At 40.9% G+C, this 1,153,433-nt stretch overlaps 5 protein-coding genes, 1 long non-coding RNA gene and 1 pseudogene across 9 annotated transcripts in view; 5 read left to right on the top strand and 2 right to left on the bottom strand.

Annotated features, from left to right (window-relative positions):
* The window catches only part of FANCC (FA complementation group C), a 307,766-nt gene extending 141,076 nt beyond the window's left edge, over positions 1-166,690 (top strand). For all 4 annotated transcript variants that reach the window (XM_089662131.1, XM_089662130.1, XM_089662132.1 and 1 more), the window contains exons 6-16: positions 55,333-55,446; positions 66,441-66,499; positions 68,473-68,637; positions 85,844-86,000; positions 107,097-107,149; positions 120,549-120,648; positions 132,787-132,862; positions 138,649-138,724; positions 150,636-150,810; positions 159,622-159,828; positions 165,156-166,690. In XM_089662131.1, the coding sequence (XP_089518257.1) occupies positions 55,333-55,446; positions 66,441-66,499; positions 68,473-68,637; positions 85,844-86,000; positions 107,097-107,149; positions 120,549-120,648; positions 132,787-132,862; positions 138,649-138,724; positions 150,636-150,810; positions 159,622-159,828; positions 165,156-165,287 (1,314 nt within the window). In that variant the 3' untranslated portion in view covers positions 165,288-166,690. The remainder of the gene's footprint in view (positions 1-55,332; positions 55,447-66,440; positions 66,500-68,472; positions 68,638-85,843; positions 86,001-107,096; positions 107,150-120,548; positions 120,649-132,786; positions 132,863-138,648; positions 138,725-150,635; positions 150,811-159,621; positions 159,829-165,155) is intronic.
* An 85,120-nt stretch (positions 166,691-251,810) lies between these two features.
* AOPEP (aminopeptidase O (putative)) lies at positions 251,811-848,992 on the bottom strand. The gene is made up of 16 exons (XM_089662129.1): positions 848,879-848,992; positions 784,086-784,915; positions 779,535-779,701; positions 739,726-739,873; positions 715,350-715,598; positions 624,767-624,956; positions 601,888-601,994; positions 574,657-574,759; positions 574,467-574,574; positions 523,773-523,816; positions 504,707-504,767; positions 403,221-403,283; positions 400,822-400,905; positions 320,342-320,458; positions 267,747-267,833; positions 251,811-252,294 (listed from the first exon to the last, which is right to left on the bottom strand). The coding sequence occupies exons 2-16, from the start codon at positions 784,859-784,861 to the stop codon at positions 252,154-252,156; spliced, it is 2,445 nt and encodes an 814-aa protein (XP_089518255.1). The 5' UTR covers positions 784,862-784,915; positions 848,879-848,992; the 3' UTR covers positions 251,811-252,153.
* LOC149436022 (uncharacterized) lies at positions 402,871-443,184 on the top strand. Its single transcript, XR_016308343.1, has 2 exons — positions 402,871-403,008; positions 442,930-443,184. It is a non-coding gene; the product is annotated as an uncharacterized LOC149436022 (long non-coding RNA).
* Positions 848,993-929,616: 80,624 nt separating the features above from the next.
* On the top strand, positions 929,617-976,025 carry LOC149436020 (fructose-1,6-bisphosphatase 1-like). Its single transcript, XM_089662128.1, has 7 exons — positions 929,617-929,866; positions 957,231-957,393; positions 962,761-962,853; positions 964,162-964,302; positions 971,021-971,158; positions 974,421-974,540; positions 975,486-976,025. The coding sequence occupies exons 1-7, from the start codon at positions 929,697-929,699 to the stop codon at positions 975,675-975,677; spliced, it is 1,017 nt and encodes a 338-aa protein (XP_089518254.1). The 5' UTR covers positions 929,617-929,696; the 3' UTR covers positions 975,678-976,025.
* Positions 976,026-993,942: 17,917 nt separating this feature from the next.
* LOC149436018 (fructose-1,6-bisphosphatase isozyme 2) lies at positions 993,943-1,083,977 on the top strand. Its single transcript, XM_089662127.1, has 7 exons — positions 993,943-994,241; positions 1,025,777-1,025,939; positions 1,049,248-1,049,340; positions 1,061,551-1,061,691; positions 1,064,524-1,064,661; positions 1,068,553-1,068,672; positions 1,083,642-1,083,977. The coding sequence occupies exons 1-7, from the start codon at positions 994,072-994,074 to the stop codon at positions 1,083,834-1,083,836; spliced, it is 1,020 nt and encodes a 339-aa protein (XP_089518253.1). The 5' UTR covers positions 993,943-994,071; the 3' UTR covers positions 1,083,837-1,083,977.
* Positions 1,062,158-1,062,300, top strand: LOC149436019 (U2 spliceosomal RNA; annotated as a pseudogene).
* Positions 1,083,978-1,127,656: 43,679 nt separating the features above from the next.
* Positions 1,127,657-1,133,719, bottom strand: CTSL (cathepsin L). The gene is made up of 8 exons (XM_089662126.1): positions 1,133,569-1,133,719; positions 1,131,223-1,131,352; positions 1,130,083-1,130,205; positions 1,129,441-1,129,590; positions 1,129,070-1,129,294; positions 1,128,603-1,128,771; positions 1,128,408-1,128,525; positions 1,127,657-1,127,932 (listed from the first exon to the last, which is right to left on the bottom strand). Exons 2-8 carry the CDS (start codon positions 1,131,340-1,131,342, stop codon positions 1,127,833-1,127,835), a joined length of 1,005 nt encoding a protein of 334 aa, XP_089518252.1. The 5' UTR covers positions 1,131,343-1,131,352; positions 1,133,569-1,133,719; the 3' UTR covers positions 1,127,657-1,127,832.
* Between the last annotated feature and the right edge of the window lie 19,714 nt (positions 1,133,720-1,153,433).

The following is a 1,153,433-nucleotide window of genomic DNA, read 5'->3' as shown; positions in this document are numbered from 1 at the left end:
CTGTTTTCACCTGCTGATCTGGCCAGTAGCACACTTCCTGTATTATTGTCGGTCTAGGGGAGGGGAGGGTTAGATTTAGATATAGTACCAAACTAAAGCAAAACTCCAGCTAATACTTTATAAACAATTTCAGCAAACAGTTTTTTTTTCCTTTTGGGATAAAGGTTTTACATAAATAAAAGCTGATCATTGTAGGCATCCTGGCTAGTGTTAAATTGTTTGCCTCATCTGTGTAACTGATACATTCTGCTGAAGAGCTTGTTCTTTTGAGAAACAACAGACTTACTGGATTGATCAGGAGGAAAATAGAAGAAAGAAAGCCTAAACAAGAAAATAAATGCATTAATAATACCACTTTTAAGTTTAATCAGCTGGCTTGCTTTCCAAGTCTTAAAGTCAAATTTCTTAAAGTGTATGTCCAGCTGAAAGTGTTTTATTAGTTTATGATAGTATGTAGGAGGCTTAGAACCATTGCCAAGTTTGTACTGCTATCAAGGGTCCTGTTGGAGAGAATAGCCACATTTTCTGACCTGCTGAGAGAAAGTGAGGGGGGCTTTCCAACAACAATACAGAGAAATACTTTTCTTTGGCGAGGTAGGAAAAGCCTTGAGCCTCCATCAGATTTTTATTTCTGATTGTGTCCCTGTTGCATATCTTCTCTTACTTCCTTGCTTGTAAAACTGTGGTCATCAGGGTAGAACATGAAGGTAGATTCTTAGCCACTCTTTTCTAAACTAGAAAAAAGTTTTTGGCTCAACAAACTCTTGAACTACTTCACTACTGCCATACATTTATGAATGGTGGAGTGGTGAATATTTATTTCTGCAGTGCCATTCATAGACAGACTGTACAGAGCCAATCCAAGTGGCTCTGTACCCTGTGATCGCTGAATGACCAAGCAAAGCAATCACAAATGTACACAGTACTACTGTTTATGTTGGAGAGCCTGCTCCTTCCTACTATAACAAAGGAAAGAAGAACCAATGAATGAATTACTTATTTGATAATTCCAGATTGCAGGCAACAGCAGATTCTTCATAAAGGGGTTTTGATTGTGAGATAATTTTTTATACCTTATTTCTTTAACCCATCCTCTCCTTTACATCTAAGAACACTTAATTTCTATTTCCTGCATATTAACCCCCTCATCTCTATCTTCCCACTGTTTGTGACCTGTACATTAACTCCTCACTTCTGTCTCCTCCCTCTGTGTACAACCTGTACATTTAATGATGTGCTGCATCTACTGCACACATACCAAGTTACATGTTTTAAGTATATTTCCCTTTTGCATACTGGTTCAGTCTGGTTTTGTTTTACTTCGTGAATTACATTGATATTAAACCCAAAAAACAAGAACTTTATGTATTGCAGCATACCAATCCTTAAAAGAGAAGCATGGGAATTGAAAAAAACAAACAGATATACTCCCCTAGATAGCTGCAGCACTGATCTCAGTTCTCGGCCTTCAGTGAGCAAAGAGCCAGTAGCTGTCAGTCAACAGCACTCTAACATAAAAATAGTAAAAATGTAAATTTTAAACCCACAAAAAATATTCCTGCACAAAATGGTCAATTTGGTGAGAGAGTAGTGTTAGATGCACTAGCAGATTTAGATGGACTTCACAATTTTATTGTTTCTTGGATAAAGATTTTACATACATTTATAAAAGCTGCCCATTGTAAGCACTCTTGTTAGTGTTAAAGTGTCACTATGGCTAAAATAGAAAATTACATATATGATACTGTCTGTCACTAGCACTAACACTGCAGTCTTTGTTTTATGAGTCCCCCCGTAACATATTTTTCTACCTAGCGATCCTGTCAGTAAGACTTTTGTTTTTCAACTTCCTTTACAGACCAAGTTGCCCAGCAAAGGTGACATTTAGAGGGTTAAGACACACCATTTAAAGTGACACTATAGCTCCATGTTTTGTGTTTTTTTTTTTTAAATAACAAGCATGTCTGTACATACTTGCTCTGTGCGTTGATTTTGCACAGAGCAGCCCCGATCCTCTTGTTTTTGGGTCCCCTCCAGCGCTTCTGGGTTCTCCTCTTTGAGCAGTGCCCCCAGGGTAAGCTGTTTGCTCTGGGGGCTCTGATGCATGCTCGTCCCCGAGCTGCTGCTCTATGCGTCCATAAGACACAAAATCGTAAACTTCCTACAGACTAAATAATAAATACTGATTTAGGTTATTTTCACCAAAGAAATATAGCAGAATACATATTGGCTTACATTTATGAAGAACAATTATTTAATTGCAAAATGTTATAACAGAAATGAATATAAACATGTTTTTTTTTCACAATTTTCAGTCTTTTTTCGTTAATTTAGCAACAAATAAATAACCCAGTGGTGATTAACCCCTTCACGCCTAAGGGTAAAACAAATGTAAATGCCTAAGCACAATTTTGCAATGTTGACATGTGTTAGTAAAACTGTACATATCATGACAACTACTTTGTACATCCAGGTGAATTATACCTTGTTTTTTTCAGGACAAATTGGGCTTTCATTTGGTGGTAAATGATAATGGATATCTCTTGATTTTGTTTTATTATCAAAGGAAAACTGGCCCAAAATAGTAAAAAAAAATTATTTTTTTATTTAGCTGTCTGTTTCTTGTTACTGCCATAACCAACCACCAAAGAACAACACAAAATAAATTCTCCAGCTCTTGATCGCAGCGATACCATAGATGTGTATGTTATTTGTTGTTTGTACCTGTAGTACAGCCCAGAAACAATAGTGCACATTTTGTTTTTGTCTTTTTTTTTTTTACCTAATACACACTGACACTGATACCAAAATTGTTTTCACACTTGACCCTGACCCAAACACTTACCCTGGCATTGAATTAGATCAAACCTTGATCTAGGTATTTTTTCTTTATTTTTTAAAAATATTTATCTTTTTTTTTTTTTTAAACAAACATTTTATTTTTCCTCTATGCCAGGAGTTAGAGAGATACAATGTATCTCTCTCTTCCATTCATAGAGAAAAAACAAGGGGGCCAGACTGTACAGTGACTGATTACTGTGATAGCCAATCAGAGGGTATCACAGTGAGCATGTGACCCGGAATCAGGAGTCCCGGGTCCCAATCATTAGAATGGGACCTGGTGCTCTCAGTGACACCGTGGTCTTTGTGTTAGGAGCACGCTCCCAGCGGAAAGACAGGTACACAAATATGCGGCCCCACGAAAAAAAGCCCAGTTCTGTGAGGCAGCATATTTGTGTTACGTCGACATCAAGGGATTAAGTGCCACCAAAAGTCTGCTTTATTGTGTGAACAAAATTATAAAAACTTAGTTTGGGTACAGCACTGCATGACCACACAATTGTCATTCAAAGTGTGAAAGCGCCGAAAGTTGAAAATTGGCCCGGGTAGGAAGGGGGTAGAAGTGCCTGGTATTGATGTGGTTAACAAAGCTGCTGTCTAAGAGTGGCTACATTGCACCTCCATAGATTAAGTGGATGAGTGAATGTAGCCTCCACAAGTCTGGAAGTGTGTTACTGGCCCAGGTGAAAAATAAAGGCTTAAAAGCCTGTAAAAAAGAAAACGAATGCAGCCACCACATCCAATGATTGGTAAGCTACAATATATTACATCTTTGTTTTTGGGTATACAGTTGCAAGAAAAAGTATGTGAGCCCCTTGGGATTACGTGGAGTTTTGCATGAATTGGGCATAAAACGTGCTCTGAACGTCATCTAAGTCACAACAATAGAAGAACACAGTCTGCTGAACATAATACTACACAAACATTAGATGTTGCCATGGTTTAATTGCACATAACATGTAAACATTCACAGTGCAGGGAGGAAAAAGTATGTGAGGCCCTAGCTTAATGACTTCTCCCAGAGCTAATTGGAGCCAGGAGTGAGCCAACCTTGACTCCAATCAGTGTGATGATATTGGATGTGTTGCTGACAGCTGTCCTGCCCTTAAAAAACACACACCTGTTTTGGGTTTACTGGTTTCAAGAAGCACTGTCTGATGTGAACCATGCCTCGCAGAAAAGAGCTCTCAGAAGACCTACGATCAAGAATTGTTGACTTGCATGAAGCTGGAAAGGGTTACAAAATTATCTCCAATAGCCTTGATGTTCATGTGTCCACGGTAAGACAGACTGTCTACAAATGGAGAAAGTTTAGCACTGTTGCTACTCTCCCTAGGCGCGGTCACCCTGTAAAAATGACTGCAAGAGCACAGCGCAGAATGCTGCATGAGGTAAAGAAGAATCCCAGAGTGTCAGCTAAAGACCTACAGAAATCTCTGGCACATGCTAACATTTTTGTTGACACATCTACAATAAGGAAAACATTTAACAAGAATGGAGTACATGGGAGGACACCACGGAGGAAGCCATTGCTGTCCAAAAAGAATATTGCAGCACGTTTGAAGTTTGCAAAAGAGCACCTGGATGTTCTACAGCACTACTGGCAAAATATACTGTGGACAGATGAAACCAAGATTGAGTTGTTTGGGAAGAACACACAACACTATGTGTGGAGAAAAAAAGGCACAGCACACCAACATCATTACCTCATTCCCACTGTAAAACATGGTGGAGGGAGCATCATGGTTTGGGGCTGCTTTGCTGCCTCAGGGCCTGGACGGATTGTTGTCATTGATGGGAAAATGAATTCCAGAGTTTATGAAGACATTTTGCAGGAAAACGTACGACCATCTGTCCGCCAACTGAAGCTCCGCAGAGGATGGGTGATGCAACAAGACAATGACCCAAAGCATACAAGTAATTCAACAAAACAATGGCTGCAACAGCACAGAATACGCCTTCTGGAGTGGCCCAGTCAGAGTCCTGACCTCAACCCAATTGAAATGCTGTGGCATGACCTTAAGAGAGCGATTCACACCAGACATCCCAAGAATATTGCTACACTGAAACAGTTTTGTGAAGAGGAGTGGTCCAAAATTACTCCAGATCGTTGTGCAGGTCTGATCTGCAACAACAGGAAACATTTGGTTGAGGTTATTGCTGCCAAAGGAGGGTCAACCAGTTATTAAGTCCAAAGGTTCACATACTTTGTCCTCCCTGCACTGTGAATGTTTACATGTTATGTGCAATTAAACCATGGCAACATCTAATGTTTGTGTAGTATTATGTTCAGCAGACTGTGTTCTTCTATTGTTGTGACTTAGATGACGTTCAGAGCAGATTTTATGCCCAATTCATGCAAAACTCCACGTAATCCCAAGGGGTTCACATACTTTTTCTTGCAACTGTAGTTATGCTTTAACCGCTTGCCGCCCTGCCACTGTGTATATATACGTGTGCAGGGCGGCAGTGGAGCGCAAAACCACGTTTTAAAACGGGTTCCGCGCTCCCAACACTTTTTCCGGCAGGGGGCGCGCACGCTCCCGCCGACCCGCGGGTGACACGATTTGATCAAGGAGGGATCAATCATTAGATTTCAGCCACTGATTTCTGGCTGAAATCACATGATCGGTCCCTGTCCTATCCTGTCCTGTGTTGACATATACACAGGGCAGGATATGATGTCATTCTTCTCTGCCTGGACACATTCCGTTCCAGACAGAGAAGAAGACACAGTAAAAGTGAGTACACAAGCACTACACTACAGTTAGAACACACCTAGGACACATTTAACCCCCTGATTGCCCCCCCCCCGTTAACCCCTTCACTGCCCTGTCACCAGTGTCACTGATCAGTGAAGCGATTTTTACTGATCAGTGTCGCTGGCGACTTCCGATAGTGTTAGCGCCCCTCCCAGATAGCGCCAGATTGCCCGCTAGTACACCAGTAATCCCATTTAACCCCTTAATCTCCCCCCCCCCAGTTAACCCCTTCACTGCCCTGTCACCAGTGTCACTGATCAGTGAACCGATTTTTACTGATCACTGTATCAGTGTCGCTGGCGACTTCCGATAGTGTTAGCGCCCCTTCCTTATAGCGCCAGATTGCCCACCAGTACACCAGTAATCCCGTTTAACCCCTTGATCGCCCCAACCCTCCCCAGTTAACCCCTTCACTGCCCTGTCACCAGTGTCACTGATCAGTGAACAAATTTTTACCGATCACTGTATCAGTGTCGCTGGCGACTTCCGATAGTGTTAGCGCCCCTCCCAGATAGCGCCAGATTTCCAGCTAATACACCAATAATCCTGTCTAACCCCTTGATCGCCCCCCCGAGTTGACCCCTTCACTGCCTTGTCATTAGTGTCATTGATCAGTGAACAGATTTTTACTGATCACTGTATCAGTGTCGCTGGCGACTTCCGATAGTGTTAGCGCCCCTCCCAGATAGCGCCAGTTTGCCCGCTAGTGCACCAGAAATCCCATTTAACCCCTTGATCGCCCCCTCCCCCAGTTAACCCCTTCACTGCCCTGTCACCAGTGTCATTGATTACAGTGAACAGATTTTTACTGATCACTGTATTAGTGTCACTGGTGACTTCCGATAGTGTTAGCGCCCCTCCTAGATAGCGCCAGTTTGCCCGCTAATGCACGGGATTTTTTTTACCAAAAACATGTAGCAGAATACATTTTGGCTTAAATTTATGACTAACTTTGAGTTTACGATATATTTTTTATAGCTGAAAGTAGAAAATATTGTTTTTTTTCAAAATTTTCGTGTTTTTTTTGTTTATAGTGCAAAAAATAAAAAGCGCACAGGTGATCAAATACCACCAAAAGAAAGCTCTATTTGTGTGAAAAAAAGGACGTAATTTTCGTTTGGGTACACCATTGCATGACCGCACAATTATCATTTGAATTAGTGCAGTGCTGTATAGCAAAAAAAGGCATAAATTACAGTATCTATACCATAGCGTGTAGACGCTATAATGTTCACACAAAGCAATCAATATACACTTATTGGGATTTTTTTTACCAAAAACATGTAGCAGAATACATTTTGGCTTAAATTTATGACTAACTTTGAGTTTACGATATATTTTTTATAGCTGAAAGTAGAAAATATTGTTTTTGTTCAAAATTTTTGTGGTTTTTTTGTCTATAGCGCAAAAAATAAAAAGCGCACAGGTGATAAAATACCACCAAAAGAAAGCTCTATTTGTGTGAAAAAAAGGACGTAAATTTCGTTTGGGTACAGCATTGCATGACCGCGCAATTATCATTTGAATTAGTGCAGCGCCAAACAGCAAAAAAAGGCCTGGTCATTAAGGGGGGTAAATCCTCTGGGGCTCAAGTGGTTAAAAGTTTCAGCTGCTCCTTTTGCTGGACAGCTTGGTCTGTTAAAGGAGGTTGAAAAGTAACATATTTGCTTTCCGGATCACCAGGTGAAAATAAAAGAATGCACCACATTTAGGAATTGATAAGCTGCAATATATTGCATGTTTGTTTTGTGGTTTAATGCCACTTTAATGTGTCTTTCAGCTGTCTGTATTTTCTTTATCATTTTCTAGGATAAGTTTGAATCCATATGGTGCTTGTAGCTGTGATGAAAACAGATCTTTGTACTGTCATCTGTTATTTCAGTTAGTATGTTTGATCCGTAATCGGGATTGTAATTTGTTTGTGTACAGTGAACATACTGTAGATATAGTGTTAGAGGGGTTGATTTATTAATGACAAATAGGCTGTTTACTTTGCAAAGGAATTTGCATTTAGCACTGTCCTGCACATCACTGCTCTGTGCTACAATGACAGGGACCTCAGCAGGTGAAAGCTCTGGGGGACACCAGAGATCGATACTCCCAGAAGTGTTAGTTTCCCTTCAGACTTCATCAGATTTCTTAGGATGAAAGCAGTGTTCTTTTACAGTTGTTGCTTTGTTTAAAAAGGGTGGTATAGTGACAGGGTCACTTTAATTTTGAGGTGAGAGGGAGAAAGGGGACTTGTCTGGTAGTAAAAAGGACTACCCAGCAAAGTTGTCATTGAGTGTACATCTGAACCAAGAAGGTATATAATGACACTGTACCACATTTATTTGAGCATATGTATTCATAAGTGCGACAATTTCTGATACAAAACATTCTCTTTCTTCTCATTATGAAACTGAAAATGATTTATTTCTCAGGTATCCAATTTAAAGGTGATACCTATTCTCTCCTGAAAGGATTAAGCATACCTTAAGTTAGATGCCCATGTTATGTCTGAAGTTTCTTATTTATCCAGGTCATGGTTTTACTGATAGTATTATTCACTTTCAGCTGGTCTTGTTCTGTAGTGCTGAAGACAATAATTGCAAAAGAAGATGCTGCTTGGATCTACATCATTACAGAACTAGGTGAATGTAAGACAAGGCCATACATGATTCATTTTCTTCCCTTCAACCAGTGGGTTGAACAAAAGAAGATGAATAGATTCCCCTAACCACACATTTGAGGTGGATGGGGGAATCCTTTCCATTGAGCTATTGTATTCTGATTGCGGGAAGCTTCTATGTCATCAGAATACCCTCAAAGCACTGCTGGCTATAGCTGGCAGCTCTGATCTAGTGAAAAATTTCCAACAACCTGGTTGTACAGAAGTCGATTGAGAGAACGATATCTAGACAAGCAGCCTGTCCATAGATGGAACGAAATTCCCTGCTGAACCTCCTGAACTTTATCCATCTGTGGCCAGTTTTTACCTTTTTTTTTTTTTTACTTTAAGCCAGTGATCTCTTCTTTAATAAGGGATGTACTTTAACAGGCTGATGGTATTCTGTACCCCCTAGTGTGACTTACCTTATCTCAAGTACCCTTTGGTATGCACACATGTATTAGCTGATCCAAAGAATTATGTCTAAATGTCTACTAAACAATCCCTTATGTTGTCAATAGCTAGAAATACTTGGTAAGATCAAAGTAGATGTACTAATGGTTAAAAACCTGTGTTGTAAGTATCACATGTGATATGTAATGGTGCTAAGCTCTAATCTACAGCAACAGATGATCTAATTGAAAGGGAAAAGGGGAAGGTGGGGCTGCTAGAAAAAAATATCCTAACCCTATATAAATGTGCTATCCAACTCAAAAGAATTCTTTCCAATTCTGCAGCAATTTCCATTCATTGTGAAATCACTGTTCAAGGGACACAGTCTGGCGCGCCTCTGTCCTTTTCTCCTTGCTACTAACATTAGCCATCTTCTAAAATACTAGTATCATTTTGTTCATGTCTGTTTTAAATTTTAGGGAAAAATATGAATATAGATAAATTGCATACTTTCGCTTTGTGGTAACATATTGACATTTATTCACCCCACCCCTTTGCTTTTCTTAGTAGCCTACGTTATTGCATTATGGAGATGCACTCTTCTTTATGTACACTTTTAAAAAGTGTCTCATTTTAATTTTTAAGATCGTTCCAGCTTAGAGCAAAATGGATTCTCTGATCATAAAACGGTTATCAGTTGTAATGGTTAGCAACGTGATTAGCATTAATTGCTGCTGCTGTAGTGCTCTTAGCAGCTGTTAGCACCTACTTTATTTCATAGAAGTATAGAACAGTGTAGCTTTCTGAAACAACAGCTAGTCTGAGAATGTCCACACAGACATAATTCAGTACCTAATAGATTTGCCAGAGGGTCAATTAGATTGTTGAGCTAAAGACAGCTTGTTGTATACAGTTCCATGTACTGTATAGTACAGAAGAGTTGTTGGGGTCAAGCCAAAGCCAGCACTAGGAACTCCACTAGCCATCAAAACTAATACAGAGTCATGGGCAGGCCCAGATTGGCCATTGGGCACACCGGGCATTTGTCCCTCATCGCCATATGTCGGGATAGGTGTTACAGCAGCCGCAGACACCATGAACCTCAGATAAAGTGAGTGCTGCTTGTCCAGTAACACATTTGGTAGAGATTGCGTTTAACTGTGTAGGGAGGATTCTTTGGTCACTGTCTCTCTCACAATGTGAGTGATACTGAACAGAGGATAACAGAAGGTAAAGTGAAAGCATCAGAGATCAGACATTGCCTTCACTTTACCTACTGTTATCCTCTGTACAGTATCACTCGCATTGTAAGAGATAGACAGTTCTTGGAGCCAACAATGTGTCCTTCATTTAACCACTTTCCGTCCGCCATACATTTATGAACAACCTCGGACGGAAAGGGTGATATCTCTGTCATCGCTGCAGCAATGATCAAGATATCATTCTTTAGCCCCAGTGATGCTGCACAAGATAGAAGTAATCCAGGCAGCTAACAAGCTGCTGGATTAGTTTTACAGGCCGCGGAAGGGGGTGCAGTTTTTAAAAATTTTTTAATAAAGGAATAATAAAATAACCCAAAAATTTAAAGTGCCCACATTCCCCCGCACTCGTGATAATGCAAAAATGCACGTAGGTCCTGCACGCATGTGTAAATGGTGATCGCACCACACACAGGTATCGCCATGAACGTTGAGAGCAAAAATTCTTGCAGCAGACCACCTGTGTAAACTTGGAGCTTGTAAAGACTTTTAAAGCGTCGCCTATGCAGATTTTTAGGTAGCGTAATTTGGCACCGTTCCACTGGCAGGCGCAATTTTAAAGCATGAAATGTTTGGTATCCAATTACTTGGCGTAACATTAGTTTCAATGAAAGTGGAGCTATATGCAAACTTTTTTGTTTTTGGATAGAGCAAGGGAAGGTTATAACCCCTGGCAAATGTTTTTTGGCCATCTGTGTCCCATTGTGGAGATTTTCCTTCACTTCCTGTACCATAGCCAAACAGGAAGGGATAGGAAATCCCTGCAAATTATGGGATTTCCTTTGGGACCACCAGACCTAGTAACTCCCCATTGGAAGATTTCCTCTCTATTACATTTCTGGAGACAACCAAAAATGTGGGATTTTCATTTACTTTCACTTTGAATGATAATGGTAAACAGGACAAGTAGAGAGGGTGAATCTCCTTTAACAGGGGCATAGACAGAAATACAAACTAACAGGGGTTTTAATCCCTCTCCACTCTTTCCAAAACTTAAAAAAAGTTTTGCCTTTATTTATACTTTAATTTTTAATGGCACCCTCACATACCACAGCACCATGTGGTTCCATGCAGTTCCATTTTAGAAAAAGAGTTGGGGACTTTTTAACCTGCATTTCCCACAGGTACAGTAACCCATTCAAATGAATGGGCTGCTGTGCCTGCACAGACCCTATACAGTGTGAACTTAGTCTAAGGGCTGGTTCACATCTGTGTGTTGCATTTTAAGAAGGTTACCATTGAATGTCTTAATGAAAGTACGTTAAGGTTCCATGCACACTAGCTTTTTTTTAAGCTCAAAAACCGCTGGTAATAGTGGTTTTTATTAGCGTTTAGGAGCAATTAGCATTTTATTAGTGTTTTTACAGTACATGTAGGAAAAGAAAATAAATCCAGAAAAAAAGCTGCTGGGAGCATTTTAGTAGCGTTTAGGAGTGTTTAGCATTTATTTCTGCCAGAAACATGCTCCCAAAAACTCTACAAAAAACTTTTTTTTTTCTGCTCCTAAACGCTGGAGCTTGAAAAAGGCTACTAGCCTAAAATAGTGTGCATAGACACATAGGATAACACTATTTAGCTTCTAGGAGCTGACAAAAACGCTAGTGTTCATGGAGCCTAAAGATGCCGCAAACAGGATTTTTTTCCCTCACATAAAATGCACTGGTGTGAACGAGACTTTAGTTCAGGGTTGAAAAGGATGGAAACGTTCGCGCACAGGAGCTAGTAGTCTACTCGGTGGTTTTGACCTAACCTATCCAACATCAAGTTGATCTTGATGGTAGTGTTGGGTCTTATTAAGAGGGAGTTGGATGGAGAAGATATCACCCAAGGGTCTGTTCTTTCACCTCAAAAAGGATAATTCCCATGTTCATATCTAGTTTAAGCTGTTCATACCTAAAGAGATATCTGAACATTAAGAAATAATAATCAGACCAACTGATGATCTTTTTTTTCTCTGACATCTTTATCCACTATTATTTTTGTACCCCATTACTATCTGTGAGGTGATGGTATGTCCTACAGATTTTTTTTACATCTGTGCTCTATTAGCAGAGATGAATAGAGCATTGACTCTCCTTATCCTGGTAAGTGTCTTTTAGGCTCAGGCTAGTCTCCAGAAGTCCACTTTTATGATAGTTCTGGCTCATAATAATTATGTTATAATCTGCAATCATTTTTCCATATATTAGGCACATTTACAATTGTTGCATTGTCTGGTCAGTGTTGGGCAGCATCATCTCTAACCCATTGGTCCTGTTGATTTTCATACAGCAGTAGCCAATTTTCCATAGCCTGTAATTTGGGAAAAGAGGAAATTTTTCATAAATATTTTTTTATCTCCAGTTATTACAACATTGTTTCATCTGAAATTAAATATATACAAACACATATACGGTAAGCTTAGAATAGAAACCTAATTTGGAGGTCCTAACGGCTTCAAATGATTGTTAGCAGCACTGCCCTAAAACAAAATCTGTTGAGATCTTGGAGATTTGTTCCTGTCACTATATTGATTGCAGTAGTTTATCTACTTATTTTGTTTTGTAGATGCAAGTTATTTCCTTTGCTGGCAGAAACACTATTACCATAAGACATATTTATTTCTTTTATTTAGTACTGTTTTTCATTACAGGCATGCTTAAGTTCTTTTATTGGTAGAATTGCTGCTGCTTTTTATCTTTGCTTTTCTTTACAAGAATCCTTAAAGTCATTACAGGAAAAAGTATTGGAATTGTAAATCCATGGGTTAATCAATAATGTACAATTTGTGTAATCTCTTAACAAAGTGACAGATGCATTTGACTGTTTTTACTGTTCTCCTGCTGCATTCTTAAACCACAACTTACATGGTTTCAGGCTTTTTAAGACCAAAGTTAATGACTTGGCTCATTATTAGAAGGGGGACAAGGAGGGGTAGTGAACAAAACCAGTTCATTAGACGACAGGCAGCAAAATAACATTTTTAACTGCTCCTCCCCTCTTTTCTTTATATCTTTTATGATTAACAACATTTGAAAATGTAGTTTTTGTGATATAGTTAACATTAAACTTTGCAGAAACATTTTTTTCAGCCGTGTGTACGCATTAACACTATTGCCTTGTTTTTTTTGTTTTTTTTTATTACACGGGATGGGTAATGTAAGGGAGACTTGCCACAACACATGCAAAAGATTATGAGAAGGCTGCAAATATAATAATTACAGCATGGAGCAGACTGTGCTGGCAGATATTGGAACACAGAACTCCCTTTAATCATAGTGCTTCCCATAATGTGGGTGGTCACAGGCTAAAAGCTTTCAGTCATTCCTCTCCTCATGTGATTTTTAAAGAACAACTGGAGTAAACAGAATTCAATAGAGTTTTCAGTGGCTCAGGAAAATGGGATACTTACTGTGCACATGTACTTTTTAGGCTGATGTTACTATTATATAATTGATATTTAAAGAGATTTGGAAAAGTATAATTTGACTTTCATTATTTATCACTCTACAAAGAGAATGACTCCTCTACGGCTACTGCAGCTAACAGGATTTACAGCATGTTATATAAATTTTGCACACCGTACCACCTGCAGGGGGAGCCTGATTTGGCAGTTCAGTTTTTCATATGTATTGATAAGTATCACCATCTCTGAATTTTTTGCTTTTAGCGCAATTGTTTTGCTGTTCCTTTGTAGCTGGCAACCTGGCATAGGAGGAAAATTCCATATTTTTTTAAAAGACATATTGTTAGTCTTAAAGTGGAACTGCACTGCATTGGAGCACCACAAACTAATTTCATTCATTGTTAATATTCAAAGAAAACTACCCCGTCCATCCATGTTTCCATGATTTATTTTGCTAAGAAATCATTTTGATTAAGAGCAGATGAATCATATAGCATTTCCATCTGCCCTTAGCTCAGGCAGAGGCTGAGCTGAGACGCCTTCCTTCCCTCCTGAAGACTCCTGGGATGTATGACATAATTTGCCTAGGCATGGAAACCAGGAAGTAATTGAAGAAATACAAAAAAAAGTTTAAAACAAGTAAATATGATATAGTTTCCTATATATTCACTAAAGTTAACAGCATAAGGATTAGAAATAGGCAATGCTGATTGAGAGAGTGAAGTTCCACTTTTAAGTTGGTCATACGTGAGTCTGGTTTTTTTGTTCAGCCAGCGAGTTGAACAGAAAAACTGACTTGATTCTCCCATCCACACATTTGATATGGATGAAGGAACCCTGTGTAATTTTATTCTGACAGCAGCACCCTCCCGCCATTAGAACACACTGATCAGTGCTGTAGTCGAATGGCTGCAAGTGCTGATTGAATGGAAATGTTCAGATAGATCAACTTTTCATAAACAGGAACGACCATACACGAATCAAAAATCAACAGGAGCTGGCCAAATTTTGATCAATGTATGGCCAGCTTTACATTCCTGGCACCAGGAACAGCAGTTTGTTTTCTGTAACCAAATTTTATTGAGATAAAGAAAAACTGTATGATACAATGTAGATGGCAAACAGAGGTTGGGGAAGAGCAGCACTAATGCTACACATCCTATGATTCTATACTGTAGATACAAGATTAACCATCTCAGTACCGAACATTTTCACCCCCTTCCTGCCCAGGCCATTTTTAAGTTTTCAGCGATGTCACAGTTTGAATGATACTCAGTCATGCAAAACTGTACCCAAATAAAATTTTTATCTTTGTTTTTAGACAGATAGAGCTTTTGCTTGGTGGTATTTAATCACCACTAGCTTTTTTTTGCTATATAAACAAAAAATACAAAAATGTGTGAAACAAACTTAAAAATTTAGGGCAAAATGTATTCAGCTATTAAAACACATTCTGGTACTTCTCCTGAAGAAGGGGATACAGCATGTGTGAGACATTTTCACAACCTAGCACCTTTTGGTTTTTCAAGGAATATAAATTTCACGTTGATTGCACATATGGTTTCCTGACTGCTTATCACATTTGCAGGCCCTGGAATACCAGGACAGTGGAAACACCCACAACACAACCCCATTTTGAAAAGAAAACTCTCCAGGGTATTTTATAAGAGGCATAATGTTTCCTGAAATTTACATTTTTTTTGCCACAAGTTATTTGAAAATTCAGAAAATAAAATAATTTTTTTTTTTTTTTACACAAAGTTGCCAATTAATAAGATTTTTCTAACACACCTCATAGGCATACTTAGAATTACACCCCAAAACACATTCTGCTACTACTCCGAAGTATGGGGATACCACATATGTGATAGTTTTTCACAGCCTAGCCACACATAGGGGCTCAAAATCCAAGGAGTACCTTCAGACTTTCTTAGCACAAAATTATGCATCTAATTTCCTGAGTACCTATTACATTTTTGGAGGCCCTGAAGTACCAGAACAGTGGAAACACTCACAAAAGGACCATATTTTGGAAAGCAAACACCCCAAAGTATTTTTAAGATGCATGTTGAATCTTTTGAAGACTTCATTTTTTTTTGCCACAAGTTTTTGGAAAATGTGGAATGAAAATTAATTTTGTTTACACAAAGTTGTCAATTTAATAAGATATTTCTCGCATACAGAATGGGCATGCTTAGAATTACAAACCAAAACACATTCCGAGTATGGCGATGCCTGGACTGATTATGTAGCAGATGTTGAATCTTGTGTAATAAAAGCAATGTACTGTAATGGCCAACTCTATACGAGCGGTAAGAGAATATCGCTTAGTGTAGCATCATCTATAGCAGTCCCTGTTCCTATAAGCCAAGCCTACTGGTATGTGGCTGCCCCCAGGAATGCAATGGTCACTCACTAGAAAGTACAGGAGAGTAAATAAAGAAGAAACAAAAGAGTTCTTTTTGTTCCACGAGTGCAGTTGTCTGCAGGGGATGACTGGGACTGGTGTCTTACAGTAACATAGTCAGTTGGACATGCAAATGGGTTAGCTCAGGAGCAGGCAGAGACATGGGCAGCGTACGGGCAAAGAATCTTTCCAAGCAACAGCCAGAAACTTGGTCAACAACCCAGGCTGATGGTGGTGATCAGAGAACGGATACAGTTTTACCACCCATCAGCTGCCTATAGCTGCAGAGGCAGCTGTGGAAAGAATTATGCCTGCTGATCATGATCCATTCAAGTGACCAGGGTTACTTGTGTGGGGTCTATTGGGTTAAAGCAGGTGGTGAGGAGGCGATACAATGCCTTCTCAATTCCTGTCAAATACTCTTTGAAGAGCAATCTGAACATGGATGGCTCTTAAGAGAGCATCGCACATGTGAACAAGCCCTTACGGTGGCACTGTGACTGCTGTGGTGGTGTTCAGAGACACTGTGATTGCTGTGTTGGTAATTGGGGACACAGTCTGGTGTGTTGGTGATCAGGGACACCGTAACTGGTGTGGTGGTGATCGGGGACACTGTAACTGGGATGGCAATGATTAGGGACAATGTGATTGGTACGGCAGTAATCAGGGACACTAGAACTAGTGATTAGGAACACTGTGAGTGGGTGGCGGTGATTAGGGACACTGACTGGTGACAATATGTAAAAGAAAAATATATATAAAATTTCATTTTTCTGCAGTTTTTATTTTTTTGTGCAACTGCATTACTCTGGGAAGTGATCTCGTTTTTTTCTTTTTTTTGCAAACGGGAGGATGTCCAGGGGCGTCTTCCCGTAACTGGAGAGCGGCCGCCTGGCCATAGCCATATGGAGATAATGTGTTACATGCCCCAATTTACATAACCTTAAAAATATTCAACATTAGATGCACATTTCTGGAAACAACATAATCAGCTTTCTTTTTTTGTGAGGGGCTGAGGAGGTGTGATTACCATCATAAACCTTGTATATAATGTGCTAGCAGATCTGCCTTCATTGGTTCTAAATTCGATTTGAACATTGTCTGTCCTAACAGAGGGTAAATATTTACCAGCTGGATTTCTCCGTTGTATGGTAATGATAGGAAACCCACCTTGTCCCTAAACCCTTCTTTTGGGACAGATCGCACAGAATTTGTTGATAAATACTCTTGATAAATTTGCTGATGACACTCTCCTAAGAAACATCTACAAAGGTAAAAAATATTTTATAGAATTTTTTTTAGGTATGCTGTGTAAATGGGAAAACATAACAAACATATAATGATGTTTTCCCAAATGTGACAGCAAAAATGCACTTTAAAAGTATAAAGCAGAGGCTCCTAAAGGGAAAAGAAATTAAAGGCTAGTTTTGAAAATAATTGTGTGATAGCAGTTTCAGTGTGCATCCAAACCACCAGCTACAAATGGAATTTGCTATTGCATGCAATCCAGCCATTCAGGTATGTTGTTGTTCTGTAACTTTTTAGATTTTTAGCACCGGTGCTAATGGTCACCAGGACAAACAGAGAATGCATCTATGTAGATGGGACACAGGCAAGAATTCCAACTAATACAAAAACAAAAAAAGGTTTTGGCTTTGGGTCTACAGTATCTAGAGACGTTTTCACACAACATTCACCCAGGGTTCACACATTTTATTATAAAATCCAAGTAGAAATTTTTTTTAATCTTGGGTAAAGGTTGTGTGTATTTTGGATAAAAACATTTATAGACAGACCCCTAAGTGAATGAGTTAATTTCGCTATTTCTAGGGCTGAGGACAAGCCATACATGTTAACCTATATACATTTTAATTTTTACTAATAAATTTTGCCATGTTTCCTTGAATATGACTTTACCTTATCTTTGTATTTTTTTTCTTCCATATTATGGAAGCATGCCTACTCTAGTCAACTTTGTTGGCCAAGTTCTTCTAGCTTTTAAAATTAGCTCCATTATTCTACTTTATGTTGTGTTGCTTTCCATCTCAGATACACTGTGCACAGTGGGTTTCTTACAGGTTTCTAGAAAGCTGTATGTACAGCTGTGTTCAAAATAATAGCAGTGTGTTGAAAAAAGTGAATAAAGCTCAGAATCCTTCTAATAGCTTTTATATCCATACACACAAATGCATTGGGAACACTACACATTCTCTTCCAAATCAAAACATGAAGAAAAATATATCAAATTTGTGTTGTTCCTCTAAAAAAAATTTAAGAAAAGTGAATATTAGACTGTTAAAAAATAGCAGTGTTTGTATTCTTCTTTACAAACTCAAACATTCACTATATAAACTGAAAAATGTTTGAAGATTTTGCTTTCCTTTGAATCACTTAATTAATATTTAGTTGTATAAGCACTGTTTCTGAGAACTGCTGTACATCTGTGTTGCATGGAGTCAACCAACTTCTGGCACCTGTGAACAGGTATTGCAGCCCAGGATGATTGGACTACATTCCACAGTTCTTCTCTATTTCTTGGTTTTGCCTCAGAAACTGCATTTTTGATGTCACCCCCACCAGGGGCAGACTGACAACTCATGGGGCCCCCGGGCAATAGGGGATCATGGGGCCCCCGTGTCCTTGCCCAAACTCAAAAAATCCTATAAAAAAGGTACCGGGGGCATCTCATGGGGCCCCCTACTGACCCCGGGCCCTGGGGCAGTGCCCGAGTTTCCAAATGGTCAGTCCGTCCCTGCACCCCTATTGGATTAAGATCCGGGGATTGGGCTGGCCACTCCATAACGTCAATCTTGTTGGTCTGGAACAAAGATGTTGCACATTTACTGGTGTGTTTGGGGTCGTTGTGTTGTTGGAACACCCATTTCAAGGGCATTTCCTCTTCAGCATAAGGCAGCATGACCTCTTCAAGTATTCTGATGTATTCAAATTGATCCATGATCCCTGGTATGCGATAAATAGGCCCAACACCGTAGTATGAGAAACATCCCCATATCATGATGCTTGTGCAACCATGCTTCACTGTCTTCACAGTGTACTGTGGCTTGAATTCAGTGTTTGGGGGTCGTCTGACAAACTGTCTTCGGCCACTAGACCCAAAAAGAACAATCTTACTTTCATCAGTCCACAAAATGTTGTGCCATTTCTCTTTAGACCAGTCAATGTGCTCTTTGGCAAATTGTAACCTCTTCAGCATGTCTTTTTTTCAACAGTGGGACTTCTTGCAGATAGCTTGGCTTCACATAGGCGTCTTCTAATTGTAACAGTACTCACAGGGAACTTTAGACCTTCTTTGATCTTCCTGGAGCTGATTGTTGGCTGAGTCCTTGCCATTTTGGCTATTCTTCTATCCATTCGAATGGTATTTTTTCGCTTTCTTCCACGTCTTTCAGGTTTTGGTTGCCATTTTACAGCATTTGCTATCATTTTAGCTGAGCAGCCTATCATTTTCTGCACTTCTTTATATGTTTTCCCCTCTACAATCAACTTTTTAATCAAGTTACGCTGTTCTTCTGAACAATGTGTGGAACGACCCATTTTCCTCAGAACTTCAGAGAGAAATGCACTGTAACCAGCATGTACAACATTTGCTGCCTTCCTTCCTTAAATAAGGGCAATAATTGCCACCTGTTTTTCAAAGAATGAATGACCTCATAGAACTCCACACTGCTATTATTTTGAACATGCCCCTTTCAATTAGTGATTCAATTACACAGAATCAGCAGCATGCATGTCATGACTGTTGGGTCTGTTGGATTTCTATTACTCTACTACACCTGCTAGTAAATTATTTGCCATGTAGAAATATAATTTCTACCAAAAAGAGTGAGTGATCAGGTTAGTGATGTCTGACTGCTATTATTTTGAACACAACTGTATATGTGTGATTTGCAACCCTACTGCTTCTCTTTTTTTGGTGTCCAAATGGAAGAAAAATCTATTTGAAATATAAGTTATGCTAAACTTCATTTAAAAAGCAGTAACTTTTTAACACAGATTTGTAATTGTGAACACGATGTGATATTTTGTGCTTTCAAATAGTAAGTAGACAGAAGGAATTATGTTTAGTATGGGTTTAGTATTATGGGTTTAATATTGTAATGTTTGCAGTTGGTAGGTGTAGAGATATAATTTAAGGGCTGTTTAGAGTTGAATTTTGTGAACTAAACACAGCAAACCACGTTAAGACTATTAGATGAAGATTAGATAAAAATGAAAAACAAATTGACTTATGTTGGTTAAATGTAATTTACTGTACTGGGAATTTTTGGGATGATTATCAGGTATTTACCAATATTAAAATGAAATTTTAGGACACCATTGTAACATCTGCAATTTGCTGCTACTGTTTACTTGTTTGGTGTCAGTTGCTTACTTTTGCTATTTCTGATCATACAGTACTTGCCATGGTCCAGTGGCTTAGAATATATCAAAGCCACTTGATCAACATAACAGCGTGGCAACTTCCATTTAAGATGGAATGGTCAACTATGGTGATCTCCATATTTCTCTCAGTAAGGGTTCCCTTAAAGGGCTATCATAGCAAACTGGTATATCTGGTACATTTGTTTTGTTTTGCAACGGACACATGAAAAATGGAAGCCAAAAACTGACATCTTTCCATAGATTGCATATCCTTTGGCTGGAATAAATCAGGCTTGATTCACTGAAGATCAGTTGCATACAGTGGCTTTTTCATTTTCACATGATGCATTATCCCTATGCAGATATATTTACACTTGCATGCAGAAATGGGTAATATTATACACTAATAAATGTTATGAGAGTTCCAGTTTAAAATCTGTTGTGGGAAAAAGAATGTTATGTACTTTCTGTAGTGGTTAGCTGACATTTGTACTGTGTATGATTGGCACTAGGAGGGTTTATTTTTTGTATCTGTTATTTTATGCAACAAATATTTTAATTTCATGATGCTGAATGATGTCAGTAGGAAATCATCACATGGCCAAGAATTCCATTCGCACTTAAAACCATTAAATGCAAAGCTGAGGAGGGAGCATGTTTTTTTCAGAATGACAAGGTTTGAGGTGCTATGAACAGGATCTTGTTAACTCACATCTATATTTATTGGGTGTTACAATAGTAGCATGTCAGTCTGTTTTTCAAGAAACTTTTTAATCAAAGTTTTTTCATGTACGTCTATATACCAACAAAACAAAGTCGAGGAAGCAGCAATAATACAGGAAAAAACATAAAAAGAAAACATACAAGTGTAAAGAGACACAGCCATGAGGGTATTAGCTCCTAGTACTGGTCATAAAAGTTATTGTAGTTAACCAAAAATAGAAAAAGTTAGCACTCCAACTGATTTTCCAAGATGACTGTTTACTGAATTCCCATATCAGTAGAAACATCAACGTTTCAGGGCTATGCAGGACCATCTTTTTCAAAGTGACAGACTTTGTCTGTGTACTTTTGAAGCTACTGATATGGGACTTCAGTAAAGAGTCATCTTGTAAGTTCGGTTGTGTGCTTTTTTTTCCTCTGTTTGGACTTTCACACCATTTAGCTAAGCACCCACCCCTATAGACAGAGTATATGAGATCTGTGCAATGTGGTTTGATTATTTACTAGCAGTTACTAAGCACCTCTTATTTGGGGGATTTAGAATGAAGCCAGGGGAGTACTACCCTCAGAGGCAATATGGAATGTTCCTGTGTTGGGGTGTCTTGAGGTTAACAAGCAAGAAAAAGAAGGGTAGTCCCAAGGTCAAGAAATGGAGGTCACGGTAGTAGCCTCTAAGAGAAGTAGAAAAAGAGGAATAAAAAGTTAGTAAGCAAGTGGAAGGGAGGATAAGAGAGCAGGAAGAGACAAAAAGAGAGAGAGAAAAGAGGTGGGTTGTAAAGAAGAATAATCATAGGGAAGGAGGGTGTGGTGGGAGGGGAAAGGAAATGCCAGTGTATGATTTTACTTCAGCTTTTGCAGACATGTTTTTGTTAAAAGCCCAATAATAACCAGTATTCCAGTGGTAGGCCAACTAGTCCTAGCAGCAGCCAATTTGAAAGCTAAAAGCAGCAGGGGGTGAATATTTATTTACCTAACATGTTTTGTCAGTAAAAATCTTTAATAGGGTTATGCTCAAAGTGCAGGTCAAGCACAACAGAATACATTGAATAAACATTGAAAGGCACTGCAGTAATAACAGTCCGAATACTCAGTATACTAGATATCAAAGTATGATCTGCTACATACTCTCACCAATAACTTTATTAGGGACACCTTGCTAGTACCAGGTTGATCCCCTGGTTTGCCTTTAGAACTGCCTTTATTCTTTGTAGCATAGATTCAACAAGGTGTTGGAAACATTCCTTAGCGTTACTGTTGCCTTTTGTTCAACCCAAACCAGTATGCCCATTCGCCTCGGACCTCTGACGCCAACAAAGGATTTTCGTCCACACAACTGCCGCTCACTGGATATTTCTCTGTGAACCCTAGAGATGGTTGTGTGTGAAAATCCCAGTAGTTCAGCAGTTTTTTAAATACTCAGACCAGCCCATCTGGCACCAACAACCATGCCATGTTCAAAGTCACCTAAACCCCCTTTCTTCCCCATTCCGATGCTCGGTTTGAACTTTAGCAAGTTGTCCTCACCATGTCTAGATGCTTAAATGCGTTGAGTTGCTGCCATGTGATTGGCTGATTAGCAATTTGTGTTGCCAAGCAATTTAACAGGTATACCTAATAAAGTGGCCGGTGAGTGTATATCGCGTGTACATCATCCAAGAGGGTCGGGGAAAGGGGCGCGAATGGGGTGAGGGAGCTTGGAGGTAGCGGAAGAGAAGAGGATGTGGGGGGGTTACAAAAGACAACAGCCAGTTATGCACACAAGTCATTATACGGATACTTGCCCCATTTCGAACTGTGGCCCCAGAAATGCTAAAAGTATGCAAGCGGTGATTTGGCATCAGGCAGTAAGTATTCCCACATTTATCCACTTGGACCAGATTTTATCAAATATTCTCGGGCAATTGCGGCTAGTATACATTAGCTTATATATTGCGAGAACCGCTTTGATAGCTGTCTTCCATTCTGCCACAGTGGGTGGCTGGGAGACCTTCCATTTTAACAGTATGGTTTTCCTAGCATAGAATGCTTAACATAATAGAAACATCTTAACATAGTGGTTATGTGCCATATTGTCTTTTTACAGTGAATACTAATTCGCTCCAGAAAACCTGTATGTGGGGGTAGGTCCACAGCATATGTACAGTTTACTTACCAATTATTCCTGAACCATAAGTCACATATAAAAAATTACATTATTTATTTTGCCGATAGCAACCAGATGCCAATAATTAGTGCAAGAAATAGAAGAAGTTGATTAGATGATGTGAGGAAAGTAGATACATTCTTTGTTTACAAATGTTAGATAATAGTGTTGCTAACTTGTTGCAGTGGTTTTGTAGTAACATTGCTTAGTGTTAAATTTCTTTACAAGCTTGCAAAGAAAAATATAGACAAAAACCAGGCATGGTCTCCTTACTTTATAAGAATCTAAGAAACAAAAAGATTTGTTGGACTTTTGAGGTACCAAAGAACTTCACATTACATCTTCATAAAAGTATAAATTTTTTAATATCATACATAACAGTTTATAGTAGGTGCCAATACCCAATATTTTCACCAGTACTCGTGAAAATGCTTCCGATGCCGATTTGCATCAATACAAAATGTATAGACGCAAATTGCACCACAAAAAAATAGCATGCCATTTGAACAGAAATGCGCTGCCATTCCTGTCTGAATTGCATGCGGTTTCTCCACTGCTCCTATGTGAACCCAGTCTTGTCATAGCTTAGGTTCACACAGGGAACAATGTGGGAAACCTCCCTGCACCAATCCCATGCGGTCACAGAAGTAAAAGCTGGTGATTTGAGATCCCCGTGGCTTTCTCTCCTTTCAGTGCAGGGATGACAGTATGGGCTTGACGGCTTTTGATTGGTCAGCACCATCATGGCTGACCAGTCAAAAGCCATTTAGCCCATACTGTCATCCCTGTACTGATTGAAGAGAAAATGGATTAAATGCAATTTTTCCTGCGCTCCGGGACCCAGGCCGGTGGTGAGTAGATCAAATCCCAACAAAGCAACCACCGGGGCATACAAGGTCGTGCAGCTCCAAACCAAGGCTGGGGAAGCCCGAACAGAACTGTGAAGTAAAACAAGAAGAAGCGCACCAACCTTGCGCATTACCTCAGTAACCAAACTTTATTTAGTAAAAGAATGGTACTCACAAACAGCGAATAAAAACAGGCATGTAAGTCCTCCCAGGGACTTCAAAGGCAAGAGGCCAGCGCGAATCCCATCATGGGGGTTGACACTCAGTACAGCTGAGGCGTTTCGAAGGTCCTTCGAAACGCCTCAGCTGTACTGAGTGTCTACCCCCATGATGGGATTCGCGCTGGCCTCTTGCCTTTGAAGTCCCTGGGAGGACTTACATGCCTGTTTTTATTTGCTGTTTGTGAGTACCATTCTTTTACTAAATAAATTTTGGTTACTGAGGTAATGCACAAGGTTGGTGCGCTTCTTCTTGTTTTACTTCACAGTTCTGATTGGAGAGAAAGCCATGGTAATCCCGCTCCCCGGCCGCCGAACAGACCGGCCTTTCTCGCAGCCTCCTGATAGATTTTATCTTCACTCTCCAGCCACTGCACGGATGGGAAAAATAATGGGAACCACCCGTACTTCCAGTGCCAAGCTGGCCGATCTGGAATCTGCAGACTCCCCAGAAGCCCCAGCCTCAAGTTTGCAGCTGCTACCGCCCCTGTTTACAGGTGACACAGGTCTTCCCTATGATGCAGAAAGTGTTGCTGAGGCTCCGCTGGCACCACCTCCTCCTGCCTTGAGGGATGCCGAGCTCGTGTTTCACTTTAAAACTATGCTGCAAAGCGAGTTGTCAGCCACTAACTTCAAGCTTGCAGAGCATCTCACCAGGGAGATCTGGGAGCTGGGGAACAGCACAAATGACCTCAAAGACAAAATGGAGTAATCAAAAACCATGACCAAGACCTGACTGACCTCAAGAGGGAATTGGCTGATGCGCCTGAGCGGTATTCCGGAAACCATCACAGACCTCCCCTCTCCTGCTACAGCCTTGTTCCAAGAGCTGGTACCAGCTATCCCTTTAGACTTGCTCGAGTGGTTCTGGGACCGAAAAGTTCGCAAAGAAAAAAAAAGGAAAAAAAAAAACCATGCCAGGTAAATAGCTAGATAGTTCTTTTGTAAAAAGCCTGCAATCTCTATTATCTGTTTGAAGGCCTGTCCTATTCTGACACTTAGAACCTCCAATCATTATATATATATATTTTAAGTAGAGGATGTAGAAAATAAAATAGTGGATTTTGCAGTTTTTCATGTCAGTATTTGCACACACTTTAATGAATTTTAATGCACAAAACACAATATAAAACCCAATTTTTTTGGAAAGGTATAAAAGATGATGTTATGCCAAGTAAATAGATACCCAACATGTCATGCTTTAAAATTGTGCACTCTTCTGGAATGGCGCTAAACTCTGGTACTTAAAAATCTCCATAGACAACGCTTTAAAACCCTTTACAGTTTATCAGTTTAGAGTTACACAGGGGGTCTGGTACTAGCATTATTGCTCTCGCTCTGATGTTCATGGTGATACCTCACATGTGTGGTGCAGTCGACGTTTATTCATGTATGTATGCAGAACTGACGTGTGCGTTTGCCCTTGCATGCGAGCATGATGGGACAGGGTGCTTTAAATTTTATATGATTTTATCTTAAATAATAAATTATAAATTTTTTCTGATCACTTTTAATGCTATCACAAGGAATGTCAACATCCCTTGTGATAGCAATAAGCAGTGACAGGTCTTCTTTACTATTAGACCCCAGATCTCTTCTCTCCCCTTGAAATCTTTGGATCAAACTCTGATTGGTTTGATCCAAAGCTTTCCCAAGCTGGTAATGGCTGGTGAACAAATGATCAAAACCGGAAGTGACAAAATATTTGTCACTTCCAGTTTCTAATACTATAGAGATGATTAGGGGAGATTTGGTCCCCAATTACTTCTATGGTATGCCGGTAGGACAGGAGAACCCGGAGAGGCGACGGGGCTCCCTTCCGCCGCCTGTAAAAGCAATCCAGTGGCTAATTAGCCGCTAGGATTGCTTTTACACAAAACTGCATTGCCCGCTGAAGAAAAACAATACTGGAATAATGCCTGTAGCTGCATCTTTCCGGAATACTATTTTAACTAGTTGCCGACTGCAGAAAGCCAAATGATGGCTGCACTGCGGACGGCCAATTCTGGGTGGACGTCATATGACGTCCTCCCAGAACGCTCTCTCCTGCGCGCCCCCGGCGATCTCCGTGATCGCTGTGTCATACGGACACCGCTGATCACGTGATGTGGTAAAAGGCCAATCACAGCGGCCTTTTACCACGTGATCAGCCGTGCCCAATGACACGCTGATCACAGGGAAATGCAATTGCCGGTTCTCAGCTGCACTTTCCTCACGCTGTCAGAGCGTGAGGAAAGTACTGCCGAGAACCGGCAGTTGTCAGAGCAGGGATCGGCACCGATCATCAGGGCACTGAGGATCAGTGCCCAGCAGTGCCACCCACCAGTTCCGCCCACCTGTTCCCACCAGTGCCCATCAGTGCCACCCACCAGTGCCCAGCAGTGCCACCCACCTGTGCCCAGCAGTGCCACCAGTCAGTGCCCAGCAGTGACGCTATCAGTGCTGACTATCAGTGCCCATCAGTGCTGCCTATCCGTGCCACCTTATCAGTGCCCATCAGTACCCATCAGTGCATCCTCATCAACGCACATCAGTGAAGGAGAAAAATTACCTGTTTGCAAAATATATAACAGAAACAAAGAAAGTTTTTTTCAAATTTTATGCACATTTTTTGTTTATAGCTCAAGAAGTAAAACACCCAGCGGCGATTATATACCACCAAAGGAAAGCTTTATGAGAAAAAAAATTATAAAAATTTCATATGGGTACAATCTTGCATGACCGCGCAATTGTCATTCAAAGTGCGACAGCGCTGAAAGCTGAAAATTGGCCTGGTAAGGAAGGGGGTATAAGTGCCCGGTAGGCAAGTGGTTAAACTGGCGACATATATGTAACTTAGCTGATCTTAGCAGCAGTAAACACTGCTTTTTGACTTGTACCTACAGGTAAGCTTATAATAAAGCTTACCTATACGGACAAGGAATGTCTCCCAAACGTTCATGACACGTCGTAGACGACATTACCTATATCGCGCTTTGCTCTGAAGGAGCTGCGTACTGAATATGCCATACTTTCAGAGCACTGTGGCTCCCATGCGTGGGAGTGCCAAAATCACGGCTCAGCCAAAAATGGGCAGAGCCCACAAACCCGCAAGAAAGACCGGGTGAAGATGAAATCCTTGTCAGTGGTGACAGCTTGTCCCTGGAGGGTTTCATTTTAAGGTACAGTGGGGCAAAAAAGTATTTAGTCAGCCACCAATTGTGCAATTTCTCCCACTTAAAAAGATGAGAGGCCTGTAATTGGCATCATAGGTAGACCTCAACTATGAGAGACAAAATGAGAAAAAAAATCCAGACAATCACATTGGCTGATTTGGAAAGAATTTATTTGCAAATTATAGTGGAAAATAAGTATTTGGTCAATATCAAAAGTTCATCTCAATACAGAGGTCAAACGTTTCCTGTAAGTCTTCACAGGGTTGGCACACACTGTTGCTGGTATGTTGGCCCATTCCTCCATGCAGATCTCCCCTAGAGCAGTGATGTTTTGGGGCTGTCGCTGGGCAACACGGACTTTCAACTCCCTCCAAATGTTTTCTATGGGGTTGAGATCTGGAGACTGGCTAGGCCACTCCAGGACCTTGAAATGCTTCTTACGAAGCCACTCCTTCGTTGCCCGGGCGGTATGTTTGGGATCATTGTCATGTTGGAAGACCCAGCCACGTTTCATCTTCAATGCCCTTGCTGATGGAAGGAGGTTTGCACTCAAAATCTCACGATACATGGCCCCATTCATTCTGTCCTGTACATGGATCAGTCGTCCTGGTCCCTTTGCGAAGAAACAGCCCCAACGCATGATGTTGCCACCCCCATGCTTCACAGTAGGTATGGTGTTCTTTGGATGCAACTCAGCATTCTCTCTCCTCCAAACACGACGAGTTGTGTTTCTACCAAACAGTTCTATTTTGGTTTCATCTGACCATATGACATTCTCCCAATCCTCTTCTGGATCGTCCAAATGCTCTCTAGCAAACTTCAGACGGGCCCGGACATGTACTGGCTTAAGCAGGAGGACACGTCTGGCACTGCAGGATCTGAGTCCCTGGCGGCGTAGTGTGTTACTGATGGTAGCCTTTGTTAAGTTGGTCCCAGCTCTCTGCAGGTCATTCACTAGGTCTCCCCATGTGGTCCTGGGATTTTTGCTCACCGTTCTTGTGATCATTTTGGCCCCACGGGGTGAGATCTTGCGTGGAGCCCCAGATCAAGGGAGATTATCAGTGGTCTTGTATGTCTTCCATTTTCTAATTATTGCTCCCACAGTTGATTTGTTCACACCAAGCTGCTTGCCTATTGCAGATTCAGTCTTCCCAGCCTGGTGCAGGTCTACAATTTTGTTTCTGGTGTCCTTCGACAGCTCTTTGGTCTTCACCATAGTGGAGTTTGGAGTGTGACTGTTTGAGGTTGTGGACAGGTGTCTTTTATACTGATAACAAGTTCAAACAGATGCCATTGATACAGGTAATGAGTGCAGGACAGAGGAGCCTCTTAAAGAAGAAGGTACAGGTCTGTGAGAGCCAGAAATCTTGCTTGTTTGTAGGTGACCAAATACTTATTTCCACCATAATTTGCATATAAATTCTTTCCAAATCAGCAAATGTGATTGTCTGGATTTTTTTTCTAATTTTGTCTCTGATAGTTGAAGTCTACCTATAAAGCCAATTACAGGCCTCTCTCATCTTTTTTTTTTTTTTTTTTTTTGTTCCTAAATCAATCCATTAGGATTCATATTTATTTAAGTAAATATTATATAAGAATTCTGATTGGTCATTCTGGGCAACAAGTTCATTCTTATTTTTATTTTCTTTACTCCACTTTTCTATTTCAATGGTTTTTATTAAATTTTAAACAGTATAAACAGAGGCAATAAAACACGCCCACGCAGGGGCTATCAATTGCACAGATAAACAATATGCAAAATAAAAAAAAAGGAAAAACAATGCTCTAATGCCAACAGGGCAAAAGGTACGCCCACGCAGGAGCTATCAATGGCACATAAGTTACAAAACAGTAATGTAACTGGTTATAACAACTAAATGCAGCTGCCCAGTCACACCAAAAACAGAGAGAGAGAGAAAAAAGAAAAGAGAGAAAGAAAAGAAAGGGAAAAGAAAAAAAAAAAAAAAAAAAAAAAAAAAAGGGGTGGGGGCAAAGAGCAGGGATTCAAGAGCGCCAATACCGAACGCCATTACATCCCCAGACTAGCCGGGGGGAGTGAGGGAAGGGCATATTGCAACCACGGCTCCCATATTTTCAAAAATTTACGTTGGGAGTCGTTGCGGATACTCGACATCTGTTCGTTGAGCATCATAGTGGTCATACGATCCCGCACCCCCTGAAGAGGGACAAACGGACTCTTCCAGGCCTGAGCAATTGTTCTAGTGGCGGATAAAAACAGATAGGAAGCCAACTTCTGCTGGTGAGCTAAGAGGCCCGGTATGGGGCAATGAAGCAAGGCATACCGAGCATCCCGGCGTATGGAGAGATGGAACAAGGTGAAAAGGAGGCCAAATACACGAGACCAAAAACGAAACAGTCTCGGGCATGACCACCAGATATGTAATACATCACCACGATGACTACAACCCCGAAAACATTGATCACTACAGGCAGGGTTAGCCCGGGCCAGCCGAGCCGGAACCCAGTACCAACGAAACAATACCTTATAGGCTGCCTCCAGTGTGGTCGTATTAAATGAGCATTTAGCTATGAGTGACCAGGCCTTATTCCAGTCCTCCGGATCCACAGCCACTCCCAGGTCGCGCTCCCACTGAACAACATATGAAAGTGAAGTATGCGACGAGCGTCTGTTCAGAGCTGCATAAAGAAGGGATATAAGGCCCGGAGCGCCCGGACGCAGTTGGCAGAGCTGTTCAAAGGCAGATTTCTGGTACGGGAACGCAGAAGTACCCCGCAGCGAGAGCAGCCAGTGTCGCAATTGAAGATATCGAAAAAATTCCGCCGGGGGGATATTCCGGGATTCCCGAAGAGAGTCCCAGGTGGGAAAGGACCGAAAAATCAAAAAGTGTCGCACCTGCGAAAAACCATTAGTCACCCACCAAGAAAACGCCCCTGGGTGATCCAAACCCGGCGGGAAAAGAGGGTTGTTAATAATTGGGAGCAAAGGCAGAAAAGGTGACATCAGACCACCAGAGTAACGCACCGAGTCCCAAACTTGTAGGCCATGAAGTAACATCGGACTCAGTGCCACAGGGCGCAGGGCAGGGGGAAGCCATAGAAGCGTCGATAGTGCGATAGGGGCACAATTAGGTAGTTCCAACAGGACCCAGAGGGGGACGTCGGAAGAGGCGTGCAACATAGACAGCGGGGCAATCTGGCTTGCTTGATAATACTTAGTCACATTAGGCACCCCAAGACCACCCTGAAGTCTATGGGCAAAAAGCGTACTTTTGGATACTCTGGGGTGCTTATCGGCCCAGATAAAACGCATTAACTTCGCCTGAAGCAACCGAAGAAAATGAGGGGGAACCCGCACCGGGAGTGTGCGAAAATAATACAACAATTTCGGCAAGATGGTCATTTTCACCGAATTAACCCGTCCTATCCAAGACAGGTGCGGAAATTGCCAAGAATGCATAAGAGAGGATAGAGAGCTAAGCAATGGATAGTAATTCGCAGCAAACAAGGAGTCATAAGTGGGGGTCAAGCGAATGCCTAAGTATTCAAGAGAAGAGGAAGCCCATTTGTAAGGGAAGTGGGATTGTAGGCGCGAAACCAAATCTGAAGCCAAAGTAATATTGAGGGCGACAGTCTTATCCAAGTTGATACGGAGACCCGAAATCAAGGAGAAGCGCTCAAGAACCTGTTGCAAATTAGGAAGCGTCGTCAGGGGGTTAGTAAGAGTCAGTAGGGCATCATCCGCAAAAAGGTTCAGTTTGAATTCCTGTCCCGCGTAAGGAACCCCCGATACATTGCAATCGGTCCGAAGCGCCAAAGCCAACGGCTCAAGCGCCAGGACAAAGAGCGCTGGGGACAGAGGGCAACCCTGTCTCGTCCCTCGCCCAATAGGAAAGGGATCTGAAAAATACCCAGCGTATTTGACGGAGGCCGAAGGAGAAGAATACAAGGCCTGAATCCAAGAAAGAATAGAATCCCCAAAACCCCAACGAGACAGTACAAACTGCAGATATTCCCAGGATAGAGAATCAAAGGCTTTATATATGTCTAAAGACAGTAAGAATCCCGGGATTTTCCGCTGTTGCAGAAAATGTATAAGATGGACCACCTTACGAACGTTATCACCCGCCTGCCTCCCGGGGACGAACCCTACCTGGTCCCTGTGGACCAGGCTACGCAAATATTTATTAATGCGGAAACTAAGGATCTTGCCCAATATCTTCAGGTCTTCATTAAGAAGAGAAATAGGCCGGAAGGCTTGCGGTTCCTGTACATCATCGGTCGTCTTAGGAATCATGGCGATATGCGCTCTAAGCGCATCTGGGGAGGGCGAGGAGCCCTGTCGTAACGCATTAAAATACTCAGCCAAAAAGGGCGCCAACAAGGCTGAGAATTTCTTATAATAAAGACCGGAAAAGCCGTCGGGACCTGGGGCCGCGGTGGACCGTAAAGATTTGATAGCTTGGAGCACTTCTGGTACAGTGACACCGGCGTTGAGTGCCACCTGTGCTGCCTCGGATAACCCAGGAAGTCGGAGATCTTGAAAGAATGCCTCTGCTTGAGCCACGGGGAAGGGATCTGGTTTAGCGTAGAGGCGTGCAAGGAAGTCTGAGAAACGGGAAACAATCTGCTGGGGATTAGAAGTACAGCCACCTTTAGGAAGTCGCAGTCGAATCGGTTTATGGGGTTTCCCCACAGAATTGAGTTTCCTGGCCAGCATCGGGCCTGGCTTATTAGCACAGGAATAAAATTTGTGTTTGGTCCAACGCAGGGCCCGTTCCGCCTCTGAAGAGGCAAGTAGGTCTAACTCTGCCGCCAGAGCGTCCCGAGCGCGTTTATGGGCCGCAGATGGAGAGGACTTCCAACGCGCATCCGCAGAGGCCAGGAGAGAATGAAGCTCCAAAAGTCGGCGCTCCCGCTCCCGCTTCCGGACCGCCGCCAGCTGTATAACATGACCCCGCACCGTGGCCTTATGCGCCTCCCATAGGGGCACTGCCGAGGAGACCGATCCCGCGTTTTCCATGAAGTATGTTCGTAAAAAAAATTCTATTTGTTGGCAGGTAGCCTGAGTGGTCAATAAAGAATCATTGATGCGCCAATGAAAAGGGCGCCGTTCTGACCCAGAGAGGGCAAGGAGAAGTACCAAGGGATCGTGATCCGACCACTCTCTCATCTTTTTAAGTTGGAGAACTTGTACAATTGGTGGCTGTCTAAATACTTTTTTGCCCCACTGTAAATCTTTAATAATTATACTCTTAACTTGCAAGGGAAAGCTTTTTCCTAAGACTTTATTACTGCTTTAATAACATGATTTGAGATAACATTATGCATTTAATAGTTATAGCTAAATATCTAGGTAGCCTTTTTGTGAAAGGCCTGCAATCTCTAATATTAGCTGAATTTGACCAATCTTTTGGGATAACCTAAGGCATTTGCCAGGCTTAGGAAGCTTTGACAAGGAAGCCGTTTTACATTTTATGCGAATAACTAACTTTTATGTAGTAATTTGTTGGACTATTTGATATACTGGTAAAAAAAATATAGATTGTATTATGTGGCTGAGCATTTATCCAGCCCTTGGGTTTCATTTGTATTTAGTTAATTAACTGCAGGAAAATTTCATAATTTGAATGCCCTGGCTTTTTCATGTAATGAAAAATTATTAAGTAGGAAATACATACTGAATTTCAGCTTACCAACAACAGTAGTAAAATGAAGCAAGCATTATTACATATTAAGCTAAGTTAGTAGGCAACAGCTTAACGCGGTAGTAAAGTTAGTGAGAAAACAAATGAAATATGGGTCCCCCCTGCAGGTTTTAGCCATAATGTACTAGTATGCACCGCATACTAGCACATTATGACAGACTTACCTGCCAACTGATCCCCTCTGCGCTGCGCTCTGGCCAGCTCCCCAGCACTTTCATGTTGAATGCTCTTTCTCCTGGGTTTTGTATTTTGTACCACTCGATTGGCTGTTTCGGGATGATGTCACTTCTGTGCATGTGCACAGGAGTCACATTGCTTCGGCACAGAGTGCGGGCCGTAAATGTGATCTGAGCTGCACATGCGTGGCAGAGATCACATTACTCGTTGTCAGGCAGGGGGGAGATTTATGACAGAAGAGACTTCTAAGGTCTAATCTGTTACTAAAACCTTGCAAGCCAGCGATTTTTCTAATTTAGACATTACTACCACTTAAATGCAAACAGGGTGATACCCATTGTAGTTTCCCTTTATAAAAATACTGACAGACGTTCAGGGAAACATTGGTAAGAGCAGAGCAAATGCTAGCTGCTACAGCCATTGTGACTGCACAAGTGTTTTTCACAGGTGGATTTGCTTCAGCATTCAGCATCACTGTGTTCACAACAATAGTTGCATAAGTTCCAAACCCACAACTAACTCCCACTATTTATTTGATCATTACCATTTCCTTATCTAATAAGGCTCCATGCACACTAGCATTTTTTTAAGCTCCTACAGTTGCAAGAAAAAGTATGTGAACCCCTTGGGATTACGTGGAGTTTTGCATGAATTGGGCATAAAATGTGCTCTGAACATCATCTAAGTCACAACAATTGAAGAACACAGTCTGCTGAACATAATACTACACAAACATTACATGTTGCCATGGTTTAATTGCACATAACATGTAAACATTCACAGTGCAGGGAGGAAAAAGTATGTGAGGCCCTAGCTTAATGACTTCTCCCAGAGCTAATTGGAGCCAGGAGTGAGCCAACCTTGACTCCAATCAGTGTGATGATATTGGATGTGTTGCTGACAGCTGTCCTGCCCTTAGAAAACACACACCTGTTTTGGGTTTACTGGTTTCAAGAAGCACTGTCTGATGTGAACCATGCCTCGCAGAAAGGAGCTCTCAGAAGACCTACCATCAAGAATTGTTGACTTGCATGAAGCTGGAAAGGGTTACAAAAGTATCTCCTTGAGCCTTGATGTTCATGTGTCCACGGTAAGACAGACTGTCTACAAATGGAGAAAGTTTAGCACTGTTGCTACTCTCCCTAGGCGTGGTCGTCCTGTAAAAATGACTGCAAGAGCACAGCGCAGAATGCTGCATGAGGTAAAGAAGAATCCCAGAGTGTCAGCTAAAGACCTACAGAAATCTCTGGCACATCTACAATAAGGAAAACATTAAACAAGAATGGAGTACATGGGAGGACACCACTGAGGAAGCCATTGCTGTCCAAAAAGAATATTGAAGCACGTTTGAAGTTTGCAAAAGAGCACCTGTATGTTCCACAGCACTACTGGCAAATATACTGTGGACAGATGAAACCAAGATTGAGTTGTTTGGGAAGAACACACAACACTATGTGTGGAGAAAAAAAGGCACAGCACACCAACATCAAAACCTCATCCCCACTGTAAAACATGGCGGAGGGACCATCATGGTTTGGGGCTGCTTTGCTGCCTCAGGGCCTGGACGGATTGTTGTCATTGATGGGAAAATGAATTCCAGAGTTTATCAAGACATTTTGCAGGAAAACATATGACCATCTGTCCGCCAACTGAAGCTCTGCAGAGGATGGGTGATGGAACAGGACAATGACCCAAAGAATACAAGTAATTCAACAAAACAATGGCTGCAACAGCACAGAATACGCCTTCTGGAGTGGCCCAGTCAGAGTCCTGACCTCAACCCGATTGAAATGCTGTGGCATGACCTTAAGAGAGCGATTCACACCAGACATCCCAAGAATATTGCTACACTGAAACAGTTTTGTGAAGAGGAGTGGTCCAAAATGACTCCAGATCGTTGTGCAGGTCTGATCTGCAACTGCAGGAAACGTTTGGTTGAGGTTATTGCTGCCAAAGGAGGGTCAACCAGTTATTAAGTCCAAAGGTTCACATACTTTTTCCTCCCTGCACTGTGAATGTTTACATGTTATGTGCAATTAAACCATAGCAACATGTAATGTTTGTGTAGTATTATGTTCAGCAGACTGTGTTCTTCTATTGTTGTGACTTAGATGATGTTCAGAGCACATTTTATGCCCAATTCATGCAAAACTCCACGTAATCCCAAGGGGTTCACATACTTTTTCTTGCAACTGTATGTGTTATCCTATGTGTGCATGCACACTATTTTAAACTAGTAGTGTTTTTCAAGCTTCAGCGTTTAGGAGCAGAAAAAAAGATTGTTTTTGTAGAATTTTTGGGAGTGTTTTTCTGGCAGAAAAATTGGTGAACGCTCCTAAACGCTACTAAACACTACTAAAACGCTCCTAACAGTTCTTTTTATTCATACATGTACTGTAAAAATACAAATAAATGGCTAACTCTCCTAAATTCTACTTACACTACTAAAAAACGCTATAGCCAGCATTTTTATCCAGCATTTTTTCCATCTTTTTTGAGCTTAAAAATAAAGCTAGTGTACATGGAATCTAAAGGTGCTTGCTTCCTATTCTTTGGATAAGCTGTTGTAAACACTGGACATTTTAGCTTTCAGATAATATATTTATATGATATTCCAGAGTGCTAACAAAATAACTGTGCCCAAGTGCAAGTTACCATGCCTTCTTTGAGATACTACTGAAAGCGCAACATTTTGCTGATTCAAACCAATTATTAAGCAATTTGCAGGTTACACAAGACAATTTAGTAGTCAGAATATATCTTTTCTATGAATTATTAGAGAAATGTCATCATGCCCATCTTGTTATTGACAAAGCTTTTAGTTAGCCTTGGGTCTCAACATTTTACCCTCTGCTTGTTCACATATCATAGTTTTGTGGATGAAAACTTAAAAGGCACATATACAATACATACTGTAAGTATAAATGTTATTTGTATATTTTCAAGGAAGTGACAAAGAATGACATGAGTGAGCCTATAGTTAAACTAAAATTTTAATGAAAACATATGTACAAAATGAAGCTTTGGTACAGTTATTAATGCTGTAATGTGCTAAATAAAACCATTATTTCAGGATCCTAGTGGTTTGGAGCTTGGCATGGGTTGATATTGGGATACACTTTCAACCACAAGTCAGCTAAGCGCTATGTTGCTGCAGATGTCTGTCTGGCATTAAAGGTCTGAAATCTCTGTACAAGCCCTCGGTAAGAAAGATCAACAACTCTGGATGTCTAATTATTTAGTATGGGTTCCACAAGTGGCGTCTGGTTTCTTTTTGGCATCAACAAAAATATTGTATGTATGGATTGGGCAGCATTGCTGCGATCTGAAAGGTTTAAAGATATTTAGATTGAAAGCAATATTGCATTCTTATGCATGTTGCATGTGTGATAAAACTGGTACTCCAGCGCCGAACAGTTAACTAGCCATTGACTCAGCTGTATGTAAACTTTAAAACCTAATGGATCTAATACATGCGCAAGTGAAACTCATAGCTTTGCTCAGCGTGACTCACTGATGGAACTTGGATGTTTTCCATCACAGAGTTGTGTGGTCTTAGCCACAGTAGCAGCACAGCATAAGTTTTCCTATCCTAGTAACACTGAGGTACAAGGAAATGAGCTGGAATCTGTAAAAGGAATATAGTAACAGAAATGACAGCCTTTTTTCTTCTAGTATTTTTGGCTCTCACTCCATTCCAACCCAGGTTCACTGTGGTTAACCAAAATTTTGAAAGAAACACAAAAACATTTAACATTCAGAACACTGGTTTCCTTAAAATGAAACCAGAAAGGGCATTTGCTTATTTTAATTACAGTAATTTCTATTTTCCATGTTATTAGTCTGGATTTTAGTTAATTGCTAGTGTGACAGACTAGACTTTTACCTAGAAAATTCCTAATATTTGTTTTTTTTGTTTCCATCATTTTTCTATACTGTTTTCAGTCCAGTGTGGTAAAATTGTTACTTTGCTGAAATGGGCAAGTCTTCATCCATTTATTTCTATTTCATCTGTTCTTATTTACTAGCATAGAACTAGAAAGGATCTTTAAATGATATGTAGAAATGCAATATTGTGTAGAATACATGAGTCATGTTGAGATAAAAGATACACATACCCTATTGTGCTTGTACCTTCGATAACATAAGTTGTGCTAGTTTTACAGATTTAGGTTTTTCTGTTTTGAGGCAACCAGGATTGTGCCTTGCATCTGAATGTACAGTACATGTATAGAGAGTTACAGTATATGCGTCCCTTTTTTATTATAGATCTCATGAAAGTATGTACATAGTAGTGCATTACTTCTTTACTATGACTGGATGGTTATGGCCGTCTGTGGTCATAGCAAAGAAACTGACAGCCAATAACAGTATAGGTTTTCTTGCTGGAAGTTTTCCTGTCTTTCTGATTCTGTGATCCTAGATGTGTTTCTCAAAAAGAAATACTAAATGGTTGGCTTACAGCAGGAAATACAGCTGGAATAAAGGCTAAAACTTTGTGATGTGACAGATAAGTATGGCCAAAGTCCTTTTGGCCCTACTTCCCCTGTGGGTCACAGAAGTGCCCTTAGTTCTGCACTCCTGTAACCCAGATTCAGCTGACAGTGGGCTCAAGTCCACTATCGGCTGACATCACAGAGCCAGTCCAGGCTCTGCAGGTATCCCAACAATAATATCCAGAGATTCCTAACCGATAGCTCAGCGTGCCACTGAGAGCCTGAGTCATCCGCTTCCTCCCCCTCTGCAGTCCAGTGCTCCAGTGAGGGCTGGAGGAGCAGAGCACAGAGCGGTGAATGACAGCGGTTTTTGATTGCTCAGTTCTTGGCTATGTTTTTATGGATATGTGGTGATTTTTTTATAGCTTAGATATGTGATTTTTAAGTTACACTTGTTTTGTTTGAAGCTAAGCCTCCCCTATTGATATGCAAATGAACCAGTTGGACTGGTTTATGAGCTCAGCAGAGGAATTCAGCCTACAGGATATGATGTAAAAGGAAATGGGGGAGGTGATTAGGACTTTGGAGAACCATGTGATGAGAGACAAAAGAGAGTTGTTCGGGACTTTGCAGAGGAAGAGTTTTTCTGAAAGACAAAGGAGAACAGCTGTTCTGGAGACTTGGAAGAAGAAACAGTGTGTTGGAGGACTTTAAGATGTTTTTGTGCTGAACTCTGCAGGAAGATCCTGGAACCATGTGAAGACTCCATTACGATAAACAACTAAGTAACTTTTAGTGTATGCCAATAACATATATAGTCATCTTGTGCATGTTGTAGACATATTTTGCTATTCTTTGTGTATTCTGAAGTTGTATGTGCAGGCATTAAAGGCATTAATACACTACAGAGGTCTAAGCTTCCTTGGCTTTTAGCGCAAGAACCTTTAAATAAACACCAAGCAAAACATTGGTGTAGAGCTGGTGGTGGACAGCTGCAGCATCTGATCACTGCTGCAGTAATCTAGGTGAGTATGTATGTTTATTATATTTGTTTCCCTCACTTATTTTTTTAAGGGAGTTAGCCCCAGCAAAGGAAACTGAGTAACCATTAGATTTCGAGTTAGTGTGCCCATTCACACTAACGTGTCACGTACATGTGCAATATGGCAACATACATTAAAGTATAACTAACCATGATGGCACATATTTTCACATTTGGTGGAGCTGTCCACCTATCAAACATTTATAGAACACAATTTTTAACCTTTATAATGATTGCTATCTTACGAAACATAGCAACTATCCATGAATAGCATTATTATCTGTGATTTCAGGTTCACTGAGATCCGTGAAACAATTTTTTTTTAGATTTTTTCTGATAAAGGCTAGATCATTTCCCTACATTGGAAGCCTCAAGTTGTTTCTACCTTGAGCAAACCTGAATGAATGGAGCACATGCTGGCCCAAGATTATAAATCTGAACAATTTCAAACTATGTGGATGGCATGGTGGATGTTTATTGACACACCTAAATTTAAACAATATTTCCCCTAACTTTTATTTATTTGTGACCAGAGCTTTTATAAGCAGGCCTTTGGGGCCAGGTCTTCCCTAACCTCCCCAACTCCTCCCCCCTTTTTATTATTTTCCTCTTCCTTCCTCTTTTCACTTTCTTATCTTTTTCCTCTCCCTTCTTTTCTCCTCATTCATATGTCTGCTATTGATGAAAATTTTATAGAAGTTTAACAGTATACAATAGTGTTCTGTATACATGATGTTTACACCATGTTCTTTCCTCATACCAATTGCATGGCTAAGTCAACTCCCTCTGTTCATTTGTCCTTATGACTGTTTGGTATATATTAATGATTATTGATATGACTTTTATTTGTACTTATAGATTACCTCTTTTCTCAACAAAACACTTTTACATAATAAAGTATGACTAAAGGCAAAACATTTTTTTATAAAGAAAATCCCAAAGTTGAGTTTAGCTATGGGACAGAAAGTGAAATCTTCCCTATGGGACACAGATGTAAAAAAACAAAGAACAACAAACAAACTGATAGAGGTTATAACCCTCCCCAACTCTATCCAAAGTGAAAAAAAAGAAAGTTTGCCTTTAGTTCTACTTTAACCACGTTCCGCCCGCCATATAGTACAATGACGGGCGCAAGGTGGTTCTCTCGTTCTGATAGGACGTCATATGACGCCTTCCATTCTCACCGCGCATGCGCGGCTCAGGGAGCGCGCAGCGCGGCGATCGCCGGTGCGCTTTGTCCTTCGGACACAGCGGATCACGGAAAGACCCGAAGATGTCTGCTCGGTCATGTGATCAGCTGTGTCCAAGCACAGCTGATTACATGTAAACACAGAAATGCCGGTTATCGGCATTTCTCTTCTCTCGAGCTGTCACGCTGACAGCTCGAGAGGAGAGGAGAGCCGGTAATCGGCTTTCCGCGGAGGGGACATGTACACCCATCATCAGGGCACTGATGATCAGTGTGCCCTGATGATCAGTGTGGCCCCAGAAGTGCCACCTGTCAGTGTCCATCAGTGCCAGTAGTCAGTGCTCATCAGTGCCACGTGCAAGTGCCACATCAATGCCACATGTCAGTGCATACCAGTGCACATTAATGCCACATATCAGTGCCCATCTGAGCTGCCTTTCAATGTCACCCATCAGTGCCAGTCAGTGCCACCTATCAATGCCAATCAGTGTCACCTATCAGTGCCACCTATCAGTGCCAGTCAGTGCCATATATCAGTCTCATGTATCAGTGCTGCCTTTCAGTGCCCATCAGTGATGCCTGTCAATGCCCATCAGTGCAACCTACCAGTGCCTCCTCATCAGTGCCACTTCTCTGTCCATCAGTGCAGCCTATCAGTGCCCATCACTGCAGCCTCATTAGCGCACATCAATGAAGGAGAAAAATCACTTATTTACAAAATTGTATAACAAAAACTTGGAAAAAACATTTTTTTTCTAAATTTTCAGTGGTTTTTGGTTTGTTTAAGAAAAAATAAAAATCCCAGACGTGATTAAATACCACCAACAGAAAGCTCTATTTGTCTCAAAAAAATGATAAAAATGTCATATGGGTACAATGTTGCATGACCGCGCAATTGTCATTCAAAAGGTGACAGCGCTGAAAGCTGGAAATTGGCCTGGGCAGGAAGGGAGTATAAGTGCCCTGTAGGCTAGTGGTTAAGATGTGAACAGTGCATTCCTGTACCCTTCATTTTAAATAGGACCCCAAAAAACTGCAGCTCACCACAACAGCCATACTGTACATTGTGCTGCAGTGCACTGTTCCATAAAAAAAAGTGTTGTCTGATAATTGGGTGTTGCCATGTACTGGAAGTCTTTTCATAGTAATTGTGGTTTCTTAAGACAGCAAATATTAACAGGCAACATAACAGATTATTTCACTGCATGGCTCAAAAAGATGGAAATGGGCCATAAAGGGTTGTTAACATGGGCAATAGATGCTAGATTTTTACCAACATGTTTAGCATTATAGTAATAATGAATGATCGAATGCTTACAGCCAAGTCACCACTTACTACCTCAAGGTCCTTCAGATTTTGCACTCTAAAGTAGACAGTACATTTTTCTTTTTATTCATAATTTATCCTATGGCATGGTCAAGAAAGGAATTGGATCAGAAGTTAAAGCAAAACCTTGTGCAACAGAGAAGTTAGGATCCATTTCAATCTGCATGTTGTAGTAATGCACAATCTTTGATGTATTTTTGTGACAGAACAACACGAGTCTCAAGTCTGAGCACAATTACTAATCTATTGATGGGTAAAACCATTCACATGTATGTATTTGAAATGTGTTCCTAGCCATTTTCCGGGAGCAAAATTAAAGCAGGATGGGTACAGATGACAAATTATTCTCAGTAACTTTTTTTTCTTATTAGCTGCCCCACCAGCATCAGAAACAGAGACACAGTTGTTCGTAGGTTATACTTAGAGACCTAAACAACCCATGTCATTAAAAACTGTAGTAAAGCCTCCCCATTCTCTAGTGCATGTGTGCGGTGCTTGTAAGTCAGCTGCAGAACACTTGATTGCCCACTGTCTTCATTGATGTAAATGTGATATCAAGTCTTGTGATGTTAAATACATGTCCTCTTGTACAAGTTGTCATGTTCTGTGTTTGCAAAAACCAGTGTAATAGAAGTCAGCAAGCACCCTGCTAAGTGGAATCTTATGGAAGTAACTCAGCCCAAAGAATCAATTTTGAGATTATTTCCACATTTACTTGGGAATGATTCCAGAACCGTGTTCTCTGAAATATTGCCTTGTAGCAACAGCTCAGTGGCTGAAGTTTCCTTGGGGGTCAGAGGAGTTAGGTTTTCTCTCATGATGTGAACCTTTCAATGCATTTTAAGACTTGCCGGAAAACCAATCCTTACATTTATTGTGTCATTTGATTTATGTGTTTTGAAATAAAGTATAGCTGCCTTATGGGAGATTGAGGTTTCTGCAAGTAGTGGGTGGCCCATCTCTTGCTCATTTCATTTTTTTCCTTCTCCTGACCTAGCCAAGCATATCGAATAGGCACGTAATAGGTTGGTTCTGGTGACTTAAGCCTATGCTCCAACACAGAATAGATATTATTTACTAACATTAAACAGTGGCCTACACTACTGTTCTTTTTGTTTGAAAATACATTGCAAATTAGATACATTGTATAAAGTTTGTCTTACAACTCTTCCCTTTACTATGTTATTTCACAAAATGGTATACTGTATGTTGGTCTACCCTTATTTATTTGTGTTTTTAAAAATGTGATTGCTGAGAATTCCAAATTTCTCAGTTATGTTTGTTGGTAAAAAAAAATATCCAATCTCTTTTAATTACAGTGCTACCAACTAGTCCTTTTATTGCACAACAATAGTTAATCACAAGCTTTTTGCTATGTCAAGCATTATTTATTGATTGCTGATTTTTTACAGTGTAGGAAAAACACAGCTCATATAAAAAACAAATCCAATCACATGACCAAAGCAGATTACAATGAGGTAAACTCAAGAAATCTGTTAAAACAAGAATGAAACAAAAGAATGCAGTACAGTAGTACGGTTAAAGCGAAACTGCACTGCATCTGAGCTGCACAAACCAAAAACACTGTTTCATTCATTTTTAAAATGCAAGGCAAACTCACCCCTCCATCCACGTATCCATGCTTTATTTTGCTGAGAAATCATTTTGAAAAACAACCCCTAGCTTTTCTGGTCATGGCCATCTTAACCACTTGCCTGCTGGGCACTTATACCCCCTTCATGCCCGGGCCTATTTTCAGCTTTCAGCGCTGTTGCACTTTGAATGACAATTGCGCGGTCATGCAACATTGTACCCATATGACATTTGTAGCATTTTTCCACACAAATAGAGCTTTCTTTTGGTGGTATTTAATCACCGCTGGGTGATATAAACAAACAAAGTGCAAAAAATTTGAAAAAAGTTTTTCTTTGTTCTTATTATAAAATTTTGCAAACAGGTATTTGTTCTCCTTCACTGATGTGCGTTGATGAGGCTGCACTGGTAGGCAGCACTGATGCTGCTGCACTGATAGGCAGCACTGATGGGGTGGTACTGCTGGGAACTGCTGGGCACTGCTAGGCAGCACTGATGGGGGGCACTTGTGGGTGGCACAGCTGGGTACAGGTGGGTGACACTGCAGGGCACTGATGGGCACAGGTGGGTGGCACTGCAGGGCACTGATGGGCACATGTGGCTGGCACTGATGGGCACAGGTGGGTGGCACTGCTGTGCGGCTTTGATCATCAGGGCACTGATGATCAGTGCCGATCTTTTCTCTGACAATTGCCAGTTCTCTGTAGTACTTTCCTCGCGCTGTGACAGCATGAGGAAAGTGCAGCCAATAACCGGCAAATGTATTTACCCAGTGATCTGCTGTGTCATTGAACACAGCTGATCACGTGGTAAAAGGCCACTGTGATTGGTCTTTTACTACATCATGTAGTGTGTCCATAGGACACAGAGATCACGGATATCGCTGGGTGCACATCCCTGTGGGCGCATGAGAAGGCGTGTTCTGAGAGGATGTCACATGATGCCCTCCCAGAACTGGGTAACCGTGCTGTAGCTGTCATTCGGCTATAGCGCCATTACCAAGTGGTTAAGTGCAGATGATTCATGTAGCAATAATTTCTGGTATCCATCTGCCCTTAGCTCAGGCATACAAGCAGGAGGGTGTGCTTAGCTAAGAAAACCCCTCCTCCCATCATGAAGACTCCTGAAATGTATGAGATCATTTCCCCGGGCCTCAAACCAGGAAGTAACTGAAGAAATGTGATAAAAGGTTCAAAAGAAGTAAATATGATATATTTTCTTATCTATTTACTGATGCCAGCAGCTTAAAAATTAAAAATAATCACTGCTGATTGAGAAAGTGAACTTGTACTTTAATAATAAATCCATCAGGCCTCTCTCTTCTCCTAATACCCCTCAGTTCAACTTTTGTCCTATGCCAGAACTAAACTGCAATCCCTAGACAGCCTTTCAACGCTGACATTGTTTAAAATATCCTTCCCTTGATGAAGGGACAGGTATCTATAGTATATAACCTGCTAACTGACCTACATTATAAACTTCCCTACATGAAACTGTGAACAAGATCTAAGTGACTTTCAATCTACATGAACAGCAGGATATTGACAAAAATGTATCTAAAATCTCTATCAGCACAACCCTGATAGTCTAATTATAAAACTCTCTTGCAATGGTATTTAGTGCCGAGAAGGAATGCTCAAATGCATCTGTTGATGTTCCTAACTTGTTTTAGACAATGCAGTCAACAGAGCACTTTGCAGCATGTCTGGTGGCAATGTCCAAAAATAGCCAGATTTTGAATAAAAGTTTTTTACTCCTATCTGGTTGGTAACGGGCACAAATATTCCTAGATCCCCAGAAGTGGCCTTGTTCCAGAAACTGGATTCATCCATTCCTAAATGGACTAGACGATTACTCTTCATATACAGTGCTCAGCATAAATGAGTACACCCCAACAAATTTGTCAGAAAACCTTTACTTTTCTTTCAGAATCAACATTTTCTATGGGACACTATACCACAAAATACTCCCACAAATGCGGGCCATTGTTAGCAAACAAGATTTGTTAATTTGCACACACATAAATGTATTTTTCCTAACAAATTCATTCAAGACCATGTTGCAAAAATGAATACACCCCAATGAAAGTCTTAGGAGCAAAGCTAAATTTCAATCCAAAATAAATAGCACTTTCTTCCTCTACCAAAAACTTAATGAATTGCTTAACATTCCTTCCCCTGAAGTACAAACATAATAATAAAATAAGCAAACATAATGAGTGACTACCCAAACAAACAAAAATAATATAACCAGAAAAATAATATAACCAAAAAATTATATATCAAATATAAATAAAGTCCCATACACCTAAAGTCCAAATAAAGTATAAAGTCCAAAATCTTTATAAGTGATCTCTCAATATGTCTTTATCCCCGGATAGGATTGGTGATATATTCCAGATAATCTTCCAGTGCCTCAAAAAAACAAAAAACTCAACATAGTGTGTTACCCTAAAAAATATGTATATTATGTGCCACACGTGTAACATGCAAAATACACAATAAAGGTGTCACAGCAATCCTGAAATCTTCAGGGTATAATTTAAGTAAATAGCTTCACTGCACACAATAGATGAAGTGCATAATTACCCCCATCAAAGATATAATCAGCATAGAATCCATATTAGAGGTGAAAGTATCTCCACACATGGATCAGATAGCGTCTCCTGCCTTTGCCCACAGACCTCATAAAATAGACCAGGGATCAGTATATATATAAAATATAATCAATTTTATTGTAGCAACTTACACTTAAGTTAGATGAGTACAGCTTCCATACACTGGGAACGTCCCATAAAGAGAGCCCACTCCTTCGTGGTGGCTGTTTACAGCCCCTTATTCCTAAAGCCGAGAGAGCCAGGTGACCATGGGAGTCTCAGGGGTTGGAACTACCGCGTGTTCCCGAATCCAAGATGGCCGCCCCGGTATTTCCGGAGAACGTCAATACGTCACAACGTCACGTGCCCCGGACGCGTTTCGTCACATCCGGACTTTTTCAACAGGGATCCCTGTTGAAAAAGTCCGGATGTGACGAAACGCGTCCGGGGCACGTGACGTTGTGACGTATTGACGTTCTCCGGAAGTACCGGGGCGGCCATCTTGGATTCGGGAACACGCGGTAGTTCCAACCCCTGAGACTCCCATGGTCACCTGGCTCTCTCGGCTTTAGGAATAAGGGGCTGTAAACAGCCACCACGAAGGAGTGGGCTCTCTTTATGGGACGTTCCCAGTGTATGGAAGCTGTACTCATCTAACTTAAGTGTAAGTTGCTACAATAAAATTGATTATATTTTATATATATACTGATCCCTGGTCTATTTTATGAGGTCTGTGGGCAAAGGCAGGAGACGCTATCTGATCCATGTGTGGAGATACTTTCACCTCTAATATGGATTCTATGCTGATTATATCTTTGATGGGGGTAATTATGCACTTCATCTATTGTGTGCAGTGAAGCTATTTACTTAAATTATACCCTGAAGATTTCACGATTGCTGTGACACCTTTATTGTGTATTTTGCATGTTACACGTGTGGCACATAATATACATATTTTTTAGGGTAACACACTATGTTGAGTTTTTTGTTTTTTTGAGGCACTGGAAGATTATCTGGAATATATCACCAATCCTATCCGGGGATAAAGACATATTGAGAGATCACTTATAAAGATTTTGGACTTTATACTTTATTTGGACTTTAGGTGTATGGGACTTTATTTATATTTGATATATAATTTTTTGGTTATATTATTTTTCTGGTTATATTATTTTTGTTTGTTTGGGTAGTCACTCATTATGTTTGCTTATTTTATTATTAAAGCTAAATTTCAGAGAACAAAATCCTAATTAACAAGAATTCAACTAGAGGTGAGTCTGATTATTAATTAAACAGCTGTCCAACAGACAGCTGATTATAAAAGGGCATTACTTAAAGAAAACCCCTTCCCATTTCATGCTGTCAGCAATGGCACCACATGAAGAGAAATATCACAAGGCCTGAGAAAGAAAATACTTTCTTTACAAAACAAAGGTGAAGGCTACAAGAAGATCAGCAAAGCTTTACTTATCAATCAGAATACTGTAGCAAAAGTGAAACAGAAATTTAACAAAGATGGAACTGCAACCATCTCACAGAGACATCAACGCTGTCCATGATGTTAACACCTCGACAGGAGCGTCTTCTGATGAGAAGGGTTGAAGAAAATTGCCATGCAAGTTCACTGCAGTTGGCTAAAGAAGTAAAAAGTCAAACTGGGGTGATTGTTTTCCGTGACACAATGTGGCATAGACTGCAGAGAAATGGCAAGCATGGGTGTCGTCCACGAAGGAAGCCTCTCCTAAAGCCCATGCACAATAAAACCCCTCTGGAATTTGCCAGACCCCATGCTGAAAAGAAGACTACTGGGACTCCGTACTCTGGAGTGATGAGCCCAACATAAATATTTTTGGAACGGATGGCTTCAAAACTGTATGGTGTCGTAAAGGTGAGGACCAGTGAGGTGTGGCTCAAAATAATATGACACTTAAACAAAAATGAGCTGCATGGTCGAGGTGCCAGAAAGAAATCTTTACTTCATTAATGACACAAAAAAGCCTGGTTAGGCATGTCAAGGTGTTGTCAGGCATATTGTAACTGGGATTTTTTGTGGCATTGGTGCAGTAAAAGCTTCTTTCTGGCACCTCGACCAAACAGCTAATTTTTGTTCAAGTATCACCGTATTGTACTCCTTAAAAACAACCACACCCTCTTTTTCCAGAGCAGCCTGTTTTTCTTTTGAGGTTGCCTGTGGGTTTTTCTTTGAATCCCAGACAATTCTTCTGTCAGTTATGGCTGCAATCTTTCTTGGCCTACCTGACCTTAGCTTGGTATCAAGAGATCCCCGAACTTTCCACGACTTAATAGGTGATTTAACAGTGCTGATTGGCATATTCAAGGCTTTGGACATCTTTATATGTCCTTTTCCATCTTTATAACGTTCCATTACCTTGTTACGCAGGACTTTTGACAGTTCTTTTCTGATCCCCATGGCTCAGTATCTAGCCTAGTCAGAGCTTCCTTGTAAGAGCTAACAAACTCATTGACTATTTATACACTGACACTGATTGCAATTTAAAAAGCCACAGATGTGGGGACATTAACCTCTAATTGGCATTTTAACCCGTGTGTGTGACCTTGTGTGTTAGTACCAAGGCCAAACATTCCAGGGTATGTAAACTTTTGATCATGGCCATTTGGGTGATTTCTGTTATCATTATGATTTAAAAAGGAGCCAAACAACTATTTGATAATAAATGGCTTCATATGATTATCATCCTTCAATAAAAGAGCATTTTTGGCATGATCAGTCATATTTTCAATATCAATGCCAAAATGGTTCCTAATGGACAGAAGACCTAACAATCAATAAAGTTGAATTTACCTAAAAGGAAGAGTTTGCTATTTTTATACATCGTAGTTACTATTATGAAATATTGTATATGAGTGTTTGAGATGGCATTTGCCATCACGTCCACTCAACAGTTGCCATTGTTTTCAGTACTGCAACAATGCAAATTTCAAAAGAATGGTAGAGCTCAGTACTAGCCAACTGCTTGGCACTGACTGAATCCCAAGGAGAAAACAGGCCATAACTCTGCAAGTTCATCTGAGTATTTACTCAAAATTGGCATCAAACATATGAGGTTTCAGAGATACAGATGCCCCTTTAATCAATGTGACAACAGATATATGGCGGTGAGGAGATGGGCGCTATGGTGGGCGGGGAGAAACATGTCAGCGGGCATAGTCAGTACTGCGACTGAGGCCATTCCTTAACATTAGATTCCTGGAGTCAGTTGAGCAGTGTTCATCTCTTCACTTGTATTGGCTGACACTGGAATCGCTCGGACTCATGCTCCCCTCTTCTCACTTTCTGGCGGGGTGATGCTTTTCCTTCCATCCATACAGTAGCTTGGAGCGGCGCCCCACTGTACTTTCTAGTTAAAGGTGCTTTAGTATGCATTACAGTTACAGCTTAATGTTTTCTAGAGTTTAAAAACTCCTATGGGAGGAATCTCCTACAGTACCAAAAGGTAAAAGATAATTGTTGGGTACAGTATGTTTCCAATCTGTGCTACTTACAGATGAAGTGTAATCCATTTCATCCATTTTGTTTTACACCTTTTTGTATGTTTATAGGCTGGTATTTTTTTTAAATATATATATATATATATATATATATATATATAAAACACTATTATTATGGAAGACTGCTAACAAAATATTTGAAACCCAACCAAAACCTCTCTTTAATATGAGTAAAATACATCTGTCAGGCCAGTTATCCTGTATGTAATCCCATTGCGTAGTTTTTCCCTTCTTTCCATTTTATGTGACACAAGGCCGAGAATGAGGGGAATAGTAACCAATGGGGCCATTAGATGCAGATAGCAGTAAAAACCTGACAGAAATCCTAACCATTCCCTATTTTATTGAAAGTTATTTTTGTTGCTGTCTCCATTGGAGACATTTCCCTCACTTTCTTGCACCGTGACACCTCATTTTCAGGACATGGAGTGAGATTAAATCTCTCCAATGGGACCCATACAGCAATAAAAACTCAACAGAGACTCTAAACCCATATACTGTATGTAATAAAAAAAATGTAGGATGAAGTTGGGCTTGAAGACACTATCTCAGGTAACAGGTAGTGTCCTGCCTATGACTTGCTTAGATACATTTTTAGAACAACAGCTGAAGGCTTTGACTTAATTCAGTATCAAACCAAAAACCAAAAAATGTAATATATTGCAGCTTAACAATCATTAGACATGGTAGCTGCATCAGTTTTCTTAGGCTTTTTTGCACATCGGTTTTCACTTGGTGATCTTGCCACCCAGTAACACATCCCTTGTATTCCCACTCTGGATGAAGGTGCAAAGGTGGCACTGTTAATCTGGTGGAGTAAAGTGTTAGATGTATTAGCAGAATTTAATACAATAACAAATTGAAGCCAAACTCCAGCTAATACATTTTACACAGTTACAGCAAACCGTTTTTTTTCCTTTTGGGATAAAAGTTTTACATAAATAAAAGCTGATCATTGCAAGCACCCCTGCTAGTGTTAAATGGTCTTTCTTATCTCTGGAACTGATACATTCTGCTGGGGAGCTTGTTCTTTTTAAAAATCAACAATCTTACTGGCTGGCTTTCACCAGGTGAAAATAGAAGAAAGAAATCCTAAAAAGGAAAATGAACCATCACAAGTAAGAATTGATAAGCTGCAGTATAATAAATGTTTGCTTTTGGGTTTAATACCACTTCAAGCTGCTATAGTAGACTTGCTTAGATCTTCACCTGCTGGCTACAAGTGGTAACTGAGATACAATATTTTATTAGTACTTTCCATTTGTCTGCTTTAAAAAAAAAAGTATGTATTACTAACTTCAATAGATGTTAACACTCAGATGAACAATAGCTTCCATGAATGTCCTAAGCACACTTACAGTACATTGAGCTTACGCCTCAGGCATATTCAATCTCGGGGATGTTTCTTCTCCAGGTCGTCTAGCAAAGATTAATGTCAGTCACTGCTATAATAAATTGAACTGAACTAAACCAATTTATTCTCAGGCAGTAGAATATGGAGAGTGGGGAATGCACCAGGATTCACCAAAGTACAGTTGATTTCAATCACCAACAGCTCTGCTGTACATTAGCTTTACACTATCTTTAATTTAATGTCTGTTAGACCAGGGGTGGGCAAATAATTTTTCCAAGGAGCTACATGAAAAACTGGGACTGTTGTGGAGGGTCCAACTTAATTCTGCTCAATATTAATTTTGGATCTGGGAACGCTATGTGTTAACATATAGAAAAAAAACACCTGGCATTGGCAGGGTGGTAAAAATGGATGGCTGAGTCAGAGTTTTACCACCTCCCGGCAAGTCCAGCTTTGCTTTGCGCAATGGAATTTTTAACACAGGGTGCAGAGCTTGACATGCTGCATCGTTTGTCAAACTTGCCAATTGAGTTCAAAGAGGCCGCATACAAATCAGTATTATAGGATTAAATTGGGCTGTGAAGAGGCATTATAACGCCTCCTCATTGCTTGTTAAATGCCCTCTGAAAAGTACTGTGACCGTAAGGAGAGAGTCTGAGATTGATACAGTGGGGATTTCTGCAAATCCGGACCTACTGACCTGGAATGAAGCACAGGTGCATGCAGGCACTAAAACAAGAAGAACTTGACCGGGTATTGGAGTGGCAGGAGAAGTCTGGTAGGCAATGCTGTGCCACCACCAGCAGTGAGCCTCCCTGCTGGTACCAATCAATTCCTCAGGCTCTCTCCTTACAGTTCTTGCTGCTCTTCATATGGAAATCTGTCACCTTGTCTCAGAGAGGCATGCTGACAGTGGAGACATGACGGGCCAGATAAGGACAGCAAATTGTGTCTGGAGGCCACAATTTGCCCAGCTCTGCATTAGGCTGAGTTTACCTAGTGGATATTGGCTTCCTAGAGATCAAAGTTTTAGTAGGATCTTGAGACAAGAGAGATAAGAAGGTTCTTATATAAACCTTTTCTTCAACCAGTCACTCCATCCAATGTGGGGTGGGGTGGCAACTGCAAGGGCTTCTTTGGGACTGATTACTGCATTGTGAGGAGGTGTGCACTGAAAAAAGTACAGCGTGCTGTACTTTTTTTTAGTGCAGCACAGTGTGAGGTAATCCACCACCTCGCACCATGTGGCCAGCATTTCAACTTAAAGCGGAACTTCACCCTCTCAGTCAACACTGACTATTTTTTAATGCTTATGCTGCTTTAATTAGTTCATAAATAGGAAAGAATCTTATATTTACTTGTTTTTACATATTTTCAGTTACTTCCTGGTTTCCAGGCCTAGGCAAATTGTGTCATACATCCCAGGATTCTTCAGGAGGGGAGGAGGGGTTTTCTTAGCTAAGCAAACCCTCCTGCCTGCATGTCTGAGCTAAGGGCAGATGGATTCAGGTAGTAAATGCTCCATTAATCTTGTACCCTTACTCAAGATGGCCATGGCTAGAAATTCTAGGGGGTGTTATTTAATTTGATTTTGCAGCAATATAAAACATGGATGGATGGGTGAGTTTGCTTTGAATATTCAAAATTAATTAAACAGCGTTTTTGCTTTGTGGTGCTCAGAAGCAGTGTAGTTCCACTTTAATGAAATGTCCAATGTGACATTTAATTAAAGTTCATTTTAAAAAAATGTGAACAGTGTGATGCACCAAGTTCAGCACATCGGAACTGCGCCGATTCCACGGACCACACCACACACCAGCCACCTGGAAGAAACTCCTCCAGGATCTATTCTGCTAGGGCTTAAGCCCAAGAATGCCAGAGACAACTCAGTAACACCACCGACCACCAACATCATCTGTGCGTAGGGACTACAGCCATGAGTAAACCAAGCATATGGCTGGGAGTGGCCAAAATTGGTAACAACCACCAAGCTCACACCATCAAGCCTAGATTTAGGAATATTGACTAGGTTGTTAAACACAGATTGATTAAAATAGACTGTTGGAGCATGCTTAACAGCATCTAGCAGAGGAAATAACATTGTGCCTGGGAACACTTACCAAAGGAAATATCTAGGCTGAATACAATCTACCTGCAGATCACATAAAAATGTGAAATTGCTATATTGCAACAAATACATATATTTGTGTTGTTTTCAAAACTATGACAATATCAGAGATTTTTTTTATGTATTTGTTGAAGATCTGTTTGTGCCACTTCACTTTGAAGGATCTTTTAATGTTATTTCACTCAATTTCATTAGTTCTTAATTAATCAATATTATGATCAGCTGCTGTAATTCCTTTCATCCAGATAATGTATTTGTGTTCCTTAGAAAAAATGTGATACTTGTTTCAAAGGCCATGCCTGAACTAGAAAAAAAGAAAACAAAATGGTGCTAAAACTAGTTATCAGTTGCCCTATATTGCCCTCTTGTGTCTACTGGAAGGATCCACTGTTTCTAAAACCAACAAAAAAAAAATTTCTTCTTGATTACCCTTATTAATAAAATACAAATAACTCAGATTTACACTTTTTCTGAAAAGGTTAGCATTTTCACAGTTTCCCATCAATTTATCTGTCCTATTTTAGCCCAATGAATATGCTAAAGAAGTATTTTCTTTATGAATGTTGTTTCCTCTACTATATTATCTTTATGGATGTGTTGCATTCATTTATGTTATCAATATTTTTATTGTTTAGTGGTGATTCATTGTTATTACCTTACTGCTGCTACTGCACATGTGCCAGGTGTTGGAGCCATTTATGCTTGTCCCAGAAAGACACTACACTATCCCCGGAGTGGACCTGGCATTTTAGTGACAGCATTGCTGATATCCTCTACCCAAAGATTCTACACTAGACACAGAGTGGACCTGGTAGGTAGTGACAGTGTTGCTGATCTTCTCAAATCTTCAGCAATTTTTTTTAAGATACCAGTAGTCAGCATCCAGCATAGGAAGTTTCCACTCACTTATAACTTATTTGTGGCTACTACTTGTCACATTATCTACTGAAGAATACTGCAAATATGTTAGCAGTGACTTCCTGAACCTGATTTCGGATATATGTGGGGATTGCAGAAAGTTAGAGGAGGCCAACAGTAGTGTCACTAAATGCTAAATCTGGGTTCTGCTTCCTATGCATGTACCATAGACCCCTGTAGACAGATCACTCTACTGGACCCAGAGGTGTCTTTGTGATTCTATGTAAACGCAAAAGCAGTGGGAACTAGAAACTGCAGCAGCCACATGTAAACATTGCAGCAGAATGCTGGTTGATTTGGTGCCAGAGCTGCATTGGTATACAACAGAGAAGAATTAGAGTGGACTAGAGCATCCAGTTTGAGGGGGTAAAAAAAAAGTCCAGAAAATGATTTTAAAGGTTTACTTATCCTTTAAATTAAAATAATTAATTAGGCAATTATTTAGTTAGATAGTTTAATAACTTTAATAACTTGTAAGGTTGAATAAAGACACAGTCCAGTTCAACTTATATTGTGTTGTGGTGCACTGCAGTGTGAGTCCATTGACACCTACTGTACCTGTGCATTAGGGTGTCTAAATGACTGGTATTGCAATGCACTGCACAGCGTACCGTATGTTACATAGGTTAAAAGAGGCCTAAAGGCCAACTATATTTTAACAGCATAATCCTAATGACCTTCCTCCCTATGCTAATTGAACCCACTCTGCAATTACCTTAGATCAGCAGCTGATGCGGTTCAGGTGGTGCCCGGTCAGAGACTCTTCCCTGCAGGCTTATGCAGGCCATAGACGGGTCTAAAAAAAAATTGGCCGATTTTCACACCGTTAGTGGGTTAATTGGTCGTCCATTTTTCGAGGTTTTGGCACATTTTTTTTATCAGTAAAGTTGGGAAATTAGCGGCCGATTTTGACGATCGGCCTGTTTTCCCGGCAATGATGGGCAAATCAACCGATCGTTTTACCGATAAAAAATCTGCGCATGAGCCGTGACCTGCAAGAAGAAGAAGAAGAAAAAGAAGAAGAAGAATTCCAGTCCGCTATTTATATTTTATATGAAAAGTCTTGCTGTTGCAACTATGTATCTATTTGTATCTGAATAAAAACATCTGTATCCGAAATGGATACAAATGGATACATTTTTTGCAATTGCAAGACTTTTTTATGTAAAATATAATAGCGGAGCTCTCTGCAAGGGACAGAAGTAAAAATGCCGGCCGTAGACGGGACGAAAATCGGCTGATTTTTTGCCGTTGGTGGTAATGTCGGCCGATTGAATGACCGATTTTTCGTTGTTTTTTTAGTTATTTATTTATTTTTAAAAACGGCCGATTTTCGACCCGTCTATGGCCTGCCTTACAAATAGCTTTTATATTCTGACCTATGAAGAACTCCATACCCCTAGAACAGTGCACCTTGACATTGCATCTCCCCATCACCAAGCACCCCTACCACTTGCTCCTTCCTCCATGTTCCATCGACTCTGAATCTTCCTGTCTCCCAGCTCCCCTGTCAGTGGACCCCACAAAGAGGTTTGTTAGTGTAGATTGCGGTCATCCATGTCTAGGTAATGCAGAGTTAAGGTGTTCATATATGTGTATATGACAATTGAAAGACCATACTCCCAATTATGCTGCCAAATGATTGTTTCATGAACATGTAAAGTTACACAGACAAAGCATGTATTATGAAAGCATGTAGGCATCCGGCAGTTCAGATAAGTGTTTTATTCCTGCTGCTGACCAGCGTTGGAAGGATGTTGGTTTTCAGCTTTAGGGTAGAATAGATTCCTCAGGAATTTTTGTAAGAGGGAGATGCATTGAGGCTAGCTAAATGTTTGATATCATCTCATTGTTTTTATTGAGCTCTTTATAATCTGATTTGTTAATGATAGTCTGTTTTAGGGATGGAGCCATAAGACATTGTTAATGCTAAGTGGAGACCATTGTATTGCATCTTTATCCACCCAGAGTGGGACCTCTGAGGTGGCATGATGAGAGATATTTTTGTTACTTAAATCCTTTCATAGTGTACAGTTAACATAAAGGAGATTTCTTTTCTAAATGAATTGCAATTTAACTATAAAGGAGGATAACCAAATCCACTTTAATTATTAATGGATGCTTGTAAAAGTAAACTTGCAAATTGAAATAATTGTGTTTTTGTTTGTGTTTTCTTTCCTCTTAAAGAAACTAGTGTGCCATCTGTTTTCCTCATCTAAACAAAAAAGAAATGGAGAAATGGAAATCATTGCCCAGCTGGGATGTTCAACTGCTGAATACTATGATACACTTTTGAAAAATGTAAGCATTTCTTGTTTTATAATTGTAACTGTTCTAGGAATATCCTTTTGGCTAAACACTAAAGCATAAGGTTACCATTTTGTAAAACCTCTGATTAAAAGGTAAACTCCAAGCCACCATCTAAATACACAGTTGAAGTCCATCTATATGAGCTAGTTTACCTGATAAAGGATTTGTCTTTCTGTTCCTTTGCTTTTATAATCTTAGTACTGTGACAGTCAGCATAGCCAGGTCTGTGAACTCACTGCAGACTGCTTTAAGTAATACAGCTTGCTTAAGTACCCCATCCCAGCCTATGTGTGGACTACAAATAAGTAGCAGAACATTGATTTAATTGCTCCCTCTATTTTTACCTCTTATGAGCATTATGCAAAGCTACAGGGTACATGTAATATTCTGGCCCATCTTCCTATGTACTGTCTGAGGCTAGTTGTGAGGCTGGACAGGACACCCCTTCTCCCTCCAAAGCACTCCGACAATGCAGCTAACAAGGACATGGCTGCTTGAAAAAAAACCCTTATTATAAGTACTTCCTGCTGTTGGAAGCCCTTATAGCCCCAAAGAAGTCCCACAGGGACTTATTCTCACCAAATTATCACAGTTGGTGTTTATATTGGGCCAGAATTGGGTTACTATTAAGGCCTATTCACATTATAGCACCCACATTATCATTTAACTTTTCAGTGTACTGTTATGTGCTTCAGTGCATTGACATTTTTTACAGCACAAACCAATGCAGTATGTTGGTATGAACTGGAACAATAGGACACTAGGCAGTTTGCTTTTACATTTGAACTGCATTGCTGCTGGGCCCTTACAGCAAAGTTTAACATTTAAAAGGAACCTACTAGGATAGAAGTGGGAGTTGAAATTGCTGACTTGTTTTAAAGGTTAGCGTTCTGAAGCTGTCTCACTGATCCTGGTGGATATAACCCTCCTGCAGAACATCGTAATGACTACTCGACACTGCACCTGCATTTTACGTTTATTCCTTTGGTTTTGTACAGGATGTCCACTGTATAACGCTGTAACAAAATTCCAACTTTCCCCCATGTCAATTAATTAAAATGAAGTATGCAGAAAGCTGTGCTGTAGTACTGTGCTATACTATTTTTTTAAAGCAACGGCATTGTTGCATTTAAGCCTTAAAGCTGCTTTATAAATGGGCCCCAAAGGGTTAGTATGCAGGGGTCAAAAGCTGTAGTATTGCAAACCTGTGTAATAATATTTATCAAGAAGTGAAAAAATATATAACATTCTGTAGTTATTAATTCTCTGAAAGCATTGTAATATTCAGATTATTTATTTATTTATTTTTTACATTTTTAAATGGCAACTATGGAAACAGGACTATTCGTAGCTGTTAAATAATTTACATGTAGCCTTTTTTTTTAGAGAAATGTGAAATGGAAGAGTGTAGAGTCTTCCTAGAATGTGACTTTCCGGCTGCACTGGGAGCTGCTTTTGGGCTGTTTTGACACCTTTGTGAACTGTGTTAGTTAACTGCAGTGTGCTTTCCAGGTCCAAATCTGTGGCACAGCCTCTGATATGATCTTGTCACTGAGTACTCATTTATGAGCATTGGGAGCTACTGCATATATTAGAACAATTGGGTGCTCTTATTATCCATATTTCCTGTTGATATCCACGGAAAGAGTTAAGACGCTGAGGATAGATGCACTCATGCTCTATCCCCATCATTCAGGTGATGTAGCACCTTACTGCCACTGCTTCTAGTTGTAAGAGACATGCAGTTCCACCTCAGTTAGCCCTTACTGCCACCTACAGGGACCTTGTTACTTTTGGCTGTCTAAATATTTCCTGCTGCATTGCTCCCACTTTGCAGTGCAACATGTTGGATCACAGACATAAGGATTGACTATCTAGTGCTTCCTGCAGTGCTCCCACTAAAGGGCTTGATACTGCCTGGAATGTTGCCCTCTGCTGAGTTCTTACAGTCCTCAGTCTTCCTTTGCTCTGTCAAGTTTGGCCCTCTTTTTGGTTTTATCGTAGGCGGTTTTCCCCACATTTATGGGCAAAATTGCAACCTTGCTGATTCTGACTGCAGAGGCCATAAATGTACCCCACATTCCATTCAGAATCATTATTTGATCTAGCGGTAGCCTTCTGTCTCAGGCTATGCCTTGTGCAGAATCTCAGAAATCCTTATGCTGCCTGTTTAAGATCTATCAAAACCTTTCAAGTGCACAGGCTAGTCCCAAATGCCTTTTACAGGAACTGGGAAACTCCTGATAAGATGTTCATACCTCCCGAACATTTAGCAGGCAGGCTATGCCTTGCAACCTGCTTTGGGCATAATGTTAGTCAATCAAACCTTACTGGACGAAGCTAAGATCTTGAGAAGGGATCTGGTTTCCCTGCAGACTCATCCCCTGTTGACGTAGCATTTAGAGCTCATGCCTACAAGCAGCCCTAAGCTACTGGATATGCATGTTAGTTAATATCCAACATATCTTTTTCTGTATAAGTATCCTTCCTTTGCACAGGCAAAGAACTCTCTGGCTAAAATGCTGGACTGAGGAGCAGGCATGCCCAAAGAGATAGCCGTGCATACCCTTCAAAAGGACATCATCTATTTGCAACTGCTTTGGACACCCTCATCAATGATGATACTGGGGGTAAGAGTTCTCATCTACCTCTCCTCTAAGGACTCAGAAAAAGAGTTTGTTTTGTTACTTCAAGACTTCAACCTTGAAAGCTACATCTGTAGACACATTCTCTTTGACATAAAGAAACATTCTGGATGGGGGACATCTGTTAGCCCCTGGTCACACAGCATCTCAGATTCTTGGGTATGGGAGGTGGTTTCCAGGAGCTCTCAGCCCCCTCCTTACTTAATGTCTTCCAAGCTGCCTGTGTCACCAGACTGTAACAGTGCAAGGCCCTGTCAATTGGTGAAAATGTATAGAAATGGTCAGGAAAAGGAAACTGTTTACACATTTGCTGAGTGCAGGACTATGGAGCACAGAGTTTGAGTAGAGAAAACTGCTTTTGCAGCTTTCTCTGGATTGTTGTATTTCTGGATGGGGCTCCAGTTTAAAGATTTCAAAATGCCTTGGGAGGTAAGAAATCTCCAACCCAGTGTCTGGGTTTTGTTGTCAACCAACAGGGTGTGGGCCCAGGCCCTCATAACAGCCCTCATAATGTTGGTCTGCTGAGTTGCAGGGGGAGTGGAGGGCAGTTAGAGCAGTGGCTGCCATTGAGAGAGACTCTGTGTGAGACAGATTCTGTGTGCATCCAAGAAGCTTGAGGCTGTGTGCATTAAGGAGTTTGAGTCTGTGTGCACCCAAGAAGCTCAAGGCTTTTTCTATTAAGGAGCTCAAGGCTGTGTGCAAGGAATAGCCAGTGGTCGGGGAGACCAAACAAGCAGAGGTACTGCTGAACAGAGAGAACCATGCGGCTCGGTATTTTTCATTTGTATTTTTCTGGAGTAGAACCCCCGTATGGGAAAGTATATGTTGGACTTTTGTTCTTGTTTTTGCCTTTTTTAATAAACATGGGCTACCAGGTCCTTAAATAGAGCTCCTGACATGAACTTACTTGAAAAAGCATCTACCTTTAGAGCTTAACATCGCTCAGGTCACAACACATACAGTATAGCAGATCTCCATGTAGCTGTTACAGGTCTTCTGTGGTTTTTTTTTTTTACATTTTTTCCTTGTCCCCGGCACATCTTGGATCTCAGGGCTCTCAATATCTTCATTTGAGCTCAGAAATTCCACATAGAATCCACTAGGTCTGTCATAGCCTCCCTCCATCAGGGAGATTCTCTGGCCACTGTGGACATCAAGGATGTGTACTTGCATTTTCTGATTTTTTGTTAACATATTGTTTCTTTTGCCTTGCTGTCGGACCCCAGCACTAGTTCTAGTTCATGACTGCCATTCGGCCCATCTTCTACTGTACACCCCTGGTGATCACCAAGATTTTGGCTCCTGTGCAAGCCTTGTTATGCTTCCAGGGTATGCCCGTTGTGGAATATCTGGATAATTTGCTGTTGAGGGAAGAGTTGTCTCAAGTTCTGGCTGATAATGTGACAGGAACAGTTCAGACCTTAAAAAGATTTGGTTGATTCTGAATCTTCAGATGACAGTGTTTTAGTTGACTCATCAGTTGGAGTATCTGAGTCTTATCCTACACATTTCAAGACAGTTTTTTTCTTTACTGGGAGAAACTACAGCCTTACTGCTGGAGTAAGCCTCCTGCTAATGGTATCCTCCTTCAAGGCAGTGCTGATTGACCAGTTCCACTACAACTCTACATCCTGTCATTGTGGGACAAATTCGTTCAGTCTGTGGACTAACATATTTGCCTATCGCCAAAGACCAGGTTCTCTCTAGCCTGATAGCTCACAAATTGGAGAATCCTAACAACAAATACCAGCCTGACAGGCTGCAGAAGACTCTTAGACACCTTGTTGGCCTTGGAAAGTGGAGGAATCCGATTTCCCGATCAACATTCTAGAGCTTCAGGTAATTTTGCTGTCACTGCAATCTTGGTTGTCATCTTTTCAGGATCCATCAACCATGATTGAGTAACCAAAAGGCTTGCCACAGCAAGAGTGGTAAAAGGACTCTGTCCTAGGCAGCGACTCACGTTCTAGCAATTCACATACAACTTGATCTATGCTTTTCCTTCTCTGTAACTCCATCCTGATCTGCTCTGCAAGATCAAGATGGAGGGCTTTCCAGTGATTCTGATTGCTTTGGACCGGCTCAGGTGGATGTGGTACACTGACTTGATCAGACTCTTGACAAATGATCTGTGGGGACTGTTCCAGATTATCAAGATCTTCTTTCCCAACAAATGGTTTACCATGCCATTTCCCAGTTGCAAGCTTTAATGGCATGGCTGTTGAAGCCCAAGTTGTAGAGGTAGAGGTCTCTTCCTACATTGTCTACCATTGCACAAGGAAGACATACTCCATTTGTTGCATAGAAAGAACCCTTCATTCCAGCAAATATTCCATGGAATGTACTCTGACTTTTTTGCAATTAGCTTTGGACTAGCATTTATCCTTGGGTGACATCAAGGGTAAATTTTGGTGCTTGAGATCTTGTTCCAGAAAAAGCTAGCCTCCTATTCTTTGAGTAAGGCTTCTGTATAGGATTTCTTTCATGTGACTTCCCCTTACACTCATCCATCACTCTGTGGGATTTGAATTTGTTTTTTTCTGCATTTCAAAAAATAAATGGTTGATTTTCTTTGTCACCATTACTTCTGCAAAATATGTACAGTGGGGATCGAAAGTTTGGGCACCCCAGCTAAAAATTTGTATTAATGTGCATAAAGAAGCCAAGGAAAGATGGAAAAATCTCCAAAAGGCATCAAATTACAGATTAGACATTGTTATAATATGTCAACAAAAGTTAGATTTTATTTCCATCATTTACACTTTCAAAATAACAGAAAACCAAAAAATGGCGTCTGCAAAAGTTTGGGCACCCTGCAGAATTTATAGCATGCACTGCCCCCTTTGCAAAGCTGAGACCTGCCAGTGTCATGGATTGTTCTCAATCATCGTCTGGGAAGACCAAGTTATGTCAATCTCAAAGGTTTTAAATGCCCAGACTCATCTGACCTTGTCCCAACAATCAGCACCATGGGTTCTTCTAAGCAGTTGTCTAGAAAACTGAAACTGAAAATAGTTGACGCTCACAAAGCTGGAGAAGGCTATAAGAAGATAGCAAAGCATTTTCAGATGTCAATATCCTCTGTTCGGAATGTAATTAAGAAATGGCAGTCATCAGGAACAGTGGAAGTTAAAGCAAGATCTGGAAGACCAAGAAAAATATCAGACAGAACAGCTCGCAGGATTGTGAGAAAAACAATTCCAAATCCACGTTTGACTGCACGATCCCTCCAGAAAGATCTGGCAGACACTGGAGTTGTGGTACACTATTCCACTATAAAGAGATACTTGTACAAATATGGTCTTCATAGAAGAGTCATCAGAAGAAAACCTCTTCTACGTCCTCACCACAAAAATCATCGTTTGAACTTTGCAAATGAACATATAGACAAGCCTGATGCATTTTGGAAACAAGTTCTGTGGACCGATGAGGTTAAAATTGAACTTTTTGGCCGGAATGAGCAAAGGTACGTTTGGAGAAGAAGGGGCACAGAATTTAATGAAAAGAACCTCTGTCCAACTGTTAAGCATGGGGTTGGATCAATCATGCTTTGGGGTTGTGTTGCAGCCAGTGGCACAGGGAACATCTCACGAGTAGAAAGAAAAATGGATTCAATAAAATTTCAGCAAATTTTGGATGGTAACTTGATGCCATCTGTGAAAAAGCTGAAGTTAAAGAGAGGATGGCTTCCACAAATGGATAATGATCCTAAACACACCTCGAAATCCACGGGGGATTACATCAAGAGGCGTAAACTGAAGGTTTTGCCATGGCCTTCACAATCTCCTGACCTCAACATAATTGAAAATCTATGGATAGACCTTAAAAGAGCAGTGCGTGACAGACAGCCCAGAAATCTCAAAGAACTGGAAGACTTTTGTAAGGAAGAATGGGCAAAGATACCTCAAACAAGAATTGAAAGACTCTTGGCTGGCTACAAGCTGTGATACTTGCCAAAGGGGGCAGTACAAGATATTAACTCTGCAGGGTGCCCAAACTTTTGCAGACACCATTTTTTTGTTTTCTGTTATTTTGAAAGTGTAAATGATAGAAATAAAATCTAACTTTTGTTGACATATTATAAGAATGTCTAATCTGTAATTTGATGCCTTTTGGAGATTTTTCCATCTTTCCTTGGCTTCTTTATGCACATTAATACAATTTTTTAGCTGGGGTGCCCAAACTTTCGATCCCCACTGTATCTGAATTGGCGGCCTTGTTTTGTAAAGAATTCTTTCTGGTTTGACTTCTAGATAAGGTGGTATTGAGGTCTAGAGCCTTTTCCTCTCATAAGGTGGTTTCAGCCTTTCACCAAAACCAGGATGCTGTACTTAACCATTTCAAGTCTGGACACTTTCACCCCCTTCCAGTCCAGGCCAATTTTCCGCTTTCAGCACTATCACACTTGACAATTGTGTGGTCATGCAACACTGTACCCATATGAAATTTTTAGCATTTTTTTGAGACAGATAAAACTTTCTTTTGGTGGTATTTATTCACCACTGGGATTTTTATTTTTTTGCTATATAAATTAAAAAGACCAAAAATGTTGAAAAAAAAAGTTTTTCTTATAAAATTTTGCAAATAAATAATCTTTCTTCATAAATCTTGGCCAAAATGTATTCAGGTATCTTTTTGGTTAAAAAAAAAAAATAACCCAAAGTAGTTTATAAAACAAAATGTAATTTTTCAAAAAAAGTTTTACATTTTTATTTTTTTTTAATTATTTATGTATTTTTTTTACATACTGTCACCCTAACAGTACAGTGTCATCATAGTGACATTGTACTACTTGTGAGGGGGGGTGTTTTTTTTTTTTACACTAATTTCTTTTACACCCATAAAGTCTGTAAAAACAATAATTTTTCCTTCTCTCTGGCTGCATTCCTGCAGAAAATTGAGAAATACTGTGAGAGCTGTGATTGGTCACAGCTTGTCACATGGTTCAAGGCTGTTGTGAATAGCCTTGTACCATGTGACCTCTGTGATCCTCTGGGATCACAGATTTTCCAAGTAGTAAACAATGATGTCAGGAAGTGCACATAAACCGGGACCTCACACAGCGGTCCTGTACAGTGATCTGTGTTCTGCTGTGTCAGGTGGACACAGAAGGCACAGATTGCGGTGCTGCACGCTCCCCTCTGGCCGTTTATTGGCATGCGCCCAACGGGAAGAGTTTTAACTGTTACTAAACCCACAACAATAAAATCAGTCTGTATATGCAGTAAAGCATGTTTGTTATACTCACTGTGGAGCCTAAGGGGTTAATTCTCTGCATTGTGTAATAAGAATGTTTGACAATGTCTAATCCCTTCTTCCACAGTTCTCAATTAATCTCCTGATAGAACAGACTCTTGGGGGCAAGCTGTACATTCACAGTTTAGTGTGTATTGCTAGAGAGTTTTTTCTTTTTCTTGGACAGCCTCATAGAACAGTGATAGAAGAATGAAAACTCCTCCTATAAGCTTTAACCTGTGCTCTGTTTTGCACTGATAGAAGTCACAGTACTGATGAGAAAAGGTATTTAGCAGTTTATATTTACTAAAATAATTGCATTTCCATGTTATGTGTACTGTGGGAGACCAGATATAGTGAATGCAGGGTCCTGGATTTAGTAGCACTTTAAATCATTCTGTCTGGATCCAGTACATCAGAAAGAGATTTAACTTTATTGTCTGGTTTAGTCTGTGCCATATACTGTATGTTTGTCTCGCAGCCACTTCTTCAATTAGGAAGACTGATTCTTTTTGTCATCCTAGATGAACCCGGAAGAGGGTTATCATTATTCAAGCCTATGGTCTTAAGGATCAGGTTCCACCCCTTCCTGCTTAAAACACACCCTACTAGATCTGTTAGTGCTTATATGGCTATTTCAGTAGCAGACAACTGCTTTTCAAATTTTGTAAGGTTGTCACTTGGTCTTTTTTTCACATGTTCTTTAGGTTTTTCTAGGTAGATGTTCAGGCCTCATCTGAAACTAGCTTCAGCCGTAAGGTCCTTCAGTCACCTCTTTGAGCTGAAGGCAGTTTTTTCTGTGTTGTTGTGTTTTTTTGTGGGCCCGTTGACTTTTTGTTTGATGTTCTGCCCATTCTTCATTTGGACTGCTTTGGGACATCCCAAATGTCTCTAAATCCTGTGTCCCTCAGTGAAGGAGAAAGAAAAAAGGATTTTTGTAATCACAGTAAAATCCTTTTTTTAGTTCATTGAAGAATACAGGCCCTCTGTGTTCTTGGTTTACTCTCTGTACTGCTTTGTTATAAATGAAAGCATTTTTTACCAGTGTTTATATCTTGCTGTAGGCTGCAGTTTAAATTATATATGTCTAAATCCCATGTTCTTCAATGAACTCCTATTTCTTTCAAAGTTAGAGTTTAGCTTAAATGGACAATTGTGCTTTTGAAATGAATTGGCTCTTTTGAAGGCAAACTGTACTGAAGAACTATGGAGGCTACCATTGTTGACCTCTCCTTCTGGAAAGTCTTCTTTACTAGCTCTATTACTTACTCAGTGGCTTCAGTACTTAATGAGTCACTGACCTGGGAACATGTATGCAAGCCAGGAGTTTTGTATTCACTCTGGCTTTTCTAATCTGCATGTTTTTTTTGGGTTGGATTCTTAGAAAGTTCTAGAGCCAGAGACAGCCAAGCAACCAACATTTTAAGAAGGGCAGCAATGGCTGCCTTTATTGTATTTAGTCAACTAAAATATGATTGCAGATGTAACATTTTTCTTGTACTTTCTTTTTCTTTGTAAGCTCTCATCAAAAGATAAGTAATTTGACATTTTCATTGTGCAATCTGACAGTCTGGATTTTGTGTGCAGGTTGTTACATCAGGAGAAAAAATCTCATGATCCTTTTAACATGCATTTTTCTAAACGTTTGTTCACCGTTGACTGGCCAAAGTCATATGGGATGCTCTGCGTTAAAATGTCTGTGAAGTTCCTTTTTCCTATAGCTTTGTAATAATTTTATAGTTCTGGAGATTAAAAAATGCAGCATACAATTTACTTTAAATTATTTTTATCACAAACGTGTAATAACTACCGTATTTTTCGCTTCATAAGACGCACTTTTTTCCCCCCAAAAAAGGGGGGGAAATATCAGTGCGTCTTATGGAGCAGCCAGTCCGGTATTTCCGCCGCCGCCACCACCGTGTCAGAATACCGGGCCAGCCGCTCAGCTCTACTCTGCAGCAGGACCTTACCTGTTCCTTGGTCCAGCGCTGTACAGTCTTCCCGCGCCGGCATCTTTAGTGTGGGCACCCGACTGTGACAGCGGGGTGCTCACTGCGCATGCGCGAGAAGCTCTCTGCTTTGTGAATGGTCCTGCGTCTTCTGGGACACATGACAGGTCCCAGAAGACTCCGGGCCATTCACAAAGTGCAGCGCTTCTCTTGCATGCGCAGTGTGATCCCGGCTGTCACAGCCAGGTGCCCACACTAAAGGGAGGACAACTCCGCGGAAGTGGGATGGGAGCGGGTACCTGTCACATTCAGGTACCCACTCCCCCTCCCTCCCCAAAGGTCCGCAGTCTCTTGGTCATCCCCTGTACTGTCTGCAGTCTCTTGGTCATCCCTGTACTGTCTGCAGTCTCTGGTCATCTCATGTACTGTGTCCGCAGTCTCTTGGCCATCCCCTGTACTGTCTGCAGTCTCTTGGTCATCCCCTGTACTGTCTGCAGTCTCTTGGTCATCCCCTGTACTATCTGCAGTCTCTGGTCATCCCCTGTACTATGTCCGCAGTCTCTGGTCATCTCCCGTACTGTGTCCGCAGTCTCTGGTCATCTCCTGTACCATGTCCGCAGTCTCTGGTCATCTCCTGTACCGTGTCCGCAGTCTCTGGTCATCTCCTGTACCGTGTCCGCAGTCTCTGGTCATCCCCTGTACTGTGTCCGCAGTCTCTGGTCATCCCCTGTACTGTGTCCGCAGTCTCTGGCCATCTCCTGTAGTATGTCCGCAGTCTCTGGCCATCTCCTGTAGTGTGTCCGCAGTCTCTGGCCATCTCCTGTAGTGTGTCCACAGTCTCTGGTCATCTGTACTGTGTCCGCAGTCTCTGGTCATCTCCTGTACTGTGTCCGCAGTCTCTGGTCATCTCCTGTACTGTGTCCGCAGTCTCTGGTCATCTCCTGTTCTGTGTCTGCAGTCTCTGGTCATTTCCTGTACTATATCTGCAGTCCATTGGTTCAGAATATTTTTTTTCTCCTCTAAAACCTCGGCACGTCTTATGGTCAGGTGTATCTTATGGAGCGAAAAATACAGTATATCTGCAATCTTCTCATGTCAAATGCATAATCATATCATTTTGCTTAGGGATAGCAACATTAACATATTTTTTTCACAGATCATTTCATCATTAATTTTTTGGATTAAGAGAAGCTGGTCAGATGAAAACAAAAAAGAGTAAGTGGTATACTTTTGATATTAATAATAGTAATATGCAATGATTATCAGACCTTTGAATACAACATTTCTGTGTGCAGTCACTGTTATCCTGTGTTTATTTGTAATATATTAATGCAAGACACATAGAATTTGATTAAGTTTACATGTACACCCTGGAATAATTAGTTGTTTAGTTGCAGTTAGGGTACCCTTGGATAGTCACTGCAATATGGCCCTTTGCATTGGTTGGGAGACCACTTACTGTAAAGGGAACACATGGAAGGATAGTTATGCCTATTAATATATAAGCACCCACTTCCTCCTCACCATTTCCATCCTTTATAACCTCTTTTATTTACCTCTGAGGGATCGGGAACTTCATACAACAGCCTTGGCCTACACTAGCTCTACTTTTTTTATGAGCCTGGAGAAGGCATCTGCTTGCTTTCTTGCTGTAGACTTGAGGGTAGATTATTTCTTTAGCAGCTCTATTGGAGAAAGTAAAGTTGACTATAGATGGGTAGAATGTTCAAAGAACGTTTATTGTTTTAATCATTAGTGGGTCATATCGACATTAGTTTTCAACTGTATTGACGAGAAAATTTGAAGGACAAACACATTTCTAATAGTGTATTTTTTGTTTGGGAAAGTCCATTGATTCCAAAATCAAATGTTAAAAGATATTTGAATTTTCTGAGAATTGTCATACAAATTTTCATAAGAATTTTAGTTCAAATTTCTTTCCATCTATTGCCAGCTTTACACATGTACAGTAAACCATGGTTCAATGGGTCAGTTAAGAGAACTGGATGATGTCAGGGATGGAATGTCTTGAAGGCGGTTTGATCATGCCTGCACATTATACTAATGTCCTTTATCTGTTAGTGACTTAAGCAGCTAATAGATTATGCAATTTTCTTTCCCATGGTGGAAGGAAAGAAAATCGCTCGATTCTGACTATGTTGATGGGGGAATCCCTCCCACAGCACTATTGTGTTCTGCCAGCAGAGACCCTTTCCGGCCATAGAAATACAATATTTACTGCTTGCGGCTATAGCCACCGACAGTAATTGAATGTAAAATATCTGGCAGGTTTCTTGTACCTAAATTGAGTAATGGATCGGCTTTGGTACAACCAGCCTACCCATAGATGGATCGAATCTCGGCCGGTCCCTGCAGAACCAACCAAAATTCAGTCCATCTATGGCAAGCTTTAAACTATTCATCAGTTCTCCTGACTACTGCCTGCTTTTTTACATTACAGGGCAGCTGTCCGATTGATGAGGAGAACTATACTGTGAAAGTAATACAATTTATTTATTACAGGTACTTATTTAGGTCAATTTGCCCAGCGCTTTACATATATACATATATATTGTACATTCATATGTGTACAATCTAAAGTCCTTAACCTAAATTCATACATACACATACAGTGGGGCAAAAAAGTATTTAGTCAGCCACCAATTGTGCAAGTTCTCCCACTTAAAAAGATGAGAGAGGCCTGTAATTGGCATCATAGGTAGACCTCAACTATGAGAGGCAAAATGAGAAAAAAAATCCAGACAATCACATTGGCTGATTTGGAAAGAATTTATTTGCAAATTATAGTGGAAAATAAGTATTTGGTCAATATCAAAAGTTCATCTCAATACTTTGTTATATATCCTTTGTTGGCAATGACAGAGGTCAAACATTTCCTGTAAGTCTTCACAAGGTTGGCACACACTGTTGCTGGTATGTTGGCCCATTCCTCCATGCAGATATCCTCTAGAGCAGTGATGTTTTGGGGCTGTCGTTGGGCAACACGGACTTTCAACTCCCTCCAAAGGTTTTTTATGGGGTTGAGATCTGGAGACTGGCTAGGCCTATGGGTTCTCTTTTAAACATATGCTTTTCCATACTTCCTAAGCCATAGCAGTTCCATGCAAAGACATATTGTAGTTATATGTTAATATGTAAGCATTAAATGCTCTTGCTTTTTTAACCAGTGTTTCGGCTGAGCATATACACACCATCTCTGTGACCTGCTTATGTGTTCTTACATTGCCTGAAGTAGCCCCATTGCTTGAAGAACTACTTCTTTGTCATTGGTCTGGGCCAAAAGAGGTGCTTGACAACTACTTCTTGGAAGCTTTAAATAATGCCATGTTGAGGTAAGTCAGCAAAAGCTTATTGTCCTAAAAGATTAAAGGGCTCATGACAGAAAGAAAGGAAGCTTATATTGCTCCCACGTTTCTTGCTTTAATATTTTTACCTACTATGAAAATCATAATTTGGATGATTGCTTTAGACAGTTCTTTGACTTTTTATACCTGTCTGATATTGAGTGGGTAATATTTTTGCTATATAACAAAAAGATATTGTGTTTGGTTTAGGAGACATATCGAAAATAGTTAAATCAACTCTGACACATAAGTAAACTTGTTTCAAGCAAGCACATACAGCCGTGGAGAAATATTTTTGGTATCCTTCCACAAAAAAAGTAAAGACCCACAATTTTCTCTGAAAAAAACTTGAAACGGACGAAAGTAAATTGCATCCTTCAAATCCAATATTTTGTTGCACAAACATTAGAGGCAATCACTGCAAGCAATCATTTTCTGTAGCTCTCCGTGAGACTGCACCTGCCATCAGATATTGCCTTCTTCAGGCTACATGTTTCAAATCTTTCCATAGATGTTTGATAGAATTCAGATCATAGAAGGCCACTTCAGAACAGTCAAGTGTTTTGTTGTTAGCAATTTTGGTTGCTTTGAACTGTTTGTTTTGGGTCACAATCCTGTTGGAGTACCTATGACCTGCGACTGGGACAGAACTTTCTGACACTCAGCAGTACACTGCACTCAAGAATTCCTTGGGTGTCCTGAGGTTTAATTGTGTTCTGCACAGATTCAAGGCACCCAATGCCAGATGCAGGAAAGTAGCCTCAAAACATAACTGCGTCTCCTTCATGTTTTACATTATATAAGGTGGTATTGAAAGCTTTAGTTTTCATATGTAAACATAGAACAGATGTGAGTTGCAAATATCTCCAGTTTTGTATCATCATTCCAAAGAACATTCTCCCAGTATTGTTTTTTGTCAATATGCATTTTAGTAAATTCCAGTCTGACTTTTTAAAGCTTTTTTCCTCTCGTGTCTTCTTTCTTTGACTCCACTGCCCCTCATAAAGGGATGGACAGTTCAACTGTACGCTGATGTATCTTGTAGTTCAGGCTGTATCTTTTTGGGAGTCTTCCTTGGCTCTATGTCTGCCATTCACCCTATCCTTCTGTTCAATCTTAGCATGATTTTCTTCTACAGCCATGACCAAGGCACACTTCCATGGACCTTAAACTTCCTAATAAGTGCAACTATAGCCACAAGAACTACACACTGTTTGGGGATGGTCTTAAATCCTTTCTCCTCGGACCACCCTATCCTTTGCTTTCTTTGGTCTATGTGTGTGGTGTACTGGATGAAACCAAGCAGAGGATTGACTGCTTTTCTCCATTCAAATGTCAAAACTCAGAATAATGGATTTTTCAACCATTTTCTTTCCTAGTGTTAATGGTCATCAATACAAATAGAGAAGGTGACTCCTCCTAGCAGGGACAAAGACCACAATAAAATTTTTAAAGTGGTTCTAGACCTATTCTATCCAAAACTAAAAAAAAAAAGGTTTAGATATACAGTTGTGTTCAAAATTATAGCAGTGTGTTGAAAAAAGTGAATAAAGCTTAAAATCCTTCTAATAGCTTTTATTTCCGTACACACAAATGCATTGGGAACACTACACATTCTATTCCAAATCAGAACATGAAGAAAAATATATCAAATTTGTGTTGTTCCTCTAAAAAAATTGAAGAAAAGTGAATATTAAACACATCAAAAAAATAGTAGTGTTTGTATTCTTCTTTACAAACTCAAACATTCACTATATAAACTGAAAAATGTTTGAAGATTTTGCTTTCCTTTGAATCATTTAATTAATATTTAGTTGTATAAGCACTGTTTCTGAGAACTGCTGTACATCTGTGGGATTGCTGTGACATCCGGGGATTGGGCTGGCCACTCCATAACATCAATCTTGTTGGTCTGGAACCAAGATGTTGCACGTTTACTGGTGTGTTTGGGGTCGTTGTCTTGTTGGAACACCCATTTCAAGCGCATTTCCTCTTCAGCATAAGGCAGCATGACCTCTTCAAGTATTCTGATGTATTCAAACTGATCCATGATCCCTGGTATGCGATAAATAGGCCCAACACCGTAGTATGAGAAACATTCCCATTTCATGATGCTTGCGCAACCATGCTTCACTGTCTTCACAAACCATGCTTCACTGTCTTTTCAAAGAATGAATGAACATGCCCCTTTCAATTAGGGATTCAATTACACAGAATCAGCAGCATGCATGTCATGACTGTTGGGTCTGTTGTATTTCTATTACTCTACTACACCTGCTAGTAAATTATTTGCCATGTAGAAATATCATTTCTACCAAAAACAGTGATTGATCAGGTTAGTGATGTCTGACTGCTATTATTTTGAACACAACTGTACTTTCAGCAGCTCTGTGTATAGAATTAGATATATTGTAATTAGCTGTAATTCTAACAGCTGCAACTGTTACAATGTATCAGAAATGTATGTACATTTTAGAAAGTGACATTGAAAAATGAATTTGTCACATTTACATTTTAGTCATGAATGGATTGTAACTGAAAACATTCGTAAAGGTTATAGAGCAGTTTAGTTTCTTATGTCTTCATCAATAATACAATACCTACAACAATTTAAACACATATTGGGCAGCATAGTAGCTAAGTGGTTAGCACTTCTGCCTAGGAGCACTAGGGTCATTGGTTTGAATCCCAACCACGACACTACCTGCCTGGAGTTTGCATGTTTTGCCTGTGTGGGTTTCCTCCAGGTACTCCTGTTTCCTCTTACACTCCAAAGACATGCTGTAGGTTAATTGGATCATGTCTAAATTGACCATAGTATGTATGAATGTGAGTTAGGGACCTTAAATTGTACACACCTTGAGGGCAGGGACTGATGTGAATGTACAATATATATTTGAAGTGCTGCATAACTTGACAGCACTATATAAGTGTCTGAAATAAATAAATATAAGGTAAGTTGTATCATGATTTCTCACCAAAAGGACTTTATTTCCCTATTCTTTGTAGTTAATTTCAGTCAGATATATATTTTAAAGGCTAATTTTAGTATGTAAAAAATAGTAATTGCTGACATCCTCCAAAGAATGTTGGTTGCCTGGCCATTTCTGGATTCAGTACTTTGAATTACTGATGTGGAACAAGCTTGCAGGTTAATTAGAAAGTAAAGTCGAAACTCCTGATCTGCACACTTGTTCCAAGTCAGTGACTGTGAAGTGCTAAGAGCACTAGAACAGAATAACAGCCAGGTAGCTAACACTTTCAGAAGTGGTGAGCTCTTTAATATGGTTCTAAAGGCAAGACATTCTTAACCGTAATGTATTCCTTGCAGTAAGATAAAAAATGTCCCAGTAGTTGTATTCCCTCCCCCCCCCCACACACCCCCCTCCCAATATACTTGCCTGAGTCCTCTCTCAAATAAGCACTGTGCTCATCTACAGCAGTGCTGGTCTCTGTTTCTCTCTGTTCCAGGACGTAGAGGCAGCAGTGGGAGCCATTAAGGAGGGAGCGCATGATGGGGGGGGGGGTGCGAGTGGCGCTGTGTGTCTTTGGACGCACTCAGCTTGCTTTGGGGGCACACACAGAATAGGAGGAACTGAGAGCACTAGTGTGAGTCTACTCTAGACTGCTACACTGTTTATTTTACATTCTTTGCAGCCACACAAAAAACACAATAGTCCGAATCTGTTGAAATAAAACATATTGGATAAGGACTATATGGGCCTATTTTACAAACAGTGGAGAAAAAAATTGTTGAACTCTCAAACATTTGGCCATAGCACAGTCCGGTTTTATCTGTCAACTTCAGCAATGGAGGTTACTAAAAGCAACTTCTGTACCTTTGCTTAGTGTTTTTCTGATTTAGCTTTTATATATCAGCCCTTTATTATTTGCTGAAATTTCTCATGATTGAAATATTGTGTTACTTGAGCAAGAAATAATTTGGAAAAATTGTGCTCACTTACAATATGCAAGAAATGTCTAAAACTGCTATATTGCTGGCATGCATTGGAAAGGCAGCAACCTGCCAAGTCAGCTTCTTATGTCAAAAGTAATTTTACAGAGTAAGAATAATGGGGACATGATAAAGAGATGATTATGCAGCTAAGTCATTTAAATATTATTCAGATTAACTATGAATTGGTAATAATAATATGAGTTTGGAATACATATGCTTACGTTGTTAGGATTTGTGCTTGGTCATATTGCCATCTAGTGGCAGACTTTCAAAACTGGATGAAGGAACATTGTTTTAGTTATTGTTCTGAACTTTCAAGGCATGTAATTACAAAGTCTAGGCATAGAAAGATATCCAGCCACTATACAAATGCACCATATTTCATGAACATAGGACCCTTTTAGATGGAGTGGACCCCCAGGAAAACAGCGAGGAAAAATATGGATGAATTGGAATTTTTAACTTGTAGCAGTGAACTACAAGCCTATGTTTTGCTTCATGCTTATGTACCATCTGTGCTACACATTCCTTTGGGCATCAGAGAACCCTCATCAGCAGATAGAACTATTCATCATTTTTCTTTTTTTTTTCTTTATAAATTCTTAGTGTTGGGACCCCCAGAATTTAGTCCACAACTACCTTACTGTCCAAGGACACCTTTAAAATAATGTTCCTTTTAAAAAAAATAGAAGATCAAAGGCAGTAAAAGAACACTTTACTTTTTATAAAATATTAGTTTGACAATATACTGTACATATGTTTATCCTGAGTGTGTTTTAATTCACGTACTGTTAATTGACTTTACTATCTCTACTGGGCGTCTGTTCCGAGCATCTGCTACTCTATCGGTACAATAATACTATCAAACAGCATTGAATTTTAATATAAGATAAATAGTGCAGCGCTGCACTATTTATCTTATATTGTTTGTTTGAAGGTTGATGGTTTTCCTTTTTAGTGTATCAGCTGCTGTGTCGGTTAGCGCTCACTGAATCCCTCATTACCATATTTATACAGCATTGAATTTTCCTCCTGCTAGTTTGAGGTCATGGCCCATATTTAAAGTAATGCCCTCCTGAACCATACTCATACCATGAAATATGTTCCGCTAGTTCACTGTTTAATGAGATCAGTCTGAAAATTTAGGAACAGAACAGGGAGATGGCATGTGAAAAGGGCTCAGTCTCAAAATCAGGAAAGTGAAGCCTTTTGAAAAAGCAAAACCATGATATAGTGGCACGCGGAAAAGAGTTTTCAGGCTAAAAAATAAAGCAGCAAGATTTTTAAAATACCTTCAGGTTTGATTTGAATCAGAAAATCCAGCTTTTATATTTAATCTCCATCATATATAGTTTCATGTGTATATTATATATCATATATTGTAGCCTAACTCAACAAACTTCTCATGAATTCTTATTGGAATTGCAACCTCTTATCACCCCCATCACCGTGATACTTGTCTGAGTAAAGCTGAGAAGAGAATGCATTAACTAGGTAAGGGCTATACTTTTTGAAGTCTCAGATTCAAGGCCACTTAGAAGATAAGTATACTAACCACTATGGGGATTCAGGTAATGGGGCAAGAAATCCCCCTCCACCCTATGAAAAAAAATAGTTGTTAGTTATTAGGTCCACTTCCATGAAAAAAAAATACAGAAAATAAAAAAAAATCTATCATATACAATTGTTATACAATCCATATTCCAATTCAGTGTTATTAAAATTGCCTTTCCTTTTCAATATGTAAAAGCTATAATTGTCTATAAAATCCAATGCATAATGGAAACCTGGAGGCATTCTATACACAGTTAGTGTACATAACTTTCCAAAAAAGGGAATTTCCTGCTTGTGTGATTGGCTCACTAATTTTCCTGGACATCTACACAAAGATGCAAAATAAATTTTAGGCATACTCTGCAGTAGAAATTTCATTTTGGTGAGATACTGCCTAAGGGTCAACTACTTCTAAAGGGATGTAGACACTGAACTATGCTCATTAGAATACTCCAAGCTCATCAGCTGTAAAAAATGCACACAGACACACAGAATCAGTCTTCCAAGAAATATTTGAACATACAGGTTTTTCATGAGAATGGAAACAGGCGAGAGTTTGCTAAAAGGTTTGTTAAAATCCTTGCAATGTACATAGGTCACCCAAAGGAGATTGTTGTTTTTTTCATAACAAAAGTAGAGTTACTCTTTAAGTGAATTTGTGGCCAGACTCTGGACATTATAGTATTTACTTTGTCTTAGCAAGCAGTAAGTGAGCTTTTAAACAAGCCATTACTGAGTTCTGTAGCTACAGGCTCTCTAGAGCAACTCATCCTCAAAGTTTACAACAGAAGCTCTGAAGCCATTTAAGTCCTGCTCTCAGCAGCTCAGATCACCCTATTCTCCCCTTCCAGAGTACCTGCTCTTGTCTTACCTAACTGAGAAAATAAAGAAAGAATGTAAATGCTTATGTGTCTATAGCCTGGCCACAGGCACACTTTATATTTGGGAGATTAAGAAGTATACACACTGAAAAGGGTATGTGTCATGTTGTTTCTTAAGTACTGCTACAGAGCGGCAGGGCTGTGCAAAATCACGTATATATGCGTGATTTGCATTTCCAGGTAGGGAGTACGCAGGTGCCCTACCCACAATGCCATTGGCGGCTAGGGATATCAATCACTGGGTCCTGGCCAGAGATTTTCCGCCAGCATCGGTAATCATCGGGGAAAGCTGACAGGGGGAGAGACCTGTGTGTAAACTACACAGGTCTCTCTCCTGCCAGCAAGTACATGCTGCTTTGTATTTCTCGCAGCAGAGAAATACAAAGCAGCATGTCTCGCCAGTAAATCATACACAACACATAATGTAAAACAGTACACAGTTAACCCTTTAATCACCCCATATGTTAACCCCCTCCTGCCCAGTGTCATTAGTACAGCGTCAGTGCTTTTTATCTTTCAATATTTTTATTGAAAAATTGGTATCCACAGAAATAGAAACATTGCCCTCCTACATGGTGAGTTGGGGAGAATAAACATATTCATAAAATATATAGGCACTTGAGAAAACATTAGTCGATGATGTTGTAAACAGGAAACACCATCCCCACAGGGTAGCAAATGTTCCATCAGTCAGTAAACATAGGCAGTTTCATATAGATATTTATCAACAATAAGAAACCCCAAAAAAAAGATTAATAATATAAGAATCGAAAGGAAAGATCCAGGATAGGTCAGAAAAGAAGGGGGGAGGAGGGGAGAGAAAAGAGGAAAAAAAAGGAGGGAAAGAAAAGGAAAAAGGGAAAGAGGGCCAGCAGTAGTTCTATTAAGTAATAGAGATATTTCTGATCCATGGTTCCCATGTCACCTCAAATTTAGAAGTATCATTATTGACAATGCTAGCACGTTTATCAGTGTCAGTGCTTTTTATTAGCACTAATCATTGTATTAGTGTCATTGGGTTATCAGTGGCAGTCAGTTCCCACCCAGTGTCAGAATGCGCACCGCAGTCCCACTATAAGTTGCTGATCGCCGCCTGGACAGGAAGGGGGGTAAATCCTCTGGAGAGCAATTGGTTAAATAAAGCAATGCCCCAGGCCATCCTTAGCAATGTAAAAATGAAAATAACCAGATTTAGGATGCAGAAGTGGGTGTAAATTGCTTTGGCAGATTTTTAAACGGGTATCCATAGAACACAGGACAATAGCTGATGATCTTTTTATTTACCTTTTCAGAGAAAATGTTGCTCCCATTAGTGCAGGCCACAAGTCCAGGAGCTTAAGCATTTGGGTGCACAGTCACTGCTAAAGGGGCATTTTAGAATTAAAATAGGCTGATCATTCCCTTCAATACAGTTCAAAAAGGAAATGAAAGTATCTCAGCCCTTCTATGATTTCTAGATTGCTTACCCTAGGAAAGATTGCTAACCCAGTTCCAAATTTTGATTTACGTAAGGCATACTGTAGATCCCTAACCAGAATTGTCTGTGTCTGTCCCAAAGCCCCAACTGTGTTTGTTTTTAAAGGCTTTAGCTTTTGAAAATATGGACCCCGTGGATTGTGTACTCTCAGTAGGAGCAGAGGATGTTATGCCTCTGAGGAACCACGAACCTGGATAGTCCATAGAGGGAGCATGTTGACCCTTTCTCCCTCCACTAACTTTCCTCTCCTTCTTTATCCCTTTCTTTCTCTCATATTCTCTTCTTTCTCTTCTTCTTTAATCTTTTCACTTTTCTGTTCTTTAAAGTCTCGTAATTTGTCCCTCTCTAATGCCTGGTACACAGTATAATTTTTTTTTCCGTTCAACTCAGCTGGCTAACAATGTTAGTACAGTGATCCCCCCTGCTGTGCTATTATGTTCTGACAGGGGGTCTGCCCCGCCTGGGCACACTGATCAGCGCTTGAGAGACCGGCTTCTGTTGGACAAGGAGCTGTACACATAGGCCAAACGTCGGCTAGTTTCTACTGTACCAGCTGTTTTTGGCTGATATTCAGCCCATGTGTACCCTAAATAAGAACACTTTGACAACAAAACCAATTACTAGCTTAGTGGATTCTGTTGGTATCTACAGTTTTTTGCTTTCTTCTAATACAATAAGTTCTTAATTTGCTGGTATGTAAGTATATAAACACGTCGTCTATGGGATATTTGTCATTCCAATGATCTTGATGACTGCATTTGTCTCTGTTGCACTCTGTTATGTATGCCATTGTGCAGATGTAAACAAGGAGTGCAGCGCTAAATTCAAACTAAAGTGAACCAGTAAATATATAAAAGACAGATTAAACTCAAAAATGAAAAGTTCATAAATTGATAATATAGGATCCCAACCGCAGTGATAATCAAATGCTTGTGCTTGGAAGGTATAGTAAAAATGCGCACTCACCGGATGTGCATTGAATATGCGCATATAAATAGATCCCACACGGTCCACTTATGGGAGCGGGATATGCCAGGCATGTTGTAAACTTCCTTCAGGGTATGGAACAGCACAGTAGAATTTCTTGAGCTGGGTAAATGGTCTGTTCATCCAGAGGTCCCATTTAAGGATAGATGGGTCTGCAGCTTGTGTTACAGGAATTCCCTCCTCTGGGTGCTTGAATGGGCCAGGCTCATGAGAAGGCTCTGTAATTTAATAGCTCCATAAAGGAGCCACACAAAAGGTGCCCATAGTGTAGTAGTATAAAATATAGTATTTATTCCATGAAAATTAAAATATAAATATAAAGTATCAAAATAACTATTGCAGAGTGAACGCAGCACTGACCAAGGACAAAGATGGCCTCTGGACCTTCACAAGGCTCCGGGGGCGTGACGTCACAGCATGTTGGCTCCAACACCGCCAAGACATGTGCTGATTCGTTATATAGGAGAAATTACGCATGTGCACTATGTCACCGCCATTATGGCGAAGAGCGTGAAGTGCACATGTGCTCCGTCTAGGCGCCATTTTGCCATGGATCGAGGTCAAAAAACAACTATTAATGTTGTTCAGGACATTGTTGTGACTTAGATGATGTTCAGAGCACATTTTATGCCCAATTCATGCAAAACTCCACGTAATCCCAAGGGGTTCACATACTTTTTCTTGCAACTGTACATCATAGAATAATTAAACTGAAATATATTTGTATTGCACTGCAATTTTTTTGTCAGCAGTCGCTTTTACCTTGGAACTCTCCCATGGATGCCATTTTTGCCCAGTCTCTTTCTTTTGTGGCCTCTTGGATGAGTCGTTGTTGTGCTCTTGGAGTAATTTTGGTAGGCCAGCCACTCCTGGGAAGGTTCATCACTGTTCCAAGTTTTCTCCATTTGTGGATAATGGCCATACCATTACATGTCATTTACTTTGTTGCTCATCTGTTCTTGAATTTCTTTAGATTGTGGCATGATGTGTTGCTTTTTTAAATATTTTAGCATGCTTCATTTTGTCAGATAGCTTCTATTTAACCGGTTCCCGCCTGTCAGGGATCCTACAGCGGTAGCCTCTAGCACTCCACAGACCGGATTCCCCCAAGGCGCGGAATCTAAGTCCCTACCTGCTTGTTCACCAGAGCCCCTGATGGTGGGGATGGACTTGGAGCAGGCCGAGACCAGGTCGCGGCCCCTGAGTTCACCCAGCTGTGGTAGGAGCACCGTTGGAGGTGTATAGCAGGTGAGAGTCTGATGTGAGGAGGTCACAAGAGCAGCGTCAGGCAGGCCGGGTCGGTAACAGTGGTGGCAGCGTGGTACAAAATCAGCAGGCAGAGGAATAAACAGGTCACAAGCCGGGTTCGTTAACAGGAGATCAGAACGTGCAGGGTTAAGCAGGAGAATGGTCAGACAAGCCAGGGATCAGAACAGGAGACAGACAGCAAATCAGGGTCAGGCAGGGTCGGCAACAAACAATCTACTCACAGGAACTTCAGGAAACAGGTAAGACCATACGGCACTTGAGCATTGCAAGAGCTGGGTTTAAATAGGCCGCCCAACTCCTGACAGGTGCTCCTGGGTCCTAGTGCCTGCCCGGCGCCGTCATTGGTGACAGGCGCGCCTGGGTCCTAGTGCCTGTCTGCCTTTATGTCTTGTCAGGATTCTACGCATGTGCAGATTCGATCGCCAAGGCGATCTTCCCATTCCCTGACATTGCCCCCCCTTACGGGCAGCCTCCGGATGCCCACCCGATTCCTCCTTTGTGGCTGGCTATGACGGAATTCTCGTACTAATCTGGGGGCATGGACATTCTGGGCTGGTTCCCACGAATTCTCCTCCGGCCCAAAGCCTTTCCACTTGATCAGGTATTGTATCTGACCACCCCTCTTCCTACAATCCAAAATTGCCTCCACCTCAAATTCCTCCTCCCCATTGATATCTATAGCTTCTGGAGGTCTAGACCTGCGGTCTAAAAAGGGGTCTGGAACTGCAGGTTTTAATAATGATCCGTGGAAGACTGGATGTATTTTGAGGGACTCGGGGAGAGTCAGTTTAAATGCCACTTCATTAACCTTGCGTTCTACTGGGAAAGGTCCCACAAATTTGGGTGCCAATTTTCTGGATGGGCATGTCAGTTTTAAGTTGGCTGTTGACAACCAAACCCGATCCCCAGGGTGTATGACCAATTCTCCCTTCCTCCTCCTGTCACAGAACCTCTTACTGTCTTCTTGGGCCTTAGCCATTGTTTCCTGTAATACCTTGTTATTGGTAGTAAAGAATTCTAAGGTGTCCTGGGCTGCCGGGACTGAGTTCTCAGGAACCAGGTCTGGCAGGAAGGTAGGATGGAACCCATAATTGGCAAAGAATGGGGATTGGTTGGTGGCGGAATGATTCGCATTATTATATGCAAATTCTGCCATTGGTAGAAGTGTCAGCCAGTCATTCTGCAGGAATGATGTGTAGCATCTCAGATATTGCTCGAGAGTCTGATTGGTTTGTTCTGTCTGCCCGTTTGTCTGGGGGTGATATGCTGACGAAAAAGATAACTTAATCTCCAGCCCCTCACATAGCGCTTTCCAGAATTTGGACGTAAATTGCACCCCCCGGTCTGAGACAATCTCTCTTGGCACTCCGTGAAGCCTCACAATCTCTCTAATGAACACTTGGGCTGTTTCGGAGGCAGATGGTGTCTTGGCTAGTGGAAGGAAATGGGCCATTTTAGAAAGGCGATCCACTACCACAAAGATCACGGTGTGATCTTGCGAGGGTGGCAATTCTACAATAAAATCTAAGGAGATCATACTCCAGGGACGGTCAGGTATTGGTAAAGGTCTCAATAGGCCCAGGCCTTGTCTCTGGTAGGTTTATTCCGGTTGCAGATGGGGCAAGATCTCACGTACACTTCACAATCCTTGGCCATGTTTGGCCACCAAAATGTGCGTCGTGCCAGATCTATAGTCTTATGTATCCCAAAGTGGCATGGCAGTAACCTAACACCAGGGACTGGACCTCCTTGGGTACCATGATCTGTTCCCCCTTCCAGAAGAGCCCCTCCTTATTCAGTAGGGAGACTCCAGGCAGGTCAGAGACCCGGGTGGAAGCAGCCTGCAATTTAGACAACAGCTCAGATTGAAGCAGTAGGAAGCTACCTGCTGGCAGGATGGTATCTGGCTGGGGGGGTCTCTCCAGGGTCCTCAAACATCCGGGAAAGAGCATCTGGCTTAGTGTTTTTTGACCCAGGACGATACGTTATGTGGAGGTTAAACCTTGCAAAAAACAATGCCCATCTGGCCTGGCGTGGACGGAGGCGTTTAGCGGTTTTCAAGTACTCGAGGTTTTTGTGGTCGGTATAGACCAGAATGGGATGTGGGGCCCCCTCTAGCAGATATCGCCATTCCTCCAGAGCGGTCTTAATGGCCAGCAATTCCCGATCCCCAATATCATAATTCCTTTCCAAAGGGGAGAGCTTCCTAGAAAAGAAAGCCACTGGGTGCATCAGCTCCTTGGCCCCTACCCTCTGTGATAACACTGCTCCTACAGCCACTTCCGATGCATCTACCTCTAGTATGTAGGGCAATGATGCATCAGGATGGTTCAGAATGGGAGCCGTTGTGAATAGCTTTTTCAATGCCTCAAAAGCTGCCTGTGCTGCTGGGGTCCATTGGAAACGTACTCCCACTTTGGTGAGCTGAGTAATGGGTGCTACCAGGCCTGAAAAGTTCTTTATAAATTTTCTATAAAAATTGGCAAACCCAATAAACCTTTGGACGCCCTTCTTATCCGTGGGGGCAGGCCATTCCAGGATGGCCGAGATCTTTTGAGGGTCCATAGCGATCCCCGTGGTGGAGATAATTAGACCAAGAAATGAGATGCTTTTCTGCTCAAAACAGCATTTCTCAGCTTTAGCGTAGAGTCCATGCTGACGGAGACGTTCTAGCACACTCCTAACATGTCCCCGATGTGCTTCCAAAGACGAGGAGAATATCAAGATATCGTCCAAGTAGACGATTACAAAAATGTCAAGGAAGTCCCTGAAAATGTCGTTGACAAAGTGCTGGAAGGTGGCTGGTGCATTACATAACCCGAAAGGCATAAATGCCCGAACCGAGTGCGAAACGCCGTTTTCCACTCATCCCCCTCACGTATCCTTACCAAGTTATAGGCACCCCTGAGATCCAGTTTAGAAAAAATGGATGCTGATTTTAACCTCTGAAACAACTCTGGAACCAAAGGAAGGGGGTAGCGTTTTTTGACCGTAATCTTGTTGAGGTCCCTGTAGTCAACACAAGGTCTCAGGGATCCGTCCTTTTTCTCGACAAAGAAAATCCCTGCCCCGGCCGGTGATGTGGAAGGGCGGATAAATCCCTTACGGAGGCTCTCATCAATGTATTCTTTTAGTGCCCCTAGTTCTCGTTCAGATAGTGGAAAAATGCGGCCAAAAGGGATTTCTGAACCTGGGAGCAGATCAATGGGGCAATCATATGCTCGATGTGGGGGAAGAACTTCTGCCCCCTGTGGACTAAATACATCCAAGAATTGGTGGTAGGCCGCAGGCACAATTTGGGCTAACTCGGCATCAGGGCTTACAGCCAGTAGGGCCTGTGTATTTAATGATAACTTAGATAAACAATGTTCCTGACAGTATTGTGAGGGAAACTGGACTGACCTGGTCTTCCAGTCAATCTGGGGGTCGTGAGCTCGTAGCCAGGGGAGCCCCAGAATAACTGGAAATAGGGGGGACGCGATGGCGTCCAAACGGAGGAACTCCTGGTGATGTCCCGCCACTGTGGTGTGTATGGGAGGGGTCTCCCGATCTACCGTCCCCGATTTTATTTGAGACCCATCTGCCAAGAAAATATTCAACCCATGTTCTTTGGTGAGTAACGGTATCTGATGCTGGGTAAGAAAACTGAGATCAACAAAGCAGCTACATGCCCCGGAGTCAATAATAGCCGTCACCTGTATGCTTCCTCCTGGGAGCTGAAAAGACACAGGTACAGCCAAGTGAGTGGGGTTGCCTGTGCACACAGTAGATATATTAGAGAAAATAGAGGATTTACAGTATTTCTCCGGACAGGAGCGCACCATATGACCCGCTGCTCCGCAGTACAGACACAGGTTGTTTGCCCGACACCTCTGTCGTTCCTCAGTAGAAAGGGAAGGCCGCATCAAGCCGAGTTGCATAGGTTCGGCTCCCTCTGACGGCTCTGGGCCCCGATTGCCGACACTGACCCTTGGCATGACTGGTACTCTTGGCAGCATCCATGAGGTTCTTTGCCCCTAGCTGGACCTCTCCTGTCTCCTTTCCCGCAGTCTGCGATCGATTTGGATCGCACAATCTATTAGACCTTCCAAGGAGTCTGGAACCCCTATTCTTGCCAACTCGTCCTTCAGTGGTTCCGACAGTCCCAACCGGAATTGGTGGCGCAAGGCTGCGTCATTCCATTGTGTATCTCCACTCCAGCGCCTAAACTCCGCAGCATAATCCTCTGCAGCCTGGCGTCCCTGTTGTAGAGAATAGAGGGCTGCCTCAGCCGAGGCAGCTCGATGCGGGTCATCGTACAGCTGTGCCATTGCCTTAAAGAAGGTGGCCACAGTGTTCAAATGTGGGTGGTGGGCCTCCATCAGGCGATGGGCCCATCCCTGAGGTTTGCCCTGCAACAGGGATATAACAAATCCCACCTTCACCGATTCTGAAGAGAAGGTCCGGGGTTGCAGGTCAAAGTACAGCTGGCAGGAGTTCTGGAAGGCCCTGAACTTCCCTCGATCCCCACTGAACCGCTCAGGGGTCGGTACTCTTGGTTCTGGCGGAGGAATTGTAAATGCTGCTCCAGTGGAAGGCCCTGCTGAACCCGTGTCGGGAGGTGTTCCCACTGAGCCCAATGTTGTGGGTGTTGGTGCGGCCAGGCTCTGAACCTGTCCCTCCAGGTGCTTGTATCCCTCTTCCAGGGTCTTCACCGCTCGTGTGAGTGCTGCCAGATGTTGGCACATCTCTTCCCAGGGTGAAGGTCCTCCTCCAGACTCTGTCATGGCCGTATGGTTCTGTCAGGGATCCTACAGCGGTAGCCTCTAGCACTCCACAGACCGGATTCCCCCAAGGCGCGGAATCTAAGTCCCTACCTGCTTGTTCACCAGAGCCCCTGATGGTGGGGATGAACTTGGAGCAGGCCGAGACCAGGTCGCGGCCCCTGAGTTCACCCAGCTGTGGTAGGAGCACCGTTGGAGGTGTATAGCAGGTGAGAGTCTGATGTGAGGAGGTCACGAGCAGCGTCAGGCAGGCCGGGTCGGTAACAGTGGTGGCAGCGTGGTACAAAATCAGCAGACAGAGGAATAAACAGGTCACAAGCCGGGTTCGTTAACAGGAGATCAGAACGTGCAGGGTTAAGCAGGAGAATGGTCAGACAAGCCAGGGATCAGAACAGGAGACAGACAGCAAATCAGGGTCAGGCAGGGTCGGCAACAAACAATCTACTCACAGGAACTTCAGGAAACAGGTAAGACCAAACGGCACTTGAGCATTGCAAGAGCTGGGTTTAAATAGGCCGCCCAACTCCTGACAGGTGCTCCTGGGTCCTAGTGCCTGCCCGGCGCTGTCATTGGTGACAGGCGCGCCTGGGTCCTAGTGCCTGTCTGCCTGTATGTCTTGTCAGGATTCTACGCATGTGCAGATTCGATCACCGAGGCGATCTTCCCATTCCCTGACACCGCCCGGCCTATGGCCGAATGGCGACCGGCAAAGACCCTTGTCCCTCCGGGTGGATGCCATATGGCGTCCTTTCAGGCATGAGCAGTTTGCATGCCAGCAGACCATGCAGCGGCGCAATCTGTCACTGCCCGTGTACCTTGGACATGGCCGATGATAGATCTGTGTACCGGCCCCATTACCAGTACCATGTGACCTGCTGTGACCAATCATGTGATTAAATACCACCAAAAGAAAGCTCTAGTTGTATGAAGAAAATGATAAAATTTCAGTTTGGGTACAATGTTGTATGACCGTGCAATTGTCATTCAAAGTGTGAGAGCACTGAAACCTGAAAATTGGCCTGGGCCGGAAGGTGGTAAAAGTGCCCAGTATGGAAGCGGTTAAGTGATTTCTTGATTCAACAGGTCTGGTAGTAATCAGGCCTGGGTGTGGCAAGTGAAAATTAATTCAGCTAATCGGTTGCAATTACTTTTTCACAAAGGGCCAGGCAGATTTGGACAGCTTTTTTCCCCTTAATAAATTAAATTAATATTTTAAAACTGAATTTTATATTTGCTCGGGGTATCTTTGTGTAATATTAAAATTTGTTTGATGATCTGAATCATTCAAGTGTGGCAAATGTGCAAACAAAATAAATAATCAGGAAGGGTGCAAATACTTTTTCACAGTATTGTAGGTGCTGTGACTTGCGGTTGTTAGCTCTCATGGTAGATGCGTCTATACAGTGAGTTCACGATAGGCTGGAACTATTTTAAGGGTCTGGTAGTCCACTATTATCAAAACAGCAGAAAGCAACATAGTTTCCCATGCAGGGGCTCTTCTTCAGCTTTTGCAGAATACAAATTCTGTAAAATGCTGAGCCACCTGGCTCATAAGCTCACTCATCTTCAATTGCCGTACCACTCTGCACCTCTTACCAGTTTCTCTGACTGTGTTGTCTAGTTCTCATGGATACATGGCTCTCTAGCCTTTAATCACAGAACCCTGCTGCACGACTTACCTCTGGCTTATGGATTAAGGTTCTACTGAAACTCCGATAGGAGCTAACCTGACTCCTGGATTTGGGACCCTTTGTCTTTTGGCTTCTGGGGCCCTCTGACCCATCAATGAGGCCTTCCGTCTCCCCCACTGGGAGCTGTCTCCAAACTGGGAGCTCTGAGCTATCCTTAGACCTGAGTATATAACGACCCTGCACACCTGTGTACTCTAGCAAAACCCGGACATGGGATTGAATGTTCCGATCCTGAACTACAGAATCCAAATACTCAGCTTTCTCTGCCCAGAAACACTAGTCTGGAATGTTGCATTTACCCTAAATGCAAATCATGCGTCACATTTCCCTATAATCTCACAGTGACAGCCTTGTCCTGTCACAGTGCTTAAAAAGTATGTTTTTGAAAGCAGAAGCATGGCCGTACCTGGTTATTTTACATTTTTTTAAATTTAATTATTCTTTTGAAGTATGTGTAATTCTAACAGTTTTCCAAGGATTTCTGGAAATGTGCTTTTGATGTCACAGGGTGTGTGTACAGTAACAGACTAGAAATGTCGGTCTTCATTTGCTATGTTGTCTATCATAAGAAAAGATTAGTTTTAAATTGGTTTGTGTTTTCCTTGCAAACAAAGGAAGAAGATTGTGCTAAGTGAATCAGCAGTACTTAGCCTGTGGCTTCGTCATTTACCGAGCCTTGAAAAAGCCGTGCTGGATCTATTTCAAACATTAATTGCCCTCCAAAGCAAATCAGTGAAAGAAATGGAACAGATTATAACGGATTCATTCTTGGTAAGTGCTTTAGCCTAACAGAAATTTATATTTATCCCAAGATTACTGTAGGAATAAATGTTTGCAAATGCCTATAAATACATGTATATGTCTAGCATATGCATTTGTAAAATGTCCTGTTTGAGGTGATTGTAGCCATATTAGTGCACTTCTGACAGAAACAATTGAGTATTTCCCGTGGTACTAACATACAATTTTTAGGACAAGCTTTTGGGGTATGTCCCTTTCTTCAAGGGGGTCCAAGCAGTACTACTTCACAAAGTTTTAGCAGAATGTTAAAATAAACAATCTCTGAAGGAAAAAAACACCACATACAAACAAATGTACATAGCAATGGTTATAAAACTAGGATTAGACTAGAGATAAGAGACTGGGATGGGGGGGATGACAGTCACAGGGGGTCATAAAATTGTTGAATAATGAGTGAGAAAACCCATGCCTAAATTAAGGCCGTTATCTTTTGTAACAAATAGAAATATCATTCTTAGTTCAAGTCTGTCTTTCCTGAATAGTTTTGAAATTCCCTTTAAGAACTAAGATATTGAGGTCTTCCATAGTGTGGTCCGGTTGTGAGAAATGGTGCCGAACTCATCTTCTTTATGTTCCTTGATAGTATGTCTGTGCAAATTCATCCTTGTTCTCAACCTCTGTCCTTTTTTCGCCAACGTAAGATCCTTTGTTACATTTTTTGCACTGGATAAGGTAAAAAAACATTACCGGAGGTGCAGCTGTATGATCCGGTGATATTGAAGGTCCATTTTTAGTGTGTGAAACTTTTTGATGGATTAATTTGGTTGCACAGTTTGCAGCATTTTTTTGACTATTGTAACTCCCTCCTCATTGACCTACCTCATCGCAGGCTATCCCCTATTCAGACTATCATGAATGTTGCTGCCAGACTCATCCACCTTGCTAACCATTCCATATTTGCCACCCCTCTCTGCCAATCCCTCCACTGGCTTCCCATTGCCCAACGGATAAAATTGAAAACATTAACAATAACATATAAAGCTATTTAGAACTCTGCCCCAAATTACATCACCAATCTTGTCTCCAAATATCACCCAAACTGTACCCAAACCATACTCTCTCCTTGCACAACCTCTTGCTCTCTAGCTCCCTTGTCTCCTCCTCCCATGCTCATCTCCAGGACTTCTCCAGAGCTTCCCCCAATATCTGGAACTCTCTACCCCAATTTATCAGACTATCACCTACTCTGCTCACTTTTAGGAGATCTCTTGAGGGAAGCCTATCCTGCCGTCAGCTAATAATGTGATCTTCTATTCTTCCTACCAGTCCATCCCCCACAGTTATTACCTTTTGTACCACTAGCCCCTCCCTCTTAGATTGTAAGCTAATTGCCCCCCCCCCCCCCAGTCTTTGCTTTTCCTCTGTCTTATCTCAAGTCTAATCCTAGTTTTGTAACCATTGCTGTGTACATTTGTTTGTGTGTGGTTTCTTTTTTTTCCCCTCAGAGATTGTTTCTTTTAACATTCTGCTAATATTTTGTGAAGTAGTACTGCCTGGACCTTGAAGAAGATGACGTACCCTGAAAGCTTGTCCTAAAAATTGGATGTTCATGCAAATAAAAAAAGTATCATGGACAGTACTCAATTATTTCTGTAAAAAGTCCTGTAAAATACATTTGTGTTTAGTCTCATGTCTTTGAATTTGGAGAGTAGTAACTGTACATACGTAGAAGTGTTAATTCCCTTTTCTGTAACAACCCTAAAGTTTACCACACACGTTAAAATCCGACAGTACAGTCTCCTTTAAATCAATCAACAACTATGTAGTACAAGAGCCTGCCTGACTGGATATAAATTGGTTTGATAGTTACTTAGGTCCGCATATTACATAGTTTTGCTAAATCTAAATGCGATTGTACCCTATATGGTAAGCCTACAAAAGCTCTTTTTCTGCAAGGCCCTCCACTCCTTCCTCACAGGATTTGACTGACAGCAGCAGGAGCCAATGGCTTGTGAGGAGAGGAACACAGACCATTGCGGCTGTAGACAGGCACAGTACGGGACTGAGATAGAGCTCAGGTAAATATGCAGCAATGAGGGGGCAACACTACTACTGAGACATTTTTTGTACCTTAATCAGAGAATGCAATAAGGTAAAAAAAAAAAAAGAAAGTCTTGCCTTTAGAAGCACTTTAAATACGCCCTAGAGACTAAATGCAATCTTTTTATAGAGAAGGTTATCTACCAGGTAAGGATAGCAATTGTCAAAGAAAAAAGCAAGAGGACAATGATAATTCTGAAAGAGCTGTGGAAACCTACATAAAAACAGGAAAAACATTAATTTTGCAGCCTGTTTGCTTCCCAACGTCTGTTTTTTTTGGAAGAGTGACAATAACATTGTTGATTAAACCCATACCAAATTCTTTTAAGAATAACCAGAACATGAAAAAAAATGACAAGCATGGTCTGGTAAAACCAAACTTTAACTTTGTGCTCTGCAGTCAAAACATTATATATAATGGAAAGCCAACACTTGATCATCTAGGAACAGCCATCCCCACGTTACGTTATAGTGGTTGTAGCATCACATGATGGAGATACTTTTCAACAACAAGGATTGGGATCAATCCGGATTTATTATTATTATTATTATTATACAGTATTTATATAGCGCCAAAAGGTTTGCTGAGCGCTGTACATTATAGTGGGGGACAGAACACGAGACAATACAGTAACAAAACAGTACACAAGGGGTTCAAGGGCCCTGCTCTTTTGAGCTTACAATCGAGGAGGGAGGGGATAGTGGTACAGGAGGAAGTGGCTGTGGGGGATGGAGTGGTAAAAGGAGTGGAGGAGATCAGCTGTTAAGTGAGGGTGGGGTAGGCTTCCCTGAAGAGATGGGTTTTCAGGGTGCGCCTAAAGGTGAGGAGGGTAGGTGACAGTCTGATGGATTGGGATAGTGAGTTCCAGAGGATGGGGGAAGTGCTGGAGAAGTCCTGCAGTCGGGCGTGGGAGGAGGAGACCAGGGAGCTAGAAAGTAGGAGGTCTTGTGAGGAGCAAAGAGTACGGGTTGGGCGGTATTTGGGTATCAGGTCGGTGAGGTAGTTCGGGGCAGCGTTATGAATGGCTTTGTATGTCAGTGTTAGTATTTTGAATCCAATGTGTTGGGCAATCGGAAGCCAGTGGAGGGAATGACAGAGGGGGGTGGCAGAAGCGGAGCAGTTGGTAAGGTGGATGAGTCTGGCCGCAGAGTTCAGGATAGACTGAAATGGGGATAGCCTGTGTTGGGGTAGGCTGGTGAGAAGGGAGTTGCAGTAGTCCAGGCATGAGATAAGGGAGTGAACGAGTTGTTTAGTAGTGTCTGGGGTTAGGAACGTACATACTTTGGAGATGTTGCGGAGGTGGAGCCTGCATGAGTTTGCCAACGATTGGACATGGGGTTGGAAGGACAGGTTTGAGTCTAGAGTGACACCTAGGTCTTTGGCTTGCGGGGTGGGACTGATGGTGGCGTTGTTGGTCGTGATGGAGAGGATGGGGGGGCACAGGCTGGGGGGAAAATTAGGAGCTCGGTTTTGGAAAGGTTCAATTTGAGGAAATGGAGCGACATCCAGTCTGATATGTCGTTTAGTAGGTGGGCGATATGGGCAGAGACTGAAGGGGTGAGGTGAGGGGCCGAGAGGTAAATTTTCGTGTCATTGGCATAGAGGTGATAGTTGAAGCTGTGGGAGTGTATCAGTTTGCCCAGGGAGGAGGTGTAGATGGAGAAGAGAAGGGGCCCGAGGACAGAGCCTTGGGGGACCCCAACAGAGAGGGGGAGGTGGTAGCATTATAGGTAATGCTGAAGGAGCGTTGGGATAGATAGGAGGAGAGCCAGGAGAGAGCGAAGTCTCTGATGTCGAGGGAGTGTAGGTTATTAAGGAGTAGGGGGTGGTCAACTGTGTCGAAGTCCGCGGAAAGGTCGAGGAGTAGGAGGACTGAGTAGTGGCCATTAGTTTTGGCGGTTAGCAGGTCATTAGTGATTTTGAGTAGGGCGGTTTTGGTGGAGTGTAGGGGACGGAAGCCAGACTGTAGTGGATCGAGGAGGTTGTTGTCAGTGAGGTGGGAGCTTAGGTGATTGTAGACTAAGTGCTTAGGTTTAGATTAAGGTCAAGATGGATCGAGTCAAATACAGGACAATGCAACATAAACTTGTTTCAGCCTGCAAGAAGCAGGAGTCTGGGCCAGTTTCACTTTCCAGCACAACATTGCCCTAAACACACAGCCAGAAATGGAGTGTTTTAAAAAGAAGCACCTGAATGCATTAGAATGGCCCATTCAATCCAACTAAAATCCTGCAAGGAAACCTGTAGATTATTACAATGTCAGTTACGTTTTTAAAAATTTAAATTTTGCCTTTGGTTGATTTTACCGTTAATTTCAGATAAATGTAAATGAAGAGGAGGAAGTATCACTGAAATCTGTCTGAGGCACATCTAGGGTACACACAGCACACACATCAGATTGCACTACAAGTGTTGAAAGTCTCCCAACTCTCACTTGTGTGTCTGCCTGGGATTGTGATCTCAGTCCAGCTTTTAAATTAAAGCAATATCTCTCGCCTTTTTTTGTGAACGATTTTGATCCTACAAATGGTGTGTTAATGGCTTGTACATAATCCATACAGTTCTAGGTGACTAGTCTATGTGGGAATGTGAGTCATGCATTCTTTGTGATTAAATTATGCACTATAATCGTGACTGTGGTAGTGTAAGGCAAATGTTTAGTTATTAAAGCTAGAACAATATGTGCATCTGAAAGAACTATCTGTAAGATCTGCACAGTGCACATTTTGTTTCAGCACAGAGTGGAAATGTGATCTTCTCTGCATTATATTTCATTCATGAGAGTAATTAAAGTGTGTGATGGTCTAGTAACTCCTATTTTATAAGGTGTGCAGTTAATTTTGTTTCCTCTCCCCTGAGAATGAAACAAAATGAACTGTAGAAATTCTAGAATCTCTGGGAAGTTATAAAATTGTTGAATACAGATACTGTACATTTGTGCTTCCTCTGAATTAATGTTCCCCTCTGTATATTATCTGTAGGAGGGTGGGTTTGCTCTTTTGCATTTTAGTGAAAATGCAAACGAGACAAAAAATAACACAAAACCCCTAGTATTCACGTAATATAAGGCCATTTACACTTCTTTTTTATTGTGAGCTTCACAGGTCTGCATTGAATCAGGATGACATAATAAGAATAAATCTTATGGTAATGAATGGGCCGTTATTCAGCTTAGCATTTTTAACTTCAGTCCAATATTCAGATGTGTATTATGCCTGGCATGTAATGATGCTCCCATTGCATGGAAAGATAGCAAGGTAATTAACTCAACACTAAAGCCGAATGCTGGGCACAAAAACGTTCATTGAAATATATTCCACAACTACAAAGAATATAAATCCACTTGCATCAAATATCTTTGCAACCCCAGATTTTAAATTGTAAAATAGCAGTAGCTTCACTGTGCTGTACATAACTTGTGCCAAGAGCAGAGCTGAGATAGAGATCCAGCAGTTGCCACCCACTACAGGCTGCCTGCAGAAAACTACAAGAGGGGGTGGAGAAAACACCAGTAACCCTGCACTAGGAGAGAGCGCAGGAGTGACTGGTCTTTATTACAGGAAGCTCTCACACTTAAGAAAAGTTTCATACTGGATTAATGCACAGATCTGGAAGAAATACACAAGGCATACCAAGATCCAAATATAAATACACACTCCTCTTATATTTAGACAATATTAGCTTAAGCCAATGTTCAGCTTTAACTCTTCATTTACCAAGACATGTTCACACAAGTCCTTTTACCCAGAAACGCACAGAAAGATATTTTGTGTAACATAGTAGCAATTTAAAAGTCCTTGTTTTTCAGTAGATTGTGGCATGTTTTAGAGGGAGGTTCTTTGTTTAAAGTATTACTAAACCCACAACAGTAAAATCAGGCTTACAGTATATGCAGTAAAGCATGCTTCTTATACTCACTATGGAACCTAAGGGGTTAATCCTCTGCATTATGTAAAAAGGTTGTTTGATCCTGACTTCTCCGATCCTCCGCTTCTTCTACTGTCCCCAATCCATCTGCTGATAGTACAGAGCTCTAGGAGTCACTCTGCACACGCACAGTTTAGTGTGTATGGCTAGAGAGTTTTTTTTTTTCTTTGGGAGGGTGTGTGGGATCAGCACAGGGCCAATCAGCACTGTCCAGACAGAGGGCTAGAGGTTATGCAATCTCATATGGCAGTGAGAGGAGAATGAAAACTCCTCCTACAAGCTTTAACCAGCGCTCTGCTGAAGTCACAAGACTGCTCTAACTGCTGATGAGAAAAGGTATTTAGCAGTTTGTTTACTAAAATAATTTCATTTCCATGTTGTGTATACTTTGGGAGACCAGATATAGTGCATGCAGGATCCTTTAAGGGTTGTTTTTTTGTGTTAACAGAGATCACATAATGATATTGGGGTCAGTTCACTAGGAGATAGATACCGCATTAATGTTTGAGTTAAAAATACCTCATGCATTATTTATCTCAAAAGTAGTCAATTCATTAAAAAAACTGATATTCACCAATTACAATAAAAATGTATGTTTTGCAATATTTATCACTTAAATCTAGCATTATTTTTGGCTTTCTTTTTTTTTTACACAATAACACTATATCTGAGGAAGAAATAAATGCACATAGATATATTATGAAACTGTGAAAACATTCTAGTGTGTTTTCATTCACAGAACCATATCCCTCTGGTGAAATGTAAAATTTATTTTCATTCTTGAGCTCAGGGCAGAACATTTCCGCATTGATACATTGTATACTTTTAATTTACTGACCATTGCAGAGTTCCCCTCATTGTTATTTTGTACATTGCTAAAATACCAGCAGAAGAGAAAGGAGGGCGCCAGGTCAGTGGAATGCCCCGTACACACGATGAGAATATCGGACGAACGTTCGGCTGGTTTTTTTCGCCTGCTAGTCTCACATCAAAAGGGAAAAGGTTACTAAATATACGAAAATTCTTCTTTGAAAGAAAAGAAATTTGAAAGTGAAGTCATGTATTGCGTTGTATTTGTATTGTATGTTCAGATGACTACTGTACTGATTAAACGAAAATTGTGCAATCTGGTGTTGTACGAGAAAAATTTTTGCGCTTGTCCCTTCGGATATTGTTGTACGAATTGTGGTGATCGACTCTCGAAAGCTGTGTACTGACGATCCGATTATCGGACGATCGGTTCGATAAGAAAATTTTCGTACGATTTTCTTATAGTGTGTACGAGGCAGAAGTTAAAACATGAAAACTTTATTTGCAGAAGACTTACATCTAAGACTCCTTCAATCGGCACCCCTCATGTTTTAACTTACACTGACCTGGCGCCCTCCTTTCTCTTCTGCTTGTCTTCGAGGGATCCCCCATATCCTTGGCGAGGATCTGCTGGTCCCATCCCATGTGCCTTGTTTCCTTGGTCCACTTCCTCATTCTGCTCATCCTATGGACATATTGACTTTTTGACAACTGTCACAACACCCATTGTACAGTCAGTTCCATTTCTTCAGTTATCCATTAATGTGTACTTATCCGTTATTATCCTATTTATCATTCTGTGCGCACTGAATACATTTGTTCATTGTATTGATGATCACTGTATATACCATTGCTAAAATACCGACTGCCTACCTACTGGCAAGTGATAAATAACTAATGTGTGTGTTTTTTAGTGAATTGACTTTAATGAACAAACTTTTTTTTTTGTGGTATTTAACTCACATTTGATACTTTACTTTGATGAATTGACTCTTTTATTATCTCATGCAGTATTTGAAAAAAAATGGGTCACATGACTGTCATAATGCAAAATCATTTAGTGAAATCATCCCATTGTCCATATATTAGATTCAAATTTAGTCTGGGGTGGAGTGAAATCACATAATCTGCTTGCATCTAATATTTCTAGAATTGACAATAAAGTACTAAATACATATTTGTTATTTTATTTTGGGTGTATTTGTATGTGTCAGCTGGAGGCAAATTATTGATTTTCTATTACTTGTTTTCTTCTCTATATATAATGTGAGCACAAAAAGGTAAGAGAGCCATATCTGTGGAAAACTTTGTGTTCAGATTATTACATTATATGAAAACATTAAACATTAAACCACTAGAGTACTAAAAAGTAAAATGTAGTGCTTATGTAAATTGGCATTATTTATTAGTGTTTAACATGGGTTTCAAAGGTATTTCAAATGCAGGTCAGCAAATTCCTATTGACTTCAAAGGATTAGTTTAGATAACCATTTGGAGATTGTGTTGATCTGCATAGCGTCTCTTTGGACGCAACACATCAAATTGAGGTGTGTTTGAACTACAAGCAATTCCGGTCAGTTACAGCCTTTCTTGTCAAATGCTGCATTTTCTATTCGAATGCATGCATGCATTTGAGCAGCGCTACATACAGCAAGAATGCTATGGGATTGAAGAATTGCAGAACAATCTGTCTATACAGCCTGAGACTACATAAATATGGATGCTGTAGAATGCATTACTGCACAAAGGACAAATTCAGGAAATATGAGTTGCATTAGCAGCTCTGATATGCAATTATATTACAATGAATTATAACACTGTCTGTATGAACTATAGCTTCTATTTCTTCTACCCAGAAACTTGAACTCTGCTTTTTAGAAATGATTTCTTTCAGTTCTTCTTAAAAAAAGATTGCTTATAAAACAAGAGTATCCTATAAAATGGAAGCAATGAAGTTGGCTGTGTCTATAACAAGTAATTAGATGTCTGCTTTCATTTTCTAATCCGTGCTAGAGGAATGATATGTTGAATCTGATCAGTTGCTAGGGCAATATCTTGACTTGCAATTTCCTTATTTTTTTATTGAATAACGTCCTAGAAATTTAGCTAATATCATTGTAATGCTTGCAATAAGACAAACAGTTTTCAAATTATGCTGCTTTTATACTCATTCTTTCTGTTAGTATGCTCTGCATGATGGGGTAATGACAATTTTTTTGATTTATTAACATTATTCCTTCAAATATAAATGTATCATGTACTTAGTGGTTTGATTGAAAAATCAAGAAAACTATTTTAATTTATATAAAAACATGAAATATAGTGTGTCAGTGTTTCAACAGCTCTGGTTTGCTCTAGTTGTTATAAAAAGCCCTTCTTGTACAGTGTCAAAAGAGTGTTTCCATGTACCAACCCATTGAACCATTCATCTTGACATTTTGCTCATGTAAAATTCACTTCATTCTCACAGACACTAGATGGCAATATTTTAAAGGGTTTTTTTTTCATACATGTGGCTCATTTCTGTTTCCCTTTTTTCTTTGTATGCAGGAAAAATTATTTGTAAAGCTCTTTTGGGACGATTTACTGAATATAATCCAGCAAGAGATACATTTTGCAAAAAACTTGGACAATTTGTAAAGACTTTCTGACATGTTTTGACACTTTTGATAGAAATTTATGCTGAATTAATCTAAGGTGTCTATATGTTTTCACACAGAGTTCACACAACAGTCATTCAGTATTTGCATATTTTTCAAGTGAAAGCAATTAAAAATGTGTAAATCTTGGGTTATCGTTGTGTGAAAACTTTTATCAATAGACCCCATAATATGTATTTTTCACTATTTTCAATATTGGGGAAACTGGAGAGCAAAGTTTTCCAAAGCTGATGTTATTTTTTGGAAACACACCATTTTCAAAATATTTTCACTTTACCATCACTTTATCATTTGATGTTTTAATATCTGGAGAAAAGTTTACAGGTGGATTTGGTTCAAGTGTGCAAATAAAGAGCAGTTCTTTCTTTTCTTGAACTTTATAAATTGTGCCTTATGTTTGTGCCATGAAGGCAGATTTTCAGTATGTCAGATGATGTTTATAGTATGTAGTGTTAGGGTCTACCCAGTTTGATACAATTTGGTAAGCATCTACACTGTGAGTTTTGATGATGCACTGGATAAGTTCTGAGCTACTCAGATTTGCAAGTGGCTGTTTTTTAGTGTTTTATGCACAAGTTACCAAAATGTGGCAGAATGCTTCAGGGTGCATCAATGTCACTCCATAGTGAATTGCCGTGGGTAGTGGGGGTCAAATGCCCAACTCCCTATGAAAATGGTAGTTGCCTAGTCATTTATGGATCCAGTCATTTCTAGCACATGAAGCTGAAACAAGTATGCTGATCAGAAAAGTTATAGCGTACTTAGTTCATTTTTGTAAACTTCATACTTGTTCCAGGTGGGTGACTCAACGTACTGAAGACATTTGATCATCATGACAGCCAGACAAATATAATTTTCAGAAGTGGAGGTCAACAATGAAAACCTTCTTACTTCTGAAATGCAGGTTTCCTCCAAGGAGGCGATGTGAAGGATTTTTATTGGTGTATAGAACAGACACTGTAACATGCATCCATTTGTTAAATATTGACATTTTTGGAAAGGAATTAAATTTTAATTTGACAACCACATAGAGCTGGGAACATTTTCCCATATTAGAGTATTTTTACTTTTACTTCTCAAAATTGTTCCTAATCATTGCACAGTAAGCAAGTTCCAGTTAGATCTAAATGGTACATGGTAATGCACCCTTTCACTGCCATGGATGCAAGGCTTACACCAGAACAAGACTGCTTCCAGCTGGTCAGGCCAGTTTGATTTACATCCATAGAATTGCCCCTTCTGCTATAAACATGTTTCTCATGTTTACGGCCACACAGGAATGTTCAGCACAGAGCACTCTGTGTTCATTTATAATATAAGGCATAGTAATCTTCAGCCATATGTTTACTATATCTCCCATTTGCGAAGGAACACAGAGCATTCCTGTGTTCATTACAGTGCAGGGCTGCAAGAAAGAAGGAGTTTGAAGACTGTGTCCTCAATCTCTTTCCTTAAGTCAAAACATCAGGGGTCTGCTTAGATCCCTGATATTTCCTAAAATTTCCATGAAAAGGTTGTAAACAAATAAAAATAATGAACAATTAATAAAAGTATTTAAAATAAAAAGATATAAAGCTCTCCTGCCCCGAAAATGCTAGTTGCATGGCTGTCACAAGGAATTTATAAATAATTTAATGCATTTTTTAAATGCAGCCCACAGACTCAGTGATAGAGGAGAAGCACCAATCAGGTGAGCTGCATGCAGATGTGCTGACAAGAAACAAGTGACAGGATGAGCTAACCCACTAAGTCCACAAACCCTAAGGTAATGCTGAACCATACTGAAGTCTATAGAAAGGAAAATCTTAATTTTTTTCTGGTCGTTTTCCAGGCTAATTTGTGAGCTATTGTTAAAAATGACATGGGTAGATGGGCACTGCTATGGAGAACATATACCAATGCAAACATGTTTATTCAAAAATACCATTCAGCAAGGCGATGGTCTTTTCATACAGCTTAAAGGGCAACATACACAAACAATTTAAACAATATTCTTGGTGGATGCACTAAATTTGAAAGTGCTGGTGTGGAACAGTATGATGTGGTCCTTTTAAAAGTGGCATAACAAAATGTGTAAAAGATGTGCAGTTTCTCTAGAATTGTAACCAGATCCTTAAGGCATGGAGGTGGCCAGGAAATGGAGAAAAGTGATTGCTCTTCTTTTTTCCTAAATCAAACTAGGCCATGTGCCTTTCAACATTGGGGGTGGGGCAAGTAAGTATATATATATATATATATATATATATATATATATATATATACACACACACACACATACTGTGACCAGTCAATATCCCCTGGTCACCACCACAGTCATATGTTGACACTGTACTGCACTAGTGACAGTATGTAAAAAAAAAAAAAAAAATGCGGGAAAAAAAAATCTTAGTAAATCCCCTGGACTGACTACTTTCCAAAAAGGGGTAATTTGGGGGGGTATTTGGTCTGTCATTTTAGGACCTCAGGATCTATCAATTTTCAAATATATATACCATAGTTTGTAGATTCTATAACTTTCACATACACTGATTTAGGTTATTTTTACCAATGAAATGTAACAAACTACATTTTGGTCTAAATTTATGAAGAAAGATTATTTGTTTACAAAATTTTATAACAGAAACTAGAAAGAAGAAAAACGTTTTTTTTCCCCAAAATTTTTGGTATTTTTTGTTTACATAACAAAAAAAATAAAAGCATCCTGTAGTGATTAAATACCACCAAAAGAAAGCTCTATTTGTGTGAAAAAAAATTATAGAAATGTAATTTGGGTACAGTGTTGCATGACCGAGCAATTGGCAGTTAAATGGCACAGTACTGAATAGCAAAAAAAATGTCCTGATCATGAAGGGGTAAAACCTTCCTGAGTTCAAGTGGTTAAAGCCATTGTCTGTTATACTACCCAGTGATGCACACCCATTTTCAATCACAATGGCCGAACAATGTTGACCTGCCACACTACTACACTGCTAAATTACAGGTTCCCAGCTGTTGTTTGCATACAATAGCCCCAGAGGTTCTGGATGACATCATTGACCAAATATGGAAATGACCATATTCGGTCAATGACATCTTTACATTAAAGCAGCACTGAGTATCTGTAATTTAGCGGTGTTAGTGCAGTGAGACAACATCATCAGACAGTGGGTCCTCAAGGTGGTGGGAAAACATTGCTGGACACCAGGTTGTCTTCATTGATGATTCAATGTACACCACTGGATGACATCATAGAAGAAGGATTTACATCCAGAGATGTTATGGGTGGAAGAAGGAACAATTTCCCCCTAATGTAAATCCATCATCAGGTGTATTGTCTAGCAATGTAAATTCATCATCAGTCATGACACCTTAGTGGTCAAAAATGTTGCCCCACTGCTACTCCCATTGCATTTCTGGAGTTGCCAGAGTGTCAGTAAACAGCGGAAGATGCTGCGCAATGTTATATATGGTCATGAAGGTATTCTAATATTGTGATTGTCAGGCAATGATATTCTAGCTTACAGGGATATGGGTCTGCAAACTGGCAAAGTATGGCCAGTTTGTTTGGCGGCTTGCAGAACTGAAAAGGCTGGGTTCTGGTTGATCTCACATTCCACCCAACAAAACTTTAATTTCTAGTGAGCAGAGAGTTAACTCCATTAGTTTGCTGCTGCTCTTTCACTGTTCAGTCAGGCTGAGGGTGGGTAGATGGCATCACTGTATTCCTAACTAAAGGAGAAGGTTTAATCACCCACCTGGTTGTACTGTGTGATGGGGCTGTGCAAATCTCAAGAAAGGATAGACAAAAAATATAATTCACTAGGAGGTAAACCAACACCCTTTATTATTTTATCTGTTTGCCTATAATTCAGTTATAGGAATTTTTGTGTTACCATAAATACATTTTTATACATGACACAATTGTGTCTATCTTTTTATCTAAATAGAGACAGAATTAGCAGTATAAATAAATTTGGATGTCATGGACAGGGAGAAGCAAAAACAAAAATGTCTCATTACCATGGCCAATAATGTGAAGACTCAAAATCCCCCATTACATGAAAACATGTACACTAAGGGCTATGTGTGTTGATTATGAGGAATGAAGCAATTCTCATTAATGTACCTTTAAGCTTGTTAAACACCCATGAAAGTGTTGCTTCTGTAGGAGAAAGTGCTTAAAGTGAAGTGTTGTAGAGGAAATTATCTACTTTGAGGCGTTGTTAGGTTGTGGTATGATAGCAGGCATTTTTGTGAATTTTCTCCTAGTTAAAATTTCCAAGGAGTATTTCCATACTCTGCCACAAATTGTGGTTGTACACCCAAATATTCTTTGATTGTACCTGTATGATGATGTCCACATTTGACGCCCTTCTTGAAATTGGTAGACCCTGACTGATGTGAGCCACAACTGATATGAGGGTCCTGTGTCACCAGGTCTCTTTTTAACTTAGTGGTAAGTTATGTCTAAGCATTCTCTTTATTTCCATTTCTAAAGACAATGACCCCATCAAGCTCCCCCTGCCTTGTGATTGACAGTAACCAGATTCCATAGCTAATATGTGTCTCAATAACAGGCATTGAATCTGCCCACTGGCCATCTCTTCTAGGAATACTGATACATGAATATCAGCCTTCATTACAGTTGCTGCTGGCACCATCACTTCTATGTACCAGCACTTGGCAAAATCGCTTGCTTGCACTGACTCTTTCACTGACAATTGAAATATTGCTCAATGCTTCTGCTCCTGCCTGGCACTGTTAGTATTGATGGCTGGCTCATTGCTTTTGCCTTCACACAGAAGCAAATGGTGTTACTACACTGCTGCTCTGCACAAACAGGACTCTCCCCTACTTCCCTGTTTTTTTCCAGTGCATTCTGGGATACAGGAAAAAAATCACTGCCTCCCTCCAACACCCAGCTAACACTTTATAATTGTTTCACTTGCACCGTAAATGCTATAGGTGCGGTTACTGAATGCTAATATTGAAATTAATGAAAGTGACTGATAAGCAGTGAGGCTTCTGCTTGATGCATGCTGCTTCATTTCTAACACATCACAACACTACCACACCTGTGTGTACTGCACTGTGTAGTGGCCATTGTAATATTCATTGCAAGTGTTGAAGAACAATTATGAGGCTTTAAAAGCACTGCTTAAATACCACTTAAAAACAGGCTCTTGATGCATGTGTGAGCAAGCCCTAACACACAGGTTACACCACTCACAAATGCTGGGATTGAGAGAGACCCACCCTTCCTGCGCTTTTAGGGCCAGTTCACACCACATGCAGTCCAGTGCATTTTTTTCTGCATCAAGAACTCATTGATAGTAGGTTACTTGGTTTCCAATGGCATATTTCACACCAGTGCAATCATTTCCAGTGCGTTCCAGTTCCAGAAAAAAAGTAGAAAATGCTGCATTTTTTCTGCACCGAACTGTACTGGAACGCAGTAAAACACATCAAAATTGCACCAGAATGCACCAAAAAACGCACTGCAATGCACTTGTCCTAATTTACGTTGAGTTAAAACATGAAGAATTGAACCGGAACACATCAATAACGCACTGGAATGCATCAAAAACTCGCATACAGAAATGTATCCTGAACAAATCCGGACTGCGTCTCTATGGTGTGAACTAGCCCTTGTGCACTCTGCTTTCTGGTAGACAACTGACTGGTACACAGGCTTTTACAAAATGCACACAGGGTTTTCTCCATCAGTTTAAAGATTAGCTAAACCAGTTACCCTAATAAAGAGTTAGCGCTTATGCACAATAACAGACTGACTGTGAACAACACAAGTCTCTCTCCTTTCAGCAAGGACATTCTGCTTTGTATTTCTCTGCACAGAAGAGAAATACAAAGCAGCATGTCTACATAGTAAAACACACACAGCACATAATGTAAAACACACACAGCACACAGTTAACTCTTTGCCTGCCCCAGATGTTGACCCCTTCGTGCCCAGTGTCATTAGTACAGTGTCAGTGCTTTTTATTAGCGCTGATCACTGTATTAGTGTCACTGGGGATGTTAGTGGCAGTTAGTCAGTTCCCACCCAGTGTCAGAATGCCCGCCGCAGTCCCGTTATAAGTCGCTGATCGCCTTACTAATAAAAAAAAAAATTTAAATTCCAGTTTATATACTGTCATTTGTAGACACTATAACTTTCACGTAAACCAATTAATTTACATGTATTGGGATTTTTTTTTTAGCAAAGACATGTAGCAGAATACATTTTTCCCTAAATTTATGAAGAAATTTTATTTTTTTTTATTTTTTTAATTGGATATGTTTTATAGCAAAAAGTCAAAAATATTGTTTGTTTTTTAAATTGACGGTCTTTTTTTGTTTATAGTGCAAAAATTAAAAACCTCAGAGGTAATAAAGTACCACCAAAAGAAAGCTCTATTTGTGGGGAAAAAAATGACTTAAATTTTATTTATGTACAGTGTTGCATGATCATTCAATTGTCAGTTAAAATAATGCAGCGCCGTATTGCAAAAAATGGCCTGGTCAGGAAGGGGGGTAAATCCTCTGGAGGGCAAGTGGTTAAGTTTAAAAAATATATATATTTTTTTTTATGGTTTGGCCCTCTAAAATAAGCAGTGCATATGTGTAGAAATTACAAAGCATTCCGAAGAATAAACACACAAGCAAAACAGTCTTTTAAAGAATTAAAAAAATACAGAAATATTATAGAAGTATTCAGGTGCTTGAACGAATGTCTAGTCATACTCCAGTCAGCAATTGGCCCAAGAATTTGAACAACTGTTACATTTCAAACCTCAAGTATATCCTGTCAGAGTACAAAGCAGTTACTACCAACCTCCCACCAGCCTAAACAATAAGGTGTGAGTGGGTGGTTACAGGTTACCTAATAAACACAGGCGTGTTTTGACTTACACCCTCATAAGTGCACAATTGTGAGATACAAATCTGCAATTATGGTTACTTGGCACTCATTTATCTATTCATAGATACAAAAAAAACCATAAATATTAAACATTATATATTCACACAAAGATGAGTTTGTAATAACTTTCAAACTGAAGATTTAAGATTCAGTAATGTGCAACAAGGTATGGGAGTATTGAGTAATCTTTGAGATTTGGGAACTGGGATTCCGATGAACACATTTTTATCAAGATACAGGATAGATGGTAACATCTTTGGTTACCTGGCAATTACAGTGCATTCATAAAGTATTCAGACCTTCTTCACTTTTGGTAAATTTTTGTGTTGCAGCCTGGTACTACAGTTGTTTAAATTCATTGTTTTTCTTATTAATCTACACCAAGTACCCCATAATGACAAAGTGAAAACAGAATTTTAGAAAGGTTTGCATGAAAACTCCCTTGTTATCTCTCACCTTGACTATTGCAACTCCCTCCTCATTATTATTATTATTATTATACAGGATTTATATAGTGCCAACAGTTTGCTCAGCGCTTTACAATATGACGATAGACAATAGAAAAGGGTTAGGAGGGCCCTGCTCCTGGGAGCTTACAATCTAAGAGGGAGGGGCTAGTGGTACAAAAGGTAGTAACTGGGGGGGATGGACTGGTTGGAAGAGTAGAAGATTCCATTATTAGCTGAGGGCAGGATAGGCTTCCCTGAAGAGAGAGGTTTTCAGAGATCGTCTAAAAGTGAGCAGAGTAGGCGATAGTCTGATAAATTGGGGTAGAGAGTTCCAGAGGATGGGTGAAGCTCTGGAGAAGTCCTGGAGATGAGCATGGGAGGAGGAGACAAGGGAGTTACACTTTAATTGGAGGGGAGTTGCAGTAGAGAAACGTTTAATATAGGAGTAAAGTCCCCTTTACCTGGAAAAAAGGACATTTAAATATTCTTTGAATTTCCACAACCTTCTGCAGCAGTAAGGTGATGTGATTGTATCTGTAGACTGCAGAGGACTCCATTGTCACGTGGCCACTAGCAGCCCATCTTAACCCTTTCCCATCCCAAGAGTCACAGGAAAGAAGCTGCAGAACAATGCAACTGCCATGTGCGGTGCCTGTCTATCGCGAGAGCGCCATTCTACCAACAACACAGAGAAAGAGAGAGGTGACCCCAGGCGCGGTGTGCCAGCCTCAGCACTCACATTGATTTGCTGAACCCGGAAGCGTACCGCTAACCCACCTACCAAATCGCAGGCTATCCCCTCTTCAGTCTTTAATGAATGTTGCTGCCAAACTCATCCACCTTACCAACTGTTCCATGTCTGCCACCCCTCTCTGCCAATCCCTCCACTGGCTTCCCATTGCCCAACGAATACCATTCAAAACAGTAACAATAACATATAAAGCCATTTACAAATCTGCCCCAAATTACGTCACCAATCTTGTCTCCAAATATCACCCAAACATCCTCTCTGCTCCTCCCAAGACCTCCTGCTCTCTAGCTACCTTGTCTCCTCTCATTCTCATCTCCAGGACTACTGTAGAGCCTCTCCCATCCTCTGGAACTCTCTACCCCAGTCTGTCTGATTATCACCCACTCTGTCCAATTTTAGGCAATCCCTGAAAAATCTCTTCAGGGAAATCTATCCTGCCTTCAGCTTATAACCAAATCTTCTTTTTCTCCCATCAGTTCATCCCCCACAGTTATAACCTTTTGTTCCACCAGCCCCTCCCTATTAGATTTCAGGTTGCCAGGAGCAGGGCCCTCCTAACCCTCTTGTATTCAACTCTATCATTGCTGTATTGTCTCCCTCTATATGTTAAAGCTCTGAGCAAACTGTTGGCGAAATATGAATCCTTAATAATAATATTTTTTTTCTCATTAATCTACACTAAGTACCCCATAATAACAAAGTGAAAACAGAATCTTAGAAAAGTTTGCAAATGTATGAAATAGGAAAAACTGAAATATCACATTGGCAGTCAAATTTATTCGGCATGATTTGGAAAGTTACACACCTCTCTATGAAAACCCTCACAGCTGACAATGCATACTGTATCAGAGCAAAATCCATGAGGTCAAAGGAATTGTCAGCAGAGCTCATAGTTACATAGTTAGTCTGGCTGATAAAAGACAAAAGTCCATCCAGTTCAACCCATAGACAGGATTATTGCAAGGCACAGATCTGGGAAAACATTTTGCTACATTGAAGGATCCCGAGAGCACAGTGGCCTCCATAATTTTCAAATGGAAGATGTTTGGCACAGCCAGGACTCTTCCAATTGCTTGTTGCCTGGCCAAACTGTACAAGCGGGGGAGCAGGGCCTTAGTAAGAGATCTGGCCAAGAACCCAATGGTCACTCTGACTGATCTCCAGAGATCCTGTGTGGAGCTGAGACAAAGTTCCAGAAATACAACCATTGCTGCAGCCCTCCATCGATCTGGGCTTTATGGCAGAGTGGTTAGATGGAAGCCTCTCCTCAGTGCAAAACACATGAAAGCTCGGTTGGAGTTTTCAAAAGCATTTTTGCAAAAATTTGCAAACATTTCTAAAATTCTGTTTTTACTTTGTTATTATAGGGTATTGAGTCTAGATTAATGAGAAAAAAAAAGAATTTAATCAACTGTAGTGTCAGGCTGCAACATAACAAAATTGAAAACCGTAAAGGGGTCTGAATACTTTATGAATGCACCATAAATCTATTAGAAATCTTAATGCAAGTTTTGGCTAATCATTTTTTTTTATAGAATAACAAGTATCATTATTTTGCTATGATTCAGAATGAGGTTCAGGTTAACCATGAGTCTACCATGACTAGGCTGTTTGCAATCCACTGAATGGGCAGACTTTGCCATTTTTCCTGCCTGCCCGAACTTTTGGCTATTGCAATAATTCATTTAGTGATTGTATTACTACCGCCATTAAATGACAGCTTCCAGTCACCTGTTGGCTTGTTTCAAATTGTAAACAAGCCAGCAGGTATCCTGGGTGGCATCATTATCCAAATATAGTCATGATACTCAGTGACATTAGCCAGCTTCACCATTCAGTTTGTTGACATTCAACAGTCAGCCAGGCAGCTGTCATTCAGTGATGGAAGTACATTACTTGTCAATGTCATTGACGTTGGACTTACATTGGCGAACAAGGTTTATTTCTCCTTTTTTTAACAAACACTATGGAGTTGATTTACTTAAACTGGAGAGTGCAAAATCTGGTGCAGCTCTGTACAGAAACCAATCATCTTCCAGGTTTGTTTTTGTTTTTTTTTTGTCAAAGCTTAATTCTAGCAAGCTGAAATTAGAAGCTGATTGGCTACCATGCACAGCTGTACCAGATTTTGCACACTTCAGTTTAAGTAAATCACCCCCCATGTCATAGTATGTGTGTGTATATTTATGCACTTTGTCATTTTTTTGTGAATGAGTAACAAGGGACACTATGTACCCCTTATTCATTTCCATAGGGGCTTCCAAATTTCTGTAAGTCATCCCCTGCAGACCCCACATCCACTGCGCAGGGATGTGGGGATGAAACCCTTGTTGCCATCAACATATGGACAAGGTGCTTTGTCAGGAGGGCCCCCCATATCTGATAAGTTGTGCTTTTTTTGTGTGCCTGGTTTAGAGATAAAAATGTATGTGGGTAATGTTTTTGTTGCTTAACTGAAATCTGTTTTTTTTACATTGCCTTAAGGTCAATTTAACACATCCAAAAAAAGAACAGAAAAAGTCTATTGCAGAGTTTGATGTCCTCAGATTCTGTCAATAGTGACATTGATGCATTTTTCATGGCATTGGACAGATAGGATGTCTTTCACTTCTGGAGAAGTAGCCTGTTTAAAAAAATCTCCTTTTTCTGTAGTCTTGAGGAGTCATGTGAGCTGCATCCTGTTTTCAGCAAGAGGACATTGTATTTGTCTTTGGAATGGGTATCAGAAGATCTCCTTAAATGCAGTAGACTATAAGTCTGACTGAAATGTTACTTATTACAATGATATTTTCACTGCTGAGAATACTTCCAAGTACCCTAACAGGGAAATACAGTATGACAGAAATAAGCAGGATACCTTCAACTTCATTTAGAAATCAGTTAAAATCCTAGTACATTAACTAAGCTTGACTTGCATGGTATCTCATTTTAAATTATTTGCATGAACGGTATATTATTAGTACACTAAGTTTGATAAAGCTAGTTGTTTTAGGGTAATTTACCCTCCCAAAGTATCACTTGATGTATTGAAGCCAGCTAACTAACATTTTTAGCAGGAGGTCAACAGTGGCAGTCTAGGAGGTATATTTATAAAGCAGTGAATCTGACATTTACCAAACATTCACTACATGTAATTCTCCCTGGTTCATGTGTTTAAATTGTAGTTATTGATTCACCACAAGTGAATGTTTAGTGAAAGTCACATTTACCACTTTATAAATATGCCCCCAAGTGTTTCTCTCAGTGCTGGTGTACCTACAGTTTAAGCATAAACATAAAATACATGACATTATGAAATAAACAAATACATCTGCATTGGGCTAGATTGTAAGTTCTAACGAGCAGGACCGTTTGTTTCCTCTTGTACCAAATTGTATTGTAACTGTATTGTCTACCTTCATTTTGTAAAGCGCTGCGCAAACTGTTGGCACTATATAAATCCTGTATAATAATAATTGGGCTTGCATGTATATATTAATATCTTTTGTGCTTGGTTGTTAATTTTGTTTTTTTGTTTTTTTCCATAGTTACGAGCTGCTTGTCACCCATCTATTTTTAGAGTTACAGATGATATCCTCAGGTAAGTCCTGCATCATAATCAGTTAAATATTCCGCAAAGTATATTGCCAAAAGTATTGGGATGCTTGCGTTTACACGCACATGAACTTTAATGGCAGCTTTAGTCCGTAGGGTTCAATATTGAGTTTGCCCACCCTTTTCAGCTATAACAGCTTCATCTCTTCTCGGAAGGCTGTCCACAAGGTTTAGGAGTGTGTCTATGGTAGTGTTTGACCTTTCTTCCATAAGCGCATTAGTGAGGTCAGGCACTGATGTCGGACGAGAGGCCTGGCGTGCAGTGTCTGCTCTAATTCATCCCAAAGGTGTTCTATTGAGTTGAGGTCAGGACTCTGTGCAGGCCAGTCAAGTTCCTCCACCCCAAACTCGCTCATCCATGTCTTTATGGACCTTGCTTTGTACACTGGTGCGCTGTCATGTTGGATCAGGAAGGGGCCATCCCCAAACTGTTCCCACAAAATTGGGAGCATGAATTTGTCCAAAATGTCTTAGTATGCTGAAGCCTTAAGAGCTCCCTTCACCGGAATTAAGGGGCCAAGCCCAACCCCTGAAAAACAACCTCACACCATAATCCCCACTCCAACAAACTTTACACTTGGCACGATGCAGTCAGGCAAGTATCGTTCCCCTGGCAACCGCCAAACCCAGACATGTCCATCAGATTGTCAGACAGAGAAGTGTGATTTGTCACACCAGAGAACATGTTTCCACTGCTGTAGAGTCCAGTGGCGGCGTGCTTTACACCACTGCATCCAACGCTTTGCATTGCACTTGGTGATGTAAGGCTTGGATGCAGCTACTTGGCCATGTAAACCCATTCCATGAAGCTCTCTACGCACTGTTGTTGTGCTAATCTGAAGGCCACACATAGTTTGGAGGTCTTTAGCTATTGACTCTGCAGACAGTTGGCGACTTCTGTGCACTGTGCGCTTCAACATGCGATGACCCCGCTCTGTCATTTTACATGGCCTACTACTTCGTGGCTGTGTTGCTGTTGTTCCCAGTTGCTTCCACTTTGTTATAATACCACTAACAGTTGACTGTGGAATGTTTAAGTCACGGATGGACTTTTTGTACAGGTGGCAACCAATCACGGTACCACGCTTGAGCTCCTGAGCAAGACCCATTCTTTCACAAATATTTGTAGAAGCAGTCTGCATGCCTAGGTGCTTGATTTTGTACACCTGTGGCCATGGAGGTGATTGGAACACCTGAATCCCATAATTTGTAGGGGTGTCCCAATACTTTGGCAATATAGTTTATATATGATAAAGTCATAGCCACTTTAACCACTTGCCCTCTTGAGGATTTACCCCCCTTCCTGAACAGGCTATTTTTTTCATTTTTGCAGTGCTGCGTTATTTCAACTGACAATTGCGCGGTCATGTAACGCTGCACCCATATGAAATTTATTACCTTTTTTCCCACGAATATGAACTTTCTTTTGGTTGTATCTGATCGCCTGTACGTTTTTTATATTTGTGCTATAAAGAAAAAAAAAGATTTTTTCAGTAAAAAAAAATCTAATTTCGACAAATTTAGGCCAAAATATATTCTGCGACATGTCTTTGCTAAAAAAAAATCCCAATACGTGTAAATTAATTGGTTTACTTGAACGTTTTAGTGTTTGCAAATGGCGGTATAGGTACTGGAATTTTTTTTTATTTTTACTAGTAATGGCGGCGATCAGCGACTTATAGCAGGCATTCTGACACTGGGAGGAACTGACTTGGTGTCACAGACATCCCCAGTGACACCAATAGTGTGAACAGTGCCAAATAAATAGCACTGACACTGTACTAATGACACTGGGCAGGAAGCGGTTAACATCTGGACGATCAAAGGGTGAACTGTGTGCTGCTTCACTGTAAGCTCTGTGTGTGTGCTTCACTGTAATCACACTGCTTTGGATGGCTGTACTATGCACAGCCGTCCAGAGCAGTGTGCATGCACTGACAGGGAGGAGAATTGTATTGTTTACATACAGTTATCCTCCTTGTCGGAGATGCTCGGCAATCACCCAGCGGGACCAGGTGATTGACAGCTGCGATTGGTGGCTCGGGTAGGGGCACGCGTGCATCCCCTACCCGGAAAAAATATACCTGATTTTGCGCACTCATGCCGCCCTGTAGTAGTATGTCTGCTATAGGGTGGTCGGGAAGCAGTTAAATAGTTTAAAACATATTTGGCTTATCCTGTCATTCCATGAGTTCTATGAAGTAAGGCTACGTTCACATGAGCGTTGTGTGCAGGCGGCAGAGAGGCGTTTGGGAAGCGTTTTTACTGCTTCCCAAACGCCTCGGACAATTCTGCACTTTGCAGCACATGGTGCTGTTCTAACGGGAGCGGTAGCGTCGCGGCAAAACGGACGTCTCTGGTCAAGTCAGGAGGCGTTGAAGCCTCCTATTCTAGTCTATGGTGCCACTCCGCAAATGCCCGGCCAGCGTTAGCAGCACGGTTGCGGGGCGTTTGCGGACCGGTAACACCATTTAAACTTCATTATAGGCGTTTGTGGGGCGTTTTTAGCGCTTCACAACCGCCGCTAAACCATGCATGCGGCTTTTGCGGAGCGTTAGAAAACGCTCCGCAAATGCCAGACCAACGCTTGCCAAACGCTATAGGGCGTTTGGCAAGCGTTGGTAAAACAGTAAAGTGTGAACGAGCCCTTAATGCTCTTAAAGACCACCTTCCTGTCAAAAATTGTTAACTATTTGTAGGCAGAACAATAAAAAGCAAATTATTCATTCTATATCAACGTGCCCTCTCACAAGCAGAAATTTCACATGGTGTCTCCAGATGTGCATTTAAGTGCTCAGTCATAGTCCTAGCAATTTGAATGCAGCAGGCAAAAGACATGACTGTACATCCTATCGAAACAAGATGTCCAGCACCACTATCTGCTCAGAACTGTCAAAACTGATCAAAAACTAATTCTTCCAACTTAGACACAAAGCCAACTCACCTAAGCAAAAGAAAACAACACATGATGACATAAAAATTGCAGCAGGTGTTCTGGCCTGAGCAGTCCAAAGTTTTAATGTTTTGCCCTAATAGAAAGCCATTTTTCTGCAAAAGAAGGGAGAACTATTCACAGAGAAATGTTTGCAGGCAACAGTAAAGCATTGTGGAGATTATCTGCATGTTTGGGGCTGCATTTCTGCAAACAGAGTTGGTGAATTGATGGCACACTCGCTGCTAGGGAGTCATCTGATTAGTTCCAACCTCATTCTACAGCATGGTAAAAACAAATTACCTAAATCATTTAAAACTATCTGTAATGTAAATAGGAACAAGCAGTTATACAACAGTCGGTATGCCACCACATAGCTCTTGTCTCCATATAATTGATCTATTCTGGAATTCTTGCAGAGGTAGGAAGGAAGCATCTTTCTTGGAAAAAGTGGTTCTCTAGGATGTTCAGAACAACCTACCACACAAGTACCTTCATGCCAGTGTGCCTAGAGGAATGTGGCTGTAACTAGACCATATATTTTGTTGCTTATGGCTTATTCATGGTTGCTGCACTTTCTGGGAAGTAAAATAAAATGCAAATATATATATATAAACACAGTGGATATATAAGAGATAATGACAAAGATAAATAATTTCATACTTTTTTGCACCTTTAATGTGACCTATAAACTGTACAACTGAAATGTTTTAGGGGGAAGTAAACATACAAAACTAAAATAATATGGTTGCATAAGTGTGCACACCCTCTTATAACAGGGGATGTAGCTGTGTTCAGAATTAAGCAATCTTATTCAAAATCATGTTAAATAGGAGTCAGTACACACCTGCCATCATTTTAAAGTGCCTCTGATTAACCCCAAAAAAATTTCAGCTGTTCTAGTAGGTCTTTCCTGACATTTTAGTCACATCCTACAACAAAAGCCGTGGTCCGCAGAGAGCTTCCAAAGCATCAGAGGGATCTCATTGTTAAAAGGTATCATTCAGGAGAAGGGTACAAAAGAATTTCCAAAGCATTAGATAAACTCTGGAACACAGTGAAGACAGTCATCAAGTGGATAAAATATGGCGCAACGGTGACATTACCAAGAACTGGACGGCCCTTCAAAATTGATGAAAAACATCCAAGCCCAGCTAAATTTTGCAAAATCACATCTGATGATTCCCAAAAGCATGTGGGAAAATGTGTTATGGTCTGATGAAACCAAGGTTGAACCTTTTGGCCATAATTCCAAAAGATATGCTTAGCGCAAAAACAACACTGCACATTATCAAAAGATAATGAAGCATGGTGGTTGCAGCATCATGCTTTGGGGCCGTTTTTCTTCAGCTGGAACTGGGGCCTTAGTCAAGGTAGGATGAATTATGAACAGTTCCAAATACCAGTAAATATTGGCACGAAACCTTCAGGCTTCTGCCAGAAAGCTGAACATGAAGAGGAACTTAATGTTTCAGCATGACAACGACCCAAAGCATATGAAAATCTGTGGGGTGATCTGAAGAGGGGTGTGCACAGGAGATGCCCTTTCAATCTGACAGATTTGGAGTGTTTTTGCAAGGAAGAGTGGGCAAATATTGCCAAATCAAGATGTGCCATGCTGATAGATTCATACCCAAAAAGGCTGAATGCTGGAATCAAATCAAAAGGTGCTTCAACAAAGTATTAGTTTAAGGGTGTGTACACTTATGCAACCATATTATTTTAGTTTTTTATTTTTACTTCCCTCCACCTAAAATATTTCAGTTTGTTGTTCAACTGAGTTGTACAGTTCATAAGTCACATTAATGATGGGTTCACACTTGTGCAGTGCGGTGTATCGCATATGATTCGCACAGGAACCGCACCGCATTCCTGTGCAAATCAAATGCGAATTGTGTGCTGTGCGATTGGAGCCATACATTTTGTATGGCTCAGATCGCACCGCATCCACACCAAAAAGGTGCAGGACCATTTTTTTGGTCTGCACTAGAATCAGATTGCATGGGTATTCACACCCATGCGATCTGATTCTGCACATCGCACTGCGTTTTGCGGACTGATTTCGGGGTGTTGTTAACTTAACATACACACCCCACAGCGGTTCGCATGAACAGGGTGTGATTGTGATGCGGTGCAGTATTCACACAGAAAACGCTGCGAATTCCGCACCGCATCAGTGTGAACCCAGGCTGAAGCTGGAAAAAGTTCTGAAATGATTTATTTTTTTCTCATTTCTTTACATCACAGAAACCTGACATTTTAGCAGGGGAGTGTGTAGACTTTTTATTTCCACTGTATATATATAGACACACACACACACACACACACACCACACCACACCACACCCCCCCCCCCCCCCCCCCCCCCCCACCGGAAATGTAAAAATAATGAATTCAAGGTTAGCAATGGTGAGAGATACCAAGTTACCATCTCAATTTGCAGAAGTAGCACAGCTTTATACATATTTGATTATGTTAAACATGTATTTTAAAGTGATCTTTAAAATAGCAACATACTGTAGTGCCATCAGGCAAGTACTATTCATGTAGGAAGGCCAGAACATGTTAATCAGGAAGTAGCCTTGGTTGGATATACAGTCATGGCCGAAATTGTTGGCACCCTTGATATTTTTCCTGAAAATCAAGTATTTCACACAAAAAAGGTATTGCATTAACACATGTTTTGCTATACACATGTTTATTCCCTTTGTATGTATTGGAACAAATATAAAACAGAGGCAGAAAAGCAAATATGACATAATGTCACACAAAACCCCAAAAATGGGCTGGACAAAAGTATTGGCACCCTTAACTTAATATTTGGTTGCACACCCTTTGGAAAACATAACTGAAATCAGTCGCTTCCTATAACCATCAATAAGCTTCTGACACCTCTCACCCGGAATTTTGGACCACTCTCCCTTTGCAAACAGCTCCAGGTCTCTCTTATTGGAAGGACACCTTTTCCCAACAGCAATTTTAAGATCTCTCCACAGGTGTTCAATGGGATTTAGATCTGGGCTCATTGCTGGCCACTTCAGAACTCTCCAGCGCTTCTTTGCCATCCATTTCTGAGTGCTTTTTGACGTATGTTTGGGGTCATTGTCCTGCTGGAAGACCCAGGATCTTGGACGCAAACCCAGCTTTCTGACACTGGGCCCTACAGTGCGACCCAAAATCCTTTGGTAATCCTCAGATTTCATGATGCCTTGCACACAGTCAAGGCACCCAGTGCCAGAGGCAGCAAAACAACCCCAAAACATCATTGAACCTCCACCATATTTTACCGTAGGTACTGTGTTTTGTTCTTTGTAGGCCTCATTCCGTTTTCGGTAAACAGTAGAATGATGTGCTTTACCGAAAAGCTCTATCTTGGTCTCATCTGTCCACAAGACGTTTTCCCAGAAGGCTTTTGGCTTACTCAAGTACATTTTGGCAAACTGTAGTCTTGCTTTTTTATGTCTCTGTGTCAGCAGTGGGGTCCTCCTGGGTCTCCTGCCATAGCGTTTCATTTCATTTAAATGTCGACGGATAGTTCGCGCTGACACTGATGCTCCTTGAGCCTGCAGGACAGCTTGAATGTCTTTGGAACATGTTTGGGGCTGCTTATCCACCATCCGGACTATTCTGCGTTGCAATCTTTCATCAATTTTCCTCATCCGTCCACGACCAGGGAGATTAGCTACAGTGCCATGGGTTGCAAACTTCTTGATAATGTTGCGCACTGTGGACAAAGGCAAATCTAGTTCTCTGGAGATGGACTTGTAACCTTGAGATTGTTGATATTTTGCCACAATTTTGGTTCTCAGGTCCTCAGACAGTTCTCGTCTCCTCTTTCTGTTGTCCATGCTTAGTGTGGCACAGACAGACACACAATGCAAAGGTTAAGTGAACGTCTCTCCTTTTTATCTGCTTTCAGGTGTGATTTCTATATTGCCCACACCTGTTACTTGCCCCAGGTGAGTTTACAGGAGCATCACATGCTTGTAACATTCTTATTTATCCGCAGTTGTGAAAGGGTGCCAATACTTTTGTCCAGCCCATTTTTGGAGGTTTGTGTGACATTATGTCGAATTTGCTTTCTTTCCTCCCTTTTTTTGTTTTGTCCCAATACACACAAAGGGAATAAACATGTGTATAGCAAAACATGTGTTAATGCAATACGTTTCGTGAGAAATACATGATTTCCTGGAGAAATATCAAGGGTGCCAACAATTTCGGCCATGACTGTATGTAAAAGGTGAAAGTCCCCAACACTTTTGAATGGCCTTTTCCTGACAATCCTCTCCAGGCTGCGGTCATCCCTGCTGCTTGTGCACCTTTTTCTTCCACACTTTTCCCTTCCACATAACTTTCTATTAATATACTTTGATACAGCACTTTGGGAACGTCCAACTTCTTTTGCAATTACCTTTTGAGGCTTTCCCTCCTTATGGAGGGTGTCAATGATGGTTTTCTGCACAACTGTCAGGTCAGCAGTCTTTCCCATGATTGTGATTCCTACTGAACCAGACTGAGAGACCATTTAAAGGCTCAGGAACCCTTTGTAGGTGTTATGGCTTAATTAGCTGATTAGAGTGGGACACTTTGAGCCTAGAATATTGCACCTTTTCACAATATTCTAATTTTCTGAGATTGTGGATTTGGGGTTTTCATGAGCTGTAAACCATAATCATCACAATTATGACAAATCACGGCTTGAACTATCTTGCTTTGCATGTAATGAGTCTATCTCATATATTAGTTTCACCTTTTAAGTTGCATTACTGAAATAAATGAACTTTTGCACGATATTCAAATCTTTCGAGTTTCACCTGTATATACGTGATTTTGTGTTTCCGGGTAGGGGGTGCACGTACCCTACCCTACGCCACCATTTGCGACCGCCGGCGTGATTATCGAGCATCTCCAACAGGGAGAAGGACTGCTTTGTTTACTAACAGTCCTCCTCCCTGGCAGCTGGGGCACACTGCTCTGGATGGCGGTGCACAGCACAGCCATCCAGAGCAGTGTGATTGCAGTGAAGCCCACACACACCGCCCCCTATATAGAACACTCCCAGCACACAATTAACCCTTTGATCGCCCCTTATGTTAACCCCTTCATGCCCAGTGCCATTAGTACAATGTCATTGCTTTTTTTTTTAGCAATGATCACTGTATTGGTGTCGCTGGGGATGTCAGTGACACCAAGTCAGTTCCCCCCAGTGTCAGAATGCCTGCCGCAGTCCTGCTATAAGTCACTGATCACCTCCATTGATAGTAAAAAAAAAAAAAAAATTCCAGTATCTATACCGCCATTTGTAAACTCTATAACGTTCACGTAAACCAATTAATTTTTGGCGTTTTTTTTTAGCAAAGACATGTAGTAGAATACATTTTGGCGTACATTTATGACAAAATTTGATTTGATTTGAATTGATAATAGCAAAAATTCAAAAATATTGTTTTTTTCTCAAAATTGTCGGCCTTTATTTATAGCGCAAAAAAATTAAAAAACCATACAGGCGATCAAACACCACCGAAAGAAAGCTCAAATAATGGGAAAAAAAGGATGTAAATGTAATTTGGGTGCAGCGTTGCATGATCGCACAATTGTCAGTTAAAGTAAGCGCTGTAACACAAAAAATGGCCTGGTCAGGAAGGGGCGTAAATCCTCAGGAGGGCATGTGGTTAAGTAGCAGACAGGGGCTGTTAATCAGTTTCAGCTGCTTTGGTGTAAATTAAATTAACAATAGGTGCACTAGATGGGAAACAATGAGACATCCCCCAAAAACAGGAATGGTTTTACAGGTGGAGGCCACTGACATTTTTTTCCCTACTCATCTTTTCTGCCGTTTTTCACTAATTTTACATTTGGCTAGGGTCAGTGTCACTACTAGTAGCATGAGGCGATACCTGGACCGTACAGAGGTTGCACAGGCAGTCCAACTCCTCCAGGATGGCACATCAATACTTGCCATTGCCAGAAAGTTTGCTGTGTCTCCCAGAACAGTCTCAAGAGCATGGAGGAGATTACAGGAGAAAGGCAGTTACTCTAGGAGAGCTGGACAGGGTCATAGGAGGTCCTTCAGCAGGACCGGTATCTGCTTCTTTGTGCAAGGAGGAACAAGATGACCAAAGCCAGAGCCCTGCAAATTGACCTCCAGCAGGTCACTGGTGTGAATGTCTCTGACTAAACAATCAGAAACAGACTTCATAAGGGTGACCTGAGTGCTGTCATCCTTTAGTGAGCTCTGTGCTCACTGCTCGGCACCATAGAGCTCAATTGGCACTTGCCATTGAACAACAGAATTGTCAGGTCCGCCACTGGCACCCTGTGCTTTTCACAGATGAGCAGGTTAACCCTGAGTGCATGTGACAGATGTGAAAGGGTCTGGAGAAGCCGTGGAGAATGTTATGCTGCCTGTAACATTGTTCAGCATGACTGTTTTGGTGGTGGGTCAGTGATGGTCTGGGGAGGCATATCCATGGAGGGACGCACAGACTTCTACAGACTAGACAATGGCACCCTGACTGCCATTAGGTATCAGGATGAAATCCTTGGACCCATTGTCAGACCCTACGCTGGTGCAGTGGGTCCTGGGTTCCTCCTGGTGCATGACAATGCCTGGCCTCATGTGGCGAGAGTATGCAGGCAGTTTCTGAAGGATGAAGGAATTGATACCATTGAATGGCCCCCACACTCACCTGACCTGAATCAAATAGAACACCTCTGGGATATCATGTTTTGGTCCATCCCACGCCACCAAATTGCACCTCAGACTGTCCAGGATCTCAGTGATGCCCTGGTCCAGATTTGGGAGGAAATACCCCAGGACAGCACCCATTTTCTCATTAGGAGCATGCACCGACGTTGTCAGGCATGCATACAAGCACGTGGGGGCCATAGAAACTACTGAGTACCATATTGAGTTGCTGCAATAAAATTTCAGCAAAATGGACTAGCCTGCTGCATCATTATTTCACTTTTATTTTCGGGTTGTCTTTGAATCTAGTCCTTTGTAGGTTGATAATTTTGATTTCCATCATACGATGGGGCATCCTTATGTTCCTAACACATTACCCAGTCCATATCAGTATAGATACCCAGCATGATATTTTTCCTCATTGAGATCTGATGTGTTTTCAAAGTGTTTCTTTAATTTTTTTGAACAGTGTATTTATAATACAGACTTCTTGGACTTGACCTTCCTTTCATGGCTTCTTGAAAATAATGTGCATACAGGTCATTTACAGCAGATTATATTGAGACAAAACTATCAATGGTTTGTCTGGTGCATGATTTTATAAGGACACTTGATTTTCTGAAGGCCAAAAATGCCTTTGTTGGTTCTCTACTGCAGTTACATGTTTTCCTATCCAGCAATAGTTATCTTAAATATTGCCTACACTGCTGTTTTAAAAGTTGAAGCCAGGACCATCATTTTCACATCAAAAAGAAGTTGCTAATTTCAATATGAATTATCAATCTATTAGCAATCAAAAGTGTTTTTTCGGTAAATTAAAGTATATATAGGTTTTAAAAGGGCTTTTTTTCAATCCTTGATTATGTTTTTTTTTTTTACAAAAAGCAACTTCTTTTTTTTATATATAAAATATATTGTGGTCATAAGATTCCTGGGATGCTTATTACTGCCGTCTTGTGGGAGGGCCCCATGTTTATGCAGCTACTAACTACAAGACTGCACAGGGAAACACATTTGTCCCAAAGTTAACATTAAAATAAAGGGCCCAGACAAAGGCTTTAGTTAAATTTTAGTATTTCACGAATCAGTATATTTTCCAAAGTGCAGTAGAAAAATCATGTCTCCTACCCTGCAAGAGAGGGATGTACTGTGTGGCTGTGTAAATCTTAAGACTGGATGAATGGAAGTACCAATGTTTGGGAGGTAAAACATTATATACATCATAACTTTATATACAGTAATCTGTGTATTTAGCAGTTTTAAGGTCTGTCTGCTGTTTCCGGTATGATTTTAACCATTTTTTCAGCAAATGAATGGTCATTTAAAAATATGTGGGCATTGCTTTTAAATCTGTGTTTATTAGTTTAAGCACCATAATCTATGGATGAATCATTGTGAATTGACATCTATGGTCTATACGCGTGATGTCCCAATCATGTGATCACTGATTGGCCAATCAGTGATCACATGAAGAGTAGTAAGCAAGATGTCACTTCTGACATCATTAATTACTATGTGTGAAATCTGTGAATGATCACAGAGGTCACATGGTACAAGGCTATTCACAACAGCCTTGTACCATGTGACAAGCTGTGACCAATCACAGCTCACACAGTTTTTCTCAATGGCTGCAAGAATGCAGCCAGAGAGAAGAAATGATTGCTTTTACAGCAATCAGTGTAAAAAAACAAAAAAAAAATTTCATCACCCCCTCACAATTAGTACAGTGTCACTATGGTGACACTGTACTACTAGGTTGACAGTATGTAAAAAAAAAACCCATAATAATATTAAAAAAAAAAAATGTAAAAACAAAATTTAGAAAAATTATAATTTTTGGTTATAAACTAATTTGGGTTTTTTTTTTACTAAAAAGATAACCAAATAAATTTTGGCCAAGATTTATGAAGAAAGATTATATATTTGCACTTTTTTAAAAATTTTTGGACTTTTTCATTTATATAGCAAAAAAAATAAAAATCCCAGTGGTGAATTAATACCACCAAAATAAAGTTTTATCTGTCTCAAAAAAATGCTAAAACATTCATATGGGTACAGTGTTGCATGACCGCGCAGTTGTCATTCAAAGTGTGATAGCACTGAAAGCTGAAAATTGGCATGGACAGGAAGGAGGTAAGTGTCCGGACCTGAAGTGGTTAAATGATTTGTGTGCATTAATACCAGCTAAACTGTGCAGCAGTAGCTTTAGTGAATAAAAAAGTCATTTTATTTTTTGTTGTAAGAAAAAAACTTTGTACAATCTGCATGCATTATTCTTTTGTGGCTTGAGCGTATAGACTCAAAAGAAAACACTTTTGGCCCTACTTCTCCTGGGGATCACAGTGCACTTTGTTCTATACTCTTGTGACCCATATTCAGCTGACAGTGGGCTAAAGCCCGCTGATGACAGATGTCACTCAGCACGTCCAGGCTCTGGAGAGATTCCAGCTTTAATGTTGGGATCCGCTCAGATCCCTGACCGGCAGTTGGCTTAGCCACTTAGCGCCTTGCTGAGAGCCTGAGACAACTTCTTCTGCCCCTGCACAGCCCAACACTCCAGTGAACACTGGCGGGGCAGAGCAGAGAGCCAGTAACTGACAGTCACCTGCTCCCTGCTCACTGAAGACCGAGAACTGCGCGATAAGCAGTCTTTGATCACTCGGTTCTCTGTGTAGAGGCGGCAAGGGGACAGATGCAGCAATGGATTTATGCTGCATCCACCTAGTTGAGTATGTATGTTTTTTTCATACCCTGCATTTCTATTTCAACAGAAAATACCAAATCATAGGGCATTAGTCCTATCTCTCTGATGACTAATAGGCCTCATGCACACTTGAGCTAAAAAATGCTGCTTTTACAATTGAGATTATTTTTTGATCTGCCTCTAAACTCCCTTCCATGTAAACCTGTGTGTTTATGCACACTATAGACATTTACAGGAGTTTAGAGGCAGATTAGAAAAACTCCATCACTTGTGTGTTCAAGAGAGGAGCATTTTGGCAGAAAAAAAAACAGCTGACACACATAAACGAATGTTAACACATGTTAATGCTAGGGGCGTTTTAGTGCTTAAGCCTTTTTTCATTTCAGTATCTAGAATACATTAATAGTCCGGCCAATTAAATTAATAAATGCCCCAATTGATGCACCGTAACGCATTTGAAAAAACTCAGCATAGGAGTGTTTTGTACCTGCTTTCCCCTTGCTAGGAAAAAATTGTTTAGAAGAGCCCCAGTGTGCATGAAACCATAAAAGGTGGATGGACAAGGAATGTGGTTGGAGGGATTACCCTACCCCCCACACACTGCAGCCGCTGATCATATGAAAATTTTCCAACATTGCCATTCGACAAAAGTCAATTGAATTGCGATCCATCTATGACCAACTGCAGCATTAAACATTGAAAAGTGTTTTTTCATAACAACACAACATTGTCAGTTGTTGACTATTGTCAAATATTGATTAGTGACAATATTGACTTCCCGTCTCTTCACTAGGACCTCAGTAATCACTGACAGTCAAGTACGGTTATATACACACACCTATGTGCATATCCTTATTAGTACTCGTGTTCAACTGCTAGCAGTCATTTCAAGCTTTCACATGTACCTGTCATATCAAGTCACGAAGTGCACGTATACAGTATTTGCTTTTGAATGCTGCATTTTGTTTACTGAAAGAAATGCATCGTATGTCTTTTATGATATTACCATTACTGTTTAATTGACAATTAAAACTTTTTGTAATACTTTTTTGTAATACTTAGGAATGCACTACTTGAAAGTGATGGAAATGTTAAAGCGAGTACTATTATAAGGTTATTCACGCACTCTTTTATGAAAGAATATGACAAGGATAATCTACAGGTAATATTCTAATTTAAGTTTTTCTTCTTTCATCCATCTATTCTTTGTTATATTCTCGTTGATTTTCTTCTGCATTATCTCTCAAGTTTGCATACCCAGAAAGTGATGACAAATGGGCCACCCACAATTATTGCACCTATACCCACATTTATTGCACCCATACAGACAACACACAGACAGAGCAAACACCAATAGAGTACTCAGGCAGTCATTACACAGAAAAAACATGCACAGCCAGAGCATGCACAGACACTAAATGCACAGCTGGAGCATGTGCAGAAACTTCAAACAGAACATATGCAGAGTATATGCAGACAGAGGATGCATAGACAAAGTATGCACAATCATACCGCACAGGTTAAAGCACATAGGTAAAACACAGAGCATACTCAGAGAGCACACCAAATGAAAGCATATGCATATACATGTTAAAAAAAAAGAATGTATAGAGTGAGCACACACATTTGAATAAGTTTCCAACGGACCACAATACACCAAAAACTGGACATGCACATTGTGCAATGTGAATTGCGGTGGGTTTGCAAGGTGAATAGGGATGCAATTCAAAATGAATAGCAATGCACTGCCAGTCATGCATTATTGTGCATAGCACTAACAAGTAGTAGAATTCATATTTTCCCAAGCCATAAGTTCCGAAAAACCAATTCAGGAAATTGGCACACATTTGCTAGTTCATATCATAAAAATTACATTTAAAGAGACAAAATAACAATTAATTATGAAAACAATGTTATTTAATCATACTACTATTTGTCTGCAATATAATGGTCATGTAGAATGTTGAACAAGCAGGTGAATGCATTCAAAACACAACATACAGGACTTTGATATACTGAATGCACTACAACGAAAATGAAAATGCAACAAAATGTTTGACAATGTGTTCATAGTAAAGAGAGCCCTACAAAAATGCAGTAGGCAAGGGGAAAAATATGAAAATGTGGTAACTATTATACAAATTTGTGATACGTTACTTTTCAACTTGAGCAGTGTCACCACATATTCATTATCAAGAATATTTCCACTGTAACGTGTATTTGTGTAAGTTGCAACTGAGGATAGCTAAATGGTTATAGGTATTTTTTCAGCTGTTCTCTCACCTTATAAATGTATAATTTGCATGTGCGCATATGTGGTAATAGGGATAATTTTACAGATTTTTTTTTTTAAAGCGTTTAAAGGAAACTAAAGTGGTACAACAATCATGCAGAAACCTACTACTGCAGTTATTCATCTCAATGTCTGGGAGAACTCTTGTTGTTAGTTACGCCTTTAATTCTTGCAATACATTTTGGAAAGAGACCTTCAAGTACATCTGTCACTGAAAGTTAACACCTAACTACAAGTCATTTACCACAGGGTACACATTGGTAACTTAATTGTATACTCGTGGCTGATGGGCACTCTTATAGTCCCTTTATTCAGGACTACCTGCAGCATGCAGATGTAAGGCTAATATTTTAAGATTCAATATTTCCCCAGTTTATTCTGAAAAGCAATTTGAGGCCTAAGCAACCTTGACCACTGTGTGAGGTGCACAAGGTGGTTCTCAGAGCCTCCACTGCTTAAAATGCTTGTAAACCCTTATATTTACCCACTGAAGAAATTAGCCTCAGGTGATACACAGAGATGTAGATGGTTCTAAAACACACAGATCAAATGATTTTTCTCGGCCGCAGGGATTTGACTTCATGCACTGCAGAGCTAGAGCACAGAGCTCCTTAAAATCTGATTGGAGGGAAGGGGCACACCCCTCTCTAAAAGGCTCTTGGAGAAAAACACAAAGCTAAGTCTATGAGTCACCCGTTGTGTGCTGGAGGGGGACAGGCCATATCCTGGGAGGCTGAGGTGTATGTTTATTGTTCTATCAGTGAGTCATGAAGATAGCAGAGGTATCAGAGAGGAACACCACTCAGTGCTGTGAATTTAGACTAGTACACACTATAGAAGGATGTCATTTGTTGAGTTTTCATGTCTGAGGTTTACAGCAATTTACATGCAGACATTGCATCATGTATAGCACTGTGTAGCAGTGTGTTTACAAGTAAATTTTATGGAAGGAGCCAGTTTGCATTTATTGGTTGTTTCTTTCTTGTGACAAGGTTCGCTTTAGAGAAACATTTTTAGAGAGAAATACATAGCTTGGCAATACTGACTTCCTTTTGGGCACGATAGATACCCTGCCCTTCCATCACACTGAATTTCTGACTTTACAATAGTACTTCTAAGCCACTAAACTAGAACAAGTATACCCATCAGGAGCTGGGACTTCACTTGTTGCCTATGTGTACAAGATTAGTAACTGAGAAAGTATTAATGCCAGTGGATCATTATGACAGTCGGACAGCTGGCAGTTTAGAGGGTAAACTTTCCCTTTAAATTTGCCTTTTATTCTTTTTTGTTGAAAGCAATGTATAGGCCACAAGCAGCACAGAAGCCTCATTAGCTTTTGTCACTGTAGTTTAGTAGTTGTTAAGGCTTTATTATAAAGCCTTCTGCAGCTGAACTGGTAAGGCTTACAAACATCTATATTTGTATTAGTCTATCTAGTTTACTAGACCATTTCCTAAGACTGCAGTGGCACCTAAAGAACTGTGCTGCAGGTGGTGGCAATTTGCAGATATCTGAAATATAGAAAAAAATCACCTTTAATCCATACTCTGCTAGCTGTTGCTTCACAGGAGTCTTTGACATATAAGTTAAAATATGTTCTATGTCAAGTCAAACACTTGCCCCAAGCAACATGTTTCTAGTGCTGAGGTTGCAGATGTCTGATAGTATATTGTTTCTAAGTGTGTTTGCGTGGCAGATGTGTTCAAATCCGCATGTAATAGATTTCCCGTCTAGGAAAAATAGTATATCATATAAAAAAATGACCTATTTGTTAATTGTATAATAAAGTAATGCTAAAAGAGTGCAATTAAGAAGATATGTATGTCTTAGCTCTGGCTTCAGAGACAATATAATTATCCATTATATAATATTGAAAGGAACTGGCATATTTTCAGAATCACAAAGCCCACCAACACCCAGGAAAGTAGAACACCACCAGGCCGAGCTTAGGCCAGAGCATATAAAACTGGATATTTCCATAACCCTCCCTCTCTATCCTTCTCTTCTTTCGAAACTCACTGCATCCAGCTGTTTTCTCCCATTTCTCTGAGGCTTGCAGTGATCTATCGGCCTCCTGGACCGGTGTCCCGTTTTCTTGATGATTTTTCCGCCTGGCTACCCTTCTTTCTCTCCTCTGAACTACCTACTATCATTCTCGGAGATTTTAACATCCCTATTAATGTCAACAACCTGGCCACATTCCAACTCTTCAACCTAACCTCATCTTTTGCATTAGCACAATGTATACAGTCCTACACTCACTCTGATGGGAATACATTAGACCTTGTTTTCTCCCATCTTTGCACTCCGTACAACCTCACAAAAACCCCCTTTCCTCTCTCTGCTCACAATCTCATCAGCTTCACAGTCTCCTCGTCTTCAAACATCTATCCCTCCAAGCAGCAAACAATTACCTGCAGAAACCTTCACAACTTGAACCCTGCTCCTTTCCACTCTGCAACTGACCAACTCTATGACAGAATCTCTCCCCTGTCCTGCCCTGACCTGGCCACTGCTGTCTACAACAGTTCGCTTTCATCCACATTAGACTCACTTGCTCCTCTAACAACACGATGCATCAGGCCCCGACCGTTACAACCTTGGCAGACTGACGACACCAGAAATCTTAAACGACATAGTCGTGCGCTGGAACGATTGTGGCGTAGCCTGGGCATCCCGGGGGTTCCATATGACTATCTTTTCTCTCGTAAATCCGAAACTTATAAGTATAGCCTGTTGCCCTCTCACAGGTCTTCTACATCTTGACCCCATATCTGGCACGCTTGCTGGGGAGAAATTGTTTGAATGCAAGGCGGCCTGAAAAATTAATGAGGGACTCATCAATGCAGATTTTTTGCTGGGGAGTATACACATCTGCAAATTTTTGGTTAAGGTGATTTACGAGGGGCTGAATTTTGTGGAGCCGGTCAAATCCAGGGTCACCTCGAGGACGACAGAGTGTATTGTTGTTGAAATGCATAAAACACATTATACTCTCATATCTATGCCTGGCCATGGCAGCAGAGAACACGAGATATGATGAATCGGGTCTGTGGACCAATACAACCGCAATTCATGTTTGAGGGTAAGGTCTAAAAAAAAATTTAAATTCGGAAACCGTAATGGGTTTCCATGCGAATGGCCTGGCAAGGTTTGAATTTGGGTTGGCGGCGATAAATTGTTGTGCATATAAATTCTGTATCCACAATCAATGCATACAAATATTCCATGAAAAACAGCTACAAAAAATCAAGGGGAGTAGTTAAATTTGCTGTTTCCACCTGAATTCCAGGTTTGGCAGTGAATGGGGGAAGTATGGGTGCTGCAGAATTTGTGGGCTGCCAATCAGGACTTGCAAGCACATTCGGAAGGATACTATGGGCTTTATGGGCCTGTGTGCGAATTCTTGGTGGGACAATACTTGTGCTCACCACCGCACCAGTTTGTACTCCACTTATGGGACCTGCCACGTCACCAAGTGATACTGCAGTGCTCGTATGTGAAAGACCAGGATGTACTAGGCCACTGTTGCTTGCCAGTTCACCAAAAGTTAGTGTGGCACTAGTACTGGCCATCTGCTGCATATGAGAGTCATCAAAATTTACCGGCAAGTGCTAACAGAGATCAGGCCTGATTCTGCGAACACTGCGGTTTTGTGTGCAATGTATCAAGTGACAGTGACCTACTGACACTGCACTTTCTGGGGAAGAAGGGAGTCGGGTAAGCGTAGGGGCTAAACGCAGGTGCTGGCAGGTGCCGGGGCTGATCCCACTAACGCTATGTTTTTGGGGACACTATACTAATGTGAATACTGGTATAGTGCTGATCTGATTAAAGATATTGATCCATTCAGACACTATAACAGCAATAGAGGTTTATTGTGTATGAGCGTGTTCCTGGCAATCAAGGGGTTAAATGTGATTACTGGTGTACTGATGAGCAATCTGACGCTATTTGGGAGGGGCGTGAAAACCATGGGAGCGCAAATCATTCGGTTACATAAGCGGTTTGTGTTATGGCGCTGCGTTACTTTACCTGACAATTGCAGGATCATGCAACGCTGCACCAAAATTTACGTCCCTTTCTTTTGGAGGTATTTGATCTGTGCATTTTTAGTTTTTTGCGCTATAAAAAAAGAAGTCCGACAATTTTGAGAAAAACAATATTTTGGCCTTTTCATCCAGTAAAAAAATTTAAAAATCAAATTTCATTATAAATTTAGGCCAAAATGTATTCTGCGACATGTCTTTGCTAAAAAAAAATCCCAATACGTGTAAATGAATTGGTTTACGTGAAAGTTATAGCGTTTACAAATGGTGGTATAGATACTTTTTTATACTAATAATAGCGGCTTATGGCGGCAATCAGCGACTTATGGCAGCGATCAGCAACTTATAGTGGGAATGCAGCGGACATTCTGACACTGGGGGGAACTGACTTGGGGTTACTGACATCCCCAGTGACACCAATACATTGATCAGTGCAAAAAAAAAAAAAAAAGCACTGACACTGTACTAATGGCACTGTGGAGGAAGAGGTTAACATTAGAAGGCTATCAAAGGGTTAACTGTGTAAGGGGGTGTTTCACTAGGGGGCGGGGGTGTGTGCTTTACTGTAAGCACACTGATCCAGAATGCTGAACTCATCCATCCTGATCCGTGTGCCCAAACTGACAGGAAGGAGAGCTGCATTGAAAATAATGCAGCCATCCTCTCTGTCAGTGTTTGCCAGCAATTACCGGGCCGGGACCCGGTGATTGACACCCGCAGCCGCGATCGGTGCCGTGGGTAGGGTGGTCGTGTGCACCCCCTACCCCGAAATGCAAGATCACGTTTATATACATGATCCTGCACACAGGGGCCGCCTTGCTGCAGTATATGTACTGTGGGCGGTCTCCTAGTGGTTAGGGGGAAAAAAACTCTCCAAACCTGCCTGGCCCTTTGTGAAACAAAGTAATTGCCTCCTAAACCTAATACCTGGTTGTGCCACCCTTGGTGCCAACGACTGCAATCAAGCGATTGAGATAACTAGCAATGAGTCTTTCACATCACTGTGCAGAAAATTTGGCTAACTTTTGTTTGCAGAATTGTCAGCCACATTGGAGGGTTTCTGAGCATGAACGACCTGTTTAAGGTCATATCACAGCATCTCAATAGGATTTAGGTCCTGGTTTTGCTTAGGTCAATTCAAAACCTTAATTTAGTTTTTTTGAGCCATTCAGAGGTGGACTTGGTGGTGTGTTTCAGATCATTGTCCTGCTGCATAACCCAAATGCGTTTGAGTTTGAGGTCACGAACTGATGGTCGGACATTTTCCTTCAGGATTTTCTGGTAGAGTGCAGAATTTGTGGTTCAATCAACTATGGCAAGCTGTCCTGGTTCTGAAGCTGAAAAGCAACCCTAGACCATCACAGTACCACTGCCATGTTTGACTGTTGGTATGATGTTCTTTTTAAGAAATGCTGTGTTAGTTTTATGCCAGATGTAACAGGATGCACACCTTTCAAAAAGTTAAACTTTTGTCTCATCAGTCCACAGAATATTTGCCCAAAAGTCTGGTTGATAATCCAGATGTTTTTTGGCAAATGTGAGATGAGCCTTGTGTTCTTTTTGGTCAGCAGTGGCTTTTGCCATGGTACTTTCCCATGGTTGCCATTTTTGCTTAGTGTCTTTCTTATTGTTGAATCATGAACACTGACCTTAACTAAGACAAGTGAGGTCTTCAGTTCTTTAGATGTTGTTCTGGGTTCTTTTATGTCCTCCTGGATGAGTTGTCGTAATGCTCTTGGAGTAATTTTGGTAGGGCGGCCACTCCTAGGATTGTTTACTACTGTTCCAAGTTTTCTCCATTTGTGGATATTGGCTGTCACCATGGTTCACTGGAATCCCAAAGCCCTAGAAATGGCTTTGTACCTGTTTCCAGACTGATAAATGTCAATTACTTTGTTTCTCATCTGTTCTTGAATTTCTTTACATCGTGGCATTATGTGTTGCTCCACTTTGTCAGACAGCTTCTATTTAAGTGATTTCCTGAATTAATGGCAGTAATTAGGCCTGGATGTGGAAAGTGAAATTTAACTCTGCCTCCTCTTAATAAATTAAATCATCATTTCAGAACTATAGTTTGTATTTACTCAGGTTATATTTGTGTAATGTTAAAATCTGTTTGATGATCTAAATCCTTTAAGTGTGATGAGTATGCAAAAAAAAAAAAAATCAGGAAACGGGCAAATACTTTTTCATTGCACTGTATAATAATTGGTTTGCATGAAAGTTATAGCATTTACAAGCTATGGGATATTTACTGGAATTTGTATTTATTTTTTTATATTTTTTATGCTAGTAATGGTAACGATCAGTGACTAGTGGGACTATGATAGTGCGACGGGCAAGTTGACACTAACTGGCACTTTATGGGAACTGACTGACACCGACATCACCAGTGGCACTAATACAGCAATCAGTGCTAATAATATACACTGTCACTGTACAATGACACTGGCTGGGAAGGGATTAACATCTAGGGGCAATCAAGTGGTAATTGGGTGCCTAACAAACATTAATGTGTGTACAGTGTGCTGTTGCAGGGAAAAGAAACAAAGTGATCTTTCCCTCTGTTCAGAGCCCTGTGTTGTTTGTCAACACAGGGCTCTGGGCTGTGATTCAACACAGCCATTCAGCAGGTCCCAGCCATGAATCATTGGCCGGGATATCCTGGCAAACTCCTGCTGTGTCAAGTCACAGGGAAGTAGGGGACAGGTGCTTGTGTGCCCGAAACCCAGAAACAAGCAGCGACGTCCAGGTACGTCGCTGTGCCTGTAGCTGGCACCCCGCTGCCTTCTATATACTGTGGCAGGTCGGCAAGTGGTTAATGCAAGTTTACTGAGATAATGGTATATTTATACTCTAGAAAATAATTTAGGTACTAGGCTGCAAAGAGGAATAATCAGAATATTCTCTTTGAGAGATAAAGTCCAGGCAATCTTCTGATTACACAGTTTAAATACATATATGTAAATTTTTAATTTAGTTAAACCAATGATTTCTGGCACCTCTGCCAGATAGCACGGTAAGAGTGTGGATGTCAACTGCTGTGTGAGCACAGCTTGGTTCTAGCTTGATGACTGGAAAATGAAGGGACAGCAGCACAATGATGCATCATTACTCTGCTCTGTTTTCCTCTCACCATGATCCCTGCCTGCTCAGGTGCACTGCAGCAGAGGGAGTGCTGGCTCTCCCTCTGTCTGAGTCTTGTTGGATTACAGGAAGCCAGTACAAAGAAAAATGTGGGGATGGGTACTCACTTGACCTTCTTGTTGTTCCGTCCTGCCTTGGAGTGTGCCCGGTCTGGGGTTCATGGTGTGGCTGGTGGGTCCGGTGGAGCTGGGAGTCCGTGCTGCTGGAGGGAGCCTGTGGGTTGCTGTGTGGCGGGAGGAGGAGAGTGACCCAGCGAAGGACACCAGGTAGACCCACATTATTGATCAGGTGACCGTGGCAAGGAAGCCTGGGAACCTAGGAGACTGGTGCCAGAGACAGGAGGATGGAGCAGCACAGAGCCAGCCCCAGGGTCGGTAAAAGAGACCCAAGGTGATCATCAAGCCAGGAAGCCCCCGGCCATCAAAGGAGATCTCCTGAGACCCCTGAAAACAACAACCAGCAGCTGACGCCTAGCCGGTGGATGCAGAACATAGGAGCGGGTGAGTTGCTGCAGGAGGTGGTTAATCCCCAATGCTGAGGTCGTGCATGCTATTGTTGCTGCTGGGAGAAATGTGGACACAACAGTAGTTTTCTAGGGGTTGATGGGATGGTATAAACGGAACATCATTAAAGTACATTCATTAGAGGAAAGGAAGGGGCACCCAAGAAGTGTAAGGCGAAGAAGAAAAAGAAGGGAACACCAAAGAACTGTAACCCTCATAAAGACCAGGAAGGGAAGGATTCTAAGCGAGATCAGTATTGCAGGTAAGGACCCGGGGAAACTGAAATAAATTTCTACCTGAAGCTATAAGTAATTGTACAACTTATAGAATAAGAAGAGTAGATCTGTCAAAGGAGGAGGAGCAAAAACTCCTCAAGTACAATAAAGAAGTATATACCTTTGTATGAGAAAAGCCCAGAGGAACAAACCCCAGAGAGTCACGGAGAAGCAAATCACACCGGAGATCAAACAAGACTGTCTTTTGAGGTATCGGATAGGAATCAGTTGAAGAAACTTCAAAGTTAGAGAGTGAAAGGGGGAAAAGAAATATGGAGGAGCAAGAAGCAAGGCTACAAATGCCCACAAGATCAGAAAATGTAGAAATGTTTGCAAAATTAGAGAACTCCATAAATAGTGAAATGGCGGTTTTACACCATGAAATGGGACAAGTCCTGTCACGAGTAGAAGAAACAGAAGGGAAATTGGAGAAAAAAGCCCAAGTAATTAACAAACTAGAAGCGCAAGTGGAGGAAATGAGAAAAGAACAAAGAATGCTATCATAAATTAGAAGATCAGGAAAATCAAGATAGGAGGAACAATCTAAGGATCAGAGGCTTACCAAAAGTGTCTCAAGGAGAAGATGTACAGGACACCATGAGAAGATTGTTTAATCCAATCATAGGGATAGAAGAGATGGAACAACTGAAAATAGATTGGGTGCACAGGATAAGGAGATCCCAAAGAGTTACATCAGATACCCCAAGGGGCGGTTTCATTATTATGAAGATAAAGAAACTATATGGAAGAAGCTGTGTATGATACCAGACATAAAATCTGGATAAACAAAATTGCTTATTTTTGCAGACATAGCACAGGAGACACGTGCTAGAAGATCTTTGAAACCATTGTTAGATCAGATGAGGGATAAAAATGTCCGCTATAATTGGGGATTCCCTGCATGCTTGATCAGGTGAAAGGATGGGAAAACTGTGAAACTGATATTCCCAGAAGATTTAAGAGACTTTTGTGAAAAATTAGAATTACAGACTCTGGATATTATAGGGTGGTCTAAAGGCGGGAAAGAGAATGTAAAGTTAGAAGAGGAGAAATGTCAGAGTTTCTAAAAGGTGATAGACTGATGGGGGTAGATGGTTTTAGAGGGAAGGTGAGATGGGGGGTGGTGAATCCAGGTTCTGCATCCCCCTCCCTCCCGCCTCTCCCTTTTTTTTTTTTTTCTCTCTCTCCCCTTCTCCCCCCCACCAATACTCTTGGGATAAAGGTCTCTTCCCCCGAGCACGAGTTAAATGGGGCTCTATACTTTTGGATCGACCCGGAGAGGGAGATAGGAGCCTAAAGAATGTTAAAAAATGTCAGCTGATGGACGCTTGGAGCATTAAGCATCCAAGAGAAAGAGACTATACCTTCTTCTCTGTGGTGCATAGGATGTATTCAAAATTGGATTATATGTTGATTGAACATAGACTCTTGGAGTCTCTGGTGAAAATTAACATAGAAGTAATATCTATATCAGACCATGCCCCTGTCACAATGAGACTAGGGTTTTGTGCCCATATAGAACAGGAAACAATATAAAAAAGAGAAGAGGTAAAGGATCTCATGGATCAAGAAACAAGGAAGATTTTTAATAGGGTTTCAAAGGAAAAAATTAAAGCTGAAAAAGGAGAAATGGTTTATTCGACCACTGATATTGCTAATACATTCCAGAGATACTATAGTGGTTTAGAACCAGAAGGAACCAGAGGAAGAGAGAAAGGGAAAAAGGCAAATATATTTGAACGAGGCTGGTCTACCTATATTGGATGAAGTTAGACTACCAGCTTTAGATAGCTTAATTTCAAAAGAAGAAGTTAGTTTAGCATTGAAGAGTACAGCTGCAGGTAAGAGCCCCGGCCCTGATGGATTTACTGTGGGATATTATAAGAAGTTCAAAGAATAACTAATCCCTAAACTGTATACATACATGAATGCATTGGGAGAAGAGACATAGATGAGGGAGGAGTCATTACAGGCATTTATCACAGTTATGCCTAAAGAGGGGAAAGATTGGCCTCAGTGTACCAGTTACAGACCTATATCTTTACTAAACACCGATCCAAAATTGTATGCGAAGGTATTAGCAAGAAGGAAGAAAGAGCTGTTGCCCAACTGGATACACCTAGACCAAGCGGGATTTACCCTGGGCAGAGAAGGAAGGGATAACGGACTAAGAACATTGCTTATCCTTCAAAAGAGTGGAAGAGGAGAGGTACCGGGGGTCATCTTATCGATCAATGCTGAAAAGGCCTTTGATAGAGTAGATTGGGGATTTATGATAGACACGCTGAAGATGTTAGGATTTGGGCCCAAGATGATGCGGTGGATAACAGAGTTATATAGGTACCCATCAGCCACAGTGAAGGTCAATGGATCATTATCAAAGTTTTTTAGGATACATAATGGAACAAGACAGGAATGCCCACTCTCTCCATTGTTGTTTGTGATATCTTTGGAACCGCTATTAAATACAATACAAAAACATGCTACCTCTAGGATCTATAAAATCCTTACTGAAATAGATGAACCGGTGTCCTAGATGTTTCTGGATAAGTGGAAAAAGGAACTTGGAGCAAAATTGAAAGAGCAAGAAAAGAATAAAATGTCTAGATTAACACATGGGGCTATGAATATGAACAATTAAATACGGTATCCCGATCTATGACTACAACCCTTTTCTGTGCTTCAACATATAAATCCTCCAAAAAAATAAAATATAATAATTGTTAATAAAAGTGGAAGTCCATAAAGTCCCAATCTTATTAAAAAATAATAGTCACCAGTGTCTGCAAATAATAAAGTCACTCAAAATTCAGATCCCAAAAGGAAAATTCTAAATCTTTCTGCCGAGCCCTCCAAATGAATCCAAAGAAGACATGAACCTCAAAACAAGGAAAACTCAATAGTGCATTACCATTAATAAAATAAATCATTAAGTGTATGTGTGTGTGTGTGTGGTAATTGTGTATGTAAATGTGTATATAAAGATCACATATGCTTGTAATTTACCTCTAATAAGTCTCTCTATTCTAGCCAAAGCTTCCACTAAGGGCTTATTTTCCCAGTGAAAGTCCTGCGCTGGTGTTGGCATTATCAAGAAAGTATCAAGGTATGTGTTTTTAATTTGACTGCTTCAATTTGCATGAAATAGTTTTCAGAAGTTGGATATGAAATATTTTTACATTCTTTTAATTTATTCTTGGTTTTATGAAATCTGTGTCGATAACCTGTTTACTGACTCTAATGTCCAAAAGGGAGCTCATTTTTGCTTCTCCCTGCGGAAACCATTTCTCATCTCGTCTATCATGTGTTGCATTGTCATGTTAACAAGCTTTGCATGTAGTGCTCTGATTCTCAAGGATATCGGATGCTTGTGCATCAGTATACAGCTGAATGTGCTCACATCTCATTTCAACATGTTATAGGATCTGAGGTCAGGAAAGAAAATAAATCTCTCTCCCCCTCAGCGGTCCCCGTGCTATATTCCACTTGACAGTGTTTCACTTCTCTGGGAATTTCCAAACTGTATCATGCTTATATTTTCTCCTCTCCACATCAAGGTAAACAGAAAAACTTCTTTACTGCACAGATTCTTTTTATCACATCAGGATTACGGAAACACAACTCCAGCTGCATTTTATGTCAGTATTTGGTATTCCTAAAATGTTTTGTCCAGTAGGGCACATCTCTGACCCTCTAACCCTGGAAAGAGCACAGTATTCTTAGTTTTCTTTGCCTTACCTGCTAGTGTTTAGATATGCACTGCTAGTGGGCCAGAAGTGTAACTGACCCCAGTGGGTCTAAAATTATTTCTTGGGGTCCCTGAGAGATAATGTTTTCTAGATATCTGTCCTTTTTTTTGTCATTTCTGACATTCTCTTTATGTAACAATATATACATCAATATTTGAAAGTATGCATGTGAATAATCTAATAGCAAACATTCCCAATGCTTTTGCAACATTTTCTATGCACTTCACTGGTTTTCCTATCCAGTTTAGATAACTGCATTTGAGGGGAGGAAACATACTTTATGTTGCAAACGTAATGCCAAAGTATATCTAAAGTTGGCCATAGACAGAGCGATTGTGGTTGTCGAAAAGAACATTGTTTAATTCTCCCATCAACATAGTCTGTGTTGGTGGGGGGGAATCTCTCCTGCAGAGCCACTGTGTTCATCCCCGCTAGGAGAACACAGTGATTACTGCTAGTGGCTATAATAGCAATAATCGCATATAAATTCTGGCAGGCTGGTTATACCTAAATTTGTGGGTACAGTAATTTACATTAAAATGCACAGAAATAGATCCACATATGGCTAGAAAACACAAGACTTACAGTACATGTACCAACATACAGTATATTGAAATGTTGAAAGAAATTTCAGGGATGTTATAATGGATTTACAATTGTGATAAAATTCAAAATGTAGGGGAACATCATATGAGTCATATAAAAGGGGGGGAGGTATGATTGAGAGGAAGAGTAAATCAGGTTAGGGACCCCATAAGTAACAGGAGTTGATTCAAAAGTGATACAATTGACCAAAATAATGAGTGAGCTACAAATAAAAGTTATTTAAAAGATTGCCTATCCAGGTTGTCCAAATCCTTTCACATTTGCTACGTTTGTCTTTCTGAAAAACTATAAGCTTTTGAAAGAACTGGGTTTAAGAAACTTTGTTTTGAAATTCTATATAGGGCAGCGTTAATGTTTTCCACACATTGATAATAGTCCTTTTAGCCTGTGAATATACTAGCCAAAAATGGGTATTACTGCAGGGGCCAGATTTCTTGCTAAGAAGTGCCTCCAGTGGGTTCAACTTGATGTGTCTGCCTAGCTCCATACTTACTCTTTGATATACAAAAAGTTTGCACCTCAGGCAAGTCCCACCAGATATTACCAACACATGAATTAAAGGTGATCTGTCTGTAGGTGCACCTCTACCTCACTAGTAGAGCTGTGAAAGACAACCTCAAGTAACACAAAATAGTGCAAATTAAATGCTAAAAGAAGTCCGTAAGTGTTCATAAAAATGCTGCAAATTAGGTGCTGTTTTTCTTCCTGAAACATCCACCACATACCATATGTGCTTTAGCAATCCCTCTCCCTTTAGGGTAGAACTGACCAAATGAATATGCCAACCATTCTCATGAATTGCATATCTCCAGGGGCGGACTGACAACTCATGGGCCCCCCGGGCAATAGGGGATCATGGGGCCCCTGTGTCCTTGCCCAAACTCAAAAAAGCCTATGAAAAAAGGTACCAGGGGCATCTCATGGGCCCCCCTACTGACCCCGGGCCCTCGGGCAGTGCCCGAGTTTCCAAATGGTCAGTCCGCCCCTGCATATCTCACTTAAAGGACTCCACGATAACCTCAAGGCATCATATCATTAGAACACTTCTCCCATCGGCTCAATGATATTCAAATCAAATATTGAAATCAAAAGAATAGCCTCCAATGGTACAGTAACCAACTGAATATAAATTTATTAATAAAAAGTCACTTACAAAAAACAAGTTAAAATCAGCTCATCTCATGAAATAGCGTCACAACAAGGTGTGCATGTTAGCTTGGCATTCTCACCACCTTCGGAACTATCGGACACAGACACCACGTCACTTCCTGTTCCAGGATAGACACCACTTTCGGTCGCCGCATAACTACACCCCGGCATTTCATCACGTTCGGCTTTGTCACAGGGGTTGGTTACATGGCGCAGCGATCTGACCTTTATATCCGTCTCCTCAACAATTTAACTGGTTCCTTTTCAGCCAAAAACATGGAATGTGTAGGGCGTCCTACCACTTGTCCATATGTGCAATTAACCCTGTATTGGTCAGTTTATCCATCTATGCATTTAACCCCTTACATACCAAAATTGCAAAACAATACAAAACAATGGGGGCTAATAAACTGACACCACGGATATTGTCTCAGGACATCAGATATATATAAGAAAACATATTTTCAAAAAACAGTGGGAGGGTATATTAGTCAAAATAAATACACATGCTCAAAATCATATACCATAAAACCATAATCAATTATAACATTATATTAATAAAAACTGTATACAATATAATATAAAATATATGCCTAAAAGTGCCCTGCAGGGGAACATCCTCAAATGTATGTTGCAGGATATGAAGGAATTGCTCTGGGTATACAAGAGGGAACTAGGTACCATCTAAGTAGGAGCATATACTTGACTTCTACAGCTAACGTATTATCTGAACATTTAGGGTTCATTTGTCCAAATGGAGATCATCTGTTACTGAATATTGTAATTCCTGCTCCCATTCGATGGTATAGGAAAAAGGAGAAGCAGGCGTGACAGTAATTGGGAATTATAGATGTGACGATTGCGGCGTCAGACCCCAGCCCTTCTCACCAAACTCGTGACCGAAGGACTAGCCAATCTAAAACCGCACTGTCACGTGCGTAACAATGACACGCCCAGCTGCACCCTGCACACAGATTTTCCAGCTACTGGACTACAATCTGTGTACCTGCAGCCTGAGAGCGATTGTTACTGGGTCAGGTTAATTACGCAATTAACCCTTCACACTGCCACCACCTCCTTTTTGTACAGAGAAAGAGGAAACTTGGCAATATTAGCAATACCACTATGATGGCTGGATAATCGTCTGTATACCACTGTCACCACAGGCAGGTTATACAGAGGGTTAAACACACACAGTAGCACTCTTCAGCGGCAGGAATTCTTAGTTTGCATTAAAGGCGTTAGAAACAGTTCAACACTTTCTGAAAGTAAGATTTTTTACTAAAAAGTCAAAAGGGTGCAATAAAAATATTTACAGAAAAAGATGTAGCCAATATATATATATATATATATATATATATATATATATATATATATATACAGAGAACAATAGCACAGCAAAGAGATAACAGAGAAAAGTTAGAGGGTTAAAGTACTTGCCACATGTCCTGGGTTAAGCAGATCAGGTTTCAGAGCAAAGGATTTATCTCCCACTGTCAGTTTCGATGTTAAAACAGGAGATTCTTCAACTCTCACACACCTCAGCTTAGCTTAACTTCAAGCATCGCAGCCTTTATCTAGGAACTCAGCAGGGTGTCTCCCTGAAGCAGAGAACCAATCGCCTCATTTGGGGAGGGAGTTGTAGGTGGAGACCTCAGGCTACGACCAAATCCCTCAGAAATTATACTTTGGTCAATAACTTTTCTTAGGTACATGTAACATTCCACCCACGGGTAGATTAATACGCATAATCGTCTGCTGAATGTCTACATATGAAATATGACATACCTGCTGGGATGGTTAAGGAGATATTATTTTCTGCTCTCCTGTTGATCACAGCTAGAGGATATAATATATCAAACGATTTGTATTAAAATGAGCCATCCAAATATGTGCTCCATGTTTGTGTAAGTCTTTCATAATCCAAGATATGAAATCATAGGGGAAAATGGATGTTGCATGTGGTGTCTAGTTTATGACGTATCTGGAATGTCTTTGAACTCAGTGAGGGACTTGGTTTACGCTTTTATGATCCCTTTCCAAGCAAGAGTTTCTTAGACAGAGGGGCACCGAGCTAGTGAGGTTTTATAGCCTGGACGCCCTCCCACTGAGTTTGTTGCCGGTGATCTCTGCAAACACACACCGACCACATTTCACTCAACAGCGAGGGAGGGGGGATGATTGGAGGAGGAAGCCTGCTTTGGGAGTGAGAGATGGTACAAAATGGAAGATTCTTAACAAAATGGAGGACCGCGTCCATCTCTGAGTGCACGATTGCTACAATAGATAGGATATTTTACCTAGGGTATGTGGGTTTATGTGCATTTTTATTCAGAGGTAGTAGGTTGTTTGAAGTGTTTTATTTGCAAGCAACAGTATAATTCCCTCATTGGAATAATATTGTGTTTGCCCTGCAAGTAATCAAAGGGATCCATGCCACCATTGTAATGTATGTTCTGGGTTAAGGTGAGCTTATGTTTCATCTACCAGACAAACGCTAACATTCGAAATGTGTAGATGGAAGAATATAGGTTATCCATGACATATTGCAATGGTGCTGAATGAATCAATTACAATAGATGAAATCAGATTAGATTATGATTTGGATGAAATCACCTTCTCTAAGCTTTTGGATCTGTTCCACAATCCAAATAATGAAATGTGATTTAGATTTTTAATTTGGCCTCTATTTCCTTTGACAGCCTCAGCAGATTATGTATTATGTTGGGGAGCACCAATTAGCCTATGAAAGTTACCCAGAGTAGGATCTCTATAGTACCATGAGGCAATGTTATGTTTGAGGATTGATAGTAGTTTTCACTGCTCTAGGTTTTTTTTTTTTTACATTCATTATTTACATTTTCAAACAAGTATGCAAGGAGGTAATTACAGTAAATGAAACTACGGTCACAAACAGAGCAGAAATATGCAACATCATAAAAAACAATGGCATTAAAGAATCCATTATTTGGGTACACTGCTCTAGGTTTAACCTTTCTCCATATATACTTAAAAATGTGTGAGGGTAGATTCCAGAGTCGATTAACAGAAATGCTTATTTGTAGTGCATATGAGTATAGCAATTTAGGTAAAAAATTTAATTTATACAGGTGGAAGAATGAATATAAATGCCAACTGATTGGGCTGTAGAGGAAGACTGAGTAAAGTAACTAGTAGTGGTTTCCAAGAGGAGTAAGAAGGACCTGGCAGAAGCAGTTTGTACGAAGAATGAGAAAGGTTCAGCACAGAGTGAGGAGTGTGAGGTACATCCTAAAATGGATGCTGTGTTGTTTTTAACTTTTGTCCTTCTTGCCCTTAAGCTATCAGTAAAGTTCAGTTGGTTTTAAGAAGAATTTATTAGCATTTCCTCTTTTTTTTTTTTTTCCAGGATTATCGTCTGATGCCTGCATTCAACACTTGTGTACTGTCGTTAAAACTCTCAGAAGTATGAACAGGGAAGAGAGGTAACAACATTTTTTTCCAAAACCTATGCACAAGGAAATTGTGAAAATTCAACCTGCTAGAATCCTCTTAGCAGAGGGAACCCAAGAGGCTTCTTTTTCTTATAGTCCATAGTGATTCAACAGGGGTTGGAAGGTTAAAATAGATCTAACCCTAACTGAATGACACTTAGTTTGCACTGTGTATCCTAAATAGTTTGTATTCTTTTTAAATAAAATACTGTTTTCAACTTTTTTTTTTTTATAATTTTTTGCATCTCAGTGCTGCTGATCTACAATGGCTTCTTTTAGCCATGCATGACAGTGACAGTGATGGACACTTGTGGTCTCTGTGACATTGTTGCCTGCGACACGGTGACAATGGAGGCCAAGAACTTTCATGAATCAATAGATAGTGCAGATTTAAAAGAGTGAAAATAACTTTTAAAATTACATTAGGTCTACTTTAACCCCTGAATAATTGTCCCCTTGAATTGCATTTGCATAAACATACTTGTTTGTAATGGCAGAACATGCATGCATATGTAACGTACATACACTTTTTAGCTTTCTGTCTAATCTTCTAACACAAGTAATTAACTGGGAAAATCTAGCCCTCTCAATCCATTTTACCCACAAGAGCTGTCTGCCTAGGGAAAATAATACAAAAGGACACATAACATCACTACATAACCTTTTTATGGGTCTACATAAAAAATGCTACTTTAAACATATATCATTATCCATTCCCAAAAAATAAGATCAAGGAACAAGATAGGATTAACCTTATTTTAGGGAAAGACTGATATCCCAGTGATTATTTAGACCTAGGGAAATCCTCAAGCATAACCTAAGTATCCACCACACTTCACCCTCAAGGAGCATCAAGCTAAAGTACCACCTCTATATGTTAATAGTACTCTCTCCACGCCACAAAAGGAAAAATATGTCATATTACTTCATGAATGTGTAAAGAATGTTTAGACACATTAGATGGCTATTTGACTTTCAAGTTCATGCATCGCAAAAATGTTCTCCCACTCATATCCTTAAGGACTGAATGGTGCAACCGACATACAGAGGAGAGCACTCTTGACAGGAAAAAACATACCACATTACAGGTATTACACATAAGCCCCTCATTTTTATATATACACTCCGTTGAAAGAAATAAATTGTTAAATTGTTAAAAGAAACACAGCAGACAATAGCAAATATTAATAACATATTGTAAGTACTGTAGTTATTTAAATCATGTTTCAACGCTATTAGTGTTAGATGATATCGGATTGAAGAGTAGAGGACTTTATTATCCATTGTAGTTTATATCATACCAGCCTCTGATTTAAATTGCCAATATGTGGCACGACTGCACTGGTATCTCTAATATCCTGATAGTCTCATTACTAGTGGTTTCAAGTGCATATAAACCTATTCACCCAGATGCTCTCTTTTGATTCCTTCATGTGTGGACCATATCATGAAAATACTAAGGAGATTGAACTCCTTGGCATCCCTGATGCTTTCAAATCCCCTGTGTCAGAGGCTTCCAATTGTGAAACTTTAGAGGAACTTTAGTTCACTCTTTAATTTGATCCCTTTAGTAAAGGTTGTAGGATTTTCTTAAACATTGTTTTCCATCTCCCCCATTCATAAACAGTTTGATCAAGATCTAGGTGTATGTCAGCATCTAAGAAATTATTCTGGGTAGAGGTATAATCAAGTGAGAAAGAAAAATTAAGTAGACACTGGTTTAGCTCCCTAAAGGGAGCTAAGAAAGTCAGTTTTGATATGAAGGTATGGACATACAAGAGGTTGGAATGTATTGTGGTGGATTAGTATGGTTCTTATGGATTTTGTTAAGGCAATAGAAAAATGGTGTGAGATGGTAATCTGTGCATAAAAACCTCTTAAGCTTCCCATCAGTGGTACTAATCAGGTGTGCAGATGAAATGCGTGTGTTAGTTTTAGATTTTATAGAGGTCAAAGGATCACCAGCCAGTTTTTGATAAATGCTAGAGTCAGAGAGCTAGTACATCTCCTCTGACAAATAGTCTATGCTGTTCAGAACAACAGTTTCACCACCTTTGTCGGCTGGTATTATGACAAGAATGTTGTCACTGCAATTAGCTTGAAGAACCTTTCACTAGGTCTGGGTGAAATTTAAGAGCCTGCGCCTTAATGATCTTGTACGAATTGATGCGTCTGATATTTCTTTTCACAATTTTGATAAAAGTTTCTAAAATATAAAAATACAGGACTAGCTCCTGATGATAGTCTGTAGTGAAGAAATAAACTTGGATACACAAAAAAATATAGTTCAATATCTAATATAAGTCTATCACTTATATACAATACATAGGGACACAGTTAAGTCCCCTATTCAATACCTGTCTCTCAGTATCTGAGAACTCTCATGATGAAAAGTCTGCTTATTTTTGTAGATTTCTCTAAAATAAAACAGCTTCCGATTGGGAGGAAGCTAATTTGTCTTCTGTCTCAATAGATATACCAGACTGAACCTGATTAAATTGCCTCTGCATTCATCTTAGTTACTTCCAAATATAAACTTTTGATAGTTGGTGGCATCACACCTCTGTTTGTCCATTTTTTTTTTTTTTTTTTTTAAAGATAGAATTCAATTAAAGTACATGCAACAATGTGCATACAGGGTAGTATATGCTCAAGCAGATGGTCAGGGTACAGTTTGTAGGCAATCATATGCAAAGGTCACAGAGGTAGTCATACAAGATAAACAGTGTCCAATGAAGGGAAGAGGTAAAACAATATATAGTTGCCTTTTCACATCCTGCAGCATCACAGCCTTAATTGGTAGAAAGATGGGGGTAGGGGAAGAGGAAAGGGTAAAGTTAAAATCTGACCAGATTTTCTCAAATTTTTGAGGACAGTTATGTTGCATGTACGTGAACCTGAAAAGAGGCAGGACTTCATTGACCACGGACCTCTAAGCAAAGACAGTCAGGGGTTCCGCCAGCTACCACTTAGACAGAATTGTTTTCCATGCATAAAATGCATTGTAAGATATAAACAATTTTTTTATGAGAAGTTGTAGTCAGATTATCAGTTATGCTGAGCAGCAGAATTAAGGGTTCCATGGCAATGGGTGCATCACTGATTGCATTAATATCAGTAACGATCCATACAGGACCAGGCCATATGGATAAAATTTCACACATCTTGGCAACATTTAAAGCAATACTCATCAGCGGTACAATAGATGGCCAGCAATCTCCATGGGTTATACTAAACCCTATGGAGACATTTTAGATGAATAAAGCAATCCCTAGTAGAAATGATGAGGGGAAGTTACTGCCAAATCCCTTCATCCTAATCTTCATCAGTTAAATTGGGTATATTCATTGCAATGCACTATATAATAGAGTAATCCTGACAGTATCCTTGCAGTTAATTCTTAGGTACAAGGAAGAAAAAAATTCTACCTATATTAGAGATTAAAAGTCTATCCACCGAGTGAGGGACTAAAGTAATGGCATCAGGAAACTGCACCTGAACAGTGTGTCTAAGTTGTAGGAACCTGAAGAACATCCAGGAAGGCAGCTGAAATTTACGTCTCAACTCTGCAAAGGAAGGGAGACACCCATCAGGCATTATTTGTCCTGATGCCAAACCGGGCCCAAACCTGTGGGTCTGACACGGACCTCAAGTGTAGTAGAGAGGAATTACCCCACAGTGGGGCTCACTCAGAGCCACTGTAACTTGTCTCCAGGCCATCACTGTGGTTTTCATTGGAGCGGTAATATTCGGGTTGGATCTGGGTCCCCTGTACACCAAATTGCTAAGTTTCCAATATAAGCCCAGCAGCGCTGCTTCCAAATTCACTGCAGGGTTAGACTGCACATGGGCAAACCACCATCGGATCATAACAAATACAGCCACCCAATAGTATTTCTTAAAGCAGGGAAATGCTAAACCACCCTTAGACAATGGGAGTTGTAATGTAGCCCTGGCCACTCTGGGAGTAGAGCAATCCCAAAAAAAGGAGGTAATCGTTTGGTTAAATTTAGAAAAAAAGGAGTTGGGTATAGGTACAGCAGTATGTCTGAATATGCACTATATTGCCAAAAGTATTGGGACAGCTATCCAAATCAGTGGATTCAGGTGTTCCAATCACCTCCATGGCCACAGGTGTATAAAATTGAGGACCTAGGTATGCAGACTGCTTCTACAAACATTTGTGAAAGAATGGGTTGCTTTCAGGAGCTCAGCGAATTCAAGTGCGGTACCATGATAGGTTGCCACCTGTGCAATAAGTCCATCTGTGAAATTTCCTTGCTACTAAATATTCCATGGTCAACTGCTAGTGGTATTGTAACAAAGTGGAAGCAACTGAAAACAACAGCAACTCAGCCACCAAGTGGTAGGCCACTTAAAATGACAGAATGGGGTTAGTGCATGTTGAAGCACACAGTGCGCAGAAGTCGCCAACTGTCTGCAGAGTCAGTAGCTAAAGACCTCCAAACTTCATGTGGCCTTCAGATTAGCACAACAATAGTGGGTAGAGAGCTTCATGGAATTGGTTTCCATGGCCGAGCAGCTGCATCTAAGCCTCACATCACCAAGTGCAATGCAAAGCTTTGGATGCAGTGGTGTAAATCACTTCGCTACTTGACTAGAGCAGTGGAGACGTGTTCCCTGGAGTGATGAATCACGCTTCTCTGTCTGGCCATCTGATGGATGTGTCTGGGTTTGGCGGTTGCCAGGAGAACGGTACTTGCCTGACTGCATCAAGCCAAGTGTAAAGTTTGGTGAAGGGGGGATTATGGTGTGGGGCTGCTTTTCAATATTGGGCTTGGTACCTTAGTTCCAGTGAAGGGAACTCTTAAGGCATCAGCATATTAGGACATTTTTGATAATTTCATGCTCCCAACTTTTTGGAAACAGTTTAGGGATGGCCCCTTCCTGTTCCAACATGACTGTGCACCAGTGCACAAAGCAAGGGCCATAAAGACATGGATGAGCGAATTTGGGGTTGAGGAACTTGACTGGCCTGTACAGAGTCCTGACCTCAACCCAACAGAATACCTTTGAGATAAATTACAGTGGAGACTGCGAGCCAGACCTTCTCGTATGACATCAGTGCCTGACCTCGCAAATGCGCTTCTGGAAGAATGGTCAAACATTCCCATAGACACACTCCTAAACCTTTTGGACAGCCTTCCTAGAAGAGTTGAAGCTATTATAGCTGCAAAAGTGGGCCAACTTAATATTAAACCCTACGGACTAAGACTGGGATGCCATTAAAGTTCATGTACGTGTAAAGGCAGGCGTCCCAATACTTTTGGAAAGCTAGTGTATATGGAAATTTTGGAAGATAGGTTATTTTAACGAGGTTCACCATACCTACAAGAGTTTAGCGCAGCGACTGCATACTTTGCATGGGTAGAGATTGTCAGTCAGGTTGCTTGTTGAATCCCTCTGAATGTATATGCCCAGGTACTTAAAATAAGAGATCCATTTAAAAGAGACAGCCAAATTCAGAGGAGGCGCTGATTGGGTCAGGGAGAACTGCACTGATTTATCTCAGTTAATACCGAGTATGAACCAAAAAGGTTAATAAATCCCAGGGCCTCAGCCAAGGACTGTTGGTCATCGTTAAGGTACAGAAGGGTATCATCTGCAAAGAGAGATACTTTTTCTATCAAAGGGCTCACTAAGATACCCTGGACCACAGGGGATGCTCTCAGCAACAGTGCCAGGGGTTTAACTGCCAGGGCAAAGAGGCTCAGAGAGAGGGAGCACACATGCCTCAAGCCCCTGTGGAGCAGGAAGGATGCAGATAGGATGCCATTCATTCACACTCTAGCAGTAGGGGCAGAATACATAAATTCAGGGGTGTATTTACCACAAGGCAAACAAGGCATTTGCCTAGGGCGGCATTTTGCAGGGGGGGCAGCACTGCCCCTCAGAAGAAGGGATGGAAGAAAGGACACACACGGCATGGGGACCTGGTGGGTTCCAAAAGAGGCTGCGGGTTTCATGACATTGTACCCACAGCCCTACTCTCATTCCTGGGGATGTCTGGAGCTGTGAAGGTGTGTGTCTTTCTCTCTCTCGCCATGGGGGATGGTGGATGGAGTATGGGGGGCAGTGATAGTGGAAGGCTGTCTCGGGTGGGGACAGGGGTGTTCTTTGTCAATGTCGGGTTCTCTCAGCATGGGGGGGCACCAATTTTTGTGTTGCCTAGGGCAGCACAAAACCTAAATACACCACTGCATAAATTGTATCGAAGATATAAAATTTGGCTCAAACCCAAATTTGTGCAACACCATCCACAAATAATCCCACTTCACCGAGTCAAAGGCCTTTTCAGAATCAGGAGAGGCCACCACCCCCAGGGCCTCAGAGCTCCCAGCATTCGCAGTGATCGTGAATGGTCTATGCAGATTGATATCCATACCCTTCCCTGGCAATAAGCCAGTCTGGTCCCTATGTATCAAAAGAGGATAACCTTATTAAGATGTAAAGTTAGCACTTTGTATTTGTCTAATTTAGCTGTAAGAATGTCATGCTTTTTGACAGACACCTGGTGTACTGTGTTAGATGCAGTGCTTTACAAGGTCCAGGGCTGTGATATACCTGCTGGTGGAATCTTGTCCCTGAAGACTCTTTAGGGAGTATGCCTGCCAGGGAGCAAAGGCTGTTTGGTATGTACATGTTTCCTCTCCTGTTCTTCGTGTAAAGAGAGCCACCACTGGCTCCCAGCAAGGCTCAGGGTCTGTCCTCCCTGCTGCTGCCTTACAGTGACTCAGTCATAGACGGTCATTAATTAACGCTCCTGCTTTTGAAGCTAGTCCATTGTTGGTATATGTGCTGTTCCCTTCTGAAGTCCACACACCCCTATGAGTTTTTAATAGCTCTCTCAGGCTTAGCTCCCTCGTCTGTGTTATCCAGGGAGAAATTTTCTTCAACTATGTCAATGCTTATAAGCAAAATCTTTGCCACAATAGTTGAATCAGAATGCAAGGTTCACAAGCGTACTTCTTCACCCTCTCTTCCAAAGTCTCTGAATTGCCTACAACTGCAGCTGCTTCTACACACTCAGCTGAGGATGCTAAGAAATGTACCTTAAACATTTTGGATGCGTTTTTACCAGAGGAGGTTCAGTCTGTTGGCATAACTCTTAAGCTTAAGGATACATCTTGGACCAGTCCATTGTGCACGTGTATAGAACTGGAGCAACCTGCATCTAAATTCTCTAGACTTACCAGTCTGGGATCCCTTAATAGTCCCCACCCTTTAAAAACATTTCCAGTGCATTCACTACTGCTAACAAGCTATTCCTACCAGGCTCAGCAATACCGTATTGAGGAGGAGTTAAGAAGTGGCCATTCCCTTTGTGGATACGGCCATTTTCTGTATTGACAAAGCACTGACTGTTCTTTTTAAGGTTATTACAGTGTTTAAAGACCCTGTGGATAAAAGATTAGAAGCTCTTTATACTTTGTTATTCTCCCTAGTAGTCCCTGCCCTGCTTTTCCCAAAGCAAATAGAAACATTAGCCGCATTTTGGCGTTTAAAGGTACTCAATTCCTTCATTTGAGTGCAAACATTATCTTGTCTCCACCTGGGAACTTTCTGGCCTCTATGGACAACAAGATGCCTACTTGCATATCCCTATATTTCCCTTACATTAACACTTCCTCCATTTCTGTTTGGACACACAGCATTTACAAGTATGTCACCCTTCCTTTAGGTCTGTCCACTATCCCTCAGATCTTCACCATGATTCTAACCCCCGTGCTTGCTCTGTTCCATTCACAAAAGCATTCCTATAGTGGGATACCCAGAAGACCTTTTACTGAGGGAACAGTCAGCTCAGACCTTATCAGTCAACGTCCAACAGACTGTTTAAACTCTCCAGTGATTTGGGTGGAACCTGGATAAAGCAGGTAGGTCTTCCTCTAGAGACCATTTATAGATTAGTGGCCTTGTCTTGCAAGTTTTTTTGGTATTACATGCAGATATGGATGTCTTGATGCCTGAGGCCTCTTGTCCCTAAAGTGGTTTCTTCATGTGATCTTAAACATGACATGGTTCTTCCATCTCTCTGTCTTCCTCCAATACACCCAAGATTTCCCTCTAGTGTTTTGATATTTGAGCTGTTTGAGTTTATCTCCCAGCTATGGCTTGTTTCAGACTGACTGACTCTCCTATCTCTGCATTCTCTCTGCAGACTCTCTTAGGAGAGTTTCCTAAGGACTACCTGTCTCCTGTCCACCATTTCTCGGTGGCTTAGGTAGCTCGTCATCAAGCCTACAGGCTTAAGGACAAGACTGCACCTTTTCCTGTCAGAGCACAATTCACTAGATCAGTAAGTGCCGTGGGATTTTAAGCATCAGGCATCTGTTTCTCAGATTTTCAAGGCTACCACCTGGTCTTTGGTTTACACGTTTCTCTAGGATTTACCAGGTGGATATTCAGGTCCCATCTTATGCCAGCCTCATGTAAAGCCTTCAGGCAGCTTTATGAGCTTCATCTAGCTCCCTATGTTAGCATTTTGTCTTTATTGTGGGCCTGTTAGCATTTTGTTCAATTTCTTGCCCACCCCACATTCCAGATTTTTTCTGCCCTTAATGAACAATTCAGAAAACAGGATTTTTGACTTACAGTAAGACCCTTTTCTAGGAGTTCATTAAGGGATACAGGTCTCACCTTCTGTCTTTGAAGCAGTATTAATTCCAAAACCAAAAATGAAATGTGTTGCAGCTTACCAATCATTAGATGTGGTGGTTGCCTTCGTTTTCTTTTTAGGCTTTTTTCCCTCTGTTTGATCTAGCCAGTAACACACCTCCTGTATTAGAGTGCACCCACTCTAGATGAATAAGCACAGGGGGCATCTTTGGACAGCAGCATTGTCAGTCATGGGGGAGGAAAGGAAGTGTTGGATGGACTAGCAGATTTAGACTAAAAATTTAAGCCAAACTCCAGCTAATACTCTGTAAGCAGTTACAGCAACAGTGCTGTTCTTTTTGGGGATAAGGTTTTACATAAATATATAAAAGCTACCAGTGTTAAATGGAATGTCTCATCTTTGCAACTAATACAGTCTGATGGAGAGCTTGTTCTTTATAAGAACAATAGACTTACTGGTTGGATCTCCAGATGAAAAGATAAGAAAGAAAGCCTAAAAAAGAAAATGAATGAAGCTATCACATCTAAGAAATGGTAATCTGCAATATAGTAAATGTTTGCTTTTGGGTTAATATTATTTTAAGCTCCACTTCTACTTAACTGAAGCGTAATGGAAAGGGTTATACCTGGATGGCTAACAACTTTGTTTGCCAATGTCAAATCTCCCATAGGCAGCAGTATAACCCAGCTGTCTTAGAATTACTCAGCCCTGTGTCCCTTAGTGAATTCCAAGAAAATATTCTATCTATGGTTTTTTTTTTTAGCATTAAAAGGAATGCATCATTAGGTTGCATTTAGCTAAGGAAACACAAAAATTCCCCAGGGCATTTTTCATCTAGTACAAAAAGCAAATCTGTTTCAAAACTTTACATTAAAAACAGAGGTGCATTTCCATATACCTATGAAGCCATATTGCTGCAATAAGGCACCTGCAGGAAAGTGTTGTCCCTTACTATCTAAACTTCCAACCTGGGACATATACAGTTGCAAGAAAAAGTATGTGAACCCCTGGGGATTACGTGGAGTTTTGCATGAATTGGGCATAAATTGTGCTCTGAACGTCATCTAAGTCACAACAATAGAAGAACACAGTCTGCTAAACATAATACTACACAAACATTAGATGTTGCCATGGTTTAATTGCACATAGCATGTAAACATTCACAGTGCAGGGAGGAAAAAGTATGTGAGGCCCTAGCTTAATGACTTCTCCCAGAGATAATTGGAGCCAGGAGTGAGCCAACCTTGGCTCCAATCAGTGTGATGATATTGGATGTGTTGCTGACAGCTGTCCTGCCCTTCAAAAACACACACCTGTTTTGGGTTTACTGGTTTCAAGAAGCACTGTCTGATGTGAACCATGCCTCGCAGAAAAGAGCTCTCAGAAGACCTACGATCAAGAATTGTTGACTTGCATGAAGCTGGAAAGGGTTACAAAAGTATCTCCAAAAGCCTTGATGTTCATGGTCCACGGTAAGACAGACTGTCTACAAATGGAGAAAGTTTAGCACTGTTGCTACTCTCCCTAGGCGTGGTCGTCCTGTAAAAATGACTGCAAGAGCACAGCGCAGAATGCTGCATGAGGTAAAGAAGAATCCCAGAGTGTCAGCTAAAGACCTACAGAAATCTCTGGCACATGCTAACATTTTTGTTGACACATCAACAATAAGGAAAACATTAAACAAGAATGGAGTACATGGGAGGACACCACGGAGGAAGCCATTGCTGTCCAAAAAGAATATTGCAGCACGTTTGAAGTTTGCAAAAGAGCACCTGGATGTTCCACAGCACTACTGGCAAAATATACTGTGGACAGATGAAACCAAGATTGAGTTGTTTGAGAAGAACACACAACACTATGTGTGGAGAAAAAAAGGCACAGCACACCAACATCAAAACCTCCTCCCCACTGTAAAACATGGTGGAGGGAGCATCATGGTTTGGGGCTGCTTTGCTGCCTCAGGGCCTGGACGGATTGTTGTCATTGATGGGAAAATGAATTCCAGAGTTTATCAAGACATTTTGCAGGAAAACGTACCACCATCTGTCTGCCAACTGAAGCTCCGCAGAGGATGGGTGATGCAACAGGACAATAACCCAAAGCCTACAAGTAATTCAACAAAACAATGGCTGCAACAGCACAGAATACGCCTTCTAGAGTGGCCCAGTCAGAGTCCTGACCTCAACCCGATTGAAATGCTGTGGCATGACCTTAAGAGAGTGATTCACACCAGACATCCCAAGAATATTGCTACACTGAAACAGTTTTGTGAAGAGGAGTGGTCCAAAATTACTCCAGATCGTTGTGCAGGTCTGATCTGCCACTACAGGAAACGTTTGGTTGAGGTTATTGCTGCCAAAGGAGGGTCAACCAGTTATTAAGTCCAAAGGTTCACATACTTTTTCCTCCCTGCACTGTGAATGTTTACATGTTATGTGCAATTAAACCATGGCAACATCTAATGTTTGTGTAGTATTATGTTCAGCAGACTGTTCTTCTATTGTTGTGACTTAGATGACGTTCAGAGCACATTTTATGCCCAATTCATGCAAAACTCCACGTAATCCCAAGGGGTTCACATACTTTTTCTTGCAACTGTATAAACCAGTGTATAAACTAAGAGTTGTCCTGGAAGGTAGCCTTTTCCCTCTTCATTTTTGTATTATTCTGTGACTTGCCACTCCTATGTGCTCCTTTCCTTTTACTAGGTATAAATTGATCTGAGCAGTTGTCATATTTACTTTATTTGACTAATGGGCACAGTTGTAGAGAGCTGCTATTTATGGTGATACCATCTTATGCTTGGAGTCCCTGTGTGATACAGGATGCTAGTTCAAGATTCAGATCTCAAACAGCCACATACACAACACAAAAATACCAGTTTGGGGTAGGTTTACGATTTAATATGTATCATTTAAAATGTATTTAATATGTTTAACATGTACAATATGTACTAATATTTAGCAACAATAATTTGCTTGCATTGTATGTTACATGATATGATAGGGAAAGAATAATAGCACATTTTGTTTTAAAAAAAAAAAAAGCAAAAACCATAATTCCTAGTTGAATTTCTTCTCATTCATTTTTTTGTTGCCTTCTACACATCACCCCACCCCCCCAACAGCCTGGATCCCCCCCATCCCCTATTAAGCTTGGATTACATTTTCCACAAATTGTAACTGTGCACTGGGTTCATTAGGATGGAATTATGGTTATTTTTCCTTAAATATATTGCAATCCTATATTTGATTTTTGCAGGACTGCTGACTGTGTCTTTAAATCCTGGTATCTACTAATCCACTTTGGCGAATGGGTAGACATTGCAGCAGAGCAGCTGTTGACATCAGACTTGGAAGTTTCAGATGACCTGCTGTGGCTTTTGGCATTTTACTACAATCCATGCAATGAGAACCAAAGCAGAGACAGAACAATGGTGGGTTGTAAATGAAAATAGCGTGTCTACAGTTGCAAAATATGTTACAAACAAGAATTGTGCACTCTGTTTGAATTAACTGATACATATGCCAACTGACAGTTATACCTGTTTTCAAAATGTGATGTATTTTAAAGTTTTCAGTTGTATTTATTAGGTTCAAGTTTAATGTCAACTGCAAGCAACATCTCAGAAAGGCAGTATGTGCCTTGGAACAGGCAACCTTTCAGGGCTTCTTTTCCTCTGGTATTATTTCAAGTCTTTAATAAAGGGAAATTACTTGCCTCACATCACATTTGACACAGTTTGTTGTGCTAGAGAGTGAATTCTCTCCCACGGTTTATATATCAAAAATGTTCTATGTAAATGTAAAAAACATTCATGCCCCAATGAAAATCACTGTATTTTGTGTAATATGATTATTTCCTATGATGGTAAGCACCATCTAGTGGACATAATGCAGTATTTTTTAAATACCTCAAGCATTAGGCCACTAGCTGACACTAAGGCCTCATGCACACTTCAGCTGTCAAATGCCTGTTTGTTTGTTTGTTTGTTTGTTTGTTTTTACTCCCCTCTATGTCAGTCTATGTGTCCATGCACCATAAATGTTTATTGGTATTTATGAGCAGGGGCTTTTAGGGGCAGAAATCTGAATAAACCAAAATCACATTCAGGAGGGGAGCTTTTGGGCAGAAAAAATGCTTGACATATCTAAACACATCTAAACCTGCCTAAATACTAGGACTCCCTGTCAGGAGAAAAGCATTCAGAAGAGCATAGTGTGCATGAGGCCTTACAATCATAGTCCATCATATTACAAAATAATAAAAATAGTTTTTGTTGGGGCTGTGCACGTTTGTCACATTGATATAGCAAAGTTTTTATACATAGATCCCGTAGTGTTAGATGGTTGACTATTTTACTAAACACACTCCCGCCTGCCACATAGGGACTACTGGGCTGCAGCACACTCATTTTATAATGTGCTGTATGTGCACTCTAACACAGCCATTCATGTTAAAAAATGTGTACCCCAACATATACCTCTCGCCATTTAAATCCAAATAAGTGGTGATGGTGGGTGTCATCCTAGGAATCTGGGAGGTCTGTATTCAGTTTTTGTGTGACTTTACTCTGGGTTTCCTGGTTGCCTACCACCGATGAGCACACAAAGAATAGCTTTGGTATATGTGTTTTAGCCTTCTGTGTTTCTGTTTCCTGTGCAGATTCTGTTCTTTCTTCATAGTTAAGGTGTTGAAAGTTCATAATCCACAGTATAGTTGGCTATATTTGCACAACAAAGTGGTTCAGGCACCATGTCTGTATTGTTAGCATACATTCCTCTGGACTACTGATTTCTGGATTCATATCCACCAGTGATGTCCAGCCTGCAGCCCAAGATGGGCCCAACACAAAATTTTAAGCTTAAAAATGTTGATTTTTTTTAATGCATTTACACTTAGTGAACACGTGGCTGAAGAAAAATGTGACAGTGTCTCTTTACTGGATTTTTATAAATTTTATCTTCCCAAAGAAAAAGATCCCACCCTTCACAACAACCACTTATTCATGTCATCAGTTTTCGGCATCAAATATATTTGTGAGCAACTAAAATATCTGACAAGTACCTTGAGAATTCATTGAGAATTGCTGCTGCATTCATCAAACCAGATATTGATGTGTTAGTTTATCAAAAACAGTGTCAAATATTTCACTAGTATTATGTTGCCCTCTTTTACTTTTATAAAAAAAAAAAATTTTTTTTTAATTAAGTTTTATTACTCAGGTATATTATCTATATCAGTGATCATTAACTGTGATATGCCTGACTTTTATTGCTCATCAGCTATCCTTATTGTTAGTGTATTTTGTGTGTGGCCCAAGACAATTCCTCTTCTTCTAATGTGGCCCAAGAAAATCAAAAGGTTGGACACCCCTGGCTTAGAGTATGTATGTTCTTTCAATGTTTGAGGGAGCTTGCTTCAGGTGATCCAGTGACTTCCCAAAACATAGAAACATAGTTTTAGGTTTGTTGACATCTGACCAAGGTAGGAGAACAGAAGAAACACTGTATTATAAACTCCTTTAAGGACATTTACCACAGCAGTGAGTACAATACGTTAGCTGTTGTCAACATCGTACAATAAATCCTATCAGGTTCTTCTGCTTTCAGACAGTGCACATTAAAATTTTTTATTAAAGAAGCTATGCTAGTTGCTTTTTCCCCATTACCAGGTAGAGCTTCACAGAGTGAGGAAGATTTTCCTGTCTTCATAATGTGCCAAAATTCAGGTATTTTGACCCAAGTGAAGAAGCACTTCTGAAATAGTTTCTTTCATATTTTGGTCTGCAAACCTACAGTACATATTGAAGGGTGTCTTCAGAAATGATACAAATAGTTATACTCATTCCATCACTCAAACTTATTTCAGTCTGTGAAATGTTCTGACCACCCAGGAAGATGTCTCTTAATTTTCAGTAAGTAAGTAAGTATTTGGGAAACCACTTGTATTTGCATTCTTCCACGAGACCGCACATGAAATAAAAGCTGCATTTATACAGGGAACAAATAACTCTATATGCTTATATCCTGTTTTTCCAGAGTCTTTGGATACAATATATTTACACCATGTCGTCTCAGATCCCAGAGTATGAGGGGGGTTTAAAGGAACTCTAAGATGATTTTCAGAGAAGCAATTTTCAATTTCCCGTTGATTGCTTTATTAAAAAAAAAAAAGAGAGAGAGTAAATCACCAAATATCAAATAATTATTTCCTTGTTTTCTCTCAAGTAGATATACATTAATTTGTAGAGAGGTTTAACTTTCAATCCATCTCTCCCTCTAATATGAAGTTTGAATAAAACCTTTATCTTTCCTTTACAGCTGTTTGAACATACATGTTTAGGTTAATTAGTTTATCTTCCTTATAGTCTTATTGTAAGACATTGTCATCCGTTTTTATATTCTTGTTCACAAACTGACCACACACTATTGCGTGATACATATGGGTGAATGGCAGACCAACAGATAAATTATTGTGCGTTGTGGTGCCTGGCGTTGCCTAAAGCTGAGCTTCACCTGTAAGGGAAAGTTCTGCTTTAAGGACTCCTCCCTTGCTCCTCTGAAAGAAATGGCACTTTTTTTTGGCGGGGGGTTACCTGGTTTTGACAGGTATCTTCTCTGAGTGCCTAGGCTATCCAGGCAGAAAATCTACCCCCCTGCAGCCTTTTGGGACATGTAACAGGTCCCAGAAGACTGGGGTAATGATTGTGCTTGGACAGTGAGCACCTAGCTGTGAAAGCCACAAACTGTCACAGTTAAGATACAGGCATCGGGGACCGAAGACAGGTGGAGAAAATGGCTCAGGTGAGCACAGTGCTGGACAGGTAAGCGTCTGTTTATTAAAAGTCAGCAGCTACAGTTTTGTAGCTGCTGACTTTTAATTTTTACAAGTATGACTGCAGCCCCTCTTTAAAGTAGTGCAAGCAACTGTTCTGTGCATTTGGGTGCAGTGTGCACACAAATGTAAAGGGGCTTTTAAAATTATTAAACAAACAACCATATTGTGCCTGCATGTCCCCATATGTTGGTAATAATATTTACCGTATGGTGGCTCTAGGCTTTGTGAGGCCTTAGGCAAAATTTAGACATGACGTCCCACTCACGCCCATCCATCTGTCTATCTGTCAGCTACGCAGCATGCCTTCTCAGATTAAGATCCTCGTGCGGTGAATGGGAGGGGTGACATGCACGGACGCAATGTTACTCCTCATTGGCCAGTGGCTGGAGCACCAGAAGTCTTAGTTTACGTGAGAGGTGAGTGTTGAAGGGCTCTTAATGCTGCCTGCTCACAGCAGCATTAACCAGTTCGGCTCCAGAGCAATTTTTTGTATTTTTTTGCATACATGTAAAAATTATATTTTTGCCAATAAAATTACCTAAATTCCAGAACATTGTATATTTTCTGAAAGAAGAGGTCCTGTAGAATAAAAAGGTGAAATTTCCACATTTTTATGTCACATGATATTTGCAAAACTGTTTAATAAATGCAATTTTCAGGAAAAAATATAATAAAATCACTTTTAGTGCAAACACACAGCAGAATAGCTTACGTTTGCACATATGTGCGGGTCAACTGGGTTTATGGAATTTGTTTTGTATTTATTTTGATATATTTTATTAAAATTTTAATTTTTAAAACTTTTTTTTTATATATATTTTTACTTGATTGCTGTCTCAAGGGGTTAATAAATCCTCATGTGATATCACTGGGCAGTTGACAGGTACTCTTTATGGAGACTTTAAGGGTCTAATAGATCCCAATGTCTCCCCTGCTCTTCACACCATCTAACCAAGCACAGAATAGAGCTTTAAATTTATATATGCTAGATATTACAAGTACAAAAAAAACATCCATTGCTTAGCAAAAATTATAGCAAGGCACTCAATACAATTGGTCATTTAGTCTGTCTTCAGTTTCTGCATTGTGCTTTATTTGATAACACAGTATAATGAACATTGATGTACAGTTTAAAATAGCACTTGCGTGAAATGTTTTTGGTGACCACTCCTGCTGGATTCCAGGCTCTCCCCACCACCACCCTTAGTACATAAAGAACAGGAAACAAATAGTATATTAAATTTGACAGGTGTTTTTAATAAAGGAAATAGAAAAATACAAAGTGTCAGATCTCATAACAACAGATAATATTCTTCTTTCACCAACTTATAGTAAACTGAAATTTGATTGATTGCTTGGGTTTCCTGTGCTGTGCATGTCATTATTAGGCTGTGCTCTACCTAGATAAATAAGCACAGAAAAAATTAACCTTCAGAACAAAAAGCTGTTTTATAAATAAAGCACACCTTTAAAGTCAGTTTGTAACAACTGTAACCAAATGAAACTGAGTTTAGATCCGAAGTGCGGGCACCACCACACACAGCAAATCTCATGAAACACTGCTGCACTACCTCCACAAATCCATCTGTAAATACAGGCTTTTCATAAAATTGGCAACCAATTCACATATCCCAGTGCACTGTGACCGGCACCTGCATTGCATTATATAATAATGTCTGGGCATGTTAAGGCTCTTTCTTTTTCTAACCCACTGACCAGGTGGAGGAGATCTTTTGTGCAAAGGAGTAGTTTACGTTAAGTGGAACTTTTCCTAATTGTTGATTTAAGGATTGCAGCTTTCTGATATATAGACAATTCTATAATATGTTACCAGTAGAGGTCAAACTTATAAATGTAAAAACATCTGTCTTGGATTAAAAAAATCAGGAGAACACAGCGTTCAGGAACATTGGAGAAAAATTATCCCAAGGAAATCCTTGTGAAAACACTATGGGGAAGTCACAGTCATTTGCCCATAGGTTGCAATAAGGTTTATTCAAAGATGTAAAATAAAACAGATAAAAGCAGAAAATGAAAGATATACAGTTAGGTCCATATATATTTGGAAATAGGCACACAATTTTAGATTTGTTCAGGTATTTACCAAAACATATTGAAGCTATAATTATATAATGGATATGGGCTGAAAGTGCACACACTCAGGTTTAATTTGAGGGTATGTACATCCAAATTGGAGGAAGGGTTTAGAAATGACAGCACTTACGAGTAGCCATCCCCCCTTTTTCAAGGAACTAAAAGTAATTGGACAATTGAATATAATCATAAATAAAATATTCATTTTTAATATTTTGTTGAGAATCCTTTACTGGCAATGACTGCCTGAAGTCTGGAACCCATGGACATTGCCAAAGACTGGGTTTCCTCCTTTCTGATGCTTTGCCAGGCTCTAACTGCAGCTGTCTTCAGTTGTTTTTTTGTTTGTGGGTCTTTCTGCCTTTAGTTTTGCCTTCAGCAAGTGAAATGCATGCTCAATTGGGTTGAGATCAGGTGATTGACAGAATATTCCACTTCTTTTCCTTCAAAAGCTCCTGGGTTGCTTTTGCAGTGTGTTTTAGATCATTGTCCATCTGTACTGTGAAGCACCGTACAATCAACTTTGCTGCATTTGGCTGAATCTGTGCTGATAGTATATATCTAAACACTGCAGAATTCATTTGGCAGCTTCTGCCACATCATCAATAAACACCAATGGCCCAGTGCCACTGGAAGCCATGCATGCCCATGCCATCACTCTGCCTCCAGCATGTTTTACAGATGACGTTGTGTGCTTTGGACCATGATCTGTTCCAAGCCTTCTCCACACTTTTTTATTCCGGCATACAGATTAATCTTAGTTTCATCCGTCCAAAGAATGCTTTTCCAGAACTGGTCTGGATTTTTTTGATGTTTTTTGGCAAAGTCTAATCTGGCTTTTGTATTCTTCAGGCTTATGAATGGTTTGCACCTTGTGGTGAACCCTCTATATTTGCTCTCTTGAAGTCTTCTCTTGAGTGTAGACTTTGACAATGATACGCCCACCTCCTAGAGAGTGTCCTTCACTTGTCTGGATGTTTTGAATGGGTTTTTCTTTACCATAGAGAGGATCCTGTGATCATCCATCACTGTTGTCTTCTGTGGAAGTCCATGCCTTTTTATGTTGCTGAGTTTACCAGTGCGTTCTTCTTTCCTCAGAAAGTACCCAACTATTGATTTGGCCACTCCTAATGTTTTTGCTATCTCTCTGATTGATTTGTTTCATTTTTGAAGCCTTGGCCTGTTTCACTTGCATGGACAGCTCCTTTGAACGCATGATGTAGGTTCACAGCAATAGATTCTAAATGCACCACACTTAGAATCAACTCCAGACCTTTTACCTGCTTAATTGATGAAGAAATAATGGAGTAGCCCACACCTGGCCATGAAACAGCTTTTGATTCAATTGCCAATTACTTTTGGTCCCTTGAAAAAGGGGGGGTGACTAACCTTAAGAGCTGTAATTCCTAAACCCTTCCTCCAATTTGGATGTTTACCTTCAAATTAAACCTGAGAGTGTGCATTTTCAGCCCATATCCATTATATAACTATAGCTTGAATATGTTTTGGTCAGTACCTGAAAAAAAATAAAATTGTGCCCGTTTACAAATATATATGTACCTAACTGTAAGTGGTTTCAATTACCAAACCCCCGTGGCTGGTGGTGGAAGATCAGCCAAGCATTGCTGGACTGTTAGGCTAAGAAGTCTCAACAGCCTGGTGGAGAGTTGAACATCCTGCTGGTGTGGTGATTCTCTGTTTTGAATGGGTGCCGCGGCACACCGGAAGTGACATCACCAAGGTCCCAGGAGGAGACTGGAAGAGTGTCACGAGATGCTGGGTTGGGACACAAAAATGACTTGATAAAGCCCATGTGCACGAAACGCGTCACCATGGCAACCTGGCTGTTCGCAGCCCAACCCAGACCTTCTGTCTGGACAGCGCTGACTAGCCCTGTGCTGATCACATGCACTCTCCCAACATGTGCAGCTTGCCCCCAAGGATCTGTTCTATCAGCAGATGGATTGGGAACAGTAGAAGAAGGGGAGGATCAGAGAAGTCAAAATCAAACAGCCTTTTTCCACAATGTAGAGGATTAACCCCTTAGGTTCCACAATGAGAATAACAAGCATGCTTTACTGCATATACCGACTGATTTTACTGTTGTGTGTTTAATAACACTTTAATGCAGCAAAACAGAGGTGACGTTTTGTCAGAAATACTATCCTGGCTTTCCCTGAGAGTTCTCTGACATCAGAGTGATACATATGTAATACTTTACTCTGTACCAAGAGGCAGGCAAGGACATTACTTCACAGCCTTTTTATGTATATGTTATTCTATGTGAAGACCTGGAATAATGGTATTTCCTATGAAAAACAACATGCAGTTCTGACAATCAGATTGTGGGATTTTCATTCCAGCAATCTGCTGTTATCCTGTAATTACAGCAGATCATTTACAAATCCTGCTAAATAATGGTAAATGACTTATTCTTGTGATGCCCCTAAAATGTGTTATATAATAGTGACAATATAGAAAGACATTATTCGAGGAGTTTTCAGTTTCTGATTTCCCATTTAATTATTCATTTGTTGGCTGAATGCCCTGACAGCTCAATAATAGAGACCAAAGAAAATTAGGGTATTTAATTTTTACTTTTTCAGAGTTTTAGTGTCAAGCTGAGTGTCCCAGTGCCTAAATCCAGCCTCTCCTGAAAGTGAATGGTCTGCTGACTTCCTAACATGGATTTCAGCTGCCACTAATCCCTCATTACGAAACTTCTTGGAGACATCTGTGTGCTTGATGTTCTGCATCGCTTTGTACGGTGTCAGATGAGAGCTTTTTCTGCCAGTTATTTTTTTTTTTTTTTTTTAAATTCAAGTTGAAAATTAAAGTTAGAAATTTTGAGTTAATAATGTCTTCTTCATCAGACATGCAGTAATATTAAGTGAAGCTCAGTCATCCTACAGGATAGCAAAAGTTAAAGCTGAAATCCAGGATAAACAAATATTGTCTAAATACATGAGTCGTGTGTATTTGGTCTTGAATCCTGCTGTGGTTTTTGTATTTCTTCCAGATCTGTGCAGTAATCCAGTGTGAGACTTTGCCTCCAAGCAGGAGCTTCCTGTAATACAGACTTGTCACTGCTGCTTTCTCTCCTTGTGCAGTGACTGGTCCTGTCTCCACCTATTCCTGTAACTTTATGCAGGAAGTCTGTAGTGGATGGGGCCTGTTAGTACCCTTCCACAGCTCTGCTCCCAGCACAGGCTATACAGTCTAGTGATGATATTATTGCTGCCTGCTCAAAGATGTGCTACATTTAAATAGATCTGCTGATGCTTTCTTAATTGTCTCATGTTATATCTTCTAGATGGAAGCAAAATCTTTATATGGAAGTTTAGTATCGCTCTTCAGAAATTCAACAGTTTGTCTTACGTCCCTGAAAAACATATTCCAAGTGGAGAGTAAATCAGATGAATGGCAAACGTGTACTCTGCAGTTGATCAGACATCTTTGTGTAACTTTCCTTCTGTGTTCTCCTGAGTGGCATAACATCATCAAACAGTGTATTTCTTTTGTAAGTGTTAATATGTATCAAAGTCATTTTGAAAGCCAATGTCAGCTTACACAGTGTTGCTTATTGTGCATGGGGCCTAATACTGTACAAGAGTGCCAAAACTAGAAGCTGTAAGGGGAAACAAGATTAATTATACTGTAGGATATCTCCTCCATCTTCTTGCAAGGGCTTTTTTTACAGTTTTAAAGACAATATTACTAGAGGACAGGGATAACTTGTTAAGGGAGAGGTTTTCTGCTTCATGGGATAAAAAGCTAAAGTGACAATAATCTCAATTTTTTTGTTAGATTAATCATTGTAAATATCAAGTATTTCTCTGCATTTTTTAAAAAAGTCTCTTACATTGTTTTCAGGATTTTTTTTGGTGTTGACACCCTATCCTCCACTGATGCACCTCACTGCTACTAGTGTAGAACAAGCAGTGTCATATTTTTGGTCACATGATCTGTTCTATGTGTACTACAATTCCCTTAGAGCTGAATGTGTCTGCAGGTAGATGTGTAGTCCATTTTGGGATCGAACAGGAAGAGGTGGCTACATTCACATACACAAGGGGGCATGCAGAACAAATGTAGACACCCTAGAACAGGAAGTCTGAGAATAGCAGAAAACATCTTTCATTTAAGACTCCATTCACATATAGGTATTTTGAATCACTGGCAGAATTGCATTGATTCTGCCCGTTATTTTAAAACGCACTGTTAAAATGTCAATTCGCACATCAGTGTGTTCAGGTCCCATTCATTTCAAAGGTACCTAAAAACATGGGGCTCTTCTGCCACGATTGTTGTGCAATGTGTATCACCTGAAAGAAGGTCTGGCAATTGCAGCAGGATCGCCCCGCGTTTTTAGGTGCCATTGAAATGAATGGCACCCGAACAGACTGATGTGTGATTTGACATTTTAACAGTGCATTTTGAAATAATGGGCAGAATCACGACAATTCATGGTGATTCAAAACGCCTATGTGTGAACGGAGCCTAAGAGATGAAACAAAGGAAGAGAGGTATAGGAGGTACATTCTAGTTATATTTAGGCATATTGCATTTATTTTATTTTTTAGAAAATGTGAGTTTAGCTTCACTTTAAAGGCTATGTGTAATTATTTTTTTTTTAGATCAGCACAAGGGATGCCAAATACTGTACGTTAAAAGCAAAGTTGGCTACTCTATTAGCTGAAATCCCAAATTCTCTGCCCTGCAGCAGTAACAACCTGGTGCTGACAGGGTTAATATGATTGTCTGGCCCTGTCACAGGCACTCCTCAGAGTGCCAACTATGCTGGCCCTTTACACCTTATCCTCCATTCATAGAAGTTATACTGTAGCTTCCATCAATGAAAACTAATTATGAATGGAGGAGGCAGACCTTTCATCCATCCACCCATCATCCTCCATTTATAGAGCACGTACCCTTAATTACTGGATTTTGCTGCTGACCATATGAAATAGGAGTATTAGGCAAATTATGGTTATTATTTGTGAAGGCTGGATGAATGTTTACGTTTTGTTTAGGTTTGTAGGCTACTCTAATATAGTAAACAGCATTTTTTCCAGGACAAATAGGACTTTAATTTGGTAGCAAATTTAAATACATAAACTGTATTTTTGTTTGGTTTACCTTAATTTTTATTGGAATAAATAGGGGAATTGGAAAAACTGCATTTTCCTTTAAATTTTTCCCAATGCAACCTTTTATGCAGTTTCAGCACCCCCATATATTTATCCAAAATTTTAATCAATAAAGTCTGCTGATTAAAATGATATCAAATTAGTGCATATCACATGGTAGAACAGATAAAGGTCAGTCTGAACATATGCATTTACTGCTACATTGAGATGCACCCAAGGGATATTAATGGTTCATGTAAATTGTTAGCATAATATTATGTTAAGATTAAGTCGGCACGATGGTGACTTTTCAAATGTTTGTTCATTCTAAAAATTCAAATGACATTGCGTTTACTTAGGTAAGCATTTAATGCTTGTGCAGCGAATGCAAAAGTCATCCAAATCATCCAACATCTTTGTTGCTACCTAGGGATTTTTTGGGGAGGGAGAAGTTTTTTGCTTATATTTTTAAACAATTTATTTTTTAATTTACTCTTTTTAGATCCCATGGGGACCTGGATCTAGTCAGACTCACCATGCAACTGTGCAGCAACAGATCACTTCTAATAGCAATTTATTGGTGGTTGCAGTCAGCTAAAATAGTTCATTATAGCAGTGATCTACTGTTGTAGGAGAAGCTGGACAGAGCTGTAAAAACTCTGTCTGAGCCTCCTTATTTACACACGTGCAGTGACATCACAAGTAGTGTAACTACACTCTTTATGTAAGCACGATGAGTAATCAGTGTGTTTACATTTTCTTCTACTTCTGTGAAACGTGTGTGGAAGTATTGGGAACCCAGGGGTGTTTTAAAAGCTTCTGGGCCTAATGCTGGATGCTGGCAGTCACTGACAGTTCCAGCCTGAGCCCCTGCTGGGACCCGTAGAAGCCACTGATGCCATGCACCAATTTGAAACACCACTGTGATGAAATGCTGTTTTAAAGTGGCATCTGTGACTCTTGGGATTAATGGGCTGTAAGCTGCATGATAGTGCATGTGGCGCGCTTTAGCCCTGGAACTGTAAGCCTAGGAATCTGTTTCGTCTGAGAAAGTGGTTTTATCAAAATCATATTATACAGGAACCTCATACCCCAAGGTCTTCTTGCTCGTTTTCAGGATATTTGGCTCACTAACATGTGTTGTAATACTTTGTACACATTATTATTGTAATTTTGCATTTTTTGTATAATGTCTGAATGTACAAGGGGTCTTCACCCCCACCCTCCCGTGGGAGGGTTTTAGCAACAGAGGCAGTGCTGTTAATTCAGAAAACAGTGTTCAGGACTAGGTGTAGCCAGGTGCTAATTCACAAGGTACAGGTTTGTGAATCAGCAGTGACTATGTTGATAGCCATGCTCCTGGCAACATTTATTCATTCCACTGTAGTGCAAGCAGGAACACCTTACATGAGAGTGGCAACTCTGTTCTGAATTCAAGATTGTTGCTACATCATCGCAGGAAGCTGCACTAGGTGGACTTCACTTGCAGGGTCAATAGGTATTTATGGGACTTTGCAGATGCACTTCCAGTGCTCAGCATAAATAAGTACGTGCCAACAGATTTGTCAGAAAACCTTTACTTTCCTTTCAGAATCAACATTTTCTATGGGACGCTATACTACAAAATACTCCCACAAATGTGGGCCATTGCTTGCAAAAAAGATTTGTTAATTTGCACACACAAAACAGTATTTTTCTTAACAAATTCATTCAAGACAATGTTGCTAAAATGAATACACCCCAATGAAAGTCTTAGGAGCAAAGCTGAATTTTACACAACAAAATCCTTATTAACTAGAATTCAACTACAGGGGAGTCTAATTATAATTCATTAAACAAGTGTCCAGCAGACAGTTGATTATACGAGGACATTACTTAACAAAGAAAACCCCTTCCCATTTCATGCTGTCAGCAATGTCACCACATGTAATAGAAATGTCACAAGGCCTGAGAATGAAAACAATTTCAAGAAAGGTGAAGGCTACAAGTAGATCAGAAAAGCTTTACTTTTCAGTCAGAATACTGTAGAAAAAGAGATACAAAAATGTAACAAAGATGGAACTACAGCCATCTCACAGAGACGCTCAAGCCGTCCACGGAAGTTAACAACTCCACAGGACCGTCTTCTGATAAGAAGGGTTGAAGAAAATCGCCATGCAAGTTCACTACAGTTTGCTAAAGAAGTCAAAAGCCAAACTGGGGCGATAGTTTCCTGTGACACAATACGGTGTACACTGCAGAGGAATGGCATGCGTGGGTATTGTCCACGAAGGAAGCCTTCCTAAAGCCCATGCACAAAAAAGCCTGCCTAGAATTTGCCAGGACCTATGCTGAAAAAGAAGAAGACTACTGGGACTCTACTCTGGAGTTATGAGACTAATATAAATGTTTTTGGAACTGATGCCTTCAAAACTGTATGGCATCGCAAAGGTGAGGAGTACAAAGAAAAATGCATGGTGCCTACGGTAAAACATGGTGGTGGCAGTGTCCTTCTGTGGGGCTGCATGAGTGCTGCTGGTGTCGGGGAGCTGTATTTCATTGATGGTATCATGAATTCACAGATGTACTGCTCTGTATTGAAAACGAAGATGCTACCATCACTCTGTTCCCTTGGTCATCGTACATTTTCCAACATGACAATTATGCAAAACAAACATCTAAGGCCACTGTTGCATTACTGAAGAAGAACAGGGTGAAAGTGATTCATTTGTCAATTATGTCTCCTGATCTGAACCCAATCGAACACCTATGGGGAATTCTAAAGAGACAAGTTGAGCATCACTCTCCAGCCAGCATCCAGGCTCTAAAAGAGGTTGTTCTTGAAGAATGGAAAAAGATAGATGTTGCAATATGTCACCAACTTGTTCATTCTATGCCTAAAAAACTTGGTGCTGTCCTTACAAATCATGGAGGTCATACAAAATACTAGATGTAGTAGTTTTGGTTGTGGCGTGTATTCATTTTTGCATTAACTAATTTGAGCAAAACTGAAGAATTTATAATTAAGTTATATTATTAACCTTACCTTGATGTAATGAGCTAAATGTGCCATAAAACTCAGTTTTGTTAAAATTTTGGAAATTGTTCTTGTGTTCATTGAGATATTGATTAAAATCTTACTTTTCTAAAGGGGTATAGTCATTTATGCTGCGCACTGTATAAGTGCTGCTGCACTTTTTTTCAGTGAAAGACTATAGTTCTACTTTATCATCATAAAAGAGAGTCAGTATTTTTAACTCTCACCAGTGCAAGATATGAATCAGCTGGTAAGTAGAATATGAAATGTATATACGATTGGTTAATTATTTTAAACTATGAGTAAAAACTTTTGTCCACAGAAAATGCACTAGAGTTGGGTAAGAGGGAGGGTTATTGTATGTTCTGCGTTAAAATGTTGTAATTTTCTGTACACACAAAGTGTACATGGCTCACGTAAATGCATTCTTGGGAAAATGTATCCTTTTTGCTATATTTATCTCCTTGTTTAGTTGCAAAGCCTTTGATTTTTTTAAAATGGCAAGACCCAAAGCGAAGGTCAGAGTCTGATCAGATTGCAGGGAGCCAGCTTTTACAATACAGAGAATAATTGGAAACATGAAAGTTGTTTGTTTTGTGGTCATAGTGTGGCTTATTAGCATTTGGAAAAATGTATTGCATATTTGTTTGTGGAATACTAAAAGGCATTTGAGGATAACGTTACTTGTTTCCTCTCTCTCAGATGACTCAGACACAGGAAGCTGCCAGTGAAGTTTCTGACGTACTGGCTCGTACTTTATGCAGACTTGATATTCCTGGAATGGAAAGTCGGAAGATAATCACGATAGCGCACTGGCTGCTTCAGGACTCCTAATAGGAATTAAGGAAAACAGGGCCTAATGTGTCCTACAACAACAGTGTATACAGCCGCATGCTTTTCACTCGGCCAGTGGAAATTTGATGTTTCTTGGCAAACTGTTTTGTCCATGTCACTTTTTCCTGTACGAAAATGGAGCTATTTATTCAAAGCAGTGGCTCCAGGGAATTGCTTATTTAGAATACAGATGTCAGGAAGTTGTTTGTGACTAGTTTAATATTAATGAGTGATTTGGAACTTCCACCAGCATTTGCCTATGAAATAGGCAAAGTGTGGATAAAAGGCAAGACAAATATGTAAAAAATGTGAATTATACCTTCTATTTTTTATTTTTCTTATTCTTTTCAATGTTATAGATATTTGTTAGTCAATATATGCTACAACACTTCAGATATACTTAATTACTCTTTTTTATTATTATTTCATAGAAAAAAAAACACAGAGATTAACATAAAAAAGGTAAACATTGAAAAACGCAAGGGTACAGAAAAACTGAGCATTCTGTCGTTCAGATTTGATGAAATGCAAGGCCTTTAGCACCATGGCTTACTGTAGATCTCACTGGAGAATGAGGCCTTATGTGGCTATCATACGAAAGGGCACTCAAGTCAAACCGGGACTTTTGAGTTTATCTAATAAAAGAAAACATTTCAAAGGGTGGGAACTTCATTTATTTTTCAACATACTCCCCTGCTACGATTATACACTTGTCCCAGCATTTATCTAGTGCCTGGAAAGCTTCGGCATAGAAAGATTTGTCAGTACGCCTGAACAATTCTAGGACATTCGTGAATGATTGTGCTCACCATTCCCATAGAAAGATTAGTTGATTATCCAGGATCAGGCGTTCCACGCGCTGAAAGTTTACAGGAATGACTGCTGTGGGCTGGGAACTACCACGGCCAGGATCGTCACTGACGGATTGTATGGCCATCTTTGAAGTGTTTATACCATTTAAATCTCTTCCTGCAACTGAGCATCTCAGCAACATAATGTGCTTTATCTCTCCTGTTGATATCTGTGGGTTTTACGTCTTCCCATCACAAGAAACTCCATCACCGCATGCTGTTCCATGCACACACTAACACTGTTGTCTGCCATCTTGATTAACAGTCTCTGGAAGGTCTCGCAACATGTGCACTGCCTATCAGTAATAGGACACACTTTCCACTTACTATTGCAGGTAATACAGCCATGCGAGCATCCCTTTTTATACCTGTAAAATGCACAGTCCTGGTTTGACTTGAACACCCTTTGTAGTTTAGAAATGTAAACCTTTCCTCTCTGGGTGTACACTACATTTAAATTTCAGCTAAAACTATCAGACAAATATTTGGCATTTCAGTTATTTTGTATTCTAATGTAATTCTCTAATAAAAATTATACTTATTTAAGTGAAACGTTCATGGTTTTGAGTGAGTTTTATATTTTTTTTATGGTATACCTTTTACATTGTTGTTTTCTCTCTTTGTGTGTGTGTGTGTTTATATATACAGTACAGTAAACCTAATGATGTTTGAGATAAAACAAAAAAGTGTAATAACAGTGTGCACTAAATCACCTCCCATTATACAGTATAACCCCCATTCATTACACCCCCTATCCCCATAGATAAAATAAAGGTTAGGCATATACCCATTAGGCATATTATCCTTGATTAAAACTGTCCTTCTGGTGGCCAATTTTTACTGCTGTATCCTCACCAGTATCCTAATTGTATCTTGTAATAAAACCCCATCCCATACACATTATCTTTAGTAACTTTAGGCCACGCCCTGCTCATTAAAATTGTCTTGCTGCTGGCCAGTTTTACCCTGCTGCATCATATACAGTCTCTTAATTCTTAATGAGAGTTACATCAAGAGTAACATCGAGTTTTACCACCCCCCTCCCCCAATACATTTTAAAAGGTTCCCTGAATTTTGAACAAGATTCAACCTTGACACATTCTACCATCACAAATGGTGACATGAAACATAAAAAAAACTGGGCATAAGATGGATTTAATTATGGCTGGTTAAGATTAACTAACAGGTAATTAAAAAATAAAACTTGCTCGAACTGACATTATGTGCAGCTTAAAGATAAAAACAAACCAAGATACATTGCAACAATATTGATACACAATAATTCTGGATATTTCTACTGGTTTCAGGTTTTAGTCATACAGAAGCTGCTTCTGAGCAAAGACCATGAATCAGCTGTCAAACTGACTACCACTCCCAAACATTTCACTAGTAAGTGCAGCTTTGGCATAATATGAAACCATTGCGGTACAAGATATGCTCAAGTTCTTGATTTAAGCAAAGTATGACTTAGGTCTTCACATAGTTAATATTAATGGGCTTTTTTTTCAGCAAGCCACAGTGATCTGGCCCTGAAGTGGGAGCGGATATGTGTCAAAACCTGGTACCAGCTCCCGTCTACGTGCCAAATGGAGGGGGAGAGGATACACAAAGAAGGGAAATACCCCTTTTGGGTGAAGTTCTGCTGTAAGTGACAAATAATTGCGTAACATATATATATATATAGTCTTTTGATAAATCAGTATTTCGTTAAGTTTGACTCGGTTGAACATGGCTGTGGAGTTATGTGATGTAAGCATGTATTTATTATATCATCTAAACACAGCTTCTATTAATAACAGGAATAGGGGATACTCTTGATTTTTTATCTCACACCACCTGTTTATCATCCAGATGGCTGGATGATTCAGGCTAAAGGATTTTGAAATACATACCTAGTTTTTTCCAACAGAATATTTAAATTGTTACCTAGCTGTTGAAACATCTGCCGAACTATAACAGAAGTGGAAATGCAATCATATGAGGTTTAGCATTCCTATGGAGTCTAAATGAGGAAGCTGTCTGCATGCTTTAAAACGGATTGTTCCATCCAGTGGGAACATAAGTGAGGAATGCAAGCTTCCGGCCAAAGAATTTAAAGTTAACGTGCATGCTACAAAAGAGAATACACACTTAATATAAAAGGCTATTTCCACTAACACCATTCAAGAGCTAACTTTGCATTGTTCATTTTATTTTTGCTTATCTTGTAATATATTTTAATAAAAAGCATAACAAATATTATATCATAATAATGGGCTGTGAGAAAACATTATTACAAAAGAAAATGTTCTCTTTGGTTAAATAACTCATTTGGATTACATAGAGTTAGAGGGTTTAATTCTAAATTTGTATTATAATGGATGGTTCATTATATTATAGTTACAGCATCTCTGGTGATTTTGTAGTTTCCCCCAATGTAATAAAAAATTTTCATGGTACACCTTTTAGTTGTATGTCATACTTAATATTGTGCTACAGAAATGCAATTCTGAAGACAGGTTAATAGAATAATGTTATGCATTAAAAAAAAAATATTGAGATTTGTGATTCTTTCATTTTTGAAAGAAGTGGAGAAGGGTTAGACCCTCTGTCAAGTTTTTATTACTGTCTTTGTCCTCATTGCGGATATTCACCACTTTGTTTTTCCTATGACTGTTTTTACCAATACAGAAAGTGAGGGGAAAATAACATTTTGGAGGTGTTCCTAGAGTAATGGGATATCTTCTACTGGAGACGTCCATTCTGGTACCACCGTCAAAGAGGGGGATTTCCTTCACGTTGGTAAATTTCCTCTAACTTGCTGTTTCTCTGGGATAAGAAGTGAAGGGATATTTTCCTAATTGTACACAGACAGCAAAAATAAACTGACAGGGTTTTAACTCTTCTCTACAGTATCCAAAACTATAATTTATCACTCAGAGAAATTTAACAAAAGGTGTAATTTTTTGGTCATTTAATATTTTTGAAACTTCTCAGACTATTTGACTAATACACATAAAAAAAAAGTAAATCCAAAAAGCAAATTCATTTACTCAGCACATAACAAATAGCCAGTTCTTTACCGGCTTGTGCAACAACTGTGACAAGTTGTTTGTCCAATTGAAGCATTGATGTAAGTCAAAAAGAACCCTAGAACTACTCCATTTGGCATTACCAAGTTGTATATGCAAAGGAAATTATTTTGGGATATCATCCATATTACTTTTTATGGGAGGACGGAAATCCTGATCAGTGCACTCCATATAGACCCGACAGTCATGCAAGTAAAAGCAGCCTCAGCCTAGCCCCATCCAGACCACGTCTTTCATGCATTTCACCCCACCCCTGGACAGTGCTAGGATGAGGCTGCATGCTTTTACTTGTATGATTGTTGGGTCTGTTTTGAGTATGGCAATCAAGATTTCCTTCCTCCTGTCTCAACAAACAGAGCCGGGACAAGGTCTTTAGACTGAGCAGCATCCACAGTGTGTGTCCTCTGGATTTGGACGTGGAAACCTGAGCAAGTTTTTCTTAAATTACATTTATATTACTTTTTATGTTATGTATAAGGCCTCATGCACACGGACATTTGCAGGCAATTTATATGCCTAGTGTAAAATTCCCAGTACTTTCCGGCTCCCGGGGAGCCATAGCTGGTGTGCACAGCCCGCTGTACAAGTGGATGGCTGTAGGCAGCCTTAGTCATGTAAACGCTGATGCTTCTGTGCATTAGTGTTTTCCTACGCGTGCACCTACAACACATTTTCCAAAACGTGAGACTTAGATTGATGTGTGTATAAAATCTGCTCAGTGCTTGTTTTCCTGCAATATACTTATCACTTTCCACATAACTGTGTTGGCTACAAAATGTTGTTCTGTATAATTCTAACCATGAGCAGTAACATTTTTATAGAGAAGTGATGATCTGAGGCTTTGTTGACTAAATTACTTGCTATTCAAAGGCTACATAGACTGTCATATTCTTTTATTTACATCTTTTCTTGGCTCTCTTCTTTATATTTCCCAGTGTGCAGAGCCCTGCCATTCAAAGCTGTTTAAACAATTTATTGGAGGGAAAAAGTAACGTCATTTTTCATCGTGTGATGCGATCTCCATCAGAGCATGGCAACTCAATCCTACGAGACTCTGTGTCACTGAGCAGGCACAAAGAACATTTTTTTAACAGTTAAAAGAAGGAATAAAAAAAACATTGCCCTCCACTGACCTAGCAGAGACTGTGTTAATATGATCTACTTAAAACAGAGAAAATGTTAATTACAGAGTGAACAGACAGAAAAAACTTATAACAATTAGATCCATTGTTTAATTGCTATCCATGCTTTGCTATGGTTGTTATAAATGAGCCTCTGCAAGAAAAAAATTGTAGTAAAGGCCTTTTCCGTATTTGAAGATTTTTTTCTTAAAGGACTAAACCTTTAAAATACAAGATATCTTATTTCTATAAACATGGAATAGACAAGTATGTACTGTGTGTACATAATTCAAGGAATATAAAAAAAATAGCATAGATTTAGGATAAAGCTGTTTTAGGGATGGGTGGGTAGTTTTCCATAAATGTTGCAGATTTTCTATGCAATAATCCCCCTGGCTAGTGTTGCTGGCAGATAACATTTATGATATTTAAGGGAGAATTTTGGACTATAAAAACAAGCAAACATGCATACTCACTTCCATGCTGCAGCATCACTTTGATGCTATAGCTGTCCCCTGCCAGCTCTAAACCCAAGAACTGAGCGGTCTTTTCAGAGCAGAGAGCAGTGGTTGTTAGTCATCTATTGTGCTCTCCCGGAGGGGGGGCGAGGAAAGCCATCCTCATAGGGAGAAGATAGTGGTTATTGCTAGCGGCCACAACAGCTGCAAGGGATAATGGCATGTACAATCTGGCCAAATGGTTGTATCCATGTTGATCAACTTGGGTACATTCAGCCTGCCCATACATGATTCAAATCTTGGCCGGTTTCTGCTGAACCAGATGAGATTCGAACTGTCTATGTCTGGCTTTAGTGCACTCCAGTGACCCACAAAAGAAGCAGGCCAAATAATCTTTGATCATACTTCTCTACTAAAATAAGAACTGCTTACAAAATAAAGCAACTAATGTGTATTTGTTTTTAAAGTTTTTTCTTTTAGTGAATGCATGGTCAGCATAGGTGTAGTTAATGCATTATGCAGACCAAACATAAAATCTATTCTTGGATTACTGCTATCGGGGATCTTTTAGTGTATTTTCAGTGACCGCAAATATTGACTTATTGCAGTGGCTAACTTAAAATATATTTATATGATTTAGATTTTAGATGCATGCCCTTTTAATTTTTTGGGAACTGTATAATGTGCAGCTCTTTAGTATTGTTAAATATTTGATTCTCAGCCTAAAAGCAAACAATTTACAAACTGCTTGCTTGCTGAACAAAGAACTTGGTTTGGATAGTGTAGACACTACCAAGAGCCAGCATGAGGCATAAGTTCTGGCTCTGTAGGTTACTAGCTAAATTCTATTAGGGCCTATTCAAACCACAACAATGTACACATAAATGCAAGCTTTGTTTTTTTATTCACACACTTTGGGTTGCAGTGCATTCAGAATAATGGGCTGAAACACACAGCAATGCACCTGAAAATGGGGCAGGTTGCATTTTATGGCAGAGCAATGCACAGGACATAGTGTGCCAATAAATGGCAGCACACCAGCACATGTAACAGGCGTTGCTATGCATTGTCATGATGCAGTGGTGTAAATGGACCCTCCAAGACGAATGCATGACGCTGTATGACTAGCAGGGCAGATGTCTGTTCTCAGTTTGCAAGTTCTCGAGAACTCGTTCTGTATTTGCTAATGCACATCTGTACAAACATATCACCTTTGTCTCAATATACAGCTAATCTTTGGTCAACGTTAGAGTGGACTCAGCCACTGTCTATGTTCACATCCCATTTATTTAAACTTAAATATTTTGTAGGATATTTACAAAAGAACCATAAATAACCATTTTTAGTTATATATACTTATACACAATAAAGCTGCTGCACTACTTTTCTGGTGTTATTCCCTCTTGTTATTGTTTTGTATCAAATTCATGAAGCATCTTTGACACTTTTGGTTCTGACAGTGACTTGTGCACCAAATTCAGGTAGTTCTTCAATGTGTCACTTTCATGTTGTGATGCATTGAATGGGCCGACTAAATTATCAATAGTTTGTATCTGTTGAAAGTGGAGCTAATTAAGACCAACACTGTTTTAACATAGATAGGCGCAGACAGATTTTGCTAAAGTATCTCATGTGCATTCCAAAAGTAGCGCACCATGCACCAAATTCAAGTACAGGATCTAGACTGGTACATGCATTTGGTGCACACTTCACCACTTTTAGAATGCATGCAAGACCCTTTCACCAGTCTTTATGAATTCAAAATATTGTCCCAAAGTATAAATTCCTCAATAAAAATGCTTATTGGCCCCAAACCATTCCTATTCCTTTTTTCTATGTATCGTGTGCATTTTTTTTATTGTATACATATTTCTTCACATTGGTCAAGCAGATAGAAACAGTTACAGATCATAATATACCATAACACGTTTCACAACACAAAGGGGTTGGTTTAGCTAAAGAATATGTATAACTGCTGTGTTTGATAAAAAATTTGGCAGTGCTGCAAGAAACCACAGGAGTGCAGAACTGCTAGCAATCAGAAAAAAGCAAATTGCAAATATGGAAGCAATGTATTTTCATCTGTGCAGTGATAGTACACACAAAACATTTCAGTTAAAGTACTTTGTGTCTGTGTGTTTATTTACATTTAACTATTTCTGGAAATAAGGGGTAATAATTTACCCCATACTCATTTCCCCAGGTTGGAGACGATATCTAAGGCACCTCTAACTATAAAGGAGGCTTCCAGATTCTGTAAAGTCCCCCCCAATACCCCCAACATCTGTGCCCAACATAGGGACAAAGTGTCTGGATCAGGATCTTGTTTTATATAAAGAAGAACCCAAGGATGTCTTTTTACAGATCTTTTGAAAGACTTCAGAGGGGCCCAACAAATGTTTATACACTTAAACATGAAAAATATATGCATAAAAAATGTCTTACTAGATTTATGTAAACATCAAAGGGTAGCTGTAAGTCATGTTTGAATTATGCAATCACATTAGGCGCTCAAAGTGGTCACCATTAGCTTCCAGACACTTTTGATTTTGGCAAACTACTGCTTGAACAATATTCACTAGAGTGTCCACAAGAATTGCTCTGCATGATGTTTCAATTTCTTCCCGTAGTCAATGTAGGTGGTTTTCTTTGGTACACCACATCCTTTAGTGTTCCCTACAGATGGAAATCTAGGGGTTTTAAGTCCAGGGAGTGTGGAGAGAATTCAACATCACCTCTACATACATACATTCAACATCCAATGTCCTGGCAGAATGTTCCCGAGATAGGCTCCCACATGTGGTAGTGAGATGGTGCTCCATCTTGCTGGAAGTAAAATTTCTCATCCACATAAACCGCATGAATGACCAGTAAAATGCATGTGTGAAGCATGTCGAGGTAGACTAGACCAGTGACCGTGCCTTCAAAAAAGAATGGTCCAATTAAATTTCACATACATTTTCACATTTACAATATCACTTCAAACTGGTCTTGTGTTGCTCAAAATTCAAGCGTAACTCTGCCATTTTCTTTGATTCTTTCCTGACCGTCACATGATGAGATCAGCAGTGGTGTGACTACTGACATCTTTAGGAGAAACACAATACTACACATTGCTGCCATCATTCATTTTGGGTTTTAAAAAAGGGCATAAATAACAACTGGTGAAGTGTGTATGCATTTTTGAGGGCCCCTCTACAGTGCCTTGAAAAAGTTAAATTGTCCACATCTTGTCATGTTACAACAAAAGCGTAAATGTATTTTATTGGGATTTTATGTGATACGTCTACACAAAGTGGCATATAATTGTGAAGCAGAAGGAAAATGATAAATGGTTTTCAAAATGTTTTACAAATATCTGAAAACTGGGGAGGGGGAGAGAGAGAATGAATTTTAGGGCCAGACAAGACAAACACAAAGTAGCTTCAGCATTCAGGTTTGTGTTTTAGTTTAAATTATTAAGAAGTTGACAGTCAGCAATTTCCCTCACCAGGCATCCAGGTTAGTTATGACTCTTTCCTGAGCCATCTTGCAGGGTTCTTGTCATTCAATAGAGATATCATGAAGTACACACAGGCAACAGTAGTCCTGGCAGCCTTCTGAGTAGAGTATGGCAAATCATGCACTGCTTTCATCAACCCAACACAACCAATCAGAAATATTTTCTTAACTGATCAGACTACTGTGAATTGAAACTGAATAATTTATAATGACTTACAGTAGTTGATATATCATCATTGCTCTTTGCTCTGCCATACTACATAAGACTAATAGGCATCATGGAATTTGCATATGGACATAAAAAAACACAATGAAGCCACTTCAACCCTCAAACGCCTCTCCAATGTGAGGTGTTACATATGTCTAAATTGAAATAAAAAGTACATTCTAGAGCATAATCTCAGATTTCCTTTCCCTGCAAAGGCCATTTTAATTTAATGGTAGTCATTTGGAATTGGGTGTTAACCTTCGAAAAATCCTGATGTTAACAATATTAAGTTCCACCCACTGAAATAATTTGACCTCAGTATTTTATGGGAATTGAAACCAGTAACTGGAAGCTTTGACACAGAAAAACAGGGTATCTGGGTGGAGAACTATAATTTCTAAAATATAAAATAAACATTATGTCCCGTTTAGCTGGAACTTGGGATTTTCCCATTTTCCTGTGAAATTCTGCCGAGAAATCATATTAAAAACACATATGCCTTTTCAGGAAAGATCAGCAGTAACCATGGCAGTGGAAAACTTATGATGTATACTGAAATATATTGCACCTGAATTAACAGTGTTCTTGGCTGTTGTAGATGTGATTTAATGTACATATAAAATAGGTGTCTTTTTCTCTAAAGAGGGAGAGGCCAACTTGAAGTGTTACCAAAGCATGCGTGATATATGGAAATAAAACCTATGTTCACTAGATATTGTATCTATACTGGATATACAGTATCTCACAGAAGTGAGTACACCCCTCACATTTTTGTAAATATTTTATTATATCTTTTCATGTGACAACACAGAAGAAATTACGCTTTGCTACAATGTAAAGTAGTGAGTGTACAGCTTGTATAACAGTGTAAATTTGCTATCCCCTCAAAATAACGCAACACACAGCCATTAATGTCTAAACTGCTGGCAACAAAAGTGAGTACACCCCTAAGTGAAAATGTCCAAATTGGGCCCAAAGTGTCAATATTTTATATGGCCACCATTATTTTTCAGCACTGCCTTAACCCTCTTGGGCATGGAGTTCACCATAACTTCACAGGTTGCCACTGGAGTCCTCTTCCACTCCTCCATGACAACATCACGGAGCTCCACCTTCCATTTGAGGATGCTATACAGATGCTCAATAGGGTTTAGGTCTGGAGACATGCTTGGCTAGTCCATCACCTTTACCCTCAGCTTCTTTAGGAAGGCAGTGGTTGTCTTAGAGGTGTGTATGGGGTTGTTATCATGATGGAATACTGCACTGCAGCCCAGTCTCTGAAAGGAGTGGATTATGCTCTGCTTCAGTATGCCACAGTACATGTTGTCATTCATGGTTCCCTCAATGAACTGTAGCTCCCCAGTGCCGGCAGCACTCATGCAGCCCCAGACCATGACACTCCCACCACCATGCTTGACTGTAGGCAAGACACACTTGTCTTTGCATTCACCTGGTTACCGCCACACAAGCTTGACACCATTTGAACCAAATAATTTTATCTTGGTCTCATCAGACCACAGGACATGGTTCCAGTAATCCATGTCCTTAGTCTGCTTGTCTTCAGTAAACTGTTTGCGAGCTTTCTTGTGCTTCATCTTTAGAAGAGGCTTCCTTCTGGGGCGACAGCCATGGAGACCAACTTGATGCAGTATGTGGCGTATGGTCTGAGCACTGACAGGCTGACCCCCACCCCTTCAACCTCTGCAGCAATGCTCGCAGCACTCATACGTCTATTTCCCAAAGACAACCTCTGGATATGACACTGAGCACGTGTACTCAACTTCTTTGGTCGACCATGGCGAGGCCTGTTCTGAGTGGAACCTGTCTTGTTAAACCGCTGTATGGTCTTGGCCACCGAGCTGCAGCTCAGTTTCAGGGTCTTGGCAATCTGCTTATAGCCTAGGCCATCTTTATGTAGAGTAACAATTCTTTTTTTCAGATCTTCAGAGAGTTCTTTGCCATGAGGTGTCCAGTGGCCAGTATGAGAGTGTGAGAGCGATAACACCAAATTTAACACACCTGCTCCCCATTCACACCTGAGACCTTGTAACACTAGCGAGTCACATGACATGGGGGAGAGAAAATGGTTAATTGGGCCCAATTTGGACATTTTCACTTAGGGCTGTACTCACTTTTGTTGCGGCTTCACAGCCAGGTGCCCACTTTGTGAATGGTCCCATAGTCTTCTGAGACCTGTCACATGTCCCAGAAGACTATGGGGAGGGGAGGGGGAGGACATCGCCTTAGATGATCACACTAGATTTGGAGCTGGTACCTGTCATATTCGGGGACATGCTCCCCAAAGTTGCCAATATTTAACTGGAAGTGGGGGAGGAAGCCTTAAAGCAGAACTTCATATCAAGACTCAATATTTAACTCTGTTATATAATGTTGGTGTCATTGATCAATATGTGACAGTGAGCAAGACCGGTATGCATTTTATATTGACTTTCATATGCTGGAATCTAAAATCATGCTGTTTGTTTAAATGGCCTAGGCTAAAATCATCATCAGAGTTGTTTTAAAGAGAGCCTAGCCTGTTTGGAGAAGGCACTGCATTCCTTTATCACCTTGTTATGTTTTTGGTAATATGGTATGTGTCTGGTCTCGTTACACCTATCAAATGCTGGCCCAACCTAGAGGCTAGAGAGACTCCTGCCTTGGCACTGTGGTGGTGGGGAAATGCAGCTGCAGTTGGAGCTTTTCCTGGCTCATCATTGCCCCAGCTTCTCCTCTGCAGAACCAGGCTGTTAACCAGTGTAATCAGCATAGCTCCTCTGTCAGCGTGACAGCCAAATTACCTCTGTATTAGGAAAGCTGGCATTTTTGCTGGCTGATAGCTAAAAAACTGTGGAAAATTTGAGTGGAGAGTGAAAAAGTTTTACTTTTGACTGCTGGTGATTGCTGGTGTTTGTAGTTGTTTTATTTTATTCTTTGGGTCTTGCTTTACCTTTTTTAAATCACTTTTTCTGTCACTTTTTAAATAGCATTTTTTTTCTTCCTTTCCTGGCCTTCCTTCAGTCTGCTAATTAAGGGGAGGGCTTAATTGGTCACAGGTGATACAGGTCCTATATAACTTGCTGTAGAGCTCACTCTGAGATTGCTCATTCATTGCCTCTATTTTGCTTGCTGGACCTTTGACTAAGTGGAGTTAAAAAACCAGAGTGGAAAACCAGAGATTATAACAGAAGTCTACTAACCTGTAAGTGAAAACTGATATTTTCTATTCATATTGTAACTGGGATATGTGTGCTAGCAGCGTTGAAGGTTTTGTCCAGTGCACAGTGTACCGCATGTATGCAACAATGGAGCAACAGCTCCAGGATACATACCGACAGGACAGATGTGAGCGGGTTGCCCTTCTGGAAACTCGCTTTAGAGATCTGGAGGAGCAAGTTGCAACACTGGGCAGAACCGACAACCTTGAAAGGGATCTTCTGCTCTCTGAGCAGGTAGCAAATGGGATTGATGTGGAGAGTGGAGGGGCTAGTCAGGATTATCAGGTAGGAAGATGGGTTACTGTAATGAGAGGGAGTGGTAGGGGCTCACAGAAAAGGAAGGCTGGCCCTGGGTTTGTGCACCCAGATTTGCCAAGTTGGGTGAAGATGTGGGGGTGGCAGCCCTGGATGTCACTGCTATCCCTAACAGTCGGGAGGACAGACCATCTGGGAGGGGTGGTGAGGGTAGTACAGGAAGGCCTAGACAACTGGTGGTAGTAGAGGATTCTATAATCAGAAGGACTGATAGAATAATTTGTCGCCAGGATCGCCTCAACCAAATGGTTTACTGTCTCCCTGGTGCCAGGGTTTGGCATGTGGTGGACCAGGTTGATAAATTACTGGGAGGGGTTGGGCATGACCCAGCTGTCTTGGTCCATGTTGGAACCAATGACAGAATACATGGAAGGTGGAGGCTCCTTAAGAATCAATTTAAAGAACTAGGCTGCAAGGTGAAGGGAAGGACCTCCAAGGTGATATTCTCTGAAATATTACCTGTGCCATGTGCAACTCAGGAAAGAAGGGGGGAGATTAAAGAACTGAATGCATGGCTAAAAACCTGGTGTAAGAGGGAAGGATTTGGGCTTCTAGAGCACAGGGCTGACTTTTTCTATGACCTATATGCTAGAGATGGTTTGCACCTAAATGGAAGGGGGTCTGCTGTACTTGCGGAGAGGTTTATGGGAAGGCCGGAGGAGTATTTATACTAGGATCGAGGGGGGAGGGAGAATTAGATTATAACTGGGTAGACAGATCAGACAGGGGTCAGTACTTATTGGTGGGTGGAATGGGGAAAAATGGCTATCACAGATGATAAGAAGGTTCCCATGTTACAACCAGTAGAATTGGCACCATTTGCATGAAAATAAAAAATATGTAAAATACGTGTGCACAAGGTGTCAGTGAATTAAAGTGTTTCGTTCAAGCTTTGGTGCATGAACAGAACTATGGTTTAATTGGTATTACTGAATCTTGGCTTCATTCTTCACATGACTGGGCCATTAATATTCCTGGCTATGTTCTCTTTCAGAGAGACAGGTCAAATAGGAAAGGAGGTGTGTCTGTCTCTATGTGTGAAGTGATCTCAGAGCGAGTGTGAAAGGACCTAGTTGATGAAGAATGTGATGAGGCTGAAGCATTTTGAGTGGAACTGCACATGGGGGTGCGCACTACAAAGGTAATCATTGGAGTTTGTTATAGGCCTCCCAGTGTTAATAAGGAGCTGGAGACTCTGCTCCTTGCACAGATCTAAAGGGCTGCAAGGACAGTGATAATAATGGGGGATTTTGACAACCCAGAAATTGACTGGAGTAATGGTACTGCAGGAACAGTTAAAGGGCAAACATTTTTAAACCTACTACAGAACAATTTTATGGTACAGGTCATAGAGGCCCCAACTAGGAATGATGTCGCATGTTCTGTCTCCCATTTTAATGTACAGCGCTGAGCGAACTGTTGGCGCTTTATAAATACTGTATAATAATAATAATAATGCTCTGCTGGACCTGGTAATCTCAAACCATGCAGAGCTTATTACGAATGTCCATATAAAAGAACATCTGGGTAGCAGTGACCATAACATGATTTCATTTATTGTTAGCTGTAAACATCAAGCACATACGGGAAAAATAAAATTGCTCAATTTTAAGAGAGCTAATTTTCCAAGGCTGAGAACTGCTCTCCAAGACTTAGACTGGGAGGGAATATTGGCAGTTCTTCAAAAAGACTGTATGTGAACACACTGCAAAATATATTCCCATGGGCAACAAGTTTAAAAGGTTAAAAATCAAACCTATGTGGCTTACGGCCAAAGATAAAAAAGCTACAGATAATAAGAAAAGAGCTTTTAATAAATATAAAAGTGAAGGAATGCTATCATCGTTTAAACATCACAATATGCAAAAAGGAGATAAAGGCTGCAAAAATTTAAAACGAACAACAGATTGCAAAAGATAGCAGGACCAACCCAAAAAAATTCTTCAATTATATTAATAGTAAAAAGGTCCGATCCGGGCATGTAGGCCCTTTACAAAATAATCTAGAGTGGTTGACTGGGGACAAAGAGAAGGCAAATTTATTAAATACCTTCTTCAGCTCTGTGTATACAAAGGAGCATGGGGGAGCTCTTGTCCATAATGGGCATGGTATTGACACAGCTCCAGATAATCCACATTGTCTCACAATTGATACGATCCAAAAATATTTAGACAGAATAAAGGTGAATAAAGCACCTGGACCGGATGGCATACACCCACGAGTCCTTAAAGAATTGAGCTCTGTAATTTCTAAGCCATTGTTTCTAATTTTTAGGGACTCTTTAACCACTTGCCCTCCAGATGATTTACCCTCCTTCCTGACCAGGCCATTTTTTGCATTACAGCGCTGCGTTCATTTAACTCACAATTGCGTGGTCATGCAACGCCGCACCCAGATGAAATTTACCTCCTTTTTTTTGTCTAGAATTGAGCTTTCCTTTGGTGGTATTTTATCGCCTCTGCGTTTTTTTACTTTTTGCGCTATAAGCAAAAAACGACCGTTAATTTTCAGAAAAAATTTTTTGGGAATTTTTGCTATTAAACATGTCCAGTAAAAAAAAATTAAAAACTCAAATTTTGTCATAAATTTAGGCCAAAATGTATTTTGCTACATGTCTTTGCTAAAACAAAAATCCCAATAAATGTAAATTAATTGGTTTACGTGAACATTATAGCGTTTACAAATAGTGGTATAGATACTGGGATTTTTTTTTTCCCTACTAGTAATGGTGGCAATCAGCAACTTTTAGCGGGACTGCGGTAGGCTTTCCGACACGGGGGGGAACTAAGATGGTGTCACTGACATCCCCAGTGACACAAATACAGTGATTGGTGCTAAAAAACAGCACTGACTCTGTACTAATGACACTGGGCAGGTAGGGGTTAATGTGAGGGGCGATCAAAGGGTTATCTGTGTGTAGGGATTGTTTTACTATAGGGCGGAGGGGGGTGTGCTTCTCTCTAAGCACACTGATCGGGATGGCTGTGCTGTGACAGGGAGGAAGACTATTTGTAAGCAAAACAGTCTTCCTCCCTGTTGGTGATTGTTGGTACTCACCGGCCGGGACCTGGTGATTGACATCCGCGGCCGCGAATGGCGGTGCAGGTTGGGCGTGCGCGCCCCCTACCCAGAAGATACTGGGAAGTTGGTAAAATACTAGAGAGTTTAATAAAAGACCACATAGATGAGTTCTTGCTGGAAAAAAATATTTTAAGCAACAGACAGCATGGATTCATGAAAGACAGAAGTTGTCAAACAAATCTGATTTCTTTTTATGAGGAGGTGAGCAAAACCTTGGACAGATGGGTGGCGGTGGACGTGGTATACTTGGATTTTGCAAAAGCGTTTGACACAGTTCCCCACACACGGCTAATGTGTAAGGTAAAGTCTACGGGCTTGGAAAAATCTGTATGTCAATGGATAGAAAACTGGCTAAAAGATCGTATTCAGAGAGTAGTGGTTAATGATTCATACTCTGAATGGTCTATGGTTGTCAGTGGTGTACCCCAAGATTCAGTGTTGGGACCCTTACTTTTTAATATATTTTTTAATTGATATAGGGTCTGAGATTAAAAATACCGTTTCAGTCTTTGCAGATGACACCAAGCTGTGCAGTGGAATAACGTCCTTACAGGATGTCTCCAACTTACAAGCTGACCTCAATGCACTGTTTAATTGGGCAACTATGTAGCAAATGAGGTTTAATGTTGATAAATGTAAGGTGATGCACTTGGGGACTAAGAATATGCATGCATCATACATAAAATGTATATTATATAGGGCCCGCTTGTTGGAGCCCAACCTCTGTAGCTGTAGGATAAAGGTGCCAGATGGATATCAGGGATGGATGGATGGATGGGAGCAGTAACACTGAGGCAGCTATTCTTAGAGTGGAAGCAAGGCTCTAATGCAGTAACAAGAAAAAGAGAGGAAGGTGCCTCTAAGTGCAGTATTGACTATTTATGTAGTAAACAATGGATACATTGCACTTACAAGATAAATAGTTAAAAAGACTCATTGTGTGCTAATTAGATCCAGGTGAGACTTCCAGCCATCCAGCAGCAAACTCTGCCTATAAGATCAGGAAGTAGAGTCCAGGATGTGCCTGTGCATCAAAATGCATCACAGTGACTTTTAGCCACTTTAGTATCACTAAAAGTCACTGTAATGTGGCTGCATCTACCCTATGGAGTGCTGAATATCACTCAAGGTCTGTATAACAAGAGAAAAAAAAACAAGGAGCGCCACCACCTAAGTGTAGATATATGGATAAAACATGGTGAGCCCTGCTGCCTGCTGAATCTACTTAAGGTGGATACCCATTGTTGCTGACCTAATTTGATGCTGGGTGTAAGTGATACCAAGGAGCAGTCCCTGTATGTTGTGAGGGTCCCACTGAGAGGTCTGGAGTCCTTTCCTGGGTGTGTTAAGTACAAAAGGAGTACCTCATTCTTACCGGTTCCTAGACGACCACCAGTGTCCTTCTGATCAATACATACATATGCAGTATTATTGTGCATCCGGTGAGTGCAAGCACACCTCTTTTTCCTCACCACAGAAGTCACGAGCACCTTATTATTTATGCATTTCCAGTGAGAGTGACCTGTACCCCCAGACACTGGATTTTTGATGTACCTATGTGATACTTTCAGCACTACTATTTTTGGACTTGAATGTACATATGTTTATAGTGTACTTTTATGTCACTTTATTCATCTGATATAAGATGATACACTGTTGTCACTTTATAGCGCTCACCATTAGCGCTTGGATTTATCACTTTATATTTATATGTATATTTAGCTATATTTAAGCGCTGCATTCTTGTTATGTATCTTGGAAAACATCAGTGACAGTGCTCCCCTAGCAACATGTAGATGGTAAACCGTATCTCACACATTTTAAGGTACAGATTCTCTTTTTCAGAGTTCTACCCCAACACTAAATAATCAAAGCGTTTTAATAAAGGGGTGCAAAATTACTTTCAGTGTAAAATGTCAACTTACAGCTATACACTGAAAAATCCCTTCTGTTACATTAAAAACAACAGAGACTGAAAAAAGACTAGCACAAGCCAAATGGACACAGTATCTGTTGTATTTTCATATTAGCTGTGTCATAAACTGTTGTTCTTGGAACATGAAAATGACATGAAAGAGGTCTTCAAGATCTGGATGGAAACACGGGAACATTAAAACTTGACATCACAGTATAAGGGGATGTTGTTATAAGGAAATTATCATATTTCAACATAAAATAGGAACCCTCTGTTTTTTATGTTCTTTATTTTCATATAAGAATGTGTACTTATCGATAACAGGCACTTTGAATTTTCCCAGTATTTACAATTTGAGTATTTATGTGGCATATTTAATTGATTATATACAATGAAGCTTTTAATGTAAGGAAAAAAAGAGAGAGCAAATAAGGCTGCTCTATTGGCATTGATAATAGAAGATTTGCACATGGGTGTGTTTGTTTACACAGGTGTATAGGAAATCCAATCTGACTAAATGACACCACCCTCCACTTATCAAGGTTTATGTAGCATTTCCACTGAGATATGTAAAAAGGCTTGCCTTTCATTGGAGACCTACTTGCAATTACCACTCAGCAGAACAATTTTAATGTGGAAAAGAAAAATGGTCACCACTTACTACACAATAGTCCAGCCCTTAAGTTGTTGCATCTTTCAACTTAATGAAGTTATATTTACAATATGTGAAGTATACATATTGTTAATGGTAATACCTGCCACATTTATTTATTTGATAATTAAGATGACATCAAAAAGCAAGAACAGAGTCCTTCAGCAATGAAACTGGAATGTCTCTTGATGTTTTTAAACTCTTATGTGCTCTCAGCAGATGGCCAATGTTGAGACTCAATTAGTAGCCGATCAGGACTGAAAATCAAATATGTGATGAGCAGTAAGTCAGTATTGACCACTCTAAGGAAGTTTTAAGACTTACATGTGCTGTGATCAACCAGTAATCTGCTGTATGGCCTACACTTTCACAGGAAATATGATGTAACATGATGGGTAATCAGCTGAAAGCTTAGACAGACAGTGACTGTAATGTGTAGTTTACTAAACAGGTGCAAACTTGGAATCAATTATGCAAACCAGAGTCAGAATGACAAAGAGCATCCATATGCTGTAGAACAGTGGTTCTCAACCTGTGGGTCGTGACCCCTTTGGGGGTCGAACGACCCTTTCACAGGGGTCACCTAAGACCATCGAACAACACATTTCCAATGTGTAAAGAGTAAATAATTTTATGGTTGGGGGTCACCACAACATGAGGAACTGTATTAAGGGATCGTGGCATTAGGAAGGTTGAGAACCACTGCTGTAGAATAATACAAAGCAGATTGTGAAAGCTGCACAAGCATGGACTCTTCACAGCAATGTTCCTGTGCCTCAATAAGGACAACATGTGGCTTCATAGTATAGTCACTGTAAGACTCTATAATAACAGAGTCAAGCTAAGAATCACAACTTCAGCAACAAAGTACAGAAGACAGATACTTGCAATTATCCTCATATACAGTGAAGTCCAGGGTAGCTTTGGTAACATAGGCAAACAGCTGGAGGGGTCCATGGCCCGAGAACATGGGGGGCACACTACTGGAACTAGTGTACCATTGGTAGCCATTGGGGAGTTGCTCCCCACAGTAGCTGAGTCTTCCATAGAAGTTGCCTGGTATTAGGCTGTGCCCTGGCTGCCCATATGCTGATTCTTGGAGGGCCACTCATCTGGCTGCAGATCATTTGCTCATCTTCCTTTTCCTCATCAGGTGTGGCCTCTCTGAGCTGCTGCAGGAGAAAGCAGAGGAATGAATCTTTCTGTTGAATGTCCAGGAACCCAGGAAACTATAGGAATAGGAGTTAAAGGGTCTGCAGCTTCATATGAGCATGGTGAGTAAATGGGAACTCCACTACACATCTATGGTGGCATCATCCTTCAGAGAAAAAGGAAGTTGCAAACTCAGATCTGTAGTGTGATAACAATTGTTGTGAGTAACATCTGTTTTCCCAGTCTAACCCCATCCCATGGTACCCCTTACTACACAATAGTCCAGCCCTTAAGTTGTTGCATCTTAAACTGAATCACTGAAACAGTTATATTATTACAAGGGGCATTTAAGTCAAACTGGGGCTTTTAACTTCACAGGTCTAAAAAGGGATGCTAGCATGGCGGTACTACATGCAGTAGTAAGTGGCAAGTGTATCCTAATACTGATAGGTGGCACACAGGTTGTGGGCCAGTCCAGAGACTGGTAATCAAGATGGCGGACAACAGTGTTAGTACGTGCATGGAACAGCGTGTGGTGATGAAGTTTTATGTGAACAAAGGCATAAAACCCGTGGATATCTACAGAAGACTTCAAGCACAGTACGGTGATGAGACGCTCATCACATTTGAATGATATAAACGTTTAAAAGATGACCGTGCATCCATCAATGACGATCATGGCCGTGGTAGTTCCCAGCCCACAGCAGTCATTCCTGTAAACTTTCAGTGTGTGGAACACCTGATCCTGGATAATCCACAAATAACCTGTCGTGAAATTGCACAAGATACTAATATTTCTGTGGTAATGGTGAACACAATCATTCACAAATGTTCTAGGATGGTTCAGGTGTATTGACAAATCTTTCTATGCCAAAGCTTTCCAGGCATTAGTTAAACAGTGGGATAAATGTATAGATGTAGCAGGGAAGCATGTTGAAAAATAAATGCAGTTTCCACTGCTTGAATTTGTTCTTTTATTATATAAACTCAAAAGTCCTGGTTTGACGCCCTTCATTTTTTCCAAATGAAATGCTTTGTTGTGTGCTTTCTCCTTGTCAACGACAAAGCCAAGCCTGTTGTAATCCCCAGCACCACCTTTATCATTTCCAGTAAGAGATGCTGGTAAAATCCTGCATCCGGAGAGCCTAATTTATCAGCATTTCTAACTAGCTTTATGACAAATTGAGAATTGAAAGCTTTGGAAACAAGGAGCCTTATCTACAGAACAAAGAAGTAGTAAGTGAAAACATTCAACTATCTGCTTCTGTGTAGCCATATCAGTTATTATTGAGCTTGTGGGTTTGGTTTCAGTTCTGCCTGTCAGGCCTTTGTTCAATAGGTGAAACCTTTCTTGTAAGTGTTTCCTTGCCTGAAATGTACAGTATATTCTAAGAGACTCTACTAATTGGTCTTAACAATTTGTTCTGGGAATCCAAGAAAACCTATATTTTATACTCCTGTCATTCTGTAGAAGGAAGAACACAATGTGCTGCCACAGCAGCCTGTTTAATTATGTGCCCTTGGATTGTTAGGTCCCATGCACACTGGTCACTTAGCTGTCTGCATAGGGATCTGGCATTTAGCTATGAACGGAGGCTAAAAAGCTGCATTCTAGACTTTCGTCCCTTGGCATATGCTGCCTTACCATTTGAGCAATCTGGTGAACTGGTCAGCCCAGTCCAGCTGTAGCAGCTGTCAGTCTCTCATGGAGTTTGACAGGCAGGTGGCTGGGATAAATGCCAACCCCCAGTGCACAGGGATAAACTACCAGTGTGCATGGGCTTTAGAATCACATTTTACACAGTTTGGAAAGCTGTGCATGTATTGGATCATCATGCTAGCATTCTCTGTGCAAGTCTTGTGAAACCAGCTCCTCTCCAGTGACAGCACAAATAGCTGTATGCACATCCCAACACCCTGTGCATTAAGAGTGTGTGCTCACACAATCATGACAGGTCAAACCAGGCATGTACCGGTATATAGACAGCACTTCACTGTTCTGATATTATGCTGCTGCTGGTTCTGCTCACATGGAAATAAAGGAACTCCATAGTGCTCTCTGTAATCATTTTATTAATATATAACCAAAGCCACTCACATTTTAGCTGATATCAGCAGGCATTGAATATTAACAAATCCTCCATTAAATTTTAATAACTCCAGCGGGTCCAGAAAGCACCATCCAGAGTGATGACGTCAAAGCCATTTCCCCACTGACACTTTGCGTACCTATTGGACGTCTTAGGAGGTCAATCAAGTAACTTGCTTACAGCAGTATCTCCAGGTGGGCAGCAGCAAAAGAAGGAAAATCCATGTGAGGATCTTGCTGTGGAACATTTTTGTCCTTATATTGTTGGCATAATTTTCTACTGGGAACTTGGGTGTTGGTGATTATAGAACTCCAGTGGTCTCCTAGCTGGGGGTGATTGTGGTGGGCTGTGGCTCTGTGGCTGTCTCATAGGATTGAAGGCTGACAGAAAGGCATGGGGTGCTATACACATTACTGATCCTGCTAAACATTGAGGAAGCAGCAGATCCAGCTGTGAAATGCATAGAGATGCCCTGCTGACACCTTTCCTATCTCACCTGTCTACAAAAAATACATGGCCTTTATGGGCGCATTACTTGGTTGATTATTATACACTGTATGATCATATTGGAGAAAGAGGGGGGAGTACATATTTAATTAAGCTTACCTATAATGTTGCCATGATCATTCATTTCTTAAAGCCTTTGGAGTATGTCATATTTGTATTAATGTTTTTATGCTTTACATTAATAAAATATAATTATTTTATATGAAATTGGAATCTAGTGCATTTGTGGTGCCTTACTAAAACTATGTGCATGAGTGGTTGAAGTGGAATATTGTATTCTGATAAATGCATATTGGTAAGGCTTGCTACTATAGTAAATCTTACAGTCATTCCTTTTTTATTTCATCTACTTTTATTCAAAAATGGCTTTATATTTGCATGTGGACCAATTTCTCCAGTAAAACTGGCAGGGAATGGGACTATCCTTACCACTGAACAGCTTGCTCAGTTTTAGCCACACAGGGGAGTGCAGCCAGCAAACTTTAAAGCCAGCCATATATGGATAGAAATTCAGTTTAGCAGGGATCGGCTGAATTTCGATTTAGGTACGGACATTGAGGTTGTACAAAGCTTGTCTACCGACCGACCTTAGTACAACCGTGCTATAGCCTGCAGCACTGATCAGTGTATTCTGATGGTGGGGAAGTCCCCATGCTGTCAGAATACAATAGCTCAGCAGAGAGGATCCACCCACCCACGTGAAAAACTGACCATCTATGGCCTGCTTAACCATTTCAATACCGGGCAATTTTACACCTTCCTGCCCAGGCCATTTTTCACGTTTCAGTGCTCTCACAATTTGAATGACAATTGCGTGCTCATACAACATTGTACCCAAACTAAAATTTTATCATTTTCTTCACACAACTAGAGCTTTCTTTTGGTGGTATTTAATCACCGCTGGGGTTTTTATTTTTTGCTAAATTAACAAAAAAAGACCAAAAATTTTGAAAAAAAAACACGTTTTTCTTTGTTTCTGTTATAAAAGTTTACAAATAAATAACTGATCTTCATAATTTAGGCCAAAATGTATTCTGCTACATGTCTTTGGTGAAAATAACCCAAATTAGGATGTATTATTTAGTTTGTAGGAAAGTTATAGAGTTCACAAACTATGGTATATATCTGAAAATTGATTAATCCTGAAGTACTGACAGCCAATCTAATTTCTTGAGGTCCAAGAATGTCAGAATAGTACAGATATCCCCAAATGACCCCTTTTTGCAGAGTAGACTGTCTGACGTACTTCATAAGAGGAATGGCGTGTTTTTTAAAGTTGTATTTTTTTTTGTCATAATTTTCGGAAAATTAAAAAAATAATTTTCACTATTTTTTTTTTTACATACTGTCACCAGTGCAGTACAGTGTCATCATATAACTGGCATGGCGGTGAACAGGGACACTGACTGGTGACAGTATGAAAAAAAAAATATATATATATATATATTTTTTTTTTTATTATTTTTATTTTTGATTACATTTTTTTTTTTTTAAGATTTTTTTTTTCCATACTTTACTATGACCAAAGTAGTACAATGTTACCATAGTAACATTGTACTACTTTGGGGAAGTGATCAGTATTTTTTTTTTTTTTTTACACAATTTGCTTATAGCAAAGAATTACTTTGCTATAAGCAAGCATTTACCTGAATGAAATCGATTCATTCAGGTTTTTTTTTTTTTTTTGTGCTTAGCTGTGATTTGGTCACAGCTAATCACATGACATGTGCATGTGACCTGCTGTGACCATTCACAGCTAGGCACTAGTGTACAATGGATGGCATGAATGAAGCCATCCATTGTATACAACTGTCATGTGACCTGCTGCGATTGGTCACAGCAGGTCACATGGTACCGGCAATGGGGGCCGGTACTCAGATCTGTCATCGGCCATGTCCGAGGTACACGGCCGATGACAGATCGTGCCGCTGTGCTGCTCTGCGACCGCGTGAACTGCGCATGTGCGGCATGCACCCGGAATGCCGAAGCGTTTTTGCGGCCGCCAAACGGCCATTGGCCGGGCGGCTAATGGTTAAAGCTGCATTCACAACTGTGTGGTCTGTTGTGGTGCATTGCCACACGTTTTGTTATAAATGGGCTACCAACACAAGGAATTGGCCCAAAAATGCACATTCTTTTTTTGGCAATGCAGTGTACAACACAGTGTGTGCAATGACCATTACTGTATAATGCTTTGGGGTATCATTCACAATAAATGGTACTTCAATCAGGGCCAGTGCAAGGATTTTTGTCTACTCAGGCAAAGGTGCATTTTATCGTCCATTTTATTGTGTAAGAAGCTTTAAGCCTCCTGGATACAGTATCCAGTATTCTGCGAATTGTCCACACTTCTAATAAAAGTCTGTGGTTAGGCATTGGTGCAAGGTCCCTCAGCTGGTCCCTCCTGCAAAAAAAAAACAAACTCTTATTGCGCTAAAGTTCAGTAAGTTCAGTGCCCAGTGTCCTGATCTCCGGCACTGCTAGCTGCCCCCATGCTGCATCCACCCTGGTTCCCTATCTCATCCCACTTGTCTGGGCTCTCTCCCCTCCTTCTCTCCCTGCTGCTGCTAAGGCTGCACTGCAGACAAACATATTAAAAGCCAGGCTGGGCTCAGCTGGAGAGTCCCAGCAGGAGGATGTGAGTCCCCATTTAAATCACAGTTCCACTTCACATCAGCAATAGCACTTTAAATCAGGAGCCCCATACATTAAGGGTTCCCTTTACATCAGGAGTTCCCCTTTACCATTAGAGTCCTCCTTTACATCTGGATTCCCCCTTACATCAGGAGTCCTCCTTTACCATCAGTAGTCCCCCTTTAACATCAATATGTCCCCTTTACATCTGGAGTCCTCTTTTCACATTAGAATCCCCCTTTACCATCAGAGTTTCCCTTTTACATCAGAGTCCCCTTTACATCTGGATTCCCTCTTACAGAAAGGGCCCTCCCTTAGCGGAGTAGGATCTGTGCATGGCACGAAGGAGAGGAGGAAAGCAGAGAACAGGTGTGGCTGGACAGGGATGAAAAAGACAAGACTGAAGGAGAATAGACAATCTGTACCACAGAGGAGAGATTTTTTAGGAAGAGTGTAGGTGCAGCTGGAGATCATGAACCTTTCAGATGTCGGAGGACCAGCATGTCAGGGAGTGGAGATTGGAAAGATGGCAACCAGGGCACTTGCTCCCCAAGATTTGGCCCTAGCTCAGACAGTGAGAGACCTGGACAGTGCTGGAAATACATGCTTAGGGAGGAGACGAGGTGGAGTTGTGGGGGAGGAGAGCGGACCAAACACTGCAGGTGAGCAGGGAGGGGAATGGGGGGGGGGGGAATGGTGCACAGAGTCCAGGAAATGAGCTCTGGGGTCTGCCTACACAGGTGCATAGGTTCCCTGTCGCCTCCCACCTGGCGCCCTAAGGCAGCTGCCTATGCTGCCTTATGGTGGCATTGGTTCTGGCTGCAAAGCTCCATACTGTGCTATATCCATTGCCGTGCATATGGCAATTCATGTTGCAGCAACGCATAAGTATAATTGGGCTATTCGCCAAATAGCACAGCCATTTTGTTGCACTGCAAAACATAAAAAAGAACCTGCATATGTAATAAGCCACAATGGCTGCCCCCAAGTACACATATTTGCAAACTACTGTATTCTCAGAAAAAAAATGTTTAATATACTAGCACATATTAATAAGATTATTTAAATAAACTGAATTTGTTTATACCTATAAAATAAACATTGAAAAGATTTTGCATTGCCTTGAATATTGAATAGGTTCCATAATTGCTCAAATAAGTAATTTTAGGACTTTTTATACCTGCACTTTGCATTTATTTACAGATCAGTGTTTTTAGCCTGTTCTGGCATGCAGACTTATTTTTCTGCTTGAGTATACATAAATGGATGATTTCCTGAGCAAATGCCCATTGTTAAGAGAACAAACATAATAAAGATGGTGTAATAAGGTTCTGGCTTAGATTTTTTTTTTTCAAGAGTAAGAGTAATTCAATTACCTAACTATGTTAGAGAGAAATGGTTTGCATTAACGATTGCAAAAAAAAAAATCTTTCTTGACATGAATACATTGTTTCACAGCAATGTAGATCGATGTACATTAAAGACCACTGCGGCTTGAATGGCAGCGACAGATATCACCACAATCTTTTGTCATTTAGAAAAGATAATAATTTAGGTATGTTTAAACTAGTCATGTAGGGTAGATGTGTCTCATGTCTCTTATACACATGGCTATATCACAATTACTATGCTCAGCATAAATGACTATACCCCTTTTGAAAAGTAAGATTTTTATCAATATCTCAATGAACACAAGAACAATTTCCAAAATTTTAACAAAACTGAGTTTTATAGAACATCTGTTTAGCTTGTTACATGAAAGTAAAGTTAATAATATAACTTAGATTACAAAATCTTCAGTTTTACTCAAATTAGTTGATGCAAAAATGAATACACCCCACAACAAAAACTACTACTACAAGTATTTTGTATGACCTCCATGATTTGTAAGGACAGCACCAAGTCTTCTAGGCATGGAATGAACAAGTTGGTGACATATTGTAACATCTATCTTTTTCCATTCTTCAAGAACGACCTCTTTTAGAGCTTGGATGCTGGATGGAGAGTGATGCTCAACTTGTCTCTAGAATTCCTTATAGGTGTTTGATTGGGTTCAGATCAGGAGACATACTTGGCTACTGAATCACTTTCACCCTGTTCTTCTTCATAAATGCAACAGTGGCCTTAGAGGTGTGTTTTGGATCATTGTCATGTTGGAAAAGTGCACAACCAAGGGCATGCAGTGATGGTAGCATCTTCTCTCTCAATATAGAGCAGTACATCTGTGAATTCATGATACCACAAATGAAATGCAACTCCCTGACACCAGAAGAACGCATGCAGCCCCACAGAGACACTGCCACCACCATGTTTCACCGTAGGCACCATGTATTTTTCTTTGTACTCCTCACCTTTGCGACACCATACAGTTTTGAAACCATCAGTTCCAAAAAAATGTATCTTGGTCTCATCACTCCAGTGTTCAGAATCCCTGTAGTCTTCTTCTTTTTCAGCATGAGCCCTGGCAAATTCTAGGCAGGTTTTTTTGGCATGGGCTTTAGGAGAGGCTTCCTTCATGGACGACACTCATGCATGCCATTCCTCTGCAATGTGCGCTGTATTGTGTCACGGGAAATAATCGCCCCAGTTTGGCTTTCTACTTCTTTAGCTAACTGCAGTGAACTTGAATGGCGATTTTCTTCAACCCATCTCATCAGAAGACGCTCCTGTCAAAATGTGAACTTCCATAAACTGTCTGGATGTCTCTGTGAGATGGTTGCAGTTCCATCTTTGTTACATTTTTTTATCACTTTTGCTACAGTATTCTGACTGATAAGCAAAGTTTTGCTGATCTTCTTGTTCTCAGGCCTTGTGACATTTCTCTTCCATATGGTGCCATTGCTGACAGCATGAAATGGAAAGGGGTTTTCTTTGATAAATAACGCCCTTTTATAATAAACTGTCTGCTGGACAACTGTTTTAATGAATAATTAGACTCACCTGTATTTGAATTCTTGTTACTTAGGATTTTGTTGTCTAAAATTTAGTTTTGCTGCTAAGACTTTCATTGTGGTGTATTCATTTTTGCAACATGGTCTTGAATTAATTAGTTAGGAAAAATACTTTTGTGTGTGCAAATTAACAAATCGTGTTTGCAATGAATGGCACACAATTGTGAGAGTATTTTGTAGTATAGTGTTCCATAGAAAATGTTAATTCTGAAAGGAAAGGTTTTCTGACAAGTCTGTTGGGGTGTACTCATTTATGATGAGCGCTGTATTTTGGTTGTTTTCACTTTTTGTAGACATAGTAATGAATATCTGATTTCCTCAAGGGTAATAAAAGTTTTAGAAACAGTAAAGCATATTTTAAAATACATTCATGCATTTAACCAGTCCAATATGATCTGCAAATAAGAGTGTCTTGAGGATTAATCAGTTGTAGCTACTAAGTTATAAGTATGAATTTCAAATAATCATTCCTATATAGGGCAGTTAATCCTGTTCATTAATGTGGGGGTGTTAATTAATCTTAGAATACTGATATTGCAAATATTTTGCTGTCTGATGGCAATAATAAAAATACCCAGTAGACTTGACCCTACACTTCATTTCTATTATTTTCTTTCCAGAGCTATCTGTGCATTCGCCATAGAAATGGTCAAAGCCACCAAAGGGGCCCAGTGCAAAAACAATTTTTGTGACTCTCCAATCAACTACTGCCCAATAGTGATGAACCAAACATACAAGGATTGTTTGTTTGAGGCAGGTTCAGCAAACTTTATTAAACTTTGGGTGTCAAACCCAAACACTACTGAAGTCAATGGGAGTCAAATGTTAGAAAATACAGTAATGGACATTTATTTTCTAAGCTATTAGGCAAGGAATTATCAAGCAAATGGCTTTCAGGACTGGACACTGCCCTGGGGAACATATACCAAAGCAACATTTTTTGCTTATCCTGTTTGACTTTGAGCAGCTATTTTATTAATCCTTAACTCCTTGGCGCTGATGTCACACAAATATGCGGTATCACAGAACTGGGCTTATTTCCTTACCTGTCTTTGTGCTGGGAGCCGCACAGCACACTCCCAGCATAAAGACTGGGGTGTCACTGAGAGCCTCGGGTCCTGTTCTAACAATCAGAACTCCCGATTCCAGGTCACATGATCACTGTTATAGCCTCTGATAGGCTATTACAGTGATCAGTCACTGCGAAGCCCACCCCTTGTTTTTTTTTTATCTCTGAATGGAGGAGAGAGATACATTGTATCTCTCTCTCTTTCCTTGCATATTGGGAAAAAAAACAACTGTCAAAAAAAAAAATATTTAAAAAAAAAATTATAGATATAGAAAAAGATTTGATCTAGTTCAGAGCCAGGGTTAGTGTTTGGGTCAAGGTCAGGATTTTTTATTTTTTTTTTATTTTTTACTCTGCATTATTGTTACTGGACTGCAGTACAGGTACAAACAACAAATAACATACACATACAGTATATATGGTATCACTGCGATCATCAAGAGCTGGAATTTTTATTTTGGATTGTTTTTTGGTGGCAGGTTATGGTAGTAACAAGAAACACACAGCTAAATAAAATTATTTTATTTTAAAACAATTTTGGGCCAGTTTTCCTTTGATAATAATAAAAATCAGGAGATATCCATTACCATTTACCACCAAATGAAAATCCAATCTGTCCTGAAGAAAACAAGGTATAATTCACCTGGATGTACAAAGTAGTTGTGATGATATGTACTGTTTTACTAACACATTTCAAATTTGTAAAATTTTACTTAGGCTTTTAGATTTGGTTTACTCTTAGGCGCTGAGGGGTTCAAGGTAAACATTAATAATTCAAAATTCCTTTAAATAACATACCTGGGGGGTATCCTGACCCTGCCTGTGAAGTGGCACATATGTGCAGTGTATACAACCTACTACAGCAACTGACATTTACAAAGATTCCTTTATCCTTTTATATCATTTGGACATTGTGTTTTGACATAGCGCTGTTTATGTGTACTTTTTTTAGTCACTGTTTATAAAGAAAGAAGTGTGTTTAGCCAATTGACCTCTGAAAGGTTTTACCCCCTTCATGACAAGGGCATTTTTTGCTATTCAACACTGTGCTACTTTAACTGGCAGTTGCTTTATCATGCAACACCGTACCCAAATTAAATTTTTATCATTTTTCACACAAACAGAGCTTTCTTTCGGTGGTATTTGATCACTGCTGGGTTTTTATTATATAAATGAAAAAAGACTGAACATTTAAAAAAAAAAAAAAAAAGATATTTTCTACTTTCTGTTATAAAACATATTCAACAAATAAAAACAAATCCTGATAGTGTATATTAATTGGTTTGTGCGAAAGGGTTAGCTTCTACAAACTATGGTATATATACTAGAATTTATGCAGCTATGATGCTATACTGGTAATGCTGGCGATCAGCTACTTATGATACTGTGATAATGTGGCGGGCAATCTGGCACTAGCTGACGCTGGTTCGGAGGTACACTGGCTGACACTGACATCAATAGTGCCACTTAATACAGTAATCAGATATAATACTGTATTGTACTGTGTTTATTTATAGGTAGATCCAGGGAATATCTCTTTGCCTCTTGGGGGATCAGGAAGGAATTTTTTCCCTTGCAGGAGCAAATTGGATCATGCTTTGCTGTGTTTTTTTTGCCTTCCTCTAGATCAACTGTGGGTATAGGATTATAACTTTTTTTTTGTTTTTTTTTTTTAATGGTTGAACTGGATGGACTTTTGTCTTTTTTCAGCCAGACTAACTATGTAACTGTCACTGTACTAATGACATTCAATGGGAAGGAGTTAACATCAAGGGACAATTAAAGGGTTAACTATGTGCCTAACAAGTGTAATCTGTGTAACATGCTGCTTTTGCTAAGAGATTTGGCTGTTTTTTCTCCCTGTTTTGCAAGGAGAAGAAACAACCAGATTGATGCTCTAAACACAGGGCTCTGTGGTGTGAATGGACACAGACGATCAGCAGATCTCAGCCATGAATCATTGGCCAGGACCTACTGACAAAATCCTGCTGTGTCCAACTGCAGCGTGGGCTAGCGGGCATGCACTCCCAAAACTTGGAAACAGGCTTGAAATGTTTATTTACGCTGCTGAGCCTGCAGCTGCTACCCTGTCACAGTAAATCTACTGTGATGGGGTGGCAAATGCTTACATTGCTGGCAAAATGACAGCTCCCAGATGCTTTGTTCTGTTTGTAAACAAAGAGGTTGGGGACCCCTTACATCTCTACCAGACCCTTATCCTAGATGAGCAGGGATCATATAGATGTTAATGGGGAACCCCCACACACAAAAAAAAAAAAAAGTGGCACTGACCTTATATAATCATGTCCATATAATGTCAATGATGTAACAGGGAGAACCCACCCCTTTGTTTATATCAACTGTCATATGCCGGAGCTGTTGGTGGAAATGACATGATGGAAACAAACGGTTTTTCTTCTTTCGGCAGGTGATTGTGTAATTGGCATGGATCTACATCGTGGGGCATATATATTCGCGTTTTGATTTAATCACCAAAGGAAGTGGAGAGCTACACTTTTTTAGTACATAAATTTAAAAAAAAAAGATTTCTGCGTTCAGGTGTATCTCCAAAAGAAAGCTGCTGGCACAAAAAAAGACTACTAAGCTCCAGAAGACATATATCAAATCAATAATCCTTTAGATTGTAAGCTCCACAAGCAGGGTTCTCCTATTCCTTCTGTACTAAAATGTATTGTAATTGTACACTGTCTCCCTTATATTGTAAAGTGCTGTGCAAACTGTTGGCGCTATATATATAGTGCAGTGCTGTGTTATAAATAATGACAGTTACATGACATTAAATAATAAAAAAGTGTCCAAAAATATCCAAAAGATAAATGAATAAATCCAAAAAACTGTGCGGATAAAAAAAGTCCTCAAAGTAATCCAAAAAAATAATAAAGTCCTGTGCAGGTACAAAGAAAAAAAAGTCCAACTGAAATAGAAAATCTTCCAAACAATCCCACAAAGGTTCAGAATCCAGTGTGTGAATCCGCTCCAATCCACCTGTGGAAGAACCAAAGAAATCAGCCACTTGCCAGAAAAGACATGACCATTACCTATCCAGGAAATGGTCAGCGCTTGTGGGATTAATTATGGCTACCCTCCAGCCGATGGATTGCCTCTGCTCCAAATGTTTGAGCTGCAATGTCACTCTAAAAACAAAGGGAAATATTTCCATAGAGTAAAACCCACTAAACACTTAGAAAAACAGCGTAGCCTCCCTAGCGGTCAGTATTTGAGCACAGTATTTCTGTGCTCAAAGTGGTACATTTTTTTGCATGAAAATATGTAGTTTTTTTTATTGTAGGCCTGTAATTCTTAGGAATACAGTGGGGCAAAAAAGTATTTAGTCGGCCACCAATTGTGCAAGTTCTCCCACTTACAAAGATGAGAGAGGCCTGTAATTGGCATCATAGGTAGACCTCAACTATGAGAGACAAAATGAGAAAAAAAAATCCAATCATATTGGCTGATTTGGAAAGAATTTATTTGCAAATTATGGTGGAAAATAAGTATTTGGTCACCTACAAACAAGCAAGATTTCTGGCTCTCCCAGACCTGTACCTTCTTCTTTAAGAGGCTCCTCTGTCCTGCACTCATTACCTGTATCAATGGCACCTGTTTGAACTTGTTATCAGTATAAAAGACACCTGTCCAAAACCTCAAACAGTCATACTCCAAACTCCACTATGTTGAAGACCAAAGAGCTGTCGAAGGACACCAGAAACAAAATTGTAGACCTGCACCAGGCTGGGAAGACTGAATCTGCAATAGGCAAGCAGCTTGGTGTGAACAAATCAACTGTGGGAGCAATAATTAGAAAATGGAAGACATACAAGACCACTGATAATCTCCCTTGATCTGGGGCTCCACGCAAGATCTCACCCCGTGGCGTCAAAATGATCACAAGAACGGTGAGCAAAAATCCCAGGACCACTCGCGGGGACCTAGTGAATGACCTGCAGAGAGCTGGGACCAACGTAACAAAGGCTACCATCAGTAACACACTACGCCGCCAGGGACTCAGATCCTGCAGTGCCAGACGTGTCCCCCTGCTTAAGCCCGTCTGAAGTTTGCTAGAGAGCATTTGGATGATCCAGAAGAGGATTGGGAGAATGTCATATGGTCAGATGAAACCAAAATAGAACTGTTTGGTAGAAACACAACTCGTCGTGTTTGGAGGAGAGAGAATGCTGAGTTGCATCCAAAGAACACCATACCTACTGTGAAACATGGGGGTGGCAACATCATGCTTGGGGGCTGTTTCTCCGCAAAGGGACCAGGACGACTGATCCATGTACAGGACAGAATGAATGGGGCCATGTATCGTGAGCTTTTGAGTGCAAACCTCCTTCCATCAGCAAGGGCATTAAAGATGAAACGTGGCTGGGTCTTCCAACATGACAATGATCCCAAACATACCGCCCGGGCAACCAAGGAGTGGCTTCGTAAGAAGCATTTCAAGGTCCTGGAGTGGCCCAGCCAGTCTCCAGATCTCAACCCCATAGAAAACCTTTGGAGGGAGTTGAAAGTCCGTGTTGCCCAGCGACAGCCCCAAAACATCACTGCTCTAGAGGAGATCTGCATGGAGGAATGGGCCAACATACCAGCAACAGTGTGTGCCAACCTTGTGAAGACTTACAGGAAATGTTTGACCTCTGTCATTGCCAACAAAGGATATATAACAAAGTATTGAGATGAACTTTTCATATTGACCAAATACTTATTTTCTACCATAATTTGCAAATAAATTATTTCCAAATCAACCAATGTGATTGTCTGGATTTTTTTTCTCATTTTGTCTCTCATAGTTGAGGTCTACCTATGATGCCAATTACAGGCCTCTCTCATCTTTTTAAGTGGGAGAACTTGCACAATTGGTGGCTGACTAAATACTTTTTTGCCCCACTGTAACTCACTGAAATCTGTCCGAACAAGAGTCTAGTAAACATCCCAGGTATGATAAAGTTTGAAACACGAAATCATAAATTATAATTTAATAAATAATCATAAAAAATAATAATATAATAAATTTAATTCAATAATGTAATCAAACCAAAAACACTGAAATTTGAAATATAGCACCAAGTTCGCACATCACTTATCTTAGTCACAAAATCGTTTTCAGTGTCTGATGATGAATTTCCCCAGGAACCATCACTCAATTCTGCAAGTAGTTCTAATTTACTATCGCTGTTCTCTAGCTGGTCTAAAATCTCTTTTAACCTAAAGGGACGCTTTTTGGACGCCATGGACTTTCTCAGTTTCAAGGTAGAAAGAACAGTAAAAATGCAGGCAGGGCACAGGACAAAGCACTCGGGACAAAATGTATGTGGAATGGTTTGATACAGTAATGTTTTACTATGTGATTTTAGTGTATTGAGTGAATGTCACTTTTTAAAATTTTTAAATTTCCCGCCGGTTACGTTCCCGTACGTCCTGACGTCGCAGGGAACGAAACCCGGAAGACAGATGACGGCATCGGCTGGAGGAGATGGCCGGGGACGCTGTAGGGGGGACATCGCGGGAGCAAAGGACAAAGTAAGTGCAGAAGGGATCCCGGAGCAACGCTGCAAGGTATTCCCGAGTGTAGCTCGGGGTTACCGCTTGTGGTGCTGAAACTTTACCCCAAGCCACACTCGGGAATACCTCCAGGGAAGTTAAACACTTACAATGTAGTAGAGCTGAGACTGGCTATACAGCGCATATACAGAGTGTGTTTCGGCATTCCTATGGGCTATCTTGATCCTCCAATCGGTCTCGGTGCATGATATCACTCCCTTAGGTTCTCAAATTATTCTTGAGGTACAAAGTATATGTGGTATAATTTTTGCTGTTAGATAGCTCTTCATACAGGTTATTAATAGTGATGGTTAGCTGCGAGGTAAAATATTTTATATATTATTTTGGCACAGCTTTACCTTATTTATTAAAGCATACTCTGAAAAATTTACATTCACTGGTGTGGAAGTGCAGTCTTATTCATGTCCAAAGGGAAATAATGCATAGACATGACCAGTGCTATAGAAAATTCCTTGTCAAGGATGTAAGTACTGGAGGACACCATCACTATCAAGGACAGGGAAGAAAGTACCAGTATGTGTGTTGGGGGGGTCTGTAGTAGATTAGGGAGAGAAGGCAACTTGTCCTGTAAAGTCGTAATGGTTTGGGAGAGTCTACCTTTTCTATCATGGTTTAAAGAACATTGGCATACTGTAAACTATAGTGATCAATCCAAAATCAGCTTTTAGTAATGCTGTGTAGAATTTTGAATGAACTCTGATTTACTGCATGCGATGGCTTTCAGTGCCATGTTTCTCAAAAGACATTTTGGTCAGAAATCAGAAACATCTGCTTTCAAGCAGTTAAAATGTCCACTGTAAATCTTTTATTTCTGCACAGTAGTCAGCCGGCATAATATGATCTATGATGGCCGTGTGATGAAAATCTGCACTAGCATTAAGTTAATGACTTGTGTTCTGTAGTAACCATGTGCAAAGTCTGCTCAATTTCAGTAGATTAAACTAACACCTAAATTATATTAAACTCTGTAGCTATTTGGTCTGTTCAACATACAATATAAGGCTGTCTATATTTAACCCAATATTTACAAATTGGGACAACCAAACTATTTATTGATCACAATGTATAATCTCTTTGTGTGTAGATTCAGCAGTCCACGCAAAAATCTTTCAGCAGAAAAGTTTAAAACACATTGGTCACACTATACTTTCTCTGATAACCAAGCAGTGCTCATCTCGCTATGTTTAGTAAATAAGAGATATTATTGACATCAGGTATTCTATCCAGCTCTAAGGAAAGCATCTATCTTTTAACATAAAGAATGTGATATGTAAGTTGTATATGGGTTTGTAGGTCAAGAAAAAAAATGGAATTTACAACACTCACCATTATAAAACAGATCTACAGTGGATATAAAAAAATCTACGCACCCCTGTTAAAATATGAGGTTTCTGTGATGTAAAAAAATGAGACAAAGATAAATAATTTCAGAACTTTTTCCACCTTTAATGTGATCTATAAACTCTACAACTCAATTGAAAAACAAACTGAAGGGGGAGTGTCCAAGATGGCGACCGGAGCGGACGTCTGATCCTGAGCACCGGCGCCCTAAAGTTAGAATGCGCTGCCATCCAAGCGACAGTGGGCCCTACATGGCCACCGGAGGCTCTGCGGACCCTGCCTGACATCTGAGGAGGGGTGCCGGGCATTTTTGTCCCCCCTCCGACCATTCGGAGCTCCGGACGTTTTGCGGCCTAGTGCGGCGTGTGAAGCCGCGGTCTTTCCCACTACCGCGGCCCGGACGCTGCTGCGGCCGGGATGGGACTCTGCCTCCCGGCCCCCTGCTATAAGGCCAGCTGCTGAGACAGCCTGTGTGGGTCCCCCTGGCTTCTGTGTCGGTCTCGGGGACCATGCCAGGCCTACATATAATCCCATAGGGCCTAGAGGCCCACTGAAGCGGATGAGAGGCCCTTGATAGTGGTGGAGGCTTCAACCATCGGCCCCCTTTCCATAGAGGGTGAATCGGGCTCCTGTGGCACCCCTTGCAGGCCTCCATTGTTGCTGACTGATGGCCTGATTGTCGCGGACCCTCGCGCCCCATAGGCTGCTTAGATCTTGGGGCCTACGCCCGCTCTACCTTGGTCTTCACCACCCTATGGCAGGTACAGCTACAATTACATCTGCATCTATATCTACCCCCCTTCCCAGTGCGATAATCTTTTCTACAATTTATTGGCTGCGGCGGAACGCATGATGTGTTCCGCAGCAATGGATCTTATGTGAAAGCAACCCTGTCGGGGGACACGCACACCTAATCGGGAATGATGACCCAGTGATCTCCCTGTGCCGTGCCAACGGAACATATATCTCGGCAATTGGGCTTCTACACCCTGGCGTATAATTTCAACCGGTTGAAGGTGTTTGTGACCTACCTGGACTTCTCCTAAAAATGCATCGTACCCCTCGCACCAAACCCAAACACCGAGCCCAGCACCAATCACCTCCGCATAGCCACACTAGCAAGCTAACGCCCAGTTCCCTAGAGCCTGATGACATCACGCAGCTTACAGGGGATCCTGAGTTGGATGGCGATAGTCAGCAGCAGTTTCCATCGGGACTGACTGGGCCTCTTGAACAAAACCCTGAAGCCTTGCTACACAAATTTCGTGCCATAGTGCGAGAAGAGATTACAGTTGCCTCTCGTAAGTTATCTTCTGATCTGGTAAGAGGCCTAAAGGAATTGGGCCATCATGCCCATCAATTAGAACAACGTATGGATCTGGCAACTACGGTCTTGGAGGGCCATGAACAGGAGGTGGATGATCTGCATGCTGAGCTGGACACTTTAAGAGATAAGTTGGAAGACGCTGAGAATAGAGCTCTCAGAGATAATCTCCGCATCCGCGGGGTTCCTGAGGTAATCACCGATCTACAGGGTACTGCTACCGCTCTCTTCCAGGAACTGGCTCCTGAGATCCCCTTGGAATGACTGGAGTTTGACCGTATCCATAGAGCTTTAGCTCCTAAACCCACGGAGGGCCCTCCCAGGGACATTATCATTAAATTCCACTTTTACCGCACTAAAGAACGTCTTCTACAGGTGGCTCGGAATCGTCCGGCTTCCGAATTTCAGGGTCACTCTATTCAGCTGTTTGCGGATTTGTCCCCAGTCAAGATTGCCAAAAGTTGTACCCTGAGACCCTACCTCCAGATTTTACAATCAGCTGATATCAAGTACAGATGGGGCTTTCTTTTCAAGCTCTCTTTCTCCTTCCAAGGTTGTCAGTTCCAGGTTTCTTCACCAGTGGATCTTCGCCGTCACTTTCAGGAACTGAAATTGGAGTTACCACACTCCCAGAACGAGGAGGCTACAGTTTCTACGCGCCCTCAAAGTTCCCAGTCTTCGTGTAAATCTCCTCCAAGTCAGAGTAGCTCTCAGGCTCTTCGATCTCTGCAGGCCCAACTTTTCCAGGAGGTTTCTACGACTTGACATTCTGTGTCCGGTTGCGTTTTCACATTTGTTTTTTACTCTTTGAGATGCGGGAGACATTGCCCTTAGGTATTCCTATGCAGTTATGCCTTGTAGCACTTTCTCCACAGCGGCTAGTGCCTAAATAACCATGTTAGTTCTGTATAGATGCTTCTACTTATGTTATAGTTGATGGGCGAAACTGGCGGCGGACCTCAGGCCGCAGGTGTGACTCTGCTCACTGGGCAGTCCCGTGGGCGGTTTCACCCCTCCGGCTATTTTGGAGCATCTTCATTTTTGAAGTTTTGATCTATAGGTCAATTGTTCCTGGGTTTATTAGCCTAAGTTGTTTGTTTAGTATTTGCCTTAACTAAGTTGAGTAGTTCCAGTGGACTACGGTGTCCCCCTCCGAGCTGGTTAGTGGTCTGGATTGGTGTCCTGCCCGCTATCCAGCCTTTTTGTGGGTATTTCACCCACAGTGGATTATTAAGATGTCTGTGCTAATCCTACTGTTTCATATGAATATTGTTCATATACCAGATGGTTTCTTGTTGTCTTCCTTCTTTCCTGTCTTTTTTTCTCTGTTTCTTGCCATGTGTGTTTTTATAAAAAAAAAATTTTCAGGGCTCTCGGGGATCGTGGCAGAGATGATCTTTTTTTCCCTTCCGATCGCCATGTCACTAAACTGGTTATCCTTGAATGTTCAGGGCATGAACGGGTAAAGATATTTTCTCCGGGCTCGCCATGTCGACATTGCTTGTCTGCAGGAAACTCATTTTTCAAATACCTCTGCCCCTAAATATTTCCCTCAGCTACCCTCAGGTTTTTCAGGCTACTGGCCCTACTAAACAAAGGGGAGTCCTTGTTGCTTTTCACGGTAAAACCCCATTTGTATGTGTGAAGCGTATTGCTGACTCAAGCGGCAGGTATCTTTTATTACGGGGCACGATTCAGGGTATCGATGTTACAATACTGACCTATTATGCTCCCAATGACAACCCTGGACCCTTTCTATCACATATCTGCTCCCTCCTGGCTGTCCATCAACGGGATACTCTTCTACTGGCAGGAGATTCCAATTTAGTATTAAATCCATCCCTAGATAAATACCCTGCAGAAAACTCTAATTATTCCACGTCGGCCAAATCCTTCAGCCGTACGTCAAGTACCCATGACCTGGTAGATCTGTGGCGTGAATTCCACCCCCGGGGAAAAGATTATACTTACTACTCTCACCCTCATCATTCTCATTCTGACCATGCTTTTGTATTGCGTAAACATCTTCCTTTGGTACGCTCCGTCTCTATCCTCACGGTTCCATGGTCCGATCATGACCCCATTTTGGTGGTTTGTTGATCTCTTCTCTGTAAGCCATCCTACTCCTCTTGAATTATGAATGACTTTCTACTTTCACTGAAGGAGATTCAAGCGGAACTATTGGATAAATCCCAAGAATATTTTCAGCTAAACTTGGGTTCTGTCTCTTCTTCGGTGATGTTGTGGGAAGCTTACAACGCTGTTCTTAGGGGCCACATTATTCAGATAGCTTCGAGGCAGAAGATGGATAGACAACATAAACAGCGTCAGCTGGAATCAAAGCTAGCTTCCGCGTCGGCTCAATTCAAGCAGGTACCAACCCCATCGAACCGTAGGTTGATAGATCAGGCTCGCATGGAACTAGATCTCTGTTTGACTGATAAGGCTGAACGCTCTTTGCGATGGACACATCAGAAGTGGTATAGTAAAGCAAATAAACCGGATTCCATGTTAGCACGTAGATTTCGCTCTTTTGCGCACCATCCTAAACCGATTTCTCTACGCACTCGTCAGAATGTTCTCACCAGTAATCCTGTAACGGTATTGGAGGAATTCCGGCATCGACTTGCCAGACTTTATGTGGATCCTACATGGGCTGATCCCCAATCTATCTCAGATTTTTTATCTCACTTGTCCTTACCTACTTTGACTCAGGCTCATAAGGACCTGATGGACCGTGATATTCAAGTTTCGGAAGTTCTGCAATGCGTTGCAGATCTGAAGACAGGCAAACGCCCAGGTCCAGATGGATACACGGCTTCATATTACAAAACATTGGCTGATGTGCTTGCCCCTCACCTTGCCGCTATGTTCAATGCGGTGAAGGCAGGTTCAAACTTTTCCCCTGATTCTTTGACTGCTAATGTGGTTATGATCCCCAAACCGGATCGGGATCATTCCTCTTGGGCAAATTACAGACCAATTTCTCTTATTAACATTGACATGAAAATCCTTACTAAGATCTTAGCCACTTGTTTGAATTCTTTCCTTTCTCGCTTGATTAAGAAAGATCAGGTGGGTTTTGTCCCCCACAGACAAGCCGGAGATGCTATCAGACGTATTATACAGTTACAACATTTGGCCCATACTCGCAAAATTGATATGATGCTCCTATCTCTAGATATCAACAAGGCCTTTGACACCTTGTCCTGGCCTTATCTTATGTCGGTCCTTCATCATTTTGGCTTTGGTCCCTCGTTCTTGCGTTGGATTTCCTCGCTATATACATCCCATCAAGCAAAACTCAAATATTATGGTTTTGAGTCTTCAATGTTTTTGATTTGCAGGGGAACTAGACAAGGATGCCCGCTTTCTCCCATACTATTTATCTTGGCTTTGGAACCTTTGGCAGAAGCCATTCGTATGCATCCTGATATTAAGGGAATAGATGTAGCTGGTTCCCAACACAAGTTATCTATGTTTGCTGACGATATATTGTTGTCGGTTACGAACCGGGGGGTTACTTTGCCAAACTTACTTGCGGTTTTGGATTCCTTTGCAGTTTTCTCAGGCCTCCATGTTACCCCTGCCAAGTCCAAAGCTATGTCAATTACATCACTTTTGGAGACTCTGAAACATTTGTTCCCTTTTCAATGGCTTTCTGCCTTGCCGTATTTAGGAATCAAGCTTACTCTGACTTACGAAGGACTTTACCAGGCTAATTTCCCCACTGTTTTTTATGACTTGACGGAGTTGTTGTCCTCCTGGTCTCACTATCTGCTTTCGTGGTTTGGTAGAATCAATGCGGTCCGCATGACTTATCTTCCCACATTATTGTACGTGTTTCGAGTTTTACCAGTCCCTGTTCCCTCACATATATTGCGTATTCATCAGCGAAAACTCCTGTCTTTCATTTGGAGTTCCTCTCGACCCAGAATTAGCAAACAAATATTATTTGCTCGTAGGAACGAGGGTGGGTTATCTGTCCCAAACCTTCAGTCTTACTATCTGGTGGCCAATATTGCCCCCCTAGCCCATCTCCATGCATCTCACCATTTTCCCTTGTGGGCTACTGTAGACTTGATGGACTCCCACCCGATTCCACTCTCTTCTCTATCACAGCTTCCTTCTACTCATCGACCCTCATCCCTTAGTCCGATGCTGACGCTCCGTCTTTGGGACTCTATTAAATATTCAGCTGGCCTCATTTCTGCCCATTTACCGTTATTACGGTTGCTACACAACCCACTATTTCCCCCAGGACGTGACAATCCTGGATAGTTTGCTTGGTGGCAAGCAAATGGCTTCCATGATATACATTCCATGCTCTCTCCCACTCGGATACTCGCCTTTGAAACTCTGCGCTCTTCTTACAATATTCCATTGCGGGAACATTTTGGATACCTTCAACTCCTCCACTTTATCAGTACATTAATACAAACACATTCGGGACCCTATAGGTTGACCCCCTTTGAAAGTCAATGTAGACATAGACCCCATGCTCCGGGCTTAATTTCTCTAGACTACTCTTCCATTAATTCTCATAGAACTCCTCCAGTTCGTTCTTAAAATCAGCGTTGGCAGTCGGAACTCGGGGGCACTCTAGATCAGCAGGATTGGCGGATCATGACAATTATCCAAATGTACTAGGAATGTTATCATTCTAGAAAACGCCTATAAGGTTCTTTATAGATGGTATTACATGCCTGCTTGTCTGGCTCGTTTTATTCCCACATATTCCCCGACTTGCTTCCGGGGTTGTCAGCAAACGGTACCATGGTCCATATTTGGTGGACTTGCCCCAAGGTGTGCAGATTGTGGATCAGAGTTTACGCCCTTCTCCGCACTATGTTTCACACAGACATTAAGCGCAACCCGTATGAAGCGCTGTTATTTAAACAAGTAGTGGGCCTACTTCATCTCGAACGGCAGCTGGCATTGCACTTATTCATGGCCACCAAGCTGACGATTGTGAAGAGCTTGGAAGACTCGCCTCCTCAGTTTCAAGGCTGTCAAAAACCGGATGAACTTTATAATGGTCAATGAAAAGTTGACAGCTATACTGTTCGACACCCATACAAAATTTTTACAGACATGGCGTCCTTGGCTTGATATAGCTCAACCGTCGAGATTCGACCAGTCCCTCTTGTCGATATAAACCTTATATACCATTTTTTTTCTCTATTTCTTTTTTCTCTGCTGCGGTCCCCCCGGAGCCCCCCCCCTTTTTTTTGTTTGTTGTTGGTTGTTTGTTTGTCTTCTTTCTCTTCGCTCTTTTCTTTCCTCTTGTCTAGTCTGTCTTCTTCAGGCTATTTGTGCTGATTGTGATTCCTGTTTTGAGCCCCGTACCAGCAACACTGCATCCATGTGCTGGACTCCGTAGAGAGCCCTGTGTGTTAAGTACCTCTCTGTATTCAGAGAGGTTCCTTCTTCTATTCTTCTCGCATTCTGTATGCAGATGCAGTAACAATCTTTCCTTAGAGTTCATTATGTTATTGGTCTCTAAATGTCTATAATTTCTGAAATTTATGGTGCTTTCTTCCTATACGGCACTTATGTACGCAGTTTATTTTCATGCTTTCTCATCAGTACATATTCTGTATTATTCATCGAATCCTTTGTATGTTATATTCCTGCTGGTCATTGCATATGTTTTTGACTGATTCTCTGCTGTTTCCTATTCTATAATAAAATTCTTTGTAAAAGAAAAACAAACTGAAATCTTTTGGGGGGAAGGGGGGAGTAAACATAAAAAAACTACAATAATGCAGTTGTTCAGAATTAAGCAATCACATTCAAAATCATGTTAAATAGGAGTCAGTATATACCTGCCATCATTTAAAGTGCCTCTGATTAACCCTAAATAAAGTTCACCTGTTCTAGTAGGTCTTTCCTGACATTTTCTTAGTCACATCCTACAGCAAAAGCCATGGTCTGCAGAAAGCTTCCAAGGCATCAGAGGGATCTCATTGTTAAAAGGTATAATTCAGTAGAACTGTACAAAAGAATTTCCAAGGCATTAGATATACCATGGAACACAGTGAAGAAAGTCATCAAGTAGAGAAAATATGGTGCAACAGTGACATTACCAAGAACTGGACGTCCATCCAAAATTGATGAAAATACAAGAAAACTGGTCTGGGAAGGTTGCAAGAGACCTACAGCAACATTAAAGGAGCTGCAGGAATATCTGGTAAGTACTGGCTATGTGTTGCATGTGACAACAATCTCCCGTATTCTTCATATGTCTGGGCTATGGGGTAGAGTGGCAAGACGAAAGCCTTTTCTTACGAAGAAAAACATCCAAGCCCAGCTAAATTTTGCCAAAACACATCTGAAGTCTCCCAAAAGCATGTGGGAAAATGTGTTATGGTCTGATGAAACCGAGGTTGAACTTTTTGGCCATAACTCCAAAAGATATAGTTGGTGCAAGAACAACACTGCACATCACCAAAACACCAAAAAAACACCATACCCACAATGAAGCATGGTAGTGGCAGCATCATGCTTTGGGGCTGGAACTGGGGTCTTAGTCAAGGTAGAGGGAATTATGAACAGTTCCAAATATCAGTCAATGCTGACACAAAACTTTCAGGCTTCTGCTAGAAAGCTGAACATGACACTGACCCAAAGTATACATCCAAATCAACAAAGGAATGGCTTCACCAGAAGAAGTGGGCCCTATGCTCACTGCCCGGCACCAAAGAGCTCGAGTGGCATTTGTCATTGAACACCGGAATTGGCAGGTCCACCACTGGAGCCCTGTGCTTTTCACAGATGAGAGCAGGTTCACCTTGAGCACATGACAGACGTGAAAGGATCTGGAGAAGCTGTGGAGAATATTCTGCTGCGTGTAACATCATTCAGCATGACCATTTTGGTGGTGGGTCAGTGATGGTCTGGGGAGGCATATCCATGGAGGGACACACAGATCTCTACAGGCTAGACAATGGTACCCTGACTGCCATTAGGTATCGAGATGAAATCCTTGGACCCATTGTCAGACCCTACGTTGGTGCAGTAGGTCCTGGGTTCCTCCTGTGGCACGACAATGTCAACCTCATGAGGAGAGAGTATGCAGGCAATTCCTGGAGGGTGAAGGAATTGATACCATTGAATATTTCGTTCCATCCGACGCTGCCAGGTTGCACCTCAGGCTGTCCATAAGCTCAGTGATGCCCTGGTTCAGATCTGGGAGGAAATACCCCAGGATACCACCTATTGTCTCATTAGGAGCAAACATTTTGGTTTTAAACGTACTGCACCATGATTTCCTTTTTTGATTCCCCGAACATGATCTATGGTATGGAGACGTGATGACTACCTGCTGTTAAGGCTATTCCATATTGTGCTGACTGGCTGCTTGCAGTATATTGCTCCCAGTTTGGATTACTTCTGCTGATCATTGCTACCAGAGCAAATGCTATTTTTGACTTATAATCTGGTCAGCATGGAGCTCTGGTGAGTGTACCCATTTCATTCAGTGGTGGATTTTTTTTGCACGGTGTTTGATTTATACAAGATTTCAAAACTGTTTAATTGCTTTGTGATGGTGGATGGACTTTTATATAATATTTTTTTATCACGGACATCATTATTTTAAACTAAAATCAAATGCACTCTTTGATTTATTCACAAATATTTCCTCCCAGTCTAAATCTTAGAGTGGAGCCCTCAGCCTCAGAAAATTGGTTTGTTTAAAATTAACTGTTTTTATATCTTTCCAGAATGTGTTTGTTGTTTATAACTTAAATAAATGAAACCATGATATGGCAACTGCTGTCTAGATGTTCTTTTATATCGTTATTTGTAATAAATTCCACAATGTTTGAGATTAACAGGTCCAGCATAGCATCATTTCCAGGTAGGGCTTCTATAAACTGTCATAAAATTATCATAAAATATGTTTAAAATTGTACACCCTTTTACAGTTCCAGCATTGCCATTACTCAATGAATTTTCAGGGAGGTTAAAATTTCCCAATATTACCACTGTCCTAGTGCTTGCAGCTCTTCTATCTGCCCTTTGAGGTACACACGCCCAAACACAGCTTCACTCATAATGCTTCGGCACTCTCACATTCTCAGATTCTCTTTCACATTCATTTTAGGATCACTTCTTCCATAGTGTCAGATCCTGCCACCTGTTAATTTTACCAAGTCTCTCCAAAAGAGTGCATAGCCAGGAAAAATCATATCCCAATCATGAAGCCATGACTAAGAAATACCAATTAAATAATAGTTCTCTTTATGCACCAAAACTTTTAATTCTCCAATTTTGCTTGGCAGACATCTGGCATTGGTGTACAAACATTTTAATCCACTATTGTGTTTGTATTAACCACATTGTTTTTGTACTACAAACAGTACTGTAAAGCCTCGCACACACAATGAGAATATTGGATGAATGATCATTCTTTTTTTTTTTGCATGCTAGTCTCATATTGAAAATGAAGATCTTACTAAAAGTATCTTATGACAGAATACAACTTTAGAAGTAATGTAATGTATTATAATGTATTCTTTCATATCTGAGCATGCGCAGTCTTGGTCACTTGATTTTTTTATGAACGAATACTGTACTGATTAAACGGAAATCATTCGGTGTGTTTTCCTTTTGAGAAAATTTTTTGTTCTTGTCCCTTAGGATATTTTCAAATGAATTGTCATGGTTGGCTCTCGAAAACTATATACTAATGATCATATTATTGGAAGATCGCTCCAAAAGCGCTATTTTTCATCCGATTTTCTCATTGTGTGTACTAGGCTTAAATGGCAGTGTCTGTTCATAACATTCAGATAGGACAGCAGCAAAGGGTATTCTGATTCTTTTGTCTGGTCAAGGAGTGACTGTACACAGAGATAAGGTTTTCCCTATAAAAAAAGAGGAGCTACATTATGTTCTTGGGCTTCCCTCTATCTAGACTGTGAGATATTCTACTCATCACAATCTCTAAATTAATACATGTCCATAAGAAGATCACAAGTTTTCTCTTTTACTTTGTAATAATTGTGGACAACCATTACCTGCACAAAAAACACGGAATCACCACTGTATGAAATAAACCATTGCTTTGAATGACCTCTTGCCATAACATAATTTAATGAACAAAAGATGAACCTATGTACAACTAAAAGTCCCAGTATGCATACAGGGACTTGTTGTTCTACAAAGATGGCATATATTTCCCTTGCTGTCTTTTTATTCAGTATTAGTATGCTTTTTACTGTTGTGATAAAAGATAGGATAGAGGTGGGGCCTACCACTGTCTTAAACTACTCTGATTGTAGGTTTCCTTTAATCCCTATACTCCTTTTTTTTTTTTTTTTTTTTTTACACAGTTGTTCTTTGCCCTTTTAGACATAAATAGTCAGTATATACCTTGGGCATTGTGAACTCAGCTCAGCATGCTCAGAGGTTTCACATGCACTCAGAGCCATGATCCATACACTTTGAGCTTTGAGCATCACCTAGTTCCAGCTTTTATTTTAACTGAGCTACTTCAGGCAATCAAGCTGCAGCTGTAAAGAACACTAACTTTCAATATCAGCATTTCAATGTATCAGGTCAATAATATTTGTCTGAACAAGTGCACCAAAAATGTATCAAGGATACATTTTATGTATCAATATTTATTCATGTTTATATGCATGTTTTTGTACATTGTTACACTACTATCAAAATGGCTTTTGGTTTTACTCACATATCCTGCAGCATCCTGTCTTTTTTTTTTTTTTGAAGATACTCCTGGAATAGTGTTTGAATGTTTCTCTTGTTGTAAGGAAACTGCATCCTCCATTTCAGTGTGGGGACTTCTTGGGAAATGTTAGGAGGGCTCCTCGTAATATATTTAGGGGTACAGATATAAACATTAGGTGATTTCAGGTACAGGAGACAGCCTGCATTCCCTATGCATTTATCTTGACACTCATCTATATATGCAGGGTGTAAATGCAAATGTAATTTGCACCTGTGCTCAAACCATGCACATTAGAGCATTTACAGTACATATTCTGAATAAGCAGTAAAAACACTTTAACCACTAGCCTACAGGACACTTATACCCCCTTCCTGCCCAGGCCAATTTCCAGCTTTCAGCGTTGTCACACTTTGAAAGAGAATTGCACGGTCATGCAACATTGTACCCATATGAAATTTTTAGCATTTTTTTTAGACAGATAGAGCTTTCTTTTGGTGGTATTTAATCACCTCTGGGATTTTAATTTTTTCTTAAACCAAAAACCACTGAAAATTAAAGAAAAAAAAGTTTTTTTTTTGTTTTTGTTATACAATTTTGTAAATAAGTGATTTTTCTCCTTCACTGATGTGCGATAATGAGGCTGCAGTGATGGGCACTGATAGGCTGCACTGATGGACACTGATAGGTGCCACTGATGGGCACTGATGAGGAGGCACTGGTAGGTTGCACTGATGGGCACTGAAAGGCAGCACTGATACATGACACTGATATATGGCACTGATAGATGGCACTGACTGGCACTGATAGGCGGCACTGATTGGCAGCACTGATAAGTGGCACTGATTGGCATTGATAGGTGGCACTGACTGGCACTGATGGGTGACATCAAAAGGCAGCTCAGATGGGCACTGATATGTGGCATTGATGTGCACTGGTATGCACTGATATGCGGCATTGATATGGCACTGATGAGCACTGTCACTGATAAGCACTGACTGCTGGCACTGATGGACACTGACAGGTGGCACTTCTGGGGCCACACTGATCATCAGGGCACACTGATCATCAGTGCCCTGATGATCAGTGCACATGTCCCCTCCGCGGAAAGCCGATTACTGGCTCTCCTCTCTTCTCGAGCTGTCAGCGTGACAGCTCGAGAGGAGAGAAATGCTGATAACCGGCATTTCCGTGTTTACATGTGATTAGCTGTGATTGGACACAGCTGATCACATGACCAAGCCGACATCCTCGGCTCTTTCTGTGATCCGCTGTGTCCGAGGGACACAGCGCACCAGCGATCGTCATATGACGTCCTATCAGAATGAGAGAACCACCTTGCGCCTGTCATTGTGGCGGGCGGAAGGTGGTTAAATATGTCCTTAGCACATTTGTACAGTAGCTATAAGCATTGTGGAGAAATCCATCTTCAATGTCCACAACAAAGGCTCTGAAATCTTAGCTCTTTGTCTAATACAGCATTACGGCAGCCTGCTAGCCATTTAATGTAAGCACACAGCCCATGTTTCTAAGCAAATGTTTGGTGAGCATTGACTTGGACGTAAACAAGTGGTGTTGGTCTTCATAAATACACTATATTGCCAAAAGTATTGGGACACTCCTCCTAATCATTGGATTCAGGTGTTGCAATCACCTCCATGGCCACAGGTGTATAAAATCAAGCACCTAGGCATGCAGACTGCTTCTACAAACATTTGTGAAAGAATGGGTTGCTCTCAGGAGCTCAGTGAGTTCAAGTGTGGTACCGTGATAGGTTGCCACCTGTGTAATAAGTCCATCAGTGAAATTTCCTTGCTACTAAATATTCCACGGTCAACTGTTAGTGGTATTATAATAAAGTTGATGCAACTGGGAACAACAGCAACTCAGCTACGAACTGGTAGGCCATGTAAAATGACAGAGCGGGGTTAGCATATGCTGAAGCGCAGTGTGTGCAGAAGTCGCCAATTGTCTGCCGAATCAATAGCTAAAGACCTCCAAACTTTGTGTGGCCTTCAGATTAGCACAACAGTGCGTAGAGAGCTTCATGGAATGGGTTTCTATGGCCGAGCAGCTGCATCCAAGCCTTACATCACCAAGTGCAATGCAAGGCTTCAGATGCAGTGGTGTAAAGCACACCACCACTGGGCTCTAGAGCAGTGGAGATGTGTTCTCTGGAGTGACGAATCACACTTCTCTGGTAAATATGATGAATGTGTCTGGGTTTGGTGGTTGCCAGGAGAACAGTGCTTGCCTGATTGCATTGTGCCAAGTGTAGTGTGGCATTTTTTGCTGGCTGATAGCTAAAAAGAGTGGGAAATTTGAGTGGAGAGTGAAATTTTTACTTTTGATTGCTGGTGCTTGTAGTTTTTTTATTTTCTTCTTTGGGTCTTGCTAAAAGCTTTTACTTTAAATCACTTTTTCTGTCACTTTTTAAATAGCATTTTTTTCTCTTCCTTTCCTTGCCTTCCTTCAGTCTGCTAATTGTGGGAGGGGTTAATTAGTCACAAGTTCTACAGTTTACTATATAACTTGCTGTAGCTCACTCTGAGCTTGCTCATTCTTGAGCTTGCCTGTATTTTGCTTGCTGGACCTTTTGATTAAGTGAACATTTGATAAGTGGAGTTAAAAAAAATGGAGTGGAAAACAGGAGATTATAACAGGAGTCTACTAACCTGTAAGTGACAACTGATATTTCTTATTAATATTGTAACTGAGATATGTGTGCTAGCAGGGTTGAAGGTTTTGTGCAGTGCACAGTGTGCCGCATGTATGCAGCAATGGAGCAACAGCTCCAGGATGGATACCGCTGTGACAGATGTGATCGGGTTGCCCTTCTGGAAGGTCGCGTTAGAGATCTGGAGGAGAAAGTTGCAACACTGGGCAGAACCAACAAACTTGAAAGGGATCCTCTGCTCTCTGAGCAGGTAGCTAATGGGATTGATGTGGAGAGTGGAGGGGCTAGTCAGGATTATCAGGTAGGAAGATGGGTTACTGTAACAAGAGGGAGTGGTAGGGGCTCACAGAAAAGGAAGGCTGGCCCTGGGTTTGTGCACCCAAACTGATTTGCCAAGTTGGGTGAAGATGTGGGGGTGGCAGCCCTGGATGTCACTGCTATCCCTAACAGCCGGGAGGACAGACCTTCTGGGAGGGGTTGTGAGGGTAGTACAGGAAGGCCTAGACAACTGGTGGTAGTAGGGGATTCTATAATCAGAAGGACTGATAGAATAATATGTCGCCAGGATCACCTCAACCAAATGGTTTACTGTCTCCCTGGTGCCAGGGTTCGGCATGTTGTGGACCGGGTTGATAAATTACTGGGAGGGGCTGGGCATGACCCAGCTGTCTTGGTCCATGTTGGAACCAATGACAGAATACATGGAAGGTGGAGGCTCCTTAAGAATCAATTTAAAGAACTAGGCTGCAAATTGAAGGGAAGAACCTCCAAGGAGATATTCTCAGCAACTCAGGAAGGACAGGGGGAGATTAGAGAACTCAATGCATGGCTAAAGACCTGGTGTAAGAGGGAAGGATTTGGGTTTCTAGAGCACTGGGCTGACTTTTCAATGGGGTGCAACCTATATGCAAGAGATGGTCTGCACCTAAATGAAAGGGGGTCAGGCTGTGCTGGTAGAGAGGTTTATAGGAAGGCTGGAGGAGTATTTAAACTAGGATCGAGGGGGGAGGGAGAATTAAATTATAACGGGGTAGACAGATCAGACAGGGGTCAATACTTATTGGTGGGTGGAATGGGGAAAGATGGGGTGAGGGCTATGGCAGATGATAAGAAGGTTCCCATGTCACAAACAACCAGTGGAATTGGTACCATTTGTATGAAAATTAAAAACATGTAAAATACGTGTGCACGAGATGTCAATGGATTAAAGTGTTTGTTCACCAATGCTAGAAGTCTGCCAAACAAAGTAGGTGAGTTGGAAGCTTTGATGCATGAACAGAACGATGATTTAATTGGTATTGCTGAATCTTGGCTTTATTCTTCACATGACTGGGCCATTATTATTCCTGGCTATGTTCTCTTTCGGAGAGACGGGGTAAATAGGAAAGGAGGTGGTGCCTGTCTCTATGTGATCTCAGAGCGAGTGTGAAAGAGGACCTAGTTGATGGAGAGTGTGATGAGGCTGAAGCATTATGGGTGGAACTGCACATTGGGTTGCATACAAAAGGTAATCATTGGAGTTTGTTATAGGCCTCCCAGTGTTAATGAAGAGGGGGAGACTCAGCTCCTTGCACAGATTGCAAGGGCTGGGACAGTGATAATAATGGGGGATTTTAACTACCCGGAAATTGACTGGAGTAATGGTACTGCAGGAACACTCAAAGGGCAAACATTTTTAAACCTACTACAAGGCAATTTTATGGTACAGTTCATAGAGGCCCCAACTAGGAATTATGCTCTGCTGGAGCTGGTAATCTCAAACCATGCAGAGCTTATTACGAATGTCCATATAAAAGAACATCTGGGTAACAGTGACCATAACATGATTTCATATATTATTAGCTGTATACAGCAAGCACATACGGGAAAAATAAAAATGCTCAATTTTAAAAGAGCTAATTTTCCAAGACTGAAAGCTGCTCTCCAAGACTTAGATTGGAAGGGAATATTGGCATCAATGAACACAACACAGAAATGGGAGTTCTTCAAAAAGACTGTATGTGAACACACTGCAAAATATATTCCCATGGGCAACAAGTTTAAAAGGCTAAAAATCAAACCTATGTGGCTTACGGCCAAAGTTAAAAAAGCTACAGATAATAAGAAAAGAGCCCTTATTAAATATAAAAATGAAGGAATGCTATCATTGTTTAAATATTACAAAGAATATAACAGAATATGCAAAAAGGAAATAAAGGCCCCAAAAATGGAAAATGAGCGACAGATTGCAAAAGATAGCAGGACCAACCCCCAAACATTCTTCAAATATATTAATAGTAAAAAGCATGTAGGCCATTTACAAAATAATCTAGAGTGGGTGACTGGGGACAAAGAGAAGGCAAACTTATAAACCACTTGCCCTCCTGAGGATATACCCCCCCTTCATGACCAGGCAATTTTTTGCTGTACGGCACTGCGCTATTTCAACTGGCAATTGACCGGTCGTGCAAAGCTGTACCCACACTAAATTTATGTCCTTTTTTCACACAAATAGAGCTTTATTTTGGTGGTATTTGATCACCTCTGTTTTTATTTTTTGCGCTATAAACAAAAAAGCCTGAAAAAAATGATATTTTTCACTTTTGGTTATAAATTATATCCAATAAACTCAAAGTTAGTCATAATTATAGGCTAAAATGTACTCTGCTACATGTCTTTGGTAAAAAAAATCCCAATATGTGTATATTAATTGGTTTGTGTGAAAGTTATAGCATCTACAAACTATAATACATGAATTTACGTAGCATTTACTTTCTGACTGCCTATCACATTTCCTGAAGTGCTAAAATGCCAGGGCAGTACAACCCCCCCCTAAAAGAAAATGACCCCTTTTGGAAAGTAGACACCCCAAGGATTTTGCAGAGAGGCATGTTGAGTCCATGGAACATTTTATTTTTTGCCACAAATTTTTTGAATATGACAATTTTTTTTTTTGTACACAAAGTTGACACTTTAATGATATATTGCTCATGCATGCCATGGGTATATGTGGAATAACACCACAAAACACATTCTTCTACTTCTCACGAGTATGGGGATACCACATGTGAGAGACTTTTTGGCAGCCTAGCTGCATACAAGCCACCAAAATCCACTGACCAACTCCAGGCTTTCAAAGGGCATATTTCCTCATATCACTTCCTCACTACCTATCACAGTTTCAGAGGCTCTAAAATGCCAGGATAGTACAACCCCCTAAATGACCCCTTTTTGGAAAGTAGACACCCCAAGGAATTTGATAAGAGGCATGGTGAGTATTTTACAGATATCATTTTTGTCACAGGGTTTTGAAAAATAAAAGAAAGAAAAAAAATTAATTTCTTTATTTTCGAAAAAAATGTGGCAACAAATGAGATCTGCAAAACACTCACCATGCTTCTTAGCAAATACATTGGAGTGTTTGCTTTCCAAAAAATGCAGAGTTAGCAGGATCGGCCCCGTTTGCTGTCATCACTAACGTTTAGCCCCTCTGTTTTTCACGGACGATTTGTATCAATTGATTGTGGGCCAAGGCAATTTATACGCACAACAATACACCTACCATTTGATTTTTAGACTGATCATTTCTTTGTGACTGTGCAAACATTCAAAATAAGCAGGGGATCGAATACTTATTTCCTACACAGTATATACTGACACTGTACTAATGGCACTGGCTGGGTGACGGGGTGATCAAAGGATTAACGTTGATGACCAAAGGGTTAAATGTGCTAATCTAACGTGTGTGTGTGTGTGTGTGTGTGTAAAATGCAGTGGTGCTTTTACTTGGTGCTGTGTTCTCTCTTCTCTCCCTGGACTGATGGGTGGGGGGTGCAGGTGTGTTTACACCCCAAAATGGGAAGCGACGCATGATTACAACATTTTGCCAAGAGCTGCTGCTTGCCCGCAAAATACGGGTAAGTGGTTGGCAAGTAGTTAATAAAAAAAACTCTTACAATTTTTTTTTTAAATTCTCAATATGGTTTTGTTTTGTTTTTTTTTACATTTGTGTTATTATTTAAAAAAAAAATACTTTTATCAGAATAGTACAATGTTACCATAGTAACATTGTACTATTATGTGGGGGGGTGATCAGGGATTTTTTTTTTACACTTTGCTTTGCAGGAGAAATAAAGATAATTTCTCTTGCAATGCAAAGCTTGCTGTGAGAACCTAACTCATTCATGAACTGTCGTGAATGAGTTAAGTTTTGACAGCTCAGGATAGTGATCTGTGATTGGTTGGAACTGGTCACATGGTACAAGGTACTGTGACTGGCCCCATGTATCATGTGACAGCTGTGGGCCAATCACAGCTCACTAGGAAGAGAAGCAGAGCTGTTATGAATGACATATGCATAGTGATCACATGATCACGGGTCCCGTTCACTGGGATCTTCATTCTGCTGTGTCTGCTGAACACAGCAGTCATGGGGGGCGCACCCCCTTGTGTTAGTACAGCCAGAGCAACGCACGAGTACGTTGCTTTGCCTGTAGCTGCCGCTCTGCTGCAGTACATTGTCAGCAGGGGGAAGTGGTTACCTTCTTCAACTCAGTGTATACAAAGGAGCATGGGGGAGCTCTTGTCCATAATGGGCATGGTATTGACACAGCTCCAGATGATCCACACTGGCTCACAATTGATATGATCCAAAAATATTTAGACAGAATAAAGGTGAATAAAGCACCTGGACCGGATGGCATACACCCACGGGTCCTTAAAGAATTGAGCTCTGTCATTTCAAAGCCATTGTTTCTAATTTTTAGGGACTTTTTAACCACTTGCCGTGCAGAGGATTTACCCCCCTTCCTGACCAGGCCATTTTTTGCATTACGGCACTGCGTTAACTGACAATTGTGCGGTCATGCAACGCCGGACACAGCTGATCACGTGATGTGGTAAAAGGCCAATCACAGCGGCCTTTTACCACGTGATCAGCTGTGTCCAATGACACAGCAGATCACCGGTAAATGCAGTTGCCAGTTATCGGCTGCACTTTCCTCACGCTGTTACAGCGTGAGAAAAGTACCGCCGATAACCGACAATTGTCAGAGGATGGATCGGCACCAATCATTAGGGCCCAGTGCCACCCACCTGTGTCCAGCAGTGCCACCCACCTGTGCACATCAGTGCCTAGTAGTGCCACCCACCTGTCCCCTGCAGTGCCACCCATCAGTGCCCAGCCATGCCCCCCATTAGTGCCACCCATCAGTGCCCAGCAGTGTCGCCAGTCAGTGCCACCCATCAGTGCTGCCTATCAGTGCCCATCATAGTTGCATATCAGTGCAGCATCAGTGCCAGCTCATCAGTGCTGCCTATCTGTGCCACGTTAGTGCCCATCAGTGCTGCCTATCAGTGCAGACTCATCAACGCACATCAGTGAAGGAGAAAAATTACCTGTTTGCAAAATTTTATAATAGAAACAAAAACTTTTTTTTCAAATTTTTTGCTCTTTTTTTGTTTATAGTGCAAAAAATAAAACACCCAGCGGTGAATAATTACCACCAAAAGAAAGCTCTATTTGTGTGAAAAAAATAATAAAAATGTCATATGGGTGCAGTGTTGCATAACCGCGCAATTGTCATTCAAAGTACAACAGCACTGAAAGCTGAAAATTGGCCTGGGCAGGAAGGGAGTACATGTGCCTAGTAGGCAAGTGGTTAATGACTGGCATAGTACCACTGGATTGGCGTAAGGCTAATGTGGTGCCAATATTTATAAAGGGGTCAAAATCTTTACCAAGTAATTGTAGACCTGTTAGTTTAACTTCTATAGTTGGGAAGATACTGGAGAGTTTAATAAAAGACCACATAGATGAGTTCTTGCTGGAAAAAAATATTTTAAGCAACAGACAGCATGGATTCATGAAAGACAGAAGTTGTCAAACAAATCTGATTTCTTTTTATGAGGTGAGCAAAACCTTAGACAGAGGGGTGGTGGTGGACGTGGTATACTTGGATTTTGCAAAAGTGTTTTACACAGTTCCCCACACACAGCTAATGTGTAAGGTAAAATTTACGGGATTGGAAAAATCTGTATGTTAATGGTTAGAAAACTGGCTAAAAGATCGTATTCAGAGAGTAGTGGTTAATGATTCATACTTTGAATGGTCTAGGGTTGTCAGTGGTGTACCCCAAGGTTCAGTGTTGGGACCCTTACTTTTTAATATATTTATAAACTATATAGAGTCTGGGATTAAAAATCCCATTTCAGTCTTTGCAGATGACACCAAGCTGTGCAGTGGAATAATGTCCTTACAGGATGACTCCAACTTACAAGCTGACCTCAATGCACTGTTTGGGCAACTATGTAGAAAATGAGGTTTAATGCTGATGCATTTATTTATTTCAGGTATTTATATAGCACCCTCAATTTGCGCAGTGCTTTACATATATCTATTGTACGTTCACATCAATCCCTAACCCTCAAGGGACGTACAATCTAAGGTCCCTAACTTACATTCATACATACACATACTCGGGCCAATTTAGACAGGAGCCAATTAACCTCTCAGCATGTCTTTGGAGTGTGGGAGGAAATCGGAGTACCCAGAGGAAACCCACGCAGGCACAGGGAGAACATGCAAATTCCAGACAGGTGGTGCCGTGGTTGGGATTCAAACCAACGAGCCTAGTACTGCCAGGCAAAAGTGCTAACCATTTAGCCACTGTGATAAATGTAAGGTGATGCTAAGAATATTCATGCATCATACATACTAGGGGGGTACAACTGGGGGAATCAATGGTGGAGAAGGATCTGGGAGTTCTGGTAGATCACAAGCTTAATAACGGCATGCAATGCCAAGCTGCGGTTTCTAAAGCTAGCAAAATCCTCTCTTGTATTAAAAGAGGTATAGACTCCAGAGAGAGAGATATCATTTTACCCCTGTACAAATCATTAGTAATACCTCATCTGGAATATGCAGTTCAATTTTGGGCACCAATTCACAAAAAGAACATTGGGGAAGTGGGAAAGTACAGAGAAGGGTAACTAAACTGATAAGAGGCATGGAGGAGCTCAGCTATGAGGAAAGATTAGAGGAACTGAATTTATTCTCTCTTGAGAAGAGGAGATTAAGGGGGAATAGGATCAACATGTATAAATACATCAGTGGTTCATATAGTGAACTCAGTGTAGAGTTATTCACCCTGAGGTCATCACAGAGGACAAGGGGGCAAGCTGTGAAAATGTGGAATAGACTCCCTTAAGAGTTGGTTCTGGCCAGCTCAGTGGACTGCTTTAAAAAAGGCCTGAATTCTTTCTTGGATACTCAGAATATAACTGGTTACTATTTATAGGTAAGGATGATCCAGAGAATATCCAATTGCCTCTTTTGGGGGATCATGAAGGAATTTTTTTTTCCCATGCAGCAGCAAATTGGATCATGCTTTGCTGGGTTTTTTTGCCTTCTTCTGGATCAACTGTGGGTGTAGGATTATATTTTTTTTGTTTTGTTTGTTATGGTTGAACTGGATGGACTTTTGTCTTTTTTCAGTCAGGCTATGTAAAGTTTGGTGGAAGGGGGATTATGGTATGGGGTTGTTTTTCAGGGGTTGGACTTGGCCGCTTAGTTCCAGTAAAGGGAACTCTTAAGGCGGCAGCATACTAAGACATTTTGGACAATTTCATGCTTCCAACTTTGTGGGAACAGTTTGGGGTTGGCGCCTTCCTGTTGCAACATGACTGCGCACCAGTGCACAAAGCAAGGTCCATAAAGACATGAGGGAGTTTGGGGTGGAGGAACTTGACTGGCCTGCACAGAGTCCTGACCTCAACCCAACAGAACACCTTTGGGATGAATTAGAGCGGAGAATGCGAGCCAGGCCTTCTCGTCCGACATCAGTGCCTGACTTCACAAATGCGCTTCTGGAAAAATGGTCAAACATTCCCATAAACACACTCATAAACCTTGTGGACAGCCTTCCCAGAAGAGTTGAAGCTGTTATAGTTGCAAAGGGCGGGCCAACTCAATATTAAACCCTACGGACTAAGGCTGGGATGCCATTAAAGTTTATGTGTGTGTAAAGGCAGGTGTCCCAATACTTTTGGCAATATAGTGTATGTTATATACATAACATTCTCCATTGGTCAGTTCAAACATTGACAAATGTTTCTGGTAAATGATGCAGTAAATGTTAGGGGTATATTTATTTGGATAATGATGACTATAAATATATTTGTTAGACATTAGGTGAATTATTTATCAAGGAAACATGTTGAACCTGGGATAATTATGGGATTGATTGTTTCATGAATGTCCATTATTTGAAGGCTATAGTCTTATATTGTTTGTTCTCATATTTCATTCATTTCAGGGATATGAATGTAACTCATAGGAGTTTATTGGTGCACTGCATTAAAATTCCAGTTGTAATCAATGTACTTTTTTATTGAATAGTACCAATCAAATATATGTGATTATATACTGTATGTTGCTTTTTCACAAAATAATGCATTCTGCAGATTCTAAGTGTTAAAGCACATATGTGTGGTTCGCTGAAATATATGGCACCTTCTATCAGAGCACATAAAAACACTGAATGTTCAGAACACCTGCTTTTAGTGGCAAATATAAAAAAATACATATTTTATTGGTCTACAAAGTACACCAAGCTATTTAACTATTTTTGAAGACTTTATGATTAAGGTTGTTCTATTAAGAAATGTTAATGTTTGGCTAGAACAATTTCATGTTGCAGACCTTCTGTAAATATGCAGAAATACAAATGTACAATGCCATCCTGCTTCACGGTTATAGTTCAGTGTTTTATTTCTCTGTCACAATAAACTATTAATAAAGAATACAGCACATAATTCAATTCAATAGTTTATATTTCAGGAAAACTGCATTTTTTATGCTAGGTCAGAATGCTTGTATTTTTGCCCAAGCTGTTTCAGGAGAAATTTTAAATACTGCTTTTGATCATATAGATTTGTAGAAAATGAAGACAGGTGTGCTGAGCCAACAGAAAATTACTCCGTTTGAGCATATTATTCTTGCTTCAGACTACTCATAATTAAGTCACACAAATTGTAATGTAAAGTATATTTTCCTTTCTAACCATTTTTGTCCTTTTTATTGTGTTTTTCTTTTCTCTGCAGGATTTTAACAAGAGGCTTGTGGTGATTGTTAAGATTTGCTGCCAAACGGAACCTCAACACATAAAAAAAATGAACATGACCCATTTAAATACAGTGTACCACAGTGCAAGACTTCGTGCATTGCTGTTCACTGCAGTGGGGGTGCATTGACCATTACTACAATACATTGCAGTTCATTCCGTGACATGTATTTTTACCATGCTTTACTATAATACATCTTTGTGAATGAGTCATTAACAACTTGAGAATTTTAAACATATGAGAAATGTTCTAAAAATGCCAACAAAGCTTCTTGCACATATCTCCTACATTCAGGTCCTCTCCCTCTGTTGATGTTCCCCCTAGCAGTATTAACAATTCTCAACTGTCAAAATGACAGCAGGGAACTGCTATGTATCATATAACAGAAGCAGCTGTCAAAATGCAGCAGCTCACATATAAAATGGCACTTACGGATAATTTGCAAATGTCATTGAGTAATACAGTATAACAATGTATTGTTACATTGTAGTTACTATTTCATTCATATGTAGTTCAAAGGTGTGACCATTGATCTAAATATGACATCAGATAAAATACCCTTAGATGTAAAAAAAAAAAAAATGTATTCCTATTAACCACTTCAACACGGGGCACCCCCTTCCTTCCCAGGCCAATTTTCAGCTTTCAGTGCTGTCACACTTGCATGGTCATACAATACTGAACCCAATGAAAACTTTTTTCATTTTTTGAGACAGAGTTTTCTTTTGATGGTATCAAATCACCACTTGTTTTTTTTATTGTTTAATTTTAAACAAACGAAAAAAGACCAACAATTTTGAAAAAAAAAAAACCTTTCTCTTAGTTACGGTTATAAAAAATTTGCTAACCCTAAGTACTTTTTCTTCTTTACTGATGTGCACTGATGAGATGGCACTAATGTAGAGGCACTGATTAACATTTTTTGGCACTGATTGGGCTACACTGATAATTGAGGCACTGATGATCAGTGCCATGATTATCAGTGTAAACATCACGTCACAGTAAAGCTGGTTATCGGCTTTCCTTTCCTCAGCGCTGTGACAGCACTAAGCAATGGAAATGCTGATAACCGGCATTTGTTTACATGTGGTCAGCTGTGATTGGACACAGTTAATCACATGGCAAAGAGCCAATGTTATTGGCTCTTTACCCTGATCTGTGATGAGCTGTGTCCGAGGGACACAACTCACCACACATTGCCACACTGCACACCCTCCCAGGGATGTGCACGAGTGGTGTGACCGGGAGGATGCCCCATGATATCCACCCGGAGGGAGGAAAGGTCCGCCTGCCCATCAATTTGCTATTGGCTGGGCAGGAACTAGTTAAACTATTTATTAACCCTTAGTTAATGCTAATCAGACCTAGTTAACCCCTCCCTTTAGCTTCTGCCCTTAGCTGTTACTTTTCTGGTTATTTATTTATACCATTAATTTTTTTAATATTTGTTTTGTTTGTTATTTTTTTCAGTCTCACATAAAAAATAGGCAAAGGGTTGAAAAAACTCCCCATCTTTTCATTTACAAATAACTTTGCCATGTACAAATTATAGAAAAATGTGTTTTATTTACAGGAATTTTTTTTTTCAAAACACTGATCAAAATGAAAAGAATAGTGCATTATGTTTTTTTCATATATCTTTTTATGTATATGTTAGTATATTATGAGATGATTTATAGAATTTATTTAGGGCCAATGGTTTGTACAATGCTTTACAAAATAAGATTAGGGAAATTATTTTTTAAAGGCAACATTGCCAAAAGTAAGCTTAATTTGTCCCTAAAAAAAATGCATGTATCACACGTTACAAGTAATAAAAATGTTATGACAGAATAAAAAGGCCCATAGTGGAAATGTAAAATACACTGCTATATTATGGACCTGAGCAACAGTAAAGTATAACTAAAGGCAAAACTTTTTTTTAGTTAAGAGTGGAGAGGGATTAGAACCCCTGTAAGGCTTTTATTGCTGTCTGTGCCCCCATTAGAGAGATTCACCCTCTCTGTCATGTTTACAATTATTACTGATAGTGAAAGAAAATCGTACACTTTGGATTGTCCCCAGAACAGGAACAGGAGAAATCTTCCAATGGAGACACTAGTTCTATTGACTCTGGTGACAATTTAGACAGATTTCCATTCACTAGCTGTTTTGTCTAAGGGACAGGAATTGAAGGGAAATCTCCCCAATGGGACACAGATGACAAAAAAACTGACAAGGGTTATAATCCTCCCTTACTCTATTAAAATAAAATTGTCTTTATTTCTACTTTAACCGCTTAAAGTCCAGTTCTGGGAGGGCGTCATATCATGTCCTCCGAGAACCATGCCTCCCACATGCCCCTTAGCACGAGCACCCTGCGTGCTCTGTGATCGTTATGTCTGTTGGACACAGCTGATCACAGATCACAGTAAAGAGCCAATCACAGCAGCCCTTTACCTCATGATTAGTTGTGTCCAATGACACAGTTGATCACAATGTAAACACAGTCACCAGTTATTGGCAGCACTTTCCTTATGCTGTCACAGCAACTGTGAAAGAGGACATCAGTGCAGTCCCAACAGTGTCCCACCAGTCAGTGTTCATCAGTGCTGCCAGTCAGTGCCCATTGGTACCGTGTATCAGTGCAGCCTTATCAGAGCATATTAATGAAGGAGAAAAATTACCTGTTTGCAAAATTTTATAAGAGAAACTAAGAAAACATTTTTCTTTCAAATGTTTTGGTCTTTTTTCATTTGTTTAGCAACAAAAAAACCCCAGTGGTGATTAACCGCTTCCCTACCGCCCTATAGCAGAAATACTGCTGCAAGGCGGCACAGGTGCGCAAAATCACGTATATATGTGATCTTGCAGTTCCGGGTAGGAAGCGCTCGTGAGCAATGTGCGCACCCTATCTGCGCCACCATTCGCAGCCGTGGCTGTCAATCACTGGGTCCCGGCTGGTGATTACTCGCCAGCTCCCGGTGATTACCGAGGATTTCCAACGGTGAGTAGGACTGTTTTGTTTACTATCAGTTCTCCTCCCTGTCAGCTCGGGCACACTGCTTTGGATGGCTGTGCACAGCTGTGTATCCAAAGCAGTGTGCTTACAGTGAAATACACAGACACTGCCCCCCTAGTAAAACACTCCTTTGCACACAGTTAACCCTTTGATTGTCCCTCATGTTAACCCCTTCTTGCCCAGTGCCATTAGTACAGTGTTAGTGCTTTTTATTTTAGCACTGATCACTGTATTGGTGTCACTGGGGATGTCAGTGACACCAAGTCAGTTCCACTCAGTGTCAGAATGTCTGCCGCAGTCCCGCTATAAGTCGCTGATCGCCGCCATTTCATGTAAACCAATTAATTTACACGTATTGGGATTTTTTTTTGTAGCAAAGACATGTAGCAGAATACATTTTGGCCAAATTTATGACAAAATTTGATTTTTAAAATTTTTTTACTGAACATGTTTAATAGCAAAAAGTAAAGAAAATATTGTTTTCTCAAAATTGTATCAATATCTCATTGAGATATTGATTAAAATCTTACTTTTCAAAAGGAGTGTACTCATTTATGCTGAGCACTGTATGTCTCAAATGTATTTCAATGTCTCTTCATATAGAGCCATATATTTTTAGCTTGGTTGGTTATTAATGGAAAAAGTTATTTTGTATGTAAGTACCAGTTTTATTTTTTTCTTTTGTCTTGTTCCTGTTGTAACAGAAACAGTTTGTATTATTCCCTGTGGTATCATCACCAGGCTTGTAGAATTCTTGCAGGGGCAGCTGCTGGGAGCTCAGTTTTTCCTGACATAGGCATGCCCCCAGGACTCCATCTCAAGAGCTTTTTTCTGGCTTTTTGCAGAGGGGCAGAAGAATATGGAGGATGGGAGGGAGTTCAATAGTCCATGCAGGCAGGAGTGAAAATGCTGGTTGGGATTTCAGTGCAGAAAAAGGTACTGTGTTGTCAGTCCAAATAGGAAATTAGGAGCACCCTGGCAGACCAAAAGGTATTTTATTTATTACAGGTTTTTATAGAGCACTGTCAATGTATGCAGTGCTTTACATATGTGTGTGTGTGTGTGTATATATATATATATATATATATATATATATCCAAGCCATGTCACCTCCTGCCTGGAGTTTGCATGTTCTCCCTGTGTGGGTTTCCTCCAGGTACTCCGGTTTCCTCCCACACTCCATAGACATGCTGGTAGGTTAATTGGATCCTGTATAAATTGGCCCTTGTATATGAATGTGAGTTAGGGACCTTAGATTGTACGCCCCTTGAGGGTTAGGGACTGATGTGAATGTATAATATATATGTAAAGCACTGCGTAAATTGACGGCGCTATATAAGTACCTGAAATAAATAAATATATATATATATTACATTCACATCAATCCCTGCCCTCAAGGAGCTTACAATCTATGGTCTCTAACTCAAATTCATGTACTTTTAACTTTTTATAATAGGGTAAATCATAAGGAAATGTGCACAACACCAGAGCTGAATGTTTTCTTTTGCCCTGACATACATTTTAATTCAATATTATTAGTCTTTCCAAATGTGTGTACATTTTAGTTTAGATTGTGCAGCTCCCCCTTATACTTACCCAAGCTCGATCCAGTGCTATGCACAAGAGCAGCAACTCTCCTGGGTCCCTTCCTCCTGATTGGCTCAGACACAGCAGCAGGAGCCATTGGCTGCTGTCAGTCACAGCCAGTGAGGAGGGAGTGAAGGACGGGGCTGATCTTATAGACACACAGGTGGCTCCGAAGCAAGTACGCACGAGTGCTCCTAGAGCATGCGGCTTGCTCTGGAGGCACGCAGCAGGGGAGAGGATCCAAGAACACCGGCGGGGGACCCGAGAAGAGGCTGCTCTGTCCAAAACAATTTTACAGAGAGCAGTTAAGTATGACATGTTTGTTATTTAGAAAACAAACATCTGAACCTTTAGAATCACTTTAAGCTCTTTACAGCTTAGAGTTCAGACATATTGCTGATATTTCAAAGATGTGAACTCCATATATCCTGTATAGATGTCATTCCTCAGCTAAATGGGCAATGGGCACCTACTTACCTTGTATGTGTTCCCTTGTTGGCCCACTCACCTGTTGAAACCCCTGCAGAATTGCTTTCTAAGTTTCAACCCAACATTGGTTCAGAGTTTATACATTGCTGAGGACCTCACCCTCAACACTACACCCATGCCACAATACTCTGGCCTGGTGATGGGCATGGGTAACGTCAGCAAAATCTCCACCCAGCACCCAATGTCCACTTGATCTCACTAGACTTTGTCAAGGGGATCAGGTCTGGGTGGAGATTGTGTTGACGTCATCCATGCCTGTCTGAAGCAGGGACCAGAGGCGTTTATGACTTACTGTATATGCTTGTTTGTCTTTGAAGTTTCGGATCACAGTATGGGAGAAGGGATACCGAAGTCTGTGACACCTCTTTTTCATCTAGGATATTACAAGCAAGATATGTTTAGCAACACGCTCTGTTAGACCACCTATAATCTGGGGTCTAACTATTCAGTAAGGAGCAGTGTGTTTTTTGTGGTGGTGGGCACTAGAGCCTCCATTTCACAACACACGTGCAGGATTACTGTGGACACAGCTATTCATCATAATTGGAATTTTGTCATCAAAAGACTTTTTCATTGTTCACTAATTCATGCATTTTGACTTAATTGGTAGGTACACGACTCACTATTAGTATATGTTTTTATCAATAGCGCAACAACAAATGAATATCACTTAATGCAATATGGCAACCTAGAGGTGTTCAGTACACATCTAGTGTACGCAATGCCCCCCCCCCTAAAAAAAAAATGTCATAACCTGCTTGCGTGATTGGCTTACTGATTTTCCCAGAAGTCTGCACTAAGATGCAAGTCATATTATGGGCAACCTCTGCAACAAACATTTTATTTTTGGTGAGTTACTCACAAAGGGAAATCAAATCTAAAGGGATGCAGACCCTGCCACTCTCATTCACTTTACACATCAATACTAGCAAACAAACAGCTATTTCTTCAGAATAACAAAACGTAGGAATCTGCAACAAACCTTGTTAAAATCCTTGCAATGTACATATATCCCCCAGAGGGGAATGTTTTTTGGGTTTTTTTTCCCCAACAAAAGCGGGGAGATTCTAATTTTACATATAGTAATTCTGTCATCAGCAAAAAAATAAAATTAAAAAATTTAATCTATATTACTATATCACCTTTTCATATTCAGCTAAATAGACTGAAAATAAGTGCCCCTGAGATTAATAGGACACATATTCTATTATTTGTTAATATACTCATGTTCACAGGTTTTGTAAATTCTGTCACAATGACGCTAATTTACTAAAAGATTTCAAAGTGTTCATGCAATACATTTTGCAAAGGTTGACTTCAATTATCCAATCATTTCATACAAAAATCCCAGCTAGCTTATTTTATCTTCACATGATTGACTATAATACAGGATTTATATAATGCCAACAATTTGCAAGGCACTTTACAGTGAGTATAAAGGGAGACAGTACAATTGAAATACATTTCAAGACAAGAGAGTAAGGAGCAGCCCTGCTTATGAGACCTTACAATCTAAAAGAGAAGAGCAAGTGTTACCAAAAAGGCAATAAAAGTAAAAGTTCCATTGTTAGGTAGAGACATTTTAGGTTTCATGAAGAAATTAATTTTTAGGAAACGCATGAAGTCAGAAAGTGTGGGAGATAGTTAAACAGATTGGAGTAGAGAGTTCCAGATGTCGGGAGAGGTTTGGGATAAGTCCCAACTGGAGGTGAGCATGGGAGGAGATGACAAAGCAGATAGAGAGCAAGAGGTCTTGGGAGAAGTGAACAGGACAGTTTTCTGATATTTTGAGATGGGATTGTGGATGGTTATGTATGTTGATATTATTTCAAAGTGATTAGTTGGGTGTGCAGAAGCCAGTGGCGGGATTGGAGAAGAGGTGTGGCGGACACTGAGCAAATAGTAAGGTGCATAAATCTGGAAGCAGCATTTGTAGTTGGCTGAAGGGTGGATGTGGATAGCATTTGTAGGGGTAGGCCTCTGATGTGGAATAACACACAAAAGCACGTGCATTAACAGGTGTCTACAAGGCGCATGGCAACTTACCTGCTCCATGTGCTGAGCCGTTTTTTGTGAACGGTACCTCAATATATGTACAATAAACCCAATGAACAGCGCACCACAGAACACGACAAAGCATATATCATACATTTTGGTGCAATGCATTGCTAAAAAAAAAAGGTCATACATATGTTTTTATACTTTGTGCTACATACCATAGTGTGCATTATTGTGACTGCATCACTGCTCCACAATAGAATGCATAAATATGAATGGACCCTCAGAGTTTTTGTAATCTGTTGGGGAAAGTGGTGTTTCAAGATACATTCAATGGCTGGAGAAGAGCAGTTGCAGATGCTGAACAAAGCATGAAAGTGGTATCCATTTCTAAAGGTTGGGATGGTTTGTGAAAAATATGTAGCCTAACAAGAAATTTCACATTTAATAATCCAAACAGGCCAAAATGTAGCTGTGTACTAATAATCTGGAATACCTGTGATAATTGAGTTAATTTTTTACTGTCTTTAGTATGGTCAAACGGTGAGCAATTTCTACTACCTCTAATATAAGAAAAAAGCTCAGAATTTTATGCTACAACTACATATAATGTGCCAAAAACACTGTCTGCTCCATATGCTATATTTATTCTATTAGGAGTAGTGAATATTAAACATCATAGTAGTTCAAATACATATAAGAATTAACACAAATATGTCACAGCTTTTTCAGGCTAGATGTAGCCTATTTATCAGATAGTCTGCAAGCCAAACAGTGAGCAGATCTATCTGGGAGGGGTCAATCGGAAATTAACTTTTGTAACCATGCCAAGATCTGTTGTCAGCTGAGGCTTTCAGTACACTCAGGAAATGATCTTAAATTGCATGGAGTAAAATGTTATAATCTGATTTGTGCTATTAGCAGACATGTCCAAACTCCATACCGGATTCTGTCTGCACTTCCAGAAAATAAGTCAATTGTTGTCCATTAGACGGATAACAGTTCTACATAAAACAAAACAGAAAGAAAAACATATAGAGTAGACCACTTACAAGTTAACCCTCTCCCAGGTTTATAATTATTTCTTGTACTGTTACATATCCTTCCTGAGCACAATAGGATGACGTCCACACAGCATTATTTACCTAGAGATCATTGTTTGTGCTCTTCTAATATTAATGTGCTTGGCTGCTACATGCTCTAATTGTTCTGAGGTTAATGTCACTGTCAACTGATCATTTGGCAAACACATAATTGCCCCTGTGATGGTCTGCTCTATGAAGCTTTACTAGCTGAAGCCTTTTGTAGATGCGTTTAGTCGTAAAAATAAAGAAATCCTGTGTGGTTTTTTTTTTTTTCCTGGGAGGGGAAATTATACAATTTATGACATGGATAGCGTGCAGACAGGCTACGCCCTGGAGAGAAATACACGTATAATATGTCTCTTAAACTACAATTTTCATCATTCATTATTCTTTAAAAGGATCATCAGCTTTGGCACAGCACAACAGGGAACAATATACACAGAGGATGTAGTAAGAGTACAAAAAGGATCCACTAAACCAGCTTTACAGTCCAGGAAAACCCACTCATAAAAAGAAATATATAAAATCTACTACCATGGCTGTAAATTGCTAAAAAAGCCAAAAAAGAAGCTAGACAAGCTTGCAGCTGAAAGGTCGGGGAAAGAAAGTACATTTTCTTTGAGGAAACATTACTAAATAAGAAGTTTTAACAGAGGAATTTCTGTGTTGTATTTTTATGAGCCGAATAGCTGTTTAAACACACTAGGCCTTGTACATTTCAAATGCCTGGAATGAGAATGTCGATTTGGTTAGAAAATGGAAGAATTTGAAATGTTTCTGAAGGCAAAACAGACACGTTTCCATTCAGACACTTATAAGGCAAGAAGGTCATTCTACCAGACTAAGAAATATGTCAAATAGCAATTTCTTTCCAATTGGATGTAGTTATTAAACTCCAGAGGTTGGTAACCTGCAGCGTGAATGTCAAATGGCACGCAGTTTTAACCTGCCAGCATCAGCACCCATTTTTTGATTCTTGCATTACAAGAGTCTCTTCTGCTCTGCTATGAGTATGCAGAACCCATTGTAAAGAATCACTGCTGACATACAGTATGTGCACTATGGGCTGTGAGAGTCGGTGTGGTGGGGCAAATCCAGTACCATGCCGGCAGTGTGGGTCTAGCAGACCTGGGAGTTATTCAATAATATACAGGGAGTTGAAAACATTAACAAGATCTGTAAACATGAAAAAAAAACTGTAGTAGGAGAGCCTGACTGCCAAGCCTTGGACAAATGAGTGAGTGAAGACTTCCTGTACCTAGAGGTAGGGCATGGGTATGGCTAGAGATTGGAGAGACTAGAACTGAGAATGAGAAAGGTTACAGGGGACACCACAGGAACTGCCTGGGCAATACACAGAGGCAGTACAATGCACTGGAAAAAAACTAAAACCAGCAGTATCAGATCTTATTGTGTCAATCCCGCCTGTCAATGGCTCTGAGGTTGCTAGTCACCCACACCATACACACTCACATTTTGCTTTAGTTTTGGTCTGTTTGAGCTTACCAACTTTGTATCAAAGTCTGTTGGTATGCCAATAACCATTGCTGCCAATATAATAAAGTATCTAGAAACCTTTGCATCTGTGGGTCACTGGAAGGCTGTGGGGACATTGAGCGTGTGTATATGTGTGTGTGTGTAGGGGGGGAGAAGGTTAAAGAATATGACACGGAGGGAGGGGGGAGAATTTCAGTCAGGTAGGCTGTATTGGGCCTCATGACTTTTGGTACCAAATGAGCTTTACTTGAAAAAATTAACAAGGCACAAAATGACATGGTAAATATTGTACAAAGCAGTAGAAACAGATATATCAGACACATCGTTGACCCTCACAGGGATTTACATAGTAACCCAGAACAGTGTCACCTGTGACAATTGGCTAGAATATGGTAGTCCCTTTTACATGGATAGCCTTAGACCTAGCAATCATCAATATACATCCCGCAGGGTATCTGTAACCTAGTCCAGAAAATGCAGTGCGTAACGCTCAGCCTATTATAATGAAAAAAAAAAAAGAACAAAAAGGACGCCTTGACCCCATGTAAGAAAAGATGAGGGGGGTGTATCAGCGCAAATACTGCTGAAAGTCCTTGGTGATCTTGGTATGGGGTAATGGTGGTAGCTATGGTTGTTTTATGTAGAACATGGGGATCCATGTAGCACTGAGGGCAAAGCTTCCAAATAGGCTGTAGCAGACTCTGTAGACGAGAGAAGGAGAGAAGTGCCTCTAAGTGCAATATGTTTCTTTATTTAAGTATATATGTGTAGGAACACTCACATAGATAAGGTAATAGTAAGCATAAAAACCATGGTTAAACAGTAGGGTGAAGAGTCGTCATCTGCTGCGGTGTGGAGAGGTCAGCTTGCCGCTGGAGCAGCGTGGTAGCTGGAGGGGAATAGCGGACTGTCTGGCCGGCGTGCACGTCCTCCCTCAAAGCCAGGCAGCGTGGCAGTGATGACGTCAGACTAATGATGGCTTTGCCTGACACTCTCAATGTTTTACAAACATTTTAGGAAACACTAGGCTCAACCTACCCCCGCTCTAGTACATACCTTCCATAATGTTACCACCGATGAAGAAATTCTGCAGTAGGGTTTATATGTACTACTGTGTAAATAACACCCATTATTCCTTTGTTAGTGGTATTATAACAAAGTGGAAGCAAATGAGAACAACAGCAATGGAAAATTCATCAGACAAAAACACAAAGGATTAATGGGACACACACACACACCTCTCTCTCCAAATCATTGGATTCAGGGGTAAAAAAATCAAGCATCTAGGCATGCATTTGTGAAAAAATGGGTCACTCTCAGGAGCTCAGTGAATTCAAGCGTGGTACCACATATGCAATCAGTCCATCCGTGAAATTTCCTTGCTACTAAATATTCCACAGTCAACTTTTAGTGGTATTATAACAAAGTGGAAGCAAATGGGAACAACAGCAACTCAGCCAGGAAGTGATAGGCCACGTAAAATGACAGAGCGGGGTCAGCACAAGCTGAAGTGCACAGTGCGCAGAAGTTGCCAACTAACTGCAGAGTAAGAAGCTAAAGACCTCCAAACTCTGTGTGGCCTTCAGATTAGCACAAAAGTGCGTATAGAGCTTCATGGAATGGGTTTCCATGGACGAGCAGCTGCATCCAAGCCTTACATCACCAAGTGCAATGCAAAGCATCGGATGCAGTGGTATAAAGCATGCTGCCACTGGACTCGAGCCAAACATTCCCATAGACACACTCCTTAACCTTGTGGACAGCCTTCCCAGAAGAGTTGAAGCTGTTATAGCTGCAAAGGGTGGGCCAACTCAATATTGAACCCTATGGACTAAGACTGGGATGCCATTAAAGTTCATGTTTGTGTAAAGGCAGACGTCCCAATACTTTTGGCAATACATATACACACATACACAGTGTGTGTGTGTGTGTGTATATATATATATATACACTGCTCAAAACAATTAAAGGAACACTTTTTAATCAGAGTATAGAATCAAGTCAATTAAACTCCTGGGATATTGATCTGGTTGGTTAAGTAGTAGAGGGGGTTGTTAATCAGTTTCAGCTGCTTTGGTGTTAATGAAATTAATAACAGGTGCACCATATGGGCAACAATGAGATGACCCCCAAAACAGGAATGGTTTAACAGGTGGAGGTCACTCACATTTTTTTCCCTACTCATCTTTTCTGAGTGTTTTTCACTAGTTTTGCATTTGGCCAGGGTCAGTGTCACTACTAGTCAGCAGGACCCATGTCTGCTCATTTGTGCAAGAAGGAACAGGATGAGCACTGCCAGAGCCCTACAAAATGACCTCCAGCAGGCCACTGGTGTGAATGTCTCTGTCCACACGATAAGAAACAGACTTCATGCGGGTGGCCTGAGGTCCTCTAGTGGGCCCTGTGCTCACTGCTGGCACCATAGAGCTCAATTGGCATTTGCCATTGAACACCAGAATTGGCAGGTCCACCACTGGCACCCTGTGCTTTTCATAGATGAGAGCATGTTCACCTTGAGCACATGTGACAGACGTGAAAGGGTCTGGAGAAGGTGTGGAGAACGTTATGCTGCCTGCAACATTGTTTTTGAGCAGTGTATTTCATATTTACCCAAAAAAAAAAAAATCCTGATGATAAATAAAGCAAATATAAGATCACATTCCCTTTAAGAAATGCATTTTTCACAAATTTAATTTAAATGTTTCTTGCTGCCCCTTTGTATCAAATCCAGTTACTATGGGATGCACAAGCCTCAAGAACACATACTCTCTTTGTATTGCCTCCTTTGTGTGAAATCCATGGTGTTCCTGCCTGTCCCTCTACTTTCCTATTAAAAACTGGCCACACTAAGCAAGAGAACGCATCGTGGTCAGTGCTCTAGCTATGCTGGGAACTCTGCCTACTGTTCTCTAATGATCAGACATCTGGTGACACGTCCCCTCTGCACATCCATTCACTGAGATCAGTGTGCTGCTGTTTCTCCTCCCCCAGCTCTTATGCAGCTGAGAACAGAGGGAATGTGATCACTTATAAAAATGGGGGAAAAATGTCTTTATATTTTTTTTTTATATCTATGCACAAAATGGGTTGTTTTACAAGGTGAGGGTTTACAATAAAGCAGATTAATCAGAGTCAGATGGAGGAAACATGCACAGCTAAATAAGATATTAACACACGCTGCAGACTATAGGGCTGATTTACTAAAATGGGAGTGCGCAAAATCTGGTGCAGCTGTGCATGGTAGCCAATCAGCTTCTCACTTCAGCTTGTTCCATTAAGCTTTGACAACAAATCCTGGAAACTAATTGGTTTCTATGCAGAGATGCAGTTTTAGTAAATCAACCACTATATGTCAGAATATAAACTCCAGCTCCAGCTATAAGTGGCCCAGATAGGAAATACTCAAACTCTGTGTTTATGGTAACATGAAATTAGTTGGTGTAAGTGACATCTCAAGAAGCAGTAACTGTTCAGTAAAACAAAGTTATTTCCTATAAAATAAGCAATTTATAATAACAGCAAAAAATTATTTTACCACTCTATACCCCACCCCCATTATTTTAGAAGGCATATATTACAGCGGAAAGCATAAGACAGCCATGTTTGTCCATTATATATGCATAGAATGTTTTCCTTATTTACAGTAATATGAAAAAGTAAGTACACTGCCTGTTTCGCCTCCACCCCTTCCCACACACATAGCATTTAAATTAGATTTGAATGTTTTGACTAGGCCTGTTCATAACCCTCCATTTCTTCTTTTTTGAGCTATTCCTTGGTGGATATGCTAGCATGCTTCAGATCATTATCAGGTTGAAAGGTCCATTTCCAATTCAAGTTCATCTTTGGGACAGACTGCTTAATATTTTCATCAAGCACAGTTTAGAATGATGTAGTATTCATAGATGACTTAATGGCAGCAAGCCACACAGTCCCTGAAGCAGCAAAGCAACCCCAAACCATAACTTTTTCACCACACTTCACAGTTGGTAAGAGGTTCTTCTTAAATGCCGCATTCAGTTTGCAACTTGATGTGACTTTAGCAAAATAATTCTATCTTTGGTTCATTAGTTGACACCACATTGTTCCAGAAGCCAAGCCTTTACCTGCATGTTAAATGACAAACTGTAATCAGAGGCTAAGGAAAGGCTTTGTTCTGGGCATACCCCCATGCAGGTTAAATTGGTGCAATCTCTTTCCCATTGTAGATGCATGCACTTTGATACCAGTTGTAAGTGTTAGCTGCAAATACAGCAATTACATTTTTGGGTTTTTGGGGACTTTTTCTTAGCAGCAGTTAGAATTTTGGGATGAATTTTCTGGGCTGGCTTGTCCTCAACAAATTAGCAGTTGTTTAATATCTAAGCCACATTATTATGCCACATTTTCCTTACCACGTTAAAGACTGATTTAATAATGTGAAAATATTTCAAAATCCCTGGCCAGATACACAGGCATCCACAACCATCTTTCTAAGATCACCGGAGAGCTCTTTTGATCTTACCATGAGAACCCTAGACCCCACACATGACAACAGTAAAAAGAACACACAAACACTAGATATCTGATACTTAAATAAGATCCCTAAGGTTCTAATCATTTGCACCTAATCAGGGAGAAATGATTCTAATTTCATGAATCTGAAGTGGTGCTAAATGTATGGTATGTACTTACCTTTTCCTTATGATATTTGCATTTTTGTTCATTTAGATTATAAGAATGAATACACTAAGTCAATGTTCTGTGGTGATTTTGCACAGAGCAGCCCCAGTCTTCTTTTTGGGTCCTCGCCGGTGTTCCTCCCTCTCAAGCAGTGCCCTCCGGGGGCACTGCTGCATGCTCATCCCTGCCTCCATAAGATACATAGAGCTGCCGCTTGGCCCCACTTTCTCCTCATTGGCTCACTGGCTGTGATTGACAGCAGTGGCAGCCAATGGGCTTCCACTGCTGTCTCAGCCGATGAGGAGGAAGAGTCCCCAGACAGCAGAGGCTGTCAAGAATGTTGCTGGATTGGAGGGGGCTCAGGTAAGGATTCGGGGGGCTGCTGCGCACAGGTTTTTTACCTTCATGCATAAAATACATGAAGGTAAAACACCTTGAGCCTTTAGAACCACTTTAAGGGTAAAAAAAGCTGTCCAAACTTGCCTGGCCCTATGTGAAAAATTAATTAGCTCTAAACCTAATAACTGGTTGTGCCACCCTTGGCAGCAACAACTGCAATAAAGCATTTGCGATAACTGGCAATGAGTCTTTCACATTGCTGTGTAGGAATTTTAGCCCACTCTTCCTCGCAGAATTGTTTTAATTCAGCCACACTGGAGGGTTTTCAAGCATGAATGACCTGTTTAAGGTCATGTCACAGCATCTTAATAAGATTTAAGTCCTGGCTTTGCTTAGGCCAATCCAAAACCTTAATTTTGTTTTTTTCTTTTTGAGCCATTCGGAGTTGGACTTGCTGGTGTGGTTCGGATCATTGTCCTGCTGCATAACCCAAGTGCGCTTGAGGTCACAAACTGATGGCTGGATATTCTCCTTCAGGATTTTCTGGTACAGCGCAGAATTCATGGTTCCGTCAATCATGGCAAGTCATCCATGTCCTGAAGCTGCATAGCAGCCCCAGACCTTCACACTACCACCACGTTTGTCTGTTGGTATGATGATCTTTTTAATGAAACGTTGTGTTCATTTTGCGCCAGATGTAATGGGACACACGCCTTCCAAAAAGTTCTACTTTTTTCTCATCAGTCCACAGAATATTTGCCTAAAGTCTTGGGGATAATCGTGATGTTTTTTGGCAAATGTGAGACAAGCCTTTGTATTCTTTTTGGTCAGCAGTGGCTTTCGCCTTGGAACTCTCCCATGGATGCCATTTTTGCCCAGTCTCTTTCTTATTGTTGAATCATGAACATTGACCTTAAAAGAGGCAAGTGAGGCCTGCAGTTCTTTAGATGTTGTTCTAGCTTCTTCTAGCCCTCTTGGATGAGTCGTTGTTGTGCTCTTGGAGTAATTTTGGTAGAACGGCCACTCCTGGGAAAGTTCACCACTGTTCCAAGTTTTCTCCATTTGTGGATAATGGCTCTCACTGTGGTTCGCTGGAGTCCCAAAGCCTTAGAAATTGCTTTTTAATCCTTCCCTGACTAATATATTTCAATTACTTTGTTTCTCATCTGTTCTTGAATTTCTTTAGATCGCAGCATGATGTGTTGCTTTTTATGATCTTTCAGCATTCTTTAATTTGTCAGACAGCTTCTATTTGAATGATTTCTTGAATAAACAGTAATCAGACCTGGGTGTGGCAAGTGATATTTAACTCAGCTTTCCAAAAAATGTGGTTAATCACAGTTAGTTAATTTCCAAAGGTGGAGGGCAATTACTTTTTCACATAGTGCTAGTCAGATTTGGACAGCTTTTTTCCCTTAATAAATGAAATCATCATTTAAGAACTGAATTTTGTATTTACTCAGGTTATCTTTGTGTTATATTAAAATTTGTTTGATGATCTCAATCATTTCAGTGTGACAAATAAGCAAATCAAAAAAAATCAGTAAGGAGGCAGGGGGCAAGATTCTAGTGACCACAAATCTAGATAATAAATCTGACCAAAAAATTCTGCTATATCAGGTATTGCCTTTACTATTTCAATAAAGCATATCCTGTTTTGCAAAAAAAAAAAGTGGCACAAGTATGTTAATTGTTAATGTGTAAAACACTGAAATACAGTAATGTTACATTTACGTTACAAAATCAAAACTAAACATAACTGCCAGCTTCCATTTAGTTGAAAAGTAAAACTATATGTCTAAATATTGATTTACTCTCTTGTCTTGGCTCACCATACAATTTACAAGGGTCTCCCTGATTTAATACCAAATTGAATGGATAGTTTAAGTTTGTCCTTATATTATATTACATAGTTAGTCTGGCTGAAAAAGTCCATCCAGTGCAACCATAGAAAAAAAAAAGTTATAATCCTATACCCACAGTTGATCCAGAGGAAGGCAAAAAAACCCCAGCAAAACATGATCCAATTGCTCCTGCTGAGAAAAAAATTCCTTCCTGATCCCCCAAGAGGCAATCGGATTTTCCCTGGATCAACTTTACCTATAAATGTTATTATCCAGTTATATTCTGTGTATCTAAGAGACAATCCAGGCCTTTTTTGAAGCAATCCACTGAGCTGGCCAGAACCAACTCTTGAGGGAGTCCATTCCATATTTTCACAGCTCTGTGAAGAAACCTTTCCGTGTTTGAAGATTAAATTTCTTTTCCTCCATACATAAAGAGTGCCCTTTGTCCTCTGCGATGACCTCAGGGTGAATAGCTCTACACTGAGTTCACTATATGAACCACTGATGTATTTAGACATGTTGATCATATCCCCCCTTAATCTCCTCTTCTCAAGAGAGAATAAATTCAGTTCCTCTAATCTTTCCTCATAGCTGAGCTCCTCCATTGCCTCGTATCAGTTTAGTTGCCCTTCTCTGTACTTTCTCCAGTTCCCCAATGTTCTTTTTGTGAATTGGTGTCCAAAACTGAACTGCATATTCCAGATGAGGTCTTACTAAAGATTTCTACAGGTAATATGATATCGCTCTCTCTGGAGTCTATACCTCTTTTAATACAAGAGAGGATTTTGCTCGCTTTAGAAACCGCAGCTTGGCATTGCATGCCATTATTAAGCTTGTGATCTACCAGAACTCCCAGATCCTTCTTCACCATTGATTCCCCCAGTTGTACCCCCCTAGTATGTATGATGCATGCATATTCTTAGTCCCCAAGTGCATCACCTTACATTTATCAACATTAAACCTCATTTGCCACATAGTTGCCCAATTGAACAGTGCATTGAGGTTGGCTTATAAATTGGAGACATCCTGTAAGGACGTTATTCCACTGCACAGCTTGGTGTCATCTGCAAAGGCTGAAATGGGATTTTTAATCTCAGACCCTAGATCGTTTATAAATATATTAAATAGTAAGGGTCCCAACACTGAACCTTGGGGTACACCACTGACAACCCTAGACCATTCAGAGTATGAATCATTAACCAATACTCTTTTAATACAATCTTTTAGCCAGTTTTCTATCCATTTACATACTTATTTGTACATTGATACATTGTTTTAGTAAAACTAAAGGAGATTGTACAATAAGACTGTATAGTACATATGAGCAGTTAACTTAATAAAAAAGTCTTGCATAAATGAAAAACAGGCTATTTTTCTTTTAAATAGAAAAGAAGCCTCTAAAATCACTTAATACCATAATAATAAAGAAATTCTTTTTTTAATGCAAGAGATGCTACATTTAAGCACAGTATGACATCATTCAAAGTTCATACTTGTTTTTTTTTATTAACACTTGTGTTATTTTATATTGTTTGCAAGAAGCAAATAGCACTTAGTGGAGTTCTTCTTTCAATAAATTCATCATCACATCCAAAAGGTCCAGCTGCTTCAGCTGTTCTATGATGTGCAAATATGTGGATCCCAGTGTGCGGGATTTTGTGCACCTGAATATCTGCTTACAGCAATAGATGCAGTCACTGATCCAGACATCAGAAAAACAATGTACTGTGTAGTTTGGCATCCAATGATGCTGATGTAACAATACCAAGGAGCTCCAATATTTGTAGGGCAAGTCTGATAACAGAAAAGGATCCAATATTTGGCAGGTCACTATGACAGCAGCGTGCTATGTTAACACAAAGGTGCATTCCTGTTAATTCACAGTAAACGTTTAAGCAATTCAACTGACTGCCATATACGCACATCACTGCAGTTGCTTCAGGCTTGTAAAAAGCATAATATTTCTTGACAGCTGGATTTTTTTTTTTTTTTACTAGGAAGTACATGAGCACTTATTAGCAACTGTTTCTCTTCCATACAGACTTTAATTTTAATTTTACTGGGCAAAACAATCAGCCGTTAAACAGCTAGCATGAGAGTTGGTGAAAATGTAGGGTCCATTCACACCAGCCGTTTTGTTATGGAAGTCTATTCCACATTTTCACAGATCTTACTGTGAAGAAACCTTTTCTTATTTGGAGATTTAATCTCTTTTCATTCAGACGTAAAGAGTGCCCCCTTGTCCTCTGTGATGACCTCAGGGTGAATAACTTTACACCAAATTCACTATATGAACCACTGATGTATTTATACATGTTAAACATATTCCCCCTTAATCTCCTCTTCTCAAGAAAGAATAAATACAGTTCCTTTAATCTTTCTCCATAGCTGAGCTCCTCCATGACTGTTTGGTTGCCCTTCTCTGCACTTTCTCCAGTTCCCCGATATTCTTTGTGTGAATTGGTGCCCAAAACTGAACTGCATATTCCAGATGAGGTATAACTGATGCTTTGTACTGGGGTAATATGATATCTCTCTCTCTGGAGTCTATACCTCTTTTAATACAAGAGAGGATATTGCTCGCTTTAGAAACCGCAGCTTGGCATTGCATGCCATTATTAAGCTTGTGATCTACCAGAACTCCCAGATCCTTCTCCACCATTGATTCCCCCAGTTGTACCCCCCCTAGTATGTATGATGCATGCATATTCTTAGCCCCCAAGTGCATAACTTTACATTTATCAACATTAAACCTCATTTGCCACATAGTTGCTCAAAGGTCTTGTGATAAATACTATAAAGGGGACTATTAAACAGACAATTACATTTTTTTTGTTTTGCTGCAAAATCTTACCTTGGTTTCCTCCAGTACGATAGTAACAATGTCAAAATGAAGAGAAAAATAATGATGAAAAAAATTCATATTGTTGAAAAACACATGGTGCATATCAGAAGGTCAACTGCAGGTCAAATCACCTGTCACTTTCAAATTATTTCATAAAAGTCCTAAACTGATTTCAAGCTGATGCCTTCAACACAAACTCAAAGCCCATCTATACAGGCCCTAAAGAAGCTCAGAGGGATAACATACAGTGCCTTGACAAAGTATTCATACACCTTGAAATTTTCCACATTTTGTCATGTTACAGCCAAAAATGTATTTTATTGGGATTTTATGTGATAGACCAACACAAAGCGGCGTTTAATTGTGAATTGAAAGGAAAATGATAAATTATCAAAATGTTTTACAAATAAATATCTGAAAAGTGAGGTTTGCATTTCTATTCAGCCGCCTTTACTCGGATACCCCTAACTAAAATCCAGTGGAACCAATTGCCTTCAGAAGTCACCTAATTAGTAAATAGAGTCCACCTGTGTGCAATTTAATCTCAGTATAAATACAGCTGTTCTGTGAAGCCCTCAGAGGTTTGTTAGAGAACATTAGTGAACAAACAGCACCATGAAGGGTAAGGAACACACCAGACAGGTCAGGGATAAAGTTGTGGAGAAGTGTAAAGCAGGGTTAGGTTATAAAAAAAATATCCCAAGCTTTGAAAATCTCACGGAGCACTGTTCAATCTATCATCTGAAAATATAAAGAGTATGGCACAACTGTAAACCTACCAAGACATTGCTATTCACCTAAACTGACAAGCTGCGCAAGGAGAGCATTAATCAGAGAAGCAGCTAAGAGGCTCATGGTAACTCTGGAGGAACTGCAGAGATCCACAGCTCAGGTGGGAGAATCTGTCCACAGGACAACTATTAGTTGTGCACTCTACAAATCTGGCCTTTATGGAAGAATGGCAAGAAGAAAGCCATTGTTGAAAGAAGGCTATAAGAAATCCCATTTTCAGTTTGTGAGAAGCCATGTGGGGGACACAGAAAACGTGGAAGAAGGTGCTCTGGTCAGATGAGACCAAAATTTAACTTTTTGGCATAAAAGCAAAACACTATGTGTGGCAGTCAGAGTTGATGGAGAGATGATTGGAGCCAAATACAGGACAATCTTAGAAGAAAACTTGAGTATGAAAAGACTTGAGACTGGGGTGGAGGTTTACCTTCCAGCGGGACAATGACCCTAAACATACAGCCAGAGCTACAATGGAATGGTTTAGATCAAAGTATATTCATGTGTTAGAATGGCCCAAAGTCCAGGCCTAAATCCAATTATGAATCTATGGCAAGACTTGAATTGTTCACAGACGCTCTCCATCCAATCTGACAGAGCTTGAGCTTTCTTGCAAAGAAGAATGAGTTTAACATTTCACTCTCTAGATGTGCAAAGCTGGTAGAGACATACCCAAAAAGACTTGCAGCTGTAATTGCAGCGAAAGGTGGTTCTACAAAGTATTGACTCTGGGGGTTGAATACAAATGCACGCCACACTTTTCAGATATTTATTGGTAAAAAATGTTGAAAACCATTTATCATTTTCCTTCCAGTTCACAATTATGTGCCACTTTGTGTTGGTCTATCATATAAAATACAATTGTGTTCAAAATAATAGCAGTCAGACATCACTAACCTGATCAATCACTGTTTTTAGTAGAAATGATATTTCTACATGGCAAATAATTTACTAGCAGGTGTAGTAGAGTAATAGAAATCCAACAGACCCAACAGTCATGACATGTATGCTGCTGATTCTGTGTAATTGAATCACTAATTGAAAGGGGCATGTTCAAAATAATAGCAGTGTGGCGTTCTATTAGTGAGGTCATTCATTCTTTGAACAACAGGTGGCAATTATTGCCCTTATTTAAGGAAGGCAGGCAGCAAATGTTGTACATGCTGGTTACAGTGCATTTCTCTCTGAAATTCTGAGGAAAATGGGTCATTCCAGACATTGTTCAGAAGAAAAGTGTACCTTGATTAAAAAGTTGATTGGAGAGGGGAAAACATATAAAGAAGTGCAGAAAATGATAGGCTGCTCAGCTAAAATGATCGCAAATGCTTTAAAATGGCAACCAAAACCTGAAAGATGTGGAAGAAAGCGAAAAACTACCATTCGAATGGATAGAAGAATCACCAAAGTGGCAAGGACTCAGCCATCAATCAGCTCCAGGAAGATCAAAGAAGGTCTAAAGTTACCTGTGAGTACTGTTACAATTAGAAGACACCTATGTGAAGCCAAGCTATCTGCAAGAAGCCCCCGCAAAGTCCCACTGTTGAAAAAAAGACGTGCTGAAGAGGTTACAATTTGCCAAAGAGCATATTGACTGGCCTAAAGAGCAATGGGGAAACATTTTGTGGACTGATGAAAGTAAGATTGTTCTTTTTGGGTCTAGTGGCCGGAGACAGTTTGTCAGGCGACCCCCAAACACTGAATTCAAGCCACAGTACACTGTGAAGACAGTGAAGCATGGTTGCGCAAGCATCATGATATGGGGATGTTTCTCATACTACGGTGTTGGGCCTATTTATCGCATACCAGGGATCATGGATTAGTACATCAGAATACTTGAAGAGGTCCTGCTGTCTTATGCTGAACAGGAAATGCCCTTGAAATGGGTGTTCCAACAAGACAACGACCCCATATAGTGAATGTTTATATAGTGAATGTTTGAGTTTGTAAAAGAAGAATACAAACACTGCTATTTTTTTGAACAGTCTAATATTCGCTTTTCTTCATTTTATTTAGAGGAACAATACAAATGTGATATATTTTTCTTCATGATTTGATTTGGAATAGAATGTGTAGTGTTCCCAATGCATTTGTGTGTATGGAAATAAAAGCTATTAGAAGGATTTTGAGCTTTATTCACTTTTTTCAACACACTGCTATTATTTTGAACACAACTGTATATTTAAATTTTTGGTTGTAACATGACAAAATATGGAAAATTGCAAGGGGTATGAATAATTTTTCAGGGCACTGGATAGGGATGATTTGCTGAGGGCTGTTTACGTTTCAAGGGAATTTTCACTTTGCAAGGGAATATACCCCTGGCTTAGAGAAAATTCACTTTGCAAAGATGTGCAAATCACATGCAAGGAACATTTTAAAAACTGTATTTTTGCGTGCACATGATTGGATGATGGCAGTCAGCAGATCTTCACCTCATTCACCAAGGTAAGGGAAAACTTTCTTGCAAAGTGAAAATCCCTTTTTGCCTTCAGTAAGTCAACCCCACAATGATTTCATAGATGTGTCATTGAGGAGGTTCAGTTTTTGTTGGTTGCCTCCATGTATCTCAGCATTAAAAGAAATAAGGGAGGAGTAAGTGACTGCAACTGTGGATTAGGCTTTTATGCACCTCACTATGGTAAGAGAAATCAAAAGCAAAAGATATTATAACACACAAAGGTGGACTCCAAGGTTTAACAGGAGTATAAAAACCAATAAGAAGCCCGGGTCTGACTCAATCAACAGTGGACTGATTCTTTAAGACAGAGGTCTCCAAACTTTCTAAGCAAAGGGTCAGGTTGCTGTCCTTCACACTTTAGGGGGCTGGACTATGGCCAGTGGGAGTAGAAAATGCCCTGGCAACAGCGTCCCATCATTGGTTTTAATGGGAGGAATAGTGCCCCACTGTTGATATTAACAAGAAGAACAGTGCCCCATTGATGGTGTCAGTAGGGGGAATGGTACTGCATCATTGGTTTCAGTTGATGGAATAAAGTCTCAAGGGCCAGATAAAGGCAAGCAAAGGGCCACAGTTTGGATACCACTGCTTTAAGAGATTACATATGATTAAAGTGTTGAAATAAGTAAACAAAAGTCAGAAAATCTATCAAGAACATAGATTAACTCTTGTGAACTATGGCAATAACAGATGACAAAACAGCTTGAGCAGCTTAACAAAAAGGTGAACCTGTCCAAAGCAATATTTCCCTATAAAGGGAATCTGGCCTTTAGTGAACGAGTTCATTGAAACAATGCTTCATGTATGTGTGATGTATAAGGTCCAACCTCCCTGGATGTGGCCACAAGAGGAAAATTAGACTGAACAGAAGGTTAGTGTGAATGGTAGACAAAGATCCAAAGAAAATATTCAAAGAGATATAAGCTGAACTCAAGGTGAAGGTACATCAGTGTCTGATCACAACATCCATCACTTTTGAGCAGAAGTGTGCTCAAAGAAAGAAGATTCAAGAGGACTCCCCCTCTGAAAGAAAAACATAAAGCCAGACTGGAATTTTCAAAAATGCATATTACCAAGCCACAATGCTTCTGGGAAACCGTCCTTTGAACTGATGAGACAAAACTGGAGCTTTTTTGGCTGACAAGTCACATCAGCTTAAAGTGTTACTAAACCCAGGACTCTGCATTCACTATATCTGGTCTCCCACAGTACACAGAACATGGAAATGTAATTATTTTAGTAAATATAAACTGCTAAATACCTTTTCTCATCAGCAGTTAGAGCAGTCTTGTGACTTAAGCAGAGCACTGGTTAAAGCTTGTAGGAAAAGTTTTCTTTCTGTTCTAGGAGGATGTGAAAGTCCTGACACTCCGTCTGGACAATTCTGATTGGCCCTGTGCTGATCACATGCACTCAAACAAGGAAAAAAAAAACACCTCTCTAGCATTACACACCAAACTGAGCATGTGCATGGGACTACAGATTTAGTCTGTATCAGGTGGTCATTTCAACAAGAGGAGGGGCAGAGAATAAAGGATCAAACAGCCTTTTTACACTATGCAGATGGTTAACTCCTTAGGTTCCACAATGAGTATAACAAGCATGCTTTACTGCATATACAGACTAGATTTTACTGTTGTGGGTTTAGTAACACTTTAATGTATACAGATGAAAAAATTCATGGGTCTTTCAACAGGATAATGAACCCAAAAACACAAGGTCAAATCTCCCAATAATGGCCAAGAACAAAAACCTAAGACTATTCTGAAGGGTCCTTCGATGAGCGTTTATCTGAATTCTAGCAAACATTTATGGAAAGAGCTGAAACTCGCAGTCTAGAGAAGGCACCCTTCAAACCTGAGACAGCTGGAGCAGTTTGCTCAACAGGAGTGGCCAAACTACCTGCCGGCTGGTGCTGAAGTTTCATTGAGAGGTTTTTTTTTTATTAAATATGGAACAAATATAGATGCCAACTACTTTTATCATTATGTTATTTCAGAGATAATTATGGGTACTTTTTTCATGATAGGGTAGCAACAAATTTGTCCACCTTTATATTAAAACATATGATGACTATATTGTTTTTTTCAGGCTTTTGATGCTTTTCACACAGCGATCCTGCCAGTAACACGCTCCCTATCCTCCGGTGGCAACACTCACTATTAAATGCCCTTTAACGTGGAATGTTCACAGAATTATGCTGGTTAGCAAGGTGCTGGTAGACATTTTATTGTGCACATTCTAAATTTTGCCAAACAAGTCAAATGAAACAAGAGCTTTGCAATGTGCCAACCCACATCAGTGCTACATGAGTCAATATAGGTAATTTTGGGTGAACAAGCCCCTCATGTGATCCCAGTGATTCACTGCCTTCTATTTCTCTAATAAAATGTAAATGTAATGATTTCAAACAAAACAAGAAATCAAATGTAACATGTATTGTTACCTTGTGATGACTGTTTTTCACGTGCAAAAAGGTAAATACTTTGCTTATGCTACAACGTGATTACCGTCATATGAGTGGAAGAAAAAAAGCAAACACAATTTGTTTCTATTCTACAGTTTTATTAAACACAATAAAAGTCACACTGAAATTATGAACAATGTCTTTTTTTTTTCTTTTTGGGCAACATGAATGCAAACAACATTGTATGTTGGTCTTCTGAAGCGATATATTGATTAACACAAATAAAAAAATAGCAAGGAATGTTACGTAAATCCTGGTAGTTCATTTTAGAACTGATGTCTGTATTTGCACAAGGGCCAGACTCCTGTTCCTGCTGAACTGAGCCAGTGTGTAGGATAGAACTGATATCAGTTCAGTAGGCACAAGAGGACGGGTCCATCATATGTGTAGAACTGAAGAAAGTGGAGGAAAAGTTCCTGTAAAGCCTCAGTAACGCACCATGACCAATCAAGAAGATCAAAGTGGTGTTGGAATCATTTAATTACACAATCTGGTGCCACTTAGAATGCCCATGCATAGTGTAACCTAAATCCATCATATCCAGTTACCACATCAAGAACAAGAGCATTCATTACATTTTTTCTGGGTTATGCCTTTTCTGTAATCCCCGATTTTATGCTTAGGTTTGCCAGAAATCTACAGAGTTACACGATAGCATTTTCATTCTGTGCCCGAGCAGGCTCCATCTCTCCCTCTCTTCAGGTGCAGAACTTAGCCACTGTGAACAAAGAGGACATTAATCACTGTTCACCAATCAGCTAAGCTCTGCACCTTGCTAGAAAGGCCAGTGTCAGTTGCTTAGAGCACAGGCAGATATTCTGCCAGTAATGATTTGTAGTGCTTCTCCTCTCTTCTTCCTTATGCCTTTCTGTGCTTAGGAGTTTATGGTCTCAATTTGTGGAGAGAGCTGGTCTTTCCATTGCAGCTGCCAAGGACATGGTTGTGTGGTAATCCCTGGCAATGTGATTTTAATCTTAACTCACAAATCAGCATGCCAGGAACCCAAACAGCCACACCAATACTACAGAATGGCTGAGAACATGAAACAATTTCCTTTCATCATCCGCGGCCAGAATTCCAAATACTTCAAACAAACTAGATTCTTAAACATTCATACATGTTTGCTGTTTTGCCAGTGTTGATAGCTGTGATGTGTACTGCACAATTTACAGGAAACTGAACATGAAATACGTTTGTAGTTAAGTAACATAGACACCCTAAAAAGAGAAAAAAGATTAGACATGTGTTTTTCAGTTTAGTTGTGAGTTATGAGTTCTGGCAATACTAATTACCCAGCAGACCAATACTGCCTACATAGCAACTCATCCCATATAGCCAGCAGTCAAGCAACAGCAACTATAGACTCTATACCTAAAGTTCAACAACTTAAGGCTGGGGTGATTTTCTGTATATTTTCATTTATTCTTGTCTTTTTAATTAGGATTTGTGTTGTGTACCATTAATGTTTTAATATATTTGTCAGATTTAGTGACTTTGTGAACCACATTCAACCCATTTTGAACTACAAATGAATTATATGAGAGTGTATCTAAAACCCCAAACAAAAAATAAATATATTGCAGCTAACCAGTCTCTAGCTGTGGTGACTAAATTTTTTCAGAATTTTTTCCTGTATTTTTACCTCGTGATCCTGCAAAATGCACACTACCTGTCTCTAAATGGCTATACTAATGCCTCCACTGCATCTATGGATGGAGACATGGAGGCTGGACTTCAAAATCTCTTCCTTTGTTAATCACCATTATATGGAGGGATTTGTTTACAGGAAGATAATACTTTTAGTGCAGTGGCAAAGGCACTATATTTCTGGCAGGTATTTTCTGTACTTGCAGAAAATGTTCTCAACAAAAAATAAGAAAACTGATGCAGCCACCACATCTAAGGACTGGTAGGCTGCAATACATTACATTCCTGTTCTTGGATTTAGTTATCCTTTAAGTGATGTGGTCATCGAATACTTTTGTCATTCAGGCTACAAGACATACAATAAATTAAAAAAATCTTCACTGTAGCACATAAAAATCAGCAATTTATTAGTAAGTATATCCTCACCAAAGTCTACTGTGTTGGTCGACCGCAGTTTTTTCAAATAGTTGTTAACCAATGTTATTTCTATGACCTAAGGCTTCTTCCCATTTTTCCATTGCTGCTGTCAATTCATGCGTTACCCAGCAAATGAAAATAGAATGAGCAATAAAATAGAGCCGTGTCAATAGGTTAATTTTAAAATGACTAACCTGCTAAATGAAAATATTTTCTCATATATTTTTATTAACTATGCTGTCCAAAAAAGGTTAATGGGATTCATAACATCTGTGAATCTGAATGTGACAAGCTTTCGTTACCAGAAATCTTCCACTCGGAAAAACGGACTCCAAGTCTGTCAAATGTATTATTTCATTAGTGAAGTATCTAAACTATGTAGCACTACAGAAGACCTTCATACCAAACCAAATTGAATATGTGTTAAACTTGCATGTGCAAACACCAGCAAGGTTACCTCGGGGTATTCAAATATTGTGTAAGTGAAGGCCATTTCTAGAGCTTCATCTCACACAGAGATTTAGAAGAAGAGCCCGATAACATGATAGCCATGACTGATTCTGAGGATTTCAGGATTTATCTCCGATGACATATATATTGTTTAGTGTAATAAACTCTTTATGTGAGTAGAATTTAGGTAAATCTAATATGCAAACAGAAAACGTGCTTTGTGTCTTTAACTGGTGCTTTATTGTATGCCTACCTCACTGGGGCTTTTTTACACCTATAGAAAGCAGAATTCTTGTGTCTCTGAAAACCTGATGTGTTGCTTTAGGCAACAGATCCAGTTTTGTCCAACTTTTCATACTTTAGCCCCATCTAGATGTACTGTTTTTGAATTGTAAAAAGGAATGGAGATATTTAGGGACACAGTGCATATTTTTAAAGGTATTAAAATATATTTATTATTGCTTTAATATCTAGTGCATAGAAGGGTAAAAATCTTGGAAAAGACATTACATACACTCTTACTGGCTAGAAATAGCAGTATTTTCTCTCTGTACAGTAGAAACATGCCACATAGCCTGTACTGTTTCTACTCTAGCACCGAGGGATCACATGAATGTGCTGGAGGACAGGCTCCAAATATGGCCTTGTTCTAGAACAAGTAATCCACCCATAGTACAGCTCTTAATCCTATTCAGTTTAACTTGCATTAACATGACCACACTGAAAGCTTGGTCGTTTTATCACAGCACTGAACTATGGAAGTCAATCCATTAAAACAACATCTCTCCCACCACTTTTACACAGGATACATCCATTTGATCTCTGACAACAGCAAAGCATCTGTGTGCAAGTTCTTGCTGTCTGGCATCCTCGTTCAACATTAATTCTCCATAGAGATACACACCCATGGCCTGTGGAGAAGAAAAGAACAAATAAACACTTTTATTACAAGATGATCCTTTTGCTCAAACGCAGCTCCCATCCCATTCACACCCCATTATATCTTTATCCTTTATTACTCACTACTAGTGGTGACAAACTAGCTAATTTAGTGAAGCTTTCAACATTTACAAAGTTTCCTTAAACCTGTCCAAAACATACTGTTACACAGTGCAGTGTGTGCTGAACTGACAATAATACCATGTATTTATGCTTCTGAGTGTTGTGTCATGACACGTATGCAGTTGTATTATGTGGTAGTTATAGCAGTGTGTAATTAACTGTAGTGTGTGATGTTTTGTGTGCAAGTCGCAATCTATGTCCGGCCAAAATGTGGAGACTGTAGCTGAAGCTTTTGTTAGTTTACCAGCAAATATAGTTGACCTATGTGGTGTGCGGCCCTTAATTTTGCTATTGGGATTGTTCCATGGTGTGAGATGTGCTCCAAGAGGGGCTGGAACCCAGTCTGGGAGGAGAACAACAGAAGGTCGAACAGGAGGTGTATGAATGGTGCTATTTTGTTAGATTGGTTGCAATCTACAGTCAGGTCCATAAATATTGGGACATCGACACAATTCTAACATTTTTGGCTCTATACACCACCACAATGGATTTGAAATGAAACGAATAAGATGTGCTTTAACTGCAGACTGTCAGCTTTAATTTGAGGGTATTTACATCCAAATCAGGTGAACGGTGTAGGAATTACAACAGTTTGCATATGTGCCTCCCACTTGTTAAGGGACCAAAAGTAATGGGACATAATAATAATCATAAATCAAACTTTCACTTTTTAATACTTGGTTGCAAATCCTTTGCAGTCAATTACAGCCTGAAGTCTGGAACGCATAGACATCACCAGACGCTGGGTTTCATCCCTGGTGATGCTCTGCCAGGCCTCTACTGCAACTGTCTTCAGTTCCTGCTTGTTCTTGGGGCATTTTCCCTTCAGTTTTGTCTTCAGCAAGTGAAATGCATGCTCAATCGGATTCAGGTCAGGTGATTGACTTGGCCATTGCATAACATTCCACTTCTTTCCCTTAAAAAACTCTTTGGTTGCTTTTGCAGTATGCTTTGGGTCATTGTCCATCTGCACTGTGAAGCGGCGTCCAATGAGTTGTGAAGCATTTGGCTGAATATGAGCAGATAATATTCCCGAAACACTTCAGAATTCATCCTACTGCTTTTGTCAGCAGTCACATCATCAATAAATACAAGAGAACCAGTTCCATTGGCAGCCATACATGCCCACGCCATGACACTACCACCACCATGCTTCACTGATGAGGTGGTATGCTTAGGATCATGAGCAGTTCCTTTCCTTCTCCATACTCTTCTCTTCCCATCACTCTGGTACAAGTTGATCTTGGTCTCATCTGTCCATAGGATGTTGTTCCAGAACTGTGAAGGCTTTTTTAGATGTCGTTTGGCAAACTCTAATCTGGCCTTCCTGTTTTTGAGGCTCACCAATGGTTTCCATCTTGTGGTGAACCCTCTGTATTCACTCTGGTGAAGTCTTCTCTTGATTGTTGACTTTGACACACATACACCTACCTCCTGGAGAGTGTTCTTGATCTGACCAACTGTTGTGAAGGGTGTTTTCTTCACCAGGGAAAGAATTCTTCGGTCATCCACCACAGTTGTTTTCCGTGGTCTTCCGGGTCTTTTGGTGTTGCTGAGCTCACCGATGCATTCCTTCTTTTTAAGAATGTTCCAAACAGTTGTTTTGGCCACGCCTAATGTTTTTGTTATCTCTCTGATGGGTTTGTTTTGTTTTTTCAGCCTAATGATGGCTTGCTTCAGTGATAGTGACAGCTCTGTGGATCTCCTCTTGAGAGTTGACAGCAACAGATTCCAAATGCAAATAGCACACTTGAAATGAACTCTGGACCTTATATCTGCTCATTGTAATTGGGATAATGAGGGAATAACACACACCTGGTCATGGAACAGCTGAAAAGCCAATTGTCCCATTACTTTTGGTCCCTTAACAAGTGGGAGGCACATATGCAAACTGTTGTAATTCCTACACCGTTCACCTGATTTGGATGTAAATACCCTCAAATTAAAGCTGTCAGTCTGCAGTTAAAGCACATCTTGTTAGTTTAATTTCAAATCCATTGTGGTGGTGTATAGAGCCAAAAATGTTAGAATTGTGTCGATGTCCCAATATTTATGGACCTGACTGTATGTGCTAGCTGCTGTGAATACATAAACCTATAAGAACACAGATAATGCCATTTCAAGTTTGTATTTAACCAAAATGTTTTTCTTTGGATAAATCCGGAAGAGATAAGTACACAACAGAATAGCCCTCTCTATTTGTCCTGGTGAGATGAGAAATCTAAAATTTTACAGACGTCACCAAACAAGTGATGAGGGTAAATATTCCAGTAAGGATACCTGTTTTGGTGTCAGCTTATAAGAGGGGAAATATCCCTAATTTGTACCTGTTGCAAAAGTGAAGGGAAATTCTCCCAAAGGGACACTGACAGCAACTATTAAACTGACAGGAGTGTTAAGCCCTCCCTAATCTATCCACAACTTAAACAAAAAAAAAACAGCTACAGCAGGTAAAATAAGTATTGAACATCTCACCATTTTTCTCGGTAAATATATTTCTAATGGTACCGATGACATTAAGAAACCAAAACAAATAAGTTCAGAAATTAAGTTATGTGCATTAAGATGGAATGACACAGGGAAAAATTATTGAACATGCTAACTGAAATTTATTTAATGTTTCGTACAAAATCCTTTGTTGGTAATGACAGCTTCTGGATGCCTCCTTTATGAAGAAACTAGTCGCATGCATTGCTCAGGTGTGATTTTGTCACATTCTTTTACACAGTCTTCAAACCTTGAAGGTTCCGTGGGTCTCTTCTATGAACTCTGGTATTTAGTTCTTTCCATAGATTTTCTATTGGTTTCAAGTCAGGTGGTTGGCTGGGCCATTTTAGCAGCTTTATCTTGTTTCTTTGAAACCAATTGAGAGTTTCCTTGGCTGTGTGTTTGCAATCATTGTCCTGCTGAAATGTCCATTCTCGTTTCATCTTCATCATCCTGGTAGACGGCAGCAAATTTTTATCAAGAATGTCTTGGTACATTTTTCCATTCATCCTTCCTTCGATGACATGAAGTTTGCCAGTACTGTATGCTGAAGAACAGCCCTACACCATGATGTTCCCACCTCCAGACTTCACTGCTGGTATGGTGTTTTTGGGGTGATGTGCAGTGCCATTTGACCTCCAAACATGGTGTGTATTATGGCATGCAAAGAGTTCAATTTTGGTCTCATCTGACCAGACTATATTTTCCCTGTATTTCACAGGCTTATCCAAATGCTGTGCAGCAAACTTTAAACAAGCTTCAAAATGCTTTTTCTTCAGCAATGGAGTCTTGCGTCGTGAGTGTGTATACAGGCCATGGAGGCTGAGAGCATTACTTTTTGTTTTCTTTGAAACAATTGTACCTGCTAAGTGGTCCTTGGCTCTTGGACAACTCTTCTGATAACTCTTTTCACTCCTCTGTCAGAAATCTGGTGAGAAGCACCTGGTCGTGGCTGGTTTTTGGTGAAATTATGTTCTTTCCAGTTCCAGATTATGGCCCCAACATTGCTCACTGGAACATTCAGACGTTTAGAAATCCTTCTGTAACCAATGTCATCAGTATGTTTTGAAATAATAAGGTTGCGAAGGTCTTGAGAGGGCTATTTGCTTTTACCCATCATGAGATGAGGTGCAACACGTTGGTAATGAGACACATTTTTATAGGCCACCATTTGAGGTGGAACCAGCTCATATTAATTTGCACTGACAAGGGGCAGGATTGCTTTCTACTTACTGATAGATTTCAGCCAGTGTCTTGGCTTTCCATGCCTTTTTGCACCTCCCTTTCTTCATGTGTTCAATACTTTTTCCTTGTGTCGTTGCATTTTCTTGCACATAATCTAATTTCTGAACTTATTTGTTTTGGTTTCTTTGTATGTAAGGATTGCATGGATTGTTTCCAACTGTTGTGAAAAGTTCATGTCAATAGCACCTAAATATATTTACTGAGAAAAATGGTGGCATGATCAATACTTATTTTGCCTGCTGTATATACACACTTTAATTCTGCAGTACATAAAGAACATTAACGCTTAAACTGGTTGTAAACCTCAGATATGAAATATGAACAAAGCATATCCCTCTATTGTGTGTACTTGTCTCTATCTAGAGCACCAAGTGTCATTTCTGCTGCTCTGTTTATCTTCTACCTACAAGAATCACTTCTGACAAGTGTTTCTGACACCACGAAAAAAAAAAGTGATGGGGAGCAACCTCTAGTTGATTGACAGCCTCAGCTCTGTTCCTGTGAGTTGTGTGGATGGGGGTGTGTCCCATCCCTCCAATCGGCTCTCAGAACTCTCTTCATTGAGCTCTGCAGTGTATAACTTCAGCTTCCTGACTCTTTTTTTCTGGACTATCAGACAAGCTTTATAAATTCTGGACTTTGAATGGATGTAGAGAAGAGAAGACTGCAAATAGACAGGTACAACTTATGTAAGGAGATTTGTTTCATCTGTGTATTATCTGAGGCCAGTGACTTCACTGGGTATTTGTAAGGGTTTACTACCTCTTTAAATGGTACTACAGTACAAATATAAAGCTGTAAACACAAATAAAATCAGTTATTTTTGCTTGATAATTCAAGAAAATTATTTAAAATAATAAAAACACAAACGTAAAAGTGTCCCTAGACATCAGATGATCCACTTATGTGTTGGCCTATGGGAATCTTTTGTCTTAACTACTGCCATAAAAGGCTAGAATTCACTTTTACTGGCTGGTAGACTACTGATCCATCAAGATAAAGCTGGCATTAAGGGTCCATGCTGAGTTAATGAACAATGCATTCTGTATTCTCCAAGTCTGTTTGGCATTTGGTTGTTTACTAACCGCCATATGATGTCTGTAACCCCCTTAAGCAGAACTAAACTTTCCTAACAGGAACAGGTTGGAAAACTTCTGCAGAATGAATGATAAATTGAAAGGTTAATGTGTTTCTCACCCATTAAAAATTGAACTGTTTATACTGTGCATACAGTGGGGCAAAAAAGTATTTAGTCAGCCACCAATTGTGCAAGTTCTCCCACTTAAAAAGATGAGAGAGGCCTGTAATTGGCATCATAGGTAGACCTCAACTATGAGAGACAAAATGAGAAAAAAAAATCCAGACAATCACATTGGCTGATTTGGAAAGAATTTATTTGCAAATTATGGTGGAAAATAAGTATTTGGTCAATATCAAAAGTTCATCTCAATACTTTGTTAGATATCCTTTGTTGGCAATGACAGAGGTCAAACATTTCCTGTAAGTCTTCACAAGGTTGGCACACACCGTTGCTGGTATGTTGGCCCATTCCTCCATGCAGATCTCCTCTAGAGCAGTGATGTTTGGGGCTGTCACTGGGCAACACGGACTTTCAACTCCCTCCAAAGGTTTTCTATGGGGTTGAGATCTGGAGACTGGCTAGGCCACTCCAGGACCTTGAAATGCTTCTTACGAAGCCACTCCTTCATTGCCCGGGCGGTATGTTTAGGATCATTGTCATGTTGGAAGACCGAGCCACGTTTCATCTTCAATGCCCTTGCTGATGGAAGGAGGTTTGCACTCAAAATCTCACGATACATGGCCCCATTCATTTTGTCCTGTACATAGATCAGTCGTCCTGGTCCCTTTGCGGAGAAACAGCCCCAAAGCATGATGTTGCCACCCCATGCTTCACAGTAGGTATGGTGTTCTTTGGATGCAACTCAGCATTCTCTCTCCTCCAAACACGACGAGTTGTGTTTCTACCAAACAGTTCTATTTTGGTTTCATCTGACCATATGACATTCTCCCAATCCTCTTCTGGATCATCCAAATGCTCTCTAGCAAACCTCAGACGGGCCCGGACATGTACTGGCTTAAGCAGGGGGACATGTCTGGCACTGCAGGATATGAATCCCTGGCGGCATAGTGTGTTACTGATGGTAGCCTTTGTTATGTTGGTCCCAGCTCTCTGCAGGTCATTCACTAGGTCCCCCCATGTGGTCCTGGGATTTTTGCTCACCGTTCTTGTGATCATTTTGATTCCACCGGGTAAGATCTTGCGTGGAGCCCCAGATCGAGGGAGATTATCAGTGGTCTTGTATGTCTTCCATTTTCTAAATATTACTCCCACAGTTGATTTGTTCACACCAAGTTGCTTGCCTATTGCAGATTCAGTCTTCCCAGCCTGGTGCAGGTCTACAATTTTGTTTCTGGTGTCCTTTGACAGCTCTTTGGTCTTCACCATAGTTGAGTTTGGAGTGTGACTGTTTGAGGTTGTGGACAGGTGTCTTTTATACTGATAACAAGTTCAAACAGGTGCCATTGATACAGGTAATGAGTGAAGGGCAGAGGAGCCTCTTAAAGAAGAAGGTACAGGTCTGTGAGAGCCAGAAATCTTGCTTGTTTGTAGGTGACCAAATACTTATTTTCCACCATAATTTGCAAATAAATTCTTCCCAAATCAGCCAATGTTATTGTCTGGATTTTTTTTCTCATTTTGTCTCTCATAGTTGAGGTCTACCTATGATTCCAATTACAGGCCTCTCTCATCTTTTTAAGTGGGAGAACTTGCACAATTGGTGGCTGACTAAATACTTTTTTGCCCCACTGTATGTGATAAAATGAAGGAAAAACTGATTCATGTCCATTGAATGATTTATCGTTTGAAATTCGGCCATTGTATGATGGCTATATCGTTTGCTCTCACGATTGAGTGTTCATTATTCAGAAATTAGTTTGAATGATTTTTCGTCTAGTGCGGGTGTCGGCAACCCGCGGCTCTTTTTCACCTTTGCTGCGGCTCTTCTGTGTGCCGGGCGCCCGCTCCCCTCCCTCCTCTCGGGCGGCCGCCCCAAAAGTCAGGACTCTGCAGCTAGCCCAGCAATGGGCAAACTACGGCCCGGCGGACCTTTCAATCCGGCCCGCGGAGCGTGGCAAACATTGGCTGTCAGGATGTAGGCGGGGCAGCGTGACAAACTCCTCTCCTCTCACAGTCCGCCCTGAAGACCGGAACGGGCGAGAGGAACACGCGGAGCAAAGGTAAGTGAATTGACACAATATGGGGAATGAATTACTATAGGGGGGATGAATTACTATAGGGGGGATGAATTACTATGGGGGATGAATTACTATGTGGGGGATGAATTACTATGGGGGATGAATTACTATATGGGGGATGAATTACTATGGGGGATGAATTACTATATGGGGGATGAATTACTATATGGGGGATGAATTACTATGGGGGATGAATTACTATATGGGGGATGAATTACTATGGGGGATGAATTACTATATGGGGGATGAATTACTATATGGGGGATGAATTACTATAGGGGGGATTAATTACTATGGGGGATGAATTACTATGGGGGATGAATTACTATATGGGGGATGAATTACTATATGGGGGATGAATTACTATATGGGGATGAATTACTATATGTGGGATGAATTACTATGGGGGATTAATTACTATGGGGGATGAATTACTATGGGGGATGAATTACTATATGGGGGATGAATTACTATATGGGGGATGAATTACTATGGGGATGAATTACTATGGGGGATGAATTACTATGTGGGGGATGAATTACTATGGGGGATGAATTACTATATGGGGGATGAATTACTATGGGGGATGAATTACTATATGGGGGATGAATTACTATATGGGGGATGAATTACTATGGGGGATGAATTACTATATGGGGGATGAATTACTATATGGGGGATAAATTACTATATGGGGGATGAATTACTATAGGGGGGATTAATTACTATGGGGGATGAATTACTATGGGGGATGAATTACTATATGGGGGATGAATTACTATATGGGGGATGAATTACTATATGGGGATGAATTACTATATGTGGGATGAATTACTATGGGGGATTAATTACTATGGGGGATGAATTACTATGGGGGATGAATTACTATGGGGGATGAATTACTATGGGGGATGAATTACTATATGGGGGATGAATTACTATGGGGGATGAATTGCTATATGGGGGATGAATTACTATATGGGGGATGAATTACTATGGGGGATGAATTACTATATGGGGGATGAATTACTATATGGGGGATGAATTACTATGGGGGATGAATTACTATGGGGGATGAATTACTATAGGGGGGATGAATTACTATATGGGGGATGAATTACTATATGGGGGATGAATTACTATATGGGGGATGTATTTTCAGTTTTAAAAATGTGGCTCTCAAAATAAACTTCAATCGTGGTTTTGGCGAGATTTGGCTCAGTTGAAAAAAAAAGGTTGCCCACCACTGACCTAAGGCTATGATTGTGATTATGACGATACACTGTGGCCCTGATTAACCCTTTGCTTACTGGGCCCTTAAACCCCCTTCATGACCAGAGAGCTTTTTGCAATATATGCAGTGTCGGATTTGTTTTAAATGTTGCAATGGTTTTGCGGCTCCCATTCTTTTTTTCCCTCTCGGAAACGGGTCCAAGTGGCTCTTTATGTCTTTAAGGTAGCAGACCCCTGGTGTAGTGCATGCTTAGCAACAGACTGCTTGATCTTCATCTGCCATGGAGCTGCACATGTACTCTTTTATGACACCAAAAATTTGGTTTGAAAGTTCAGGTGAAAGCACAAGCATATGTGACAACATTCACGGACAGAACCTGGCTGAGAGGTCAAAGCGTCAGTATTTTTGCTCATTTGAGGAATAATATCTGGGAGGGTATAAAGTGTTGTGTTGCATTTGAGATAAATATATGTCTGTTTTATGATTTTTTTCTCAGACTTACATGAAAGGATCTGTTTGTTCGTTTGTCTTAGAAACAGAAATCAGGTTACTTTTGAATGAGTGGACTTCTCAAACAAATGCCTTGGTAACAATTACACAAGCTATCTTCTACTTCAATGAGAACGTAGATACCATTGTTGTATTTTAGGCTTTTCTGTTGGTTCTACATTTAGTTATGTAACTGACATCAACAAGTTAAGTTAATTAATGGTTAGTGCAATAGCTTGACCTTCTGACATATATGCCCTATGGCATGTATGATAAAACAGTGCCACCTAGAGGTTGATTCGGAGAAAGTTTCTCCCATTGAAACAAAGTATTGTGAAAGGAGTCACACCCATGTGGGATGGTAAAACGTTCCAAATAAAAAAGCCAACAACATGAAATGAGGGCTCTAACATGACAAGGAACAAAAGAAGAAGACATTTTTGCCCAATCTCCTGCAACTGCTTTAGAGTAATCCTGGGTCCTCTTTGCCTATGGAGATCGTGAACCTGCTCTAACTTGAGTTAAGCAAATTTTAGCATATTTCCATTGTATACAGACTTGCTTATTTGCTAGGAAGTAGGTAGCATTTTGCATGTTGTATGTATATCTGCCAGTCTTGTACTGGGAGTAGTGGGAGTAGTGTCCTATTCTGTGTCACAACACTGGGAGTAGTGTCCTATTCTGTGTCACAACACTGGGAGTAGTGTCCTGTTTTGTGTCACAACACTGGGAGTAGTGTCCTATTCTGTGTCACAACACTGGGAGTAGTGTCCTGTTTTGTGTCACAACACTGGGAGTAGTGTCCTATTTTGTGTCACAACACTGGGAGTAGTGTCCTATTCTGTGTCACAACACTGGGAGTAGTGTCCTGTTTTGTGTCACAACACTGGGAGTAGTGTCCTATTTTGTGTCACAACACTGGGAGTAGTGTCCTATTTTGTGTCACAACACTGGGAGTAGTGTCCTATTTTGTGTCACAACACTGGGAGTAGTGTCCTATTTTGTGTTATAAGGCAAAATAAGATTTTGTACTCTGCTATGCCCATTTATGGTGCACTCTGAGATTATATTCTCACCTCCCCATGTGGCAAAAAATGTTACTGATCCCTTTCAACAATACTGGACACAAACTTTCATAGTCTGTATAACTATGCCAGCAATATTTTTCTCAGGCCTTTATCCTGATTCCTGACTTGTGTAACTATTGTGTATAATAATAAATAAAACAGATAAATGTAAGAAAATAAAAATCACATTTAGCAGTACACTTCTGTGTAGAACTGGCAAGTACAGCCAGTTCACAACTGTTAGATTTAGGAGAAAGTGGCTGGTCTTTATCTTTTCTCTGACATATTTTTAAGTATCTGATCCTAGGATCTGTATAGCTAGACTGAATAAAGATAAGCAAAACAAGTTGGATTGGATTGGTTGCTACGTTCTTTTCCCAGTGCTCTGAGTAATGTCAGATCCTTATTTAGGCCAGAGAGCAAAGTGAGGTAGATCCAACAACTCCACTGTTCTCAGTGAAGGTACCTACTGGGGATAATATATTAATGTTTAAAAGGTGTGCTCAATAACCAATCATTACCTATTTTAAGCCTGAAATGTAAAACTAACAGAAGGAAGTTAAATGGAAGTTAAATGGTTGCTATGCTTACAAAGATGTTTTTCCTACCGCCGCCTCTATATTCTTGCCTCCCAATATGATGCATCACATTCATAATATTTTATAAATCTTCATGAATAAATGTCTATAGAATTTTAGGGGTAAGAAATGCTTTTGAAATGAAAAGTTGGGTTTACATACTCTATAAGGCAGGGGTCAAACTGGCGGCCCTCCAGCTGCTGCAGATCTACAAGTCCCATCATGCCTCTGCCTTGTAACTGTCTGCCTTGCAATGTCTCATGGGACTTGTAGTTCTGCAACAGCTGAAGGGCTGCAGTTTGACTCTCTTGCTTTATGGGGTTACATATTTTTAACAGTTTATGATGATTTTTGGCATACTTATGCTTGAGGTGATTGTAGCCGAAAGCTTGTCCTCAAAATTGTATGTTAGTGCAAATAAAAAAAGTATCACGGACAGTACTCAATTGTTTCTGGCATGCTTATGAAATCCTTTTCTTAGTATACAGCACAGGACAAGACACAGTAACAATAATGAGATGTCCAAGCGTGAGTCGGGCAACACAGCATAAAACACTAACAGCAGCGTGGAAGCATGGGGTAAGGAAAGGCTCACCAGAGCTCAGAGTAAAGGATGAATCACCTTACACATGAAACTGGCAATAGAGGAGGCATGAACATCCACTTGGTAAAACGGTGTGAACAGAGGACCAGGTGGCAGCCTTACAATTATGGGAAACAGATGTATGATGCTCGTAATGCACTACTGCATCTGGTAGAGTGCACCTTAACAGGGAAAGGAGGAACCTTATTCTTGGGACCATAGGCTTGATGACCTGTATACCCACCTAGCAATAGTGGAGGGAGATGCAAAAACCCCTCTGTAGACCCCTGGGAACCTTTGGAAAGGACAAAGAGGGAGTCCAATTTCCTTGCGATCTTGCAGGGCAGGACAAAGGGAGTAAAGATCAATGTCCTGCTTAAGCTGAAAGAAGGAAATCACCTTGGGGAGAAAGGAGGACCTAGGCCTAAAAGCAATCTTATCCATGTGTAGCACTAGGAAGATCTCCTTACAGGATATTGTCACTAAGAGACTAGCCTTGGAGGTGATAGCAACAAAAAAAAAACATATTAAGAGTGAGTTCAGACTAGGGAATAAGGATTAAAGTTCGACAGGCAGCCTCTGAAAGGCCTACAGAATCAGGTTGAAATCCCACGGTGTCCTTGGGGATCAGGCAGGTGAAGCTATATGTGCAACAACCTGCCCAAAGACCTTAACTAAGGACACAAGCAAAAAGAATCTAGCTGGAAGTGGGACAGGTTATAGAGGGGACTTCCCTGCAGTGTTTTTTCTCCAGTGTCCAATCACCTGAAGATAGCTGCCTGTAACCTATGGTTATGAGTACAGATCCTGTGATAAAAAAAAATCCCCATAAAACACTGTAATCTAAAACTACATTTGTGTTCAAAATAATAGCAGTGTGTTAAAAAAAGTGAATAAAGCTCAAAATCCTTCTAATAGCTTTTATTTCCATACACACAAATGCATTGGGAACACTACACATTCTATTCCAAATCAAAACATGAAGAAAAATATATCAAATTTGTGTTGTTCCTCTAAAAAAAATTGAAGAAAAGTGAATATTAGACTGTTCAAAAAAATAGCAGTGTTTGTATTCTTCTTTACAAACTCAAACATTCACTATATAAACTGAAAATTTTTTGAAGATTTTGCTTTCCTTTGAATCACTTAATGAATATTTAGTTGTATAAGCACTGTTTCTGAGAACTGCTGTACATCTGTGTTGCATGGAGTCAACCACCTTCTGGCACCTGTGAACAGGTATTCCAGCCCAGGATGATTGAACTACATTCCACAGTTCTTCTCTATTTCTAGGTTTTGCCTCAGAAACTGCAATTTTGATGTCACCCCACAAGTTTTCTATTGGACTAAGATCCTGGGATTGGGCTGGCCACTCCATAACATCAATCTTGTTGGTCTGGAACCAAGTTGTTGCACGTTTACTTGTGTGTTTGGGGTCGTTGTCTTGTTGGAACACCCATTTCAAAGGCATTTTCTCTTCAGCATAAGACAGCATGACCTCTTCAAGTATTCAAACTGATCCATGATCCCTGGTATGCGATAAATAGGCCCAACACCGTAGTATGAGAAACATCCCCATATCATGATGCCTGCGCAACCATGCTTCACTGTCTTCACAGTGTACTGTGGCTTGAATTCAGTGTTTGGGGGTCGTCTGACAAACTGTCTTCGGCCACTAGACCCAAAAAGAACAATCTTACTTTCATCAGTCCACAAAATGTTGTGCCATTTCTCTTTAGGCCAGTCAATGTGCTCTTTGGCAAATTGTAATCTCTTCAGCACATGTCTTTTTTTCAACAGTGGGACTTTGCGGGGGCTTCTTGCAGATAGCTTGGCTTCACATAGGCATCTTCTAATTGTAACAGTATTCACAGGTAACTTTAGACCTTCTTTGATCTTCCTGGAGCTGATTGTTGGCTGAGTCCTTGCCATTTTGGCTATTCTTCTATCCATTCGAATGGTAGTTTTTTGCTTTCTTCCACATCTTTCAGGTTTTGGTTTGGAATTTGAGAGAGAAATGCACTGTAACCAGCATGTACAACATTTGCTGCCTGCCTTCCTTCCTTAAATAAGGGCAATAATTGCCACCTGTTTTTCAAAGAATGAATGACCTCACTAGTAGAACTCCACACTGCTATTATTTTGAACATGCCCCTTTTAATTAGTGATTCAATTACACAGAATCAGCAGCATACATGTCATGACTGTTGGGTCTGTTGGATTTCTATTACTCTACTACACCTGCTAGTAAATTATTTGCCATGTAGAAATATCATTTCTACCAAAAGCAGTGATTGATGCGGTTAGTGATGTCTGACTACTGTTGTTTTGAACACAATTGTATTTTATGTGATAGACCAACACAAAGTGGCACATAATTGTGAACTGGAAGGAAAATGATAAATGGTTTTCAACATTTATTACAAATAAATATCTGAAAAGTGTGGCGTGCATTTGTATTCAACCCCCGGAGTCAATACTTTGTAGAACCACCTTTCGCTGCAATTACAGCTGCAAGTCTTTTTGGGTATGTCTCTACCAGCTTTGCACATCTAGAGAGTGAAATGTTAAACTCATTCTTCTTTGCAAGATAGCTCAAGCTCTGTCAGATTGGATGGAGAGCGTCTGTGAACAATTCAAGTCTTGTGATGTCTGACTGCTATTATTTTGAACACAACTATACATTTGGAGCAATGTCCTAATAACTTTAACCAAAAAAGCATATGAGCTACTACCAGAGTTTTCCTTTTCCAACTTGAAAGATGGCCACCCTGCACACCTTCCCAACCCATTGTGAAAGAGTGCAGGTTAGCACACAAAAAGGTTGTTGGCTGACTCCCTCCTCACAGGATTTGACTGACAGCAGCAGCAGCCTATGCCTCATGCTGCTTTCAGAGTCTCCTGTAAGACTAGGTAGAGGGGAGCACTGGATCTAGAGAAGCCTCGAGGAAAATTCTACAACAAAGGAGATCTGAAAACAGCAAGTGCCCTGGACCAGCTTTGAATATTTCAAGTTGGTTAATAATGCTATACTGTGTAACACCAAGAGCTTGTTCTAAATTATAGGAGTAAAAGTTGATATCTCGTTTTTGCTCCCCTGACTACAAATGACTGTTGTCTGCCTGCCTCTGCTAGCATTTGTGAGTGTCATACTTTACTTCTGAAATATTGAAATTGAAAGTATTTACTTGTTTTAAACGAACATTAAATAAACTGTAAAGCCTCTTTTTTCATTAACATAAAAAAGATGTTATATTTTGGTCTTTTACCTCATCTTCAGGAGACCCCTTCTGGTGTTCTCCACCCCCTTATGAGTTCTACCATAGCAAGCTGAGTGCTATGGAGGCATCCGTGTGGAAGCGCTCTCAAGCCAGGCTGTGTGTATTCATAGACCTACAAAGTGTGGCTCAGCCACACCACCCCACTCCCTCCTCACAGGATTTGACTGACAGCAGCAGCAGCCTATGCCTCATGCTGCTTTCAGAGTCTCCTGTGAGACTAGGTAGAGGGGAGCACTGGATCAAGAGAAAGACAGGTAAGTATTTAGGGACAGGCAAGGGGGGAAACTAGTATTGGACTGTTTTGTTTACTATATTCATGAAAGCTCGAAAAAGCATTCTTGAAGTCGTTAATGCAGCACTGGTAAAGGTGGGACACATGGGGCCCTGGAGAGGCAAGAAGTTTTCATCTTGATATTTTTGTTCCCTGACAGGGTTGCTCTAAAGTTAATTTCAGCTCCAGTATGGGGATTTTAAACACAGACACTACTAGGAGTGCTGTATATCATTTTAAACAAGCTGCTTTAATCAAGCTACTAGCAGGCTTTCAACAAGTTCCGCTAAAACTTATCAAAGCCTACTGAAGCTCAAAAGGCCTGGGCTGGAAATCACTGAAATCTTGACTGTACAGTTAAACAAACTGTATCATGTATAACCAATTAAAAGTGGACCTGTACTCAAGTGTTAATTAATAATGATCGTAGGAAAAACCACTCCAAGACTTCTTTTGGTGCTTCTGAAATAAACTAAAGCCTATATCTTTGGTTGCGTGATTTCTGCCAAAGGGGAGAATTTGCCGATCTGAGTGCTACTCCGTGGTTGAAACAAATATCACATGACCAACTGCCTGGGTCTTTGGCTATGTAGAAACTGTAAGAAACCGTAAGAAACCTATGAAATATAAGAATTTCAGCCCTTACAATAAATTTCACTTGTGTAGCCTAGCAATACTGTTAGAACAGCTTACGTTAACATTTGTGTATAGATCTACTTTTCATGAAAATGAATGTTTGAAATAGCCTAAGATGTGGACAAATAAATGGATCTTTACATTTACATACCTGGTCCTGCAGTAGGAATATTTCCACATCCTTATAGGCTGCTGTATACTTATGTTTTATAACCAGCTCGCACCATCTGTGCCGAACCTGAAAAAAAGAAATATTGTTAAATTTACAAACATTTACATCAAGACAACTATGTTCTGTACAATAAAGTAAACCTGTTTTCAAAAAAATCTAAGTGGACATATAAGTGACCAGCATGGTGGATGGGAACAGAGCAGATAAATCAAAGCCATGAAAGGGGTCTGCTATACACAGGAGAGGTTGTTTTTCTTCCACCTTTTACAACTGTCACTGGAACAGTTTTCCCTCTCTATATCTGTTCCAGTGACAGCTCTAAAATTATAGATTGCCCTACATTTTTTCTTATTAACAGTGGTAAACAGAACAAAAAGTATGAGCACATCCTCCATACAGCGAAAACGATAACAATGAAACCCTTTTACAATAAACTGCTATGAGGGATTCATGGAAGCTACCACTGCTATCCTCTGCTTTTTAAAATGATATATGCTGGTTGCCATACAAACCCTCTGGTTTCAAAATATTAATAAGGGACCCGTGACTGGTTAGGATTTAGTTTAGTCTTTAAACAGACTAATAATCTGCACACAATTGTTATAGGTGAATGACTTTAAAGATATTAAATCCAGATGGCCAGTATAGTGGTCAAGCAACTAGCATTTTCAGAAGGGGTCAGCAATGGCAGCAACTATACTTCTACAAAATAAGGTTTACATTAACAGAATTACATAGAAATTACTACAAAATATCTCCAGCTTCTTTGTAATATGTACTTTGCCTTTAGCTATCCAATGCATATAATCATACATGCATATACTCTTAGGAGCCCTTGGTCTAAATATATATTTGGTTGGTTTTCTATTTGAAGAACAGCTAGAAAAAACTCTGAAAGGAGAGAACTAAAAGGGAAACTTGTAACTTGGCCATACTGTAGGGACCCTAAGGAGAACTTACTGACCCTTTCCTTCTATTCCTTGACTGCTTTAATCCACTGCCGAGCCAAAAGAAATGCCCGGTACTTCCAGGTATAGGAGAACACATAATAAGCCTGAGTGCTTTCTTTTGGCAAGGGGCATAGAAATTAAGAAAAATAAAGATATCTATACAATAGAGAAACAGCACAGCAGCCTTCTAATCGCATATCAGCAGCTGTGTTCTAACACAGCTGTTGGTATGAACAGGCCCTTACAAATTGTTTTCTTTAGGAAACAGTCACACCATGAGTAGAAAAGCCTTTAGCCAGCCAATATTTATTTTTATTATTATTATACAGGATTTATATAGCACCAACAGTTTGCTCAGCGCTTTACAAAATGAAGGTAGATATAACAGTTACAATACAATTTGGTACAAGAGGAAACAGAGGGCCCTGCTCATCAGAGCTTACAATCTAGGAGGAGGGGTTGAGTGATACAATAGGTAATAGCTGTGGGGGGATGAGCTGATGGAGGAAATAAAAGGCAGTTTACTAGGTAGAAGCAGGATAGACTTCTTTAAAGAGAACGGTTTTTAGGGATCATCTAAAGGTGGATAGATTAAGAGATATTCGGACAGATTGGGGTAGGGCATTTCATAGGATGGGAGAAGCTCGGGAGAAGTCCTGAAGGCGAGCATGGGAGGAAGTGACAAGGGAACTAGAGAGCAGAAGGTCTTGGGAGGATCGGATGATATGCTGCAGAAAGGGACCTTTGTTATCTGTGTGGAAGCAGTGGTCTCTTTACAGAAGACTGACACGTCCCCTGCTGAATCAGAGCTAATGTTTGTTAATCAATTGGTCTGACTCAGCAGGGGGTGTTTTGAAGTTCTGCAGAGAAACCACTGCTTTCACACAGAGAACAAGGGTCCTTCTCTACAGCATGCTGGTAAAATACAGACTTTTATATTTAGTTTGTAGCTGTTTTCTAAAGGAAGTCTTTAAATACTTTCTGTGTTGATACACTCATTTGGCTGATGTAAATTAAAAATTATGCTTTAAAAAATCTGTGAAACTTTGGTATCTCTCAAGATGAGTTTATAAATGGCAGCCATGGGCTTCTTTAAAGTGGTTGTAAAGGCTTGTGAACGGACACACACAGCAGTGGGAACGAGCCTGCTTGGGTGCCCCCATAGCACGCAGCTTGGTCTGGGGCACTAGGTAGGAGGGAGGGACCAGGAGTGTTGACGGGTGACCCAAGAAGAGGAGGATCGGAGCTGCTGTGTGCAGAACTACTGCACATAGTATATAAGTATGTTTGTTATTTTTAAACAAAAACAACAATCTGCCTTTAATATCACATGGAGTTAGGCTCTAAAATAAAACTATTATTATTATACAGAATAACTAATATATTGGAATAACTGATTTTTAAAGCAGGTGATTGCTATTAAAGGAAATCTACATGCTTCCTGCATCAGATAGCCATTATCCAAATTAGGGAAAACTATTTCAGTCTAGACATGAGCAGGGAAACAAGGACAAATCTCTGATAGGACTGCTGAATGAAAAGCAAAAGACCTATTGCACATAGAACCTGAAGGAAAGCTAGCTATCACACTGGTAGTGGTGCAGCAGTCCATTGTGCAGTGTTGTTTGTTCAGATAGATCTACATGGACAGGTCACTAGAAAAAAAATCTTTTCTGCCATAGCATTACAAAAGTTAAGTGTAATTATTAAAGGAATAGAACAAGTTCACTTTACAAAGTGTATTTTTACATAGCTTAAAGATGAGGTGAAGCTAAGCAAAGTGTTACTTTGCAAAGAAAATGCAATCATGCACAAGAAAAATAAAATAAAAACAAATAAATAAACTGGTATTTTGCTCACAAATTATTTGCTGACTGAAGCCAGGTTAAAAAAATATCATCATTCACTAAGCTAAATACATTTTCACTTTACAAAGCAAATATACATTGCTGTTTTAATAATGCATCTGAAAATGTCTTAAAGCAGTATTAAACCCAAAAACAAATATGTAATATAATGCAGCTTACCAATTTTGAGATGTGGTAGCTGCATTAGTTTTCTTTTTCTTCTTTTTTTTTGTTTTAGATATTTTCCCTTTATTTTTCAACTAAGCCTAATACAAGAAAACAAATGCAGCCACCACACTTAAAGTGTTTATAAAGGCAAAAGGTTTTTTTGTGTTATCTCAATGCATTCTCTGCATTAAGATAAAAAAAAAGCCTTTCAAAAGCTGCCATTAAACAACTACCTTATCCCAATCTTGATCCAGCACTGTGCCCATTTGCAGCAGCTCTTTCCTCCTCTGTCTCTTCACAGGACACAGAAGCAGCAGCATTTAGCCTACATGAGTACCCCCATAGCAAGTGGCTTGCTAAGGGGGCGCTCAGAGAAGAGGAGGATCCAAGATCGTCAACGGGGGACCCAGGAAGAATAGGTTTGGGTCCACGCTGTGCAAAACCATTGCACAGAGCAGGTAAGTATAACATGTTTATTATTTTCAGGGAAAAAAATAAACTTTACAACCACATTAAGTAGTGGCAAGCTATGATCTATTACATTTTTATTTTGGAGTTAAAACAGCAATGCAATCCATAGATATGCAGGAGGCCCTTGGGATTTAACCGCTGTGGGCTGAATGTTTTGGTTACAATGTAAGGTAAATTTAAGGAATAAAAAAGGAAGCACTGAACAAAATAACTATTCAAAATATTAAATGTGGGGGTGAATCTGATATGCAAGTGGGTTATGTAACAACTGTCCACACATGAAATACTGGGGTTTATTACTAAAGCTGGTTCCCTCAGAATCTCGTGTACTCGTGCACAGAAACCAATCAGCTTTCCAGTTTTATTGCTAAAGCCTAATTGAACAAGCTGAGCTTAGAAGCTGATTGGCTACCATGCACAGCTGCACCAGATTCTGAGTGAACCAGCTTTAGTAAATAAACCCCACTGTGTGGATAGCTGGAAGAATGGTGTCTAAGCAGCATGGAGGCAGTCCTGGAGAATAATGACTCACAGTCAAAGACAATGTATGAAACAATAATACACAATTTCTGTTTGTCTAGATTTATATCTGTATTCTATATACAGGTGTGCTCAAAAGTTGAAATTTTGGCATCTATTTGAAACTGTGACTGATCCTGCCAAAACCCTGTCTTTTATTTAAATTAAAACTATAGGCAAAGCTTTTTTTTTCATTTTGGATAAAGTAAGGGAGGGGTATAACCCCTGTAAGTTTCTTTTTTATGTGTCCCATTGGGGTTATTTACCTTCAATTCCTGAGTCCAGAGCCAAAACAGGATGTGAGAACATCTCTGCAAATTAGGGGAATTCTTTGGGGACCCCCAGGTCTCCAGAACTAGTGTCCCCAATAGAAAATTCCCCTCTATTACTTTTCTGGGGATAAACAATAAACAGGACAAATAGAGAGGGTGAATCTCCCTAATAGATGCAAGACAGCAACAGAAACCTAAACCCTCTCTAATCTGTCCAAAACAATAAAAAAAGTTTGGCCTTAAGTTATACTTTACGGATAGTGATCATATGAAACCATTTGTTATCACATAGTTGTCTGGCTCCTTTTTATATCATAATAATAACAGAAATCACCCTAATAGCCTGATCAAATATTTACATACCCCGGAATGTTTGGCCTTGGTACAGACACATAAGGTGACACACACGTAATTAAAGGTTAATGTCCCACATCTGTGGCTTTTTAAACTGCAATTAGTGTCTGTGTATATATAGTCACTGAGTTTGTTAGCTCTTACGTGGATGTACTGAGCAGACTAGATTCTGAGCCATGGGAAGCAGAAAAGAAATGTCAAAAGACCTGCATAACAAGGTAATAGAACTATCAAGATGGTATAGAATATAAAAAATTATCCATAGCCTTGAAATTGCCAGTCAGTATTGTTCAATCACTTATTAAGGTAGAAATACAGCCTACTACTCTGGAAACAGATGGCGTGGTTGTTTAACCACTAGCCTACAGGGCACTTATACCCCCTTCCTGCCCAGGCCAATTTCCAGCTTTCAGCACTGTCACACTTTCAATAACAATTGTGCAGTCATGCAACACTGTACCCATATGAAATTTTTATCATTTTTTTGTGACAGATAGAGCTTTATTTTGGTGGTATTTAATCACCTCTGGGTTTTCATTTTTTCTTAAACAAACCAAAAACCACTGAAAATTTTGAAGAAAAAAAAAGTTTTTTCTTAGTTTTTGTTATAAAATTTTGTAAATAAGTGATTTTTCTCCTTCACTGATGTGCGCTAATGAGGCTGTAGTGATGGGCACTGATAGGCTGCACTGATGGACACTGATAGGTGGCACTGATGAGGAGGCACTGGTAGGTGGCACTGATGGGCATTGACAGGCATCACTGATGGGCACTGAAAGCCAGCACTCATATATGGCACTGATAGGCGGCACTGACTGGCACTGTTAGGTGGCACTAACTGGCACAGTTAGGCGGCACTGATAGGCAGTACTGATAGGCACTGATACTGATGCACACAGATAGGCGGCACTGAGTGGCACTGATTGGTAGCACCGATAGGTGGCACTGACTGGCATTGATGGGTGACACTGAAAGGCAGCTCAGATGGGCACTGATATGTGGCATTGATGTGCACTGGTAGGCACTGATGGGCACTGGCAGGTGGCATTGATGAGCACTGTCAGCTGGCACTGATGGACACTGACAGGCGGCACTGCTGGGGCTACACAGATCATCAGGGTACACTGATCATCAGTGCTCTGATGATCTGTGTACATGTCCCCTTCAAGGAATGCCGATTACCGGCTCTCCTCTCCTCACGAGCTTTATGCACCTCACTGGGGGTTTTTTTGTGGCATATTCTATAGTCAGGTTATTTGTGAATGGTGTCCTGTGAGTGTATAGACTGTTGTCAACACAATCATAACAGGTTTGCTTAATCAGTACCAAAGTGTGTTTAGAATTATAGTGTCCTTTTCCTTTTCTACATAGGTAAAATATAAAGACAAACAGTAGTTTCCAGTTAGGAAGATGTACTGAAAAGAATGAAAATGCACAAGAACAGGCAAAATTCTTGTAGATATTATACTTGTTAGTAAATTATTTTCTAGCACAATTCCGAATGTTTGGTTTTCACCTGTAGTTCAAAAATGGCTTCTATTCATTTGCAACCTTTCTAAAGAGAAACACCAAACAAAGTAGAGTATATTACACACCTAGATGCCAAGCTGTAAATCCTTAAACTTGAAACATTAAACAATTCTGCCATGACATGGCATTTTCTAAATTCTAGACATGATTATGGATGTAGGAAAAGGCTGATTCAGTGTGTTAGCCAATGTGCTATGTTTAAAGTGAATAGTGCAAGCCATTAATCTTGCATAAAGCACTGCAGAGACAGTTGTGAAGGATAAACAAGATTAAGTAAGCATCTCATACAAACAGAATGTCAACATCCAAGCTATTTCTTTAACATATACCGGCTGCTTAGCCCTGTTCTTTCATTTATCATGACTGAATCTAAGGCCATCTTTTCATGTACCTGTATTTGATTAGAGATGCATAGTAGAGTTATGAAGACAGCTATCAGCAGCTCCATATTAACAGAAGTAAGCTATGTGACTCATGAAGCTCAGCTGACATCCTAATTAAAATGATTGATGAGTGATGAAAGGACAGAAATGGTTTGGTGCATTATTTTCTATTTTCTCTATTTTTTAATGATTTCTAAGCTTTAGAAAATCAAGTCAATAGGGTTAAAAGCAGTTAATTACTTCTAATAGAGTCCTTGCCACATCCCCATTAAATAGGCAACTAAATGCTAACCCAACTTAGCTTTGCTCCTATACTGTTGGTCGAGGCCACAATAACAAAGAACGGCAAAGCCATCAGGAAAATCTCCTACTGTTTGCAGGCCTGAAGAGTTAAATATTTTAGCTTTCTTGCACATGTAAGAATACGGAGTACCTTTAGCGGCAGTTTCTGAATTAACATTCAAACACTCAAAGTACAGTATGATTCCCCCACAAGAGTAAATGTGGCAAATACACCTTTGTAAATAAAATGTCTGGTTCCCTTGCAAAATGCCTTCTCCCCCAGAAACAACTGATAATTAGAGGATTTTAGCGGTTTGTGAAAGCATGCACTGCCGCTGCTATAAAGATGCTCACCCTTCCACTCTGCCAGCTGACCTGAAGAGGAGCCAGGCCACTGCTCCCTCCCACCTTCCCTTATTGCTGTTTAATAGGTATGTCACCATGTTGTTTAGTGGGGGGTTAGTCATCCAGGCTAGTCTGGATGGACATGATTTTGATTTTCTGGATTTGATTATTTGGAGGCATAAGTGCCTTTAAGGTTATGCCTATATTTAATCTGGTTAATTTTGGATTGTTAAAATTTTGGGTTATCCCTTAAATAAACACCGTGCCCAGAGAAACTGACCATTAAACTTAAAACTTGTGTCTCTTGCATCTTTGTGCTATCCCATGCACTATGCAGTTTAGTATTTTTAAAAAGATTGTGTACCTTTAAATTTGGAGGCCTAATTTGGAGACCTGAAGGCCCACTGCAGTTTACCTGGATAAAAAATATAGTAGCGAGTGAGATCCCTGCTGTCCCTGCCCGTTATCCTGCACTGTGCACAAGCAAGACTTGGTGGCACAACACGTAAAAATATTAAGCTGATTTACTAAAGAGACAACATATACAAAAAACGATGGACAAATGAGGGCAAATGATGTCACAGAAAGTAACTTTTAAGGCCCCTTGCACGCTGGGTGTGTGCCCAGCTCTTCTATATGTCTTTGTTCTGGCAGCATCAAAAATGAACCATTTCGGCAAATGCATTTAGGCGATCATTCACTTCACCAGTGGGCAGTTTTTAAAAACATGTTCTGCTCCTGAACGCACTGGCTCTGGAGTTTTCTGCTTCTAAAAACCTGTGTGCATGGATACATAGGCTAACCTGGAGGGGCATTCTTAGGCAGAAAAAAAAATCACATGTCCTTAAAAGTGGCGTTTCTGATGCCCAGCGTGCATCAGGCCTAAATGTCCAGGAAAACAGCTAAAAACACAGTGCTTTTGACAACAGTTTGGGACACTGCAAAGAGTGTTCAGAATTCATTGCAGGAGTATTTGACCAGCATTGGCCTGCTTATGTCCTGCTTCCAACTGCTTTTCATTTTTCATAACCTTGTATTGGTAGAGAAGCAAATATAAGTCTCTCGATACTGGCCCTATAATAGTTTTTGGTAAATAGTTTTTGCCCTATAAAAACTTTTTGGAATATTTACACTTTTTTAAAACTGATTTTTCATTACTTATATAAAGTGGGATGTATAGTATAAAATATTACATTTTAGTGATAAAGGTTTTTTTTACAGATATGATGACATTACAATTCATATTTACATGACTAAAACAATAAAAATATTTTTAGGTGATTCAGTACTTTGTCCCAAACATAAAGAAAATATGTGCAAATTGCTATTCTGTCCATTGAAGAAAGTCCTAGTTTTCATCTTCCATTGGATTTATAAGTTACTTATCAGCCCAAGACCCAGTTAATATACTTGTATAACATCAGCACAATATCACAGAAATTCAATGCAGGCCTCTTCAGTATTTGCTGGTTACGTAGAGTTATGTGCTTGAAGGACTAAGTGAATAATGGCCGCTACAGGCAAAATGTCTGTATGGAACTGATCCTAGTCATTCAGTAGTCTGTCTTTATTTTCACATTCATGAACTTTATGACAAGTAAGATAGTCCTACTCTGCTTTAGCAGGGAAAAACTTTCCGTCTGTAGATGTCAACATCTATGTACTGCAATACACAATAATATAAAAGCATCTAGCATGTATAAAATCCATTCCATGTACTCCCCTTCCCCTCAAGCATTTACATTTTAAATTCAGAGCACTCAAGAGCCATATTGAAAATTCAGAAGTAAAAAAAAGTTGAATAAAACAAGATCGCAAGAAATCTCCCTATGTTTTTTATTAGAGGAGTTTTCATTACAGGAGCGCCTTTGCGTATAAAATGGTGAATGCCATAATCTCTGAAAAAGCACAGGAAATGAAAGCACTATTACAACATACATTCGATTTTCTTATCCTTCCAAAATGCAGAAGAGCCATAAAGCAGTCATGTAGTAAGATGAGTGGTATTATTATATGAGTAAAGACCTATCCTTTTCAGAGATGGGAAGGAAAAGATTTGTTTAGAAATCGTTTTTCCATCTGGAGTATGTAAGCAGTAGTCCTGCTACCACATATACTTCCAGCATTAGAATGACTGCTGAGTAATACTCCATATCAGTCTGCCCTGTGCAGTGATACAGACAGAAAAATGCTGATCGACAGTCTGATATTCCTGGTATGGTGGAGACGAAAAGGGAGAGGGGGTAGCTGCCAAAGTTTATCAGTAGCTTGTACCAGTCTTATGACATTCTATTAATAACATAACAACAATGCATTCTTATGAGGAATTTTGTCTGCTAGCAACATACAACCCAGACTAGCAAAGGAAAAAATACCTATCCTAGTCTATGCTGCAAAATGGGCCAGTAAGTGAAACAGCGTTGACCAACAAAATTCTAAACCTACAAGTCTGGCGCTAAATATATTTGCTTTTAGCTGTCATGCACACAGAGATTAAAAAATGCCCCTTATCCACTTGCCCTCCAGAGAATTTACCCCCCTTCCTAACCAGGCCATTTTTTTGCATTATGGCGCTGCGTTACTTTAACAATTTTCATTCAATGCTACACCCAAATGAAATTTAAGTCCTTTTTCGTCCCGCGAATATAGCTTTCTTTCGGTGGTATTTGATCATCTGTGCAGCTTTTATTTTTTGTGCTATAGAAAAAAAAAAAGACTGCCAATTTGGAGAAAACAATATCTTACATTAAACATGTCCAGTAAAAAATTTTTTACAAATCAAATTTCGTCATAAATTTAGGCCAAAATGTATTCTGCTACATGTCTTTGCTAAAAAAAATCCCAATACGTGTAAATTAATTGGTTTACGTGAACGTTATAGTGTTTACAAATGGCCGTATATAAACTAGGATTTTTTTTTTACTAGTATTGTCGGTGAACAGTGACTTATAGCATGACTGTGGGACTGCGGCGGGCGATCTAACACCGGGGGGAACTGACTTGGTGTCACTGCCATTCCCAGTGACAACAATACAGTGATTAGTGCTAATAAAAAGCACTGACACTGTACTAATGGCACTGGGCAGGAAGGGGTTAACATATGGGTGGATCAAAGGGTTAACTGTGTGCTGTTTTACTGTAAGTTGTGAGTGTGCTTTCTATTGTAAGCACACTGCTTTGTATGGCTCTGCTATGCAAAGCCATACAAAGCAGTGTGCAGGAGCTGACAGGGGAGAGAACTGTATTGTTTACATACAGTTCTCTCCCCCCATCGGTAATGCTCGGTGATCACCAGGTGCCGGCGAGTAATCACTGGCCGGCGGGACCTAGTGACTGACAGCCGAGGCTGCGAATAGCAGCATTGCGGGATGCGTGCCCCCTACCTGGAAATGCTAAATCCCATATATATATAGATCTGCTATAGGGCAGCGGAAAAGCGGTTGTACAGTCATTCAGCAGTTGTTTTTTTCATGAATGTAAAAGACCTCGGATAGCTATGTGGCCATGCACACATACTGTAGGAGTTTACAGAGATATTTGAAGTGTTTACTGGCAGAAAAAAAATGCACCAAAGGCACGTTCTGAGGGAAGCTTTTGAGCAGAAAAAGAACACACATGAACACACGAGTATGCGCGCAAATGTATCCCAATGGCTAGAATAAATTCATATTATGGACAGTAGAATGCATATATATTGAAACATTAGATGCATTTTTCTGCCAAATGCTTGCAGAAAAAAATGCTGCTTATTTCTCCAAGCCTGTGTGCATGAGGCCTTAAAGCAGAACTCTGGGCAAAAACATATCTACATGTCCTTGTTGCTGATTCCCTTCCTTCACTGAATCTATCATCTATCTTCTGGTTCACTCAGTAGTTGCTCTGAAATAGCCTATTCATTTTCAAATCAAATTCTCTTTGGTTTCTTGTTTGTAAGACTGGTAATTTCTATGCCTCCTATTTCCCCAGCCTTGGCACATCCCTTCTGTAGTTCTTTCTCCAGGAAGCAGGGATGTAATTCAGCCCCACATGCAGTGGTGGGCAGACAGAGACTCTCAGCCACATTCAACATGCACCCACCCACTACAATTCCCTGTGGTTGATGGGAACAGTAGAAGAGGGGATATGATGTAATCCCTGCTTTTACAACCCCTCCTTGGCAGAGCAGATGCTGTTACCTTTTGAATTACAGAGATGAGGTCATGAAAATTCAATTAGACTTTCTCCTAAATGGTAAGGATTTTTTTTAATAACGGTTTAGTGTTTTGTGTAGGGGGGTGTACAAAGGGGTGGGTTTTTTTGCCTAACCCGAAGTTCCTCTTTAAAATAATGTATCTACTTCTGCTTCAACAGAAAACTTAAAACTTAAAAAAGCTAAATAAATTCTTCAAGTCCAATCATTAAAATTAAGAAGTAAACAATGATCTCACATTGTTACCAAACGCTGATCTCCTGGCCTAAGAAAAATACCAACTATTTGTTCCATAAGTGCAAAACAAAAATCTTTGGATCCTGTGCAAAATTCAGTAAGGTCCTGTGTTTCTGTGGAATCAGTCGTGCTGCACTAAAATCTCAAACAGTGTTATTAGAACTGCCCAGTTCTACTCTGTGAACTACAGAACACCTCTCACTATGTTATGTAACTGAGGAGAGGAAAAGGGGTCTTGTAATTATTATTATTATACAGGATTTATATAGAACCAACAGTTTGCTCAGTGCTATACATTATAAAGGGAGACAGTACATGAGACAGTACAGTAACAATACAATTCAATACACGAGGGGTTCGAGGGCCCTGCTCCTTGGAGCCAATCACCAAGGCTGAGCATGCCGCATGATGGACTTCCCAAGCCCTATGCAAATATCAACATTGAGGAAAGTAGTATGTACATAAGATTTTTCGGTAGCTACTGTCGTGGATCAGGCTGTCAAGTGATGCTGTGCAATTAAGAGCAGACACCCAAAAGTATTTGCCATGAAGCTTCAGCATTAATTTGCTTAAGGCAGCCATACATGGATCAAAAATTGACCGGCTCATCAGGGAGTGGCTGAATTTCGATCCATGTATGGGCAGGCTGGTTGTACATAAGTCAATCTCTTGATCAACTTCTGGCCAAAATGCCTTTCCTGAACAATTAGTACTGCTGGCTATAGCCAGCAACAGTGATCAATGTTTCTGATGGCAGGGAAGTCTCCCAGCCACCAAATACAATAGCACAGCGAGTGATTCTTCCATCCACATTTATTTATTTATTTCAGGTACTTATATAGTGCTGTCAATTTATGCAGCGCTTTACATATATATTGTACATTCACATCAGTCCCTAACCCTCAAGGGGCGTACAATCTAAGGTCCCTAACTTACATTCATACACATATTAGGGCCAATTTAGACAAGATCCAATTAACCTACCAGCATGTCTTTGGAGTGTGGGAGGAAACCCACGCAAGCATAGGGAGAACATGCAAGCTCCATGCAGGAGGCGCCATGGTCGGAAATCAAACCCATGACCCATTTACTGCAAGGCAGACGTGCTAACCACTAAGCCACTGTGCAGCCACATTGAGGAATTGGGTCATTTTTTTTTCAGTCGAACCATTGCTTGAATGAAAAAATGATTAATGTATGACCTTCCTTATTTAGTTCTCAGCACCGGGCTGCTTTAAACTCCACCTAAAAATCGATATGGTTTACTATAAACTCAAATATAAACACAATTACAGTAAAAGGTCTATCCCCTCCTAGCCTCACATGCAACCCTTGAATCTAGCAGTTTTCACATGTTACAAGTACTTAATTGGAGAAAAGTAGACTATTAGCTGAACATTCCCAAAGCATTCAGGGGTACGTGAAATATCTCACATAAGTTGTAAGCAAAAAACAACAAAAAAAAACTAGGGGTGCAATTCACAAAGCTTTAACATAAGCATAAGTGTCTTTAAGCCACGTAACTAATTTTCAGATCTCGATGGACCATAAAATTTATGTCACTTTTTAGACAATAAGGATCCTTATCCTGAGCAGCAATTCCTGAGACCCGTTTGTCTTTTATTTATCCTACCTCACGCAATAAAGTTATTTTTCCTTTGTAGCATGTTTACGCTGATTTGTGATAGGCAGTAAGTGTCCATTGCATGTGTAAAAAAATGCAATAAATACTTTTGGCTTCAAATAAAAAATCCAGCATCATTGAGAAGAACAGACAAACACATCTAGGCAAAGAAACCATCAATAAACTTCACTGAAATCAGACATACCCACGTCTCTGCATGAAAAGTCCTGAGGCAACCTGCTGTAAACTTGTAGTGTACCAGTTTCCCCTTAGGGTTCCTCAGGGAGGCCCAGGGAACATGCAGTCAGTTAGAAGGAGAGATTACTGGCAGGTAACAGGTTAAGTCGAACAACCAGCTATAAAAGCCAATGTGATATGGCCTTCTTCTATGCTTTAGACCTACTGGTTACATCATACATAATTCCTGCACTGTTATCAGACAGTGCACTGCTACTGAGCGGATGTATGTTGCTGAAATGAGGCCTTCAGTTAACGTAAGCTATTTCCTCCATCCCGCACTTGATGGGCTGTCAAGAAGTGATGACTGTCCCCTCCACCAGCAGCTGGAAGATTTATTCAAGTAAACATTAAGCTGGCAGCTTTCACCTCAGAAATGTAGAACCTTGTCCAATACTGGGAGGTATTGAACACCAGAATCCTTCCTATCTTGACTTAAAGTGTATGTAAACCCATAAAAAAAATGTATTAAAGTACAGCTCAACAATTCTTAGTTGTGGTGGTTGCATTAGTTTTTTTTTTTTCTTTCTAACTGTTTTTCCTTTATTTTCACCTGGCGATCTGGCCAGTAAGTCTGTTATTTTTCAACTTCCTTTAACAGACCAAACTGTCCAAGCAAAGTAGCAGTTGGAGCACTGAGACAAACCATTTACCACTGACAAGGGTGCTTACAAATGGTCAGCTTTTATTTATTTCTATTAAACCTTTTTCCCAAAAGGAAAAAAGTTCAGCTTCAATTCTTTAGGCCATCTAAATCTGCTAGTCTAAAGGTGGCCATAGATGGATCAAAATTTGTCTGGTTCAACAGAGACCAGCTGAATTCCAATCCAAGTGTGGTCACTGCAGTTGATCAAAAGTTGATCCATGAATGAACTTCTGTTCAACTGCCCTTTAGGATAAAAACAGTTTGATCAGTGCTTATCTGTATATTCTAAAATGGGGGAGTCCCCTGCTGTCAGAATACAACAGCGCAGCGTGGAAGATTTCCCCATCCAACTCAAATGTGTGGATGGGGGAACTGGTTCAGTCCACTGTCTGAAAGAAAAAAATGAACCATGTATGGCCAGATTAACACTACCCTCTCCACATTCTGACAAAACTGCTCTCCAAAGGTGTCTGATTTACTACTTCATCCAGCATGCAGAAACCCTAAGACAGGAAATATGTTACTAGTAGGGTCACCAGATAAAATAAGGAAAAAAACTTGAAAAAGAAAAACTAATGCAGCCATCACATCTAAGGATTAGTAAACTGCAATATCTTACATTTTTGTTTTGGGATTTAATACCACTTTCACATGTATGTAAGCCCCAACAATAAAGCTCTCTTATTTGCGGCCCTTTCATCTGCTAAATATACCATTGGAAGTGTTTGTTATATCTGTTCAATAAATGCACAAAAATACCCAATGAGTCTTCCAGAAATCCACAGAGCTCATAACGTACAGTACTCTCTGCTGTACTGAAATTTCAAGCACTGTCACCCCTGCTCAGTTTACTTCTGTGAGCTACAGAACACCTCACCCCTATGTTATGGGTGCAAGAAGAAGGGGAGTATTCAGTTTAGTCTGAATAATTAGATTGACAGTGCTGCTTCTTAATACAACCCCCCCAAATAAAAATATCACATCTAAGCTGCACTATATTATATTTTAGCAATTGTGACTCAAGTTTCACATTTTACATTTTTAGCAGGCATAATTCCCAATTAACCTTCACCCAAATAAAAACTACTCATTACTGTATATATAATGCCACATGGATGATCTACTATATATACTACACTCTTGTACATGTTTTATGCCAGATGATGGTCTCATATCTCCCAACTGTTCCTCATTTGGAATGACTGTCCCTTGTTCTTCGTGCAACCTGATCTCATCTGATGTATACAGCTCTATACAAAATGTACCTTTTTATCACCGAAAGTGTTATTTTTTAAGGCAGGTACTAATATAGCGCAGTCAATATACGCAGCACCTTACATGTGTGTGTGTGTGTATATATATATATATATATATATATATATATATATATATATATATATATATAGTACATTCACATCAGTCCCTAACCCTCAAGGAGCTATCTAAGGTCCCAAACTCCCCTTTATACATACTAGGGCCAATTTAGACAGGAACCAATTAACCTTCCAGCATGGCTTTTTGGATGATGCACTAGACCTTTTATCTAACCTCTATATTACTGCATTTGTTATTTTCAACAGCCAATATGCAGTAAAGGAAAACTAGAGTTAAAAAAGTAGCCAATCCAAAGATTTGATCTCTGGATCAGTGCACTGAACATGATTGTCGCTAATGGATGTTTTATATTTTCTGTATCCAGTTGCTAACCTGACTCTTGCCTTTGTATCCAGGAATTTACTTATTGTCTGTCATAGATACTGAATTATGTTAATAAATTTAAATTTGTAATAAAAAAAAGTATCCAATCATGTTCTACATATTAGATCTTTGTGGTCTATATTTATACCTAGGGCCGTGATAGGGACATGTCCTTTGCCTACATACTGTGTTCTAAATGGTGTTCCTCTTTATCATTTCAAAAGGTTTACAGTATGTGAACTTCTCATGTTATTAGGTATATTTGTGAGTATTGGTATCTACCTAGCCAAGCAACTCCTTACAGATAAGTAAAAAGAGCAAAATAGAGGGAACTATACGGCTGGGAAACAAGTTGTGTCTATTCAGATAGCAGTTTTATGTACAGCTATTTGTAGGGGACAGGTTGGCAGAAAGACAGAAATCTGTATAAGAAATTTTATCTGAAAAACAAAAATACTCAGTCTCGCCGCCTTTATTTTTCTAGAACTTTCCCTTCGTATAATTTAGTTCTGCCAACAGCCCAGCATATAAAAACCTATTGAGCTGCCAAAATATTTAATGCATTAACATGCCAGACAGCGTGACAGGATACATATCAGTGTTTCCAGCTACTCGTGATTCTCCATCACTACAGTCACAATAATTTAAAAACATGCAGAGAATCATCTGCCACAGTATTACTGCATACTAAGGCTGGCAGTCTACTATACTGTTTATTTTAAAGTCCACTAATGCAGCCCTACATATTAGTCCAAACCTTGGACCCATGATATAGTCTGCAGACAATGAAGTCATTTGTCTGCGGTAAATATTAACCTCTCCCATGACAGAGTGTAGGACCTTGTCTATCGGCATACAGTGAGAAACATGTTCTATAAGGGTGCTGTTCAATGAAAGAATTGAGTTAGACAATCTTAGCAAATCTTGTCATCTTCTGAATGAAAATTAAACCAAGAAATGCTTGTGCCACCTGTCATGGCAGAACTAGCCAGTCTACGTATATTTTGTCATCTCTCCCCACCCAGACCTGATTTCATGCTGCATTCATTCTCAACTTCTGAAATGCATTTAAATGATGTGTACTGAATGACATTGAGAATCTTGATTTTAGAAGTCATGTCTTTGAAATTGGTCCCCGGAGCTTATTACTTTGACATTACTGGATTTCAATAGCTAATAATAAGAGGTTTAACATAATACAGCTGGAAAGAAAACTTTTCAGTGATCAGCTATATCCTGCAACAGTCAAACATTACATGTAAATTATTCTTTAAATACATGTGGATTTCCTTAGAGATTTTTTTTATTTATGCTAAGAGTGATTTTTTTTGTAACCTTACTTATCTAAACCATGAAACTTGAACCTACACTGGTCATCATCCATAAACGTTCTTAAGAAGGCAAGAAAAATACTAGATACATTTACACACTTGGGGATGGCCGATAAGCCTCTGGGTGCTGGCCAGGTGGGGATCAGCAATGACACCAATTCCAAAGCGTTCATGTGATGGTGACATTAGTATAAAAAATTCATATGGATCACTTTAGAAAGACCTGCCATTCATTTAAGTTATAACAGCTCCTGTCTTTGCAATATCAGATTGCCCAGGTTTTTTGTCATGCAAGATACAATTTTATGTCAAGTGCTTGGAGTAAATAGGCTATCCATTGGTAAATGGATAAACCATTAGTAAAAGTGTCTATGTTATGACATGTTGGTGAAAGCCTATGAATGACTCTATCTTGAATCCATCATAATAAGCAGGATATGTTGTGTACAGCCAGCCATAGATGGATTGAAATTCAGCCGGTTCAGCTGGCTGGTTGTACAGAAGCTGATCTCTTGACTTTTATACAACCAGCCTGTTGTTGTTTTTCACCCAATCAGTGCCGCCGCCTATAGCTGAGAACATTATTATTATTATTATACAGTATTTATAAAGCGCCAATAGTTCGCTCAGCGCTGTACATTACAGAGGGGGACAGAACATGTGACAGAACAATACCAATACAATGCAAAACATGAGGGGATTGAGGGCCCTGCTCTTTCGAGCTTACAATCTAGGAGGGAGGGGATGGTGGCACAGGAGGAGATAGCTGTGGGGGATGGAGTGGTAGGAAGAGTGGAGGAGGTCGGCAAGTTAGCAGGGGGTGGGGTAGGCTTCCCTGAAGAGATGGGTTTTCAGGGTGCGCCTAAAGGAGAGGAGAGTAGGTGATAATCTGATGGGTTGGGGCAGGGAGTTCCAGAGGATGGGTGACACCCTGGAGAAGTCCTGGAGGCGGGCATGGGAGGAGGAGACCAGGGAACTAGAGAGAAGGAGGTCTTGTGAGGAGCGGAGTGTGCGTGCTGGGCGGTACTTGGATATTAGGTCAGTGATGTAGTTCGGGGCAGTATGGTGGACGGCTTTGTACGTCAGCGTTAGGATTTTGAATTTGATCCGTTGTGCAATCGGAAGCCAGTGGAGGGATTGGCAGAGGGGGGTGGCGGAGACGGAGCGGTTGATCATTATATCTCTCCCTTATAAGGCTCCCCACCAGCAGAAAACAATAGCGCCGTGGGAGTGATTGCCCATCCACACAGAATGTGTGGATGGGTTGTGCATATTTTTTTTTCCATTCAACTTGCTGGTTGAACAAATAAATGTATAATGGATGACCTGCCTAAATTCTCAGTCTTGCCCAGAATTTCAACTTGAGCTTGATAAATCCCTATTCAAGTCACCAACCAGGTCAGCCTAAAGCCTAGTACACAGGATCAGAAAATCATGTGAAAAATACCACTTTCAAAGCAATCGTATTATAAACTGATCATTAGTACACAGCTTTTGTCCGAAAATATTTTAAGGCACAAGCACAAACATTTTTCTCGGACAATACCAGTTAGTACGATTTTCGTTAAATCAGCACAGTTTTCGTTCGAAAATGCAATACAAATACATTACATCATTTCCGAATTTTCTTTCTGTCCTACAAGAATTTTCGGGACTTTAGTAACCTTTTCACTTTCGATATGAGACTAGATAGCAAAAATAAAAAAAGGACGATCATTTGTCATATTCTTATTGTGTGTACATAGTAACATCTAGGTCTGAATAGACTGCCACTACATTTAAAGGTGAACCTATTATATAAATTCACACTTCAAAAAAATCAACACAGGTTTAATCAGCATTACCGAATTCCTCCTGTTTTTCAGTGAAAAAAAATTGGCTGCCAAACTCTATTATGTACTCTAAAGCCTAGGCAGATGATTACAGGGTCTTTGGCTACCAAAATCATTGTGAGTGGTGCACATAACTGAACACTGCAACAAGTTTATGGTTTTTAGTCAGGGAGACCCTGCCAAGCAGACTGGTAGGGAGATAAAAAGATCCGGTACAACTACTAAGTACGAAGCAGAGCCTGGAAATGTAAAGAACTGTGTCATGGCTTCAGATCTTCCCGGAGAGTCGGGTGTGAGTGACGTAATACGAGCGACAGAGGTCAGAGGGACTGGAAGAGCAGAGTGAAGAGACAGGGCAGAATACAGAGGGGAAAGCCGCGTAGGGGAGGGGCTCTGACGTCACGACGTTGCATCGGAGAGGCTCGGCGATTCCAGCAGAGGCAGACAGAGAGGCAGAGAGCATTATCAGCTTCTACATATCTGTACCAGATAAGTGCCATAAACTGCTATATCACCGCTTCTGGCAGCAATAAACTACTTTCATATAAAAGGATAAGACACCATGGTCGTTCTTTTCTCCATTTGATTTACATACCCAACTCTGAGGAAAGGTGGATAAGAGGAGGAGGTGTCCCCAGGAGGGGAAATAGGAGATATTCACATATGTTCCAAAGGTCCATCCATGAGTGGCTATATACAGTATATGGAGTGAGAGGAGATAAAAAGAGGATCTGAGCAGACCTTCACTTCCATTTGGAATACCTTATATAGGAGCATCATCCCACCAGTCCTGGAAGGACAAAACGTTTATTTGCCTAAATTTATTTGGGCAAATATTAAGGTGAGCGCACACTGAGACCACACGGCACCTGGAAAGAGGGATTAAGGAGTTCACCTGCACATTGCACCAATTTATATATAAAAAAGACTTTTTAATTCATTTATGCACTATATGTATTATACTTGCACAATTAATTGTATTACCATTATTGGAGCACATATGGTATAATATAGCACTTTATTGGTTCAATTTAAATATTGATTTATATGTCACATCAATCACTTATTATTAATCATCATTATTTAATTTATTTATTTATTTATTTAGATGAGTGATACACAATATGTGATTAAATATTTATAGTAGGAGCATTATAAATATATATTAATACATAATTACAAACTACTATATAAACTGAAACAAAGTTTTTAAAAATAATTTTCTGTAGATTGCTAAAATCATTTTCATGAACACATTAATATTATACTATGCAACAGCTTCACTTTACAGCCCTCTTCCTTCCTCGCAGCACATGCTTGACTTTCCTTTGTTCTCCCACCACTTCGTTAAGCCGCCAAGAGAAAAAAAAAAGTCAAGACTGAGGACTCTTCCTGCCCTCAAGTGACAGCACTGGGCCAAGCAACAGTTTTGTCACATGGAGTGGGCACACGCTCCCCCCATATCCAGAATTATACATACCAAATGATTTGCCCTCTATGGGAAAAGCACAGGCATGCTTTAGGTTAAAACCTTTTTAGTCAACATAAACAGTTTGTAAAGCCTCCATGCACACATTACAATCTCTTCCTTTAGTCCTGTCTTTCTCAACCTTTTTACTCCAGAAAACCTTGAAAAAAATCTTCAAATCATAGGGAACCACTACTAAATACTATTATAATTTATTACTACATCATAATTTACATTATTTGCATGAGTTGTAGATATAATAATACAAATAATAATAATAATAATTAAAAGATTAAAAAATGTGGTCTACCTAGCGCATCTGTCCTTATGTCGCAACATTTTTTACATCTCGTCTGGTCTATAGAATAAAATTATTTTCATTAGGAAATAAAACTCACCATAATAATGACCAGACTAAAGTCACACACAATGTAAATTGTAATGTCACCTCATATTGGTTGTTGGTGGAGAAATTCTCCCTACAGACAGCTAAAAAAGACAGCAGGTGTCAGTGGTTACATCCTGATAGCACATGCTAAAGTGGTCCCGTGCTATGTCCATGTGCCGGGTCTGAAACTATGCAGGGGGGAGCTTCGCCACTACTCACTGAGCACCCCTAGCAACATCTAGAGATGTCCTGGTCGAGAAGGGTTGCTTAGGACAATCTGTCTTTCGCTTTATTTGTAAAATATGAGTTTTATTTGACCATACTTTCCATTATATACTCTGTAGATCGTATAATTAGATTGTAATGTGTGTTTTGAACATTATGCTAAAAAAGGCAATACATTTGTACTATGTTTAATACTTGTGGGCAATTGATAAATGACCACTACACACCCTAATGTTTTAAGGCGACTTTTATATACAAGTAGGAAAAGAGTAAAACATGTATGAATTATTCACTCTACTTTCTATGGTTACCAAAATATGGTATATAGGAATTTCTGCATTAAAGTGTTACTAAACCCAGGACCCTGCATTCACTATATCTGGTCTCCACAATACACAGAACATGGGAATGCAATTATTTTTAGTAAATATAAACTGCTAAATACCTTTTCTCATCAGCAGTTACAGCAGTCTTGTGACTTCTATCAATGTCCAGCAAAACGCTGGTTAAAGCTTGAAGGAGGAGTTTTCATTCTCTCCTATGACCCCTGACCCTCTGTCTGGACAGTGCTGATTGGACCTGTGCTGATCACATGCACTATGCCAAACAAATAAAAAACTCTCTAGCAATACGCACCAAACTGATCATGTGCAGCTAGTCTCCAAGCCTCTGTTCTACCAGGAGTTATATTGCGGACAGTAGAAGGGGAGGATCAGAGAAGACAGGATAAAACATCCTTTTTACACAATGTTGAGGATTAACCCCTTAGGTTCCACAGTGAGTATAACAAGCATGCTTTACTGCATATACAGACTGATTTTACTGTTGTGGGTTTAGTAACACTTTATCCACTTGCCTACAGGGCACTTATACCCCCTTCCTGCCCAGGTCAATTTCCAGCTTTCAGCGCTGTAACACTTTGAATGACAATTGCGCAGTCATGCAACACTGTACCCATATGACATTTTTATCATTTTTTTTGAGACAGATAGAGCTTTATTTTGGTGGTATTTAATCACCTCTGGGTTTTTTATTTTTTCTTAACCAAACCAAAAACCACTGAAAATTTTGAATAAAAAAAGTTTTTTCTTAGTTTTTGTAATAAAATTTTGTAAATAAGTGATTTTTCTCCTTCACTGATGTGCGCTAATTAGGTTGCAGTGATGGGCACTGATAGGCTGAACTGATGGACACTGATAGGTGGCACTGATGAGGAGGCACTGGTAGGTGGCACTGATGGGCATTGACAGGCATCACTGATGGGCACTGAAAGGCAGCACTTATATATGGCACTGATAGGCGGCACTGACAGGTGGCACTGATAGGCGGCACTGACTGGCACTGTTAGGCAGCACTGATAGGCAGCACTGACGGGCACTGATAGGCGGCACTGATGCACACTGATACGTGGCACTCACTGGCACTGTTAGGCAGCACTGATAGGTGGCATTAACTGGCACTGATGAGTGACACTGAAAGGCAGCTCAGATGGGCACTGGTATGTGGCATTGATGTGCACTGGTAGGCACTGATATGTGGCATTCATGTGGCACCGATGGGCACTGGCAGGTGGCACTGATGAGCACTGACAGCTGGCAATGATAGACACTGACAGATGGCACTGCTGTGGCTACACAGATCATCAGGACACACTGATCATCAGTGCCCTGATGATCAATGTACATGTCCCCTCCGAGGAATGCTGATTACCGTCTCTCCTCTCAAGCTGTCAGCATGACAGCTCGTGAGGAGAGAAATGCCGATAACCGGCATTTCCCTATTTACATGTGATCAGCTGTGATTGGACACAGCTGATCACATGACCGAGCCGACATCTTTGGCTCTTTCCGTCGATCGGTGATCCGCTGTGTCCTAGGGACACAGCACACCACCGATCGCTGCGCTGCGAGCTCCCAGAGCCGCGCATGCGCAGTTAGAATGGGAGGATGTCATATGACGTCCTCCCAGAACTAGAGAACCGCCTCGCGCCCGTCACTGTACTATATGGCGGGCGGGAGGCGCTTAAATACTGTCCTGGAGCAACAGAATTTACAAAAAGTATAATCAGAGGTCCTCAAACCTGTCCTCAGTCTAACAACAAATAGCTAAACTTTTGTCAGTAATGAATACACTTATCTGAGGTTACAAAAAATTAACTCTGGGTGGGATCGGAGAACAGGTTAGGAGAAACACTTTAACAAATAAATGAAAGTCAGGTCCTAAAACATTTGCAGATTCTTTTGTAATTCCTTTATTTTAACAAAGGTTAAACAGTTTACAGATATGGGTTCATCAGACACAGCAGAGTGCCATACATATATGAAAAAAAAAAAGCTGTGCCATGGATAGTAGCATTAACTGCTAAAGTAATACTGAGAAAATTCAATTCCAAAGAACAATATGTTACTGGAGTGTATTCTGAAAATATACAATGGAGGAGATAACACAGACCATAGAAAGGGGGTCAGGGGAAAAACATGAAGCCAATTCTACCTTTAAGTTACTTTAGGCTTTCCAGTTCTTGCATTCTTCCAGTGTACCTATGGACACATTGCAAGCTACTTATAACCAGAGCATTTGGCAGACAGATAATTAACAGCAATATATGCAGTTATGACCAAATTTAGAAAAAAATTTGGCAACCAAGGAATATTTTGTAGGGAGAAAAAAAAAGTGCTGTACACTGATTACAAAAAAAGACAGATGCAGTAACTCTAAACATCTACCAGTCCAGCTGTTCAATTTTTAGTGAATATTGATATGCCAAAGGGAGTGTTTTGTTCTCCACATAACACAAAGTAAGGCATTAACTGCAGAAAAATCAGCTGAAATCAGTGGCCTGTGTTTATATAAACTGAATCCAAAGCCAATTTTTTTTTTTTTCATTTTGGATTGATGTTGGGTGTCTGTGTTCCCATCAGGGAGATCCACCCTCTCTATTTGTCAGGTGACCACTGTCACCAGAACTAAAAGTAAGATACAATTCAAAAATGATAGTTGTCACCAGAACAGGCGATCAGAAGTGGAAGTTGTCCTCCCTGTAGTCTTCTGGGACAAGTGACAGGTCTCAGAAGACTACGTGGCCATTCATAAAGCGCATCGCTTCTCGCGCATGCGCAGTGGGCAACCGGCTGTGAAGCCAGGTGCTGTCACAGCAGAGTGCCCACACTAAAGATGCCGGCACCAGAGAGAGAAGGTGGCTGCTAAAACCAGTGCTGGTGAGGACACCGTTGGACCGAGGGACAGGTAAGTGGCTTTATTTTAAGTCAGTAGCTACAGTTTTTGTAGATACTTTTTTTTTTAGCTGAAACTCCGCTTTAAAAAGGCATTTCCCTCACTTTTGAGAAATTACCTCTCACCTTTCGAGTCTACAGAACAAAAAATATATGCAAGCTCCCCAATGGAATACAGATGGCAAAAAAACCTGACGGGCTTTAAACATTCACTACTTCATCCAAAATGAAGGCAAGATTTGGGTTAAGATTTACTTTAACATTTTGCAGGGAAATCAGAAACAACTGCATACTGATTGTAAGAGCCAAGACATGTAGTAACTTTAGTAGCCTTTATCAGCCATTCATAAATGGATAATGATAATGCAAAAAGAGTTGCTAAACCCCTCCCCCTCACACACTCCCTGGTTCACACAAAGAATGCCAGGCTAAAATTGTTCAATTTGCTTCAGTACTCTGTATGGGCTTCTTTGTGGGAAATCTATACTGAGATAAAACAAATGTGCCACAAGTTCTTTATTAAAATGCTAGACAGCTGCCCTGACACTTTTGGAGTCACTGACCTAGAACAATGCCATGCAGGTCAAATCAGAGCTCCATAACAACATACCTTGTCTGAGTTAGTACCTCAGAAAATATTGAAGCCACATGGTTAGCAAGACAGCCAGGCAGGTAGCATTTTTACACAGAGATATTCTCTCAGTATGGGATTTCATTAATGTTTCAAGCCTTTCTTAGGCAGACACTTAGCCCTATTAACTTTCGTTTGTTCCCAGGACAAGGCTGTTCTAACCCTCCTGTCTTGAATTGTATTGTACTGTAACTGCACTGTCTACCTTTATTTTGTAAAGTGGTGTGCTATATAAATCCTGTATAATTATAATATTATAAGACCATGGGAACATTGTGTTACACCTATACATATTCTGTCACTATATGGAAAAACAACACCAAAGAAATATAACCTTGAGCAGATGGGGAAAAACCCAGTAGACCTGGAATATGCACAATACTCTGCTAAATAGCAGATTATGAATGCTTTAAAGCTATTATGCTTCATAAACCATAACTTTGGCCAAGAGCAAAATAAACAGGCTTTATCCTTTGGTCTTTAAGCCTTTAATATAAGAAACACATTCCCAGAATCTGAAAAATCTATGAGAAAATAAAATTTGGCATCAAGAAAAGATCACAATTAGGGGGATCACTACCAACTGAAAATAAGGCTGCATCATTCAATTAAGGATATATTTATTCATTACTTCTTATTTAGTGACTTGCATGGTGCAACCGACATCAATTTAACAAAACAATGAAAATGAAATATGTAGCGAGTTATAAAATAATTAAGTAACGTGGGATGAAATAGTTTGCCTAATTTGCCAAGTTAGGTACTGAAAAGCCCCTTTTCCATATCTGCTGTCATTAAGTGACACAAAAAGGGGAAGGTGGGCTATCCTGTGCTTGTGTGCTTTCAGCAATCATGGCGTATTAACTTGCATAAATAATATTTCATAAGTCAGAGTACTCAACTATATCTAAAGATCTATACCTAGCTAAAAGCAGCAAGGAGGAACACCTTGCCTTGCAATACTGGGGTCTTGGGTTTTATTTCTCAATGGACACTCTTGAGTTCTCTTTTCCATGGACACTACTGGATTCTACTCCTTCATGGAGGATCAGCTTACAGGTAAAATGGATGAACAGAGGGAAAGTTTCCGAAGATGGACTGAATCCTGGGACTTGTAGAGCAATGGATAGTACTTCCTGTATACTGTTTTTTCCACAGAAGCCTGGATGGCCAGTTAATGATGATGTAAGCAGCCAACCCCCTCCTTCCTAGATTGTAAGCTCCAAGGAGCAGGGCCCTCCTATCCCTCTTGTATTGAACTGTATTGTTGCTGTATTGTCTCCCGTTATATTGTAAAGCGCTGAGCAAACTGTTGGCGCTATATAAATCCTGTATTATAATAAGAATAACATTTTTGTTTATTTTACAGTAGAAGTTCTTTGGGCTGTACTTCTCCTGTAGATCACAGAAGTGCAGTTCGTTCTGCACTCTTGTGACCCGTTTTCAGCTGATAGCGGGCTGAAGCCCTCTGTTGGCTGATGTCACTCAGCTGTCCCAGGCTGGGGAAAGATCCCAACTTTAAAGATCCATCTCAGAGTCTGGAGCAGCACATGGCTTAACCTCTCAGTGATGTGCTGAGAGCCTGAGCCAGCCGATCCTTTCCCCTCCACAGCCCAGTGCTCCAGTGAGTGTGGGGGGGCAGAGCAGACAGTGGTGGCTGACAGTCATTGCTCTCTGCTCATAGCGTCTGTAAGAACTCAGCGATCAGTGGTCATGCGATTGCTGAGTTCTCACATTTGGAGCTGGCGGGGGACAGATGCTGCATCCACCTAGGTAAGTAGAATGTTAAAAAAAAAAAATACCATACTTCTCTTTTAAACAACAGAGTTAGTCAAACCATGGTTAAATTTTTGCTTTCTGTATGTAGTATGTGAAAGGAAGGGAAAAGGTGCAGTCATCTAACGTATTAATTTTTTCTAAAAATCTTTTTCCTACTGTACAAGCAGCTGGGTACCAAGTGGCATGGTGCTGATATCTCAGCAGGATAATCAACAAGTACTGTATACTTTACTGTATACCATGTAGGGAAACACTATTTAGGTAATAAAGGTTAAAAGGAGCCCCTAGTTTGGCTCTCCAGTGTATCAGTGTAGCCAGCAGACATCATCTGGATAAAATTGTGAACACTATTATAGGCCAACAGAGCTGGACCTTGAAGAAGACTGAAATCTTTGTCCCAAACAGGTACCTGCTGCAGTCTATAGTTGCCTCTGTTACATATGTGGGTTAGGCTGGGTAATGGTTATGTGATTTTCACAATCATTGGGTACTGTATGGGTTAATACACAAACTAGAGCAAGAATTGTAAAATAAAAGAGTGTCTGCAACAGAAGTCATTCATTCAGCTGTAAATGTTCTGAACAGTCACATCGGTTTAACAGGAGCAAATAGAATTATCTGAGTCAGTCCCAGAATCTATGGCCTCAATTATCTTTAGAAGTATGGAAAAAACCCCTTCGCTGCTGCTAGGTCTGCCTGTATATGACTGTACAATCCACAGGAACTTCCTCTGATTAGGTCTGTTCCTACAGTGTTAAATTTCTGATGTTTCACTTTGCAATGTGTAACCATGTGATCAGAAATGAACAAAGAAAAGCTTTATTCAGTTTGGAATTAATAGTCAGAGTGTCTGCAGCATTCATTATTAAAAAAGGGACATTAAGGCAAGTAGAATCTATACTATTGTGGGCCAAGATGATTGGAAGCCCATGGAATAATGTGTGCCTCCTTCTCTTTCACTACAACTGAAAACAGTAAAAATGTCAAAATTCACAGTCAACAATGCAGCAGAGTTGAGGGCTGCAATTTAGATGTTTATTGTACCTCATATTTTCTAGTATGATAAATCATTCTTCTGTCACTCCACTTATGTCATCCATATAATATGAATGAAAAATGGGCCTTGCGTATCAAGCCTGGAGGAAGTAAATTAGTTGCCTATTGCAAGTAGTAAAATGTTTCCACTTATTTTACCAGAACACTTCCACTTCTACTTCTGTAAAGCCCCCACTGATGAAGACTGTGAAGATCTATTAAAGCTGCTTATGAAAGCTGGAGCAATAAAACACAAGACTGGTGCCCATGATGTCCATTCAAGTTTTACATTCCAATTTTTTTATTCTGGAAATAGCAATTAGCTCTACTGTTATTTTCTAATAGCCAATGTATCAGTTCACATACTGGGATATCACCCTACCAGCTTTCTATGCACTTGTCTTGTATCATAACAGCAAGCAAAGTACATTAAATACCAAGGGAAGGGTGTAAGTCAGAGATTAATTGATCTGAATGATGTAATGCTTTAGCCAATGCTCAGCCTTTGTAAGTGCTCACTCTCTTCTACCGTGTTGTAGTTTTCTTACATTATTTGCATTCAATCTTTTATTAATAAACATACAAAGAATTCTACACAAGGTTGCTTGATGGGGAAAACTATTGTTAAGTTTTTACTTCCACAGCCATTGTCAGCCAGCTAACCATTTGGAAAAATGTAATATCCAAAATAACTTAATCTTGAGGATCTGGTTAGGAAAATGTAATAAAATGATCAGGTGGGTAGCAATGGAAGGGGAAGCTGCCAGTGACAGAATATACACATTATGGATCCATAGTTCTACCTGGGCTGGATTCACGTATTTGTGTTCTGGTAACTTTGCACTTGTGTGCTGCTGTCCAATTCAGAATAAATGGCACTCCAATGCTTCTGCATTACACCACACCACTACTTTACACACTACTGTGCATTGTGGTGTGCTGCATCACAAAAAAAAAGTGCATGTACCTTTTTTGGTGCAGTAGTGCACGTTATTGCACTGCAACACTGTGAATCCAGCCATCATCTATTGAACAATGAATACTTGAAACTGACAGCAGAGCAGTGTTCCATATATTTTCCTAACTAAATTCATAGGAGTAAATTTAATAAAGTAGTAGAGAGTATCAAAGTGAATATTTTCTCTTAGCTTAGGTAATAGGGCAGTGCTATTTTCACTTCAAATACCCACTGATGTATAAGATCATAAACTACAGCAAAGGACACTAAATCATGTGTCCTATGATGAACTCCAAGAAAAGGATTTTATCATGAATACAGAAATCCTACTTTATTTTAGAGACACTAAGGGCATACTGCTACCTATAGGAGGATTGGACACTGGCAAACAAAAAAACAGTGACAAGTCTGGTATAACCCCCCCGTTCCCAGAATTTCTCAGTTTTGTAGCAAAGCAGAGCTGAGAACAAAACCAATAACAGAGTGGAGTCGCTCAATACATTCCAAGAAAAGGACTTTATGGTGAGTACAATAATCCTGTTTTCACTTTGTTCACTGAGGGACACAAGAATCAGAAACATTTGGGACTTCCAAAAGCAGTCAAATTGGGGGGTGGGCAACACAGCAAAAAAAACACTAACAAATCCAACTATAAACATACTTCTAGTTTGGACACTTGTCTTGTTGGGAAATTTTGGGAACAGGGAAAACAATCTTGTGCATGAGTGTGAAAAGAGAAATATCCCTGGTAGGTTTAAAGGGGCCATTTTTAAGTGCCTAGATAACCAAATCCAAATCCCACGTAGACATAGGTGAGCACACAGGAGGAGACTCACAAGAAATACCATGTACGAAGGTCTTGAAAGAATGAGTGGCTAATGGTTTTTGGAAGAAGATCATATGTGCTGAGATTTGACCCTTAACAGTATGAGTCTGATATAGGCCTGATTGTACGAATGACAGGATCCGTTCCATGGTACACTTTCTGGGATGAAAGACTTTGAAGAAAGTGGACTTCCTGGCTTTTAATATCATGGAGGTCACTGATTTAGAGAGGCCCCATCTCTCTGGTACTGAGCTTCCACAGGCATGGTTGGACTGGAAAGGCCCACGGATATCTGTCAGAGATCTGCTCAGATCAGAATACCATATCTGCCTGGGCCAGTCTGGAGCTACCACCAGAATTTCCTCCATCTTGATTCTGCAGAGCAGATGAGGAAGGAGTTTCAGGGGAAAATGGCCTTTTGTCAGCTTGTATTGATCCAATGTAGCTACCAGAGCATTCACTGCTTCCACCGAGAATCTCTTCACCTGGAGACAAATTTACTCTTGAATTTGGAGGATAAGTGTGGTCAATTCACCTAATATTTGGCACACTACCACCAAGGCCAAGGTAGGTTTCAAAGATTTTGAAGAGTGTCCCCAGCTCAATTTTTAAGCTAACAATGCTAATTAAGAGCCGAAAAAGTCTAGTCAAGCTTAGGAGTTATGGTGGTTGCCAGCGATTCCCCAGGGTCTGACTGCATCCATTCTCAGATGTCCATTCCTAACCACAGGTAACCACTTGGTGTATGGATACATATGAACAGTGACATTTGCTATCAGTCTGTCATCACTTTGTACATGCTGAACATCCGCTGCTATCTGCATAGCCTGTCACCCCAGCCACCAGAATCCGCCGATTCTTCACTTGAATCTGGTGTATGCAGGTAATTGTGCACATAAAAGGAGGCCTTAAAAGCTAAGTACCTTAACTATAACAATGCCAGCAAGATTCTTAATTTCTTCGCATTTTTCTAACAAAAAGGGAAAGTTTATTTTTATAATTCCTTAATATAGAAAAAAACAGCAGTTATTAAATACCACCAAAAGAAATTTCTGTCTCAAAAAACAATATTGGTACAGTATTGCATGAATATGTGATTGTTAAACTATCACAGCACTGAATATTACAGACTGGTAGTTAAGGTCATAAGCACAGTGCCTTGCTATAAATGCAGCTTACCCTACACCAAAAAGAGCAGAACCTTGACAGAAAAGATTTAGTTTGATGAACTATGTATAGAGCAGCAATGCCCCAAAAGCAGAACTTGGAAGTGTATCTAAAGCTAAGAACAAAAAAATGATAGTATTGCAGCTTACCTGTCCTAAAATATGGTGGATGCATTATTTTTGGATGCATTTGTTTTTAATCCAGTAATCCTGCCATTAGCACACTTCCTACCATAGTTGACAACTATAACGAGTAGCATTGTCACCCTAGGACAGGGAGGGTGTTAGGGTCACATAACACCTCCCACTCTTCTCCAAACCAGCAGAGGTGTTTTGTAGTCCACATAGGTAGCAAGGAACAATTCTAACTGATAACCATCCACAGACAGAAAGCACAGGAAGTTATCAGCTCACAAGATTTCTGGCTGGATGAACAGCTATTTGTTGCACTTGTCCAACAGATTATTATTAAAACACTTTCAATAGCATATTTAACAGTTCAAAATGGAGCAAATAAGAGCAATATATTGTCTATATTTTATTATACAGCCTTACTGCTGTCTGAGTCCTTATTGGGAAGACCTCTTCTTCCTCAAACATTGTCTCTCAAGAGGAGACACAGGCAAATACAAAATCACATTTTGAGTAGAGTGGGGAAAGGTTAAAAAAAAATAAAAGTCTGATAATGCTTTTATTGCTGTCCTTATATGCCTTCCTGTCCCAGTGACCACCACACCAATTTCTTGTATGGAAATACTGGTGAAGGAAGTGAAGAAAATCTCAGCAGTGGTGTTAGAGACAAGGGCCTATTCACACTAAGCTGCAGCAGTTAATGTGCAGGCTGTAGCCATTTTGGGCTGCAGAGATGTGCGGCTGGCTACCCTTCACAAAGTGACATTTCATTCATGTCACCAGATGGCAGTGAAGTTGACTGCACTTGCTGTGCAGTATTCTGTGAGGACATCCTCAGAGGTGCCATATTATGCAAAAATGTGTGCATATCACACAGCTCTGGAATGCAGTTAAACACCACATTCTGGTGTGAATATAACAAACTAGGCTGGATTTACTAAAACTGGAGCACTCAGAATGTGGTGCAGCTGTGCATAGTAACCAATCAGCTTCTAACTTCAGCTTGTTCAATTAAGCTTTTGCAATGAAACCTGGAAGCTGATTGGTTTCTATGCACAGCTACACCAGATTTTTCACTCTCCAGCTGTAGTAAATAACCCCCACAGAAATCAATTGTTTTTTCTGTGTCATTGCAGTTACCTGTGTTTATCCATGAGGAAAAATGTAATGTGAACAGGCCCTTATAAAAACCTGGCAGAAGTTTTAACTTTTCCCCACATTATCCAAAATATAAAACAATGCATCTTTAAAAACTGCCTTGAAGTTATCCTTAAAGCGGAGTTCCACTCACACTGTGAAAAAACAAAAGTCAGCAGCTACGAAAACTGTAGCTGCTGAATTTTAAAAAAACAGTCACTCACCTGTCCCATGATCCCGCGGTGCCCCCGCCGCAGCCCGTTTCACTGGCCGTCCTGTATTCCAGGCACTCGCATCTTCAGTGTGGACACCCGGCTGTGACAGCTTGCGGCTGCACAGCTGGGTGTTCACTGCGTATGTGCGAGTAGAGCTGCACATCCCGAATGGCCCTGTGGTCTTCTGGGACCTGTCGCGTGTCTCACAAGACTTCGGGGAGGGAGGACAACTTCCGCTTCCGATCGCCTAGGCGATTGCAGCAGAAGTGGGAGCAGGTACCTGTCAATTTCAGATACCTGTTCCCCAAAGGTGCCAATCCTTAATAGGGAGCGGGCACCAATCTTTAAAGCGTAACTTCCTCTTTTGGATGGAACTCTGCTTTAATCCGTACTGTGTTCTATGTAAACTAAAAAGTACAAACCCTAATATTGCAATAAAAATAAGGATTACTTTAAAAATGATGTGTTATAATAATCTCTAAAAGGTCACCCTTATTTTAATGCACAGACCTAAAACTGCCTTTTAAAATATATACAACACAATTTTTTCTTCATTTAGACAGACAACTGTCACCAAAACAGATGTCTCCATTTGAAAATTTTTCATTTCCCATCACCTTTATTTCCAGGGACAGTACACAGGACACAAAGACAGGGTTAATCTTCCTAAAAAAGACACAGGCAGTAATAAAAAAAAAAAAACAGACAAAGGTTCTGACCCTTTACCATTTTGTATTGAAAAAAAAAACCCCATGCTTTTAGAGGAAGATGGTGTGCTAGGTGTAAAACAAACTAGGATGGAAGCATCACTCATTATGGAAGAGCAAAGAAAATTGAAGAAGTTTAGGCTCACTGAAATAATCACGTGGAGAAAACAATCACAAAGCAGAAAATACAGATAAAATAAATACAATAAGCCGTGATCTGTTGCACTGTTATTTCTTACTCAGATAAAGTGCAACACAAAGGTTTGTTTGATGAAAAGAACAACTTTCTTTCAAATGCCATTTTTGTATGGGTTTATGAGTGCTTATAAATTACAGCTGTGAAATACAATGCCATCGTTTTATAGTGCAGCTATTTTTTATAGGCGGACTATGGGTACAATGGGGTATTTGTGTGCATGGCTCCATCACACCCACACTATTGTTTATGGCGCGTAGTCTGGTATACATTGTACACTGCCCTACAGCAGGCTTGGAATACATACACAGTAAGAATGGGAACTGTATGCTCTCATTTTTACTTGTACACATTAGTCCTTCCTTAATAAGAACCTATTAAATATAGAAAACGCAATAAACTTGTTACAGAATGCAGCAGACCACCTAAACGGATACAATTACAATTATTTACATTACAAGACATGCTAGGAAGGTGATAAAGAAAAATGTTTGAAAAAAACATAACTACATTTGTACGTAAGAGATAAATTATTATTTTTTTTTTAATATATAGTAATTGAGAAAACCTCTATTTACAGAGAACGTGTTATATTATAATGTGCTCATTTATATTTACTTACAGTTGTACTATAAAATACTCCTAAAATCAAGTTTTTGACACTTTTTATTCTGATTAATGAGACTGTAGGTACACTTATGAGCTGATCATTTAATAAACGTAGATGCTTGGTTTGCCTGTATGTGCATGGTAATTTCTATTCAAAAGGGCGCACAAAAACCTCAAGACTTGATATCAACTAAAAATATCCTTTGCAGCCAGTCCCTAGTACAGGAGCTGTGTTGTTTGCTGGCACCCACAGAATTATCATAGGCCTACAGGTATGTACTTTTAGGACCTATATACTTGGCTTCTGACACTAAGAAACCATTTTTAAAACTAAAAAAAGAACAAAAATGTAGATTTTTGGCTATGATGACCAATGAGGTTTCATTTTCCATTCTGTGGAACAATGAAACCGTGAAAGTCACAATGGGGGGAAAAAAAATGTTATCTTCATTTTCTCATTCCCCTATTCCTGTGTGATTTTTCTTTCAATGCTGGATAAAACACAAGCACAGAATGCATTGTCTGAAAAGCTTCCAGGTCTGCGCAAAGTGAACCCATTTACACTTGTCCATTTTCCTGCAATAAAATGCATGCATGCTGGAGCCCCACTGATTCCTATGTGGCACATCTATGCTTGCATTTTTCAAATAAAGGCCTTCGTGCCTATTGGTACATTTACACGTCTGCACAGGCCTTTTAAAATCAAGTAAGCAAACAAAAACATATGTATCATAGAGCTTTGTATAATTTTAATACATCTGCATGATGGAAAATCCATAATGTTTCTCATGTCAGCATAATGAGTGAACAAACAAATGCATAAATACAAACACATAAAATGCAGAAAAATGGCAATAATGAAGTTACACCATTATGTGTGAAATGGTCCTAAGCAATGATGACATCAAATCAATTGTGATAGTCCAGCCATTTAATACAAATACCAGGAATAATTGCCCACTGAGCATTAGAAGTTTATTGGTATAAATCCGTGCTGGTCCAAGATGTTAGGTATTTTGTGAAATCAATACACTGATAAATATACTGATACTATGTAAGATGAAAGTGTTGTTATTTCTGCTGTTCAATGAGCTTTACTTAGACAGCACTTTTTTAACAAATGTATTTCTTGGGACTCTCGCATACAGCTCTGTAAAGCAATCACATGTCATTGAATACAGGGCCAGACTACCATGGGCTTGGATCCCTGTTATTGAGTCTAGCAAAGTGTGAACCCCTGTCAGGACTTTTCTATCTGAGGCTCTGGTAGAGAGATCTCCTTCCTGTCCTGATGTCAATGATTTCACCAGAACACTAGCAACCTTTGCCAAGACAGGCTTCAAAGTGTCAAAGTCACATTTTTCTCTAATCCTGCAACATTGTTTTGGTGTCCCCAAAATATAAGGTCCCCAACTAAAACTATGACAGTTTGACAATTTTGATGATCTGGGATCTAAAAAAATAAATGGTAAAACCCCAACAGTGGTCCCAGACCACAGGGTAAAAACCCTGGCTCTAGTAAACTTCTACTGTGTGGTGCTATGAATAATAATATATATTGTTATTTTTATGTCTAGGCACATTTCTTGTGAAATAATAGGGAAAGATAAATAAAAGTACAGACCGGGGTGTATCACTGATAATCTAAATAGCACTGCATTGCAAAACTTCCTGCACAATGTGTTCTTGTCTCAATGTCTTTCCACACCAGGAAACTACTGAAGGGTTTACAATAAATTGTGAAAATTGTGTGAATTGCGTGTATAACCAGAAATTTCCTTTAGCAGGCCTTCATATCATACATTAAAACATGTTGTATGTCTGGCTCCTACATTCTGACTCCTTTTGTGTATATTTAAAGAAACTCCACAAACACAGGTATTTTATTAACTGCATTAGTATATATTAAAGAATATGTAAACCCAACATTGCATATTCCTGATATGTGCCTGCTGTACCATGTACTTGCATGAAAAAGTCTCCTGTTCTCTTTATTTATTTCAGGTACTTAATAGCGCCATAAATTTTTGCAGCACTTTACATATATATTGTACATTCACATCAGTCTGTAACCCTCAATCCTTACAATCTAAGGTTTCTAACTCACATCCATACATACACATATTAGGGCCAAATTAGAAAGGAGCCTGTCTTTGGAGAGTGGGAGGAAACCGGAGTACTCGGAGGAAACCCACACAGGCACAGGGAGAACATGCAAACTCCAGGCAGGTGGTGCTGTGGTCGGGATTTGAACCAGCGACCCTAGTGCTGCCAGGCGGAAGTGCTAACCATTTAGCCACTGTGCTGCCCACTATGTATTGCTTCCTTGTTGTGTGAAATCCCTGGTGTTCCTACAAGTCCCCCTGCTTTCCTATTAATAACTGACCACACCAGGCAGGAGAGCACACGTGGTCAGTTCTCTAGCTGTGCCGGGAACTCAGCCTGCTCCCCTCTAATGATCATACTTCTGCTGACCCATCACCCTGCACAGCCATTCACTGGGAGGGCCAGTGTGCTACTGTTTCTCCTGCCCTAGTTGCTTATGTAGCTGAGAACACAGGATATGTGATCACTTATGCAAAGGGAAAAATGAATTTATATGTATACACAAATGTTTTGCTTTTCATATCTATTATATATATATATATATATATATATATTATTATTAATATTATTATTAATAATAATATATATTTTAAACTGAATGTGTTGTTTTACAAGATGAGGGTTTACGATCACTTTAAGGAAGATTAGAATGCTTTTTTTTTCTACAGTATACATTCAAGACTGTGTGATAAGGTGTTGTAGAAAAATGTCTTGTATACTATTCTCTGGGGTACAAGTGACAGGACAGATGCATTGCCTATGATTTGAAATACCAGACAAACATGTAACATAAGCAACATTTTTGGTTTGTTCAGCTTTTGACACTCTCATAACAAATAAAATGATAATGTTTGATTTTTTTATACAGAAACTAGAAAAAATATAGCTAGCTACCAGTAATATTGTGCCCTTCACAAACCGACATTATAAGCTTTTAGAGGATCTCATGAGGTTTTATTATAGATGCAGATGCTTCAGGATCAACCAAAGTAGATGCTAAGTCTGAATCACATCATTGGAAGCAGAGCACTTCCATCCATCCATTATGAATAACCACATTAGTGTACAGACTGAAAGTACCATAATAGAATTATCAACAATAAATGAGCCTACCTGAACATAAAAGCCCTGTCTTTCCACTGTGGTTCTAAAATCTGAGTTATTTAAAGACAGTGGCATTTCAATTAACAACATTTGGCTTCGATAAATGTTTCAAACCTGAATATGAGGCTCATGATACAGTACGGCAACTGGCCAAATCTAGCAGCTAGCACAATATAACAAATCTTATCAACACAGTGAAGACAAGTAGCCATATGCGGTGAGAGAAAGTTCATAGTTGTCCATCACTTATCCGACAGTGACCATCCTTCATCATTCCCAAAACATACACTTTCAGGTGCCTACTGATTTCTTATAAACAGCCGAATGTTTACAAGGCCAAAACTCACTCATTCATCTATGTCTCCATAATTTATTTTGTTAAGAAATCACTTTGAACCCCCCCCCCCCACACACACACACCCCCTCATCTAGGATTTCTAGCCACAGCCATATTGAGTAAGGGCAGATTATTCATGTAGCATTTCTTGTAATCCATCTGCCCTTAGTTCAGGGATGCAGGCAGGAGGGTGTGCAAAGCTGAAAAAGCCCCGCCTTTGCCTCCTCCAGATGAAGAGGAAAATGCTCAAGAAGACTCCTGGGATGTATGATATCATTTTGGCCTAGGCCAGGAACCAGGAAGCAATTGAAGAAATGTAAAAAAAAACCCAAAAAGGTTTAAACCTGTAATCATAATAATTTACCTTCCTATCTATTTACTAATGCTAGCAGTATAAAGATTAAATGCAGTAGATGTTGGGGGACTTCTGCTTTAAAAGCGAAAGCTATTCAAAGACACACTCACCATGCCTATTCACAGCAACATGACAGTGACTTTGTGAGGGATCCCCCACACCCCGATACTCACCTTGTCAATGTTCTCTCACTGCTCCTGCCTTTTTGCAGCTGACATTAAAACACCTAGTGTTGGATGCTAAGGATGTCACTCTTCTGGTCATGTGACTGTGCTGGAACCTAATAAGTAACTGCTTGACAAGAAAGGTCACATGCTCCCCCATGCCCTGAAGCACCAAGCATTGTCACTGGCTGTAATGAAGGCAGGAACAGAAAAGGAGCTCTGACAAGATAAGTAACAGGGGTTTGTGATGGCTTTACAAAGATATTTTACCCTGAATGGACAAGGTGGCAGTGTTTAAAGTGGAACTCCAGGCAGTTACAAAAGAAGGTAACTGATTGTAGCTCAGTATTCATTAATATATCCTTAAAAGCTTTTTTTAAATGCAAGCAGTGTTAATACCCTGATTTGACTTGGTATCAACCTCTACCAGTCCCTATACAGTAAAGGTTAAATTGTTGAAGGAAAAAGCAGCGCAAGAAGTCATTCAGTTGTGCTGCAGTGCAAGGAGCATACTAATAGGTGGAGAGAGCAGAGCAGGGTAAGGAGGGGATCTGTAAGTGTTAAGCTAGCCATAGATGGATCAAATCTCAGCCGGTTCAGTAGTGACAGGCTGAGATTTGTTCCATCTATGGGCAGGCTGGTTGTACTGAATTTGGTTCATTGACTTCAGTACAACCAGTCTGTCGGGCTTTTTCTTTCAATTACTACCGCCAGCTATAGCTGCTAGCAGTGATCATTGTGTTTTGTTGGCAGGGAAGATAATTGTATAATCTATGCTTGCTATACTGAACTGCTACAGAGAAAATTCAAGTCTCATCTCCTGCCAGATAGGGTGATGCTGTGAGGTGTGGCTAACAGTCTCAAAACTCAATTAACAGAAACACAAATCTTTTGGCAGGTAAAAAATATGTATTTTGTCTGTGCTTTTAGCTGTCTGCCTGGAGTCCAACCTATTCACACTAGAAACTGCATATCTACTGCATGTTCTTTTCTTTGCACATTTGCATGTAATTGATGTGCATTTTTATGCGTGTTTGCATGCAGTTGATGTACAATTGCATGGAAATGACATGAGTTTTTCTATCTGCATTTGTTCCATGAGGTCACTTCCTCCTTCTTCTTTCCTTGGGCTTCTATGTGCACTGTGCGAGTTTGCGATGTGGAAAAATGCAGCATGCTCTACTTTTTTTTTACTGAATTGCACTGCAATGGTGTGAATTATACCCATAGGATAGCCTAGACTTTGAACAGTCTATCTAGTGGAAGTGCAATCAAAAATACATCCAACTGCACCTGGTGTGAAATGGCCCTAAAGCTATACATATTCTATGTAATTCCCAACCTATTTTTCGTTAATTCAGTTAATACTTAAATCCAGCAAAAAAAAATTTTTGTGGCCTTTGCCGTGATATCAGAGGTCCTTATGCTTCTCCTCTGGCATTGACAATAATGCAAACCCAGATCTGTGTCATGGTGCACCCCAAAGGAGTTTGTCCTTGAAAGCGTTGGCTCACAGGAAATGGACTCAATGATGCTGGACATCATTCAGCCAAGAAGAAGGTGGGGCTGTACCTCAGAGCATTGATTTTGAAGAAACTAGCCCCAGAGAGGATGTAAGTATTTCAGCAACTTCTACTTTAGTACATGATGGGCAACCTATTTCCAATGTTAACCAATAGATAGATTAGATGTTGAATTAAAATTGACCGAAAATCATTATAGTTTCCTACAATGTTCAGCTTGGGTCTCCAGAGCTTCTCAATTGAAAACACTAGACCTCTGATAATATGACAATACATGACAAGGTTTACATTAACTCACATGATTAGGCCAGAGGTATTTAGGGTATGCTTCTGAAACACTAAAAGCTGGTTCTAGCTCCTTTAAAACCAATGTGTAATAGAGGTTTTGTGGTTCCTTTCCCTGACAAAACAGAGCCTGTAATATCGCATTTAAAATCTCACTGTTCAAAAAGGATATAGGGAGATGGATAGGTAGGTAGGGTAATAGGTCTACCACTTACAGATACTGCACAGCAAACAATGTTATCACCACTCTGGAAAAAATCAGTCCTTGATATCACCTTGTCTGATAAGATGAAAGCCAGAGATATGCCCTTTGGAAAGGTCATAGAGTGCTATTCTTTGGGGGAATATATATACTTTATTGACTGTTAGACAGATCTTTTCTTTTTTTTTCTATGTGTTAAAAATAACAGAATTGAATGGTCAGTTTTTGTGTCGTTAATGAAAAAGAAGTGACATGCAAGCTCCTCTTCACTTGCCTGACATACTAGCATGGGATCTTTCCAGCAGTATTGCTCCCTTTCCAGCCTCTCTCCTCCCTGTTATAGATCTGACATTTCTCTGGTGTCCAGGCACGATTAAAATACATTCTAATTACTATATATAGTGAAAGTATGTTTGCATACTAATTAAAAATAACAGTCTGGCAACTGTTAATGTGTATAAACAATGTCAAAAAGGCTGGAATAAAAGGAGACAAATCTCTATTGCCCTATAAGGATATTTTCTTACAACTGTTCTTTACTCAGCTATATTTGTTCTTCCACCCTTTTTAAGTATTAGGGCATATGAAAAGTCCTTAAAAAAAGAAGTTCCTGTGGAAAGGGAGTGAAAATACCTAGCTACGAAAACAAACACATTCCTATGTGTCCACATCAGCACACTATTACATCAGTGACGTGTGCTGAACTGTGAAGAGTGGGAACCACTTTCATTTGAGAAGATTGTATGTTTTCTTGTTATGTAAACCTGTGCCATCTCAGTGCTATTCATAAATTTGCAACATCTGCTATTTACCCTTCCTGTCAATGTGGCAATTTAAATCAAAGGATCATTCACGTGGATGACATGGACTCAACTGACACACATTTGAGCTCATTCAGTAAAGGCATGTAAACAATGATTATGGGCAAAGAACAGTAATCTATAGTATCAATGCAGATTTCAATATCTTATCTGTGAAAGTGAATGTTGATCATTTCTATAGCTTGCTGCACAGTAAAATCAGTCCGTACATGCAGTAAAGCATGTTCATTAGGCTCCATGCACACTGGGCGTGTAAAGTCACGTTAAAAATGTGAGTTTTTCAGCTTATTTTAGCATTTTTGCATTAGCAATTAGCTGCGTTTTTCGCATTTTTTTCGGGTTTGCGGTTTTTAGCAGTTTTTTTTTTACCAAAAAATAAAAATTTTTTTTGCTCAAAAAAAGTTCTAAAACGCCGGTTTGCCACGATTTACTGTGTTTTTACAGCTAAAAAACTCCTCTAGAAACCCATTAGTTCTGTTTTTTTTTCCAGCCAAAAAACGCTGATTACAGTCTATGTGTGCACGGACACATGGGATAACATGCTGGAGAGTTTACTAGCTGTAGAAAAAAATGTCAAAAGCCAAAAACAGCCGCTGTAAAAACGTCCAGTGTGCATGAGGACTTGTACTCACTGTGGAACCTAAGGGGTTAATCCTCTGCATTGTGTAAAAAGGCCATTTGATCCTGACTTCTCTGCTCCTCCTCTTGTTCAAATGTCCACATCTTATCTCCTGATAAGACAGACTGAACAGTAGCCATTTTCCAGACGGAGGTTAGGGGTTTGCATCCTCCTAGGGCAGACAGAAAACTACTCCTACAAGGTTTAACCAGTGCTCTGCTGAACACTGATAGAAGTCACAAGATTGCTCTAACTGCTGATGAGAAAGGCATTTAGCAGTTTATATTTACTAAAATAATTGCACTTTCATGTAGTGTGTACTGTGGTAGACCAGATATAGTGAATGCAGGGTCCTGGGTTTAGTAACACTTTAATGCATTCTCTGCATTAAGGTAAAAAAACCTCCTGTAAACAGCTCTCCTTTCCCCAGAACTTACCCGAGCCTGTTCTTGATCCAGTGCGGTGCCTGAAAGCAGTGGCACTGTTCTCTCTGGCTCCCCACAGGACATGGAGGCAGCAGTGGCAGCCATTGGCTCATGCTGTTGTCAATCAAATCCTGTGAGGATGGAGTGAAGGGCAGGGCAGGTGTCAATAGACGCAGATAGCGTGGCTTGGAATCGAGCCTGCACAAGTGCCCCACAGCAAGCAGCTTGCTAGGAGCACTCAGAAGGGAGGAGAAGCCAGGAGCACAGGCGGGAACCAAGGACGAAGTAGTTCAGGTATGCACTATGCAAAACCATTACACAGAGCAGGTATGTATAACATGTTTATTATTTTTATAAAAATAATAAAACCTTTACAATCACTTTAAGGTAAAAAAGTTTATCAGTTGTTGTGTGCCCAACCTCCCTAAACACTTACCTGAGTCCTCCCTCGATCCAGTATTGTCCCTGGCTACCTCTCTTCCTAGTCTCACAGGAGGCTCTGAGAGCACTAGAAGCCATTGGCTCATGCTGCTGTCAGCCAAATCCTGTGAGAATAGAGCAGGAGGTGTGGCCAAGCTGCGATGTGTATGTCTATGAATGCACACAATCCAGCTTGGAAGAGCGCCTGCACATGTGCCCCCATAGTACATGGATTGCTATGGGGGCACACACAGGAGAGGAGAAACCAAGATTGTCAGCGGGGGACTCCAGAACAAGAGATAAGGGACTACTCTGTGCAATGCCACTGCACAGAGCAGATAAGCATAACACATTTATTTTTCTAATTTAAAAAAAAATGCCTTCACAACCGCTTTAAGCTGCCTGAAGAGTTCTTTATACTGGCCCTGAAAGATATTTTATATGACCAGTACATAAGTTATCCAAAGATATTAGATGATCATTCTTTACTACCTGCAGTGTTGTCATGGTCACTGTTTGGTATATCTATAGACACTGCAAACATTAGCCTTAGTAAAGCTTTACTGGCTAAAAAAAAAAAAGAATGTACATGTGGAATGATCCTTTTTTTGGTCACCTATGGTGACCAGTGTTGGTCCAGTGTAGAAAAATACTAGTCACGGTATGTGTGAATAAACCTAATGCATGTCAGGAGGATGTCAATTGCAGGTCATATTCACCTGTCATTGAATTCCGAATTATTTCAAAAAAGCCTCTCAAACTGATGCCATCAACACAAGCCCAGAGTCTGTTGACACAGTCCCGTAAACACCTGGTCTCACATATTTTTTACATGTTAAGCTGATGAACAAAAAATAATGTGTAAGCGTGACACCAGGAAGTCCTGAATACCTCTCGGAGAACTTACATCACTTCTCCTGACAATGGCTGCATCTTCCTTTCTTCCCAGATGGCTGGAACCATCATTCAGCTTCATCATATACTTAACTAAATAGCTTTCCTGTAGAGGGCACAACTGTGTAAAACCCAATGGCTGTGCAATAAACTCTTTGGGTGTTTGACTGTGTGCTGACCCACACAGATCCACACTTACTGCTACTTCTCACTTTCTGTGTAGCCACAAAGATACAATGTTACAATAGTCCCAGTGGGAGATCAAGGGAGATTGTGCCCACACTGCAAGGGTTAATTGCTAGTTTTCTCTAGGGGAGGGGAGAAACACTTTTACTTACCTGTTCCTCTGCTACCCCAGCAGATGGTGCTCCCCCATGCTCCGGCAGTGGACTATCCCACAGCTTCAACATGTTCAGTGCAGGGCTATGGACCCTGCTTTGGTTGTGGTGACATCAGGACCGCAAGAGCATGGGGTAAAAGAAGCTGCAGGGACTTGTCTAGCTGTGTGGAAGAGCAGAGGATCAGGTAAGTACATTTTCTTTTTTTTGCTCCCCTAGACTTAAATGAGCAGTTAGATCAGATTTTTTTTTTTAGTTGCCCAGAGTTGGGCTTTAAAGTAACTGTTGTGTCTGAAACAACTGAAAACAACATAATCTCATTAAAAACCATGCTGAGTTGCTGCATTTTTAAGTATAATGGGCACTTTTAAATCATGTCTGGAAGGTGTATGTAAAGCTTGCAAACCTTACATTAGTTTAGAAACAAAAATCAGAACATAGGTATAAAACATTGACCCTGAGTGACCCAGCTTTGTCCTAGGCAACACAAATGCATACTGCCTACAGCAGTGTAAAAGCCGGTTATTTGGCCAGTGTGAACAAAGCCTCGCCTTGATGAATGATTACAGCTAATTAGACTGTCCCTCTAAGCACAAATACTAGCAAGGTACATGATTCATTACACAATAAGTACCTAGCATATCCAAATTTTCTCACATATTGTTTTTGTGCTCCCAATTGTTATTGGTTTTTATTTGCATTAGTACATTGTATATCAGAGGCACAGGTGCAATTTTACAGACAGCAGTAGACACAAAGTGAGGTCATCATGGGCAGAGCAATGCCAGCATCACCATTGCTGACTGCCGAGTCTCTAACACCTGTTCCTATGCCACTGTTGTATATCTCCTATTCTAAATGAAAGAAAATACCATTCATAACACATAACAAATGTTTTATCAAAGCCATGAGAGCTCTCCTTTTCCCAAATACCATTTCAATTACATTGGTTATGGAATAACAGAAAAATACCCACATTTTTAAAACAGAAAAAATGTACTGAACAGTTTGTCTATGAATACATGTGAATTCCAAAGTCGTTACTGGAAAGCCTGTCTTTGCCTTATTTGTTCTTCTTTCCCAGTCAGGGCTCTTAACTCCTGCTTATCTTGTTACTACCCAGCAGCACTTGCTGCAATGTAAACCTCTAGCTTTCCCATCTATCTAAAAGAAGAAAATCTACAGCCAGATAAGCAACAGGCTCTTTCCTAGTCTACCCCTAGAATTACTTTACCCTGCTGTGCGCTTCATAACACCAAATATACGAAATCTAGACCTCCTCCACATGTGCAAACTCCATATGCCATGTATAATACATACAGTTGGAGCACAATTGTTTTTATAAGTACAAAACGTTTGTACACAAGCAAACTATACTGAAAGTCTCCGAATTACAAATCAAAGTCACTGCTAAGTATAATGAAAAGCCCATGTGTGGTTTAATTGGGGTATATGGTTTCTAGCACCCTCTTTTGATGTGTAGTGACACGACAACACACACACTAACTAATAGACACTATGATACACATGAGGCAAGGGTGAAGAAATCATTGCAACACTTTTCTTTTACATATCCTGTATTTCCTTGCATTAGCTACCTACTTGAACTGAAATGTAATAGAAGAGAAGAAGCAGTGACAACATGGAAAGACCCCCTAAGTCTAAGTTCACATCTAAGCGTTTTCCACAGCGTTTTGCAGAAACACACAGCAGTCCATTTAACATGATTTCCTATGGGACACGTTCACATCTCCGCGTTTTCGCCTGGTGTGTCTTTTGGAAAGGGTCGGGGACTTTTTTAACCACTTCCTGTCTGGACACTTTCACCCCCTTCCTGTCCAGGGCAATTTTCCGTTTTCAGCGCTATCACACTTTGAATGACAATTGCGCGGTCATGCAATACTGTACCCATATGAATTTTTTACCATTTTTTTGAGACAGATAAAGCTTTATTTTGGTGGTATTTACTCACCGCTGGGATTTTTATTTTTTTTTGCTATGTAAATGAAAAAGTCCAAAAATTTTGAAAAAGTGTTTTTCTTATAAAATTTTGCAAATAAATAATCTTTCATCATAAATCTTGACCAAAATGTATTCCGTTATATTTTTAGTAAAAAAAAAATAAGCCAAATTAGTTTATAACCAAAAATTATAATTTTTAAACATTTTTTTTACATTTTTATTTTATTTTTTTATAATATTATTTATGGGTTTTTTTTTTTTTTTAACATACGGTCACCCTAGCAGTACAGTGTCACCATGGTGACACTGTACTACTTGTGGGGGGTGATGAAGTTTTTTTTTTTTTTACAGTGATTGCTTTTACACCCATATAGGATGTAAAAGCAATAATTTCTCTTTCTCTCTGTCTGCATTTTTGCAGCCATTGAGAAATACTGAGTGAGCTGTGATTGGTCACACCTTGTCACATGGTACAAGGCTGTTGTGAATAGCCTTGTACCATGTGACCTCTGTGATCATTCACAGGTAGTAAGCAATGATGTCACAAGTGACATCTTGCTTACTACTTTGCATGTGATCACTGATTGGCCAATCAGTGATCGCATGATCGGAACCTCCTACAGAGGTCCCATCTGACGATCGGTGTTTCACTGTTTCCGGAGGACACAGCGGGCACTGGATTGCGGTACTGCGCGCTCCCAGGGAGCGTGCACAGCTAGAAGAGGCGGGTGCCGTTTATGAATGCCAACCCGCCCCTGGAGTGCCACCGTCCTGCCGTTTATAAACAGCAGGCGGACGGCAAGTGGTTAAAAGCAAAAAGTTGCGTTTTTGATTCTATAGACTTCAATGGAGACGCTGCAGAAAAGCATGTAGTGTGTTTTTGCTGCGTTTTGCATTTTACTCTGCCTAGCAACAAGAAAAAACCACAAAAAAAACGCATCAAAAATGCATGTGCAAAAACTTAAAACGTACCACAAACTTCACTGCAGAAACAAATCAAATGCAATCTGCATTAGGCTAGGTGTGAACCTAGCCTAATTCAGATTCTGAAAATCTGCGGACATTAATTATCTTTAAGACCTAGGATGTATTATAATGGGTCCATGCAAAACCCAGTTTTGGGCAGAGTTCTCTTTTTAACATTTTGCAGTGGAAAAGTAACAATAAAACAAAAATTACATTTTAATCCCCCAGAATTGCATTTTTATAACATCATCCATAAGCAAAGATCACATAGTTTGGACCAAGAATAGATAGACATTAAATTTGTAATCATGGTCACTTGGTCTTGTTGGCTTTCCTGACAAAAAAATCATCCAACTGTAGCCAACTGTAGAACTATTTTCCTATTTAGCTACATACAGATCACACTAATCACACAAAACTAGGATTAGCTGGATTATAGTCAAGAATTCAATAATGTGTTCAAAAATCACCATACACAATAAGATTGATTTACTAAATATTGAGAGTGCAAAATCTGGTGCAGCTCTGCATATAAACCAATCAGCTTCCAGATTTTATTGTCAAAAGCTTAAGACCCCGGTCACATGGGGTGCGACTTGGCATCCGATTTGCTTGCCATGCGACTTGCAAATCGCATGCCAAGTCACACCCTATTGTCCACAATTACAGCGGTCATATTGGTGCAGTTCTGACTTGGTCAGAGTCGCACCAATTTCTAAAGTAGTACATGCACTATTTCAGGTGCAGTTCACATAGACATCTGTGTCAGATGTCTTGCAAATTGCACCTGAAATCGGCATGTCCCCCGAATTTGAAATCATGCGACTTCACTGTAAGTCACACAATTTTAAAGTTGGCCTTGATGTGACCGGGGGATTAACTGAACAAGCTGAAGTTAGAAACTGATTGGTTACTGCACATAGTTGCACAAGATTCTGAGTGCTCCAGTTTTAGTAAATCTCCCCCAAAGTGTAGTAGTGATGCTCCTTATCTCACACAGACTGCCATATCTAATTACGATTTTTATTTTTGTATTTGGAGTATTTAAATAATTTCTAGACAATGGGGTGGATTTCCTAAAGGCAAATAGACGGTACACTTTGCAAGTGTAGTTGTACTCATTTTCCTTAGTAAGTGTGAATGTGGTAAAGCCTCACTTGGTAAATAATACCCAATCAGGTGTAAGGAAAAAAAAAGCATTTTTGTTTGTCCATGATTGGATGATGGAAATCAGCAGAACTTCATCTCATTCACTAAGCTTTGGTGAAAATGAGTGCAACTGCAGTTGCAGAGTGCACCGTCTATTTGCCTTTAGTAAATCCACCCCACTGAATTATAATACTAGGCTTTCTTGCATTAATAATTCATCTTTGACATTTAGCTGGCACTACAGTACCTCCACTTGTACAGCCCTCCTTTTCTCATGTCAAACCTCAATTTGTAAAACCTAAAAATTATTTGTGAAAGAATTGCATTACCAGGTGATGACACATATCTGCGTTGATGGGATATGTCCCTGTCATGTGGCCCTAAACGCATTTACTATTCAGTATAGCGTTCATATATAGCATATTTTAGCCTGTCATGGATTTAAATAAGTTGTGGGAAATGGGGCGGGGTACTGCACCTGTGTCACCTGCGTGCACAAAAACAAGCAGTGTGCATGTGGCCTTTAGAGCGCAACTCCAGTCAATTGTTTTTTTCTTTTCTTTTTATTTGGATAGAGTAAAGGAGGTGGAATTTCTGTCTGTTTTTATTTCTCTAAGACCACTGGGGATATTTCCCCTCACTTCCTGTTCCTGTGATGTCCATACAAGAAATAAAGAGAGACGTCATCACCAGGATAGGGAGAAACAGACAAAATTGATGTTGGAAGTATCCTTTCACTACTGTACTAAATATATATTTTTGAGTGTGTCCCCATTAGGGAAATGTTTCCATCACTTCCTATCATAATGGGCAGCACAGTGGCTAAATGGTTAGCACTCCCGCCTGGCAGTACTAGGGTCGTCAGTTTGAATCCCAACCACGGCACCACCTGCCTGGAGTTTGCATGTTCTCCCTGTGCCTGCGTGGGTTTCCTCCTGGTACTCCGGTTTCCTCCCACACTCCAAAGACATGGTGGTAGGTAAATTGGCTCCTGTCTAAATTGGCCCTAGTATATATATGTATGAATGTAAGTTAGGGTCCTTAGATTGTACACCCCTTGAGGGTTAGGGACCGATGTGAATGTACAATATACAGTTGCTAGAAAAAGTATGTGAACCCCTTGGGATTACATGGAGTTTTGCATGAATTGGGCATAAAATGTGCTCTGAACGTCATCTAAGTCACAACAATAGAAGTGGCCCAGTCAGAGTCCTGACCTCAACCCGATTGAAATGCTGTGGCATGACCTTAAGAGAGCGATTCACACCAGACATCCCAAGAATATTGCTACACTGAAACAGTTTGGTGAAGAGGAGTGGTCCAAAATTACTCCAGATCGTTGTGCAGGTCTGATCTGCAATTACAGGAAATGTTTGGTTGAGGTTATTGCTGCCAAAGGAGGGTCAACCAGTTATTAAGTCCAAAGGTTCACATACTTTTTCCTCCCTGCACTGTGAATGTTTACATGTTATGTGCAATTAAACCATGGCAACATCTAATGTTTGTGTAGTATTATGTTCAGCAGACTGTGTTCTTCTATTGTTGTGACTTAGATGACATTCAGAGCACATTTTATGCCCAATTCATGCAAAACTCCACGTAATCCCAAGGGGTTCATACTTTTTCTTGCAACTGTTTATGTAAAGAGCTGCATGAATTGACGACGCTATATAAGTACCTGTAATAACAATAACAGGGAGTGAACAAAAATCTCCCTAGTAGGACCACAAATGGCAATAAACCTGAGAAAAGCTTTCACTCTTCCCATTTTTCCATAGTAAAGTAAAACTTTTGACTTGAATTAAAGTTCAGCACAAAATGTACTCTCTATTCAAAATCGAACATTTATCACTAAACACATACATGGAGTAGGGTGCTAGACCAGTTTACTACCTTTTGCTTGTCATCAGGTGATCTGGGGAATTATTTTGCTTAATTGCAGGACATCTATTTTCAAACACAACCACTATAAGCTACTTGCGGTCTGTTACATACAGAAAGTCTGATGTATCAAAATGTCAGGAGTAAGTTTATCACAGGCTCCAATCAGATTCAAATCATCCTTAGATGTCTGAATCTAGTTGGAGGTACAGCAAACTGAGAGAAGGCATATTAAACAGCACACACTTTAGCAAGCAGATCGAGCAAGCCTACATGGCAGGAGCTCTGTGAAATTTGGCAGTTAGGGGTTAAATAATACCAAAGTAAACCAAGAAATAGGTACAATGAGTAGATTTTAGCACAGCTGCAGTGTTTCCTGGATATGCACTAGCTGGTTCCACTTGTTGCCTGAAATTGCTCTTTATTTTATACACAAATACACTTGGGATGTACTCATAGATAGCGCACTTATCTTTGATTTATAAAACAATATGATTTTAGGCTTAGTAGCCATGTATGGCAGTTAATCACATAAGCTGACATCTTTTTTTTCCATGTTCCATTTGTAAGATTCATGGAGTTATGAGGGTCAGAGATACCTCTGAGATAGTAGAAGATGTAATGCACTATTAGCAATAGTGCACAACAGTAATGTGCATGATATGTGAGAAAACAGGGCGATATGTGTTTTATGAGGGCAAATGTCTGAAGGTTGATGGGATTCTAACAGAATGGACCATTACACAAGTGTGAAGTAAGGTCAGCATGATAAAAATAATGCATGCTTGTGTGGATTATCAATTAACGCTTGTATCATGAGGATGTAGTTGAGCAGAACAAAGTAAAATCACTACTCATTATCAGGCTTCAATAACACACTGGCATCTTAAAAAAAGAACCCTAATTTGCAGCACAGATCATTACAAGTCATCAAAATACCGAAATAAATATTATGAATTGACGGCAAACTAGCTTGCAGGCATCAATATTCAGAATCAATCACAACTGTGCTCATTGCATTGTTCAATTTTGAGATTCTGATTTCCTCAATGATTCTCAGACTTGCACAAAAAAGGATGAATGTGTAGAAGTCCTGTTTTTTATGTCATTAAAAATAATTATACAGCACATTTTAATATAATAGGGTCTGTTATATTCTAATGCAAGGGGTAACTGAAACCTTTATTAATAGTTTTGTTATGGAAATTTCCTTTACAATATGAAGCTTTACCTTGCTCCCCCACTGCTGGGATCTACCTTTACAACCCCTGTAAATATCTAGGTATGCTATACACATGTACAGCAAGTGTCCCTGCCTCCCACAACATAGTGCCTGAGCAGTCAATCACCAAGCCTTTTCTGTCACATGGGCCACAAGGGAGTATGCTTAGACCTGTGAAGGTTTCAACTTTTTTCGAAGAATAATACTGTGGGAATTGCAGGACTGATACTGATAGGAATTTTAGAGGCTGCGCGGACATATCTCAGCAGTGAAGAAAAAAGAGAAGAGTAGCCGTCTTATAGTACCTACTACGTTAGCTTATTTTTCCCCCTACGAGGTTAGATTAAAATATGTGCTTTCATAATCTTTAGTCATTTAGTCATTAAACTTTCATGCACATTTTTAATTTGCATGATACAATACCAATTAAAAGGGGATGCAATAAAATGTGTCCTTTTTCCCAAGATCTATACTTTTTTTCTCTTATATCTACACAGTGTAAATACACACATAATTTTTGTGGTATTTAACTTGAATGAACTAATTAGAAATAATACTATGTTGATATATATATATAAAAGATGACTGAAGATCAGATTAACCACTAAAGGCTGCTGGCAGTAAGTGCCCCTTGTTCCATTGTGGAGTGTAGGTCTTCCTCTCTTTGTTACTGAGTGAACAAGCAATTAGACAATTGTGTATTACATTGATGACATAGCTCAAGCTCTAATACATATAAATTGTCAGTATGACATGGATCAGGGGTAGGTGAACTTCCGCCCTACAGTCGTTATGGGACTGCAAGTTTCATCAGGCATTGCAAGACTGAGAGTCAAAAGCATGACTCCCAGAGGCACAATGGGAGTTTACCAGCAGCTGGAGGGCCGGAGTTTCCCTACCCCTGACATTGATGTTCTTATTTGGATATATTAAGTTATTTTAATTTAAATGTGGAAATAGAGGTAGTCACATCATTATGATCTGGAGTTTGTTGGCCCACGTACCTACTGACAGGTAATTGGGTCATTCTAGCATCTAGGACTTCTACTACACTCTGCAGAAACTAGGAGAATTGGTAAGATAAAGTACATTTCAGCAAACATATCATTTTACCTGGCAGAGTGGCATGATTACCTGCATACTGGGTTCTTCTGAACCATTTCATTTTTTTAAGCGCAAAATAACAGAATAGCAATTAAACTGTGAAGCAACTACATTTTTCCTCCAGACAATTTGCACTAGACATCATTTCTGCATCACAAATGCCCCTATGGGTGGATGTTCAATGGTAGAATCACCTGACTGCATAGCATATCATTTCAAAACTGCAAAAATTCCCCCATTGCAAGAAGATCAAATGTTATCACGTTAGCTTTTAATAGAAGAAAATGCCATTTCAGTATTACCTTAAAACAGAGAACTTAAGCAGATTAAAACTATTTAAATTTGATAATCAAACCAGAGTTTTTAAATGACTAAGCCAGTAAAATGCACATTTTCCTCATTTATTCTTGCTTCTGGAACATAGAGGTCATACTGGTAATAATAGGCTGGATTCCCAGGTAACGGAAAGCTGCCCTTGGTATACTATCACTATTCTGTCACAATTAACCATAATGAAAAATAAAAATCTGAAGAAACAGCTTATAAAAGTTACAGAAACACATTTAGTTTCACAGATCCATAGCCAGGAAACTAGCTTGAGTGGATTGGGGGTGTCCAAGCTCAAATCCACCTTTGTATGGGCCAGTGTTTCTCAACTCCAGTCCTCATGGACCCCCAACAGGTCATGTTTTCAGGATTTCCATTATTTTGCACAGGTGATTTGATCAGTTTCACTGCCTTAGTAATTACCACAGCTGTTTCATCTGAGGGAAATCCTGAAAACATGACCTGTTGGGGGTCCATGAGGACTGGAGTTGAGAAACACTGGTATGGGCCGAGATGCACCAAGGACTGCATAGAGCTGAAATACAGTTTTGGGCACAATAAACCTTTGTACATACCTAGACAGATCAACAAAAGAGTACAAGAAAATTGTGCTCCCCCTATACTTGCTGTTAACATTTCAAAGCCTCTGCTAAACAGTGATCACGACCATAAACAGTCTGCTATTAATTTTTTGGCCAACCAAACACCTGATTATGGGTTTCATATCTGGTACTAGGCATCTGTTCTTACCTCTGCATCATGTTCCTGCAGGCTGTAGGTCGTCTTTAGGTATTGCAATGTTTTGGCGCATAAAGTATTTTCCTGCAACAGCAAATCCAAAAGCAGAACCAGCTGATCTGGAAGGATCTGCGAACAAAAGCACTTTTGTTACTGGTGTTTTTATATGCAGCACAATTATTCATATATAGCAATCTCTAGTGACTCTTTCAAAATGTCTATATTGTTCAGAAGAAATAAATCATGTATATTAGAATTATCACCACATAGGGAAAGCCACACTGTTGTAGTATCATTTATCATATAAAGGAAAAACATTCAACAGAGCAAGTAACACACTACTTGAGCTATTTCATGCATATAATTAATAAGACATATTTCTCAGCTGATGATAAACTGTGGGTTTATACAGCAAAAATATCTCAATTCTAAGGAAAATCTATGGTGAAAGACTGGGTCCTCACCCTCAGACACACTGCACAGCATCCTGTCACTGGTTTCAAGAATTCAAATGACTGGAGAATGTTGTAATTCAAGGTAAAACACATCTGCAAGCAGTCAGACAGAGATAGCACACTTGAACAAAAAGCATGCCATACCACAGCATAAACATGTGTTTTTCCTTTTTACTATTTTTCTTTATTCTTATATTATGGATAAGATCAACAGCTCTACGGATACAAAGAACATTTGCTTTATTATCAAAACTGTCCACTAAAAAAAACTTTTTTACGAAGGTCAAACTGTAAACATTTTTGATCAGAAAAAAAAAACATGTAAAAGTATAACAGCAATGAAAACAAAAGCGGGTGCTCCAATAAGTCCTTCTTTGTGCGTATGTTCACTGGTATACTTATTGGTAGTATATTATTTATCCCTCTATTAGTGTGACACGTCATATTCCTCTTACTTTGTTTTGCCCATGCTGTGTTTCCATATTTCTATAAACCAGATGTTTCAGTCCTTTAGTAAATTATAGGGTATGACGGCTTAGGCTCTCGCTTCTAACAATGACAGGCCTCTAGGTATGTTACACCTTGCCTCCACCACCAAAAGTTACAAATAACTGCTACAGAATATATCTTTTACAAAATATGCATAATTTTGAAAGCTGTTCTTAAATGTGAACCCTAAAGGAGAAAGCCAAAGATCCCTTAAATATGGCAAAACGTAAACACAGTACAACACTTGCTAGTTTGCTATAGGGGCCTAGGCTTGAAATTAATAGAAGAATTCTGACTTCTGTTATACATACATAGCCTTAAAAAAAACCCTGCCTTTATTAAATATTTGTGAATGTAAAATGCCCAAATGATTTAATTCGTGACAAGATGAAAAAGAGAAGCAAACGTGATATTGTATTTACTGCAAACCTAGCAACCTCTGGATATCACATGAAATAAAGGTATTGAATACTACCTAATACGTCATAACTTTCTGGCAACATATTAAGAAACTGTACCCAATTCTCACAAACATTTCACAGAACTCAACTTAGCAAACTCAATCTTTATATTTCTAAGGACAAAACTTCAAACAAAATACCATACAATTATCAATCACAGTTTGATTTCAAAATACTAAAAGAAGAACAGCTCACTTCCCTCAAAGGTGATAAATAACACACCAAGGGTTATTTACTAAAACTGCATGGTGCAAAATCTGGTGCAGCTGTGTACTGAAACCAATCAGCTTCCAGGTTTTATTACCAAAGCTTAATTGAGCAAGCTGATTGGCTACCATACACAGCTGCACCACATTCTGAGTGTTCCAGTTTTAGTAAATCTACCCCAATATATATTTCAGATTTTCAGCTAATCAAAAAAGTATAATATTGGCGAGAACATGTCTCATGCAGGAAAAAAATAAAACACTGTGAGATAAAATAAAAATATAATATGTTCAAAAACAATCTGTTTTTAAAGAAAAAAATGTTTGCAATTGATTTCAATTTATATGTGAAAAAACAATTTGCACAATGTTCCACTGGTTAAACTATTCAGTTACTCGTTCTAGAATGATGACAAGTGCAGGCGTTGTCGACTGTGTCCCAGTAAAACTTATGAGAAATGACTTTCCTGTATGCATATCAGAATTTTATCAGAAATATTTCTGATAAAAATTCAAACGCAAGTCATTGAATCATTAACTGGCATTATAACAAAAAAAACCAGACTAAAATACAATTAACTTGTTGCATGCCAGAAATCATAACTGAGAACCTTATTTGAAAAGTTTACCCAAAAGAAATGATAAAAAGAAAATAACACAATAAGATCTAACCATTTGGGATTGTGTGCATTGTTGGATGGAACAAACTGGGTGTAGGTATACAGGTTTAAGCAAGACTCAACTCCAAAGCCAAAAGAAGAAACTATAAAAGTCTTCCCACATCCTGTAAAACATTTGCACCTCAATGTCACAAAAAGCAAATTTGCGATGTTGGCACGCACTGAAAATTCGACATGGTAAAAAGAATTTCAACTATCATGAAAGAATAAAGACTTTGCTTTTACAGTACAGCAACGTGTAGTTGAAGGACATGACCCATCTGCCACATAACAGAAGACAAAGACCACCCACAACTTACAGATACAATCTGTCAATCCATACATTATGGCAAGACGATTAATGCCAGGTTCCGGGTGGGTCCACATGAGAAAACAGTTGATTACTGACCTTTCCACACGCATGAAATGTGACACAAGTCTGCACTTGAACATCCCCAGCACCACCACCGACGACAGCACTACACCCAGGAGTGGGGATCATACAAATCACACTACAGCTGGCATGCCGAATATCCCATTTGGTTCAGCTTGCACTTGAATGAGGGCATTGAAATCCTCCTCGGAGAGAAAATGTGCTGTGGACTAATGCAGTGAGCGATTAATAGTGGCGTGTTTTCTATTATTACTCCATTATCACGCTGGGATCTGTGCCTAAATGAGGCATACTTCCTCCCTGATGCCATTTCCTTTTATCCTGCCTGTAGTCTAAAAGCGGATCAATGGGAGTAATACATATGATGTCACTTCAATTTACAGACACTGCCTCCCTCTTTCTCATAGTTCAGATAGATCAATTCTTCCCAAAAATGGTTAAGAAATGCTTAGGGATCTTCTTCTACCAGAAAAGGGTACTCTGCTATATTTATCCAAGTTACTACAGCTAGAAATGTTTATACTGAATTAAAGAGAGGAAAAAAGAAGGACAAGGAGGCACAGGCTTGAAAATACTGGCTAGACTTCAATGCAAACAATGCACACAACCAAATTAACTCATTGTGCACGCCGATCTGTTACTGTGCACTGTAAAGGGAAGCCTTTCTGCAACATAAGGGGCACTCTGTACAATAGGCTTTTGCTGTAAAAAAAGAAAAAGAAAAAGGAAAGTCATATTTAGTAGCTGAAACGCAGTAAAAAAAAAAAAAGTGCAGTTTTAGCTACAATTTAAAATATGCACTAAATTATGCTGATATCACTACCTTTTTGAAAAACATTCTAGTCATTTTTATTTATAAAAGTTTGGAACGTTCTACAGGGTGTGTTTATGAACACAAAACGTTCATCTGTCAGTCATCAGACATACATCTTGACAAAATTGCTCTGCCAGACTTTGTTTTTATTTTAATAACCCTGCACCAAAAAAGTGAAGATCAAACTATAATAAGGAATAAATACAAATAAACTGTATTATTATACCAAATTATAATAACTGGATATCACGTGCAAATAAAAATAATAATATAAATATCTAAAACCAAATATCCAATAAAAAATATTTGCCTGCATTTTGCAAGAAACATTTTTATTTAAAATGTTTTAAATGTTATTTTATAATATTTCTGTATTTTTCTTTACTTCAGAATGAAGCCAGATTTTATGCTGGTTGTTTAGGTGTATTTAACTCGCACTGACAATACCCTAAATAATAATCAGTGATATAGGTTTATTGCAAAAATATCTACCCATGAAATGTATTGCAATTTTAATTTTCCGAGGTACAAGAAAAGTTTTAAAAAGAAAGTTTATTACAGTGCTGAAGTCAAGTTATAACAAAAAACAGCATTTGCAGGTTACAACACACTGTGGGACATTCCATTCAGTGTTAGTGTACTCGTGTGAAAAAAATCTTGCAAGGCTTTTTTTAAAGGGCCAGTACAGCTAAAAGTGATATTTAACCTGGTGAAGGAAATCACCTACTGACTTCTTAAACATCTAAGGGACTCCTGCAGTGAGGAGTGTGCCTTTGTTACCACCCATCTTGCAGGTTTGGGCTGTTCCCACTCCTGCTGCAGTCTGAATATTTGATATGAAAAAACTAAATATTTAATATCAAAAGGCTGGTAAGCAAGCTTAAGAATGTCAAGTGAAGAGATCTCCCATTTGGGGTGGGAAACAAACCAAGCGTTTTGAAGTATTACTAAACCAATAAAGGTTTTTGTAACACTGGTCAGATAAACAAAATATTGTTTAAGTACAATGGTCAAAAATACCTGTAGAAGTGTAATGTGTGTTTTACACCAACCAGCCTGGAATGATCTGTTCTTAGGGTTATCAGACTGTAGTTTAAATTTCCTCACCTGGCTCACACTTTTGAATATACAGCATATCACAGACTTTGTCTTTTTGTATTCAAGCGCAGACTAGGGGCAGATAGAGTTTGAGAATGGAACAGCAACCTGCTAACCAAAGGGCTTCAGGCATCTCTTAGATTGTAAGCTCCAAGGAGCAGGGCCCTCCTAACCCTCTTGCATTGAACAGTATTGTTGCTGTATTCAAAAGTGTGAGTCAGGTGAGGAAATTGAAGCCACAGTCTAATAACCCTAAGAACAGAGCATTCCAGGCTGGTTGGTGTAAAGCGCTGAGCAAACTGTTGGCACTATATAAATCCTGTATAATAATAATAATCTATCCATCATGCTGATGAAGTATATTGTTTGCCCAGGGTATTCACTTTTTTAATAGTCACAGTTATTCCTATAATTATCCAACACCTACCAGAAACTGAAATGTGTGTTTCCTATTACTACAGGGATAAAAATACTATTACAAATTCACACTACAATATTGCATATAGCAACCCAGTTGTACCGTATTGCTGTTTATACAAAACAATATTTTGAAAAATAACGTATACAAATATTTAGAATACAAAAAAAAAATCTAATTTTTATTCTTTTCCACATGTGAGGTTATACGCATTAAACGGTGGTATGTAAAATTATAGCTCCATTAGAAAGAGATTTAGTGAGATTTAGTGTGGTGTCCGAAATTCATTCTGGATATTTTCTTGGCATTTTGCTAACAAAATGCCCCCTATAATAATAAGTTCATACTTTCCCTCCTTTCCTTCCTGCCAATCAGTGCTCTACTGCGGAGATGCTGTTGCTCAAAGAATCTTTAGAAACTGACATTTCCTGGAGTGTCAGATTGCTGGCCTAATACATCGAAGGGCACTGAATGCCCTAAAGGTCAAGTTCACCTTTTAGTAAAAAATAATACATGCACATTTTTTTTTGCAGGTAAAAAAAAATGTGCATCTATTATTTTTGTCTGCAGGAGCCTGTAAAACATTGCACCAGCGTTCAGCAGATTGGGGGGAAGGTCCCCTGCTACCAGTAAAAGCGGGGATCGGGGGCTGGTCAGATCGTAACATGTTACACCCTGAATATGAGTGTGATATGTGCCATGTTACGAAAGGTGAACTTATCCTTTAAGTCTTCAGGAGTGATATCTCTGCGTTAAAGAGCAGATCAACAGCACAGGCGGTAGCAGATGCAAGTATGAACTCAATTCAACTGAAGTTCACTGGTAAATATAGTACTTATATTTTAAAAAAGATCCTATCATTAGGATACATGAGAGATTTACCCTAAAGTCCTGGCTGTCCATTTCGAGGGTTCTTATATCAAAACGAAGCAAACACCTAAAAAGAATTCTGTCAGGATATAAAATGTCAGGATAGAAATATAGCAGCTGCCATTGCAAACTTGCTTTTGAAGGTTGCAAGATTCACAGCTGTCTTCCTTACTCTTCTTTCACTAACCTGGAACCTGAGCATATCAGGTGTCCCAACATGACAGCCCCATGAGCTCGCACCTTCAAAAACAAGTCTGTAATCCCAACTCCTGTTTTTCTATCCTGACAGGTTCCCCTTAATATTAGATTGGTGACATTAAACCACCACCTGCACTCCTCTTCCATTCCTGTCTCTGCAATCTGTTCACATCACAGAATATGCCCCACAAATGTCTACCTGCTGTCACTGGGTTTAAGGAGACATTGGGAATGCATGGAAAATGTTGGGAAATATGTATCTATAGAATTAAGGATTAGGCCAAATTTTATTCTGCCTTGGCCTGTGTTGGTTGAACAAAACACAAAACCTACTCAAATATAGAAAATGTAAAAGTTGCCCTTGGCTGCCATTGTTTATTTGATTATTTTTAATGAAATGTTTGGAAGTAATTATAATGTTCCTGGGCCAGTAGCAGGTAATTTTATGTTATGTTGTTTTATGTTATGAAAAATAACATACCATGCTGGTTCAGAGCGGCGACGTTAGCTTTGGTAGATGATTCTCTAGTTGCCAGGTTGGGCACGTATATTGTGAGTGTGATTCTTTTGCTGTTATTATTAAAATTTTGAAATGGTCACATGCTCTGAGGACTTTCTCTGTTTAACTCCTCTTTCTACATGGGCAACATAATAATCGGAAACATAGTGATCGTGAGGCATTACCATACACAGCGGGGCTGTGATCCGGCACTTTTGGCCTACCTCAGTATAAACTTAGGTGATCAACACCATTTGGAGACTTCGGTCCCAGAAAGGTGTGGGGCACAAATACGCAAAGTGAAGAGTTTGTCGCGTGACAGAAAGACAGGGAGTGATGTACTTTTCGTAAAGAGGACTCACGGCACAAATTACTGTGAATCCTTATTTGCACTTTTTGTGGCACTATGCACTTTTAAATGGGATGTAAAAGTTCGGTCCCAGAAAGGTGTGGGGCACAAATACACAAAGCGAAGAGTTTGTCGTGTGGTGGAAAGACAGGGAGTGATGCACTTTGCTTTAAAGAGGACTCACAGCACAAATTACTGTGCATCCTTATTTGCACTTTTTTGGCACTATGCACTTTTAAATGGGATGTTTAGCACTTTACATTTATAATGTATTGTTTTGATAAGTGAAGTGTAGCTCTTATTTATTTTAGGTTATGTGTGTTGCAGAAAATATATAGGGCATTACAGACAATGCACTTCTATACTGCAGTAAACCCTTCTACAGCAACAAGTAAGGCCCATTCACACTAGCCTGTTCACTGCAGTGTGTTAAATGCACAACAGCAGACCACAAATCATGCCTGCTGTCTTTTTGGCAGCCCACCACAATGCATGTGTGTGCAGGGAAGTTCCACTGGGATGCTATTCAGAACAAATGAAACACAGTGCACCAACAAATTACTGCAATACAATGGTGTAAATGGGCCCAGCTTAATTAGCTGCAAGAGCTGAATAATAACTTGCTGCCATCAGCTGCAAACACTTCTGCAACTCACAAAAACCAGTGCAAATATTATTTATCTTCAGGGAGTTCTCTTTCAAGGACACTGTGACAGTTACACAACCTATAGAAATTTCTCTTTGCACCAGCAGGTTCATTTACAAAACAATGACAGAAGCAAAGCACTAACTTCAAAGTGTAGTAAACTGTAGCAAATACTCAGAATTCCAAACTGTGATTAAATGCTACATGTTGCAAATTATGTTTTGGTCCTTGCTCTGTTTTACCCAAAATAGCCATAGAGATGTTAAATAAAATGCAGAGGGAGTTCTGGCACCATGATAGGTGGTTGGTTAAGTGTGAAATTTAGGAGCTGGGGCAAGTGTTAATAATGCACTGAAAGCTCAGCCAAAGTCTTCATAGAAATACAGAGGTTGGAGCTGACTTATCATGCAGTCTGTTGACACATTATGACCCTGCACCCATGCATATGAACTAACCAAAAAAAAATCACAATACTACAAAAAGCTATCCAGAATTTGATTAAACTTTAAATATGAACTTACACTGTAAAAAGGGAAGTAGACGTCTGTCTATTTATCAAATGCAAACTTATAACTAAAGGTAGCAGAGTTATGTACTCAGTACATGGGTCACACACATGCAGAAAGGGCTGGGACGTAAGTTCTGAGCCAAGGGTAATGTCTGCTGGTCCCTATGTTTGCAATTGAAAGCAAGTTGAAGTCTAATGCAGGCCATAGACGGTTTGTTTATCGGCCGATTTTTCATCCGAAAAACGAAACATTGTTCGTTCTGTAAACTGATGTTGCCACCAATGATTGCGAAATCGGCTGTTTTTCACGAATTGTCCAGCATGACCAATAAATGAAATGAGGAGGAACCGCAAAAATCGGCCGATGCCATTGCCCCACTAACAGTGCAAAAATCGTCCGATTATACTTTCGGACAAAAAATTGGCCGATAAACGAAACGTCTATGGCCTGCATTACTCACAGGGGTTGGTTTACTAAAGACAAATAGACTGTTCATCTTGCAAGGGAAGTTTACATTTTGCATGGGAATTTTTCTCAGACCTTAGTAAACGTGGTGAAATTTCACTATACAAGGATTACCCAATCACGTGCAAAGAAAAAAAAATGTTTGTACACGATTGGATGTTGGAAGTTAGCAGAGCTTCACCTTATTTGTTAAGTTCTGGGGATATATACCTTTCAAAGTGCAATTTCCCTTGCATAGTAAACAGCCTATTTGTCTTTAGTAAATAAACCCCCCCAATGTAACATTTCTTTAGACTGGATAGTTATCCTCAGATAATGAGAAAAACTGATTTTAATTCTGCATATATCACATTGCTACTTTAAAATCATAACCAACAGCTATCATTTGCAGATTGGTTGCTGATGACACTTATTAATGATGTGTAGAAACATTCTTTGGTAATGCTTATCAAATATAAAAAGCTTTGTAAAGGTTCAAATTTGGACTTCTTTTCTGGATAATCCTTTTCACTTGCTTCCCCCAGACTCACTGAATGTACCAGAGTACAGTGATCTAATTGGTGTGGACTGCAATGGGTTTTATATCTGATGTCTGATGTGCCTCTCTGCACATGTCCGAAGGCTTGGTCTGTCTTTTTTTTCTTATTTAAATTGTTTTTTTGGTTTTTTTTTGCTACTTGACACAATTCTTAAATAAACATAAAAAAAGCTTTGTTGTACAATTCCTTGGTTCCTATAGGGCAAAAAGCCCAGCACTACAAAGACATAGAGGTTAATTTACTAAAAATGGAGAGTGCAAAATCTGGTGCAGCTCTGCATAGAAACCAATTAGCTTCCAGGTCTTTCTGTGAAAGCGTAATTGAACAATCAGAACCTAGATGCTGATTGTCTACCATGCACAGCTGCACCAGATTTTACACTCTCCAGTTTTAGTAAATCAACATAAAGGAGTCTGTAAAAAGTACAATTTGCCAATACACAAATCTATTGCTCCCAAAAAGAGAAGTTAGCAAATACCCAGAGAGAAGTATTCCCTAAAAAATGTGTTCAGTGCTATAAATGTATAGCTGGCAAAAAAACAATACCCTTTATTACTGCCTAAACATTATGTGACAATGAATGACAATGAAAACTATTCAAAATGAATATGAAGAAACATTTTAAAAGGTAAATCCCAGGACCAGCCAATTGTTTTTTGGACCAGATAAGGAAACGGTTTCTGTGAAATTTTCATTGATGTCTGCAGCATAATTCGGGAGTTTTTGTCCAGAAATGATTTGTGCCTTTTTTTTTTTTACACAGGATGAAAACATAGCTACATCTAAATGTAGAAACTGACATGTAGAAACTGATAATGTCAAAAGAAGCAACATGTTTCATAATGGTCGCCAGCTATTTCTCTGCCTTTGTTCTAGTGTAAGAAACATACTTATATCGCTCTGATTTGTTTGCTAGTTAGGGCCATGTGATGTTGTTACTGTGTATATGTTGAAAATCTGCTCAAACTGGGAGGGAGAGTAAAGCCAGCCATACATGGGTCGAATTCGGAAATCTTTTCTAAGAATTTTCGTTTGAATTTCGCACCATTAGTGGGCCACAGAAATGGACGATTTTCATACGACCATCAAACTTGAGTGATTGGGCATGTTGGAATTTTTTTAAAAAACTAAAGAATTTCTAATCAATGATGGGAGAATCGTGTGAGAAATATAATCAAAAAAGAAATGGGCATGAGCTGTGACCTGGAAAGAAAAGAAAATTATTGGCCACGAAAATTCTTTTCAGTAGCAACGTGACAGGAAATTTAGGGCTTGGTTGGTCGATTTTCGAAATCAATGGTGGCACCATCAGGTTACAAAACACACAAAATTTCCAATTTTCAAAAGAAAAATCGTTCTGAATTCGACCAAAGTATGGCCTGCATTAAAGCTGTGTTTGGTTCACTGTCCTAAAACCTAGTAGGTATAGTGTAGGTGGCCACTGTGTTAGAAGTTTAAACTGTATCCCATATATTAAGATATTCGCCAGCACTTGACCCTATCAAACCTGGAAATTTTAAAGGATAAGTTCACCTTTGAGAACATGTTCCACCCATTTGTAGCCACAGCCACCCCCCCCCCCTCAAATTTTAAAACAGCACAGCCGTGCAGGACTCCGCCCACACAGCCACATCACAGAGGTCTGTAAATGAATGATCAGCAAGTCCAGACAATCTTAGCGGCTGTGGGCTTGTAGTTTTCAATGAACTACCACGGCACTGTGGAGCACCGTGGTAGTTCACTGAAGCTTCCTGTCAGTATGGTGTCCGTTTATGACACAGAGAATAGCTGCGATTCAACGGATCTCAGCTATTCTCTGGTCATTCACAGTTTATGACACTCAGGAGATCATGTCAGCCCTTCACTGGAGATCTGTGTTCTCCCTCCAGATTCTCCAGCCCAGAGCTGGAGAATCAGAGGGACCGAAAACTAAGCAGAGATAATTTACCTCTGTTTAGTAAAGTGATCTTTTACTGTAATCTCGCGAGATTATAGTAAAATCAGCCGTTTTCCAGCGTTTGTAGACCGTTCTCCAGCGTTTGGAGACTGTTCTCCCTTCGTTCGGAGAACTGCTTCATAAACTGCATTCACAGGAGAACTGTGTTCTCCGAGAATGCCGGAGAACTGAGCAGCGATCTATTACTGCTGGTTCATAAACGGACACCTATATCTGCTTGCTCGTACATCCCATACGGCTAGCAAATATTCTGACAGGTCTGCAGGAGACCTGCATGGCATAAGTGATCTACTGATCACTGGTGCAATGCTTTCTAGGCTCCTGTAGACGAAAATAATAAATACACATTTATTATTTTTGTCTAAAAGGTGAACTTAACCTTTAACCATCCGTTAAAATGAGCCTTTAACACTTAACCTTTAATCCCTACACTTTTAAAGCAAGCTTTAATATTAAAGTTTAAACTTGAACTTGAAAATGAGCTCTTAAACTATATACCTCACCTCCCAGCATTTGAACCTTAAATTAGTATTAGTTCCTAAAGCAAACATTTATTTTATTGCAGCTTACCAATTATTAGATTTTTTGATTGCATTGGTTTTAGGCTTTCTGTCTATTTTCGCCTGGTGATCCAGCCAGTAAATCTGTTGTTTTTCAAAAGAACAAGCTCTCTTACAGATGTAACAGTTACAGTAACCATTTAACATTAACAGAGGTGCTTACAATGATCAGCATTTATTTATGGAAAACCATTATTCCAAAAGGAAAAAAACTGTTCAAAACTGTAACTGCTTATAAAATGTCTGGAATTTGTCTTCAATTCGCAAATGTATTTAAATCTGCTAGTACATCTAACACTCCCCTCCCCCAGGACTGACAATGATGCTATCCAAATGTGCCTCCTGTGCTCCTTCATCCAGAATGGAGGCACTCTAGTACAGGAGGTGTGTTACTGGCCAGATCATCAGGTGAAAACAGAAGGAAAAAAAGAAAAGAAAATGAATGCATTCACCATATGTAATGATTGGTAAGCTGCAATATATTCAATTTTTTGTTTCGGGTTTGATACTGCATTAAGTGATTCTCCATCAGTTAACCCACCCTCTCCCCCAAATCCTAATGGTATGGCCTAACCTCCAAAACAAACTCTTAAACCTTTCTTACGATTAACATTTATCCTTACCCCCAGCTGGAGTGAACCCAGCACTAGTCTAGTGCTAACACCAACCCCTATTCTACTGTTTCTGTGGTGGAAGCCCTTGTGCCCCTAGCAAGCAGTCACATATAGAGCCCAAATCAAAATTCAACCAGTCTTGCTATGAATGAGACTTTTGCTAAGACTGTTCCATATCTAAAGAGATGGAAACACTTCATTTTTTTTACCAAAACAGAAAGAAACTAATGGCAAAATTCATTAAACAGGCTCTTTTTTTTTCCTTTAAAATAATAAATACATCTCAGCCCTGATCCTCCTCTCCTCAGGTCCCCCACAGCCACTTCTGGCCCCTCCACCTTGCCAAGTGCATTAGTGTGTGCACTCGTGTGTGCTACCTCTTGAGCCCTTTCTGTGTGTCTATGGGACACACAGAGCATGGCTCAGCCCAGCCCCTCTCTCCCTCCTCACTGGCTGTGATTGACAGCAGTGGGGGCCAACAGCTCCAGCAGCTGTATCTCAGCCAATGAGGAGAGAGAGAGAGAGACGCTGTTCTTGTGCACATCACTGGATCGAACTTAGGTGATTATTGGGAGGGCTGCAGGGGGAGCTGCACACTAAAGGTTTTTTACCTTCATGCCTAGAATGAAGGACCAGTTTAAAATGGAGTTCCACCCAAAAGGGGAAGTTCCGCTTTAAAGATCGGTCCCTCGCTCCCCATTAAGGATTGGCACCTTTGGGAAGCGGGTACCCGAAATTGACAGGTACCCGCTCCCACTTCCGCTGCAATCACCTAGGCGATCAGAAGTGGAAGTTGTCCTTCCCACCCTCCCTCCCTCCCCATAGTCTTGTGGGACACATGACAGATCCCAGAAGACGACAGGGCTATTCAGGAAGCTCAGCGCTACTTATGCATGCAGTTGGCACCTGGCTGTGAAGATGCCGGTGCCTGGAATACAGGATGGCCGGTAAAACGGGCTGCAGCTACAGTTTTTGTAGCTGCTGACTTTTATTTTTTTTGCAGAGTGAGTGGAACTCCGCTTTAAGTGCAAAAATCTTATTTCTTCACTTTCCTTTAAGTGAAGGACCAACAGTGGTACCCTGGTGCTCCTTCTAGTCTCTAATCAAGGCGACCCTAAAGCTCACCACACACTGTACAATCTGTCATATGCTGCAATGTGTATGGTGACCCTAAGATATTCCCAGATTAGTGTATTTCTCCTGAAAATAAAGAGGTATGTTCAATTTCTCCCTCCTACTTTCCTCCACCACAAAAAAGCCCCAAACAAACCCCACCTATATATTCAAATATCCGTGTATCACAGGAGTTAAAAACTTTCACTGCAGCTGTTTAATAACTGCCAATTTGTATTTTAAACCAGCACCACCCCCAAAAATGGACTTCATTTTTGTTACCAATATTTATTTCCCTTATTGCAGTCCAGGTGTATTTATTACGTCATGTTTTCAGTTAACGCACATGGCAAATATAACATACATTATTCTTACATCATAATAAGACATGCCTGCAAAATTGGCACGTTCATGCACATACTTGGACAACTATTTTACTTGATAATAAAAAAATCTGATTTTAAAATGGACTTTATCAGATGAACAGATTTAAACGGATTTTGTGAGCCATTGAAAAGGGAACAAGCATAGAGATCAGGCGTTTAGATTTCACTTGCAGTATACTTGTTACAGGGCACAGGCTCAAAAGTTCTAAAACTAGCAAAATAGAATGATGGCCTAGTAAACAGCTTTTTAAATTGCAGTCTTCTATTGCTGCCTCTATTTCTTTCAGCAAAGGTTTCTTTTCAGCTCTACTACTCTTATGACAAATCTGAAATGCATATAAATATTGAATATGTTAGATTTATCCAGACTTTCATTTTGGTCTGCTTTCTTACCATTTGACAACTGTGAACACCTGCTGTACTCTTTATAACTATGATCTTAAACGAAAAGAGAAACATACATCTTATTGTTGAGTAATACAATGAGAAACTGTATCATGCTATACCTGTCCTGCTAGATCAAACAAGGGTCTTATAAACAAGGTTAGGTTATATATATATCCCACAATGCAGTTTCATTAGCACAGCTCCATAGTACCCATTTAGAAATCAGCAGCTAAGATAAGAAAATATCAGTCATTTGGTTGCTTTATAGATGTGGATGGTGAATAATGCTAGATTTCGACATTTCTAAATGGCTGCATTTGTATGCACTGTTACACTGGAAAGGGGGCTACAATGGTCAAGAAAAGGCTTGTCTTGCAAAAGCTCCCTGAAATTTACCATAATGTCTTGCAAAACAACCAAGAAATGTATCTTTTTTTTTGTTTGTCATTTACCTCTATAGTCTATTTAGATAAAATGTCTCAAGGTCAAGATCAAGATTAATTGCGCTGGTTGTAGCATTGTTAATATTATGCCTGGTTAGTTGGGAAGCTTGGTATATTATGGTGCACAAGGGTTGATTTACTAAAACCGATGCACACAGATTATGGTGCAGCTCTGCAGAGTAACCAATCAGCTTCTAGGTTTTATTGTCAAAGCTTAATTGAACAAGCTGACCTTAGAGGCTGATTGGTTACTCTGCAGAGCTGCATCAGTTTTTGTGTGCACCATTTTTAGTAAATCTCTCCTACACCGTTACTTCTGAGCAATTTCAGCAGTACAGTTCACTATACTGGAGACTGCTCGTGTTTATTTGGAGATACTGTAAATGTATCTCCCCTATCATTTGTAGATGTAAAATGTTTACATAGTATAACTTATTGTAAAACAAGAAAAATTCCAATGTATTTGTTCACAGGAACAAATTTTAAGTCAAATGTCCCTTTTATTACCAAAACTCATGAACTCTTTATAATAATAGAAATTTCCACTTCAATTGTTATTGACACAGAACCTATTAATAATGACTTGCAAAACCGCTTTAATTTTGTCACATTTTGCTATCAAATTCTTATTCTTTAATTTATAAACTCTAAAAAAGGAATATTGCAGCAAAAAATATTAACAACAGCAAAAGAGAACAAAAAAATGGAAAGTGCTTGGTGAAAAGGCAAGAAGGTCTTTATAAAAAGCTTTATTAACAGTTACAACTGTCACAAATATTCCCATTAAAAATGTAAACTAAATTCTGGCAATTTCAGCTTTCATAAAGACATATTTCAGATGATGTCTAAAAATGATGTTCAATATGTCACTCATCCCACTATAAGCACACATATAAAAGAAAATGAAAAAGTCTGCCATAAAAGTTATTAGGTACTAAAATCAGTTTCCAAAATGTTCTTCCCAAAAGCCTCCGTGTATAGATTTACTGACTCCAATATCCACCCCCACACCTTTCTGATCAAAAGCTTTCTTTATCTTTTATATTTTATCTTTATCTATTCTTATAGTATTAATAGATGTCAACACAATCTGATGCCACTCTCTTTTTTTAGGTTTTGAAAACATACTTGAAATAAAATATTGTATGCTAAAGCACTTTTATTTTAGGGTTCGCTCAGACTATGGCATTATATGTGTAGGTGTGATGTGGTGCTATTCATCTAAAGGGCACACCAACAAACCTTGCCAACAGACATGCATTTTTTGACAGCACACTAAACCACAAGGCATGTTAGTGCAGTGCTGCACATTTAATTTTTTGTCAGGACACGTCATTGCATATTAATGCATGGCTGCATATGCATCCATTACCATGTGTTGGGGTGCCATTCAGAATGTAAAAAGTGGGCTCAATCCTTTGGGCCCACTTTCATGGGCATGCGATCGCCTCTCCCTCCAAAGTTAGTTTTATTTTAACTCAAATTAGAACAATTACCTCAGATGGTACTTTAGGAAGGTATTGGCCCATTAAGAAAATTTTAATGGTTTTAAAGCAGGAAAACGCCCCCCCCTCCCCAATGTAACCTCTTAAAAAGTTCTAGAACTGAGGGGGTGGTGATTATATAAACAGCTGTTTCCAGAGCCAATTAGCCAGTTGGTTAGAATCACCCAACAAGCTCCCCACCCTCCCACCCTAGAGGCAAGGCACTTTTGAAAAAGGAGGGGACTTGCACTTTATTCAGTTTACGCTCGAGTCCTTAATGAATGAGCAATTCTTTTCTGATGTTAAGTTTATTTATTACATTCAATAAATTATTTCAGATATTATATTCTTTAATTATACCAATAAAAGTGCTGCGGCCAATTTTATGCCAATTAAAGTGAATGTGCCTTATTTTATTTATTTATTCGTATTTGGGGGGGAGGAAACTTCTGTGGTCTGTATTCCCATGAATTGCACTGCATTGAACTAATGCATTTAATGTGCATTACCACGCATTACTGCAACTCAATGCGGGGTCACAGGTGTGAACAACCCCCAAGTTGTGTGTTTCATGTAAACATTATATATACATACAATAGAAACTGAAAAATTAGTAGACAAAATGGCAATATCAGAGAAAACATTTCAATAAATACAGTTTACTGTATTAAACAGAATGCTCATGAATGCCTTTGGGTGTATTTTAGTAAAAGTACAGAAATTGCTCATTTCATTCATAATCATGTGCAAGCACAAATCCTGCTTTTGTATTTTTTTTCTTCTCACATGATTGGGTATTCAAAGTGAATCCACAGGTTCACCTTATTTAAGCTATGTGAGCAGTCTTCATTAGTTTAGGAAATCGTCTCCAGTATTTGGAATATGTTCAACAGACATATTATGATGAATTTGATCTTTAGACTCCTTACATCACAGCACAGAACTGACTAGTAGAACAAATAAGATATTTTAAGTAATGTAAGAGCATAATAGCAGCCACTGCGTTGTTGAATGGAACACTGCAGGTTCCTGCCATGCATACATACACATATGTCCAGAACACTGAATGGCTGTCCATCAACAACCACAACATAATGTTATTTAGAAGAGTTGGAGCTGATGCAACCAAAATGGTGATGTAAATAACAGTGAAGTATTCAGAAATAGATGCACCAAACTGAACGACAACAACAAAAAGAGACTTAAGGGAAACACACTGGGGAGATATCCACTGGCATAACAAATAGACCCTGTCATGCATGGAAAATTAGTAAATTAAATGAAGTTTAGTATAATATTGTTATCATTAACTGTGTCTCCATATTTTTAGACTAAACATGGGGACAGATACTACTTCAGTTTTCAAGTTTCAATTCTAAAAAGCAGCTCTTTTTTTCTAATAATCAGCAATTACCCATTTGAAATTCACCTTGTGCATTAAACTTGCTGTGAAAACACAAAGTATGCCTAAAAGGTAAACCTAGAACACAAACAAAAGATACAGGAAACACGAGCCAAAAGACTAGCAATAATAATAAAAAAACAAATCAGAGTGTGTTATAAAAAGGGCCGGTCTGAGATAGGAGCAAAGTTATCATGCCTGGGGTGGTTTTTTTGGCAACATTCATTTTGTTTGGTTTCTATGGTTCCTGCTGCTGCCAAACAACTTCTTTACTGGCATCATTGTTATTCTTTTTAGTAGTTTTCTATATGGAGATAGAATACAAAGAAATGTACATGCAGAAACTGCATAACAAACACTGCATACTTACTAATATTATTTTGGGCGTTGAGTATAGCACAAACATTCTTGAATGAATATATCATGAAGACATGATATTCACAACACTAATACAGACCAAGATTATAGTACCCACCACCTTTTTAAAAAAAAAAAAAAAAAAGAATTTTTATTAATTTCTGAATCAGGGGTGTCCAACCCGCAGCCCATAATGTCTATGAATACGGCTCAACACAACAGCATAACCATATTTAACATTTTTTTAATTTTTTGGGGGACTTTTTTTATAAAGTTGTAAGTTTTATCTTCCCAAAGAAAAATATCCAACTCTTCACAATCATGTCTTATTCATGTCATCAGTTTTCGACAACACCTACAGTATATTTGTGAGCAACTTATTTCAAGGATGAAGCAGACTAAGGGGAAAATTAGAATGAAAATATCTTATGAGCACCTTGATAATTCATTGAGAATTCCTACTGCATTCATTGAACCAGATATTGATGTGTCAAATATTGCACTGGTTTTATGATGCTCCTTTTACTTTTATAATAACAGATATTACAAAAAAATTAAGTTTTATTTCCCAGATAGCCACATTATGTTATTATTAATATAATTATTATTATTACAATGATCGTTAACTTGTGATCTGCCCGACTTTTTCTGCTCATCAGCTATCCTTATTGTTAGTGTATTTTATGTGTGGCCCAATTGCCTTAATTGTTCTTCTTCCAATGTGGCCCAAGAAAGTCAAAAGGTTGGACACCCCTGTTCTAAATGACTGCAGTCCTTTCAGTAGAACTTGAAGATTAGAATGAACAAAACTGATTATGCAGTCCCTTTTGCCTATCCCCAGTTCATAGTAACCACCACATATGACACTGATATTTACTCCAAATAAACAAATAAATAAATATATACCAGAAACAAGAATGCTGCCCCCCTATATATGTAGAGAAGACACTTGTAAGTCAACCAGGGTGGATAAAAATCGATGATTTAAAAAAATAATAAATAAAAACATGTTTTTTTTTAATTTAAATCAGATTTTTTTTATTTTTAACAAATTTATTTTAATAAAATGCTTTTGGAGTAAAAATCTATCTAAAGATAGTTTTCTATTTAAGATACATTAATAATTTAGTTTATTCAGCATGAAATGGAACTTAGTTATGTAGTACGAGGCTGTATATTCTGCAATATTTACATTCTTGGTAAACTCATTCAACGAATCCAAGCTCTGCAAACTGAGATAATATGCACTGCATTGATGCCTTCACACAATTTCACAGTAACCATGCGAAAAAACACAAAATAAAAGAATTTGAGTAGTTCTCCAACTATGTGTGATTATTATTATTATACAGGATTTATATAGCGCCAACAGTTTGCTCAGCGCTTTACAATATAAAGGGAGACAATACAGCAATGATACAGTTCAATACAAGAGGGATAGGAGGGCCCTGCTCCTTGGAGCTTACAATCTACGAGATTAACCTAAAATTGGTTCTAATATCTCTGTTTTACTAACCTGACAGCTTATTATTCTACAAAGGAAACCTTCATTTCCAAATATTAATTCCAGCAAGAATGATTCGGATTCCTTACATTTAAAGAGTACCTGTCATTTTAGATCCATCATGGCAGCGCCTGTTAGTGGGCATCCACTCACCTGCTGCTGCCACGTCCCTCACCTTGTTGTGAATGGGACTGTTGGTGAGTCAACAGTGGGTCAAAAGAGGAGTCGCTGCAGGACAGAGATGACAGCTGCTCTTTAAAAATTATGATTTAAATCACACCTTTTCACTAGTGATTTAAATCATGATTTAAATTGTGATTTAAATCAAATCCCACCTAAAGTCAACACAAAAAAAGAAAAAGAAAAGAAGACATATAGAACATACACAAGCCACCAATGAATTGGATAATATAAAATAAAATAAAAGTGTAGACTGCACTCTTTTAGTTTCATACTGCTGGTGAATTAATAGAACAAAGAACAATTTTCTAAGATTTATATAACATGATATCTAATTGTTTTTGGCAGATTTTAATAAGCTTATAAAAACTAGAAATTTTATAATTTCTTATGAAGTTAAAACAGATTACCAATAACTGCTGAGTAGATCTGAATTGCGAATGTTACCAGACAGTATATCTAGGCTTAGCTATTAAATAAGACTAAATAATATCTCCAGGAACTGAGAACGTTAATGAAGTGCTACTTACTCAGACTTCCAGACTCCTGTACCTGACTACATGTGTATGCTCTCACCTGCTCCTGCCTTTTATGTCAGCACTCTTCTGTCATTCTGCTATATATCCAGGTGTCCACTCCCAATCATATTGTAGCTCTAAAAACACTTGATAGCTTTACATTTTCCACCCTATACATCCCATTATTATAACAGTGTCTAAAGACTTTGTTCTTTGAGCCATCAACTCTCACCAAGTAATTACATTAATGAAAAGATTTCATTCTTATGTTAACCCCACGTGCTTCTGACAGGTGAGGCAACAGCTTGCTGTGCACTGCCCCAGAAAATTGATCTGTCCAACAAAATTGAAAGAAAATCAAACAGAATCATAGCATATCTTTTGCTTTATTTTTGAGATGTGTAACCTCTGAGGAATTTCACTTGAAAAAGAAGGAACATTGTGTTGCATCAATAAGGAATAACGCCTTTGTGTATTTTCATTTTGTAGGCTGTCCCCCCTTTTACCCAGAGGGAAAAAAAAAACTGTTGTGTCTTTTAGATCATTTGCCAAGCAAAAGACTGCAGCCTATTAGGGAATACATATCTAAAGACCTTGACATGAAACTCAAGATTATAGTTGCATGGCAAAAAGCACCATATCAATTACTGTTCCTCGCCTTACAATTTAATCCAGACATAGGGAACATCTACCATATTCTCACGTAACAAGTAAAACATACTGTACACCTTTATGATAATAAACCTGTGTATATTTTAGTGTATTTTGGTTGACTTCGAATAAGGTATACTAAATAACCACTGTCAATATTAATAAGAAAAAGTGATTTATTATCAAACTCACAAATGAATCCATAAAGATAAACTGGCAATTCCCCAGAGGTGGCTGAAAAGACCCATTAGGAAACAATAACTGAGGTTTAAAAAACCATCATAAAGCATGCTTAGTGGAGCAGATAATTAGCTGTGTGCTTTCTAGTCTCCCATTGTTGACACTCTTATTTAGTGTGCACAAACACCAGCTTCAATAAACAACAGTTGTCTTAGCAGTTTCCGTAGGAAATTTACCAATGACTGTCATTTATGTCATTTTACTCCTATGCTTCAGTTTATGTACACAGACAGTATGTAGAATAAGCATCTGAACACTAAATAGTATTTAGTGGACAATTTAGTAAATATTCTACCAGTATATACTGTAATATAAAATCCCAAGCATGACAGACCACAATCTAGGGAAATAAAACACACTTTCTGTTCCTTGGTGGCTGTGCTGAATCCACTGCTGTATCTATGAAGGAAGCCATGGTCATCACTCAGGGTGGACTACTACCATATCTGCCTTTGTTTGCCTCCATTACATGGGAGATGGGATGATTAGTTTACAAAAGAAAGATAACTATGGGGTCGATTTACTAAAACAATACAGCATGCTCACCTTGCAAGGAAATTTCCACTTTGCTTAGTGTAATGCAAATTCACTTTTGCAATTTATACCCAATCATTGTCCCTCCCTGGCCACCTTCAAACCCCTAACAAATACAATATAAATACAATAATATGCTACAACTAAACACTCATCAGTTTTCACAATAGATACACTTTAGGACTCCAATGAATTGCATATCTTACAAAAGTATTTAAAATGAACAAATTAGGCTCCAGACTTTAATATATGTATCCACAGCCAACCATAGACATTTCAAATATCCTGCTGGAACTGGCTGAGATTCGTACCATGTATGGGCAGGCTGAATAGACCCAAGTTGATCGATCAACTTGGGTACAACCAGCCTTCTGGATTTTACATGCAATTATCACTAGCGGCTATTATAGCCACTAGAAATAATCACTGTCTTCTCCCAGCAGGGATGGCTTCCCCCTCCCCCAGGAGATCACAATGGCTCGGTGGGTGGGATTCCCGTCAACACTTTTTTTTTTGATTGGGGAACAGGGGCGGACTGACCATTTGGAAATTCGGGCACTGCTCGAGGGCCCAGGGTCAGTAGGGGGCCCCATGAGATGCCCCTGGTACCTATTTCATAGGCTTTTTTGAGTTTGGGTAAGGACACAGGGGCCCCCAGATCCCCTATTGCCCGGGGGCCCCATGAGTTGTCAGTCCGCCCCTGTTGGGGGATCAAGCAAACTTCTTTCCTGTAACCTATGGCTTGCCTTAGAAAGACCTTCTGTAATGTTATACTGTATATGAGAAAATAATTGATAAAAAAACATCTGATGACCTTTGCCATGTGAATCTGGGAGGTGCCATTAAAAAGGGATGGATACTGTATGTATTTATTTTACAACAGAAGCTTCATGCATTTTAAATAATCTTGTTTTTATACTCAGATCATCATCATGTGTCCACAGACATTAGATGCTAGGTTTGAGTGGCAATGCAGAGTAAGACAGTACTGAGAACCCCAGTGCACACACAAGTAGTATAGGATACTACTGGGTGTGTCCAAATATTTCTCCAAAAGCCATACCAAACACATATACTGTATATGTGCCTTTGTTCAAGGGGTGCAGGGTTACTTTCAAATGCTCTCTGGTTGCTAAATGGAGCCGGATTCAGAATTTCATTGCTGTCCTGGACCCCAGCAAGTACAACTACTTCAGCTATTTGTGTCACTGACCTGTGGCTTCTCCATACGTCATACTGAGAATCGACCAGATGGAACTTGTGTTGGAAACAAATGGCTTGGATAGCAGGCAAGATAAGAGGACAAGTTTCCAGCCGAGGTTTCCTGCTGCCCTACCACACCCAAAACAGAGAAACTCTTTTTGAATACAGTTGATTCTCAATGATAAAATATCCTGCAATAGCTATGCAAAACTCAAACATAACAAAACAACAAAGAGGGTGCAAACACCTAGTGCATTATCTTCAGCATTTTATTACAGAATAAAATAATACATATATATATATATATATATATATATATATACTCACAAGCAAAGAAGGACAGGTGGCATAACACAAAGCACAGAATCCGGAATTCCATTTTCCAACCTCAACGAATTGTGTGAATGACAATTTCAGCTAACACGGTTTGGGGGTCTGGCCCCCTTCCTCAAAGCAATGTATTCTTTTATTCTTTATTAAAATGCTGAAGATAATGCACTAGGCGTTTGTATCCTCTTTATTGTTTATGCAGTGTTGAATTCCTTGATCCTAGAAGGGTTGCACCTCTTGAACCTTCCAGCATGGGTTGCACAATGGCTTTGACACTAGTGTTCCATAACAGCCCCCCATATGATTTCTGAATGCTGAAGTGTCAAGTTTTCAATTTGCGTGTTTTAAAACTCAAATATAATTTAAATGGTACAAAAACAAAGACGTCCACCATTCCATTCCTTGACTAGTTACCAGCCACTTTTATGATGAAAAGATGCAACATGCCAAATCAGTTCCATACTTGAATCTGTGCAGTTTGATTTATTATATGTGGCTTTATTCAAACATGGCTCTTTAGTGTCTTATGAACACTAAAGCAATTGGTGGCAAGCTGCTTTGTCACCACTATAAAATGTAGCTGTAAATTTGCCAGAATTATGTATCCAGTCTTTCCGAACTCAAAATTTATCATCCTTACGAAAACATACTTGAATGTCTATGACTCACATAAATGACTCATTGTCTCCCTCAAACATTTAAAACACACCCTTCGCAGTAGAATATCTAGATTTTGTGTTCCCATTTCACCTCTTCTCTTCTGCCAGTTGCTCTTAATTGGAAGAGATTGTCTTTGTACACCAAGGGGAAAAATGAAAAGGGAGTAGCTCAGTCAGTAGCTCCATACACATCCTGATTAGAGTTCTGTATCAGCGTCGTGTGACTCTGGACATGTCAATATCTTCTACTGTTTTAGGCATGAAAATAAAGATTATAACTCCAAGGGTTTTTAATTTAGCAGGCAAATCTGAGAGCAGCAGAAGAAATATTGCCACTGACTCATACAGCTGATAGATAACTATATATTATACAAAAAGCTTTAACAATATCCTTCAAACTAACCCTGCATCTTCAAGCACCTCTCTATGTATCCATATGCACAGGCTTTGTAATGTTTTTCTTCTTTTTCTTTTTGTTTAGAGTTTGTAATGTGCTTGCCTATGTGTTAGAGGAATGGCTTCAGATGTCCACAGGATATTTTTAAGAATTTCCCTGTTTAGATAAATCAAATAAATACGTAAATGTATGGATCTCATTACGTCAGCTATGGCAATGTCCAATTACCAGTTGACAATTGCCAACTCTGAAACAACAAAACCACCACAAACAATACAAATAAAAACACTTTGCATTTAAAGTTATAGCATAACCCTGAATTTCATCCAAGCCTAATATTGTGCAGTTTTCTAAATCTCATCATTGCCCAAATCCTTAAAGCTCTGAATGTGATCAAATATGTTATCCATTCAGGTTCTCAGGATTGCTATATGTAGCTCTGCCCTCAGGCTACAAAGTGTCCTGTAACAAGTGGATGCAGAAAAGGAGCCATGTTAAAAGCTGGCTGGCTGAATCCAGCAATAATGGATAATATAAAACCCGTTCAAGGGAAACTTATTCATATAATATAAATACATCTAAAGAGGTGCATTGAACTCTAAAAATAACTATAAAATTAATTGGATAAGCTGATGTGTGACTGTATTTTCACATCATTATTAACAGCTCATGTAAACTGGTTTTTATAGGCCGTCCAAGCTGATCCTGCATCAGGCTGCTGTTGAGATGTTTACCGAGCATGATGAGTGCTCTATCTGCATTAATCACAGCCCAAGCAAGGTTCAGATGGCCTCTTATGCACCAGTCAATAAAAGACCCAAATATGGTCACAGTATGTAACAATCTAAAGTTGGACAAGAATTCCTAAAATATGACAGAATTTCAGGAATAGAAGCTAAAAAATATACAGTATATTATATATACAAAGAAGACAAAACCTGATTAAAGACATATTGATGTCATTTTTTGATAAATATAGTGTATAATAGCCCAAAACTCAATACACAATATATAAGGCAGGTTTCTCAAAATTGTGTTTTGACGCCTACCACCGTAAGTGTTAATGTCCCACTTGGTCTGTCAGTAAAAATATTTCCCATAGTGGAACTGCAGCCAAACAGTTAAATACACATTTGCAATACAGTTATACTGTCTGCCAAAACAACTTACCCATGCAGTGAAGTCCGCCATAAGTATTGCATGGGTTAAATCTTCGTTAGGCTTAAGCAGGCCATAGACGAGTCAAAATATAAATGAAATTCGTGTTGATTGTTGAATCATTCATTTTTCGCATCATTGGTATATCAGCTGTGACAGCGATTTTCGTGCTTGTAATTGGAAGTGCCTGATCCAACATGCTGGGGCTTTTTTTATAAAATCAAAACAATTGATGGAGCAATCGTATTAGCTACATTCGATCGGCAGAACTTACATTTTTTTGACTTGTCTATGGCCTGCTTAAGGAATGAAGGAATAAATAAAAATACTTGCCTAAAGCTGGCTATACATTAAACAATTTTCTTATTCAATTTCCTTAACATTTACCTCCAACTATATAGTGTAATGGCCTTTCTGTTGCAGACAAATTGAAAATGTTTACGTATGACTTCATATTATATGGTTTTCGTAATTCTAAAATAAAATTGTATAATGTATGGCCAGCCTAAGTCCTACTCCACCCCTTCTCAGCAGCCAGCACTCTCCTATACTGTCCCACACTCCAGGCTGTGGATGGACCCTTGTAATCGTCCCATACAATGCAGGACCACTGGCCCTGATTTGTACACAGTGACATCAGAGAGCTGTAATCAGCTGGGCAGTAAAATGAAGCAGCTTCAGGGGTGAATCCCATGGAATAGAGGAAACCTGCAGAAAGAAGAATAAGGCAAAGTATATCTATTTAATCATTTAACACCCAGCCAAATAATCATTTAACCCATGCAGTGCAGGGAGACTCCACTGCATGGGTAAAGGTGATGGTAACCTAGGGTTGGACATTACATTTTTATTGTATTCTCTCAAAGCAAAAGTGTCATACTATCATGTTATCCTATCTTCTAACTGCATGCTAAAAATTCCATCATGCTGGTTGTACCCAAGTTGACTGATGGATCGACATGGGTGCATTCAGCCTGTCCATACATGGATTGATTCTCAGCCCGTCCTCGCTGAACTGGCAGAGATTCGGGCTTAAGGCCCAGTATAAAATATCAGACACAAAAATATAAAAAAAAAAGAAAAAGGGATGACAGCACAGAAAGAGTAAGATAGTGAGACAAATTAACTAAACCATTAGCTACTACAAATCTAACGAAACCTGTTTCTTTCACTGGTCTTAGTAAGCATCAGGACAGATCACTGTTTCCAGGATCCAGGGGATGGCACAGTAAGTCTTAAAGGCCTGCATGCAGCCCCTAAGCCTCAGGCTGGGCACCACGGCTCTAGACCAGTGGCCTCCAAACTGTGGCCAGTAGGCTGGATGTGACACTTCATCTGTCCTTATCTGGCCACTGGAGCACAGCTCCTTCCACTGACACCAATAATGGGGCACCATTTCTCCTACTGTACCCCACGGACACCAACAATGGGGCATGATTCCTTCCACTGATAACAAGAGGCAAACTATTCCTACCAAAAAAACAATGATGTGTCATTGTTTACTCCCAAAGGCATCAAGGCATTTCCTACTCCCACTGACCATAGTCTGCTCCCCCTAAAGCCAGTGGATGACTTAAACCAAACTGTGCACACTTTTGACACCATTACTAGTTCAACATTGTGACAGAGGGGTTCATTTACTAAAGGCAAATAGGCTGTTCACTTTGCAAGGGAATTTTCCCTAGTTTTGTGTACACAGTAAGATTTCATATGGCAAAGAATACCTAATCACACACAATGAAAATAAAAAACAGAACTTTTGCTTGAACATGATTGGATTATGATGATGATGAGTTTCATCTCATTTACTAGGTCTTGGGAAAGTTCCCCTGCAAAATGCAATTTCCCTTGCAAAATGAACAGCTAATTTGTCTTTAGTAAATCAAAACCCAATTTTTACATAAAGATAGCCCCACTGACAACTTTTTTCTGTGCCTATCCCTTCTTCCTTAATTTTGACTTTCTTCAGCCCAGTACTGCCATTCAGCTTTAGCCATTTTTTCCCAATTAGCTTCTTCTCTTCTGAACGTGACATCTGCTTCCCACTCCTAAAGCCTTCTGGCTTACTGTACACATTCCGTGCCAGTCACCTTCTTTACTGAAACATGAAGGGAGATCATCCTCAAGGGGACAGGGAACTCAGTAAAAATAACATATAGATTCTTACCTTTCCTACAAAAAACATTTTTTGGCCATAGTTTCTCTCTAAATAATGTAAAATATCCACTATTTGGAGCCTTAACTGAAAAACATGTCACAGGCTCCAAAATGTAAGGCTCCAGTTTCTATTTTCGGTGCACTAACTACCTGGTTCCTGAGATGGTTATTTTTCAGTTAGGCTCAGTCTGATGCTAAATCCAGTTTTTAGGCCTATTTCTTTTTCATACCACCCCAGCTAGTAAACTGATATAAAAGTATCTATAGTATGCATCCAACTGGTGGACAGTCAGATCTTTGAAAAATATGGACAATGCTGTCTATGTTTGTTTTGGGCTGCTACATTAGTGCTGCACCTTTAGCTGTTTGTAGGCAAAAATTAAAGTAAAATAGTGGCAGCATTTTGAGCCCTTATACATTCATTTATTTCTCTGGTAGAGGTAAAGTTGAAGACATTGAAGTTCTTATGTAAACCACTGTAGCTACTTTACCCTTCTGAAAGAAAAAAAAAATACTTACAGCAAGAATACATAATGCTTTCTGATACCTACATAGAGATATATCAGCAACTTTAATTGGCAACTTCTTCCTGAAAACAATATTAACGCCTACACTCATGGCCACTTTATTAGGTACACCTGTTCAATTGCCTGGTAACACAAATTGCTAAACAGATAATCATATGGTAGCAACTCCAATCACAGTGCAGCGCATTTAGGCATCTAGATGTGGTGAAGACAACTTGCTGAAGTTCAAACCGAGCATCAGAATGGGGAAGAAGGGGGATTTAAATGACTTTGAAAGTGGCATGGTTGTTGGCGCAAGACGGGCTGGTGTGAGTATTTAAAATACTGCTTATCTACTGGGATTTCGGTGCACAAACTATCTCTATGGTTTACAGAGAAGGGCTTGAAAAATAGAAAATAGGTAGAGAGTGGCAGTTGTGTGGATGCAAATGTCTTGTTGATGTCAGAGGTCAAAGGAAAATGGGCAGACTGGTTCAAGATGATAGAAAGGTAACAGTAACTCAAATAACTCAAAAAACAACATGAAAGCATAGATCCAGCCAGTCTTGTATCAACGGTTCAGGCTGGTGATGTAATGGTGTGGGGGATATTTTCTGGCACTAGCAAGGTGTGCCTAAGAAAGTATCCGTTGAGTGTATATTCCTTTCATTATACAATTTTGTAAGTAGCCCTAACTCTCTGCAGAATGTTTTTGCACACTACTACTATGTATAACACACATGATTAAAAAAAACAAACATGAAGGTAAAAAACCTTCAGCCTTTATAACCACTTTAACTCACAGTATGCCTGCGCTTTTTACAGAGTAGCTACATTTCTGGAGTTCAGCTTTAAGTTTTGCCTGTCACAATGTATTTACTGGATTGTACCTGCATGGGGAAGTTAGGTTGCATAGGTTTTGTTACTGTAAGTTTGCTTTAAAAGTAGTGATGTCTCCTCATTCACTTCTAACAATTTTTCCATGCTTTTTGAGGCTATGAGTTTGCAAGAGTAAAGGGAGAGTAAGAAGCGCATGGATCATGTAGTCCATGTAGACTATTATAAGATGGAATGTGTTCCAAATCAGGCAGAGGGTAATCCAGTTGACAATAAGGGATTTAAAAAAACCTTGGTGTATGATCTATGCTTGAAGAAAGAGCACACTGGTTGCTAGCACAAGCACAGAAAGGCGTCGCATCCTGGTGATGTCAGATGCCAACACCATCAGCTCCGGACATATCAGGGACTCAGCCGGGCTTCTCCATCCATGCCCTTCCATGTGCAGTGCCTCCTGCTGATTGGTTGCTGATCCCTTCCTGAGCACCTACTAACATCTGGCGATAGACGTTTTCTATACTTTATCCCTATGAGCCTGTATACTTTTTAGAAGATGGAGTTGCCTAACTTACTTTTTAATAATAAAAGTAAGTTAGCTTCTGTTTGCAAGAGTAACCCCCAGGGAAAACCTTATATAGTATGAGACTTGTGTTTCAGTCCTGTAGCTTCCCAAAGCTCTAGGGCATTCTGAAAGACCCTTCAGCTATAAAATCAAGCTGCTAATGGCTCAATACAGGCTTCTATTACATCAAAGCCAAAACTTGCAAAGAACAGATAATAAATACACATAATAATAATAAACCTTAGTGTTCAGGCTTTATTTAAAATACTTACTTACAGTTTTAGCTTCACGAGATCTTACAATTAGTTTGAGTATAAAGGAGTGACAGAGTAGTTGTAAGTCATGAAACTTTTAAAACACCACATTTTTCTTAACTGTTGAAACATTTTTCTTTAGAGCATATGTAAATATGAACAAGAAACTTCTCTTATTGGCTTCATTTTGGTCTGTTAAATGTATAATTGGAAGCATTTTGTCTTAATTTTTCACCCATGCAAGCAAATACCTGTTGATCCTGCCAGAAATCCAGTGTTTTTTTTGCAATGTTATTTCAATGTTGGAGCAGAATTGTCACCCTTGGACAGGAGGTGTGCTAGGACTATAGAATACCACACTTTATTGGAGAAGAGAAAGAGGGAAGTGTTCTGTAGTCCAAACATTTGTCCTAGGAGGCCAATGCTGCTCCTGCATAGCTACAGTGCATGGCATGAGTGTTGCCACCCACTACACAAGACTGGAAGTGTGTTACTGGCAGTAATAACAGGTGAAAATTACAGGGAAAAATATGAAAAAAACAAATGAAGCCACCACATCTAAGGTCTGATAACACTGTTCAACAGGTAAAAAGTTTTGGGCATAAAATTAGCTAATCTTACATAATTTTGGGGTGCTGAAAACGAAAATGACCCTAAAAAATGTTGATTGGCTCTAGTTTCCATGATATATTCACCCATCTAATGACGTAAGCCATTCAAAATTATGATGCAACTTCAGCTGCATATTGCGCAATTGATACTGGTGACCAATAGAAAATTGCATGTATACTGAGATGATGCAATATTAGCCTTTAATTGCATCACTTCACTGCATAAAAGCTGCAGTATCTGTAGCTGATTGTAGTTCGACAGCGTCTTTACATTTCGTTTTATGCTTATATAGGCTACTCAGTAATGCCTCGAACTTGTGTGAATAAAGCAGATAATTTCTGCTATATCTGCGGTGAAATAACTTTTATCTCACAAAAAAGGAGGATAACAGGAATGATTAAAAAAGCCTACAACTTGTATTTTGGCTGCAAGATAGGAGACCAGGACAAGAGCTGGGCACCACATATATGCTGCAATTCTTGTGGGACGGCACTGGAGCAATGGTTGAATGGAAAAAAGGCATCTATGCCTTTCGCTGTGCCAATGATTTGGAGAGAGCCAACAGATCATGTTAGTAATTGTTACTTTTGTATGGTGCCTCCAATTGTAAAAGGGCTAAATAAGAAGAAAAAGTTATCTGTGCACTATCCAAATATTCCATCGGCAATACGTCCAGTTCCTCATGGAGAGGGGCTACCAATTCCTAAAGCACCAGAATCCTTCGTGGTTGAGTCAAGTGAGGAAGAACCTGAAGCGTGTAGTCACGTGCAGTTGTAAGAGATAGCCCTTTCCTCGAATACAAGAGAAAAGCCAAGAGAAGCAAAACCGACACAAACTGAAGACAAAACTAGTGAGAATCCTAAGTATTAAAATGATTCAACTTAGCTTATGGCTATAATTTTTCTTGGTAATCCTATGCAATATATTATGCCATTTAGGCTTTGTTATGTAGTCAATATCACTTGCTTTATATTTGTGGAAAGACATCTATCTATATAATTATTGTGCATTATGTAGTCATTACGCCTATAGTAGAAAACTTTCCGTTTACAGAAAAACTAGAGCCAACTGACAAATTTCATTGTTATATTTGAACTCAGAATGTGAAATTCATTAAGAAATGGATCCTCTTGTTTCCAAAACTGGCAAAAAATAAAAATTTGTTGAATAGTGTAAGCTGCAATATGGCCTGATTAACTATTTGTTCTTGGGTCTAAATATACTTGCAAATGAATGGACTGCCAAATCGCACTGCAGGAGTCCGCATTCCTGTATGGTTCTGGTGTGAACTGGCCCTTTAACGCTTTTCTGTAAAATGTCTACCTTAACCACTTGCCTACCAGGCACTTATACCCCCTTATTTACCAGGCCAATTTTCAGCTTTCAGCGCTGCCGCACTTTGATTGACAATTGCGCGGTCATGCAACATTGTACCCATATGAAATTTTGATCATTTTTTTCTCACAAATAGAGCTTTCTTTTGGTGGTATTTAATCACCGCTGGGCATTTTACTTTATGCGCTATAAATAAAAAATTGCCAAAAATTTAAAAAAAAAAGAGTTTCTTTGTTTCTATTATAAAATTTTTCAAACAGGTAATTTTTCTCCTTCACTGATGTGTGTTGATGAGGCAGCACTGATGGGCACTGATAGGCGGCACTGATAGGCAGCACTAAAGGGCACTGATAGGCAGTATTAATGAGGTGGCACGGATAGGCGGCACTGATAGACAGCACTAATGAGGTGTCACGGATAGGCGGCACTAATATGCAGCACTGATAGGCGGCACTGATAGGTGACACTGATGATGGGTACTGATAGACGGCACTGACTGGCATCACTGCTGGGCACTGACTGGCGGCACTGACTGGCACAACCGCTGGGCACTGACTGGTGGCACTGACTGGCAGCACTGCTGGGCTGCACTAGTGGGTGGCACTGGTGGGTGGGCACAGGTGGGTGGCACTGGTGGGCAAGGGTGGGTGAGCACAGGTGGGTGGCACTGCTGGGCACAGGTAGGTGGCACTTCTGGGCATAGGTGTGTGACACTGCAGAGTGGCACAGGTGGGTGATCTGCTGGGCACAGGTGGGCGGAGCTAGTGGGCGCACTGCTGGGCGGAACTTACGGGTGGCACTGCTAGGCATCGATCATCAGGGCACTGATCATCAGTGCCCTGATGATCGGTGCCGATCCCCGCTCTGACAACTGCCGGTTCTCGGCAGTACTTTCCTCACGATCTGACAGCGTGAGGAAAGTGCAGCCGAGAACCGGCACTTGCATTTCCCTCTGATCAGCGTGTCATTGGACACCGCTGATCAGGTGGTAAAAGGCCGCTGTGATTGGCCTTTTACCACATCACGTGATCAGCTGTGTCCGTAGGACACAGCGATCACGGAGATCGCCGGGTGCGCGCCCCCTGGGGCGTGCAGGAGAGCGCGTTCTGGGGGGACGTCATATGACGTCCACTCAGAACTGGCCGGCCGCAGTGCAGCCGTCATTCGGCTATCTGCGGTCGGCAACAAGTTAAATACTCAGAAATATTATAAATAAAAAACTAGTTAATAAGGTACAGAAATTATTCCTGCAGTTGAGAGCCTATGAAGCAGTACTGAAATACACATTAAAGTGGAACGTCACTCTCCCGATCAACATGGACTATTTTTATGCTGCTAGCATTAGTAAATTGATAGGAAAGTGTATCATATTTACCTGTTTTAAACTTTTTTTTTTACATTTCTTCAGTTACTTCCTAGTTTCCATGCCTAGGCAAATGATGTCATACATCCCGGGAGTCTTCTGGAGGGGAGGGAGGGTTCTCAACTCAGCCAATACCTAAGGTAAAGGTAGATGGATTCTAGGAAGTAAATGCTACATTAACCTCCCTGGCGGTATTTCAGATTTTTGGTGCTGAAAGCGGTACATTTTTTTGCATGGAAATTTGGCGTTTTATATTGTAGGCCTATAATTTTTAGGAAAAACTCACTGAAATCTGTTCGAACAAGAGTCTAGTAAACATCCCGGGTAGGATAAAACTTGAAACACAAAATCATAAATTATAATTTAGTAAATAATCATAAAAAATAATATAATAATAATAATAAATTTAATTCAATAATAAAATCAAACCAAAAACACTGACATTTGAAATATAGCGCCAAGTTCGCACATCACTATGCAAAGTCGCAAAATCGTTTTCAGTGTCTGATGACGAATTTCCCCACGAATCATTATCACTCAATTCTGCAAGTAGTTCTAATTTACTATCGCTGTTCTCTAGCTGGTCTAAAACCGCTTTTGACCTAAAGGGACGCTTTTTGGACGCCATGGACGTTTCTCAGTTAACAGGCAGAAAGAACAGTAAAAATGCAGGCAGGGCACAGGACAAAGCACTAGGGACAAAATGTATGTGAAATGGTTTGATACAGTAATGTTTTACTATGTGATTTTAGTGATTTTAGTGAATGTCACTTTTTGTCATTTTCAAATTTCCCGCCGTTCCGTCCCCGTACGTCCCGACGCTCGCAGGGAACGAAACTCAGAAGACAGATGCCAGAATCGGCCGGAGGACATTGCCGGGACACTGCAGGAGGGACATCGCAGGAGCGCAGGACAAGGTAAGTGCAAGAGGGATCCCGGAGCAGCGCCGCATGGTATTCCCGAGTGTAGCTCGGGGTTACCGCTTGTGGTACTGAAACATTACCCCGAGCTACACTCGGGAATACCGCCAGGGAGGTTTTTAATCTGCACTTACTCAAGATGTCCTCTGCCAGAAATACCAGGCGTTCTTTTTCCAAAACGATTACTCAGCAAAATAAAACATGGAGACAAGGATGGGTGGGGAAGTTTGCTTTGAATATTAACAATGAATTAAACAGCATTTTTGGTTTGTGTTACTCAGATACAGTGCAGTTCCACTTTACGCTCCACAGATGTTGTTAGGAAAATCTCTGAACACAGTAAGTGGGAGACAGACGCATAATTTATATTTATGGTGAAGCTCATTAGTATGATTTGTACCTGTCCCTTCTGGGAATACTCAAGCCAGACTGAAAGCACACAAGATCCCACATGCCAGGAATCCTACAATCTGATTTATTGTAAACTGTCCTAAAAGAGATACATTTACATTGCAGTCACAATAAAGACAATTGTTTATATTGTTAATGCTCTGCAGGTACAAATAAGAGCCAGGTGTCCTGTGAGTATCACATGAGAAGACTACATTTCGGGATAAAGAATGGGTAAAATAAGGTGGTACACAGGAGGGACCAGGGTGGGAAGACTAGCACTAGATCTCTCAAAAATGATGGTACAGCCACTTTAAAACAGTACTCACAAAAAGTTTTCTTTTTACATACACTTTAAAAACCTATATAAAAGTAATACTTTCGGAATATCAGCACAACTACTATAGTATATGGTGCAGTAAATGTTACTATGTAAAGCGGTATTAAACCCAAAAAAACTAAATGTAATATATTGCAGCTTACCAATCATTAGATGTGGTGGATGTGCCAGTTTTTTCCCTGTTTTCACCTGGTAATCTGGCCAGTAACACACCTCATATATTAGAGTGTCCCCACTCTGGATGAAGGAGCACAGGGGCACCTATGGACAGTAGTACTGTTAATGATGGGGGAGCTCCGCCTAACACTTTATAAGCAGTAACAGCAAACAGCTTTTTTTTTTCTTTTGGGATAAAGGTTTTACATAAATAAATACAAGCTGATCACTGAAAGCACCCATACCAGTGGTAAATGGGTTGTCTCAACCCTCTAACTGCTACACCTGCAGGATAGCTTGTTCTGTTGAGAAAAACAAACCAAAAAAACAGTCTGTCCGGATCTCCAGGTGATAAATAAAAGAATAAAAGCCTAAAAAATAAAACTAATGCAGTCATCATATCTAAGAATTGGTAAGCTGCAATATAATAATAAAGCCAGAGGCATGCTAAAACTTGAAAACCAGCTCAGAGCAATGAAAAGGTTAACATGCAAGTCCTGCCAAATCTTTTTTTTTTATATAGTGTTAGGAAGGTTACTACTATCCAGGGTTCCATTAGAAACAATTACTCTCACTTTCTGTCTTGCCTATAATATTTTGTCAGAGAGAACTTTTCCTTTACTAGAGTAAGAGGAAGACAGAACCCTTGTCAGATTTTCTGTGTCCTTGCAGATTTTTCCTCACTTCCAGTGTGGTGAAAACCTTGTCAGCAGGAAAGGAAGTAAGAGAAAATCTAATTGTAAAGGAGCCCCAGATAGCAGTAATAATTTGACAGGAATACTATGGAGTACTATTTCTGACCCACTAGAAAAGAAAGTTTTTTGGCTTGACACTATTATTTAGTTTTTAACTGTAGTGTAGCTTTATATCAATTAGTGTCCACCCTATGGCTGATATACTGCATTGATGATACTGACTGGAAAAAAATATATATAACAGATACATTGTGAAGATGTAAAAATTGTGTATTATTAGGAGCTGCATATATACTCACAACCCAATATACCTGCCAATGCAAACAATACCACCTTACAGAAATACTGTTAGTGTGCTCCATCTGCAGAGAATATGAATCATTCCATAAAATAGGCAAACAGGACATGAATACCATTCTAGACTTACATTGTAACATTTATAACCCAAACATTGCCCCTGGCATCATCCTAAAACTAGACCATATGGACACTAATAGATCCAGTAATGATAGGGTAATGCTGCTGTACCAGGTATTAGTGATCTTTATGAGAAACGTTTAACTGGAGCACACAAGCTTCTACTTTTAATGCACAAATGAAAATGGATTAAAACACACTATCACCATTCAGAAGTGATTCCAGCTGATATTCTGAAATACTAGTACAACAACTAATTACCTTGATAAAGACAAAAATACTGCAGACTATTTTAAATAACACGACTCGCCCATAAATAATATTTAAGGTATGTTCTATAGTCATTAGCAACACGTGTGTACGCTTTATAAGTTTGCTTTGAGCATTGTACTCTATAAATGGTCACATTTCATAACTAATAGTGATGTGCAAAAACTTAGTGAAAGGCAAAATGTGTGCCCTGCCTATACATAAAAAATCTAACCTGAAAAGAAAATTGAATCTGAAATATAATATCCATTCTCTTGCTTGCGTTTTTCTTTAATGTAAAGATATGCCCTTGTTATCTTACAAGGTCATGATCCCCAAAATATTAAAGGATAATTATACCAAAGTATAATAACCCTCTCCCCAAAGTCCTATACCCACCTGTCCATGCTCTAGGGTCCAAGGGAAGATGCACAGCTGCAACTGAATCATTGAAGACCAATCTATTGCTTTTTCTGCACATATGCATAGAAAAATCCCCATTATTTCTATAGAGAAGCATCTTTCCTGGTCACACAAAAAATACTGTAGGCTTCCCCCATTTGAATGAAGGGCATTTTTTCCACCTTGGGTGCACTGTACATAGGATGATAGGTGTTTTCCAGGATGCGTATCACCGAACCAAAACTGAATATTGAAAACAGCTTTTTTACTTCATTTTTTTTTTTACCCAAAGTTAGAAACGCAGCCTTAACGAGTTACAGTCTGAAAGGCTTTGCTTAAATTTATCCATGGACCGTATGCTTTTCAACTCCTAATTCTCCAGCATTTCCTGATACCATGCAGTATTGCTGGACAAAAAGTCAATAGGAAATAAAACTTTATTTATGACAACCAATGACACTTAACATGCATCACAGAAGACCAAAACAATGACCAATGCTATTGGCTTGATTCACAAATTATAATGAATGTGCACATTAAAAATGTGTGTATTTTCAGTATTTTTTCAATGGTTTGGTCCTAATTTACTAGCACAGGGGGAAAAAAAAAAGTTGCCGACGTGGAACAATTTTGTGATTCTGAACAGCGCCTCTGAAATGTTTTGAAATGTCTTTGGATTGAGACCTTTTACAGAAGACTATGCAGGGAGCAGGAAAAGGTTCTATTAGCTAATGTCTGTAAAGTAATCTGTGGAAAATAGTTGCATATGTGTGTACTGAAAAAGTGCAAGGACTATAAAAAGCAACAATCAGCTATATTTACTGAAAGCATTTATTCTCGGGATGGATAGAAGGTGATTTTATGTAACATTTCTAACAGGGATTAACTGACAGGTCTTTCACATCATGCTGCTCTATTATTAGCACATAGGGCAATTTACTGTGCAGCATCTAACCTTATCATATGCTCTTAAAATAAAAAAAATAAAAAAAACGATTTTAGTCATTAAAATAGCCATTAAATATTAGCTACTGTCTAAACTTATTATTTTCAAAATGATATTTTGTATCAGCGGTGTGTGTGCAAAGGAAAGTCCAGAGTATTTCTAAATGTGCAAATATGTATCTGGATAAGATAGGTGAGAAATATATAAAGAGAGAGGGCGGGAGAGAGAGAGCACAAGTTTATATATCATGCACTTGTCAGTATTAGAATTTACAGCAGGGTAGCAGCTACTGTAACTTTGATTGTACTGGTTTTTTGCTATATTCCAGAAATAATTTTTAGTGTTAGATTAGGGAATTATTTTCCTTTTTTTTTCCCAAGAACAGATCTATTCCCACATAAGAAATCAAAGCCTGGCAGCATCAAATCTATCAGTTTTAAAATGTAATGCTGAGGTAGACCATAGAAGAATGAAAAATAGCTTGATTTCGCCATCAATTGTTTACATTTTCTAAAAAAACAACAACAAAACAGCATGTTGGATCAGGCACTTTCAATTGCAGCACGAAAATTGTGTGTTGCTGCTGGCACACCAATGATGCGCAAAAACAAACGGCTTGACGCTCAACGCGAATTGCGTTCATTTTCCAACTTGTCTATGGCCAATCTAACTTCGCCCTTTTATACTTGAAAAATACATTTCCCTGCAACTTTGTAAATGTAAAAAATGCTATTATGTTTTAGTATGAACCAGTACATGGTACTCTTCAAAGATCTTAGCATTTTTCTCCAAAATTTGAATGAGATACTTGATTTATTATGGCACTAATACACAAATGTTTAATGATATGGGCCAGGTGCTACTATTATGCTACACCCAAGAGTTTCGGAGATCTCAAATGGCGAGTAAAATAAAGATCTGATGGTTATCTGACTTCTGCTAACCAATGATGAGCAATATAAATATTAATACATAGGAAATGTTAAATAGTGGATAGTCTACAAGGAATTTCTGTATACACTTCTAACTAAGCGTATACAGAAAGATATTTTATAAGCAGGTGTTGGCTTCAGAAAAATGTAATTTTGTTAATACCCATCCCTCATGTAGCATACCAATGAGCATAATAATATAAAGAGAAATCCAACTTCCAGAGGGAACTGTATTGACTACTTGAGCACACAGATACATTTGGCTAATAGGATAACCAGTCACCTGAGTTATCCTCACCCTATGCACAGACCATTTGGTCAAGACAAGGTCTAAATGTAGATGACCGTGTATGACCCTGTTACCAATGCTTTGTGAAGCAGTGATAACAAGATGAATGGATACTGGCTTCCCCAGAGTCTCCAATTATGTGTTCTCCAATTATATTCTGCACAATGAAGATTACATGTTCTAATTAGCTATGTAAGTGTATATGAGTTGAGAAAAAGCCAGAATAAGAAAAGATATGGGATAAAGAAAGTAATCTTACATCCAAGCTATAATATGAAATCACTGGTGGATCAGTTCTCCTTAACACAAGTACAAGCAATGTTTTACTAGCCTTTTAAAAAGAATCATTTTCAAAGGATTGGGGGAACATTAAAATATATTTTATGACATATAGGCACCGAGGTTCCCCTCAATAATTCTAGAAATGCTAGGCACCATGGCTAGGCCTCCCTACTCTTGCTCCCCCTACTCACTCACAAAACAGACTATTATGGTAAATAAATCAGTAAGATAACCTTCGTTATTGACCCCAGGCACAAAAACCCCATACAAAACACAACTGCACATTACAATTCTGATGTATACAGTTGTGTTCAAAATAATAGCAGTCAGACATCACTAACCTGATCAATCACTGTTTTTGGTACAAATGATATTTCTACATGGCAAATAATTTACTAGCAGGTATAGTAGAGTAATAGAAATCCAACAGACCCAACAGTCATGACATGCATGCTGCTGATTCTGTGTAATTGAATCACTAATTGAAAGGGGCATGTTCAAAATAATAGCAGTGTGGAGTTCTATTAGTGAGGTCATTCATTCTTTGAAAAACAGGTGGCAATTATTGCCCTTATTTAAGGAAGGAAGGCAGCAAATGTTGTACATGCTGGTTACAGTGTATTTCTCTCTGAAATTATGAGGAAAATGGGTCGTTCCAGACATTGTTCAGAAGAACAGCGTGCCTTGATTAAAAAGTTGATTGGAGAGGGGAAAACATATGCAGAAAATGATAGGCTGCTCAACTAAAATGATCACAAATGACGTGGAAGAAAGCAAAAAACTACCACTCGAATGGATAGAAGAATAGCAAAAATGGCAAGGACTCAGCCAACAATCAGCTCCAGGAAGATCAAAGAAGGTATACAGTTACCTGTGAGTACTGTTACAATTAGAAGACGCCTATGTGAAGCCAAGCTATCTGCAAGAAGTCCCCGCAAAGTCCCACTGTTGAAAAAAAGACGTGCTGAAGAGGTTACAATTTGCCAAAGAGCACATTGACTGGCCTAAAGAGAAATGGCGCAACATTTTGTGGACTGATGAAAGTAAGATTGTTCTTTTTGGGTCTAGTGGCCAGAGTCAGTTTGTCAGACGACCCCCAAACACTGAATTCAAGCCACAGTACTGTGAAGACAGTGAAGCATGGTTGCGCAAGCATCATGATATGGGGATGTTTCTCATACTACGGTGTTGGGCCTATTTATCGCATACCAGGGATCATGGATCAGTTTGAATACATCAGAATACTTGAAGAGGTCATGCTGCCTTATGCTGAAGAGGAAATGCCCTTGAAATGGGTGTTCCAACAAGACAGCAACCCCAAACACACCAGTAAACGTGCAACATCTTGGTTCCAGACCAACAAGATTGACGTTATGGAGTGGCCAGCCCAATCCCCGGATCTTAATCCAATAGAAAACTTGTGGGGTGAATCAAAAATGCAGTTTCTGAGGCAAAACCAAGAAATAGAGAAGAACTGTGGAATGTAGTCCAATCATCCTGGGCTGGAATACCTGTTCACAGGTGCCAGAAGTTGGTTGACTCCATGCAACACAGATGTACAGCAGATCTCAGAAACAGTGCTTATACAACTAAATATTAATTAAGTGATTCAAAGGAAAGCAAAATCTTCAAACATTTTTCAGTTTATATAGTGAATGTTTGAGTTTGTAAAGAAGAATACAAACACTGCTATTTTTTTGAACAGTCTAATATTCACTTTTCTTCAATTTTTTTAGAGGAACAACACAGATTTGATATATTTTTCTTCATGTTTTGATTTGGAATAGAATGTGTAGTGTTCCCAATGCATTTGTGTGTATGGAAATAAAAGCTATTAGAAGGAGTTTGAGTTTATTCACTTTTTTCAACACACTGCTATTATTTTGAACACAACTGTACTTTTAATGCGTTAGGCTTTTGCTGTACTGACAATGCATATCATATACAAAGTAATTTGTCTAGCTTACCTTGGACATAGTAAATACCATTAAGAGAGCTGTATATAATAACATATTGACCCCTTTTTTTAAAAAATAAAAACCAGGTTTGGCAGCCTGTTATGTTGTGTAACTGCTATTATTTTAGGGTGACCAGAAACACAGTACATGGAGTATGATATGGTTATTACATTGAGGTTTTTCTAATTATTTATTTATTTGGAGTGCTGCTACGGGTCTGAATCTATTATTTTTTTTATGCACACTCCATGACAAAAACTATAGTTATAAAAACTGAACTATTTGTTCAAATACAAATATTAGAAAAATATATATACTTTATATATGTAAGAGAAATAAATTATTATATATATATATATATATATATATATATATATACACACACACAAACACACTCTATTGACAAATAAACTGGCATAACAATGACCAAAGAAACAAAAGCAATAAAATATATATAATATCACTTTTAGACAATCACTGAAAACTCATCTCTTCAGAGAGGCTTATTCTGCTCCTAACAACTGTACATGTATCTTTGTTAACAGCCCATCCCCCGCAATTATTATCTCTTGAACCTCCCTCTTAGACTGTAAGCTCTAACAAGCAGGACCCTCTGATTCGTCTTGTATTAAATTCAATTGTATTGTAATTGCACGGTCTACCCTTATGTTGTACAGTTCTGTGTAAACTGTTAGCGCTATATAAATTCTATATAATAATAATATATAGAATTTATTTGAAAACTATAGTGCAAAATTTACATCACCAAACTGTTTTCCGGAAAGAATAAAGCTACCGATGTTCTTGTCCCAGAGTAACAGACCATGTTCTGTTTGCAGTGAAGCCTGTCTCACTGAAACCAAATAATTGTCTGGGACAGAGAGCATGCGACAATGACTGCATTTCCAGCACACACAAGTGATGGGAGGAGAGAATATTAATGTGCTGATGAATGTACATGAACAGTTGCGAGATCAAAGAGCCTATAAATGGAACAGCGTTAGGTTACACACTGACAGAACAAAAATATGACTTCCTTTCATCCCTTCATTTGCCCAAATTTCCATCACTCTGTCTCAATCGTGCTCAGCCAAGACATTTTACACCTGAAGGAACTATGAGCTAGCAATGACAAAGTCACTCAAGGATGCTTTACCAACAATTAGGCTCCATGCACACTGGGCATTTTAATAACGCTGGTAACACTAGCTGTGTAAAGTCACATTCAAAACAGCAGTTTTTCAGTGTTTTTTGTATTAGCGTTTAGTGGTGTTTTGCCACTTTGTTTTGCATTTGCGGTTTTTAGAGTTTTATTTGACCCAAAGAAAATTTTTTTTGGTAAAAAAAAAAGTCCGAAAACACTGGTTTGCCGCGATTTAAAGCGTTTTTACAGCTAAAAAACTCCTCTAGAAACCCACTAGTTCTGGGTTTTTCTTCCAGCCAAAAGACGCTCCTGCCAAAAAAAACATTGATTCCAGTCTATGTCTACATGGACACATTGGATAATATGCTGGGTAGTTTACTGGCTGTAAAAAAAAAAAATGTCAAAAGCCAAAAACAGCCGCTGTAAAAACGTCCAGTGTGCATGAGGCCTAATAACTTAATTTTTCACCAAGTACTTATCTAATGCTTTATGCTATTTCAACAAAATGGTCTTTACAAAGTTTACAGTATATGTAAACCCCCACCTTGTAAAACAACCTATTCGGTTTCAAATAGAAATTAGAGGCAAAACATCTCTGTATAGATATAAAACATTATAAACATTTTTCCCTTTTTTACAAGTGATTACATACCCCCTGTGCTCAGCTGCATAAGAGCAGGGGAGAAGAAACAGGAGGACACTGATCATCCCAGTGAATGGCTATGAAGGGCAGGGGGGTGTCAGGACAAGTCTGATCTTTAGAGGAGAGCACACAGAGTTCCCATCATAGCTAGAGAACTGACCAAGGAGTGTACTCCTGCTTAGTGGTCAGTTTTTAATAGAAAAGTAGAATGACTGGCAGGAACACTAGGGATTTCACACAAAGGAAGCAATACAAAGAGAAAAGGATACTTTTTCATACAAGTACATGGTACAATAGAGCAGCCTTTCTCAACGACGGTGCCCAGGCACCCTGGGGTGCCTTGAGGTTTTTTCAGGGGTGCCTTGGCAAAATGTCTAAAAATTGCCCAAAACTTGTATACAAGCCAGTGGGTGGAACAAGCCTGCCTTTTAGTTACACAAAGCCACAGGTCTTCATTGTGCGCCATTACGACCTTCTAGCCGCCAGCATCCTGGCAACCAATGATATCATCAGTTGATAAGGAGCAGCATCCTAGTTTGACCCTCCCCTGCCCCTCTCCATCAGTGCTGGGGACACATTAGCTCAGTGATGGAGAAAAACTGAGGCAGAAGAGAAACATTGGAATACAAGTCAGTACAAGTGTTCAAAAGTGTATTTGCTCTGGAAGTATAAATCACCTCTAATGTTGGGTGTCCTACGTGTGTGCATGTTGCTGCATTATATAAAATTATTAGAATAGTTTTTCACATTTTACAATGGGGCGCCTCAAGACTATCCATAATTTTAAAGGGTGCCTCGGGACTGTCCATAATTTTAAAGGGTGCCTCAGGACTGTCCATAATTTTAAAGGGTGCCTCGAGACTGTCCATAATTTTAAAGGGTGCCTCAGGACTGTCCATAATTTTAAAGGGTGCCTCGGGACTGTCCATAATTTTAAAGGGTGCCTCAGGACTGTCCATAATTTTAAAGGGTGCCTCAGGACTGTCCATAATTTTAAAGGGTGCCTCGGGACTGTCCATAATTTTAAAGGGTGCCTCGGGACTGTCCATAATTTTAAAGGGTGCCTTGACAGAAAAAAGGTTGAGAAATACTGCAATAGACAGGTATCAGGAATATGACATGTTGGATTTATATACTCTTTAAATGTTGCATTTACAGTTGTTATGCACTAAAATGTTAGCTACAGTTCTCAGTAGTTCTACCGTAAAAAAAATGTCAATGTTACGCTAGGTGTAGGTTGGTAATCCAGATGTCACCTAGAGTGCGTCAGAACAGGATAATATCACAATACAGTGTGTCAGAAAAAAACGGGGAAATATATCACAATATTTTTACCACCTATAGGACCACATTTAACATTCTGCTGGGAAAAAGAATCCAATGGTCCAAGGGTCTGATATCCAAATATCTGTTTGTGTACACTGCAAACTAACTTGCATGTGTGTACATCTGATAAAAATTCACAGTGAACACAATGGAGCCAGTCAGCTTGGTGTTTTGGCATTCAGCCAGATGACTGGGCACAAGCACGACTGGGCAAAATCTTCAAACCCAGTGGCATCCCAAATCTTGTTAACCCCAGTCATGCATGTTATATCTACAAATATATACTGCCTATATACTATATATTCCGTGACCTGCAACTTGTTATCACTGTAAGCTGGTGTTATTGTTTACTGGGGCATCATCATTCATGAACACAATGAAAGTAAACCTTTGTTCATTTTGTGGGCAACATGGTGGGTAATAGGTTTGTAAGTCTTGCCTTACCTCTTGACTGAATCTCACCTGGAACATATGCACCTAACCTGTAGTTAGATGCTCTGGTTCCCTCTCACAGTCCAAAAAGACACTGGCAGGTAAAATTGCCACTAGTGGAAGTAAGCCACGCTAGGGGTACTAACTTGCGAGCTCCTTCAGACAACTGAAACTAGCTTGAATGGTTCTATATACCTCGTAAAGCACAGTGTAATATATGGAAAAAAAATATTTTCCCTACCCACCCTTCCTGTCAGCACCCAAACCACAACTCAAACATTATGGTATTAACACGAGCAACTTACAGGGCTACTTGATTTGCATTTTAAAGTGATACTAAACCCAGGACCCTGCATTCACTATATCTGGTCTCCCACAGTACACACAACATGGAAATGCAATTATTTAAGTAAATATAAACTGCTAAATACCTTTTCTCATCAGCAGTTAGAGAAGTCTTGTGACTTCAGCAGAGCACTGGTTAAAGCTTGTAGGAGGAGTTTTCTCTAGGAGGGTGCAGAACCCCTGACCTCTGTCTGGACAGTGCTGATTGGCCCTGTGCTGATCACATGCACTCTCCCAAGAAAAAAAAAACCTCTCTATCAATACACACCAAGTTGAGCATGTGCAGTGTCTCCACATGATATGTCTTATCAGGAGATAAGAGGGAGACACTGGAACGAGAAGTCAGGATCAAACAGCCTTTATACACAATGCAGAGGATTGACCCCTTAGGTTCCACAGTGAGTATAACAAGCAACCTTCATTGCATTACTGTTGTTCGTTTAGTAACACTTTAAGCTCCCACACTAATAGCTGCTGGGTACCTCCACTTTAAAGGGGAAGATGACTACATAACGTAGTATGTGCTCTGGAAGACTGCAATCTGGCCTTACTCCATCATTTCAGAAATCTGAGATTTTCAAGGGTCTCTTAACTACAGCGTGAATACAGGAAACTATACATCTTTGAAACGTGTTAGTGTCTGAAAATAGGCCCTCTGGGTCTTTTCTGCAAATATATCACTTAGTGAAACTGAAATATCATTTTAAGGGAAAGGCCAACTTTTTTTTTCCATTAAGCAAGCATCTTCAGTTCACTCCGATTGCAAAAATCTGAAAGCAATATGTCAACAGGCGCTTACAGCTCTGTTACCGTGATAGAATTAGCAAGCAGGCAAACTGAAAAAAGAATCATAGTTTTTCTGTAATTTCTCACTTCAGAGCAAAAAAAAAAAAAACACACAAATTCTGACTGTTGTTTTTGACTGCAAAAGTAGAAACACTGAATCTCGTGGACTGGATTTTGATCTTTTTTTTTAACACATTTTCCTGCTAATTGAATGGCACAGGATCCAGACGAACATTATAGGCCAGTTTTTTCTAACTAGTGCCTGAGATCAAATAAATGGACTAGCTCCCCCAAACAGTTCCCCTTGTTGTTCTAATAGACCGCACTGACCAGAGCCTGGTCTCAAATTGTAGGAGACTGTTTTTCTTAATTAAATTATGACGTTAAGACTGGAAAATTCTTAGAGAGTTATCAAGTATGACGCTTCTTGGCAGCGGTGCACTCACTTACATGCAGGCATTACATGGGCTGATGCTTCTGGAAAGAGCAAACAGAAGGAGCTTCAAAAGCAGCCATTTGAGTCTGAAAATATAAACCACTTCAAAAGGGGCATAGCAGGTCTCTGAAGTGAAATAACATCCGGCATAGGAGAGAGCAGCAGAACACATCTCCCTCTATGCACAGATCAACTTACCTATGTCCTGTAGCCCCCATTTTGGGAAGTGGGAACACTCAGGACAACATTTTCTGCACTGTGACTCTAAGAAGCTAAGGCAATCTGTTTCTTTCTTATTTGGAACACCGTAAATTCTTCTGTATTCAATCTGAATGTGTTGCCTTAACAGATAACTATAACGGGTATATAAACCACCTTTGCTTTACTTTTTTTTTTTTGAACATTTAATATTGTTTGTTTCATTACTTTTAACTGTATAAAATAATATATGTAAACTGTATAAAATAATATATGTAAAGTGAATACATCTGGGCATCAGGCTATTCACAGCATTGTAGTATGTCAGCTAAGTGCTAAAACAGAAGAATAGACTATGGTGTGCCTCCTGCTGGCTGTAACTGGAAGAATGAAATATTAAGGGGAATTTATGATACTAATTAAAAATAAATAGTTTACTATTTTAGCCATGAACTCATTAACCAAGCAGTTAACTGAATATTGTCCCTTATTACTTAAAGGTTAGGTTTTCCAGTTTTGGGTGGGTACCAGTGAATTTTCCTACTATTTAGCATCAAATTTCAAGTAGAAGTGTCAAACCATGATCTCTTCAACCTCCCACAGGATCATAATGACTGTGCCACTCTCTTGAAGCTATACCACCATATTATGTTAGGGAGAGCACACTGCAGAAGTTAAGAGACTAGAGGGTCTATAGCAGAGATTGTTCTTTTTTTGTTTGTTTTGTTTTCAAATTTGCACAAAAGTAGCACTAAAATATGGATTAGCTGCTAAAGATAACACCTCATTATATTTATTCCCCATGGAAGACTGGATAAAAACTACAATACCAGGGAGTTTTCCAACTCTTATGGGATATAGTAACTAACAAACACGTGTTTTGCATTTTCAATCAGGTAATACAAAATACTGTGCGGATTAATTTGCTCTTGTCTGAAAATGGCCCTAGCATGTATGTGCAGGATGAAAAGTCCCAATTGCAGCCAGCTATGGAAGAACCTATTAACACTCTGGTATGTACAGTATTTCATGATGGAACCACTTTGTTCACACAGCCAGCGATTACCTGCAGCAATCATGGCTGGTCACACATCCTGCCTGTCATTGCATTGTACAGGCTCAGTGACCACAGCTATCCACACACAGCTGTCAATCTCAGCTACAGGAATCAGCAGCCCAAAATCTGTGTTTAACATTCCAAACTGCATTCTTGCAGCCATTGAGAAATACTGTGCGAGCTGTGATTGGTCACAGCTTGTCACATGGTACAAGGCTGTTGTGAATAGCCTTGTACCATGTGATCTCTGTGATCATTCACAGATTTCACACGTAGTAAGCAATGATGTCAGGAAGTGACATCTTGCTTACTACTATTCATGTGATCACTGATTGGCCAATCAGTGATCACATGATCGGAACCTCACACAGAGGTTCCGTACAGCGATCGGTGTTCCGCTGTGTCCAGGGGACACAACAGGCACCGGATTGCGGTGGCACGCACTTCCAGGGAGCACGCACAGGCTAAAATAGTAGGAGCCGTTTATGAATGGCAACCCGCTTCCTGCACTGCCCCCTTCCGGCCATTTATATACATGGGCCGGAGGGGAAGTGGTTAAAGGCTCTTTTATACCAGAACACTGGGACTGTGCTGGGCATCCTTGTCCAGCACAGTCCCAAAGCAGAACAAGGCAAAAAGCCTTTTTCCCTATAATAGTAGTTCACATCACTGTGTTGCACTGGTGCAGTACTTTTGTCACTGCAGTGGGTTGCGAAGCAACCTACTGCATTGCAATGCCACTGTGTGAATAAAACTTGATAACATTTTACTTGTGACATTTAATTCAAGTTTAAATTCAACAAAAAAAGTAAACAATGTGATATGCTTAAAGGATAAGTTCACCATTGGAACATGTTACAGTAAAAACGGGTGGAACATGTAACATGTTCCTATAGCTGCAGCCGTGCCCGCCACCCCTGTACGATCTGTCAGATTTGAAAACAGCGTGGCCATGCAGGGTGCCGCCCACACGGCCACGTCACTCATTCACAGACAACGGTGAATGAGTGCCTACAGATCCCGATAACCTTAACGTCTGTGGCCTTGTAGTTTTCAATTAACTACCACTGTGCTGTGGAGCTCATTGTCAGTATATCTACTGATCACTGGTGCAATGCTTTCCAGGCTCCTTTGTACAAAAACAATAAATGCACATTTTTGCACCTGCAAAAAAATGTGCATTTATTATTTTTGTCCAAAAGGTGAACTTATCTGGCTTGCTGGTGTGATTGAGCCATCAAACTTTCAACAAATGCTGCCTAAAGCTCTGAAAATGCTGTTCATACTATCTTATACAACTGATGCCTGTCTGAACTAGGTCTTAAAGTGGAATTCCAGGCTATACCTAACTGCCTGCATAAACGAGCCCTTAGTGATCCATGTACAACACTTTGGGAAGTGGAAAAAACAAAATGGATTTTAAAACATCACAATCATGGCACACAGTCTCTGTATCTGCTGCTTTTTCAAGCTTTAAAGGAGAATTATAGTGTATGTTCATGGAGGATACATTTTGAATTTTTACTGTAATATCATATATTTTTATCAGAAAGTACTTATGTAACTCAAATTGTTCCTTGCTTGATGTATAATTTTTTCATTATTACATTACATAACAAATGCATTAATTCTCATTCTAGTGGCTATCTGGGTTTCGCTGCAGAGTTACAGAAACTCTGTCACCAGTTTAAAAAATTGCAGATAAAAGTCCAGAATATCACGGGGTTGATCTACTAAAACTGGAGAGCGCAAAATTGGGTGCAGCTCTGCATAGAAACCAATCAGCTTCCAGGTTTATTTGCCTAAGCCTAACTGAACAAGCTGATGTTAGAAGCTGATTGGCTGCCATGAACAGCTACACCAGATTCTAAGTGCTCCAGTTTTAGTAAATCAGCTCCTATGTCATTTATATGCTTTCTCACAGTGTTTTTCCTTTTCATAAATATTTTTTTTTTTTTTTTGCGATGCGTCTTTGCTAGTAAATTTAAATATATCCGAAGAGTCAATTTCATGGCACAGCCCCCTCTCTCTCAGGCATCATAGCCCTCTTCTCTTCTGGGAGTGTCTGATTATTCTCTGAGCTGGCCCAGCATCGCTGCCCCTCCCCTTCACCTCCCTACATAAACTTTTATGTAGCTGTCTGGGCAGGAGTAAAGGAGAATACTATAGTGTCCCTGAGTCTCCTGGGGCTGCTGACATCACATCCAAGAAGGTGGCACCCAGCATCAGTTTCAGGACTTTGAATGGCTACACAAAGGAGGCGCTTACAGGTAAATATCATACCCAAAATATGTTAAATGCATATATAATCTATATAATCTTGAATAAAAAAGATTTATCTTGAAATGAATGGTCTGACAACAGAGTCTCTTTAATCAGCTTTTTGCTTATTACCCATAGAGAAATGAAATCTCAGATATGTAAAAGAGTGCATTGCATTGTCAGTCAGATTTGACTTAGAATCACACTAAGAGATGGAAACAGTAAGAAAATGATTGTGCAGAAATACTAAACAAGACAAACAGTTCCAATATATGCAGAGCCAAGATGGCTGCTCAAACGTACATATTTACAAACAAATAACAAATACTATGGATCATTTATAGGATAAGTATACTTTTTGGGTAAAAAATAATATACTCATCTTTATTATTGTAGTGAAGCACAGCAACAAACAGAAATGTATTTTGGCATAATAGCAAGTCTAAGCATAAAGCTTCCTTACCACATCTTGGTCAGCCTAATGCTTGAACGGTGTACAGTAAATTAGTGCTCCTTAGTCCAAATATAGCCTAACACATACATCAAGTTGAAGTCTGGCTATGGAAAACAATGGCCATGCATTCAGATACAGACAGCTATTGGTCTCTATGGCCGTTACCCATGCTCAGGTTGATGCATGTGCCAAGCTGCAATGATGGGGGTGCAATGTGGTAAGGGATTTTAGTTGCAGCTAGATTCATTTTATTCTTGCAAAGGCTGGGGAGCATAATCATTTTTACATAAAGGCATACTTACCTTTCAACATTATAGTGAGCCTGGTCATATATTAATCAATAGTTTCGTCATCCGACGTCCTCACGGGGCGGAAATCGTCGGATGACGAAACTAGTAGGGCGGGACTTCTTTTGGATGTGACATCGGGACGCTCCTCGTAGACTGTCAGCTGTGATATCGCGGTGAGCGAGGCTCGTCCCTGTTTTCTTGAGGCTGTCATTGCTGGTGTCGGCTAGACACCCTGTTTGTGAGTGCATTTCTGATGTTTTAATAAAACATTTTGGTTTTAAACATACAGCACCATGATTTCCTTTTTTGATTCCCCGAACATGATCTATGGTATGGAGACGTGATGATTACCTGCTGTTAAGGCTATTCCATATTGTGCTGATTGGCTGCTTGCAGTATATTGCTCCCAGTTTGGATTACTTCTGCTGATCATTGCTACCAGAGCAAACACTGTCTTTGCTGACTTATAATCTGGTCAGCATGGAGCTCTGGTGAGTGTACCCATTTCATTCGGTGGTGGATTTTTTTATTTTTATTTTTTTTCCATGGTGTTTGATTTATACAAGATTTCAGAACTATTTAATTACTTTGTGACGGTGGATGGACTTTTATATAATATTTTTTTATCATGGACATCATTATTTTAACTAATAATTTTTGTATTTACTTATATTTAGCGCCTGCTTTGATTTATTCACATTTTTACCTTTTTTGGTTAGGAGTGCAGCTTTTGTTCTATTTAGTTTGTGGCACTTTTTTCTCTATTTCTTATATTTTCTATGTAGTGCAGGGGCCTGCCTGACTGCATACACATTGAAAGTGTTTACGTTTGACTCATTATATGATTTTGGTGAATCTAAAAGAAAATTGTGTAACGTATGGCCAGCCTTATTCTAAGTCCTTCCACTGCACACCTTGGATGTCCAAAAACCAAGAAAAATGCACTATACAAATACACACATTAACATTAGCATAGCTCCCAAATATCCCTGATTTTCAGGGACTGTCCCTCATTTGGAACAAAGTCCCTCTTGTCTCTCTTTCCTCATCTGTCCTTCATTTCGGTCTGATCCATACAGTTGTATATAAAATGCACTATTTATCTATCAAAAAAAGTGTCTTACAGTGCTGAATCTTTTATCCAATTTCAAAATTGTTGAATTTGTAGATTTCCAAAGCCAATATAAAGGAAGAATAGTGGTAAAAAAGCACTTGTGATTTAACCAGTCATTTTTTTTGTATAAGTATCCATTAAAGGGGTGTGTGTGGGTGAGGGTGTGTGGGTGGGGGGGGGATGTGTCCTATGCCTACATACGTTTGCTAATAGGTGTCCCTAATTCCCATCTCAGAAAGGTGGGAGGTATGCATTACTACCTGTCAGAACTCAGGTAACCCCATTATCCCTTAATACATTGTAAAAGCCTCTCAGCAGGTCATTGAAACACCCAAAGTGCAAGGATGTGTATGGAGGGGGGGGGGGGATCTGTGCTCCAAATTGGTAGAAAATTAATATTCACCTGCTATAAGTACTCTGAATTTGGAGGTTATAGATGCATGCAGAAGAAAGATGTGAACAAGACAGGCGTGTGGGAACCTTGTGAGATTTTCTATCACTCTCTTATGTTAGTGTGATCTAGCTGATTTGCTGATAGAGTCACTTGATGTACTGCCTTTTAATTTGTTTATCTATAGTACTTTTCTCCCTGAGGTCTCAAAGCGTTTACAGGGTGAAGCCGCCATCTTGGGCCCATGTCTTGCAAGCATGCAAACTCCATATATCAACTGACTGGAACTAGAACTGAGGACCCTAGTACTGGTTAGTGCTGACCACCAAGCCATTGTGCTACATTTCAGTTGTGTTTTCTTTATTTCCACAATTTAAAATATAAAGGGTCTGAATTATGCCCAGACAAATTGTAAGCTCTAACGAGCAGGGCCCTCTGTTTCCTCTTGTACCAAATTGTATTGTAACTGTAATGTCTACCTTCATTTTGTGAAGCACTGCGCAAACTGTTGGCGCTATATAAATGCTGTATAATAATAATCTAAAAAAAGAAATATGCAAGTTAACATTAGCAAGATATGCCTAAAACACACACATTTGAAAAGTTTAAATTAGAAAAAAAAATATTCATCCATATATCTCTTCTGTCTAAAATTTATACAAATCTGGGGGTTCCCATGCACTTTACAAAAAATACTTTTTTTCCCCATATCTGTGCTCTGAAACCATTTTTTACATCCTGTAGAACATACAAAGCTCCTTACTATGTATAGATAAACAGTATCTAGGGCAACAGACGTCAATGACGTATTTAACTTTATTCAATAAAGCACTGTGAAGCACAATGACAGTGCAAAACGCAGTAACTCACAGTTACATGATTTCATTTTACATCAGTCAGAGAAGAGGTGAATTCTGACTGGCAGCTATAGCTTACAGATATTTGCACACAGGCATTGTACTTTGGACCTTTTACTGACTATAACATGTACTGTATTGTTCACAAATAACAGAGGTAGATATCCAAGAAAGAAAGGAGAAAGAATAATTCTAAAGGTGAAAAACGCACTTATTGAGATTTACAAGGGGCTTAGAGTTGATCCCTGCAATTTTTTTATGTGCAAGCCTTTTCTAGTCCAAAGTAGTTAAAAGACTGAGTTCTGAATTGACTCTAAGGGCTTATTCATACTTTGCTGTATGTTGCATTAGCACATACACGTTGCTGTAAATATGGCACGCATTAATGTGAGTTGCATTAAGGCAGCCTATTCATTCTGAATGGGCTGCCAATGTACAGTACCAGATGCACAGAAGCACATTGCCTTGTATTGTGGGGTGCAGCAATGCAATATTTATCAGTGATGCGCTGTCTTAGACCTCTTGCATACTGTAGCATTTTTTTACTGATCTAAAATGCAGCTCATTGTTTACAATGTGCCTGTATACACAGGCAAGTAGACAAGTGCTGCATATTCATGAGTAAAAACAAAATATAAAAAACTGCATTGCCGATTAGTAGTTTTGCAGTTTGACTCACAAATACGCACAAATACATACAAATGTCATGCTTCCTGCTTGTATGTAAATACGCACAAGTGACATACAGCCCATTCTCGTGTTTTTTCTGCCAGGAATGTCTGATGCTCATATATCAGTAAAGTGTGCAAGAGGCCTTAGTAAACTGGAGTGTCATCTAAACTGAATGGTATCACCAAACACACTAAACATAATATTTGTTTTTTAAATAAAGCTTGAGCTACTGCACTACATCGCAGAAGTGCGATACAGCCTGAACATTTGCACTCCAAATGGGACCCATTTCACATTGATCACTCCATATTAATGAAAATGATACTTTCAAACGAAAAATTTAGTCTGGCAATAAATAGCGAAGAAAAATCTTAAATGAGGGTTCCTGAAGTGTCTGCATTGCAATCAAACAATAAAATAGCCTGCACTGACCCTACGTGACAGTTCTGGATTAATAATTCTTATTACCATATCATCCTGTAAAATAAAATGAGTAACGATAATCATACTGTATGTCTATGGCCAGTAGTTCCAAACATATATAGTGCCCCAGGGCAAAGGATTCTGGCTCAAGTGACTTGTACTGCAGTGTTAAAATACAGTAGGGGTTTGCCAAGTCATGTAATTGATGGCGTGCACATAAACATCATTCTGCATTTTATCTTACAGCATTTTTAATTTTGTCTGAAAATGGCCTTTGGAGATCTTTGCGAAGCATGTTTAAAAAAATTAAACTCATAACTGCCTAAATGATGTGAAAGTTGCAACAAAGTCCTTTTATTTCCAACTCACAAGGCATGTACAAATTGCCCTAAGAATGTTGGACCCACTTAATGAATTTCCAAGGCAAGTTTCAACAAGATCACAGAACAGCTTCTCTGTAACTCAAATGTTCTAAACTGTGTCCATCTCAAATGCTTAATCTAGCATATTGTCAGTTTGTTAGGGATAGAAACCTGACTTGAGTATGATTTAGCTCTGGAGGTACACACAGATCAGACAAGAAACCCACATCTACTGTATGACATGCTTAAAGTATTTTAACATTAAAGTGTTACTAAACCCACAACAGTAAAGTCAGTCTGTATATGCAGTAAAGCATACTTCTTATACTCACTGTGGACCTAAGGGGTTAATCCTCTGCATTGTGTAAAAAGGATGTTTGATCCTTTATTCCCTGCCCCTCCTCTTGTTGAAATGGCCACCTGATACAGACTGAATCTGTAGTCACATGCACATGCTCAGCTTGGTGTGTATTGCTAGAGAGGTTTCTTTTCTTCTTGGGAGAATGCCCGTGATCAGCACAGGACCAATCAGCACTGTCCACATCCTCCTAGAGCAGAAAGAAAACTCCTCCTACAAGCTTTAACCAGTGCTCTGAAGTCACAAGACTGCTCTAACTGCTGATGAGAAAAGGTATTTAGCAGTCTATATTTACTAAAATAATTGCATTTCCATGTTCTGTGTACTGTGGGAGACCAGATATAGTGAATGCAGGGTCCTGGGTTTAGTAACATTTTAACCACCTCCTGTCTGGACACTTTTACCCCCTTCCTGTCCAGGGCAATTTTCAGCTTTCAGCGCTATCACACTTTGAATGACAATTGTGCGGTCATGCAACACTGTACCCATATGAATTTTTTACCATTTTTGTGAGACAGATAAAACTTTATTTTGGTGGTATTTATTCACCGCTGGGATTTTTATTTTGTTTGCTATGTAAATGAAAAATCCAAAAATTGTGAAAAAAAGTGTTTTTATTGTAAAATTTTGCAAATAAATAATATTTCATTATAAATCCTGGCCAAAATGTATTCCGTTATCTTTTTAGTAAAAAAAAAAAAATAAGCCAAATTAGTTTATAACCAAAAATTATCATTTTTAAACATTTTTTTTACATTTTTATATTATTAATTTTTTACATACTGTCACCATGGTGACACTGTACTACTTCTGGGGGGTGATAAGGATTTTTTTTTTTTTTTACACTGATTGCTTTTACACCCATATAGGATGTAAAAGCAATCATTTCTCTTTCTCTCTGTCTGCATTCTTGCAGCCATTGAGAACTACTGAGTGAGCTGTGATTGGTCACAGCTTGTCACATGGTACAAGGCTGTTGTGAATAGCCTTGTACCATGTGACCTCTGTGATCATTCACATATTTCACACTTAGTAAGCAATGATGTCACAAATGACATCTTGCTTACTACTTTGCATGTGATCACTGATTGGCCAATCAGCGATCACATGATCGGGACCTTGTACAGAGGTCCCGTCCGACGATCGGTGTTTCACTGTGTCCGGAGGACACAGCGGGCACCGGATTGCGGTGCTGCGCGCTCTCAGGGAGCGCGCACAAGCAGGTTGCGGGGAGGCCGATTATAAACGGCCACCTGACCCTGCAGTGCCACCGTCCGGCCTATTATATACATATATACGGCCGGATGGGAGGAGGTTAACTGCCTTCTGAAAGTGCACATGTATCATAAAAGCTTTTTGATCATGCAAAAGAGTGAATTTATTATGTTTTCATGTTGAATAACTTCTTATGTAGGCACATACAATACTATATACATAACTGTTCTTCAGTCATATAGCAGAAAGGAAACCCAACAACTACTAATTACAAAATGATGTATGATCTGACAAACACACACATACACATATAAATGGCATCTCCATTACATGCTTAATAAAAAGAGGCTTTATAGCACTGATTAAAAAGCATGCAAAAATACGTTTCTTGGGATTGTCTGAACATGTAAATAGTATGATTATCAGGTGGGGGTATTTCTACAAACATAGGAAATTGCATTCAGAAAAAAAAAAAAATAACAGTTGACATTCTGCAGTCTCCTTCGGCCTACAGTGTCACAGCTACTATACAACAGACAACACAGAAACATATCAATAAAATCTCTCTCTTTATATCTGTTGCTAGACCCTGGCACCCATGGCATCTGCCCCTGATCTTCTACTAAGTACCCCAAATCTCTTTTGCAGTAATTGTTACCTTCACCCTAGGAATGGTTCCTCTAGACCAGTGGTTTCCAAACTGCAGCGCATGGGCTGAATGTGGCCCTATGCCTGTTGCATCTTTTCCTTCACTGACATCAACTATTCCTCTTGATGACACCAATGATCAGGCATTTTTTCTTCCACTAACACCAATGATGGGGCACTATTTCTCCCACTGACACCAGCAATGGGGCACAATTCCTCCCACTGATATAAACAATTAGGCACTATTCCTCAACTAATACCAATGTGGGGACACTATTCCTCCCACTGATAGCAATGATGGCTGACTACAGGTGCTGTGTAAATTTTTTTACTTCCACTGACACTGGGGCATTTTCTACTCACAGTGGCCATTCCGGGCCCCCTAAAGTTTAAAGGACAGTGAACTGGCTCTTTGCTTAGAAAGTTTGGAGACCCCTGCTCTAGACTAACATATCAATCTTTACTTTGAACTTTGTTTCATACCTTCCTATTGCTTTTTAATGATGGTTCATTTAGTTTTTATTTAAATGTCATCATGTTTATAAAGTCACAGCTATTACCAATTTTTATTTCTAGCAAATAGATTATACTAGACCAGATCTCATCTGAAGTGGATTTTTATACTAATGAATGCCAAAAGCAAGTATCGGCTTCCTTCTATGCAGCCTAATTATGGTGTACAAGATGAGGTCTGGTGGAAAACATGGCATTGCAAGGAACTTTAGGGAGGCCTTTTGTTAGCCTGGGTTCTTATGTTTGGGATCCTTGTCTGAAAAGGTCAAGGAAACAAATGGCAAGAAAATGTAGTAGGAAAGGGGAAATAGTCCAACTTGAAGAAGGTCAGAAAGGAGGGAAACAATTGTGGGGAAGAGAATATAAATTCACCCACTTTCATGTTATGCTAGAAGTCCTGCATTTTAATCAGTGTCCAAGTATGCCCTGGGTCTATTAGGAACCTAACAACGTCCCTGGTTTATGTATAAATGTAGGTACTACCTGACTTATACGCATGTGATTAGTATCTCCGAAAATTATTATTTTTTGTTTAGGGCATAATGGTTCTATATTGTACCTGTAAATTATAACAGAATAGAAGGTAACAGTTATGTGCAACGTGAAGTAGCCCACAGGAGTACAATTTCCTTTTTCAGCAGTCACAACAATAAAGCAAGATGGATAGTATTAAGGTACTGCACTTTGCCTTGTTAAAGAAGCACATGCCTCTTGAGGGTTAAATGCCTTCCTCCACTATAATCTAGGCAAATACAGACTAATATCTCAATTCAAAGTGATCTGTACCATGCTGGTTTCATATGGGTCTGATAGGCTAACATGCTGAATACATAAACATAACCAAATGTCGCCAGTTCATCAAAGCAGGCAAAATCAGTGCAACAACAATCATGCATAAAACTATTAACACCGCATTTTGCTCTTCAAACATTTAACATAACCCTTACCATTTCATTTTTGCTATTTTTTACAGTGTGTGTTTTGTCAGACATGTCACAAATTGTACTGGTGATATGAAGATAATTCAAACTGCCTTACTGACATTTATGGCTTTGACAATAAATTTTTCAATCCTTAGGGCGGGAGGTATTGTCAAGATACAGGTGTGCAAGCAAAACAGCAGAATTTATGCAAAATATTTAAGGTCACAAATGCTGAACATTTTTCTCTAGCACACAGATGCAGACTTGTGTCTGGTATCTGAAAGCTTACATCCATTTACATAAAACTACGACACCATCTACAGAAACCTGCCATATCTCAAAGCTAAGATTATTGCACGGGCAGGTGTGACTATTTTACAGAACCTTTTCAAACAGCAATGACGTTCTTTAAATAATTACTTTATTAATGTATAAAAATAAATATATCCAAATATGTACAGCACAAGGCTTACTTCTGCAAAAAAAAAAAAAATCACATTAGAATTTTAGGAAGCCTATTATTTTTAACATTCACTACCCAAGCTGACCAACTAAAGTACAAAGGAAATCCAGGATCTAATTTTAGATTTAAAAAAATTGTATCAAATATATAAGTGCTCAGTAAAGTAAATTGGCTTGACTGCTGTACGTTTCAGTAAATAGGCAAACCAGCAAATACTCATAAAAGATAATAAGATAAATAAATAACAAATCCAAAGGGGTCCTTTAGATATGTCGTAAAATACAAATAACATAGGTAACATAATACTGGCACATCTAAGAAAAATGTATACGATCCCTACATGTTTTTGGAAATCATATATAAAAGTTTACTGCTTGCAGCTGCCCTGAACTCTTTCGGTTATATATGAAATAAGCAAGGGTCACATGTAAATGATTGTGGAAGTACTGAATACCAGAAGTACTAATCGAACCATAGAAGGTCTATTGGTTTAGTTTAAAAAATGGATATTAACATTCAAAAGGTCACATCATTATATATTAAAAACAATTATGCAATCATCTACAACCCTGCAAAACAATGTCTGATATAAAAATGTTTGTAAAATATTCAGTGACATATATTATACTAACTAAAAGTTGAGGCTTTCACTTTCAAAGAACATTTCTACTTAGATTCTTTGCTGTCTACAAATTACTATACATAGCAAGGAATGGAGGATCACATCACCACATGAAAGGGTTGAAGATTGATAGTTACATGCTGTATCTTCATGTTATCTGGCTGCTATCAATTTTTTAGACTATCCTAAAAAAAGTTAAACTAGTGCCCTTAATGTGTTTGAAATACCAGACCTATAGAAGAACATTGTTACACATATTCTGACACATGTCCTCGGTTAAAATTTCTGGGCTCTTATGCAAGATATTATTCAGAAACTCACAGACATTGACCTGTATCCAAGCCCTATGGCCTACTTACTACACACCACCCCTCTCTCGGTGAAATAATCTAAAAAAATCCTTAATAATCAATTTGTTCAATACAGCCAGGGACTGTATTCCAGTATTCTGGAAACAAAGTACATCTCCTGCCAGAAGCCATTGGTTTGCACGCATCATGAAATGCAATCATGAAAAAGGAAGATCTTAATCACTTCCCCACCAGAAAGATACAGACACACCTAGTTCTACAAGTTTGAATAAAATTAAATATGCAGCGCTAAAACTATATTGAACCAGTATAATTCATAAACTGTGATGCATTATAAACAAGTGTTAGTCAATAATACAAGTGCAAAAATTGGCTGTGCAAAGTCCAAGTGATTAGCTAATGATATATTCCGGGAGTGATAGTGGTGAAAAGTCATTAAACTGGATGTAAAAAGTAGTGCTCAGTGGTCCATGACTCCAACTTTCTGGTGAAAAGGATCTGGTACAATATTGCACTTACCAGAAATACATATAATATAGGCATTATATGTATGTCATAGTGGCATCTAGGTCTGGTCAGCGATAATGGAACATCCGGCACTAATGGTAGACACTCAGGGATGATAGGACTCACACTCGGGGGTCACCACGGGCTCACCCGTAGGTCCAACACAGTCCAAATTCCCAATGACACTCTCCAGAAGCTCCACCTTATAGGACTCACAATAAACGAGCCAGGGGGCAAGGTAGTACTGATAGTGTAGTAGGTTTTATTAAGATGAAAACATCCAAATGAACAATACCAAAACTCACATGAACTAACACATGGGCTCAGTAGTGGCTGCGGGTGTCAATCTGATGGAATCCATCATCCCTGAGTTTCTACCATTAGTGCCGGATGTTCCATTATCGCTGATGCCTAGATGCCACTACGGATATGACATACATATAATGTCTATATTATATGTATTTCTGGTAAGTGCAATATTGTGCCAGATCCTTTTCACCAGAAAGTTGGAGTCATGGACCACTGAGCACCACTTGTTACATTCAGTTTAATGACTTTTCACCACTATCAGTCCCGGAATATATCATTAGCTAATCACTTGGACTTTGCACAGCCGATTTTTGCACTTGTATTATTGACTAACACTTGTTTATACGCATCAAAGTTTATGAATTATACTGGTTCAATATAGTTTTAGCGCTGCATATGTAATTTTATGACTTTTCTGAGGTGCCGAGGATTGCCTTTTTATGCTAGCTGCTACCTACTTACCTCTAGGTTGCGTTCACTTATTGATTTGATACAAGGTTTGAATTCATGCTCCCATCTGAATACTGCTCCTTTCACAGCTGAAACCCTCCAGCACAACCCTAACAGACCCTAATGATACACCTGGTCTTACCAAGTTCGCCACCCATCCAATGATATCCACACCCTCCTACTACCTTTATCTTTTTCTCTTCCAGCTCCTCCACCCATAACCTCCTGCCTATTCCACACCACCTCCAGCCTGTCCTTCCCCCTCTTCTATCCCTGGTTCTTCCTCCCCTAAACCCACCCCCTATCATACCCCACCCCCCTACCCCCTCAGCTAATTCCCCCTTCACCCCCTCCCCAAGTTCTCCCTGCTCCTGCCCACACTTCCCCATGCCTTACCCTCCATCCAGACATAATGAAAAGTGTCATCATGGACATGGCATTAGCCAGAACTACCCAAGGACACACTAAACTATTCCAAGGCAGGACAACAAAACTAAATAATAACCTAACTTGGTGACTTTTTGATTCTTCTCAGTTTGATTGTGATGTGGTTTATTACTGGAAAACTGGCAAATCCTATGTAAAAAAGAAAGTGGCCTATATCCATGTTTATCCACATAAATCAATATCATCAATTAAAAACGGTTACACACAAAATAACAGGACGATGTACATCTACCTACTGCATTAAACAATGAAATATTATCAGAACCAATACCACACCACGTGTGGTCACTTTACAAACTTATCACATGCAAATACAAAAGTAACTAAATGACGTCATCCAAAAAAACAAGTTGTTTTTCTTCAATTCTCTACCTTTTAATTCCCAATCACTTTCATCTACCGTCCTGTTTCAACAGCGTCAGCTAAATCCTTACCATTTAAGATCAAGTGGAGGATATAATTACTAAAATAAAAGGAGTACTCACAGTTCCTGCCTCTTAACCCTCTCACAAATGGGTAGATCTAAAAACATCATCCTGTTACCTTAACCAGCTACAGGGCTCATAAATATTATTTTCTGATCAATTAATGGAATAAACATACAATATTTTCATGTCTAGTCCGCAGTACACAATGTTTGTTAGAGGTAGAAAGAATGAAATAGACCAATTCATCCAATGTGTTATTTTACCAAAGGTAAAAGTCTTAAATTGTATAATTTCTGCTGAAAGTAATCATTTTCATTTTGAAATACATGCATAAAACCTTCTCATTGTGAAAGTGTTTAGTCACATGAATACGTATTTAAATGTTTCAAAATCTGTATAGCAGAGATGCAAGGAAGAATTTTGCTTTGTTGGTAGACAGTCTACTGCAAAGATTTTGTGGCATTTTAAACATCTTTCCATTAGGGATCAGCAAATGCAGGAAGCAGAGAGTGTATCCCTTTGTATGAGAAAAGCAACAAATTGTAACCCTAAATACAATAGGATTAGCTAGCTACCAATGTAATAGGAGCACATAACACCAGCTCTCTTCATCTCAGTTTACTTCATGCACCAACATAATCTAATAATGTATGGTAAATGACTAGACTATGAGGCAAGTGCTGTTCTTGGTGAGTTGGGAGAATGTCCAATGAAGTCTACAGACATTCAAAGTACAGCAACAAGATCCTGCACTGTAGGTCTACAAATACTAAAAGAAAGCTTTGCAGTGCAGATCTTAGTGGATAAATTCTTTTTATCCAGGCCTATGATATGAAACCATCTTGTCACCAGACGTTATACTTTTGGCGACAAGATTCCTTTTTATTGACCTTGAGGCTTTATCTTCTTAGAACTAATTTTGGAAAAGTACACATAATGCACATGTTTTTATACTTTTTGTGCCAGGGGACAAAGTTTTACCACTTTACACTTGCGTGTGTGTTAAATATTGTTGGTTGTTTATTGATTATCAATATCTTTGCTATTACTCATTTTCAACATTACAAAAATACAGACATTGTAAAAAAAAAAAAGACAATAACAACACAAAAAAATATTCAAACTCTCAAAATCTGTTCGTTAAAAACACAGAATCTAAAAACTATTAAATTAATCCAAAACTTTATGTTGTTAATATAGCATATATGCACATTTCTTTAGTGTAACTGACTAATCTTTTACAATTGACTGCTAAACAGCTATAAATAAACGCAGAAAGGGAGTTTTCTTTATTTATTGACATTATTTTTGGACTGTTCAGTTTCAGATGTTACAGGCTTTGGAAAATTCCATGTTCTGTCCAATCTTTTGCTCAAACATGTCCTTGTTACATTATTTTGAGCTGTTTTGCGTGTTTCAAGACAAATTACTGCTCTAAACAGGACATTTTTTTTATAGGATTCAAAAGAGGTGGCAACAGGTCAGAAAGAATATACAGCACATAGGGTGCCCTCCTGGGAAAAAATGAATACGAAACATGACACTCAAAGCTGAACTCCGAGCACAAAAACTTTCACTTAAATATATTCCTCTTTCACCATTAAGTGGTTGATTTACTAAAGGCAAACAGTCTGTTCACTTTGCAAGGGAATTTTCCCTTAGAGAATGAGGCGAAGCACTGCTGCTATCCATCATCTACCATACTATCCACTGCTGCTATCAATCATGTGCAACCAAAAAAAAATTGTATATATATATATATATGTATTCTTTGCAAAGCAAAAGTTCAACACATTCACTTATCTCTGGGGAAAATTCCCTTGAAAATTGAACAGCCTTTTTTCCGTTAGTAAATCCATCCCGAGGATATAAAACCACTTTGTGTGCACTAATTGCCTTTACTTTCCCAGTTGTTAGCTTGCAGTTGTGGTGCAAAAAGCAGAGCTGTGGGAAGGGCCCAGCAGGTCCTTTTACTGCAGATTGCCCACTGGCAACTGCAGGGCAGCAGATATGAGACCAGTCCCTTAACACAGGGAGAAAGAACAGCAGTGACTTTCAATAACCTCCTGCACAGATGCAGACTTTCACACTGAATTATTTAATCAAATCAAACATAGTGCGGGAAAGAAGGAAGGGGTTGACGCGTTTCACATTCTTTTTTATAAGCTATAAAGAGAATCAATTCGTTCCTTCCTCTACCCACTGTCTTTATGTTGTATTTTGTTTGTTTTCACAAGAAAGAATAAAGAAGGATCAAGAATTAATATGTACTGTTTAATGGTACCGTTCTTTTGAAAAATTATACTATTGCTGTCTATTGCAATATGTTAGGAATATAAACATGCAGACCTGTAAAGCTACTGACAGGCCTGCTTTATTCAATACACATCTCAGAGAGCAAGTAAAACATGTACATCTGTTTATACACATGATACATGAGCCACAGGGTACACTTCAGACAACTCATTTACACCTAGCTGTTCAGGAGCCTATTCTTTTGAGATTTGAGAACCTCAGTTTACAGAGGATCCCAAGGGAAGTCCGAGGGACATCACTGGCACCAAGGTGAGAAGGTTGGAGGCCCGGAGTCTAAGGTAGGTATCTTTTTTACTAGCAATTGTTTTATTCAGCATATTTCCATGGTAAAGGGTCTATTAAAAAGCAGGACCTTGCATTTCACTGCTGTATTGCCTGCAGGGAGGTCTCTAACTTGGTTATGCTGTCTAACAGACTTACCTGGCTTAAAAGACTGGCCCAACAAAATGAGAAAACTGTTAAAAAAAATATGTGTGTGTCATTTCCAGTTTAGCTTTAACTTGGAAATACAACAAATAACTAGGTAGATTTCAATTTCCAACTCTGCAACAAACTTTTCCCTATTTTTCTATTACATATTAGAAAACTTCTCTTTTTTATATCAATGAAGTTTGGTAATAAGACTTGAACTACTGAAATGTACATGATAAAATGAATGCTGAAAGTATGTGACAAAAATCTACTCCATCTGTCACTTTCAAAAAGCATAATGGCATTTTAATGGAATCATTCTAACCTTAAAAAGTAAGGCCGCACAGATGCATATGAAGCCACTTAGCTTTGGGAGGGTCTGTGAGATTATCCAGGCCTACAGAGCGTTCACTGAAGTAGCCCAAGGGAAACAACTGAAAAGACTCTTACACTAAACAGGAAGCAGAATGTTTTATTTCAGGCATTATGTATATATACATGTATACTTGCAAAAGATTTGCATTTCACATTAATAAAATGGAAAGTGATCACTTAATGGTGTTCTTGAAGCTCACTGTACACGCCGTGAAGTTTGCTGACACTCTGGCAGCAACATGTGCAAGACATTGGAATTGATTTACCAAAATGAAGCGGTGTTAACTTCAATCATCCGATCACTTTCAAGAAAACAATGTCACTTTTTTCATTTTCTTTGCAAATGAATGGGTTTTGATTCTTATTTGCCTTCTTTAGTAAGCGAAATGAACAATTACTTTCCTAAGTGAACAGTCTGTACTACTTTAGATTAGCTAAATGATACACTACTGTGCAATAAAATGCACATTTTATTCTGCAGTATCAAAAGGCACAACACTTTACTTGGTGAGGGGTCATTAATTTAGAATGGCACCCCAATGCACAACTACAGTAGGTGGCAATGCACCATGACACACATGCCATACATTGTGATGCAATGCATTAAAAAAAATAAATAATAAAATAAATAAATGGCCTGCCTTAATGGGTACAGAACTTAAAAGTGGTTTTGTTGCAGGGTCTGTACTGCTGTAAGTCATTTTTAGACTCTAGAAATCTGGCATATCAATTTATAAAAGTGAAAATGGCAAACTGCAAAAATAATTTGCTGTCAGTAAGTGCTTTAAAATGTATATATTCAGTGAAAAACAGACAGTTAAAAAACACACACAGCCTTAAGTAAAACACTGGGAGAATCCAATAACTTTTGTTTTGTTAGGTAAAAAAATAAAAATAATCCACACAATTGTATTAATAATAATATCAATAATAATTATCACAAACAAAACTTCACATTTTAAAAATAGCTATTGGTGTTCCATTTGGGAGACTCTCATTCACTTCCTGTCTCAGAGACACAATAGGGAATGACAGTCGTCACTGTTACAGATCTTCCTGCTATGGTGGCAACTCTAAAAATGTTGGATTCCTTGTCATTTTCTGTACTAGAGATAGAGGTTACCAGGCCAAATATAGAAGGGCAATCTCCACAGAGGGCACACAGACAGTAATATAAAACCTGTCAGGGAATCTAACACTTCTGTAATCTATTGGACAGCAAAAAGAAATTTTAAGTTTAAAAACAATCACAATTTAAGGAAGCTATACTGTATACTGTAGGTGTAGTTCCATATAATTCATTGCTTTGTTTTCACATTTATCAGATCACAACAGCAGTACAAAAAGTTGCCCATAAAATTCCATCAAAATGTACACCCACCCTGGATTCTAGACAGAAATTGGGGACACTTCACAGCTGCAACGACATTGGTCTGGTTGTACGATAAGCAGTTATACAGATTTTTACATTGTGTCTTTTCTAAAATATTTCACAGCTGCACCATTCTACCAAATACATTCAGTATTAGTCCTCTTGAATCAAGTTTACAGCTAGAGGAAAAACAGGCACGTGAAGTTCTGGTTTTGTAGCCTGTGCTTGCATGGGTTTTTTTTACACCAGCTGTCCCTATTCACTGGTTCAAGAGACAAAATCTTTCCACCTGTAACCTAAGTCTATTATGTTCCTGTGCCCTACTTTGCTTTATTTGGAGAATAAAGAACTATGCCAGCTAGGCCTAAAAATCACTCAATTGTTGTCACAAAAAATACACAATAAGTGTTGTGTTGTAACAAAAAAAGGGGGTTTGAAAGAACAGTAATAAAACATAAACATCATTTTTAAAGCTAACATACTATGTGACAGCATATAAAGACACACAACACATTTGACAGTAATCAAAATGCATATATATTTAAAAAAAAAATGTATACATATACATTCATGTGCGTGTGTGTGCGATGTTATCAATAAACTGTTTATCCACTGACAGTGAGGAGATAAAACATTAGGTTCGTAAAATGTTAAAAATGTGTAACTATAAGTAGAGTAATGTTAAAAATGTAACTATAATTAGAGTCGTGTTGTGCCATTTAAACTGCTGCTGCCTGTAGAGGGTGCCCATCATTTCCAGCCAGTGTGTCAGAAAACATTTTCGGCTCCAAAGTGTATCAATTTATTATGGGTGTTAGATGGTGACTTGTTGTGGCCATGAAATCTATTTATGTTGTACATAGTAAATAGTTTATTTAGAAATGTTTACTGTCAACGATGGCGTGGTACTCCGAATTTGGTGGACTTGTTCTGTTGTATTATGGACTAGAGTGTGTCAAGAGTCACATGCAGTCATTCAGTGTGCAAACACCCTAGCAAAGTACAGACTATGTATGGTAAAGCAAGCAAGCATGACAGTGCAAAAAAAGAAAAACCTAAAGTCCAACTTACAACCAGTTTTTTTCTTTGTTCTGGATAAACTGGGGAATGTTAAGCCAGCTATAGATGGATCATATCTCGGCCGGTTCAGCAGAGATCAACTGAGATTTGATCCATCTATGGGCAGGCTGGTTGTACTGAAGTCGAACCATCGATCAACTTCAGTACAACCAGGCTGTTGGATTTTTTTCATGTGATTGCTGCCAATGGCTATAGCCGCCAGTAGTGATCATTGTATTTTGCTGGCAGGAAAGGCTACCTGCTAGCAGAACACAATGGCACTGCGGGAGAGATTCACCCATCAACACTTACTGTGTTGACGGGGGAATTAAGACATTTTCTTTTCTGCAAACCCTTTTTTGTGATTGTACCAATCCTCCACTACGGCACACAGATGAAAAACCTCTACACAGAACAGAGTATAGGAAACACATACCCTAAAGCCATCCCTGCTGTGAGAAGACAGTGATTATGGCTAGCAGCTATAGCCTCTGGCAATAATCGCATGAAAAATCCAACAGGCTGTTTGTACCCAAATCGTACCACAATCCAACTGAATACAATCAGCCTGCCCTGCTGAACCAACTGCGATTCAAACCGTCTATGGCCGCATTACTTTTTCTGATTTCTGGAGGCCTTCCTTTATCATAAGAGGTATGGAACACAGGAACTGGGTTACTATACTACACTGTGGGTGGATCCAAATTGTGTTTAGCAGAGTTCTCCCTTATCTCCTTAAAGGGCATCTGTGGACAAGAAGTGATATCAAAGAACAGCAAATGGCATCAAATAAATACCGTCACTGTGCAAAAATTAAGAGCATTGGATTTAATTAGTAAAGGCAAATTGACTGTTCACTTTGCAAGGGAAGTTGCACTTTGAAAGAGAGCTTAGTGAATGAGGTGAAGCTCTGCTGACCACAATCATCCAATCACATGCAAGCAAAAATGCTGTTTTTTTTTATTTTCCTTGCACCTGATCGGGTATTTTTTGCTAAGTGAAACGCACCACATTCACTAAGCTCAGGGAAAAATTACCTTGCACAGTGCAACTTCCCTTTCAACATGGACAGCCTATTTACCTTTAGTACATCAACCCCAATGACTCAATAGACCCTACATGTACCTCTCTGCTACTTTCACAGCAAGTTGTTAGGTGGAGTCCCAGTTTCCAATTACATGATTCTAAACTGTGCAACTCATCTTAAAAGCTATGTGAAAGACAGCGAGGCACACACATTGCCGGCATACTACAAAGATTTATACGATTATAGGCAACAGGGGGATTTTAAGTAGCTGGTCAGGTGCATTACAGCCACATCTGGATGAGAAACAGAAGTCATGAGTAAGTAGGCTATGTCCCTAGTGTACATTTCAAGGCATAGCTCTGTTTGGACTAAAGTGTACCTTTAAATCTATCAATTATGTCTGCTGATATTGTACTGTAATGCATTGTTGATTTTCTATGACACACCATAATAAGAGCTTCAAAGAGGCAATGATTGCTGACCAAGAATCAAGAAGCAATAAGAAGCACTGGTGGTGGACGTCCACATAGTGCAATAAAAATAATCTTTGCTAACTCAGAGAATGACCATAACAATAAAGTAAATGCAAACCATCTTGTGATATTCTCTGAACAGGATCAGGCAATGTTTGCCAGGAACAGAAAGCTCAGCACATGAAGTATAGCTAGGTATTTTCATCCTATCAAATAAAAGCAGAGGTTTAACATTATAAATTACCGAAAAGTACCTTTCTATAAAAATCTGTAGAACGGTCATAATAAACAGCAGCTCAGTTCTTGAATCACTTCAAGAAAATGCTCTGCTTAATTTGCTTCTAAACTGTGTTCTGAAAATCATGTCTTGAGCTCTAGGTTAGCATAAATAAATTATACAACGTATCTAATGGCAAAGCCATTGATCAGGCTTTGTGTTTGCTCTTCAAACCTTTCTATTCAGCCTCATCAAGTGGTATCACATTTCCATTTGGAACAACTTACAACTAAAAAACAAAATATTGATCTTCATAATGACATTGTAAAGGAAATGACACCTCTTTAAGTCATAAAGCAATTCCCACAGAAGACCTCCTAGGTTACCACAAGAATGACACTTGTTTTTGAAGGAGCAAACAAAATGTTCAGTAATAAATATAATTATAATAAAGAAAGAACATATTTAACACAACATTCTGGTCTCTCATTATGTTCTGAGTTCAGTATTCCCAGATTGGAATTGGGGATGTTTAAAGTTCTATGGTCATAGCATGTTGTATATCAATACTGTAACAATAATACAGACAACAGTTGTATGTGACAATCCAATATACGTTTGCTTGAAAAATCTCCTCTCATGTTACGAGTTCTGCCTGTCTGCCGGTCATCTCTTTCCACAACTTCCTGGATTCCCTGCATGCTTTGCAGCTTCTCCTCAGCTGTTTACATTTGAGTTCTAAGGACTACATATCCCATGATACCTTGCTGCCTGCAAGCAGTGGTTCCTGTACTGATTCTGCCTCCTGAAACTCCTCCTCTCAGCTCCTCTGTGGTTCAGAAGGCAGGCTTGGTGAAATGTGTGACACAACAGTGCCTTCTCACAGGGTATAGGGCAGGGGTAGGCAACCTGTGGCTCTCTAGCTGTTGTGGAACTACATTTTCCATGAGGCATTGCAACATTACAAAACTGACAGTTACAGCTATGACTTGCAGAAGCATGATGGAACTTGTAGTCCTGCAACAGCTGGAGAGCCGCAGGTTGCCTACCCCTGGTATAGGGCATAGTATGGGCAGACGTCATGCTCACAGGGCAAGGGGAGAAGAGCAGTTCTAGTGAAAGGAAGGAGTTATTCAGGCACAGAAATGCATGTATCATGAGTTTACAGGTGCTCCTATCCAGACCTATGGGATAGAAATGTCTGAATAGGCTGTCTAAAAAGATCATGTTCTTTTTTGACTATAGAACAAACGAGGGCGAACAAGTATGAACAGAGATGATTAGAAAGAATGGTATTCTGCGTGTTGATTGTAGTCAGGCATACGGAAATGAGTTTGTGTACTGACTGAGGAATTAGGAGTGAAAAAGCAGAGCTGGAGTGAGTTGCACCTACAGCATACAGCTTTTAGCATCTCCTTGGGATAACAAAAATGCATGGATAAAAACTTTGACAGCGCATCAGGCACAGGGATAGGCTGCAAGAAGTTTTTAGGCTAGATAAAACATCCAGGAGGTATGATACAGATGACACAGCAAAGTGTAGTAGTACAGAGTATAGCAGTAATATTGTATTGGATGCAAAAACTAACTGCACAGAAAAGCCAGCAGTATGGTCATACCTGTATTTTTTTTTCTATATAATTGAAGCTCTTTCTAGCGATAAAACCAAGAGTAAAATATTGGCTTATCCTTTCATCATTTATAAAGTGTGCCATAACAGCACCAGTAATTTATCCTACACCATCCACCCCTGACTATATGATTTTCTAGATTACCATAAGCAGCAACTGCAAGCCTTACACTTACATCTTACTACCTACTAACAGGTACACCCAAAGCTTGAATTCTGAGCAGGTAATGGCAGGGCCGTTTTTTTAAAAGGCATTTGCTGTGACTGTTTATAAACTTAAACTATAATAGCACCTAATACCCACAACATGAAAATCTCTCAAAGCTAGAGGGTACCACCAGTACATTTTTTTTTCTTAGCTTGCTTAGTATAGGGAATGGTTCCAAGCTCTCTCGGGTGTTTCCTGCAGTTTGTGTTCCCATTTGGGAGTTTTTTTCTTCAATTGATCCAGTGGCCATTAACCTGTTTCAACCTGCCTAATGTACAGTGAAGAAAGTATTTGATCCCCTGCTGATTTTGAATGTTTGCCCACTCACAAAGAAATGATCAGTCTAAAAATCGAATGGTAGATGCAGTGGCTGAAGAAGAAGCAAATTAAGGTCCTGGAGTGGCCTATCCAGTCTCCAGACCTTAATCCGATTGAAAATCTGTGGAAGGAGCTGAACGTTCGAGTTGCCAAACATCAGCCACCAAACCTTAATGACTTGGAGAGGATCTGCCAAAAGGAGTGGGCCAAAATCCCTCCTGAGATGTGTGCAAACCTGGTGGTCAACTACAGGAAACGTCTGACCTCTGTGATTGCCAACAAGAGATTTGCCACCAAGTACTAAGTCATGTTTTGTGAAGGGGATCAAATACTTATTTCCCTCATGAACATGCAAATCAGTACATAATCTATTAGACATGCATTTCTTTTTTATGTTTTGTTGCTATTCTGTCTCTCGGTGTTACAATACACCTACCATTCGATTTGTAGACTGATCATTTCTTTGTGAGTGGGCAAACATTCAAAATCAGCAGGGGATCAAATACTTATTTCCTTCACTGTATATGTGCAATGGCAAAAGGGTGGGCATAACAGCCACATGCCGCACATGTGTCACTTGGTGGCCAACGTTTCTGTGCTAAGAGTAGGCTCACTGCACATTCCCAATACAGAGACAGAGCTCTCATAGACAGCTTTCAGTTCCCACTAATGATCAATAGCCAAAAGGACTGGCTTCCAATCATGTGACCACTGTAACATCCAAATACATTGGTCACATGATCGCCAATCCTTCCCGGCCCCTCAGCGTACAGACCCTACTAAGTGCTGATTCACACATGTGCGGTGCGGATTGAAGCTCAGGTTTCACAGCTAATTGACGCAGTAGCTGTTCACTGGTTCAGGTCAGGTTTAAATCAGGTTCAGGACAAGATCAGCTCAGGATTTTATCCTGTTCACACAGGTCAAATTTAAAAATGGTTCTTATAGAAGTCAATAGCCTGTAATCCACACCTGAAGTGGAACAGGCACCATAGGAAGCAATGTTTTCATAGGTCATGTGGATTGGATGTGGTTCAAACTGCATCCAATCCGCATATATGTGAACAGGCACTAAATGGACACTGGGGCTGAACAGAAAGGTGTTAAGATTACATACTACAGGTATTGTTTATTAAAAGTGGAACTAAACCCATTGTTTTATCAGTTTCAAAAAACAGTTACACATGCTGGGAATGCTAACTGTCACATTTGCTTGTGCTCTCAACAAAACTGTCAAAATATCAAATAGCTGATCACATGTGCAGTACCATAGCAGTTGAAGATCAAACAGAAGCTAAGATGGCGACTTCCTTGGCTGAAAACAATAGGAGAATTTAGTTCCGATTTAAGATCTCTCCAAAAATAAATCTATGCCTGAAATACATAAAAACAACTACAACAACCCCAGCCAAAATTATATATTTTTTAAAGTTTTGAGAGAGCGGGATGTAGGACAAGCATTAAGCTGGGTATACACTAGTGAAGTGGTCTCCAAACTGCGACCCTTTGCTTGCTTTTATCCAGCCCTTGGGGCACTGTTTCATCCACTGATACCAACAATGAGGCATAATTTCCCACCACTAACACCAACTAAGGGGCGCAATTCCTTCCAATGACACCAATGGTGGAGCAAAATTCCTTCTAATGACTCCAACAATGGGGCACAATTCCACCCAATGATGCCAACTATCGGGCACAATTCCTCTCAATAACACCAATGACGGGGCACATTTCCTCCCACTGAAGCAAACAATGAGTTGCAATTCTTCCTGCTGACACCAAAAATGGGGCACTATCCCTCCCACTGACACCAAAGATGGGGCATTGTCTATTCTTACTGACGTTGGGACGTTTTCTACTCCCAATGGCCACAGTTCAGCCCCTCTAAAGTATGATGGAAAGTAAACTGGCTCTTTGTTTAGAAAGTTTGGAGACCCCTGCACTAGTGGATTTTCAAATGAACAATCATACAAATATTCCTACTAATTATGGTACATAAATTCTCATCAAGACATTCGTTGACCTGAAGATTTTTTTCTAAATACTTCAAAATATTTTGCTTTTAACATTTGATTTAGTAGAGCTTTCCTGAACACAGCCCTCATTTCACGGTCAGAAGCTTGTCCTTTCAAGAAAAATCTTTCATCTTGTTCCTTCATATTCTCTTACCACTGTGGTCAAAAGCAAACACTGATTGGACCCTGCAAACAATTTGAAAATGGAACAAATGTTCTTAAAACAAAAAACTTTTGGAATTAAATTCTACTCGGATATGGCCACCTTTAATGTATATTGCAATCTGTGTCCTCAAAGATTCCCCCTCTAATCCTGTGTGGCACATGAAGGGAGAACAATCTCTTCAATGAAGACACCAGCAATAAAAAAAAGAATAGAAAGGCTGAAACCTCTGTTTCATAGCTGTTCATGTTCCAATCTATATCTCTAACTGTGTGGCTCTCAACACAGGAAGTGAGAGGAAATTGCCCCAGTGTGGATACAGACAGCAAAAACCTAACAAAGGTTAAAAACCTCCCCCACACTACCCAATTATAAATAAAAGCACCAGGAAAGCCAACTTTGATGTCACAATCAGCAGCTTAATAAAGATGACAGACATGAATGTCCTACATGTATTTTACATTATCTCTTCTCAAAATATAACTGTAACCATTGTTAGGAAATACTTTGTATGATTACATCATGGATTTAGCATAAAAAGGACATAAACCAGACAGCAAAGTGTTGTGAATCAGCACAGGTTAAAGTGTACAGAGCCCACAGGCCCCTTTTTCCATTTGGTCTCTTGATTTCAGCATGATATCAATTGGATATCTTCAAATAGTTGTATGTAAAACCATACTTCCCCTCCTTTGATATCACTGATCTTAATTACAACAAGGTAAATAGAGTTCTTAGAATTTCAGATGTACCCCAGAGTTAGCAAAGCCCAGCCAAGACTAAGAGAAGCTACAGACAACACAAGGTAGCAAAAGTCCCAATAAAAACTGTACCTTTTAAAGCAGAAGAGGAATCACTGGGTGATTCTGTTCTGCCCTGTAGTTGGGGTGGATTAGGGTCAGGGTTAGTGTATGGAACCACAACACACAGTGGGAAACACAGGAGATTGACATTACTTTGAGTTTTAGAAAAACGTCTTCAGTGAAGTTGCATTCAGCAGTGCAGGGGAGACAGGAGGTAAGATTTTATGATTTTAGAATAGCTGTACTGTTTGAGTTTTCACTACTTGCATGTAATTGCTCTTAAAAACCATACTTGCCTAACAAACTCATGCAGACTCCACCTCCGCAACATCGCCAAAATACACCCATTCCTAACCCCAGAAACCACTAAGCAGCTAATTCACACCCTCATCATATCACGACTCGACTACTGCAACTCCCTCCTCACTGGCCTGCCTCGCCACAGGCTATCCCCGCTTCAGTCGATCCTGAATACGGCAGCCAGACTCATCCACCTTACCAACCTCTCCGTTTCCGCCACCCCCCTCTGCCAATCCCTCCACTGACTTCCAATTGCCCAACGGATCAAATTCAAAATGCTAACACTGACGTACAAAGCTGTCCATCATACTGCCCCAAACTACATCACCAACCTAATATCCAAATACCACCCAAGACGCACACTCCGCTCCTCACAAGACCTCCATTTCTCTAGTTACCTGGTCTCCCCCTCCCATGCCCGCCTCCAGGACATCTCCAGGGCATCACCCATCCTCTGGAACTCCCTACCCCAAGCTATCAGACTATCACCTACTCTCCTGTCCTTTAGGCGCACCTTGAAAACCCACCTCTTCAGGGAAGCCTACACCGCCCCCTGCTAATTGCAGATCCCCTCCACTCTTCCTACCACTCCATCCCCCACAGCTATCTCCTCCTGTACCACTATCCCCTCCCTCCTAGATTGTAAGCTCCAAGGAGCAGGGCCCTCGAACCCTTCGTGTATCGCATTGTATTTCTATTGTACTGTCTCATGTGTTGTCTCACATTGTAATGTACAGCGCTAAGCAAACTGTTGGCGCTTAATAAATACTGTATAATAACAATAATAATAAAAATGTTAATTTATTGGTGTCCACACAAGAATTTCCATAGAACCAGTCAGTTACTCGGGAGATCCATGAATTCACCAAATATCCTAATTTATAGTAAAGTGGAAGCATGATGAGCTCCTCACATGTAGCAAGATGACTCATCTTTCCAGTGATCAATGTATAATTCTAACTCAATGGGGCTGAATAAGGGCCCAGTCACACCTGTCCACTCTGGTGCTTTGCGTTAATGTGCATTATATCACACGCTAATGTGATTTGCATTAAAGTGTTCATTCACCTTTCCAGAAAAAAAAGAAAAGGTGAATTAACACCATACACTCTTGCACCACCCACCACCCCCTAGTCCCTGCTGTATTTACCTCCAGGGATGCTGAGCTGTCCGTGTCCACGCAGCTGGTGCAGCGGTCTGGGGATTTGAAATCTTAGCTGTTCTCTCTCTTCTCTGTGCAGCCCGTCCGGGACAGGCAAAGGCAATTCTGATTAGTCAGTGCTGTCCCAGAGCATCGCTCTGATCCATCCAGGAAGCGCTGCATAGAGAAAATGGAAAAGAGCTGGGATTTTGAGCTGCTAGACTGCTGCACCGGCTGCATGGGCACTGACAACTCAGCATTCCTGGAGGTAAGGACAGTGGGGATAGGGTGGGAGGAGTAGGACAGTTTACGGTAGTACACCTTTTTATTTTTTTTGAAAAGTTGAAGACATTAAGGCACTCAAATCATTTTAAAGCTCTGCCATCACCTCGGAACAGACGAAAAATTCAGGCAAGCACCCTATATTCTGATGGTGGGTTAACACATAGTGGTTACCACAACACACTGCAATGGACAGCTTTGTGTTTTTAAGTGTATCTATGGTCAAAATTTAAAATCAGATATTTGTATAAATTATACATTTCCACATATATTTCACATGTATTTCAGTTCTTTCTAGCCTACTCCTACTAATCTGAACCATCTTTGAATTTGTAAATGTACTTTGTGAAGATCACACACATTTACATTCTTGAACTCTGTGATCCGTATTTACGATTGCCTGTGAATAAGCACTGCTGTGTCACACATTTCACAGAGTCTGCCTTCTGAACTACAGAGGTGCTGAGAAGAGGAGTTTCAAGTGGTAAAGTACCTTGCTGCCTGCAAGCAGTGATTCCTGTACTGACTCCACATCCTGAATCTCCTCCTGTCAGCACCTCTCTAGATCAGAAGGCAGGCTCTCTGAAATGTGTAACACAGCAGTGCCTACTTCCATAGTAAATACATGTCACAGAATTCAAGGAAATAAATGTTTGGGGATCTTCACAAACTACATCCTCAAGATATTTCAGATTAAAATATTAAAAGCTAGTTTTTTTCAGATAGTAAATATGTCATACTTACCTGTTCTTCAGTGGTGTTGCACAGAGCAGCCTTGATCCTCAAGTTCCCCACCGGCAATAAAAGCGCCTCCCTCCTGCCTAGTGCCTCCATAGCAGCAGATTGGGACACCTAAGTAGGCTCGTTCCACATCCACTGCTCTCTGTGTCCATTAACATACATGGAGCGCTTGGCCCCACTCATGCTCTCTCCTCATTGGCTCACTGGCTGTATTTGACAGTTGTGGGAGCCAATGACTACCGCTGCTGTCTCAGTCAATGAGGAGGGAGAAACCTGGGAGAGACAAGGCTCTCGTGCACATTGCTGGATCGCAATGGGGCACAGGTAAGTATTAGGAGGGCTGGGGGCACTGCTGCACACAGAAGGTTTTATACCTTCATGCATAGAATGCATGAAGGTAAAAAAAACCTTGAGCCTTTACAACCACTTTAATAACAGCATGCTATAAATAATTGAAATACAATATAGAAAAGAAAATATGATTTTATTTTTGACCATGGATGCACATTAAGTTTCCCTTATGCATGACTGGGTGTTCAAAATGAACACAGCTTTACCTTATTCTGCAACATTCACTTTGCAAAGTGGACATAAACTTTATGGGGAGACAACCCTCTACTCCTTTAGTAAATCAACCCTATTGAATCTTTTTATTTTAAATTAAAATATATTTTAGCACTAATTTGTTAAATGTACACTATCCAGCCTTTTCCCCATACAGTCAGCCTCTGATAGCACAGTCTGGCAACAGACTGAGGACCACCCTCTAGTCAAAATATAGTGTACACTGAAAGGGTTTGAAGCTTAAATTACACTGTTGATAATGCAACATTTTAAAATATAATTTTGTATGCATTCTCTGTTTCAATGTATGATATTTGGTACAACACATGTGTACAGAAAAATATCATATTTTAATGGGCAATACTCTTTGCATTTAGTAAAGCATATAAAGATATGTAATACAGTAGTGACACTGCAAGGATCTGCGACTTATATGTTGCCAACTGTTAACTTCTAGGAAAAAAGAGGCATCAGCTTTTTCTGAGCTACACAACCAGTAATATGTTCCGATCTTGCCCTCCGCACACACTAGTTGTTTGTTGCAGCAATCTCTTTGTCTCTGTGTAGTTGAAAAGGCTTTGAGTCTTCACAAATTTAAATCTTCTTAATACCTCCTAGACTCCCTTAAAAATAATGAGACAAGTTCTTTATATCTCCAGCCAAATATCTCTATTACATGATTGCCATGAAGTCTGAGAGTGCATACCTAAAATAACACCCTGCATACAGTAATCCATTAAAACTTTACCAACTGCTCAAACAAAGACAACATTGTCCAGATCATTGTGTGAACGCATGGTGTTCTCTCTTTCCAATGTGCATTATGGAAAGTACACTGCTAAGCAGCCATTTGTATACGATGGATACTTTGTAAAGTGAGAACCACTCATCTATTTAATATATTTACAAAATATCAACTACATCTAAATGAACACAGGTCACAATAATAATAATCGTATATTTTCTGCTGACACCACTGCGTGAACAAGCACGTGTGGTAAGCCGAGAACAGTTTAGAATATGAAATCACCCGCACCTTGCTAGGAAGCCGTAACTAACTCTTAATGACCTAGTACTATTACGACCAGTGTTATCACAAGTTGCTAATTACTGTCCAAAAGCTTGCCAATAAAAATGACAAGACGTGACTGTAAAAACGATGCCAATATATTGAAAAAAAAAGTCACAAAAGGCAAATTGGATCACTGAAACATTTTATTACTCATAAACAGAATTTCCTACCATAGCTCAAATACATTTCAGTTAACATCTAACAATATTGATATACGATTTAAAAAACATAAGTATACTCAACTCTACTTTTTAAATAATTAAAAAAATGATATGAAAAATGATTCATGCTCAAAAAAGCCCCATTTTTTTCCAATTGTTCTTTTAGTGTACATGTAACAGCAAGAATGGTATTTACTGTAGCAAGGTAAGGATGAATTAGCAGAACATGCTACATGTGCCACTGACTGCTACAATTCTTCCAGATCTGGTATAACAGAGGAAGATAATAATTTCTTAAAAGTGCAGATCAGCCTCCTATATTGCATAGGGGCTATTGCTATTTAGATAGGAGGATAAAAGTTGTTCCTGAAAATTATGAGAGGTGCCTCACTAAAAGGAAGGATGTTACAGAGTGATAACAACTACACCAGCACAGATCTAATTATTGTTGAAGAGGAAATGACTTAGACAGGGAGCAAGTAATGGAGGTTTTAAACTTTTAATTGCACATCTTTGAGTCTGCTCTGGACCAAAAGCACTTCATTATGTTGCTTTAATCTGCAGTTCTCTGTAGCAATGCTCGGGGCTGCGGACCAGCCTCCCTGTTGTGTTTGAGTCCTCAGAAAACTGACCAACTACAGATGGCACTGGATAGTTGCAATGGCCGCCACCATTTCCTGCCTTTACATCTACTGTGTAGATGTAGCCTGGAACATCCCCAGTGAAAACAAATTGGTATTGTGGATTAAAACATGATATAAAACGAGTTTTCCTTCCACAAAAATGTTTTTTTTTAATCACATTCAAACTGGCTGCAGTAATACGACTACTGTTCTGTTCAGCAATTAATGAATCCCTTAACAAAGGCTGGAAAGCCAGGGAAAGGCTAACCCAGAAGTTAAACATATTTTTACACTTGTTATAGTCAGCCTTCCATTCTTATACATTTTCAACTAAACAACTTCTCCTCTTTTCCCTTCTGGAATCACATACGTTATGAATCATGTAATTAAAGTGGATTCTGCGTCATCACTAAAAACAATCTCTGTTTATTATGAACAGATCATATTATGAACATTCTTTGAAAAATCCACGTATAGATATTTACATTGTGCAGATGATGGGCTTTAGCTCACATGGATGCTTCCAAAATCATCAAACATCTGCTCCAGATGGCATGCTGGACATTATAACATATTTAAACAAAGGAATAGTTTTCATATAGTACATGCAAATGATTAGATTGGAAAATATTCACACTCCCTATTCAAACCTGCTGAAGGCAAACTATGAAGTATAAACCTACACTAACTGCCCCTTGGGAAACCTCAAGACTTCTGTCTATTGACAGACTAACAGCACGACCTTCAGGCTTTGAGATGGCAGGACACCTTGTGACTTGTTGTTCCACGGCAGTTGGTAGGTTGACCATGGGGGTCGATTAAACTGGAAGTAGAGAGTACATAATCTGGTGCAGCTGTGCATGGTAGCCAATCAGCTTCTAACTTCAGCGTGTTCAAGTAAGCTTTGACAAAAAAAACCTGGAGGCTGACTGGTTTCTATGCAGACTTGCACCAGATTTTGCATTCTCAAGTTTTAGTAAATTAACTCCCATGTCTAGTTTAAATGTAAACTAGAAGAGAGGGACCAATCAGAAATCAGCTTTTAGTTTACTTATTCTGATTGGTTGCCATTGGTTCCTATACGCCACCGTCCTTTGTACTCTTTTGTGCATTTTTTGTAATACTTTAAACAGTGGCAATATTGTTCCTAACCTCAACATGCCTTTTAACTTTACTGTGCCCCATTATATTGAAGTCTAGATGCAGAGAATAAATCTACACTCTACCTGTCAGGAAGGTTGAAGCTTGGGAGTGAAATATTATCCTGGCGTGTCACATACATCATGCAACAAACACTAAATCACAAAAGGGGCCAAAACTGCAGGAAGTAGCAGCTATTGTGAAGAAAAAGAAAACAGAAAAAGAAAGCTAATGCCTAAGTCCAAGACAATAAAAAATAAACAGAGTTTTCAAAACACAGGCTGAAATTATTCATTGCCTTCTAGTGAAATCTAAGATTGCCTACTTTATATTTTTGTAACAAAAAGAATACACCAAAGTAGCAAAGCATGCTTCTGAGACTTTGGCTGCCGTTTTAAGGCCCCCGCATGTTGTCTGAAATTTTGGCAAACGACAGATATAATTTAAATGAATCTAACTTGTGTACACATTATAAAACTGTAAATCATCCTTAGCAAATAGAAATACATACAACTAGTCCAAAAATACAATACACAAACAGCATAAAATATTTATAACAGCAAATCTTTCCGACGTATATTACACACTGTATACAGTACAAATGTAAAATAAAGTAAAAAACATTTATTCCTTTATCATTTTCCACCTCATAACAAAACAAAGAAGCAAGCAATCTTTACACGTAATACCAACTACCTTTCAGAGTTAAGAACAGATTGTTTTAAAGAATACACATGATTTAACAGAGGACGCAGTGCAGCCTTTCCAGCAGATCACTTCCAACCAGCTCCTTCAGGGCTATGCATATTTATACATATATTTATTTATGCTGAAAATATGCCATAGATTGAAAGGAACAGTAGCATTTATTTAGCATACTGATCCATACAAAACGTTTTAGGGACAAGGGAGAAAAGAGAGACAATGATATCTAATTGTATTCTTACCTGATTGTTAAATTCATCCTCGTGTTGTCTTTTTCTGCCTGTGCTTCTCCTGTTCCTCTTGTTCAATCGAGCCCACTTGGAGACCTGGAGTGGAGATTACAGAGTTTGTTTAGAGATATTCTCCTTGTGTGCAGATGGCCCATGTGCATAAGAAACTATAAACAGACACTACACACATTTTTCCATTGCTTCACTGGCTGGAAAAAAACCCTCCATACCCTCTTCAGTCTGAAATGACGTTCCTAAAATATGCATACTTCATATAGATAAGTGTGAGAATGGACTCATATCTGACTGTGTATGAAAATAGACTCAGTAACATTCTTCAGGATAGAATGAAATCATTCAACAAGAACACACAAAACAACCACACCAATAATGAAAATAACTAAAAGGTCTTTTCCCTTCTTAAATATATATACACCAACAAAATGTATTCCTCAAAATCAATTAGACATAAGGAGTACCTTTCAGATATTTACTTCTTCCATCTACTGGAACTTAATGTTACTCATACATATGCCAACCACATTCCTCAAAAGAAACCAGGCATGGATCAAACTTTAAATTATTGCTTCTTCCACCTACTGGAACCTAATGTCACTCAAATAAATACCAACCAGACATATTCCTCAAAAGGAACCAGACACAAGGAGTAATGTTCAAATGTTTGTTTCTTCCACCTTCTAGGACCCAATATCATTCATATATATACCAACCAAATATATTCCTCAAAAGGAACCAGACACAAGGAGTAATGTTCAAATGTTTGTTTCTTCCACCTTCTAGGACCCAATATCATTCATATATATACCAACCAAATATATTCCTCAAAAGGAACCAGACACAAGGAGTAATGTTCAAATGTTTGTTTCTTCCACCTTCTAGGACCCAATATCATTCATATATATACCAACCAAATATATTCCTCAAAAGGAACCAGACACAAGGAGTAATGTTCAAATGCTTGAATCTTCCGCCAACTGGAACCTAATGTCACTCAAATAAAGACCAACCAGACATATTCCTCAAAAGGAACCAGACATAAGGAGTAATGTTCAAATGTTTGCTTCTTCTAAATACTGAGACCCAATGTCATTCATATATACCAACCAAATATATTCCTCAAAAGGAACCAGACACAAGGAGCAACGTTCAAATGTTTGCTTCTTCCACCTACTGGGACCTAACGTCATTCATATATATACCAACCAGACATATTCCTCAAAAGGAACCAGACATAAGGAGTACCTTTCCAATGTTTACTTCTTCCATCTACAGGAACTCAATATCACTTGTATATGCACCAACCAGGCGTATTCTTCAAATGGAATCAGACACAAGGAGTAACTTTCAAATGTTGCCTTGTTCAACCAACTGGGACCCAATGGCATTCATATATACCAAACAGGCATTTTCCTAAAAAAGAACCAGACACAAGGAGTAACGTTCAAAAGTCTGCTTCTTCCACCTATTGGAACTCAATGCCACATGTACATATACAAACCAAACGTATTCCTCAAAAGGAAGCTAACAAAAGGAATAACGTTCAAATGTTTGCTTCTCCTGTCTACTGGAACCCAAAATCACACACACAGACATATATATATATATATATATATATATACACACACACACCAAACAATAGTGCTCCTCAAAACGCAGCAGAAAACAGGAGTAACTCAAATGTTTTTTTCATCTATCTACTGAAATTCAGTGTGATTCATATATATATATACTGTATGTACCCAAGAACCAACTGTGTCCCTCAAAAGTAACCAGAGAGTAACTTTCATGTTTCTTTCCTCCCTTTACTTTATCCTGATGCAATAATAATCCCCTGGACTACCATGAATGTCCAGAGATGGTATGGGATAAATGACTTCTTGTGTATGCTGTCCTAGTGACTATCACAAGGCCACGTAAAAGGTTAACAAAGTGTAGGGCAGGAGATGGGCAGTAGATGGGCAGGAGATGGGCAGTAGATGGGCAGGAGATGGGCAGGAGATGGGCAGGAGATGGGCAGTAGTGCTGCTGACATGGAATGAGAAGTGATACAAGTATTTCCCAGAGGTAGAGGTGGGAGAGGACAGGGAGGAAATGACCTGCATTCTTCGGAGGACAAAGGATGTCTCTTCCCATCCTGGCACTCTAGTCACCAAGGATAAGGATCCCCAGTGCTATCAGGTGTGACAATGAGGGTCACTTGTGTCCTCCTCCTATCTCCTGCACTTGTCCTGTCCATGGCCCCCTATCAGGAAGATGTGGTGCAGCCAGAATGAAGTTGCCGGTTTGTAGTGAAGTTTGATGAGGAGAGCGGAGCAGCTTGGCGGAGACGGTGAGGAGGGAAGTTTGTGCAGCAACAGGTAGAGGACAGGGAGCAGACAGCGGCATCTTACCTCTTCTCTCACTTGCTGCACCAGGCGGTTCTCTTCCCAGCTCTGCCTGTCCTCCAGCAAGGGCTGCAGAAGAAGAGAGAGAGGAGTCAGAGGGGGACGTTGTCATGATAAAGGCGGCACACAGTCTTAGGTGTCGGGGTTGCTCCGGCTGTAGACGGGAAGCCCGTGTCGGCTCCGTGTCTCCCTGGAAGAATGGGGAGAGAGAACACAAACGTGTCCTGTGAGGAAATGAAACACCTCCAGCCTGTGCACTGTGTGCGGGGAGGAGCCTGCCATTCCAGGGGGCTGGAGGTACACCATTCCCGGCTACATCAGCCCTGCACTCCTCACTGCATGACTGCCTCACAGCCGGACACATCTCCTTCACCTCATGTACACCGCACTCTGCACACAGCCCAACCATCACCCACAGCCAGGCACAGCACCAGCATGTCTACCCATGTATCCTACACCTCGTGTCTGTCATCCTATGTCTACCATGTATGTCATCTATTAGACATGTATTCTATGGGTCCTAGGGGGTCTCACATCTGCCATCCTATATATTCAAGGTGATCTGAAGTATGTCATCCTGTATATCCTACAAAGTCTCACATATATCATATACATTGTGCTCTACATAGTCTCAGATATGTCATCCTATATGTCCTAGGTGGTCTCATATCATCCTATATGCCCTAGGTGGTCTCATATCATCCTATATGCCCTAGGTGGTCTCATATCATCCTATATGTCCTAGGTGGTCTCATATCATCCTATATGCCCTAGGTGGTCTCATGTCATCCTATATGTCCTAGGTGGTCTCATGTCATCCTATATGTCCTAGGTGGTCTCATATCATCCTATATGCCCTAGGTGGTCTCATATCATCCTATATGTCCTAGGTGGTCTCATATCATCCTATATGCCCTAGGTGGTCTCATATCATCCTATATGCCCTAGGTGGTCTCATGTCATCCTATATGTCCTAGGTGGTCTCAGATACGTCATCCTATATGCCCTAGGTGGTCTCATATCATCCTATATGCCCTAGGTGGTCTCATATCATCCTATATGTCCTAGGTGGTCTCATATCATCCTATATGCCCTAGGTGGTCTCATGTCATCCTATATGTCCTAGGTGGTCTCATATCATCCTATATGCCCTAGGTGGTCTCATATCATCCTATATGCCCTAGGTGGTCTCATGTCATCCTATATGTCCTAGGTGGTCTCATGTCATCCTATATGCCATAGGTGGTCTCAGATACGTCATGCTATATGCCCTAGGTGGTCTCATGTCATCCTATATGCCATAGGTGGTCTCAGATACGTCATCCTATATGTCCTAGGTGGTCTCATGTCATCCTATATGTCCTAGGTGGTCTCAGATACGTCATCCTATATGCCCTAGGTGGTCTCATGTCATTCTATATGCCCTAGGTGGTCTTATGTCCTAAGTGGTCTCAGATATGTCATCCTATATGCCCTAGGTGGTCTCAGATACATCATCCTATATGCCCTAGGTGGTCTCATGTCATTCTATATGCCCTAGATGGTCTTATGTCCTAGGTGGTCTCAGATATGTCATCCTATATGTCCTAGGTGGTCTCATGTTATCCTATATGTCCTAGGTGGTCTCAGATATGTCATCCTATATGCCATAGGTGGTCTCAGATACGTCATCCTATATGCCCTAGGTGGTCTGACATACATCATCCTATATGCCATAGGTGGTCTGACATACATCATCCTATATGCCATAGGTGGTCTCATGTCATCCTATATGTCCTAGGTGGTCTCAGATACGTCATCCTATTTGTCCTAGGTGCTCTCATGTCATCCTATATGCCAAAGGTGGTCTCAGATACGTCATCCTATATGCCATAGGTGGTCTCACATACGTCATCTTATATGCCATAGGTGGTCTCAGATACGTCATCCTATATGCCATAGGTGGTCTCACATACGTCATCCTATATGTCATAGGTGGTCTAACATACGCCATCCTATATGCCCTAGCTGGTCTCACATACGTCATCCTATATGCCCTAGGTGGTCTGACATACATCATCCTATATGCCCTAGCTGGTCTCAGATACATCATCCTATATACCATAGGTGGTCTCAGATACGTCATACTATATATACCATAGGTGGTCTCAGATACGTCCTCCTATATGCAATAGGTGGTCTCACATACGTCATCCTATATGTCATAGGTGGTCTCACATACACCATCCTATATGTCCTAGCTGGTCTCACATACGTCATCCTATATGCCCTAGGCGGTCTCAGATACGCCATCCTATATGCCCTAGCTGGTCTCACATACGTCATCCCATATGTCCTACGTGGTCTCATTTTTGTCATCCCATTGTATATGTACATCATTCTATTATATATGTCCTAGCTGGTCTCATCTCTGTCATCTTATTATAGATGTACAGCATTCTATTATATATGTGCTAGGTAGTCTCATGTTTGTCATTCTATATGCCCTAGGTAGTCTCATATATGCCATCCTTTTATATACGTATGTCCGAGGTAATCTGATGCATGGCATCCTATATGCCCAGGTAGCCTCATGTATGTCATATGTCCTTGGTAGCCTCACATACATCATCCTATATGTCCTAGGCAGTCTCATATATGCCATCCTTTTATTTATGTCCGAGGTAGTCTGATGCATGGCATCCTATATGCCCAGGTAGCCTCATGTATGTCATATGTCCTTGGTAGCCTCACATACATTATTCTATATGTCCTAGGTGGTCTTATGTTTGTCATCCTATTATATATTTACGCCATTCTATTATATATGTCCTAGATAGGACATATAGGATTACATACATGAGACTAGGTGGTGTCATGTCTGTCATCCTATTACATATGTACGTCATTCTATTTTATGTGTTAGGTTGTCTCATAAATGTATGTCATCCTATATGTTTTAGGTAGTCTCATAAATGTCATTCTATTATATATGTACTAGGTAGTTTTAAATATGTCATCATATTATATATGTGCTAGATAGTCTCATGTATGCGATCCTATATGTCCCAGGCAGTCTCAAATATGTCATCCTATTATATACAGTATGTGCTAGGTAGTCTCCTATATGTCATCCTCTTATACAGTTAGGTCCATATATATTTGGGCACAGGCACAATTTTCATACTTTTAGCTCTGTATGGCACCAGAATAAATTAAAACAAAACAATACAAATGAATTTGAAGTGCAGACTTTCAGCTTTAATTCAAGGGGTTGAACATAAATATCAAGTACAAATTTTAGGAACTTCAACCATTTTTATACACAGTCCCTCCATTTTCAGGGGCTCAAATGTAATTGGGCAAATTAATATAATGAAAAATAAAATGTTCATTTTGAATATTTTGTTGAGAATCCTTTACTGCAATGACTGTCTGAAGTCTGGAACCCATGGACATTACCAAAGACTGGGTTTCCTCCTTTCTGATGCTTTGCTAGGCTCTAACTGCAGCTGTCTTCAGTTGTTCTTTGTTTGTGGGGCTTTCTGCCTTTAGTTTTGCCTTTAGCAAGTGAAATGTATGCTCAATTGGGTTGAGATCAGGTGATTGACTCGGCCATTGCAGAATATTCCACTTCTTTTCCTTCAACAGCTCCTGGGTTGCTTTTGCAGTGTGTTTTGGATCATTGACCATCTGTACTGTGAAGCGCCGTCCAATCAACTTTGCTGCATTTGGCTGAATCTGGGCTGACAGTATATCTCTAAACACTGCAGAATTCACCCGGCTGCTTCTGTCACATCATCAATAAACACCAATGACCCAGTGCCACTGGAAGCCATGCATGCCCATGCCATCACACTGCCTCCACCATGTTTTACAGATGGCTTTTCTATTCTTCAGGCTTATGAATGGTTTGCACCTTCTGGTGAACCCTCTGTATTTCCTCTCGTGAAGTCTTGATTGTAGACTGACAATGATACGCCCACCTCCTGGAGAGTGTCCTTCACTTGTCTGGATGTTGTGAATGGGTTTTTTTTTACCATAGAGAGGATCCTGCGATCATCCACCACTGTTGTCTTCCGTGTATTTCCATGCCTTTTTATGTTGCTGAGCTCACCTGTGCGTTATTCTTTCCTCAGAATGTATGAAACTGTTGATTTGGCCATTCCTAATGTTGCTTCTATCTCCCTGATGGATTTGTTTCATTTTGAAGCCTTACAATGGCCTGTTTCACTTGCATGGACAGCTGCTTTGAACGCATGATGTAGGTTCACCGCATTAGATTCCACATGCAAATACCACACTTAGAATCAACTCCAGACCTTTTACCTGCTTAATTGACGGAGAAATAAGGAGTAGCCCACACCTGACCATGAAACTGCTTTTGATTCAATTGTCCAGTTACTTTTGGTCCCTTGAAAAAGGGGAGATGGCTACTTGTAACAGCTGTAATTCCTAAACCCTTCCTCTAATTTGGATGTACATACCCTGGGGGGGGGGGGGACCATGAATGCCAAAAAGTACTGTGACATACTGAAGCAGAGCATGATCCCCTCCCTTCAAAGACTGGGCTGCAGGGCAGTATTCCAACAAGATAATGACCCCAAACACACCTCCAAGATGACCACTGCCTTGCTAAAGAAGCTGAGGGTAAAGGTGATGGACTGGCCAAGCATGTCTCCAGACCTAAACCCTGTTGAGCATCTGTGGGGCATCCTCAAACAGAAGGTGGAGGAGCACAAGGTCTCTAGCATCCACCAGCTCCATGATGTCGTCATGAAGGAGTAGAAAAGGACTCCAGTGGCAACCTATGAAGGTCTGGTGAACTCCATGCCCAAGAGAGTTAAGGCAGTGCTGGAAAATAATGGTGGCGTGTACTCACTTTTGTTGCCAGCGGTTTAGACATTAATGGCTGTGTGTTAAGTTATTTTGAGGGGACAGCAAATTTACACTGTTATACAAGCTGTACACTCAGTACTTTACATTGTAGCAAAGTGTCATTTCTTCAGTGTTGTCACATGAAAAGATATAATAAAATATTTACAAAAATGTGAGGGGTGTAATCACTTCTGTAATATACTGTATGTCATCCTATTATACAGTATGTCACCATGTTGTTTGTGCTAGGTAGTCTCATGTATGTCATCCTTTATGTCTTTCATGGTCACACGTATCTTGTCCTATAAGTTCTAGGTAGCCTCATATATGTCATACAGCAGGTAAAAAGTGTTGAAAACATCACCATTTTTCTCGATAAATATAATTCTAAGCCCCCGGTCACATTGGGTATGATTTGGCATGCGATTTGCATGCCAGGCGACTTGAAAATCTTTTGCCAAGTTGCACCCTATTGTCCACAATTACAGCGGTCAATCAGTGTGGTTCCAACTTGATCGGAGCCGCATGAATTTCTAAAGTAGTACATGCATCACTTTTCGTGCAATTTGCATAGACATCTGTGTCAGATGTCTTGCAAATCGCACTTGAAATCAGCATGTCCCCAGACTTTGAAATCATGCAACTTCACTGTAAGTCACACAATTTCAAAGTTGGGCTTGATGTTACCGGGGTGTAAAGGTGCTATTGACATGAAGTTTTCACTACATGTCAGTAACAACCCATGCAATCCATACGTACAAAGAAACCAAAACATATAATTTCAGATTTAAGTTCGGTATAATCAAATGGAATAATCAAAGGGAAAAAGTATTGAACACATTAAGAAAGGGAGGTGCAAATAGGCATGGAAATCCAAGACAAAAACAAAACAAAAACAAATAAGTTCAGAAATTAAGTTATGTGTAATAAAATGGAATGACACAGGTAAAAAGTATTGAACACTCTAACTGAAACGTATTTAATACTTTGCACAAAATCCTTTGTTGGTAATGACAGCTTCAAGATACCTCTTGTATGGAGAAAATAGTCACATGCATTGTTCAGGTGTGATTTTGGCTCATTCGTCCACACAGTCTTCAAATCTTGAAGGTTCCATGGGCCTTTTCTATGAACTCTGACCTTTAGTTCTTTCCATATATATTCTATTGGATTTAAGTCAAGTGATTGGCTGGGCCATTCTAGCAGCTTTATTTTCTTTCTTTGAAACCAATTGAACGTTTCCTTGGTTTGTGCTTGGGTAGCACAGTGTCTAATGGTTAGCACATCCGCATGGCAGTAGTAGGGTCGTTGGTTCGAATCTCAGGCACGGCACCACCTGCCTGGAGTTTGCATGTAATCCCTGTGCCTGCATGGGTTTTTCTCCAGGTACTCCGGTTTCCACCCACACTCTAAAGACATGCTGGTAGGTTAATTGGATCCTGTCTAAATTAGCACTAGTATGCGTATGTATGATAGTAAGTTAGGGACCTTAGATTGTATGCCCCTTGAGGGTTAGGGACTGACATGAATGTACAATATATATGTTGCTGCGTAAACTGACAGTACTATATAAGAACCTGAAATAAATAATAATAATAATGGTCTTGCTGAAATGTCCACCCTTGTTTCATCTTCATCATCCTGGTAGATAGCAGCAGATTTTTATCAAGAATGTCTTGGTACATTTTTCCATTCAACCTTTCTTCAATGATATGAAGGTTGCCAGTATCGTATGCTGAAGAACAGCCTTACACCAGGGGCGGACCGACCATTTGGAAACTCGGGTCAGTAGGGAGCCCCATGAGATGCCCCTGGTACCTTTTTCATAGGCGTTTTTGAGTTTGGGCAAGGACACAGGGGCCCCATGATCCCCTATTGCCCGGGGGCCCCTTAAGTTGTCAGTCCGCCCCTGCCCTACACCATGATGTTCCCACCTCCAAACCTGACTGTTGGGATGGTGTTTTGGGGGTGATGTGCGGTGCCATTTGACCTCCAAACATGGTGTGTATTATGGCTAGAGATGAGCGAAGTATTCAAAAATTCGATTCGACTGATTCGGCGAATTCGTAGAAAAAATTTGATTCGAGTCGAATATATTCGCTGTGAATTTAACTTAAAAAAGGGTGTTTCTAGGCTTCAGAGAGACTTAATATTAGTGCTGAACACTGTACCTTTAATTTAAATGCCCTTGGAGTCTGCTGGGGAAGAGAAATAATACTGTCAGGCAGTATGACATGCAGATGAGTGCCGTCGATCTTAGAATCACCGCACACTTCACTCATTTGGCCAGTCACGGGGCCAAAACCAGAGTGTGGAGCCACAGTGTGGCGGTGGAGGCAGCAGCAATGGGAGGCCATGCAGCACCCTATGACAAAAATGGAAACCACCAGCAGTGTGAGGAGACCTGAAAGTGGCACATGGCAGAGTGTGGCGATAGAGACAGCAGCAATGGGAGGCCGTACAGGGACCCATGACACACTCTGGACCTGGCAGCAGCATGAGGAGGCGGTACAGGGGCCCATGGCAGATTACGGGCCTGGCAGCAGCATGAGGAGTCGGTAGGGGGGCCCATGGCAGATTACAGGCCTGGCAGCAGCAATGGGAGGCCGTACAGGGACCCATGACACAATCTGGACCTGGCAGCAGCATGGGGAGGTGGTACAGGGGCCCATGACAGATTACGGGCCTGGCAGCAGCATTTGGAGTCGGTACGGGGGCCCATGACACACTCTGGACCTGGCAGCAGCATGAGGAGGCGGTACAGGGGCGCATGACAGATTACAAGCCTGGCAGCAGCAACTTGGACAGGAGGACGTTCAGTTTCTGCACCGTCTGGTGCGTGCTCGCAAACTGTTGTCTCTTGGAAACGGATTCCAAGAAAGACTGCTGACGGAATCCGTGAAGAGGAGTAGCAGGAGAAGGAGCATCTGAACGAGCGGAATATGCCAACAAGCGACAACAGGGGCCCATGACAGATTACGGGCCTGGCAGCAGCATGAGGAGTCGGTACGGGGGCCCATGGCAGATTAGGGGCCTGGCAGCAGCTATGGGAGGCCCGTAATCTGCCAGCACCCTATGACAAAAAATGGAACCCACCAGCAGTGTGAGGAGACCTGAAAGTGGCACATGGCAGAGTGTGGCGATGGAGACAGCAGCAATGGGAGGCCGTACAGGGACCCATGACACACTCTGGACCTGGCAGCAGCATGAGGAGGCGGTATAGGGGCCCATGGCAGATTAGGGGCCTGGCAGCAGCTATGGGAGGCCCGTAATCTGCCAGCACCCTATGACAAAAAATGGAATACACCAGCAGTGTGAGGAGACCTGAAAGTGGCACATGGCAGAGTGTGGCGATGGAGACAGCAGCAATGGGAGGCCGTACAGGGACCCATGAGAGACTCTGGACTTGGCAGCAGCATGAGGAGGCGGTATAGGGGCCCATGGCAGATTAGGGGCCTGGCAGCAGCTATGGGAGGCCCGTAATCTGCCAGCACCCTATGACAAAAAATGGAACACACCAGCAGTGTGAGGAGACCTGAAAGTGGCACATGTTTGGGGCATGATTCATGGCGGATTTAGTCAGTTGTGTCAGGAACTGGTGGTTTGAAATCCAGACTAATCCACGCCTGATTCATTTTCACAAACGTCAGTCTCTCCACACTTTGGGTGGACAGTCGTGTCCTCCGCGGAGTTGCAATACCTCCTGCCGCACTAAACACGCGCTCCGATGCCACGCTACTGGCCGGGCATGACAGCCTTTCAAGGGCAAATTCAGCTAGTTGGGGCCAAAGGTCAAGTTTCGTTGCCCAGTAGTCAAGGGGATTGTCTACCTCGGTTGGCAGGGTGCTGTCCAAGTAGGCCTAAGCCTGTTGTTTGAGGTCCTGCTCCAGGTCCACCTGATGCTGCTGCTGCTGCTGCTGCTGCTGCTGCGGCTGGTTAGTAGTTTCCTCACTGCGCTGGTGAAGAAAGCTACTCATCATCGACTGCAGACTGAGGCAGCCGCTGCTGGTGGAGCTGCCACTGCTCCTACCACCCCACCCCTCCCCTGCTGCCATGGCAGCGGAACGCGAGCGCACAGGGCCCACAGTGTCTGAGGATGGACGTTGGCGCAGACAGGCAGAGACCAGCTGACTACATAGGTGGTTTTTATAGTACGTTATTTTGGCCTCCCTCTCAGCAGGTGTGAAAAAGGCCACCATTTTTGAACGGTAGCGAGGGTCCAACAAGGTGGACAGCCAAAAGTCATCCCTCTGTCTGATGGTTATTATTCGGCTGTCGCTACGCAAGCAACCGAGCATGCTATGGGCCATTTGTGCCAAGGAATGCGAGGGACTCCCTGCCTCCATCTCCACAGCATACTGCCACGGTGCGTCTGGGTCCTCTGTCTCCTCCTCCTCCTCCTCTACCAGATGCTCCTGCTCCTCCACTCCTGTCCGCTGAGTGGAAAAACCACCCATTTCACTCAATAATTCCTGAGCACCAATGTCCTCCTCTACCTCCTCCTCTTCTTCCTGTCCTGCCCCCACAGGGGTCATGTGGCGTTGAGATCTGTGCGCCACGTCTACCGCACCCTGACCAGCCATTGTTAACAGCATTTGTTCCAGGACGTGCAACAGAGGAATGACGTCGTTCATCCCATAGTCCTGCCGACTCACGAATAGCGTGGCCTCCTCAAAGGGCCTGAGCAAGCGCAGGTGTCACGCATGAGCTGCCAATGGCTGACATCTAAGTTACACAGGGAATACCTTTATCCGCTTTTAACATCAGGAAATCTGTGATGGCCTTTTGCTGTTCGTAAAGGCGGTCTAACATATGTAGGGTTGAATTCCACCTTGTTGCAACGTCACAGCATGAGGAGTCGGTATAGGGGCCCATGGCAGATTAGGGGCCTGGCAGCAGCTATGGGAGGCCCGTAATCTGCCAGCACCCTATGTCAAAAAATTATACACACCAGCAGTGTGTGAGGAGACCTGAAAGTGGCACATGGCAGAGTGTGGCGATGGAGACAGCAGCAATGGGAGGCCGTACAGGGACCCATGACAGACTCTGGACCTGGCAGCAGCATGAGGAGGCGGTATATAGGGGCCTATGGCAGATTAGGGGCCTGGCAGCAGCTATAGGAGGCCCATAATCTGCCAGCACCCTATGTCAAAAAAATTCTACACACCAGCAGTGTGAGGAGACCTGAAAGTGGCACATGGCATGAGAGACTCTGGACCTGGCAGCAGCATGAGGAAGCGGTATATAGGGGCCTATGGCAGATTAGGGGCCTGGCAGCAGCTATAGGAGGCCCATAATCTGCCAGCACCCTATGTCAAAAAATTCAACACACCAGCAGTGTGAGGAGACCTGAAAGTGGCACATGGCAGAGTGTGGCGATGGAGACAGCAGCAATGGGAGGCCGTACAGGGACCCATGACAGACTCTGGACCTGGCAGCAGCATGAGGAGGCGGTATATAGGGGCCTATGGCAGATTAGGGGCCTGGCAGCAGCTATGGGAGGCCCTTAATCTGCCAGCACCCTATGTCAAAAAATTCAACACACCAGCAGTGTGAGGAGACCTGAAAGTGGCACATGGCAGAGTGTGGCGATGGAGACAGCAGCAATGGGAGGCCGTACAGGGACCCATGACAGACTCTGGACCTGGCAGCAGCATGAGGAGGCGGTATATAGGGGCCTATGGCAGATTAGGGGCCTGGCAGCAGCTATGGGAGGCCCTTAATCTGCCAGCACCCTATGTCAAAAAATTCTACACACCAGCAGTGTGAGGAGACCTGAAAGTGGCACATGGCATGAGAGACTCTGGACCTGGCAGCAGCATGAGGAAGCGGTATATAGGGGCCTATGGCAGATTAGGGGCCTGGCAGCAGCTATGGGAGGCCCATAATCTGCCAGCACCCTATGTCAAAAAATTCTACACACCAGCAGTGTGTGAGGAGACCTGAAAGTGGCACATGGCAGAGTGTGGCGATGGAGACAGCAGCAATGGGAGGCCGTACAGGGACCCATGAGAGACTCTGGACCTGGCAGCAGCATGAGGAAGCGGTATATAGGGGCCTATGGCAGATTAGGGGCCTGGCAGCAGCTATGGGAGGCCCATAATCTGCCAGCACCCTATGTCAAAAAATTCTACACACCAGCAGTGTGTGAGGAGACCTGAAAGTGGCACATGGCAGAGTGTGGCGATGGAGACAGCAGCAATGGGAGGCCGTACAGGGACCCATGAGAGACTCTGGACCTGGCAGCAGCATGAGGAAGCGGTATATAGGGGCCTATGGCAGATTAGGGGCCTGGCAGCAGCTATGGGAGGCCCATAATCTGCCAGCACCCTATGTTAAAAAATTCTACACACCAGCAGTGTGTGAGGAGACCTGAAAGTGGCACATGGCAGAGTGTGGCGATGGAGACAGCAGCAATGGGAGGCCGTACAGGGACCCATGAGAGACTCTGGACCTGGCAGCAGCATGAGGAAGCGGTATATAGGGGCCTATGGCAGATTAGGGGCCTGGCAGCAGCTATGGGAGGCCCATAATCTGCCAGCACCCTATGTCAAAAAATTCTACACACCAGCAGTGTGTGAGGAGACCTGAAAGTGGCACATGGCAGAGTGTGGCGATGGAGACAGCAGCAATGGGAGGCCGTACAGGGACCCATGAGAGACTCTGGACCTGGCAGCAGCATGAGGAGGCGGTATATAGGGGCCTATGGCAGATTAGGGGCCTGGCAGCAGCTATGGGAGGCCCTTAATCTGCCAGCACCCTATGTCAAAAAATTCAACACACCAGCAGTGTGAGGAGACCTGAAAGTGGCACATGGCAGAGTGTGGCGATGGAGACAGCAGCAATGGCAGGCCGTACAGGGACCCATGAGAGACTCTGGACCTGGCAGCAGCATGAGGAGGCGGTATATAGGGGCCTATGGCAGATTAGGGGCCTGGCAGCAGCTATGGGAGGCCCTTAATCTGCCAGCACCCTATGTCAAAAAATTCTACACACCAGCAGTGTGAGGAGACCTGAAAGTGGCACATGGCATGAGAGACTCTGGACCTGGCAGCAGCATGAGGAAGCGGTATATAGGGGCCTATGGCAGATTAGGGGCCTGGCAGCAGCAATGGGAGGCCCATAATCTGCCAGCACCCTATGTCAAAAAATTCTACACACCAGCAGTGTGTGAGGAGACCTGAAAGTGGCACATGGCAGAGTGTGGCGATGGAGACAGCAGCAATGGGAGGCCGTACAGGGACCCATGAGAGACTCTGGACCTGGCAGCAGCATGAGGAGGCGGTATATAGGGGCCTATGGCAGATTAGGGGCCTGGCAGCAGCTATGGGAGGCCCTTAATCTGCCAGCACCCTATGTCAAAAAATTCAACACACCAGCAGTGTGAGGAGACCTGAAAGTGGCACATGGCAGAGTGTGGCGATGGAGACAGCAGCAATGGGAGGCCGTACAGGGACCCATGACAGACTCTGGACCTGGCAGCAGCATGAGGAGGCGGTATATAGGGGCCTATGGCAGATTAGGGGCCTGGCAGCAGCTATGGGAGGCCCTTAATCTGCCAGCACCCTATGTCAAAAAATTCTACACACCAGCAGTGTGAGGAGACCTGAAAGTGGCACATGGCATGAGAGACTCTGGACCTGGCAGCAGCATGAGGAAGCGGTATATAGGGGCCTATGGCAGATTAGGGGCCTGGCAGCAGCAATGGGAGGCCCATAATCTGCCAGCACCCTATGTCAAAAAATTCTACACACCAGCAGTGTGTGAGGAGACCTGAAAGTGGCACATGGCAGAGTGTGGCGATGGAGACAGCAGCAATGGGAGGCCGTACAGGGACCCATGAGAGACTCTGGACCTGGCAGCAGCATGAGGAAGCGGTATATAGGGGCCTATGGCAGATTAGGGGCCTGGCAGCAGCTATAGGAGGCCCATAATCTGCCAGCACCCTATGTCAAAAAAATCTACACACCAGCAGTGTGTGAGGAGACCTCAAAGTGGCACATGTTTGAGGCATGATTCATGGCGGATTTAGTCAGTTGTGTCAGGAACTGGTGGTTTGAAATCCAGACTAATCCACGCCTGATTCATTTTCACAAACGTGAGTCTCTCCACACTTTGGGTGGACAGTCGTGTCCTCCGCGGAGTTACAATACCTCCTGCCGCACTAAACACGCGCTCCGATGCCACGCTACTGGCTGGGCATGACAGCCTTTCAAGGGCAAATTCAGCTAGTTGGGGCCAAAGGTCAAGTTTCGTTGCCCAGTAGTCAAGGGGATTGTCTACCTCGGTTGGCAGGGTGCTGTCCAAGTAGGCCCAAGCCTGTTGTTTGAGGTCCTGCTCCAGGTCCACCTGATGCTGCTGCTGCTGCTGCGGCTGGTTAGTAGTTTCCTCACTGCGCTGGTGAAGAAAGCTACTCATCATCGACTGCAGACTGAGGCAGCTGCTGCTGGTGGAGCTGCCACTGCTCCTACCACCCCACCCCTCCCCTGCTGCCATGGCAGCGGAACGCGAGCGCACAGGGCCCACAGTGTCTGAGGATGGACGTTGGCGCACAAAGGCAGAGACCAACTGACTACATAGGTGGTTTTTATAGTACGTTATTTTGGCCTCCCTCTCAGCAGGTGTGAAAAAGGCCACCATTTTGGAACGGTAGCGAGGGTCCAACAAGGTGGACAGCCAAAAGTCATCCCTCTGTCTGATGGTTATTATTCGGCTGTCGCTACGCAAGCAACCGAGCATGCTATGGGCCATTTGTGCCAAGGAATGCGAGGGACTCCCTGCCTCCATCTCCACAGCATACTGCCACGGTGCGTCTGGGTCCTCTGTCTCCTCCTCCTCCTCCTCTACCAGATGCTCCTGCTCCTCCACTCCTGTCCGCTGAGTGGAAAAACCACCCATTTCACTCAATAATTCCTGAGCACAAATGTCCTCCTCTACCTCCTCCTCTTCTTCCTGTCCTGCCCCCACAGGGGTCATGTGGCGTTGAGATCTGTGCGCCACGTCTACCGCACCCTGACCAGCCATTGTTAACAGCATTTGTTCAAGGACGTGCAACAGAGGAATGACGTCGTTCATCCCATAGTCCTGCCGACTCACGAATAGCGTGGCCTCCTCAAAGGGCCTGAGCAAGCGGCAGGTGTCACGCATGAGCTGCCAATGGCTGACATCTAAGTTACACAGGGGAGTACCTTTATCCGCTTGTAACATCAGGAAATCGGTGATGGCCTTTCGCTGTTCGTAAAGGCGGTCTAACATGTGTAGTGTTGAATTCCACCTTGTTGCAACGTCGCAGATCAGGCGATGCTGTGGAATTCCGTTCTGCCGCTGCAGCTCAAGGAGGGTGTGCTTTGCGGTGTAGGAATGGCTGAAATGCATGCAAAGTTTACGTGACATTTTAAGGATGTCTTGCAGTGGGATGGTGGATTTTAAGAACCGCTTGACAACCAGATTGAACACGTGAGCCATGCATGGCGCATGGCACAACCTTCCTTGACGCAGAGCAGACACCATGTTCTTTCCGTTGTCGGTCAACATGGTTCCGATTTTCAGTTTGCGCGGAGACAGCCATCTGTCGATTTCTCTGTTCATTACACTCAGAAGTTCCTCCCCTGTGTGACTACGTTCGCCAAGGCATACCAGGTGCAGAACAGCGTGACACCGTTGCGCCCTGCACATGTGATATGCCGGTCGGGTAATGGGACTTGGCACGGGGGTGGCGGCTGAGGACACGGCGGAAGAAGAGGTGGTAGAGGCGGACATCTTTGCCGGACCAAGGACGTGCAAACGTGGAGGCAAAAGCGGCGTGACCTGTCCAAGTTGCTGGTGCGGCTGTGACGGCACCACGTTCACCCAGTGGGCCGTAAATGACATGTACTGTCCCTGACCGTAGTTACAGCTCCACACGTTGGCGCTGCCGTGCACTTTGGCAGAGACCGACATGCTCAAAGACTGGCCCACCATGTCTTCTACATGTGAATGCAGGGCTGGCACTGCCTTTTTGGCGAAGAAATGACGGCTTGGCACTCTCCACCGCGGCGCGGCACAAGCCATCATTTCTCTGAAAGGTGCTGAGTCCACCACTTGGAAAGGGAGGGACTGCAGCACCAGCAACTTGGACAGGAGGACGTTCAGCTTTTGCACCGTCGGGTGCGTGCTCGCAAACTGTTGTCTCTTGGAAACGGATTCCAAGAAAGACTGCTGACGGAATCCGTGAAGAGGAGTAGCAGGAGAAGGAGCATCTGAACGAGCGGAAGATGCCAACGAGCGACAACTCCCCTCAGCAGAGGTGTTGGAGCCTTGACTGGCTGATGGAGGGCGATTGACGTCGGGTGACGGAGCAAGTAACGGAGCGGGTGGTGGAGCGGGGGCTGGGGCGGGCAGAACCGCCGTATCTTTATCACGGTTTTCCCAGGCCACCAAATGGCGACGCTGCATATGCTGCCGCAACGCTGTAGTCCCAACATGGGCCCCCTGGCCACGCTTGACTTTCTGGCCACATAGTCGACATACGGCTACGTTTACTTCCTCGGGCGGCTTGACGAAAAATTGCCACACCGCCGAGTAGGAAACTTTGCCCCCGATACTCCTCACTGGCTGACTGCTGCTTCCTCCGTGCACACCGGCACCACTACTGGCCGTGGTGGTAGGCTGCAGTGGAGCTGGTGCTCTACTCCATGGCCGTTTGGCTCCACTGACACTGCTGCGACCCTGCTGCTGTCTCCTGGGCAACCCACCGACTGTTTTGCTCGCTGCCAAGCTGCCACCCTCTTCTCCTGATGATGCGGAAGAAATTGCCTGATGACGACGAGGCTGCCAAGTGCGATCAACCTCCTCATCATCAAGTAGGGTCTCCGCCTCACTACTAGCCCCCTCGGCTGCGTCTGGGTCAGGAGACAGACCTGTCTCTAGACCGGCTACCGAGCCACTCTCCTCGCCACTACTTCTTCGCCTGGCTGCTGAAAAGGCGGATGTCTCCCCCCGTTCCTGACCGCCCTCTGTTAGCTCTTCCTCACTGTACAGTGGGGCTGAGCCCACAGCATGCGATACTTCGCTTGGTGAGGGAACACCAAAGGACAGGGGCAGGTAGAGGACACGTGATTTCAGTGGGCTTGGTCCCGGGCCATGCCAACTAACGGTTGTGTCTGACGTACCCACCGACCGTTGGCTGTAGGTGTCAGAGGTGACCTGGGAAGAGGAAGACGACCGAGCCAACCAATCGACGACGGCAGGGTTGTCGGTGGAGACACGACCGCTGGATGACACCGGGAGCACTGGCCTCTGGCTGCGAATAGTGCTGCCTCGACCCCTTCCTCTGCTGCCACGTCTGCTCGCTCCTAAAACATTGCCTCCTCTGCCACTCCTCTGCATGTTGTCTGACATACTCTTTAATTAAACGATTATGTGTCCCTGAGTAACAATTCTGTGTCCCTGAGTAACAATTCTGTGTCTGTGCGAGTAACAATTCTGTGGCCCTAAATAACAGTTCTGTGGCCCTCAGTAACAATTCTGTGTCCCTGATTAACGTTTCTGTGGCCCCAAGTAACAGTTCTGTGGCCCTCAGTAACAATTCTGTGTCTGTGCGAGTAACAATTCTGTGTCTGTGCGAGAAACAATTCTGTGGCCCTAAGTAAAGTTTCTGTGGCCCTAAGTAACAATTCTCTGGCACTCAGTAACAATTCTGTCTGTCCCTGAGTAACAATTCTCTGGCACTCAGTAACAATTCTGTCTGTCCCTGAGTAAAAATTCTGTGGCCCTAAGTAAAGTTTCTGGGGCCCTGAGTAACAATTATCTGGCACTCCGTAACAATTCTGTCTGTCCCTGAGTAACAATTCTCTGGCACTCAGTAACAATTCTGTCTGTCCCTGAGTAAAAATTCTCTGGCCCTAAGTAAAGTTTCTGTGGCCCTGAGTAACAATTCTCTGGCACTCCGTAACAATTCTGTCTGTCCCTGAGTAACAATTCTCTGGCACTCAGTAACAATTCTGTCTGTCCCTGAGTAAAAATTCTGTGGCCCTAATTAAAGTTTCTGTGGCCCTAAGTAACAATTCTCTGGCACTCCGTAACAATTCTGTCTGTCCCTGAGTAACAATTCTCTGGCACTCAGTAACAATTCTGTCTGTCCCTGAGTAAAAATTCTCTGGCCCTAAGTAAAGTTTCTGTGGCCCTGAGTAACAATTCTCTGGCACTCCGTAACAATTCTGTCTGTCCCTGAGTAACAATTCTCTGGCACTCAGTAACAATTCTGTCTGTCCCTGAGTAAAAATTCTGTGGCCCTAATTAAAGTTTCTGTGGCCCTAAGTAACAATTCTCTGGCACTCAGTAACAATTCTGTCTGTCCCTGAGTAACAATTCTCTGGCACTCCGTAACAATTCTGTCTGTCCCTGAGTAACAATTCTCTGGCACTCAGTAACAATTCTGTCTGTCCCTGAGTAAAAATTCTGTGGCCCTAATTAAAGTTTCTGTGGCCCTAAGTAACAATTCTCTGGCACTCAGTAACAATTCTGTCTGTCCCTGAGTATCAATTCTCTGGCACTCCGTAACAATTCTGTCTGTCCCTGAGTAACAATTCTCTGGCACTCAGTAACAATTCTGTCTGTCCCTGAGTAAAAATTCTGTGGCCCTAAGTAAAGTTTCTGTGGCCCTGAGTAACAATTCTCTGGCACTCCGTAACAATTCTGTCTGTCCCTGAGTAACAATTCTCTGGCACTCCGTAACAATTCTGTCTGTCCCTGAGTAAAAATTCTGTGGCCCTAATTAAAGTTTCTGTGGCCCTAAGTAACAATTCTCTGGCACTCAGTAACAATTCTGTCTGTCCCTGAGTAACAATTCTCTGGCACTCGGTAACAATTCTGTCTGTCCCTGAGTAACAATTCTCTGGCACTCAGTAACAATTCTGTCTGTCCCTGAGTAAAAATTCTGTGGCCCTAATTAAAGTTTCTGTGGCCCTAAGTAACAATTCTCTGGCACTCAGTAACAATTCTGTCTGTCCCTGAGTAACAATTCTCTGGCACTCCGTAACAATTCTGTCTGTCCCTGAGTAACAATTCTCTGGCACTCAGTAACAATTCTGTCTGTCCCTGAGTAAAAATTCTGTGGCCCTAATTCAAGTTTCTGTGGCCCTAAGTAACAATTCTCTGGCACTCAGTAACAATTCTGTCTGTCCCTGAGTAACAATTCTCTGGCACTCAGTAACAATTCTGTCTGTCCCTGAGTAAAAATTCTGTGGCCCTAAGTAAAGTTTCTGGGGCCCTGAGTAACAATTATCTGGCACTCAGTAACAATTCTGTCTGTCCCTGAGTAACAATTCTCTGGCACTCAGTAACAATTCTGTCTGTCCCTGAGTAACAATTCTCTGGCACTCAGTAACAATTCTGTCTGTCCCTGAGTAAAAATTCTGTGGCCCTAAGTAAAGTTTCTGGGGCCCTGAGTAACAATTATCTGGCACTCCGTAACAATTCTGTCTGTCCCTGAGTAACAATTCTCTGGCACTCAGTAACAATTCTGTCTGTCCCTGAGTAAAAATTCTCTGGCCCTAAGTAAAGTTTCTGTGGCCCTGAGTAACAATTCTCTGGCACTCCGTAACAATTCTGTCTGTCCCTGAGTAACAATTCTCTGGCACTCAGTAACAATTCTGTCTGTCCCTGAGTAAAAATTCTGTGGCCCTAATTAAAGTTTCTGTGGCCCTAAGTAACAATTCTCTGGCACTCAGTAACAATTCTGTCTGTCCCTGAGTAACAATTCTCTGGCACTCGGTAACAATTCTGTCTGTCCCTGAGTAACAATTCTCTGGCACTCAGTAACAATTCTGTCTGTCCCTGAGTAAAAATTCTGTGGCCCTAATTAAAGTTTCTGTGGCCCTAAGTAACAATTCTCTGGCACTCAGTAACAATTCTGTCTGTCCCTGAGTAACAATTCTCTGGCACTCCGTAACAATTCTGTCTGTCCCTGAGTAACAATTCTCTGGCACTCAGTAACAATTCTGTCTGTCCCTGAGTAAAAATTCTGTGGCCCTAAGTAAAGTTTCTGTGGCCCTGAGTAACAATTCTCTGGCACTCCGTAACAATTCTGTCTGTCCCTGAGTAACAATTCTCTGGCACTCCGTAACAATTCTGTCTGTCCCTGAGTAAAAATTCTGTGGCCCTAATTAAAGTTTCTGTGGCCCTAAGTAACAATTCTCTGGCACTCAGTAACAATTCTGTCTGTCCCTGAGTAACAATTCTCTGGCACTCGGTAACAATTCTGTCTGTCCCTGAGTAACAATTCTCTGGCACTCAGTAACAATTCTGTCTGTCCCTGAGTAAAAATTCTGTGGGCCTAATTAAAGTTTCTGTGGCCCTAAGTAACAATTCTCTGGCACTCAGTAACAATTCTCTCTGTCCCTGAGTAACAATTCTCTGGCACTCAGTAACAATTCTGTCTGTCCCTGAGTAAAAATTCTGTGGCCCTAATGAAAGTTTCTGTGGCCCTAAGTAACAATTCTCTGGCACTCAGTAACAATTCTGTCTGTCCCTGAGTAACAATTCTCTGGCACTCGGTAACAATTCTGTCTGTCCCTGAGTAACAATTCTCTGGCACTCAGTAACAATTCTGTCTGTCCCTGAGTAAAAATTCTGTGGCCCTAATTAAAGTTTCTGTGGCCCTAAGTAACAATTCTCTGGCACTCATTAACAATTCTGTCTGTCCCTGAGTAACAATTCTCTGGCACTCGGTAACAATTCTGTCTGTCCCTGAGTAACAATTCTCTGGCACTCAGTAACAATTCTGTCTGTCCCTGAGTAAAAATTCTGTGGCCCTAATTAAAGTTTCTGTGGCCCTAAGTAACAATTCTCTGGCACTCGGTAACAATTCTGTCTGTCCCTGAGTAACAATTCTCTGGCACTCCGTAACAATTCTGTCTGTCCCTGAGTAACAATTCTCTGGCACTCCGTAACAATTCTGTCTGTCCCTGAGTATGAATTCTGTGGCCCTAACTAGCGTTTCTTTGTCCCTAAGTAACAGTTCTGTGGCCCTCAGTAACAGTTCTGTGTCTGTGCGAGTAACAATTCTGTGTCTGTGCGAGTAACAATTCTGTGGCCCTAAGTAACAGTTCTGTGGCCTTCAGTAACAATTCTGTGTCTGTGCGAGTAACAATTCTGTGTCTGTGCGAGTAACAATTCTGTGGCCCTAAGTAAAGTTTCTGTGGCCCTAAGTAACAATTCTCTGGCACTCAGTAACAATTCTGTCTGTCCCTGAGTAACAATTCTCTGGCACTCAGTAACAATTCTGTCTGTCCCTGAGTAAAAATTCTGTGGCCCTAAGTAAAGTTTCTGTGGCCCTGAGTAACAATTCTCTGGCACTCAGTAACAATTCTGTCTGTCCCTGAGTAACAATTCTCTGGCACTGAGTAACAATTCTGTCTGTCCCTGAGTAAAAATTCTGTGGCCCTAATTAAAGTTTCTGTGGCCCTAAGTAACAATTCTCTGGCACTCAGTAACAATTCTGTCTGTCCCTGAGTAACAATTCTCTGGCACTCAGTAACAATTCTGTCTGTCCCTGAGTAACAATTCTGTGGCCCTAATAACGTTTCTGTGGCCCTAAGTAACAATTCTCTGGCACTGAGTAACAATTCTGTCTGTCCCTGATTATGAATTCTGTGGCCCTAACTAGCGTTTCTTTGTCCCTAAATAACGATTCTGTGGCCCTCATTAACAAGTCTGTGTCCCTGAGTAATGGTTCTCTGTCCCTAAGTAACTTTTCTCTGTCCCCAATTATCGTTTCTGTGGCCCTAACTCTGTCCCTGTCCCTAGTACAGAGCGGTCTGCCTCTGTTCAATAACTGCAGGCAAATGAAGAATTCCAAAATGGCCGCTATTTATAGCTCGACCATTACACAGTGCTGGCTGCTGATAGGCTGATGCGATCACATGTAGTTGAGGCATGCATTATGGGTCAGCGCGCCTTGTCTGCGCGCCTTCCCAGACATCCCCGCTCCGTCGCCGCACATGTCAGCCGCCATTTTCTGAAAAATTTCGATTCGCGCGTCCGAATTAGGCTATTTTTCGGATTCGGCACGAATCGAAATTTTTCAGATATTCGACTTGAATTCCACTTCGGATACTTCGATTCGCTCATCTCTAATTATGGCATCCAAAGTAGTGGTGCAGAGAAATGAAAATGCAGGATGCACTTGGTCGAAAACCAAAACTGAAATGGACAGTTTTTAATAATATATTTTTCAAATGCAATTTGGGAAAAAAATACAGTTTAATGATTAAAAAAAACAAAAACACGCACACACACATATATATATATATATATATATATATATACACACACATACATACCCCAATTGTTTTTGTAAAATATAAAAGATTATGTTACGCTGAGTAAATTGATGCCCAATATTTCATGCTTTAAAATTGCGCACGCTCATGGAATGCTGCCAAACTACGGTACTTAAAAATCACCATGGGTGCCGTTTTAGAGATTTGTACAGGTTACCAGTTTAAAGTTACAGTGGAGTTTTAGTACTAGAATTATTGCTCTTGCTCTGATGTTCGCGGCAATACCTCAAGTGTGGTTTGAACACCGTTTACATATGTGGGCGTGGCCTACGTATGCGTTCACCACCACGTGCAAGCACTGGGGGATAGGGCACTTTAAAAAATAATTTTATTTTATTACTTTTTTTTACACTGTCCCTATAAAAAATTTTATCACTTTTATTCCTATCACAAGGAATGCAAACATCCCTTGTGATAGAAAAAATCATGACAGGTCCTCTTTATGGAGCGATATGGGGTCATAAAGACCCCACTTCTCTCCTCTACAATAAAAAGCACTAGATAAAAAAAAAACAGCATTGATCTAGTGCTTTGAAAAAAAAATGGGCTTGTTTACAAGGTGCCGGAATTGGAAGTAAGGTAATGATATCACTCTGGTCCTTCAAGGCCATAGAGATGAGTGGAGGCCATCTGTCCTTCACTGATTTCTGTGCCCAGTGCCGGGATCATTGAATGGGCTCTCAGGTACGGCTGAGAACCACCGGGTGGTGGAGGTGGGGGTTGTTTTCAGCACCTGTATCAGTGTCTATTTTCATAGACACTGATACAGTGTCTATGAAAAGGCCAATAGGGGTGTTTTGGCCCAAAATGTTTCAGCCACCAAAGTTTCAGTACATCTCTAATCCAAAGGGTTCAAGCTTGGTCTCATCTGACCAGACTATATTCTCCCAGTATTTCACAGGCTTGTCTAAATGTTGTGTAGCAAACTAAACTTGCTTCAACATGCTTTTTCTTCAGCAATGGAATCTTTCGTGGTGAACGTGCATACAGGCTATGGCAGTTTTGGGCATTACTTATTGTTTTCTTTGAAACGATTGTACCTGCTACTTCCAGGTTTTTCTGAAGCTCTCCACAAGTGGTCCTTGGCTCTTGGACAACTCTTCTGATAACTCTGATCATTCTTTTCACTCCTCTGTCAGAAATCTTGCAAGGAGCACCTGGTTGTGGCCGGTTTATGGCAGAATGATGTTCTTTCCACTTCCGGATTATGGCCCCAACAGTGCTCACTGAAACATTCAGAAGTGTAGAAATCCTTCTGTAACCAAAGCCATCAGTATGTTTTGCAACAGTGAGGTTGCGAAGGTCTTGAGATAGCTCTTTGCTTTTACCCATCATGAGGTGTTTTTTGTGTGACACCTGGGTAATGAGACACCTTTTTATAGGCCATAAGTTGAAACTGAACCAGCTGATATTAATTTGCACTGACAAGGGGCAGGATTGATTTCTAATTAGTGATATATTTCAGCTGGTGTCTTGGATTTCCATGCCTTTTTGCACCTACCTTTCTTAATGTGTTCAATACTTTTTCCCTGTATCATTCCATTTGATTATATCGAACTTAAATCTGAAATTATTTGTTTTGGTTTCTTTGTATGTATGGATTGCATGGGTTGTTACCGACATGTGGTGAAAATTTCAGGTCAATAGCACCTTTAGAAATATATTTACAGAGAAAAGTGGTGACATGTTCAATACTTATTTTATCCGTTGTATGTTCTGGGTAGCCTCACCTACATCATCCTATATGTCATCCTATATGTAGTAGGCAGTCTCACGTATGTCACCTTATAGGGGAGATTTACTAAAATTGGTGCATTCAGAATCTGGTAGCCAATCAGCTTATAACTTAAGCTTTTTTTTTTTAAAGAGATTCCAAAGGAAAGATTTTTTTTTAAATATGGTTTTGCACAGAGCAGCCCCAATCCTCTTCTTTTTTGAGTCCCCTGCTTGCCATCCTGGCTCCTCCCCCCTGACAAATACACCTAAAAGCAAGTAGCTTGCTATGGGGGCACTCAAGCAGGCTTGTTCCCGAGCTGCACTCTATGTGTCCATTCACACACAGAGCGTGGCTCGACCCCGCCCCTGTTCTCTCCTCATTGGCTTACTGGCTGTTATTGACAGCAGCAGGAGCCACTGCACTAAGGTAAAACAAGCAGAACTTCTCCTTTCGGATGAAGTTCTGCTTTAGCAAAATAAATAAATAAAACAGCGAAAATCCTGGCACTACAAAAACAACAAATGGGCAACTGTGAAAATACTGTATATCAGCAGCAAATGGCAGTTGTTAATATACACAGGCATGAAACTAGTTATCGCAGTAAAAGAAAACAAATGGCCAATAGCAATTACACATAGCCAATAATATTCAGGCAGACAATAACAGAAGCTCAGCACCCCTCCCCCACAACTTACCTTTTACTCCATGCCACACCAACAGCAGTATAAAGAATGCCTTTATTGTGGATGGCACATCCTCCCAGCCAGATTGCATGGTGACATACACACTATCTCCTCCCACCCCATCCTTCTTTCTCTGTGTCTGGGCTCTATTTGGATCCGCAGGGAGGAGAAAGCAGAATTATCTTTCTTTCTCTTCTTGTCTTCTACTCCACTGTCTGGCATCCTCCCACTGTCATGGTCCCTACTCTGATTGCAGTGGCATTCTGTCAGTCGGCAGGTGTGCCGATGAATGGAGCAGGGTGGCCTGAGTTCCAGTATTCCTTCTAATTAGTCAACAATTCTGGCCAAAAGTGGGTAAGTTCCCACCTATGCCTGTAGCAACCAATTAAGTTTCAACCCAATTTATGAAAACATCAAACATGATTTCTTATTGATTGATATGCAAAATAACTCCACATTTATGCTCATTTTCTTTTCTTTAGTTTTTATGAACCAGCAACTCAGAGCATCACTAGTGTGTGCTAGATGCATCAATCTATAGAAACTTATGAGATTTCCTGTGTAGTGTGTCTACAGGCTCTACACTTTGTGTGTACCCTTTCTAGCTTGTAGCTTTGTAATGTTGGACATGGAAAGTAGCGATCGAGAATCACTTCTCCTACTATATGAGGGATGATTTGCCCTCTTTCCAGAGAAACATACAATTCACAAATCATGATTGCCTGAATTCATAAACAGTATCTGACAGATCTACATGGATATATTGAAAAACAAAATTGATGAACTGGCAATTCTAATCCAATCATCACCAAAGTTGACTTGTTTCCTTGTTTGGGTCAGCAAAACTTAGTTTGCTAAATTATAAATTTCATAGTGAAATTGTACAGATGTATATTCAAAACATGTTTATGTTTCCTACTTTTGATTTCTGTGGAGATGCCTATCTCCTAGATTGTAAGCTCGAAAGAGCAGGGCCCTCAATCCCCTCATGTTTTGCATTGTATTGTTGTTCTGTCACATGTTCTGTCCCCCTTTGTAATGTACAGCGCTGAGCGAACTATTGGCGCTTTATAAATACTGTATAATAATAATAATAACATCTCTATGGGGGTGATTTATGAAAAATGGTTAAAAACGTAAGAAAAATACCACCATCTCACAATTAAATTTCTTTCCATTTACATAGGCATAAATCAATATGTACTGCACTAAACTCATCTAGGTCACGGTGAGGCATTAAAAAAGGAACCGCTAAAGTTTTGGAAGATATACTAGTGGTTCTGGATACACAGATTGCTAGAGAGGGAAAAAAGATTTATTTGCATGATTCCACACCTACTTACTCAAGCAAATGCTGAAATTCTTGTTTTTGTGCTAACAGTGAGGACATGTTAATGTCTTCTGTTTAAAAGAAGGTAATGCTGTATCTCACTTAACGTTTTCTAATTGTATTACAATTTCAGTTTTGCCTTGCAATTGTGATCCTTGGCAGTGTTAATCCCACCTGTAAATTCACTTGCCCATGCAAAGCAAGAGTTGCTCTTTAATAGCCAGACCAGAGACACATTCAACATTCCTTTTCTCCACTGTTGCTGGAAACAAACAAATACCCAATACTTATGGGGAGAATGAGACTCACCCCTGATTGTCTCATGTGACAATACTTAGAATTGGCCACTCATACACATAATGCTATCACATGAGGATGGGGAAAGAGTACTCAGCCCTGTCTAAGTCATAAGCTGGAGCATACACAGAGCTTTCTTTCTCCACTCTCAGCATCCAAAAGGAATATCAGGGGAGTAAAAGGAAAATAAGTATGTGCAGCTGATGGGGCCACCATTATAAAGAATTTTGTTCTCATTAAGAAAAGCACTTTAATGAGGCTGGACCAAGCTCCACATGAAACACATTTCAAAATGCTCATGTTTCCTTTAGAACTGTGTTAATATCTGAACTACATTAATATTATCGTTTATATGATTTCCACTTCTATATAAGTTGGAAAGGGTAGTAACAAACTCAATCACCAACATCCTAGTCATAATTATCAGTAGTTGCTCCCCTAGCATCATTTGATCTTACACAAAGGTTTTGGGCATCTGCAGATGCACAATAGTGTGCTGCTAAAGCTTGTAATGCTAAACATGTTTATGAGGCTCAGGCAAGCCTTTTGCAAGAAACTCCTAAATGCTTTGATCTGTGGACATCACAGAGTCTGTACTAATAGAATAGTCTGTTTGAGCTCAAAGCAGATGCTTTATACCACCATTAATTAAGTGATAGACAAACTTGCACTTATATGCTTCAAATTAAATTCTTGCAAAATGACAAAAGTGTTGAAACAACTCCAGGTATCAGATCACATTTGTTTATACACCAGCACAGGTCAATGTTTTGGCCCAATGAGAAATTCATAGGCTAGCTTCATCATGACAGCTGCTGGGTAAATAGTCTATAATTCTTGAGTTAGGCTGATGCTCAGTACATTGTCTAGACTATTCTCTGTAACAAAGTTTAAAGGTAAACTAATTTGGTTTTGGGTGATTTTGATTTTCATTAACTTTATAATTGTGTATGTATATACACTATATTGCCAAAAGTATTGGGACGCCTGCCTTTACGCAAACATGAACTTTAATGGCATCCCAGTCTTAGTCCATAGGGTTCAATATTGAGTTGGCCCACCCTTTGCAGCTATAACAGCTTCAACTCTTCTGGGAAGGCTGTCCACAAGGTTTAGGAGTGTGTCTATGGGAATGTTTGACCATTCTTCCAGAAGCGCATTTGTGGGGTCAGGCACTGGTGTCGGATGAGAAGGCCTGGCTCGCAGTCTCCACTCTAATTCATCCCAAAGGTGTTCTATTGGGTTGAGGTCAGGATTCTGTGCAGGCCAGTCAAGTTTCCCCACCTCAAAGTCACTCATTCATGCCTTTATGGACCTTGCTTTGTACACTGGTGCGCAGTCATATTGGAACAGGAAAGGGCCATCCCCAAACTGCTCCTACAAAGATGGGAGTTGAAATTGTCCAAAATGTCTTGGTATGTTGATGCCTTAAGAGTTCCCTTCACTGGAATTAAGGGGCCAAGCCCAACCCCTGAAAAACAACTCCACACCATAATCCCCCCTCCACCAAACTTTACACTTGCCATAATGCAGTCAGGCAAGTACCGTTCTCCTGGCAACTGCCAAACCCAGACACTTCCATCGGATTTCCAGACAGAGAAGCGTGATTCATCACTCCAAGAAACACATCTCCACTGCTCTAGAGTCCAGTAGCTGTGTGCTTTACAACATTGCATTCAATGCTTGTTGCACAGGTGGCAGCTTCTCACGGGACCCCAGTCCACCAAACGTGGTGGGGGCCAATTACTTGGCACAATGCAGTCAGGCAAGTACCATTCTCCTGGCAACCACCAAACCCAGACACATTCATTGGATTAGAACCAGAAATAACCTCTCCTGCACTCTGAGACTCAGAATAAGGGTGGATGGATGGAACCAGAACTTGAAAAATTTGACCACCAATGCATGTAGGGTTGTGCAGCTCCAAACAAGGCTGGGGAAGCCTGACCAGTACTGCAAAGCGAAACAAAAAAGAAAGCGCATTAACCTTACAGATTACCTCAGTATACCAAAATGTATTTAATACAGAATGATACTCACAAACAACAAAGTAAATCAAGCATCTAAGCTCTGATGAAGAAGGGACGCCCTTCGAAACGCGTCAACCGTACTCTGAGTGTCTACCCCTATGATGGGACTCGCGCATGCTTTTTAATTCTCAGTTCCTTTGAGGACTTATAGTACATGCTTGATTTACTTTGTTGTTTGTGAGTATCATTCTGTATTCAATAAATTTTGGTATACTGAGGTAATGCGTAAGGTTGGTACGCTTTCTTTTTTGTTTCGCTTTGCAGTACATTCATCGGATTTCCACACAGAGAAGCATGATTCGTCACTCCAGAGAACACGTCTCCACTACTCTAGAGTCCAGTGGCAGCGTGCTTTACAGCACTGCATCCGGCTCTTTGCATTGCACTTGGTGATGTAAGGCTTGGATGCAGCTGCTCGGCCATGGAAACCCATTCCATGAAGCTATCTACGCACTGTTGTTGTGCTAATCTGAAGGCCACGCAAAGTTTGGAGGTCTTTAGCTATTGACTCTGAAGACAGTTGGCAACTTCTGTGCACTATGCGCTTCAGCATACGCTGGCCCCATGTTTTCATTTTACGTGGCCTACCACTTCCTGGCTGAGTTGCTGTTGTTCCCAGTTGCTTCCACTTTGTTATAATACCACTAACAGCTGACCGTTGAATATTTAATAGCAAGGAAACTTCACAGATGAACTTATTGCACAGGTGGCAACCTATCACGGTACCACACTTGAATTCACTGAGCTCCTGAGAGCAACCTATTCTTTCACCAATGTTTGTAGAAGCAGTCTGCATGCCTAGGTGCTTGATTTTATACACCTGTGGCCATGGAGGGAATTGGAACTCCAAAATCCAATGATTTGGAGGGGTGTCCCAATACGTTTGGCAATATAGTGTATATATAGGAGAAATCCAGACTGAAGGGGATCAAGAAGGTTATTTTTAAAGAGGTGGTCACTCACAGTTGGTTGTACACCAGGCATTCAAGGAGTTTGTAGGAACAGGGGAACAAGCAGATAGGGCATATGTTGTTAAGATTGGTGGGGTCCAAGGAAGGTGTCAGGAATGGACTGGCCAGCAATGGTGGGACTCACCTGCCTTTTGATCTGCAGTACCAGGGCTGGCCAGCGGGTGCTCCCAGCAATCAGAGACTCAACCTTTCAGCCAGCTAACACCTGGAACTGATGATGCTGGGGTATTTAAGGGATGGCCAGACCCACAGACTCTGCCTTGGTGTTGTGTTTGTCCTGGGCCCTGTATCTGTCCTGCATCCTGTTTCTGTCCCTCTGCCTGACCCTCTGTACTACGCTGCTTGTTACCTGTTTTGATCCCTGGCTTGTGACCCTGACCATCCCTCTGCCTGACCCTCTGTACTACGCTGATTGCTACCTGCTGAACCTGGCCTGTGACCCCGACCATTCTCTGCTTGCTCCCCCTGTACCTACCTGCCCAATTGATATTGACCCGGCCTGCCTGACGACGCTTGCTTGTATGTACTGTTATCTGTGGGTGATTGGTTGGGTTTGTTTGCACTGTAATATGTTTAGTATTGCACTGCGTTTATGTTTGTATGGTTAGTGTTAATAAATTGTATTGTTTATCACATATCTGAAGTCTGCGTTTCCCTGCATCAGTCACACATCTCTGGTCATACCTGGGAGCCCTGACATTACACCAAGGCCAATCCTGACCAGAAGTGGCTGCACAGGGAAGCCATCTTGGCTTGTTGATGGGAAGGATGGATCTTGATGAGGTTGAATATTTATATCTGCTAGTGTTTGATGACAGGGAGTATGCTTATCAAACTCTGAAGGAGTATACCCGGGATGAACTGCTAGAATGTATACGGCTCGCTCATGTTCTAGTAGATCAGGGCACAGAGTTCTCTGAGGTGCAGCCATTGATTGAGGTTTGTGCTGAGTTGGTTTCATCTGGTTCCCCCGAATGCAGGGATGAATTTTTGCCACCATTTAGTGCAGACCAGGTAGAGTCCCTGGTGTGGTTATTAGAGGATGATGTGGGTTACTTTCTGGAGCGTTATTCCACATGTTCACCACAGACACTAAGAGATTGTATAAACGCAGTGCAGTCATTGACCAGACAGGCTTTGTGTAAGCTCAGCTTTGTTCAACCCATACTGCAGACATGGACAGACTTGTTGCACCCAGCCTCAGTCAGCTTACAAAGACCCAGTCCTGCTTCTAATCTATTTCCTCAAAACTCTATTCCTGCATTCCCAACAGCTCCTCCTGCCCTGCTATCTACCGCATGTCAGTACCCTGTTCCCACTCGCTGCACCTATCCTGCCTTTAACCCTGTAAAAGAGCCCTCTGTAGCAACTGCTCCCTCTCCTGTTCCATCCTCCAGTTCTTCTCTGTCTCCAGCTGCTCCATTCGTTTGCAGACCTGCGTTTACTTGCAGTGCTCCAGTAGTTAAAACCAGAAAAAAGCGAAAATTCTTTCCAACCAATACCATCCTGCCAGTATCCAAACCGGTGAGCCTGCCTTCCGTGGTTCAGCCTGAAGCCTCTACTCAGCCTGAAGCCTCTACTCAGCCTGATGCCTCTACTCAGCCTGATGCCTCTACTCAGCCTGATGCCTCTACTCAGCCTGATGCCTCTCTTCAGCCTGATGCCGGTACGCAGCCTGATGCCTCTCTTCAGCCTGATGCCTGTATGCAGCCTGATGCCTCTCTTCGGCCTGATGCCTCTACTCGGCCTGATGCCTCTACTCGGCCTGAAGCCTCTACTCGGCCTGATGCCTCTACTCGGCCTGATGCCTCTACTCGGCCTGAAGCCTCTACTCGGCCTGATGCCTCTACTCGGCCTGATGCCTCTACTCGGCCTGATGCCTCTACTCGGCCTGATGCCTCTACTCGGCCTGAAGCCTCTACTCGGCCTGATGCCTCTACTCGGCCTGATGCCTCTACTCGGCCTGAAGCCTCTACTCGGCCTGAAGCCTCTACTCAGCCGGACGCCGGCATTCAGCCTGATGCCTCTACCCAGCATGATGAACTGATCCAGCCTGACGATCCTATTAGGTCAGTTGACTCGATGCCCGCTGTTGATCCAGATGATCCGGTACCTGATCCGGTGCCCGCTGTCGAGCCAAATGACCTGATGCCTGGTGACCCAGTGCCCGCTGTCATACCTGGTGACCCGATGCCCGCTGTCGAGCCAGACAATCCGGTACCTGATGACCCGGTGCTCACTGTCGTGCCTGTTGACTCGGAGCCCACTGCCTTGCCAGATGACGCGGTGCCCGCTGTCGAGCCAAATGACCTGATGCCTGGTGACCCGATGCCCGCTGTCCAGTCAGACGATCCAATGTCTGACCCAGTGCCCGCGGTCATACCAGTTGACTCGGAGCCCACTGCCTTGCCAGATGACGCGGTGCCCGCTGTCGAGCCAAATGACCTGATGCCTGGTGACCCGATGCCCGCTGTCCAGCCAGACGATCCAATGTCTGACCCAGTGCCAGCGGTCATCCCAGTTGACTCGGAGCCCACGGTTGTGCCTGGTGACTCGGTGCCCGCCGCCCCGCCTGGGGGCCTGAGACCTGTCGTTCCGCCTAAGGGCCCGAGACCTGTCGCTCCGCCTGGGGGTCCGGCGCCCGCCACTCCGCCTGAGGGTCCGAGACCTGTCGCTCCGCCTGGGGGTCCGGCGCCCGCCGCTCCGCTTGAGGGCCCGAGACCTGTTGCTCCTCCTGGGGGTCCGGCGCCCGCCGCTCCGCCTGAGGGCCCGAGACCTGTCGCTCCGCCTGGGGGTCCGGCGCCCGCCGCTCCGCCTGAGGGCCCGAGACCTGTCGCTCCACCTGGGGGTCCGGCGCCCGCCGCTCCGCCTGAGGGCCCGAGACCTGTCGCTCCACCTGGGGGTCCGGCGCCCGCCGCTCCGCCTGAGGGCCCGAGACCTGTCGCTCCTCCTGGGGGTCCGGCGCCCGCCGCTCCGCCTGAGGGCCCGAGACCTGTCGCTCCGCCTGGGGGTCCGGCGCCCGCCGCTCCGCCTGAGGGCCCGAGACCTGTCGCTCCATCTGGGGGTCCGGCGCCCACCGCTCCGCCTGAGGGCCCGAGACCTGTCACTCCGCCTGGGGGTCCGGCGCCCGCCGCTCCGCCTCGGGGCACGATGCCTGTCGCCCCGCCTGGGGGCCCGATGCCTGTCGCCCCGCCTGGGGGCGCGATGCCTGCTGCTCCGCCCGGGGGCCCGGTGCCTGCTGCCCCGCCCGGGGGCCCGGTGCCTGGCGCCCCGCCCGGGGGCCCGGTGCCTGGCGCCCCGCCCGGGGGCCCGGTGCCTGCCGCCCCGCCCGGGGGCCCGGTGCCTGCCGCCCCGCCCGGGGGCCCGATGCCTGGCGCCCCGCCCGGGGGCCCGGTGCCTGTCGCCCCGCCCGGGGGCCCGGTGCCTGGCGCCCCGCCCGGGGGCCCGGTGCCTGCTGCCCCGCCCGGGGGCCCGGTCGCCCCGCCCGGGGGCCCGGTGCCTGCTGCTCCGCCCGGGGGCCCGGTGCCTGCTGCTCCGCCCGGGGGCCCGATGCATGTCGCCCCGCCCGGGGGCCCGATGCCTGGCGCCCCGCCCGGGGGCCCGATGCCTGTCGCCCCGCTCGGGGGCCCGATGCCTGTCGCCCCGCCCGGGGGCCCGGTGCCTGCTGCTCCGCCCGGGGGCCCGGTGCCTGCTGCCCCGCCCGGGGGCCCGGTCGCCCCGCCCGGGGGCCCGGTGCCTGCTGCTCCGCCCGGGGGCCCGGTGCCTGCTGCTCCGCCCGGGGGCCCGATGCATGTCGCCCCGCCCGGGGGCCCGGTGCCTGCTGCTCCGCCCGGGGGCCCGGTGCCTGCTGCTCCGCCTGGTGGCCCGCTGCCTGCTGCTTCGCCTGGTAATCCGATGTGCCTCTGCCCGGAGTCCTGCCCGATGTGCCTCTGCCCGGAGTCCTGCCCGATGTGCCTCTGCCCGGAGTCCTGCCCGATGTGCCTCTGCCCGGTGTGCCTCTGCCCGGAGTCCTGCCCGATGTGCCTCTGCCCGGAGTCCTGCCCGATGTGCCTCTGCCCGGAGTCCTGCCCGATGTGCCTCTGCCCGGAGTCCTGCCCGATGTGCCTCTGCCCGGAGTCCTGCCCGATGTGCCTCTGCCCGATGTGCCTCTGCCCGGAGTCCTGCCCGATGTGCCTCTGCCCGGAGTCCTGCCCGATGTGCCTCTGCCCGATGTGCCTCTGCCCGGTGTGCCTCTGCCCGGTGTGCCTCTGCCCGGAGTCCAGCCCGGTGTGCCTCTGCCCGGAGTCCAGCCCGGTGTGCCTCTGCCCAGAGTCCAGCCCGGTGTGCCTCTGCCCGGAGTCCAGCCCGGTGTGCCTCTGCCCGGAGTCCAGCCCGGTGTGCCGCTGCCCGGAGTCCAGCCCGGTGTGCCAGTCTTTGATATCCCGCCAGTTACCAGACCCGGGCGGTGGAACATTTTGCCCAGCTAGGACTGTTTGGAGCGTCCTGAGGCCGCTCCTTGAGGGGGGGGTACTGTCAGGAATGGACTGGCCAGCAATGGTGGGACTCACCTGCCTTTTGATCTGCAGTACCAGGGCTGGCCAGCGGGTGCTCCCAGCAATCAGAGACTCAACCTTTCAGCCAGCTAACACCTGGAACTGATGATGCTGGGGTATTTAAGGGATGGCCAGACCCACAGACTCGGCCTTGGTGTTGTGTTTGTCCTGGGCCCTGTATCTGTCCTGCATCCTGTTTCTGTCCCTCTGCCTGACCCTCTGTACTACGCTGCTTGTTACCTGTTTTGATCCCTGGCTTGTGACCCTGACCATCCCTCTGCCTGACCCTCTGTACTACGCTGATTGCTACCTGCTGAACCTGGCCTGTGACCCCGACCATTCTCTGCTTGCTCCCCCTGTACCTACCTGCCCAATTGATATTGACCCGGCCTGCCTGACGACGCTTGCTTGTATGTACTGTTATCTGTGGGTGATTGGTTGGGTTTGTTTGCACTGTATTATGTTTAGTATTGCACTGCGTTTATGTTTGTATGGTTAGTGTTAATAAATTGTATTGTTTATCACATATCTGAAGTCTGCGTTTCCCTGCATCAGTCACACATCTCTGGTCATACCTGGGAGCCCTGACAGAAGGCTTTTTAAGTATGAGGGTGACTAGTGCATGATTTAGAGTTTTGGAGAAGATGCCAGAAGAGAGGGAGAGATTTTAGATGTGAGGTAGAGTGTTGGATAGAGCCAGAGGATGACCACAGTATTTGAAAGGGCATAGGCTCCAGTGGACAGGTGGTTGGGTGGCTGTTAGAAAAAAGTTTAGCAACCTTGTCTATAGTAGCCCAAAGGTGTTCTATTGGGTTGAGGTCAGGGCTCTGTGCAGGCCAGTGAAGGTCCTCCACCCCAAACTTGCTCATCCATGTCTTTATGGACCTTGCTTTGTGCACTGGTGCGCAGTCATGTAGGAACAGGAAGAGGCCATCCCCAAACTGTTACCACAAAGTTGTCCAAAATGTCCTGGTATGCTGATGCCTTAAGAATTCCCTTCACTGGAACTAAGGGGCCAAGCCCAATCCCTGAAAAACAACCCCACACCATAGTCCCCCCCTCCACCAAACTATACACTTGGCACAATGCAGTCAGGCCAGTACCGTTCTCCTGGCAACTGCCAAACCGAGACACATCCATCGGATTGCCAGAGAAGCATGATTAATCACTCCAGAGAACACGTCTCCACTGCTCTCATGTCCAGTGGCAGTGTGCTTTACATCACTTCATCCGACGCTTTTCATTGCACTTGGTGATGTAAGGTGGGATGTAGTTGCTTGACCATGGAAATCCATTCCATGAAGCTCTCTATGCACTGTTGTTGTGCTAATCTGAAGGCTACATGAAGTTTGGAGGTCTTTAGCTATTGCCTCTGCAGACAGTTGGCGACTTCTGTGCACTGTGCGCTTCAGCATGCACTGACTACACTGTCATTTTACGTGGCCTACCACTTCATGGCGTTGCTGTTGTTCCCAGTTGCTTCCACTTTGTTATAATACCACTAACAGTTGACCGTGGAATATTTAGTAGCAAGGAAATTTCACGGATGGAATTGCACAGGTGGCAACCTATCACTGTACTACACTTGAATTCATTGAGCCCCTGAGGGCGACCGTTTTTTCACAAATGTTTGTAGAAACAATCTACATGTCTAGGTGCTTGATTTTATACACCTGTGGCCATGGAGGTGACTGGAACAGGGGTGGACTGACCATTTGGAAACTCGGGCACTGCCCGAGGGCCCGGGTCAGTAGGGGGCCCCATGAAATGCCCCTGATACCTTTTCATAGGCTTTTTTGAGTTTGGGCAAGGACACAGGGGCCCCATGATCCCCTATTGCCCGGGGGCCCCATGAGTTGTCAGTCTGCCCCTGGACTGGAACACCTGAATCCAATGATTGCACACACACACACACACACACACGCACACTTGGAGTGCTTACTTACTCACCCCTTCTTTTTCTGTACTCACCCATTCCTATACCCCAACTGAGACTAAAGTCCTACTCTCTACTCTTCTCCCTGTACCCCCTTTCTTTTTTTCCTACTTCTTTTCCCTATTTCCCCTTCTTCATCCCCTAACTGTGGTTACTCAGTTGTATACCTTCCTATCTACTAGCATTGGGGGACTCATATACAAGACTGCTAAATCCACAAAAGGATACACTAGCCACAACAAACTACAACACAATCCTAAGGATCAGGAACTGCTTTTATGAGAGAATCTTAATGGCATACACATGTTAATTTTCGTCTTTGTTGAGACTTTGGTTGGATTATAGGGTAACTTCATGTGCTTTTATGTGCAGTTATCGATTGGTATGTACCCAATGTCCTCGGTGTACATAGCACTGTTTCATGTTGTTTTGTTACAGTCTGCTCTTAGTTCTAAATGTAATAAACTGAACTATGTACACACAGGTATGTTTCAAAATACAGAATATATATATATATATACATATATATATATATCTATATATAGTGTATAAACACACACACAAAAGCACTTCACATTCTCCTTAAATCTTTAGTCTTATGTGCCCTGCTGTCTGGGACGGCAGTTTTCAGTATACTAAGAGATTTTTCTTAACCATATTGTACTTTACTACAAGCTGTAATACTGCATGTACTGTGGGGGAAGATAAGTCATTTAAGAGAGAAGAAATCAACCAAATATGGAAAACTTGTACAGAACATTTGCTTCTTTCCCAAACAGGAATTAGCTTTTCAGACAGAAGTGTGTACAATGATTAATGCCCAGATTTAGTAAATCTTTCTAGGTCTTAGTAGCGTGACATGTCTACTGAGTGAAATCAGTTTAAAGTAATGAATCTATTCATAGGTTGGACAGCCATACATTGATGCATCTCTGAAAGCAAAAAGGGATATATAATAATAAACACATGATTTATTAGATAATTGTGTAAATTGGACCTTGGGTGGTGGGTGGTAATAATTACTATGTATACCATTGTATAAAGATGATAAACTTGCCCATATTCACTTAAAAGACCGGTTTTCAAAATCTTCTCAACACCAGTGTTTAATGTTGTATTTTCTTAGTGTAAGCCTCTCACACCTGGGGTGATTCATCTTTGTAACAGAAGACATGTGTGTCAGGTTGATATAATTTATTTTGCAGGGACAGGTTCCACCCAAATGTTGAGCATATTATATTGTTCTAGAATTATATTGTTCTCGTGGAGAAGATAAGAATCTGTTGTCCTTATTAATCTACTAGCAAAGTACACCCATAACATGAACAGTTAATGGTGTGGTTGACTTAAGTGTGTTATTAGTTATGTGATTTACATAGCATTTTATAATACTTCAGTTTAAACAGTGCTTTTAAGGTTAGCCATACACACTTTTTTTTTTCTCTCATTCAACCATCTTTTATAGTATGTGTGCTGTGGTCTTTAATGGGCTTCACAAACATGGAGAATGTTTATGTATGACAAATAGTTAATGTAGCTAGCAACATATAGACTTCACTAACATATCAACATTAGCATGTGAAAATGAAGATAGCTATGTGAGAATGGTACTAACACAGTTATATTGTTGCACCCCATATTACAAGCTTACAAACATAGAACACAATGCTATCTTCTACCAAGCTGCCAACTTGTACCACGTTGCTAGTTGTTCATGAATCCTATCATATTTGCTGCTGGTTGCCATACTTATGAGGACTATACCATGCTGTTAAAGACTTTAGTATGACCCAGATATTCAAGGAATTAATGCCAAGTTGTCGTCATTCTTAAATTGCACTTACTCATTGCAAACTATTTTACTGCTAGATACCAAATTTGCAAACATCTCAAAGTATCATGCTCCCTTGCATGAGTACATCAATCATGTGACCATGCAAATAGCTCCCTATTTTTGCTTGCCAACATGGAAACTGCATTGTCTGTAGTCTAATCCAGTGTTTCTCAACCTTTTTTCAGTCAAGGCACCTTTTAAAATTATGGACAGTCTCGAGGCACCCTTTAAAATTATGGACAGTCTCGAGGCACCCTTTAAAATTATGGATAGTCTTGAGGCACCCTTTAAAATTATGGATAGTCTTGAGGCACCCCATTCTAAAATGTGAAAAAACTTTTCTAATAGTTTTATATAATGCAGCAACATCCACACACGTAGGACACCCAACATTAGAGGTGATTTATTCTTCCAAAACAAATACACTTTTGCACACTGGTACTGACTAGTATTCCAGTGTTTCTCTTCTCCCTCAGTTTTTCTCCATCACTGAGCTAATGTGACCCCAGCACTGATGGAGAGGGGCAGGGGAGGGTCAAACAAGGATGCTGTGCAGGCAGCTGACATCCTCCTTATCAACTGATGATATCAATGGTTGTCAGGACGCTGGCGGCTAGAAGGTTGTAATGGTGCACAATGAAAACCTTTGGCTTTGTGTAACTAAAAGGCAGGCTTATTCAAACCACTGGCTTGTTTGCAAGTTTTGGGCAATTTTTAGACATTTTGCCAAGGCACCCCTGAAGAACCCTCAAGGCACCCTGGTTGAGAAAGGCTGGTCTAAGAATAGGTGCACACTAATGTGGTGCGGGAAGTGTGGCGATCCATGCGTGTTTCCCGCACCAAATTGCAATCCCACTGCCCTAGAAATCTGCGGGTGTCACTACAAAGTTGATGACACCCAAATGCAGGTCAAAAGCCCATATGTCTTCTTGCACCGGATTCCATGGTACAAAACGACCATGCGATATAGTTGTAGTGTGGCTCCTAAAAAGGTGCCTGCACATCTTTGGTATGATGCGGTGCAATTTGAGCCCATTCATTTTGAATTGCATGTGAATTCCACATAAATGTGGTGCGGTACCTGTGCGATTCACATAGGGTTTACAGTGTGAACCGAGGCTATGTGTATGCTTCAAGCGCCTGTACCAAATGTGACCACCTCCTTTAATATATCTCCAGCATCCGTGGTCTCTATGAGGTTGATTTACTAAAACTGGAGAGTGCAAAATCTGTTGCAGCTCTGCATAGAAACCAATCAGCTTTCAGGTTTTATTGCTTAAAGCTTAATTGAACAAGCTGAAGTTAGAAGTTGATTGGCTACCCTGCACAGCTGCACCAGATTTTGCACTCTCTAGTTTTATATAGTAATTATTTATTACAGGTGCTTATATAGTGCTGTCAATCTACGCAGCGCTTTACACATATATATTGTACATACACATCAGTCCCTGCCTCAAGGAGCTTACAGTCCAGGGTCCCTAACTCACATTCATACATACACTTATTAGGGCCAATTTAGACAAGATTCAATGAATCTACCGGTTTTAGGAAATCAACCCAAACGTATGCACATAATATGCCATCAATGTATTCCTAAATAATACTAAGGGATGGTGGTGGCACAAAAAATGCTAACAAACTAACAGCATTTTACACACACACACACGTTCAACTGGATGGACTGGTGTCTTTATTCTACTTTACCTACTATGTACGTATTGTCTAAAAGCAAGCAACACTGGACGCCTGGTAGTACCATTATTTGGAGGTTAAGTATACAGGGGTACATACTTCCAATAATTATTGAATTTTCTTCAACATGGACTCACAAACAATTCCACAATCTGCATCAGGAGCCTCAACAGCCAGCAAAGGTGCTGCACTGGGTTGTAGTAGAGTATGGGGCAGAGCTCCATGCCTTTTCTTAGAAAAAACAGAGATAGGAAAGTTACACAGAAACTTCTAAACTGGTCGCTAAACCTTAAAGCATAACAAAAGACAAAGCATTTTTTTAAATTTTGGATAGAGTGGACAGGTATTAGAAAACCTACCTCTGCCCCTGTTAGGGATATTCATCCTCTCTATTTGTCATGTTTACATTATGATTGAAAGTGAAAGTAAAAGAAGATACCAAATTTTGGGTTGTCCCCAGAAAAGTAATTCAGGGGGAATCTTCCAATGAGAAAACCAGTCCTCGTGACCTGGGGGACCCTAAGGGATTTCTTTAATTTGCAGATATTTCCTCTCATTTCCTGCTTTGTCTTTGGAACGGGAAATGTAGTTAAATTTCCCCAATGGGCCACAGATTGCAAAAGAAACACAAATCCATGAGATATCAGCTGTATATCTGCAGTGTCAAACTTAAGCTGGCCATACATTATACAATTTTCTTTAATTTCCTTTAGATTTATCTTCAACTATGTAGTGCATGGGACTGCCTGATTGCACGCAAATTAAAAGTGTTTAGGTTTGACCTCATTTTATATGGTTTTGGTAAATCTAAAGGAAAATTGTACAAGAAAATTGTTGAATGTGTGGCTAGCCTTAGGGCACTTTTGCCTCCAAATGCTAATCTCTTGAGATTTGTTGATGTAATTTCCGTGTTGCTTTTCCTTTCTAAAGAAGAAGTTGTACCTGTGGGACTGCACTGCAAATATCTCCCTGCTTCTGTTTTATTCATACAGTGGATTGGTGCCTTCTAACCTGTGTTGCTGTTTCTTAAAAATCCCCAAACCAGCCTAAGGTGACCAATTATCAGTGGGACAGCTCTGAAATGAGGAAGCAAAGCTCTGCTCCTCCACCAAGATGGCAGCATGCACACAGAGACACAGCACAGAACAATGCAGCAGCATCAGTAATGCTCATCAGCTGTATGGTGCCTACAAACATTATTGCTCACTAGTCCTAAGTCTTGAGCTTTCCTTTTTTGGCACAGCTTCCACATTTCTGGTCCTCTTTAAATGTTGCTTGCCAGCTGTCCAAAAAATAGCAAAAAATGTAATATTTCTTACTGGAGAAAAAACAAGTATGTTAGCAACATAAGAGACAACCACTTCAAAAAATGTTGCATGCATGATGTTTGGGTAAATCTTACATGAAGCAGCTGCTGTATAACACAAATCATACCATTATAATTGGATGAACCTTTCCCGAGTCTTTGTAATTATCTTCTAATTATTTATTTGTTCTTTTCATCTTATTTTCAGACATAAACTGTGAATCCTGAAAAACCTGAGTTTGTGCACGTATACATCAAAGGTTCTCCCACAGAGGACTAAGGAGGCTGAGAACAGCAAATATATCTGGTGTGAATACTACAAACTGCTGTTTGACATAGAAGAAACAGGTACCAAAAGGAATGCTCTGCAGGATCATTTATTAGACAAGAGGTGGCAAGGCAGTCTGCAAACAAAAATCATTAAACGGGATTTTCAAGAAAAAAATAAAAAAAAACCTTTTAATTGACTGAGGCCCTTCTATGTACTAAAATAAAGGAACAGAGTAGAGAAGTGTATGTATGGTCAAGATATCCAAAGCAACTGGGGGTAATCCCTTTAACCTCCCTGGCGGTATAATTATTTCAGATTTTTGGTGCTGAAAGCGGTACCATTATTTTGCATGGAAATTTGGCGTTTTATATTGTAGGCCTGTAATTCTTAGGAATAACTCACTGAAATCTGTCTGAACAAGAGTCTAGTAAACATCCCGGGTATGATAAAACTTGAAACACAAAATCATAAATTATAATTTAATAAATAATCATAAAAAATAATAATATAATAATAATAAAAAATGTAATTGAATAATATAATAAAAAAAACACTGAAATTTGAAATATAGCGCCAAGTTCGCACATCACTGAGCAAAGTCGGAAAATTGTTTTCAGTGTCTGATTAATTTCCCCACGAATCATTATCACTCAATTCAACAAGTGGTTCTGATTTACTATCGCTGTTCTCTAGCTGGTCTAAAACTGCTTTTGGAGGAGGGGAGGAGCCTGAACATGGCGGCTGCGGGGAGCGAGTGGCTCTAGCTCGCTGCTAGGACCCGCTTCCCGACCTCCCTAGGGACCCGCTAAAGAAACCGCCTCACCGGAGTCTGGAGGGCAGTGGAGCTGAGCCCGGAGAGCCGGGGATGGCCGTGACACGGAGGCTGTAGAGAAGCGCCGGTTCCCCCGGCGCTGTGTAGAGAGAGAGATCCAAGCGGCTGGGAAGTGAGGTGACGTGGAGGGCGCACGTGACCAGCCGCGGAGGATCTCTGGGGGAAAGCAGAGACCGGCCGGCGTCCTGATATGACAGGGAGCTGTTGCTCCTCTGTTACCGGCTTTTTAGGGCTCATAACCCCCGGCTGGCTGCTGAATATAACCCTCGGCCGGCTGACTGATCCTGGGCCAGGGAGACCCGGGAATACCAGAAGACCCACCCTGCGTCCCTGGGGCGAAGTTTAGAGAAAAAAGCGAAGCACAGCATCGGAGACCCAGAGGACTCCCCCCCCAAGACTGAGCTGATGTGAAGGACCTACATCCAAGCCTGGAGCCGCTGTAGGGGTGAGTGAGAGCTGATGTGAGCGTGTGGTGTAATAGACCCCTAAGTGACAGTGGGGGACAAAGGGGCTAAGGAGGTGAGGGGAGGATTCCCTGGGTCAAGAAGAGAACAAAAGAAGAGCCCTAGGTGCTTTAGGAGAACAAAAAAAAATAAGGAAAAATTATAAGTATATCTGGTCCACAAATCACAAAGGAGCGGTATAACCCCATCTAGAGAATATAGAAGACAAAAGACATATAGAGGATATGAAGAATAAAGGCCCCAAGGGAACAGGGCTCAAAGGGTCTCAAACAGGCACGATAAATAAGTTTACATCACATGGAAATATTACGCCAGAAAGGGCCCAAGGCGCAAGTGCAAAAGAGGAAATGGACATTAGCTTAGGAAATAGCCCTAGATTATCACTGGATATGAATAGCTCCTGTAACCAACAAATAGCGGTTGGCTTGGGGAAACAAGATCGTGATGGTGAACTACAAGTACCAAATAAGAAGGAGATGATAGAAATGTTTCAAAATCTGGAGAAAATGATAAATGACAGCTATTCGCAATGATTTAGGACATTTGCTATTGAGAATGGAAGAAACAGAGGAGAAAGTTAAAACCCAGGCCCAAACAATAGATAATCTATGGAAAAAAACAATCCATCTGGAGAAAACTCAGAAAAAACTGCTCTATAGGATGGAAATTCAAGAAAATAAAGAAAGAAGGAGTAACCTTAGAGTACGAGGAATCCCAGAGTCTGCAAAAGGGGAAACATTATATGAACTAGTTAATAAAATTTTAAATTTCATAAGAGACAGACCTGAAACAGACGGGATCAAACTAGATGGAGTGTTCAGAACAGGAAAGTTCAAACAAGCTAATGAGAAAGAAAGACCGAGAGATATAATTGTCCAGTTCCAAAAATTTGGGGTCAAAGAGGAGATATGGAAGAAGATTAAGGGAAGATCAGTGATTAAATATGGAGACTTGACTATCCAAATTTATGCGGATTTAACATCAGAGACTCTTTGGAGGAGGAGATCCCTGAGACCCCTGTTGGAGCAAATGAGAAATCAGAATGTGCAGTATAGATGGGGTAATGCAGCATCTCTAACTGGATGGAAAAATGGGGTTACAGCTTATCTGAGATTCCCGGAAGAACTGAGAGACTATTGTGATAGACTGGACTTGCAAAGAGTGGAGATAGCTGGGTGGGAAGAAGAAGAAGAAGGAAGAGGAGTTACGGCTGATACAAGAAAAGAGGACTGGCAGCGGGTGGGGGGGAGAAGCAGGGAGGTCCAGGGGTTGGTGAGAGAAGGGAGAGAGAATTAAGTAAATAATATGTTTTTTCCCTTTTTTTTTTTTTTTTTTGTGTTCTCTCCCATCCTCCCCTACCCCACCCCTGTCGTTGTGGAAGTCCTTCAGGAAGCTCCGGTTAAGGGGGGGAATAAAGGTTATTGTCGAGCCCAATTGACAGAGAAAGGGGATCTGGGGAGGTCGGAGGAGAGGTAGCCGTCCATGGGCGGAGCTTACTCCCAAAAATTTTAAATCAATCGTGGAGTTGGATCCACAAATGATGTGTAGGCAGGTTGTAAGCCTAAAAATGGGTAGGGGAAAAATAAGGAAGGGGGGGGTGGAGGTGGGGGGGTGAGATGGGGATTGGGGGGTGGGGATGGGCGAGGAAGTTAGGGTGGGAGAGAGTAGGGGGAGGGGAGGTTGGGCTAATATTCTGCAAGATAGTAGGGCCTAAAAGGAGGAGGCGAGTTAGAGGAGAGATAGATAGAATTAAGGAGGATGTGAATAATGTGAATGGGTTGAACTGCCCTGGGAAAAGATTTAAGTTGTTTAAAGAGCTACACCATAGGGCAACATCAGTGGTATTTTTACAGGAAACACATTTCGAGATAAAGTCAAATGTGAAATTAAAATCTAAATATTATCCAACATGGTATTATGCTGACTCTCCAATTAAAAGAGCAAAAGGGGTGGCAATAGGGTTGGCAAAGAACATCAGATTTGAGGTGGAAGATAGAAAGACCGATCCGGAGGGGAGATTCCTGTTCTTGAAAGGTAAATTACAGGGAATAGAGTGCACGTTAGCCAATATATATTGCCCTAATAAAAAACCGGAGAGCTATTTGAAGGGTCTGCTGAAAAAATTGATGGACTTTAAAAGAGGGCATTTGATAGTAGCAGGAGATTTTAATCTCTGCATGGACCCACAAAAAGATACAACCTCCCCTGTGCAGAGAGAAGGTGGTAGGTCTCTGAGAGCTTTGAAAAAAGCGATCCACGAGTACCAACTGGTGGACACCTGGAGAATAATGCATATGAAAGACAGAGACTATACCTTCTTCTCCAATGCACATGAGACATACTCGAGACTGAACTATATCCTAATAGATCATCAACTTATAGAACCGTTGGTTAAAATAGAAATAGAGATGAGTACATTCTCAGATCATGCCCCTGTCATAATGAAAATGGGATGGGGGAAACGGTGGACGGGAGGCCTAGGATGGAGACTAAATGAGGCCCTTCTTTTGGACGAGGATATAGCTCAGAAGATTGGGGAAGAGATTAAAGTATATTTTAAAGAAAATGAGACAGGGGAAGTATCGACAGCTACAGTATGGGAAAGTCAAGAGGAATCCTGATTGCAATGGGAGCAAGGAAAAAAAGAGAAAGAAGAGAGAGGGTCAGTGGGCTCCTAAAAGAAATCATGGATTTGGAGCAGATACAAAAGAAGAAAATAACAAGAGAAACAAAACAGAAGTTAATAGATAAAAAAGATGAGCTAGAGAGACTGATGGAAGAGGAGAGGAAAAGAGTATATAATAAGGTACTAAGTGAAAGATATAGATGGGGAGATAGACCAGGAAAATACTTAATGAGAGCTTTGAATAAAAAGAAAAATAGAAATTATATAGAAAAGATAAAAAATCCGAAGGGGGAGTTGGTATATTCAACTAAAGAGATTATTAAAGTATTTACGGAGTACTATAGAAAGTTATATAATATTAGCCCCCAAAGCTCGTCAAAAGAAAATGGAGAGGATATTAAAGAAAAAAGGAAGACCTATTTAAAAAACGCAGGATTACCAAAGTTAAGTGAAATACAACTGAACTCCCTAGATGTGGAAATTTCCCAAGATGAAATAAAAGCAGCAATAAGAAGTACGGGGGGTGGAAAAAGTCCAGGACCGGATGGGTACACAGTTAATTACTATAAAAAATATAGTGAAATATTGTTACCTAAGCTAAAGAAGTATATGAACGAGCTGGGAGGAGGGATGGAGAGTAGAAGAGAATCTCTTCAGGCCCATGTTGTACTCATTCATAAGGAAGGAAAAGACCCCTCTCAGTGCTCTAGTTATAGACCAATTTCATTATTGAACATCGATACTAAGCTGTACGCAAAGGTGCTAGCAAATAGGCTGAAAGATTTAATGCCAGAATGGATCCATGGAGATCAGGTGGGCTTTGTCCCAGGGAGAGAGGGTAGGGACAACGGGTTGAGAACTCTGATGCTAATCCAGAAAAGTAGAAAAGGAAAAGCCCCGGTGGTGCTGCTGTCGATTGATGCCGAAAAGGCGTTCGATAGAGTGGATTGGGGCTTCATGATGGACAACTTAGAAGTGCTGGGGATTGGAGAGAGAATGCGTGAGTGGATAGGTAAATTATACAGGGAGCCCACCGCAATTATTACGGTAAATGGAGAGAGATCAGAATCCATAGGGATGTCCAATGGAACAAGACAGGGCTGTCCTCTGTCCCCCCTGCTATATGTTTTGTCATTGGAACCTTTGTTGTCAATGATAAGGAATAGTGGTGCGGTAAAGGGAATTCAGATCGAAAATATAGAACACAAAGTAGCGGCCTATGCAGATGACCTATTATTCTATGTAGGTAACCCCCGAATAACATTACCAAATATAATTAAATTTTTGAAGGAGTATGGGGAACTATCAAACTTAAAAATTAATCCAACAAAAACAGAGATCCTGAACATCAATATATTAAAGAGTGAAAAGGAAAAGTTACAAAAAGAATTCCCCTTTATATGGAGAGAAAAAGATTTAAAATACCTAGGGATAAAACTCGCTATCTCTTACAAACAACTGTATAGATTAAACTATATTTCCTTAATAAATGAGATCAAGGAAGAATTGAAAAGATTAGGAGGAAACCCATCATGGATAGGACGTATAAACCTAGTTAAAATGGTAATTATACCTAAAATACTGTATAGATTCCAAATGGTTCCGATCAAACTCCCAGAGGCTTTTTTTAAGATAATAAAAAAAATGTTAACAAGATATATTTGGAGGAATAAAAAACCAAGAATATCATATGAAATACTGAGTAGGACTAAAGAAAAAGGGGGAATGGGACTACCCGACGTCAAGAGATATTATAAAGCAGTAATTTTAGCAAGAATTTATGATTGGACATTTAACCAGAAGGGGAAGAGTTGGGTAAAAATTGAAAATGCACTGAGTGGGATTAGTTTGAGTAAGATGATATGGATTCCAGCACATTTTAGAAAAATTAATGAAAACACAAGTAATTACACTCTAAATGTTCTAAGGGTATGGGATAATTTACACAAAAATATGAAATGAGAATTCAACTCTATATTAATGCCTCTTGCAAATACTGATTATTTCCCCCCAGGAAAGGATGAGATATCAGGGAGATGGTTTGAGAGGGAAGATGTCCAACTGAGAGATGCACTGGTAGAGGGGAAATTGAGATCATTTAAAGAACTTAAAGAGAAGAAGGGAGATATTTTTATTAGAATAGATGAGTGGAAATATCACCAACTAAAATGCTTTATTGGGAAATTACCAAAACCCTTGAGATTAAAGAAGGAGTGGAATATGTTTGAAAGGTTGTTAGAAACACGTAGAGATGGGAAACATGGTATTGCTAAAATTTATAGAATACTCACAGAATTAGACACAGACACAAAGTTAATTTTTATAACGAGGTGGGAAAGAGATATGGAGGTGGTGTTAGATGAGGATCAACAGAAAAAGATATTTAGATTGACACATGAGAACGTTAGTATGAGAGAAGTGGAGGTTAATTATAAATGTTTGACACGATGGCACATTACACCGAGTATTGAGCACAGGATGAGTGTGGAGAATTCAAAAATGTGTTGGAGAGGATGTGGAGAGATAGGCACGGTGTTTCACATGTGGTGGCAATGTCCGAAATGTCAGGCTTTTTGGAAAACAATAGTTAAATTGATAGAAATAATAACTGGAAATGACATAGGGTTAGACCCAACGATGTGTCTTTTACATAATGTTGAGACAACAGTAAATAAATATAAAGAATCAGGCATACGGTATTATTTAAATGCTGCAAAAGGGTTGATACCCAAGTTCTGGCAGAAAACAGAGGTGCCGAAGGAGGAAGACTGGATCAACAGAGTAAATCAGATCAGTAAAATGGAAAAATCTTACTATATGCAGGAAGATAGGCTGGGAACATACTATTCGAGATGGGAAAAATGGGAAAAATCAAAAGTGAAAGAGAAATATAGAAAATCTTAAATTAGGAAGTTATTTAAAGTGATTGGGCCTCGTGAGACTGGAAAACTTGCAGAGGGGAGGGAGGGAGAGGGAGGAGGGGAATGAGGGGGGGGAGGGGAGGGAAAGAAAAGAGTTATTAGAAGGGGTAAAATAGAAATGTTAAGACTACTTAAATGTATTGTGTTTCTTTTTATGAAATTTTTTGTAATAACATGAATATATTTAAATTAAAAAAAAAAAATAAAACTGCTTTTGACATAAAGGGACGCTTTATGGACGCCATGGATGTTTCTCAGTTTCCAGGCAGAAAGAACAGTAAAAATGCAGGCAGGACACAGGACAAAGCACTAGGGACAAAATGTATGTGAAATGGTTTGATACAGTAATGTTTTACTATGTGATTTTAGTGAATGTCACTTTTTGTCATTTTCAAATTTCCCGCCGTTCCGTCCCCTGTACGTCCTGACGCTTGCAGGGGACGGAACCCAGAAGACAGGTGCCGGCATCTGCCGGATTACATTGCCGGGGACACTGCAGGAGGGACAAGGTAAGTGATCGAGGGATCGCGGAGCAGCGCCGCATGGTATTCTTGAGTGTAGCTCGGGGTTACCGCTTGTGGTACTGAAACTTTACCCCGAGCTACACTCAGGAATACCGCCAGGGAGGTTAATGGCTAATTTTTGTGGATCTAATAAGCTTTTACAGTTCAAGACTCCTTCATCACACTAATTAGCAGTAATGTCCTAATGAAGGCACCTTGTACTTTAAAAACTTGCTATTCCACTAATATTAGCTAATAAAAGTATTACATTCAACTACTTTTGGTATTTTGACCTGCAAAAGTAATTAGGCGTAAGAATGTAGGTCTATTTATATTTGTTGCTTTAATGATATGGAATCCAATCATCTTTCACCTTAAAGGGTAAGTTCACAGTTTAGAAAAAATAATAAATGCACATTTGTTGCAGGTAAAAAAGTGTGCATTATTAATTTTGTCTGCAGGAGCCTGTAGACCATTGCACCAGTGATCAGCAGATCGCTGGTGCCATGCAGGTCACTTGCAGATCTATCGTTATATCTGCTGACTCGTAAGGAATGTACAAGCACGCAGATATACTGACAGGAAGAATGACTTAACTACCACAGTGCTTCATAGTGCCATGGTAGTTTATTGAGGAGTACAAACTGACAGCCGCTAAGGCTGTCGGAACTTGTAGTCTCTCATTCACAGATGACTGTGAATGAGTGACACGGCCATGTGGGCAAAGCCCTGCACGGCCACAGTTTTTAAAAAGTTTGGCAGGTAGCGAGGGGGGAGAAGATCCCCTCTAGCTGTCAAAGCAGGGAGCGGGGGCCAGTCTGATCGTAACATGTTACACCCTGAATATGGGTGTAACATGTAACATGTTATGAAAGGTGAACTTATCCTTTAAACATTTTATTACAAAAGAACTGAAGGTAAAAAAGGTCTTGTTACCTTAAAACACTGAAAAGTATGGGGATAGTGGTAAAGCATGTAGGCAACTATATTCGGTAATGTCAGTGAGGATTTTGGAAAGCCAATGTGCTGTAGATAAATTATGAATAACACTGCTAATTTGGCAACCTTTCTTGGCAGCCTACAAAATATGCAGCAATCCCATAGGTGAAAACTGGTGTAAAACGGCTAAGAAAAATACTGAAATAATGGAAATAATGAGTCGTGGAATGTTTAAGAAAGAAAATACAGCAAGAGTGCAGGTGTAAAATTTTATTGGTCCTGCTCCTGTTTTATTGCACTAAGTAAAGAACTCCATGTACTAACCCGTGGCGTCAGTGTTTTTGGAAACTAGTGTAAACCCAAGTGGGATCTTGAACACTTACATAACATTGCTTTGATATGGTGGACTACTATACGTGATGCTTCTCTGAGGTACATTAAACTTTGTGAAAATAAATATCTGCCATCTTTTCTAGCAAGTATAAAGCACATCCAGCAAAATTACAACAATTGGCCATTTTGGAAACATTGTTTATAATAAGCACAAGTACTTACTTTTTATGGTTTTATTTTAAACCTGATAACTACAATCTACTTCGGTACTACTGGAGGGTAAAACAAAATGAATAAATTACAATTATAACTCTCTGAACTAGGTTTAATAACAAAGTCATACCCAAATAAAACAGCATTTCACATTAGCTAAGTGGAATAAAAAAGGGCACTGTGGGTGCAAAGGAAAGCTATGATGCAATAACATCACACAGCTTAGCACCATGCCCCCCAATTAAGGCTGATCCTGCCTTTAGTGGGAATCAGGGGACAAGCTACTAAATATTGCTTTTCTTCTAATATATGATCTAGTATTATTATAACTATTATATATTTCTAGTGTCATTTCAATGTCCCTATTTAACCACAAGCCTACAGGGCACTTATACCCCCTTCCTGCCCAGGCCAATTTCTAGCTTTCAGCGCTGTCGCACTTTGAGTGACAACTGCACGGTCATGCAACACTGTACCCATATGAAATTTTTATCATTTTTTTGTGACAGATAGAGCTTTATTTTGGTGGTATTTAATCACCTCTGGGTTTTTTATTTTTTCTTAAACAAACCAAAAACCACAGAAAATTTTGAAAAAAAATTTTTTTTTCTTAGTTTTCGTTATAAAATGTTGTAAATAAGTGATTTTTCTCCTTCACTGATAATCAGTGCCCTGATGATCAGTGTACATGTCCCCTCCGCGGAAAGCCGGTTACCGGCTCTCCTCTCCTCTCGAGCTGTCAGCGTGACAGCTCGAGAGGAGAGAATGCCGATAACCGGCATTTCCCTGTTTACATGTGATCAGCTGTGATTGGACACAGCTGATCACATGACCGAGCCGACATCTTCGGCTCTTTCCGTGATCGGTGATCCACTGTGTCCGAGGGAGGACACAGTGCACCGCCGATCACAGCGCTGCTCGCTCCCTGAGCCGCGCATGCGTGGTGAGAATGGGAGGACGTCATATGACGTCATTCCAGAACGAGAGAACCACCTTGCGTCCGTCATATTACTATATGGCGGGCGGGAGGTGGTTAAACCGGTTGGCCCACTCAAAACCAGTCTGCTGGTTTTAGAAGATGCAAAAGTTAAAGTCTGAAAAAGTCTCTTAAAGAGATCTTCAATTTACCACCATTACAAAAGGGGTTTCACTCTCTCTTAAAGCAGAACTTTATCCATACCAACTAGATAAAAAATAATGTTCATTTGCAAGGAACATGCATTCCACATTAATAATTATTCTTCCAAAATTCGTGTATGCTGTAAATTCCCCCAGCATTGCTCATGATTCTTTTTGCTGAAGACCAGAGCCCCTGAACAGCAGTATATCATAAAGAGGAACTAAACCCACTGATTTAACAGTTAAAAAAAACAGTTACATTCCTGGATTGCTGGAATTTCTAACTGTTATATTTGCTTGTGTCCTCAACCAAACTGTTAAACCATCAAATGACTGGATGCATAACTGATCACATGTGCAGCACCATGGCAGTTGCAGATCAAACAGAAGCAGCTTCCTTGGCTGTAAAGGATTTGAGGGTTTAATTCTGCTTTAAGGCTGTCAGCAGATTGGCCTCTACAGATTCAGCAGTGCTTAAAGCAGAGTTCCAGTCACACTGTAAAAAAATAAAAGTCAGCAGCTACAAAAACTGTAGCTGTCAACTTTTAAATAACAGACACTCACCTGTACCTTGATCCCGCGGTGTCCTCCCTGCAGCCTGTTTCACCGGCTGTCCGGTGTTCCCAGCACTGGCATCTTCAGTAGGGGCACCCGGCTGTGACAGCTTGTGATTTCACAGCCGGGTACCCACTGCGGGTGTACTTTCTGAATGGTCCGTAGTCTTCTGGGACCTGTCATGTGTCCCAGAAGACTAAGGGGAGGGAGAGGGGGAGGACAACTTTCATTTACGATCACCTAGGCGTTCGCAGCGTAAGTGGGAGTGGGTACCTGTCAGTTTCGGGTACCTGCTCATGCCCCACTCCCCAAAGGTGCCAAGCCTCAATGGGGAGTGGGGGACCAGTCTTTAAAGCAGAACTTCCCCTTTTGGGTGGAGCTCTGCTTTAAAAATGTCTAAAAACAAAGAGCAACTGAGCATGTGCAGAGCAGGGTGAAACAGTGTATTACTGGATTTTAAACAGTAAAGGGACTTATTTGTAATGTTTTACATATCTATACCTGCAAAAGGGCCAGCCTGAAGTGATCTAGCAGTTCCACTTAAGGACTTTTCATTTAGAAACATACTTTTTTCTTATTTTAATCTGCAGTCAGTCCTAATTGCTACTTCTGTAGCTTTTCACATGCAGTCCTCTGCCTCTCCCAGAAATATGAATGGAGATTATGGTCAATTTATGGAAATCCTGTTGCATTAAATATAGCATCCCTGTCTATATCCTTAGACATACTGCCCCATGAGGGACATTATCGAGCAAATTAGAATCATAGATCTACTGAATTAAAGAGTAACTCCACTTCCCATATAGGAGATCGATGTACATTGCAAGGATTTTAACAAACTTTGTTGCAGATTCCTACCTGTCATTCTGAAGAAGTAGATGTTTGTTTGTGTCCATGTGCAGAGTAAATCTGTATGGGGGAGATTTTGTTCTATCACCTGCAAGGCTCTAATTAGGAAATCTGCAGGGTCTGCATCCTTTTAGATGTGATATCCCTTTGGAGTAGCTCACCAAAAATGACATTTGTGTTGAAGGGGAAGCCCAAAATCTGATTTGTATCTTTTGGGAAAATCAGTCAGCCAATCACACAAGCAGGGAATGACATACACTATATTGCCAAAAGTATTGGGACACCCCTCCAAATCATTGGATTCAGGTGTTCCAACCTCATCTTCATGGCCACAGGTGTTTAAAGCACCTAGGTATGCAGACTGCTTCTACAAACATTTGTGAAATAATGGGTCGCTCTCAGGAGCTCAGTGAATTCAAGCGTGGTCCTGTGAGAAGCTGCCACCTGTGCAACAAGCATTGAATGCAAAGGTGTAAAGCACACAGCTACTGGACTCTAGAGCAGTGGAGATGTGTTTCTTGGAGTGATGAATCACACTTCTCTGTCTGGAAATCCGATGGAAGTGTCTGGGTTTGGCGGTTGCCAGGAGAACGGTACTTGCCTGACTGCATTATGCCAAGTGTAAAGTTTGGTGGAGGGGGGATTATGGTGTGGGGTTGTTTTTCAGGGGTTGGGCTTGGCCCCTTAGTTGCAGTGAAGGGAACTCTTAACGCATCAGCATACCAAGACATTTTGGACAATTTCATGCTCCCTGCTTTGTGGGAACGGTTTGGAGATGGCCCCTTCCTGTTCCAACATAACTGCACACCAGTGTACAAAGCAAGGTCCATAAAGACATAGATGAGCTAGTTTGGGGTGGAGAAACTTGACTGGCTTGCGCAGAGCCTTGACCTCAAACCGAAAGAACAACCGTGCAGAGAATACAAGCCAGGCTTTCTCATTCAACATCAATGCCTGACCTCACAAATGCACTTCTGGAAGAATGGTTAAACATTCCCATAGACACACTTCTAAACCTTGTGGACAGCCTTCCCAGAAGAATTGAAGCTGTTATAGCTGCAAAGGGTGGGCCAACTCAATATTGAACACTATGGCAATATAGTGTATCTGGGAGACATTCTGTACAACATCTATGTACAGAATGTGCCATGTATTGTCCCCCCTATTGTACAGCGCTGAGCAAACCCTTTGGCGCTATATAAACTCGTAGTAATAATAATAATAATAATACCTCCAGATAGCCATATTGCATAGCATTTTACAGAAAATTACAGAGATGCAGATTAAAAAGGAAAGGTAATAATATTTTTAATAACATGCAATTGCAATATGACTTGTGTCACAATTGCATATGCCATATTATTTTTTTTTTTTTTTCTAACTTTTTTTACACAAAAGTATAGTTACCCTTTAAGCTGGCCATACACTGATCAAATTTCATTTGAAAATAGATGAAATCCATTTAATGGGTGGTGGTTCTGTCTGCCAAAAGGAAGCTATATCCAAATAGGTGCAGCTTGTGTTTGGGTATTCCAACAGCCTTTTTTGCTGGCTGGAGGAACACAATAGCCTAGAAATGGTATCCAGGAAGTTGTGTAAAAAGATATCCAGCAGGCAGGCAGCACTCACAACATGAAATTGTATTTAAAAAAATATTGTATGGTATGTATTGTTTTTACAATGCTGTTGGTACTCAATGAAAGTGTATCCTGTGATTTAGATTTTTTTTTCTTGCAAAAAACTAACATTTTCCTCTGTGACAAATCTGGGTTAAAGTTAAGTTACCAACACAATTTTTGAGCTTTAGTCTCTTTAAGTTAAAGGAGAAGGAGACCTGTCATGAGAATATTTAGGGGTTACTTCTCTATCTCACAAGCTGATCCTTTGATATTATTTTTAAGAGTCACTGACCCAAAACATGTATGCAGTTATTTTATTCAGAGTCCTGTTAGAAAATATGATATGCATGCCTGTTCTGTCTGTGACTCAGGGAATATTGAATCCATAACATAAAGTTGACAGTCATGAAACTAACATGTTCAGCAGTGGGTCTGCTGCAGCAGGCTACATATTTCTTTCATCAAATTTTTTAAAATAACCTAAAAACCGTCATTTCTCTACAAAAAGTTTTTCATTACCCAAAAAAATCCCCCCCCCATCCCATGTATTTACCACTATTCTATAAAATAAATTTACATGGACCTCTTTTATATCCCCGCTGATGACGAGTATTACACTAATACCTTTTGTTCAAATCACCAAGCCTGCTACTGGGCGATTCACTTATGTTTAGTTCTGTATATGATAAAAGAGACATTTTTATCATGAGAGATATGTGAGTCATTGTACAGTATATCATGGTTTCTTGTAAAACCATGGTAATGTGAAACTAGAATGTGTATGTAAAGATGTATAGTCAGTTGTTTAAGATACAGAGCTTACAAAAAAAAATGCATCTTTAACATTGGTAGCACCTTCAGTATGTAAGTGAACTGAACAAGAGATAAGAGGGAAACTCGATTTCTTTCACAGCAGATCATTCATTTTAGTAAAACCAATAACATGGCAATGAAGTGCCTTAAAGTAGATGCCCCAGGCAGCACAGTAGCTTAGTGGCTTGCAGTTATGCCTTGCAGAACACGGGTCAATTTGAATCTCAACCAGGACACTTTCCACATGGCGTGTGGCATGTTCTCCCTGTGCTTGTGTGGGTTTCCTCAGGATACTCTGGTTTCCCCCCCACACTCCAAAGACATACTGGCAGGTTAACTGGCTCCTGTGTGTACAAATTGGCTATGCACATATGTTATCACATATGCTTGTGGGTTCCAAGTCTGTGTAAATGGATAGAGCTAAGGACCTACCTCTCATGGCATGGATGTCACAAACAAATACAAACCATGTAAACATCAAAGACCTTAGGCACCGATAATAGATATCTAGCCCCATTTTAAATATATGAAAAATCTAGGAAATACTTTTTTAGGAATTTTTTTAATTAGAATTTATGTGTCTGTTCAAGTCCCCCACTTCTTCTGCATTGCAAAAGGCCTGGGGCACACAACGCAAAAGACACCTAAACACATAGCTGTTCTGCAGACAGCATGGTTACTACCAGGGGCTTCCAACAATCAAACTCTAGAGGGCTGGATGGGAAGGATGGGAGGTGTGTCAGCTTTAATCAGACTTCAGGACTACAGGCAAACCATCCTTTGACACAGCATCCTGTATCTTGCATGTCAGAAGCAGAGGCACTAACTGACCACATTAGGACAGATCTGCTTCCATGCCTAACATGGTCAGTAACAAACAGTAAGACTGGCAGGATCACCAGCATATCGAGACTGCAGAGATTGCAGTTAGGTTACAGAGGGACTGTGTCAAGTAATTAATATATGTTCAATTTAAGGTTAACATACACTTTAACCTAAATCTGACAAAAAAACATTCTAGCTACTTTAGCATGAACATTAAGATCACATATTCCAGGCTGTATTTCTTTGTGGAACTGAGCAACAAAAACAGGAGTGAATGAAAAATGTTTCCTATCACTGGCTGAAAACAGGGGAACAAGGGTTTCCTAACATCCTTTGAAAATTGTCATAGGAACAAAAAAAGCTAAAAGATGCATTCTCTGCATCAAGGTAAAAAAACCCACACAGGCTTTGCTTTCAGCAGCAGGAGCCATTGGCTCCTACTGCTGTCATTCAAATCCAGTGAGCAAAGAGCAGGGGCTGGGCTGAGCCAGGCTGTGTGTGCCTATGAGCAGCCTGCTATGGAAGCAGACACAGAAGAGGAGGAAGCCAAGATTGCCAGTGGGGGACCCCAAAAGAGGAGGTTCAAGGCTGCTCTGTGCAATAAACCTGTTTATTATTTTAATTTAAAAAACATGACCATACAATCACATTTAACCCTTGATACTATTTGCACACACTGGGGTGATTATTAAAGGAGTATAGGCTGTCCACTAAGCAAAGTGAATTATTACTTTGAAAAATAAATGTTACCTAAAAAAAAAAAAAGTGAACCCTTGATCACATTGTATACCTAGCTTTTGTATAGCAAATATCACGCTTTTGTAATTTTCCTCACACCTGGTCAAAGTGAACACAGGCTTACCTTATTTACATTTCAAGCAGAACAACCTTTACTCCTTTAGTAAATAAACCCCAAAGTATCTGTGGTGTTCAAGCAGGTGTAATGGAACATTCTGTGGGAACTAAAGGCATGACCACAAAACCACAGGTCAGCATGACTGACTAGTTTAATTCCTCCACTGGGATTTCACTTTGCACTGTCTAATGTGGCTTACAGAAGAGAATCCTAATTATATGGTGAAAACATTTAAAGGTATTTTTACATATGTAAATATATATAAGCCTCAACAATGAATTTCTCTAATTTGCTGTCTTTTGGCCTGCTAAATATACCATTAGAAGCATTTTGTTATGTTTATTTGTTAGGTGTAAAAAAATCACATTGATCTTGTCAGAAATTCAGACCTGTCCTGGGTCCAGTGCACATTTCCCAAAGAGTCTATGTAGCCCTCTAAATTCTTGTCATGGACTGCAGAATGATTAGCCTTTATTCTGTAGAGATCTGAGAATGTGAGTGGCTGAGTAGCTTGTTATAAGACATTGGACAGAGTTGACAACACTCAATCCCCAAAAATGCTATGTGTTGCCAGCCCACAAAAGGACTTAGGGAGGTAAGTGATATCAGGTATTTTTCTGTACTGCAGTCTTTAAAGAGGAGAAATAGGGGGAATGTGCATGCAATGCAGAGATATACCGCACGTTTGTTCGTTTTTTTATTCTTTTGCCTTGACACACACTTTTAAATTATTTAACTAAATGCCATGTTATCCAGTAAACAAGTATAATTTTGCAAGGTCCATATAAACTACACTTCTAACCAGTAAGAATGGTAATCTTTCAGGTCTGTGCCATTGCTCTTTTCCTACCCCTTTGCAAAATCATTTAACTATTCTTACACATTACTGGGTTGGGCAACTTCGCCCATTACTGACCTTTCTAGTTTGAAATAATATTTAGAGAGACACCATGTTGGATTATCCAAACATCCACATCCAATATACCTTTGATTTGCAATACTGAACTTTTATTCCTTTGTGTTGTTATTACTTTATTATGGCATTTGTAACCCAAGTGACCATTAGCTTTCTAGAACTAGAAGAATGGCAATCCCTATTAATTTGCTCATATTCATTTGACTGCAGAAATATTTGGACGCTAGTTTATGGCACCAATTGAGCAGAAGCACAGTGTTTCTAGCTAGGAAAATGTGACTTTCATTTTCTGTCTTCTGGTGTGCGTTCAAGCTACAAGAATCATGTTAGAAGGACCCGTGGAGCAGCTTTTTAGGGCCAGAAGGAGCTCAGGGACCAGATTTCTGTTTGAAGTGAGGAATCTGGAAATAAAGGATTAGTAAACAATAGGAACACATTTAAAACATCATTATCTAAGTTTTTCAGACAAAGGCTTTCATGGTATATGGTTTCCAAACTATTACCAATTCCAGGTTTTACAGTACAGGTCTAGTATAAAATGCATTAACTTCATTTATTTGCATAAATACTACATTTACTGTACAATAAACACTTCTTTCCTTCACACATAACGTGTTTGCTACAACCCCCTAGTATTGTCAAACATAAAACCACACACATTCTCTGAAATAAAGTACATTTTCCTTGTAGCTGCACGCTACTAATGCACTCTTGTGAGTAATGGAAAAGTACAAAAACCAATGTATACTTTAAAAATTTGGTGATATATCCAAGATATTTCTATACAATTAATTGCAAAACAAGATATTTAGAATGTCGGCTCAAAACCATTTTCAAGTATTACTCTTTTTCAGGATCAAAAGCTTGTGATCAAAGTAAAAATCTAACTCTACTGCCATAAAAAACACGCCTTTAAAAAGGAAATGTTACTTTATCCAGATAGATGTCATCCTATTCAATTAATGTTAACACCCTGTGTATGCTTTCGGCAGTCGCTATAACAAAAGAAGAAAAATATACATGGATCATGCTGTTATTTGAAGCAGTTTGTGATATTTCATACGCAGATCATTTTAGAACACAATAACTTTCTGCAATGCCACCTGAATAGCAGGGGAAAAAAATCACATATACAAGCAATCAAAACATTTCTCCAATTTGACATCTTCCATTGATGCTAGCTCTGCCTAGCTTTAGGTTTTGGGTGTTCCTAACAAACTTTGAGGCTCCCACTTAATAGAATAAAAAAACTTGCAGAGATGTAAGAAACCTTTTAATTCACCAAAATCTATTGAAAACTGACCTTACACACATACTACACAGAGTTACACTTCTAAGACAATGCTAACAACGTAATATAACTTTTTGTCCAACAATCAGGTAAGTTTTTGCTGGTCTGCATACTGTATATTGGATGCTTAAAGTGGTTGTAAAAGCTGAAGGTTTTTTACCTTCAGGCATTCTACGCATGAAGGTATAAAACCTTCTGTGTGCAGCAGTGCCCCCAGTCCCCTCAATACTTAACTGAGCACCATCATGATTCAGCATTGCCTCTGCTTTCTTGGGTCTCTGCCTCCTCATTGGCTGAGACAGCAAGTGGGAGCCACTGGCTCCCGCTGCTGTCAATTACAGTCAGTCAGACAATGAGGAGAGAGAGGGGCGGGGCCACGCTATGGCTCCTTGTGTGAATGGACAAACGAAGCAGTGGGTGCCCCCACAGCAAGCAGCTTGCTGTGGGGGGCACCGGACAGGAGGGAGGGGCCAGGAGAGCCTTCGGGGACCTGAGAAGAGGAGGATCCAGGCTGCTGTCTGCAAAACCACTACACACAGCAGGTAAGTATAGACAGGCTTGTTATTTCTCCCCCAAAAAAATTAACCTTTAGAATTGCTTTAAAGATAAACTATAGGCAAAATGTATTTCTTCTTTTTCGAAAGAGTAAGGGAGGGTTATAACCTCTGTCAGGTTACTTTTTGCTATCTGTGTCTCATTGGGGACATTTACCTTCACTTCCTATCCCATAGCCAAGCAAGAAGTGAGAGATAATACCCGCAACTTGAAGGAATACCTTGGAACCCCCAGGTCACCAGAACCAGTGCCCCCATTGGACAATGTTTCCTCTATTACTCTTCTGAGGACAACCCATAATTGAAAAAAAGGTTTACCTTTAGTTATACTTTAACTGTATAAGACCAGTGAATCCGTGCTTGCTTCAAACACTATTTTACATTATGGTGAGATAAAAATATGTAATATAAATTCCCTTAATGGAGACCAAGGAAAGACAGCACCAGCCACTGCTGAGCTCCTCCTGAAATATTTTGTTTCTTGTCTGTCACACCTATACTTTGTCTTCAGGGTTTGCAAGTCTCTGACCTTAGCAAGTATGCATGTGATGAGGTCTGACTTGACTCAGACTTTACAGATGACAAACTCAGAAAGCATTGAAATCAGTGTTTTTAGAAGTCATTTAGAAGAAGTTTGGAATGGCAGCTTCCTTTTTTCCACATGATGGGTTTCATTTAACTTACATGATTAAAAACAGAACAAGAGTTTACTGTTATGTCAATTCTTTAGTTCAGCATCCCCATATAATGGCAATTATACAGTTATGTTCCCTTCCAACTCTTTCCTTCTCCACAAGTGGTGAGAAAAACCCAAACATCCAGGTGTGGGGGAGCATGTGACATTCTTCTCTGTGACAGTCCCCAAGCCTAGCAGTGAATCACTAGGCCCAAGCACTGTCACTTGACCAGGGAGGGTGGGTCTGAGTATATGGCAGTCAGGGAATGCCCTTTGCAGGGATACTGCCACTTTGCCCAACAGAACCAGACATACCAGATGATGCCCTGCATCATCCCCAGACGCCGTGCCACAGCACCCACGGCCGCCGGCCTAGAGCACCCACAGACTGCAACTTGCCAGCTGCTGACCCAGCCGCCCACCACTCTCACTCTCCTCCTACAGATGGACACAGATGAACTCCGCCATGACGTGACAGACTCTCCGCTTCATCACGCCCTGATATGAAACCTCTCACCTCCCCGATCTGACCAGCACTCCGCTCACCCTAACATGCCACCTGCACTCCTCCTCCTCGTATTCCTCTTCTCCATTCCCAAAATTGCCTCCCCCTACCCCCCTACTCCCCCAAAACAGCTCTACATTGCTCCTTCACTTCTTCCTTCTCCCCACTATGGCTCTCACCACCTCCTCCTAATACTCTACTCTCCCGCCGACCCACACGCCACCACTAACAGATCCACACGCTCCTGCACATCCCGATCCCATGCCACCTTCCTCACCCTTCTCCTTCTCCTAACCGCCGGTGAAATCTCTCCGAACCCTGGCCCCCCACCTCCCCACTCCCCCTCTAGGCACCCTCCTGCTCCCGCCAGCCGCCGCAACCCCCTCAACCTCATACCCGTCCCCCTCCTCCCCGCATCCACCCCTCCTCTCTCGGTTGCACTCCTGAACGCCCGCTCGGTTTGCAACAAGCTCACCGCCATCCATGACCTCTTTGTCTCCCACTCCCTCAACCTCCTAGCGGTCACCGAAACCTGGATCCAAGCCACTGATTCCACCTCCCCTGCAGCACTCACCTATGGAGGCCTCGTCTGGACCCACTCACCCAGACGGAGTGGTCACAGAGGCGGCGTGGTCGGCATGCTCCTGTCACCGCTGAGCACCTTCCAGGTCCTCCCTAACCCCCCCTCCCTATCCTTCTCCTCCTTTGAGGCCCACTGCATCCGGCTCTTCTCTCCCACCCCCCCTGAGGATTGCAGTAATCTATCGGCCTCCTGGATCCATATCCCTCTTCCTGGACGACTTTGCCGCCTGGCTTCCCTTCTTCCTCTGAGCTACCGACCATCATCCTCTGGGATTTCAACATCCCCATCAACGTCAACAACCCGGCTACTTCCCAACTCCTCCTCCTAACCTCCTCTTTCGTGCTCACACAGTGCACACAGTCCTCCACCCACACCGATGGGAACACCCTGGACCTCGTTTTCTCCCACCTCTGCACCCTCCACAACTTCACTAACACCCCCTTCCCCCTCTCTGACCACCACCTCCTCACGTTTTCCATCTCCCCCTCCTCTAACTCCCCCCCCCCCCAAAGCGTCAAACCATCACCAGCCGTAACCTCCACAACCTGAACCCGGCCCATCTCCACCCGGCAGCTGACCGTCTGTACGACAGTATCCTTTCGCTGTCATGCCCTGACCTGGCCACTACTGCATACAACGACTCACTGTCGGCAGCCCTCGACTCCCTGGCACCCCTAACCACGCGTAACATCAGACCCCGACCGCTTCAACCCTGGCAGAACGACCATACAAAATGTCTCAAACGACGCAGTCGCGCGCTGGAGCGATTATGGCGCAAAACAAGATCCCCTTGAGCGTTCTCCATCTACAAATCCGCCTTCCTCACCTACACCACCTCCCTCCACGCCGCCAAACAAGCCTATTTCGTAACCCTCATCAACACCCTCTCCACCTGTCCTCGCCGGCTCTTCTCCACTTTCAAATCCCTGCTCTCTCCCCCCCCCACCTCCAATCAGCACCTCACTCACCGCCCACGAGATTGCCGATCATTTCCAAAACAAGATTGACGCAATCCGTAAGGACATTGTCAATTCACAATCCACCTCTCCACCTAGCGTCCCTCCCTCCATCACCCCCTCTACTCTCCCCTCCTCTGACCGTGCAGCCGCACTGCCCCCCACCATACCTAACGTCCCGCACACTACCACCTCCCCAACGCTCCGCTCCCTCAGCCCTGCTACCACTGAGGAGGTCACTAAGGTCTTCACTGAAGCCCGCCTCACCATTTGCCCCCTGGAGCCTATCCCCTCACAACTCCTCCAGTCACCCCCCTCCTCCATCATTCGCTCCCTCACCCACATCTTCAATCTCTCCCTCTCTACTGATGCATTCCCCTTCCCCCTAAAGCACGCACACATCACCCCCATACTCAAAAAAACTCTCCCTTGACCCCACTGACCTAAACAACCTTAGACCCATCTCCCTGCTGCCATGCACTTCCAAGCTCCTTGAGCGCTTAGCCTACAACCGCCTAAGCGCCCACCTCACTGACAACAACCTCCTTGACCCACTACAATCTGGCTTCCGTCCCCTACACTCCACCGAAACCACCCTACTTAAAATCACTAATGACCTGCTAACCACCAAAGCTAATGGCCACTACTCAGTCCTCCTGCTCCTCGACCTTTCCGCGGCCTTCGACACAGTCGACCACCCCCTCCTCCTTACTAAACTGCACTCCTCTGGCATCAGGGACGCTGCTCTCTCCTGGTTCTCCTCCTACCTATCCCAGCGCTCCTTCAGCGTCACCTACAACGCTGCCACCTCCCCCTCTCTCCACCTCTTTGTTGGGGTCCCCCAAGGCTCTGTCCTCGGACCCTTCCTTTTCTCCATCTACACCTCCTCCCTTGGCAAACTGATACACTCCTACGGCTTCAACTATCACCTCTATGCTGACGACACACAAATTCACCTCTCCACCCCTCACCTCACCCCCTCTCTCTCTGCCCGCATCGCCCACCTCCTGAATAACATATCAGACTGGATGTTGCTCCATTTCCTCAAGTTAAACCTGTCCAAAACCGAGCTCCTGGTTTTCCCCCCAGCCCGCGCCCCCCCCCCATCACGACTAGCAGCGCCACCATCAATCCCACCCCACACGCCAAAGTCCTGAGTGTTACCCTAGACTCAAACCTTTCCTTCCAACCTCATGTTCAATCACTACAAAGTCATGCAGGCTCCACCTCCGCAACATCTCCAAGATACGCACGTTCCTCACCCCAGACACTACTAAACAACTCGTACACTCCCTCATTATCTCACGCCTGGACTACTGCAACTCCCTTCTCACTGGCCTACCCAAACAAATGCCATCCCCACTCCAGTCTATCCTGAACTCAGCGGCTAGACTCATCCACCTCACCAACCGCTCCACATCTACCACCCCCCTCTGCCAATCCCTTCACTGGCTCCCGATTGCCCAACGCATTAAATTCAGATTACTAACTCTGACATACAAAGCCATTCACAATGCTGCCCCAAACTACCTAACTGACCTGACACCCAATTACTACCCTACCCGTCCCCTTCGCTCCTCACAGGACCTCCTACTCTCCAGCTCTCTGGTCTCCTCCTCCCACGCCCGACTGCAGGACTTCTCCAGGACTTCCCATATCCTCTGGAACTCCCTACCCCAATCCATCAGACTGTCACCTACCCTCCTCTCCTTCAGGCGCACCCTAAAAACCCATCTCTTCAGGGAAGTTTACCCTACCCTCACCTAACAACCGATCTCCTCCACTCCATCCCCCACAGCCACTTCCTCCTATACCACTATCCCCTCCCTCCTAGATTGTAAGCTCGAAAGAGCAGGGCCCTCGATCCCCTCGTGTATTGTATTGTACTGTATTGTCTCATGTTCTGTCCCCCTCGCTAATGTACAGCGCTGAGCACACCCTTCGGCGCTGTATATATACTGTATAATAATAATAATATCCACGAAAGTCTATTAGTTGTAGTTCTAGATATAGTACTGCAACTTTAGCTCGTGTTTGCTGGTGAGGACTTTACATCCCAATTTATATATATACTTCCCTGAAGGTCTAAACTAAGCCTGCCCTCATTACTAAACTTCCGAAAAATTTACTGGCAAAGACTTTGCCATATATCAGTTTAATTACAGGGAATGTTGTCTAGCACATTTAACAGAAAGACCTTGTACTATTGTATATTTACATCCCTGTATTTTTCACGTAGTGTGGTGTACTTAGGCTGCAATTTACTTAGGGTGTTTCCATTCATTTATTCGGAACTGGTTCAAAGATAAGTAGAGGTAAGTTGCAGGTATCACAAGGAACCTGAACGGTTAATGTACAGTGTTCTGACTTCACTTTCTAATTGGTGGCTACAACATGTTCATTTCAATAATCAATAGCTACAGTTAGTATTTTTTACAGTTAGTTGTATTTTTTCGATTTCCAGTACTTATGTTCTGCATAATACCATACCCCTGTCAGTTTACTTTTTGCCATCTGTGTAAACACAGATATTAGCAACATTTCATTGTTCAGTGCTTATGCAGTACCCTGAAAAATGTATATTTTGTCTTAAATTCCTCCTGAAAAATAGCAATACATGCCCAGGTATGTGAGGGTGCCTACATACTGTATCTGCAGTGTGAGATCTAAGGAACTGATGCCTCTGACTGCTAGTCTTAGGAGATTTGGAGTGATATCTGTGATGCCACTATTGTGCTGCACACTGTTCTCCTTGCTGGATGCTTTAACATGAAGAAACAATCTGTCTCACCAAGATGGTCTCCTCCACACAGAAGCACTATGCAGAACAAGGCATGGTAAGTCAGTCATGGAGAAAGATCTACAGGGAGACCACAAGCAATACTGCTGACTACTGCTTTGCCATCTTCTTGCCTTTTGGGGAACAACTTTCAAAGTTCAGTTGCAGGAGAGATTTTATTGGGTGCAGTGTTTCTGAAAGTTGCTTTATATCACAACAGACTTGTACAGTTAATAAGTAGAATATTAATTTTAGGTTGACTGATCTTTAACTCACTGCCATTTACCAAAAACTGAAATATCAGTTTTGTGTGCACTGACCCTTTAATATCATAAAAAGCCAGGTGGTTTGGCTTCAAAGTTTGGGTAATTTAAAGAATTTTCTTAACTTGGAAGGATGAATAGTAATAAAGTGTTTGATTAAATGAAAAGTGACACAAAGAAAAAAAATAACAGAAAATAATCTTGTAGCTGCATATGACAAAGTCACTCCGTTTTTAAATAAATGACCTACTTACAAAAAAAAATCATATCCTGAGCTATTGAAATGTTAATTGTTGGAGAATCAGAAAAATTATGTCAGTAGCTTTGGATTTGTGATATCAAAGATCAGTCAAGCCACATGTTGAAATGCTAACACAAAGTTCACTGTTTGTCTGTTAAGTCTGCCAGAACATTATGGGTTATGGCATTAAAGAGTGATTCCAGAATCATGAGACACTATATGGACAGGAGTGGGAATACCTGGTTTGCACATGCCATCAGGTCAGGAGAAAATGCTCCTTTAGGAATTTATTTATTATGATATAAATTTATTGACTACCTTTGCACATCTTATTAAAGTCCGGCCAAAACTTTTTTTTAGTTTTGGATTTAGTAGAGAAATGATAAACCCCATCTCAGGATTTGAATGCTATTTAAGACTCCGTTAGAGAGATTTCCTCTAACGCCCTGCCCTGTTGGCAACCAAAAAAAAAAGATTAAAAAGTAAAGATACGTTTTAAAAAAAAGTTAAAAAAAAGCTTGAATGTTACACTGTATATATATATACAGTGGGGATCGAAAGTTTGGGCACCCCAGCTAAAAATTTGTATTAATGTGCATAAAGAAGCCAAGGAAAGATGGAAAAATCTCCAAAAGGCATCAAATTACAGATTAGACATTCTTATAATATGTCAACAAAAGTTAGATTTTATTTCCATCATTTACACTTTCAAAATAACAGAAAACAAAAAAATGGCATCTGCAAAAGTTTGGGCACACTGCAGAGTTAATATCTTGTACTGCCCCCTTTGACAAGTATCACAGCTTGTAAACGCTTTTTGTAGCCAGCCAAGAGTCTTTCAATTCTTGTTTGAGGTATCTTTGCCCATTCTTCCTTACAAAAGTCTTCCAGTTCTTTGAGATTTCTGGGCTGTCTGTCACGCACTGCTCTTTTAAGGTCTATCCATAGATTTTCAATTATGTTGAGGTCAGGAGATTGTGAAGGCCATGGCAAAACCTTCAGTTTATGCCTCTTGATGTAATCACCCGTGGATTTCGAGGTGTGTTTAGGATCATTATCCATTTGTAGAAGCCATCCTCTCTTTAACTTCAGCTTTTTCACAGATGGCATCAAGTTACCATCCAAAATTTGCTGACATTTTATTGAATCCATTTTTCCTTCTACTCGTGAGATGTTCCCTGTGCCACTGGCTGCAACACAACCCCAAAGCATGATTGATGCAACCCCATGCTTAACAGTTGGACAGAGGTTCTTTTCATTAAATTCTGTGCCCCTTCTTCTCCAAACGTACCTTTGCTCATTCCGGCCAAAAAGTTCAATTTTAACCTCATCGGTCCACAGAACTTGTTTCCAAAATGCATCAGGCTTGTCTATATGTTCATTTGCAAAGTTCAAACGATGATTTTTGTGGTGAGGACGTAGAAGAGGTTTTCTTCTGATGACTCTTCCATGAAGACCATATTTGTACAAGTATCTCTTTATAGTGGAATAGTGTACCACAACTCCAGTGTCTGCCAGATCTTTCTGGCGGGATCGTGCAGTCAAACGTGGGTTTTGAATTGTTTTTCTCACAATCCTGCGAGCTGTTCTGTCTGATATTTTTCTTGGTCTTCCAGATCTTGCTTTAACTTCCACTGTTCCTGATGACTGCCATTTCTTAATTACATTCCGAACAGAGGATATTGACATCTGAAAACGCTTTGCTATCTTCTTATAGCCTTCTCCAGCTTTGTGAGCGTCAACTATTTTCAGTTTCAGTTTTCTAGACAACTGCTTAGAAGAACCCATGGTGCTGATTGTTGGGGCAAGGTCAGATGAGTCTGGGCATTTAAAACCTTTGAGATTGACATAACCTGGTCTTCCCAGACGATGATTGAGAACAATCCATGACACTGGCAGGTCTCAGCTTTGCAAAGGGGGCAGTGCATGCTATAAATTCTGCAGGGTGCCCAAACTTTTGCAGACGCCATATTTTTGTTTTCTGTTATTTTGAAAGTGTAAATGATGGAAATAAAATCTAACTTTTGTTGACATATTATAAGAATGTCTAATCTGTAATTTGATGCCTTTTGGAGATTTTTCCATGTTACCTTGGCTTCTTTATGCACATTAATACAAATTTTTAGCTGGGGTGCCCAAACTTTCGATCCCCACTGTGTATATATATATATATATATATATATATATATATATAGAGAGAGAGAGAGAGAGAGAGAGAGAGAGAGAGTGTTTTGGCCACACCTAATGTTTTTGCTATCTCTCTGATGGGTTTGTTTTGTTTTTTCAGCCTAATGATGGCTTGCTTCACTGATAGTGACAGCTCTTTGGATCCCATCTTGAGAGTTGACAGAAACAGATTCCAAATGCAAGTAGCTCACTTGAAATGACTTCTGGACCTTTTATCTGCTCATTGTAATTGGGATAATGAGGGAATAACACACACCTGGCCATGGAACAGCTGAGAAGCCCTTAACAAGTGGGAGGCACATATGCAAACTGTTGTAATTCCTACACCATTCACCTGATTTGGATGTAAATACCCTCAAATTAAATCTGGCAGTCTGAAGTTAAAGCACTTCTTGTTTGTTTCATTTCAAATCCATTGTGGTGGTGTATAGAGCCAAAAATGTTAGAATTGTGTCGATGTCCCAATATTTATGGACCTGACTGTATACAGTATATTGTACTGAAGAATTTTCATTCTGCAGACATCTGGCAGCTACCTTTCTTGTTAGTTGCACAAGCTGATCAGTCTTGAATTATGACATGTTACAGCAGTGATTTTTTGCAGAGCACAATGCCAACTTATCTCTTACAACATTTCTGAGATGTTCGGAGCTATAAGTTTTAAAAACACTTTACACACCCTAGGCACATGACTAATTGTACAAGCCTTAAAGTATATTTAATGCCAAAATTGTTTTCTACTTTGTATAGAGAAGGGTAGAGTTTTTTTTTGCTGTCTGTTTCTCATTAGGGAGTTTCCCCTTACTTCCTTTCCTGGAGACTCAACAGGAAGTGAGAGGATATCATTCCAATGTTAAGGGAAATCCACACTTAGACGGTACAATCTTCCACATTTTAATATTTACCCTCTATTCTTGTTCTGGTGGCAACTCAGATTTTTTCATTTACCATCACTTTTATTCCCAGTAACATAATCTGGACATTTAGTGCAAATGAATCTCCCTCACAAGGGCACAGACTACAATAAAAACCTAACAGGGGTTTTAACTCCACTACTATATACAAGACTTAAAAAAGGTTTTGCCTTTAGTTATACTTTAAACTTTCATGGCTTACAGCAGTGTCTAAACTCTACTTCAGACTCCACTTTTACACAACTTTAAATGGTCATTCAACATAAAACTGTTATTTTAGCTGAAGGTGGATTGAATCACCCACGGGATTCACAAGCATACCAATAGTCTTCACAGGCACACGCATCCAACATAGAGAGACAGACCCACCCTTGTAATTACTATGGCAGATTTGTAGATCTGAAAGCTAAGCATACTTGAAGATCTCTGCAATGGCTTAGCAGGAATATGCTGCAATGCAAAATATCTGTGTATGTCAATAATGTCAGCCATTATACATCAATGCAAATGCATCATATTTATTTTTTTTATTGCAATAGCAGCATACTTGACAGTAAAGAATTAAAATATATTTAAAGATGAACAAGGACCAGATATAAAAGCCAAAAAATAATGCAGCTCTTTATTCATTAATATATCTTTAGTATATTTAAATGCAAGTGTAAGTACCCAAATCACCCTTTCATCACTCTAAAAAAAAAAAAAAAAATCCCAAAGTGACACCGCTACAGATAGACTGTTATGTAGGAACTCAACAAAAATATAAAAATAATTATCTAGATTTGAAATTATAGCAATTTTTTTTCCCAACAGCCATGTAATTCAGTCATTTCTCTTTATTAATACATAAACATTGAAATTACCATGGTTCAAAATACCCCATTAAAAACAAACATCACCATGTATCACAAGGATGCTTTTATACTCTCAATAACCTCAATGCATATCAGTGTAAAAACAAAATATATGTATGGTTCATTTAAACCAAGAACTAGTCCATAAGGTAGTTGAAACATGGTATCATCATATGTATATCATATGCAGGTAGGTATTTTAATCTCCACAATCGTGTGAAAAACATTTATTCCATATAAATATCCTGTATGATGATAATAATAATAATAGGTCACTCCAAACAAACAGCATCAAGCTTAGATTTTTATAAGAATCTTAAATAACTTACAGGTTAATTACGTTAGAAAACTTGAAACCACCTCAGTGTCTCAGTGGACCATAAATGTATAGTACAATCCATGTACACCATCAATCATAATTCCATATCTTATATCCTTGACATTAAAACTGTGGCATGGCAAACATGTTAGCCATTATTAAGACCCAATGTTAAGGAGATCCTTCAAACTGGAGCAATAAATTGTGGGGGCACCTGATAAGACCACGGCTGTAACACTTTTATCAATGTCATTCCTCCATACCCACTGAGCTGGGAAGATTAAAATTTAGCTCACAAACTGCAGAGACATAGGATAGTTCCTTGCAAACTCACAAAGGTGACTCTGTAGAGCCACAGTCCAAACTTTTATCACACACAATGAAGTGTCCATATTCTCATAAAAAATGTCAATGCAATAGTCCAAAGCAGTCCACATCTCTCTCCTAGATTGCAACAACAAAACAGTAGTTCCACATTAATGGCAGAAATGGAAATTTCTCAGTGGCTCTATGGCAGCAGTGTACATCTTAAGCCTTAAAGCATCCACACTGTACTGAAAATCCACAGCAATCCATCTGAAATATGAAAAAGATCCAATTACATACAAGTCCACCGAGCACAACAATGAAGGCTCTAAGCAGTCTTGACCATTGTGGAGTTGCTGACCACAAAATAAAAAGACATTTATTGCCATAAAATAAAAACATTCCCTTGATTAGCTGAGGTCAACTTAAATTCCTGTAACAAAGTCATGGTGAAGAACGTTTGAGTTTCTGGCCTGTTTCAACATCAATCTGTCCAATATCCTCACAAACACTTTTTATCAGCTCCTTGCAGCCCATTAAACAGCAGAGATCAGTATGTGAGAGGAAGAAGCAGAACGAGGAGCCAATCAGCTGTGCTGCAGTGCTCATTTGCTGAGAGAAAGAGAAAGCTGAGTGAAAGAAGGATGAGCTCATCAGTCTGCTGCTTCTCCTTTCACTGTCCAGTGACAGGCTGGGGGAAAGAAAAAGACCTGTGTTACCTAACTACAGCAGAGAAAGATCAGGTCTTCTGCCCTGCCAGATGGAAATGTGTTCTGTGGGACAGCTGTTTAAATCTTAAGACTGGATGGGCAGAAAAACTAACAAGAGCACTTATATACAGTATGTATTTCATCAGTGTATTTAGCTGTTTGTCTAAATGTCAGCTTAACTTTGCTGTCTCTTTAAGAAAAATATAGTTTTTGGCATTACCAGTATTGAGTTAGTAATCAGGGTTGAGTTCCCACCTACAATTCTTGACAACCTGTCTATCACGCTAGATACTAGATTTGTCTGAGGCCATCAATGGAATGTCTGCTAACTGGGCCATAGATAATCTGGATAAGAAGGAAATACTCATCTGAGGGAGAAAACGTGGTTTGACACTTTCTGTTGACATAGTGGCTGGAGACCTATAGATTAATGGGATTATCCCTAGGCTTGTAGATAAAGCTTGCTGCTCACGGATCATCTTTGATCAATCTGATCAAAAGTGACGTTCACCTTCTCTGAATTCTTTAGTAATTGCTGCCTATTTCAGAGTGAAAAACCTGAATTTAGAACTGATTATCTAACAAATGAATCAGTCAATCAAAAGAGTGAAGACCATGAAGACCAACTCCATTATGAATCAAATAACACAAGAGAAAGGGGTATCCTTACTGATTCATTTATATGATAAATATGGGCAATACATTTTTATATTGGACATTGGCAATTATGCAACAACAGTTGGGAAACAGTAGCAGCCCTTTCACAGTGCCATCTAATCTTAGCTCCAATGCCCGTTCTATTTATAATATATATTTTATTACCCTCTCTCAAAATGTACAACTACTTGAATTGGCTCTTTGAAACTACACCCAGTATGTGTGGCTGCTACAAGACCCATGGCTGGACTGTGAGTAACCAATGATCTAATTATCCCTAGAAAAAATGTGCTTATCCAAACATTTAGATAAATGTTCTTCCCAAACAGTTACATTCTTTCTCTACTCCCCCCTCCCCCAGTAAGTCCCCAGAGTGGACCAAATCAGCCTCCAGAGAGACATCTATAACATTTTTTGCCAACAGGCCACACATGACCTCCAGGAGAATTACAGACAAAGGGTCAGGAGTGTAGGTCGTCTGCTACTGACTTGCTCTACTGTTGAGTCTTTTACACCTGGCCATCTCCTAGAGCAAGGGTGTCAAACTGGCAGCCCTCCAGCTGTTGCGATACTACAAGTCCCATCATGGCTTTGCCTTTGGGAATCATGCTTGTAACTGTCAATCTTGCAATGCCTCATGGAACTTGTAGTTTGGCAAGAGCTGGAGGGCCGCCAGTTTGACACCTGTGTCCTAGAGCTTTGTTTTAGGATCAACTGTAGGCCAAATTCAGCCATGGCTTGTCTGCTTGCTTGGTACTGTCTTTTCTTCCACATTATCTTTCATACACTCATCCCTAGTTTTCCCACCTACTGTCCTGTCAAAAAAAGGTGCTAGCTCAACTCGGCAGTACAGTTTGTTACTGAGAGCTTGCTGATTGGACAATTAAAGTGCAGCTGCACAATGATAAGGTCATCCCTATATGTTCTATTACAGTATACAAAGTCTACTGTGCAATAAAAAAAATCCTCAACTGGCTTGGGGTACTTACCCACCCTTTCCCAGTCAAAGTACAGTTGTTAAGGAAACTGTCTTTCAGTGTTTTCTGTTTCAATAACCTGGAACAAACATCCAACCAGTGGAGGTAAGTCAAAGCTCCTAATTAGAAAGCTTGTTCTTAGTCCAACTCCAGCCTAAACAATTTTTGGATAGACTTGGGAACAGTAAATCCATCTCTGTCACGTTTTTACTGAAGCCAATGACCCTATTGGGGCGATTTCACCTCATTTCCTGTCCCTGTGATATCAGACCATGAAATGGGGGGAGCAGTTGTCACTGGTACAAGAAGACACACAGAAATAATTTGATAGGGTTTATAACTCTTCCCTATTTCACTGAAAAAGTATTTGATTGTGTCCCAACTCCAGATTTCTCATCTCTGAAAGAGAATCTCTCTTCAGTCGGGACACAACCCCAAACAAATTGTGCTAAAGCTAAGCTTTAATATTTAGGGAAATGCAGCATTGCATCAGTTTTCTTTCTGTGAATTGTCTATCTACAAGTACCTTAACATGAATGAAGAAATATTTAATAGGGGAGATTTACCAAAACTGGTACACTCAGAATCTGGTGCACCTGTGCATGATAGTCAATCAGCTTCCAACCTCAGCTTGTTCAATTAAGCTTTGCCAATAAAACCTGGAAGCTGATTAGTTTCAATACAGAAATGCACCTAATTTTGCACTCTCCAGCTTTAATAATAAACCCCTATGTATTAAAGTGTAACTTGTGCTTCAAGTTACAGATCATAGAATTACAGTTGCAGATTAGCTGTAGTTTTTATGCTTGTTTACCAGGTAGCATGATTTGCAAAATTGGCTGCAAGAATACAGGACATTGCTTATGCTTCACTGAGGAATAAAGACAGTCTAACTGGACAGTGGAATGGCAGTTGGCCTTTAAAAATGAAAGCAGGGGAAGTCAGTCTCAGGACTTTTACTATAGAGTACAGGTTCACTTTAAAATTTGTATAACAATATCAATTTTCAGAGTTCGTGGTTAAAAAGGAGTTACGTAAATGCAGCACATGCTTAAAGATCACGTGACACAAAAATTACACATACATGCTAACTAACCAAAAGCAAAGAGGCTCCCTGCAAGGTACCAGAGTACTATGCATCTTGATAAATATCCAAAGTGGCAGGCATGAATAAGGTAAATGAAATGTCTGATCCTGCATGATCATTTTAATGACAACTAAATCGCACAACATCAGAGGTACATCTACAGGCACGAATCATAAGGCTTTTGTCTGGGAGAAAGTCTAAGCTTCTATACTTACAACCTATAATGTGTACTTAAAAATTAAAGAAATTTTCATTCTTCAAACATTTTTTCACTGCCAGAATTAGAAACTATTATGTCTGTAACAGGATTTAAAAGATATAGGTCACACATAAATTCCTAGCAAAAAACAACTAAACTGGTAGGAAAAGTACATCAATGGAAGGATCTTTTCCAATAGGGTCCCAGGGAGCAGATGGATAACCCAATCCCTTTCCTTCTTCATGCTGAGTTTCTAGCATATTATATCCATCGTAAGACTATGCTTTGCTCAAAAAATATTGTACAGTTCACACATGCTTTTAAAGACACTGTGAATTATAATGGTTTTTGGATATTTTGTTTAAATTGCCACTAAAGGATAGGTGACAGGTTCTGTTGTAGGAGCAATTCCCCAGCCTCTGAGACACACCTTTTGTCAGAGTCCGCCGCGGCTCCGTCCCCGGCGCATGCGCGATAGCGGCGGCTCACGCCGGGACACAGGCACCAGATCCCGGCGGGCCGCGGCTGACAGGAGGCCGCGCATGCGCAGTAGGAGCCGCGGGCGCGCCTTGGGCGACCAATGACAGCCCGGGGGCGCGTCCTGGGCGGCCAATGGCAGTGCAGGGCGCAATATTTAAAGATGCCCTGCACTGTCATAAATCGCCGCAAGGTCTGATCTGATACCTGTGTTTCCTGTGATTGTGACCCGGATTGTTTGACGTTCTGCCTGCTCCTGCCCTGACCCGGATTATCTGACTACGCTGCCTTCCCCTGTGATTGACCCGGATTGTCCCTGACTACGCTGCCTTCTCCTGTCCCGACCCCCGGCTTGTTTGACCATTCTGCGGACTGACCCCGGTAACTGACCCAGCGTGCGACCTGACCACTCTCTGCCTACTGTCTCGGTACCACGCCATTTCCCACGGTGACAACCGCCGGTTTATCCTGCCAAGTCCTGCCGGCCTCCTCACATCTGACTCTACTCTGTCCTACTTCTATCCACGGAGGCTCCCTCTGCCACGGGTGGTATTGCTCGGAGGTCGTGACCTGGTCCCGGTTCTGCTCCAAGTCCATCCCCACCATCAGGGGCCCTGGTGAAAACGCAGACCGGGACTTAGACCCCACGCTCCGGGTGATTCCGCCTAGTGGGCTGCCAGAGGTGCCACCTGGCGGATCCGTAACACCTTTGCTGCACTCCACCGCCACTCCTTTGCTCAGTCAGCACCCTCAATAAATACCTGGTCCTTCTGGGAAGCAGTACAATGCAAATGCCAGTGCCAAACAGCCTGATATGAGGAGTAAGAAGTAACTTAACGCTTATACAGAGTTTGGACAACTGGCTCTGATGGGTGAACAGAGCCATGAGGGAGCATGGATAGGATAGAGGTTTTATATATGTGTAATTCCAACCAAAATATTTGTTTCTGCCAAAGCTAAATGAAAAAAAAAAACATTTTGCGTTTTGGGGATATTAAAGTGGCATTAAACCCCAAACCAAATATGTAATATATAGCAGCTTACCAATCATTAGATGTGGTTTATGCACTAGTTTTAAGCTAGTATTCTGGCCAGTACAACATCTTCTGTATTAGCCCCTACTCTGGATGAATAAGCACAGGGGGGCCCTTTGGAGAGCAGCGTGTCAGACCCCTGACCTTCTCACCAAACTCATGACCGAAGGACTAGCCAATCTGAAACCGTGATGACACGTGCGTAACAATGCCGCGCCCATCTGCACCCTGCACAACGATTTTCCAGCTAATGGGCCACAAATCTATGTACCAGCAGCCGAATGCGATTGTTACTGGGTCAGGTTAATTACGCAATTAACCCTTCACACTGCCACCACCTCCTTTTTGTACAGAGAAAGAGGAAACTCGGCAATATCAGCAATAACACTATGATGGTTGAGATAATTGTCTGTATAGCACTGTCACCGCAGACAGGTTATACAGAGGGTTAAACAAACACAGTAGCGCTCTTTTAGAGGCAGGAATTCTTAAGTTGCATTAACGAGCTATAGAAACAGTTCAACACTTTCAGAAAGAAAGATTTATTACTAAAAGGTCAAAAGGGTGAAATAAAAATATTTACAGAAAAAAGATGTAACCAATATATATATAAATATACAGAGAACAATAGCACAGCAAAGAGGTAACAGAAAGGAAGTTAAAGGGTTAATGTACTTGCCAATCAGCCTTGGGTTAAGCAGATAAAGTTTCAGAGCAAAAGGGCGCCGTCTCCCAAGTTGGTTCTGATGTTAAACGGGAGAATTCTTCAACTTCCACTCTTAGGCCTGACAGCCTATTTTGCTGTCCCCCAGCAGGGGGTGTCTCTGAAGCCAAGGACCAATGCCTCATTTGGGGAGGGATTGTCTGGGCGGAGACCCAAACTAGAACCAAAATCTCTCCTAGCTCATATGTTGGCTTATAACTTTTCCTAAGCACAAGTAACATTCCACCCGCGGGTAGATTAATATGCAGACGCATCTGAGGAACGGTTAGATATGAAATATGAAATACATACTTGAAGGGTTCAAGAGATGTAATTTTCTGCTTTCCTAGGTATTCCAGTCAGGGAGTGTGACCTATCAAATGATTTGTCTAATCATGAGCAATCTGGAGATAGGCCTGGTTTTTATGTAAGTCTCTCACATTCCAAGATATGAGACATAGGGGAAAATGGATTTTAAAAGTGTTATCTAGTTTCTTACTCCTCTGGAATGTCTTTGAACTCAGGGGAAGGCTTGGGTTATCTTTTTACGAGGTGCCAGATTGCTCAGCTTCCCAGCCAGCCTGGCACCCAGCTCAGAGATGGTTTATAGCTCGGAGCTGCCTGCTGTGTCCTGGACCGCCTGTGACACTTCCAACACACACACACCGACCAAATGTCACTGTGACTCTCAGAGAGGGAGGGGGAGAATGAGGGGAGATATGTTTGTACAAGATGGATGATCCTTTGCCAAGATGGAGGTTGGAGTCAAAATGGTTGAACCGTGTCCATCTCTGTGGGCATGATTGCTACAGAGGGGAGTGTTAGATGTACTAGTAGATTAAGATACACTAACAAATTGAAGCCAAACTCCAACTAACACTTTATAAGCAGTTACAGAAAACAGTTTTAATTTTCCTTTTGGGAAAAATGTTTTACATCAATGAATAAAACTGATTATTATAAGTACCCCTTCCATTGTTGAATGGTTTGGCTCATTCCTGTAACTGATACATCTGAAAGATAACTTGTTATTTTGAAAAACATCAGACTTACTAGCCAGATCAGAGGGTGAAAAAAGGAGAAAAAGAGCCCAAAAAGAAAGCTAATGGAGACATCACATCTAAGAAGGTTTCACATCAAACATTAGCAGTTGATTATACTGCATTGACTAACACTTGGTGGGGTTGAGTCTGCCCCCTCCTTCCACTCTTTCCTCCTACAGTGGAGTGATCTTCAGCGTATCCACATTGGATCTATACACTTTAGTCGGGCCAGACATCCATATTGCATTGTATCATCTACCACTGGCACTGCTACAGAGGGACTTTTGGGGGACCTGTTCCATCCTCGCAGGACAGGGGGACTTAGGGACACATGGGGACCGGTGGGTGGGGCATACCCCTGGTGCTCTGGCGTGGAGTGGGGGCCTGTTGGGGTGGTGCTGGGCTTTCCGGGGGGAGGTGGAGGGGTGGATGCATTGAATTATTATGGGATGTTATGTATATATTTTTACATTTATTACGTCTACAATAAATACTGCCGTAGTAGCTTTGAGGTGCTATATCCTTTTCTGTAAGTTTTTCTGTAGTGTATTGTTTTTTGGATGCATCTCCCCTATTCAGGGTTAGGCACTGGCAGATATACCATTACTAGGACCAGGCCTATAGCCGCGGGGGGTTTTTACACACTGCAATAATAAATGTTTGATTTTGGGTTTAATACTGCTGAAGCACTTTTTTTCTGCAAATGTCATCCCAATAGTATTTCTTTGCCTTTTAGGTGAAAATAAAAGAAAAAGGCTTCTGCATTGTGTTTGCATTGGAGTCAAGTAGTGTTATGAGTGACGTCAAGGCACTTCCTATCATTACAGAGGCTCACACAGAACTGTTGCAGCTCTGTCTGTCTTCTCCCTGCAGCAGTAGATCACTGCCATACTGCCATAGTGATCTGCTGCTGGCTAAATGCTGCGAGCAATATCTCACTATTAGAAGTGACCTGCTGCTGCCCTGCCACATGATCAGAGCCACAATCCCCATGAAGGTTAAAAAAAAAATAAAGACAAAAAAAATAAATAAATAAATAAATAAATAAATAATTAAAAAAAATATATATATATATATATATATATACACACACACACACACATTATATGTTCACTTTGAACTTTACCAATGCTGGTACATTTTATACAATTTGCAATAATGTAATATCATTTAATCAGAAGACTTTGATGATTATAATTAGTGATAAATGTATGTAAGTGTGCAAATTACATAAATGTTGTGTTGGTTAAAAATTACAGGAAAATGCATTTTCTTCAAATCTTTTCTAATCAAAACCACTTTATGTAATCGAGAGTGGCTTGTTTTATCACCCAGGTTTGTACAATGTCTTTCAAGGGGACTTGCCCTTATTGATTTTCATTTTAAAAAGTTGCTCACTGACTACAGGTACAATATTTCTGATTATTTTACCACAGGGTTTATGGATTTTGTAACAATTGCAATTTTTTAAAATATTTATATTATACTATGAACACACCCAGGTATATTAATTTATTTTTATTCTCAGGATTGCAATAGTGTCCTTGCTGATAGCTGCTATTGATTATAATACACTCTTATATTTACTTATATTTGTGGATAAGGGGGCAGTCTCCATCTGGCAACAATATGCATTCTTGAGGCTAAATATTCATAAATTGTGTAAGGCTTTACACAACAACTTTTAAATCTTGAGAATATTTTTGCAACAAAATTTTTGGTCCTGCAACACATACAGTTGTGTTCAAAATAATAGCAGTGTGTTGAAAAAAGTGAATAAAGCTCAAAATCCTTCTAATAGCTTTTATTTCCGTACACACAAATGCATTGGGAACACTACACATTCTATTCCAAATCAAAACATGAAGAAAAATATATCAAATTTGTGTTGTTCCTCTAAAAAAATTGAAGAAAAGTGAATATTAGACTGTTCAGAAAAATAGCAGTGTTTGTATTCTTCTTTACAAACTCAAACATTCACTATATAAACTGAAAAATGTTTGAAGATTTTGCTTTCCTTTGAATCACTTAATTAATATTTAGTTGTATAAGCACTGTTTCTGAGGACTGCTGTACATCTGTGTTGCATGGAGTCAACCAACTTCTGGCACCTGTGAACAGGTATTCCAGCCCAGGATGATCCACAGTTCTTCTCTATTTCTTGGTTTTGCCTCAGAAACTGCATTTTTAATGTCACCCCACAAGTTTTCTATTGGATTAAGATCCGGGGATTGGGCTGGCCACTGCATAACGTCAATCTTGTTGGTCTGGAACCAAGATGTTGCACGTTTACTGGAGTGTTTGGGGTCGTTGTCTTGTGGGAACACCCATTTCAAGGGCATTTCCTCTTCAGCATAAGGCAGCATGACCTCTTCAAGTATTCTGATGTATTCAAACTGATCCATGATCCCTGGTATGCGATAAATAGGCCCACCACCGTAGTATGAGAAACATCCCCATATCATGATGCTTGCGCAACCATGCTTCACTGTCTTCACAGTGTACTGTAGCTTGAATTCAGTGTTTGGGGGTTGTCTGACAAACTGTCTCCAGCCACTAGACCCAAAAAGAACAATCTTACTTTCATCAGTCCACAAAATGTTGCGCCATTTCTCTTTAGGCCAGTCAGTGTGCTCTTTGGCAAATTGTAATTGTAACAATACTCACAGGTAACTTTAGACCTTCTTTGATCTTCCTGGAGCTGATAGTTGGCTGAGTCCTTGCCATTTTGGCTATTCTTCTATCCATTCGAATGGTAGTTTTTCGCTTTCTTCCACGTCTTTCAGGTTTTGGTTGCCATTTTAAAGTATTTGCAATAATTTTAGAGCAGCCTATCATTTTCTGCACTTCTTTATGTTTTCCCCTCTCCAATCAACTTTTTAATCAAGGTACGCTGTTCTTCTGAACAATGTCTGGAACGACCCATTTTCCTCAGAATTTCAGAGAGAAATGCACTGTAACCAGCATGTACAACATTTGCTGCCTTCCTTCCTTAAATAAGGGCAATAATTACCACCTGTTTTTCAAAGAATGAATGACCTCACTAATAGAACTCCACACTGCTATTATTTTGAACATGCCCCTTTCAATTAGTGATTCAATTACACAGAATCAGCAGCATGCATGTCATGACTGTTGGGTCTGTTGGATTTCTATTACTCTACTACACCTGCTAGTAAATTATTTGCCATGTAGAAATATCATTTCTACTAAAAACAGTGATTGATCAGGTTAGTGATGTCTGACTGCTATTATTTTGAACACAACTGTATAAACATATCCTTAGGTAAAGGGCAGGATACGCATTAAATAGTGAGCAAGACTGGCAAATATGTTTGAAAAATGTTCTCTATATCACATCTCTTAAATGGGAGGGGGAACTTGTTGGGAAATTAAGAACAAACTTACAGGCTTTTACCATAAGATTTCAAACAGTATTTTTTTTTTAAATCTAAAGCATATATTTACTGCATCTGAAGAAAATATATTTAATACCTAAAGAACAATCCTTATTTTACTTTCTGCTATTCTAATTTGGGTAAAACAGTCAAAAAATACTGCAGCTCTAATAAAGCTTAAGCTTTAAAAAGCAATGTAGGTAGATGTTGCCATTACACAGCTTCTATTTTCCATCAATAGCATTCCTGAAAAAAGTATCTGAAAGGAAGTATCTACAAGTAAGATCCATTTAAAATGCATGTTACTAAAATAAATTATCTGTTATGACAAATAGCACTTATGGAATTTTATAATCAATAGAAGCAGACTCTCTGTCTCTTCAGATCATTAGAAATATTCCTAATATTATTTGCCAAGATGATTTTCCTGTATTGATATTGTAATGTCTAAATTACTGTATCTAGTAAGACTCCATGTTATTAATCTTGCTTTGTTTAATACTGCCCTGTGGTTATGTTAAAATCTATTATCTTTTTTTTCAGTCTGTTCTTCGATTTACCAGGCTTGACAATGCACTCAAATACATATAAAGCTATATCACTGGCTTTACTTTGCAAGCGGCTTATAAAATATGCTTGTACATACTGCAGCCTCCAGTGGAACTATCATGTAAAAAATTCTGGGAAATAACATGGAAAATATTACTTTTTTTGTTCCAAAATAACTAAAAATATTTCCCAGAATACTGCCTTATGTAACCTCTAGATTTCAGATGAGAATGAAACCATCTGCACACATAATCAAGGATCTTAAAAGTGAAGACACAGAAGTTAAATATTTGTCTCCATCAGTCATCTGTTATAGATCCACAATTTTACACAGTGATTTGCCCAATTACCAGTGTGCTTAGAAGGACTGTTCACTTTTACTCTGAAAAAAAATAAAAATAAATAAGGATCTCAACTGCGACCCAAGGGAAGTTAATATTATCAGATTACACCTGTTACAAAAATAAATGGCAGCTGTCCATGGTGTTATAATGGCATTTTATAAGCACCATTGCACTTTGATGCTTGTGTAAACAACAGGGGGACTAAATTTCATACTGATGCAAAAGGAGAGTGAAGGGGAGAAGGAGTGACCACTGCTTATTGCTACAGACTATTTTAGGGTTTCAAGGGCTACCTTTGCCGATGAAGAAAAGAAATTATGTCATATAGTGTTGTCAGATATTTGTACATCACTTTGTTTTAGGCAAAATACTGCACTTCTGAACGGAAACAAATTAATATAAATTGTACAATATGAAATAAATATTTGTTTAGAAATCATCAATCAACAGTATATAACTTAAAGGATAGCTCCACTTTCATGGGAAAAAATAGCAAATAAAAAATAATCTAGCATATGTACAATTGCAACAGTCATATTGCAATTCAATGTTATTAAAAGTTACCTTTCCTTTTCAATCTGCAGTGCTGTCATTTTCTGTAAAATACAATGCAATATGGCAATCTGGAGGTGTTCTGTTCACAGCTGGGGTACAGAACACCCCCAGAAATGTAATTTCCTGCTTGTTTGATTGGCTCACTGATTTTTTTCAGAATTCTGCACTAGGATACAAGTCAGATTTTGCACATCCCATGTAATAAAAGTGTTATTGCACATGGACAAAGACAAACAACTATTTCTTCAGAATAACAAAGGAATCTGCAACAATGTTTGTTAACCACTTGCCCTCCAGAGGTTTTACCACCCTTCCTGACCAGGCCATTTTTTGAGATACGGCACTGCGTTACTTTAGCTGACAATTGCGCAGTCATGCAACAGTGCACTCAAAAAGCTCTTTCATTTGGTGGTATTTGATCACCTCTGCAGTTTTTATTTTTTGCACTATAAAAAAAAGACTGCCAGTTTTGAGATAAAAAAACACAATATTTTGACTTTTTGCTATTAAACATGTCCAGTAAAAAATTAATGCTGATGAATGCAACAAGGGGTTTCATCTTGGCTATGAAGCAAGGCACTGCAGTTATGGCATGTGTACAGCTCTAAACAGCAGCATGTCTTGTTTAGGTGGGCAGTCAGGGAAAGGTGCAGTATAATCACGCCTCAGTCACTTGCTTTTTTCACCCCTTGGCCACTTGTGTGAACAAGCCCTAACAGGATCAAATGCTATTCAGCACTGCAGGTGACATCAGACTCTTTCACAGACTAATCTTCTTACATCAACCATATACATAAGTTTAACAAAACAAGGGAAGTGATTAATGAACATAGGAAGTGGGTTTTGCAGGTACAAAAGATAAGCCAGTAATACATGGATTGATATTCATCTGGTTCAGCAGTGATTGGTTGAATTTTGGTCCATGTATGGATGTAGCCTGGTTGTACAGAAGTCGATCTACCGATTGATTTCTGTACAACCAGCCTGTTGGGTTTTTCCTGAATGATCAGCACTGGTGGCTATAGTCGGCAACACTGAACAGTCTATTCTGACAGGGGAGAAGTCTCCCCACTGTCAGAATACAAAGACACAGAATGAGCAATTCCCATCACATCAAATGTGTGGATGGGGGAATTGGATCTTTTTTTTTCCTTCAGCCTGCTGGTCGAAGGAAAGAAAATGATCAACCTATGGGCTGCCTTAGATCTTACCTAAATCCAAAAATCAGGGTATTGTTTTGGCCCACAGTACAAATGAGGAGCATTTCAAACCAACATTTTTTATCAGATTTTTCACTTTCCCTTTCATGGAAGATCATCTGATATGCAAACCCAACCCCCTCTATAACCATGGGGTTATTTACTAAACCTGGAAAGTACAAAATCTGGTGCAGCTCTGCATAGTAACCAATCAATTTCCAGGTTTTATTGCCAAAGCTTAATTGAACAAGCTGAGATTAGAAGCTGATTGGCTACCATGCACAGCTGCACCAGATTCTGAGTGAACCAGCTTTAGTAAATCTCTGCCACGTGTTTGCATTTATGCTTTCTATCCTGGTTATTGACAACCAAGCTTATGGCAAGGAAAATTCCCATTGCAGCATGAGACCTGAACTCTATTGTGTTTTGCAGTAAGGGCTGTGTTATAGTCTGTCTCTAAAATGGAGCAAGAAACATTCCTGGATTGTGCAAGTGCTGTAATTCCTAAATTAAGAATGACATGATATGTTTACATGTACAGTAGCTAATTAATCGTAAGTTAAACTAGATGCATGAAAATATTCAAACAATCTGATCAACGATGGCTCGTCATGAAATGCTTTCTTCCCATGAAGCAGCACTGGCTGGTGTTTATGCTACAGTTGGCAAAGGCAAGTCCATATTAGGAAAGACTGAAATCTCTGTGTATAAAGTACCCATCCTCCCTTCTCATTGCAAAAGTTTCCAGCCCAAACGTATGTAGGTGGGAGAGTGGGAGCTCGGGAATGTGAACTTGATCCAACACTGATCAGTGAGGCAGCAAACCCTCATTGTTCTTGGGATACCACACATAACTCTGCTCTGGTAGGAATAAGCACTGTCTTTTGCGTATAACACAGCTTTTGTGTTGAGCAGCACTGAGCCTCTCTAAAAACACAAAGCTATTAAAAAACGTCGCAGACATTTCAAACAGGGAAAGTCCTTGCTGCACAGACTTGCCTAATATTAAGTATTTTTTTATAGCATTGTACATTAAAAAGGCACAATAAAAAGCAGGCTGTTCTACATAATTATGTCTCCTATGCAAAAGTACTCTGACATCACAAGCACCACATCACATGGCGTGTCTGGCTCAGGGGACGTGAAGTGGTGACAAGGAATATAAGATTTCTACAGCTCCCCACAGAAACAGATACCACATATTAAATGAAAGCTGAGGGAGGATAAAACAAGGAAGTATTGATCTTTGGAGGTGAAGTGGGAGTATATAGCGTATCCTCACACCAGGATGTACAAAAACAGCCCACACACACCCTCACATTTAGACCTTTGAAGTGAAATGAGCTGGAACCTTTCATGATAAAAAAAAACTATATAAAGAGAGAGGATGACGTGGACTATTAACATAACAAGGTACCTTAAACTTAAAACAAAGAAAAGAAAACAGCTTGCGCTACAGCAAAAAAAAAAAAAACACATTTTGTTGAATGATCCACCATGGGCATACAAACATGGAAACACAACTGAGAGGTCTAAACTGCTTAGTCACACAGGAAAGTCAGAGGACGAACAATAAGACCGATTTACTAAAGCAACTGAGAATCTTCATTGGGGAAAAAAAATGTGCGAATGTTTACCTCAATTACCCAATCACATGAAAAGTATCTGCACATGATTAGTTATTCAAAGTGAATAGGAGTTTTCTTTTCACATGACTGGGTATTTAAAATGCATATTTACACAATTTTGAGTAAAGATTCTCTTTTTTATCATTTATAGATTTCTTCTTTATCAAGGTCTCCACTCTTCAATCAACATTTGACTCTTATGCTGCTAGCATTAGTAAATAAATAGGAAGGTGTATCATATTTACCTGTGTTAAACTTCTTTTTTTTACATTTCTTCAGTTGCTTCCTGGTTTCCAGGCCTAGGAAACTTATATCATACATCCCAGCAGTCTCCAGGAGGGGAGCAAGGGTTTTCTGAACTGAGCACACCATCCTACTTGCATGCCTGAGCTAAGGGCAGATGGATTCCAGGAAATAAATGCTGCATAAATCATCTTCCCTTGAGATGGCCACGGCCAGAAATCCTAGGGGGGTGTTTTTCAATGTGTTTTCTCAGCAAAATAAAGCATTGAGACATGAAGGGATGTAAGAGTATGCTTTGGATTTTAAAAATGAATTAGGAATGCATTGGTTTGCGGGGCTCAGATGCAGAGTAGTTCTACTTTAATGATACAGAGGTTGGAATAAAAAGCTGAACTTTAGTGCTTGCTGATGCATTCGCACATTACAACTGGGATGTCCAAAAGCAGTACAAATGAGGGGTGGAAAACACAGCAAACAACACCAATAACCTCACATAACAAAACAGGTCAAGAAAAGCTCAACAGACTCAGAGAGCAGCTTGTAGCACCTAATGCCCAGACATAGCAGGCTTTAGTGGAGGCTTGAACCTGGTAGAATGTAATAAACATGTGAACAGAAGACCAGGTGGTGGCTTTGCAAATCTGAAAGATGCCCGATACTGTGCCTAAACAGGGAGGGATGAATTCTACCCTTTAATCCATAGTCTAATTTGATAACTTGTCTGATCCACCTAGAAATGATCAAGTGTGAAGCAGGGAGACATCTGCAGGAATCCTCGGGAGGTATAAAGAGGGAATCTGGTTGCCTAAAAAAACGTAGATGATAGGCAAACTCTCACAGCCTGCACCACATCAAGGCAGTGGAGAGAAATCTCCCATGGATGTTTCGGAGCAAGACATAAAGAAGGAAGGACTATATTCTAGTTGAGGTGGAAATAAAGAGACCAGCTTTAGGAGGAAGGTAGATTGTGGCCTTAAGAAGCCTTGTCCTTACGGAACACCAGCTCCTTACAGGATAAAGCTGCTAACTCAGAGACTCTCCTCGCAGAAGTGATATCGACAAGAAAAGCCACCTTGCAAGTAAGGTCAGACAGGAGAACATTCCTTATAGGCTCAAAAGGCAGCTCTTGCAGAGCTCAGAGAACCAGACTAAGGTCCCAAGGGGACACAGAGCAGCGCATGGAAAAGGGAGATGTGCTACTCTGAACAAATGCTTTAACTAAAAAATGGGAGGCCAAAGGTCTCTGGACCTGGCCAAGGCAGAGATTTGTATATTGACTACTGTAGTCAAGCCCAAATGCTGATCCAAACCTCACTGGAGAAAAGACAGAATACTTTCTAGAAACACAGTTCCTGCACTTGCACCAAGCAAAATAGTTCTTCTAAGTGTGATCATAAGTATTGCAAAGGTGGTAGCCATTGAGAGGTGTCGATGTCAAGGTGGTAGGGATGACCAAGCCAGAAAGGCCCCTCTCTCTTCTTACCATGGCTTCAGCAGCTAGCATCGGAGAAGCTGAACTGAATACTGCTCCTTGAGACAGAAGGTCCAGACAATCTGGAGGAGCCCACAGAGGCGTGTGCAATGAGTCTGAGAATGTCCAAGTCCCGTGCACTGATAGGTCATCCAGGACTGCTCCCCAGCCTGACATGGCTTGTGAATTATTGTCTCCAGAAGGGTACTCATGACCTTTGCAGCAGTAGAGAGGAAGGGGAATGCCTTGGTATGGAGCATCTGTAAGCCCACTGTAAACTCAGGTAATGTGGTAACAACTACTATATTGTGCTACCAGGACAAGCAGAAGATGTTGACAATCCAAATTAGACCCAGAAAAGGCCAGAAAGCAGGTTGCACAGCCACAGTAACTCCACTGAAAGCGAGACTGCACAGGCACAGTAGTAGGTGCTCAGGCCAAATAAACAGTGCCTAGGTTGCACAGGTGCACTAAACACAACAAGGGGGACGCACTTATATGCAATAATGCTGGAAATAGGCGTGCAATTACAGTAAAAAAATGCAGCTAAATTTGAAGAAGCACTTACACTCCCGACTCCCAGCAGTGCCAACCTAAAGGGTGGTTGGCAGCCTATGCAAGGGGGATCAGGAGAACAGAGGGGGCATTCTGGGCATATATTTTTTAGAGGGCTTCTGGCCTGTACTCACCACTGAAGCTTCAGTAGGCAGGATCAACAGGGAACTAGCTTCTTTCTATCTTCACCCTCCACAATGGGCATACCCCTGCCAGTATTTCAGGGATAGGGCTCTGCCGTTAGCCGTCCATGGCCCTGGAACTATAAAGCACCCTTTGGCTAACTCCACAAACTGCAATATGTGTAAAGGGAAGCAACAATAGCAGACCCAAATGGTAAAAAATATAAATAAAATAGACCAAAAATAAAACATTTCCTCCCCATATAGCATACATATGTGCACTGCACACATTATGGTAATGCACAATTTGCATGTCACGGCTCTGTGAAACATGTGTTACCACAGGGCATGGGTTTGAAGCCAACCTCCAGAAGTTGCTTATTTACAGTTTTAAGTACTTCTAATTTTCACTGTTTTGCAAAAAGGCACCATTTAAAATGCACACATTTTTGGTATTTATTAACTCAATACAGCTTTAGCTTTTAGATTTAGTAGGAATTTTGCAAGTTGTGGAGTGTTTGTATGCGCTAAAAATTATTTTAGTGTATTCTTATACAAAATATTGTTTTGATAAACATTTTGCAGGATGTTCAAAATCAGCAGAGACATCTTTTTATTCTATAATTCTGTGCCTTCCGGAAATGTATGGTTTGGGAGGTAGCTTATAAACTGTCAAAGCTGCAAGTACAAAAAATTGTGAAAAATTATAAAATAAAAGTTAAAAAGTACAGCCACAAAGGTTAAGGCTAGGTTCACACTAGTGCAGCTGTGATTTTCATTGTGATTTTGTAATGTTGTATTTGCATTTTTCATGCTTCATGCATTTTTTTTTTTTTTTGGGAGAAGGAGACTGGATTTTATACACAAAACTGTATAAACAAGACCATGAAGCCGATATTGAACAAATAAACCTGAAATTAGCTGACTTAGAAGACCGTTCCAGACGCAACAGCATCAAATTTAGAGGCATACCTGAATCAATTACCAACGATACCCTGACTCCATATCTCCAACAATATATAAAAATCCTCATTCCCTCACTCACGGATATGGAGCTCGCCATAGATCGGGCGCACAGAATACCCAAACCAACTTTCTTAACAGCCTCTATTCCCAGAGATGTATCGGCACGTATACACTTTTACCACGTAAAAGAGAAAATAATGTCAACAGCCAGAAATCCTCCACCCCTTCCGCCATCATACGCAAATATCAAATTATTCGCTGATTTATCCAAAGCCACACTCCTCAACCGCAAAAAGCTCGTCACCATAACCAAAGCTCTGTGGAACCATGGGAATGGGGCTTTCCCACAAAATTTACCATTAAACAACATGGTAAAATATACACCATCAAAAACCTAGAAGCAGGCATCGATCTCCTAAATAACTGGAACATAATACCGGCGGAACCCCAACACCCTACTCCTGCCAACACGCAACCAATGGATGCTGAGTGGTCCTGATCCTGCAGACCCCCATACTACTAAACACCCACCTTCCTGGGCACTCTCTCCCTAACCTAACCAACTGCTGGCAAACGGCCCCATATCGAACATTTCCAAGTTACAAGAGACTTTTCAGCATGACCTCTCTCACGGTCTATGCTTGTTCAAACCCCCGTTATGCAGTAGCAATTCACGCTACTCATGTTACTTGCATTACTCGCAAGTCTTTTTTTACCCTCTCTACCCTTTCCCCCCTCCTGCACCCCAGTCAATGGATCCAATCCATTGTTCAACCACCATCTCCGACACCACCAGCAAAACTCCACTTGATCTAAAGATTGATCCACAACTAACACACCTTGCTTATGGAAAACCACCACCTATAACTACAACACATGTACCTTCTCATCAAGATAAGAAACGACTCTCCTACTCATTAACTCCAATCAAAAGCTTACAAAATGATGAAAATATCATCTCTTAATGTCCGCGGCCTAAACTCCACATTCAAGAGGTCCCTGCTCCTGAAAGAAACTCGCTCCTTACATGCTGATGTACTTTTTCTACAGGAAACATACTTTGCGTCAACCAAAATTCCTAAATTCCACCTCCAACATTTCTCCCGTGTATACGTGGCAGCGAGCCCTAAAAAGAAAAATGGTGTCATTACAGCCATAAAAGATTCTATCCAATTCCAACACATCTCAGAAATGATAGACCCTCAAGGTTGATACCATATCCTGATCTGCAAACTCAACAAAATTATACACACCCTAGTCAACGTCTATGGCCCTAACATCAATCAATTACAATTTTACAACAGACTTCAATCAACTATCTCCTCCCAAAAACAAGGTAGACTCCTCATAGGCGGTGACTTCAACATCATTGGCAACCCACTTCTAGACTCTTCTTCAAACGATCTTTCAAACAGAATTTCAACCAATTTCTTCATAACAATGATCTCTATGACATTTGGTGATGCCAACACAGCACAGAAAGAGATTACACCTACTACTCTCCATCCCACCTATCCTACTGCAGAATTGACTTTTCTATCATGGACAAATGGACCCGACAACGTATAACCTCATCATCAATTGGTACCATAACATGGTCAGACCACGCTCCAATCAACATTACCCTTGACAACCAGCAACATTCCTTGATACCTCGAATCTGGAGACTAAATTTGTCGTTACTGAAGAACCCTGATGAAAAGAAGCAATACTATATGCACACAATATGTTTTTTTAACTTTATGACACACCTGACATTTCTATACCCACACTATTGCCTGCTTACAAAGCCTACATGAGAGGTATCCTCATACAATTAAACTTCCGCATCACAAAACAATGAACCCAACAAATTGACCAACTCTTCCCATCTATTAAACTAAAAGAAGACCAAAACAAAATAAATCTCAACCCCTCCACATCTATCTCCCTCACCTCAGATAGAAATAAACTACGAGCCCTTCTACTATATAAATATGATTTCAACCTGCAAAAAATGAAAGCAAAATTCTATTCTTTAGGTAACAAAGCAAACTCACTACTAACTAAATTAATCAAGCAAAGACGCTTAAAATCCAAAATCTCTTGAATCAAGCATTCAACTACTCACACTTCTTTCACAAACCCACAAGAAATAGCAAATGCCTTTGCGACGTATTACCAAAAATTATACAATCTCAAAAATGACTCAGACACTACCCAACTAACATCCATATCCATACAAAAATTTCTCAACACTATCAAACTACCCCAACTCACTTCAGATCAACTCACCACTATTTGCACTCCAATTTCCCCTGTGGAAATAGAAAATTAAATCATTAACACTCAACAAATCACCAGGAAACTATGGTTTCACCAACGAATTTTACAAATCATTTGCCTCCGACCTTTCACCATATCTGACCAAGCTCTTCAACCATGCCGCCTCTACAGGCTCATTCCCCAAAGAAATGCTACAATCCATAATTACAACCATCCTGAAATCCAGCAAAGATCCTCTAAATGTCCAGAACTATAAACCAATATCACTACTCAACACAGACATAAAGCTCTATGCTAATATAATAGCCCAAAGACTCCTCCCCTATCTACCTACATTAATCCACCCAGACCAAGTAGGATTCATCCCAGGTCGCCAAGCTCCTGACGCAACTAGGAGACTCATATCTCTTATCCATAACCTAGAAATCACCAAACAGCCCTCCATACTATTATCCTTAGACGCGGAGAAAGCATTCGATCGAATACACTGGCAGTTTATGCATTTAACCCTACAAAAATTCGGCATTACAGATTGGATACTATCAGCCATCCTTTCCCTCTATTCCAATCCATCAGCCAATTTATTAACAGATGGTACATTATCAGATCCCTTCGACATCACAAACGGCACCAGACAAGGTTGCCATTTATCCCCCATAATACTTACACTACTTATTGAACCCTTAGCTTAAAAACTAAGAAACTATCCATCATTTTCAGGAATTACCCACCTCAACACAGAGCATTAAATCAGTTTATTCGCAGATGACATCATACTAATGATAACCAACCCACACAAATCCTTCCAAACGATTCATTCAATTCTCCAAAATTATTAGGAAGTTTCCTACTACAAACTTAACAAACCTAAATCTTCATTTTAAATCTCCACACACCTACCCAAACTCAAACATCACTAGCCAAACAATTTCCCTTCTCCTGGGAGCACCCTATTTAGGAATTAAACTCACCGCAACAATAGGCCAATTATACCCTGCAAACCATAAATTACTACTTGAATCCATTCCACGAGAAATTTCAACACTCCGTACATCAACACTCTCCAAACTGGGATGAGTAGCGACTCTGAAAATGTACATATTACCTAAAATTCTATACATATTCCGCACTCTCCCCATTCCCAATATCTTCTTCTCTAAACTACAAACAGTCTTCTCTAAATTGCTCTGGAATTCTAAAAAATCCAGATGTACTACAAATCTACTATTGCGTCCAACATCCAGAGGAGGAGCAGGTCTTCCACACTTAAAATCTTACTACAATGCGACTCTTCTTGACCAAATATACTTTTGGTGGCACCCAACAAAAGAAAAATTATGGTCTACCATGGAAACACTCCCACTGCTCCCGTTCATACCACAAAATATACTCCTCACACCGCAAATACCCCAAACCAAATACCTACTTAAACACCCTTGTATCCAAGCCTCTCTCCAAGCTTGGTATGACCTCACAACTTGGTATGACCTCACAAACACATACCCACCCCAATCAATATACTATACCTCATCACTCCCTCCCCAAATTTATGACAATGGGAAAAATCCAGCCTAACCAACATAAAAGACCTCTACACAAATCACAAATTGGAATCGTTCCAGATTCTCCACGATAAATTTAATCTACCCGCTACCGAATACTTCACCTACCTTAGAATAGCTCACTGCTTACGAACAATAAATATACCTCATTTCACGAAAGTTCCTACCACCGCATACCAATTCTTTAACAAAACAAAATATCCAGGTAAAGGTATCTTTACTTTTACACACAAATAGTAAATTCACAATTTACCCTACAAACTTCCTCTTTAATTAACTAGGAAAAAAATCTCCTACAATTAATACCTCCACATTTGTGGGAAAAAACCTTCAACATCACCTATAGAGCCTCATGATGTAGTTCTCATTGGGAATCGTACCTAAAAATACTACATCAATGGTACTTAACACCCGTTAAACTCTCACTGTACTACCCACAGCATTCCTCCTCCTGTTGGAGACAATGCGGAGAAATAGGATCAACACTCCATACACTATGGACATGCAAATCACTCAAATCTTTCTGGAACAGCGTCTTCCAACTGCTCTCAACATTAACTAACACTACAATAACCCCAAACGCTGCTCTGGCACTCCTCCGTATTGGAATCAATGATTTCCCTTGAGACTCTCGTACCATTATTATTCACACATTATCTGCAGCTAAAATAAACATCACTAAACTATGGAACACTACTAAATCCCCTTCCCTTACTTCACTGATAACAGACCTTGACTTCCAATGTGACATGGAAAGAAGATCTGCCCTAAACAACTCTTCCTACAACACATTTAAGCTCCATTGGTCTCAATGGTTACAGAACCCAAATTGTTCCGTAAAATTCTGATAAATTACCTATAAAATACCTTGACACATATGCCTAGACTGGTGCACTTACCCTTTCCCTCCCTCTCCCCTTTCCCCCCACCCCTATTTCCCTACTCCTTGTTCTCCACCCCCTATAGACCTCCTCTACAACCATACATAGTTCAGAACATACTGAGCATACCTCTCATGCCAACACCACATGCTTCATTATTACCCCCAGCCAATTGGTGGGGAAAATATTGTTTACTATCCTGTACTGCAGTATCTCTAAATGAACCGTATTTACCTGCAATGTTTTGCTATAAAATCCTCAATAAAAACTATTGAAATTAAATGAACTAAAATAAATACTACAATAAATCTAGTAATAAATGAATCACTGCCTAACTCACCATCTGAGCTGGTATATCCATATCTATGTTTATTAACCTCTTGCCAATCATTCGGCTATAACGTGGTTGTCCAGTTCTGGGAGGGCGTCATAACACACGCCTCCTAGAATGCACCTCCCTTGCGCCCCCAGTGGCATGCACCAGGAGATCTCCGTGATCGCTGTGTCCAATGACACAGCAGATCACAGAGTAAATACAGTTACTGGCTTCAGCAGCACTTTCCTCATGCTGTCACAGCATGAGGAAAGTACTGCCAATAACTGGCAATTGTCATAAAACAGATTGGTACTGATCATCAGTGCCCTGATGATTAGTGCCCAGCAGTGTCACCCACCTGTGCCCAGCAGTGCCACTCACCAGTGCCATCCATCAGTTCCCAGAAATGCCTCCCATCAGTGCCACTCATCAGTGCTGCCCAGCAGTTGCGCCCATCAGTGCCCAGCAGTGCCGCCAGTTAGTGTCACCCATCAGTGCCGCCTATCAGTGCCCATCAGTGCTGCATATCAGTGTCACCTCATCAGTGCAGCCTATCAGTGCTGCCTATCCGTGCCACCTCATCAGTGCCCATCAGTGCTGCCTATCAGAGAATAATTACCTGTTTGCAAAATTTTATATTAGAAACAAAGAAAAAAAAATTTTTCAAATTATTTTTTCAAATTTTTTTGCTCTTTTTTTGTTTATAGTGCAACAAATAAAACACCCAGTGGCAACTAATTACCACCAAAAGAAAGCTCTATTTGTGTGAAAAAAACAATAATTTCATATGGGTACAGTGTTGCGTGACCGCGCAATTGTAATTCAAAGTGCGACAGCGCTGAAAGCTGAAAATTAGCCTGGGCATGAAGGGGGTAGGCAATTGGTTAATGAGAAAACTTAAAAATGAAGCTAATACTTGCAGGCTACAGTAGTAATCTATAATATTACCTCTATATGGCTACAGAATAAAGAATAAGTAAAATATATATTTTTTAATATTGTTTTGGCCTAGCCCTTAAATACAGTTTTATACTGAACATCTGGCTTTGCTGACTCAAAATCCATTGCCTGTCTTGACTATCTTAGTGGTCAATGGATCTCAAAAAGTTGATATAGCTTCTCAAATAGCTAATGGCTATGAGTGCTAAATTTCCTAAATTTAAATAAACCAGTTCTAGAACCAATAAGAGTATTACAGTATATATTTTACATTTCTTATATTAATATTTATTAGTGGTGGTAAAAGTATATAATTCCCCACTGTCCACAATCACTCTACATTTTGCGCAATAACTTGGTTGTCACCATTCCTCTGCAATGAAAGTTTCTTCTACAAGGTCAGCACAATTCAGAAAAAGCACACTTTTTCATTTACACTCATTATTCCCCATCAGAAGTTACACTTCTACTGCTGTCAAGTCCTTGTAACTTTTTGTCAATCACTTATACTTTTTCCCCAAAGTCAGTGCCATTTTGCAGAACCTCAGCAATATATTTCAGTACATTGTAATTGGTTTCTAATAGTACTCAATTTACAATCCCTAAATTCCAAATCTGTTTGTTTAACAGATTAGATCATGAAAAGTAATAACTACCTTGAATTATAATATCATATCACTTCAATTTAAGAAATATATACAAATTATCTGACATCTGTCCTACTAGAGGAAAGATATTTTAAAAAGACTGTCACCAAAATAAAACTATTTCGTAAAGGGCTCCCTGAAGAGAAGACATTGAATAGGCACCTCTCCTGATGCCTGTGCCACTACTACAGTATATGCAGTTGTAAAAAGAAACCATCGGCTGGAGATCCTGCAGAATCTAACACTTCCAAGTGTGTAGATTTATTGGTTCCCCACTGCACACTGTGGTTTCTCCTGCTGCCTGTTACATCACTACAGGAGACAAAACTGACATAGAGGCCGACAGATCGAAACATCACGTTGACACACTTTAAAGTGTTGGATTCTGCAGACTCTTCAGCTACCAGTTTCTCTTCAATACTGCAGAGTTCTGGGGTGTGAACAGCTAGATGTGTGAGTATTCAATGCCTTATTTGCAGGGAGCTCTTTATTGTACAGTTTACTTTAGTGACTGAGTAATTTTAGGCAAATAAATGACCTCCTACCCACAACTTGATTTCTTTAGTTATATGGTAATTTAGATGAGACTGGATAACCTGCCAATTGTTGGAATACATTATTCATGTATTTTGTACAACAACGATCAGTATTCAGTAGAGATATATTCTCAACCAGTAGACGGCAGTATTTATAGGTTTGTAGCTGCATCTATGGTTAAACCCTGTCTTTTCTATATAAAAAAGTTCCTGTTTCCTGTTTGCAGAAAAACAGTAGATAAACACATGTAGACTGTGCACTGTCTGTTCTGTAGGGCTATATACAGAATCTCTAACAGTTTATGGACCCAGACAACCAGGCATAACTGACAACAACAAAGAAGTGCAAGATACAGCAACAGAAAGAAGACTGCAAAAATTTTAAAGATAATGACTAGTAACACAGCTGCAATAAAGCTTTAATTTGCAAACCTGACAAACCAGAACTATCAGTCTTGGAAATTCAAGATGCAAATGCTGCTAATAAGATAAGGTACACGGAAATGTATAAATTAAGTCAGGTCAGAACACCCTTCAGATGAGGGGACACAGAGAGATCAGAAAGCCCAGAGCACAATCTCTCTTAGCATAGAAAATGATCAAATCATTCATATACGTACAGTGCCTTGGAAATGTACTCATACCCCTCAAAATTTTCCACAGTTTGTCATGTTACAACCAAAATCCTAAATGTATTTTATTGGGATTTTATGTGATAGACCAACACAAAGTGGCACATAAATGGGAAGTGGATAAATGGTTTTCAAACTTTTTTACAAATAAATATCTGAAAAGTGTGGTGTGCATTTGTATTCAGCCCCCTTTACTCAGATACTCCTAACCAGGGAAGTTGAATTTATATCGCCCGATGCCCGGGACATGTAGTTCCAGGCGCCGGGCAGGTAGTTCTTTTTTAACCCTTAGCCTGTCAGGTGAAAGCCTTCGGGTGGTCATGCTGACGCCTGATTGCTTTCACACAGCCTACAGTTCCAGCCTCGGCCCCCCCCCCCGCATGAACCTCCCCCCACCCACTATGTCTCCTGGGCTACGCTTGCCCATCTTCGGAACCAGGACCAGTCCACCGCCGTCAGCTAGAGGGGAGGGAGGAGAGCAGACACATTCGCTCCCCTTCTTGTCCTGACCCAGAAGTGACGTTATGATGTCACTTCCAGGTCCCCATTGAAAGATTTACCGGCCACCAAGGCCAGGAAAGAATGTAATGTGGTGAGATGCGCACTGCATTACATTCAGTGGAGTACAAGGGGAGATATCCAGGGTCTTTTAGACCTTTGATGTCTCAATAAAGAGAACCAGTCACCAAAAATCACCACATAGAGGACTTTTTTTTTTAATAATGTTTGGGGGTTTTGTGTAATCTTCAAGCCTAAAATTATTTTTTTAAACTTGTGCAAAAAAAACAAACAAAAACAGCTCTGTCAGCAAAAGGGATAAAGGATAAGCCTGACACTCCACTTTCTTGACGAGCAGCCAATCAGTGCTCATCAGACTGCAAGGTCTCTCTCCTTCCTGCCAGTCCCTGGGTGCGGTGCTGGAGACAGGCAGGGAGGGAAGGAGGAGATAAACAGTGCAATGTTAAAAATATTAAATGTCTAAGTCGCCATAAACCCCCTTTTGATTTTAAAAGCCCCAGACATTCTTAAAAGCACCTTAGATTTAAATACGGTTTTGGTTAAAAAAAATTTTTTTAATCTAGACAAGTAGATTGAAACCGCAATTTAGTCCCTGGACAAGTAGGTTTTTAAAAAATTTCAACACCCCTGCCTAACTAAAATTTAGTGAAACCAATTGCCTTCAGAAGTCACCTAATTAGTAAATAGAGTCCACCTGTGTGTAATTTAATCTCAGTATAAATACAGCTGTTCTATGAAGCCCTCAGAGGTTTGTTAGAGAACATTAGTGAACAAACAGCATCACAAAGGCCAAGGAACACACCAGACAGGTCAGGGATAAAATTGTGGAGCAGTTTAAATCAGGGTTAGGTTATAAAAAAATTTCCCAAGCTTTGAACATCTCACGGAGCACTGTTCAATCCATCATCTGAAAATGGAAAGAGTATGGCACAACTGCAAACCTACCAAGACATGGCCGTCCACCTAAACTGACAAGCTGCGCAAGGAAAGCATTAATCAGAGAAGCAGCCAAGAGCCCCATGGCAACTCTGGAGGAGCTACAGAGATCCACAGCTCAGGTGGGAGAATCTATCCACAGGACAACTATTAGTCATGCACTCCCCAAATCTGGCCTTTATGGAAGAGTGGAAAGAAGCAAGTCATTGTTGAAACAAAAGTCACATTTGCAGTTTGCGAGAAGCCATGAGGGGGACACAGCAAACATGTGGAAGATAGTGCTCTGGTCAGATGAGACCAAAAGTTAACTTTTTGGCCTAAAAGTGGAAAATGCCAGAAGGTACTCCTTGGATGTTGTTCTCTATGTGGCTAGACTGTGAAAAAGTCTCATACATGTGGTATACCAAAATACCAAAAAACCCTCTGCTTTTAACGCAACCTGTTAGACAGGGCAACATGACAAGCTGCAGCGATCCCACCCCCACTGAACTCAGTGTAGGAGAGTTGACACAGAGACATGTGTCTCTGTTTACACTGTGTCAATGGACGCAGTCATCATGTGATCGAAAGGGCCAATCACAGCGCCCATGTCCTAATCTGTGATGTGTGGTGTCCGAGGGACACAGCCATCACAGGATGCCGCCGCTGCGCGGCCGTGAGATGAACATTCTGCTGGGACGCACGGGTACGTCCAGCCAGAACAGCAAAGCTCCCACCTTGCCATTTATGTGCAGTGGCCAGGTGGGAAGCGGTTAGAAAAAAAAAAATAGAAATACAAACGGTAATGTGAAACAAAAAACATGTGAATGTTTTATCTGCAAGAAACAAGGCTATTTAAAAGCAATTGCAGAATCTGGAAAGCTAGAATGCAAAAATAAAATAAACTACAAAAGGCCAAAAGTGTGATGGAAGAAACTGATTTGTCTTCATATAATGAGTATGTTATTTAATCCAAAAGTTGCACCTCGTCTTTGCAGGCATGGTATGTTGATTCAGGAACTACGAGTCACATGAAAAATGACAGAAATTTCTTTATTCACCTTGACCAGAGTAAAACAGAAAAGATCACCAGAGCTAATGGGCAAATAATTGAATCAGTAGGGATAGGATATGGTTTTCTTTACTGTCCTATTTCCCAGAGTGTCACCAGAAAGATACCTGTGAAAAATGTTCTCTATATCCCTGCTCTTGAAACTAATCTTTTGTCAGTGAAGAAGCTCACAAAACAAGGCACTGTAGTGACCTTCCAAGATGACAGCTGTGCCATCATAAAAGGGGATATCTTCAGCCGCCCCTATGCCGATATACATCAAGGAATGGGAACGCAACCTCCAGTGTTGGCCTGGCTGCTTGGCCACCAGGTGGCTGGGGGAGATCTTTCTGGATCAACCCTAGATGAGCATATAATATGATCCTCTACCGAAGCCAGTGGGCCATTGTTTCCACTGAGTGTGTTTGTGACAATGTAATTTTTTTAAAGTCTTATCTTCTTTCCTATGGTGTCCCCGGTTAGCCCACCATACTGCTTTACTCTTATTTTCACGATGTATATGGTACATGCCTCCTTTGGCCGAGAGATTGCGGCATTGGAAGCTATGTGGTTGCTGTGATAGTAATGTTTCCATTTGTAAACATTGGATGATACGCGTTCTTACGGATGCTGACTTGTTTTCTTCACTTTATTCTTTGTAATGTTTGAACTTAAAATAAAGATTACATTAAAAAAAAGGGGACATCTTAATTGCTAAGGCTAAAATTTCAGATATCAGCTGAACTGGATCAAGGTGGTTAATACTGCCAAGTAGGAAAAACATTCAAACTACATTCACACATAGAAGAGGATGAAAGAAAGAGTGCACAAACCTTGCGCATTACCTCAATAAATAGTGACTAATTTTATTTAATTTAGGAAATATGCTCACAAAGGTGACGGTAAAACAGGCATAAGTAAACTATATCCACACAGGGTTACAGGTAAATCCAAAGGGGGGGATAAAAACTAACGTGTTTCGAAGGGTGCTCCCTTCTTCATCAGAGCTGGGTTGAGCAGATAGAAACTTCAGTATGGCAGAGTTCCCATAGCAAGAAGACATTCAGCCAGAGTGTCAGTATTACAGCAGTTCAGCCTGTCTTTCATCCTCTTCTACAGTTTTATTAAGCTTCCCCAGCTTCATGATAGAGCTGCACAACCTCTGATCACCAGCGGATGAACACGCTGTTTGTTACTAATGCCCGTTTGATCTGAGTCTTTGAGCACATGAGATAATGGATCTTTGGTTACTACATTCACACATAGCACAGACTATGTGGGCACAGAAGTCCCTACAAAATAAAGAAATTAACTAATAATAATGACCATTCAAGTGGAATAAAAATGAGTCCATGTGATTAAACAATGAAATGCACCAGCTGTGTAAAAAGGAAAAGTTACAAGAAAAGCCTTTCTAAAGCAGGGTAACAGCAGAGCTAGGAAACTTCTAGACTAAATTCATTCAGATCTTTGTCGTCCCATGGAAAAATTAACTCCAGAAATGAAGAGGTGTTATTTCACTTTTATAGATGATTACTCCAGGTATCCTACACTATATCTGTTACACAACAAAAGTGAAGCACATGCATCAGTGAAGGTGGGCGCTAGCCGTGAATATGAAAATTCCACCTAAATATAGTGAAAAAGAAATATATACAACAACACATATATAAATAAGCAATTATGTGATAATATGTATTAAAACATCCAAATGATTCATAGAAAGTCCCTAAACACCATATTCTTGTGACCCAATCTTCTTTTAAACTCAACAGTGTTTCACCATTGTGTTTAGATAGAATGTGCACTCACCAGATTGCAGTGGCCAACAGAGTAGCCAGCAAGCATAAAGGACCAGGACTTGTGTATATCAGGTAGGATGTCCAATACTTTCAGCAGAACCCTTGAAGCCCATCCACTTATACAACATTTTGTGCGATGCGCGTCATCAGGAAACTAATTTTGCATTGCGCAAAATGCATTGAGGCTTGAGGGAGCGGAACACATATATATTTAAAGGTAGGACAGATTGGGGCATTCATTTGTGGGACACCACGCTGCACATCCATGTGTTATCAACTTAATGGAGGTCAATATTGGTGAGTGGGGGTATGCAGTAGGTTTAAACCATACATGGATTTATTGATAGCTAATAGCTAACGGGACTCAATATTGGTGGGGCTTGTCCTCACATTGAATAAAAAACAGGTATTTTGGTTATTTTAACCCATTTGGGTTTCCCAACCCCTGTGCAGTGGAGTGAAGTGAATGGGGGTGGTGTTGAACATTGGAATAGTACTGTCCCCAAAGTGCAGATGAGAGGAATGCATGCTATGTATATTGATGGTGTTGAGAGCTGGATGGGCGATGTTGGCCACTTATTTTTGTGTATATACATTTTTCTAAATATAAGTTCCTACCTGTGTGTCCATCCTGTAGTATACCATATACTGGCCTATGCCTGGGTGTCTATGTGGGTGAATTTTGGACCTGCTGACTTTCAACCAATGTATGCGCTTTCAAATTGATCAATTTGGACTTATATATATGGGTAAGATACTATTTGACCAATCTTCCATGACTGCAATGTTGTTGAAATTTGTCTTGTTTTATAGTTGTAAATATAAATATTGTTCTATTTGATTGAAGTATGCATTTAAAATGAACATTTGTTATATAAGATGTTGTAATACAATAGATGTATTGTGAGGTATTGATTATCTTTTTCTTACGTTTCTATAGAGTGATAGATTTTATACCCTGAGGAAGCCCGAGTGGGCGAAACATGTCAGGATTATTCACACCATATAATCAAATCATTGGAAACTATGATGTGTAAGACTGTACCCCATCAAAACCTCCAAATTGTTTTGTTTTTAAACATATGGGGTTTTTTAAACTTTTGTAATAAATCTTTGATAATTTTATTTTGTATTTTGTATCATCACTCTGCACCTTTAAAGTCCCAGTTCTTGAGGAGTGTTATTCTCCCACGTCTTGTCAATAAGAAAACTCCATTAGAAAAGTGGAATGGAAAAACTTGAACCATCCAAACATTTTTGGAAGCAAAGCCTATGTGTACAGCCCAAAAGAAAAACGTACGAAAAGGGATGCTTTCACAAAGGAAGGTGTAATTGTGAGGTACAGTGATTCTCAAAAGGGATACAGAATTCTACACCAAGACACAAACAAGGTAGCCATCAGTAGATGTGAAATTGTCGATGAAACGTAATTGTGTTCAAAATTTCATGAACTAACACAAACGCTCCAAACTGAGGGCAATTCCACATCAGTGTCACCTCATGGAAAACATGGATTACTCCATTGACACACAGAAGATAATAGTTCACACCAAAACACAACATGTGTGCATAATATTGCATCACTCTGGATGGCCCGCATGTCACCACTAAGCAAGCACAGCGCATTGTGCAGTGACATGAATGAAGTGTCACATTGTACTCTTCAAATAAAGTTAATTCAACAGTGTTTTGGGCTGCAGGCTTGTGTGAACAGGCCCTAAGTGTTGTTAACCATCCTGGCTAGGAGATTCTTCCCCGCACCTCCAGTCCATGTTTGATACTCAAGTTAAGAGTTGCGTTGTGCTCCTAGTTTCCGTTTCTGCAGTGCACCTGCATATATTCAGATCAGGTATCTATAATAGAAGGATGTGATGCCATAATGCTTGTATTACTGGCCTTACAGAAGATTCTTCACAAGAATATATGTAAAATGCCCTTCAGTGAGAATAACCAGGCCTTCCCAGAAATATTGCAGGTAAGGAAGATCTTCTTGTTTGGGTCTTGGACCTGGATAGGAGTGAAATTCAGCTCAAAACGAAGTCAAAGGTTTGGGTAGGTGTCCATTTTAATTAATATTTAAGTTCATAGACTGCTAATGTATTACAAAGTGGTCTGGAGTAAGCATTATAAAGTCATGTATAAATACATAAAAATATAAGAGGTAATTTAGTTAGAAGACTGTTTAACACACAGTATACTCTGGGCTGTGGGTCTACACAGAGGTATGTGGTGGAAACCGACTAGAATACCATACAAATTCCATCCATGGTTCCAACAGTCACCAATACATCTGAAATTTGTGCAAAGGCAGAATGACACAGTAAAGAGTTCCAGTGGAAAGTTCACAGCTTGTCCTTTCCTCCACAGTCTTATGTATTCTTGCCAGGTGGTGGCCCAATCTGACACATCATTTTCCATTTGACAATAAAAACCATCATAAAAAGCCAGATAGCCAATGTGACCTATAAACAAATGTGTATTTCGTCTTGGCTGTTTTGATATAGGCACTTCAGCTTGTTGATGCCTTCCTATGCACTGGGCGATGATTAACAGACATGAACCTAAAATACATTTATCTGATAATAATGTGTGTGGGTACTTTTACACCCTGTACAGAACAGTAGGCCACAGTAGGGAAGTCACTGTCAGGATCATTTATGAAACAACTTTAACTGAGTGCCTGAAATTCCAAAATGAATTTAAAATAAAATTGATTCCTTTTAAATTCTGATATATGACCAGTGCTAATCCAATATTGTTATCAGGTCATCAGGTCATCCAACATCCAACATCAAAACCAGTTCCCAAAACTCCATCCATTTTACATTTCCAAATTTCTTTTTTGGAAATCAGAGCTTTAAAATACATTCCAAAGTCATGTTCCAAAACAGAAAAACAGGCCTAATGATTTTTTACGTTACCTGTGGCATCCCAGGAGTGTCAAGCCAGACTTTGTATATAAGTTCAACAGAGAGCCCATGTCTGCAGGAAAAAAAAAATAGATGAGGCACAAATCTTTTTTTCCTACATATTGTATAACCTACACCCTAGGCCACCCTGGTCTATTTATGATTCACATAATGCATTTGGACTAAAAAACTGCTGGACCAGTGGAAAGGTAATACAGAGATTTTAGCCATTTCAGCCCTAACAATGGTTTACCCCACATGGACTAGAGCCATCTTCACATTTTTGTTACAGGCCTACTGATTTGGCAACAACTTTTGTTGTTTATGATGCAGGCCAAAGCCATAAAGCAAAACTGTATTTCAGGCACAAAGCACATTTACAAATCAAAAAAGGGTATTTTGAATGCTGACACTCTCTTCATTGTGGCATGCGTAGTGGGTGAAGAAAAATATGAGTTACTAAATAGAATTACAAATATATAGACTTAAAAAACAGGTCCTGCATATTTACTTTTGTATTTAGCTGTCATGCTGGAGGTCTGCTTTACCTAAATTCTAATGGTATGTGCATGTTGGAAGTCATAGAGACATGTTAGATATTGTATATAATGTACCCTTAAAAAGGAACATTTGTGGATTCATTGACTGGATAAAACTATCCTGATGCCTCTTGGGATGTGTGCCATGATCCCAGGGGGCTGCAAGATGCACTGACTGGATGTGACTTTCCCAAAGCCTACTGGAATATGTGCCATGATCCCAGGGGGCTTTGAAATGCGCCGACTGGATGTGACTGTGGGGGGCGAGGAAATGTCATCTTTTCCTAGGTGAGCAGTTGTAAACCTGGGACATGAAATATATGAACACATCACATCCTATCCTGTCTCTATCCAAAGCACTGAGTGCGATTTCTCTTTGCTGCCTCATTCCTTTGCTTTCAGCACGAGTCACTACTCAAAGGTTTTCCTGACACCAAGAGATAAAAAGGTGATGGGGGGGGGGCTCCGTACACATGAGATTGATACCCTTAGCTCTGCATGTTTTCTATGTATTGTAAGCAGGGGGTGTCCCTTCCCTTCAATCAGAGCTCAGAGCTGTTCTTATAAAGACCTACACTGAGAAATCTTAAATCCCTGCCCCTGTTTTTCAGAGATGAGAGATCCTGTGTAAATTCTGGATTTGAACTGATGTAGAGGACAGACGGCTGCAGTTAAACAGCTACATCTTATGTAGAAGACTGTATTTCATTTCTGGGTTTCATCTAATGCTAGTCACTTCACTGGGTATATATGAAGTTTTTCAATCACTAAGTATGCAAAAACCTTTGTAATACAAATAAAATGCAGTGGATACTTTTACTGTTGAATTTGAAAGTTATCATGAAGCCTTTGTAATATTTTATGTTCTAGGTTATGGCAGGTTTTCAGACATAGCAGAAAAACTGGATGACATGTGGAAGAAAGTGACATGTTTATTGCCAGATAGGATCAAACTCTGTCCTCAATATTCTGAAACCTTTCCATCAGCATTGTTAGGGCTGTTTGAGCTAAGTGCCAGATATTTTTACTGAAAGCTGACAAGAAACGTATATTTTCAGGCTTCCAAGTCTTATTAGTCTTGAAATATTTTGATAGTTGTGAAAAGAGCAGCTGTAGTGTTCAGAGATGAAAAATTCAGGTCAGACAATGTATTCAGATAAACTGACCAAACAGATGGCTGATAACAAAAAAGGTCTGTAACACACATACAATATATACATACTATATAAAAGTACTTCTACAAAAATATATACAAAAAAACAAATGTTTGATTTTCCATAATTAGATATCCAGCACTGCTGTTAGTCTGTTTTGCATAACAGCATATACATTACAAAGTGGTTGTTTTGGCACTTTTGTATACAGTTTAAAGCTTTAGTTTTTTAATTAAATAGGTCCCCCAATAAAATTAAGCTAGGTGCAGTGGGCATTATTTAGCTCTTTGACAAACAGCTTCCACTAAACAGTAAAATACTCACATTCAGCAATAGTACTGGAGCACTACTGAACTGATCACTTCACTCGCTAGAATTTCTCACAGTAAGACACTGGCAGAAATACATAGCATTGGAACTATCCTGTAACTCAATGTAGCCATAAAGCGGATCATGTAAGGCAGTTTTACCTGATGCTCTAGTCTAGTTCTTTGGCTAAAAAGTGGTCCATCATTACAGTGTGCGGACTTTAGTGCTGTCAACTGCTAGTTGCCAGCGATAGCTGCAGTCCAACACAAAGTCAAGAGCAAAATCAAGGCATTGGTATTGTGTTTAAAGTGGAAGTACCATGATACCACCCGTAATGTCATTGGCACGTTTTGTCTCTCCTAAATGCATAAAAGGGACAGTGTTGATCTGCCTACCCCTGTAACAACATATCACTGTAATAGTAATCTATTGTTTTGCTTTCCTTTCAGATTCAACATTTTCTATGGGACACTATACTACAAAATACTCCCACAAATGAGGGCCATTGATTGCAAACAAGATTTGTTAATTTGCATACACAAAAAAGTATTTTTCCTAACAAATTCATTCAAGACCATGTTGCAAAAATGAATACACCTCAGTTAGCTAAAGAAGTAGAAAGCCAAACTGGGGCCATTGTTTCCCATGACACAATACGGCATACACTGCAGAGGAATGGCATGCATGGGTGTCGTCCACGAAGGAAGCCTCTCCTAAAGTCCATGCACAAAAAAATCCTGCTTAGAATTTGCCAGGGCCCATGCTGAAAAAGAAGAAGACTGGCATCGCAAAGGTGAGGAGTACAAAGAAAAATTCATGGTGCCTACAGTGAAATATGGTGGTGTCCTTCTGTGGGGTTGCATGAGTGCTGCTGGTGTCAGGGAACTGCATTTCACTGATGGTATCATGAATTCACAGACGTACTGCCCTTCGTCATTGTGCACTTTTGCAACATGACAATGATCCAAAACACACATTTAAGGCCACTGTTGCATTTCTGAAGAACTGGGTGAAAGTGATTCAGTGGCCAAGTATGTCTCCTGATCTGAACCCAATTGAACACATAAGGGGAATTCTGAAGAGACAAGTTGAGCATCCATCCAGCACCCAGGCTCAAAAAGAGGTCGTTCTTAAAGAATGGAAAAAGATAGATGTTACAATATGTAGCCAACTTGTTCATTCCATGCCTAGAAGACTTGGTGCTGTCCTTACAAATCATGGAGGTCATACAAAATACTAGTTGTAGTAGTTTTTGTTGTGGGTTGTATTCATTTTTGCATCAACTAATTTGAGTAAAACTGAAGATTTTGTAATCCAAGTTATATTATTACCCTTACTTTCATCTAATGAGCTAAACAAATGTTGTATAAAACTCTGTTTTGTCAAAATTTTGGAAATTGTTCTGGTGTTCATTGAAATATTGTTTAAAATGTTACTTTTCAAAAGGGGTGTACTCATTTATGCTGAGCACTGTACTTCCATAATTGTTGGTACGCCTAAGCACAATTGCTGTAAATCCCTAATACTACTAGCGTTCTTGTAGGCTAGGCATACAGGGTTATTTTCAGTGGTGGTAAGAATGACCAAAGCTCTGAGGGCAATAAATGTACATTACAAAGACAGCTAAACACATTTTCCTTACTACATAATCTGCACAGGGGGATCTAGTGATAAAAATCCTGAAGAAATGTCACATAGGGTGTGACGATCGCGGCGTCAGACCCCAGCCTTTCTCACCAAACTTGTGACCGAAGGACTAGCCAATCTAAAACTGCGCTGTCACGTGCGTAACAATGCCATGCCCAGCTGCACCCTGCACACAGACTTTCCAGCTAATGGACCACAGTCTGTGTACCGGTAGCCTGGAAGCAATTGTTACTGGGTCAGGTTAATTACGCAATTAACCATTCACACTGCCACCACCTCCTATTTGTACAGAGAAAGAGGAAACTCGGCAATATTAGCAATAACACTATGATGGTTGGATAATCGTCTGTATACCACTGTCACCGCAGGCAGGTTATACAGAGGGTTAAACACACACAGTAGCGATCTTCAGCGGCAGGAATTCGTAGTTTGCATTAAAGGCATTAGAAACAGTTCAACACTTTCAGAAAGTAAGATTTATTACTAAAAGGTCAAAGGGGTGCAATAAAAAAATTTACAGAAAAAGATGTAGCCAATATATATATAAAAATATACAGAGAGCAATAACACAGCAAAGAGATAACAGAAAGGAATTTAGAGGGTTAAAGTACTTTCAGCTTTTGTTTAACCAGCTTCCAAGTTTCAGAGCCAAAAGGATGCTTTTGATCTCCCACTGTTAGTTTCAATGTTAAAGCAGGGAGACCTTCAACTCTCACCCACAGCTCAACTCAGCCTAGCTTTTCTAGCAAATCCACAGGGTGTCTGCCTGGAGCAGTAACCCAATCATCTCTTTTGGGGAGGGAAGTGTAGGTGGAGACCTAAGTTATAACCAGAAACTCTCATAGCTTATTATTATTATTATTATTATTATACAGTATTTATAAAGCGCCAATAGTTCGCTCAGCGCTGTACATTACAAAGGGAGACAGAACATGTGACAGAATAATACCAATACAATGCAAAACATGAGGGGATCAAGGGCCCTGCTCTTTCGAGCTTACAATCTAGGATTATATTTTGGCCCATAACTTTTCCTAGGTACATGTAACATTCCACCCATGGGTAGATTAATATGTAGAATTGTCTGCTGAAGGTTTATATATGAAATATGACATACTGCTGGGGATGGTTAAGGAGATTTTATTTTCTGCTCTCAGCTAGGGAATGTAATATACGATTTACATATACATAGGGTACACAATTAAAGTAAACAGCAACCTCTTCAAACCCTACTGATACTTCACACGCAAACACATTTTCTACATTATGTTTCATTTGCCTCAACAGTCTCCCTAATACAGCTCCCTGACCACCTTAAGCTCCATAGCAGCCACATCATGAGTGTGGAACAGAGTGCAGTGGTTGGGAATGAGTAAAGCAAGGAGTGCAGAAAACACAGAGTAACCCTCAGAAGTGTGGGACACACAGAGTGCAGGGCTGAGGAGTACAGAATTCAGGGTGCAGGAGCACATAATACACACAGTGCAGGAGTCAGAAATGTATAACCCTCATAGTGCAGGGGTCAGTAGCACATTTGTATATTTTGTTTTTCTTTTTGCCCTTATAGTAAGTTTATTCTATTGTGTATATGTTATATAAATCAAAAGATGCAGCGCTACAGAAGAGGAACACTATAAATAAATGAATGGATGTATAGATACAAATATGTATACACATGAATAAATAAATGAATAGAATAGTTCATATGATAATATCAAGGTGACTTCAAGTGCTCTCCTCTATTTCATATCCTCCTGATAATCAGGTGCTGTGCGAAATAGTGCTGAAGAAATGCACACTCACCAGAACGCACAGTGCACAGAGAGGCAGGGGGGTGCTGGAGAGCTGACCTGCTCCGCCTGATGACACGGACTCCTCCCCCGTCCTGCAGCTACTCATCTCTCTGCTGGGAAAGGAACGTGTGTAGGCATTAAGGAGCAGTCCACAGGCTACCTTCCAAGGGATTACACAGTAATATCCAGGAGCTCTGGAGGGAGGCTATCATATTGCAGACCCCATCCTGACCAGCTGATGACTCCAAGGGAAATTTATATTTATAAACGCCCATTTAACTGTGCGTTCTGGTGAGTGTGCATTTCTTCAGCACTATTTCGCACAGCACCTGATTATCAGGAGGATATGAAATAGAGGAGAGCACTTGAAGTCACCTTGATATTATCATATGAACTGTTCTATTCATTTATTTATTCATGTGTATACATATTTGTATCTATACATCCATTCATTTATTTATAGTGTTCCTCTTCTGTAGCGCTGCATCTTTTGATTTATATTGTTTTTTCTTTGGGGTTTATGGTTACCTGGTGCACAGCTGCTACTTTGCATTTATAGGTGCGCTCGTATACATTTTTTATCATCTGTATATGTTATATGTTTGTATTCTTCCATTTTCATATATCTTTAAAGCCTCGTGGTTGGATTTGGTACTGATAGAATGACTTACTATATAGGCAGCTCTTTTGTAGAATATAAAAAAATACTATGACCCTGATTTAATAAACTGCAAAGTCCAAATGTTTTCAAACTGTTCAACTTTGCAAATGCATTAGCGTCTGATTCGAGAAAGCTTTTGTACACACCATTATGCAGAGTTGTAAGAGTTTCTCTGCCAATGTAGTTCGCAAGCCATCATTTTATCATAACACTCAGGCTTTGTGCACACACTTTCACATGCTGAAACAGCAGAAAGCCATCAAGTAATAACAGGGAGGAGAGTGCTCCTGGAGGGTGTTTGCTGTACTTTAATGGGGTATACTGTATTACCTACCAATTAAAGTGTATCTATTGCCAAAACTTTTTTTTTTACATTTTGGATAGAGTACGGAAGGGCTAAAACACCTACCAGTTTTTTTTTTTTGCTGTCTATTTACCATTGGGGAAAACCTTCACTTTCTGTCCCAAAGATGTAACAGGAAGTTAGAGGTAACCTGCCAAAGTGAGGGAAATTCAAATGTTAGACACTTGTTCCCAGAACAGCTATCTCCATTGGAAGATTTCCCCTTAAAGTGTTACTAAAGGCAGACATTTTTATTTAATTAAAATAATATAAAAATGTGAAAAATATACAAATCACAAATAATAGCGCAAACCAAATCACACAACTAAATACAACCACCACCAAATAAGTGCATATTAATAGTGCAAACAAAAAATCAATAAATAGGGAATCTCAATATAGTCCATTCAGAAAAGTCCATATAAACATGATCCTCAGTAAATGAAGTAATGAGATCCTCCTTCATAAGCAATGTGGTATTCAGTGCTCAAAAACACCCCATCAAAATGCACACTCACCATGTGCTAGTAATTAACCAGCATGTTAGTATATATCCAGCATTCACCAAACAGGCTTCAAAGGACGATCCTCATGTGTTGGTAATTACTCAGCATACTACTATGTATCCAGCATATCACCAAACTCCAGAGAAGATCCTCTCCTATCCAGATTAGCACATGTGGGTAAAGAAAATACTCGCCATAGTGCAGTATCATCCAACAAATTTATTGCCAAACAAACCCCCTTTAAATCACACTCACGATGAGCAAATAAAAACAAGGCATTTTGTTATATCAGAGCTCCAGTCTCTGCATCCTGTGTCTCACCTGCCAGCCCGCATTCAAGATGGTAATAGCGCGATCACGTGATCTGTACACGTGCATCAGCATGAGTAGTGACGTCACAGGAAGGCCACATCCTGACGCGTTTCGTCTAATGACTTCTTCCGAGGTTATTAAAATAACATACATGTTATGCTCACCTGCTCTGTGCAGTGGTATTACACAGAGTGGCCCCAATCCTCCTCTTCTCGGGTCCCCAGCCGACGATCCTGGCTCCTCCTTTTCTTTGTGTGTCCTCATAGCAAGCTGTTTGTTATGGGGGCAAATGCTGCATGCTCGCTCCCGATCTGCGTGTCTATGAAGCCACGCTCCATAGACACACAAAGCGGTACTTAGCCTTGCCCCCCACTTCAGCGCACTTGATTGACAGCAGCAAGAACCAATGGCTCCTGCTGCTGTTCAAGTCCCTGTGCAAAGAGGAAGCGAGGGGAGAAAAGATGTAGCAATGCACAGCACTGATCTCTTCTCCCCTCTCTTCCCCTTCACACAGGGAACTTAAAATGCATGCAATGCATTAGGGTAAAAAATGTTTTTAGGTTTAGTATCACTTTAACTTTTATTTTGGGGCAGACCTCTATAATTTGAGATTTCGCTCATTTTTTTGGTGGTTCAAAGGATAAAGTTTATTCATTTTACTACTAAACATGACCTCATCTGACTCTCTTGTGGCCTGCATAATATTTGCAGCAAATAATGTCCTTTTGGAGCTTTGGGAACCAAGTGTTTTGTGTGCTTCATCTATTTACAGGTCCTGCTTCTTCCGGTGGTCCAGGAGTTGGTTGAAAATCAATTTGGCCATACTGGCACTGTCCACCACTGTCGCCGGTTTTAGGGATTCCACTGATCCTGATATTATTTTGCTGCATTTGATTTTCTTAGTTGACAAGCTCATCTTGGACCATTTGCTCAATGAGTACTCGTTCATGATCATCCAGGTGGTGTAGGAATGTCTCCTTTGTTTTTTACCAAAGCCTCTTCTAAGCATCCTAATAAGGCAATATCTTTTTTTCAGTCACCACAATTTCTGTCTTACAGGCTTTCTCTATTCTATATACTGTAGCATTCCTGGTCAGACAGCATGGTAGAGAATTTATGTAGGTTTAGAAATCTTTCAGGTCTCCATCATCAATTAAAGCGCATCTAAAACCGAAACCAAAAATGTAATATATTGCAGTTTATGAACCTTTAGATGTTTCAGCTGTCTAGACTGCATCATATATGTCATTTGTACCACTTTAGGTGTGGAAGTATGTCTGCCCAACAAGGTTGGTATCTCCAGGGATGTAGAGGGCAGAAACTCCAGATTTGGACTTTGAGACAGAGAAGTGTTAAAAGGTTGTGCAGTTTGGTCAGGTGTAGCCCACATGGCAGGTGTGCTAGGTATTGATTGCCTGGTTTGCAGCTGATAGGATGCCTGAAAGACTGCCTAGAGTTGTCATTCTGGACTCTCCATTGTTGCAGGTTGTTGAAGGGTTCTGCTTATTGGCCATCTATAATTTTGGTATGGTGAATGGCTGGGAATAATAGATGGAGCCATATGTGGGATTTTGAAGCTCAGCAGAAGCACGTTTAACTGTGCCAATAGGAGGCACTGTTAAGATAATTTGCTTTATTTGGCCTCCATCTTATTGTTGGAGAGAACATGTTTACTTCTTTTCCAAGTGTCCCAGTATGTTGATTGCACTTCTTTTGTAGCACAGTGATTTTACATTACAGTTTCTGTCACTTACTGCAAGCCAACCAGTCTGCTGATGCTGATTTAATTTCGGTAACTGTTACAGTATTAACAGTAAAAAAGACATTATAATTTCTGGTTACCCATCTATTCAAAAATCCAGAGTTGTGGCCGCACTTATTTATTTATTATAGGTACTTATATAGCATCGTCAATTTACACAGCGTTTTACATATATATTGTACCTTCACATCAGTCCCTAACTTGTCTACTTTTTATATGGGTTTCTGTACTTTGCCCATCATCCCTGCACTCTGCACCCTTATATTAAACACAAACCTAATATACACTCACTAGAACACTGTTAGTGGCCTAACTTTAATGCTAACAAGAAGAAGTAAAACTACTTTTCAAAATGGGTTCCAATTGAATTTAATTTCAGGAGTACACCAACTCCCATGCTTTATCCTCCAAAAAAGAGGAATGTATACTTGTTTTCTTGTAAAAATAACAGTGGAGAAACCTTTTTACTGAATCAAGAACTGTACTCTCCTTTTCAGGAAATAATCGTTCATTTACTGTCTGAATACTATGGAAATAGAATTTCCACAAAGAGCTAGCAGTAAAATTAAAACCACAAATTCTTAATCCTGGCAACAAAATAAGCATAACTTGGCAAAGTCATGTTGGAAAATGCGCCTAGCCAATGACAAGTCACTGTGAGTAGTTACAGCGCCTGGCCCTGAGTGTAAATATATAATAGAGTACACTTGAAAGAGCAGAATGAAAAAAATGAAGAACAGGAGCTGTGCATGTGCAAGAGAATACTTCAATTTAGAGTATGGCACTGTTTACTACGAATGCCTAGATCATGTTTCAGAAACACAGACACATGCTCTGGTTAATGTCATTGTATTCTGCAAAATGTGGTTTTATTTCTGATGCAAAAGGTATCATTGAGCTTCTAGGCATATACAGAAGATATCCTACACTACATAAACAGAATAGAAGTGAAGTTCGACAGTGTTAAGAGGAAAGGTTTACAGTTTCTTGAGGTGCACTATTTTCACTTGCCTTCTTCATACGTGATAAATGACCATTTCTCCAGGGACATTCTGCAGTTGCCCCTTATACTCCAAGGGCAGGCCCAGCACCTGTATAGTATTTTACAGCCTCAGCACCCACCCAAAAAATTTAAACACTGTGGCAGCAAGAACACCCTTTTTCCTTTTTTTGGTGACTTCTGGAGACAAGTAATTTTCTGACTTTCCAGGGTATGCCAGGAAACATTGGAAGTAAACTGAAGTCAGACATTTGACTCCATATTCTTGAAAGCTCAACTAAATTTAGGTTAATACATTTTAGGGCAGATAAACACTGTACTAACAACCTCTGTTTTATCTATAAGTCCATTTTTCAGGCAGACCTGATCAGAAGGTTCAACTTGTGGCCTTTTATACCCACATACCTCCATCCAGGTCTGGAAAGAATATCGGAAAAGGACTGTGTCCTTTTCTGCTTTTCTGGACCTAAAAATGAAGGACCAGAGGTAGCATGTCAAAGTCCGTTTACATCCTGCTGCCCATGGAGCCATCACGGGTCCACCCCCTGTCCACTTTGTAAATGCAGACACAAACTGAACGGGCACACATGTTAAAGTAAAAAAAAAAAGACATCCATAAATAAAGTAAATAAGACTGCATAGTTCAACAGGTACCAGAGTTGGACAACATCTGTCCAGTGTAATCTAAATTACCCGATCAGCTCCCACTCTTTATCACTGTATATGTGTGCATGAGGATGAGTATTATGAAGACTGCGGCTGTTTGTCATTCATGCCAGCACAAATCACTGAACTGGGAAGACAGAAAGCACATTTACACTAAATTTATTTTGGTCAAACTAAAAATAATACTTTTTATTTCCATTTCATTTCTTAACTTAATAACACAAATAGTCATGAGAATTTACGTTTAACCATAAGAAAAAAAAATCCATTCATACTGAAAAAATGTGATATTCACTTAAGCTATCACAGGGAAGTAGCATAGTGCCCAGACTAGAGAATTGCTTTGAGCAGTATACTACAACACCTCTGCTGCTTAAGGGCTTAAAGAATAGAGAATTGCTAAACTAAGAAAGACTGAAAATGTGATAGTCAAAAAATAACTCCCAATGTATCCTACTTTTTAAGCCTGATTTTAACAGCTACATTCTTGCCAGTAAAATAAGAACTCAAAGCAAAAAGTGACACACTATTGCTATCAGGAATCCACTCAACCATTTTGCTTTTTTAAGGTGGCATTTTGGCTCACAAAATTTTTTTTTATTTTTTTATAGCAGTGAAATCTAAAATAAATTAGCCCCCATGTGCATATGCAGTGTTACATCATCCCAGGCTAGCCAGTCAAGATGGATGAAGACTCAAAACCTGGAGGAGAAAAAGTTGGAAGATGAAATCGAAGCCAATGAGTGGGTCTATGGATATCATAAGGCTGGAGGGGAGGTAAGTATAGATGTATTTAGCTCCAATCAGTTTACCCTAAAGTAAACCTTCAATGGCTGGATGCATTAGGCATTTTTTTTCTTAGTTACTTTTTTTTTTACTTTTTTGGTCCACCCTGCCCAGCAGTCTTACCTGGGAAAGAATAACATTTCCTCTACTCTGAAATCTCCTGGAAAATATAGGTAACGTATCCCAGGATGCTTCCTAATCCATTCACTACGGGTGAATGGGGGAGGACCGGAGACGTGTTATGAAGGGCTGGGCTGCGTAAACCAGAAGGAGGCAGCCAGATCCCAATGACTTTAGTAATGAAGATGGTGCATGGGACAAGGTATTTGGCAGCAGCATGGCGGACCACAGTGGGACCACGAATTCACTAGTAGGATGAGTATGTGAATTGCACATAACATCAGCAAAAAAAGAAAAGTGGGAAAAACATGAGAAGAGGATGAAGTTCCCCCTTAATGTTTTACTTCTGTATATCAATTCAAGTAAATTGGACAGGCTGGGTAGGACTGCAGTCTATTGCAACATGAATTTGTGCTGTATAACCTCTCCCTAAGGATACAGAGCTTGTAAAAGGGGAGTTAACATGAAACCTATATTTCACAAGTTAGGATTCAGCGCTGTTAGGTAAAAAATATACCATCAGCCATAGGGGTTTAGTCCAGAAGGCATTCAGCTGCACCAGAACAAAATTCGAGCCACTTGTCGGCTGTGCCTTATGAATAAGTTAACAGCAGCATGCTTCACTACAGTTCACCTTTAAACTGAACCTGACACTACTGTTCACAAAATATGGATGAAGAGGAAGTAAAATGGGAGGTCTAATACTTACTTTTCCTGTGGATGGTGAGTAAAATCTTTGCTCTCTTAACGAGTACCAAGTATGCCTGATTTGTGGTTCCCCAATGGCTGTTGTGGTTCCTCCTGCTGGACAAAATGTCACAACAGGACAAAGTAGTGATGTACAGTGCCTTGAAATAGTATTCATACCCCTTGAAATTTTCCCCATTTTATCATGTTACAACCAAAAACATGAATTTATTTTATTGGGATTTTATGTGATAGACCAACACAAAGTAGCACAACTGTGAAGTGGAAGGAAAATGGTTTTCAACATTTTTTACAGAAAAATATCTAAAAAGTGTGGAGTGCATTTGTATTCAGCCCCCTTTACTCTGATACCCCTAACAAAAAGCTAGTGGAACCAATTGCCTTCAGAAGTCACCTAATTAGTAAATAGAGTCCACCTGTGTTAAATTTAATCTCAGTATAAATAAAGTTGTTTTGTGAAGCCCTCAGAGGTCTGTTAGAGAACATTAGTGAACAAACAGCATCATGAAGGTCAAGGAACACACCAGACAGGTCAGGGATAAAGTTGTGGAGAAGTTTAAATCATAGGTTATACAAAAATATCCCAAGCTTTGAACATCTCATGGAGCACTGTTCAATCCATCATCTGAAAATGGAAAGAGAATCGCACAACTGAAAACCTACCAAGACATGGCCGTCCACCTAAATTGACAGGCCGGGCAAGAAGAGCATTAATCAGAGAAGCAGCCAAGAGGCCCATGGTAACTCTGGAGGAGCTGCAGAGATCCACAGCTCAGGTGGGAGAATCTGTCCAAAGAACAACTATTAGTTGTGCACTCCACAAATATGGCCTTTATGAAAGAGTGACAAGAAGAAAGCCATTGTTGAAAGAAAGCCACAAGAAGTACTGTTTGCAGTTTGCAAAAAGCCATGTTGGGGACACAGCAAACATGTGGAAGAGAAGGTGCTCTGGTCAGATGAGACCAAAATTGAAATTTCTGGCCTAAAAGCAAAATGCTATGTGTGTCGGAAAACTAACACTGCGCATCACCCTGAACACACCATCCCCACAGTGAAACATGGTGGTGGCAGCATCATGTTGTGGGAATACTTTTCTGGGCAGGGATGCTGATCAGAGTTGATGGAAATATGGATAGAGCCAAATACAGGGCAATCTTAGAAGAAAACCTGTCTGCAAAAGACTTGAGACTGGGGTGGAGGTTCACCTCCCAGAAGGACAATGACCTTACACATACAGCCAGAGCTACAATGGAATGGTTTAGATCAAAGCATTTTCATGTGTTAGAATGGCCCAGTCAAAGTCCAGACCTAAATCCAGTTGAGAATCTGTGGCAAGACTTGAAAATTGCTGTTCACAGATGCTCTCCTTCCAATCTGACAGAGCTTGAGCTATTTTGCAAACAAGAATGGGCAAAAATTTCACTCTCTAGATGTACAAAGCTGGTAGAGACATACCCAAAAAGACTTGCAGCTGTAATTGCAGCGAAAGGTGGTTGTCACGTACCTGATGGGAGACTGAAATGACGAGGTTGGCCTCACTAGTGTCACTAGTCCTGACCCTACTGGAGTTGGAACAGAGGGAGTCTAGGACCCAGGGGAACAAGAGCACCAGTAGTTATTGTTTGCAGCTCCTGCAGATGATGACCTTGGAAGACTGATGATCCTCTGCTTCAGGCACAGTGGTAACATGCAGAGCTGGTTTTGAAGATTGCCAGGCATGCACCAGAGCAAGGCAGGTAGTGAGAGGGAGAGACAGGAGCAGTGTCATAGGAATAGCCAGGGTCATCAACAGTCGGGCAGCACAGTACAGAATCAGAAGCAAAGCCGAAGTCAGGAGCAGAGCCAAAGTCAGGAACCAGTATCAAGCAGGAGGGTAATCAGAGTCAGGTGAGGAACAAGCCGGGTCAGCAACAAGGGAATCACACAGGAACAAGCAGGACATGGGGAAGCTGAAGACTAGTCAGCACTCAACATGGGCAGGGACACCCTTTAAATAGTCCATCTGGCGCCAATCTTCGCCGTGCGTGTGCATGTGCGAGTGCTTGTGCGCGATTGTGCATTTCTGCGCGCATGTGCACAACCGGTCATCCTTCTCCGGACGTTGCTATGCGCATGTGCATTTCTATTCACAATTCGTTTTACCGGAAATCCCTTACAGTGGTTCTACAAAGTATTGACTCAGAGGGGCTGAATACAAATGCATGCCACACTTTGCAGATATTTATTTGTAAAAAAATCGGAAAACCATTTATCATTTTCTTTCCACTTCACAATTATGTGCCACTTTGTGTTGGTCTATCACATAAAATCCCAATAAAATACATTTACGTTTTTGGTTGTAACATGACAAAACGTGGAAAATCTCAAGGGGTATGAATACTTTTTTAATGCACTGTAGCAGCTGGCTGGAGGAACCATAGCATCCAGTGCGAGACATGCTATCCAACACATCTGAAAGTGTCTGATAGCAGTGCCACTCGTAGCTCTTTAAGAAAGTCTAGCGTAAGTGTAACTATTAATACTCTTATGAGTTGGTTGTCTTACAAGTTTTATAGCTTTTCAAAAGTAAAAAGTTTGCTGTTATGTACAATATGCTACTAGCTTCTTTCAGCTTAATAACTAAGCTGACCTACTAAAACAAACATATGATCTTTGCAGTCCCAGTGGAAGTTTGGAGCAGTTATACTTTCAGCTGCAGTCATAAAATTAACAACTCATGTCAACTGTTTCTCTTACAGCATCCGGTCTGGAAAGAGCAAGGACAGCGGTGTATATCTGTTCGGCATCATCCTCTTTCGCATAAAATAGAAGCTATACTAGGAGAAAAGCCACACAAAATTTCTTTTGGACGCTAATACAAATGAATCATTGCATTTTTTTCCTTTATATGGTTTGTGGAAGTAGATTATTAAAACAAAAAGCTGTCACACCTATTCATTTTACAACTTTCAGCAAAAATAAAATACTCTTTTTAATGGACTTTACAGAAAATACATTTTCTTTCCACTCCTGTTGAAAAGTTTGATGCTGTGTTTCGTTTCTCTGTTTTCTATATAAAGCAAGTTTACATTTTATAACTGATATATGGGTCACTCTATAAATATATATGTTTAGGTAATCCATCTGTTCCTTTGAAAGGGCACGCACATGCTCAAATGACTCAGACAGTGAATAAACATAAATGGAGTTAAAGGGTAAGTCCACTTACCCTTACGATTATAGCCCCCTATAGTCATTCTGTATAATAATAATAGTTACATTTTGTCACTTTGCAGCCTGAAATTATTATTATTATACAGGATTTATATAGCGCCAATAGTTTGCTCACCGCTTTACCAATGTAATGGGAGACAATACAGTTCAATACAAGAGGGTTAGGAGGGCCCTGTTCCTTGGAGCTTACAATCGAAGAGATGAAGACAGACACCGTTTTTGTTTTGTCCAGTTGTATTTACTCAGTGCAACTTATAACATCCAAGTGAAAGATTTAAACCTCAACATGTCAGAAATTAAAAAAAATTGTAAACTCAATCAGGTGTAGTTAATCACCTTCTCAATGGCACACAAAACCATTTGACTTTCAACTGTGATCAGCTGTGCTCATTTTGATTAGCTCAGCATGAGAAGAACTTTCCAGGAGAATTTCCCTGGTTGTGCAACTGAAGCAAACAATCAACTATGGGTGGCAAGGCACTGTGAAACAATCTACAGGATAAAGTTGCGGACTTACAAAAAGTTTCAAAGACTTTATCAATGCCTAGAAGCACAGTAAAGTCTATTATTAAGAAGTAGCAGGTATCTGGTACAACACAGACCCTCCCTGGATCAGGACGTTGCTCCAAACTAGATGAAAGAGCCAGGAGAAAACAGGTCAGAGAGGCTACCAAGAGGTCTACAGTAAACTGAAGCAGTTGCAGGAATTTATGACAAAGAGTGGTCATTGTGTGCATGTGACAACAATATCACATATTCTCCACAATTGTGGCTTGTATGGGAGGGTTGCAAGAAAAAAGCCACTCCTCAAGTAAGACCACATGCAATCACAACTGAGCTTTGCAAAAACACACCTTGAAGATTCTGAGGCCACATGGAAAAAGGAGTTATGCTCAGATGAGACTAAAATTGAATTATTTGGCCTTAACACTAAACGATATATCTGGCGGAAATCCAATACAGCTCACCATCCAAATAATACCTGTCCTGCAGTAAGGCATGAAGTTGGTAATATGCTGTTAATGGAATGTTTCTCTGCAGCAGAGACTGGAGCACTTGTCAGGATAGAAGGAAAACTGGATGAGGCAAAATACCGTCAAATTCTTAAGCAAAATCAGCTGCCCTCTGCCAGAAAGTTGTCAATGGGAAGAATGTTTACCTTCCAACATGACAACAAACCAAAGCACACAGCAAAGTAACCACACAGTAGATGAAGTAGAAAAAGGTGAATGTCTTTGCATGGCCTAGTCAGAGCCCAGACTTAAACCCCATTGAAAACCTGTGAAAAGGCTTAAATATTGCAGTCCAGAAATGGTCACCATCAAATTTAACTGAACTTGAGCAGTTCTGCAAAGAATGGGCAAATATTGCAAGTATAGATGTGCAAAGCTAGTAGAGACATATCCCAACAGACTAAAAGGCTGTAATTAAAGCAAAAGGTGGTTCAACAAAATACTGTCACAAGGGGGTAATGCTTTTCCAACTCATTGATTCTATTTTTTTATTTTTTTTTACTTTTTTCTGACATGTTGGTGTTATATCTTTCACTTGCATGTTATATGTTGCAATGAGTAAATACAGCTAGATGAAACAAAAACTGTGACTGTCGTTACGTCAGGTAGCAAAGCATATATAGCATATACAATTACTACACAAGCCGTATTTGTAATTTAATGTTATTGAAAATTACCTTTTTTTTTTCAATCTGCAGCACTGCAATTTTCTGTAACATTTAATGCAACATGACATCCTGGAGGTATTCTGTACACTGTTGGTGTACAGAACTTCCTCAGAAATGTCATTTCCTGCTTGTGTGCTTGGCTCACTGATTTTCCCAGAGATCTGTACTAACATACAACTCAGATTTTATTTAATTGCATTACCTGCAATAGCAATTTTAGTATTTGGTTTACTCTACAATGGTGTACCATCTGATTATACCAAACCAGTTCCTTCTATTCAGAATCAGTATCCAAAGGATAACTTCTTCAGGGCAGCTAAAAGGGCAAGGCTATGCAATAGTTTGTTCAAATTCCAGAAATGTACATTGATCACCTAGATGGGATTGTTTTTTTTTCTAAAAAAAAGTGGAGTTACTGTTTAAGTGCAGCCCAAGCGATAAGGTTCCATAGCATCCAATTAAAGTGTGCATCCCCCAAAACATTGTGGTATTTAATGGAAGACAGTAAAATAATCATTGTTATGGAACAAGTATTGACATAAGTATTTCTAACTTTTCTGTGACTTTCATTGGCTGCATGCTTGTTGCAGGTCTATGGCACCAATGGCAGTCTTTATCATTTCCCATTGATTATCTCAACCCAGTATTTCTTATTCATGGAGAAATACAATGCTGTTTTAATGCCATGGCCTTGTCCCCTTTGTCATTGACTTCATGTTACACCATAGCTTGTCCTTGTACTGTATAACAGAACAACATTCTATAGGCACTCAGATGGTTTACCAATACACTGCCAATGTCTATATCCAACTTTTGTTTACAATATCTTAAACCTGTGCAGAATAAATAAATACCTACTGTACAGGATGCCAGAGATGGGACCTTGATGTTTCTTAATTTTTTGGTTTGTGGTCGCTTTAAAGGGAATGATAACAGACATTTTTGAACACTTAGGGGTTCTCACCCATGCAGGGTGAGGGGTAGTCTGGTGGAGAGGAGAGGACTGATTTACCGGTCTCTCAGGATTGGTAACTGCTCATTTGAGACTTGGTATTTGAAGGCTTAAAGCGCCTTTGAGTGGGAAACAGCCTCTAACCCTGATTACAGGTACTTTGGTCCCAGAAAGGGTTAACCCACCAGAAGGGAGGTCCAAAAAAGGAGCAGGTAGCAGACAGCACCTGTGTCAGTGAAGTACAGTGGAGTAGTTCACAGCTGTGATAAAGTGTAAACTGCCTGGCAAATGAGGCATTGGAGCTGATTTACTAAAGGTAAACATACTGTGTACTGCAAGTGCAGTTGCGCTAGATCTGAGAGGGAGCTCTGAAATGAGGGAAAGCTCTGCTGATTTCTATCATCCAATCATGTGCAAGCAAAAAAGCGTTTGTTTTTTTTATTTTCCTTACATGTGATTGGGTATTCTTTGCAAAGTGAAGCTTTACCTCATTTATTAAGCTCTTGCAGTGCAAAGTATATTGCTTTTAGTAAATCAACCCCATTGGTTGCTGAGATCCTTTGGCCTTTGTGGTACCCCGAAGCAGACGGGAACCCTAAACCCTGGTGTAGAACTGATATATTGATGTGAGCCATTGTGTTGTTCTCAAGATACAAACACGGTTTGTGTTTACTTTTGCTGAAGAAAGTTGTTTTGTTTGGTTGATTTTGCAAAGCAATAAGGATTGCTTACTTTTACAAGTGGACAGTGATCCTGGGCTCCCCATAATACAGTACATAATAACATACAGCAAATCGAAATCTTCTTTAACACACACATGTAACAACATTTATCAGTCATTCACAGATTATGAAAGAATCATTTCTTTCACCAGGGAAATGCATTTTATATTAGTAGGCACCTGAGTATGGAGTAGAACTACTTACTTGTTTTGCTCAGGAAAATGATTCAGCAGCATTTGTAAAAAATCCTGCAAGACACAAAATAAAATATTACTTGTCATCTTGGTCTAGAACAGGTTCAGTGAACTCAAAATACAAAGTTAGTTCTGTGTGACCCAATTGATTGTGAAAGTGTTTTTAAGTATTGTAGTTTTGCTCTTTTCTTTGGCCACAGGGCAGACTCAGATTATTCCAGCTATAATTCATAGAGCACTTTTATTTCTTCAAAACGGACACCTGAGCAAATAATGTTGTTTCACTTGTTGTGCTTATCTTGCTACTTGATGTTACAATATATAGAGATATAAATTCATAAGTATAAAAAGAACAAAGCTTTCTTGTACATCTAAAAAAAAAAATAAAAAAATAAATGGATTGTGATGGAGACTAGATTACTTGGATAGAATATTCAAAAATATTCCTCTATATAAAAGGGCAACTCCAACAAAAAATTCAACCCTAACCACCAGCCTCCAGTTCTTTTTAGCTCAGCATCATTCATCTAGTTACCAATGAGAGGTAGATGCTGGGAACATCCCAAGAAAACACACCAATCCTCCTGTAACTAAGAGACAGCAGTGCAAGGGAAGTCTGAAATACCCTGTTACCAGCCACAATACTGCCCACCATTCCAATAAATATGCTGTGAGCCTGTCTACACAAGCTATGTTATGTCTGAAGGACCAAGGTAGATGTAGTTCTGCAGCATGTACAAAAGGGTACACAGGAAGCCCTCCTCTAGGGCAGGGGTCTCCAAACTTTCTAAATAAAGGGCCGGTTTACTGTCCTTCAGACTTTAGGAGAGCTGGAGTGGCCAGTAGGAGTAAAAAAACAATTACATAGTGCTTGTAGTCAGTTGATGGTGGGGAATAGGAGAAATAGTGTCCAATCATTGGTATGAGGTGGAAGGAACAGTGCCCCATCATTGATATTAGTGGAAGACATAGTGCCTAATCATTGCTGCCAGTGGGCTGAATCATTGCCCCATCATTGGTGACAGTGGGAGGATTGGTGCCCCATCATTGGTGTGAGGAGGAGGAATAGTGCCGCAAGATTGGTGTTAGGGGGAAGAATAGTGCCCCATCATTGGTGTCAGTGGGAAGAATAGTGCCCCATCATTGGTGTCAGTGGGATGAATAGTACCCCATAATTGGTATCAGAGGAAGGAATAGTGCCCCACCATTGGTATCAAAGGAAGGAATAGTGCCCCATCCTTGGTATTAGTTGGAGGAATAGTACCTAATTGTTTATATCAGTGGGAGGAATTTTGCCCCATAGTTGGTGCCAGTGGAAGAAATGGTGCTTCCTTGTTGGTGTCAGTGGGAGGAATAGTACCCTGAGGGCCAGATAGAGGCAAGCAAAGGGCCGCATTTGGCCCATGGGCTGCAGTTTGGAGACCATTGCTCTAGGGGACCAAACAGGATTTTTTCAGACAGGCTGATGACATCACTGGCCAATTGTGCTATACATTTTAGGTATTACCTCACAAGCCTGAAATGACAGCAAATATTCTAGTGCTGTTAATTATCACTGTTAACTGATGAGCTATAGAAACTTATAAACCTTTCCTATGGACAATTTCAGGTACCATTGTTTTTTGCTATTTCAAAGGCACATGCAATTTTGAGCATTGACATATTTGGTATTTGTTTAATTGGTGCAACCTCAATGTATTTATTTTCTGTTTCAATAAATTTTTATCTTTTTCCATATACAATGAAAGTGTAAATCAACAGCCTTCTAATACAACATAATATTCTCTTTTCAAATTCAGTATATGATCATGTAGAATTGAAGTCCATTAGGTAAGACACTCTTACAAAACCTAACTAGGGTTCAGGAATTGAAATGTATCTGTACATTATACAGCCAACATTATAAGACAGAGCATCACTAGTTTAGTATCCAATACTGTAGCCGTTTTCTACATGTTTATCGAAGCTCTCTCCGGCGGCTGAACATACTGATATGAGGATGTGTACAATTGAGGGTTGCACCATTGATTTTACCCCTAAGAGATCCTATTGTGGTACAGACAAGTTAAGGCAATACGGTAGTTAGGCGAGAGATTTCACTTTCAAGTAAAGAAGTAAAAAAATAAAAATAGAGAGGAGAAAAAGGTAAGGGGGGGGGGGGGGGGGGGGAGATACAGTAGAAGAAGAAAGGTAGGTGGCAGGGGATGAGCTCCACTTAGCCAACTGTCAGAATGCCAGACAGCGGGCACCATGTGTCTGATTACACAAGTAAGAATGATCTATTGAAATCTTTAGGAAGAGGATCGTTTATCCAAGGGGACCATATTCATTTAAAAGTGCATGTCCTATCATTTAGGATAGCTGCCATTTTTTCGATAATTATATACCACAACATTTTATGTTTGACTTGTTCTATAGTCAGGGTAGAGCACCACCATGCTTTAGCCAGAGTCTGCTTCACTGCAGTAAAGAAAAACGTCAAGAAACAACATTTTTTGGTGTAGTTGTTAGGCTTTAGATTCAACAACACTTCTTTTGGCGATTTAAAAATTCCTTTATCGAACAAAGTACTGTATATACTAATTAGTAACCACAATAGTTTGATTTTTGGACAAATGTGCATGAAAAAATAAAAATTCTGGCAGACAAAGGGTAAAATCACTCACCCTAATGCCAGCAGGAAAATAGGTAGGTTCTTACTGACATCCTAAAAAAAAACAACTATACATTCAAAACAAATTTGCTCTTTTATTTACTGCAGGAAAACTTAGCAACATTTCAAACTTAAATCTTCTTGTCTATTTTTCCCTGGTGCTTTCACACCTGTATTCAGACCACATTTTGCATTTCTGCAGTATGCTTTAGACAAGGATTGAGTAAGAAAAAGACATTGAATAACCCTCTATATGCACATTCTTCTTTCCTTTATTTGATTTCTGGAATCACATGGGATAGGGACTGGAAAGCTTACCTAAATGTATACAGAAAAAAACTAGCTTTTAGCAGTTTGTGATTTATTACTCCAGTGATTACATGAGTGTGGGATAGAAAATATAATAAATAACTCATGGCACTGAAGTCATTAAATCAATTGTCTAACTGCACTCTACACTCTACTGCTAAACAGTTCATATGGTAGACAAGATGTATACAAAATGTTTCCATTGGTGTATTATTACAGGTATTTAGATGTGCAGACAATGTATGCAGCGCTCTACATACATACATATATACAAATTCTACATTCACATCAGTCCCTGTCCTCTAGGAGCTCATAATATAAGACCCCTAATTCACATTCATAAATAAACATACTAGGGCCAATTTAGCCAGGAGCCAATTAACCTACCAACATGTCTATGGAGTGTGGGAGGAGACTCATGCAGGCACAGGGAGAACATGTAAATTTCATGCAATTGGTGTCATGGTCAGGACCCAAACCTACAACACTAGAGCTGCCAGGTGGAAATGCTAACCACTTATCCACTGTGCTACTCAATATGTAAAGAAATATCATAGCACAGGGAAGAAAAAGGCAAAGATTATATTGGCAAAGTTTCTTGGTACATCTGGATGAATTATAACTTTTAACATAATTTACAAAAAATACCCTTGTCCTTTAAGAACAGAAAACTGCAAACTGCAGATTATTATCTGTACTATAATGGACTCATAGTCAACTCCTCCAGCTCCAAATCCCTGTGCATTATTGTGTCTGCTTACCAGGCAAAAGTTCATGGGGCAGCCTAATAAAAATGTAAGTTCAAACATCTAAATGCTCAGAAATGTTTTACTTTGAAGCCTATGCTGATTCAATTATTTCATTAATCAGAATAATATATAGTGATCCTTTTCAGACAAAGAGACCATAATTAACGAAAGAATTAAGTGTCAGCCATGTAGATGTATCAGTTGATTTACAATGCCACTAAGTAACCTGGACAAGAAACTGTATATGCTGTTATAACACGTATATAATCAAATGGCATAATATGTTATTACTGTAATCATAAATCTGTCCAGTCCACAGATTGATATATAGAAAGGATGTACATGTGAAGAGTGTAGCAAACCATATTTAATAAGATTTCACCTTTGGTCAGCTGATAGCATAAAGAACAAAGAAAAAAAAATACTGGACTGTTATGAATTATTGCACTTTGCTCTTTTCATTATTAAATAAAAAAAAACTATATGGGCTCAATATTTAAATGTTTTTCCATGAAAAGTGTGAATTTATTATTACCACTAGCAAAAGTGTGCCCATTCCAGAATGGCCAAGATTAGGAATTTCAGATATAATATTGAAGAACTGTTTTGGGGGGGTAAGAGTGTATTGTGGCAGACAGTATGTGCAGAGAGTATTACGGTGGAGTGTAAAGAGTATGATAGCAGGCAATATGAAACGGGGAGGAATGCAGATGGTGTGACCTTGGGCAGTATGTGTTCAAGAGAAGCACAGAGGGTATTGCAATGGGCAATATGTGGAGGAGTGGATAATGGAGGGTTTGAAAGGATGCACAGCAAAGGAGTGTGGCAGGTATGACTGTATGTGCAGGATAAAGCTGCAGAGGGTATGGCAGCAGGTGGAGTGTGCAGGAGAGGAGGGAGGAGAGTATGACAACAGGCAGTAGGTGAAGGAGAGGGGAGAGCAGAGCATGGCAGCATGTGCAGGAGGAGAGTATGTTGGTGTCATGGCGGCCAATAGGAGGCATTGCAGAGATTATAACAGCAGAAAGTAAAGTGAAGGAGAGGAGTGAGGAGGGTATGATGGCAATGCCAGTAAGTGAACGAAAGGATTGTATTTAGTATAATGGCAGGCAGTATGTACAAAAATCTGTATGGAAGGTATGATGACAGATATTATGTGCAAAAGAGCTGTATGACAGGTATAGCAGCAGACAGCATATGTAGGAGAGGAGAGCAGAGCATATGATAGCAGGCAATATATGCAGAAAATGCAAATATCACATTGTATTGTCTGGCTAGCTCTAAGTCTTACTGTCAGCGGGGATGTCTGTCAGTTCGAAGGGAGGTGAAGTTGGCTGGCAGGATATTTGGGGATGTTACTTGTTTCCTTGTTTCTGTTCATCAAATGGTAAAAGTAAATAGATCTTTTTTTATATATATATTATTAGGATTTTTTCGATATGGCTTTCAGCCTACCTGAATGTTTGCATTTTTTTGGTTAGGGTATAATACACAAAACAAAATTACATTTTGCATTTAATATTTAAACCACTTGTGCTGCAGTTTCAGCCAAATAAAGCTAGTTTTTCTTTTGTCATTTAGCATCCTGTAACTTTCTAGTTTAAAACGTTAAAGCAGAGTTCCACCCAACAGTGCAATCTCCGCTTTCCTGTAAAAACCAGGTACCTGCTCTCCCCTCCCCTTTTGGGGGGGGTGGGTACCAGGATCTGACAGGTACCCGCTCCCACTTCTGGGTTAGTTCGGTGAACTGAGCCGAAAGTTCGGCCCCACTGCAGCCCTCTGGGACACTTCCAAGGTCCCAAAAGACTGCGGCCCATTTACAAAGTGCTTCACTGCTGGTTTCCCTTAGTCAAGATGGTGATGCCAGCACTTGAAGAACTGGCTCGGGGTGATGACACTGCTGGATTCCTGGACAGGTAAGTGCCCTAATACTAAAAGTCAGCAGCTACAGTATTTGTAGTTGCTGACTTTTAATTTTTTTTGGGGGGGGGGAGGGGCGGGGGCCAGAACTGTGCTTTAAGAAACACTGGTTATATTTTGGTGTTTTTGCTGCATAAGCATAACCCAACATCAATAGAGAATCACATAAACACATATCACATAAAAGGGAACAGGATGGGACCATCATTATTCAGAGTGTATAGTTTTGCTCTATTAAATGTACTGTGATTATATACAAGTTTTGTACAGGAGCCCTGTGGCATGTGAACTTCCCATGAATATATCACCTAATTTTCAAACCAAGATGATTTTTTTAATCACTAACCAAAAAAACCCCAAAACAGCTCCTATAGGCTATATTCTTGTTATCTGTAACTATACTATCACACATTTATAGTACAGAGGTGTAATAACTAATTTGAAATCTTTTTTCAATTGTTTGCCCGCTCAGTTCAGCTAAATGCAAACATCTGAATGTTAGGTTCTACATCACAAATACTGTATATTGTTAGATTAATGTTACTACATAAAACTGTATGTCCTCACAAGGTAAACCAAAATCACTTGGCCATATGGGATAACTAGTCTGCAGAAGAGCAGCTGAAATCACATGGTGAGGGCTGAATACAGCTGCTAGTACAGCTGTGCCTTGTCTGAGACATGTCCTACTAGATACTATCAGATCTAATGCATTAAAAATTATAAACATAAATAACTGGTGAGGAAAAAGTAAAGTCAGGGCACTTTGTGACCATTTTGGTGTCCTAGTCTAGACACCAGCTGTGCTCCCCCATGATACTAATTTGGAGCAATAAGGGTCCTTGCACATGGTACTGATGTTTGAGTGCCAAATCTTCCTGGCAGAAGGTTTATGGTCCATGCACATATACACAAAAAAACTATTCTACCTCCATAATGTCAAACATGAAAATATTATATAATGTGGAAGTGTGATTTACTTGTATACGTGCTTATTTATGTGTAAAATACTGTTCAGTAATGCAGATTTTATTTTTTTTGCTGACCTGGCGGTAGTTTACTGATATTTACACATGTATGTGTTCAGGCCCATTGAAAGCAATGGGCTGCATTCAGACCCATAAAAACAAATGTCTAAACACCTAAAAATGTGGTGTTTTGGCACCCACGTGCAAGAACCCTTATGTTCTTATGTAACGAAACATAATACACCTTATTGTACATCTATGCGTTATTCTTAGTAACAAAATTAAACTGACTTTGCTCCACTTTCGTTTAAAACATGTCTATAGCACCACAGGCAGATGATTGCACTGATCAGATTTTGCAGACTAGTGTACAGACAATGCTGCTAAACAAACAGATATATCATACAATTGGTCAGCCCATGGAAGTTGCTGGCTAATGATTGGCTAGCTAGGCTGGGTTTGGCTAGCTCTTGTTGCTGCTATTGTTACTTGCCCAAAAAAGGATAGCATAGACATGCTCTCATGTGGGCAAAAGTTGTATGCCATACATTATGAGGTTGATTTACTAAAACTGGAGAGTGCAAAATTTGGTTCAGCCATGCATGGCAGCCAATCAGTTTCTAAATAGACATGTGCAGAATGGAAACATTTGTTTTGTTTCCTTTCTTTTCAGATACATTTATGTTATGTTACTAATTGCGTTTTGTACATTTATTCATTTTCTAACAAATTCCAAATTTTCAGAATGATTCAACTCGGTTGAAAATTTATCGACTGATCCGAATTCAGTGTCCTTAACAACCGTTGACTCATCAGTCCTCAGTGGTTTTCCCACTCACAGCTGAATGTAAAAAATTAATTGCCAGCAATTAAACAAATAGGAAAAAAAAAGGCATGCCCCCATCCATAATAGGCCCTTAGGGTCTAGTATTGATTTTAAGGGAAACCCTACACCTAAATTAAATAAAAAAAAACGAGCGAGCACCCTCCTGAACCATACCAAGCCACATACCCTCAACATGGGGGGTGCTTTGGAGTACAGGGGGACTGAAAGGGTTAAATGAGATACTAGATGCTACATAAGGGCATAGCTGGGAACTTCTGAAATATACAGGATCTGAGATTTTCCAGATGGCTGGGATGGGGGAATAAGGTGCTAAGTCATTTAAGTCGCTCACAAAAAAAGAAGTGCTAGAACAAGTAAGAGTTGACAAAAAAGTGCTAATGTGCCATCTTACCAGCTTTTAGATGTGGTGGCTGCATTTCTTTTTTGGCAGGCTAAGACATTTTTGGCAGGTATAAAAACTGCCTGCTGATAGTTTTCTTGTTGCTTCCTCTGAGATGAACTGGAATAAAAAAACTTGTCTTTTTGTGTAAACTACAAATCCTTTCACCCACATATAATGGAGATGAAAAACAGCAGGCATTGGTGACTACCATAGCTCCCTCCATAGATACCTTAGACTGTTGTGTTGCCACCCTGGGAAAGGAATTGTGTTTCTGCAGAATTACCAGGTGAAATTAAATGAAAAAAAGCCTCAGATAGCGATACATAATAATGAAGATATAGCTTTGGAAAGTGCAACCAAAAATACAGCACAGCCTTCTTATAACAGAAGATATTTTTCCTCACGACTAAAGGATTGTATTCATCATTTCATAATATTGAGCAGAGTAATGCAAATCGTAATTTTATGCCCCTGGACCAATTGGAGGCCTCCAGCCAATACTCTATCTCGGATACAGCCAAAAATGATTGAGTCATGTTTTCCAAATTGTGTACAGCTGTTTCGGGTTTGTTGCCAATCATCAGTGCAATGTATGGAAAGGTATTCCAAGGAGCAAGGTTTTACCAGACAGGTTATGGTAAGGTGGGATGAAACCATTCAATCCTTAAAGAGTAAAAACATACATTTGAAACCTGCTTTTGTTTCCTATTTCCCCACTATTGCAATCTACAAATTAGAGGAAAGAGTGAGAATTTAACCAATCCACCTTCACAGCTCTCTCTTCCCACCACATAGCTCCCTCCCGCCTAATAAGACAGATCAAGATCAAGAAGAGTTCTCTCCTCTCAGCTGTCTATACCCTCATTACATTGAAATCACTCAGAGAGGAAGAATAGACAAATCAACTAGCTCGTAGCACCCAGCTATCTCTTTAATTTTGCAGAGGTTAAAAAGGGTAGGAGGAGAAAGTTAATTTGGCGTAAGCACACAGCTCTCTGAGCTATCTTTGAATAATGGGGGTGAAGACACCTGAGAGCAGAGTAGTAGATGGAGAGAATTCAATGAGATGACTCAGCTCTCTCCTTCCTATCATTAGCCCACAACTCCTTCCCCACTAATTACACAAGGCCAAGAAGAGCACGGGGAGAGCATTCATCTATCCTACCCCCACAGTAACAATATATTGGCCAATTATTTGGTAAAATATAAAATATGATGGTATGCCGAGTAAATAGATACCAAACATGACATGCTTTAAAACTGCACATGCCCCATGCAATGGCAACAAACTGCAAACATTTTAATATCCATAGGCAACGCTTTAAAAGCCTTTACAAGCTACCATTTTAGATTTACAGAGGAGGTCTAGTGCTAGAATTACTGCCCTTGATCTGACGTTCACGATGATACCTCCCATGCATGGTGCAACCGCTGTTTACATACCGACACAGGGTCAATGCTCGCGTGCACGTGGGGGGGGGGGGCGGTGGGGGGCAAGGGTGCTTTTTTTTTTTTTTTTAGTTATTTTGATTTTTTTTATTACTTTTATACTGTCCCTTTCATTTTTTTGAATCACTTTTAATTCTATCACAGGGAGTGCAAATATCCCCTATAACTTCAATGGGCATTGTCATATATTCTTTTTTGAGAAATCTGCAGTCTATCAGACTCTAGATATCTCCTCTGCCCTTACATTATCTAATCTCACCAAGATCGGTGTGATCAAATGCTTTTCCAATTTACAAATGCCGCTGTTTATATCCTGCGAAACTGAAGTGGTGATATGCTCGTAGCTTCCGATTTCTTAGACTATAGAGATGATTAGCACCATTCCGGTCTCCAATCAGCTCTATGGTCAGCTGGCAGAAACACCGGCTGCATTCTCAGGTTCCCCCGATGGCATGGGACTGCCCCAGAAGGCCGTCGAAGGAGGGGTATCATCTCCTGCTGCTTGTAAAAGCAACCCTGCAGCTAATTAGCCACTAGGATTGCTTTTACATGAAAGTCGATCGCCGGCTGAAAAAACTATACCAGGATGATGCCTGCCATCCATCCAGAGCAGTGTGCCATGACAGGGAGGAGGACTGTTGGTAAACAAAGCAGCCTTCCTCCCTGTCGTTGAATGCCGGTAATCACTGGGCGCTGGCGGGTAATCACCGGAGGCATGGAGGCATGGGTAGGGCATGCGCCCCCTACCCGGAAATGCGAAATCACATATATATATATATATATATATATATATATATATACACGTGATTTTTGCGAACCCGTGACACTGTGTAGCAGTAAATCTGCTATACAGCGGAGGGTAAGTGATTAAAAAAAACCCAAACATGTTAGACTTACCTGCTCTATGCAATAGTTTTGCACAGCGATGCCCTGATCCTATTCTTCTCAGGTCCCCCGCAGGTGCTTCTCCCCCTTGACCAGTGCCCCTATAGCAAGCTGCTTGCTTTGGAGGCACTGGTGTGTGCTCGCTCCTTAGCCCAGCTCTATGCATCCATAAGACACATAGAGCCGCAGCTCGGCCCCTCCCCTGCTATCTCCCTATTGGCTCACTGGCTGTGATTAGCAGCAGTGGGAGCAAATGACTCCCGCTACTGTCTCTGCCAGTGTGAAGGGGGAGCCCTGGGACAACCGAGGCTCCTGTGCACATTGCTGGATCGAGAGAGGGCTCAGGTGAGTATTAAAGAAGGTTGTTGGGGGGGGAGGGGAGCAGCACACAGAATGTTTTTTATCTTCATGCATAGAATGCATTAAGGGGAAAAACCTTCAGCCTGTACAACCACTTTATGCTTTGGCAATAAAACCTGGAAGCCCATTGGTTTCTATGCAGAGTTGCACCAGATTTTGCACTCTTCAGTTTTAGTTAACGCCCTTAGCCTTTGACAGAAACATTCATGGAAAAAAGAGTGAATAAGCCTGTAAGCCAAAGAAGTAGAAGCAGGCACGGTTGTTTGGGTTGCCTGGTAAAATGGAGATCCTAAAACACTATATACCTAATGTGCACTCTGTCATCTGTAAGAAAGTGAAGTCTTGAGTGAGGCGGTTGGAACTTAGTTTGGCCCAAACTATACACATAGACACAGAACTAGGTTCGTTAATAAAATGAAGCCATTTTTCCTAAAGTAAATTCTAGTTTTATTCTTTGGACATTCTAGTTTTCCACACACCATCTGTGATGTTTAGTAGCACCATAAATGTTTTCACATGGCTGCTGAAAGATTTATGTACTTCTTTCACAGTGTTATGATAATAATTTACTTCTTGCACTGCAATTTATGTATAAAACATGCTTTAAGTAAACTAGATGGAAAAGATAGGACCAGCGCTTCTCGGCAGTCCATATTTTACCCAAGATGCGGAGGTTGGCTCAGGCAAACAGCAAAACATCTATTTCAGTTAACATAGGATTTCATCAACATTTCTCATTTATTGCATCATTTAATGTTATGGCTATAAAACGTGTTCTAGCTGAAATGTAAGCATGAGCTAGAAGCTCAATAAAGTGAATGAATGACAAGTACACCCGGCACACCCAAATGTTATAGCTTCTGGTTACTATAGCAGGGTGGGTGCTGGCAAAATGAAACAGGAAAAGTGGAACAAAAGTATAATGTATACCCTAGCCTAGCTGAATTCCAGAAGTCAATCACACATTAAAATCTATTTATAACCGTGTTTGCTGAAACAAGGGGCATCTAGCCTGAAAAGTAATTTGATATCATCCATGACTCTTCCATGCAAAATATGCCCTGGAGGTGTCATTAGATATAAAGACATATTTTTAGACACTTGACTGGTATTTTAAGCTCTCATTGGCTAGCATTAATGAAGACAGCGGTCTTCATAGCAAATAATAATTTTGCTTAGTGCCTTAAAGTGTAACTTAACCCAAAAGCAAGCTACTGCAGCTTACCAATCCTTAAAGCAGTAATAAACTCGAAAGCAATAATTTATTACATAGCTGCTTACTAATTGTTAGATGTGATGACTACATTTGTTTTCTTTTTTAGGCGTTCTTTCTTCTATTTTCATCTGGTGATCCAACCAGTAAGTCTGTTGTCTTTCAAAAGAACAAGCTCACTTCCAGATGTAGGTTTACATGGATGAGACAAACCATTTAACACTGACAAGGTTGCTTACATTGATCAGCTTTTATTTCTTGATGTAAGACTTTTATCCCAAAAGTAAAAAAATGTTTGCTGTAACTGATTATAAAGTGTGAACTGGAGTATGGCTTTTGCTGGTGTATTTATATCTGCTAGCTTAACACTACCCCCCCCCCTCCCCCCAAGACTGAGAATGCTGCTGACCAAAGGTTCACCTGTGCTCCTTCATGGATAAAAATTCAGCCAGTTCAACAAGGACAGGATGAATTTCAATCAGGTATGGGCAGACTGGTTGTCTACCGATCCACCAGTAGAATACAATACCACAGCAGGAAGGATTCCCCCATCCACCTCAAGTATGTGAATTGGGGAATCAAGACTTTTTTTTTTGGTCAAAATGTTAGTTGAACAAAAAAAAAAGGGCTGCCACTTACTAGCCAGATCAGCAGAGGAAACAAAGCCTAAAAAGAAAATGAATGCAGCCACCACAAATAATAATTGGTAAGTTGCATTTGGTTTCTTTGTTTAAGCTTTCTTCTTAGCTGTTGAGCCTGTCAGCAAGTCTGGTATTTTTCAGGGTCCTTTAACAGACCACGTTGTCCAAAAGTGGCAGTTAGAGCTGAGACAACCATTTAACACTGACTGGGATGCATACAATGGTCAGCTTTTATTCATTTATGTAACACCCAGGGTCGGACTGACAACTCATGGGGCCCCCGGGCAAGAGGGGATCATGAGGCCCCTGTGTCCTCACCCAAACAAGCCTATGAAAAGGGTACCAGGGGCATCTTATGGGGCCCCCTACTGACCCCCGGGCCCTCGGGCAGTGCCTGAGTGCTCGAATGGTCAGTCCGCCCCTGGTAACACCTTCATCCCAAAGGGAAATAAAACTGTTTGCTGTAAGTGCTTAAAAAGGGTCAGCTGGAGTTTAACCTTAATTTGTTAGTCAAGTCCATCTAAATTTGCTAGTTTTGCGAAAGCTGGGCATACACTAGTAGAATATCATTCAAATTTTTTGTTGCAAAAACATTTTTTCCAATTAGCGTGGGAAAATTTTCGGCAGTGACGAGAAAATTCGAAGGTGCAGGATGGGAAATTTTATGTGTTTTCATTTGCCCATTAATTTTAAAATCAAATATTAAAAGGAGACTGAAATTTTTAACTTCCTTTAAATGGCATTGGAATGTACTAGGTTTTTTTTTTGCATTCTTTTGTAATTACATAACGAAAAAAAAAAAGGGTACAGGCTAACAAGCTAGAAAAGAATTATATAAGGCATATTGGGGTAGATTTACTAAGGCAAATAGACTGTGCACTTTTCAAGTGCAGTTGCACTAATTTTCCTTAGTAAATATATTATGGTAAAGCTACGCTTTGGAAAGAATACCAGGAAATAAAAAAGAAACAAATTTGCTAGCACATGATTGGATGATGGAAATCAACAGAGCTTTACCGCATTTACTAAGCTATGCACTTGCATAGTTCACACTCTATTTGCCTGTAGTAAATCCTCCCCAATGGTGTACTGGTCAGCATTAGACTTCCAGTCATAAGTATACTGTACAATAGGGAACTACATACTGTAGGTTAACGTTCAGATAAAAAAGATGAAGATAGGCTTGAACTCTAAAGAATCAATCAAAGAAATGTTTGGTTGGTGCAATGACCGTCCAGGGGTTCCCACATGATAAGAGTAGAATTCTACTTTCTGTAGAATAATTGGACAACTGTACTAGAAGGGTGTCACCAGCTACCACGCAGTGACAGTGATAAGTGCCTTTCCAGAGAAACACAGAAGACCGCCACGTAGAGAGGGGGCTGGGGCTAAAGTCTTATGTATAGCAGATAAATTAATGTTAATAGACATGAGGGGGTTTATTTACAAAAGCTGGAGAGTGCAAAATCACACTCACTTCTGCATAGAAACCAATCAGCTTCCAGGTTTCATTGCCAAAGCTTCATTGAAGAAGCTGAGGTTAGAAGCTGATTGGTTTCTATGCAGAAGGGAGTCTGATTTTGGACTCTCCAGCTTTAGTAAATAAACCCCGAAAGGTCAAGTGTAAAATGAGGAGGGAGTGGAGAGGGGGGAGGTAGGTAATGTACTAGGTTTTTTTTTTGCATTCTTTTGTAATTACATAACAAAAAAAACAAGGGTACAGGCTAACAAGTTAGAAAAGAATTATATAAGGCATATTGGGGTGCACTAGGAGGGAAAGCAGGAGGAGGAGAAAAAATAGAACTCAATTTTGAACACAGTGTGGGGAAAGTGTAACCCTGATTAATAACCTAAAACGATACAGGGATGCAATCTTATTTAGGTAACAAGTCATTTTTTTTCATTTGAATAGTTTGAAACTTTGTTCAGAATTCTATTAGTGTATACTCAGCTACTTACTTACTCTACCCTTCGCACAGTTTGACAGTACTACTGTCCAGGGGAGGCTCTGCTGCTCCTCCATAGATAGAGAAGTCACCTAAAATAATATGTAATCCCAACATTTATATATATATTCCTGAAATGTGTTTGCTGTACCATGTACTTGTATGAAAAAGTATCCTGTTCTCTTTGTATTAGAAGGAGAAACAGGAAGGTGCTTCTAAGTGCAGTATTCCAGGTCAACTTTAATAAAAAAAGAAGTTAAAAACACTTACAATGTGGTAGTAAAAACAGGTTCTAATTTAATCCGTCAGTAGCAGGGCTCTGTCCTCTAAGCGATGGAGCCACTGTGTCAGCCAGCAGCTGAAGGGGGAGCTTAAGGAGAGGTGTTAAAGATGGCTGCCGCTTTGTTCAGACCGCTGGAGCACACGCTGGAACGCACACTGTCTGCAGATCAGACAAGACGTGAGCATGGAGCAGTGATGCGTTTCGGAGCATGAGAAGAGCTTCTTCTTCAAGACCGCTTTTTATTAAAGTTGACCTGGAATACTGCACTTAGAAGCACCTTCCTGTTTCACCTTCTTCTGCACAGAGTTTGTCTCCACTCTTTAGAAGTGCTGCTCAGTACGGGGTTCCCTACACACTATCCATCATCAGCTGACATATTTCTACAGCATCGTCCACCGATGTGCCCTGCTACCCACCTTACTTGTTCCCTTTGTATTGCATCCTTTATCTGAAATCCCTGGTGTTCCTGCCAGCCCCCCTGCTTTCCTATTAAAGACTGACCATGCTAAGCAGGAGAGAGCACAGCTTGGTCAGTTCCCTAGCTGTGTTGGAATCTCAGCCTGCTCTCCTCCAATGATCTCCCCCCCGCATAGCCTTTCACTGTGCTGCTGTTTCTCCTCACCTAGCTCTTGCAGCTGAGAACAGAGGGAAAGTGACCACTTTTAAAAAAGGGGAAAACAGTGTGTGTGTGTGTGTATATATATATATATATATATAGAGAGAGAGAGAGAGAGAGAGAGAAATGTTTTTCATATCTATACACAAATGTTTTACCTTTCATTTCTATTTTAGACTGAATGAGTTGTTTTACAAGGTAAGGGTTTACAATAACTTCATAACAGGGAGTGAAACAAATGCATTTGGTATATTTAAAAGTGCCACCCCTTCTTCAAGGTCCAAGTACTGCTCGACCTTGAAGAAGGGGTTATTTCCTCAAAAGCTTGTCCTGAAAAATTGTATGTTAGTGCAAATAAAAAAAGTATCATATGTCAATTGTTTATGTCGCAAGTTCACTAATATGGCTACAATCACCTCAATCCAAAAATGAAAATCTACACTTTATTAGTGTGTATAACATATGCAACTTTTTTTAGTATGCATTATAGTAATTGCTGAATGTCTGGTTAGAAACAACAGTCTAATCTTGACAATCAGCAATCGTCCTGTACTTTAATATAAGAAAAACAGCGTGCACAGTTATGCCTAACCCCAATTTGGTTTTTAATTTTCCTGTGCTTCATTGACAATAGTGTGCCTGTGCATCTGAATGTGGCTGATCACAGGCACCATTGTAGGTGTCTGTGCAAGCAACACAGCACAGCCCCGCCCCCATCATGCCCGACCCCTGCCCTCCCCATCTATGATGTTGTATGTTTTCTCATGAATGAGGACCCACAATTATCCTCATTTATTATTTATTACAGGGATTTATATAGCATATTTTTGTATTAAGATACAGAACTCTACCAGTTTTATATTTTAATAACCAAGTATTGTTGGGGCCTTTGTGGATTGGGCACCAAGTAACATTTTTTTCAAAATACATTTCTAAAGTTCGAATACATAGAGTATCTGAATTGTCTTTTATATTTTGGGGTTAAGAGTGATATTTAAGAAATTTTGTCCAAGTGTGGTTTCAGTGTTAGAAGGAATTATATTTTTTTGTAATGAATAGTTGGGGTCTTGAACCCACAGAAGACTTCATGATGGAAATTTAAATAAGCATTTTTAGTTTTTTTCCCCAGACCGTGCCTCAGACAAATAAAGTAATCAGAAGTATTCATTTTAAATAAATATTTAAATGAACATAATACTTTGCAATGTGTTGTCTTTTAAGCAGCATCTCTACCATCAGAGAACCACATCTCCAAATCAATCTCATCACAAGGCACCTATGCTCTTTTTTTTCCACATAACAAAAAAATGTATCAGTCTCTAGAGATTACTGTGTAGAGTATATAGCTACCAACAAGTCCTAACATACATTATGAATTTATGAATGTATAACTCAGCACAGTTTGAAAAGTCTTTCATTGAAACATCAGTTCAGGAAAGCAGTAGCTCACCTTAGCCATACAAAATGAATGGCTCAAATCGCACTGCAAAGAATAGCATGTGATTTGAACAAGAATGCCGTACAGTTCCTGTCCAAATCACATGCTGTTTTTACTGATACTTGATTGCACAAATATGCCAACATATTAGGCTTTATATATACATACTGTATCTGAAGCAATATTTCTCATCAAATTATAAAGAGTCTAATAAAACATTGAGTACTGCAACTGCTTTCCTTGTCTACTATTAAAACTTACAAAATGGACTTCAATTTGTAGTGAAAAATAAAACTATATTCTTTCATGAAAACTTTGCTTGCTCCTCCTTTTTCTCTTCCCTTCATTATACTATTATGAGAGTAATTGTTCTGTTGTATATCCCGCCACTGACTATGTGCTGCTGTAGCCCCAGGTGATGTCTATTAGAACATGTCCCACACAGGAACAGCTGTAACAGCAGCTGTATGCAGCCCTCACCTTTTCATTTTAGCTGCCCTTCTAGTAAATGTGCATAGCAAATCCTCATATGATACCAATCTGCTTGTTGAGGGCTTATAGGCTTATTAAAGGAGCCAGAAAAAGAACTAGTGTCCAGTAACTCATGACAGAAAGACAAAAATATATGGCCATATTACGTGAACCAATGCAAATCAGCATCTCGTGTAATTGTCATTTATTTCACATTACTGCTTTCTACAGTTTTACTTTATTAAGTCAGCCAAATAGCTATGGTTAGTCAAAACATATGAAACCTACCTGTCAATTACAGTAGGAGACATATGGGGCTGTGATGTTGGCAACTGAGACACAGAAATTCCAGCTTCATAAACCAGTAGATGATTCAGTCTACTGAAATAGAACCATAACCGAAATGCCAGTTTTGGCTGGAAGTAAGCTAATTGTAGCTAGGCAGATGCCTCACTGAGATCATTGGGCAGTTAGGCATCTGTTTCTCCTTGATTCCACTTGAGGTGCTGAAATGTTCTCTCCAACTTGGCACACGTGTGAATGAACAGAGTTTGTGATATGACAGAAGGTGTGTCTTCCCTGGTTTCCAGTTAAAAGTGTCACAACAGGGGGGATTTACTAAAACAGGAACACACAAAATCTACTGCAGCTGTGCCTAGTAACCAATCAGCTTCTAACTTCAACTTGTTCAGTTACGCTTTGACAATAAGATCTAGAAGTAGACTGGTTGCTATGCACAGTTCCAACAGATTCTGAGTGCTCCAGTTGTGGGTTGATCTTTAGGTCAGCTTCTAACCTCCAAGAGTCAGCTAACAAATCTACAAGTGGGTCAGCCTCTTCCTTTTCAGGCTGGCTGCAAACTATATGATGTTCTTTTATAATGCTTCATTAGCATTTTTACATAGAAAGCTTTCTGTCTTCTACCTCCTTCCTCCAAGCTTATCACATAAGTGATATCATACCTGATGCATACGGAATAGAACACACATCTTTTGACCCACAATGCATTTCCACTTTCTGGTACTGCAGCCATACCGGAGCTTATTCTTTTGATATGCTCCTGTACTATCTCAACCAGTATCTCCATTTTGTCCCATAAACTTAGTACATAATCCAGCAGAGACCTCGGGACCAGCAATCCTGTCATACCTAAATTGCTTGGATTAGGTCCAAAGATCCTCCCTATGTCATAGGACTTCAAAGGGTGAAAAGTCTGTGGACTCATGGGGTACCTCTCTGTAAGCATGGTCCTTGATCACTCTGAAGCTTTGCAGGGAACCCAACTCTTTTTCACTCATTCTCAGAAGAGCACCAGCAGCCTTGCCTACCATGAGAAAGGATAGTGCCACAGCTTCTGGGTACTGAGTGGCATAATCTACTATGGTCAAAATAAACGGTTTTCCTGTACTGCTGGACTGGGCAGATGGTGGGTGGGTGAAAAGACATTCTCTCTGTTCAATTTACCATCGTCTCAGTAAACCTTTCGCTTGTCTACCTGTGCTATGGAGCTGGACAGTAGCCATCTGAAAGGTTCCAGACCTGGGTCAGTTTGCAGTGCTTGCCAAAGGCAACACTACAAATCCTAGCCAACTGTCACATAGTAAACGAGGATGCAGTTAAGGCTCAGCAGAGTCTGAATTCACTGGGCCATAGCAAGGAAAGGGTTTATAGGTACAATTTCCCTTGCTTTGTAGCCAGAGACTACACTTCTGTGGCCCTTGCAGCACTATGAGTTACAGCTAACACCGGAAATACATTGTCATTAGGTTCAACAATTACATTCTGAATCAAGACAAGTACTGGGTAACTGTGCATGCAAATTTATTACTCCTTCCCTGTTTTCTTCCCTAGGAAAACTGTGCACCTCAAACCACTTCCCTCACTATATCTAACCCCAAATTGCCCAGGCGTCACACCCTTATCTCTGCACAGTATTAACCTCTCTCAACAACCTCCCAACTGATGAAAATCATGCATGGGGTACATGTTTGGTTTCTCTAACTCCAGTGAGAGTAAGGAATTTCTCTGGAATGATGTCCTTTTCATCCATCAAATCAGGGCAAACTAGTGTGATTTCTGTATTGGTGTTTCAAAGCCAGTGACAGTTCAATTGTCTACAATGACAAGCTATATGTTTTTTGTGTTGCTGCTTGTTTTTTTCACTTATAAATAGCAGAGAGGAAGCGGTGCTGACTGGTTGGTCAGGCGAAGTCAACTTCTGCTTAGGAGAAGTCTTCTTGAGGTGTCTGGGTTTCTCGCAAGAATAGACTCTTTGGGTATCAGCTGATGCTATCTTGGTACCAGGAGGTCCAGGTGCTAGCCCTCGGAAGGCTCACAGATTTAGAAGGAGTTGCTGGTTTTCCTTCTTTACTGCTGACAGGGGCAGCCAGACACCCATTAAGTTATTTAGGCAGTTGCTATTGTTCCTGCCATTTTCACAAACTCAAGTTTGCGCTTCGTAAAAAACTGCTGGACTTCTGCAGAACAGATGTGTAGGCGTTAAACCTAGATTATCAGGTCATCCATAGAGTCTTTTTTTAGTCCTTTATTCCACTGCCAGAACATGGTGTATAGGTGACTTACCACAGGACCTGTAAATGTCTGCAGGTTCTTTCTGAAGCGGACTGAATTTCTTGCATTTCTGAGGACAATTAATTCTTTGCAATTATAGGGTCCTTTATGCGTTTAATGTCACCATCCTTCTAGGTTGGCAAGTCCACAAAGGGAATCAGACATTGAGGGGGAAGCAATCTTGTTAGAGAAAAATCTAAGAAAGAGACAGCATGGATTTTTGAGTCAAAATGCTTATACCCTAAAGGATGGAATAAAATTAGTTGTTTTATTAGTGACATCTAGGTGTATCCTTTTTTACTGGAATATTTTATATTTCTCTCTGATATTTCTGACTATTAGATAAACAATAAAAATGTAGCCCTCCTTCCCTTTTAAAAAAACCAAACATTTATGGGATATGTTCAAATCCAGTGCAACCAAATATGTGATCAAACATATTTTTCCACTGTTGACAATTTTCTCCCCTCAGCAAGTGCACATAAACAAAATATAATATAATTCAAACGTGCATTAATTATTAATTAAGGTTTTCTTACATGAGATCACATAGAATGTTGCTATAGTAATATTACAATGAGCTTCCTGTAGGAGAAATAAATGTAGTAAACACGTTGTAACCTTGACATAAGGAATAAATGCATTGGTGTAGAGTTTGATGACATCATAGGTGGGCATGGCTTTTGTCAGCCTCGGGGGACATCGCAGTCTAAGCTTACAGCAGGAGCTTGGTGTGTGGACTGGCTCCAGGAAGAGAGCTATACAGAGAAGTATTATTTATGACAATATAGTGCTAGAGTAACATATAACTTGCTGAACTAAATTCTCTTTTTTCTGTTTTCTCCACAATAGAACGTATTGATTAATAGATTATTGACTCCCAAATACTGTCTAGAAGCAACACGTTTTTGAACTTTTTTTAAAAACAATAAAATTTTGTAATGAGGACATTGTAATAGCTTCTCAAGATTTTAAAAACAAATATACTAAGGCTCCATGCACACTGGCTTCAAAATCACTGCATCTACAGTTTTGTGTTTTGCCTGTAGAAGCAGCTCAGTGTTATCCTATGTGTACATGCACATTAGGACGATTAGAGGCATATTTTAAGCTTAATGCTTAGACGTAGGGAAAAAAAATCCTACTAGTTTGCGTCACCTAAACTGTGTACAAAAATACTCTATATCAGCGTTTTGTTCCTGCCAAGGGAACTGCCGTTTTTTTTTAAGCTCAGTGTGCATGTAGCCTAATTCTGCTTTATTTTTCTAGTACCGTATATACTCGAGTATAAGCCGACCCAAATATAAGCCGAGGTACCTAATTTTACCACAAAAAACTGGGAAAAACTATTGACTCAAGTATAAGCCGAGGGTGGGAAATGAGGCACCTACTAGTCAATGTAAAAAATAAAGTGGGAGGAATAGTGCCCCATCATTAGTATCAGTGGGAGGAATAGTGCCCCATCATTGGTGTCAGTGGGAGGAATAGTGCCCCATCATTGGTATCAGTAGGAGGAATAGTGTCCCAACATTGGTGTCAGTGGGAGGAATAGTGTCCCAACATTGGTGTCAGTGGGAGGAATAGTACCCTGTCAGTGGGGAGAGGAATAGTGCCCCATCGTTGGTGTCAGTGGGGGGGAGGAATAGTGCCCCATCGTTTGTGTCAGTGGGAGGAATAGTGCCCCATCGTTTGTGTCAGTGGGAGGAATAGTGCCCCATCGTTGATGTCAGTGGGAGGAATAGTGCCCCATCGTTGGTGTCAGTGGGAGGAATAATGCCCCATCATTAGTATCAGTGACACCAATGATGCGGCACTATTCCTCCCACTGACCCCAATGACACTTGCTGACCCCTGTTGCAGTATGGTGCTGCTGCAGCCAGCATATGTGGTTGCAGCAGCACCTCTGCACTGCACACTTACCGGCTTTTCCCTCACTCGATTTTCGCGGGTCAGCTCGGCTCCGCCTCCTCGCCCGTGATTGGCCGCCTGTGTACCTTTCCTGAGCTACAGTTCTGGCGGCCAATCACCGGTGAGGAGGCGGAGCCGAGCGGCAGGAGTGAGGGAGTGGTCGGAGTGACGGAAGGAGCAGCGCTTCCTGGATGGATCATCGTGGGAGCCAGGTAAGAGACAGCAGCCCTCTGCCCACCCCTGTACGCGCCCCCCCCTGGCTTTAGAAGCAGCGCCCCCTGCTAGACATCTGCAGACGTTGACTCGAGTATAAGCCGAGGGGGCCGTTTTTCAGCACAAAAAATGTGCTGAAAAACTCGGCTTATACTCGAGTATATACGGTACATAAACAATTATCTTGCATTGTTTTTTTTTCTCCCTATTTAACGGTTTATTGTTTTTAAAGCAAACCTTTCACTAGGAACTAGATGATAGATTGATATAAAAACACCATAAAAATACCATGTATCCAAAGATGCCCATACATACCTATACTAATTCTACTTTACTATTTTCTAAATTGCCAAGGCTGGAAGCTGCAAATTGTCATTCATAGCAAGGATGAAAATGATCTAATTACCCCAAAAAATAATGGGATGTGGAGATTCTGACATGACTTAATAATTTATGAGATCTATGAACTTTTAAAAATAGATGCACTTAATTTACATTATTGTAAGATACAGACACTTCCTAAAACTTCTTTGTTTTTCTTAATCATCTTAGGATCCAAAAAATAAAAAATTTACAGTTTTGGGACCCATAAAGAGAATATTTACCACAAATGTCATAAAAAGGCAAATAATACATCTGTATAATGAAAATGTAATTATTGTGGCTCCGTATTCATAATACATTATGGTGGGATGCAAGAACTGCGCATAAAAACCACTATAGAACAGCAAGCCTAATCTAATGGTATGATGCTAGCTAGCGACCCACAGCTACTGTCTAACAACTTACCTTTCTACAGTTGAAACACTGTTTTTGAAACTTCATGCCTTGCCATTTTGTGGGTTTATTTTCATGCAGTGGGTGTGTTGTTAAAAAAATATTTCATTACTCAGGACTTCCCTCACTTATAACACACTGGAGGACCCCTCTGCATTTCTATAGGCTTTACTAAAGCTAAAAGAAATCAAACCTTTGTAGTGTTTGCTTTTCATAGTAAATATTTTCAACTAGCACTGAGTCTCATCACTCCACAATCTTGCCTGGGTAATTGCCTTTACCCCTCCCCTCACATGCACTTTAGTTCCCCATATGTGTTTGTACTGTTAATTATTATTAATGTGCTATCATTTCCCATTGATCCACTGATCTCATGCTAGAACAGTTAAAAGGCAACCCATCCCAAACAAAGTTAAAGGCGGTCCTAGAAAAGTATGGAGTAGATAAAAGAGCTTGGGAATGTTGACTATAGCCCCACCAGGACAGGCTATGGCTAACAGATAGCTCATCAATTCACAGGTAGGGAGGAACAGAAAAAGTAAGAGAGATGGCAGAGAGTAAACTGACATGGATCAAATCCAACCAGGTGTACACAGTACCATAAGAAAATCAAAAACATAGTTAAATGTACAGAGAGGTTGTTTCCCGAGCCAAAAGTCACAAATATAAAGAGCAAATATGTAGCAATTAAAGGAAGGTCAGCCACGCAGAGATCAGGACATGCACGATCAGGAAAACAGGTAAATTAATGGACATAAAAGAGCCACTCTCTCAATTAAAAAAAGTCTACAATGCAAGTTACCCTTAAAGCCTCATGCACATGGACATTTCAAAGCTTAAAAACATTTTGTGCCTGGGGAGCTGCAGGTGTCGGGAATAAGCCATTTGTGCTTGCAAATGTCTGTGTGTGTGTAGCCTAAAAAGGGAATTCAACAAAGTAGGACATTTACTGACATAGGACCATCCTAGTGAACTAGGTGCCTATGGGCATAAAGAGAACACTGGAGAAAACACCTGGGCACAGTGGAGGAGTCTGGAGTGGAAGAGGTCTCAACAGAGACAGGGAACAGGAAGAAAAACTAGGACGATGCACTGGAAAGTACTGCCCTTTAGTTCACCCAATTATACCCTAATCCGCTTCTCATTGGGAGGATGACAGCCTATCTCCATGAATACACTGCAGTAAGTCCCTGGAAACTGACTGTTATAAAACATTAGTTTATAGGCAGAGAATCAATGACTGTGGCCAAATGTGAATGGTCATATAAGCCATATTTCTGTTATTAAGGTTTGTTGAAAAATGAACATATTTGGTATAGCAAAAAAGGCTCCTAAATGCTTGTATCATACAGGGATTGGACAAAAAAAACATGGAAACACTAAATGATTTGCAGGCGAGAAAGTGACAACATGTTTTACGTTGAAAGTGGAAGTGATGCAACATTCTTTTGCTTCCGCTGTGTGATGAGACACCTAGCTAACAGATTGAAAGCCTTGCTTTCATCATTCACTGTGTGCGCTGCTAGCAATATGGAGTCATGTCAGAGTTTACTAAGCTCCAAAGAGGGCAAATTGTTGGTGCCTGCTTAGCTGGTGTTTCTGTGACTGAAGACGCCAATTTATTTGCAGCATTACCTACTAAAGGTTATGACAGCATACACCGTTTGTGGGAAAACAATGTCTGATAAGCATAAGCACAGTCAACATGGTCAACTGACCGAAAGCGGCAACACAGTGGATTGCGGCTCTGGGTACCTGGCCGCTTTGAGTGTCCGGGGTATCACATTATCACAATGGAAACACAACTGTGATGAATGGGTTTGATTCATAACAGCTGTACACACACATAAAAATGCTATTATTTTAGTAAATATAAACTGCAAAATACCTTTTCCCATCAGCAGTTAGAGCAATCTTGCGACTTTTATCAGTGTCCAGCAGAACACTGGTTAAAGCTTGTAGGAGGAGTTTTCTTTCTGCTCTAGGAGGATGCAGAACCCCAGACCTCTGTCTGGACAGTGCTGATTGGCCCTGTGCTGATCCAATGCACTCTCCCAAGAAAAAAAGCAACCTCTCTAGCAATACACACCACACTGAGCATGTGCAGAGTGTCTCCACACAGTATGTCTTATCAGGAGATAAGAGGGGGACACCGGAAGAAAGGGAGGATCAGAGAAGTCAGGATGAAACAGTCTTTTTACACAATGCAGAGGATGAACCCCTTAGGCTCCACAGTGAGTATAACAAGCATGCTTTACTGCATATACAGACTGATTTTACTGTTGTGGGACTCGCACAAATACCTGCAGCTGCACCACCCACACAGAGGAATGCGGGACCAGCAGCTGGGGGCTGATGGCATGCCCGCACTGGAAATTGCAACCGTATTGGGAACCTCGGTTTCTGTGCGGGCTGCGATTTCCCAAGTAATGCAGGTACTTCTTCCTTGCGTGTCCCAGGGCACAGGAGTCCATTCAAGTGTGCGCGCCCTATCTGCTCCGCGGCTGTCAATCACCAGGTTCCGACTGGTGATTACTCGCCGGCACCGTGTGATTGCCGAGGATCTCCAATGGGGACGACAACTGTATGTAAATAATACAGTTCTCCTCCCTGTCAGCTCGTGCACACTGCTTTGGATGGCTGTGCACAGCACAGCCATCCAAAGCAGTGTGATTACAGTGAAGCACAGACACACAGCCCAAAGTAAAACAGCACACAGTAAACCCTTTAATCGCCCCTCATGTTAACCCCTTACTGCCCAGTGCCATTAGTACAGTGTCAGTGCTTTTTTTTTTTTAGCACTGATCACTGTATTGGTGTCACTGGGAATGTCAGTGACACCAAGTCAATTCCTTCCCAGTGTCAGAATGTCCACCACAGTCTCACTATAGTCGCTGATCGCCGCCATTACTAGTAAAAATGAAAAATAAAATCCCAGTATATATATACCGCCATTTGTAAACGCTAAAACTTTCACGTAAACCATTTAATGTATTGGGATTTTTTTTTCGCAAAGACATGTAGCAAAATACATTTTACCCTAAATTTATGCCGAAATTAGATTTTTTAAATTTTTTTACTGGACATGTTTTAATAGCAAAAAGTCAAAAATATTGTTTTTTTTGTCAAAATTGATGGTCTTTTTTTTTTCGTTATAACGCCAAGAAAAAAAAAACACAGGCGATCGAATACCACCAAAAGAAAGCTCAATTTGTAAGAAAAAAAAACAAATTTCATTTGGGTGCAGCGTTGCATGACTGAGCAATTGTCAGTTAAAATAACGCAGTGCCGTAACGCAGAAAATTGTCTGGTCAGGAAGGGGGGTAAATCCTTGGGAGGGCAAGTGGTTAAAATCTTACTTTTCAAAATGGGTGTGCTCATTTATTCTGAGCACTGTATATTGTACATTCACAGTTCCTGTCCTCAAGGGTCTTACAATCTAAGGTCTCTAACTTGCATGTATACATACACATACTAGAACCAATTTAGATAGGAACCAATTTACCGACCAGCATGTCTTTGGAGTGTGGGAGGAAACCCATGCAGGCACAGGGAGAACATGCAAACTCCAGGCAGGTAGTGTAATTGTTAAAGTAATGCAGTGCCGTAACACAAAAAATGGCCTGGTCAGGAAGGGGGGTAAATCCTCAGGAGGGCAAGTGGTTAAATGTGCTCCTACCAATAATATTAAGTCAAAATGCATGAAGAACCAAACAATGAAAAAGTCTGTTGATGACAAAATCCAGATTATAATGAACAGCTGTGTCCACAATAATTCTCCAAATGTGTAGTGAAATAGAGACTATCGTGCCCACCGCCACAAAAAACACACTGCTCCTTACAAAAACAGTTAGACCCCAGATTATAGGTGGCCTAACAGAGCGTGATGCTGAACATACTGTATCTTGCTTGTAACATCCTAGATGAAAAAGAGGTGTCACAGACTTCAGTATCTCTCCTCCTCTCTTTCTACCCTATTATGATCCACCGTGTGCTCAGTCAAAAAAGATAGTACTCCAGATAGTGTGATAATGTACAAATGTTTTATAAAAAATAATAAAAAAAACCATACAAACTTAAAAGACAAATGAGCATGTAAGTCATAAATGCCGCTGGTGCTGGCTCCAGACAGGTGTGGGTGACGTCAGAGACAATCTCTGCCCATTCCCAATGTACATTTCGTATCAATATACGTCAAGGGGATCAGGATCATCACCTACGCCTGTCTGGAGCCGGCACCAGCGGCATTTATGACTTACATGCTCATTTGTCTTAGAAGTTTGTAAGTGTTTTTTTTATCAATGTTAATAAATCATTTGTACGTTATCACACTATCTGGAGTATTATCCTTTTTGACCGAGCACACAGAGGATCACAAAAAGGGAGGAAGAGATCAGGAGACATACAGAAGTCTGTGACACCTAGGATGTTACAAGCAAGATATGTTCAGCATCACGCTCTGTTAGACCACCTATAATCTGGGGTCTAACTGTTCGGTAGGGAGCAGTGTGTTTTTTGTGGTGGTGGGCACGAGAGTCTTTATTTCACTACACACGTGGAGAAATATTGTGAAATATTGTGGACACAACTGTTCATCATAATCGGAATTTTGTCATCAAAAGACTTTCATTGTTTGGGGTTTCATGCATTTTGAATTAATATTATTGGTAGGAGCACAAGTATAGGTGACTCCCTATTAGTATTTTTTATCAATAGCGCAACAATAACTGGATACCACGTATTGAGTATTTGTATTGCCATTTTTTTAGTGCAGCTATTGTTTCACTGTTTGTTTTATGGTTCACAATTGGATTTTTTTTTTTAGGTACTTAGCGAAGTTACATTATTTTCATTAAAGTAGCACAGTGCTGAACAGCAAAAAAAATGCCCTGGTCATGAAGGGGGTAAAACATTCCAGAAGTGAAGCAGTTAATAAAGTAAATAAATGGTGACTCTGCAATACTGTTGGCATGAAAGGGGTTAATGCTCTGTATGACGATTGTGAAATTCAATCAGCCTTAAAAACTAAATGTAGGATTTCTTCATTTGTTTTCTTTGGGCTGCAAGTATTATTATTATTTTGTTTTCATTATAAAACATAAAAAGGTGAAATTTATGAATACCACTCCTCAAATCCCACGGAAACTCATGGCCAAGTTTAATTCTTCCCTTGGGCACCATTATTTTCCACAAACTCCACAAAAGCATAAACTGGGTTCACTACTGAAATAAACCACTGACACTTATTTGTATTTCACATATAATCAGTTTAATTCTACTTGTTATAAACCTGAAAAAGAAGCAACAAAGGAACTATTGAAAGGGCAGAGAATGGAGCATGTGTATTTTGGTAGACTCCCGCCTGCATGTGCCCCAGAGTAGACTTTACACAAGAGAGCGGCTCCTAAAATTAGAAACATGCCATACGATTTCAATGAAAAAGAAATAAATGCAATAGATTAATGTATTGCATCTGAAGTCATTTCCTTTGCACCTGCACTTCACATCCAGAAAAAAAACACTATTTCCAACAAAATGTGTATTGACAGGGAAGAGTCTTTTTCTGTTTTCTCTACAATAGAACTTACTATTGACTCCTCCCAAATAATGTCTAAAAGCAGCAGAAACACAATGACAAATACTAATTCTACTAAACTGTTCTAGTATATAATAAATTATCTTGCAGTGTTTAATTTTTTCTGTATTTTATCAGTTTGTTGTTTTTTTGTTTTGTTTTTTAAAAAAAGCAAACCTGTCATTGGGAACTAGACGATAGACTGGTAAACACAAATAGCAAAGCACTTAAAAGATGCCCTTACATACCACCAAAATTGTAGCACCTACTCCTCAGCATGCTTCTAAATTAAATTTCAGCTTCAGTTTTAGCTCACAATTAGAAATGATGTTGGGCATCCCCCAAACTCATCTCTAACTAAGGACGCTCAAGCGTGTGTGTGTGTTTGTGGAAAGGGGTTGCATGCCTGGGTTCTAACTTAAAAATGAGGCAAACATTTGCACACTTACATTACGTGACAAATGTGCACGGCTGGGAAGTCCGTATAAACGAATCCAGTAGGTATCCCTACTACCTCTTAAGTATGCGTTATAGCAGAATGTCTTGGAGATTTAAAGCTCGCATTATTAACCACTTCAATACCGGGCACTTTTACCCTGTTCCTGCTCAGGCCAATTTTCAGTTTTCAGCACTCTCACACTTTGAATGACAATTTCACAGTCATGCAACACTGTACCCAAACTAAATGTTTATCATTTTGCTCACACAACTAGAGCATTCTTTTGGTGGTATTTAATCACCACTTTTTTTTTTTGTTGTTACAAAAAAAAAAAAAATTGACCCCCCCCCCAGTTTTTCTTTATTTTGCAAATAAATAACTGTTTTTCATAAATTTCAGTCAAAATGTATACTGCTAGATTTCCTTGGTGAAAATAACCCAAATCAGCATTTATTTATTCTGTAGGAAAGTCAACAAACTTTGGTATATACTTTATCTGAAAATCGATCAGTCCTGATGTACTGATGGCCTATCTCATTTCTTGAGGCCCAAAAATGTCAGGATAGTACAGATATCCCCCAAATTACCCATTTTTGGAAAGTAGACAGTCTGCGGTATTTAGTAAGAGGCATGGTGAGTTTCTTGACATTGTAATTTTTGGGAAAATGAAGAAATTAAAAAAAAAATTACCATTTAGTGCAGTGCAGCATCATCACATAACTGGTGTGGTGGTGACTAGAAACACTGACTGATGACCATGTGGACAAAAATATAAATTGTTTTATTACTTATTTTTTAATAAAACACTGTGACCAGAGTAATGTAATGTTACCATAGTGTTCAGTATTTTTATTAATTTATTTTTTTTACACATTATGATTGCTTATAGCAGTGAATTTCACTGCTGTAGGCAAGCATTTAACTGAATGAAATTGATTCATTCAGTGCTTTTGGTTGTGATTAGCTGTGATTGAGCACAGCTGATCACATGACACAGAGGGGCTGTGATTGGCCCAGTCTGTACCATGTGATTACTGTGACCAATCACAGTTGGCAACACAATTGTATGCAATGGATGGCATGAAAGGAAGCCATTCATTGTTTACAATTTGCTGTGACCAATCAGGTCACATGGTGCCAGCAACAGGTTGGTACACAGATCATCATCGGCTGTGTCGGTGACAATTCTCACCACAGCACAGCCCTGGGGGCATGCACAAAGTGACATCTAGGAGGACATCATATAACATCCACCCGGATCGATGAAAGTCCCATTCGGCAGTCACTTTTTTATTGGCCGGGGAACTTGTTAAACATTTCATTATAATTTTTTTTTTAAAAAAAACAAGAAGGTACTTCATTGAAAAATATAATTTCCATCTAATATTCAAAGAGAATATTCATCTCATAGCTACCACACTTAGAGCATAAGCACAAAGAAGCATCCCATAGTGCTGGTGTAATCATCTGGTACTAACAGAAATGAGGGAGTGTAGGATTCCCCCAAAGAGGTTGGGCTGGAGAGGTATGGTCAGGTTGAAGAAATCGTCTTCTAGCCAAAGCCCAAATTTGCAAAGTAGCCTGCGTCGGTCCAGGAATAGTGTCATAAGCCCTACATCCCCGATAAGGAATATTATGGAGATCTGCAAGAGATCCCAGACAGGCCGCTTCCAAGCAGACAACAGCATTGGACCTAAAGATCCCAAATCACCAATAAACAGACACCAGCATCGCTGCCCAATAGCAAGTTTGAAAGTTTGGGAGGGCAAAAACCCCCATATCAAGGGAGTTGCAGGGTGGATTTCGCGAGGCAGGGTAGGGCACACAGGAATCCATTTCCCTATAGAAAGATACAGGGATTCAAATTGGGCAGTTTTGAATGAGATAATTGAACTTAGGCAGGATCATCATCTTCAATAACTTAATACGTCCTATCAAATTCAAAGGAAGAGCTGACTGAGTCTGACACCGCTCTCGCAGGAGGGACAGAAGGGGGAGAAGGATATGACCAAAGAAATGGGTCACATCCCTGGTCACCTGGTCTCCTAAGTAGCGGAATTCCTCTACCCAGGAAAGCTGGGTGGAAGTGGCCCCAACACGGGCATTGTCGTCTAGGGCAAAAAGCAGTGACTTACCCCCCAAAAAAGCTTTCTAAATTTAAAGCGTTAGTAAAGTCCTTTTATTGATTTATACCTACAGGAAAGCCTAAAGCTTACCTGTAGGTACAGTAAATATCTCCTAAACGTGCACCATTTAGGAGATATTTACTTTAGCTGCGCCGGAGAAGTCACCGGCGCATGTGTACTGCACTCAAAATGGACAGCATACTGTCTATTGAGAGACTGGTGCAGTGGCCTTGACGTCATTGTGGATCAGCCATTCAAACAGCTGGAGCCCGCAAACCCAAAAAGAAGACCAGGTGAAGATGGAAGCCCTGTCAGTAGTGACAGTGTGCCACTGGAGGGCCTCATTTTAAAGTAGGTTTTTCATAATATGCTAGTATGCTCTTAACTTGCAGGTGACTTTTTTTTTGTGGTTTACTACCACTGTAATGTGCTATTCATGTGTTGTATTCATTACCATAATGAGAAGAGCTTAGCTGACTTCCAATATCACAATAAAATAAATGCTACATTCACTTTTTTTTTTTTTTATAAAGTACAGCTTGCCTATATACCAATATATTTTTAATTTAGGTACCTGCCTTACAGAAATGAAAAAGCTTTCTCTATATTCTAGGGCAGGCCTTTCCTCATCCTTCAGGTTCTTCTATAGAAAACCTCTCCATCACTTCCTGGTATCTGTCCTGCAGCACGCCAAAACTGTCATCCTCAGCACCTGTGTTCAAACACACCCCCCTCCTGCCCACTGCTCTCCTGCTCCAGAAAACCCACCCACCACTACAGGAGATAGCTTCTGCCCACCTCTACAGTGTCCGTCGACACCTCCAGTGCTGATGTATTGTACTTTGTGTGCCTGATTGCATGAAAACACGGCCACCACTGTCAGTGTATGTAGAATCCTAGCACTGCTGATGGATATTTGTCTCTCCCACTGCTCCAGGCTCTAGCCTTATGTCTTTCAGGCAGTATATGTTCCCATCCACTGCTCCCGCCATCAGAAATTCTGCCAGAGCTGTCAAATTGTGCTAATCCTGATTTCTGCTCCATTTCATTTGTTCCTTGTTCTCCACTCAGCTCTCTTTTATTGCATCCTTACAGTTCAGCTTGGACCAATGTAAGTATACATATTCCATACCCGTGGGACAAACTGTGAAAGTGGAGAATCACTATAGTCTGCACTACTACAGTGAATACCATGGTCTCCCGGTCCTGTGCCTCTGCACGGCTGACACTCCTAGAATATCTTAAAATGTTTTCAATGAATACAAGGCATTCTCTGATTGGACAAAGTGGAGAGGCAGGGTTGTGATGTTAAGATCTCCACTTTCTCCAATCACAGAACACCTTGTAATCATAAAAAAAAAATACTAAGCATTTTGCAAAAGGTGGCTGTGCCAAACAAATGACCCAGTGTTCACAAATCACAGGACCCAAAAGACCTACCACTACAGTGATTCTCTGCTTCCACAGTGGTCCCACAGTTTTTGAATCTGTATACGTTAACTAGTCCAAGCCTGACCAATTTAACTCTGCAACAAAAAACATATTTGGGAATCAACCTTAATGATACCAAAGAAAACTTCTAAAAGGGTTTTATACTACAAAACCAAGGTTTAACTTCTTTACTGAACAAGTAACAGCAAAAAGACAATTCAAAATAAATGCTTTACTAACAAGAAAATGGATCCATAATAAAATTACAACAATAGATGTGAGATCTGTGTAATTTGTCTAATTGCTATTTCTGAGAATAGGCAGAATTGTCTTCCCTACAGAAAAGCTGTAGATTTAACAACAATGTCTATATGGTTTTTCCTGGCAGATTTGTTTACAGTTCTAAACATAACCTATATAAAATTTGCCTTAGTTGCTATAGGTGGGAGGATGCAAGAGAGACAGTGATTCTCTTTCACTTAGTCTTCTGCTCGTCTCTCCCCTCCCCTTCTTGTTCCTGACACACAGGTTCCAGTTTTTGTAATTCTCCCACATATGTATAACTGTTGGACATTATACGCAGTAAGTATGATGCACATAATTGTATTAAATTTCCAGTAATTTCTCAAGGCATCAGTCAGTTCTTTCAATTCTGTCCTTTCATTTTCTGCAGAAAGCAACTCAGTCAATACAGAACATAATTTGTTAAACCATGTTCTACAAACTCAAAGTTAAAGGTCAGTTAAAATTGGGTAAGATCAGAAATGTACAGAATATGGAGCAAACAGCCTACCAGATCACTTCCTAAGTGAATAATTCAGGCAGAGATGTAGTGAATCAATCCACCTAACTCCTATTTGTATTTATTCTGGTGGTCTGGGAACCTCATTCAGGCCTTGTTTTCATGGAGAAATGCAGGTTGCTTTTAGATACATAAAGCCTACATTTGATATCAGTTTCAGACACTTCTAAAATCATTCATGACAGGTGCATTTGATTTTGTCTTCTCCCTATCTGGAAAACCGAGTTCGTGCTCAAAGAAATACTCATGCATGCAGAACTATCCTCAGAACCAGAATGCACTTGCTCATGAGCATTAGCGTGTCCAACTCCAGTACACGTCAGTGTATAGTGTGGAGTCCATTAAAACATGCAAATATATGGAAACACTACATGATTTGAAAGTAATGACATGTTTCGCATTGAAAGCGAAAGTGATGTAACATTCTTTTGCTTCCGCTGTGTGATGAGACACCTAGCCAACAGGTGGGAAGCCACGCTTTCGTCATTCAATGTGTGCGCTGCTAGTAATACGGAGTCATGTCAGAGCTTAAGGGGCTTTAAAGAGGAAAAATTATCGGTGGCCGCTTAGCTGGTGCCTCTGTGACTGAAGCCGGATAAAGAATCCCTCCAAGTGAAGGCTTCCCTCCTCTGGATGTAGTATGGAATTGGAAGCTGTGTCTCCCCTGCAAAGCTGTAGCTTTCACTGCTCCATTTGGAGATCATCTGGTCCATTAAAAAATAATACAAATCAAATGAAAAAATAAAGAGGGATATGTCTTATAAAACACCCCCATGTATTTAGATGAGGGCTTCTCCTCCGTGCTGGGGAAAGCTGGAGGGGCGCATGGTTGGAGCCTCTCCCGGTGAAGTGTCCGTCTCCTTCTTCTTCTGGGGGAGGGGGAAAGGTGGAGAGAGGGGTGACAACAGAGGAATGAGGGGGGAAAAAAGAGAGAGAAAGAGGAAGGGAGGACTACTTTACTTCCTAAGGGGGTGGGGAGGGCTCCCTCTTTATTTTTTCATTTGATTTGTATTATTTTTTAATGGACCGGATGATCTCCAAATGGAGCAGTGAAAGCTACAGCTTTGCAGGGGAGACACAGCTTCCAATTCCATACTACATCCAGAGGAGGGAAGCCTTCACTTGGAGGGATTCTTTATCCGGCTGATCTATCCTGATCCTAAGGAGGTCTTGTGAGCCCAGCAGACTATCGTTTGATGACATTCCTTCCAGAGGGAGATCGGTGTCTGTGGGATTTAATACACACATGCACATTTCCTATGCGCGGTCGGTGAGTGCGCATTTTCGCCATTTTTGGATTCCTCATAGCTGTGCCCACTTTTATATCATATTGATGAACTAAACGAACATTTGATAACATAATTTGGGATCGAACTTTTTAGATCGAATTTTACAGATCGATTTCTCTGCTTGTTGATTTTAGCGCTGAAGTTTATCCATTTTAATGCAGACTCATACTTGCCAACTTATAATGCAGGAGCAGTATTCCCAAACCACTCCCAGTAGGCTCCCTGCTGTTTCTCACATACATAGAGACACAAAGCTTCATTAAAAGTATGTTTTTCACATCTACCAATTAGATTCTAACCGTAAACCAAAAATTGGCTTGTAATACATATAGCAGAGAGTTACACATCACCAACCTGGCCACAAAGCACATGATGAGCTGTATAAATCTTTCACCATCTTTCTGCACTTTTACCGATTTGCAACATACGGTGGTAGACAAGTGGTTAAGGAATATGTTCCATATTAAAAAGCTTGAATTGGTTCTAAAGGCAGAAGTTTTTTTTTACCTTATTGCATTCTATGTATTAAAATGAAAAAGCCTTCTGGGTGCAGCTCCCCCTCTTATACTTACCTGAGCTCTATCTCGATCCACTGATGTGCATGAGAGAAGCAGTTCTTCAGTGTCTCTCTCTCCTCACTGGCTCACACAGCAGTGGGAGCCATTGACACCTGCTGCTGTCAATCACAGCTAGTGAGCCAATGAATAGAGAGCAGGGGGGGCCGAAGCCAAGATGTGTTCTGTGTGTGATTGGATAATGTCCATTCACAGGAGTGCGGCTCTGTAGTGAGCCTGCTCGAGTGCCCCCATAGCAAGGCATGCTATTGGGGACACTCAGAAGAGGGGCGGAGTCAGTATCATCAGTAGAGGACCAAAAAAGAAGACGATCTGGGCTGCTCTATGCAAAACCCCTGCACAGAGCAGGTAAGTATGCCATGTTTGTTATTTTTATTTTTTAATTAGAACCTTTAGAATCACTTTAACTGCTAAATGAAAAGTATAACAAAAATATCTGATTAGGATTATTTTTTATTGTTAGATGAATATACAGATTCAGTGTAATATTTACCCTGTAGGATAGCTTAAATAACTACCAAATCAGATTAATATAGGACGAACAAGCCTAAAAAAAATGATTTACCTTTCCTGATTTAGGCTCCATGCATACTAGCTCAAAAAACCCCAGAAAAGCCGCTGGTAATAGCGCTTTTTAGTAGCGTTTAGGAGCGTTAGCGTTTTATTAGCATTTTTACTGTACAGGTAGGGAAAAAAGCTGTTAAGAGCATTTTAGTAGAGTTTAGGAGCATTCTGCTTTTTTTCTGCTGGCAAATTGCTCCCAAAAATGCAAACAGAACCTTTTTTTATGCTCCTAGAAGCGGAAGCTTGAAGAACGCTTCTAACCTACAATAATGTGCATGCACACGTAGGATAACACCATTTGCTTCTAGGGGCAGAAAAAAAATGCTCATAACTAGCTGCTAGGAGCTTAAAAAAAAGCTAGTGTGCAAGGACCCCAAGCCAAAACCCCCTTCATTTGTGTCCCCATGATCACCCTCCAAAATAATGAAACAGTAGGCACTAGGTGTGGTCAGGAGCTAATAGAAAAGCTACAGGTTTGTTAATCAGCAGTGAGTATGCGAATAGCCACACCCCCTGTGACATTTTTTCATCCCACTGTAGTGCAGGCAGGAATTCAGAGCAAGAATGGCAGCTCTCTGAATTCAAGAGCACTGCAGCATTGCTGCCACGCCATCACAGGAAGCTGCATTAGTTGGACTCACTGGCAGGATCAACAGTCATTTTTGGGATGACTTTGCTGCGGGGGCTATGTGAAAACTGTAAGTGCAGATGCACTTATAATGAAGTACTGCAGCACATATTTCTTTATAAAGTAGGTCATAGTTCTAGTTTGATTATCTCATTTAGATTTTCTTCTGTTAACAAAGAATTTTAGCCACACTGTTCAATAGGTGAAGATAAAGAGCTTAGCACAGTATAAAAATAATCTGCTTCATTTGGTTAAGCAGATTATTTTTATTTGGACTAACTAGAATTCTTTACATAGATAAATTAGTTAAAACTGGTCAATTTACACCAAACTGCTAATCTGCTAATTTAAAGTGTTACTAAACCCAGGACCCTGCATTCACAATATCTGGTCTCCCACAGTACAGCATATAGAAATGCAATTATTTCATCAGCAGTTAGCACTATCTTATGACTTCTATTAGTGTCCAACAGAGCACTGGTAAAAGCTTGTAGGAGGAGTTTTCATTCTCCCCTGATTGTCCTATAAGGCTACAGGATCCCTGACCCTCTGTCTAAACAGCTCTGATTGGTCCTGGGCTGATCACATGCACCTTTACAAAGAAAAAAAATTCTCTAGCCATACACACCAAACTGAGCATCTGCAGCTTGCCCCCAAGGCTTTATTCTAACAGCAGGTAGATTGGGAACTGTGGAAGATGGAGAGGATCAGATAAGACAGAATTAAACATCCTTTTTACACAATGCAGAGGATTAATCCCTTAGGTTGCACAGTGAGTATAACAAGCATGCGTTTTTACTTTTATTTTACTGTTGTTGGTTTAGTAACACTTTAAGTCAACAGGCTAGAAACATGTTAAATTGCCCTGGAGTGGAGGGGGGCATATAACATGGAGTATTATTAAGAGAATACATAAATAAAAAAGACACTCACATCAAAGTGAATGGAGAGTGGTTTTCTACAAGCTATATTATTTCCTATTAGGGTTAGTTTTGGAAAAAAAATCTGTAAAGTGTTTTTTTCCTTTATTTACTTAAAGTCCCTAATAAAGTAAATTAAGTCTTTGCACTTTATTCATATTGGTTGTCAGCAGATGCCATCAAATGTCTAGATGTTATGACATGACCCTTTCACTCATCAGAGCAGATATAATGCAGTAAGCTATACAAAAAACAGGATTCACAAAAGCTTTGAAAGCATGCTAAGAAATATATCCAGACATTATTATACTACCCTTTAAGGCTCAGCACCCACTGACATTGTTGGCATGCAGTGAGTGTGCAAATCAACACCCTGCCAAGTGCTTACAACACAAGATTGTAAGCTCCAAGGAGCAAGGCCCTCCTAACCCTCCTGTATTGAACTGTATTGTTGCTGTATTATCTCCCGTTATATTGTAAAGCGCTGAGCAAACTGTTGGCGCTATATAAATCCTGTATAATAATAAGTTTGATCAGCAAATAAATGTGACAGTAAATATGTAGGCAACCAACAGCATAGCATATTTTAAGGGGAAACATCTACAGCATTCCAAGGCTGCCAACCGCTTACAACTGATAATTCTCCATCCAACAGCCTCTATTCAAAATAATTGGTGAAGTTAGCAAGTGGTTAGAAGGTGATTTTTGGAGTATTTAAAATGGTTGTCTGAGCATTTTGCAAGTAATAGGCATACGTTCTGACTGCTTTTTAATTGCTGATCAAACACTGTACGCATTTGGCAAATGAGCAAACCACCTGTGAAAATGTAACTTTAAAACAGGATGATAACAAAAGCTGATCAGTAATCACAAATATTTGCTTTGTTAAAACACAGAATCCTACAGCTACTGCTATAGACATTGAAGGCTTTGTTCTTATGAAATAAGATGTATTAACAAGGTGTGGGAGTCTCCGTGCCTTCAAATATCTTCCATCTTATTTCACAATAAAATCTAAAGCCAGGGAAAAGCTTGGGATCGAAGTCACTGCTCTGCACACATCCTGCATCCTGAACTGATTCTCATAACGTTTGACTTTTAAAAACTATTTTAAATGCTGGAAAATGAACACTACTTCCAGGTAATCACGTGCTCTGAGCCTTTCTTACTGAGCCAAGGCAGAAAAAAAATGAAGAAAGTTCTTACTTTTCAAGCCAAATCCTATAAACAGAAACATTCAGGCTTGGCATTATTGTTAACCCACTGGCAGCATAACAAGTGTTTAACTTGCAAATAAAAATAGAAAATCTCGGCTGAATCAGTTTTTGGTACTTCATCACACCCAAACATTCCTTGAAACTAAAATACACACTGCTTGAGTGATGGAATATCACTAACACGGTATACTGAAAAAAAAAAATTAAGAGCTTAACGAAAAATGTGTCAGTAAATAGTAACAGTAACAGACGAAGGGACTACACCTCTCCCAGATGACATGTTGATGGTAGGACTGTGAGCACAAAGATGTGTGCTGTAAAGAATAGATGTGGAATTGAGGGTGTCTTACAAGTGTCACTTAGGACCCCCATTGTGGAGAAAATGTTACAGGAAAACTGAGGAAAAATGGCCTCATTTGCAGAACTGTATCCCATTTTTCAGCTAGAACTTGGCGGAACTCAGTTCCACTACCTCTGGCTCTGTCCCTCTGCTCCTTTCTCATTACTATTACTTGTGAACACAGAAGTATGGCTTCTGGGTTTACAAGTGACAGCTTGGCTCCCAATGGCTCCCACAGATCTGATCTCCTGAGTGGCTTCCACTGAGTGCAGGATGGAGCCAAGGGCGGTGCAGATGCCGAGCAGACGTTGACACCCCCACTGGATGATCTCCCTGGAAGTGGGAGAGGCAGATCCACCTACAGAGTGCAGGGGGGGGGGGTAATACAGCTGGCCTGGGTGCTTCAGCTTAATACAGCAACAAAAGTAAGACACATGGAAGATGATGAAGCTTTTAAGGAGGTGGGAAGAAGATGGGGACAGTACGGGGGGAGGATAGGTTGCATGCAGAGGTCAGAACTGAAGAGGGGTGAGTGTGAGATGTGGATGGGGGATACACAGGTAAGCAGCTGTGAAAGAAGGCTGAACTCTACACTCTGTGTAGTGCACCCCTGAACTCTGCACTATGTACGTAACACACCCTTGAACTCTGCACTCTGAGTATAACTTCCCCCTGAACACTGCACTCTGTACATAATGCACTCTTGGTATTTAATGCCCTTTAAGACCCTTCCACTGTTAATGAAATCTGATCATACCCACTATTTGATGCAGTTTGAAGGGTGTGTGGTGGTGGGAGGGTTTTTTTTGGGGGGTCGTGGTTGAGTTCCTGCACCTCTTTTGTGAGAAAAAAAGGCCTGATCACACCCTTTAAGGTACAGCACTGATAACAATTATTAATATAGCTATTCTTTTGAATGGCTAAGTGGTTAGGTTGTTAGTTCGAATCCCAACCATGGCACTGCCTGGAGTATGCATGTTCTCCCTGTACCTGTGTGGATTTCCTCCCACACTCCAAAGACATGCTGGTAGGTTAATTGGGTCCTGTTCCTGGTATGTGTATGTATACATGCGCATTAGAGACCTTAGACTGTACGATCCTTGAGGACAGGAACTAATGTGAATGTACAATATACAGTGCTCAGCATAAATGAGTAAAAGTAAGATTTAAACCACTTGCTCTCCTGAGTATTTACGCCCCCCCCCCGACCAGGACATTTTTTGCGTTATGGCGCTACGTTACTTTAGCTGACAATTGCGCGGTCATGCAACGCTGCACCCCAATGATGTTTACTGCCTTTTTGTCCAATAACTTGAGTTTTCATTTGGTGGTATTTGATCACCTGTGCATTTTTAATTTTTTTGCGCTATAAAAAAAACAGACCGACAATTTTGAGAAAAAAAACAATATTTTGGATATTTCGCTTTTTTGCTATTAAACATGTTTTTTAAAAAATTAAATTTTGTCATAAATTTAGGCCAAAATGTATTCTGCTGCATGTCTTTGCTACAAAAAAATCCCAATATGTGTAAATTAATTGGTTTACGTGAAAGTTATAGTGTTTACAAATGGCAGTATATATACTGTGATTTTTTTTAAGAATTTTTACTAGTAATGGCGACGATCAGTGACTTATAGCGGGACTGCGGTGGGCATTCTGACACTGGGGGGAACTGACTTGGTGTCACAGACATCCCCAGTGACACCTATACAGTGATCAGTGCTAAAAACAAAAAAGAACTGACACTGTAATAATGGCACTGGGCAGGAAAGGGTTAACATGATGGTGAACAAAGGGTTAACTGTGTGCTGTTTCTCAGAAAGCACACTGCTTTGCATGGCTATGTTCTGCCCAGCCATCCAAAGCAATGTGCATGAGCTGACAGGGAGGAGAACTGTTTTGTTTATAAACAGTTCTCCTCCCTGTCGGAGATGCTTGGCAATCACCGGGCGCTGGCGAGTAATCACCAGCCGGGCCCTGGTGATTGACAGCCATGGCCGCGAATGGCGGCGTGGGTAGGGCGCACATCCCCTACGTGGAAATGCAAAATCACGTAAATATATATATATATATATATATAGGTTAATATATATATGATTTTGCGCACCCGTGCTGTCCTGTAGCAGTATGTCTGCTATAGGGTGGTCGGGAAGCCGTTAATCAATATCTCTATGAACACTAGAACAATTTCCAAAATTTTGACAAAACTGAGTTTTATAGAACATTTGTTTAGCTCAGTGTTTCTCAACTCCAGTCCTCATGGACCCCCAACAGGTCATGTTTTCAGGATTTCCATTATTTTGCACAGGTGATTTGATCAGTTTCACTGCCTTAGTAATTACCACAGCTGTTTCATCTGAGGGAAATCCTGAAAACATGACCTGTTGGGGGTCCATGAGGACTGGAGTTGAGAAACACTGGTTTAGCTCAATATTATAATTTAAATTGCAAAACCTTTAGTTTTACTCAAATTAGTTGATGCAAAAATGAATACACCCCACACAGCAAAAATTACTCCATTTTTTTATGACCTCCATGATTTGTAAGGACAGTACAAAGTCTTTTAGGCATGGAATGAACAAGTTGGCGACATATTGTAACATCTATCTTTTTCCGTTCTTCATGAACGACTTTTAGAGCCTGGATGCTGAATGGAGAGTGATGCTCAACTTGTCTCTTTAGAATTCCAAATAGGTGTTTGACTAGGTTCATATCATACTTGGCCACTGAATCACTTTCACCCTGTTCTTCTTCAGAAATTCAACACTGGCCTTAGATGTGTGTTTTGGATCATTGTCATGTTGAAAAAATGCACGACGACCAAGGGTACGGAGTGATGGTAGCACCTTCTCTTTCAATACAGAGCAGTACATCTGTGAATTCATGATACCATCAATGAAATGCAGCTCCCCGACACCAGGAGCACTCATGCAGCCTCACAGAAGGACACTGCCACCACCATGTTTCACTGTAGGCACCATTCCTTTTTTTTTGTACTCACTTTTGTGACACCATACAGTTTTGAAGCCATCAGTTCCAAAAACATTTATCTTGGTCTCTTCACTTCACAGTACAGAGTCCCAGTGGTCTTTTTCTGCATGGGCCCTGGCAAATTCTACACAGGCTTTTTTGTGCATGGGCTTTAGCAGAGGCTTCCTTCGAGGACGACATCCATGCATGCCATTCCTCTGCAGTGCATATTGTGTCACGGGAAACAATCGCCCCAGTTTGGCTTCCTACTTCTTTAGCTAACTGCAGTGAACTTGCATGGCAATTTTCTCCAACCCTTCTCATCAGAAGACGCTCCTGTAGAGGTGTTAACTTTCATGGACAGCCTGGACATCTCTTTAGGATGGTTGCAGTTCCATCTTTGTTAAATTTTTGTATCACGTTTGCTACAGTATTCTGACTGATGAATAAAGCTTTGCTGATCTTCTTGTAGCCTTCACCTTTCTTTTGTAAAGAAATTATTTTATTTCTCAGGCCTTGTGACATTTCTCTTCCATGTGGCTTCCAAGTAACGCCCTTTTATAATCAGCTGTCTGCTGGACACCTGTTTAATGAATAATTAGACTCACCTGTAGTTGAATTCTTGTTAATTAGGTTTTGTTATCTTAAAATTGAGCTTTGCTCCCAAGACTTTTGACATTGGGGTGTATTCATTTTGCAACATGGTCTTGAATGAATTTGTTAGGAAAAATACTTTTTTGTTTGAGCAAATTAACAAATCTGGTTTGCAATCAATGGCCTGGATTTGTGGGAGTATTTTGTAGTATAGTGTCCCATAGAAATGTTGATTCTGAAAGGAAAGTAAAGGTTTTCTGACAAATCTGTTGGGGTGTACTCATTTATGCTGAGCACTGTATATGTAAAGTGCTGTGTAAATTGGCAGCGCTATACAAGTACCTATAATAAATAATGTCTCCGACATAATAAGTAATCCATTATTTTGCTTCTTTAAAAATGAGAAATTGTCACCTAGTCCATTTACTCTCTCTCTCTCTTGTGGCTGCCGCTGCAAAATACATGGTGTTTCCCCCAATATAAGGGAAGCAATGGTGCCGACTGCAATGGAGGAAGCAGTGGTGGAGGGAATGCTGGAGAGGTGAGTATGTGGTCTTGGGTGGGCTTTACACATATATCGCCACTTTGCTCTGAATGGGCAATGTGACAATGTCTCTTTAAAGTGGTTCTAAAGTCATGTATTTCCTGCATTAAAGTAAAACATGTCCCACTACCTGTTCTATCTACACGCATCCCTAAATAATTACCTGGCTCCTGTCCAGGGGTGGACTGACCATTCGAGCACTCGGGCACTGCCCGAGGGCCCGGGGTCAGTAGGAGGCCCCATGAGATGCCCCTGGTACCTTTCATTGGCTTTTTCGTAGGCTTTTTTGGGTGTTGGCGAGGCCCCATGATCCCCTATTGCCTGGGGGCCCCATGAGTTGTCAGTCCGCTCCTGCTCCTGTCCCAGCTCCAGCACTGGTGATGGTAATGGTGGTTGTATTTACTGCCAGTCTCCTGATCTGGGAATAGACCAGAAACTTTAGGAATGTATGCCTGCCATAGTAATAGGTTCTTATACTGGTGGTAATTAGATCTACCTGAATTTGGCATTTGTCCTTAATGTTATTTAAACTTGCTTGCCTGAATTAGGGGCAGGTAGTTCCAGACTATTGCCAGAAAATGGTTGTTAAATTTTTATTGAATTACCCTGACTGTGTATTGCGCAGCATTATTGCTGTTTACCGACTGAATAAGTGAAACAGCCTTAAATATATCTAGTATTAGGAAATAATGTCTGGATATTTTAGCTCTGACATATTTACAAAACAGATGTCACACTTTTACAGAAAAATACACTGAAATAAAAGCACGTGAGCTACTGGCAGGAAGAAATGTACATTCAATAGCCCTAAGTGCACTTCAATTGTTATTATAATGTCACGGGTTCACTTTTTTTTAGTGAGATTTAATTTTATTGTGTGCTCTTTTGGCAAATTTAGAAGCAACCCCAAATTTAAATACCGAATATAAAATGTATTTGATGAGAGAAAGAAAGGCTTGAAAGATTTTAGTGGATAGGAAAACATGAGGTTGCCAGGCAAATGCAAATAAAAAGTTATCAGACAATTGAGGACTCTTTAGCAAAGGTGAAAATACAATAAACTGAAGAAGTGAATGCACATACTGAAGCTGCAGCTGGTATAAATCCACCCCTTTATATGTTCAGAACTGCCATAACAGTCTATAAGCAGGAGTATAGGAAACAGAAGGAGACAAACCAATGGATGCTTGAAGCCTGACATTGTGTATGTGACTCACTTTCAGTTGTAAACAGGAGAAGACAGCACATGACATCTTAATGCAGACTCAAAGGGATCCTTTACCGAAAATAGATAAACTATCAATATTTTTCTCATAAACCCATCCAGATATATTTAAACACAATCATAAAAGAGATTAAAGTGACTTGTAATCTCTTAAAATGAATATATAAGTACTTCATAAAGACTATTGGGCTGATTTACTAAAGGTGTTGAGAATTGTTACACTACAAAACGTGTAACTATTCACTTCAATTATCCAGTCATGTGCAGATGAAATAATTACACAGGAATTTGCTTTTAACATGATTGGGTAACTGAAGTGAATGTTCACAATGTATTTATTTATTTTGTGAGAAGAGTATCAACTTCTTTAGTAAATCAGCCCCTATTCAGCGGTAAAATAAGTAAGGAACACGTCACCATTTTTCTCAGTAAATACAGCTGTGTTCAAAATAATAGCAGTCAGACATCACTAACCTGATCAATCACTGTTTTTGGAAAAATGATATTTCTACATGGCAAATAATTTACTAGCAGGTGTAGTAGAGTAATAGAAATCCAACAGACCCAACAGTCATGACATGCATGCTGCTGATTCTGTGTAATTGAATCACTAATTGAAAGGGGCATGTTCAAAATAATAGCAGTGTGGAGTTCTATTAGTCAGGTCATTAATTCTTTGAAAAACAGGTGGCAATTTTTGCCCTTATTTAAGGAAGGAAGGCAGCAAATGTTGTACATGCTGGTTACAGTGCATTTCTCTCTGAAATTCTGAGGAAAATGGGTCGTTCCAGACATTGTTCAGAAGAACAGCGTACCTTGATTAAAAAGTTGATTGGAGAGGGGAAAACATATAAAGAAGTGTAGAAAATGATAGGCTGCTCAGCTAAAATGATTGCAAATGCTTTAAAATGGCAACCAAAACCTGAAAGACGTGGAAGAAAGTGAAAAAATACCATTCAAATGGATAGAATAGCCAAAATGGCAAGGACTCAGCCAACAATCAGCTCCAGGAAGATCAAAGAAGGTCTAAAGTTACCTGTGAATACTGTTACAATTAGAAGACGCCTATGTAAAGCCAAGCTATCTGCAAGAAGCCCCGCAAAGTCCCACTGTTGAAAAAAAGACATGCTGAAGAGGTTACAATTTGCCAAAGAGCACATTGACTGGCCTAAAGAGAAATGGCGCAACATTTTGTGGACTGATGAAAGTAAGATTGTTCTTTTTGAGTCTAGTGGCTGGAGACAGTTTGTCAGACGACCCCCAAACACTGAATTCAAGCCACAGTACACTGTGAAGACAGTGAAGCATGGTTGCGCAAGCATCATGATATGGGGATGTTTCTCATACTATGGTGTTGGGCCTATTTATCGCATACCAGGGATCATGGATCAGTTACAGAATACATCAGAATACTTGAAGAGGTCATGCTGCCTTATGCTGAAGAGGAAATGCCCTTGAAATGGGTGTTCCAACAAGACAATGACCCCAAACACACCAGTAAACGTGCAACATCTTGGTTCCAGACCAACAAGATTGACGTTATAGAGTGGCCAGCCCAATCCCCGGATCTTAATCCAATAGAAAACTTGTGGGGTGACATCAAAAATGCATTTTCTGAGGCAAAACCAAGAAATAGAGAAGAACTGTGGAATGTAGTCCAATCATCCTGGGCTGGAATACCTGTTCATAGGTGCCAGAAGTTGGTTGACTCCATGCAACACAGATGTACAGCAGTTCTCAGAAACAGTGCTTATACAACTAAATATTCATTAAGTGATTCAAAGGAAAGCAAAATCTTCAAACATTTTTCAGTTTATACAGTGAATGTTTGAGTTTGTAAAGAAGAATACAAACACTGCTATTTTTTTGAACAGTCTAATATTCACTTTTCTTCAATTTTTTTAGAGGAACAACACAAATGTTATATATTTTTCTTCATGTTTTGATTTGGAATAGAATGTGTAGTGTTCCCAATGCATTTGTGTGTATGGAAATAAAAGCTATTAGAAGGATTTTGAGCTTTATTCACTTTTTTCAACACACTGCTATTATTTTGAACACAACTGTATATTTCTAAAGGTGCTATTGACAAGAAATGTTCACCACATGTCAGTAACAACCCATGCAATCCATACATACAAAGAAACCAAAACAAATGGGCAACACAGTGGCTAAATGGTTAGCACTTCCGCCTGGCAGTACTAGGGTCGTTGGTTCAAATCCCAGCCATGGCACCACCTGCCTGGAGTTTGCCTGCGTGGGTTTCCTCCCACACTCCAAAGACATGCTGGTAGGGGATAATTGGATCCTGTCTAAATTGGCCCTAATATGTGTATGTATGAATGTAAGAAGTTAGGGACCTTAGATTGTACACCCCTTGATTGTTAGGGACTGATGAGAATGTACAATATATATATATGTGTAAAGCGCTGCGTAAATTGACGGCGCTATATAAGTACCTGAAATTAAATTAAAAATAAGTTCAGAAATTCAGTTATGTGTAATAAAATGGCATGACACAGGGAAAAAGTATTGAACATGCTAACTGAAATTTTTCGTACAAATTTATTCGTACAAAATCCTTTGTTGATAATGACAGCTTTAAGACGCCTCCTGTATGGAGAAACTAGTTGCATGATTTGCTCAGGTGTGATTTTGGCCCATTCTTCCACACAAACAGCCTTCAAATATATTTTATTTTATTTATTTTATTCTCTTGAAGGTTCTGTGGGCCTCTTCTATGAACTCTGATCTTTAGTTCTTTCCATAGATTTTTCTATTAGATTCAAGTCAGGTGATTGCCTGGGCCATTCTAGCAGCTTTCTTTCCTTTCTTTGAAACCAATTGAGAGTTTCCTTGGCTTTGTGTTTAGGATCATTGTCTTGCTGAAATGTCCACCCTTGTTTCATCTTCATCATCCTGGAAGATGGCTGCAGATTTTTATCAAGAACGTCTTGGTACATTTTTCCATTCATCCTTCCTTCAGTGATATGAAGTTTGTCAGTACCGTATGCTGAAAAAACAGCCTCACACCATGATGTTCCCACCTCCAAACTTCACTGTTGGCATGGTGTATTTGGGATGATGTGCAGTGCCATTGGACCTCCAAACATGGTGTGTATTATGACATCCAAAGAGTTCCATTTTGGTCTCATCTCACCAGACTATATTTTCCCAGTATTTCACAGGCTTGTCTAAATGTTGTGCAGCAAATTTTAAACGAGCTTCAATATGATTTTTCTTCATCAATGGAGTCTTGCATGGTGAGCGTGAATACAAGTCATGGCGGTTGATAGTATCACTTTTTGTTTTCTTTGAAACAATTGTACCTGCTAATTTCAGGTCTTTCTGAAGCTCTCCACAAGTGGCCCTTGGCTCTTGGACAACACTTCTGATACTTCTTTTTACTCCTCTATCAGAAATTAGCAAGGAGCACCTGGTTGTGGCCAGTTTATGGTGAAATTATGTTCTTTCCACTTTTGGATTATGGCCCCAACAGTGCTCACTGGAGCATTCAGAAGTGTACAAATCCTTCTGTAACCAATGCCATCGGTATGTTTTGCAACAAGAAGGCTGCAAAGGTCTTGAGAGAGCTCTTTGCTCCTACTCATCATGAGATGTTTCTTGTGTGATGCCTTGGTAATGAAACATCTGTTTATAGGCCATCAGTTGAGCCTGAACCAACAGATATTAATTTGCACTGACAAGGGCAGGATTGCTTTCTAATTACTGATGGATTTCAGCTGGTGTCTTGACTTTCCATGCCTTTTTGCACCTTCCCTTCTTCATGTGTTCAATATTTTTTCCCTGTGTCATTCCATTTTATTATACATAACTTAATTTCTGAACTTACTTGTTTTGGTTTCTTTATATGTATGGGTTACATGGGTTACATGGGTTTTTGTGGTGAAAATATCATGTCAATAGCACCTTTAGAAATAAATCTACTGAGAAAAATGGTGGTGTGTTCAATACTTATTTTACCCGCTTTATGTAATGTGCAGTAACCTGTAGTAACTAAAGATAATCTATTAACTGTTCTAACACATGATTAATATTTCATTCTGACTTCTGAAGCAAATTTTACCAGTAGGCTGGACAACATCTAGTTTGGGGGAACATGCCAATATATTGTTCTGTGATGTCATTAAAATGGGGAGCTTTTATATCCATGAAAGATTACCAAAAGAAATATTCTGCAAATACTGACCTTGCCAGTACTTTCTGAATGTGACTTCTAAGGCAAGGGTCTGCCTTCACTCTAATCGCATGATCAGTCTAAAGCTGGCTAGACATGGAGCGGATTTCACCTAATCAACTGGCCGAAATTCATTCCATGGGTGGTGCTGTCAGCACTCTCCCACCCAACAGCCTGCAACTTAAAAAAATGCAGGCGCAAGTCGAAAAAAAATGTCAGACAGTCAGCTCCTGCCTGAAATCATATGCATGCAACATTTAAATATGGCAGCTGGCTGTCAAAATACAATACCCACAGCAATAGATTCCTCCATCCACCGCAGTTTATGTGTGTATGGCCAGCTTTAGTGTTGTAAAAATAGAAGCTGCAGCCCCAGCATTAACGTTATGTATGAAAAGTTCTTGGAATATATTTTAAAAAGGATAAAATCGCTATTGAAAGGGAAACCTATCAATCAAACTCAAGCCCTGGTTAGACGATTGGGAAGAGCAGTATATACAAAATCAATTGAGCAAGGGGATGGAAATTCTGGAAAGTCCCAAACATGAACAGAAATCTACTGAAATACTATCAAGAAGGAAAATTTTAATTTTGTAATCTTTCGAAAATGATAGGTGGCTGCATATTCAAAGGAAAGGAAATTTTTAATAACAGTTACATATCTTTTTTTAACGACTTCAAGTCTGGACACTTTCACCCCCTTCCACTCCAGGCCAATTTTCAGCTTTCAGTGCTATCACACTTTGAATGACAATTGCGCGGTCATGCAACACTGTACCCATATGCATTCTTTAGCATTTTTTGAGACAGATAAAACTTTATTTTTATAATAATTATTCACCACTGGGATTTAAATTTTTTTTCTATATAAACGAAAATGTCCAAGAACTTTGAAAAAAAAAGTGTTTTTCTTACAAAATGTTGCAAATAAATTATCTTTCTTCATAAATCCTGGCCAAAATGTATTCATTTATCTTTTTAATAAGAAAAAAATAACCCATATTAGTTTATAACCAAAAATTATAATTTTTCTACATTTATTTTACATTTTTATTTTACTTTTTTATAATACTGTCACCCTAGCAGTACAGTGACACTGTACTACCTGTGGGGGATGAAGATTTTTTTTTCATTTTTTACACTGGATTGCTTTTGCACCCATAAAGGCTGTAAAGGCAATAATTTCTCCTTCTCTCTGGCTGCATTCCCACAGCCATTGAGAAATATTGCGTGAGCTGTGATTGGTCACAGCTTGTCACATGGTACAAGGCTGTTGTGAGTAGCCTTGTGCTATGTGACCTCTGTGATCATTCACAGATTTCACAAGTAGTAAGCAATGATGTCAGGAAGTGACATCTTGTTTACTACTATTCATGTGATTACTGATTGGCCAATCAGTGATCACATGAATCGGGACCTCACACAGAGGTCCCATTTAGCGAGCTGTGTTCGCGGTGCTGCACCCGGGGAGTGCACACAGGCAATGGATGCGGGGAGACATTTAGAAACATCCTCCCGCATCGGCAGCGCTCCCGTCCAGCCATTTATTGACATGGATGGGAAGAGGTTAAAAGGAGGAGTGTTTTAGGCCTCATGCACACAGGTATAAAAAAAACCCGCAACTTTTACAAACATACAGTATATTTTTATTAACGTCTGTAAACACAGTTATATGTTAGCTTATGTGGCCATGCACATTGGTATTTTAAGACTAACATTCAGAGGCATAAAAAATGCACCAAAGCTGAATTTGGAGAGTAGCGTATATACGTGCATTAACACACGTACATATGCGACAGTGAAGGAATTTTTCTGCCAAGTTCTGCCAAAAAAAAGTTGCATAATTGGAGTTTAAATGCATATGCCTGTGTGCATGAGGACCTAAAAGGAACAGAAATATGGGAATTGTCACTGTTTAGATGATCATAACTTAGAAGACATCTGAAATCTAACAGTAGCTGGTTTTGACTACTTCATTTGACTCACTGAAGCTGATTTACTAAAGTAGTTAGTAATGTTAATGCAATAAATTGTGTGAATATTCACTAAATTATCCAATCATGCAGATGAAATAACTAAGCAGGAATCTGATTTTCACATGAATAGATAATTGTAAAAGTGAATCTTCAGTTCATATGTCTTCGATAACTCAGCCTCGTTGTCTCTCACCATTGTGTACTGCACAAGACCAAGCAGAATATTGGACCAGCCATGATTATTACTTCCTAATTGCCCGTGGGCTTATGTCTTTTCTGAAATAGGGGTCTCTGTCACACCTTTTTTAAAAATGATTTTTTTAAACAATTGTTTGAATTCTTTTCTGAAGTGCTCCTTAAGTGACCATAAATCAACTACTTACCTATCTGCTTTTGTATACTTAAGGCTGCAAGGAGAAGAGCCAGGGGTGACAGAAGGCTATGGCGTTGGGGATGTCAGCTATGAGGTTGTTTTTGTATGACAAAAGAAAGTTTCAGTGTCTTGTCCCAATGTAACTTAAAGCACACAAGTAAAATTAGATGGATATATGAGGTTTAAAAATGTGTCTACACTGAATTCAAATGCAGACTTATCGCATGTTGGCTCTGGAGCAATGAAGCTGAAAGTATTCAGTGTACAGAAAACTTGACAGTTTGACCATTTGCACAGTTGTTCTTTTGTTAAACATACCTGAGAGAGTATCAGCTGCCCATGAAATTTAGTCACAAATTTTCTCAGAAAAGAAAAATATGCATCTTGACCCATGATTTTTTCAAGATATCGAAGAAGAAAATAACCCTGAAAATTTGATAAAATACAATTAACTCCAGAAATAAATCACATCAATGTTTTTTGTTAAAGGGAAATCAAAACCAGTTACCTTTAAATAATGGACTTGCATAAAGGCCTTGTCTGCATTTAGTCCATGTCTTACAACAGAAGCTCCAGAGTCACTCACTTCTCCGGTGCTATCACCTTGGGGCCTGATGGTGTGAGAAATGAGGAATGTGATATTATTTTAAAAAAAAAACATTAAAACACTTTTGGTCAAATACAGATTAAAGTAAATCTTTGCTTTATCCAGGAATGTTCACTTAACTTTACAGATACTTACATTCCCTTTTGCTAATCCTTCACTCCAATTGCCCACAGCAAAGAGAGAAAACCCTGTGTAAGATCCATATTATAGCTCTCTTCCCACCCACATGTGACAGTGCTTGGTGCCTAAGTGGCCAGTTATCAAGCACAAGCATTGTCACATGGTAGGGATGAAGAAAGCAATATGCTCCCCATACCTGGACATAGTGGGTAAAGGGAAGGGTGCCAGTTAAGCAAACCTGTTGCTTTGCTTTGCATGGGCTTTTAGGAGGTTCTCCAAGACAAAGTTAGACATGTTTAATAATAATTTTTACAGTGCTCAGCTTATTAACAACCACAGTGGTTTTGCCAGCAGACTCAGTTTGTATCGGACTTCAGTTGGGTCAAGACGGACCGGCTGTTAGGGATGGTAGTGCCAGAGATGCTTAATCAGTTCCAGGAGCATTCCCATTTAAAATTTTTTCAATGCCTGCCTAACAAAAACAATATAAAAATGCAAGTATTGATAACCCTCAATAAAAATGGCAGGTAAGCTAAAGATAGCAACCACATCTAAGTGAAATTTTCTTCATACTGAAGGAGAGAACCATTAATTGGTACCAGAACCCAAAGCCACATTAGAAACAATAACAAATAAACACTATACGAAAATCAAAGTTACAATTAAAGCAGACGTCAAGAGTAGACGAAAGCCCTGGTGCATCCATTAAAACGTTTATTTATTTAAAAAAATTGTTGAAATAACATAAAATCATCTTCACTAAAATCAGGTCATTTGCTGGCCTGCTATTTAAGACTGAAGTTTAGTTAAAGCAGTTGGAAAGTTAAATTTATTTTTTACTAAAATAAAAAACATGTTATATTTACCTGCTCTGTGTAATGGTATTGTACAGAGCAGCCTCGAAGCTCCTCTTCTGGGGTTCCCTGCCGGCACACTTGGCTCTACCTCTTATCCATGTGCCATCATAGGAAGCCTGTTCCTATGGTGGCACACTCCCGAGCCAAGCTGTGTGCATCCATAAACGCACACAAAGAGCAGCTCAACCCTGCTCTCTGCTCACAGTCGATGGCTCTCCCTGCTGCCTTAATGTCCTGTGAGATAGTGGAGAGAGCCACTATAGATAGGCATTGCACTGGATCGAGTGAGGACTCAAGTGTTAAGGGGGTGAGGGGGAGATACATAAAATGCATTAGGGTAAGAAACCTTATAACTTTAGAACCACTTTAAAAAGGCATATAGGTGTATCACATGACTGGCTAATTGCTCCTTGGTGCTTGGCTTTCCTGCTGCTGTTGTGGTGAACTTTCTGGGCTCAGACACTGCTGCCCGCTTCTTTCTCTCCTCTATTCCCTTCAGAAAAGTGGATGTATTGTAGTCACAGAATGCAACACATTCTGTTAGTAACATGTGATGTAGTCACATGACACTGGGAGGAGACTTAAAATGCCACACATTTACTAGCTGTGATAAAGGGAGGAAATATGCTGTCAATCAGCCTTCATGGACAGAGGAAAATTCACCTCCAGTGCACTCTCTAAAACAGTAAGTGCAGAATTGCTGCCATTTACAGCCCATATGAACTGTTACCAATATCAATATCTTAAGAATGCCATCTGACGATAAACACCTTGATAAGGATTGCCTTTGCCTGAAATTCCATTGTAAGGCCCCATTCACACAACACTTGGCAGGATTTAAAAAGCGTGATTCACAAGCAAAAACTCCTGTCGTACATAAAGCAACTATTCAATTGTTTGGGCTGCCCTATGCACATTTCTTGCGTTAAAGAAGCTCAAGGACCAAATTCTGGCCCTGAGCCAGGTAGAATTTTACACAATTTTGTCGCAATACTCATGTGTTTTGTCACCCGACAATCAAACTGCATTTGGGGTGCTATTCAGAATGAATGACACCCAAACTTGTGTCTTATGTTTTGCTGCATTTTTGGAATTGTGGGCAGATCAAAAACAGAAAATATCTTGTGTTGAGAAAGTGGAACACTCAATGTAACTATCAAGCAGTCACATAAATGATGCTCACTGACGTTTCTTGTTTTCAAGTCTGATGCATGACTAAACAGATGATTACAGAGACAGAACCAACTGAGACAACCCAAATCCACAAGAACTGTGGTTAGTTCTCCTAGATGTTTGAAACAGCCTACACTGCTACTGTATGTGCAAATTTACAGAGGAGAATTGATGCTGTTTTAAAGGAAAAGAGTGGACACACCAAATATAGATTTTTAGGGGGGGGGGGGGTTTCCATTTATGTACTTTGTAAGTTATTATTGGTAAATAAAAACGATTAGTCTACTGTCACACTGGAGTTTTTTAAGTGTTTTTGCATTAAAAAAGGCCATGAAAAGCTCAAGAAAAATACTTCCCTATGTATGTGAATGTATATCTATGTATGTTTTCACACTGAGGCGTTGTGCTGGCAGTGCAATGTAAAAACTCCTGCTTACAGCATCTTTGGGGCATGTTTGGTGAGTTAAAAAAAAAATGCCTCTTCCCATTGAAGTCAATGGAAAACACCTGAAAAACGCATAAAAAGCATTGCAAAAGCTTTGAGAAGCGTTTTTGGTGCAGTTTTTAAGTCAGGTGTCCTTTAAAAAATGCTCAGAAAGTGCGGCAAAAGCGCGGTAAAAATGCCTTTGTGTTTTTGCAGCGGATCAGTGTGGAAGTGACCTAAACCACATTCTTTTTTAAAGCATCAACACTTTACAGCATTTTTTCACTAGTGCCTAAAACTCTTGCACAATACTGTAAGTCTCCCATTTCTGCAGTTTACAAAGAGCTGCTTGCTAAGAATTATGCATTTTTGCTGGCCAAACCCAAGTAACAATGAACAACTCCAGATCAGAATTAGGTAGAAAACAATAAACTTGGAGTTTTTACAGCAGAAATGGAGGTGGTTTGGTTTTTCTCCTAGAAAAATATATGACTCCACTGTGAGCAACCAATGACCAAAATCCACAAGACATTTGAGGAAAGGCAGCCACAGTCTGGCAAGAGAAAGGAGTGGAGAAAAGTTATAAACAAAAAAGGCTGCTGTCCTGCAATATGATTAGTTAGCTACACATTTAACCACTTGCCCTCCTGAGGATTTACCCCCCTTCCTGACCAGGCCATTTTTCGCATTATGGCGCTGCGTTACTTTGTCTGACAATTGCGTGGTCATGCAACGCTGCACTCAAATTAAATTTACGTCCTTTTTTCCCCACGAATTGAGCTTTCTTTCAGTGGTATTTGATTGCCTGTGCATTTTTTATTTTTTTGTGCTATAAAAAAAAAAAGACCGACAATTTTGAGAAAAAAACAATATTTTTGACATTTTGCTATTAAACATGTCCAGTAAAAAGAAAATTTTAAATCTAATTTTGTCATAAATTTATACCAAAATGTATTCTGCTACATTTCTTTGTTAAAAAATCCCAATACGTGTAAATTAATTGGTTTACGTGAAAGTTAGGGCTCGTTCACACTTGACTAATTTCTAACTCTTGCCAAATGCCTCTATAGTGTTTGATAGGCATTAGACAGGCGTTTGGGAAGTGTTTTTGACGCTCCTCAAACGCCTTATGCGCGTTTTTGAGGCGTTTGCCAAGTGTTAAAGCCACACCACAAATGCCAATAATGAAGTTTAATGGTATTAACACCCTGCAAATGCCTGCCAGGCATTTAAGGAGCGTCACCATAGACTTGAATGGGAGGCTTCAACTCCTGATTCAACATAAAGCATAAATTTTGATGTAACGCAACGCTTCAGTGTGAACAGCACTGTGTGCTGCCATGTGTAGAATTTTTATAGGCATTTAAGGAGCGTTATAAACGCCTAACGCCTGCTAACAATGCTAGTGTGAACTTAGCCTTATACTGTTTACAAATGGCGGTATATACAGTATCTCACAGAAGTGATTACACCCCTCACATTTTTGTAAACATTTAATTCTATCTTTTCATGTGACAACACTGAAGAAATAACACTTTGTACAATGTAAAGTAGTGAGTGTACAGCTTGTATAACAGTGTAAATTTGCTGTCCCCTCAAAATAACTCAACACACAGCCATTAATGTCTAAACTGCTGGCAACAAAAGTGAATATTTACAAAAATGTGAGGGGTGTACTCACTTCTGTGAGATACTGTATACTGGAGTTTTATTTTTACTAGTAATGGCGGCAATCAACGACTTATAGCAGGGCTGTGGCAGACATTCAGACACTGGGGGGAACTGACTTGGTGTCACTGACATCCCCAGTGACACCAATACAGTGATCAGTGCTAAAAAAAAAGCACTGACACTGTACTAAAGACACTGTTAAAGGGTTAACTGTGTGCAGGGAGTGTTTTACTGGAGGGCGGTGTCAGTGTGCTTCACTGTAATCACACTGCTCTGGATAACTGTGCTGTGCACAGCCATCCAGAGCAGTGTGCCTGAGCTGACAGTGAGGAAAACTGTTAGTAAACAAACAGTACTCCTCCCTGTTGGAGATCTTCGGATTCCATAGCACCTCAAAGCAGAGGTGTGAGCTCAGTGTTGATTTGAAGTCCACACAGGTAATACATTATCACCTAAATTGAGATAACACAAACTCAAACATCTACCAAATAGCAAAAGGACTGTAAAGCTGGCCATAAATGGATCAAAATTTGGTTGGTACAGCAGGGACCAGCTGAAATTTGATCCATGTGCGACAGCTCCCGTTCAACAGAATTTGATCTATCAATCAACTCCTGTTGAGCAGGCTTGTTAGAAAAATGTTTCTCAATCGGTGGCTGCAGCCAATTTTATATGTGTTCAGAATTTGGCTGAGGCAGAAATTAAGACAGCCATACACTGAGCCTGCTTTTTCATTCTTAAAAGTTAAACAGCTGAAATGTGGATGCTGTACCCAAAAAAATCAAGCAACGGACTGGCTACCAGTGTTGCCAGTATGATTCTTGCAGCTGATCTTTCCATTACTAATTTAGAATTTCTAGTTGCACCCCCTGTGTCTCTACACAGATGGAGCCATTACAGTAGAGGCTTCCTTGTGCCACAACTGCCCCTGAATGTTGGTCGGATGACTGATGAAGGAATAATCAAGCAGCAGTAGGAGATGAAGAGGATGCACATATCCATAGAACGTAGTAAAACCAGGGAGATCCTTGCACTGTAGGTCTTCATGTCCTCATGAAAGGAGAATAGTGAACAAGGTAGTGACAGTAGTTAGTAAGTAGTTAAAGCCCGCCATCTGAGAGGCCACACATATGCGCGAGGTTGGTGGTAAGTGCTTAAAGGTGTCAAGCATTGTGCCAAAATATACTCTGCTGTAAAAATTCAACTTTTATTATAAAACTGTTAAAACAAGTACGGTTTTGAACTTGGTAACATACATTTTACAGGTATATTACATAATATAGATACATAATACTTATTTCCAAGTGTTCCATAGTTATTCTTTATGTACTCCCCACCAATCAACAAGGGGAAACAATGCAATAATTTACTACGCATTTTGTAGGTATCCATCCCACTTCCTCAGGTTCTGTGAAACTTACTCTAGAATAGAAGGATAATCCTGGACTGGAATCATGGGCCTGGGGACTACAATCCACACCAAACCTTCCCCTGGGAGGAGGACAGGCAAGTCTGTTCTATGTGTAGAGGCCTGCTTTTAATGAGTTCACAAAATATCACAGCCAAGGTATGTTTTTAGTCCCCTCTCCTATTTCTGTTATCACAAAATGCCTTCCACTTTTGATCCAGAAGGAAAAAAGAAAAATAAAACAGAGGGAAGGAGAGAGAGGACAAGAGGAATGATTTGTTTTTTCTTTTGCGTTCCTCTCCTCCTTACAGTGGGGATCGAAAGTTTTGGCACCCCAGCTAAAAATTTGTATTAATGTGCATAAAGAAGCCAAGGAAAGATGGAAAAATCTCCAAAAGGCATCAAATTACAGATTAGACATTCTTATAATATGTCAACAAAAGTTAGATTTTATTTCCATCATTTACACTTTCAAAATAACAGAAAACAAAAAAATGGCGTCTGCAAAAGTTTGGCCACCCTGCAGAGTTAATATCTTGTACTGCCCCCTTTGGCAAGTATCACAGCTTGTAAACGCTTTTTGTAGCCAGCCAAGAGTCTTTCAATTCTTGTTTGAGGTATCTTTGCCCATTCTTCCTTACAAAAGTCTTCCAGTTCTTTGAGATTTCTGGGCTGTCTGTCATGCACTGCTCTTTTAAGGTCTTTCCATAGATTTTCAATTATGTTGAGGTCAGGAGATTGTGAAGGCCATGGCAAAACCTTCAGTTTACGCCTCTTGATGTAATCCCCCGTGGATTTCGAGGTGTGTTTAGGATCATTATCCATTTGTAGAAGCCATCCTCTCTTTAACTTCAGCTTTTTCACAGATGGCATCAAGTTACCATCCAACATTTGCTGAAATTTTATTGAATCCATTTTTCCTTCTACTCGTGAGATGTTCCCTGTGCTACTGGCTGCAACACAACCCCAATGCATGATTAATCCAACCCCATGCTTAACAGTTGGACAGAGGTTCTTTTCATTAAATTCTGTGCCCCTTCTTCTCCAAACGTACTTTTGCTCATTCCGGCCAAAAAGTTTAATTTTAACCTCATCGGTCCACAGAACTTGTTTCCAAAATGCATCAGGCTTGTCTATATGTTCATTTGCAAAGTTCAAACGATGATTTTTGTGGTGAGGATGTAGAAGAGGTTTTCTTCTGATGACTCTTCCATGAAGACCATATTTGTACAAGTATCTCTTTATAGTGGAATAGTGTACCACAACTCCAGTGTCTGCCAGATCTTTCTGGAGGGATCGTGCAGTCAAACGTGGGTTTTGAATTGTTTTTCTCACAATCCTGCGAGCTGTTCTGTCTGATATTTTTCTTGGTCTTCCAGATCTTGCTTTAACTTCCACTGTTCCTGATGACTGCCATTTCTTAATTACATTCCGAACAGAGGATATTGACATCTGAAAACGCTTTGCTATCTTCTTATAGCCTTCTCCAGCTTTGTGAACGTCAACTATTTTCAGTTTCAGTTTTCTAGACAACTGCTTAGAAGAACCCATGGTGCTGATTGCTGGGGCAAGGTCAGATGAGTCTGGGCATTTAAAACCTTTGAGATTGACATCACCTGGTCTTCCCAGACGATGATTGAGAACAATCCATGACACTGGCAGGTCTCAGCTTTGCAAAGGGGGCAGTGCATGTTATAAATTCTGCAGGGTGCCCAAACTTTTGCAGACGCCATTTTTTTGTTTTCTGTTATTTTGAAAGTGTAAATGATGGAAATAAAATCTAACTTTTGTTGACATATTATAAGAATGTCTAATCTGTAATTTGATGCCTTTTGGAGATTTTTCCATCTTTCCTTCGCTTCTTTATGCACATTAATGCAAATTTTTAGCTGGGGTGCCCAAACTTCCGATCCCCACTGATACTATTGCTATACGAGGGTCGGAGGTTTAACCTTTTATGCCAGCTGCTTTTTATACATCTATGCATTCCTAGCGCTCGTTTACTATTTTTACCTATTAGGTATGCATACAAGCATGTGGTGGCCATACAAACCACTGAGTACCATTTTAAGTCACTGCAATGAAATTTCAGCAAAATGGACTAGTATGCTGCATCATTTTTCACTTTGATTTTCGGGGTGTCTTTGAATTCAGTCCTCTGTAGGTTGATAATTTTCATTTCCATCAAACGATGGGGCATCTTTATGTTCCTAACACATTACCCAGTCCATATCAGTATAGATATACAGCATGATATTTTTCCCCATTGAAATCTGATGTGTTTTCAAAGTGTTCCTTTAATTTTTTTGAGCAGTGTATATAGGATTTGTGATTTTAGATATACAGCTATGTGATCCAAGGCACAGGAATCCCTACCAACAGTCATGTTGGGAAGTACACTGCTATTTTTCGAAAGACGTTCAAGGCACAAGATACATTTTTTCAGGGTACAGCCTAGGCACAGTTAACCTTTTTAGATATTATCTATATTACAGCAAATCTTTACTTTTTGAGTCTTGTCCACTTTAAAAACAGAACTCACCAACAGGAATTACAAATATTCTAGAGCTGCAAGGATACATCAATACATCAGTTAAGGGGGAAACAGTCAGATAGATAGATAGGTATAGGGAAAGATTTACTAAAATTGAAGCACTCAGAATCTGGTGCAGCTGTGCATGGTAGCCAATCAGCTTCTAACTTCAAAGATATATAGATAATAAGAAGACACAAACCCAAATAAAATTCTGACCCAGTGCAGCTGTCCCTTTAAAGTGTAGCCCACACCTTTAGGTAGACGCTACTCCTCAAAATCAGTGAGAATCACCCAGAAAAGTGGGAAAAAAAGATAATTTTTACCACTTTTCTAGGCCATTCTCATTAATTTTAAGGAGTAGCGTCTCCATTTTTTTTCTGCCATGTTGTTTAATTTAAAAGCTAACTTCAGCTTGTTCAATTAAGCTTTGAAAATAAAACCTGGAAGCTGATTGGTTTCTATGCAGAACTGCACCAGATTTTTGCATGTTCCAAAATGCTTGACTGGTATTTTTTCACGAATAAATAATTTTTACCAAAGAAAAAAAAGGAAAAATAGTATGTTTAGAATTGCAACATTACAAGAAGAGACAGGTTTAATATTTTTTTTCTTAGCTAGATTGATCTCAAATCACCACAATGGCTGAGAGCACAGGTATTCTATTACACTTCCAAGTATTGATTTAAAAGCTCACAATACAAAGCCTGCCAGAATGAATGGCTCTTTTCATCCCTACTCCATGAAGCTGATAAGGAACAGTAGATTAGCAAAAACCATCTTTCAGAAACTTTTAGAGCAAGATTCAGCAAGGCCAGATACATTCAGCAGTGCTATAGTAAGTTTAATATGCAAATTTGTCTTTATTTCTTCCATGTCATTTTATTTTAGACAATTAACAGACTGTTCTAAGATACCTTCTACAAGTACCTAAGTAGTACAAAAATTGCTGAGTGAAATTTAGTTCTGATCTGTTTGATCACACTACAAAAGTAATAAAAACCTGAGACAAATGTCCAACTCTTCTTAAAGTGCCTTCACCTTGGCAAATCAAAGTGCAAAATGTCCTTGTCTCAACTCTAGTTGCATTTTCAGTATGATTATTGCAGAAAACACTCCACAGGCATTGCTATTGCCTCGTTATTCCAGGGTTGCAGTTGTTGCTAGAATGCAACATATGCTCCTTATACACTCACTAAGTAGGGAAACATTATTAAAATCATTAAGTTAGGAGAATCAGCATCTGTGCTGGGTCTTGATAAATACAGAAAACAATTTAAGTCTACTGAGTGCTGAATTTAACAAAAGAGAGCATTTCCCAGTGAAATATATGAAAGATAAGTTGTATTTTGCAGTTCTACCCAGCATTCTGCACAGAGAGATGCTTTGTCTGCTGACCTGCACTCAATGTGCAGGAAAGCCTATGTTTACGATTGAAGTAAACAAGGGTTGCATTCATGCATAGACTTCAGTTAGACCACTGGATAAAGATGCATTTATTATTTATTTATGTCAGGTACTTATATAGCGCCATCAATTTACGCAGCGCTTTACATATATATTGTACATTCGTATCAGTCCCTAACCCTCAAGGGGCGTACAATCTAAGATCCCTAACTATGATTCGTATATAATACTAGGGCCAATTTAGACAGGAGCCAATTAACCTACCAGCATGTCTTTGGAGTGTGGGAGGAAACCAAAGTACCCAGAGGAAACCCACACAGGCACAGGGAGAACATGCAAACTCCAGGCAGGTGGTGCCGTGGCAGGCGGAAGTGCTAACCATTTAGCCACTGTGCTGCCCATATGCATTAACCCCTGGTTCACATATATGTGGCTGTGCAGGCCGCGTTTTGCGCGGACACGAGAGCCCATTCATTTGAATGGACTCCTGTGCCCCGTAACATGCAGGGAAGAAGTCCCTGCACGTCTTCTGAAAACGCAGCCCACATGGGAACCTTTGGTTCCCAGTACGGTTGCGTTATCCAGTGCGGGCGGTGTGCCATTAGAACTAAGGGCACCTGCCTGCGGGTCCACAATCCTCTGTGCGGGTGGTGCGGCTGCACAGATTTTCCGCAGCGGCACCACCCGCACATATGTGAACCAAGCCTTAATTTCTGTGTTCAAAAGACCTAGACATGTTGGGCTAAAAAACAAAATACTGCAAATAATACTTGTTTGCTGCAACTCATGACAGCCTAACACCAATTAGCGTTCAGTTGCCAAGGATGGGTAGACTCAGAAAAATGATTTTGGGGTTGTTCTACTAAAAGCAAATAAGCTGTTGATTGTAAAAGGGAAGTTGCACATTGCAAGGAAATTTGCCTCTGAGCTCAGCAAATGTGGAATTTCCCTTCACAAAGAATACCCAATCACATAAAAGAAAAATAAACAAAACAGTATTTTTGCTTGCACAAGACTGGATGATGCAAGTCTGCGAAGCTTCACCTCAGTTACTAAGCGCTGGGGATAATTCCCTAGCAAAGTGCTACTTTCTTGCAAAGTGAACAGTCTGTTTGCCTTTAGTATACTAATTTGCCTTTAGTAAATTAAGTCCTTTGACTGCTATAGGTAAGAGTGAATGGCTAATTTTAGTTTTGCCTTATTAAACAATTACAATGATGTGGCCCACCCAAAAAAGGCTAGCAGAGAACAATGGACTCCTTAATAGCATTTGCTGTAGGCTCTCTGCAGCAGATCCTTTCCCCATTACTGAGTTATAACAACTTGTATTGCACTGTGGCTATCTTGTTAGAGGAGTAGGGCTTTACTTACTAACTTCAGAGCTGCCTTCTTTATGACTGGAGGGGGAAAAGGATTAAGAAGTAGCAGGAGAAGTTAAAGCACGGATCCAGAGAATGAATGAATGACGCAGAAGCAGGGAAATAGGGAGACACAGGTCTGCATGTCTTCAGGCACAGTTTTCTCTCCAGCAAACAGCACAGTAGTAATCATCAAATTTTGTGAGGCTAGCAAGCCTGTCTCACTAACATTTTGTCTGAATAATTATTGTTCTGCCTCCAGCAGGGAAAATTATTAAGCTGCCCTGTCTACAATAATAAATATGGCCAAGAGATGGAGCCTGGAATAAATTTACTGTTTTAAGAAAATTAGAAACTGTTCATATTTAATAAAAGCTCAAATCATCCTTCATTCTAATAAAAGGAGACAGGTGCATCCTGGGAACTCCAACTCCATTTTAAGAACTGAGTTAGAAGAAATCAGCCACCATCCCGGAAGCACATGTTGTGGACTCAACTTTCATCCCCTACAGGCAGCATCGTCGGTGAGAATGGGCTTGTTGTCATCTGCAGCCTAATTATTTCATTGTGTTTTTTTATGTTTCATACATTGATTGTATGCATTTCTCATTTGTTTTTCCCAGTAGTTTCGCCCAAACAGTTTTGTTAATAAAGCTTCAAGATTACATTCAGTTTGGCTTATTGCAGAATAGAGGGTTTAGCTGCATGTGGATTTACACACAGGGAAACGTGTATTGACAGAAGTATTGTGTGTATGAATAAACTTTTTTTTCTAATTAAAAAAAAACTTTTTTTTTTCCTCTTTCATTTCCTTTGTTAAATTTCACTGTTGCTAATTTCCTGCAGCCTGTGGCCCACCTACATACAAGCAGTCCAGTGATGGTTATGTGGCATTTCTCATGGTGGTTTTCCTGATGGTGACAAGAGACCATGTCTGACTACAGTGTAATAAAATAGATAACAATGCAGAAGCACAATTTGGAGACAAAAATACAATGTTGTCATCTGATCACAGAAAGTACCTGACAAGGACCTTCCTTGGCAGAATAACCAGGTATTATTTTAATGAAAGCAGCATATTTATGGCTCCATTGCATTGTTAATCCCTGCATTCAGTGAGCAGTTCTTCATTGATGTCTAAATCTGTCTGTAATGCATTTGTGGCATGTTTACAGTGTGTTCTTTGTCATTTTTTTTAGACGCATTTGTGCATTCATATATGCTCCGGTGAATTCCAGTGCAAAAAAAATTGCAGCATGCAGGACTTTTTTTTTTTAACACATGTGAGAGCAGTGCAATGGTGTAAACTAGGTCAATTTAGGTACATTCATTTTTCGTTCATATGTTCATATGTTTTTATACTGCATTTAAAAACACACTTGACTGCATATGTAGTAAAGAGCCTTTCTTTACAGAACTATGCATAATAGATTCCAGTGACCATACTTAGTCTTTAATTATTTAAATGAACAAAATTTGGCTGCACCAAATGCAAGAAGAGGGATTCAACTGACACTAAATAATACAGTTCAAGTATGTACAATATTATTAACTCAAATCAGAACCTTCTATTGCTCTTGGCCTCCTCCAGATCCCTAAGTCAAATCAAGGTTCAGGTGCTTACTGAGGATGTCATTAGGAGGCAGAAAAACACAGTAAGAAACTATTTAATGACAAATAGATTAAATAACCATTAAGTAGTGGAGGTGTATAGATTACTTTTGAAAAATAGGGAAATCATTTAGTGTCATTCTAAATGTTCATCTTTTTGCATGTCTGTGCATTTTTGGTAAAGGATAAAAATTTATATCAGACTTTAATAAAATACAAGGATTCTGAATTCTAAATCAGATTTACAATACAGTGATGTGCTATGAGAAGAACGCTGGTGGAGCTGTATCTCCAACACAAACCAGAAGTGAACCAAGTAAAACAGCTAGTCAGCCTTGATACCTGTAACTTAATAACAAGGTGCAAAATGCATAGAGGATAAGGAAGGGGCTCTGTAAAAGCTATTAGGAATACACTAGTTCAGGTTCATAAAGAGCTATTGTATAAATTGTTAAATGCGCACAATGGATCTCATTTATAAGTGTCTATTCTGTCCATAGCAGACAGGTCAATTACTAAATACACCCATAAGAAAAAGTACCTCCTGAAACAAAATGTCCACATCAAAAGATTATATGAAAAAAATAACAATAACTATAATAAATAATTATAATTTTCATGGGACCTAAAGACTGGCTGGCTGAAGATGCATCACCCAAAGGGGACAGGATCCCAAAAAACAACAAAGACAAAATTAAAAACAGGGACTGAAAGTGCTATTAGCCATACACCCCTAAGAAAATTACATCATGACATGACAGGCAATGAACAACTTGGATGTAATACATAGAACAGATCCTAAAGTGAACCTTTTACCACCCAATACAAAATCTACGTTTATACTTGTATATTCTCTGACAATTGCCATTCAGAAGAGGCACACACTGGCAGAAATATCTGGGCAGAATGGTAGTAAAGTGGTGAGTATTCTGCCTTGAAGCACTCAAACAATTTCTTGACTTGATTGCCACAAAGGCATCTGCATGAAGTCTGTATGTTCTTCTGGTTTTTGTAGGTTTGCTCCAGGTACTCCCACATCCAAACAAGAAAAATAAGAACCTGACATTTCAAAAAATATGTATAAATCAGTCCCACTATATACATCATGATGAAGACTGGCAGAGTATTTTGTGCAAAGGGAAAATTATCAGCCAGAGCAATAGGAGCTAAAAAAAGAGGCATTTTATTGTACCTGTAAATTCCAGATTTTTGGAGTACAGTACAGGAATCGATTCACAGTCTGTAGGTTATATGCCTCTACCGCAGTCTATGAATTGATTCTAAATCCAGGATAAAAATAAGAGGAATTTTGATGTACCTGTAACTTCTGTATCTTCAATACAGTACAGGACATAGAAATCGATTCACAGACCATGGTCTAGGGCAGGGGTATTGAATTAAAATTCAAGGAGGTCCGGTGTCACTAAAATTTTCTTCTGGCCGAGGTCCGAATAGGGTGTGCCCATCAGTGTGCCCTCTTACATTAGGTGTTGCCATCAGAGTGCAAATGTACATCATGTATTCCCATCACATCAGGTGTGCCCATCAGAGTGCCCTTTAACATAACATGTGCCCATCAGACTGCACTTTAACATAAAATGGGCCCATCAGAGTGCCCCTTAACATAAAATAAGAGGCATGCTGAGGGGCCCATTTTATGTTACGGTGCACTTTGACGAGCACATGTTATGTTAAAGGGCACTCTGATGGGTACATTTTAGGTTAAGGGGCACTCTGATGGGCACATTGTAGGCTAAGGGGCACCCTGATGAGCACATTCTATGTTGTTCCCATCAGAGTGCACCTTAACATTAAATGTGCCCATCAGTATGACCCTTTAACATTAAATGTACCCATCAGAGTGCCCCTGTAAGTCCACACCCTACCTTGAGGGCAGACAGGAGCTGTGCCAGGATCCTTGCTGAAGGATCAGCTGCGTGCTTGTGTACAGGCAGGGAGCGGGACCCGGAGAGACAGTGAGCTGCAAGGGGCAGGGCGCACACGTGATGTCATTGGTTGCCGTGACGGCCACCCTGCTGAGCGGTGGATCTGTCATTCCAGTCTGGCGGGCTGGTGATCCAGAAGGGAGTGCTGCTCAGACTGTTCTTGGACCATGGTCCGCCATTTAGTTACCGATGAACTAGGGGTTGATGGTTGCAATGTACAATATTTAAATTTTTGCTCAGTTATCTGGTAGTTAGAGGCATTAGTCTAAATAAATAATGGGCAGCACTCCAGGCAGCTAACATTTCAAGTTTCATATACTTATGAAAAGAAGCATCATATAAAAGACAACAGTAAATTGTAGTACATGTAGAAGTTTTCTGCACAGTTCCTCTATCTAGACAAAGGCAAACTGTCAGCTACAAGCTTCATATACTGTACATTTTTATTAGGGTGATCCTGGTTAAAAGTACAGTAATTAACAAACATCAGTACACATGAGTAGATAGCAGAAAAAACCTTCAGTTGGCATGTGGACACTCACCCCTGGTTCACATATATGCGGCTGTGCGGGCACCGTTTTGCACGGGCACAAGAGCCCATTCATTTGAATGGACTCCCGTGCTACGGTTGCATTTTCCAGTGCGGGCAGCATGCTATTAGAGCTAATGGTACCCGCCCGCGGGTCCGCATTTCTCTGTGCGGGTGCATGGATTTTCATGCAGATCTGCAGCGGCACCACTCGCACAGATGTGAACCTAGGGTTAGGATCAACTGGAGGTGGGAATCACAACATTTCAGACTAAAAACCCCTTTATCAAGTGAGATCCACCTAAGAAAGGGGATTTTACCCTGAAACGTTATGGTTTCCACTTCCACCTAATCCTGAGTGTCCACATGCCAACTGAAGGTTTTTGCTGGTATCTACTCATGTGTACTGAAGTTTGTTAATTACTCTTTTTATCCTGGATCTCCTCTCTGTTCTAATGAAAATGTATATGATGCTTGTAGCTGAGGGTTTATCTTTGTCTAGATAGAGGAGATCTTGTGCATGTAGTACAACCAAAGCAAGCCATAGAATATGCAATAATCTCTCTTTTTAAACCACTGGTTGAAGGAAATAAAATTGCTTGATTCCCCCAACAACAGCGTTAATGGGGGAATCCCCCCTGCTGTATTATTGTATTTTGACAGCGAGAGGTTTTCCTGCTGTCAGACAATGATCACTTCTGGTGGCTATAGCCTCACAATACAATGATCACTTCCAGTGGCTATTGCATCAGAATACATAATACTGGTATATCTTTATATGATGCCTCCTTTCATAAACATATGAAAAGTAAAAAGTTAGCTGCCTGGAGTGCTGCCCATTGTTTATTTAATTTTATGTATTATACTTGGGTCTTTCATGATAAAACTAATTTGGTCATTTTGGTGGGCAGCACAGTGGCTAAATGGTTAGCACTTCTGCCTGCCAGTACTAGGGTCGTTGGTTTGAATCCCAGCCACAGCACCTCCTGCCTGGAGTTTATATGTTCTCCCTGTGCCTGCGTGGGTTTCCTCCAGGTACTCCGGTTTCCTTCCAAAGGTCAATTGGCTCCTGTCTAAATTGGCCCTAGTATGTGTATGCAGGGGCGGACTGACCATTTGGAAACTCAGGCACTGCCCGAAGGCCCGGGTCAGTAGGGGGCCCCATGAGATGCCCCTGATACCTTTTTCATAGGCTTTTTTGAGTTTGGGCAAGGACACAGGGGCCCCATGATCCCCTATTGTCCATGAGTTGTCAGTCTGCCCCTGTGTGTATGTATGAATGTAAGTTAGAGATCTTAGATTGTACTCCCCTTGAGGGTTAGGGACTGATATGAATGTACAATATATATATGTGTAAAGCGCTGCGTAAATTGACGGCACTATATAAGTACCTGAAATATATCAATAAAAATAAATTAGCTTTTTTTTTGTTTGTTTGTTTTACTGATCTAGAAGCTTTAGGACATTACTGTGGCATTTTCAGACACAAATAGTGTTTAGTAGATTTGTCTTTTTAAGAAGGACCAGCAGGAAATATTATAGCATAGACATAAGAATGACCTTAGATATCCCTATAAGAAATGATCTGGCAGCTGTAAAGATATGTGTCTCAGGTTCTATTTTTATAGCAAAGATCACTAAAATAATACCGCCGACAATGCCGTATTGTTTTCGTACGAATGCCACAGCTATGTCGGCTTTGTCTCACGTGAGCTTGTGTTTCTTCACAGCATTATCAGGAAATCAAGAGCTGTAAAATACAAGTCTCACGAAAACAGCTTGAGCCCCAGGCACTGCAGAATTTATTGTTGGCAGACTTCCTGTCGTCAACCACTCCCAGGATTTTCTGGGAGAAATCCCCCAATAACTTCTTGTGAAAATCACCAGTTATGATGACAGGACAATAAAACACACAGACAGAAGGGGGAGGTGACAGTAACAGTGTGCAGAGTTCACAGAGGGAGAAAAAAAAAGGCTGTCTTGCTTTGCTGTGTGCATTTAAAGTCGCTAAGAGTTAAACAGCAGAACTCCCATTTCAGTGACATTCCAAAATGCTTTCATAGAATGTAAAAAAAAATGAGGAAATCCATCTGCAGATAAGTGATGTATCTCTGAAAGGTGATTGTTATTCTTTAATCCTTACAATAAAGGCAATCAGCAGCTGTTAGTCAGTGTTGCATGCTAGCAGGTGATAAGCCTCCTGGTATTGTGGCTGGAAACTATCAAGTCATTGCACACACGATTCTGGCCACCAGAGTGCCACCTCCTGTATCAGAACTGTCCCATTCATCATGTTATATTTGTAGACAAATGGCTGGCAAGGCACTTCTCAGCTCAGTGTGGCACACTTGTTTTTCACTGCAGCTCAGGTTCCCCCCACCCCACCCCACGTCTGATGATGTGTAGCCACATGGAAGGATACAAGCTCTGAAGCAGAGACAGCAGGGTGTGGTTTTCAGAACAATATGTATTTTCTTCTTTGCTAATCCTGAATGTGGTACAGTCAGTAACCTGAGAGGGGAAACAAGCCGGCAGGCATGTTTTCCTGGCCTGTGTGTCTGTGACAGGGTATGGTAGTGGTTACTGCACAGAACAAAGGCGCAGGCGGCGTTCCGGAATTAATCTCTAAGCTTGGGAGGTGCATTCTCTTTCCTTCCTCTGCTCCCTAAATTTATGCTCTTCTTTTGGGTATCAGGGCGGGGGTAAGTCAGTCCAGTGTTCTTGGGTCTCTGGCATCATTCTTACCTAGATCTGCCAGCAAGAACAGATAGATAGCATCTGCTTCTACTAAGGCTGCCTGGGATCTTGTTTTCTACATCCCATTGATTTCCTTTAGTCTGCCAGTGCTATACTTATGTTCCCCTCTGTCTGCGGTTACAAAATGAAGCAACCATGAAAGACTTCAAACAAAGGACTTTTGCTTGGGAAGGAAGAATCTGGAGCTGTTTTTTTTTTCCCCCGATTAAGATGAGCGCTTGGAAAATGCCAGAAGGCATTTATCCATTACTAAAATATTAAAATATCCAAAAATACAAAACACAAAATGAATACTTATTGAACTCTGTTGATAAAAGAATACTCAAGACCCAGTTTACTTAGTTATTTCATCCCAGTCATGTTCCTTCCACAGACCTTTAAAGTGCATTTAAAAAGACAAACTTTTTTTTTTTCATTTTAGTTTTAGAATGTCTTGTTGGGGAGATTTACCTTAATGTCTTGTACCAGGGACACAGAAGTAAATAAGAGGAGATCTCTTCAAAGCAAGGGTATATCCTGGCTTAAGCCGGCCATACATGGATTGATATGCGGCTGGTTCAGCAGGGACCATCCAAATTTGAATCCATGTAAGGGCACTCTAGTTGTACAGGGTTGTACAACCAGTCTGTTGTGTTTTTCCTGGACAATTAGAGCTCCTAGCTATAGTCCACAACACTAATCATTGTGTTCTGCCGACACTAAAGGCTCCTCACCGGCAAAACACAATAGCAGTGCAGAAGGTCTTCCTTCCCCATCAACACTGACTGTGTTGAAGGGGAAACAAGCAATTTTCTATTTCTTTCACCCATGTTGCAAGGAAAACAAATTGCATAATCTATGGCTTGCCTTTGACATCTCTCCCCAGAACAGATGTTCCCATTTGAAGATTTTTTCCTCACCCATTGTTCCCGTTACAGCTCAAAAATGTAGGCCTTCCCATCACTTAGCGAAGACAAGGGTCACTAAGATAATAAGAGTTGAACAGCCCCAACCCAGACACAGGCAGAAATAAAAACCAGGCAGAGGTTCTAAACCTTCCACATCCTTTCCAAAACTAAACATGGCTTTACATGCAATTTAATAGCAGTCACATTTTCCAGATATTACAGGTATGTAAAAAAAGACACAGTTAGTAGAGACTGGTTTGGAAAGCACTGAGCTTCATGTATAAAAGTTGAATTGCTTTGCTATGTTGCCTATAGAAACCAATTACAAAAATTTCTAAGCACAAACCTATTTTGTGCACCTCAGTTTATGAAACAGTATGGAAGTGTTTGAGCCTATATCAACTTTTCACTTCTGTGTGCTTGTTGGAGAGATCTATTAGACCCTTCCCCACACTAAAAAAATGCCTGAAGCTCTACTGTAAGTTTAGAAAGGCAAAAAATGCTCCCCCTTTTTCTAAATAGTGTCAGCATTTTAAAGATCGTGGCTCTACTGTTAACCAAAAATGTAATAAACAGAGTCTCTGGCCAGGAACAACAACAAGATTATGTCAGCTGAAATCAGTAACCGTATTAGGAATGAAACCACAACATTTCAATTATCTTATTAAATGAGACATTTGAAGCATCACAGTGCATTCACAAAAATGAACAACAGGCATGTTAATTAATGGGTGGTGTCAAAATGTAGACAGAAAAACAGAGGTATTGTTTACAAAACATGATTAGAAAATGTGCTTATTTCTAAACCTAACAAGGCATATATAATTTCAATAGTTTATCATTGGTAAGCTCTTACCGAAGAGACAAACTCCAACATTTTTCACATACGTGAACAGAACTAATGATTTTTGTTTAATATGTACTGTTTTTGTACAAGAAAAATCAGATATGAAAGACTGTGCATGATCAGAAACATTAATCTACTCTACAATGTTTCTACGTAAAAGAAAAAAAAGCCGTTGTTTGAGAATTTTCATACAATTAGTTCCACTCTTGGTTTCAACTTGCTTTGAAACATCAAAGAAAACCAGACAATCATTTGCCCTATTTTCTTATAGTGTGTACCCTGCTTTAGGCTCTGTTCACATCTAGGCATTTTGTATCGTGGGCAGAATCGATGCGATTCTGTCCTCAGTCCAAAACTGCTCTGCAAAACTGAGCGTACCATGCTTATTCAGGTGCCATTAGTAGTTGATGTCACCTAAGCGTGGGTATGATTCTGCCATGATTGTCGTGAAATAAGTCGCACTGCAAACGTGGAAAACCACATAGTGTGAAGCTTTTCGCTCAAAAAGGAGCAGGAGCTTCTTTTGGACAGCAAGCATTATATGGTTTGCTGAGATTGCAGCATGACAATCGCGGCAGAATCGCACCTGCGTTTAGGTGTCATTGAAAATTAATGGAACCTGAAAAAGCGTGGTGTGATTTGTCAGTTTTGCAGAGCCTTTTGGGATCATGGACAGAATCGCAGCGATTCTGCCTGTGATAAAAAACACCTTTTCATAAATTACGATTAGCAACATTTAGTTGAATACAGTTTAGCTGTGTTTAGAAGAAGGAAAAAAGCAGTGCATTCAGTATCATCTTTTCGTTCCTATCTGCAGCGAAAACATGCATTGCGTTTAGCTGAACGTAGCTACAGTATATTTAGCAGTAGAAAATGATGTGCTTGCAATCTGCATGCAGGTGCCAATGTATTGTTAACAGCACCCCTAACACAGATTGCAAACGCAGTGTGTTTGTGGGCACCTAATTACATGGTACCACAGCACCATCGCAACTGGTGCGGGGCGGTTTTACTAGTATTGCATGCACTACTTTTTCCGCATTCCAGTGCGATTTGAATACCATTCAAATGAATGGGCTGCCAAACTGCACCGCAGAGGAGCATGCAGGATTTGCACAGGAGCATGTACCGTGTTCCTGTGCGATCTAGGTTTGAGTCTTCTTCTCTAAAGCACGCAATGGAAATCAACAATTTTGCTTCATACTAAATTTCAATTACTCAGCTCCATCTCCTTGCACAGAAAACTAACCGCAAAGAGGAAGAGGAGATGCTTTGGGTATAACATCCCCAGAACGATCCTGAGTTTGATAAACATAATGACTTCCTTAGAAAAGAGATAGAAAAAATACAAAAAAATCTGAAATTTACAAAACAACAAAAATTTAGAAGAGATCTAGAGGACTGGGAGAAAGGCGAGATATTTGATCTAACAAATAGCAGAGGAAGGAGTCGATCAAAACGCAAAAAACATTTCTCTAGGAATAATAGACGATATTCGTCAATGAGCGAAGATGATGATGAAAGTAATAAGAGATCTGTCAGTTTTTTAGAGGAAAAAACGGCTGGCGAGAATCAGGGGATACTAAAACAGACAAACAAACAAACAAATGGGACAAAGGAAGAAAGAAGTATCATAGCTGCCCTAAAACCACCCAATCAAAATCGAACCAGAAGCCACAAGAGGTAAAGACCTAGAGGAGGGAACCAATGATCTTAAGGTAATAAATCTTTCCAACTTCGCGTTGAAAAAAAGACATTATGATTTACTACGGAAAGGCTTGACCTTTTCTCCTACGGATAAAATGGACCTGTTTGAGGTCTATAAAGATCTAAATCTTTTCCTGAGAAAGATCCTTTTAAGAATTCCATATCTATCTAGAGAAGAACTAAATCCCTGTGACCTTAACTCAGAGAGGGAACAACAGGCACTAAGTGATCTTATTAGTCTTCTTGAGGAGACTCCCATAAGTGGTGAGACTGGGGAGGTGGATGTCTCAAATAAGTGGAAAAGACACACTAGACTTAAAACTCCATCCAAAAGAATGCCTAACATTAGGGAAAATAAATGGCTAAGTACTTTTCTAGACCTAGTACATGATGATCTTGGAAAAATAGACTGGACAATGAGGAATACTGATAACCTTACTAGGGGGGAAAGAACAGCCCTTAGGGAACTTAAGAATGCTAAAAACATTGTGATTAAAAAAAGTGACAAAGGGGGAAATGTAGTATTACTAGAGAGTGCGGAATATGAAAAGGAGGTACTTAGACAGTTGAAGAGCCCGGATACATATCGTAAACTACACAATAATCCTTTCCCCAAACTCGTGGTTGCCCTAAATAAAAAAGTGGAACTGGCACGTGAAGCAAACTTACTAACTAAACAGGAATGTGACATGTTGACAGTTGACGCTTATAACATCCCCACCTTTTATGTAATTCCAAAAATACATAAAAATCCTACTCAACCACCGGGACGCCCTACAGTATCGGCTATCAGTGGTCCGCTGGAACCAATAGGTAAATTTGTAGACGATTTAATTAAGGATCTGGTCTTGGAACTCAGATCCTATATGAGGGATACGGGAGATGTACTGAAAAAGATTCTAAATGTAAAAGTACCTAAGGGTGCACTTCTGGTGGGCATTGATGTGGAATCATTATATACCTCTATTCCACACATCTGGGGACGGAGAGCTGTGGCCCACTTTTTGGAGACATATTTCCCTGAAATGGAGGCTCAGAATGAATTTATATCGGACTTGTTGGAGTTTATGCTGACCCATAACTGTTTTCAGTTTTTGGGTTCCTTCTATCAGCAAATATGTGGTACCTCCATGGGAGCACCCTGGGCCCCGGCATTTGCATGCTTACATCTAGGGCTGTGGGAAGAGGAGTTGGTATATCCCTCCACTCCCTATAAGCAACATGCAATAAAATGGTTGCGATACATTGATGATGTCCTGATGGTTTGGGATGGAGGTATAGATGAGCTAAAAAAATTTATGGAATTCCTAAACGAGAATGATAGGAATATTAAACTTACTTACACAGCAGATAGAGAGGTAATAACATTTTTGGATCTATCAATCTCTATCTACGGAAATAAATTAGTCACTAAAACGTTTAGAAAGGAAACAGCGGCCAATACACTTTTACATGCTAATAGCTATCATCCAAGGAGTTTAAAACAGGGAATACCCATTGGTCAGTTTCAGAGAATTAAAAGGAACTGTACAGAAGAAGCTGAATATAGAAATGAATCTATTCAGCTCTACAAGAGGTTTAGAGAAAGAGGTTACTCACATAGAACCCTAAGAAGAGCAAAAAGAAGAGCCCTTGGTAGAACAAGAGAGGAGCTTATAAATAAATCAAAATCAAAGGCAGGGGCGAATTCGGTAAATCAACCGGTAAGATTCATAACTAAATTTGGACAACAATGGGGTGAGGTCAAGAAGGCCCTGGACTCTCATTGGTACTTACTAACTCAAAATCCACAGATAGCAAGAGTGGTAGGGGAGAGCCCCCAAATGGTAGCAAAAAGAGCTCGGAACTTAAATGATATACTAGTACAATCAGAGTTTCAGAGGGCACCACAAAGAAATTGGTTAACTAGGAGGACTGGCCTATGTGGTATGTTCCCATGTGGCCACTGCCAAATTTGTCCATTTGTACATAAGTCTAATCAGTTCTTTAACAATGATAAATCTAAGGAATTCCAGATACGAAGCTTTATTAATTGCTCCAGTAGTAGAATAATATACATGATAGAATGTCCATGCAAGAAGATGTATATAGGAAAAACGAAAAGGAACCTCAGGACTAGGATCGGTGAACATCTGAGAGATATCAGAAATGAAAATAGGAATGTAAGAAAGGGAGAGAAAGAGAACCCACTGGCACAACACTTTAAAGAAGTACACGGGGGTAAAACAGAAGGTTTGAAAGTGAAAGGGATTTTTCTGCTGAATATTTCAGCTCGTCGGGGGGACTTTGATAAAGTCCTCCTACAAAAAGAAAAATTCTGGATCTATACCCTGGGTGCACTTGTCCCATATGGACTAAACACAGAACTCAATTTTGGAGTTTTTTTGAATTGAATTTTTTGGAACCTTTAACATACCTTGAGTTATAACCTGTATTGGGGAACTATATATGGGAATGAAATATGGATCTATTTGGACAAAGTATGAATCTAACTATGTGATTCTTCCTATTCCCATTATATATTAAACTCCTATAATAACTAGATTAATACTAAAATTAGGAAATTGAACCCTGTCTTGATGTCTCCCTGTCTGAATAATAATTATTATAATAATTCTTTTCCACTATCCTCTTTAAAGATGATCTGATTTACAGTAATATGGTCTCTCCTTTTTATTGCCAGCAGTCAATTTAAATTTAATATATGTGTTCTAATTCACTTTGGATATTTCAAATGTAGTGATACTCTTTCAACACAAGATGGCGAGGTGGAGACTCTTTGGTATGCAATTAGTGCACCATATAAGGCAAAGGACTGAAGTCCCCTCCCAGTTCTGACGAAGTCTGCGGTGATTGGCGGACGAAACGCGTCAACGTATTGACGTCACTACGCTCGGCGTCTTCATAGGGTGCGGCGCCCACGAGGTGGGAAGGAACGGCGGTGTCACAGCTCCTTGCTAGGAAGGCACGAGGCCCTCTGAAAAACTACCATAAGGCTACTATTACAGCGGTTCGCAAACGGCAATCCCCTAGGGGAACATACCTTCCACCGGTGGCAAGTTATTTAAGCTTACAGCTGTTTAGATTTATAGAGCATATATGGAGTTAAGAAGGCATGTCATACGGGCCTAATTTACCCTGTATACTCTGGGAATTTTTTGGAAATCCTCTTCGGAGGATAATATATATATATATATACACGCTATCCTATTTAGGCATCGTATGCTGTGACATAGCCATATCCTAATGAAACCGCTTCAATTTTCTCAGATTGAGTAATTTTTGGAAACCCTTCATTGGGTATATAGACTCAGGTACTCACGGCCTGCTACATACATATTATATGTGTTTGGAATCTACGTACTGTGACTACCTGGCTCCCCACCCCCATATGCACCTTTGAACAAGCATCAAGGACCTGATCTTATTTCAAGTCGACGGGAGTCTTCTTGATCTTTATTGATGGTAATATACCCATATTGTGTTCCTTGTTTTCAGGGATTACTTGATGCCTGTGATCTATACATTTATTTTTATATATATCCCCAGAATCATTTGGTACTGTGGACTTTGTTTCACTTGGGGTGGCTACCCAGGAAGTCCCTACATTTGAGAAGCGGGTATGACAGTCTCACAACTGAGAAGGTAATAGAAGTGTTCACTAATTACTGTAGAGGGAGGCTTGGTGAGGCTTGGATGCGATTCAGCTCCTATATTTTCATACATACACTGTGTATTTTTGTGTTCCAGCTTTCACATACCAGGAGGCTCCTGACGTATATTGGGAACATATCTGCCGAATACATGGCTCACTCTAATATAAGTTGGAAATTCATGTAAATCTAGGAGAATTACCTCACCATTACTCTATATATGGTGCTCTACTTGCTAAAATGACCCTTTAATGAAGACGCCAAGTGCTTTTTAACATGATTTTATTTGTTTGACATGTTCACCGTGCTCATGTTTAACCTCCTTATGATCTATGTGATCAAATAAAGTATTTTCCTGAATTTTTTTGAATTCATATTACTCCGCGTGGATCATTTAGTAACCTTTTTTTTTTTTTCAGGTAGGGGTGCTCTTGTCACACTACCATATTGTATAGTATAACATCCCCACCCTGCACATGCACCTAAACGCAGGTAAATACATCTAAACCTATGTAATCTCATTTTCAAATTGCAACTATCTGTAGGAAATGTTCCAACTTTTTCAAGTGCAGATTCCTGGTGTTTAGCTACTGTCAGATACAAATGTCTGTGAATGTAGCCTTAGGACTTGGTTGACATCTACACTGGGTAGGAAAGATCATACTGAATTATAAAAATTGAAATGTATATACACACATTGGAGTTAAAACATACTACAGAATATAATCAACAGAGAGGGCTAATTCACAGCAGAAAGCACTAACTTTGACCCATGCTGCATCAACATTATGTGGTAAAAGTGGTGTTTTAGAAGAATTTCAACTGAAATTAAGTGTATATCCAACCCTAGTTTTTCTTTTTTTTTTTTTTTTTGGACAGCGTGAGGAGGGATTAGAACCTTTGTTTTCTGCTATCTCTTACTGTGTCTTCAGAGAAGTAAGGGACCAGCAGCACAGACACAAATTAAATGGAACTGCATTTCACTACTTTACCCTATGTTCACACTTATGTGGATTTCAGTGCGTTTTACAGTTTGCAGAAATGCACTACAGTCCATTTAACATGATTTCCTATGGATCTAGTTCACATCTGTGCGTTTTTGAGCAGGTGCGTTTTCTGGGACTTTTTTTTTCCTGCAGCAGATTGTGTTTGGCGTGTAATAGACTTTAGTGGACCCACACCAAAAACATGAGTATTGCATTTTTGCCACTTCCTTTTTGTTGTGTTTTGCAGTTTTTTTTTTGCTAATAAAAACAATAGCTCTGTTCATGTAGTGCAACTTTGATGCAACTTTACATTCTCTGGCACTCAAGTAGCATCAAAGTTGCATCAAAGTAGTGCAGGAACCTATATGTGACCAAAGTTGCATGTTAGAGTGAGGGTTACCGACTGAGGGTTAGGGTTAAATGTAATTGTTAGCGTTAGGGTTAGCGGTAATTGTTAGGGTTGAAACCCTAATGATTACCGCTAACCCTAACTTCAACATTTAACCCTAACCCTAGCCCTTAACTCTAACATGCGACTTTGGTCACATATAGGCTCCTGCACTACTTTGATGAAACTTGAGTGTCAGAGAGTGTAAAGTCGCATAAAAGTTGCATCACAGTTGCTTCAAACTCGCACTGAACAGAACTGTCATACTTTTCTATTGACAAAAAAAACATAAAAATGTGGCAAAAATGTGTATACAAACATGCTAAACGCGACGGAAAAACTCATCAACCACAATGTGCATAGATGTGAACCTAGCCTTAAAGAAAGAACTGCATTTTTATTTTTGTGTGTGCCTTTGTGAACGATTTTATCTAGTTTTTGGAGCCCCTGATAGGAGTAAGGACCCAACAGAAATTCTAACCTTTCCCCACTCCATCCAAAACTAAAAAAAAAAAAATACTTGGACATGAACTTTATCTTCAAAGGCCAACTCACCTAAAATACAGCATAGAAGAAATCATTTCCAATAAAGTGCAAGGTGCTGGCTAGAGTAGGTCCTAACTAAAACTTGAGTGCCACATCCATGTATTCTGGTTGTCCTGGAGAACACATGATTATGCATGAACATATCCTCACAAGAATACTTGAAAGACTACTTTGCTTCTATAGCTAAAGTATTTGTACACAAATTTCACATGAATGTTCATATAGTCAAATGATCAGATTAGATTGTAAACTTTTTTTAGGGGTCTTAAAATAATAAACAAAAAACAAATAAAATGTATATAGGTATATTTGTATATTACGTACCTAAGAATTTGTAGTTCCTGTTGAGAATTTTCGAGTTCATCACTAAGGCGATGCCATCTAAGAAGAGCTTTTAACTCATGCTGTTCCCTGGCCTCCTCTGCTGTGAGCTGTCCAGAAAAAAGAACATTAGTGTCCTTGTTGTGACTTGATATATAGTACAATGTAGTCTTCCATATATTTTTTAGGACATTTACACTGACTACCAATATAAAGGGGGCTTTTACAATGAGCACCAACTTAACAGGGGTAATTACACTTTCCATTGATGCAACAAAGATTTCTACACTGGCCACAAATGTATCACCAGCATTTACATTGGCTACTAATGTAATATGACATTTGAACGAATCACTTATTTATCGGTATCATTTACATTGGCTACCAATTAGGAAATTCACATTAACCACTGATGTAACAGAGACAATTACAGCAACGTCCAGTGCAACAAAAGGATTAAGCACTGAATTCTAATGCCTCATAATAATGGTGGTAAGTGTAAATACTCCTATTACATGGGTGGTAAGTAATGTGTCCACCAACGCAGATGTTCACAAAGAGAATAACCCCAATACAACTGTCTCAGTTGGAGAAGACTTCCCTATTATTGGTGTTAGTGGAAGAAGAACCCTCATTCATTGGTGTTCTGTGATTAGCTGCCCCAGGAAGGAAGTGCAGAGGAGATGCTGTTTATGCTAGTAGCTTGGTTATAGGGATGTTAGAGCTAAAACTATGCAGCCACTAATGGGTATGGATACATCCATCCACAGAAGAAGCCCTAAACTGGCCAAGGTAATTTCATTTACTGCGAGTACCCCAGCAGACTCGGAGGTCCTGGGACCTACTGCAGACAGGGGTAGCCTGCCCTGGAATTGAGAAGCATTTGTGCACCTGCACAGGTGATAGATCCACTGCTGGCTTACAGAGCTTAAGGGGTTAAAGAATATGTAAATCCAACATTTCATATTGCTAGTATGTGCCTGCTGTACCATGTACTTGTATAAAAAAGTATCCTGTTCTCTTTGTATTGTTTCTTTTGTGTGAAATCCCTGCCAGTCCCTCTGCTCTCCTTTTAAAAACTGACTATACTAAGCAGGAGAGCAAGTGGTCAATTGTCTAGCTGTGCTGGAAACTCAGTGTGCTCTCCTCTAATGATCAGACTTGTCCTGACACGCCCCCTGTAGAGCCATTCACTGGGAAGATGAGTGTCCTGTTGTTTCTTCTTTGAAAAAGAATGTAATGTAGCACCTGTGCCATTGGTGCACTGTCCTAAATGTTTATTTGTAAGTAATGAAAAGATACACACCATTAATATACCATCAAACTGAATTTTTAAACTGACCATAAATTTTTTAGCAGAATCACAGAATTTTGCACTAGAGTCTCGCAGTTTAAGCATACCTATCAATACCTTTGCAATTCTTGATGAATAAATTACTGACATTATACAAAATACATCAACAATTTAATTGTTTAAAAATATATCCTTTTTGTTCGAAAATGCAATTATTGAACTCTGGCCTTAGTCTCAGTCTCTCAGCATCTATTAATTTCTCAGTCTCCCTACTCTGTTATCATAGTCTGTACATTGAACCTTTGTGTTAAGCTGACCATAGACCATGCAAAAACCCGAACGACACACAATTTTCATGCCATAATCAAAAGTGCCTGATACAACATATGAGCTATTTTTGGTTTTCACTCGATAGAACGTTCAGATTTCTACTCGTCCATGGCATGCTTTAGATCAGCGAGAGGCTGCACTAGACAGGTCGATTTGTGCGAGATGTGTACAAATAGCCAAGAACATACAGGCTGCTTCACAGAAAACAGGTTTTACATGACTGTGTCATCTATGGGCCATTCTTTGCTCCCAGGCAGTCGGAGACCCTGACCCTAAATTATGCATTACCAAAGTTAGGTCAGCCTCCTGGGAAGAGAGGAAGTTGAAGGCATCATTAAGGGAAGTAGTGGATGACAACTAATAAAACACCTACAAGTTTTACACTCAAACCATAGTGTATATGGGCGCAACATAAAAAAATATATCTGAGATTAGGTCTGCATTTATAATCATATTCTGGCTTGTGACTTTGGGATGTTAAGAAAAAGAAAAGTAAACTAAAAACACGATGAAGAGTTAGCCTGACCACTACTTCTTGATCAAAGTTTAAAAGAAAACTTCAATTTTAGTAACACTTTCTGAATTGAATTAAAATGCCTGATTGTTTTCATTCTCTGCAGACTGCATTATGACATTATTGTTGTTTTGTGCAACATAATCACTCAAAATCTACATTTCCTGCCATTACAATTAAAAGCAGAGTCAAAAATACTACATTTTGTATTTATAGCACACAATACCACGCTAGAGGATAATGGAAACAATTTGTGCAGTTAAAAGGGAGAAAGGATGGAGCCTTTCCATGTTATTGCTAAATGTGGGATGGCGTGGTGATGCTGCTCTCAGATAACACTTGTGTTTGAAAATGAGGGCAGCCGACAGATGTGCTTTGCACTGGCTGCCTCCCCTTCTGTGTACTTAGCAAGCAGTGTTCTGTCAGCTCTGTTTCACAGAATATAGAACATTTTTTATTGCAATCTATATAATTAATAAAAACTTTCTGGAAGTTAACATCTCTGGAATTTACAGAAGAAGAGGATAAAGTAATCTCATAATGGCCAACCCTCTAGCCAGAGGTTGAAGTGGATATAATTTAATTTATAACATATAAATTTGACTGCAAGAAATTTTTTGCTTAAGCAAATACATGACACTAACACTGTTTGGATGAATCAAATGAAAAAAGCAGTATGGAGCCATGAGAGATCGAAACAAATTGTGTGAGGTGGGCTACACTTGAGATGTTGATGAAAATATAGAAATTTTAAAACAAAAGTAGACATCCAAGTTACGATATTTAAAAAGAAATCGGCCATATCCCCACCTCTGTCTTAGAATGTTGCTATATGCATACTTGACAGGACAGTGTGCAAAGAAAGCTCCTTCGTATACGAAGATATTTTAGAACAGAGGGAGGCTATTTACAATTCACTATGAAGATGGGATGTAATACCAAGAATGTGATGACCAATGAACAATATCAAGCCATGGTCATCAAAATTCAACATTTTAACATTTACATTTAAGTGAATTGTAAAACAAAAGCCCCAGATGGAAACATTTTTGAGGGTTAGGGACTAATGTGATTATACAATATATATGTAAAGCACTGCATAAATTGACAGCGCAATATAAGTACCTGAAATAAATAAATAAAATAAATGATCACGTTGGGCAGCCACGTCTGGATTGTGTAGCCCTGCTCTTTTTTCCCCAGGATAATGTATTATATGTTGACCCTCCTGACCCAGTTGGTGCGGATGTGTTTGGGCCTGCATCATTGTCCTAACCTTTGCTTGTCCACCCACTTAACCTATAATATATTTTTACTATGTTTTGTTTCTTTTCTTTTTATATCTGTTTGATCTGTATTCTGTGAAATTCCAAATAAATATTTATTATGGAAAAAAAATTGTCATCAAAATATGGAGAAGATAGGGGACTCTATTTTACATGCAGCCTAAAAAAGACAGAAATGTAATAAACAAATAGAGATACCAAAAAAGACTAAAATGAGGTGAGGTGATTCTGACATTTTATAAACAACATCAAATGATTTTGGAAATAATACAGAAATATTGGAAGATTTTATGTGGAGATGCTAGACTAACATCATTTCTCACAAAAAAAACTCAGTTTATAAAAGGGCGAAGTTATTAAGACAGGTATCTAGTGAATATGACAGTCATAAAAAAACGCAAATAGTTGCAAATATAGAAGGAACCTTTCAATTTAAAAAAATGCACTTATTGCAGATACATTCAAATAGAAACCACAAGAATTACATTGCATATGGCTAAAACCAAGGAAAAGCATATAGTACATATAATATTTTACGAGTCCAATATGCATTATGTACAGCCCTATAGAAACGTTTTGAGAATTACAGAAATATTACATTTTCACAAAGTCTGCTGCTTCTGTGTTTCTAGATCTTTTTGTCAGATGTTACTGTGGTATACTGAGGTAAAATTAGAAGCATTTCATAAGTGTCAAAGGCTGTTATTGACAATTACATGAAGTTTATGCAAAGAGTCAATAATTGCAGTGTTGACCCTTCTTTTTCAACACCTCTTCAATTCACTCTGGTATGCTGTCAATCAACTTCTGTGCAACATTCTGACTGATGGCAGCCCATTCCTGCATAATCAGTGCTTGGAGTTTGTCAGAATTTGTGGGGTTTATTTGTTCACCCGCCTTGAGGATTGACCACAAGTTGTCAATGGGATTAAGGTCTGGGAAGTTTCCTGGCCATGGACCCAAAATTTTGATGTCTTGTTCCCCAAGCCACTTTGTTATCACTTTTTCCTTATGGCAATGTGCTCCATCATGCTACAAAGGCATTATTTGTCAAACTGTTCTCTTGGAGGAAGTTTTTGTACCATTCTTTATTTATGGTTGTGTTCTTAGACAAAATTGTGAATGAGCCCACTCCTTTGGCTGAGAAGCAACCCCACACATGACTGGTCTCAGGATTCTTTACTGCATGACATAGGACTGATGGTAGCACTCACCTTTTCTTCTCCGGTCCTCAGCAGTCCAATCCCTGTACCTTTTCTTATCTTTCTTATATGTTCTTGATGTTTCTCCTGGAGAGAAATGGCATCTTTGCTGCCCTTCTTGACAACAGGCCATCCTCCAAAAGTCTTTGCCTCACTGTGCATGCAGATGCACTCACACCTGCCTGCTGCCATTACTGAGCAAGCTTTGCACTGGTTGTGCCCTAATCCCGCAGCTGAATCAACTTTAGGAGACAGTCCTGGTGCTTGCTGGAGTTTCTTGGGTGCTCTGAAGCCTTCTTCACAACAATTGAACCTCTCTCCTTGAATTTCTTGATTATCCAATAAATGGTTGATTTAAGTACAATCTTAGTAACAGCAATATCCTTGCCTGTGAATCCCTTTTTGTGCAAAGCAATGATGACTGCATGTGTTTCCTTGCATGTAACCATGGTTAACAGAGGAAGAACAATGATTTCAAGCACCTACCTCCTTTTTAATGCTTCCAGTCTGTTATTCTAACTCAATCAACAATGACAGAGTGACCTCCAGCCTTGTCCTCGTCAACACTGACACCTGTGTTAACGAGAGAATCACTGGCATGATGTCAACGAGTCCTTTTGTGTCAGGGATGAAATACAGTGGACATTTTTGGGGGGATTAAGTTCATTTTCATGGCAAAGAGGAACTCTGCAATTAATTGCAATTCATCTGATCACTCTTCATAGCAGCATTCTGGAGTATATGCAAATTGCCATCATACAAACTGAGTCAGCAGACTTTGTGAAAATTAGTATTTGTGTCAATCTGAAATATTTGGGCCATAAACTTGTGTAATCCATGGGCCACCTGTGAAACGTTATAAAATCTAGTTGGAGCCATCAGTTAAGGGGTTTTGAATAGGCAGCAATTAATGGCATTATAAACTTAACTTGTTTCTTTTTATTTTGATGGCATATAATCAAGCTGGACATTGCTGGAATGTGGGTTATTGACATGCTGATGGTTAATACAACTACCGACCACAAAGTCTTCTTCTATATTTAAAGGGATAACATTTATTCTTCTTTCATGGTGTCTTTAGACACTACTTACTTTAACATAATAAGTAACAAATTATTTAATTTGTCTCTATTGTGTCAAAATAAATATAACGCTTATAATACTGATGTCAAGGCATGGATAAATGTATATGTCAGTTATACTGTGTGTTGAATGTTTGTACTGATGCAGGAAGCCGACTCTTTCTTCTTTCTTATCCTCTCTGTGCTTTTTTTTCGCTGTGTTTCATTTGGAATCAGTATATATCTCCACTAGGTCCTGTGAAGACTTAAATTGAGCTCTGCAGACACTTTTGCAGCAGTTGTCCATAACCTTCGATACTGTACCTCCCGACACAGCAAATAAATTGGCAATAAGTTTTGACATGACTCTGTATTACTAGCAGTGCACAGAGTGAATGACGAAAGCGAGGCTTCCCACCTGTTAGCTAGGTGTCTCATCACACAATGGAAGCAAAACAATGTTACATCACTTCCGCTTTCAACACGAAACATGTCATTTTCACACCTGCAAATCCTGTAGTGTTTCCATTTTTTCAGTCCAACCCATATATATATATATATATACACATAGATACACACAGTATCTCACAGAAGTGAGTACATCCCTTACATTTTTGTAACTATTTTATTATATCTTTTCATGTGACAACACTGAAGAAATTACTTTGCTACAATGTAAAGTAGTGAGTGTACAGCTTGTATAACAGTGTAAATTTGCTGTCCCCTCAAAATAACTCAACACACAGCCATTAATGTCTAAACCGCTGGCAACAAAAGTGAGTACACCCCTAAGTGACAATGTCCAAATTGGGCCCAAAGTGTCAATATTTTGTGTGGCCACCATTGTTTTCTAGCACTGTCTTAACCTTCTTGGGCATGGAGTTCACCAGAGCTTCACAGGTTGCCACTGGAGTCCTCTTCCACTCCTCCATGATGACATCACAGAGCTGATGGATGTTAGAGACCTTGCACTTCTCCACCTTCTGTTTGAGTCAATCACTTCAAATTCATTTGGATTGTTTAATTTTAATTTATTCTGGTGGCATACAGAGCCAAAAGTATGAAAAGTGTGCCTGTGAAGAAATATATATGGACCTAACTGTATATATATATATATAAATATATATATATATATATATATATATATATATATATATATATATATATATATATATACATACAGTTGTGTTCAAAATAATAGCAGTCAGACATCACTAACCTGATCAATCACTGTTTTTGGTAGAAATGATATTTCTACATGGCAAATAATTTATTAGCAGGTTTAGTAGAGTAATAGAAATCCAACATAAACAACAGTCAAGACATGCATGCTGCTGATTGTGTGTAATTGAATCACTAATTGAAAGGGGCATGTTCAAAATAATAGCAGTTTTGAGTTCTATTACTGAGGTCATTCATTCTTTGAAAAACAGGTGGCAGTTATTGCCCTTATTTAAAGAAGGAAGGCAGCAAATGTTGTACATGCTGGTTACAATGCATTTCTCTCTGAAATTCTGAGGAAAATGGGTCGTTCCAGACATTGTTCAGAAGAAAAGCGTACCTTGATTACAAAGTTGATTGGAGAGGGGAAAACATAAAAAGAAGTGCAGAAAATGATAGGCTGCTCGGCTGAAATGATTACAAATGCTTTAAAATGGCAACCAAAACCTGGAAGAAAGCAAAAAACTACCATTCGAATGGATAGAAGAATAGCCAAAATGCCAAGGACTCAGCCAACAATCAGCTCCAGGAAGATCAAAGAAGGTCTAAAGTTACCTGTGAGTACTGTTACAATTAGAAGACGCCTATGTGAAGCCAAGCTATCTGCAAGAAGCCCCTGCAAAGTCCCACTGTTGAAAAAAAGACATGCTGAAGAAGTTACAATTTGCCAAAGAGCACATTGACTGGCCTAAAGAGAAATGGCGCAACATTTTGTGGACTGATGAAAGTAAGATTGTTCTTTTTGGGTCTAGTGGCCGGAGACAGTTTGTCAGACGACCCCCAAACACTGAATTCAAGCCACAGTACACTGTGAAGACAGTGAAGCATGGTTGCGCAAGCATCATGATATGGGGATGTTTCTCATACTACGGTGTTGGGCCTATTTGTCGCATACCAGGGATCATGGATCAGTTTGAATACATCAGAATACTTGAAGAGGTCATGCTGCCTTATGCTGAAGAGGAAATGCCCTTGAAATGGGTGTTCCAAAAAGACAACGACCCCAAACACACCAGTAAACGTGCAACATCTTGTTTCCAGACCAACAAGATTGACGTTATGGAGTGGCCAGCCCAATCCCCGGATCTTAATCCAATAGAAAACTTGTGGGGTGACATCAAAAATGCAGTTTCTGAGGCAAAACCAAGAAATAGAGAAGAACTGTGGAATGTAGTCCAATCATCCTGGGCTGGAATACCTGTTCACAGGTGCCAGACGTTGGTTGCCTCCATGCAACACAGATGTACAGCAGTTCTCAGAAACAGTGCTTATACAACTAAATATTAATTAAGTGATTCAAAGGAAAACAAAATCTTCAAACATTTTTTAGTTTATATAGTGAATGTTTGAGTTTGTAAAGAAGAATACAAACACTGCTATTTTTTTGAACAGTCTAATATTCACTTTTCTTCAATTTTTTTAGAGGAACAACACAAATTTGATATATTTTTCTTCATGTTTTGATTTGGAATAGAATGTGTAGTGTTCCCAATGCATTTTTGTGTATGGAAATAAAAGCTATTAGAAGGATTTTGAGCTTTATTCACTTTTTTCAACACACTGCTATTATTTTGAACACAACTGTATATATATATATATATATATATATATATATATATATATATATATATATATATATATATACACACACTACACTGCCAAAAGTATTGGGGTGCCCGCCTTTACACGCATGTGAACTTTACTGGCATCCCAACCTTAATCCATAGGGTTCAGTATTGAGTTGGCCCACCATTTGCAGCTGTAACAGCTTCAACTCTTCTGGGAAGGCTGTCCACAAGGTTTAGGAGTGTGTCTATGGGAATGTTTGACCATTCTTCCAGAAGCGCATTTGTTAGGTCAGACACTGATGTTGGACGAGAAGGCCTGGCTCACAGTCTCTGCTCTAATTCATCCCAAAGGTGTTCTATCAGGTTCAGATCAGGACTCTGTGCAGGCCAGTCAAGTTCCTCCACCCCAAACTCGCTGATCCATGTCTTTATGGACCTTGCTTTGTGCACTGGTGTGCAGTTATGTTGGAACAGGAAGGGGCCATCCCAAAACTGTTCCCACAAAGTTGGGAGCATGAAATTGTCCAAAATATTTTGGTATGCTGATGCCTTAAGAGTTCCCTTTGCTGGAACTAAGGGGCCAAGCTCAACCCCAGAAAGGCAACCCCACACCATAATCCCCCCTCCTCCAAACTTTACACTTGGCACAATGCAGTCAGGCAAGTACTGTTCTAATGGCAACCCCCAGACATATCCATCAGATTTCCAGACAGATGCATGATTCATCACTCCAGAGAACACGTCTCCACTGCTCTAGAGTCCAGTGGCGGAGTGCTTTATACTACTGCATCAGAAGCTTTGCATTCCACTTGGTGATGTAAGGCTGCTCGGCAATGGAAACCCATTCCATGAAGCTCACTACATACTGTTGTTCAATCTGAAGGCCACGTGAAGTTTGAAGGTCTTTAGCTACTGACTCTGCAGACAGTTAGTGACTTCTGTGCAATGTGCGCTTCAGCATGTGCTGACCCCGCTTTCCAGTTGCTGTTATAATACCACTAACAGCTGATTGTGGAATATTTAGTAGCAAGGAAATTTCACGAATGGACATGTTGCACAGGTGGCAACCTATCACAGTACCAAGCTTGAATTCACTGAGCTCCTGAGAGCGACCCATTCTTTTACAAATGTTTGTAGAAGCAGTCTGCACGCCCAGGGGACTGATTTTTTACACTTGTGGCCATGGAGGTGATTGGAACACCTGAATCCAATGATTTGGAGGGGTGTCCCAATACTCTTGGCAATATAGTGTGTGTATATATATATATATATATATATATATACACACATACACACACACATATAGGCAGTAAGACTGTATGTATAGCTCTATTTTACTACATAATAACAAGACAATACATACCCTTTTGTGAGGGGTTATACAAGGGGTGCACTTTCAATATGTAGATGGTTTTGGGACCATGGGGGACTTTGGGGCTTTGATGTATGATATAAACCCAGAGAATGAAAATATATTAAGAGAATCTCAAAGGTATAATAGCCATCTTTATGCAGTACATATTCAAGCACAGGTAACTGCTTTATTGTTTTTTTTTTAATCAAACCTGCTCATATGGATTTGAGTGTATGAAAACCACACATAACATGAATTCACCTGGAGTTGTTGATGTTGGTCCTGTATCACATCAGGACAGTGCATGCGAGACATACAAACCTGTGGAGCAATACTAAGACAATAAGGCTAAGCTCACACTATTGCAGGTGGTTGCGGAGGCGGGAATCGCAGCTGTTCCCACAGCCACAACCACCCGCAGCTAAAACATGCTGCTCTTTAGAGGGGTGCAGAGCTGCCATTCATTCTAAAGGCACCCCTACACATCTAAAACCGCAGCATGTTTGCAGGTGCAGAAACTGCTGTGAAATAGCATGGTGCTTTCCCAGGTGCTGCGGTTTTAAAATGGTGCACAAACCTTTTTCCTACGTGAAACACAGCTACAGCAGCCCATTAAAATGAATGGGCTGCCGTGTTCGAGCAAACGCGGCTTGCAGAGTTGCAATAGTGTGAGCCTAGCCTAAAAGCGCAGATATTGTAGTGCATATGTGGGTCAGCTCAAAGGAACAAATGTTTTACTGCTATTTGGGAGAGGTTTATCCCATTAAACAAGCAGTGGCTGGGAAAAAAAAAGGCATAAAGCATATTGCCACTCCCATACTGGATAATAGAGTCTGGACTATCATTGCAGTTGCTATACCAGTACCATAATAATATTATGCACACTAGGTCATGAGGGCAATTTGTGGATTCATTCGTACACTTTTGCGCATTCAGGTGCTTTGCTTTTAAATGTACACTGTGCAAATCCAACATAAACCACCATGGATTAAACAGTGTCCATAGCAAGTGAGAGTTTCTGGGAACATCTAATAATGTGCAATTCACACCACTTTCATGAATAATATACAGTAAGAGTGCAATATGAGCTATATACTCTACACATGCACTGCAGGAAATTTTTCAAAAGCTTTTAGATGTTTGTCATATTTTGCGTGTAATAGAATATTTGTGATTGAAAGTTATACATTTTGAATTTGACGAGAAGAGAAACACAGTGCCTCTGAGTGTAGACTGTAAGATGTATTTAATGGTGAACAAGGCACAACTACGTGGCGTTGTGCCTTGTTAACCCCTTATGAGCCTGCTTATTATCTTCCACATGTGTTTGGTTATTTTATGTTCACCATTAAATACATCTTACAATCTACACTCAGAGGCGCTGTAGAGAACCTATAGAGAAGACAAAACTACACATAAACAGGTACACCTTATGTAAGAGCCTTTGTTTAATTTTTGTGCATTGTCACTTCACTGGGTATATGTAAATGTTTACAACCAGTTTAAGTATTTCACACATATCAAACTGATCTTGGACTATATTTAGGCCTTTTATGCTGCCCAAAAGAAAGTAAGCTGAATTTAGTCCTTAAACTATTATTTTCCTTACTGCATTATAATTTTGCAGTTTCAAAGGTCTGTAGCAATGTTTTCAAACCTTTTTAGCATGATGAAAAAAAGAACAAACTGCAACAATTAAATTTTTTTCCCTGTAAAATAATTATTAGTGTTAAGAACTGGTATGTTAATCTCCAAAATATTACAACATTTACCGCCTACAGGCCTCAGGAACACTAATGAGGCCCCTTACAGAGTTATTCTAATCAGCGTGGTACTCTGTTTAATTTCAGTTTGACATTCCTGGCTGAAAGTATGTCTGACAAATACAGAAGTGAAGCGAGGAACTGTGCATGAGGAGATATTTACAGATTCACCAAGATCCATCCAAACTTGGGTGAATGCCTACAGGTTTTTGTATCTATTAACTTGCTACTGACTGCAGTCTGTAGATTCAAATTCTAAGGCATGGCGTTCCATGCTAAAAGAATGATAATCTATGTTCCACTGTAATACTATAAGTATACACTTGCCACTGATAGCTGCTGGTCTCAACAGTGATCGGCAACCAATTAGCATGGTTCCCAGTGATCTGTTCACCATGACAGCTAATCATAGTGATTACATATAGTGAGGTTTGTTTACAAACAAACCTGTAGGTTGAGCTGCCATTGAGGTTTGCATGAAGAGAGGCATAGTGTTAACCATTTGCCCTCCTGAGGATTTACCCCCTTTCCTGACCAGGCCATTTTTCGCGTTACGGCGCTGCGTTACTTTAACTGACAATTGCGCAGTCATGCAACACTGCACCTACAGTTGCAAGAAAAATTATGTGAACCCCTTGAGATTACGTGGAGTTTTGCATGAATTGGGCATAAAATGTGCTCTGAACGTCATCTAAGTCACAACAATAGAAGAACACAGTCTGCTGAACATAATACTACACAAACATTAGATGTTGCCATGGTTCAACTGCACATAACATGTAAACATTCACAGTGCAGGGAGGAAAAAGTATGTGAACCTTTGGACATAATAACTGGTTGACCCTCCTTTGGCAGCAATAACCTCAACCAAACGTTTCCTGTAGTTGCAGATCAGACCTGCACAACGATCTGGAGTAATTTTGGACCACTCCTCTTCACAAAACTGTTTCAGTGTAGCAATATTCTTGGGATGTCTGGTGTGAATCGCTCTCTTAAGGTCATGCCACAGCATTTCAATCGGGTTGAGGTCAGGACTCTGACTGGGCCACTCCAGAAGGCGTATTCTGTGCTGTTGCAGCCATTGACAGGACAGCTGTCAGCAACACATCCAATATCATCACACTGATTGGAGTCAAGGTTGGCTCACTCCTGGCTCCAATTAGCTCTGGGAGGAGTCATTAAGCTAGGGCCTCACATATTTTTCCTCCCTGCACTGTGAATGTTTACATGTTATGTGCAATTAAACCATGGCAACATTTAATGTTTGTGTAGTATTATGTTCAGCAGACTGTGTTCTTCTATTGTTGTGACTTAGATGAGCACATTTTATGCCCAATTCATGCAAAACTCCACGTAATCCCAAGGGGTTCACATACTTTTTCTTGCAACTGTAAATTAACTTTATGTCCTTTCTTTCCCATGAATTGAGCTTTCTTTTGGTGGTATTTGATCATCTGTGCTGTTTTTATTTTTTGCCCTATAAAAAAAAAAAGACAGATGATTTTTAAACATGTCCACTAAAAAAATTTGAAAAAATCTAATTTCGACATAAATTTAGGCCAAAATGTATTCTGCTACATCTTTGCTAAAAAAAATCCCAATACGTGTAAATTAATTGGTTTACGTGAAAGTTATAGTGTTTACAAATGACAGTATATATACTTTTTTTTTAAATTTTTACTAGTAATGGTGGCAATCAGTGACTTATAGTGCGGCTGTGGGACTGCAGTGGACATTCTGACAACAAAGCAAACAGAACTGCCACCAGGTCCACAAAAACAAGTGTTAGGAAACCTGTACATAAAAACACTCAGATGACCACTTGAAGCAACTTGCCGCTGAAGCCAACATCAGCAGAGACTTGGTTCTGGAAAGTCCATAGACATCAATAGATATGGCGGAATTAACTCTGATAAGAAAAAGAGGAACTCGGTCCCTAAGGGCGTAAGCCCTGCAAATCATTTTTCAAATCCACTTGGCAATGGTGGAGCAAGAAGCATGATGTCTTCTACAAAAGCCTGTGAGGAGAGAAGGTTCAAATCCCAATGTGACACAGGAAGTCAAACTGGAAGGATTTATATGAGCAACTTCCTGAAGAAAAGTCATAATTAAGGACTGTGAAGGAGAAGGCTTCTAGAAACAAAAAGGACAAGTCAGAAACTTCGTAAGGGCACTCAGGGTCAGATGCTGGGCAAGAACAAACTGAAGAAAAGGCAAGATGCAAACAACAGAGTATTCCTTGGGACTCTGTTATCTGTCCTTGCACCAGGCAAAGTAGGCCTTCCATGTTCAGTGGTTGATATTACAGGAGGTACACTTTCTGAGTAAGGTTGGGATGGCTGAATCAAATATAACCCTATCCTTCAGGTCTTTGGTTTCAACAGCCATGCCATTAAAGTTAGTGACTGAAAAGCAGCGTAGAATAGGTTGCATTGCACTGGTAAATCTGGCCTGTTTGGAGGAGGCCAAAGCTTGTCATCGATCAGTCTGAGTATGTCTGCATATCATTTTGATGAGCATCACCATAACCCTTTCTAACTCTGTCTTCTGCAGCAGTCAAGGGAGAATATTTATTAAAGGGAAGGCATGTATTAGCTTGAATGGAGTCCAAAAATCACCGAGGCATATACAGTATGGCGAAGGCTCTTGCCAGTGTCCAGTCACCTGAAGATAACATATAACCCATGGTCTATGAACTGTCTGCCTGCATCATGTACTGTATGGTTAAGATACATAATTTACATAGTTGAAACATAAAAGCCTTATATGCCCTAAAAACAAAATGTAAACATTTTGGCAAGACTAAAATTGGAATATTACATCATACATGGATTAACACCTCTGCTCTAGGATGAGAGGTACATTCTCTGCCTATTTTAAAGCCTCACTACATTTCCAAAGAGACAAGACAGACAAGAAAGCAATAGGTAATATATGTTTTGCATGAATGTGAAAAACAATATACTGCAGCTTGACAGACACAACAGATTAGAGACAAAAGTCTGCAACATTTTACAAAGGGAAAATAAAGAGATATTTATTGAAGGGAGGGAGGCAATCTTTAAAGAAAAACTCAATACAAAAGATGGGTAAAATGAAAAGAATAATTTTAACTTACCTGCAAATTCCATGTCTTAGAGTACAGCACAGGACACAGGCAGGCTACTCATGCACCATGGGTTATAGGCATGTACATTCAGGTGCCTGGACACTGATAAAGTTTTTACAGAATATGCTTCCTGGGCGTCTCTCCTAAAACTCTACTACACTCTGTGAGTATTCAGTTTTGTTTCAAGCAATGGAGAGTAAACCAAGGAATGGAAGGCAGGGTGCCCTGTGTCCTGTACAGTACTCCAAGATACTGAAATTAAGTAAATCAAAATTCCTCTTATCTTAATCGTACAGCACAGGACACAGTCAGAGTATTCATACACCATGGGAAGTCCCCATACAGTAAAAAGGAAGGGTGGAAAACAATGAGGAAAACAGAACTGTGCCAACAGACCCAACAACAAGGGTCAGAAAACCCAACCTCAGAGAACTGATGTGAGAACACTGCAGCACAAAACTGCATCAGCAGAAGAATGAAGGTCCACCTGGTAAAACTTTGAAAAAGTGTGAACGGAAGACCAAGTGGCGGCCTTACAGAACTGGACTACAGGGGCTTGGTGCCGAAATGCCAAGAAACTCCTAACGGTTTAGTGGAATGGGTGCATAAAAGCAAAAGGAAGAATCTTCTCTTTGGGAATTTAAATCGGATTTCTTATCCATCGTACAGTGAAGGACTTTAAAGCAGGGTGTTCCCTTTGAGATCCAGAAAATGAGACAAACAAATAATTAATATGTCTGATTGGAGCAGTAGCCTTGAGGTATATTCTAATGGCTCCGGCTATGTTCGGGCAATGTAGAGAGATATCCTATAAGGAATGCTGAGACCACATTCAGGAGACAGGATGGCACGGGCATAAGACAACTTTGTCATTGTGAAGTTGGAAAGGCTCTTTACATGTAAGGGCCAAAAGTTCAAAAACGCATCTGGCAGATGCGACCAAAAGGGCTACTTTGAATGAGAAATCCTCTAGGGGAATATCCTCATAGGTTCAAAGGGTGGTTTCTACAGGACTGAGAGAACCAAGCTGAGATCACAAGCACAAGATGCTGCAAGGAGGGTGGTTAACACAAGATACACTTTAAAAAAGGTTCTTACATGGGCACGTAAGCATGAGGAGTTTTACAAATTATGGATTAGACTGAGACCTGATCTTTAGAATTTCTGGTCAAGACCTGACTGTAGGAAGGCCAGAATGCAAGGTACAGAGTAATCTCTGTGACTGAAGTGCCAGTTTTCACAGCAGGCAAAATCTGTTTTGCAGAAGACCATAATATATCTTCCTGAAAAAGGTTTTTCTTGATTTTAGCAGTGTAGGAATCACAGACTCAGAAACCCCTTTATCCTTTAATACCTGGATTTCAACTGCCATGTCTTTAAAGCCGGAAACTGGAAAGCAGGATGAAGCAAAGGGCTTGAGACAGCAGATTTGGCCTGCTGAGAAGAAACCAGGGGTGGTCTGCTAGAGGTTATAGTATATCAGTGTCCCAGGTTCATTAGGGCCAGTCTGGTGCAATTAGAACCACTGTTCTCCTCTCTTGCTCCATTTTCTAAAGCAGATGAGGAAGGATTCTTACTGGAGGGAATGCATAAATTAGCCAGAGCTGAGCTCAGGGGATTATCAAGGCATCTGAGTCTAAATCTACAGGACCACTGGTTCTGGCAACAAACAGAGGGAGTCTGGAGGCTAGGATGTGAACATCTGGGATTCCCAATTTTTGTCATATCAGATTGAAGACAACTTGATGAAAAGCCCATTTTCCTTGATACAGGTGATGACAGCTGAGATAATCCACTTTCTAGTTGTCCACTCCTGGGATGTGTACTGCAGAGATCGCTGGACAGTGAGTTTCTGTCCAAGAGATGAACTGGTTTGCTTCATTTATGACAGACAGACCTCCCCCCTTCCTTGATGGTTGATGCCCCCTTGATGGTTGATGGAGGCCTAATACTGTTGCATTGTTTGACTATACCCTGACTGGATTAGGCCCAGTGCTGCAGGGTCAACTTGACTACTGTGAGCTCCAAGATGTTGATGAAGGGTTTGGCTTCCCGCAATGACAATGTTCCTTCATCAGTTAGGGATTGGAACACACCTTCTCAGCCTAAAAGACTTGCATCTGTTTTGATAACTTAGCAGCCATATGGAAGGAAGGAATTTCCCAGCCTGGAGTAGTGATCCACCAAAACAAGGAATTCCTTTCTGGGCTGCTCAGGAGCATGGACAAATTGAGACAAGGAGTTTTTGAATGGAATTGGGCACAGAGGAGGATATAAATAGGGCTAAAACTCTTATAGAGAATCTCAAGGTGGGATGTCTTTTGGATCCTAATTCTCCAGCATGTGATCTTAGACAAAGCAATTTTATGATAGCAAGATTTTGCTTAGGATTTGTCCAGAACAATATCCATATTTTTGAGGTGAAGGGAAAACTGGAGAGTAGATTTGTTGAAACTGATCATTAGCCAACAGCCTGGAGAGTCTGAATTGTCTTGTGGACATTTTCTGACAGTCAGACAGGAGATGAGTCCTTCAGAAGGTTATCTAGACAGCTCGTGACTTAGATGCCCTGAGTTTGGAGCAGGGTAAGCAGAGGTGCTACCAAATAGACGGTCCCTTGGAAATGCATGCATGAGTCACCTTTTGCAGACAGCTTCAGCTGTTGAAGTGTTTAGCCATAATATTCTGCACTTGTAAATAGAGATTAAGGCCATTTTAGAAATTTGTCTTATGGCATGTTTCAGGGCACCTACACAGATAAGCAAAGCAGAAGGCACTTGCTGGAATTGCTGTGTAACAGCATGATCCTGAAATACTGGGTCATGTTGATTGTTCATTGCCCTGGTCCAATTAGATTGACATACTGAAACTGCAAGAAGATCTGGTTGCAGAGCTGAGCCTGCAAGGTTAAAAAGTGCTTTTGGGAGTCTCTCAAACCTATGCAGAATCTTTAAAAGAAGAAATATCTTCAATGGCAACAGTGAGGTGTTTGTTTAAGACAGAGATGACAGTATCAACTACAGGATCAGCCCAATTCTTTTCCCACTGGATAGAGTTCAATAAACATTTTGGGGAAGTGAAAATTTTATTCAGGAGTAGCCCAATCGTCATAGACTGCACATTCTATCTGTTCATGAACAGGGAATGTTTTGCAGGGTTTTGTAGGTCTTTGTATCCAAAGGGGCATGGTGAAGCAATGACCTTTTCAACATTAGGAAGCATGTTGCATAAAGCTTCCTCTTCAATAAAGTGTCAATCTGGGGGAGAAAAATATTCTGCAGCTTCCTCCAGTCCTGCATCAATAGCCTCTTCATTCCCTTCCGTGTCTGCATCCTCCTGGCATAGAGGGATCCAACTCCGGTGGAGAAATAAGAGTAGGAGAAGAGTCATAACATTTTTGGGCACTCGATAGAGATGGCTGTATTAAACCTGTAATATGTCCAAAGAAAAGTGACACAGATGCACAGAATTCTGCTTTAGTCAAATAGGTTGCTTGTTGTGTGCCTGAAATATAGCTAGAATTGGATGCTGAGACTGGTGTTAGAGCCTGGGTCTTGCCCTTGTGCAAGGGACACACTGTCATACATTGTCTGTTCAAGGTTGAGTGTTGTGCAGGCCTTTGGCAAAGTAAATGTTCACCTGCAATTTAGCATTGACTCCTTTTTGCCTGGTCTCCACCATAACTACAAGCAAAGGTTATTACCCTGTGGGATACTCACAGAATAGAGTGAGTAGTATTGGGTTAGCGTGTCCGTAAGCAGTTTGTGGTGAAAGGGGAGGAGAAAGCACCTGAGTATCTTAGCGCACTAGCAGAAGTGGCATTGAAGTATGCAACCAGTGGCGTGATGTAACGTATGGTCATCCACCCAAGGCTGAGCACTGAGTGGTCCTATCTTTGTGTCAAGTTTGAAAAGTTTACACTGCAAGGTGTATACAATACAAACATAGCCCTGTTTCTAAGGTAATGGTCAGGGTTACAGGGTGACCCTGTCTTACCTTTCTATGTCTGTGGACTGTAAACAAAGTCCAGCCTTTGACTATCATGTGGGTATACCGGGCATACCCCTGAAGGGGTCTTTAGGGACTGTGTTCCATAGAGGTGGACCATAACCCTGGACCTGTATAGCACTCTGTGGCTAATTGAACACATTGCTCTAAGTGTCAAGGTAAGCGCCCATGCAGGATCCAGTGCTCAAGTCCGGCAACTGGGTGCAGATCCCAGGGTTTTATCGAGATTGTGCTGATCCTGATACACTGCTTATATGATGGCACTAAAAGACTGTGAAGGCTTGAAGAGTCAGAATATTAAATATTTAAAAAACTATTAAAATGAGTTAAGTTAAGGGTGATTTTCTCCATTAAGGAGAAAAAGTCCATTGCCCTAGCACAAAACTGAGGACTCAAAGAGTGGCATAGGCTTACAGAGTAGACAGCCAGAGAGCATGTCATCAAAAGCTTTGCCAATGTCCAATCACCTGAAGCTCTACACCTATAACTTATGGTGTATGAATACTCTGCCTGTTTTCTGTACTGTACAATTAAGATAGTAATTTACCCATGATTTCTTTGTTATGATTGTTCCACCTGGCAGCACTAGGGTTGTCAGTTCGAATCCCAACCATGGCACTACCTGTCTGGGGTTTTCATGCTCTCACTGTGCCTGTGTAGGTTTCCTCTGGGTACCCTGGTTTCCTCCCACACTACACTAGACATGCTGGTAGGTTATTTGGCTCCTGTCTAATTTGGCCCTAGTATGTGTATGTATGAATTTGAGTTAAGGACCTTTGATTGTAAGTTCCTTTAGGGCAGGGACTAATATGGATGCACAATATAATATATATATACATATATATCACTATATAAGTACCTGTAAGAAGTAAATAAAATAATAGTGCATAAGGATTTAGCTCTGTAGCAGGAAACCAGCCTGCTTCTGAGGCAAAATTGTCAAAATTCGTTTGCAGGTATTGTTGCAGCTCACGTCAGAAAATGAGGTAATGCAACAAACAAGCAGCAAGTGAAAGAGAAAAGCTTAAATACCTTATCCCTATATTCATTTTGGGTCAGTGACAAAAAATACTGAAGCCTGTAAGGCTGCCAGGCAACGAGCCTTTTCAAAATAAGTAAGCAAGAGCAGCCAACATATTTTTCTCAAAACAGAAAAAACAGAAGACAAGAGAACCATGATACAGAAAAGTATAGGAACACTGTCTGGGTATTAAAAATCTAACAGCATCAAAACAACTTCCTTTAAATAATATATTTGCGTTTTAATATTCCCAGAGAAATCTGAATTTCTATGGCGAAACCCCAGTATTAGCTTACTTTTGGCAAGAAAATCATAACATAAAAATAGTCCAACTGAGTCATAAATAAATAGATCATCACTCCGTCTGTTATTTCCCTGTACCGAGTGTTCTTGTGACCAATAATGACTATTAAATCTCTCCTGTACTATTAAGATAAGGAAAGAGGTTTGTGTATCACCCAACACTGCAGTTCTCTTTGTGATAAAAGATATCATCGTAAGCATATAAAATAAGATACAACGCATATATATATTTGTTTATGATGATCAAGCAGTTAAGCACAATAGTATATTACCTTAACAGCTCAGAGCATGTATTATTATTATTATACAGTATTTATAAAGCGTCAACAGTTCAGCGCTGTACATTACAAAGGGGGACAGAACATGTGACAGTACAATGTGATACATGAGGGGTTCGAGGGCCCTGCTCTTTCAAGTTTACAATCTAGGAGGGAGGGGATAGTGGTACAGGAGGAGATAGCTGTGGGGGATGGAGTGGTAGGAAGAGTGGAGGAGGTCGGCAAATTAGCAGGGGGTGGGGTAGGCTTCCCTGAAGAGGTGGGTTTTCAGGGTACGCCTAAAGGAGAGGAGAGTAGGTGATAGTCTGATGAGTTGGGGCAGGGAGTTCCAGAGGATGGGTGACAATCTGGAGAAATCCTGGAGGCAGGCATGGGAGGAGGAGATCAGGGAACTAGAGAGAAGGAGGTCTTGTGAGGAGCGGAGTGTACGTGTTGGGCGGTACTTGGATATTAGGTCGGTGATGTAATTTTGGGCAGTATGGTGGACAGCTTTGTACGTCAGTGTTAGGAAAAAAACGTTTTGAACTTTTTTGAAATTAGGCATTTCTATGTGAACACAAAATCAGGTCAATAGGACTTGACCCTTAAAGCACCTATTCTGTATAAAAATGAAAATACAAAGTGTCTTCCAAAGGAGTGTATGCACAAGAAAAATATACTTATTTAGTAATGTCTAGTCCTGCCCTGAAATGGCATCCACACTACAGTTCTCACTCCTACACTTGCATTATGACCTCCAGCAGACCACGGCTGAATTATCTTGATATTTGTTATTATAGAGAGAAAAACCCTGTTTTTACTGCGGCAATATCAATGTATTAAAACAGGCTTTAATCTTGTAGCTAGGGGGGACACTTTTGGAGATGAAGGTGTGGAATAAAGAGAATATGCTGGGGTGGGATATGCCAAGACAATAGTTTATTTAAGAAGAAATTCTTGTGAAGTTGTGACTTTTGCAAATATTGGCTTTTCTTACTGAACTGAAAAACTATTTGCAGTATACATGCCGTGCCAATACCCTGCTGTCCTACAAAGGCGCCAATATAGAAACAGGCAAAAGTGTGTCTTTTCTAGAAAAAAAAAGGTTAGGGATATAACAAACAATGCTGAAGAAGTGTCTAAGTGGGCAATATGTGCAGGTTACAACAGGGGCAGAATATGCATGTGAGTAGGATGGAGGACTTCTAGCAGAGAGGAGCTGCACTCTACGTCCAGGTTGCAAAAGGAGACACTGGTGCTCAGGCTGGGTCTAATGTTAAACCATGCAGCCTTTAGTAAAGGAGTAACTGGCAATAAAGAAAATTATGATTATCCATTATTTCTATAGTGCAAAGATTTTGCACAGAGGACTGCAGAGGGTATGACAATGAGCAGTATGTACAGTAAAGAGCTTTGGAGGTATAACAGGGGGCATACCTCCAACCAGCAGTGCAGTTGGGCTTTGTTGCTTTGGAGAGATAAATCCGCTATAAAATCTTTAATATCTGACACTTTCGAGAGTGTTGGAAGCCTGGCATCTCTTTCTCCCACACCTATATCACTATAGTGATAGGATTTAGGTGCACCCTGAAAACCCATCTCTTCAGGGAAGAATACCCCACCCTCACTTAACAGCCGATCTCCTCCACTCCTCCTACCATTCCATCCCCCACAGCCACTTCCTCCTGTACCACTATCCCCTATCTCCTAGATTGTGAGCTCGAAAGAGCAGGGCCCTTGAACCCCTCGTGTTTTGTTTTGTTACTGTATAGTCTCATGTTCTGCCCCCCACTATAATGTACAGCGCTGAGCAAACCTTTTGGCGCTATATAAATACTGTATAATAATAATAATATAGCAGTGACGTAGCAATCAGAGAAAACAACCACAGCATCCAGTGGAAGCCCAGATATCTGAAACTCCAAGAAATGTGATAGATGCTGAAGATGTTTCAGTCAGCATAGTGAGAATTAAAAAAAAAAAAGTGACAGAGTCACTTTAAAGAGTAACTGCCATGTCGAAAAAATATTTCCACTCTGGGTGACCAATGTACATTGCAGGAATTTTAAGAACCTATGTTGCAGATTTCCACCATTTGTATGTCTGTGTCCATGTGCAGAGTGAATCTGTAAGGAAGTGATTTAATTACCAATCTCTAGGCTCTAATGAGGAAAATTTCAGAGTCTGCATTCCTTTAGACATGATTTCCCTTTGGGAATATGACCTTTTTTTGTAGGAGATGCCTAAAATCTGACATATCTGTCAAATCTGGACTCCTGGGAAAATCAGTGAGCCATTCACACAAGTAGGAAATGAAATTTCTGGGGGCATTCTATACACCATCTGTGTACAGGACGCCTCCAGGTTGCCATATTGCTTTGCATTTTGCAAAAAATTACAGCAGTGCAGATTGAAAAGGAAAGTTCATTTTTAATAATGCTATATTACAGTATTACTTGTGTCACAATTGTATACGCTCTTTTATTTTTTACTTTCTATTTTTTCCCACAAAAGTGGAGTGACCCTTTAAGTCAGAGGTGAGCTGGTAAAGGGAATTCATATAAATACTTTGAAATGTTTTCGAAATATACCTTTTGAACTTCTGCTGAGAATACATCCTCTAGATGTGTAGCAAAGCCTTCACTTATCCATTCTTCTGTCCAATCACGTGCACCAATGGCCAACCCAAACCAAGCATGTGCAATTTCATGGCTGACACGTGTCATGCAAAGCTGCTTTCTTCCAGACAGAACACTCTGAGACAGATAGATAATGTGTGGGCTGGATCATAAAAATAAAGAGCAAATTACATATTAGGTGGCAGTCTTGTTGCAGCATGAACATCTCTGCTATTTATGTGTTCCTTATTCGTTATGTCAATTCATTATTGTTAGTATGTGGATGCCAGGTTCTGACAAGCCCTTTGCAGCATAGGCATCCTTAACAAGGTTTAAAAAAAAAAAAAAGGCTCACTTTCATTCGAGCAAAATTCAAAGCTAAAATTGACAATTAAAAAATGTTAATACTTTATATTAATACAATTTGAAAATTGTTTCCCTCCACAAGATACACAAAGCATCAATTAAATTACGTTAAATGAAAAAAATTTAGTGAAACGGAAAAATCATTTTGGTTTATACAGTTTCCATATACAGTAATTTTACTCAGAAGTAATAGGTTTGCCAATATCATAATTTAGTGATGGTAAGTGCTTACAGAGCCGCAGTGATTAATGTGTAGCAGCTGAAATGCATTGGCGGTTGCCTGTATGTGATTTAACTTTCTGGCAAATAAAGAGGTTTTAAACACATATCCAAAGTGCTGTTTGTCTGGATGTACTAATTGTGTTTGCAGAATTTTTAATATAATTGTGCTGAACAGTGAAATTTAGAGCAAGGAATAGCAACTAAACTGCAGAATTTGTAACATGCTAAAAACATCTATTTGCATACACCAAGTGGGTACCAACACGTGCAAATTTTGCTAATGAAAACCAACTTAACTTTAATTCATACTATTAATATTTTTCGTCACTAGGAAAAGGAAACTGTGACGATCGCGGTGTCAGACCCTAGCCCTTTTCACCAAACTCGTGACCGAAGGACTAGCCAATCTAAAACCGTGCGGTCACGTGCGTAACAATGCCACGCCCATCTGCACTTTGCGCAAAGATTTTCCAACTAATGGACCACAATCTGTGTATCTGCAGCCTGGGAGCGATTGTTACTGGGTCAGGTTAATTAATTAATTACACAATTAACCCTTCACACTGCCACCACCTCCTTTTTGTACAGAGAAAGAGGAAACTCGGCAATATCAACACTATGATGTTGCATAAGCGTTGGTATACCACTATCATCGCAGGCAGAGATATACCGAAGTTTAAAACACACACACAGTAGCGCTCTTCAGAGGCAGGGGTTCTTAGTTTGCATTAAAGAGCTTTAGAAACAGTTCAACACTTTCAGAAAGTAAAATTTATTACTAAAAGGTCAAAAGGGTGCAATAAAAACATTTACAGAAAAAGATGTAGCCAATATATATATATATAAATATACAGAGAGCAATAGCACAGCAAAGAGATAACAGAAAGAAGGTTAGAGGGATAAAGCACTTGCCGTCAGCCTTGGTTTAAGCAGATCAGGTTTCAGAGCCAAAAGGATGCCTTATCTCCCACAGTTAGTTCCGATGTTAAAAGGGAGAATCTTCAACTTCACTTAACTCAGCTTAGCTCAGCTTTTTCTAGGAACTCAGCAAGGTGTCTCCTTAATGCAGAGAACCAATCGCCTCATTTGAGGAGGGGTGTTGGGGCAGAGACCCAAGCTAGAACCAAAAACTTTCCCAGTTGATGTCATGGTTAATAACATATTCTCGGTGCATTTAGCAACCTGGCCACTAGTAGAGTAATATGCAGACGCATCTGCTGAATGGCTAAGTATGAAATATGACATACCTGCTTGGATGGTTAAGGAGATATAATTTTCTGCTCTCCTGGATATGCCAGCTAGGGGGTGTAATATATCAGGCGACTTGTATTAAAGTGAGCCATCCGAATATGTGCTTATATCCTAATATGTAATTATATCCTATTTGAAGATATAAAATTATATGGAAAAGTGAGTTTTTAAATGTAAGTCTGTTTTTACGACTACCTGGAATGTCTTTGAAGCTCAATGAGGGCTTGGTTTATGGTTTTATGATCCCTTCTCCAGCAAGAGTCACGCAGACATAGGGGCACCAGCTAGTGGGGTTTATAGCCATGACGCCCTCCCAATGAGTTTGCTGCCTGTGATCTCTGTCATCATCCAGACCACCTGTCACTCAACAGAGAGGGAGGGGGGATATCGGAGGAATCTGATTTGGGAGAGAGAGATACAAGATGGAGGGGTTTGGAGCAAAATGGATGACCGCGTCCATCTGTGTGCATGATTGCTACAGAAACTGTATTCAAAGAAACCTAAATGCATGTTCGGCAACTCAACATGCATTTTATTCTATGTGAAAAAGACCTATGCCCTAAATGCATACAAATATTACAAAAAACAGCATTAATGAATAAATAAGTGAAATGCATCCAGATTAAACACTGCTGCCACCTTAAAATGAAATAAATCATATAAACAATAAATGAACCCTAAGTGATTCAGTGGTGCTGTGAACAAAAATCAATCTTAAAGTGATAAAGAATAAAAGGTAAAAACTCCAATGGTGCAGTACAAATAACACCTTTTATTAAATTAATGCAGACAGCCACTCACAAGATAACTGAAAAAAACACACCTGTAGATAATATATATGGTAGTGTGATGGAATGCAAGCAGTGCTCTCACCACTGCCGGATCCCAAACAATGGTGCTCTCGCGTCACTTCCAGTTCCGGTCCAAGACTTCACTTCCAGTCGCCGCACAGCCTAACTGTGACGCGTTTCGTCACTTACGACTTAGTCACAGGGACTGCACCATTTGAGTTTTTACCTTTTATTCTTTCATGGTCATTGCATCTGGGGGAGAGGAGCAGGGAGGATTGTGGATATGCTGATATTGTCACATTACCTTCCCATTTGGAGTTTTTCAAAGCGATATATGCCGACCATGAGAGTAGGAGGCATGGAAATTTGGTGAGTGTATACCCAAAAGGGGAACACTTTTTCTTGAACACATGGTGATTTCGGTTTTGGGAAGTAAACAGAAGATTGTCACGTAGGAATTAATTTATGGACTTTTATTTAATCAGTTTCTTATCAATTTTATAATTTGTCACTTTAAGACTGATTTTTGTTCACAGCGCCACTGAATCACTTAGGGTTCATTTATTGTTCATATGCATTTTATTCTGACTAGTCATGCAAGTATAGATGTGCTCCATCCGAATGTCAAAAAGACTACTTAGCATACTTGCTGCTCAAATGCTTAAATAATATGAATTAGCCACAGAAAGTCTACTGTTTTCAATTACACAGGTAGATTTGCATAAGAGATAGAGATGTATATAGATAGAAAGTGAAAAGGGAGAATTATAGTATGTTTGCCAGGCCCTGCGCTCCACTTTTAATCCCAGCTGGCCGAACAATTTTTGCAATTTTTTCATTGCTTTTTATTTTTCCCTAGAGCTTTTAAAGTTTGTAAAAGACACCCTAAACCATATATTTTCTGAAAGCACATGCCCAGTAGAATAAAAAGAAGGTGGCACTGATCTTTAGGGCCCCATGATATTTGCGCAAATATTTATCAAAGCAGTATTTTCACTAAAAATATACTAAAATCATCATTAGCAGATACAAACACAGCAAATTTTACAAAATTCCTGCTAGATTCCTACTGAATATAAAAGCTTAATTTATATTGAGTTAATAAATAACCAATATTTGGACATTTTAAATTGCACCTTTTTGCGAAACGGTGAAAAATTAACGTATGCAAAACTGTAAATAACCCAATTTCTCTAAAAATGTGGAGGTTTTCATTTTTTATTTACAGTTTTCAAAATTTGTAAAAGACCCCCAAAACATATATTTTCTGAAAGTATATGACCAGTAAAATAAAAAGGTGCTACTGATTTTCAAGGCCCTGTGATAATTGTGCAAATGTTTATCAAACCAATATTTTTGCTAAAAATACACTAAAAGCATTATTAGCACCAACACCAGCTGCTTCCCCCTCTTCTGCCAGCACCAATCTCCATGGTTTTATGCAATTGCCAGCTTCCTCCCGCTGCCTCTTCTGGCGGCATTTGCATCCAGCCACAGTGCTCAGAAATGTAAAAAAAATCTTAAAATTAATCTTCTCGCTGTGACCCCCCCCCTCACCGATCTCCAGGGGCCCCGTCCATGCAACTCTGCTAGCCGGCTCTCCCTCCACCCTCTCCTGCTGGCTGCAGCTGCTGCCTGGGAGACCGGATAGTGCCAGGATGGAGAGCAGAGGGGCTGGTAAACGTGTTTACCAGCCGCCTTTATATCCTGAATGAACAGAGCGATCGGTACCGATCACTTCTGTTCATTCATTACTGAAGTATAAACGTATATATAAACAGAAATTAAGATTTTTTTTACATTTTTGAGCACTGTGGCTGGATGCAATTGCCGCCAGAAGAGGCAGCGGGGGGAAGCCAACAATTGCATAAAACCATGGAGATTGGTGCTGGCGGAAGAGGGGGAAGCAGCTGGTGCTGGGGGTGAGAAAGGTGCTGAATGGGGGAAATCAGTGGCAGAGGAAGGGGTCAGTAAGGGGGGTGAGGGCATTTTAGCAGCCAAGGCAGCAGGTTAGGTAGAAGGACAGAGAGCAGTAGTTGACAGGCAGACGGCGGTGGGTGGAGGTGGAGGGTGTAACATTGTAGGTGAATAGCTCTTATCAGCAGATTGTCATCTGCTGATCAGAGATATTGTTTTCTTCAGAAGAATCTGGAGCTTATATAGCAGGAGGAGGAATCAGGTCTGTATGGCATACGGACCTAGTCAGCAGGAAGCCCTGCCAGTGAAAGGGTTATAAAGAAAGCTGAATCTGCAAATGCAATGAGCTGTTATGGCCACACCATGTACATTTATACATTATGCCTAAAAATAAGCATTGTGAAGCTAAAACATGTACTGATAACATGAAAACAATGTATTTTTTTTATTTTTTTAAATTGGTTATTTTTTTTACATTTAAAACAGGAAGCTTTCAAGATTTTGTGTTTGCAGAGCATACTGGGCTTTCTATTAGAAAGCTTAAGGTTGGTTTCACACCGGTGTGCTGCAGTTTGACTGCAGAACAGTTGTATCCTCAATTTTTGTGTGCTTCACCTGTGGTCCCATAGACTTTCTATTAGGTAGCGCATTTTTCTGGTTTCTGAAAATGCACCAAAGATGCAGCATACAGGAATTTGTGTTTTCAAAAAACGTGGAATAAATGTGCAACTTAACCACATGCAGCCCAGCCACTGTATAAATACGGCGGCAGGGCGGCACGGCTGGGCAAAACCATGTTTTAAAACGTGTGTTTTTAAAACAGGTAGGGGGCGTGCGCGAGGCGCATCACCACCCTACCTGTCCCACCGATCACAGCCACGGATGTCAGTCGCCGGGTCACAGACGGTCTTTAACGGCTATGTCCCGGCGATCGGCAGCAATCGCTGACAGAGAGCACAGCTGCAGTAGCTCTGCTTTTTGTCAGTTCACCGACAGCTCCAGGACACGCTGATCGGGACAGAAGAGTTTCTCTCTCCCGATCAGCGGTGTTCCCTGCAGTACACACCCCCGCCCCCTAGTAAAACACTCCCCTCACACAGTTAACCCTTTCCCTGAATAATAAACTTAACCCCTTCCTCCCCAGTGCCATTAGTACAGTGTCAGTGGTTTCTTTTTTGCACTGATCCCTGTATTGGTGTCACTGGGGATGTCAGCGACCACAAGTCAGTACCCCCCAATGTCAGAATGTCCGCTGCAGTCCCGCTATAAGTCGCTGATCGCCGCCATAAGTCACTGATCGCCGCCATAAGTCGCTGATCGCTGCCATTATTAGTATAAAAAAAACTAAAAATCCCAGTATCTTTCCCGCCATTTGTAAATGCTATAACTTTCACGTAAACCAATTAATTTACACGTATTGGGTTTTTTTGTAGCAAAGACATGTCGCAGAATGCATTTTGGCAGAAACTTATGACTAAATTTGATTTTTACATTTTTTTTTACTGGACATGTTTTATAGCAAAAAGTCCAAAATATAGTTTTTTTTCCTCAAAATTGTCAGCCTTTCTTTTTTATAGCCCAAAAAATAAAAACCGCACAGGCGATCAAATACCGCCAAAAGAAAGCTCAATTTGTGGGAAAAAAAAGGATGTAAATTTCATTTATGTACCTTTTGCATGACCGTGCAATTGTCCGTTAAACTAGCGCAGCGCTGTATAGCAAAAAAATGGCGTAAATTGCAGTATCTATACCATAGTTTGTAGAGGCTATAACTTTCACACAAAGCAATCAATATACACTTATTGGGATTTTTTTACCAAAAACATGTAGCAGAATACATTTTGGCCTAAATTTATAACTAACTTTGAGTTTACTATATATTTTTTATAGCTGAAAGTAAAAAATATTTTTTCTTCAAAATTTTTGGCCTTTTTTTGTTTATAGCGTGAAAAATAAAAAGCACACAGGTGATCAAATACCACCAAAAGAAAGCTCTATTTGTGTGAAAAAAGGACGTAAATTTAGTTTGGGTGCAGCATTGCATGACCGCGCAATTATCAGTTGAATTAGTGCAGCGCTGAGTAGCAAAAAGAGGCCTGGTCATTAAGGGAGGTAAATCCTCTGGAGGTCAAGTGGTTAATAGAAAGTCTATGAGACCAAGGGTAAAGCGTATGAAAATCAGGGATACACCTGAACTGCGGCCAAACCACAATGCAGCAGTTTGAAACCAACCTAACACTACCTATTCATTTTTTGACTGCCTCTGTTTAACTTAAAACCTACATACTCCATAAAAGCAAATGAGGGGAGGGAAAAATTGTTTATTACTCATCAAAAGGATAAGCCTTGATTGTGCCACCTGCTGGCTTAAAGTAGTAAATATGAAATCCAAATGTAAAAACAAATATTTAGTCAATATGAATAGATGAATATGAAAGATGCTATACCAGACATCACTAAATGGCAGACCATGGTCTGGATCTGGACCGATCCACTATCCTGTTCAGACCTGCGGTCGCACGTTTTGGGAGACACTTCTATTCCCCTGCCTCTGCCGCTGTCATTTTCAAGACAACGCAGAGATCGGGAGGTAGGATAGTAATGAACTGAGTGCGGGAGGCACAGCTCAGCATTGGATGGAGAGTGGGAGCAGGAGCTGTCAGCGGTTAACTTTTCATATTAGCCAGCAAATGATTGGTTGCTAGGGCCACCCTGTGTCCTAGCAACCAATTGCTTGCTGTTCACTTTGTAAAGTTAACTCTTGAGGGTTTGATGTGAAAAGAGACAGTGCTGTGTGATTTGGACCTCTGCTGGAAGAAAATGTTACTGATTGGACCTCCGTAAATTTTAATTCAATACTCCTGCACAATATAGTACTCCTAAATTTAGACGTATTTACATTTAATTAGAATTTATGTAACAATAATTACAAGATTAAAGATTCTAATAATTGCACAAGCTAACTGTCATTTGCCTGTTAGCTCATATACCATCTACAAGCAATTCTCTTGACTGACCATGTCACTTGTGAATATCAGGCTGTATATGGACTGCTTTAGCAAAGGTTTGACCATTGCTTATAATTTCAACTGAACTACTATTTTCTTTTGTTCAGTCCTACAGACAGTACAAAATCTCAAAACCAGCTGTGCCAGCTCATGTTTGAACTAGGTCCTCGGAACTCTCAGAATATTAAAATTTTTTGCATTATTTCTGTAAAGACCAAACCATCATTGCTAAATATAGCATGGCAGGAAAGAGGCATTATAACCCTCAGACTATTTTGTCTGTTTGACTTTATCTCCTAAAAAAATATCCTGAGATCATCTGTTTAGTTTTAACACATTCAAAGCTGGGTTTGCAGTCTATATATAACACATGTTAATTTGTCTTTTTAGCAATGCAGATGTTTTGTACATCAGATTATTTATAGGCACACTGCAGTGGTAAACTCATAATCGCTGTGTTTCCCATCATCCATTGAGTCCTTTTACTTTCCCAAAACCAGCTGCAACTTCAGAATAGAGGCACAATATCAGATCACATCCCATGCTTTGTAGTTTACCTCTTGCTACACAACTATTTAAAAAAATCCAATGATTTCTTTGTAAACTCATCAGATATACAGTGTATGTTGTACAGAACATACTGTATGAGTAGAAAAGTTGTGGACAGTTAGCAGTGGTTTGTCTTTATTTTTACAAAGTTGTAGTATTAGTGAGGAACCATCTTATAACTGACTTTTTCATTCGGTTGTCTATTGAGCCTCTTGAACATTGGGCATTTAGCCGCCATGAATGAGATTCCAGTGTTTTGGTGTGGACAGAAAGCACAGGAGCACGATCCAGCACCACAGCCTTGCTTTAAAGCTCTACAAGACCGAAAAGGTTCTGCGGCTGAACAGGGCTGGGCAGTGCACCGAGTGGTACTAACATTTAGGGGTGAAAGCCCGGAACACAGACTGCTTGCATTCTGGGCATTTGTCCCTGAGCACATACTGCCCTAAATGTTCATACCACTCCATGCACCACCTAACCGCTGAGGCTTTCAGGCCTTCTACATTCCAAAAAAAGTCATAAATAGTTTCTTAAGACTTCATTTAGTTTAGTGGAAATTCCTAATAAAACAGGTAGGAACTCACCTGCTACTAATCCATCAACTGTTGAGCTCATTCTTAAGACAAATTAACCCTCATTGTATACAATAGTGTAATTGTGCTTACTCTCTTGGTGAGGCCTGAACCTACAGTATAGGCTTGCTTACACTACAGCCTACATAGGTAATATACTAATATCCTAAGATGTGTATATATGAACATATCATCAGAAAAAGACCATGGCTAGAAAAATTTCATACATCTTGGTAGCATGCCAGAGGACCCAATTTATCCATGTATGGACAGCTTTATTTTATTTTACTAATAAGAACAGGTAATGGATTTGTGCATTCCAATACTTCGAAGGAAAATCTTGTTACATATGATGGTCAGTGATACACAAGATATTTTAAACAAACACTAAAGCTAAATTCATAGGAGCACTTAATTCAAAAGATATATAGCACCAATGTTCAGCAGCCTCCTTTCAGTCCCTGCAGTCAACATTAGACATGTTCTGAATCGAAATTCGGTCAAAATTTGTATCTGAATTTCTAAATTACAATAGTAATGAATTTAAATGAAATACGAAATAAAACTAAATTTTGGCTGAAATAACAAATGACCTAAATTCAAATTATAAAACAAATTTGAAATATAAACATGACTATTGCTGATTTCCTTCAAAGACTGTGGGGGTTATTTACTTAAACTGGAGAGTGCAAAATCTGGTGCAACTCTGCATAGAAACCAATCAGCTTCCAGGTGTTATTGCCAAAGCTTAAATGAACAAGCTGAAGTTAGAAGCTGATTGGCTACCATGCAGAGCTGCACCAAATTCTGAGTGCACCAGCTTTAGTAAATCTCCCCGTGTGTATTAGTGTACCTAAAAGAACTGATGTTGTTTTGTAGCCAAAGGGTATTCAAATATTGATTTGATTTAGATTTTTCTACTGTTTTCTCACTTAGCATTTTTTAAATTGATAAAAAAAAGTAAAATAAGTTTTTTAAAAGTATTCAAACTTTACATTATTTCTTCACATCTGCCTAAAACGTTTGCACACGACTGTACATAGAGACATCAAAAGTCAGATATTGCTTTTATAACTTAGATCACTTCACATAGTCTAAATATAGCTTATTACTAATACAAACAAGAATAACGAGTCAAAAATCCCATGGTCAATTTTTATGGTGAATGAATAATTATTAGCATCATTTGTGTCCAGATCTACATTGAGGCTAGGCTCACATCTCTGCGTTCCTGTGGGCCGCGTTTTGCGCGGGCACAAGAGCTCAATCATTTGAGTGGACTCCTGTGCCCCGGGACACACAGGGAACCTCGATTCCCAATACGGTTGTGATTTTCAGTGCGGGCGGCTTGCCATTAGAATTAATGACACCCGCCTGCGAGTCCCCATTCCTCTGTGCGGGTGGTGCGGCTGCACTGACTTTTGTGCGGATCTGCAGTGGCACCACCTGCACAGATGTGAACCAGGGGTTATACCTTATAACCTAGGACCCTTCAATCTTCTTTATGTTACTTTCCTTTTAATTAAAGGTTTAAGCCAGCCATAGATGGTGTGATTTTGTTATCTGCAACTATGGGTTGCAGGAAAGAAAATCATCTATTCCCTCAGGTGGCGCTATTGTTTTCCTGGAGGTGGTGGGCAGGAGGTGTGGGAAGCTGTCCATGCTTGGAGAATGCCCAGTAATTATTGGCTATAGCTGCTGGCAATAATCAAATGAAAAATCTCACACATCCCCTCCATTCTAGTGGCAGTTGATGATGTGCTCAAGTGAAGACATAACATCCTTTTAATGACTATACTAAATATAAATTATTATACATATGAGTCTTAAGGTATACAAAAAGACAGTATCTTCACGTCAGTTTTATGTTAGTAATAGACTGGTAATTAAATTTTTATGCATCGCATAAAGTTTCTGCCATAATTTCCTATAGAAGAATTTAGTGGTATTTCATGAACAACATCAAGGTGTTTGGCGTCCAGCACATGTGAAAACTCTTGTAGTTCCGCACTTTGCATATGTGATAATGATGGTAAATAACCATTAGTTTCATCTAACATATTCTGCGGGGTCCATAATGGAGGTTTTCATGAGGTGAAAACTTATGTTTATCTGATGAAATCACAAATATGTAAACAGTATATGAACAAATAGTACCTAACTAAATTTTGGATATTCGATTCGAATGCAAATCGAATCTATATTTTCGATTCTACTTCGCATACTTCTGAAAATTCAAATCAATTCAAAAATGAATAAATGAAACAAAATGAATTATGACACAAATTATCTGAATTTAATGAATGCAACAAAATCGATCCATCCATCCGAAACCAAACAAAACTATTTTTTTGTTCTGCACCTGTCTAGTCAACACCCTCCAGGCAATGAAGTAATTGGGGGGGGTATTGGTAGCCACCTGCTAAGAACCTACTTTTGGCACCTATGTAAAATAGACTTAAGAGAAAAAGAAGTGATGCAACATGTATAGAAAAAAAAAAACAAACAAAATGTCTTTGCCAGGGCACATATGATTCAAAATAGCCTAAGCGAATCACATTGTTAGAGTTAAGGAAAAAAAAAATCCCTTCCCACAAACAATCTTCTGGCAAAGGAGAAGTCAGCCTACATCAGCTCCAAAACAGCAAGCAATTATCTGCACAATGAATAAGCATGCAAATGTTCTAGTCTCCTTCTAACGCCTGCTATGTTATTCTAATTGACTCATTGTTGCGCACATTTTCGATGTGGCAACAATTTCAAACTGGCATGGAAACACTTTGCAAAACAGTTCTTTTGCTTTGGCAATGAACCGCAAAACAGTATTTCTGCTTTGGCAATGAATGCATGTTATGGGACTTTATTTTCAACTTTTAAAGACATTTTGGTATCATTTGGTGTTGACACTTTGGCTTGCCCAAACACACACACAGTACAGTATATAACCTAAATTAAAAGCAGCTCTAGAAAACTGTAAATAAATACACACAAAATCATACGCCAAAATACCTGTGCAAACAGAAGAGGGAATCATAGAAATATCTATTTGCACAATTGAAACTAACACTAATGTTCATGGATTAAGCCAGGGTTAACACTGATGCATTGTGGAATTCGCACTGATTTCTGTGCGAATTCTGCACCGCATCACAATTGCACCTCATTCATGTGAACCGCTGTGGGTGTGTATGTTAACGACAAACCAAAATTGGTTCACAAAACGCGGTGCAATGTGCAGAATCGGATTGCATGAGTGTGAATACCCATGCGATGCGATTCTAGTGCATACAAAAAAAAGGGTTCATCTTTTGGGTGCGGATGAGGTGCGATTTGAGCCATACAAAATGTATGGCTCAAATTGCACCACACAGAATTTGCATGGGATTTGCACAGGAATGCAGTGCGGTTCCTGTGCGAATCACATGCAATGTACTGCACAGCATCAGTGTGACCCTGGGCTTAAGAACAACAGTACTCCCACCAAAGTAGCAGATTACGCAAATACTTTTTATTTTTCCTATTATATGACTAAACAACCAAAATGTATTCTTTGTAGTTACTGTAAAATTCTTTTTGATGCCTTCACTGGAACACATGGCTCTACTTTATGACATTACTACCAGCATGTGCAGGTGTAGGAAGCTAAAGAAGACTAAAAAACAAAATAACAGCCCAAGTAGCCCTTGCTGGTGGTCAGAACTCCCAAACAAAGGTGGCCTACCTGGAAAGGCAACAAGCAGGACAGCTTGCATAAAAGGTACATAGGTGGCAGCAATGCCAAAGGAAACTGAAAAAAAACTACCAACACTGATACCTGACCCTTAATCAAAGTGTTACTAAACCCACAACTGTAAAAGCAGCCTGTATATGCAGTAAAGCTGGTTATACCCACTGTGGAACCTAAGGCGTTAATTCTCTGCATTGTGTAAAAAGGCTGTTTAATACTGTCTTCTTTGATCCTCCCCTTCTTCTACTGTCCCCAATCCATCTGCTGATAGAAAAGAGCCTTGGTGGCAAGCTGCATGTGCTTAATTTGGTGTGTATTGCTAGAGGGTTTTTATTCCTGGGAGAGTGTATGTGATCAGCACAGGGCAATCAGCGCTGTCCAGAGAGGGTCAGGGGTTATGCAGCCTCATAGGACAATAGGGGGAGAATGAAAATGCCTCCTACAAGCAGGGCCGATGCTAGATTAGCACCCTAGGCAAGACCAGCTACTTGCACCCCCGCTTGAGCCCCCACAGAGAGAGAGAGAAAGACCACTTTTCCCCCACAGGGAGAGAGTGAGAGACTGCTTATGCCCCACAGGGAGAGACTGCGTGTGCCACCACACAGAGAGACTGCTTGTGCCCCCAGAGAGAGAGAGAGAGACCACTTTTCCCCTACAGGGAGAGAGAGACTGCTTGTACCACCACACAGAGAGAGACTGCTTGTGCCATCACACAGAGAGACCACTTGTTCCTTCACAGAGAGAGAGAGACCGCTTGTGTCCACGAGAGAGAGAGACCGCTTGTGCCCCCACAGAGATTGCTTGTGCCCCCACAGAGAGAGAGATTGCTTGTGAACCCAGAGAGAGAAAGAGACCACTTGTGCCCCCACAGAGAAAGAGAGAGAGGCCACTTGTGCCCTCACAGAGAGAAAGAGACTGCTTGTGCCCAAAGAGAGCGAGAGCGCTTGTGCCCTCAGAGAGAGAGAGAGAGAGAGAGCGAGACTGCTTGTGCCCCCACAGAGAGAGACCACTTGTGCCCCCACAGAGAGATAGAGACCACTTGTGCCCCCACAGAGAGAAAGAGACTGCTTGTGCCCAAAGAGAGAGAGAGAACTTGTGCCCCCACAGAGAGAGAGCGCGTGTGTCCCCACAGAGAGAGAGAGACTGCTTGTGTCCCTACAGAGAGAGAGAGACCTCTTGTGTCCATACAGAGAGAGAGAGAGAGACCACTTGTGTCCCTACAGAGAGAGAGAGACCACTTGTGCCCCAAAAGGGAGAGATAGAGAGAGACCACTTGTGCCCCCACAGAGAGAGAGAGATCGCTTGTGCCCCCACAGAAAGAGAGAGTGACCACTTTTCCCACAGAGGAAGAGAGAGAGAGAGCGCTTGTGCCCCACAGTGAGAGAGCGCTTGTGCCCAACGACTTGTGCCCCACAGAGAGAGAGAGAGAGAGACCATTTTGCCTCGACAGCAAGAGCCAAGAGAGCCCCTCAGCCAGCCAGCAGTGCCCAGCTAACAGACTGCTGCCCCCCCCCCTCCTTTCCCAGCTCAGGAAGGGCATGACATTGGGCCAGGGCACACATTAAACCGACTGCCCTGGATGTTGCTGGACCCCTCAGTGTGAGTGACAGTCTCATCTCCAGTCTATACAGGCAGCCCCCATCTCTTCCTGCTGAGCACACATATGAAATTAACTTACAGTGAAATGATGTCAGAGACAGACGTGCAGCAGCAGCACAGAGGAGACACCGACTACCTGACTCCTGTCCTGACCTGACCAGAGTGCTACATATTACCCAAGCTTCGGCTCCTCCAGTGACCACCAGTCACAGACAATCCACGCAGGCAAGCAGCCCCCCCTTACTCTGACCTCATCACCAACATATTACTACTCCAAACCCCAGAACAGCACTGCCTCTGAACAGAAAGATCCTGCAGTTGCTTGCTCCTCTCCTCCACAAGGCTGCTTGGCTCCTGGGTTTTTTATAGTGGCTGGCGCAGTGGCAGAGCCTACGCACTGCCTCCCTAGTGCTCGGATCATGTGTGATGGTCTTGGGCAGCTCTGGTCCAGAACAGCAGACAGTAGGGAGAGCAGGTGCTGTGGCTGTGCCCTAGGCAGCTGCCTAGTTCGTCTAGTGGTAGTGCTGGTCCTGCCTATAAGCTTTAACCACTTGCCCTCCAGAGGATTTACCCCCCTTAATGACCAGGCCTCTTTTTGCTACTCGGGGCTGCACTAATTCAACTGATAATTGCGCGGTCATGCAATGCTGTACCCAAACGAAATTTAAGTCCTTTTTTTCACACAAATAGAGCTTTCGTTTGGTGGTATTTGATCACCTGTGCGCTTTTTATTTTTTGCGCTATAAACAAAAAAAAAATTTTTGAAGAAAAACTATATTTTTTACTTTTGGCTATAAAAAATATATAGTAAACTCAAAGGTAGTTATAAATTTAGGCCAAAATGTATTCTGCTACATGTTTTTGGTAAAAAAAAATCCCAATAAGTGTATATTGATTTCTTTGTGTGAAAGTTATAGCGTCTACAAACTATGGTATAGATACTGCAATTCACGCCACAGGAAAAGACAAAGTGTTATGTTGGACTTTGTACTGTCGAGCTTTATTCAGTAAAGCGTTGAAACTTTGCTTTTGCCTGGTCTGAACTTACTCAAAGGGGTGTAATGCAAGTAACTTAGCACTTAGTCTACAGCTTGGGTCACTAGCACATGGGTTATGAAGAGTCAGTATATATATATATATATATATATATATATATATATAAAACCTTAAAGCTTAACCCTGAGAGATTAATTTCATTTAAAATGGTGAGGGATGCCATTAAATACTGTGGAACCCTAATACCAATGAAAACCTTTTTATTTTTTTACATGTTTACAAATAAGGAGTGCTTTATTGAATACAAGAGCAGTACAGAGCAACACACTCATGTACACTATACAATGCCATACATACTTGCCAAATCAACTAAACAGGTAGAGCCCAACTCTACAGTACAGCAGGGTAGTATGCATTTTTTTTTTTTTACTATTTAGGAGCACAAGTGGACAAACTCCTTTTAAGAATCTTTAGGGATCCCTCAGTTTGGTACATACCTGTAAGTAATCAGCTATCACCACCTGTGATCATGTTTGCAATTACACAAAATATTTTGAAGCACCTTAGACTGAACTTTTACTATAAGGGTCCATGGACACTGGGCTTAAAAAAAAAACAAAAAAAAAAAAACACCAGTTCCCTTGGCAGAAAAAAAACTCTGACAGAGTGTTTTTGCACACAGTCTGGGAGAGTTTAGCATTTTGTCAGCCATAAGGCTTCAATCAAAAACCAAACCAGAAAGGTTTTTTTTCCTTCCTCAAAACATTAAGCTTAAAATATGTCTCTAATTGTCCTAATGTGCACGGACACATAGGATAACACTGAGCTGTTTCTACAGGCAAAACACAAAACTCTTATAGAAGCAGCAATTTTTAAGCCAGTGTGCATGCAGCCTTACGGAGTAAAACCCATAGGGCTAATTTTTGGGTATTTTAGACCACGGTTTCCCAGATAACTACCTGTAGCAGTACAATAAAAAAGGTACAGAGCCATCTCTTCCTTTTCCCAGGTTGCATTTTATTTATTTTTTTGTCCCTTTCTCCAAAGATTGTGGGAGTTGATGAGGAACTAGAGAAGAATTGGAAAAGTAAGAAAACGGGTGAGATGAAAAGGTAAGAAAGTCAGGAAGGAAAAGAAACAAGTGAGCAGATGGGAAAAAAGAGGCAAGATGGTGGGAGAAGTCATAAACTAACAACTATTGGTGTGCTGGTGTGCAGCTTCTCATTTTCTGTCAGTGCAGTTGATTCTTTGGAATTCAAATGAAAATATTTAACTAATTTCCTGATATGGACCTACTCGTGCATCCTTGAGTTTCAGTGGTTATACTGGGGCCATGGCTGCAAAGGCAGTCTTGACCCGGGCAATTTTATTTCAGTTGGTGATCAGATGCTTTTAAAGTTAGAGGAGAGATCTGGGGTCTAAGAGACCCCAGATGTCTCAGTAAAGAGAATGTGCCACTTCCCATGCTATCACAAGGGATGTGGTTCATCCCTTGTGATAGCAATAAAAGTGATAGAAAAAAGTAAAGAGGCAGTGTAAAAATTAAAAAATTTAAATAGAATTTCAAAAATGTTAATGCGCCCCAGCCCCCCTATGCTTGCATGCAAAGGCGAACACATATGTAGGATGCGTGCCTATGTAAACGGTGTTCCCACCACACATGTGAGGTATCACCACAAATGTTATAGCGAGAGCAATAATTCTAGCAGCAGACCTCCTTTCCATCTCCCAACTGGTAACCTGTAAAGGCTTTTAAAGCATCATTCATGGCTATTTTTAAGTACAATAGTTTGGCACCATTCCACGAGTCTGCGCAATTTTAAAATATGACACGGTGGGTATCAGTTTACTTGGCATAACATCATCTTTTATATTTTACCAAACACTGCATATTATGTTGTGTTTTTGTGCATTAAAATTCATTAAAGTGTATTTTTTCCAAAAAAAAATTGCAGTTAAAAAACTGGCAGGGCCCTAGCTAAAGCCTTAAAAGATACTCAACTAAAAACAGGTCTCTAGCATAGACACAGGCAAAGGGCAGAAAGTCTATACATTGTTGGACATTGCAGCTTGCTTTAGGAAATTCTATCAAAAGCTTTAAATCTCAAAACAGAGGGGGAACCTTCCTATCACGTACCTGGTGATGGAGGCAAATGGAGAGAGGGCTTCCCTTGCGGCTAAGTTCCGGACTCATCTGAGAGTGGGACAGCGGGAGTCAGGCCCAAAGTTGCACAGGTCGCCTGTAGGAGTGCTGGTTGGTGGTCCACTCAGGAGCACAGCTGGTGCACGGGGATAGGTCTGCAGACTGGAGGCGCCTGTGCGTGGTATGCAAGCCTTCCGGGATTTGGATGTTTGCTGGTTAGTCAGTCCGAGTCAGGTACCGGGTGGGGAACAGAACAGACGTGGTCAGGTGGAATGGCCGAGGTCATACATGGAGGAGCGAGAGAGAGAGTATCCTTTAGCCAAGCTGAGGTCAGATCAGGGGTTCAGTACAGCAGACAGGTCCAATTACAAGCCGGGTCGGAATCAGGAAGTCACAAGTCACAGGAAACAGGAACAAACCACGGGGAGCTAGAGATCATCCAGCAACCAGAGGAAGTGATGAGCCTCCTTATAAAGGCCTTCCGGCACCAGACTGAGGCTGATGTGTCCTTCTGCGGCCATGTAGAGTATTGGCAGAAACACCAGAACTTCTGCTGTGGACAGTACCCTGACACTTCCCTGCCCAACAAGATATAACTGACCAATACCTTGTCAACTTGGGTATGTCAAAACTTTCTAAGGAAGCATGTAAATCCATGGAATCTCATATTTCTGACATGGAATTTAATATAGTATTTAAAAAAATTAACCTAACAGGGCACCTGGCCCTGAAGGATTCTCCCTGAGGAGTCCCTGTCTAGCTGCCATTAACTCAATACTGGAAAACCAGGGTCTCCATACGGACTCTTTGCATACCCACATAAGTTTTGCCCAAAGAGGGCAAGGACCATTCCCAGTGAACAAGTTACAATCCCGTATCTCTCCTGAATATACATTGAAAGCTCTTCTCAAAGAAATTGGAAAATATGGTAGATTGATCCCACAAATTCTGAATACTGTTCACTTAAACCAAGTGGGTTTTGCCCCAAGAAGAGAGGCTAAGCATAATACCACAAGGGCACTTAATGCCATCCATCTTGCACACTCTCCAAACATACTGAACATACTTCTCTCAATGGATGCCAATAAAGGCTTTTGATAGACTCAATTGGATCTCTCTCTGAAGCACATTTAAGTATATTGGTCTGGGTGGTACAATCTGTAAAGAGATCAAAATTTCATATACTTGCATCCATCAGCAGTGGTGAAAAACATGAGTTTGCTTTGGATTACTTTGAGTTGCGCAATGGCACTAGACTAGGGGTGTCCTCTCTCACCTTTTCATTTTTAAACTCACTCCGGAACCTTTTTTGTGTCATTTTGAGCTATCCTTAACATCAACGTCATTGAGGGCCAAGGTACTATACATAAGGTAGCAGGCTATTCAGATGACTTGCTCTTCTATGTCCTACAAATGGAGACTACTTTTTGGAACCAAATCTTAGAACTCTGCACATTTGGTAACCTGCCAAATTTCTAAATTAATTTCAAACTTAATCTTAAATATGGTTTTACCCTTGAGACTTTTTAACATTAAAAACAACTTCTCCTTCAAATGGGACTCTCAAACACCTGGGTATAGTTATCACCAACACCTTGGAAGGAAACCTTTACAGCTAACACTGTTCATAGCCTCAAACTCTGAGTGCTGAACAAAAGGATGCTTCACAAACTTGTCAGGAAAGCGAAAAAGTTGCACACTGATGATGTTAGATCATATCCAGCTTTATTAAAGCCAGACAAAGAACACTGCATCCTTGCCTAGGACTACCACTTTCTAACATTTCACCCAATAAGTACTTGAACTTAGCTTCCCCTGTGGAAATGGCTTTCCATATGTCTGATAGGTTTCAGCTAAAATATTTTTAAACCTCAAGGAGAGTGATTCATATACAGGAGATTCAACCCTTGGTTGCAATTAAAACACTTTCCCTTGTGAAGCAAAGCTTTTTGTTAGGGGATGCATTATACCTGCCTTATATAGCAATTGGTGCCTAAAGTCAATGAACTCCTTAGAATAGAAGTCTGCCTGTTTTATTGGAATTAATTTATCTTTTCTCAGGAATATAAAAACCTGTCTGTATGCTGAGCTAGCGTCTTTTTTTTTTTTACTATAGCTTTTTACTGAAAGATTGCCATTACAAGTAAGAAAGCAAAGCCATTGGAAGGCAACACGTGTGACACATGCATGAAGATTGAAATGCGTTTTTGTTGCATTTGGACACTTTAATTTAAAAAAAAATTTTTTGGATTCATTATCATGTACAACAAATGGTTGCAGTGATTTTGTTTGTCACTAATTGCACTTTATTCTTATTCCTTTGTAATACACGAGTTGCGCAGTATTTTTGTAAATGCATAATTTTTGCACATAAGTATAGTACCTTGTAATAATATTTAGAGCACTTTGAATAGTCAGTTTGCACTTTATATTTATATTTATTTAGTGTATTTAGGTATAGCGCTGCACTTTATATTTATATCTCTGAGGTATTATAAACTTTTGAAAGCTAGTCATCTGGAAGATGAGATTTTGTCTAACATGATTGAAGTGATTTTAAAGGTTCATTTTTAGTTTTCTATAAAGTAACAAACATGTCTATACTTACCTGCTCTGTGTAGTGGTTTTACACAGAGCAGCCTGGATCCTCCTCTTCTTGGGTCCCCCACAGGCTCTCCTGGCAACTCCTTTCTGTTAGGTGCCCCCATAGCAAGCAGCTTGCTATGGGGGCACCCGCTGCTCCGTGTGTCCATTCATACACGGAGCCATGGCTTGCCCCATCCCCTTTCTTTCCTCATTGACTGACTAATTGTGATTGACAGCAGCAGGAGCCAATGGCTCCCGCTTGCTGTCTCAGCCAATGAGGAGGCAGAGACCCGTAACAGTCAAGGCTGTCATTCATATTGTTAGATCCTGATGAGGCTCAGGTAAGTATTGAGGGGGCTGGGGGCACTATTGTACACAGAAGGTTTTTTACCTTCATGCATAGAATGCATGAAGGTAAAAACCTTGAGCCTTTACAACCATTTTAAGTTTATGGCTTCAATTTCTAAAATGTATCAAAATATTGAAAAATATAATTGGATAACTGGACAGTATTATGTTTGCAAAAACAGAGACTATACTCCTAGTTCCCGAAAACACAGCCTCCCAGGCCCTCTGCATGAGGCCTGCGTGATGTTGGACACCAGTTATGCAGCATGGAGTGTGGCAATACAGCACTGAATGCTGGAAAGTTCTGTGTTCCAGAACCCGATGCTGAAAAGGTGACTGTACAGTGGGCGGAGTTATCTCAGCTGGGGGGAGAGAATGACAGAGTGGCATGGGAGCTAAGTAAGAGATAAAAAATGCGAGGGGTTACCTTTCACTGCCAAGATCACCAATACAGTGGGAGGATGTGAGGTGGGGGGGGGTGTTAACTTTCAGTACCATGACAAACAATGCATGAGGAAGAAAGGGGGATTAACTTTCATTGACATGACCACCAATGCGGTGGGGGGGTTACTTTCACTGCTACTGTGACCCCCCCTCCTACACCCACATAAGTTTTAACCCCCATTACTTACTGTTTGGTGGTCATAACCAGTCAATGGCACAGACCACCAGTGCAATCACTGACACCAATGTTGCATCTACTGACATCAGTGCTGAGGGCTAATATTGCATCCACTGACACCAATGTTGAGGGATATTATTGTGTCCGCTGACAGTAATGCAGGGGGTTATTGTTAGCTCCACTGATACCAATGTTGAGGGTTATTAGTGCATCCACTGATACCAATACTGAGGGTTATTATTGTGTCTACTGACACCAATGCTGGGGGGATTCTTTTTGCACTCACTGACATCAGCATTCAGTATTATTATTGCCTCTACTGACACCAATATTGGGGGTTATTATTACATCCAATGACACCAATGTTGGGGCTATTATTGTGTCCACTGATACCAATGTTGAAGATTACTATAGTGTCCACTGAAACCAATGTTGAAGATTATTATAGTGTCCACTGATACCAGGTGTCATATAGTCTATTAATTTTGAATGGGTTGCCTAACTTGGCACCATGCACCTCAATGCATGAAAATATGCTGCAATTGTGCAGCGCTCTGGAAGTGTCAGGGCCACACTCTCTATAATTTTCAAGTTGACCACAATTGTTCAAAAATGTACTATTTACTGAACTGAATACATTTTTCAAAGTAGAAATAGGCAAAACATTTTTTTTCATTTAGGATATAGGAAGGGAGGGTTATAACACCATGTCAGGTTTCTTTTCGGCATCTCTGTCCCACTGAGATTTCCATTCACTTCCTGTTTCATAGTCACAACAGTAACTGAGCGAAAATCCCTCCAAAGTGAGGGAAAACTGGACTGTCATCAGGGTCACCAATGGAAGATTTCCCCTCTATTTCAGCTCTGGGTACAACCCAAAATGTGGGATTTTCTTTTACTTTCGACAATCTAAACTGAGCCAGCACAAAGTATTTTGCTACTTAGCAGCAGCTTACAGAATCCCACCACAGGAATAAGGGCCACTGGTGTACAGCAATGTTTTATATGTATTTCTTCTTCTTAAATAATTTGAGACATTGCTCAGACTAGTTATAGTAGCATACTTCCTGACACCTGGGACAGAAAATACATTTTTGTTTGGCAAGAAAGAAAAACAACTGTGAATAGAAGGTATGTGGAAATGTCTCTTTCATTACAGGGTGTCTGATGTGAAAAATAACACCCTAGGTGTGTGACTTTGTCTGGCAACAAATCTGACAGGACCATACCTACACCTAGAAAGACAACCACAGACATGCACCTTGTAAAGAACATTCCAAGCATACCACTGTCTCAGTTGTCACCTCTTGGTAAAATATTAATGACACTTGATACTTAGTAAACCAACACCGACAAAACAGAGTACCACAAAAACACATAAGAGTACAGGTAAATTGTCACAGATTTCCAAAACAAACACTATTATAAGTTCTACTATTTCAGAGATGAGGTGACTAATACTTGGTTGAAGGCTTAGGGTGTGTACTGATGGTATGTGTATACAACCACTGTGTTTGCACTGGCAATCATTGGACTGTCTGTCCTTCACATTCCTTTTATTTACCTCCTCAGATCATATTTTGCTTTTCTGTCCAATAATTAGATATTATGTTCCTGTGTTGTAACCAGAGGAAGGGCCTAGTAACCTAGGAGAAAGGCCTAGTAAGGGTCAATGTGTATTTTTGCTTGCATCTAATGTTATTTAACCACTTACCCTCTAGAGGATTTCCCCCCTTCCTGACCAGGTTATTTTTTGTGATACGGCGCTGTGTTACTTTAATGGTCAATTGCTCAGTTATGCAACGCTGCACCCAAATTAAATTTATGACCTTTTTTCCCACAACTAGAGCTTCCTTCTGGTGGTATTTGATCACCTCTGCATTTTTAATTTTTTACTATAAACAAATACCGACAATTGGAAAAAAAACTATATTTTGTATATATTTATGTCCAGTAAAAAAATTTAAAAAATCAATTTTCGTCATAAATTTAGGCCAAAATGTATTCTGCTCCATGTCTTTGCTAAAAAAAAATCCCAATACATGTAAATTAATTGGTTTACGTAAAAATTATAGCATTTACAAATGGCTGTATATATACTGGGTTTTTGTTTTGTTTTTCACTAGTAATGGCGGCGATCAGTGACTTATAGCAGGACTGCGGCGGGAATTCTGACACTGGGGAAACTGACTTGGTGTCAATGACATCCCCAGTGACACCAATACAGTGATCAGTGCTAATAAAAAGCACTGACACTGTACTAATGGCACTGGACAGAAAGGGGTTAACCTGTGGGGCAATCAAAGGGTTAACTGTGTGCTGTTTTACTATGTGCTGTGTGTGCACTTTACACTGTAAGCACACTGCTTTGTATGGCTCTGCTATGCAGAGCCATACAAAGCAGTGTGTAGGATTTGACGGGAGAGATCTGTGTTGTTTATACACAGGTCTCTCCCCCTTCGGTAATACTAGGCTATCGCTGGGTGCTGGCAGGGAATCACTGACGTGATTTTGTGCACCCATGCCGCCCTGTAGCAGTATCTCTGCTATAGGGCAGCGTGGAAGTGGTTAAAGCCTAAAGTGTTACTAAAACTAGGACCCTGCATTCACTATATCTGGTCTCCAACAGTACACCAAACATTGAAGTGCAATTATTTTAGTAAATATAGATGAGACAGGAAGTCTTCTAAGTGCAGTATATCCAAATTCACTTTAATAAAAAACAGTTATAAACACTAACAAGATGGCAGAAAAACAGGCTCTGTATGATCCGTCATAATGCAAATACCAAATGAAACCCAAACTTTAAAAACCACATATAAAATATTCTGGTTGAGTATCTGTTCCCAGGGGGCACATTTCTTGTTGTTTAGTGGAGTTTTGTCATTCTTATGTTGCCATAACCTCTAGAGCCATGTTTCTCAAGTAATGGGTCGCGATGGGGCAAGTGCCCCCCCCCGAGGCTTCTCCAATGCCCCAATAAAAGGTCCAGGCTCTGACAACATAGCTTAATAATAACCGCCAGCCACACGAATATAAATGCGGCTGGCCCTAATACTTGTATTATTGCAGCCAGCTGGTCTCATTAAGGTAGTGAGCATGGTGCACTTACAGAGCGGTCTACACTTCTCTCCAGCCAGCCACACAGCAGGGAAGAAAAGTATTACTGGACGCCAGGGAATGACTCTGCTAGGTACTTTTCCTGGCTTGTGGCTGGGTGATGGAGAGCGCATTTTGAAAGGAATGAAAGAAAACTGGAAAGGGGGGGGGGGGCTGAAAGAGTGCATGAAGGGGGGGGGGGGAACTGAAGGAAACTATGAAAGGGAAAGGCATGAAAAGAGGTTCAAGATGGGTATTAAAGGAGGTTGTGAGAGTAGGATAAGGAAAGAGCATAAAAGGGGAAAGGAAGGGGTGCATGAAAGGGTGGGCTAAAGCAGGGCACGGAAGGGTGGATTGAAGGAGTGCAGGAAACGGGGGCAGTTTATTGCACAAAGTATATTGTTTATTTAAAAAAGTCACTGAAGACATTAATACTCTTAATTTAGCGTGCCTTTGAGAGAGTGAGAGGTAAAGGAGGCATTGCTAAGCTTACTGTGCTATTAGTGTGAGGTAGAGGGGACATTGCTTAAAGTTAGGGGGTATTGGTGGATTTTTGTTATTTTATGTATGCTTAAAATAATTATTTTAAAAGTCTAAAAAAAGTGTTTTATTATGTAATTTTCTTACCATTTTTTCATTCACGGGAAGGGGAGGAGTGGGGGAGAGAAGAATTGCTGCACCATGGGCCTATGTGTGGTACTCACCCCCCAAGTGAAAAGTTGCCAGCCAGCCGTTTCATTATGTGTGTCTCTATATGGAAATGAGTGGATTGTGGAAAAATTCTTAAACTGACATCAATTTTTGTTTAGAACCAAAAAGGCATTCCTGCAAATATTGCATATCAGATTTGGTACAAATGTTATTACAACTTTCAATGGTGTTTTATGAAAGCAGTGGGCCTGTGCGTGAGATCAGAACCTAGACCTTCCCACCAGAGGAAAGAAAGTGCGGCGCGCACCGTGGCAAAAATTGGGTATGGTTTTCAGAGGCTGTAGGTAGCCTCCACTGGTTACATAGTAAAATAAAGATGTCTTGCATTTATGGAGTTAACTGCTTTGTGTGGTAGTTAGGCTCCAGCTCGCCTCCTTCCACACAAGGCTGCAAACCCATACAATTTTTTTTTTACTACCAAAACATGGAAAATTTACTGACACTTTTTTTTTTTTACGGAGAACCTGAAAGTTGACAGAAACTCCTACTGGAAACTAAGAACAGTGTGACAAAATGTGAGCATGTTTAGGAATACGAAAGACCGAAGAAACCCTGGGATTGAGCAGAAAATTAGTCCGGAGGTGTACGTAGTGCGCCATTGCAAATGGTGATCATGGGCAGGATGTGCCTAACAGTAGAAATTACTTAATGGGGATGATTAAACAGAACCCAAACCTCATCCCTGTATACACTACATACAGTATGTCAGTAATTGTACCCACAAAATACTCCTAATTACTGTACCATAGGTGGCAGCTTTCCAGCCACACATAGACCTCAGGACAAACAGTATGTAATATACAATATACAGAGAGTGTAGGAGCAAAAATAAAGAAGCCCATAGAATCATTTTTTTTTCACTCCCATCAGAATACATTAACTGGTGCTGCAGCTTATGAGTGAGAAGAGTTTTAAACATTCCTTTTCGACAGGACAACGCTAGACCAACTTCTGCTGAGTGTAGATGGCCTTACATGGACCTAAATTTGGCCGCTCCCTGCTAAACTGGCAAATTCTGATCCATTTATGGCCAACAAAAATTCTTGGAAAAAGAAGGTTCTAAGAAAGTTTGTTCGTTTTTCGAATCATTAGTGGGTCAAATCGACATTTGTTTTCGCCAACAGTTACGAGAAAATTTGAAGCAGGATGGAAATTTTTTCTTGAATGTACAAGTTTCTAGTAGTATAAAAAACAAATAACTGCGCTAGAATATAATGAAGCAAAAAAATAAACAAATACAGGCAAAAAGCAGCTGACAAATAGAGGCAATATCACCAACTGTAAAAAAAAGAAATGCAGCGCTAATTAAAAAATAAAATAATGTCCAAATTAAAGTCCTTATAAATCCTCAAAGAAATGAAATGAAATAAAGGAGAGTGATCTTGAACTCATATACCGTCACCATACACCTGGAAAAAAATGGCCTCTTATCGGATACTCTGACCATATAGCAGCGGTCGGTATGCGCAGTATACGGAGGAATTGGTATGGTGAATAATTTCCAGTGGATAACCTCACCCAGGTACAGGATAATGACTCCACTCTGAAAGGTCCACAACCAGACTATAACGCCGATCAATAAGCACAATGTGATAGGGACTCAGAATGGCAGGTGATCCACAGAGGAAATCTTCTTGCAAATATAAGATGAACTATCCACTTTTTTAACTACTAGCCTACAGGGCACTTATACCCCCTTCCTGCCCAGGCCAATTTCCAGCTTTCAGTGCTGTTGCACTTTGAATGACAATTGCACGGTCATGCAACACTGTAACCATATGAAATTTTTATCATTTTTTTGAGACAGATAGAGCTTTCTTTTGGTGGTATTTAATCACCTCTGTGTTTTTTATTTTTTCTTAAACAAACCAAAAACCACTGAAAATTTTGAAAAAAAAAATCATTTTTTCTTAGTTTTTGTTATAAAATTTTGTAAATAAGTGATTTTTTTCCTTCACTGATGTGCGCTAATGAGGCTGAAGTGATGGGCACTGATAGGCTGCACTGATGGACACTGAGGAGGAGGAACTGGTAGGTGGCACTGATGGGCATTGACAGGCATCACTGATGGGCACTGAAAGCCAGCACTCATATATGGCACTGATAGGTGGCACTGACTGGCACTGTTAGGTGGCACTGTTAGGCGGCACTGATAGGCAGCAGTGACAGGCACTGATGGCACTGATGCACACTGATAGGTGGCACTGACTGGTATTGATAGGTGGCACTGACTGGCACTGATGGGTGACACTGAAAGGCAGTTCAGATGGGCACTGATATGTGGCACTGATGTGCACTGGTAGGTACTGAAATGTGGCATTGATGTGGCACTGATGGGTACTGGCAGGTGGCATGGATGAGCACTGATAGCTGGCACTGATGGACACTGATAGGTGCTGGGGCTGCAGAGATCATCAGTGCCCTGATGATCGGTGTACATGTCCCCTCTGAGGGATGCCTATTACCGGCTCTCCTCTCCTCTCGAGCTGTCAGCGTGACAGCTTGTGAGGAGAGAAATGCTGATAACCGGCACTTCCCTATTTACATGCGATCAGCTGTGATTGGACACAGCTGATCACATGACCGAGCCGACATCTTCGGATCTTTACGTTGATCCGCTGTGTCCGCATGTGCGGTTAGAATGGGAGGATGTCATATCACATCCTCCCAGAACAAGAGAACCGCCTTGCGCCCATCATTGTACTATATGGCGGGCGGGAGGCGGTTAAACTTGTTAAACTTCAAAGAATCTCCCATCCAGCGATCAGAAAAGGGATAAAGAACAGAGAAAACTCATAGTGCAGTATTCGATAAAAACTTTGGCCGATTTATTAAAAGATCCACATATATCAATCCGTAAGATAACCAGCATTAAATTAACAGAAGTTTCAAGCCAAGAAAATGGCTGCCGTCCCTCCAGAATGCGGTAACACTCCGAAGCTTCACCCAACGCATTTCATCATCAGGAAGACATGGTCAGGGGCGTGGATCACCTGCCATTCTGCGCATACTGACTGCTGCTATCAGGTCAAAGTGTATATGAGTTCAAGATCACTCTCCTTTATTTCGTTTCATGTCTTTGAGGATTTAGGAAGATTCTAGTAGTGTATGTGGTTTTTATTTGGTAAAGTTCATTTATTCCAAACTCAAATGTTAAAAGCAAACAAACTCTTTTGCACAAATGAAAGTTCTGCAAATTGCTGTAGGAATTTTCCTAATACTTTTCCTAAGAATTTTTGTTTGAAATTCTATCCATCTATAGCCATCCAATTTTGGCAGCGACAAAATCTTACCATTATCAAACTAAACAGTAAAGCCGGCCATAGCCTATGCGATTTTCTTACCAGCAACTAAGGGTTGCAGGAAAGAAAATTACTTGATTCCCTCATCTACACAGTCAGTGTTGATGGGGGAATCCCTCCCATTGGGGGGGGGGGAGCCATTCCTGCCAGGGGAACATACGTAGTGATTATTGCACTGCATGAAAAATCCGACAGGCTGGCAGTACCCAAGTCATACAAAATAGAATTGGGTACAATCAGCCTGCCCATAGATGGTTTGAATCTCAGCCGCTCAGTGCTGAACCTGACGAGATTTGAACCATCTATGGCCTGCTTTAGAGCTGAGCACTCTGTGAATGTTACTCCATACGTATATAATGTACACTGTTCATCTGTAGTAAAAAGAGAGCTCCTGTTTTTGAACACAAGGAAATAATTTACCCTGTATTCCTATCTGTATAGATCTTTTCACGGCATGCGAGTCAGTTGTATCTTGGCCAGTAAGCAGTAAATCATCCAATTGCATTTTTTCCTAGAGGAGTTCTAAAGACAACAGGTTCCCTCTCTACTGTAGCAAAAGTAATGCTCTCCACCTAATTGTGTATATTCTGCATGGTACACAGAGACTCTGGTTATATTTTCTAAGCTGACTTTCCCATAATGGTTTCTGAGTATAAGAAGGAATTTATGTGTAATCTTTACAAGAGTGATAATTATAGCAGTCCTGGGTGTTTGTGGTCATCTCTTCTGTACTTTAGAGTCAATTAATCAGCAGGAAACATCCCTGAGGTTATCCCTTCCACCTGAGTACTGGCATTGTCTTGCACTTTCGTCCATCCCATTTCCTGCCTGTTTGCCAATAAATGTGCATGCCCGACAGCTTTGTGTTCTTTTCGGATAAAACAAAAACCTCTGTAAAGTTTCTGTATTTCACTTAATAAGATTCAGCCATCATAATTATTAAAAGAGCGTAATGAGAATTACTAACAGACTCCATAAGCCATTGCCACATTGATTCATAGCTAATTTCTATCTTACGGTATTCTTATGGGATTTTGTTTTTGGAAAATTCTGCTGTATAGTACATACAAACGATTGTGCTCACACAGACAAACCAACAGACAAGTTAATCTTCCCATACACAGCAGTCAATGCATCAGTAACATTTATGAAACTTTCCTATTTACAGACAGACTTTTTCTTTTCATGTACTCTTTCCCATGAGATTCGTAAAGCTCATGTGTGCAAACATTAACATACACCTTGTCCACAGTGAGGATTGTTTTTGTCTTCTTTTTTGATGATGAACAACAAAGGCTGCCTAAATCTACTCACCTGTATCTGTTTGTCACAGTAAAATGAACTTGAGTCATTATTTTTAATTGAAGTAAGTCTAAAGGCTAAACCAATTTTTAGTTTTGGAGATTGAGAGGTTAAAACCTTTCTGCTGCTGTCTGTGCCCCTGCTTGGGAGATTCACGCTCAACTCGGTAACCACTTTCACAGGGACAGGAAGTGATGGGAAATCTAAAATGTTGGATTGTCAGAACAGGAAAGGAGGGAAAGACTTCCAACGGGACACTTATTTTGGTGACAACTGTATAGGAGAGGATTTTCAACACTTCTCACACAGATTTCCTCTCAGGAATTAAATAAGTTCACCTTTTAGCAAAAAATAATAAATGCAGATTTTTTCGCAGGTAAAAAATGTGCATTTATTATTTTTTGTTTTAGGAGCCTGGAAAGCACTGCATCAGTCATGAGCAGATGGCTGGTGCCATGCAGGTCTCCTGCAGACTGTCACTGGAATCAGTCTTCTCGTACCTCATACAGCAGACACAGAGCTCCACAGCACCATGGTTGTTCATTGACAACTACAAGCCGACAGCTGCAAAGGCATAGAGGAGCTCAGCTATGAGGAAAGATTAGAGGAACTGAATTTATTCTCTCTTGAGAAGAGGAGATTAAGGGGGGATAAGATCAACATGTATAAATACATCAGTGGTTCATATAGTGAACTCGGTGTACAGTTATTCACCCTGAGGTCATCACAGAGGACAAGGGGGCACTCTTTACTTCTGAAGGAAAAGAAATTTCATCTCCAAACACGGAGAGCTTTCTTCACAGTAAAAGCTGTGAAAATGTGGAATAGACTCCCTCAAGAGTTGGTTCTGGCTAGCTCATTGGATTGCTTTAAAAAAGGCCTGGATTCTTTCTTGGATACACAGAATTAACTGGATACTAACATTCATAGGTAAAGTTGATCCAGGGAATATCTGATTGCCTCTTGAGGGATCAGGAAGGAATTTTTTTCCCAGCAGAAGCAAATTGGATCATGCTTTGTTGTTTTTTTTTGCCTTCCTCTGGATCAACTGGGTATAAGATTATAACTTTTTTTTTTTAATGATTGAACTGGATGGACTTTTGTCTTTTTTCAGCCGGACTAACTATGTAACTATGTGACTTGTAGTCTTCCCATTCACAGAGCACAGTGAAGCTGTCACATCGGCGGATCGGGAGAGTTCAGGGGCAGATACAAATGTAACATGTTACATGCCAAATATGGGTGTAACAGTTTGCAAAAGGTGAACTTATCCTTTAAAGATAAATGTTCCTAAGGGAACACATGACAAAAAATAAATCTTATAGGGGTTTTAACCAGTTTTAATCTAATTGAAAACTAGTAAAAAACATTTTAAATTTAGAAATACCTTAACTTGGTCATTGTGTGGAAACGTGGGCATTAGTTCACTAGGCTACAGGGGGTGAATACAATGGACAAAGGCTATTGCATAGATCAGCGGTTCTCAACCTGGGGGTCGCGACCCCTTTGGGGGTCGAACGACCATTTCCCAGGGGTCGCCTAAGACCATCGGAAAACACATATTTCTGATGGTCTTAGGAACCGAGACGCCGCTCCTGTCTCCGACGATGTGTGGGCGGGATGATATGCTGCCCCTGTCACCGCCTCCTCGCCGCTGATTGGCCACCGGAACTGTAGCTCAGGAGAGGCACACAGGCAGCCAATCACCGGCGAGAAGGTGGAGCTTGGAGAGGAGGAGCCGAGCGGCAGCGCGCGGAGATCGAAGAAGATCGAGGGAGCTGCAGGAACAAGTGAAGAGAGAGGCCAGAGAAGGAAGACAGCTGACAGGTAAGTGCAAATTTTGCTGCTGCAGCCAGGTATGCAGGCTGTAGATGGGAGAGGGAGAGAGCGAGCCCAGGCTGGAGCAGGAGTCAGCAAGGTAAGTATCATTGGTGTCAGTGGGAGGGATAGTGCCCCATCATTTGTGTCACTAATACCAACGATGGGGCACTATTCCTCCCCCCACTGACACCAACGATGGGGCACTATTCCTCCCCCCACTGACACCAACGATGGGGCACTATTCCTCCCCCCACTGACACCAACGATAGGGCACTATTCCTCCCCCCACTGACACCAACGATGGGGCACTATTCCTCCCCCCACTGACACCAACGATGGGGCACTATTCCTCCCCCCACTGACACCAATGATGGGGCACTATTCCTCCCCCCCACTGACACCAACGATGGGGCACTATTCCTCCCCCCACTGACACCAACGATGGGGCACTATTCCTCCCCCCACTGACACCAACGATGGGGCACTATTCCTCCCCCCACTGACACCAACGATGGGGCACTATTCCTCCCCCCACTGACACCAACGATGGGGCACTATTCCTCCCCCCACTGACACCAACGATGGGGCACTATTCCTCCCACTGACACCCACAATGGGGCACTATTCCTCCCACTGACACCCACAATGGGGCACTATTCCTCCCACTGACACCAATGATGGGGCACTATTCCTCCCACTGACGCCAATGATGGGGCACTATTCTTCCCACTGACACCAATGATGGGGCACTATTCCTCCCACTGATACCAATGATGGGGCACTATTCCTCCCACTGACACCAATGATGGAGCACTATTCCTCCCACTGACACCAATGATGGAGCACTATTCCTCCCACTGACACCAATGATGGGGCACTATTCCTCCCACTGACACCAATGATGGGGCACTATTCCTCCCACTGATACTAATGATGGGGCACTATTCCTCCCACTGACACCAATGATGGGGCACTATTCCTCCCACTGACACCAATGATGGGGCACTATTCCTCCCACTGACACCAATGATGGTGCACTATTCATCCCACTGACACCAATGATGGGGCACTATTCCTCCCACTGACACCAATGATGGGGCACTATTCCTCCCACTGACACCAATGATGGGGCACTATTCCTCCCACTGACACCAATGATGGGGCACTATTCCTCCCACTGACACCAATGATGGGGCACCATTCCTCCCACTGATACCAATGATGGGGCACCATTTCTCCCACTGATACCAATGATGGGGCACTATTCCTCCCACTGACACCAATGATGGGACACTATTCCTCCCACTGACACCAATGATGGGACACTATTCCTCCCACTGACGCCAATGATTGGGCACTATTCCTCCCACTGACGCCAATGATTGGGCACTATTCCTCCCACTGACGCCAATGATGGGACACTATTCCTCCCACTGACGCCAATGATGGGACACTATTCCTCCCACTGACGCCAATGATTGGGCACTATTCCTCCCACTGACGCCAATGATTGGGCACTATTCCTCCCACTGACGCCAATGATTGGGCACTATTCCTCCCACTGACACCAATGATGGAACACTATTCCTCCCACTGACACCAATGATGGGGCACTATTCCTCCCACTGACACCAATGATGGGACACTATTCCTCCCACTGACACCAATGATGGGACACTATTCCTCCCACTGATACCAATGATGGGACACTATTCCTCCCACTGACAACAATGATGGGGCACTATTCCTCCCACTGACACCAATGATGGGACACTATTCCTCCCACTGACACCAATGATGGGACACTATTCCTCCCACTGATACCAACGATGGGACACTATTCATCCCACTGACATCAGTGATGGGGCGCTAGTCCTCCCACTGCAAAATTACAGTTATGAAGTAGCAACGAAAATAATTTTATGGTTGGGGGTCACTACAACATGAGGAACTGTATTAAGGGGTCGCGGCATTAGAAAGGTTGAGAACCACTGGCATAGATGGAGAATTGCATAGCTCATTACAGTAAACTCATAGTTGATTTACAAAGGCAAATAGATTGTTCATTTTGCAGGGGAATTTTCCCTTAGGCTTAGGGAATGAGATAAAGCTTTGTTGATTACACTGTTCAACAGGTAAAAAGTTTTGGGCATAAAATTAGCTAATCTTACATAATTTTGGGGTGCTGAAAACGAAAATGACCCTAAAAAATGTTGATTGGCTCTAGTTTCCATGATATATTCACCCATCTAATGACGTAAGCCATTCAAAATTATGATGCAACTTCAGCTGCAAATTGCGCAATTGATACTGGTGACCAATAGAAAATTGCATGTATACTGAGATGATGCAATATTAGCCTTTAATTGCATCACTTCACTACATAAAAGCTGCAGTATCTGTAGCTGATTGTAGTTCGACAGCGTCTTTACATTTCGTTTTATGCTTATATAGGCTACTCAGTAATGCCTCGAACTTGTGTGAATAAAGCAGATAATTTCTGCTATATCTGCGGTGAAATAACTTTTATCTCACAAAAAAGGAGGATAACAGGAATGATTAAGAAAGCCTACAACTTGTATTTTGGCTGCAAGATAGGAGACCAGGACAAGAGCTGGGCACCACATATATGCTGCAATTCTTGTGGGACGGCACTGGAGCAATGGTTGAATGGAAAAAAGGCATCTATGCCTTTTGCTGTGCCAATGATTTGGAGAGAGCCAACAGATCATGTTAGTAATTGTTACTTTTGTATGGTGCCTCCAACAAAAGGGCTAAATAAGAAGAAAAAGTTATCTGTGCACTATCCAAATATTCCATCGGCAATACGTCCAGTTCCTCATGGAGAGGGGCTACCAATTCCTAAAGCACCAGAATCCTTCGTGGTTGAGTCAAGTGAGGAAGAACCTGAAGCGTGTAGTCATCAACTGTCAACCTCACATGACCCAGACTTTCTTCCATCCACACCCACTGAACCACACCTCATTACACAAGTGGAATTGAGCGATCTTATCAGAGACCTGGATCTTCCGAAGAACAAGGCAGAGCTTTTGGGGTCAAGACTACAACAGTGGAATCTCCTAGCAAGTGATGTTCGTACATCTTTCTACCATCATCGTCAGAAAGATCTGATCCCATTCTTCGTCCAGGAAGGTGATATTGCTGTATGTAACAATGTTCATGGTTTAATCTCAGCCATCGGCGTATGCTATGATCCCGATGAGTGGAGGCTGTTCATTGATGCTTCAAAGGCGAGTCTTAAAGCTGTTTTGCTCCATAATGGCAATCAGCTGCCGTCAGTTCCAGTTGCTTACGCAGTTTCAATGAAAGAAACGTATGAAAACTTGAAAGAGCTTTTAAGGTGCGTCAACTATGATGAACATCAATGGTCGATTTGTGGTGACATGAAGGTGATTGCTATCCTACTTGGACTTCAAGGTGGATATACTAAGTACTGCTGCTTCCTCTGTGAGTGGGACAGTCGTACGAGAGAAATGCACTATGCCAAAAGAGACTGGCCATTACGCCAGTCATTGCAGCCTGGAGAAAAAAATGTTAACTATCCAGCACTTGTAGACAGCAATAAGATATTATTACCTCCATTACACATCAAGTTGGGATTAATGAAAAACTTTGTTAAGGCAATGGACAAGAATAAAGCAGGTTTCAAGTACCTGATTAGCAAATTTCCAGCACTTAGTGCTGCAAAAATAAATGAAGGAGTCTTTGTTGGGCCACAGATTCGTAAACTTATTCATGATGATGAGTTTCTTTCTCTGTTGCGTGGAAAGGAAAAGGCTGCCTGGACAGCATTTGTATCAGTGACATCAAATTTTCTTGGAAACAATAAAACACCAGACTACAAGAAAGTGGTAGAAAAACTCATCCAGACTTACAGAAATCTGGGTTGCAACATGTCTCTAAAAATTCATTTTCTACATTCGCATCTGGATTTTTTCCCACCAAACTGTGGAGCAGTGAGTGATGAACACGGAGAGCGCTTCCATCAAGACATTGCAGCTATGGAAAGAAGATATCAAGGTAAATGGAGCCCATCAATGCTTGCTGACTATTGCTGGTCAGTTGTAAGAGATAGCCCTTTCCTCGAATACAAGAGAAAAGCCAAGAGAAGCAAAACCGACACAAACTGAAGACAAAACTAGTGAGAATCCTAAGTATTAAAATGATTCAACTTAGCTTATGGCTATAATTTTTCTTGGTTATCCTATGCAATATATTATGCCATTTAGGCTTTGTTATGTAGTCAATATCACTTGCTTTATATTTGTGGAAAGACATCTATCTATATAATTATTGTGCATTATGTAGTCATTACGCCTATAGTAGAAAACTTTCCATTTACAGAAAAACTAGAGCCAATTGACAAATTTCATTGTTATATTTGAACTCAGAATGTGAAATTCATTAAGAAATGGATCCTTTTGTTTCCAAAACTGGCAAAAAATAAAAATTTGTTGAACAGTGTTATCATCATTCAATAATGTGCAAGCAAAAATACATTTTTTCCCATGAACATAATTGGGCAAAGTTTGCAAAGTGATTTTTTTTTACATTTAATAAACTAAGAGGAACTTTCCTTGCAAAGTGAACAGCCTATTTTGTTCTACTAAATCAACCCCTATGAGTCCACATTCAATTTAAAGTGGCATTAAACCAAAATTAAAAATGCAACATATTACAGCCTACCAATCAGGTGCAGGCTACATTATTTTTCTTTTTTTTGCCTGGTTTGCGTCTGTTTTCACCTGGTGATCTGGCTAGTAGCACACCTCCTGTATTAAATTGCCTCCACTCTGGATGAATGAGTACAAGGGCACCTTTGGACAGCAGCATTTCTAATCTGGGAGTAGGGTAGTGTTAGATGTAATAGCAGATTTAGATACACTTGCAAATTTAAACCAAACTCCAGCTCACAGTTAAACATGTAGAGCAACATTTTTTCTTTTGGGATAAAGGTTTTACATGCATAAATAAAAACTGATCATTGTAAGCACCCCTATCAGTGCTAAATGGTTTGTCTCAACACTTAACTGATACATTTGAAGGAGTGCTTGTTTTGTTGAAAAACAACAGACTTACTGGCAAGATCTGCAGGTGAAAATAAAGGATAGAAAGCCCAAAAAGTCATCAGATGGAAGAATTGGTGGCTGAAATATAGTAAATGTTCGCTTTTGGGTTTTATACCACTTTAATGAGCTTATGCTATGTCATTTTTCATCACTGTGTTTTAAATATTAGCTTGAAATATTTTGTCCTAGGCATCAAAATAGAAACCCACTTTTTACAATCCTTGAACAAAAAGGTACTCTGAAGGGTAAAAACTGATGTAAAAGGATGTACTACTCTTGTTAGGTCAATGGGAAGTGAGATCCCTGTTTCGACCACTTAACCTGCGGAAGGTTTTTGCTATTCAACACTGTGCTACTCTAACTGGCAATTGCTTGGTCATGCAACACTGTACCCAAATTAATATTTTTATAATTTTTTCACACAAATAGGTTTGGTGGTATTTAACCACTTGCTAACCGCGCTATAGCCGAATGACAGCTAGGGTTCTGGGAGGGCATCATATGATGTCCTCCCAGAATGCGCCCCCAGCAGCGCACACCTGGCGATCTCCGTGATCACTGTGTCCTACGGACACAGCTGATCACCTTATGAGGTAAAAGGCCAATCACAGCGGTCTTTTACCACGTGATCAGCTGTGTCCAATAACACGGCAGATCACGGAGTAAATACAGTTGCTGGGTATCGGCAGCACTCTCCGCACGCTGTCACAGCATGAGGAAAGTACTGCCGATAACCAGCAGCTGTCACAGAGCAGATCGGCACTGATCATCAGGTCACTGAATAATCGCTCCAACAGTTGTCTCCTTCTCACCAAGCTTCTTGGTGATGGTCTTGTAACCCATTCCAGCCTTGTGCAAGTCTACAATCTTGTCCCTGAAGTTCTATGAAGCTCTTTTGTGCTGCCCATGGTTGTAAGGTTTGACAGGTTGTAAGGTGGACAGGTGTCATTAAGAGCACCTTCTTAAATTGACAGGACTAATCTGTGTACCACATGAGAACATAGCCAGTCTGTGGGAACCATAATTATTGTTGGTTGGTAGGGGATCAAATACTTATTTTACTCACTGAACTGCAACTCAATTTATAACATTTGTGTCATGTTTTTTATGGATTTTTGGTTGATATTCTGTCTCTATCATTTAAAATACAACTATGATAAAATTATAGAGCCTTCATTTCTTTGCAAGTGGGCAAACTTACAAAATCTGCAGGGGCTCAAATAATTATTTTCCATACTGTATACCTGTTATAAGCAATAGTTAACTGTCATCCAATCACTGCTGACATGCTGTGATTGGCTACAGCTAATCACATCCCACAGGGTGCCAGGTACCATGTGATAGCTGTAGGCCAATACCAGCATTACAACAGTAAGCAAGCTGTTTATGAATAAAAAACATTCATGACAGTTTGCTTACATAATATCATGTGATCGCTATGATTGGACATGATCACATGATACCCTGGCCACTCACAGCGACCAGGTACTGAGCACCAAAATCCACTGTGTCCATTGGAAACAGCATTCACGGGATTTCACCGCTGCACACCCCAGGAGGTGTGCTAGTGCATGTGTGCCTGGCAACATACCAGTACGTTGCTGAGCCTGGCTGTGCCACCCACCCATAGCACATGTACTGTGGGCAGGCAGCTCGTAGTTAAAAAATTATCATGACTAATGTGCAAACAAATAATGCAGCGCAAGAAGCACTAATAGTACAAAGTTCCATAACTCCTAAAGATTTTTATTTACTGTGATTAGTTTAATGAAAGATACAGTTGTGCTGAACAGTTTGCATACCCTGTCAGAAATCATGAAATTTAGCAATGATATTAAAAAATATGACGATCATGCCAAAAGACTGTCTTTTATTTAAGGATAGTGATCAGTTGTTTGGCTCTTTTTTAAAAAATAATGATAACAGAAATCACCCAAATGGTCCTGATCAAATGTTTACATACCCTGAAATGTTTGGCCTTGGCACAGACACACAAGGTGAAACACACGGGTTAAAAAGGCAATAAAAGATTAATTTCCCAAATCTGTGGCTTTTTAAATGGCAATTAGTGTCGGTGTATAATTAGTCAATGAGTTTGTTAGCTCTCCTGTGGATCCACTGAGCAGGCTAGATACTGAGCAATGGGGAGCAGAAAAGAACTGTCAAAAGACCTGCGTAACAAGGTAATGGAACTTTATAAAAATGGAAAAGGATATAAAAAGATATGCCAAGCCTTTAATATGCCAGTCAGTACCATTCAATCACCTATTAAGAAGCGGAAAATTCGAGGAACTCCTGATACCACGCAAAGTCAGGCAGACCAAGAAAGATGCAGTGACATCTGCCAGAAGAATTGTTTGGAATATGAAGAACCCACAGGTAACCTCAGGAGAAATACAGGCTGCTCTGGAAAAAGACAGGTTGTTTAAAGTAGCACAATACTTTGATACTTAAAAAAAATGAGGTGCATGGTCGAGTTGCCAGAAAGAAGCCTTTACTGCTCCAATGACACAAAAAAGACCGGTTACAATATGCAGACAGCACCTAGATGTGCCTTACAACTTCTGGCACTCTGTAATCTGAAACGACTAGACCAAAATAGAGCTTTATGGTCACAACCATAAGCATTATGTTTGGAAAGTGATCAACAAGGTCTATAGCGAAAATAATACCATCCCCACTGTGAACCATGGTGGTTGCAGCTCACTGATGTTTTGGGGATGTTTGAGCTCTAAAGGCACGGGGAATCTTGTGATAATTGATGGCAAGATGAATGAAGCATGTTATCATAAAATACCGACAAACAATTTGCATTCTTCTACATGAACGTTGCCCATGGGATGCTCTTGGAATTTCCAGCACAATGACCTTAAGCACCAGACCAAGTGGACAGCAGAAAAAGGTGAAAGTTCAGGAGTGGCCATCAGTCTTCTGACCTTAATATCATTCAGCCACTCTGCGGAGATCTCAAACGTGCAGTTCATGCAAGACTACCAAAGACCAAAGATGGCCAAAACGAATGGGCAGTTAAACCACCTGCAAGAATTCGGGGCCTCATAGACAACTATTACAAAAGACTGCACGTTGTCACCAATGCTAAAGGTGTGCAATACACAATATTAAGAACTAGGGGCATGCATACTTTTGAACAGAGGTCCTTTCATTTGTTTACTTGTTGACATGTTTTGTCTTATGATTGTGCCATTCCGTTATGACCTACAGTTGATTGTGAATCCTATAAGAAATGTGTTTTGCCTGCACACTCATATTTTCTTAAAAATGGTACATACAGTACTGTATATGACCAATTCTTCAAGGGTATACAAACTTGTATTTAGATTACTATATTTACATCTATTTTTCTTATTTAAAAAATGCATGTGAATGTTTAAAGTATATAATTAAACTTCAAACAGTACAATAACAATTTATAAGTGTCATTTATTTTAACCATTCTTCTTTTATGTGAAACATTTTATTCACTTTTGGATGCGGAGGGAAAATGTTGTCTGTTTCTTCTTCTTTCTTCGCTTCCTGTCCTGGACATATGACAGGATGTGAAAGATATCTTCCCAAAACTCAAGGGAATCCCATCTTCAACAGCTGTCACAGAAGAGGCATCTGTCTTAGGAGATTTTCCCTCATTTCTTGCTCTGGGGTTAGCTGTCACTGGGACAGGAGGTGAGAAGAAAACTCCCCACTTATAAAAGAGGTTCTGATCCTTTCCCATTCTGTCGAAAACTAAAGATGAATGTTCTTAGCTAGAGTTCCACCTTAAACATTCACATGCATGATTATTTAACCAATTCAATACCGGGCACTTTTACACCTTCCTGCCCAGGCTAGTTCTCAGGTTTCAGCGCTCTCACACTTTGAATGACAATTGCGCGGTCATACAACATTGTACCCAAACTAAAATTTTGTAATTTTCTTCACACAACTAGAGCTTTCTTTTGGTGGTATTTAATCACCGCTGGGGTTTTTATTTTTTGCTAAATTAACAAAAAAAGACCAAACATTTTAGAAAAAAACACACGTTTTTCTTTGTTTCTGTTATAAAAGTTTGCAAATAAATAATTGTTCTTCATAAATTTAGGCCAAGATGTATTCTGCTACATGTCTTTGGTGAAAATAACTCAATTAGGATGTATTATTTAGTTTGTAGGAAAGTTATAGAGTTCACAAGCTATGGTATAGATCTGAAAATTGATCAATCCTGAAGTACTGACAGCCAATCTAATTTCCTGAGGTCCAAGAATGTCAGAACAGTACAGATATCCCCCAAATGACCCCTTTTTGCAAAGTAGACAGTCCGACATACTTCATAAGAGGCATGGCGAGTTTTTTGAAGTTGTATTTTTTTTGTCATAATATTTCGGAAAATGAAAAAATTAAAAAAATTAGTTTCACTATTTTTTTTTTACATATTGTCACCAGTGCAGTACAGCGTCATCATATAACTGGCATGGCGGTGATCAGGGACACTGAGTGGTGACAGTATGAAAAAAAAAATATATATATATATATTTTTTTTTTATTACATTTTTTTTCTTTTTTTTAAGATTTTTTCATATTTCACTATGACCATAGTAACATTGTACTACTTTGGGGAAGTGATCAGTATTTTTTTTTTTTTTACACAATTTGCTTCTAGCAAAGAATTACTTTGCTATAAGCAAGCATTTACCTGAATGACATCGATTCATTCAGGGTTTTTTTTTTTTTTTTTTTGTGCTTAGCTGTGATTTGGCCACAGCTAATCACATGACATGTGCATGTGATTAGCTGTGACCATTCACAGCTAGACACTAGTATACAATGGATGGCATGAATGAAGCCATCCATTGTATACAACTGTCATGTGACCTGCTGTGATTGGTCACAGCAGGTCACATGGTACCGGCAACGGGGGCCGATACTCAGATCTGTCATCAGCCGTGTCCGAGGTACACGGCCAGTGACAGATCGCGCCGCTGTGCGGCTCTGCAAGAGCGCAATCTGCGCATCTGCGGGAGGACGCCATATGGCGTCCACCCGGAACGCTGATGACATTTTCCGGCCGCCATTCGGCCATAGGGCGGGCAGCAAATGGTTAATAAGGAAAATAGATGTAAATATAGCAATCTAAATACAGTTGTGGTCAGAAGTTTGCATACCCTTGAAGAATTGGTCATATATAGTACTGTGTGTACCATTTTTAAGAAAACATGAGTGAGCAGGCAAAACACATTTCTTCTTTTTATTATAAGATTCACCTATAGGTCTAAATCTAAAAACAAAAATGCAATGGATTGCAGCTTACCAGTCCTTAGATGTGGCCGCTGCCTTCATTTTTGTTTTTCAGGCAAAGTACATTTTCTAGAAGTACAGAAACATATACAGTCATGGCCGAAATTGTTGGCACCCTTGATATTTTTCCTGAAAATCAAGTATTTCACACAAAAAAGGTATTGCATTAACACATGTTTTGCTATACACATGTTTATTCCCTTTGTATGTATTGGAACAAATATAAAACAGAGGCAGAAAAGCAAATATGACATAATGTCACACAAAACCCCAAAAATGGGCTGGACAAAAGTATTGGCACCCTTAACTTAATATTTGGTTGCACACCCTTTGGAAAACATAACTGAAATCAGTCGCTTCCTATAACCATCAATAAGCTTCTGACACCTCTCACCCGGAATTTTGGACCACTCTTCCTTTGCAAACAGCTCCAGGTCTCTCTTATTGGAAGGACACCTTTTCCCAACAGCAATTTTAAGATCTCTCCACAGGTGTTCAATGGGATTTAGATCTGGGCTCATTGCTGGCCACTTCAGAACTCTCCAGCGCTTCTTTGCCATCCATTTCTGAGTGCTTTTTGACGTATGTTTGGGGTCATTGTCCTGCTGGAAGACCCAGGATCTTGGACGCAAACCCAGCTTTCTGACACTGGGCCCTACAGTGCGACCCAAAATCCTTTGGTAATCCTCAGATTTCATGATGCCTTGCACACAGTCAAGGCACCCAGTGCCAGAGGCAGCAAAACAACCCCAAAACATCATTGAACCTCCACCATATTTTACCGTAGGTACTGTGTTTTGTTCTTTGTAGGCCTCATTCCGTTTTCGGTAAACAGTAGAATGATGTGCTTTACCGAAAAGCTCTATCTTGGTCTCATCTGTCCACAAGACGTTTTCCCAGAAGGCTTTTGGCTTACTCAAGTACATTTTGGCAAACTGTAGTCTTGCTTTTTTATGTCTCTGTGTCAGCAGTGGGGTCCTCCTGGGTCTCCTGCCATAGCGTTTCATTTCATTTAAATGTCGACGGATAGTTCGCGCTGACACTGATGCTCCCTGAGCCTGCAGGACAGCTTGAATGTCTTTGGAACATGTTTGGGGCTGCTTATCCACCATCCGGACTATTCTGCGTTGCAATCTTTCATCAATTTTCCTCATCCGTCCACGACCAGGGAGATTAGCTACAGTGCCATGGGTTGCAAACTTCTTGATAATGTTGCGCACTGTGGACAAAGGCAAATCTAGTTCTCTGGAGATGGACTTGTAACCTTGAGATTGTTGATATTTTGCCACAATTTTGGTTCTCAGGTCCTCAGACAGTTCTCGTCTCCTCTTTCTGTTGTCCATGCTTAGTGTGGCACAGACAGACACACAATGCAAAGGTTAAGTGAACGTCTCTCCTTTTTATCTGCTTTCAGGTGTGATTTCTATATTGCCCACACCTGTTACTTGCCCCAGGTGAGTTTACAGGAGCATCACATGCTTGTAACATTCTTATTTATCCGCAGTTGTGAAAGGGTGCCAATACTTTTGTCCAGCCCATTTTTGGAGGTTTGTGTGACATTATGTCGAATTTGCTTTCTTTCCTCCCTTTTTTTGTTTTGTCCCAATACACACAAAGGGAATAAACATGTGTATAGCAAAACATGTGTTAATGCAATACGTTTCGTGAGAAATACATGATTTCCTGGAGAAATATCAAGGGTGCCAACAATTTCGGCCATGACTGTATCTACCTCTTGATCTGTGCAATGAGCGGCCATCTCAGACAATTTTGTTAGTTTTCCCAGCTATCGTCTGTGAACTGCAGAACACCTCCCTCCCATGTAATTAAGATCAGGAGAGGATAGAGGTTTGTAGTCTATGTCATGAAAGCAGTCTAGGGTGCCAGTGCTGTTCCTCCATTGATACAATGCACTGAGCATTGTCCTAGAACAGGAAATGTATTACTAATTCAGCCACAACATCTAAGAATTGGTAAGCTGCAATATGTCACATTTTTGTTTTTGGGTTTAGATGTTTTATAGAATATTTGCCATTCTGTAGATCGGTTTATTTTTTTCCCCAAAATGTTATACAATTCAAATAGATCATTACAAGAGAATGTAATCATAGGTTCAAATCCCGAATCTTTAAAACAAGAATAAGGATCTCTTTTAAGCCATGTGAATGTGATTTTTAAATCTCACTATCTACAAATATATATACAGTTTCTTTCTACTGCTGACTTTTTTTTTATTTTATCACTGAAAATTGCTGTCACTTTGTTTAAAATCCATATCCTAGTGTGTAAGCTTTTTGAATTTAGATGTATGTCCTTTAATTGTATGCATAGTTATAACCTTAATTAATCAAGGGAGGTTTATGGGAATTTAATATTCATGTGAGATTTAATGGAATTCATATAAAACCATTCCTACAATTAACAGAAAATCTGAAAAGCTTCCACACCCCACATAATGCAAGTTTAAACAAAACTATAACATAATTTCGCACCTGAGCAGTCGGGACAGCCTCCAACAAAAATAGCCCAGTAGGAGTGGCTAAAAATAAACCTGTACAATCTTGTACATCAATCTACACTGAAATACTGTGCCATGAATCAGGTGAAATTTACAGTACAACAGTGAGTAGTATTAGCTAGCTCTTTAGAACATAATCCATCCCAAAAATATGTTATATGTGAAAAGAACAAAATAAGGTACATAAATACATAAAATAACATTGCAATTATTAACAATCTAGAGTGTAATACCAAATTAAATTTGCAGCAATGCCCAGAAAAAAATGTATCTAATATATAGCAGCAATAATTCAGGGTGATGCAGAATTTGTCATTCTCACAGCATCAGGAAAAAAGCTGTTCCTCAGCCTGTTAGTTCTAACTGTGAAGCTATGTAACCTTTCACCTGAAGGGAGGGGGACAAACAATCCATAAGCAGGATGGGAACTGTCTTTCATAATATTAAGGGTCGTCTTCCTACACCTACTATTATACAGCACTAGAAGTACTGAATGACCAAGTAGAACAATCAGTTACAGGAATTGAAGGTTTATTATTGATGGTGGGCATACTGTTGCCAATAATGCTTTGGTCAGTCTTTACCACCCGCTACATTGCCTGTTAGTCCACAGCAGAGAAATTACCATACAAAAGCTCTAACGAGCAGGGCCCTCGGTTTCCTCTTGTACCAAATTGTATTGTAACTGTAATGTCTACCTTCATTTTGCGCTGCACAAACTGTTGGTGCTATATAAATTCTGTATAATAATAATAATAAAAAAAGGTAATGCAAGAATGACACTCTACACCACACACCTATAAAATGAGATGAGGACAGAAGTACCGAGGCCAGCAAATTTTAACCCCTTCAAAAATTAAAGGAAATGATGGGCCTTCTTTAATATGCTAGCCGTATTGGTGCTCAAGGCGAGGTAATCAGAGATGTGCAATCCCAAATGTTTAGAGCAAGAGACCATCTCAACAGCTTCACCCCAGATGTAGAAAGAAAGTGGGGTAGTACCTGTTTGTGTTTATGGAGAGATGTGTAACTTTACACCAGACTTCCAGATTCGCCACTTCATGCCTGTACATGGACTCATATAAAAATGTGAGAAGTCCTGCTACTGCCATATCTTTTGCAAATTTCACAATGTGATTGCTCAGATATTTAGCTGAGCAATAGTAAGTGAGCAGAGTATACAGTAAGGGACTCGAAGTGCATCCCTGGGCAACCAGTATGGAGGATGATGAAAGAGGATGGAATATTGTGTCCAGTATCCAGTTGCACAAATTTATGCTCATTCCATGTTGTGTGAATTAACCTAGCAAGATTTATGGAATAACAGTATTGAAGGTGGAACTAAAATCCAAAAGAGCAGCCGAACATACACACGTTTTGGAAATTCCCTGATGAACAATCTACATTTGGTACAATGCACTAGGCTCAGTAGTGCTCCATGTTTGCCAGCTCCAGCATGGCTCCAGAAGTTGAGCTCTAGCATTGTTTTGGAGCCTTAAAAAGACCTCAGTTCTTGCCCCAACAGATATTGAAAATCCTAGCTTCAGGTCTGAAAGCTGCTCTGATATATTAATAACATACTTCTCTGTAATTAGCTTTTGTTGTTCATTCAACTCAGCAATTATTTGGATAGACCGCACTAAATAAATATCTGCACAAGGAAATAAAAATGCAGCCTTTAACACAGTAAATGTGAAGCCACATTGTTGTGAGGAATAACTTCTGAAAAAAGTGTACCTATGGACATATTGTAATATTGTATATTTGAAAAAGATTATTATTACTATTAAAATCCCAAATGTGTTTTTAAAAATGTACCAGTAACATGATTTTGATTTCTTGTTAGCCCTGAAAGAAAATACTCACCACAGAATTTGTACTCACAAATTCTTTTATCTGAGTTCATTGAGAGACTCAGCCTTGATTTAAGATCCATCAGAACAAGTTATACTGTCCAAGGAAAAGGATGTTGCCTGAACAAGCAAACAGGACAGCTCTCCTGAGTGGCTTAGCCAAACAACTGTCATAAAGTATCAAGCAGTATAAGGAAAAACAGATAAATAACCTTGGCTTAAATAACATAAACAGGCAACAGGTCCAAACAGCCCAAAAGAGAGGTGGGACCTGTGTCTCTCATCAAAATTTTTTTTTTATCATGAGCAAATAAATTCTATTTCCTCTTACATTCATTGACCTTTAACTGAAGATCAGTCAGAACCAGTGGGACATCAACATGCTGTACACAACAAGAGGGGTAGGCAATACACCAGCAACAAACCAAAAAACATGGTGAGCTCCTACTCTACAAAGATAAATTACACAGCAAACTTTGTGGTCAAAACTAGCATTGATTGAAGCAACCAAATCGACCTAATAAAATTTAATAAAGATATGAACAGGAGACCAGGTTGCAGCCTTAAAGACTTTCAAAACCCAGGCTTGATGATGGCACCAGAAGTGCTGAATGACCGAGTAGAAGGAGCAGTTACAGAAAAAGGTTGATTACTTCTAATGGCAAAAGGCTGAGATAATAGTTTCTCGGATCCATCTAGATATGATAGCACAAGAAGCAGGAAATCCCTTACAGGGACCATTGATTACAACAAACCAGGAACTAGTGAGACAGAGGGATGAGGCAGCCTGAAAGTAAACCCTAATAGCCTGAACAACATCCAATGTACAGTGCCTTGAAAAAGTATTTATACCACTTGAAATTTTCCACATTTTGTCATGTTACAACATAATATGTAAATGTATTTTACTGTAATTTATGTGGCATGTGCCACTTTGTATTGGTCTAATTGTGAAGTTGAAGGAAAATGAAAAATGGTTTTCAACATTTTTTACAAATAAATATCTAAAAACTGTGGCGTGCATTTGTATTCAGCCCCCTTTACCCTGAAACCCCTAATTATAACCTAGTGGAACCAATTGCCTTCAGAAGTCACATATTTAGTAAACAGAGTCCACCTGTGTGTAATTTAATCTCAGTATAAATACAGCTGTTCTGTGAAGCCCTCAGAGGTTTGTTAGAGAGCATTACTGAACAAACAGCATCATGAAGGCCAAGGAACACACCATACAGGTCATGGATAAAGTTGTGGATAAGTTTAAAGCAGGGTTAAGTTATTACAAAAAATCCCAAGCATTGAACATCTCATGGAGCACTGTTCAATCCATCATCCAAAAATGAAAAGAGTACGGCAGAACTGCAAACCTACCATAAAAAGGCCGTCCACCTAAACTGACAGGCCGGGCAAGGAAAGCATTAATCAGAGAAGCAGCCAAGAGGCCCATGGTAACTCTAGAGGAGGAGCAGAGATCCACAGCTCAGGTGGACAACTATTAGACATGCACGCCACAACTCTGGCCTTTATGGAAGAGTGGCAAGAAGAAAGCCATTGTTGAAACAAAGTTCCGTTTGCAGGAAGCCATGTGAGGGACACAGCAAACATGTAGAAGAAGGTGCTCTGGTCAGGTGAGACCAAAATTGAACTCTTTGGCCTCAAAGTAAAACGTGATGTGGGGTAGAAAACTAACACTGCACATCACCTTGAACACACCACCCCCACAGTGAAACATGGTGGTGGCAGAATCATGTTGCGAGGATGCTTTTCCTCAGCAGGGACAGGGAAGCAAGTCAAAGTTGATGGGAAGCTGGATGGAGCCAAATACAGGGCAATCTTAGAAGAAAACCTGCAAAAGACTTGAGACTGGGGTGGAGGTTCACCTTCCAGCAGGACAATGACCCTAAACATACAGCCAGAGCTACAATGGAATGGTTTAGTTCAAAGCATATTCATGTGTTAGAATGGCCCAGTCAAAGTCCAGACCTAAATCCAATTGAAAATCTGTGGCAAGATTTCAAAATTGCTGCTCACACACGCTCTCCGTCCAATCTGACAGAGCTTGAGCTATTTTGCAAAGAAGAATGGGCAAATATTTCACTCTGTAGATGTGCAGAGCTGGTAGAGACATACCCAAAAAGACTTGCAGCTGTAATTGCAGCGAAAGGTGGTTCTACAAAGTACTGACTTAGGGGGGCTGAATACAAATGTACTTTTCAGATATTTATTTGTAAAAAAATTTGAAAACCATTTATCATTTTCCTTCCACTTCGCAATTATGTGCCACTTTGTGTTGGTCTATCACATAAAATCCCAATAAAATACATTTACGTTTTTCCTTGTAACATGACAAAAATGTGGAACATTTCAAGAGGTTTGAATACTTTTTCAAGGCACTGTATGTTAAAAAATTTGCTTAGGGTGAGAAGTCGTCGAACAGTGAGACAGAACCACAAAATCCTTGTTAAAGTGGTAGTAAACACCGCTTGGACACTTGTATTTACAGGTAAGCCTATAATAAAGCTTACTTGTAGGTACAAGGAATATCTCCTGAATGTGTATGCTTTAGGAGATATTTCATGTTTCTGCAGCTGACTTCAACAGCGCATGCACACTGAAGGGACAGCATACTCATGCTGTCTCTTCAGAGCTCTATTCCACAGCCATAACTCTCAGACACATGCACAGGTGTGGTGTCATCATGACATGGCCATTCAAACGGCTGTAGCCCGCAAACCTGGATGGAAGACTGGGTGATGATGCAAGCCACATCAGTGGTGATAGCGCACAGCTGGTGGGCTTCGATTTAAGGGAAGTCTTTTATGGTGTGCTAATATGCAATGCATACTAGCACATTATGATATTACCTTTGATTTTTTTACCCTAAAATTTACTACTGACCTAAGGTGAAAAGCAGAAACTATCTTGTCCTTCTGTAGAATCAAGAAGGGGGGATCAAAAGAGAAGGCCACCAGACACAGGAAGGTCTGGCAGAAGAAACAACATGGGCATCTCCCCGATTAAAAGTACAGATCCAGGAATAATTTGCTAAAGGGAGCTGAATCAAAACAGCTAAGGCATAACCTAACCTTTAATGGTACTGAGATTCAAGTAGTGCCCACACCTTACTGTAAAAAGGAAAAAATCCTACTCACCAAAAAAGCCTGTGTAGAAACACCCAAAAACTCACACCATTAGAAGTATGATTTCCCAGTGTGACTTATACAAAGTAGTTACAAGCCTGCAACATGGTTAGAATAACAGAGACAGACACCTAATAATTAGGCTTCAATAGTCATTCCAACAAAGCCAGTGACCAAGAAACAGCATGGTAGACTGAATTTGAGACAGGTGATCTGGACAATCCATAAGAAGAAAAAGTTCACCTGCTAACGGATGAGACAGATCTGCATATCAAGCATTTTGAGGCTATGGGAATTACCTGCAAATTTTTCAACTAAATTCTGCAAAGAAGTTTGGGCAGATGATGTATAGGAGAATATGAATAGATCAGATTGAACCTGTCCCATAGTGTCACAAAAGTGTCCATCACTACAACGTAGGAATCCCTTGACCTCAAGATGAAGTTGTCCAGTTTTGTATTGAGACAAAAAGCTAGTAAATACAAATCAGGTTTTCCCCACCTGAAGTATTTCTGTCTGAACATTTCCTGTTGAAGAGGCCATATACAATCCGTTTAAGAATTGACTACACTTGGAATGTGTGCCACTGCTGAGCTCTTTGTATCACCTTGGTGATTTACATATGCCATTGCTATGGCATTATCTGATGCATCCTCAAGGGATGACCCTTCAGTACATCTGTACAGTAGTGGAGAGACAGCTTGTTCGGTCAGAATTCCAGAACATTGACAGGAAGGAGTGTAACTTCTTTGAACCATCAACCCTAAACACATAAGAGTTCCAAAAACTCCTTCCCAGCTGAAAAAGCTTGCATCAATCATAATAATCAGCCAATGCAGGAGAAGAAAGGACTTGCACGCACGAAGTGATGGTGATGTCAGCCACCACAGAAGACACTGGATTCTGAGATACATTTCTTTGTCTGGGGACAGAGGAGATCTGTTCCATTTGCACATGATGCCCACTGGCACAGGGAAACGGAGTAGAAGTGGTCATGTGACTGCCTAAAAAATCCTTTATAAAAGGTGTTTATGAATAGGTAGAAGCAGTTAGTCACATTCAACTGCACTTCTTTATTTTCAACATTACAGAACAGTGTAAGTTGAATGTGACTAACTGCTACTAGCGATACCATGAGTGGAATAAATTAGTATATTCACAGACGTGATTCGTGATTTATATAGGATTTATTTTTTTTCATTTTAGGCGGACACAGATGGCTTAGGCCAATATTGTTGTATCTTTACACACACATTTTTTGACACCTACAGTCAGGTCCATAAATATTGGGACATCGACACAATTCTAACATTTTTGGCTCTATTCACCACCACAATGGATTTGAAATGAAACAAACAAGATATGCTTTAACTGCAGACTGTCAGCTTTAATTTGAGGGTATTTACATCCAAATCAGGTGAACGGTGTAGGAATTACAACAGTTTGCATATGTGCCTCCCACTTGTTAAGTGACCAAATGGGACAATGGGACAGAATAATAATCATAAATCAAACTTTCACTTTTTAATACTTGGTTGCAAATCCTTTGCAGTCATTACAGCCTGAAGTCTGGAATGCATAGACATCACCAGACGCTGGGTTTCATCCCTGGTGATGCTCTGCCAGGCCTCTACTGCAACTGTCTTCAGTTCCTGCTTGTTCTTGGGGCATTTTCCCTTCAGTTTTGTCTTCAGCAAGTGAAATGCATGCTCAATCGGATTCAGGTCAGGTGATTGACTTGGCCATTGCATAACACTCCACTTCTTTTCCTTAAAAAACTCTTTGGTTGCTTTTGCAGTATGCTTTGGGTCATTGTCCATCTGCACTGTGAAGCGGCGTCCAATGAGTTCTGAAGCATTTGGCTGAATATGAGCAGATAATATTGCCCGAAACACGTCAGAATTCATCCTGCTGCTTTTGTCAGCAGTCACATCATCAATAAATACAAGAGAACCAGTTCCATTGGCAGCCATACATGCCCACGCCATGACACTACCACCACCATGCTTCACTGATGAGGTTGTGTGCTTAGGATCATGAGCAGTTCCTTTCCTTCTCCATACTCTTCTCTTCCCATCACTCTGGTACAAGTTGATCTTGGTCTCACCTGTCCATAGGATGTTGTTCCAGAGCTGTGAAAGCTTTTTTAGATGTCGTTTGGCAAACTCTAATCTGGCCTTCCTGTTTTTGAGGCTCACCAATGGTTTACATTTTGTGGTGAACCCTCTGTATTCACTCTGGTGAAGTCTTTTCTTGATTGTTGACTTTGACACACATACACCTACCTCCTGGAGAGTGTTCTTAATCTGGACAACTGTTGTGAAGGGTGTTTTCTTCACCAGGGAAAGAATTCTTCGGTCATCCACCACAGTTGTCTTTCGTGGTCTTCCGGGTCTTTTGGTGTTGCTGAGCTCACCGGTGCATTCCTTCTTTTTAAAAATATTCCAAACAGTTGTTTTGGCCACGCCTAATGTTTTTGCTCTCTCTCTAATGGGTTTGTTTTGTTTTTTCAGCCTAATGATGGCTTGCTTCACTGATAGTGACAGCTCTTTGGATCTCATCTTGAGAGTTGACAGCAACAGATTCCAAAAGCAAATAGCACACTTGAAATGAACTCTGGACCTTTTATCTGCTAATTGTAATTGGGATAATGAGGGAATAACACACACCTGGCCATGGAACAGCTGAGAAGCCAATTGTCCCATTACTTTTGGTCCCTTAACAAGTGGGAGGCACATATGCAAACTGTTGTAATTCCTATACCTTTCACCTGATTTGGATGTAAATACCCTCAAATTAATGCTGACAGTCTGCAGTTAAAGCACATCTTGTTTGTTTCATTTCAAATCCATTGTGGTGGTGTATAGAGCCACAAATGTTAGAATTGTGTCGATGTCCCAATATTTATGGACCTGACTGTACATGTTTTTTGTATCAATTATGGAGAAAAAAAAGGTCATGCAGATTAAGTTGTAAATATTTTGCAGTTCAGAAGAACAAACATAACTATGATAAAATTCAAACTAAGCACTAGGTATGTTCAAGGTCCTAATCAAAAGATAGTCCTCACTGTAAGTCAGATACAGCTTTAAATTGCAGCCACTTGGTTGCACCCTTTGCAAATTGTATACAATTCTGATGTTATATTGCAGCCACGTTAAAAAAATTATAACATGATACGGTTTATTATTTATCTCAAAGTGTCAGATAATGGAGAGTGCAACTGTCCACACGCCAAGGTACTGTCCAAGGTACGCTTCATAAGTATGGCTTCTTCTTTAAAGATACAATTGAAGTTTAAGCAATAATGAACCCTTGGTCTTGCTGCTGCTTAGGTTCTAAAATGTAGTTTTATCTTGGTGCTATTGCTTTACAAGATCTGGCATTGTATTTGAGGCTCATGTTGATACTGGCACTGAAGTCAAAGTCAGAACAACTTATCTGCACACTTGCAGTGAAGTCACTAGACCAATACAGCCTTGCAACTAGTATTTCTAGAAAGGGAGGACAACCTCCAAAATTCTTTTGGCATAAGTTCCTTTTACCATTTTAAACTAAATAAAAAAAAATTCCAGATCTTATTTTTTGTTTCTTTGCTAAATACCACGCCAATGACATTTTGATACAAATAAATTAAGAATCAATAACAGTACAGCACAACAAAATATAGTACAAAAACGTTTTGCAAATAACTAAATAGCAGCAAAATATATATTGAAATCCACATATAAAATAGACCACCAACGTAAGTGGATAGATCAGGAAATGTAATATAAGTGACAAATTATTCATTCTAGTGCTGAAAAGCGCTTGCTCCTGTCACAATATACAATCGTGGCTGCTCCCCTTAAGGATATGACCCCTGAACGAATGCTTTTTCCCATCAGGGATAATGACTGGTAGACAGGCAACGCCAATTGCCCGGACCATTGGTGTTGCCTGTATAACAGTAGCTCTAAATGTATCACATAAATCTCAGTGTAGTACAACAAAACAGAAATCATGGATATACAAATCTTCCAATATAAAAGTCCACTGTTCCTTTAAATATCCAACTACTACGGTGACACCCTCTTTTCTGCTCTTCTTTCCACTGTGACAAATGTGCACTCCACCATGTGAATAACTAAATGCTCACCTTCTTATTTGACTTCAAAATATACCTGAAGTGCTTTTATATCACCCCTTTCCTTAGGCTACAATGGGGGACAAAGCTCTTCCTCTGGACTCCTCCACTCCTTTCAGACCTCCAGGTCAGCTCAGCTAAATATAAATGTATATAAAAGACTAAAAGGGGACTAATAGTGTTCTTTGTATAGCTTTAATTACACACACAATGGGTTAAAAAGAATTACAAAAAAAAAGTACTACATGTGCTTAAACAGCATGTAACACTCTCTCATGGCAGTCACAGCATGTACTGATCTCACCACACAGCAATACAAGATGGCAGCGGAATGACGTCATTAATGAGGCTTGCCCCCTAACAGGGGAATGACACACATCAAGGAGCTCGAAATGTATAGAGCAGCCTCAGCCCCAGCTCCTCCAGATAGCCATGCCCCCTGACTTGTTTTGCCTCGCCTTCACGTCAGGGAGCATGGCTATAAGGAGGAGCTGGGCCTGAGGCCGCATTTCACATTTCTTACAAATCGAGCTTCTGGGTGTGCAGCATTCTTTTGTTGTTAATCAAAATGCTCTCTGGATAAGCATTCACACCAGCACCCAGCTACGGCACCAACACTTGGAGCAGTGCTTCACCAAGTTCTTATGAAGTCACAGTTATTATTTCCTTACTGGTATCCTCCTAAATAACAATGACTCCTTGCCACTGACCTTACATGCACTTGTTTCATTTGAATCCTCCTATTTGATGCCAACAATAGTAGTAGCTTTACTCATTGCAGCCAAGCTACTAGTTGTAGCATGCTGCAAAGTATTGTATATTGTATAGTAATAGCATTTACCACATAAAATAGAGTGCTTTTGTTTTTATTTTTATGAATAGAAATTGTATTTTATTTAGGCTGAAGAACACCACAAACTATGCATCTTATGCTTTTTGTCTCATAGCATGTTGAAATAAAAAAAAAAGAAATACAAGAAATAATAAATGCAAAAGATCTGATGTAATAGATGAAGTTTGCATAATCTTGTGAAGCATGTGTATGTATGGGACAGAGTGCTGCACTATTTGTGTGTGTCCGTCAATAAGATGTCTGTTATTCTTTTGCTTTCAGAACAATGATGCCATTATCAATTCTCAAAGTCTGTAGGACAAACCATTCATGCTGTCAAGCCCTCTAATACCCTTTCAGCAAATAATGAAACCCATCAGTGACAAATGTCAACATACTAATGTGTTAAACACACAACAAAAGTCACATTCAGAGAAGGCACCTCACATCACATTATAGTAGACCTCTAATTTGAGGCAAGTTTAAGACATCCCACGGGTTATGCATCAGCAAACAGAAATGCATTATTATAGTCTTTGAAACAATAATGACAGCTGAAAAGGAATAAGCACCCTGCCTATCTGAGCTAGATTTTCAAGTGACTTTATTACCGTAAGCTCTGGGTTTCCATAAGCAGAGGTGGGCATCTGTAACACAGTTGTACAACTCAAAGGACTATAGGGCACACATAGGGGATTTTGAGGTCAAATAAGAGGTGCCTTGTATTTTGTTTACCCAGAAAACATTAACGTAATGTGAGATTTTCTTGAAAAACCAATTCCATTCAAACCCTATAATCCCTTGCGACGTCATTACAGCACACATAACTTTAAAGTGGACATGACAGAAAAAAAACAAAAATGTACAATTCATATTTGAAGAGAATTTGAGCTTTTCAAAAATCAGTGCTGGATATTTGTACTAAAATAATGGATTTCCAAATGTGACCCCTTCCCAACTAAGGGTAAAACAAATGTTAATGCCTACGCACAATGTTGCAACTTTAATATGTGTTAGTAAAACCATACATATCATCACAACTACTTTGTGTATCCAGGTGGAATATACCATGATAATGGATATGTCCTGATTTTTTTTTTTTATCAAGAGAAAACTGGCCCAAAATTGTTATTATTATTATACAGGATTTATATAGCGCCAACAGTTTGTGCAGCACTTTGCAAAATGAAAGTAGACACTACAGTTACAATACAATTTGGTACAAGAGCAAGGGCAGTACAGTGGCTAAATGCTTAGCACTTCCACCTGGCAGTACTATTGTAGTTGGTTCGAATTCCAACCATGGCACGACCTGCCTGGAGTTTGCATGTTCTCCCTGTGCCTGCGTGGGTTTCCACCAGGTACTCCGGTTTCCTCCCACACGCCAAAGACATGCTGGTAGGTTAATTGGATCCTGTCTACACTGGCCCTAGTAGGTGTATGTATGAATTTAAGTTAGGGACCTTAGATTGTATGCCCCTTGAGGGTTAGGGACTGATTTTAATGTACAATATATATGTAAAGCGCTACGTAAATTGATAGTGCTTTATAAGTACCTATAATAATAATCATAGTAATACAAGAAGCAACAGAGGGCCCTGCTCGTTAGAGTTTACAATCTAAGAGATATTAAAACAAAAAAATCTACTACCACCATAACCGACCTCCAAAGAACAACCCAAAAAAATTCTCCTGCTCCCGATGATCGCAGCAATACCACATATGTGTATGTTAGTTGTTGTATATACCTGCAGTACAGCCCAGAAATACTGTGCATTATGCTTTTTTTTAATTCTACATAAAACACACTGACACTAACCGACGCTGATACTAATTTAAAAAATTAAAAAAAAAAATCATGCCCAAAATATACTGACCATGACCTTTGACCCTGATCTTGACCCTGACCTTGACCCTAACACTAACCTAGATTAAACCTTGTATTTGATTGTATTTTTTCTTATTTTATGATTTATTCTTTTTTATTTTCTCGTTTATTTTCCTTTTTTTTTTTACAGTTATGCTTTTTAAATAAAATGTATCTCCTCCATTCAGAGAGAAAAAAAAACAACAAGAGGGGTTCACAGTGACTAATCACTGTGATAGCCAATCAGAGGCTATCACAGCGATCAGGTGGCCCAGTCCCGTGCAGCAAGCTCCCAGCACAAAGACAGATGAGCATATATGTTGCCCCACAGAAAAAAGGCCAGTCTAGTGGGGCAGCATATATACATACTGTCGGCGGAAAGGGGTTAAAAAGATCTGTACTCATTGCATCATCTCAATGTATTTGCTGTAGTATATTTGTTTGGAACATGGACCTTATGTGTCATTCAGTTTACTATTTGTTAGACTGATGGCAGAAATGATTTAGACATACTGGAATATTAAATTGTAGCATGTGTTATATCTGTTTTATAAGTAGAAGAAATATTTGCTGTTCTGGTCAGAAATTCAGAGATGTTGTGTGCCCTTTACTCTCAGCCGGAGTTGCCATAGGACAATTTAGGACTCCCTGTTCTTATCTATAGGTAAGAAGACCATCAGAGTGGCTTAATAGTTCGTCAAAAGACAATAAGCAAAGCTGAATATATTTCTGGCAGATCAGCTATTATTTTTTTGTACACGGGATTTAAAACATGAGAAGTCTGCATGTAATGCAGAGATGTACTGCATATGGTTTTTCTATTTTACATACACTTTAAACATTGTGTGGTGCAAGCACCTCAGCAGATTATTAGCAGCTCACATATGGAAATTTTTACCTACTAGGAGACTGGACAATGTAAATTAGTTATAAGGAAAATGCAACTGTTCCTCCCCCAATAGAACTTTAGGAGATGAGTATCTGTAATGCTTAGAATCCAGATATAAGATACACCATGGATGTGATCAGACTTGCTGTCCATCTATTGTATGAATTTGAGCTAAGCTGTATATACACTATATTGCCAAAAGTTTTGGGACACCCCTCCAAATCATTGGATTCAGGTATTCCAATCAACTCCATGGCCACAGATGTAAAAAATTAAGCACCTAGGCATGCAGACTGCTTCTACAAACTTTTGTGAAAGAATGGATCACTCTCAGGAGCTCCGTGAATTCAAGTGTGGTTCCGTGATAGGTTACCACCTGTGCAATATGTCCATCCATGAAATTTCCTTGCTACTAAATATTCCACAGTCAACTGTTAGTGGTGTTACAACAAAATGGAAGCAACCGGGAACAACAGCAACTCAGCCACCAAGTGGAAAGCCACGTAAAATGACAGAGCGGGGTCAGCACAGGCTGAAGCACACAGTGTGCAGAATTCACCAACTGCCTGCAGAGTCAATATCTAAAGACTTCCAAACCTCATGTGGCCTTCAGATTAGCACAGCCACAGTGTGTAGAGAGCTTCATGGAATGGATTTCCATGGCCAAGCAGCTGCATCCAATCCTTACATCATCAAGTGCAATGCAAAGCATTGGATGCAGTGGTGTAAAGCACGCCACCACTGGACGCTAGAGCAAAGGAGACGTGTTCTCTGGAGTGACAAATCATGCTTCTCAGTCTGGCAATATGTTGGAAGTGTCTGGGTTTGGCAGTTGCCAGGAGAACGGTACTTGCCTGATTGCATTGTGCCAAGTATAAAGTTTAGTGGAGGGGGGATTATGGTGTGGGGTTGTTTTTCAGGGGTTCGATTTAGCCCCTTAGTTCCAGTGAAGGGAACTCTTAAGGCATCAGTATACAAGACATTTTGGACAATTTCATGCTCCCAACCTTTTGGCCCCTTTTGGTTTCAAAATGACTGTGCACCAGTGCACAAAGCAAAGTCCATAGAGATATGGATGAGCGAGTTTGGGGTGGAGGACCTTGACTAGCTTGCACAGAGTCCTGACCTCAACCAGATAGAACACCTTTGGAATGAATTAGAGTGGAGACTGTTAGCCAGGCCTTCTCGTCTGACATCAGTGCCTGACCTCACAAATGCGCTTCTGGAAGAATGGTCAAACATTCCCATAAACACACTCATAAACCTTGTGGACAGCCTTCCCAGAAGAGTAGAAGCTGTTATACAGTAGCTGTAAAGGGTGAGCCAACTCAAAATTGAACCCTACGAACTAAGACTGGGATGCCATTATTGTTCATGTGCATATAAAGACAGGTGTCCCAATACTTTTGGCAATATAGTGAATGTCATTAAGGGAATACATTAATGGCTTTGGATCTCTATATTCTGATCTCATTTTGATGACGATTTAAGTCTGAAAGAAGGTGGATGCAGGGCCCTTGTCTGTGCATTGCCTTTAGATGTTTATCAATAGATGTGATTTTTTTTTAAAGAATTTAGTTATAATAAAAAGTCTTTAATAGTTTTAGATATGGGAATCCAAGAAATCCAGCTATTGTAGTGTTGTCGTGACTAACTATAAAATCTTGACTCACTGCCACATAGAACCTGCTAGAATTGCCCGTTATCTGCCTGATCTGGCCCCTTTCTACCACACCTGGCTGGCCTGTTGCTAGACAATGTAGTTAACACTACATAATCATAAAATGTGTTCTATATCACTCTACAAACCATGTATTAAAAACAGGCAACTAAGAAATTATTGTATTGTATTGTATTAACCACAAAACCAATAATGTAATATATTGCAACTTACCAATCATTAGATGTGATGGCTGCATTAGTTTTCATTTTTAGGCTATTTTCCCCTACTTTTTCACCTGGTGATCCTGCCAGTAACACACCTTCTGTATTAGACTGACCCCACTCTGGATAAAGAAGCACTGGGGCACCTTTGAACAGTAGCAATTTTAATTTGGGGGAGGGTAGTGTTAGATGTACTAGCAGATTTAGATATAATCTCAATGTGAAGCCAAACTCCAGTTCACACTGCAGTTACACCAACAGTAACAGTTTTTTTTCTTTTGGGATAAAGATTTTACATGAATAAATAAAAGCTGATCATCGAAAGTACGCCTGTCAGTGGTAAATGGTTTGTCTCAGCACTCAAACGGATACATTTGCAGGAGAGTTTGCACTGTGGAAAAACAACAGACTTACTGGTTGGATCACGAGATGAAAAAAAAAGGAAAAAGCCAAAAAAAAGAAAACTAATGCAGCCACCACATATAAGAATCTGTAAGCTGCAATATAATAAATGTTTGCTTTTTTGTTTAATACTACTTTAGGGTCATAGGGCGACTGCTTTTACGATTTGAATAGCAGTTAAATATGCAGCTCACAGCCAGCGTGACCAAATACAATCAAATTTACATGATCATTGTGTAGAAAATAAATATGTTTCTTAAACACTACACAGCAATTGAGTGCTTACAAACAATACCGCTATAGAGGGGGTATGCTGAAACCTGTCTGGAACCCACCAGAAACTCATATTTGTCCAAGGAAGAGGAGACAAATCTACCAAGAATGCAAGTGTTTGGATCAATGTTTAGCAAAGAACCTATTACATTACTGAGGGCCCTGATAAGCCTGGACTAATATCTTTGTGTTTGGAGCACTGCCACAAGAGATGTAGCAAATTTCACTGGGGTTGGTTACTTTTGCTGCAACAGGAATCAGAGTACAAACCTTGATTATAAAGAATGTCTGGTGTTCCGTATGCTCTGTGTATGATAAACAACTGTGTAAGCCTACAGTAAGTAGACAGCAAAACAGAGAAGACAACTTGTCAAATGTTTTGCTCTTTTTCCTTTTCTCAAGTGACATCAGATATTGGGCCTAGGTCTCTTTCTTATTGTAGTCCACAGTAAGAAGGGAATTTAAACAATAATATAAGTAGACGTTGTGTGTAGACCTCAGAGAGAAGCCTTGTGTAGCCTCAGCCTTAAAGCGGTATTAAACCCAAAATCAAAAATGTATTAAATTGCAGCTCACCAATCATTAGATGTGGTCTTTACGTCATGATCTGGCCAGTAATACCCCTCCCATATTAGTGAGACACCACACTAGAAGAATGAGCACAGGACATAGCAGATAGCAACATTGTCAGTCTGGGGGGGATAGGCGTGTTAAATGTATTAGCATATTTGAACACAATAACAAATTAAGCTTGAGCTTCTGAAAAACAGCAGACTTACTGGCTGAATTACCAGATGAATATTGAAGAAAGAAAACCTGAATAAGAACATTAATACAGTCATCACATCTAAGAATAGGTAAGCTGCAATATAATAAATGTTTGCTTTCGGGTTTAACCATTAACTGCCCGAGCCAATGGCCGATTGGCGGCCGGCAAAATCCTTCAGCGTTCCGGGTGGACGCCATATGTCCTCCCGGGCATGCGCAGTCTGCGCGCCTGCAGAGCCGTGCAGCGGCACGATCTGTCACCGGCCGCGTACCTCGGACACGGCCGATGACAGATCTGAGTACCGGCCCCGTTGCCGGTACCATGTGACCTGCTGTGACCAATCACAGCAGGTCAAATGACAGTTGTATACAATGGATGGCTTCATTCATGCCATCCATTGTATACTAGTGTGCCTAGCTGTGAATGGTCACAGCGATCACATGCACAAGCTGGGCCAATCACAGCCCAGCTGTGTATGTGTTTCGCCGTGGCCAAATCACAACTAAGCACAAAAAAAACAAAAAAAAAAGCCCTGAATGAATCGATGTCATTCAGGTAAATGCTTGCTTATGGCAAAGTAATTCTTTGCTATAAGCAAATTGTGTAAAAAAAAAAAAAAACACTGATCACTTCCCCAAAGTACTTCAGGATTGATCAATTTTCAGATCTATACCATAGTTTGTGAACTCTATAACTTTCCTACAAACTAAAAAATACATCCTAATTTGGGTTATTTTCACCAAAGACATGTAGTAGAATACATTTTGGCCTAAATTTATGGAGAACAATTATTTATTTGCAAACGTTTATAACAGAAACAAAGAAAAATGTGGTTTTTTTTTCAAAATTTTCGGTCTTTTTTTGTTAATTTAGCAAAAAATAAAAACCCCAGTGGTGATTAAATACCACCAAAAGAAAGCTCTAGTTGTGTGAAGAAAATGATAAATTTTTAATTTGGGTACAGTTTTGTATGACCGCGCAATTGTCATTCAAAGTGTGAGAGCGCAGAGACCTCAAAAATGGCCTGGGCAGGAAGGGGGTAAAAATGCCCGGTATGGAAATGGTTAATACTGCTTTAACAATTATTTTGAATAGTGGGGTATCCATGGTGGAAAAGGAAAGGACAGCATTTTGAACCGCAAAGGCATGTTGAAATTGAAGGTATTGATAAAATACTCCCTTATCTAGGTTACAGTCTGTTAAGATGTCGAAAGGACTTAGAACTCTGAACTGCTTGTAGTTGAGGAATCATAAAGACACCAGTTTTAGACCAATGTTTTAATATGCATAAAGTGTGTTTTTTTACCTCCTCCTGACTCCTACAATAAAAAGTCACTCCAGGGGTTTGTCCCAGAAGACAGCCTAGGCATTCTATCAACACCACAGAATAGGGGACATCCCTGTTGTGTTCCACAATGCAATGAAAAATCAGGTGAAAGTAGACCATTTGCTTGCTACATGAAAAGATCCAGGTACAAAAATTTATACCAAATCCAAACTTTTCAAGGACAGCCCAGATGTATTATTATTCTAAGCTATTGAATGCTTTTTCTGCATTGAGAGAGAGAAGGGCCATATTACTGGTAAAATCCACTGGTTGCATGTTCAGGAAAAGATGTTTAATATTGGTAGCCGTAAAAAGTTTAGGCATGAAGTCTGGCCTGAATGAATAATATTTTGTTTGACCTAATTGTAAGGATCTTAACAAGCACTTTAACATCAGTAGGGAGAAGGGATATAGGACGATCAGCAAGAGTAGAATTCTTAAATTTTTTAGGACTACTGTTACTACTATGATGGCTTTATACGAACCTGCCCCTGTCTGCTTCGATCCACCGGCAGGAGAGGAACGCACTCCGGTGAACCAACACTGATACACCATGGGCACAGGCCAAGTAATGTAAATAATACGCCACTTGAACAAATCTCAATTCAAAGAGTTGCGTGGTCTCAGCAGTGGTATGTGTCTCCTGCAAGCAGATCAGAGCAAGCTGGAAAAACATCACTTGGTCAAAAAAAGACTGACACTTAAGGGAGTCATTCATCCCTCTAACATTCCAGGAAACTAATTTAACCATTTGACCTGTCATGGTGGAATGTCCAAGACATGAAACTGGCAGCAGGAGTGCAAAAAAGTGTGAAGCAGAACTGAAAATGCTAAATTACTGCCAGTCCAGGCTGCAGTTAGTGCTGATGAGCAAAATATGTAGAGCTCTATAGACAAACAACAAAAGAAAAATAGCAAAATGACAAAGGTCATAGAATAGTCAAACGGTGTTGAACAATACACTGGCCAAATGGTCAAACGTCTGATTGACACAATAAAGCTATACCATACAAAAATCAGACTCCACACAATAGTGAAAGGGAGTTCCAGTTCTAGGAAGTCCATTTTAGCTCAGTGCCACAAGCAGAAAAAAGGATCTGTCTGCAGGAATGTTAATCTGAAGGAGATAGCTGAGTTTCAAGGAGAGAAGGATCTTGAGTACAACAGGCCCAAATGTGGACACAAGATATCTCAGTCTAAATTACTAGAGGGTGAACTGCAGGATGAAGCTACTCAGGGTGGGTGGTTTACAGGTATAGGCGGTGGATGGAACATACAAGGACTGCAACATCAGGTTGGACTGTACCTGTTGTCAGAAGTAGATTTTAGGGTACAATGCAGGAGTGGTAGCAAAGTTGTCTCACATCTCGTAGGAGTTACTAGAAGAGGTATTGTATATTGACCATAGTATTATTGCTATTTATGCTAATGTCTGTTCAGCCAATCAGTAGCAAGCGCCAGGGTGTTGCAGAAGTGGGAATTGTTATCTACCACTAACAGATTTCTACTGGATAAATCATAAAATGCTGGAGTGGTAGTTACAGGAGACCTTTACTCTTTACCTCGTGAACATTAGCCCTCCATTTCTAGACCTCAGGAGAGAAATCTAGGAAAAGCATAACTCTATTGCCATTATATAAAATACAATGACATTACATTGCTGTACTGCCAACAGTACTTCTTTTACTGTAGGTTCAATTTCTCCCCCTTGCAAAAGCAGTCCCTGGCGGGATTTTTGTTTCCTAGCCATTTTTCCTCCCCTGTCCAGGGTTTCTGAGGTTTGCTAGGTGGTTAGCAGTTGCTGCACCAGGGCGGCCATAACATCTGATGGAGGGTTCAAATTTTCATGCTGAGGGGAGTCTGGTAAAGTGCTCAAGCCATGCGGCTGCTTTTTTTTTTTCTTTTTCATTACATCAAAACAATTTTGACATCTTTAATAATTTTTATACACATCTCTACTATTTTTAATAGTAACTGCCAAAAATAACTTTACCAGCGATAAAGCCATATGCATTGTTCTTCCTCAAATTTCTGATAAAGAACTGTACAGCAAAGGATGTTGCTCCACTCACAATTTGTTTGTGGACAGTGGATGTATTGGGGCACAAGGATAACAATGCCATTGATTACCTGAACAAAACACCTGGACACTGTTGGTTGGCTTATGCAGGACATACATGGGTTGAATTTTCTTTAGAAAATCGGAAATTTTGTGCATTCTGTAATAAAATGGTGTCACTATTGATTTTGAAGTTCAATCAACCAAGCCTTCAATTTCACCTCATGTTACTACAGAAAATAATTTTTGTGGCTAGGACTATTCTTTTCTTTCCAGGTCACAGCTCATGCTCATTTCTTTTTCAATTTTATTTCTTGCACAATTCTCCCATCACTGATTAAAAATTTGTTCATTTTTCAAAAAATTTGCAACATGCCCGATCACTCAAATTCAATGGCTGCACGAAAATCAACTGATGCTGCGGCCCACTAATGGTGCGAAATTGGAAAGAAAATTCTTTGAGAATTCAACCCATGTACAGTATGGCCTGCATTAGTCTACATTACTATTCCAAAGAATCCACAATCCAAAATATAAGGTGTAGCTTGCAATCTCCCCATTCCAGGAACTGCCTGGCTGTGTGCAGTGATCGGGTTGATCTTTTCCTTCATGAGGCTGTACAGGTGCATAATAGCTCCTTTGCTCTGCCTGTTATCTGTGACAAATATCAATAGTCTGCATGGTATACAAACATCTTCATACAGCAATGACATGAGGTTGGTTATTCGAGGAACACGAGAAAGTTAGACATTCTTTCACTTGGGGCAAAGACTCAGTTTAGTACTCCAACCACATACCCCAGCTCTCCGCACAAAGAAAGACGTTCAAGTGTAATAAATAAATAAGTCGTATGATTGTAATAACAATGCTAATATATATATATATATATATATATATATATATATATATATATATATATATATTTATTATATTTATTATTTCAAAGTTATGGTAATAGTGCTCACTGCACATGTAGTGCGAAGGCCTACACAATCACCGCGTAGGTGAGGTCTGAATGAGGCTTCACTTCTACAGTCATGGCTGACTTATTAATGGCCTGCTCTACTGGACTGTTTTTTGTTTGTTTTCTTTTTGAGTTGCAGCGGCACCCCTTCTAATCTGCTGCGGAGGTGAGGAAAGAATGAATCCTCACATCCGATGGGAATTAGAGGTGGCACCACCGGGAAAGAAGCAGTGAATTATTAAAGACCTGCTTAAGGGGTCTCTTCTTTTGTATTGGCAGCTCCCTTCCTAATTTGCTGCAGAGATGAAGCTTGAAGTCACCTCATAAATCGCTGCTATCTTTCTTCTGGCGTGGTGGCTAGGATTGCCACCTTTTCTTCAAGCCAAACCCGAACACTTTAGCAGAACACAGAAGTTTTTTTGTAGTATACACTATAGGATTGTAATAGGCCTGGGACACCTTTGGATGTCTCAAGGAGAGTAGTAATGCAGTGCGCGTAGCATGTTGAGGTGAACAGTGGGTATGGCCAAATTGCATTAACAGTAGGAAAGGCTTAAAGGGGCATAGTTAAATAAAACAAAGGCATTCTTGTACCCATAAAATATGCTTATATTAATAAAACAAATGTCACTGTAAAAATATGAACTTAGCCTACCTTAAAAGTGGACAGTGTCAGTCAGTGAGATATCATGGGTCTAATCAGTCCCCAATGTCTCACTTTTGAGACAAAGGGCTAAAAGAGATTCAGTAGTCCATTTCTCTGCAGACTCAGCTGCACTGCACAGTGAATGAATGGAAAGTACTCTGTGGTGAGTAGCTTCCCTTTCATTCACAAACTGAAGCATTGTAAACATATAACAATGGATATAAATCCTCCTGCGCTGCCAATACCCCTAAAGTGGAAGAGTTGCAGCAGGCATCCAACCGTGATCCAAACATAGTAAAACCATATAATAACAACTGATGCTGCGCTACTCAAAAATTAACCTCAACAGAAATAATGATAACCATACCAACCATCAAAAGTGAAAATCACACATAAAATGTGACTAAAATATAATATTAATAAATAAATGATTAAATGCAGTGACCTAAAATAGTAATGATCAATATACATAAGTGAAATCATAAATATTGTGAATAAATATAAAATAATAAATATAGTTTACAATGCTCCAGTTTGAATGGACACAGGAGCAATCGGTACTGATCATTAAAAGAAAGGAAGGGTCCAGTAAATGACTTATGACAATGACACTCTCCATCCTGACACATGTCCTGCAGGAGCTGGCGGGAGAGGAGAGGAGGGGGGCTGGTAGCACTGCTGGGAGTGGGGGACCAGGGGGCAGCAGAAAGAAGAGGCAGCTGGGCAGCGGGGGTGGCATTTTCTTAGAACTAATGGGCTGTATCTTCCTTCTGCAGCCATGACAGAACTGCCTCAATCCTCCTTTTCTCTGGTCCCCCGACGGCACTCCAGGCCCCTCCCTTCTGCCAAATGACCCCACAGCAAGCAGCTTGCTATGGGGATACTCGAGCCGCTGTTCTGTGTGTCCATTCACACATGGAGAGAGGCTCAGCCCCGCCCCCTCTCTCTCCGCATTGGCTCACAGGTTGTGATGGACCGTTGCGGGAGCCAATGGCTACCACTGCTGTCTCAGCCAATGAGGAGGGAGAGACCCAAGAGAGCTAAGGCTCTTGTGCACATAGCTGGATTGAAATGGGGCTCAGGTAAGTATTAGGGGAGCTGGGGGCACTGCTGCACACAGAAGGTTTTTTCACCTTCATGCATAGAATCAGAGAAGAGGCGGTTGTCCAGGGAATCTCCTAATTTTACACATATAAACATGCTTCAAACACAAAATCCTCACAGCGTTTAGGCAGGACTGTGAAATTAATACCCAACACTTGCAGGGCAATGAACAGCACCAATAACACCATGCTGATTAGCAACAACTCACGACAGTGGTCCAAACGTAGATGACAGTGCCACTAACTTTTCTGAAACAATGTAAGGATGCATTTAGCAGATCTTCCATATCCGTAGCCTGTACCATGATACATTGATAGGGAGCTTTTCAAGTTTCAGATGTGCATCTGGAAAACCCCATTGTTTACCTGGCACTGGCTTCAACTAGCATGGTCAGCTCAAGCAACATTATTCTAGTAACCATTAATTTTGTTTTAGTTAGACTAGAATGCCTTCAATCACTTTCACTTCCAGACACCTCTACTTCCACTGTGCGAATGCAGTCTGACACAATATCACCCTTCATATATCACAGTAATTCCACTCACTTTCAACTTAGAGCTTTAACTATAGAAATGTCATTTTTTTCTTTTTTATCAAAAATGTTGAAACTTCACTTATTTGGATACTTGGATTTGACATCTATGGATTGAAACAAGTGAATGAAAAACAGAGTAAGATCTAATCTAATAATCAAAAATAGTATCTAGCCTCATTTGCAAGTGATTTGCTGTAAAAACATAAAGAATGATTTAAGGCTCAATCCCTCCCGAGTAGTTTTCTAATTCGCCAGCTGTTTCCCCACTTTACATCACGGTGGAAGTGAACTGCTAGGAACATTTTCCAGACATATAGAAACAGAATATGAATACATAAATTGATTTGCCATCCTACTCATTTCATTTTTCTTTTTAAGCAAAAGCAAATATATTTAGACCATTAAACAAAAGAAATTGCAGGAAAAGCAAAGCATAGTAGATTTATTAACTAAAGGTATACAGTATAGTGTAGGCATATAAAATATGCATAGCACAATGCCTAGGAGGTAACACCATACCTATATATCCAGAAGAGCAAATGTCTTCTGACACTTAATTGCAACTAAAATAATAAAAGTAGCAGCAGGCAATGAGACACGTCTCTGAAGGTTAGTTTTCAACTGTTAAAATAGTAATGTAAATAGACAGACTGCATACAGTATATTGCTGCACAGGAGAAAAATGTGCAAGTGGTCCAACTTGCATTGTCTTTGAAGGGATACAATGGATAAGGAAAGCTATATGGATGCACAGACTATGAGCAATTATTGTACAAATGTGGTGAGAAACCAGAACGTCTAATGCAGGGTAGCACAACCTCTGATAAGAGTCCGCTGGATTTCGGGCCTTTTTCCACACACAGCCCCCACAGCCAGGCAACAGGAATTTGCCAAACACTCCAAATCACTCCAGAAAACAGTCTAGGGGTTTTGGTTTATTTTTTTGGGTAGAACTTTGATAGGGATTAGGGGTACATGGGATGCCCCAAACTGAAAAAATGCTGAAAACTATTTACAAATGGTTGAGGACCTGCTAAAGTCTCTGGTTGCTGTATACTGCTTCAAACTGAGCTGTACACCAGCATATAAAAAAACAAACAAAGCTCCTACAAGTCAAAGCTGTAGACGAAACACCTGGCTGTATTGCATGGCATTTGGCTGCTCTCAACCCAAGTTAGAGATAAAAGGGGGTGCTCCTGGCTGTCTTGCACTGCACTCAAGCTGTCCCCTAGGTTCCAGACATGTGCGGTATTGCACTACATTGTCTTCTCTATGGCTTTGGGTATGTTGGTGGGTAGATACTCACTTCCTTTAACTGGCTCCTTGAATCCAGAGAGCTGCAGCACACGCTTTGATGCTGTAAAGGCTGATTCTGGCTTGGAGTCCCCAACTAAGCATAGCTGGGACTATGGTGTGATGTCCTGGAACTCTCTTCTCTCTTTTGCTCAGGCTTCTCTTTCTCTCTCTCCTACCCAAGGGGCAGAGCCTCCAGCACAGGGGGTCCCTCAAGACAGCTAGACCCCGTATTCTGCTCTCAGACTGCCAGTCCGTTTTCATCCGATCCAATAGACGGAAGGGGAAATGGATCCTCATCTGTCTCTCTTTGGCGGATTGGATGTCGGCGGGTGTAATTGGACACATGTCCGTTTACACCCACTGCTCTACAGAGGAGAATGGAGGTTCCAATCGGGGCTGCCTGAAAAATGGGCAGGCGGACCCGATCGGAACGTTCGGTGAAAGAGCCCTAAAGCTTTGCACAGCCTTCCTAACCAATTAACCCCTACTCATCTAGTTGCAGAGGAGCTAAACTAAATTTACCTATTCTAGCAACCTAGGAAGGTGCTACATTAGCATCCATAATGTTGCTTTTGAATGATGTAGTAGTCACTGACATTGCTAGTGGCAAAGCAGCTGTTACAAATGGGGCAAAAGTAACAGGTGTCAGTGACACTGGTAGAGTAAAGAAGCTGCTTCCCAGTGAGAACTTATAGACCTGCAACAAAGTTCTCCAGCAAGGTCATTATCAATATGCTGCACCTTGGTCAAAAAGTATACACGTGTCAAACAACAAAGACAGGCATTCAAAAAAGTTTTTCTGCATAGAAACCCTATGAATCTGTTAGAAATTCTGAATATATAACTACATAACAAACAGTGCACAGTCCACAGGTGTTTATTTGCTGCTTCACTGCAACCAGGAAACAGGAAATATTATTCAGAGAAAAAAGACAGTATGCATGCAGCTACAAATGTATAAACACTGACAGCTACTGGTTGAAGAACATATCTCTACTCAATACTGATGTAGTTGTTGCACAAAATCACTGTATTTCAACACCTCCACTCAACAACTACTCCTTATATTAGTCTCATTTCGACTTTGACAGTTCTACACATCTGTTTCTCATGGCTTTTCATCTCATCTCATGAATCTGGTTCTAGTGTTAATGGTATGCCAGCAACATAGGACAGACGCATGGCTGGGATGCCTTTATTGCTATTGGTGGATTTTCTGATTGAAACCTTTTGTGGCTTGGTTTCTTCTTTTCCAGTACAGTAAGTCCCCAACTTACTAAAATTTGAGTTGTGAACTTTCACAGATACAAACGAACCTTGCATTACGAACATTTGTAGATGCAAACAAATTGTGGAAGTAGCTCACATGTCTGCCGGACATTTTCACAGTTGTGCTGCTGTGTGCTTACTGTACAGTGCGATAGTGTACTGTACAGAGCCCAGAATGTCCAGAAGCAAGAGGAAAAGCAGTGGTGATGTGGAGGGGACTGCTAGGAAGCGCAAAGCAATAACCATGAAAACAGAAGTGAAAATAATTGAGAAATTGGACTGAGGCGAAAAGATGGTAGAGGTTGCTCTTTTTATAACATGAATCGTTCAACCATTGTCACAATTCTAAAGAATAAAGCCAAGATCATGGAACATGTAAAGTCTATTGTGGAACATATGAAGTCAATAATAATATCCAAAAAGTGTGGTAAACTGATAGAGGAGATGGGTATGTATATGGGTGCAGGATCAGCATTAGTGTTGAGTCCCACTCAGCTTAATGCTTATTCAAGAAAAAGCTAAAAGGCTGTTTGAAGACTTGAAGAAAAAACGGTGTGAACATTGTGCACCTTTTACTGCCAGTCATCGATGGTTTAACAGATTCAAGGCTAGAGCCAACCTTCACAATGGAAAAGTAAGTGGTGAGGCTGCAATTGCAGATGCCATAGCTGCCCAAGAATTTCCAGCAACACTTAAGAGAAATTATTGACTAAGGTGCTTATTTACCCCCACAGGTTTTTAAAGTCGATGAGACAGGACTGTACTGCAAGAGGATGCCAGAACGAAGTTACATCGGTAAAGAGGAAAAGGTGATGCCAGGTTTCAAAGCAGCAAAGGACAGACTTACGCTTTAGATTGTAAGCTCCACAAGCAGGGCCCTCCTATTCCTTCCGTACTGAAATGTATTGTAATTGTACTGTCTCCCTTATATTGTAAAGCGCTGCGCAAACGGTTGGCGCTATATAAATCCTGTATAATAATAATAATACTCTGTTGTTTGGTGGCTGCAGAACCAACTCTTGAGGGAGTCTATTCCACATTTTCACAGCTCTAACTGTGAAGAAACCTTTCCGTGTTTGGAGATTAAATTTCTTTTCCTCCAGACGTAAAGAGTGCCCCCTTGTCCTCTGTGACACCACGCAACTTTTGGATTGAAAAACATATTCATCATCTGAAGAAAAATCGGTTTCTTCTTTCACACTTTTGAACTTTTGTAGTTTAGCTAGTTTTTGCATGCTAGGTTTCCATATTCTGCAATCTGCATTTAAATGACCTTGCTTCTTGCACACAAAGCCCTGAGCCCAAATTCCTATCTTTTGTTATTAAAGCAGACCCTGTGACAGAAGCACCATCACTATTAATGCTGTTTTATGCTTATATTCATCCATGAGCTTGCCCTTAACATATTCCAATGTCAGTTCATCATGTGAGCATGTATCAAATACTGTGACAAGCATTTCAGAACTTTCTGGTAAACTACTGCACTGCTATATGGTAATTGTCTGCGAGCAATATCCATCTGTAATATCACCCATGTCATGTATGAATGCTAATTCACCCTGCACTGCTATATGGTAATTGTCTGCGAGCAATATCCATCTGTAATATCGCCCATGTCATGTATGAATGCTAATTCACCCTGCACTGCTATATGGTAATTGTCTGTGAGCAATATCCATCTGTAATATCGCCCATGCAATGTATGAATGCTAATTCACCCTGCACTGCTATATGGTAATTGTCTTCGAGCAATATCCATCTGTAATATCGCCCATGCAATGTATGAATGCTAATTCACCCTGCACTGCTATATGGTAATTGTCTGCAAGCAATATCCATCAGTAATACCGCCCATGTCATGTATGAATGCTAATTCACCCTGCACTGCTGTATGGTAATTGTCTGCAAGCAATATCCATCTGTAATACCGCCCATGCCATGTATGAATGCTAATTCACCCTGCACTGCTATATGGTAATTGTCTGTGAGCAATATCCATCTGTAATACCGCCCATGTCATGTATGAATGCTAATTCACCCTGCACTGCTATATGGTAATTGTCTGCGAGCAATATCCATCTGTAATACCGCCCATGTCATGTATGAATGCTAATTCACCCTGCACTGCTATATGGTAATCGACTGCGAGCAATATCCAGCTGCGCAAACTGTTGGCGCTATATAAATCCTGTAAAATAATAATAATGCTGTGATATGAAAATCTTTTATTTCTTCTCCTTTATCTCTCAGGCGTTCAACCATTTCCAAAGTGAGCCTTATGTAATCCTACATATCCTGCCTTTCATCACCTTGGTTTGGTATAGCTTTCTAATCAAATACAGTTTATTGCTGAGATTAGCTCTTTCATGCACCTTTTGTAATCCTTCCCACACTTCTTTAGCAATTTCACACTTGCATATATCTACAATTTGATCATCTTCTATGCTAAGAGAGATTGTGCTCTGAGCTGTCTGATCTTTCTCTATTCACATACTCTCATTAGCAGCATTTTCATCTTGAATTTCCAAGACAGGTAGTTCTGGTTTGTCAGATTTGCAAATGGAAGCTTTGTGGCAGCTGTGTTACTGGCCATTTTCTTTAGCGTTTAGCAGTGGTGTTTCAGCATTTAGCTGCATTTTTAACTGTTTTTCTGGTTACAAAAATGCCTGTTTGCGCCGTTTTACTGCGTTTTTCAGCGTTTTTCAGCGTTGAGCGTTTTTACAGCTAAAAAATCTTCTCTAGAAACCCACTAGTCCTGGGTTTTTTTCCAGCCACAAAAATATGGATTGCAGTCTATGTATGCATGGACACATAGGATAACATGCTGGGGAGTTTACTGGCTATAGAAAAAAACGTCAAAAGCCACAAACAGCAGCTGTAAAAATGTCCAGTGTGCATGAGGACTTATTCTGTTCCAGTCTTCTTTCTGTTATTTGCTGTAGCGGGCTATGACTGGAAATTCTAAACCACTGGGCCCATAACCTATTACAAATTCTGTATATAGTATAGCCCCACAGAACAGACAGTGCACAGTGCACGTCTTTGTCTGCTGCTTCACTGCAACCAGGAAACAGGAAATTGTATTCAGAGAAAAGACAGAGTATACATACCATAGATACAGCTACAAACGTATAAACACTGCCATCTACTGGTTGAAGAATATATCTCTACTGAATACTGATGTAGTTGTTGCACAAAATACATAAACAGTGCATTCCAACAAATCCTACATCTATTATAGGGCAGCATTTACCTAAAGTGTAATTGTATATATGGCATATAAATAATACACATTTTCCAGCTCATAGTATACATCACATCTGGTAAGTCATGCTCTAGAAAGTCTTTAGACAATTTAGGAGAATTCTGACTTTCTGGTTTCTGAGGTAGCATACTATATATACTATATATATATATATATATATATATATATATATAGTTTGTATCCCACACCCCAAACACATTATGAGAATGTTTTAATTTCTAATTGTCAGTCAACTTCAGGGTAAAACAATACTATTTAATTGCAGCATGTTCCTTGGTCCTACAGTAGTGGAATCACCTACATACAGTACACTTGTCATTCTAATCATTTCTGGCTACAGTGCACCTTTTATTCTAATAAACCCTAACATAAAATATAACTTCTAAAGATTCAAGACCACATTAACTGACAAAGGACATAGTAATAATGGAAACCAAATGAAGTTCTTAGCAAACAAAAAAATCTTAAAAATCACACTTGCTACCCTGGGCCATGAGCATCAGTGCTGACAAAGTGGGATATTAAACGGTGGCCTATATTTGACAAAAGAAAATTTCAGTCACACATACATGCTACATTGGCTCACTGCATTTTTCTTTCTATTATTGAAGGTGTTTTTGAAGTGTGAAGTGCTTTGTGCATTAAATCCCATAAAAATAACTGAAATTCACTTCAAACAGACAGAAAATAAAAACAGGTTATCCACTACAATCTGTAATTTTTACAGACAGGTCTAACAAACAAACAAACCCAGACTTGCATGTAATTTTGTTACACTGTGAATATCAATGATAAAACAAAAAAAGTGCACCACCACAATTTTAGTTAGCAGTACATGCCACAATATAATTAAAGTGTTACTAAACCCACAACAGTAACATCAACTTGTATATGCAGTAAACCATGCTTGTTATACTCACTGTGGAACCTAAGGGGTTAATCCTCTGCATTGTGTAAAAAGGCTGTTTGATCTACTCTTCTCTTTTCCTCCCCTATTTCAAGTGACCCCCTCTTATCTCCTGATAAGACAGACTGAACTGTAGGCATTTTGCACATGCTCAGTTTGGTGTGTATTGCTAGAGAGGGTTTTTTTTTCTTGGGAGAGTATGTGATCAGCACAGGGCCAATCAGCACTGTCCAAACAGAGGGTCAGGGGTTTTGCATCCTCCTAGAGCAAAAAGAAAACTCCTCCTACAAGCTTTAGCTAGTGCTTTACTGAATACTGAAGCCACAAGACTGCTCGAACTTCTGATGAGAAAAGGTATTTAGCAGTTTATATTTACTAAAATAATTGCATTTCCATGTTCTGTATACTGTGGGAGACCAGATAAAGTGAATGCAGGGTCCTGGGTTTAGTAGCACTTTAAATAACGAGCAACAGAATGCTACAGACCAATGGTATAATTCATTCTGTTTCTGAACTAGGCACCCCCACTCCTCTCTCTTCAACAGCCCTTCTCAATTCCTCAAATTATTGAGCCCCATGCACTTTACACCCACACCTCTTTATTAGTCCAACTTACAAGTCTGGAGAACATGCCAGCGAAGAGGTGCTGGTAAAGGAAAGAAAGCTTCTGAAGTCTGTCAAAGTGAGTGTATCATATGTTTCCTGTGATTTTTATATGGAGCGTCATTAGAAACTCCCAGCAGGGACAAATACTGTGACAAAAACCTGGCAAAGGTCCTTACTTTACTGTACTGATCCATAAAGCTGGCCATGTTTATTGGACCTTCACCTAAAGTTGGCTAAAAGTCAGTAAAATATCATTTGAAAATTTTCATCACTAAAATGACTATTTTCAAAGGAGCAGGATGGAAGTTTTTTCTCAAATTAATGGTGAATGCAGTGAAAAATCACACTTTGAAAAATCAAAGGGCACAAAGTAAACCTATTTAAAAAACCCCAGGATTGCATTCAATTAGCAAGTATGAACAACATTTTAAAGGCTTTCCAACTAAATTAGTTGACTCAGACCATTAGCCCTGGTTCACACTAAGGTGGTGTGGAATTTGCACCGGTTTCTGTGCGATTTCCGCACTGCATCATAATCTCACTCTGTTCATGCGAACCGCTGCAGGTGTGTATGTTATGTTAACAGCACCCAGAAATCACGGTGCGATACGCAGAATCGGATCACAAGGGTGTGAATACCCATGCTATCCAATTCTGGTGCGGACAAAAAAAAGGGTCCTGCACTATTTTGGTGCGGATGCCATGCAATCTGAGTCATACAAAATGTATTGCATAGCCTCCCTAGCGGTCTGATTATGTCCATATTTCTGTGCTCAAAGTGTTAAATTTTTTTGCATAGAAATATGTATTTTTTTTATTGTAAGCCTGTAATTTTTAGGAATAACTCTCTGAAATCTGTCTGATGAAAACATCCTGGGTAGGATAAAATTTGAAACACAAAATCATAAATTATAATATAATAATCATACATAATAATAAAATAATAATAATAATAAATTTAATTAAATAATATAATCAAACCAAAAACACAGAAATTTTAAATATAGCGCCAAGTTCGCACATCACTGAGCAAAGTCGCAGAATCGTTTTCAGTGTCTGACGACTTTCCCCACAAATCATTATCACTCAATTCTGCAAATGGTTCTAATTTACTATCGCTGTTCTCTAGCTTGTCTAAAACCGCTTTTGACCAAAAGGGATGCTTTTTGGATGCCATGGACATTTCTCAGTTTCCAGGCAGAAAGAATGGTAAATATGCAGGCAGGGCAGAGGACAAAGCACTAGGGACAAAATGTATGTAAAATGGTTTGATACAGTAATGTTTTACTATGTGATTTTAGTGAATTTAGTGAATGTCACTTTTTGTCATTTTCAAAGTGGTGGTACTGAAACTTTACCCCGAGCTACACTCGGGAATACCTCCAGGGAGGTTAAATTGAACCGCACAGAAATCATATGTGATATTGCACAAGAATGCAGTGCGGTTCCTGTGCAAAACACATGCGATGTGCCGCACCACATCAGTGTGAACCAGGGCTCAAACTAAATTGTACTGGTGTATGTCCAGCTTAAAGTAGAAGTCAAAGCTTAAACTTGCTCCCACCCTCATTTTAAGTCTTATACTAATTAGCCTGTAAAGGAAACATGTATACTTCCCTAATCTAAGGGCAGTCTGATTCAGTCACATGATCGTCTTCCAGTGTCGGCGTCAAGGGAGAGGAGGGACAGCAGACAATGGATGCCCCACAGTAAGCCAATGGATGACGTCATCGCTCAAGCACTGCATTCATTGTCGCTGCTCTCTCCTCTCCCCTGAAGCCAGCTGTTGGGGAGATCATGTGACTGGACCTGAGGGCACATAGATTAGGCGCAAGAATACACATCTATCCTTCACTGACTAGTTAGTATAGGGTTTAGAATGGGCATGGGAGCAGGTTTAAGCCTAGATTAAATAAGGTTTAGACAGGACTTGAAAGTAGTTCCAAAATTGAAACTTTTAACCCGAATACATTCCCTGCATTAAGGCAAAAAATGTTTTAGCACTTGCTGTGTGTTCCCTAAACACTTACCTGAGCCCTGTATTGATCCAGTGTTGTGCACTGTGCTGGACTCTCCCTGTCTCTGCTGTCACTCTCGCTCTAACAGCAGGGGGAGCCATTGACTAATGCTGCTGTCAGTCAAATCTGGTGCATGTGTGGTGGGTTGATAAGTACTGTGTGCATCTAAGGACGCACACAGCCCAGCTTGGGAGAGCACCTGCACTGTGTCCCACCATAGCATACACCTTGCTATGAGGCAACAGGGACTGAAATTTTCTCTTTTTTCCACGTTTGCTTTGAATACAACAGATTAAAAAGAAAATTGATTGGAGCAGTCCAGCTGACCAGGTCCCTTGTTACATACACCTTTAAAGGTCCACTTACACAACCATTGCTGCTCACATGACTGCGCAGATAAGACTATTATTTTATTTCTCCCATTTTGTTCATGGCTACCTCAAAGAAAAGTGGCAATTTCAACCATTAGGCTCTATGCACACTGGGTGTTTCAATAACGCTGGTAACGTTAGCTGTGTAAAGTCACATTATAAAACGTGCGTTTTTTAGTGTTTTTTAGCATTTGCATTTTTTGAGGTCTTTTTTGGTCAACAAAAGTCCAAAAATGCAGGTTTGCTGCAATTTACCTTGTTTTACCGTTTTTCAGCGTTAGAGCATTTTTACAGCTAAAAAAAAACTCCTTTAGAAACCCACAAACCCACAGAATCTTGGGAGACAGCTCCGTCCCCGCTCAGGTGACTGACAGTCTCTGCTGTGCATGTTTCCCTAGGACTGTGTAAAGGGTGGTGTGTTCTATCCCTCCACTCTGATGTCAGATTACAGTGCAGTGTGTGATGTCTGACCCAACGCCCGCTAGCTGGAGCTGGGAAATAGTCTTTGATCTCTGTGCTATAGAAGGCTGTAGAGAAGACAGTGCTATAGGTAAACAGGTACAGCATATGTAGGCAGATTTGTTTCATGTACTATAGGTATATGTTATCCCTACATTTTTATGTGGGTTTTATGCAGGTGTGTTTTATTATATTCTGTTTATGTTTTATGTGCTAGTTCCTTTTGCTTGCAGTTGCAAACTGACTATGTCAAGCATGGAAGCAGTTTTATGTGTGGTCAGTTTGGGTACAAGTCATTCCTTATGGGAGTTGCAGGATGCTGCACCTTCACACGGCATGTCTGTCTAACTCCATAGTCAGTTATAGACACTTCCCCCACTCAGCATTGTTGTGCTTCGTATGAGTGTACAGAATGCTGCATAAATCCTGTGTATGTGCACAGAGATAAGGGTCATTCTAGAGACTTGGTAAATTACATTCTCTAGAGTACCAACACAATATAAAGCTGAGGGCATCAGCTGCAATTGTTCTAAGAGAGCAGGATTATCAGTGATAGGTTCTTGACCTCTGCTCATTTGTCTTGCCCTGTTAACTCTTGTCTGGAAAATAGACATGGCAGCAATTGCTGGTTGCGGGGTTGGACCTGCAAGGGCAAAAAGAGGCATTTAAGAGGGCTTCCAAATGCCTATCAAGTGATTCCTTAAAAAACTGTAAGCCGTATATTGATACCTGAAATGACAGAATCCACTACCAGATTAGCCCATTTCTTCTTAAAATCCTCCGTGGCTACAAACACAGATTGCACTTCATAACATTGCGAGTATCTAATGCAGGACATTCAAAGCAAATATTACAGGCAAGCCCCACACAGTGGGGTCTTGGTAGGGTCCCTGAGGTAACACCATATGGTAACGATTCGAAAGCAGCTAGGTAGGCCAAGGCAATGAACAGTCAGATCCTAATAGAGGCATCAGAAGAAAAAAATAGATGGTTTAAGAAGAAAAATACTTATCCAGAGGAAAACAGGTCCATCATCTAAGGACAATAGAAAAACTGGAGTCTCTCAGAGTGGGTGGAGTTTTATGAATGTGCACTAGGAGTGCCCCTGGCAAGTTTTTTCCTATTGTCCAATCACCTGATGGTAGCCTGCATATAACCCACAGTCTATGAATACAAGTCCTTTGTCCTGTACTGTATGATTTCGATATTTAAGTAATCTAATCAGCATGAAAGTCGGGCAATTCAAAATTTCAAAAGATAGATCAGCAATGGCAACATCTATGTTCACGAACTACAGGTTTCCCTTATTTACCACAATGTATTGCTTTATGAATTCATATGCTTAAGAAAGATACATAGTAATGTGCAAAAAGCCTGCAAAAAATATTTACCCAATGAGAAAAAAGAAAAATCCATCTGATGATTGGACCCTGACAAAAAAAACATTAGGACATCCCCCTATATAGCCATTCCCACTCACAGTAAGCTTTAATGTTGTTGCAAGAAATAGGAAGAACACAAAAGCAGAGCCGAGAGACCTTTGTCCCATACGGTTCTCCAAGAAATGGATTCTATTAGCAAGTCAAATACCCTATTTTCTTAGTCATAGAGTATGGGATACAGGCTCTTTAATCATAATGACTTAATGCCCAAAAGCAGTCCAACTAAGGAACTGTCAATCCAGGAAACACTACCAACTGACCCACATAACAAACTGGTCAGGAAAGGCTTAAAAAACTCAGAGAGCAGCTTGTTGCGCTTTATGCTTAAAACTGACATCAGAGGAGGCCTGAGCATCCACCTGGTAGAACAAATACAAAAACAGAAGCCCAGGTGACAGCCTTGCAAATCTGAGAAACATATGCCTTATGTTGAAAAGCCCATAAAGCACTAACAGATCTGGCAGAGTGTGCCTTAACAGGGAAGGGAGAAATATATCCTTTACATTATAGGCTTGAATGATAACCTGTGAAATCCATGTAGCAACGGTGGATCAAGAAGCAGGGAGACCTCTGCAAAACCCCTCAGGCAGTAGCTCAGGGATAAACTCAAAGCGCACACTACGCCAAGGCAGTGGAGAGAAATTTCCTTTGGATGTTCCACAGCAGGATATAGGAAAATAATCTGGAGGGATGAAACTGTGTATATCAGTTTGAATTGATCCCACATGTTCACCAGAGCATCTATCGCAAATGTTTGAGGATCCCTGGACCTGGTGACAAATCTGTCCAGTATGTTGTTGACTCTGGATGCCAACAGATCCACATCCAGCGTCCCCCACCTGTGACACAACTGATTAAGTCCTCCTGCCAATCTACAATACTCAGCATGTAAACTGAAGATAGTCCAAAAAAAAAAATGAAGACCAGTTGTTGATGTAGGCCACAGCTGTGGCATTGTCTGAATGAAGTCTAGTCAGGTATCCTCCTAATAGAGGAGGCCCGCATTAGAGAAAACCAAATCACTCTGAGCTCAGTCTTGAGCACTGAAGGGCATTCATGACTGCTTCCCAGCCAGACAGGCTGACATTCATGAGAACCTTACTTGTCTTTTGAGAAAAGGGCTTTCCTGACTCCAGAACTGGGTTGGAAAGCCACCATGCTAGGGAGAATGTAGTCTTGGGTGTCGGACGCATGGGATGGTCCAAGTTGCAACAGCCTGGAGTGAAACTGGGCTAACGGCACAGCCTCCAAAGAAGCAACCATTAGACCCAAGGAGCCCAGGCATAAAAAAGGGACAAAAGTTTGTCCTGAGGCAGGAATATTCTGGACAGGGCTGTGTCTAATGTCAGGCCTACGTTCTCCAATCTGTGAGATGGGTCCAGAGATGACATCCTCAGATTAAGGGTCCAAACAAAGTCCTGCAGAGAGTTCAGTCTGTTGGATGTTGGCTAATAGGAACAGGAAGGAAATTGTCCAGGTACTCCAAAACCCCTGAGCATGAAGCAGAACCAAACTGGGACAAGCACTTTGGAGAAAACCTGGGGGTCCGTGGACAGGTCAAAGAGAAGGGCAACAAATTGGCAATGCTGATCGCCCATTGTAAAATGCAGATAGAGCTGATGAGGGGGAAAGATGGGCATGTGCCAGTAAGCGTTCTGGATGTCTATAGAGGCCAGAAAATCACCCAGAAGGATAGAGGCAATGACCAACCTCGCAGATCTCTTGCAGAACTTTTCAACATGTAAGTATAAATGGAGAGTTTTCAGATCCATAATGGGCTGCCTGGTTGGCTTTAGTTTTTATTGTATTGTAACTGTATTGTCTCCCTTTATATTGTAAAGTGCTGCGCAAATTGTTGGAGCTGTAAAAATCCTGTATAATAATAATAAGTGGAATTCACATATCCTAGTTGGCCATACAGTACAGGCAGATTGAGTAATTTTTCAATGCGTCTCCTACATTTGGAAACCAAAAAAAAATGTAGAAACACATGTACATGTATTTTAAAATTGACTGTGCTACAACCTAAACATAATTTTTACAATGAAAAATTATAATCAAAGTTTTGCCGTAATCACTATCTCTATGTGAACAACTTGCTGGCACTCTGCATATAAACGAATATAAACTGCAACATCTGTTTTCCGTGCTCAGTTTAGTGACATGTTAAGCACAAACCTAGAGGAGCCACAATAAAAACAGCTAGTCTTTTATCAGTCTAATGGTTCTTTGTATTGTATTTTTTTTGTATGCATGACCAATTGTGAAACTAGCATTAAAAGGTATGCAGAAGTTAAATAAATATGTTATATTATGTTGAAATGCTTCTATTAATGCTTTTTAATATAAACACATTCTTGGATAAAGTCTTTGGAGATTTCCTTATGCAGCCAATGACAAATAAACTTTTCTTGTGGAGACTTGAACTTGAGAACGACTATTTTGCAACCAGTCAAATGAATCAGAGCAAGCTTTTTAATTCTAAATTCAGCATGGCTTTGAATGCACATTTCATGTGGTTGCTTTATTCCCTCCAAAATGAGACCAATCTTTAAGTGTCCAAAATTGTATATTAAAGGCCCCCCCCCCTTTTTTTTTCAAACAATCCTCCCTGAGGGATTACATTAAGTAGAGCTGAGCAAAAGCCTAGCAATCAGGATTTATAGTTTTACTCCTGGATGAATTGTTAATTATAAACAGAAGGGTAGGAGCTAGGAAATTATACTGAACATTTGCCTGCCTTAATAGCAAGCTGGATACTCACGTACGGTAATGATATTGTTAGAACTAATTAGGAGAGGGAAACACTAAAAGGTTGAGAACTACTTAGATAATGAAAAAGAAAGATTTTGGCTTTTCTGATCTGACTACCAGTAACAGACTATGAGGTAGAGTATGTTGTTGCTTTATGAATAAGTTATGTTCTTGGTTTAAAGAGAAGTGCTTATATGCTTAGCAGAATAATATACACTCTTCATTCCAGCAAATCTGTCTTTTCCTGTAATCTACAAAACAATTCCCACAAAGCAAAAAGATACAAGAAAAGCCCCACACCTACTCATAACTAGTAGGAACAAGCAAAATAAAGTTTAGTGACGTGTTTTAATGAATTTAAAAACAGCACCAGTGGTGGTATTTACCATGCATGGTGTCCTGTGTGATGTTGACTGCTGTGCTCCATTCAAATCTGAATCCGCTGCCCCTGGGTAACCACACAGTGGTGATTAATATGAGTGGCTTTGCCTGTGACAGGCACTCGTCAGGTGTCGACTCTGGTTGCCCTTTCCACCCCTATGCTCCTTTTATAGAAGCCATACTATTGGTTCCCACAATGAAAAGCACTCTGTGAATGGAGGAAGAGGACCATTCATTCATCTGCCCATTCTCCATACGTAGAGCGTTTTTTATTGTGGAACATGCACAGCTGCTCATATTAATCACCGCAGCATAGGAATACACCGCAGCATAGGAATAGGAAGATCACCACTGCAGGGGTATCTGGGGCAGAGGACTCTAGATTTCAAAGGAACACAGTAGCCACCGGCACACAGGATACTCTTCACTGATGGTAAGCTCTGTTCCTGATGTTGTTTTTCTTTCTTAATTTCACTAAACATCAATGTTCAGTATAATTGGAGTATAAGATGTAGTCAGGGGAACAATGTGTCAGGAACTCATCCCAATAATGGATGGAGTAACACAGTGTAATGTTCCATCCAATTCACAGTGCAGTGATCACATTGCAGAAAAGTAAGTACATTTTAATGGAAGATAGGTTCACTTACTGTAGAAATCCTCTGGCACTGCAAGGGGTTATGATCAGTCACTGTGCAGCATCGCCAATGCATGCACTCCCCTTCTGCTTTATGTGAATGGAAGAAGGAAGGGTGAATGACAGGATCTACCTCCTCCAATCACAAAGCGTTTTGCATTCTTAAACAAACTACGAGTTCTCTGAATAGGTGAGAGGAGGAAGTGGTATTGATGCTTCACAGTAACTAATCTTACCCTACGCAGCACAGGAATAGCACCACTGTGGGTAGCATTCAATGTCAGTGGAGGGAAGATTTCTACAGTAAGCAATAGCCAGCAGATTATGGGAAACAGTTCACCAGAAGTAGGTTATGTCCCTGTTTGTCAAGACCTAGATCACTTGCTGGTGGCACTGTGGTTTCCAGGGCTGCAGGGTGTAGTTCCAGTGTCCATCAATGGGTGTCTCCCAGCAGCCTGCAGATTGCAGTAATTAGTCTCCACTTGTTGCTGGCTGCTGGGAAGGTATATGACCCCCTCCTCTAGCTTCCCCCAGCGTTTTTGCCTGTGTGCCATATACCTGGTTAGTTATGCTGTGTTCTTGCTCTTGACCATGATCCTTATTCCAACAGTGATCCTGTTCCCGTTCTTGCTTCAGTATCTTCATCCGATACCCTGCTATCTCATATCTGCTTCCCTTCTTCCTGATCCCAGTTCTCGTCCCCTTCCTGATCTGCCTTCCTGGGACCGGCCGATCTTCAGTCCATATATGGGCAGGCTGATTGTACCCTAGTCAATCCATCGAATGACTAGGATACAAAGAGCCTTTTGGATTTTCTTACATGCAATTACTGCCAGAGGCTATAGCCGCTAGCAGTAATCATTGTGTTATGCTGGCCAGTAAGGCTCCCCGCACTTCCCCCCACCACCGGCAGAACATAATAGCTCCCCCATATCCCTCCATCAACACTGGCTGTGTTGATGCTTCCATCAACACTGGCTGTGTTGATGGGGGAATCAAGCGATTTTCTTTTCTTCCATCCATGGGCTGCCTTACCCCGTTTATCTGTGTTCCTCCTTTGTTTGTATATTTTGTATTCTAGTTAGGTTGCTTATTATGTATTCTCTCACTTGCTTCACTGATCATGCCTATTTTCACTTTTGTCCTGTATATTGTTTGCTGGTGTTGGATGGGTTTTTGTTTCATTGATATTAAATCTGGAACCAAGCTTCTTTAAGCTTTAACCTAGCACACATATCTGGTCACCCCTGCTTTTGCCAGATACCTGCACTCAGTATCCTAACACTGGTGCTGTATCCACAACATTTTTACTGCATTTTCAGCTTTAAAGCAGAACTAAAGTTTTGGGGCCCTGGGAACTCATGTCATAGTATGCAAGTATGGAACAGTGAGGTAGAAAAGTGTTCTTCTGCAGTGAGGCAATGTCCATATTCTTCCTTGTCACTTGCACTTCTATATTCTCCTGGTTTCATTACAGGTTTGGAGCTTACGTCTGTCTTTATAACCTGCGCCTAGATTACATAATTCCCACACATGCATATGGAAGTTACTTTGATATGCCCCCCCCCCCTCCATTAGAGATTGTACACTGAGCTGCACATGTGTGGTTCAGTGCACACTTAGAAAAAATGCTAGCATGCAGGGAAGGAGCCTTTATGGCAGGAGGGACATACAGGGTGTGATTTAATAAAGGAGAGGAACATGTTAACTTTGCAAGGGAATTTCCACTTTGAAAGGGAATATTCACTTTGCTTAGAGAATGTAGTGAAAATTCACAATGGAAAGAATACCCAATCATGTGCAAGTAAACCGAATTCATTAAATTAATTGATAAACAGTGTTATTTTCTTGCATATGACTGAATTGTTGACGTTGTTAAACCTTCATCTTATTCACAACGGTAAGTGAATTTCACTTTGCAAAATAAACACACTCTACTCTTTTAGTAAATCAACCCTACAGAGTCTATTGCATAGAGCTTTTTCTCTTGGAATCATTAGAGTATAAAAATTGATTGCACCAGTAGATATGTGTAGGTCTTAAAAATGAGATGAAAATGAGATTAAAAATTAGATGTAGTGGTGTCAAAGACTACGTTAAGCCTCCCCAGAATTGGTCACCTAGAAGAAGTTTAAATTGATGTGAACGTTGATTTTATGGTTTTCAAGATCCATGGCATTATCGTAGCATGATGTGTTGTTCTTATATCTCACAACACTTAACACAACATTGACAATCAGACAAGTAGTACAAAGATGCACATACAGTATATATAGTAAAATGCGACCATCAAGGATATAATTATTGCAAGCAATGCTCTCAATTTTGAGCATAGTTTGTGATTATCAGGCCATTTGTGACATCTCTGGGAGCAACAACAGGAGATTAAAAAAGCCAAAACAAGGAGATTCTCCAATCTGTACTGTTAAATTTTATTCCATGTAGAACAGTACAGGATTAGCAGTACAGCATAAACAACTAATATACCAGCTAATATACAAATACATCAACAGGTTAGAATCATAGTAGATCCTAGTACTCCAATAGCTTGCTTGCATATGAACAGTGTTTTCCTAAGGGAACTACCTGCCTTTCTATGGCCAGCTAAGATTAGCCATACAATATACAATATTCTTGCACAATTTTCCTTTAGATTTACCAAAGCCATATAATATGAGGTCAAACCCAAACACTTTCAATTTGTATGCAATTAGACAGGCCCTTGCACTGCATAGTTGGAGGTAAATCTAAAGGAAATTGAATAAGAAAATTGTATAATGTATGGCCAGCTTAAGCCTGCCTGTCAATGTGTACACAAGAAACACTGTTTTTGGGGTGGAAGGAAAATATTCTCAAAAGTCAAAATATATAGCTCATTTGAAAGAAGTTTCCAAAGTTGAGATCAGAGAGGCTGACAGCTATATTAATAAATAATTAATGGTGATATTAACCTATATCATCCAATTACACATCATTTTATTCCATCTTAAACTGCCATTGGATTTTGTGTGTCCATTAGTTCTCACATACAATTTTATCTGAACCAGATGTCAATAATGAAATTTATGTGGCAAAGAGAACCTTAAAATAGGATCAAATTAAGGGTTTCCCAAAACAGTTACATTTAAGGCATGTCATGAATGATAACTGTCACAGTTGCTTGTGCACTCAACCAAACTGTCAAACCATCAAATGGCTGGTGTCATAACTGGTCATATGTGCAGCACCATGGCAAATGCAAACAAATAGAGGCTATAGACGGATGCTAGTGAGGCGGTACTGCATGCAGTAATAAGTGGCAAGTGAGTCCTATTGCTGATAGGCAGCACAAATGTCACAGGTCAGTCCATAGACCGTTAATCAAGATGGCAGACAACATTATTAGTACCTGCATGGAACAGTGTGTGGTGATTACGTTTCTTGTGAACAAAGGCGTAAAACCTGCAGATATCTACAGAAGACTTCAAGCATAGTACGGCAATGAGATGCTCAGCCGCTGTAAGACATTTGATATAGTGGTGCACCAAAATGAAACTTCTGGTGCCGAAACCAAAAATTCAGGATGCACTTGCATGAATACCGAAATGAAATGGACAGTTTTTAAAAATTAATATATTTTTCAAACACAATTTTTTTGGAACAAAATATACTTTAATGATTAAAAAAACCCACAAAATATCCCCTAATTTTTTGGTAAAATATGAAAGAGGATGTTACGCAGAGTAAATAGATACCCAACATGTCATGCTTTAAAATTGCGCACGCTCATGGAATGGCGTCAAACTACGGTACTTAAAAATCTCCATGAGTGTCGATTTAAAAATTTCTACACGTTACTAGGTCTAGTGCTAGAATTATTGCTCTTTCTCTAACGTTAATGGCGATACCTCACATGTGTGGTTTGAATACCGTTTACATATGTGGGCATGGTCTACATATGCGCTCACCACTACGTTCAAGCACGGAGGGGAAGGGGGCATTTTAAACTTTTTTATTTAATCTGTCCCTTTAAAAATCACTTTTATTCCTATCTCAATGAATGCATGCATCCCTTATGATAGAAATAACTACTGACAGGTCCTCTTTAAGAGAGATTGTGGGGTCAGTAAGACTTCACATCTCTCCTATACAATGTAAAGCATTAGAAAAAAAAAAAGCATTGATCTAGTGCTTAACCTCCCTAGCGGTCTGATTATGTCCATATTTCTGTGCTCAAATATAATAATATAGTAATAAATTTAATTCAATAATATAATCAAACCAAAAACACTGAAATTTGAAATATAGCACCAAGTTCGCACATCACTGAGCAAAGTCGCAGAATCGTTTTCAGTGTCTGATGACTAATTTCCCCACGTATCATTATCACTTAATTCTGCAAGTGGTTCTAATTTACTATCGCTGTAACTAGCTGGTCTAAAACCACTTTTGACCTAAAGGGATGCTTTTTGGACGCCATGGACATTTCTCAATTTCCAGGCAGAAAGAACAGTAAAAATGCAGGCAGGGCACAGGACAAAGCACTAGGGACAAAATGTATGTGAAATGCTTTGATACAGTAATATTTTACTATGTGATTTTAGTGAATGTCACTTTTTGTCATTTTCAAATTTCCCGCCGTTCCGTCCCCCATACATCCCGACGCTCGCAGGGGACGGAACCCAGATGACAGATGCCAGCATCCGCCGGATTACATTGCCAGGGACACTGCAGGAGGGACATCGTGGGAGTGCAGGACAAGGTAAGTGATTGGGGGATCGCGGAGCAGCGCCACATGGTAAGCCCCAGTGTAGCTCGGGGGTTACCGCTTGTGGTACTGAAACTTTACCCTGAGCTACACTCGGGAATACTGCCAGGGAGGTTAAAAAAAACTCTAGTCCTCCAAGGGCATAGAGATGAGTGGAGGCCATCTTTCCTTCACTTATCTCTATGCCCAGCGCCGGGATCATTCGGTCGTTTCTCAGGTAAGGCTGAGAACTACCAAGCAGCAGCGGGTGGCGGCAGACGGGTGGCGGCGGCAGCATCAGCGGTGGGCGGGTGGGTCGGGGTTATTTTCGGCACCCGTATTGGTGCTTATTTTCATAATGGCCAACGGCCAATAGCGAAGTTTTTGGCCAAAACGTTTCAGCCACCAAAATTTTGGTGCATCCCTAATCTGAATGGTGTAAATGTTTCAAAGATGGCCATATGTCCATCAGTGACGATCTTGGCCGTGCTGGTTTCCAGCCCACAGCAGTCATTTCTGTGAACATTCAGCTTGTGAAATGCCTGATCCTGGATAATCGACACATAACCTGTCGTGAAATTGCACAAGAGACAAATCTTTCTCTGGGAATGGTGAACACAATAATGACAAAGTGAAGCAGGCTGTCCCAGGGTGGTTCAGGCATACTGGCAAATCTTTCTATGCCGGAGATTCCTAGGCATTAAACGCTGGGATAAGTGTATAAATGTAGCAGGGGAGAATGCAGAAAAATAAATGCAGTTTCCACTACTTGAAATTTGTTCTTTTATTATATAAACTCAAAAGTCCCCGTTTGACGTGAACTTCCCTCGTATTAACTATACAGTAACTGTGTCCCCAAACTATGCTATAAAATTTAAATGTGAAAAGTTAAAAGTGCAACTATAGTCTAACATTACAAAAAAAGAATTTGCAAGTGAAAACACTGAAATCTGTGAAGTATAGAATAAACTTGCAGGAAGAGGATGTAAAAAGAACTACAAAATGAGTTTTCACAGACCTAAAACACAAGAAATGGCAAGCAAATTTAAGCTGCTAGACTGCAAATCAAAAATAAATGATCAAAAGCCTAACTGGTAGTATGTCTACTGTTAAGGTTTCAGTGACATTTATAGCATTAAAACAGTTACTGGTCAAAATTCAGGACATGACATGGAGTAAATAAACAACACTCCTGCCATTTTCTTCTTTAATCAGGAAAACAGATTTTCCAGCTGACATGTCTGATTGCAAGCATATGGGAACGTGGTTATATGGCAAACAGCTAGGATTAAGTGTAATTTGAGCATATGGAGCTAGAGAAAGATTACTACTGTTCTTTTTGGGGTGCAGAAGGGTTCACAGGCTTAACCTTGCTACGTCCAAGAGAAGGGACATTGTTACAAAACTCAATTACAGATGGGTGAGTTGAACATGTGGAGATAAAATGATTTCTTCAAATCTACATAATGGCAGCAGTTAGAGCTGGATTCTGAATCGGTCAGAGGCTTAAACCACTAAATTACACATTCTACTAAATAAACTCTTTTATGTCCTTTCGTCTCTGTTCAGCAACAACCAGATAAAATTGGACAATCTTGTTTTCATATCTGCAAAGCAGTATGATTCCTAGAGATCACTGCCAAATATTTTGCAGATTAATAATATTCTGAATTGTTTGTAACAAAGTAATTTATTAAATATTGTAACTGCCCTTTCAAGCCTTTCATGAAAGCTACTTAAAGGATAGATTTTTTTTTCTTGCAGGTGAAAAGGTGCATTTGTCTTTTTTTTTTTATACTGGAACCTGTAAAGCACTGCACCCACAATCAGCAGACTGCAGGTGCAATGCCAGAATCCTGCAGACTCTCAGTACAGCGTTATGCCCATACCTCTCGTACGGGCAGGCAGTTACTGAATTGAAGAAAGAATCAATGAACTACAAGAGTGCTCACCAGCAATTTTGCAGTTCATTGAGAACTACAAGACATCAGCCGACAGTACTTGCAGTTGATTCATTCACAGAGCTCTGTGAATGGACGACGTGGCCCAGTGGGCGGAGCCCTGCACTGCAGCACTGTATTTTAGTTGTGACATCGGGTATGGCGAGAAGATCCCCTGCCTGCTGTCTCAGGGAGGGCAGGATCGGGGGAAGAGAAGGCAGGAGCTGGAACATGTTACATGTTCCACCCTAAATACAGCCTCCATGCATCTCCCTCTGCAAGACTGGTCCTCCTTCCAGGGAATATTGGCATGAGATTCACCATCTGATCACTTACACATGCATGCAATGATATACCAATAAGCAAGGAATAAAAGGCTCCACATAGTGTGAAAACTGTTGAGTACTTATTAAAAGATAATAAAATTGCATTTATAAGCAAAGAAATTCACTCACCGGCCACTTTATTAGGTACACCTTGCTAGTATTGGGTTGGACTGCCTTTTGGCATTAGGACTGCCTTAATTCTTCATGGCATACTGTAGATTCAACAAGGTGTTGGAAACATTTCTCAGGGATTTTGCTTCATATTGACATGATAGCATCACGCAGTTGCTGCAGATTTGTTGGCTGCGCATCCATGATGTGAATCACCTGTTCCACCACATCCCAAAGGTGCTGTATTGAATTGAGATCTGGTGACTGTGGAGGCCATTGGAGTACAGTGAACTCCTTGTCATGTTCAAGAAACCAGTTTGAGATGATTTGAGCTTTGTGACATGGTGCATTATCCTGCAGTAGGCATCAGAAGATGAGTACACTGTAGTCATAAAGGGATGGATATTGTCAGCAATAATACTCAGGTAGGCCGTGGCGCTTAAACAATGCTCAATTGGTACTAAGGGACCCAAAGTGTGCCAAGAAAATTACCCCATACCATTACATCACCAGCCTGAACCGTTGATACAAGGCAGGATGGATCCATGCTTTCATATTGGTTACGCCAAATTCTGAAAGTCGCAGCTGAAATGGAGACTCATCAGACCAGGCAACATTTTAACAATCTTCTAGTTTCCAATTTTGGTGAGCCTGTGCAACTTGTAGCCTCTGTTTCCTGTTCTTAGCTGACAGGAATTGCACCTGGTGTGGTCTTCTTCTGCTGTAGCCCATCTACCTGAAGGTTCAGCGTGTTGTGCGTTCAGAGATGGTAATGTGCATACCTTGTTTGTAACATGTGGTTACTTGAGTTACTGTTGCCTTTCTGTCATCTTGAACAAGCCTGCCCTTTCTCCTCTGACATTAACGTATTTTCGTCCACACAACTGCCGCTCACTGGATGCTTTCTCTTTTTCGGTTCTGTAAACCCTAGAGATAATTGTGTGTGAAAGTTCCAGTAGATCAGACGTAGATCACTCAGACCAGCCCATCTGTCACCAACAACCATGCCACGTTCAAAGTCACTTAAATCCCCTTTCTTCCCCATTCTGATGCTTGGTTTGAACTTCAACAAGTCGTTTTCACCACTTCTAGATATCTAAATACATTGAGTTGCTTCCATGTGATTTGCTGTTTAGTAATTTGTGTTACCAAGCAACTGAACAGGTGTACCTAATAAAGAGGCTGTTGAGTGTAAAGACAGCGCTGTATAAAATACCAGGTTGCGTACAAAGCTCCGCACTTTCATTTTACTTCCAATATATCTGATGATGTCACAACAGGCTCCTTCCTATGCATTTCATCACAAATGACGTCTTCCAGGGCACGGACATATATTTACATTTCCTGTGTAACCTTTTGGCACCGGTTTACAGACTTGCATTTTTCACTTTTCACCGAGCATTAATTATTTAACATATGAAATTCCTATTAGTTTTTACACCCAGTTCTGAATAATTCATTTAGAAGAAACTGCATTTTGAGCTAAAAGCATGTAGGTCCTTACATTTAGATTAATAACATTATAGAAGTAAAAAGGAGTAAACAAGCTTACCTTGCCATTCCTAAACTTGAGAAATTAGGTGGCACTATGAGAACATCAAGCCTTGAGAATGGATGAATACCCAGCACAGAATAAGCAGCTTCTAGGCAATGACGCAGTAAAGGAAGCAGCAACTCTTTACACCTATTCAAAAGTGCATCTGGGGCAAAAACACGGTAGGGTATGCACATTTGGGTATGAGCTTCAGGACTACTATAACGACATGGATATTCCATATGCTTGCATTCTTGTCCTGATAATCTGGCAAAACAATGGAAAAATAGAAATGTTATTATATGACAGGAACAACTCAGAAGTGAGCTCATGATTTTACATACTTGTTTATCCTACTGACATATTTGCTTGAAGAGGAACGTTATGCTTTATAATTATTTTAGATATACAGTGGATATAAAAAGTCTACACACCCCTGTTAAAATGTCAGGGTTCTGTGATGTAAAAAATGAGACAAAGATAAATCATTTCAGAACTTTTTCCACCTTTAATCTAACCTATAAACTGTACAACTCAGTGGAACAAACAAACTGAATTATTTTAGGTGGAGGAAAGTAAAAATAAAAAACTAAAATAATATAGATGCATAAGTGTGCACACCCTTAAACTAATACTTTGTTGAAGCACCTTTTGATTTTACTACAGAACTCAGTCCTTTTGGGTATGAGTCTATCAGTACGGCACATCTTGATTTGGCAATATTTGCCCACTCTTCCTTGCAAAAACACTTCAAATCTGTCCAATTGCGAGGGCATCTCCTGCGCACAGACCTCTTCAGATCCCCCCCCAGATTTTCAATTGGATTCAGGTTTGGGCTATGGCTGGACAATTTCAAAACTTAATCTTCTTCTGGTGAAACCATTCCTTGGTTGTTTTGGAAGTATGTTTTGGGTCGTTGTCATGCTGAAAGATGAAGTTCCTCTTCATGTTCAGCTTTCTAGCGGAAGCATGAAGGGTTTGTGGCAATATTGACTGGTATTTGGAACTGTTCATAATTCCCTCTACCTTGACTAAGGTCCCAGTTCCAGCTGAAGAAAAACAGCCCCAAAGCATGATGCTGCCACCACCATGCTTCATTGTAGGAATGGTGTTGTTTCGGTGATCTGCAGCGCTGTTTTTGCCTCAAACGTATCTTTTGGAATTATGGGCAAAAAGTTCAACCTTGGTTTCATCAGACCATAACACATTTTCCCACATGCTTTTGGGAGACTTCAGATTTTTTTTGCAAAATGTAGCTGGGCTTGGATGGTTTTCTTTGTAAGAAAAGGCTTCCGTCTTTGCCAATCTACCCCATAGCCCAGACATATGAAGAATACAGGAGATTGTTGTCACATGTACCACACAGCCAGTACTTGCCAGATATTCCTGCAGCTCCTTTAATGTTGCTGTAGGACTCTTGGCAGCCTCCCAGACCAGTTCTCTTCTCGTCTTTTCATCAATTTTGGAGGGATGTGCAGTTCTTGGTAATGTCACTGTTGCGCCATATTTTCTCCACTTGACTTCACTGTGTTCCATGGTTTATCTAACGCCTTGGAAATTATTTTGTACCCTTCTCCTGACTGACACCTTTTAACAATGAGATCCCTCTGATGCTTTGGAAGCACTCTGCGGACCATGGCTTTTTCTATAGGATGTGACTAATAAAATGTCAGGAAAGACCTACTAGAACAGCTGAACTGTGGGTTAATCAGAGGCACTTTAAATGATGGCAGATGTGTACTGACTCCTACGTAACATGATTTTGAATGTGATTGCTTAATTCTGAACACAGCTACATCCTCAGTTATAAGAGGATGTGCACACTTATGCAACCACATTATTTTAGTTTTTTATGTTTACCCCCCCCCCCCAAAAAAGATTTCAGTTTGTTTTTCAACTGAGTTGTACAGTTTATAAGTCACATTAAAGGTGGAAAAAATTCTGAAATAATTTTTCGTCTCTTTTTTTACATCACAGAAACCTGACATTTTAACAGGGGTGTATAGACTTTTTATATCCACTGTACATGTGAAATATTTTAATGTAAATAATCTTTTGTGCCAGCATTTTAAAAATAATCAAGCATTGGACATGGTTTTTAGGTTACGTCAATCCTTGGTAATAGATAATTGTGGCAATGCCATCGTCCGCAAAAGGCCAGCACCATTTTTGCTCAAGCAGCACCCGGGGATGGTATCTACATTTGAACTATGATGCTGACCCAGGAATGATGAAGTCAAGTAAATCTTGGTGCCCATTCAGTAATCTTTATGTTTTTGGTTGTGATTACACAGATTATTATACAGCTCAGCCAGCTGCTGCTACATCTCACACTGTAGTAATTGCTAAGGTTGCTGTGATATCACAAATGTATTTATGTTTTACCTAAATTTTGGCACGCTCAAGAGGCACCAAAAATAAAAGACTGGATAAATAGGGTGATATATATATATATATAGTCTACTGAGTTCAAGGTGCCATGGCAAAATGGCACAGGGACAGTGGATATTTGTCCCAGCACCGTATAAACAAAAAAAAGAAGTGGGAATCAGTGGCTCTGGAGGGTCCAGGTGTAGACAAACTGTCAGCTGTCAGTGACAGCCAGCATCCAGCACTAAGGCTAGAAAATGAAAAGATCAGCTCCTGGGCCTCAGATCCTGCAGTACAGCGCTACATTGCCTGTAGTAGTTCAATGTAAACCCAATGCTTTCCCAAAGTGGGTGATATTGTGCAGTGGACTCCAAAGGGCTAATACCATGTCAAATTCAGGTACTTACACTGCTGGTATAAAAATAAATTCAACTAATGATGTATTATTGAATACAGAGCTGCAATCAATTGTCTTTTTTTCTGCCTAACACTAGTTATTTTTCTATTGCACCTCTTTCCTGGGAAAAGCCTGGAGTATGAAGGTGCTGCAGCAACAACCAGCTGGCTAACTGGTATAAAGATAAAAGTATATGTCGCCAGCACACCATGTATCCATATTATATAATCCAGATATTTATTAAAGCAATTGCATCACAATTTGTGCTAGTGCAGCATTTTGGGGCTGCACAGGGCTCCTTTCTTCAGGCGTGTAATAAGTAAAGAGTACAAGAAAAAAACATTTTCAATTAACATGGACCAATCAGAAACAGCAAAGGAGACTTACCCCTAACCTTTGTCATCATAATTACATCTTAAACCCGCCACCTTTCACTGCAATTACAGCTGCAAGTCTTTTTGGGGATGTCTCTACCAGCTTTGCACATCTAGAGAGTGAAATTTTTGCCCATTTTTCTTTGCAAAATAGCTCAAGCTCTATCAGATTTGATGAAGAGCATCTGTGAACAGCAATTTTCAAGTCTTGCCACAGATTCTCAATTTGATTTAGGTCTGGACTTTGACTGGGCCATTCTAACACATGAATATGCTTTGATCCAAACCATTCCATTGTAGCTCTGGTTGTAGGTTTAGGGTTGTTGTCCTGCTGGAAGGTGAACCTCCGCCCCAGTCTCAAATCTTTTGCAGACTCTAACAGGTTTTCCTCTAAGATTGTCCTGTATTTGGCTCCATCCATCTTCCCATCAACTCTAACCAGTTTTCCTGTCTCTGCTGAAGAAAAGCATCCCCACAACATGATGCTGCCACCACCATGTTTTACAGTGGGGGTGGGGTGTTCATGGTGATGTGCAGCGTTAGTTTTCCACCACACATAGCGTTTTGCTTTTAGACCAAAAAAGTTACATTTTGGTCTCAACTGACCAGAGCACCTTCTTCCACATGTTTGCTGTGTCCCCCACATGGCTTCTAGCAAACTGCAAATGGGACTTCTCATGGCTTTCTTTCAACAATGGCTTTCTTCTTGTCACTCTTCCATAAAGGCCAGATTTGTGGAGTGCACGGCTAATAGTTGTCCTGTGGACAGATTCTACCACCTGAGCTGTGGATCTCTGCAGCTCCTCCAGAGTTACCATAGGCCCCTTGGCTGCTTCTCGGATTAATTCTCTCCTTGCCCAGCCTGTCAGTTTAGGCCATGTCTTGGTAGGTTTGCAGTTGTGCCATACTCTTTCCATTTTTGGATGATGGATTGAACAGTGCTCCCGTGAGATGTTCAAATCTTGGGATATTTTTTTACAACCTAACCCTGCTTTAAACGTCTCCACGACTTTATCCCTGACCTGTCTGGTGTGTTCCTTGCCCTTCATGAGGTTGTTTGTTAACTAATATTCTCTAACAAACTTCTGATGGCTTCACAGTACTTCTGTACTTATACTGAGATTAAATTACACACAGGTAGACTCTATTTACTAATTAGGTGACTTCTGAAGGCAATTGGTTCCACTAGATTTTAGTTAAGGGTATCAGAGTAAAGGAGGCTGAATACAAATGCACGCCACACTATTCAGATATTTATTTGTAAAAAAATTTGAAAACCATTTATCAATTTCCTTCCACTTCACAATTATGTGCCATGTTGTGTTGGTCTATCACATAAAATCCTAATAAAATACTTTTAAGTTTTTGGTTAAAACATGACAAAATGTGGAAAATTTCAAGGGGTATGAATACTTTTTCAAGGCACTGTACTGCTTCTGAACGATGTCCTGAAGAGTTGAGCTAGTGGTTGTGTCACAGATCCTGTGCGAGATACAATGGGGGAGATTTACTAAAACAACTAACACTCAGAAGCTGACTGGCTACTATGCACAGTTGCACCAGATTCTAACTTCAGCTTGTTTAACCACCTCATTACCGCGTCATAACTGAAAGACAGCTACAGCGCGGGTCTCTTGGTCTTGGAGGGTGTCCATAAACGTCCTCCCAGAACGTGCCTTGGGGAATCGTGTGCACTCTGTGACCACTGTGTCCTTTGGACACAGCTGATCACAGATCAAAGTAAAGGGCCAATCACATTGGCCCTTTACCATGTGATCAGCTGTGTCCAATCACAGCTGATCCCATGTAAACAAACATGGTTAACAGCATTTCCTTTCCTCACGAGCAGTCACTGTGTAAAGAAAAGACAGCCGATAACCGGCAATCCTGACAGTACATACAGTGAGGTCCATAAATATTGGGACATCGATACAATAGTAACATTTTTGGCTCTATACACCACCACAATGGATTTGAAATGAAACAAACAAGATGTGCTTTAACTGCAGACTGTCAGCTTTAATTTGAGGGTATTTACATCCAAATCAGGTGAACGGTGTAGTTATTACAACAGTTTGCATATGTGCCTCCCACTTGTTAAGGGACCAATAGTAATGGGACAGAATAATAATCATAAATCAAACTTTCACTTTTTAATACTTGGTTGAAAATCCTTTGCAGTCAATTACAGCCTGAAGTCTGGAACGCATAGACATCACCAGACGCTGGGTTTCATCCCTGGTGATGCTCTGCCAGGCCTCCACTGCAACTGTCTTCAGTTCCTGCTTGTTCTTGGGGCATTTTCCCTTCAGTCTTGTCTTCAGCAAGTGAAATGCATGCTCAATCGGATTCAGGTCAGGTGATTGACTTGGCCATTGCATAACATTCCACTTCTTTCCCTTAAAAAACTCTTCGGTTGCTTTTGCAGTATGCTTTGGGTCATTATCCATCTGCACTGTGAAGCGGCGTCCAATGAGTTGTGAAGCATTTGGCTGAATATGAGCAGATAATATTGCCCGAAACACTTCAGAATTCATCCTGCTGCTTTTGTCAGCAGTCACATCATCAATAAATACAAGAGAACCAGTTCCATTGGCAGCCATACATGCCCACGCCATGACACTACCATCACCATGCTTCACTGATGAGGTGGTATGCTTAGGATCATGAGCAGTTCCTTTCCTTCTCCATACTCTTCTCTTCCCATCACTCTGGTACAAGTTGATCTTGGTCTCATCTGTCCATAGGATGTTGTTCCAGAACTGTGAAGGCTTTTTTAGATGTCGTTTGGCAAACTCTAATCTGGCCTTCCTGTTTTTGAGGCTCACCAATGGTTTACATCTTGTGGTGAACCTTCTGTATTCACTCTGGTGAAGTCTTCTCTTGATTGTTGACTTTGACACACATACACCTACCTCCTGGAGAGTGTCCTTGATCTGGCCAACTGTTGTGAAGGGTGTTTTCTTCACCAGGGAAAGAATTCTTTGGTCATCCACCAGTTGTTTTCCGTGGTCTTCCGGGTCTTTTGGTGTTGCTGAGCTCACCGGTGCGTTCATTCTTTTTAAGAATGTTCCAAACAGTTGTTTTGGCCACGCCTAATGTTTTTGCTATCTCTCTGATGGGTTTGTTTTGTTTTTTCAACCTAATGATGGCTTGCTTCACTGATAGTGACAGCTCTTTGGATCTTGACAGTTGACAGCAACATATTCCAAATTCAAATAGCACACTTGAAATGAACTCTGGACCTTTTATCTGCTCATTGTAATTGGGATAATGAGGGAATAACACACACCTGGCCATGGAACAGCTGAGAAGCTAATTGTCCCATTACTTTTGGTCCCTTAACAAGTGAGAGGCACATATGCAAACTGTTGTAATTCCTACACCGTTCACCTGATTTGGATGTAAATACCCTCAAATTAAAGCTGACAATCTGCAGTTAAAGCACATTTTGTTCGTTTCATTTCAAATCCATCGTGGTAGTGTATAGAGCCAAAAATGTTAGAATTGTTTCGATGTCCCAATATTTATGGACCTGACTGTATTTATACTGATAATCAGTGCCCATCAGTGCAGCCTATTAGTAGCCATCAGGGCAGCTTATCAGTGCCCATCACTTCTGCCTATCAGTACCGCCTTTCAGTTCCCATCAGTGTAGCTTATCAGTGCCCACCAGTGCCCGTCAGTGCCTCCTCATAAGTGCTGCCTCACCAGTGCCCATCAGTACAGCCTCATCAGCGAAGAAGAGAAGTTAATTACTTAAAATTTATAACACAAACTAAGAAACATGTTTTTTTTTCCAAAATGTTCGGTCAGTTTTAATTTCTTTAGCAAAAAATAAAAAACCCAGTGGTGATTAAATACCACCAAAAGAAATCTCTATAAAAAAATGATAGAAATTTCATTTGGGTACAGATTTGCATGACTGAGCAATTGCCATTCAAAGTGTGCCAGCGCTGAAAGCTGAAAATTGGCCTAGGCATGAAGGGGGTTAAAGTGCCCGGTATTGAAGTGTTTAATTAGGCCTTGACAATAATACCTGGAAGCCGATTGATTTCTTTGCAGAGCGACACCAGATTTTGCACTCTCCGATTTTAGTAAATCTCCCCCTTTGTATCTGGCACAGGTATACCTTCCCTATAATCAGCATAATGCCATTGTTTCTGAGAGTTTTTAATGCACAAAATTCACCAGGGCTTAGACTAGTGCAAATCTTTCTGGAAACACCATAAACAACATCATGCTTAACTGTACACATATAGCCTTTATTTCAATGAAACTGCCCGGACGGTGTAAATTTGTTTTTAGGTTTGAAATCTGGCTGGCTTGAGACATGGTGTAAGATAGGTAGATATTTATTTTAGATATTTGTTTCCTGCACTTTGCATGTCATATGCCTCACGAAGGAGTCCTGCACTACCATTAATTCTGATGTGATTACTTAACCCCCCAAAAATATCTTGACTATGTATATGATATGGATCTGTGTTACTGGCAACATATACTTTAAAATAACAAAATGTTTTCAACTAGCTAAAAAAGAAAACTGCATGCTTGTTAACTACAATATATGTGATGGAATGTCACCGGATTATAGCCATGAACAGTATTAGACAGTAAACTTTTTATTATTTAAAGGTGAGGCCTTTTAAAATTCCTTAGTTTGAGAACTGACACTTGTAACAGATTATGTATTGTCTACATGGGTTCATCCGTTTATAGGTTTTTGCTGTGGGCTAATATTTAAGGTATCCTGTTTTATCTCATGGAATTTGTGTAATGACTTATTGTTTTGTTCACACAGGCCATAAGTAAGTTTCACCTGACATTAACTCTTTAGCCTGTAGAATTCCTTATGTGATTACTTTACACAAGTCATTTACTAGCTAGTCCAGACAATACATTTCACCCTGTTTCAAATCCTTATTGTGATTTTGGTGTCTATATTTTCAGGGTTTAGTTCCTCAACTTCAAGTAATTAAACTACAATTTTATTTTTGATTAATAGGCCCTGTTATTAGGACATGCCACAAAGGCCAAAGCTATACTTCTTCAATAGTTCTGTTTTTTTTTTTAATTCTTTATTTAACAATAGCAATGGCTACAATACAGATGTGACATATCAAAATCGGCAAGAGGGAAGCATGGTCAAACTATGCAATGTTATATGAATCTATAGTTCTGGTTTAACTAAAATGTTTGGAGCTGCTGTAATGTGCATCTAAATTATTTCATTTATTTACTCTCAGAGTGATAAAGAGGCATTTGGAATGCAATTCAGTGAAAACTGGCTTGATCTGAATGGTAAATTCAGCTGGGAAGCTGGATGGACAAGGCTGTGGCAACAGCAGGAACAAAACAGAGAATTTACATACATTTCCCATAAGCTTCTGCAAATAAAGCAATGTGCTGCAAATCTAAACATCTGTAATGCAGTTAAGCATGCACTGACGGGGCTATCAACAGTACCAACATCTAAGCAGCTATAGCAACAGGAAGGGTGAAAATTCTGTAGGGATTTGTTTGTAGAAAGACGATAGTTGTCACCTTATTACTTATCCAATGATTCTACTGGCAGGATCAACGGGTTTTTATAAAATGTCCCAGAATGTCTTAGAAAAAGTATATTAGGGATGGGCAAACACCAATCACTGCTACGAAGCTCAACAACTGGACTGCCTGCAGCCAAGTGCTGCCAGAGGATCAATGCCTGAATTTGACAGATTGTTAGGAAACCCTGACAACCTGATGCTTATGACCAAGAAGAAAAAAGTCTCAAACCAGAAATGAATGGCTCAACACAGAAGGAAGCATCTTACCATGAACAAAGGCATGGCTCTAATCTGAACCCACCAATGAGCAGATGGGGGGGATGGGGAGAGCAAATTACTGTTATAAAAGAAAAAAACAGAGGAAGAGGATCAACGGAGGAAGGGGATCAACAAGGAGAGGGAACATGCCCCATAGAAAAACACAAGTATCAGACAGGGAACCTAGGAGCAATTTCTTTGCAACAAACAACCAGCTTGTCCAAGTAGGAAGGCCCTAAACCTCTACTCATCTAACCCTACAAGGTTCAAGAACAAGAAGCTCCATACCTAAAGAATATGTCAGATCAGATATTCACTTCACCAAGGTGAGACTTACCAGGGAGGAACCCTGAAAATGACTAAAAAAAAAAAAAAACACCTGCGATGGGAGTAAAGTGGATCATAAGGTCACCCAAAAAACCCAGGATTCAGATGCACAGAATAAGCAGGGCTAAAGAGGTAAGGTGCATGGGAAGCACCTAGAAGGTTTGGCAGAATAGGGAAATTAGAACCTAACCAAAATGCTAGACACACAATGTACTGTAGGTACAGTATGCAGGATGCAGGGGTGAACCTAAGAGGAATCCCTAGAAAAATAACCCTGCCTATCCTTCATCCCTGAAGAGTCACAGGAGTATGCTCTTGACTCTCCAAATCCAATGAAGCAATACAATCCGTGGAATAAGGAACAGGAGTTATATTAGGACAATGAAGAATATTTGCCAAAGTGAGTTGCAAACAGGCACATGTGCCAGATAGTGGGACTAAAAGCTGACATCTATACAAAGACTTCACCCTACACTTAGACATGTCCCAAGGGACCTCTCAAGACCAGAATCGGTTATTAGTGGTGAGAGGCTTCCAGTCACCATTTTGTTTACTTTATTCAGCGCTCCAACTCGAGGTCCCCATCGCCAGAAGACTCTCTACATAGTCCCACTGGCCAGTGTTTAGGCAGAGCATCTCTGCTTTATGTAGTAGGTAGGCTGTATTGTCATTGCAAATGCTATTTGTATTGCTGTACAGTGTTGGATTGTCATCAAACTGCAACTACAAGTCAGTATTTTTCACTAGCAGCCTCCTAGTGCACGTTTTTGCACCAGTTGCTGCCCAGGCAGATGATGTCCACAAATAGTGACACCCTGTGAATTGTGTCACTTAACAAGTGCCTATATTGCTATATCGTAAACTGTTGTTTAAACCCATTCCATTCTAGGGCTTTGCCATTAAATAAAGTCCATTTAAACCTTCAAGGTGTGTCAGTGTTCTCGGGTCCAGGAAAGGGGCAGGTCATCCCAGGTGCAGGACAGAAGGGACCCAATACAATTCAATGGCCCCTTCGGGGGTGAGCGCTACAAATATAAACACTATGCTGACATTCTTGTTGCTTACCTGCACAGGACATTTTACATGCTTTTCAAACTCAGACCCTCCCAGCATTCATGATGGAAGCAGTGATTGTGGTGATACACAAACAAGGAAAGGACCCTGATAGGAGTTCCTCTTACCACCCCTATTCCCTCCCTAACGTGGATGCAAAGATCTTGGTGAAGGTCCTAGCTGGAAGACTCAATTCGGTTATTACCATACTGCTTCATAATTATCAATTAGGGTTTATCCCGGGGAAGCGCACTGACATCAACCTGTGCTGCTTATTCCCCTATCTCTCTGTTCAGCATGATAATATTGGCACCAGAGTTATAGCCTCTCCAGACAACGAAACAGCATTTGACTTGGTGGAGTGGCCAAACCTCTGGACAAGTTTAACAAAATTTGGTTTTGACCCTAAAGTTATGCAATGGGGATTATTTACTAAAAGTAGAGAGTGCAAAATTTGGTGCAGCTTTGCATAGAAACCAATCAGTTTGCAGGTTTTATTTCCAAAGTTTAATTGAACAAGGTGAAATTAGAAGCTGATTTGCTACCATGCACAGCTGCACCAGATTCTGAGTGCACCAGGCCAAGTTATTACATTCAGTCACTAGTGCCAGAGTGTTTGCCAAAAATATCCTGTCCACTTCTTTTGCCTTACAAAGAGGTACGAGGCAGGGTTTCCCCATCTCCAGGCCTCTTTGCTTTGGCCATAGAACACCTGATGACCTTGATTAGTGCCAACGCTGAAATTTGTAGTACTAGAAAGAGGGCACTGGAGGACAAGTTATCATTGCACACCGATGGCACACTGCTATCTTATTGATGCTCAGTTCTCCTTGGCTGCCTGTCTGCAGACCTTTAATGACTAAGTATTGCTCAGGTATATGAATATATTAGTTCAAATCTACCCTATTTCCCTAAGACAAATATACACATCAGTCAGGCCACTACTACCCTTTACAAAGAGTTAACCAGTTTAAATATTTAGGAAACTTCCCTAGACTCTAAGCCTTTTCTAGACCTCAAAGATCACACCACTGCTAGGCAAACCTAAAATAATAGGCTAATTAAATAAAAATGCTGTTTCTCCCCAAATTTACCTACTTATTCTGACAGTCTCCAACTTTGATTTCCTTTAGAATTTTTTGCATGATTGATGCTCCTCTTTCACCTTTCCTATGGGCAGGTAAGCCTCCCATAATAGCTCTTACAACGCTACAGATTTCAACTGATGTAGCTGGCTTGGCCCTGTCTAATTCGTATTTTTACTACCTGGCCTCCATTTAGTTACCCTGCACTGGGGGTTTACTCTCTCTGATGGGAACCCTGCTTTAGATTCGGAAGCAATGATAGTCAGCTCCCTCAATTACCCCAATCATTGATCTATAGAAGATCCCTAGTCTCCCTGGCTGTAATTCAAACAATTAAAGCTTGGCTGACAATAGTTAAATGGTCATGTATTCCTGAGATTTGGTCCCCTAATACCCCTCTCTGGATCAACAGTATGCTCACTCACCAACTACTATTCCTGATCCAGTTGTTTGACTGAGAATGGGCATTCACACCCTAAATCATATGTTTCAAACAGGCAACCTCGGTACTTCTGACTTATTGAAAGAGGAATAGAACCTCTGCAACTGGCATTTCTTCACATACCTTCAACTTAGGCATGCCAGGCCGAATTCCCTCAAATACCTACTCTTCAACAGTATCCCTTAGAAACTATTTTGGGAGCATCTGCTCAGACCAAACCCCTCTCCTCAGTCTTTGCTCACTGTAAAACATACATGGCCATTTCTTTGTTCTAAAAGTGGAAGAATGATATTTGCCCTTTCAGAGGAGTGGAAGGATGTGATAGCTCAATACACTAAACCCATGATCTCTGCTAAGACCAAAATTTGTCCAAATTAATTTTTACATAGGATATATTATATACCTCAGAGGCTGCATCACATCAACCTAGCCCTTGGCCCCCTTTGCAACTAATGTCGAGTTGCCCCCAGCTGGAATCAAATCGTGATCAGATTGTCCAAGGCACTTAAGCTAGCCTTAGCACCAGATCCACTTGTATTTACAGGTATTTATGACAATCTCCTCATTCAAAAACATGCTAAGTTACTGTTGTCTTTACGCATCTTACTACGCTAGAGAAATTCTTCTTAAATGGAAACTTTCCTTGATGCCATCCCTTAATGACTACTGCCTGGCTGTCAGATCCGCACGTCCTATCTACCAATTGACATATAACCAGAGGCTGTACAGCCAAATAACTTAACTTCACCTACAGGTAACAGGCAGTCTCCAGCACCGATACCTGGTGAAACCAGACCTAGTTGAGTCTTGCAAGCAATTACCCACAAGAGAAATGTCATCCACTAGAGCCATGGCTCTTTTCACACGAGTTTGTTTGATCAGGGCATTGCCATAATGGAGATGCCATGAAAATTCACAAAGACACTGAGAATGACCATGTATGCAGGAAATTAAGGATCCAGAGCTCTGTTAGGTTGGAAAATGAAGATTCCCCATCCCAGCTGACTAAACGGGCCAGAACGCCTCTGATGGGTACCATAAACCACCGATGGCCCTACATGCCCAAAGAGAAGAGGATTGCCAATGTAAAGGGTAGTGACTATGGTGTGAAACAGCTCTTTAAGCCAAGCTGACTCAGACGTTAGAGCAAGAACCCCTGGGGAGAGGAGACCCAAGAGGTGTAGGGGAGGTTTGTTAATCTGTGCAGTGCCACAGGGAAGTTAAGGGTAAGCATCTGAAGAGAATTATGAAGGCAAGAGGTTAGACTGTAAACCCAAATAGGAGCTTTCTGCATCAGGATGTCTACTGTAAAGAGCAAAGTACCTGAAGGCATTCCCCCACTTGTAACCTCTAGCACCTTCTTGCTGATGACTTCTCTAATAGCTTAGGAGTTTTTTTTCCAGCCTTGCAAGCTGCAAGTGAGCCAGGATTGGAGGGTGTGGGTATGTCTACTCCAGGAGTAGGTGAAGAACTATGGGACTACACTAACCTTTCCTTAGACTTCTGACTATGTGGTAGGTGATTGCTTTGGCCTTCTGTTATAACCTTGTATATAATAATAAGGGTAGATAGGATGAGACATAGTAATAAACAATTTAAACAAAAAACAATTTTCAGGACCATTAAGCAGTGGATGTGTGTTGATTATTTTTATAGAATAAGGATATCATTTAGTGTCAGTTTAAGTTCACAGCCACAACAGGGTGAAGGGCAGAGATAAAAATGTCTTGTTAATGTCTAAAAATTTCTTGTTAAAAGGGATTCTAGTTTTTAATCAGTAGGGTTTTGGCACTTGTAGGGGCTCCATAAAATACAAGACTGGAGACAACAGGCTAATTCTGAGTAGATGCAGAGTAGTACATACCACATCAATAAGGACCAAAGTAGTATCTTATAAGTCTGAGATAATGGTAGGAGGCCACGATTCTCGAAAAAACAGAGTGCTAGAGTTAGATTGATGGGAAACCTGAATTTCAGCTAGAGATGGTCACTGTGACCGGTGAGCTGGGTTATTGTAACGCTATGGGGAAATCAAAGATTGACTTTGCAGGGGAAATACCAGGAGATTACTTAAAACCTATGCGGTCAGCAGCATCAAGGGTCTGGATGAATTTGGCCACAAAGTCTTTTTTAACTGCAGCAGAGGCCCCAGATGATAAGGCAAGGGACTCAGCATCACACAGCAGGGTTATGGAGAGCTCAGAAGAAGTAAACCTTACAACTATAGGGTAGCAAGTTTTCAGATTACAGATGTTGGCTCCCTCAGATGGCATAAAGGTGTCCAAAAGCCGTGATCCTCAGGATCACGGCTGATCTCTCATGTGTACAGGTTTATGTAGCTGAGATGAGGAGCAGAGAACATGTTCTTTGTGTGGCCTTCAGATTAGCACAACAACAGTGTGTAGACAGCTTCATGGAATGGGTTTCCATGGCCGAGCAGCTGCATCCAAGCCTTACATCACCAAGTGCAATGCAAACAGTCAGATGCAGTTGTGTAAAGCACGCCACTGGACTCTAGAGCAGCGGAGACGTGTTCTCTGGAGTGATGAATCACGCTTCTCTGTCTAGCAATCCAATGGACATGTCTGGGTTTGGCGGTTGCCAAGAGAATGGTACTTGCCTTATTGCATTGTGCAAAGTGTAAAGTTTGGTGGAGGGGGGATTATGGTGTGGTGCTGTTTTTCAGGGGTTTGGTTTTGGCCCCTTAGTTCCAGTGAAGGGAACACTTAAGATGTCAGCATACCAAGACATTTTGAACAATTTCATGCTCCCAATTTTGTGGGAACAGTTTTGGGATGGCCCCTTCCTGTTCCAACATGAATGCGCACCAGTGCACAACACAAGGTCCATAAAGACATGGACGAGTGAGTTTGAGGTGGAGGAACTTGACTGGCCTGCACAAAGTCCTGACCTCAACCCAATAGAACACCTTTGGAATGAATTAGAGTGGAGACTGTGAGACAGGCCTTCTCTTCCAACATCAGTGCCTGACCTCACAAAATGCACTTCTGGAAGAATGGTCCCAATGACACACTCCTAAACCTTGTGGATAGACTTCCCATAACAGTTGAAGCGGTTATAGCTGCAATGGGTGGGCCAACTCAATACTGAACCCTATGGACTAAGACTGGGATGTTAAAGTTCATGTGCATGGAAAGGCAGGTGCCCCAATACTTTTGGCAATATAGTGTATTTTATATTTATATATATATATATATATATATATATATATATATATATATATATATATATATATACACACACACACACACACACACACGCACGCATACATATATACAGTTAGTTCCATAAATATTGGGACATTGACACAATTCTAACATTTTTGGCTCTATACACCACCACAATGGATTTGAAATGAAACAAACATGATGTGCTTTAACCGCAGACTGTCAGCTTTAATTTGAGGGTATTTACATCCAAATCAGGTGAACGATGTAGGAATTACAACAGTTTGCATATGTGCCTCCCACTTGTTAAGGGACCAAAAGTAATGGGACAATTGGCTTCTCAGCTGTTCCATGGCCAGGTGTGTGTTAATCCCTCATTATCCCAATTACAATGAGCAGATAAAAGGTCCAGAGATCATTTCAAGTGTGCTATTTGCATTTGGAATCTGTTGCTGTCAACTCTCAAGATGAGATCCAAAGAGCTGTCACTATCAGTGAAGCAAGCCATCATTAGGTTGAAAAAACAAAACAAACCCATCAGAGAGATAGCAAAAACATTAGGCGTGGCCAAAACAACTGTTTGGAACATTCTTAAAAAGAAGGAACGCACCAGTGAGCTCAGCAACACCAAAAGACCCGGAAGACCACAGAAAACAACTGTGCTGGATGACCGAAGAATTCTTTCCCTGGTGAAGAAAACACCCTTCACAACAGTTGGCCGGATCAAGAACACTCTCCAGGAGGTAGGTGTATGTGTGTCAAAGTCAACAGCCAAGAGAAGACTTCACCAGAGTGAATACAGAGGGTTCACCACAAGATGTAAACCATTGGTGAGCCTCAAAAACAGGAAGGTCAGATTAGAGTTTGCCAAACGACATCTAAAAAAGCCTTCACAGTTCTGGAACAACATCCTATGGACAGATGAGACCAAGATCAACTTGTACCAGAGTGATGGGAAGAGAAGAGTATGGAGAAGGAAAGGAACTGATCATGATCCTAAGCATACCACCTCATCAGTGAAGCATGGTGGTGGTAGTGTCATGGCGTGGGCATGTATGGCTGCCAATGGAACTGGTTCTCTTGTATTTATTGATGATGTGACTGCTGACAGAAGCAGCCGGATGAATTCTGAAGTGTTTCGGGAATATTATCTGCTCATATTCAGCCAAATGCTTCACAACTCATTGGACGCCGCTTCACAGTGCAGATGGACAATGACCCAAAGCAGACTGCAAAAGCAAGCAAAGTGTTTTTTAAGGGAAAGAAGTGGAATGTTATGCAATGGCCAAGTCAATCACCTGACCTGAATCCGATTGAGCATGCATTTCACTTGCTGAAGACAAAACTGAAGGGAAAATGCCCTAAGAACAAGCAGGAACTGAAGACAGTTGCAGTAGAGGCCTGGCAGAGCATCACCAGGGATGAAACCCAGTGTCTGGTGATGTCTATGCGTTTCAGACTTCAGGCTGTAATTGACTGCAAAGGATTTGCAACCAAGTATTAAAAAGTGAAAGTTTGATTTATGATTATTATTCTGTCCCATTATTTTTGGTCCCTTAACAAGCGGGAGGCACATATGCAAACTGTTGTAATTCCTACACTGTTCACCTGATTTGGATGTAAATACCCTCAAATTAAAGCTGACAGTCTGCAGTTAAAGCACATCTTGTTTGTTTCATTTCAAATCCATTGTGGTGGTGTATAGAGCCAAAAATGTTAGAACTGTGTCGATGTCCCAATATATATGGACCTAACTGTATATATATTTTATGTGTCTACACACAGTGCACAATGCTTATTATTTTCATGTAATAAGCATTGTAATAAGTAATAAGCATTGTAATAATAAGTAATAAGCATTGTAATAAGGTCTTTTTAACTTGGATTTCACTTTTTAAACTCGGCTGCGTCATCTCACAATATCTCACAAGATCACAGGCAGCCCCCCTCCTTCTACACAAATCTCAGCCGGTTTCAGAGGAAAAAACGTATTCTCTGTTCTCCCTCTGAGAACAAAAGTTCTCGGCTTCATACACAGACTGCAGAGGAGATCATTTCCACTGAGAACTGCAAAGAACTGAGCTGAGATAAAACTCTTCAGTTTAATAAACATACACAGAAGTAAACATCCTCGGAACCTGTAGAAGAGTGTGAGCTGGGGTTACCCTTTGAAGCAGAACTTTTCCCTCTATGTCTTGATACAGACATGCTGCAATTTTGTGGTAGTGATACAACTAAGGTCACGGTACGAGGCAAGACCTTGGGTACTCATGAAACCCCAAACAGCTGGCAGTCAGTGAGAGTTGGGTGGCCAGAGGTCACCAAAGTCACTGTAGACAAGTAGTACAAATAGACTGGGGATCAAAGTTCCATGAGGTTCTTTTTTAAAGCAGGAGAAGCAGCTGGGTGATACTTTCTCTACACTGAATGGTGAGACAGAGAGCAAGGAGCATGAGCAGTTCACACTCCACCCAGAAGATGATGTCACATTAACCTTTCCCATGACTGACTGTTCAGAGACAGAGCAAGCATTGAGGCAATGCCATTGGTCCTGGACCTGGAAAGCATTCCATGGTTCACTTGTTACTATAAAAGAGGGCCTAGACAGTATCTACAATAGAACTCAGCGCCGGATGATTACTTTCAGACTAACGTTACCACATCCAGACCAGCAGGGGCCATGTACAGCACTCCAATGTTAGGTGGAAGAAAGGCCAATCTGGATATTTGCCATGTAGAGCTCATCTAGTGCAGTGATGTATTAACAGATCTTGAATGAAGCCAAAGTGAAGATAAAATTGAACAAAAAGCTAGTAAAAAATGGTTAGACTATTCTCAACAGAGCTAAATAAAAGTCATCTATCCTCCTAGGGAACAAAAAACTGATCCATGCTGAAAATGGGAGGGGTTATGCTAGGCTGGCCTATATATTTTTTGGTTGCTAGTGTCTAACCTTCCTGTAGACTGCAATACAACCCAACAGAAGATGACTCCCTATGTCCCTCAACAGACAAGAATACAGACAGCCTATTCTTACTGGTATAGGCAGCTTACATCAGCTATATGATTTTATAGTTTGACTAAAGTTCTATTTTAAAGAAAACCTATCAAAAGGGTACTAAGGAGGCTGCCACTGATGACCTTTTGAAAAACTCAGAGTTCTGGGTGTTTGACGGTTGGACTCAAAGCATGAGGACTTCTGACTTTTCTTGATCTCTTTTATTTGTTTCAGTTTAGAGACTCATAAAAGCAGCCAGCAAATTTGCATTTTCAGGAGGCAAGTTATGTTCTGACCTGTGGAAACATTTATTAGGCGTTGAATACTTATGTAATGTTATTACCTACCCACTTATTAAAATACAACTTTATATGTATTTAGATGTAACTAAAATATATATATATATTTTACATCTAAGTGTTTCAGTTGTACATATTCAGCCAGTAGGTTAGAAGCTGAGAAGCCCTTCACATACAGAACAGACTGTCACTGCTTTACTAAAAAAATGGTATACAATGCTCAATAGCTCATGATCAAATATATAAACATATATAAATAATAACTGAGTAAGTCTGAGGAGTGCTCTATCCCCACACCTCATTCATCTCTGTGACTACTGTATACAAAATGCACACTGTTAATGTTTATTTGTAAAATAAATATAATTATATACATAGTAAAAAATGTACAGTATATATTTCTATATACACATACGCATATACAGAAAGGATGTAAACACAAATAACTCCCCTAACCTTAAATAGAGGATTGCAAAGGTATTTGTTATGAGAAGTAAAAATGAATAGGCAGAAATGACATTTCTGGTGCCCTAACCAGCCCTGAAGCATCCAGCTGTGTTGCCCTTCACAAGCTGATCTTTGAAATATCTTTATTTAATCCTGAGAAATAATATATGTTTATGTCCTTATTTTCACTGCCTCCAGTTTTTCTTGACAGATCCATTCTTCCACTGAAATCGTGAAATGAGCTCACTCCAGCTGTGTTCAAACACTGTGACAGGAATGACAAGTTTCATGCGGCACCATTCACAGTTAATGAGTGAGTAGTAATCTTGCCAAAGACAGCTGGGCCTCTCTTTGTTACTTATCTAGCTTTCATTTTATTATCAAAACAAAGAGCTGTAGACTAAACTCACTTACCTGCCCCTAATGTATCATATTTTAAGTGGGGTTCATTGCATAAAGGAAATGAACCTCTGGGTTTTATTTCACAAAAAGAATCACCTGCCCCTGTTTCATCCCACTTGCTGCTGAATGGGCCTAACCTAAGCAAAATTTACCAGTAGTGACAATTTGCCAAGCCTGCCAAATTACAAGCTTTTACAGTTCCAGTGAGCGACCCCCGTAACAATTAAAAAAAAACAACTTTACAAAATATCGTTTAATTATCCCAACAGGTTGATGGGATAGGATAAACGTAGATAAAAAGTAGAAATTCCTTCACCCACAAATGAGCTGTGGGCTGTGATGCGTGGGGTTCCATTAAGAATGAGCCACACAAGCCTCACAACAGTAGCGTGATTCGGGTGGTTGCGATTGCAGGAACAGGTGCGATTCCCCCAACCAGCCCACAAGTGTGAACCTAGCTTAACTTTTCTCATGCCTCTGGGTAGTTCTCAGTTTGAACCTATATTTGCAACCGGAGTTTTATGAAGGTCTGGGTGTCCTCACTATGCAACATAGACGATGTGCGTGTTCTCAGGGATGAGGACTTCCTATTTTATTAATTTAAAAAAATTTTTTTAATTTCTTAAAGTCACCCCTGTTCCAAAAATTGATGTGTGTGTGTTCTATATACAAATTCTATGTCCACAGAACTAGACTCTCTGACTGGCCAGAAAGCATGACATTCCCATGCCAGCATCAGGGATGTAGAGCACCCCCAGCATAATTGTAGCAAAGCAAAAAAGAGGGCTAGGATCTGGAGCATGGGAGGTGAGTTTTTAGTAAAATCCCCATTCACGATTTAGGTGAACTACAAGAGAAAGCAAACCTATAAACTTGGGATTTCATAGAATGTGCAATAATATTTGGAAAGTGTAAGAGAAAAACAGATTCCATAAAGAAATTAAACTACAGCATAGGTCCTGGGCCTCCAGCAAACTATGGCTCAATATTAAGTCCTGCTATAAATACTGTATAAATACTTTGCACAGTGTAACAAATCTGTGGTTATGATAGACTCAACTAAATAAAAAAAAATATATCAAGATGGTTCATTTTTGAAACAGTGAATACACTTTTTGCCATCCAACTTAAAGGACTTTTTGAGAACTCTGAAGTCACTGTAGATGTATAAAAATGGTAAAAAAATAAATGTAGTATAGCAATCTGGAGGCGTTCTGTACACCCCTAGTGTACAAAATGCCCCAGAAATGTAATTTCCTTCTCTTGTGATTGGCTCGCTAATTTTCTCAGAAAAAAACAAAAAATAAAATACAATAGGAATTTCTGGTTTGGTAAGGTACTCCCTAAGCCTTCCTCAAAATGCTGAGAGTACACCAGCTGATTATAATGTAAGGAAGAGTTAAGCGAGCGCTACAAAAACAAAGCTGCTGGGACACCAAAAGGCAACCACAAACCTCATAAGAATAAATATAGATAAAAATAGGTGCAGCGCTGATAACAAAAACATATAAAAGGTGCTTGATGCAAAACTCAATCAAAAACATATAAATAATGTAAAGTGCCAAAAGTGCAAATGATACATCAAATTAGTGGCATAGGTGCTAACAACAAAATCTGTATAAGATACAATATAAAGTGCAAAATATATATAAAACCACATCAAGGTGGTTATAGTGATAGATTAGTGAAGGTCCAATAAATGAATGTGGGGATCATGGAAGATCACAGCAAACATGTTCCAATCTATTAATCCAGAGTAATGGATGGTGTTGTAAGGGAAAATGGAGCAGCCATTTTAGATATAAATATGAAATACATTAGTATTGAATTAGATGGCCTAACAACTTATTTATTTTTCCTTGTATGAGAAAAACCAGTTCCACACCTCATGCCCTCTCCTGTTGGCTTAATATCTGGTACTTCACTTCTGCTACCAGTTCTACTGCATTCTCACAACCTATTGACCTCAAGATTGTTGTCACAGCCTTTGAGGACCTGTCAAACTTGATGGACATTTACATGTGGACAAATAATCGCATCTCCAGAAGTTTCTCCAAAAACACAGATGGCTCTTGACAGAAAGATCAGATAGTCAGGTACCACCCATTGGAAAAGCATATAAATTGTATTAGAGGGCCCTAGTTAGACAGAGCATTACTTTGAATCCAACACCATGTATTGTTCTGCTCTCCCTGCATGGAGGTCTAACTACATGCTTGTATAATAAACATCTACATTTCAATCCAGCTTCAGCAGTCAAAATGTTACTGAAACCCATGAGTTTTGGGTTTCCCCGTCAGTGTGACTGGTAATAAGTGAATTGCACACTCACCAGATGCGTGATATAATCACGCATTTGAGATTACAACTGTTTCATCAGGTCATCCAGATCATCCACTCAAGTGTAAGGCCAGGTTCTTGTTCACTTCAGGGTCCTCCAATTGGTATCATTGCATTGGGTCTCCTCTAAGATAGGCTCTGTGAATGGTGAGACAGCCTGGAGCGGATTTCTTTGGCATACAGAGGTTTTAAGAATTCTGAATCCCCTTCTAGCCGTAAACCTTTCTCTGTGATTCTGAGATTCCCCATTCCATCCTGCTCAGTGCACTCAGTTAGCCTCCCAGCCCCCCACTAAGATCCGTGTAATGCCTGGACAGTCTATTCAGGTGATTATAATGAACACATATTTTCCCATTTGGGAATCCGGCTAGAAAGGACATGGTGAAACAAACAGCTTTTTCTTAAAAACAGAAAAGATTACTCTGTTACAAAGTTTGTTAATCTTTGCAATATACAGTACTGTACATGGATCATCCAAGGGGGATTGTTTTTTCTCAACATAAGTTACACTACAAGTGAGTTAACTACAAATATGATCAAAAAGATATTATCCAAGAAATGTACCTATTGTTAGGAATCATATTAACATAATGCTGGACATTTTTATTTATGCATATTTAGGAGATACAAAAACCCTTGCAGTACAATGCAAGGTCCACACATAATGTCTTGGCCCCCGCCACCTTTAAAAACCGCCTAATGTTGGTTGTTCGTAATGTACCTGCAAATAAAAAAGTTAGAAGCATACCTATCTTACCCTGTCTTCCATATTGCTGTAAAGGACATAATCATCCTGTTTGCACTGCCTGTGAGTATGACATTACACTCCTTTCTGCAAAATTCTAGGGGTATACACAGCAGCCAAAATCTTGTGAGAGGAAGCTCTTTGCAACAAACTTGGGTGCTTTCCTCAACTATTTACTCTGCTCTGCATTCCACCAGGAATTTGTCTAGAACAATGGTCATGTCACACTCAACAATGTGGAAGGTGGGGGAAATTAAGTATGGTTTGGAACTGCAGTACTAATATTAGGTGATTTTGTAAAGTGGAAGGGGGCCTGACAGCATAAGCAGACCTTGCATTTTACTGCAAGGGCTGTGTTAACTGCTACAGTCAAGTAATGTACAAGTACAAGAACCTCCTTCTATGTTATAAATACTGTACATGCACTGTATTTATGAAACTGAATTTAGCCAGCTATGACAAAGCTATTTAAATGCCTTGTGTTTGTTTAAATGAAGACATGCATATCTTTAAAATATACAGTGAAATAAGAAACTATAACATACACAGAAATTGTAAATCAGTTTTGTATAAAGAACACATGATTTTTATATTTGTGTAACAGACAGAAATTGCTAAAGAGTATGTTTAGGAAAGTAAATTCATTCAGCGAGCTCCTAATCCTACGTAGAAAACAATGAAATGGTACTAAAAGTCAGTAAATCCATTTAATGCACCTTAATCCTGATTGAATCCCTAGTCACTAGCTGCAGAATATCCAGATTTCTAGAGAGGCTTCTGTATGAGGCTGCAGTGTTACATTGCATCACAGGAGTATGGCGACCTGACCAACGTGGGGCTCTTGCAAGGAACACGTGGGTACCTGGAAGCAGAGAACCCACAAGCCAGGTCTGCTTTGATACTTTTACTGCTCAGGATTCAGGGAACAGTGCAGCAGCTGAGAAAGGAGGAGGGATGGAGAGCACAGGATAAACTTTGAAAAGCCAAGGCTGTATGAGCAGAGTGTCATGAGTTGACATCTACTGTATGTGTCTGTGTCTATTATTATTATACAGTATTTATATAGCGCCAACAGTTCGCTCGGCGCTGTACATTACAATGAGAGACAATACATGAGACAGTACAATAACAATACAGTGCGATACACAAGGGGTTCGAGGGCCCTGCTCCTTGGAGCTTACAATCTAAGAGATGTGACCATGTTTCTTCCATACCCTTCTTGGACAAAAGAACTGTTAGCAATGCAAGAAATTCACCAATGCATACTTAAAGTATAACAAAACTTTTATTTTTTTCAGTTTTGGATAGAGTCTAGAGGGATTAGAACACCTGTCAATTTTTATTGCTGTCTGTGCCCCTATTAAGGAGATTCGCCCTCTCGATTTGTGCTATTTACCATTATCATTGCAGAGTGAAAGTAAACGAAAATCCCAAATTTTGGGTTGTCCCCAAAAAAGTAATAGAAGGGACATCTTCCAATGGGGACAATAGTTCTGGTGACCTGGGGATTCCGTAGAAATTCTCATAATTAGTGGGGATTTCCTCTCACTTCCTGTTTGGCTATGGGATGGGAAGTGAAATCTCCGCAATGGGACACAGTTAGCGAATAAAAATCTGACAGGGGTTATAACTTTCCCTTACTCTATACAAAATGAAAAAAGAAAGGTTTTGCCTATAGTTCTAACAGGAGAAAACCTGATGTTCTTGGAAAATTAAGCTATCAGCATGATTTTGGGCAGTAAGCTTGCTTGACACACCACAATGTTGCCTGGAAGTAGAGCAGAAGACCAAGGCAGTTAGGCTGTGCTTCCTGTTCATTGTTTCCATTTTGACTGGATGTGAGTTTGTAACTGTATTTTTGTTAAGTATCACCTACTAATCCTAAAGAATAAAATACATTTGCGTTGTGTAACAAACTGACCTCAACTTACAAGATTTAGAACTGCTAGATTTCTCTTGGCATGTGCATATTTCATTATTAGGTTATTTATTTTTTCATGGAGGATTTTGCCAATAAGCTATTCAAATAGAACTGGAACCAAGTCATACTTTTTTATATAATTATTTACTACAACAGTATGCATAGTTTCTTAGTGTAACACTGTAACATTACAAACCTGTCATTGGCATTCAAAGGTGTAAACCAAGATAAATTATATGTTTCTTCAGAGGAGTTTTCCTTAACTTCTGTCCACCTTCCAACTGCAATGGTAAAGGTAGAGGCTGGCATTGGCATGGTTACATAGTAGAACCAACTGTTTAACCCTGCAAGGCAACAGAAATACCATCATCAACATTTACTTGTACAATACTTGGGGGGAAAGTTACTAAAATTGATACGCACAGAATCTGGTGCAACTGTGCATAGTAACCAATCAGCTTCTAACTTTAGATTGTTCAATTAAACTTTGACAATAAAACCTAGAAGCTGATTAGCTACCAAGCATAACTGCACCAGATTCTGTGCACCAGTTTCAGTAAATCTCCCCCTTGCTGTCAATGTTTTGGCCCACATTTATCCAAGTGTTATTTTAGAAATACTAATTATAGTCATTTTAAAGGGCAGTTTTGAGAAATATGAATGAGTTTTGAGAAATATGAAAGACCTTACGTCATTAAGCCAATTTTCTGTATGAAGGACTGAGAAATCCCTGTTGGTAACATTAAACTCACATTTTGTATAAAACAAAGTATGTGTAAAAAATAACTAGAATGCTCCCTTCTCTCTGTTCTTTCATTTCATCTCTCAAATGCAAGTTGCTTTTTCTGCTATTCTCAGGCTTCCTATTCTAGGGTGGCTACATTCGTTTTCCATGCCCCTCTGTATGTGAACGTAGCCACCCTTTCCTGCTTACCTCCCAGATGGACTAAACATCTACCTGCAGGCACATTCAGCTCTAAGGAATTGTAGTACGTATAGAACAATCATAACACCAGAAATAATGGCACTGCTCGCTCTATACTATTAGCAGTAAGGTGTAACAGTAGAGAATAGGGTGTGTGCACAGGGCAAAAAAGAAGCCTGAAAACAACAGTAAGATACACTATATTGCCAAAAGTATTGGAACGCCTACCTTTACATGCACATGAACTTTAATGGCATCCCAGTCTTAGTCCATAGGGTTCAATATTGAGTTGGCCCACCCTTTGCAGCTATAACAGCTTGAACTCTTCCGGGAAGGCTGTCCAGAAGGTTTAGGAGGGTGTCTATGGGAATGTCTGACCATTCTTCCAGAAGTGCATTTTTAAGGTCAGGCACTGATGTTGGACAAGAAGGTCAGGACTCTGTGCAGGCCAGTCAAGTTCCTCCACCCCAAACTCGTTAATTCATCTCTTTATAGACATTGTTTTGTGCGCTGGTGCAAAGTCATGTTGGAACAGGAAGGGGCCATCCCCAAACTGTTTTCACAAAGTTGGGAGCATGAAATTGTCCAAAATGTTTTGGTATGCTGATACCTTAAGAGTTCCCTTCACTGGAACTAAGGGGCCAAAACCAAACTCTGAAAATACAACCCCACACCATAATCCTCCCTCCACCAAACTTTACACTTGGCACAATGCAGTCTGGCAAGTACCGTTCTCCTGGCAACCTCCAAACCCAGACACGTCTATTAGATCGCCAGACAGAGAAGCGTGATTCACCATTCCATAGAACATGTCTCCACTGCTCTAGAGTTCAGTGGCAGCGTGCTTTACACCAATGCATCAACCGCTTTCCATTGCACTTAGCGATGTAAGGCTTGGATGCAGCTGCTCGGCCATGGAAACCCATTCCATGAAGCTCTCTATGCACTGTTGTGCTAATCTGAAAGCTACATGATGTTTGGAGGTCTTTAGCTATTGACTCTGCAGACAGTTGACGATGTCTGCGCACTGTGCGCTTCAGCAAGCGTTGACCCCCACTCTGTCATTTTATGTGGCCTACCACTTCGTGGCTGAGTTGCTGTTTTTCCCGGTTGCTTCCACTTTGTTATAATACCACTAACAGTTGACAGTGGAATATTTAGTAGCAAGGAAATTTCACAGATGCACTTATTGCACAGGTGGCAACCTATCACGGTAACACGCTTGAATTCACTGAGCTCCTGAGCGAGACCCGTTCTTTCACATATGTTTGTAGAAGCAGTCTGCATGCCTAGGTGCTTGCGTTTACAGACCTGTGGCCATGGAGGTGATTGGAACACCTGAATCCAATCATTTGGAGGGGTGTCCCAATACTTTTGGCAATATAGTGTACAGTTAGGTCCATATATATTTGGACACAGACACAATTTTAGTTTTTTTCAAGTATTTACCAAAACATATTCAAGCTATAGTTATATAATGGATATGGACTGAAAGTGCACACTCTCAGGTTTAATTTGAGGGTATATACATCTAAATTGGAAGAAGAGTTTAGGAATTACAGCTCTTAAGATTAGCCACCCCCCCTTTTTCAAGGGACCAAAAGTAATTGGACAATTGAGTCAAAAGCTGTTTCATGGCCAGGTGTGGGCTACTCTTCATCAATTAAGCAGGTAAAAGGTCAGGAGTTGATTCTCAGTGTGGTATTTGCATTTGTAATCTATTGCTGTGAACCTACATTATGCGTTCAAAGGAGCTGTCCATGCAAGTGAAACAGGCCATTGCAAGGATTTGAAAGCAAAACAAATCCATCAGAGAGATAGCAGCAACATTAGAAGTGGTCAAATCAACAGTTTGGTACATTCTGAGGAAAGAAGAACACACTGGTGAGCTCAGTAACATAAAAAGGCATGGACAAAGATTAATCTGTACCAGAATGACAGGAAGAAAAAAAGTGTGGAGAAGGCTTGGAACAGCTCATGATCCAAAGCACACAGCGTCATCTGTAAAACATGGTGCAGGCAGTGTGATGGCATGGGCACACATGGCTTTTAGTGGCACTGGGTCATTGGTGTTTATTGATGATGTGACAGAAGCAGCCGGATGAATTCTGCAGTGTTTAGAGATATACTGTTAGCCGAGATTCAGCCAAATGCAGCAAAGTTGATTGGATGGCACTTCACAGTACAGATGGACAATGATCCAAAACACACTGCAAAAGCAACCCAGGAGCTTTGGAAGGAAAAGAAGTGGAATATTCTGCAATGGCCGAATCAATCACCTGATCTCAACCCAACTGAGCATGCTTTTCACTTGCTGAAAGCAAAACTAAGGGCAGAAAGACGCACAAATAAAGAACAACTGAAGACAGCTGCAGTTAGAGCCTGGCAAAGCATCATAAAAGGAGGAAACCCAGTCTTTGGTAATGTCCATGGGTTCCAGACTTCAGGCAGTCATTGCAGTAAAGGATTCTCAACAAAATATTAAAAATCAACATTTTAATCATGATTATATTCAATCGTCCAATTACTTTTGGTCCCTTGAAAGAGGAGGGACGGCTACTCTTAAGAGCTGTGTCCAAACATATATTGACCTAACTGTATATATATATATATATATATATATGTATATATATATATATATATATATATATATATATATATCTTATAGTGCTCAGCATGAATGAGTACACCCCAACAGATTTGTCAGAAAACCTTTACTTTAAACACTATACTACAAAATACTCCCACAAACGCAGGCCATTGATTGCAAACAAGATTTGTTAATTTACACACACAAATAAGTATTTTTCCTAACAAATTCATTCAAGACCCAGTTGCAAAAATGAATAAACTCTGATTAAAGTCTGAAAGCTACATTTTAAACAACAAAATCCTAATTAACAAGAATTCAACTACAGATGAGACTAATTATTCATTAAACAGGTGTCAAGCAGACAGCTGATTATAAAAGGGCATTACTTTACAGAGAAAACCCCTTCCTCTTCCCTTCATGCTGTCAGCAATGGCACCACATGGAAGAGAAATGTCACAAGGCCTGAGAAATAAAATAATTTCTTTACATAAAACAGGTGAAGGCTACAAAAAGATCAGAAAAGCTTTACTTATCAGTCAGAATACTGTAGCAAAAGTGATGCAAAAAGTTTACAAAGATTTAACTGCAACCATCTCACAGAGACATCCAGGCTGTCCATGGAAGATAACACCTCAACAGGAGTGTCTTCTGACGAGAAGGGTTAAAGAAAATCGCCATGCAAGTTCACTGCAGTTAGCTAAAGAAGTAGAAAGCCAAACTGGGTTGATTGCTTCCCGTGATTCAAAACGGTGTACACTGCAGAGGAATGGGATGCATGGGTACCATCTGTAACAAATATGTGCAATACAGACATGGAAGCTGTATGCGACAGCCATCTTGTTAAGGTCTCAGCCATTTTGTTTTTCATGAACAATCATCTTTCTCCCTTCCTCCCTCCTCTTGAAAATGGAATGTGTAGCTGTAAGTTGTAACGAACTTCAAAAGAGCCTCTTATCTTAAATAAAATACAAATAGAGGCCAGCTCCAGAGCTGTAAACTGCTAATCATTCTCGACAGGATGTCTGTTTTTCAAATACACCTTCCTCTGCCCCATCGTAAAACAATAACTCAGTCCAGCCATCACACATGACCTGTTAGGCCATTAGAGCTCTAGGAATGCAGAGCGTGCCATAAAATGTCTATTTCACATGTAACAATTCCCCATACAATTAATCGAATTCAACTGGAACTGGGCACATTAATATTAGGTATATATTTGAATAAGGCATATCATACCCAACCAATCGAGGTCCTACATGACTATGTCAGCACATAGGAAAGGGAAGAAAGCAGTCTCTTTCCTCCTGGGTGACAAAAGTATGCTGTGTTTGGTATCCCTGGGTTTGAAATATAATTCTGAATATTAATCTGTCAGTTGCTAGCATACCACCTGCACGTACGGGAAGTTATTAATATTAGTTTGAAATTGTAGTTGGGACTTGGTCATAAACTTGGTTACCTCTTAGCACCCATACCCTAAACCGAACGGTTGGTCAGTTGTTCTCAGGCAACACCCCTTTAATATCATAGAAAAGGGCTGCAAGGCCTGGTGAAGGAAAGCTCTCGTTTTAACATCAATCCAGAAACATCTTAACGGACTTGAGAGCCAAGGCAACATTTTTGCTCAGACAATTGGGCTCTGCTAAACCAGGACTTTGCAAGTATTCTGTCTTCTTAACGCCTTTCTTTTATTTCTCTGTTATTATTATTATTGTTTTTCTTATGTCTTTGTAACATCTTTTTCTGTAAATTCTGTTAATTGCACCATTTGACCTTTTTAGTAATAAACCCTATTTTGAAAAGTGTTGAAACTGTCTCTAAAGCTTTTAATGCAAACTAAAGAATCCCTGTCTCTTGAAGAGTGCTACTGTATACAATAATCCTCTGAATAGACTTTGTGAATAGACCATACACTTTTATGTCAAATATAAAGTGATTACTGTGACCCCTGAGCCGCCATAGTAGTACTTGCATCCGGGAAGCTCAAATCTTTGTTATATTTAATAGCGGCCAACATATAGTTCAAATTCCAAACACAAAATGTCCAGCAAAAATGTTCTCAAGGTTTTCCCATATATACTGGTGATATCTTCGTATTGTCCACCAATTCCCAATTTTACTCAAACAGATTTCTCCTCTTCCACTCTTAGTACCTCAAAAAAATAGATAAACTACATATGGTGCATTATCCTTAAAATATAACACAAATACTGGTGATGTGCTCACATCAAAGTGTTCAAAACAAGTGCCCCCAGTGATCATGTGTTCATCCAGTGACTGTAATTCCTACCCTTACCCTGACCTTCATATACTGTGAATCAGTGTCACATCACACACCACACATTATACAGTGAAAACAGTCGAATGGTACAAGACCTGTCAACCCATGTACCTTACCAGATTGACCGGTAATGAAGGCTTTGCTCAGACAGACACTTTTTCTCCAGGACCATGGTATAAATGCTCCTAAACCAGCGATGACATGTACTCAGAAGGAAAGTGAATAATCATAGTGTAAAACCTTCTTAGATAAAAGCTATACACTATTAAAAGCGCTTACATATTTGCAGCAATTAAACATCTCCTCCAAGCCTGCTACTTCCTTTTGTTTGTGGTCAGTCCAGACCTCATCCAAAATGGCCGCCGTGATACTTCCAGCAACGTCTGATGTAACTGTCGTTTTGTCATCACGACTTTTTCAAAAGATGCGTCCATCAGACTGTGGCCGGCTATATATACCCTGTTACTCCTCCCTCCTCTTATAGTGGTCGTCATCTTAGAACAGGGAAGGACGCCCTTCTCCCATATACCATAGTAGGCAAGCGATCTCAGCCACTGTTAAATGAAAAAGGGGCTGAACTAAATCCTAATAGATGTTACAGATCCTCAGACTTCTCTGCTGGCATCTACTGGAGAGAATACAAATCTCCACCCGAAAATAAATGAAAATAATGACTAAAACATACATATTGGATGAATAAAATAATCCTACATTTAGATACAATAATGATAAATAGCATGAATGCCTAAAAAAAATATATATATAAATTAATGCAAAAATGTATGGGTAACATAAATGCCTGAGAATGAAGGGAATAAAGGGAAAATGTTTTAGTCATTATTTTCATTTATTTTCTGGTGATATTTCACAATGATTGATGTAAAAAAAATAGGTTTAGTGTCACTTCAACTATCATTTAGTTGCAAATAGACATAGCAAAAACATGCTGTAAAAGTTTAAGTAATTGGGTATTCCTAACATGTATCCATTGGTTATCCATAACATGCTTTACATACTGAAATCTAATTTACCCATCTTTTTATTTGTAAAAAGAAAATCAGATAAGAAGCTCATATATACAGTCAGGTCCATAAATATTGGGACATCGACACAATTCTAACATTTTTGGCTCTATACACCACCACAATGGATTTGAAATGAAACGAACAAGATGTGCTTTAACTGCAGACTGTCAGCTTTAATTTGAGGGTATTTACATCCAAATCAGGTGAACGCTGTAGGAATTACAACAGTTTGCATATGTGCCTCCCACTTAAGGAACCAAAAGTATTAGGATAGAATAATAATCATAAATCAAATTTTCACTTTTTAATACTTGGTTGCAAATCCTTTGCAGTCAATAACAGCCTGAAGTCTGGAACCCATAGGCATCACCAGACGCTGGGTTTCATCCCTGGTGATGCTTTGCCAGGCCTCTACTAAAACTGTCTTCAGTTCCTGCTTGTTCTTGGGGCATTTTCCCTTCAGTTTTGTCTTCAGCAAGTGAAATGCATGCTCAATCGGATTCAGGTCAGGTGATTGACTTGGCCATTGCATAACATTCCACTTCTTTCCCTTAAAAAACTCTTTGGTTGCTTTTGCAGTATGCTTTGGGTCATTGTCCATCCGCACTGTGAAGCGGCGTCCAATGAGTTCTGAAGCATTTGGCTGAATATGAGCAGATAATATTGCCTGAAACACTTCAGAATTCATCCTGCTGCTTTTGTCAGCAGTCACATTATCAATAAATACAAGAGAACCAGTTCCATTGGCAGCCATACATGCCCACGCCATGACACTACCACCACCATGCTTCAATGATGAGGTGGTGATTCTTAGGATCATGAGCAGTTCCTTTCCTTCTCCATACTCTTCTCTTCCCATCACTCTGGTACAAGTTGATCTTGGTCTCATCTGTTCATAGGATGTTGTTCCAGAACTGTGAAGGCTTTTTTAGATGTCGTTTGGCAAACTCTAATCTGGCCTTCCTGTTTTTGAAGCTCACCAATGGTTTACATCTTGTGGTGAACCCTCTGTATTCACTCTGGTGAAGTCTTCTCTTGATTGTTGACTTTGACACACATACACCTACCTCCTGGAGAGTGTTCTTGATCTGGCCAACTGTTGTGAAGGGTGTTTTCTTCACCAGGTAAAGAATTCTTCGGTCATCCACCACAGTTGTTTTCCGTGGTCTTCCTGGTCTTTTGGTGTTGCTGAGCTCACCGGTGCATTCCTTCTTTTTAAGAATGTTCCAAACAGTTGTTTTGGCCACGCCTAATGTTTTTGCTATCTCTCTGATGGGTTTGTTTTGTTTTTTCAGCCTAATGATGGCTTGCTTCACTGATAGTGACAGCTCTTTGGATCTCATCTTGACAGTTGACAGCAACAGATTCCAAATGCAAATAGCACACTTGAAATGAACTCTGGACCTTTTATCTGCTCATTGTAATTGGGATAATGAGGGAATAACACACACCTGGCCATGGAACAGCTGAGAAGCCAATTGTCCCATTACTTTTGGTCCCTTAACAAGTGGGAGGCACATATGCAAACTGTTGTAATTCCTACAGCGTTCACCTGATTTGGATGTAAATACCCTCAAATTAAAGCTAACAGTCTGCAGTTAAAGCACATCTTGTTCGTTTCATTTCAAATCCATTGTGGTGGTGTATAGAGCCAAAAATGTTAGAATTGTATCGATGTCCCAATATTTATGGACCTGACTGTACAAACTATAACAAAAAGCTACAAAAATGAAAAGCACCCACTACACTGTAGAAAATCAATTGCTTTTCTACAGAACTTTCTTCAGTTTTTCTGTTTCAATATTTTTATTAAGAAAGTTTTGTTTTAGGAACACAATAAGCTCAATATACGCCCACGCAGGGGCCGAGCATAACAATAACAGAACAGAAACAGATACATCCTGCTGACTTGTATTAGCCAAATAACAAAATGTCCAATGACAGCAAGGAAGGACGGCAAAAAGCAGAACCAAATATTATCAGCAGTAGTCCAACAGAATACCGTAAAGAGAAGAAGAAAGAAAAAATGTTAGAAGAAATGAAAAAAAAATAAAAATGACAAAAAAAAAAAATGGAATCAGAAAGAAAACATAGAGGAAAGGGAGACTAGGAGACTCACGGATCCAGGGATAGCACAGGCAGCAACTATAAGAGGCCATAACTAGTAGGGGGCAGGGATGGCAAGGAATATCGTATCCAAGGTTCCCAAACCTTAAGGAATCTCAGATGAGAATCATGAAGAATACTAGACATTTGTTCATTGATCAACATATCATTCATCTGGGTCTTCACCACTTGGAAGACAACCGAAGGGGTTCTCCAAGCTTGAGCTATGGCACGTTTGGCCGAAATAAATAGGTAGGATGCCATTTTCTGCTGAGATCTGGACAGACCCAAAATTGGGTAATGCAGAAGGTCCACCCTTGCATCCCTACAGATCGTAATGTGAAATAGCGTTTGTAGCAAACCAAAAACCCTAGACCAGAAGTCTATCAATCGCGGGTACGACCACCAAATGTGTAAGACGTCCCCGCGTAGACCACAGTTCTGGAAACATCTATCTCCGCCACTCAGATTAAAGTGAGCAATCCAAGCCGGGACCCAGTACCACCACAGGAAAACTTTGTAGGCTGCCTCAAGAGTGACTGTATTGAATGAACATTTCGCCACCATCCCCCAGGCCCTACGTCAATCCTCCACTGCAATTGAGCCACCCAGATCTCGCTCCCAGTGAGAGACATAAGACAGGGGTGGTGAGGAAGACCTACTGTTAAGGGAGGCATAAATCACAGAAATGAGACCAGGGGACCCTGGGGAGTGCTGACAAACGTGTTCAAAGGACGTTTTGCGGTAAGGGTATGTAGAAGTATGACGGAGGGATAGGACCCAGTGGCGCAATTGCAAATACCGATAATATTCCCGTGGCGGGACCCCCCTTGATTCTCGAAGAGACTCCCATGAAGGAAACGTACGAGCGTTCAAAAAATCATGTACAATAACAAAGCCATGGGAGGTCAACCAAGAGAAAGAAGGGGGATGTTCTAGGCCTGGCGGAAATAAAGGATTATACGTGATCGGCAAAAGAGGTAGAAATGATGAAATCAAATTACCCGAATATTTTACAGAATCCCAGATTCGTAAGCTGTGAAGCATGATAGGGCTCAAATCCGGAGGGTGGGAGCCAAAGCAATGCAGTTAAGGAAAGCGGAGCACAGTTGGGTAATTCCAAGAGTACCCATAACAGGATATCTGTCGTGGCATGAAGCATAGACAACTGGGAAATCTGAGCCGCCAAGTAATATCTAGAAACGTGTGGAACTCCCAAACCTCCCTGTAATCTATGGTATATAGAGTGGCTCTAGGCACTCTGGGACGTTTATGAGCCCAAATAAAACTGAGAATCCAGCTTTGCAGTACAAAAAGAAAAAACACAGGGACCTGAATAGGAAGAGTGTGGAAAAAGTACTGGATCTTCGGCAAGACAGTCATCTTGACAGCATGTATCCGACCAATCCAAGATAAAGAAGGAAACTGCCAAGAATGAAGCAGGGAAGTAACAGAGCACAATAAGGGGTAATAATTAGCCGAAAATAAAGTAGAATAGAAGGAAGTAAGTGTAACGCCATGATAAGCCAGAGAATGGGATGCCCAACGGTAGGGAAATTGTGTCAGCAACCATTCAACCAGGTCGGCAGGGAGCATAATATTCAATGCTGTGGTTTTAGACAAATTGATGCGGAGGCCAGATATAGTCGAAAAACAGTCCAATATGACCTGGAGGTTGGGGAGAGTGATGAGAGGATTGGTTAAAACCAAAAGGGCATCATCCGCATAAAAGTTGGCCTTGTATTGAGTGCCGGCATAGGGGCACCAGAAATATCCAGGTGATTTTGAATGGCTGCAACTAATGGTTCAAGAGCGAGAACAAAAAGAGCAGGTGATAATGGGCATCCCTGTCTCGTTCCCCTGAAAATAGGGAAGGACGAGGAAAAAAAACCTGCATATTTAACAGAGGCCAAGGGAGAGGAATATAAAGCTGAGATCCATAGCCAGAAATGCATCACCAAACCCCCATCTAGACAGCGTATATGTCAAATATTCCCAAGAAAGTGAATCAAACACTTTATAAATGTCCAGGGATAAAAGGAACCCTGGTATCATGCGACGATGTAAAATATGAATGAGATGAATGACTTTACGGATGTTATCAGCAGCTTGTCGTCCCGGAACAAAGCCAACCTTATCTCGATGAATAAAGGGAGAGTATATACTTATTAATTCGGGTGCTCAGAATCTTTCCCAAAATCTCCACATTTAGCAGCGATATCGGTCTGAAAGCTTGCGGTTCAAAAGCATCTTCGGTTTTCTTAGGGATCATAGTAATATGCACCTGAAGAGACTCCAAAGAAAGCCGGGAACCCTGCTTCAAAGAATTGAAAAAGGCCGTCAAGTGAGGATCCAGAACGGTGGCAAATTTTTTATAGTAAAGCCCAGAAAACTCATCTGGGCCTGGAGCCTTGGAGGCCTTCAAAGATTTGATGGCTTGGTAGAGTTCAGATTCAGAGATATACACATTCAGGGCATCTCGGGCTGCAATCGACAAAGAGGGTAGGTGCAGATCAGCGAAAAAACAGCATGTTCAGTGACAAAGGTGTTCGGTTTTTGGAATAGAGAGGACAAAAAATCCGCAAATCTATGTGTAATCTTCACAGGGTCCGAGGTAAGGCCACCGCTCCTTATTCGGAGTTGAATAGGTTTATGCGTGTGACCAAGCAAATTAATTTTCTTAGCCAACATTGGCCCCCTGGTTTATTGGCGCTTGTATAAAACCTATGTCCGGCCCAACGTAATGCCTTCTCAGCTCATGTAGTGGAGAGAAGATCAAGTTCAGCAGCCACCACATCTTGAGCTTTCCTCCTGGTCGTAGTCGGGCAGGCTTTCCAAGTAGCGTCCATCACGGCCAAACTCGAGGTCAATTCCGACAGCCTCCTCTCTCTGGCCTGTTTCGTGGACGAGGCGATCTGAATCAAATGACCCTTAATGGTGGCTTTGTGAGCCTCCCACAGAGTGACGGCCGAGGATACAGAACCCCCATTGTCTGTAAAATAGGACTGAATGTGCAAAAGAACCTGGAAGCAAGAAGCCTGAGTGGTGAGCATGGATTTGTTGAGTCTCCACAAAAAAGAGGGCCGAGCCATACCAGAAAGACACAGTGAAAAGATGAATGGGTCATCATCAGACCAGGGTGAGGTCGAGATGACAATCTTTTGAATTAAAGATAAATGTTGGAAGGAAATTAAAATGTGATCTAAAGGAATTCAGCTGCCAAAGAACGCTAGGAATAACGGTCCAATCCTCAAATGCAACCTTACCCTGGGCTGCCCTGGATCCGCGAGAAAGGAGAAAAAAGAAGCAGACAAGAAACAAGAGACAGAAGAAGAAAATGTACACTCCAAGATAGTGTAACAAAACCACAATCAGTGGAAATTGCATCTCAACCACAAGGACACACATAGGGGGTGGCTCTACCACCGGGCACATGGGTGCGTCATAGACAACATAATACAAAATGAATCTGCATGGGGAGGGGAAGAAAAGGGGAAGGGGAAGGAAAAGAAGGGAAAAAAGGGGGAAGGGGGGAGGGAAAAAAAGGGGGTTGACATAACAGGCAAAAAGACAACGTCAAGTACATTACCATAAGGAATGCATAATATGACACCGTAAGATATAGAGAAAATGTATACACACAGACATATCAGCATAATAGAAATGAGGCATTCCCGGGTCATGGTCCCGTAAGATCGGAAACCGGCACTAATCGTATAAGGCATAGGGCCATGAGCCAGGAAGGCCCCCGGTATATATAAAGAGGATCAATAACACTCCCCCCCAAAAAAAAAAAAACCCAGGAGCCGGCGGGAGCCGGAGGTCTACATAACCAAAATCTTGGTATATCAATAACAGTAGCAGAAACACAAAAAAAAAAATTATAAAAAAAATGAAAAAATAAAAAAAATGAAATAAAAAAAAATTCAACTCAAAATTGGACAGCGAGGAGCCGGCGGGGATCACCATCAGCATAGACCAGTGTTGCATAGAAGAATATTACAAACTGTAAGACTAAAAACACGCAACCTACAAAAAACAAAGGAAAAGTTCGCCCTACAAGGGCCAGTCAAGGTCTCTGCCCCATCAGAAACACGGAGAATCACGTCAGTGGATCAAGCCATCTGGAAAGCGAAAAATCTTACCCATCCAACCGTACTCAACCTGGATCAGAGTGGGAGGATCCGGACAATGGAGGGGTACTAGGGAGGGAGCGTTTACGGCTGCTAATTTTCTCCCATATACGCCCCAGCTGAAATGAAGGAGGATGGGAACCAGAGGGCAGCACCGGGCTGTCCGAAGGTATCTCGCGATGGCAGAAGGTGTAGCACCTCCAGGGTCGACTTGGCCTCTTCCGGATTGTGGACAACATGGCTCCGACCTTGGTATGCGAACGTAGGCTTAAATGGAAAGCCCCATTGGTACTTGATGTGACAGTTCAAGAGGACTGACGTGAAGGGTTTCATCTGTCGATGTTTCTGTATGGTGGATGGTGCCAGATCCGCGAACAGCTGGTACGGATGACCCTGAAAGTTAAGATCCTGCTTGTCTCGCGCAGAGCGAAGGAGTGATTCTTTCGTACGGTAATAGGTGAATTTAATTATGATGTCCCTGGGAGGACCCTCAGACCTCCTTGGACCCAGGGCCCGATGAATGCGATCGAACTCCAAACGGTCGCTGGATCCAACTCTTGAAAAAGCGTGGTTGCGGTGGATGTGAGGGGTGGACGTGAGGTCGACGATGGCTTCGGGCAGGCCACGCAGGCAAAGATTACCTCGACGGGACCTATTCTCAAAGCCGCGTCAAGATCTCTTCTCAGATCTGTAAGGTCTTGTTCATGATTTTCGATCACGGGGTGTCCATCTTATCTTCAAGAACATTAGTGTGGCTGCCCAACTCGTGAATTTCCTTGGTGAGATGATTCACTAGTCTGGAGGTAGCGGTGTGAAGCTCCTGCTGCAGCATGGTCTTGAACCTGGCCAGGAGGTCTGCGTCCCGCAAGGGGGGCTGTGGGTGGTCTGCGTCCCGCAAGGAGGGCTGCGGGTGGTCTGCGTCCCGCAAGGAGGGCTGTGGGTGGTCTGTGGCCTGTAAGGAGGGCTGCGGGTGGTCTGCGGCCCGCAAGGAGGGCTGTGGGTGGTCTGCGGCCCGCAAGGAGGGCTGTGGGTGGTCTGTGGCCTGCAAGATGGTCTGCGACCTACAAAGAGGGTCTGTGGGAGGTCTCTAGAGATGTCAGGCAGACTCTCCATATCTGAAATGGTGTCCGGACCACCCGAAGGTAGCGGCGGGGATGCAGCCAAAATCGAGGCCGGGGATTCCGCTCGAGAGTAGGCCGCATCAGCAGGCCGGCTCTGCAAGCGGCCGCTGATTTCTTCCCCATAGTTGGCGGGGGGTCAGCGGAGGGTGAGGGCAAGGATGGGGGACAGATCGTGCACCCCAGGAGGCAGAGGAAGGCGTAATGTGCCCGGCAGTGAAGGAGCGCGGCTAACGAGCTGCCATTCCCTGTGCTGCTCATGAGCACCCCCCTTTCTTCAGTTTTTAACAGCTCCTAAGTGGGCATTTGACATGCTAGAATAAAGAGGGAAAAAAAAACCAAAAACAAACATTCTGATGTAAAATTTCTCAAATATACTTTTCCCTTAAAATTACACTTTATTGTTCCTATATGACCCTTCTGCTTCTCTTAACCTCTGGAGACATATTCCCAAACCCTGGGCATCCTTTATTAAACTGTAGCCAACACAATCATCACCCTGTACCTTCTGGCAGCAGCCACAATCCACACAATTTAGTTTCCATTCTTCTTCTTCCCAAAACCAGCCTACCCTCGCCTGTGCCCTCTGGAATGCCCTCTCTGTCTGCAACAAACACACCTCTGTTCATGACCTCTTTGTTACTAACTCATTTATTCTACTTGCTGTCACCGAAGCCTGACTTCATGATGACACTGCTTCTCCTGCTTCCCTCTCCCAGGGTGGTCTTCTTTGGACAAACTCCCCCAGGCCCAGTGGACGCAAGGGAGGTGGAGTGGTAATCCTCCTATCCCCACAGAACACCTTCCAGGTTCTTCACTCTCCTCCCTCTCTGTCCCTCTCATCATTTGAAGCTCATTGTATACTTATATTTTGATCTATGGGCCCTCTTGACTACTATCAACTTTCATTGACTTCTCTGCCTGGCTAGCATACTTCCTCTTATGTGAAATTCCCACAATCATTCTCAGTGACTTTAACATTCCTGTCACTACTAACACCCCTGCTACTTCTAAACTTCTTAGTCTAATCTCCTCATTTGACATGAACCAATGGGTACATGCTTCTACTCACTCTGATGACAACACCCTTGACATTGTATTCTCCTACCTATGCACTCCATCCAACCTCTCCAACAATCCTTTTACTCTCTCTGATCACCACCTTCTTAGTTTCACTCCCTCTTTGTCTTCCGCCACCTGTCCCTCCAACTGCCTGACAATTACCCATACAGAACCTTGACAGTTTAACCCCTCTCTTCTTCACTCTGCTACTGACAACCTCTATGACAAAATCTTACCCCTGTCCTGCCCCAATCTAGCCACTTCTGTCGACCATGGATCTAGGTCCCCTGCCCTGGACAAGCTCGCCCCTCTCACTACACACAGAATCAGGCCCCAACCCCCACAACCCTGTAAACAAATACCAGAAGTCCCAAAAAATGCAGCCACGCTGTTGATTATCTGTGGTGTAAGACTAAGTCTCACAAAGGCTTCAACCAATATAAAACTGCCCTCCAAAAAATAAAATTCTTGCCTCTACACTGCCAAGCAGACCTATTTTATCACTCTCATTGAGACCTTTTCATCCATTTCCCCTCAACTCTTCTCTTTCTTCAACTGTCTACTTCGTCCTCCACTGCCTCCACCCACTATGTCACTCACTGCCCAGGAGATTGCCAATCACTTCAAAAAGAAGATCAATACAATCCGTGATGAATTCTCCACTCTACAGATTACTCCCCCACTTAACACCCCATGTCCACAGGTACACTCAACATTTCCCTTATTCAACCATGCTACTATAGACAATGTTTCCAAACTTTTTTCTAATGCCCACCTAACCACCTATCCCCTGGACCCTATTCCCTATTCCCTCTCAAATACTGCAGTGATCCTCTGGCTCTATCCTACACAGTCTATCTCACATCTTCAATCTCTCCCTCTCTTCTGGCACCTTCCCTAACACTCTAAAATATGCACTAGTCACCTCCATGCTTGAAAAGCCTACCTTGGACCCCACCAATCTTAACCTATGCCCCATCTCCTTGCTCCCCTTTTCTCCAAACTCCTTGAACGCCATGTACACACTAATTCTTAATGATCACCTCATTAAGAATAACCTTCTTGATCTCCTAGATTTCACCCTTAATACTCCACAGAAACTGCTCTCCTAAAACTCACCATAAATTTACTAATAGCTAAAACCTAGGGACACTATTCTGTACTCCTAACTCTGGACCTGTTGGCTGCCTTTGATATGGTTGACCACCCCCTCTTCAGAAAAAAAAAAACTTTACTCCCTTAGTCTCCATAACTGTGCTGTTCGCTGGCTCTCATTCTACCTATCCTACCACACCTTTAGTGTAACTTTAAATTCTACTTCCTCATCTCCTCTTCCTTTCTCCGTCGGGGTCCCCCAAAGTTTTTGGACCTCTCTCTCTCTCTAGCGGATAGCCTCCCATGACTTACAATATAATTTCTACGCTGACAACACCCAAATCTATCTCTCTACCCCTCAGCTCACAACATCAGTCTCCTTGCGCATCACTAACTTACTGACAGATGTATCAGTCTGGATGTAACACCGCTTCCTCAAACTCAATCTATCCAAAACTGAGCTCTTAATATTTACTCCCTCCACATGCCCCTTCCCCTGACTTCTTTGTCAAGATCAATGGCACAACCATCAACCCGTCCCCGTATGCACTGGACAAAAAAAAAATGCATATCTAACAAATTATGCACTGATTTGCATGTTCATGAGGGAAATAAGTACTTTATCCCCTATCATTCAGCAGGATTTCTGGCTACCAGGTGTTTTTCATAAAGGTAACAAGCTGAGATTAGAAGCAGTCTCTTAAGGGAGTGCTGTTAATCTAATTTTGTTATCTGTATAAAAGACACCTGTCCACAGGAGCAATCAATCAGATTCCAAACTCTCCACCATGGCAAAGACCAAAGAGCTGTTCAAGGATGTCAGAGACAAGATTGTAGACTTACACAAGGCTGGACTGGGCTACCAAACTATCGCCAAGCAGCTTGGTGAGAAGGTGACAACAGTTGGTGCAATCAATAGCAAATGGAAGAAACACAAAACAACCGTCAGTCTCCCTAGGTCTGGTGCACCATGCAAGATCTCACCTCGTTTAGTGTCAATGATTATGAGAATAGAAGAATCATCCCAGAACTACATGTGAGGATCTTGTCAATGATCTCCAGGCAGCTGGGACCACAGTCATCAAGAAAACAATTGGTAACACACTACGCCGACAAGGATTGAAATCCTGCAGTGCCCGCAAGGTTCCTCTGCTCAAATAAGCACATGTCCAGGCCCGTCTGAAGTTTGCCACTGAACTGCTGAATGATGCAGAGGAGGACTGGTTGAAAGTGTTGTGGTCAGATGAGACTAAAATCGAGCTCTTTGGCACCAACTCAACTCGCCGTGTTTGGAGGAGGAGAAATGCTGTCTATGACCCCAAGAAAACCATCCCAACTGTCAGACATGGTGGTGGAAACATTCTGCTTTGGGGGTGTTTTTCTGCTAAGGGGACAGGACAACTGCACCACATCGAAGGGATGATGGACGGGGCAATGTACCGTCAAATCTTGGGTGAGAACCTTCTTCCCTCAGCCAGGGAATTGAAAATGGGTCGTGGATGCATGTTCCAGCATGACAATGACCCAAAACACATGGCCAAGGCAACAAAGGAGTGGCTCAAGAAGAAGCACATTAAGGTCCTAGAGTGGCCTAGCCAGTCTCCAGACCTTAATCCAACTGAAAATCTGTGGAGGGAGCTGAAAGTTCGAGTTGCCAAATGTCAGCCACCAAACCTTAATGACTTGGAGAGGATCTGCCAAGAGGAGTGGGCCAAAATCCCTCCTGAGATGTGTGCAACCCTGGTGGCCAACTACAGGAAACATCTGACCTCTGTGATTGCCAACCAGAGATTTGCCACCAAGTACTAAGTCATGTTTTGTGAAGGGGATCAAATACTTATTTCCCTCATGAACATGCAAACCAGTGCATAATATGTTAAACATGCATTTCGTTTGAATGATTTGTTTCTATACTGTCTCTCAGTGTTGCAATACACCTACCATTCGATTTTTAGACTGATCATTTCTTTATGAGTGGGCAAACATTCAAAATCAGCAGGGGATCAAATACTTATTTCCTTCACTGTACATTCAGTCCATCATGAATGTGGCTGCCAGGCTCATCCACCTTACCAACCATTCAGTGTCTGCCAACCCTCTCTGCATTGGCTGCCACTCACCCAATGAATTAGATTCAAAATACTAACAACTTACAAAGTCATCCACAACTCAACCTCCAGCTACATCACTAACCTAGTCTCAAAATACCAACCAAATTGCTCTCTTCCTTCCTCCTAAACCTCTGGCTCTCTAGTTCCCTTGTCACCTCCTCCCATGCTCACCTCCAGGACTTCTCCCGAGCCTCTTCCATCCTATGGAATTCCCTACCCCAATCTTTCCGACTATCTCCTACTCTGTCCACTTTTAGGCAATTCCTTAAAACTTTCTCTTCAGAGAAGCCTATCCTGCCTCACCTAACAACTGTACATGTATTTTCTCCATCGGCTCAACCCCCAAAGTTGTTACCTTTTGTATCACTTGACCCTCCCATTTTAGAATGTAAGCTCTAACGAGCAGGACCCTATGACTCCTCCTGTATTGAACTGTATTGTAACTGTACTGTTTGCCCTCACATTGTAAAGTGCTGCGCAAACTGTTGGCGTTATATAAACCCTGTATAATAATACCAATAATAATATGGTCAAGCTAAAAACAGTTTATGTCTAGGACATAATTGTTTTTCCTTTTATGGTCTTACATAATATATTTTCTCTAACTGATCAGAGACCAGCTGTATCTTACCTGATGAGTCAAAATGTATGCATTTGCCAACACGTTTTAATTATTGCGAAGTAAATTATACTTTGGTATGATTATCCTAAATGCTGAAGAGAACATTGTTTAGTAGTGTTTTCCATTGCGCCACTTAGTAAAAGTTAAAATGAGTCACACAGCGTTAAGAACCTCAAATCTTTCATCAGGCAATCAAAAGAATTCCAAATTTTATATTACAACACGCTCAGACATAAACCTGTCGGTTTGTGGAAAGCTTTTAGTAATATGAGGCTATTATACCATGGTAACAGTGAGTTGTCACCTGCAGACATTACGGTTCCAATAGTCAGAATACAAGTGGCTTTGTCCACAGTCTTGAAGTAAAGTGAACAATTAGAGAAGATGAACTATATCACTTTCTCAATAATGCACTCTTCTGCTATAATGAAAGCATGTCGGAGCTCACAGAGGAGTTTATAGAGAAGTATGATATTAACAACAGTAACAGCATGAGGCTCTGTCACTGTAAAAAGATAGGAAAAAGTGACACAGGATTTTCATTTAGGGTGAATGCAAAGTTCCAGACTCTCAGCTCTGGATCGGAACATTCAGTCTTGTGTCTGGGTTTTGCTAGACACCTGCAACCTGGAGTACACAGATGTGAGGTGTTGGTATATACTCAGATCTCAAAATAGCTCAGGGCTTCCAGTTGGTGACTGCTCCCAGTAGTCACCAGAACTAGTGACCCCATTAGAAGATTTCTCCTCTACTAATTCTGGGGAAAACCAAAATTTGGTATTTTCCTTTACTTTCACTTTCAATGATAATGACAGGACAAATGGAGAGGGTGAATCTCCTTAATAGAGGCACAGACAGAAATAAAACCTGACAGGTGTTCTAATCCCTCTTCTCTCTATCCAAAACTGAAAAAAAAGTTTTGCTTTTAGTTATACTTTAATTGCTCATTGCAATGTATTTGTGGAACCTTTCCTTGACTGATATTTGCATCAGCTTAAATATGTAAAAATACAAAAATGGTGTAGCCTATTACCAACTAAAAATGTCAAACACCCTCCTCAGAAGGATCATGCACTCAGCTAGGAAAAATGGAGTCCACTTTGGCAAATTAGCTAAGCAAACAGTTGAATGAGTTAATGTATGGCCAGAGTAATGCAAGAGAAATAGCTTAATGGCTTGATAAAAAAAAAAAAGGCTAAGACGGGTCTAGAAAAGATATCATACAAGTTTTAAGTCATGTACAATATAAACACTTCAGTTATTCCAAGATGCTCATAAAGCTTAGTAATGCATAGATTTTGACATTTATTAATGTCCAAAAGTAGCATTACTTGCTCTTTAATGGTACTTAAGTCTTGTGCAACATCATTTGCTGGACATAAATCAACTGGTTTGAAATAGTTCTACATAAGCCAGTAACACAGACCACACTGTCTTTTAACCACCACCTCTTTTATACTTAAAATTCACTTTTTGTTTATTATAAAAAGCCATTCATAACGTTTCCAAATATTTGTCCACAGACTTTTTTCGGTTCTTATTGGAGTACAATCTACTTCAGGTATACGTTAAGAGGGAACTATTATTATGTATTTTTAAGTAGTATAAACTTACTGTGAAATGTGATCTTTGTCTACATTTTCAGTTCACAACTCATAAAAAAGCCATAGGCCGATTGTACAAAAATATTGCAAACCACAGAATCATCAACAATATCGCATATTTAGAGAATACTTCTTTGAGAAACAAGATATTTTTATATACATCTACTCAATCAGACCAAACACACAACTGGCAGGATTTCTTAATTCACTACCTTTAGTTGCCTTCCAATTATTTAAAATGCACCTAGTATCAAATATCTTTTACAGCTAACAGAGGTCACAGTACTCCCTGTGACTCCCCTAATTCTTATATGCTTTTCAGGTATTATCTAAGACAGCGTCTACTTCCTGAACGGAGATACTGGATCGGAAATGACACAATCATGTGAATTCTGGTGCTAGTGCACTTCCTTGCTGTGCTTACATTGTTCCTGACAAAGATCAGCCCCCTGCTGTAGCCTCTCTCCATATGAGTTGCTACAGAACTATGATGTTTAAATTTGAGTGATCACCAGAGAGAGGTGCTTCCCCCTGCCTGTGGTAGACTGATTACATCAGGGGTCCTCAAACTTTTTAATCAAGGGGCCAGTTCACGGACCTTCACACTGTTGGGGGGCCGAACTATAGTTTGAACAAATTCCTATGCACACATCTTATTTGTACTGCAAAAAAAACAGGAAAAAAAAAATACAATATTTAAAATGCACTGTACACTGTAATGCACTGCACACTGCAATGCACTGTTCACTAACGCACTGAACACCACAATGCACTGTACTCTGTAATGAACTGGACATCAAAATGCACTTTACTTTGTAACGCACTTGACACCGCAATGCACTGTACTCTGTAATGCACTTTATATTTCCTATTAATATTGTAACTGGCATATGAGTGCTAGCAGGGTTGAAGGTTTTGTGCAGTGCACAGTGTACCGCATGTATGCAACAATGGAGCAACAGCTCCAGGATGGATACCGCTGCGACAGATGTGAGCGGGTTGCCCTTCGAGAAGCTCGCGTTACAGATCTGGAGGAGCAAGTTGCAACAATGGGCAGAACAGACAACCTTGAAAGGGGTCTTCTGCTCTCTGAGCAGGTAGCTAATGGAATTGATGTGGAGGGTGGAGGAGCTAGTCAGGATTATCAGGTAGGAAGATGGGTTACTGTAGCGAGAGGGAGTGGTAGGGGGTCACAGAAAAGGAAGGCTGGCCAAGGTTTGAGCACCCAAATAGATTTGCCAAGTTGGTTGAAGATGTGGGGGTGGCAGCCCTGAATGTCACTGCTATCCCTAACAGCCGGGAGGGCAGACCATCTGGGAGGGGTGATGAGGGTAGTACAGGAAGGCCTAGACAGTTGGTGGTAGTAGGGGATTCTACAATCAGAAGGACTGATAGAATTTGTCACCAGGATCGACTCAACCGAATGGTTTTCTGTCTACATGGTGCCAGGGTTCAGCATGTGGTGGACCGGGTCGATAAATTACAGGGAGGGGCTGGGCATGACTAGGCTGTCTTGGTCCATGTTGGAACCAATGACAGAATACATGGAATGTGGAGGCTTCTTAGGAATCAATTTAAAGAACTAGGCTGCAAGTTGAAGGGAAGGACCTTCAAGGTGATATTCTCTGAAATATTACCTGTGCCATGCGCAGCTCAGGGGGAGATTAGAGAACTCAATGTATAGCTAAAGACCTGGTGTAAGAGGGAAGGATTTGGGTTTCTAGAGCACTGGGCTGACTTTTCATTGGGGAACAACATATATGCTAGAGGTGGTTTGCACCTAAATGAAAGGGGGTCTGCTGTGCTGGGAGAGAGGTTTATGGGAAGGCTGGAGGAGTATTTATACTAGGATCGAGGGGGGAGGGAGAATTCAATTATAAAGGGGAAGACAGATCAGCCAGGGGTCAGTACTTATTGGTGGGTGGAATGGGGAAAGATGAGCGGAGGGCTATGGCAGATGATAAGAAGGTTCCCATGTTACAAACAACCAGTGGAATTGGTACCATTTGTATGAAAATAACAAATATGCAAAATGCGTGTGCACAAGGTGTCAATGAATTAAAGTGTTTGTTCACCAATGCCAGAATTCTGTCAAGCAAAATAGGCGAGTTGGAAGCTTTGGTGCATGAACAGAACTATGGTTTAATTGATATTGCTTAATCTTGGCTTCATTCTTCACATGACTGGGCCATTAATATTCCTGGATATGTTCTCTTTCAGAGAGACAGGGTAAACAGGAAAGGTGGTCAGGTCTGTATCTGTGTGAGAAGTGATCTCAGAGCAAGTGCGAAAGAGGACCAAGTTGATGGAGAGTGTGATCAGGCTGAAGCATTATGGGTGTAACTGCACATGGGGGTGCGTACTACAAAGGTAATCATTGGAATTTGTTATAGGACTCCCAGTGTTAATGAGGAGGTGGAGACTCAGCTCCTTAAACAGATCAAAAGGGCTGCAAGGGCTGGGACAGTGATAATAATGGGGGATCTTAACTACCCGGAAATTGACTGGAGTAATCTTACTGCAGGAACAGTTAAAAGGGCAAACATTTTTAAACCTACTACAGGACAATTTTATGGTACAGTTCATAGAGGCCCCTACTAGGAATGATGCTCTGCTGGACCTGGTAATCTCAGACCATGCATAGCTTATTACGAATGTCCATATAAAAGAACATCTGGGTAGCAGTGACCATAACATGATTTCATTTATTGTTAGCTGTAAACATCAAGCACATAACGGAAAAATAAAAACACTCAATTTTAAAAGTCTATTTTCCAAGGCTGAGAGCTGCTCTCCAAGACTTAGACTGAGAGGAAATATTGACATAGATGAACACAACACAGAAATGGGAGTTCTTCAAAAAGACTGTATATGAACACACTGCAAAATATATTCCCATGGGCAACAAGTTGAAAAGGCTAAAAATTAAACCTATGTGGCTTATGGCCAAAGTTAAAAAAGCTATAGATAATAAGAAAAGAGCTTTTATTAAATATAAGAATGAAGGAACGCTATCATTGTTTAAGTATTACAAAGAATATAACAGAATATGAAAAAAGGAAATAAAGGCTGCAAAAACTGAAAAGAAACGACAGATTGCAAAAGATAGCAGGACCAACCCCAAACAATTCTTCAAATATATTAATACTAAAAAGGTCCGATCCACACATGTAGGCCCTTTACAAAATGATCTAGAGTGGGTGACTGGGGACAAAGAGAAGGCAAATATATTAAAAACCTTCTTCAGCTCTGTGTATACAAAGGAGCATGGGGGAGCTCTTGTCCATAATGGGCATGGTATTGACACAGCTCCAGATGATCCACATTGGCTCACAGCTGATATGATCCAGAAATATTTAGACAGAGTAAAGGTGAATAAAGCACCTGGACTAGATGGCATACACCCACGGGTCCTTAAAAAAATTTAACTCTGTCATTTCAAAGCCATTGATTCTCATTTTTAGGGACTCTATAATGGCTGGCATAAAATCACTGGATTGGCGTAAGGCCAATGTGGTGCCAATATTTAAAAAAGGGTCAAAATCTTTACCAAGTAATTATAGACCTGTTAGTTTAACTTCCGTAGTTGGGAAGATACTGGAGAGTTTAATAAAAGACCACATAGATGAGTTCTTGCTGAAAAAAATATTTTAAGTAACAAACAGCATGGTTTCATGAAAGACAGAAGTTGTCAAACAAATCTGATTTCTTTTAATGAGGTGAGCAAAACCTTGGACAGAGGGGTGGCGGTGGACCTGGTATACTTGGATTTTGCAAAAGTGTTTTACACAGTTCCCCACACACAGCTAATGTGTAAGGTAAAGTCTACAGGCTTGGAAAAATCCATCTGTAAATGGATAGAAAACTGGCTAAAAGATCGTATTCAGAGTAGTGGTTAATGATTCATACTCTGAATGGTCTAGGGTTGTCAGTGGTGTACCCCAAGGTTCAGTTTTGGGACCCTTACTTTTTAATATATTTATAAACGATATATGGTCTGGGATTAAAAATACCATTTCAGTCTTTGCAGTTCATACAGTTCATAGAGGCCCCTATTTCAGTCTTTGCAGTTCATACAGTTCATAGAGGCCCCTACTAGGAATGATGCTCTGCTGGACCTGGTAATCTCAGACCATACAACATGAACTGTATGAACTGCAAAGACTGAAATGGGGCCTCTATGAACTGTATGAACAGTATGCACCAACAACAACAGCTTGGTTGTATGCACCAAGCTGTGCAGTGGAATAACGTTCTTACAGGATGTCTCCAACTTACAAGCTAACCTCAATGCACGTTTTAATTGGGCAACTATGTGGCAAATGAGGTTTAATGTTGATAAATGTAAGGTTATGCACTTGGGGGCTAAGAATATGCATGCATCATACATACTAGGGGGGTACAACTGGGGGAATCAATGGTGCAGAAGGATCTGGGAGCTCCTATAGATTACAAGCTTAATAATGGCATGCAATGCCAAGCTGCGGTTTCTAAAGCGAGCAAACTCCTCTCTTGTACTAAAAGAGGTATAGACTCCAGAGAGAGAGATATTATATTACCCCTGTACAAATCATTAGCAATACCTCATCTAGAATATTCAGTTCAGTTTTGGGCACCAATTCATAAAAAGAACATTGGGGAACTGGAGAAAGTGTAGAGAAGGGCAACCAAACTGATAAGAGGCACAGAGGAGCTCAGCTATGAGGAAAGATTAGAGGAACTGAATTTATTCTCTCATGAGAAGAGGAGATTAAGAGGGAATATGATCAACATGTATAAACACATCAATGGTTCATATAGTGAACTCGGTGTAGAGTTATCCACTTTGAGGTCATCACAGAGGACAAGGAGGCACTCTTTTCGTCTGGACGAAAAGAAATGTAATCTCCAAACACCGAAAGGTTTCTTCACAGTAAGAGCTGTGAAAATGTGGAATAGACTCCCTCAAGAGTTGGTTCTGGCCAGCTCAGTGGATTGCTTTAAAAAAGGCCTGGATTGTTTCTTGGATACACAGAATAAACCTGGATACTAACATTTATAGGAAAAGTTGATCCAGGGAATGTCCGATTGCCTCTTGGGGAATCAGGATGGAATTTTTTCCCCTGCAGGAGCAAACTGGATCATACTTTGCTGGGTTTTTTGCCTTCCTCTGGATCAACTGTGGGTGTAGGATTATAACTTTTTTTTAATGGTTGAACTGGGTGAACTTTTGTTTTTTTTCAGCCAGACTAACTATGTAACTTGACACCCCAAAGCAATGTACTCTGTAGCGCACTTGACACCGCAATGTACTGCACACTAAACGCACTGGACACCGCAATGTATTAAAAAGAAAACATTTGTTGCGCTATGTTACTAAATTAGATGTGTCTTGGTTACATGTATCCCAATACAAAGGATCATAATATTGTCAAAAAAAAAAAGTGATATGTGTAACATCATAAATCCAAATAAAATTGAAAAAAATGAAACTTCAGAGGGTGACGCCACTATTACAAAGTGACAAAAAACAAAACAAATCAATAAATATAAATTTTGATGAAAGTCCACTACCTGTATCCAAATGTCCAAATAAAGTCTCAAGACCTACTGGTTGAAATGCATTGGAGGTGAGGCTGTGGGAGTTTTGATTCTGATTTTTGTTGGTTGCTGAGCACCAAGCGCAGTTTTCTACCATTTAGGTAAAATCTATAACTGCAGGCCCTTTTGATATTGACATGCAGAAACTTCCATGGAAAGCTATGAAATAGACATCCTGGGTTTCCTGACAGACTGTAAACCTCTAAAGCATAACTCCAGAAATTTTTTGTTTTGGATAGAGCACATTAAACTTTTTTATTCACATACATTTGTATAAGAAAGAAAAAACGTTCAGGTGTAATCAAAAAAGAGCCAATACAGTGGGAAGGCTTAGATTCTTTATTGAACACTCTGTTTTTGGCCCAGGGACAATGCTATCACCAGGTCACTAATGCATTAATATCAGGAATTAAAACACTTGGAGTGTAGGAATATAAAAATATGCTGCCTGCGTGGCTATAGGGTTACCTTATGCCCTGGTAAAAGAAAAAAAATGTATCATAGCAGGCAACACATAATTTACCAGCATTACCATAACAAATAAAAAGCAAAAATTCAAGTATACAAGACATACATTTTTTTTATCTCAGCCTAGCAGTAATTTTTTTACCTCTTTAAATATACTGCTGTTTAATGGCTTGTATTTTGAAACAAAACATATTTTAGTACTTTGCATTACTTTGCTGATGTAAACTGTTATCTCACCCAAGCTGTTGTACATTTGCTCTTTTTATTAATTGAAAGTGAATTTGTTTCAAGCCATGCATATTTATTTCAAATAACCTAAAACGAATTTCACAAAATGTATTTTAGAACAATTTAATAAAATAAAATAGAAACAAGCAATCAAGCTAATTTTAGTACCTTATAAAAAAAATGCAATGAAGGCAGTCTTTTTTAAAGTGCTGCACAATGTCCATTCACACCTCAACTGGCAATGGGACCTTTACTCATACGTTTTCAGCATAAATTCTGTAGTATTTTACATGTGTTTTTTTCACAGGTACAGTGAAAGGAGTACTAGGACACTTTTTATTAAAACCAAAGTTCCAATTCAAAAGGAAAAGTCTATTTTGAACCACTGTTTTTAAGAACAAAGGTGCAAATGGGTCTTCAAGCTCAGCTCTGGCCAGCCTATGGACATTTAAAAGTGTATTATTAACAAGCAGTTAATGAGTTTTACAACAAGCCTCTAATGACCTCTTAACCTATGAAGCAATGTGGCATAATTCATCCTTAAACTTTACAGCCAAGGCACTTAAATTTTCAGCAGCTCAGATTACCCTGCTCTCTCCTGCTAGTAATGACTGGCATCCTTTCAGCCTGGGAGACTGAACTGAGCTGCTGAGAAAAAAAAATTCTGGTCACTTCAGTGCACCTGCTGTGAACTTTGAGGAGGAATTGCCACTGTGCCAGCAGCTACAAGAGTTAGAGAGGGCTTCATTTAAAGCTAATTTACTGATTGGAAATAATATGCACAGTAAATATTTAAATGTCCATAGCATGGTCACAGGTTCACTTTACGTATGGTGCAGCCACTTCTGCACTTTGTTTCTCATGTCTTAGGCTACACTTGGCATGTGTTTTCTTGATAATGCTCAGTGGATTTTGCATGATGCTTTCAAAAAGGTAAAATATAGATTAGTTTTCTTATAGATAACTGGCAATCAGTCTTAAAATACTATACTAAATCATAACTGGTTTACTGGTTTTAACCTCTTGTTCCCCAAGCCTATTCTGACACTTCTCACATAAATGTAAAAATCTTTTTTTTTCTTGTTAGAAAATTACTTAGATGCACCGAATTACAATTTTGAAGCAGAGGCCCTAGAGAATAAAATGATGGGTGTTGCAATTTTTGTATGTTACATGGTATTTGCGTAGCAGCTTTTCAAAAGCAATTTTTTTGGGTAAAAATACACTTTAATGAATTTTAATGCACAAAAACACAATATAATACCTAATAATTGATAAAAATGCAGCGCTAATCTGTATCAAAATAAATAATCATAAAGTCCAAATATTCAAAGAAATTTCAGTTAAATTGCCCAGAGCGGAGTTCACACGATCCACCATCACCAAAGCACCCGAATGGATAAGCCCCTTACCGGACATTCTGACCGAAAAACACTGGTCAATAAAACGCAGCCCAAAATGAGGGATGAATAGAGCAGATGATGAAGCTGGCAATCCTCCCCAACATAAAATTCAATCTTCCTCTCATAAGATCTTTACAGGCCTTGAAAAAGACTCCCATCCAGTAATCAGATGAGGAATATGAAAAGAAAACCACTCATAGTGTAGTAATTTGAAATTAAAATCAACCAATTTAATACAAGTTACACGTACATTATTATGAATGGTTACCAGCATTGAACAAAGTTTCCAACCAAGAAAATGGCTGCCGTCCCTCGAGAACATGGTGACGGCACACGCCGAAGCTCCACCCAATGCGTTTTGTCATCCAATTGACGTTGTCAGGTTCAATGCTGGTAACCATTCATAATAATGTATGTGTAACTTGTATTGAATTGGTTGATTTTAATTTCAAATTATTACACTATGAGTGGTCTTATTTTCATATTCCTCATCTGATTACTGGATAGGAGTCTTTTTCAAGGACTGTAAAGACCTTATGAAAGGAAAGTTGAATTTTATCTTGGGGAGGATTGCCAACTTCATCATCTGCACTATCATTTTGGGCTGCATTTATTGACCAGAGTGTTTCGGTCAGAACGTCCAGTAAGGAGCTTATCCATTCGGGTGCTTTGGTAATGGTGGATCGTGTGAACTCCGCTCTGGGCAACTTAACAGAAATTTTTTGGAATATTTGGACTTTATAATTATTTATTTTAATACAAATCAGTGCTGCATTTTTTATTGTTTATTATTTATATTGCCTTTTATGTGAGCTGCATTTTTTTTACTTTTATTTAAAAATATACATTTTTTTGAGTTATATATTTTGTGTGTTAATCTAAGCGCATGTTTGATTGTTTCTACAATATAATACCTGATGTTTGGTAAAATATAAAAGATGATGTTATGCCGAGTAAATACCCAACATGTCACACTTTAATATTAAACTCATTCAATTCACAACTGATGGAATGGTGACAAATTATGGTACTTAAAAAAATTCATGGGTGACGCTTTAATAGCCTTTACAGGTTATCATTTAAGAGATACAAAGGAGGTCCAATGCTAAAATTATTGCTCTTACTATAGCGTTTGCGATGATACCTCACATGTGTGGTGCGAACATCATTTACATAAGCACGCAGCCTGCATATGTGTTCACCTTTGCATAGGGGGGCTGGGGCACGTTAACATTTTTTTTTTATTTTACTTACGTTTTTTTATTTTTACACGGTCTACTTTTTTTTAATCACTTTTATTGCTATCACAAGGGATGAACAACATCCCTTGTGATAGCATGGGAAGTGACAGGTTCTCTTTACTGAGACATCTGGGGTCTATTAGACCCCAGATCTCTCCTCTGCCCTTAAAAGCATCTGATCAAACCGAGGTCAGTTTGATCAGATGCTTTCACAGGCTGGTAACAGTCTGTTTACAATCGACCGAAACTGGAAGTGACAAAATACTCGTCCCTTCTGGTTTCTTAGACCATAGAGAGGATCAGAAATGTTCTGGTCCTCGGTCATCTCTATGGCAGGCCAGTGGAACTGCTCACTTCAGTCCTGGGCTCTGCGGTAGGATGGGAGATCCTGGGAAGGTGGTGAAAGGTTGCAGGAGGGGGGACCCCTTCCACCACCTGTAAAAGTGATCTAGGGGCTATTTAGCAATACATTGCTTATGACTTTGCTCAGCATCACCAGCTTAAATATAAATGCCAGGGCCATGACTGCAACTGCAGCCACGGCCCCAGTATAACCACTGAAACTCAAGGACACACGGGTACATCCATATGAGGAAAGTAATTTTCATTTCAATTCCAATGAATCAACTGCACTGACACAAAAGGAGAAGCTGCACACCAATGATGCTACATGGCTCAGTAAATTTTTATACAGCCATAAAAGCAACAGATTCCCCCCAGCAGATCGCCCCTCTCTGACATCTTTCACCCTTACAGGCTTACTCAAAGAAACCGGGTCTCTATGTTTGCTATCCCACTAAATTGTTGCCACCTTTTGGGTCAGAACCAGGGGCGGACTGACAACTCATGGAGCACCCGAGCAATAGGGGATCATGGGGCCCCTGTGTCCTTGCCCAAACTCAAAAAAGCCTATGAAAAAGGTACCAGGGGCATCTCATGGGGCCCCCTACTGACCCCGGGTCCTCGGGCAGTGCCCGAGTTTCCAAATGGTCAGTCCGCCCCTGATCAGAACCATGTTGTCACCCAGACAGGAAGTAAAAATCTCTAACAGAGAACAACTAGCAGCAAAAAAGCTGCCAGGGTATTTAGTCTTCCCCTATTCAACATGTTAACACCAGAACAGGAATTGATTGAAAATTGCATCAATGGGGCAACAAAGAGAGGTAAAAACTGAAGGTTTAACACAAACAAAACTAAAAAAAAAATAAGTTTAACATATAAATATAACTAAATGTCATTCAAAGACCAATTCTATCTGTTCTTCAATAATAAACTCATGTCCCTTATCTATAGTTATGTATGGCATTTTATGACAAATGTGTCCACTGACTTACAGGATACACAAGTGGTAAATTTGCTAAATTTCATGCTTTATACTACCAATGACCAAGTTCTGAACACACATCATGTTCGTTTGATCTGGTTAATGTTATTAATTCTTTTATTTTTCCTACATTGACTGAAAAATGTTTTGCCATTCACTTATTATGAAAATACAAAAAAAAAACAGCTGCCACGGCTTTCAATAGAGAACAGTTTATCTCATCCAGAGAGGTATCCAATGAACACAGCTACTGTTACAGTAGACCAGGTGTCATAACAAAAGAGATCCATCTACATACTCTAAATCATAGAAAAATTACAACTGTGCTGCACACCAAAGCATGCAAAAGTTATTTTCAGGCCAATATGCCTCAGCCATGTATGAATGTCCTGTTTAATAAAGTCAATTGACTATAGAAGTCAGTATCCGTAATTTTAGAAATAAAGACGTCAACAACATATTTTTGTGCAATTCATCCATTGTAGACAGTGTTAGTCATTTTAGTGTGCATTTCCCAGTTATGATAATTTCCTTGGAAACCACAAACTTTTTCAGTTGCTTAAGAAATCCCCTTTGTTCAGGCTGTGAGACTGGACTTCAGCATTCCAACACACCAAAAAACACACCATTCTATTGATTTATTTTAGCCCAGAACTGTACACAATGTGCGTCTGTGGTGAACGAATAAAGAGGTGTACACAGGATGGGTGGGGTCCATGTGAACTGAAGCTGGAATGAGCTAATTCGTTTTAAGTAAATACATTCCTCTTTTTTTTTTACTTTTGCTCAGTTAGAGGTGGAAAAGGGCCGTGGAAAATCTAAAATTACCTTATAATTGCAAAAGTACAAAATGAGTCATTCAGAAATTATGAATAGAACATCATTGCCCTCTGCCATAAGGTACAAATGACTAATCAAAGAGTTGGTGCTCAACTTGGAACATCATTGTCACTTGGACATCCTGTCAAAAATCCCTTCACATCTCTTCTAAATAATCGCATATGCCAGTTTCATCTTATAACTGCACGATTTCCCTTCTGTTATGCGATTTTACTCAGATCAGAAATGTTGTTCTTAATTCAGGAAAAATATGGCTGACTTCATTTTGCATGAAACTAATGTAAAAACAAGTTTTGCCCCTCTGACCCTGATGCTTTTTACACACAGTAATCCTTCCAATAATTCAGCTCAAGGTATTAGAGATAAACATAGGATTTTTATATGTCTATTAGCCACTAGAAGACAGTTTATGACATATTGACCTCTGTCCAGCATGCACACTAATTGTGGTGAAAGAAGACCTCCAACACCTATTCTATATCGAGAAACTAGATACAGAGTTGAAAAAAAATACAGATACCAAATATTTTTAAAAAAAGTGGAAACATTTTATTATAAATCTTTTATGAAAGGCAAGATACAGGCCATAATGATATGCAACAGAAGACCTACGAGAAACACTAGTTAGAATCTAGTAACCAGTTAACTCATAACAACTCACTTTGGAAGAGGGAACATATACATTGTAACAAAATCAAGCAAAAAAAAAAGGCACTGCAAGAATAAAATGTGCATTAAACCAAATAAGCACCACTGTGAAAACCAAAGTGGCCAGGTGTATGATAACTAAAGATTAGTCCATCCTGCCATAGATCTACAAAAACTCAAAAGTTCAGTCTTTCCACTGTGAATAAAAAGTGCTTCAGTGCTCAAATAAAGATTAGTCCATCCTGCAACCATTTAAAACAGAAATCCAGGTAAAAAAATGTTTGTCCATGCAGTGGGGCTGTGCCAGCACTGCATGGGTTAAATGTTCGTTTTGTTCTAGGAGAGAGGACACTGAAGATACACTCACCTAACCCACCCCACACAAGACCAGTCCTTTCAGCTCCTGCCTCTCCGCGGTCCTGCGGTTTTGTAACTGGACTGTTCCTGACGTCAGCAGAACTGTCCACCACTGGACCGTGCGGAAGCGCGGTTTTCCGTGAGATCGGCGGATCAGGTGAGTATGAGCTTAGTCCTGACCCCTAGCAAAAGAGGGGAAGCGATCCATGCAATGGGGGTACAGCCCCACTGCATGTTGAAAAAAAAAAAAAAAGTAACTAAAGTTTTTGCTTTAAATAAATTTCTCAAAGTAGTTCAATCTATACCCCGTGAATAGAAAGTGCTCCAGTGTTCAGACACCTCTCTCAAGGACTCACCAGACAACAATACCTCTCTTTTAACAGACTGGTATATAACGTGTGTATAGATGACTTCCATCTAATATGGCTTCTGGTCCTGACAGTCCTCTCTTGTGGAACTCTCCATATGGTGAACAAGAAAGAAAAAAGCAGCTCCAATAGTGTAAAACCATTTAACTAAAAAAATAACTTTATATTAAAAACACACTGACAAGAAATTAAAACAATCCAGCATTAATCAAGTAACTCAGCCAGCATGATGTATTGTGCCAAAAAGAACAATAAACAGTGGTCTCTGTCTCACCCAATATCTGCTGTGTCACTTGCAATGCATTACTTCAGGCACCAATACTGACATTACATCTGGTGGTCTCTCAACTAGCGCCCCAATGTTTCGTCTATTCAGACTTTGTTAAGGGGATGATATATATACATTGCTGTACTCTTTTAAGCATTATCATTATTGGGTTGTCTAGTTAACATGTGATACATTATTATTCAGTACAGGTACATGCTTTCCCTGGTGGGTAATGTTTACAACCTTGTCTTATCTACCTCTGCTTGATGTGTTAATAATAATCTGTGATGTACCATGTTACAACTCAATACCACACCCTATAAACAATTCCATAAAAAATGTAAAAAAAAGAAAATTACCCAAGAACTGATTAAACAACCGAAAGCTATTGAGGCTGAATTATTTGGGTATCTCTCATGAAAATCACATACAGCAGAATGTAACAAACCTTTAAAAAGGAAGACTTGGTTTATAAAGATACCCGTTCCTAAAATTCGTCAACTAAAAAACAACCAGTCACAATTGGTCTTGTGCAAAGCACCTAATTCTTACCCATTAACCAGTTAAGGGTCTTTGTCCTATGGTGAGCTCCTCAAAAAGATTTCTATAAGGTACCCTGCACATACACCATACATGATGTTTCCATATTGTAAAGCGCTGAGCAAACTGTTGGCGCTATATAAGTCCTGTATAATAATAATAATAATGTTTCTTCTCCACTGCCATATCTCTTCTGCCACTTTAATCTGCAAAGCTGAACTGTCAAAATGAAAGCCAGGCCTTGTAGATTATAGCACCAGAATGGGTCTCAATCTCTATGTCAGAGCGACCTCAGTGGCTTTCATGAAATGTGATTCCTTCAGTCATCAATGGCAAATTCACCCTAACAATATTACTGTTAGAGGGAAATTACAATATTTATGTGCCAGGCAAAGGGATTTCCTTTGCTCTGCACATGATGTCTATTAAAGAAACCATACTAGGAATTGCTATAGATTACATAGCGGGAGCAGCTGTCAAAATACAGCCATTTCAGCATAAAATGACCCAAGTAGTCTGTAAGTGTCATTGAGTAATACAGTTCAACAATGTATAGTTACATTGTGTTTATTACCTCATTCAAATCTGGATCAAAGATGAATTCCTATTCAACCTGTATAAAAGTAGTACAAAAATCTCCAGTGCTTTGTTAATTTAACACATTGAGCACCCCAGCAATTTACAACTTTTAATGCTGCTAGATCCTGCTGTCTCAGTGCTGTGTCCCTGAACTTCCAAATTTTAACAGTTAAGAGTTAACAGTGGACAATGCAGCCTTGAGACAGTCTGTTAGCTTGGTGAAGATAGGGGGAAGGGGAAGGGAAGAACAGAGGAGTGCCTTGCCATCCTTGGCTACAGGTCTGTGTACTTCCAATGATGCACAGTGTAAGGAAACACAACTCTACTCCCTGAGTGCCAGAATAGCTCCATAGGGCACAAAGAGAAAGAAGCCACCCTGAAACAGAAAACTTAGGGCAGTGGTCATGGCACCAGCTTAAACTGAAACATAGGCAATGGTTAAATAATAAAGAAGCTGCATAATCACGAAGTGATTAAATCGGCTGCTGAAAGTGCTTATAAAAAAAAAAGAAGGAGGATTTAACAATTTGACCCCCAAGCCAATGCTAACATTTCTGTCATACATGTAAAAATCAGCATTTTTATTAGATAATTACTTGGAACCCCCTCAAACATATATACAGTTGTGTCCAAAATTATTCAACCCCCACTGAAATTGAGTGTTTTGGCCAGTTTGACATTGCTTTTGATCATTCAGTCATCTTGCTTACATTTACATTAAAGAGGCACTTGTAGGTCAGACAAATATAACATAACAGTTATAATGAAATAACCACAAATGTCTTTTCTGTGCTCACAGCATTATCAGTTTTATTCAACCCCCAAGTGACATTCAATCTTAGTACTTAGTACAGCATCCTTTTACAGTTATAACAGCTTTTAAACGTGAAGCATAGCTTGACACAAGTGTCTTGCAGCGATCTACGGGTATCTTCGCCCATTCTTCATGGGCAAAGGCCTCCAGTTCAGTCACATTCTTAGGCTTGCGCACTGCAACTGCTTTCTTTAAGTCCCACCAGAGGTTCTCAATCGGATTTAAGTCTGGTGACTGCGATGGCCACTCCAAAATGTTCCAGCCTTTCCTCTGCAACCATGCTCTAGTGGACTTGGAGGTATGCTTGGGATCATTGTCCTGTTGAAAGGTCCAACGTCTCCCAAGCCTCAGGTGTGTGACGGACTGCATCACGTTTCCATCCAATATCTCCTGGTACTGAAGAGAATTCATGGTACCTTGCACACGCTGAAGCTTCCCTGTACCTGCAGAAGCAAAACAGCCCCAAAGCATGATTGACCCTCCACCATGCTTCACAGTAGGCAAGGTGTTCTTTTCATCATAGGCCTTGTTCTTCCTCCTCCAAACATAGCGTTGATCCATGGGCCCAAACAGTTCTAATTTTGTTTCATCAGTCCACAGAACACTATCCCACAACTTTTGTGGTTTGTCCACATGGCTTTTGGCATACTGCAGTCGACTCTTCTTATTCTTTGGAGACAGCAAGGGGGTACGCCTGGGAGTTCTGGCACGGAGGCCTTCATTACGCAGTGTGCGTCTTATTGTCTGGGCTGAAACTTCTGTACCCACATCTGACAAATCTTTTCTCAGTTCCTCAGCAGTCACACGGGGACTTCTCTCCACTCTACGCTTCAGGTAGCGCACAGCAGTCGAAGTCAGCATCTTCTTTCTGCCACGACCAGGTAGCGTTTCAACAGTGCCCTTTGCCTTGAATTTGCGAATGATGCTTCCTAAGGTGTCTCTTGGTATGTTTAACATCTTTGCAATCTTCTTATAGCCATTGCCCTTCCTGTGAAGAGAAATCACCTCTTCTCTTGTCTTCCTGGACCATTCTCTTGCCTTCACCATGTTTGTAACCACACCAGTAAATGTCTAGAAGGAGCTGAGTATCACAGTCATTTTAAAGCTGCCTAATTGGTGCTTATTATGCTTGATTGCTGCTCGGTGACATCCACAGGTGTTTTCAATACCTGATGGAAAGCACCTGTATGAACCTCTGTTCTTCAGAGTGGTAGTCTTTAAGGGGTTGAATAATTGTGGCAATGAAGAAACCACATAAGAACCATTTACTACTGTATTACATAAACAATTGATGTCATTTTAGTTGCATTTGGGTAGTTACAACGTCCTTGTAGGATTTGATTCTGAATACAATTCCAAATGTACACTATAGTCCCTAAACCCCTTTACAGCATTGGGGGTTGAATAATTTTGGACACAACTGTATATATATATGTATATTATCTTGATCATTACTGCAGCGATAACAGAGATATCAGCCTTCCAATCCAGTGACGTACCAGTATTGTTGCTGGTTGGCAAGTGGTTAATATTGTTTTAACCATCAGTTAAGTCTAATCAGCCTTGATTAACCCCATTCTTTCCTTTTCCCATTAGCTATTGTTTTACTTTTTTTGTTAATTTCTATTGTTTTACTACCATTTAAACCTTTTTTTATTTAACTTTTTCGACAGTTTTTTTTACGGTCACATAAATTGAAAATATGCTAAATTGAAAACAAAGCACCTTTTTCATTTGCAAATAACTTTGCAATGCTTTGTACCAGTGTAATTTTAAGCAGGTGAAACATTGTTTTTTTTTACCACAGGTTGAAACTGGATTTTTTATGCCTTTTTGTCTATAGATGATTTTTGCAAGACAATTGAAAGCCTAGTGTACCTCCCAAAAAATAACCAATGGGGTTGATTTACTAAAGCTAGAGAGTGCACAATCTGCTGCAGTTCTGCATTGAAACCAATCAGCTTCCATTTTTATTTTGTCAATGCCTAATTGAACAAGCTGAAGTCAGAAGCTCATTGGCTACAATGCACAGCTGCACCAGATTTTGCACTCTGTAGTAAATCAACCCCAATGCACTACTTATTGACAACGTTCTCACTGAAAAGACAGGTTCATAATGGAAATGTAAAAATTGCTCAAGTCCATAAGGGGTATAAATATACAAGAGCAGAATTCAAATTTTTTCCAGTTTGAATTGTAATTTCTTTTTACAGTTTGATTTTTTTTGTATCACAAATAAATAGACCAAACAGGGAAAAGAACATCACCTTTATCTTATTATTATTATTATATAGTGTTTATATAGCGCCAATAGGTTTCCTCAGCGCTGTACAATAAAGTGGGGGGACAGTACATGAGACAATACAGTAACAATACAATACACGAGGGGTTCTTATTTCTAAATAACCACCATTCTTTGTACCAGAAATTTAAATTTTTTCAGTGCGATTATAAATTATATGAATAGTAAAACAGCTTTGCACTTTCCATGTACAGTTGTTTTTTTAACCACTGGTTTTAAATACTTTTACCCCTTTCCTGCCCAGGCCAATTTTCAGCTTTCAGTGTTGACACACTTTAAATAACAATTGCGCGGTCATGCAACACTGTACCCATAAAAATGTATCATTTTTTTCACACAAATAGAGCATTATTTTGATGGTATTTAATCACCACTGAGTTTTTTAATTTTTTTGCTAAACAAAAAGAAATCCCCGAAACCTTTGAAAAAAAACATATTTTTCTTTTTTTCTGTAATAAATAACCTTTCTTCATAAATTTAGGTCAAAATGTATTCAGCTACATTTCTTGGTGAAAATACCACAAATTAGTGTATATTATTCCACAAACCATGGTTTATATATCTGTATATCTGACAGTCCATCAATCCTGATGTACTGACAGCCAATCTCATTTCTTGAGGCCGAAAATGCCAGGATAGTACAAATACCCCTAAAATGACCCATTTTTGGAAAACAGTCCAATGTATTTAGTAAAAGGCATGGTGAATTTTTTGAAGTTGTAATTTTTTGGTAAATATTTTTGGAAAATTAATAAAAAAAATAAATAAACATTTTTTTTTCCCATATTGTCACCAGTCCAGTAGGGCGTTATTATCTAACTGGTGCGGCGATGATCAGGGACACTGACTGGTGACAGTATGTAAAAAAAAAATAAGTCATTATTGCCAAAAGAAAGCTTTGTCTTCCAGAAAATAAAAAAATTACATTTGGTATCATAAGTAGCGAACAACAGACAGAACCTAACTATAAACTAATTATAACATTTACATCCTATTAGGGTATATTTAGATGTGTGCATCCTGGTAATATGCATATTACATGCATTAGTGCATTGCAGTTTGGTTCATTCTGGTTTGTATCTCAATGCAAAATGACAATGCAATAGAATGCCACAACTCACTACCATTAAACAAAAAAATAGGTCACGTCCAACTTTCAGCATGTTAGGGTGTGTCAGCAACTAAGTCATTTCAATAGGCTGCCTAGGCATAAACACGTTAATGCACAACATAACTATCATTAACACACATGAGATAAAGCACCTCAAAATTGTAAATGGTGGCTCTATTAGGTAAAAAAAAAAGCTGATATATATATTATGGTCCTGCACCAAGCTCAACCCTTACTGGAAAGAGGTTTGGAGGATTGTCCAGAAATTCACAATCCCAGAGGGCTCAGCCTTTTTTCTACTTCTTGTCTCAAACATTCCTGATAAATCGTACAAAAGATCATCACCTCCTCAACGCTGCCAAAACATTCATCCCTCTTACTTGGAAATGCCTGCAACCACCAATCATAGGCCTTTGGCTTCACAGGGTTGAAGAGCTAAATTAGATGGAAGATTTGGTACTTACCACACATCACAAACAGGAGAGGCATACTAACACCTGGATGTTGTGGAACATGTTTGTCTACTCTGAAAACGGGAGCGTTGTCTGGTACTTCTCACTTGGACATCTCACTTGGACAGCCCAGCACATCCACCTCCTTGTATATTTTATGTTATATAATATAGTATATGCATATGTGTACATTTACAGTACATCTCCCCCTACCCCCACCCCCCTTTTTTTTTTGCTTTTTTTGCTTTCTTTCGCTCCCCAGCTCAACCCCCCACCTACGTTCTCCTTTCAACCCCCCTAGTCCCCTCTCCTCTCATTAAAAAACTGGGCAGTTCCTTTATTTGTCAAGATTTGCACCATCTACACTGCCTAGGGCATGCCCTCTCTGGTATATAGAACTGTAGCCATTCTTGGCCCTCCCCGGGTTGCTATTTCATTGACAGCCTGCTAGGCCTACACAGAATAAGACTCTGCTGTCACCTTCTATACTGCTGCTTTATTCACTTTCTGCTTGAGTTTATATTATGTACGATGGTGTATATTTTACTGCCTCTTGTTGTCGTGATGTCATAGAACCTGCCTTCTTGCTAAATAAAGAATTTTAATTAAAAAAAAAAGCTTATATGAAAAAATGAACAAAAAAGGGGGGTACCACTCTATACTCCCAGGAAACAGAGGGTATTTATGAGTCATTATTCCTATCACAAGAAAAAAAATTGGTTTATGCCCTATTCTAGGATAGTAGGTGAAACCATTTCACAGAAAGACATACAAGCATATGGTTTGGTTAAAGCAAAGGCTGCTTACCTTGACCACAGTTGGTCGGAGCGGCAAAGTTTTCACCGCTCAGTAGCACAATAAAATTGCTGTCAGCTCGGACAGTTGCATGCCATGTTGACATTGCTACTGGTGGCTCTTGACATGGAAAAAGAGCCCTATTGTTGATGGGAGATCCAAATGTGTAAACACAGGGCCTAGTTACAAAGAAAAAAAAAATAGACAACAGAAATCAGAATATACATCAAATACACATACATATTTGGCTCTAGAGGACATCAAATCACTATATCCTGTCTATCCTCCAGTGTTTTCACTTTGTATACAATGAATAACATTTACCAATCTTACAAATGCTGTATATGTACAGATGAAGATTTTGCTATACAGGCAAATTGCAAACTCCAAAAGTAATGTGACATCTTTTAATAGTAAAACATATTTTAGCGCCAATTTATTAAAATAAAAAAAGACAATCCAGGCAAGGGGAAGGCAACAAAAGCCTAGTGTTTAAACTGAGTTAGCAGCCTTTTCCAGGAGGTTGTCACTCTCCCTTGGGAAGTGGCCACTACTGCCTGAACAGTGAACATCTGGCCTGAAGGCTCACACGGTTTTTACTGTCACAGTACAGAGTAAATGCTGGTTGAGAGTACAACCCTAACCCCATCTCCCAAGTCTTTCTATTGGCTCCTTGTTGTAATAGGCAGGCTCATTAGGCAATACGGTATTGAGGTATAGGAGGCAATGGGTGAGTCAGGCTCCCGTCCAGAAAGATTTGCTCTATATTTGTATCGTATCTTTAGGGGACTTAATAAGAAAGATGGCCTGACATGCAGACTCCCAAAGGGGCCCGCTATCTGGTACACTTCTGTTCCACTGTAAGTTTACGGTAAGAAGGTAAATAATGCATGAGAAGAAAACTTAACTAGATAATCATGGTGTTCTTGTGTTTCACAATGCCACCTGCTGGTCAATTTTAAAATGATTTAAGGAAGAAATACTTTATATTGTTCACATTTCTCTTGCATCACCAACAACCACCAAGAGACCAGAATTAAAGTTTACATAGATTTTGTATATTGTTTTAAAACATGAATATACATTTTTTTAATCTTCTCTGTACATGTTAGAAATTTTTTTTTTTGAGCATTGACAACTCCGACTGAATACATATGTACGGTCAATGTCATTCTTTCAATGGTTGTGTATATTAAAAATTAATATTCTTAGCAGCTCAGATCTATTTATCAAGTAGGACTACACACTTCATGAACTAATAAACTATGCACATACTATTCTTTTTGAAGTGGATCTGCACCCTCAAAACCATCATCTTTCTTCTCCACCCCTCCTCTGGTCCTCTACACAGATAACACTCTTTTTTTTTTTCTTACATTATTTTAAAGAAAACAATTTGGGCTGCCCTCCCCAGGTATGTCAGTGACCTAGGTGAATGGGGTGCACCGTGCTTGTGATGCCTACTGGGATGTGCACATCACATATTCCAGGAGGCACAGTCGTTCATTCACAAAGGAGGAGGGGGGCGAGCCTAGCAGCAAGTCATCAGGAGGCCTGCTGGCTGAACCCAGAAGGGCCAGCAGCCTCTCAAGGATATCACACAAAGCATGGCGGCACGGAACCAAGCACTGTCAGAAGAAAAGAGGTGGGTGTGTAATTAAAATGTGAAGAATATGCTACTAGGTGAGCAGGAGTTTAAAAAAAAATATTGGGGGGGGGGGGGGAATCTGCTTTACCTTTCTTGATGGCTCATTCTGTTTGAAAATGTTTTCAACTACTGTAATATCTGGGGCTGTGCGGGTTGTTCATGAACAGGAGTAGCATATGCACAATATAGCAAATGTATTTTTTTCCCTTTAGCATATTTGATCTGAAAAACTAATACTTGATATGGATCTGAACTTATCCTAATGTATAGGATGAGAAAGTGCATAAAAAATACTTTCAAACTAGTAATGCCTGAACTAAAAAGCCTAAGGCTAGGAGCACATGGTGATTTTTGTAGGAATAATGCGCTACTAAAATCGCAACCAATAGCTGTGCATTTGGAACAAATTACTTTGTTGCAAATGATGGTCAATTGGTACTGTTTGAGCGTGATTACCATCCTTAAAATTGCCTCTCTGGTCCTAGCCTAAAATGTTACATAATTCTTTTTACTTTTCTGTCATGGTCTTGTCTAAGTTATAGCCAGTTCCAGTTAACTGTCCTGTCCAAAATTGGTAAACGGTCATGAGAAATTGTTAAAATTTCAGGTTTCTGTGATGTAAATAAATGAGACAAAGATAAATTATTTCAGAACTTTTTCACTTTTAATGTGACCTATAAACTGTACAACTCAATTTAAAAACAAACTGAAATCTTTGGGTTGCATATGTGTGCACACCCTCTTATAACTGGGGATGTAGCTGTGTTCAGAATTAATTAAGCAATCACATTCAGAATCAAGTTAAATAGGAGTCAGTACACACCTGTCATCATTTAAAGTGCCTCTGATTAACCCCAAATAAAGTTCAGCTGTTCTAGTAGGTCTTTCCTGCCATTTTATTAGTCGCATCCTACAGCAAAAGCCATGGTCCGCAGAGAGCTTCCAAAGCATCAGAGGGATCTCATTGTTAAAAGGTATCATTCAGCAGAAGGGTACAAAAGAATTTCCAGGGCATTAGAAAAACCATAGAACACAGTGAACACAGTCATCATCACGTGGAGAAAATATGGCACAACAGTGACATTACCAAGAACTGGATGTCCCTCCAAAATTGATGAAAAGACGAGAAGAAAACTGGTTTGGGAGGCTGCCAAGAGGCCTACAGCAACATTAAAGGAGCTGCAGGAATATCCGGCAAGTACTGGTTGTGTGCTACATGTGACAACAATCTCCCGTATTCTTCATGTCTGGGCTATGGGGTAGAGTGGCAAAGACGGAAGCCTTTTCTTACGAAGAAAAACATCCAAGCCCGGCTAAATTTTGCAAAAACACATTTGAAGTCTCCCAAAAGCATGTGGGAAAATGTGTTATGGTCTGATTAAACCAAGGTTGAACTTTTTGGCCATAATTCCAAAAGATATGTTTGGCGCAAAAACAACACTGCACAGCACCAAAAGAACACCATACCCACAGTGAAGCATGGTGGTGGCAGCATCATGCTTTGGGGCTGTTTTTCTTCAGCTGGAACTAGGACCTTAGTCAAGGTAGAAGGAATTATGAACAGTTCCACATACCAGTCAATATTTGCACAAAACCTTCAGGCTTCTGCTAGAAAGCTGAACATGAAGAGGAACTTCATCTTTCAGCATGATAGCGACCCAAAGCATACATCCAAATCAACAAAGGAATGGCTTCACCAGAAGAAGATTAAAGTTTTGGAATGGCCCAGCCAGAGCCCAGACTCGAATCTGATCGAAAATCTGTGGGGTGATCAGAAGAGGGTTGTGCACAAGAGATGCCCTCGCAATCTGACAGATTTGGAGTGTTTTTGCAAGAAAGAGTGGACAAATATTGCCAAGTCAAGATGTGCCATGCTGATAGACTCTTACCCAAAAAGAGTGAGTGCTGTAATAAAATCAAAAGGTACTTCAACTAAGTATTAGTTTAAGAGTGTGCACACTTATGCAACCATATTTTAGTTTTTTTATTTTTACTTCCCTCCACCTAAAATATTTGTTGTTCAACTAAGTTGTACATTTAAATTACATTACATTACTTACATTATTATTATTATTATTATTGCTTACATTAAAGGTGGAAAAAGTTCTGAAATTTTTTATCTTTATCTCTTTTTTTTACCTGACATTTTAATAGGGGCGTGTAGACTTTTTATATCCACTGTATACATCTTCTTATACAAGTCAAGTTTTGGTATGCCTTTTCTATAAGCAACATCTACATACTGACAATGTATTTTGTAACACTAGAGGCAAAAAGGTAGATATATGTATATGTGACACTCCCTAGGAATTCTAGTAATTCAGTAAATGAAATGAAGGAACAGATGGCACAGTATCTGAGTGTAGTCAACAATGCATTTTACAACAAGCTGCGCAACAGTTCTTAGACCTTGAAAAAACCCGTCTGAAGCCAGAAGCAAGAAAGTGTCAGACATTTATTTTTTATCAAAACAATCTCAGGTCCAAAAGTCATAAAGTTGTTTAAAAAAAATGCAGGTACATACCTCTGCTCACCACACCTGCCTTAATGTTCATATCATAAGCTAAGAATTTCAGACAGCTAATAACCTGCCACTCTAAAAGTGTATACAGACAGCTGTATTATGAGCTAGAGTTCCTGCAGTCCCTATCTTTTAAACGGTTACGTCTGAATAGAGAGGGACGGCAAACCAGAGCCTTTGATCCAAGCTTAAGGGATGTAATCCTGTTAGAACTCAATGTGCTATAAAGCTGACCTTCTTTGCTGTGATCCAGATTTGAAGCAAGGCATAAAAGGGATGCCGAACATATTTACTATGTCTTAATGGCAGTTGAATCCACTCGTATTAGATGTCTCATGCTCAAGTCTGTGTGACTTGACAGTAGCTGATCATATTTTTTCTTGTAAATACTGACCTTCCACTTTGGTCCTTAGTCCACTTTACAGACCTCCCATTTGTTGTTGTTTTATACCATATTCTTAAAACTGATGGGAAAGCACATGGCATCTTTACTCCAGCTTTTCTGATCTGAAGACTCCACGAATCAGAAACAAAGATGAGCTCCCCACACCCTGGTGCCTGGCTACGTTGTATGTAAGAAGATAGTTGATCCTTCCAGTGACCTGCAGGAGAAGCTGCAAGTTCAGGTGGCATTAGAGGGCTTTCAGGGAACTGTTGCTCCAATCCATGATTTGACTGGGTAGAGTACATGCATTTTGCAGTAACTGGCACAGCAGTTAAATATACTTCTTCGACCTTTAACACACTTAAATCACAGCAGTCCAGCACTAAAACAAAATCCCCACTCCCATTATTCCTTCTGTCACAGCAGTTCCCTGAACTAGTAATCCCAGAAGTCTGTTTCCTGTTACCATGGTGCTCACACTTATGAAAAGTATCGCTTTCACCTATAGCACACAAAGTGGTGTCTTTCATGCTACTATGTGAGGAGCATATATTTAAATGTGGCACAGAAGATTCAGGTCCTTGGGCTCCATGGGCTTCAGCCACCTGAGAAGAGTAAGCTTTGCTTGTAAAGCCTTCACCAGCCATAGTAGGTTGAAGGAATAACACAACACTACCTGATAAAGTCTGGCTGTCAAAATTGACATCTATGTCCAGAGCAAAATGTTTCACAAGTATGTGACTTGTATTAGCCATCAAAGGCAAGTCATCAGTATCTGGATCCATCCTCAACTGTTTTCAGGGCAGGATAACAGGTACAATTCAATGCCAAGCTAAAATCTGAAAGAAAAGAGAGGAAAACAAAATTTTATTAAAATAGCACAGATTGTTTTCCAACAGTACAGAGGTGTCAATTGGCATCTCAAGCTGACATTACCACAAGGATTGGCCTGATTGTTCATTGTATGACACCAGTTGAAATCTTTTGTGATGCTGTGATATATTGATGTGTTGAGTTTGACTGCCTTTGGTCTGTCTCTTTATAATAATAAATTAATAAAACTTTTAAAAAAAAAAGCACAGATTGCAATAACAGGTTCTAAGAGAAGTGAGAAGAGTCTGCATGCAAGAACCCCTTACAGTGTAGGAAACATTAATTGCATGCCTTTTCTAGTCAACTAAATGGTAAAGCATTGTGGATCACAATGACCAATGCAATTAAGAGGATTTCCAAGAACTCTATCATACAACTACAATTAAATTCTTATTTTTTTAGTTTGTGATATGGGAAGCCCCCCCCCCCCCCCCATCCTCCCTGAGATACATTAGAAGGTAAATGAAAATCTCTCCAAAATTAGTAGTACTCTCATATCTGACAGGTCTCATGGAAAACAGGTGTCCCCATTGGATTAGATTCATTCACTTCTCGTTGGAGTGACAACTGTAGAACCTTGGATTTCTCATATATATCTAGTTACAAAATTCCCCAAAACAAAAAGAGTGGTTTGATCTTTCTCGATAGGAACATGGGGCTTCTAACCCTTTCCCGATCTGGCCAAAACTAGAAGTGAACATTTTTGGCTGGAGTTACATTTCATAATGGCATTAGCCAGTGCATCCCAAAGAGAAAAAATATAAAAGAACTAATGTTAAACCTGGGTGGCTAAATTCAAGACATGTTAACGAGAAAGAACTATCCTTTAAAAAAAAAATTAGCCCGAGGGGTCACCCATGGAATTCCAACACTACAAAGAATGCAAAAAGAAATGAAAGAGTATGATCAGGGCATTTAAAATAGACAACCAGAAACACATAGTGGAGGATAGTAAAAAAAAAAAACACCCAAAAAAAGTTTTTAAAACATTAATAGTAAAACGTTGAGGTCAGAGAATATTGGCCCCATAAACTATAATCATGGGATGTTGGTTACAAGTGACAAGCAGAAGGCAACTGTATTAAATACATTCTTCTCCTCAGTTTTCACAACGGAAAAGGAGGGGTATAATAAACAAGACAGTATTAGTAATTGAACACGGAAAGTTCCCTTGTGGCTAATAGTAGCCATTTTTCAAAAAAAGACTTGAAAAATGTAATGTGAATAAATCACCAGGACCAGATGGTTTACACCCAAAGAATTTAGCCATGGTATAGCCAGACCACTATTCCTAATCTTCAAAGACAGCTTTTTGACTGGAAAGGTACCTGCTAATTGTCAAAAGCTAATGTGGTCCCCTTTTTTAGAAAGGGTCAAGATATATACCCGGAAACTACAGACTAACATCAATAGTATGTGAACTGTTGGATGGGATGATAAGGGACCATATCCTAGAAATTGCTGATGAAAATAATATCATTATAGTAACCAGCATAGATTCATGAAAGATTGTTATTGCCAGACCGACCTTTTAACATTCTATGAGGAATTAAGCTGTAATCCGGATAGAGGAAGGCCTATGGACATGTTGTATCTGGATGTCCCCAAAGCATTTCATATAGTTCCCCATAAATGCTTAATTTACAAATTGAGGTCTGTTGGCATTCACAACAGTGTATGTACCTGGATTGAAAACTGGTTACAGAAGTGCATCCAAAGTGTGATGATAAATAGTTTATGTTCTGAATGGTCTGGAGTTGTAAGTGGAGTGCCCCAAGGCTATGTCCTGTGACCAATTCTGATTAATTTGTTCATAAATTATAAAGATGTTAGCTCCAAGGAGCAGGGCCCTCCTATCCCTCTTGTATTGAACTGTATTGTTGCTGAATTGTCTCCCATTATATTGTAATGCGCTGAGCAAACTGTTGGCGCTATATAAATCCTGTATAATAATAATAATGTTGGTATAAACAGTGTTTGTTGATGAGGCAAAGCTCAGTAGGGTACTAACTTCAAAGCTAAATATAGAAACTTTACAAGAAGACCTCGATAAAATAAAGGGGTGGGCAACTACATGGGAAATTAGATTTAATACTGAAAAATGTAAAGTAAAGCACTTGGGAGCTAAAAATATGAATGCAAGTTACTCGCTAGGAAGAGAACCTCTGGGGGAATCAAGAATGGAAGAGGATCTGGGCAAAGCTAGCAGACTATTAGCATTCATTACAAAGGGTAACTAGTCAAGAGATAAAACAATAATTCTACCACTGTTCGGCCACATCTTAGCTATGCTGTCCAGTTCTTGTCACTAGTCCTCAGGAAAGATGTGCTGGAACTGGAGAGAGTCCAGAGCAAGGCAACAAAGCTATAATGGAACTGGAAGACCTCAGTTATGAGGAAAACCAATGCCCTAAATCAGGGGCACTCAACATTTTGAAAAGTGAGGCCCACTTCGGTGATCTGGTAACCAGTCACTGGCCAGAATGAAACTAAATGGTTCAGAAGAAGAAGACGGCTTTCAGTGGTTGCAGGAGAAAAATGGAGAGGATTGGTTCCTGTATATGCTGCCCCTTCTGCCCCTCCTAAACAAGTGTAAAACAGAATGTGAAAAGGAGGCTGCAAGGGCCCAGTGGAGCATGGGACGGGGTCATCATTGCGACCCCTGCCGCTACACCAGTGGTTGGGGGAGGGGCAGGGAGAAACATGTCAACTAAGGGGTTTTAAAGCCCCCAAAATGTAAGTGAGCCCTTACTGTTCTGAGCCCCTATAAGGCTGTTTTCATACTGATGCCCCTGCAGGCTAACTGTGATTTGCCATAGACTTCTATTAAACCTTGTGGGTGAGGTATACTTTCTGAAAGCGCACCAAAAACTCCTGCATTTAGGAGTTTTGATGCGCTTTCAGAAAGGGCAACAAACCTACAGGATATAATAGGAGTCTATGGCTCAGTGCAGCTAATCCTCAAGTGCTTTGCACTGCACCCGTGGATCAGTGTGAAAGCAGCATAATAGTTAACCATTTTATAGATGCGAATATGCCCATTGCAAAAGTGCAGTGTTGCTTAATACACTGACCTTTTTTTTTCTCTTCCAGCTTCTGTTGGCATCACTCTGCTGGCACATGGTATCACTCCACCTGGGACAGGAACCGGTGCTGCTTCACTGGTTTTAGATTGAGGGCCACATCAGAGGGCTTTGAGGGCCACAGGTTGAGCACCCCTGCCCTAACGCAGAATCTCAAAACGCTCAAGAAATCAAGTGGATGTATAATAGAAGAGCTGCAGCTATAAGTAATGCACATCAGGGAAGGATCCATGGTGAATATGCAAAAATGACAGCCAAGGCACTGGATGAATGAAAATTAGTCATTGAACCAGCACCTTGGATGTTGTTTTTGCATATTCAGTTAAGAAGAACTATTACAAACATTAAACTTTTTCTCACTGGAGAAAAGACACTTAAGATGGGATATCGAAATATACAAATATCTAAAATGGTGATTCTAACCATTTAGAGAGAAAACCATTGTGTCTCAGGTTGCTTGAGAAGACACACAGCCATTCAATGATATTGGACAAGAACCGATTTAACATTAAGGTTCACCTTTCCCAAAAAACTGTATATGAGGATAGGGGGCGTCTGTAAATAGAAACAAACTGGGCAGTTCTGATTAACCGCAATGTACTGTGGACGGGCAGCAGCTACAGGCAAAGCGACATACGGGTACGTCGCTCTGGCTGTACTAACACTCACAGCTGACACAGTGGAATGAAGATCCCGGAGAACGGGACCCGGTGATTCTGTGATCGCTACGCGATCACATGATCACAATCTTAGCAAAGCGGTTATGAATCAATCTGATTCATAACAGCTTTGCTTCTCTTCCTAGTGAGCTGTGATTGGCCCACATCTGTCACATGATACCCGGGGCCAATCACAGCACCCTGTACCATGTGACCAGCTCCAGCCAATCACAGATCACTATATTGAGCTGTTAAAAATCTAACTCATTCATGACAGTTCATGAATGAGTTAGGTTCATGACAGCAAGTTTTTGCAGATCTTTATTTCTCCGGTAAATCAACCCCCACAGTAGTACAATGTTACTATGGTAACATTGTACTATTCTGATAAAAGTATTTGAAAAAATAATAGTTAAAATATATATATATATATATATATATATAATAAAAAAATACCATATTTAACAAAAGTTTTTTAAGGGTTCTTTTTAACTACTTGCCGAGTGCTTACCCTAATTTTGTGGGTGAGCAGCAGCTCTGGGCAAAGCGACGTATTCTAATGTTCCTTTCTATTTCAGGGTGTGAACGCGCCTGCACCCCCCACCCCAACCCCCCCGTCGGTCCAGGGAGAGAAGAGAGAACACGGCATAGAGTAAAAGCACTACATATTACATACACACGTTAGATTAGCACATATAACTCTTTGATCGCCCGTTAACCCTTTGATCACCCCGTCATCCAGCCAGTGCCATTAGTACAGTGTCAGTATATAGAATTTTTCACTGATCACTGTATTACTGCCACTAGCGACATTAGATAGAGTCAGTTAGCACCCCTCCCAGCCAGGGTCAGCTAGCGTTATATTGCCCGCACACTATCACACTCACACTATAGGTTGATGATCACCGCCATTACTAGTGTAGTATGTGTACAGATCAATATAATGATCATGAACAGAATTATACTAGTGCCTCCTTTGTATAGTGTCCCCAAAAACGCAGTGTTAGCAGGATCAGCCCCGTACGCGGCCAGCACTAGTGTTTAGCCCCTCTGCTGGTTTTCACTGAAGATTTGTACCAATTGATTGTGGGCCAAAGCAATTTATATGCACAACAATACAATCATCGTCCACCCAAATTCAGATCTTGCCAGACAATTGGCATGGAAACCTATCATTTAAAACTTTTTTGGGCCTAACCCTCAACATGGGCATTACAAAAAAGACTGAATTACGGTCATTATGGTCCACAGACCCGATTCATCATATGCCCAACATACATACAGTATATGCCCAACATAGACCAGCAATGTACCGGTACATCACTGGACTTTGAGTGGTTATATCGAGATGATGCCTGTAGCTACGTTTTTTCAGCTGGTTTTCTGCTTTCACGTAAAAGCAATCCTAGTGGCTAATTAGCTGCTGGAGAGTTTTTACAAGCAGCAGGAAGGGACATACCACCCCCTCCTGCTGCCTTCCACAGTTTTCCAGGGCTCTCCTGTCCCACAGGGCAATCTGAGAATGCAGCCGGCTGACCATAGAACTGATCAACAACCAGAATGGCTCCAATCACCTCTATTGTCTAAGAGACCAGAAGCTACGAGCATTTCATCATTTCCATTTCGCCAGACTTTAATAGTGCCATTTTTAAATTGGGAAAGCATCTGATCACACTGATCTTGGTGTGATCAGATGTTTTAAGGGCAGAGGAGATATCTAGAGTCTAATAGACCCCAGATATCTCAGAAAAGAGTGTCTGTCACTGCCTATTGCTATCAAAGGTGATATTTACATTTCCTGTTATAACAATAAAAGTGATCAAAAAAGACAAGATAAAAAAAGGGGACAGTGCAAGAAAAAAAAAATTAAATCCCCCGTGCTCATGTTCAAAAGCGAACGCAAGCATTGATCTCATGTCGGTATGTAAACAGAGACTGCACCATGCATATGAAGTATTATCGTGAACGTCAGATCGAGAGCAGTAATTCTAGCACTAGACCTCCTGTGTAAATATAAATTGGTGACCTGTAAAAGGCTTTTAAAGCATTGCCTATCGATATTAAAAATGTATGTACTTTGTCACCATTGCACGGGCATGTACAATTTTAAAGCATGTCATGTTTGGTATCCATTTACTCATCGTAACATCATCTTTTATATTTTATCAAACAATTGTGCAATAAAGTTCTAAAAAGTGCATTTTTCTCTGTGTTTGAAAAATCACTACACAAATACTGTGTGACTTAAAAAATTTCAAAACCCATCATTTTATTCTCTAGGGCCTCTGCTTTAAAATAAATATATAATGTTTGGAGGTTGATAGTAATTTTCTAGCAAATAAACAGTTTTTTCATGTGAACAAAAAGTGTCAGAAAAGGCTTGGTCTAAGCTTCTAATGTTGGCTCTGAAATGCCAGAATAGTAGAAGCAACCCCTCCAAATGACTCCCTTTTGGAAAATAGACACTCCAAGGTATTTCCTAAGGGACATGGCGAGTATTTTGCAGATCTCATCTGTTGCCACATGTATTTAGAAAATGAAAAAAAAAAACGAATATGTATTTCTTCTTTTCTTTTTCAAAACCCTGTGACAAAAATAGTATCTGTAAAATACTCACCATACTTTCCAAAAAAGGGTCATGTGGGGGGGGGGGGGGTTTGTACTATTCTGGCATTTTAGGGCCTCCTGTGATAGGTAGTGAAGAAGTGATATGAAGAAATATGCCCTTTGAAAGCCTGGAGGTAGTCATTGGATTTTGGGGGCCTGTATGTAGCTAGGCTGCAAACAAATCTTTCACATGTGGTATCCCCATACTCAGGAGAAGTAGTAGAATGTGTTTAGGGGTGTTATTCCACATATACCCATGGCATGCATGAGCAATATATCATTTAAGTGACAACTTTGTGTAAAAACAAAAAAACAAAAAAAAAAGTAATTTTCAAAGGATTGGTGGCAAAAAATAAAAATGTACCATGGACTCAACGGGGTTTATTTACTAAAGCTGGAGAGTCCAAAATCAGACTCCCTTCTGCATAGAAACCAATCAGCTTCTAACCTCAGCTTGTTCAATGAAGCTTTGGCAATGAAACCTGGAAGCTGATTGGTTTCTATGCAGAAGGGAGCCTGATTTTGGACTCTCCAGCTTTAGTAAATAAACCCCAACATGTTTCTCTGCAAAAATCCTTCGGGTGTCTACTTTCCGAAAAGGGGTCAGTTGGGGGGGGGGGGGTCATTCTGTTGAATTTCCCTTGCATTTTAGCACCTCAAGAAATGCGATAGGCAGAAAGTGAAAGCTTTACCATAGTTTGTAGATGCTATTACTTTCACACAAACCAATTAATATACATGTATTGGGATTGTTTTTACTAAAGACATGTAGCAGAATACATTGTGACCTAAAATTATGACTTTGAGTTTATTGGATATCTTTTACAACCAAAAGTGAAAAATATTCTTACTTTTTTTCAAAATGTTTCGGTCTTTTTTTGTTTATAACGCAAAAAGTAAAAACCGCAGAGGTGATCAAATATCGCCAAAAGAAAGCTCTATTTGTGTGAAAAAAAGTTACAGCCTTGCACAACCGCGCGATTACCAGTTGACATAGTGCACTGCCGAACAGCAAAAAATGGCCTGGTCATGAAGGGGAGTAAATCTACCGGAGGGCAAGTAGTTAAAGTTAAATAATGCCTTTGCTATAACTATAGGTCATTTACATACCTCTTGAAATTTTCAATGAAAAAGATATTTCCAATACACAGCATAGTCATACATAGAATTACACTCCAAAACTCATTCTGCTACAAAACCTAAGGGGCATCTTCAGAGTCTTTTGAAGACTTTTTTTTGCCACAAGTTTTTGGAATGTGCTGAAAAAAAAATTAAAACTAATAAAATTTCCAATTTAATAAGATATTTCTCTCACATAGCATGGACATGTTTATAATTACCCGAAATACATTCTACAATTCCTGCTGAGTATAATGTGTCAAAACCAATGTACTGTAATGATCATCTACAAGTGGTCAGGGAATACAGCTTAGTGTGGAATTACCTAAAGCAGTCCCCATCCCTAAAGGCCAAGCAAGCCTCACCTACTGGTACGTGACTGCCCCCAGGAATGCCATGTTCACTGGCCAAGAAGTACAGGAGGCTGAAGAAAGAAAGATCAAGAGTGCCTATGGTTCCAGGAGTGCAGTTGTCCACAGGGGATGGCTAGGACTGATGTCTCACAGGAACATAGTCATTTGGATGTGCAGATGGGTCAGTGTAGGCAGCAGACAAAGACATGCTCAGCAAACAGAAAAATGATCTGTCCAGGCAGCAGGCAGAAACATGATCAATAAACAGGCCAGGGTTAGTACAGGTGGCAGGCAGAAGCAACATTGTACTGGTGTGGTAGGCCAGGGATAGTACAGGTGGCAGGCAGAGGCAACATTGTACTGGTGTGGTAGGCCAGGGATAGTACAGGTGGCAGGCAGAGGCAACATTGTACTGGTGTGGTAGGCCAGGGATAGTACAGGTGGCAGGCAGAGGCAACATTGTACTGGTGTGGCAGTGATCAGGACACCTGGCCAGTGTCACCTTAGTGACACTTTACTGCTCTGGTGGGGTGATCGGGTTTGTGGGGTTTTTTTTGTTTTTTTTATGCTGCGATTGCTTATACAATCATAATGGCTATATATGCAATCACTTTCTTGTCACTGTTAGGCTGCAGTAATAAATAATGGCTGTCAAGAAGAATGAGAAGAAGCACAAGAAGCAAATCAGATGCAATGCATCACAAGGTAAGGGATGGGAAGGGACATGCAAGTGAAAGTGAAACTGCAGCAAAGAAAGATCAGGTCCCCTCCCCTGTTAAGATAGGGCTGTGCTGTGTAGCAGAGCTGTGTAGATCACAGGACTGGATGGACACAAATACACATAATTTGACAGACACACCAGCTCTTCAGCTTTAAATATTATCAGAGTTGGATTTGCCTCTGCAGTTTACAAAACACTTTAAGTCACTCAAATGCCAACATCAAGAACAAATTCTGCAAATAGAATGCAATAAATAGGAAAGCCAGTATGAATCACTTTTTTTTGTTCTTCCAAAGATGTGCAACAAAAATAAATATTTGCTTCATGAAACCAAAATATAAGCAGGCAAAAATATATTATTTCTCTTTAAAATTCATATTTTAAAGGCAAACATGTAATGTAACTCAAGGGATTTATATGCTTTGTATAATACGACAGCTCTCAGATCACCACTTCTAGTAAATTATGAGAAAAAGAGACAGTTTACTAGAAGTGCATCCTAAGTATTCCTCGGAGACTGTGTGAGAAGATTTTTCAAGTTTATAGTTAAATATTCAAGGTATGTCATTACATCTTCATAGCAGAAAGCCCATTAACATTCTGGATAATGATCTTCTGATAGCAAACAAAGTGTATTCTCTTTGGGAACGGAGATATGAACAGCAAACCATGAAAAGAACATTATAGATAATATTTGCTGATGTACAGCAGGAAGACATGACCAGATTTGCAGAGAATGGACAGTTTACATTGCACAACCTCTGTGATGCATCTAGGATTGGGACAACTACAAATTCAATATACTCCCATGCTGACCCTGCCAGGAGTGATGTATGGACTACTATAGCTGCTCTCCATCTGAAAATGCTAGATGGCTGGCTGTGCCTGACTTCCATTACTTTTAGCTCCACACATGGAACCAGAATGTTCTAATGGAGTATCAGAAAAGTGCCAAAATTTCTTATTTCTATGCTGTATCCAGGTGAGCTACTCAGACAGCCCTGATGCCAAAGCATCAGCATGAAACCAACATTTTTTAGCCCCCATTCACATTTGAACGTGAATGTATTTATTTCAGGTACTGTCAATTTACGCAGTGCTTTACACATATATATTGAACATTCACATCAGTCCCTAACCCTCAAGGGGTGTACAATCTAAGGTCCCTAACTCACATTCATACACACACATAATAGGGCCAATTAAGACAGGATCCAATTAACCTACCAGCATGTCTTTGGAGTGTGGAAGGAAACCGGAGCACGCGGAGGAAACCCACGCAAGCACAGGGAGAACATGCAAACTCCATGCAGGAGGCGCCATGGTCAGGAATCGAACCCATGACCTATTTACTGCAAGGCAGACGTGCTAACCACTAAGCCACTGTGCCGCCCCATAGCCAGTTGTTTTATATTTTTCATTTTTATGCACGTCTTGCCGGACAAAAAAGTAATTTAGAGTTTTTGTCCTCTTAGACTTATTAAATGGTAGCGCCTGAGAACAAGTTTTTTTTTGTTTTGTTTTTTTTTTAGTTCTATGGGGCCAAAAAAACATCAGGCAACAAGCAACACAATTCTCAGGTGTGAATGAGCCTATTGAGAATAAAGGGATTCTTTGCTGTCACACTTCAGGAATCCTTCAACAAGATGTTTAGGTGTGAATGGGGATAATAGGAAAAGTCAAGAATGGGCAGACTCTATTATTCTCTTACTGCAGGTTCCCTTTGAGGAATCAGGACCTGTATTAGGAATCAATTATCCTTATGATTGAAAATGTTTAAAGAGACCCTTCAGTGGCAAGATCAAAGGGCTGACATAAATGAGTAACCAATCAGAATTACCTATACTGAAATTAATGCAGGCCATAGACAGGTCGAAAATCGGCCGATTTTTTAGCCGAAATAAAAAAAATTGGCCAATTTTCGCACCGTTTGTGGGTTAATTGGTCAGCCGTTATTCAGGGTTTTGGCACATTTTTTTATTGGTAAAGTTGGAAAACAATCCCGAAATGATGGGCAAATCGGCCGATCGTTTTATCGATAAAAAATCTGCGCATGAGCCATGACCTGCAAGAAGAAGAAAAAGAAGAAGAAGAAGAAAAAGAAGAATTCCGCTATTATATTTGACATGAAAAAGTATTACGGTTGCAACAATGTATCTATTTGTATCCGAATAAAACCATCTGTATCCGAAATGGATACAAATGGATACATTGTTGCAACCGCAATCATTTTTCATGTCAAATATAATAGCGGAGCTCTCTGCAAGGGACAGAAGTAATTAAATGCCGGCTGTAGACGGGACGAAAATCAGCCGATTTTTTTACCATTTGTGGTAACGTCGGCCTATTGAACGACCGATTTTTTGGGGGTTTTTTTGTTTTGTTTTTTTTTAAACGGCCGGTTTTCGACCCGTCTATGGCCTGCATTAGTAATAAATGAATTCTCATTGGTTGCTGTGACTACTGCAGTGTTCACATTCCTGTATATTTTGGTTTACTGATTAAGCCCATGTGCTGGATTCTAACAACCAGTTTGTACCTGTTTATTTCACCTAATTTGCCCTAGCAGGATGCAAGAGAGAAGCTGATCATCATGCAGATAGTAACAGCTGCCACCCTGGGGAGAGATATGATGCCAGAGAAAAAAAAAGGATGAAAAGACAAAGTTATGAAAGATCTGTTGCTGTCTTTAATGCGGTTTCCTCCCTGTAGCTTTCTCTGTCATTTCTTCAGCATCATAGAACATCAATGTTTAGGTAAATGTCAACTGTTTGCATGGAAGCAGGCTTTAGCATACTATTAGATGCATCTTCTTGTTACATCCAGGACACCTCTGAATGTCTAAGCAAATTTTAAAAAGCTTAGACATGCTACCCAATCCCACAAAGCTTTGCGAGTAATAATAACAGTTGCGGACATGTGATGTGCCATGAAAGTTGGAGGAGGTTTTTTAACCACTTCAATACCGGCCACTTATACCCCCTTCCTGCCCAGGCCAATTTTCAGCTTTAAGCACTGTTGCACTTTGAATGACAATTGCGCGGTCATGCAACACTGTACCCATATGAAATTTTTATCATTTTTTTCACACACATAGAGCTTTCTTTTGGTGGTATTTCCTCACCCCTGAGTTTTTTATTTTTTGCTAAACAAAAAACACCTGAAACTTTTGAAAAAAAACGCACTTTTCTTTGTTTCTGTTATAAAATTTTGCAAAAAAAAAAACATTTCTTCATAAATGTAGGTCAAAATATATTCTGCTACATTTCTTTGGTGAAAAGAATAATTATAATTGAATTTGTATTTTTTTTCAAATGTTTCTATTATTTTTTTTATTTTCTATTAATTTGTTTTTATTTTTTTACTATTTTATTTTTCAACACACTGTGACCAAAGCAATACAATGTTACCATAGTAACATTGAACTACTCTGGGCAAGTAATCAGGTTTTTTTTTTAAACACACTATGATTGCTAATACCAATGTATTTCATTGATATTTGCAATCATTGTTACTGAATGAAACTGATTCATTCAGTCTTTTGCTGTGATTAGCTGTGATTGAGCAAAGCTGATCACATAATACAGATGTGCTGTGATTGGCCCTGTCTGTATCATGTGACTGCCTTGACCAGTCACAGCTAACAACATAATTGTATACAATGGATGGCACGACAGGCCATTGTATACAATTGACATGCTGTGATTGGTCACAGCAGTCACATGACACTGGCAACGGGCCTATGTAGTGACACAACAGGTGGCAGATCATGCAGCTGCACGGCCCCGTGAGTGGCTAGTTTTGCCAGGACATCATATGACGCCCAGTCACAACGGTGAGTGTCGTCAATCTGCTAAAGGCCAGGCAAGAAGGTGTTAAAGTGTTTTTTTACTGAGTTTACAAGTTTTCACGAATACATTCCTGACATGTTATAATATGTCATGAATATCCTTATTAAAGTTTTGAATGACCTCTTCAGAGATTGGCCTGTACCAGTCACAATTCTTTAAAATAACCAAACACATAGTTCTGTATTAATCTCTATCCATTACGGCCAAATTACCCCCTTTCCCCGATGCCTTAATAATCAGATTTTAATTATTGCTTAGATCAGACAAAGCCTTACATTGTGGGGGAGTTAACTTCTTGCCAACCAGCCACTGTAGAAATATGGTGGCAGGGCAGCATGGCTGCGCAAAACCAAGTTTTAAAAAGTGCTTTTGCAAAACAGGTAGGGGGCGCGCGAGAGGCGCGCCACCGCCCTACCTTCGCCCACGATCGCGGCCGCGGGTGTCAGTCGCTGGGTCATGGCCGGTCATTACCTGCCGTGTCCCGGCAATTAGCGGCAATCACTGACAGAGAGCACGGCTGCAGTGTTTACACTGTACCTCTCCTTTCTGTCAGTTCCCTGTCAGCTCCTGACAAGCTGATCCGGAGAGAAGAGTTTATCTCTCCGGATCAGCGTGTTCCCATGCAGTACACACCCCCGCCCCCTAGTAAAACACTCCCCTCACACAGTTAACCCTTTCATTGAATAAAAAAGTTAACCCCTTCCTCCCCAGTGCTATTAGTACAGTGTCAGTGGGTTTTTTTTGCACTGATCACTGTATTGGTGTCACTGGGGATGTCAGTGACCCCAAGTCAGTTCCCCCCCAGTGTCAGAATGCCTGCCGCAGTCCCGCAGTTCTGCCATAAGTCGCTGATCGCCGCCATAAGTCACTGATCGCCGCCATAAGTCGCTGATCGGCGCCATTATTAATATAAAAAAAAAATTTAAAATCCCAGTATCTTTCCCGCCATTTGTAAACGCTATAACTTTCACGTAAACCAATTAATTTACACGTATTGGTTTTTTTTTTAGCAAACACATGTCGCAGAATGTATTTTGGCCGAAATTTATGACGAAATTTGATTTTTAAATTTTTTTTACTGGACAAGTTTTATAGCAAAAAGTCCAAAATATTGTTTTTTTCTCTCAAAATTGTCAGCCTTTTTTTTTATAGCGCATAAAATAAAAACGCACAGGTGATCAAATACCACTGAAAGAAAGCTCAATTTGTGGGAAAAAAAGGATGTAAATTTAATTTGGGTGCAGTGTTGCATGGCCGCGCAATTGTCAGTTAAAGTAACGCAGCGCCGTAACACAAACCTCTTCTGTAACCGCTTCCTGACCACCCTATAGCAGAAATACTGCTACAGGGCGGCATGGGTGCGCAAAATCACACATATATATACATGATTTGCGCTCCCATGGTTTTCACGCCCCTCCCAGATAGCTTCAGATTGCCAGTCAGTACACTAGTAATCACATATAACCCCTTGATTGCCAGGAGCACGCTCATGTACAATAAACCTCCATTGCTAGTATAGTGTCTGAACGGGTCAATATCTTTGATCAGATCAGCACTATACTAGCGTTCACATTAGTATAGCGTACCCAAAAATGCAGCGTTAGTGGGATCAGCCCTGGCACCTGCCAGCACCTGCGTTTAGCCCCTACGCTTACCCCCCCCCTTTCTCCCCCAGCAAGTGCAGTGTCAGTAGATCCCTGTCACTTGATACATTGCACACAAAACTGCAGTGTTCGCAGAATCAGGCCTGCTCTCTGTTAGCACTTGCCGGTAAATTTTGATGACTCTCATATGCAGCAGAGTGCCAGTACTAGTGCCGCGGTCTAGTACATCTTGATCTTTCACATACCTCCTTGATTTTTGGAGTTGTTTTTCACGGAATATCTGCATGCGTTGATTGTGGATCAAAGCAATTTATATGCACAACAATTTATCGCCGCCAACCCAAATTCAAACCTTGCCAGACCAGTCGCATGGAAACTCATTACGGTTTTCGAATTTACATTTTTTTTGGGCCTAACCCTCAACATGGGCATTACTAAAAGAAATGAATTGCGGTTGTATTGGTCCGCAGACCTGATTCATCATATGCCGTGTTCTCTGTTGCCATGGCCAGGCATAGATATGAGAGTATAATGTGTTTTATGCATTTCAACGACAATAGACTCTGTCATCTTCGGGGTGACCCTGAATTTGACCGGATCCACAAAATTCAGGCCCTCGCAAATCACCTTAACCAAAAATTTGCAGATGTCTATACTCCCCAGCAAAACATCTGCTTTGATGAGTCCCTCATTAATTTTTCAGGCCGCCTTGCATTCAAACAATTTCTCCCCTGCAAGCGTGCCAGATATGGGGTCCTGTGAGAGGGCAACAGGCTATACTTATAAGTTTTGGATTCACGTGGAGCCCCCTGGATGTCCAGACTACATGGGGAGCAGTGGCAAGATAGTTTGGGACTTGGTGTCATCCTTTTCCATATGGGGTACCACTTATACATGGACAATTTTTATTCAAGCTTGCCACTATTTAGACATTTGTTCAATCTTGGAACTGGCGCTTGTGGCAAAGTGTGACCTAATGTGTGCCCACCATTAGAAGTGGGTGGATGTAGGGCGGTATATTCTAATGGTGGACATACCATACACTTTTTCTGGCAGAGATTTCTTCTCATGTTTGTCATTCAGTCCACAGGCTGCATACATATACCCAACAAGGACCAGCGACATACTGGTATATCACTGGACTTTGAATGGTTATACCAGGATGATGCCTACAGCTGCAGTCATCATCCTGGTATCGTTTTTTTCATCCGGCGATCGGCTTTCATGTAAAAGCATTCCTAGTGGCTAATTAGCTGCAGGATTGCAGATGATGCCCCTCCTCCCCCGCTGCCTTCCACGGCCTTCTCGGGCAGTCTCGTGCCATCGGGGGAACCTGAGAATGCAGCCGGTGTTTCTGCCAGCTGACCATAGAGCTGATTGGAGACCAGAATGGTGCCAATCATCTCTATAGCCTAAGAATTCGGAAGCTACAAGCATTTCATCAATTCAGTTTTGCAGGATATAAACAGCGCCATTTGTAAATTGGGAAAGCATCTGATCACACTGATTTTGGTTTGATTAGATAATGTAAGGGCAGAGGAGATATCTGGAGCCTGATAGACCCCAGATTTTTCAAAAAAGACTATATAACAATACCCATTTAAGTTATAGGGGATATTTGCATTCCCTGTTATAGCATTAAAAGTGATCAAAAAAAAAATTGAAAGGTACAAATGTAAAAATAATAAAAAAGAATCAAAATAACTTTAAAAAAAAATCGCCCCTCCCATGCGCGCACACCAGTGTGCACAAGCCTTGACCCTGTGCCGGTATGTAAACAGCCGTTGTACTATGCATGTGAGGTATTGCCATGAACGTCAGATCAAGGACAGTAATTCTAACACTAGACCTCCTCTGTAAATCTAAAATGGTAGCTTTTAAAGGCTTTTAAAGCGTTGCCTATGGATATTAAAAATGTTTGCAGTTTGTCGCCATTGCACGGGGCATGCGCAGTTTTAAAGCATGTCATGTTTGGTATCTATGTACTCGGCATAGCATTCGCTTTTATATTTTACGAAATAATTGGCCAATATATTGTGTTTTTGTGCATTAAAAGTAAAAAAAGGGTATTTTTTTTTTTAAATTTGCTTTTGAAAAATCGTTGCACGAGTACTATGTGCCATAAAAAATTGTAGTACCCACCATTTTATTCACTAGGGTGTCTGCTTTAAAAAAATATATAATGTTTGGGGGTTTAAATTAATTTCCTAGCAAAAAATACAGATTTTTTTCATGTGAACAAAAAGTGTCAGAAAAGGCTTGGTCTTCAGGTGGTTAGAAGAGTGAATGATGTGTGGCATAAACTTCTAATGCTGGGCATCAAACACCCCCACCCCCAAAAACGACCCCTTTTTGGAAAGTAGACACCCCAAACTATTTGCTGAGAGGCATGTTGAATCAATAGAAGAATTTATTTTTTTTACCACAAGTTTTTAGAAAATGACAAAAAAAATATATATTTTTTTTTTTTACACAAAATTGTCACTTAAATGATTTACTGCTCACACATGCCATGGGTATATGTGGAATTACTCCCCAAAATACATTCTGCTACTTCTCCCGAGTATGGGGGTACCACATGTGAGAGACTTTTTGGCAGTCTAGCCAAGTACAGGACCCCAAAATCCAATAAGCACCTTCAGGCTTTTAAAGGGCTTTATTTCCTCATTACACTTCCAGACTACCTATCACAGTTTCGGAGGCCCTGAAATGCCAGGATAGCACCTAACCCCCCCAAATGACCCCTTTTTGGGAAGTAGATACCCCAAGGAATTTGATAAAAAGCACGGTAAGTATTTTGCAGATCTCATTTGTTTCCACAAGTTTTTGGAAAATGAAAAACAAAAACACATTTTTCTATTTTTTTTTATATTTCAAAACCTTGTGAGAAAAAATGAGATCTGCAAAATACTCACCATGCCTCTTTTTAAATTCCTTAAGGGTGTCTACTTTCCAGAAAGGGGTCATTTGGGGGGGTTTGGTGCTATCCTGGCATGTCAGGGCCTTCAAAACTGTGATAGGTAGTGAGGAAGTGTAATGAGGAAGTTGTTTTTGTAGACACTATAACGTTCACACAAAGCAGTCAACATACACTTATTGGGAATTTTTTAACCAAAAACATTTAGCAGAATACATTTTGGCCTAAATTTATGACAAAATTTGTTTTTTTGGATTTTTTTTATGACCGAAATGAGAAATATTGTTTTTTTTCAAAAAAAAATTTTTCTTCAAAACTTTTTCTGGTTATAGCGCCAAAAATAAAAAGTGCACAGGTGATCAAATACCACCAAAAGAAAGCTCTATTTGTGTGAAAAAAAGGACATACATTTAATTTATGTACCATATTGCATGACCGCGCAATTGTTCGTTAAACTGGCGCAGCGCTGTATAGCAAAAAAATGGCATAAATTGCAGTATCTATACCAGCAATGGGCAAACTACGGCCCGCGGGCCGTATACGGCCCGGCGGACCTTTTAATCCGGCCCGCGGAGCTAGGCTCCCGCTAGGCTCCTCTCACAGTCCGCCCTGAAGACCGGTGTAGCATGAAAATCTGTCTCCTATGAGGATCTGTCCCTCTCAACGTATCTGCGCATGTGCCGGAGATCGCCGATCGGCTGCTAATGCCTGAAACTGGCACATGCGCAGATACGTCGAGGGGGACAGATCCTCATAGGAGACAGATTTTCATGCTACACGCCGAGAGGAACGCGCGGAGCAAAGGTAAGTCAATTGACACAGGGGGGACTTGGGGACTTAATATGGGGAATGAATTACTATATGGGGGATGAATTACTATATGGGGGATGAATTACTATATGGGGGATGAATTACTATAGGGGGGATGAATTACTATAGGGGGGATGAATTACTATATGGGGGATGAATTACTATATGGGGGAGGAATTACTATATGGGGGATTAATTACTATATGGGGGATGAATTACTATATGGGGGATGAATTACTATAGGGGGGATGAATTACTATATGGGGGATGAATTACTATGGGGGATGAATTACTATATGGGGGAGGAATTACTATGGGGGATGAATTACTATATGGGGGATGAATTACTATGGGGGATGAATTACTATATGGGGGATGAATTACTATATGGGGGATGAATTACTATGGGGGATGAATTACTATATGGGGGATGAATTACTATATGGGGGATGAATTACTATGGGGGATGAATTACTATATGGGGGATGAATTACTATATGGGGGATGAATTACTATATGGGGGATTAATTACTATGCTTACTATGGGGGAATATTACTATACTTACTATGGATGACACATACACATCATTCATCTACTCTTGGTCCGGCCCCCGGGTCCAATATATGAACCCATTGCGGCCCTCAAGTCAAAAAGTTTGCCCACCCCTGATCTATACCATAGTTTGCAGACGCTATAACTTTCACACAAAGCAATCAATATACACTTATTGGGATTTTTTTTACCAAAAACATGTAGCAGAATACATTTTGGCCTAAATTTATAACTAACTTTGAGTTTACTATATAGTTTTTATAGCTGAAAGTAAAAATATTGTTTTTCTTCAAAATGTTTGGCCTTTTTTTGTTTATAGCGTGAAAAATAAAAAGCACACAGGTGATCAAATACCACCAAAAGAAAGCTCTATTTGTGTGAAAAAAAAAGACGTAAATTTAGTTTGGGTGCAGCATTGCATGACCGCGCAATTATCAGTTGAATTAGTGCAGCGCCGGGTAGCAAAAAGAGGCCTGGTCATTAAGGGGGGTAAATCTTCAGGAGGGCAAGTGATTAAAAAATTCCAGTCAAAACCTAACTAAGCTAAAATCTACTCTCACCCCCATTCTTAGACTATTTTATATACCCTGTAAAAGAAAAGATGCTTATACTTACCTATTCTAAAGCCGCTCAAGTCCGGTCACATAATTGAGTTCCAGCGCCAGCTTCAGTGTAGTGGAGGGACAACCAACAACACATGCCTTGTAGTAAGCCTATGGGTGATGTCATCTTGGCTCTCTCCTATACACTGAAGCAGCTGCTGAAAAGATCATAGTGCCCGAACCAGACAGACTTCAGAATAGGTAGGTATAGGCATCTTTGCTTTTATAGGGTAGATAAAATAGGCTTAGAATGGGAGTGGGAGTAGATTTTAGCTCATTCAGGTTTTGAATGGAATTACACTTTCAGTTGGAGTTAAATTAATTTTCGTGAAATACTAATAAAGGCTTATGCTGATGATGTTCTAATTAAGGAAATCTATTGTTTGATCTAGGTTCAGCATCCCAGAACTCTAGCGTTCTATGCACTACCTAAAACACATACATATAACACACCTATCCAACCCTTCGGGTAGGCCAATTACTTCAGGGATCGGTTCACAAACCAAATTAGCCAGTTAGTTAGTCGATAGCTAATTGTGCCCACTTGTAATTAAGTCACCATCATTTGTACAGGATACTCCTGACCTCTTCAAAATGCTTGAGGGGATTGTTATACCCCCAAATTGTTTCTTGGTTTCCATTAATATTGGGGAACTTTTTTGTAGCATCCCACACCCCCATTGCCTCAAGGTTGCAGAGAACTTTTTAAAGGAAAAAAGTCGGAAGGCCTAGCCTTTTAATGACTTCATTCTCAATCTGGAGACACATACAGTTGTGTCCAAAATTATTCAACCCCCACTGAAATTGAGTGTTTTGGCCAGTTTGACATTGCTTTTGATCATTCAGTCATCTTGCTTACATTTACATTAAAGAGGCACTTGTAGGTCAGACAAATATAACATAACAGTTATAATGAAATAACCACAAATGTCTTTTCTGTGCTCACAGCATTATCAGTTTTATTCAACCCCCAAGTGACATTCAATCTTAGTACTTAGTACAGCATCCTTTTACAGTTATAACAGCTTTTAAACGTGAAGCATAGCTTGACACAAGTGTCTTGCAGCGATCTACGGGTATCTTCGCCCATTCTTCATGGGCAAAGGCCTCCAGTTCAGTCACATTCTTAGGCTTGCGCACTGCAACTGCTTTCTTTAAGTCCCACCAGAGGTTCTCAATCGGATTTAAGTCTGGTGACTGCGATGGCCACTCCAAAATGTTCCAGCCTTTCCTCTGCAACCATGCTCTAGTGGACTTGGAGGTATGCTTGGGATCATTGTCCTGTTGAAAGGTCCAACGTCTCCCAAGCCTCAGGTGTGTGACGGACTGCATCACGTTTCCATCCAATATCTCCTGGTACTGAAGAGAATTCATGGTACCTTGCACACGCTGAAGCTTCCCTGTACCTGCAGAAGCAAAACAGCCCCAAAGCATGATTGACCCTCCACCATGCTTCACAGTAGGCAAGGTGTTCTTTTCATCATAGGCCTTGTTCTTCCTCCTCCAAACATAGCGTTGATCCATGGGCCCAAACAGTTCTAATTTTGTTTCATCAGTCCACAGAACACTATCCCACAACTTTTGTGGTTTGTCCACATGGCTTTTGGCATACTGCAGTCGACTCTTCTTATTCTTTGGAGACAGCAAGGGGGTACGCCTGGGAGTTCTGGCACGGAGGCCTTCATTACGCAGTGTGCGTCTTATTGTCTGGGCTGAAACTTCTGTACCCACATCTGACAAATCTTTTCTCAGTTCCTCAGCAGTCACACGGGGACTTCTCTCCACTCTACGCTTCAGGTAGCGCACAGCAGTCGAAGTCAGCATCTTCTTTCTGCCACGACCAGGTAGCGTTTCAACAGTGCCCTTTGCCTTGAATTTGCGAATGATGCTTCCTAAGGTGTCTCTTGGTATGTTTAACATCTTTGCAATCTTCTTATAGCCATTGCCCTTCCTGTGAAGAGAAATCACCTCTTCTCTTGTCTTCCTGGACCATTCTCTTGCCTTCACCATGTTTGTAACCACACCAGTAAATGTCTAGAAGGAGCTGAGTATCACAGTCATTTTAAAGCTGCCTAATTGGTGCTTATTATGCTTGATTGCTGCTCGGTGACATCCACAGGTGTTTTCAATACCTGATGGAAAGCACCTGTATGAACCTCTGTTCTTCAGAGTGGTAGTCTTTAAGGGGTTGAATAATTGTGGCAATGAAGAAACCACATAAGAACCATTTACTACTGTATTACATAAACAATTGATGTCATTTTAGTTGCATTTGGGTAGTTACAACGTCCTTGTAGGATTTGATTCTGAATACAATTCCAAATGTACACTATAGTCCCTAAACCCCTTTACAGCATTGGGGGTTGAATAATTTTGGACACAACTGTATGCTGCCAAAAACATTTTTACTGTTGATGGCTCCCACTACCTCCAAATGCTGGGTATGATGATGGCCACTTGCACACCATCATACTCTAACCTGTACCTGGAGGGAATTTTTGGATGATTCACATTTGGGGTACCTGTCCAGCAATTTATGTTGGTACCGGTGCATAATGTCCTGGTATTGAGGTCAGGAACTTGTGCAATCTATGTCTGTCCTGAGTTATAACACCTTTATTTGAAATTCACAATGTAATATAGTAGGGCATGCACTTCCTTCTAGGATATTGAATTATTTGTTCAAAAGGATGGTACTATATGGACATCTTTATATCGCCCACTGCGGGCAATACTATTTTGCATGCCTGAAGTGCTCATCCGCAGCCACTTGAGAACTGTATTCCATATGGTCAGTATCTCAGACTGAGAAGGAATTGTTCAAATGACACACTCTTACAAAAAGAGGCACACGCCTTAAAAGCCAGGCTGTTAAAATGAGCTTACAGGAAAGTCTTAAAAAGGCATATAACAAAGCTAAGGGCAAAAGTAGGCAGGACATTTTTTTGGGGCAAATCCAGGAAAAAGCAGGATGAATTGGTCAGAATCCCTACTATATTTTTGAATCAGCATGTGAGATTAATAATACAATACAGAAATACTGGCATTTGTTGTTAAGTGACACCATTCCCAAAATATACATCAAGGATTGCCTGGAAGTACCATACAGAAGGTCACATTCAATACGTGACCGGGTAGTTAGAAGTCATGCTGAAGGGGCAACATATTAGGCAGACATAAAAGGTACCTTTAGATGTGGCTCCTGCCCCTACTGTACCAGAATACAAGTGGTCACATCATTTAGGCTTCAGAACAGGACCCTGTATGAAGCAAGGCACTTTGTGGACTGACAAACTAAGGGAGTAGTGTACATCATGTTTTGCCAGTGTGGCACCCCAGTGCACATCTAGATCCTTCGATTAGTACATACCAGCAGCGCTCAATTTCAAATCACTGCACCTGCTTTTCATTACAAATGCAGCACTGGTCCCTCAATCCCCCTTTACCTGCTGTTTGCAAGCTACAAGTTTGTGCCCCCAAAAGGCTGCAGTGTGCTCTCACCTTCTCTAGCTGAAGTGCCTGAGCCTCATGCTTTTGAGGGGATTTTTTTTGTTTTTTTTTTTCTGCCTCCATCACTGATCCTCACACTTAACCTAAACCCTAAAGTGAGTCCTTATTTACCTAAAATCACCCCCAAAAACCTGACCCCTAAAGTGGACCATAACACTTAACTTTCCCTCAAAGCCTAATCTCTAAATTTTATTCTTGACAAGTAAAAACCCTATTAGCACTTAACCCATAAGGTGTGACCTTAAAGTGGAATTCCGGGTTTAACCCCAACTACTCCTAAAACTGTCCCCTCATAACACCCATACTTACCAACCTGTGTAAGAAAAATCTATATATTTACCTATTTTCAGCCCACTCTGGCCACATGATCTCCCCTGTGTCTGCCAGCAGCACTGCAGAGGAGAGAGCGCTCCAAAAAGAGCTAGTAATGCCTGGAATGGTGACGTCACCTATAACCTTCAAAGGTCCAAATGTTGTTGGTGCTCCTTCCATTCCCCTACATTCATGGTGGCTGACACAGCGGAGCAAGGATCATGTGACTGAATCATAGCAACCTGAAAATAGGTAAGCATATACATCTTTCTTACACAGGTTAGTAAGCAAACTTAACCGCTAGCCTACAGGGCACTTATATCCCCTTCCTGCCCAGGCCAATTTCCAGCTCTGTCACACTTTGAATGACAATTGCGCGGTCAAACAACACTGTACCCATATGAAATTTGTATCATTTTTTTTGTGACAGATAGAGCTTTATTTTGGTGGTATTTAATCAGCTCTGGGATTTTTATTTTTTCTTAAACAAACCAAAAACCACTGAAAATTTTGAAAAAAAAATGTTTTTTCTTAGTTTTTGTTATAAAATTTTGTAAATAAGTGATTTTTCTCCTTCATTGATGTGCGCTAATAAGGCTGCAGTGATGGGCACTGATAGGCTGCACTGATGGACACTGATGGGCACTGATGAGGAGGCACTGATGGGCATTGACAGGCATCACTGATGGGCACTGAAAGGCAGCACTGATACATGGCACTGATAGGCAGCACTGATAGGCGGCACTTACTGGCACTAATAGGCGGCACTGACTGGCACTGATAGGCAGCACAGACTGGCACTGTTAGGCGGCACTGACAGGCACTGATAGGCGGCACTAATGCGCACTGATAGGCAGCACTGACTGGCACTGATATGCGGCACTGACTGGCACTGATAGGCGGCGCTGACTGGCAGCACTGATTGGCATTGATAGGTGGCACTGACTGGCATTGATGGGTGACACTGAAAGGCAGCTCAGATGGGCACTGATATGTGGCATTGATGTGCACTGGTAGGCACGGATATGTGGCACTGATGGGCACTGGCACGAGGCACTGATGAGCACTGACATAAGGCACTGATGGACACTGACAGGTTGCACTTCTGGGGCTACACTGATCATCAGGAGATACTGATCATCAGTGCCCTGATGATCAGTGTACATGTTCCCTCCGTGGAAAGCCGATTACCAGCTCTCCTCTCGAGCTGTCAGTGTGACAGCTCGAGAGGAGAGAAATGCCAATAACTGGCATTTCCCTGTTTATATGTGATCAGCTGTGATTGGACACAGCTGATCACATGACCGAGCCGACATCTTCGGCTCTTTCTGAGGGACACAGCGCACCACCGATCGCCACGCTGCACGCTCCCTGAGCCACGCATGCGCAGTGAGAATGGGAGGACGTCATATGACGTCCTCCCAGAACGAGAGAACCACTTTTCGCCCGTCATATTACTATATGGCGGGTGGGAGGTGGTTAATACGGTCACACTTAATATGACCACCAATATGTAACAACTTCACCAACATTAACGCCTAAAGTAAGACCATAAAGCTAAACTCCAGGAATTCAGCCATTTTGATAAATGTGCAGGCAAACTATGAGTTAAGTCCAGTGAGTCCAGTATCGGAGTGCCAGAACTATAGCAAGAGCTATTCTTTTGAAGCTCTGTAAACCTGTCAGATATAAATCAAAGAGATAAGTCCCAGAGGTGGCATGCACTTTGTTGGACTTTACTCGTTGCATGCCTGCACATTTATCAAAGTTGCTGAATTCCTGGAGTTCGGCTTTAACATAGCCACCAACACCTGACCTCTAAAGCATAAACTTAGCATCCCCACTCACAATTAAAGTGTATGTAAAGTCAAACTTTGTTTTTTGTTTTAGGTATCATAGGGAAGGGTTAACATTTCTGTCAGGTTATTTTTTTGCATTGTTTGTCCTACTTGGGGGGGATTTTCCATCACTTCCTGCCATGGAGGCACAACAGGAATGAAAGGAAATCTCATCTAAGCGAGCACAATTCTGATCCTATAGAGCTGTCATAGGAACATTTATTTACAATAGAGGATTTTCCTCCCCTCTTGCTCTTATGACAACTCAACATTTTTTATTTCCCCTCATTTTCTGTTTCCAGGACAATGGTCACTATTGTCCTGCCCCAGTGGGGGCAGACATAAAAGTCATTCCTTACTCTATCCAAAACTAAAAAACCCTAGTGTGACCTTATCATCCCCATGGAAACTGAAAGTGGTACTAAAGGCTTAAAGCGATAATAAACCCAAAATATAAATATACTACAGCTTACCAGTCATTAGTGGCTGCAGTAGTGGCTGCATTAGTTTCTTCTTTTTTTCCCCTGGTGATCTGGCCAGTAATGCACTTCCTGTATCAAAGTGCCCCCACTCAGGATGACGACGCACAGGGAGCACCTTTGGACAGCAGCATTGTCAGTCTGGGGGGAGGGGAGTGTTAGATGTACTAGCAGATTTAAGTACTGTAACTAACTGAAGCTGAACTCCAGCTAACACTTCATAATTAGTTACAGAAAACTGTTTTTTTTCCTTTTGGGATAAAAGTTTTACAGATATACATTTAAAAAGCTGATCATTTTAAGCACCCCTGTCACTGTTAAATGGTCTGCCTAATCCCTGTAACTGAAATAGATCTTTTCTATTAAAAAACAACAGATTTACTGGCTGGATCACCAGAAGAAAATAGAAGAAAGCTTAAAAATGGAAACTAATGAAGCCCTCACATCTAAGAATTGGTGAGCAGCAATATAATAAATGCTTGCTTTTAGGTTTAATAGTGCTTTAAGGTTTTTCCCTTAATGTATCCTCTGCATTAATGTAAAAAATCTTCTGTTAACACAAATCCCCCCCCCAAATACTCGGATCTCAATCCAGCACTGCGCCTGAGAGCAGTGGCTCTCTCCCTCCTCACAGGACAGAGAGGCAGCAGTGGGAGCCATTGCCTCCTGCTGCTGTCAATAAAATCCAGTAATGAGGGAGTGGGAGTGAGGCCGAGCCACAACATCTGTGTCTATAGACATAGGCAGAGCGGCTCGGGATCGAGCTTGCACGAGAGCCTCCATACAAAGCGGCTTCTTATGGGGTTATTCACCGAAAAGGAGGAGCCAGGAGCATTGGCAGGGAACTCCAGAAGAGAAGGTTCAGGGCTGCTTTGAGTAAAACAACTGCACACAGCAGGTAAGTGTGACATGTTTATTATTTAAGTAAAAAAAAAAAAAATCATACGGTTAAGAATCACAGTACCATTGATATGTTAAATTTGAAAAAAAAATTATACTCACCTAGGTGGATGCAGCATTGATCCAATGTTTCATCTGTTCCTCACCAGCTCTGCACAGAGAACTGAGTGATCAAACACCACTGACTGTCAGTCACCGACACTCTGCTCTCCCCCTCCAGAGCAAAACCAATGCACAGAGCAGGTAAGTATGACCTGTTTGTTATTTTAAAGAAAAAATATGTGGGATCTACAATCACTTTAAATCCTAAGCCAAGTTCGAACAACATTTAACCCTTATTTTGCACATTGAAATAATCCTAAATCTGGATTCTTTGTGAAACTTATAAGAAGTCTCGCATGGAAAGTGTGCTGTGCTGACATTCTTAGACAATCAACATACAGTATACTGATATTTTTAACACATGTTCTATTTGTTTCATTATTATTGTGCTAGTCTAGACCGTATAACCATACAGGTAATGGTGCAAAAGGACTAAAGGAATGAAATAGTTGAAAACCAACTGCAAATTTTTCTTATCTGAATTACAGGTTACTAACATTATATTATTCCATCTGAAAGAAATGCATCAACATGCTTACCCTGAATATGACCATAACAAAACTAGCAATTACGTGATTACTCTTACAGGAAATTCCATTTCATTACTATACTATGCCATTGGCACCAAAATATGAGCCTCTCTTAACGGGACCAATAAGGGAAAAAAAGTTCAGACTCACACACTCATAAACCTAATGATTAAGATAAGAACAAAACACTACCCATATGTCAACTTCCAAATATCTGCTGTATTATTTGGTAAGTGACAAGGTATAATCATAGAGGATATAGAGGAATGACCTGAAGGCAGGTACATCCTCAACTGTTCAAAGCACTGTCCCACGTAGCCAAAGTGGTTGAACTGCTCAAAGCTTTTTTCTGCCCAGGAAACTGGTAAGATGTCTATAATAAAGCACTTTCCAACAATATAGCTCAAATGTCTAGTAAACCTACCCCAGGTAGTTTGGAGCTTCCAATGTTCATACTAAAGTAATGTTCCCATTTGGATTTAGACATAAGCTTTTATTTTTCAGATTTTAACTGCCATTATCATAAACCCAGAACTTTGAAGGGGGAGCAGGGGTATGGAAATTTTTGAAAAAACTTGTCCAGGGACTAAATCAGTGCCCCAATCAGTGCCCCAATCTACTTGTCCCTCATGACAATCTACTTGTCCAGATAAAAAAAAAAATACATTTTAACCAAAACGGTATTTAAATCGGAGGTGATATTAGGAAGGTCTGGGGCTTTTAAAAACGAAAGGGGCTTAATGGCGACCTAAAGGCGTAATATTTTTAACATTGTGCTGTTTATCTCCTCCTCCCCTCCCTGTCTCCAGCACAGGACTAGCAGGGAGGGGAAAGACCTTGGGTGCTCCTCAGGAAAGGGTGGGTCAGGGCTTATCCTTTATCCCTTTCGCTGCCAGAGCCGTTTTTGCATTTTTTGCACAAGTTTAAAAAATCATTTTAGGCCTGAAGATTACATAAAACCCCCAAACACTATATATTTTCTGAAAGCAGAGACCCTAGAGAATAAAATAGTGGTAGTTCCCATTTTTTATGCTGCATGATATTACTGCAAAATTTCAGTAAAAAATACAAGTCAGTTATTTTTAGGGCACAAAAAAGCAATAAAGTACCCAGATTTTTTAAAAAATATAAAAGATGAGGTTACAGCAAGTAAACAGATATCCAACTTGTGAAACCTTAAATTTGTGCGTGCTCGAGAAATGGCGACGAACTTCAGTACCCTATATTTTCTATAGGTCGACACTTTTAAAGCTCCTTAATGTAACTGAAGCTGATTCATAAGTATCAATGTTCTTATTGGTCATTGTTACTGCTTCAAAAATCTTTAACTCTGGTCCATATTACTGTGGTGTTTATTTTGCTCCTATTGTCTAACCCAAATTTATGAGCTGATCCTAATCTTTACAACTCTGCCCTCCTTGCTCTCTTGTTGTCTCTTGTAGTCCTCCTTTGGTGTGAGAAGTTTGCCCTGCTAGCCTTGTGTCTCTGCTATGCATTCCTAATTGATTAATTGGCAATACCCCCACCCAACTCAGTATAAATGTAGGCCTTCCTTAGGGGAGGCACAGCCAGGGGCAGCACAGCCAGGGGTAGCATTGGCAACTATTATCTTGGACAAAGTATTCATCTTGGATTAAGAATTGACCATTGCACTTCAGCGAATGCACAAAGTGAGAAGCAGACAACTTCAAATACTGAACAGACTACAGGTGACCTGTTTCCCCAACCAACTCTTTTAGCTCTTATCCAGTCTGCTTCTTCATCTCACCACTCTAACATGCACGCCCTACTCCTTCTTACAGTTGTATCCTCTCTCTCCTTCACCCCTCAACTTTATATATATAATATATATATCACCCTCATTCCTGTCTTCACCTTACTACTGTACTCATCAGCTCCTGCTAATTCTGAACCCACATAAAACCCAATAAAACCTCCAGGACACTGGAACCTGTCCCTCCATATAAGTCATACTTCCATATTACCTCCCTCACCCTTCTGCTTCTTATAACATCTGGAGACATTTCCCAAATCCTGGGCCGCCATCTTTTTCCTTTGATCAACACACATGGCACCCTCTATCCTCTAACAGCAGCCACAATCCACACAATCTAGTTACTATTCCTCTTCTTCCTAGAACCAGCCTCCCCTTTTCCTGTGCCCTCTAGAATGCCCGCTCTGTCTGTTACAAGCTCACCTCTGTGATAAAGAGGTCATGGACAAACGCCTTTAACTTGCTTGCAATTACAAAAACCTGGCTTCATGAATCTGACTTTCCCTCTCCTGCTGCCCTATCCCATGGTGGTCTCCTCTGGACTCTCCCAGGCCTAGTGGACGGAAAGCAGGTGGAGTTGGAATCCTCCTATCTCCTCAAAGCACTTTTCAGGTCCTTCATCCACCTCCCTCTCCTCATTTGGAGTTCACTCTATTTTTCTATTCTCTCCAGTTTCTTTAAGAATTGCTGTGATCTATAGGCCTCCTGGACCGGTATCAAGCTTCCTTGATGACTTCTCTGCCTGGCTGCCTTACTTTACCTCTTCTGAAATTTCCACAATCATTCTTGGTGACTTCAATATCCCTGTTAATCTTAATACTCCTGCTACCTCTAAACGTCTGAGCCTAACCACTTCTTTTGACATAAAACCATGGACACATGCTTCTACTCACTCTAATGGGAACTGCCTCGACCTTGTATTCTCCTACCTATGCACTCCTTGCAACCTCCCCAACTTTCCTTTTCCTCTCTCTGATCACTCCCTTATTAGCTTCACTCTCTCTTTGGCTTCCTCCTCCTTATCTTCCAACTACCAAACAGTTACCCGTAGAACCCTTTGCTATCTTAACCCTTCTCTTCTTTTTTCGGCAAAAGATTGTCTCTGACAAAATCTCAGCCCTGTCCTAACCCAACCTGGCTACTTCTGTATACAACAATTCACGGTCATCCACCGTGGACACATTGGCCCCCCCTCACTACACACAGAATTAGGCCCCAACCACTACAGCCCTGGAAAACAGACAATACCAGATGCCTAAAAAACGTAGCCGTGCTCTTGAGCATTTATGGTGTAAAACTAAGACCCAGCAAGACTTCGACCAATATAAATCTGCCCTTCAAAAATACAATTCTTGTCTCCACACTGCCAAAGAGACCTATTTAATCACTCTAATTAACACCATCTCATGCAATCCCTGCCAACTCTTTTCTACCTTTAACTCTCTACTTCGTCCTTCCACCCACTAACTCACTCACTGCCCAGAAGATCGCTAATCACTTCAAAAATAAGATTGATACAATTCGTGACGAGATCTCCACTGTACAGATATCTCCCTCACCCTACACTCCTTGTCCACCTGCACAATCTATACTTCCCTTGTTTAACCCAGCTACTATAGAGGAGGTTGGTAAACTTTTTTCGAAAGCCCACCTAACCACCTGCTCCCTGTTCCCTTGAAAATACTACGGTCACCCTCTGGCTCTATCCTTCACTCTTTAACTCATATCTTCAATCTCTCCCTTTCTACTGGCATCATTCCCAACTCTCTAAAACGTGCTAGTCACCCCCATACTCAAAAAGTCCTCATTGGACCCCGCCAATCTTAGCAACCGAAGACCCATCTCCTTACTCTCTTTTGCTTCCAAACTCCTTGAACGTCTAGTCTACAACCAGCTGAGCTGCCACCTTATTGAGAATAACCTTCTCCATCTCCTTCAGTTTGTATTTTGCCCACAACACTCCACAGAAACTGCTCTCCTAAAACTCACAAACTACTTACTAACCACTAAAATCAATTTCACTACTCCATACTTTTACTCTTGGACCTCTCCGCTGCCTTTGACACAGTTGACCACCCCCTACTCCTCAAAAAACTCTATTTACTTGGTCTCCGCGACTGTACTGTCCATTGGTTCGAATCTTACCTATCTCACCGCACCTTCATTGTCACTTACAACTCTACTTCCTCCTCTCCTACTGTCAGGGTACCCCAAGGTTCTGTCCTTGGACCTCTCCTATTCTCGATCTATACTTCTTTCTTGGGTCAGCTGTTCCCATGGTTTCCAAAACCATTTCTATGCTGATGACAAACAAATCATTCTCTCTACTCCTCAGCTCACCCCATCAGGTTCCTCACATATCACAGATATACTAACAGACATATCAGACTGGATGTCACACACTTCCTAAAACTCAATCTATCCAAAAACTGAGCTCATAATATTTCCTCCCCCACATGCCTCTTCCCCCGATTTTTCGGTCAGGTTCAATAGCACAACTATCAACCCATCCCTGCATGCCAGAGTGCTAGTGGTAACCCTGGATTCTGAACTATCCTATCATGCCCACATCCAATCCCAGTCCAAATCATGCCCCCTGAACCTCCATAACATATCCAGAATATGCCCCTTTTTAACCAGAAATACCACAAAGCTTCTAATTCACTCCCTGGTTATCTCTTGCCTAGACTTCTGCAACTCCCTCCTCATTGGTTTACCTTTACATAGACTATCCCCCCTCCAGTCCATCATGAATACTGCTGCCAGGCTCATCCACCTTACCAACCATTCAGTGTCTGCTACCCCTCTCTGCCAATCCCTCCACTGGCTTCCACTCGCCCAACGAATAAAATTCAAAAATACTAACAACTTACAAAGCCATCCACAACTCTGCCCCCAGCTACATCACCAACCTGGTCTCAAAATATCAACCAAACCGCTCTCTTCGATCCTCCCAAGACCTTCTGCTCTCTAGTTCCCGTGTTACCTCCTTCCAGGACTTCTCCCAAGGTTCTCCAATCCTATGGAAATCCCTACCCCAATATGTCTGGCTATCTCCTAATCTATCCACCTTTAGATGATCCCTGAAAACCTCTCTTTTAAAGAAGCCCATCTTGCTTCTACCTAGTAAACTGCCATTTATTTACTCCATCAGCTCATCCCCCACAGCAATTACCTTTTGTATCACTCAACCCTTCCTCCTAGATTGTAAACTCTAACGAGCAGGGCCCTCTGTTTCCTCTTGTACCAAATTGTATTGTAACTGTAATGTCTACCTTCATTTTGTAAAGCGCTGCGCAAGCTGTTGGCGCTATATAAATCCTGTATAATAATAATCTGGTAGGTGTGGAACTAGAACAACACTTCTAAAAAAGGATTACAAACCAAAAAATATTCTTGGTCCTTAATTCTTGCTAGACACATTAGGCCAATATACAATGCAAATACTGAGTGAGGTAAGCATTTATTTTTTTGGGGGGAAAATAAAGACCCAGCCGGTGTGCAGCCCATTAACAGAGACAAGCTGTGAACAAAGGCTACAGGGTAGTGGAGTGCTGACACAAATCAAAGAAACGTTAGAAAACATTCAGTCTTTTCTTTCTTCAAAATAAAAATGGAACAATGCTTTCACTGCGTCTAACCAGACTGCAAGCAGGGAGCAACTGTCAGAGCTCCTGAAAAGACAAAGGTAATATACAAAAGAAGGAGCGATAATGCAGTTATTTACAAGTTCTGATCAGTAGTAGGTATGTTTTTGATGCCTATTAAACATCAGGCTGAAATTAAATCTGGGCACCGAAAGGTGCTTAAAGTTGGGGTAAAGGTTTTTTTCTTTTTTTTTAAAAAACATGTTATACTTACCTGCTTTGTACAATGCTTTTACGCAGAGCAGCCCTGATCCTCATCTTCTGGGGACCCCTGCCAGTACTTGTGCTGGCTCAATTTTAAACCAGAATGTGTGTGTCTATAGACAAACACAGCATGGTTCAACCCCGTGCCTGCATTGGATTTGACAGACAGCAGCAGGAGCCAATTGTCCCTGCTGCTCTCAATCAAGCTTGTGAGAGACAGGAGAGAAGAACAGAAGCCTGGCATGGCGCTGGATCGATACAGAAGTCAGGAAAGTGCTAGGGAGTGAAGCTTGGCCTTTGTTATTGTAAGGTTTTTTTAACTTAATGCAGAGAATGCATTAACAGAAAAAAACCTTTTACCTTTACAACCACTTTAAACATATGATTATGCACTTTCCACATCACCCTAGCGAACCTAAAGCTTGCTGCATACTAATAACTGGCTCCATCTCCACCAAAGCATAACTGTAATGCATTATGTGCATACGTCCCTGGGAGCATGAGGTCCTAAAAGGCGAATATCACTCCGTGAAGCATTTTTCAGCCTGCCATAGACTTTGATAGGCTGCAGGCAGTGGGGCTGGACGCTGCACCTGTGCCTCCCAGGCACATGAAGGCATCAGAATTTGACACAGTGGCTAATCGCCCAGTGTGCATGAGGCATAATAACAAAGTAGAAGACTGACGTTTATGGGGAACCAAGCAATGCTAGGTTTCTTCTGATTTGTATGTTTTAGAGTGTTCTGCAGTGATGTGCACAGAGAAGCCATGAAACATGCTGGGATTTTGCTTCTCGGTAGATCCCAATGGACCTCAAAAGCATAAAGTATTTTCAGACAGGTTTGTTTGTTTTTTTCTGGGCCAATTTAGAGATCAAAACTACTTGCTGGAGTTTTTCTCCTTGGTGGCTGCACTGACCAACAGTGAGGTATAAGATATGGGAGTGAGCACATCAAATAGCAACTTCAAGGACCAAAGGCTTAATCTGTATAGTGGAATAGCCAAAGTCTCAGGGCTGGGACAAGGAGGATGAAAAGTGAACATACAGTGCCTTGAAAAAGTATTCATACCGCTTGAAAGTTTCCACATTTTGTCATGTTACAATAAAAAACGGAAATGTATTTTATTGAGATTTTATGTGATAGACAAACACAAAGTGGTACATAATTGTAAAGTGGAAGGAAAATGATAAATGGTTTTCAAAATGTTTTACAAATAAATATCTGTGAAAAGTGTGGTGTGCATTTGTATTCAGCCCCCCTGAGTCAATACTTTGTAGAACCACCTTTCGCTACAATTACAGCTGCAAGTCTTTTTGGGGATGTCCCTACCAGCTTTGCACATCTAGAAAGGGACATTTTTGCCCATTCTTCTCTGCAAAATAGATAAATCTCTGTCAGATTGGAAGGAGAGCATCTGTGAACAGCAATTTTCAAGTCTTGTCACAGATTATCAATTGTATTTAGGTCTGGAATTTGACTGGGCCATTCTAACACATGAATATGCTTTGATCTAAACCATTCCATTGTAGCTCTGGCTGTATGTTTAGGGTTGTTATCCTGCTGGAAGGTGAACCTCCTCCCCAGTCTCAAGTCTTTTGCAGTCTCTAACAGGTTTTCTTTTAAGATTGCCCTGTATTTGGCTCCATCCATCTTCCCATCAACTCTGACCAGCTTCCCTGTCCCTGCTGAAGAAAAGCATCCCCACAATATGATTCTGCCACCACCATGTTTCACGGTGGGGGATGGTGTGTTCAGGGTGATGTGCAGAGTTAGTTTTCCGCCACACATAGCGTTTTGCTTTTAGGCCAAAAAGCTCGCAAACTGCAAACAGGACTTCTTATGGCTTTCTTTCAACAATGGCTTTCTTCTTGTCACTCTTCCATAAAGACCAGATTTGTGGAGTCCACAACAAATAGTTGTCCTGTGGACAGATTCTCCCAGCTGAGCTGTGGATCTCTGCAGCTTCTCCAGAGTTACCATGGGCCTCTTGGCTGCTTCTCTGATTAATGCTCTCCTTGCCCGGCCTGTCAGTTTAGGTGGACGGCCAAATCTTGATAGGTTTGCAGTTGTGTCATACTCTTTCCAATTTTGGATGATGGATTGAACAGTGCTCCATGGGATGTTCAAAGCTTGGGATATTTTTTTGTAACCTAACCCTACTTTAAACTTCTCCACAACTTTATCCCTGACCTGTCTGGTGCATTCATTGGCCTTCCTGATTCTGTTTGTTCACTAAGGTTCTCTAAAAAAACCTCTGAGGGCTTCACAGAACAGCTGTATTTATACTGAGATTAAATTATACACACATGGACTCTATTTACTAATTAGGTGACTTCTGACAGCAATTTGTTCCACTACATTTTAATTAGGTGTATCAGCGTAAAGGGGGCTGAATACAAATGCACATCACACTTTTCACAGATTTATTTGTAAAAAAATTTTGAAAACCATTTATCATTTTCCTTCCACTTCACAATAATTTGCCACTTTGTGTTGGTCTACATAAAATCCCAATAAAATACATTTATGCTTTTGGTTGCAACATGACAAAATGTGGAAAATGTCAAGGGGTATGAATACTTTTCGAAGGCACTATACCTGCAGGTAAGTTTCAGTGACAGTCAACAATTTAATAGCCCTCAAGTTAGTACAAATGTCCTATTTACTATTCTGCTTTTCTTTGATGATATTCACAGTTTACCTGCAGTAAAGAGACACATCCTACTTACTGTAAGTAATGTCCTTGTGCTCATTCTTTTCAAATTTATGGGCAGCACAGTGGCTAAATGGTTAGCACTTCCGACTGGCAGTACTAGGGTCGTTGGGTTGATTCCCAACCAGGGCACCACCTGCCTGGAGTTTGCATGTTCTCCCTGTGCCTGCGTGGGTTTCCTCCGGGTACTCCGGTTTCCTCCCACACTCCAAAGACATGCTGGTAGGTTAATTGGCTCCTGTCTAAATTGGCCCTAGTAAGTGTATGTAGGAATGTGATTTAGGGACCTTAAATTGTACACCCCTTGAGGGTTAAGGACTGATGTAAACGTACAATTATTTTTATATATATAATAAATAAAATTTAGGCTTTATGAATGTGACCAAGGAATAGGATTTACCTAGCATATAAAGATAGAATGCATGTATATGAATTTTCAAGAAAACCCATCCTAAGATGAACTAAAGGAATACAGATATTCTAGATAGCTACTTAACTTTGTTGGTCTCAAACTTGATAACTGTATTAATTCTTATTCTGACCTGTACACATTTGCTAAAACTCACAGAAGATTTGAACAAATTTCACCTGCCATCTAGTGTTCATAGATGGTAATGCATTAAAGTGTTACTAAACCCACAACAGTAAAACCAGTCTGTATATGCAGTAAAGCATGCTTGTTATACTCATTGTGGAACCTAAGGGGTTAATCCTCTGCATTGTGTAAAAATGCTGTTTGATCCTTTCTTCTCTGCCCCTCCTCTTGTTGAAATGACCACCTGATACAGACTGAACCCATGGTAACATGCACATGCTCAGTTTGGTGTGTATTGCTAGAGAGGTGTATTTTTTTTCTTGGGAGGGTGCATGTGATCAGCACAGGGTCAATCAGCACTGACCAAACAGAGGTCAGGAGTTCTGCATCCTCCTAGAGCAGAAAGAAAACTCCTTCTACTAGCTTTAACCAGTGCTTTTCTGAAGTCACAAGACTGCTCTAACTGCTGATGACAAAAAGGTATTTAGCAGTTTATATTTACTAAAATAATTGCATTTCCATGTTGTGTGCACTGTGGGAGACCAGATATAGTGAATGCAGGGTTCTGGGTTTAGTATCACTTTAAGGCTTGCTCAATAGGGTAGTGTAAAGAACAATGGAAAAGTGTGAAGGGCAGCAGCTCGTGGTAGCTGGTTATTATTAGGTCTGTTTTAAAATTTGTTCTGAATGGTTGCTGCATCTTTTACTGCATATCCCTCTGCTCTTTGCATAGTCTAGTTACATACAGTACATGAGATGGCCTGTGAAAGCCTTGAACTAAACATTCTTTAGTTCTTTTCTGTGGTTCCTTTACAATCTCTTTACATAAGCAGAAAATCTACTTCCACCAATAAAACCACAACATGCCCATACACAGTCTGATTATTAACTAGATTAGGCTAATTATGTAGGGCCAGGAAAAAAAATAAATAAATCACAGTATGTAATTTAAGCAATGCGCTGTGACTAGGATTACCTTGTCAAGTATGGATTACTAATTGAAACAAGGCAGGTAGGTGACACTTCGCTTAATTGCTGGGTTTTAAACTGCCCATACATGGATAGAATTTGGGCAGGGACTGGACTAATTTTGATCTATGTATGGGCAGGGAGATGGAACAGATGTTGATCACCCAATCAACTTTGGTACAACCGCCCTGTTGGATTTTCCCTACTCGATCAGTGCCGCAGGCTATAGCCAGCAGTGCTGATCAGTTTATACTGCCAGTGGGGAAGTCTCCTCACTGCCAGAATACAATAAATCAGTGGTGAGGATTCTCTCCATCATGAACGTGTGAGTGGGGAAATCGATTCCTTTTTATTTCATTCAACCCACTGGCTGAACGAAAAAAACTATCATTTAAGGCATGGGTGTCAAACTGGAGGCCCTCAAGCTGTTGCTAAACTACGAGTCCCATGAGGCATTGCAAGATTGACAGTTAAAAGAATGACTTCCAAAGGCAGAGGCATGATGAGACTTGTAGTTTGGCAGCAGCTGGAGGGCCACCAGTTTGACACCCCTGATATAAGGGACTGCCAAAGTGTACGTCAAACCAAAACTTTTTTCGTTTTTGACAGGGTGGGGAAAGATAAAAACCCTTTGTTGCAATTTTACTGTTATCTGGTTAGAAAGACTTTCCACCACTTACTGCCATGGTTTCACCAGACAGAAAATGTGTAAAAAAAATCTTCAACAACAGGGAGAGAAATATTATTTTTTGTTCAGTAGAACAGAGGAAGGCTAGATTATATACTGTAGCTGTTTATAACCTTGTTACACATTTTCCATCACTCTTCAATGATAAAACTGTTGTCACCATTACAGTATTTCATTTGAAATCTTCCTAACGGAGCTCTAAAGAGCAGTAAAAGCCTAGGAGCGGTGTGCGTCGGCTAGGCTGGCTCTTCCTATTTCTGCAGTATGCTTTGGACCTGGGCCTGGACGGACCTTTCCTCAGCCTGCACCCTCACTAGTCAGTGGCATCCAACTCATCAGCTGCAGACAGCCCAATTAAGGGACCCTTAAGTATTTATTGTGGGTGCTTTATCTGTTATTAGCATAGATGGTGAGCCAGCCATCATGGGCACTCTTAGTAGATTATCATGCTAGGGCCAATTTTAGATAGCAGCCAAATAACCTACTTTGGAGTGTGGTACACTGAAGAAACCCATTCAAGCACAGTGAGACCATGCAAACTCCATGCATATAGTGCCCTGACCAGGCTTGGAACCAAGGGCACCAGCTCTGCAAGGCAGACATGCTAACCACTAACTTTAAGATAACAGAAAAAACAAATGTTGCATTCATCATGGGCATCTATTTTATTATTATTATTATACAGGATTTATATAGCACCAACAGTTTGCGCAGCGCTTTACAAAATGAAGGTAGACATTACAGTTACAATACAATTTGGTACAAGAGGAAACAGGAGGCCCTGCTCGTTAGAGCTTACAATCTAGGAGGAAGGGTTGAGTGATACAAAAGGTAATAGCTGTAGGGGGGGATGAGCTGATGGAGGAAATAAATGGTGGTATACAAGGTAGAAGCAGGATAGGCTTCTTTAAAGAGAAAGGTTTTCATTGATCGTCTAAAGGTGGATAGATTAGGAGACAGCCGGGCAGATTGGGGTAGGGAGTTCCATAGGATGGGAGAAGCTTGGGAGAAGTCCTGGAGGCAAGCATGGGAGGAGGTGACACAGGAACTAGAGAGCAGAAGAAGAATTTTCACCTCTCGCTGTGTTTTCTAACCAAATACTATTTCGTTCAAAATACATTTTTAGATATCTATACCACTTGCCTCATGAACACAATAGAAACTAAGATTAATACATTTTTCAAAATGAGCAAAAACATTTTGCTACCAGGGTAATTGAAACATAGCAGGGATATTGTGCAAGACTAAAAGTGAAGTAGACTCTACGACATAATACTTTCAGGTTTACCAATTGGACAGTAACATAAGCAACGATCATGTGCAGGGTACAGCACCACAAAGGAACTGATCGGGTATCCGATTACTATAGCCAGACAAAAATGTAATTCTACATGGAAGAGAGTAAAAGGAGATGGTAGTTTAGTCCCCATGATAAAAGGGAATGTATGTATGTACAGTTGTGTTCAAAACAATAGCAGTGTGTTGAAAAAAGTGAATACTTTCTAATAGCTTTTATTTCCATACACACAAATGCATTGGGAACACTACACATTCTATTCCGAATCAAAACATGAAGAAAAATATATCAAATTTGTGTTGTTCCTCTAAAAAAATTGAAGAAAAGTGAATATTAGACTGTTCAAAAAAATAGCAGTGTTTGTATTCTTCTTTACAAACTCAAACATTCACTATATAAACTGAAAAATGTTTGAAGATTTTGCTTTCCTTTGAATCACTTAATGAATATTTAGTTGTATAAGCACTGTTTCTGAGAACTGCTGGACATCTGTGTTGCATGGAGTCAACCAACTTCTGGCACCTGTGAACAGGTATTCCAGCCCAGGATGATTGGACTACATTCCACAGTTCTTCTCTATTTCTTGGTTTTGCCTCAGAAACTGCATTTTTGATGTCACCCCACAAGTTTTCTATTGGATTAAGATCCGGGGATTGGGCTGCCACTCCATAACCTCAATCTTGTTGGTCTGGAACCAAGATGTTGCACGTTTACTGGTGTGTTTGGGGTCATTGTCTTGTTGGAACACCCATTTCAAGGGCATTTCCTCTTCAGCATAAGGCAGCATGACCTCTTCAAGTATTCTGATGTGTTCAAACTGATCCATGATCCCTGGTATGCGATAAATAGGCCCAACACCGTAGTATGAGAAACATCCCCATATCATGATGCTTGTGCAACCATGCTTCACTGTCTTCACAGTGTACTGTGGCTTGAATTCAGTGTTTGGGGGTCATCTGACAAACTGTCTGTGGCCACTAGACCCAAAAAGAACAATCTTACTTTCATCAGTCCACAAAATGTTGCGCCATTTCTCTTTAGGCCAGTCAATGTGCTCTTTTGCAAATTGTAACCTCTTCAGTACATGTCTTTTTTTCAACAGTGGGACTTTGCGGGGGCTTCTTGCAGATAGCTTGGCTTCACATAGGCATCTTCTAATTGTAACAGTACTCACAGGTAACTTTAGACCTTCTTTGATCTTCCTGGAGCTGATTGTTGGCTGAGTCCTTGCCATTTTGGCTATTCTTCTATCCATTCGAATGGTAGTTTTTCGCTTTCTTCCACGTCTTTCAGGTTTTGGTTGCCATTTTAAAGCATTTGCGATCATTTTAGCTGAGCAGCCTATCATTTTCTGCACTACTTTATATGTTTTCCCCTCTCCAATCAACTTTTTAATCAAGGTACGCTGTTCTTCTGAACAATATCTGGAATGACCCATTTTCCTCAGAATTTAAGAGAGAAATGCACTGTAACCAGCATGTACAACATTTGCTGCCTTCCTTCCTTAACCACTAGCCTACAGGGCACTTATACCCCCTTCCTGCCCAGGCCAATTTCCAGCTTTCAGCACTGTCACACTTTGATTGACAATTGCGCGGTCATACAACATTGTACCCATATGAAATTTTTATCATTTTTTTGAGACAGATAGAGTTTTCTTTTGGTGGTATTTAATCACCTCTGGGATTTTTATTTTTTCTTAAACAAACCAAAAACCACTGAAAATTTTGAAAAAAAAAGTTTTTTCTTAGTTTTTGTTATACAATTTTGTAAATAAGTGATTTTTCTCCTTCACTGATGTGCGCTAATGAGGCTGCAGTGATAGGCACTGATAGGCTGCACTGATGGACACTGATAGGTGGTACTGATGGGCACTGATGAGGAGGCACTGGTAGGTTGTACTGATAGGCATTGACAGGCATCACTGATGGGCACTGAAAGGCAGCACTGATACATGACACTGATATATGGCACTGATAGGCAGCACTGGCTGGCACTGATAGGTGGCACTGACTGGCACTGATAGGCAGCACTGACTGTCACTGTTAGGTGGCACTGACTGGCACTGTTAGGCGGCACTGACTGGCACTGATTGGCACTGATAGGCGGCACTGATTGGCAGCACTGATAGGTGGCACTGATTGGCATTGATAGGTGGCACTGACTGGCACTGATGGGTGACATTGAAAGACAGCTCAGATGGGCACTGATATGTGGCATTGATGTGCACTGGTATGCACTGATATGTGGCATTGCTGTGGCATTGATGGGCACTGGCACGTGGCACTGATGAGCACTGACTGCTGGCACTGATGGACACTGACAGGTGGCACTTCTGGAGCCACACTGATCATCAGGGCACACTGATCATCAGTGCGCTGATGATCAGTGTACATGTCCTCTCTGTGGAAAGCCGATTACCGGCTCTCCTCTCGTGTGATCAGCTGTGATTGGACACAGCTGATCACATGACCGGGCCGACATCTTCGGCTCTTTCTGTGATCCGTGATCCGCTGTGTCCGAGGGACACAGCGCACCGGTGATCGCCGCACTGCGCGCTCCCTGAGCCGCGCATGCGCAGTGAGAATGGAAGGACGTCATATGACGTCCTATCAGAAAGAGAGAACCACTTTGCGCCCGTCATTGTACTATATGGTGGGCGGAAGGTGGTTAAATAAGGGCAATAATTGCCACCTGTTTTTTCAAAGAATGAATGACCTCACTAATAGAACTCCACACTGCTATTATTTTGAACATGCTCCTTTCAATTAGTGATTCAATTACACAGAATCAGCAGCATGCATGACTGTTGGGTCTGTTGGATTTCTATTACTCTACTACACCTGCTAGTAAATTATTTGCCATGTAGAAATATCATTTCTACCAAAAACAGTGATTGATCAGGTTAGTGATGTCTGAATGCTATTATTTTGAACACAACTGTATATATGTAATGAGAAATAAAGACATTTTAGTAATTACAGAAACTACATTTACTATACGGCATGTAGACATTTAGACATCATTTACACTTGGCATGTTTTAAAATACATATCTCAGTGTGTGAGAAAGGCCGAATACTGCTTACTAATGGGAACAGAAGCATGCAGGACTTTTTCCACTGCATGTCAATGTCAACAGTTGATAATAATAGCTCCAGACATTTTTTCATATCTGTGTACTTTCACTGTGCTAAAAATTCAGGACTATGCACCCCTTTGCTAAAGTCCTGTGCCTGCAAAATTCCCCCTTATGTCTTATACCCCAGTCACATCGGGTGCGATTTGCATGCCATGCAACTTGAAAATCGTATGCCAAGTAGCACCCTATTGTCCGCTATTAGAGCGGTCATATCCATGCGGTTCCAACTTGATCTGAGCCGCACCAATTTCTAAAGTAGTGCATCCACTACTTTTGTTGCGATTTGCATAGACATCTGTGTCAGATGTCTTGCAAATCGCAACTGAAATCGTCAGGTCACTCGATTTTGAAATCGTGCAACTTCACTGTAAGTCGCACGATTTCAAAATCGGCTTTGATGTGACCGGGGGCTTAGGGTTTCAACTTTTTTTTTAAAGAATACTCCTATGAGTAATGAATTCTGCTGCTCAACAGTGCACTAACTTTGGTACCATAGCTGTCCATAAGTGTTGCATTAAGATGATACTAAAGGCTTTTAAGGCTAAACTTTGTTTAACCAATTCAATACCGGGCGCGTTTACCACCTTTCTGCCCAGGCCAATTTTCAGGTTTCAGCGCTCTCACACTTTGAATGACAATTCTGCGGTCATGCAACACTGTACCCAAACTAAAATTGTATAATTTTGTTCACACAACTAGAGCTTTCTTTTGGTGGTATTTAATCACCACTGGGGTTTTTATTTTTTGCTAAATTAACAAAAAAAGACCGAAAATTTGGGGAAAAAAAACACATTTTTCTTTGTTTCTGTTATAAAAGTTTGCAAATAAAGAATTGTTCTTCATAAATTTATTCTTAAATGTATTCTGCTACATTTCTTTGGTGAAAATAACCCAAATCAGTATTTATTATTTAGTCTGTAGGAACATTATAGAGTTCACAAACTATGGGATATATCTGAAAATTGATCAATCCTGAAGTACTGATGGACAATCTAATTTCTTGAGGCCCAAAAATGTCAGAACAGCACAGATATCCCCCAAATGACCCATTTTTTCAAAGTAGACAGTCCGACGTATTTCATAAGAGACATGGCGAGTTTTTTGAAGTTGTAATTTTTTTGTCATAATTTTTTGGAAAATGAAGAAATTAAAAAAATTATTTTCACAATTTTTTTTACATAGTGTCACCAGTGCAGTACAGCATCAGCATATAACTGGTGTGGCGGTGATCATGGACACTGACTGGTGACAGTACAAAAAAAAAAAATTATAATTTTTCAATTTTTTTTTTAATATTTTTTTTTCAAATTGCACTATGACCAAAGTAGTATAATGTTACTATAGTATTTTTTTTTTGTTTTACACAATTTGATTGCTTATAGCAAAGCATTTCTTTGCTGCAAGCAAGCATTTAACTGAATGAAATCGATTCATTCAGGTTTTTTTTGTTATGATTAGCTGTAATTGGCCACGGCTAATCACGACACAGATGGGCTGTGATTGGCCCAGCCTGTGCATGTGATCACTGTGACCATTCACAGCTAGACACACTTGTATACAAGGAATGGAATGAAAGGAAGCCATCCATTGTATACAACTGTCATGTGACCTGCTGTGATTTGATCACAGCAGGTCACATGGTACTGGCAACGGGGCTGATACACAGATCTGTCATTGGCCGTGTCCAAGTTACACAGTCGTTGACAATTCTCGCCATAGCGTGGCCCTGCGGGCACGCGCAAAACGCGATCCGGGTGTTCGCCTGGCCATCATTTGACCATAGGCCGGGTGGCAAGTGGCTAAAAAAAAAGGCAATACTTACTTGCTCTGTACAACGATATTGCACAGAGCACTCCCTTACCTCCTGCTTGGTGGTCCCCCACCAGCACTGTCCATTCCTCCTTCTTCCAAGTTCCCCCTCAGCAAGCAGGGTGCTAAAGGGGGCACCAGTGCCAGTGCGCTCCCAAGCATATACAGTGACAGTAAGCCACACCCCCTCTCCTTTCTCACAGAAATTTGACTGACACCAGCAGAAGCTTATGGGGCCCACTGCCCTTAGTGTCTCCTGTGAGATCAGGACAGCACTGGAGTGGTAACAGGAGTCAGGTCAGTTTTTAGGGAGAAGGGTGGGAGAACAAAAAGTGGAGTATTTTTTAAATTACTGCAGAGAATGCATTAAGGTAAAAAACCATTTAGAATTTAAAACCACTTTAAAAGCCTTTAAACCTTTCGCTGCGACCAAGGTACATTGAATGGTGATGACAGCAGGGGGGGGTTTACACACACTTGCAGTGCCTGCAGCCACTGGAAATGTGTGAAATCTGACAAGTTGGCTGTCAGTTGTTCAGACACCAGATTGCTTCCAAAAACACCCTGTAATGGACATCCCCTAACCACCACATGCACTTCCTCCATATATTCTGGGCTCTGCGTCCCAATTGGAGCGCACACGGGACCAGTATGGCAGATGCTGCTGGGTGGAGGGGAGGGAGCAGAGAGGATGTCTATCCACTCTTCTTCCCTCCTTCTTTCAAACCCAGAAGTGATGTTCAAAATGTCACTTCCTTGTCCCGATTTTACTTTCTCCAGCCTGTATGACCAGGGTAGAAGCCATACAGCCTTTTTGTCCTCTACGTGATGAAAAAAAAGTAAAGTAAAAAAAAAAAAAAAGACGACGTTTACATTGTAAAAAAATAGAGTTATACTCAAGCACTTAAAATTCTCCTCCAATCCCCCCCCCCACTGTAAAAATATTTTGAGACCCCAGCATCCCAACATACATCAACACGTTGGGGATGCTTAAGCATGAAAACATTGATTGCACTACACGTTACGTATCACTGCACATGCCAAAGTGAGAGCAGTCACTCTAGCACCAGAGCTCCTGGGTAACTCTAAACGGATGACCTGTAGGGGCCTTTAAAGCGTCGCCACGGAAAATACAAAATATTGATGTTTTTTGCCACTTCATGGGCGCATGTGTGGCAAACAGAGTGTCAGACAACTGCCCTTCTCACCAACTCGTGACAAATGACTGGTCGACCTCACACCGTGCTGTCAACGATCTGCAACAATGACACTCAGCCTCACCTTGCACCAAGATTCCCCAGCTCGCAAGACCACAATCTAAGTGCCAGCAGCCTGAGAGCAATTGTCACAGGGTTAACTTAACTAAGCAACTAACCACTTGCCCTCCAGAGGATTTAACCCCCCCCTCCCCTTCCTGACTAGGTAATTTTTTGTGATATGGTGCTGCGTTATTTTAACTGACAATTGTGCGGTCATGCAACGCTGCACCCAAATGAAATTTATGTCCTTTTTTCCCACAAACGGAGCTTTCTTTCAATGGTATTTGATCGCCTCTGCATTTTTTAGTTTTTGCGCTATAAACAAAAAAAAGACCGACAATTTTGAGGAAAAAAAACAATATATTTGATTGTGCTATTAAACGTGTCCAGTAAAAAAATTTAAAAAATCAAATTTCATCATAAATTTAGGCCAAAATGTATTCTTCTACATGTCTCTTCTAAAAAAAAATCCCAATACATGTAAATTAATTGGTTTACATGAAAGCTATAGTGTTTACAAACGGCAGTATATATACTAGAATTGTTTTTTTTTTATACCAGTAATGGCGACGATCAGCGACTTATAGCGGGACTGTGGCGGGCATTCTGACACTGGGGGGAACTGACTAACTGTTACTGACATTCCCAGTGACACCCATACTGTGACCAGTGCTAATAAAAAGCGCTGACACTGCACTAATCACACTGGGCAGGAAGGGGTTAACATCTGGGCGATCAAAGGGCAAACTGTGTGCTGTTTTACTGTGTGCTGTGTGTGTGTTTAAGCATGCTGCTTTGTATTGCTCTGCTATGGTATGCAGAGCAATACAAAGCAGCATGCTGGTGCTGACAGAGAAGAAATCTGTATTGTTTACATACAGATCTCTTCCCCATCAGTGATACTCGGCGATCACCGGGTGCCAGCAGGGAATCTCTGGCCGGGATCCGGTGATCGACAGCTGGAGTCGCCAATGGCGGTGCAGGCAGGGCGCGCGTGTGCCCCCTACCCGGAAATGCAAAATCACACACACGCATATATATATATATATATATATATATATATATATATATATATATATATACACACACACACACATACAGAAAGTATTCACAGAGCTGAACTTTTGCCACATTTTGTTATGCTACAGCCTTATTACAAAATGGATTAAATTAATTTTTTTCCTCAACATTCTACAAACAATACCCCATAATAACAACATGAAAGCAGTTAGTTTTGAAATCTTTACAAATTATTAAAAATAAAAAAAAACACATGTATATAAGTATTCACAGCCTTTTCCATGACACTCAAAATTGAGCTCTGGTGCATTCTGTTCCCACTGATCATCCTTCAGATGTTTCCACAACTTGATTGAAGTCCACCTGTGGGAAATTCAGTTGATTGGACATGATTAGGAAAGACATAAACCTGTCTATATAAGGCCCCACAGTTAACCACTTGCCGCCCAGCCACTGTAGATATACGGTGGCAGGGCGGCACTCACAGGCAAAACCACGTTTTAAAACGTGGTTCTGCAAAACAGGTAGGGGGCGCACGCGAGGCGCGTGCACGCCCTACCTGTCCCGCGGGTGTCATCAGCGGGTCCCAGCTGCCGGGTCACGGCCAGTGATTACCGGCTTTTTGGCACGATGAGCTGTGATCACTGACAGATAGCACGGCTGCACTGTTTACACACAGCCCTGTTATCTGTCAGTTGCTAAGCTTGTGACAAGCTGCAGAGGGTTTCTCTCCCTTGATCAGCTCCCCCCTCCCCCCCCTCCAGCACACACCCCCTCCCCCTAGTAAAACACTCCCCTCACACAGTGAACACTAAAAATGTTAACCCCTTCCTCCCCATTGCCTTTAGTACAGTTTCAGTGGGGTTTTTTTTCACTGATCACTGTATTGGTGTCACTGGGGATGTCAGTGACCCCAAGTCAGTGTCAAAATGTCCGCCACAGTCCCGCCATAAGTCGCTGGTCGCCGTCATATGTCGCTGATCGCCACCATTATTAGTATAAATAAAATAAAAAATCCCAGTATCTTTCCTGCCATTTGTAAACGCTATAACTTTCACGTAAACCAATTAATTTACACGTATTGGGATTTTTTTTTAGCAGAGACATATCGCAGAATGCATTTTGGATGAAATTTGTGACAAAATTAGATTTTTTAATTTTTTTTACTGGACATGTTTTATAGCAAAAAGTCCAAAATATTGTTTTTTTGTCTCAAAATTGCCAGCCTTTTTTTTTATAGCGCAAAAAATTAAAAACGCACAGGCGATCAAATACCACCGAAAGAAAGCTCAATTTGTGGGAAAAAAAGGATGTAAATTTAATTTGGGTGCAGTGTTGCATGACCGCGCAATTGTCAGTTAAAGTAACGCAGCGCCATAACACAAACCTCTTCTGTAACCGCTTCCTTACCACTCTACAGCAGAAATACTGCTACAGGGCGGCATGGGTACGCAAAATCACATATATATATACGTAATTCGCGCTCCCGTGGTTTTCACACCCCTCCCAGATAGCGTCAGATTGCCCGACAGTACACCAGTCATCACATTTAACCCCTTGCTTGCCAGGAGCACGCCCATGTACAATAAACCTCCATTGCTAGTATAGTGTCTGAACGGGTCAATATCTTTGATCAGGTCAGCACTATACCAGCGTTCACATTAGTATAGCATCCCCAAAAACGCAGCGTTAGCGGGATCAGCCCTGGCACCTGCCAACACCTGCGTTAAGCCCCTACGCTTACCCCCCCCTTCTCCCCCAGCAAGTGCAGTGTCAGTAGATCACTGTCACTTGATACATTGCACACAAAACCGCAGTGTTCGCAGAATCAGGCCTGATCTCTGTTAGCACTTGCCGGTAAATTTTGATGACTCTCATATGCAGCAGAGTGCCAGTACTAGTGCCGCTCTACCTTTTGGTGAACTGGCGAGTACCAGCATACCTCCTTGATTTTTGGAGCTGTTTTTCACGGAATATCTGTATGCGTTGATTGTGGATCAAAGCAGTCTATATGCACAACAATTTATCGCCGCCAACCCAAATTCAAACCTTGCCAGACCATTCGCATGGAAACTCATTATGGTTTTCAAATTTAAATTTTTTTTGGGCCTAACCCTCAACATGGGCATTACTAAAAGAAATGAATTGCGGTTGTATTGGTCCGCAGACCCCATTCATCATATGCCGTGTTCTCTTCTGCCATGGCCAGGCATAGATATGAGAGTATAATGTGTTTTATGCATTTCAGCGACAATACACTCTGTCATCCTCGGGGTAACCCTGAATTTGACGGCTCCACAAAATTCAGCCCCTCGCAAATCACCTTACCCTAAAGTTTGCAGATGTCTATACTCCCCAACAAAACATCTGCGTTGATGAGTCCCTTATTGTTGTTTCTGGCTGCCTTGCATTCAAACAATTTCTCCCCTGCAAGCGTGCCAGATATGGGGTCAAGATGTAGAAGACCTGTGAGAGGACAACAGGCTATACTTATAAGTTTCGGATTTACGAGGGAAAAGATAGTCACGTGGAGCCCGCCCGGATGCCCAGACTACATGGGGAGCAGTTTGGGACTTGGTGTCATCATTTCTCCATATGGGGTACCACTTATACGTGGACAATTTTTATTCAAGCGTGCCACTATTTAGACATTTAATTCAATCTTGGAACTGGCACTTGTGGCAAAGTGTGACCTAATGTGTGCCCACCATTAGAAGTGGGTGGATGCAGGGCGGTATATTCTAATGGTGGGCATACCACACACTTTTTCTGGCAGATATTTCTTCTCATTTTTTCATTCAGTCCACAGGCTGCATACAAAAAAAAAAAGAACATAGCATATATACCCAACAAGGACCAGCGACGTACTGGTACATCACTGGATTTGAATGGTTATACCAGGATGATGCCTACAGCTGCAGGCATCATCCTGGTATCGTTTTTTTCAGCCGGTGATCGGCTTTCATGTAAAAGCAATCCTAGTGGCTAATTAGCTGCAAGATTGCTTTTACAAGCAGTGGAAGATTATGTCCCCCCTCCCCCGCTGCCTTCCACGGCCTTCTCGGGCAGTTTCGTGCCATCGGGGGAACCTGAGAATGCAGCCGGTGTTTCTGCCAGCTGACCATAGAGCTGATTGGACACCAGAATGATGCCAATCATCTCTATAGTCTAAGAATTCGGAAGCTACAAGCATTTCATCACTTCAGTTTCGCAGGATATAAACAGCGCCATTTGTAAATTGGGAAAGCATCTGATCACACCGATTTTGGTTTGATTAGATAATGTAAGAGCAGAGGAGATATCTAGAGTCTGATAGACCCCAGATTTCTCAAAAAAGAATATATGACAATGCCCATTGACGTTATAGGGGTTATTTACATTCCCTGTTATTGCATTAAAAGTGATAAAAAAAAAAAAAAATGAAAGGTACAATGTAAAAATAATAAAAAAAAATCAAAATAACTATAAAAAATAAATAAAAAAAAATTGCCCCTCCCATGTGCGCACACCTGTGTGCACAAGCCTTGACTCTGTGCCGTTATGTAAACAGCGGTTGAACCATGCATGTGAGGTACTGCCGTGAATGTCAGATCGAGGGCAGTAATTCTAACACTAGACCTCCTCTGTAAATCTAAAATGGTGGCTTTTAAAGGCTATTAGAGCGCTGCCTATGGATATTAAAAATGTTTGCAGTTTGTCGCCATTGAACGTGGCATGCGCAGTTTTAAAGCATGTCATGTTTGGTATCTATTTACTCGGCATACCATTATCTTTTATATTTTAACAAACAATTGGTCAATATATTGTGTTTTTGTGCATTAAAAGTAAAAGAAAAGTGTTTTTTTTTTTTAAAAATTGCATTTGAAAAATCGCTGCGCAAGTACTATGTGCCATAAAAAATTGTAGTACCCACCATTTTATTCACTAGGGTGCCTGCTTTAAAAAAATATATAATGTTTGGGGGTTTAAATTAATTTCCTAGCAAAAAATACTGATTGTTTTCATGTGAACAGAAAGGCTTGGTCTTCAGGTGGTTAGAAGAGTGAATGAAGTGTGGCATAAACTTCTAATGCTGGGCATAAAACGCCCCCACCCCCCAAAATGACCCCTTTTTGGAAAGTAGTCACCCCAAACTATTTGCTGAGAGGAATGTTGAATCAATAGAAGAATTTATTTTTTTACCACAAGTTTTTGGAAAATGACAAAAATAATTTTTTTTTTTTTTTTTTACACAAAATTGTCACTTAAATTATTTACTGCTCACACATGCCATGGTTATATGTGGAATTACTCCCCAAAATACATTTTGCTACTTCTGAGTATGGGGGTACCACATATGAGAGACGTTTTGGCAGTCTAGCCAAGTACAGGACCCCAAAATCCAATAAGCACCTTCAGGCTTTTAAAGGGCTTTATTTCCTCATTACACTTCCAGACTACCTATCACAGTTTCGGAGGCCCTGAAATGCCAGGATAGCACCTAACCCCCCCCCCCCCCCAAATTACCCCTTTTTGGAAAGTAGACGCCCCAAGGAATTTGATAAGAGGCATGGTAAGTATTTTGCAGATCTCATTTGTTGCCACAAGTTTTTGGAAAATGAAGAAAAAAAACAAAAACATATTTTTTCTGTTCTTTTTTTATATTTCAAAACCTTGTGAGAAAAAATGAGATCTGCAAAATACTCACCATGCCTCTTTTTAAATTCCTTGGGGTGTCTACTTTCCAGAAAGGGGTCATTTGGGGGGGGGGGGGGGGTTGGGGCTATCCTGGCATGTCAGGGCCTTTGAAACTGTGATAGGTAGTGAGGAAGTGTAATGAGGAAGTTACGCACCTTCAGGCTTTCAAAGTGGTCATTGGATTTCAGGCTCCTGTATGTGGCTAGGCTCCCAAAAAGTCTCACACATGTGGTATCCCCATACTCAGTAGAAGTAGCAGAATGTATTTTGGGGTGTAATTCCACATATACCCATGGCTTGTGCAAGAAAGAAATCATTTAAATGACAACTTCGTGTAAAAAAAAAAAGAAAAAAAAAGTTTTTGTCATTTTCCAGAAACTTGTGGAAAAAAATAAATCTTCCATGGACTCAATATGCCTCTCAGCAGATAGCTTAGGGTGTCTAATTTCCGAAAAGGGGTCATTTGAGGGTGTTTGTACTATTCTGGTATTTTAGCACCTCAAGAAATGTGATGGGCAGTCAGAAAGTAAAAGCTGTGTAAATTCCATTATCTATACCATAGTTTGTAGACGCTATAACTTTCACAAAAAGCAATCAATATACACTTATTGGGATTTTTTTTAACCAAAAACATGTAGCAGAATACATTTTGGCCTAATTTTATGACGAAATTTTAGTTTTTTTAGATATTTTTTATGATCAAAATGAGAAAATATTGTTTTTTTCAAAAAAAATTTTTTTCTTCAAAACTTTTTCTGGTTATAGCGCCAAAAATAAAAAGTGCACAGGTGATCAAATACCACCAAAAGAATTCTCTATTTGTGTTAAAAAAATGACATAAATTTCATTTATGTACAATATTGCATGACCGCGCAATTGTCCGTTAAACTAGCGCAGCGCTGTATAGCAAAAAAATGTCGTAAATTGCAGTATCTATACCAGGGGTGGGCAAACTTTTTGACTTGAGGGCCGCAATGGGTTCATATATTGGACCCGGGGGCCGGACCAAGAGTAGATGAATGATGGCTATGTGTCATCCATAGTAAGTATAGTAATATTCCCCCATAGTAACCATAGTAATTAATCCCCCATATAGTAATTCATCCCCCATAGTAATTCATCCCCCATATAGTAATTCATCCCCCATAGTAATTCATCCCCCATATAGTAATTCATCCCCCATATAGTAATTCATCCCCCATATAGTAATTCATCCCCCATAGTAATTCATCCCCCATATAGTAATTCATCCCCCATAGTAATTCATCCCCCATAGTAATTCATCCCCCATAGTAATTCATCCCCCATATAGTAATTCATCCCCCATAGTAATTCATCCCCCATATAGTAATTCATCCCCCATATAGTAATTCATCCCCCATAGTAATTCACCCCCCATAGTAATTCATCCCCCATATAGTAATTCATCCCCCATATAGTAATTCATCCCCCATAGTAATTCATCCCCCATAGAGTAATTCATCCCTACTATAGTAATTCATTCCCCATATTAATTCATCCCCCATATTAAGTCCCCAAGTCCCCCCTGTGTCAATTCACTTACCTTTGCTCCGCGCGTTCCTCTCGCCGTGTTCCTGCGCCGTTCCGGTGTAGCATGAAAATCTGTCTCCTATGAGGATCTGTCCCCCTCGACGTATCTGTGCATGTGCCAGTTTCAGGCATTAGCAGCCGATCGGCGATCTCCGGCACATGCGCAGATACGTTGAGGGGGACAGATCCTCATAGGAGACAGATTTTCATGCTACACCGTTCTTCAGGGCGGACTGTGAAAGGAGCCTAGCTCGCCTCGCGTTCGTCTTGCTGCCCCGCCTACACACATCCTGACAGCCATCCTGACAGTATCACGCTCCGCGGGCCGGATTAAAAGGTCCGCGGGCCGTATACGGCCCGCGGGCCGTAGTTTGCCCATTGCTGATCTATACCATAGTTTGTAGACGCTATAACTTTCACACTAAGCAATCAATATACACTTATTGGGATTTTTTTTACCAAAAACATGGAGCAGAATACATTTTGGCCTAAATTTATAACCAACTTTGAGTTTACTATATATTTTTTATAGCTGAAAGTAAAAAATATTGTTTTTCTTCAAAATATTTGGTCTTTTTTTGTTTCTAGCGTAAAAAATAAAAAGCGCACAGGTGGTCAAATACCACCGAAAGAAAGCTCTATTTGTGTTAAAAAAATGACATAAATTTCATTTATGTACAATATTGCATGACCGCGCAATTGTCCGTTAAACTAGCGCAGCGCTGTATAGCAAAAAAATGTCGTAAATTGCAGTATCTATACCAGGGGTGGGCAAACTTTTTGACTTGAGGGCCGCAATGGGTTCATATATTGGACCCGTGGGCCGGACCAAGAGTAGATGAATGATGTGTATGTGTCATCCATAGTAAGTATAGTAATATTCCCCCATAGTAAGCATAGTAATTAATCCCCCATATAGTAATTCATCCCCCATAGTAATTCATCCCCCATAGTAATTCATCCCCCATATAGTAATTCATCCCCCATATAGTAATTCATCCCCCATAGTAATTCATCCCCCATATAGTAATTCATCCCCCATAGTAATTCATCCCCCATAGTAATTCATCCCCCATATAGTAATGCATCCCCCATAGTAATTCATCCCCCATATAGTAATTCATCCCCCATAGTAATTCATCCCCCATATAGTAATTCATCCCCCATAGTAATTCATCCCCCATAGTAATTCATCCCCCATATAGTAATTCATCCCCCATAGTAATTCATCCCCCATAGTAATTCATCCCCCATAGTAATTCATCCCCCATATAGTAATTCATCCCCCATAGTAATTCATCCCCCATATAGTAATTCATCCCCCCTATAGTAATTCATCCCCCCTATAGTAATTCATCCCCCATATAGTAATTCATCCCCCCTATAGTAATTCATCCCCCATATAGTAATTCATCCCCCATATAGTAATTCATCCCCCATAGTAATTCATCCCCCATATAGTAATTAATCCGCCATATAGTAATTCACCCCCCATATAGTAATTCATCCCCCCTATAGTAATTCATCCCCCATAGTAATTCATCCCCCATATAGTAATTCATCCCCCCTATAGTAATTCATTCCCCATATTAATTCATCCCCCATATTAAGTCCCCAAGTCCCCCCTGTGTCAATTCACTTACCTTTGCTCCGCGCGTTCCTCTCGCCCTTTCCCGCGCCGTTCCGGTGTAGCATGAAAATCTGTCTCCTATGAGGATCTGTCCCCCTCGACGTATCTGCGCATGTGCCAGTTTCAGGCATTAGCAGCCGATCAGCGATCTCCGGCACATGCGCAGATACGTCGAGGGGAACAGATCCTCATAGGAGACAGATTTTCATGCTACACCGGTCTTCAGGGCGGACTGTGAGAGGAGCCTAGCGGGAGCCTAGCTCCGCGGGCCGGATTAAAAGGTCCGCCGGGCCGTAGTTTGCCCATTGCTGATCTATACCATAGTTTGTAGATGCTATAACTTTCACACAAAGCAATCAATATACACTTATTGGGATTTTTTTTACCAAAAACATGTAGCAGAATACATTTTGGCCTAAATGTATAACCAACTTTGAGTTTACTATATATTTTTTATAGCTGAAAGTAAAAAATATTGTTTTTCTTCAAAATATTTGGTCTTTTTTTGTTTATAGCGTAAAAAATAAAAAGCGCACAGGTGGTCAAATACCACCGAAAGAAAGCTCTATTTGTGTGAAAAAAAGGACGTAAATTTCGTTTAGGTGCAGCATTTCATGACCGCACAATTATCAGTTGAATTAGTGCAGCGCCAAGTAGCAAAAAGAGGCCTGGTCATTAAGGGGGGTAAATCCTCTGGAGCTCAAGTGGTTAACAGTGCATGCCAAAGCACAAACCAGGCCATGAAGTCCAAGGAATTGTCCGTAGACCTCCGAGATAGGATTGTATCAGGGCACAGATCTGGGGAAGGGTACAGAAAAATTTCTGCAGCATTGAAGCTACCAATGAGCACAGTGGCCTCCATTATCCTTAAACGGAAGACGTTTGGAACCACCAGGAATCTTCCTAGATCGGGCCGCCCGTCCAAAATGAGCGATCGAGGGAGAAGGACCTTAGCCAGGGAGGTAACCACCGATGGTCACTCTGAAAGAGCGCCAGCATTTCTCTGTGGAGAGAGGGGAGATTTCCAGAAGAACAACCAACTGTGCAGCACTCCACCAATCAGGCTTGTATGGTAGAGTGGCCAGACAGAAGCCACTCCTTAGTAAAAGGCAAATGGCATCCCGCCTGGAGTTTGCCAAAAGGCACCTGAGGGACTCTCAGACTGCGAGAAACAAAACTATTTGGTCTGATGAAACAAAGATTGAACTCTTTGGCCTGAATGCCAAGCGTCATGTCTGGAGGAAACCAGGCACTGCTCACCACCTGGACAATACCATCCCTACAGTGAAGCATGGTGGTGGCAGCATCATACTGTGGCAGGGTGGATAAAAATCAATGATTTTTTTTTCAAAATCTAAAAAAATCGGATTTTTTTTAATTTAAATCGGATTTTTTAAAATTTAAATCGGATTTTTTTAAATAAAATGCTTTTTGAGGAAAATATATTACCATCCAAAGGTTATTCCATCATGAAATAAAGATTAGTTTTTTAATTATGTAGAATAAGGCTGTATATGTTTAATTTTTTTGGTAAATAAATTCCATTAATCCATTCACAATGTCATGCTCTTCCAGAGGTTTTTGTAAGATTATTGGGCAGTTTCTCTGCCTACAAGATATTATCACAGATGCTTGGTTTACTTTTGCAGTTCTCAAAACTGAATTTGACTCAGCGGAGATCACATGCCTCTTCACAGCAAAAATGTTATAACATGAACAGAGTTAAGAAAAAGACCTTAATCCTAACTTCTACAAACCTATGAATACAGAATCAACCCTTCAGTGCTAAGTTTCAAGAAGTTCAGTGAATAGAATAGAAACAATATTTTTCTGATTGTTTGGAGTGGAATAGATCTGCACAAGAAGAAAGTGAAACTAAGTGTGAGGAGGAAGGGGCCGACAGTCTAAGTTTCTTAAAATATATATTATTTTGTTTAGCCAAATTAGTTAACAAACATGGATGTTTGTTTAAGCAAATAACATATGCTGGAATGTTATTGTTTCAGTTGAATAAATCTATTTAAATTATTATTATTAAGGTAATGATTATTTTTCTCCTTCCTAAGTACAACAGAAAAGTTGTCCAAATATGAATGATTAACCTATTAAACTGGGGATAAAAAAACTAATATGAAAAGTTGTCATTCTAAAAATCTTCATCTACTTGCATATTAAAGTTATACCACCTCCCTGTATACCGCTCCCTCACCCACATCTTCAATCTCTCCCTCTCCTCAGGCACTTTCCCCTCCCCTCTGAAACATGCACACATCACCCCCATACTTAAAAAGCCCTCCCTGGACCCCAATGACCCAAACAACCTCAGACCCATCTCCCTGCTCCCATTTACATCTAAACTCCTCGAGCGCCTCGTCTACACCCGCCTATGCTCTCACCTCAACGACAACAACCTCCTCGATCCCCTACAGTCCGGCTTCCGTCCCCTACACTCCACCGAAACTGCCTTACTCAAACTCTCCAACGACCTGCTAACCGCCAAAACTAATGGCCACTATTCAGTGCTCCTACTCCTTGACCTCTCTGCGGCCTTCGACACAGTCGACCACCCCCTCCTCCTCAAAAAACTACACTCCCTCGGCCTCAGAGATTCTGCTCTCTCCTGGCTCTCATCCTACCTGTCACAACGCTCCTTCAGCGTTACCTATAATGCTACCACCTCCCCCTCACTCCCCCTCTCTGTTGGGGTCCCTCAAGGCTCTGTCCTCGGGCCCCTTCTCTTCTCCATCTATACCTCCTCCCTTGGCCAACTCATACACTCTCACGGCTTCAACTACCACCTCTATGCTGACGACACACAAATCTATCTCTCAACCCCCCACCTCACCCCCTTGGTCTCAGCCCGAATCACACACCTACTGAGCGACATATCAGACTGGATGTCGCTCCACTTCCTTAAACTGAACCTCTCCAAAACCGAGTTTCTTGTCTTCCCCCCAGCCCAGACACCACCCCCCATTGATTTCTCCGTCACATCCAACAACGCTACCATCAAACCCGCCCTGCAGGCCAGAGTACTGGGTGTCATTCTGGACTCCAACCTATCCTTCCAGCCCCAAGTCCAATCTTTAACAAACTCGTGCAGACTCCACCTCCGCAACATCGCCAAAATCCGCACGTTCCTAACCCCAGAAACCACTAAACAGCTCATCCACTCCCTCATCATATCACGACTCGACTACTGCAACTCCCTCCTCACTGGCCTGCCTCACCGCTGGCTATCCCCTCTTCAGTCCATCCTGAACACGGCTGCCAGACTCATTCACCTTACCAACCTCTCCGTCTCCGCCGCCCCCCTCTGCCAATCCCTCCACTGGCTTCCGATTGCGCAACGGATCAAATTCAAAATCCTAACGCTGACGTACAAAGCTGTCCACCATACTGCCCCGTACTACATCTCTGACCTAATATCCAAGTACCGCCCAGCACGCACACTCCGCTCCTCACAAGACCTCCTTCTCTCTAGTTCCCTGGTCTCCTCCTCCCATGCCCGCCTCCAGGACTTCTCCAGGGTGTCACCCATCCTCTGGAACTCCCTGCCCCAACCCATCAGATTATCACCTACTCTCCTCTCCTTTAGGCGCACCCTGAAAACCCATCTCTTCAGGGAAGCCTACCCCACCCCCTGCTAACTTGCCGACCTCCTCCACTCTTCCTACCACTCCATCCCCCACAGCTATCTCCTCCTGTGCCACCACCCCCTCCCTCCTAGATTGTAAGCTCGAAAGAGCAGGGCCCTTGATCCCCTCATGTTTTGCATTGTATTGGTATTGTTCTGTCACATGTTCTGTCTCCCTTTGTAATGTACAGCGCTGAGCGAACTATTGGCGCTTTATAAATACTGTATAATAATAATAATAATAATAATAATACCAGCAAGAATTAGTCTTTATGTAGAAAACTATGATTTAAATCAAGCCTTACTGACTAGTGATTTAAATCGTGATTTAAATCAGTTTGATTTAAATCAAATCCACCCTGTACTGTGGGGATGTTTTTCAGTGGCAGGAACTTTGAGACTAGTCAGAATCAAATGAAAAATGAATGCAGCAATGTACAGACACATCCTTGATGAAAGCCTGTTCCAGAGCATCTGGACCTTAGACTAGGGAAATGGTTCATCTTTCAACAGGATGACAACCCTAAACACACAGCCCACATAACAAAGGAGTGGCTACGGGCCAACTCTGTGAATGTCCTGGAGTGGCCCAGCCAGGGCCCAGACTTAAACTTGATTGAAAATCTCTGGAGAGTTCTGAAAATGGCTGTATACCAACGCTCCCCATCCAACCTGATGGAGCTTGAGAGGTACTGCAAAGAAGAATGGGAGAAATTGGCCAAAAATAGGTGCGCCAAGCTCGTAGCATCATACGCAAAACGACTTGAGGCTGTAATTGGTACTAAAGGTGCTTCAACAAAGTATTGAGCAAAGGCTGTGAATACTTATGTACACGTGTTTTTTTCGTTTATTATTTTTAATAAGTTGCAAAGATTTCAAAACAAACTTCTTTCACATTGTCATTATGGGGTATTGTTTGTAGAATATTGAGGGAAAAAAATGAATGTCATCCATTTTGGAATAAGGCTGTAACATAACAAAATGTGGCAAAAGTTCAGCTCTGTGAATACTTTCTGGATGCACTGCATATAATATATACACACATGATTTTGCGCAGCTGTGCCGCCCTGTAGCAGTATTTCTGCTATAGGGTGGCGGGCAAGCAGTTAACCCTTTAAACTGCCACCACCTGCTTTTACTGAAAAGCAGGAAAATTTTACAAGATTAGCAATGATAATTATGAATTAAAAATACACGTCTGTACATACACTGTCACCACAGACAGGTATATTTAGAGATTTATCATGTAATAGCGCTCTTCAATAAAGAGGGATTCTTTAGGTTTACATTAGAGCATTTAGAGACAGTTTTAACTCTTTTCAAACCATGGTTTAATAATAAAAAGGTAAAAAATGGTGCAAAATAAAATATTTACAGAAAAGGGTATCACAAAGAAACAAAGACAATAATGCAACAGAGAAAAAAAAAAGAAGTTGAAAATGAAAAAATACTTGCAAGCCCTGGTTTCAGCAGACTTCAGTCAATGGCAAAGGTGATATATTGGCTCTTATAACTTAACAGATCTTCCTTCCTTTGGCGATATGCGAGAGCAGACAAATGTGTTTGAAGTCCACATTTCTTTGGTATCGGGGGCATTGACAGAGACCATCTGACCAATTAAACGGCTGAGGAGTAGCCTTGGCATGTCACTGTGATTATGACTGTATCCCAGGTACAGTTTTATATAAGTATTAATATCTTTGAATAACTACAGGTTACAGTCTGCTAACAAGCATATTATCATTCAGCATGAAATTAACTTCAAAATGGATATAAATTTGATAGGTCTCGGATGTCTACTTTACCTAGGAGGGAGAGCCTGTGGATCCCCATACTGTCCAAAATAGGGGTGTTTGGACTTCAAATGCTACAAATTAACTGAGGGAGGTAAATACGTCCTTATTCTGGCTTTTCTGTTGTTATTATTATGAGTTATGAAATATACTGAAGTTTCAGAGTTTTGGCTGCTAACCAGTCTATCAGCCTCAGGTATCTGTTAAAACTCCATTCATTCAAGTGGGTAATTCGGACATTTTTATAAGGGTTTCCAGACTGCAGTGTGGATTCGGCTAGTAGGTATGAGTGTAGCAATCGTAAGTACAGAGATGGACGAGGTCATCCATCTTGCTCAAGACCCTCCATTTTGTATCCCTCTCTCCCTTCAATCACCCTCCTCAGGAATGTTGTCTGTGTGTGTATGCTGAGTTTAAAAAGCATCAGGCCCCAGCTGGAGAGCTTCATGGTTATAAATCTCAAATTAGCTGGTGGTCGGGTGTCTGTTAGCTTCTCAATCTGAGATAATCGTAAAACCATAAACCAGTCCTTCACTGGGCTTCAAAGACATTCCAGCTAGCCATAAAACAGACCTCACATTTAAAACCCACTTTTCCATATAATTTTATATCTTAAGGTAGGAAATAATTACATAAACATAAAGCATATATTCGGATAGCTCAGTTTAATGCGAGTTGTCTGATATCTTACACTCTTAGTGGAAGTCTACAGGAGAGCAGAAAGCCATTTAGTTCTAGCTGGAATAGTCAAATATGGCATGTTTGATATCTAGACGTTCAGCAGATGATTCTGCATATCTGCAATCTACCTGGATCTGGATAGAATGTTACATGTACCTAGGGAAGGTTATTGCTCTGGTATAACTTGTGAGGGATTTTGGTTCTTGCCTGAGTCCCCCGCCTAAAACACCCCTCCCCAAATGAGGCGATTGGTTCTCTGCTGTAAGGAGACACCCTGCTGAGTTCCTAGAAAAAAGCTGTTATGCTTGGAGCATTAGGATGAAGAGATCTCCCTTTTAACATCAGGAACCAACTTTGGGAGAAAAGGCACCCTTTTGGCTCAGGACCCTTGAAGTTGCTCAAACCAGGATTTCTGCAAGTATTCTACCTTCCTAAACTTCTTTCTTTATCTCTCTGTTGTGGTATTGCTCTCTGTATTTATATATATATATATATATATATATATATATATATATATATATATTGGCTACATCTTTTTCTGTAAATACTTTTATTGCACCATTTTGACCTTTTTAGTAATAAATCTTATTTTCTGAAAAGTGTTGAACTGTTTCTAAAGCTCTTTAATGCAAACTAAGAATCCGTCTCTGAAGAGCGCTACTGTGTGTTTTAAAACCTCTGGATACATCTGCCTGCGGTGACAGTGGTATACAGACGCTGATTCAAACATCATAGTGTTATTGCTAATATTGCCGAGTTTCCTCCTTTTCTCTACAAAAAGGCGGTGGTGGCAGTGTGAAGGGTTAATTGCGTAATTAACCTGACCCAGTAACAATCGACCTCAGGCTGCAGATGCATAGATTTGTGGTCCATTAGCTAGAAATTCTTGAGCAGGGTGCAGCTGAGCGTGGCATTGTTACGCATGTGACAGCGCAGTTTTAGATTGGCTAGTCCTTCGGTCACGAGTTGGTGAGGAGGGTTGGGGGTCTGATGCCGCGATCGTCACAATGAGAAGGTCTGCATCTGTCCTGATCTGATAAGAAGGTTCTGGCATCAGTTAACAGTTGTATATTGCACCAGATGGTTCCTGGGGGAATGAAGAATAATCGACCACTGATGCTATTCACCAACTTGTGTTACAAACTGTCATGGCTGAATTCTGAACAACATGGCGTCCTTGCCAATTCACACAGCTTTGTGTGTGTTACCATTACAGCATGCAATTTAAGGTTTGACATGTGTATCTATTTACTCGGAGAAATCTCATCTTTTATATTTTACCAACAATTGGGTAATTTACTGCATCTGTGTGCCCTAAAATTAATGTTAGTGTATTTTTAACTGAAATACCGTGTAACATAAAAAATGGGAACCACCACCAGGTTATTCCAGGGAGTCTGCTGTCAGAAAATATATTATGTTTGCAGGTTTTATGCAATCTTCAAGCCTAAAATAATTTTTTAAACATGTGTACAATGCAACACTGGCTCTGGCAGCAAAAGGGTGAAAAGATATCACCATATATGTCCATAGGTGTTGCATTAAAATCATTTAAAGGTTATAATTTTATCACTTTAGTAATAACTGTGAATTATAGCCCTAGAATTATTGCTCTCGTGCCAACATTTGCAGAGATATACATCACGTGTACTGCAATTGTTGTCTTGTACGCAGGCACAGCTGCTACATGCAGTTATGCTCTTATGTGCACGTACACGGGGCGAAAGGACAAACAATTTTTCTTTAATATGTTCCTTTTTTTTTGTACAATTAATTTTATTGCTATCACACAAGGACCAGCAGCCCCCTATGTAACAGCATAATGCAATAACAGACATCAGGGATCTATTAAACCCCTGATGTCTCCTCTGCCCTCCACTAAAGCTAATGGAGCACAGATTATGCTCTATTAGCTTCTCCTCTGGCCATAGCACCTGCGGAAAGTGTTAGTGGAACCTAGAAGTGAGGTAATACACATCGCTTCCATTCACTGGAGGGGAGATCAGTAAACAGACATTTACCCTCCATGCCAGTCCTAAAACCCACTGATGTTACAGTGGAGCCTGGGATATGTGGCAGACTCAGCAGGCTGCGGAAGTGATCACTTCCACATAAAAGCCCACTGCCCACATTACAAATTTAAACGCAGCCCCAGCTGCTGTAGCATCCCTGTCTAACATGCAGCATTTATAAAATTGTCGGACAAGTGTTTAATCAGTAAATAGAAATCTAATTTTCCTGTATACAAGCAGCCTGGGACCTGTACTGAGGTAATGAGCCGAAGGATGGCTACAGAGTGGAGTAATTCTGGGATGACGTCCATCGACATCATTCCAGAACACGCCCCCCCTGGAGGGCAATAATAGGCAGCACTGACTGGCGACACTGATGAGCACAGATTGGCAGAACTGCTGGAAACTGATGGACACTTTTGGGACTGTATTGACAACCAGGGCACAATCAGTGCCCTGATTATCAGCGCAGATGTCTCCTCTCACAGTTGCCAGTGTGACAGCATGAGGAAAGTACTGCCGATAACCAGCAAGTGTATTTACATGGTGAACAGCTGTGATTGGATATAGCTGATCATGTTGTAAAAGGCCGCTGTGATTGGCCTTTTACCATGTCATGTGATCAGCAACACAGCGATCACAGACAGTGCCAGGTGTGCACAGCTGGGAATGCAGGGGGGGGGGCCATGTCTTGCAAGGACGTCATGATGCCCTCCCAGAACTGGACGACCGCGCTGTAGCCATCATTTGGCTATAGCGCAGTCAAGAAGTGGTTAAAAAAAGGAATATGATATACTTTCCCATCTATTTACTAATGCTAGCAGCTCAAAGATTCAAAATAGTCAATGTTGACTGAGTTCCACTTTAACTACTTCCCGCCCTATAACAGAAGTAATGCTACAGGGCAGCACAGGTGCGCAAAATCGTGTGTGTGTATATATATATATATTTTATATATATGATATAGATATATACGTGATTTTGCATTTCCGGGTCAGGGGCGCGCACCCTACCCGTGCCACCATTGTGGCTGCAGCTGTCAATCACCGGGTCCTGGCTGCTGATTACTTGCCGGCGCCCGGTGATTGCCGAGCATCTCAAACGGGGGGGGGGGAGAACTGTTTGTAAATAAAACAGTTTTCTCCCTGTCAGCTCTTGGACACTTACTTACAGTGAAGTACACAGGCACAGCCTCATAGTAACCCTTTGATCGCCCCATGTTAACCCCTTACTGCCTTTTGTCATTAGTACAGTGTCAGTGCTTTTTATTAGCACTGATCACTGTATTGGTGTCACTGGGGATGTCAGTGACACCAAGTCAGTTCCCCCCAGTGTCAAAATGCTAGCTGCAGTCCCGTGGTAAGTTGCTGATCGCTGCCATTACTAGTAAAAATAAAATTTAAAAAATCCCAGTATATACACCTCCATTTGTAAATGCTATAACTTTCATTTAAACCAATAAATTTATGCATATTGCGATTTTTTTTAGCAAAGACATGTAGCAGAATACATTTTGGCCTAAATTTATGACGAAATTTTATTTTTTTTTTATTTTTTACTGAACATGTTTAATGGCAAACAGTAAAAACTTTTTTTCTCAAAATTGTCAGTCTTTTTTTTTATAGCGCAAAAAATTAAAAACGTACAGGCGATCAAATACCACCAAAAGAAAGCTCTAGTCGTGGGGAAAAAAGGCCGTAAATTTCATTTGGGTGCAGTGTTGCATGTCTGTGCAATTGTCAGTTAAAATAACGCAGCGCCGTAACACAAAAAATGGCCTGGTCAGGAAGGGGGGTAAATCCTCAGGAGGACAAATGGTTAACAAACCACACCCAGGTCACAAACGCATGTGATCCAGTTGCTATGTGTTTTCTAAAGTAATGCATGCACTACTTTTGGTGTGATTTCAGCTCATTAATCACACTGAACCCAGATCGTATGTGAATGTGACAGTGTGATTCTTGGTGTGAATCGGCCCTGAGTGAATGCGGCATTTGTTCTTGCACCTGTATCCATGCAGGCCTATGGAAGTGACTGCAGACGCAGGTCAACATTTGCTAGGTGTGCACAAGCAGGTCCTCGGCCCTGAACGCCAACAGCGTGCGCCTTTAGAAAACGGTTAGTTCCTGGGGGAGTATATAGTGTATGTGAATGACAGCTTCTGATCACAGCTATTCCTCTCTGTCACAGCTACTAACCTACCTCCTACTCTACCTTTTCCTGTGACTATCTCAATCATGGCTTCATCTTCATTCCATGCTATCACTGTAATCATGGAGATGGTTTAGAAATCCCAGCACAAGAGAGCACAGTCCACACACACACAGGTCCAGCACTCACCAGCTGTCTGATGGCACTCTTCTGCTCTTTGCACTGGCTCAGCACCACTCTGCAGCTGCTACAACTTCTCGATCCCGCACACCGCCAGCACAGTGTTCACATCAGCACTTTCCACATGGGGAAGAGGAGGCTGCATGTCCGTGTCAGCACATTCATCACACAAAGGTAAACAAACAGCACGCTGCCTGCTGTACTAGGCGGAGCTCTCACACGGAGCCAGGAAGCATCATGATGGAGGCTAGGAGTGCTGACAGCTCGCGACACCTTTCTTTCACCTAGTTCCTTTTTATTATTACGGTTTCTAAAAGGTTGGGAACATTTACATAATACATATGGATGGTGAATAGTACTATTTTTTTAAAAATTAATTTTACATACACAGCGTAGCACACGTTACATACACAGCGCAGTACACGTTACATAGCGCAGTACACGTTACATAGCGCAGCACACGTTACACAGCGCAGCACACGTTACATAGCGCAGCACACGTTACATACACAGTGTAGCACACGTTATATACACAGCGCAGTACACGTTACATAGCGCAGTACACATTACATAGCGCAGCACACGTTACATACACAGCGCAGCACACGTTACATACAGAGCATAGCACACGTTACATACACAGCGCAGTACACGTTACATACAGAGCGCAGCACTCGTTACATACACAGCGCAGCACACGTTACATACACAGCGCAGCACACGTTACATACACAGCGTAGTACACGTTACATAGCGAAGTACACGTTACATACACAGCTCAGCACACGTTACATACACAGCGCAGCACACGTTACATACACAGCGCAGTACACATTAAATACACAGCGCAGTACACGTTACATACACAGCGCAGTACACATTAAATACACAGCGCAGTACACGTTACATACACAGCGCAGTACACGTTACAGACACGGCGCAGTACACGTTACATACACGGCGCAGCACACGTTACATACACGGCGCAGCACACGCTAAATACACGGCGCAGCACACATTACATAGACGGCGCAGCACACGTTAAATACACGGCGCGGTACACATTACAGACACGGCGCGGTACACGTTACAGACACGGCGCGGTACACGTTACATACACGGCGCGGTACATGTTACATACACAGCGAGGTACACATTACAAACACAGCGCAGTACATATTACATACACAGCCAGGGAAAGCTAGATAGGATTTTAGATAGAGGCAGAGTAGCTGCCTGGGATGAGTCAGCCTAGGGATGAGTCAGCCAGGTTGCTTTAGGTCAGGGCTAAGGGCTCTGCATGCCAGTTCCCTGATACCTCCCCCTGCTCTAGAAGCTTGAGAAGTTTCTACAAGGCAGTGGGTGGGGGCGAGGAGGAGCTAATCTGCATACTCAAGGGACTCTGATCAATCCCCAAGCAGGAGGCTTGGCATGGGGTCAGGGCAGCCCTTAAGTATTAAACAGCCTGATCAGGAAGTGGTCAGTGTTGGGTGGAAGATGGATTGATGGCTGGAGCATGGAGCCTGGGAGAGAGCCCGGGAGAAGGGCCTACCTGCAGGCAGGATATGGAAGGGAGAATCTCTCAGCCTCAACCGTCCCCCCAGAGAGAGGACTACCTGTGGAGCAGCGAAGGAGCCAGCCCAGCATAAGGCCTGAAGGCAGCCACCAACCCATCAAGCTCACAGGAAAGGACAGGAGTGAGTAATCATACCCCCCACCCCCACCAGATAAGTGGAGAGGGCAGTCAGGTGGCCAACCCAACTAGCTACAATGCTGGGGCTGCTTTGCCTAAGTAGCAGTTTCTGCGTCCCCTTGCCCAGGAATTCCCTCAGGCAGCTGGGGGAAGAGAACTCATCTGGAGTCTGAGGTGATACACCAGGAGGGCTGGAGAGCTCTTTTGAGAAGAAACCTTTTTGCCTACGGACTTGTACATAGTTGCTAAGGAGTTTGTCCTCATGCTTGCAGTTTTCTTGGGCATCCCATACACCCCTCAACTCCATCCAAGTTCAATCCCCCTTAATAAAATCACCAAAACAAGCTCAAGGACTGTCTCCAGCATGCAAGTGTGGAAGAAAATGTATGTTGCCTGGCTGTGCAGGACTATAGGGGGACCCAAAAACTCAGCAACTCCTAAGGGGGTAGTGCTACATTTGCATAAACTGTCTAATTTTGATCATATTCTATTCTGTACAGATGTAAACATTTGTGCTGTTTCCATGCAGACAGCGCAAATGGTACAAAAAATGGCCACTGCCCCAATCTGTAACTGGCCTTCACAGCAAGGAGCACATGGAAGGGCGACGCATGTCAAATAACAAAAAAAAAAAAAAAAATACCCAGCTCTAACTTGCCAGCCAGCTTGCAAACAAAATTCAGAGCCGACATGTAATCAACAATACGCAGGTGGCACTACAAGCACAAAATAACCTAAGCCATGTATCATTCTGAATGACTCAAGGTCATTCTGCTCCACCACCAACTAAATGTGTATATTGTCAGCAGTGGCAGTGCAGACTGTACACATCTCAACCCAAATGGATATACTGTAAGTGGGTGTATGTCCATTTTTATGCAGGATATTACTTCCAGCAAGATCCAGCACGTCAATATGGGCTGTGTATGAGATTTTAAAACCAGGGTGGATAAAAATCAATGATTTTTTTAAAAAAAATCAAAAAAATCGGATTTTTTTCATTTAAATCTGATTTTTTTGATTTAAATCTGATTTTTTTAAATAAAATGCTTATTGAGGAAAATATATTACCTCCAGACTGTTAAAACGGTAGTAAACCGCATTAAAAAAAAGAAAAAAAACCCACCCCTGCAAGGTAAAGGCATAATGTGCTAGCATGCATTGCATACTACATACTGTACATTTGCAGGAAGGACTTACCTTGAAATAAAGCCCTCCAGCGGAACGCTGGCACAGCTCCCCGGGGCTTCCATCTTTACCCGGTCTTCCTTCCAGGTTCGCAAGCTCTGGCTGGCTGACTGGCCGAGCCACGATGACATCACTCCCGCGCATGAGTGCGGGAGTCCTGGGTCATGGCACAGTGCTCTGAAGGAATGGCACGGGTATGCTGTTCCTTCAGAGCACATATGCTGGCTATCAGAAAGGGCTATATCTCCTAAACAGTTCACGTTTAGTAGATATTAATATTACCTACAGGTAAGCAGTATTATAAGCTGATTAAAGAAGAGTTTAATACCACTTTGTTGCTTGCTATCTCTGTGGACTACAAAACACCTCCCCTGTTTTGGAGAAGAGAGGGAGGTAATATGTAGTCTTAACACAGTGTTATGTTGTCTTGACATACTTCATGCCCTAGGATGACAACGCTGCTCAGTGCAGTTGTACCCTAGGATAGGATGATATGATCATCATATGATCAATGATTCAATGAGGTGGTAGCCTGTGGGGATGAAGAATAGGTATGTACTGCTACCTATTCCTTACCCCCTAGACCAGGCATGTCCAAAGTCCGGCCCGTGGGCCATTTACGGCCCGTTGGTCGGTTTGATATGGCCCTCCAACAGCCCGCCCTGCTCTGTGTAATGTGGCCCTCCCACGTACCTCCCTTCTATGGCAGACAGTCTTCTGCTTGAGAGCAGAGGGCAGTGCGCATGCCTGACTGCGGCGCGTTCTCCCTGGTCTGTGTAAATGCGGCTGTCGCACGGCCCTCCCTTCTGTGGCAGACAATCTTCTGCTTGAGAGCAGTGCGCATGCGTGACTGCGCCGCGCTGGGAGCGACAGAGGGCGGTGACGTCAGGGCCGGGCTTCCAGCGTGAAGTGTGTTTCTCTTCCCCTCCCAGCTGCCGAGCAGAGACTTCAGCTCCAGCTACCTTTTTCACCCTTCACATTAGTGCAGGTAAGTTTTTTTTTAATTTATTTTCAATACATTGTGAAAACTCAGCTGTCAGTTGATCTTAATGTTATGAAATGAAAAGTATGTCATTTGCAATTAACTTGGCATAAAATAATTTATTTGTATTTAATTGTAATGGTTCAAAGAATGTTCAGAAAAATGTTCGGCCCTCCACCATGTTCACTTCATCCAATCTGGCCCTCTTTGAAAAAAGTTTGGACACCCCTGCCCTAGACTAAATGAGAAATTGACCCTTGCAGTAAGGGGGACACACTCTCTAGTCAATTTTTAGAGCTTACCGGAGTTTCACTTTAACAATCTTGCAGGCCTCCTCCACACCAGTTTCAGTAGATACAACCAGTCATCCCCCCTGAAGCCATTTTTCATCTTCTGTCTTGTTGCCACCCCCCTTCTCAGTGACATTATCAAGTACAATGCACGTCCAGTGGCCACCACTGGTCCTATATCGTATGTGATGTTAAGGGTCCAGCTATACTCCAGGGAAATAAAGAAGAAGACCTGAGTACTGGCTGCATCAGGACCATGGATTAAGGTATTACTCTCTATAACAAATTGACAAAAATAATATGATATCCTGCCGTAGGCATTCCCACAATTAATATTTTTAGCCAGACCAGAGTTCAGCATTAAGAGATTTCCAAACCTAAATAAGTTTACAGAAAAATTCCAGATATGGATATTTTATACGTAGTTATATTGTTATATCTTGTACCAGTATGGCTATGCATATACCATACCTGGCCGATGCCCCTGGGAGCTGGAAATAACTAAACACCACTAATTCAGTGATCTGCACTTCAGGGTCCCATGCCGAGGGGCTACCTTCTTTGTTCAACCAACAAATACCTTACTATCTATATAGACTCTACAGAGGCACTAAATAATCAACTGTACTGGGGTGCGTGTCCCTACGCACCAAAGGGCCCACTATCCTATATTACGAGCTTTAGAAAAGACTTTTATATAATTGGTATGTTTGGAACTGCCATTATTAAGACCCATAGAGCAAGGAGGAGCACTTATTTATATCACAGCACATGCAATCCCTACTTCCATAAGTGATAACAATTTAAGTTTGCGTCAACACATACACATAAGTGGCACAGAAATAGTACAAAAAATGGCCACTGCCCCAGTCCATAACTGGCCTTCACAGCAAGGAGCACATGGAAGGGCGACACATGTCAAACAATAAAAGAGAAAAATTCCCAGCTCAACTTACCAACCAGCTTGCAAACAAACCGAATTAGCCTGTCTAACAGTATGCATTAAAAACAGGGGTTTAGTTAGCACACATTTACAAATACAAGCGTAAGCTGCAGAGCCTCTTCACGGCACCCCGATATTCTGCAGTTGCTAGCTCTACAAATTTTGAGAGCCCCCATAGTAGAGGCACATGTACTTAATGAATAGACTGAGGGCAGGTGAACCTGAGGGGGCCCCACAGAAATAGCATGTAATGTATAAATACCATGTTCCTTGGTCATCTTATCTCAGAGGAGTAGAACTGTTGATGTCATAAGTAAAACACATTCGAACCCTTCTATAATGTTTTTATCTTCCTCAATAACCTCAACATAACTATTTCTCTTAGTACAGATATGTAGTACTGTACACCCATCCATGTGGCAATAACTTACACCACTGATGCACAGGCCCCACACATCATCATATCCACCAAAACTTTATGGCTGGCTAATGGGATCACTATATATTGTGAAAATAGTGCAATCCTCCTTGCCCCACAAAAAATATTCAGAGAAGAAGTGAACATGTGCTCCAAAAAAATAGTGCTCTAAAGAAAAGAACCATAAGAAATATACCCTACATGTTTCGCTCCAAAGCAGAGCTTTGCCAGGGGTAAAGTGAAGTGAAAAAGGTGAGCAATCATATCTTGTGATGTGATCTCCTGGTCGCATATTATGGAAATTGTGTCAATTGTTTGTTTGCACTCCTATTTATGGATTAAACAGCCAAAATGGCCACCGCGTGAGCGACGGGATGACATCATTGCGCATTCACATTTACATTCTGATGTCATCTGTGCCATTTTACTCCACATTTTATCTGTTCACACTTGTGGATCTAAGCAACGTCATCTTGTGGGCAGAAAAGGATATCACCCAAAGGAGCATCTGTATGGGAAAATTATAAGGAAATAATCAGACACATATGGTGTAGAGTCCATTACAACATATATATGTATATCCAATCCCCACTAAGCTGCGTGCAGACAGCACTACCTTGAGGACACAAAATTAAAGTTTTAATCCAACAACACAGGTTGCACTTCTGTACTAAAATACAAACAAATTCTCTATTTCTATGAGGTGCCACACACTGAATTTATTTATATATATATATATATCATACAAGTCAGCCCCACTTGCAGAGTATTAAAAGGCCAGAACACTAACTAGCCTAATCACAAAGTCTGTTCCATTATCCCATCAATACAAATACCCTATTATTGGGCTATCCTAATCGTGCACAACCACTAGACAGTCCATACCACATTCACCGATCAGGCATGAAGAATATATAAATAGATTAATCACACACAAATGGCAGAAAGGTAAAGCCCTCTGTGACGGAGGGTAGGCAGGACAGAACACACAGAGCAGATGGCAAATGCACAAAGCTTTATTGAGACAAAAAATGACAGTCACTCAATGGGGAGATTGCAGGGAGGGTGACCTCGCCAATAGGGGACAGCAAGGAGAGGCAAGATAGTAGGACACAGGTACCTGTTGGGGTCCGGAGTAGGCGAGTGGTCTCTCCCTTAGCTGGGTCTCAGGCAGGCTGGTGTGTGCGGTCTCCCCCCTTTTGATGGGGTTCTCAGTCAGGCTGGCGTGTGCGGCCTCCCCCCTTTGGCTGGGGGTTTCAGGCAGGCTGGCTTGTGTGGTCTCCCCCCTTTGGCTGGGGGTCTCAGGCAGGCTGGCTTGTACGGTCTCCCCCTTTTGGCTGGGGGTCTCAGGCAGGCTAGCTGGTGTGGTCTCCCCCCCTTGGCTGGGGGTCTTCAGGCAGACTAGCGTGTGCAGAGTCCCCCCGTATCCTTGGAGGCTTCTGGCAGAGTTAGCCACGAGGGTCCCACCACAGCTGGGCTCCCTTGATGGCTGCGCAGCGGAGAAAAAAATTGACCGGAGAGCCCAGCATCAGCCTCTTAAACTGATGCAGGACACTCTCCGGTCATCCTGGCAACTGGGGGCGGGCCGGGGCTGGCATACCTCGTTGCCCGGCAACAAGGCATGCCCCCTGGACACGGGCCGCGCTCTCGTGACCACAACCTTTGTCCAAGGACATCCGCAAGCTCCCCGTGCCCGCGCTGCGGATGACAGGGCCGGGATGGCGTCAGTCTGATATCCCCGCAGGAGGTTCACACCTCTCCGCACAGAGGTGTGAACCTCGCTACCTTCTCCTCTCCGGCCACGCCAGAGCAGGAGAAGATAGTGACAGGGGTGGTGAAAGCCGCACCTCTCGTCCTGCGGGGCAGGATGAAAGGTGGAGCGGGGTCATTCAGCTGCACGGGGAGAAATGCAGCCGGAGACAGGGGATAACAGTGGGGGGGGCTATGTGACAATGGAATTTGGGGACATTTGGCAAGAGGACATGGAGGAGGAAATACGTTAATGGAATTTGGGACATTTAGCAGGGTAACATGGAGGAGGAAATACGCTAATTAAATTTGGGAACATTTGGCAGGGTGACACGGAGGACATACATTAATTGAATACACGGAGGACATACATTAATTTGGGAACATTTGGCACAAGACAGTAAGGGATGTATTAAGGATGTCCTTCATTTGGGCATTAAGGGATTAATGTGGGGATTAAAGCAGAAATTAATAATTGGCAGAGCCCTTATACTGTGACACCCTCGTTTAAACCATATGATGCTTGTGAGTTTAAATGAAAAATCCACTTGGCCTTAAGTTTCAAAAGACATTTATCCAAGTCACCTTTTCATGGGCCCAACATACCTTCTTTGTTCCAAACACAGGAGGTCGGCTTGGCACAGCCCCATTCAGAAAAGTGCCAACCACATGTGGTTAAAATGCCGCAGGCAGCCACTCAACATAGGAACCTGAAGAGTACCGGTATCCACTTTATTGATTCCAGGGAGGTTTGACAGATATGGTATATGCATGGATACATTGGTCCAAGCTGGACAAATGTAAGTGTGTACAAAATATATATACCTGGAATTCATCCTTAAACATAGGGAGCGGGTGGTTTGGAAAATCTGTATCATAATATTTATTTATTTGAAGAAATGCTTTTTATTATTTTTGCTTTATGAGGAGTTTATTTATTTTTCTTTTACCACACTAACTTTCGTCAGTGTGTAAAGACAGGTCTATAGCTAATAACAGCTTAGTATGGAGTATTGCTCTCCCATTTCCTTTAACCGTCCATCTATTACACTTGTGAGCTGTTCCTACTGTGAGGCAGCACTGCATATTTTCCCTCACAACGAGGCTCCTGCACGCTCCCCAGCAGGAATCTCATTTTCTCTATAATACAGGTCAGGTTTCTCTTAATATGTTGGCCAGATTTCCACAATATTATCAAAAGGCTTATTTTTTCCAATATGTGTAGCCATTTAACACAGCTGTAGCTTGTTTAACAATTTCGAGCACTTACAGTGACTGTAAACTTAGACTGATCAGTAATTCACTGCACCGCATGGAATGGGGTCATTTGTTTTCCTACTTTAAATCGTGGAAGCCCATGAGATCAGTTCAGCTAAATAGCCACTATAACTGTACGAAGTAGAGAGTCAGGAAACAAAGCTTGTGTTATATGATTTGGACATCTAACCTTATAAGTGAAAGTTCTGTATATAATGCAAAATTCCAACTTAGACATATTCAGGAAATTTGGGAGCACTAACCACTGCTCTTACCTTAGAGGAGTTATCATTGCAATGTTTACCAGGCAGATATTAAAAAAATACTAAATAATCCAGTTATGCAGCGTTAAAAATTATTTTTAAAAATTATTAAATGTATTTTAAATAAAACTGATATAAGTGAATTTGGTTTGTTGGTAGACGTTTGTCCCTGACCCCTGCATGGCAGCAATCAGACTGGCAGTGGAAGGGGCAGCACTAGGAGCTAGTCAGAGTTGCTGCATGCACATGTGCTAAAAAAAAAAAAACATGTTGAGAGAGAAGAGGGATGAGCTTGTCAGTCTGTTGTTGGTTCTTCATGACAGGATGTAGACAGGGAGGTAACCAGAGGTGGAGAGCCGTTTATAAAGGGTGCCTTAGAAAATGCTCTTGGTTGACCAGTGTGCCCATGAAGAGCTGTGATGTGAGCTGTCAATGGACAGCTCAGATTATAGTCATGATGTACAGCCAATCAGTGTGGAAGCACTTGAATCCATAGCCGCTATTCAATCCAATAGCAGCTTTTTCCATGTGCAGTCAATCAAAACCAAAGCAAACCTGATTGGAAACTAGTATTGTAGTTCCCCAACATGCTCCACCCACCCAGTGACATTTATCCATTTCCCAAATATGCTTATGTGTAGAAAATATTTGTGCTTAGTGAAAAAACATATATAACTATGTGAGTGCTGCAACCACAAAAGTTTGAATACTAATGCCCCTTCATCTGATGCGCTTCTCACTTAAATGACCAAAAAGTAATATAAATTTTAGTATCAATATAAAAAAACAACAATAATGAACAACTCAGTGCCTTGTATATAATAAAGTGCAAAGTATTGTGTTATTTATATTCAGTGCACTTCAAAAAGATTGATTGTAGAAACAAAGCGCTCAAAACAACACAAATTCCAGCAGTACAAGATCTTGAATATGAATGATTGTGATTTCAACACCAAGAAATAGGACGGGGCCTAGCCGGTGACATCAAATGTATGCAAAGATTGACTTTTCGGTATCTGATTACTACATGCTCTGATTTAATTATTTATTTCAGGTACTTATATAGCGCCGTCAATTTACACAGCGCTTTACATATATATATTGTACATTCACATCAGTCCCTAACCCTCAAGGGATGTACAATTTAAGGTCCCTAACTTACATTCATACATACACATACTAGGGCCAATTTGAACAGGAATCAATTCACCTACCAGCATGTCTTTGGATTTCTTCTACAATTGTGAGTATGAGTCTGCTTTTTAAAATAAAAGGACGTTTTTACAATATAACACTTTTGCGGTCCTTTTAGCTTCCCTCTCGAAGGAAATTTATACCCATAGATTAGAAGAATTTCTTTTTTGATCTGTGACCACATGGAGAGGTGGAGATAAGAGCTTGATCCTGCAGGGCAAGTGCTGATTGAGAGCACACAAGCGTATATTGATCTTCCAGTGAGATCAATGTTTCTGGTAAGAGGCTGACTATTTGTTTGGTGGTGGAATCAGGATCATTCGATTATGGAGGGAGGCAGAAAAGCGAGCTTCCACTTTTGGGTGGAACTCCGCTTTAATCACTGTGCTGCCAACATTATATTTGCATAAATCTTCCGAAGAGCCAGCCCACTGCTTGCATCTGGGTTGCAGGCTATTAAAAAGACTACTGAGGCAATGTGATGTGATGTGATGTTTTCTGGAAGCTATGTATAGCACCTTGCTGCCCTTTTCCCCCATCAGCCATGATCAGCCTGCATTCCATAGGGGAGCACAGAGACCCAGAGATAACATCACTAGGTTAAAAATATTATACGTATTAAAAATTGAAATTTTTTATTTATTAATCTCATTATCAAGTTCATGAAGAGGGAGAAAGGATCCAGGGAAGTCAAAATATAAGTAGATTACACAACATTAACGTATTTTAATTCTTAGACTATAAACAACACCGTTGGTGATGGGGACAGATAAAGAATGAAAACAGTAACAGATAGCAGTCACCTTGAGTCTAACGTGATATTTGGTTGCTATGGGTCCTTGCACTTTGCACATTACCATTGATCAGTATTGTCTTTTTGCGTTCCTTTATTTCAGTGTGAAGTAGAAGTCAGGGACGGACTATATCAGTGTACAGAATTTCAAAATACCTGTTCAAGTAATGAACACATAACTGTACTTGCTAGTTATATTTCATTATGAAGAAAATTATAAAAAATAAAGCTAAACCTTTGACACACATTTCTTTTCTCCATCTGCCTCCTAGACCTTCAAGATAAATGATTAATGATTTTTACCAGCAGCGTCTTGTCCAGCCATGACAGATCCAACAAAGGTGACCTTACTGGTAAAATACGGGACCAATTCCCCCATTGTTGTCAGTAATAAAAGAAAGAACATTTTAATGGTATACGTTTTATGGGAGAACTGCTAAAACACAGCATCAGGAAACATTTTTTCCTCCTGGAAATGTAGGTTGTAAATTCTTGCAGAGTGTATTTTTGTTAGCTGACACAGAATTACAACTGAACAGTAAGGTTTTGATTAACAGAGACCTGATGGACGTAATATATATGTCCTTGTCTACAGATGTGTCTAAATGAAATCTCAACAACAAAAATATCACCTGAGGGTCCCAATATGTTTTAACAATTGTGTAGTAACATTGGTAGATTTCAGAGGCTTATCTCAAAGGTTTGTCATCCATATACCTGGAAGCTAAAAAATCTTTTCCTGTCTCTCTTGTTTTATGTAACAAACATAATTCAAAAAGAAAAGACAGACACATACACAGACAGATGGAAAGAAAATAATACTAGGATTGCTAGGATTTATATCACAGTGGCTTGGCAATGTCACTATATCATTTCCAATGTTAGACTTGCTGACTGCTGTAAGTGTTAAGGCCTCACGTACACTGGTTTATTGTAAACGGTGTTTGTCCTGACAGGAGAAAATCAGTGTAAGGGCTCATGTACACAGGGTGTTTGGAAAACTCTTCTGACTGCTAGAAAATGTAGGTTAAAAAACATCAGTTTAGCCACATTTATGCACGTTTGCGTTTAGAAGCGTTTTTAAAAGATAACCTCAGGAGACCCTCCCAAATGCCCACAAGGCACTGTGTTGAGATGACCTGTCTTTTCTGGTTGTATTCACTATGGATCCCATCATGAGCATAATGCAGCACGTTCTACCATTTTTTCCTTCACACGAAACCTGGAACTGACTGCACTCGTGTACTAGGTCCCTTTGAATACATTTTGATGAAGAAAAAAGGCTCTGGACATCATCTGGATATGGACCTGTCAAAAAAGTGTCTAAACATAAACGCTTGTAAATGCGGTTAACCGTGTTTAGACGTGTTTACAAGCGTTTGGCATTTGAAACGCTGGTAAAATCTACTCCTGAACGCAATTTTGGTGCGTTCAAGAAAACGACTGTAAACTCAACTGCCTGTAAACAACTATGTATACATGGAAACATAGGAAAACGTAAAGGAGAGTTCAGGGGCTGCTGAAAAAAATGCTCAACAGCTCCTGAACGTCCCTTAGGCCTCGTGTACACTGCTGCTCTTAAACGTGAGTTTAGGAGCTTTTGACATTTTTTTGCCAAAGCCCCTGAACTCAACTCAATAAAAGCCTGTGTGTCCATGTACACAGGCTTTTACCAGAGTTTAGGAGCAGCAGAGTTTAGGGGAAGTTAAACGTTCCTCTTCTGAATGCAGAATAATCGTGTTCAGGAGAGGAACGTTTTGGCCAAAAACCGCTAAACGTGGCAAAAAAGCATGTAAACGCAGCTAAACATTAGCCGTGTTTAACGCTAGGGCGTTTATCCATGTCAATGGAAAATACTCTGGCCAATCAAATAAATAAACATCCGAGCACAAAAAGTGGCTAAACGGGTAAACGCAGTACCGCATTTACATGTGTTTTTGCCACATTCAGCCTTTTTTGTGTTCATGAGGCCTTAAAAACTCACCTAAGATGCATTTTTTTAAACCAGTTTAGGTGAGTTTAGTAAAGTGTAGCAGCATTTGGTGTTTGGGATTTTATTTATTTATTTTTTTCTGGGCATTGAAATTAATACATGCTAAATGTACTTAGTGTTTAGGTGCGTTTAGACCTATTTATGCGCATTTAGGAGCGTTTTGCATTTTGGCCTCATGTACACTGCTGCTCCTAAACATGAGTTTAGGAGATTTTGGTGTTTTCTTGTCAAAGCCCCTGAACTCAACTCAATAAGCCCTGGTTCACATATATGCGGCCATGCGGGACGTGTTTTGCAGGGCCATGAGAGCTTATTCATTTGAATGGACTCCCATGCCCCGTGACACGCACGGTGGAGGTCCCTGCGCTTCTTCTGAAAACGCAGCCCACGCGGGAACCTCGGTTCCCAGTACGGTTGCGTTTTCCAGTGCGGGCGGCGTGCCATTAGAACTAATGGCACCTGCGCACAGGTCCACATTCCTCTGCGCAGGTGGTGCGGCTGTACTGATTTTCGGCACCACCTGCGCATATGTGACCCTAGCCTAAAAGCCTATGGGGTTTATTTACTAAAGCTGGAGAAAATCAGGTGCACTTCTACATAGAAACCAATCAGCTTCCAAGTTTTATTACCAAAGCTTAACTGAACACACTGAGGTTAGAAGCTGATTGGATACCATGCACATGTGCACCAGATTCTGAGTGAAGCAGTTTTAGTAAATCGCCCCCTATGTATCCATGTACACACAGGCTTTTACCAGAGTTTAAGAGCAGCAGAATTTAGAGGCAGTTAAACGTTCCTCTTCTGAATGCAGAATAATCACATTCAGGAGAGGAACGTTTTGGCAAAAGAAGCTAAAAGCGACAAAAACGCATGTAAACGTGGCTAAATGCGGCTAAACGCTTGGGCATTTATCCATGTCAATGGAAAATACTCTGTCCAATCAAATGAATAAACGTCCAAGCGCTAAAGGCGGCTAAATGTGGGACTGCGTTTACACGCATGTTTGCCTCGTTTAGCGTTTTCCTGCTGCCAGGAGTGTTTAACAACTAGGTGAGTTCATGTGTATATGAAGCCTAAATGCTGGTAAACTCTTGTCCTGAATGCAATTTTTGTGCTTTCAGAGAAATGCCAGTAAACTCAGATGCCTGTAAACTCCTCTAAACGCTTATGTGTACATGCACCCCTAAGATAACATACAGGAGATTTCAGGGGCTTCAGAAAAAATGCCCAACTGCTCCTAAACATCAGTTTAGCAGCTGCAGCGTACATGAGACCTAAAGAAGTATCGTGGCCTCTAACCATGGTTAGTTCCAGCTAAAATAAGAAAAGGCAGTGGACAATACTGAACTTCGATGAAAAATTAAAGGGAACTGATTCCAGAAAAACGTAAAGATGGCCTTTGATTTGCAAGCCACCCATAGTGTATTTTAATGATTTCCTTCTTACCATCTTCCCTAAGGAATCTGGATTCTGATGCACACAATAAGCTAATTGTCTGACTGGAGGCCCGGACTCATTTCAACTCTATCAAAAATAATGACTCTTGTGTAAAACCCAGCCAACCTTTTAAAGCCACATCTCTTAAATAAATAGTTAATTTGTACTGCCATATGCAGTATATACACTGTTTGTATATGTTTTCCCTCATTCTCTGTTTTTCTCAAGAGAAAATGCAGCACCGGAGATATTGGAAAATGCTTTTATTTAGAAACTTGAGGAAGACTGGGAATACCTAAAAGTGTTGTTTGGTTTGTTCCATATGTGCATTTTGAAATAGTTTACATGATTAAAGTGGAACTGCACTGCATCTGAGCACCGCAAAGCAAAAATTTTTTTTAATTCATTTTTAATATTCAAAGAAAACTTCCCCATCCATCCATGTCTCCATGCTTTAATTTGCTGTCAAATCACTCTGGAAAAACACCCCATAGCATTTCTAGCCATGACCACCTTGAGTAAGGGCAGATGATTCATGTAGCATTTACTTCCTGGGTTCAGGCATACAAGGACGAGGGCATGCTTGGCTGAGAAAACTCATCCTCCCCTGCTGAATATTCCTGGGATGTATGACATAATTTGCCTAGGCAAGAAACAAGGAAGTAACTGAAGAAACATTTTAAAAAGTTTAAAACAAGTAAATATGATACAGTTGTGGCCAAAATTATTCAACCCCCACTGAAATTGAGTGTTTTGGCCAGTTTGACATTGCTTTTGATCATTCAGTCATCTTGCTTACATTTACATTAAAGAGGCACTTGTAGGTCAGACAAATATAACATAACAGTTATAATGAAATAACCACAAATGTCTTTTCTGTGCTCACAGCATTATCAGTTTTATTCAACCCCCAAGTGACATTCAATCTTAGTACTTAGTACAGCATCCTTTTACAGTTATAACAGCTTTTAAACGTGAAGCATAGCTTGACACAAGTGTCTTGCAGCGATCTACGGGTATCTTCGCCCATTCTTCATGGGCAAAGGCCTCCAGTTCAGTCACATTCTTAGGCTTGCGCACTGCAACTGCTTTCTTTAAGTCCCACCAGAGGTTCTCAATCGGATTTAAGTCTGGTGACTGCGATGGCCACTCCAAAATGTTCCAGCCTTTCCTCTGCAACCATGCTCTAGTGGACTTGGAGGTATGCTTGGGATCATTGTCCTGTTGAAAGGTCCAACGTCTCCCAAGCCTCAGGTGTGTGACGGACTGCATCACGTTTCCATCCAATATCTCCTGGTACTGAAGAGAATTCATGGTACCTTGCACACGCTGAAGCTTCCCTGTACCTGCAGAAGCAAAACAGCCCCAAAGCATGATTGACCCTCCACCATGCTTCACAGTAGGCAAGGTGTTCTTTTCATCATAGGCCTTGTTCTTCCTCCTCCAAACATAGCGTTGATCCATGGGCCCAAACAGTTCTAATTTTGTTTCATCAGTCCACAGAACACTATCCCACAACTTTTGTGGTTTGTCCACATGGCTTTTGGCATACTGCAGTCGACTCTTCTTATTCTTTGGAGACAGCAAGGGGGTACGCCTGGGAGTTCTGGCACGGAGGCCTTCATTACGCAGTGTGCGTCTTATTGTCTGGGCTGAAACTTCTGTACCCACATCTGACAAATCTTTTCTCAGTTCCTCAGCAGTCACACGGGGACTTCTCTCCACTCTACGCTTCAGGTAGCGCACAGCAGTCGAAGTCAGCATCTTCTTTCTGCCACGACCAGGTAGCGTTTCAACAGTGCCCTTTGCCTTGAATTTGCGAATGATGCTTCCTAAGGTGTCTCTTGGTATGTTTAACATCTTTGCAATCTTCTTATAGCCATTGCCCTTCCTGTGAAGAGAAATCACCTCTTCTCTTGTCTTCCTGGACCATTCTCTTGCCTTCACCATGTTTGTAACCACACCAGTAAATGTCTAGAAGGAGCTGAGTATCACAGTCATTTTAAAGCTGCCTAATTGGTGCTTATTATGCTTGATTGCTGCTCGGTGACATCCACAGGTGTTTTCAATACCTGATGGAAAGCACCTGTATGAACCTCTGTTCTTCAGAGTGGTAGTCTTTAAGGGGTTGAATAATTGTGGCAATGAAGAAACCACATAAGAACCATTTACTACTGTATTACATAAACAATTGATGTCATTTTAGTTGCATTTGGGTAGTTACAACGTCCTTGTAGGATTTGATTCTGAATACAATTCCAAATGTACACTATAGTCCCTAAACCCCTTTACAGCATTGGGGGTTGAATAATTTTGGACACAACTGTATACATTCCCATCTAGTAGCATTGTTAGTCTGGGGGGAGGATATGTTAGATGCACTACCAGATTTAGATACGCTAACAAATTGAAGCCAAAATCCAGCTCACACTGCAGTTACACAAGCAGATGCAACAGTTTTTTTGGGGGGGGATAAATGTTTTACATATATAAATAAAATCTGATCATTGTAAGCACCCCTGTTAGTCAAAAAACTAAGTAGAGACTTGACACTTTAAGCGTTCAAATGGTAGAGGCCCCCATCTTATTGGCAGGGTGAAGCCAAGGTTAAACAGCCCAAACAGAAAAAGTAGGCGGTGCAGCCCTCCTCGAATTGGGGAAATCTAGTACTACAACAATAAAAGCAGAAAAGGCGCAAACACTTTGTGCATTATCATTGGGCACTTTAATAATGGAGAATAGGTGAATGCACTTCATGCTTGTTTACATGCCTTTTGCCTACTGGGCTTGTGAGTATGATTTTATTATTTTCTCCAACTAGCAACATCATCTCAAGTGGAGGACCATACATTACAGAGGAGCACTGATCCGTACATCAGATTGGTGAGAGCCTGCGGCCACACTTTATGCAAAAGCTGCACTACATTTCTTATTCCTAGATCCGGCCCCAAGGTCATTGGCTCCACTACATTGTAAGGGCCATGCTTTATTTATATCCTGCAGTAGGCTACAAGCTACCACTCTGGTGTCTACTATGACTGTCTATAACATGGTGGGTAACATTGTTACATGCAACTAGGGCATTGGCTGCACATGGACACACATTGGTGAAACCACTTTACAGCTGACTCTTGACTATCACGCCCACCATCTGGGCTCTTTCAGCTTGCTCTGTCTACGCAGTTATCCTGTTAGTCAACCATTCCACATGGATAGGGCCGCCAATTCCTATTTGATGTCCTGCTGCTATGAATGGACTTTATCTTGCTAATTATGCTGTATACGGCTACATAGTGGCAAAGGAATTTTACTCATTTTAGATTTGGGGTGCACATGCTATATGTTATATGATACCATTGCTGACACACCAGGACCGGGCCATCATTCTCCGGCTGGAGTCACTCCACCACTCTTTGAGTGATAGTGGATTGGTTGGCTCGACCAGACAGCCTTCTGTTTATCAGTCTATACTGACTGCCTGTTCCTGAGACTGATGGCCTGTTATGCAAGTGTACAATCCCAACGCACACGTTCCTGCTTTAAAAATGAGTGTGTATAAGTGGGTGCTGCAGCAACCATCGACTGGAACTGAACAGAATCAGCAAGGGAGAATGTCACCAGCACACAGAGGATCACCATTATGGGTCCAAATGTTTTAATGAACAATCACATAGTTACAGCAAGGCAACATTTCAGAGTCTCGCAGGACCCCTTCATCAGGTATGTGACCATCACATGCCTGATGAAGGGGTCCTGTGAGACTCCGAAACGTTGCCTTGCTGTAACTATGTGATCGTTCATTAAAACTTTTGGACCCATATTAGTGATACTCAGTGTGATGGCCTGTTATGTTACATTCATTATGAGATCCAGGGAATGTATGAAAGCGCGTATGAGTGGGTGAGTGGAGCCCGGGCTTGCATTTTAAAGTGATAACATTATCTAACCTTATTTTAATGGTGATAGGAGGATTGTTGACTATTTGGCCTCATTTTGTATAATTTTGATCTCAATAAAGTTGTATGGTTTGGTTACACCGTGGTTGGTTCTCCTTTAAGCCTCTTTTAAGGGTGCCCCTTTGGTCCCCAACACATTTTCTATCCAATATTTCTAGGGTTCCTCTGTGTTGAAAAGGTGGAAAAATGTAGTTCTACAGTTAAAAAGATTCATAAAACCCTTTTCAGCACTATTTAGAAAATAGCTAACAATAAAGCAAGGGCAAGTTGTCCAACTGCAGACTAAAGGGTATACTCTGCAGCTTCCCACTAATTATATCATGATTATTCCATTTTCCAAATGTATTCCTATTGTAGAATATGCTGGTGCTTTATAAATAAAAGATGATGATAGTGGCAACCTGGAAAATATCCTTTCATCCCGCATCAAGCAATAACGTGTGCTTAATCTCTGTTATTAGAAATAACACCTTAGATAAACAAGAGATACATAGGGTACACCTGTTCATACATTTCGCACTTTGCTGTGCATAGGATTATTAAAATCTGTTGACTGTTGACTTTAGACGTACAATTACCTTGTAAGTAGAATCAATTTATAGAACTGGGCTAGTCATTGGCTGCTCAGTTACTGCACATTCACAGCTTTTCCTCAATAAATTGAAATAAGCAGCACATAAAAAGTATAATTTTAAAGGGAAAATGGAGATGAAAACTAATGTAATACAAATAAAAGAATCTAGGTATGAGTTCACATTGTTTTCATTGCGTAGTCATTAAAGGATGGCAGATGGCCAGAAAAGCACTCAGTATTTTCAGTGTTATGCATCTGCCCAGCGCTTATTTGTGTAATGCTGCCTTTGTCTGAAAAAGAAATCAATGTGTGGTTATCAGACACCAGTGGTCTACTTGCTGAAGACTGGCACAAAATGCTGTTCTTCAAATAAGTGTTTATTTGTCATAAATCCAATGCTCTTGCCATAGGGAGCTAGGGGCAAAATAATGTATATCGTTAGGAGCTCAATTTTGGGAAATCTACTTATTTCAAGCGGGTGATAACAGTTGGGGACTTTTCCGATAAATAATGACTCATAAACTGAGAGTAACTTTTGCGTTGATCAAAAAAGGAAATGTGGTTCTTTTATCATACAAATATATTGCAGCTTTCACTGTTTTAAATGGAAGAACTCATTTTACAGCCCTCCCATCCTAGAATGACTAACCACTAAGATCCAATACTGACCTCTTTTGTCTGCCTCCTCCGCAATTTGGACTTAAGTCAGTATCAAAGGAACAATACATGCTTGCCAACTGCCCCTGAATTCCAGGGAGTCTCAATTTTTGAGCATTTGTCTCTGAACGTTTTTGGCCGTGTAAAAGTCCATGGTTACCAGGACTTATTAAATATACTCCAAAATTCATGTTTTACTACAATCTTGATTAACTTTTTATAATCAATTAAAACAAGGCACTAACTGGATAACAAACAAAACCCACACAAGCTGCCAGCTCAACAAGTAGATAGCCACTTTTGTATATTAAAGAAAGTTCTTTCAAACCATATATTCACCTCCAAACTGATGGTCCTGTAATATTGTGTCTGCATCATCTTCATAAAATCAAATGTTCACATGAGAACCTCTTCCTTGTATATGTTACCAGCTATCCTAACAGTCCTAGTGGTTTACCAGGCATATGGGGTGGATATGTGAGATGGACAGCTATCATGCAAATATATGGATCTGTTGCCCTCTACTGTCTGTATTTGTAAATAGCTTTTGCTAATTAATTACCATAGCGTTAGTTGGTTACAGACAGGTACTTCTTGTTCCTGCTAGTTGGGTCAGAAACCCTGACTGGAGGACTGTGATCTTATATTATGGGGTGTTTCCAGGAAGTAGACACAGAGACCTAGGCCACATGATATTATACACACAGGAGCTGCTATATTTCACCCAGGCCAGGAGCAGAGGCTATTAGGCAAGTACTGTATGTTCTAATAGTTTATATGCAGCTGCCCACAGCTTCTTGAGTTAATTCCAAATCACTGTGATAGACGTATCTCTGTTCTTTTATTATTATTTCACTTGCACAGCTCCAGAGAGTTAGGTCTGTGCTACTGTATGTGTGTAGTGGTTATTAATAGGTGAATCTGTTTACTGCAATATAATTTATATGCAGCACCTGTTATTTTAGTTAACCCTGTCTCTTCTGGTCTTGGATTTATAGCTAGTTTTAACTTAGAGCTTATTAACCAGCATAGGGCTAGAGCCAGGTTAGTCTTCCTACAGTCACTTCTGGTAGTTTAACCACTTCCAGTCCGGATACTTGTACCGCCTTCCTGACCAGGGCAATTAGCTTTCAGCGCTATCACACTTTGAATGACTTTGAATTGCGCGGTCATGCAACACTGTACCCATATTAATTTTTTAACATTTTTTTTAGATAGATAGAACTTTATTTTGGTGGTATTAATTCACCGCTGGGATTTTTATTTTTTTGCTATGTAAATGAAAATGTCCAAAAGTTTTGAAAAAAAGTGTTTTTTTTATAAACTTTTGCAAATAAATAATATTTTGTCATAAATCTTGGCCAAAATTTATTCCGTTATCTTTTTATTAAAAAACAAAAAATAAGCCAAATTAGTTTATAACCAAAAATTATAATTTTTAAACATTTGTTTTTACATTTTTATTTTTTTTTTATATTATTTATTTTATTGTTATTTTTTTTTTTTTTACATACTGTCACCCTAGCAGTACAGTGTCACCATGGTGACACTACTACTTTTGGGGGGTGATGAAGACATGAAGATTTTTTTTTTTTTTTTTTTACACTGATTGCTTTTACACCCATATAGGATGTAAAAGCAATCATTTCTCTTTCTCTCTGTCTGCATTCTTGCAGCCATTGAGAACTACTGAGTGAGTTGTGATTGGTCACAGCTTGTCACATGGTACAAGGCTGTTGTGAATAGCCTTGTACCATGTGACCTCTGTGATCATTCACAGATTTCACATGTAGTAAGCAACGATGTCAGAAGTGACATCTTGCTTACTACTTTGCATGTGATCACTGATTGGCCAATCAGTGATCACATGATCGGGACCTCGTACAGAGGTCTCGTCCGACGATCGGTGTTTGACTGTGTCCGGAGGACACAGCAGGCACCGGATCGCGGTGCTGCACGCTCCCGGGGAGCACGCACAAGCAGGGTGCGGGGAGGCCATTTATAAACGGCCACCCGACCCTGCAGTGCCACTGTCCGGCCATTAATATACAACGGCCGGTCGGGAAGTGGTTAAGGTCTAGTTGCATAACAGATTTAGAAACCACTTGGGACTGAGACACAGAGTAGACAGGCTGACTCTGAGTTCCAGTGGCACAGTACAGTTTCTGTGTATGAGAAGCTGCTTTCCAGGCTAGTTGTATAATGGCTGGAGGTTTCCTTATAACCTCTAATCTTGTCTTCAGGTCTCTCACACAAGGACGGACGCCGCATCACGATCATCCTCAGGGGCCCCTACAAATGAACTTTGCTGCAACATTCATTTGACGGTATCCAGAGTCATTTGCACAATTCTACCAGGCCTCTTGTTAGGCTCTTTGCTGAAGTTACCTGTTTGTATATTGAATGTATGTACTATTATTTTTTTTTTCTTATATAAAGCTTGTTTTTTTCCATACTGGCATGGCTCTATATACTTATAGTTAATGTTAAATGCTATTTGCAGTAGTTCCTCCACTCCCAATTACTTTGATTAGATTACTGGTTCATTTCCCAGGAAGGGAATCCTCTGTTCACAGAGGCCCTGTTCTGGGTGGAGGCACTGCCAACTTTACTATCAAACCCACTCTTCCACAATTTTTCAAATTTAAGAATTGCATTAGACTTAACTTCAATCGGATTATCAGATGATTTTGAAAACTGAATTTCCCCATGGTCCCTAACTACTATCACATCATGTGACATCATCCAAATGAAACACATGCATTTGTTAATTTCGTTAGAACCTTTTTTTGGATTAGTTGACATTTGTTACTACGAGGGGCGTTCAAGTCAAACGGGGACTTTGAATTTTACAGGTATAAAAAGGGATGCTAGGGTGGTGGTACTACATGCAATAATAAGTGGCAAGTGTGTCCTATTACTGATGGGCGGGGCACATGGCGTGGGCCAGTTTAGAGACCGCAAATCAAGATAGCAGACAACAGTGTCAGTGCGTGCATGGAACAGTGTGAGGTGATGAAGTTTCTTGTGAACGAAGGTGTAAAACCCGTGGATATCTACATAAGACGCCAAGCACAGTACAGTGATGAGATGCTCAGCCACAGGAAGACATTTGAATGATGTGAACCATGGTTACCAGCCCACAGCAGTCATTCCTGTGAATATTCAGCGCCTGATTCTGGATAATCAACGCATAACCTGTCATGAAATTGCACAAGAGACAAATCTTTCTGTGGGAACGGTGAAAACAATGATGATGAAGTGATGCAGGCTGTCCTAGGATGGTTCAGGTATACTGACAAATCTTGCCAAAGCTTTCCAGGCATTAGTATAAAAAAAAATAAATGCAGTTTCCACTCTTTGAAATTTGTTCTTTTACTATATAAAGAACTGGTAATCCTCCACTCTGCAGCTGTGTTCAGTGGGGATCAGGGGCTGAAACCAGACTATTTAACCACTTTCGGGTTTAGGTGGAGCAATCTGCAGCAGCACACCTGTCAATTACATTGGAGCCCGGGCTCTGCTATATCAAGAGCCCGGGGGCCGGCCAGGACTTAATTTTCAGGAGCGCTGCTGCAGATTACTCCACTGTTAGCCCTCATGCACACTTGACGTATTTACAGCGGCTGTTTTTGTCTTTTGACGTTTTTTTCTATAGTCAATAAACTCCCCAGCATGTTATCCTATGTGTCCATACACACATAGACTGTAATCAACGCTTTTTGGCAGGAAAAAAACCCCAAAACTAGTGGGTTTCTAGAGAAGTTTTTTTTAGCTGTAAAAACGCTCTAAAGCTGAAAAACGCGGTAAAACTCAGTAAAACGCCACAAACTGGCATTTTGGAGTTTTTTTTAACAAATAAAATATTTTGGGGGAGGAAAAAAAACGCTAAAAAATGCAAACACGGAAAAAACGCAGGAAAACTGCTAATTGCAGCAAAACGCCGTTAAATGCTAATGCAAAAAAAACCTAAAAAAGCTGAAAAACACACGTTTTTAACGTGACTTTACACAGCTAACGTTACCAGCGTTATCAAAACGTCAAGTGTGCATGAGGGCTTAGTGTAGTTTTGCCACACCCACGTTTTTTCGCAGCATACAGTCCATGCTGCCTCCTTCTTTTCTACTTGCTGCCTGTATACTAGGGGGAAGGGTGGTAAAACTTAAGCTCCAGTCTTGTCAGGTTTGGGGGGGCAACATCATTTCTATCAGTGTCCCTGTCTGCGGTTATTGCTTTTTTGCCCTTTATCTGTATGTAAGTTAGACTCTCATTTGTATATAAGTACGTTTAATAATAACACAGTAATTATAGAATAGTTTGTAGTTTGTGTGTTTAAGGACTGCAGACTGTATACAATATTTCAGCTCAGACTGTATATAACCATGCTCCCTTAAACCACCTCCAAAATTGAGTACAGTTTAGCGATTCCCATTTTCCCCTGCGATATGCACCACATGCCAAAAATCTTCTCCGTCCCTAGCTGTCTCTCTTTTTCAAGTTCCAAAGTTAGGAGGTATGCCAACGCTGCTGGACATATGAGCCATTTTGCAATGCATATGAGCTGGCAGCAACACTGACATCCAGTAATCATCCTATCTGAGACTGTGGGATGAGTATGTCTCTACGTTGTTAAGAGATATCTGTTATTGGCCTCTTTTTGATCCTAATGGGATTAATATGCCAAATGCTGTTTGGCTGCGTCTAGTAACTGGCAGGATCTTTCCCTTTCTAAACACCTACATGTCTGCCCACACAAATGAAGCGGAAGGTAAAAATGATAAAACTGCAAAATAGTATATGCCAATGAAACAAATCTATTTTCACAGCAGTAGAATCCAAACATAATAGATGACATGACATTACACTGGGCTTACTAAGCGGGAGGATCACATATCTGTCCTGTTTTTACATGATAGCACTGACTGACAGGAGGCTAATGGAGTACATTAAAGCTTAGCTTACCATTCTCTATGTTATTCTAGTTTATTATCTAATTTTCAAATTGTATTTTACATAATAATAAATGCATTATTTAGCCACTAAACTAAATAAGGATCATAACTCCATGGAACATGATCTTGTTCTAAGCAATTTAGCTAAGGTAATGTTAGGTGACAGCAAGAAAATAAATAAGCACTGCCATCTTGTGGATGAAGGGGAAATCTTGCTGTATTGTCTTGAATTCATTTTTTTTTTTGGGGGGGGGGAGGCTTTCTTTATAAAAGGAAATCAGTAGCTTGTCCAAAATCAGCAATAAGTCGACTATTTTTTGAGAGTAATATAAAAAATAAACAGATGTATATATATATTAAATGACAAAAGAGAAAAGTTCCCAGCTCAACTTGCCAGCCAGCTTGCAAACAAACCAAATTAATCTGTCTAACAGTATGCGTTGAAAACAGGAGTTTAGTTTGCACACATTTGCAAATACATAAGTAAGCTACACAGCCTCTTCATGGCACCCCAATATTCTGTAGTCCTAACTCTACAAATTTTGAGAGCCCCCATAGTAGAGGCACATGCATTTAAAGGATAGACTGAGGGCAGGTGAACCTGAGGGAGCCCACCACTCCTTAAAGGTGAAGGAACGCACAAGACACCCAGCATGTAGCACAATGGCAGCTAAGGTGTCCAGTGTGCCCCCTCACCAAGCAAGCTGGCTGGTAAGTTGAGCTGAGAACTTTTCTCTTTTGTTATTTGACATGCGTCGCCCTTCCATGTGTTCCTTGCTGTGAAGGCCAGTTATAGACTGGGGGGACTCATTCTCCAAAACACAGCAGAGCATTTTCATTTTGGCCAATTTTGGTGGTATGTAAAATCTGTAAAGTTGCTTTGTCAATTGTTGGACCATAAATAATATATATATAAGGTTTAATTATTGCAAATTAATCTTGTAGAATGGTATCCTTTACCTGAGGAAGAATCTGTACTAAAGTATTCGAAACATGTTGGGTATAGGCACTTGTAGTTTCCTCAACTGAGGTTGCAAGGTGGAAATCAGCTTCAACGGATACTGTTTATTTTGCAAGGCAATAATACGAGTATTGGCAAATGAACATGCTGTCAAGAATTGTCATGTTTTATTGGGGAAATATGTATTCGATGTATTAATAAAATGTCAAAACTTTTTTAAAAAATCTGTTTGGTTTACTTGTATTCCAAGGCTGCCTTAAAAATCCCACCAAATGTAAGATATAAACTGTTTTATTAGAAAAATAGAGATGATGGCAACCACACCCTAGGTTATACCGAAAATTTTTTAGACTGGAGCATTGGCCATTTTTTGTAATGTGCACATATTATACAGGCACAAGGAACGGTTGAAATTTGTTAATATCCAACGGTTTAATACAAGTGGTGATATATAAAGTAAGAAATCAGGTAATGCAAATAGTCTAAAGAGACTAGAGAGTCTAAAGAGATTAGAGAAAAAAAAATCTGTTGGATTCATTCAGCTGTTAGCAGTACTATAGTTCCAAATATATAAATAACAGTAAAATCCTCTACTCCTCTCACTTTTTCAAGCAGCACTGTGTTTTACAAAAATAATTTTGTGTGGCAAATGTGAAACGCAAAAATGTCCAAAAACGAATCAATATAAAGTGCAGAAATATATCAAATGGCCTCTGAAATAAATCTTGTGATCACCACATGTTACTGTGGGACACTTCTCCCTCTTGGTAGACACTCACCAGACCACTACGCTTCTCATTTACATGATTGGAATAATGTGTTTAGTGGAAATCCACAACTTCGGGGCAGCTACCAATGCATCATTCCTTCAAAGCTTAGAACGTGTCGGGAAAGGCACATTCCTGTGCACAGGCGCAGAATGCCAAGAAGTTCAGACCATTGACAACTCCCAGATGTGCATGCGCGTGTGCAAATGCATGCACGAACAGGTGTGCTGGCACAAGCAGGTGTGCGAACGAGTGTGTGAGTGAGTACAAATGCCACGTGGGCTATTTGAGCTGCACTATGGCCTTTGGTTTTTGCTGTTTGGTCTACTATGTTTCCTGAGCATCTGCTACCTGTGCCTGTGTTTGACTTTCAGTTACCTATTTGATCTGTTCATGACTCTGCCTGAATGCCGCCTGTACCGACCCCTGGCTTATCTTTGGATTTAGTCTCTGCCTGCTCCTTCTGCCTATACGCCCATTTGCCTACTGTTACCAATCCTGGCCTGATCTTTGACTCCTTTTCTGCCTGCTGCACTGTACTTAATCTGACTATCAGTTGCTGACCAAGACTGTCTGACCCTGCTTACAAATTCTTCCCTGCATCTGAGTCTGCTGCTCTGTACCAGTCTGCTGCTCCAGTCTACCTACCAGTGCAGCTTTTAGCCTGTCTTCCTGCTACACGGAGATGCACAGCCTGCTCTTCAGAAACGCACAGCCTGCTACTCAACATCCTGCAGCGGAAGAGCAGTCAGGCAGTTGTGCCCACTCTGTGCTCTGGCACTCCTGTCACTTTACCAGGGCTCCTGAGCCAGCTGTGTAACAGAAGCCTACCTCCACATGTGAGGCTCCACCATCAGATACATTACAGAATGGCACATTATACATGTAAATAAAAAGAGCTGCCCCAATAGTGTAGTATGCTAAAAAAAAAACATGTTATTAAATTTTAATACCACTCACAATGCAAGAAAAATAAATGTTCATCTCATAACAAACGAAAACAAACGTATAGGGCAGAGTACTATCCTACCCCTCTCAGCCCCACCGAATCTCTCCACTCCTCCTATACATCACTTCTGGTTCTGGCTTTGACATCCCTTCCAGTTGCAGCGTAACTGTAAACTGACACGTTTCGTCTTCCTGACTTTGTCACAGGGGCTGCCTATGCTTCGTGGCAACCATACTTTTATATCCTCTTTCATGCAAAAAGTAACCCTTAAGGGTCCAGCATCCCCATGGAGGCATGGACCTCCCTAAATAAAGCGCAGTAGCAGACAAAATGGCATTCATTCAACCCCTAAGTTGCCACCACCACCCAAATAAATCTAAGAACCTACAATTTTTTCCAACATGATTCTAATATATAATCAAATAAAACTATCCAGGCAATTCTTTATAATACATAAAACATAGCAGCATGACAAGTGCAACACTGCTCACAAAGAGTGGTTATTAGAAAATCCAAGCGGAGTAATACATTACTCCGCTTGGATTTTCTAATAACCACTCTTTGTGACCAGTGTTGCACTTGTCATGCTGCTATGTTTTATGTAAAGCTTTTGGGTTTATAAATCCACACTAATTATCAGTGAGACAGAGATATTTATATGACACATATCTTCGTGTCATGTTAGGTGGCTACCCCCCTCCTTTTTCCAATTCTTTATAATAGTTCTACCTGTCCCAATATTAGCCAGGGGCATACTGGCAGCAAAAAGCAATTGTGTTATAAACAGCTGAATTGGAAAACCCAACTAAGGGGATATTTCGAAATACATACATTGCAAACATTAATCCTATACAGTAGTACCTCGGTTTACGAATTGAATGCGTTCTCCGGGACGCTTCGTATTGCGAAAAATTCGTAAACGCGGTTTCCCATCAGAATGCATTGAAAACCAATTAATCCGTTCCGGAGGTCAGAAAAAAGTAAAAAAAAAAAGTATTTTATCTGTTCAAAACTCTTTATAAAGTGCACTTTAACCTCCCTGGCGGTATTCCCGAGTGTAGCTCGGGGTAAAATTTCAGTACCAAAAGCGCTAACCCTGAGCTACACTCGGGCTTACCATGCGGCGTTGTTTAGGGATTCCCTGCAGCGCTTACCTTGTCCTTCGCTCCCACGTTGTGTCCCCTGCAGCGTCCTCGGCCATCTCCTCCGGCTGATGCCGGCATCCGGCTTCCGTGTTCTGGTCCCTGTGACGTTGGGACGTACAGGGGCCGGAACCGGCGGTACATTTGAAAGTTTTAAAAAATGTCCTTTTTTTTAAAACGATTATTACATAGCAAAACATTGCTGTTTCAAAGCATTGCACATACATTTTGTCCCTACTGCTTTGTCCTGTGCCCTGCCTGCATTTTGACTGTTCTTTCTGCCTGGAAACTGGAAAAAAGTCCATGGCGTCCAAAAAGCGTCCCTTTAGGTCAAAATCGGTTTTAGACCAGCTAGAGAACAGCGATAGTAAATCAGAACCACTTGCAGAATGGAGTGATAATGATTTGTGGGGAAATTCGTCATCAGACACTGAAAACGATTTTGCGACTTTGCTCAGCGATGTGCGAACTTGGCGCTATATTTCAAATGTCAATGTTTTTGGTTTGATTATATTATTGAATTACATTTATTAATATATTATTATTTTTTATGATTATTTATTAAATTATAATTTATGATTTCGTGTTTCAAGTTTTATCATATCCGGAATGTTTACTAGACTCTTGTTCAGACAGATTTCAATGAGTTATTCCTAAAAATGACAGGCCTACAATAAAAAAACTACGTATTTCCATGCAAAATAATGGTACTGCTTTCAGCACCAAAAATCTGAAATAATCATACCGCCAGGGAGGTTAAAGGCATAAATACTGTACAGGGACATGATTAAAAATTTCCAGAATGGCTCCAAAACTCGATGCAAAAACTGCTCCAACACCTCCACACTCGACGCCATGTGCTACCCACAGACTCCAGCATGCACGGAGCCGGCGCTATAAACCTTCCAGGAGCAATTCATCCTAGGGAAACTTGCTTCGTATTGCGAAAAAAAATCGTAATTGCATTGAAAACCAATTAATCCGTTCCGGAGGTCAGAAAATGTTTTAAAAAAGTCTTTTATCTGTTCAAAACTGTTTATAAAGTGCACTTTAATGGTATAAATACTGTACAGGAACATATTAAAAAATGTCCAGAATGGCTCCAAAACTCAATGCAAAAACCACTCCAACATCTCCACACTCAACGCCACATGTTACCCACAGACCGCAGGATACATGGGTGCGGCGCTATAAGCCTCCCAGGTGCAATGCATCCTGCAGAAACTTGCTTTGTATTGCAAAAAAAAATTAATAAACTGAGGCAGTATTTTCAATGTATTTTCATTTGTAAACCGAAAATTACGTTAACCGAGGCGTTCATAAACCGAGGTAGAACTGTATATGTATTTTTGCAGTACATTTACTACAACATTCAACAGCATTCATTCATTGATTACTGTTACATACTCCCTTTGTTATAATAGAGCATATACTGCACTTTCATCACACATGCTCTGTACATTGACAAGGATAAAATAGCAAAATCATTGAATCTTCTAATAAAAATGGTTATGGAGGCCCATTGTCCAATTAAACTGTATTTAAATATTAAAGTAAAGAAGTGTGAACCCCTGTGCTGCCAGTGAGGTGATATGAATAGGTACAAGTAACAATAAAGAAATAAATATGTGTAGTTAGCTTCTGCTAACACCTATTTGTGTTCCCACTAACCAGATAATTAGTATTAGTGATGGTGTTGCGTTTCCAGAGGTAAAAAAATAAAATTAAATAAAATTAAAATACTAACTGGTTTGTGTTGTGTTCTCTTTAAATGTGTGTACAGGTGGTTATATGAACACACATATCAATCTATGTATAACAAAACCACACCTAATTAAAGTGTAATCCCCCACAGACCCAATGCACAAATGCCTTCCCCCAGAGACCACAAATATAGGATAAAGCAATAAGGTTGCTGAATTAACAAAATAATCAGTGTCCAACCAAATGAAATAATTATATAATTAATGATAGTCCTTCCCAAGCAGGGGCGGACTGACCATTTCGAAACTCAGGCACTGCCCGAGGGCCCGGGGTCAGTAGGGGGCCCCATGAGATGCCCCTGGTACCTTTTTCATAGGCTTTTTTGAGTCTGGGCAAGGACACAGGGGCCCCATGATCCCCTATTTCCCGGGGGCCCCATGAGTTGTCAGTCCGCCCCTGTTCCCAAGTCCTCCGTATACCCTAATAAAGTCTTCTTTAAATCCACCAGTTCTTAGTGATCCTTGAATTTTCAAAAAATTCTCAGAGAAATACATCTTCTTTTACCCTTAATACCCAAAAACAATAAACTAAACATAGTGCATTATTCTTAAACACAATGATACATGGTGTGTGTGCTTCCAAATAGTCACATAACCCTTAATTTATTAGGGTATACGAAGGACTTGGGAAGGACTATCATTAATTATATAATTATTTCATTTGGTTGGACACTGATTATTTTGTTAGTTGAGCGACCTTATTGCTTTTTCCTACACATATCAATCTATCTACATGCTCAAACTACAATTAACACATAATATTACAGTGCTAAATAACCAATAAACAAGTAGATATAAAAAATCAGTTCATAAATCTTATGCAACTTCCTATTGTGTCACTTCTGGTCACCCATCTACCTCTGCTGAAGCCCTATGTGTTACGCCATGGTCATGTGACTTTATCAGGGGCACTTGGCATGTTAATATAATTAAAGAATGAAAACAAGTGCCTTCCTTCTATACACTACCAGCCAGGTACATCTGGATTCAGGCACTTTGGCATCTTCACTTTACAAAAGAAAGTGTGGGCAAGATTAGGTTATGTGCCATTTGCTTGTTTTTATGCAAGGGTCACCCCACCTCAAGATAATTTGTATTGATCTTCTTACTTCTGTTCACCATGCATGTGCATATGGAAAGCATTAAAAAGTTTGCAGACATTTCCCGAATATATAAGAATTTTCCTCAGTGACTCAAATGTCCCATGGCTCATCTCTTATAGCATCTTAAGTGAATTGGATTGCCATGGTTTTAAACTCAAAGGGAACTCTGAGGAGAGGATGTTTATCTCCTACAACCTAATGTATAGATATTGTAGCACTACATCCTTAGGAGTCACTGAGTTATTTTCGGGATCCCTGTCGTTCTGGACCCCTTTCTGAAAGCCCAACCCCTGCTGAAACCACAGGATTCTTTTGACCAGAGTAAATTACCACCAGAAAGTAGACTTCCACACAAATTACAGTAAACCGATATGAGTTTTACATTAAATTTCAATGTAAGCTTGGTTAAACAGTACAAAATTGTATTGATATTTGGAATAGCAATGATTACACTTAGCAACTCTAAGCAAGGAAACAACACATACAGCAGAATCTCAATCAGTGTTAGCAGGCCTGCTTTTAAGAAGTTAACCCAATACCTTCCACCTGAGGTGGTGTCAACCCCAGTGAGAAACAAAACTAGCAACAATAGAACTAGCTCACTTTGGGCCCTCAGAATCTGATGGCAAAGCTTAAATCTGATATAAAAGGGAAGGGCTCTTTGACCAGGGTAGTCAATGTCCCTTTAAATGCAGTGAGGATTCTTCTGTGCGCTTGCTGGGGCTCAATTGGTGCCCAAGTAGGAAGTGATATAGGTAACAGTTCCTTACAGGATTAACACAAGGGGAGGAAGAAGAAAGGATAAGTACTTTCCTTTTAAGTGGCACTTGACTTGGGTGTTGTCCCAATGAATGCACTGAGAAAAGGGCAGCTTTAGGCAAATAAGCTGTCAAACTGGCAATAGGGCTTGTTGACAGAGGAGAACTCCACTCTGGGCTGCAGTAAATGGCAATGGTGGAAAAAGTTCCTTTAGAAAAGAAGACCAATGGTTAAGGGAGCACTGATGTGATCTGGCCTGCAGAAGGCTTGCACTGCGGTCAGCTCTGATGATGGGACTGTGCTGCAAATGTGTTCAACAGTAGCAGCAATGTAAAATAGGTCGCAACTTGTGTTAAATGAATGTAATGTCCACAACTGTGTGCAGGTAAAGTAGCAGATATGGGGATAATGCCAGTGTTCTCTTGCTTAACTGGTGTATGGGACTCTCTCACCCGATCGGTGGCTTCCAGCTGGTCCTAGCTGTCTCTCTCTGTCAGTGGATGGGGGCAACCACAGATTCTCCGGTCTCACTTGCAGCATCCCGTCCGGTCACCTGCTGGCAGACTGTCTCGCTGAACAAGGTGGCAAGACTAGCGGTCAGCAACTTCTCTTTGCATCCTCTCTCTCTGTGGCTCTGCGGCCGGGTCTGGTTCTCCAGCAGTCAGCACAACTCTATCTTTGCTTCTTCTCTCCAGCTCTCTCCCCTTCCTATTCCTGTTCCCATGCTTCCATATTTATATGCCTCCGCTCACAAACCAGCTCTTCTGGGAAAATGTAGAACCCCAATTAGCAGCCTTCAAACAAAGTCCTGCAGTTCAGCCTACAAGGTTCATAAAGCTTTTACCAGGGTGTGTGTCACTGAGTTGCAGGACACTACCATCTTGTGTTGGTTTTAACATCCTGCAGCTGACATTACAGCAAGGGTGTTACAATATAAAAATATAAATATTTGCTTTTCCTAGTGATATGAATGCATATACACTCCATCTCAGCAATATTCAATAACTCCCACAAAACTCTCCTCATGTTGCTGCCATGCACTAATGTCAATTTATTTTTTCTTAAATATCATGGAGCAGGGAGAGGGTCCTCCTTTTAATGCAACTTCAAAATTGATAAAAGAAAAACAGCAATACTGTAAATTACATGCTTGAGAGATGTCTTTCAGCTGTATATGCTGTTAGGGAACAGTAGAATTATCCTGGACAGAGTCAGTGAAACTCTATTTCGGCGTCACATATTTGTCAGGTCAGGTGTATTACATTTTTTTTCTTTTACATTATTCCTTTGCTTAAATACAGCAACAGCACCCCAATTTGATTCATTGCAACTTGAAATGTGGAAGAAGGGGCGCACTAGGAACTTTGGTTGCTCCTTTATCCTGCACTGCACTGACAGGAGTGACTGCAGTGTTACTTCTGTCAGAAGGTGCAGGCACGTCGATAGGGAGTCTGCTCTTTTCTACCTCCAATAGCCTGAGTGGAATAAAGCAGGCACTGAGAACACACCTTTTCAGCATGGTGCTACTCCTTTTACCAGCCTCATAGAAAAACATCAGCCTAGATCCCTACAAATTCCTGAGTCTATACATCTACTATGCGCATTATAAAGGGTTTCCACATCCCTGCGCAGAGTTCCTGGATCAGGTGAAATGTCATCTCCCCACCATGTGTTTTAAACCCGAACCCTGTTTCTGTGTAGTGGAGGATTCACAAGAACCCTCAGAGGAGTGTGTCATTTTGTTGATGGATTCAAATTTGCATTTCATCTACTGATGTATTTAGCATGTATTGCAGTTTTGTGGTGTTTGCACATTATTTTGAACTTAATTTAAAGGCACATGTTATGAATTTTTATGATTTATGACGATGAATTGTTTTAATTTTTATTTATTTGCATGTTTGCACATTTGCAGTGTTTGCAAATTTAGCAGAATTGGATGATTTAAAGGCATAATGCAAAACAAATATTGGTTTATTATCACATTTATGATGATGAATTATTTATGATGATTTTTTATTTATTTGAATGTTTTCTCATTTGTGGTGTTTGCACATGATGCAAAATTTGATGATTTAAAGACACAGCGAAACATTATTAGTTATTAGTCTAGTATTACATTTAGTATCTGGATGTGTTATTGTGTGCTGCTGTACCCAAACATTTTTGATTTATTAAGTGTTGAAGATTTTCACCAAGTGCAGTTTTTCAACCTTGAAAATGTCAACATACTGCTCCACTACTATGTACATTGCATGCAGTTGCAGGGCAGTTGTAACGCATCCCTATTCACTTCACATGATTAACTTTTTCCATTCACATGGGCAAGTGGGGAGCAGAGAAAGTAGGCAGTTGAGCCACAGTTTTGCCAACTGCCCACCTGATCAACCTACATGTTGCAGCCTCATAAAAAATAATGGTAATGTGTTACCGTCGTCAGACGCAAGTCACTCAAGTGAATGGGGCCACACTACAACTGAATGCAATGCATGTTGTTATCATGTGGTGAGTTGGCATTTTCAGGGTTAAAATAAGTGGCGAGGAGGCGACACACCACTGTCAAATGCCCTCTGAAATGGATCCACCTGCGGGTCACCTTTCGGGAGGGGGGGGTGGCTAAGATAGCCGCATGTGTAAACGAGCCTTTAGAACCCTTCCAGCCCCCTTCCTTCTTCACAGTCTCCCCAGATCCTTTTAGTCCATGCATCCCACAGAGCCCAGCTTCTTTCCTTCATTCCACAGACATAGATGCAATCAATCCTCCTCAGGTTGACACCATTGATTTAGGGGCATTTTCTTCCTCTTTGACACTAATGCAGCTCCATTTTTCTTAGCAACACTGCAGATGCATGGGGTATTTTTTGTATAAGTGACATCACCAGCACAGGGATGTTACAAACAGTACATACATTTTGCTGTTTCGCTGTGTATGCTACTATAAGCTCTTTTCTCTTCTCCAGCCCAGCGGAGGGGGGGGGGGGGGTGAAGCGCAGGTTGCCATCTTCACCTTGGTCACTGGATGACTTTGTTACAGCTTTGCATGCAACACGACCTTTTATCCAGGTGTAACAGGCCTGGATTGACAAAGGCAACAGATCTAAAAGCTATAGGAAAGTTTACTCTTAACCCCTTCACGCCTAAGGGCAAAACAAATCTTAACACCTAAACACCTAAAAACGCGGTACAGAGGATCAGGCAGAAGGATGGTCAAGCAAGCCAGGGATCAAGCAGGAGAAGTCAGCAGAGGTCAGGATCAGGTAGGGTCGGCAACAAATCAGATAGTCAGCAGAACAGGAACACAGGATACCAGGTACAGGGGCTCATGGGAAACAATACAACAAGGCACTGATCACAGGCCTGGTCCTGCTTAAATACACCTCCTGCAATCAGCTTCAGCTGATGGCTGACTGCAGGAGTGAGCTTCTGGTTGCTGAGAGCACCCGCTGGCCAGCCCTGGTACTGCAGCCCACACGGCAGGTGAGTCCCACCACCAGTGGTGAATCCATTCCTGACACATATTCTGTTGGTACAGGAAGCATCCACCTGTGTCATACAGGCTGTGCATGGGTTAATCAGCTACCCTCTCACTGCGCAAATTGGTAGGCTGAACCCATTGGTGCCTATCAGCCCAGATGTCTCTGAGGATTTATTGTGGTCTGGAAGGAGCAGCGGCACATTGCAAAGCTTGAGAGGCTGGGTACATCACCTGCATATAGGCCTATCCCAAGTGGGGTCTTGTGGCTTCCCTCTGGCTCTTTCCCCTTCCAAGTGGGACCACATCCAGTGCATCCATATTAGGATTATATTGCTCCACCATAGACTTTAGCCTTCCACCTGTGTCATACAGGCTGTGCATGGGTCAATCAGCTACCCTCTCACTGCGCAAATTGGTAGGCTGAACCCATTGGCGCCTATCAGCCCAGATGTCTCTGAGGATTTATTGTGGTCTGGAAGGAGCAGCGGCACATTGCAAAGCTTAAGAGGCTGGGTACATCACCTGCATATAGGCCTATCCCAAGTGGGGTCTTGTGGCTTCCCTCTGGCTCTTTCTGGCTCTTTCCCCTTCCAAGTGGGATCACATCCAGTGCATCCATATTAGGATTATATTGCTCCACCATAGACTTTAGCCGGGCAATACATCTTTATAGACTTGCAATATTTTCCACCAGTCTTGGCACTGCTACAGAGGGACTCTTTGGGGGATATTGTTCAGCTCTCAGGATAGGGGGACTAGTAAAATAGAGAGAGGGGTGGGTGTAGGGCTGGCCCTGGGTGTGCCAGAGTGAGGTGGGGGTCCGACCAGGGGATGCTGGTGTGCGGGGGTTGCAAGGGAGGGGGGATTGGTAGAGGGTGGGGAGGGGGAAGGGTGGAGGGGTGGATTGAGTCGGGGTACATGCATTGACATGATATGTTTTGATGTGTTCTCAATTTACATTTATTACATCCAAAATAAATACTGTTGTTGATAGCCTGTGAGGTGCTATATCCTTCTTGGTGGTTTTTTCAGACAGTACATGAGCACTTGAATTGGTGGCAAATACAGAGAGCTCTGCAGTGTCGGCCTTTTAATGTATTTGCTGCTGACAGCACTGTTGTGTTATGCAGTCTCTGTCTGCAGTGTATCAGGCTTGGTAAAAGTATCAGCCATTACCATACCACATGTGTGAGGAAACACATGACTATGCATCCCAGTTTGGTGGGACCAATGACTCAGTGAGACAAGTGTGCTGTAAAATGGCATGCAATCCTCCTTCTCAACAGCACATAGCAGACTCTTCCTTTAAAAGTACTGCTAATGCACCCTTTTCCTCCCTCTCTTCAAGGGCCCATAGCATCCTTTTTGTTGGGTCTGTCAATGTACAGTAGAAGTCTATGGGGTTGTAATACACCTGCACAATCTGGAGAGAGACCACTTGCAGCACAAGCTTTAAGGCTAGGTTCATACCTGTGCAGCCGTGAAGGCCATGATTTGCATGGGCACAAGAGCCCATTCACTTGAATGGGCTGCTGTGCCCCTGGACACAAAGGAAAGAGGTATGTGCAATATTTTTGAAATCTCAGCCTGCACAGGAACCTTGAGGGCGGAGTGCCATTAGGATTAATGGCACTGCACGTGGGTCCCGCATTCCTCTGTGTGGGTTGTTGCGGCTGCCAGTATTTGTGTGGGACCACCTGCACAGATGTGAACCTAGCCTTAGAGATTCCACACCAGTCAGATATCAGTAAGCATACATCTGGTGGGGTATCAGTTAGATCAGGGCAAAGGGACAAAAAGGATTAGTGAACGCTGTTTTAAAGTGCACTTATCCTTTAAGAGCATGATATCTAGGGGAAAAACTTTGTGGTGCCCGCTTCCCTTGGTTCCCTTAAGCACGTGGTTATTTCCGACATGTGCGACATATTCATGTAGTTCTTATTGCAACACTTTTACATTCTGGTGCTATGGTTGTGACAAATTTATTAAAAAAGACTGCTATATTAGTGTTAGGAAAAGTGGAGGTAAGACCTCTTCCATGATGGAGTAAATTGTGTTGCACGAGTGTTATGCCGCAGATAAAATTGTGTATGAAGCAAATCTGCAACAGATCACCTTACCCACAGTTTTATGAATCTGTCACAAACTGTGCCATTTGTTGCACAGACTGGAGACAGATTTCTAACAAGTGTCTCTGACAATTTGCTAAATGAATATAGTAAAAAACATATATGTGGGATTATAGTTAATATGTACTGGTATCAGCTGCAAACTATACTAGTGAAGGGAACTAATTTAAGATAGATAAATAGAAAGATAGATAGATAGATAGATAGATAGATAGATAGATAGATAGATAGATAGATAGATAGATAGACTGTATATACATTACTATATATTTGGAACCCTATGGACATGAATGGAAGTGAAATTATCCTAGGTTGTAAGCTCCAAGGAGCAGGGCCCTCCTTTCCCTCTTGTATTGAACTGTATTGTTGCTGTATTGTCTCCCTTTATATTGTAAAACACTGTGTAAACTGTTGGCGCTATATAAATCCTGTATAATAATAATAATAATAATAATAATAAATAGCATCACTTGACCACTAGATGGTGATGTGAGATCTATATGCAGATAATCATTGCATCTAGGACAATTTGCTACAATCAAACTAACAAAGTGAAACATTTGTAGCAAAAATGTAACCATTAAAGATAGGGGAGGGGCTCTGACGTCACCGCGTTCGATCGGCTTTGCTGTGATACGGCGAGTACTGAGAGAGAGTGTGATACACACTGATGGCTATTTTTACTGATGGGCTTGTTTTTATCTGTTACAATGTGAGTGTGGCAAACTTAGTTTTACAATAAAGTGTTTTAAAAGGATAAAGCACTATTCTTTGTTTCCCTTTATAACCATACATGTGGAGATTGCTGGAGTAATCTTTAGGAGGTTCATTCCCCAGGAGGGGTGGAAGAGGCATATTATATCCATTTATCCGTATGTCCATAGAAGAGGATTAAGTGTCCAGGTGGTTAATCAGGAACACTGAAGTGTGGAGAGATCCAAAGAAGGTGGTGGTCATCCAAGGGATCGTTCATCCTCATGTGGGATAAACTGCGTTTATTAGCCTGATAGGCTATGAATTGAGGTGAGCGCATAATATAGCAGCAGTGTTGCTATAAGGAACTTGGAAACCTGGAATTAATCCATTTGATTGAAGCTGATTTATGGGAAAGAGGACTTTTGTTTTTATACTGTGATGATTGTTGATGCATGGGTGGGATAAACTGCGTTTATTAGCCTGATAGGCTGTGAATATAGGTGAGCACATTATAGAGCAGCAGTGTTGCTATAAGGAACTTGGAAACCTGGAATTAATCCATTTGATTGAAGCTGATTTATGGGAAAGAGGACTTTTGTTTATTACACTGGGATGTTTTTTGATGCATGGGTGATTTTCTATGAGGATTTTTTGTGTATTATATTGGGATGTTTTTGCTGCATGGGTGGATTTTTAGTGGAACACAATTAAGAGGGTTATTGCATGTTTCTGAAAATTGATATATATGCACATGCTGTTTTTGTTTTTAGGGAGCACAGCACAATAATTTATTTATTTACTATTAAAATGGTTCTTTAGCCCAGGTTCACATCTGTGCGGCTGTGCGGGCCAAGATTTTGCCTGGGTACGAGAGCCCATTCATTTGAATGGACTCCTGTGTTCTGGGACACGTAGGAAAGAAGTCCCTGCACTACTTTGGAAATCGCAGCCCGCACAGGAACTGAGGTTTCCTGTACAGATGCAATTTCCAGTGCGGGCGGCATGCCATTAGAATGAATGGTACCCGCCCGTGGGTCCGCATTCCTCTGTGTGGGTGGCGTAGCTGCAGGCATTTGTGTGGGTTCCGCAGTGGCACCATCTGCACAGATGCAAACCGAGGGTAAGACCAGCGTTTTCAACCAGTGTGTCCAGCCTTCCTATGGTGGTTTCAAGTTTGTTCTAAATGCCTAAAAATTACCCGAAAATTGTGCACAAATTAGTGGGTGAAAAAGCTTCTGAAGCTGCCCTGGGGAGGGGCAAAACGCGTTAGTCGGGGATTTCCGATGATGTCATATCCGGGAGATGGAGCGCACACTGTAGCAACATTTCTGGCTTACCATGACACCATTGTGAGTGTAACATGGTTTTAAATAAATTTTATATTTCTGTGATCCTCTTTACATATGTTCTACCTGCACTACTTTGGAAATCGCAGCCCACACGGGAACTGAGGTTTTCTGTACAGTTGCAATTACAGAACAGGCGTCACTGCATCCTGCCCTCAATGGGGGTAACGATAGGAGAACCCACGCATAAAGTTGTTTACGCAAGTGTAATTTGACTCTTATCAGCTAAGGGTCAACACCAGTTGGTGAGTAAGGGAACAAAGGAGGGGAGCACAGCATGATCCCTGCACCAACAAATTATTAATGCTCTATTGGACTTTGATTTATGGACTGCACCACATTGTTGGACTATTAAGCACATGGACTGAATTTTTTTATATTATTGTTATCTTTATATATAATGTAATACACGTGAAAGAGCAGCGCTGTTTAGTTATAGTAGAGTGGTATTTGGTGGTGATCACAATGTATTAATAATCTATTTATTTATAATGGGTGGGATTTCACATTAGGTTTTAGCTACACATTCTCAGGTGTTCATTGTGCACCATTACATCCTTCTAGCCTCCTGCATCCTAACAACTAATGACATCATCGGTTGATAAGGAGAACATCAGGCCTCTGCACTGCATGCTTGTCTGATCCTCTCCATCAGCATTGGAGGCACATTAGCTGAGGGAGGGCAACATTGCAATACTAGTCAGTACCAGTGTGCAAAGGTATATTTGCTTTGGAAGAATAAATCACATTTGAGTGCTCTAGGTGTCTGGATGTTGCTGCAATATGTAAAACTATTAGTTTAGTTTTTTACATTTTAGAATTGGGTGCCTGGAGGTTGTGCAGAATTTTATAGGGTACTTGACTGAAAAAAGGTTGAGAAGCATTGGCCTCCTTTCACACGAGCAGACTAATCGGGTCCGCCTGTCCATTTTTCTTGCAGACCCATACGGATCACCCATTGTTTATGGGGAGGCAAATATAAATGGCAATGTGTCCCTTTACACCCACCTGCATCTAATCCAAATGCAGTCGGCCAAAAACAGACAGATGAGGAGCCGTTCCCCAACTCTCTAGCGGATCGGATGATAGTCGGATGTAAACGGACAGGCAGTCTGTTTACATCTGACCGCCCCATGGAGAACAGCAATCTGTGTCTGTGTCTTCTCTACATAAGCTGAGTGGACATGGACCTGTCATCCGCTTGCTCAGTGGGGATCTGCAGATCCACCACCGAGCAGGCAGATCTACCACCGAGCAGGCAGATCCACTTGATGATGTCTACCCCATGTGACAGGAGCCTTAGACCACAGTGTTCCAAGATACTTAATGTTGAAGTACATTTACTTAAAGATTCCTTAACCACTTGCCCTCCAGAGGATTTACCCCCTTCCCGACCAGGCCATTTTTTGTGATACGGCATTACGTTACTTTAACTGACAATTCATGGTCATGCAACGCTGCACCCAAATAAAATGTATGTCCTTTTTTTTCCCCACGACTAGAGCTTTCTTTCGGTGGTATTTGATTGCCTGTGCGTTTTTAATTTTTTGCGTATAGAAAAAAAACAGACCAACAATTTTGAGAAAAAAAATATTTTCTTACTTTTTGCCATTAACCACTTGCCGCCCAGCCACTGTAGATATACGGCGGCACTGGCAGGCAAAACCACGTTTTAAAACGTGTGTTTTGTAAACAAATAGGGGGCGCGCGTGAGGCGCGCCGCCGCCCTATCTGTCCCGCCGATCACTGCCGCGGATGTCAGTCGCCGGGTCACAGCCGGTCCTTAGCGGCTGTTTCCCGGCGATCGGCGGTAAACAGTGACAGAGAGCACAGCTGCAGTAGCTGTGCTGTCTGTCACTTCCTTGTCAGCTCGAGGACGAGCTGATCGAGAAAGAACAGTTTCTCTTTCTCGATCAGCCTTGTCCTGTGCAGTACACCCCCCCGCCCCCTAGTAAAACACTCCCCCTCATTCAGATAACCCTTCCCTGCAAAATAAAGTTAACCCCTTCCTCCCCAGTGCCATTAGTACAGTGTCAGTGTTTTTCTTTTTGCACTGATCACTGTATTAGTGTTTTTGGGGATGTCAGTGACCCCAAGTCAGTACCCCCCAATGTCAGAATGTCTGCCGCAGTCCCGCCATAAGTCGCTGGTTGCTGCCATAAGTCACTGATCGCCGCCATTATTAGTATAAAAAAACCGCTAAAAATCCCAGTATCTTTCCCGCCATTTGTAAATGCTATAATTTTCACGTAAACCAATTAATTTACACGTATTAAATAAATGTAATAAAGAATGTAGCACTACACCCAAACTATATATGCACATTTAAATGAAAAACAAATATATATAAAAAATGTGAAATCACAAAATCTCATATAGAATATATATAAATGTGACAGTGATGTCAATTGATATTAATTAGTGTTCATAAATGATAAAATCAACACAATAAAATAAATAGCTCAAAAAATGTGAAAAAACATTTCCATATATATATGTATAAACCACACATACACATATATATGATTATAATCACACGTGCCTCTTGTGAAGTGAAATAACCATTAAAATGGTACAAACAACAGTGTTCTCAAAGTCCAATAAATATTGCTGGTGACCAAACAGTAAACAGTGCTTCCAAATGCTACTGTTAGTGACCATAGGTAAAACTCGTGCAGATCTCTGAGTGTATATAAATCTGAGAATCCGACCACCATCTGGATAAGCCTCTCACCTCATCCCTTCGACCCTTGCGGATCAAAGAGCAGTAGTGGATCCCCCTCACGAATCCTCCAAGCAAAAACTATCACTCCAAAGGTTGTTCTCTCAGAAATAAGTATTCCCACTCTGGCTCTTCTCCAGGAAAGTATTGCAGCATCAATCTCTCAAATGAGACAAAATGAATCCTCCCATAGTGCAGTAAATTTTATTTATACCATAGGGACAGATAACATTAAGCATTTGCACTTACGTAGCAGCCAGTCCAAAAAACCTCATGCTTTCAGATGAGGATATGTCTGTGTGGGTGTACAGCTGAATACACAGGTGTACCAAAATGGCCGCCACGCCGGAAATGAGTCACCACGTCAAGCCGACGCGTTGCGTCACAGTATCATGTGACTTCCTCAGGGCAGACAGCATTTTTTTGTTTATAGCGTGAAAAATAAAAAGCGCACAGATGATCAAATACCACCGAAAGAACCCTCTATTTGTGTGAAAAAAAGGACGTAAATTTCGTTTGGGTGCAGCATTGCATGACCGCGCAATTATCAGTTGAATTAGTGCAGTGCCGAGTAGCAAAAAGAGGCCTGGTCATTAAGGGGGGTAAATCCTCTGGAGCTCAAGTGGTTAAACATGTCCCGTAAAAAGTTTTTAAAAAAATCTAATTTCGTCATATATTTAGGCCAAAATGTATTCTGCTACATGTCTTTGCTAAAAAAAATCCCAATACGTGTACATTTATTAGTTTACATGAAAGTTATAGCGTTTACAAATGGCGGTATATATACTGGGATTTTTTAAATTTTATTTTTACTAGTAATAGCGGCGATCAGCAACTTATCATGGGACTGCAGCTAGCATTTTGACACTGGGGGGAACTGACTTGGTGTCACTGACATCCCCAGTGACACCAATACAGTGATCAGTGCTAATAAAAAGCACAAATAGAGCTTTTTTTCAGTGATATATATGACGTCCTGTGCATCATGCCGCGCATGCATGCCCCCAGGCACGCAGCATGGCCAATCCTGTCAGGCTGTGTCCCTCGGACAAAGCGCTTCCCCGCTAAAGTTAAAAAGTCAATGAAATTGGATTTTTACCATGTGATCGGCTTTGACCTGTTACAACCAATCATAAATATAAACACACAGTGGTCACTAACTGTTGCCATCTTCTCCTCACACACCGATCTTGTGTGAGGAAGAGAACTTAGGAACAGTGAGTTTTTCAAACCCTTTCACTACTCTGCACCACACTGCCCCTAGTAAAAAGCATCCCTGTCAGTGCCACCAGTGGTTCTGTCAGATCAGCCCATCAGTGGATCTGTCAGATCAGCCTATCAGTAGATCTGTTAGTGGAGCCATTAGTGGACCCATCAGTGGATCTGTCAGTGCTGCCATCAGTGGATCTGTCAGTGCCACCATCTGTGCATCTGTCAGTGCAGCCTATCAGTGGATCTGTCAGTGCTGCCATTAGTGCATCTGTCAGTACCGCCATCAGTGGATCTGTCAGTACCGCCATCAGTGGATCTGTCAGTACCGCCATCAGTGGATCTGTCAGTGCTATTAGTGGGTCTGTCAGTGCCGCCATCAGTGGATCTGTCAGTGCAGCCCATCAGCACACAGCCCATCAGTGGATCTGTAAGTGCTGCCATCAGTGCATCTGTCAGTGCATCCCCATCAGTGGATCTGTCAGTGCAGCCCATCAGTGCACAGCCCATCGGTATACTTGTCAGTGTACCTGTCAGTGAAGCCCATCAGTGCATCCATCAGTGTGCATTCATCAGTGCAGCCAATCGGTGTACCTGTCACCACAGCCATCAGTGCACCCTAATTTGTGTCGACACAACTGCCACCCATCAGCAGTGTACCCATCACAGCCATCCATCAGCAGTTTAGCCCTCATACAGCTACAATCACCAGAGCTGCAATGTCCAAAAAATATTTTACTAGTGAGAAGGCACTCAAAATCCTCAGCATGTTAGATGACAGCAGTGGGGAGCTCTTACCATCCGATTCCGATTCGGAATACGGGCCAGTAGAAATTAGTGGGTAGGTAACCGAATCGGAGAAGGAAGCAGTGCCTCCTAAAAGAATATGGCGCTCCGAAGAGCAGGCAACAATGAGCAGTGCCATACACCCCAATGGTCAATCAGCAGACATCAATGGCGCTAGACCCCAGGATGAAAGGCCCAGTACCAACACTGGAGCATCCCACCAAAACCCAAGAATTAGGGCCCAAACATATCTTCCTGATGTCCTGGCAAACCTTTTATGACTGCCTTCCAGCTCAGGATCAGCTTCAATCCCACCTTTCACTGCATAGCCAGTTTTTTCCCTGCTAATTTACTGCAATACATTGTGTACCAGACAAACCTTTTTGCTCAGCAGTATATTGGTATCAATTCCGTACATCCTATGCCCATCCTTTCTATGGAGACATCTCACAATGGAGGAGTTAAAATATTTTTTGGGGGGCCTTACATTAAACATGGGGCTTACAAAAACAACAAATTGCATGCCTACTGGTCCACCAACCCCATTTATCATATGCCCATCTATTCTGCTGTAATGTCCTGGGCACGCTATGATCTGATCATGTGATACTTGCATTTCAATGACAACTCAGAGTGCCCTCCCTGAGATCATCCCAACTATGACAAGCTATAGAAAGTCTGCCCCCTAATAAATTCTTTGGCTAAGAGATTTGCGGAACTTTATGTCCCTGAGCAACAAATTTGTGTGGATGAATCTCTTGTTCACTTCACTGGCCGGCTGTGATTCAAGGAATACATTCCCAGTAAAAGGGCCAGGTATGGATTGAAGCTGAACAAGCTCTGCAAAAGAGCTACAGGATTTGTGCATGCATTCCACATGTACGAAGGCAAAGACTCCCAGCTTCAGCCCCCTGAGTGCCAAACCTACATCGGCACAAGTGGCAAAATTGTCTGGGACCTGGCATTCCCACTGTTCCAAAAAGGTTATCATATCTACCTTGATAACTATTATAGCAGTCTCCCCCTTTTCTGGCATCTGTATCTCGAGAAAACCTTAGCCTGCGGTACCACCCAAAAAAATAGAAAGGGACCACTTTGTTAACCAGAAGGCTACAAAGGGGGGAATCCACAAGTCTGAGAAACGAGAAAGTGTTGGCCATGAAATGGAGGAATAAGAGAGATGTTTACGTCCTGTCCACTATCAACAATGACACCTCGGTGGAAATTCATGGAAGATGCGGTCCCATCCAAAAACCTAAATGTATCCACGATTATAATAATCAGTTCATGGGGGGGGGGGGGGTGGCTTTAAATGACCAGATGCTACAGCCCTGTTTGTGAACAAGAAAGTCCCTCTTCTGGTATAAAAAAGTTTTTTCCATTTGGCCATTTACAATGCATTTGTCATCTATCAAAAGTCAACAGAAAGACCCACCACCTTCCTAAAATATATGGAATAAATGATCACTGCCCTGATCTACCAGCAAAGATCCCCCCCAGAAAACATTAGCTCTGATTGTGTGAGCAGACTTCACGAGTGTCATTTTTCAGAAAACATTCCACCCACAGAATCAGGAAGAAGATGCCAAAACAAAATAGGTACAGGGGCGGACTGACAACTCATGGCGCCCCCGGGCAATAGGGGATCATGGGGCCCCTGTGTCCTTGCCCAAGCTCAAAAAAGCCTATGAAAAAGGTACCAGGGGCATCTCATGGAGCCCCCTACTGACCCCGGGCCCTCGGGCGGTGTCCGAGTTTCCAAATGGTCAGTCCGCCCCTGGTTGGGTATACAGCAGAAGAGGAGTTAGGAAGGACACCAGTGTTTTCACATGTCACTAAAATATTAATTCCCCTTATATTTAACAGCCTGCCATTTCCCAGTTTCTAAAATCTGTGCTGATCATTTGTCTGCTGCCTTGATTGAACTTGCCTTTGCCTTCCACGTTCACAGACCCTGTCCTGTTTACCGACAATGCTTTTACCTGCCATCTGGATTGTTTCTAAACCACGTTTCTGCCTTCCACCTGCACTGACCTTGGCCTGTTAATCGACCATGTTTTTTTGCCTGCCACTTGAACTGATCTTTTGCCCTGCTACTGTAGTAGTGGCATGCAAGATAACACAGGGGCCTCACATATGTGAGGGGCTTCAGAGTAGAGAAAACCAGTTTTTGTTTTGTTACTGGGTTTTGTAATTCCCGGATCAGGGTCTGTTACTCCAGAGGCTTCAAAGAGATTGGGTGGGAAAAAGCTTCTACCCCTGTGGCCAGGTCTTACCTGACCAAGGCCCTAAGCCTGATGTTCCTTTCTGCTGCCTGGACCAATACTGTGCTGACCATATCTCTGCCTGCTGTCTGTAATGACCCAGGACTTTTTATGGACCATTTTCTTGCCTGCTACCTGAACCAGTACTTTAGCTGTGCTGACCATATCTTTGCCTGCTGCCTGTAATGACCCCGGACGTTTTATGGACCATGTTCTTGCCTGCTACCTAAACCAGTACTTTGGCTATGCTGACCATATCTCTGCCTGCTGTCTGTAATTATTATTATTATACAGTATTTATATAGTGCCAAAGGGTTTGCTCAGCGCTGTACAATAGCGAGGGGGACAGAACATGAGACAATACAGTAATAATACAATACACGAGGGGTTCGAGGGCCCTGCATTTTCAAGCTTACAATCTAGGAGGGAGGGATAGTGGTACAGGAGGAAGTGGCTGTGGGGGATGGAGGAGTGGAGGAGATCGGTTGTTAGGTGAGGGTGGGGTAGGCTTCCCTGAAGAGATGGGTTTTCAGGGTGCGCCTGAAGGTGAGGAGGGTAGGTGACAGCCTGATGGATTGGAGTAGGGAGTTCCAGAGGATGGGGGAAGTCCTGGAGAAGTCCTGGAGTTGGGCGTGGGAGGAGGAGACCAGGGAGCTAGAGAGTAGGAGGTCCTGTGAGGAGCGAAGGGCACGGGTAGGGTGGTATTTGGGTATCAGGTCAGTTAGGTAGTTTGGGGCAGCATTGTGAATGGCTTGTAGGTCAGAGTTAGTAATTTGAATTTGATGAGCTGGGCAATCGAGAGCCAGTGAAGGGATTGGCAGAGGGGGGTGGCAGATGTGGAGCGGTTGGTGAGGTGGATGAGTCTAGCAGCTGAGTTCAGGATAGACTGGAGTGGGGATAGCGTTTGTTTGGGTAGGCCAGTGAGAGGGAGTTGCAGTAGTCCAGGCGTGAGATGATGAGGGAGTGTACGAGTTGTTTAGTAGTGTCTGGGGTGAGGAATATACGTATCTTGGAGATGTTGGGGAGGTGGAACCTGCATGATTTTGATAGTGATTGGACATGAGGTTGGAAGGAAAGGTTTGAGTCCAGGGTGACACCCAGGACTTTGGCGTATGGGGTGAATTGATGGTGGCGTTGCTAGCCATGATGGAGAGGATGGGGGGGGGGGGGGGCAAACCAGGAGCTCGGTTTTGGACATATAATGACCTGGGACTTTTTATGGACCATGTTCTTGCCTGCTACCTAAACCAGTACTTTGGCTGTGCTGACCATATCTCTGCCTGCTGCCTGTAATGACCACAGGTAGTCTTCTGTTTACCCTTTGTTTAGCTAGGCTGTGAAAAATTCTCATGCATGTGGTATCCCCATACTCAGGAGTAGTAGCAGAATGTATTTTGGGGTGTAATTCTTGCTATGTCCATGCTGTATTTTTAGAAATACCTTATAAATTGACAACTTTGTGTAAAAAAAATGTTTTCACTTTCTTTCCACATTTTTCAAAAACTTGTGGAAAATAAATGACAAGTTCAAAAGACTCACAGAATATACGTTGGGGTGTTTGCTTTCCAAAATGGGATCATTTTGTGGGTAATTCCATTGTCCTGGTGGTCCAGGTCCTTCAAAAATGTGATAGGTAGTCATAAAATTAAAAGTGTAATTTATGCCCCTAGAATGCCTGATGGTGCTATTTGGATGTTAGGCCTCTGTATGTGGCCAGGCTGTGTAAAAGTCTCACACGTGGTATCACCAAACTCAGGTCAAGTAGTAGAATGTATTTTGGGGTGTAATGCTCTGTATGTACATGCTGTATGTTAGAAATATTGTATAAATTGACAACTTTTGCCATACTCAGGAGGAGTAGCAGAATGTGTTTGGGATGTAATTGCAAGTATGCATATGCTGTGAGCGAGAAATAACTTGTTAATATAATAATTTTGTGTTTAAAAAAAAGAAAAAACAATTTTTTCATTTTCCCAAGAACTGATGGAAAAAATTACAACAAAAAATTCACCATGCCTCTTACTAAATAGCTTGGACTGTCTACTTTCCAAAACGGGGTCATTTGAGGGGTATTTGTACTTTCCTAGCATGTTAGGGCCTCAAGAAATGAGATAGGCGGTCAGTACATCAGGTGTGATCAATTTTCAATGATTGGTACCATAGCTTGTAGACTCTATAACTTTCACACAGACTAAATAATATACCCTGTTTTGGGCTTTTTTTTACCAAAAAAATGTAGCAGTAAAAATTTGGCCTAAATTTATGAAGAAAATTCACTTATTTGTAAACTTTTTTAATAGAAACCCCAAAAATTTGTTTTTTTTTCATTTTTACCACCAAAATAAAGCTCTATATCTGTGAAAAAAAAGTTATAAAAGTTTTGTTGAGGTACAGTGTACCATGACTGAGTAATTGTCATTCAAAGTGCGAGAGCACTGAAAGCTGAAAATTGGTCTGGGCAGGAAGGGGGTAAAAGTATTGAAGTGGTTAAAGCTTAAAGCTGAACTCCTGGCACAAAAACTTTTATTCAAATATATTCCTCAATAGCTAAAATAGTATATAAATCTGAATGCCTTTGCAAACCATATTTTTACCTTGTAAAAGATTCAGAGACATTATCACTGTACTGTACATAGCCTGTGCAGAGGTCATAGCTGGGGAGGGACCCACAAACACTGTAGATGATGAATTTTAACAAGTAGATTCTTACCAGTCAGCACTGCCTTCCACACTACCAATGCTTCTCAGGGTGCCTGTTCCTCCTTGCCACCATCTTGGTTTTGGGAGTCAGCTGTCATTTCCTTGTGACTGACAGCTGACACCATACTGCAACACTAGACCTGCCTTGTGACTCATCCTGAATCCTCCTAGGAGGCTGTTAAAAGAGGATCAAATACTTATTTCCCTCATGAACATGCAAATCCGTGCATAATCTATTAGACATGCATTTCTTTTGAATTTTTTGTTGCTATTCTGTCTCTCAGTGTTACAATATACCTGCCATTTGATTTTTAGACTGATCATTTCTTTGTGAGTGGGCAAACATTCAAAATCAGTAGGGGTTCAAATACTTATTTCTTTCACTGTGTGTATATATATATATATATATATATATATATATATATACATACACGTATATATATGTGCTTTTGTGCAGCCCTGCCATTTTCTAGCAGTATTTCTGCTACAGGCCAGCAGGAAAGCAGTTAAATAAAAGTTAAAAAAAAATATGGAAATGTGAAATAAAAGAAAACAAATCCATAAAACAACAAAAATTGTGCACTTGGATCTTGCTGCTAAAGACTACTGATCCACAAAATTGTTTACAGATGAGGCTAGCAGCACCCGTCCAGAGCACAGTTCTTTCCCTGCACCGTGACTCCCAGGGCAATTGTCTGCCCTCCTCTCTCCTCCACTAGGACCTACTGCAGAGCACCAGCCACTGAGGGAGCCTATGGCCCCTGGTGCCTCAGCCATCCGCTCCAGATGTCCAGCCTAGATGAATTCCTATTTCTATAACCTGATGCCTGAATTTTACCCACATCTTGTGAGTTTTTTATATGACAGAAGAGACTGTTTATGTTTTTTTCTGTCATTACTGCTTCTCCTTGTCCATTTGCATTTGTGTATACTGATCTGCAGATGAGCAGCTCACTGTACAGTCTTGTTACAGGAGTTACTCAGCCTGGCAAATCAAGAGGCCAAGGACACTGAATCCCAAAGAAGACTGGGAGAAAATGGAAGTAGCAATAACCTCCCCGGTAACATCAAGCCCAACTTACAGTGAAGTTGCACGATTTCAAAGTTTGGTGACATGCTGATTTCAGGTGTGATTTGCAAGACATCTGACACAGATGTCTATGCAAATCGCACCAAAAGTAGTACATGTACTACTTTAGAAATCGGTATGGCTTCGACCAAGTCGGAACTGCACCTATATGCTCGCTCTAATTGCGGACAATGGGGTGCGACTTGGCATACAATTTGCAAGTCGTATGACATGCAAATCGCATACTAAGTTGCACTCGATGTGACCGGGGTGTAATGAAAGGAAGAGTTGAGATCGCAGCACCAGAAGGGATAGCTTGCAAGGGAAGTCTGCCATAAAGTGCACATTACGGCAAACAACTGCGAGGGGTCTATAATGTTTCCTTTGCTGTGGTGGTTTACTTCCGCTTTAACAGAACCTTGTTATACATATTCATTCTTTCTACTTTTGCAACAAGCTGTAATTAGTACATGTCCTAAAAATTCAGGTAGTGATGTGCAAAGATAAACAAATTGGTACACTTCTCTATGCAGAAACAATGGATGTTTGCAGCAACAGATTATTTCATAACAGGATGGAGGGACGAACTGGTATGATACAATTATTCATGTCTTAGAAAACAAAATAGGAAATTTGTGGTCAGATTACAAAAACAGTAGAGGAAAAAAACCTAATTCCTTTGCATAGTTCTGCTATTTTGTCGTTATTTAAAATAAAGTGCACAAGGTTAGGCACAGATGTGAATATGCAGCAACTGTATGTACATAGTGACTCAGTGGTTAAGATTGTTGCCTTACAAACCTAGGCTTCTGGAGTTTGAGTCCCAGCAGTATACTACTTGTATAGACCCTGTACGTTCTCTCTGCGTACTGCGTTATGGCAGCTCATTCCATTGAATTGGCTGCCTAACACAACAAAAAACATCTGTTATATTAGTCATTATTGATTTTGCCATTACTCCTTTCTGTAGGACTTTGCATAGCTACATTACCAGGTCAGATGGTTGATTTTATAGCAGAAATGAATTGTTACTACAAATCTTCAATGCCAGTGCTTACTGGAGATTTTTAGCTGGCAGCATATTTGCTGGAATCACTAGCGATTTATTGCTAATGAGTGATTTGTCACTGCAACAGATCAAAGTCTTGGATCTTGTGTTCTCTTCAAGGTCCATCATGGATTCTGATGTTGAGATTTTGTGTTTTGCCTCATGTAATTATAGCTGTATTAAAGTGTAGCTAAAATCAGAATGAAAGAATAAAACTCATCGGCCACTTTGTTAGGTACACCTGTTCAATTGCTTGATTGCACAAATTGCTAATCAGCCAATCACATGGCTGAAACTCAATGCATTTACATATCTAACTGTAATGAAGACTATTTGCTGAAGTTTAAACCGAGCATCAGAATGGGGAATAAAGGGGATTTAAGTGACTTTGAACTTGTCATGGTTGTTGGTGCCAGGTGGGCTGGTCTGAGTATTTCAATAGCTGCTGATCTACTGGGATTTTCACGCACAACCATCTCTAAGTTTACAGAGAATGGTCCAAAAAAGAGAAAATATCCAGTGAGTGGCAGTTGTGTGGATGAAAATGTCTTGTTGATGTCAGAGGTCAGAGGAGAATGGGCAGACTGGTTTGAGATGATAGAACGGCAACAGTAACTCAGATAACCACTTGTTATAGCCAAGGTATGCAGAATATCATCTCTAAACACACAACACGTGGAACCTTGAAGTAGTTGGGCTACAGCAGCAGAAGACCACACTGGGTGCCACTCCTGTCAGTTAAGAACAGGAAACAGAGTCTACAATTCGCACAGGCTTTCCAAAATTGGACAATAGAAGACTGGGAAAATGTTTTTCATTATGCTACATACGTGCTGTGGTAAGTGATGGTAGCTTCATTTATCTATAAGGAACCGCATTATTTCTCAGTAAGAGCAATTTCTGGAAACCCTAAATTGGGTACATGTATTCAGGTATATTTTACCTGTTACAATCAGCCTGGATTTTATATATTAAGACCACCTGGCTCTCCACCCCCATATTCACTATTGGAAACACAAAGACCTGATCTCATTTCAAGTGAGGTGAAGTCTCCTTGATCCTACTTATGGTAATATATACTTTTTACCTTTATATCTACTACATTCAGGTATTTTGTTTGATATTCACGATTTATGTTTATACATTCTCAGAATCACTTGTTATTGTGGATTCATTTCCACTTGGGGTGGTCACCATTTTGTCATGACAGTCAAGCTCATGAGAAGGTAATTGAATCATTAGTTTACTATTTTGTTTGGCTGCCTTGCTCTAGTACATGACTTGTGCATACTTTATTTTTATGTTTCCACTACTATGATCCTTTTTTGGTTTCATTATAGGAAGTTATTCCGCTTATTGTGGTGCTTACCAAAGAATATCTTTGAAGAATTTTCTCCTTATCCAGATACAATGCGGAAACATATGGAAACCTATGATCACGTAGTCAGGGAACTCCATTGCCTTATGCGGGTTCCTGTTTGCCGATAATTATCCAGATTTGAAGACGCCGAATGCTTTTAACTTTGTAATTTTATTTTGATTTGTTCACCGTGTCTATGTCCAACCTCTTTACGATCCATGGGATCAAATAAAATATTTTTGTAGCTATTGAATGCAGTTACATTACTCCGCTTGGATTTTCAATTAACCACTTTCTGCAGGCAGTGTTGCCCTTGTCACACTGCCATATTTTTAAACTGGGAAACTGTTGCCTGGTCTAATGAGTCTCGATTTCAGCTGCGATATTCAGATGGTAGGGTCAGAATTTGGCGTAAAACAACATGAAAGTATGGATCCATTCTACCTTGTGTCAATGGCTCAGGCTGCTGGTATTGGTGTAATGGTGTGGGGGATTTTCTTGGCACACTTTGGGCCCCTTAGTACCAATTGAGCAGTGTTTAAAGTAAGCTTATATTAGATTGTCAATAATAACTATTGTTTGTACCATGGCTGGATCTAGGGGCTGGTGGGATGGACTGTGCCCCCCCAAATTATAGTTGTGCCCCCCTTCCCCCAGGCAATCCCCTCCATGGACATTGTGCCTGGGCAGGGATGCCAGTTGTCCAGAAGCTGTCCATAAACATAGGGGAAGCTGGCTGCAGCTGTGAAGGATAAGTATCTGTGACACTCTCACAGAGCTCAGCCAGCACACCGGTCCCCCCTTCCCTCCCTGCATGGACAGGAAAGGTAAGGGGATGGATCTGTCTGTTCTGCCTCTTCCTATCCCCCTATCTGCCCCATTCACACTCCAATCCCCAGCCTGCAGTCAGTGCTGTGCCTGAGAAAAAGGACATTGGTGGGAAATTTGTTACAGCAACTTCAGCTACATCTGGCTTCATGATTGATGCCGGATACCAGTCTGGGGTGAGTGAGCAGTTCATTGAACTCTCCCCATCTCCCTCCCTTGTCTCCTCCATCTGTCTCATCCCCCCCCCCTTTTCTTCCAGAAGCTACACAAATTTGACCATTTGATTTTAATGTCCGATTAGCACTTAGGCTAGGTTCACATCTCAGCGGGTGAGAGAAGGCGGGTAAGGGAATGTATATGCACATCTTCCTGCATCTACCGAGAGATATGCACTGCTGCTTAGAACATGTGTGAGGGTACCCTGAATCCTAATGGCACTCCCAGCCACTGTAAACCACAGTGCAGTGTACCGTACTGGGAAGTGGTTTCCATGCAGCCGCATTTTTTTTAAATGGTGCAGGGACCATTTTCCTGCACCCTTTAGGAGGTACAGCAGCCTATTCAAATGAATGGGCTACTTTACCTGAGCAAATGCAGCCACCGGGAAACCACATACATGAGAACCGAGGGTCAACCAGGGACAACTGAAGTACTGTTGGGGAATGGCTGACAATATGCTAGTTGATGATCAGGGCCCTGCAGTGCACCCAGCAGTGCCCAGCAGTACCTTCCACCAGTGCCCAGTAATGCCTTCCACAAGTGCCCAGCAGTGCCACCCATCAGTGCCCAACAATTGTGCCCATCATTGCTCATTAGTGCTGCCCAGCAATGCCGCCAGTCAGTGTCGCCAGTCAGTGCTGTCAGTCAGCGCCACCCATCTGTGCCCATCAGTGCCACCTATCCGTGACCATCTTTGCTGCATATCAGTGTAGCAGCATCAGTGCCTCCTCATCAATGCCCACCAGTGCCACCTTATCAGTGCCACATCATCAATGCAGCCTATCAGGGCCCATCAGTGCTGCGTATCTGCACCACCTCATCAGTGCCCATCAGTGCTGCCTATCATGCAGCCTCATCAATGCACATCAGTGAAGGAGAAAAAATACCTGTTTGCAAAATTTTATAATAGAAAAAAAGAAAAACTTTTTTTTTTAAATTTTTTGCTCTTTTTTTTGTTTATAGAGTAAAAAATAAAACACCCAGTGGCAATTAAATACCACCAAAGCTCTATTTGTATGAAAAAAAAGTATAAAAATTGCACATGGGTACAGTGTTGCATGACCGCGCAATTGTCATTCAAAGTGCACCAGCACTGAAAGCTGAGAATTGGCCTGGGCACGAAGGGGGTAAAAGTGCCCGGTAGGCAAGTGGTTAAATGTTGATCAAAGCAATATTATGAACTGGGTACATCCTTTAAATTCAATTAGAAAGGAAAAAAAACAATTCCATCTTCCATTTTATGACCTAAGAACATTTCCAGAGAAATTCTTTCATTTTTGCAGAATGTCGGTCCAAACTGTATGTAGATTGTAAGCTCTAAAGAGCAGCGCCCTCTGTTTCCTCTTGTACCACATTGTATTGTAATGTCTACCTTCATTTTGTAAAGCGCTGCGCAAACTGTTGGCGCTATATAAATCCTGTATAATAATAATAATAATAACAATATGACATATGCAATGTTTCAATAAAATAAACAATCTTAACAAAAAACTCACTCATTTTCATGCAAGAAGTAATGGCCACTCATTACTAAAATGAAATGCAATTATCTAGACCAAATTAAAGGGAAGTTTGGCTAAACCTACTCTCACCCCCATTCTAACCCTATTCTTTCTAACCCTGTAAAGAAGAGATCTATATAATTGCCTATTCTGAAGCTGCTCTGGTCTGGTCCCATGATCAGCTGTCAACAGCAGCTTCAATGCAGAGGTGGGGCAGCTGACAATGGATGTCCACTAGTAAGCCTGGGTGACGTCATCTCGCAGGCATTTGGAGCTGTTGTTGGCGATCTCTCCTCTATGCTGAAGCTGACGCTGAAGGGATCATGTGACCAGACCAGTGCGGCTTCAGAATAGGTAAGTATACAGATAGTTTTTACAGGGTCAGTAGGGAGTAGGTTTAACCTTAGATTTTACTTGAACTTCCACTTTAATACCCCGGTCACATTGATCCCGACTTTGAAATCGTGCGACTTACAGTGAAGTTGGATGACATGCCAATTTGACGTTGCGATTTGCAAGACATCTGACACATCACCTGTTCACCTCCAGGACTTCTCCCGAACTTCTTCCATCTTATGGAACTCCCTACCCCAATCTGTCCAGCTGCCTCCTAATCTATCAACCTTTAGACGATCCCTGAAAACCTTCCTATTTAAAGAAGTCTATCCTGCTTCTACCTAGTAAACCGCCATTTATTTTCTCCATCAGCTCATCTCCCAACAGCTATTACCTTTTGTATTACTCAGCCCTTCCTCCTAGATTGTAAGCTCTAATGAGCAGGGCCCTCTGTTTCCTCTTGTACCTAATTGTATTGTAACTGTTATGTCTACCTTCATTTTGTAAAGCAGTGCGCAAGCTGTTGGCGCTATATAAATCCTGTATAATAATAATATGCAAATCGCACCAAAAGTAGTGCATGCACTACTGTAGAAATTGTTGCGGTTCCGACCAAGTCCACACCGATATGACCGCTGTAATTGCGGGCAATAGGGTGCGTCTTGCCATGCAATTTACAAAATTGCAAATCGCATGACAAATCGCACCCAGTGTGACCAGGGACCAGGGGCGGACTGACCATTTAGTCACTCGGGCACTTCCTGAGGGCCTGGGGTCAGTAGGGGGCCCCATGAGATGCCCCTGGTACCTTTCATAGGCCTTTTTGGATGTGGTTTGAGTGTGGGAGAGGACACAGGGGCCCCATGATTTCCTATTGCCCGGGTGCCCCATGAGTTGTCAGTCCGCCCCTGCCAGGGACTAAACAATTTAATATTAATTCTGCTCAAATCTACTACTACTACTGCTACTAGAAAATGAGAATTGTCACTTGCTATTATGAAGGGGCACAAGACGGCAGTAGTACAGAGAATGATGATACAAATTTAAGTTGTAAAATGGGCCAACAATGAGTCAAGAGACGTTCAGTGTTTTGCCCTATTAGCAGTGCCGGGGTGCATTTTTCTTTCATTTCTTTCAATGAGAAACCATTGATTGGGACAAGGAAGAGGGCTGTATAGTGAATGAAAATGTTATTTTTTTTATCTGACCCTCACAGACCCCCTGAAACTCATCCATGGACCACTTAGAGGTCCACAGACCCCAGGTTAAAACCCCTGCTAAAAAATATTAAAAGTAATATGTACGATTGTTTTAGCCATATTATATAATAGATGAGTAAATAACACAGCATGCAGCATTAGGCAGCTTACTATCATGAAGTCCTGAGTTCTGACCTATGACCAGACAGACCTTTGCCTGTTGTCTTCAGCCTTTAGCTGTTTATGATTAACAGTGGCCTGGAATGTTTGATGTTACTTGTAATTCACTTTCTGTGTGTGCCCTGCAGCAGCACACAATGACAGATGTGTTGTTTTTAAGTCCTTGACTGCTAGTTCACAAAACAAGTCACTTAGCCTGTTTAGTGCAGAAGTACATCTTACATGAATGTTAGGGCATGTGTATAGAGATTATATTGTTTGACAATTGTTACAAAGTTCTAAAATACATATGTATCCTCAAAGTTCAATACACTTCACAGACAGTGCCAACTTGTTCTTTGTTTGCTTGATTTGACCCTGGCAAAAATGTGTGGGTAATTCATGTGAGCTCCAAAGAAAAGGACGATTATTAGAACTTTTTTCGATATGCCTTATATGCTATTTTTGTTTAAAATAAATGGCTCACTTTATAGCATTAAATGAAGAGACTCAGCAAACCCGTCTGACCAAGCTGTTTAAAATTCTCCCCTGCAGCATATATCTTTGCACCTTTGTACACACATAATAAGCTGGGCACGTAAATGAGGAACGTTGTGAAGCTAAATATCATTAACATGTAATTCTGACCTTGGTAATGCAGTCAACAGATTTCATGACTTTTTCCTGCACAGTAAATATCATATTATCATAAGTATACCCCCAACTGGGGACTTCACTCAAATAGTATGGATTCAGATAACCTAGGTTTAAAAGCAGAATACTATTTAGCATTGACGTGCAGCCAAAAAAAGAAATTTACATTTTGGGTGTTTGTAGTGCTGCTAATAACTGCTGCAACAATAATTCAAGGAAGCCTTTAAATAATAAAAAAAAGTGATCTTATACAAGCAAAGACAACAGCAGCTATGAGGCTAGTATCAGTAAAAGTAACCATTTTCTTTGCCAGTGCAGGAAAAAGTTAAAGGGTCACTTAAAGTTTTACTAAACCCACAACAGTAAAAACCAGTCTGTATATGCAGTAAAGCATGCTTGTTATACTCACTGTGGAACCTAATGGGTTAATCCTCTGCAAAAGGCTGTTTGATCCTGTCTTATCTGATCCTCCCCTTCCACTGTATACTCACTGTGGAACCTAAGGGGTTAATCCTCCACACTGTGTAAAAAGACGGTTTGATCCTGTTTTCTCCAATCCTCCCCTTCTACTGTCCTCCATCTATCTGCTGATAGTACAGAGCTCTAGGAGTCACTCTGCACTTGCTCAGTTTGGTGTGAATTGCTAGAGAATTTTTTTTTCTTTGGGAGGGGGCATGTGATCAGCATAGGGCCAATTAGTGCTGTCCAAAGGGTCAGAGGTTATACAGCCTCATAGGACAGTCAGAGAAGAATGAAAAGTCTTTCTACAAGCTTAAACCAGTGCTCATCTGGACACTAATAGAAGTCACAAGTCTGCTATATACTGTTGATGAGATCCTCCCCTTCTTCTACTGTCTCCAATCCATCTGCTGATAGTACAGAATTATTCCGCACATGCTCAGTTTGGTGTGTATTGATAGAGAGTTTTGTCTTTGGGAGGGTGCATGTGATTGAAACAGGGCCAATCAGCACTGTCCAAACAGGGGGGCAGGAGTTATCCAGCTTCATAGGACAGTCAGAGGAGAATGAAAATTCCTCCTACAAGCATTAACCAGTGCTCGGCCAGACATTGATAGAAGTCACAAGCAGTGGTGTATTTAGGTTTTTGTCATAATTGTGATGATTATGGCTTACAGCTCATGAAAACCCCAAATCCACAATCTCAGAAAATTAGAATATTGTGAAAAGGTGCAATATTCTAGGCTCAAAGTGTCCCACTCTAATCAGCTAATTAAGCCATAACACCTGCAAAGGGTTCCTGAGCCTTTAAATGGTCTCTCAGTCTGGTTCAGTAGGAATCACAATCATGGGAAAGACTGCTGACCTGACAGTTGTGCAGAAAACCATCATTCACACCCTCCATAAGGAGGGAAAGCCTCAAAAAGGTAATTGCAAAAGAAGTTGGATGTTCCCAAAGTGCTGTATCAAAGCACATTAATAGAAAGTTATGTGGAAGGGAAAAGTGTGGAAGAAAAAGGTGCACAAGCAGCAGGGATGACCGCAACCTGGAGAAGATTGTCAGGGAAAGGCCATTCAAAAGTGTTGGGGACTTTGACAAGGGGTGGACTGGGGCTGGAGTCAGTGCATCAAGAGCCACCACACACAGATGGATCCTGGACATGGGCTTCAAATGTCGTATTCCTCTTGTCAAGCCGCTCCTGAACAACAAACAACGTCAGAAGTGTCTTACCTGGGCTAAAGAAAAACAGACCTGGTCTGTTGCTCAGTGGTCCAAAGTCCTCTTTTCTGATGAGAGAAACTTTTGCATCTCATTTGGAAACCAAGGACCCAGAGTATGGAGGAAGAATGGAGAGGCACACACTGCAAGATGCTTGAAGTCCATTGTGAAGTTTCCACAGTTTGTGTTGATTTGGGGAGCCATGTCATCTGCTGGTGTTGGTCCACTGTGCTTCATTAAGTCCAGGGTCAACGCAGCCGTCTACCAGGAGATTTTGGAGCACTTCATGCTTCCTTCCACAGACGAGCTTTATGGGGATGCTGACTTCATTTTCCAGCAGGACTTGGCACCTGTCCACACTTCCAAAAGCACCAAAACCTGGTTCAATGATCATGGGATTACTGTGCTTGATTGGCCAACAAACTCGCCTGACCTGAACCCCATAGAGAATCTATGGGGCATTGCTCAGAGAAAGATGAGAGACATGAGACCGAACAATGCAGAAGAGCTGAAGGCTGCTATTGAAGCATCCTGGTCTTCCATAACACCTCAGCAGTACCACAGGCTGATAGCTTCCATGCCACGCCACATTGAGGCAGTAATTGCTGCAAAAGGGGCCCAAACCAAGTACTGAGTACATATGCATGCTTATACTTTTCAGAGATCCGATATTGTTCTATGTACAATCCTTGTTTTATTGATTGCATGTAATATTCTCATTTTCGGAGATTGTGGATTTGGGGTTTTCATGACCTGTAAGCCATAATCATCACAATTATAACAAATCACGGCCTGAACTATCTTGCTTTGCATGTAATGAGTCTATCTCATATATTAGTTTCCCCCCTTTAACCACTTGCCTACCAGGCAATTATACCCCCTTATTTACCAGGCAAATTTTCAGCTTTCAGCGCTGCCGCACTTTGACAATTGCACGGTCATGCAACATTGTACCCATATGAAATTTTGATCATTTTTTTCTCACAAATAGAGCTTTCTTTTGGTGGTATTTAATCGCCACTGGGCACTTTACTTTTTGCGCTATAAACAAAAAAATTGCAAAAAATTTGAAAAAAAAAAAAGTTTCTTTGTTTCTATTATAAAATTTTTCAAACAGGTAATTTTTTTCCTTCACTGATGTGCGTTGATGAGGCAGCACTGATGGGCACTGATAGGCAGCACTAAAGGGCACGGATAGGCAGTACTAATGAGGTGGCACGGATAGGCGGCACTGATAGGCAGCACTAATGAGGTGTCACGGATAGGCGGCACTAATATGCAGCACTGATAGGCGGCACTGATAGGTGACACTGATTATGGGTACTGATAGACGGCACTGACTGGCATCACTGCTGGGCACTGACTGGCGGCACTGACTGGCACAACCGCTGGGCACTGACTGGTGGCACTGACTGGCAGCACTGGTGGGTGGCACTGGTGGGTGGCACTGGTGGGCAGCACTGGCGGGTGGGCACAGGTGGGTGGCACTGGTGGGCACAGGTGGGTGGCACTGGTGGGCACAGGTAGGTGGCACTTCTGGGCACAGGTGTGTGACACTGCAGAGTGGCACAGGTGGGTGCACTGCTGGGCACAGGTGGGTTATCTGCTGGGCACAGGTGGGTGCTCTGCTGGGCACAGGTGGGCGGAGCTAGTGGGTGCACTGCTGGGCACAGGTGGGCAGAACTTGTGGGTGGCACTGCTGGGCACCGATCATCAGGGCACTGATCATCAGTGCCCTGATGATCGGTGCCGATCCCTGCTCTGACAACTGCCGGTTCTCGGCAGTACTTTCCTCACGATCTGACAGCGTGAGGAAAGTGCAGCCGAGAACCGGCAATTCAATTTCCCGGTGATCAGCGTGTCATTGGACACGGCTGATCACGTGGTAAAAGGCCGCTGTGATTGGCCTTTTACCACATCACGTGATCAGCTGTGTCCATAGGAGAGCGCGTTCTGGGAGGACGTCATATGACGTCCACCCAGAACTGGCCGGCCGCAGTGCAGCCGTCATTCGGCTATCTGCGGTCGGCAACTAGTTAAGTTGCATTACTGAAATAAATGAACTTTTGCACGATATTCTAATCTTTCGAGTTTCACCTGTATGTCCCATATCTGTGAGATCTCCATGGAAGCTGGAAACCTCTGTAGTTGGCACCCCTATTACAGTGATTGCCATTAGCTTCTGTGCTGAACGGCCGCCCTGCTGGGTACTGAAAACATGTGGTTGGTCACTCCGCAAGGCACAATTCAAAGAGCACTTTGCATTTTCTGAATAAATACAAAGTGTTCTCAGACTGGATGAGAACACAATGTCCCTGCTCCACTTTTTCATCTCATCCAACCAGAAAGCACATAGCATTCATTGATGAAATGCAAAATGTTCTCTGAATGGCGCTTGTGCTGAGAGACCTTCTGTGTTCAGAATGCAGCAGGACAAACACTCAGCACAGTACCCAGAAGTTAATGAAGTGTACCTATTATCGTGATTTCTGGTTTCCACAGGGATCTCACAGGTATGGCACATATATACTTACAAACCGTGTTGTGGTGTGCTGCATCAAAACCTGCATTTCGGTGCATTGACAGTCTATTCAAAATGAATGGACTTCATAGCATAATGCACTTGATGTGCTTGATGTGCAGAGCAATACAAAGCAGCCTGTTCGTGCCGACAGGGGAGAGATCTGTGTTGTTTACATACAGACCTCTCCCCTGTCAGTTCCGCCAATGATCACTGAGTTCTGGCCGAGAATCAGCAATTGACATGCCAAGGAGCCAAAAGCAGCGCGGGTATGGATGTTGCACATTCCTACTGCCCTGTAGCAGTACTTCTGCTATAGGGCAGTTGGGAAGTGGTTAATAAATTGTTGCTTAAAGGCCTGTGTAAAATATTGTTTTTTCCCCTTTGTCAATATATGTACAGTACGTTGCTAGTATTGGGCATTGTAATATTGATATGAACTATTTACCTGACATTGTTTTTTGGCTCTCAGAACTGTTAGTTCTCAGTATAGAGCTGTCTCAGCTGAAAGCAATCCATATTGTGTCCCCCATGTGTCCTGAAACAACTACCCTGTAAAGTAAAGATGTCTATACTAATCTATTCTAAAGGCACTCTGATCTGTTCACATGACTGGCTCCCAGTGCTAGCTTCAGTGTAGAGGAGGGACAACCAACACCAGTATGTCTATGGGTGATGTCATGGCACAGGCTCTGCAGCCATTGTTGGCAATCTCTTCTCTACACTGAAGCCAGCACTGAAGAGATCATGTGACCAGACTGTATCGCCCTCAGAATAGGTAAGTATAGATATCTTTATTTTACTGGGTAGTTTGATTAGGGCTTAGAATAGGGGTAAAAGCAGGTTTAAGTATAGTTAGGATTTGACTGGAATTCCACTTTAATGTAAATACTAATATTTAAGCAAGCGTTTACCGTCATACAATTAACTTTGATCCTAGCCCCTAACCCTTGACCATAACAGAGACCTTAAACTGGTAGTAAACGGCAAAAAAACCCATACCCCAAAAATTTTCCATGCAAAATTATAGTATAATGTGCTAGTATACATCACATGCTAGCACTTTATGAAATGCTTACTTGAAAACAAAGCCCTCCAGCAGACTGCTGTAGGCGCTTCCATGTTCACTTGGTCTTCCTTCTAGGTTCACTGGCTTGGGCTGTTTGACTGGCCATGGCATGGCTCTCAGTGCACATACGCTGATAACATCACCAGCTGCTACTATAGTAAATACCTCCTAAACAGTGCACATTTAGGAGATGTTTACTGTTCCTACTGGTAAGCCTTATTTTAGGCTTACGTTAACCGCTTCCCGACTGCCCTATAGCAGAAATACTGCTACAGGGCAGCATGAATGCGCAAAGTCATATATATATATATATATATATATATATATACAGTTGTGGCCAAAATTATTCAACCCCCACTGAAATTGAGTGTTTTGGCCAGTTTGACATTGCTTTTGATCATTCAGTCATCTTGCTTACATTTACATTAAAGAGGCACTTGTAGGTCAGACAAATATAACATAACAGTTATAATGAAATAACCACAAATGTCTTTTCTGTGCTCACAGCATTATCAGTTTTATTCAACCCCCAAGTGACATTCAATCTTAGTACTTAGTACAGCATCCTTTTACAGTTATAACAGCTTTTAAACGTGAAGCATAGCTTGACACAAGTGTCTTGCAGCGATCTACGGGTATCTTCGCCCATTCTTCATGGGCAAAGGCCTCCAGTTCAGTCACATTCTTAGGCTTGCGCACTGCAACTGCTTTCTTTAAGTCCCACCAGAGGTTCTCAATCGGATTTAAGTCTGGTGACTGCGATGGCCACTCCAAAATGTTCCAGCCTTTCCTCTGCAACCATGCTCTAGTGGACTTGGAGGTATGCTTGGGATCATTGTCCTGTTGAAAGGTCCAACGTCTCCCAAGCCTCAGGTGTGTGACGGACTGCATCACGTTTCCATCCAATATCTCCTGGTACTGAAGAGAATTCATGGTACCTTGCACACGCTGAAGCTTCCCTGTACCTGCAGAAGCAAAACAGCCCCAAAGCATGATTGACCCTCCACCATGCTTCACAGTAGGCAAGGTGTTCTTTTCATCATAGGCCTTGTTCTTCCTCCTCCAAACATAGCGTTGATCCATGGGCCCAAACAGTTCTAATTTTGTTTCATCAGTCCACAGAACACTATCCCACAACTTTTGTGGTTTGTCCACATGGCTTTTGGCATACTGCAGTCGACTCTTCTTATTCTTTGGAGACAGCAAGGGGGTACGCCTGGGAGTTCTGGCACGGAGGCCTTCATTACGCAGTGTGCGTCTTATTGTCTGGGCTGAAACTTCTGTACCCACATCTGACAAATCTTTTCTCAGTTCCTCAGCAGTCACACGGGGACTTCTCTCCACTCTACGCTTCAGGTAGCGCACAGCAGTCGAAGTCAGCATCTTCTTTCTGCCACGACCAGGTAGCGTTTCAACAGTGCCCTTTGCCTTGAATTTGCGAATGATGCTTCCTAAGGTGTCTCTTGGTATGTTTAACATCTTTGCAATCTTCTTATAGCCATTGCCCTTCCTGTGAAGAGAAATCACCTCTTCTCTTGTCTTCCTGGACCATTCTCTTGCCTTCACCATGTTTGTAACCACACCAGTAAATGTCTAGAAGGAGCTGAGTATCACAGTCATTTTAAAGCTGCCTAATTGGTGCTTATTATGCTTGATTGCTGCTCGGTGACATCCACAGGTGTTTTCAATACCTGATGGAAAGCACCTGTATGAACCTCTGTTCTTCAGAGTGGTAGTCTTTAAGGGGTTGAATAATTGTGGCAATGAAGAAACCACATAAGAACCATTTACTACTGTATTACATAAACAATTGATGTCATTTTAGTTGCATTTGGGTAGTTACAACGTCCTTGTAGGATTTGATTCTGAATACAATTCCAAATGTACACTATAGTCCCTAAACCCCTTTACAGCATTGGGGGTTGAATAATTTTGGCCACAACTGTATATATATATATATATACATGATTTTGCATTTCCAGGTAGGGGACATGCCCAAGCCACGCATGCGCCCTACCCACACCGCCGTTCGCGGCCGCGGCTGTCAATCACCGGGTCCCGGCCGGCAAGGGGGCCCCCCCAACCCCCTAGTAAAACACTCCCTACATATAATTAACCCTTTTATCACCTCTTATGTGAACCCATTCCTGCCCAGTGTCACTAGTACAGTGTGGGTGTTTTTTTTTTACCACTAGTCACTGTATTGGTATCACTGGGGATGTCAGTGACACCACGTTAGTTCCCCCCCAGTGTCAGAATGTCCACCACAGTCCTGCTAAAAGTCACTGATTGCCACCATTACTAGTAGAAAAAAAAATCACAGTATCTATACCACCATTTGTAAACGCTATAACTGTCACATAAACCAATTAATTTACATGTATTGAGATTTTGTTTTAGCAAAGACATGTCGCAGAATACATTTTGCCCTAAATTTATGATGATATTTGATGTTTTAAATTTTTTTACTGGACATGTTTAATAGCAAAAAGTCCAAAATATTGTTTTTTTCTCAAAATTGTCAGTCTTTTTTTTTATAGCGCAAAAAAATAAAAACCGCACAGGCGATCAAATACCACCGAAAGAAACCACATTTCATGGGGAAAAAAGGGTGTAAATTTAATTTGGGTGCAGTGTTGCATGACAGCGCAATTGTCAGTTAAAGTAATGCAGAGCCGTAATGCAAAAAATGGCCTGATCAGGGAGGGAGGTAAGTCCTCAGGAGGGCAAGTGATTAAGGTACAAGTGAATAATGGGGATTTACTACCACGTTAACCTAACCCCTAATCTGTACTTATCTTGTTGGAGAAAGTATCAGCCTCCTGAGTCCAGATCAATACTGAAGTTCCCTTTTCTTATCCTAAATTTATTGTGCCAAAATCTACAATGCCAAATGGCTGATTATTGTTTCTCTAGACTAGAGGATAAGTCTCATGCCTATGCTTGCTCCCTTCTAACATCCAGCCAAGATCAGTACAAAAATAAAATACAGTATGTTCCCCTGAAACTATTTAGATATGTATTGCATATGAATGTGCATAAAGTCCCCAATGTGATCCCTTCGCATTCATGTCAACTAAGTAATACCTCTAACCAGGGGCGGACTGACCATTTGGAAACTCAGGCACTGCCCGAGGGCCCGGGGGCAGTAGAGGGCCCCATGAGATGCCCCTGGTACCTTTTTCATAGGCTTTTTTGAGTTTGGGCAAGGACACAGGGGCCCCATGATCCCCTATTGCCCGGGGGCCCCATGAGTTGTCAGTCCGCCCCTGCCTCTAACGCAGCTAATCACACAAATATTCACCCAATTCAATTACAAGTATGCAGTACATGGATAAAGAATGTAAAGATGGAATGTTAATTATAAAGCGACTATTCCCTGATCATGGTATAAATATAATAACCACATCCCTGGCCAATCACATTTCTAGTAGCAAACATAATAACCATAAGTCTGCATTTATACCTAATCAGAGCAATTTTTGCATTTTTTTATTTGAGAGTTTTGCAGTCATATACATTTTAGAAGTGAATTAAAAGTGTTTTACATGTGTATTGAACCTTCAGGTGTTTTTGTTTTAGCCAGTAGAAAATGCCAGGGTGAGAAGATTAGAGGTAGAGAGCTATTTTACCTGGAAAATGAGCATCAAAACGGTTGTAAAATGCCCATGTCTTGCATTTCTAGGTTTTCCCATTGAAGTCTATGTGACCAAAAACACACCAATCTGCTTGAAAAGAAGCGTATGAACTTTTTTTGAGAAATTGGCACTTTTCTACAGCCAAGAAAATGCTCAGATGTGATCAGGGGCCATTGAAATAAATGAGATTTGACTTGTTAAGTGTCTTGTAACTTCGAGCTGCAAAAAGCTCAGGTGTGAATGGAGCCTAACTGGTATCCCATTTTCAAAAGAATGCCAAATTTTCAAAAGAATGCCAAATAAGAATTGTGATCACACAATAAAGAATATTTCCCTTATACATGTTACCAGAGCAGATATGGTTAAACCTTTCATAAACCTGAACAGTAAAAAAACTGTTAAACCAGCTGAACAAGCTTTTTTTTCCCAACTGTTTGTTCCTTATCATTATCAGGACACCATTTATTTTCAAAGAGCAAACAAAACAAGGCAATCAAGACTTGTTTCTTTTCTGTGCAGTGGTAACAATGTATAGAAAGAATTCTACACTATGGGTTACATTTATTTACGTAGGACAAAACACATTTTACCAAGAACACCAATAAAACTGGTAGACTGGTCAAGCAGTAGTATTAAACCATGTATATGACAAGTGCAGCGCTCGTCGCTAATAGAGTGAATGGATGAAATACAGTATCATAAGTCAAATTGAATTCCAATAAATGTAAGGAGTAGTCCCATAAATATAAATAAATCAGGATAGTAAAACAGGATAATGAAAGGTGACTTCGTTGTCTGGGTAGTAGTGGAAATGAAATGCGCACTCAATATGTAATGGCCGCCGGAGCTCCACGATGACGTCACGCCGCCGGAGCATCGTGGAGCTCCGGCGGCCATTACATATTACCAGCTGGTCAGTCCTCTTACAGACAACTGTCTGCAACGGTTGTTTTGCACTTTTTTATGTGATGCACCTTTTATATGAATAAAATTTAATCTACTACACTATAGAAGTATCCTTGTTGTCCCCTGGGGGAGTACTCTAGCCTACAGGTCCATTGCTAAGGCGGATCACCACTTACCACCCAGTCCCTTGGGAGTGACAGCACCCACCAGGACCACACAGGCATATCTGAGTGAGAAGGATAGTTCATCTGGTTTCCAACTGAAGGAAGACCTCCTACCATCTAGGATCAGGATTGTTACATACAAGACGCATTTAATATGCGCATCCGGTGAGTGTGCATTTCATTTCCACTACTACCCGGACAACGAAGTCACCTTTCATTATCCTGTTTTACTATCCTGATTTATTTATATTTATGGGACTACTCCTTACATTTATTGGAATTCAATTTGACTTATGATACTGTATTTCATCCATTCACTCTATTAGCAACGAGCGCTGCACTTGTCATATACATTGTCTCTTTCATAGGTTATTGGTACCTAATTCTGTGCATAGCAGCTTGTTTATTTACACTAAGGCGCTTTTTACTCTCTATATAGTAGTATTAAACCCTCACTGTTTTTAGTTTAACACATTGAGTACAATAAAGTAAACAGTCCCTAGTAAATTATATTGTTAAAATTTCTTATCCTGGCACTTGTACTGTACAATGGTCAATGCTGTTGGCTCCTGCCCTCTCAGTGCTGCTACTCTGAATTTCCGGTCTATACAGGAAAGAGTTAACAGTGGACAGTGCAGTCCAGAGTCAGTCTGTTAGTTTGGGGAAGGGAGGCAGAGGGAGAAGTAGGGGAATGTCCTACGATCATAGGCTATGGGGTTGTGTGTTTCTATTGAAGCACACTGTGCATGCAAGGGTGACTCCAAAGGATGTTGTGAAAGAAAGGAGCCACTCTGATCAGGAAACCTGGAGCAGTGATCATGTTACTACCAGGGGCGGACTGACCATTTGGAAATTCGGGCACTGCCCGAGGGCCCGGGGTCAGTAGGGGGCCCATGAGATGCCCCTGGTACCTTTTTCACAGGCTTTTTTGAGTTTGGGCAAGGACACAGGGGCCCCATAATCCTCTATTGCCCAGGGGCCCCATGAGTTCTCAGTCCGCCCCTGGTTACTACCTTAAACTGGAACATAGGTGAGGATTAAACAATTAAAATTATTTAATAGAAAAGGAATACAATTATTTGTATGTGGGTGTATACAGTATATCTGCAATAAGACTGGTTCAAACCGCAAAACTACACTCATATGCCAATGTGGAAAATGGCCTATTAGAAGAGAATGGATTTTCATCTGTCTATGCATTTGGTCTGCTTTGGAGAGCACCACAAAATATACTGTGTGTAAGTGTTTATAATCACTTTAAATCATCCGAAGAGAACTGTATGATAACATGTTTTATAAGCTGTAGAAAAACTCATACTGAATCCCTGGTTGTCACCAGAACTAGTATCTCCACTGGAAGATTTCTATATTATGGACATACGAGTAAAAAGGACAAATAGAGAGGGTGAATCTTCTTAATGGGGACACAGTCAGCAATACAAACCTACAGGAGATTTAATTCCTCTCACTCTCCTCTCTAAAACTAAGAAAAAAAGTTTTGTCTTTAGTTATACTGTGAGCATTTTGAATCAAACTTGCGAGTGACTTTGTTGTGTACTTCTGATGGTGCAATTGTTTTAGTAAAGTTCTTTTTGCATGTCTGCTCCGTGGTTTCTGGAAAAAGTGGGCATTGATGTTCAAATAATGGATAAGACTTGGAGGCAGTGGAGTACTTATGGGGGTGTGGTCTGCACCGGGTATGTACTCTGCAGTGATGCTATGGCCACGTGACAGTTGTTTTTTTTGTGGTGTACAGTGACAGCGCAACAAACCACTTAATCCAGGGTGCGGGGGGTGTTTATAAAAAATGATCAGCCCTGGGTACCAAATGTGCTAAGTATTCCACTGCTTAGAAGTAACTTTATAAAGCAATGAATGTGACTTTCACCAAACATTCACTGGAGGTGAATCAATCACTGCCATTTAAAACACGTGCATCATGAATATTCATCTGCAGTGAATGTTTAGTGAATGTCAGGTTAACTGATTTGTAAATATGCTACTTAGTCTCGGCCTCCTGCATCTAGAAATATAGAGGCTACACCCAACATACATACAAGACAAATAACACAACCACTAACAGGCTTTCTGTACAAAGATCATCTGCTCCTTTACCTAATGAAGTATGTTAAACGCCATGAGAATTTTTCAGCCAATGCAGATAAACAGTAAACACTGCACTTCCAACTACTGACAAGGAAGTAGAACTTGTCTTGTTGAGTTTGTGTTTCTAGGCATCTTGCCTGCACCTTTGTTCAATTTAGTTTCCATTTACTCCATTGGAAGAAAAATGCAGCTGCAGTGCATGTGAAGGTGATTGTGTACCCCTGGAGTGATCTTCCACTATCCAGTGCTTGATGTGCTCTTTTCATCCTTTTAGTAAATGGGCCTTATCTAAGAATAGTTCTAAGGATAACCACACCTATGCACTACAGTCCATATAACATGGTTACCTTTGGATCTAGTTCACATCTGTGCGTTTTTTGGGAAGGGTCATGGATTTTTTTTCCAGCAGCAGATTGCATTTTACGTGTAATAGACTTCAACGGACCCACACCAAAAATGCAAGTGTTTAGTGTGTGATGCATTTTTTTATCCTTTTTTTGGGATAATACCAAAGTATGACAGTTCTGTTAATATCTCTGGCACTCAAGTAGCATAAAGGTAGCATCAAAGTAGAGCAGGAACCTTTATGTGTCCAAAGTTGCATGTTAGGGTTAGGGTTAAGGGCTAGGGTTAGGGGTAAAGGCCATGGTTAGGGTTAAATGTTAGGATTAAGGGTTAGGGTTAAATGTTAGGGTTAAGGGTTAGGGTTAAAGGCCATGGTTAGGGTTAAATGTTAGGGTTAAGGGTTAGGGTTAAAGGCCATGGTTAGGGTTAAATGTTAGGGTTAAGGGCTAGGGTTAGGGTTAAATGTTAGGGCTAGGGTTAGGGTTAAATGTAAGGGTTAGGGTTAAGGGCTAGGGTTAGGTTAAATGTTAGGGTTAAGGGCTTGGGTTAGGGTTAAAGGCCATGGTTATGGTTAAATGTTAGGGTTAAGGGCTAGGGTCAGGGTTAAGGGCTAGGGTTAGGGTTAAATGTTAGGGTTAAGGGCTTGGGTTAGGGTTAAAGGCCATGGTTAGGGGTAAATGTTAGGGTTAAGGGTTAGGGTTAAGAGCTAGGGTTAGGGTTAAATGTTAGCGTTACTGTTAAGGGCTTGGGTTAGGGTTAAACCTTACCCCTAAAATTTAACCCTAACCCTTAACTCTAACCCTAGCCCTTAAAGTGTTACTAAACCCATTCACTATATCTGGTCTCCTACAGTACACAGAACATGGAAGTGCAATTATTTTAGTAAATATAAACTGCTAAATACCTTTTCTCATCAGCAGTTAGAGCAGTCTTGTGACTTCAGCAGAGCACTGGTTAAAACTTGTAGGAGGAGTTTTCTTTCTGCTCTAGGAGGATGTGAAACCTCTGACCCTCTGTCTGGACAGTGCTTATTGGCCCTGGGCTAATCACATGCACCCTCCCAAGAAAAAAACCTCTCTAGCAATACACACCAAACTGAGCATGTGCATGTGTCCACGGGTTCAGTCTGTATCAGATGATCATTTCAACAAGAGGAGGGGCAGAGAAGAAAGGATCAAACATCCTTTTTACACAATGCAGAGGATTAACCCCTTAGGTTCCACAGTGAGTATAACAAGCATGCTTCACTGCATATACAGACTGATTTTACTGTTGTGGGTTTAGTAACACTTTAACTCTAACCCTTAACCCTAAACCTAACCTTTAACTCAAACCTCAGCCCCTAACCCCAACCCTAACATACGACTTTGGTAAAAAGTCTTTGGTAAAGGTTCCTGCACTACTTTGATGTGACTTTGATGCTACTTGAGTACCAGAGAGTTTAAAGTTGCATCAAAATCGCATCAAAATCACACTACATGAACAGAACTGTCATTCTTTCCCATTAGCCCAAAAAACTCTCTGCAAAACACATAACAAAGCTTAAAAAAACACATAAAAAATGTGTGCTCAAAAAACACAAAACGCGCTGGAAAAATGCATCAACCACAACCTGCATAGATGTGATCCTAGCAAGTTCTCACAGCCATAAACCGGCTGGTTTTACATAATAACAGCAAGTTTTTAACATGAGCTAGAACACATTGGACTGAGGGTATTGAAAGCTTAGAAACTGCTGCTTAATCAGAGGCACCATATTGTTGAAAATTATACCAGTACCATTACAAAAGGAATCCTTACAGCATAGCTTGATCCTACCAAGATATTCCAATGATGAGAATAGGAACAAATCTTCTTCCATCATATTATGGGCAGTGCAGTGGCTTAGTGGTTCTCACTTCTGTAACAATGGGGTTCTCAGTTTGAATATGGGACACTATCTGCATGGGGTATGTATTATCTCACTGCACTTGCATGGCTTTCCTCCCACATTACAAAGACATACTGATTAGTTAACTAGTTTATGTCTACAATTGGCCCCAATATGCATGTGAGATAGGAATCTTAAATGATAAGCTCCTATAGGATGGGGACCGCTGTAAATTGTACAGTATGTAATGCACTGTAAATTGTTCATGCTATATAAATGCTTGTAATAAATAATACTGTGGACAGTGCCTGAGTGACCTATTACTCATTAATATTATTATTATTATACAGGATTTATATAGCACAACAGTTTGCTCAGCACTTTACAATATAAAGGGAGACAATACAGCAACAATACAGTTCAATACAAGAGGGTTAGGCGGGCCCTGCTCCTTGGAGCTTACAATCTAAGAGGGAGGTGCAGGTGGTACAAAACGTAATAACTGTGGGGGATGGACTGGTAGGAGGAATAGATGATTGGTGATGTAATTGGGGGCAGAGTAATACAGTAAATGGTTTTATATGTTATTGTTAATGTTTTGAATTTTATTCGTTGGGAAATGGGAAGTCAGTGGAGAGATTGGCAGAGAGGGATGGCAGATATGGAACGGTTAGTAAGGTGGATGAGTCTGGCAGCAGCATGCCTGAGCACTTACTATGCAAACCAGTGGTGTATTTAGGTATTGTGCTGCCCTAGGCAACATCAAAATTGGCCACCCAACACCCATTCCACAGAAAGACCCTGACACCAAGCAACACCACCCCTCCCCCCCTGTGGAGAGAGCCTGAAATTAACCAACACCCCTGCCCAACCTGAGAAAGCTTTCCACTACCACCACCCTCCATACACTAGCCACCCCCCCAGCAAGAGAGAGAAGACACTCACCTTCTCAAAGAGAGTCGGGCACTGCATACACCATCAAGCAGCCCACAGCCTCTTTTGGATCCCACCTGGTCCCCATCCCTTCTTCCCTGGGGCAGTGCTGCCCCCCTGAAAAAATCCACCCTAGGCAAATGCCTTGTTTGCCTTGTGGTAATTATACCCCTGACGCAAACACCAGCTTTTGGTATTGCAGAGTAACTGGTGGAGTACTGTAAGCATAAACATATGATTGGGTATCTTATGGCCCCTGGAAGCTATTATATCTATCCCACGTCATATATACTCATGTTCCTTCTAGGTTCATTTCATTCCCCTCTTCCCCCATATCCAAATATATACCCGTCCCTTTATGGACGTGTATTAAATAGGAGGAAGACGTTTGCAGTAGAAGCTATTCTACACTGGTGGGAGCCTCTGGAGGGGACAGGGAACCTTCTGCAATATAGTGTACAAGAAGGAGCTGACTCAGTGATTGCTACATTACTACTGCCCACAGTCTGGTAGGGAGAGAAGGGTGCAGAGAGGTTCTGGTGACCCCAGCTGAACTAGTTCAGCTTCACTGCCTGGAATTAGTATGAGGCAGAGAACACCAACCTACATCTAAATCTATCTACTCATGCAAGTATTTTGTCCTATAATAGTTTCCCTTCAAGCAAGCAGTGCTCAGCCAAGTTAGGACTTTAAATTAAAGGATAACTATACTTTTAAACTTAAAGCGGAGTTCCAGTGAAAATGAAAAAAAAAAAAAAAGTCAGCAGCTACAAAAACTGTAGCTGCTGACTTTTAAAAAAATGGACACTTGCCTGTCCCTCGATCCTGCGGTGTCCACCCCCCCCCCCCCCCCGCAGCCTGTTTTACCAGCTGCCCCGAGTTCCCGGTGCCAACATCTTCAGTGTGGGGACCCGGCTGTGACAGTTTGCAGCTTCACAGCCGGGTGCCCACTGCACATGCGTGAGAAGCGCTGGCTTTGTGAATGGCTCCGTAGTGGACCACCTCCACTTCCGATCGCCTAGGTACCTGTCAATTTCAGGTACCTGATCCCCCCTCCCCCCCCCCTTCCCAAAGGTGCCAATTCTCAACAGGGAGCGGGGGACCAGTCCTTAAAGCTGAACTTCTCCTCTTGGGTGGAGCTCCACTTTAATCCTTCAAGCCCACCCTCACTCCAGGCAGATAAATTTAGGTTAAGTAAAAGCTTCTTTATCCTTTATCCACTTGCCAATCACGTACCTGTACGTTGCCAGTGTCTTTTGGGTTTAGGTCACACATCCCCCCCCAGGTGACTCTTGCTGTGAATGGACACAGTAGGATTTTGTCAACTGGTTTCAGCCAATGTTTCATGATTGAGACCTGCTGACGGGCTGTTTCCAATCACAGCCCAGAGCCTTGTGTTGACAAACAACACAGGGCTCTTACCACAAAAACATACAAACAAAGCGTTGTATGTATATGATGGACATCAGGGCCTGGTCAGCAACTAGAACAGCATCCGGTCACCATATGAGACTTCCAGGAATGGTGGAAACCCCCCACGGTCATCTCCGGTTTTACCAGCAGGTCCAACGAAGTCCTCTCCACGCACTGTTCATCTGGATCACACCACCTTGGTAACGCTCATAAATAATGAGCCAGAGCAAAAATGGGCAATGATGGTGAAGTAAGTTTTAATTGGTGAACAGTAAAATATAAAGCATATAACTCACATAGTGGGAAAAACACAGCCCAGGTCAAACGAAGAATTTTCCCTGGTGATCTGTGGTTCCCTGGTAATCTAATGGCGTCTGTTGGGTGGATCCCCTAACATGTTTCGAGCCACGCTCGTTGTCGAGCGTGGCTCAAACATGTTAGGGGATCCACCCAACAGACGCCATTAGATTACCAGGGAACCACAGATCACCAGGGAAAATTCTTCGTTTGACCTGGGCTGTGTTTTTCCCACTATGTGAGTTATATGCTTTATATTTTACTGTTCACCAATTAAAACTTACTTCACCATCATTGCCCATTTTTGCTCTGGCTCATTATTTATGAGCGTTACCAAGGTGGTGTGATCCAGATGAACAGTGCGTGGAGAGGACTTCGTTGGACCTGCTGGTAAAACCGGAGATGACCGTGGGGGATTTCCACCATTCCTGGAAGTCTCATATGGTGACCGGATGCTGTTCTAGTTGCTGACCAGGCCCTGATGTCCATCATATACATACAACGCTTTGTTTGTATGTTTTTGTGGTAAGCGCAATCATTTACTGGATTTTTCCACAAGCCGGATTGGATTTTAACATTCATTTATGTTTTATCTATATGGAACTATTCATATTTTGACTGTTTATTCACTGTCTCATCCATCCTTTTATTGATGGTTGATATACCATTTAGCGCTGCATACCATTTGTATATTTTGTTGTTTTGGTGTTGAGGATTGCCTTGTGTGCTAGCTGCTGTCTTGTGATTTGCGCTCACTCACCCTGTTTTAGTTTTTCAACACAGGGCTCTGTACAAGGGAATGATCTGTTTGGTTTTGGGAGAAGGAACAAACAGATATTTTGTAAAAAGCAGCACATATTACACATTGACAGTGTATATTATTATCACTGATCACTGTATTAGTGTCACTGGTGATGTCAGCGTCAGTTAGTGTACCTCCCAGCCAGCGTTAGTTAGTGTCAGATTGGCCATTGCACTATCACAGTCCCACTATAAGTTGCTGATCACCGTCATTACAAGTATAAAATAAATAAATAAATAAAAATTTCAGTATATATGCCATAGTTTATAGACACTATAACTTTCACACAAACCAATCAATATACACTTATTGGGATTTGTTTACCAAAGACATGTAGCAGAATACATTTTTTTATTGGATATGTTTTATAACACTGATAGGTGGCACTGATTGGCATTGATAGGTGGCACTGACTGGCACTGATGGGTGACATTGAAAGGCAGCTCAGATGGGCACTGATATGTGGCATTGATGTGCACTGGTATGCACTGATATGTGGCATTGATGTGGCGCTGATGGGCACTGGCACGTGGCACTGATGGGCACTGGCACTGATGAGCACTGACAGGTGGCACTTCTGGGGCCACACTGATCATCAGGGCACACTGATCATCAGTGCCCTGATGATCAGTGTACATGTCCGCTCCGCGGAAAGCCGATTACCGGCTCTCCTGTCTTCTTGAGTTGTTAGCGTGACAGCTCGAGAGGAGAGAAATGCTGATAACCGGCATTTCCGTGTTTACATGTGATCAGCTGTGATTGGACACAGCTGATAACATGACCAAACCAGCATCTTCCTTCGGACACAGCGGACTGGCGATCGTCGCGCTCAGAACGAGAGAACCACCTTGCGCCCGTCATTGTACTATATGGCGGGCGGAAGGTGGTTAAGTACCTGGTCACACTGCTTCAGTTGCATGATTTGTGTGCAATTTCAGAGTGATTTCGATTTCAAGTGTGATTTCTGAAGACTTTAGCGCTACATGTAAAGATTTTCAACAATTTCTTGCAATTTGCATTGCGATTTTCATTATATTCTATATATGTGAAATCGCAACAAAACTGCAGAAAAACTAATGCAAGAACTAGATTGTAAGCTCCAAGCAGCAGGGCCCTCAAATCCCTTTTGTATTTAACTGTATTGTTGCTGTATTGTCTCCCACTATAATGTAAAGCGCTCAGCAAACTGTTGGCGCTATATAAATCCTGTATAATAATAACTACTATAGAAATCAAGCTGCAGCAAATTGCACATGTTAAGACACTGACATTTATTAGATGCGATTTCAGGTGCAATTTCAATTGAAAATCGCACCTGAAATCGTACCGGTATAAACGGGCACTAAATCTCTATATAATAGTGAACTCTCTGCAATTAGAAAAGTATAGTCTCTAAGATACGCTCGTTCTTAACCTCAGAAACCACTAAGCAACTTATTTACTCCCTTGTTATATCTCGCCTTGACTATTGTAACTCCCTCCTCATTGCCCTACCTCATCACAGGGTATCCCCTCTTCAGTCTATTATGAATGCTGCTGCCAGACTCATCCACCTTACTAACCATTCCGTATCTGCCACCCCTCTCTGCCAATCCCTCCACTGGCTTCCCATTGCCCAACGGATAAAATTCAAAACATTAACAATAACATATAAAGCCATGTATAACTCTGCCCCAAATTACATCACCGATATTGTCTCCAAATATCACCCAAACCATACTCTCCGCTCCTCCCACGACCTTCTGCTCTCTAGCTCCCTTGTCTCTCCCTCCCATGCTCATCTCCAGGACTTCTCCAGAGCTTACCCTGTCCTCTGGAACTCTCTACCCCAATTTATCAGACTATCACCTACTCTGCTTACTTTTAGGCGATCTCTGAAAACCTCTCTCTTCAGGGAATCCTATCCTACCTTCAGTTAATAATGGAATCTTCTACTCCTCCTACCAGTCCATCCCACACAGTTATTACCTTTTGAGCCACTAGCCCCTCCCTCTTAGATTGTAAGCTCCAAGGAGCAGGTCCCTCCTATCCCTCTTGTATTGAACTGTATTGTTGCTGTATTGTCTCCCGTTATATTGTAAAGCGCTAAGCAAACTGTTGGTGCTATATAAATCCTGTATTATAATAACAATAATAATAGTCATCAGGAGAGTTATTGCTTCCCCTTATGAAGTGAATTTAGACCACCCATAAGGTACCTTACTCAATTGTTGTCTGATGCCCTGAGAGTGATTGGATTACGCCCTGCATATCGAACATGCCCATGGTCATCTATAGAATGCAGAATAGAAAAGCACCTACAGAATGCTTCATGACATTGTGTGTTCCGTTCAGCTCACCATGAAGATTAATGTCAGGAAAAGATGAATGACATAAGGAGTGAGAATGCTGCAGTCGCCACCAGTGCTGGGACAAGATCCCCTGGTACTCAAGGTTAAGATGCCAAAGTGCACACCTCCAACAAGCTCATTAATTCTGCATTACAAAAACCAATATGAAGTTAAAAGGGTAAAAAAAAGGTAAGTGAATGGAAAAAGGAATTAAGAAACATAAAAAGGGATAGCCAAAGTTTTGTAAACCCTTACTCAGTGAAGTGACTAGCCTCAGGTGATACACAGAGATATAGCAAATTTCCCCTCATACGTTGTACCTGTTTATCTGTGACCCTCTCTCCTCTAAAGCCTTCAACAGCACATTGATCAAAGGCCTTTTCTCAGCTCCAGCAGACAGCGGGTGGGGGACTGACACCACAAACTGCACAGAACAGAGAAGAAAACTGAATGTAATTTGAGATCTGAGTGCAGGGAATGCACACCCCCTCAAACACAGTCTCATAGGGAAAGGTGCACAGCTGGGTCTGTCAATCCCCTGCGGTGTACTACAAACACAAATAGAAACAAATCTAAAAAGGTTACATACCAGCGTTTATAAAAAAAACTGCAAAATAAAAATACTAGGGGGAGAGAATGAGGGAATTAAAAAGAAAAAAATAGGCTTCACTAATGAGTTAAAAGGGGCCTAAAATTATGTTTTAAAAAGTTTTTTTTTCTATTTTTGACATAATAGCAGCTTTTATTGATAAATGAATACAGAGGAGGACCAGGTCCAGGTGCAATGTGAGCCTCCCTGTGTAAACTCTGTGACAGTCTGGTTCTGTTTCTCAGGAATACACAGAGCTCCAGAATCAGAGTGGAAGGCTGTCACACAGAAAGCAGACGGGAGTGACACCGGTTACACAGGGACAGAGGTGATCTTCCAATGTAATCTGCAGGACAGAGCTACTAGGTCAGTCCATGCAACCTTTTTTCCCCTATGATATGGCAGTCTATTGTCCTCTGATGTAATGCTAGGCCCATATCCCTGCACTGGCTGTGAGGATGCCAAGGCACAGTCCACTGCCACAGCAGAGGGGAGCATTTTTCTGCAGAGGAATGGAAGGTCAGGTAAATAAATGTGCTTTCCCGTCCCCTAGACCAGGGACCTTCAAACTTTCTAAACAAAGGGCCAGTTTACTGTCCTTCAGACTTTACAGGGGCTGGACTGTGGCCAGTGGAAGTGGAAATGCCCTGGTGTCAATGGGAGTGAGTAGTATTAGAGAAATAGTGTTCCATCATTGGTGTCAGTGAGAGGAGCAGTGCCTCATTGTTGGTGTCACTGGTAGGAATAGTGTCCTATCATTGGTGTCAGCGGGAGGAATAGTGCCCCATCAATGGTGTTAGTGGGTGGAATAGTGCCGCATCATTGGTGTCAGTGGGAAGAATACTGCTCCATCATTGGTGTCATTGTGAGGAATAGTACCCCATCATTGGTATCAGAGGAAGAAATAGTGCCCCATCATTGGTATCAGTGCCCCATTGTTCATGTCAGTGGGAGGAATAGTGCCACATCATTGGTGTCAGTGAGAGGAATAGTGTCCCATCATTAATGTGCGTCAGAGTAATAGTGCTTCATTGTTGGTGGCAGTGGGAAGAATAGTGCCCCATCATTCATATCAGTGGGAGGAATGGTGCCCCATCATTGGTGTTAGTGGGAGGAATGGTTCCCCATCATTCATATCAGTGGGAGGAATGGTGCCCCATCATTGGTGTCAGTGGGAGGAATAGTGCCCCATCATTGGTGTCAGTGGGAGGAATAGTGTCCTATCATTCATATCAGTGGGAGGAATGGTGCTCCATCATTGGTGTCAGTGGGAGGAATAGTGTCCTATCATTCATATCAGTGGGAGGAATGGTGCTCCATCATTGGTGTCAGTGGGAGGAATGGTGCCCCATCATTGGTGTCAGTGGGAGGCATAGTGTCCCATCATTCATATCAGTGGGAGGAATGGTGCCCCATCATTGGTGTCAGTGGGAGGAATGGTGCCCCATCATTGGTGTCAGTGGGAGGCATAGTGTCCCATCATTCATATCAGTGGGAAGAATGGTGCCTCATCATTGGTGTCAGTGGGAGGAATGGTGCCCCATCATTGGTGTCAGTGGGAGGCATAGTGTCCCATCATTCATATCAGTGGGAAGAATGGTGCCTCATCATTGGTGTCAGTGGGAGGAATGGTGCCCCATCATTGGTGTCAGTGGGAGGCATAGTGTCCCATCATTCATATCAGTGGGAAGAATGGTGCCTCATCATTGGTGTCAGTGGGAGGAATGGTGCCCCATCATTGGTGTCAGTGGGAGGAATACTATCCCATCATTGATGTGAGTGAAAGGAATAGTGCCTCATTGTTGAATAAGGGCAAGCTAAGGGTCACATCTGGCCCTTGGTCTGTAGTTTGGAGGCCACTGCCCTAGACTAAATAAGCAGTCGACCCTTGCAGCCTCACTGCCAGAGAGGACTTTTTTCCCCAGAGCTGGGCTTTACATCTGAACAAAATCTACCCTTGCAGTGTGGCCCCTGCCATTCATTTAGCCTAGGGGTGCCTGGATATTGTGTATTACCCCATCTCTTGGTCCCCCTGCTATTCTCTGATACCCAAAACAGCTGACTGTGGGAGGAGCCTTGGTGTCACCATGTACAGTGCAGGGCCATTAACCCTTCATTGTACGTAGGAGGTGAGCAGTCATATGGATGGTGGAAGCCTGCTGGAGCCAGGAATGGGGTGTCACCTGCACCCCTAGACTAACCCCTTGCCCTGTATCCATTGCAGAGGCGGCACAGTGTGCTGGGTATGAATGTATTATCATACATGCTGTGTCCCTGTAATCCGCTCCTAGGTGAGAGGATACGCCCTGTACAGACATCCACATGTGTCCAGGGAGGAAAGCTGTTTTCACTCATTCTGGTTGCCTCATCAGAGGACTTTAGTCATGTGGGCAGAGTGAGATGAGGGGGATGGGAAGTACAACTCTGTGCTGACATTTCCTCTTCCACCTCTGGGCTGAACTGTACAAATCAGCAGAAGAAAGTGAAAAGTTTTCCAGTTGTGAGCAGTGATTGGCTGAGAGTCTGTCAGAGTGCCCCGCCCACCTACCTTCCCCTCCAATGACTGTACGATGCGGGAGGTGGGAGTGTCTCCTCTTATAGGAGTGTCACTGTCCGGGATCTGTGCTGACCTGGCCATCCACTTACCTGCCTCTCCTGTGTGCACTCACCGCTCTCCTCACCATGACGGACCAAGCCCCCTTCGACACCAATGTCATCACCATGACCCGATTCATCATGGAAGAGGGCATCAAAGCCAAAGGCACGGGGGAGATGACCCAGCTCCTCAATTCCCTCTGCACGGCCATCAAAGCCATCTCTTCTGCTGTGCGCAAAGCTGGCCTGGCCAACCTGTGAGTATTGTCACCTGTGCGACCTATAAGGGAGGCTGCTCACCTGTGCGACCACTGTGGGTTCCTGTACGTGGGTACTGTCACCTATAGAACACCCGTGCGCCCCTCTAAGTGGGTACTGTCACCTATAGAACACCCGTGCGCCCCTCTAAGTGGGTACTGTCACCTATAGAACAGATGTGCGCCCCTCTAAGTGGGTACTGTCACCTATAGAACAGATGTGCGCCCCTCTAAGTGGGTGCTGTAACCTATAGAGCACATGTGCAGCCCTCTAAGTGGGTACTGTCACCTATAGAGCACATGTGCGCCCCTCTAAGTGGGTACTGTCACCTATAGAACACCCGTGCGCCCCTCTAAGTGGGTACTGTCACCTATAGAACAGATGTGCGCCCCTCTAAGTGGGTACTGTCACCTATAGAACAGATGTGCGCCCCTCTAAGTGGGTACTGTCACCTATAGAACAGATGTGCACCCCTCTAAGTGGGTGCTGTAACCTATAGAGCACATGTGCAGCCCTCTAAGTGGGTACTGTCACCTATAGAGCACATGTGCGCCCCTCTAAGTGGGTACTGTCACCTATAGAACACCTGTGCACCCCTCTAAGTGGGTACTGTCACCTATAGAACACCTGTGCACCCCTCTAAGTGGATACTGTCACCTATAGAGCACCTGTGCGCCCCTCTAAGTGGGTACTGTCACCTATAGAACACCTGTGCACCCCTCTAAGTGGGTACTGTCACCTATAGAGCACCTGTGCGCCCTTCTAAGTGGGTACTGTCACCTATAGAACACATGTGCGCCCCTCTAAGTGGGTACTGTCACCTATAGAGCACATGTGCGCCTCTGTAAGTGGGTACTGTCACCTATAGAACACCTGTGCACCCCTCTAAGTGGGAATGGTCACCTATAGTACACCTGTGCACCCCTCTAAGTGGAACACCTGTGCACCCCTCTAAGTGGGTACTGTCACCTAAAGAACACATGTGCACCCCTCTTAAGTGGGTACTGTCACTTATAGAACACCTGTGCACCCCTCTAAGTGGGTACTGTCACTTATAGAACACCTGTGCACCCCTCTAAGTGGGTACTGTTACACATAGAACATCTGTGCACCCCTCTGAGGGGGTACTGTCACCCATAGAACACATGTGCGCCCCTCTAAGTGGGAATGGTCACCTATAGAATACCTGTGCACCCCATATCGGTGGGTACTGTCACTTACAGGACATATGTGCTTCACTTTGTCTGAGTATTGTCACCTATAGAACATCTGTGCACCACTCTAAGTGGGAATGGTCACCTATAGAACACCTGGGCACCCCTCTAAGTGGGTACTGTCACCTATAGAACACATGTGCAGCCCTCTAAGTGTGAATTGTCACCTATAGAACACCTGTGCACCCCTCTAAATGGGTACTGTCACTTATAGAACACCTGTGCACCCCTTTTTATGAGTATTGTCACCTGTAGGAGATCTGTGCATCTCTCTAAGTGGGAATTGTCACCTATAGAACACCTGTGCAACCCTCTTAAATGGGAATTGTCACTTATAGAACATCTGTGCGCACCTCTAAGTGGGAATGGTCACCTATAGGACAACTGTGCATCCCATGTTGATGGGTACTGCCACTTACAGGACATCTGCGTATCCCTTTGTATGAGTATTGTCACCTATAGGAGATCTGTGCATCTCTCTAAGTGGGAATTGTAACCTATAGAGCATCTGTTCACCCCTATAAGTGGGAATGGCCACCTATAGGACAACTGTGCACATCATATAGGTGGGTACTGTCACTTACACAACATCTGTGTATCCCTTTGCATGGGTATTGTCACCTATAGGAGATCTGTGCATCTCTCTGAGTGGGAATTGTCACCTATAAGACAATTGTGCATCAACACATGTGAATGCTGTCACCTATAGGTAGGACTGCTGTGCATTTCTATATGTAAATATAGTCACCTAAGGTACAACTTTGCATCCCTCAAAGAAGGAACCGTTGCCTATAGGACAATTGGGCAGTATGTTACCTGTTGGTAATCTGTGCACCCCTGTTGGCGAGTATTATAAGGCATCTGTGCAACCCTATGGGTATTGTCACCTATAGGGCACCTCTGCATCCCTGTTAAGGGGTTTTGTTACCAATAGGACAACTGTGCATCCATGTAGATGGGTATTGTCACCTATAGGGCTTTTGTGCACCCCTGTAGATGGGCATTGTTACCTATAGGGCATCTGTGCATCCTTATTGGTGAGTACTATCACATATAGGCATCTTTGCATTCCTATAGGTAAGCATTGTTACCTATAGGGCATCTGCTAATACTTGTTGGTGATTTTTGTCATCTGTAGAGCATCTGTGCATTCCTGTAGGTCAATATTGCCACCTATATGGATTCTGTGAATCCCTGAAGGTGGGTATTGTCACCTATATTGCAGTTGTGCCTCTCCATTAGTGAGTATTGTCACCTATAGGGCATATCTGCATCCTTATTGGTGAGGATTGTCACATATATGCCATCTGTGCATCCCTCTTGGTGATTTTTGTCACTTACAGAGCATGTATGCATTCCTGTAGGTGAATATTGCCAACTATAGGGATTTGGTGCATCCCTGTAGGTGGGTATTTCCAGATTCATGACCATTTATGACATTTAAATTGCACCTTCCACTTATCAAAACTATGCAGCATTTTCAGACATTACGCAATAGTGCCTGCAAACCTACTATTATCTTTCCAGTTTATCCAGGTATCATCATCCCCAAGAGCAGCCAGGTCCTAGGGAATACCAAATTTCTTGGTGAGCTTTAAAGTCGCAGATATGGCCTGTAGAAGCTTGTCTGCTTTTCTAAAAGAGTCTGCTGTGTACAGAGCTCAATAGCTCAAGATACACACAACAGAAAGATCAGACAAAAACCCCATCCTCTCTCCTTCTTGCCTGCTCTGTTCAGGCTATTTGTTATATTGAGTTTGAAAATAACTTGTGCTCTGCTCTCCTATTAGATAATATATAGCGTTCTTAGCGTCAGTGCCATGGGTGCACTGTGTGTTAGCTGTTTATTTTCAAAATAAAAACTGTCTATATGATAGTAAAAGATGTAATATAGGTTTAAAAACCTGAAAAAAATAAATAAAATAATCCAAAAGCATTTTAACTTTCCATTAACCCCTTTCCTCTTGTATCATAATGTTACCAACTATACCATGGATAAAGTGTATTTACATTAGCTGCTGTTATTTGAAACCTATCACATTATTATTACCTATTCATTTAGTTCAATACTTTTTATTTGTGTACAGTATCTTCTGTATGCTTTGTTTATTTGGTGATGTTTGATAATTGGGGGCTATTCTGGGACATTTGGGTGGTGGCAGGTAATTTAGTGGATTTGGATGCATTTTTGTGGTTTTGAATACAATTTGGTAGCCTTTAAAGTGGTTGTCAACCTCAGACATATAATATGAAGAAAGCAAATCCCTCTATTGTGTGTGCTTGTTGTATTACTAAACCCAGGACCCTGCATTCACTATACCTGGTCTCCCACAGTACACGCAACATGGAAATGCAATTATTTTAGTAAATATAAATTGCTAAATACCTTTTCTCCTCAACAGCATATAGCAGTCTTGTGACTTCTATTAGTGTTTTCATTCTTCTCTGACTGTCCTATGAGGCTGCATAACCTCTGACCCTTTGGACAGCACTGATTGGCCCTGTGCTGATCACACGCACCCTCCCAAAGAAAAAAAAACTCTCTAGCAATTCACACCAAACTGAGCATGTGCAGAGTGACTCCTAGAGCTCTGTACTATCAGCAGATAGATGGAGGACAGTAGAAGGGGAGGATCAGAGAAGATAGGATCAAACAGTCTTTTTACACAGTGTGGAGGATTAACCCCTTAAAGTGGAGTTCCACTCACCCTGTAAAAAATTAAAAGCCAGCAGCTACAAAAACTGTAGCTGCTGACTTTTAAAACACAGCCACTTACCTGTCCCTCGGTCCCGTGGTGTGTCCCCTGCAGCCCGTTTCACTGGCCGTCCTGTATTCCAGGAGGCCGGCATCTTCAGTGTGGGCAACCGGCTGTGATAGCTTGTGGCTTCACAGCCGGGTACCCACTGCGCATGCGCGAGTAGCTCCATGAATGGTCCTGTAGTCTTCTGGGACCTGTCATGTGTCTCAAAAGACTACAGGGAGGGAGGGAAGGAGGGAGGGCACCTTCCGTTTCCGATCGCCTAGGCAATTTGACCAGAAGTGGGAGCGGGTACCTGTCAAATTTGGGTACTCCCCCCAAAGGTGCCAATCCTTAATGGGTAGCAGTCCTTAAAGCAGAACTTCCCCTTTTGGGTGGAGCTCCGCTTTAAGTTCCACAGTGAGTATACAGTAGAAGGGGAGGATCAGAGGAGACAGGATCAAACAGCCTTTTTACAGTGTAGAGGATTAACCCCTTAGGTTCCACAGTGAGTATAACAAGCATGCTTTACTGCATATACAGACAGATTTTACTGTTGTGGGTTTAGTAACACTTTAAGAGTGCAATGTTTAATTTCTGCCTGTTACTTTATTCCTCTGCTATCAGCATGAAGCACTTCTAAGTTTTCCTGACACCAAGAGAAAAATGATGACAGGGGAGGGAGCTCCAGCTCTGAAGTGTGTAATTTCAGCTGTCCATTCCCTTTTTTTCTGGACTATCTGACAAGCTTATAAATTCAGCACTTTGAACAGATGTAGAGAAGAGATGACTGTACATAAACAGGTACAACTTGTGCAGGAGGATTTGTTCAATCTCTGTGTGTCACCTGAGGAAAGTCACGTTACTGGGTATACAGTTGTGGCCAAAATTATTCAACCCCCAATGCTGTAAAGGGGTTTAGGGACTATAGTGTACATTTGGAATTGTATTCAGAATCAAATCCTACAAGGACGTTGTAACTACCCAAATGCAACTAAAATGACATCAATTGTTTATGTAATACAGTAGTAAATGGTTCTTATGTGGTTTCTTCATTGCCACAATTATTCAACCCCTTAAAGACTACCACTCTGAAGAACAGAGGTTCATACAGGTGCTTTCCATCAGGTATTGAAAACACCTGTGGATGTCACCGAGCAGCAATCAAGCATAATAAGCACCAATTAGGCAGCTTTAAAATGACTGTGATACTCAGCTCCTTCTAGACATTTACTGGTGTGGTTACAAACATGGTGAAGACAAGAGAAGAGGTGATTTCTCTTCACAGGAAGGGCAATGGCTATAAGAAGATTGCAAAGATGTTAAACATACCAAGAGACACCTTAGGAAGCATCATTCGCAAATTCAAGGCAAAGGGCACTGTTGAAACGCTACCTGGTCGTGGCAGAAAGAAGATGCTGACTTCGACTGCTGTGCGCTACCTGAAGCGTAGAGTGGAGAGAAGTCCCCGTGTGACTGCTGAGGAACTGAGAAAAGATTTGTCAGATGTGGGTACAGAAGTTTCAGCCCAGACAATAAGACGCACACTGCGTAATGAAGGCCTCCGTGCCAGAACTCCCAGGCGTACCCCCTTGCTGTCTCCAAAGAATAAGAAGAGTCGACTGCAGTATGCCAAAAGCCATGTGGACAAACCACAAAAGTTGTGGGATAGTGTTCTGTGGACTGATGAAACAAAATTAGAACTGTTTGGGCCCATGGATCAACGCTATGTTTGGAGGAGGAAGAACAAGGCCTATGATGAAAAGAACACCTTGCCTACTGTGAAGCATGGTGGAGGGTCAATCATGCTTTGGGGCTGTTTTGCTTCTGCAGGTACAGGGAAGCTTCAGCGTGTGCAAGGTACCATGAATTCTCTTCAGTACCAGGAGATATTGGATGGAAACGTGATGCAGTCCGTCACACACCTGAGGCTTGGGAGACGTTGGACCTTTCAACAGGACAATGATCCCAAGCATACCTCCAAGTCCACTAGAGCATGGTTGCAGAGGAAAGGCTGGAACATTTTGGAGTGGCCATCGCAGTCACCAGACTTAAATCCGATTGAGAACCTCTGGTGGGACTTAAAGAAAGCAGTTGCAGTGCGCAAGCCTAAGAATGTGACTGAACTGGAGGCCTTTGCCCATGAAGAATGGGCGAAGATACCCGTAGATCGCTGCAAGACACTTGTGTCAAGCTATGCTTCACGTTTAAAAGCTGTTATAACTGTAAAAGGATGCTGTACTAAGTACTAAGATTGAATGTCACTTGGGGGTTGAATAAAACTGATAATGCTGTGAGCACAGAAAAGACATTTGTGGTTATTTCATTATAACTGTTATGTTATATTTGTCTGACCTACAAGTGCCTCTTTAATGTAAATGTAAGCAAGATGACTGAATGATCAAAAGCAATGTCAAACTGGCCAAAACACTCAATTTCAGTGGGGGTTGAATAATTTTGGCCACAACTGTATGTGAGGGTTTACAACCACTTTAAGGAAGTTGGCTACTTTTAATGTGCAAGCAACTGGATGAGCTGGAAGGGTGTTGATGCATTTGCAAGCAGCTTTGGGGGTGGCAACTGTAGATGATGCATTAGTTTTTCAGGATGTAAGGCACTTTTTCACTATGTAAACCTGCAAGAGGTGTTACTTATTTGAAACTGCTCCCTCTGAACATGCAAAGACCAAAGATATTGGTGTGTTTGCAGGCAATACAGTAAAAAGTAGAGTATTGTTGAGGGACCAAATAATAGTTTGTCAAAGCAGGAGGTAATATTGCAGCATTAACTGCTTCCTGACCGCCCTACAGCAGAAGTACTGCTACAGCGCAGCAGGGATGTGCAAAATTGCGTATATATACGTGATTTTGCATTTCTGGGAAGGGGCGCCCTACCTGCACTGCCATTGGCGGCTACAGATGTCGATCACCGGGTCCCGGCCGGAGATACCCTGCCGGTACCCGGTACCCGGTGATCGCTGAGTATCCCTGACAGGGGAGAGACCTGTGTATGAACAACACAGGACTCTCTCCTGCCAGCAGTAACATGCTGCTGTGTATTTCTCTGCACAGCACAGAAATACACAGCAGCATGTTTCCCTAGTAAAACACACACAGCACACAGTTAACCCTTTGATTGCCCCAGATGTTAACCCCTTCCTGCCCAGTGTCATTATTACAGAGTCAGTACTTTTTATTAACACTGATCACTGTATAAGTGTCACTGGGGATGTCAGTAAAAGTTAGTCAGTTCCCACCCAGTGTCAGAATGCATGCTTCAGTCCCGTTATAAGTCACTGATCACCGCCATTACTAGTATAAAAAAAAAAAATTCCAGTATATGTACCTCCATTTGTAAAAGCTATAACTTTCACGTAAACCAATTATTTACACGTAATGGGATTTTTTTTTTAGTAAAGACGTGTTGCAGAATACATTTTGGCTGAAATTTTATTTTTTAGATTTTTTTTACTGGACATGTTTAATAGCAAAAAGTCAAAAATATAATTTTTTTTTTTCAAAATTGTCGGTCTTTTTTTTGTTTATAGCGCAAAAAAGAAAAATCGTACAGGTGATCAAATACCACCAAAAGAAAGTCCTATTTGTGGGAAAAAAGGACGTAAATTTAATTTATATACAGCATTACATGACCGCGCAATTGTCAGTTAAAGTAACGCAAAAAATCGCAAAAAATGGCCTGGTCAGGAAGGGGGGTAAATCCTCTGGAGGGCAAGCGGTTAAACCTGGAAAGGAAGTTTGATATCCTCTGTGTGAAATGGTTGCCCTGGGAAGGGGGGAGGTGCAGATATTTAGGTGGGCTGGAAAGGTGTTGGTGGGTTTGCAGACAGTATATTGATATACTCCGGTTGCTACACAGTGGTTTCAGCTCACAGCAATGGCCTGGGTTCCATTGGGACAGAAAGTGATAAAAAGTCTTCTCCCCAACTACGAAGCAGACAGCAACAAAAACCTGACAGAGGATCTAGCTCTTCAATCTAAAATGAAGGAAAGATTTGGGTGGAGTTTTACAGAAAACCTTTTCCACGAATGTTACTTGTCAAGGTTCCCAGCTGACTTTTCAGTTAGAGTAGACCATTGGACACCCAGCCAAAACGTATGCTGATGTGCCAGGGCTTGTTACCTTTGGCAGACATGTAGTATTTGCCGATGAAAACATAAGCCTGTAATCGAATTGGGTGTGACTGCAAATGTGATTTTTTTGCAGAGCACTGACAATTCAGAAATGCTTTTTTGTTGCAGAGTAATGCCATTTTGTACAATGCATGGCTTGTCTGTCCCTATGAATTGTCTGATTCTAGTACACGGGTGTCAAACTGGCGGCCCTCCAGCTGTTGCCAAAATACAAGTCCCATGAGGCATTGCAAGATTGACAGTTACAAGCACGACTCCCAAAGGCAGAGGCATAATGGGACTTGTAGTTTTGCAACAGCTGGAGGGCCACCAGTTTGACACCCCTGTTCTAGTAAGTGGTACTCTTAGATTGTAAGCTCCAAGGAGCAGGGCCCGCCTATCCCTCTTGTATTGAACTGTATTGTTGCTGTATTGTCTCCCGTTATATTGTAAAGTGCTGAACAAACTGTTGGTGCTATATAAATCCTGTATAATAATAATAATAATAGTGTTAGCTTAGAGGTCTGTTGTAAATCATCCATATCTAGTGAGAATCCCAGAACCTCCTCAGTGCCCCATCTGACCTTCCTTCCTGTAGAAGTGTGGCTGTTACATGATGCAACACGGTATACATTTGTGAAACTGGCATTACTAAATGCTTTTGTGCAACAAACCTCAGTAAACATACTTCAATAAAAGTCCAAGTTGACCTTTAAAATAAAAATTCCTATGCATTATGCATTCAAGTGTCCCCAATAGATGCAAAATCGCTGTGCAGATTAAAAAAAAAAAAAGGAATTTCTTTGAAATGTCATACCATGAACAGCCTTCCCCATGCCTGTGAGAAAAAACTTCTAATGTGAGTGACCCTCCCTATCTTGCTTTGGTGCCAGGAATCACTGTACATTATTATTATTATACAGGATTTATATAGCGCCAACAGTTTGCTCAGCGCTTTACAATATAACGGGAGACAATACAGCAACAATACAGTTCAACACAAGAGGGTTAGGAGGGCCATGCTCCTTGGAGCTTACAATCGGCATGCCGCCAGTGCCACAGGAACGAACCCCCTGTTGGGTTCAGAAATTGCACAAGTAATGCATTCTTCTTCCCTCTGTCACAGCCATGGCTGAGTGTTAGAGATTCTCTATATAGCCCCACAGAACAGACAATGCACAGTGTTTATTTGCTGCTTCTCTGCTAACAGGAAACAGGAACATTTTTTTTATAGAGAAAAGAGTATTATAGAGTGTTACAGTATCATAGATGGAGCTACAAACCTATAAACACTGCCATCTACTGGTTGAAGAATATATCTGTAGTTGTTGCACAAATAATACATGAACACTGTGGGGTAGATTTACTAAAACTGGAGCACTCAGAATCTGGTACAGCTTTGTATGGTAGCCAATCAGCTTCTATCCTCAGCTTGTTCAATCACGCTTTAGCAATAAAACCTGGAAGCTGATTGGTTTCTATGCAGAAGTGAGCCTGATTTTGCACCTTCCACCTTTAGTAAATTAGCCCCTGTATTCCAACTCTGAGCACAACATTGTGCAACAATGGCGAAGAAAATGCACTGCACATGCATAGATTCTTGAATCCTACAGTGCAGGGGTGCGCACCCAAAGTACGGCACGTGCTGGAATCTAGGCAGCTTTTCTAACAGAATTGGGAAGGGGATACCCAGGCCTACAGTTATGATACTGAAAATAAGATTCTTTTTAAAAAGCTGCACAGTGATTTTTGATTTACTGGGGATATTTGAATGCATGGAGAATTTTATTGGAAAGGTGCGCTTAGTCTTTATGCTTTTAGGATGACAATAAGCAATCTTGATCTTGATCCAGTGATGTGCAGTGGAGTCTCAGCTATTCCAGGACTCCCTATCCTCATTGGTTGAGACAGCAGAGGGAGCAATTGGCTGTTGCTGATGTCATTCACAGCCAGTGAGCCAATGAGGAGACAGAGGAGGCGAGGCTAAGCCGCGGCATCCGTGTGTGAATGGACACCCGGAGCAGCAACTGAGAAGTGCAAATGCTCGGGTGCCCCCATAGCAAGCTGCTTGCTGTGGGGGCACCTGACAAGAGGGAGAGGCCAGGAGTGCTGGGACCCGTGAAGAGGAGGACCCGGGATGCTCTGTGCAAAACCACTGCACAAAGCAGGTAGGTATAACATGTTTGTTATTTTTTTGTTTTTATTTTTTTACATTTAAGCCTTTAGAATCACTTTAAAAGTTAAAGGCCGGTTCACATCAGATGCAGTCCAGTGCATTTTTATTCTGCATCAAAAACACTTGGACGGTGTTTAACATGAAATCGATTAGTTCACACTAGTGCAGTGTGTTCCAATGCAGTCAACAAAAGTAGAGCATTTTGTTTTAGTTTTAGTTGTATTTTAGTCATCTAAAATCTCCAGTATCATAAACAAACAAAAATATTGCTTTTGGACAAACAGAAGTGCAACTTTAAAATATAACAAAGACAAATAACTAAACTCTATTGGCTGTAATGCCATTGCACATATTACCTGAATATAAAAACGTTAACAGTTCTCTGTTAATAATGAGACTAAGTATCAAGTAACCTCTTTATAAATAAAACCAAGTTTAGTAAACAAACAAGAAAATAGCTTTCTGACCACTGTAAGGCTTCATGTAAACGAGCAGCTGCTGAACTCGAGTTTAGGAGCTGCTGGAATTTTTTTGCCAAAGCTCCTAAACGTGACTCCATAAAAGCCTGTGTGTCCATGTACACATAGGCTTTTAGCAGAGTTTAGGAGCTGACATGTTTAGGTGAGGTTAAACCTCCCTCTCCTGAATGTGGAAGAATCGCGTTGAGGATAGGAACGTTTTGACCACTGATTGTGGGAAACCGCAAAACCGCGGTACCGTTTTCCCGTGGCCAGCGGTCAGGGTAGGCTCGTGTACATGGAGCCTTAATTTTGACATCAAGTTTCAATTTAGTTTTAGTCGTAGTCTTTTGACTAAAATGTAATTTTAGTTTTAGTCGTATTTAATCATCTGAATTGTAACTAAATTTTATTTTCATTTAGTTTTCATCACTGAAAACATGCAGCTGACAAAAACTATGACAAAAATATTTTCATTGACATAATGAACACTGCATTTTTTTCTGCATAGAACGCTTCTGGAATGCAAGAAAATGCATCAAAAGCACATCCGAATGCACTGAAATGCATCACAAATGCACCAGAATGCACTTGTCCTTAATTGAGATGAAGAAAATAAGAGGGGGGCAGAATGTATCAAAACGGCACATGCAGAAATGCATCTAGAATGCAGAAATTGTGGTCTGAACTGGCCTTAAGGCTAGTTCACACTAGATGCAGTCCAGTGCGCTTTTTTTCTGCATCAAAAATGCATGCACAGTGTTTTCCGTGTATTCCAATGGCCCTAGTTCACACCAGTGCAGTCAATTCCAGTCAGCTTCTGGTGCAGAAAAAAAAGTAGAACATGCTGCATTTTTTCTGCACAGAACCATACTGGAACATGGCAAACTGCATCAAAACTGCCCTAGAACTGCGTGTGGTGTGAACTGTAAGCAAAAACGTATCCGGAATGTATCCAGAGAGCATTGTTGCAGTGTGAACTGGCCCTTAAAGTACTACTGTACATGTGTATCACTGACAACACCAGCCCAGTACTATGGCGAGTCCTGTTACTCCAGTGACTTGTTTAACCACTTGCCCCCCAGAGGACTCCCCCCCCCCCCCCCCCCCCTTTCCTGACCAGGCCATTTTTTGCAACACAACACTGCATTACTTTAACTGACAATTGTGCAGTCATGCAATGCTGTACATAAATGAAAATTGTCATTTTTTTCCCACAAATGCCCCACTTTTGGTGGTATTTGATAACCTTTGCATTTTTTTTACTTTTTGCTATAAAATATATCCAGTAAAAAAAATTTAAAAATCTAATTAGTTCATAAATTTAGGCCAAAATGTATTCTGCTACATGTCTTTGCTAAAAAAAATCCCAATTTGTGTAAATTAATTGGTTTGTGTGAAAGTTATGGCATCTACAAATGGCGGCATAGATACTGGAATTTTAGCGAGACTGCAGCGGGCATGACACTGGGTGGGAACTGACTAACTGCCACTGACATCCCCAGTGACACCAATAAAGTGATCAGTGCTAATAAAAAGCACCGACACTGTACTAATGACACTGGGCAGGAAGGGGTTAACATCTGGGGCGATCAAAGGGGTAACTGTGTGCTGTTTTACATTATGTGCTGTGTTGTGTTTTACTAGGGAGACATGCTGTTTTGTAAATCTCTGCTGTGCAGAGAAATACAAAGCAGCATGTTTATGCTGACATGAGAGAGACTTGTGTTGTATACAGACAGGTCTCTCTCCTGTCAGCTCTGCCGACGATCACTGAGTCCTGGCCGAGAATCTCTAGCTGTGACCCAGTGATTGACTTGTTCAGCAGCCAATAGCGGCACTGGTAGGGAGTCACGCGCGTGTGCACGCCCCCTACCTGTAGATGCAAATCACGTATATATACATGATTTTGCACATCCCTGCCGCCTTGTAGAGATACTTCTACTATAGGGTGGGGATGGGGGAGTGGTAAAGAATGCTCTGGGGTTGATTTACTAAAATTGGAGAGTACAGAACCTGGTACAGTTCTGTATAGAAACCAATCAGCTTCTAGTTTTTTTACCAAAACTTAATTGAACATGCTGAAGTTAGAAGCACAGCTGCACCAGATTCTGAGTGCACCAGTTTTAGTAAATTATCCCTATAGATCCCATCTGTCACCCTTGGGAAAATATCTTCCCTCCTATAGGAAGCCTTAAATGTATATTAAATATATTTAATCACTTTCGGCCATTAGGTATCTGTATAGGGAAATAATCTGATCAGAAGGTTTTTTAATACATGCTATTAATTGCACACAGTTTAATTATAACATTTAATTGTACATATCTGTATGTTTTTAGATTATAATGACAAGTAAGACTTCCTCGTATCAGCCACAAAATAAAAAGTGTATAGCAGGGGTGGACTGACCATTTGGAAACTCGGGCACTACCCGAGGGCCCGGGGTCAGTAGGGGGCCCCATGAGATGCCCCTGGTACCTTTTTCATAGGCTTTTTTGAGTTTAGGCAAGGACACAGGGGCCCCATGATCCCCTATGGCTTGGGGGCCCCATGAGTTGTCAGTCCACCCCTGGTGTATAGCATAAGTCAGCACAAAGGTATGGGGGGTGTATATGATCCATACTTTGTCCATACTAGACACTAGAAGAGGGAGGTAAGTGTAAGCACAGTCAGTACTTACCTGCCCTGAGCACCCCCACTGCCTGAATTCCTGCGTAGTTTTGATTATCATAGGACTATACGTACTTTCCTGGTTCCCATGTGATAGTGCTCAAGCATGAATAGTGTCACACATAGGTGCTGAACACAGAACTGTAGCGAGGTAGAAAAGTGTAATTTATCCCCCCCCCCCCCCCCCCCCAGAAGTACTAGTACTTTTCCAGGTTGTACTGGTAGGTTGGGGTAGCACAAGAGTGTGAGGACAGTGAGTATTGATTGCTTACTGTGCCTCCCAAAAGCTGTCATTATATTCCTACCATGGACCAAGCAAATGTACATACTGCTCTGTGTGCAAAGTGACACGTTTCAGTGTGCTTTGACGTGCATTGTGCCGTGGTGCTGAAAGGTCCTATTCTACTGACCTGCAAGGCAGTGCATAAAAAAAGCAGCAAGAAGGATGTTTTTCTAACATACTGCACTACAACATGATAGTTGCAAAAAGTCCTATAAAAAAATATTGTTTTTTATTTGTACATGCATTTAAAGTAGAACTAAAGGCAAAACATTTTTTTCCACTTTGTATAAAGTAACAGATTGTAAGCTCTAACAAGCAGCGCCCTCTGTATCCTCTTGTACCGAATTGTATTGTAACTGTAATGTCTACCTTCATTTTGTAAAGCGCTGAGCAAACTGTTGGCACTATATAAATCTTGTATAATAATAATAAGAGTTATAACCCCTGCTAATGGTTTTTTTTGCCATTTAATTCTATTGTGGAGATTTCTCCTCACTTCCTGTCACATAGCCAAACAGGAAGTAAGAAGAAATCTCTCCAAAGTGAGGAAATCACTGGTTGTCACAAGGGTCACCAGACCTGATGTCCCCATTGGAAGATTTCCCCTCTATTCCTGTTCTGGGGACAACCCAAAATTTGTGATTTTTCTTTCACTTTCAGCGATAATGGTAAAGAGGACAAATAGAATGATTGAAACATTCTAAGTGGGACACTGACTGTAATAAAAACCTGACATTAAGCCACTGTGGGCAGCACAGTGGCTAAATGGATAGCACTTCCACCTGGTAGTACTAGCATTATTGGTTCAAATCCCAACCACAGCACCACCTGACTGGAGTTTGCATGTTATCCCTGTGCCTGCGTGGGCTACTTCCCACACTCCAAAGACATGCTGGTAAGTCAATTGGATCCTGTCTAAATTGTCCCTAGTACATGTATTTATGAATGTAAGTTAGGGACCTTAGATTGTACACCCTTTGAGGGTTAGGGATTGATGTGAATGTACAATATATATGTAAAGTGCTGCGTAAATTGACAGCGCTATATAAGTACCCGAAATAAATAAATGTTCTAATCCCTCTCCACTCTATCCAAAACTAAAAGTGCCTGCATTTAGTTTTAAAGTAGAACTAAATGCAACATTTTTTTCTCATTTTAGATATCATAAGGGAGGGTTATAACCCTTGTCAGTTTTTTGCCACCTCCAATTGGGGAGCCTTCTCTTTACTTCCTGTCCCATAGCCAAAACAAGAAGTGAGTGGAAAGTGAAGGAGTCTCAAGGTGTCACCAGGATCACTAGTTTCCCCACTGGAAGATTTCCCCTCTATTCCTGTTCTGAAGACAACCCAGAAATGTGGGATTTTCTTTTACTTTAACCATTTCAATACCGGGCAATTTTACACCTTCCTGCCCAGGCCATTTTTCAGGTTTCAGCGCTCTCACACTTTGAATGACAATTGCGCGGTCATACAACATTGTACCCAAACTAAAATTTTACCATTTTCTTCACACAACTAGAGCTTTTTTTTGGTGGTATTTAATCACCGCTGGGGTTTTTATTTTTTTCTAAATTAACAAAAAAAGACCAAAAATTTTGAAAAAAAACAGGTTTTTCTTTGTTTCTGTTATAAAAGTTTACAAATAAATAATTGTTCTTCATAAATTTAGGCCGAGATGTATTCTGCTACATGTCTTTGGTGAAAATAACCCAAATTAGGATGTATTATTTAGTTTGTAGGAAAGTTATAGAGTTCACAAACTATGGTATATATCTGAAAATTGATCAATCCTGAAGTACTGACAGCCAATCTAATTTCTTGAGGTCCAAGAATGTCAGAATAGTACAGATATCCCCAAATGACCCCTTTTTGCAGAGTAGACAGTCCGACGTACTTCATAAGAGGCATGGCGAGTTTTTTGAAGTTGTATTTTTTTTGTCATAATTTTTCGGAAAATGAAAAAATTTAAATAAATTATTTTCACTATTTTTTTTTTACATACTGTCACCAGTGCAGTACAGCGTCATCATATAACTGGCATGGCGGTGATCAGGGACACTGACTGGTGACAGTATGAAAAAAAAATATATATATTTTTTTTATTTTTTTTTTATTTTTTATTACATTTTTTTTTAAGATTTTATTTTTCATATTTTACTATGACCAAAGTAGTACAATGTTACCATAGTAACATTATACTACTTTGGGGAAGTTATCAGTATTTTTTTTTTTTTTTTACACAATTTGTTTATAGCAAAGAATTAGCAAATAATTACTTTGCTATAAGCAAGCATTTACCTGAATGAAATCGATTCATTCAGGTTTTTTATTTTTTTTTGTGCTTAGCTGTGATTTGGTCACAGCTAATCACATGACATGTGCATGTGATTAGCTGTGACCATTCTAGGCACTGCTAGGCACTAGTATACAATGGATGGCATGAATGAAGCCATCCATTGTATACAACTGTCATGTGACCTGCTGTGATTGGTCACAGCAGGTCACATGGTACCAGCAACGGGGGCCGGTACTCAGATCTGTCATCGGCCGTGTCCGAGGTACACGGCTGGTGACAGATCGCGCTGCTGCGCGGCTCTGCATTAGCGCAAACTGCGCATGTGCGGGAGCATGCCAAATGGCGTGCACCCGGAATGCCGAAGCACTTTTGAAGCCGCCAAACGGCCATTGGCCGGGCGGCTAATGGTTAATTCTCAATGATAATGGTAAACAGGACAAATAAAGAGCACAAATCTCCCTAGTGGGGGCACAGATAGCAATACAAAACTGACAGGTGTTCTAATCCCTCAACACTCTTTCCAAAACTAAATAAATAATTTGCCTTTAGTCATACTTTAGAGGTGAGCAGTGGGTGGTTAATGTGAAGCTATACGTCACATAACCCTCACCACACTGTATGCTCAATGTGCAGCAATGTGTGCGCAAACAGAGTTCCACAGTCAGAAGTATGTAATGACACAGTTTACAGAGTGCAGTGGTCAGGAGTATGCAACACACAGTCTAGTGTAAAGAGAGCAGGGGTAAGAATGATATAATGTATCATGCAGCACACAGGGTAGTGGATAGGAGAATGCAACGAACAACACAGCCTACAGATTTCAGCAGGATTATGTAATGTACAGCACACATTATGTTATGATCCGCCAGGTGGTGCCTCAGGCTGCCAACTGACAGACCTACTCAGAGCGTGGGGTCTAAGCCCGGGCTGTGCTTTCACCAGAGCCCCTGATGGTGGGGATGGACTTGAAACAGTCCCGGGCCAGGTCACGACCTCCGAGCAGGCCCGCCAGTGGCTGAGGAGACCCTTGGGGACAGGTACCGGGAGAGCCAGATATGAAGAGGATGGCGGCCCCAGCAGGGTAGTAACGGATCGTGGGCCCGTGAGGGTAAGCGGGGTACAGAATCGGTAGGCGAGAGTAGTCGGGTCACACGCAGGGTCAGCAGGGAAGTCAATCCGTAGAATGGTCAGGGTAATCCGGGTCAAACGCAGGAGCAGGCAGAATAGTCAGGACAATCCGGGTCAAACGCAGGAGCAGGCAGAGTAGTCAGGACAATCCGGGTCAAACGCAGGAGCAGGCAGAATAGTCAGGGTCAATCAGGGTCACAAGATAGGTGCAGGAACTCAGGATCACAGAAGACCTTGCGGCAATCTGTGACAGTGCAGGGCATCTTTAAATAGTGCGCCCTGCACTGTCATTGGCCGGCTAGGACGCGCCCCCGGCTGTCATTGGACGCCTGAGGCGCGCCCGCGGCTTCTACTGCGCATGCGCGGCGTCCTGTCAGCCGCGGCTCGCCGGGACCTAGTGCCCGTGTCCCGGCGCAATCCGCCGCCACTGCGCATGCGCGAGGGACGGAGCCGCGATCGCGGACCCTGGAGCCATGGTCCCTGACATTGCCCCCCCCCAATGGGCACCCTCCGGGAGCCCCACTGATCTCTCCACCGCCGGTGAGCACGAAAAAACTCCCGGATGAGCCTGGGCGCATGGACGTTCTGGGCGGGTTCCCATGAGTTCTCCTCAGGGCCATACCCCTTCCACTTTATCAGGAACTGTGTCTGGCCCCCCCTCCTTCGGCAACTGAGGATAGTCTCCACTTCAAATTCCTCCTGGTCACCTATAGTGACTGCCTCGGGAGGTCTGGATTCACGGTCCGGGAAGGGATCCGGTCTGGATGGCTTCAGGAGAGATACATGGAAGACCGGATGTATCTTGAAGGTCTGCGGAAGCTCGAGCTCGTAGGCCACCTCGTTAACCACTCGCTTTACCGAAAAGGGGCCGATGAACTTGGGTCCCAGCTTCCTTGAAGGACATAGCATCTTCAAGTTGGTTGTTGCTAGCCAAACCTGATCCCCCGGTTGAAGCAGTAATTCTCCTCTTCTCTTTCTGTCGAATGCCCTCTTACTGTCCTCTTGGGCTTTAGCGATGGCTTCCTGAATTGTCTTGTTATTGACAGAAAAGAAGTTCAAGATGTCTTGAGATGCTGGTACCGGATTCTCAGGCATCAGATCAGGGAGGAATGTGGGATGATACCCATAATTGGAAAAGAACGGGGATTGACCCGTGGCTGAGTGACTCGAGTTGTTGTACGCGAATTCCGCGGAAGGCAGCAACGACAGCCAGTCGTCCTGAAGGTAGGATGTGTAGCACCGTAAGTACTGTTCCAGCGTCTGGTTTGTTCTCTCAGTTTGGCCGTTGGTCTGTGGATGGTAGGCGGATGAAAGCGACAGCTTGATTCCCAGCGATTTACATAAGGCGTTCCAGAACCTGGAGGTGAATTGGACCCCCCGATCTGATACTATATCTTTGGGAACACCATGAAGCCTAACCACTTCCTTGATGAAGGTCCGTGCCGTTTCCGGTGCTGATGGGGTCTTCTCCAGGGGCACGAAATGTGCCATCTTTGAGAAGCGGTCAACGATCACCATTATTGCAGTGTAGCCCTGGGATGGTGGAAGTTCGACCACGAAATCCATGGCTATCATTTGCCAAGCCCGCTTGGGTATGGGTAATGGACGTAACAATCCCCATGCCCTGCTCCTGGAGGGCTTGTTCCTTTGACAGGTGGAACACGTTCGGACGTACTGCTCACAATCCTTGATCATGTCTGGCCACCAGAACGAGCGCCGTAGCAGATCCAGCGTCTTCGTTACCCCGAAGTGGCCCGCCATAGGATGGTCGTGGCAGTGCCCTAGGACCAGGGTTCGCACTTCTTCTGGGACCATGATCCGGTCTTCCTTCCAAATTAGCCCACCGTGGCTCTGGAGGGGTGATTCAGACGGAACTGGTAGTCCCACAGAAGCATCAAGAAGTCGGGAGCGAAGTTCCGTTTGTAGAGCGAGGAAACTCCCAGAAGGTAAGATGGTGTCAGGTAGCACAGCGTCGTCGGGGTCCTCAAACATGCGGGACAGAGCGTCTGGTTTAGTGTTCTTAGTACCGGGTCGGTACGTTATATGGAATGAGAATCGAGAGAAGAAAAGCGCCCATCTCGCTTGGCGAGGTCTCAGTCGTTTTGCCGTTCTCAAATATTCAAGGTTTTTGTGATCTGTGAATATTAGGATTGGGTGTGGGGCTCCTTCCAGTAAATACCTCCATTCTTCAAGAGCAGTTTTAATGGCCAGGAGCTCCCGATCTCCAATCTCGTAGTTGCGTTCCGCTGGAGTCAACTTCCTGGAGAAGAACGCCACAGGGTGCAGAAGTTCCTTGGTGCCACTCCTTTGGGACAAAACCGCCCCTACAGCATTTTCGGAGGCGTCCACTTCCAACACATATGGGAGAGAAGCATCTGGATGGCAGAGAATGGGAGCAGAGGTGAACAATTCTTTGAGCTTTTCGAAGGCTGTCTGCGCTTCGGGAGTCCACTTAAAGCGGACCCCTTGTTTCGTCAGTTGCGTGATCGGGGAGACCAGACCGGAGAAGTTCCTAATAAACTTCCTGTAAAAGTTGGAAAAACCGATGAAACGCTGTACCCCCTTTTTATCGGCGGGTATTGGCCAATCTAAGATCGCCGTGACTTTCTGGGGATCCATCGCGACCCCCGCGGAAGAGAGAACCAGTCCCAAGAATGTGGTTTTGTGCTGTTCGAAACAGCACTTTTCTGCCTTTGCGTATAGCCCGTGTTGACGCAACCGTTCTAATACCCGTATCACATGACCCCGATGAACCTCCAGTGAAGGGGAAAAAATTAAGATGTCATCCAAATAAACCACCACAAAAATATCAAGAAGGTCACGAAAAACATCATTGATAAAGTGCTGAAAGGTCGCCGGTGCATTACAGAGCCCGAACGGCATCACCAAGTACTCGTAGTGACCGAATCTCGTACGGAACGCCGTCTTCCACTCATCCCCCTCCCTGATACGGACAAGGTTATAGGCCCCCCGCAGGTCTAATTTAGTGAATATCGTTGCTGATCTCAATCTCTGGAGGAGCTCGGGGACTAGGGGTAAAGGATAACGATTCTTTACCGTTATTTTGTTCAGGTCACGGTAGTCTATGCAGGGCCGTAACGATTTGTCCTTCTTCTCTACGAAGAATAACCCGGCCCCGGCTGGGGATGTGGATGGACGAATAAATCCCTTCCGAAGGTTCTCATCAATGTATTCCCTCAGTACTCCTGATTCTGCTTCGGACAAGGGAAAGATACGGCCGAAAGAGATTTCAGATCCGGGTAGGAGGTCTATGGGGCAGTCGTAGGAACGGTGCGGAGGGAGAACGTCAGCTCCTCGCTTACTAAAGACGTCTAAGAAGTCATGGTAGGCCGGGGGAATAACCTGGGAAAGATCGGTGTCACCATCCAAGCACAGGAGGAACCGGGGAACCACGGATCCTGTGACGTGGCAGTGATTTAAACAATAGGGTGAGCAAAATTGAACTGTTCCCTTTTCCCAGTCAATCTGGGGGTTATGGGCCCTCAGCCAAGGGAGGCCCAGAATGACTGGAAAAAGGGGGGATGCGATGGCATCCAAACGGAGGAACTCCTGGTGATGGTCTGCCATTGTGGTGAAAATGGGTGGTGTCTCCTGGTCCACCACCCCTGATTTTATACGAGACCCATCTGCCAAGAAGATGTTGAACCCCCTTTCTTTGGTCTGGAGAGGGATTTTTTGCCGGTGGGCAAAAGTCAGATCGATGAAGCAACTACAGGCTCCTGAGTCAACGATTGCGGTCACCGACAATGTTCCTCCGGGGAGCTGTAAAGACACAGGAATGGCCAGGTAACTCGACTGATCATCCCTTCCTGCGGGTAGAGAAAAAGAAACGGGCGTGGACTTACTCATTTTAGCAGGACAGGAGCGCACCTGATGACCAGCTTCCCCGCAGTACAGACATAGGTTCTGTGATAGTCTCCTTTGACGTTCCTCGACCGATAAGTGAGGACGGGCCAATCCCAGCTGCATGGGTTCCGGGTTGTCCCCTGTTTCCGTGCTTCGCGGATGGTTCCCTGGGGTTGGAGCTGTATCTCTGGAAGGAATCCATGCCACCCTTTGACCCTGACTGCTCCTTTCCAGCCGACGTTGCCTTAGTCTACGGTCAATTTGAATGGCCAACTCAATCAGTTTTTCCAGGGAGTCAGGTAGGCCTACTCGCGCTAGTTCGTCCTTGAGAGGCTCAGACAGCCCGATGCGGAACTGGTGACATAAGGCCGCATCGTTCCATCTGGTGTCGCCCATGCAACGCCAAAAAGCGGACGCGTATTCTTCGGCTGTCCGGCGGCCCTGCCGCAGGGAGTATAGAGTCGCTTCAGCGGAAGCAGCTCGCTGAGGGTCGTCATACAAGACGGCCATGGCCCGAAAGAATTCGGTCACGGAGTCAAGATGGGGGTCGTGCTTCTCCATCAGACGGTGAGCCCAATCCTGGGGCTCATCCTGAAGGAGGGAGACTATAAACCCCACCTTGACGGTCTCAGTGGTGAACGTGCGGGGTTGTAAGTCAAAGAATAGGGTGCAGGCGTTCCGGAAGGCTCGGAAGCGGCTCCGATCACCACGGAATCGTTCCGGCAGAGGAACGCGGGGTTCAGGAGCTAGGGATGTGGCAACCGCTCCGGATACCGGGTTAGCAGGAGGTCCTGCAGGTGGAGGACTCTGAGCAGGGGGAGTCAGGGGGGCTATTGACTCCATGCGGTCCTCCAGTCGGGCGCAGCGACTGTGGAAGTTCTGAAAAGCCTGGGTCAAGGTGGCCAGGTGCTGACAAATATCCTCTAGGGATGCCGGTCCACTTCCTGGCTCTGTCATGGCCGCAAGGTACTGTTATGATCCGCCAGGTGGTGCCTCAGGCTGCCAACTGACAGACCTACTCAGAGCGTGGGGTCTAAGCCCGGGCTGTGCTTTCACCAGAGCCCCTGATGGTGGGGATGGACTTGAAACAGTCCCGGGCCAGGTCACGACCTCCGAGCAGGCCCGCCAGTGGCTGAGGAGACCCTTGGGGACAGGTACCGGGAGAGCCAGATATGAAGAGGATGGCGGCCCCAGCAGGGTAGTAACGGATCGTGGGCCCGTGAGGGTAAGCGGGGTACAGAATCGGTAGGCGAGAGTAGTCGGGTCACACGCAGGGTCAGCAGGGAAGTCAATCCGTAGAATGGTCAGGGTAATCCGGGTCAAACGCAGGAGCAGGCAGAATAGTCAGGACAATCCGGGTCAAACGCAGGAGCAGGCAGAGTAGTCAGGACAATCCGGGTCAAACGCAGGAGCAGGCAGAATAGTCAGGGTCAATCAGGGTCACAAGATAGGTGCAGGAACTCAGGATCACAGAAGACCTTGCGGCAATCTGTGACAGTGCAGGGCATCTTTAAATAGTGCGCCCTGCACTGTCATTGGCCGGCTAGGACGCGCCCCCGGCTGTCATTGGACGCCTGAGGCGCGCCCGCGGCTCCTACTGCGCATGCGCGGCGTCCTGTCAGCCGCGGCTCGCCGGGACCTAGTGCCCGTGTCCCGGCGCGATCCGCCGCCACTGCGCATGCGCGAGGGACGGAGCTGCGATCGCGGACCCTGGAGCCGTGGTCCCTGACACATTACATGCTCCTGACCATAATCTATGTGCTGTGTGACATTTTTTTGCCAAAGCTCCTAAACTCTACTCCATAAAAGCCTGTGTGACCATGTACATATAGGCTTTTAACAGACTTTAGGAGCTTCCATGTTTAGGTGAGGTTAAATCTCCCTCTCCTGAACGCAGAAGAATTGTGTTCAAGATAGGAATGTTTTGATCGCCAACTGCGGGAAACCGCAAAATGCGGCACAACCGCGGCAAAATCGTGGTACCGCAGTTGCCGTGTTTTGCAGCGGTTTTGCTACGATTTGCGGTTCCCCACGGCCGGCGATCAGGATAGGCTCGTGTACGTGGAGCCTTAGGCAGCTGCTGGTCTGCATTGTGCCGATTCCCTGAAAACCGCACATTGCACTGTAACTTTTTATTGTTCTGAGGAAATGTTACAAAATCACATTAAACTGAGTTCTATGTACCACAGCAGCATTGCAAAATCATCCTCATTGTTTTTTTTAATTAGTATTATGCAGTTTAGCACTGCAATCTTCAATGAAATGTAACCATTGCTAAACTGATGAATCCACATTTGTATATATGAACTGCTATAGTTACATGTAGCATTACCTATATACAAGTTAATCCATGGTTAGCAACGTATCCTGTTCAGCAGCACAAGTGAATGTGTGCACTAAAATAAATAGCCTGGGGTGTGTTCCTGCTGAGCCAAACACCATAAAGACTCTTGCTCTGTTCTTTTTCATTGGAAATGTATACTATATTGTCAGAAGTATTGGGACGCCCTTCCAAATTATTGGATTCAGGTGTTCCAATCACCTCCATGGCCACAGGTGTCTAAAATCAAGCACCTAGGCATGCAGACTGCTCCTACAAACATTTGTGAAAGAATGGGTCGCTCTCAGGAGTTCAGTGAATTCAAGTGTGGTACCGTGATAGGTTGCCACCTGTGCAATAAGTCCATCCGTGAAATTTCCTTACTACTAAATATTCCACGGTCAACTGTTAGTGGTATTATAACAAAGTGGAAGCAACTGGAAACAACAACAACTCAGCCATGAAGTGGTAGGCCACGTAAATTGACAGTGCGGGGTTAGCGCATGTTGAAGCGCACAGTACACAGAAGTCGCCAACTGTCTGCAGAGTCCATAGCTAAACACCTCCAAACTTTGTGTGGAATTCAGATTAGCACAACTGTTCGTAGAGTTTCAATGGGTTTCCATGGCCGTGCAGCTGCATACAAGCAACAAGTTATTAAATTGATATTCTCATTACTTTTATAAAATCTTAATTTTAGAAATAAACATTTAATACAGGGTGTTTCTATGACACTGTTTACGGAGCATTCTGCACGTTCTAATAAGACAGTCCAGCAGAAGTTGCTCACTTTGTACTGTCTCTCTCTTTAACTGATACCATACAGAGATGTGCACTACAGAAAGGGAAAGGGGCTTTGTTCTTCATCTGATTTTTTATTATTATTATTATTATTATTATTATTATTATTATTAATAATTATTATACAGGAGTTATATGGCACAACAGTTTTCTCAGCACTTTACAATATAAAGGGAGACAATACAGCAACAATACAGTTCAATACAAGAGGGTTTGGAGGACCCTGCTCCTTGGAGCTTACAATCTAAGAGTAAGATTTATGCAGTTGTGCATGCTATTTAAAGTGGTTTAAACCTGACATGAAAAACAAACGAAACATATCCTTCTATAGTGTGTACTTGACTTAATCCAAAGCACTGAGTGTGATTTCTATCTGCAGTCCCTTTCCTCTGTTAGCTACATTTCTGAAAGGTTGTGTTGACTCCAAGGGGATAGGGTAGGGGAGCTCCAGCATATGGCCTGTGATTGACAGCCTCAGCTGTGCATGTTTCCCTATGTGATTGTGGAAAGTGAGATGTGTCCTTGCCCTCCACTTCACTTTCAGAATTCATTCAGCTGTTTTGTCTGAGCTGTGCAGTGTGTGATGTCAGATCCTTGTCCCATGCCTCTAGAATGTAGGTGGGGTGCAGCATGGTGCTACGTCAATGACATACACAGTCCTAGTGCGATAAAAAACTTTTAAAATAATGCAAAGATAGTTCACAAACAGCCTTGTGGGAAGGCAGCCCAGCCGGGAACACTCTTAGTTCCAACGACATGTAGAGCATGTAAGATTCAGTCAAACTGACAGTGCCTGTTGAGAGGAGCAGAATACGGCCTGGCCATCTTGTGCCCAAGCAGGAGGATGTCCAGGAAGGTTGCAAACCCCATGCTTTCCCACCTCATCAGAAACCATTCCCTGCCACTAGTTATGTCTCTACCAGGCAGGGTACCTGTCACTACTCTACCAACTCACAAAAAAAGTGCACCAAACTGGGCAGCAAGGACCTTAAAAAGGCTTTGCCTGACTCAAGATGGCTGCTAGAGTCACATGGGGCAGGAACATCCAGTGGGATATCTTCCCCAGTGACCCCGGAAACTATAATGTTCCTCTTGACCTCTGTGGAAGAGTAGCACCTGCAGTGAAGAAAGTAGACTGCACTTCCTCACAAGAATCTTGGACAAGCTGTGTAAATTCTAGACCGGGGCGGACTGACAACTCATGGGGCCCCCGGGCAATAGGGGATCATGGGGCCCCTGTGTCCTTGCCCACACTCAAAAAAGCCTATAAAAAGGGTACCAGGGGCCCCCTACTGGCCCTGGGCCCTCGGGCAGTGCCCGAGTGCTCGAATGGTCAATCCGCCCCTGTTCTAGACTTTAAAATGATATAGAGAAGAGATGGCTTCAGATAAACAGGTACAACTTATGTAGGATGATTTATTTAATCTCTGTATATCACCTGAGGCCAGTCATTTTAATGGGTATATGTAAGGGTTTACAACCACTTTAATAGTGCTGACCAACAGGGTACTAGACTACACTCTCATCATAGCATGGAAGAACTGCTGCAAACATTCAGTTAGATGATGATAGTGCCCCACCTACTGGTTGAACATGGTAACTATGAAATGCTTGGATCATTGCTCTTTAATTGTTAAAATGTCAGGTATTCATTTCTGTTCATGACCCTGTTGGGGAAATTTCCTGTCATGGTCACTGGAAATCTATTCAATACAACTACAGCTTTAAAAACCTGAGATTTTTTGAAACTTTTTTTACTGCCACCAATGTGAAGGTGAGGGAGGTTATGACAAAGCAGAAATGCCTGCAGCAAGCTGGCTTAGTGACCCCTACATCAGCTGCATTTAAGCTGGGATCTTATAGTTGCCGGAAAGACCAAGAGCCTACAGCCAAACTTTGTCTGGGGCTTTGCTATTTCATGAATAGATATGATTGGATTGTAAGCTCCAAGGAGCAGAGCCCTCCTAACCCTCTTGTATTGAACTGTATTGTTGTTTCATTGTCTCCTGTTATATTGTAAAGCGCTGAGCACAGTGAGCTATATAAATCTTGTATAATAATAATTGGAAGTTGACCCCCCCCCCCCCCCCATTCCCTTGCGCTCATAGCTGTAGCAAACTTCCCCTCCTTCTATTGTTGCTGGTCTCTTTGTGGGCTCGCATTTCAAGATGGAGATTGGACGAGATCAGTGAACATGACTTCCTTGTTCATTGATCTCTTACTTCCTGTAATTGAATCAAGAAGTGTTCAATCATGAGCACTTCCTGGTTCACTGTCATTGCTGTTAGCAGAGGAGAAGGGGATTGAGGGCTATTAAAAATGTAAAGTGACCCTATCACTACACGGTCACTTATAAAAGAAGATAATGGTGGGAATTTATCAAAATTAGAGCAGTCCAAATCTGGAGTAGGTGTGCATGGCAACCAATTGGCTTATATCTTTCAGCATCAAAGCTTAGTTAAACAAGTTAAAGATAAAAGCTGATTGGTTGTCATGTGTATCTACTTAAGATTCTGTCTGCTGTGGTTTTAATATAATCCCCCAACACATTAAAGGTGGCTATTGCTGCAGTTACCCTATTAGTAACAGTGAAAGAAATATCTTGGGTGAGAACCTTCTTCCCTTAGCCAGGGCATTGAAAATGGGTCGTGGATGGGTGTTCCAGCATGACAATGACCCAAAACACATGGCCAAGGCAACAAAGGAATAGCTCAAGAAGAAGCACATTAAGGTCCTGGAGTGGCCTAACCAGTCTCCAGACCTTAGACCAATTGAAAATCTGTGGAGGGAGCTGAAAGTTCAAGTTGCAAAACGTCAGCCACCAAACCTTAATGACTTGGAGAGGATCTGCCAAGAGGAGTGGGCCAAAATCCCTCCTGAGATGTGTGCAAACCTGGTGGCCAACTACTACCAACTAAATGTCTGACCTCCGTGATTGCCAACAAGGGATTTGCCACCAAGCACCAAGTCATGTTTTGTGAAGGGGATCAAATACTTATTTCCCTCATGAACATGAAATCAGTGCATCATTTGTTGGACATGCATTTCTTTTGAATTTTTTGTTGCTATTCTGTCTCTGTGTTACAATACACCTACCATTCGATTTGTAGACTGATCATTTCTTTGTGAGTGGGCAAACATTCAAAATCAGCAGGGGATCAAATACTTATTTCCTTCACTGTATATACATAGCAAAAAAATGCCATAAATAACATATATAGTATATCACCATTTGAAGTTGTCGTAAATGATGGTTCTCACACTGAGTATTTTCACTTAGGTACGGCATTGCTGGATCCACCAATGTGACAGGGGACCAGGTGAAGAAGCTGGATATTCTATCAAATGATCTGGTTGTTAACATGCTCAAGTCATCATTTAGTAGCTGTGTCCTTGTGTCAGAAGAAGACCAGCATGCACTCATTGTGGAGCCTGAGACAAGGGTATGTACGCAGACTAACTTTACTGTGACTTCCTTGTATCCTTTCAACATGTATGCAGTAATGCCAGCTATCCGATAAATAGAGAGCCTTTGTTATAGAAAAGCTTGTAGTCATTTCCTCACATATGAAGAAATTAGTTCCCTGCCAAGAGCGCCTTCGAAAGTCCATTTTATTTGTAAGTCCAACAAAGTCAGCGGTTGCAGCCAATGGCTGTGATCGCTGATCAGTGGGTTCTGGAAGGGGAGGTCCTCCTGTCAAAACACAAAGGCACAGTAGGAGAGATCTCTGATCTAACATCACTTGTGTGGGCATGACAATCTTTCAGGTTTTTTTTTTGTTCAACCCACTAAATAAGTGTGTGTACCCAGATTTGCATGACTGGACATGCAAATACATGTTTGCATCTATAAAAGTTCGCAACTTAAACATTCGTATGTAGGGGACTTACTGTATTTATGAATTGTGTAAGCTGCTATTCTTTTCTGGAGAAATTGAAAAATATGTTTCAAATAATTATAAATACCCCTTCTACCCCTATAACTCATAGGGCAGCACAGTGGCTAAATGGTTAGCACTTCTTCCTGGCAGTACTAGGGTCATCGGTTCAAATCCCAACCACAGCACCACCTGCCTGGAGTTTGCATGTTCTCCCTGTGCCTGTGTGGGTGCACTCCAGTTTCCACCAACACTCCAAAGGCATGCTGGTAGGTTAATTGGATCCTTTCCAAAATGGCCCTAGTATGTGTATGTATGAATGTAAGTTAGGGACATTAGATTGTACCCTCCATGAGGGTTAGGGACTGTTGTGAATGTATAATATATATGTAAAGTGCTCAAAATAAATGTGGTAGAATCCTCAAAGTACCCCACTCAACCACGCAGTTCTAAATAGAAACAACTCTCCACCCTAGAAAGTTATAAATATCAAAATATTTTCTCTAAAAAGAATCACCCAACCCACTACTAGTGAAAAAATCCCCTGTTCAAAGAATATATTAACACGTGCTTTTCAAATAATAAGTGTCCAAACACATATAATCATACACACTATATCCAAAAGTGTCCAGTGTCTTATAGTACAAAAAAAATTTTTTTTTAAAAACTTAAAAATGAATACGTCCCACTTGAAATCACTTCTTTGTACTGTTGAAGATCCTCAAAGGCCAGCTTCCACAGAGACCCTCAAAGAAATCAAAAACTCAACATTACCTTAATAACCTAATATATAACACTCCACACGTGTATTTAAAATATATAAGTGCAAAAAAACCGTGAAAAAAGAAATAACCACTGCAACTTGTGCCAAAACAGTGATGTGTTCCACTCAGTGTAATCACTTCAATGGTGTATCACTTCTAATACTTATAGCATATATACCTTTACTAGAAAAAAATATCAAAACCGCTGTAAGGTACAGTATGGAGAAGTCCACAACACTACTCAGCCTCCTTGTCTCCACTCCTGACTTTATATTAGTATTCTCATCCCCTCATGGTATCCCCAGCCAGTTCCCCGGTCATTCGGATCCACGCAGGATGTATATGAGACAGTAATAGTGTAACACCATAACATACCATGGAATAAACTTTAATGAATCTGCTTACATGTATATGATAAAATTAGCGCATTTGGAAAAAACCCCACAGTCTGGGGATTACCAAGCAGCTTCTGGGTGGATATCCATGCGATTCCCAACTCCAAGATGGCCACCGTATCACTTCCGGTTCATGCTCTGTACGTCTGACGTCACTTCCTTGACGCGTTTCGTCACATCCGGGACTTAATCTTAAGGGATAGACACGTCGGACCATCACTCCTTGATATAGTCAGCTCAGTCAATTAACGAAGCGCCGGCCGCCATTTTAAATGAGGGAAACAAGCCCATACTTCTCTGAATAATGCCATACAGCTTGGATAAGTGTCTTAGATAACAGATAGACACATAGCAATATAACGAATCCTACACTGTATATCCAGCCTCCCTATTCATTAACAATAAATATAATAACACAAATAAATTTACATATTATATAAAAACTACTTAAACACGGAAGATAAAAGATAGATGTCTAAAACTCCCTCAAATATCACAATTAAAAACCATATAGGATGAGATAGAAATTACAAAAGGGACTAAAATTAGAATAAGATACACAACTACATATATTATATATTATCCCTACATATATATATAAGGATATATCCTTGGTGGATATAAGACTAATCCAATAGTGTCCACATATCTACCACTATTCATAATTAATTAAATAAATAAATATTACATGGTTAATTATAACTAACCCTATGTGTATGTGCGTATGTTAGCTTACATCCCCACCCATATATATACCCATCCTTTTACACCTAAAAATCAGTTGAAAAATTAATAAAAAGTATATAAAAAGATTTTATAAAAAAGATTTTTTAGAGGAATTTTTTAAAAGAATGTTTTCACCAAAAAATCTTCTAAATAATAACAAATATTTTCAAAAATTAGAGATAAAACAATTCAAATCTAATTCAACATTTAATCCTCTGGGTTTGAGTGTCCGTAACTGAAAAATCCAAAATGTTTCATTTTGTGATAAAGACTTGATTTTATCACCCCCCCTCCAATGGGCATCTATAGAGTCAATGCCACAGAATTTCAGGGCTCCCGGATTACAATCATGTACATCCCTGAAATGTCTGGACAAACAGTGGTCCTTTTTACCTTTCCTTATATTGGTAACATGCTCTCTCAGTCTTTTATAGAGGGGTCTAGATGTCCTACCTACATACTGTAGGTGGCATGAACATTCTAAAACATACGTTACGAATGCCGTTCTACAGGTGATAAGGGTCTTTTCCAAATGCGCTAATTTTATCATATACATGTAAGCAGATTCATTAAAGTTTATTCCATGGTATGTTATGGTGTTACACTATTACTGTCTCATATACATCCTGCGTGGATCCGAATGACCGGGGAACTGGCTGGTGATACCATGAGGGGATGAGAATGCTATTATAAAGTCAGGAGTGGAGACAAGGAGGCTGAGTAGTGTTGTGGACTTCTCCATACTGTACCTTACAGCGGTTTTGATATTTTTTTCTGGTAAGGGTATATATGCTATAAGTATTAGAAGTGATACACCATTGAAGTGATTACACTGAGTGGAACACATCACTGTTTTGGCACAAGTTGCAGTGGTTATTTCTTTTTTCACGTTTTTTTTGCACTTATATATTTTAAATACACGTGTGGAGTGTTATATATTAGGTTATTAAGGTAATGCACTATGTTGAGTTTTTGATTTCTTTGAGGGTCTCTGTGGAAGCTGGCCTTTGAGGATCTTCAACAGTACAAAGAAGTGATTTCAAGTGGGACATATTCATTTTTAAGTTTTTTAAAAAAAAAATTTTTGGGAGTATAAGACACTGGACACTTTTGGATATAGTGTGTATGATTATATGTGTTTGCACACTTATTATTTGAAAAGCACGTGTTAATATATTCTTTGAACAGGGGATTTTTTCACTAGTGGTGGGTTGGATGATTCTTTTTAGAGAAAATATTTTGATATATGTAAAGTGCTGCCTAAATTGATGGGGCTATATAAGTACTTGTAATAAATAAATAAGTCATGACTTTATCTGATTTTTACATAGCATGTAGAGTCAGAAGATGCATAGTTGTGTTCAGTTGTGAAATTAGCTGTGATCAGCTCTACTACATTGCCCTCTAGTGTTTGAATGTGTTATTACATTCATAATTTCCATAAATTGAACATATCAGAGATTACAAATACAGGCGTACCTTGGTTTATGAATTTAATGCGTTCGCCGGGACGTTTCGTAATGGGAAAAAATCGTAAACCAAAACACGGTTTCCCATAGGAATGCATTGAAAACCAATTAATCTGTTCCGGAGGTCAGAAAAAAGTTTAAAAAAAGTATTTTATCTGTTCAAAACTCTTTATAAAGTGCACTTTAAAGGCATAAATACTGTACAGGGACATGATTAAAAATTCGATGCAAATACCGCTTCAACACCTCCACACTTGACGCCACATGCTACCCACAGACTTCAGCATGCACAAAGCCGGCGCTATAAACCTCCCAGGCGCAATTCATCCTGGGGAAACTTGCTTTGTATTGCAAAAAAATTTGTAAATGCATTGAAAACCAATTAATCCATTCTGGAGGTAAAAAAAAGTAAAAAAAAATCTTATCTGTTCAAAACTCTTTATAAGGTGCACTTTAAAGGCATAAATACTGTACAGGGACATGATTAAAAATTTCCAGAATGGCTCCAAAACTCGATGCAAAAACTGCTCCAACACCTCCACAGTAGACGCCACGTGATACCCACAGACTTCAACATGCACGGAGCCGGTGCTATAAACCATCCAGGAGCAATTCATCCTGGGGAGACTTGCTCTTTATTGCGAAAAAAAATCATAAATGCATTGAAAACCAATTAATCCGTTTTGGAGGTCAGATAAAAGTAAAATAAAAGCCTTATCTGTTCAAAACTCTTTATAAAGTGCACTTTAAAGGTACGGGGCTGGCGCTATAAACCTCCCAGGCACAATTCATCCTGGGGAAACTTGCTTCGTTTTGCGAAAATGGTTAGCACTTCCGCCTGGCGGTACTAGGGTTGTTGGTTCGAATCCCAGCCACGGCACCTCCTGCCTGGAGTTTGCATGTTCTCCCTGTGCCTGCATGGGTTTTCACACTCCAAAGACATGCTGGTAGGTGAATTGGATCCTGTCTAAAATTGGCCCTTGTATTTGAATGTGAGTTAGGGACCTTAGATTGTACGCCCCTTGAGGGTTATGGACTGATGTGAATGTACAATATATGTGTAAAGCGCTGCGTAAATTGAGAGCACTATATAAGTACCTGCAATAAATAACCAATTAATCTGTTCCGGAGGTAAAAAAAAGTCTTATCTGTTCAAAACTCTTTATAAAGTGCACTTTAAAGGCACGGGGCTGACGCTATAAACCTCCCAGGTGCAATGCATCCTGGGGAAACTTGCTTTGTATTGCAAAAATAAAAATTGTAAACTGAGGCATTATTTTCAATGGATTTTCATTCGTAAGCCGAAAATGACATTAACCGAGGTGTTCGTAAACCGAGGTACACCTGTATTCTGTAACCATGTAGGTCATAGAAATCAGTGAGAAAATGTAACTGTATGATAATTGTATGCAGTTGTATAACATTTACTTGCTGAGGTGCAAAATAAAAAAAAAATCATTTGGTATTAAAATGGTTATATAGCGACTACTAGTTCAGGTTTGTTGATTTGCTAATTGTATGTAAAATACCTGACTTCTGTTAGCTCTCAAGCTGTTAATAATGTTTAATGTCTTGCAGGGCAAATACATTGTGTGCTTTGATCCTTTGGATGGTTCTTCAAACATTGACTGTCTTGCATCCATTGGTACAATTTTTGCCATCTATAGAAAGGTAAGGATTCCCCAGAGGTATAATTCCCACAATGGCAGTAGTAGATACTGTAAAATGATACCACTGCACACATCGAATAAGAGCCACTGTTTACCTTTCAGTAGTTAAAGTCTATGGGAATTCAAAAATGTCTTTTTTTTGGACTTGAATGAGTGGTTTATTCACATTCTACTGCATTACTGCTTTTTTTGCCTTCAGTATTAACATCATGGTCATTTGGGCAGTTTAACAGGAGAGAAAACTGCAAATAATGAAAAATCTGATCCTGGATTCGTATTTGCATGGTTCGGCTTCATTGTTTTGCATTTTTCTCTTTTTCAAACACCACCTGCCCACCACACCAGACAATAGCTTTCAAATGGGTCAAGTGGGTCATAAAAATGGTGCTCCTCTGAACACACCTACTAAATGCTGATAAGCATTGGCTCTTCTATGTCTTAAGGGCTTGAGTAGTTGGGTGATTTTAGATGGTTCAGTTGACATGTCCTAACTGGTAATGGGGTCCAATTGCCCTCTTACCCATTTACCATAACCCAAGCAGTGAAAAAACAGACTTCTCCACCTCATTTTTACAAATGAACACATAAGAATGATAATCATAAATGAGTCTGTCACACACAAATGTCTCTTTAAATTGCCCCATTAGCCCTAATTCACACTGAATACAACTTTGAAATCCTGCGACTTCATTTGAAGTCGCACGATTTCAAAGTCGCATGTTAGTGCGACTTATAAGACATCTGTGCAACTTCATGCACAGATGTAGTGCAGGAACTACTTTTCAAATCGGTGCGACTCCAAAGTTGGAGTTGCACCGATTAGAATTGTTCCATTGCCGATCATAGGGCATGACTGGTCATGCATAGCAAGTCGCATTGAGCTTAATAGTAAAACTCAATCTCTAACTCAACTGTGGCGTGTTTTAACCTTAATTTCCAAAAACTTGCTGTACACACAGCTCTTTTACAAGCTTAAGCCCACGTGAACATGGCCACAATTACCATAATATTGCAGCAGATACTTGCAGCCACAAAGTTCAGCTAAGCACTGTATTGACAAACCCGCCACTTTTATTAGAAAGAACTAGACCTCAACAGGGACATGTTTTACTGTTGTACAGTATACCGCATTTTTCAATACACATGTCTGCAAAAATTGTCTTTCTTAACCTCTTTTTGCTTGTCTTAATAATAAAACACATGAAATACATAGACATTCACTTTAATTTAGCAAATGTTTGCTTGTTGTTTATTATTATAAAATGTACCTCAAGTTTCTAAATGAAAAATACATTGCTTTTTGTTCCAGGTCTCAGATGGTGAGCCTAGTGAAAAAGATGCTTTGCAACCAGGACGTAACATTGTAGCCGCAGGGTATGCATTGTATGGAAGTGCCACAATGCTGGTCCTTGCCACAGAGTGTGGAGTGAATTGCTTCATGTTGGACCCTGTAAGTTCTATTCAATTTCCTATGTTTATACTGTGTGTATAAGTGTGTGTGTATATATATATATATACAGTTGTGGCCAAAATTATTCAACCCCCACTGAAATTGAGTGTTTTGGCCAGTTTGACATTGCTTTTGATCATTCAGTCATCTTGCTTACATTTACATTAAAGAGGCACTTGTAGGTCAGACAAATATAACATAACAGTTATAATGAAATAACCACAAATGTCTTTTCTGTGCTCACAGCATTATCAGTTTTATTCAACCCCCAAGTGACATTCAATCTTAGTACTTAGTACAGCATCCTTTTACAGTTATAACAGCTTTTAAACGTGAAGCATAGCTTGACACAAGTGTCTTGCAGCGATCTACGGGTATCTTCGCCCATTCTTCATGGGCAAAGGCCTCCAGTTCAGTCACATTCTTAGGCTTGCGCACTGCAACTGCTTTCTTTAAGTCCCACCAGAGGTTCTCAATCGGATTTAAGTCTGGTGACTGCGATGGCCACTCCAAAATGTTCCAGCCTTTCCTCTGCAACCATGCTCTAGTGGACTTGGAGGTATGCTTGGGATCATTGTCCTGTTGAAAGGTCCAACGTCTCCCAAGCCTCAGGTGTGTGACGGACTGCATCACGTTTCCATCCAATATCTCCTGGTACTGAAGAGAATTCATGGTACCTTGCACACGCTGAAGCTTCCCTGTACCTGCAGAAGCAAAACAGCCCCAAAGCATGATTGACCCTCCACCATGCTTCACAGTAGGCAAGGTGTTCTTTTCATCATAGGCCTTGTTCTTCCTCCTCCAAACATAGCGTTGATCCATGGGCCCAAACAGTTCTAATTTTGTTTCATCAGTCCACAGAACACTATCCCACAACTTTTGTGGTTTGTCCACATGGCTTTTGGCATACTGCAGTCGACTCTTCTTATTCTTTGGAGACAGCAAGGGGGTACGCCTGGGAGTTCTGGCACGGAGGCCTTCATTACGCAGTGTGCGTCTTATTGTCTGGGCTGAAACTTCTGTACCCACATCTGACAAATCTTTTCTCAGTTCCTCAGCAGTCACACGGGGACTTCTCTCCACTCTACGCTTCAGGTAGCGCACAGCAGTCGAAGTCAGCATCTTCTTTCTGCCACGACCAGGTAGCGTTTCAACAGTGCCCTTTGCCTTGAATTTGCGAATGATGCTTCCTAAGGTGTCTCTTGGTATGTTTAACATCTTTGCAATCTTCTTATAGCCATTGCCCTTCCTGTGAAGAGAAATCACCTCTTCTCTTGTCTTCCTGGACCATTCTCTTGCCTTCACCATGTTTGTAACCACACCAGTAAATGTCTAGAAGGAGCTGAGTATCACAGTCATTTTAAAGCTGCCTAATTGGTGCTTATTATGCTTGATTGCTGCTCGGTGACATCCACAGGTGTTTTCAATACCTGATGGAAAGCACCTGTATGAACCTCTGTTCTTCAGAGTGGTAGTCTTTAAGGGGTTGAATAATTGTGGCAATGAAGAAACCACATAAGAACCATTTACTACTGTATTACATAAACAATTGATGTCATTTTAGTTGCATTTGGGTAGTTACAACGTCCTTGTAGGATTTGATTCTGAATACAATTCCAAATGTACACTATAGTCCCTAAACCCCTTTACAGCATTGGGGGTTGAATAATTTTGGCCACAACTGTATATATATATATATATATATATATACACAGTGGATATAAAAAGTCAAGTTTCTGTGATGTAAAAAAATTAGACAAATCACTTCAGAGCTTGTTCCACCTTTAATGTAACCTATAAACTGTACAACTCAGTTGAACAACAAACTGAAATCTTTAGGTGGAGGGAAGTAACCGTAAAAAACGAAAATGATATGGTTGCATAAGTGTCCACACCCTTAAACTAATACTTTGTTGAAGCACCTTTTGATTTGATTCCAGCACTCAGTCTTCTTGGGTATGAGTCTATCAGCACGGCACATCTTGACTTGGAAATATTTGCCCACTCTTCCTTGCAAAAACACTCCAAATCTGTCAGATTGTGAGAGCATCTCCTGTGCACAGCCCTCTTCAGATCACCCCACAGATTTTCGATCGGATTCAGGTCTGGGCTCTGGCTGGGCCATTCCAAAACTTTAATCTTCTTCTGGTGAAGCCATTCCTTTGTTGTTTTGGAAGTATGTTTTGGGTCATTGTCATGCTGAAAGATGAAATTCCTCTTCATGTTCAGCTTTCTAGCAGAAGCCTGACGGTTTTGTGCCAATATTGACTGGTATTTGGAACTGTTCATAATTCCCTCTACCTTGACTAAGGTCCCAGTTCCAGCTGAAAAAAAAACAAACAGCCTCAAAGCATGATGCTGCCACCACCATGCTTCACCGTGGGTATGGTGTTCTTTTGGTGATGTGCAGTGTTGTTTTTGCACCAAACATATCTTTTGGAATTATGGCCAAAAAAGTTCAACCTTGGTTTCATCAGACCATAACACATTTTCCCGCATGCTTTTGGGAGACTTCAGATGTGTTTAAATTTAGCCAGGCTTGGATGTTTTTCTTCGTAAGAAAAGGCTTCCGTCTTGCCCCTTAGCCAAGACATATGAAGAATACGGGAGATTGTTGTCACATGTACCACACAGCCAGTACTTGCCAGATATTCCTGCAGCTCCTTTAATGTTGCTGTAGGACTTTTGGCAGCCTCCCAGATCAGTTTTCTTCTCATCTTTTCTTGTCCAGTTCTTGGTAATGTCACTGTTGCCTCATATTTTCTCCACTTGATAATGACTGTCTTCACTGTGTTCCATGGTACTGTATATCTTATGCCTTGGAAATGCTTTTATACCCTTCTCCTGACTGATACATTTTAACAATGAGATCCCTCTGGTGCTTTGGAAGTTCTCTGCGGATCTTGGCTTTTGCTGTAGGATGTGACTACGAAAATGTCAGGAAAGACCTACTAGAACAGCTGAACTTTATTTGGGGTTAATCAGAGGCAATTTAAATGATGACAGGTGTGTACTGACTCCTATTTAACATGATTTTGAATGTGATTGCTTATTTCTGAACACAGTTACATCCCCAGTTATAAGAGTATGTGCACCCCCCCCCCCCCCCCAAAAAAAAATTACAGTTTCTTTTTCAAATGAGTTGTACAGTTTATAGGTCACATTAAAGGTGGAAACAGTTCTGAATTTATTTATCTTTGTCTCATTTTTTTACATCACAGAAACCTGACATTTTAACAGGGATGTGTATGTGTGTGTATATATATATATATATATTATTATTATTATTATACAGGATTTATATAGCGCCAACAGTTTGCTCAGCGCTTTACAATATAACGGGAGACAATACAGCAACAATGCAGTTCAATACAAGAGGGAAAGGAGGGCCCTGCTCCTTGGAGCTTACAATCTAGGATATATATATATATATATATATATATATATATATATATATATATATACTGTTTATATATAAAACTTGGTTTTACAAATAAACATTTAAAGTAGTAGTAAAGTCATTCTTTTCTCCTGTACCTACAGGTAAGCCTATATATATTAACCTCTTGCCGACCGCGCATAGCCGAATGACGGCTTCACCGCGGCCGGCCAGTTCTGAGTGGACGTCATATGACGTCCTCCCAGAACGCGCTCTCCTGCGCGCCCCAGGGGGCGCGCGCCCGGCGATCTCCGTGATCGCTGTGTCCTACGGATCACATCTGATCACGTGATGTGGTGAAAGGCCGATCCCACCGGCCTTTTACCACGTGATCAGCGGTGTCCAATGACACGCTGATCACAGGGAAATGCAAGTGCCGGTTCTCGGCTGCACTTTCCTCACGCTGTCAGATCGTGAGGAAAGTACTGCCGAGAACCAGCAGTTGTCAGAGCGGGGATCGGCACCGATCATCAGGGCACTGATGATCAGTGCCCTGATGATCGGTGCCCAGCAGTGACACCCGCAAGTTCCGACCAGCAGTGCGCCCACTAGCCCCGCCCACCTGTGCCCAGCAGTGCCCCCACCTGTGCCCAGCAGTGCCCCCACCTGTGCCCAGCAGTGCCCCCACCTGTGCCACTCTGCCTGTGCCCAGAAGTGCCACCTACATGTGCCCAGCAGTGCCACCCACCTGTGCCCACCCACCTGTGCCCACCCACCTGTGCCCACCAGTGCCACCCACCTGTGCCCACCAGTGCCACCCACCTGTGCCCGCCCACCAGTGCCGCCCACCAGTGCCGCCCAGCAGTGCTGCCAGTCAGTGCCACCAGTCAGTGCCCAGGGGTTGTGCCAGTCAGTGCCGCCAGTCAGTGCCCAGAAGTGATGCCAGTCAGTGCCGTCTATCAGTACCCATCATCAGTGTCACCTATCAGTGCCGCCTATCAGTGCTGCATATCAGTGCCGCCTATCCGTGACCCCTAATTAGTGCTGTCTATCAGTGCCGCCTATCCGTGCCACCTCATTAGTGCTGCCTATCAGTGCCCTTTAGTGCTGCCTATCAGTGCCCATCAGTGCCGCCTATCAGTGCCCATCAGTGCCGCCTCATCAACGCAAATCAGTGAAGGAGAAAAAATACCTGTTTGAAAAATTTTATAAAAGAAACAAATAAACTTTTTTTTTTTTTTCAAATTTTTTGCACTTTTTTTAATTTATAGCGCAAAAAGTAAAGCGCCCAGTGGCGATTAAATACCACCAAAAGAAAGCTCTATTTGTGAGAAAAAAATGATCAAAATTTCATTTGGGTACAATGTTGCATGACCGCGCAATTGTCAATCAAAGTGCGGCAGCGCTGAAAGCTGAAAATTGGCCTGGTAAGGAAGGGGGTATAAGTGCCTGGTAGGCAAGTGGTTAAGGCTTACCTGTAGGTACAATAAATATCTTCTAAATGTGCACTGTTACCTTAGCGCCAGTGATGTCACCAGCGCATGAACACTGTGCTCCAAATGGACGGAATGCCATCCATTGAGAGGGCTGTGCCACAGCTGAGGCTCCCTCGTGCATGCGTGAGAGTGGTGTCATCGCAGTTTGGCCAGTCAGGGAGCTGAGACAGTGCTGATGCATACTAGCACATACTCGTTTGAGATACATACTAGCACATTATGCTCTTAAATTTCAGGGAGATTTTTAGTTAGCTGAAAAGAGAGCACAGCATTGGCTCCCTTATTCTGAATGAAACCTTCTAATAGGGGATGAGCCACTGCAAAAAGTCATTGACATTTGTGTGTACATTTCAGTTTAGAGGAGATGTGTCACTTCCCCCAAGGGACAAAGTACATGTAACACCCGGTCCTGTACTGATCCTTAGCTGCCTTCTGCATTAAAAGCGCAAACTCCATATCAAGCTAAAGCCCAATCTATGGATCTTCCTATAGGGGAGGTACAGCACAACCTTGTAATCACTGCCCTCTCTCTAAGGTTGCTTTCACACTGATTTATTTTTCTTCCGCTTTTACGTTTCAGAAAATGTTGTGTTTTTGGCGCAGTTTTTGAGTCGCATGTTTTAAAAAGCTCACCGCAAATGTGGTAAAAAGCGCCAAAAGCACTGTAAGAACTCATATGCTTTTTTTTCCACAGATCAGTATGAACGTCTAAGATTTCAACTGTCAGCAGCTGTGCAGCAATGACTTTTCATTCACAAATTCAGCAGTAAATGATCAGTCGGTGCTGGCAGGGTTGTGTGATAGATCTGCAGCTGCTAGTAAATATACATAGTACCAGATCATATCAAAAGCCCCACAGTGCTGACTGATCTCTTACAGTTGAATTTGTGAATAAACAGTCATTGCTGTGGGGCTGTGTGATAGATCTTCTGGCACAGTGTGTGTTTACTAGCAGCTGCAGATCTATCACACAGCCCTGCCAGTGTTTGTGTTCATTCACAAATTCAGTAGTAAACAATCAGTCAGCGCTGCAGGGCTATTTAATAGACCTGCCACTACAGTGTATTAGGTGCATGCTTGAAATGAGTGCCATCATTCAGCACACCAGGGGTTGGGGTCACTTCCATTCACAAAACAAGAAAAAGATTAGTCAGTGCTGAGGAGCTATGTGATCTATCCATAGTATGTTTACTAGCAGCCATAGATCTATCACACAGCCCCACAGCAAAGCTGCGTGATCTATCTGCCAGATGCTAGTAAACATGCACTGCAGCAACAGATAGATCACATAGTCCCTTAGCTCTGACTAATATTTTGCTTGTTTTTTGAATGAAGCTGAACCCAACCCCTGGTGTGCTGAATGACGGCACTCACCTCAACCCTGGTGTCCTGACAGCACCCGTTTCAAGCATGCACCTGCTGCTAGAGACAAGTGGTGACAATCAACCCTCATTGAAAATGTATTTTAGTAGAAGTGTGGTCAGAAAGCAGTCGGAGGAGGGGGAGCAAGCTGTCCCACTACGCTGCTTGCCAGCTGCAGGGCAGATCAGAATGCATTTAGTCTCCTGGGCGATAAATTAATATTTGAAAAATTAAGTTATATTTCTTCTTTAAGCTACTGAGGCTTGTAAACTGCAGGCTTTTTACAATAAAGAGTCAAATGGGAATCTGGCAATATGTGAAACATATCCTAAAGCTCCACCTCCTGGTTCAAAGGAATTATTCAAAATATTAACATACAAAAAATGCACAAAAGCACTACACATTCCCTTTAAGTGTTTCCCATTTTCTCTCTATATATATGAGGTGTGCTGTCGTCATGTATTATTTTGTCGATTTCTAGGCAATCGGAGAATTCATTTTGGTTAATAGAAATGTGAAGGTTAAACCAAGAGGCAATATCTACAGTCTAAATGAAGGCTATGCCAAATACTTTGATGCAGCAGTCACAGAATATCTCCAGAAGAAAAAGTTCCCAGAGGTATGTTTAAATGGTAATCTATGTAGACATGAAGATTTCAGGAAATGCCAGAAGATTCCGTTAGACTAGCCATAGATGGTCAGATGTCTTCCTGAGACTGAGGGGTAGGGAAACATGATGACAACTATGCAGTTGTGCAACTTGACTAATATGATAAAGTGGTGTATAACGCTTAGTACCTGTTTAGCTGAGAAGAGGCAAAGTTTAGGTAAGTTCCACTGAGAGTTTCCAACAACCTTGAAATTCTGTATGTCTGGTAATGGTTGGAATGATATATTCCACTCATTATCAGATATACAGAATTTCAAGGTTGCTGGAAATTCTCAGTGGAACTTGCCTAAATCATGGTATGTTGCACTGTACTTTACTGTGCCAAAACTGTTTGACAGATGACCACATGAAAGCAGGTTCTCCTTGACCTTTAACCTTATGGTAGTTTCCCACTCCGCCATGTTGGTAGTACTGCTAGACAGTGGTGTATTTAGGTTTTGTGCTGCCCTAGGCAATACAAAAATGGTGCACACAATCCCCCCCCAATGAGAGAGTGAGAGAGTTCAATGATCGTGTGTGTGTATGTATATACAGTTGTGTTAAAAATAATAGCAGACATCACTAACCTGATCAATCACTGTTTTTGGTAGAAATGATATTTCTACATGGCAAATAATTTACTAGCAGGTGTAGTAGAGTAATAGAAATCCAACAGACCCAACAGTCATGACATGCATGCTGCTGATTCTGTGTAATTGAATCACCAATTGAAAGGGACATGTTCAAAATAATAGCAGTGTGGAGTTCTATTAGTGAGGTCTTTCATTCTTTGAAAAACAGGTGGCAATTATTGCCCTTATTTATGGAAGGAAGGCAGCAAATGTTGTACATGCTGGTTAGAGTGCATTTCTCTCTGAAATTCTGAGGAAAATGGTTCGTTCCAGACATTGTTCAGAAGAACAGCTTACCTTGATTAAAAAGTTGATTGGAGAGGGGAAAACTTATAAAGAAGTGCAGAAAATGATAGGTTGCTCAGCTAAAATGATCGCAAATGCTTTAAAATGGCAACCAAAACCTGAAAGACGTGGAAGAAAGCGAAAAAACTACCATTCGAATGGATAGAAGAATAGCCAAAATGGCAAGGACTCAGCCAACAATCAGCTCCAGGAAGATCAAAGAAGGTCTAAAGTTACCTGTGAGTACTGTTACAACTAGAAGACGCCTATGTGAAGCCAAGCTATCTGCAAGAAGCCCCCGCAAAGTCCCACTGTTGAAAAAAAGACATGTGCTGAAGAGGTTACAATTTGCCAAAGAGCACATTGACTGGCCTAAAGAGAAATGGCGCAACATTTTGTGGACTGATGAAAGTAAGATTGTTCTTTTTGGGTCTAGTGGCCGGAGACAGTTTGTCAGACGACCCCCAAACACTGAATTCAAGCCACAGTACACTGTGAAGACAGTGAAGCATGGTTGCACAAGCATCATGATATGGGGATGTTTCTCATACTATGGTGTTGGACCTATTTATCGCATACCAGGGATCATGGATCAGTTTGAATACATCAGAATACTTGAAGAGGTCATGCTGCCTTATGCTGAAGAGGAAATGCCCTTGAAATGGGTGTTCCAACAAGACAACGACCCCAAACACACCAGTAAACGTGCAACATCTTGATTCCAGACCAACAAGATTGACGTTATGGAGTGGCCAGCCCAATCCCCGGATCTTAATCCAATAGAAAACTTGTGGGGTGACATCAAAAATGCAGTTTCTGAGGCAAAACCAAGAAATAGAGAAGAACTGTGGAATGTAGTCCAATCATCCTGGGCTGGAATACCTGTTCACAGGTGCCAGAAGTTGGTTGACTCCATGCAACACAGATGTACAGCAGTTCTCAGAAATAGTGCTTATACAACTAAATATTAATTAAGTGATTCAAAGGAAAGCAAAATCTTCAAACATTTTTCAGTTTATATAGTGAATGTTTGAGTTTGTAAAGAAGAATACAAACACTGCTATTTTTTTGAACAGTCTAATATTCACTTTTCTTCAATTTTTTTAGAGGAACAACACAACTTTGATATATTTTTCTTCATGTTTTGATTTGAAATAGAATGTGTAGTGTTCCCAATGCATTTGTGTGTATGGAAATAAAAGCTATTAGAAGGATTTTGAGCTTTATTCACTTTTTTCAACACACTGCTATTATTTTGAACACAACTGTATATATATATAATCATTGAACTCTCTCTCTCACGATTAAATATATATCAATGATTTTATATATATATATATATATATATATATATATATATATATATAGTATAATGATTATCTATGATATGGTAATTGTTCAATTGTAAAGTGCCAATCAATGTTTGTCAGTAAACCCATCAATCATACAGATTACACAGCTGGGTCTCCTGTATAATATGCATAGCACATGGGCGCTGCATGTCTCCTCCTACCCCTAGAATAAAGCCATCACCCTGATGGTGCCATCACCCTCTCCACCATCAGCAGACCCTGTACCTTCTGTATAGTTTGCTGGGTGACGTCTCCTTTCACTCTGGTCTGAGCAGAAAACATTATCCTAGATATTCCTAATATCTGCACCCTTTCTAGCCAGAGGATACTTAGTCTATGCAGCAAACGGGGGAGACAGTGCCAAATGGTATGACCTGTTCCTGATTCGATGGGATGCACCGGCCAGATTGCAGTTAATTTCTACAGAATCTTAATTTACAAAGTAATAAAAACATTGTGAGAGGTTATAAAATCAGTGGTGTAGCGGGGTGAAGATTTTGGTCCTCCCTGCATGGTATTGGTACGCTCCACAAGCTGGATTTCCTTTCTGTGAGCAAATACGCCCCTGCTGCTAGATATAATACTGCATAGTATAGTTTTCCATATCTCCCAATGTTCTTGAGATGAGCATAAAGTATGCAGGTAAAAGACTGACTCCTGCCCCACCCCCGTTACAGAGACCACAATGATGATTTGTTAAACCCACAAATGCTTTTTTCTCTACATTGAAATGACACTGGTAGTTGAACAGTACATTTTAATACTGGTCTGGTACCAGAATTACAAAATACTGGTACTTCAGACCAAAAAGAGGCAGCTGAGGAGGAAAGGACAGAAGGATTTGGTTTCAAAAAAGGGACAGTCTCTTCAAATTAGTGACAGTTGGGAGCTGTGGTTTGCAAGCTTTAAAAAGAGTGTATCTCAGTTGTGCTAGATATATTTTTATTTTTTCTCTTGTAATAGGATGGCAGTTCACCTTATGGAGGACGATATGTGGGTTCCATGGTGGCTGATGTGCACCGAACACTGGTCTATGGAGGAATCTTCTTATATCCTGCAAACTCTAAAAGCCCAAAGGGAAAGGTAACTTCTTTTTTTCTGTATAAAATAGGCAGATGGTCAATGTGGATGTACATTAATGTATGTTATCATAATTATGTATTTATATAGATTGAACACAAATCTTCTGTAAAAGTCAAATGTCTGTTCTTAAATAGTACACGCATACAATACATTGTTTCTATGTTGACCTTCATTCATCTGCTGGTGTATAGAACATAATGTACTAAATAAGGAACGTAAAACACTCTGAATTACTTTGTGTTATCCCCTTACCCCTTTTAGCAGCTGTGCTTAGGTAAAAAAAAATGTATATGATCAATATATTACCATTTGCCAATGTCTGCCCAGTATATAAAGTAAAACCGATCATTTTCAATTGTACCGTCTAATCAAACAAAACACTGGGTTCCTGAAATTTCTTCATGGTATAAGAGTGTCTAGACAGTTCCCAGTGTAATCCACTGTTGGGGCTCTTTACTAAAACTGGAAAGTACAAAATCTGGTACAACTCTGCATAGAAACCAACCAGCTTTCAGGTTTTATTGTCAAAGCTTAATTGAATAAGCTGAAGTTAGAAGCTGGTTGAGTGCTCCAGCTTTACTAAACCTACCCTTGTGAGTACTTATAGATTTCATTCACCAAGTACTGAATGCATTAACATTTATCCAGCACAGTATTTTCCAATTGATGATGCAGTTTTGCATTCCTGTTTTTTTTCATGCAAAATTTCCACCAAAGTGCACATACAGTATGCATATTATGCTCTGTATCAGTAAAACAAATGTATTGAAACCAGAGGATCAGTATGACACAGCCAACTAGCATTTTTGGGGAGGTCAGCAGGGACAGCTTACGTATTTTTTTTTAGGTGTACTTTAAAATTTAAAGCCCATTAACATGTCACAAATCCTAATCTCCAGTGTACTAATAATAATGATCTAATCTTAATTTCATATTATCTAACAGCTGAGGCTTCTGTATGAGTGCAATCCCATGGCCTTTGTCATGGAAAAGGCTGGAGGAATGGCCACCAATGGACTGGAGAATGTGTTGGATATAGTTCCAGATAGTATTCACCAGAGAATGCCCATAGCCCTGGGCTCTGTAGAAGATGTGAAGGAGTACATAGAGATTTTCAAGAAACACACCAAAAAATGAAAAAGCTGCTGGACTGAATTCCTAGAAAGAGGACCAAAGAACATAATACTTGTCAATGTTTAATGGTGAGCAGATCAATTCTAAACCTGGGTGCTGATTCACAGCAAGTGAATGTTCTGTATGGATCAGCTATCCACTGGGTGAATCAGTTTACTTAGTGAACTGGTAAAGGGGCCATTTGAACATCTTATCAATTCATTTGGAGTGTCTGTCAAATGACAAGCAAAATTCAGTGTCTGCTTTTCAGAATTTTATCCATGATCTTTCATAGATCCTCAGGAACACAACTTTCTAAAATTCGTCAGGTCTGCTTAAAAAATGTGAATAAATTTTTATATTTACCTATGACTAAGTCTTGTGTATTTCTTTAGTCTTCTTAAGAGTTTTTAAAGATGACCCACATTAGCGCCGGGGGCAGAAAGAATGTGGAAAAACCTCAACGATTGCCCCATTGCTGCAGGTAAGCAGGATGTCCTCGAATTCCCTGCTGATCAACAGTTTTATAGGTTTACAAGAAATTGTAAAGGTTTCCTATTATTCTACTTTTTCTACAAAACTGGAGAATGTTTGAAATTTCCTGTTAATGATTACCTTTCATTTTCAACATGAAGCTATCTGTGCAAACTGGTGCAGTACATTGGCATTCATTTTGAATGGCACCCCAATGTACATCCCTAATGCATCACAGACCTGTACTTCAGTGAACACTGGAAACTAAAAAAGTGCAGCTCTGTTACAAAGTGTGTTGTAGTGTGTTGGCAGCCTAGTCAGCCTATTCAGAATAAATAGACTTTATTACCACATGCACGCGAAGGCACAACTAAGCCATTACTATGTATGTAGTAACACTCCGTAAAGGTAGAAGTCTCTTAAAAGTACAGAGTCTTCTGAAATTGTTTGCTTTGGGGGACTACATTTATTAGGAAAGTTTTATTTGCACTGAATGCAGAAAGTTTAGATGATTAGATTTATACAATGTGGTCAGGGTGTGACCATCTGTGACGTCAGCACGCATGCCAGGACCACATGGTGCGATCACGTGACCGCTGTTGCGGGAATCCATAAGGAACCAGTGTGTGGTGAGACAGCAGAAGCGGCGGCCATTATATTGGAAGTGCTGTGTTCACAATGTGCATTATTTTTTAACTCAATGTGAGTGATATTTTAAGGGGGGATTTTTAAGGCAATAAATGTGTTTACAGAATCACACTATGTGGCTGTTTTATTTTACCCATATATGGATTGCAAATAACATCATATAATCTGGATGATGAGGAGATCGGGGCGAGAGTGATCCATGTTATACTGATTGGAGGTTGTTGTTTTGGGTCACTGACCGATTATCTTACTATCGCTTTTACAACCATTCAGCAATAAGGAGGTTGATTTGCTACTGAGTTTCCACTGCTGTTTATTCACCAGCTTCTGGTGAGTGTTACGTTCAATGAGGTGATAATCACTGCAGGATCAAATGGATGGTGGATCAAGTTACCTTAAAGAGATATCACATCACTGAAATGAACTGAACTTTTTTCACACTATTTGTTTCACTTTGCTGGAACTTTTACTAATACATATTTTTTTTTTCTTTTATAATTTGTTTGTTATTGGATATTGGTTTATTTTAGATCCTTTTATTAAAGGGCAATTTAATATGACGGAGCACTGGTTATGTGTACCTTTCTAGTCACTGTATATTGATTTTATGAGTTGTTTAAAATGGCTGCTTTGGTATACTATATTTATTATTTAATTTATGTGTCACTTTCATCATCACTAAAGCGCAGAGATATAGGCTGACATTTACAGCTTATATACTGTTTATATAGATCTATACAATGCTGGAACTGAACCTTTGCTTGTAGCGAATGTGGAAACTTCCAATCAGCAGAAAGTGGGCTATACCTGACCTTTAGCTCAGAAAGCAAGCTTTATACAATTTATAATAAATCTAAGAGTCACTCCTACTGAGCTATTGACCAGAATCAATCTGTTACAACAATGGTTTAAAACTAAATCCTAGCTTGGACCAATGTAGATATGTACGTGCAAGGCTGGTGCTAAACTATTTTGCACCCTAGGCAAGACCAGCTACTTGTGCCTCCCCCCCCCCCAAATAAATAAATAAATAATTCTAAAACCAACAGAAAATATTAAATCAACAAACTATGAAACTGCTAAATTTCTTTTAATTTGCAAAAATAATTGCCATAAGATGCCACCAGCACCAATTTTAACCATTAGCCGCCCGGCCAATGGCCGTTTGGCGGCTTCAAAAGTGTCTCTGCACTCCGGGTGCACGCCATTTGGCGTGCTCCCGCACATGCGCAGTTTGCGCTAATGCAGAGCGGCGCAGCAGTGCGATCTGTCACCGGCCATGCACCTCGGACACGGCCGATGACAGATCCGAGTACCGGCTCCCGTTGCTGGTACCATGTGACCTGCTGTGACCAATCACAGCAGGTCACATGACAGTTGTATACAATGGATGGCTTCATTCATGATGCCATCCATTGTATACTAGTGCCTAGCTGTGAATGGTCACAGCTAATCACATGTCATGTGATTAGCTGTGACCAAATCACAGCTAAGCACAAAAAAAAAAAAAAAAAAAAAAAAGCTGAATGAATCGATTTCATTCAGGTAAATGCTTGCTTATAGCAAAGTAATTCTTTGCTATAAGCAAATTGTGTAAAAAAAAAAAAAAAATACTGATCACTTCCCCAAAGTAGTACAATGTTACTATGGTAACATTGTACTACTTTGGTCATAGTAAAATATGAAAAAAAAATCTTAAAAAAAAAAAAAAAAATGTAATAAAAAATTAAATATAATAAAAAAAAAAAATATATATATATATTTTTTTTTCATACTGTCACCAGTCAGTGTCCCTGTTCACCGCCATGCCAGTTATATGATGACGCTGTACTGCACTGGTGACAGTATGTAAAAAAAAAAATAGTGAAAATAATTTTTTTAATTTTTTCATTTTCCAAAAAATTATGACAAAAAAATACAACTTCAAAAAACTCACCATGCCTCTTATGAAGTACGTCGGACTGTCTACTCTGCAAAAAGGGGTCATTTGGGGATATCTGTACTATTCTGACATTCTTGGACCTCAAGAAATTATATTGGCTGTCAGTACTTCAGGATTGATCAATATTCAGATCTATACCATAGTTTGTGAACTCTATAACTTTCCTACAAACTAAATAATACATCCTAATAAAATAAACTTATATATAAAATCTATATATAAAATCGAGCGCAGTGTATAGGTGTAAGTACGGTAGCTGCTTGCACAAAAAGGCACCTCGGGAACCTCCAAAGTAATTGATAAAGAATGAGAGTGCAGCGCTAACCCAAATAGCGATTAAACATATGATAGACCACATATGATAGTGGATCAGTAAAATGTCAGTGTAAGTTCATCAGATGTGCTGAAAATGCATACAGTCTCCAGTATGTAAAAAACCAAAAGTAGTGACTTTCAGAAATGATAATAGCCAAATAATGCACTAACCAGATAGCGCATATTCAAGCGCATGGAGCATTTAAGACCTGCCCCTGGTGCTCAGCCACTGTATCACTGGAGCCAGGAGATGTCATCTATAGGGTGACCACTAGATGTCATCTATCCGGATGGAAGCTGAGTCCAGCCACTGTATTAGAGGATCAGGCGGATGTCATCTATAGGGCGACCACTAGATGTCATCCGTTCCAGGAGGAGCTGTGTCATGGATCCAGGGATGTCACTTGCAGATGTGTCCTTTGCTCAGCACAGCCCCAGGACCTACAGAATTACAGGCTCCCCAGAAATAAAGAGCCCGTGGAAAAAGGTCTCAAATAGTGTGATATCGTTTATTAAAGTAGGTAAATAATCAGAAAAGAACTTACTAACAACGGTTTAGCTGCTCATAAACGGCCAGACCAGAGGTACATGTACACAGGATATAAATAGCTTGGCACTTCCCTAACGCGTATCGTGTGAGTACACATCATCAGAGGGACTGTGCCAGTGGTAAAAGGAGTGTTTTTATACATAAAAAAGCGCCAAAATAAATGGCCGCCGCGAACGCTAGTGCGCATGCGCGACCGCGCGACCGCTACTGCGCATGCGCGAACCGGCAATAACGGCGCCGCCGCATTGCGGTGTATTTTGGCGCTTTTTTATGTGTACATGTACCTCTGGTCTGGCCGTTTATGAGCAGCTGAACCGTTGTTAGTAAGTTCTTTTCTGATTATTTACCTACTTTAATAAACGATATCACACTATTTGAGACCTTTTTCCACGGGCTCTTTATTTCTGGGGAGCCTGTAATTCTGTAGGTCCTGGGGCTGTGCTGAGCAAAGGACACATCTGCAAGTGACATCCCTGGATCCATGACACAGCTCCTCCTGGAACGGATGACATCTAGTGGTCGCCCTATAGATGACATCCGCCTGATCCTCTAATACAGTGGCTGGACTCAGCTTCCATCCGGATAGATGACATCTAGTGGTCACCCTATAGATGACATCTCCTGGCTCCAGTGATACAGTGGCTGAGCACCAGGGGCAGGTCTTAAATGCTCCATGCGCTTGAATATGCGCTATCTGGTTAGTGCATTATTTGGCTATTATCATTTCTGAAAGTCACTACTTTTGGTTTTTTACATACTGGAGACTGTATGCATTTTCAGCACATCTGATGAACTTACACTGACATTTTACTGATCCACTATCATATGTGGTCTATCATATGTTTAATCGCTATTTGGGTTAGCGCTGCACTCTCATTCTTTAAATAATACATCCTAATTTGGGTTATTTTCACCAAAGACATGTAGTAGAATACATCTCGGCCTAAATTTATGAAGAACAATTATTTATTTGTAAACTTTTATAACAGAAACAAAGAAAAATGTGTTTTTTTTCAAAATTTTTGGTCTTTTTTTGTTAATTTAGCAAAAAATAAAAACCCCAGCGGTGATTAAATACCACCAAAAGAAAGCTCTAGTTGTGTGAAGAAAATGATAAAATTTTAGTTTGGGTACAATGTTGTATGACCGCGCAATTGTCATTCAAAGTGTGAGAGCGCTGAAACCTGAAAAATGGCCTTGGCAGGAAGGTGTAAAATTGCACGGTATTGAAACGGTTAAAGACAAAATATATGTTAACCAAATATAAATGGACTGTATTAACCAACGAGACAGAAATAAACAAATAAAAAAGGGGATTGAGTTACAAAACTCTACAGTGATCAGCATCCGCCAGCCAGCTTGCAGTAAGGGACTGTGTCTGAGAGGAACACTGGAAGGAGCTGCAGCTCAGCAGCTACACTGGCCCCAGACACCCAGCATCTTCCTCTGTCTTTTCTTCCTACCCCTCTGCTGCCCCTCCCTTCACCTGAAGGATCATTCATGACGTAGCGGTGTCCCACACGATCAATCAGCATCTGCTCCCCCTCACCCCGACCATTGTCTGCCCCCCTCCTCCTCCGTTCACCTCCATGACCTGCCATCCTCTTAGGCTCGGCTCACCTCTGATGGCTGCTGCTGGGGTGCAGAGTACAGGCTCTGTCTCTCAGTGAGGACAGGCGGCCTCCAAGAACTACTTCCCTCCCATACACATTGGGCCCCGATCATCCTAGTCATATAGGGTTAACCCTGCAACCAGAGCACACCCCCACCTATTGATTGGCTCCAACTGTGTAGAAGAAGGCAGATCCAGCGCTGAACATGCCTTATCCGGTCATTAGCCGGCTCCCTGTTACAGCTGGAGGATCGTGTGTGTACTGGAGATGTACAGACCAATCCTCCAATCAGGACTGCTGTCCTGGGCTAATATCATAACTTCCCATCCTAGGGGAAGCTGACACTTGTCTGCTACATGAAATATTGTCATATATATATATACAGTTGTGGCCAAAATTATTCAACCCCCAATGCTGTAAAGGGGTTTAGGGACTATAGTGTACATTTGGAATTGTATTCAGAATCAAATCCTACAAGGACGTTGTAACTACCCAAATGCAACTAAAATGACATCAATTGTTTATGTAATACAGTAGTAAATGGTTCTTATGTGGTTTCTTCATTGCCACAATTATTCAACCCCTTAAAGACTACCACTCTGAAGAACAGAGGTTCATACAGGTGCTTTCCATCAGGTATTGAAAACACCTGTGGATGTCACCGAGCAGCAATCAAGCATAATAAGCACCAATTAGGCAGCTTTAAAATGACTGTGATACTCAGCTCCTTCTAGACATTTACTGGTGTGGTTACAAACATGGTGAAGGCAAGAGAATGGTCCAGGAAGACAAGAGAAGAGGTGATTTCTCTTCACAGGAAGGGCAATGGCTATAAGAAGATTGCAAAGATGTTAAACATACCAAGAGACACCTTAGGAAGCATCATTCGCAAATTCAAGGCAAAGGGCACTGTTGAAACGCTACCTGGTCGTGGCAGAAAGAAGATGCTGACTTCGACTGCTGTGCGCTACCTGAAGCGTAGAGTGGAGAGAAGTCCCCGTGTGACTGCTGAGGAACTGAGAAAAGATTTGTCAGATGTGGGTACAGAAGTTTCAGCCCAGACAATAAGACGCACACTGCGTAATGAAGGCCTCCGTGCCAGAACTCCCAGGCGTACCCCCTTGCTGTCTCCAAAGAATAAGAAGAGTCGACTGCAGTATGCCAAAAGCCATGTGGACAAACCACAAAAGTTGTGGGATAGTGTTCTGTGGACTGATGAAACAAAATTAGAACTGTTTGGGCCCATGGATCAACGCTATGTTTGGAGGAGGAAGAACAAGGCCTATGATGAAAAGAACACCTTGCCTACTGTGAAGCATGGTGGAGGGTCAATCATGCTTTGGGGCTGTTTTGCTTCTGCAGGTACAGGGAAGCTTCAGCGTGTGCAAGGTACCATGAATTCTCTTCAGTACCAGGAGATATTGGATGGAAACGTGATGCAGTCCGTCACACACCTGAGGCTTGGGAGACGTTGGACCTTTCAACAGGACAATGATCCCAAGCATACCTCCAAGTCCACTAGAGCATGGTTGCAGAGGAAAGGCTGGAACATTTTGGAGTGGCCATCGCAGTCACCAGACTTAAATCCGATTGAGAACCTCTGGTGGGACTTAAAGAAAGCAGTTGCAGTGCGCAAGCCTAAGAATGTGACTGAACTGGAGGCCTTTGCCCATGAAGAATGGGCGAAGATACCCGTAGATCGCTGCAAGACACTTGTGTCAAGCTATGCTTCACGTTTAAAAGCTGTTATAACTGTAAAAGGATGCTGTACTAAGTACTAAGATTGAATGTCACTTTGGGGTTGAATAAAACTGATAATGCTGTGAGCACAGAAAAGACATTTGTGGTTATTTCATTATAACTGTTATGTTATATTTGTCTGACCTACAAGTGCCTCTTTAATGTAAATGTAAGCAAGATGACTGAATGATCAAAAGCAATGTCAAACTGGCCAAAACACTCAATTTCAGTGGGGGTTGAATAATTTTGGCCACAACTGTATATACATACATATGTACTAAATGGTCATGTGTGTAGACAGGCTGCGATACAATTGTGCAGAAGAAAGATATCCTCATTCCTTCATCATTCCCTGTGTATGAGGAGAGGGGGACTCTGCAGATAAATGGAGAATTCATACAAGAGGTCCATAGTCCACACAGAGAGAGTGCTGTGCCCAGGTGCCCCCAGGTGGCAGTGCACCCTAGGCAGCTGCCTAGTTTGCCTAGTGGAAGCATCGGGCCTGTGTACGTGTTATATCTGGCTCATCCTTGTGGAAGCTGTAATTCACTGTAGTAGGAAAAGAATTAAAAAAATAACTTCTAAAGTAATATAAGTAGTTTGACTGTTGAAATATTTGTGCATTGTAACAAACACAGTTCAGTAGTGACAATCTTTTCTCTTACTGTTCATTTTTAGGAACAAGGGAAATGTGCTCAATGCATCGCCATTCTAATTAAATCTATGAAATAAGTTTTGACTGGAGTTCTGATTTCAGTTCACAGATTTATAAATCCAGAGTTTATAGCTGGAGCCCATAGTGCCAACACTTCTGAACACTGTTACATCCAATTATTTATTTACTTTATGTATGATAATATAGGGAAACAAACTAATGATAATAGAAATATGTCTGTTTTCCCCATTGAAAATAATGATTCAGTGTATACTGATAAATATTCATAAATGAAGGTTTGCCCTTCTCCAGGTGATTGCAAACATCAGTACCTTGTAATGATTAATGCTCAGTATTGCACACTAACTCTTAGATGTAACGAGAGATGGTAGCCCGACCTTTAAATAAATGTCACCGTGTATGCCATTATTAGTCTGCTAAAAATATAACAGTTTCTTACTTGGGATACAGTTGTGCTCAAAAGTTTGCATACCCTTGGAGAATTGGTAACATACAGTATGTACCATTTTTAAAGAAAACATGAGTGAGCAGGCAAAACACATTTCTTATGGGATTAATTTTCAGCTGTAGGTGAATGGCACAACAGAATGGCACAATCATAAAACAAAACATGGCAACAAGAAAACAAATGAAATGACCCCTGTTCAAAAGTCTGAATACGCTTTGTTCTTAATATTGTGTATTGCCCCCTTTAGCATTAGTGACAGTGTGCAGTGTTTTGTAATAGTTGTCTATGAGGCCCCAAATTCTTGCAGGTGGTATAGCTGCCCATTCGTCTTGTCAAAAATGCTTCCAGGTCATGCAAAGTCTTTGGTCTTCTTGCATGAACTGCACTTTTGAGATCTCCCTGGAGTGGCTGAATGATATTAGGGTCAGGAGAATGTGATGGCCACTCCAGAACCTTTAACTTTTTGCGCTTTAGTTCTTTTCTGCTCCCCATGGCTCAGTATCTAGCCTGCTCAGTGCATCCACATGAGAACTAATTGGCTATTTATACACAAACAGTAATTGCCATTTAAAAAAGCCACAAATGTGGGAAATTAACCTTTAACTGCTTCCCCGCTGCCCTATAGCAGAACTACTGCTACAGGGCTGCACAAAATCACATATATAAATGTGATTTTCTGGGTAGGGGGTGCGTGCACACCGCCCTACTCGCGCTGCCATTGGCGGCTACAAATGTCGATCACCAGGTCCCGGCCGGCACCCGACGATTGCCGAAGAACAGTGACAGGGGAGAGTCCTGTGTGTAGACAACACAGGTCTCTCTCCTGCCAGCAGTAACATGCTGCTGTGTACTTCTCTGCACAGCAGAGAAACAGACAGTAGCATGTTTCCCTAGTGAAACACACACAGCACATAAAGTAATATAGCACACAGTTAACCCTTTGATCACCCCAGATGTTAACCCCTTCCTGCTCAGTGTCATTAGTACAGTATCCGCGCCTTTTATTAGCACTGATCACTGTATTAGTGTCACTGGGGATGTCAGTGGTAGTTAGTCAGTTCCCCCCGTGTCAGAATGCCCGCCGCAGTTCCGCTATAAGTCAGTGATCACTGCCATTACTAGTATATAAAAACAAATTCCAGTATATATACCGCTATTTGTAGATGCTGTAACTTTCACATAAACCAATTAATTTTCATGTATTGGGATTTTTTGTAGCAAAGACATGGAGCAGAATACATTTTGGCCTAAATTTATGAAAATCTGATTTATAATTTTTTTTTTACTGGATATGTTTTATAGCAAAAAGTAAAAAATATTGTTGTTGTTTTTTAAAAATTGTCATTTTTTGTTTATAGCGCAAAAAATAAAAAATCGCAAAGTTGATCAAATACCACCAAAATAAAGCTCTATTTGTGGGGAAAAAAAGGACACAAATTTCATTTGGGTGCGGCGTTACATGACTGCACAATTGTAATTTAAAGTAACACAGCGCCGTATCACAAAAAATGGCCTGGTCAGGAAAGAGGATAAATCCTGTGGAGGGCAAGTGGTTAAAATTGCCATTTTAACCACTTTCCCGCCACCCTATAGCAGATATACTGCTGCAGGGCGGCAGGTGTGCGCAAAATCTCATATATACACAGGATTTCACATTTCCGGGTAGGGGGCGAGCGCACACCACGTGTGCACCCTACCCGCGCCACTATTCGCAGCCGCGGCTGTCAATCACTGGGTCCCAGCCGGTGATTACCCGCCGGCGCCCCGTGATTACCGAGCATCTCCGACAGGGAGGAGAACTGTTTTGTCTACTAACAGTTCTCCTCCCTGTCAGCTCGGGCACACTGCTTTGGATGGCTGTGCACAGCACAGCCATCCAAAGCAGTGTGCTTACAGTGAAGCACACTGACAGGGCCATTTGGGTGATTTCTGTTAACATTATGATTTAAAAAGGAGCCAAACAATAATTTAATAATAAATGGCTTCATATGATCACTATCCTTAAATAAAAGAGTTTGGCATGATTAGTCATATTTTCAATACCAATGCCAAAATGTCACAATTTCTGTCAGGGTATGCAAACTTTTGAGCACAACAGTATAATGTCAAGGCCTAAATAAATGTGAAAAATTACCATAAACCTGTTTATACTTCAGATATCATGCAAGTATTGTATAGTGGTGGTGGTAACTATTATATGATGTGAGCAGACACAGGTAAACAGATACTAGCAGCTAAAAATTAACAGCAGGAGACTTTTGTATAGGCACTAATAGAGTGCACTCAGCAGAATTTGTATCTGCAACTTTGTAATGTGACAGGCACTGTGCTGCAGTTCCCTGTACAGTGCCTTGAGAAAGTATTCATACCCTCTGAAATGTTCCACATTTTGTCATGTTAAAACCAAAAACGTAAATGTATTTTACTGGGATTTTATGTGATAGACCAACACAAAGTGGCACATAATTGTGAAGTGGAAGGAAGATGATAAATGGTATTCAACATTTTTTACAAATAAATATCTGAAAAGTATGGCGCGCATTTGTATCATTAGTAAGACCTCATCTAGAATATGCAGTTCAATTTTGGGCACCAATTCACAAAAAGGATATCGGTGAACTGGAGAAAGTACAGAGAAGGGCAACCAATCTGATAAGAGGAGAAACTCAGCTATTTTCTCTTTTGAGAGGAGGGGATTAAGAGGGGACATGATCAACATCTATACATACATAAGTGGTCCATATAGTGAACTTGGCGTAGATTCATTCACTTTAATCACTTCAAGTTTGGACACTTTTACCCTCTTTCAGTCCAGGCCAATTTGCAGCTTTCATTGCTATCACACTTTGAATGACAATTGTGCGGTCATGCAACACTGTACCCATATGAATTTTTTAGCATTTTTTTGGAACAGATAAACCTTTATTTTGGTAGTATTTATTCGCCACTGGGATTTTTTTTTTTTTTGCTATATAAATGAAAATGTCCAAAAATTTAGAAAAAAAGTGTTTTTCTTATAACATTTTGCAAATAAATAATCTTTCTTCATAAATCTTGGCCAAAATGTATTTGGTTATCTTTTTAGTAAAAACAATTACTAAAATTAGTTTATAACCAAAAATTATAATTTTTCAAAATGTTTTTATTACATTTAAAAAAAAAATTTATATTATTATTTATGTTTTTTTTTAACATACTGTCACTCTAGCAGTATAGTGTCACCATAGTGACACTGTACAACTTGTGGGAGGGTGATGAAGATTTTTTTTCTTTTTTTACACTGATTGCTTTTACACCCATAAAGGCTGTAAAAGCAATCATTTCTCCTTCTCTCTGGCTGCATTCTTGCAGCCACTGAGAAATACTGTGAGAGCTGTGATAGGTCACAGCTTGTCACATGGTACAAGGCTGTTGTGAATAGTCTTGTACCATGTGATCTCTTTGATCATTCACAGATTTCACTAGTAGTAAGCAATGATGTCAGGGAGTGACATCCTGCTTACTACTATTCATGTGATCATTGATTGGCCAATCAGTGATCACATGATCGGGACCTCGCACAGATGTCCTGTACAGTGATCGGTGTTCCGCTGTGTCCTCCTATGGTAGGACCGAGATGTTGTAGAGTTCCCCTTTAAACTCGAACACTTCTAGCAGAGCCTGTGTTTGTAAAAGCAAGGTTTTTGGCTCATCTTCCCCCCTCCCTTATTTCCTGTGTAGGGGTCTGCAGCTGGTGTTTTCTTATCTTTAGTTGCTGGCCAAGGTTATTCTGTAGAGTTTGGGAAGCCTTTTGAGTGTATAGAAAGTAGGAAAAGAATGTATGCCTTGTGACGTAATTGTTGGTATATACGCTTGTAAGAAGTTTTCTACAACTCACTCAGAAGATGAGGTCACAAGCCATCTGTTGAGTTAAAACAGAGCTGTTTTTAATAAAATAGTTGCTTCCTTCAGAAGTCCGAAAGTCCAGAGTTTTATCTGATTTTGCGGAAATTGCTACTACACTCCGGACACAGCGGGCACCGGATCGCGGTGCCTCGCGCTCCCAGGGAGTGTGCACAGCTTGTTTATGAACGGCAACCTGCTCCTGCACTGCTCCTGTCCGGCTGTTTATGTACATGGCCAGGACGAGAAGTGGTTAAGGTCATCACAGAGAACAAGAGTAAGAGTAACTCCACTTTTGTTCAGAAACAAAATTCCCCCCTGGGTGAACTATGAACAATGGAAGAATTTTGACAAACTTTGTTGTTGTTTCCTACTTTTTATTATTCAATCCAGTCACACAACCAGTATATTACATTTCTGGGGGGAGTTCTGTATACCATCTGTGTACAGAATGCCTCCAGGTAGCCATATAGCATTGCATTTTACAAAATATTACAGAATTGCAGATTGAAAAAGAAAAGGTACATTTTAATGACATTCAATTACAATATAACTTGTGTAGCAATTATATACATTATGCTTTTTTTTCCCCTGAAAGTGGAGTTACTCTTAAAATATTTTGTAGCTGCAGAGGCCCCAATGCTTAGCGTAAAATAAATGCTAACATTGAAAATGTGTTTCATGTTTGCATGCTGTAAAGTAAGCCATGCTGTTTATTATAACAAGGGGTTGCTGGCTGTGTCCTTGAAACTTTGCCCCTGTAAGATCATTGTGGCCTTTTAGAAGGTCTTCAGGCAGCTGTCAAAGTCATGAGGGGAAAGGGGGGGGGGGGGCATTGATGATCTGAGACGCTAAATGCACCCTTTCAGTTCCAGGTTTGTCTTTCAATTGAAAATGGCAAATAAATCATTCTTGTCTTCTGTTTATGTCATATGTATGTGTTACAGTGACATCTAATCAATGCAACTATGCTCCTTTTCATTTATAGTGCAGCTTGTATACTGAAAGTTAGCATCTCCCTAGTCCCTATGGGCAGGGCTGTCTGGAGCCTATAAATAAATAAATAAATTATTATTATTATTATACAGTATTTATATAGCGCCAAAGGGTTTGCTCAGCGCTGTACAATAGCAAGGGGGACAGAACATGAGACAAAACAGTAACAGTACAATACACCAGGGGTTCGAGGGCCCTGCTCTTTTGAGCTCACAATCTAATATGTGAAGAAACACTGAATATTCTGTTGTTAGCCATACTAACCAGACCTGAGTAAAAGGAAAATATAGTATACTATATTTTGAGACATTGTTGGTGGACTTTAACCACCTCCCACCCACTGTATTGGGGAATGAGAGACGGGCGGGAGCTCTCTTGTTCTGGGAGGACGTTAAATGTCATCCTCCTACTCTAGCTGCACATGAGCTCCTCTGGGGGTGTGCTGCATGGCGATTGGTGGTGTGCAGTGTCTCTAGGACACAGCAGATCACTGATCATGGTACAGAGCCGATGATGTATGATGTCCATTTCCTCAGAGCTTTGACTAGCTCTGAGGATAGTGACTCGTCCCCGAAACGCGTCAGACGGCTGACCACACTGACAGTCGGACACCGTGCCATTGTTATGGCAATCCTCACCTTCTTACAAAGCTTTACATGTTATATTTGTGAGTATGTTTTTGTCATTTTTACTTTTAAATAAACCTTGGATAATGCACTAGGGGTTTGCGCCTCCTGTTTGCTCTTTTCCAGTTGTTGATTTCCCTATCTGAGGAGGGCTGCATCTCCAAAACACTATCCATAGGCCACTTTGGTCCTGGTTTTCCTGGCCTTCTTTTGGCAATTTATTCCTGGAGCGCTGGAGAATTTTGACTCTGATATCTGTCAAGAGAAATATCTGTAAAGTTAGCCTTACACACATACCGTAGGTTTTTCTGTCATCAAAGCTGTTTATATTCCATGCCAACTGTTGTATTCAGATAACCACAGCCCCCGAGGTTGGCAAAATAGTCAAACAGTGAATGCATCTGATAGGATACAGTCACTGTTTTCCCAACAATTTTCCTACCCATCTCCTTTGATTTTTCATTCAATGTTTGTATAGCCAGGTGATGCCAACAGAGCAATCCACGGCTCGTATTCTGGCTGATTTGTCAGGAACAGGCTGAACATTGAGCTGTGTATGGAAAGCTTAAGGTCTTGTTCACTATTTGTCAGCATTTCTCAACACAGTGAAATACATAGACAAGCCAATTAGCCTTATGTCCCATTGTTTCAGTTCACACCAATGCACTGCATTGGTGTGTACTGAACAAAAGTAGGACAGGTTGCATTTTTACAAAGTACAGTGCATTATAAAACACTACATCGTATACATTGTAATGGTCTGTGGTATGTCATTTTTTTTGACATATCAATAAAGTTACAAAAAGATAAATATTGGCAGAGTCAGATCTTACACAATTAACTGTAGAGGATAGTCTCTTACTGGAAAACCCCATTACAGAAATGGGATCGGGTCCTTAAAAATATAAAACCACATAAGGCCTCTAAGTCAGACTACTTTATTCTGGCATATTACAAGGCATTTTCTGGATTGCTTGCTCATCCATTCACTCAGGGCTGCAATTCTATCTTAGGTGGTGATCCCTTGCCAAAGGATATTCGCAGCTACTATCGCTGTACTCCCCATTGACAGCAAGAACCTCACACAGTGCTGTAACTTTTGCCCCATTTTGCTATTGAATCTCAACCTAAAACTCCTCACTAAAATCTTAGAAAGATTACTACCATTAATCCCAAAGATTGACCACCAAGACCAGGTTGGCTTTGTCCTGATGCGGGAAGCAAAAGACAACCCTAGCAGAGCCATCAATGCAATCCATTGGGCACATTCTAATGCTGTGCCTACAATGTTACTTTAGTCCAGGGGTCCTCAAACTTTTTATACAGGGGGCCAGTTCACACTGTTGGGGGGCCGGACTATAGTTTGAAGAAAATATGAACAAATTCCTATGCACATATCTTATTTGTAGTGTAAAAAAACCAGGAAAAAACAATACAATATTTAAAATGCACTGTACACTAACGCACTGGACACCGCAATGCACTGTACACTGTAATGCACTGGACACCGCAATGCACTGTACACTAACAAACTGGACACCTCAATGCACTGTACACTGTAACGCACTGGACACCACAATACACTGTACACTGTAACGCACTGGACACCGCAATACACTGTATACTGTAACTCACTGGACACCGCAATACACTATACTGTAACGCACTGGACACCACAATGCACTGTACACTGTAACGCACTGGACACAGCAATGCACTGTGCACTGTAACGCACTGGACACCGCAATACACTGTATACTGTAACGCACTGGACACCGCAATGCACTGTACACTAACGAACTGGACACCGCAATGCACTGTACACTGTAATGCACTGGACACCGCAATGTACTGTACACTGTAACGCACTGGACACCAAATTGCACTGTACTCTGTAATGCACTGGACACCAAAATGCACTGTACACTAACACACTGGACACCGCAATGCATTGTACACTGTAACTCACTGGACACCACAATGCACTGTACTCTGTAATGCACTGGACACTGCAATGCATTGAAGACAGTAACGCACTGGACACCACAATGCATTGTACACTAACGCACTGGACACCGTACCTGGTGCCTGGTGTACTCTCCTCCTCTCCTGTTGCTCCTCTGGCTGCAGCAGGTGAAATCAGGGACTTCCAGCCTGCCGCTTGCTGAGTCCTCGCGGCCAGGGACCCAGTGATCCCCCTAGCTATTTGCTGGTCCGTTTTTTTTTCCCGGCTGGCCCAGTGGGCCTGATAAATGGCTTTGGCGGGCCGTATCCAGTAGTTTGAGGACCCCTGCTTTAGACCAATGCCAAAAAGGCATTCAAACACATTGTTTGAGTATATATGTCCTTGGTACTGGACTTCTTGGGGGTGGGAGACAACTTCTGCAAATGGACAGTGCCAATGTACTCATGCCCAATGGCGACAGTTAGGGTCAATGGGACACATTCAGCCGCATGTGATACTGTATGAGACAGAGCTGCACTCTTTCTCCACTCATTTTTATCTTGAATTTGGATCCACTCTTCTGCAGGATTCAACAAAACCCCAATATTAAAGGCATATCAGCACAACTGGGTGCACATTTAACCCCTATGTTTCCGAAGTATTACAAATGCTCCTTATTGCTGCATTTATTAAATGCAACAAAGGCTTGCATGCTTTGCGTTGGAAGCAGTCCACAGTGCCATCTATCTGCCTCTGGTTCCCAAGGTCAACAAGATGTATCAAATGGAATAATTGTTGGTTGCAGTTAACAATATGGAAGAATGTTGTTGGTTTTAGTGGATAGAGTTCACGTGTACCCCCGAGTATAGAGACCTTATGGGCTCCCAGGCTTAAGGCTCACTCTGTTTCCATCTACCTTCTTAGGTATCTGAGACTAGATCTTCCCATGCAGTATCTGGATAGCAAACAGTTCCTTATTCATGACTTCACCTTTCCTTCCTCTCTTTCTTCCTTGTGTTCCTCCCCCCCCCTTTTGTCTGTTTTATTTTTTTGGCTGGGCTGAGTATTGGGCAAACCTGGTTATATTCTCATAAGCACAGGAATGTTCCCCCTAGGTTAGCAGGTCGTTCAGGCGAGCACCTCAGGAGAAGTTGGCAGTCTCAGTATGTCACTCAGTAATGCAATTTATTTTTTTGTTTACAAACTATTTTATTTGTAAGATCAAGTTCAAGTACAATCAAACAGACACATGTACAAAAATGTCTTAAGGTACCGAATACAGAGAAGTCAGAGTGAAACAACGTCACTTAGATATCGAGAAATATCCGCTTAAAGGACAAAGATATAGCAAAGGCTCAATACATAGATATTGATTGACTCTAGTACAGATTACAATTATAGTACATAGACCACTAATAAGGGTTAGATGATATAAAGAGAGATTTTGAAACAATTATACTAATAAATATATAAAGTTATGGTGTATCCCAACTGGTCCATTTTTCTTTAAATATGTGTGAATTATCATATAGTATATGGTGTATGTATTCATATAATTTAATTGATTCCATCCTTGCAAGCACCTGTGACCATTGGACAGAAGGGGAGCGCCAGTTATATGCACTTATCCATTGTATGGAGCAAAAGAGTGAATGTATTAATCTAGCACAAGGAATGGGTATATCTGGTATTGAGACAAATAATAGGCATATTTGCGAAGTAAAAGAAATTGTCTTGCCTGCTATTTGAGATATTTTGGCTGTAGCTTGTAACCACAATGATCGCAGGAACTTGCAATCCCAGAATATATGAACCAAGGTTCCCTGTTCTGAACACCCCCTGAAGCAACAAGGGGAAACCAGAGGATAAAAAGAATGTATCTTAGAAGGGGTCATATACCATCTAGTATGTACCTTAAGAACTCAGTATACAATTTAGATGTGTTCTTAGTTGTATGACATAAAGTTTAGATTGATAGCAGGATTGGAGGCACTACCGATTTAAGACAAGATATGCTGTTTTGTATTTATTATCCTTGTAATGCTTGCTATGCACCCTCCTAATGAGAGTGCTGCGTATATATGTACTTTTAAAAATTCAAAATAAAGAATTGAGCAAATACGGCTGCCCTATATACGAATATAACTACAGCGCTGAGCAAACTTTTTGGCGCTATATAAATACTGTATAATAATAATAATAACTACAATCTACACATAGAAATAAGATTGTTAAAACATTACCAAACATGGATAATATTGTCTGCATCAAGCTGATTTTGTTACATGTATATCTACAACTGTTTAAAAGACTACATTCCCTTTAGGAAATATGTATGGGTGAAGTGCCACACTCCATGTGTGCTGTCCTTGTCACGGCCAGGCTGTGGATTCCTGTCTTGATATTTAAGACCTCAGGATCACATGGTCTCAGCAGCATTTTATTAGATACAACTGGACAAGCTTTCACAGGGTTATGGGCTGCTGAAGCTGCTGCACCGAGGAACCAGCATTTTGGTTTATTGCAGTTTTTGGGTAGTGCAAGGAACTTTTATTCAAGCAAAATGTCTGACAGAAGCCCCTTTGAGACTGACATGTTCACCCTTACCCGGTATGTCATGGAAAAGGGACGACAGGCCAAGGGTACAGGGGAGCTGACACAACTGCTAAACTCCATGCTGACTGCGATAAAGGCCATTTCATCTGCTGTGAGGAAGGCTGGAATTGCACACATGTAAGTCTGCTTGTTTATAATTTATTTCATACGGGAAAGATTAACATGCAATGTGTACTGTGTAATAATCTGAAAATCATTCACTGAAATCAGCTTGGTTTCTATAGGAAGTATGTAGCACAAAATTTGTTTTAAAGGCTAAATTCACATTGGGAATGTGTTACATGTTCCACTCATATTTAGGGTGGAACATGTTACATGTTCTAACTCCTACCCCCTCTCCCACCCTATCCCCCATTCCTGTGAATGTGGGTCAGGGCTCTTTCCCCTGCGCCCACTGTCATTTTAAAAAAAATGCAGATGTGCAGAACTCCACCCTGTGAAAGAATAAATTACAAATACCATCAACCACTGTTGTAGACGGGCTTATAGTTTCAATGAGCTGTGAGGGCAAAGCCCATACAGTGGTAGAGGCTGAAAGCCGGAGGACATGTCTGCAGGAGACCACCCATGATCTACTGATCGTGGGTGCAATGCTTTCCAGCTCCTGCAGGAAAAAATAATAAATGCACTCTTTGTGGCAAAAAATATATGCATTTATTATTTTTTCTAAGAAAGTGAAATTATCCTTTAATTCTTGCTGCAATTTATCTTGAACCAAATTTTGTCATTGCCCAACAAAATTCTAGAAGTGTTGGGTCTTATACAGCACAGCGTTGGAGAGACTAACAGAAACAGGTTTGCTACAGTTATTCAAATGTATACTTTTATACTGTCAGGGCAGTTACTAAATAAAAGACAGAAGCTGACTTGTTGACATGGCTGACACATTTGCTCTAAGCACATTTATTTATTTATTACAGGTACTTATATAGCACTATCAATTTACATAGCACTTCACATATACTGTACATACATATACATTGTACATTCATATCAGTCCCTAACCCTCAAGGAGCGTACAATCTAAGGTCCCTAACTCACATTCATACACTGCTCAAAAAAATTAAAGAAACACTTTGAAAACACATCAGATCTCAATGGGGAAAAATATTATGCTGGATATCTATACTGATATAAACAAGGTAATGTGTTAGGAACATAAGGATGCCCCATTGTTTGATGGAAATGAAAATTATCAACCTACAGGGGACTGAATTCAAAGACACCCCGAAAATCAAACTAAAAAAATGATGCAGCAGGCTGGTCCATTTTGCTGAACTTTCATTACAGCAACTCAAAATGATACTCAGTAGCTTCAATGGCCCCCACCTGCTTGTATGCATGCCTGACAATGTCGGGGAATGCTCCTAATGAGGCGACGGATGGTGTCCTGGGGTATTTCCTCTCAGAACTGCATCAGGGCATCACTGAGCTCCTGGATAGTCTGAGGTGTCGGATGGACTGAAACATGATATCCCAGAGGAGTTCTATTGGATTTAGGTTAGGCAAGTGTCCATTCAATTATATCAATTCCTTCATCCTCCGGGAACTGCCTGCATACTCTAGCCACATGAGGTCGGGTATTGTCGTGCACCAGGAGGAACCCAGGACCCACTGCGGGGTCTGACAATGGGTCCAAGGATTTCATCCCGATACCTAATGGCAGTCAGGGTGCCATTGTCTAGCCTGTAGAGGTCCATGCTTCCTTCCATGGATATGCTTCCCCAGACCATCACTGACCCACCACCAAAACGGTCATGCTGAATGATGTTAGAGGCAGCATAACATTCTCCATGGCTTCTCCAGACCCTTTCACGTCTGTTGCGTGTGCTCAGGGTAAACCTGCTCTCATCTGTGAAAAGCACAGGGCGCCAGTGGTGTTCAATAGCAAATGCCAATCAAGCTCTATGGTGCCAAGCAGTGAGCACAGGGTCCACTAGAGGACGTTGGGCCCTCAGACCACCCTAATGAAGTCTGTTTCTGATTGTTTGGTCAGAGACATTCACACCAGTGGCCTGCTTGAGGTCATTTTGTAGGGCTCTGGCAGTGCTCATCCTGTTCCTCCTTGCACAAAGCAGCAGATACCAGTCCTGCTGATGGGTTAAGGACCTTCTACAGTCCTGTCTAGCTCTCCTAGATTAACTGCCTGTCTCCTGGAATCACATCCATGCTCTTGAGACTATACTGGGAGACACAGCAAACCTTCTGGCAATGGTATTCATTGATGTGTTACCTGGAGGAGTTGGACTGCCTGTGCAACCTCTGTAGGGTCCAGGTATTGCCTCATGTTACCAGTAGTGACACTGACCCTAGCCAAATGCAAACTAGTGAAAAACAGTCAGAAAAGATGAGTAGGGAAAAAAATGTCAGTGGCCTCCACCTGTAAAATCATTCCTGTTTTGTGGGTCATCTCATTGTTGCCCATCTAGTGCACCTGTTGTTATTTTCAATAACACCAAAGCAGCTGAAACTGATTAACAACCCACTCTGCTACTTAGCTGACCAGATCAATATCCCAGGAGTTTAACTGACTTGATGCTATACTCTGATTAAAAAGGGTTCCTTTTGTTGGTTATGTGTTATAGAAGACACTGGTAGTGATGAGGCAGAACTATGACTTTACTTGTGTGGCTTAAGTTGCAAACATACAGAGCACATTTCAACAGACATATTGGCCCTGATTCACTAAGATGTGAGTGTAATAGCAGAGACTGACCATTCAGGCAGACTCCGGTCAATCAATCAGTCGTCTGACCAGCGTCTAGCAAGCTCATTGACGAGCGTCTATTGACTACTTTGCTATCACTGGCACATTTTTAGGTGCAATACCGGATATGTTTGCTAGATGGCGCACAAGCGCGGGCTTTATTAACATTGGCGTTTTCATGATGGCAAAAGAATTCGTAGAATGTAATAAATACACCTGTATTAGAATTTTCTATTTTCTTCTATTTATTTTCTTGCTGTGTCTCCAAAATGATCAGGAAACTAATGCATTTACTAATGAATGTCATACATTCTGTACTCAAATATTAAACATTTACACACTTATATCTCAATTTATATACTTCTAATTTCCTAATATAATTATATATCTTCATTCTCTTTAATCACGTAACTATTCCATGGTAAAGACAAGTGCAGCGCTATAAATGCATGTGATCAATAATGAACGCATGTAAAAACCAAAAAGTGCAAAGAATTGCAACAATGATGTAATATTGTAAATGGTGCTAAAATAAGTTCATAGAATCATTCCTGAATAATGGAATGTCCTTCGTGTGAGAGTACCAACTCAGAGAGTGCCTATGAATGGCACGTGTGGTCTCTCCGTGACGGACAGTAGTGCATGAACTTGTGAAAGGTAAACCACCCTTGGGACTGGTCTACACTCACCAGAACAAAAGTATTAATGTGTATGGGTTATACACATCACACATCTGGGGGTGCAGCGGTATGCTGGCAGTTATGGGTTAGTCATCCAGCTCCATCCATCCATCCATCCATCAGGGTGGGTGCCCAAATGGTCCTGGGGAGGAATTAGCTCAGCCACAGGAGCCAGAAAGGTGCTCAATAGTGTAGTACACTGTCACAGGGGTGGATGACCTTTCACGAGTTCATGCACTACTGTTCGTGGTTATATTTATCTTGTGTAATACCATTTTACTAGTCTATATCAGCGACCAGCTCGCTCTATCATTTTCAAACAATGGAACTATTCTACATTATAACTCAAACTGTGTTTCCCACAGTGGTTTAGTGGTTAGAGCTCAGAACTTACAGCACTTGGGTCATGGGTTCTAATCCCAGTCATGGCTACATCCTAAAAAATGGAGATCAATTTTCTGGGTTGTGTCAGTGCCAGGAATATTGATCAAACAATTATGATTTTGCCTAATGACTAGAAAGTGGATGAATGTACTCTTCTGCCAATTAGGAAATGTGCAAGTTTCATGTCGTGTATATTTCATTGTAACATTTTTCTCTTTTAAATCTGTCTCCTTATACAACTTGACCCCCTCCCCCACCCCGTCATCACCTGTCCCATATGCAAATCTATGGATCACCGCCCCACTCTTTAACTATCTATTTACTGATCAAGTGAATGTGTCTCATTTTCTATCAGCTACAGCTCAGATCTCACATTATTATACAATTGCTGATTGTATCTCACCACTAGTCTGATTGAATTCACAATTCCTGGTCAGTCCCGTTCCCTGACCTCTAATAAACTTTAGGGCCAGTTCACACTACATGTGTTTCAGTTGCTTTTTCGGCATCACAAACGCACAGAAAGAAGGTTATATGGTTGTCAATGTCATAGTTCACATCAGCACTTGCATTTTCAGTGCATTGCAGGTGCTGTAAACAAAGTTGACCACGCTGCATTGTTTCTGCACAGAACTGTACTGGAACACATTGAAACGTCCTTGAATGTACTAAAGCGCACATGTCCCTAACTACATTGAATACAAAGAAAATAGAAAAAAATAAGTGGAAGGGATATAAAAATGCAATGTAAACATGTCCAAAACGCATTCAAAATGTACTGGAACACACTAAACATGCATGCCAAAAGGGCATGAAAAAAACCCATCAGGAACACATCTAGACTGTTTCTATAGTGTGAACCAGCCCTTAGGACTTGTTCACACCATTGGTGGTGCAGAAACGCATGCAAGAACACACATTTTCCAGCACAGCAAAGAAATGCAATGCCCTATGTAGATGTGTGCAGGTACCATGATGAAAACGTTGTTGCACCTACACACGTCTATTAAAAACAGCCCCATTCACAGCCACAAATACGCATGGCACCACACTACTGTGCGGTTAGGTGCGACACACTTGGAAAATAACATAAAAATAAGCCAACATGGCTAAAACATATCTTGAAAATATGGGGACTCTGATATCCGGCGACAGTCCATTTATGAACGAGAAGCAATTCTGCACCCCTAAAACCAACATAGAGGAAAGGGATGGTCAAATTGCTGTGCTGCTTCCAAACCACCTCTGGCATGCCAGGGTCATTATGCAGGTCCTCGATGCCAGTTCTTGCCTGCGGCCACAAAATATCCACTGGCCACAAGTGAAGGTGAGTGGAGGACGTGAAGGTGGATTTCTACCAGCTTCAACCGCAAGCAGTACCACTCCTGAAAAATGAGAGCAAATAATCATTGACACGTCATCATGACAGTCAATTCTCAGTGCAGGCTATCTAGAGGGTCTTTCCTTTTTAACCATTTCAAGAGTTCAAGGAAACATTCTTGGAGCATCTACTGTGTTTGGAAAGGCCAAAGGTCCCCCCCTCCCCCAGGCACACTAATGCTTATGCAGGCCATAGACGGGGAGAAAAACGGCCGATTTTTCTTTTAAAAAATGAAAAATTGGTTGTTCAAGCGGCCGACGTTACCAGCAATGGTAAAAAAAAAAAATCGGCCGATTTTCATCCCGTCTACAGCCGGCAAAAAGTGTCTCTGCAGAGAGCTCCGCTATTTCTTTGACAGTTCCTTGACATTTACAGCGGTTGCAACAATGTATCTATTTGTATCCATTTAGGATACAGATGTTTTTATTTGGAAACAAATAGATACAATGTTGCAACCGCTGTAAATGTCAAGGAACTGTCAAAGAAATAGCGGAGCTCTCTGCAGGGACACTTTTTGCCATACTGGAATTCCTCTCATTTTTCATCCTTCTTCTTCTTCTTCATCATCATCCTCTTCTTCTTCTTCATCATCATCCTCTTCTTCTTTTTCATCATCATCCTCTTCTTCTTCATCCTCTTCTTCTTCATCATCTTCATCATCTTGATCATCATCATCCTCTTCTTCTTCTTCTTCTTCATCATCATCCTCTTCATCATCATCCTCTTCTTCATCATCCTCTTATTCTTCATCATCATCCTCCTCTTCATCATCATCCTCCTCTTCATCATCATCCTCTTCTTCTTCATCATCATCCTCTTCATCATCATCATCATCCTCTTCTTCTTCTTCTTCTTCTTCTTCTTCTTCATCATCATCATCCTCTTCTTCTTCATCATCATCATCTTCTTCATCATCCTCTTCATCATCATCCTCTTCTTCATCATCATCATCATCCTCTTCTTCTTCTTCATCATCATCATCCTCTTCTTCTTCTTCATCATCATCATCCTCTTCTTCTTCATCCTCTTCTTCATCCTCTTCATCATCATCATCATCATCATCCTCTTCTTCATCATCATCATCCTCTTCTTCATCATCATCCTCTTCTTCATCCTCTTCTTCATCCTCTTCTTCTTTTTCTTCTTTTTGTCTTCCTCTTGCAGGTCACTGCTCATGTGCAGATTTTTTATCAGTAAAAAATCGGCCAATTTGCCCATCATTGCCGCGAAAATCGGCCGATCGGCAAATTCGGCCGTTTTTTTTTCCAACTTTACCGAAAAAAAAATCTGCCAAAATACCGAAAAACGGCCGAACAAATAGCCCACTAACGATCCGAAAATCGGCCGATTTTATTTTCGGCCGAAAAATCGGCCAATTTTCGACCCATCTATGGCCTGCATAAGATATGGTGTGGCCCTAGGGTCAATGTGTGTTTAGAAAACTTCCAAAATGCACATACAAAAACACTCCATCCAAATGCATGTTGCATTTCTATAGCATGTTAAACAGAAGAAAAATGCACTTACATAATGTTAACATACGCAAGTAAAAGTAGACAAAATCCACATCCTTTTATTCTGGCTTCACATACATGCATTGTGGTCTAACACCGCACTCCTGGGCAAATCACATGCAATTTATGTGCGTTGCAATTAGAGACAAACATTTTGCACACCTCAAATTGCACCGCATCCGGGCCAAAAATGTGCAGGACCCTTTTTCAGGGTATGCACATGTATTGTACTGTCCAAGGCATTGCACACTAACGCATTGCACACTAAAAATGTCAAATGCGTTAGTGTGTACAGTGCATGAGTGTAAAATGCTTTAGTGTGTACAGTGCATGAGTGTAAAATGCTTTAGTGCACACTGCAGTGTACAACGCATTGCACACTGTAATACACTGTAATACCGTGTACACCCACACATTGTAGACTGTAATGCACTGTACACTGTCATGCAGGATAGAGCTACGCATTGCACACTGTAATACCGTGTACACCCACACATTGTAGACTGTAATGCACTGTACACTGTCATGCAGGATAGAGCTACGCATTGCACACTGTGATACCGTGTACACCCACACATTGTAGACTGTAATGCACTGTACACTGTCATGCAGGCTGGAGCTACGCATTGCACACTGTGATACGCTGTCCACTGTCATGCAGAATCCAGCAACGCATTGCACACTGTAATACCATGTACACCAACACATTGTAGAATGTAATGCATTATACGCAGTATACATGTCCAGATATTCAAAGATTAGCCATGAAGGCCTAGCTGGTTACCTATTGGGCGACCGCAGATAGCCGAATAACGCTACACTGCATCCAGGCAGCTCTGGGAGGGCGTCATATGACATCCTGGCAGAACGCGCTCTCCGTGATTGCTGTGTCTTAAGGACACAGCTGATCACGTGATGTGGTAAAGGCCAATCACAGCGGCTTTTTACCATGTGATCAGCCATGTCCAATGACACGCTGATCACCGGGAAATGCATTTGCCGGGTCTTGGCTGCACTTTCATCACGCTATCAGAATGTGTGGAAAGTACTGCCGAAAACCAGCAGTTATCAAAGCAGGGGTCGGCCCCGATGATCAGTGCCCACCAGTGCCACCCAACAGTTCCGCCCACCTGTGGCCAGCAGTGCCACCCACCAGTGCTGCCTCATCAACGCACATCAGTGTTGCTAAATTACCAGTTTACCAAATGTTATAATATAAACAGACTTTTATTCATTATGAGCTATTTTGTGGTTTATCGAGCAAAAAGTAAAACTCACAGCAGCAAGTCAATACCACTCAAAGAAAGCTCTATTTGTCTGAAAAAAACTGATATAAATTTAAGATGGGTACAATGTGGCATGACCGCACAATTGTCATTCAAAGGGTAACAGCGCAGAAAGATGAAAATTGGCCAGGACAGGAAGGGGGTAGGAGTACCCAGTAGGCAAGTGGTTAATATCATTGACCCATCAATACCCAGGAGCTAATGTACAGATAAGTAGCATGTGCACCAAGTGAGATTCTGCTAGGCCCCACCCACAAAATTGCAATTACCTGTCCCTCACATGTTATAAACATATTTGCAATGGCCACACTTACTTTACATATAAGGATCATCTCCTCAGTTGAGAACTGTGCTCTCGCCATGTCCAAATGCCAATAAAGTTATCAAAATTTTCAACCAACACAAAACCTCCAACCACTTCTCATCCACTTACACTCCCCACAACCACTTCCGGGTGCGCGCGCACGTGATGACGGACTTCCAGGATAGCCGTTCATGCGCCATGCGGACACCTGTTTGGTGCTTATTTGTTTGCAATCGCGCATTTTTATGTGCAGCTATGATAGCTTTCGCAAATGTGTGTTTCTTATTGATTTGTTTTTTTTACCTTGGCTAATATTTGTTGCCAAAGGCCAAAAATCAACAAAGTGTGGACTATTTTATTACTGTAAATCGAATTGTAGAAAACCTGTAGCTGGCTGCACAGTGAATGTGACATTCATTAGTACATAACAATATTGTGGTGCAAGTGGGTTTTTTTTTTTTGGTTTTGAAAAAGCCAGTTTGCACCCACTTGCATATTCACGCTCTTACAAGCTACATTTGAGCAGATTATATAAGTATACAAAGTAACTATTAAGGTTGTTCATATATTGAACATAAAATAAACACAAAAACATCGGTCAAATATTTATTGATCAAATATATCGTCATTTATTTGGTCAGCAGGAACAAGTAGGTACAGTCAATATCTTGGTGAGTCACAAAAATAGGATTGATATGGCAAAAATAAAACACTCCTGCTCATAAGAGCTTACAATCTAAAGATACTTCTAGTGAACTGTGTGTGCTCAGGTTATAGCAGGAAACAAAGGGGAAGATGAATCAAGTAACATTTTCATGCACATAGGATTTACTTACACAATCACTTAGTATGAAGATCCATTCACAAAAAAAAGTCTTCAGATCAAAATATCAAGAAAACAAAGCATGTGAAAAAAAACCCTCCCACCTCTACAAATCCCCTCCCACCTCTACAAATCCCCTACACATACATTTGTCAGCAGGTTTGTCAGAAAAATGCATTGGAGTCTAAATAAGCAAGCAAAATTAAAACAAGGGCAGATTTTAAACAAAACGATTGACATGTGTGAGGCTTTCAATGCAAAGAGAAAAAACACAATCATTGTGCAATAACACACAAACACTTTACAAGGCCAAAAATATGCAAACATTTCCAGCCCACTTCCAAACACAGCCTGAGTGGTGTCTGGGGCAATTCAGCACAAAATCTCTTCTTCCCCCAAACCACTACAAGCAAGGACTTAGTCACAAACCACCCGGCCTAGTAACAGGCCAAATCACTCCCTACTGCACGTCTTTATATAAGCTAGGGTGCATTTGGAGCACGCCAAACAAGGCCCCACACCCAATGAAGCCACACCCACCACTGACCTTAGTTTGGTCAGTGAAAGTGTTTTCACCTGATGAATCCCCTTCCTACCTGCATTAACCCTTGGTATACAGGCCCCACAAATCAGAAAGATATATACAGTGAAATGTACGTGTGCAGCATACAACAGAACATTGAGCAGGGATGTGAAAGGGAACCCCAATTGGAACCTTTATTGCTACTATGGTCACAATTCCCTCCAGATTCTCGCATGAGTTAAGACAGTCACATGACCACATCTTGTATGCAATACTGAAAATGACAAATCGATTTGACTAGTATGGTGAATTTCCCATCAATTGGCAAAACACTCCAGAAATCAAACATCACCAAACATTACACTCTGGGCAAAGCTGATTTACAAATCCTGCGACTTACAGTAAAGTTGACCATTTTAATGCAATTTTCAAGACATCTGACACAGATCTCTATGCAAATTGCCACTAAAGTAGTACATGTACTACTATAGAAATCAGTGTTTGAAACGCACCCATGTGGTCGCTCTAATAGCAGACAATAGGGTGCGACTTTGCAGACGATTTACAACTTGCATGTTGTGCAAATCACATGCCAAGTCCCACTCAATGTGCACGCTATTGGAGCGTTCATATTGTTGTGGTTCAAACTTGGTTGGAGCCGCAAGTAATTATAGAGTAATGAATACACTACTTTTCATGCAATTTGCTGAGAGATCGGTGTTGATTGTCTTGCAAATTGCAGTTGAAATCACCATGTACCCTAACTTTGAAATCATGCAACTTCTATGCAAGTCACATGATGTGACTGTGGTGTCAATAACACCACTTAAAAATCTGCTTTAATGTGACCGGGTAGCCCCCAGTAACATTGTTTGCGATTGCCATGCAATTGGCATTACAGGCGACTTGCAAATTGTAGACCAAGTCGCACCCTATTGGCCACTGTAGGCTCTGTTCACATCCAATTGGATTGTGAACTCGTGCAACTTCACTGTAAGTTGGGCAATTGCCGCATCGGATTAGATGTGACAGTGGTGTTAGCCCCCAGTAACATTGGGTGCAATTTGCCATGCAAAGGGCAAGTTGCTGGCCATGCCAATCGCATGACAAGTCGCATCCAGGGTGTGCAATTTCAGGTGCGATTTGTGAATTGACATGGTACCTGATATTGGATATAATGAATGTGAATGTGAGTGTATTAACGTACGCCATTTGTTGCAGTGAGAGTTCAAAGGTATTTGAAGATTTTGGCCATTTATTAGCAATTTAACATCTAGACTCAAATAGAAATCGCAATGCTACACACAATTGAAAACACAACTAGTTAGTAATTCTCTAGAAAACACAGTAAAATTGGCAACTTAAACAGTAATTTTCAATTGCATATAGTGTGAGCGAAGCAGGAAAATCAACAAAGGAAATAAATCTTTGAAGGCGTGCGGTCTGCTTTGCATTTGGTGGAAAAATCCATACCAGTATTTGTGACAAGTTTGATGTGTGGATTCACCAACCAAGTCTTTTCTCTCTCGCTCACTCTTCTTTGTCTCACTGGCTCGCTCTTCTGTATGTCTCTCTTTATCACTCTTCAGTATGTTTTTCTCGCTCACTCTTCTTCATCTCACTGGCTCGCTCTTCTCTCTCTCTGTCAGCTCTTTGCTTGCCAAATCCTTCACAAAAGTGGGTTGAGTGTAAACCATCATTATCAAATCTATTAGTGCTCCAGGCTCTTATCTTACCCCATTGTATGACATTCACATAAGGTGCAGCTTTGAAGGTGTTTCAACAGACAAGGCCTCATTCTAATTCACATTTTAGGGATCACTTAGACAGAAAGCAAAGATGTTGCCAGAACATCTATTTGAAGACAGCCACACACGGAGATCATACTACTTCCTTGCCGTGGTTGGGATTCAAACCGACAACCCTAGAGTTGTGAGGCAGCAGTGCTAACCACTAATCCACGGAGCTACATTGCTAACCCAGCCTGTATTTCTGTGCTGTGAATCAATCCTAGGTCCCTGGGCATGGTCAGTATAACTAGCCAGATATCTCCAATGTGACACAAATGTTGTGCTATGTTGCCAAATCAGATGTATGATGGTTCTATGTATCCCAATACAAAGGATTGCAATACTAATACAGGCGTACCTCGGTTTACCAATGCCTCAGGGAACGTCATATTTGGGGTACAAATGCCAAACCATTTCAGTTAATTGGTCTGTTTACAAATGTTTGAATAATTTGGTATGGGCATGTGGCCTGGTATGGTTCAGGAGGGGGGGAGGCGCTCGCTTGTCCCCCCCCCCTTTCCTGACCTGCTGGGCTGCATGCTCGGATAAGTATGTGTTATGGATTTTGGGGGGTACCCCATGCTGTTTTTTATTTAATTTCAGCGTGGAGTTACCCCTTAACATCCATACGAGACCCGAAGGGCTTAGTATGGATGGGAGGGGGGACCCCACGCCGGGTTTTTTACAAATTGTTTATAATTCCCTGCAATACTTTTACATCAACTGTCAGTGGGGAACTCCGCCGACAGCTGAAACATGAGCGCTGCATTGGTTTTCGCTACTAAAATGCTGCATGAGTTGATAACATAACTCATGCGGGATTGTAGGAGCGACAGCCATGTGTTAATGTTTCAACTGTCAGCGGGGTTCCCCACTGACAGCTGAATGTAAAAAAAAAAAAAAAAAAAAGCGTGGGGTCCCCCCTCCCATCCATACCAAGCCCTTCGGATCTGGTATGGATATTAAGGGGGAACTCCACGCTGAAATAAAAAAAACAGCTTGGGGATCCCCCCAAAATCCATACCAGACCCTTATCCGAGCATGCAGCCCGGCAGGTCAGGAAAGGGGGGGGCGAGCGAGCGCCCCCCCTCCTGAACTATACCAGGCCACCTGCCCTCAACATGGGGGGGTGCTTTGGGGAAGGGGGGCTCCCCCCCAAAGCACCTTGTCCCCATGTTAATGGGGACAAGGGCCTCTTCCGTTATTGGGATAATTGGTCAGCCATTTTTTGGGATTTTAGCATATTTTGTTTACCAGTAAAGTTGAAAATTTTTTGTTCCAAATTTACTGATAAAAAAAATGTGCCAAAATCCCGAAAAACAGCTGACCAATTAACCCACTAACGGCCCGAAAATCGTTCGATTTTCTTTTCGGCAGAAAAATCGGCCGATTTTAGACCCATCTATGGCCTGCTTTACATGGGTCTAAAATCGTCCGCAAAAAAAATCGGCTGATTTTCAGCCCGTTAGTGGGTTAATTGGTCAGCCATTTTTGGGGATTTTGCAACTTTTTTTAATTGGTAAATTTGGATAAAAATTGGCCGATTTTGCAGATCGGCCGATTTTAGCTGCAATGATCGGCAAATTGGCTGATCTTTTAACAGATAAATAATCTGCACATGAGCCATGACCTGCAAGAAAAAGAATAAAAAAAAAGAATAAGAAAAAGAAAAATGCAGGCCTTAGATGGGGCGAAAACTGACCGTTTTAAAAAAAAAAAATCGGTTGTTCAATGGGCCGACGTTACCACCAATGGCAAAAAAATTGTTCGATTTTCGCCCCATCTACAGCCTGCAAATATAATAGCGAAGTAATTACTTCTGTCCCTGCAGAGAGCTGCGCTATTATATTTGACATTAAAAAGTATAAAGGTTGCAACATTGTATCTATTTGTATCTGAATAAAAACATCTATATCCGGAATGGATACAAATGGATACAATGTTGCAGTCTCTATACTTTTTAATGTCAAATATAATAGCGGAGCTCTCTGCAGGGACAGAAGGAATGTTTCAGCTGTCATCGGGGTTTCCCACTGACAGCTGAATTTTAAATTATTTCCGTGAATTAAATAAATAATAAAAAAAACAGCGTGGGTCCCCCCTCTCATCCTTACCAAGCCCTTCAGGTCTGGTATGGGTATTAAGGGGGAACTCCACGCTGAAATTTAAAAAAAAAACAGCGTGGGTCCCCCTCAATATCCATACCAGACCCTTATCCGAGCATGCAGCCCGGCAGGTCAGGAAAGGGGGGGGACGAGCGAGCGCCCCCCCCCTCCTGAACCATACCAAGCCACATGCCCTCAACATGGGGGGGTGCTTTGAGGCAGGGGGGGCTCCCCCCCCCCAAAGCACCTTGTCCCCATGTTGATGAGGACAAGGGCCTCTTCCCCACAACCCTGGCCGGTGGTTGTGGGGGTCTGCGGGCGGGGGGCTTATCAGAATCTGGAAGCCCCCTTTAACAAGGGGCCCCCCAGATCCCGGCCCCCCCCCCCTACGTGAACGAGTCTGCGGTACATGGTCCCGCAGACTCCTTCACAAAAAAACTAAGTGTGGTGTAAAAAAAACACAGTACAGGGTCTTTGACAAGTCCTTTATTAAAACAATGTCCCCCGAAGTAGATCCAACGTCAATCACGGCGGCGGCGGCAGGGACCCGAAAAAAGAAAAAAAAAAAAGGTTCCGCTCCCGTCGGAGGCTCCCAGCCTTGTGAAGAAGAGGCTAGCTGACAGTTCTTATATAGGTATGGGGCGGGGCCAGCCGGGCACATCATCCCCGCCCCTTACCTATTTGAGAAATGTCACCCTGTCTCTCCGCTGAGGCTAACTAGCTGAATGCAGGAGACAGTCTGACATTTCTTATATAGCTATGGGGCGGGGCCAGCCGGGGACATCATCCGAGTGACCCGCCCCATGTCACATGCTTGCTGTTCCCGGCTGGCCCCGCCCCATACCTATATATAAGAAATGTCAGACTGTCTCCTGCATTCAGCTAGTTAGCCCCCTGCCTCAAAGCACCCCCCCATGTTGAGGGCATGTGGCCTGGTATGGTTCAGGAGGGGGGGGGGGCGCTCGCTCGTCCCCCCCCTTTCCTGACCTGCCGGGCTGCATGCTCGGATAAGGGTCTGGTATGGATATTGAGGGGGACCCACGCTGTTTTTTTTTTTAAATTTCAGCGTGGAGTTCCCCCTTAATATCCATACCAGACCTGAAGGGCTTGGTATGGATGAGAGGGGGGACCCACGCTGTTTTTTTTTTTTTTTTTTTTAATGTGGACCTTTATTTTTACATTCAGCTGTCAAAATAAATATTATCTAGACCTTTGAAATAAGTAAAATCATTACAGAAATAATTATAAAGGATAAGAAACAAAAATAGAATCACTAGAACTAAGGAAATCTAGTTAGATTACATGAAGATATGCCGAGTGCTGTTTATTAAACACAATAGACGCGAGCGAGTACCGGCTCTCAGAGGAATCCACAATCCGATTCACTATTAGTCAGTGGCTAAAAAGCAAACGCCCATGGCAGAGGACTAAAATGTGTTCTGCACATGCTCAGTTCTATCTGCCAAAGACACTGCACGGGCTTCTAGATTTTTACTGTGTCGATTTCCTTGAAAAAAACGATTTTTAACACATTTTTAATTTTTTTGGAAATAGCAGATATTGTTTAAAGTGAAGTCCTGATATTTGGCAAAGCAAATTTCTAAGTGAACATGTCTCTGCAGTGATTTTTCATGGTTTTAGACTTGCTTCTTAGCAAGTCTGTTTTGTGAGTCTGATTTCGGGCGTGTGTCTGTTTGTGAATTAGATTGGGCATCTGCTTATGGGCTCTGCTCAATAGTGAATTAGGTTGCAGGGTAAAAAAATGACGGACGCCCATGAAAATTGGGCTTAAGCCCATAAATATGCGCCCACGCCCAATAGTGAATCAGGGCCATTACTTCCTGAAGAGAGATGATAGAGAAGAGGAAAGAACCAACAAGTTTTCCGATATGCACAACTGATAACCTTAGTGTACAGTGCCATCTACTGGTCAAGTGATATTAACACACAATACTATATAGTACATTATAGTACATGCTGTTGCATTCCCAACACCTTTACCCTAGGTTCACACCTAAGCGTTTTCTGAGGCATTTTGCAGAAATGCAGTACAGTCCATTTTTACATGATTTCCTATGGGACATGTTCACATTTGTGTGATTTCACCCAGTGTGTTTTTTGGAAAGGATCAGGGACTTTTTTAAATGCAAAAAGTTGCGTTTATGGTTCTATAGGCTTCAATGGAAATGCTGTAGAAAAGCATGCATTGCGTTTTTGCTGCATTTTTTATGTGTAAATCTGCCTAGCAACAAGAAATTTTAAAAAATAATGAAAAAAAACCCCCTGCAAAACGCATAAAAAGAAACCTGCATAGGTGTGAACCTAGCCTTAATTTTTTTGAGCAGTTTACATACACATACTAGAGCCAATTAACCTACCAGCATGTCTTTTGAGTGTGGGAGGAAACTAATGTAGGCACAGGGAGAACATGAAAATTCCAGGCAGGTAGTGCCATGGTTGGGATTCAAACCAACAACCCTAGTGCTGCCAGGCAGAAGGGCCAACCATTTAGCCACTGTACTGCCCATATTTACATTTACGCCACAATAACAATTAGGCTAACGTGGAAAGTAAAGCTGGCCATATATAGATGGAAATTTGGACAGTTCAGCAGGAACCAACTGGGTTTCAATCATGTGTGACCATTCCTGGGACATGATGGAAAACTTATGTTGATCAGGGGCTGCAGCAACTGATCAGTGAATTCTTTCAGCATCGGGTCCCTCTGTCAAAATACAATCTCCTGTTTGGTCTGCTTGAGGTAGAAGTGGTAGGGGGTTTCTCCATCCACCTGCCTGGTAGCAAGAAAAAAAAACTAATTGTCTATGGTCAGCCTAACACATACTGGAGGAAGTCTAAGGAAGCAAGATTTTATTGAGAGACAGCCTGTCCATTGCTTTTTTCCCCAAATGTCTTTCTTTAAGGTGATCCTTCACTCATACAAAACACTTAATTACGTTTTTAAAGCCCTAAGCTCTTTGCCATCTGCCTTATCTGAGCCAGGAATGAATGATGTCTCCTCTGCTTCTGAAGCCTCCTGGGATATGCACATTGCCTATCTCAGGTGGCATGAGCCAGAACACAGCTGCTAGAGGAGGGTGAGACTGGCTGAACCAGGCAGAAACAGCAGGCTCCTGATGGGGTCAGAAACAAAGGTGACAGCATGTGGCCCAATGTGCAGCAACAGATCGGCAGGACAATACTGGATTCACTGGATACATGAGTATGTTTTCTGATGACAACCTAGCTAACAAGGTAAAAGCAAAAAATGTATGGGGAAATGAAGTTCCTCTTGAACCACTTTTCTTCCACAGTTTTTTTTCCCACATATTAAAATGCACATTTTCATCCTAAAGATTAGTTAAACCCACAAAACAGTATGTATATTCTGAAGGCAAGACACTGGAGAATAAAATGGTAGTTCCACTTTTTAATGTCACACGACACTAGCACATATACTTTTCGAAAAAGATTTTAAGTTAATTTTAGGGAACACATCCACATTATATTACCCAGTTTTTGGGCAACATATAAAAGACGTGGTTGCAAAGAGATACCCAACATGTCAAGCCTCAAAACTGTACACGCATGTGAAACTGTGACAAACTTTGGTAACTTTGGTACCCCAAAATTGTCCATTGTACTACTAAACGCCTTTACAGGTTATCTGTTTAGCGTTCACTGTCAATGATAAATTTAGAGTTATTGCTCTCACACCGATGGCGGCAGCCATATGTACCATACAGTATGCAGCACAATAATCATTTCCCTATGTAGGTGCTCCTGCTGCAGACATTAATGTTCTTATGAGTATTTACATAAGGATAGGGTTTAAAAAAAAAAGTGTTTTTTTTTAATTTGTTACTTTATTTAATTATATTTTATTGCTATCACATAGGGGGCCAATAACCCTTTTAGAAACAGCCTACTGTAGTATCGATTCTTTTTACTGGGATATTAAGGGTCCATTAGACCCCTGATGCCTCCCCTGCCCTCCACTGAAGCTAATGAAGCACAGAACTCTTACACAGGTCTTATGTCTTCCATCTTCACATAACAGAGCTGGGGGCTAGAAAGTGGCCACTCGGGCACCTAGTACTTGGGAGGTATAGAGAGAATCACATGCTCTCCCATTTCATATGGTTCTCATGGACTGAGAAGCAGAGAACACAGGCTATAAGTGAACCTGTTGCTTTGCGTTTAATGTCAAGTAATTTTATACAGGTATGCTCTGTGGTTCAAGTTGCACATTAACATGCATTGCATTAAGGCAGTCCATTCATTTGAATGAGCTGACTAACAACGACAAACCGAAAATCACTCCTGCAATATTTTCACTAGGCCAATCCATTAATTCAGGGCAGTGGTGCGACTGAGCCATATGCACTCTCAGCATCAATTTGATTGACTGTTAGGCTGGCCATACATTATACAATTTTCTGCCCAATTTCCTTTAGATTTACCTTCAACTATGTAGTGCAAGGGCCTGCCTAATTGGATACAATTGAAAGTGTTGTTTAGGTTTGACCTCATATTATATGGTTTTTGGTAAAACTAAACCAAAATTCTCAAGAAAATTGTATAATGTATTGCCCAATTCTCATGCCTCATGCACTTCACATACTTTATGACTCCTTGTCTCTGAGATGAAGCAGCTACATGGGTTGGGAATTCATTCAAAAACTGAAAATCCAAGTAGAAATTACGGAACAGTAATTATGTTATTTTGTGAATACACAATCAGGTATCCATGCCTGTAGATTATTACCAGATTTGGCAACTTTTACTTTATGAATAAGAGAAAATATCATGTGTATGAGATGGTGTGCTCAGAAACACAGGCTAGAATATTTTTTGTTTCTTGGAAGTAAAATCTTCTTTAATTTCAATATTAGGTGTTTTATTTAGTGCTTTTGTACTGGCTTAACCTTTTCATTACCAGAGTCATTTCTGTTAAAAAACATCATTTCAGACCTGAAGATTAGTTAAAACCCCCAAACAATATAATTGTCTGAAAGCAGAGACCCTGGAGAATACAATAGTGATAGTTCCTATTTTTTACATGATTTTAATGCACAAGCACAATTTTTTGGGAAAAAATACACAAATTATTAGTCAGTTTTGGCACACAAAAACACGCTCCTGCACATCCCATTCCCATGCCACCTTCCTCTCCCTTCTCCTTCTCCTAACCGCCGGGGACATCTCCCCGAACCCTGGCCCCCCACCTCCCCACTCCCCCTCTAGGCATCCTCCTGCTCCTTCCAGCTGCCGTAACCCCCTCAACCTTATACCCATCCCCCTCCTCCCTGCATCCACCCCTCCTCTCTCGGTTGCACTCCTGAACGCCCGTTCGGTTTGCAACAAGCTCACTGCCATCCATAACCTCTTTGTCTCCCACTCCCTCGACCTCCTAGCGGTCACCGAAACCTGGATCCAAGCCACTGACCTCCCTTGCAGCACTCACCTATGGAGGCCTCGTCTGGGCCCACTCACCTAGACCAAGCGGTCGCAGAGGTGGTGGGGTCGGCATGCTCCTGTCGCCGCTGAGCACCTTCCAGGTCCTCCCTAACCCCAGCTCCCTATCCTTCTCCTCCTTCGAGGCCCTCTGCATCCGGCTCTTTTCTCCCACCCCTCTGAGGATTGCAGTAATCTATCGGCCTCCTGGATCCATATCCCGCTTCCTGGACGACTTTGCCGCCTGGCTTCCCTTCTTCCTCTCCTCTGAGCTACCGACCATCATCCTTGGGGACTTCAATATCCCCATCAACGTCAGAAACCCAGCTACTTCCCAACTCCTCCTCCTATCATCCTCTTTTGCACTCACACAGTGCACACAGTCCTCCACCCACACCGATGGGAACACCCTGGACCTCATTTTCTCCCACCTCTGTATCCTCCACAACTTCATTAACACCCCCTTCCCTCTCTCTGACCACCACCTCCTCATGCTCTCCCCCTCCCCCTCCTCTAACCCCCCCCCCCAAAGCGTCAAACCATCACCAGCCGCAACCTCCGCAACCTGAACCTGGCCCCTCTCCACTCGGCAGCTGACCGTCTGTACGACAGTATCCTTCCACTGTCATGCCCTGACCTGGCCACTGATGCGTACAACGACTCATTGTCAACTGCCCTAGACTCCCTGGCAACCCTAACCACATGTAACATCAGACCCCGACCGCTTCAACCCTGGCAGAATGACCATACAAAATGTCTCAAACGACGCAGTCGCGCGCTGGAACAATTATGGCGCAAAACCAGATCCCCTCGTGCGTTCTCCCTCTCAAATCCGCCTTCCTCACCTACACCTCCTCTCTCCACGCCGCCAAGCAAGCTTACTTCGTAACCCTCATTAACACCCTCTCCACCTGTCCTCGCCGGCTCTTCTCCACTTTCAACTCCCTGCTCTCTCCCCCCCTCACCTCCACTCAGTATCTCACTCACCGCCCACGAGATTGCCAATCATTTCCAAAATAAGATTGACACAATCTGTAAGGACATTGTCAATTCACAATCTACCTCTCCACCTAGCAAACCTCCCTCCATCACCCCCTCAACTCTCCCCTCCTCTGACCTCACAACCACACTGCCCCCCACCACACCTAACGTCCCGCACACTATAACCTCTCCACACTTTGCTCCTTCAGCCCTGCTACCACTGAGGAGGTCACTAACGTCTTCACTGAAGCCCGCCTCACCACTCTCCCCCTGGACCCTATCCCCTCACAACTCCTCAGGTCACCCCCCTCCTCCATCATTCGCTCCCTCACCCACATCTTCAACCTCTCCCTCTCTACTGGCGCATTCCCCTCCCCCCTAAAGCACGCGCATCACCCCCATACTCAAAAAACCCTCCCTGGACCCCACTGACCTGAACAACCTTAGACCCATCTCCCTGCTGCCACTCACTTCCAAGCTCCTTGAGCGTCTACAATTGCCTAAGCGCCCACCTCACTGACAACAATCTCCTTGACCCACTACAGTCTGGCTTCCGTCCCCTACACTCCACCGAAACCACCCTACTTAAAATCACGACCTGCTAACTGCCAAAGCTAATGGCCACTACTCAGTCCTCCTACTCCTCGACCTCTCCGCGGCCTTCAACACAGTCAACCACCCCCTCCTCCTTACTAAACTACACTCCCTTGGCATCAGGGATTCTGCTCTCTCCTGGTTCTCCTCTTACCTATCCCAACGCTCCTTCAGCGTTACCTATAATGCTGCCACCTCCCCCTCTTTCCCCCTCTCTGTTTGGGTCCCCCAAGGCTCTGTCCTCGGATCCCTTCTCTTCTCCATCTACACCTCCTCCCTTGGCAAACTGATACACTCCCACGGCTTCAACTATAACCTCTATGCTGATGACACACAAATTTACCTCTCCACCCCTCAACTCACTCCTTCAGTCTCTGCCCGTATCACCCACCTCCTAAACGACATATCAGACTGGATGTCGCTCCATTTCCTCAAGTTAAACCTGTCCAAAACCGAGCTCCTAGTTTTCCCCCCAGCCCACGCCCCCCCCATCCTTCCATCATGACTAACAACGCCACCATCAATCCCACCCCACACGCCAGAGTCCTAGGTGTCACCCTGGACTCAAACCTTCCCTTCCAACCTCATGTCCAATCACTATCAAAGTCATGCAGGCTCCACCTCCGCAACATCTCCAAGATACGTACGTTCTTCACCCCAGACACCACTAAACAACTTGTACACTCCCTTATTATCTCAAGCCTAGACTACTGCAACTCCCTTCTCACCGGCCTACCCCAACAAACTCTATCCCCGCTCCAGTCTATCCTGAACTCAGCGGCTAGACTCATCCACCTCAGCAACCGCTCCACTTCGGCCGCCCCCCCCTCTGCCAATCCCTTCACTGGCTCCCGATTGCCCAACGCATTAAATTCAAATGACTAACTCTGACATACAAAGCCATCCATAACGCTGCCCCAAACTACCTCACTGACCTGATACCCAAATACCACCCTACCCGTAATCTTTGCTCCTCACAAGACCTCCTGCTTTCTAGATCCCTGGTCTCCACCTCCCACGCCTGACTGCAGGACTTCTCCAGGACTTCCCCCATCCTCTGGAACTCACTACCCCAATCCATTAGACTGTCACCTACCCTCCTCACCTTCAGGCACAGCCTGAAAACCCATCTCTTCAGGGAAGCCTACCCCACCCTCACCTAACAGGCGTTCTCCTCCACTCCTCCTACCACTCCATCCCCCCCAGCCACTTCCTCCTGTACCTCTACCCCCTCCCTCCTAGATTGTAAGCTCAAAAGAGCAGGGCCCTCGAACCCCTCGTGTATTGTATTGTTACTGTATTGTCTCTTGTACTGTCCCCCCACTTTAATGTACAGCGCTGAGCAAACCCTTTGGCGCTATATAAACATTGTATAATGTAATGTAATAATGTAATGTATATGATATTTTTGTGTCATTCTCTGTACCAGTAAAGTCTGTCATTTTCTTTTTGGTTCTTGTAGTAGTATAGTAGGATGTAGTGCATAACTTTGGTAGCAACTATTTAATGTTCTGTCTCAATATTACCCATACATTAGTGCTATATAATAATATTATTATTATACAGTATTTATATAGCGCCAAAAAGTTTGCTCAGCGCTGTACAGAGTAGTGGGGGCCAGTACATGAGACAATACAGTAACAAAACAGTATACGAGGGGTTCGAGGGCCCTGCTCTTTCGAGCTTACAATAATAACATTTACTAACAAAAAGGCACTAGAAAACTTATCTGATTTACTGAAATTCACAAAGCAATACATCCCACTTTTGTATGAACATTTTTTCCATTTTGTATAGAATTCCTCTGTAGGGATCCAATGGCAGCCTGACCACAGAGCTTGAATTGTTCTACATGAGGCAGCTGGTAGTAATCTAGGGGAAAGGTCACGGTTTTAAGAGGTAGTATGAAGACAAACAACTGTAATGTATGCTCTGTGATTAAAACAAAGAAAGCAGAATTTAAACACCTTGCAGTATTATAAAAAAAATAATACTTAGAAAAGCCATGGCACATTATATATGGAACACAGTGTTTTGCTCCTATAATTCCCAGACTTAGAACAAAATAAAATTGAGGTGACAACTGATATTTCCCTAATGTGTTTTAGTCTGGACAGTGGCCTGCCCCAAGTGCTGCCTATAATAAGATGAGCAAGTCGCTGAGAGCCTGAGCCAGCCATTCCCCACCTCCCCAGCCCAGTAATCCAGTGAGCGCTGGAGTGGCAGAAGAGGGACATGGTGACTGACAGTCACCCCTCTGTGTTTAAAGCCGACCAAGAACTAAGTGATCAATGGTCATGAGATGTCATGTCATAAAGCTGGTGGAGGACAGCTGCAGCTTCACAGCAATGCTGCATCCACAGAGGTGAGTATGTACAGTGCTGTGAAAAAGTATTTTCCCTTTCTTGATGTGTTTTTTTTTGCATATTTGTCACACTTAAATGATTTAGAACATCAAATAAGTTTTAATATTACAAAAGAAACAGAATGCTGTTATTAAATGATGATTTCATTTAAGGTAAAAAAGCTGTCCAAACCTGCCTGGCCCTGTGTGGAAAAGTAATTGCCCTTGCCCTTGCTAAATCATGAATGGACTGTGATTAACCACATTTTTTGGAAAGCTGAATTAAATTTCACTTGCCTTACCCAGGCCTGATTACTACCAGACCTGTTGAATCAAGAAATATCTTAAATAGAAGCTGTCTGACAAAGTGAAGCACACTAAAAGATCTCAAAGTAGCAACCCATCATGCCGTGATCCTTAGAAATTCAAGAACAGATGAGAAGTAACTGACGTATCAGTCTGAAAAGGGTTACAAAGCCATTTCTAAGGCTTTGGGACTCCAGTGAACTCCGGTGATAGCCATTATCCACAAATGTAGGAAACTTGGACAGTGGTGAACCTTCCCAGGAGTGGCTGGCCTACTAAAATTACTCCAGGAGAATAAGGATGACTCATCCAGGAGGTCATAAAAAAACCCAGAACAACATCTAAAGAACTGCAGGTCTCACTTGCCTCAGTTAATGACAATGATCATGATAGGATAACGGTAACAATAACAACAATAAGAAAGAGACTGGGCAAAAATAGCATCCATGGGAGAGTTCCAAGGCAAAAGCCACTGCTGACCAAAAAGAACACAAAGGCTCATCTCAAATTTGCCAAGAACCATCTTGATTATCCCCAAGACTTTTGGGCAAATATTCTGTGGACTGATTAGACAAAAGGTGAACTTTTTGGAAGGTGTGCATCCTGTTACATCTAGCGTTAAACTAACACAGCATTTCCTAAAAAAGATCATCATACCAACAGTCAGCCATGGTGTTGGTAATGTGATGGTCAGAACCTGGACAACTTGCCATAATTGATGGAACCATGAATTCTGCATTCTACAAGAAAAACCTGAAGGATAACGTCCAGCCATCAGTTTGTGACCTCAAGCTCAAGCGCACTTGGGTTATGTAGCAGGACAATAATCCGAAACACACCAGCAAGTCCACCTCTGAATGGCTAAAAAAAACTAAATTAAGGTTTCGGTGTGGCCTAGTCAAAGTTCTTCTGAACTTAAATCTAATTAAGATGTTGTGACATGAACAAGTTGAACAAGGTCAAACCCTCCAATGTGGCTGAATTAAAACAATTCTGCAACGAAGAGTGGGTCAAAATTCCTCCACAGAGATGTGAAAGACTCATTGCCAGTTATCGCAAATGCCTGAATGCAGTTGTTGCCGTCAAGGGAGCCACAACCAGTTATTAGGTTTAGGGGGCAATTATTTTTTCACATAGGGCCAGGCAAGACAGACAGCTTATTTCTCTTAATAAATGAAATCATCATTTAAGAAACGCATTTTGGATTTACTCGAGTTATCTTTGAGTAATATTAAAATTTGATTGATGATCTGAATCATTTAATGTATGTTTTTTGTATGTTTTTTTTTAATATCCCATATTTGTCCTTTAAGTGCATGGGGCAGACTGCACAAGGTTGCAGTGTGATGGATCAGCATTGAAACAACAAGTGAGGAGGCAGCATATCACCTCTTCACTGGCTCTTAAATGTCCTCTGAAAATCATCATTGTGGATCCCTTTTCAGAGGGTGGCAATCGTAGCAGCAGGTCTGAACATACTGAAACAATAAAAAAAACTGATACCTGACAGAGCTGGGGGTGGGAATGGTAAACTAAATATATAGAGTATATATATATATATATATATATATATATATATTATTATACAGTATTTATAAAGCGCCGATAGTTCGCTCAGCGCTGTACATTACAAAGGGGGACAGAACAATAACAATACAATGCAAAACATGAGGGGATTGAGGGCCCTGCTCTTTCGAGCTTACAATCTAGGAGATATATATATATATATATATATATATATATATATATATTCTCAGTGAGAGCACCCTATTGAGATAATATTACCTTAACCAATTCTGTGCCACTCTATAGCAGAAATACTGCTACAGGGCGGCACAGGTGTGCAAAATCATGTATATATACGCTGCCTCAGCTGTCAATCACCAGGTCCCGGCCGGTGATTTTTCACCGGCACCGGGTGATCGCCCAGTATCTCCGATGGGGGAGAGACCTGTGTATAAACCACACAGAGCTCTCCCCTGTTGGCTGTTGCACACTAGAAGAGCCATACAAAGCAGTGTGCTTACACTGAAACACAGCACACAGCCCCATAGTAAAACAACACACAGTTAACTTTTTGATCGCCCCAAATGTTAACCCCTTCCTGCCCAGTGCCATTTGTACAGTGTCAGTGATTTTTATTAGCACTGATCACTGTATTGGTGTCACTGGGGATGTCAGTGACACCAAGTCAGTTTCCCCTAGTGTCAGAATGCCCGACACAGTCCCGTTATAAGTCGCTGATCACCGCTATTACTAGTAAAAAAAAAAATACCAGTATAGATATCACCATTTGTAAATGCTATAACTTTCACGTAAACCAATTAATTTACACATATTGGGATTTTTTCTTTAGCAAAGACATGTAGCAGAATACATTTTGGCCTAAATTTATGATGAAATTTGATTTTTAAAATTTTTTACTGGACATGTTTATTAGCAGAATGTAAAAAATATAGTTTTTTTTTCTCAAAATTGTCGATAAAATTCCACAGAAAGAAAGTTCTATTTGTGGGGAAAAAGGACATAAATTTCATTTTGGGTACAGTGTTGCATGACCATACAATTGTCAGTTGAAGTAACGCAGAGCCGTATCGCAAAATATGGCCTGGTCAGGAAGGGGGGTAAATCCTCTGGAGGGCAAGTGGTTAAAGAAGATATTTGGTCACAGCATACACTTTTATTTTATAATATCAGCATTGTAATAACAATATAAACAATAGTTATTTTGACAATCCAATATAATCTTACTTGAAAAAATCTCCTGTCATGTTGTGATTGGTGCCTGTTTGGTGGCCATCTCTTTCCACAACTTTTAGATTTCCTGCATGCTTTGCAGCTTCTGCTCTGCTGCTTGTTTTCAATTTCTAAGGACTACCTATCCCATGGTAGCTTGCTGTCCACAATCTGTGACTCCTGTACTGACTCCGCCTCCTTAAATTCCTCCTCTCAGCTCCTCTTTTGTTCAAGTGGTTCTAAAGCTTAAAAGTGTTTTTACCTTTATGCATTCCCTGCATTAGGGTACAAAATGCTTAGGTAGTAATATTGTTTCCTCACCTTTTCCCATCATACTTATAGTCCTCACACGATCCAGCGTGGTGCTTGCCTGTAGCGGCTCTCCCTGCTCTCACAGGCTTTCCTGAGGCTGCCAAATCCTATGCAGAAGGAGTTGCTCTATCTGTGTCTATGCATGCAGGCAGCGCAGTGTGCCACAGTAGAGAAGAAGAGGAGGAGCCAGGAGCAATTCTATTGCACAGAGCAGGTAAGTAAAACATGTTTGTTATTTTTTTAAAAATAAACATTTACAATCACTTTCAGAAGGCAGGCTCTGTGAATTTTGTGTGGTAATAGTAGACTAAAAATAGTTGAAACACAATGTGGAACTGAACATGTGATTTTACAGTTTGGCTATTGGTATGCTTTAAATGTATTTTTGATGTGACTTACACATTTTTAAATGTTTGTTCTAATATTGCTGTTTTTATATTAACCACTTGCCAACTGCGCTATAGCCGAATGACGGTTGTCCAGTTCTGGGAGGGTGTCATATGACGTCCTCCCAGAAAGCGCCCTAAGGCGCGCCCCCAGCAGCGCGCACATGGTGATCTCCATGATCGCTGTGTCCTACGGATGCAGCTGATCACATCATAAGGCAAATGGCCAATCACAGCGACCTTTTACCACTTGATCAGTGTAGCAATCATGCCCACAAAGATGGATGCGGTTCAACCATTTTGGCTTCTAACTCCATCTTGGCAAAGGATCCTCCATCTTGTACAAACATATCCCCCTCATTCTCATTCTTCCTCTCTGTTCAGCCACAGTGACATATGGCCTGTGTGTTGGCAGTGTCACAGGAGTCCAGAGCACAGCAGGAAGCCCCGAGCACAGCAGGAAGCCCCAAGCTATAAAAACCCCAAGGGAGCTGGGGACTCGCTGTCCAAAGAACCTGTGCAATCTAGAACATCGTAAAAAGATAACCCAAGCCTTCTCCTGAGTTCAAAGACAGTCCAGAGGAGTAGAGACTAGATAACACTTTTAAAATTCATTTTTCCCCTATGTCTTATATCTTGAAATATGAGAGACTTACATAAAAACCAGGTATATCTTCAGATTGGCCATGAGAAGACAAACAGTTTGATAGGTCACACTCCTTGACTGGAATACCTAGGACAGCAGAAAATTACATCTCTTGAACCCTTTAAATATGTATTTCATATTTCATATGTAACCGTTCCTCAGATGTGTCTGCATATTAATCTACCCGCGGGTGGAATGTTACTTGTGCCTAGGAAAAGTTATTAGCCAAAATATGAGCTAGGAGAGATTTTGGCTCTCGTTTGGGTCTCCGCCCAGACCATTCCTCCCTAAATGAAGCATTGGTCCTTGGCTTTAGAGACACTCCCTGCTGGGAAATTACAAAATAGGCTGTCAGGCTTAAGAGAGAAAGTTGAAGAAATCTCCCTTTTAACATCAGAACCAACCTGGGAGACGTGCCTTTTTGCTTTGAAACCTGATCTGCAAACCCAAGGCAGATTGGCAAGTACTTTAACTCTTTAACCTCCTTTCTGTTACCTCTTTGCTGTGCTGTTGTTCTCTATATATTTATATATATATTGGTTACATCTTTTTTCTGTAAATATTTTTATTGCACCCTTTTGACCTTTTAGTAATAAATCCTTCTTTCTGAAAGTGTTGAACTGTTTCTATAGCTCTTTATTGTAACATACGGTGTTTGTTTAACCCTCTGTATAACCTGTCTGCAGTGACAGTGCAATACAGACGATTATCTCAACCATTATAGTGTTATTGCTGGTATTGCCGAGTTTCCTCTTTCTCTGTACAAAAGGAGGTGGTGGCAGTGTGAAGGGTTAATTGCGTAATTAACCTGACCCAGTAACAACCGCATTCAGGCTGCCAGTACATCAATTGGAGGTCCAGTGAGCTGGAAAACCATTCTACAGGGTGCAGCTGGGCGTGGCATTGTTACGCACGTGACATCACGGTTTCAGATTGGCTAGTCCTTCGGTCATGAGTTTGGTGAGAAGGTCAGGGGTCTGATGCCGCGATCGTCACAATCAGCTGTGTCCAATGACACAGCAGATCACAGAGGACATCTGCCACCTATCAGTGCCCAGCAGTGCCTCCCACCAGTGCCCATCAGTGCCACCTATCAGTGTCGCCCATCAGTGTCGCCTATCAGTGCCCATCAGTGCTGCCGATCAGTGCCATCTATCAGTGCAGCATCATCAGTGCCTCCTCATCAATGCCCACAAGTGCCGCCTCATCAGTGCAGCCTATCAGTGCCCATCAGTGCTGCCTATCAGTGCCCATCAGTGCTGCCTATCAGCGCAGCCTCATCAACGTACATCAGTGAAGGAGGAAAGTTACCTGTTTGCAAAATGTTATAATAGAAACAAAGAAAAACTGTTTTTTTTGCTCTTTTTTTGTTTATAGTGCAAAAAATAAAACACCCAGTGGCGATTAAATAACACTAAAAGAAAGCTCTGTGTGTGGAAAAAAAAACAATACAAATTTCAAATGGGTACAGTGTTGCATGACCACGCAATTGTCATTTAAAGTGCAACAGCACAGAAAGCTGAATATTGGCCTGGGCATAAAGGGGGTAAAAGTGCCAGGTAGCCAAGTGGTTGTAACTTAAACTGAGGGAACAGCCATTCAGATTCTTAATTGATGGAATTAATTGATTTCATTGAGGCTGCATACCTGAGCAAGGAGATTTTGAGCATTTTTTTAAATACGCCTGGAAAAAAAAAAACGCTAAAAAAAAAAGACTCATTGAAGTCTATGGGACCAAAAATGTAAAATTTTGCCTCAAAGGTAGCGCATGTATCTTTTAATACATGGAATTTTGGATAAAGAGTGTTTTGGAGTTTTGAGCTACAAAATGCTCTGTGAATTGCGCTTGAGTGGGCCGTATCATAAAATCACAATCAAAAGAAGCAAGGCTTAAATGTATATGGATTTATTATGGCTACTGTACAAAATTACAAACTAGACATAGAAACAATATGAAGGTGTCCCAAAGAACAGAACAGCCTGTGGTACAAATAGAAAACAAAACGACGATACTTAAACAAAAATGAGCTGCATGGCCAAGTTGCCAGAAAAAAACCTTTACTGCACCAATACCACAAAAAAGTTTGGCGTGTCAAGGTGTTGTTGGGCATATTGTAACCAGCCTTTTTTTTGGCATCGGCGCAGTAAAGGCTTCTTTCTCACAACTCCACCATGCAGCTCATTTTTATTCAAATATTGTCATATTGTGATCCTTTTAAATGTAAAAAGCTACAAATGGGCAAAATTAACCTTTCATTGCCATTTTAACCTGTGTGTCAACTTGTGTGTCTGTACCAAGGCCAAACATTCCAGGGTATGTAAACTTTGGATCAGGGACATTTGGTTGATTTCTGTTGTCATGATGATTTAAAAAGGAGCCAAACAACTATGTGATAATAAATGGCTTCATGATCACTGTGCTTAAACAAAAGACATGGTATGGTCAGTCATATTTTCAATATCAATGCCAAATTTGCACTATTTCTGCCAGGGTATGCAAACTTTTGAGCACAGCTGTATATATAGATATAGATATATATATATCTATATATAGATATATATATATTGTTTGAGATTTTATATATATATATATATATATATATATATACAGTGGGGATCGAAAGTTTGGGCACCCCAGCTAAAAATTTGTATTAATGTGCATAAAGAAGCCAAGGAAAGATGGAAAAATCTCCAAAAGGCATCAAATTACAGATTAGATATTCTTATAATATGTCAACAAAAGTTAGATTTTATTTCCATCATTTACACTTTCAAAATAACAGAAAACAAAAAAATGGCGTCTGCAAAAGTTTGGGCACCCTGCAGAGTTAATATCTTGTACTGCCCCCTTTGGCAAGTATCACAGCTTGTAAACGCTTTTTGTAGCCAGCCAAGAGTCTTTCAATTCTTGTTTGAGGTATCTTTGCCCATTCTTCCTTACAAAAGTCTTCCAGTTCTTTGAGATTTCTGGGCTGTCTGTCACGCACTGCTCTTTTAAGGTCTATCCATAGATTTTCAATTATGTTGAGGTCAGGAGATTGTGAAGGCCATGGCAAAACCTTCAGTTTACGCCTCTTGATGTAATCCCCTGTGGATTTCGAGGTGTGTTTAGGATCATTATCCATTTGTAGAAGCCATCCTCTCTTTAACTTCAGCTTTTTCACAGATGGCATCAAGTTACCATCCAAAATTTGCTGAAATTTTATTGAATCCATTTTTCCTTCTACTCGTGAGATGTTCCCTGTGCCACTGGCTGCAACACAACCCCAAAGCATGATTGATCCAACCCCATGCTTAACAGTTGGACAGAGGTTCTTTTAATTAAATTCTGTGCCCCTTCTTTTCCAAACGTACCTTTGCTCATTCCGGCCAAAAAGTTCAATTTTAACCTCATCAGTCCACAGAACTTGTTTCCAAAATGCATCAGGCTTGTCTATATGTTCATTTGCAAAGTTCAAACGATGATTTTTGTGGTGAGGACGTAGAAGAGGTTTTCTTCTGATGACTCTTCCATGAAGACCATATTTGTACAAGTATCTCTTTATAGAGGAATAGTGTACCCCAACTCCAGTGTCTGCCAGATATTTCTGGAGGGATCGTGCAGTCAAACGTGGGTTTTGAATTGTTTTTATCACAATCCTGCGAGCTGTTCTGTCTGATATTTTTCTTGGTCTTCCAGATCTTGCTTTAACTTCCACTGTTCCTGATGACTGCCATTTCTTAATTACATTCCGAACAGAGGATATTGACATCTGAAAACGCTTTGCTATCTTCTTATAGCCTTCTCCAGCTTTGTGAGCGTCAACTATTTTCAGTTTCAGTTTTCTTGACAACTGCTTAGAAGAACCCATGGTGCTGATTGTTGGGGCAAGGTCAGATGAGTCTGGGCATTTAAAACCTTTGAGATTGACATCACCTGGTCTTCCCAGACGATGATTGAGAATAATCCATGACACTGGCATGTCTCAGCTTTGCAAAGGGGGCAGTGCATGCTATAAATTCTGCAGGGTGCCCAAACTTTTGCAGACGCCATTTTTTTGTTTTCTGTTATTTTGAAAGTATAAATGATGGAAATAAAATCTAACTTTTTTTGACATATTATAAGAATGTCTAATCTGTAATTTGATGCCTTTTGGAGATTTTTCCATCTTTCCTTGGCTTCTTTATGCACATTAATACACATTTTTAGCAGGGGTGCCCAAACTTTCGATCTCCACTGTATATAAAATCTCAAACATTATTGGTTTTGGAGTCTACTCTGCAGGTAAATATCTGCTTATGTATACCATTTATTTCAGAAACTTCTGTAAGAAACAGTAATGTTGTCAAGCTTGTGGCTTAATGATCTAATTGATCTTGTTTTACACTTTAATTGATCTTGTTTTACACTTAGGTATGGCATTGCTGGAAGTGTCAATGTGACTGGGGATGAGGTGAAGAAACTGGATGTGCTATCCAATGATCTTGTGATTAATATGCTGAAATCCTCATATTCTACATGTGCTATGGTTTCTGAAGAAAACAAGGAAGTTATTATAACTCCAAAAGATATGAGGGTCAGTTATTATTTTCATGTATAAAATGCATTATATAAGGTGTGGGAACACTATTCTTCTTTAATATTGTGGTCTCTTGTCCCTCTTCCTACCCCTCCTTCCTTGGCTTCCCCTACCCAGTTTTATTGATTATCCTGATCACTCTTGTGGCTCTCTCCTTGATTGTTAACGTGGTTAGAAGTGTGAATTTCCGATAATTTGCCTGTCTTTCCTGCCATCCTAGGCTTTTGTTTCCATTTTTCCTATTTGATTGGCTTATGTTTACCTAGATGATTCCTGTCCTCATTATGACATAAGACTATTGCTTCGTACACACGATGAGAATATCGGACGAACGATCGGCCGTTTTTTTTCACCTGCTAGTCTCACATCGAAAGTGAAAGGTTACTAAAGATACAAAAAATCTCCTATGAAAGAAAAGTATTGTGTTGTATTTGTATTGTATTTTCAGATGATTACTGTACTGATTAAACGAAAATCGTACGATCTGGTATTGTACGAGAAAAAGTTTTGCGCTTGTCCCTTCGGATATTGTCGTAGAAATTTTCGTGATCGGCTCTCGAAAGCTGTGTACTAACGATCCAATTATCGGACGATCGGTCCTCGTACGAAAATTTTCGTACGATTTTCTTATAGTGTGTATAGGGCATATGTTGCACTGGTGATATCCTGAGATTCTATTTTTATTCTTGATGATATCTTTGTCCTCTTTACCAAATACTTTCAATAAAAATATTGGAAAGTAAAATGCATTATATAAAATTCAAGTTGCTCAGTGACTGGGATGACTTGCTACTCCTGAGATCTCTTTTGATTAAAGTATAACTAAAGGCAAAACATTTTGTTTTTAGTTTTGGACAGAGTGGAGAGAAATTAGAACGTTTGTCAGTTTTTATTGCTGTCTGTGCCCCCATTAAAAGGATTCATCCTCTCTATTTGTCCTGTTTACCATTTTCATTGAAAGTAAAAGAAAATCCCAAATTTTGGGTTGTCCCCAGAAAAGTAATAGAGTGGAAATCTTCCAATGGAGACACTGGTTCTGGTGACCAGGGGGTTGACAAGAAATTCCCTTAATTTGCAGGGATTTCCTCTCACTTCCTGTTTGGTTATGGGAAAGGAAGTGAAGGGAAATATCAGCAATGGGACACAGACAGTGAAAAATAAATCTGACACAGGTCATAACCCTCCTTTACTTTTATTATTAATCCCTTGGTGCCGGCGCCTCCTGGCCCTTTAAGGGTTTCAGAAGCCGGGAAGCAGGATGGGGTTTTAAGGTCATGTGACCGTCGTGATTCGCCATCACAGTGGTCACATGAACTGGAAAGGTCCCGATCAAAAGTGGAGATTGGGACCTTTCCGTGAGTACCGTACATATGTGCTGGGAGCACGCAGGATGCGCGCTCTCAGCACATATGTTTTTCTTAATTGCACGCAAATGTGTGGCCGCTCGGCATCAAGGCCCAGACGCCAGGAGGCCACACATTTGCATGCGGCTGGCGCCAAGAGGTTGAATAAAACCCATCAGGAAATGTATGTGCTGCCTTTGCTGAACTTTTTTTTTAGAATGCTAGTTCCTGTATGTCTTTTGTTTGGAAGGAGCTATCAGCCATCTGTCACTAAGCCAACTGTCTTACAAGCTCCCCACCCCCACCACTCTTTCACCATTCAGCTGGGTAACCATGTACAATAGAACAGATGTCCTAGACACCCAAGACTTGTTAAGGTTGGGTAAAGAGACTGTGCTCACACCTAGAAGTAAAAGATTAGGACAATATTCAAAGGGACCTGAATTGTTCTCTGGAATAGGAGGAGTTATTCTGGCAATAGATGACTAGAATTTTGAACAAACATTTTTGGGAAAAGAAGGTTCTAAAATTTGCTCATTTTCCTTATCATTAGGGGGTCAAATCAATGTTTGTTTTTAAACACAGTTATAAGAAAATTCAAAGGAACAGGATGGAAATTTTTTCTTGAACGAACAAATTTCTAACAGCATTTATGGTTTTCATTTGGCAAAGTCCAATCATTCTGAAATCAAATGTGAAAAGAAAACTAAATTTTTCAAATGAATGTTCGAGTAATTGTTTGAATGTTCTGAGAATTTTTATATGAATTTTCGGAAGACTTTTTTAACCGCTTCCTGTCCCCCCCATAGCAGAAGTACTGCTACAGGGAAGCACGGGTGCGCAAAATCACGTATATATACGTGATATTGCATTTTTGGGTAGGGGGCGCATGTCTCAACCAGTGATTACTCACCAGCATCCGATGATTGCCAAGCATCTCCGACGGGGGGGGGGGGAAGCTCATGCACAGTATATCCTAGTATATATACTGACATTTTTAAACGCTATAACTTAAATGTAAACCAATTAATTTACACGTATTGGGATTTTTTTTTTAGCAAAGACATGTCACAAAATACATTTTGGCCTAAATATTTAGATGTTTTAAAATTTCTTTACTGGACATGTTTATTAGCAAAAAGTCAAAAATATTGTTTATTTCTCAAAATTATCGGTCTTTTTTTAGCGCAAAAAAATAAAAACCGCACAGGCGATCAAATACCTTTGAAAGAAAGCTCAATTTGTGGCAAAAAAAGGACATAAATTTCATTAGGGTGCAGCATTGCCACGCAATTGTCAGTTAAAGTGACGCAGTGCCGTAATGCAAAAAATGGCCTGGTCAGGCGGGGGGGGGGGGGGGGGGAAGTCCTCTGTAGGGCAAGTGGTTAAAGAATTATCGTTTGAAATTCTAACGTCTACGGCCAACTTTGGGGAAGAGTTTATAGCCCATAGCCAGAGGAGTAAACTCACATGTGAATGTGCTGCAGTCATGAGCCAAGCTGCAGCCCCATTGACTTAAATGGCTGAGGTTGACAGGTAATTGCTCATACAGTGATTCCCTTTAAATGATTGGCAATGGATGCTGAATGATTGGTAATGGACATGAAGGCCCTGATTCACTATTGGGCGTGGGCGCATATTTATGGGCTTAAGCCCAATTTTCATGGGCGTCTGTCATTTTTTACCCTGCAACCTAATTCACTATTGAGCAGAGCCCATAAGCAGATGCCCAATCTAATTCACAAAAAGACACACGCCCGAAATCAGACTCACAAAACAGACTTGCTAAGAAGCAAGTCTAAAACCATGAAAAATCACTGCAGAGACATGTTCACTTAGAAATTTGCTTTGCCAAATATCAGGACTTCACTTTAAACAATATCTGCTATTTCCGAAAAAATTAAAAATGTGTTAAAAATCGTTTTTTTCAAGGAAATCGACACAGTAAAAATCTAGAAGCCCGTGCAGTGTCTTTGGCAGATACAACTGAGCATGTGCAGAACACATTTTAGACTTCTGCCATGGGCGTTTGCTTTTTAGCCACTGACTAATAGTGAATCTGATTGTGGATTCCTCTGAGAGCCGGCACTCGCTCGCGACTATTGTGTTTAATAAACAGCACTCGGCATATCTTCATGTAATCTAACTAGATTTCCTTAGTTCTAGTGATTCTATTTTTGTTTCTTATCCTTTATAATTATTTCTGTAATGATTTTACTTATTTCAAAGGTCTAGATAATATTTATTTTGACAGCTGAATGTAAAAATAAAGGTCCACAATAAAAAAAAAAAAAAAAAAAAAACAGCGTGGGTCCCCCCTCTCATCCATACCAAGCCCTTCAGGTCTGGTATGGATATTAAGGGGGAACTCCACGCTGAAATTTAAAAAAAAAAACAGCGTGGGTCCCCCTCAATATCCATACCAGACCCTTATCCGAGCATGCAGCCCGGCAGGTCAGGAAAGGGGGGGGACGAGCTAGCGCCCCCCCCCCCTCCTGAACCATACCAGGCCACATGCCCTCAACATGGGGGGGTGCTTTGAGGCAGGGGGGCTCCCCCCCCCAATGCACCTTGTCCCCATGTTGATGAGGACAAGGGCCTCTTCCCCACAACCCTGGCCGGTGGTTGTGGGGGTCTGCGGGCGGGGGGCTTATCAGAATCTGGAAGCCCCCTTTAACAAGGGGGCCCCCAGATCCCGGCCCCCCCCCTACGTGAACGAGTCTGCGGTAGATGCTCCCGCAGACTCCTTCACAAAAAAAAAAAGTGTGGTGTAAAAAAAACACAGTACAGGGTCTTTGACAAGTCCTTTATTAAAACAATGTCCCCCGAAGTAGATCCAACGTCAATCACGGCGGCGGCGGCAGGGACCCGAAAAAAGAAAAAAAAAAAAAGGTTCCGCTCCCGTCGGAGGCTTCCAGCCATGTGAAGAAGAGGCTAGCTGACAGTTCTTATATAGGTATGGGGCGGGGCCAGCCGGGCACATCATCCCCGCCCCTTACCTATTTGAGAAATGTCACCCTGTCTCTCCGTTGAGGCTAACTAGCTGAATGCAGGAGACAGTCTGACATTTCTTATATAGCTATGGGGCGGGGCCAGCCGGGGACATCATCCGAGTGACCCGCCCCATGTCACATGCTTGCTGTTCCCGGCTGGCCCCGCCCCATAGCTATATAAGAAATGTCAGACTGTCTCCTGCATTCAGCTAGTTAGCCTCAGCGGAGAGACAGGGTGACATTTCTCAAATAGGTAAGGGGCGGGGATGATGTGCCCGGCTGGCCCCGCCCCATACCTATATAAGAACTGTCAGCTAGCCTCTTCTTCACAAGGCTGGGAGCCTCCGACGGGAGCGGAACCTTTTTTTTTTTCTTTTTTCGGGTCCCTGCCGCCGCCGCCGTGATTGACGTTGGATCTACTTCGGGGGACATTGTTTTAATAAAGGACTTGTCAAAGACCCTGTACTGTGTTTTTTTTACACCACACTTAGTTTTTTTGTGAAGGAGTCTGCGGGACCATGTACCGCAGACTCGTTCACGTAGGGGGGGGGCGGGATCTGGGGGCCCCCTTGTTAAAGGGGGCTTCCAGATTCTGATAAGCCCCCCGCCCGCAGACCCCCACAACCACCGGCCAGGGTTGTGGGGAAGAGGCCCTTGTCCTCATCAACATGGGGACAAGGTGCTTTGGGGGGGGAGCCCCCCTGCCTCAAAGCACCCCCCCATGTTGAGGGCATGTGGCCTGGTATGGTTCAGGAGGGGGGGGGGCGCTCGCTCGTCCCCCCCCTTTCCTGACCTGCCGGGCTGCATGCTCGGATAAGGGTCTGGTATGGATATTGAGGGGGACCCACGCTGTTTTTTTTTTAAATTTCAGCGTGGAGTTCCCCCTTAATACCCATACCAGACCTGAAGGGCTTGGTAAGGATGAGAGGGGGGGACCCACGCTGTTTTTTTTATTATTTATTTAATTCACGGAAATAATTTAAAATTCAGCTGTCAGTGGGAAACCCCGATGACAGCTGAAACATTCCTTCTGTCCCTGCAGAGAGCTCCGCTATTATATTTGACATTAAAAAGTATAGAGACTGCAACATTGTATCTATTTGTATCCATTCCGGATATAGATGTTTTTATTCGGATACAAATAGATACAATGTTGCAACCTTTATACTTTTTAATGTCAAATATAATAGCGCAGCTCTCTGCAGGGACAGAAGTAATTACTTCGCTATTATATTTGCAGGCCGTAGATGGGGCGAAAATCGAACAATTTTTTTGCCATTGGTGGTAACGTCGGCCCATTGAACAACCGATTTTTTTTTTTTAAAACGGTCAGTTTTCGCCCCATCTAAGGCCTGCATTTTTCTTTTTCTTATTCTTTTTTTTATTCTTTTTCTTGCAGGTCATGGCTCATGTGCAGATTATTTATCTGTTAAAAGATCAGCCAATTTGCCGATCATTGCAGCTAAAATCGGCCGACCTGCAAAATCGGCCAATTTTTATCCAAATTTACCAATTAAAAAAAGTTGCAAAATCCCCAAAAATGGCTGACCAATTAACCCACTAACGGGCTGAAAATCAGCCGATTTTTTTTGCGGACGATTTTAGACCCATGTAAAGCAGGCCATAGATGGGTCTAAAATCGGCCGATTTTTCTGCCGAAAAGAAAATCGAACGATTTTCGGGCCGTTAGTGGGTTAATTGGTCAGCTGTTTTTCGGGATTTTGGCACATTTTTTTTATCAGTAAATTTGGAACAAAAAATTTTCAACTTTACTGGTAAACAAAATATGCTAAAATCCCAAAAAATGGCTGACCAATTATCCCAATAACGGAAGAGGCCCTTGTCCCCATTAACATGGGGACAAGGTGCTTTGGGGGGGAGCCCCCCTTCCCCAAAGCACCCCCCCATGTTGAGGGCAGGTGGCCTGGTATAGTTCAGGAGGGGGGGCGCTCGCTCGTCCCCCCCCCTTTCCTGACCTGCCGGGCTGCATGCTCGGATAAGGGTCTGGTATGGATTTTGGGGGGATCCCCAAGCTGTTTTTTTTTATTTCAGCGTGGAGTTCCCCCTTAATATCCATACCAGATCCGAAGGGCTTGGTATGGATGGGAGGGGGGACCCCACGCTTTTTTTTTTTTTTTTTACATTCAGCTGTCAGTGGGGAACCCCGCTGACAGTTGAAACATTAACACATGGCTGTCGCTCCTACAATCCCGCATGAGTTATGTTATCAACTCATGCAGCATTTTAGTAGCGAAAACCAATGCAGCGCTCATGTTTCAGCTGTCGGCGGAGTTCCCCACTGACAGTTGATGTAAAAGTATTGCAGGGAATTATAAACAATTTGTAAAAAACTCGGCGTGGGGTCCCCCCTCCCATCCATACTAAGCCCTTCGGGTCTCGTATGGATGTTAAGGGGTAACTCCACGCTGAAATTAAATAAAAAACAGCAAAATCTGAGCATGCAGCCCAGCAGGTCAGGAAAGGGGGGGGGGACAAGCGAGCGCCTCCCCCCCTCCTGAACCATACCAGGCCACATGCCCATACCAAATTATTCAAACATTTGTAAACAGACCAATTAACTGAAATGGTTTGGCATTTGTACCCCAAATATGACGTTCCCTGAGCCATTGGTAAACCGAGGTACGCCTGTATTAGTATTGCAATCCTTTGTATTGGGATACATAGAACCATCATACATGTGAATTGGCAACATAGCACAACATTTGTGTCACATTGGAGATATCTGGTAGTTACACTGAACTTGCCCAGGGACCTAAGATTGATTCACAGCACAGAAATACAGGCTGGATTAGCAATGTAGCTCCGTGGATTAGTGGTTAGCACTACTGCCTCACAACTCTAGGGTTGTCGGTTTGAATCCCAACCACGGCAAGGAAGTAGTATGATCTCCGTGTGTGGCTGTCTTCAAATAGATGTTCTGGCAACATCTTTGCTTTCTGTCTAAGTGATCCCTAAAATGTGAATTAGAATGAGGCCTTGTCTGTTGAAACACCTTCAAAGCTGCACCTTATGTGAATGTCATACAATGGGGTAAGATAAGAGCCTGGAGCACTAATAGATTTGATAATGATGGTTTACACTCAACCCACTTTTGTGAAGGATTTGGCAAGCAAAGAGCTGACAGAGAGAGAGAAGAGCGAGCCAGTGAGATGAAGAAGAGTGAGCGAGAAAAACATACTGAAGAGTGATAAAGAGAGACATACAGAAGAGTGAGCGAGAGAGAAGAGCGAGCCAGTGAGACAAAGAAGAGTGAGCGAGAGAGAAAAGACTTGGTTGGTGAATCCACACATCAAACTTGTCACAAATACTGGTATGGATTTTTCCACCAAATGCAAAGCAGACCGCACGCCTTCAAAGATTTATTTCCTTTGTTAATTCTCCTGCTTCGTTCACACTATATGCAAATGAAAATTACTGTTTAAGTTGCCAATTTTACTGTGTTTTCTAGAGAATTACTAACTAGTTGTGTTTTCAATTGTGTGTAGCATTGCCATTTCTATTTGAGTCTAGATGTTAAATTGCTAATAAATGGCCAAAATCTTCAAATACCTTTGAACTCTCACTGCAACAAATGGCGTACGTTAATACACTCACATTCACATTCATTATATCCAATATCAGGTACCATGTCAATTCACAAATCGCACCTGAAATTGCACACCCTGGATGCGACTTGTCATGCGATTGGCATGGCCAGCAACTTGCCCTTTGCATGGCAAATTGCACACAATGTTACTGGGGGCTAACACCACTGTCACATCTAATCCGATGCGGCAATTGCCCAACTTACAGTGAAGTTGCACGAGTTCACAATCCAATTGGATGTGAACAGAGCCTACAGTGGCCAATAGGGTGCGACTTGGTCTACGATTTGCAAGTCGCCTGTAATGCCAATTGCATGGCAATCGCAAACAATGTTACTGGGGGCTACCCGGTCACATTAAAGCAGATTTCTAAGTGGTGTTATTGACACCACAGTCACATCATGTGACTTGCATAGAAGTTGCATGATTTCAAAGTTAGGGTACATGGTGATTTCAAGTGCAATTTGCAAGACAATCGACACCAATCTCTCAGCAAATTGCATGAAAAGTAGTGTATTCATTACTCTATTATTACTTGCGGCTCCAACCAAGTTTGAACCACAACAATATGAACGCTCCAATAGCGTGCACATTGAGTGGGACATGGCATGTGATTTGCACAACATGCAAGCTGTAAATCGTCTGCAAAGTCGCACCCTATTGTCTGCTATTAGAGTCACCACATGGGTGCGTTTCAAACACTGATTTCTATAGTAGTACATGTACTACTTTAGTGGCAATTTGCATAGAGATCTGTGTCAGATGTCTTGAAAATTGCATTAAAATGGTCAACTTTACTGTAAGTCGCAGGATTTGTAAATCAGCTTTGCCCAGAGTGTAATGTTTGGTGATGTTTGATTTCTGGAGTGTTTTACCAATTGATGGGAAATTCACCATACTAGTCAAATCGATTTGTCATTTTCAGTATTGCATACAAGATGTGGTCATGTGACTGTCTTAACTCATGCGAGAATCTGGAGGGAATTGTGACCATAGTAGCAATAACGGTTCCAATTGGGGTTCCCTTTCACATCCCTGCTCAATGTTCTGTTGTATGCTGCACACGTACATTTCACTGTATATATCTTTCTGATTTGTGGGGCCTGTATACCAAGGGTTAATGCAGGTAGGAAGCGGATTCATCAGGTGAAAACACTTTCACTGACCAAACTAAGGTCAGTGGTGGGTGTGGCTTCATTGGGTGTGGGGCCTTGTTTGGCACGCTCCAAATACAACCTAGTTTATATAAAGACGTGCAGTAGGGAGTGATTTGGCCTGTTACTAGGCCGGGTGGTTTGTGACTAAGTCCTTGCTTGTAGTGGTTTGGGGGAAGAAGAGATTTTGTGCTGAATTGCCCCAGACACCACCCAGGCTGTGTTTGGAAGTGGGCTGGAAATGTTTGCATATTTTTGGCCTTGTAAAGTGTTTGTGTGTTATTGCACAATGATTGTGTTTTTTCTCTTTGCATTGAAAGCCTCACACATGTCAATCGTTTTGTTTAAAATCTGCTCTTGTTTTAATTTTGCTTGCTTATTTAGACTCCAATGCATTTTTCTGACAAACCTGCTGACAAATGTATGTGTAGGGGATTTGTAGAGGTGGGAGGGGATTTGTAGAGGTGGGAGGGTTTTTTTTTCACATGCTTTGTTTTCTTGATATTTTGATCTGAAGACTTTTTTTTTTGAATGGATCTTTATACTACGTGATTGTGTAAGTAAATCCTATGTGCATGAAAATGTTACTTGATTCATCTTCCCCTTTGTTTCCTGCTATAACCTGTGCACACACAGTTCACTAGAAGTATCTTTAGATTGTAAGCTCTTATGAGCAGGAGTGTTTTATTTTTGCCACATCAATCCTATTTTTGTGACTCACCAAGATATTGACTGTACCTACTTGTTCCTGCTGACCAAATAAATGACGATATATTTGATCAATAAATATTTGACTGATGTTTTTGTGTTTATTTTATGTTCAATATATGAACAACCTTAATAGTTACTTTTGTATACTTATATAATCTGCTCAAATGTAGCTTGTAAGAGCGTGAATATGCAAGTGGGTGCAAACTGGCTTTTTCAAAACCAAAAAAAAAAACCCACTTGCACCACAATATTATGTACTAATGAATGTCACATTCACTGTGCAGCCAGCTACAGGTTTTCTACAATTCGATTTACAGTAATAAAATAGTTCACACTTTGTTTATTTTTGGCCTTTGGCAACAAATATTAGCCAAGGTTAAAAAAAACAAATCAATAAGAAACACACATTTGCGAAAGCTATCATAGCCGCACATAAAAATGCGCGATTGCAAACAAATAAGCACCAAACAGGTGTCCGCATGGCGCATGAACGGCTATCCTGGAAGTCCGTCATCACGTGCGCGCGCACCCGGAAGTGGTTGTGGGGAGTGTAAGTGGATGACAAGTGGTTGGAGGTTTTGTGTTGGTTGAAAATTTTGATAACCTTATTGGCATTTGGACATGGCGAGAGCACAGTTCTCAACTGAGGAGATGATCCTTATATGTACAGTAAGTGTGGCCATTGCAAACATGTTTATAACATGTGAGGGACAGGTAATTGCAATTTTGTGGGTGGGGCCTAGCAGAATCTCACTTGGTGCACATGCTACTTATCTGTACATTAGCTCCTGGGTATTGATGGGTCAATGATATTAACCACTTGCCTACTGGGTACTCCTACCCCCTTCCTGTCCTGGCCAATTTTCATCTTTCTGCACTGTTACCCTTTGAATGACAATTGTGCGGTCATGCCACATTGTACCCATCTTAAATTTATATCAGTTTTTTCAGACAAATAGAGCTTTCTTTGGGTGGTATTGACTTGCTGCTGTGTGTTTTACTTTTTGCTCGATAAACCACAAAATAGCTCATAATGAATAAAAGTCTGTTTATATTATAACATTTGGTAAACTGGTAATTTAGCAACACTGATGTGCGTTGATGAGGCAGCACTGGTGGGTGGCACTGCTGGCCACAGGTGGGCGGAACTGTTGGGTGGCACTGGTGGGCACTGATCATCGGGGCCGACCCCTGCTTTGATAACTGCTGGTTCTCGGCAGTACTTTCCACACATTCTGATAGCGTGATGAAAGTGCAGCCAAGACCCGGCAAATGCATTTCCCGGTGATCAGCGTGTCATTGGACATGGCTGATCACATGGTAAAAAGCCGCTGTGATTGGCCTTTACCACATCACGTGATCAGCTGTGTCCTTAGGACACAGCAATCACGGAGAGCGCGTTCTGCCAGGATGTCATATGACACCCTCCCAGAGCTGCCTGGATGCAGTGTAGCGTTATTCGGCTATCTGCGGTCGCCCAATAGGTAACCAGCTAGGCCTTCATGGCTAATCTTTGAATATCTGGACATGTATACTGCGTATAATGCATTACATTCTACAATGTGTTGGTGTACATGGTATTACAGTGTGCAATGCGTTGCTGGATTCTGCATGACAGTGGACAGCGTATCACAGTGTGCAATGCGTAGCTCCATCCTGCATGACAGTGTACAGTGCATTACAGTCTACAATGTGTGGGTGTACACGGTATCACAGTGTGCAATGCGTTGCTCCATCCTGCATGAGAGTGTACAGTGCATTACAGTCTACAATGTGTGGGTGTACACGGTATCACAGTGTGCAATGCGTTGCTCCATCCTGCATGAGAGTGTACAGTGCATTACAGTCTACAATGTGTGGGTGTACACGGTATTACAGTGTATTACAGTGTGCAATGCGTTGTACACTGCAGTGTGCACTAAAGCATTTTACACTCATGCACTGTACACACTAAAGCATTTTACACTCATGCACTGTACACCCTAACGCATTTGACATTTTTAGTGTGCAATGCGTTAGTGTGCAATGCCTTGGACAGTACAATACATGTGCATACCCTGAAAAAGGGTCCTGCACATTTTTGGCCCGGATGCGGTGCAATTTGAGGTGTGCAAAATGTTTGTCTCTAATTGCAACGCACACAAATTGCATGTGATTTGCCCAGGAGTGCGGTGTTAGACCACAATGCATGTATGTGAAGCCAGAATAAAAGGATGTGGATTTTGTCTACTTTTACTTGCGCATGTTAACATTATGTAAGTGCATTTTTTTTCTGTTTAACATGCTATAGAAATGCAACATGCATTTGGATGGAGTGTTTTTGTATGTGCATTTTGGAAGTATTCTAAACACACATTGACCCTAGGGCCACACCATATCTTATGCAGGCCATAGATGGGTCGAAAATTGGCCGATTTTTCGTCCGAAAATAAAATCGGCCGATTTTCGGATCGTTAGTGGGCTATTTGTTCGGCCGTTTTTCGGTATTTTGGCAGATTTTTTTTTTCGGTAAAGTTGGAAAAAAAAACGGCCGAATTTGCCGATCGGCCGATTTTCGCGGCAATGATGGGCAAATTGGCCGATTTTTTACTGATAAAAAATCTGCACATGAGCAGTGACCTGCAAGAGGAAGACAAAAAGAAGAAAAAGAAGAAGAGGATGAAGAAGAGGATGATGATGAAGAAGAAGAAGAGGATGATGATGATGAAGAAGAAGAAGAGGATGAAGAAGAAGAGGATGATGATGATGAAGAAGAAGAAGAGGATGATGATGATGATGATGATGAAGAAGAAGAGGATGATGATGATGAAGAAGAAGAAGAAGAGGATGATGATGATGATGAAGAAGAAGAAGATGAAGAAGAGGATGATGATGAAGAGGATGATGATGATGAAGAAGATGATGAAGAAGAAGAGGATGATGATGATGATGATGATGATGAAGAAGAGGATGATGATGATGAAGAAGAAGAGGATGATGATGATGAAGAAGAAGAAGAAGAAGAGGATGATGAAGAAGAAGAAGAAGAAGAGGATGATGATGATGATGAAGAGGATGATGATGAAGAAGAAGAGGATGATGATGAAGAAGAAGAAGAAGAAGAAGATGATGATGATGAAGAGGAGGATGATGATGAAGAAGAATAAGAGGATGATGATGAAGAAGAAGAAGATGATGATGATCAAGATGATGAAGAAGAAGAGGATGAAGAAGAAGAGGATGAAGATGATGAAGAAGAAGAGTATGAAGAAGAAGAGGATGATGATGAAAAAGAAGAAGAAGAGGATGATGATGAAGAAGAAGAAGGATGAAAAATGAGAGGAATTCCAGTATGGCAAAAAGTGTCCCTGCAGAGAGCTCCGCTATTTCTTTGACAGTTCCTTGACATTTACAGCGGTTGCAACATTGTATCTATTTGTTTCCGAATAAAAACATCTGTATCCTAAATGGATACAAATAGATACAATGTTGCAACCGCTATAAATGTCAAAGAACTGTCAAAGAAATAGCGGAGCTCTCTGCAGAGACACTTTTTGCCGGCTGTAGACGGGATGAAAATCGGCCGATTTTTTTTTTTACCATTGCTGGCAACGTCGGCCGCTTGAACAACCAATTTTTTATTTTTTAAAAGAAAAATCGGCTGTTTTTCTCCCCGTCTATGGTCTGCATAAGCATTAGTGTGCCTGGGGGAGGGGGGGGACCTTTGGCCTTTCCAAACACAGTAGATGCTCCAAGAATGTTTCCTTGAACTCTTGAAATGGTTAAAAAGGAAAGACACTCTAGATAGCCTGCACTGAGAATTGACTGTCATGATGACGTGTCAATGATTATTTGCTCTCATTTTTCAGGAGTGGTACTGCTTGCGGTTGAAGCTGGTAGAAATCCACCTTCACGTCCTCCACTCACCTTCACTCGTGGCCAGTGGATATTTTGTGGCTGCAGGCAAGAACTGGCATCGAGGACCTGCATAATGACCCTGGCATGCCAGAGGTGGTTTGGAAGCAGCACAGCAATTTGACCATCCCTTTCCTCTATGTTGGTTTTAGGGGTGCAGAATTGCTTCTCGTTCGTGAACGGACTGTCGCCGGATATCAGAGTCCCCATATTTTCAAGATATGTTTTAGCCATGTTGGCTTATTTTTATGTTATTTTCCAAGTGTGTCGCACCTAACCGCACAGTAGTGTGGTGCCATGCGTATTTGTGGCTGTGAATGGGGCTGTTTTTAATAGACGTGTGTAGGTGCAACAACGTTTTCATCATGGTACCTGCGCACATCTACATAGGGCATTGCATTTCTTTGCTGTGCTGGAAAATGTGTGTTCTTGCATGCGTTTCTGCACCACCAATGGTGTGAACAAGTCCTAAGGGCTGGTTCACACTATAGAAACAGTCTAGATGTGTTCCTGATGGGTTTTTTTCATGCCCTTTTGGCATGCATGTTTAGTGTGTTCCAGTACATTTTGAATGCGTTTTGGACATGTTTACATTGCATTTTTATATCCCTTCCACTTATTTTTTTCTATTTTCTTTGTATTCAATGTAGTTAGGGACATGTGCGTTTTAGTACATTCAAGGACGTTTCAATGTGTTCCAGTACAGTTCTGTGCAGAAACAATGCAGCGTGGTCAACTTTGTTTACAGCACCTGCAATGCACTGAAAATGCAAGCGCTGATGTGAACTATGACATTGACAACCATATAACCTTCTTTCTGTGCGTTTGTGATGCCGAAAAAGCAACTGAAACACATGTAGTGTGAACTGGCCCTAAAGGTTATTAGAGGTCAGGGAACGGGACTGACCAGGAATTGTGAATTCAATCAGACTAGTGGTGAGATACAATCAGCAATTGTATAATAATGTGAGATCTGAGCTGTAGCTGATAGAAAATGAGACACATTCACTTGATCAGTAAATAGATAGTTAAAGAGTGGGGCGGTGATCCATAGATTTGCATATGGGACAGGTGATGGCGGGGTGGGGGAGGGGGTCAAGTTGTATAAGGAGACAGATTTAAAAGAGAAAAATGTTACAATGAAATATACACGGCATGAAAATGGCACATTTCCTAATTGGCAGAAGAGTACATTCATCCACTTTCTAGTCATTAGGCAAAATCATAATTGTTTGATCAATATTCCTGGCACTGACACAACCCAGAAAATTGATCTCCATTTTTTAGGATGTAGCCATGACCGGGATTAGAACCCATGACCCAAGTGCTGTAAGTTCTGAGCTCTAACCACTAAACCACTGTGGGAGACACAGTTTGAGCTATAATGTAGAATAGTTCCATTGTTTGAAAATGATAGAGTGAGCGCTGGTCAAATTATATAGACTACTAAAATGGTATTACACAAGATAAATATAACCACGAACAGTAGTGCATGAACTCGTGAAAGGTCATCCACCCCTGTGACAGTGTACTACACTATTGAGCACCTTTCTGGCTCCTGTGGCTGAGCTAATTCCTCCCCAGGACCATTTGGGCACCCACCCTGATGGATGGATGGATGGAGCTGGATGACTAACCCATAACTGCCAGCATACCGCTGCACCCCCAGATGTGTGATGTGTATAACCCATACACATTAATACTTTTGTTCTGGAGAGTGTAGACCAGTCCCAAGGGTGGTTTACCTTTCACAAGTTCATGCACTACTGTCCGTCACGGAGAGACCACACGTGCCATTCATAGGCACTCTCTGAGTTGGTACTCTCACACCAAGGACATTCCATTATTCAGGAATGATTCTATGAACTTATTTTAGCACCATTTACAATATTACATCATTGTTGCAATTCTTTGCACTTTTTGGTTTTTACATGCGTTCATTATTGATCACATGCATTTATAGCGCTGCACTTGTCTTTACCATAGAATAGTTACGTGATTAAAGAGAATGAAGATATATAATTATATTGGGAAATTAGAAGTATATAAATTATTTGAGATATAAGTGTGTAAATGTTTAACATTTGAGTACAGAATGTATGACATTCATTAGTAAATGCATTAGTTTCCTGATCATTTTGGAGACACAGCAAGAAAATAAATAGAAGAAAATAGAAAATTCTAATACAGGTGTACAGGTGTATTTATAACATTCTAAGAATTCTTTTGCCATCATGAAAACGCCAATGTAAATAAAGCCCGCGCTTGTGCGCCATCTAGCGAACATATCCGGTATTGCACCTAAAAATGTGCCAGTGATAGCAAAGTAGTCAATAGACGCTCGTCAATGAGCTTGCTAGACGCTGGTCAGACGACTGATTGATTGACCGGAGTCTGCCTGAATGGTCAGTCTCTGCTATTACACTCACATCTTAGTGAATCAGGGCCGAACTGTCTGCATCCAGGGCTGATCATCCACAGATAATCACTGCATATGTGATCAGTTGCAAATAGCTGCGGGAGTGTCAACCCCCCATTGCTTTCAATGGTGCCACCCACATGGAATCCCTGCTGGATCTCCCATAGATAGTCCCAAATGGCACCATTCGCAAGTGTGAACGGGATGTTTTCAAACCTGCCTATATCCCTGTACTTGAGGAGTATGTTGTGTGTTAATGCCGACTATGATTCCTGACATACTTTGGCCAAGAACAAGTATGGGAAAAATCACTTATAAAAGACCTTCCAGAACACCGTACACTATGTAATTATAAAAAATAAAACTTGAATATCATCTTGAATGCTTAAATACAACCTTTCTTATACAATACCTTTCGTGTTAGAAATATGGAGGCTACCACTACTGGCCTCCTGAAAATTTTTTGAGCTGTGCCTGGCTTTTACATTTCTGAGTCACTGACCCAAAACAAGCAGATTGCCAATTCAAAGGAATATCAGAATCCCTCTCTGTAATCTGAGTCAGTTACTCCCCAGATACTGAAGCCAAAACATCAGCATAACTAACAATCAAGGAGAGGTCAGAATGGCAACCTCCATCGTTCTCTTGGGAATTTTTAATGGGAATACATATTAGTTTGAAAAATGACCATTACCCTCACATGCAGCTGTATTTTTGAATTCCAGGCCATGCCAGTGTGACTTATTTATTGTCAATAAAAGTGTTATCACCACCCTGGATCTAATCAGCGATCTGATAGTCAGATCAATGCCATTGCCCATAGAGCATTAACATTTCTCAGACAGGTGTTTTCCTTCAAAGCAGATTCCATTTAATTCCATTCACAGTACTGAGCAATACATTTTAACATATTGGTGCAATGTGCTCTCCAGTTGTTAAACACTGTGAAAACCACACCTATAACCATAGGTTAACACTTACTTTGACTCAGAGGAACAAGTGCTATGTGTGTTTATTATATGCAGAGACTGGAGTCCTATCTATCTGAGTCACAGAAATGGGTTGCAGCAAGTTTAGACGCTGGTTCCTGAAGTGGCCACTTGCCTCTTGCAAGTAATAATTTACACCAAGGAAAGGCCTGCATATCCAGTCCAACAGCCTGTAGCTGGTATCTGAACCATTCACTCATCAGAAACAACACCAGTTTGTGATGTACCCAACAAGAGTTTAGTAGCACATGTCCTTGTGTCTCTCCCAGGACAACAAAAACACACCATTTCCATATGAAATGGCATTTATTTATGTACAATTTCTGCTCTTCATGGTGATGTTTCTGTTCAAACCTATTCTTTGGAGGCTTGGGGGAGCAATGCATTTCTCAACACAATAAACTGTACTGGTAGATAAAATGTAAAGTGTATCTCTATTAAACAGCTTTGAATTTTTTTTTGATAGCATGAGGAAGGATTAGAAGTCCTGTCTTGTTTTATTGCATTTGGAGGCTCCGTCAGAGAAAGCCCTTCACTTCCTGTCCAGTAGGAAAAGGTTGTCCCCAGAAAAGGAAGTGAGGGAATATCTCTCTAACAGCAACACACACAGAAGTAAAATGATTTTTTTTAAAGTTTATTTACTTATATAGCGCTGTCAATTTACAGAGCGCTTTACATACATATATTGTACATTCATATCAGTCCCTAACCCTCAAGGGGTGTACAATCTAAGGTCCCTAACTTACATTCGTACATACACATACTAGGGCCAATATAGACAGGAGACAATTAACCGACCAGCATGTCTTTGGAGTGTGAGTAGGGAAATGCTAAATCCTCTTTTTATTATTTTTTGTTTCCCTCTTGCAGATTCTCGCTCACTTGCTGTCTGATAAACGGTTGTCCCCAGAAAGTGAGGGGAATCCCTCTAACGGAGCCACAGATAGTAGTGACACCTGACAGGGGTTCTACCCTTTCCCTGTTCTATACAAAACTTATAAAAAAAAAAGTTTTGAGTATAGATGCACTTCAAGGCCTTTGAACTATGTAAGTCTGTAGACTGCAGACAGGCAATTACAACCAAACCGCTCTCTTCGATCCTCCCAAGACCTTCTGCTCTCTAGTTCCTGTGTCACCTCCTCCCATGCATGTCTCCAGGACTTCTCCCGATCTTCTCCCATCCTATGGAACTCCCTACCCCAATCTGTCCGGCTATCTCCTAATCTATCCACCTTTAGACGATCCCTGAAAACCTTTCTCTTTAAAGAAGCCTATCCTGCTTCTGACTAGTAAACTGCCTTTTATTTCCTCTATCAGCTCATCCCCCCACAGCTATTACCTTTTGTATCTCTCAACCCCTCCTCCTAGATTGTAAGCTCTAACGAGCAGGGCCCTCTGTTTCCTCTTGTACCAAATTCTATTGTAACTGTCTACCTTCATTTTGTAAGGCGCTGCGCAAACTGTTGGCACTATATAAATCCTGTATAATAATAATAATACAAGCTAACCATTGCTTACAATATGCCTTCAATTCTCTTACCCATTTAATTCGGACTATCCAATCTATTTAGGGACCTTGTTATGGGCCAGCACTGGATTTGTATGGTCTGTGATAAATTCTGAGTCATAAAACAAGTTCTTTAAAACTTTGCAAACACTGTCATTTTTAGTAAACATTTAGTATGGAACCACACTGACAAAACAGTGAATGGTTACTAATGTATTACAGTACAGAATGTAGTAATTTTTCCTTTATTAGGAGTAAAGGAAATGTTATATTTCACTGCCTAAATATAATGTCCAATATAAAGCAACAATATATACAGCACCTGTATGAGAAAATAGATTTTTAAAGTGCACTTCTGCCCAAAATTATGGATATTAAAGTATTCACATACTATTATCAATCAGCAACAGAGCATTAAAGCACGTTATCCCTGCCCTCTCTAAATGCTTGTAATGTCAAGTGACTCAATCCCAAAGACCAAAGCAAGACTCTAAAGTCCAGCATCTGCTAGTTTGTAACAGTTTACAAACACTTGCTGTTTGTTTACATCAGAAGACTAGTAGACTGCCAAGATTTCAGTGCCTCTGTTGTAAACTTTGAAGATCAGTTTCTCCACAATAGCTACAGATACAGAGATAAATGATGGTTTGTTTCAAAGAGCTTTTACTGCTTGTTCTGAATATGTAAATATTCTAGATTGCATTAGGGTTTATTTACTAAAGCTGGAAAGTGCAAAATCAGGCTCAATTCTGCATATAAACCAATCAGCTTTTAACCTCAGCTTGTTCAATTAAGCTTTGGCAATAAAACCTGGAAGTCAATTGGTTTCTATGCAGCAGTGAGCATGATTTTACACGTTACAGCTTTAGTAAATAAACTCCACTGTCTGGACACAGGTTCACTTCACTTCGCATATTTGCTGCTGCATTAAAAATGGCATGTTCCCTGCAGTGAAAGCTACAGTATATTTCACTTATATCACAAATTCAGCATGTTCTCCCTGTTAACTGCAAAATACCAGTTTCAATGCAATGGCTGTGCTACACTGGGGGGGGGGGGGGAGGGGTAAAAGCCACAGCAGAGATCCAAGGACCCACATATCAGGGACATGAGCTGTGCCACAGCCCATTCATACTCCTCTTTGCACGCTATCACATGCAATATTATGCGTTGTCTCATGTGGATAGAATAGAGATTTTATTTTGTTGTCTGCATCCTGTTAGGGAAATTTTTCCTTCACTTCATGTCCCAAAGGCTAAGGAAGTGTGAAAAATTATCTTCAAATAAGGGGAAATCCTCTTGTAAACTTTTGGATTCCCATCACTTTCTGTGCTGTTGACCAGGGGTGGACTGACAACTCATGGGGCCTGAGTTTCCAAATGGTTAGTCCGCCCCTGCTGTTGACATTGTCCACCAAAACAATAGAGAAAGTAAATCTCCCCAACAATACACAAGCAAAGGTACAGGCAAAAAATTAAATGCTGTAATCATTCCCAAAACTAACAGAAAGTTTTGCTATAGAAACACTAAAATTTTCAGTTTTTGGGAAGCATAAATCCAAATAAGGGGTTTATTCCTAAAGCCTAGTACACAGGATCAGAAAATCACATGAAAAATACCGCTTTCAAAGCAATCGTATAATAATCTGAACCTTAGTACACAGCTTTCGTCCAAAATTATTTGAAGGGACAAGCATGAAAATGTTTCTCGTACAATACCAAATTATACCATTTTCATTTAATCAGCACAAAAATACAATACAAATACATTTCATCACTTCCGAATTTTTATTCTGTCTATATGAATTTTCGTAACTTTAGTTACCTTTTCACTTTCTAGCATGAAAAAAAAAAAGGACCTTCATTTGTCCTATATTCTCATCGTGTGTACGGGCTTTATATAACTATAAGCCCTGAAGGTAATGTTTTAATGGGGCCAATTGTTAAATCCTAAACTTCACTGCTGGAGAAGAATTATGTGTTCAGGTTTTGCCAGTGCACATTATTAAACAAAACCAGGAGGTGGCGCCATTGCTTTAGCAGGTAATAGGCTCAGTGTACATAGGATAAGGATTCTTTTTTTAGGTTATCCAGTCCAGTGAAAATTAAAAATAAGTTGAATGACTGAAAAGGATCATTATATTTGTGTAAAACCTAATGTAATCTGAAGACTATTATTTATTCTTATTATTATTCTTATTATAATACAGGATTTATATAGCACCAACAGTTTGTTCAGCACTTTACAATATAATGGGAGACAATACAGCAACAATACAGTTCAATACAAGAGGGATAGGAGGGCCCTGCTCCTTGGAGCTTACAATTATTTTCTCAAATATTTGATTTTATTATTTACACCATCATCTATCTATGTGGTCTTGTGCATTTTAAAGTGAGCATATGTATGAAGAAGGCAAATTAACATTGTTCCTGAAAGGCAGACACCTAAAGTTTCACAGCCCTTGAAAATCCTATGCAGATACCGACTTTGTGGATTTATGGGCACACCTTGCTTTCCATATGAAATTGCTTGGGCCTTGCTAGTTGCCCATCTGGTACCAAACATTGCATGGTGGGAGGCAGGAGTGTATGACCTGTGCCCAGATATTATTATTATTATATTATTATTATACAGGATTTATATAGCAGTGTTTTACAAAATGAAGGTAGACATTACAGTTACAATACAAATTGGTACAAGAGGAAACAGAGGGCGCTGCTCGTTAGAACTTGCAGTCTAAGAGTATAAAGCAATTTTCCTGGGGCTCCACTGATGAATCATTGTGGCAAGAGGGAACTATGAAGATAAGAGCAAGTAACTTATGGTGTCATGTATTAGCTGCATTTCAATTCTTTACTAATCACACAGGTTATAAAACCAATACACATTATTTGCTTTTATTGCAATGTCATAAATCCAGCTTGAATATATACATTTATTTTATCTCAAGTGATTGCTTGTATCTATTAGGCCACATTCATGGGGCAATGATAATGATTTTATTATTATTATTATTATTATTATTATTATTATTCAGGATTTATATAGCTCCAACAGTTTGCACAGCACTTTGCAATATAAAGAAAGACAGTACAGTTACAATACAATTAATTACAAGAGGGTTAGGAGAGCTCACAATCTAATGTGGGATGGGGGCAGGTGGGATGAATGTTGCAGGCTTATCGGTAAGTTGAGCTGGAAATTTTTCTCTTTTGTTGTTTGGCATGTGTCACCCTTTTGTGTGCTCCTTGCTGTGAAGGCCAGTTATGGATTGGGGCAGTGGCCAATTGTTTGTGCTGTTGGTGTGCTGGTGAGGGGATGCACTGGACATCTTGCCTGCCATTGTGCTAATTCTGGGTGCTCCCCTTTAAGGAGGGGTGGGCTCCCTCCAGGGCCACCTGCCCTCAGTCTATCCATTATGATACATGTGCTTATGCTATGGAGGCTCTCAAAACTTACAGAGTTAGGCTTTAGGCTGCAGAATATTGGGGTGCAGTGAAGAGGCTCTGCAGCTTAGGCATGTATTTGCAAATTAGTGTGAAAACTAAACCCCTGTTTTTAAATCAAACTGTTAGACAGGAAAATTCAGTTGGTTGCAGGCTGGTCAGTAAGTTGATCTGGGAATTTTTCTCCTTTGTTGTTTGGCATGCATCACCCTTTCGTGTGCTCCTTGCTGTGACGGCCAGTTATGGATTGGGCTAGTGGCCAATTGTTTGCACTGTATAGTGTGACCAGGCCATTTTCTTTTTACAAGGTGCTGTGTGCAGGTCTTGATGTCATTTTATATGGTTTTAGGTCTGTGTGTTATTGTCTCATACTGAGGTGATGGTAAACCAGGGCATATGCCCATATGTCATATCTATATATGTGTAATAAAGCATAATTTTTGGAAATTTTCTGAGTGTCACGTTCTATTCATTATGTAGCCGCTTTTCTGTGAATCTCTTTTCACAAACCCCTCTTTTTTGAATGCTGTGTGCAGGCAGCCTATTGAAGTTGTTTTGTCCATGTAGTTGCATGGACACAGTCGCTTGTCCTAAAGTGACAAGCATGCAGGTGTGGGTGAGTGGCCTTCAATCACAACCAAACACCTTTCACATTATGATGAATGGCTGCATCCATACAACCGTGCATTCTAATAGACTTCAATGGGCTGCCTGCATGCAGCACCTTGTAGAGAAAAAAATGCCCTGGTCACACTATACAGGCAACTTTTGTCCCACTTGCCCCTCCCTATTGGAATGTAAGCTCTCAGGAGCAGGGGCCAGGGCCAGGGACAACCATACACAGAGAAAAAATTAGCACGTCTATGCACACAGGAGTGATGAGTATTTACGTAAGGCCACCTGTACAAATCAGTGAAGGGCTGTGGCTGTATGCTGGTAACTGTACATCTGAGTGTTTAGAGATGGACAAGCAGCTCTGAATGTAAACTGTTTGTGCCCAGGGGTGCACATTTGTCCCTGTATGCAAGTGAACATTAGGATGTGTGGTTACCAGCGTACAGCCGCAGCCTGTCATTGATTTTACAGGCTGAGATATGCATGTTTTTCACCATGTATGGCTTTCTGCTCCTTACTCTAAAATACAAAAGACTATGACACGGTGCTTATATACATTTATGTGCAACTTTGTTTCTGTCCAAAGTATGATTTTTAGAGCTCTAATTATCTGTTGCTTTTTACAGGGGAAATACATTGTTTGCTTTGATCCCCTTGATGGTTCATCCAACATTGACTGCTTAGCATCAATTGGGACAATATTTGCTATTTACCGAAAGGTAAGTCTATGTGTTTTGTGTTACACTCAGTGTGGGTCCTATACATTCTAGTGGACTGTACAATGAGACCTCACTTGTGACTCAAAACTACCAGAAACAGCCATACATTGCAGGTTTAATTTTGCCTCGGAAAATGTCAAGAGGTATTGTAGTGTGGGTTCTATACATTCTAGTGGACTGTAGAATGAGACCTCACTTGTGACTTAAAACTATAAGAAACACTTATGCATTGCAGGTTTAATTTTGCCTCGGAAAATGTCAAGAAGTACTGTAGTGTGGGCCCTATACATTCTAGTGGACTGTAGACTGAGACCTCACTTGCGACTCAAAACTACCAGAAACAGCCATACATTGCAGGTTTAATTTTGCCTCGGAAAATGTCAAGAAGTACTGTAGTGTGGGCCCTATACATTCTAGTGGACTGTAGACTGAGACCTCACTTGCGACTCAAAACTACCAGAAACAGCCATACATTGCAGGTTTAATTTTGCCTCGGAAAATGTCAAGAAGTACTGTAGTGTGGGCCCTATACATTCTAGTGGACTGTAGACTGAGACTACACTTGTGACTCAAAACTACCAGAAACACCTATACATTGCAGGTTTAATTTTGCCTCGGAAAATGTCAAGAAGTACTGTAGTGTGGGCCCTATACATTCTAGTGGACTGTAGACTGAGACCTCACTTGCGACTCAAAACTACCAGAAACACCTATACATTGCAGGTTTATTTTTGCCTCGGAAAATATCAAGAAGTACTTTAGTGCGGGCCCTATTTATTCTAGTGGACTGTAGAATGAGACCTCACTTGCGATTTAAAACTACCAGAAACAGCCATACATTGCAGGTTTAATTTTGCCTCGGAAAATGTCAAGAAGTACTGTAGTGTGGGCCCTATACATTCTAGTGGACTGTAGACTGAGACTACACTTGTGACTCAAAACTACCAGAAACACCTATACATTGCAGGTTTAATTTTGCCTCGGAAAATGTCAAGAAGTACTGTAGTGTGGGCCCTATTTATTCTAGTGGACTGTAGACTGAGACCTCACTTGTGACTCAAAACTACCAGAAACAGCCATACATTGCAGGTTTAATTTTGCCTCGGAAAATGTCAAGAAGTACTGTAGTGTGGGCCCTATTTATTCTAGTGGATTGTAGACTGAGACTACACTTGCGACTCAAAACTACCAGAAACAGCTATACATTGCAGGTTTAATTTTGCCTCGGAAAATGTCAAGAAGTACTGTAGTGTGAGCCCTATACATTCTAGTGGACTGTAGACTGAGACTTCACTTGCGACTCAAAACTACCAGAAACAGCCATACATTGCAGGTTTAATTTTGCCTCGGAAAATGTCAAGAAGTACTGCAAATAATACGAACCATATCTAGAGATTTCAATTGGGCAAACCTTTGTCACCCCCAAAAGAAGCTCCTGCTCCATTTTGGGAGACAAGCTTTGCTTGGTGCGGTTTGCTGCGATTGCTGTAGAATCACACCCGTGTTTAGGTGCCATTGAAAATGAACGGCACCTGAACAAGTATGGTGTAATTTGTCAGTTTTGCAGAGCGTTTTGGGATTTCGGGTAGAATTGTGGTGATTCTGCCCAAGATACAAAATGCCTAGATGTGAATGGAGCCTTAACCCCTTGGTACCAGTGCTTCCCGGCCCTTTAAGGGTTTCAGAAGTCAGGATGCGGGGCGGGGTTTTAAGGTCATGTGAAAGCCATGATTTGGTGTCACGGTGGTCACGATCGGAAAAGGTCCAGATCGAAAGAGGCGATTGGGACCTTTCCATGAGTACTGGACATGTGTACTGGGAGTGCGCAGGGCGCGCACTCTCAGCACATATGTTTTTGTTAATTGCACGCAAATGTGCGGCCGCTCGGCGTTAAGGCCCAGACACCAGGAAGCCGCACATTTGCGTGCGGCCGGCGTGAAGAGGTTAAAGAGGTAATTTGGTCCACACACTGTCCTGCTGTGACCAGCTATGCCACTGTTACAGCCAGTGTGCTGTGCAGTCATATTTTCTTCTGATGTCTTCAGGTGCTGGGTTCCTCTTGCAGATTTCGGCAGCTTGATGATGTGCACCAGGCCAGCCCTCCTCTAGCTTCTGCGATTGAAAGTGATGCATCTGGTACTATGTGCCGTACATATCCCAAGAGGCTTCACAGCAATGGAGAGGTCAGACAGAGGTTAGGGCTGACAAAAAAACCCCCATAAATAATAAGGCAAACAGACATTTTGTTGCCAATTTAGTATGGAAGGGGAAGAAAACCTGGATATTTAGTGCATCCATCAGGTGACGATGAGGATAATAAAGTGGCAAACATTTGTAGTCTTTTTTGTGGATGTTGTACAAGGTTCCGGTCATGTTTTAGAGCAAAACTGGAAAACAGCACTTGACCAAGAGAAAGGAAGCATGCCTTCACTGAATTCATTGTTCATCAGGAGGCAAAAACATACTGTTCTGGCCATAATGAAAATCTTACTAATTATGTGTTTTAAAAATAACTGACAATGGAACCTTTCATCTCTAGGGCCGGGGGCCCGTACATATATGGCCACCATTATCGTGTTGTTAACATAGTAACCAAACTGGTAACATAGAATGAAAAGACTCCACAGATCTGTCTGTTGTTTTTGTGGAGGTCGGTTTAGCTGCAATGTAACATATACGTTAGACCATGTTGAAGCCAGTGCTCCTTGTGTTCTGTGTACTTTGAGGGGGATGGGTAGTCTTTGGTGCATCTGCTACTCTTGCTGGGTTTTTTTAAACTAAATTCTGTGTAGAGACAAGCAGTTGGGCAGTAGAAAGGCTAACAATGATAAGGCCTTAACAAACTGAATCAATTTGTAGCAGTCAGAATGATAAAAATGATTGCTGGTTGGTTGTTAAGGGTCCCTGGACTGTGTACATTGCTCCATACCTTGCTAAATAAACAGAAGGTATCTTGGTGATCTCACCAGCTTATTTTTAGAGGAAACAAAACCCAGCTTTGAGTATGGATGACTCCTCACCCCACCTCTTTCCCAGTATGTGCTTTAAGCTGGCCACACAATTGTAGAAATTGATTTCAAAACATTCATTTTAACAACATTTGTTCAATTTTCTAATGGTTAGTGGGGTCTAATTGAAGTTCATTTTTCATCTGCAGTGATGACAACATTTGTAGGAGCAGGCCTTTAGATTGTAAGCTCCTTGAGGGCAGGGATTGATGTGAATGTACAATATATGTAAAGTGCTGCATAAATTGATGGCACTATACAAGTACCTGTAATAAATAAATAAATAATAATGAATGTGAATGTGGTTTTCATTCAAGAGAGTCCATTCACTCCAACTTCAAATGTTAAAACCAAGCTTTTTTTGAAGTACCTTTGAACAACATTTGTCAAGTAATCGAATGTAATGATGAAATTTTCATTTTGAAACCCTATTAGCCAGCTTTACAGTGTCAGTGAAAAGAATTATATTCAATATATTTTTCTCTGTAGAAAAGTAAAAAAAAGACAACAAATGAACAAAGTAGTATATTATTATTATTATTATTACACAGGATTTATATAGCGCCAACAGTTTGCGCAGCGCTTTACAAAATGAAAGTAATAACATAAGACATTTAACAAGGTTTATACCAGGAAAATAAAGTGATCTATTTAAAAGCATGTAGATTCTTAAAAAGTGTAAAATTAATTACATATGTACAATTTTGTTCTCAACACCTATAGGCATGCACAAGGGCAGGGGTGGACTAACCATTTGGAAACTTGGGCACTGCCTGAGGGCCCGGGGTCAGTAGGGGGCCCCATGAGATGCCCCTGGTACCTTTTTCATAGGCTTTTTTGAGTTTGGGCAAGGACAAAGCTGCGTAAATTGATGGCGCTATATAAGATCCTGTAATAAATAAATAAAATAAAAGTGGTGTTTTCTCTGCCAATGTGCATGAGGCTTTATAGTGAAATATATATTTGTTAAAATTAAATTATGATTTGACCCTTGTACAGTACCGTGACTGGGAATGCCTCATAGGCACTGTTTTGTATTCTAACTTTGAAACTGAAAAAAAAGAATTTTCCAAAAATATATATAATTTTTGTTCTAATTACCAGAAGTAAGTTACATGCATACACTCAAGTTTATGCTTGTCTCTGAACACAGGTGTGGGGCATTTTTTTATGCCCCTAAATGTTGCTCTAAAATACAGATCTAAACATTACAATGTGCATGAACACATTGGCTAATATAGAACTGAGTTCAGAGGCAAAATTTAAAAGAAAATTGGTAAATGTGTATGTATGAATGTGAGGTAGGGACCTTAGCTTGTATGCTCCTCGAGGATTAGGGACCGATATAAGGTACTGTATATGTAAAGGCGCTGCGTAAATTGACGGTGCTATATAAGTACCTGTAATAAATAAATAAAGCCCCCCTAACCCTCTTGTATTGAACTGTATTGTTGCTGTATTGTCTCCCATTATATTGTAAAGCGCTGAGCAAACTGATGGCGCTATATAAATCCTGTATAATAATAATAATAATAAAAAAACAAAAGTGGTGTTTTCTCTGCCCATGTGCATGGGGCTTTATACAGTTGTGACCAAAATTATTCAACCCCCAATGCTGTAAAGGGGTTTAGGGACTATAGTGTACATTTGGAATTGTATTCAGAATCAAATCCTACAAGGACGTTGTAACTACCCAAATGCAACTAAAATGACATCAATTGTTTATGTAATACAGTAGTAAATGGTTCTTATGTGGTTTCTTCATTGCCACAATTATTCAACCCCTTAAAGACTACCACTCTGAAGAACAGAGGTTCATACAGGTGCTTTCCATCAGGTATTGAAAACACCTGTGGATGTCACCGAGCAGCAATCAAGCATAATAAGCACCAATTAGGCAGCTTTAAAATGACTGTGATACTCAGCTCCTTCTAGACATTTACTGGTGTGGTTACAAACATGGTGAAGGCAAGAGAATGGTCCAGGAAGACAAGAGAAGAGGTGATTTCTCTTCACAGGAAGGGCAATGGCTATAAGAAGATTGCAAAGATGTTAAACATACCAAGAGACACCTTAGGAAGCATCATTCGCAAATTCAAGGCAAAGGGCACTGTTGAAACGCTACCTGGTCGTGGCAGAAAGAAGATGCTGACTTCGACTGCTGTGCGCTACCTGAAGCGTAGAGTGGAGAGAAGTCCCCGTGTGACTGCTGAGGAACTGAGAAAAGATTTGTCAGATGTGGGTACAGAAGTTTCAGCCCAGACAATAAGACGCACACTGCGTAATGAAGGCCTCCGTGCCAGAACTCCCAGGCGTACCCCCTTGCTGTCTCCAAAGAATAAGAAGAGTCGACTGCAGTATGCCAAAAGCCATGTGGACAAACCACAAAAGTTGTGGGATAGTGTTCTGTGGACTGATGAAACAAAATTAGAACTGTTTGGGCCCATGGATCAACGCTATGTTTGGAGGAGGAAGAACAAGGCCTATGATGAAAAGAACACCTTGCCTACTGTGAAGCATGGTGGAGGGTCAATCATGCTTTGGGGCTGTTTTGCTTCTGCAGGTACAGGGAAGCTTCAGCGTGTGCAAGGTACCATGAATTCTCTTCAGTACCAGGAGATATTGGATGGAAACGTGATGCAGTCCGTCACACACCTGAGGCTTGGGAGACGTTGGACCTTTCAACAGGACAATGATCCCAAGCATACCTCCAAGTCCACTAGAGCATGGTTGCAGAGGAAAGGCTGGAACATTTTGGAGTGGCCATCGCAGTCACCAGACTTAAATCCGATTGAGAACCTCTGGTGGGACTTAAAGAAAGCAGTTGCAGTGCGCAAGCCTAAGAATGTGACTGAACTGGAGGCCTTTGCCCATGAAGAATGGGCGAAGATACCCGTAGATCGCTGCAAGACACTTGTGTCAAGCTATGCTTCACGTTTAAAAGCTGTTATAACTGTAAAAGGATGCTGTACTAAGTACTAAGATTGAATGTCACTTGGGGGTTGAATAAAACTGATAATGCTGTGAGCACAGAAAAGACATTTGTGGTTATTTCATTATAACTGTTATGTTATATTTGTCTGACCTACAAGTGCCTCTTTAATGTAAATGTAAGCAAGATGACTGAATGATCAAAAGCAATGTCAAACTGGCCAAAACACTCAATTTCAGTGGGGGTTGAATAATTTTGGTCACAACTGTAGTGAAATATATATTTGTTAAAATCAAATTATGATTTGACCCTTGTACAGTACCAAGACTGGGAATGCCCAATAGGCTCTGTTTTGTATGCTAACCTTGAAACTGAAAAAAAAAGAATTTTCCCAAAAAAAAATTTTTTGTTCTAGTTACCAGAAGTAAGTTACATGCATATGCACAAGTTTATGCTGGTCTCTGAATACAGGTTTAGGCTATTTTTTATGCCCCTAAATGTTGCTCTAAAATATGGATCTAAACATTACAATGTGCATGAACACATTGGCTAATATAGAGCTGCGTTCAGAAGCAAAAAATAAATAAATGTGTATGTATGAATCTGAGGTAGGGACCTTAGATTGTACACTCCTCAAGGATTAGGGACCGATGTAATGTACTGTATATGTAAAAGCTCTGCATAAATTGACGGCGCTATGTAAGTACCTGTAATAAATAAATAAAAAAAGTGGTGTTTTCTCTGTGGCTTTATAGTGAAATATATATTTGTAACAATCAAAGTGAACACATTTTTTGTGTTATATCAGTCATTAAAAAAGGTTTCCTCTGGATCATAAAATGAAGTATTTCATCAGGTATTTAGACACTCTTAGAAATGTACAAAAGAGCCCACGATTCTTTAATTTAATGTTATAAATGTGTGCATTTAGATTTATGGAAGTATATGTATTTTTGTGCAACGATCTCCTAAATCATGGAACTAATGGTTTAAATATTTACCAGAGTGAGTGTGACCTGAAAAACAAGTGTCATCACCCTTTATTATTAGAATTCCACAGTGAAAGGTGTGGCTGTAGACAAAGGACACTCTATTTACAGTGTAGTTAGATAACTAATCTGGATTTTGTGGTAGCAGGGTAACTCCCTGCCTTTCTAGGAATCTTTAAAATTTTAATGGCTACTATACCCACCAAACAGGCTGACCTGGTATTTTCATGAAAAGTGGGGCAGTATACAAGCAGTTATGTCCTGGGGCAGAGATGTCATGGCTAGGTGCAATGCTTACACTGGGGATGCCCCTACGTTTTCCCTCAAACATCTTTCCCTTCTTACAAATATGCAAAGAGCCATGGCTCCTAGGTGGGAACATGGCAAAATGGAAAAAGCAAAGCGAGTAAGGTGCTTTCTAGGACAACAACATCAACTTAAAGGAGAAATAAATCGTTTGCCATCCTTGACCTACTAGTTTCCTGATTTCTTCTTAAGGGAGGTCATCATTAGCTTGCAAATTTCAGTGAAAAGCACCAAATATCATCTCTGTTAGATGCGTATTTACAGCATTTTACCTTTCCATTAATTGTTTTTTTTATGGATTTGCAATGTGCCTCCTAAGTTGATGTAACTACTCCAGAAAGTATCAGTTCCCTAGCCCCTGACTCTCTTTGTACATCTTTGCCCTTTCCTCTTCTGGTGGTGTCTAATTACTGTCTGTGCAGGCCCAACATCTCCACCCTTCCCCCTCATCTTCACCCTCATCTCCCTCCTCATCTCCCTCCTCATCTTCCCCCTCATCTCCCTCCTTGTCTCCCTCCTCATCTCCCTACATAACCTTTCAAGTATCTGCCAGGGGAGTAGCAAAGGAGAATATTATAGTATCCTTTGAATGATAGCTCTGAGTCTGCTGGGACTGCTGACATCACATCCATGATAGCACCCAGCAGCAGCCTCAAACTGGATACACACTATAAGGCTACTTTCACACTGATCCACTCAGGGGCGGACTGACAACTCATGGGGCCCCGGGCAATAGGGGATCATGGGGCCCCTGTGTCCTTGCCCACACTCAAAAAAGCCTATGAAAAAGGTACCAGGGGTATCTCATGGGGCCCCCTACTGACCCCGGGCCCTCGGGCAGCACCCGAGTTTCCAAATGGTTAGTCCGTCCTTGGATCCGCCGCAAAAACGCATAGGAATTTTTACCGCGCTTTTGCCATGCTTTCTGGGAGTTTTTAAAGGACACGTGACTTAAAACTGCACCAAAAACGCTTCTCAGAGGTGTTTTTAACCGCTTCAAGTTCAGACACTTTTACCCCCTTCCAGTCCAGGACAATTTTCATCTTTCAGCGCTATCACATTTTGAATGAGAATTGCGCAGTCATGCAACACTGTACCCATATACATTTTTTAGCATTTTTTTGAAACAGATAAAACTTTATTTTGGTGGTATTTATTCACCACTGGAATTTTTATTTCTTTGCTATATATATGAAAAAGTCCAAACATTTTGAAAAAAAAAAAAAATCTTTCTTCATAAATCTTGGCCAAAATGTATTCATCTATATCTTTAGTAAAAAAAACAAATAACCCAAATTAGTTTGTAACCAAAAATAATAATTAAAAAAAAAGTTTTTTAACATACTGTCACCCTAGCAGTACAGTGTCACCATGGTGATGAAGTTTTTTTTTTTTTTTACACTGATTGCTTTTACACCTATAAAGGCTGTAAAAGCAATCATTTCTCCTTCTCTCTCTCTGCATTCTTGCAGCCATTGAGAAATACTGTGTGAGCTGTGATTGGTCACAGCTTGTCACGTGGTACAAGGCTGTTGTGAGTAGCCTTGTAAAATGTGACCTCTGTGATCATTCACAGATTTCACAAGTAGTAAGCAATGATGTCAGGAAGTGACATCTTGCTTACTACTATTCATGTGATCACTGATTGGTCAATCAGTGATCACATGATTGGGACCTCACACAGAGGTCCCGTACAGCGATCTGTGTTCCACTGTGTCCGGAGGACACAGCAGGCACCGGATCATGGTGTCGCGTGCTCCCAGGGAGCGCACACAGGCGGGGAGCGGGGAGGACGTTTATAAATGGCCACCGCTCCTTCAATGCTCCCGTCCAGTCATTTATATATACATGGGCTGGACCGGAAGTGGTTAAGGTGCTTTCAGGCGTTTTCCATTGATTTCAATGGGAAGAGGCATTTTTGGGGCATTTTTTAACTCTCCAAACATGCCCCCAAAGGTGCTCCAAGCAGGAGTTTTTACACCGCACCGCAAGCGCAAGCCTCACTGTGAAAACACATAGATATACATTCACAAACATGGGGAAGCAGTTTTCTTGAGCTTTTCGAGTGCTTTTTTTAACGCAAAAATGCTTGAAAAACTCCTCAGTGTGAAAGCAGCCTAAGAAAATCAGAAGAAAAATTCCAAGAAACAGTCGGTCAATTATCTGATCCTTAGTGTAGTGCTTTCGATGGCCAATTCCTACTGTTCAGATAAAAAAAAAACAAAGGTGCAAGCTAGAAAATCTTTATCGTACATGAACACAACGTTCGATTTTCACTCAATGTGTGCAGCAATCGTATGGAATTAATTGAACAAAACAAACTGCATGATCAGAAGCAAAGAATGACCCGGAAGAAGGTGGCAATGAACTTGGAAATCGGGGATGCACCAATACCGTTTTTTTATCGGCGAGTATGAGTACTGATACGTTCAGTCAAGTACTCGCTGATACCAAGTACCGATACTTTGTGGTGTGATTTGCGTTAATGGGCACAGATTGCAGCACAAAGGATAGCATGCAATTTGAACAAGAATGCGATTCCTGTCTAAATCGCATGCGGTTTCCCCACTGCTCCTGTGTGCTCCCAGGCTTGTCATAGCCCAAGTTCACACAGGAGCGGTGTGGGAAACTTTCCTGCAGGCATCCCATGCTGAGTCTCAGCGGTAGAAGAGGAGAAGAAAGTGGCGGGGAATTCAAATCCCCACCGATTTATTTCCTTCACTTGCAGTGATGACAATTCGGGCTTGATGGCATCTGATTGGTCAGCTGCTGACCATGCTAATCTTTGTGGTGCAGTTTGCATCGATTAACACAAATTACATTGCAAAGTATTGGTTAAGGTATCAGTAGTATTTTCACAAGTCATGGTGTCGGTCAGTGCAGTCAATTCCTGGACTGCATTAAAGTGATTGTAAAACCTTCAGTAATTTTAACTTAATGCATTCTCTGCTTTAAGGTAAAAAAAACAAAACCTTTTATATGCAGCTCCCTCTCCAGCCCTCCCTAAATACTTACGTGAGCCCAATCTTGATCCAGCACTGTGCTGCTCCTTCTCTCCCTCCTCACTGGACTCAGTGAGAGTAGTGGGAGCCATTGGCTCCTGGTGCTGTCAATCAAATCCAGTGATGAGGGAAGGGGTAAAAAGACACACACAGTCCAGCTGGATCGAGCCTGCACATTTTACACCATAGTTACATAGTTACATAATTAGTCTGGTTGAAAAAAGACAAAAGTCCATCCATTTCAACCATTAAAAAAAAAACTTTATAACCCTACACCCACAGTTGATCCAGAGGAAGGCAAAAAACCCAGCAAAGCATGATCCAGTTTGCTCCTGCATGGGAAAAAATTCCGTCCTGATCCCCCGAGAGGCAATCAGATATTCCCTGGATCAACCTTACCTATAAATAGTAACCAGTTATATTCTGTGTAACCAAGAAAGAATCCCGAGGGCGACGGAGAAAGCAGCTTCCTATGGTGGCAGACCAAAAAGAAGAGGACCCCCAGAAGAGGAGGATTGGGGCCTCTCTGTGCAAAACTATTACACAGAGCAGGTAAGTATAACATGTTTATTATTTATTTTCTATTTTTTTTAAGAACCATTACAGTCATCCTAATTTAAAAAATAAAGTTTCAGGTCATTTGTAAACTTTTGCTAAGGATTACTATTTAAGAAGGATTTGGATTAACAGAGTGGAGTCCCACCATCATGTGTATGCTGTATAACTAATCAGCTCATTTCTCAACCTACAGTATATTCTAGAAAATACATTAGTGCAATTGCTGAAGGCTTTCAGATTGATACCACTTGGGATAGGTTCACAATAAATCCATCGGATTCGTAAAGTTCGCGAATGCAGTGCATAGCCTTTTTCTCTGGTCACAAGTGCCAGTTATTTGAAAGAATATATAACACAGCCTGCTACAAATGGACTGTAAATGGACGCACTACAGTCCATTTAACATGGTTTCCTATGCAACATGTTCACATCTATGCTTTTTTGAGATGCTGCATTTTTGGAAAGAGTCAGGGACTTTTTGAAAGCAAAAAGCAGCATTTTTGCTACAATAGAGTTCAATGGAGAAGCTGCTGAAATACACGGTAGTGCGTTTTTGCTTCATTTTGCATTTTTATTCTGCCCAGCAACAAAAAAAATTCCACTTTAACAAAAAAAAAAAGCTGAACAAATCGCAAAAATGCGTGTAGAAAAATGCACAGCACACTGCATAGGTGTCAACAGGGCTCACAGTATTTATTTCAGGTACTTATGTAGCACTGTCAATTTACATATATATATTGTACATTCACATCAGTCCCTAACCCTCAGGGGGTATACAATCTAAGGTCCTTAACTCATATTTATACATACTAGGGCCAATTTGGACAGGAATCAAATTCACCTACCAGCATGTCTTTGTAGTGTGGAAGGAAACTGGAGTACCTGGAGGAAACCCACACAAGCACAGGGAGAACATGTAAACTCCATGCAGGAGGTGCCATGGTTTGGAATCGAACCTATAACCCATTTACTGCAAGGCAGACATGCTAACCATTAAGACACTGTGCCACACTGAAGTCATAGTGTCAGTGTGTGTGTTGGGGCTGATAGGGAAAGCTGACAATTCTGTGCATGGATGAATGGCACTGTTTGCTTTTTTTTATTTTGCCATGTCTGTCATGGCAGTGTTCAGCTTCCCATACCTTTTTTTGACAATTGCTTGCTTAATAACATTAAAAATGACCAAAATTGGGAAACAACATCCACCTCCCCATAGACTTCAAAGGAGTTAAACGCAAAGTTTGTAAACTTCAAGCAAGATTTGCTAAACTGTTATCGAACCAAACCCAGGCAGATTTGCTCATCCCTAGTTACCAATATATGTTTTATTTACATTGATCTTCCTCTCAGCCAGAGTTGTTTCTGTAGATAATATTAGTATGTATTGCTCACTTACAGAGTTCTTTCTACTATAGACAACAGAAACAGAACCCTGCGAGGAAGATGCCCTACAACCTGGACGTAACATTGTAGCAGCTGGCTATGCGCTATATGGAAGTGCAACACTTGTAGCACTGTCTACTGGTCAAGGAGTGGACTGCTTCATGTTGGATCCTGTAAGTATGACAACAAAGTTTCTTGGCCTCTGTGGTCTGTAGGCATTTCTATAGGTTTCCGCACATGAAAGACTGGGCCAAGCAAGAACATCATTGTACAGTTTATATTAATGTGGGTAGGTCTGTTTTTATTCATCATAGAAGCTTCCTTGCCCTTTTAGACTAGAACTGCAGTAGTATGTACAGGCATTTTATGGATAAATAACCGCGCTCTAATACTATCATATCATTGGGAAAGTGTATATTATCTGTGCAAATTCAAATATATTGATAACTCATGATTAAATATTAATTTGTGATCCACCCTATATCACCTAATGTATAATATCCGTATTAGTGTAAAATTAAAAAATATAATCAATATGCATCAAAAAATTCATATTAAATATAAATAAAAAATTCACATTAAATATAAATCAAGAATTGATTGATTCTTATATAAATTCTTGATTTATATTTAATGTGAATCGCTTCTCGGCCTTTTGGCTAAGATCAAGTGTAGTATCTGTTCTTATCAGTGTCCAGTGGGGGTGCTCCCGGCCATTCTAGCTTTGCGGGGATGGCTGTTGTATAGTACCCCTGCTGGTATGATGGGGGTCTGGAATGCTAGTACCGGGAGGACAGAAACCGGGATGCCCACACGTAGCTGGGACCTGGGAGTAATTCCCCCGAGGAGACCGGAAGGACCCAGTACCTCCTGATTTGGACGGATCTACCTTGTCTGGCCAGGGGTCGGGAAGGCAGAAAGTCCGCAAACCAGTGCCCCCTGAGTAGACGCCCTCAGGGGTGCCACTAGTAACATCTGGGTGTGGGACCCCACAGTGTGCAGATGGCACAAGGTCACTGTGTTTTCACTCTTTTTGCACAAGCGCCCTTAGGACCAGGCCTTTTGGCTAGGACCAGGGCAATTTTTGCTACAGGCCTCAGGGCCTGGTCTGTGCACAATTTGGCTCGGCCACTTTTTTTATTTTCTATTTATTTAATTTATTTCACTCCCACGTTTTGTCACTTTTTCTTACTTATGTGTGTGTTTTCACAGGATGGAGGGTGTGGGTCCTTGGGCCTGCCCTGAAGTCGAGGGGGAGGATGTGTGGCCTTTTGGTTCCTTCCTCCCCTGATCCCTAGGGGGTTTTCTCTTCGGGAGAGCCCCCTGACCAAGTACTGGGTGTCCGGCTTCGGCTGGACACAAGGAACGGTGGTCCACCAGGCCTTTTGGCCAGGAGGACCAAATGGGAACCTTGTCCCTGTCAGGAGCTTCGTGCCTCGGGGGATCAGAGTAGCAGTCCAGCCCCTTTAGGGGTAGGACAAAAGCACACCCCTAAGTGCACTTTTTCGTGTGGTGTTTTGCACTTGCACTTTTTTTGTGAACACTTACGGGTTTTTTCGTTATAGTTGCACGTTTGCGGACTTAAAAAAAAAAATTAGTAAGAAACACAGGCAGGTTACAATTTGTCCTATGCAGTATTAGTTATATATAAGGGTAGTTATGACATTTGCATAAGGCTATTATATGTGTTCAGCTATACACTTAATTTAGATAGATATCGTTTAACCACTTCCCGCCCGGCTGTTGTATATAAACAGCTGGATGTTGGCAGTGCAGGGGTGGGTTGCAGTTCATAAATGGCACCCACCATTTTGGACTTTGCGCGCTCCCATGGAGCGCATGTCACCGCGATCCTGTGCCCGCTGTGTCACACAGCGGAACACCAATCGCTGTAAGGGACCTCTGTGTGAGGTCCCGATCATGTGATCACTGATTGGCCAATCAGTGATCACACGAATAGTAGTAAGCAAGATGTCACTTCTGACATCATTGCTTACTACGTGTGAAATCTGTGAATGATCACAGAGACCACATGGTACAAGGCTATTCACAACAGCCTTGTACCTTGTGACAAGCTGTGACCAATCACAGCTCTCACAGTATTTCTCAATGGCTGCAAGAATGCAGTCAGAGAGAAGCAGAAATTATTGCTTTTACAGCCTTTATGGGTGTAAAAGCAATCAGTGTAAAAAGAAAAAAAAAAATCTTCATCACCCCCCACAAGTAGTACAGTGTCACTATGGTGACACTGTACTGCTAGAATGACAGTATGTTAAAAAAAAAATACATACATAATAATATAAAAAAAAATGTAAAAATTTTTTTTTTAATTATAATTTTTGGTTATAAATTAATTTGGGTTATTTTTTTTACTAAAAAGATAACTGAATAAAGTTTGGGCAAGATTTATGAAGAAAGATTATTTATTTGCAAAATTTTATAAGAAAAACTCTTTTTCAGAATTTTTGGACATTTTCATTTATATAGCAAAAAAAAAAAAAAATCCCAGTGGTGAAAAAATATCACCAAAATAAAGTTTTATCTGTCTCAAAAAAATGCTAAAAAATTCATATGGGTACAGTGTTGCATGACCGCACAATTGTCATTCAAAGTGTGATAGCACTGAAAGCTGAAAATTGGCCTGGACAGGAAGGGGGTAAAAGTGTCCGGACTGGAAGTGGTTAAAGAACCTGCAGCATTTTTAACAAATTGTACTGTAGGACATTGATGGCAGAAAGCATTATTCAATAGTTTTTCTTCCTCTGAAGCTGAAGTCTGATTGGTGGCCATGGTTTATTTTTTTCTACTTGCTATTCCCTGTTAAATAAGAACATAACTGGTTGGTTTCATGTCATGCTTGCTGTGGTACAGATACAAATGCCCCATATTGACGCTCAGATTGCAGCATACATGACATTATTATTTTTAAAGTAATGCAGGGATCACAGAACACGGAGCATTAAACTATACACTAAACTTAATTGTATGCTGCTGTTTTCTTTCAGGCTCTGGGAGAATTTATTTTAGTTGAGAAAAATGTGACAATAAAAAAGAAGGGCAAGATTTACAGTCTCAATGAGGGATATGCCAAATACTTTGATCCGGTATTAACAGAATATTTACAAAACAAGAAGTTTCCTCCGGTAAGTAATTGAAATCTGTCACAAGGCACATTGATCCATGATATCTGCAAAATTTTAAATTTCAACTAGAATTGCAAACGAAATGGCAAATATGTCAAAACATCAAACATGAATTCTATCCTGGCTACAATCAGTTTGCATGGGACAAACCTTGCTTTTCATTGGAAATAAAACAATCTGCTGTAAGTAGACAGGTGGGGCAAGTCAGCTCTGGCCATATGTCATTAATCTTTACCCATTTTCTATATGACTGCTCTAAAGTGGTGAGCTTGTGAAAGAAATAGGTTTTAGCTTCAGTAATGATCTGAGTTGGGAGATAACAGCTATCTTGTTAAGCGACCTTCTACGACCTACCCAGGCTGTGGTATGAGACAAGCTGTATGAAGGCACAATACAGAGGCTCACGCCTTCTATCTGATACAAAGTTCACAAAGCTCCTGGGAAAAGCAAGTGCCTTTTCTGTCCTATGTCCCCACTACAATAAGGATACCAACTCATGATGTAGTATATTTGTGTATGATAAAGTGTGATTAGATAGAGATTAGCTTGGGAAATACAGAATGATCCCAGGAAACAGGTGTGCAATTGTACATTTAAAATAAACATTGTCACAATACAACCTGACATCTGAAATATCCAAAAGGAAAATGTATTTAAGTTTTGAAAAGAGTTTGTTTTTAGTTTTGGATACTGGAGAAAAGTTAGAACGATTGTCTTGTTTTTCTGTTTTCATACATTTTTAGTGATGTTTTAGTTACAAAAAAGATAGCTGAATACACAGACAGCAAGAGACCTGGCATTGGCCAAAAGAACATTCACAAGCCAACTTTACTACCCAAAGATTACCCATATACACTCACTGGCCATTTTATTAGGTACACCTGTTCAATTGCTTAGTAACACAAATTGCTAATCAGCCAAGCACATCACAGCAACTCAGTGCATTTAGGCATCTAGACGTGGTGAAGATGACTTGCTGAAGTTTAAAGCAAGCATCAGAATGGGGAAGAAAGTGGATTTAAGTGACTTTGAATGTGGCATTGTTGTTGGTGCCAGACAGGCTGATCTGAGTATTTCAAAAACTGCTGATCTACTGGGATTTTCACACACAACCATCTCTAGGGTTTACAGAGAATGGTCCGAAAAAGGGAAAATATCCAGTGAGCATCAGTTGTGTGGAAAAAAATGCTTTGTTGATGTTAGAGGTCAGAGGATAATGTGCAGGCTGGTTCGAGATGATAGAAAGGTAACAGTCATAATTTGGCATGAACAACATGAAAGCATGGATCCATCCTGTCTTGTATTAATAGTTCAGGCTGGTGGTGTAACGGTGTGGGGGATATTTTCTTGGCAAGGTGTACCTAATAAAGTGGCCCATGAGTGTATATGATTCATTAACATAGATTTGTCTTTTTTTTGCCGTAAAACCAGTGGGTTGAACAAAAAAACTGACTTGATTCCCCCATCCACACACATGATGTGGATGGGGGAATTTTCCTCGCTGAGCTATTGTATTCTGACAGTGGGAGACTCCCCGCCATCAGAATACACGGATTAGTGCTGCTGGTTAGAACCTGCCAGGCTGATTGAGCAAGGAAAATCCAACAGGCTGGTTGTGTAGAAGTCATTGGTAGATTGACTTCTGTAAACCCAACTTTCCCATACTTAACTGGCCCAATTTCGATCTATGTATGGTTGGCTTTGTTGAGGTGAACTGCCAAGTCATTGTTATCTTGATCAGTACCAAAGTTATAGAAGAGTTTGAATCTTGGAACAAGAAAAGAAGTAAGGATGGAAAATGGTAGGAGGGGGTATGAAGGGAAACAGAGGGAGAGGACCTTGAGACTCTTTGTTCTCTGTGCTCCCTTTGGAGAGACTCACCCTCTCTTTTTGTTCTGGTGACCATTGTCCTTCCTACAGGAAGCTAAGGGAAATCCAACATTTTGCAGCTGTCAAAGGAAAAGGAAGTGAGATGAAATCTTTAGATGAGGAGACCTGTTTTAATGACAGCTCTTCATAATAAGATTTGCCCTCTCTTTGGAAAGAATTTTACTAGCTCTTTTGTCTCTTGGACAGGAAATTAAATCTTGACAGAAGAGAGAGCAAAATAAAAAATAAAATCCAACGTGGGTAATATTTTTAACCATTACTCAATCCAAAACTAAAACAGTGTTTTACTTTTTCATATACTTTATTTACCATCTAGAGTCTAAGTGACAGATTTACAGCATATTTAAATGAAAAAACAAAGATTTAAAATAATGCAGCTTACTGATTCTCATATGTGGTGGCTGCGTTCATTTTTTTTTTCAAGCTAACAATTTCAGCAAGTACAGAAATCACCTGTTAATCTTACCAGAAAGTTGTGTCCTTTTCACTTCCAGGAAGCTGCAAATAAAGCACAAACATCTATTTTTTCATGTGTAAACTACTATTATCATCAGCAGCCCTAATGTAATGCAGATGATTGAAGGCAGACATGTTTAAAGTCCAGCCTGTGTGGTAAACATGACTTTTTCTGGGGACACAGTAAAGGATTAAGCATAGCCACCCAAGGACAGGAAATATGTTGATTAAAGGACTATCAGGTGAAAAAGTCTGGAAAAATAAAACAAATGCAGCCAGTTAATCTAAAGACAAGCTGCATTATAGTACATCTTTGTTTTTGATATTGGATACACTTTGTGGTTAATAAATATTTATATACTTTTGTTATTCAAATTCCTGGTTTCACAGAAATATCCATAAGTAATCACTTGTTGACACAACATGTTCAATAATTGCTATAGCCTCCTTAGGCTAGGTTCACACTATTACTTGTTGGGAACATGCGCACAATTGTGCATATTTCTGATACAAGAGAGATAGCAGACATTTGGGGTGCCATTAATTCTCAACAAAACACCTGTATTTTCATGTGCGCAAAACCACATGGTGCCCCAGCACCCTGTGGTTCCAAGCAGTACTATTTAAAAAATGGATCCATTACTTTTTTTCCATGTGTATCTGCAGGTAGGGCAGCCTATTCCAAATAAATGAGCTGCCCTACCTGCAGAACACGGGTTGCACAGATCTGATTAGAGCCTTACTACTGACCAGATTTATTAATGGCCTACGCTGTCAAAGTCTTTCATTCTACTTTTTTTAATATCAATATACATTTGAATTGTTAGGACAAAGTGGACAATGATAATGGCTTTATCATGACTTTTTATGTTTAGTAAAACTGCCTTGTAAATTGGATTTGATTTCCTTGTGTTACATCAGTCTTGTAACCTGGATAAGGGGAAAACCCTAGTGGAAGTTTATGTGTGTTTATTTAGAAAGGGAACCCTAGGCTCTCTGCCAAAAGCGTGCCTGCTTCATATTGCAAAGTGAAAGTATTTGTGTACTGTTTATTTCTATTCATAAAAAAGGAAAATGAAAGCTTGACTAAGCAGAAAGAATACTACTCTTTATCTTGACTGTATTTAGTGGACTTGTTTAAATTAATGCAGCCACACTGAGAAAGGGAAGGAGGTCCAAAATTGACCCTAGAGGTCCTTGTATATCTTATTATTCATTGTAAGGCATAACAAAAATCTCTCATGCCCTACTGAAACCGCTAATTAAGGGTGTCTCATGATGTCTATAAAAACTTTAAAAGGTATCATTCATTCTTTAAATTGATCATTTTGGGATCTAGTTTCCATTGTCAGAAAACCTAATACAGTACATGTTCAAGTCAAAAATAGCATACCAGTAAAATTGAATTTTTTTTATATTTGTGAATAATTACACAGCTAATAAATAAAAAAGGTAACAACTGTGAGGCCCAGTGGCCTCAGATTTAAACTATGGACCCTTGCTATGCACATCAGGTTGGATAATTGTTTCCTCTGTCTTGTCCAGGATGGAAGCTCTCCATATAGCTCCAGATATGTTGGCTCCATGGTTGCAGATGTTCACAGGACTTTAGTGTATGGTGGGATCTTCATGTACCCAGCCAATGAGAAGAGCCCTAAAGGAAAGGTAAGTTTAGCTTTTTCTCACATCAAACTTATCTGTAAATGAAGGTTGGTTTTCTTATTCTGAATATGCATATTTCTTATTGTTTGCATAGTGAACATCATGAATTAAGTTGTTTTTGCACAATTGGATTCCAAGATGAGATGATCTGTATCATAATATCTTTGCAATAATTGTCTTCAAACAGTGGTTTGCTCATTATTTTCAATGCTGTCATTGAATTCTATTTCCCAAATTTTCTATTGACCTGTACTTCTTGATAGTGCTCTGTGGAACCTAATGGGATTGGCTATATATGAGTGTGGTTTAACCCTCTCTCTTTGTTCTGGTGACCATTGTCCTTGGTATAGAAAGTGAGGGGAAATCCAACATTTTAGAGCTGTCATTGGAAAAGGAGGTGAGAGGAAATCTTCTGGTGAGGGGACCTGTTCTTGTGACAGCTGTTTAACACAGGATTTCCCCTTACTTTGGAAATAATGTTACTAGCTGTTTTGTCTCTTGGACAGGAAATTAAATCTGCATGACAGGACAGAGTTAATTTCCAGCTTCCAGGTGCATAGGCCAGGTTTGGTATATACATAGTTACAGTGGGGATCGAAAGTTTGGGCACCCCAGCTAAAAATTTGTATTAATGTGCATAAAGAAGCCAAGGAAAGATGGAAAAATCTCCAAAAGGCATCAAATTACAGATTAGACATTCTTATAATATGTCAACAAAAGTTAGATTTTATTTCCATCATTTACACTTTCAAAATAACAGAAAACAAAAAAATGGCGTCTGCAAAAGTTTGGGCACCCTGCAGAATTTATAGCATGCACTGCCCCCTTTGCAAAGCTGAGACCTGCCAGTGTCATGGATTGTTCTCATCGGGAAGACCAGGTGATGTCAATCTCAAAGGTTTTAAATGCCCAGACTCATCTGACCTTGCCCCAACAATCAGCACCATGGGTTCTTCTAAGCAGTTGTCTAGAAAACTGAAACTGAAAATAGTTGACGCTCACAAAGCTGGAGAAGGCTATAAGAAGATAGCAAAGCGTTTTCAGATGTCAATATCCTCTGTTCGGAATGTAATTAAGAAATGGCAGTCATCAGGAACAGTGGAAGTTAAAGAAAGATCTGGAAGACCAAGAAAAATATCAGACAGAACAGCTCGCAGGATTGTGAGAAAAACAATTCAAAACCCACGTTTGACTGCACGATCCCTCCCGAAAGATCTGGCCGACACTGGAGTTGTGGTACACTATTCCACTATAAAGAGATACTTGTACAAATATGGTCTTCATGGAAGAGTCATCAGAAGAAAACCTGTTCTACGTCCTCACCACAAAAATCATCGTTTGAACTTTGCAAATGAACATATAGACAAGCCTGATGCATTTTGGAAACAAGTTCTGTGGACCGATGAGGTTAAAATTGAACTTTTTGGCCGGAATGAGCAAAGGTATGTTTGGAGAAGAAGGGGCACAGAATTAATGAAAAGAACCTCTGTCCAACTGTTAAGCATGGGGTTGGATCAATCATGCTTTGGGGTTGTGTTGCAGCCAGTGGCACAGGGAACATCTCACGAGTAGAAGGAAAAATGGATTCAATAAAATTTCAGCAAATTTTGGATGGTAACTTGATGCCATCTGTGAAAAAGCTGAAGTTAAAGAGAGGATGGCTTCTACAAATGGATAATGATCCTAAACACACCTCGAAATCCACGGGGGATTACATCAAGAGGCATAAACTGAAGGTTTTGCCATGGCCTTCACAATCTCCTGACCTCAACATAATTGAAAATCTATGGATAGACCTTAAAAGAGCAGTGCGTGACAGACAGCCCAGAAATCTCAAAGAACTGGAAGACTTTTGTAAGGAAGAATGGGCAAAGATACCTCAAACAAGAATTGAAAGACTCTTGGCTGGCTACAAAAAGCATTTACAAGCTGTGATACTTGCCAAAGGGGGCAGTACAAGATATTAACTCTAAAGGGTGCCCAAACTTTTGCAGACGCCATTTTTTTGTTTTCTGTTATTTTGAAAGTGTAAATGATGGAAATAAAATCTAACTTTTGTTGACATAATATAAGAATGTCTAATCTGTAATTTGATGCCTTTTGGAGATTTTTCCATCTTTCCTTGGCTTCTTTATGCACATTAATACAAATTTTTAGCTGGGGTGCCCAAACTTTCGATCCCCACTGTACATTGGTCCAAGCTGGATCAATATAGCTATGTAAAAATATACTTTGCCTGGAACTCTCCTTTGGAGCATAGGAGGCTATGTATATATTATACCTGGCCAATGCCCTAGGTAGCTGGAAATCACTGAATCACCACTATTTCAGTGATCTCCGCTTACTTTTTGGTTCTGTGCTGAGTGGATGCCTGATGCATTGTGAATTCAGGAAGACGACCACTCAAAATGGGCGCCATCCAGAGAATGCTTTGCAATTTCTGAATGAATGCAAAGCATTCTTTAATTCAACAAGGTGGAGAGTGTGAATTCACTGTCTCACCTCTTCACCTCGTCCTATGAAAAAGAATGGTGCCTATGGTGAGAGGCTGACCTTATGTATTCTGAATGCTTAAGGCCAGACGCTCAGCACCGGAACCAGAAGCAAGAGGAAATTGTTGACTTAGCGATGTGTACTTCAGTGATTTCCAGCTTAAAGGGAGATTGGCCATGTATGATAAATCCATAGTTACTATTGGTCCAAGCTGGACCAATGTAATTATGTACTGTATATAATGTCCATACCTGGAATTCATCTTTAATTATCATTCAGATATGCTCTTGGGTCTGGCTTAAGGTTCTCTATAAATGTAGATGTAGATGTTTTTACATTCTATTTATATATAAAATGCCAAAGGGGGAGGGGAGCTTAAGGTAATTAACCACATGTATTTTGCTTGTGCTAAGGTATATAAATTAGTAAACATAATTATATAAGTATATGCAACATATTTTGATGTTATCCTGAGTTTCATATTACAAAAGCAGAATAACACCAAGGTGCAATGTTGGGGAGCCAAAATACTGCTCATAACTGCCATTTTACAAAAGCCATAATAATGTAGCCTAATGGACTCCTGCTCCTAACTTGACTGTAGTCATGTCTGCTTTTTTCTAGTCAGTGAGCACAGGCTTTCCCATTATAACACCAGGCTTGAGACAGGGTGTGCTAAGTCTTGGCTACTTCTCATTTTTACCAATGGGAGTTTGGATTGTCTAGTGGGTTGACCACTTCTGTTACAACACTTAGGTTTTATAATTTTGCAACCTCTGCTTTGAGGTCCCCTTCACACACATACATTAACATCCATTATTTTATATGTTAAAACACATTTTGTTAAAGCAGTCCATTCACTTTGAGTGGACCAGTGGACAACTCTAACTCCAGTATTTTTGGCCAATGCACATTGCACTCACATTTGTGAGAACCTTGTGGTGTGCTGAAGGGCAGCTGTATTTCTATGCGTGTTGGGGTACCATTCAAGAGAAGAATGGAGAAAAACAGATTGATCAGAATAAATGCAAAGAACATTTACTGCTTGTTGTGGTGTATGTGCACACAATAGTTTAGAGGGGCTTTACATTTTTATGGAATATCACACTAATGTAAGCTTCTGTATGTTCTAACTATCCTAAGTTGAACTTTCAAATCCCAGCGAGCACCCACATGTCTATTACTTCTTTGTAAGAATGTCCTCCATAACATAGTAGAACTATACTTCTAATGTAATATTTCATACAATTGTGAGGTTTTAGTATGGCAAAGCTGTGTGATTAACTGTGTTTGTTGTCTTATCTTGTGAACTTATCACTACTGAAGCAGGAAGCTGGCAGCTATCACTGCTGACTTTACACATTCCTGAAAGAAGGTGACAAGCCGGACAGGAACACCCATCCTTCATTAAGTGATGTGTATGCAGTGTATGCACCATATAAAACAGATTGGATATAACTGTATGCTTTCTATGATATTGACTAAATGTGTGCAGAATTCAGTCACCTCACAGCTATAAATATTTCTCAGTATATAGTATGTGTCAATGTCATTGCAGATGTACGCCTAATGTGTGTCTGCTTCTTTTAATGGTCAGCATACAAACACATAAATTTAATGGGACATTCTACCTGAACCTGATATTCCACTTTCCTGCAGGAGTGTGAAACCAACTGGATTTCTTATTTATCATTTGAACAGTGTTGTTGGTGCTTATAGGGAGAGGGTGTGAATCCATGTTACTTTAGCTTAGAATGAAGAGCCCCATTCCAGTAATGCCTGTAGAACATAATTTATTACAAAAATATACAGTAAGCGGTGGGTCATCCTTAGGAAAGGAGCTGGTGTAGCCTCAAAATGTTGGCTAACGAACCTACACTCACAGGCCACTTTATTAGGTACACCTGTTCAATTGCTTAGTAATACAAATTGCTAATCAGCCAATCACATGGCAGCAACTATATGAGCCTACCATCTAGATGTGGTGAAGAAGACTTGCTGAAGTTCAAATTGTGCATCAGAATGGGGAAGAAAGGGGTTTTAAGTGACTTTGAATGTGGCATTGTTGTTGGTTCCAGAAAGGCTGATCTGAGTATTTAAAAAACTGCTGATCTACTGGGATTTTCACGCACAACCATCTCTAGGGTTTATAGAGAATGGTCCAAAAAAGTGAAAATATCCAGTGAGTGGCAGTTGTGAGGACGTAAATGCTTTGTTAATGTCAGAGGTCAGAGGATAATGGGCAGACTGGTTTGAGATGATAGAAAGGCAACAGTAGGGTCAGAATTTGGCATGAACAACATGAAAGCATGGATCCATCCTGTCTCGTATTAGCGGTTCAGGCTGGTGGTGTAATGGTGTGGGGGATATTTTCTTGGCACTAGCAAGGTGTACCTAATAAAGTGGCCTGTGAGTGTATATGATTCATTAACATATATTTTTTCCCGTAAAACCAGTGGGTTGAACAAAAAAACTGACTTGATTGCCCAATCCACACACTTGATGTGGATGGGGGAATTCTCCCTGCTGAGCTATTGTATTCTGACAGTGAGAGAATTCATCAGAATACATGGATTAGTGCTACTGGCTATAACCTGCCAGGCTGATTGAGCAAAGAAAATCCAACAGGCTGGTTGTATAGAAGTCATTGGTAGATTGACTTCTGTAAACCCAACTAGCCCATACTTAACTGGCTTAACTGGCCCAATTCGATCTATGTATGGTCATGTTTTTCTGTTTCCATACATTTTTATTGACGTTTTAATTACACAAATGATAGCTGAATACAAAGACAACCAGAGAGCTGGCATTGGCCAAGAGAGCAATCACAAGCCAGGAGCCTTACTACCCAAAGATTACCCATATACACACTTTGGCCACTTTATTAGGTACACCTGTTCAATTGGCTGGTAGCACAAATTGCCAATCATATGGCAGCAACTCAATGAATTTAGCACCTAGACGTTTACAAAACTGCTGATCTATTGGGATTTTCATAAACAACTATCTCTAGAGTTTACACTGATCCAATATAAAAACGCCTCAAAAACGCATAGACGTTTTTACTGCATTATTACCGCGTTTTTGCAGTGTTTTTACCATGCTTTTTATAAAGGACACGACACTTAAAACTGCACCAAAACCATTTCTCAGAGGCATTTTTCAGGCGTTTTTAAGGCATTTTCCATTTCAATGAGAAAAGGCATTTTTGGGGTGTTCTTTTTAACTTCCCAAACATGCCCCAAAGATGCTGCAAGCAGGAGTTTTTACACCGCACCGCAAGCGCAACACCTCACTTTGAAAACATACATAGATGTAAATTCACATACACAGGGAAGCAGTTTTCTTGACTTTTTCAGGCGCTTTTTTTAACGCAAAAATGCTTGAAAGTAGCCTAAATGGTGTTGTACAGCAACACATGCCAGTCACTATAAGGAAAGCCAAACTCCAGAGAAAACTTTATTTATTGCTGTGTCCCTGTAGTGGGGATTTCTCTTCACTTCCTGCTCTGTCTGACACCTGTCAAAGAGAAAGGAAATCAAATTTCTTTTACTTCTGATCCTGTGCCATCAAAGTGAGAATCAAATCTGCCAAACCCTAACACAGACAACAGTGAAAGGTTAAAAAAGGTTGTACCTTTCCTCACTCCATCCATACCTAAAACAAGTTGTAGCTAGAAAAGGGTTTCAAGTCTTGTGATCGCAAGTTTGCTGATTTTTTAAAACCACAAATGTGATCACAGCACCATGTGTTTTACAGCCACACGGTGTGAATTTCTCAATATCCAGTGTCTGAAGTTTGGACATAGCCATTAGTCAGGGGGTCTGGGTGTTATTGTTCAATAGTTGTAAAAATATCTTCCCTAAAACAGCTGACAACAACTGATAAGTAGAGGGAAGTATAGGGAGAGAAGCTGTTCAGCTGCCCAAGGAGAGGACAGTCACTTCTGCAGGCACACTGCTGTATACGCATGTACGGTTTGCTATGGCAGATCTCTATGAAAATAGGGAACATGTCCCGATCAGGCAGCTTTTATCTCATGTCTAGGGGGAAGACACAGGCAGAGCCCCGCATACAAAAGATTTCTTCTCTATGGGTAATGTTAAGTGTATGCAAAGTGCCAAGTATAATTTTTTTAAAGGTTATGTAATTACATAAAAAATGAAGGGCCCATTCACATATTTGTGATGCATTTAACACGCATGTGTTAATGCGCATTATGTTGTGTTAATGTGCAATGAATTAAGGCAGCCTATTCATTTGAATTGGCTGCATAAAACACACTAAAAAAGTGCACTATTTTTAACAACACAGTGCAACACAACATATGTGCATTGAGGTACCATTCAGAATGAACGGCACTGCAGCACACCAATGTGCAATACTGTTCGCGTGTCGCCGCATGCGTTATCTCAGTGCAATAATGGAAGCCCTCATGCACACTTGATGTTTCCTCACACTGCTAGCGTTAGCTGCATTACAGTGGCGTTAAAAACTCTACTTTTTCATCATTTTTGTATAGAGTTAATCCGCGTTTTACCGCGTTTTTGACATTTCAGCGTTTTTACAGCTGAAAAACTCTCTAGAAACCCACTAGTTCTGGGTTTTTTTCCAGCCAAAAACATTGATTACAGACTATATGTACATGGACACATAGGATAACATGCTGGGGGGTTTACTGGCTGTAGAAAAAAATGTCAAAAGCCAAAAACAGCAGCTGTAAAAATGTCAAGTGTGAATGAGGGCTAAAAGGTCATTAAATGTATTATTAAATACAACTATTATAAAAACCTGAATTTTCCTTGGTGTCAGCATTTTGTAACCTCTTAGGAAACTTGGCCTGCTAGTGCTTAGCAATTTGCCCACTGTTCCAGACCTCAGTTCAGATCTGGAGCAGACAAGGCTGCACATTTAAGCAGGGTATACACATTGATTTTTATTTTTTGTTCAACCATACGGTTATTATTATATTATTATTATTATACAGGATTTATATAGCGCTCACAGTTTGCACAAAATAAAAAAAACTTCACAGTTCCCTGCATTAGCGGAAGCAATGTGGATACAGGGATCTCTCCTGCTGTGTCTTTGTATTCTGATTGTGGAACACTCCTCCCCCTTCCCCCGCAGAATACACCGATCAGGGCTGCAGCCATTGGCTGCAAGCACTGATTGAATGCAGGTTTTCCAGCATGACCATTCAACAGAAGCCAGTTATTACAACAGCTTCTGTTGAACAGACAGTGATACGCACAAAATTACATTTAGCCAGTTCCTCTTAAACCAGATGATTTTTGGTCCATGTATTTGTGGCCCTGCTTAAGTGCTAATGGTTCTGGAAGGATTAAGCGCTGAAAGTGCTGGGGCTGACAATGACTGCTTCTGTCTAGTACTTGGCCATATATGCAGGGCTGGTGCTACCACTAGGAATACTAGGCAGCTGCCTAGGGTGCCTGAAAAAAATAAAATAGATAAATATTTGTGCTGGGAAGGGTAATGGGGATGATGAAGGGGTGGGGATCTGTGCTAGGAGAAGGAATGGGAGGATATGTGCTAGGAGTAGGAAGGAGGTTGGGGGGGGTTGCGCTAAAAGGAGGGGGGATTTTGGGTAAGGTGGGATGGGAGTATTTGATGCTGGGGAGGGTAATTTGAAGGTGTTTCAGCTAGAGGAGGGATTTGAGGGAATTTGTCCTATGTGGGGGGATTGAATGAAAAGGATTGGTGATGGGAGGGGGGATTAAGGGGATTTGTGCTAGGAGGGGAGATTGGGGGAATTTGTGCTAGGAGAGGGGATGGGGGGAATTTGTGCTAGGAGGGGGGATTGGGGGAATTTGTGCTAGGAGAGGGGATTGGGGGAATTTGTGCTAGGAGGGGGGATAGGGGGAATTTGTGCTAGGAGAGGGGATTGGGGGAATTTGAGCTAGGAGAGGGGATAGGGGGAATTTGTGCTAGGAGGGGGGACTGGGGGAATTTGTGGTAGGAAAGGGGATAGGAGGAATTTGTGCTAGGAGAGGGGATTGGGGGGATTTGTGCCAGGAGTGGGGATTGGAGGAATTTGTGCTAGGAGAGGGGACAGGGGGGATTTGTGTTAGGATGGGGGATTTGGGGAACTTGAGCTAGGAGGGGGGATTGGGGGAATTTGTGCTAGGAGAGAGGACAGGGAGGATTTGTGCTAGGAGGAGGGATTGGGGGGAATTTGAGCTAGGAGAGGGGACAGGGGGAATTTGTGCTAGGAGAGGGGATAGGGGGAATTTGTGCTAGGAGGGGGGATTGGGGGGATTTGAGTTAGGGGAGGGGAATTTGTATTAGGAGAGGGAAATTTCTCTCATTTAGCCTGCGGGCTGAACAATTAGATGTCTAAGGCCTCATTTAGACATGCGTTTGGGTGGGTAAAAATAAATGCATGGTTAACCCACATTTTTACTGCCCTCCAACCTTTCCCCTTAAGCTGCAATAGGCAGCGGATGAGGGTGTTTACTTGCCACAGACGCAATGCTTTGCAAAAACGGGGTCAAAACAGACAGAGAGGAGGAATTACATTGCTTCCTATCCACCTGTCAATCGCTTCTGAATCTAGATCCAAACGCCAATCATGCTTCAGAGGCAACGTAGATTTAGAGGCATGTCTAAATCTACCAAGGTGTATGGCTAACTTAAAATGGTTTCCAGAAGGCTGTTGAAACTTGCAGAAAGTAGAATAAATGCCGTCTATACACGTTCCTGTTCACACTAAAGCTTACCAGCTGGAGCCTGTGTGCACTAAGCACTACTCTTCAGTTCCCTCATGACCACAAACAAAGTTTGAACATTTCTCACTGGAATACTTATATAAGCATCCTATTTCCATAACTTTACTGCCATTACTTGTTTCTTGTTATATCCAATTTCTAAGAAAATTGGAGTTGCACTTTTATTCAGTTTCTGCCTTTGGGAAACATGCAATGTTTTGTAATCTGAAGGTGTTACATCCATTTAAAAATAACTTTACTCAAAACCTTGCAATAAAATATTTAATCATGTTGGTGATACAGTTTCTATGGAGATTACAGAATGCACATGGACACCAGACTCGCCAGCCAATAATTCAAATAGCCAAATAAGTAGATCAGCAAGTGCTATCTTTAACAGTGCATGACACCCCGAGCTGCTTGCTGACTCCTAAGCTGACCTCTGTACTGACTTCTACAGAGATCTTCTCAAGGATCACACTGTTTTGTTCCCAGCTGGTCACATTTCATGGAAAAAGTTTGTTTTCTGCTGCAGTTTGTAAAAGTCCATTCCTTGGCTGCCAACCTTATCAATAAATGTTCCTGTTTACTTTACTAGGCTCTGTTTGTTTACCTGAGAATGGATTAGCAGCTAACTACTACTCTTAAAAAAACAAGGTCCCTATTCCTATCCCAGAGATCCATGAAACAGAAACAAGCCACTCCTATTTTTCCAACTCAAAAAGCTGAACTTGGGCTGCTCTGTTCAATAAAACATGTTACTTTCAGGCCCCACAGTACTGTAAGCATCGAACATCTGGGGCTGAGACTTGTAGTTTTCGGCTTAGTACACTGATTAGAGAAAGGATGGTCATTTTAAACCTTCCCATTCATAAAAAGCCTTGCATTCTTTTTAACTGAAAGAAAAACTTTCTGTGATTGGAGGAAGGGAGAGCATTATTATTATTATTATTATTATACAGGATTTATATAGCGCCAACAGTTTGCTAAGCACTTTACAATATAACGGGAGACAATACAGCGACAATACAGTTCAATACAAGAGGGTTAAGAACTCATCGTTTACAATCTAAGAGCATGACATCCAACTCCCCTCCAATCACATAAGCCTTATATTCGGGGGAAAGAATACAAGGATTTTTATGATTGGATGAGGTGTGAAATTACCAGCTTTCTATAATCAATGTACTAAGCCTGAAACTATTAAGTCACAGCACATTGCTTATAGTACAGTAGGGCCTGAATACACTGGGGGAGGTGTAAAATGATGAGCTTTCTATTATCAGTGCACTACTGCTGGAACTACAAGTCTCAGCACCGGACAATCAGTGCTTGCAGTACTGTGGGATCTGAATGAAGATAACATATTTAATTATTTTTTTTTAATCCAAGCAACTTTTATTGTCAAGATAATAGAGAAAATGGAACAGTACTTACAGAATCCACATTCACATTACTGCAACAGCAGGATTACACATACCGTATTTTTCGCCGTATAAGACGCACCTGACCATAAGACGCACCTAGGTTTTAGAGGCAGAAAACAGGAAAAAAAAAATTCTGAACTAATGGACTGCAGACACAGTACAGGAGATGACCAGAGACTGCAGACAGCACAGGGATGACCAGAGACTGCGGACAGTACAGGGATGACCAGAGACTGCGGACAGCACAGGGATGACCAGAGACTGCAGACAGCACAGGGATGACCAGAGACTGCGGACAGCACAGGGATGACCAGAGACTGCGGACAGCACAGGGATGACCAGAGACTGCGGACAGCACAGGGATGACCAGAGACTGCGGACAGCACAGGGATGACCAGAGACTGCGGACAGCACAGGGATGACCAGAGACTGCGGACAGTACAGGGATGACCGGAGATTGCGGACAGTACAGGGGTGACCGGAGACTGCGGACAGCACAGGGATGACCAGAGACTGCGGACAGTACAGATGACTGCTGACCTTTGGGGAGGTGGGGAGCGGGTACCTGAATTTGACAGGTACCCGCTCTTACTTCCGCAGAGTTTTTGTTTGATCTTACCTGTTCCTCGATCCAGCCGCACGCTGTCTTCCCGGCTTCTGTAATGGCACTCGGCATGACAGCCGGGTGCCCAGTGCGCATGAGCGAGAAGCACTTGCGCTTTGTGATGGTCCGGCGGCTTCTGGGATCTGTCATGTGTCCCAGGTACCGCCTTACCATTCACAAAAAGCACCGCTTCTTGCGCATGCGCACTTGGCACCCGGCTGTCATGCCCAGTGCCCACACTACAGAAGCCGGGAAGACAGCACGCTGCTGGATAGAGGAACAGGTAAGGTCCCGCTGCAGAGCTGAGCGGCCGGCCCGGTATTCTGACACGGCCGCGGTGGAAATACCGGACCGGCCGCTCCATATTCGCTCCATAAGACGCACTGACATTTCCCCCCCAGTTTTAGGGAAGAAAAAGTGCGTCTTATACGGCGAAAAATACGGTAAATAGAACAACGTGGATACACAGATCCCGTAATAAACAGAATAACAGAAATGGTAATCAAACAAACAGAGACCACAAGGATCCAAAACTTTCATGACAATATCTTGCTTTTAGCCTATTTAATTTAATTAAGCAGTAGCTTATCATGGGACAGATATCAACGGAGGTAATTTTTTTTTACACAGAAAATGGTCCAAAATTGTTTTTTTTACCGGAGTCACACTTTAGGGAACTAGGCAATCATTTTGGGGTTGATTTACTAAAAATGGAGAGTGTAAACTCTAGTGCAGCTGTGCATGGGAGCCAATCAGCTGCTTGTTCAGTTAAGCTTTGACAATAAAACCTGGAAGCTGATTGGTTTCTATGCAGAGCTGCACCAAATTTTGCACTGTCCAATTTTAGTAAATCAACCCCATGGCATTTAATTGTAATACAAATTATATATTGGCCATGGTAAATCATCATCATTATTTTCATGATTGGTTAATAATGTGCCAATATCTTCTTCCGTAATGTACAAATAAAAAGAATATTGAATAAGACTATAAAAATAAATGACATTTTGACAGGTTGAATATTGTCATTAATACAAACCTTTGGAGACATCCAATACATCTGCCCCCTATAGATAAGTATCTTGTTTCTAGCATTACTAAAGAAACTCTTATTTACTGGTGTGCTTTATGTGCAAGGTACCTGCTTGAACATCCCTTGGCAATTAGTGAATATGACAATAATCCCAACCAAAACATCAGTTGAAGACATTTTCCATGCTGGAAAATATTCCCAATGCTCACTTCTTTCCTTTTCTATTGAAACACAAAATGCTTATTTCACTGTGTATTCAATAATATTGGAGAGAAAAAAACTTCAATTTGGCTGGTGTACTTTGAAAGTAATAAGATTTACCAGGTCAGGTTAGATGCTAATCAGCAACCAAAAGTTCATAAATAGAGAAGAGAAAGCCTAGCAGTTAAATAATAAACTGGCAGCATTAAAGGGGCAAATGATTGGCATTATCACTGGTCCTTTTATAAGTAGATCATGTAAAGGAATCTATCATGATATAAATCCTGCATTATAATAATAATAATAATGATTTAAAGTGGAGTTCCACCCAAAAGGGGAAGTTCAGCTGTAAAGATTGGTCCCCTGCTCCCCATTAAGGATTGGCAACTTTGGAGAGCGGGGGGGAACCGGTTCCCAAATTTGACAGGTACCCGCTCCCACTGCCGCTGCGATTGCCTAGGCGATCGCAAACAGATCCCAGAAGACGACGGGGCCATTCATGAAGCGCAGCGCTACTCGCACATACACAGTGGGCACCTGGCTGTGAAGCTGCAGGCTATCACAGCCGGGTGCCCACACTGACGATGCTGGCACCTGGAATACAGGATGGCCAGTGAAACGGGCTGCGGGGGACACACCGAGGGACTGGTAAGTTGCAGTTTTTGTAGCTGCTGACTTTTATTTTTTTACAGAGTGAGTGGAACTCCGCTTTAACAATGTAGATTGCTGTTGCTGGATTCTCCTTTTGAAAGCACTAGTTTTAGGCTGTCATTCTGATGCTTTGGCTTTGGTACCCTTATGCCCCTATCACATGAACGTTTTTCAGACGGACCCGACCGGAACCTCTATTCTCCTCTATGGAGCGGCAGGTGTAAACGAACATGTGCCCATTTACACCCGCCTACATCCAATCTGATCCACCAAATCAGTGGATTGGATTTAATCGCAGTTGGGTGTAAATGGACAGGCAATCCGTTTACATACAACCTCCCATGGAGGAGAGTGGGCTGTGTCCATGCCTGTTCTGCAGAGGGGACACAGACCTGTCATCAGCCTGCACAGCAGGAATCTGCAGACAAATTCCCTGCTGAGCAAGCAGAGCAAAAGCAGAGTCCACTCCGTGTGAAAGGGACGCTGACCCAGAACAAGTGATAAATATAAGGAATTTTGACATGCTTTTGCAGTATGCTTGTTCCTAGATAGCAATTTAAAAATACTTGAAGTGCTTGTAAAGGCAGAAGGTTTTTTTTTTTTTTTTACCCTAATGCATTCTATGCAGCTCGTACCTGCCATTGGTTCCCACTGCTGTCAAATACAGGCCAAGCTGTACTGTTTGAGTCAATACACACTGAGTCTCCATGCACACTGGGTGTTTTGATAAAGCTGGTAACGTTAGCAGTGTAAAGTCACGTTAAAAATGTGTGTTTTTCAGCTTTCTTTAGTGTTTTTGTATTAGCGTTTAGCAGCGTTTTCCCGCTTTTAGTGGCGTTTTCCCGCGTTTTTCTGTGTTTGCAGTTTTTAGCATTTTTTTTACCAAAAAATTTTTTTGGGGGGGGGGTCAAAAAAAAGTCCAAAAATGCCGGTTTGCGGCATTTTCCAGGTTTTACTCCGTTTTTTTAAGCGTTAGAGCGTTTTTACAGTTAAAAAACTCCTCTAGAGACCCACTAGTCCTGGGTTTTTTTTCCAGCCAAAAAACATCCCTCCCAAAAAACATTGATTACAGTCTATGTGTGCATGGACACATAGGATAACATGCTGTAGGGTTTACTAGCTGTAGAAAAAAACCGTCAAAAGCCAAAAACAGCAGCTGTAAAAACGTCCAGTGTGCATGAGGACTGACATGAGTCAGCTTGGGAGCAAGCACGCATGAGTGCCTCCATAGCAAGGAGCTACCTATGAGGACAGTCAGCAGGGGGAGGAACCAGGAGTGTCGGTGGGGGAACGGAGAAGAGGAGGATCGGGGCTGCTCAGTGCAATACCATTGCACAGGGCAAGTAAGTTTAACATGTTTGTTATTTTTAAAGAATAAAACATGATCCTTTACAGTCACTTTAACATGGACTTTCACTCAACTATTGTACTTGTTAAAAATGTTTTGCTTCCCTGCTCCTTTCACATAATTGAGGGTCCATTTTTAAAAATGTTTTTTGAGGACCCTAACCTAGGTGTGACTTAGCCCCCCAGCTTCCTTCAGCCTCCTGGGATACTCACGTCATGCATCCCAGGAGGCTTCATGGAAAGCTACAGAATCTGTACATGTCTTGCAGCATGTCATAGAGAGCTGTCTGGTTTTTGCAGAACCTTGTACACATAAAATTCAAGTTACAAATAGTAGCATGATTTTGAAAACAGTATTACACACTAACATTTTTACATTAACAAATTCAGATGTACATACTGTATGTCTAAAAACTGTAAGATAATATGGTTTCTTTGTAGGAGGTGAACAAAGATTTTGACAATTTTTTGTATTGTTTCCTTTGCAGCTCCGCCTTTTGTACGAGTGTAATCCAATGGCCTTTATCATTGAGCAGGCAGGCGGAATGGCGACGACTGGAACCCAGCCAGTGCTGGATGTACAGCCGGAGACGATTCACCAGAGGGTACCGCTATTTCTTGGCTCTCCAGATGATGTACAAGAGTACTTGGCCTGTGTGAAGAAACACCAGAAGAGCAGCTAATTGCTGAGTGTAGAACTGCAGTGTTTGTCCTTCCTGTACACTTCATGTCGTGAATATGTGTTCTGGACCGCTTTCCTGGCATATTGCATTTTCTCGGTATCCTGTCTTGTTTTATTATTGATAAACACCGCAGAACAAATACTCACTGGTGTCCGTTGCATTGCTTTTCAGTTACTGGCAATAATGAAAAATACATAGGCGGCTATTGCTGACCTGCTGAAAGTCCTAATTGCTTGGCTGTTTTGCTAATTGCTGTTAATTGCTTTAGCTCTTCTTAAAAGATCACAGAAGATGCCAGTAAGCAGGAACTTTCTGAAAACAGTATAATTTTTAAGAGGACTTTTGCAAATTAGGCAGATCATCTGTTTTAAAAGCTAAAATTGGCCAAAGACAAAGCGTTTTATTTTCCTGCAACCATGGGTGATGGGGGAATCCCTCCCACTGAGCCACTGTGTTGTTCAACAGGGCCAATGCGTCCACTAGACAAACTAGGCAGCCGCCTAGGGTCCACTGCCACCTAGGGGCACCTGGGTGCAGCACAGGCCAGCACTCTCTCTGTGTGGGACTCCGCCATGTCATGAATGATCCTTCAGCTGAGAGGAGGGGCGACAGAGAGGAGGAAGAAAGGACAGAGAAAGATACTGGGTGTCTGGGGCCAGTGTAGCAGTTGATCTGCCACTCCTTCCAGTGTTCCTCTTAGACTCAGTCCCTTACTGTAAACCTGGTGGCCTGGCGGCTGCTGATCATTGTGGAGTTCCAGTCCTTCTCTTCCCATTCATCAGCAGAGGCAGAGCTGTGCCTGCGAAGGAAGCTAATGTCTGACTCTGATGTCTCCTGTCTGTGTGAGTGTGACCCAGCCGACCGGCCATCCATCAAAAATGTGCAATGTGTCAGTGAGTGATGACATCATCATGGTCCCACAGCCTGCTCTTCTAGTGCCTGCTGATCTGTGTCAGTGTTGGTGGTGGTGTGTTGTGTTGGATCTGTCACTGCTCAGCTCAGGTGTTCTCTGTGTGTGTGGGCTGGTCTGCATGATGTCACATCTGTTTTATCTCCCCCCATTGCCTGGGAAATTCCAGCCTGGGATCTATCAGAGTGTTGATCCATCATCCTCCACTCACTGCAACTGTCACCCTGCCACTGACAGCCACAGATACAGTCAATCCGTGACACTGATTTTGTCTTTAATATTGATGCCGGTGGCATCTTATGGCACTTATTTTTGCAAATTAAAGAAATTTAGCAGTTTGATGTTTTGTTGATTTAATATTTTGTACTGTTTTTAAACATTTTTATTTATTTATTTTTTGGGGGTGCAAGTAGTTAGGGCCAAAATAGTGTAGCAACGGCCCTATAATAGCCACTAGCAATAATCATATGTAAAATCCAACAGGCTGGTTGTATCTAAGTAGATAGATCAATAACCTTGGGTACATTCAGCCTGCCCATAAACGGTTCAAATCTAGACCGGTCCCTGCTTATCTGACTGAGATTTGAACTGTCTATGGCTGGCTTTAGTCCACCTTTTTGAAAAAAAAAAAAAATGTGCATTTGTTACTTTTTTTTGCAAACCAGCCTGCAAAGATCAGTGGTTGGCATGTGCAATGTTAGGGTCCTGCAAGAGCTTTTCCTAGCTCCCTGCCCATACCAAGGTACAGTCTTTCAGACAGAGAGCTGGAGAAGGTGTAAATGGATTACAAGTGAGGTGACCACCACCTTAATACTACCTGGTATCATACAGATTATGATAAGAAAGTACTAAAGCAATAAAAAAGTCCTCCCTGTAATTATTGGGTGAAGCCTTCTTAAAGTGGTAGTAAACATTTGGTTAAAAAACAAATTCCCTCCTGTAAGGCAATATCATAATGTGTTAGTATCCACCCCATACTAGCACATTATGAAATCCTTATCTTAAAATGAAGCCTTGCAGCAGTGCACTGTCACCTCTGCAGAGGCTTCCATCTTTACTCAATCTTCTTCCAGGTTCGCGGTCTGTGGCCGCTTGAATGGCCGAGCCGCGATGAGGATTTTTCTGGAGGGCTGTAATGGTTGAAAGGCTGTTTTAATGACAGTGTCTCTTTAAATTTAATATAATAACCAATCAGCTCCAGGTTTTATTGTCAAAGCTCAATTGAACAAGCAGAAGTTAGAAGCTGATTGGCTACCATGCACTGCTGCACCAGATTTTGAACTCTCCAGATTTAGTGACTTAACCCCTATGGGGTCTATTTACTAAAACTAGAGAGGGCAACATCTGATGCAGTTCTGTAGAGAAACCAATCATCTTCCAGGTTTTATTATCAAAGCTTAATTGAACAAGCAGAACTTAGAAGCTGATTGGCTACCATGCATAGCTGCACCAGATTTTGCACTCTCCAGATTTGGTGACTCAACCCCTATGGGGTTTATTTACTAAAACTGGAGAGTGAAATATCTGGTGCAGTTCTGTAGAGAAACCAATCATCTTCATGTTTTATTGTCAAATCTTAATTAGATTGTAAGCTCGAAAGAGCAGGGCCCTCGATAATTAATAATATAATAATAATCACTGAGCAAAGTCGCAAAATCGTTTTCAGTGTCTGATGACGAATTTCCCCACGAATCATTATCACTCAATTCTGCAAGTGGTTCTAATTTACTATCGCTGTTCTCTAGCTGGTCTAAAAATGCTTTTGACCTAAACGGACGCTTTTTGGACGCCATGGACGTTTCTCAGTTTCCAGGCAGAAAGAACAGTAAAAATGCAGGCAGGGCACAGGACAAAGCACTAGGGACAAAATGTATGTGAAATGGTTTGATACAGTAATGGAATACTATGTGATTTTAGTGTATTGAGTGAATGTCACTTTTTCACATTTTTAAATTTCTCGCCGCTCCGTCCCCGTACGTCCCGACGTCGCAGGGAACGGAACCCAGAAGACGGATTCTGGCATCGGCCGGAGGACATTGCCGGGGCCACTGCAGGAGGGACATCGCAGGAGCGAAGGACAAGGTAAGTGCAGAAGGGATCCCGGAGCAACGCTGCAAGGTATTCCCGAGTGTAGCTCGGAGTTACTGCTTGTGGTACTGAAACTTTACCCCGAGCTACACTCGGGAATACCTCCAGGGAGGTTAACACAATTATCAGTTTCCTTAGCAGTTCTGATGATAATATCAAGAGCCCAGAGCTACTGAGTGTACAGCATTTTTTGTATCTCTTCAGAAGGTGTCACAGAGCTAACTTCACTCAATAAAAGGGTCTGAGGGGTGTGTGGTAGGTGTGCTGGAGTATTTTATTATGCCCAGCAGACGCAGCCTTAATGCCAACAATCCTGAGCATCTCTACATTCACTGGCCACCTTATTAGGTACACCTGTTCAATTGCATGACAACACACAGTGAGTGTATATGTCCATATAACAAAGTATTACAATCTGACAAGCAGCATATTATTTAGCAGAATGAAATGACAATTTGTTAGATACCAAATATGTCTCTGAGGTATTAGGTCTTTTTTGTCATATTAACCTTCTGAACCTTGTAAATTGGTGTTTGGTGTCTAACTAATTGGTATCTTCTTATACATTAGTATAACCACTTTAATTTTAAGGGCTCGTTCACACTTGACTGTTTTACCAACTCTTGCCAAACGCCCCTATAGCGTTTGGCAAGCGTTGGTCCGGCGTTTTTTAATGCTCGGCAAACATTCCGCAGACACCGCATGCGTGGTTCAGTGGCGGTTGCTAGGCGTTTGCCGAGTGTTAAAAACGCCCCACAAACACCTATAATGAAGTTTGAATGGTGTTACCACTCCGCAAACGCCCTGCAACCGCATCGCAACCGCACTCCAAACGCCGGCCGGGCGTTTGCGGAACGGCACCATAGACTAAAATTGACTGACTTGACCAGAGGCGTCCGTTTTGCCGCGCCGCGCCGCTAATGCTCTCGTTAGAACAGCACCATGTGTTGCAATGTGCAGAATTGTCTGAGGTGTTTGGGAAGCGGTAAAAACGCCTCCCAAACGCCTTTCTGCTGCCTGCACACAACGCTAGTGTGAACGTAGCCTAAGATAACTACGGTACATTACCACAATAGCTATGGAATATGAATGAGAGTTAAGAGTTTAAGATTTATTTATTACATGTATTTAACCTCCTCGGCGTTATGATTCTTTCCGATTTTTTTGTGCTGAAAGCGGTACCATTTTTTTGCATGGAAATATGTCGTTTTTTATTGTAGGCTGTAATTTTTAGGAATAACTCACTGAAATCTGTCCAAACAAGAGTCTAGTAAACATTCCGGATATGATAAAACTTGAAACACGAAATCATAAATTATAATTTAATAATCATAAAAAATAATAATATAATAATAATATATTTAATTCAATAATATAATCAAACCAAAAACACTGAAATTTGAAATACAGAGGCAAATTCGCACATCACTGAGCAAAGTCGCAAAATCGTTTTCAGTGTCTGATGACGAATTTCCCCACAAATCATTATCACTCAAACATTTTTTAAAAATGTCAAATTTGCCGCCGGTTCCGGCGCCCGTACATCCCGACGTCACAGGGACCGGAACACGGAAGCCGGATGCTGGCATCGGCCGAGGAGATGGCCGGGGACGCTGCAGGGGACACATCGCGGGAGCAAACGACAAGGTAAGTGCTGCAGGGACTCCCTGAGCAACGCCGCATGGTAAGCCCGAGTGTAGCTCGGGGTTACCGCTCTTGGTACTGAAATTTTACCCTGAGCTACACTCGGGAATACCGCCAAGGAGGTTAAATGGCACCATTCATTTATGCAACGCTTTTACACATAGATATTGTACATTCACATCAGTCCCTAACCCTCAAGGAGCGTACAATCTAAAGGTCCCTAACTCACATTCATACTAGGGCCAATTTAGACAGGAACCAATTAACCTACCAGAATGTCTTTAGAGTGTGTGAGGAAACTAGAGTTCCTAGAGGAAACCCATGTGGGCACAGGGAGAACATGTAAACTCCACGCAGGTAGAGCTGTGGTTGGGATTGAAACCAACAACCCTAGCGCTGCTAGGTGAAAGTGCTAACCCCTTAGCCACTGTGCTGCCCCGAAGATGTATCAAAGTTCACCCAAAACCAGACTCACACGTGTATTTTTCACTAGACTGTCCACAACAGGATCATTTACAACATGGCCTCATCGTTGCATTTATCTGCCTTTTGTCAAATGTCTCTTAAGCTAGACCACAACTGGTCAAATGTGTACTGTACATGGCTGCTTAGCACAGATATGAGGTTTAAATCTAACTTTTTATATTATCAACTAGAGATTGCATGTTGGAAAGATTTTTTTTAGCTTCGGATTCATTTGTTAAGTTAATAATTTCATTTCGTCATATTCTTTATGTTAGTATGATTCCTTTTTTAGAATTCGTTTCATACATTCGGTTTAATTTTTTTCCTATTTGTTAATTTCCAATCAATTTGAAATTCGAATTCAAAGTTCAAATTTCGAAATATAATTTTGGAAGACAGCTATATACACTTTATTCTATTTTTTTTAATCTATTCTTTTCTATGCTATTCTACTGTATTCTATTCTATTATTTTCTTATCTATTCTATTCTTTTATTTTCTATTTTATTCTGTTTTATTCTATTCTATTCTTCTCTATTCTGTTTTCTTTTATTCTATTTTGTTTTATACTGTATTATTATATTCTATTCTATTCCATCCTGTTATATTCTATATTATTTTAAATTTTGATTAGTAATGAAACTAATCGCACATATCTATTACCGACTTGCGAATTCTGAGGAAAGTGAGATTGATGTTCAGTACTCTCACACACACAAAACAGTGCAGTAAGCATAACCCAAACTACATAAAAGAGATTGTTGTTTCCCTTTTTAAATGATAATTATAATGGTTAGAGCAAATTTTATTTTAGTTCTTGTTTTAGGTTTTTTAACCTCTTCAACCCCTTAGGATGTACTTGTACGTTTTCCCATTGAAGTGGCTGTATCGGGATGATGGCAGCAGCTGCAGCTATCATCCCGGTACCATCATTTTCAGCAAGGATCGGGCTTTTCTGTAGAAGCAATCTGAGCGGCTCTACAGCCACCTGATCAGCGATCAGGGAGCCTGGTACCACCACTGCTTGGACTGGTGAAGCACTGGGAGGGGAGGAAGGTACATCCATACCCACCCCTTCTCCGTAACGAAAGAAACTGGATGTCATGAAGATTTCATCACTTCTGATTTCAGTTTGTTGTTAGCTGTTACTGGCTTATACAGCATCTGATAAAACCAATCTCAGGCACAGTCAACTCGCCCAGAAATTTTGGATGCTATTTTGGGAAATGAGATGCCAAAGACAAGGAAGCCACTTGTAATTAAGGGTGTCCAGGTCTCCTCCCCAGACCATCTGGTATTAGCTGTGGGGATTTCTTAAACAACCGTAAGGGAGGACTCCCTCACTCCAGAGCTGGACCCCTGAGCTTCAGAGATATGCAAATCACCTGTCCAAATTCAATCTGTCCCCTGAAGAACAAAGGCCTGTAAAATCTTTGGGTGAAATTAGATAAAAGGAATTGTCTCAAGTGAGGCTACCCTCAATTCTAAGCCTCTCATACAAAAGTGGAGAGCCAGATGGCTCCTGGTCCAGAGAGTTTAAATCTGAGGCCATCTCAGAAATATCTGGAGGATCAGATCAGCTTGCTTGACAGAACCCACTCCAATTGTTCCCTCAATCGGTGGTCATCTACAGATCCAACCATGAAAATGTGTAAAGAAGGCAATATCACAAGGTGCTGACCAGAGGGTGAGGGGCGGGACCCCAGATTGGTAGTGCTTGGGCCCTATAGCAAGGCACAGAAATTGTTGAAGGGATGGGAGCATTAGTTATTTTTCATTACAAATTTAAAGAGCCCACCAGCGCAGAAGTGCCTCCCAAAGTTTCTCAGGAAGCTGAACAGACCACCATCTTTTATGCCCACAAAAGCCAGAATATCTCCCAGGTGAAGAGAATTTTCCATAGAAATAAACAAAATTTGCATTGTAATGCTTATCATGGCCTTTTAGTAGTAATGGTATTGTAATGCAGCTTTAATCACTTGCTTGAGTTACCTTGGCTATAGTAACTTCACCCAGGGCTCACAGCAATCCTTTGCAGCTATGAACAGTGAGCAGGAGAGCTTCAGTCTACCCATTTAAGGTAGTCCTGTCTTGTAAAGGCAACTTCACCCAGGGTTCACAGAAATTCTTTGTGGCTATAAATAGTGGGCAGAAGAGCTTCTCTCTACCTCTTTAAGGCAATCTTCACACACTATTTATCCTGTAAAGGCAGCTTCACCCAGGGTTCATAGCAATTTGTGGCTAAGCATAGTAGACAGGAGAGCTTCTGTCTGCCTCTTTAAAAAAATCTGTAAATCCAACATTTCATATTCCTGATATGTCCCTGCTGTACTATGTACTTGTATAAAAAAAAAGTATCCTGTTCTCTTTGAATTGTTTCCTTTGTGTGAAATACTTGATGTTCCTGCCAGTCCCTCTGCTTTCCAATTAAAAACTGACCACACTAAGCAGGGGGCACAGTGTAGTCAGTTATCTGGTTGTGCTGGAACTTAACCTGCTCTCCTCCAATGATCAAACAGAGGGTATGCAAAAAAAGGTATTTATAATGTTTTTATATGTATGCATAAATGTTTTTCCGTGTATTTCTACTTTAAACTGAATGGGTTGTTTTATGAGATGTGGGTTACAAACACTTTAAGGAAGTCCTGAGATAAAGTCAATATTCTCATTACACACGCTCCTAGATTATGCTCAGACGTAGCGGGTGCTATAACAACAACCAGCTGGAGACTGGAAGCAACAGAGGTCAAGATACATCTTTGTCAGCACACCATGGATCAACCAGTACCATCTGAAAGTTTTATTGTAGCATGATCATATTACAATGGACAGAGTGCAATGTTTTGAAGCCATGCAGGACCCATTTGTCAGGCATGTAATAAAGGGGTCCCGCACGACTCTGAAATGTTGTGTCCATTGTGATGTGATCCGTGGTGTGCTGGCAAAGATGTACCTTGACCTTTAGGACAGTCCTGAGACACTCTTCGGGCATAGTGCTTGGGTTTGCAGTCTGGAAGAGGATTTTCTAAATCTTGGACTAGATTTATGGTGCATCTCTCACAGTATATTCCTGTCAGTAGAACAGATTGAGCTCTTTAGCCAAGAGAGAGGTCTGCATAGCCTAACTGCACTCTTTTAGTAGCAAAATGCCTAACTTTCTGCTGACCCTTGCCTATAGTAACTGTGTGGATCTTTGCTATATATTGAACTCATAGTGAAGGGCAGCTGCAATATTGACATTTAATCAAGTATAATAATAATGCAGAACAGAGACATGAGTAAGGGTGTATACATCTGCTGGAAATGGCCCTTGATGCAGGATTTTCAGCTATAAGCATGCTGGCATCCTAGCCCGTGTACACCCTATCTGTAAGCTGCTGGCTCTTTAAACCATTTCCCTCCACTCTTCTTCCTGCCTCCAACTCCTGGCAATCTACTCACTTTGCCCATTTCCAAGATGGCTTTAACCAGTTTTGTCTAACTCCAAGATGGCCCCATGTCAGACCTATCCTCTTTACCTGCTCAGCATTATGCATCATTCCCTTTAATGTAGACACTTAACCTTTCCTTCCATATTAGCCACTAGAATGCACACTGGAACAGTGTGCAGCCATGAAATAGAGAGAAGATGTAACACAATTTATAAGGACATTCACAGAAAAATAAAAAAATAAATAAAAAACATACTTGTCTTAGAAATGCAGTGTCACAGTCCCATGGATCTATTCACTTTTTGGGAGACATGTTCCAGACAAGGAGAGCACTTCTGTGGAAAACAGCCCTGGCTGCACTGCGGTATGTGAGGCTACTTAGCACCCAAGTTTTCACCCCAAATGATCCACAGAAGGGGTTCCGTGCCTTATCAGAACCTTTAACATCTGAAGGTAAGGGATGTTCAAAAAGTGGAGAGGCTGAACCTGTGCAGGAAAACCACCAAAGGTGGCAGGTAAGGGTTTCTTCTCTTCACACTAGCAGTAAGTCTCAAGCAAGCAAAAAAAAAGGGAATGGGATGTTGTATGGGCATCAACTCTTTATAGCTATATTCTGTGAGCTGTAGGTGTAAACATAATTTCTGGGGTTTTCTGAGATCTCAAACTTTTTGCCAAGGGTTCCTCCAAGATAAAATGTTTAAGAAACCCTAGGTCGTACATACTGCTGCTACCAGCTGTTCTTTTTTACTTGGTTGCACGTTGTCATGAGTCACTTAAAACCTGACACTGAAGAGAAGTGCTGTTTTTTCACACAAGCTGAAACAAAACTTGCACATTGATTTAACAGATCAGGTTTCACAGATGATTGCATCACAGCAATAGCACAGTGCGCTTGTCACTAGGGTGGGGATTTTACACATAAGCCCGGGTTCACACTGATGCAGTGCCAAATTTGCACCGGTTTCTGTGTGATTTCCGCACCGCATCAGAATTGCACCCCTTTCATACGAACTATTGCGGGTGTGTATTTTAAGTTAACGACACCCCTAAATTTGTTCGCAAAACGTGATGCGATGTGCAAAATCAGATCGCATGGGTGTGAACACCCATGCAATCTAATTCTAGTGCTGACCAAAAAAAGGGTCCTGCACCTTTTTTGGTGCAAATGTGGTGCAATTTGAGCCATACAAAATGTATGGCTCAAATCACATCGCACAGATTCGCATGTGATTTGAATACGTTGCAGTTCCTGTGCGAATCACATGCGGTATGTTGCACCGCACAAGTGTGAACCCAGGCTTAGGCTCCTTGCACATGAGCCATTTAGAGGCAGTGTGCCCCAGACCACTGCTGTACCAACTGGTACTGGCACTAAGAGCCTAATGCATTCAAGGATGAAAGACTTTACCAGGCTGCCTGCAGTGAGACTTGATGATGGACCTATTCCTTCTGGGGCTTACTAAAATGCCGGGAGTGACACACTGCTCCTATAAGGCTCTGTGTGCAAGGGGCCTAAAGTTGGCCATGCACATGTAGATTTTCGGATGAGAATATTCGTATGAATAGCCGTACAAATAAAATTCTTTGAACATTCGGTGAATGGACGAGTGTTGTTTGGAAATTGTCTTTTACTTTTAACATTTGAGTTTAAAATGCATATAATTTCTGAACGATAACCACATATACTGGCCGAAAATTCATTTGATCGAGAAAAGTTTTCCTTCCTGCCCCTTCGAAATTTCCTGTCACTGCCGTCAAAAACAAACATCGATTTGACCCCACTAATGATTAGAAAATCAAACGAATATTCTTGAAACGAAAATTCTTGAACTAAAATCTATACGTTTATGGCCAGCTTAAGGATGCTTCAGGATCTGTTCTTGAAGAGTTACACATTATCCCTGAATACAGCAAAGAACATTAGCAGGCTCAGCATGGGCAGGTATAATAAGAAAAGCTCCACAGTTCTTATAGCGTAATGATGAGGTTGGCAGATCTGGGCCCGTCTAATATACTGGTACATATGCATAACCCAGCATGCTTTGGTGCCTCCAGTTCGTGTTCTCATCTATGTCAGGATGGTGAAGTATCCCCACTCATGGCACCAGCCAAAAGTAACTTATTAATACACCCTACCACAGGTGTCAAACTGGTGGCCCTCCAGCTGTTGATAAACTACAAGTCCCACGAGGCACTGCAAGATTGACAGTTACAAGCATGACTCCCAAAGTTAGAGGCATGATGGGACTTGTAGTTTTGCAACAGCTGGAGGGCTGCCAGTTTGACACCCCTGCGCCTAGCCCATTGTTGGTATAGGAGGTGCAGCCTGAAGGTTTTCATGGAATACAGCCAGTAGAAAGCATTTGTTTCTATATACTGTACGTTCCATTTTCTGATTGTTCTAGGTTCTAGATTTCTCTCAAAAGTGTTTTTTAAATTATACTAAAGATCTCTGCCTGACTTCTGAGAATACTCATAGCATACTAGGGTGATACTGCTCTGTATTTTTACAATACAGATCGAAAATGTTCATGTTTCCTAGTAACATGCTTTACAGGGTCAGTCCACCTTGTTTTAGTTATAGTTTGAGCCTATTGGTCTGACTCAGCCATCTGAGAGCCATGGTTCCTACCCTTGTTTCGGTCCACCTGGGACTTTTGGGTGTTCCTGAATTCTTCATTATATAATATAAATACAAAATCCCTTATGGCCACAGCAGATCTGCAAACCCAGGAACATATGTCTCCATATGTGGTCCGAAGAAAACAAAAAAGAAAAGAAACTGTCAAGTGACTGATGTGAATGTACAAAATACATATATATATACAGTGAAAGAAATAAGTATTTGATCCCGTGCTGATTTTGAATGTTTGCCCACTCACAAAGAAATGATCAGTCTAAAAATCGAATGGTAGGTGTATTCTAACACCGAGAGACAGAATAGCAACACAAAATTCAAAAGAAATGCATGTCTAACAAATTATGCACTGATTTGCATGTTCATAGGGGAAATAAGTATTTGATCCCCTATCAACCAGCAGGATTTCTGGCTACCAGGTGTATTTCATACAGGTAACAAGCTGAGATTAGAAGCAGTCTCTTAAAGGGAGTGCTGCTAATCTCATTTTATTACCTGTATAAAAGACACCTGTCACTGTATATATGTAAACCTCTGCATAAATTGACAGTGCTGTATAAGCACATGAAATAAAATAAGAATAAATAAAATAAGTAGTTTAATTCTCCAGAATCACCTTTGAAATATCTACTGGACTGACTTGGGTACAAAGTGAGAGAAAAAGTCTGATGGGCCATAACATCTGAGACCATCTTAGTGTCAAAGTTGTCATTTTTTTCTTGGGGGCTGATCCCCTCCCCGTATTTGCCAGCAATTCCCGGCTATCACAGGGACAGTTGAGATTTGCTGTGTAAATACGGTACCTATTACAGCATTTACTGTCTAAAAGGAACCTTTTGACAAAGTTTGTAGACACTATTCAGACTAAATAGTGAGACACAAAGTATTAGTGTTAATTAGTATTCACAATGTTTCTGTCATCTGCAGATTAAACAGATGACAACCTGACCTGACAAGTGAAAAACAAAATATCTTTTAAATACAAATTTGAATCCTTAGTTTGCCCTAATCATCTTTATTCCCCCTTTTGTCTTAGCTATTATTTTCTTGCAGTTTTTTTTAATTTCTATGTTTATGACCATTAATATTTACACTTATTTCATTTATATTCATTTAGTTTGTTAATGTTTTATTGTTGCATTAGAAAAGTGCAAAACTGAAAAAAAAAGCGTTTATTTCATTTCAGCTTGGCAAAACTTTGTACCAGAATTATAAATTTAGTGTTATTGTAAACAGGGCAAACTATAGAAGAACTGTAGATGCAGAATTTTTCTCTACAGTGACACTATTCTTTTCAACATTCATCAAATAGAAAAAGTGCATCTTTTTAGTTTTGTTATGTTTTATCTCTATGGATTGCTTCTAAAAGATCTAATAAATGTTGCAAGACAATATTACAAGAAAATTTGTCCAAAAAAAGATACATGTACTAATTTATCTTAAAAGAAATATCAAGAAAAAAAAAGCCCATACATTTCTGCAAAAATACTTGTGGCAGAAATAATTTGTGCTCCTATTTTCCTCTTTGACATGATAGCACAATGTATTTTTGGCTCTGAATTCCAGAGCATGTGGTGTCAGCCCTTTCTACTTCACTTCTGATGCATTACAAAGAACACAGACCTCTTGTCATCTCCTCCCCCTCCTCAACTCCATAAACTTTCCTTGTTTACAGGCAGAGAGCACAGGAACCCAACTCACAACAGGCCAACAGGCATTTTGCACTTGCCAAACAGACATAACCAGAAACGTGGAATGGTAAATTTAGCAAACTAAAAAGAAGCAAATAAGAGAAGTGAATTTTTTTAGGGTTTACAAATATTATATGTAATTACCAAATAAACAGGCCCATAGCAGAAATGCAAAAAAATGTTTTAGTCCATAGAAGGTATGCAAGTGTGGGAGCTGAAGGGGTTACAGAAAACTTCCAAGGTTTAGTAATCAAACCATATTTTACTTTTCCAACAATCAGGTGTTCACTGTAAAATTTTTGAGCAAATAATAATAATAATTATTATACAAGATTTATATAGCGCCAACAGTTTGCTCAGCGCTTTACAATATAACGGGAGACAATACAGCAACAATACAGTTCAATACAAGAGGGATAGGAGGGCTCTGCTCCTTGGAGCTTACAATCTAAGAGGGAGGGGCTAGTGGTACAAAAGGTAATAACTGTGGGGGATGGACTGGTAGAAGAAATAGAAGATTCCATTATTAGCTGAAGGCAGGATAGGCTTCCCTGAAGAGATAGGTTTTCAGAGATCGCCTAAAACTGAGCAGAGTAGGCGATAGGCTGATAAATTGGGGTAGAGAGTTCCAGAGGATGGGTGAGGCTCTGGAGAAGCCCTGGAGACAAGCACAGGAGGAGACAAGGGAATGGGGCAACACAGTGACTAAATGGTTAGCATTTCCACCTGGCAGTACTAGGGTCATTGGTTCAAATCCCAACCATGGCACCACCTGCCTGGAATTTGCATGTGCCTGCATGGGTTTCCTCCAGGTACTCTGGTTTCCTCCCACACTCCAAAGACATGCTGGTAGGTTAATTGGATCCTGCCTAAATTGGTCCTAGTATGTGTATGTATGAATGTAAGTTAGGGACCTTAGATTGTACGCCTTTTGACGGTTAGGGACTGATGTGAATATACAATATATATGTAAAGCGCTACATAAATTGACAGCCCTATATAAGTACCTGAAATAAATAATGTATTTGTCTCTGGTAGGAAAAGTGTTGCACTATAGCTTATAGAGAGCGGCTTATTACCCAGTTTCGCTATTTGCGCCTAACAAAATCTTATCTGCACTATAAAATCAAAGGGCAAATAACCTTTTTTTTACATTTAGAAATGCTAATTGTAACACAACACTCGAATCTCTACTATACACAGAGTTGAGTACATAGCTGGAAACTAGGGAGGAGTGCTCTGTTCATGCTTGAGCTCCCTGTCAGCCACAGTTATCCTTGATTTCACCCAATGGAATAAAATATAGGACAACAAGTACTATGCAAGCAAAGCTCAACCCCCCATAGCTTGAGTCTTTTGCAGGGTGAACAAAAGGAAGGAAGTAGTCCCTGGCAAAGACTGGGTTAATTATCAACACAATTGTCCCATTACACACAAAAGAAAAGAAGTGCTGACTCAGTGAGGCAATATTAACACATAAAGCTCCCTTGCAGATTGTTCAGAAAACTTGGCACAATCCGGGCATGAAACTCAATGACTTCATTAAAGGATATTCATGCTGATTCATATCACTGGATAAACTCATCCAGTGCATAGTCGTAATTAAAAGAGGCCTTTGGAAGACACATATGCTAAGTCATTTCTAATTTACTTACCTTTTACCTTTTACATACATTATTATTATACAGGATTTATATAGCACCATCAGTTTATGCAGCAACATACAACATAAGGGCAGACAGTATAATTACAATACAAATAAACACAGGAGGATTCAGAGGGCCCTGCTCCTTAGAGCTTACAACCTACAGTTGTGGCCAAAATTATTCAACCCCCAATGCTGTAAAGGGGTTTAGGGACTATAGTGTACATTTGGAATTGTATTCAGAATCAAATCCTACAAGGACGTTGTAACTACCCAAATGCAACTAAAATGACATCAATTGTTTATGTAATACAGTAGTAAATGGTTCTTATGTGGTTTCTTCATTGCCACAATTATTCAACCCCTTAAAGACTACCACTCTGAAGAACAGAGGTTCATACAGGTGCTTTCCATCAGGTATTGAAAACACCTGTGGATGTCACCGAGCAGCAATCAAGCATAATAAGCACCAATTAGGCAGCTTTAAAATGACTGTGATACTCAGCTCCTTCTAGACATTTACTGGTGTGGTTACAAACATGGTGAAGACAAGAGAAGAGGTGATTTCTCTTCACAGGAAGGGCAATGGCTATAAGAAGATTGCAAAGATGTTAAACATACCAAGAGACACCTTAGGAAGCATCATTCGCAAATTCAAGGCAAAGGGCACTGTTGAAACGCTACCTGGTCGTGGCAGAAAGAAGATGCTGACTTCGACTGCTGTGCGCTACCTGAAGCGTAGAGTGGAGAGAAGTCCCCGTGTGACTGCTGAGGAACTGAGAAAAGATTTGTCAGATGTGGGTACAGAAGTTTCAGCCCAGACAATAAGACGCACACTGCGTAATGAAGGCCTCCGTGCCAGAACTCCCAGGCGTACCCCCTTGCTGTCTCCAAAGAATAAGAAGAGTCGACTGCAGTATGCCAAAAGCCATGTGGACAAACCACAAAAGTTGTGGGATAGTGTTCTGTGGACTGATGAAACAAAATTAGAACTGTTTGGGCCCATGGATCAACGCTATGTTTGGAGGAGGAAGAACAAGGCCTATGATGAAAAGAACACCTTGCCTACTGTGAAGCATGGTGGAGGGTCAATCATGCTTTGGGGCTGTTTTGCTTCTGCAGGTACAGGGAAGCTTCAGCGTGTGCAAGGTACCATGAATTCTCTTCAGTACCAGGAGATATTGGATGGAAACGTGATGCAGTCCGTCACACACCTGAGGCTTGGGAGACGTTGGACCTTTCAACAGGACAATGATCCCAAGCATACCTCCAAGTCCACTAGAGCATGGTTGCAGAGGAAAGGCTGGAACATTTTGGAGTGGCCATCGCAGTCACCAGACTTAAATCCGATTGAGAACCTCTGGTGGGACTTAAAGAAAGCAGTTGCAGTGCGCAAGCCTAAGAATGTGACTGAACTGGAGGCCTTTGCCCATGAAGAATGGGCGAAGATACCCGTAGATCGCTGCAAGACACTTGTGTCAAGCTATGCTTCACGTTTAAAAGCTGTTATAACTGTAAAAGGATGCTGTACTAAGTACTAAGATTGAATGTCACTTGGGGGTTGAATAAAACTGATAATGCTGTGAGCACAGAAAAGACATTTGTGGTTATTTCATTATAACTGTTATGTTATATTTGTCTGACCTACAAGTGCCTCTTTAATGTAAATGTAAGCAAGATGACTGAATGATCAAAAGCAATGTCAAACTGGCCAAAACACTCAATTTCAGTGGGGGTTGAATAATTTTGGCCACAACTGTAAGAGGGAGGGTCTGGACATACAAAAGGTGAAAACTGTGGGGGATGGGATAATGGACAAAATACATGTGCAGTTGTTAGGTGGGGGCAGGATAGATTATCTCAAGAGATGAGTTTTCAGGGATCTTCTACAAATGGACAGAGATTTATTTATTTATTTATTACAGGTACATATATAGCGCCGTCAATTTACGCAGCGCTTTACATATATATTGTACATTCACATCAGTCCCTAACTCTCAAGGAGCGTACAATCTAAGGTATGGAGGTAGTCGGACACATAATGTATATTAAAAGATCCTAAATTATAGTGGGCATCAAGAACTTTTTTGGAATTCCACCATTGCTAAAAAAAAATTTTTGTTTTGTAGACCACAAATACAATTAAAAAGTTTGGGAAGGTTAAAAATAAATATGTTATTTGTGCCTGGGGAATCTGATCTGAACCGGTGTACCGTATAATAATGACTCTCCTGGAAAATAACTCCCCAGTCATTATTATATATATTATAATAACTCTCCAGTTATTTTAATATATGAAATAATAACTCCCCTGTCATTTTTATATATGTAATAATAACTCTCTATGTAATAATAACTCCCAAACAGAAAAAGGCGTAAGTTATCTAAAATAAATTCAATTTTTTTATTAAATGTTTATTATTAAACAAATTAGACTAACAATGGTTTTGTAAAGTTTTTACATTGTAGATTTTTATCAAAGTAAACAAAAATTACACGTAGAACTGAGAAATATCAACATACATGTAATGTACATAGTTATGTACATTTAAAATGTTAGTAATGTTCACAAATCTAAATCTATCTTCGTTAGTTTGCGTTTTCTTCCTCTAAATTTCTTCGCAGATCTAGGAAATGGATGCATGTCACTCTTACGTATATATTAACAGATAAGGCATATCAATTTAAGCTCTTACTTTCAACTTTTATATCATTTAGCATCTTCAAAACTAGGGGAGTTATTATTACATAGAGAGAGTTATTATTACATATATAAAAATGACTGGGGAGTTATTATTTCATATATAAAAATGACTGGGGAGTTATTATTATTTGGGAGTAAATATAACATACTACACCAGTACACTAGTATATCTTACGGTACATTCCATGGCCAGCCAATAAAGCTGCTGCCCATTTAATAAGCTTTTTTTTAACTTTTATTAAATGTATACTATTGATTTACTAAGACTAGCCATGGCACTCAGGCACAAGCAACCAAGATCTCCAGGAATCAGGAATATAAATATAAAGATGTGAAGTCACTCCATATGAATCTGTTTCTCATGTTTATTGTGAAGACAGCATCACATAGGGTATAAAAAAATAACTTTTCAGGGCCTTTCAGAGTCCTTTTATTAAGGCAACATAGTAAGTCATAGTAAGAAAGAGACCCTGCGAGGCCCTTTAGTTTCCTATGAGTTATGTCACCCATCAATAAGCACTTCAGCTCCAGTGACGTACAGGAGTTTGGTTATACCGTTATGATGCCTGCAACTGCAGGCATTATCCCAGTATTAGTAAAAGGTATGGATAGCGCCACTAAAAAACACCTAATTAACCAAAAAAATTTAATAAATCTTAATAAAAAAGCAGCTAAAACCTCACCCTAAAACAGTGGTTCTCAACCTTTCTAATGCCGCGACCCCTTAATACAGTTCCTCATGTTGTGGTGACCCCCAACCATAAAATTATTTTCATTGCTACTTCATAACTGTAATTTTGCAGAGGGAGGAGTAGTGCCATGTCATTGGTGTCAGTGGAAGGAGTAGTGCCCCATCACTGATGTCAGTGGGATGAATAGTGCCCCATTGTTGGTATCAGTGGGAGGAATAGTGCCCCATCGTTGGTATCAGTGGGAGGAATAGTGCCCCATCATTGGTGTCAGTGGGAGGAATAGTGCCCCATCACTGATGTCAGTGGGATGAATAGTGCCCCATCATTGGTATCAGTGGGAGGAATAGTGCCCCATCGTTGGTATCAGTGGGAGGAATAGTGCCCCATCACTGATGTCAGTGAATAGTGCCCCATCACTGGTGTCAGTGGGAGGAATAGTGCCCCATCACTGGTGTCAGTGGGAGGAATAGTGCCCCATCATTGGTGTCAGTGGGAGGAATAGTGCCCCATCGTTGGTGTCAGTGGGAGGAATAGTGCCCCATCGTTGGAGTCAGTGGGAGGAATAGTGCCCCATCATTGGAGTCAGTGGGAGGAATAGTGCCCCATCGTTGGAGTCAGTGGGAGGAATAAGGCCCCTTCGTTGGTGTCAGTGGGAGGAATAGTGCCCCATCATTGGTGTCAGTGGGAGGAGTAGTGCCCCATCATTGGTGTCAGTGGGGGGAGTAGTGCCCCATCATTGGTGTCAGTGGGGGGAGTAGTGCTCCATCACTGGTGTCAGTGGGGGGAGTAGTGCCCCATCACTGGTGTCAGTGGGAGGAGTAGTGCTCCATCACTGGTGTCAGTGGGAGGAATAGTGCCACATCATTGGTGTCAGTGGGAGGAATAGTGCCCCATCATTGGTGTTAGTGGGAGGAGTAGTGCCCCATCATTGGTGTCAGTAGGAGGAGTAGTGCCCCATCATTGGTGTCAGTGGGGGGAGTAGTGCCCCATCATTGGTGTCAGTGGGGGGAGTAGTGCCCCATCATTGGTGTCAGTGGGGGGAGTAGTGCTCCATCACTGGTGTCAGTGGGGGGAGTAGTGCCCCATCACTGGTGTCAGTGGGAGGAGTAGTGCTCCATCATTGGTGTCAGTGGGAGGAATAGTGCCCCATCATTGGTGTCAGTGGGGGGAGTAGTGCCCCATCATTGGTGTCAGTGGGGGGAGTAGTGCCCCATCATTGGTGTCAGTGGGAGGAGTAGTGCCCCATCACTGGTGTCAGTGGGAGGAGTAGTGCCCCATCACTGGTGTCAGTGGGAGGAGTAGTGCCCCATCACTGGTGTCAGTGGGAGTAGTGCCCCATCACTGGTGTCAGTGGGAGGAATAGTGCCCCATCATTGGTGTCAGTGGGAGGAATAGTGCCCCATCATTGATGTCAGTGTGGTGGAGGGGAGAATAGTGCCCCATCATTGGGGTCAGGGGGGGGGGGGAAATAGTGTCCCATCGTTGGTGTCAGTGGGGGGAGGAATAGTGCCCCATCATTGGTGTCAGTGGGAGGAATAGTGCCCCATCATTGATGTCAGTGTGGTGGAGGGGAGAATAGTGCCCCATCATTGGGGTCAGGGGGGGGGAAATAGTGCCCCATCGTTGGTGTCAGTGGGGGGAGGAATAGTGCCCCATCGTTGGTGTCAGTGGGGGGAGGAATAGTGCCCCATCGTTGGTGTCAGTGGGGGGAGGAATACTGCCCCATCGTTGGTGTCAGTGGGGGGAGGAATAGTGCCCCATCGTTGGTGTCAGTGGGGGGAGGAATAGTGCCCCATCGTTGGTGTCAGTGGGGGGAGGAATACTGCCCCATCGTTGGTGTCAGTGGGGGGAGGAATAGTGCCCCATCGTTGGTGTCAGTGGGGGGAGGAATAGTGCCACATCGTTGGTGTCAGTGGGGGGAGGAATAGTGCCACATCGTTGGTGTCAGTGGGGGGAGGAATAGTGCCCCATCGTTGGTGTCAGTTGGGGGAGGAATAGTGCCCCATCGTTGGTGTCAGTGGGGGGAGGAATAGTGCCCCATCGTTGGTGTCAGTGGGGGGAGGAATAGTGCCCCATCGTTGGTGTCAGTGGGGGGAGGAATAGTGCCCCATCGTTGGTGTCAGTGGGGGGAGGAATAGTGCCCCATCGTTGGTATTAGTGACACAAATGATGGGGCACTATTCCTCCCACTGACACCAATGATACTTACTTTGCTGACCCCTGCTCCAGCCTGGGCTCGTTCTCTCACTTACCTGTCAGCTGTCTTCCTTCTCTGGCCGCTCTCCTCTTCACTCGCTCCGGCAGCTCCCTCGGTCTTCTTTGATGTACGCGCGCTGCCGCTCGGCTCCTCCTCTCCAAGCTCCACCTCCTCGCCGGTGATTGGCCGCCTGTGTGCCTCTCCTGAGCTACAGTTCCGGTGGCCAATCAGCGGCGAGGAGGCGGAGCTGCTGAGCGATCCCGGAGGTGTGGCCAGGTGACAGCAGCGTATCATCCCGCCCACACATCGCCGGAGACTGCAGCGGTGTCTCGGTTCCTAAGACCATCGGAAATATGTGTTTTCCGATGGTCTTAGGCGACCCCTGGGAAATGGTCGTTCGACCCCCAGGTTGAGAACCGCTGCCCTAAAACAAGGTAAAAATTGACAAATAAAAAAAGGTAGCGCTACCTTTTTAAGTGTTCTTGCATGGCAAGACCACTTACTATTATCTCATATATATATTCTTATTATTATAGCCAAATTTACCACCCTAACTCCTCCCACAGTTTTTACACTACATAGACAGTAATATACCGAAACGTGCAGATTGTTCCCGATTGGTGTGCTATTACTTTGTGGAACGTTTTGCCGAATGGTTCACGAAATATCCAGTTGTAGACTACTGGTGGAGGCAAGAACACTTCATACAATTTCCCCAGAAATTGTAGATTTTCTAGTTTTATTTCTATTATCCCCGTATTGTTTTTTAGAACTGATGGTCAGGTTTCTTGTAAAAGCAATTCTAGCTTTTTATAAGCAGCGGGAGGGGATGTACCCCCTCCTACAGCCTTCCACCACTTTCTCTGGCTCTCCTGTCTCCTGTCCCACCAGGAGACCCAAGCAACCAGCTGGAGCTTCCGCCGGCTGATCATAGAGGTAATCAGAGACCAGAGTGGCTCTGATCACCTCTATGATATAGGAAACTAGAAGCAATGTGCACATCATCATGTCCCAGATGTAAAAAGCACCATTTTTAAATTTGATCACACTGATCTTGGTGTGATCAAATGCTTTTAAGGGCAGAGGAGACATCTGCGGTCTAATAGCCCATATGGAAGAAAAATATTTTTGAAAAACATTTTAAGAATATTCTTCCCAAATATATTGACATATATTTGAAATACTACAGTTTTGACCATATTCAATATATTTCAAAATATATTTCTATATATATATATACATATATACTGTATGTTGAAATGCGTTTTTATTACAAAATATATGAATTGTATTTTTAAAAATACATCTCAAATATACTGTATGTCTTTAAAAATACAAATCTACATTTTAGGAATGCATTTACAAATATATTCCCAGTTTTTAACGCTTCTCAAACGCCTATGAAAATTCTGCTATTCACACTGAAGCGTTAGCGTCGCGTTGTGTTGCGGCAAACCTGACGCCTCGTATCGAGTCAGGAGGAGTTAAAGCCTCCCATTCAAGTCTATGGTGCTGCTCCGCAAACGCCTGGCAGGCGTTTGCGGTGCGTTTGCGACACGTTGCGAGGCGGTTGTGGAGCGTTAATACCATTTAACTTAATTATAGGAGTTTGTGGTGCGGTTTTAACGCTTCGTAAATGCCTATCAACCGCCTCAAAACCGTGCATAGGGCATTTGGGGAGCGTTTAAGGAGCGTTAAAATGCTTCCAAAACGCCTGTCTAACGCCTGTCAAATGCTATAGGGGCGTTTGGCAAGAGTTAGAAATAAAGTCAAGTGTGAACAAGCCCTAAGTGCTATAACACATGCAGCCTTTGTCACTTTTTTTTCCCAGGAGGAACCTGTTTGCATTGGTGGTCAGTGGGAAAGAATTCACCTACATTTTTGGGCAGTTAGCACTTTCCCCTTACATTGGCGATAGGTGGAAAAAGACTTACGTAAATTTGTGGTCCATGTAGCTGTGACCTCTTACAATGGAGGTCAGTGGAAAAATGCCCTCTTGCATCCATGGTTAGTGTTGGATAGAGATCAATCTACCACTGCTACCTAGCAACGAGTAGTGAAACCCTATGGTTCCCCCTTACGTAATTTGAGAAAGATAACCTAACTTTTTCTCAACTTTTTTTTCAGTCAAGGCACCCTTTAAAATTCTGCACAATTTGGAGGCACTCCATTCTAAAAAACTAAACAAATAGTTTCACATAATGCAACAACATCCACACATGTAGGACACCCAACATTAGAGGTGATTTATTCTTCCAGAGCAACACACCTTTGCACACTGGTACTGACTAGTATTCCAATGTTTCTCTTCTCCTTCAGTTTCTCTCCCTCACTCACCTAATGTGACCCCAGTTCTGCCAGATAGGGGCAGGGGTAGAGCATACAAGGATGCTGTGCAGGTGCCGATGTCCTCCTTATCAACTGATGACATCATTGGTTGTGAGGGTGCCAGTAGCTAGAAGGATGTAATGGCAAAGAATGATAACTGTGGCTTTGTGAAACTAAAAGGCAGGTTTGATCCACCCACTGGCTGGTATACAATTTTTGGGCAGTTTTTAGCTATTTTGCCAAGGCACTCCTGAAGAATCCTGAAGGCACCCCCACCTTGGTTGAAAAAGTGTGACCTTGAATAACCATCCACCAACCACTTTTCATTGGTCTGCTTGGTATTAGCTAAAGTATAGTGAATCTAATTGGTTGTTATGAGTTATTGCACTGCACATCCTAATTGTTCTTTACATTGCCTTACTATGTTATTGCCTTACTATGTTAACCCAGACATGTTAATAGATGACTCTGCAATACAAAAGTGCAACCTAAAATGCTGTTTCTGAAACTGTTTCTGTTTCTGAAACAGTCACCAAGTCTGTCTTTTGTGGTGGCTCATCTATTTCATTTTAGCTCTTGGTTGCAGACTCAGCATTTTTGTAAACAATGCACGTTTAATTTGCATTAAAAGCATACTATTTGACACCCACACAAAAGGTTTATACTTGTTTCCTGATAAAATGGAAAATACATTCACACAATATAGAGTAAAGAACTTCCTGCAGATAATATGTGAAGGCACAGTTTTCATCCATCCCCAGTTTCCATAGGTTTGTCAGTAATTGTGGAAAGACTTCTCAAGAGTTTAAATTCTGACGTTTTTACTTTATGTTCCTATTGGTAACTTAGAGCAGAAGTCATCAGAAAACAACAGAAACTAGTAATTGTCAGTAAATTTATGCTAAATATGTTTCTTAACCAGTTGCCTGCAGCCCTATAGCAGAAATACTGCTACAGGGCGGCAGGGCTGCGAAAACTCATGTATATGTACACATGATTTGCATTTCTGGGTAGGGGGCGTGCAATGCATGTCACCCTACCCGCGCCGCCATTGGCAGCTACGAATGTCAATCACTGGGTCCTGGCAAGAGATTCTCCACTGACACCCGGCGATCGCCAAGCAACACTGACAGGGGAAAGACCTGTGTGTAAACAACACAGGTCTCTCTCCTGCCAACAATAACATGCTGCTGTGTATTTCTCTGCACAGAAGCATGGTTCCCAAGTAAAACACACATAGCACATGATGTAAAACAGCACACGGCACACTGTTAACCCTTTGATCACCCCAGATGTTAACCCCTTCCTGCCCAGTGTCATTAGTACAGTGCTAGTGCTTTTTATTAGCACTGATCACTGTATTAGTATCACTGGGGATGTCAGTGGCAGTTAGTCAGTTCCCACCCAGTGTCAGAATGCCCGCTGCAGCCCCACAGTTCCGCTATAAGTCACTGATCACCGCCATTACTAGTATATATATATATATAAAAAAAATTCAAGTATATATATATCGCCATTTGTAGATGCTATAACTTTAATGTAAACAAATTAATTTACACGTATTGGGATTTTTTTTTAGGAAAGACATGTAGCAGAATACGTTTTAGCCTACATTTATGAAGAAAATTGATTTTTAAAATTTTTTTTACTTGATAAATTTTATAGCAAAAAGTCAAAAATATTGTTTTGTTTTTTTTAAATTGTTGGTATTTTTTTGTTTATAGAGCAAAGGATAAAAAACGCACAGGTGATCAAATACCACTGAAAAAAAGCTCTATTTGTTGGGAAAAAAAGGACATAAATTTCATTTGGGTGCAGCATTGCATGATCGTGCAATTGTCAGTTAAAGTAATGCAGTGCCGTATCACAAAAAATGGCCTGGTCAGGAAGGGGGATAAATCCTTTGGAGGGCAAGTGGTTAATGGGTAAGGTAACTGGTTGCTGAATAGTAACACAGATACAATGAGCGAAGGAATGATAGCTAAATATACCAGATGCCAGATATGAGTCAGAGTTTTAATAACTATAGTGGCATCCTCACACACATGGTATGGCACAATATAGTATCATGTGATGTATCATCAAAACATATCATGATGTATCATCAAATCAAATGACAACTAAAGGCAAACACATTTTAGTAATGCAGCTACTAAGCTACAGGATGGGTTGCTTGTCTTGAATTTAAATGCATTGTAAAATTACAGAAGAGTGTTTTTAACTAATTTATTTCAGGTACTTATATAGTGCCGCCAAATTACGCAGCGTTTTACACATATATATTTTACATTCTCATCAGTCCTTAACCCTCAAGGGGTGTACAATCTAAGGTCCCTAACTCACATTCATAAACATATTAGGGCCAATTTAGACAGGATCCAATTAACCTAGCAGCATGTCTTTGGAGTGTGGAAGGAAACCAGAGTACCCAGAGGAAACCCACGCAGGCACAGGGAGAACATGCAAACTCCAGGGAGGTGGTGCCGTGGCTGAGATTTGAACCAGCAACCCTAGTACTGCCAGGTGGAAGTGCTAACCATTTAGCTACTGTGCTAATGTTTCTGTGAGCATTGCAGACCACTTATATGATGCCGACCATCAACAGTACATTTACAGCTAGCGGCTGGCTTCCCCAGGCACACAACACACCTGCACAGTCCTGTGAACACTGTGTCCACAGAGTGCTTGGTACCTGGCTGCTCTGAGCAGTTGGGAGCATCATGTGTAGCACCTGGGCCAATTACAACACACTGCACCATGTGATAACTGTGAGCCAATCACAGCATCACGACAGTAAACAATGAGTCATGAGTCATGAATAAAAGCCATTCATGACAGTTCACGTGATCATTACTATATCAAGCAATCATAGTAAAAAAAAAAATCCCTGATGACCCTCCCCAGAGTAGTACAGTGTGTAGAAAAAAATGTTTCCAAATTTGTATAAAAAATTATTTATCATATCCCTACCAGAAGATGAGGTGTCCTGTGTTGGCTTCAGTATCAAACTCAAACCGAATATACTAACCCCCTCCATTCTGAAAGGTGAACGAATAACCTCAATTTACGTGTACGTTAGGAGTCCTTTTGGTGGACACTTGGGTGGCAGTGAGAACTCTCTACTCTATTATATCTGGGGGAGTTTTGAGCGGGCATGTCCCCTCCTGCCTCACCCTTCTTTTCTATACCCCTTTCCCTGTCCCCCTACCCTCTCTCTATCCATCCTGTGCTTCCCCCTTTCCCATTTCTCGCTTTCTTTATTCCCCCCCCTTTCCCTTCTCAACCCCCCTCCTTTTTTTTCCTTCTTTCTCTCTCTTGCTCCTTTTTTTCTCTTGCCTTTCTTCTATCTCTTTCCCCTTTCCCTTCTTTAATTTCTCCACTTTCAAAAAAAAAAGTGACAAATTACAATTTCATAAAACTTGCCATGCTACTTATTAAATACATTGGACTGTCCACATTCCAAAAAGAGGTCACTTGGGAAGGGAGGGTATCTTTTTTCTGTCCTGTCAATTTTAGGGCCTCAAAAAAAGATCGGCCATCAGTACATCAGGATTGATTCATTTTCATATATATATACCATAGTTTGTAAACTCAATACCTTTCAAACAGACTAAATATTATTCACTGATTTGGGTTATTGTTTACCAAAGAAATGTAACAGAATACATTTTGGCCTACATTTATGAAGAAAGATTGTTTGCAAACTTTTATACCAGAAGCTAAAGTTTTTTTCAACCTTTTGAATATTTTTTCATTTATATAGCAAAAAATAAGTGGTGATTAAATACTGGTAAAAGAAAGTTCTATTTGTGTGAAAAAAAATTATATAAGTTGCATTTGGATACAGTGTTGCATGACCGAACAATTGCCAGATAAAGTAGCACAGTGCTGAATAGCAACAAAATGCCCTGGTCACGAAGAGGGAAAACCTCCTGTAGGTCAAGTGGTTAATCTTTTGCTTGCCAACGTGCTCTATGTGTATTGCTAATCTTCCTTCAATAAAAAGTATAATTATAAAAAAAAATATGATAAGTAAGACTACTCATTTTTCCCTGTGTCAAAGAACCTCAAAATAATTTAAAGATCATATAGAAAGAACTTCATTGTGGATACTGTCAATATCTATGGTGAGTTTACAGTATGCTGGCACATACGGTAATTCCTTTCATATTTTTCTTGCAAGCCCTTTGATATTAGGATGTCATAATTGGGTAAAACCATAGAATAATATCTAGTTACACTTTAATGATCAGACAACGTATTTCATAAATCAGCTTATTTCAGATCTGAAGTTGCTTGAAGAATGGGAAAAGAACAGAGAATCTGTTTTGAAGCCTTTAGTGGAGGACCATATGACAGTGACAAGAGGAAATTCCACAAGAACAGCAGATGTTAACGTACTGCTTTGTCAGGTTAAAGGAAATGAACTTATGTGTTTTTTTCTGATTCCTGGAAAGTTTGTAGGTATTCGTTAGCACTGTGCACCATAATATTACATGCTTCAGAACATCGCGTGACAGACCTTTGAGACATCAATTACTAATAACAACAGAGTGTTCATATTGGCTGGGATTGCTATGAAACTCAATAATTATTTCTGTACATGAAATCTCCTGCTTTTTCTTACATATATTTTTCAATGTAAATGGATACATATAAGCAGGGATCACTAAAGTCCCAGATTGTAAGCAAGAAATATCTCTGATCTAGAGCACCTCAATTATGAAGGAACCCACATCAGGAAAACAAAGCAGTTTAACCACTTTGCGCTGCCCATAGTACATGTACTGTTGGTGAGCTGCACGGGCAGGCCAGGTGACATACTGGTACGAACTTCCGAGTTACTTGAAGACCCGCACTCTAATTGGACACAAACTTGGCAGCTGATTTCAGGCAATAATTTTGGCTGAAATCAGCTGATCAGCTATGTCCAATCACACACAGAGTGCTTACAAAACACGAACTCTGTGTACAGGGAACTGCGATCTGGCTGTATATTCTCCCTGCAAAGCGGGGAGAATAAACAGCCATACATTACATTAAAAGCAGCACCTCTAATACCTTCTCCCTCTTCCCCGCCACATACCTTCCTCTCTTCCTTCCCCCCCTACCTATTATTTTGTCTGTTTCTGTCCTCCATTTCTAGGTTGTGTTCATAGAATAGTAAGCCTGCATCCTCTGAGCTGGTCCTGTTGCCACTTTAGATGTTGATGAAAAAAACAAGAGAGATAGTAAGCAATACAGTACAATATAACCATAGAGGTTATGGTGAGTATGAACAAAAAGCAATCAAAAAGCCCTCAATCTAATAAATTTGTAACGGAAATTATTCACATGTCTCATTTCATCTAAATCAAATATAAGAGGATTATTCTTAATTTCTTGGCAGTAGGCAAAGCATTGCAAATAATTGCTTTACATCCCATTGACCTGAAGCATATCCATAACTGCTGGGTGTATAGTGCAAATATAGCCTAATATTATAGAGCAATTTATTCCAAACTGCATACAGCTGTTTCAGGCTATTTGGCCATGGTCAATGCAATGCATGGAATCCATGAAGTCAGGTTTGGTGAGAAGGGACTATAGAAATATTTTGACATCCTGATGATTCAGCATTGCCTTTAAGTGACACTTTCAATGTTGCACAAGACACCTAGTCGTCCCATACATAGCTATGTAGTATACAAATAAAGGGCACTGGGTAATTAAAGTCCAAATGAGGAACACAAGTTTCTAAGATAAAAAGACATCATTCAAGAATTTTGCATTAGAGCTTTAAAACATGGTTTAATATCCCAGTAAAGCCTTTTCATCTTCAGGTACCTTCAGTTTGTCTACTTTTCTTGCTGTTTGTCCCTGCTGGGGTACAGGGGCCGCAGAATTTGCTTTATATTAGCACAGGAGAAAACACCGAGACAGAAGTATTTATGCAGGAAGGCTGTATACTTTGTAATATCAGCCGAAAATGCACTAAAACAACTGAAGGCGTAGAATTCCTTTTCAAGTTTTGTTGCCCCAATTCTTGAAAGCAGCACTCGCAACTCAACCCTACATTGCTAGGGTTATGGCAACAGAGAGAGCCTACAACTGTCCGTCAGGGAAGGCTGTAATAATCCTACTCTATCATTGCTCATCCTTTGATTACACAGGACTTTTTTTTTTACCACGTGAGAGCTTGCTTTATTGAAGTCTCTAGCTCTAGTGACATTGGGTAGGTAACTAGGGGTGATCACTCTCAGGCTAAGGGTGTAATCAGGGATGATTAATTTAAAATCAAAATGATTATAACCTACACTGGATGTTGCTGGCTTTGCATAGGTAGCCTCAGGTTCTTTTATAAAAGTAATGAGTTCATTTGTGAGCAGATCCACAGTTGTCCTCTTTGGGTTACAGAATATCACTGAAGACATCATACCTTTTCAGTTTGGGATTTAACGTAAGTGATTGTTCTGCATTGAGCTTAGGTCTGTACTTTCCATGCATGTATTTTGCATGTGTACACAGTAAACACTTACAGAAAGTTATCACACAAAGTTTTATGCTAAAATTGGTATATAACAAGTTTGTCTTATTGTTGCTATTTGTTCTTCCTTTATGTGAGCTCAACTCCTTGAATAGATCATACATTATTCATGTATGTTCACATAGTTTATGTTGTTTCCTTGATCTAAATATTAAACCTCACAGGAAATAAAATTTTTCTTAACAACAAAGGAAAAAAGAAATGAAGGTAGTTCCTGGTTAGGTCAGAGTGTTTGCAGAAAAATTTCCCCAAATGAAAAAAGGCGTTGTCATGAAAAAAAAATCCCACAACCAAGTCACAAAACATTATCTATTAGAGTGTATAAAGATTCATATTTGGTTAAAAAGTCTGAAAGTCTGCCAAACTTCCTTACAGAAAAATAAAAAACATGGCATCTGAAACATACCACATGCATGTCCTCATGTACAAATCAGTTTACAATATACAACAGCTTTTTTTAAGGACTCCATAGGTCTACACGTTTTTTCAGGTCTCTCCCACTTCTTCAGGATGTGAAAATCCCATAATTTAATAATAGTTTTCCTCAGTTTGAGGTCTAACGGGCATATTTATGGACAGGTATGTAGTCACAAGCTTAAAGAAAATATAGAGAATACATATATGTATATTAACTTGACATACTAACTTGTTGCAAAATCATTGAAGTGGTTGTAAACCTATGACATGAAAAATTAAAAAAGCATATCTATCCGCCTATAGTGTGTACTTGCCTCAGTCCAATGCACCGAATTAATTTTCTGTCTGCTGTCTTTTTCCTCTGCCTTATTTCTGACAGATTGTGCTTACTTTAAAGGCTGAAGGGAAATGGGTGAGGGGAGATCCAGCACACAGTCTGTGATAGGAAGCCTCAGCTGTGCATGTTTCCCTATACGATTGTGTAGAGGACGTGTATTCATTCCCTCAATCCAGGTCCTAGATTTCACTAAGGTCCCCAATTGAGCTGTGCATTGTGTGACATCAGATCGCCTCCCGATGCCTCCTGGAGCTGAGAGTGCTGTGTAAAATGTGTGCTTTAGGAGGCTGTAGAGAAGAGATGGCTGCAGATAAACAGGTACAATCTATGTAGGGGGATTTGTCTCATCTCTGTATATCACCTAAGGCTAGTCACTTCACTGGGTATATGTGAGGGTTTACAACCACTGCATTTTTTTTTTCATTTAAATTGCAAAAAATAAAAAAAACCCAGTGGTGATCAAATACCACCAAAAGAAAGCTTTATTTGTGTGAAAATAACTATATAAATTTAGTTTGGGTACAGTGCTGCATGACCGCGTATTTGCCAGTTAAAGTAGCGCAGTGCGGTATAGCAAAAAATGGCCTGGTCAGGAAGGGGGTAAAACCTTCTAGAGGTCAAGTGGTTAAAGCACATGGTTTATATAATAGTTGTTTTACCATGGTGTTCCTTGTTTTCTAATATTCCATCAACACTGTAGGGGATGCGTAGATCTAAACGGATGCTGTTAGATGTAAAGACTGAAAAACATACAAACGGCGGGAAAAAAGAAACACCTAAAAAAGATCTGTGCAATACCCATATAAATTGAGTATTACCAAAGATGGATGTATGGTAGCTAACAACCACCTCCATAGGTCCCCCACCAAAATGTAGAGAAATGGTGCTTTCTCTAGCTGCCGCTTTATCTCAGTCTCAGTCTGGTTACGCCCCCCCACCCAGATGGAGATAATTCCTGGGTCCAGGATCAGATGTCTTCTGGTCTAACATTACTTGTGTCCCAATCTGGGGTGCAAATCAATGGTGTCATGCGTAATGATGCTTGCCCAAGATCAAACAAGTGGCCAGACAGAGAGGGGGCAGAAACTCCCTGCAGTGGAAAGCATAGATACACCAAGAACCATGATGGAATAAAGCCCATCACCCTTATCAGTAAATCCTGGTCTTGGGGCCAGAAAGGGCACCCATCGTATAGCCAGAAAACAACCACATTCTCAGAGGGAACAAGAATACAAAAGGCTTATACGTCTTATACAGGTGAAACTTGAAAAATTAGAATATCGTGCAAAAATTAATTTTTTTCAGTAATGCAACTTAAAAGGTGAAACTAATATATGAGATAGACTCATAACATGCAAAGCAAGATAGTTCAAGCCGTGATTTGTCACAATTGTGATGATTATGGCTTACAGCTCATGAAAACCCCAAATCCACAATCTCTGAAAATTAGAATATTGTGAAAAGGTGCAATATTCTAGGCTCAAAGTGTCTCACTCTAATCAGCTAATTAAGCCATAACACCTGCAAAAGGTTCCTGAGCCTTTAAATGGTCTCTCAGTCTGGTTCAGTAGGAATCACAATCATGGGAAAGACTGCTGACCTGACAGTTGTGCAGAAAACCATCATTGACACCCTCCATAAGGAGGGAAAGCCTCAAAAGGTAATTGCAAAAGAAGTTGGATGTTCTCAAAGTGCTGTATCAAAGCACATTAATAGAAAGTTATGTGGAAGGGAAAAGTGTGGAGGAAAAAGGTGCACAAGCAGCAGGGATGACCGCAGCCTGGAGAGGATTGTCAGGAAAAGGCCATTCAAAAGTGTTGGGGACTTTCACAAGGAGTGGACTGAGGCTGGAGTCATTGCATCAAGAGCCACCACACACAGACAGATCCTGGACATGGGCTTCAAATGTCATATTCCTCTTGTCAAGATGCTCCTAAACAACAAACAACATCAGAAGCGTCTTACCTGGGCTAAAGAAAAACAGACCTGGTCTGTTGCTCAGTGGTCCAAAGTCCTCTTTTCTGATGGGAGCAACTTTTGCATCTCATTTGGAAACCAAGGACCAAGAGTATGGAGGAAGAATGGAGAGGCACACACTGCAAGATGCTTGAAGTCCAGTGTGAAGTTTCCACAGTCTGTGTTGATTTGGGGAGCCATGTCATCTGCTGGTGTTGGTCCACTGTGCTTCATTAAGTCCAGGGTCAATGCAGCCATCTACCAGGAGATTTTGGAGCACTTCATGCTTCCTTCCGCAGACGAGCTTTATGGGAATGTGGACTTCATTTTCCACCAGGACTTGGCACCTGCCCACACTGCTGAAAGCACCAAAACCTGGTTCAATGACTGTGGGATTACTGTGCTTGATTGACTAGCAAACTCGCCTGACCTGAACCAAGAGAAAGATGAGAGACATGAGACCGAACAATGCAGAAGAGCTGAAGGCCGCTATTGAAACATCCTGGTCTTCCATAACACCTCAGCAGTGCCACAGGCTGATAGCTTCCATGCCACGCCGCATTGAGGCAGTAATTGCTGCAAAAGGGGCCCAAACCAAGTACTGAGTACTTTTCAGAGGTCCGATATTGTTCTATGTACAATCCTTGTTTTATTGATTGCATGTAATATTCTAATTTTCGGAGATTGTGGATTTGGGGTTTTAATGAGCTGTAAGCCATAATCATCACAATTATGACAAATCACGACTTGAACTATCTTGCTTTGCATGTAATGAGTCTATCTCGTATATTAGTTTCACCTTTTAAGTTGCATTACTGAAATAAATGAACTTTTGCACGATATTCTAATTTTTCGAGTTTCACCTGTAAATGTCATAAAATGCCTCATACGAAACTGTATACACTTAAAATATATATATATATATATACTGTATTGTATCTGCTGTTTCTGCTTGTCTGTATTAAGTTAACTTACCATGTGTCTTTTATTAGCTCTTAACTTAATAATTATCTAGTTTCCTCCAGTCCATCCAAGTATAAATTCAGTACAATTCTTGGGAAGGCAGGGGAGGGGTACAGGCTGGCCATTCCTTGTGCAAAGTGCCATTCCTGTGCAAAGTGCATGGCACCTTAACTAAGGCAAGTACAAACATTAGTGCTCCACCCCAATTAGTCCGCAAGTGCTCTTTAATCTGTTATCTCTTTTCCTCAGCCTTCCTTTTTATTTTTTCTTCACCCTCCAACATGCTCTTACTAACTTTACTTTTTGCTATTATCAAACTCTTATTTCTTTACCCTCCTCTAAACATGTCACCTTCACTTCTGCCCTCTCAATATTACTGCACTTATCATCTCCTGCTCTTTCAGAGCCCAGATAATGTCACCACTTCCAAATCACTGAGGCATCTGCCCATGTATAAATCCTGCTCCCACCTCACTTCCCTCACCCTCCTACTACTAATGTTCCAGAGACATTGCCCCAAACCCTGGCCCTCCACCTTCAAACTCCCACTCACAGAAGCAGCAGTCTACCTTCTCTGGCAGCAGCCACAACTCTCACTCTCTTATCTCAATTCCCATGCTTCTACAAGCCAGCTCCAGTCCCCCCCCTCTTATGTGCCCTCTGGAATGCCCATTCAGTCTTTTAACAAACTTCCTTCTGTCAATGACCTCTTCCTCTCCCACTCCCTCAACCTACAGTACTTGCTGGCTCTGGGAATTTGTGTCTTCAGATGTCCTCTCCCATGGTGGCCTACTCTGGATTCACTCACCTAGATCCAGCAGACGGAAAGGTGGCAGAGTTGGACTTCTTCTTTCCCCACAAAGCATGTTCCTACACCTCCCTCTCTGTCCCTCTGTTCTTTTGAAGTGCACAGTATTTGTCTTTTTACTCCTGTTTGTCTGAGGATCGCAGTCATCTACCGGCCTCCTGGCCCAGTGTCATGCTTTCTTGACAATTTCTCTGTATGGTTATCCTACTTTCTCTATTCAGAGGTACCCGCCATCATCCTCAGTGACTTTAACATTCCAGTCAATGTAAACACCTCAGCCACTTCTCAACTAAACCTAACTAACTAAACACAACTTCTCTACTAAACCTAACCTCCTCTTTTAACCTAACATAATGGACACAAACCACCACTCACTCTAATGGCAACACCCTAGACCTTGTATTCTCCCACCTATGCACTCCCTGTAACCTCTCTAACACCCCCTTTCCTCTCTCTGATCACAACTTTATCAGCTTCACACTCTCCCTGTCTCCTACCTCCCATGCCTCCAACCAACAGTTACCCGTACAAACCTTCGCCACCTCAGCCCTTTCCTTTTTCTTTCCGCTACCAAGTGCCTTTATGATAAAATTTCACCCCTGACCTGCCCATACTCTGCCTACAACTTACTATCATCCTCGTTGGACACACTTACTCCTCTCTCTACATGCAGAACCAGGCCTCATCTGCTACAACCCTGGCACACAGATGACACCAGAAGTCTCAAGAGACTCAGCCATGCTCTTGAGTGAGCGTGGCATAAAACTAAATCCCTGCAAGACTTCACCCGCTAAAAATCTGCCCTTCTCAAATACAACTCCAGCCTCTCATCCAAGCCTCGTTAACTCTTCACTACCCTTAATTTCTAACTTCATCCCCCACTGCCTCCACCCACCAACTTACTTACTGCCGAGGAGATTGCCAGTCATTTCAAGAATAAGATGGACACAATTTGTGTTGAGATCTCCAGTGTCAAGCTTCCTCCTCCAACCAACATACTCCTCCATACCAACAGGTCCAATACCACACTCAATACTCTCCTCCTTCTGCCCTGTTACCACTGAAGACGTTGCCAAAATTCTTTCCAAGGCTCACCTCACCACCTCTCCCCTCCTTCCTGCTCTATCATAAATGCTCTAACCCACATATTCAACTTCTCCTTCTCCACTGCACCTTTCCCTCCCCTCTCAAACAAGCACTGGTTACCCCGGTACTTAAAAAAACCCTCCCTGGACCCCACCAAGCCTCTCGAGAACCTTGTCCACAACCATATGAGTTGCTATATAACCAACAACAACCTTCTCGATCTCCTACAGTCTGGCTTCCACCCACAACATTCCACTGAAACTGCCCTACTTAAACTCACTAACGACATACTAACTGCTAAAACCAATGGCCATTACTCCATACTCATACTCTTAGACATTTTTGCTGCCATTGACACAGTTGACCACCCGATCCTCCTCAGTAAACTCCACTCTCTTGGCCTTCGTGTCTCTGCTCTTTCCTGGTTCTCCTCTTACCTTTCTCAGCACACTTTCAGCGTCACATACAACACCAAATCCTCCACTCATCTTCCTCTTTCTGTTGGGGTATGCCAAGGCTCTGTCCTTGGGCCCCTTCTTTTCTCTCTCTACACCTACTCCCTTGTCCAATTGATAACCTCCCATGTCTTCTAATACCACCTCTACGCTGATGACACCCAGATCTATCTCTCCACTCCCCAGCTCACCCCCTCGATCTCTTCACGTATCACAAATCTACTGAGCAACATATCAGTAAGGATGTCATACCACCTCCTCAAACTCAATCTTTCTAAAACTGAGCTTGTAATATTTCCTCCTCCCCAATCCCCCACTCAATATTTTACTATTAAGATCAACAGCACAACCATTAGTTCCTCCCCACATGCCAGGGTGCTAGGCGTAATCCTAGACTCTGACCTCTCCTTCGGGCCCCACATCCAATCACTGGCTAAATCCTGCTGCCTCAAACTCCATGACATTTCCAAAATCCGCCCCTTTCTGACCAATGACACCACAAAACAACTTATCCACGCCTTGATTATATCCCGCCTTGATTACTGCAACTCCCCCCTCACTGGTCTACTTTTACAAAGGCTATCCCCCCTTTCGTCTATCATGAATGTTGCTGCTAGACTTATACACCTTACCAAACGATCAGCGACTGCTGCCCCTCTCTGTCAATCCCTTAAGTGGCTTCCACAAGTCCAATGTATAAAATTCAAAATACTAACCACAACATACAAAGCCATCCACAACACTGCCCCTAGCTACATTACCAACCTCATCCACAGATAATGTCCAATTCATCCACTCTGCTCCTCCCAAGACATCTTGCTCTTTAGCTCTCTTGTCACCTCCTCCTATGCTCACCTCCAGAACCTCTCCCATCCTCTGGAACTCCCTACCGCGGTATGTCCTGTCAGCCCCTACCCTATCTACCATTAATCGATCTTTGAAAACTTTGAACCACCCCCCCCCCCCCCGCAGATATCTCCTCTTGTATCACCTCCCCTTCCTTTAGATTGTAAGTTCCAATATCAGGGCCCTGCCATTCTTTCTGTATTGAACTGTTTTGTAATTGTACTGTCCTCCTTTATATTATAACTGTTGGCGCTATATAAATCCTGTATAATAGTAATTTACCAATATAGTAGGCTCCAAAGTGGCATCTAGTAAGTATATTACCCCAATAATTTGACAGTTAAGAAAGGGTCATGGTATATACCGTTTCCCATTTGGCAATTTAAAATTATTATCAGTACAAATACAGTATACCTACAGTATGAACAATGGCAACATTTTAAAGAGCCTAAAGGGGGCCTCCCACTGGGATCTCTATTAGGAGAGAGAGTGAAATGAGCAGACACTGATTGTGAATGTCAATACATTTGAAAACGATCTGTTTATTCTTAAATAGATGCCAGCGTTTTGCAAGAATCCACTGTAATTGATTTACTTGGTTGCTGTTGGTAACCAAATTTTTTTTTATTATTCAGCTAGATCTTTTTACTCTGATGTAATAGCAAAGCTCTGCGGCTATTTTTTGCTCTCATGTATGCATGTTTGAATTATTTTTACTATTGCCTCTAGCTGTTAGTGGAGTTTGAATTTTTTTTTTTGCTCCCTAAAATTCAATGTCATTAGTACAGTTTACTTTAACTCACACATGTTGACCCATGGGTATGTTTCAGGTGTTGGGGAGGAGAGCTTTTTGCATGCAGAATAGTGTTCCCCGACATTTCTTTTCTATATAGCATTATATTGATTTTTTTGGTCAAAAAAAGTCCATAAATGCCGGTTTGCCACAATTTACCACATTTTTCAGTTTTAGAGCATTTTTACAGCTAAAAAACTTCTCTACAAATCCGCTAGTCCTGGAGTTTTTATCCAGCCAAAAACGCCCCTGCCAAAAAACGTTGATTACAGTCTGTGTGTGCATGAACACATAGGATAACATGCTGGGGGGGTTTACTGGCTGTAGGAAAAAGCGTCAAAAGCCAAAAACAGCAGTGTGCATACGGACTTAGATCTACCATCAGCTATGTAGTGCCTGTACAAATTCAATGGATTCCTCAGGTGGATGCTCCTATTCCATAGTTCTGGTAAATTTAAAGGAAATTGTACAATCAGATAACATAGTCAATGGCCAGCTTTATACAAGAACATAGAAGGGAGCAGACAAGGACAGTCAGCTGTAAAACCCCGTCCACATCTCCGTGTAACAGGAACTCACATTTCTGCATGTGTTTTTTTTTTTTGTTCATTTTGGAGTGTTTTTGCTTCTCACACATAGGGCAGCCCATTCTATGCATGACATTCAACACACAGAAGAGCCAGAACTTTTTCTAGGGCAGAGTGTGGTGAGTTTTTTACCACACTTTTTTGTGCATTTTCAGAGCATTCCTGAAAAACATGGCAAAGCATATGATTTCTGTGCAGTTTGTCATGCATTCAGAAACAGGTATGAATGAAGCCTCATTGTCCTTTTGTAAACACACCAATATCACTTTCAGGCCTCATTCACACCCAACGTAGTGGGAGAAAATGTTTTTTGGCTCATTTTTTTCCCACAACATGCATTGAAATCAATGGGCTGCCCTACATGTGGCAAAGTAACTCATGAGACATTTTGGCACGTTGTGGGTTGCACGTTTTTTACTGTTTGTTTTGTTGCATTTGTTGCTCATTTTTTCACATAGCAAAATGTGTGTCTGCTTCTGCATTTGGTGTGCCAAAATCAGATAGTATAATGTATGGTGAGCTGGAGACCCTAGCTGTGTATTCAGTGAGAATGTTGTTCTTTGACATCGATTGTATGTGTGCACAGAGGTGGGAGGGCAGGTGCAGGGAGTGTGTTAATCAGGTCAGCTGGTGAACCCCTTCCTGTGTCTTACTGGTTTTCACAACCTAAGGGCCATCCAGGAAGGAGTTTTCCATAAACCAAACTGGAGGATGAGGTAAGGGTGATGTAGGATAAAAATAAAATAATGGATAATGATGCAAAAGAGGGATGAATCGTAGTCACTCCATCACTCTAGGCGGATCAGACGGGATATTGGAAGGAAGGCTTCTTCACAATATGATGAGTGTGACTTTTACTTTTTATCTTGTACGTTATTACCGCTGCTACATTAAACCATTTTGACATGCTGCACTTAGATGGTGCTTCCCTTTCTCTTTCTTTAGAATGAAAATAAAGCTTTTCTTTTCTGCAAAAGAAGTACATTTATGGTATATTGGTACATAGGGAAGCTTGAATTAAGGGAAAAAAAGTGAACTTAGCTTTTAAAGTCATAGAAGGGCAGCTCAAATTTTACAAAATTTAGGAGTAGACTTGGGCCCGGTTAAAATATCATCGATGTACCTGTGCCAGCCCAATACATGACACAGATACATTGATGTTTCCTCACATGAAAAGGGATCCTGCTCTCATCCCCCCAGATACAGGTTTGCATAAAATAGGGCGCATGTAGTCCCCATCGCAACACCTTGAATTTGGAGGTAGTGGGAACCATTAAACTTAAACGCACCATGTGTAAGAAAAAAATGGATCAACTGTAGGATAATGGAAATATATTCCTGCCACTCATTGCCCATCTCATTGAAATTATTTTACCATTTCTGGACCATGTTGATTAGGAATACAACCCCAATTCAAAAAAGTTGGGACTCTGTGTAAAATGTACATATAAATAGAATGCAATCATTTGCAAATCTCAAACCCAAATTTTGGTCACAATAGAAACATATCAAATGTTTAAAAAAAGTACCATTTAAAAAAAAAAAAGGTAGTTTTTAAATTGATGCCAACACATCTCAAAATAGCTGGGACAGGGTCATGTTTACCTTGGTGTAGCATCCCCAACACTTTTAAACATCTGGGAACTGAGACTAGTTCCTGGAGTTCTGGGAAAGGAATGTTGTCCCATTCTTACCTGATATAGGATTCTAACTGCTCAACAGTCTTGAGTCTTCCTTGTGGTATTTTTCATCTCAAGATGCACCAAATATGTTCAATTGGTGAAAGGTCTGGATTGCAGGCAGGCCAATTAAGCACCCGGATTCTTCTACTATGAAGCCATAGTGTTGCCATAGATGAAGTATGTGGTTTTGCATTGTCCTGTTGAAATATGCAAGGCCTTAACTGAAAAGGACATCATCTGGATTTGAGCATATGCTAGATAGATCTTTCAGCGTTGATGGTGCCTTTCCAGATGTGGAAGCTGCCTGTTACATATGCACTATTGTACCCCATACCTTCAAAGATGCCGTCTTTTGAACTGAGCGCTGGTAACAAGCCTAAAGGTCCCTCTGTTCTTTAGTCTGGAGGATGCAGCACCCTTGGTTACCAAAAATATTGTCAAACTTCAATTCTTCTGACCGCAGAACAGGTTTTCACTTTGCAACAGAGCGTTTTAAATGACCTTTGGCTCAGGGAAGATGGCTGTATTTCTGGATAATGTTCAGATATGACGTCTATTCATGTTAGAGCTTTAACTTGCATTTTTGGATTGCATGGCGAACTGTGTTAACAGAAATATTCTTGAGCTCATGCAGTGATGTCCATCACAGAATCATGCCTGCTTTTAATTTTGTCCTTATCCTTTGAGCGCAGAGATTTTTCCACAATCTTTAGCTGATATTATGTACAGTACACGGTGATATATTTAAAGTCTTTACAATTTTACATTTAGTAACATTATTCTGAAATCATTTGACAATTTTTAGGAGCCGATTTTCACAGACTGGTGAATCTCTAACCATCTTTACTTCTGAGACATACTGACTCTCCAAGATGCTCTTTTTATACCCAATTTACTTTTATGGTGTTCACTGTTCCCACAGAAAGATTTGTCTCTTGCGCAATTTCATGGTAGGTTATGCTTCGATTATCCAGGATCAGGCATTCCATGCACTGAATGTTCACAGGAATGACTGCTGTGGGCTGGGAACCACCACAGCAGGGATCATCACTGCTGGACGTACGGGCATCTTTAAAATGTTTACACCAATAAAACGTCTTACTGCTGCTGAGCATCTCATCACCATACTGAGCTTGAAGTCTTCTGTAGATATCCATGGGTTCTACACCTTCATTCACAACTTCATCATCACACACTGTACCATGCACACACTAACACTGTTGTCTGCCATCTTGATTAAAGGTCTTTGGACTGGCCTGCTACATGTGTGCTGCCCATCAGTAATAGGACACACTTGCCACTTACTATTGCATGTAGTACCACCATGCTTGCATCCTTTTTATATCTGTAAAATTAAAAGTCCTGGTTTGACTTGAATGCCCCTTGTAATTGTATGAAAAAAATATCTTGTTCTCTTTGTATTGCTTCCTTTGTGGGAAATCACTGGTGTTCCCATGAGTCCCTTTGCTTTTCAATTAAAAAAAATGATCATGCTAGGCATGAGAGCACAGCAGGGCCAGCTCTCTAGCTGAGCTGGGAACAGAACTTGCTTTCCCAATAATCAGACTTTTGCTGACAAACCCCCACCAGCTTGCACAGCCACTCACTGGGAAGATGAATGTAATGAGGTTTCTCCTCCCCAGCTCCTTATGCAGCTAAGAACAGAGGGTGTGCAATCACTTATAAAAATAAAAAAAAGGGGAGAAAAAAAAAGAAAATATTAATATGTATACACAAATGGTTTGTCTTTTATTTCTATTTTCAGCTGAAACAATTGAATACTGTCCGTGATACTTTCTAGTTGCACTAACATACAATTTTCAGGAAAAGCTTTCAGGGTACTGCTTGGACCTTGAAGGGGATGTACCCCCAAAAGCTTGTCCTGAAAATTGTATGTTAGTGCAAATAAAAAGTATCACGGACAGTACTCAATTGTACTAATATGGCTACAATCACCTATTTTCAGCTGAATAGGTTGTTTTTACAAGTTGTGGGTTCACATGTGTTAACTTACAATTTGTTGATATAAAATAAAAGGGAGAGAAATGGAGGGCAAAGTTCAAAATGTGATTGTAGGATGTGAGGTTCAGAACTGTGAAACCCTATACTTCAGCTATTCCTATATTTTTTTTTATTATTGTGTCCATATATCCCTTCCTTGCTCTGATTACTTGTGCCTTTGGGAAAGTTTTTGATGTAAAATAAGTTTTTAGAGACAGCACCACTCTCCATTATAAGACTCATTACATGTGTTTTAGCAGTGAATGTATCCACTGCAATCCCTTCACCATGCATAGACACCTCCATTTCTGGAGACATTTTGGTCATTGTATTCATTTTTGCCTGATTCCAGACTGGCATTACCACTATTGTATGTTTTTCAGTGCTTTCGCCTAGTGGCATGCATCAAGTACTCTGCATCCCATGGATTGACAATGGAGTATGACAAAACAAGGAGTATGGTAAAATTATATAAACTAAGCTTTATTAATTTTGCAACAATATACATATTGTCTCTCTTTTAGATTGTGACTACACATTTGTCCATAAATATGCACTTTAGATGACAAAAACATTGTACATTTTGGGATATTCATCCCCTGAAGGTCAGTACAAGAGAAACAGAGTAAACCAAAAAAGTTGTATAATATAAACTAATTTATACATGGGTCATGTGATATGTTCAGGTCCTAGGTTTCTCTTTAAGGTAGTCTGAATCTTTGCATAGATTAGTAGATTTTTTGTAACCATGTATTCAGTGCACGTGCTAATCTGCATGACCACCTTTTTAATTTGGGAAATTAGTGTGATCTAATAAAATGGAGGGATTAACACAACAAAAAAAAGTTTAACATTTTGCAAATCTCTCATAAAAGTGTAGGTCAAAATGTATTCTGCTACATTTCTTTACTAAAAAAACTCAAATCAATGTATAATAGTGTGGAGAAGCTATAGAGTCTACAAACTAAATGTTTATTGGTGACTGATACTTCACGGTCAAGCACTTGCAGATACCCATACTTTGCATGCGAATAGCATGCGATTTGTCCCCACTGCTCCTGTGTAGACCCAGGCTCCTCATAGCCAGAGTTCATTCAGGAGCAGTGTGAAATCTCCCTGCAGGCATCCCATGCCAAGTCTCAGTGGTAAGGAGTGATGCAGCAATGAGTTTGGGATAGAGGGCTTTTGATTGGTTAGCAGCACTGTCACAAGGACAGTGCTCACTAGATGCCATCTAGGCTGAACTGTCATTGCTGTAAGGAGACTAGAGAAAGCCACTTCACGGATCTGGGGATTTGAAATATCAGCAGCTCTCTCTTTGCAAAGACAGTATTGGCTAGATGGCATCAGATTGATCCAACACCAAAGTAACCAAAAAGTATTAAGCGGCATGGTGAGTCTTTTGAAGACTTCAAAAGTTTTTGCCACAAGTTTTGTAAAATGCAAATCTTTACTTGCACACTAAGAACTTGGAATTTCACCTCAAAAATGTTCTGCTTTTGCTCCCAAGTATGGGGAAGCCGTGAGACTTTCAAAACTGAAATTATGTTCTGGACTCCCATTCCTATAAGCCAACAAGTGTAGCCTACTGGTATATAGCTGTGCCAAAAGGAAGCCACGTTCACTGGCCAGGAAGTATGGGGGGGGGGGGGGGGGGGGGGAGAAAAAAAAAAAAAAAAAAAAAAAACACACCTCACGTGCTAATGTGGTTCTATAAGTGCAGTTGTCTGCAGAGAATGGCCAAGACTGTTGTCTCTGAAACAGTTAGGATGTGCAGATTGATCAGTTCAGGCAGTGACATGGTCAGTAAAACCAGAAACTCCCCCCCCCAAATCAAGCTGCTATCTCTGTCCAGGCTTTGGCCCTGCACAAATGTCAGATGGGGGAGTGTGGTAACTGTCTGGAGCCATTGTGCCCCAATAGACATGAATGGATCTGCATGGAACATCTATGTTTACCCTTCTGGGGCTGCACATTGTGTACCTTGAGCAAGGGTTTTGTACAAATTAGGCCATAGTGACACTGGGTGACTGCAATGGTGTGGCGAATGTAAATGCTCATTTATATTTGGTTGAGCAGCATTTTCAACCACTCATGAATGAGCTGCTCCCATTTTAGTTGGAAAATCTGTGGCTGTACACGTCAGGAACTAAACCCTCTAGATGCCAGCAAGCATTACTACCTGCTAAGCTCAACCCAGTCAAGTGAATAGGGCTGTGCTGAAACTGCCCCACAACTAAGTGCAAAGCACTTAGTTGCAGTGTGGTAGTCCTGTATTTGGGGGATTCAAATGGTTTAATGGTCTTAAGAGCAGTTTGGAGACAGATTGCTGTACAGAGAACAAAATGTTGACCCCTGAATTTTTTTTACACCATGGTGACATTGTGCTTCAGTGATCAGAGACAGTATGCTGCAATGACCAATAAAACCAGAGCAGTACAGATCAGTGTCACTGTACTTTGCTTCTTCAGTGTGTAGTATGGTACAGTAGCATTAATACACACGAGGCTTCACTTTTAGTTGATGGCAGTGGCCATAACAGGATTAACCTGGCATTAAGCCTTTAAGTGAAGACACTGTCCTATAAGACCTAAAGCACACCCCTCTAACAAGGGTGGCTGTTCTTATGGATACGGTTTCATCTAGTGTAGTAACACTAGAGCTTGGCTTTAAACACTCAGTACTTTTTCCAACTGCACATCTAAAACTAAATATTTAAACCGAAGCCAACAGCAATGCCCCCGTCAGCAGCCCAAACATGTGATATCACCCTTGTAACAAAGCTATCTGCACGATTTTAATACCAAGGCAAGACTACAACAAGTTACTGGGGAAGAACAGCAATTTCCAGTAGTGTCTTAAGTACTGCACCCAGAGTCAACATTCTGGGCATCAGTTATAAAAGCCCATGAAGCCACACAAACTTCAAATTGAGTAAAACAGGTTTTATTTTAATAAAAAAGTAAAATCACATTTAAAAAAAAAAACAAATTAAAACACTAACAGTCCAGCTTAGATGTGAGGTCACCCAAAATAGTTGTGATTTGTAGCTTGATCAATCTTAATTTTTCAAAATTCTTCTTTCAAAAAAAGGAGTCTGATTAGGTTAAACTATAGGATAGCTGGCAGCTGTAGCAATTCCACAATGATTCTTCTTGTCTTTGGCCATCAGGATGTATCCTTTGTTTCCCCATTTCTCACCCCAACTAAAAAAAAAAAAAAAAAAAAAGTTTAAAAATTACAGATAAGATACAAATGCTTGAAATACCCTCATTTATGCTGCCTGCAACAGCCTAAAGTACCTGAAAAAGCTCAGATAAAGTCCAACCTTCTTGAGTACAAAGGACATAGAAATTCTGTTATCAAAGCACTTTCTGTACCCTCCAAAACAGTTAATCCCAAATACAGCTAATGCAGCCACCTTAAGGCCTATTAGAGCTTAGCTATGATTTATGCAACCCCTTTAAGGGATTGTGCTGTCTGCGCTGCCCAGGTGAGGCATTGCCAAGATTCTTCCAGCAACTGTTCTGCTGTCAGTGTAGCATGGGAAGGAAGTTAGCAATTCTAACTAGGAGAAAGCTTCTAGTGCCAGCTTTAGCACAGGTAAGCAACTCTATTAAGAAAGTCAGCACAATTTGTAAGCCCTCATTTTCCCCAACCTGATTAGTTTTGAAAACATACCTGTTTTTCACAATCCAATATTTCTTGCCATCTACATCCTCTCCTTCAAATCCATAGCCAACAGCCAGAACACCATGGTCAAGATCTTTACTGCTGCATTCAGGTTCATAGTAAATGCCTGCAAGTAGTTTTAAGTTAGTATTAAATTTTGACCGCCCCCCAAAAAAAACAAAAAAACCCACCAGCAATACATACCATCCTGATAGAACTGAAATGACCCATGTGCAGCATCAATGGCTACAGAGATTGGACCAATTGATGCCACAGCTTTCATAAGATCCTTCTCACTCCCAGGTTCAATATCTGTGAAGCCAGTGTCATCAGCAGCCTTGGTGTCTGGATTGTAGTGGCACTCATCTTCATCCTGCAAAATAAATCAGGAAGATTATGCACCTTAAAAAGCCATGAGATCTGTAGGTGGCAGTACTTTGTGGTCATGTATAGACTTGTGTTCAACTATGTAATTCCACAATATATGCATCTGTAGGATTATGCATTGTAACAAGGGAGCCAGCACTTTCCATGCCCCAATAGTTTTGGGGCTCATGGAACTTTTAATGAGGCACTTACATTAAGAATGTCAGAACCCCTAAAATTAGTCTTTGATAATGGTAACAGCAGGTTAATCTATACAGAAGCAATCTTTCAAAGAGGGCTCTTACCTTGGCAGTGTATGGATAGGACTGTTCAGAGTCTATGCCTTTATTTTCAGAAATATATTTAAATGCTCGATCCATCATCCCTCCATTACAACCTTCATTGCCTTCTGGTCTAGAGCAGTCAACAAGATTTTGCTCACTCAGGGACACAAGCTTGCCAGTCTTCTTGAACTCTTGTCCTTCCAAAGCACCAGTTGCACTGAAAGCCCAGCATGAACCACACTGACCCTGAAGAGAAATTAAGGATAAGCAAATTGAGCAAGATAGCTTTCAGCATTCTAGGCCTTTTAAAATTATGCAAAGCACCCTGAAGATCTACTGGGCATTTTATTCCAACATCAGGGGGGAGAACTGAACACTAATGCAGTTTATACCTGATCTTTCACTGGAGTTACATAGCCTTGTGTACGCCAGTCAACGGTTTTTGGAGCTTCAAAGTTGTTTGGTGGCAGGAATGTTGATCCTCGTGTCTTGTTTTCATTATGTTTGTATCCATTCAGTAGCTGTTTGAATTCTTCTGTAGTCTAAAATCAAGAGATTTGCTTGAGAATTAAAAAATGACATGTCCCATTAAAGTGTAATGTTCAGCATAGAAATCCCTGATCCTTTCAAGTCCCCCTCTGGCTATCCTGTCCTGTCACCCCTGCAAAGTTCCCCAGAACAAGCTGCTTACTACAGCTACACGTGTGCTTCCAAGGCCTGTATTGTGTAAACACAAGTGCAGCTCAGCTTTTCCAACTGCTCACTGGCTGTCATGTAGTGGAAGTCAATGGCTCCCATGCAGTCTTAGCTACTGAGAACAGGGATGCACAAAGGGTGAACTATGCATGTGCAGCTTTGAGTGCATTTAACTCTGAACAGGCAGGCAATTGTTTTGACAAGAGACCCATGTCTCTTCGGGGAGAAAAAAAAAAAAAAAAAAAAAAGCTTCCTTCTTGCACTTCTAACTGAAGGCTTTCCTCCAACCATTTTCATAGTAGAAAACACATTGTTGGTCAGGTTTCGTGTACACTTACCATGTCCCCAAAATGGTTCATTCCAAGGGTATAAGTGTGTTTTCCTGCAGAATATGCCATATTGTGTTGCACGATTTTCCTGAAATTGTCCTCAAACACCAATCTCCTCCATGTAGCTTCATCCTAAAAAGAAAAAAAAAAAAAAATATATAGTTTTAGCCATTTTAGGATACATTCAGCCACCTCACCCAGCATTCAAGCCCGACACCATCTGAAGTTTGTTCCCAGAATGCAGAGCTCTCATCCCATCCTGCAGCTCCAGGAGAGAAGCAAGACTGCAATAACCCTACACAATGTTTTGATGCTAGGTTGGGTTGCCGAAGTGGGTGTTTGATAACCAAACAGGCCTAACTTTGTGAACATGCATTACAGGCTACAATGTTTCAGTGAGAAACAGATGCAAATAGATACACATGTGCTACAAAATGGTACACATCTCCTGGATGTCACTAGAGTGAAAAAAATTATTTTAAAGCAGAAGAGATCAGATTAAGGTAAGGCGTTTGAAAGGGAATACTGGAAGTAAAAGTGGAAAAATTAGAGGTAAAGAGCCAGTGGAATAAGTTACTGTCTACAAGGAGCTGGCTGGAATATGGTTAAAGGACAAGTTCACGTTAGACAGGTTACCCATGTAGGGTGGAACATGTTCCAGCCAACTCTTCAAATTGTGACCGCAGGGGAAGATCCCCTGCCTTCTGTCACAGAGAAAAGTACAGCTGTATGAGGGTACAGGTAGACATCTATACTGACAGTCTGCAGGAGACTGCGACTACACTTGCAATCTGCTGCTATTCACAGGTGCAAGGCTAATTGTTACTGAAAAAAAGGGCACTTTTCTTTTAAGCTTGATCACCACTCTTATTCAAGCAAACCCTCATGTGGTGAACTTTACCATGCTGATTGCATTGGAAAAACCACAAGTTATTCTATTTCCATAGATTTTTCACAAGCCAGACCAGACCTAGGGTGGAATGTTTCCACAGGTAGTACAATTTAAACTTAACATGACAAGGGTTTGTAAAGATATATATACACACACAGAAATGTAGAGGATTACCTTGATAAAATTCAAATTTATGTAAGGGAGCAATTTAATTACATAAAACTTGTTCAATCTTAAAAAAAAACAAAAAAACTTACCTTTACATAATTTTTATTATATGTACCAACAAACAATTCCCATGTTTCATCCAAAGCTGGGTCATGTACAGGAAGAGCAAATACGGATGTTAAACACAGCGAAGCAACTAAGAGTAACATGATTTCTAGCCTGCAGGTACAAAATAATCTATTAGACAGGTGATACAGATAAAAGTCAATCATTCTAACAAGATAAGGACTTGGGTAACGGACCAAAAATTACTTGCTTTTACTCAAAGAGGCACAAAGCTCCAATCACCAAGTTATGCAGTATTTATACCTTTTTACTAATACAATATTTAATGAAATGGCAAAAGCACTAAAAGGCTTGAGCAAGGTACACCGCGTAAAAACAGTAGGAAGATCCCAAACCACCAGCATGTGCAACACCAAGGCAATGAACACCCAGAAGGCCTCCCTTCCTGCTTCCTTATCTAGGAAAACAAGATCTGTTCTCACCTTGGAAATAACCTTGGGATATATTTTGGATGTTTTTCCATTAATTGCTTTAAGGGTGGGAAACATCTTAAATGGAGGCAAAACTGCTGGGCCATGTCAGTCGCCCACCATCACTGCTTTAGAACCACTCTGCTTGGTTTAATAGGCAGAGAAAACTTTTAAAAGATATGGGACAGCAACACCCCACCCAAAGAGTTTACCAGCATTTATTTCAATGCCCAGAACAAGTTAAATACTGGTCAATTAAATAAAGTCCCAGACACTGAATGCTGCTAAACTAGTTAAAAAGGCTTAGGTGAGGTTTTTAAACCAGATTTTCTCCAATCAAGAGAACCAGCATTTCGGCTAGGTTCACAATACAGTGCATCGCATGTGATTTGCACAGAAACCACACTCCCATGCAAATTACATGTAATTTGTGTGCACATTTTGTACGGCTCAAATTGCATTGCACCCACACCAAAAAAAAGGTACAGGACCCTTTTTTGGACCCGCACTAGAACCAGATCACATGGTTATTTGCACCTATGCAATCTGATCCTGCACATCACACTGCATTTTGTGGACCGATTTCAGGGTGTTAACATACACAGTAGTTTACATGAACACCATGAGATTCTGATGCAGTGCAATATTTGCACAGAAAACTTCAAATTCCACACCAGTGCAAACCCATGCTCACAATAAGCCAGTGTACATGGTGCCTTAAAGCACCCTTCAGCCCCAGGTTGTAAATATTGACCACCGATCCTAATGAGAGTGCCAATTGCCCACTTTACAGAAGCTGCTAGCAGGCTTTCAAAAGCCTCAAATCATGCTGAAGCCTGCTAGCAGCTTGTGCAAGAGCAATCAGCACACCCATTAAGATCTGCAGTCAACATTTAAAACTGGGAGTAAAAAGGTGCTTTAAAAGCTTGCTATTCACAGCAGGCTTAGTGCTTGCTTACATCAGCTGCATGCCAACATTGGTCTACATTATATACAACACACTGATGTAAAATCAGAATACACACAGTGAACAGAGTACACAGTTAAGTCCTTGTGTTGGATCTACACAGATCAAACTTTAAAAAAAAAAAAAAAAAAAAAAGGAATTTTGCTAAAACTGGAGCAGCTGCATAAAGTAGCCAATAAGCTTCCAGCTTTTTGAAAGCTGAAGCCATTTGGCTGCTATGCTCATCTGCCCCAGTTTTTGGTAACTTCTTCCCATATTGAGAGTTATGAAGCCTGAAAGTGTTGTGGCCAATCTTCTGCAAAAAAAAAAAAAAAACCCCACAAACTTGTTATTCCCAAATGGAGACACTACAAAAGGCAGGCTTCCTACAGTGGTATTTACTAAAGCGTGTGTAAAATTAGGACCACTTCTGCAAAGAAACTAACCAGCTCCTAACTTCAGCTTGTTTACTTCACCTTTGGCAGCAGTACCTGGAAGCCGATTGGTTTCTATGCAGAAGTGAGCCTGCTTTCGCACTCCAGCTGTAGTAAATAAAGCCGAATGCACGATACTACAGACTGAGGGAACTAGGACAGGAGATCGTGATGTGATCAGTCATCTAATGAGGACGAGTGATGATCCAAGCCTGCATTACTCCATACACCCGGGGTAAACAAGTACACAGGCCAGGAGAGCTGAGTCATCAGGAGGAGAGCACAACAGGATGAACACGAAGCACGGAAGAACGGACACTGCCCGGGGGGTACAAACACACAGTAGATGGAGTACCCAGAGCCGTGTCCGCTCCCTCTCCATACACAGAACTAGGGCGGTCGCCATTCCTCACAGACAATACCCCACCCTGCTCCCACTGCTTACATAAACACATACATTCCTCAACACCCCTCCTCCATCCCATGGCCCGCTTCTCCGCCATCATCCCCCTTACATACCTCTCGAAGAGATCACCAGCTGGGAACTACAGACATTACCAGACACCGGCGTGCTTATAAAGGAAACTGTTGTCCCTGCCCACAAATACACACAGAGTCTTCCATTGGCCGACCCGACTTGTAATAGGGCGGGATCTACCCCGGGGGCTCATGTGACTGCCTAGCGCGTGACTCTGTGTGTTGTAGAGCGGAGTAGGCGGAGCCGCAGGCATGATGTGGGCGGTGTTGTGGTAATAATAGGTGAGGGGGGATGTGACCTCGTCCTGAGGGGGGTTGGGGGAAAGTATGGACAAAGCACTGTTCAAGGTTAGTCACACTTCATGATCATTTTTTAAATACAAAAAAAAAACAGGTTTTAAATTGCTATTCAGCAAATATTGCCTTTAGTTTTAAATTGCTGTTCATAAAATAGGATACTCAGGTGGGGATTATTAGACCATGTAACAAATCGCATGGCATGTCGCGCCCTATTGTCCGCAGTCATATCGGTGCGGTTCTGACTTGGAGCCAATTTCTAAAGTAGCGCATGCATGACTTCAGGTGTGATTGCATAGACATCTGTGTCTTGCATGCCGCAATACCATCCGTCTTTGAAGTCGCAGGATTTCAAAGTCGGATCAGTGTGACTACAACTCTTCATGCGTTTATCATGTGCATTCCTCCGACAGTCACCTGGGAAAAATGGACGTGACTTATAAAAATGCATGATGCGTTTTTGGTGCCCTACCCTTCACTATTACGGAAGATGTGTTTTTTACGAAATGCACTGAAGATGCAGCAAGCAGGACTTTTCAAAACTGTCTAAAAAATGCAGCGCACAGCTATGAACAGTCGCAGAGGTTTTACTTCACATTATTGCAGGTTTGCGCAGACATGGAGGCCCATTCATTTGAATGGACTGCCGTGCCTGCGTTGGCCGCAGAGAAAAGGGGCATCTACCATTTTGGAAATGCAGCGGCTGGTGCTTTTGCAATGAACTGCGGTTTGAGATGCATAGGGGGTACCATTAAGAAGGAATGGAAGCCTTGTGCGTTTTTAAACAGCAGCGTGTTTTGACTGTGGGTGGTTAGGGGTGCAGGAATCACTGCAATTCCTACAGCCACCTGCGATAGTGTGAACCAGGCCACTACCCGGAACCACCCGTAATCTAAATGTGCTGCTGTTTAAAAACGCATGGGGCTGCCATTCATTCTTAAAGACACCCCCACGCATCTCAAACCACAGCATGGCTGTGGGAACCGCAGGGACATCACATGATGCAAAATCACCATGCAGTTTCCTGGCTGCTGTTTCCAAAAAGGTGTATGCATAGGGTTGCCACCTCATCCCTTTAAACACATATTACACAGGTTTTTTTTTTTTCCTTTTTTTTGACCCGTAAGTGAACAAAAAACGTGCTAGTGCAAAATCAACACAAAAAAGTGCACTTAGGGGTGTGCGTTGTCCACCCCCCTGAAGGGGTAGGACCTCTACCCTGATCCCCGGGGAGCGAGGCTCCTGACAGGGACTAAGGTTTCCACATGGTCCGCCTAGCCAAAAGGCCTGGCGGACCCCTTTTCTTGTGGCTAGCCGAAGCCAGCCACCAAGTACTAGGTCAGGGGGCTCTCCCAAGAGAGACCCCCCAGGAACAGGGGAGGAAGGAACCAAAAGGCCACACATCCCCCCTAGACTTCAGGGTAGGCCTGAGGACCCGCACCCTACCACCTGTGAGAAAAAACACACACATACAGGTTATGAGTAGAGATGAGCGAATTATTCAAAAATTCGATTCGGCTGATTCGCCGAATTTGCGGAATAAATTCGATTCGATGCGAATTTATTCGCTGCGAATTTAACTTATTAAAAGGGTTTCTAGGCTTCAGAGAGCCTTTATATTAGTGCAGAACACTGTACCTTTAATTTAAATGCCCTTGGAGTCTGCTGGGGAAGAGAAATAATACTGTCAGTCAGTATGACATGCAGATGAGTGCCGTCGATCTTAGAATCACCGCACACTTCACTCATTTGGGCAGTCACGGGGCCAAAACCAGAGTGTGGAGCCACAGTGTGGCGGTGGAGGCAGCAGCAATGGGAGGCCATACAGCACCCTATGACAAAATGGAACCCACCAGCAGTGTGAGGAGACCTGAAAGTGGCACATGGCAGAGTGTGGCGATGGAGACAGCAGCAATGGGAGGCCGTACAGGGACCCATGACACACTCTGGACCTGGCAGCAGCATGAGGAGGCGGTACAGGGGCCCATGACAGATTACGGGCCTGGCAGCAGCATGAGGAGTCAGTATGGGGGCCCATGGCAGAGTGGCGAAGCGTAAGCAGCTTAAATTGAAGGCCATACAGAGGCCTATGTTAAAAAGTCCCCCCAGCAGCAGTGTGGGGAGACGACTATCAAGAGTCCATTGGCAGAGTGGCGGAGCAGAAGCAGCTTCAATTGAAGGCCATACAGAGGCCTATGTTAAAATGTCCCCCCAGCAGCAGCGTGGGGAGACGACTATCAAGAGTCCAATGGCAGAGTGGCGGAGCGGAAGCAGCTTCAATTGAAGGCCAATAGTGGTTGTGAAGCAGAAAGTCAGTTTATTGTACACAATCGGTCAATTGCAGCTTGCCGTTGGCTGGAAACTGTACGTTTGTGTCACTGGAATGCACTAATCACCCAAAAAATATTACCGCCACCCGGCGTGTAAATGGATCTAACTCTTTGAACGTACAATAGTGGTTGTGAAGCAGAAAGTCAGTTTATTTTGCACAATCGGCAAACTGCAGCACCAACTGTGCACGACAGCCACCAAAAAAAAAAAGGGTGTATGTCACTTTAAATTTTTGATTCTTTGATAGCTGTGGCCCTAAGTAACGATTCTGTGTCCCTGAGTAACGATTCTGTGTCCTTGAGTAACGATTCTGTGTCCCTGAGTAACAATTCTGTGTCCCTGAGTAACAATTCTGTGTCCCTGAGTAACGATTCTGTGTCCCTGAGTAACGATTCTGTGGCCCTAAAGTCTCTGTGGCCCTAATGCAGGCCATAGATGGGTCGAAAATCGGCCGATTTTTCGGCCGAAAATAAAATCGGCCGATTTTCGGATCGTTAGTGGGCTATTTGGTCGGCCGTTTTTCAGTATTTTGGCCGTTTTTTTTTTCTGTAAAGTTGGAAAAAAAATCGGCCGATTTTGCCGATCGGCCGATTTTCGCGGCAATAGTGGGCAAATCGGACGATTTTTTGCCGATAAAAAATCTGCGCATGAGCAGTGACCTGCAAGAGGAAGACAAAAAGAAGAAAAAGAAGAAGAGGAAGAGGATGAAGAAGAGGATGAAGAAGAAGAAGAGGAAGAAGAGGATGAAAAAGAAGAGGAAGAAGAAGAAGAGGATGAGGATGAAGAAGAAGAAGAGGATGAGGATGAAGAAGAAGAAGAGGAGGAGGATGAAGAAGAAGAAGAGGAGGATGAGGATGATGAGGATGAGGAAGAAGAAGAAGAAGAGGATGAGGATGATGAAGAAGAAGAGGATGAAGAAGAGGATGAGGATGAAGAAGAAGAAGAAGAGGATGATGGTGAGGAAGAAGAAGAAGAAGAAGAATAAGAAGAGGATGAGGATGATGAAGAAGAAGAAGAGGAGGATGAGGATGAAGAAGAAGAAGAAGAGGATGAGGAAGAAGAAGAAGAGGATGAGGATGAAGAAGAAGAAGAAGAGGATGAGGAAGAAGAAGAAGATGAGGATGAAGAAGAAGAGGATGAGGATGATGAAGAAGAAGAGGATGAGGATGAAGAAGAGGATGAGGATGAAGAAGAGGATGAGGATGAGGAAGAAGAAGAAGATGAGGATGAAGAAGAAGAAGAAGAGGATGAGGATGAAGAAGAGGATGAGGATGATGAAGAAGAAGAGGATGAGGATGAAGAAGAAGAAGAGGATGAGGATGAAGAAGAAGAAGAGGATGAGGAAGAAGAAGAAGAAGAAGAGGATGAGGATGAAGAAGAAGAAGAGGATGAGGATGAAGAAGAGGATGAGGATGAAGAAGAAGAAGATGATGGTAAGGAAGAAGAAGAAGAAGAAGAAGAGGATGAGGATGATGATGAAGAAGATGAAGAAAAGGAGGATGAGGATGATGAAGAATAAGAAGAAGAGGATGAGGAAGAAGAAGAGGATGAGGATGAAGAAGAAGAGAATGAGGATGAAGAAGAGGATGAGGATGAAGAAGAGGAAGAGGATGAGGATGAAGAAGAAGAAGAGGATGAGGATGATGAAGAAGAAGAAGAGGATGAGGATGAAGAAGAAGAAGAAGAAGAAGAAGAAGTAGGATGAAAATAAGAAGAATTCCAGTCCAGCAAAAAGTGTATCTGCAGAGAGCTCCGCTATTTCTGACAGTTCTCTGACAGTTCCTTCACATTTACAGCGGTTGAAACATTGTATCTATTTGTTTCCGAATAAAAACATCTGTATCCTAAATGGAAACAAATAGATACAATGTTTCAACCGCTGTAAATGTGAAGGAACTGTCAGAGAACTGTCAGAAATAGCGGAGCTCTCTGCAGGGACACTTTTTGCCGGCTGTAGAAGGGATGAAAATCGGCCGATCGGGGAAAATTCGATTCATGCATCCGAAGTTTGCTAATTTTCGGATTCGGCGCGAATCGAATTTTTCCTAATATTCGAAACAAATTCCACTTCGTCAGGTTCGATTCGCTCATCTCTAGTTATGAGGCTAATTTAATAAAGAAAAGGCTCTAAGTGACTTTAATTACCACCTAAATCAGCCACAGAACCTGTGTAATTAATGTGTTCTGGTTTTAAAGAAATGAGGTGGCAACCCTAGCTGGACACTGGCCAATGCACTGGAGGGGTGGTAGAGGAGCCAAGACAATGTCTACTATTTGACTTTATGGTTGTAATAGGGTTGTCACTTCATCCCTTTAAACCCAAACACACATTAATTATACAGGTTCTGAGGCTAATTTAATAAAGAAGGCTCTAAGTGAGTTTAATTACCACCTTAATCAGCCACAGAACCTGTATCATTAATATATATTTGGTTTTAAAGGGATGAGGTGACAACCCTAGCTGGACACTGACCAATGCATCAGAGGGGTGGTAGGGGAGCCAAGACAATGTCTACTATTTGACTTTAGACCTTATGTTTATAATAGAGTTGCCACCTCATCCCTTTAAAGCCAAACACATATTAATTACACAGGTTCTCAGGCTAATTTAATAAAGATAAGGCTCTAAGTGAGTTTAGTTACCGCCTTATTCAGCCCCAGAACCGGTGTAATTAATGTGTGTTCCAGTTTAAAGGGATGAAGTGGCAACCCTATGAATGCCCCTTTTTTTATGTGGGAATCACAGGCACAGCAGCCCATTCAATTGAAAGGATGAAAAACCTGCAATAGTGTGAGCCAAGCCTAAAGGGACTATTATATATATACACTGAGCATGTGCGTTTTAGCAGGCATATCTGCACAGATGTGAGCAGACCCTTAAGCTGGCCATAAATGGACAGACGTTTGAACAAACATTCTTAGGAAAATTTGTATGAAAATTCTCAGAATGTTTGTCGTTTCAAAGATTTTGTTTGCTTTTAACATTTGATTTTGGGATGAATGGACTTCAATGAATTTTGAACAATGTTAATGCTTTTCGTTTGGTAGAGAAACATTTTCCATTCTACTCCTTTTGAATTTTCTCGTCGCTGGGGTAAAAAATGAATGTCAACTTGACCCTTCTAATGATTAGAAAAGCAAACTTTTGTAGAACTTTCTTTTTCTAAGAATATTCATTTGAAATTCTATCCATCTATAGCCAGCTTTAAGGATAGGGAGACCACGTTTATGGTGACAAGTTAAGCCTGTACACAGTCAGAAAATTGGATGAAAACATCCGTATTCAGAACAAATGTTCATTTTTTATGTTGCTTTTGGGAGCCGATATGGACTGTACAGACAAAAATTTCCAAAGGGTCTTGTTGGAAAATGTTCCTTGTTAGTTATCCTATTGTCCCATTTTTGTTTAATTAGTATTTATTTATTATTGGTACTTATATAGCGCCATCAATTTACACAGCGCTTTAAATATACAGTTGCAAGAAAAAGTATGTGAACCCCTTGGGATTACGTGGAGTTTTGCATGAATTGGGCATAAAATGTGCTCTGAACATCATCTAAGTCACAACTATAGAAGAACACAGTCTGCTGAACATAATACTACACAAACATTAGATGTTGCCATTGTTTAATTGCATATAACATGTAAACATTCACAGTGCAGGGAGGAAAAAGTATGTGAGGCCCTAGCTTAATGACTTCTCCCAGAGCTAATTGGAGCCAGGAGTGAGCCAACCTTGACTCCAATCAGTGTGATGATATTGGATGTGTTGCTGACAGCTGTCCTGCCCTTAAAAAACACACACACCTGTTTTGGGTTTACTGGTTTCAAGAAGCACTGTCTGATGTGAACCATGCCTCGCAGAAAAGAGCTCTCAGAAGACCTACGATCGAGAATTGTTGACTTGCATGAAGCTGGAAAGGGTTACAAAAGTATCTCCAATAGCCATGATGTTCATGTGTCCACGGTAAGACAGACTGTCTACAAATGGAGAAAGTTTAGCACTGTTGCTACTCTCCCTAGGCATGGTCGTCCTGTAAAAATGACTGCAAGAGCACAGCCCAGAATGCTGCATGAGGTAAAGAAGAATCCCAGAGTGTCAGCTAAAGACCTACAGAAATCTCTGGCACATGCTAACATTTTTGTTGACACATCTACAATAAGGAAAACATTAAACAAGAATGGAGTACATGGGAGGACACCACGGAGGAAGCCATTGCTGTCCAAAAAGAATATTGCAGCACGTTTGAAGATTGCAAAAGAGCACCTGGATGTTCCACAGCACTACTGGCAAAATATACTGTGGACAGATGAAACCAAGATTGAGTTGTTTGGGAAGAACACACAACACTATGTGTGGAGAAAAAAAGGCACAGCACACCAACATCAAAACCTCATCCCCACTGTGAAACATGGCGGAGGGAGCATCATGGTTTGGGGCTGCTTTGCTGCCTCAGGGCCTGGGCGGATTGTTGTCATTGATGGGAAAATGAATTCCAGAGTTTATCAAGACATTTTGCAGGAAAACGTACGACCATCTGTCCGCCAACTGAAGCTCCGCAGAGGATGGGTGATGCAACAGGATAAGGACCCAAAGCATACAAGTAATTCAACAAAACAATGACTGCAACAGCACAAAATACGCCTTCTAGAGTGGCCCAGTCAGAGTCCTGACCTCAACCCGATTGAAATGCTGTGGCATGACCTTAAGAGAGCGATTCACACCAGACATCCCAAGAATATTGCTACACTGAAACAGTTTTGTGAAGAGGAGTGGTCCAAAATGACTCCAGATCGTTGTGCAGGTCTAATCTGCAACTACAGGAAACGATTGGTTGAGGTTATTGCTGCCAAAGGAGGGTCAACCAGTTATTAAGTCCAAAGGTTCACATACTTTTTCCTCCCTCCACTGTGAATGTTTACATGTTATGTGCAATTAAACCATGGCAAAATCTAATGTTTGTGTAGTATTATGTTCAGCAGACTGTGTTCTTCTATTGTTGTGACTTAGATGACGTTCAGAGCACATTTTATGCCCAATTCATGCAAAACTCCACGTAATCCCAAGGGGTTCACATACTTTTTCTTGCAACTGTATATTGTACATTAACATCAGTACATTATTCATCCTCTAAAAATTGAATGAGCAAGTCCACGCATGATCAGAAACAAATCTTAGGTTGTAAGCTCCAAAGAGCAGGACCCTCCTAACCCTCTTGTATTGAACTGTATTGTTGTTGTATTGTCTCCCTTTATATTGTATTGTGCTGTGCAAACTGTTGGTGCTATATAAATCCTGCATTATAATAATAACTACGATCATAGACTAGACATAGACCATGGCTACGTACGTGGGAAGATGTTTGAAAATTTTCTGTTGTTTCAAAAATTTTCATGCCATTTTAGACATTCTTGTTTTCAACATGGGGTGAGGACACTGAAAAATGCAAATGTTCATTTGTCCTAGGCGTTAAGCTTCATCTTTTATGCTTTTATGCTTTTTAACACAGAGGAACCCCTGAAATAACTTTACAGTCTCAGGGAACCCCTGCTAAAAATGACTATATATTACAACTCATGATACCCTAGTGAGAAGAATGCTCCTTACGCTTGTGGTCATTGGGAAGAATTCCCCCCTTACAGATCGCTAAAAAGATCAATGGTGTCAGTGGGAACTTATCTGAGAGGCAGAAATTGTTCATTGCGCAAGGAACCCTAGTTGAGAAACACAGTGCTAGGGTAATGCAATAAATTTTGCTGGTTGGCAAAAATCTCCACTCTTTCTCCAAATTAGGTCATTCTTCCCTTTCATGTTTGTGTGTGTGTTTGCAATTTTACTAATACTTGACTAACAAGCAAGAACAAAAAAAACTGTTCTTATGATCTTTTACACATTAATGATACTGGCAACAAATCCCATTTTTATTTTACCGTATTTCGCACTCCATAAGACGCACCTGGCCATAAGACGCACCTAGGTTTTAGAGGTGAAAAACAAGAAAAAAAATATTCTGAACCAATGGACTGCAGACATAGTACAGGAGATGACCAGAGACTGCGGACATAGTACAGGAGATGACCAGAGACTGCGGACACAGTACAGGAGATGACCAGAGACTGCGGACATAGTACAGGAGATGACCAGAGACTGTGGACATACTACAAGAGATGACCAGAGACTGTAGACATACTACAGGGGATGACCAGAGACTGCGGACATAGTACAGGAGATGACCAGAGACTGCAGACACAGTATAGGAGATGACCAGAGACTGCGGACACAGTACAGGAGATGACCAGAGACTGCGGACATAGTACAGGAGATGACCAGAGACTGCGGACACAGTACAGGAGATGACCAGAGACTGCGGACACAGTACAGGAGATGACCAAAGACTGTGGACACAGTACAGGAGATGAGCAGAGACTGCGGACACAGTACAGGAGATGACCAGAGACTGCAGACACAGTACAGGAGATGACCAGAGACTGTGAACATAGTACAGGGAAAATGCCAGGGACTGCGGACAGTACAGGGGATGACCAAGAGACTGCGGACCTTTGGGGATGGAGGGGGAGCGGGTACCTGAAGTTGTCCTTTCTTTAGTGTGGGCACGCTGGCTTCTTCCCGTGCCGGCTTCTGTGACAACCGGGTGCCCACTGCGCATGCACCATTCACAAAGCGCAGCGCTTCTCACGCATGCGCAGTGGGCACGTGGTTGTCACAGAAGCCGGCGTGGGAAGACTGTACAGCGCTGGACAGAGGAACAGGTAAGGTCCTGCAGGAGAGACGAGATGAGCGGCCGGCCCGGTATTCTGACGTGGTGGCGGCGGAAATACCGGACCGGCCGCTCCATAAGACGCACTGACATTTTCCCCCTTTTTTGGGGAGGAAAAAAGTGCGTCTTATGGAGTGAAAAATACGGTATTTAAGGTATTTATACAGTGCTGGCAATGTAAGCGGCACTCTACATACTTACTGTACATTCACATCAGTCCCTTTACTCAATGAGCTTACAATCTAATCTCTCTAAAGCCAGCCCTAGATGGATCAAATCTTGGCCAGGTTAAGCAGGGACCAGTGGTTGCAGGAAAGAAAATTGCATCATCTATGGATTGCGTAACTCATATTCATGCATACACATGCTAAAGCCAATTGACCAATCAGCCTGACTTTGAAGTGTAGGAGGAAAAATAACTTATTTATTATTACAGGTACTTGTATAGCGCCGTCAATCTACGCAGCTCTTTACATATATGTTGTACATTCATATCAGTCCTTACCCTCAAGGAGCATGCAATCTAAGGTCCCTAACTTACATTAATATATGCACACACTAGGGCCAATTTAGAAATGATCCAATTAACCTACTTTTGGGGTTTTGTATGAAATACAGCCATGTGTAGCCAGCTTTGCCTGCAAGTATGGAATGTTAAGAGACTAGACATTCAATTTACATCCAGTCAGGTAGGTCATCACAGTACAGACCTGGTAAATGTAAATGAGGCTTTACAATCATAACATGTGTGCACAGTTTTAGATTACCCCAAATTATGGAAAGTCAGGACCTATATAGTTAGAATCCAGTCAGGTATGCCCTTGCATTAAATTGTTGGTGTATCAATATGAGACTGTACAAGATTGTCATTTGAAGGTTACCTAAAGACAGATACACTGATTAGATTCAGGTAAAAATTGTGAAACTGATCCTAGTGATAAGTAAGTATTTGGGATATGATATTGCTACTTTTAACAATCAGGGATCAACAAGGGTGGAGTGTCCAGTCCTATGCAGACACTTTGGGTAGGGTTGCCATCTCATCCCTTTAAAGCCAAATACATAATAATTACACAGGTTCTGAGGCTAATTTAATGCAGATAAGGCACTAAGTGAGTTTAATTAGCACCTTAATCAGCCACAGAACCTGTGTAATTTGGGGGGGATTTTTTTACTAAAACTGGTGCATGTAGAATATAGGGTGCAGCTGTGCATAGTAACCAGTCAGTTCCCAGGTTTGATTGCCAAAGTCTAAGGCTGGCCATACACTATACAATTTTCTTAAAAATTTTGCTTTAGATTTACCAAAAACCATATAACAGGAGGTCAAACCTAAACAACACTTTCAGTTGTATCCAATTAGGCAGCCCTTGTGCTACATAGTTGAAGGTAAATCTAAAGGAAATTGGGCAGAAATTGAACAGAAAATTGTATAATGTATGGCCAGCCTTACTGAATAAGCTGACTGGTCACCATGCACAGTTGCACCATTTTAGTAAATCTTCCCCTCTTGAGAAATGTAATATTTGCACAGAAGCTTCATGTAGGGTAAGGCAGCCCTGTTAACAGCATTCTTAAGACAAAAGGAAGACCTGTTAAGTATGACACATATTGTGTAGCAGTTACCACATAAACAAACATTCACTTCACATTGTGCTCCATCAGCTGTTCAAAAGTCACTTATCCTTTCCTTAAAATGTGCAGACTAGTGTTTTTACTGATATGCAGATTCCAAGTTTTTATCAAAAGTCAGCAGCTGAGCTCTCATCTCCTCCTCTACTGCTCCCCCTGGCTGCTGACAGATGTCCATTTATCAGTACTTAAAGCTGCACTTCGGTCAGCTCAAACAAAACAAAATGTGAGTGTGAACCCAGATATGTACAAGACATGTTGCTTGTTTGTTCTGGGGGGGACTCTAATAGAAAAGGATTACCTAGTGACTTGCTTAGGCTTAAAACACCTAAAGGTACAAATCATAATTTTTTAAAATTTTTGTGAGGGGGAGGGAAGAGGACCATAAAGAAAAAATTCTGTTATAAGCAATTATGTTCCGCTTTATACCCCGGTCACACCAAACCCGACTTTGAAATTGTGCGACTTACAGCGAAGTTGCACGACTTCAAAGTCGGATGACATGCTGATTTCAGGTGCGATTTGCAAAACATCTGACACAGATGTCTATGCAATTCGCACCAAAAGTAGTGCATGTACTACTTTACAAATCGGGGGAGCTCTGACCAAGTCGGAACCGCACCAATATGACCGCTGTAATTGCAGACAATAGGGTGCGACTTGGCATGCGATTTGCAAGTCGCATGGCACGCAAATCGCAAGCCAATTCACATCCAGTGTAACTGGGGACTTAAGATCAGGAAGATATCCAGGGAGAATTTTTAGGAAATTGGGACTGTCCTGGAATTCATGAAACGTTGTTAACAGTAATATATATATATATATTTATTTTATAATTTTTTTTTAAATTATTATTTATTTTTTATTGCCTGCATTTTTTATTGATTTTACAAAGGCATGTACAGTTGATACAGTCAGCACAGGCACAGTGTATAGAGCGGATTACCTGTATGTGAGCTGCTGCTTAAGCAAAACAATTTTTAGCAGTACCTGTTGTCTGAATGCGCTGACATTCTGGAAAAAATAACCATGGTCTTGTACAGCTCGTTCCCCAGTTGTGTAAGGCTGGCCATACATTTAGCAATTATCTTTCCATCAATCATGGATTGAAGGAAAGATATTGCTCGATTACCCCATCAACACAGTCTGTGTTGATGGGGGAATCCTCCCGCTGCGCTATTGTATTGTGATAGCAGGAGGTTCCCTGCTATCGGAATACAATGATTACTGCCGCTGGCTATAGCCAGCGGCAGTTATCATTTGGAAAAAAACCCTATCTATGGATCAACTTCAGTACAGTCTGTCATGTTTTTATGTACAATTATTTATTTATTTCAGGTACTTATATAGCGCCGTCAATTTACGCAGAGCTTTACATATATACTGTACATTCACATCAGTCCCTAACCCTCAAGGAGTGTACAATCTAAGGTCCCTAACTTACATTCATACACATACTAGGGCCAATTTAGACAGGATCCAATTCACCTACCAGCATGTCTTTGGAGTGTGTGAGGAAACCGGAGTACCTGGAGAAAACCCACGCAGGCACAGGGAGAACATGCAAACTCCAGGCAGGTGGTGCCATGGTTGGGATTTGAACCGGCGACCAGGCAGATGTGCAAACCACTTAGCCACTGTGCCGCCCCACCAGAATCCCCCCCCCCCCCCGGCAACAAAATACAATGATTATTGCTGCCAGTATGAAAAAACCCAACAGACTCTTTAACTCTCAGCAAGTAGTTGTTTGCCTTTAGACCTGGTTCACATCAGTGCATTTAGTGCTTTTTGCAGAAACGCGCTACAGTCCATTTAACATAGTTTCTTAAGGGACAGGTTCACATCTTACCAACAGGCACAAAGACCTGGCATGGATGGCAATCCAAGGGGGGTTGCCTCTCAGGACATTTATGCATGCCAGGAACCTGAGCAGATACAGACACTGCCCCTTCTGCATCATACACGAGGAAACGTCTCACCACGTTTTCTGGGAGTGCTCATTTGCTCAGGCCCTGTTGGGGGCCCTGGAACCTGAACTCAAGGACTTTGTACCACAGACAGCCATCACTCACTTTGGGGTGTTGAATGGACTGTTCTTTGGAACCTTTTCTCTGGAGGACATTGACGGCGCCTGGCGGGTGCTGTGTTGTTTTAAGGACGCTTTATGGTGCGCCAGAAAGCGCCTCATCCACCAGCGGGAGAGGATGTCCATTGAGGACTGCCGCAGACTGATCCTCAGTCTGCTCAGAGACTATTCCTTGATGGACTTTAAGGAGGAAGAGGACGTCTGAAGATTTCCCCCTTCCCCCTACTCCCCCTTGCGTGTCTTTGTCTCTTCAATAAAGCTTCGGGCCTGTGTTCTTTCCCCCCCCTTCCCCCCCCCCACACACACACCCGATGCCTATTGTTGATCGTAATATCCGGTTTTCGTTTTTGCATGCATTAGTATTATTAGGAAACGTAATGTATATTAGGATGCTACAGTTTTTGGGGTAAGCGGCGTTATGCATGACGTGGTGGTCTGGAGATTCGTCCTCCACGCACATCACGTCAGGCATCATACCGCTGAGCGAATGTATTTATTTCTGAATGTATTTATTGTATGCTTGGAACTGTATTGCAATGTGGTGCGCTGCGTCGCAGTACAGGGTGAGATGTACCCCGATTACAAGTAACATGTTGTTTTTGATGCTTCTGTAATAAAAGTATCTTTTCAATCAAAAAACAGGTTCACATCTATGTGTTTTTGAACTGCTGTATTTTTGGAAAGGGTCAGGGACTTTTAAGTGCACAATGTTGCGTTTTTTGTTCAATAGACTTCAATGGAGACGCTGCAGAAAAGGAATGCAGTGCATTTTGGATGCATTTTTTAACACGTTTTTGATGCTTTTTGCGTTTTTAATTAAAATGCATAAGAAAACAGCAAAAAGGCATGTGCAAAAACACAAAACGCACTGCAGAAAAGGACGAAACGTAAACTGCACTTGTGTGAACCAGGCCTTATTGCATCGTGGGTTATATGGGCTTCATTGAGGCTACATAAGCATAAGTGACTACTCCGAGTTTCTGTACAAAAATTGATTGTATCAAGTTGATTGAATAGAAGCACAGGTCTCCTACTATACACAGTGGTGACCGTGGGAAGTAGGGTGCAAAAAACATCATATGTTGACCATGAACAACTGATTTTTTTCTTTTCCCAACACAACTAGTTGACTTTTGGCGAAGTCTTGGTCAATCTATGTCTGGTAATTTTTTGAATTGAATATATTGATTGTTCAGTTTTATTTTTATTTTATTTTTTTAGTTTAGAATAGAATGGAGGATTTGGAACGCCTGTCTTTAACTCTTGCTGTCTATGCCCCCATGAGGGAGATTCGCCCTCTTAAATTTTCCTGTTTAATATTATCACTGAGAGTTAAAATGAAGGAAAATCCCAAACATTAAATTGTCCCTTGTACAGGAATGGAGAGGAAATCTTCCAATGGCATTAATAGTTCTGGTGGCACTGGGGATCGTCACTCCTGTTTTGACCATTGAGACAGGATGTGACAAGAAGCCTCCAATGGGACACAGATGGCAAAAAATGACAGGAGTTATAACACTCTATCCAAAATGGGGAAAAACATTTTGCATATAGTTCTATTTTAACCACTTGCCCTCCTGAGGATTTACCCCCCTTCGTGACCAGTCCATTTTTTTGCGTTACGGTGCTGCGTTACTTTATCTGACAATTCATGCAACGCTGCACCCAAATTAAATTTGTCCTTTTTTCACATGAATTGAGCCTACGTTCTGTGGTATTTGATTGTCTGTGCATTATTTATTTATTCGCTATAAAAAAAAGGCCGACAATTTTGAGAAAAAAAACAATATTTTTGACTTTTTGCTATTAAACATGTCCAGTAAAAATATTTAAAAAATCAAATTTCGTCATAGATTTATGCCAAAATGTATTCTGCTACATGTCTTTGCTAAAAAAATCCCAGTACGTGTAAATTAATTGGTTTACATGAAAGTTATAGCATTTACAAATGGCGGTATATATACTGGGATTTTTGTTTTATTTTTACTAGTAATGACAGCGATCAGCGACTTATAGCGGGACTGCTTCGGACATTCAGACATTGGGGGGGAACTGATTTGGTGTCACTGACATCCCCAGTGACAGCAATATAGTGATCAGTACAAATAAAAATCAAGGACACTGTACTAATGGCACTGGGCACAAAGGGGTTAACATGAGGGGCGATCAAAGGGTTAACTGTGTACAGGGAGTGTTTTACTAGGGGGCGGTGTGTGTGTGTTTCACTGTAATCACACTGCTCTGGATGGCTATGCTTTGCCCAGCTATCCAGAGCAGTGTGCCGGAGCTCACAGGGAGGAGAACTGTTAGTAAACAAAACAGTCCTCCTCCCCATCGGTGATCATTGGAAATCATTGGGCGCCGTTGAGTAATTACTCGGTAATTGACAGCCCTGGGCGCGAATGGTGGCGCAGGTAGGGCGTGCGCGCGAGTTGCTCACGCCCCCTACTCAGACATGCAAAATCATGTATATATACATGATTTTGCACACCCGTGCCGCCCTGTAGCAGTATTTCTGCTATAGGGCGGTCGGGAAGCAGTTAATGATCGTAAATCGTAAATAATTGGAAGGCATTCATATTTCTCTGATACTGGATGAGTTAAGCACCGATCAGTCATAACATTATGATGACAGCCCTGATCCATTGTGTTATGGATGCCACTTAGACCTCTGAAAGTATGCTGCTGTATTTGGCACCAAGCTGTCAGTAGCAGATCCTTTAAGTTCTGTAAATTGTGAGGTGGGACCTCCATGGATCAGACTTGTTTTTCCAGCACATCCTACAGATGGTAAATGGATTGAGATTTGGAGAATTTGGAGGTCAAGTCAACACCTCAAACTTGTTGTGTTCCTCAATCCATTCTTGAAACATTTTACAGTGTGGCATTATTGTACTAAAAGAGGCCTCTGCCATCAAGTATACCATTTCCACTAAGGGGTATACTTGGTCAGCAATAATGTTGAGGTACATTTTATGTGTCAAAGTAACAGCCACATGAATGACAGGACCAAGGTTTCTCAGCAGAACATTGCCCAAAGCATTACTCTGTAGGCTTGTTTTCTTCCCATACTGCATCCTGGTGCCATCTCTATTCCAGGTAAGACACACACACACACACACACACTGACTCATCAGATCAGGCCAGCTTCTTCAATTGCTCCGTGGTCCAGTTCTGATGCTCATGTTCTCATTGTAGGCTGTGGACATGGGTCAGCATGGCATATCAGCGGCTACACAGCCCCGTGCATAACAAAGTGCACTGTCCATTTAGTCTGCTTTGAATACATCAAATTCATGGACAATATGTTTATTTGCTGCCTAATATTTGCCACTGTCAGATGCCAAGATGCCATTGTAATGAGATATTCAATGTTATCCATTTTACCTGTCATGACCAAGGTCAAAAGAATGCTTAGCGGAACTTTGCTGTATCTGAGCACCACAAACCAAAAGCAATATTTAAGTTATTTTTAATATTCAAAGCAAACTCCCCCACCCATCTATGTCTCCGTGCTTTATTTTGCTGAGAAATCACTTAGAAAAACACCCCCTAGCATTTCTGGCCGGGGCCATCTTGAGTAAGGGCAGACAATTCATGTAGCAATTACTTCCTGGAATCCATCTGCCCTTAGTTTATGCATACAGGCAGGAGGGTGTGCTTAGCTAAAGAAAACCCCTCCTAAAGGCTCCTGGGATGTATGACATCATTTGCCTAGGTATAAAAACTAGGAAGTAACTAAAGAAATGTAAAAAAAAAACATTTTAAAACAAGTAAATATAATATACCTTCCTATCTATTTACTAATCCTAGCAGCAAAAGGATTCTAAATAGTCAGTTGGGCAGCAGTTGCAGCACAGGGAACATGGTATATGTTCCATCCTAAAAGCTGGTGGAACATGTAACATATTCCCAAAGGTGAACTTATCCTTTAATGCCCGTACAGGCATCTCCTCCAGCAAAGAGGAAGAGCTATATTGTATCTTTTCCTCCTTGCTAGCAGAGAAGTCTATTGTTTCTCCACTTCGCATTGGTAGGCTACAGAATGAATTATTACTGAAATATCCAATCAGAAAATATCACAGCAATCATGTGATTAAGCCCAGGTTTACACTGATTTGGTGCGGAAATTGCACCGGCTTCAGTGCGATTTCCGCACCGCATTATGATTGCACCCTGTTCATGCGAACCGCTGCGGGTGTGTACGTTAATCTAACAGCACCCCGAAATTCGTTCGCCAAACGCGCTGTGATGTGCAGAATCGAATCCCATTGGTGTGAGCACCCATGCAATCCGATTCTGGTGCGGACAAAAAAAAATGGTACTGCACTATTTTGGTGCGGATGCGGTGTGATCTGAGCCATACAAAACGTATGGTTCAAATTGCACCACACAGAAATCGCATGTGATTTGCACATGAATTCGGTGCAGTTCCTGTGCAAATCACATGCGATGTGCTGCACCACATCAGTGTGAACCCGGGCTCAGATTTTGATCGTTCGTAGAAGACCCAGGGCTGTCACACGCATACGATACCCACGATGGAGCGCGATTCCAGCACAAACAATGGAACACATTTATGATGCACCCAGGATTAAGACTCCGGTTACACTGGGTGTGACTTGCTATGCCATGTGACTTGCAAATCGCATGGCAAGTAGCACCCTATTGTCTGCAATTACATCCATCTTTGCAATTCTGACTTGGTCAGAGCCACACCAATTTCTGAAGTATTGCAGGCACTACTTTAGGTGCGACTTGCATAGACATCTGTGTTTTGCAAGCCGCAGATGTCTTGCAAGTTGCACCTCAAGTTGGAATACCATCCGACTTTGAAATCCTGCGACTTCACTGGAAGTCGCAGGATTTCACAGTCAGATCGGTGTGACCGGGGTGTAAAGTCCTTTCCTGGAGGCTACATACAGTATATGTGTTGTGTGGTCCTGAAGGGGTTAATGTTATGGCTGATCCATGTATCTCCCTGGGCTTCTCTTGTAATGCTAAGCTCTGTAAGACAGACCTCTGCACAACCACTTTTACAATGCAAATGACTGATGTTTGTGTAAATGATTCCATGAATAGGAACACTAGGCCTGAAAGGAAGAAAGGTTATTTGTTGTTGTATTCAGATGTTAGGAGACTCCCTGCTTGTTTTCACTAAAACATTAGCTTACTTGTTGATAAAACAGGAGGAAAATATACTCTGTATCAATGTAAATATTCAAGTGTGTTTTTGCTTTATGCATATGTAGTCATTTGCACAATGTATTTACTAACATTTGATAATGGGAACCTTATCTTCTTTGAAACATATTCCCATAGGACAACTTTGCAGACCTGTTTCTCTTATAGACCCCCTGATATCTCCATGAAGAGTACAGGCTTTTTGTGATTGCAATCACAATTTAAGAAATTAAAAAAACTGTAAAAGTGTTAAATACTTAAATTAAAAAGTGTATACTTTTTTTCTTTTAAAGGACCCTCACTCCCTTAATGCATGCACATATTAAAAAATATGTGCACCTAAGATGCATGTGCCTACATTAATGCTGACTGTGCAACGCAAATTAGGTATCACCTCATACACTAGAATGAGAGCAATAATTCTACAGAGACACAATTTATGGTGGTTCTCTAAACAGATCAACACTTAAGGTTATTGAAGCATTGCCTATGTACAATTTGGGACATCTGAGTTTTTTCCTCATTGTGTTGGGCTATGCAATTTTAAGGCTTTGTTAGTTATTTACTCAACACAATCTCAGTTTTTAGACTTACTGTTTTTGTGCTCACTGAAATTAATTTTAGTGTGAAAATATAGATTTGATAAAAATCTGCACAGGTAATGTATTGTATATTCATAAATTAAGTAAACTTGATTACCATCTAATCACAATATAGTGTGAATATAAAACAAACCCCAATAACTTAAAATAATCACCCAGAAGTAGTAAATAATTGAAATAAAACAATGGAAAGAAAAAAAAATAAATAAAAAAATAAATAAATAAATAAAATATAAAAATCACAATCCAAAACCCCCAAAAAAACAAAAAAAACACAAAAGGAGTCCACAAAAAAGGAGTCCCAAAAAATCTTTGTCTGTGATATCTTAATTCTTCATATCTTCCGACATTCTTAGTGATATACTTTAAACCCAATCTTCATATACCTCAAGAAAGAAAAACTCAACATGTGTGATATCTTCAAAAACAGAATTATCTAAACAACTGTGCCACACGTGTTTCATGCACATAAAAATAACTGTGCCACCATGACCGTGAAGAAACGGGGATAGCCCTCAGCCTTAGGAGTCAATCCACTGCATACCACCAACGAGAGTTTATAGTTACCCTCACAATGATATCAAGGGTCTGAGTATTGCCTTCCACTTTAAGGATATTCTTTCAGCCTTTCCAGCCACTTCCCACAGACCTCAATAACAGACCATGGATCAGTATATGTAAAAAATACTTATAACACTTTATTGTAGCAACTTACATTCAAGTAAGATAACATCAGCTTCACAAACGATATGTTCCCAATCCTTCCTCTCATCGCCAGTGTATAGATTGCCACACTATCTCACCGAGGGAGGAGTGATTGCCGTGGGTTCCCAGTCCCTCAAAACCCCATGAGGATTGCAGTAAACACATCCGCATGTACCAGGATCAAAGATGGCCGTCGCCGCACTTCCGGAAGAGCGTCCTACGTCACCACGTCACGTGCCCCGGACGCGTTTCGTCACATCCGACTTTTTCAACAGGGATACAGACGTGAC

This window comes from Staurois parvus, unplaced genomic scaffold (genome assembly GCF_062004578.1).
Source record: "Staurois parvus isolate SC_StPar_1 unplaced genomic scaffold, SC_StPar_1.0 ptg001432l, whole genome shotgun sequence".
Classification (NCBI taxonomy): Eukaryota; Metazoa; Chordata; class Amphibia; order Anura; family Ranidae; genus Staurois; species Staurois parvus.
This window is presented reverse-complemented; position numbering and strand designations above follow the sequence as displayed.

What these genes read in the sequence shown, in the direction of transcription:
- AOPEP (XM_089662129.1), bottom strand. Translation starts at nt 784,861, where the DNA reads ATGGATCCAGATACTGATGACTTGCCTTTGATGGCTAATACAAGTCAC. An exon ending in TGCAGCAAGTGAGAGAAGAG is followed by an intron (nt 400,906 to 403,220) that starts GTAAGATGCCGC and finishes TCTCCACTCCAG; the next exon opens with GTCTCCAAGTGGGCTCGATT. An exon ending in AGGATGAATTTAACAATCAG is followed by an intron (nt 320,459 to 400,821) that starts GTAAGAATACAA and finishes TTTTGTTCGCAG; the next exon opens with ATCCTTCCAGATCAGCTGGT.
- CTSL (XM_089662126.1), bottom strand. Translation starts at nt 1,131,342, where the DNA reads ATGTTACTCTTAGTTGCTTCGCTGTGTTTAACATCCGTATTTGCTCTT. An exon ending in ATAATAAAAATTATGTAAAG is followed by an intron (nt 1,130,206 to 1,131,222) that starts GTAAGTTTTTTT and finishes TTTTCTTTTTAG; the next exon opens with GATGAAGCTACATGGAGGAG. An exon ending in ATTTCAGTTCTATCAGGATG is followed by an intron (nt 1,128,526 to 1,128,602) that starts GTATGTATTGCT and finishes AACTACTTGCAG; the next exon opens with GCATTTACTATGAACCTGAA.
- LOC149436020 (XM_089662128.1), top strand. Translation starts at nt 929,697, where the DNA reads ATGACGGACCAAGCCCCCTTCGACACCAATGTCATCACCATGACCCGA. An exon ending in ATTGCTTCATGTTGGACCCT is followed by an intron (nt 964,303 to 971,020) that starts GTAAGTTCTATT and finishes GTCGATTTCTAG; the next exon opens with GCAATCGGAGAATTCATTTT. An exon ending in AGAAGAAAAAGTTCCCAGAG is followed by an intron (nt 971,159 to 974,420) that starts GTATGTTTAAAT and finishes CTCTTGTAATAG; the next exon opens with GATGGCAGTTCACCTTATGG.
- LOC149436018 (XM_089662127.1), top strand. Translation starts at nt 994,072, where the DNA reads ATGTCTGACAGAAGCCCCTTTGAGACTGACATGTTCACCCTTACCCGG. An exon ending in AAGGCTGGAATTGCACACAT is followed by an intron (nt 994,242 to 1,025,776) that starts GTAAGTCTGCTT and finishes TTTTACACTTAG; the next exon opens with GTATGGCATTGCTGGAAGTG. An exon ending in TATTTGCTATTTACCGAAAG is followed by an intron (nt 1,049,341 to 1,061,550) that starts GTAAGTCTATGT and finishes TTTCTACTATAG; the next exon opens with ACAACAGAAACAGAACCCTG.